General features: G+C 41.9%; 4 protein-coding genes, 2 long non-coding RNA genes and 1 pseudogene across 24 annotated transcripts; 3 read left to right on the top strand and 4 right to left on the bottom strand.

The window, feature by feature from the left end:
- Window positions 1-127,601: 127,601 nt before the first annotated feature.
- On the bottom strand, window positions 127,602-212,453 carry VIPR2 (vasoactive intestinal peptide receptor 2). Its single transcript, XM_048837639.2, has 13 exons — window positions 212,121-212,453; window positions 205,625-205,727; window positions 195,929-196,036; window positions 191,284-191,381; window positions 155,176-155,273; window positions 150,480-150,621; window positions 147,590-147,740; window positions 146,103-146,163; window positions 144,899-144,968; window positions 138,920-139,011; window positions 134,051-134,180; window positions 133,922-133,963; window positions 127,602-132,337 (listed from the first exon to the last, which is right to left on the bottom strand). The coding sequence occupies exons 1-13, from the start codon at window positions 212,169-212,171 to the stop codon at window positions 132,164-132,166; spliced, it is 1,320 nt and encodes a 439-aa protein (XP_048693596.1). The 5' UTR covers window positions 212,172-212,453; the 3' UTR covers window positions 127,602-132,163.
- A 220,328-nt stretch (window positions 212,454-432,781) lies between these two features.
- LOC125630929 (uncharacterized) lies at window positions 432,782-435,287 on the top strand. Its single transcript, XR_007354825.2, has 3 exons — window positions 432,782-433,002; window positions 433,160-433,206; window positions 435,004-435,287. It is a non-coding gene; the product is annotated as an uncharacterized LOC125630929 (long non-coding RNA).
- A 16,726-nt stretch (window positions 435,288-452,013) lies between these two features.
- On the top strand, window positions 452,014-596,929 carry ZMYND11 (zinc finger MYND-type containing 11). Of its 8 annotated transcripts, none has more exons than XM_048837640.2 (17): window positions 452,015-452,230; window positions 517,251-517,391; window positions 545,068-545,227; window positions 556,709-556,753; window positions 559,607-559,768; window positions 568,801-568,878; window positions 569,345-569,437; window positions 571,076-571,163; window positions 573,124-573,179; window positions 574,045-574,122; window positions 574,666-574,784; window positions 576,465-576,672; window positions 577,799-577,867; window positions 579,712-579,750; window positions 589,040-589,312; window positions 590,211-590,396; window positions 594,586-596,929. In XM_048837640.2, the coding sequence occupies exons 2-17, from the start codon at window positions 517,276-517,278 to the stop codon at window positions 594,706-594,708; spliced, it is 1,893 nt and encodes a 630-aa protein (XP_048693597.1). In that variant the 5' UTR covers window positions 452,015-452,230; window positions 517,251-517,275; the 3' UTR covers window positions 594,709-596,929. The 8 variants fall into 8 exon arrangements, with proteins under 8 accessions (XP_048693605.1, XP_048693597.1, XP_048693600.1 ...); XM_048837641.2 differs by lacking the exon at window positions 452,015-452,230 and adding an exon at window positions 452,931-453,085; XM_048837646.2 differs by lacking the exon at window positions 452,015-452,230 and adding an exon at window positions 530,070-530,146 and having other exon boundaries at window positions 517,322-517,391.
- Window positions 596,930-627,598: 30,669 nt separating this feature from the next.
- Window positions 627,599-1,111,011, bottom strand: DIP2C (disco interacting protein 2 homolog C). Of its 12 annotated transcripts, none has more exons than XM_075125976.1 (40): window positions 1,110,474-1,111,009; window positions 1,066,359-1,066,431; window positions 825,455-825,526; window positions 822,267-822,434; window positions 814,042-814,152; window positions 783,694-783,819; window positions 782,524-782,733; window positions 774,071-774,202; window positions 772,451-772,570; window positions 771,181-771,378; window positions 760,236-760,327; window positions 755,460-755,570; window positions 740,154-740,277; window positions 739,699-739,808; window positions 737,475-737,577; window positions 737,099-737,163; window positions 733,492-733,585; window positions 733,216-733,335; window positions 732,331-732,445; window positions 727,417-727,556; window positions 724,035-724,171; window positions 721,582-721,790; window positions 720,474-720,588; window positions 717,042-717,243; window positions 715,302-715,411; window positions 713,839-713,919; window positions 710,531-710,654; window positions 708,095-708,216; window positions 704,029-704,140; window positions 703,791-703,900; window positions 703,121-703,251; window positions 695,261-695,429; window positions 693,057-693,227; window positions 682,310-682,339; window positions 680,557-680,618; window positions 650,606-650,663; window positions 649,124-649,198; window positions 647,521-647,695; window positions 642,243-642,366; window positions 627,599-630,795 (listed from the first exon to the last, which is right to left on the bottom strand). In XM_075125976.1, exons 4-40 carry the CDS (start codon window positions 822,370-822,372, stop codon window positions 630,543-630,545), a joined length of 4,647 nt encoding a protein of 1,548 aa, XP_074982077.1. In that variant the 5' UTR covers window positions 822,373-822,434; window positions 825,455-825,526; window positions 1,066,359-1,066,431; window positions 1,110,474-1,111,009; the 3' UTR covers window positions 627,599-630,542. The 12 variants fall into 12 exon arrangements, with proteins under 12 accessions (XP_074982077.1, XP_048693611.1, XP_074982079.1 ...); XM_048837654.2 differs by lacking the exon at window positions 1,066,359-1,066,431 and adding an exon at window positions 935,718-935,963 and having other exon boundaries at window positions 1,110,474-1,110,563; XM_075125978.1 differs by having other exon boundaries at window positions 1,066,355-1,066,431; window positions 1,110,474-1,110,484.
- On the top strand, window positions 860,283-880,752 carry LOC142071224 (uncharacterized). The gene is made up of 3 exons (XR_012667289.1): window positions 860,283-860,461; window positions 865,895-866,026; window positions 880,668-880,752. It is a non-coding gene; the product is annotated as an uncharacterized LOC142071224 (long non-coding RNA).
- On the bottom strand, window positions 879,460-880,085 carry LOC125633049 (small ribosomal subunit protein uS8-like). The gene is made up of 2 exons (XM_075126157.1): window positions 880,052-880,085; window positions 879,460-879,898 (listed from the first exon to the last, which is right to left on the bottom strand). Exons 1-2 carry the CDS (start codon window positions 880,083-880,085, stop codon window positions 879,519-879,521), a joined length of 414 nt encoding a protein of 137 aa, XP_074982258.1. The 3' UTR covers window positions 879,460-879,518.
- Window positions 1,111,012-1,113,097: 2,086 nt separating the features above from the next.
- LOC125633159 (U2 spliceosomal RNA) lies at window positions 1,113,098-1,113,254 on the bottom strand (annotated as a pseudogene).
- Between the last annotated feature and the right edge of the window lie 25,908 nt (window positions 1,113,255-1,139,162).

Below are 1,139,162 nucleotides of genomic sequence, written 5' to 3'. Positions count from 1 at the left end.
AGAACTAATTCAGCCGCAGGTTGTATTAACTTGCCTATGGAATGTCTTCTGGGAGATATGGCCCTCCCCCAATCCGTCCCCTCTCATTCCCACCTCCTCCTTATTGGTGGATCCTTACGTCTGCATTGAGCCCTCCAAGAGATCCAGAATGGGGAGACTGCAACCATGGAGACATGGGGATTAAACGAGATGACCCTTGTGGTCCCTTCAAGTCCTTTCATTCTATGTCCATTTACACGAACTTAGAATCCTTTATACATCACTAAGTAGGTCTGAGGGAGTCAGAGAGTAAAATAATCTGATTTAAACTATCTCATCCATCTCTTCTGACTTTGACCCTAAGAATTTGCAAAAATAATTTGCTAGTCATTAAATAGGTCCCTTAGCTAAGAGCCTCACATGCATATGCTTAGGACGTGCTGACTTTATGTTTTCTGGTTTTTCCAAACTTTGCAAATAATCTGCTTATTCCATTTACAAAAAATCCAAATGTTCTTTGGACTAATGGAATATTCAAGGTTTTCCATCGTAAATTAAATGATATTTACCTGTTTATTACTGCATTTAAATAATTATAAAATAATTACCAAATTCTCTATGTAGAGAGGAGGATAGATTTGTCTTTAATAGCTGTTTTTATTGTCCTATTCTAATTTTGGGCTGGAGTTGCTGAACCTTTGGGGTGAGACTCGCTGTGGAAACCTTGAACGCAAAAGTAATATGTTTGGAAAAGTTATAAGCTACTGAAAAAATGAGGTTCGGATGGAAATTGTACCTCACTGTTGCTCAGAACTAATTGTCCCTGCTTTTAAAATAATAGTAACACCTAGTCCTTTTATAATGCTTTTCATCAGTAGATCTCAAAGCACTTAACAATATTTAATGTATTATCCTCATAACACCACTGTGAAGTAGGGAAGTGTTTTTATCTCCATTTTTACAGATGGAAAACTGAGGCACAAAGAGGCAAAGTGACTTGCCCAAGGTCATGCAGGATAGCTGTGGCAGAGCAGAGAATTGAACGCTGGTCTCTCAAGTCCTAGGCGAGTGCCCTAACCACTTATCTTATCTAATAGTAAGAATCCAGTACAGATTTTTAGTGTCTCCTTCTAACAGAGGCTGAAAAAGTTTTTAGATTCTAACTCATTTTTTATGGTCCGCAAGAGTGAAAAAAAAAAAGTGTTTACAATATCTTGTCACTTTAAATGAGTAACTCAGACTGGCCACGGGGTGGTGCCAAACCCTCATCAGTAAAAATGGGTATAAATGATACACAGTGGTATGAGAACAGATTTGTTTCTAGGCATCTAGATTTAATTAAATGTTTCACTTTCCTTGAAAATAGCAGCTGAAACCCAGAAAGACTGAAGAAATGCTGGAGTGCCATACTCATTAGAAAAATCATTGACACTTTGGTTCCCTGGTCAGTCACCTGTTCTCATCTGATCTCATTTCCCACAATGGGGAAATTGGAAACCACGAGGTTTTCTTCTCTCCTGATCCACCCCTGGATTTCTCTCTACCATTTGAAAACAAAAATTGCATTAACAATATACGTGTTTCTGAGAAAAATGACATTCCTGATACCTGTGAGTACAAACAGTGGTGAGGATCAAGAAATAGTTTATTTGCACTCTTGTTTGGATAGGGCCTTCTTGTAAACCTAACTGTCATGGTTGAAGCATGCAGCTCCACCTGTGGCACTTTGAAAGTTCTGACATTTTTGGAAGCCATCTTGAGAGTCTGAGAAATCCTGCAAAATCCCAAGTTTCGGCCAAAAATCTGATGTTGGACAGGTACGTCTGTCCTGCTAGATACAGTAGCTCTGAAGATCAGTGACTGAAATCTTTTAACATCACCTTTCTCTAGTTTCAGGAATCAGGACAAAGAACAAATGATAGATGCTCCTTGTCTTGAGGTAGGAAACCATGACTTTCGAGTTGCAAGGCAAAAGAAATCACCTAAAGCCAAATTTTTCTACTGTAGGTGCCTAAATTCATATTTAAGCGCCTAAATAGAAACACCCTGATTTTTAGAGGAGCTGAACACTTTAATCCCTCAGTAACTTCTCCTACACCTGAGATCCCCCCTGGCCACTGCAAAACTACCACGTTTAAGCTTACTTGTGAAAAAATTGCCGTGGCTCGACAGTATTGCGTGATTATTTTTCCCCCATGTATGAACAGAATAATACATGTTAGGAAAACTGGGTATTAAGGTGTGTAGATACCAACACTGCCAACCATTGTTGTTAACATCAAGCAAGAAGAAAAATGCATCACCACCATATTTCACAAATGTCCTTACTCTGTGGTGTTTAAAACTCATATTGCTCCTTATTTCTATTGTGGTAGTGCCCAACCACGACAGCAAGGGTCAGGGGCACAAAGTGCTGTACAAACGTGTTGCAGAACGTGATCCCTGCCACAAAGAGTTTACATTCTAAGGCCTTGATCCTGCACCAGTGCAATCACTGGAAGTTTGGCCATTGGCTTCACTGGCAGCAGGGGCAGCCCTTATTGTAAGATAATAAAAAGTGAATTTGGGAAGCTGAGGGTAATAGTGACAAAATCACGTTGTGATGTATGCCAGTTATGTCACAACTGGATTATTCTGAAAAATAAAACTATCACAATCTCCACTGGCCCTCTCCTTAGTCATTATCAGTTGATGACTCCCAGTAAACATAACAGTAGAACAAGGTCTTGAGAAGGGATATGAACAGAAGAGCATGAAGTATCTTAATGGTCTAATTCAGGGAGGGGTGTTCCATGCATAAGAACCTGCCATGCTATAGCAAACCAAAGGTCAATCTAATCCACCATCATGCTTCCAATGATTGTCAAAGGAGTTTTGTCGTGGGCATCAGTGGAGCCAGGAGCTCACCCAGGATGTTCTAGATGAAAGCAACAGTGCACCTGGCCATCTGTGAAATGCTGTATCTTGAGGGAAAGACTCCTTACCCCTTTCATTCTTTAATCAGATATTTCATGTCTCTTCTTATTTTTACTTGCTCCTTTAACAGATCTTGTGTACATATGGTCTTTACTCAAAAGCTAAAAATTGCTATTGTGCAACCTTTAAAACAGCCCAAGATGTATATTATTATATGTATGTTATTAATTTCACACTTGGGGAATTTTGTATCTTATTTTATATACGATTAATATCCTCTGTGATTAAAATAAATAAATTGCTTCATCTTTACTTAGTAGAAAACTATCATTTAAAAATGGTATCAAAGTCTGAACGCTATTCATCCATGTAAAACTTGCATAAAATGTTACATTCTACTTTCAAACCAGCAACTCCCAGCCAGCATATATGAAAATAAAAATATGCTAAATTGCTACAGATAGAGACAGAATTTACATTTTTGGACTGGGCCTCTGCTTTTATTTTTCTCGCTGAGAACACACTTAAAAGGCTCTCTATATAACATAAACATTGATATTATTTCCACTGTATTATCTCATCCTAGAGATGGGAAACTGAAAGGGAGTTTTCAGAAGCTGGGAAAATAAGCTGATAAGAGGAAGAATAACTCTAAAATCGTTCCAGATCTCTGGATGGTTCATGGCAGGTTTCTGAAAAATAGTTTGGAAACAGTTTTGTCAATTTATCATACTGTTTTTGGAGAAAGGATTGGGAGAACAAGAAAAGAATGGTACTCTCATTTTTATGTTGGAATAGAATACTGGGGTAAAGGTGACCCTCCTACCCTACTGTAAACTGCGTTTTCAGTGTAATTTATACATAGTTACTTCCAATATATATGTTTTAAATGGATTTTAAGTCTTTATGTAAAGTGCTAATTAGTAATGATAACTATCATAAAGATAAAACATGTTTAAAATTGTAGTGTTTTGTCTCTTCTGTAGCAATGAAGTAATTGTCTACTAATTAGCTAGTATCTGTTTATCAGAATAACTGTATTTAACATTTCTTTCTGAAGACTGACGATCTCTTTTTTGAGATGGGTCAAAAAGAAGAGTTTGTATCCAGGTTAGGTTTAGGGACTGGCTGAAATGTGGTCCTTTGACGTTGATTGAGGAAAAATTGTTCAAATCTGGAGCGGGACTAGGCTAGGGTTTATGTTAGAATATGGCCCTTAGTGATTATATTGCGTGCAATGGCATACTTTTTGGGGGAGATTATGAAAATACTGCAGTTGGGAGCAGTGGAGTAGCTTGTGTGCATACACATTTCTGATTGCTCGATCCACTCCTGGATTAGGCACATTGAAACATTATGCATAAACCAATTTGTTTTTTATTGGCCTTTGTGGGCATACCCAACTCAAGACATGGACCAGAACAACCCCATTTATAGCCCATTTTGAAAAAACAAGTATTTCCCCTTGTACCATTGATTTCTGAAGTGTGCAGAGATGACACAGACACAGCAATGAGCATTCTGTCCCCAACTTCCGAATGTAGGCATTTTAGTAGGCTCTTAATTTAGGATGCAGGTGCACAGGTGCTGATTTTATACATTAAGCGGTGGTTTAGGGGACCTCAGTGTAACATTTGTGTGCCCTGTTCAGGCACCTCTGTGTGAAAACTGAGCTGCATGTGAAGTTCAAATTGTTTCTTTCCCTTCATCGTGTTATGATGGGTGAAATAGCTCACGGGGGCCATTTAAATCTGGATACTTTTCCCATTTATGGTGGTTTATCAGTTCTTGGAGATCCCTGTGCCTCTCAACAGAGCGGCAGGTTTTTCTTTCTATCACTCATTCTCTTGTTGAATGTAATCCCAGAAGTTAGAGACGGAAGAGTGGAGGACTGCTCAAGGAAGGTAAGATGAATTTGCCCACCCTGTTCTGAGACAAGAAATATGAGCTCTACTTGTCACTGTAAATTGGCTCTGAGATCACCTTTACAATGTCACCAACCCCCTCTTGGGAAAGGAAAAAGAAAATGGTTATTAGGTAGTTTGTGTCTCTTAGTGCGGCATTGTTCCCTTTGCTACATTCTTCCATGTTTTGTATTATTTGGCATTCTTTACATAGTTACAACCAAAGTTGTGCTGTTCACACAGAATAATAATGATACTAATATCCCACAGGACGTTACTTATAGTAATGATAGTGACAATAAACACAATCAAGCAAAAACCCCAACTGTATAAATTATGGAAATTGTACTTCTGATTACCTTTTCAGAGAGCTGTGCCTGTGGGCAAGTGTCTACAAAAGCGCCGCAGTAATGAGAATAATCAAATAGTCCTTAAATAGATGCACAATATTAACTATTTGCTAAATAAATCAGGACAGAGTATTCATACACAAATACAGATGGGCTATGGCTGTGGGAGGGATGCTAGCTTGCCCAAGTTTTCCGTAAGCTTTCCCAGGCTGGGAATGGCAACCAATAGTGGGACACATACGATGCCTACCTTTTCTTCGTACTGCTAGCCTTCCTACCCACCCTGTAGTAGTAAGTAGGTGACATCTTTAGCTAATCAAATCACCTGGAATCTTGAACTATTTTAAGTGTTTTGATTGCTGGTACTGGAACGTGACGTTCTCTATTTATCTTCAGAACAGGTACTGCATGGGCAGGGGCAATGCAAGATGCCAAACACCATCTTACCCATATATGATTGTAAATATACAAAGACATCTCAGTCCACAATGAAAACATCAGTACCTATCTCAGGGCCTGATGCAAACCTCACTGAAGTCAATGGAAGATTTTTCCATTATCTTCCATAGACTTAGGCATAGAACACAAATAGAAAATCATCTCTGCCTCAGCCCTTTGTTCCGATTCCCGCACTGTCTCTCACTTCCATAAACTATATTGTTTTTTTCTGGGCTAGCCAAGATGCATGCCTGGCTGATGCCAGCAATTTTAACTCACGTGGGATATAAAAGCACTCATTCCATTTTCAATCATTTAAGGCATTTTTGAACAGGAAAAAATTCCCATATTCGTGCTGAAGCAAATAATTTATAACCTAGTGAAAATACTCTAGATTCATTGAATTATACAAAATGAAATGTTAATCAGAGCACTCTTTTACACTCTGTGTAAAAGCAACTTCTAGCTGATGACAACAATGAACATCTGCCTTTTTGGCTCAGTCATCCAGGGTTCTGTGTATGGGTCATTAACGGCCCTCATTCTGAGGCTGCAGGCAGCGGTGTTCTTTTCTGGAGCTAGGAATCCAGCACGTGCCCATGAAGAAAAGTTGGTCTTATGGTTAGGTTAAGGCACTGGACTGTGGCCCAGATGATCTAGATTAAATTTCCAGATCTACCACAGACTTCATGTGTGATCTTGGGCAAGTATTTCCTCTTAATGTCTCTGTACTTCAGTCCCCCATCTGTACATTGGGGATATTTCCTTTCACTCTTTTTGGCTGACTGATCTATTTAGATGGCAAACTCTTTGGACTAGGGGTCATCCTTTACTATGTCTTTGTAGAGTGCCTAGCCTAGATCAGCTCCAGGGTCAACATTATATTTATGAAAGATCAAAGGGCCATGATCAGTGCTTTGAGGTGGATTCTAAGCCTTGTTCCATTTCCTGTGCACTTCTCAGTGAGCACAAAGGGCATGAAAACCATCTGCAATTCCGCTGCTGAGGATTCTCCAGCAGACATGGCTGTGACATCACTGGCTCCTATACCTCCCTCCCTACAGCCCCTGGTACAAGAAGCATGTTGGCAGGTTATGGCAGGAGCAGATTGTGCTCTGGCTATCCCCAGCTGACATATGGCTTCCAGGGAATGGTTGCCAGATAGGACAGATTAGAGCAGGTCAGGGCAAACCTGGAGGAGAGAACTGTAACAGGTTATTGGTTTTTCCTTTTCACCTCTGCTGGGCTGCCCTTGGAGGCTGTATGAGGGATGGGAGCCATCCTTTGCTAGGAACTTCCCTTGGCTCAGGAGCCAGTCAAGCTCCTATCCTGCCCTCCCTGGGGTTTCCTTAGACCAGCAGGGAAACAGGGAACGGAGCAGCCAGAGATACTCTCTCCTGCTTTCCACACAATGTGGCTAAGCAGCTGTGGCAGGGAGGGGCAGGTGAAGAGGACTCCCAGGTCCCATCAGAGCTGCTTCAGGACTGCAGGGGAACTGTGGGACACAGTTGGGAAGGCATCTTCCTGCTCCTGCAGGGGACACATTTTCAATTCATAATGAGATACACATTTTCCTTTTAACACAAGGGCATTTTAGGGGTATCCGCAGGTTGGATACCAGTGAATCAGCACAATGGGGCCCAGATCTTGATTGGGGCCTTTAGATGTTAATACAATGCAAATAAATAACATTATATATCTGTTTGAGATTTTGGCTTCTCTAAGAGGGTGGGAAATTTTTTTAAGTGTGAGATAGAATTACCTGTCTCAGATCAAGCACATGTTTGTTTGATCTAGGGAAGGATTATGCAGAGGTAAAACGTACAATATATGACTTCTATAACACTGAGTGGCTTTTCTCTAGAGATGAAACCAGATATACACCTACATCTCCAATTTGACAGTGCATGCAGTGTCCATTAGAGAGTGTGAAAAAAGAGAAGCCTTATGGCATATGAGCCCCTGACACTTCAATACGTTTAAAGACATCTGTTATTTTTGCACAGATGTGATTTGGTCTTTGTCCTACTTTTTCTTAGGAATATATGTACTGCCTCTATTTGCAAGCTTTGTTTTCTGGCCATGCAGTGACAATTTCCTGTCCAAGGGAATCATTGCAAAAAAGTTACGCCTTTTTTGGAGGAGACACACATCAGGGCCCTAATTAAGCCCTAGGTGATTGCCACTTCCCACCACCCAACACAGATGTAATGAGGTTGAGTGGTGCCCGTACAAGAGAAATTAAAACGACTAATTATTCCTCAAAAAATGGTTTTTATTGATTTTTCAGCTATAAAGGCAACACAGACAAAATAAGAAAAGAAAGATTAAAGACCAGCACTGAATAAGGATTAATATAAATGGCAAATTATACTGAAGACAAGCACAAGTACATGTAAAGCTATCACACACCAGTCACTTACCACTGGTTCTACACTACGGTATCGATACAACTAAAATCAAATCAGCTCGAGCAACCAGACTTCTTTACTCCATAATCTTACCCTACATTTGCCTGAAAATACGTTACCCTTCAGTCGGTCGTTTTTCCACACTGGCCAGGTACATACAGTCGAGAAGTGCACATCCCTTTGGTTCAGGGGGTGTGGATCAGATATCTCTTATGACCAACAGCACACTCTGGTTCTGTGTCTTCATAATTTTTTTCTGGTCTGTCGGCCGTGTTTTAAAACAGACCAACCAGTCAGGGTGGACCACATTATTAATACGGTTAGTGTGGTCACCTTAATCATATAATTGATGCATACTTATCTCCTTGTAGCCAATTGTCAGTTAATCATATAATTTAGGCCTATTTATCTCCTGTAGCCAATTGGGTCTTAAATGTGGTTAATGCGGGTTTGATAAGTACATAGGAGTCAGCACAAAATGTTATCTGGTTGCAGCGCATCCTGACCACAAGTTTAAACTTAATTTTGTAAGGCTTGCTTTTTGAAGCATCCAGAAGTTTGAGGCCTAACATTGCTAATACCTTTGTTCATTGCAAGCTTGACATTACTTTAATCACATCCCCTCCGAGGCCTAAACTTCTGGCTTAGCAAAAACAACATTTATTTGTGTATATCCCATTATAACAGGGGGCAAATAGCGAATGCAGGCAAACATTAAGGCTCCAGCAATAACTATGGTAAAACAGATTAACAATCCCAGAAGAAAGTGTGGGCCTGGGAATGTTAGGTCCGGGACCTTGACTGAGGATAACAGCACTTTATATCCAAGCATAACCATTCTTTTCCAGTCTGTTGTTGTAGTTTGGCCCTTGTGGTACTGCAGATAGCAACCTACTTTTATTAGGGCAATTACAGTAACCATTTATATTATGATTAGTAACTGCTAGCTTCTCTGTTCCATGGATTGCATTGCCCTGAGATACACCAGTAGTTGACGTAGATCCAGTTGTTTTTATGGATGTTGTTTTTCAGAAAACCTACTGAATGGACAGTAACCAATTTCTCAAATATTGCTGTGTCAGGATTAGTATTGGTACCCAGACACTGAACAAAATTGATAGGGAAGACACTGAACATGTTGTTTTGAATAACATGTGCCTTAGTTAGGATGCAGTGTTAGTAACCCAAATTATGACTGGTCCTAACAGGGAATTTGTTTACCCAATTTGTAGTTGCTGTGTAACTTAACTTCTTTACTAATTTGTTTTTTCCCTGCCTTCATGTTGTTTGCTGCCATTCATTTGTTGTAAACAGTTTAGCAAGGTTATGCACATTGTAAATGTTGTACAGCAATGATACAGTTGTTTTTACAGAGTAACCAAGTTGCCTGGTTCAGCTAGTGGTTTTTAGCTGATTGTTATTTGACCAGTCTCTTATTTATAAAGCACTTCATTTTTCTTTTCTTGATGTTCGGGGTTTTTTTTCACTGTATACCGATATCATTTGGTATTTTTGTGGTGTGATATCTTTTGGTGTCTTTAGTCTGTGGGATGCAACTTAAACAGCTAGTTAGTTAACATAATAAAAGTGGGATTTTGTTTGTTGTTTTTTACATTTCTTTTGGTTTTAGTAACCCAAATTTAATACACAGATTGATTTAGTGTGTTTACAATGTAATAGGGAGCAAGTTTTTTATAACAGAAGCTATACTTTTTGCAATTGTTGTATAGGCATTCATTTTCATTTGAGATGCATACTAATATTTTATACTAAATGTAATGCTTAACAGCTAAAATAAATGCTCATAATCTTCCATGAGAAGGTGTATTGCTTTCCTTTGCTGAACACTTTGTTTCAGCAAAAGAGTTAGTAACATAATATTAACAAGCTTTTTAGAGTTAATTTGCTTGTGATACCAAATTCACTCTTGTTAACTGTTTCGAAGCACAAACTTTAACAACCATTGCTTCCCATTAACATAACATAACAAAAGAAAAGCGTATAAAATTAAACCAACTATAAATTAAACCAAAATAAATTTTAAAGACAGGTCCATGCAAATACTTTGAGGGTATTAAACTTTCATGATGCTTTGCTATGTTTGGGAGCCCAAGGTGGAAACCTGTTGAAAATGTGGAAACCTGTTGAAATTATTTGGTTAGCTTTATGCATAAATTGGTATTTTTAAACATTTTTGCTATCACATTCTTATAGCTATATTCAAAAGTGAAAATAAGTTTATAAAAAGCCCACACAATAAATTGACATTTTGTTAATACTATCTTTACCTTAATGTTGAGATTGCTTACATTTTTTCTTTGAATAACAAATAAAAAAAATTAAAAAAACAAAACAAAACTGTGATAGATAAAAGAGAATTCTTTTGTTTGCAGTTGCGTTATTTGTTGAGGCAGATATATATGTACATATATTTGTAACTGAAACCTTTTTGATCTTTGCACAAAAATTGGTGCTAATAATACTATGATTATACCCCAACCATGATCTTAAAATAGTGTGGTACCATATATACATATATTTTAAAAGGGTATAAAATTGACTTTTGTTGCAACAAAATAAAAATAATAAAAAATAGTCATGTGACACACACAATATACAACACACATGACGTACAGGACAACTTACAATTAAAAACAAATGGCACCAGAATTCTATTTATAACTATACAAAATAAGGCAAACAAAAATACAAAATAAACAAAAGGGTTAAACATTTAAATAAGCAAGTTATTACCTTGTTATTTAAAACTTTTAATAAAAATTGATAAAATTCATATAATTACTTGCAAAATTTGTTGTATTAATTTAGTAACTTAAGGCATTTTCCATTACTTCATATTTAACATTATTTTAAAACTTTGCTAAATGGAAATAAGAAAAGAGTGTGCATTTTTGCTGCTTGGCAAGCATATCTTTAAGTAAGTTATGAATAATTCCAGCTGTTGCATTCCTGAAGGGTTAAAATAATTAATTTATTGGATTTATGTAAAGTTTTTACCTTGTTTTCTCTTTGTTTGTTGTTTTGTTCTGTTTTCAATTGCTTTATCCTTTGGAGGTTTCTGTAAAAACTATAACTTTTCACTTTTAAAACAAAGAGAGAGAGCTAAAGTGAGGAGAGGCGGGGAAAATGTGGGGTGAAGAGCAACCTAGGAAGGTAGCGAGACCTGAGCCAAGAGAGATTAACTCTATCAAGGTGTATGAAAGTACAGGCAGCAGCAGCGAGTTTAGTAAACTGAGAAAGCATATAAAGGACAAAACTTAACCAGTATGTAAAAAGGTTATATTTTTAGATATGAGCACGGAGTGTGTTTCCATGGGTCAAAGCAGTTGGGAACTGCGCCCCCTGGTTTTTATCCTGTCTTTGAGAGGAAAGTGGGGGTAGTTACCTGCTCTTGTAAAACCTGAATTTGTTCCCCCAGTGTTTGTTGCTTTTGTGTGCATGCCAAATGGATGGCGAGAGTGCTCCTTTTTGCTGTAGTTAACTGTTTTTGGGCAACTCCATGTCTTAATGCATCAATTTTAGGTATTAACCTGCTTAATTTTGGTTTTTTACTTTGAAATTCTTTTTTATTCATTCCCCTGCGATCGAATCGCAGCTCCTGTATCCTAGTGTGCTCTGTGAACTATTCCATTTTTTCCTTCATTTGATTTACCAATTCAGGGAAAGTATTGTGTGCTACTTTTTTCATTTGTGCACTTACTTGTCCCGTTCTGACAGGCACCAGTCTAGGTCTCAGTTTAAGTTTAACCAGAACCTGGCTTTTATTATAAGGTGGTGATTGCAATGCAGTGGACCCAGTTTCATCTTTTAATTTTGTTAGGGCCACCTTTTTCCATTTCTGTCCCCATTCTTCAGGCACAGGGTAGCTACCTGAAGCCTGCTGTTCACCAAAAATATTTATAACAGGGGACAGCATATGTATTTTTTGTAGGTTCCTTGCAGCTGTTTCCAATGTTTTATTCTGTTCCTGTGCTGGCTGTCTTTGGGCTGCTTGCCACCCTGCAAGAGGGGTGGGAGCATTCCAGGGCTGTGTAGCTTCTTTTGATTTTTTTAACTCCTTCCTTGTTACTGTAACTCGTCCTACCAATTTTGTGGCATATTGTCTTAACCATTTAGCAGCTGTGGTTATAGTTTGCAATATTTTACATTTTAAGGCTACAGTCTCTGCCCCGCCTTACAAATTTCATTCCATGTCTCTTCCCCATTACATTTTTTTAAACTCTGTGGAGATTTGCAGGGAGGAGTTAAGGGGGTTCCCTAGCTCATGGTTTTCTGTCACGTTAGATCGCGATTCCTACAGTGGACAGCTTGCTTACTCAACCGATCAGCGGTCGGGGTGACCAGTGTTGTCAGATGCCACCGGTGTGGTGCTCTGCTCTATCCAATGTTGATAACAGTTGGCTGCGTGTAGGTGCTCCCTCTGTGTGCTTCCCCGGCTCTGCGCAGATAGCTGACACAGCAGACACTGAGAGAACCCCCAAAGACCACAGACTCTGATAAGGTATGAAGGCACCTGGCCAGGTTTATTGTCAAACGAAATACAGTCTCTAGCTCCCCAGATCAGAGGTCTACAGTTCTGCTATTACCTATGTGATTACACTGGCAGATGTAACCACGCGTCTGGAAACATTAACCGCAGAGTCTATGCGTGCCTTCAGTTTGCCATCTATTTTAGCTGTAGATATGCCTCTGTGTCTTGCACAGCTCTTTGGCTGTCAGGCTGAGTTTTAAGACTCAGACAGAGTCCCTGATCGAAACAGAAAAATTACGCCGGAGAGTCTTTTGGAACTAAGTTCCAAGGCTGATTTTTAAGAATCAGACTCCGTCCCTTAAACCACAAATATACCATGCCGCAGAGTCTTTAGAGGCTTATGGGTTTCAGGGCAGACAGCTTAAAGTGTCTGACTGCATCCCCTCATCCCAGTTTTTATCCGGAAACCCTGCCAACTACGCCATGCAGAGATGAAGGAAGAAGAAGACACACATCAGGGCCCTAATTAAGCCTTGGGTGATCACTACTTCCCACCACCCAACACAGATGTAATGAGGTTGAGTGGTGCCCGTACAAGAGAAATTAAAACTACTAATTATTCCACAAAAAAAGGTTTTTATTGATTTTCAGCTATAAAGGCAACACAGACAAAATAAGAAAAGAAAGATTAAAGACCAGCACTGAATAAGGATTAATATAAATGGCAAGTTATACTGAAGACAAGCACAAGTACATGTAAAACTATCACACACCAGTCACTTACCACTGGTTCTACACTACGGTATCGATACAACTAAAATCAAATCAGCTTGAGCAACCAGACTTCTTTACTCCATAATCTTACCCTACATTTGCCTGAAAATATGTTACCCTTCAGTCGGTCGTTTTTCCACACTGGCCAGGTACATACAGTCGAGAAGTGCACATCCCTTTGGTTCAGGGGGTGTGGATCAGATATCTCTTATGACCAACAGCACACTCTGGTTCTGTGTCTTCATAATTTTTTTCTGGTCTGTCGGCCGTGTTTTAAAACAGACCAACCAGTCAGGGTGGACCACGTTATTAATGCGGTTAGTGTGGTCACCTTAATCATATAATTGATGCATACTTATCTCCTTGTAGCCAATTGTCAGTTAATCGTATAATTTAGGCCTATTTATCTCCTGTAACCAATTGGGTCTTAAATGTGGTTAATGCGGGTTTGATAAGTACATAGGAGTCAGCACAAAATGTTATCTGGTTGCAGCGCATCCTGACCACAAGTTTAAACTTAATTTTGCAAGGCTTGCTTTTTGAAGCATCCAGAAATTTGAGGCCTAACGTTGGTAATACCTTTGTTCATTGCAGGCTTGACCTGACTTTAATCACACTATATTACTCCAGTTTTATGTTGCGTAACTGCATGGAAGTCAATGGATTTACACTGGTGTAAAACTGGAGTATCTTTGAGGTGAATCAGAACCATAGTGAGGAAATGCACAGAATTGTTCCTGCAGAGTCATAATGAGAACAAGTGTTGTAATACTAGCAAACTAAGAGTGCTGTACACTCTTTTTAGAAGACTGCACGCTTTATAGGTAGGTCAATCAATGCCATACTGCTCTTGCCCATATAAACTTTATTTCTCAAAGAATGGAATTATTTTTGGTCTTGTGAAACAGCTTAACTGCATTTCAGCTCTAAGTAAATCATTTCAGAGAGCTGATTCATGACTGAATTATTCCAATTTTACTCTGCTGTAACTCCACTGAAATCAGTGATGCGACACCAGTCTAAAACGGGAATAATGCAGTGCTGAATTTGGCCCAAGATGCCAAGTGGTCTTTGCTACCTTTCTGATTAATCAATTTTCACCTCTGGCTGAACTTCTGTTGGATTCACTAAATCTTTTAACAGATTTTGTGCATCTTTTCCCAACTGTCCTGAGATTGCTGTTTCCAGGAGTCTAACATACAATAGCTTCACTGGAACCTGAACCCACACTTGGATCTGACATCTGTGCCTTCTTTCCTCCAAAAGTATTCTACTACTGCTACAGGAATAAATCTAGTACTGTACATTATGTATCAGTAGAGTGTGTTCTTCATGGCAGGCATGGATATGGCCACAGAGGACTTTAAAGAGGTCTTTCCTCTTGGCCAGTAGTTTATGCTTCATTGGCTAACAACTGCACTGTTTTTTTTGTTTTGTTTTGTTGTATGTCATCTTCACTGTAGTTAGGCAAAATCATTCAACTCCATCTAAACCACATGTATTTCCATCATATATTTCATAATGTGCCTGCAACCTCAATTTGCTATGTTTTTCCTCTCAGCTATAGCAAAAACATCACAGCAATGCCACTTAGTTAGAAGCATATTTTAAAAACAGTGTGTGAACACTAGAAAATAAAAGCAATATATTTTATGACCCTCACAAAGGAATGTACACTTGTTAGAAAGGAGCCAGAGCATGGGTAGTTCGTAACCAGATGAATTTTCTCTGTGGTGTTTAAATAGGAGAGCCAAACAGTGAACATGTACTCTGAGTTATTTGAAGGTTTGGATTAGCTCTGATGGTTACTCCACAGAAGTTCAACTACCCGTATATTTAAATGGATTTAAAAATGGCTAAAAATGGCCCTTAAAAGGAAAGCTCGAGTGTACTATTATTGTTATTTTAAGTCAGTGGTGCAAGTAGGGCGGTATGCTGGACCAGTAAGATATTTATAGCTGGTATGGTGTACCAGAAAGACACAGGAGGAGCCTGCCCCAGCCCCGCCCCCAGCTCTTTCATGCCGCAGCTGTGTCTCCTGCATCCTCCTGCCTGGGATCTGTACAACAGCCCCACCAAAGGACAGGGCTGGGGGCAGTAAAGCTGCAAGAGCTCTCCCGGGAACTGCAGAGGTGAAAGGAGCAGAACGTGGGGCCGCCAGGCAGCCCCACACGCTGGCAGCTCCTCTGGTGGGGCTGCTATACAGACCCCAGCCCCAGCCCCTGTCCTCCGGCGGGGCTGCTGTACAGTCCCCAGCCCCTGTCCTCCGACGGGGCTGCTGTACAGACCCCAGGCAGAAGGACTCAGGAGACACAGCTGTGTGGAAGGGCTGGGGGTGGTAGAGCAGCCGCCCCGGAGGAGCTGCACATTCTGCTCCTTTCACTGGTGCAGTTCCTGGGATAGCCCTGTGGGTCAGGGCACTCCCAGGAACCACAGTGACGAAAGAAGCAGAACGTGGGGACACTGGGCAGCCCCATGCTAGCAGCTCCTCTGGCATGGCTTTACTGCCCCCAGCCCTTCCATGCAGCTGCATCTCCTGAGTCCTCCTGCCTGGGGTCTGTGCAGCGGGAGGAGGACGGAGCCCTCCCCCAGGTAATGCCAGATGGATGTGGATCATGGGGAGGGGACGGGGAGAGTGCGGGGGCCCTGGGCTGGGAATGGGGTGGGGAGGAGTCACGTGGGGAGGTCACATGCCGCCCCCCCCCTTTGTGCCTCTTCCATGAGTGCAGCCTACTGGCAAGAAATGATTTCTGCTTGCAACACTGTTTAAAGTATGATACCTCCCAGGAAGCCCAAGGATCAGGGTCCCATTGTTCTGGACAGACAAGTAACAGGATACAGTTATTGCCCTAGAGAGCTCACAGTCTAAGTGGAAGATATATTTCTCTAATCACTGCGTTTAATTACAAAGGCGAGTGTGGGAATTTTCATTAAATCCTGTAGGGCTGAGCCCAGTGTCACCAAAATGCAAACTGACTGACATCAGCAAAGTATACTGAAGTTAGAGATATAATGGAACTGAAATATTTGCAAAACGCATTTCTGATATTCACCCGCCTTTGAAATAAGAAGCTAATGATTAGTTAGGATACTCCAGATAACTAAGTAGATATTTATTATATTAGAAGGAAGTCAAGACTGGTTTCATAGCCAGGCTAAGTGGGCCAGAAGATGGTGTATGTTGCATTTAATGTAATGTGACATTCCTGCATGGGTTGTTGTTGGCGACTGAATCCAGAACCTAGCTACTTGAGGGTGACAAAGAGCCACCCTGTGAGTGTGGCTTACTTTAGGTTAACTTTGACTCACCTCCGAATTTGACCTGTTGTTTTCAGTATGCTTGGTAAATCTCTCTCTCTATAATCACACACACATTAGGCCAACATCAGCCATGGTACAATGCCATTGACTTCAGTAGATTTGTTAGCATCTACATCAGGATTGAATTTGGCCTACCTTGTATGTGGTAAACATACTGTGATGTAGATATTTTGTAAAGAGAATTAAGTATTGCTTTCCTGGTGTTACGGGGATTTAATTGAAAAACACCTTTTGTGTATTTTTTTTTTAATGAGCACCAAATGTTTAAATTGGGTTTAAGGTAAGGTCTGTCGCTGCTCCATATTAAAAAATAACAGAGCTTCCTTAAATGATGGTTATACTACTCCATGTTTAGACTCTTTACAACTTGAAAAATGTATGGACCAGTTTATGTAAATCAGCTTAGCTCTACTGAAGTCAATGGAGCTGAGGATTTGATCTTTCATATTTGGTCTCCATTTTGTAAGGTGATTTTCTACTCTATTTAGCCTTCTGTTTAGTGGCATTTACCTTAACCATTAATCAGTCGTGTGGAACTTTGTCAAACACTTTTTGAAAAAAAAAATCTAAGCAAAGTATATGACATCCACTGTATTTCACGTAGCTATTGCTCAGAAAAACTTCAAAAGACTCCAGCAAATCACTTAAGCATAGTCTCCACTGCCTGAATCCAGACTTGCTATCATTAATCAAACTTTGTTTTTCCTGGTCTTCTCCCACCTCACCCTCTGAGGCGGTTTCCAGGATTTTCCCTGTAATCCATATCCATATCCATATCTAAGGCTACAGTTTCTTGGTTTCTCCAGTTAAAGATGCCACTTTGCTATCCTCAGGAATCTCTTCTGAACCTAGCAAACTATTTTAAAAACTAATGTTCAAAAGTCATTTATTGGTTCAGATGAAGTGAGATGCTGGTGGATGGTAAAAGGGATGAAGCAGAGTAGAGGATGTGGTGGCTGAGGAGGATGCAGATGAAAGCGGGCACAGTTGGAAGCTACTCAGGATGAGTTGGAATCTGCAGTGAAAGCAGGGGTGAAAGTAACCTAAAGGACTTACCGGTACACCGGAGCCCTGAGCGGGGGTGTGGCCTCAACCAGAAGAGCGTGGCCTCAACCGGAAGGAGTGGACCTTTAAAGATTTAAAGGCCACAGGGCTCCCGACTGCGGCTGGGAGCCCCGGGGCCTTTAAATCACCCCTGGAGCTCCCAGCTGTGGAGGCAGCTAGGAGCCCCACGGCTCAGGGGTGATTTAAAGGGCTCGGGCTCCAGCCACCGCTACTGCAGCGGAGCTCCAGGCCCTTTAAATCTCTGCCAGAGCCTGGCTGCTAGAGCCCCGGGGTAGCAGCAGCAGGGAGGCATTTTAAAGGGCCCGGGGCTCCTGCCACTGAGGGGAGCCCTGGCCCTTTAAAACACTGTCTGAGCCCCGGGGTAGTGGCAGCAGGGCTCAGGTGGCGCTTTAAAGGGCCCGGGGCTCCTGCCGCTGCAGGGAGCCTGAGCCCTTTAAATCGCCAGCCTGGGGAAGCCGGTCCGGTCCAGTCCGGCATGGTGTGCCGGCTCTTGCCGGTATGCCATACCAGACCATACTGACTTACTTTCCCCTCTGAGTGGAAGATGTGCAAGCTTCACAGCTATGTGAAATGGGCAAGATTCATGTCTTGAATTTTTGTCCAACCCTGATTTTTTACTCTGACTCAATGCATATTTTGCCTGGGTAAGGAATGCAGGATTTGGTCATTGTGGGTATGCTACTTTTTCACATTGCTACAGTCTCATCCTCTCTGTTTCAAAATGTAGCTAATTGGTTGCATGCTGTTTCATGCAGTGCTTGACAGGTCCATGAACTTGCAAAGGTCTTGCATTAAAAATCTAGCCCTCAAGGTTTCTCCCTGCTATTCTTAGAAACATTAGTCCTGATCCTTCAGCTACTGATCGCTTGAGTGATCTCACTGATTCTAAAGACGGCACTAATGCGAATAACAGCTGCAGGAATGAGCCATGTGTTTTTTATTGGTAACACATCTTTGAGCATAGACAGTTCCCAACTATGTGTTTTCAATTAAAAACAAAGTTTAAAATGTTTCTAATGGCCTCAGAAATGCACTCCCTTTCAGAGGTGGAACCAAAGTGGTATCTCAAGATTTAGCTTGTTATAAGAGACGCAGTACAGCATTGCTGCTGAAATACTCTATGCAGTGCAGTGGAAACACTATAATTGTTTGGAAAGAAACAGATTATCTTTCTGTTTATATGAGTTGATAGTTCATGTTCTTTTAAACATACTGTAATAATGAATAACCTTTTATATATAAATGACATTTATTTTATCTGCAACATCAGCATTTTGAATCTTGCCAGGTGGAAATTAGATTCTCAGAGCGACTGAAAGTTTAATGCCTTCACATCTAACAGTTATTAGCTTCCACTGGGTTTTAACCTGAGAAAGCAACCATAGCAAAGTCGCACACAGAACAAATGTAATTTATTAAACAGCACTATAATATTTAAAGTTCAAGAACTACAGGTCAAAGAAAACAATGACACCATTCAACTCCTGAGAGAATATCAGAAATAAAACAAATGTATTGTATCTTAAAATCATACTTTCAAACATACTATTAAACAAAATTAAAAGTAAAAGAAAAGTGAGGATTTACAAGGTTCCCTGCACAGATTTATATACATACACTTACAGATTAAATACATACACACATCATGTATGTACAATGTGGTATATATATTTATCATCCACCTATAACTGTCTCACCTACTTTCTCTCCACTAGTCTATCTCCCTGTGACTTATTTTAACAGACGTACCCTCTAACCAACTTCAAATAGCTGCAATAATAATAAAAAAAAGAACTTGCCATAGAAATATTACAACTTTCTCCCCAAAATGTGAGATTTTCTTCCTAACTTATCCCTACCAAAGAAGAGTCAGGCCTGGACCAGTCACAGCTTTAGCACACATAAATATGTCATAAATGAACTTTTAGACGCTGCAGGTCAAGAAATAGGAGCTATATACCATGGGAATAGAAGCCAGTACTGGGATCCAGCACTCACTTCTAGCCCTAGAACGTCAGAGGAGAATGGACTTTAAAATGGCGATACATTTTTATGTAGAGAGAAATGCACTTTTATGGCATTTTTTTACAGATTTTTTTAATGGCTTTGCCTGAGCTCTGTACAGCTGGACTGATGGTAAATAAGGCATCCAGCTTCACAACTAATGTAATAAGAAAAATGCCAATAAAATTCTGTTAAAGTTTCTAAAACATTCCGAATATAATTTTCTGCAACATATTTGTTATATGGAGAATCCATGCTGGTATGGTGTGGATTTACCCTCATTTAGAAAGAGCTACATAACAATGTCATGGTTTTACCATTCAGTAATTCAACCAATCCCAAACTCAGGCTTTGATGCATATGTATTCTGTATGTGTGTGTGTATTGCTGTACAGTGTTCCATAGTTTTCAGAGTAGCAGCCGTGTTAGTCTGTATTCGCAAAAAGGAAAGGAGTACTTGTGGCACCTTAGAGACTAACCAATTTATTTGAGCATGAGCTTTCGTGAGCTACAGCTCACTTCATCGGATGCATAGCGTGGAAACTGCAGCAGACTTTATATACACATAGAGATCATAAAACAATACCTCCTCCCACCCCACTGTCCTGCTGGTAATAGCTTATCTAAAGTGATCATCAAGTTGGGCCATTTCCAGCACAAATCCAGGTTTTCTCACCCTCCACCCCCCCCCCACACAAACTCACTCTCCTGCTGGTAATAGCCCATCCAAAGTGACAACTCTCTTCACAATGTGTATGATAATCAAGGTGGGCCATTTCCTGCACAAATCCAGGTTCTCTCACCCCCCTCCAAAAACCACACACACAAACTCACTATCCTGTTGGTAATAGCTCATCCAAAGTGACCACTCTCCCTACAATGTGCATGATAATCAAGGTGGGCCATTTCCAGCACAAATCCAGGCTTTCTCACCCCCCAACCCCCATACATACACAAACTCACTCTCCTGCTGGTAATAGCTCATCCAAAGTGACCACTCTCCCTACAATGTGCATGGTAATCAAGGTGGGCCATGTCCAGCACAAATCCAGGCTTTCTCACCCCCCCCTCCTTTTTTCCTGGGGACACACACACACACACACAAACTCACTCTCCTGCTGGCAATAGCTCATCCAAACTGACCACTCTCCAAGTTTAAATCCAAGTTTAACCAGAACGTCTGGGGGGCGTGGGGTAGGAAAAAACAAGGGGAAATAGGCTACCTTGCATAATGACTTAGCCACTCCCAGTCTCTATTTAAGCCTAAATTAATAGTATCCAATTTGCAAATGAATTCCAATTCAGCAGTTTCTCGCTGGAGTCTGGATTTGAAGTTTTTTTGTTTTAAGATAGCGACCTTCATGTCTGTGATTGCGTGACCAGAGAGATTGAAGTGTTCTCCGACTGGTTTATGAATGTTATAATTCTTGACATCTGATTTGTGTCCATTTATTCTTTTGCGTAGAGACTGTCCAGTTTGACCAATGTACATGGCAGAGGGGCATTGCTGGCACATGATGGCATATATCACATTGGTGGATGTGCAGGTGAACGAGCCTCTGATAGTGTGGCTGATGTTATTAGGCCCTGTGATGGTGTCCCCTGAATAGATATGTGGGCACAGTTGGCAACGGGCTTTGTTGCAAGGATAGGTTCCTGGGTTAGTGGTTCTGTTGTGTGGTATGTGGTTGTTGGTGAGTATTTGCTTCAGGTTGAGGGGTTGTCTGTAGGCAAGGACTGGCCTGTCTCCCAAAATTTGTGAGAGTGTTGGGTCATCCTTTAGGATAGGTTGTAGATCCTTAATAATGCGTTGGAGGGGTTTTAGTTGGGGGCTGAAGGTGACGGCTAGTGGCGTTCTGTTATTTTCTTTGTTAGGCCTGTCCTGTAGTAGGTGACTTCTGGGAACTCTTCTGGCTCTATCAATCTGTTTCTTCACTTCAGCAGGTGGGTATTGTAGTTGTAAGAAAGCTTGACAGAGATCTTGTAGGTGTTTGTCTCTGTCTGAGGGGTTGGAGCAAATGCGGTTGTATCGCAGAGCTTGGCTGTAGATGATGGATTGTGTGGTGTGGTCAGGGTGAAAGCTGGAGGCATGTAGGTAGGAATAGCAGTCAGTAGGTTTCCGGTATAGGGTGGTGTTTATGTGACCATTGTTTATTAGCACTGTCGTGTCCAGGAAGTGGATCTCTTGTGTGGACTGGACCAGGCTGAGGTTGATGGTGGGATGGAAGTTGTTGAAATCATGGTGAAATTCCTCAAGGGCTTCTTTTCCATGGGTCCAGATGATGAAGATGTCATCAATATAGCGCAAGTAGAGTAGGAACTTTAGGGGACGAGAGCTGAGGAAGCGTTGTTCTAAATCAGCCATAAAAATGTTGGCATACTGTGGGGCCATGCGGGTACCCATAGCAGTGCCGCTGATCTGAAGGTATACATTGTCCCCAAATGTAAAATAGTTATGGGTAAGGACAAAGTCACAAAGTTCAGCCACCAGGTTAGCCGTGACATTATCGGGGATAGTGTTCTTGACGGCTTGTAGTCCATCTTTGTGTGGAATGTTGGTGTAGAGGGCTTCTACATCCATAGTGGCCAGGATGGTGTTATCAGGAAGATCACCGATGGATTGAAGTTTCCTCAGGAAGTCGGTGGTGTCTCGAAGGTAGCTGGGAGTGCTGGTAGCGTAGGGCCTAAGGAGGGGGTCTGAAAGATCATACGTAACATTAAAAAGTAAATCTGTAAGTAGCTGCAATGGTTCAGCAGAACAAAATAGAAATGCAGTCAGCAGGGGCTTTTCCTCAATGAATAATGTTGATATTATTGTTAAGCTTGCACTACTTTAAAATATCCCTGTAACTCATATCACACACAAACTGAATGTGACTTACTGTGCGTTCCCCTGGGAAGTAATTAATGTTTGATGGCTTCCTCTGTGCTAACATGGACCTGAAGTCTATTCTGCCCTATCCCATCATTAGCCTGACAGATTAAGGGCTAGATTGCAAAAATGCAATATTTTTACCTTGGATAAGGGGCAGGGTATAGCTGCCCAGACACAGATTAGTGATTTTAAGTCACACTTTTCTCCCTGGTTTCTCTTTCTTGTTCCAGGGGCAAGCACCTGTGCCAGCCATTTACCAGGTGCAGATTACTTTTCTCTCCAGGCTGACTTTCCCACGCTGGTTTCAGAATAGCAGCCATGTTAGTCTGTATCTGCCAAAAGAAAAGGAGTACTTGTGGCACCTTAAGAGACTAACAAATTTATTTGCGCATATGCTTTCATGAGCTACAGCTCACTTCATCGGATGCATTTTCCACTGAATGCATCCGATGAAGTGAGCTGTAGCTCATGAAAGCTTATGCTCAAATAAATTTGTTAGTCTCTAAGGTGCCAAAAGTACTCCTTCTCTTCTCCCAGGCAGGTGCATTGCACAGTGTAGGCAAGGCTTTGCCCACTCCCTGCCCTTCCTCCTTGCTCACCTTTGTGGGAGGAGGAGTGATCCCTTGGAGGCTGACCTCCCCCTATGCTGTGATTTGGATGCAGACAGCCTGCACTGTGGTGTAATGGGGTGCCTAACATTCCTGTATCCCACTGTTAGGAACAAGTGGCAACCTTACCCTGAGACACTAATCCTCTTAAATTTTCTTCGAGGAAGGGGCTCATCTGCATTCTTTGCAAACACCATGATTCACTCAATTTTCCACCTTCATTTTACACTCTCCCCTCTCACAGGTCCTGCATTGTGAAAGATACATAAATCTCCCCAAAACTTCAGCTTCATTCCTCAATAGGCGAATGTTCTCCAGCCCTTTCTGAGAAAGGAGAAATAAGGACACAAAGACAACATCAATCACACAGTTTAATGACTTGTTTTTTTACAACACCACTATGAGAGATGAAATAAAGAAAAGAATCATGTTAACTTGAAGTAAGGCCTCAGCATATTCTGACACAGGATCGCACCATCCTCCAGCAGTTGTATTTATTATAGTAGAGAAAAAAGTAAAACATAAAAGAAGATAGTAAATGTCTTTATTACATATCCTATGTGGGATGCTTTCTTGTATTAAGACACTAACATGGCTATTATTATAGGCAGTGCTGGTAACCAGGTATAATTAAGTATATTCTGTTATAATACCTTATATCCAGTTACTTATAACTTTGTAAAACTTAAACTGTTTGAGCTGAGTTTTTCCATGCTGTGTGTCTGCCTCATTCTGAATATAACAGGAAAATTAAAGCCAGAGCAGTTGATCTGTTTCTGAGAATGAAGCTAGGGAAAAATATATTATTTGTAAATGTTTTAGCTCTTTTACTTGAAATGGTCTAGTGCCTCTATGCTTTACAGGAGGGATTCAGAATTGGGAAGGGGTGGGCTAAAGTGGTCTGAGTGGCAGGGATATGCTTCTTGTCATATCTGTGAAAATCCACCCAAATTTGGTCAAATTATGAGCCCATGTAAAATCATAGTTTATACATGCTCAGTAGATGCGTGTTAGAGTTTAACTGTGAAGAGTCCACCTGCACTGAGTATGCTTGACCCTCACATAGTAACTAGTGCTGACCAGACTGTACATGTGCCATCCCCACAGAACAACGGAGTATGCTCCAGGCCAGGGTATAAGGCCTCAGAAATATTTCCCCTGTAATTTAGGGTTGTCAGGTATCCGGTTTTCGACCGGAACATCTGGTCAAAAAGGGACCCTGGTGGCTCCGGTCAGCACACTGGGCCATTTGAGAAATTATGTCAGACTTTTGCCAATGGCAAACAAACAAGATATTGTCCACAAAAAATATTTTTGGGCATGAAAGCAAATGGTGAGAAATACACTCGAGAATGGCTACTGTATTCACCATCAACAGGGTCTGTGTACTCTTCTGTTTGCAAACTTTTTGCATATAAACCTTCAACATCCCGGTTTGCTGCAGATGGATTTAGTGACTGGTGGAATACTGCTTTAATTGAAAACATGAAAATAGCACTACTCCCAGAGATCCAATGTTGACATATTTAAATCGAAGACAGGGCTTTGGATTGACACAAAATTGGAAGAACAAATTAAGGGGGAGCATGAATACTGGCAACATGTCTTGCAATGTGATATAGCTGTTATTCAAACATTAGCTGAATGTGGTCTGCCTTTCTGGGAATCAAATGACACATTTGGATCATTGCAGAATGGAAATTTCTTGGGATTGTTGGAGCTTGTGGCTCAGTTTGACCCATTTTTAGCAGGCCATATCTCAAAATATGGGTATGCTGGCAAAGATAACCCATCATACTTATCCAAGACGATATGCGATGAACTCATTGGTCTAATGAGTGACAAAGTTCGTTCAGCTATTGTGGATGAAGTAAGTACTGCTGGGTACTTCAGTTTATCTGTCGACTCTACACCTGATCTTTCAAATAGTGATCAATTGAGTATTGTACTAAGATACGTGTCTCCCACAGATGGAAAACCAGGTGAACTATTTATAACATTCCTCAATTTGAAAAGCCACACTGGTGAAGAAATGGCAAACCAAGTACTGCATTATCTGTGCCAAGTATGCAACATAGATTTCTCAAAGTGCAGAGGTCAATCTTATGACAACGCTGCCAGCATGTCAGGACATTATCAAGGAATGCAGAAGAAGCTTTTAGAACAGAACAAATATGCCATATTTATACCATATGCTGCACACTCTCTCAATTTTGTTGGCCGCGGTGCTGTTGATTGTTGTCCGGCGGCAGTACGTTTTTTCTCAACAGTTCAGTTACTTTATACATTTTTCTCTGCCTCAACACACCGATGGACAGTTCTTAAAACATATTTGGGCAATGATTGCATGTTGAAATCTCTTTCTAATACTCGCTGGGGGGGCACATGCAGTGGCAACAAGTGCAATTCTGGAGTCCTATTCAAAGATTATGGATGCATTAGAAAGTATAGCTGAAGACTAATCATAAAAGGGAGAAACTAAACAAGAGGCAGAAAACATTGCAAACAAGATGCAAGAACTAGAGTTTGTATTCATGTTGACCATGTGGAATGAAATTTTACAACACTTTTACCACACAAGTCAAGCTCTCCAAGAAAAAGAACTGGATTTGAAAACATGTGCAGACCTCTGTTAATCATTAGCAGACCACGTACACACTTTGAGGTGATTTGAAGACATATCAAAAGATATCTTGCCTGATACTAACTACAAAGAAGCTCAGTCCCGCAAGTGAATCAGGAAAAAACAAGCAAATGATAGCAGTGCAACAGAAACAGCATTGAATCCTAGAGACAAATTTCACGTATCTACTTACTACGCTATAATTGATACACTTGAAGCTCATATGAAGAGGATAGTGATGTGTACAAAGAAGTATCAAGAAGATTTTCTTTTCTAAATGATATGGACTTATCTGATGAACGATATTCACAAGGTTCCCAAAAGCTAGTTGACTCATACCCTGTTGACTTGAACATGAATCTCTGTGGAGAAGTACGGCAGTTCCACTGTTATATGTGCGCAAAGTTTAATGAAATTCAGTCACATTGATCTTCATGACACAATACTGAAAGACAGAATACAATGTGTATTTCCAAATGTAGAGATCGCACTACGTATTTTTTGAACATTGATGATTACTGATTGCTCTGCAGAATGCTCTTTTTCTCAGCTGAAAAGAATAAAAAACCCTCAGAGAACAACAACATGTCAGGACAGACTTGATTCACTTTCCCTGTTGTGTATGGAAGCGGACATGCTTTGCTGAGTCAGTTTTGATGAACTTATTCAGAATTCTGCAATCAGAAATCTAGAAAGAAGCTATTTTAATTTCAGCATACATGTAAGTTTTGTGTCATTTTGAAAAATAAAATTTTATTTTATGGTATAGTATTGTTTTTATTTTGAATTACATATGGGGGGGCACCATAATCTTTTCAGTGCTTAGAGCCTCTAAAGGTCTTAATCCAACCCTGGCAAGAACACAGCCTTGTTTGACTTCATTTGAAATGGGAAAGGAGTCAGTGAGATCTCCATTAAAAAGTACCTGACCTTGCATCCCCTCAGGAGATAAATGAATGATCTTTACCAGTTTTGGTGGGCAGCCAAGTTTGCTGAGGATCATCCATAATCCTCCTCTATTGACTGTATTAAATGCTTTTGTCAGATCGATGATAACACTGAATAGATTCATGTTTTGTTCGATACATTTTTCTTGTATTTGCCTGATACTGAAAATCATATCTATGGTGCTACAACCAGCTCTGAATCCACACTGAGTGTCAGGTAGATTGGCTTCTGAGACAGATGAAATCAGTCGATTCAGGAGGACACGAGCAAAGATTTTTCCAGCAACAGAGCAGAGAGATATCCCATGGTAGTTATCACAGACCATTTTGCTGCCTTTATTTTTAAATAACGGAAAAAATTGTGGCATCTTTGAAATCTTGTGGCATTTCTTCATTGTCCCAGATGTCAGTAAGGATCTTCCTGAGTGTTGTTACCACTTTTGGACCCGCAGATTTATATATTTCTGCCGGTATTCCATCTTTGCCCGAGGACTTTCCTGAGCTCATCAAACTGATTGCCTTTTCTATTTCTTCAAGTGAGGGTGGTGAGTCAAGCTGGTGCTGAATGGGCTTTTGAGGTATGAGATTAATAGGACTTTTTTCAATTGAGGACGGTCTGTTCAGTAGTTGGCTGAAATGTTCAACCCATCTCTGTTCCATGCCATGTTTGTCTTTGATGACTGTCCTGCCATCAGCCATCATGAATGAACCTGTGCCCACCTTTGAACGTCCATAGACTAGCTTCAAGGAATCAAAGAACTTCTTTGTTTCATTTGTTTCTGCATACATTTGAGTGTCTTCTGCTACCTTCTCTCACCGTTTATCTTGTATCATGCGTGGTTGTCTTTGTGCCTTGCTTTGCAGGTATTTAAATCTGTCTCTCTTTGAGAAGGACTGAATATAATTTTGCCGGATTTGAAAAGCCTCATTTTTTTCTTTCAAGAGTACTCTGATTTCCTCATCATTTTTATCAAATCAGTCACAGTGAGCCCTTTTCTTCCATCAGTTGCAGTTTTTTGTACTGTCTCTCTAAATTCCTCCCATGAGACAGGGTTATCACCAAGGTTGGTTTCTAGTCCACTTTGTAGCTTGTCTTGATAGGATGCATAAATTAGTTTAACAGTATCAGGGGACATCTTGATTGTTTGGGGGCGTTTCAGGCATGTGGGCACAGTGTGTAGATTCAGTATTGACCTAATCATTCTATGATCCATCCAACATTCTGCTCCATGCATGGCTCTGGTGATCCTAACATCCCTTATTTGTAATTGTCAGGTTATGTTCTGCACACTTGCTTAGGAGTAGGAGACCATTTTTGTTCATTTTGCCATTGCCATTTTTCCCAATTACACCTTGCCAGTTGTTGTTATCTTTACCTACTCTTGCATTAAAATCTCCTAGGATGATTGGTTTTCACTTTGTGGTGTTGACTTGATGAAAGAGTCGAGATCAGAGTAGAAACATTCCTTAGCATCGTCAGGGTTTGTTAAGGTGGACACATATGCATTAATGATGGTAGCAAATCGTGACTTATTTAGTGGTAACCGGAGTTTCATGAGTCTTTCGTTAATGCCTATTGGAAAGTCTTCAAGATATTGCAAGAGTTTGGTTTTAATGGCAATTCCCACTCCATGGATTCTATCTTTGTGTGGTTCTTTTCCCTTCCAAAAGATGCTTTGTAACCCCCGAGCTGGTTCTGTAATAATGCCCTGGTCTGCCAATCTAGTTTCACTGAGCACTGCAATATCAATGTCATACCAGGTAGCTCTTTTGAAAGGAGAGCTGCTGTTCTTTCAAATTGAGAGGTATTGTCTTTGTCTATCGTAGTCCTGATGTTCCAAGCAGCAATCTTTAATGCTGTTTTAGTTATCTTTGTTTTTCGACTGTGTTGAGGATAATCAACCAGCCACTGTAAACTGGCCGGATATAATTTGGGCAGGCAATGTTTGAGACACCTTTTCTCCTAGCCCCTTCCCTTACAGAGAGGGAGCAGTGCAATCCTAAAAAGGCCTGCTCTGTCACCTGAGTGTTGCCGAGCTTCCCCGCTGCCCTTGGGTCAGTGATGGGTGACCAATATCCCAGGCCGCCAGTGTGCAGGCTTGTGGCTATGACTACCAGGAATCATCTTCACCTCTCGCTTTGCCACTCCCCCATCACCACAGGACTTTTGAAGAGAGATGTTCATGGCTGATGTGGGCATGAAGTTTATTAAAATGGGAGAGTTGTTGCACGGGGACAATCCCATTCTCTCGGCTTCTGAAGCTTGGCCCAGTGGCAAAAAGGCTGTTACAATTGGTGGCTCTTTTAGCTGCAGTGGATAGCCAGGAGTTTTGTAGTACCTCATCATGCCTTTTGCCTTCCACAATGCATTGCTGCACTGCTTTTCAAGCCATTGGACCAAGATATGGTCTCTTTCGCCTTGGCTACCAGAACAGTTCTCATATGCTTGGGAGGGTAATCCCTAAATCACCATCAGTTTCCGCACTTCCGGTTACCCTCACCTGGTTTAGCCCACCTGCCGAGGCAGTTTACCGGGATGTGGCCACTGCTGCATACCTACAGATACTTGGACCCACAGGTGAGAGCTGGGTGTACAGTGAGGACCAGAGAGGAAAAGAACCACTCAAGGAGTGCGGCAGTTCGGATCACTCAAAGGTACTACCTCTCTCATACACCCCAGACACCCCTTTGTGTGAGTAGAAAGTTGGCAACCCGACTGTAATTGCTGCACCAGGTGGAACAGGCAGAAGGGCTGAGAACAGGGAGCCTGTCCCTGTGCTCTTGATTCTCTCCCTGCTGCCACCCAGGCAGAATGGAGGAGGAAGAGGTCTGATTTGAATGTAGAGGATACAAGAGCCAGTCCGGGGGGCGGGGGAGAGAAAGGAGTCTGGAGAGACTGGAATGGAGGGAGGTGGAGAGAAACTGTGAGAGAGACTTGGAGGCGGGGAGACTGGGCCTGAGAGCAGAGTGGGGACTGGGACTGGCTGGGCAAGAGACCTGGGTGCTGTGAGGGAGGGCAGGCTATGATTTTTTGGATACAAGGAGGCTGAGACTGGTTGGGCAAGGAGCCTGGGAGTGGGAGCCCTGGTGTGGGGAGTCTGGAACTAGGACTGGGAGCCAGTAAGGGCAACAGGGGGGCCTGAGAGCCAGTTAGCTGGGGAGAGGTTGGATATGAGTCTGGGTAGTGGTGGGAGGACTGGGACTAGCTGCACAAGGAGACTGAGATGAGGAACCAGTAGCGGGGAGGAGAGACACATTTGACAAGGAGTGGGACTGTGAGGGGAGAACTGGGACTGGCTGGGTAAAGAGCCCGTAACAAAGAACCATGGAGGGGTTTGGGAGAGAGTGAGATTGGATGAGTAGCCTGGGGAGGGAGTCTAGGACTGGGAGCCGGGGGTAGGGAGGAGACAGGTTGGAAAAGAAGCCAGGAGTGGGGAACTGGGAATGGCTGGGTAAAGGAACTGGGGACAGGGAGTTGGGGCAAGAAGGGAGGAACAGGGACTGGCTGTGCCAAGAGATTGGGACTGGTTGTGGGGAGGGGGAAAGACTTGGAATCAAAGGGGAAGATTTTGGCTTGTAAGGAAGCCTGGAGGGTGAGGCTAAGACTGGCTGGGCCAGGAGATTGGGACTGGGTAGGCAAGGAGAATGGAGCTGGGACAAGGAGCCAGGGGTAGGGAAGAGACAGGGCTAGAACAAGGACAGATTGGAGAGCAAGCAGCAGAATGGGTTGAGCTGGAGTGTAATGGGCAGGAGAGTCTGTGCCTACTAGAGCATGCTTGCCTCCAGGGCCTGGAATGGAACCCAAGATTCCTGAGTCTCACCATTCCTCTGCTATCAACAAATATCTGTGAAATCCACTGGCAAGGTGTGTGTCTGATCCCTCTCTAGTCTGGTCCGCATAGAAGCCAACAACTTACTATTGCTATTAGTCACTCTGTTAGCTCCTCTGCATGGTGGATCACAACATATATGGAGAAGGGGGCTACAGATAACCTTAATTCTGGCATGTCCTTACTTTTGAGTGCTTGCTTTGCAACCTTAATGTTGTTTTACAAAGTTTTCAGTGTAATTATTATTATCATTATTCCTATTATTGATAACTTGTCCTATGGTAGCACTTAGGAGCCCCAGTCATGGACAAAGACCCATTATGCTGTGTGCTGTTCAGATGCACACCTCTCCCCCCCACAAAAAAAAACAACTTCTTTGTTTTCCTTCCTGCTACTTCTGTCAAATTTTTGTAATGGCTTCACTTATATCTTTTATTTTTAAGCATTACTGCTAACAGAGCTCCAGGCTGCCACTAGTATATTAAGCTTGGTGTTTTTAAACCCTGCTCAGAACAGGAGTAAAGGACATGGTGGAAAGAACACCTGAACACGGTCTACACTATAGCTAGCACTTTCTCCGCTGAAATGTTGGTAACAACACTGAAACATTTTAGCAAAAGCTATCTCGTGTAGGTAACACCTAAGTATTATTATCGCCAATTGACAGATAGGAAAGAGAAAGAACAGTTAAGGGCATGATTCCAAAGTTAGCAAAGACAATGAGAGTCTTTTTATTAACTTCAGTGGGCTTTGAATCAGGTCCTAAGTGATTTTTCATGTAGTCACAGAACCGATTTCTGATGTATGATTACAATTTAGGCTTTTCTAGTGCCCAGCCCTGTGCCTGATCACACATCTCTTTTATGAGAGGCAGTGTGAGCTACAGAAGATCATTAATAGCTACTTAAAGAGTTAAATAGATTTATACCAATTATTTTTGCCCCGGGGAAAGGTATCTATTTAATAGTTTTAAATTACTTCCTTAGGTTTATTATTTTTAACTAACGTTTTGTCAGTCTGGCACATTAGCTGAGCACAGAACATGGCTCTGTGTTTGTATCACTAACCCTTAGAAGCTCGGTTTACGGGCCATCTCCACCAGAAACTTGAAGGCTCACATGGGAAAGCATTGTAGCCAGCAAAACTGCCCATACCCTTAAGGGACTGTTAATTGCAGTGTGCATTTTTACAGTAATTTTATTTTCTAATTTATATTGCATCTTTGCAGTTTAATTTTTCATTCCTAATTATTATTTATGTTTTATCATTCATATGTTATGAATGGCTTGCTGCTACCTACAGTATAACTCCAAGAAGTACATATCACATGCATAATTTAAATAATGCATTTTAAAAATCTGGAGCATGCACAGTGGCCTACTTACATTTTCTGTAGCTAGTTCACTTTATCATGAACTCAAAAACTGTTTGCTTACAGCATGTGCATGGATTTGCAATTGTAATAACAACAGATCAGTTTACATTTTTGGTTTGTTTTTTTATGTAGGGTAAAGCCCATAAGAGAGAGAGAAATCTTTTATGCAAAACACATCTAGGATAGCTGAGGGTATCTAAAATAAAAAACAGACACCTGAAGAGGGTTTTGTACTTGCAGGAAATACACCCTCCAGATATGCATATGCTAAATACTGCACTGGTGACTCATGCATGAAAACTAACGTGTCCATCTGCCTTGAAATGTTTGTATATAATCTGAATAAGAACCATTTTTTTCAAACTCCAGTTCCAGCTGGCTATGCAGCATTCTTAGACGGCACATATTGTGTGCATCTCTGCAAATCTTAATTACCGTGTTTTCTGCTTAGACACCATGGAGATAGATGCCCTACAAATACCATAGATAGAGAGAGACAGTCTGTTTCATAATTGCTCTCCAACAGCAAGCCTGTGAAAATAATTAACTGCAGGTGTCAAAGTAACATTGCAGGCCCCCTTCTCTGCTGCTTTGCATCCCATATAGTTATTACACCTGTGGAAAATGAGTGCAAAGTAAGCGTAAAATGCTGCCGATCTTTGCGTCCCCACTTTGCACAGGTGCCAAGGAGTGTACAGGCTGCAAGAGAGGGAGAAATCAGGCTCTGTGGTTCTGCTCTGACTCAAAAGCCTGATAATTCTGAGTTAGGGTAAGAAACCTGGGAGTGTGCTGGATTCAGTCTGAGAGGCAGCTAGGTAAGCAGAGCAACATGCATTCAGATATTTCAATGAACTCCCCTTGGCAGTGCTTGTGCCTCTTTTGTGTTCACTTTCTGGCAGCATTGGAGCCACTGAGTTTGACCTGAATGGTGGCAGAAAGGGACTTTTTCAAAGGCCAGTACATGTGAGATTGTTGCCCTCAGTTCATATGTGTTTGCACCAGCAGATAAAGAAGCTATATTTGTTGTGTAAATTATGTGTCTAATTCCAAACCACACTACTTCATGCTGGTACCTTGTCAAAATGCTGCACTTCAGCCAGGTGGTGAAGTTTTCCACATTCATCATCTGATCTACCTCACTATTCCTGACCTGTCTCCTTTCTGTCCAAATTAAAATCCCCTCAAACATCTTCTTGAGGATGTCTTGCCATCAACTCAAACCCAAAGGGGCTAAAACAGAGCTCTTAATCCTCCCCTCTTAAACTCTCCTCCTCACACCTCCTTTCACAGTCGTTCTGGGCAACACCATAATCCTGCTGGCCAGTCAATTTCATAACCTGAGTGTCATCTTCAACTTGGAACTCTCTCTAGGTCCTCACATCCAGTCTAGGTCTAAATCTTGTCAGTTCTCTCCGCATCATTTCTCTAAGATATGGCCTTCTCTAGCTAACCACAGAGCCAAAACTCTCATCATCTCATGTGTCGATGACTACAACAGCCTTCTCTCTGGCCCTGAGAAATGCAGTCTTCTCGTATATCCATTCAGAATGCTGCTGTAAAGATAAAAACAACAAAGTTTTTACGAAAGCTTATGCTCAAATAAATCTGTTAGTCTTTAAGGTGCCTTGCTGTTTTTATCTTTACAGACTAACATGGCTACCCCCGATAGCTGTAAAGATAATTTTTCCTAGCCCATCATATTAACCATGTTGCCCCTCTCTTTGGATCACTCTAGCGGCTCCCCCAGAAATATTGTAGCCAACATAAACTACTTGTCTTCACTTATAAGTCTCTTCGTGGCCTATCCCCACCCTGCCTATCATCTCTCATTTGCTGTTGCGATGTTGACTCCCACCTTTGATTGGTCCACGTTGTCAGCCTTCATTGACTACTTTTCACATTTTCAAACAAGCACCTTATGCTTTCTCCCATGCTGACCCTCACGCTTGAGACAAGCTCCCCATAACCATCTGCAAAGCTACCTCCTTACCCACCTTCAAATCCCTCCTCAAAACTCTCCTTTGCTGTGATTCCTACACAAAATTTGACTGTGGTTAGGCTGCTGGTGTGCAGAGCCCACGGCCTATTATGCCGGCCAATATTGTCATTGTTTCCTTGTCCTTGCCTGTCTGTGTCCATTAGTTGTCTCTTGTTTATACTTAAATGTAAGCTCTTTGGGACTGGGATAGTCTTTTTGTTTTGTGTTTGTACAGCCCCTAGCACACTGAGGTCCTCCTCCATGACCAGGGCTCTTAGGTGCTATGGTAATAATAAAATATTGCATTTGACTACATTTTCCTATACAGTATCTGATTCAGTCAGATGACTTTAGTCACCTCTGCACATTGTAAGGCCCTCTACCTGTCAACCTGCCAAGGCCCAAATATGGGATACAATGTGTGACAAAGGCCTAAAATGAGAGGGACACACGTTCATGCACCAAACTTTAGATACCATGGGATGCCTTCCTTTGGCATAAATAACTGTCTCTGCAGCCTCAGCTTCATGATTCTGCAAGTCTGAGATAAACTTTGACAATATAAGTAAGGGCCACACTGATTTTATGTAGAACAGAGGTGACTTTGGGACTAGCTTAAGTGATTTACCTCAAAATGGTGACACTTGAGAGGTCTGGTAGTCCCTTCAGCTCCTCAATGGCTAGCATTAAAAGGCACATATGGGCCACCATGTCAGTATGGTAACCTCCTCTTTAAATAGGATGCCAAGCTTTTTCAGAATGGCTGTGTCTGACTTGCAGCAACGCTGTGTCTGTTTATTAACACCAGTTCTGGCTCTGCTTTTCATGCCTTTCTGTGAACTGCTGTGTCCCATCTTTCATCCTCCATCACATAATCCTCCTCTAATCCTTTGGATCTGGAATGGGGCTTTCCATGTACATTTGTCATTCTAATTTGTCAGAGAAATGTGGAAAATATCCTTTCTCACTCAGATCAAAGTCTGTGGCTTGTGGCCCACTGCTGAGTTTCACAAGGAGAAAAGTTCAGGGGAATTTATTCTTTTCATTTATAAAATCAGTAAAATGGATCATCAAGAGTGTTGTGAGGGCAAGTTAATTAATATCTGTGAGGTGCTGACAATGGAGCTGGAGGTCACATAAATATCTAGACTCTTTGTGGATCTCCAGATTTCCTTTATTATAAATAACTATCATTACACTCACATTGTAGTAAAGTGGCCATGATCAGGTTAACTAGGTTACTCAGAGTATTATGGGATGGCACCATGCTCGCCTCCTTCCTATTTAATCAGCAGGAGTCCCCCCCATCGTCCCCCCACTCGCCCCATTGTGATGCAGTTAAATAAACAAGCAAGTTCCCAGCCTGCAGTCCTGTAAGCAGACTTATTTTTGTTGCACTGAGCTGTCCCTTTACAAAACATAGCATTTACCATTCAAGGGGCAGAAGAATGGATTTACAAACATTAATTAGCTCTCATAAGCTGTGAGGCAGGCAAGTGTTAATTTTATTACACTCATTTTAAAAATAGGTGAACTAAAGCACAGAGAGACTAAGACTAGATCTTTAATGGTATTTAGATTCTTAAAGATTAATCTAGGTGTAAATGGGACTTTCAGAAGCACCTTGGCTAGTCTAGCTTAGGTGAAGCATCCCCACTGCAAAGTACTACCCAAGCCAGACCCACATAACTGCTTCCACAACAGAGGCGTACTAGGTTGTGTGTTGGGAGGGATTTCTGGAGGGATATCCCATGGTTCTTAGCAGTGTATTAAACTGGGCTGCTCTGAATTTATTTGCAGGGTGCTCTCTCCCTTCCATAGGGTCGCTGCCTGTGGCAGTGGCAGGAGAACAATACTTTATATAAATAACTTCCAAGAGGAATGTCTCATTATTAATGCAGACAGTTCTGAAGGCAAAAGTAAACAGCATTTGGCAGCAAGGTCTTCCAGTGAGATTGTCATTTGCAGGCTGAATTCCTCAATGACAAAGTGATTCATAGCACGCCCAACTGAGTTCTCTGCCAGTCCGTTCTCTTCTGTAAATAGAAAAGTATTATTTTGGGTGCATTTTCCAAATTATGGGTCTTACTGCTATCACAGCACAGCTTCACCCAAAGACTGGTGTTTCTCAGGATTCTGGGCAAAGGTAGACAGGACTAGTGGCAGGAGCTTGGTAGGCAGGAACAACTGCCAGGATTTGGAGTCCATATCAGGACTAATAGTCGGGCCAAGGGTCAGGCTCAAGGGCAGAGCCAGAGACAGGTTGGGGCTCAGGCCAAGGGTCAATAGCGGTTATCAGGGTCCATGTGGGTATTCCAGGGCTTGAGTAGCAGTCAAGGTCTAAGTCAGAGCTGAGGTCAATACCAGGAGATCAGGAATAGAGAACGCAGGGTGGTCATGGCAGCTAGCTAATGACCCATATTATTGCCTGGACACTTCCTGGAATGCTCCTTGGGTTTATAAAGGACAGGGAGCCAATCAGGTGCTGTGAGGCTGCTGTCTGTTAAACTCCTTGAGGCGGGGCTTCCTGTGGTCTGTGCCCTCAGTGGGTTGTGAGTAGGGAAGCCCAATCTGGTTACAGCTGCTGCTGAGTGGCTGTGTGGAGACGTTCACTACCAACTCTGCAGGCCTGATTTCGAGACCTGATGAGCCTTACAGTGTCAGCTGCTGGCCAATTAGCAGCACAGAAGGAGGATTTCTTGCATGGCATCTCTGTCCAAATGCTCTGGAAGTCATCAGGCAAATGAGAGGTTAAAACACAGTGTGAAAGAAGAGAGTTAGACAGGAAAGTACAGCCCTTTTGGGATAGGAGTGGAGAACTAACAGCACCCATGCTTGATTACCCTATGGCCTCCCTGCAAAGTAAGTGGGTTGCCAACCTGGGATGAAGCAACACCTCAAGTCTATAACCTCAGCCATATCTGCTAACTGAGGCTTAAAGCACCCACAAGACCAGGTTAGAGGTTTTTCCACGTGAACAGACGGGGGGCTAGAGGCAATGCCTGGGCTAACTCCGCAGTGAAGACAAACCCTACGTGACTAGTTCAAGGTCACAAAGTGAGTGAGTGGCACAGACAGCATTGTTGGAGCCTTGATGCCCAATCACTTCCTCTAATCATTCTGATTCTCAGCTCTGGGCAGCATTCTCTTCCCCAAGCACATTGTCTTGCAATCTGTATAGTGCTGATCAAATGTACAGGCCCCTAACACGGAGCTAAGGAACAAATTCCATAGCCGTTTCCACCGCAGGGCCTGTGACACATAACTGAACACTCCTGATTCCGCCTAGCAGAGGACAGTGATACACAGACACAACCTTAAATTGGGAAATAAAATAAATGGGGGGGTATATTTTTTAAAAAATTGGTTACAAAATTAAATTTGTCTGAGACTTTTATGCACAGCCCTGAGCAATTAAAAAAGGAGGTTTTTTGGTTTTGTTTTATAGCTCTGTTAGAAAGCCCTGGATACAGATGTTTATATTGAGAGCACTGACAAAAGCTTAGCAGAAGAATAATAGTGTCATAAAAGGCGACACTATAATAGTCTGCTTGATACATTCAGTAGATATTTGGCAGTAGCTAGGAAAAGTAATGAAGATAAGGAAAAATGGTGTTAATCAGACTGACAATTGTTTATCCCAAACTAAGCAGTGATAATAAAAGAATCAGCACTTGGAGGCAATGCGTGTGTAATGGGCTGAATGAGAAAACAGACATGTTGGAGTGGAAATTGGGAGACCGTTTTTTTTCGTTTTTTTTACACTTCCAGGAAAACACACAGGATGTTCCAACGCTGGGGTTGCTCAACTAGGAACCTAATGTACAATTTGCAACTCACCTTTATGCCAACTTTTTCAATCTATTGTTTTCAGATGGAACCAATATATTGCTGAGCTTGTCTTATGTTTTGAAGCACGTTACCTCTATGAGCTTGAAATTAACCTTTCCAAGAAACCTCTATGCTGAATTATTGTTCCGGATCCCAAGAGGCAGACATGCTGCTTTTGGCATTCAGGAAGGGTTTAGTTAACAACACATTATGCTAGTCTTGGGGGAGTTTAAGAACCAACCTGAAACTTGAGCCAAACTGGAATGTTATTTTGTTTTGAGGTTCAAAATATGTTCAGCTAATTTTCTCTTAAATAATGTTTCACTTTTGCACACCTTTGCACCTTCTGGGTTTGGGTATGGACTAGGACTGGCTGCCTCTTTACCATAGGAAAGGCTGTTCTCACAGCATTTCTAGCCTGAATGAAACTAGGAAACAGCAGAGATTTAATGCAAAAGGCTCCTCTTGTTTGATCTCCCGCTCAGTTCTACTTACACACAGTCTGGATAAAATGTGACTAAGTATCAATTATTTGAGGGAGCATAACTGGACTAGATCTCAAACCTCAGGAGTGTCATAAATAAAGGGAAGGGTAACCACCTTTCTGTATACAGTGCTATAAAATCCCTCCTGGCCAGAGGCAACATCCTGTTACCCGTAAAGGGTTAAGAAGCTCAGCTAACCTGGCTGGCACCTTATCCAAAGGACCAATAAAGGAACAAGATACTTTCAAATCTTTGGGTGGGGGGAAGGCTTTTGTTTGTGCTCTTTGTTTACATGTTGTTCTCCCTTGGGACTGAGAGAGGCCAGACAGAAATCCATCTTCTCCAACCCATCCTAATCCAAGTCTCCAATATTGCAACTTGTATAGGTAAGCCAGGCAAGGCGGATTAGTTTATCTTTTGTTTTATGTGAATTTTCCCTGTGTTAAGAGGGAGGTTTATTCCTGTTTTCTGTAACTTTAAGGTTTTGCCCAGAGGGGGAATCCTCTGTGTTTTGAATCTGAATACCCTGTAAAGTATTTTCCATCCTGATTTTACAGAGGTGATTCTTTTACCTTTTCTTTAATTAAAATTCTTCTTTTAAGAACCTGATTGATTTGTCATTGTTCTTAAGATCCAAGGGTTTGGGTCTGTGTTCACCTGTACAAATTGGTGAGGATTATTACCAAGCCTTCTTCAGGAAAGGGAGTGTGTAGGGCTTGGGGGGATATTTTGGGGGAAGATGTCTCCAAGTGGTCTCTTTCCCTGTTCTTTGTTTAAAACGCTTGGTGGTGGCAGCATACTGTTCAAGGACAAGGCAAAGTTTGTACCTTGGGGAAGTTTTTAACCTAAGCTGGTAAGAATAAGCTTAGGGGGTCTTTCATGAGGGTCCCCACATCAGTACCCTAGAGTTCAGAGTGGGGAAGGAACCCTGACAGGAGAGTTTGGGGGTGTGTGACAGGTTTCAGTCAGTCCTCTGAGCCCCTAGGGGCGATGGAGAGCTATGGTCCCACTGGCAGGCCTCAGTCACACCTCTCAGGCGCTGAGGAATTAGCAGGGAAGGTGAGCCGGCCCGAGTCCACAGCACGCCCCTCTGGCAGGGGAGCGCCGGCACAGGTTTGTAGTGCACAGTTCTGCTACCCAAGGCAGGCTGGCCAGGGTAGGGGAACTCAGGCCCACCCAACTCCACTGCATTCCAGCCCAGGGCCCTGACAGTGGCGGGAGGTGAAGGTCCTGCCACTTGGTCAGCAGGGGGCCATCAGCGCCCGCTGACCAAACCCACCCCATGGTGCAGTTCTGCCCCTGGGCTACTTCCTACCCGGTCTCTCAAGGGGGTCTCTCCTGTCCCTCCAGCTCATCCGGGTATTCCACTGCTGGCAGCTCCAGCTCCCCCTCTGTGTCAGACTCACGCTGGCCTGGGCTACAGCCGGGCCCCTCCAGGTCCTCCGGGTACTCAGCGGCTGGCAGTCCTGGTCGCCACAGGCCTTCCTCCCAGTCAGGTTCCTCCTGGCCCTGGGCCTCCCCTGGGGCGGCAGCAGCAGGATAGCAAGGGAGTAGCCTGTGTCTGTCTCCCTCCTTGGTGCTCTCCTCACTGGGCAAAGGGCCCCGCCCTTTGTACTTCCTGTCCCACCCCTCCCCTTCCGGGGATTGGCGGAAGCTTGGTCTGGCCCTGCCTACTCAGGCTGAGAGGGTGGCTCTTTCCCTCTGGTTCAGAGGGGAGCCACCCTGGCTCCCTACAGGGTGGGTTGGGTTAATACATCATTCATCAAGTCCCTTGATATGGGGGCATCTATTGAAGTACTCTTTACTTACACTCCAATCCTGCGATTAGTAGCATAGTGTGGACAGCTGCATCCATGCAGAGACTGATTAAAGCCAATGGGGCTCCGTGTGGGTATAGCAGACCTCCCACACTGTCAGGATCAGGCTATTGTGATATTCAGGCAAAATCCCATTCATTTCAGTAGGAGTTTTACCTATCTAGCTCCAGTATATCTCTCTAGGCATTTGCAATGTACTGTGTACATCATGTTGGTATTTGAGAATATTTAGATAACAAGATTGAGAACTGACTAAGAACTTCAGGCTTTGATCTATGGATTTTAGCAATGCTCCACTGGGCAAAAAAATGATCATGATCTATAATTCACTTTATTTTAAAGAATTCTGGCATCTCTCCAATAATTTTACACAGACACAGTTCCAGATGCCAAAACTAGAAAGAGTAAAAAACAAAATGCTTATAACCTTCAAGTTATTTCACAATTAAATTGATGATGCAGTATATAATTACAGCTCCCATTTGCTTTCCATTAAATTGTTTGAGATTGCAATTCATCTTCAGAAATTATTAATCAGTTTAAATTTGCATGTGAATATGTCCAAACAAGTACCTAAACATTCAAAACATTAATATTTACTTCTAATTAAGAGTTGGGATGCAAGTTTAACTGTGTTTCAGTAATAAATACACAGTAGCTCCTGCAACATTTTGAGAACTGGACAGTACATTATACCTAATAAAGGTCACAGTCAGCAGTGAGTGACTTTTATTGTCTCCAGTAGTGTACTTCTGTGACTTCCCTGTATTATCACAGCCTCAGTAGCCTGATAAGCAGTCCATACTATGCTTATTAATGCATAGTCTACTAGGGGCTTATATAATAGATATGTTTATGAGACCGTTATGAATAACAGACAGAACCTGCTGCTTGCAAATGACCATTTGCCCAGCTGGCTGTACCTTTTCTGTTTGAAAGCTGAAGTCTGATGAGGTACTAAAGCTGATTCCAAGTCAGTACAGGATTTAAAGTTTCATTTATATATCTGTGGTAGCCACTGTGAAGAAAGATTGGGTCCCTCTCTTTTTGGAGAACAAAAGCCATCTCTCCTTATCAAAACAGGTTAAACAGAAAATATGCATCTTCATTTCTGTTGTTGTTTTTATTTGTCTCGCACGTAGAATCTCCAGCCAGCCCAAATTGCAGGAGGGGCTCTACAAACACACAAGGCTGGTTTGTGAATTCCTTACTCTCCTTGTTGAGCAGTTACTCAAGAAGTCCAACCGACTCCAGAGGGAGTACTCACGTGACTTCCCAAAGTATGTTAAGGAATCAGAGCACATGAAGGTGTTATCCATGAAGGGCCCTCAGCTCTGGAATTCACTGCCCCCAGTTTGTCCATCAGCATGTGAGTCCGTTGACCTACAGGCAGAGTGCTGGACTCATCCATTCTATTAAGGATTTGCCTGAGGGGGTGATTGGGGTGGAATTGCTAGGTCTTGGGAACTGACTTTTTTTTCTTTTCATTTCTTGGACAAGAGGCAAAACCTATGGTATTTCTTATACTAATTTCCTGCTGTGTAACCCACCCCATCCTTTATGTCAGCATTGAATTTGTCCCTCTATATACTGTTTCCATTTGTTAAAACACCACATAGAAAAATGACAAAAAAGTTCAGCTAACGGTTACTGAGTTCTGACAGGGGTAGAAAACAGCACCAAATAAGCAAAATTCCGCTGGTGAGTCTGATGTGGGATGACACATTACCCTTTGGGTTCCATGGCTAGAGGCCTGGCAAGAAGCTCAGCATGCATCCCTCCGCTCTGTGCACGCGTCTGGGATGCTCCTTGGACAGGAAGAAGGGATATCTTTTGTTCCAACCTTGGCTTGTAGTTATCTCATAATTTAGGAAGCTGCCCTGTCATCAGTTTCTCTCTTACCTCTCTACTCTCTCTTACTTTTACATGTCCCCTTTGCATTGCTGAAGGACATGGGGGAGAGGGAACCAATGGAACCTTGCGTTCCCCTCCATGTAGAGGAGGAGCTGGCTGGCATGGCATTTCCTATTGCACTGCATATACTCCCCACTCCAGTGCTCAGCTCTGACCTACACTAGAAAACTGGTGTGATCTATTTTCTAAAACCCTGAAGTTAAAATGATACTGGCCACACTTTCTCATTGTCTGCACTTGCAGCTAAACCACGCTCAGCACCCACTGTCAACAATGGGTCATTCTTCTAGTGGGGCCTAGATTGTAGAATGGAAACAGTATGCTGAGAAACAGTCCAGGGAAGTGCTCCTCTTCAGTTCAACCTCCTGGGAACAAGATCCCTAAACATCCACCAGGGTGGCAGGAGGCAGGAACCACGAGTGGACGTTTCATGCCCTGATATGATGGCATCTACATTTCAAATGTGTGGTTTGTTTGATTTGTACTAGTCTCAAACAGGTGGTCAGTCTTTGTACTTCATTTTTCATGATGGCAGCTGCTCTGTGATTGCACTTGCCTACCTAATAAGCTGTAATTGAAAACCTTTTAATTCACAAAATTATGTCACTGGCTTGACTAACTGGAATGATGGAGAGCAATTTACTGAGCTAAAACAGTCACATCTAAATGGCTGAGTTAATGGAACATGTATTTATGGTTAAATTATTTACTGTAATTGTTTCAATGTTATGCAAATTGATTTTGGGTTGCAGTTGAGGAGAAACTTTTTTGCCAGTACTTATAAAGTAATATTTATTAAGTCTTTTTCAAATGCTTGGGAACTGAGGCCTCTTAAAAAGTAATGTTCTGGATTTGGAAGGGCTGGGGACCATGACAGCTTTTAGCAGTACAGAACTATTACATCCTGCCTGAGGAATGAACATCTTACAGTGCCTTTTGTGATGGGATTGGCTGGCATCTACTTCCAACATGTTAGCAAGATCTGTAAGTGAAACCCTGGAGCAGCAGCTGCCAGCAGGGCTGAGAGAAGAAGAGGTTTACACTTCAGGGTTCAGTGCAACCAGTTTTCATTCAATGACCTTGGTCAATGAAAAGAGTAGGTCTTTACTGCATAAGAATAAATGGGAAGCAAGGTACAAAAGTCATTTCCTTGAACGAAGTGGCTAGTAGAGAGTTATTATGGATAAAATTTTCAAAAGCACCTAAATGATTTAGGAGCTTATGGCCCATTTTCAAAAGTGACTTAATAGAGCTAGATTTTCAATGGTATTTAGGCACCTAAAAAAGCAGATAGGTGCCTAGTGGGATTTTTCAGACATACCTATGTGCTAACTCCCATTGATTTTTGCTCCTGGCTCATTTAGGGTATGTCTACACTACGGAATAAGGTCGAATTTATAGAAGTCGGTTTTTTAGAAATCGGTTTTATATATTCGAGTGTGTGTGTCCCCACAGAAAATGCTCTAAGTGCATTAAGTGCATTAACTCGGCGGAGCGCTTCCACAGTACCGAGGCTAGAGTCGACTTCCGGAGCGTTGCACTGTGGGTAGCTATCCCACAGTTCCCGCAGTCTCCGCTGCCCATTGGAATTCTGGGTTGAGATCCCAATGCCTGATGGGGCTAAAACATTGTCGCGGGTGGTTCTGAGTACATATCATCAGGCCCCCGTTCCCTCCCTCCCTCCGTGAAAGCAAGGGCAGACAATCGTTTCGCGCCTTTTTTCTGTGCGGACGCCATACCAAGGCAAGCATGGAGGCCGCTCAGCTCACTTTGGCAATTAGGAGCACATTAAACATCACACGCATTATCCAGCAGTATATGCAGCACCGGAACCTGGCAAAGCGATACCGGGCGAGGAGGCGACGTCAGCGCGGTCACGTGAGTGATCAGGACATGGACACAGATTTCTCTGAAAGCATGGGCCCTGCCAATGCATGCATCATGGTGCTAATGGGGCAGGTTCATGCTGTGGAACGCCGATTCTGGGCTCGGGAAACAAGCACAGACTGGTGGGACCGCATAGTGTTGCAGGTCTGGGACGATTCCCAGTGGCTGCGAAACTTTCGCATGCGTAAGGGCACTTTCATGGAACTTTGTGACTTGCTTTCCCCTGCCCTGAGGCGCATGAATACCAAGATGAGAGCAGCCCTCACAGTTGAGAAGCGAGTGGCGATAGCCCTGTGGAAGCTTGCAACGCCAGACAGCTACCGGTCAGTTGGGAATCAATTTGGAGTGGGCAAATCTACTGTGGGGGCTGCTGTGATGCAAGTAGCCCACGCAATCAAAGATCTGCTGATATCAAGGGTAGTGACCCTGGGAAATGTGCAGGTCATAGTGGATGGCTTTGCTGCAATGGGATTCCCTAACTGTGGTGGGGCCATAGACTGAACCTATATCCCTATCTTGGCACCGGAGCACCAAGCTGGCGAGTACATAAACCGCAAGGGGTACTTTTCGATAGTGCTGCAAGCTCTGGTGGATAACAAGGGATGTTTCACCAACATCAACGTGGGATGGCCGGGAAAGGTGCATGATGCTCGCATCTTCAGGAACTCTGGTCTGTTTCAAAAGCTGCAGGAGGGGACTTTATTCCCAGACCAGAAAATAACTGTTGGGGATGTTGAAATGCCTATATGTATCCTTGGGGACCCAGCCTACCCCTTAATGCCATGGCTCATGAAGCCGTACACAGGCAGCCTGGACAGTAGTCAGGAGCTGTTCAACTACAGGCTGAGCAAGTGCAGAATAGTGGTAGAATGTGCATTTGGACGTTTAAAGGCGCGCTGGCGCAGTTTACTGACTCGCTTAGACCTCAGTGAAACCAATATTCCCACTGTTATTACTGCTTGCTGTGTGCTCCACAACATCTGTGAGAGTAAGGGGGAGACGTTTATGGCGGGGTGGGAGGTTGAGGCAAATCGCCTGGCTGCTGGTTACGCGCAGCCAGACACCAGGGCGGTTAGAAGAACACAGGAGGGCGCGGTACGCATCAGAGAAGCTTTGAAAACCAGTTTCCTGACTGGCCAGGCTACGGTGTGAAAGTTCTGTTTGTTTCTCCTTGATGAAACCCCCCACCCCTTGGTTCACTCTACTTCCCTGTAAGCTAACCACCCGCCCCTCCTCCCTTCAATCACCGCTTGCAGAGGCAATAAAGTCATTGTTGCTTCACATTCATGCATTCTTTATTCATTCATCACACAAATAGGGGGATGACTACCAAGGTAGCCCAGGAGGGGTGGTGGAGGAGGGAAGGAAAATGCCACACAGCACTTTAAGCACAGCACTTTAAAAGTTTACAACTTTAAAATTTATTGAATGACAGCCTTCTTTTTTGGGGGCAATCCTCTGTGGTGGAGTGGCTGGTTGGCCGGAGGCCCCTGCACCGCGTTCTTGGGCGTCTGGGTGTGGAGGCTATGGAACTTGGGGAGGAGGGCGGTTGGTTACAGAGGGGCTGCAGTGGCAGTCTGTGCTCCAGCTGCCTTTGCTGCAGCTGAACCATACACTGGAGCATACTGGTTTGGTCCTGCAGCAACCTCAGCATTGAATCCTGCCTCCTCTCATCACGCTACCGCCACATTTGAGCTTCAGCCCTGTCTTCAGCCCACCACTTACTCTCTTCAGCCTGCCACCTCTCCTCCCGGTCATTTTGTGCTTTCCTGCACTCTGACATTATTTGCCTCCACGCATTCATCTGTGCTCTGTCAGTGTGGGAGGACAGCATGAGCTCGGAGAACATTTCATCGCGAGTGCGTTTTTTTTTTCTTTCTAAGCTTCACTAGCCTCTGGGAAGGAGAAGATCCTGTGATCCTTGAAACACATGCAGCTGGTGGAGAAAAAAAAAGGGACAGCGGTATTTAAAAAGACACATTTTATAAAACAGTGGCTACGCTCTTTCAGGGTAAACCTTGCTGTTAACATTACATACATAGCATATGTGCTTTCGTTACAAGGTCGCATTTTGCCTCCCCCCACCGCGTGACTACCCCCTCAACCTTCCCCCCTCCCTGTGGCTAACAGCAGGGAACATATCTGTTTAGCCACAGGCAAACAGCCCAGCAGGAATGGGCTCCTCTGAGTGTCCCCTGAAGAAAAGCACTCTATTCCACCAGGTGACCATGAATTATATCTCACTCTCCTGAGGATAACACAGAGAGATAAAGAACGGATGTTGTTTGAATGCCAGCAAACATACACTGCAATGCTTTGTTCTACAATGATTCCCGAGTACGTGTTACTGGCCTGGAGTGGTAAAGTGTCCTACCATGAAGGACGCAATAAGGCTGCCCTCCCCAGAAACCTTTTGCAAAGGCTTTAGGACTACATCTAGGAGAACCGCGAATGCCAGGGCAAAGTAATCCTTTCACATGCTTGCTTTTAAACCATGTATAGTATTTTAAAAGGTACACTCACCAGAGGTCCCTTCTCCGCCTGCTGGGTCCAGGAGGCAGCCTTGGGTGGGTTCGGGGGGTACTGGCTCCAGGTCCAGGGTGAGAAACAGTTCCTGGCTGTCGGGAAAACCGGTTTCTCCACTTGCTTGCTGTGAGCTATCTACAACCTCATCATCATCATCATCATCTTCTTCTTCGTCCCCAAAACCTGCTTCCGTATTGCCTCCATCTCCATTGAAGGAGTCAAACAACACGGCTGGGGTAGTGGCGGCTGAACCCCCTAAAATGGCATGCAGCTCATCATAGAAGCGGCATGTTTGGGGCTCTGACCCGGAACGGCCGTTCGCCTCTCTGGTTTTCTGGTAGGCTTGCCTCAGCTCCTTCAGTTTCACGTGGCACTACTTCAGGTCCCTGTTATGGCCTCTGTCCTTCATGCCCTGGGAGATTTTGACAAAGGTTTTGGCATTTCGAAAACTGGAACGGAGTTCTGATAGCACGGATTCCTCTCCCCAAACAGCGATCAGATCCCATACCTCCCGTTCGGTCCATGCTGGAGCTCTTTTGCGATTCTGGGACTCCATCATGGTCACCTGTGCTGATGAGCTCTGCATGGTCACCTGCAGCTTGCCACGCTGGCCAAACAGGAAATGAGATTCAAAAGTTCGCGGTTCTTTTCCTGTCTACCTGGCCAGTGCATCTGAGTTGAGAGTGCTGTCCAGAGCGGTCACAATGGAGCACTCTGGGAAAGCTCCCGGAGGCCAATACCATCGAATTGTGTCCACAGTACCCCAAATTCGAGCCGGCAACGTCGATTTAAGCGCTAATCCACTTGTCAGGGGTGGAGTAAGGAAATCGATTTTAAGAGCCCTTTAAGTCGAAATAAAGGGCTTCATTGTGTGGACGGGTGCAGGTTTACATCGATTTAATGCTGCTAAATTCGACCTAAAGTCCTAGTGTAGACCAGGGCTTAGACACTTTCAAAACTTTAACCTACAAGCCTAATCAAGATGTAAATGTGAAAATGGAATGTTTATGACCCCTCTTCTCTGACAAGACTTGGACAACTTACATTTGTAACCCGTTTTCTGTCATGCTATACAGTGCTTGTGTGGGTTGAGACAGGTATCTAACAATATTTACCTACTTCACAGGGGTGTTGAACGGTAAACTTAGTTGGTATTTATAAGGCATTTTGATGATGTAAAGGGTTCTATCAGTTCTAGAATAAGAACTGCTAAAGTACAATATTCTAGTGTTTATTCATTGGTATCATTTCTGAGGGCTGAGCTGTGGCAATTCTCCCTTACCTACCATTTCTGCAGGCAACATGCTGCCCTTTTTTACTTTAGCAACAAAGATTGAGGTGCACAGGGAATCCTCTGGGGCTTGTTGATCAACTGAGAGGAACGGTGGCCTGAGATGTAGTCTGAGGATTGAAGACCGTGATTAATCCCCAGGTAGGGCCCTGTGCCAGTAATTATTATAAAATCCTAGAAAAAACAGATACATCATTTTTAACGAGTAATAGTGTTCTAAACTATAGATAATTGACCTGCACATGAGCCATTCATATCGGCAAAATCTCGCACCATACTGTTCCTTTTCTAACTCACAAGACACAGGCTTTTCTGGTACATGACCGAATAAGGGGAAATATGGCATCTTTCACCAGTAATCTAGGATAGTGGAAGTGGCTGGAGCCTAGCATTTGAGGTAAGTAAATTATAAAAGTTTTGAAAATGCACAGCAAGAATAATTGCACTTAACTATTTTAGTTTTGTTTTCTTAACAGTGAGGTGCATACACAATATGTACCTTTTATTATTCATTGCCCTTTCTAAAAATAATTGAGCTTTGGCAAGTGTAGCCAGGTGTAATTTGGAGGACTGCTGTGTTTTCAGTCCTTACGAGGTGAAATTCCCAGAAGAGATGGGTGGACTGTGGCCAGGCTACTGTATGTTGTAGGTGAATAATGATGACTCCCTGTTCAGCATTGGCTTTTTCCAGCAATATCCCTGCTGCAAAGGACATATTTACATCTGTGTAAAAGATGGGCCTGAAGAGTGCAAGGCAGTAGCTTGGGATGCCTGGATGTCTGCTTCGTGGTTATGTTTGCACCGTTTGGTTTGAAAGACTCCTTTCTTTTGACAAATGTTGCTTGCAATGAATCTGTTGTCTCTGCCAGAGCCTAGTTACAAGTTTTGTGGAACAATTAAGTAAACTCCCATCCATATTATAAATTTGCAGGCCTGGCTTTGTTTTATTAGTTCCACAAATATTCATCTTTTAAAAATACAGCTGTGAAGAACATACATTGACTTCTGGGTTCTAACTTCTTCCCTCAGTGAGTGTATTCATTTCTTACTAGCATTGTGTTGCACAACACAATCCTGCTCTCACTTTCTTTCAGGTGAATCCGTGCAATACATCAATGCAATAAAGTTTATTTACTGCAGACAAATCTTGGTCCCATTAATGTCAGTGTGGGTTATGCCATTGATGTCAAGGGGATCGTGATTTGACTCTTCAAAAAGAGCACAATAGTTCAGCTAACATGTATACCTGCCCTGATTTGTGCTCAGAACTCAAACCAAATCTTTGGCGGTTCAAGAACATTTGGTTAGCCATTTAAAAGTTAGTTTACATTTTATTCTCCTTTGCATGTCCTGGTTATGGCTGGGATTGGAAACAGAAATGCCAAAATAGCACAAGAGAGACAAGGTGGTTGAGGTAATGTCTTTTACTGGACCAACTTCTATTGGTGGAAGAGGCCAGACCTGAAGAAGAGCTCTGTGTAAGCTCAAAAGCTTGACTTTCTCACCACCAGCAGTTGGTCCAATAAAGATATTACCTCAGCCACCTTGTCTCTCTGATATCCTGGGCCCAAAATGGCTACAACAACACAGCAAACAAAAATAGCAACAAACAAGAAAGACTGAGGATCTGGCCTTATATGTGACATGCCTTTAATCCTGAAGAGTCTAGACTGCTTTCCAAATATATTAAACTGACCTATATCTGGGCATATTTTCGTTCACTTAAATGCAGCCATCTCTGAGGGAAATATGTCAATCATTTATCAGTGTTTAACAGCAATTCTGTGTAACAGTTTAGGACGGAGTGAAAAATGGATCTAATAAGTAGCTAATTAGAAGAGCAGGGAGATTTAGGCAGAAGGTCTGAGCTGGAGTTTGATTAGGACATGAGGATTAACACCTCTTCTGTTACACAAAGTGCCATGTGAGAAGACAGTTAATAAACCGTATAGACTATCCCCAAATTCAGAACACTGGCAGTCCATGAGGGATGGTCTATGATAGGTGGAGGACATTGTTTTTGCAGGAGAAGATGGCTGAGGAATAGAAAGGAAGCACGAGGAATGATTATAGGTAGCATAAGAAAATCGCTGCAAGTAAAGGGTGCTACACTGGTCCCATTAAAGTCTTTTTCAAAATTCCCATCAATGTCAATGGGTCCAGAATTTGGCCCTTCTGTCTTTGAACAATTTCTTCCCAGGAGCCAGGACAAGAAATTCCAGGTGATCTAGGAAACCACAGAAGATGTACTTCTGGGTCTTTTTTTAAATGATTCTTTTTCCTGCTTGACACTGGCAGATGTGCTGCTAGGCATGGTGATGATAGCCTTAAGGTATGTCTTTACTGCAGAGTTAACCTGGGCCCATATGTGGGCATTGCCCCCACCCCTCTCTTGTCCCACAAAAACCCTCTCATTTGAGTTTGGTACTGTTTTCAATCCTGGTTAACTGGTTCTCAGTCTGGTAACTCACCCAACCTTGCAGTGAAGATACAGGTTAAAATACTCAAGTGCTTGATTGTCCTCCAGTGCCTTCCCACAATTCCCTCCATGTGCCCAGAAGGGCAGGCAAGTTCTTCCACAATTCACTGGAAAAGAATTAGTAGCAGCTCAGGTTACAGCCCCATAAAGAATCATGGATACACCCCTAGACGTCCTAGCAACGCACATGGGTGAGAGCAGCACAAGTGAGGACACAGCAAGTTGTGGCTGGTCACTCTCAGACAAGGCCAGCCCAGGTGCTTAGTCCCGGATGCTGATCACTCAAGATAATGCTGCAGTGAAGATGAAGCCTCAAGGTCCCAGCTCCAGACACATGCTTTGAGCTTTCCTACATGCTGCTCTGAACATGTATCCAGTTGTGAGAGAGAGAGAGACCTTAATATTGATGCAAAAACTATAACCTAACTTTTAAAATTATTAGGTTGTTATAAACTTGTTTGTGTCTGTACTGAATATTAATATGGAGCTACAAGTGTGTTATAGTCAGGATTCTTGAAAAAATAACACACATGGTTATCTAGTTATATTACAAAATGTTTAAACAATTTTATTTCCTGTTGAATGCTAATAAAACTGAAAGAGTGACTCAGAAAATAGACTGAATAAAAAGAAAGAGTTAAAACTCTAACATGAGAAGTTCTGAGAATCTCTTGCCATAAAGACAAAGGAAATATAATTGTCAAGAAAGAATTACAACTCTCATACATACATGCATTAACAAACCATATTCACAAGATTAAGAGGCTCCTTAGGATAACCCACGAAAGTACTGAGCCAGTGAAAGGGTGTCAGAAACCAATTGTGAATCTAAACAAGCCTGGAAGAAGCGTATTTTCCTATAATCTCATGGAAATAGAAAAGTATCTAAACCCCCGCAACTCTGAAGTGAGTGCTCCTCTCTCTCTCTCTCTCTCTCACACACACACACACACACACACGCACCTGCTTGCTTAAATAGCTGCAAGCTGCAGTGGGGGAGGTTCAAGCTGCAGTGGGGGAGGTTTAGATTGGATATTAGGAAAAACTTTTTCACTAAGAGGGTGGTGAAACACTGGAACGTTACCTAGGGAGCTGGTAGAATCTCCTTCCTTAGAGGTTTTTAAGGTCAGGCTTGACAAAGCCCTGGCTGGGATGATTTAACTGGGAATTGGTCCTGCTTCGAGCAGGGGGTTGGACTAGATGACCTTCTGGGGTCCCTTCCAACCCTTATATTCTATGATTCTATGATTCTATGAATAGCAAAACACTCAAAAACTCATGCTGGCCATCTCTACAAGCAAGCTACACAGGCAACTAAGACTAGAAAAGACTCAAACAGAAACCAACCCAAAGAAAACTTCCCTGTAGAATAGTGTACTCACCTCCCACGGTGCCCCCTTGTATTAGAATTTGAGTCACAACGGGTCCTTGTCTCCAGAGCCTACTGCCGGCTAGCTGCCTCTCTCTGAGTCGTCTGTGGCTCAGCCCTCTGAACACATAAAGTTCAGGTCCCTTCTGGGGTAACAAGAAGGCCCATCTGAAAGTTTGCAAACATCCCAACACAAAGGAGTCTTCAGACCCCCTCTTGGGCTATTCCTCAGTTTATCCTTTGCGGTCTGTCTTCAGCCCCACCCTGAGGTTGATATTCTTTCCATTGGACTTGCATGTCCTTTCCTCAGGGGCTGGTAGGGAACCCAGGCCCCCCCCTCTACTCTGGGTTCCAGCATAGGACCCCTGTATTAAGCAACTAGGTCTGCTTCCTCAGACATGCTGCTCTTTCCCTGGGCTACCTCTTACTCTAATCCTGGCCCCTTGTGCTGTGTTCCCTCAGCTTGTATCCTTTTGTTCTCAAGCATCTGGCTTCTCTTTGCTGAACTGCTCTTCTGCCCCGCTTAGGCTCCACCGAAGTACTTTTAACTCAGGGCTTCCCTCACCCGACCTGCTCTCTGTGGGTTTCTCTAGACCAGAGAGTTCTTCTCCTCTGCAGTCTCCCTCCTCTTTCCCTCCCTTCTGCCATTTGCACCCTGCTGTTAGCTGCCTTAAACTCCTGGTGTTCCCGGGACTATACTGACAGAGAGCCGGAGATCCATGCTAACCTCGCCCTGACAAGTTAGCATGCTGAATTTAAAACAGGTTGCAATTTTGGTTGTGTGATTAATGCCATCTATCACATACTCTTTGTACATGGTAGGATGCAAGGTTGCTACCAGTGGGTAAGGCTTCTGTGCCAGATATGGACTGACTATAGAGCTTCCATCAATGGGGAGAGATACTAGAGATGTGTTCTCTTTAAGACATTTTACCAGCTAAAGTAAGGTATGCAATGTTGTAGCCCTGTCGGTCCCAGGATATTAGAGAGACAAGATGGAAGAAATTATAGCTTTTATTGATGAGGTGAGGTAAGGTAAATCACACCTGGCGCCACCTAGCAGCTGATTGTAATACAGTATTAACAGTTCGTTTCATCACCTCCTTTAAGTTCGACATTCCTACTATTTACAAAATTTACACTATCTTTAAAGTTCAATATGTATCAGTCTGTTAAGTGTCTCTGAATTGTACTGGTTTTCTAATTACACAGCTTGAACATGTAACAGCTTGGTTGTCTGGCTATCCATTAGTTGCAACAACTGTCTCTGGTTGGTTTAGAATCTTTGAATCTTTTTCTACAAATGCAGAACAAGAAGAGTTTATTGTTCATTCTGAGGAACAAACTGAAGGTGCCAATGGTTTCTGCTGAACTCTCCACTGTCTCTCTCGATAACTTATGATCTGGGCAATGAATTATTTTTCTTTATGACAGCTGAATTCTCCATCCAGTTTGACACATAAACAGTCACCAGGTTATAGACCTGGCAGTTCTCTGAGTTATAAAAGAGTTAAGCTATTTTTATCCAGTTTGGCTTCTCTCCACATGTCTGGCCACTTTGCAGATAGATTCTTTCCCAAAGTTGGAACAATAGTTCTGATTTGTCTTCCCATCAGGAGTTGTGCTGGACTATATCCAGAGCTGCTATTGGTGCTGATTTGTAGCTCAGAAGAGCAAGGACTGGATCTTCCTGATGAAGGATTTTCTTGGCTGTCCATATAATTCTCTCAGCCTCTCCCTTCGCTTGTGGGTAATACAGGCTGCTACTAATATAATCAAAATCATATTTCATTTGGAATTACTTAAATTCCACTGCAGTGAATTGTGGCCATTGTCTGTCACTAGTTGTTTCAGAATATCAAAATGAGCAAAAGTGCACTTCAGTTTTCAATAACACTGTGTCATATTATGTCTTTCAAGTAAATTATTTCTATACACTTGGAAAAATATTCCACTATGACCAGGTAATTATGTCTTCTGAATTCACAATAATCTGCAGCCAGTCTCTTCCAAGGTAGAAGTGTTGTTGTTATTAAATGTGTGGCTCCACTAATTAGGTGCCTCCTGGGCCCTGGAGAGGATGTGGAAGATGAGGTGGTGGGGGAAATATGGGGCAGGTCGGGGTGGGGCCTAAATTTGGGGCATCCCAGTCCCAGCTGGGCTGCATGTGACTGCCGGGGAGAGACGTGGCTCTCCCAGTCTCTGCAGCTATCTCTCCGCAGCCCCAGCTGCGCTGCGGTGGCTGGAAGAGATGAGAGTCTGACTCTCAGTCTCTCCTACCCCCAGCTGCGCTGCAGTGGCCTGGAGAGACTTCTGGCTGGAGAATGACTCCAGTAACTGTGTTTTTTTAAAAAATAATCCAAATAATTCATCTCTTCTTCTCCTCCACAAAACTGTCATTAAAAATCACATTTAATAACTATTTTTATATTCACAAAAGTGACAATGTATTATTTATGCCTAGCTTTTGCATTGGATGGCATGTCAGAATTACTTAACTGGTACATAGGTTAATTAATCTAGTTCCTAAAATGAATGCTACCTCCACCAACTGCTTAAATTATTTGGATTTAGCTTTGTCTGGGAACATGTATTATGGCTTTAAAGTTTGATTTGCAGTATCACTCTTTTCAGAGTAACAGCCGTGTTAGTCTGTATTTGCAAAAAGAAAAGGAGTACTTGTGGCACCTTAGAGACTAACCAATTTATTTGAGCATAAGCTTTCATGAGCTACAGCTCACTTGAAGTGAGCTGTAGCTCACGAAAGCTTATGCTCAAATAAATTGGTTAGTCTCTAAGGTGCCACAAGTACTCCAGTATCACTCTTGTATTTTCTAACCTGTCATGTCCCAGTTCTGGGGCTATGGTGGCCAGGAGAGATGCCTCTCCCCAGACACATTCTAAAACTTAATGGAAATCACTTAGAAATCTGGACAAGTGATTTCAATTAAGTTTTAGAAATGTGTTTGGGGAGAGGTATTGGAAACCATTAAGGCCAGATCTTTGCTATCTGGTACAGTTCTGGCTCTTCAGAGTACTTCCATCGACTTATAAGTAGCAAGTACTAGGTTTGGTGTTAGGTGCTTTGTAGGATGAAGACCTTATTTGCAAGCTCTTTGAAGCAGGGATCTGTCTGCAAACTCTGAAGCCATGTGTTAATGGGCTCCATTTACTTAAGGGGCTTGTAAAAATTTAATGAGCCTACTCTGAGTGTTTGAGTTGGTGACACACAGTGTGAAACCAGGAGAACTTTGCCTGTTTCTACAGGGCTCTCTTGCACTTGCACAGTGTGGGTCCTAAACACTCATTTAAAATACCCACAAACAACCTGTCAGGGTTTCCTCCTCACTTTGAACTCTGGGGTACAGTTGTGGGGACCCGCATGAAAGACCCCCTAAGCTTATTTCTACCAGCGTAGGTTAAGAACTTCCCAAGGCACAAATCCTTTCCTTGTCCCTGGATAGTATTGCTGCCACCACCAAGTGATTTAGACAAAAATTCAGGAAAAGAGTCACTTGGAGTCCCTATTCCCTCAAAATATTCCCCCAAACCCCTTCAAGCCCTTTGCTGGGGAGGCTTGAGAATAATATACTAACCAATTGGTTACAATATGAGCACTGACCAAACCCCTTGGTTTTTAGGACACTGAAAATCAATCAGGTTCTTAAAAGAAGAATTTTATTTATAAAAAATAGTAAGAGAATCACACCTGCAAAATCAGGATGGAAGGTAACTTTATAGGGTAAATAAAAAGATTTAAAACACAGAGGATTCCCCTCTGACTCTCCTTCACAGTTACAAAACAGGAATGAAATTATCTCTTAGCATAGGGAAAATTCACAAGCTAAAACAAAAGATAATCTAATGCATTTCCTTGCCCTTACTTACAGTTTTTGTAATCTTAGATGAATGATTTCAGGTATGTTTTCAGAAAATGTTTTACCTGCCTGGTCTCTCTCTCCATCCAGAGAGGGAACAAACAAAGAGAGCACAAACAAAACCTCCCCTCCTCCCCCCGATTTAAAAGTATCTTCTTTCCTTATTGGTCCTTTTGGTCAGGTGCCAACCAGGTTATTTGAGCTTCTTAACCCCTTACAGCTAAAGTGATTCAGTACATCTGGCCAGGAGGGATTTTATGTTACTGCATACATAAAGGTTGTTACCCTTCCCTTTATATTTATGACACCAACCAATTGATGTTTTACTTCCCTTTGTATTTTCAGTGTTGTCACTTGCTTGTTTGTGGTTTTGTTTGCTCTCTGTGTTGCTTTATTACTTATTTTTACTGTTCTCTGTGTGGGAAGTATTAAATTAAGAATTGACATCCCATAGAAATTGTATAAGCCTGAGTGAACGCCTTTTACTCTCCTTTCCAGTATCATAAATTATTGTATTAATATTTGTGATGAGCGCATAACTATTTCTAGTCGACTCATAGATTTGTTTAGCACCTCTGTATGCTAATATATAGTATCAGTCTAAACAGAAAGGCAATGCCAGGTATATAACATTTTAATCTGCCTTTTCAGGAACTGTGATAAGCGTGTCTCCACACAAATTCCACTGGGGTGAGGAAGAAAGCATGGATTTGTCTTCAGCTCTCTGACTAAGGTGACCATATTTTCCTATGCTGAATACAGGACACCTGGTAAAATTACTTGTATTCAAGCAAGTTCAATGGCAATCAATCAGAACTATGCAGTACAAACATTGACTGAGCCCCTGTTAAAAAGAAATACTGTGTACACCTCTCTCACATGGGGGGGTGACCAACCGATCTGACCTGACCCTCCCTGTCCAGTGCTCTCCACCCCCCATGCATGAATGGGCCCTGGGATGGACCAGGGCAATCATTAGGATTTATGGGGCCCTACGCGGTATTATTAAATTGGTGTCCCTATGCCTGATGGCAGCCCGGGTTCACAGCCCACGGGGGAGGGACGAGGCAGCAAAGGATACCGAGCCACCCCGCCCACCTCACGGTGGCGGAGAGTCACAATTCCCCACAGAGACCCCTGTACTCCTCTCCCTCACGCAGAGTGTGTGGCGCTGGTGCATTCGGCCCTGTGAATAGGGCCCCTGCCTAAGGACACTGCAGCGTGTGTTGGGTGTGCAGGAGCCAACCTGCTTTTACCTGCTGTCATGGGCGGTGGGTGAAGCTGCTGCCTGGGGAGGCTAGCTCCCCAGCCCACCTCTTCTGCCTGTGGCCCCTCCTGTACTCCACCCCTGCTCTGCCCCAAGCCCCGCCCCACCCTGTCCAGGCCCCACCCTCTCCCCACTGTCTTCCTCCTCTCTTCCCTCCACCTACCTGCTCACCCTCTTCCAGTCAAATCCCTGAACCCAAATAAAGCAAATGACATTAGAAAGAAATTGCCAAAGAGTGTTTTTTTTAAAAAGAAAATGGAGTATGTTTTCCACTGCATGCCAGATGGTGAAGAGTGGACATACACAAGGTACCTAATTAAAAGCACTAAACTTGAGAATAAAAATGTCAATCACAGGTATTTTGATATACCTTGAAGTTTGTCAGAGATTTATTTGCAAAAACTTTGCAGTAAAGGCAAGTCAGCTGTCCTGATGAATACAACATTAAATATTATGGAATACATGATGCAGCTCTTCTCTGTTTTACATTTTCTTAATCAGTATTTCTAAGATGGATTTTGTAGTTTAAATGTACTCTTAAGCCTTCATGAAGTAATTATTCCAGATTATTACATATTTAACTCACTGAAACAAAGACATTATTTTAAATTAATCAGTCACAGAGGTTTAGTGTGTTCATAACAATATTAATTGCTTTTAGAAAAAGGGAACACTAATTTACTTTGTGTGATCTCCATAACAATAGACATGTTTATGAAATTTCACCAACTTTTAAAAATATCAGGTTTCAGAGTAACAGCCGTGTTAGTCTGTATTCGCAAAAAGAAAAGGAGTACTTGTGGCACCTTAGAGACTAACCAATTTATTTGAGCATAAGCTTTCGTGATGAGCTACAGCTCACTTCATCGGATGCATACTGTGGAAAGTGTAGAAGATCTTTTATACACACAAAGCATGAAAAAATACCTCCCCCCCACCCCACTCTCCTGCTGGCAGTAGCTTATCTAAAGTGATCACTCTCCTTACAGTGTGTATGATAATCAAGTTGGGCCATTTCCAGCACAAATCCAGGTTTTCTCACCCCCCCCCAACACACACCCAAACCCACTCTCCTGCTGGTAATAGCTTATCTAAAGTGACCACTCTCCTTACAATGTGTATGATAATCAAGGTGGGCCATTTCCAGCACAAATCCAGGGTTTAACAAGAACTTCTGAGGGGGGCGCTAGGGAAAAACAAGGGGAAATAGGTTACCTTGCATAATGACTTAGCCACTCCCAGTCTCTATTCAAGCCAAAGTTAATTGTATCCAATTTGCAAATGAATTCCAATTCAACAGTTTCTCGGTGGAGTCAACCTATCCTGAAGGATGACCCAACGCTCTCACAAATCTTGGGAGACAGGCCAGTCCTTCCCTACAAGTCCCAGCCCCCCAACCTGAAGCAAATACTCACCAGCAACCACATACCACACAACAGAACCACTAACCCAGGAACCTATCCTTGCAACAAAGCCCATTGCCAACTGTGCCCACATATCTATTCAGGGGACACCATCACAGGGCCTAATAACATCAGCCACACTATCAGAGGCTCGTTCACCTGCACATCCACCAATGTGATATATGCCATCATGTGCCAGCAATGCCCCTCTGCCATGTACATTGGTCAAACTGGACAGTCTCTACGTAAAAGAATAAATGGACACAAATAAGATGTCAAGAATTATAACATTCATAAACCAGTCAGAGAACACTTCAATCTCTCTGGTCACGTGATTACAGACATGAAAGTTGCAATTCTTCAACAAAAAAACTTCAAATCCAGACTCCAGCGAGAGATTGTTGAATTGGTATTCATTTGCAAATTGGATACAATTAACTTAGGCTTGAATAGAGACTGGCAGTGGCTAAGTCATTATGCAAGGTAACCTATTTCCCCTTGTTTTTTCCTAACCCCCCCCCCCCCAGACGTTCTTGTGGATTTGTGCTGGAAATGGCCCACCTTGATTATCACACACATTGTAAGGAGAGTGATCACTTTAGATAAGCTATTGCCAGCAGGAGAGTGGGGTGGGGGAGAGGTATTTTTTCATGCTTTGTGTGTATAAAAGATCTTCTACACTTTCCACAGTATGCATCCAATGAAGTGAGCTGTAGCTCACGAAAGCTTATGCTCAAATAAATTGGTTAGTCTCTAAGGTGCCACAAGTACTCCTTTTCTTTTTTTAAAAAATATGTTTCCAAAGATTTTAGGTATAACAAAGGATTTTATATCTTACTAAAGTACTTATTTTGCTGGAGGGTTCTCTTAAAACTAGTTAATCAAATAGTCAGAAGTAAAGAAAGGGAACCTCGTTTGTCCAGCTATCTGGAAGGAAAGGGGTGTTGTCCCTTTAAGGGCTTTCCTCAATAGTGAGGTGAAGGGAGAAAAGGATGGACAGAAAGACAAGGAAGGCTTTCAAAGCAAGTTTTTTGTATGGTAGTAATTAAAATTAAAATGTGTATTTTAGATAAGGATGGTCTTTTGAAGGATTTATTTAAAAAACTATGTCTGAAGATCCAAGCATTTAGGGCTGAAGATGAATACTCAGTTTGTGCATCTAAAAATCTATGCAAGGATTTTTGAGACATGTGATTTTATAATCTTCAGCAACACACTAATGAAATATTTTTAAAAGCAAATTTTAAACTAAGGTTCTGTAGCCTAACATGTTCTGAGTAAATATTACAGTAATGCACAACTGTTTTTGTCAGTAAATTCAGAAACTGACAGTATACACCAGGAGGTTGGCAAATGCCTGTTAAATGGCTTCATTGCCACTTGAATGGCTCTTTAACAGTTTCAGTGTTGTGCTAATCTGGCAGGCTCAAAGGCTTTTTCACTTTTAAGTTACTAGATCCCCTCTGGAGGAAGACTCACCAGGCTGCAGCAGCCAGCTGTGGGAGCCTGCAGGAAGGGTCAAAACAGAGATAGGAAGAGGCAGAAGGGTGGACACTAAGACCCAGGGGTGCCCCAAATTTTCAGGTGCCTTATGCAGCCTCCTATGCTGTGTATGCCTAAGGACGGCCCTGGGAGGGACCCACCTCTCCTGGTACCTGGTGCTGTGTTTTCCCAAGGCAACACGGGAGCATGCAGGGTCACAGGCCCCCCCCTCCCCAGACTTCTGCTAGGATTCACACCAGAATGAGGCCAGCAGCAGCCTTTTGGCACTGTGCGGGAGGAAAGGGGTGGGAGCTGCTTCCAGCCGCTGGGGAGGGAGGTGGGGAATGGATGACCTGGCCTGAGTCTTTGCAGACTTCATCTCTTCCTCCCCAGTGGCTGGAAGCAGCTTGTCCCTTCCTGCCCGCACACTGTTGAAAGGCAGCTAACAGCTCCAGGCTGCTGCTTGCCACTGCCATAACCCAGCCACCTCCTGTGCCCTGGCTACCGTGCAGGCAGGAAGGGGTTAAGCCCTAAGGATGCATTGTGCACCAGTGCCCAGGGAACCTGGCCGTAGAAGTGGCTCAGTAGGGGAGGGTGCTTAGAGGACAGAACAGCCCTGCACTCCCTCGGGGCAGGATCTGGGGGCAGGGGGAGAAGAGGGTGCTAAGCCCCTGCCTGGAGGGGCTGCTGTGGAGCCTGCAGGGTCGGGGCTTGAACAGGTTGGAAATTGCTTCCCCCCCCACCACCACCACAACTCCAGAGCTTAGCTGAGGGGTGGAGAGGCTTCCCCGTGCTGGTGCTGTGTGGGGCTTTGGCACATGCAGGGCTTGGTTTCCCCTGGCCAGCACCCCAGGCCAGAGGGTTTTGAGCTTTCCTGGGGCCCCGGCCCAGCCAGAGGCAGTGGGGGAAGGAAGGAGCCTGCCAACCAGGCTCTTGGTGAGCTGAGCGCTCCGACCAGGGGCTGGTTCTCTGCACAGCGCTGGGAGCAGGCCGTGCCCTGCCAGGGGAGATATGGCGGAGCAGTGGGGCTGGGTGGGGGGTGAAGGGGAAAAGCAGGGAGATGACAGTGAGAGGAGGAGCACAGAAAGGGCTGTGGGTGGGCAGCAGAGGCGACATGTAACCAGCTGGAACCTGCCCACACTCACCAGCCACTGCAGCAAGCAGCCAGTGCTGGCCAGAAACGGGATGGGGGGCAGGGCCCTGCTGGCCGAGAGCTGGCACACACTGGGGACTGCACTAGTGGATCAGCAGGGGGAGTGGCTGGCCTTGCATGCTACAGCTTTGCCCCACCACCAGCCTTGCACACCCATCCCCATTGTCAGCCACTGGACCCCCGCACTCATCGCTGGTGGGTGGGCGGGCTGGCCAGCAACAGGACCCACCAGTACTGATGGGGGGAGACAGAAAATATGGGACAATTTGCCTGTTTTTAAGAAAAAGTTGGGACACTTGCAGGAGGGCTTAAATATGGGATGGTCCCTTTAAAAACGGGACATCTGGTCACCCTATCTCTGACCCTTCACAAGAAGACTTTCTTCTTAAGGCCCTGATTCAGCAAAGCACTTAAAAGGTGTTTAATTTAAGCACATGCTTAAGATCCATTGAAGTCCTAATGAAATCAAGCTTGATGAATAGGAATGGATTTAAGCACAAAGTCAAGCATGGGCTTAAGTGCTGTGCTGAATTAGAGCCTATCCTCCATTTTCTGTGACCACCTCCGCAAGATCTGTTACAAGTAGCATCCGTCTTTTCTCTTCTGCAGGCAGTTCCACCTTTGTCATTGACAGTATCCTCTAGTAATTGCGCAGACTTCTCTGCTCTAGTCTTTTTCAGACAATGTCCCATTGCTACATAAGAGCTGGATATTGTTATGATTACTACACTACTACTGGGAGTAGCAATGGTGGTGGCACTAGTGTAGATAGGGCTCAACCCTGTATCCAAAAGAAACAAAGCTCACACCATTCATAGCTGGACGGCAATAAGTATTCTGGTGACACAAACGTGGCAGTAATATTACAGGTCCCAGTGCAGCAAGGTACTTAAGCATAGGCCTTACTTTAAATATGTGAGAAGTCATACGGAACTAAATGGGACTATTCATATGGTTAAAGGTGGACACATGCTAAAGTGCCTTGCTGAAATGGGGCCTAACTGAGAAATTTCAAACTTGTGTATTTAAGTTTTGGACCAACAACTTTCTTTCCCAGATGTTTTTTCTTTTAAGTAAGTTGGAAAAGCTAACAGTGTTAACGTAAAGTTAACAAATCTTTTGGTTTGGGATATATATAGCTGACCTGGAACAGCCTGCATATTTTCTAGTCTTCTTAGTCTTTTGTTAAGGTCCAGATAACCTCATACTTCATATGCCTGCTCTTATGTATTACTCTAGGTTTTATTCCTTTTATAGTTCACACTGTGATACGTTTTAGATGAAAAATTCTGCTTGAGGCCATGGTGTCTCATATGGTGAAAGACGAGGTAGCCCTATTTTTAAAAATACTAGGGTTCTGATATTTATTATTGCTCATCAGAAGTAACAGCACAATCTTCCTATTGCTTTTCTGCATGGGAGGCTACAATTTATATACTTTCTGATTTGTGCTACTGCTACCCTGTGCACATCTATTATTGATTTATTTGTATCTGTCATGTTGCTGCTTCACGCCGTTCTTTTAAGTCACTTCTTTTGTCCTCAGTCAGTCCTGGATTGTTATTACAAGTTCCCATCACTTCAGATACTGTATTGTCAACCTGATCTTTGAAGAGTTGTTTATAAATTTAATTACAAAAGTAGAGCATTCCCCATTGCTAAGGAATTGTGGTGCCTCATATCATCAAAAACAAAACAATAATTTACAACGTATAAGGAGCCCAGTTGCCTAAGCGTTGTCAAATATTTTGTAGCATCACAACATCAAGGAGCGTTTAAGGAGAGATGTAAAGGTGGCTAACAGAGTGGGGTTTTGCAGATTTTTCCAGGGAGTTCTTCAAATGCATGAAGGGCATGAAGGTGTCTGTTGGAAAATTTGACTAATGGGCAGTTAAGGTTTGCATAGTTGATAGAGAGTAGGCAGAGGTCAAGAGCTCAATAGTATATAACTGATAAGAGACAAGGCAGGAATAGGCCATGAAGGGCCTTAGAAATGAAGACAAGAAGTAGCCAAAATGTGCTCAAGACTGCAGAAAATAAAATATGACAACAATCCATCTCCTGCAGATAGCCATAGGGGAGCCTAGAATAAGGAGTAACTTGTCAGATTTTATTTTCTTTCCCTCTTTTTTGGTGTGTTTGTGTGGGGTGTGGTTAGAGGTTCTGGAGGATAAGAAGAAACAGAGATGTGCTCTCATAAGGGTCAACCCTATACATGAAAACTTCAAGAGTGCCTGTTATTAGTATAAAGAAAAGGAGTACTTGTGGCACCTTAGAGACTAACCAATTTATTTGAGCATAAGCTTTCGTGAGCTACAGCTCACTTCATCGGATGCATAAAAGTGGAAAATGCAGTGAGTGAGCTGTAGCTCACGAAAGCTTATGCTCAAATAAATTGGTTAGTCTCTAAGGTGCCACAAGTACTCCTTTTCTTTTTGCGAATACAGACTAACACGGCTGCTACTCTGAAACCTGTTATTAGTATGAACATAACAGTGGGTTAATCCCAAAGCTCTTACTCAATTTTCACTCGCTCCTTACTTTGGCAACATATATACTGATGCCAATAGAAGTTTTGTCACAGGAAGGACTGAGTAAAAGCAAAGTAAAGACATCCTGAACTGGCCCAATACTAGTAACATAGAACTGCTAAATAGTATACTAATAAAAATGCATATTAATCTAATAATACTCATACTGCCAGTTTTTCTTCTGTCCTACTTTTCCTCCTGAGTGAAACAGCAAGAAACGTTTGTGGTGTGACTCAGGAGAAGTGCTGATACTCAAATCCTGCTGAAGAAAAAGAGCTAGATGCTTAATCATTTTGACTATAGATTAATCCTGATTTACTTCCTACCCTCAGTACTGAAGGCATCTTTGAAATTTTCTAGTCTTACATGACTGGACTTAAATATAACTGGAAAGTCCACATTTTATTCTATTCAATTCAGGTTCTTATACCAACCTCATCACCATAGTAGCTGAATGCCTTCTAATAGCGTATTACGTGATGTAACTAATGTCTGTGCATAGCTTCATTGGATCAGCCAGTGACAACAAAGAAGGGTTACAATCTATCATTTTCACAAAATGATTGATGGGAGGACTGCTCAAAGCCAAACTGCTGCCCATGATGGTATAGCAGGGTAAAGTACAATGTCGGTGCAAAGATGCAGCTGCTGCTGAAGATGATCGCTGATTTTCTCTTTGTTGGTAGGACAGGGATTTAGTTACCAATCTCACAATGTATTTTTGGGACAGTAGATATGTCTTTCCCTTTCGGCACCAATCATCATATTCTCAGTGGCTGACGAGTGGGACCAGGAGTAACATTCAGTTTGCTGACAGAAGTGGGGAATTTTTCTCTCTCCCTCTCAATATAGTATAGTGAACCTACAGTAGGACTGGTTTCAGAGGAACAGCCGTGTTAGTCTGTATTCGCAAAAAGAAAAGGAGTACTTGTGGCACCTTAGAGACTAACCAATTTATTTGAGCATGAGCTTTCGTGAGCTACAGCTCACTTCATCAGATGTATGAAGTGAGCTGTAGCTCACGAAAGCTCATGCTCAAATAAATTGGTTAGTCTCTAAGGTGCCACAAGTACTCCTTTTCTTTTTACAGTAGGACTGTGACTTTGAACCCTGAAGTGCACAGAGAAGGCTTATGTGCAAAGCCAGAGGGCTGCCATTTGTTTAGTGATGTGGAACTGGCTAAGGCAGCAATCATTTTAAAGTTTGTGAGACATTGTGTTGATTTGCACCATAAATTATGCACCTTACTCTGCCTGCGGGACTGCTATGCACATTTCCTGGCTGAACTCACAGTCCTTGGCCTCAGGGAAAACAGCCTTTCTGGATAGCAGAGGGAATGAAAAATTTGATGTCAGGCTGAACGCTTCTTGCTGAGTTGGTTGTTATTGTTAGGATATAGATATTCAGGCCTGTCTGTAAAGGCCTATACTTTAAGAATTTAGGTGTATTCTTATCACTTGGCTAGTTAGAGGTATAAAAGAAAGAATCAAAATCACTGTCTGCCAGTCTAAGGGCCTTCTCTTACTGTGACAGTCTGAGGCCCTGTTCTTAGGCTAAGGCCTTTGGCTAAGCAGCAGAGGCAGCCATAAGCTAGAAAGTGACCGGTCACATCCTCACATTCCAAACTAGTCACATTGAAAGAAGGTGCTATTGGGCTGTTAGGAATACAATCCTGTCCTGATAGTGCCTATCACCTCCAGAGAAAGGGAAGTGCCTTGAAGACGTAAAAGGAAATTGAGGTTGATAGTTTTCTGTCTGGTAAGAACTCACTTATCTATAGACACAGCTGGGAAACTCTTATGTCTTTATAGATGTAGTTGTGAAATCCTCACTTCTGTATTGTTTTGTCATTATAATTTCCACTTTACTATTGTTTATTGGCATGGTCTCTGTCTGGTTCTGTGATTGTTTCTGTCTGCTGTATGATTAATTTTGCTGGGTGTAAACTAATTCAGGTGGTGGGATATAATTGGTTAGCTAATCATGTTACAATATGTTAGGATTGGTTAGTTAAATTTCAATAGAATGATTGGTTAAGGTATAGCTAAGAATATTACTATATAAATTAGGGGCAAACAGGAAGTAAGTTGGGATTCGAAAATAAGGAAAAAGGAACTTGTATTTAAGCTTGCTGGAAGTTCACCCCAATAAACATCGAATTGTTTGCACCTTCGGACTTCGGGTATTGTTGCTCTCTGTTCATGCGAGAAGGACCAGGGAAGTGGGAGAGTGAAGGAATAAGCTCTCTAACAGTTATTAATGACACTGGAGCACAGGGCAGCTGGAACAATTTATATAGTGGGGGTGCTGAGAGCCATTGAACCAAACTGTAAACCCTGGATATGATGGAAACCACTTTAAGCCGGGGGTGCGGCAGCATCCCCAGTACCCCTTGTCCGAGCACTTATGGTGGAGCATGTTGTGAATGGAGTGGATGTGTCTAAGCTTGTGTTTTGAGATCATCTTCCTTCCACAAGAGAAGATCTACTTCTGATGGCTCATCTCAATTAATTACTTCCTCTAACTAGAGGAGCAGCCAAATTAAAACTAAATAGGTATAGAATAGCTATAGATAGAGTATCTAAAGAAGATTTCTGCAGTCCTGGCTCCTTCACTTCTGAATCATTCCTGGAGGCACTGAGTTGTCACTTACTGGAACTCCCTGTTCTGCACACCCCGGAGCCTCCCAATGAGCTCTCAGAGACGCTTAGTACTGTGCATGCAAACAGATAAATTCCACTTCGCTCCCTGGCCCTTTGAGTGAAGAATGTTACAACTTGTCATCAAAAGTTGGGAATTCTGTATTGTTTCTTTCCGTAAGTGAATAGCTGCAGGAGCAGAGGAAGGGAATGCACCTTCCTGCTGCAGAGAGTAATGCCAGGTTGCTTAATAAAATGAAATCCAGCCAGGCAACTCTTGACAAGATAGTATAATCTGTTAACTCAATAGAGAAATATAATTCAATACAAGGCATAAGGGCCAGAATCTGGCTAGCCCCTGTACAAGAGTGGGAGAATGCAGGGAGTGTCTTTCTTACTTGTGTCCTTGCACAGAGGCTAGCCAGAAGTTTGTGGGGGAAGTATAGTCACTGCAGCTGGCTAGTGCCCTCATAGACGTTGGCTACCCAGTGGGTGGCAGGGTGAAATGGATGGCAGGGCTGGCTCTAGGCACCAGCAAAACAAGCAGGTACTTGGGGTGGCACATTTCTAGGGGCGGCATTCCGGCGCCGGCCATGCTGCCCCTAGAAATGTGCCCCCGCCGCCCCAGCTCGCCTCCGCTCTGCCTCCGCCTGCTCCCCTGAATGCACCACTACCGCTTGGCTTCTCCCCACTAACTCCCAGGCTTGCCGCGCCTGAAACAGCTGTTTCGTGCTGCAAGCCTGAGAGGGAGGGAGGAGAAGCTGAGCAGCAGCGCGCTTTGGGGAGGTGGCGATGGTGGAGCGGAGGTGAGCTGGGGCAGGGAGCAGTTCCTCTACCTCCCCCATTACTTCCTGCGCTCTCCCCCGCTCACTCTGCTCCCCTGAACACGCTGCCTCTCCCTCGCCTGAGAGGGAGGGGGGAAAAGAGGAGTGGTGGCATGTTCAGGGGGGCAGGCGGAGCGGAGGTGAGCTAGGGCAGGGAGTTGCTGGGGGGGGGAGAGGGGAGAACCGCAGGAAGCGGGGGGGGGAATGCGGCACGCCCGGGGAGGAGGCAGGGCAGGGGATTTGGGGAAGGGGTTGGGAAGCAGTGAGGCGGGGCAAACATTTTTTTGCTTGGGGCGGCAAAAATCCTAGAGTCGGCCCTGATAGGAGGTGTGACCATGTTGCTCCTGACCCTACACACGCATCAGTCAGCAGAGCTAGCCAGGTGCAAGCAGAAAGCACGCTGTGGCAGAGCTACTATGCCAGTGCGTGCTCTCTGGAGGCCCCCAGAAGGAATTCTGGGTGACTAGATACAACTCAACTCCTCCGAGGCTTCCTAAGCTGCCTGCATTCCCCCGTCACCCCCAGTTTGAGCAAAAAATGTCAACCAGCTCTTCTCAGTGCTTTAACTTATAGTGAGCACATGTCATTGGGAAACCACAATCAGCGCTGAGCTGATGGCAAGTGGCCCTGCCAATTTTAACGCAGAAGGCAAATCCTGGGAAACCAAAACAGAACAGGATCTTGGAACAGGATTCTGTACTCTGTGCTCTGAAAGACTTATTCACAATGGAAAGTGAGATACTGTACTTCTTATAAAGAAGGCAAGAAAGTATGTCTGTGTGACAGGGACTGGGCTTGCTGGTGGTGCTTCTTAATGGGTAGGTCACTGGGTCCCAGCTCTCCCCTGTCCCCGGTTTCCCTTGCCAGCAATCACGCCAGTGTTGTGGCAGTCCAACTTTCGGCAGGTAGCAACTTGGTCCTCTGTCTGGATCACCAGCTGAGTTCACCCCCTTCCAGATATATACAGTTCAACATTCCCACAAGAGAAAGGGTCTTCAGCCCACCTCCAGGCCCCTGTGGGAGGTACGCCCATGACTCAGGGCTTACAATGTGTCTATCCTTTCCTTCTCTCCAAGGGAGAAAAAGGGGCTTATGCCCCTTCCATAAAAAGGGTGGTTGGTAGGGGAGCCCAGGCCCTCCCTCCCTACTGGGCCATATGAAAGGCAAAGATAGCAAAATGCCCAGGTGTGCTTCAAGGTTGTTTCCCTGGGCCACTTCCTAACATTTGCTTCCCCACAAGGCCTCAAAGTCTTTCACTGAAAGTCCAACAGAAAATAGCAAAAACAATTGAATTGTCAGCCCACCTGGGCTCAGCTGGTAACTTTTTTCTTTGCAGACTAGCTGCAGCTACCAACTGGCTCAAGTTCCTGGGTTTCACTCCCACCGCCTGAGGCTGTCAGTCCCACTCTCCCTCTATCCAGAGTTTCAGGCAGGTGGCAGTCTCTGATCAGCGCATCTCCAGTGAGGTTTCCAGATCAAGGCCAGGCTCCCAGGATTCTTTCAGCCCTGAGCTCAAGAGAGAAAGCTCCCAGCTACCTCTCACCTGGGTCTCTTCCCTGGCTCGTCCTCTAGGGCATGGGGTAGCTGCTGCTTGCAGGCCCCTCCCTTGCAGTAAAGACTTCTGCGGTGCCCATACTCAGGAGCTCTGAAGATAGGGCTCTTCTCCTCTACTGTCTCTCCCCTTCTTCTTCTTCTTCTTCAGTTTCGTGGTGTAGCAGACTCACTTCCTGAGTCTATGACTGCCATGCAATGTGTTTTGTATCTTTTTTATGATTTAGAGTCTTGCACTTTTCCTGGTATTCTTAAAGAATTGCAGAAGAGCTTTTTTATTGGGTTCCATTTTCCTTGTTTTCTTGATAGAGGTTGCAAGGAGAATGTTGTTACTTTAAGACCTCTGAGTTTTTTATATAAACATTTCCTTTCACAGGTACAGTTTTTACAGTCCCAAAGGATATGATCTATTGTTTCCTGGACCTTACATGTTATGAATAATCCATCCTTGTGCATGTTAATTAGAAATAGATTACTATTTAATCCACAATGCCCTGTTAGAATTCTAAATATAGCCACTTTGCTCTTCCCCTGAGGACCTCGTCAACTGTTGGGCATACTTCCTGAAATTTTTTTCCCTTTGTTTCATTTGCCCACAGTTCCTGCCATTCCTTCCTTAGCTTATTTTTGATTAGGTGTGTGATGCTGTATTGAATATGTGGAACCCTTTGTCATATTATTGATACCAATATAATAAAATTGCAAGGAATCTGACCAGATATGCCGTGTGAGGTATCTGGGAAAATGATATGATTTGCCAACTATGATAATCTTGTTTATTTGTTTGTATCACCTTTGTATCATGAGTTATAGAGATGTATGGTATATCTGGATTTCAAACTTGTGCTGTGCATCTAGGTGACACCCCCAGATAGACTGGCATTAGCACTGCCTAGTCTTTTGATGGCACATGAAGGGTCATCAACTGTACAGTGAATCCATTGAAAGAAACCAGGGAAAGAAACCTTATGAGTAGGGCCCTACCAATTTCACGGCCGTGAAAAACATGTCATGGACCATGAAATAAGCCCTTTTCTGTGAAATCTGATCTCCCTGAAATCAGCCGGGCTGGGGAGGGACAGAACTTGTCCTTCCGCTACATGGCTGTTATTGGAGGGAAATCAGACCCACCTCCACAGGCAGTGCAGAAGTGAGGGTGTACCCCCTGAGGCTCTTGCCAGGGCTTGGGGCGCCCAGGGTTGGGGCTACAGCCACCTTCAGGCTGCTGCTTCTCTTCCCGCCCACCCACAGTGGCTCCTGCTGGGGTTCAGGGTTCCTGCCCAGGCTCTGAGATCTGGGCTGGGTGCTGCCACCCACTGCAGCTCCAGCCCCCACAGCTCCTGCCTGATTCAGGGATGCCCACCCCCCGCACTCCTGCCAGGGCTCAGGGACCTGGGCTGAGGGCTGCCACTCCCTGCCGCTCCAGGCACCGTAGCTCCTGCCAGGCTCAGGGCTGCCCCCCATGCCATGGCTTTTGCCCGAGATCAGGGCTGCTGCCCCTCCCCTCCGCGGCTGCTGCCCGGGCTCAGGGATCTGGGCTGGGGGCTGCCACCCCCTGCAGCTCCAGCCGGGACTCGGCGTTTCGCTCCCCACAACCCCGCCTGAGCTGCAGGCTTCCGCCACCCCCACAGACAACACCGTCTGGCAGCTGGTGAAGAAGTTGATGTTTCTTCCCCAGAGGGCCAGCAATGAACTGATGTACATCTCGCACAGGTAGGGCAGTGTCAACATCCCTGGAATGGGTGATCTGTGCGATGTTGCCATGATCACTCACAATCTCCACCTTCTGACCTGCCTGGATGCCACGGTGAGGGATGCCACGGTGAGGGACATCACGCAGAGTGCTCTGCAGGATGCTGTCAAGAAGCGAATCGCTTCCCTCCAACCAAGATGTTGCCACCTACCTGAGTGGCTTGCTGGAAGGTGAATTTGCAAGAGACGGGGGAGACTTTTTGCTTCACTCTGGACTCATGCTCGCAATGCTACGCAACGGCTGGAGAAATGTATTGGCTGCTGCCGGACGTGGTGCGAGGAACGCCAGGGAGCTGGGAGTCCTGGTGCCACAGGTGAATAACACAGAGTGCACCGTTATCACTCCGAGAGCCAGAACCATGCTGGAGAGGACCCTGAAAGATGCCATCCGCTGCCAATAATGGAAAACCTGAAGCGGAAGCTGGACCAGGACAAGGCCTTCGAGGTGATGTGCAAGTGGGACGCCAGCAGCCACTTCCTCTCCAGGGGCAACTTCACCCAATTTGCCGACTGGAGGTTCATCTACTTGGCCCGGCTCAGCTGCGTCCCACTGAATGGAGCAGTCTGCCACTAGAATCAGGACAAGCAATGCAGGAAGTGCAGCTATGCCAACGAGACACTACCTCACATCCTGTGTAGCTGCAAGCCCCATTCCAGAGCCTGGCAGCTGCAATACAATGCCATCCAAGATTGCCTGGTCAGAGCCATCCGGCCACCTCTGGGGAAGGTAGCCATGAACTCCGCAATCCCTGGAACCAACAGCCAACTGTCATCACCAGTGAGGTCCGGAAAAAGAGCATCATGGTGGACGTCACAGTGCACTTCAAAAACAGGACCCCCGCTTTCCACGATGCCTGATTTCAAAAGCTGGAGAAATACACCCCTCTGGCCAACACCCTGAGAGGTAGGGGCTATGAAGTCCAAACTCATGCGCTGATCGTTGGAGCCCTGGGCACATGGGACCCCAGTAACGAGCGAGTGCTGAGAGAATGCAGAATCGGTCAACACTGCGCTCGGCTGATTCGGCAACTCATGGTGTCGGACGCCATCAGGTGATCGAGGGACATCTACATAGAACACATCACTGGACATCGACAATACCAGGAGGGATGAGCTGGAGTGCCGATGAGAAGTGCAGTTGGGAAAGCAACTCAAATGCTTTCCTGGTGGACTGTTTTTTTTTCTCTAAATGGACAACCTATTCTAAATTCTCAATTACTGAAGGCCAATCTTCACTCATTGATATATTTTGCTTTCCGCCACCAACTCTCTGTTTTGGTATCCTGCTGTTAATCAATTTATCTCGTTAGACTGACCTCACACTTGGTAAAGCATCTCACATCTTTTCATGTATTTATACCTGCTCCTGTATTTTCCACTCTATGCATCTGATGAAGTGGGTTTTAGCCCACGAAAGCTTATGCCCAAATAAATTTGTTAGTCTCTAAGGTGCCACAAGGACTCCTTGTTGTTTTAGCTTCAGTGTTACTCCCAAAACTGGTGGTTATCTGCTCTCCCTTTTGCAGCCTGCCCTGACCTTGACACTTTCAGTGAGCACTATCCCAGGCACCCTGTGCCACAAGGTGTTTAAATTCCAGTTTGCTTAAGGGGTTTCGTAGGTCAACTTGTTCATGATTCATAGCATGTTTGTTTGTTTGTCTGCGATTTCATTGCCTGCTATCCCGACATGCACCAGGATCCATGCTATTACTATGGTTATAGCCCTTTGCACCAGTTTGGTTGTTAGCAGTAATATTTTATTAAGAATATCATTCATGCTGTCAGACTTACCACTATAAATTGCCTGAGGCTCTGATAAGGAATCAGACAGGATGGTCATGGCAGGTGGCTGCACATCTAAAGCCCAATTTAGCATAATCCTTGTTAGTTCAGCTGTAAAGACGGATACAAAGTTAGTATGGCTTTCTTGAGTCCGAGTGAGGGCATGCAGAAAGTTGTTCCCACGTTTCCTGTTCCTTCCTCTTTTGAGCCAACTGTATAAATCTGGCCGTAGTGTCCCCACTTATCACAAATATATTGATTTGCTATATCTTGTATATTTATTGTTCCTCTTTTATTTATTTTATTATATAATTCCATGTCTCTCTCAGGGGAATGGTTTTCCAGTGTTGGTCATATAGATAAAACTTTACATCTTTTTGGATTTTCCTTGCTGTGAAGATAATTCCCTTAATTTTGTCTGTGGAGAATCTGAAGCCACCCCTCCACCCCCGTTTCCCCATTCTGCATTTTTCTTAAGTGCATCACTGGGTCTTTTGGAGTCACTTTCAAGGTTTTGCCTTTTGGTCCATATGGCACAGACATTAGCAAATAATGTGACCCCTATTCTTCTAATCATCTCTATAGGGAGATAATTTATCATGATGTTAATGAGCGTTGGGCTAATTACATTCCCTCGTGGAATTCCATTTGCAACTGAATATGCACTGGAAAAAGCTTTTCCCTATTTGGACGTGTAGAGTTCTTCTGCCTAAACATTCCCTTATCCAGCTGTACATTTTTCCTATAATGCCCATGGAGGCCACTTTATGAAGTAGTCCTTTTCTCCATAACACACTGCAGGCTTTTTCCATGTCCAGGAAGGTTACTATAATGAATTCTTTGGTTCTCATGCTTTTTTGTGCTCTTTTCCTTGGGCTGCAAGATAGGCTGGAGTCTGAGCTCTGGGACACTCCTGAGTGCAGAAGGCTACACAGCAATGAAACAGCCCCGCAGCCTGAGCCCTACAAGCCCAAGTCAGCTGGCACAGGCCAGCCGCAGGTGTCTGCTGTGCAGACATACCCAATGTTCATGGGCGGCATGTGAATCTCTGGCTCTGGGAGGCTAGCCCCCAGCCTCGCCCCTTCTTCCAGAGCCCTGCCCCCACCAGAGCTCAGACCCTCTTCACCGCGGCTGCCAGCCTATCTGCCCCAGCCCTGGGCCACCTGAGCGCCCCAGCTCCAGAGTGCCAGGTGCATGGCGCAGCCCCCAGTGTCTGGCAATGTGCCCCCAGCGCCCCTTGCTCTGGAGCGCTGGGCAGGAGGGCTGCCCGGCCCCCAGCCCCGGAGTGCCGGGTGGGCCCCCTTAGCTCCAGCCCCGCCATGGGGGAAAAGCACAGGAGGGAAGCAGGAGGGTCCCGGGGGCGGAGCTTGGGCGGGGCTTTATTTCCTCTGCTGACATTTCAGTGGGCAAACCATACACTACCCCTCTTGTTTCTGTGAGGAACTTGTGTAGCTGACAACTTATTTTTATTTTACCTACCACTTTTGTCTTAAGGAGCTTCCCTACTGGTTCTTTGTTTTTACATTCCTATAACAAGTCTCTGCCAGTCCTTAGCTCTTACTATATCTCCAGCTCTATTTTAACACACTCTTCAATCCTCAGGGAGTTGATATTTCCTATCTTTATGTCCTTGCCTTGGGATTTTACTAGTATGTAACTTTCCCCATTTCCCTTTCCTGCCTTCCTTTTCATTGGCTCTTCTTCTGGTTCCAGAGAATCTGCCCTTTTCTCTTTCCTTGTTTCCATCCAGTCTTCCTCAATGCTTTCCCTACTCTCATTGTCTAACCTGGCTTCTGTTTCATTTGTTATCTCTTCCATCTCATTCCGCCTAGCCTGTCAGCCAAGGCTTCACCCAACCACAGCTCCAGCCCAGCCCAGCCCAGCCTCCCCTCAGCAGCCCAGCCAGCCAGCCCATCTCCCCTTCCGAGCTGTCTGGCGCCTTTTGAAACTTCTCCTCCAGCTGGAGCTTGCTCTGCAGGTGTGGCAGGGTGGAGTCACCTGAGAACTGCTCCTTACCCCCTTCTGCCCCAGTGTGGGGTTTATACCATATCACAGTGGTTGCCGGATGGTACTATAGCAAAGATTCAGGATAAAGTCTCAATGATGGGTGTACATTTGGCCCTTTAAATGTAATAGTAAAAATGAGGATGGAAGAATGATCACTTCTGAACATAAAGTCTGGTCCTGTCTTTGGTTTGGTAGGCAATAATTTACCCTGGCGCTATTAGTGTGACAGTCTTTGTATAATACAGTATGACATTTATTGCTACTCTAAAATGCACCAAGAACTAGGACACATTAAGATGATATAAAAAGAAAGAAAAAGTAGCACTACAATCCTACAAAACCCATCCTCCTGTGGGTAGTCCTTCCTCATGCCTTTGGACCCTTTGAATTTGAAGAAGGCTTCTATGAGCATCACTAAAAACTACTCACCTGAATAAGAATCTGCAATTTTGGGCCCTGAGATAGTAAGGCAATGGGAACTGCTATCTGTGTGATGAAGCCTGGCTTTCCTTTTGCATTTCTATCCTCTTTTTCATGTAGTCATGCCCTGTTTCCAAGGAAGTGATAAACAGCTTCAGCTTTTATCTAGCACAAGAGCCTCAGATGAAAAGAAACAACATGCTTTCTTCACACACTTTCCACTCCCTAAAGACTAGGTAGGCCATTTCCTTAACACTTTTCAGTCTCTTCTACATTCTTTCAAGTTATTGTTTGTATAATTCTTTGAACACACGTGCTTAGTATTATTATTATTATTTATTATTATTGGACTGGGCAAATACAAAAATGACTAAAGAGTGTGTGAAATGTCTATAGTGATGGGGAAATGAAACTGGGTGGATAGCATCAGTATTAAAGACTCAGCCTTTTAAATTACAAGGGGCTACATCTGGCCTGCTTCCTCGCAAAGGTCCTCCTGTTGCATTCAGTTAGGATGATACACAGTCCCCAATTAGTTTGTAAAATAGGGGGTTCTACTGTTCAGATTTTATTGAAGAAAACAAATAATTCAGAAAATGTGTTACACGATGCATATTCACATTACATGATGGAAAATATCTATAAAACGTAAATTAAGGGCAACATTTTCAAAGGTTAAGTTAGGTACCTCTCTCTCCTGGGACTGCACTTAGAGATTAACTTTCACATTGATGAGATTTTGCTACCTTTATTTAAATGCACAAATAATTCAACAAACACAAACCTTATTAAGACGTCTAGTCATTATGAAGTAAATCCTGGGCCTTCCTCAATGGGTGCAGATGGCTCTGATGATGGAAATGGTGTGGTTCCATTTCACCTAGGGAGGGGGAGGGACTGGGGTTTGTGGTTCGTTCCCCAGCATATGCCCAATAAAATTCAGTGTAAGGCAATAATGACTGATACGTTGTTGGTCTAGTTTTCCTTCGGAGTTTTTAATCATTTTCTGTTATACTTCACTTAATTGTGATTGTGTTCTTATTGTGTAATTGTGTTCTTATTTGAAGGAATCTTATTGCATCAACATTATTTTTATAGATGGAAGTGTGATCTTCCCCCTGATTCTGCACTGGGATCTGGTAACTCAGATAGTCATTCCTATGCGGAGTCCCAGTGCTGGATGGCTTGATAAATGGCTTGATTTTCAGCAGTGCTGAGCACCCACAGCATCCAGTGGAAGAAGTAGGATTTGCCTCCTAATGACTAAAAGCTGTGATAATGTTGCATTCATCAGATTTCTCATATCACAAGGATGTGTGCCATTTAAGACAAAAGGTGTAAAAATATAGTAATTTGAAAAACGGATCTTCATCTAGGCAGCCCCAGCAAGCCTGAATTTGGATAATTATTGTTTAAAACGAGGACACTGACAAGTGGCTGGAAGGAAGGTATATCTGCATGCAGCGACTCCCGATGCCACACTATCCACTTATTTCAGTCCCATTCACTCATAATGGCTATTTACAGAGCTGCACTGTCACTCATCTGTACTACAAAGAAATATTTGCTTATTAAGCAGTGCTTCCTATTGATTACTCTCCCCGGCAGCCAATTATGCCTCCAACCTGAAATACTAAGCAGCGAGTAAGTATTCCTCCTGTAGATGGCTACTGAAGAGCGAGTGGGGGTGAAAGTTTGGTCAAAATCCCATTAAAGCAAAAGGGCTAGTTTGGAAGATCTAGGTGCACAGCAAGGAACAGGCACATAAAATATCACCTGCCATTCCCTGTTTACCTATTAAAAGTTTAGTGCAGAGCACTAATCTGATTTATTTCATACACAAAACAGTGAACAATTACAAATGTAAATCTTAGAAAGGAGACGGGGGGGATGGGACAATTCAGAGGGCTAGGTTGTGATCTGTCCCAGTGCAGGTGTGTGGAAGGACTGCATATTTGAAACATCTATTCAAAGTGGCCAAATGCGGCTGTCAAGCCAGTGTGAAACCACCAAAACTCTGCTGACATCAGTAGAGTTATTATCAGTATTATCAGTAGAGTTACCACTGTCATAATAATTCAGTTAACTCCTCTGGTGATTCTGTAGATTTTAGAGCACATTTTGACCTGTGAGCTTTAGCTTCTAAAACTGATCTGAAGTAGCAGCTCAGTACATGCTAGAGCTTCTTGGAAATTTTGCAGTGGACCATTTTTCCATTAGAAAGTACCAATTTTTCAAAAATGAAATGTTTCCTAGAAAAATGTCCATCTTGGACAAAACTTCGTTTGAAAAAAAAACGTATAGAGACCATTTTGATAAGGTCTGTTTAGACCTTCTTAGAACAGAACTTTCTGTATTGAAATGACTTTTCATTTCAGTTGTTTAATATTATACAATAAAATTAAAAAGTCAGAATCAGAACAGAATGTTTTGATTTTGCTGAAATGAAACAGTTTGATCAACCCAAAATGAAATTTTTCTGGAACAATCATTCCATTCTGGAATACAAAAAATTTTGAAATGAAAAATCTGGTTCCTGCACAGCTGTATTTCAGTCTCCTTAGCACTCTCAAGTGTAAAATCATTTCTGCAAAGATACAAAAGTGGGAGCACAGAGCTCAAGGGCTGCTTGAGGATAGCACAGGCAGAAGCCCCAGACGGGATGCAGAGGGGCAATGGTCTTCATTCACCTCTGTATGGGCCAGCTACGCACAGAGGGGAATGCATACTGCACTTTGTAGAACAGGAAATGTTCTTGTCCTTGCTCTACAAAAACTTCAGAAAAATTGTGCTTGAAAAGCTTCATGCTCAAGGGCTTTGGGAATGAGCACTGGGGACTTGTCCTTCTGAATCCTTCAGTTCTATGGGACGGTCCCTCGCCTTCCATTTTCATCTGGAGCTGTCAAACAAACTATAAAGCCAAGAACAAAAGGTCCCCTTATCCATTATGCTCTGAGTAAATATTATGTGCTAATCTTAAAACTTTACATGTCGGATAAACAATAGCCAGATTAATTGCCTGCAACTTCATGCTGTTCTTTTAGGAATGTAATACTTTGAAGTGTTTTCCCAGAGACAACTGCAAAAGACATGCATGATCCTTTGTAAACACTGATGCTGCTCCAACTTGTTGCACACTTGATAAAAGCCATTATCAGTCTTCTGTTCCCAGCTGCATTGTTTACACTAGCCTCTCAAACATTTGTAAATAGTTCTTTGCACATTGCTTGCATGCACTAGAGAGTAGGGACCAGCCATCCCTGAACCCTTCCTGCCTCAGGGAATCTCAAACCCAATGTCCTTTGGGAAAGGAAGAGAATGGCACTCATTTTGACCATTCTATCCAACTTCTTCTTTTTGCTGGGTTTCAGAAACTCATTGGCTTTCTGGTAGTTAACACAAAAACCCACACAATGAAACTGCAGAGGGGAAAATTAGCCCAAGATGTATTGACAAATGTCAAACTCCATTTGGGACCCATGGGGGTGAGATTAGTGCTTGAGAAATGATAATAGAAAAGGAATAGTACCATGGTAATCAGTACCAAAGAAACCCAAACGCCTCCTCATTCCCTTTCTATCGCTATCCAAGAAATGGCTCCTGAAGCATCAGGAAAGTGAATTATTTGGTGAGGAACAAAGGAACATTACACAGCAATTGCTTTATCGGATAAGACCAGTAATCCATCTAGTGCACTGGTTCTTAAGCTGGGGTGCACGCACCCCTTGGGGGTGCAAGATGCCCTTTCTGGGGGTGCGAGGCATGCCAGATTTTTTTAGAAGGTAAATCATTGAAAACACAAATTAAGCACAGGCACATAAGTACAACTACTTTGTTTCATCAAACCTATGTATTCATTAACATTATACATTTTTTAATGATTACTGTAATATAGAAACAAAAAATATATCTAGGTTTAAAGAACTGACCTACTTCCAATGATTTTTGATAAGGGGTGCAAGAACATATTTTGATTTTTGATAAGGGGTGCAAGAACATATTTTGAGAACCAAAGGGGTGGAGGTTGCAGTAAGGGTTAAGAACCATTGATCTAGTGCAAAAAGAAAAGGAGTACTAGTGGCACCTTAGAGACTAACCAATTTATTTGAGCATAAGCTTTCATGAGCTACAGCTCACTTCATCGGTGCAATAACCTGACACCAATAGAAACCAGTACCATGTGCTTCAGAGAATGGCACCAGGTAATGGTCCCCATAATGGAATAACCTGTTGTCACAGCTCTGATCAATGTGTAGACCTCATATCTGACACCCCTCATGGCAGTTGCCCCCGCCCCCCAGTTCAGCTGTCTTGGCTTGAAACCATTTCCCCAAAGTCTCCCAAACAGGTCTTGCATGTTCCCCAGAAGCCCACTGAAGGTGTGGTCTTCTGGTTTACAGTTTACTTCTTTAGGAGTATATGTCAGTGAAAGCCAGCACACACATAGAGACTTTGCACAGTATTCTAAAACACCATTACTGCTCACTTAGGTAGCACAAGAAATACACAGATCTATAAAAAGTAATAGACACACCTATACACATTTCCCTGACATAGGTTCCTCACCACCCTGGACAGTGTTTTGTGCACAGACCAGAGTCGTCAAAGAGTCCATGATCCTTCCTCTTCCCCTGCCCCCTTGAACATGGCTTCTTATCCAGAGTATGGAATCTCTAGTCTCTTCTCCCTTTCTCTCTCTTTTCCCATGACTGCGGAGAGGGCCTCTCCTTTATAATCTCCAGTCCCCTTTGTAAAATGACTCCCTGGTCAGTCTCAACAGGAGACAGACCCTTACCCAGTGACTTTGTTGTTAGGCAATCGCTCCCCTGACAAACCAGTTCTCCTGGGTAAGAACCAGCCTTTAGTCTGTAGTGCTTCTATATGAATAAAGTACCACGCAGATTTATTGACCCTCTATTATTAGCTCTGTACTACTACCCCTTGGAAATTCCAGCCCAATATGGAGTAAAAGTTCAACAGAAAAGGCAAATAAGCTGCACATTCACCACTGAGTTTGCAGCTTGATAAAGACACCTGCAGAGAGTTCATAATGCTAGCTAATCCTGCTGCTCAACTCCTGGACTCCATGATATCCTGTGGCAAATTCAATAGGCTAATTATGCCAACTTCCAAAGGAAGTGGAAGTACGAGAACACAGGAAAAAAGGCAAGAGTTAAAGAGCTACCTAAAAGTGAATCAAAGCATAGAATGACCAAGTTATTAATGGTTAAAAAAAACGAACAATAAAAGCAAAAGAGTTCAATATTTTTTAAATGGCTTGTGCTGCATTGATATTTGCTTCTTCCCCACCGCATTGTCATTCTTTAGATCACACCATCTTTCTACATTGTAAACTCTTGTCTAAACAGAGCAAACATGCTCTTGAGTATTCTACAATTAATCATAATTACGGCACCAAGGAGTTATTGGCCTATTTATTGAGTTAGATTCTCCACTATCAATACCTCCCCGATTTTGTGAAACCCTTTAGTCATGCTGGGAGTAGGCTGATCCTTCCAATGTGTGGCAGCTGTCATGATTCTTGTCACTAGCAAGAAGAAGTCCAGCATTATTTTATTATTAGCATTATTCTGATGGTGATGACATTTCAGTAGGGTTGTTTAGAACTTACTGTCTACTTCTGAGGGCCCCACTCAAAAATGTAGAGGAGATTAACTTATTCCTTTCTAGCCCTTTAATTATCCATCTTTGTGTGGGAGAAAAAGAAATCCCAAACAGTAGCAAGCACCGATACAGCCTGCGACTTTATTCATTTCATGCTAAAGCTTATGTTTCTTACAAAACTATAAACAAATCCCAGCACTTCTATACAAATCAGCTGGAGTGAAGAAAGTTATATTATGCCTCTTATGTCATAGAAAGAAGAATGGTATTGCCATAAGAAGGAAAAACAGCGGTCCACTTTACATGAGATATAAAAGCCTCTAGCCTGCTGCAGGACTCCAGCCCCACTACAGAGTTGTGTAATGCCCTGACCCTAGAGACTGAGGGCAGAGAGGAGCTGCTAGGACTGCCATCTGCAGTTTACCCAGAGGAGACTGAGAACTCACAGATGATGGAGACCTGCCAATAGACTGTGGTAGGAAGTAGCCCAGGGAAACCAGACATTAGCCTTATTGTCTATCACAACACGAGGCAGCATGTTGTGGTAGGATCCCCGCTGACCCAGTGGCTGGATTCCCTGCCACTATTAGAGCCTTGGACTGGGACCCAGTGGAGTCAGGTGGGCCCGTGTCCCTATACCACTGCTATCACCCCAATTCCTGGCGTGGTGGCCTACTCACCCTAGGCCTGAAAGCCTGTGTCTTCTGTGCTGTATGTCCGCCCTAGTCAGAATGCTGGTCTAAAGACTGCTCATTGCTCTGCCCTGCCCACACTGTGTTTGCTGTCTGCCCTAGGCAGAAGGCTGGGCTAAAGACTGTTCATTACTGTGCCATGCCCAGAGGGTCAGAAACCTGACTGTGTTTACTGTCTGTCATAGCCAGGAGGCTAGGCCAAAGACTGCTTGTTCCTGGCCCTGCACAGAGGTCCTGTGCACCAGGAACCTTGGGACCCCACTGATTCAATGGCCTTCGAGGGCAACCTCCTTGACACTGAGGATGAGCTGCATAAAGACTGCGACCCGGACGATCTGTCAGCCCTGGAGCTGGACCAGGACTTCCAGGATGGAGAGGTCCCAACCTCAGTGCCGACTGATGAGGGAGCCACCAGTGTAGGAGCTGACTTCAGTCAGGACCAGATGGAAGGCCCCTTGGTCAGCTGGGCATATGTGGAATTTGCCTGCGTCAACAGGAAAGTGACAGAGCCCCAGTGAGCAACCAAGTGGCCCTGTTTTAAACTGACCAATGACCGCCTCTATCACATAGACTGAGACCCCCAGACTCAAGAGCCCCGGACCCAGTTGGTTCTGCCCCGATGCCACCGAAGTGCCATCCTGAAGCTGGCCTGTGATGTCCCTGCAGCTGGACATCTTGGACATGAAAAGATCCTGGCTTGAGTCTTGGCCAGCTTTTTCTGGCTGGGGCTGCATCAGGATGTGAAAGACTATTGTAACTTGTGTCCCAAATGTTAGCTTGTGGCCCTATAAGGAATGCAGAAGGCTCCCTTTATCCCCTTGTCAGTAATTGGGATCCCCTTCAATAGGCTTGCTGTGGACCTGGTGGGGCTCCTTATGAAGAGCATTGCCGGATTCAAGTACATCCTGCTCATCTTGGATTATGCCATCTGGTTCCCACCCCTGTTGTTAACCATTCAGGAGGTAATACAGTCTACAACTAAATTTTCCCTCTTTCAGTTGCTCTGGGGTCACCAGCCCCAGGGACTACTAGACCTGATGTGAAAAACCTGGAAATATACACCATCACTGGCCCAGGGTCTCTTGCAATATGTTCTACAATTGCAGAGGTGCTTGACCAGTGCTGGGGACCTAGTGAAGGAGAACTTTCAGGCTACTTAGGGGCTCAAAAGTGGACCTATAACAAAGGAGCTCAGGCTTGAGCCTTTGAACCTGGCAATAGGGGGGTCCTCCTACTTTCCTCGGACAAGTCAAAGCTCTTGGCCTGTTTGCAAGGGCTGTATGAAGTGATCTGCCAAGTAGGCTCCGTTACTTATGAAATATGGCAACCAGACTGATGGAAGAAACAGTAGCTCTACCATGTCAACCTCCTGAAACTGTGGCAAGAGCGTGAGGGGCTGTTGATTGCCCCATATCTCCCTGAAACAGACCTGGGTCCCCAAGTGCCTGTGGCAACAGACCCTAAAGATCTGCAGACTTAGGATACCCACACAGAAACAGGCCCGGAGCCGAAGGCTTTCCCGAAGACCTTCACCACCCTGTCAGGTCAGACCACGCTCATCCACCACACCATTCTGACAAGCCTGGGGAAAGTTGTTTGAGAGAAGTAGCTCAGGGAAACTAGTATCAGAGGGGTAGCCATGTTAGTCTGTATCCATGAAAACAACAAGGAGTCTGGTGGCACCTTAAAGACTAACAGATTTATTTGGGCATAAGCTTTCGTGGGTAAAAAAACCCACTTCTTCAGATGCATGGAGTGAAAATTACAGATGCAGGCAGAAATATACTGGCACATGAAGAGAAGGGAGTTACCTTACAAGTGGAGAACCAATGTTGACAGGGCCAATTCAATCAGGGTGGATGTGGTCCACTCCCAATAATTGATGAGGAGGTGTCAATACCATTTGGTAATCACCATCCCCACCCCTGGGGCAGTGCCGACTCACTCTAGGCCTGAAGGCCTGTGTCTTGTGTCTGCCCAAGCCAGGAAGCTGGGCTAAAGACAGCTCATTGCTCAGAGGGTTAGAGCCCTGACTGTGTTTACTGCCTGCCACAGCTGGGAGGTGAGGCCAAAGATTGCTTGATTCCTGGCTTTGCCCAGAGAGCCAGGGCCTATAGACTACTAACTAATGGTGGTTTTGCTGCCTGATGCAGGAAGGAAGAGTGGCCTCCCTCCAAGTCTGACAGGGAGGGACTACTACTGACCGCTACACTAATGAATAGCTTTTCGAGTGTAACAAAAATGAATCTTATTAATCTTTTGTTCTGTGGCTTATTCTTTGACCAATGTTGCTGTGATGCTGCACTCCACAATGTTTTATGGAAATATCCTTATGAGTGTAAATATAATGTAACTGGAATATGTTTTATGCAAAATGTCTCTTGTAAGGTATCATTACAAAGCTTATAATCTACTGAGTGTGTTCTTCCTATTTGTATGTACGTATCATACTTGTATCTGAAGCTAGAAATATAAAGTATAACTCTGAGGTCCTATTGTAATTATGCAAGGTGTGGGCCATTGATGGTGGTTTATAATCTTGATGGCTCCCATTTACTAGGACAATTGGTTGTAAATGCTCTGTTTACTTGCAAACCTTCCTGGGTGAGTGCCAGCCAGCCCTGGAAGAATGAAGGCTGGGGTCTCACAGGACATGTGACCATGTCACCTGATACTGGAATCCATCTTAAACCTGGTGCTTTTCCATTTAAAAGGAGGGGTGGGAACCCAGAGAGACAAAAGATTCCTATCTTGTGCCAAAGCTATAAAAGGGGGTGTAAGAGAACAAAGGGGGCTGTGAATCATGAGAAAGCCCCTGCTTTTCACCTAAGATGCCTGCTGGAACTAACAAGAACAAGGACTGTACCAGGACTGTGCCAGGGGAAATGACTGGGCCAAGACTAGGAAGGAGTCTAGTCTGTGAAAGAAGTTTATTGGAACATCTCTGAGGGTGAGATTTACCTGTAAACAGTTTCTTAATGTATTAGGCTCAGATTTGCGTGTTCTGTTTTATTTTGCTTGGTAATGTACTTTGTTCTGTCTGTTATTACTTGAAACCACTTAAATCCTACTTTTTTCCTTAATAAAATCACTTTTGCTTATTGATTAACCCAGAGTAAGTGATTAATACCTGGGGGAGCAAACAGCTGTGCATATCTCTCTATCGGTGTTATAGAGGGTGGACAATTTATGAGTTTACCCTGTATAAGCTTTATACAGAGTAAAACGGATTTATTTGCAGTTTGGATCCCATTGGGAACTGGGTGTCTGAAGACAAGTTACCTGCTGAGTAGTTTTTGTTTAAAGTCTGCAGCTTTGGGGGCATGGACCTGATCTGGGTCTGTGTTGCAGCAGGCTAGCATGTCTGGCTCAACAAGGCAGGGTTCTGGAGTCGCAAGCTGGCAGGGAAAACGGGCTCAGAGGTAATTCCATCACGTCAGGTGACAGTCCCAAGGGAGTCTCTGTGACCGACCCTGTCACAGTCACTTCAACATTAGTGTTCCCAGCAGAGTTTATTGATCTAGAGGAACACCAGCAAAACCCATTCACTGCTGTTCCTCAACTATCTCAACCACCTGGATCTGTTTCCTATTTAAATCATTTGATGCTGGAAGAGGAAAGAGATATGACTTCCTTTATGCAAATTTGATGTACTGTGTCACTAATTTGTCATGTAATTTACAGCCAGGTACTGATCATTAGAAATGCATGTAACAAAAATAAATGTATAAGGTGAAATAAATGCTCCACACTTTAGTAATGAATACAATATAAATGCCTTCCTGGATTGATGGATAGTTTGATGTGCATTCTTTGGGGATGATGATATTCTAATCTGAGACTCTGGCATTAGTTTCTTTAAATAGTTTTTCTTCAGTTGTGTTGTCAATGTGTCTGCTTTCCTGGTCTGTTATGCATTTATTCTTCTTTGCAGCACTTGATGTACTCTCTTGTGCTGTTTTAATTCCTTTAATTTCCCTCCTCCCCCATTAGAAATATTTGATTCAGTGAAGTTTATGAAAAGAGAGAACATTCTCTCAATAAAAATGATAAACATTTGGGGTCAAGCCTACATTCTTTGCTCACACAGACATTTAATGGAAGTCCATCAGAGTTTTGGGTTGCAAGGAATGCAAGATAGAGCTTTTAATTAATATTGGAAAAATGAGGAAATTGAATAACTCAGGGGGCTGGTCATGGGTTACAGACAATCTGGGGACTGATTCTGATTTCACATCAATTTTACAATGCTGTAACTTCATAGGAGTTATGCCTGGCTTATATAGTATAAGCAAGATCTGAATCAGGCCTTAATATCTCAAAGATTATCATTTCAAAGAAGAAAATTCTACATGAACTGAAATCAAGGCTACAGGTCTGAAAAGCCCCAAACGTTGAATAGATTAAAATCCAGATTTAGGTGGGATCAAACTCTGGCCCGTATGTCTGAAATGGTCAAAACAAAACCATGGATCAAAACAACCCATAACTTTGGAAAAGTTTATGTTGTAGCTTGGTTCCATCTCTAAGGAAAAAGTATTTTACTTTGAAAAGCAGATTTTTTCAGAGCGACTATATTCCCTATCTACTCCTCTTAGCAGGGCAGAGTACAGGAAGTCTTGGATATGGTAGATGCTCCATCATTTAGGATTTATCTACCTGGGGACACCTAGGAAAATTAATTTGGATTAACTGAAGGTGTTAATTTGAAGTTGATTAGTTAAAACGCATTAAGCCCCTGTGTGAACACCTCTGTCATAAATATAAAGGGAAGGGTAAACCCCTTTGAAATCCCTCCTGGCCAGGGGAAAGCTCCTCTCACCTGTAAAGGGTTAAGAAGCTAAAGGTAACCTCGCTGGCACCTGACCAAAATGACCAATGAGGAGACAAGATACTTTCAAAAGCTGGGAGGAGAGAGAGAAACAAAGGGTCTGTGTGTCTGTCTATATTCTGTCTTTGCCGGATAGACCAGGAATGGAGTCTTAGAACTTTTAGTAAGTAATCTAGCTAGGTATGTGTTAGATTATGATTTCTTTAAATGGCTGAGAAAAGAACTGTGCTGAATAGAATAACTATTTCTGTCTGTGTATCTTTTTTGTAACTTAAGGTTTTGCCTAGAGGGGTTCTCTATGTTTTTGAATCTAATTACCCTGTAAGGTATCTACCATCCTGATTTTACAGGGGGGATTTCTTTATTTCTATTTACTTCTATTTTTATAAAAAGTCTTCTTGTAAGAAAACTGAATGCTTTTTCATTGTTCTCAGATCCAAGGGTTTCGGTCTGTGGTCACCTATGCAAATTGGTGAGGCTTTTTATCCAACATTTCCCAGGAAAGGGGGGGTGCAAGTGTTGGGAGGATTGTTCATTGTTCTTAAGATCCAAGGGTCTGGGTCTGTAGTCACCTAGGCAAATTGGTGAGGCTTTTTACCAAACCTTGTCCAGGAAGTGGGGTGCAGGTTTTGGGAAGTATTTTGGGTGGAAAGACGTGTCAAAACAGCTCTTCCCCAGTAACCAGTATTAGTTTGGTGGTGGTAGTGGCCAATCCAAGGACAAAGGGTGGAATATTTTGTACCTTGGGGAAGTTTTGACCTAATCTGGTAAAGATAAGCTTAGGAGGTTTTTCATGCGGGTCCCCACATCTGTACCCTAGAGTTCAGAGTGGGGGAGGAACCTTGACAACCTCATTCAGAATAGTAGTCTTAGTTAATTTTATGTTAGGGTATGTCTACACTATAAAATTAGGTCAAATTTATAGAAGTAGTTTTTTTAGAAATCGTTTTTATATAGTCGATTGTATGTGCCCCCACACAAAATGCTCTAAGTGCATTAAGTGCATTAACTCAGCAGAGTGCTTCCACAGTACCAAGGCTAGCATCGACTTCCGGAGTGTTGCACTGTGGGTAGCTATTCCACAGTTCCCGCAGTCTCCGCTGCCCATTGGAATTCTGGGTTGAGATCCCAATGCCTAATGGGGCAAAAACATTGTCGCGGGTGGTTCTGGGTACATGTTGTCAGGCCCTTCCTCCCTCCCTCCCTCCATGAAAGCAACGGCAGACAATTGTTTCGCGCCTTTATTCCTGAGTTACCTGTGCAGGCACCATACCACGGCAAACATGGAGCCCGCTCAGCTCACTATCACCGTATGTCTCCTGGGTCCTGGCAGACGTGGTACTGCATTGCTACACAGCAGCAGCTCATTGTCTTGTGTCAGCAGATGGTGCAATAGGCCTGATAACCATCGTCATCATGTCCAAGGTGCTCTTGGCCTCCTCAGTAACGTCGGTCAGGAGCGCCTGGGCAGACATGGCTGCAGGGACTAAAATAGGAGTGACTTGACCAGGTCATTCTCTTTAGTCCTGCCAGCAGTCATTGCACCATCTTCTGACGAGCAGCCAGGAGATGAGGATGGCTAGCAGTCCTACTGCACTGTCTGCTGCTAGCCAAAGATATAAAAGATAGATGGAGTGGATCAAAACAAGAAATAGACCAGATTTGTTTTGTATTCATTTGCTCCCCCTTCCATTCCTCTGTGAAATCAATGGCTGACAATTGTTTCGGTGAGGTCTGTCAGGGGCACCTTAAAAAGTTTAATGGGTTGAGCATTGGCCTGCTCAATTGGCCTCAATCCTCGAGGGGGCCATTCTGTGTGACAGTTGTTTTTTTTTCTCCTTGATGTAAAGCCACCCCCTTTGTTGATTTTAATTCCCTGTAAGCCAACCCTGTAAGTCATGTCGTCAGTCGCCCCTCCCTCTGTCAGAACAATGGCAGACAATCGTTCCGTGCCTTTTTTCCATTCAGATGCCATACCACGGCAAGCATGGAGCCCGCTCAGATCACTTTGGCAATTAGGAGCACATTAAACACCACGTGCATTATCCAGCAGTATATACAGCACCAGAACCTGCCAAAGCGAAACCGGGCGAGTAGGCGACCTCAGCGTGGTGACGAGAGCTATGAGAACATGGACACAGACTTCTCTCAAAGCACGGGTCCTGGCAATGTGGGCATCATGGTGTTAATGGAGCAGGTTCATGGCATGGAACACCAATTCTGGGACCAGGAAACAAGAACAGACTGGTGGGACCACATAGCATTGCAGGTCTGGGACGATTCCCAGTGGCTGCGAAACTTTCGCATGCGTAAGGGCATTTTCATGGAACTTTGTGACTTGCTTTCCCCTGCCCTGAAGTGCCAGAATACCAAGATGAGAGCAGCCCTCACAGTTGAGAAGCGAGTGGCAATAGCCCTGTGGAAGCTTGCAATGCCAGACAGCTACCGATCAGTCGGGAATCAATTTGGAGTGGGCAAATCTACTGTGGGGAAATCTACTGTGATGCAAGTAGCCAACGCAATCAAAGATCTGCTGATATCAAGGGTAGTGACCCTGAGAAATGTGCAGGTCATAGTGGATGGCTTTGCTGCAATGGGATTCGCTAACTGTAGTGGGGCCATAGACGGAACCCATATCCCTATCTTGGCACCGGAGCACCAAGCCGGCAAGTACATAAACCGCAAGGGGTCCTTTTCAGTAGTGCTGCAAGCACTGGTGGATCACCAGGGACCTTTCACCAACATCAGCATGGGATGGCCAGGAAAGGTACATGACACTTGCATCTTCAGGAAATCTGGTCTGTTTCAAAAGCTGCAGGAAGGGACTTTCTTCCCAGACCAGAAAATAACCATTGGGGATGTTGAAATGCCTATAGTTATCCTTGGGGCCCAGCCTACCCCTTAATGCCATGGCTCATGAAGCCATACACAGGCAGCCTGGACAGTAGTCAGGAGCTGTTCAACTATAGGCTGAGCACATGCAGAATGGTGATAGAATGTGCATTTGGACATTTAAAAGCGCGCTGGTGCAGTTTACTGACTCGCTTAGACCTCAGCAAAACCAATATTCCCATTGTTATTACTGCTTGCTGTGCACTCCACAATATCTCTGAGAATAAGGGGGAGATGTTTATGATGGGGTGGGAGGTTGAGGCAAATCGCCTGGCTGCTGGTTCGTGCAGCCAGACACTAGGGTGGTTAGAAGAGCACAGGAGGGCGCAGTGCGCATCAGAGAAGCTTTGAAAACCAGTTTCATGACTGGCCAGGCTACGGTGTGAAAGTTCTGTTTGTTTTTCCTTGATGAAACCCCACCCCCTTGGTTCACTCTACTTCCCTGTAAGCTAACCACCCTCTCCTCCTCCCTTCGATCACCACTTGCAGAGGCAATAAAGTCATTGTTGCTTTACTTTCATGCATTCTTTATTAATTCATCACACAAATAGGGGGATAACTGCCAAGGTAGGCCCAGAGGGGTGGTGGAGGACGGAAGCACTGGGTCGGGTGGTGGAGGAGGGAAGGATAAGGCCACACAGCACTTTAAAACTTATTGAATGTCAGCCTTCTGTTGCTTGGGCAATCCTCTGGGGTGGAGTGGCTGGGTGGCCGGAGGCCCCGCACCGCGTTCTTGGGCATCTGGGTGAGGAGGCTATGGAACTTGGGGAGGAGGGTGGTTGGTTACACAGGGACTGTAGCGGCGGTCTGTGCTCCTGCTGCCTTTCCTGCAGCTCAACCATACACTGGAGCATATTAGTTTGATCCTCCAGCAGCCTCAGCATTGAGTCCTGCCTCCTCTCATCATGCTGCCGCCACCTTTCAGCTTCAGCCCTCTCTTCAGCCCGCCACTTACTCTCTTCAGCCCGCCTCCTCTCCTCCCGGTCTTTTTGTGCTTTCCTGCACTCTGACATTGTCTGCCTCCATGCATTTGTCTGTGCTCTGTCAGTGTGGGAGGACAGCATGAGGTCAGAGAACATTTCATCGCAAGTGTGTTTTTTTCACCTTCTGATCTTCGCTAGTCTCTGGGAAGGAGAAGATCCTGTGATCCTTGAAACACATGCAGCTGGTGGAGGGAAAAAAAGGGACGGTGGTATTTAAAAAGACACATTTTATAGAACAATGGGTACACTCTTTCAGGGTAAACCTTGCTGTTAACATTACATACACAGCACATGTGTTTTTGTTCCAAGGTCGCATTTTGCCTCCCTCCACCACGTGGCTAGCCCCTCCCCACTCCCCGTGGCTAACAGTGGGGAACATTTCTGTTCAGCCACAGGCAAACAGCCCAGCAGGAACGGGCACCTCTGAATGTCCCCTTAAGAAAAGCACCCTATTTCAACCAGGTGACCATGAATGATATCACTCTCCTGAGGATAAAGAATGGATGTTGTTTGAACGCCAGCAAACATACGCTGCAATACTTTGTTCTGCAATGATTCCCGACTATGTGCTACTGGCCTGGCGTGGTAAAGTGTGGATGGAATAAGGCTGTCCTCCCCAGAAAACTTTGGCAAAGGCTTTAGGAATACATCCAGGAGACCTTTATGGAGATGTTCCTGGAGGATTTCTGCTCTATCCCCAGACATGTTAACAGACATTTCCAGTAGCTGTACTGGCAGCGAATGCCAGGGCAAATTAATTATTAAGCACACTTGCTTTTAAACCATGTATACTATTTAAAAAGGTACACTCACCAGACATCCCTTCTCCGCTTGGCGGGTCCGGGAGGCAGCCTTGGGTGGGTTCGGGAGGGTACTGGCTCTAGGTCCAGGGTGAGAAACAGTTCCTGGCTGTCGAAAAAACTGGTTTCTCTGCTTGCTTGCTGTGAGCTATCTACAACCTCATCATCATCATCTTCCTTGTCCCCAGAACCTGCTTCCGTGTTGCCTCCCTCTCCATTGATGGAGTCAAAGCACACGGTTGGGGTAGTGGTGGCTGAACCCCCTAAAATGGCATGCAGCTCATCATAGAAGTGGCATGTTTGGGAGTCTGACCCGGAGCGGCCGTTTGCCTCTCTGGTTTTCTGGTAGGCTTGCCTCAGCTCCTTAAGTTTCACGTGGCACTGCTTCGGGTCCCTGTTATGGCCTCTGTCCTTCGTGCCCTGGGAGATTTTGACGAATGTTTTGGCATTTCAAAAACTGGAATGGCGTTCTGATAGCACGGATTCCTCTCCCCTTACAGCAATCAGATCCCGTACCTCCCGTTCGGTCCATGCTGGAGCTCTTTTGTGATTCTGGGACTCCATTATGGTCACCTCTGTTGATGAGCTCTGCACTCACCTGCAGCTTGCCACGCTGGCCAAACAGGAAATGAGATTCAAAAGTTCGCGGGCCTTTTCCTGTCTACCTGGCCCGTGCATCTGAGTTGAGAGTGCTGTCCAGAGCGGTCACAATGGAGCACTCTGGGATATAGTTCCTGGAGGTCAATACCGTCGAATTGCATCCACACTACCCCAAATTCGACCCTGCAAGGCTGATTTCAGCGCTAATCCCCTTGTCGGGGGTGGAGTAAAGAAATCGATTTTAAGAGCCCTTTAAGTCAAAAAAAGGGGCATCGTTATGTGGACAGGTGCAGGGTTAGATCGATTTACCACTGCTAAATTCAACCTCAACTCCTAGTGTAGATCAGGGCTTACTTCACTTCCAAAGTGAATTAAACTAAACTGAATTAAGGCTACTTTAATTCTGAATAACCTGACTGGGATTTAATGTGGTTTAACTAATCCACCTCAGATTCAAAACTTTAGCTTATTTTAATTAGTTTTCCTGGAAGTGCCCACGTAGTGTGGCAAGGTACCTCTTTTGCCACGTCAGCCTCAGTGTTTGTCCCTCTGGCAGGGTGGTAGAGGGGATAGGACCTGGAGTAAATCAATCCTACTCTGGAGGTTTTTAATTTTTAACTTTGGTTTATTTGCAATATTTACAGGGTGAGCCTCAGAGTAGCCCAAGTTGTTCTTTTAAGACACCACACAAAAAATACATCTTGTCCCATTGGAGCATTGACTAATTATGCTGGCTTCTGGTTGCCAGCACTTCCCCAAACAGAAGAAAACTCAATGTTTCCCCTATAGGGAGGAGAACAGCCTACCACTTGGGAGAAGCCTTTTCTCTTTGTTGCCCTTAATCCCGATGCAGCTTGTTTCTTCTCCCTCCTCCCCCTCACTCATGGGAAGAAGGGTTTTTAAAAATCAAGACAGCCCTTAATTGGACTCTGGTGTCTCTAATTAACAGGTAACCTCTTTTCAGATCTGACTTTGTCACCATAGACAAACCTAAGTCTTTAATTCAAGATAGAATGTCTTTCCAAAAGTTCTGCTTTAGCTCAAACAGAAGATGCAGAATTATTCAGGAATTACTACGTCAAACTAGTTGATCATAATAGTCTCTTTTGGTCTTAAAATCTATGAAAAGTACAATGATAGTGGTTCAATCTGAACTCCTGATTGGCATGATTTGATGCAATTATTAGACCCAAAGTGCACACTGAGGTCTGCTTTCTCCCTTTGCAAACTATAGAAGTGTATAAATAAATAAAAAATGAACTTTAAAGCTGCAGACTTCACACTCCACTGGTGAAGAATATTCATCATGTGAATTTTAACTGAAAAGTTAAAATTGCAATGATTAAAATGTCAATTTGTGCATGTACAGGTAAAAAAATCACTTTAGCCTAGATTCTACTACCCATAGTCATGACACCTAGTATCTTACTCTGCTAATAGTCCTATTGATGGTGGTGGGAGTAAGAATCTTCCCAGTACGACTGTGTATAGCAGCATCTGGGCCTAAGTGTTAAGGCCTGTGGCGTTGTGGAGTTATAGTTCTCATTGCAATATTAACTCACTCACATTGCATGTATTTTTGATTAATAGGCTCTAAGATGCATATCTTTATACATGCAGCATGAGCAGTGTGACTGAGGCAAAGTTTCAATGAAAAGAGTACATTTAAAAACCCCCACTAATAGTAAAATATTAAAGAGCATCTGCAGACAGAGAAGCAGCCACTGTAGGTTGGAGAGGGTTGCCATCACAACCTATCATAGTCCTTATGTTGCTGCTTTCTGCAATAGCTGCAGCATACAAGCATTGCAAGAGTGCACATATCATATGGCACTGTTAAACTTAGTTGCCTGTTTACATCTAAAAATTCAGCCTCTAAACACATGCAATTTATAGTACACGTGTCTGACTCACAGAAACTTCTTGTTAATGGGAAATTTTTTTACAAATGTTCAGTTCTGACTGTATAGTTACTTTTTTGTACCCCAAATCTTCTTCTCAGTACTTTCGTTTCCTCTATCAGGACCAAATCCTGAAGTCCTTAATTAAACCTTCCCCAACTAAAATCAACAGGAGCTCTATCTGAGTGCACACTGAGGGACCCACCCCATAGTTTTCAGGTAGCATTTTAAATACCATCTTGGAGAGGAAGGAGATTTTAAGCTGTCATGGCCAACAGGTCATTTTCCTTGATGAACTCCTGAGCCCTTAGCATTTCTTTTGTTCCCAAGAGCTGCTCTTAGAAGGCATCTGTTTGCCTCTGTATCTGAGCCCCCTCATTCCAATTTTAGCAGCAGTCTGCTCTGACTGGCCAGGGATTTCCTTCAATGGCTCTTTTACAGTGGTGGGATTTTTGGGGAGCAGTGTCGCTGGAAAAGGCCTATTGCTGTCACCTACAGCTAGACCTTACAAGTGGGTTACTCTGACCACATGGCATCAGTACTCAGCTCACTGCATTGGCTTTCTATAGACTTCTAGTTCAGAGTGTTGGTGATTATTTTTAAAGCCCTGAATAGTCTGGAATCTGAGAGACATATTTATATTTACCCTATGAGGGCAAATGAGAAAGAAACCAACAAGCCCTTTCCTGAAAACTTATTTTCAACCCTTTGCAGAGGTCTGTCCAGAAGAACCAGCTCAATGTTTTATTGCTGCACCTTGAACTGTTTCTATTTCTCAGGAAAAGTCACTGTGGCCTAAATTAAGCACATGTTGTAAATTTTAGGCTTAAGCATGAAATATTGGTTTAATATCAACCTTTTCTTCCATTTGTTAAAGTTCATTTAGTTTTATTCTCCTCCTGACCCCCAATTCATTCTTCAATCCATTCTCCTTTCTGAGCTACAGAAGTTTCCCAGCACTTTTACTTTACAAACAATTCCTAATCTTAACAGACTCAAGTCATAACTCCTCTGAAAGCCCCCAAGGGTGGCTTTTTATAGTCTCTCCCTCATTTAGGACAGGTGTATGGAGATGCCCAGAAATGGAGCCAAGCCTCTAGCAAGGGAGTATCTGAAGGAAGGAATATTTCCAGCTTCCACGCTGGAATACAATAATAACCTTCCACTCCTTACTGCCTCTCCAGAACCAAACAACAACGAAAAGACCCACAACACTAGCTATCTGTCCCTGGATTGGCTTCTTCTTTAGCCTCATACCCATTAGTCCTTATTCCTTTGCAATACAATTATTAAAACAATTAGGGTTAATTGACAGCCCTTGGGGTATCATCTGCCAAAAGATTTGATTGCTTAATTAGTTGCCTCTTCACATTCTTCTTTCTACTAGAAAGAGCAACATACTATTCCAGTTTGGAATCAGTTGCAGTATGGAAGCAAGAAATTATTTGCTTTACACTTTCTTACACTGGGACCCTTGTGGCTGAGGTTATATACTGTACAATACCCTAGACACCACCAACAAAAGTCTAGAAATAAATACTGTAAATTGCAACACAAAATTATTTCCAAATATGTTTCAAGTTTTATTCATAAGGAGAAGTACTTCTTATTTTTGGAACTTTCAGATTGCTAGGGTGAGTAAAATGAGCAGAGTTTACATAGAATGGAATCATTCAGACACATAATGTACAGGTTAGCTCAGCCAAGCATATCTAAAAATGAAAAATATTCATTTGGTTTGGACATTATCAATGGTATGTTTTAGGAATGAGATGGCAGTAAAATAAATTGCATAACTGGAGGTAGTGTTGTCTAATGGTTAAATCCAGACTGTTGCGTACTCGTTCGATTTCTGAACATGGTGTACGCAATAACTAGTAAGCCCTCATGCATCAGCGCATGAACCAGCCACTATTTGTTTGGGGCAAGGAAAAAGCCTAGTGGCAGGTTATTCCATAATTGGGGTTTCTTATGGGGTTTCTTATACATTTCTCTGAAGCATTTGGTACCAGTGACTGTTTGAACGAGCACACTAGGTTAGTTGGATCATTGGTTTGATCAAATATAACAAGCCCTATGTTTTTTCAGGCATGAAAAAAAAAAGCTCATTTACTGAGGCAGATGAATATATAATACAAGTAACCTCTTGAAATCCTGCAGACAGGGTGAGAGTCACAACATTTATTTAGGTTTCAGAATTGCAGCCGTGTTAGTCTGTATCAGCAAAAAGAACGAGGAGTACTTGTGGCACCTTAGAGACTAACAAATTTATTTGAATAAGCTTTCGTGGGCTAAAACCCACTAAAACCCACATCGGATGCATGCAGTGGAAAATAGAGTAGGAAGATATATATACACACAGAGAACACGAAAAAATGGGTGTTGCCATACACACTATAACAAGAGTGATCAATTAAGGTGAGCTATTATTAGCTGGAGTAAAAAACCTTTTGTAATGATAATCAGGATGGCCCATTTCCAACAGTTGACAAGAAGGTGTGAGTAACAGTAGGGGGGAAAATAAGCATGGAAAAATAGTTTTACTTTGTGTAATGACCCATCCACTCCCAGTCTTTATTCAAGCCTAAATTAATGGTGTCCAGTTTGCAAATTAATTCATAGAATCATAGAATATCAGGGTTGGAATGGACCTCAGGAGGTCATCTAGTCCAACCCCCTGTTCAAAGCAGGACGAATCCCCAACTAAATCATCCCAGCCAGGGCTTTGTCAAGCCTGACCTTAAAAATATCTAAGGAAGGAGATTCCACCACCTCCCTAGGTAATGCATTCCAGTGTTTCACCACCCTCCTAGTGAAAAAGTTTTTCCTAATATCCAACCTAAACCTCCCCCACTGCAACTTGAGACCATTACTCCTTGTTCTGTCATCAGCTACCACTGAGAACAGTCTAGATCCATCCTCTTTGGAACCCCTTTCAGGTAGTTGAAAGCAGCTATCAAATCCCGCCTCATTCTTCTCTTCCGCAGATGAAACAATCCCAGTTCCCTCAGCCTCTCCTCATAAGTCATGTGTTCCAGTCCCCTAATCATTTTTGTTGCCCTCTGCTGGACGTTTTCCAATTTTTCCACATCCTTCTTGAAGTGTGGGGCCCAAAACTGGACACAGTACTCCAGATGAGGCCTCACCAGTGTCGAATAGAGGGGAACGATCACGTCCCTCGATCTGCTGGCAATGCCCCTACATATACGTCCCAAAATGCCATTGGCCTTCTTGGCAACAAGGGCATACTGTTGACTCATATCCAGCTTCTCGTCCACTGTCACCCCTAGGTCCTTTTCTGCCGAACTGCTGCCAAGCCATTCGGTCCCTAGTCTGTAGCGGTGCATGGGATTCTTCCGTCCTAAGTGCAGGACTCTGCACTTGTCCTTGTTGAACCTCATCAGATTTCTTTTGGCCCTCTAATTTGTCTAGGTCCCTCTGTATCCTATCCCTACCCTCCAGCATATCTACCTCTCCTCCCAGTTTAATGTCATCTGCAAACTTGCTGACGGTGCAGTCCACACCATCCTTCAGATCATTAATGAAGATATTGAATAAAACTGGCCCAAGGACCGACCCTTGGGGCACTCCACTTGATACCGGGTGCCAACTAGACATGGAGCCATTGATCACTACCCGTTGAGCCCGACAATCTAGCCAACTTTCTATCCACCTTATAGTCCATTCATCCAGCCCATACTTCCTTAACTTGCTGGCAAGAATACTGTGGGAGACCGTGTCTAAGCTTTGCTAAAGTCATGGAACAACATGTCCACTGCTTTCCCCTCATCCACAGAGCCAGTTATCTCATCATAGAAGGCAATTAGATTAGTCAGGCATGACTTGCCCTTGGTGAATCTATGCTGACTGTTCCTGATCACTTTCCTTTCCTCTAAGTACTTCAGAATTGATTCCTTGAGGACCTGCTCCCTGATTTTTCCAGGGACTGAGGTGAGGCTGACTGGCCTGTAGTTCCCAGGATCCCCCTTCTTCCCTTTTTTAAAGATGGGCACTACATTAGGCTTTTTCCAGTCGTCCGGGACTTCCCCCAATCGCCATGAGTTTTCAAAGATAATGGCCAATGGCTCTGCAATCACATCCGCCAACTTGTTTAGCCCTCTTGGATGCAGCGCATCCGGCCCCATGGACTTGTGCTTGTCCAGCTTTTCTAAATAGTCCCGAACCACTTCTTTCTCCACAGAGGGCTGGTCACCTCCTCCCCATGCTGTGCTGCCCAGTGTCTGGGAGCTGACCTTATTCGTGAAGTCAGAGGCAAAAAAAGCATTGAGTACATTAGCTTTTTCCACATCCTCTGTCAGTAGGTTGCCTCCCTCATTCAGTAAGGGGCCCACACTTTCGTTGACTTTCTTCTTGTTGCTAACATACCTGAAGAAACCCTTCTTGTTACTCTTAACATCTCTTGCTAGCTGCAATTCCAGGTGTGATTTGGCCTTCCTGATTTCGTTCCTGCATCCCCGAGCAATATTTTTATACTCTTCCCTCGTCATTTGTCCAATCTTCCACTTCTCATAAGCTTCTTTTTTGTGTTTAAGATCAGCAAGGATTTCACTGTTAAGCCAAGCTGGTCGCCTTACATATTTACTATTCTTTCAACACATCGGGATGGTTTGTCCCTTTAACCTCAATAAGGATTCTTTAAAATACAGCCAGCTCTCCTGGACTCCTTTCCCCTTCATGTTATTCTCCCAGGGGATCCTGCCCATCAGTTCCCTGAGGGAATCAAAGTCTGCTTTTCTGAAGTCCAGGGTCTGTATTCTGCTGCTCTCCTTTCTTCCCTGTGTCAGGATCCTGAACTCGACCGTCTCATGGTCACTGCCTCCCAGGTTCCCATCCACTTTAGCTTCCCCTACTAATTCTTCCCAGTTTGTGAGCAGCAGGTCAAGAAGAGCTCTGCCCCTAGTTGGTTCCTCCAGCACTTGCACCAGGAAATTGTCCCCTACACTTTCCAAAAACTTCCTGGATTGTCTGTGCACTACTGTATTGCTCTCCCAGCAGATATCAGGGTGAAGTCTTCCATGAGAACCAGGGCCTGCGATCTAGTAACTTCTGTGAGTTGCCAGAAGAAAGCCTCGTCCACCTCATCCCCCTGGTCCGGTGGTCTACAGCAGACTCCCACCACGACATCACCCTTGTTGCTCTCACTTCTAAACTTAATCCAGAGACATTCAGGTTTTTCTGCAGTTTCAATTCCAATGCAGCAGTCTCTTGTTGGAGTCTGTCTTTGAAGTTTTTTTGTTGTAATATTGTGACTTTTAGGTCTGTAATCGAGTGACCAGAGAGATTGAAGTGTTCTCCAACTGGTTTTTGAATGTTATAATTCTTGACGTATGATTTGTGTCCATTTATTCTTTTAAGTAGAGACTGTCCGGTTTGGCCAATGTACCTGGCAGAGGGGCATTGCTGGCACATGATGGCACATATCACATTGGTAGATGTGCAGGTAAATGAGCCTCTGATAGTGTGGCTGATGTGATTAGGCCCTATAATGGTGTCCCTTGAATAGATATGTGGACAGAGTTGGCAACGGGCTTTGTTGCAAGGATAGGTTCCTGGGTTAGTGTTTTCGCTGTGTGGTGTGTGGTTGCTGGTGAGTATTTGCTTCAGGTTGGGGGCTGTCTGTAAGCAAGGACTTGCCTGTCTCCCAAGATCTGTGAGAGTGATGGGTCATCCTCCAAGATAGGTTGTTATTTAGGCATCCAGCTTCCATTGATTTCACCTTTGTGACCCGCCCCCAGACTGTGAAGGATATGGGTCACAGCTAGTTGCAGATTCTGATACCCTTATTCATACTGATCACTTCACTCTGCAAGGAATCCCCTAGAAGTCAATGGGGTAATTCATGGAGTAAGGTGCTATTCAAAGGGAGTAAGGGTTTTAGAATTTGGCCCTGAGTAAGCAAATGGGAAAGTCACCTGTCATTTTTCAGTTCACAATATTGACTATTCCTGAACCAGCTCACACTAACTCCATCTTAACAGAGGACTCCCGCTTTCATTGATTTGGCCATTGACTTGGGCAGATTACAACTGATGCTGTTATGTGACATTGCAATAACAAGAGTTACCTCTTGCAAGCACTGTGAGGCTTCATGAACACTTTTAATCAGAGACTGTGAAAGCACTTTACAAGTACTAATAAATTTTAAAGTATAATTATTAATTGCACCAAAACCTCTTCATTAGTTCAGTGTCAAATGTCAGTGATTTACATCTTTTATTTTTTTCCCGTACGAAGCCTCCCTCTATTGGGTTCATTAATTTTGGTACTAAAAAGGAAGCATACAGTAAACTGCAAAAATATTACTGTGCACATGGGAAAAACAAAGTGCTGAAGGGAGCAGGAGTCACTCTAAATGTAATTTAGAGTTACAGAGGAATACAAATACTGGCATAGACTACAGAGGGGACACCACTCTTTTTATCAGGAATGATGCAACACCATTGTGAAACTAGGAGGAGATCTGAGAGTAGTAGTTCAAAACAATGGACCCCGTTCTCCTCTGCCTTGTACTTTATGTTATTAGACTACATCTCAGCTGACTGAGGCCCAGATTTATAAAGGTGTTTAGCTTCCCAACTCCTATCTAGCCTCCATTGATATCAATGCACTTTACATTCACATCTTTAGTTAATTTGGCCTCTCTCTCCTGAGCATCCCTGTATAGGAAAGCACTAAAAGTACTTAAAACAGGTAGAGTGCTTGCTAATGCAGAACACTACTGCTGTTGACAGAATCAGAAATACGTAGCTACAGGGAAATAAAAGTCTCTGATATTCCTCTCAATCTGAAGTACATACAGTATATGGCCTCTATTACCAGGGCTGTCCCTAGACAGTGTGATGCCCTCTGCAGCCCGCCCACACGGGGGACGGGCTGGCCCCAGGCCTCTGCTGGGGTGGAGGGCTGGCCCCAGGCCTCCACAGGGGGGCAGGAGCAGGCTTGGAGGGCAGGGTGGAAACCGCCCCCCAGCACGAGCCGGCGGTAGAGTGGGTTGGGGCCAGGTCGCTCCACTTCCTGCCGCCTGGTGATTGCAGGGTGGGCCCGACCCTGTACTCACGAGGCGGCGGGAAGTGGAGTGACCCAGCCGCAGCCTGCTCCACTCTGCTCCCCTGGCTCCCAGCCTCGGGTGGCAGGGGGGAACCGCCACCCAGCACTCACCAGTGGCGTGGAGTGGGCTGGGTCGCTCCACTTCCACCACCCGCTGAGTGCAGGGTGCGCCCGACTCCTGCTGCAGTCCCCCAGGACATTGCTCAGGGGAAGGTGTGGAGTGTGGGCAGGGCGGGGGCAGAACAGGGGTGGGGTCCATGGAGAAGAGGTGGAGCGGTGAAGGGCAGCTTTTCTGGGCGGCTCAGCTGGCCGGGAGATCGGGCTGGCCACTGGAGCAGCACACAGCTGCGTAGGGGACCAAGAAATTTGGGGCAATTTCGTGCCCCAAATTTCCTGGTGTCCTATGCAGCTGCATACTTTGCGTAGGGGTAAGGATGGCCTTGTCCATTACCATAGTATTTGAGTGCCTCACAATCTTTTTAATGTCTTTATCCTCACAACACCCTTGTGAGGTAGGTCAGTATTACCTCCATTATACAGATGGGGAACTGAGGCACGGGGTGTTTGGTCATTGATTTCACTGGGGCCAGGATTTTACCCTAGCTGACTTTGCCACAGACTTCCTGTATGGCCTTGGGAGAGTAGAAAATTGACCCTAGGTCTGCCAAATCAGCACCCCAGTCACTGAATTATCCTTTCTCTCTGAAAACAGCTTCCGCTAATTGTGGGCTAGAGTCAGTCACCCTCGCTCATGATGAATAATATCTAATTTCTAAACTAGTCCTATTTATTTCACTGGCCCTACTTGTGGGGTGAAGCCCAGACATGTTGGTATTTAAGCATAGAAGTCCTATTAATTCCAGGGGAAGTCAGGCACCTAAATGCTTTTGAGTGTAACTTTAGCGCCCTTCTGGCCAAGATGGAGTCCACTCTGCAGGCAGCACTGGCCAAGAGAAGGCGTGCACAGGAACACAGCAGGGAAAGTCACTTCCACCCCTGGGGTACCTGTTCCAAACCCCTGGGGTGAACACCCTGCCCCCAAGAGTACGGTGAATATAGGAAAGGGAAATATTTATTCACTGAGGGATGAATGGAGAAAAACAACATGGGGAAATATAGGGGGAGTGATAAAACAGGGTTACAATCAACACCAGGCCACACAGGCCCAGGGGTACCACTGTCTGAAAGGGCAGACACCGAGCAATGTGTCTACACTCAGAGTTCAGGAGTTCTGGGCAGAGTTCCAGTCTGGTGGTGAGTCTTGGGTGCTCTTGGTCATCTTTGGAGCCAGTAAACTTTCCCAAACACACCTCCCTGGTGCCCTCTTCTGCCGTTCTCTGCAAACCCCCACAGAGCGATAACTTCCCCACTTAATGACAGGTTTCAGAGTAGCAGCCGTGTTAGTCTGTATTTGCAAAAAGAAAAGGAGTACTTGTGGCACCTTAGAGACTAACCAATTTATTTGAGCATAAGCTTTCGTGAGTTACAGCTCACTTCATTGGATGCATTCAGTGGAAAATACAGTGGGGAGATTTATATACATAGAGAACATGAAACAATGGGTGTTACCCATACTGTAACCCCCCTTAACTAGCTACAGCCTCCCTCCTTATTCCCAATTCAGAGTCACAAGCCCCAGTACCCATGCAGCGCTGGGCAGCAGTGATACTGGGTCCAGCTCCGGTTTGTCCTTCTTGGGTGATTCCACCCTGGCACAGTGCTCCTCCTGGCTCCTGTCCTGGGGTGCCCCAGTCAGCTGCTCTGTCCCTCCCAGGCTTCGGGCAGGTTCTTGGCTGCTTCATTCTGGAAGGGCCTGAATCTGATTGCTGCAGCCTTTCTGTCTGGAGCTCCAGACACACATCCTGTCCCTCTCCCCTCTCTCCATGCCCTCTCCCCCCCACAAGCACTTCCTCTTCTGGAATAATCAGCACTTCCCTTCTCAGGACAAAGCTTTAAAGGGGCCATGTTCTCCAACCCCCAAAGGGGTTACAGAGGATCAGGGGCTAAAATACTACTCAGTGTGAGTAAGGGTAGCAGAATGGCTTGGATCCACAAAGGGACTTGAGTGTTGCCACACCTAACTGTTAGGTGACTAGAAAATCACTGGAACAACAGTGGGATCTACAAAGAGAAACTTCCTAAACTAGCTGAGATGATGCTGAGGAGAAGAGTGTGCTCACTTCATGGAGCTAGGTACCAAAGTGAGAGCTGCAGGGAGGCACCTCTCTCTGCTGGCAATCCACAGCCAGGAGTCCCTCTCCTGGGGTCAGGTGGCTTAGATGCCTAAACTGTTAGAAACATTAGAGGAGGATGTGGTGGCAGCTCCCTTATAGCTTTTAGTCCAGTGGTCAGAGCATTCAGCCAGGAGGTAGGATACCTGTGTTCAGTCTCCCCCCTCTGCCTGAGGGGGAATAAGGATTTGAACAGGGATTTCCCCGTTTCAAGGGAGGGTCCTAACCGCTGAGCTATGGAATAGTCTGGGGATGGCTGCCCTCAATATTTCCATTGGAAGCTATTCCACTTTGTACAAATAATTAAATTGTCACTGGAGGAGGGGGACTCGCTCCTGGGTGGGTTTCTCACCTTTCAGGTAGGTGCTCTAATCACCAGACTAAGGCCATTCTCACTTACTCGTTCTGGCCCACTGACTGTTCAAGTATTTACAGGGAGTTCCCCCCATTCAAATCCTTTCTCCCTATCAGGCAGCCTGGAGGAGGGGAGAGGAATTGAACCTGGGCCTTATACGTTCTAGATGAGTGCTCTCACCACTGCACTGAATGGTATAAGGGAGGCAGTACCACCACCTTCTTCTCCTGCTGGATTCTGACTGGGGCCTGCTCCAGCAGGTGTGCCCTGAGCATCCTGTATACTTTACCCAACATCTTTTAAAATCTGAACTTGTTCTTAATCCACCTAAGCCTGTTCTAGGGTTGCCAGGTGTCTGGTTTTCGACCGGAATACCAGGTCGAAAAAGTACCCTGGTGGCTTCGGTCAACACTGCTGACTGGGATGTTAAAAGCCCAGTCAGTGGTGCTGTGGGGCTAAGGCAGGCTAGTCCCTACCTGTCCTGGCACTGCACTGCACCCTGGAAGTGTCCAGCAAGTCTAGCTCCTAGGCAGGGGTGGGGAGGGGGCCCGGGGCTCCGCACGCTGCCCCCACCCTGAGCACCAGCTCCACATTCCCATTGGCCGAGAATGATGGTGTAATGAAGCAGCCTCTGGTGGGACACTACTGAAAGTATTAATTCAGGACAAATTGCTTAGAGCAGGGCAGTCACAGCCCAAGGCTTTACTACTAAGGCACACCAAACCAGCCAAACAGACAGGACTTCAGTTTTACCCCACTGCCTCACCAGAAGTCTTACAAGCAATTCCCTCAGACACTCCAGTTTCCCAGTATCACCACCAGCACCATTTCTTATGGGGATGGATGGTTATGAAAACCAATACCCCAGTAAAAGAAAGAAGGTTCTCCCAATCCCAAAAGACCAAGCCCCAGACCCAGGTTAATATGCAAGTCAGATCTTACCCACAAATCACATTGTTGCCAATCCTTTAGAATCTAAAATCTAAAGGTTTATTCATAAAAAGAAAGAAATATAGATGAGAGCTAAAATTGGTTAAATGGAATCAATTACATACAGTAATAGCAAAGTTCTTGGTTCAGGCTTGTAGCAGTGGTGGAATAAGCTGCAAGTTCAAATCAAGTCTCTGGAGTACATCCACAGCTTAGATGGGTCATTCAGTCCGTTGTTCAGAGCTTCAGTTTGTAGCAAAGTTCCTCCAGAGGTCAGAAGCAGGATTGAAGACAAAATGGAGGGGTTTCCAGGACCTTTTATATCCTCTGCCATGTGGAAGGACACCCCTTTCTTTTTACTGTGAAAAACCACAGCAGCAAGATGGAGTTTGGAGTCACATGGGCAAGTCACATGTCCATGCATGACTCAGTTCTTTACAGGTAGAGCAGCCATTGCTTACATGCTAGCTTGACATTCCCAGGAAGAATCCTCATATGTGGATTGGAGTCTCCCAAGGTCCATTGTCAGTTAAGTGTTTCTTGATTGGGCACTTAATTTGAAGGGTGCCTTCTCAGTAAGCTGGCCAAATGCTTCACTGGTGCTATTTAGAATCAAACACATTGAGATACAAGTACATAGCCAATATTTATAACTTCAAATACACAAATTATTCATGCATACAGATAGCATAATCATAACCAGCAAATCATAACCTTTTCATAGACACTTCACTCGACAACCTTGTACAATATTTGCTGCAAATATATAACAGTGGTTGCAACAATGATCTATACGGTTACAGTTCATGTCAGTAACATCTCAGATGGCCAATGGGATCTGGGGGGACAGTGCTTGCGGGCGAGAGTAGTGCGTGGAGCCTCCTGGCCCCCCTGCCTAGGAGCTGGACCTGCTGCTGGCTGCTTCTGGGGCACAGCGTGGAGCCAAGACAGGCAGGGAGCCTACCTTAGCCCTGCTGCACTGCTGACCAGGAGCTGCCCGAGGTAAGCCCGTGCCCCAACCCTGAGCCCCAAACCCCTCATCCCTGGCCCCACCCCAGAGCCTAGACCCCCAGCCGGAGCCTGCACCCCCCCTTCACCCTAACCCCTTGTCCCACCCTAGAGCCTGAACCCCTCTGCCCCACCCCTTAGCCTGGAGCCCCCTCCTGCACCCCAAACCCCTGGTCCCACTCCAGAGCCTGCACCCCCAGCCCAGAGTCCACACCCCCTCCCACACCCCAATCCCCTGTCTCAACCTGCAGCCCCCTGCCACATTCCAAATCCCTCGGCCCCACCCTCCACCCTGGAGCCCCCTCCAGAACCCCAAACTCCTCATCCCCACCCCAGAGCCCACATCCTCAGCTGGAGCTCTCACCCCCTCCCACACCCCAACTCCCTGCCCCAGCCCGGAGCCCCCCTCCAGCACCCTGAACCCCTCATTTCTGGCTCCATCCTAGAGCCTGCACCCCCAGTTAGAGCCCTCACCCCCTCCCGCACCCCAACTCCCTGTCCCAACCCAGTTAAAGTGAGTGAGGGTGGTGGAGAGCGAGCCACCGAGGGAGGAGGAATGTAGTGAGGGGTAGCTGGGCCTCGGGGAAGGGGTGTGGCGGGGCCTCAGAGAATGGGCAGGGCTAGGATATTTGGTTTTGTGCAATTATAAAGTTGGCAACCCTAGCCCATTCCCTATATAGTAACATACTTTCTGACCTAGTAAATTGGATTTCTTGTGCTACTATACCGAAGTATTTCTGTGAAATACCTAGTCATAAAATGACTGAAATCTGTGATGAATTGTGAAACATTTTGATAGAGCAGCTGCCTTCATATTTTCAGGCCATACAGCAGATCTGGAATTAGTAGTTACATCAGCGTTGAGAACAAGATGTCAGCAGTTGAACAAACATTTGCAAGAAGATCTCAAATAATAAACAGAAATCTTGAGAAATCTCAGCCAGAACCTTTGATGTTTGGAGTCAGTAATGGGATTAGCATTCACTCTTGGAGGTGATTCAAGAAGTTAAATGTCTGCAGTAAAACAGTCCCAGCTCACACTGCTGCTGTCCTATGACTTTCTCCTCTAAGGACCTAAGGCAGTGCCTACTAAAAATCTATTGAAAGGCTGCCTCTGACATAAATGATCATTAGATCAGGTCCTAGCTGAACAGTAAACTAATAAAACTGTCATAGTGGATGCTTTGGAACTTTGGGACTGTCCAGTGGCCAGCACTTTGTAATGAAGCTCAGAAGGGCAAATTTATTTCAGGTCAGTGGAGTTAAATTATGGAACCCATGCAATTACAATGGGGATGAACTTGTCCCCAAGCTTCCACAACTGGGACAGACAGGCTTAGGGGGAGTAGTTGTAGCCGTGTCCCCGGATATTAGAGAGACAAGGTGGCTGAGGTAATATTTTTTATTGGACCAACTTTTGCCTGGTGCAATAAAAGATATTACCTCACCCACCTGGTTTCTCGGGCTTAGGAGCAGGCATTTCCCGAGATTACAGCTGTCAAAAAGGAATTTACTTTATGACAGATAATTATGTGCCCTACAAGCATGTAGGGTAAAATTCACCCCTTATGCTTGTGCAGCGGACTAGTATAAGACCAACTAAAGCCACAAGGCTCTGCCCATGACATGGAGGCACCCCGTGCTAACGTCAGGGTCGAGGGAGTTCACGTCTGCCATTCAACCCTTGTGTGCATAGTAAATACTCACCCACTAAAGGGTCCACAACTGAGCCCTAGATGTACAAAAACACCTGACAGGAATTAGGGTGAGACAACTGAACTCTTTTCACACATGACCTAGGAGTTATGTGAATCTCTGTGTCCAGAGATGAAAGATTAGTACACTAACTTCATCAGTTGGTCTAGGCCTCAACCTACCATAAATAATTTGAAAAATTAAATCCAGAGAAAGAAGGGCTGTGGGAAACAGTGCTGGCCAACAACAAACAAATGACAAATGAATCCCTAGGTCAATTAAAGGAAAATATGCACATCAATTTGAAAGAGAATTCACAGCATTATAAAGGGAAAATGTAACAGATGAACAATAAAAGGGCAGACTATGAAACGTCTTAGTATTGGTAAAGGATTCTCAAGGTCACAGACAATTTATACAAATGCACTCATAAAAGAACTAACATGGGATGAACTGATGCTGTTGCGCTAGACTGTGTTTATACATACAAATTACAGCCCAAATTTAGCTAAACACTTAAACACGTCCTTAAAGATAAGCATCTTTAAGTCTATCCCTGTTCAACAAAGCATCTGAGCATGGGCTCAGGTCCTATTGATTTCAGTGGGGCTTAGTCATGTGCTTAAAACTAAGTATGTATTTAAGTGCTTTCCTGAGTTGTGATGGACTTAAGCTCATGCTCTGCAGAATTGAGGTCAAAGCACAGTTCTCTGGGAAAAGGAAGCAGCCCTGGAATAAGAGGATGGATTGGTAACTGATTAAAAGATAGGAAACAAAGGGTAGGAATAAATGGTCAGTTTTCAGAATGGAGCGAGGTAAATAGTGGTGTCCCCCCAAGGTCTGTACTGGGACCAGTCCTATTCAAAATATTCATAAATGATCCGGAAAAAAGGGTAAACAGTGAGGTGGCAAAATTGGCAGATGATACAAAACTACTCAAGATTGTTAAGTCCCAGGCAGACTATGAAGAGCTACAAAAAGATCTCTCAAAACTGGGTGACTGGGCAAGAAAATGGCAGGTGAAATTCAATGTTGATAAATGTAAAGTAATGCACATTGGAAAACATAATCCCAACTATACATATGAAATGATGGGGTCTAAATTAGCTGTTACCACTCAAGAAAGAGATCTTGGAGTCATTGTGGATAGTTCTCTGAAAACATCCACTCAATGTGCAGCGGCAGTCAAAAAAGCGAACAGAACTTTGGGAATCATTAAGAAAGGGATAGACAATAAGACAGAAAATATCATATTACCTCTATATAAATCCATGACATGCCCACATCCATGACATGCCCACATCTTGAATACTGCATGCAGATGTGGTTGCCCCATCTGAAAAAAGATATATTGTAATTGGAAAAGGTTCAGGAAAGGGCAACAAAAATGATTAGGGGTATGGAACGGCTTCTGTATGAGACTGGGACTTTTCAGCTTGGAAAAGAGACGACTAAAGGGGGATATGATAGAGGTGTATAAAATCATGACTGGTGTGGAGAAAGTAAATAAGGAAATGGCTGTATTTTAAAGAATCCTTATGGAAGTTACAGGAACAAACCATCCCGATGTGTAGAAAGAATAGTAAATATGGCTGGCAACCAGCTTGGCTTAACAGTGAAATCCTTGCTGATCTTAAACACAAAAAAGAAGCTTACAAAAAGTGGAAGATTGGACAAATGACCAGGGAGGAGTACAAAAATATTGCTCAGGCATGCAGGAGTGAAATCAGGAACAAAATGCAACTAGCAAGAGATGTTAAGAGTAACAAGAAGGGTTTCTTCAGGTATGTTAGCAACAAGAAGAAAGTCAAGGAAAGTGTGGGCCCCTTACTGAATGAGGGAGGCAACCTAGTGACAGAGGATGTGGAAAAAGCTAATGTACTCTATGCTTTTTTTGCCTCTGTCTTCACAAAGAAGGTCAGCTCCCAGACTACTGCACTGGGCAGCACAGCATGGGAAGGAGGTGACCAGCCCTCTGTGGAGAAAGAGGTGGTTCGGGACTATTTAGAAAAGCTGGACGAGCACAAGTCCATGGGGCCGGATGCACTGCATCTGAGGTGCTAAAGGAGTTGGCAGATGTGATTGCAGAGTCATTGGCCATTATCTCTGAAAACTCATGGTGATCGGGGGAGGTCCCAGATGACTGAAAAAAGGCTAATGTAGTGCCCATCTTTAAAAAAGGGAAGAAGGGGGATCCTGGGAACTACAGGCCAGTCATCCTCACCTCAGTCCCTGGAAAAATCATGGAGTAGGTCCTCAAGGAATCAATTCTGAAGTACTTAGAGGGGAGGAAAACGATCAGGAACAGTCAGCATGGAGTCACCAAGGGCAAGTCATGCCTGACTAATCTAATTGCCTTCTATGATGAGATAACTGGCTCTGTGGGTGAGGGGAAAACAGTGGACTTGTTATTCCTTGACTTTAGCAAAGCTTTTGACATGGTCTCCCACAGTATTCTTGCCAGCAAGTTAAGGAAGTATGGGCTGGATGAATGGACTATAAGATGGATAGAAAGCTGGCTAGATCGTCGGGCTCAACAGGTAGTGATCAATGGCTCCATGTCTAGTTGGCAGTTGGTATCAAGTGGAGTGCCCCAAGGGTCAGACGCTTTTGTTCAATATCTTCATTAATGATCTGGAGGATGGCATGGACTGCACCCTCAGCAAGTTTGCAGATGACACTAAACTGGGAGAAGTAGATACGCTGGAGGGTAGGGATAGGATACAGAGGGACCTAGACAAATTAGAGGGCCAAAAGAAATTGGGCCAAAAGAAATCTGATGAGGTTCAACAAGGACAAGTGCAGAGTCCTGCACTTAGGACGGAAGAATCCCATGCACTGCTACAGACTGGGGATCAAATGGCTAGACAGAAGTTCTGCAGAAAATGACCTAGGGGTTACAGTGGACGAGAAGCTGGATATGAGTCAACAGTATGCCCTTGTTGCCAAGAAGGCTAACGGCATTTTGGGCTGTATAAGTAGGGGCATTGCCAACAGATCAAGGGACGTGATCATTCCCCTCTATTTGACACTGGTGAGCTCATCTGGAGTACTGTGTCCAGTTTGGGGCCCCACACTACAAGAAGGGTGTGGAAAAATTGGAACGTCCAGCGGAGGGCAACAAAAATGGTTAGGGGACTGGAACACATGACTTATGAGGAGAGGCTGAGGGAACTGGATTATTTAGTCTGCAGAAGAGAAGAATGAGGGGGGATTTGAGAGCTGCTTTCAACTACCTGAAAGGGGGTTCCAAAGAGGATGGATCTAAACTGTTCTCAGTGGTAGCAGATGACAGAATGGTCTCAAGTTGCAGTGGGGGAGGTTTAGGTTGGATATTAGGAAAAACTTTTTCACTAGGAGGGTAGTGAAGCACAGGAATGCGTTACCTAGGGAGGTGGTGGAAACTCCTTCCTTTGAGGTTTTTAAGGTCAGGCTTGACAAATCCCTGACTGGGATGATTTAGTTGGGGATTGGTCCTGCTTTGAGCAGGGGGTTGGACTAGATGACCTCCTGAGGTCCCCACCAACCCTGATATTCTATGATATGTTATTTACTCCTTCTCATAACACAAGAACTAGGGGTCACCACATGAAATTAATAGGCAGCAGGTTTAAAACAAACAAAAGGAAGTATTTTTTCATACAACGCACAGTCAACCTGTGGAACTCTTTCCCAGCGGATGTTGTGAAGGACAAGACTATAACAGAGTTCACAAAAGAACTAGATAAGTTCATGGAGGATAGGTCCAACAATGGCTATTAGCCAGGATGGACAGGGATGGTGTCCCTAGCCTCTGTTTGCCAGAAGTTGGGAATGGGCGACAGGGGATGGATCACTTACCTGTTCTGTTCATTCCTTCTGAAACACCTGGAATTGGCCACTGTCGGAAGACAGGATACTGGGCTAGATGGACCTTTGGTCTGACCCAGTGTGGCCGTTCTTGTTTTCTTATATTCTTTTCCAGGGCCTAAGTATGTGTCCCCTTTTCCTAGTGAGTTTAGTAGTACTTAACTTGGCAGATCAAACTATAGGCAGGATTCATGATAAACACTGTGTTTAAATTTGGTAATGGGACCAGGTGTCATCGTTTGAAATTATAGGTGTTTCAAATAAATTGTCAGATTTGCGCATTGGTACTTTCTTGATCCTATAGCATGAGAGGTCTTTAGGTTTTTTTCTTGAGAAAGAAGTTTTTGTTTCTCAGACAGTTCATTATTCAGAAAAAAATGGGTTCAACCTTCTAGAGAACCAGCAAAGGCCTATGCATTTACTTAATTCATAGGTAATATTACCATTAATATTACCATCCTATTCAGAAATGTTATGGGTTACAGCATAACATCTGATACTGATATGTAGTCAGGATTCTGGCAAACATAAAATGTGAGCATTGTGAGCCCAATGCTATCTTTTTTGTGCACCTGGAATTCCCACCAAAGCCTCAATTCTATTCAACATGCCCCAGATTTTCAAAAGAGACTAATGGTTATGGGTACTCAACTTAAAGGGATGCCCTTCCTTTGAAAATTAGGCCCCTCTATGGTGTCTCAATTTGGGTATCCAAATATTGAGGCATCCAAAATCATGTCATTTAAACAAAATCTTAGCCTTTGCCTCTATAGATTATAAAGAGACATGAAAGCTGTTCCCAGCTCTCTCATTAACTCAGCAGAATCAATATGAAGGGTAGCTAATTTTGTTAACTGGCATCAATAATGTCTCACAGATACCCTGCTGTGTGCATGATCAGTTAATGATCAGATTACCTTCTGCTCTATTAAAATGAATCAGGTTCCTCCCCAGATTCAGAAGAATCCCTGGAGAGAGAATCAACATAGAACCCAAGATGCCTTGGAGAAGTCTTAGAGCTGGGTCTAGAACTATAGATCAAGTGATTTTATAATTCCCTGCCAGAAATTTACCCTCGGTAAAAATTGGACCTAGGGGAGGCTCCCAGTGCACATTAAATTCACCCCTATGTAGCGGGCCAGTACAAAAGCCAATGCACTACTGTAGTCCCCCCTAAACCCTCAAATTAGATGGTGCATAGGCCTCATGCTGGCCTTCTACAAAGGGGTGGATTTCAATGAATGAGTGAATAAGTAATTGAGATGTTATTTGAGAAAAGAAAAAACAATGATGTTTGTTTTGTTGTTTACATCTACCAAAAAGGGCAGATTAAAAAAGCCATGAAACCACTTGGTCCAGTCCTCCATTATTTAAAGTCAGTGGGAATTTTGGGTTGCCAAGGAACCCAGTGTCAAGCCATTAATCCTCAATTTGCAGGAACTATTCCTGATTTACAAATGGTACCCTCTGGTTTGCAATCCATATGCCTCATGCCACATGCCTCCGCTACATATGTTTCTGTTTCATTTAACCACAACCATCAAGGGAATGGCAGAATACTGAGGAGATGTTTATGTCTGACTGATGCCTAAACTATCTTTAGCCTCTCTAAGAAAGGTGAGATAATCTCCTTCCCCTATCTAAAATTGTGCCTCAAATAGGGACTACCTAAATTTACCCACTTATTATATATATCTGTCTCCCTGGAATTAATTTCCTTGTTTGCATTTTGTAAACATATTCTGGCATAACATGTCTAAGTTGAGATGTTACTATCTCAAAGAGAGGACAGACAATTGATATATCTGGCATTTTCTTCTTCTCTATCACTTTGAATGAATCTGGATCTTTTATAAAGCCAGGATGTCCAAACCATTCAACTGTAAATTAATCAGTGAGGCCAGAAGTTGCTTTCTACCCAGGAGCCAGCCAAATATTTCACAACTCACATAGTAAAAAAATAAAACAATTTTTCAAAACCTGATGACACATTGCATGCTGTGAGCTAAATGGTTCAAAATTTGTTGCCAAGGCCTGAGGTGGAATAGCCACAATTCATCCCAGACCCACTCTGAACATATTTACAAGAAAACACAATTGTGCTATTCATGGATCGGTTTTTGAATAGCTAATTGGAAGAGCTTTTCTCATCTCTCTGTTGACGAGGGACACATTGTACAGGCTTCAGAGTAGCAGCCGTGTTAGTCTGTATTCGCAAAAGAAAAGGAGTACTTGTGGCACCTTAGAGACTAACAAATTTATTTGAGCATAAGCTTTCGTGAGCTACAACTTACAGAAGAATTAGACTAACCACCTCGTTAGGCTAGGTTATATTTTCTCTTAAATTTCTTGTAGAGCAGCTAGGACCATAGCTGAATCTGATTATACCTGAAGATACACTGGAACCATGTAAAAGTGAGTCTACAATACACACAGGAGCATGCATGTAAAATAACTTAAGGCTGTAGCTGTGAGGGGAGGTTCAGGACCTGTTTTCCTGGCCTGCTCCCTATGCAAGTTCTTTTAGTTTGGGGCATGGCCCTGCTAGTCCAGTTGCCCAGCAGTTGGGGCTTCTCTGTAGGATCCCCTTGGCCAGGGAAGACTTACTTGCCTCCAGTGGCTGTACTGGTAGGCAGGTTGCTAGTCTGTGCCTTCAGGCAGGCATACAGAGAGCTCCTGCCTCTTTGCTAGTCAGCCCCTGACTGAGCCAGGCTCCCTTCTTTTCTCCCCGCTTCAGGCCTGGCATTGGCTGCAGGTATAACGGGGCCGGGTTAGCTGAACCCACAGGTGTTCTTTAACCCCTGCTGTGCCTGGCTGTAGTCTCTCTGCTCCTTCACACATTCCCACACCCCCCATGACCCCGTTTGGGGTCTGCCCCCCTCCAACTGCTTTCCTGTGAAAGGAAGTCTGTATTCAGATGGGCTCTCCCGGTCCGATGCTGGATGCGGAAGGAGAAGAGCTGGAGGGAAAGGTGCCATCTCATGATTCAGGGATTTGTGTCCTTCATGGTGTGGAGCCAGCAGAGGGGGGCGTGGTCGGTAACTAGGGTGAAGTGCGTGCCCAGAAGATAAAAACAGAATAAATCCATGGCCCATTTTACCGCCAGGGCTTCTTTCTCAATGACAGAATAGGTCTTCTCTCGAAGAAACAGCTTCCTGCTAATGTACAGGATGGGGTGTTCATCGCTCCCTATTACCTGCAATAGAACCGCTCCGAGGCCCGTGGCTGAGGCGTCTGTTTGTAACAAACTCTGTGGCGAAGTCAGGGCTGTACAAGGCGTTTGAAACACCTCCTGACAGGCTCTGGTCCACTGGATCCTTTTAGGACTCTGGTTCTTGAGGAGATTAGAAAGGGGGGGCCGCAATGGAGGGGAACCCTGGGATAAAGAAGTGGTAATATCTGGCTAGTCCTAGGAATCGGCATACCTGCTTCTTTGAGGACGGTGTGGGGCACAGCTGGAGAGTCTGGACTTGGATAATCAAGGGTCGGATTGTGCCCTTTCCCAATGTGTACCTGAGGTCCGTGGTCTCATTCTTCCCAAGGTGACTTTGGCTGGGTTCTCTGTCAGGCTGGCCTCCTTGAGGGACTGTAGGTCTGCAGTCACATGTTTCAAATGGTGTTGCCAGTCGGGACTATAAAGCCATCTAGGTACGCGGCTGCATATCTGCTATGGGGATGGAGAATTTGGTCCATCAGTTGCTGAAATGTGGTCAGGACCCCATGCAAACCAAAGGGCATGGTCTGGAACTGGAAAAGCTCGAAGGGGGTAGAGAAAGCATTTTTCCCCCTGGACTTGGGTGTGAAGGGGATCTGCCAATAGCCCTTTGTTAAGTCTAAAGTGGTGATGTATTTCACCTTTCCCAGCAGGACAAGCAGTTCATCCACCCATGGCATTGGGTAGGCATCGAACTTCGATACTGCACTGACCTTGTGGAAGTCAATGCAAAAGCGGGTGCTTCCATCAGGCTTAGGGACCAGTACCACGGAGCTTTTCCTGTCGCTAAATGACTCCTCAGGCCCATACACTTGCTCTCCTCTTTGATATCAGAGGTGTCCTGTTAGGCATAACTTCTTTCCCACCATAGGGTGGAACCCTAGCCGCACTGAAGTCAATGGCAAAGTGCTCATTGACTCCAGTCAGGCCAGAATGTCACTGTGTACAAACCCCACACACAGTTGTACACTCGGATGGGGTGTATAAACCCCACACTGGGCAACAAGGAGCTAAGGGATTATTTTGGGCTCAGCCAGCCCTGACAGCTGCAGCACCTGCAGCAAATGCACACATGCAGCAAACCTGCAGCAAACCCGCCACACCTGCAGCAAATGCACCATCTGCTAGAGAAATTAAAAGGCAGGGAATTAGCGCATTGGGGTTGCAGAGCTGGAGATGAGCACCCCCCGCAGCCTACAGGTCCAGCAGTGCAGCGGAGAGCTGAGCCTAAGGCTCTGACTCAGCTGCCCAAGGGGGTCTTCCCTGAGGAAAAGGAGGATCCACCCCGGAGACAACCAGAGAGGGAAGAATCCTGTGGACCTTGGACATTAGTAACCCCCTCTTACTTATTGTGATTTGGATTTCCACACCAGGGGAAAGCCTTGGACTAAGCTGACTTGGGGACTAGAGGAAGAGGCCTGGGGAGGACAGCCTTAAGCAGCCTTGGCTGCCAGATCACTGCTAGCCCAAAGGTCCCTGGGTCAAAGCCTGGTGGAGTGGGAGGGCCTGAGTTCCCCTCCCCACAACCTCCTTGGCAGTCAGGAGTTGTAGCCATGACCACGAGGCCATGCTTCTCAACCAGACCCCAAGTGAGGACAATTACAGTCGCCCATGGAATCTGATTGCTGTACATCACGCTGTAGTATGCAATGTTGATTTCCCTCTTCATCCTGAACACAGTTCTTGGTTCCCCTAATTGACAGTGTAGTTTCTCAATACAATCAGTCCTGACAGTGCAGGCAGTACATGGAACCAAACAAGATAGACACCAAACCACTCTGTGTTTTTAGACTGCATTCATTACTGCACTGGCTGAGGGCCTGAGAACTGCTCCAGTGTCTGGTCAGGTAAAAAGGGGCAAGAACATATGGGCTAGACTGTGATTTGAGCTACACAGCTGTGTAGGTGAAAATGAACCCCTTATGCCCCACTGCAGGCTCCCCTGCCCTTCATCTGTGCAGATGGAAGCAAGCAGGGTTACCTTCTGCTTGGACCCTCCCTGGAGCAGGTAGGTAGGGAATGCACAGACCCTTGCTTCACCTTGGAGACTAACCAATTTATTTGAGCATAAGCTTTCGTGAGCTACAGCTCACTTCATCCGAAAGCTTATGCTCAAATAAATTGATTAGTCTCTAAGGTGCCACAAGTACTCCTTTTCTTTTTGCAAATACAGACTAACACGGCTGCTACTCTGAAACCTTGCTTCACCTTCATTACTTACCAGCAAGAGTATCTGTGCCACTGTGGGAGAGGGAGCAAAGAGGAAGCCAGGGAGGAATTGTGACTCAGGGTTGTCTGCTGTCACCCTGCATTCTGGTCCTGAGGTGGTGCAGTTTACACATGCTCCTGTGTTCAGGGCTGTGCCTATAGGCAGAGGGCGAGATTTCAAAAATACCTAAGGGAGTTAGTTGTCCAGTTCACAGTGAAAGTCAGTAACTTAGGCTCTGATCCTCAAAGATATTTAGGCATTTAACTCCCATTGATTTCAATGGAAGTTAGGAGCCAAAATACCTTTAAGAATCTGGGCCTTAACCGTATAGGCACTTTGCAAATCTCACCCACTTGGCTGTAAATTAATACTTCTCCATCCATGTAAAATGGGAGAAGCCTCTTTGTTCCGATTGCTAGAAATGGCAATTCTGAGAGGAGACATGCTCGAGTTCCCTAACTTGGATCCTGCATGACAACAGATTTCTAAATCATTATGTGGCCTCCTCCCTTGGCTTCTTGTTCGATATGTTTGACTTTTATCTACTTTCACTCATTTTTTATACCTTATTTTTTCAGACTCTTATTATTTTGTTGCTAAAATTTCTTTCTTGATTTCCTGGCTGCTACTTGGGTAGGGTTACCATATTTGAACATTCAAAAAAGAGGACACTCCACGTTGGGGTGCTGTTGGCCGCGCCCACAGTCCACCCCCGCTCCTCCCACAGTCCGCCCCCACTCTGCCCCAGGTCCCGCTCCCTCCCCGCTTGGCCCAGCCACCGCACCCCTTCTCATCCCCTGGCCCGCCACTGGCTTGCTGCGTCCCTCCTCAGTCCCCCACCCACCACTTGCTTCCTCCCACCTGCCACTCACTTCCCTGCCAGAAACCCCCATGCCCGCCCCAAGAACCCCCGCCTGCCGCTGGCTCGCCACTTGCCTTCTCACCCCCACCCACCGCTGGATCCCTCGCCACTCACCTCTTAACCCCCCGCTGCCTGCCGCTGGTCTTCTCACCGCCCCTGCTGCCTGCCTCTGGCACGCCGCCTGCCTCCTTACGCTCCCGCCCACTGCTGGCTCCCTCGCTGCTCACCTCTTCACCCTCCCCGCCCTCCACTTGCCTCCTCACCCGCCTGCCAGCCACTGGCTTCCTCCCTGCTCGCCTCTTCACCACCACTCCCCGCTCGCCTACTCACCCCTCCTGCCGCAGGTCCCTCGGCTCCTAGGATCAGGGGCAGCTGAGGGGTCTCCATGTGCTGCGCCTGCCACAAGCGCAAGCTCTGTGGCTCCTATTGGCCGGGAAAGGTGCCAGTGGGAGCTGCCAGAGCTGCAGAGTGGGGCTTGCAGGTGCTGGCAGCACGCAGAGAGCCCTCCGCCACCCCCCCTCCGACCTGACCCTAAGAACAAGAGGGACCTGCCGGGGAATGAGGTGGGGAGTCCCAGCAGTGCTTACCTGGTGCGGCTCCTGGTCCAGCAGGTTACCTGGTGCGGCTTACCTGGTGCGGCAGGTCCCCCTGCCTCCTACGGTCAGGGTGGGAGGGCGGAGGGCTCTCTGCACGCTGCCGGTGCCTGCAAACCCCGCTCCATGGCTCCAGCAGCTCCCATCTAGGGTTACCAAACGTCCCTATTTCCGCGGACATTTTTAGATATTTAAAAATTCCTCCTGGACAGCGATATAACAACTAAAAAGCCGGACATGTCCGGGAAAATATGGACGTATGGTAACCCTAACTTGGGGATGGTGGAACTTGCTCAGCCTAACTTCAAACCTTCTTGAACAGGGTGGTTTCTAAAGTTCAACTTGAACAAAAACATCCAACGGGGAAAAAGCATAGTGAGAAATGGAGAAGATACTAAGCCAAGTGAAATACAGAAAGGCAGAGCAAAGGGGTCTTTTATAATAATAAGAAGTTGTATCTATGCACATACACAGACATCATGTATAGGACACCCACTTCTGGAAGTACAGTGTTAGTGGGCTTTTTTCTATTTCTATTCCGTACCATTCCTTATCTAGGCAAAGTTTAAAACCAACCAACAAACAACTGAATTACCCTTTAAAACAACAACATGGATTTAAATTACAGGGAAAAGAGTTTTTACTCCCCAACTAGTTTTGCAAACACAAAATTTACCAGAGTTTCCTACAACACTAGTTGCTTATTTTTCAGCACCTTTCCTTTTGCAGTGTAGTTTATTTCTTTGTCTCAGCTGTCCAGAATGGGAGGAGTTCCTTTCACCTGTCCAGTTACCTTTCATGAGAGGAGCAGAAGATAGCTGGTTCTTCTGACTGTCTCTCAGTTCCCACCTCCAGTCCCCTTCAACTTTACAAATTAACAGGCATCTGACAGCCCAACTGACAGCCCCTCAGAGATGATCTGATAAGTGGCAGCTTTCTTCACCATTCAAGATTGTGTCTGCTGTCCAACTGTTGGGCTTAAAGACACAAAACCGATATAAGTGTCTCTGGTTATTAGACACCATATAAGTGTCACTGGCTATTTTAAACCCTTGGAATTCATAATAAAATTCCATATTCCCCCAAACCACTTTTTGATTTCAAGGAAAAGGATGATGGCTCTGTTTTTATTTTAGTGATACTCATAGTTGCAGCTATACGAGTCCTTCAGCATTTTTAGTATTGTAACTACAGCTCGTTGGAAATGTTGTGATGGAACAAGTTTTCTGCTGGAAAATGCTGATTCAAGAAAATCAGCATATTCCACAGGAGTGTATTGATTCCATTGAAAATTTCCATGGAAACCTGCCTGGTTTTCTGCCAGCTCAACAATTTGCATCCCTGGCTCCTTCTAGACAACGCAGGTGATGGCTCCCTGGTGAGCCAGGCATCTATTCCCTAGCTGGTGGGCTCCCTATGCTGCCCACCTCATGGGCAGGTAGAGGGGCTGTCCAGCTCCCCAGATCAGAGTTCACACTAAAAATAGAAGAGTAGCTATGGCAGCACAAACAGCAGGAAGGACTTACTGCCCAAGTACTTTCCTAGGGTCTCAAAGAGGACCATACTGGGGTGAGGGGTTCTATCCCATCCTATTCCACCTCTCTTACCTCTGTGGCTACACTTTTAGTTTTAGCATGCTATCTCAATCAGTTAGCACAGGTATGTCTATTCCAGATGGGAATTACACCATCCAGCTCCAGTGTAGACATACCATCATGATCAGGCAAACACTGAAGTGTGCATTTTAAAATCAGTTAAGCACAGAGTACAACGGCGGACATCAAATTGTCAATATGCACCCACAGTTATCACTGAGTGGTGTTTGAGATTCTGCAGTATTTTTCCAGGCTTAAAATAGATGATAGCGTAGAACTGCACATCCTACCATGTGCTCACTGTGGAAAAATAAATTGAGGTTTCATAGACAGCCATCTTATTTACACACTAGCGCCATGATCCTGCAAACAGAAATACATGCACTTACCTTTATTCATGTGACAAGTATCAGGGGGTAGCCTGATGTTAGCGTGTTAGTCTGTATCCACAAAAACAACAAGGAGTCCGGTGGCACCTTAAAGACTAACAGATTTATTTGAGCATAAGCTTTCGTGGGTAAAAACCCCACTTCTTCAGATGCATGGAGTGGAAATTACAGATGCAAACATAAATATACTGACACATGAAGAGAAGGGAGGTATCAGTATATTTATGTCTGCATCTGAAGAAGTGGAGTTTTTACCCATGAAAGCTTATGCTCAAATAAATCTGTTAGTCTTTAAGGTGCCACTGGACACCTTGTTGTTTTTATTCATGTGAGAAATCCCAGTGATTTCAGTGGGTCTACCCATATGTCTGAAGTTAAGCATACATCTAACTGCAGGACTGGAGCCCCAGATGTAATAGCACAGTTCAGTGATTACAGGCATGCACTTGCAAGAGGCTTAAGCCCTTCTGAAAATCATTACTGTTTTTTCAGTAGCCTTCTAAAACTCTGCAGTAACAACATTGTTCACTGTAATGTGCTGGTGAGTCATTATTGAAGCACATTAAATTTTTCTTTTAAATAAACAATGCTACTAACAAATATAATCCCAGTGATTGCTCTTGCAACCTCCGATTGGGCCCAGTACTATTGGTCCTATATAGGCAAAGCTCCCACTGGGAGCTGGGGTGGGTCGGGGAGCTGCCAGTGGGTGCAGAGCACCCACCAATTTTTCCCCGTGGGTGCTCCCGTCCCGGAGCACCCACAGAGTCAGCGCCTATGAGCACCAGTCCTGCAGATCCGGGACACAGTGATGGCCTTCAACTGGCATGAATGTGAATGCCATGTTGCTCTTGGAGAAATGTTCTTTCAGGTGGCACTGAAAACAGTAGTAAAGCAAAGATGGCCATATTCCCTTCCAAATGGGTTTGCTTAATGTTATCAAACTCATTAAGTTTTTATAATAGGACACACAGTTTCTGGAGCAATTTTTTTTCTTTTATGAGTTCCCTTCTGCTTCTCTTTCCCTCAAAGTCTCCAGCATCTAACTGAGCATTAGTCTAGACTCAAAATTTACTCTGACAGATTTGATACAACCCAAATCTCCCAAGACTAAAAACGTTTTCAAATGTGATTGTTTTTCTGTGCTCACAAGTATTTTTGCTTCTCCTTTTTTCTCTCCCTAAATGACCTCTCTTTTCCTTCCCCATCAATGCCTACTCAGAGCATAGATTGCAATGCAGTGTCCCAATTTTGTTCAGCTGTGAGTTTTTTTTCGTCTCAGTAACTCCATTTGCTCCACCACTTAGCTCTTTTAAAATTTCCTGCTGATTTCATAGTATAAATTTTAAGTGTCCCTTTCATGCTTGCTCTTCATCAAGTACCTGACAAATGTATTCATGCCTGAAATTCCCATCCAAAAAATTTGAAGGTTGTAAATTTGGGTCAATCATTTAGAAACTGTGTTAGTTTAAAAAAAATAAATACCATGTGTTTCTGAAAACTAGGAAATTCAGAATTAAAAATAAACTTAATTTAAAAAATTCAATATGCACTGAAAAAGCACAGTTAACAATCTTAACTCTGCCCTCATTTCCCTCATCAACTCTCCATCCTAAAAACTCAAGAAAACAGTATGCCTGCACATCATACAGCTTTATCATTGACAATATGAGCCGTGTATACTTAGGTATTTAAATAAGTGTCAGGTGTGCTCTCTTTTTGTTTGGAGCTTCAGTGAGACAGACAAAATGTGAGACTGGCACCCAAAATGTTTTGCCATTCCTGTAATTACCATGAGTACGTCTATTATAGTGGAGCAGTAGCTCTGCTTTAGTTAAGGTTGAGAATTGCTTGCTGTTTAAAAGATAAGTTTTCTAAGTGCTCTGCATTCAAAATGTTGATTCAGATTGTGTTGAAATTGGCTGTGCCTCATAAAAGCATGGCGTAAGATTAGTGGTCTAAATGTAGTGTCATTTGAGCAAGAGGTTCTTGAGATACAGCCCATGCCCCCCCGTCAAATCCAGCAGTTTACAAAATCCTGTGGTTCTTCCAGTGTTTTTTTTCCACATACCTGTGTTCAAAATATGACTCTGATCCTCTCTAAACAGAGAGCAGCTGTTTGGGATTTACTTCAGCTAGTGCATGAGACACACTATCCCTTTGCAGGGGCGGGGGTTATATTGACAAAGTTATTAAGGGTAAAGAAAAGGAGGACTTGTGGCACCTTAGAGACTAACAAATTTATTTGAGCTGTAGCTCATGAAAGCTTATGCTCAAATAAATTTGTTAATCTCTAAAGTGCCACAAGTTCTCTTTTTCTTTTTGCGAATACAGACTAACACGGCTGCTACTCTGAAAAGGGTAAAGTTTGTAACTCCAGAGTGGGAGGTGCCAAAATGATGCACTCAAAAGCATGAAATGCGCATATGCAGCAAGCTCTGTTGAAGCAAGTTTTGCAGGCAGTCTATTGTCACAATAGAGAGTGGTTCAAAGTGACATGCTAAGGTCATTGAACTTAACCTACAGCGCTGCATTATAAGCTTGGGCCCTATCCTTGGTGGTTTTCAGAGATTGCTCCTTGCTCTCTGCCTGCATTCTGCAAGGGCTCCTTTTGGAAGTTTTGCCCTGAGACCAAAATTTCTGGTTGAAGAGCAATATTTTAAAGCATTCTAAAAATCCACATACAGACTCCAGTTTTACTTGAGAAGTATTGAAAAGGAAATTAGTACTGATTAAATAGAGGGAAGAGGAAAGTAAGCCATTAAGGTAATCATGGTTCTTGAACAATGGAATTGTGATAAAAGAAAAGCAAGTTGCTAGGTCACTGGTCATGTGGTTCCTGATACACAGCCTCCTTAATATGAGCCACTCACAACATTTTCAACTTCTTATAGCTTTTTTTGGTGCAGAGCTAGAGAATATGGAGGATTGGAGCAGTAAGAGGGGCAGTGTGTGTGTGTGTGTGTGTGAGGGGGTGTTGGAGCCATCCTGGCAGTGTGGGATTTGGAAGGAGAGGGTGCATGGGGGGGGGGGGCAAGGAGAGCATAGGAGGAGAGGGGTTTGGTGCTGTGGTGAGGGGGAATTAGGGAGAGTGGGATACATAGGAATGGGTAGTAGGCAAATGGATTAAGGGAAGGGGAGAAGGCTTGGTGGGGCTTGGGCCTGGGGAGGGGTGGGATTAGTGGGAGTGCTGGGGAGACATCAGGTGGATGGTAAGGGGCACAGGGTAGCTTAAAGGCATGGGGGCCTATTAGTCCTGCATTCTCCACCTAAAACAAAACCAGATTACTGTCATATAAAATTAAAAAGATTGTAGAGGATATTTTAAACTAAAGGCTGGGGGAAAGCAAACAGTTGCAGAGAAACACATGGTTGGACAGAGCCATCACTTAGGGGAGGATCTATTAATGAGGATACGCTATGGCCTAGTAAAAAGGAGAGGATAAAAGTTCATGAAATACAGGTGGGAGCTGAAGAGAAACAGTCAAATGAAAAAGAGTGCCATTCAATTACATCACAAGGGACAGACAATAAGCCAGTAAATGTCATAATGTGACAATATAAATGCATGGAATACTGTGTGTGCAGATCTGCTCACCACAGCTCAAAAAATATATGTATTAGAAATGGAAATGGTACAGAGAAGGGAAACAAAAATGATGAGGGATATGGAACAGCTTCCATCTGAGGAGAGATTGAGAAGACTGGGACTGTTCAGCTTGGAAAAGAGCTGACTAGGAATGGATACGACAGAGGTCTATAAAATCAGGGATGGTGTGGAGAAAGTGAACAGGGATATGTCATTTACCCCTTCACATATCACGAGAACCAGGGGACGCCCAATGAAATTAATAGGCAGAAAGTTTAAAACAAATAAAAGGAAGTACGTCTTTACACAATCAACCTGTGGAACTTGTTGCCCGGGGATGTTGTGAAATCTGAAACTATAACGGAGTTAAAAAAAAAATTAGATAAGTTCATGGAGGATCGGTCCATCAATGGCTATTAGCTAAGATGATCAGGGATGCAACCCCATACTCTGGATGTTCCTAAGCCTCTGACTGCCAGAATCTGGGACTGGATTAAAGAGTACAGATTACTTAGTGATTGCCCTATTCTGTTTATTTCCTCTGAAGCATCTGGCAGTGGTCACCGTTGGAAGACAATATATTGGACCCATTGGTCTGATCCAGTATGGACGTTCTTATGTTCTCACCTCCCATTTGAAGACCCCATGGCTTCCTGGTTTATACAGGGAATGGCAGCCACTTAGGGAATCATGGAGCAGTGTGTGTGTGTGTGTGTGTGGGGGGAATTACATGGTGGGGGGTTATGTTTGGGGGGGGTTGGAGGAGTGCAGGGAAGAGGAATGGAAAGGAGGCGGGTCTGAGCTGTGCAGTGGGAGATGTTAGGGAGGTTTCGTCTCTGTCCTCCCAAAAGCCCCACATCCATGCCCCACCATGTCAGTCCCTGCAGTAAAAACAGCCCCACAGACACCTGGGTAATCCAGGCACTGTTCCTGCTGCCTTGCTCCAGGTTCTCACCCTGCTGACACCTGCCTCTCTGTGTGCAGGAAGGAAACCAGGCTGTGCTGGCTGGGAAGAGAGATGGGAGACAAGGAGATGATGCAGGGGCGGCAAAGGGACTACCATGCAGCCAGTGCTTTCTATGTCCAGAGGAATCCTGGCCAAGGGTGCCAGCGGCCGTAGAGTGGGAGAGCTGTGCTGTACTATACAAGGATGCTGAGAAATTATTTTTTAAAATACACAAAGGAAATTAAATGCCCTCAGATGTTATGAACACAGAGTTAAGCGTGCCCAGTGGTGCCTCATGCTCTTCCAGAATGTGGAGAGTGGCTAAACGTAAACCTCTGAAAGCTAAGAAATAGGAAGTTCAGGTGTACATCATCCCTGTGATGGAACCTGAACGCTGCCCTGTTTGCCTCAATATGTCAACCACACATACCAGCACTGTAGACTCAGAGATGCTACAGGGAACCTTGGAAACAGAACACATGAGCACTGCAGGACAAAGTCTAACACTCTGCAAAGGGTTAGGTTGGATGTAGCAAACAGGAACCACCAATCCCTGGCCTACATGCAAACACTGTGCATGCCAACTCCACACAAACCAAAAGTGGCCCCATCTCGTCACATGTGCCCCGAGGAGTCCTTCTGAGATACTGCCTTACTTCTCACTAAGCCCCGGAGACTTATGCCATGTATGCCACCAGCCTGCAGACAATCCCCAGGACAAGAGGACACCCTTATGCACCTCTACTGGCAACCAACAAAATTCAGCACTGAAATGAGGCATATTTGATCATTCAAGATACACATGCACCTCTCTTCATATCACAGTTCACTCTCCACCATTCCAACGGATACTCCCACCATTCAGTACAGCTACCAAAATGAATGCAGCTGGAGTGCATGCAGATCCATGCTGGAATTCAACTCTGTGGAACACAATGCACACAATGGCACATTCTGAGTCCTTCCTCATAGCTATTTATTGCAGATTCATAGATTTTATGCCTCAAAGGGGCCATTAGATAATCTAATCTGACCTCCTGAATATCACAGCCCACAGAATTTCCTCCAGTTACTCCTGTATTGCGCCTAACAACTTGTGATTGACTAAAGCATTTTCCAGTAAGGCATCCGGTCTTGATTTGAAAACATCAAGAGATGGAGAATCCACCATCTCCCTTTGCACTGCACTTACTGAATCATTGCCAATGGTTACAGCCAGCTCCAAGGGGGCAGAGTTAAGGTTGCACTGTGGAGGGGCAGGAGGGGGGTGAAGTGTGCCATAACGTTGTGTTTCCTGGTTCTCAGAGGTTTAAGTGTAGCTGCTGTCCACATTCTGGAAGGGCATGAGATATCACTGGGCAAAACCTTTAACAAAGTTTGGGGGCAATTACTTTATTTTTGTCAGTATTCTGAAGCAGTGCAAGGCATTTCAGTGGAGACGGTGGCTAATGTAAAATATTGAAAATAAATACAATACACATCCTCATAAGGATTGTCATGAAAGACTTATTTAGTTATCTAGCTCATGTGACTGTGATCCCCCGCTTATGCCTCGTTACAGGTGTTGAACCCTAAACACCTGCCTCTTCATTCTTGATATTTACACCCTTTGAATATTTTCTCCCACTAAATCTACTTCTTTTAGTCTGGGGTGGGCAAACTTTTTGGTCTGAGGGCCACATCTGGGTATGGAAATTGTATGGTGGTCCATGAATGCTCACAAAATTGGGGGTTGGGGTCTGGGAGGGGGTGAGGGCTCCAGCTGGGGGTGCAGGCTCTGCGGTGGGGCCAGAAATAAGGAGTTCAGGGTGTGGGAGGGGCCTTTGGGCTGGGGCAGGGGGCTGGGGTGGGGGGAGTGAGGGCTCCGGGGTGGGGCTGGGGATGAGGAGTTGGGGGTGCAGGAGGGTGATTCAGGCTGGGATGGAGGGGTTTGGAAGGTGGGAGGGGGATCAGGGTTGGGGTGCAAGAAGGGGTAAGGGTGCAGGCTCCGGGCAGGCTCCAGCTGTACTCACATAGGCATATTGGACCAAATTCAGGAGGAAGATGTAGGCCACACACCACAAAGTGCATGTAAATCTAGTTAAATTTAAAAGAGACTATGGTGGTGTAACTCACATGCTAAATAGCCAGAGGAGGCGGGGGGGGGGGGGGAGTAGTAGAAATAGCAACTATCATAAGGGTATAAAAAGAGAGATACAGCTTACACTCTAAGGGGTCATATTATCATCATATAACATATCACTTTACACCTCACTTCTGAAATGGACCTAATACGATCGAATGTCATTACATGAGTAACGAGTCATGAATGGAGAAATAGACAAGGTGCAGGGAATGAAGAGACGAGTGGCTTCAGCAAGTGAAATGTTGAGAATCTGGAGTAGGGGACAAGCACCCAAGTGTTGCTGGGAGGTGAAATGGGAGCTGTATCCGTGACTGAAAGAAGAGAAGGGCCAAGAGTAATAAGTGCTGGGAGTGTGGCTCCCTCGCAGTGGGAGTGCCATAGGGAATGAAGCTTCATGGGACACAGGCACCTTAATGCTGGCCACAAAACTGGTCAGTCCCTGCCCCAAGATAATTCTTGTATGTCACCTAACAATGGGCAACATTGATTTAACTATAATTCAGCCCGGGGCCACACAAACCACAAAATGTAAGGCTAGACGGGTCCACCATCTAGTCTGACATCCTGGATATCACAGGCCACAAACACCTGCACCTTAAACCCAACCACCAAAATTAGACCACAGCCCACAGGAAATTAGACTAGAGCAGAGAAAAGGAAGGACTGAGGTGCACCAGTGCCTGAGGCTCCCGCAATTACAAGAAAATGATTACATGAAATATACCCAGATAATCCTGGCAAGTGACCACACCCACATGATGTAGGGGAAGGTGAAAAACTCCAAGGTCACTGCCAGTCTGAACTGGGGGAAAATTGCTTCCTGACTCCCACATATGGCGATTAGTTAGACCCTGAGCATGTGAGTAAGAACCACCAGCCAAGCACCTGAGAGAGAGAGAATGCTCGGTGCCACCTCAGAGTCCTGGCCCACGTCTCCAGCCATGGCATCCCTAATGCTTCAAAAGGAGAGAAAAAGACCTCTCAAACTCCAGAATATATTAGGGGTGGAGGGAATCTCTTTCTGCTCCCTGCAGGTGGCCAGCTGAAGCCCTGAAGCATGAGTTTTTAGGAACCAAAGCCATAAACCAGAAGTGAGCCCTAGGGCTGTTGAGCAATGCCCCCCTCACATCTCAAGCAACCTCATCATACCACATCAGAAATGTGTCCAATGTGGATGCATGGTGGGCCCTCTGTGGAAGATAGAGTGTGCAACAGAGGGGCCTGCCTCCCAGCTTCCACTGGACATCCACATATGGAAGGTCCTGTCTGTGAACAGATCTAGTGGGGATGATACAGGCCATTGACTTCCAAAGGAACAGTTGCAGAAGGTTAGGGCACCAGCTTAGGACTTGGGAAACCTGAGGTTCAATTTCACGTTCCCCCACAAACTTTCTGAGAGATGCTGGATGAGTCATTGTGTCTCCTGTGTCCCTCACATCCCACTTTGTAAAATGAGGATATTATTTCCATATCTTGCAGCGGTGCTCTACAGTCCAGACTGTGAGGTACACAGATTCTATGGTAATGGGGACCACAGAAATAAGAATGAATGAACGATAGCTAGTGCTCACAGTGAAATAACACGGGCAGAATCAGGCCCTGTATTAGCATATAAAAGCATTACATTATGAATGGAAAGAATGCCTGCAACTTAAACTCAAGGGTGGATGAAATTTAAAAAAAAGCTATGCTCCTTTGTTTTGGTAAACTGGCTCTTAGACACAAGGACCTTGTCAAGTTAGTCAAGACACAAGTAGAGCTATCTGGCTCTCTTATCCTCAGGAGATATGCAAAATCTTTGATTAGACTGTAGAGAGCCCACTCCTTTAAATTAGGTCATAGCTTTCATCTGTGGTAGCTCTGCTATATCACAGACACTGGGAATATCTGGACAAATGTATTAAGCAAGAGAGGCAAAGACTGAGAAACAGAGATCAAAATGCAAGCCCTGACATAGAGAAAATACTGAATCTTTTGGATCAATTGTGTATATATGTGTGCACGCATGTGTCTGCAGACAACCGAGAGAATATTTTTATACCAACACAAATTCACTAGAGTTGAATAAAGATTACCTACTTCTCAAAAGGAAAATCTCAGGTAGGTGAGTTACTTTTTTACATGCAAGGATTAAAGTTGTTTACTAAAAACCAGAGCATTAACTTCAGACACATCTCTTGGACTCTCTCTGGCCTGACATATCAATGAGAATATGGATCACGTCACCAGTTGGGAGGTTTAAGCAGTGCAGGTGTTGAACCAAACCATCCACAAATACTATTTTCTGACACTATTTTCAGTCTATTATGGCTAAAGTTTGCTACAGAACTGAGTAAACTGTTGTTAGAATAAAGCATGTGAATATCTGCTTTTTCACAGCCATTGCATGGAGCAAACCACAGAGAAATCTGTTAGCATTATGACATTATAAATCAGCAGGATAACAGAGACTACAGATGCTGTATTACAAGTATGAAAAGCAAATCTATTTACACACATTTATCTATACATCATCATAATCTGTACATTTTGTAAAAAATACCATTCATTTACATCAGGTTTAAAGTTTACTGTACTTGACACATAAAAACCACTACCAATACAGAGGACCAAAGAGAACGTGTTAAACAGTTTCTTATGCGAATGCACTAGGGAAAAGTTGCAGGATGTAAATAATCTTATTATAGTACATATGGAAATAAAGCAGTTTTATACATAGCAGCCTGGTATAAAGTAGTTTACAAAGTAGATGTACTTGGATTTTGTTTAATTACACTTTATTACAAGATGTATCAATGGCAAAATACATTTTTATACTGGATTATTAAAGCAGACTCTGGAATTCTCTGTGTTTAATGTTATGGTGATGTAGTCCTCATAACATACTTGTCAGAAAAAGTGTTTATCTTGATGTTTTATTTAAATCACAAAAATAGCACAGTGTACTAAATCATCCAGTTTGGTAATGGCAGTGCAGTATTCACTGCTCAGAGATTATCAAGGTGTATAGAGGCACAGTTGGTAATTTAAAAGTAGTCTTTTGTTGGTAAATGACACAGCTTGCTGTATCACTGCAGACACAGGGTTGTAGTCTAAGACTATGGAATGACAACCTATAAATACAGAGTAATTCTTTCTGCAGATTACTTGTCAGTTCTACCTGATGTTGCCAGAAGAGTTTAATGTTTGATTGTCATTAGGGATGTGTGAAAAATTTTGCACGTAAAGTGGAGAAGGAGAATTTTGGCTTTTGTCATTTACACATTGTCACTTTCCTTGGATGTAATTTGGATGAGGTGGGGAGATGAGCTTGGGAGATGGCAGTTTACATATCTCTTCCCTCTCTCGCCCCCAAAAGTTGTGAAGGGCCAGATTGTGGTACTCTCACATTGAGAAGAGCCTTTCTCTGGTCTGCTAAGGCCACTTTGTACCTCACGTTTGTGCCAAATGCCTTCCCATCTCCAGCGTCAGAGGAGGGAGAGGGCATGCCTGCAGTGCTCTGGGGTGGGGAGAAGGGGTGCAATAGAGTTGAGCAGGCATACTCCCTATCTGCTACTGGAGTAAGGTCTTTGTGGAGCCTTACAGCAGTGGCATACGTTCGAGCTGTTCCAGAGCAGCTCCAACTTGTGCTAACATAGGGTAGCTCCAGATCAGGGAGCCACAAACAGTTATCTGTGCCCCACTCCCCAATCTCCACTCTGTCCAGATGAAGACGACAATGCACTGATGTCAGAGGGGCTATTTGTGGTGCGCAGTGTAATTCAGAATGAGTAAGAGAAACACAATCTGGCCATCTCCCCATGCCTTAGACACAGGATCAGCCACAACCTGTCCCAGTGTACGAGATGTAATGAAACTGAAAACCATGCAAAATCATCAGGTTTCAGGTTCTGCTAATGACTCCAAGATCTCTTTCTTGAGTGGTAACAGCTAATTGAAACCCCATCATTTTATATGTATAGTTGGGATTATGTTTTCCAATATGCATTACCTTGAATTTATCAACATTGAATTTCATCTGCCATTTTGTTGCCCAGTCACCCAGTTTTGAGAGATCCTTTTGTAGCTCTTCGCAGTCTGCCTGGGACTTAACGATCTTGTGTAGTTTTGTATCATCAGCAAATTTTGCCACCTCACTGTTTACCCCTTTTTCCAGATCATTTATGAATATGTTGAATAGGACTGGTCCCACTACAGACCCTTGGGAGACACCACTATTTACCTCTCTCCATTCTGAAAACTGACCATTTGTTCCTACCCTTTGTTTCCTATCTTTTAACCAGTTACCAATCCATGAGAGGACCTTCCCTCTTATCCCATGACTGCTTACTTTGCTTAAGAGCCCCTGGTGAAGGACCTTGTCAAAGGCTTTCTGAAAATCTAAATACACTATATCCACTGGATCCCCCTTGCCCACATGCTTGTTGACGCCCTCAATGAATTCTAGTAGATTGGTGAGGCATGATTTCTCTTTACAAAAACCATGTTGACTATTCCCCAACAAATTATGTTCATCTATGTGTCTGAAAATTCTGTTCTTTATTATAGTTTCAACCACTTTGCTTGGTACTGAAGTCAGGCTTACCGGCCTGTAATTGCCAGGGTCACCTCTGGAGCTCTTTTTAAAAACTGGCATCACATTAGCTACCCTCCAGTCATTTGGTACAGAAGCTGATTTAAATGATAGGTTACAGACTACAGTTAGTAGTCCTACAATTTCACATTTGAGTTCCTTAAGAACTCTTGGCTGAATACCATCTGGTCCTCGTGACTTATTACTGTTTAGTTTATCAGTTTGTTCCAAATATCTGAATATTTTGACCAATGTTAACACACAAGTATCACTGAACAGTCAAATCTTTTTAACTTTTTAAGTTAACTTGAAAAGTGACTGTCTCTACAAAATATTCTGAGTGGCTTAAGGTATAAAAAGCTGGTATGAAAGTCCCTTGATTGTCAGATTATTTTTGTAGAACAGGAAAGGCCTCAGTTGTGCAACGGTGACCATTTACCTTTTGAACCAAGGCTATTGTTTGTGAATATGGCAATAAATAGATTGTTACACAAAACAATCTTATTTCTATCACTTATTGTTACTTAAAATGAACTACAATACAGGGTGTTTATTGGTAATACTAATTAGAAGATATGAATTAAGTGATTATTATTTAAATCATGGCAACTGTCATGTAATGTACAATTTGCTGTTTGAAATATTGTGGTAACACTTCAGTTTATGAGGCAAAAGTACTCATGCAAATGCACAGTATTCACACTTGTTATTTAGAGAGGACATGGTCAGTTGTGACATGAGAGGTAAACATAACAGTGCTTATGTCTTGTAAGACTCCAGTGTGTATTTATAAGCACTTGTCAGCGCTGTGTCTTTTATTTCACTGGGCTACATAAGGGGCTTGAGGTTACCAAAAAAATCCTTTCAATTTATGCCTTTTATGGTCATTTGAATGGGATTGTGTCTTTTTTTTTTCTGGCCTTGCTGGTCAGGATTGCATTTTCAATCACCTCACAGATATAAAACGGCATTTTGTTGAAAGTATTTACATAGTTCATTAAACTCCAGTAATATTTATAATTTGATATACTTAATTTTAGCTGCCAAAGGTGAAGTTCTAAAGATATATTTTAATAAAATCATTATGTATAAAAACATGTTTTCAGTGGGTGAGTGGGATGTCCATTCCTGTTTAGTTTTCACTAGGTTGTTCTATTAGGAAAATACCCCTTTAGAAAGTTAGATAGTAAGAGATTGAGGCGCCTAGTTTGTATTCTATGTATTCCTAACTCTTTTCTAACATCAGTGTGGGTTCCTTTCTGTCTGTTTATTTTATATGATGGATATCTATCATAAATGTAACCAAAATATTTTTTTCTTTTGAACCAAAGCAAAGAGGATACCATTTCTGAGAACTCATAGAACTTGATGGCTAGGGTATTAAGGTTCAGTCCCACCTTTCTGAAACACATACATGTACTGTCAGGTAGGTAGAAAAAAATCAGATGGAGGAGAAGTCATTAAAAACATTAACATTTGCCAAATGTTACCACAGAGTTACCACAGATATCTTTGATTTTTAGTATGGGGTAAAACTCTAGTAAACTCAGATACCACTATTGGCAAATGCTGACTGTTTAATGACCACTACTGTGCAATGGACTTTTCTGTAAGGACTGCAGGGCTAGCCTCACATTCTGCATTAAGATATGTAGAAATGGGCACTCGTGCAGGAAAGCAGGATCAAGCCCTTAGGATCAAATATTGCAGTGAGGTAGCTCTGAATTGAATTAGGATTTATGTAAGGAGCTAAGAAGGACTAACATTTTCTTCTGTGCAAAATACGGACTCATAATGCCCTTCATCTGTATGCTAAATTCCCACTGTCATCAACTGGATTTCCATATGGGGATCAGGAACATACATATGGCCCTAAATATCTCTATTTCAATTTTCTTTGCTATAGTAGGGTCTAGCATCTGTGTGAAAGAAACAGTCTATTAAATATAGATGGTATATATGATATTCTCTCTCACCTCCCACCCTACCCCCGTAAACATGGACCAAAGCAACATACACTGGGCGTGGTTCAGCATACATTACATATTAGAGAGAGAGATAAATAGAAATGGAGCATTACAATAAATTATATTTAGATAGTTACTGCTGGTACAAATGACAGGAGAACATCAGAATGTAATGTGAATACGACTAAATAAAAACACAAAGGCTCAGATCTCGAAAGGTATTTAAGCGCCTAACTCCTACTGCTTTCAGATCAATGGGGGTTAGGCAGCTAAATACCTTTGGGGATTTAGGCCAAAATGTCTGCAAAGCCGCCAGCCCATCTGTTACCTGATTTACTGCACCAGGCCATTCTCCAGACGTCAATATGTAGAAAAGCAAAGCATAAATGGTGCATTTTAGAAAATATTACATTGAGCTCCATACAGTGATATGTCCCATAATCTTTAGTTTGAGCTACATGGTTTATATCACTGTGGTCTCTGTCTGCATAGAAGACTGTGCCCCTGAATTCTGATGGAGCTGGGAGACACTTTCTGAGCCATTTCGAGAAATAGAACAGCTATTGGGTCTGTAGCCGCGGCCCACTGTCTGCCTCAAACACAAACTCCGCCATTTCCTTTTCAGCTCACCTTGTACCTATATTTAAAAAATGCATGTGAGTTAAAAACGCACTTTACATGGGAAACATTTGTGCTTTCATTAGTGTCACATGCAAACTACTAAAATAATCTCTATTTTACTTGAAAACAAAATTGAGTCAAAGAGTCCGAGAAGAGTTATTAATAATACTTTGAACTCATATAATGTCTTCCATCCAAAGACCTGAAAATGTGCCATAACGCTTTGGCCTCCTGAGAAGTAGGAAGAAAAATAAAAGTAAACACAACTCTTCTAAATTCAGATAGGCAGCACAATCCTGAGATAAAAGCACAGGCATGAGAACCTGGGCTCTAAGTTTAGCTTTGCTATGGACTTATTGTGCGATCCCAAGAAAGTCACATAACATCTCTTTACCTCCACAATTTTAACCACAACTACCTCCCTAGGATGTAAAGCTTAGCTCCAAAATCCTCAGGTTGCAGGGGCTAACTATGATTATTAATAACAACAACTCAGAACTCTATTATTACTGAGAGCAGTTGACTAATATGTTTCCTATGTCCAGAATTTAAAAGTGTATTGACTTGGCTGAAAAATGAAAAGAGAACAATCAAAAAGGGTTTGTAAAAATGGTGGGTATTTATTTATGATAAGTTTTTACCGATGAGTAAGCCGAGGCATAAATAATTCAGTGACTAGCCCAAGATAATGCAGCACATCAATGTCAGAGCCAGGAAAACTCAGGTGATCTGGCTCCTAATCCTTCACTCTAGCAAATGCACACACTCTTTCTGTGATATACTCTATATTATTTAAAGTGTGGTTCTACTCTGAAAAGTGACTGTGCAAAAATGGCATCTTCTTATTCAGGGGATATGTCCTCGAATCTATTGGTCATCATATGAAATCAGATGACAACACCATGAAGGAGGGTCTAGATGTGCCAAGTTTTACAGTAAAGACTAAATTGTAGTAAGCGCTTAGCATCCAGAAGCTCCCATTTAGGGACCTAAGCAAGTTCTCAGATTTTTGAAAGAGCTCAGGCTCCTATTTAGGCACCTGAATGAAGTGGTCAGATTTTCAGAAGCACTCTGCACCCCATAGCTCCCATTGAGAATAATGTAAATCATCACCATCACCGGTGCACTTCAAGAACAATGGGAGCTGTTGGGTGCTGAGGATTTTTGAAAACCTGGCTCCAATTGTGCAAGCAGAAGTGTGTCCCAGAGAATTTCCAAAATTAACCTTTGAAAGTTTTGGGATGAAACCCAAAAAAACCAACAACCTCCCATTGACTGCCCTAGGGCCAGGACTTCACCTTTGGGATTTTCTTAGATTAATAAACAGTAAGGATAGAATTTAATAACACCTCCTGGTTTTAGGGTGATAGAGGTCCCAGACAGAGTTTAACCTCTCTTCTCCCCACAATTACGCCTTCGTATGGCGTTTTTTATATCTAATATAATCCCCTCTCATATAGAAATCACCATATTCTGTACAATAATAACTCACTGATACGATTTATGATTTATATACTAGAATACTAAGGCTGCTATTACACTTATTGCTACTACATTGAAAACATTATTCAATATCACTGGGGAGAAAAGGGAAACTTACTTCACTGTTCAAAAAGCAGTACAGGACTGCAACAACCAGCCCCTGTAAACAGACAATGTGTATCAGTTAGTACACAGCTCTGAACTCAATCAGTAAAAGAATTAAAATTTGTAAAGGTTTAGAATTTACCTGAAAAGATCCCAAAGATAACTCAAAAATTATCTGATAGTGACTGGAAATGCGTATAGGAAATACAGCAAACACCATGTAGTGAACTCCAAATAACGGAATAAGCAGCAATGTTGATTTTGCAAGTCTCCTAAATAATCAGAGCAGAAGAATTGGAGCTTAATGGAGTATCCCAGTAAAGTCTTGTTTCAGTAACATACATATTTAGTGCACTTTTATTTTTTTAGATCAATCCTGTAAGCCCTCAGACAGTATGATCTGTAAATTAATATTCCTCATAAGGGCCATTCATACCTACTGAAAACTATATTTTCTCTTACATCTTTGCTATAGTAAGCCCACACTGGCCTTATAGTCACTGGGTGAGATTCTGTGTTATGGTTCAAAGAGCTATAGTGGCTTTAAGCTACCTTTGCACCCTCCTGATTTTGGGGCTGTTTCAGGGGCTAGAGAAGCCCCCGGCATAACTCAGACAGCCATTGGGGGGCTGTCTAAATTCAGGAGCCTCCTTGGGCTGTCCTGTAGACTGCACCAGGCTCCAGAATCTCCACAGCATGGTGTGCTGTAGCCCCATCCTTGACAAAGTCCTCTTGTCCACAGTGTGGCCCCTGTGTCCAGGTTTGTGAGGGGGTCCTTGGACAACAGCCTTATGGCTGCCTTCCACAATGCCTTCATCCAGGCAATCCTCCCCCAGCTGGACAAGAGGCTTATAGAGTGACTTACGCTGCCCTGGCCCTTTTTAGATTGTATGAAGTGTCAGAGCATAGTTGAAGATCTGACCCAAACAGTAGGGAATACTGGAGAGTTATCCAGACATCTCCATTTTCTTTAATTTGAATATTAAAATACATTTAAAATGTACAATGTGTAAACAGTGCCTGGAGAATGTGATCCCAGAGCAGTCCTTCAATCAAGGGATTTCTTGGGCAATTATATACTGATCCCAGAGTCCTAACACCTCATTTTATACTGATGGCATGAAGCATTTACCCTTCATTAATTAAAATTCCAACAGTTATGTAACAATAATTATTGAAGTACAAGAGAAAATTATATAAGTATCTGGAGATAGAACTTTAATTTGTTAAGCAGCATGATTTTGTCAAACTGACACTAAACCGTTGAAAAGGTGGGAAGCTAATTATCCTTTAGCTGTCATGCATTTTATTTTAATAACATAAACTTTACATGTTATATGGATTCAGTCAGGCATGCTTATGGATGCCTGATCTTAGATAAAATGCAAAAAGTTAACATGGAGAGTCCAGTGAGTCATCACTGTCTTGACCACAACTAGATTCAGCAATGAAACAGATAGGCTGCCTTGAGGCAACTATCTTAAACCCAAACTATCTATTTAAGAGACTAGGCATCTAAAGAACCTTCTATTTGAAAGTGTCTGTGCCAGTCCTCAAAGTCCTCCATGGATCATGCTCAAAATATTTCAGAGGTTGCCTCTATCTATGTGACAGTGACCTTCTGGACAGCAAAGTTCCTCAGGAATCACAATATGTCTGGACCTGAAGGTGAAACCAATGACCGTGAAAGACAGGGCTTCCTCAGCAAAATATCCTAACCTTTGAAATTCTCTACTGGAGGAGAGGAGAATGACCACAAATCTCACTGCTTCGAGAGCAAAGTGAAAAACTCATGTCTTCAGCATAGCTTTCTGACCACCAAAACCAAACCAGCAGGAAAGCAGATGAAAGAGAGAAGAGGGAAAGGCAGTAGGTGGGGAAGAGGAAAAACAGAGAAGAGGAGTGAAGTGGAAAGTGGGAAGGGTAAAAAATAAAGAATAATAAAACCAAAATAATTAATCAAAACAGAACAAATTAGTGAATCAACATCTGCCCCTATGTGGCTTGTGGGGGAGTTAGAAAAGAAATAAGAATCTCGACAAATGGATAGAAGTCAAATTTCATTTACATCCATATATATATAAAATGACGGCCTGGGTAAAACACGTCTAACCTGTTCTCTTGTATGACTTTTTAAATTTCATGTTTCCTTGTAGTCAATTAAGAATCAGTGGTCCCAATTTTTACAATTATATCTGAATTTAGATTAAAATTTCTAATAAATATTAGCAATATTTTTCATTATCTATGGCCATATAACTTATATTAACCCGTCTCCCGTAATCGTGACGACTTCCTTCCCTAAAATAATATGAGTGCTATGAAAATTTATCTTTGACTTCTATTTGTGGGTATCAAATTAACCTCAGGGCAGAAAGCATACACATGATCCTACACCCTACTTAAGACCTACATTAAGGGATTATGAGTAGCGTAGGACCTGGCAGGGCCTTCTACAGTGGGATGAATTTCATCCCATGGATGGAGGCATGCTACTGATGTTGCAGAGGAAGATTAACTTTTCCAAAAGTGCCTAAATGATGTAAAAGCTGAAGCCCCAATTTCAGTGGAAGTTAGAAGCCTGAATACCTTTGAGGATCTGGTCCTTAGGAGCCCAAGTCTCACTGACTTTCAGTGTCACTTAGGCACTTTTGAAAATGTAACACAATATCTACTTTTCCCGGCAGACCCTGGTGTGACTCTTTCCAGAACGCATAATGATATGCCATGCAACCACTTTATCTTGTCATATGTCTCCAGAACTAACGGCCCGACTGTGAAACACTCACTCATGTTGGTGAGCAGCCACACTGAAATCAGTGGCGCTAAGGATATTAGTAAGTGCTTACCAGTATGAAAGAGGGTTGCGCAATCAAGTCCTAATTTAACAAAGAAAACCTCCCCATATCCACACCAAAAATTTCAGTACATTTAAGGTCAAAGCCTCCATGATAATCCTGACTTTTGCAAACCACACAAGTTATCAAATTCCAGACCATTTACACAAACTTTGTACCTTGTGATCTCATGCTCCACTTTCATTGTTTCTCAACTTTCACATTAGCATTTTTGCTTTAATAATTTTCAACTGACTGTGGAGCTAACTCTATATGACACTGACATTTTAATGGAGGAAACAGCCATACAAAAATAGTCTCATGCCCCTCTGCATTTTAGAAATTGCATTTGCATGTACATAAATGAGGCTTCTGGACCTTTAAATTGCTCTGCATCTCAGTGAGCTTGATCTACCATTCTCATGGATGTCTACTGAACACCAAAACACCATCCAAACCAAAATTAAAAACCAGGCAATCAGACTCTCAAGAGTTGAGTTCACACTGATGAACAGTGAAAAACAGGTCTGCTGCTAGTAAGCAGCCTACACTGTAAGACACTAAGATGCCCTATGGAGGACGCTTGGAGAAAAACAGAACACACAGGACTGAACAGAAGTATAAAAATGAAGATGGGAGGAAAAAAAGAATAGCTCTTGCACAGATGTCCTGCCCATCGTCTGGTCAGTTTTCTGAATAATAAATAGGAGACCCCAAAATCTCAAGTAGTGTGGTCCATAGATTGAGCGGGCCATACAGCGTGGTCCACTGGTTGAGACAACAAACATGCCACCTTCACAGAGAGCTCAAGTATCCCAGCCCAACCTGCTGCAGTCTTTACTGGTGGGTTTCTTTGTCTTGAGACATCACAATCCCTAACCTCTCAATTACCAAAACAGGGAAGCAAGGTATCATCGCATATGTAGATCTATAAGTGAGCTGCTCCGAAGCCAGCTACATTAGGGGCTACAAGGGAGCAGGGAGGAAAAGCAGGTCACTTCAATGGAACACCTAGTGCAGATGTGGTAGCTTGTTTACACTGCTGTCCTGAAGATTTTAACCCACCTGGAAGCCCCTCCTCTGCCTTGTGCCCTGCTGAATAGTATGGCTGCCCTCTGGTTGGGGTGTAAAAATAAGCACTACACTTCAAGCCTAGTACCCCAGACAGAATACCTAGACATTACAACATCATATTCACTACATTGTTTTTTGTAGGACCTGTCAAATCCTATTGAAATCAGTACAGAGCAAGTAAAACCAAGTTTGAGGCTTAAATGGACAGGCTGGTATATAGTGCCCATAAACTAAAGCCAATTCAAACAACATCAGGTGAAAAGTCCACATCTGTCCCCTGATGTGACTTAAGGGATGATCCTAGGAAGTTTGTGGAAAGTTTTTGTAGACTATGGCTGGATTCTTAAGTGACTTGTAGAAACTACAGGAGAATTTCCATATTTTTAAAAGAATCGTGATGCAACAGTAAGGTGCCAAACATGTCACACTGGTTACAGAAAAAATACCCAGGGTTTTATTGGGTATTTTTCATTTTGGTATTGTCAAAAAGTTTCTATCGCTTTTTAAATATGTACGGCAACAGCTTGTTTTGGTGAAGTGAACAGGTAATTAACAAGGAACCCTATTAAAAGGCCTACTGTGTGTGACTAGATGGCTTGGGGTTTTCAGTGCTCAAATTAGACTTAGACATCAACATGCCATTTTTTGCTCTCAAGTGCCAATATTGCATCTACATTGGGATCTGGGCTTTTTTGGGCAGGGTCCGTCTTTTTATTATGTGTATAGAGCTTAGCACAATGAGGCCCTGATTCTGTACTGGGGCCTATAGTCACTAATAAATTATAATTAATAGTAGAAGTAACAATAATCAATACTAACCTTGTTAAAGACCTCTGTTCAGCAAAACACTTAAACACATGCTTAACTTTCAGCATATGCTTAAGTGTCATAACATTGTTGATTTCAATGTGTTTACAAGCTTTGCTGAATCAGGGTTCTAGCCCCAGCTATCCATCCATTTGAAAATGGGTACCACTGTATCAAATAGTTATCACAGCATCACAACACTGGATGGTTGCTGGCAGTCTGCTCCAGCAGAGGAAATCTTTAAATAGATTACTTTGATATACTCTATGAATTTTCTAGAACACATTACTCACTTGTATTGTGACTGATCATTGCCTCCGACATCTGGCGATCTTAACTTTTGCAGTAAAATTCTTATAATACTAATGAAAAGTATAAAATTCACCTGCAAAAGAAAATATATATTTATACATATATATATATATATTTAAGTGACTTCAAGCTCCTCACTTTAGTATGCAGTGTGCTGGTAAGAGGTAAACAAGCCAGATTAGTCAGTTCATTAGTGAGCCTGGAGTGCTTGCTGCCAGAACATGTTAAATTGCACTCCCTCAGATCTACTGCTGCTTCCCTGCCTCACTGACGGTTTGTCACATCCAACACACCTCTGCATGACTGTAAATGCCACTATGGAATCATCCTCTGAGATACTTAAAAGCTGACAAAATCCCTTTCCACCAGCAACCCCATTAAAGGGAATGTTCTCAAGCATGATGGGGCTTTGGTCAAGTCTCAGTACAGCCTAACGTTACCTTAAACCCTTTGGTGGATTTACCACTGGTGGCCAAGGGATAATGCACATCCTGTTTATAACTCTTCCCCACTCTTGGCCCTTAAATCCCTTGTCTGGAGTTGTGGATGGGAAGCTGTTGTAGAGGTGACATGTATTCATAAATCAACGATGAAAATGGCCTTCTTTGCATATCTATCTAAGGTATTGATATGGCCCCTCCATTTCCATAGTAAGTGTGCACCTCATAATCTTTAATGTATTTATCCTCACAACTCCCCTGTGACGTAGGGAAGTGCTATTGTCCATATTTTACAGATGGGGAACTGAAGTAACTGGATAAAAGGAAGTGTAATCTGACTCAGGGGTGGGATTGAACTCAGGACTGGAAATCAGAAATTGCTGCATCTGAATCCCATCTCCCATAATGTCTTCTTTGGTCTTTGGCAAGTCCCCAACCTTTCTGCCTCAGTTCCCAATCTATAGAACAGATGCCTTCGTGCCAGGCACGTAAGATGGTGCTGGATTGTGTAACATGGTCTATAAAATACTTTGAACATGAACAGTGATTTCTAAATGTTAGGTGTGGTATAACATCCTACATCCATATAACTTTCTTCATCGTGCGTAACAGCAGTAAAGTGAGCTAACTCAGATCAGGGATGCAGAAGCATCAAACACAAGAAAAAATGTTCTGGTATTGAGCCAGGGACCAATATCTTATTTTTTATATTTAAGAGATTATAATTCAAATGATCATTTAGGACAGTTGTTAAAGACCCCAATGTATCCAAGTTAATCTTAAAAATATATATTTAGTTTAAAGTCTCATATAATTTCAGTATGTTTAGATAACAAAATTAGAAGAAAATGACAGAGTACGTTCACACTTTAGGAGATTTTGTCTTCAGTATTGTAGATTTAGTTCTATAATATTCTTTGGGGTGGAATTTCTTTATACAGAAAGCAGATGATACACAATGTTGAACGAACTGCTAAGGACAGCAAATTAAGCCAATAATATAAATGCAGGAAAGTGTCGGGGATGGGGTACAGCAGTGAAGGTAAATGACAAAGTAGAAAGTTAGGAAGGTAGTGGAATGACATGAGACCAGTGATCTTATCATTTTGGCTGCCTTAAACTGACAGTAACTTTTGAACCGATTACACTGCGAGTACATGTATCACTTAAAATGTTCTTTTTATTACTTCCTTCTTGTTATTTAGTCCTTTACAGAAGTTTTAATGTCACAACAAGAGGGACACAACTCTCTTATGTTGATATGATACATGACTGCTTCTGGTTTCTGAAAGCCTATTAATTCAGATTTGTGTCCACCTGAAAAGACACACAAATGAGAGCAGTCTGTATGGGAGAGGGGAAGGAAGAGGATTGCCGTGGCGGCATTTGCCAAATTGAAAACATGGGTGGTACTCCAAATGAACTGTTTGGCATAATACATCTCCAATTAAAGAAATCAGAGAGGCTCTGAAATGTGCACAGCATGACGCATGGAAGGCTGCCAAGGAACATTTCTCAGGCCAAAAATGTTCAGAGGAAAGACCAGGGGAAGGCCTCTGACATGCTGAATTGACTGTGAGGACTGACCCTGAAGAACTCACTTTGAGAATGCTGTTTTAGAGCAATCAACAGCTGATTAAATGCAATCCCCTAAACCAGCTAAAATAATTGGAAGTAACATTGAAACTAATGCCAACAAGGGGAATACTGAGTGAAGGTTGGTTTGTTATACCTATTAGAGGTAAATCCTGCTCGAGTCCCTTCACTTGCTTTGCTTTTCCTTCCGAAATACATGTATACTCTCATCCTCATATTCAGAATGCCACACAACTCTCATTTTGTCTCTCTCTGCTCCCACTTCATCAAATACCCCTTCTTGCTCCATCTCTCACACTCCACTTTGGACCTACTTTCACGCTAGTCCATCTGGTGAGTACAGAACAGCCTCCCTTTTCAAATATTCCAGTTACCTTCCTTTTGCTTCATGAAAGCCTTCCTCAAAAACAACTTCTTTCACAGCTTTCCTACCTTAATCTCCTTACTGACAACTTGTCCATAATGTCTTGCTTCTAATGGTTGTCTCATGTATCCCATTTATTTGCGGCAGGCTGCACACTCTTTGGGGCAGCAGGACTTTGTTTTCTTATACAGTGTGTTTTGCAAAGCTCCATGAGCAGCTTGCTTTAAGGGCTGAGAACAACAAAACAGAGCCTAGTGCTTCTGCTACTTAACTTCTGGCAAACAAGTTTCAAACTTCAAACTTGTTTGCCAGAAGTTACATTTAGGCATCTAAAGAAAAGTGGCCTCACTTTAACACAGGCATCACCTTTAGATTTCAGTGGGAATTGTGGATACTCCGGCCAGTTCTTCTGGGTGCTTAATGTCAGGCACCTGGGTGTGAAAATTAGGGCATGTGTACACTTGTAGAGTTATCTAACTAATAATAAATGGCTAGATTTTAACCTACTCCTATATATCTGCACAGGGTGCATAAAATCACATAGCGCTTACCTGGATTAAGAATCCAGGCACAGGGATTAGAGAAGGCTGCATAAAGCTGCTATTCCCTTAATGACAGGTGGGTGCGGTGGAGAGTAGATGGAACCTTGATCTTCCCCCACAGAGCTGAACAAGTTGCATCATGCGTACAACAATTTACTTTCCCCTTTGAGAAGTGGGGGAAACATGACACGATTTGTAACTCTGACAGCTTTCCAGGGCTATTCCTGTGCTGGCACAGGTAGGCTCTGCCTCTTATCAAACATTAGGTGGAAAGACAATCTAGACCAAAGTAACTATTGCACCTTAACTCATCTGTTGCACTGGGGGATTGAATGTCCATTCCTACTTCTTTTGGCAGTGCAGTTCAGCTCTCTGCAAATGGCCCAAATCCACTGTGAACTGCTCTTTCACAAATTAACACCACAGATACAGAATTAACATCTGGAATTAACATCTGAATCCGACAGGAGTGTGATTTTATTTACACCTTAAGTAGCAGAAGCACAAGCCTCTGTTTTGTTGTTCTCACCCCTTAAAGCATGTTGCTCAGGAGAGAAAACCGATCTGGAAAAAGACAGCCAATCCCAAATGTGTACACAACCTGAGCCAACACAGTCCATGTACATGGACATTTCCATACTTTATTACTATATCAATTCAATTACCGATTTAAAAAACAGAGGGCTGGTTGTACCTCAGTGTAACTCTAGAATCAAATTAAGATTTGGTCAGTTTAAGACTCATAAGAGTTTCATTAAGCATCCTCTCCTCCACCAAACAGGCTTCCCAGCCTTTGCAGGAATCCTAGAGCACCAACAAGTCTGTCAATATGCACTGTCTAACATAACTGTCTAACTAGAGTTAGACAGCTCTAACTGCTGTCTTCAGATATTGCAAGTTCTAGGACTTTTCAAGGGTCAGCTTGAAGCGTTATTTTCTGGGACACCGAACCACAGAGGGAGGGGGGATGGAATGAGTGGGGGTGGGGCCTCGGAGAAGGGTCGGGGTGTTTGGTTTTGTGCGATTAGAAAGCTGGCAACCCTAGCTGCATACAGAGTAGTTGTTTAAATCAAAAGTGCTCAGTAGGAGCTTTAATTTTGCACTTTTGAAATATTTTGTATGATTTATTTTGTTTTTATCATTCAGCGTGATCTCCTTACTTCTCCAACTCCTTTTGGACTTTTGCTTCCCTTCATGCTGTACATCTGCTGAGTGTCCACCCATTATGTAGAAAAACATTCATGTTGGTGAATCTTCATTTCATGTAAATTCACCCAGGAACCACCTTTTGCCCTGTCTTGTTTAAACAATGCAGAACTCACTCTTATGAAGGAGGAATAAGGTCCTTTGGATTAACACATAGATCATTCAAAAAGAATGAGGAATACTTGTGGCACCTTAGAGACTAGTAAATTTATCTGGACATAAGCTTCGTGGGATAAAACCCACTTCATCAGATGCATGCAATGGAAAATACAGGAGGAAGATATATATATACAGAGACCATGAGAAAATGGGGGTTGCCATATCAACTCTAACAAGACTAATCAATTAAGGCGGGCTATTATCAGCAGAAGAAAAAAACCTTCTGTAGTGATAATCAGGATGGCCCATTTCAAACAGTTGACAAGAAGGTCTGAGTAACAGAAGGGAAAAAATTAGCATGGGGAAATAGCGTTTAGTTTGTGTAATGACCCATCCACTCCCAGTTTTTATTCAAGCCTAATTTAATGGTGTCCAGTTTGCAAATTAATTCCAGTTCTGCAGTTTCTAGTTGGAGTCTGTTTTTGAAGTTTTTTTGTTGAAGAATTGCCCCTTTTAGGTCTGTAATTGAGTGTCCAGGGAGGTTGAAGTGTTCTCTGACTGGTTTTTGAATGTTATAATTCTTGACGTCTGATTTGTGTCCATTTATTCTTTTGCACAGAGACTGTTCAGTTTGGCCAATGTACATGGCAGAGGGGCATTGCTGGCACATATCACATTGGTAGATGTGCAGGTGAACGAGCCCCTGATGGTGTGGCTGGTGTGATTAATAATAGCCCACCTTAATTGATTAGTCTTGTTAGAGTTGGTATGGCAACGCCCATTTTTTCATGTTCTCTGTATATATACATATATATCTCCTCCTACTGTATTTTCTACTCCATGCATCTGTTGAAGTTGGTTTTAGCCCACAAAAGCTTAAGCCCAAATAAATGTGTTAGTCTCTAAGGTGCCACAAGTACTCCTCGTTCTTTTTTCTGATACAGACTAAGAGGGCTACCACTCCGAAATAAATCATTCAGTGAGTAGACTGTCTATTTAGGCCCCGATTCAGCACCTCACTTAGGCATGCACTTTAAGTTAAGCTCATTCTTAAGTGCTTTGCTAAATTAGGCCCTTAATGAACACTGTAATTCAGAAGCCGCAAAATATTACCAAATGAGATGCTGAAGGCTACAGCTAATTTGTAAAAAATGCATGATTGCATTTGTGTTTGTATTTTGCACTGGAGGTAAAGCTATTGTTATGCACACTAATGAGTACATCTTCAGCACAATGAACAAGAATTTAACTGCACATGTTCAGTTAACATTAATGAACTCTATGCAGCACAATCCCTGTGCAGCATGCTAAAAATGTCCTTCTGTGTAAATGTCTAATGTATGTAATTCTAGGCTACTAGTTAAGAAAAGATATACACAGCTGTCAGTCTTTTCCACTGTAATAATATTTATAAACAAAAGTAAATCTATAATCCACATGAAAAGTTTAACTTGATGTTTTCTTCCCCCAAGGTTCTTGAACTCGCAAGAGTTTCAAACAAACAAACAAACAAACAAACAAACAAACAAACCCAACCAGTCATTTAATAGGAGGCAGCTGAATTTTAAAGGCAATGAGTTTAAATAACCTGGGCATGTGTTTAAAATCTCCCCTACAAAGTAATTTATTTCATTACAATGGAGTTTTTGCCTATTCACTGCACAAGGCTGCAAACTTATATATAATTCATATTGCAAAATGTAGTTTACTTACTATAATAGAAACTAAAATTGGTAATCGTATAACCCACCAAGGACCACTGTGTTCATTCGTATCCCAGCAACTATAAAAAGAGTAAAAGGGAAAATTATGTTAATACTAATTTTATTTGGCACGTGAGGTATGTGAAGACAAGTGTTTTGGATTTACAAGTCAAAACAAAAATAGTCTGCTCTTGTGAATTCTAAGCAACATAATTTGATATTCTCCTGCTTTTATTTTTATTTTCACTGGGTTTTAATGTGCACATTCAAATCAATTAAAACAGAGATGTAACAGAGCAGTGTTAGAAGAAACCCAGGCAAATACTGTGGGGGACTCTCAAGTTTAGTTTCACTCTTTATGTCATGACACTTTTCCAATAAGAGTTTAGTTTAGTATCTGGGGCAGCAGAATGATCTGACATAACTGACAGATACAATTAAAAGGATATAATTTACTGCTGGACTATTTGGGTTACAGATGAGTGGAACTGGTGTGGGAAATATTAAGAATAAGCCTTCATCTGAAAAACTGGACTCTCATTTTTCCCTTTAAATAATTTGTTCAGTTTTCCACCCCAAGCCATTTTACCCTTCAATGACCATCTAACTTTACAGTCAGTCATTCTCAGTGCGCACAGCCCCTGTTGACTTCAGTATGTACTGAGCACTTCTGAAGAAGCAGAGCTTAAAACTTCTGAGAGAATAGAAGCTACAAGTGATAAACCTTAAATAGCAGAAACATTTAATAGTTTGTAAGCTTCCAGCTGTGATGACCATAGCAAGGTACCAATTCAAGAACAGCATCATTTTGAGTTTATTTTTTTAGAGGTATTGCAAATAGGTTCCCTGAGAAATTAGGAATAATCCATCATCTGTACCAGCTATTGCAGATGCCACTTACAAGAGTTTCTAAGTCATCTAGAGCCTAATCCTGTGAGGTGCTCTGCACCCACAATTACCAGGGATGCTAGTCTAAATTCTGACTCCCTTACATAGAAACTTAGGGAGGCACACCATTATAAATGGAGATGCATATTAAAATCATGCCACAGTTTTATTCAGATATTACAGTTAGCAAAGTGGATGAGCTGATAGACCAGGGGTGGGCAAACTATGGCATGCGGGCCAGATCCGGCCCCTCAGGGCTTTGGATCCGGTCCATGGGATTGCCACCCCCGGGAAGCGGCCAGCACCAGGTCCTCCTAGCTACTTACCCTGTGTCCTCTAAAAAGATCCTTGTCACTGTCCACAAGATGATGAATACTGTAGGAATTCCTAAGAAATTATAGTTTGTTATAGTGAATGATTGTAAAAATCTATGAACAATCTATGGATTGTTACCCCTCTTGTAACAATCCACTACTAGAATACGCAAGCTCTGGCATGAAGCAAATGCAGCACATGGAATAATAAAGTGTAGCTGTAGCTGCAGGGTGGGGACCAGCGGCAGGTTGCAAACAATTTCTATCCATCTCCCAATGAAGACAAGCACAAGCAATTATTACAGGTGAGTGCATTTATTTCTTACAGAACATACAAAGGATGCACACCTTCAGGCTCCTGAGTGTGACCCTTAGGGATACAAATGCTATGCATCCCTGGACTAAATGAAGATGGATATTAGGAATGAAATGTAATGTGCAAATCATTTTACAAAAAAGCATTCACACAGACTGGTTCACTCCCATTTCCCAGTTACACCCAAGTATACTTTTATGATCAGTTTCTAAGGGCTTCACATCTATAAAACCTTCCTTTGGCTCTCGGGTATGAAAGGAATCAGTATGTAAAAATGAAACAAAAATATTTACAGTATGTTGGAAAGTATATTAAAGATGAAGAATAAGGGACTGGCTGGCACAAAGAGTTACTGGGTCCAACTTTCACTGTCGGAAGTTGAATTCAAATCCCATTTTACAATTGAAAATGAATTTAGTGGCCTGATCTTATATCGTACCCATGCCCATCACATCATCACAGTGTTTGGCATTCTTTGCAGTTCAAGAGATTCCCAGCAAAGACAGAGCCATTTCTCTGGCAAGCATCTAAGGTGAATTGGCAGCAATGTGAAGGATAGCTTCCATAGTGTTTTCCTGTACAATGGGGCATAAGCAAGTGCTTCTAACACCACATTTCACTGAAGGCATTAAAGTCACTCCTGACTTTTAAAGAATACAATGAACATGTGGGGCCTGATTCATCACTGAATCTGAGCTCCATTCAGACACAGGAACTGGACATGTGAGAGGGAAGGAGAATGGTGGCTTTGCACGTCCCTTATTCTGGGGTCAACCAGCCCGACACTGATTAGGATAACCTCAAGGCTGCCTTAGCTTGTGCCCAGCTGCTGATGGTTTCCAAGGGGCAGTCAGGTCTGTGGGAATACTTGAGAAAACAGAAATGTTCTGGACATATCCACTTTTTCCTGGCAATACCCTCTACATAGTCACTGTGCAGTGGCCTGTGAGGGAGTGGCATGGAGCCTTTGTGCCAGCTCTACATCCTTTTATGCCAGAACAATTTTTTGGTGGCTAGATTTGCATTGGTGGAACAGAATAAAGGGGCTGTCTTAGCCTGTGGAATCAGGCCCATGGACGGTATCTGTCTAATCGAAGATAATGTTATCTCAGTGGGAAACACTGAGCCTGACCAATCCATAGCTAAAAATAAGAATAAAATATGTATATATTTAAGTACTTACCCCAGCCAATCAGAAGATAGACTGTGAAATGTCTGTTAGGAGAGAATATTACCACAAGGAGGATGTGGAGGTAAAGTCCTTCAACTAAGAGCCAGTAAAAGTTTGCCATAACACAATATTGGAAAAATACCAAACTAGCCTTGCAGCCAACCTGAAGTGTTACAAACAAACAAGGATTAAACTTCTTGAAAAGAAAATGCAGTAATATTTTGTTACAAACATTTTTCTACAGACCCAAGCTCTCTCTATATTATGTTCTCTTATCTCTCCTGTATGTCAATGTACAATATATAGAAAAGTTATTTTTCAATGGCCCCTAGAAATAAGGAGATGCATTTAAAGTATAAAGAATGCTTATACAAAGGAATTTAGTTAGCCAAAACTTTATTTCTATGGCTTCCTTGCAGCCAATTTACTCAGAAACCTTGAAATCATCATGACATAAACATTAAAAAAGGAAGATACCAAAGACCATCAATTAAGATAATAAACACATATAACTTTATAGGTTTTCCTAAAAGTTTCCTAGAGGTTTTAATTTGTTAGAAAAATAACAAAAATTTGCCTTTGTGAATTTTCAAAGGTCAAAGTGAAAAATATAGAATTAGGTACCAAATGCAGTCCCACTGGTCAGGATGTAAGGATATCTAGAAAATAAAAATTTGACTGTACCATCAAAAATATTTTTCCCACACTGTGAAATTCTCTAGTGTTTCCCAATTTGTTAAAGACAACCAGAATGCATCACTCCATTATGACCTCTGCAATTTATAGTCTGTGTGATGTTTTTCAGAATGTACCGTTCTAAGATATCTGATGCTACAAGGAAATGTGCAGAGGGTTTCACACAGGGGAAAATGTAACTTTTTAAACTGTAAATTAAAATGTGGTTTGATGCTTAATTCTCTTTACAACCTGATTACGGCATGGCATTCAGGGTTAGAAGGCTTTATCTTGACTCAAAGTCATGATACACTTTGTGTCCATTTACTCCTCTTCGAAGTCTTTTGCCCTCCCTCTTGAAGTTAAGCCTGTAGCTGAGGCAGTTCCCAGCCAATGAATAGATGCCACCAGCCAGCCAAATTGTGTAAAAAAAGTTATTCCGTTTTAGAAACTGTTCGTTTTAAAAGAGCTGTGCCAAGAGCACAAATAGCTCTGTGGAATGCATAAACATGATGTGAGAGTCAAACTCTCCAAGCTGTTACATAACTAAACCAGGGTTCAAATAGTGTAAGAAGCAGTACCTATTCCAAGCAACATCAGATCATCTCAACAACAATGCAACAGAAATTAGAGAACAGCACATTGATCTAGACCAGTCCAACTGCAAGAATATCCAGCTGCAAACAAGAGTAATTGCAGGACAAAAACAGAAACGACTTGGGTGCAAATAGGCATGATCAGGGCCAAGAGCCTAATCCTGCAAGGCTTTGAGCATTCTTGACTCCCTGAGATGTCAATCCAAGTGACCTGTTTACAATGATTTTACAGTGCCAGTGTTAAGTATTTCTACAGTGAGAGTGTTTCAATTGACGGATTGTGTAAATATAGCTTAAGAGTCACTTGGAAAAGGTTTGCACAATGGAAGAATGTAGCTTTATCAATACAAAAATATTACACTGCATTTTTCTTCAGTTTTTTCTATACTCTAAATTTAGCCACAATGGGCAGGGGAAAAAACACTGTAAATTAAATTCTCTGAGGTCTTCAGCAGTGTCCGCAGATTTATTTTGCAGCAGTTCTGCTCCAAACCAAGGAGATGGGGATACTCTATGCCAGTGGTTTTCAAACTTTTTTTCTGGTGACCCAGTTGAAGAAAACTGGGGCCGGGGATGAGGGGGTTGGGGTGCAGGAAGGGGCCCCGGGTTTGGGGGGCTCAGGGCTGGTTGGGGCACGGGCTTACCTCCGGTGGCTCCTGGTCAGCGGTGCAGAGGTAGGCTTCCCGCCTGTCCTGGCATGGTGGACTGCACTGTGCCCCGGAAGAGGCCAGCAGCAGGTCTGGCTCCTTGGGTGAGGCGTGCAAGCGGCTCAGCGCAGCTCTTGCCTGCAGGCACCCCCCCCTCCAGCTCCCACTGGTTGTGCTCCGTGGCCCCCCTACATATGAGCTGGACGTGCTGCTGGCCACTTCCAGGACTGTGTCAGAATGGGTAAGGACTACTAGTTTTTACTGGCCAGCCACCAGGGTCCCTGGGTGCTGAGCAAGGCCATCCAGTGCCTTGGATTCCGCGACCCAATACTGGGTCGTAACCCGAACTTTGAAAACCACTGCTCTGTACAATGTGATATACCATTTAACTGTGCAACCTTCTCAACCTCTGAGATTTTGCAACCCTGCATACTATGTTAATGCCTTATCCCTACTGTGCCACATGGTTTGTCATGAATGCAGATGACAGCCCTCCATCACCTTCTGGGGGTGTGGCTTGGTTGCTAGAGCCCTCTTTCTCTCCTACAAATACCCACTCAGTCTCTTATTGCTCTCCCTCCCTTAATGCCCCTCCTCTGACTCCAGATACAGCTGCAAGAGCCTTCTCAGAACATCTAGCCTTTCCCATTTCCCGGCTGATTTATCTTCCACTTCTAACCTCTACCCTGACTTACCCCACCTCCTTGCTGTCATAGTTATCCTGGGCCATGGCTGATTCTGTTTTTTTGATAACTGAAATTCCTCTGCTACCTGCCTGAATATCCAAAGCTGCATTAGCTCACCTCCCAGCTCTTCTGCTCCCTTTCTTCTCCTGCAGTTGCATCTCAGTTCTACCTGACACTAGTTCTCTCACAGCTCCCTCCACTGACAACTTAGTGTTCCCAAAAATTCACCAGGGATGCAGAGGTGGAGAGGGTTAAAAGGCAAAAATATTACACAGTGTAGCCAAAAAAGCTTCATTACCCATGACGACTGATCCTCTGAACAGTGAGCTGTGTTGGAATTGGAATAAAGAATATCATCCTTGACTAAAACAGAGATTGCTCTTAGAATGAAAGAGAGGAACAAGTTCAGATGGATGTAGTTCCGCGTGCAGTGAAGTTTTCTACATTAAAGAAGAGATTTTTTTGAAAAAAGCATTTTAGTTTCCAGGACAGAAAGGCTATCGTACAGTCTTTTGATTAGTCTTAAACTGTTTCTTAGTGAAATGAACCTGTAGTGAGTACCTGCCCTTTCTCTGTGTGTGACCCTGAATAAGTCCCCTTTCAGGGTTTAAAAAAAAAATTCTGACCAGTGGATACAATTAAGGCATCTTTGACACCCTTTCAGTGTCACAGATTAAAAGGCCCTGCTGCCATTTTTTACCATGAAGAGTATATAATAAAGGTGATTTTTCATTTTCTATTTTTGGTGTGCTCTAGCCTTTGTCTTCTAGATTCCCAGTGAAAAGCCTAGCTCTTCTGGCTAAATTTCTGAAATACCCCTTCCTAATGTTTTCTTGTTGGAGTTTTCTGTCTTTAATTCCAGTATTTTGATTCATAAAGTATGGACATCCTGGGATGCAGGTGAATGTATAAACAATTCAGAAATATTGTACATACAAAAATACAAATTGGACTGCACTTACTTAAAACCTTTACTCTTTGAAAGCTTGGAAACAGATGAGGTTTTCAGTGTGCCAGGAAAATCAAAAAACTCTAGTGGGAAGTAGGTTCCAGAGGCAAGGACCTATCACCTGAAACACCCTTTCTCCAGCACCTTGTCTTTTAATGCAGCATTTATCCTAGCTGATCTCACTAAACAGCAGAGGAGAGAGGGAATCTATAAGGCAGACAGGAACCAAACCACTCAGGATTTTATCAGTAAAAAGCAACACCTTGAACTGCAGCTGAAAACTAGTACAGATTCGAGAATATTGTTGTTATTAAAGGAATGCAGACAGAATAGAATTTTATGGCAGATGACTGCATTCTGAAGCTTCTGAGTGGTCTTCCGGCATAGACTTATGCAAAGAACATTAAATAACCCATTCTGGAGGTGACAAAAGCGTGGTCAATTGTGGTCAGCTCTGCATCTGAGAGAAGAAGTCATAACCTTCTAGCGTGGCAGAGATGCAAAATGAATTTTTGGCCTATTCAGCAAAGGACATAATCCCATGATTTACTTTAAACACTTGCTCAGCTTCCATTGACTTCAATGGCTGTGCATATGCTTAAGAGCTTTGATGATGCAGGGCCTGAGACATCCAAAAGCAGCTGAGGGTCCATTGCTATTATAGTACATGGCTTAATACATCCCTATGAAAGCCAAGGTCACATTCCAGGCATCTAATTATTTTCCTTGGATAATTAATAGGAACAACATGTTTCTCTCTCATGCTGGATTTGAAAGAATAAAAGTCTAATCCTGCCAGGAGCTAGGTGCTCCTGAGAGATGCTGTACTCTTGCAGTTCAGTGAAAATGATAGGTGCTCAGGGCCCTTGCAGGTCAGGCCCTTACTGTAGTGATAGTTGCTAGATTTCTGTATGTGTAGAAATCTGCATATATGCAAACAGCAGCAAAGTCAGATATACAAAAAGTTTTATACAAAGCAGAAATAGCAAATTTTGATATTTTCCACAATATGAAATTTTAAACAACATTTTGTTTTGGGTCAATTGAAATGTTTCATTTTGATTTTGACTGAATAAAAATTGTATAAGGGGCAGTGTGGCACAATGGACAGAGCACTGGACTGGGAGATGTAGATTCTATTCCCACTTCTGACACTGCCCTGCTGGGTGACCTTGTGTCACTTCTCCTCCCTGTGCCTCAGTTATCCCTCTGTAAAATGGGGCAATGATATTAACCTCAATTGTAAAGTGCTTTGAGATCAACTGATGAAAAGCACTGCATCAGAATGAGGTATTATTATTATTATACAATATAAAAAATTCAAAATGAAAAGCAGTTTTGAAATGAAAAGTTGCAATGTTTTGTTCCAATAAGGTCATTTGATTTTTTTTCTCATCAAAATTTCATCAAAATTGCAACATTCCTGTGGAGCATGTTTATTTGGACAACTCAGCATTTTCTGATGAAAAACTGTCAGAAAATTTTCAACCAATTCTAATCATAATGTTCATACAAAGTGTCACCTGGGATGAAAAAGCCTTGACATTTGAAAAATTGGTACAATTTTGAATAGCAAGAGAGTTTAGGAGCTCAGTATCTCTGGCTGGCAATTTAGGATTAACAAATCTATCAAAGAGATGCTAGAGTCATAATTCCTTCCCCTTAAAATACTTCAGAATCTGCCCTTTGGTAGGAAAACTAGTCAGAATCCAGATTGGATTTCTGCAATGACTGAAAACCCAGGGTTGAATTTATCCCCAACTCTGCAAGTACATAAAGAATTTTCAATTTTAGGAAGAGTGTACAAGAGAACCTTGCAAATGTGTGAAACTTTCTGAAACAAAATTTCCTTTTCTCATCTAATTGCCCTAATTTTAGCATGACTAGCCATAAATAGTATCCTGTACATTAAATAAAGATCAGAAAGCATTGAAGTTGTGTCAGTTCTGCTATTCATAACTCCTTAATATGTGCTAGACTAGGAAGCAAACAGAGCCAGCTAAATGAGAGGTTTTATATATTTGTTATACGTACATACAGGCACCCACAGTTAAATTGAATTCCTTCCACCCCAGAACTTTGTTACAGAAAATAATGGTGCACGTGTTCAGGGATAAATGCTATAGATTTTGAGGAAAGCATGTCCAATTCCACCGATGTAGTTGTGTGCATCAATGCACAGTTTTAAAAATCCTATGTATTACTAACATCAAAAATTCAAACTTTAATCCTGTTGGATGAAGTTAGGATTTAGATTTTTTTTTTTTGTTGCTTTAGTAACTTTTAATTTTTAACCCACTAGTGTAATTGCCAGAAATTCCTCCCAGGAGTTTCATTTGAAGAAGTTATTCTTTACTTCTCTTAAATACTATTGTATAGGCCGGATGGCTCCATCCCAAAGATGGATGTATTTCAGTGGATCCTTATATACAATACATTGGTACTTTCTGTAAAGCACCTTGGGATCCTGTCAGACAATAACTGCCTCTTCAATATAAATATAAATAGCTAATAAAGGTGTTTTCAGCTACTCTGATCCTGGAGAATGGGAAATGGAGCCTTTCACTACCTATTATCCTTAGATCACCCCTTGCAAGATATTGGTTTTTAAAGGCATTTGCATCAGATTCTCAAGCCAATATTCCAAAGTGTGATTTATCACTGAGGATACATTAATTGGGTAGAAGGGAGGGGGACTGGAAATTCTAAAAATATCCCCACCTCCCAAAAAATGATCCCAATATATACAATACCCCATTTTGTCGATACTGTGTGAATGAAGTGTACCTACACATATTGGTTTGTGCTCATTTCCATTGCTAGTGACAGACATTATCTCCCAGGGGACTAGCTTTCCTAAAGTAAGCATTTCTTTGTTGCATGGGAAACAAATTGATTCTCTTTAACCTGCCTTTTTTGGGTGACGGTTTTGAGGAGTCTGTGATAAGGCGTACATTGATGTCCTGTGGATTCTTCTTACTTTCCCAACCCCTCTTCAGTCTTGCTTCAGGCACGAAGGTGGTTTTCAGTCTCACCAACTGACTACCTTCTAGCGATGGACATAAGTCAGGAGTCTATGCGCGAGTCCTTCAAATGCACTAATAGCCATTTACAGTGTTGAACACAAGGTGGTGTTGATTTGCTTGCAGACCTTAACTAGGATAGAGGAGATTACTCCTGAAATTGCTCTGTTCGTTCTTTGCAGAAAGACCACAAAAGATCTCGTCCTTGTGGTAGATTGTGGCAGGGCTGGGGCTCTGGCGCCACCATGCTGCAGATAACATGCAGCTCGACATCTTCTTTTTGCTGAAGCTGGACGATGCCTTTTCTCAGCTCTCAGTACCTGGTGGAGATTGCAGGCATGGATGAAAGAAAGTTGGCTGAAGCTTAGTTTGAAGAAGATAAAGGTGATGCTAGTAGGCAGGAGGAGGTGAAACTCATAAGCAGGCATCTGAAGGTATCTGTTCCCATAATATATTCCTGCCCTTCTTTATTCTGTGAACCAATCTGAATTGTGGGTTACTCCCAGAATCTCAAGTAGTGTCAATGGCCAGGAGAGCATTTGTCCATCTCCATTTAACAAAAGCACTGTGACTATGGTATTTCTCTTCACTATCTCACCACCTTTTTGACTTTCAGGAATCATTACTGAAGACACTCGAAATTAGAACACACTTGGAGACCACCGAGAAGCTTCACCAGAACATGGCTGCTCACTTGGTTAGTATTGACTGGCTTTCCATTTATTTTCAGGTACAATTCAAGGTGTTGATTTTGATCAATAAAGCATTAAATCGTTTAGATCTGGTCTAATCTTGTGCATGTAGGTTGTACTATGTATGAATTTCTAAAGTTCTCTGGAATCCTCTGATATGAGAGGTGCAAACATAAATTCAAGTTACGAATGCAACTATTATTTGTTATTAAATTCTTCGAAGTGTAAAAATCATCAATTTTCTAAACATCTGAATAATCATAAAACAAACAAGGATTTTAAAATATTTTCCTATTTTCTTGCTTATTTTTGTTCATGCGAGGTACTTACTTGAAAAGACAAAGAATTATACTTCCTGTCGTTAGAGCAATCAGAGATGCACTGTGTCCAAGGGTGTAGATTGCCTTCACTAGTATATAGAAATTAATCTATGAAGAAGAATATATATTCATAAACCATTAGTGATATGTGCAACCAAATGTGTAATAATGTGGCATTGCTTTAAATAGTTTTAAGAATAAAAACTGTATAATTTTGCTAACAATTTTTAGTCTGGCTACCAGCTACTGAATTCCTGTGCGAATGTTAAACATGCTGATTCCCTTACACTCATGTAATGCAACACCTCTAAAGAAGTCGTCTCTGATGAGGAAATCAAATGTGGGACTTCTTGATCTTCAAACATCCAACTACCTCAACCAAATAACCTTGCTCCATTAGTAGGCTCATAAGCCTCAATGTGGTTCAGTCACAAGAGAAAGAGAGAGTCACATTTTGTAAGCATGGGTTAGACTTGGAACAGTCTTCCACAACTTCTGCTCCAAAGCCCTGATTCAGTAGTCCAGCCTTGTTCAGCAACAGACATAAGAAAGCGCTTAAGTCCCATTGACTCCAAGTGAACATATGGAGTGCACATATTTGGTGAACTGGGGCCCAAACAACCCTTCCTCTCTCTATTCAAATTCCTCCTTAAAAGCCTAAAAGCCACTTCTTCTACAAAGCAAAAGCAGCACAAAGGGGATGCACCACTGAACAGCCATCACTGTCCCTTAATTTACCACCTAAATATTACTACATGCAATGCTATCAGAAATGAAAAATTCGTAAGAGTACTGCCAAAAAGTCAGAATTAATCTGCTACTTCTTTTGATGCCTACAATGAAATTTGATTTGTTTTACATTATTTTCCACTAAAGTACTATAAGGTATTAATACCATAGATGTGATTTATGAGAAACAAATTAATAAACCATTTCTTGTTATTTGATGGAATTAACTGGTAGTTTTTTAACATCAATGCAGCATGCTGTATCTTATGGAACCAATTTACAAAAGTAGGCGCATGCATTTATGTGCATACACATTCTGGTGCCTGTGTTACTAAGGGGCACAAATTCACAGTATTTTAAGAATATCATATTTAAGATAATAGGCTAGACTCTCTGCTACTGTAAATCAGCCTAGCACCATTTATTTCAATTGAGCTATGGCAGCTGAGATTCTGACATCATATTTCAAAAAGTAGAAGTATGCCTCTTACAACATTTTGTATGTGTCTAAATTTCGATTTGTACCAGATTCTTCATTTGGATTCAGCACTTGTTAAAAATTATACAATTTTAAACAGAAATATTGCTAAAACTCATCTGGTAGAAAAATATGTTGTTTTATACCCTTTTAAAATTGCTAGAAAGCAGTGATGAAAGAATAACATTAGGAAGCTGCAATTTTTCCAGAAGAATACCATTGAAAGGAGGTAATTTTAGTGATCCTGGTTTATGTCAAAATTAGCAGAACAACGTTTAAATCATTTAGCAATCACAGCATGCATTTGGGCAAATCTAAATTAAATGTTAATTGAAATGAAGTATCTTGTAAATGCGGTATAATAGATATACTTAAAGTTAAAAACTGAGGGAAACAAATTACCTACATTTAGCAAATAGATCTTAAGGACATTCAAGGCAAATGGCACCAGTCCCTGTTAGCAGCTGTGTGAGGGAACATTCGCTCGTTATCCAAAAAGCATGGTCCAATTCCAACAGGCTACTTCAATAACTAATCCAACATCACCATTCTCCTAATTCCCAAATGGTACAATAGATACTACAAGGGAAATAGATGCCTACTTTTATTTTTGTACTAGGCAGTGCATAGAAGTGGATTGTCTTGACATTTTTGTAGAACTCCTGACATTTTAGTATTGAATTAGTTTGCTTTTAAAGTAGCAGTAAAACACTGGAGAGTGTGAAGGGTACACTCTCACTTTGTGGGAGAGGAGACTAGCGAGTGTTTTGGGGCTTGTTCAGCGCTAGCTAACGAGGTATACCTGTTAGGGTTGTTCTGACTGGAAAGAAATGGGCGGGGGAAGGGGGGACGGGATTTCTTAAAGAGAGAAAACCCGCCAAGGGTGGGTTGGGTTATGGTGAACAAGAAGAAGACTGCTACACCTCAGAGAGTAATCTGCCAAGAAAGAAACACTCAGAGGCCTCACTGCCCTGAAACATCATGGACCAGCTGTAAAGAAGGGTGCCCCAAGAGAAGGGGCTGCAGGTAGACCCTAATTAAAGACAGTAGGCCAGCTGATAACCAAGTCCCAAAGAGCTGGTCCCAGAAAGCCTGCCTAAGAGACGGGCCACCTGAGTCATTCTCTTACTTTACTCTGATCATCCTCTCTCACAAAGTAGTTTTGCTTGTTTGTTTGGTGTAGAGAACCCCTCACATGTTACGAACACGGGAAGCACATTACAGAAAACTTGAATTGGGAACTGGTGGAGATGCAGAGGAGCCCCAGCCCCCCAACCCCCAGACGCACCAGAGAAAACATGACCATGGAAATTAGTAAAGGTCCCAATGGAAGAGGAATGATATTAGGAAGCTTCCCCACTTAAAGGATCAAGGACTGATGATAAACTTTCATTTTAAATTGAAATCCTGAGCTTTCAATGATATAAAATAGATTATTCCTTTCATTTTATTTCATAGGGTCCCAGTCCTACAAATACACACCCTTGTGCATAACACCCTTATACTTCTGTGGAGTCCCACTGAATTCAGTGGGACTCTGTGGGTACAAGAGCCCAGATCTTCAAAGGTATGTAGGTGTTGCTCCACTTAGCTTTGCAACACCTAACCCCTAGATGGCCAGTCACCTAGTGGAATCCCCAACCCCAAGCTAGGTTCCTAGGCTCCCTAAAAAATGTGCAGGGAGAGACACGTGCCTAAAAGAAGGGGATACCTAGAAGCCTGCAAGCTGAGCAGGGAGCTAACTAAACTAGCCAGGAATGAAATGCCAGCCTAAGAGAGCTGACCTAGTACACCTGGCTGACTGGGCAGAGATAGGCACCTCCCTCTACTCAGGATTCTGTGCTGCAAAACTCTTCCTCAAGTTAGGCCCCCCTAAGCCAGATCAGCTGCTCAGGTAGCCCATGCTGTAGGAGTTGAAACCATCATTGTTGCCCTATATTTCCCTGTGCCCCTGGCTGTCTTCAATGTGGATGTGGTGCTGCCCCCTATTGGCAGCCTGTATCCTGCCCTCCAGTGTGGGGTCTGACAGGTATCAGATCTTAGACATACTCAAAGCATCCCTACAGGATTGGGCCCAGTTGCCAAATAGGTGTTTCCCTCTCTAGTTTGAGAATCCTGCTTAGAAGCCTCTCCCCTCCTTTTTGAAATCCATTTCTTTCACAAACCCTCCCATGCTGACCTTATCACTAACGATGTTATCAGGCTTTGCAAGGAAAGTTTGTTGGGTATTTCCTGTTCCACTGAGTTCAACTGTAATCTGTTCGGGTCAAGAACCTTGTGTTCTACACTTCTTGAAAAACACCCCGTGCACAGATGGTGCTCTATCAGTAACAGCAAGCAGGAGGTTCTAGGACAACTTTCCTTACGATTCAGAGTACTGTGCAACCAGCACAATCAGTCCAAAGCCATAAGAATATTTAAATTCCTACAATAATATTTAGCCTGCACTAAAAACACTAGCAATTTTATTAAATGTATTCCTGTTGCTGTGGTGACTACTTAGCCCATATTTTAAAGAGCGATCCAGCAGTTTCAGCAAGGATTAGATCTTGAATTTGGACATTTTCTTTCAAACAAATGAAAAGTAGTTATTCTTAAAAGAAACATGTTTGTCATCTCTGAGAACTCATTACTCAAGTGGTTAGCTTTAAGATGAAACTGAACATAGCATTAATTTATCAGTGAGCAATCATAAAATCCCGTCTTTTTAATTCACCAAATTGGTTCCAGTATTTACTGCTGATGGATGAGTTTCAATTGTCGTAATAAGTTTATATTTTCTTAATGTTTTCAGTGACTAAGTTGGGTTTTATTACATGTACACCTAGAATTATTGTCATGTGCTATATTCTAGATAACACTCATTTAAGATATATTTAATACCATGCCTTTAAGAAATAGTGATTTAAATGAACTGTCAGTTGATTATGAACTTCCTATAGACCAGAAAACTATGCAGATTATCTCTGCCCTTTTAACAAAGCAGACCTATTACTCTGCTCTTACAGGAAATATCATGTTTCTCTGTTAAAAGGTAAGAAACTGTGAACTCTGTGGTGATATAATCATAACATGCTGTAGCACATCTTTATGCCTTGGTTTATTATGATCCTGGGATCTAAGGATTGCACTGTTCTGTAAATTATTTTATACAGAGGAGGTCACTGGCTCAAGCCAGAGTTATTAGTTTTTCTTGGAAATAAATTCACACAAATTAAAAAGGGACATAAAACTTAATATAAATTCAAAGCTATATCTTATATTGCATATATATTTTAAAATCCTTACCTCTGTTACTACCACCAATATAAATGGTTATTAAAATAGAAATAATATTAAGGGCTAAATGGTCCTGTCATGTGTATTGTGCAATTCAGAGAGGATGTGTGCTTGTTACGTTCTTGGCACAAGAAAATGAAAGGTCCAAGGTTGGGAATACCAGGGAAGTAAATTGCGTTATACTGAAAGTACAAGTGAGAATGGAAAAAGATGGTATCAGAAAGTAAAGAAAAGGAAACCAGGATGCTACAGTCATTATAGTGGTCCTTCACTGGCAAAAGTTTCTCTGTTACTAAAATATCTTCTCTTGTATGCTACAAATAATACAATTAATTAATTAATTAATTAATTAATTAATTAACATCCTCACTAACTGTTAAAGTAGTGATCCATATGCTTTCTTCAGTGAGCAGCTACACTCATTCTTATTGCCAGCACAAAAACCAAATAAACCACTGCACCTTTTAAACTCTGTATTTGGTAACTTTTTAAAGCTTTTCTGTTCAGTATATTGGGCTACTGAAAGTCTCTGAACAAGATCAAATAAGACTTTTGTACACCCAAAAGCCTTAGATCAGTAAAAACTACATTCACTAAACATGTTGTCTTGTGCTCATGTGACTGCATTATTGGCCATTTAGATATCAAACTAATGTTTAAGGTTCAGTTCCCCACTCTGTCACTGGCCTGATAAGTGACCTTGGGCATGTCACTTCACTTCTCTGTGCCTCACCTTCCTTACCTGTGAATCTGACCACTGCCCCTTTTGGTTGATGAAAGAGAATCAGGATCATGTGGTGCCCCTCATGACCACCACTTGAGTTATCATGAAATTCTTGTATTTCCGAAAATGTTAGTGACCCTTTGAGATGCGCCACCCAATCAAGAGAGATTATACATTCTTTTTAGTTTTGGTCTTGACGGGGAGGTATTTGTTTAGGAAAAATGTAAATGGTTGGTGCCAAGTATATCAAATTTATGTCATGTTTAGTCTGCATTGCTTACCCTAACTTTTTTTCCATGTTTGCATATTCTCATTTCAGAATAAATTGCACTGATTCTACATTCTTTGCCTCCCCCAATCAAACAGGCACAGCATCAGCTGTACTTTTATAAACTTAGAACTAAGTAGAAACTGATTTCTGAAATTCAGAGGCTCATCACCCATGATTAGTCAGAATATGTGCACTAGGGGCTTGTATGAGAGAGAATGGCTACAAGTCATCATAGGGAAATTCACTGTCAGACCAGTCTGGCCTTCCTATGAGAGAGCCTGGATATAGCAGACACCATCTGTATGACTTCATGTCAAGAACTGATGGGACTTAACATTTCTCATATTCTCCTTTTCCTCAGCACCCTGCAACACTACATTCCAATGAGTAACACTAAGAGATTTATGTGCATTACTCAATGCTATGGACTATTCTAAAACATGTGGGATTTTTTAACTTTTTATTTCCTAGAGAAGAATTTTTCGAAGTGCTATATAGATGTTATCTTCTGATAAGCACTTTCTTTCAGTCTTCCAAGGCCAAGACTCTGTAGGTTGAATTTCCTGTTTTGCCTACTCCTAGTAAATTAGAATAAAGTGCAGAGCAGTAAATAAGAGCCTGATCTAACAGCCATTGAAATAATTGGTTTCAGAGTAACAGCCGTGTTAGTCTGTATTTGCAAAAAGAAAAGGAGTACTTGTGGCACCTTAGAGACTAACCTATTTATTTGAGCATAAGCTTTCGTGAGCTACAGCTCACTTCATCGGATGAATACTGAAATCATTGGAGTCTTTCCATTGACTTCAGTGGGCTTTGGACCAGGCCTTGCATGCACTACATTACTTTATTTTTAATAATTTATCAAGATTTTTTTCCTCCCCAGTCATCTTCATTATTTAAAAGAAAAACACACTGGCATTTGTGCTTTTTGTTTTTAGCTTCTCCCGTGCCAGTGATGACGTTTGATGATTAAATATGCCTGCTTTCCTTCAAACTGCGGCAAAAGACATTTTGTATGGGACTTCCAAAGGAGCCTTAGAGAGTTGGGTGCCCAAATCTCACCATATTTCAGTTGCTAAAAGACAGTTGTCTTTGCAATGTTATTGTGGAAATAAAACATTCAAGATGAATATATTAAATTGTTTGAATGACAACTGCAGTTTCAACAATGTGAATAGGGCTCTGTTGTTTAACAAGTTAATGGGACTATAGGTTTTGTGTGCCAGCTTCATCCTTTCTGTTTAAAACAGACCCTACCATTTCCATTACAGCTTTAAGGATCTGGTCCATATACGAGGATTTCATTTCTTCTTTCCTAGCTCTTTCATTTTTGCTAGTTCTGTAATTTACATTTTTTCCCTCTAGTCCATGAATTTCAAAATCAGTGTAAGGTTAGGTTCTATGCCTACTGGAGTTGAAGTGGAATTAGAGCTGTGGAATTTCTCCCCTGTCCCTTTAACTATTTAAATGCTAAATAAACTGTGTTTCAAGATGTGTTGATAAATTGCAATGGCAGGGCCACATGCACTAATAAATATTACAAAATTTCCAAAGGTTTCTTAGACAAATTATTGTAACACATCCAGCTGATATAACTAGTGATTGTGTTATTAATTAGGTTATTAATTTCTAGTGACATAATTCTAAAATATTTCATACTTACTCATCTAAAAATAATCTCCGTTATGTAATTTCTCAGTGCAATAACATTCATCCTACTAATACTTAGGCTGCATAATGTACTAAAGACAACATGTAACTCCATATGCATATTGCTTAAAGTTAATAAGAACTGTTGGAAAGAAAACACTGTTTGATGTACAGGAATGCAAAGGGGCAGTGGCTTGGACTGCTATTTTAAAGCGAAAATTCACTAAAATGTCAGGCCTTACAATCTGTTGGTTTAGTTGTGCTACAGCTCAGTTGTGTTTGGGTTTGGGGTTTTTTTGCATGTAAATTGATAAAGCTTACACATCTGAATTTTTTGTTACCCTAAAGCTCCTTTGCACCATTGCGGCAGTATAAAGGGGCCTCACAGTGCATGTACATTTAAGTCAGTAAGGAACTGACTTACGTAAACCAAGTTTAAATCAAATAAAGAATTTTCAAAAAAGGTGTTTTTTGCCCCCACCCCCCAAACTATGCCCAGGTTAAAAAGTGGGGGCATGGCCCCCGTGGCCACACCAGTTCCAACATTGGATCAAGGGTATGGAATTGCTTCTATATGAGGACAGACTAAAAAGACTGGAATTGTTCAGCTTAGAAAAAAGAGACAATTAAGGTGGGATGTGATAGAGGTCTGTAAAATCATGAATGGTGTGGAAAAAGTGAATAGAGAAATGTTATTTAGCCTTTCCCACAATAGAAAAACTAGGGGTCACCTGATGAAATTAATAGGTAGCAGGTTTAATATAAACAAGAGGAAATATTTTTATACAGTGCACAATTAACCTGAGGAACTCATTGCCATGGGATGTTGTGATGGCCAAAAGTATAACTGGGTTTAAAAAAGAACTAGATAAGTTCATGGAGGATAGGTCTATCAATGGTGACCCTGAACCTCTGACTGCCAGAAGTCAGGAGCGGAATATGGGTGGATCTCTCCAAAATTACCCTGTGCTGTACACTCTTCCTCCCTACAGCTCTGGAACTAGTGGTGGTTGGATATAGGATAATGGGCTAGATGGAACATTGGTCTGATCCACTATGGCAGTTCTTATGTTCTCAACATAGTCACATACCAGTTTAAGTCAATTTAAATACACAACTTCCATTAAACTAGTGCAACTTTCTGTGTAGACTGAGCCTAAGAGCCTGATTCTCCTCTACCTTGCTTCTTTTGTTGCAATTTACATCTGTTCAAAGTGAATGTGTTTGCACAATGCCACAATTCTGAACTGATAAAATTTGCACCCACTTTTCACAGGAAGAACTGACTATATAGGTGCAAGACAATGAGAATCAGTCCTTAGACATTTATTGCTTCTTACCCTAATAAAGAAAGTAATTTATGTATTTTCCACCATGAGAGTCACAGAAGAAAGTGCTAAATCAAACAGGCAAGAACTACACCAGTCAGGTCTAGCTTGCTCACCAAATCTTAAGAGAACTAGAGAAAATATAAAACAACTTAACAGGAATCAATAACACACAATATGGCAAAAGGCAGTGTAAGAGTCCTTAGTTCCCTAAGAAACACTACATGGGAGTACTGTACCAGTGGTCCATTTTGTTCAGTGTCCTCTTTCCCAATGCCAGATGCTTCAGAGGAAAATGTAAACCACACCCATAATATATGTAATTACATAATATTATATGGTAGAACATGTTTTCCTAACTTGCCTGCAGCTGACCAGCCCTGAAATTGCAGGGTCCCAATTGTATTCTAGCCGCTGTAACTGCAATGTTATTTCTAATTTAAATAAATGTTGAATCCTTGTTTAAAATGTACTATGCTATTTTCTTCAATATAGCAAGTGCTGCAGGTTAATTCTATGTTACATTATAACTCATGCTCTCCATTTCAAATGTTTAACTTTTGAGTTCCCTCCTTTGTTTTTCCCCCATAGAAAAAGGTAGAATAAATATTGTAAGAACACTCAATCCTTCTCTAAACTATTCTTTATTTTATATTCAGTCCCATAAACCACATCTCCTCTTACTCATCTTCTTTACTTTTTTATGTTTTGCTCTTTGCCTTTTCTGAGATGCTGACCAAAACTGAATGCGGTAGAACAAGACAACTGAATTACATATTTTCTGTATTATTTCTGTCTCATTAATGCAGCCTAATATCTTAATTGCTGTATTGTACACTGCACACGGATCGGGAATCTTCAGTGAGCTGTCCAAGATTATGATCTGCCATTTGTGTTGCCCAATTATCTAGTTTCAGAGGCTGGCAGTTTGCAATGGTGTCAAATTAAAAGATGAAAGCAAAAAAGCACTCATGTTCCAAACCAAGAATAAAAGGAGTTAGACGTGCATTTAAAAAAAGAGTTCAGGATCATTCAAAGCGAAGTAAACAAGCTGAAATGGATTTACAGACTGACAGTGTCAGCAGAGCACACAATGAAACTAGTTAGCAACAGTTCAGAGTATGTTTTTTGAAGAGTTTAACTGCTAATGTTCCAGACTTGCAGTGCGGTATGAATATCTGCATATGAAAATGGTGGTTGGACCAGAACTCCCCTGAAGGATGCTCATGAGGCCTGCCAGGGACATCCTCTCCTCCAATCTGTCCTGGTCTGCCAGTTCCAAACATGCAGTCAAGAGGAACCCAATTCTTACAAAGCACCTGACAAACAGGTCCCATAGCATCAGTAGGAAAAGGGGAGCTTGCAATGAAATCAGCACTTCTACTCCCCTAAGGGCCACACCCAACAAGATACTGGGTATCGTCCGTCTGAGGAAGTTGAGGGGACTGTGAGCTGGATACTGTTTGAGCGCTCATTATCAATTTCTGAACAGATTATAGGGCCCAATTATCAAATAGCAATTCTAAAAAAAGTCATTCCTACAACTGGACGCTCAGGCTGGCACTTGAATATAAATGGCCATTTTATGGACTCAATTTAATTTAACTCCTACAGTACAGGATTTAACTGTCCTATTAAAGTGTTCACATTACAAACCTGCTACCACTCATGCAGTCTTTACAAATCATACCTCATGAAAACAACAGTTTTTGTAACTAAAATTTTGTTTTTCCAGAGACTAATCTTTTAAGGAAGGATTGAGTCATTTAAATATTAAACTGAAATGTTACCAACATTAGCATTAGAAAATGTTTACAAACAATTTGATACAAAAATAGCAGAAGTACAGGGGACAGGCTAAATTTCACCACACAATCATGTTTACGAACAATTTGATACAAAAATAGCAGAAGTACAGGACACAGGCTAAATTTCACCACACAATCATACTGCTTCTCTATCATGCCTTCTATCCTCTATTCTTTATCTGTATAGTGGGCCTAGAGTTTCTTTGGGAACACCATACAGTCGTTTGAGCAGAGCCACTGAAGACTCGTTCTCACTCAGGCATTGAAGACAATGGGCTTCTTATGGTACTATCCTTGATAATAAGCATTTGCACAATCCGGCCTTTAGGTCCGATCCTGTACACAGTTACACATGTGCTTAACTTTACCCATGTGAGTAGTCAGTGCAAAACATGTGAGTAGTCAACCCAATGACCAGATGAGACCAGTTAAGCATGTGCCTAAGGCCAGGCCTACACTAAAAAGTTAGGTCAACCCAGCTATGTGACTGAGGGGGCATGAAAAATCCAAACCCCAAGCAACTTAGTCAAGCCAACCTAACTCCTGGTGTAGACAGTGCTAGATTGATGGAAGAATTCTTCCATTGACCTATTTACTGCCTCTCAGTTTGGTGAATTAGCTATAGCAATGAGAGAACTCCTCCCATTGCTTCAGTGAGTATCTACATTGAGGTGCTGCAGCTGTAGAGGTTTAAGTGTAGACATAGCCTAAGTGTTTGCAGGGTCAGATCCTTAGACAGGAATTTGTCTCCTTGTTTGTTTGGAAAGCGCCTAGCATATTTTAGTTGCTATAATAATAAGTTATAGATTTGGGGGGTGTTTTCCACAGATTTTATGGGAAAAAAATATTTCACCAGTATGAAATCCAAGTAGTATGGCAGGTGTCAATGGAGAAGAAATGTTTTCTGTAAATATTACTTTAAATATTCGAAAACCCTTGAGGTGTAGGATAGCAGTTAAACAGAATTACGTACAAAATGCCATCAAGAAGGCAGCACTGGTCAAACCAATATCTGACTGAGTGAGCCAGACTCAACAAGGAAGGCAAGAAAAGAGGGAAAAAAAATCTCTCTCATTCTGCACCATCCTGAACCCGCCCCCCGCATATTTTATATATATAAATTATTTTATTTACATCCTCAAATCAAAAAGACAACCAGACCAAAATTAATCTTAGTTTGAATCCTTCCAAAACGTGCTTGCTCTGGGTTGTATACAACATATATGTTTTCAGAATGCAATGAAAATATTTCCATCTAGAAACTAACTAACTAAAACCCAGAAGTGAAATTTCTAACAAAGGATTAGTTGTCCAGTCATGTTGAAGCAGCCGTGACCCCAATTTAGCCTTTGGCTACATACTCTAAGTTTGACAGTGACTGGCAGGGAGCCTGGATATGAAACAATTCCTGTCACTTCTAGTCATTAGAAGGAATACAAGTTGGATGTCTTCCTCCAGCAAAACACATCACTTAATATCTCAGCACCACTGCAAACTTCCAGGGCCTCCACAGCAAAATGGTTTAAGTAAAGAGGTGCATGTGCAGGCTGAATGACACTGCTAGCTAGAAATCTCTCATCAAAGGCTTGAGAGGGTCATGCTCACCTGAAGTGGAGCACCCTTAGGGACATGACTTGAAGAAGAATGTTCATTCAAGGGCTACACGGAAGGGCAAATCAGACTCAAGCCATATTTCATTAGTCAGCCTACAGTACTCTAACGAAGTGTAACCTTAACATTGATCATGATCTCTTAGTTCAAACCAGGGACTTGAGTTTGTAAACAAACTAGCAATCATTACTCTTACTGGGATTAAATTAGTTTCTCTTACTACACACACACCACTGTATGCAAGTTTTTAAAATGAGTCTCTAGTCCATATTTAAAAATATAACCACCCTTTCTTTCCTCAGCCCTTGTATGATTTTATTTTATTTTCCCTCCATTATAACCAACACAGAGCATAGAGTCTAGCAGTTTTCCACTGAGAATCAACCATGCTTCTCAAAGGATAGCAAATACAATATATCAGATTGTCTTCAAAGGGAAAGAAAATCACTTTGAACTATACCTCCAATTGCATTTTCTGGCTTATAAATGCAGGTTATGACCTATTAAATTTAGGTGCCAACGTTTTCAATGTGACTAATGATTTTGGGGTAGTAATTTGCAACACTTTAAAAGGTCACATTTTCTTATGTGCACATACGTCTGCTAAGAGAAGATGAACCCACGATACTTGCTAAATTTTATGTGTGATCTTAACTCCCAGTAGCCCAAATTTAAAAAAAACAACACAACGAGGAACGGTCTTCTCTGAAGCTTTAAAACTACCTCCTTATAAAACATTCAAACAGAAAAGGTCAGGGCCCAAATTCTGCTCTACTGGTTTAAATGCCACTGAATGAAGCTGCTTCAGACTTATATCAAATAAGGGAAGAGTGGAGTTTGGCTCAAGGCCAGCACACCACAAAGAAGATAATATTTTACAATTAATCTTTATCATAGATAATACCATTCATTTAGCAGACTTTATACTGCATAAGGGTAAAACAAATACACATAAACAACAACAAACAGTGCTTCACAGCCAGCAAGAATGCAGGCAATTGTGAAAAGCAAAGTTAAAGAGGCAAGCTTTCATCAAGCCTTGAAAATGTTGGCACACTAATTTTAATGTGATTTGGAAGAGTTCCATATTGAGCCACGATTGCTGAAGTCCTTGTCCCTGTGAGTTTTTAGTTTCACCCTGATTTGTAATAAGTAGTTCATTGAATGGAAGCTGTTATGAGTAAACTGAGCACAGCAGACTAGAGTATATACTGCCCCAAACTAATTTTTAAAACAATGAAAACATTTTTAAAACAGATCTTAACACAGACATAGTGAAACTGAAGCTCTCCTAGATTTTCAAGTTTTATTCAAGACACAAACTGCTGCAATTCAGACATCTAAAGTTTTATGAACCTACTATTAACAAGTCATTATAGAACATTACAGTAGTTCATATTTGTGATAATAAAGGCATGAATAGAACACTTGGCCTCAAGAAAGTTCATATTGTCTAACATTACAGAAATATTGCTTCTGAGAGGTAAACTTTTAGACAAAGATTTTTTTCAAAGAGATGACAACGTTCTATTCATTACTGTATTTACTGAGGAAAATTTGCAATGCATAGCCACTAAATATAACCCAGCAGGTGGGTAGGGCACTGCAGGGTCAGCTGTTTTCAGTTTTCAGAGTAATTGTCATGGAAATGTTTATATTATGATGAATTTATACTAAAAGTTGCAGGACTTATCCTGTGACATTTTCTTTCTGTGTGGTTGCCTGATGTTAACAGGTTTTAAGAGGATAAAGGGTATAAAATAAACTGCGTGTAAAAATAAAATGTAATAGAATGTGGTTATGTAATTCGCATTTGCTAGACTACTAATCTATAAGGGCTCTTCATATGCAGAATTTTAATTTACTTTTTTTAAAAGGCACTATATTTTGGGCTAATATTTTAAGTGAATTTAGTGCTGTGTTAAAAAAATTCAGGAATCTGAAGTGTTCTGTATATCCATAGAATAGACATAGTACAGATAGCAGGAGTGCAAAACCTGGTTGTTCTTTCAACTTCAACCTTGGCTTGGAAGGACCTCTGGGGGAGAGGGTAGTTTGGTCCTTGGTTGTTCAGCTGACACTGACTGTAAGGATCCAAGTTTTGATAAAAGTTTAGGGGTTGATCCTGCTTCCATGGATATCCATGGGAATATTGCTATTAAGATGACATGGGCACTTTTTGTTTTTGTGGAATGTTGGTCCACCTGTTATGATGAGAGGAGACTGTAGAGTTTGGATGGCCTCCATCTCAGTAGAAGGGGAACCAACAGGCAGGCTGGGGTGTGTGTGTTAAACTAAAAACAAAGGGGAGGGTAAAAAGAGGAAGATATGAACACTCAGCACAAAATCGAGATGTTGAGAACAAAATTAATCATGGAATCAAAGGCCACAAAGAGAAGAAATTCTTTAATTGGCTCTACACCAGTGCTACTAGACTGGATAACAAACAGGACTTGGTTCATTTATTAACATAAATTCGATCGAGTTGGTATGACTGAAACCTAGTGGGATGATTAACAACATTGGAAAATAAAACTCAGTGGTTATAAAACTTACCGGTACTTATGAAATATCAAGTAGGCAAAAGGGGACATTATGTGTTTGAGTCACAGAGAACTTGGAAAACAGTGATCTTGCATGCTTATGGATCAATGTCCTAACAGACAAATCACAAGATGAGGTATTAGTTGGTGTCTGCTACAGACCACCAAAATCACACTAGGGAACAGGATGAGTGGCTCCTTAAGCATCTATCTATTTGTAGGGAAAAAAACAGTTACTAATCTTTTCTCACGGTTGTTCTTCGAGATATGTTGTGTCCATTCCATTGTAGGTGTTTGTGCTCGCCACATGCATCGGTGCCGGAAGTTTTTCCCTCAGTGGTATCCGTAGGGGACCGGCTCTGGCACCCTCTGGAGTGGCACGCGTAAGCTCTGGTATAAGGGGTGCCACTGGCTCCCTTTTCCCTCAGTTCCTTCTTGCCGGAACTCCGACAGAGGGGAAGGAGGGTGGGTCATGGAATGGTCATAAGCAACACATCTCGAAGAACAACAGTTATGAAAGATTAGTAACCATTTTTTCTTTTTTGAGTGCTTGCTCATGTTCATTCCATTGTTGGTGACTCCCAAGAAGTACCTCCAGAGGCAGGTAGGAGTTCATGGACATGTCGATTGCAACACAGCTCTGCCAAAGCATTGTGAACGTGTGTACCGAAGACCATGTTGTAGGCCTGCAGATGTCCTGGATAGGGACATGTGCCAGGAAGGCAGCCAAAGATGCCTGAGCCCTTGTTGAATGAGCCTTCGCTATTGGTAGAGCCACAGCCTGCGCTGACTCATAACAAGTACGGATGCAGGTGGTGATCTAAGACGAAATCCTCTGAGAAGACACAGGAAGGACTTTCATCCCGTCAGCTATCTCAATAAAGAGCTGAGTTGATCTGCGGAAGGGCTTGGTGTGCTCCAACTAGAAAGCCAGGGCATGCCCGACATCTAGAGTCTACAGATGCCTCTCCTCATTAGTGGAGTAATGCTTTGGACAGAACACCAGGAAAAAAATATCCTGATTGACATGGAAGTGCAACACAACCTTTGGCAGGAAAGCTGGATGGGGCCGCAGCTGAACCTTGTCCTTATAGAATACGTGTACGGGGCTCCAAAATAAGGGCTTTAATCTCGGAGACTTGCCTTGTGGAGGTAATAGGTACAAGGAATGCAACCTTCCATGACAGGTGGGAAAGGAAACAAGAAGCCATAGGCTCAACGGATGAGCTGTGAGCCTGGTGAGCACCACATTGAGGTCCTGTTTGGGGACCGGGTCCCAGACTGGCAGAAAGAATCTTTCAAGACCTTTTAGGAACCTGATCGTTATCTCAGAGAATACTGATCTACCCTGGACGCGAGGATGGAAGACCGATATGGCCACCAGGTGAACCTTGATTTAAGAGAACGTGAGGCCCTAGTGCTTTAAGTGAAGGAGGTAATCTAAAATGGCCTGCAGTGACAACTGGGTGGGGGAGATATTCTGTTCTGATGCCCAGCAGGAGAATTGCTTCCACTTTCCCAGTAAGTTGCTCTGGAGGCCTTTCTGCTCTCCAAGAGCACTTGCTGCACCTGATTATAGGTGACTCCCAAGCAATACTCCTCTGGATTCAGCCACACAGCATCCAATCTGTGAGGTGGAGAGGGGCAAGGCTCAGATGCAGCAACTGACTGTGATCCTGTGAGAGAAGGTCCGGGCGGCTGGGAAGTGCCCACGGGGCTGTTACGGTTAGGTCCATGAGCATGCCCAACCAATGTTGGTGAGGCCAAGCCGGGGCAATCATAATGACCTGTGCCTTTTCCTGCTTGATTTTCAATAGGACCTTGCTGATGAGCAGAATGGGCAGGAAGGCGTACATCAGGTCTCCTGACCAGGACAGGAGAAAGGCATTGGAAAGCGAGCCCCTGCCGAGACTTTGCAGAGAGCAGAACTGATGACATTTTCTGTTCTGTCTGGTGGCGAACAGGTCCACTCAGGGAGCTCCCCACTTTTGGAACAGCATCCTGATGACCTCCGAGTGAAGAGTCCACTCATAGTTAGAGAAGAAGGGCCTGCTGAGGTGATCCGCTAGCGTGTTCCGGACACCGGGGAGGTGCAAGGCTTCCAGGTGGATCACATGCTGAATGCAGAAGTCCCATAGACGAAGGGCTTCCTGGCACAGAGCCTACAAACAAGCTCTCCCTTGCCTGTTGACATAGAACATGGAGGCCGTGTTGTCAGTCAGCACCTGCATTACTCGACAGGATAGTTGGGAAAGGAACACTCTGCAAGCCAGATGGATGGCTCTGAGTTCCCTGACGTTTATATGGAATGCCAACTCCTCTCATGACAACAGTCTGTGAGTCCGCAGCATACCGAGATGTGCTCCCCAACTGAGGTTGGACGCATCCGATATCAGGGAAACCATGGGTCGTAGGCTCGCAAACGGCACACCTTCCAACACTAGCACCCGGTCAGACCACCACTACAGGGAGGTAAGTACTCACAGTGGGATCATGAGGAGCTTGTCCAGGTGATGCCTGGCCAGGGAGACTGACGCCAGCCACATCTGGAGAGGACGTAGTCTGAGCCTTGCGTGCTGAACAACATATGTGCATGGAGCCATGTGCCCCAATAGTCTGAGATAGACCCGGGCAGTGGTGAGCGGATGGGCAGTGACACTGATGATCAGATCAGATATTGCCCTGAATCTGGCCTCTGGCAGAAAGGCTTTGGCTCAGGTAGAGTAGATGACGTCTCCAATAAACTCTATCCTTTGAACTGGAACCAATGTTGATTTTTGTTCTTTTATCAACAGGCCCAGAGCTTGACAAGTGCATAAAAACATAAGAACGGCCATACTGGGTCAGACCAAAGGTCCATCCAGCCCAGTATCCTGTCTACCAACAGAGGCCAATGCCAGGTGCCCCAGAGAGAATGAACCTAACAGGTAATGATCAAGTGATCTCTCTCCTGCCATCCATCTCCACCCTCTGACAAACAGAGGCTAGGGACACCATTCCTTACCCATCCTGGCTAATAGCCATTAATGGCCTCCAGAATTTATCCAGTTCCAGCTACACCGGACATGGATTCTGAAGCGCCCCTTGATGAGCCAGTGGTTGAGGTACGGGTAGATTTTGATATCCCAATGTCTGAGGTAGACCGCCACTATTGACATGCATTTCATAGCACAATTGCTAGGACAAAAGGGAGCACTGCAAATTGGTAGTGGGCAGTCCTGACCACAAATCATAGGAACCTTCTGTATCTGTGAAATATCGATATGTGAAAGTAAGTATCTTTCAGATCGAGGGTGGCATACCAGTCTCCTGGATTCAGGGAAGGAATGATGGAGGCTAGGGAGACCATGCGGAACTTCAATTTCTTGAGATACCTGTTGAGGTTTCACAGGTCGAGAATGCAGTGTAGACCCCCCCCCCCTTGGCCTTTGGAAACAAAAATAGTGGGAGTAAAACCCTTTCCCCACAGATGAAAAGGAACTTCCTCCATGGCTCCCACCCACAAGAGGCCTTGTACCTCCTGAGTGACCAGATACATGTGAGAAGGGTCCCTGAAGAGGGAAGGTAGGGGGGAGAGATAGAAATAAACTGAGGGTATACCCCACTGCTACTGTGCTGAGGACCCACTGGTCTGATGTTAAGGGCCCAGGAAGGGTAGAAGGGGAACACGCGGTTGGAAAATAACGGGGTTCTGGATCCAGGACACAGGATGGAAGGTCGCCCTCAAGCGCACCTTCAAAATGCCTGCTTATTACCCAATTTGTTGTGGATAGAGCTTGAGTAAGCTGAGGAGGCCAGCTGTTGGCCTTGCAGGTGCTTGTAGCCCTTGCCCTTCTTGAGGAAGGGCTCCGATTGGGAATGGCCTCCAAACCTGTGGGACTGCTGTGGCTTGAACCGCTTTCTCGCAGGCGCCGGTGTGTAAAGGCCCAGAGAGCGCAAGGTAGCCCTAGAGTCGTTTAGGCCATGTAACTTGCTGTCTGTCTGTTCCAAAAACAGTGCCAGGCCATCGAATGGGAAGTCCTGGATGGACTGCTGAACCTCCACTGACAGGCCCGATAACTGTAGCCAGGATGCATGCCTCATGGAAATAGCCAAAGTCCATTTGCATCTGACTCCATTGCATCTGAGACCGCTTGGAGGGCTGCCCTGGCCATAGCCCTACCCTCGTGAAGGATAGCCAGGAACTTCTTCCTGGGCTCCTCCAGCAGCGAGTCCTCGAACTTGGCAATGGACTGCCAAATGTTAAAATCATAACAGCTGAGTAGGGCCTGATGGTTGGCCACTCTTAACTGGAGGCTGGCAGTAGAATAAATTTTTCTGTCAAAGAGATTGAGGCTCCTAGGGGTTGATCCCGGTTGGCCCTGTCTATCGTGCTCATTGGCTGCTGATACAACTAGGGAGTCAAAGGATTCTGCCAAATCCTTGGCCTCCAGCCCCAGGTTAGATGCCTTCTCTTTAGAAGCTCTTGGTGAGCCTTACATCATCCTGGGGAACTGTGTGGGAAGGTCCCGCTATCCTCATTGGGCGAAAAGGATGAGGAGGTGGGTATAGGCAGGTTGGCCAACTCTGTTCCCTCTGCCATGGGAGCTTCCACCGAGGTAGGCTCCGACTCTGCTTCTGAGTCAGGGGATGAGTGGGAGACTGTCATCGACTGTTTTCCAGATGCCCCTGAGGCTGCGATGATTGAGGAAACCCCCATGGGTTCCATAGCTGCCAAAGAGCCGGCCACTGGCCTTGGGGCATGTGCCTGCTGGTGGCACTGAGGGGAATGCCAATGCCCTCAGTGGTTGGCCTTATCCCATAGGCAGTTTTTCGATCTCTCTCTCAGAGCCTGAGGAGGGGGACACTTGTCTGGGAGACCAGAATGGTATTGCTGCCATCTGTCTACCCCTGTCCCATCAGCCCTCTCCCCAGGTCTCCAATGGGGACCTGTACCAGGATCACAGCTCTTGGTGCCGCATCTCTGGTGACGGCATTTGGAGGATCCGTGACAATAACCTATCGATCGACACCTCATGCTTTGAGAGCGGGTCGCTCTGTTGACCGGGAATGAGAGCAGGAGCAAGAGGATTGACATCTCAGCTCAGGAGACTATTGGCATGCCTCTGGAGACCCGTACCAGCAATCCAGAGACCAGTGATGACACTCCGGGGATCTGCGTCTTGACTCTGGAGTGGTGCCGCGAGATCAGAGAGCAACACCGACTGTCCGGGGACCAATGCCGGGACTCTGGGGACTGGCGATGTGCCTCCACGGGTCTGTGCTGGAGTGCTGGCAATTGGCAGCAGGATCCCAGGGAACTCTGTCTAGAGTCCGGGGAATAACCCTGGGAACTCTGACAGGTAAGCTGACCCGTATCTGGGGGCTGGCACTGCTTAGGTGAGCACTGGCAGGGCACCCTCTGTGGCAGGGAGTGGTGCTACACAGATGGGGACCACTGAAAATTTACCCCCCGAATGGAGCACTTCGCTGGCTGGCGTGGGCAGCATTGTAAGGGACAATATGTCCTTAGCGGCCTGAAAGGCCTCCTCGTGGATGGCACTGCCAGGTGCCAAGTGTCTCTGCCACTTACCGGGGTGGCGGGAGAGTCTCACAGAAGGCTCGACAGCTCAATGGGCTCTGGAGCCTGGCCACCGTCCTGAGGAGGAGGAGCTGCCCTGTGAGGGTCTTTGTTCTCCCCAGGCTCTCTCCTTCCCTTTATAGGATATAGGAGAATGTCAGTCGGAGGTCAGTGCCGGTGGCGACTCCGCACCGATGCTGCGGTGCTTGGAGTGGAGTCCGATCTAGCTTGCTCTGAGGCCGATGTGAGTGCCAACTCCATAAGGAGCTCTAAGTTGAATGTCGCGCTCCTTTTTGTTTCACGGCTTGAAGCTTTTACAAATGCGACACTTGTCGCTCACGTGGGTTTCCCCCAAGCACTTCAGACAGCATTGATGGGGATCACTGACTGGCATAGGTTTTTTACAGAGGTCACAAGGCTTTAAGCCTGGGGATCGGGGCATGCCCCGTCCCTAGGCTAAGTCCCGTACGGGACTAACAAACTATTTTTAATTTAGCACTAAGGGAACTAATAAAACTATACAAACTTTCTATAAACTATCTACAAGACATTCACAGCTAGGTATAGTTGAGAAAGGTAAGCTTGCCGAGGCAAGGAGACATTCCAGCACCATCACCAGTGGAAAGAAGGAACTGAGGGAATCCTGATCATTGGGGACTTCAATCTAAGTGAATGCTGGAAGTCTCATGCTGCCAGTACCAAAATACCCTTGGATTTTCTAAATATTGCAGATGAAAATTTCCTAACTCAAGAAGTCATCCAGCATGAGGGAATTCTATATGAGATGTTGTCTTGATAGATAAAGAACTACTGATCACAGAACTAAAAATTAGTAGTAGCTTTGGTACAACTGATCATGTCACAACTGTCACATTTATTATGTGCAAACAGAATAAAGGCCAGACCAAAAAGTGTATATATGCTACTTTGAAGAGACCAATTTCACTAAGCTGAAAACAATTATGAGACAAATCAGCTGGGATGAAGAATTCAATTACAAACATGTGAATGATAATGGGGAATTGTCCCCAAAGCTACAATTCCAGTCTAGGAAGAAGGTTGTACGGGTTAAAAAAAAAAAGACCTGGATTAGAGGGAAACTGAAGGCATCTATAAAAAAGTTAAAAAGGGGACAGTTGATAATCATGAATATAAATCAGATGCTAGGAATTGTATAAAATTCATAAGGAAAGCAAAGGAACATAAGGAGAAAACAATGATCAGCAGCATTATGTTTTTTAAGTATATTAAGACAAAAGAGAATCCTAACAATGGTATGTGTCCATTACTAGATGGAAATGGTAAAATTATCAATACAGAAAATGGAGAAGTGTTCAATAAATATTTCTGTTCTGTATTTGGGAAAAAAGCCAGATGATGTAGTCATATCGTCTGATGATGATGACGATACTGTTTCCATCCAACAGTAATTCATGAGGATGCTAAATAGCAGCTACTAATATTAGACATTTTAAAATCAGATAACTTGCATTCAAAAGTTTTAAAAGAGCTGGCTGAGGAGCTTAGTGGACCTTTAATGTTGATTTTCAATAAGTCTTGGAATATAAGGAAAGTTCTAGAAGACTGGTAGAAAGTTAATATCATGCCAATACTTCAAAAGGGTAAATAAGATGACCTGGGTAAATATAAACTATAAGTCTGACACAGATCCTGGGAAAAATATGGATAAAAATAATGATAAAATAAAGGCTGAGAGCTTCCTAACAAGGCTCTAGCCTCCCATCCTTTGATCCCAAATTCCTATAGGTTCCCTTGATAGGGAGAACAAGGCTTTAAAAAGCAAGATCCTAAGCGACCAGAGAAGCCAGCAAACAGGAGTAGCAAAAAGAGGATTTTTGTGAGGGAGTTTAGAGAATGTTTGTTAAGTGTACCTGGCTCTCACACGCCCTCTCTAAACTTAACCCACTTCAAGATGGAATGCAGAGATAAGATTTCTAGATAATGTAAATGGCTGCTTCTTGGAGCAGCTAGTCTTGCAACTCACAGGAGTAGAGGCAATTCATGCTTTAGTCCTAAGTGGAGCACAGGATCTGGTCCAAGAGGTAGATATAGCTGAACTGCTCAGTAATAGCAACCATAATGTAATTAAATTTAACTTCCTGGGAAACATTTGGATGAATGGGCTAGAAAACTGGCTAGATTTTTGGGCTCAATGGGTAGTGATCAATGGCTCGATGTCCAGTTGGCAGCCGGTATCAAGCGGAGTGCCCCAGGGATTGGTCCTAGGGCTGGTTTTGTTTAACATCTTCATTAATGATCTGGATGATTGGGATTGATTGCATCCTCAGCAAGTTCGCAGATGACACTAAGCTGGGGCGAGAGGTAGATATGCTAGAGGGTAGGGATAGGGTCCACAGGGACAAATTGGAGGATTGGGCCAAAAAATGTCTCATGAGATTCAACAAGGACAAATGCAGAGTCTTTCACTTAGGACAGAAGAATCCCATGCACTGCTACAGGCTGGGGACCAACTGGCTAAGCAGCAGTTCTGCAGAAAAGGACCTGGAGATTACAGTGGATGAGAAGCTGGATATGAGTCAACAGTGTTCCCTTATTGCCAAGAAAACTAATGGCATATTGGGCAGCATTAGTAGGAGCACTGCCAGCAGATCGAGGGAAGTGATTATTCCCTTCTATTTGGCACTGATGAGGCCACATCTGGAGTACTGCATCCAGTTTTGGACTCCCCACTACAGAAAGGATATGGACAAACTGGAGAAAGTCCAGTGGAGGGCAACAAAAATGATTAGGGGGCTGGGGCACATGGTTTATGAAGAGAGGCTGAGGGAACTGGGCTTATTTAGTCTGCAGAACAAAAGAGTGAGGGGGGGATTTGATAGCAGCCTTCAACTACCTGAAGCTGGTTTTCAAAGAGGATGGAGCTTGGCTGTTCTCAGTGGTGGCAGATGACAGAACAAGGAACAATGGTCTCAAGTTGCAGTGGGGGAGGTTTAGGTTGGATATTAGGAAAAACTATTTCACGAGGAGGGTGGTGAAACACTCAAATTGGTTACCTAGGGAGGAGAATCTTCATCCTTAGAGGTTTTTAAGGCCCAGCTTGACAAAGTCCTGGCTGGGATGATTTAGTTGGGGTTGGTCCTGCTTTAAGCAGAAGATTGGACTAAATGACCTCCTGAGGTCTCTTCCAACCCTAATATTCTATAATTTGAGAAAATACCAAAGAAACCCACCACAGTAGCATTTAACTTCAAAAGGGAAACTACGTAACACTGAGGAAGCTAGTTACATGGAAATCAAAAGGAACAGTTACAAAAATGAAATGCCTGAAAGCTGCATGGAAACTTAAGAAAACGTACACCATAACTGAGGCTTAAACTAAACCTATATCCCAAATAAATTAAACTGCAAAAGGACCAAAAATGTGGCACCATGGTTAAACAGAGTAAAAGAGGTGATGAGAAACAAAAAGGCATCCTTTAAAAATTTGAAATCAAATCCTTGTGAGGAAAACAAAAAGGAGCATAAACTCTGGTAAGTCAAGTGTAAAAGTATAATTAGACAGGCCAAAAAAGAATTTGAAGAAAAGCTAGCAAAAACCACAAAAGCTAACAGCAAAAACATTTAAGTACATCAAAAGCAGGAAGCTTTCCAAACAAAGTGGGGCACTGGACGATTCAGGTGTTAAAAGTGCACTTAAGGACGACAAGGCCATTTGCATCCATCTTCACTGATGAGGATGTGAGGTCCCGTGCTGCCCCCTGCCAGCAGCGGCGGTCCTGTGCCCCCTCCCCCCTCCAGCACCAGAGGGCACTCTGGAGCCCCCTCCCAGCACGAGCAGGCACCCCAAGGCCCCCTCCCCAGCACCAGCAGGTGCCCCAAAGCCCCTCTCCAGATCGGCAGCTGTGTCCCCGGAGTCCTCCAGAACACCAAAAAATTAGTCAGAGGTATAGAGTACAAGTCATGGACAGGTCACGGGGCCGTCAATTTTTGTCTATTGCCTGTGACTTGGCCATGACTTTTACTAAAAATGCCCATGACTAAATCTTAGCCTTAGTTATAAGTCTTTGAAAAACTGCAGTTTGCACATGTGCAGTACAGACTGGCTACAGTTTAACAGCTAAGCTATCTGAAGATTTCATCCTCCATGAGCATGCTCAAGCCTCTCAGAGCTTCTGGTGCTGACCAGACTGTGCATGCACTGTCCCCCAGAGTAATTGAGTAAGCTCACCCAAGCAGGGCTACACTAGCCAAGATGGACTTTCCCTGTACTAGTTGTTCCCACCTCCTTTTGACAAGGGCAGAGCTGGGCATTGGAGCTGAAAGCAAGGGGCCTTTATCTCCTGGGCTCTCAGTGACTCCCTTCTGGCTCTCAGGCAGTGTGGAGGAGGAGGATGTCGGATTCAAATGCATAGAGGACAAAAGCCAGACCAGGTGGAGAGGGAAGGAGTAGATTGGGGCAAGGAGTCTGGTGAGACTGGATGTGAAGAGGGAGAGAAACTGTGACCGGCTGAGTAAGGCGATTTGGACTGACAGGGCAAGGAGACTAGGACAGGGAGTGAGGGGAGTGGTGGCAAGTGCTGAAGCTGGGCCTGGGATCCCAGGGGCGGGAGAGATGCTGGAACTGGTTGGGCAAGCAGAATTGGACTGGAAGCTAGTGAGGGAAATGTGGGGGATGACTGGGAGCCAGTTCGTTGGTGAGACTGCGCAGATGATGACACGGGGGAGGGAGGGAGGGAGACTGGACAAGGAGATTGGGGACTAGGAACCAGTGTGGGTGAACAAGGATATGGGAGAGGATAGACACATCTGACAGGAGGCTGAAGTGTGGGAGGAGAACTGGGACTGTATATGTGTGTATTGTAAAATCATCTCTCTACATACAGTAATATACTGTATATGTGTATATTGTAAAATCAACTATTTTCTATGGTGTGTGCGAGAATTTGCAATTTGTAAGTTACATTTCCACTTTGCTTTGCAAGACAGAATAACAGTTTTTATTAAGGGTCCAGTGTGGCAGAGAGATGGGGACAAGGACCCACGGAGAGGGTGGTGAGGAAGACTGAATTTGGATGAGGAGCCCAGGGAGGGGGACTAGCTGGATGAGGAGCTGGGAATGGGGAACTGCGCCGGGCTATGAAGGAGGGTGGGACTGGAATGAGAAACCTGTGAGGAGACTGGGACTGGGCAGACAAAGAGGAAGTGACTGAAATCAGGAGCCAGGGTGGGAAAGAGACAGGACTGAGACAGGTTGAAGTGGACGGGGCAGAAGAGTTGAGCTTCGGAGCAAATGGACAGAGCATGGAATGGACCCCAAAGTTCCTGAGTTTCACCATTCACTCTGAGGCCAGCAAATGTGTGTGATATCCACGAGCAAACTGTGTTTTATCCCCCTCTCATACTTGTCGTCATAGAGGATGACAACTTACTATTGCTATTAGTTATTTTGTTAGCTCAAGAAGTCGATATGGTGAATTGAAAGTTTCCAACTCCACTGATGAACCATGTGGATGTCAATATGATGCCACACAGTGGGATTTTTGTTATTTTCAGTTTGCTTTCCTAAAAAGCTAGGAAATTACACAAAAAAAGTAAGTTAAACTAATATTACTAAGGTCACAAAGTTAAGCACTCAAAACTTAATTAATTCCATACAATGCATATTTTTAAATCAGAATTTCATGTAGTATTAGGTCAAATGCCTTGGAAATCCAAGTATACTATATCAACAGTTAACTTTATCAACAAGACTTGCAATCCTGTCAAAAAAAAAGACAACGGTATGATTGACAAGAGCTAACTTCCAGGAAACCAAGCTCACAGGCATGAATTATATTTTTAGTCTCCAACCTGCCACTGACAGTCCCAAGTTAACTGATCTATTATTTCCCGCAGGATTAACATGAAGCTAACCAGTCTATACATCCTTGGGTCATCCCTTTTAAAATATTGGAATTACACTGGCAGTCCTCCAGGTCTTGGAAATTTCCTGTTTTCCAAGATATATTAAAAATTAGCATTATTAGTCCAGCGATCTCTTTAGCTAGTTCCTTTAAGATGCTTGGGTGTAAGTTATCCAGGACTGTTGATTTGAAAATATTTAATTTTAGCAGATACTGCCTCCTTTGTTACAGATGGTAAATCCTCTGCTTCATTCCACATACAGAACAGAAATATCTATTGAACTTTTTGCCTTTTCTACATTACTATTTACAATTTACCATCCACATCTAGCAATGAACCTATTCCATCTGTAGGTATTTTTAAAATTCCTAATAGGTTTAAAAAATGTCTTCTTACTGTCTTTAATCCCATTGGCCATTGATTCCTTTGGCCTTAACAGTCACCTAATTTTTTAACCTGTGACTTCTATTCATTACCATTTACGTTCCCACTTTTCCATCCTTTATATATTGATTTTGTTGTGCTTTATCTCTACTCCTACTTCTTGGGTGTTCCTCATTTTCTGGGTTCCCAACTTGATTTACTAGGGCCTAGTTTGCTGAAGTGCAGAGCATTACAACTACAAATGAAGTCAAGGAGAGCTGTGCTTGAATATGTAAAAAATATATACAATGTTAAGTTCTCTGGAAAAAACAGGTTGTAGGCATCTCATATTGGCTCCCAAAATTAATGGATACTTTTGACCTTAATATATCTGTGCCTCAGCTCCCCATATTTAAAACTGGGATAATAATGCCCTCTCACTTCACAAGGGTGTTGGGAAGATAAATGAATTAATCCTTGTAAAGCATATGGATACTAGAGTGATGAGTGCAATAGGAAAGTCAAGAGGACATTAATAATTCTGTTTTCAAAGCAGGTCTGAACAGGTTGCAGTAAATAAGGTGTGGGCCACACATTGAACAACAAAGAGAAAACAAAATCTTCAATAGTGAGTCATTAACTGAGCTGGGTCCATCCTGTGCACTGAAAGAGGCAGCAGTCTTGTGGAAATAATATGTGAAAACATAATTAAAGACTGTATTATAATGCACATGCACAAGGGGGCTGAATTAAGGTTGCTTAGACAACCTTAATTCTGGCATTTCTTAACTTTGAGTGCTTGGCTTTGCAATGTAAGTAGTGTTCTTTTAATGTAGTTTTGTGTGTGTAATATACTGTATATGTGTGTATTGTAAAATCAACTATTTTCTATAGTGTGTGGGAGAATTTGCAATTTGTAAGTTACATTTCCACTTTGTTTTGCAAGACAGAATAACAGTTTTTATTAAGGGTCCAGTCCTGCTCCATTCCAAGTCAATAAGCGTTTTTATATTTACTTTAATGAGTACATGAGAAGGCCCTTAATCACTTCTCATGGAAAAAGTAATGAAAAAAAATGTAGAGTGTGGTGTAAATAAATACAGTATGACGCACAATGATTCAAATCATAAAGAGCATCGGTAGAAGTGAGTCCTGCATTATATTTTCTTGAGGAGGATGGGTCCAATTTAGACTCTTGAGACAAACAGTCCATTAGTCCACAGCAATGATACATTTCAGAGATAACAGTGCTGTACATGTGTTCTGAATGCACTTCGTGACATTAAGGAACTGTTTGAACAAGTCACGCTCAGCCGGATTTCCTTACTTTGATAGGATCTGTGGGTGCTCAGCCTCTCTGAAAATTCAGAATAGCTATGTCAGGTCTTTCTGCTGCTTATGTAACTCAGTCATAACCAAAGAGCATGGGAAATGGAAAAATACATTGTAAGTTACCGTGGTACCAAGCATTCACATTACTTCAAATGTGTGTTATGTCTTGCATTAATTTCCTAGCTATGTGTGGGTACCTGCTTATGGCCTACAAACACACATCAAACCCCGCTCCACATAATTCGTATGTACTGCTCTGTTTTATCTTAGGGTCAATCTACACTGCACACTCCCTTTACAGTAGTGTGTAGCGTACATACACAGCATGCCCCCCAGCAGCAGTATAAATAGCAGCATAGATGGCACTGCTCAGGCGAGAAGAGTAAAGACATGCTCAGGCGAGAAGAGTAAAGGGTATGTACCTGACACAGTTCTCTCCACACCCAAGCAGGGCCTCCCCCATCCACACTGCTATTTCTAGCAGTGCAGTGTCCCGCTGTCTCCCCACCGCTGGAGTTTTTTACTACCACAAGGAGCCCCGCCAGAGGCTTTCCCCGCTGTCGTGGAAGACTCTGGCAGTGGGGAAAGGCTCTGGCCATAGGAGGCAATAGGGAAAGGGTGCAGGGTAGCTCCCTGCTTCCGTAGCCTTTCTCCGCTGCCGCCCCCTGCCAGAGCCTTTTACTGCCATGTGTAGCGGCACACTGCAGTGTGGATGCAACCTGCTTTTCACTGCAGCATGTAGCTACACATAGCCTACACGCCACACATGGTTTGCAGTGCAGACATATCTTTAGGCACAGCAGACTTGCCCAGTCTAGAAAAATGGGTTGAGGTTCGCATATGGTCGCTAGCTGGCTTTTTCATTCATGCGGATGAATTTCAATGCCTTTTACCTTGCCTGACTAGCTTGTGCTGTGCCCTGTGCAGGGTCTTGGCACTACGAAAAACACCATAAGAGGGAGCCAAGGATACACCTCGACCTATTAAATCTAGATGAAAGATACTGAAATCCATCCACACGACAAAAAAGGTGGTGACAAGGTTCAGATTAGTTAACACATCCCAATCTATCCTTGACCCATTTTTTAAGTATAGACAAGCCCAATTATTCCTATTGCTGTTATACCTACTAAAAATCCAATACAAATATCCAAAGTAGAAAAAAAAAAGGAATGAAAACTTGGATGGCCGAGGTGGCATCTGGAATTGAATCTCTGAGACTCTTGAAGGCTGATAGCTCACATACTGTATGGAGATTAGAAACTAAATACTGTAATAAAGATTTAAATTAAGCTCTTGACTGTTAGCAACATACATGGCCTGATTCTCCTGTCTCATAGCTGCCAATCAAGAGTAACTCTCCTGAACTCGAGAGTTACAGCAGTGTAAACCCAATGCAAATGAGAGGAGAATCAAGTTGAGAGTATTTTCTTCAAAGCTACTATTGCAGGTAGGTTAGGAGAGAACTATACTTTAGCAAACATTCTCCACAAAGCTTCTATTTCACGACTATGTGCACTCAGTATATTGCGTAATGAACATTTTTTAGATGTGCCTAACTTGATGGCTATTGATTTACATATATTCTAAATAAGTGAGATAAACTGCAATTGTTAAATTTGTTTTTTAATATATTTTTTAAAAATGAACATTGAAACTTAAAATTGCATCTGTAGGGCCAAGTTCTGCCCTCAGATGCCAAAAACTTGCAACTGAAGTGAATGAAGTTGCTTTCATGCATCTGAGGGCCCTAAAGCATCAAGCTGTGCACACTGGCCAGCTATGTAACCAAGTGATCGTTACTCCAATCTCTTTACAGAAGAGAAAGTATCATTGTAGCAAATAACTCATATTACAGATATAATCAAATGTCTTTGTTTCTCCTGAGAGAAAACTAATCCGACTCCTTGTACCCTTTCTATGTACTTTCATATTTAATTATTTTCCATGCATTCCATTGGTCATTTTATTTGGGATGTATGTGATAGAATAAAAGGGACAATCAACTTGAAAAAGCATATTCCTGTATTCCTGGATCAAAGATTTCTGTAACTGAAAGAAGTCAGCAATAAAATGTTATGTGATGTCTGGTACTGTGTGAATTTAACAGCGCTTTGTGGGTAGAAAGTCTGTTGTTTCCTCCGTAAGGCCAAGTTAGGCCACCATGCTGCAATCAGATTCATGGTGGCAGACCCCTGGCTCCGTGTGGAGCCCAACTGAAGCCAATGGGCTTTCACCTGGGTGCAGGGGATGAGCCAGCAGATCTAATGGCAAGATCAGGGCTTAACTCAGTTTATCCCTCACTAAGACAACCTTTATATGTAAAGACAGGAGAGCAGAAGAATCCTTGTTGATGTATTTAAAAAAAATTAAGGCCATGCTATTTCAGGCATGCTGAATCAGAAAAGTTTATTTTAATTAGTTTAAAAAATTAAGTTGATAGTTTCCTGATTAAGTAAGATAACAATAAGATGATAATTAATTCAAATGATACAGATTAGGACCTAAACTAATTCCCACTAAAGTCAATGCAAAAACTCCCAACGACTTCAGTGGGAATTGGATCAAACCACTCACCATTTTAGCAAGCTAAGTGAATTTGTTCTTTTTGGGAAATTGGCAATGAAATATAATGGAAGCATTAGGTGATTTATTATTAAATGAACTCCTTCTATTCCAGATCATTAATAACCTGAACAGTTTGTCACCTTCTTATTAAATACCTATTCAGTATATCTTTACTAATCCCTTCTCTCTCATTTAAGTTTTTAAAACAAATTCATAACCCTTCAAAGCAAACGTGCCTTTCCCCTTCTGGAGCATAAAAATAAGTTCTCACCCTAATTGAGAGTAATTGCTAAAGAAACAGAAATAAACAATCATAGAAGTGTAGAACTGGAAGGGACCTCGAGAGGTCATCTAATCCAGTCCCCTACACTCAAGGCAAGACTATGTAATAACTAGTCCTGACAGGTGTTTGTCTAATCTGTTCTTACAAACCTCCAGTGATGGTAAATCCAAAACTTCCTTCGGCAATTTTTTCCAGTGCTTAACTACCCTAACAGTTAGGAAGTTTTTCCTAATGTCCAACCTAAACCTCCCTTGCTGCAATTTAAGCCCATTGCTTCTTGTCCTATCCTCAGAGGTTAAGAACAACAATTTTTTTACCCCCTCCTGGTAATAACCTTTTATGTACTTGAAAACTGTTATGTTCCCTCCTCAGTCTTCTCTTGTCCAGACTAAACAAACACAATTTTTCCAATCTTTCCTTAATAGGTCATGTTTTCTAGACCTTTAATCATTTTTTTCTTGTCCTCTGGACTTTCTCCAATTTGTTAACATCTTTCCTGAAATACGGTACCCCAGAACTGGACACAATACTACAGTCGAGTCCTTATTAACATGCAGTAGAGCAGGCGAATTACTTCTTGTGTCTTGCTTACAACATCCCAGAATGAAGTTTGCTTTTTTTTGCAACAGTGTTACACTGTTGACTCATATTTAGCTATAAACCCCAGATCCCTTTCCACAGTACTCCTTCCTAAGCAGTCATTTCCCTTTTGTATGTATGCAACTGATTGTTCCATCTTAAATAGAGTACTTTGCATTTGTCTTTATTGAATTTTATCATATTTACTTCATACCATTTCTACATTTGTTCAGATCATTTTGAATTTAATCCTATCCTCCAAAGCACTTGCAACCCCACCCAGCTTGGTATCATCCGCAAACCTTATAAGTGTACTCTCTATGCCATTATCTAAATCACTGATGAAAATATTGAACAGAACTAGACCCAGGACTGATCCCTGCGGAACCACACTCAATATGAACTGAATCTATGAGATAAACTCATTCAGCAGCAAAGATAAACTGCTATGTCTGTACGTAACAAATTAAGAACCAGATTTCACTAGCCTGGCATATACTGAACAACACTTTCTTCAAGGGGACTGACTGCAGAAGAAATGGCTATTCAACATGAATGAGGGTAACAGAATCTGGTCTAAAACATTAAACCTCCTGTTTCCATAATCCCAGTGGTAATACCTCACTACACCACCATGTATACCCTTAATAGACACCCAATGCAAACACAGTTCCTTTCTTTTTACACACTTCTGGTGTACAAAGAGAAAGAAATGTGAAGATTTCATCACTGAGCCCTGTGAAGGGGAACACTTTCTATCTGTGCTGCCTAGTGGTCAAGCTGCCTTCCCCCTGGGCATTCCCCTTTCTTCCCTACCGTTCTGCCCTGTAAAGGCGTGCCCTTTCAGTGACTCAGCCCTGAGCCAGGTCACGTTCTCAGGCTATATACAAAGAACCCAATAACAAGGAAGTCTCCAGGATTAAGCAAGGGATTCAGGGCTTCCCCCTTGTTTGGGGTCTCATGGTCCAGACTGTTGTGTCTTCCCCCAACTAGGGATTCCCCACCAATGGGTACAGTTCTCTAGCTGTCCCTCTTTAGGGACTGGTATGGGGGCCCAGGCCCGGACGCATCCTTTCCAGCAGGCTCCAGTCCAGGGCCCAATGGCAGGCAGCTAAGCCCTGCAGCCTATGATGCTATGCAGCTGCCTCCTTGGATCACTACCTATCAGTCCCCTCTCTCCCCACAAGATAAAGTACTAATGTACAATGATAAAGGCTCTAACCTTTAGAGAGTCACAGGTCCTTCTTTGTAGGCTTGGACATGTCGCTATAGTCAGGCCTCAAGCAGCAAGTGCTCCTTCCCAGGAGCTCAGAGGGCAGGTCAGCTTCTTCCCCCTGTCTGCCTAATACTGAGCTACTCTGCTCCTCTTTTTAAGCTCCTCCTCCAGCCAGTGCAGGCTTTGCAGGTAGAGTGGGGTGAGGTCGCCTGGGCCCCGAGTAGTTCTTTAACCCCTTCCTTTCCAGTGTGGGCTTTGTTACAACCCATCACAGGTCCTCTTTGGACTTTTTGCCGAAATTTGGGCCCAGATCCAGCTAAACTATGCTGACTTCCACCAGCTAAGGATGTGACCCTTTGATAGTACTGTAACTCTGTACTGAGGCCTCACTTCAAGGAAGCATCCTGATTCAGGAAAGCACTTCAAACACATAGCTAAGTCTCACTGACTTCAGTGACACTGAAGTACATATTTAAGTGCTTTCCTGAACAGAGATGGATTTAATCATGTGTTTTCCTGAAGTGGGCGCTAACATCGCAAAATTTCTAAGGAAAGCTTCAACAAAGAGACTTTCATATTTCTTCCTCTACTTTGAAACTATAAATAAAATAAAATGTTAAGAATTAAAAGAACTAACTATTCTTATTTGAATGTACTGTCTATTTGCAAAGGAAATAGCTACTTTCTACTGACCCAGAACTAGTGAATTTAACTTTATTTTTGATACTAGATAACACTGAACAGATTGTCCAATTTCTTGTCAGGAAGGAATTTTCTGTCGTGTCACATTAGTATGGTCAATTTATTTTCTGGCAATGAAGTGCCCAGAACTGAACTCAATATTGCAGGGTCAGCCATGCCAGCACTATGAGGAAAGAGGAATTGGTGCCTCCCTGCTCTATGATATTATGGCACCTCAGATGCAGCCCAAACTTGCATTATCTCAGTTTCCATGATACACTATCCACTCGAGCCAGTTAGAAAGGGGTAACACCACAAAACATCTTGTAGTAACAGTGGGCAGCTAAGTATCTCCCTTCTACTTCCATCTTCTGGATTTTACCCTAGATGCTTTATTGTTGTTTGCCTTATTCCAGGTTGATTCATATTTTGTTAATTCTGCCCACATTTCCAACCTCTCTAGTTTCTCCTGCACTATTATTTGCAAATTTAATTAACTTAAGTTTCACACTCTGCACTCCAGATCATTAGCAACAATGTTAAATAAGAACAGGTCTATTCAAATACTAATTCCTTCATCTGCCACCAGGACTGCTACAATGTATCCCTTTTTATTTATTGGCCTTTGGTTGGTTTTCAATCCAGGTGACAATGTTTGGGTACATGACAGTTTGGTGGTTGTAAAAATGGCTCTCTGAAACAGTAAAGCACTTTCAATTTTCCAAATATTCAGATGATTCCAATATCTCAGAATAACCATCTGCATACAAAATGGGAGAATAAAATGTTCCAGTCCATTTCTTTGTCAACTATTTTTTAGTTATTTATGTGTCTGGACTTTTTAATGCATTAATGAGCCACACTAATTCATGATATTTGCAAAACTCTTCATATACATAAACGAATAAAAAAAGTTCTTTAAAATGGAAAAAAACTTAGAGACTACAGATTGCAGTTATGTGCATATATGAGATATGGAACTGTTACGTACTCACTGGCTTTTGACAGTCTTAACTGAGAAAGAGCAGAAGTGAACTAATTATAGTTTTCCAAACACGTTGTATTTTCATGGAGCACAGTGATTACTGTTAACACACATACGTATACGGAGTGGTATTGTTTTCTTTCTTTTAGTGTCTAAAAAGAATCTGGAATCCCTATATTATTTTGAAGGAAACTCAAGTTTTTCATATTTACAATAACTTTGGTTCTCTGTCCAGCATGTACTTGTTACAACACACGAAATGAGACAGGAAAAAGATCAGGAGGGAGTTTCTGGCAACCATTCTACCCTTGTGTGTGTTTGTGCAAGCACACACACAGTGATGGGGAGGAGGGAATGGGGGTAGGCTGGGATAATACGCCTGCTGCTCTGGACAGGGTCCTGAAAGAGGTCAGCTGGAAATTTCATGCACTCCTTTGGGGATCAGGCTCTTCACTGACTCCTCCAACCTATTTCACCCTGAATAGGTCTACCACTTAGACACTGACTATGACTTCTTTAGCTTGGATTTCATCAGATCTGGCAGACAAGGCAATGAGTCATAACAGGCATATCAGACATGTCTACAGCTGACTGCATCTGTTGCTGGCAATCCTGGCAGGAAAGAGCAAACTGCTGGCAGTGACAGCTGAGTCAAGGTGGGTATCTATCTATCTGACAGATTTCTTTAGTGCCCACCACCGAAGTCATTAAGCACCTGGAAGAAGTAGGACATATTCCTTCTTGAAGAATAGGCATCAACTTTATCATTGCATGGGAGGTACATAGGAGGAGCCCATCTCTCCATGTGTGAATGGGAATTTGACTGATGGTGGAATCCTGCATTTGCAAGTGAAGTCTTGCTCTGGTGTGATACTACAGAACTACTAGAAAACCAGGAACATTTCTCACAAATAAACAAAGATTGTGAAAAACGTATGCCCTTTTCTTGTTGAAAAATTTCAATGTTAGCTAAGTGTTCTAATCTGCAGGTGATGCAGGAAGACCTGGTAGCTCTCCTCAAAAGACATATAAGGGCAAGAAATGGTAGAGGCAAACTGAGAGGATTACATTTTAACACTTGCTAGGATCATTTGTTCTATATCTGACAGCCTTTGGTCCACATTCTGATGTACCTTATAAACTGATGTAAAACCAGAGTAATTCCCATGAAGACAAAAGAGCTAAATGTTCATTCTACCTATTTACTGTATTTAAATGTACTGTACAGATCAAATGATATATACAATCATATTAAACTAAAGGAATATTAGTTTGTATTATAAATACACAAAATACTTAAAACATTAGTAGTATGCAACAGTAGCAGAAATTTTATAGTACAGTGACTGATAATGGCATCACAGTGCCTAGCACACTGGGTTCCTGATCCACTACTGGGGCTACTAGGCATTACAGTAATCCAAATAATAAATAATAATGATGATAATAAAAATAATCATTAGTTTTTTATCATTATAGTTTATGAACCCTACACCTCTGCTCTTAGGGTATGTCTACACTTCGAGCTGGAGATGTGATTCCCATCTCAAGGAGACATTCTTGCCCTAGCTTTCATCAAGCTAGCATGCTAAAAGTAGAGTGTAGTCACAGTGGCGGGATAGGCCCTGACTACACGCTTAGGGTCTCATACGGGTATGTACTCAGGTGGCTAGCCCCTTCCATGGCTTGTGCTGTCATGGATACATTCTATTTTTCATTGAACGAGCACAAGTATGTTTCCTCAACCTGAGAATCAGACCCCCAGCTCAAAGTGTAGACATACCTTCAGCTTAGATGAGAATTTCAACTCAAATAAAAGATTTTCTATACTCTCAAACATGCGTACACAATTCCTGTAGATTTCAGAGTAATATGCATGTATTTGGGAGCAGAATTTGGCCCTATAGTTTCAAGCAGAGAAAGGTATAACACAATCCAAAAGGCTGGAAGTTGAAGCTAGGCAATTTCAGTACATAAGATGTACATTTTTAATGGTGAATGTAATTAACCATTGGAACAGTTTACCAAGGGTTGTGCTGGCTTCTCCATCACTGACAATTTTAAAATCAAGATTGGGATTTTTTTTAAAAGATATGCTTGAGGTATTATTTTGGGGAAGCTCTATGGTATGTGTTATAACAGGAGGTCAGACTAGATGATCACAATGGTCCCTTCTGGCCTTGGAATCTATGAAACTCTTTTGAACATCTGCATCTGAATGAACAGAATAATTATTTTTCTTACCTTACTGTCATCATCACTGTCATAATAACCACAAGCGCTTATGTAATCTGGAAATATCTCTGACCATCCGTCACTTGTACAATTTTTGCTAATATTTCCTGTAAAACAAAAGTCACAAATTTTTCCACATAGATTTAAAAGCTTCCTAACCAACAGGCCTTAAAGCCAAGCTTCATAAAAACTGTGCCTTCTTGTGGAAACCACTCCATTAACATGCTTTATGCTCCAGCACTGTCATTAAGCAATCCCACATATTTCCATTCATGTGCACTTATTGTTTTAACATTTATTCTTGGCTCTGAGTCATACCAAATATCTTTGCTATGCTAAAGAAACATACATACAAAATTGTAATGCTATGCCTCCTACTTTCAATCATGGAGTGTTTGAACAGAAACAGCCTGAAAGATTTTGTAGTTTTGTTAAAATTACTCTGAAGGGAGTTTATTATCTTCCACTTTTAGAGAGAATTATTTGTAGTTAAAATAGTTTGCCGGACAAGTAATTTGAATGAAAATGGCTCTATACAAACCTTGATTACTCTAAACTATTATTTAAGATCTTCTGAGCAGGTGATATTAAGTGTTCTACTAAAAGAGTTATTGAAGTCCTTGGATACTACAGTGGTGAATTTCTACGCAGACAGATGAACATGCATCTGGTTTATAGCAAATTCTGATTTAGCACGTAATGCATTTTAAAGGCCCTCTCAAATTATGCGCACAGAGGCAGGGAGCAGGGAAAATATCACAATACAGGCAAACTTCAGGGACTTCCATCTATCCTCCACACCCATAATTCAATGGGGGGACCAAAGGGGAATCTTTTTGTTTTAACTATGAGTCAGCAGTGTGCCCTTGTTGCTAAGAAGGTATGAGTCAACAATGTGCCCTTCTTGCCAAGAAGGCTAACAGCATATTGGGCTGCATTAGTAGGAGCATTGCTAGCAGATCAAGGGAAGTGATTATTCCCTTCTATTCGGCACTGGTGAGGCCACATCTGGAGTATTGCATCCAGTTTTGGGCCCCCTTCTACAGAAAGGATGTAGACAAATTGAAGAGTCCAGCAGAAGGCAATGAAAATTATTAGGGGGCTGGGGCACATGACTTATGAGGATAGGCTTATTTAGTCTGGGCTTATTTAGTCTGCAGAAGAGAAGAGTGAGGTGGGATTTGATAGCAGCCTTCAACTACCTAAAGGGGGGTTCCAAAGAAGATGGAGCTAGGCTCTTCTCAGTGATGGCATATGACAGAATGAGGAGCAATGGTCTCAAGCTGCAGTGGGAAAGGTCTAAAACTATTTCACTAGGAGAGTGGTGAAGCACTCAAATGTGTTACTTAGGGAGGTGGTGGAATCTCCATCCTTAGAGGTTTTTAAGGCCTGGCTTGACAAAGCCCTGGCTGGGATGATTTAGTTGGGGTTGGTCCTGCTTTGAGCAGGGGGTTGGACTAGATGAACTTCTGAGGTCTCTTCCAACCCTAATCTTCTATGATTCTATGAACTCAAGCATGAAAGGTCATCTGGCCTCTGTCAACTATAAATTGGTCAAAGTGGCCCTCTTATCTGTGATAAACTAGGAGCCCACACTTTGAAGCAATATGGTCAATAGCACATGGGGGAGACTTACCAACTAAGAAGATAAAAGTTATTCCTATGAGGTGTATGCACATTATTCATGATGCAATACGTTACATAGGTTCAGACAGGAGAGGTGAGGTTCAATTCAGATAAGCATACAGGCTTTTGGAAGCTTATCTCAACTTCTGAGTCTGCAACATTGGGCAGGAATTTTGTGAGGACAGGCTTTCTTTTACAACTCCGATCAGTTTTAGGAGGCCCTGTGTCATGTGAAGTGCCATCTTTTGGGAAAAAATTCAAAATAGAGGTTCAGAGCAATTGTAGTGATTAAACATCTCATGGCACTTTTTGTAGAAGTAGAGGGGTTACAGTAACTTGTCCAAATTAATGTTTAGGAAATTACATTCTGACCCCTTAAATTCAGCCTCTAGTTTCAATTGTATACAGTATTATCTTTACTCAGTGTTGTTTTGTATAGTGTTGCTATGAGCTGTTGAGCAATAATCACTCAAAAAGAGGCTGCATTTCACGGATGGAGAAAAGAATTACTGTGTATATGCAAAAAGAAAAGGAGTACTTGTGGCACCTTAGAGACTAACCAATTAGTCTCTAAGGTGCCACAAGTACTCCTTTTCTTTTTGCGAATACAGACTAACACGGCTGTTACTCTGAAACCTGTGTATATGCAGTATACCTAATGATTTCCCATTTCCCGTCAACTGGATTTGTCTGAATGATAGATTTGAGCTAGAAGATCTTGATCACCTTTTACACATTCTAGAACTCTTTGTTTCCTTTTGTGAGTTTGGGTAAGGAACAATATTATAACTTTTGCTTATCACTATGAATGTAACTGTGCTAGGAGAAATTGCCTCCTTCTCAGAATTCTCAATTTATGCTTATTCTAATTTATACTTAATTTGTGCAACTGATGACCCATCTTTACTCCTCAATCCCATGAACAGGTGCCAGATAGATTAGGTTTTCCTACTACAAGTGTGTTTTTGGAAGAGCCACAACTGAAACCACTGAAAAGCTATTTTCAGAGTTGTGGAATTTTGGTACAATGGAAGTTCTTGGAAGTTCTTGATATCCAACAGAAAAGCTTAAAGTTACAGGGATATGCTGTATGAAAAGAATCTTTTCCACAGACCTATTTCCTTGCTGATTCTGCCATTCTCTAAAGCCTAATACTGGCTAATACGGTCCAATGACTAGAACACCAAATTAAGACACTAGGACCTGGGTTCGATTCCTGGTTCGGTGATTTACAATGTGAACCTGGGACAGTTATATAACTTCATGCCACAGCTTCCCTACCAGAAAAATGGGAAAATAATACTTACCCACCTTGAAAAACATTTTGAGATCTACATGTGACAATCTACTTGTAAGCATTATGTAATATTATAAATTGCACTGACCAGCTGTGCTGCAGAATTAAAGCACTCTGGATAGATGTGACACTGGATATTACCAGCTAAACTAGGCCCCCTAGCAACCTGGCTAAGAGATTAAGCTGGGTCTTTCAGGTTGTGGTAAAAAACAACATGAAGGTGATTATAATCCCATGTAATTCCCACCACTGTTAATTTATCTAAATTATGTAGTATTGTTGCATGCATTTTTAAGTGCCCATCACCAGAGGATAGGGGAGCTCTTCCCACAAACAAATGGGAAATGCCCATAGGCACAGAGACAGTGACTAGCTTCTAAAAGAGCTGCATCTGGGTGGCTGTCATAAATATAAAGGGAAGGGTAAACCCCTTTGAAATCCCTCCTGGCCAGGGGAAAGCTCCTCTCACCTGTAAAGGGTTAAGAAGCTAAAGGTAACCTCGCTGGCACCTGACCAAAATGACCAATGAGGAGACAAGATACTTTCAAAAGCTGGGAGGAGGGAGAGAAACAAAGGGTCTGTGTGTCTGTCTATATTCTGTCTTTGCCGGGGATAGACCAGGAATGGAGTCTTAGAACTTTTAGTAAGTAATCTAGCTAGGTATGTGTTAGATTATGATTTCTTTAAATGGCTGAGAAAAGAACTGTGCTGAATAGAATAACTATTTCTGTCTGTGTATCTTTTTTGTAACTTAAGGTTTTGCCTAGAGGGGTTCTCTATGTTTTGAATCTAATTACCCTGTAAGGTATCTACCATCCTGATTTTACAGGGGGGATTTCTTTATTTCTATTTACTTCTATTTTTATTAAAAGTCTTCTTGTAAGAAAACTGAATGCTTTTTCATTGTTCTCAGATCCAAGGGTTTGGGTCTGTGGTCACCTATGCAAATTGGTGAGGCTTTTTTATCCAACATTTCCCAGGAAAGGGGGGGTGCAAGTGTTGGGAGGATTGTTCATTGTTCTTAAGATCCAAGGGTCTGGGTCTGTAGTCACCTAGGCAAATTGGTGAGGCTTTTTACCAAACCTTGTCCAGGAAGTGGGGTGCAAGGTTTTGGGAAGTATTTTGGAGGAAAAGACGTGTCCAAACAGCTCTTCCCCAGTAACCAGTATTAGTTTGGTGGTGGTAGTGGCCAATCCAAGGACAAAGGGTGGAATATTTTGTACCTTGGGGAAGTTTTGACCTAATCTGGTAAAGATAAGCTTAGGAGGTTTTTCATGCAGGTCCCCACATCTGTACCCTAGAGTTCAGAGTGGGGGAGGAACCTTGACAGTGGCGATCATGACTGAGGTAGTCAAGTCAAACACAGCAGGGCCCTCAAGCTTGATCAGTGTCAATGTATGAGAACATCGACTGAAATCTGAAGTTCTGGAAACAATAAATGCCATTTGGGTAATCAGTACAATTTGTTTAGTACTGTTATGATGCCATCTCATACTTTCTTATTGGCGCCATTGAGAAGGCTCATTCTTCTCTCTCTAAAAATAAGACAATATCCTAAACTCCAAATACATGCTTTTACAATTTACTGTACATAAGCAAATTTGCAATAGACATAGAGTAAATTTCACCCAACTGAATGGTTTCAGGTGAACCTTGCAGTGCGTGAGGTTATTCTTTAAAAAAAAAATAAGGCCATAAAATAAATACATAAAATAACTTAAAACAAAATACCTGGTTTGCTGAAAAAGTGGCTAAATACTTTTGGACAAGGGACAGTGATAGTCTCTCCAATTTCAGCAGGGCGCCAGCAAGTAAGGTTATCCCAAACTCCAACACATCCTGTGAATGATAATGAAAGTTGCAGTCCTGAATCCATCAAACTGAAATGAACATCTGGAAATAAATCTTGGTCATCTTATTCCTACTTAAGCCAATGGGAGTTTTGAAGGAGTAATTAAAGAAGGATTTGACCCTTTAAGGAAAACTGCTAAGACAATATTTACTAGGAGAATGGTAAAAGGTTTTAAAATAAGAGCCCACTGATTAGCCAGTCACTTTGCAAATCAGTGCCCTTGTTCTGGAAATGCATTTGTTATGAAGTCTACCGCACAAATAATGTCATCTTGATGTGATCATCCTGAAGGAATCATCTGTAAGTAATGAAGATAACGAAGATTAATGAGTAATTTCTGGGGGTTCATATGCATTAGTAGCAACACTAAATTTTAGAATCCCATTAAAATGTGCTTAATTAAAGCTAAATAGGACAGGTGCTTCTATAGCAATACATACAACATCCAAAAAAGGAGTTCATTGCACTAAGCAATAGGATAATTAATTATTTGAGTCCATTCTGATTGATGTATTTTCAAAGCAGTGTTCAGGAGTTACAAAATCAACTTTCCTTACCGAAAAAAATTGGTTTTGGGCAAAGAACTCCTCCTCCCACAGATGCATTACCAGGGCATTTGATTCTAACTTTCAGAATGACAGATAAAGTACAAGGACCTGATCCTGCAAAGACATATGGGTGTGCTGAACTTTATGGAACCTGGGCACAATCCAATGCCTTGTCCTTCCAATGACCATATTGGGCACTGGATCAAGCCCTGTGAATATTCAGTGGAACTAATCATAGTGCATAGTGCTAAACATGCACATAATTTCTTGCGGGATCAGGGCCCAAGTAAGCAGCCAAAATAATTAAACATTATTTTTATCAGGATTTATAAAAACATCCATTGGTGTATGTGCAAGATTCTGGGCAGTTACATCAATAAAACATTTAAAAAAATGTATATTGTGTTGCCAACAACTGGCAGAAACAATAGACTACCTGCAAATTAAATGTACAGTAAATGTAATGGAGAGAGCATTCAACAATACCCTATCCTACTCAATACTTCTTACATCTTTTGGTAAAGGATGATGGAAAATGTGTTCCTTTCAGCAGAGAGCATAAAAGGTCAAGCTGATTCAGAAACTGCTCACATCTTAGGACTGCTCTGCTAAAATGTTGATGGTCTTAAATACACACTGTAGATTTAATGTGGGTCAGTGGTGTTACACTTTTTAAATTCTAGAAAAAATATCAAAAATAAAAATGGGATCAGTAGAAAATAATTATTTTATCCATTTCATTTCACCATGACACAGCAAAGGCTAAGCGCCATCTTTTGTTAAACATGTCAGCTGTGCTACCTGTCACTGGTTTTACTCATTTGGAGATAACACCATCAACACAAGGTAACATCAGTGTTCCAGCACTGGTTATTTTTTAATTAATGAAGAGATTATGAGCAGATCTGTGGTACAAAAGAATACATTTAGTAATTTTCTATTTGATAAATCTACAGTACAAAATGACACAATGTACATTCCAACAGGGGTGGAATAGTGGGGGTCCTGAGAACCACTGAACCAAACTGTAAACCCTGGATATGATAAAAACCACTTCAAGCCAGAGGGTGCAGCAGCATCCCCAGCACTCCTAGTTCCAGCACCTATGCATTCTAAAATCTTCTGCTATAACCAACCTACATTGCTTCACATTGTAAGGCCAAGCCAGCACCGGAATGGAAAAACTTTACAAAAAATGGAAGAGCTTCAAAGTGATGTCTTGGCATTTCTTTAAAGAAGTAAAAGGAGCAGGTTGGGGTGGTGGCTCCCTAAAGCGATCTGCTGTCTAGAAACCACTAGATGGCACTTAACAATTGGATTATAGCAGAGAGTGCCAATTCAAACAAAGTCTTAAAGAACTCTGGGAGGAGGGGTGTTTAATACTTTTAGTAAAGGACTTGTGTACAATAAACAAGATAAAATGAAAGACATCTGAAAATGAGCCAATAGGTTGTCAGCTAGGCCATGGTTTGTTTTTAAAGTTTGGGAAGCAGTCAGATTTTGTACTTGATTTCCACTCACATGGTAAGACCATACATTGAAGAGGCCTCAGTGCCTATGGGCAATGTTTTTCCAGTCCAAGGCTCTGAATGCAATACTATGCAGTATAGCGTTCATGGCAGTTTTCAAACATATGGACAGAAATTCTTTCTGCATCTTTTTATATGTAAATGAGAATGAGAGGAAAAGAAAGAAGGACAAAGAAATTACAGGCTTAGGAACAAAGCAAGTTTAGAGTAAGCTCACTTAATGCTAATGACAAGAAGGTGACCACAGCCATAATAGCCAAAAAATCAATATTGAAGAGCCCATTCAGCAACACTACAGTGCATACAGTTCATAAACTAGTGAACTCCCAAATCAGATGTGTGCATACCACCAGAATGCCCATCTCAGAAGTATAGACACAGTTCTGGCAGGCATTTTAATGCCAAGGTGAGTGAATCATGTAACAAGCTGTAACATTTCTTACCTCAGCATAGAGCACACTATTGGTGCATAACAAATAATAAGAATGAGAATTTACCTACAGCTGAGCAGTGCTCAAAAAGGTGCAAAGTTATTTCCAGCTTTCCTGAACCTTTTTAGTCTGATCCTTACAACCAAAAGCCTTAACAAAAGCGAAGGGACAAATATATAACCAAAAATAGGAAATGCTTTTTGAGAAAGTAAGATCTGACCCATGCATCTGAATGATCCCTAAATATACCTCTATGGTATGTGTGTTCTGAATTGACACCTCAAAGAGATTTTACATGTTGCTCAGTTAGAAGGATGATGCTAGATTCTATAAAGGAATCAGTTAGGAACAAGAGTCAAAACCCCTCCCTCCTTTTCCAGCATAATTTAAACATAACTAGTCATGCATTTCTATTGACCTGCTTTTCTTCATGGCTATAGGCTGACGTCACATCCTCTTTTTTTCTACTAAAACTGCTCACTTATTGTTGCTCTTTCTTAATTACCTTTATGATCTGAGGTTTAGAGCAAGGCTGATGATGAGATTTTCTTAATGTAGGAAGGCATTTCAGAGGACTTTTCATTTTCATTCCACCCTTCTTATATTACCACATTTACCTTAAATGCCGGTGAAAAAATGCCCCAGCAGTCTATTGTTTGAACTGTATATATGAAGTAAACTATTACAGAAGAAGAGGGCATAAAACAGGACTTTGGAAGTAGGAAAATCACAAGGAAGACAATGATAAAAATATAGCACAAGCCCCCTCCCAGATATAAAGGTGTCTGCACCCTTCAGCAGTCAAGGTCACAACTGATTAAGTCCTGGAAAATTCTAGCTCTGTTATAGAGGAGCACATTCTTAGAGCTCCCTTTGAAAGTACTGGGGCCATATTGTGCTATTTGGTGTTAAGTGGAAATGTGATCAGTGGAAAAACCTGCTTAAAAATGGATAATGCAAGAGGTTTCCAACTGCTAATTTTCCATCAGTCAGCTTTCAGTTTAAGACTAAATTTCCCAAGATGCCTTTCACTTAAGTCTCATTTCCCACCAAAATCAGATGCAAGCCTCTTGAAAGGGTCATATTTCGGATGTCCTATTCTGCCCTCAAACAACCATGCACAGCTCCCACAAAAGCTCTTACATATCGTGATGATGGGCAGAGCACGAGGAAGAAAACAGAATAAGACTAGCAGTGAATTAAGCCTCATAAAGAGACAAACTTTCTTGCCAGGTGCGTATACTCAGACCCACAATGATTAAATATTTAAAAAAAAATGTTTAAAAATATTTTAAAAACACCTACAAGGTTTAGTGTGTGGTTTCCACAGCTGGAGAAAATACAGTTTGAATTATGCTCAAGCATAACTGCTTGTACACCTTTGTACTTCCCAGCCATATTAGATCCATTGTCATAGGCTTGACCAATGCAGCCTTGACAATCTAACTTAAAAACTTTTAGAATTGCTAGTACTCAAGCAGCAATTTCTCTTCCAGTTTTTCTCATGAAATTATCAAACAAAATAAACCTTTCTTCAACTGAAAATTTTGAGCTGTCTACAATCTTAACATATTGAACAATCGTAGTCTGTTCCTTGTGAGGACAATCTGGTGTGGCATCAACAATGATTGAAAAATACTTGGCATTTCAAATTTCACCAAGAATTGTTGTTTGTACGAATGACACACATAGCTCAATAAACTTGTTTTGTATGCATGTGGAGAGATAATGGACTTGCATGTGCTTTTGACTCTCTTGTGATTCTCAAACACGTTTAACATGCTCTGATAAAAGTGGGTCATATTTGCTGAGGAGCTCAACTATGCCTAGGAAGTTTCCATTTGCACGATCACCAGTACATTGACTGGAACCAAAGAAAGCCAATCCCCACTCAGAAAGAAAAAGGATGACATTCAGGATGCGCTTAAGAAGTTTTTTCCAGTTATTAGCTTTTGTAGAGAGTTCAATCAAGAGTAAATTCTCAACTGAACTTTCAGCTGATGCTGCCCTACTGCCTGATTTCCATGAAACATAGTTTTCTTTGTGTGACGTAGAACTCTCATGTGATGGTATTCGGTCTTTCAACTTTCTCCAACCTCTGTTGATGCTCCATCCTGACTGATCAAAGAGAACTGATGCATTTACAGCACTTTTGTTCAAAATGTAGCAGAGTGCACAGTACAGAGATTGTTTTTCCGTACTCCAGCATAACCAGTCTTTTGTGTAGGTCTCACCATTTGGAAGAGTTTTTGTCAGCAGACGAGTAGGGAAAGCATGTATATCAGCATCTCATGGAATTTTACTTGGAATTTCAACACAACTAATTTGAAGAAAAGATTGCATTTAGGCAGCATTGCTCTTGCCACTAATTCCAATGTCAGTCACAGTCAAACCTGTAGTACTCATGACTTACTCTTGCTGTGTAAGATCTACATCTTCCTGTTGTTGCTGAGTTTTTTGTTCATACACAGGCTCTTCTGCTGCATCTGTTACTGTTGGCACATCTCCTTCTTGACTACTGTCCTCAAGTTCAAGTATTGGCACTGAAATATCACCTGTTGCAGTTGTGGAGTTTTCATTATCTGTAGCATCGTTTGCTGGGTAAGGTGTGTTTTCCAGTGGTTTGAGAAATGAAGTTATTGGCTTTGAGCTCTTAGCTGCTGTTATTCACAGTTGAAATATTCTGCTGTAAATAAGTAGCTTATCTACACTTGAAATTTTCTACTGTAAACATGTACACAAATGCTGAAAAGACTTAAAACGAAGGAATACTAATTAAGAACACAACATGAAACAGTCAGACAGGTTATTATCCTTATCACTGAATCAAAACTCAAGCATTCAAAGTATAATATAACAGGCTGAGCTGAAGACAAAGGGATGACATATATATATATATATATATAGTAAACACAGACACGGATACAGAGGGATAATGTTAAAAATTTAAAATGTGTGTCCTCACAAAACTCACTATACAAGATCATCCTCACAAATTTTCACCTTGAATCTGGGCCTATAGACTACAAAAGCCTATGATGATGGCCAAGCTACCAAGCTAGGGTTCAACCAACCAACCAGTCACCTCTTTTAGCTACCATATGAAGATAATAATGAGGAATTCTCATACATAAATAATTCTTTAGTCAACTAGACATAAAACTATAAAGACACTAAAATGTAAGACTTCTCTACCTTTCAACATGCACTTGATCCAGCACCAGCCACTAGTAGTGGTTTGTCACTTCCACCCTGGGCCCCAACCACCCTAAGGATGGCCCTGGCCCTGGGGCCTGGAATTTCAGGCCTGCACGGGATCCTTGTTATTTGCATAAACTGTGGATTTGTTCAAAGGTAGCATTTATAGAATTTATACAGTGTTCGACTAAGAGAGGGCATGGTCCACAATATTGATTTGTTGATCCATGAAGACCACAGGATCTTCCTGGACTCCACAACCAAAGATTATGGGTATAACGCAAAAATTACTGGCAGGTGCTTTGTATGGCCTGTGTTATGCAGGCGGTCAGACTAGACAATTGTAATGGTCCTTTCTGACCTACCAAAAACAAAATCATGACTCTATATTTCTTCTCCCTTTCACTGTTGATACACTTCCAGGCAAAAGGAGAGGCTGCCTCTCCCAGAGGGAATGAAGGCCTACCCTAAGCAATCTCATCACTTGTATGGCAATCAGATTGTGGAGAATTGTGCCCAGGGACTCGGGGATCAATCCTATGCCCATTCATGTCAGTGGAAAAATTCCCACTGACTTCAGTAGTGCAGGGCTCAGTGAGTTTTTATTCCCCAAGTGGGAGTGAGTTCTTCCATTGCTGACTAAATTTCAGTCAACGGGGATAGGCGGTGTTGTTGGAGCCATGTCAGTCCCAGGATATTAGAGACAAGGTGGGTGAAGTAATAACTTTTATTGGACCAGCTTGTCTCTCTCACCAACAGAAGTTGGTCCAATAAAAGATATTATCTCACCCACCATGCCAGTCAATGGGGAAGAATTTTAACATTATTATGACCTTGGTGTGACAGGTAGCAGATACCAAGGTCAGTCAGAAAGACGAAGCAAGGGCCATGTAGCCAGCCCTCCTGTTCAAAATAAGAAAAATATTTTTATTAATTTATTTTAATTAAATAAACTTTAGAAGTTTGATTCAAATTTAAGGCAAAGGCTTCAGGCAGTTCGTATTTTAACAAAGCCGACTAGCCCATCTCTAATTAAAACCATTTGAATACATTAAGTATTTACTGTTAAGTAAATTGCAATAATTGGTGTGTCTGTGTGTTGCCTTCCTGTTTATTGCTTCCTGTACCTGTTTGTTTCTCGGCTTCTGATTCCTGAACTTTGCATGCGTGCGTGCGCATAGCATTGGGGGTGTGAACTTACTCAGGGCCTGCTGCTATATGCCTGCCATTTGGACTGTTACGTTTTGTTCATACTATTGCTGACTTAACTTGTTCATGGTTATTACATGTTTTGATTAACAACCTGCATTGCTTCAATTTCCTGGTGTTTTGGGATTGCTGTTATGGAGTGCATCAGAGCGTAACACAAATGTAGTTCGTTAACAAATCAAGGATTTATTTCAGTGAGGGAGCATCATTGTGAAGGATATGTATGTCTGAGTATAGAAGATTCCTTAAACTAGGATATTTTGCTCATGAACAGAGATAGTTTATTGGTGCATCAAGGACACACATATAACAAATATTTCTAGATATGCAAGGGAGTATTATTAGCCTAGAGTGCCATTTGGCCAGTTTCTTGGTAGAAGTTATCTTTAATATCAGATGTAGACATAAATTATCCAAGGGTGTTAAGCATACACCCAGTAAATTGGTTTCGTTCCCCTGGATGTATTCTCCAGCTTAGCACTTAATTACATACGCAAGCCCTTCTTCTATCGCTGGGTCCCCTCTGCCCCGCTGCACTGAATCAGTACTGTCAGAAGTACTGCTTCCTTACAAGGCATGAGAAGAAGCATGCAGAGTCCTTTTGGGAAACCACCACTGTAAAATAGTAGGAGTATTGGAAGAACCTGTTGAAAGGAAACCCTGCAGAAAAGTCAAAGCATCACGTTAGCATTTCCTCTCCAAAAGCCAATGGCAGCTGAAATTCACAGCAGGGATCTCCTCCTTGGACCAGCCCAGCAACAATGAACAGCACAAGTGGACTTGGAAGTGAACTGAGCTGGGATTTTTAAATAGCTCATAGTGAATTTATTAATGTAAGATTAATTATTTAAGCAGGCCTAGTAATCATTTCACCATTTGGCTACGCACTAGTATTTTTCATGTAACAGGTTTCTTCCTTTAACACTTATTTCCATAAAACAATTTCACCATGAATACGGAATCTAGGAGTAGATGAATGGTTTCAGTGGGAATTTTCTTGGAACAGATATCCATGTCCATGAGAGTCACTGTTATTACAACTGCACTTCTTCTAATGCCTGAGCCAGATTAATCAAAAGGAGAAATGATAGAAAAATATATTGCTTTTGACTGTGTTACTGCAGGAAATGCATATTTGAATATGTACTCTAGGGGTCACACACTGAAATCTAAGAGACCTCCAGGGGATCATGAAATAGGAGTCACGGTAAAGGGATATTGCTGACACCTGGTAGCTTGGCAAGTTTTGTGGCATTGAATCCCAAAGGCATTACACAGGGCAGAAGAAACTCATTACACACCACATGGCTCAATCAGAGGGAAATCCCCATACCATTATGGGAGATGTAGTCCTCGAGGGAGCACAGTCCATAAGAGGGAATTAGGGCCTCAGCCACAATTCCACAAGGCCATGTGCTGATAGTGAAATGCAGTTTCATGTTTTGTTGAACTGATTCAAAATGAAATGCATTGTATCAGATAAAAAATGAAATATTTCAATTCAGAATATTTAATTTCAATTTTCTCAACTGAAAATAAAAAAAATTCCACATGAAAATTTTTGATTTTGTGGAAACTGCAAAATTCCTAGCCAGCTCTAGAAATTAACTTTTTGCCACAAAGTAATAGCTCTTTTCCCTCTCCGAGCCTCCCTGGAGCCCACTGTCTTCTAAACTCCTAAGTTCATCTCAAGCATCATGATCGGAATTGTGGATAGGCTGTCTGTTCAAAAAAGAGATTTTTATGGCAGCACGTTTCCCTTTTCATCAATAGAGGGAGTAGAGAGCTCTTTCCCTTCTGGAGCTTCTGGACATAGGCCATTATACAAATATAATATAACACTAATAATTTTAATGAAAATATAAATATAATAAACATATTCTTCCAGCTGAGGAACACCTTACCTAAAATGACAATAAATTTTTTTTTAAACAAAGTTCTTACTCAGGGCTTCCCTTCTAGGTCCATACTACAATCTGCTTTTCCTTTGCATCACTAGATTATTTATTGTTTTCACACTGAAAACACCAGGGTATATTTCTTACCTTCATACTGAAAAGTATGTTTGCTCTGTGAACTGGTGACCTTGTCAGAGGCCCCTACTTGCAAGGGAAATATCATACATTTTTATTTGTTTTCTGATTATCTTACCTTCCACTCACATTACAACTGCAGAGAAAATCCCTTAAAAGCTTAAAACAGAAGAAAAAAAATGGAACTGGTCTCCTCCTCACGAAATCTAATTATAGGTCACTTTCTTTCTCCTCTCTCCTCCACCTAGGTACAGTAAGCTGCATGTGTATATTTTAAACATTATTGTACCCAGAACATTGGGGTGGTGGTGTTTCTTTTAATAAAACTGCATGGTCCAAGTGCACCTGTGGCATAGCTCCATAGATTTCAACGGAGATACATCAAGGATGAATTCGATCCTGTATCTGAATTGCCTTGTGCATCAGAACATTAATTAGGTCTCTCATCCTTAGTTTTTACTTTCAATACGAAGTCAGCATGAATTATCCAATTCATAAAAAGTACAGTCACAGCACAAATAAATTCTGAAAATGTAATTTTAACTGTCAAAGAAGTTAATCAGTGCTGATGAATAAGGATTTTTTCTTTGCAAGCTGTCTGTGCATTGCAGCACATCTTTTTCTTACCTTTAAACGCCACTCTTTTGACACTCTTTAGAAGTTCCATACATCTTATTTCCTCCTTATGAATCTCCAGCTGAAATCTGCATTCTGGGTGGATGCCATTCACCTGTTTAAAATGAACAAACAGGCCTGGGTCTTAAAGTATTTTAATTAAAATATTCCATGATGGATGCAACTACCAATCAAAGAATCCACAATTTTTATTTGTTATTTTAAGCCCTTAAGAGTGTACTAGGTGCAGTCCTTTCTCAAAGTCTATGCATTTTGGCTTTTCAAAATGAAACATTAAAATAATGCTCTTCCATAAAAAGGAGCCCTCCTCAACTCCTTTCTGAAGCATTCCAAAACCAATAGTGTCATTTACAAAAAGAGTCCTTGACATCATAAATAGTGTATTTACCAACATTCTTCTGAGTAACTTCCCACCTCACCCCAATAAAAAGACAGTGTGTCAATCTGTACTCCAATATAACATCCTTAACTGGGAGACAAGTACATTTTTGATTTTTAAAAGAAAACTGCTTCATTTTTGAATTTGCTTTGGGTTTGGGTCACAATACTTCATTACAGATTCTTTGATTTAAGCAAGTAGTATGCAGTGGGAAACTCATTTTAAAACAGAGCTGCGTTGTTTTCATTATTTATCCTTTGCTTATAGTACTGCCCACAATATACCAGGCATTTTCAAGACAGTCAAGAAGGGAGGGTCCCTACCCATGAGCACAGACAGTTAGGTAGACTGAGGCTAGAGGAAGGGGAACAACAAATAGAGATTTTTTTTTTATTCAAGTCAACAAGATTCACGACACGCAGCACAGTAGCAGAACTGGAGGAATGAACTTTAGAAGCTCACACGATGCACAGGAGAGTCAGCATGGAACAGGTGACTGTGCAATAAATTAACAAGCAGGAGGGTAAGGGTGGAAATGTTGGCAGAGTTGAGGGCGTAGGGACAACAGAAAATATTTAGGAATAATAATACATTTTAGTCTTTAGGAATATAGCAGTGAGATTAAGCATATGAAACAAAATTATAAGGCAGTAAGACTTTGCTGAACTGTTCAATCAGCTGCACATTTTATAATTCACACACAAAGTGCTGGTCTCTCTCTCCCCTCGTCAGCAAAGATTTAATAATAGAGTCCTGTAATGAGGTCTAATTTACAAAACACCATTACTTTTACTATGAAGTATTATAAATAAGTGAGAGCCAGGATGGTCTTGGCTTTAAGGCAGTGGAGTAAGTCAGGAGATCTAGGTTCAAGTCCTTGTTGCGCTGCAGATTTCCTGTTTGACCTTGGGCAAGTCAATTAAAACCAGATTTTCAAGAGTCAGAGCATTGGATGTTCTATTCAATCTGGCCATACCATCACAGTGGAAGTTCATGAGTGTTAAGCACTTCTGAAAACTTGGCCCTTGTTCTTTGAGCACCTCATAGGCTTTGTCTACACAGCAATGTAAGCCTAGGGTTAGTGGGACTCGAGTCTGCTGACCCATGTCACGAAACCCTGGGCTTGAGCATCTACACTGCATTTTAACCCTAGGTTAAGGATTTTCTGACCCATACTGGAACCTAGAGCTCTGGCGTCCACACTGCAGTGCAAAGACCCAAGTCAAAGTAACCCTATCCCAGAGTGCCTTCCTCCCCCACAGTGTTGACACTCTAGCCCTATGAATATGTTGCACTGTGGGAAAACTCTCATGCCCATGTGCACCTGTTCTGAGGATAATTAGGACATCAGACTCTAGGGCTGTCAAACTATTAAAAGGAAACTGCGATTCTTAATTTTTTATATAATGGGATGTTCAGTGAAGGTGTTTTTGTTTGGTTGTTTTTTTATCTATTTATTTTTGTCTGTTTGTTTTGAAGTTTGACATAAAATGTAGGTTTCAGAGGAAAAACAGAGACACACCCCAGTCTGGCTGCTTCCGGCTGCAGAGCAATGAAGCGCATCCCCTGGGGTTGGGGTGCTCCAGCACGCTCAGAAATCTCTTATCCCTGCTCCTGCCGCACCCTGGGAGGCAGGGATAAGGGATCTCCAGGAGGCTGTGGGGAAGTTTTGGGGCCGGTTCCCACTCACCACCCTTTCAGTGCATTCTGCCAGGGCACCTCTGCACACACAGTCCCATGGTAGGTGGGGGAGAGGGACGGAGAGTGGAGTGGGGACCAAGTGGCTGCCCTGCATGGAGTGGGAGGAGCCAGCATCCTGGGGGTCTTTCTCCCCCAGCCATGCTGAGCCAGTAGCTCTGCCACTCCCCCTCACTGCAAGGCAGCTGCTTAGTTCCCGCTCCGCACTCTGGCCTTTGCTCCCAGGCCCGCCTTGCCCTCCCTGGGGCTGTGTGTGCAAGAATGCCTGGGTGGTATGTACCAAAATCTGGCTGTATTCTTGTGACCAGCTGTCTTTGCAAAAATCTTCTTCTGATCAGTCTTCTTTGAAAACCCTGCAGGCTCTCTGATAGTGTGCTTGCAGACCGGTGTTCAGCAGAAAATGGGTTAACACTGACCTGAGCGGCTGCCTTTGCGAACAGCTTTGGCTTCTGTTTGCAATAGCATGCAACAGACTGGACCACAGATTGTCCACTTAGGGAGGACTAAGGAAGTTCCCCCAAGGAACTTGGATACATCCGGAGGACTTCCAGGACCCAAATCAAGCCTGGGCTGTGTGCATACAGGAAAGCAATAGGGCTCGAACTCAAAGTCCCAGTTTAACATGGGCTCGGACCCTCAGCCCTGCAGGACCTTGGACCCTAGGTCTGAGTCCCAAGTTAACACCATTGGTATGCGGATACAAGGGTTAGACTTGAGCCCAGCCCGAGCCTGGGCTTACATTGCTGTGTAGACATACCCTTTAAGGCCAGAAGGGACCACCATGATCATTTAGTCTGATCTCCTGCACATTGCAGGCCACAGAACCTCGGCCACACAGTCCTGTAATAGACCCCCTAACCTCTGGCTGAGTTAGTGGAGTCCTCAAATCATGATTCAGAGACTCCAAGTTACAGAAAATCCACCATCTACACCTGTTTAAACCTCCAAGTCCCCGTGCTCTATGCTACAGAGGAAGGTGAAAAACCCCCAGTGTCTCTGCCAATTTGACCTGGTGGAAAATTCCTTCCCAACCCCAAATATGGTGATCAGTTAGACCCTGAGCATGTGGGCAAAACTCACCCACCAGGCATCTGGGAAAGAATTCTCTGCAGTAATTCAGAGCCCTCTCCATCTAGTGTCCTATCACCAGCCATTGGAGATATTTGCTGCTAGCAGTCGCAGATCGGCTACATGCCATGGTAGGCAGTTTCATCATACCATCCCCTCCATAAACATATCAAACTCAGTCTTGAAGCCCGTTAGGATTTTTGCCCCCACTACTCCCCTTGGAAGGCTGTTCTAGAACTTCACTCCTCTGATGGTTAGAAACCTTTGTCTAATTTCAAGATAAACTTATTGACAGTCAGTTTATAGCTATTTGTTCTTGTATCAACATTGGTGTTTAATTTAAATAACTCCTCCTGCTCCCTGGTATTTATCCCTCTGATGTATTTATAAAGAGAAATCATATCTCCCCTCAACTTCTTTTGGTTAGGCTAAACTAGCAAAGGTCTCTTTGCAGAAGGTAGGTTTTCCTGATCATCTTAGTAGCCCTTCCCTGCACCTGTTCTGGTTTGAATTCATCTGTCTTAAATATGGGAGATCAGAATTGCACACGGGATTCCAGATGAGCCCTCACCAGTGCCTTTATAATGGTACTAATACTTACCTGTCTCTACTGGAAATACCTCGCCTGATGCATCCTTGGACTGCATTAGCCTCAGTTTCCCATCTGTAAAATGGAAATATTACTTCCTTTCTCCCACCTTTCCTCTATATTTTCTATTAAAATCATAAGCTCTTCAGAGCAGGCACTGTCTCTTACTCTGTATTTGCACAGTGCCAAGCACCATGGAGCCCTGATATACGTTAGGGTTTCTAAGTGTAATAATAAATAAAATAATAATAATAATAATAAAAACCTGCAAGTATTATTATTTTATTATTACTAATTATCTGCATTTTAGTAGCACTCAGATGCCCAATCAGGATTGGGGCCCTAATGTGCTAGGTGATGTATAAACCACTAGGAAGATACAGTCCCTGCCCCAATAGCCAAGAAACTGTCAAAATAAATGAAGTGTATTTTGTGATGTGTTATCCTGTTTTATAATGTGTTGATTTTCCAATTTGAAAAAAATCAGTAATCTGCAATATGCTTCCTACTCCTTATTATTTATTATTAGTGCTAGTGTGAATTGCAAATAATTTACTGGAGAACCACTAATGCAGAGTGTAAATCATACTGTAAACATTTTGGCAAAGAAACTTATGAAAAAACAACTTCAATCACAGGATTGAAAGGATTCCACAAACTGAGATTTAATAGAGATGGTTACTCCTTTGAGAAAATACAATTATGTAGTACCTAAAGACTATAACTAATGCAATACTTTTTCAAATGTCCACTGCATGTCAGATATGTAATAACATCCATTTTCTAATACAGGAACCAGTTTAATTCAGATTTCAGAGTAACAGCCGTGTTAGTCTGTATTCGCAAAAAGAAAAGGAGTACTTGTGGCACCTTAGAGACTAACCAATTTATTTGAGCATAAGCTTTCGTGGACTAAAACCCACTTCATCGGATGCATGCAGTGGAAAATACAGTATAAATTTGTTAGTCTCTAAGGTGCCACAAGTACTCCTTGTTCTTTTTTTTTTTTTTTAATTCAGATCTACTTTATCAGAGTTAAAAAGTTTAGTGCCCAATCCTGTGCAGTACTGTTGCTTGGTTTTTTAGGCTCTCTTTCCCCCTGTTCTACCAAAGAATGGTTTACATAAGTAGTCAATATAGACCTGTGTTGTGATACACACCTAGCTGGACTGCTATAGTTTAGTGTCTGTCAGCATTCCCATTAATAAATCAATTTTTCAGGCACCTGAGATACAATAATTTTACCACAAAAATTTACTTCTAGCAGCCATTTTACATTTACCATCAGTATGACTTATCAAGTTTGGTGCACAATAGACTGTGTTTTTAAATTTACAATGCAGAGAAGGTAACTGTTCTCTGTTGTCAGATGCTTTTGTGTGTCTCCATTTAAGCCATGAAGTAGTTAATAAACAGTCAATAAACAACATAATTTTGATTCAATTAAAACTAGGAAGGTTTTACAGCAACTAATTTCATAAGGATTTTTAATGAAATTATTATTACATGCACAGTACAGAAGTTAGTTAAACATCATTTTTTCAGCTAGACCATAATAGATCAACACACTCCAGTGAGTAAAACTCTTTAGCCATAAATAATAACCACTTCCTAACTGTCCTCTGCGAATACTCTAAGAACGTCTCAAACCGCTGCTGGGACCATTTCCCGTTTTCATTTGAATCAAAAAAAGAAAATAAAAATACATACAAATAATATAAAGTGCCAAATTATGCTCCCATTATATTGGTGTAAATAAAGGATAACTCCGTTTAAATACATTACATTATTCTGGATTTACTTTGGTGCAAATGAGAGCAGACTTTGACTCTGGGGCTTATTGAAACCCACAAGGGGAAGAGTGTTCAGATTACCACTGGTTTTCACTACTCCACTGCGCTAGATATCGCAGCACATAAATCCCAAATGTCACTCACTGCCATCTCTCCCTTGATGTGCACAAACCGGCCCGCTGAAGATAAAAGGCTAGTGACCTTGACGAGTAAATACTCCAGCGGTGTAATTAATGCCGCATCAGCCCGATGATGGATCACTCTACATTTGGCCCCACGCCACATGTTCGCTAAGAGCTCGAGTCTCCTTCTCTGGAGTTAAGTGGGAGCAGGATCGGGACCCAGGTCTGTTTAATTTAACTACTGAGTGGGTTAAGTCATTTGCTTCTCAGTGAATAGCTTGGACGTTGTCAGGAGGCACCCAAGCAAAGGGCTGCTGTAGCGCCTGTCCCGGGGTGCACCTGGCTGGGATGGGCACAGCCCGCTCGATTATCACGGCGTTTACACTGGGCTCACACAGCCCGCTCCTGTAAAAGCGGGCGAGCCCCTTCACTGCCCGAACCAGCGATGCCACACGCCTGCTCCTTTCAAGCTGAACCCAGGCTCTTGTTCCCCGCAAGTCGGGGGGGGGGACGACAAGAGCCCCCCGCTCGCCCCCAGCAGCAGTTTGCCCGGCAGAGCCTGGGGTCCGCCCGCGCGGGTCACAGAGGACTCGCACCGCACCGCCTGGCGCGCGGGGAGCCCCCCGGGGACACGCGCGGCGCTGCGGGCTGACTCTCCGCACGGGGATTGCGGGGCGAGGTCTCACTCCTGCCCCGCCGCAGCAGCCCCCCGCCGGGGAGCCCGGCTGCAGCAGCCTCCCTTTGCCGCTGGCAGGGCAGAGCCGCGCTGTGCCCTGAACCGGGCTCCTCTGCCCGCAGCCAGGAGCCCCGGGCGCCCGGAGGCGAGCGGCGGACTTACCGGCCCCACGCTGCAGCAGGCGGCGAGGAGAAGGAGCAGCAGGTTCCTCATCCCGAGGGCGCCCCGCGAAGCAGCACAGCGCGAGAGCGCTCCCGAGCCAGACACATAGGGTCCGCGGGAGAGCCGCCCGCAGGCCCGGGACCGAGCCTCCCGCACACGTGGGCAGCCGGCACCTGCCCCGGCTGCTGCCCCTCAGCCAGTCACTCCCCAGGTCCCGTCCGCTTGCTCCTGCGCGGCCAACTTCCAGCCCAGACTGACACCACCTGCCTGCCCCGCTGCTGCTCCGGGCGGCTCCGCCTCTAGGCTCTGGCTGGCTTCCCGCCTTCCCTCTCCGCCTCTGCCCGCCGCTTCCTTCCCTAGGAGGAGCAAGGTACCTGCCTCTATGGGGGGCATGGGCAACTACCTCCCCCGACAGCTCTGGCCACCTATGGGGGAGCATGGGCAACCCTCCTGGCCCCAGAGAGCCCTGGGCTGCCTATGGGGGGCATGGGCAACACCCTTGCTTCCACAGAGCCCTGGGGGGGCACAGAACCATAGAAATGTAGGACTGGAAGGGACCTCAATAAGACATCTAGTGCAGTCCCCTGCTGTCAAGGCAGGACTAGGTAATTACTAGACCATTCCTGAAAGGTGTCTGTCAGCCTGTTCTTAAAAACCTTCACTGCTGGAGATTCCATAACATCTCTAGCTTAGGAAGTTTTTCCTAATGTCCAATCTAAACCTCCCTTGCTGCAATTTAAACCCTTTGCTTCTTGTCCTATCCTCAGAGGTTAAGAACAACAATTTTTTCACCCCTCCCCCCCGGTAAATAACCTTTTATGTACTTGAAAACTGTCAAGTCCACCCTCAATCTTCTCTTCTCCAGACTAAACAAACCCAATGTTTTCAATCTTTCCTCATAGGTCATGTTTTCTAGACCTTTAATTATTTTTGTTGCTTTTCTCTGGACTTTCTCCATTTGTCCACATCTTTATGAAATGTGGTGCCCAGAACTGGACACAATACTACAGCTGAGGCCTTACCAGGGTGAAAGAATTACTTCTCCTGTCTTGCTTACTACATTCCTGCTGATACATCCAGAATGATGTTTACTTTTTTTGCAACAGTGTTACACTGTTGACTCATATTTAGCTTGTGATCCACTATAACCTCCAGATCCCTTTCCACAGTACTCTTTCCTAGGCAGTCATTTCTCATTTTGTAGTGTGCAATTGATGGTTCCTTTAAGTGGAGTACTTTGCATCTGTCCTTATTGAATTTCAGCCCTTTACTTCTGAACACTTTTTCCAGATCATTTTGAATGTTAATCCTATCCTCCAACACTTGCAACTCCTCCCAGCTTTGCATCATCTGCAAACTTTATAAGTGTACTCTCTATGCCATTATCTAAATCATTGATGAAGATATTGAACAGAACTGGACTCTGGACTGATACCTGCAGGACCCCACTCAATATGGCCTTCCAGCTTGACTATGAACCACTGATAACAACTCTCTGTGAACATTTTTCCAGCCTGTTACGCACCCATCTTATATTAGCTCCATCTAGATTGTATTTCCCTAGTTTGTTTATGAGAAGGTCATGCAAGACAGTATCAAAACCCTTACTAAAGTCAAGATATACCACGTCTACCTTCCCCCCCCCCCCATTCAGAAGGTTTGTTATCCTCCGCGAGTCCTGCGCCACTGCTGGGATGCATGGGTGTGACATGATCCCTGGGGTACAACCTGGAAGGGTGGGACAGCTGTGTTCCCTGCGCTTTAGCCTGGGCTGTCGCTCAGAAAGCGATGCCAATGAGAAGCAGCAACCCCCCTCCAGGTGCTGTGATCACTCAGCCATCAGCATGTGCAGCCCCACACCCAGCTGCATTACATGTATGCTCGCTGAGCTACTCATGAATCATACACAGAGAGGCACCAGCCAATCACCCCAGAAATATAGCATCTTATACTGCTCAAGACTCCCTTGGGCAGTGCAAGCTCATTATTAGCTTGGCACTCCAATAAAAGGGTAGTGGACGTGCAACAGCTCTTGTTAACCTGAGCTGAGATTCCCCAACCACTTCAACCAAAACCCCAGTGTTTTAGGTAAAATATAAAACAGATTTATTGACTACAGAAAGATAAGATTTTAAGTGATTATAAGTAGCAGGCATAGAGATCTATATTGGTTACCCTAAGAAATAAAAACAGAAACACAATCTAAATTCTAACTTCAACAGACTAAGCAAGATTTGAATCAAGCAGTCTCTCACCCTAATAGACGTTACAGGCAGCTCACAGTTCCAGACTGTACCCTGGGGATCCCATCACAATGAGCAATCCCCTTTCTTTCCAGGGGTCTGTGCAGAGCCATCCCGAGCAATTCTGGGGCCCTAAGCAATGCCCCCATGGGGCAGATGTGTGTGGGGCCCCAGGCCTCTGCTGGGGGGAGCGGGTGGGCTGGCCCCAGGCCTCCGCGAGGGGGGGAGGGGTTGGCTTGGAGGGCAAGGAGGAACCACCCCCCAGCACTCACCGGCAGCACGGCTGAGGCCGGGTTGCTGCACTCCTGCTGCCAGTGAGTGCAGGCCCAGCCTGGCTGCAGAGCTCAGGGGAGTGGGGGCGGAGCAGCGGCAGGGCTGGGCCTGTACTCACCGGCAGCGGGAGTGCAGCAGCCGCCGGTGAGTGCTGGGGGGGGGGCTGGGGCAGGGACGGAGCGGGGTGGAGCAGGGGTGGAGGCCTGGGGAAGAGCCGGAGCAGGGGCTGAAGCAGAACGCAGCTGCACAGGGAACCAGGAAATTTGGGGCAATTTCCTGGTGCCCTATGCAGCTGCGTGCTTTGTGTATGGGTAAGGACGGTCCTGGGTCTGTGCTGCTACTGTGGTGAATGGGTTGCCTTCCCTCCCTCCATCGTAAGCAATCTAGGGAAACTCATAAAGCAAACTAGGGAAATGTGGTCTAGAGGAAATTACTATAAGGTGATTTCACATCTGGTTGAAAAGAGTAGTTACCAATGGTTCACTGTCTGACTGGAAGGATTTGTCAAGGAGGGTCTTGCAGGGGTTAGTCCTGGGTTCGGTACTAATCAATATTTTCATTAATAACTTGGATAATGGAGTTGTAGCCCAGTGGGCTAGCTTACCTGTATTATATTCATTGCTTTGTTATTTTGCTTTATTAGATTTAGTAGTAATGCAAGGAACCTACAGGCTTTTATCCTGTAAGATTTGGCTTTAGTAGATACTGTGAGGCTTGAGGCCTATAATCTTTGGTATGGATAAACTTAAGTAACTCGTAAGTTATAGGGAACTAAAAGGAGCATGCAAGGGGGAACTTTGTCCAGAATGCTGACATCAGCCACCCATAGAACGCAGCTGACACCAGCACAAAACATAACTGACACCAGCATCCGGAAAGTTCCGGACAGGACCTCCGACCGCAAAGCTGCCATGACAGCAAATTGACATATATGCTAATAGGGTAACATCATACATATACTAACCTATAGAAAATGGACCCCTTGAGGGGAGGAAATACAAATAAGGACCTCTATTGAATATGCATTGGTCATGGCAGCATCAGCGTAACCTACTATAAAAGTAACATCCCAGGGACAGCAGATAGGTTGGAGAAATTTAGCCTTGGGAGGGGCCAGAATGATGGCCACTGGGGAAGATGAGGACGATGATGGTGATGAGAAAGATAATGGTTAAGTATGAAAGATAAGGGTGTAAGTATGGATGTCCAAATGTAGTTTCTGTATTATCTCTATCTACTTTGTTAAGTTTAAGTGTGTGTTTTATCTTTGCTAAATTATTAATAAATCATATATTTATATATTGAGAGAGTTTCTATAGTGTGAGTGTTATACCTGTGCACATCGGGGATCCCAAATTATATGATAACTTTATAATAATCTTACTGGGCCTGATCTTGTGACAAGAACCTGTTAATCCTCAAGTTACAGTTTTATTTACCCAACTTTGGGTCAGGCTACAGAGTGGAGAGTATGCAGATGACACCAAGATGGGAGAATTTGCTAGCACTTTGGGGAAAGGAACTGGATAAATTGGAGAATCGATCTGAAATGAACAAAATGAAATTTGATAAAGACAACTGCAAAGTACTACAGTTAGAAAGGAAAAATCAAATGCACAAATACAAAATGGGGAATAACTGGCCCAGGCAGTAGTATTGCTGAAAGGAAGATGAGGGTTATAGTGGATCACAAATTGAATTTGAATCAACAATGTGATACAGTTGCAAAAAAGGCTAATACTATTCTGGGGTGTATTAACAGGAATGACATATGTAAGACACAGGGGGTACTAGTTCTGCTCTACTTGGCACTGATGTGGCTTCAATTGGAGTATTGTGTTCACTAAGGACAAACCTACACGACAAAATTAAGATTACGTCAATCAAAGTTATGTTGACGTTCAGCCACCACAGTAATTGAATCAGTTTTACATGTCTACACTTGTGTTGGGAGTGTGTTTCCTCACCAGGAGGCCTTGCACCGATTTAACTGCCAGTGTGGGGTATTGTGGGACAGTTTCTGAAAGGCAGCAACAGTCATTGTAAGCAACAGAGTGTCTACACTGACACCGTGTCAACCTAACTACATCGACTTATGTGCTCAACCAGGGCAAACCGCAAAGAATGGGGCAGACGATCTCCAAAACTGGGGGTTATTCTAATAATTGAAGTCACCAAGCCAGCAACTTACCGGTTATGCAGAAGCCAAAAACACAGCTCCCTTAAAGCAATCCAGCTCTGGGCTCCCACCCAGACAGCCAAGTCAAATATGGTGAGGATTACTTAAAATCTAGTTCACCATATATAAAATTCTACCAATCCTAAGGGATCGGACACACACTCACCAGGTGAATGAATATTTCAGATCTTAACGAAATACATGCTTACAACCAATTCTTATTAATTAAACTAAGATTTATTTAAAAAGAAAGAGAGTTACTGTGGTTAAAATATCATTATAAATGCAGATATGAATAAAGTTCTTGAGTCAGTTTCATAGTAGAGATGGTGAGCTGCTGATTTGTAGAAAGTTTTTCCAGAATCAGTTCCATAGATTATAATCCAATAGGCAGTCCATGTGCAGAGTCTTTTTAAATTCTTCTATGAGAAATAGCAGGGTAATCCAGACTGGAGCTGGAGACCTGTCTTGCGACTCAAGCTTCCCTTGACCAAGCTTAAGCAGATCTGAGATGTAAAAAGGATCAGGTCCCATGTTCTTTTATAGCTCTCTGGCAGGTTACAATAGCCTCTTGGGGCAGGTCACAGGAGGTATGCCTTGGACAAAGAACAGGTAATATACATTGTGGCAATACAAACTTGCATTTCAAACACTCTGGCCTATCTAACATGGCTTTGATAACTATCTACAAGAAACAGCCCTGTTTACCATTTCAATACTTCTCTAATATGTTCTTAAAGGTTGATCTGGGTCACGTTAGCCTGCTGGTTGCTTAACCCTTTCTGACTCAGTGTCACACCTCTATACCCCTATCCCATCACCACTGATGTCTGTCCTACATGAATTGGTGGTCTCAGTCCAGTTCCTAGTGCATAGGTGTCTATATTACAAAATCACTCGTCCCCCAAATTGCACCTTTGTTAGACGTATCATTAGAGAAGCAACGGACTGGGCCAGATTTGGGGCTGACAATTTGAGCCAGGCCTGAGGATCTTGACTTGCCTTGATCTACATATAAAACTTATTGAGCTGTCATGAGATGCCATTGATTCTGACCCAAAAAATCTAGAATACCTATTAGTAAAGAGAAGTGGATGTTGTACTTTGGCTTTTGGTTGCAAGTTGGAAAGTAGAATAAATCATAAACCTCTTTTTGCTATTACTGTGCTGTAATTATGTGTTATGAATTAGTAACTAACTCAGACACTTCTCCTTGCTAATCTGGAGAAGTGTCTGAGTTAGTTACACAAAACTATTTCTCAAACAGTGCTATAGATTTGGAGACAATCAACCATAGACAAGTGATGGGCTAAAAAGGACAGCCTCTCTCTTTTTTGGAGAATGGGGAGGGTTGCACGGGAAGATTTTCTTTGTATTCAACTTGCTCACAAAGTTGCACTAGACAGACACAGATGGCCCTGCAATGTAAATATTAAAAATAATTAATAATACAGCTGCTCAGATGTTGAGCAAATAAGAGAGAGGGGTGTGGTAAGAAAAGCAACTAACAGGAGGGTGTAAGAAGGAATAAATTAAGGTATCATAACCTTTGCTACAACCTGATCCAGTGCTCCTCTGAATAGACACCAGTCTATTATGAGTGGACCCACATGCTGGGTCCCATGTGCTTCTAAGCCAACTGGATCCAGATAGCATCTAATCACTGTTGCTAGCTCTGGGACTCTAGAGTGCACTCCCAGGCTCAAACCTCTTGTCTGAACCCTCGTGTCATTGAAGATTCTGCAGTCCAGCCTCTTTAGTCCTGGAAACCAGTGCCTCAGACCTCCTAGGCACCTAGTTGCTTACACATGCTCCCGCAGAGTTCCACCTGTAACAAGATCCAGAAACCCCAAGGGGAGAAAAGAAGAGTTAATGCACCCAAAATGTGCAGCTAAACAAACTGATTGCAAATTGTATTATTGTTCTATAGAAATATATTAAGTAAGATCATTTATGAAAGCTTGTAAAGTTCTGAACTTGATGGTCATTATGAGATATCTGTACAGACTGTGGTTATGAATCTATGTATTTGTACAAAACCAGCTTCAGGTAACAATGCATTGCCCTGCCCAGGAAGAGACAGTGCTGGACCATTAGAGTTAATGGAAAGACATTGAGACATTAAGTCAAAAGGAAATACCTCCAATTTGAATAAACATGAGTCACCATGGTCTGAGAGGAAATAAAAGGAAAAAGCCTTTTTAAAGGATGCTTGGAACTGAGGGGTTTTTATCCAGAATGGAGGGACAACCTTGAGGGGGGAGATTGCCAGGACTGGAGGAGATGTTCGTGTCACCCTAAAAGAAGTAACTAGGCTAGCTAATACTTGTAGGCATGCTACTGGTCTCAGGGAATTGAACCATAGCTGTGCAGCATTAAGGCACCTCAAGGTTAGAAAGCAGGCAGTGACAGAACCCCTTACTGCTCAGGGTAGACCCCAAAACAGCACAGTGGCATAATCGCTGCAAGAGTTTCCAATAACAGCAAACTGAGGTGCACACTCCAAATACTTGCTAAACCAACCCTAACAAATTCAAAAGGGAAGGAACAAAATGCAAGCTTACAGTTTGTTATTTTATTTGCTTCATCTCCTGAACCCAAAATAAACCAAAGAAACAGCAGAATGAATAAGAGTCATTAGACAAAATGAATAAAAAACAGCTTGGGATTTATGTTTGAAATACGATGTCCTATAAGGGGAAATCAAGGGAGGATCTGAAAACGTTGCTCATTCAATATTTTGAGAAGCAGAAGGAGACTGCAGTGGGAAAACTAGCCAGCCCTTAAACTGCTGCAGGTGGCGGTTGCTCAGGTAGAGCTGGCCAAATTGCAGCTTCTCAGGGAACAGGAGGAACACAAACACCATGACAGATGGCAGAGCTGAGAATCCAAGAGATGGTAGAAGAAACTGAATCACAAGAAAGAAAAGCAATAGTAGAAGCGGAAGCTCCCCTGTGGCTCATGGAGGCGATCCAGGCAGCCAAGGCCAAAGATGAGGCAGAGGAGCAAGCCCACCAATGATGGATTGAGGTGATTGAAGAAGAAGAGAGAGCACACGAGTGGCAAATGGATGCACAGGAAATGCAACTCTGAATACTGAAGCAACAAATAGGTATTCCCCACCCCAAGGGTAATTCCCTCCAGGACTCTACCAGCTGGGACAGACGGGGAAAACTTTCAAAGACTCAGACTCGATAGAAGAATATTTGCTTTTGAAAGAATATGCCAGGCCATTGGCATCTCAAAGGACAAACAAATGTCTGTACTGGTCCCCAGAATTTTCAAGTAATTTCCAGGTCTTTACTGGCATGGCCCTGAGGGAAGGTGGGAACTATGATAAATGTAAGGAAGCTATGTTGCTAGAATCATGCTGTTTTAAGTTCAGAAACCTAAAGAAGCATGACAATATTGGTTATGAAGAGTTTGTGCACAAAATGAATGATTATATGAGAAAACAGGTAAAAGGAAAAGGGGCAAGAGGAAAAGGGATTATAGGAAATTGTTTTTGTTTGTTCAAGAACACTTCTTTCATGCTTGCTCAGATGAAATCAGAGCAGCCATGTGGGAGAAGTCTCCAGAAACAGTACATGTGGCCAGGGCCAGATTAAGGTTATGAGGGGCCTAAGGCTAATGGGAGGGAAGGGCCTAAGTATGAATTACATATTGCAAAAACAATTGTGAAATAATCAAACATTTCTCTACATACATATTTACATATTATTTATTTATGTAAAATTAACAAGTTTATTCTACTCTCATGACACTCAATTCTTCAAACAGATACTTCTGAGTAAGAGGTAGCATGAGGGATGCTACACTGTCCTTCTCTTAGGCCTCCTTTCTCCGAGGTAGTGGAGTGTTCATCTGTATGAGGGTGATCACTGCAACATCCCCCATCCTCTTTCCACCTTATGCTTCTACCCTTAGCTCTCCACATAGCACAGGGCAAAGCCAAGCCCTGCAGGTGTTTCCCCCAAGCTATGGACTCTACACTACATACCCTATCTCACTCTGACTGTAGTCTGGGAGGCAGCCAGCTTTTATTATGTAAAAGAAAACCACTCAGGTGTAAAATCTACTGAAATAGAGGAAGTAGTAGTGGGAAAATTACATGGGGTGGCATTGTATTTTAGGCTGTCTTGCTTTGAAAGCTGCCTCCTAGTGTTGCATTGGCTGAGGACAATGAATTACTGTTTTCACATTGAACTCAAATATTATTTGTGGGATGATACCCAGTTTGTGTAGTTAATCTCCAGTGATTCACCACAACAGGCCATTCTGTCACCAAGCTCTTCCACAATTAGAATCATAGAATAGAATCATAAGACTGGAAAGGACCACAAGAGGTCATCTAGTGCGGTCCTTGTGTGATGGGTTTGGGCCCTTTGGGGTGTCACCTGATATGCTGGGGTGTCACTGAGTCAGCTTATTCTGCGAGCCTGGGTCCTCTTTACTTGGCCTTGCACACAAGCCTCTTCCAGTCAAGCACACAGACAGGGCCACACCCAGAGAGACAGAGAATTGCTCTGGAAAGATTCAGTCTTAGGGACTTGCCCCAACACCCTGGTTCCCACTCCCTTTCAGGGGTACAAACCCAAAGGTTTTATGAAATTCGCCCCCTCCCCCAATGTGGAGGGAGATATGCACAACTTCTCCCCTCCCGTTAGAAATTACATAAACTGGGTTATATTATAAACAAGAAATAAGTTTATTAACTACAAAAGGTGAATTTTAATTGAATATAAGAGATAACAAGACAGAACAAAGCAGATCACTGATCAGATAAAGCAAAATACACAAGCTAAGTTCAATATATTTAAGCAACTGGTTACAAAATGTAAATTCTCACCCAAAATGTTATTTTAGGCAGGTTGCAAAGTTTCTGTGGTTCAGAGTTCCAGTTATATTTCTTTTCAGACTGGACCCCTGTCATAAATATAAAGGGAAGGCTAACCACCTTTAAATCCCTTTTGGCCAGAGGAAAAACCCTTTCACCTGTAAAGGGTTAAGAAGCTAAAGATAACCTCGCTGGCACCTGACCAAAATGACCAATGAGGAGACAAGATACTTTCAAAGGTGGGGTGGGAGGAAACAAAGGGTCCTTTCTGTCTGTGTGTTGCTTTTGCCAGGACCAGAGCAGGAATGCAGGTCAGAACTCCTGTAAAGAGTTAATAAGCAATCTAGTTAGGTATGCGTTAGATTCTGTTTTGTTTAAATGGCTGATAAAATAAGTTGTGCTGAATGGAATGTATATTCCTGTTTTTGTGTCTTTTTGTAACTTAAGGTTTAGCCTAGAGGGATTCTCTATATTTTGAATCTGATTACCCTGTAAGGTATTTACCACCCTGATTTTACAGAGGTGATTCTTTTACTTTTTCTTTAATTAAAATTCTTCTTTTAAGAACCTGATTGCTTTTTCATTGTTCTTAAGATCCAAGGGTTTGGGTCTGTGTTAACCTATGCAAATTGGTGAGGATTTTTATCAAGCCTTCCCCAGGAAAGGGGGTGTAGGGCTTGGGGGGATTTTTTTTGGGGGGGAAGACGTTTCCAAGTAGGCTCTTTCCCGTTATATTTGTTAGACGCTTGGTGGTGACAGCAATAAAGTCCAGGGACAAAAGGTAAAATAGTTTGTACCTTGGGGAAGTTTTAACCTAAGCTGGTAAAAATAAGCTTAGGGGGGGTTCCATGCAGGTCCCCTCATCTGTACCCTACAGTTCAGAGTGGGGAAGGAACCTTGACACCCTGTCTCAGTCTGGACTCTCCACTGCCTTCCTTTCAGGTGGCTTTTGCAGTCTTTCCTTTTGGGCAGACCATGGAGAGGAGGAGTCCTGTTTGCCTTCCTGCCCACCCTTAAATAGGATTTACATAAGGCGGGAATCCTTTGTTTCCCCAACTAGACCCCCCCTCCCTTCCAGTGGAAAGTTACAAGAAGTCCCGACTCCCAAGTAATGTTTAGTATCAGGTGACAAGACCACCTGACTCTGTAGTATCACAGTGTCCATGAGTCATTGGCAGTATGAAGCATCCCCAAGAAGGCCAAGCCTTTTCACAGTCCATTGTCCTCGCTGATGGGTCATCAGCCCTGTCTGGCTTTTCCATTGTTGTACCTGAAGTGTTAGCAGTGGGCATCACCCAAAGTAGCATAGCTGAAACAGACACATAGTCAATATTCCTAACTTCAGATACAGAAATGATACAGGCATATAAATTGGATAATCACATTCAGTAAATTATAACCTTTCCAATGATATCATACAAGACTCATCTTGCATGAAGTACATCTCAATTATGTCATATTCATATCATAAGCATATTTTCTTAAAGAATATGGAGTGAAACGTCACATCCCGCACTCATGGCAGGACTAAGTATTATCTATTCTAGAATGTGTGATCAATAGCTCTGACATGAGGTTTTTTAAGCATGACTTTTGTGTGCGCCAGCCCCCATAGGTTTGCATTTGTTTGTTTTAAGCTTTCTGTAAGAAAAAGGTAACAGCTAGAAGGGACACAGATCTTTAGATGGTTGCCCAATCATAATATTAAGCACTTCTGTAATATGTTAGCTCTTCAGAATCACTGTACAAACATTAAACAAACTTAATCTAAAGCCTTTCAGCTTTTGAATGAGTAGGCTAATATAGTGCCCATCTTTTAAAAAAGGGAAGAAGGAGGATCCTGGGAACTGCAGGCCAGTCAGCCTCACCTCAGTCCCTGGAAAAATCAGGGAGCAGGTCCTCAAGGAATCAATTCTGAAGCACTTAGAGGAGAGGAAAGTGATCAGGAACTGTCAGCATGGATTCACCAAGGGCAAGTCATGCCTGACTAATCTAATGGCCATCTATGACGAGATAACTGGCTCTGTGGATGAAGGGAAAGCAGTGGACGTGTTATTCCTTGACTTTAGCAAAGCTTTTGACACGGTTTCCCACAGTATTCTTGCCAGCAAGTTAAAGAAGTATGGGCTGGATGAATGGACTATAAGGTGGATAGAAAGCTGGCTAGATTGTCGGGCTCAACGGGTAGTGATCAATGGCTCCATGTCTAGTTGGCAGCCGGTATCAAGTGGAGTGCCCCAAGGGTCAGTCCTGGGGCCGGTTTTGTTCAATATCTTCATAAATGATCTGGAGGATGGTGTGGATTGCACCCTCAGAAAGTTTGCAGATGACACTAAACTGGGAGGAGAGGTAGATACGCTGGAGGGTAGGGATAGGATACAGAGGGACCTAGACAAATTGGAGGATTGGCCAAAAGAAATCTGATGAGGTTCAACAAGGACAAGTGCAGAGTCCTGCACTTAGGACGGAAGAACCCCATTCACTGCTACAGACTAGGGACCGAATGGCTCGGCAGCAGTTCTGCAGAAAAGGACCTAGGGGTTACAGTGGATGAGAAGCTGGATATAAGTCAACAGTGTGCCCTTGTTGCCAAGAAGGCCAATGGCATTTTGGGATGCATAAGTAGGGGCATTGCCAGCAGATCAAGGGACGTGATCGTTCCCCTCTATTCGACACTGGTGAGGCCTCATCTGGAGTACTGTGTCCAGTTTTGGGCCCCACACTACAAGAAGGATGTGGAAAAATTGGAAAGAGTCCAGCGGAGGGCAACAAAAATGATTAGGGGACTGGAACACATGAGTTATGAGGAGAGGCTGAGGGAACTGGGGATGTTTAGTCTATGGAAGAGAAGAATGAGGGGGGATTTGATAGCTGCTTTCAACTACCTGAAAGGGGTTCCAAAGAGGATGGCTCTAGACTGTTCTCAGTGGGAGCAGATGACAGAACAAGGAGTAATGGTCTCAGTAAAGTTGCAGTGGGGGAGATTTAGGTTGGATATTAGGAAAAACTTTTTCACTAGGAGGGTGGTGAAACACTGGAATGCGTTACCTGGGGAGGTGGTAGAATCTCCTTCCTTAGAAGTTTTTAAGGTCTGTCTTGAGAAAGCCCTGGCTGGGATGATTTAATTGGGGATCAGTCCTGCTCTGAGCTGGGGGTTGGACTAGATGACCTCCTGAGGTCCCTTCCAACCCTGATATTCTATGATTCTATGAGTTGACAAAACAGAGCTATTCCCTGTTGTGTTCTCTGTCTGTGTCCTCCCCCGCCCCCAACAAAAAGACTTCACTGAAAATCAGCATCTTAAAAGACCATTAATGATCTTTCAAAAGAACAGTCCAACCAAGGCTGCTGTAGTGACACCCTTGTTACATCAGGTCTGGTGTTTGTTCAAGGCTGGTGTTCCTGTTTCACTTCCATGTGTAAATCAAGCAGACCTTGCTTATTTTTTCCCCCTCTAAGTGCTCATAGTTTAGGGGAGGAAAGTGAATGAGATTCTGGTTATATCAGGTGTGAAAAAGCAGAAGGGATCAAAACCTATTCTTGTGCAAAAATCTGTTCTCCCTGAAGTCAATAAGGCTACACAGGTGTAACTGTCAGCAGGAATTGGCCTGCGTTCTCATTCCCTTCTTGAATCACATCCCATGCTTACCCAACATTTTCCACTTGCAAAAGAAGTTACTTTGAGTTGGCGCAGAAAAATGAGGACTAACTTCAGGTTTATTTAGCTTTAAGTTTTTGGAATGAAACTCAAAAGAAATCAAATGTGAGGTACTTTTATGATGGATTGAACTGCTTGAGAACCAGCAAATGGACACAACCTGCCTTTAGTGCTGCTTTAGTGACTCCCTTGTTACATCACGTCTGGTGTTTTTTAAGGCTGGTGATGCTGTTTCATTGGCATGTGTAAATCAAGCAGACCTTGCTTATTTTTATTCAGCCAGTCTTTCTATCATAGCCTGCTAAGAAGTTGATTTAAAATCCTTGAGGGAGAGGGGAGGGAGAAACCTACAACATTGTGTGTTGAGCTTCCTCCAGTACTTTTGCGGTCCCTTAAAAGTACAAAGATGCATTGGCCTGTGGAACTAGGCTGAGCATAAGGAAAGAACTTGGTGGCCTGTGCATCGCAGTACAGAAAAATACATCCAAGAAAAAAAATTGGATTTCTTTGATTTTTAGTACAGTTTAATACAGTATTGAAAACAGTGCATCATAAATCTGAAGCTCCTCAATGGAAGGTATTGTAAAAGTTAAAGTACTGGTATCCAGAATGGGATGTTTTGCTTTGTTTTTCTTACAAATGTGTGGGAATTCATTCCTTATACATGCAGGGTGTGGGGGGGGATAGTTCTGGCTGGAGCTGGATAGAGTGTGTGGAGGTTCTGTGCAATCTTCCCACCCTACCTCTTCCTCCCAACACCCCGTTGCCCTGTCCCCCTCACCAGTTGTCCAGAAACGGGACCCAGCTCACATAGAAGATGATGGTGATGGGCACTAGGACCCGGGAGTCAGTGTCCTGGAGCTGCCTGCCAGCCTCAGTGGAGGAGAGGGTCAGAGAGAGCCTCTTCCCTCCCTGACAGCTAAGCAGAGCTCCGGAAAAATTGGGGGTGGGGAGGAACAGAAGGGGACAATACTTGCTCAAACTACACCCATGGCTGGCATGGGTTCCTGTGGTAACAGGATTTTTAGTGTCCGGTCACCAGTGATAACCAGATACCTGTCAGTGTGTTCCTGCAGCACGGGGAGACGCAGACGGGAGGGAGCTGAAGCAGCAGGCTGCTGGCTGAGCTCCTTCCAAGCCACAGGGGCTGCTTTGCCTTTCCTGCTGGCAAGAGCTACGGGAGCAAGCTTGCTCCCCATCCCTCACCCTGCCCTGGCCATACCCCCTGCCTGACCAGTAGGGCCTAAAAAATAGGAGGGCCTAAGGGCATGGCTACACTTGCAGATGTAGAGCGCTTTGAGTTAAACCAGCCTTCGGAGAGAGCAGTAGGGAAAAGCGCTGCAGTCTGTCCACACTGACAGCTTCAAGCGCACTGGCATGGCCACATTTGCGGTACTTGCAGCGGCATTGGGAGCAGTGCATTATGGGCAGCTATCCCAGCATGCAAGTGACTGCAACATGCTTTTCAAATGGGGGCGAGGGTGGAGTGTGACAGGGAGTGTGTTGTGAATATGTGGGGGGAGAGAGAGTGGGTTTGGGGGGGCTGAGAGCATGTCAGCATGCTGTCTTGTAAGTTCAGACAGCAACAGACCCCCGCCCCTGCCTCTCTCTCACACACACAGCATTCCACACTAATGGTTGCTTTGTCTCGGAGCAGATGTCAAAGTTTGACTCAGACTCACAATTTATCAGACCACTCTGTTTTATTAGCAAAGCTGCTCTGCTAATACATTTAGAAGTGAGCCCCCCCGAGTGGGGCTTGTGTCTTTTAATTTATACAGTTTTTTGGAAAACAAGTTACAGAGAAGTTACAGACAAAAGAAGAAAAAGATTTTAGTCACCACCCTTTGAGATCCCTGAGACCAGTCACGTATCTTCAATTACCTGCCACCCTTAACAATCTCCTTTAACAGCTTCCAGTTAACTTAACTAATTGCTCTTCACACCTTCCATTCTGATGCCTGCTTCTTAGACGTGCTGGCTCTATCTTAATTGCTTCTCCATTCAAAAGCTAACTGTCCCTACGTGTGCTCCCTCAGATACTTTGTAACATGTTTTGGCATGCCCTCTCATATACAATGTATCCAGCATGTCCCCTTATACAACGTTATACTTATACAATGTTATACTTCCACAATCCCCCCTTTTGGTCAAGGCTATGCCCATGACCAATGACTTACTGGATTCCATACATCAATCGTTCTTTTTCATTACTTTCACTGGTGACATTTAACAACATTAGATTAGCATGTCCCCTTATACAACGTTATACTTATACAATGTTATACTTCCACAATCCCCCCTTTTGGTCAAGGCTATGCCCATGACCAATGACTTACTGGATTCCATACATCAATCGTTCTTTTTCATTACTTTCACTGGTGACATTTAACAACATTAGATTAGCACTCTGGTTAGGGGTAACCTGATGGATGGTGTGTCTTGTGCAGTTTTGGATACAACAAGAAATCAATTGAAAACACCCAAAGATTATTAGAATTCCAAATAGGATAGTCAGGATTCCTTGAAACAACCAGTTTCCCAGACTAGAGAAATTGAATAAGTTACTTATCCATTTCCACAAGGAACTTGGTTCTTCATGGGGAAGGTATGCAATTTGCTCCAGATGGCTAGCACGATTTATTACCTCATTAGTATTATCAGGTATGTATACACAGCATTCTGTTCCAATTAGAGCACAGGTCCCTCCTTTGGCTGCCAGTATTATATCTAATGCCCGACGGTTTTGGAGGGCCACTTGTCGGACCGCTCCTGCTTCTTTGGCTAGAGCTTTTAAGCTCTCTCCTGTTTCATTGGCCATGATCTCAACCACCACTTGTAACCTTAAAAGCCTTTTTGCATGATGGATTACCCCCCCTACTGGGACTAAAGAAATGCCAACAGCTTCTTCCCAAATTAGGGGGCTTATGTTATCCACATACCATTTAGCATCTGGCAAGTCCCTCCTTTTTCGCCTGAAATTACGGAGGCGATTTCGTGGGAGGGATTGAAGCACCCGGAATTGTGGGAAAAGCTGAGCAGGATAACAGATACCTGACCAATTTGCTGGTAACACAGTGTAAGCATTTTCCCTACAAACCCAATGATGTCCCATTAAAGCTGGGAAGGGTTGACTGCAACCCTTTGACATGTAAGAATTTACGAAGGAGGAATAGTATCCCCCAAAGGGCACAGGATGATTTTCACTGGGAGAAGAGGTAGCATTCACATGACATTTGTAGATGGTGCTGTTTTTCTCAGGGAGGCTGTAGGGGGAGCAAGAGATTGAATCTTTGGTTTGATCCCAGGTTGAGAGGAAGTTTATCTTTCCATACCCGGTTCGCCATTCTCCAACCTTGTTTGAATAGTCCCATACACCATGGGACACGATGTATTGGAGACAGCTGCTCCTCCCTAGATTCAGCCCTGTCCCATTACACACCCAGCACCAGTGGCCCTTTCCTTTCACCACACTTATAAGTTTAGGAACATATGTTTTTCCCAGCCCCCAAGTGTCATTTTCCTTCCATGTCCTTTTAAGTGGATAGGGTTCTCCAGCAAGCTCTGAGGAATTCAAAGGGATTGCCATGGTGGGGATACTAGCTTGCAAGTGAGCTGGGATGTGGCTGCAGACCCAGCAATTAGCCCAGATCCTGAATATTTCCATTTGCACCTGTTGTTGGATGAAAGAATTGTCACTGTCACTCTGGATTCCCCAGGCCCTCAGGACACAGTAGCTGAGGATTAAGCTTCTCAAAGGACACATGTTGGAAGCAGGACCCTTTCTGGTTCCGACAACCCCTTTCGAGGGAACCGCAGTCACGGTTTTACGTTCACCAGGCAGCAGGCGCTAGGCTCACTACTGCTTCTTGTTTGTTGGGTCCTGCTGTCTGCTTACCCTCTGCTTCTGGCAACCCTTACGAGAGCGCAGATTGTAAGGTATTGCAGGCTGTTCCTCTTTGTCTTCTGGGGTTGAAGCTGGTTCTGCGTGGTCTTGCAGAGGTGCTTGGTCCCCTTGAGGTGGTGCTGGCTTACGCTGTGAGGCGTGGATCCATGCAGCGATGCCGGATAATTTCACTGCTGTCTGGGTGGTGAGCAGTACCTGGTGTGGACCCTTCCACCGGGGTTCCAAGGCGTGCTTCCGAAGGTGGTGCCGCAGGTAGACCCAATCACCAGGCTCAAGAGTGTGACAGGCAGCAGAGGTGGGTTCCGTCGGCCAAGCTGCTCGCACCTGCGAATGGAAGGAGCTCACAGCTTGCATTAACCCTTTGCAGTACTGGAGGAGCGTGCTGTGAGTTAGGTTTAGGTCTGGGGCTGGGGTAATAGTAGCCATTGTTCGCATAGGGCATCCCATGATGATTTCAAATGGACTCAATTTGTGTCTCTGAGTTGGGGATGACCGAATTTCCATAAGGGCCAGTGGTAAAGCAGCTGGCCAGTTTAACCCTGTGGAACTACAGATTTTTGCCAGCTTATTTTTAAGCACACCATTTCGCCTTTCAACTGCCCCTGCACTCTGTGGATGGTAAGGGCAGTTCAACAGGTGGGTGACATGTAATACCTGGTTTAGATGTTGAACAATTTTTCCAGTAAAATGTGTTCCCCGGTCACTAGACAAAGTGGCAGGAATTCCCTTGGTAGGGATAATGTGGTTTAACAGACATTTTGCAACAGACAATGAATCAGCTTTGCGACAGGGAGAGGCTTCAATCCAACCCAAAAACAGACATATTATAACTAAAATGAATTCATATTTCTGACACTTTGGCATTTGTACAAAATCAAGTTGCCAGTGTAGGAAAGGTGCTTGAGGCAAACCCCGGAACCCTTGTGTTCCTTTTACAGATTTGCCTACATTGTGGCTTTGACAAGTAGCACAAGCAGCACAGTGGCGGGTTGCAAAGGAGCTGAAATGGGAAGCCCACCACCCCGCCTTACTCATAGCAGAGACCATCCCCTCCTTGCTGACATGTGAAACACCATGTAGCAGGACGGCTAGAGACGGGTAGAGTGAGAGGGGGGCTACAAAAGTACCGGTGGGCGATCGCCAAAGGGAATCAAAATGCAAAGAGCAACTCAAAGCACTCCAGGAGTCTTTCTCTGTTTCTGGGGCAGAATCCTGGAGCTGAGTGAGATGAGACAGGGATGGTGGTGTTACAGAAACAGAGAGGGGACCAAGAAACGCTTCTGGTGAAGGTTTTATAGTGGCGGCATGTTTTGCAGCAGCATCAGCAAGTGCATTACCTTTTGCCACCTCGGTGTCTGCCGCTGAGTGGCCAGTACACTTAACAATTGCCAAGGCAAACGGTAGTAAAACTGCATACAGGAGGGTGGCAATGTAGGGGCCATTCTTGATAGGGGTACCAGTAGAGGTAAGAAAACCTCGAGCCTGCCAGAGGGTGCCAAAGTCATGCACAACCCCAAAGGCATACCGAGAATCAGTAAAAATAGTGGCAGAGAGCCCCTCGACTAGAAAGCAGGCACGGGTTAGAGCAATCAGTTCAGCCACCTGGGCAGAGGTCACAGAGGGTAAGGGCGCAGCTTCTATAGTCTCAGAGAGAGAGACCACAGCGTACCCTGCAAGAAGGTGGCCTTGGTCATTTCTATAACAGGACCCATCAGTGAATAATACCAGGTCAGAGTTAGGGAGAGGTACATATGAAAGGTCGGGGCACGGGACAGTGATAGCGGAGACAATTGCAAGGCAGTCATGGGGTTCACCATCACTAGGTAAAGGAAGGAGGGTAGCAGGGTTTAACCGGGAGCAGCGCTTAATAGTGATATGTGAGGCTGAAAGCAGCAAAAGTTCATACTAGTGAGGCGAGCAGAGGAGAGGTGAGCAGTGTTGCGTTGCAGAAGGAGAGTTTCCACAGAATGGGGAACCATGAGAGTGAGAGGAGAGCGGAGGACAAGGGACTCAGACATCTCGACCAGGCGCGCTACAGCGCGTAGGCAAGGGGGTAAACCCTGGGCTACAGGGTCCAAGGTTGCAGAAAAATAAGCCACCGGGCGATTTCTGTCACCATGCTCCTGAGTACGAACCCCAAGGGCACAAGCAGATTGTTCGTGACAGAAAAGGGTAATAGTTAGGTAACCCTAAGGCAGGGGCAGAGGCTAAATTCTGCTTAAGGGAGATGGAAGCAGCATTTGCTTCAAGTGGCCATGGCATGGGTTTAGGTACAGAGGATCGAGTGAGTTCTTGTAGTGGTTTAGCCAGAGAAGCATATTGGGGAATCCATTGCCTACAGAACCCTGTCATGCCTAAGAATTTTCTGACCTGGCGTGGAGAGCAAGGCTGGGGAAAGCTAAGGATGGCTTGTACCCGGGCTGGATAGAGTGTACGGGAGCCCTGGGAGAGAAGGAAGCCTAGGTATGTGACAGAGGTTTGGCAGAGCTGCAATTTTGTGCGAGAAGCCTTATGACCCTTGTTTGCTGAAGCTGTGAGAAGTGTTAGTGAATCAGTTTCTGAGGCAGACAGAGAGGGGGAGCACAGGAGTAAGTCATCCACATATTGGATCAGTGTGGATCCTGATGGGAAAACCAGATCAGCGAGATCCCTGGCTAGGGCTTGAGAAAAATAGGATGGACTCTCTGTATACCCCTGGGGAAGGGTAGTCCATGTATATTGCTGACCCTTGTAGGAGAAGGCAAAGAGATACTGGGATTCAGAGTGAACTGGGACGGAGAAGAAAGTGGAGCACAAATCTACAACAGTAAAGTGGATTGCATTTGGAGGAATAGACGCTAGTATTGTAGCAGGGTTAGGAACCACTGGAAAAGAAGGTATCACAATACGGTTAATAGCTCGAAGGTCTTGAACAAATCGCCACGATTTGCCATCAGCCTTTTGAACTGGGAGGATAGGGGTGTTACAGGGGCTGGAACAAGGGACAATAATTCCTTGTTCTTTTAATGCAGATATAACTGGAGCAATCCCAGCCTCTGCCTCAGGATTCAAAGGATACTGAGACAGGCGAGGCAGAGGTTTGGAATTGTCTACAGTAATCCAAACTGGGTCAGTATTTAATCGGCCCACTTCAGATGGGTGAGATGGCCATAGGGAGGAAGGAACCTGAGAGATTAGGTGCTCTAAGGACGGAGTTAAGGGACAGCAAGGGACCGGAGCGGAGAGGGAAGTTTCAGACAGCAGGGAGGCTACAGAATCACATAAGGAAGACTGAGGGATTTGCAGATAGACACCACCTGGGGAGCAATAAATAGAACAGCCAAGTTTGCATAGCAAGTCCCGTCCCAGAAGGTTTGCAGGGGTGGAATCAGAGAGGAGGAATGCATGCTCCTCAGAGAGGGGACCGACCTGAACAGACAAAGGTTTTGAGAGGGGAAAAGAGGTAGGGATCCCTGTAATGCCAACAGCAGACACAGATTTTCCAGATCGGGGAACCTCAGGCAAGTCAGTGGTGCGGATTGTAGAAAGAGAAGCTCCAGTATCAACAAGGAAAGGGAGAGAGAGATCATTTACAGTCAGGACACATTCTCCAGTAGGGGACAGAGGTAATAAGGGAGCTAAAACTTTGTGAGGTTCCCCAGCATCCCGTCATTGTTAGGGTGAAAAATAGGGTTGGGGATCAGCTGGAGAAACAAGCGGGGGGTTCGCTTGATCTCCCATACAATTATTAGGTCATCTTGGACACTCTTTTTTCCAGTGTCCAGGCTGTTTACAGTAGTTACAAACCCCAGTTAATTCAGCCCCCCGCCCCCTTCCGCAACCCCGTCCCTGTCCCCGGTGTGGTCTGCTTAGTCCTGAATAATGCTGTATCTGCAGAGCCATTAACTTTTGGGAGGACTGTTCCTCCTTTCCTTTTAAAGTGCGGTGGCAATGCTCTGCTACTGCCAGCAATTTGTCCATGGTTTCAGTCTCCCATCCCACACTTATTCATTTTAACATGCTGCCTGTGGCAGGGAGAAGACCATCAACAAATGCATGTGCCAAGGCCCCCTGCCCATTTACATCGGGCTCTTGTATTCCTGAATGTTGTAGGAAAATATCAGTTAGCCGGGACCTATAGTCGCCTGGGCTTTCTCCTTGCCTTTGCTTACAGCAACGTATTGCTGTCCAGTTTGTTTTAGGAGACCACACTTTGGGAATGGCTTGATGCAGGCGCTTCCAAAGAGCCATACACCGGTCTCTGTATGCCGAATCTGGGCCAGTACTTTTTATGGTTGAGTGGCGTGCCTCAGCTGGCCAGTCTGCTGCAGCCAACCATTTTTCATAATAACTGGCAGGAGATAACAATTTACACAGTTGGAGGAGATCTGTCTCAGAGGGTTCATAGGTTTCACAGATTAACAGAAACTCCTCAGCAAATTTGACAGAGTTTTCCTGTGGTTTGGGAAAACTTTTAACTATAGATAAAAGTTCCGTACGAGTCCAGGGTTTATAATCCCATATGGACTCACTTTCTCCCATCTTAAGGACTCTTGTAAGGGTGCCACAACAGTTTGATCAGAGTCTCTCATTAACCTCCCATCAGGTTCTCTTTTCCAAGAAGAGATGTCAAGAGAATCTTTGCAGTCTGCTTTGGATTTCTTCTTCCTAATATTTTGCAGAGCTGCGAGGCCAATGGGGGTATCTTCTTCACTTTCATTATCTGTAGTCACTGAAGATTTTTCCTTTTCTGATTTCTTATTTGTGCAGGAGTATGGTGGGTGTCGGGTTTGATCCGGATCATTGCACAGGACTGGGCAAAGGGGAGCGCTCGGACTAGTGGTGGGAGAGACTGCATCCAATTGAACTGTTAGTTTTTTGATAGAATTTTTAAGAGAGGTGAGTTTTGACTCAGTCCATCTACGATTTGCCTCTTCCCACCACTACATGAAGCAGTCTACTTCTCCTCTCTCCAATTTGGTTTTTGGGAGGACGAGTTTGCTTTTTAAAGCGTCCACTCGATCCTTGTCCCAAGAACCTAACAGTGGCCACTGTAATTTGGGGTTCTCTAGAGCTAATTTGGACCATTTTTCAAGAAACCTACAAGAGTCTGGACCCCTCCTAAAATACATAAAATAAGCTGGAGTTCCCTTAGGGAACTGTTCTACCTTAGACTTCTGATTACCCATCCAGGAGGACTTCACACAGCACTCACACAAGAAGGAAATTCGGGCTCAGCAGAGCGGTACCCGGTGCAACACACAAAAAGGAGCCCACAGGCTACTGCCTCAACTGCCCTTGCTTTCACACCAGGGATTATACCCAAGGCGTGGTGCGGCTGCAGCTGTGCAGATTCCACTTATTCAGACCGTGGGGACGGGGATCCCTTGGTCAGCCGTCTCCGGACAGAGATGGCTCCCAGATTCACACACACACCACGGGGAAGACGAATAGACACAAAGACAAGACAGTCCTCAAACCGGTAAAAGCACAAAAATAATAATTACCTGAGACGTCTGATTCCAGAAGCTGGATCCAAAGACCACTACCTGAACAGAGTGGGAACCAACAAGTTCAGTGGTGTAGACTGCGCTGCTGCTGTATACCTTTCTGTCTTGTGGAGGATCGCTTGGACTAAGCGTCCAGGCGCCGGCTGCCACGATCGTCCTGCAAGGCAGTCAGGGATCACACAGCCTCAGTGAAGCCGCTTGCCATCTCGGTGGAACCTCCAAATTGTCAAAGTTTGACTCAGACTCACAATTTATGAGACCACTCTGTTTTATTAGCAAAGCTGCTCTGCTAATACATTTAGAAGTGAGCCCCCTGAGTGGCGCTTGTGTCTTTTAATTTATACAGTTTTTTGGAGAACAAGTTACAGAGAAGTTACAGACAAAAGAAGAAAAAGATTTTAGTCACCACCCTTCGAGATCCCTGAGACCAGTCACGTATCTTCAATTACCTGCCACCCTTAACAATCTCCTTTAACAGCTTCCAGTTAACTTAACTAATTGCTCTTCACACCTTCCATTCTGATGCCTGCTTCTTAGACGTGCTGGCTCTATCTTAATTGCTTCTCCATTCAAAAGCTAACTGTCCCTACGTGTGCTCCCTCAGATACTTTGTAACATGTTTTGGCATGCCCTCTCATATACAATGTATCCAGCATGTCCCCTTATACAACGCTATACTTATACAATGTTATACTTCCACACAGATAAGCAACCGGTTGTCAGAAACGGAGCTTTCAAGGGGCATATCCGCATTCCTGCAGTGATTCAAAAACAATGACAAGAATGGCCACTTGACTTAAGGGGATAATGGGACGTTTCCAGATGCTAATCAGAGCACAGTAATGCAACACCTCGTTCACACTGGCGCCGCGACGCTCCAGCGGGGGCACAGCAAACGTTATTCCACTTGCCTAGGTGGAGACCAGCAGCGCAGTAGCCACAGAGTCAGAGCGCTCTACGTGCCTTGCCAGTGTGGACAGGTAGTGAGCTAGTGCGCCCGGGGCTCCTTTACTGCGCTGTAACTCGCAAGTGTAGCCCTAAGGCTATACCCTTATTAGCCTAATGGTTAATCCAGCCCTGCATGTGGCTGTTCAGGCTGCTGATTTGCATGTGCAGCAGACATGCCAAACCCACGAAAAATACCACAGAAATTGGGCTTGTTTTTGGCTTAATTGGCTTGTGAGTTGCTTGTTGGCTAGTTTTTGGCTTGTAGCTTGTTTGGCTTGTAGCTTGTTGCTTCTTCTTTTTTTTAAATCAGCTTCTGGCAAGCAGGGGCAAGGGGGGAGAGAGTCAGGGATGCACAGCGGGCCCACCACAGTCCCAGGCTGCACACCGGGGGGATCTAGTCACATAAAGTGTTGGGGAGGTCTTAGGGATTGGCTTGTTTTGAAATGGAATTAGCTTGATTTTTGGCTTATTGTGAAAGTTGGGGTGCTTATTTATTGTGTGAAAGTTGCCAACTGTGATGTTCAGGCCAGAATGGGTATTGAATAAAAGCCCCAAAGGGAAGGCCAGAGTCCTGGTGTAAAAGTGGGTCCTAGATTTGTTCATGGAAGGAAGGAGGGAGGAGGCGAGGCCAAATATACCCCTAACAGGTACCCTGCAAGTAACCCCAATTACAAACCTCCAGCCCAGGATGAGGGCCCACGAAAATGCTGTGTGTGTGATTCTACTGAACATATAAAGAGATATTGCCCCAAACTCAAGTCCTGTCTTGCCCAGGTTAACAGAGCTATTGTGAGCGCAGGACACACAAAGGTCCCTGTGAGGGTGTTAATAAACTTGTAAGGTCTGAACCCATGGAGACAGACAAGATGTTAATCAAAAATGCCAAGGTTAATGGCAGGGTATGCCAGGCATTGCAAGATACTGCCAAGCAGATTTCACTGGTTAAAAGGGAGATGGGCAGAGTCTGACATGCTCCTAGGGGAAAATGTAAAGCTTCTTGCTTTGGGAACTTTTGAAATCATAGCACCCTTATCCCACATATTATTGGAGTGCACGTGGGTGAACTGTGATCTGAAATTGGGAATATGAGACCATATTTTAGCAGACATTTTAGTTGGAAATGATATAATAACTGTGTATAAAGTTATTAATGTGGTAACCCGTGGGGAGAAAGTGTGAACCCCAAAAAAGCCTTTGTCTGGTCCAGGGGAGAAAGAGACAGAGGGAAGACTACTTTCCCTGCATCATAGGGTGGGGACACACAGTTCAGGGAGTAGGGAAGGGGGTTGGCGCCTCTCAATGAGGCAGCCCCCCAAGTCAGCCAAGGGCAAGCAGCCCTGGTTAAGATTAAGGATGTTTCCCTGGAGAGCATTAGGGCGCGGTCCATAGTAATGCCTCTGTAGAGGATTATAGGGGGAGATTTTTTATGGAAGAGGGCAGGATATACAGGGAAGCCCCAATGGGAAAGAGCAAGGGCTCTGGGGAACCCCTTAAATAGTTCCTAGTGCCCAAAAAGCACAGGGCAGAATTGTTATGTTTAGCCCATGACTGTCCATTCACTGGACAGATACGAGTAGAGAGGACATTTAAAAGGCTTCAGAAAAATTACCAACATAGAAGAAAAGGATTACCGTAAATCCTGTGACTTGTACCAAAAGTGGGAAAAGACTATAGGTCTCCACAAAGGCCCCTTGCAACCACTGACTGTAATTGGAGAAGTATTCCACTGAGTTCTCATGGACATTACTGGTCCATTCCATAAGCCATCCAAAAATGGTGAAAAATATATATTGGCGGTAACAGACTTCACCATCAGATACCCAGAGACAATGGCCCTAGTTAATATAGAAGCAGAAACAGTGGCAACTGCACTCCTCTTCATATTTACAAGGGTACGTTTTCCCAAATGAATCATGTCAGATTGTGGGTCAAATTTCATATCCCACATATTCTTTAAATTGTGGAAAAGGTGCAGGGTAAAACAATTAAAGTCTGCCCCATATTATCAAGAAATATATGGGCTCATTGAAAGATTTAGTGGACACATAAATCCATGCTAACAATGCATGTAGGTAGGAAGGGAAGGCACTGGGATATGCTACTGTCTTTCCTATTGTTTGTTTACAAAGAGTTATCCCAAGAATCAACAGGGTTTGCCCTGTTCGACCGCCTATCTGGAAGAAAGGCCAGATCCCCTTAGATCCAGTCAGACGTTTGTGGGAAGGTAACATTGACTCTGATGGGGAACTAGTGACTGAATGTGCATCTAAGTTCACAGGAAAGCTAAAATCCATTATAGAAATGGTACAGCATAATCTTAAGAAAAGGCAAGCTGTACAAAAAGCACGGTATGACAAAAAGTCATGTGAAAGAGCCTTTGATATAGGTGATTTTGTTATGTTATTAGCCCCCATAAAAAAACATAAAATGCAAAATTCATGGGAGGCTCCCTTTGAAGTGATAGAGACTAAATGTTATCAATTACAGAAACCTTATGGTCAGGGCTTACACCATATTAATAGATTGAAGGTTTACCATAACAAGGATGCTATAGTAAATATGATCTGCTACGCAAATGAGGACCTCAAAGTATCACCTCTCCTAGATTTGCTGTCTGAGAGTCAGGGAGAGGCCCCTTTAGAGAGCATTAATTTAAGTGAAGGGCTAACCCCATTATAAAAGAAAGAAATCATGATTGTGTTACTGTGACATTCTATACCTTGGGGGAGTGTACTGTAACCCCCATATTCCTCATTTTCATATAATCATGATCTTACATATAAAGCATGCCTTGACGGTCATTATAAGATATGCATTCAGACAGTGGTTATGTTTGTGTATACAGAAAATTATGCTCATAATCTATACTACAAGTTCAGCTATACCTCACAGCAGTGTGGCGAGCTAACTGTGAGAGGTACCTCCCAAGCTAGGTATTAGCAGCTTTAGGTAGCAATCCATTGTCCAGCCCAGTAAAAGACAATGATGGACTGTTAGAGTTAATGGAAAGACATTGAGGGCCAGTCTATACTACAAAATTAAGTTGACCTAAATTACATCACCATACAGCCATCCCAGTAATTGCATGTCCACACTATGCTCTTTGTGTCAGCAGTGCACATCTCACCAGAAGCGTTTGCACTAATTTAACTGTCAGTGTGAGATATTGTGGGATGGCTTCTGAAAGGCCATAACAGTCAATGTAATCAAGGCAGTGTCTACACTGACACTGCATCAACCTAACTACATCAACCTACGCACTACGCCTCTCATGGAGGTGGAGTTATTGTTGGTGTAGTGGGTGAGTTAGATCAGTGGGAGCTACATTTTAGTGTGGATGCTTACAGAATTAAGTTGAAAGAATGAGGCGTACTTGTGGCACCTTAGAGACTAACAAATGTATTTGAGCATAAGCTTTCATGGGCTAAAGCCCACTTCATCAGATGCATGCAGTGGAAAATACAGTAGGAAGATTATATATATATATACGCACACACACAGAACATAAAAAAATGGGGGTTGCCATACCAACCCTAACAAGACTAATCGATTAAAGTGGGCTATTATCAGCAGGAGAAAAAAACTTTTGTAGTGATAATCAGGATGGCCCATTTCAAACAGCTTACAAGAAGGTGTGAGTAACAGTAGGGGGGAAATTAGCATGGGGAAATAGTTTTTACTTTGTGTAATGACTCATCCACTCCCAGTCTTTATTCAAGCCTAATTTAATGGTGTTCAGTTTGCAAATTAATTCCAGTTCTGCAGTTTCTCGTTGGAGTCTGTTTTTGAAGTTTTTTTGTTGAAGAATTGAGACTTTTAGGTCTGTAATTGTGTGTCTGGAGGCATGTAGGTAAGTATAGTGGTCAGTAGGTTTCCGGCTATGGGTACCCACATGGCCCCACAGTATGCCAACATTTTTATGGCTGACTTAGAACAACACTTCCTCAGCTCTCATCCCCTAACGCCCCTACTCTACTTGTGCTACATTGATGACATCATCATCTGGACCCATGGAAAAGAAGCCCTTGAGGAATTCCACCATGATTTCAACAATTTCCATCCCACCATCAACCTCAGCCTGGACCAGTCCACACAAGAGATCCACTTCCTGGACCCAACAAAACAGCCTGGCTCCCGCCCCCTCTCCACCCTCCCTCACTTCCTGCCCCCTCACTGCCCCCCTCAGAACTGCTGACCCATCCAACCCTCCCTGCTCCCTGTCCCCTGACTGCCCTGATCCCTATTCACACCCTCGCCCCATGACAGGTCCCACAGGACTCCCACGCCAATCCAACCCCCCTGCTCCCTGTCCCCTGACTGCCCCCTGGGACCCTCTGCCCCTTATCCAACCCCCCCCCGCCCCGATCTCCACCCCCTTACCACGCCACTCAGAGCACGAGGACTGACAGCCATGCCACCTGGCCAGAGCCAGCCATGCCACCACGCAATCTAGAGCACTGAGGCAGGCCGGCGGCTCCCGCAGCCGCACTGCCCAGCAGGAGCTCATAGTCCTGCCGCCCAGAGCACTGGTGGCACGGTGAGCTGAGGCTGCAGGGGAGGGAGGACAGAAGGGGAGGGGCCGGGGACTAGCCTCCCCAGCTGGGAGTTCAAGGGCCGGCAGGACAGTCCCATGGACCAGATGTGGACCGCGGGCCATAGTTTGCCCAACTCTGCTCTAAGGAGATATTCTCAGTGAAAACTCTGGTCTTGATACAAAGCAGAGCTGTGGCCAAGTTGTGAAATTTGGATCCCTGTCTTCACATTCCTAACATCTGGGCATATTCACATCTGGAGTTTTGGTTTGGGTCCCATCTCAAAGAAAACAAACAAACATACACAAGTAATAACACTAAGCAGCAATATGAGAAAAGACAAAATGTCCTAATCCCAGCAGATGAGAAGGAGGGAGAAAGCGTCTTGGGATGTCATGATGTTAAGTACTAATATTTGCACAATTACGTACCTTTGAGTATATTAGCAGATACTATGTGTGAATATACAAAATGTATGTTTATCTACACCAGTGGTTTTCAACTGTTTTTAATTTGCGGACCCCTAAAAAATTTCATATGGGAGGTGCGGACCCCTTCAGAAATTCAACCGCCACCAGAGAAGTCTTAGAGTGAAAATTGACTGAACAGAATTCAACTATAAATATTACATGTGCTCGACCCATCATTTGATGCAGCGTGAGAAAGGGCACTAAACTGTGGTAGTTTAGTGTGTTCTATAGTAACACTTCCCGGTTTTGACCTGTAGGTGAGGGTATTCACATACTTTTGATTGATCAGAAAAACAGAATGCCTTTTCTGAGATCTGAAACTTTATTTTCATAGTCACCATTCATGGTCACCCTTAGACATAGTCTGTGGACCCCCAGGGGTCTGTGGACCATAGGTTGAAAACCACTGATCTACAGTATTTGCAATGTGATGCCATAATTTCTGAGGCTGTTATGTGCCAGCTATTTAACCATTAGGATGGATTATTTCTAGCACTGGCTTTTATTTCAGCCATGTCAGAAAAGAAAGATAAGAGTAAAGGACATTATGGAGGTTCAATACATCATTTTCTCCAAATGTTCCCTACTTCAGAGGGCCCCTGAGGCAAGTAGGCTGTGCGGAGGGCAAAGGACTTAGGGAGAAACCAGAGATATGAGATTTTACTGTAGCAGCCAAAATAAGTCTTGGTTTCTATTGTTTATCTCAAATCCACCTATGAGACTTCAAAGGATAATTTCACCCTCATTGTAATCAAAACTTTTAAACACCCTAATATTGCTGTCTCCTTTAAGAGAAAAATTCAACTGGCAAAAAAGTAGCAAATGGAGACTAAAGGTCTGTTTATACAGCATTTTGGAGCTCGTAGGAGTAAGCCTCCTAGCCTGGGTTGATGGACTTGGCCTGGAGCTAGTGCTCTAAAAACTAGCTGTGTAGACAGAGCTTTGAAGTTGTAGCTTGGGCTGGAGTCTGGGCTCTGAAGCCTAAGGAAGGGGATAGGTGTCAGAGCCCAAACTCCAACCTGAATACAACTTCTAAGTGCTGTCTACACAGCTATTTTTAAAGCACTAGTATGAGCCCTGCTAGCCGGAGTCTGTAGACCCAAGCTGGGAGGTTCACTTCTGCTTGCTCCAATATTCTGCATAGATCTACCCAAACAGTCCAGTGGAATAGGAACTGAAGGACACTGGAATCATGATATGGGCTCCATATTTGTAAGTTTGTATGAATAATTTTCTTAAGTAGTAAAAGGATAAAAAGAAGTACAGTTTGAAACAAACCAGCAGCAAAGTGGAATTTGTGAGAAAACTCTATGTTCCTTAGATTTTTACTTTATCCAGCATTGAGCAAGCCTTTTGTGCTAAGAACTTAACCTAGAAGTCTTTGGGTCTGATTCTACAAAGTACTTGGAATACTACAGTATTACTGACTTCAGTGGGCATTCAAGATGCTCAGCATCTAGAAAGATCAGACCCGAACTCAGGAATAACTAAATTCTTACTCAGGACTGCTGGATTTGGGGCCTGATACTATTCCATTGAACTCAATGGCAACATTCCCATTGGCTTCAATGGAAACAGGTTCAAGCACTTGGCTCTTAAACAAAATAAATATTGCTCAGACCTAAAATTTCATAAATCATGTTGCCCTTTTCAAGCTGAGCATGTAGCTGGCTGGATTTAATATTAGTCAAACAAATGGTGATGCAGTCACCTCCTAATTTAAATACCTTTTAGCAGCCACTAATATAATGCAGGGCACCTCATATATCAAGTAACGATGTGCACTAAATAAATATGCCAGCAATTAACTAACCAAATCTCCAGCACTTAAATGCCAATTCAGTTTTTCCCCTGACTTAATGCTATTTTGGGTTTGAAAGCTTAGAAAATTAATCTTAAGAGATGCTTTTCCCCTGGCTTTAATACACAGAGTTTTTAACTAAATCACATGACTGATGAGTGGGAGACAAGTGTCAGAACACCAGACAAACAGTGACTCATCAGCTTCAAGATTCAAAATGAAGACCAGGTTTATTTAAACATAAATGGTCCGGATTTTCCACTGCTTTGCCCCTAGGGTAGTATTTCCATCTGAGCAAACTGAGTGCAGCGTGGGTAAAATGCTCTACCTTTCTGCTTTGGTAGTGTTTTATACTTCTTTCACATAGGTGCAAATGACTGTACTACGTGCAACAGGGCCAGAGTATCCTAACAGGTGACTTTGGACAATAGATTCTTTAAGGTGGGATTGAAATGCTACAGCTCTGCCCAAGTAAAGGGCAGAACATAGCTATGCTAACTCAGGAGCAGGACAGGAACCAGTCTGTGATTTCCTTTCCCATTCATTCCCTGCCTTTCCCATTTTTATTAATTTATTTGCATGCCACATTTGCTAAAAATGCCTTAATTATTAACATTTTCTCATTTGAAAGAATCTTTGATTCAAAAAAACTTGGCTTGCCTATGCAGCTCCATAACAATGTGACTCAAACAATATTACATTTGAACACATTGCATCCAAAGAGTAAAAGGAAATCAGTGCAGACTAGTGCAGGCAGAGGAACATTCGGAGATTAAATGATAACAGTGGTACTGAGGCAATGCTAAGGTTACAGATTCTAAATGTGCAAAATCAAGTGCTCAAAAATTAGAAAATTCCAACAGCTAAATTTTTACCTGTACCGTTAACTTGCCCATCCTGGCCCATAATTCCTCTATGTTTATGTGGGCATATGTGCTAGGCCTAACTAAGCAAAATGTGAACAAAAAATTACAAATTTTAAAATTTAGTTGATGTTTCCCCCAATTTTTTCAGTAAAAATTCTAAATTTCAACAAGGAAATTTTCTAGTGCGCATGTTCAGTACTTTATTTAGAACAAAAATCTTGGGGTTTTTTATCCTAATCAAGCAAAGACTCTACTCCTCAACGAAGGCTACATCTAAACCATTTTTCAAACTTCAGCTGTCTTAAGCCTGGTTAAAATAAAGTGGTTATATTTTTTTAAGTGAGAATTCTTTTCTTTTTTTTTTACCTTCATCAGACTCAAAATGGCTGACAGGGATTTGCTCCCTCTTTTTAAATGGATTTCCTTTAACCTTTACCCAAATCTCCCCCCAATTTTTTTTTTAAACCACCTCTGGCTGAATTGAAGCTTGACAAATTTCAGCTCTAAAAGAAATGTTTGGAAGAGTCCAGAATGGCTGAAAAGAAGGATTCTTAGTGGAGAAAGGAGAATATATTTTGATAAAGTAAGGCCCAATCCTGGGAGATGCAGACTGCTTCCTGAAGAGTGCTGATGTACCTCATCTCCCAGTGCTGTGGCGACCCACAGCAGCTCTCAAGATTAGGTTCCTAAAACCCCCCTGGATACTGTTTTGTCATTTTAAGGTCTAATCCTGCAAGGTGTTGAGCACCTCTTTTGTGAAGCATTAAGCACCCTTAACAGGGGCTTAGGGGACTCCTCAGCATTTTGGAGGCAACACTCAGCGCCTTGCAGGATTGGGTCCCCAAAATGGAACGTTCAAGTGGTTTTGCTAACTCCAAATATTTATGCTTAGAAAATGTATTTCGGTAACAAGTTCTGTACCATTTTGTTATGTTTTCCCTAGAATGACTCAGAAACAGAAATATAAATTCATTTCCTGCAAGGTTTAGTGTTGCTAAATTAGATACATACCCTTGTTTATTATTTTTGCCCTAAACTGTTCCGGGGAGGGATAGCTCAGTGGTTTGAGCATTAGCCTACTAAACCCAGGGTTGTGAGCTCAATCGTTGAGAGAGCTATTTAGGGATCTGGGGGGGAAAAAATTGGGGATTGGTCCTGCTTTGAGCAGGGGGTTGGACTAGATGATCTCCTGAGGTCCCTTCCAACTCTGATATTCTATGATTCCCTCTATAACAACCTTTTCAGACAGATAAATCTAATTTCCAGGTACTTCCTATCAAACTGTAAACAACCATAAACTAATTCAACCAACAAACAGAAGATAAATCCTCTCTCTGCTAGATTTCAATATATATAAATGGACAGCTAGTCAAACAAAAAACAAATACATGCCCTGTCTTTCACCATAAGTCTTTATTTCCATTTCCCACTCTAGACCAAGGAAAATAACCGAGATGTCCTCCTCAAGTTTTTTGGACCTGCAAGTGACTACAGGCACAAATATGAAGGGTTGGATAACTGCCTCATTTGTGCCCATCTACTCACTTGCAACACAGACAGACCCCGGTCGTCGGTGGGCAGAATCGAACCCTGGGGCCTCTGGAGCTTAGTGAATGAGCCTCTACTGCATGAGCTAAAAGCTATATGCCTGTTAGCTAAGGCTGTAGAGCAGAGACTCATTAATCTCTCTTTCTAAGTGGTCTCGGTGCCACTAGATGGGACAGAACACCACACCCAGGAGATGTGTGGGTTACACACTCATTTGACTTCAGTGGGAGTTATGAAGAAAGTATTGTAACATTTACCTCTTAGTGGTTACTTTTGTGGTGCTGCAACAATCCAACTTATAAACAAGGACAGATCCACTGAAACATTTAGTTTACTGAATCACAAGCCTGACAAATAGATAGCACAGGTTAAAGGTTTGGTTTTGTGCTCCCATACCCAGAATTTTTTGTACCACTGCTTAAGGGCCCCTTGACTCCAAATGAGCACGTCACAGAAGGTTTTCAACTCTATAAAACCACAAATTCCCTGTGTCAGGGCACCTATTAGAGAAGAAGGCAGCAGCTGCTTTCATTGAAAAATAGCCATACCATTTATTTTTCATTTATACCTATAATTGACCACTTCAACAGCCCCCTTGCTAGCCTCCTTGACTCTCGGTCTGCTCTTGCCCCAGTCCATACAAAATGCCACCAAGAAAGTCACCCTTCTTGGCCATCACAGTATCAGTGGTTCACAGTCATGCTGTATGTAATGCGTGGGGCCCCTAAAGGATCAGTTCTGGGTCTGGTTCTGTTCAATATCTTCATCAATGATTTAGATAATGGCATAGATAATACACTTATAAGGTTTGTGAATGATACCAAGCTAGGAGGGGTTGCAAGTGCTTTGGAGGATAGGATTAAATTTCAAAACGATCTGGGCAAACTGGAGAAATGGGCTGAAGTAAACACGATGAAATTCAATAAGGACAAATGTAAAGTACTCCACTTAGGAAGGAACAATCAGTTGCACACATACAAAATGGGAAATGGTTGCCTAGGAAGGAGTACTGCAGAAAGGGATCTGAGGGTCACAGTGGACCACAAGCTAAATATGAATCAACAGTGTAACAGTATTGCAAAAAAAGTGAACATCATTCTGGGATGTATTAGCAGTAGTGTTGTAAGCAAGATACAAGAAGTAATTCTTCTGCTCTACTCCACACTAATTAGGCCTGAACTGGAGTATTGTGTCCAGTTTTGCATGCCACATTTCAGGAAAGATGTGGACAAACTGGAGAAAGTCCAGAGAAGAGCAACAAAAATTATTAAAGGTCTAGAAAACAAGACATATGAGGGAAGATTGAAAACATTGGGTTTGTTTAGTCTGGAAAAGAGAAGGGGACATGATAACAGTTTTCAAGTACATAAAAGGTTGCTACAAGGAGGAGGGAGATAATTTGTTCTTCTTAACCTCTGAGGATAAGACAAGAAGTAATGAGCTTAAATTGCAGCAAGGGAGGTTCCCTTCCTAATTGTCAGGGTGGTTAAGCACTGGAATAAATTGCCTAGGGAGGCTGTGGAATCTCTATCATTGGAGATTTTTAAGAGCAGGTTTAACAAACATCTGTCAGGGATGATCTAGGTAACACTTAGTCCTGCCATGAGTGGAAGGAACTGGACTAGATGACCTCTCAAGGTGCCTTCCAGTCCTGTGATTCCCTCTTTGAATCCTTCCACTAGCTCTTCTTCCCCTATCACACCAAATGCAAACTTGTAACCACTGTCAAAATTCAATAAAACTCTATCTTTTTCTTGTCTTGCATCCATCCCTGCCTCTTATACTGTGCCAAGATCCCCACCCACAATCACCCGTCTGTCAGCTTATCACATAAACACCTCTGTGCCTTCCTATGTGCTGACCCTAACTAACTAAGGTGCTTTTATGGCACCCATTACCATAGTAATGCCTCACTATATTTTATGTCCTCACACCACCTTGGTGAGATAGGGGAGTGCTGTCGTTCCATTTTACAGATGAGGGACAGAGAGACTAAGTCCCTTGCACAAGGTCACCCATAAAGTCTGTCTGAGCAGGAAACTGACCCTCATGTCACTTTGACAGGGCTAGCTGCACCTCTCTCCCTTTTCTGGTCTGAGTGAACTCTTCGAGTATTTGGCTATATACCTTTATCTATCCTGGGGTAAAGTTTTGCAATTCTCCCACTCAGGGTATGTCTATATTGCAATGAAACACCTGCAACTGGCCCGTGTCAGCTGACTCAGGCTCGTGGGGCTTAGGCTAAGGGGCTCTTTCACTGGGGTGTAGACATTCAGGATTAGTCTGCAGCCTGAGATCTGGGACACTCCGATGTGGCAGGGTACTAGAGCCCAAGCTCCAGCCTGAGCCAAGAAGTCTATACTGCAATTAAACAGCCCCACAGCCCAAGCCTCAGTTAGCTGGCATAGGCCAGCCCTGGGTATCTTAACTGTAGTGTAGACATAGGGCCCTGGGCTGCAGGACCTGATGTGTCAACCATTCTGACTCTGTAGGTCTGACAGTGTTCAGACACCTGTGGTTCTTCCTTTTGGAGGGTGTGACCAGTAGTCTACAGTGACCAACAGTCTTCTTAAAACCAAGCTATTGTTATTTAGCAGTAGGAACAAAGCATTAGAGGAAAAATAACATTAAAATAATCTACACACATGCCTACCTGAAGGTTTACCAGCTAATGATGGCAGCCTACGGAGGCCTAACTTCTTCAGACACCCAGCAGGTGCCTTTGTCTCAGCCCCCATCTATCTATGAAGAGAAGTGTTCCTTTTTAAACCTGCTACAGTTGTTTTGATATCTGGTTCCCAGGCCTTTTCCTGTTCTGGCACTGCCTCTTAATGCCTTGCTGAGACATGGCTTAGCTTGAGCCCTTCTTTTCCCCTTCCTGGTTGTTTTTCCTTACAATCTCCTGTTAGATGAAACCCAGATATTAATATAGAAAAAATCTCAATAACCAGGTGTAATAGTCCTCTGATTGGGGAGCGTGGCCTACAACCCCAACCCCTGACTGCCAAGGGACCCTTGACCCTCCCACTCCACTGGGCTCTGACCCAGGGCCCTTTGGGCTACCAGTGGTCTGGCAGCCAAGGCTGCTTAAAGTTGTCCTCCCTGGGCCACTTCCTTTCATCCTCCCCCTTGAGTCAGCTTAGTCCAAGGCTTTCCCGTGCTAGGAAAATCCAAACCAAATAAGTAAGAAGGGCTTATCAATGTCCAGGGTCCACAGGCAGGGGAGAGGGGGATACTTCCCCCTCTGAGTGCTTCTGGGGTGGGCCTCAGGGAGGCCCTGTAGGCAGCTGTGTCAGAGCCACGCTGCTCTGCTCGGCTCAGCTCTGCTCTGCCACCCAAATGAGCCCTTTCCCTCTCTTTTAATTCCTCCAGCAGATGGATCATTTGCTGTAGTTGTGGTGGGGCAGGGCTGGCTGAGCCCAAAATAATCCCTTAACCCCTTGTTGCCCAGGTCAAAACACAGTATAACTTATTGCAGAGCAGCTCCAATTCCATCACACCAAGGCCCCCCAGCTACCAGGCTAGAATCCTAGCCACTGGATCTAGCTCTCATATAGAACCTTTCATCTGTAGATCTCAAAGCACTTTACAAAGGTCAATATATCACCCGCATTTTACAAACAAGAAACTGAAGCACAGAGAGGTGAAGTGACTTGTCCAAGATTACACAGCAGGCCAGTTGCACAACTGGGACTAGAACCTAGGTCTCCTGAATGCTGCTAGGCTACAGACACAAGGGACTATCTGCTAGGCCAGGGGTGGGCAAACTATGGCCCGCAGGCCCCATCCAGCCTGCCAGCCATTTTGATTCAGCCCTCGAGTTCCCACTGGGGAGTGGGATCTGGGGCTTGCCCCGCTCCGGCACTCCAGCCAGGGAGCAGAGATGCAGGCTCTGGGCAGCATTTACCACAAATGGCTCCCGGAAGCAGCAATGTGTCCCCCCTCCAGCTCCTACGCATAGGGGCAGCCAGGGCACTCCGCACACTGCCCCTGCCCCAAGCACCACCCCTGCAGCTCTCATTGGCTGGGAACCATGGCCAATGAGAGCTGCAGGGGCGGCACCAGTGGACGGGGCAGTGCTCAGCAAAGCTGCCTGGCCGCACCTCCGCATAGAAGCCGGAGCGGGGATATGCTGCTGCTTCCAGGAACCGTTTGAGCCTGCACCCCTGAGCCACCCCCACACACCCCAACCCCCTTCTCCAGCCCTGATACCCATGAACCCCTCGGTCCCAGCCTGCAGCACCTTCCTGCACCCCAAACCTCTCATCCCCAGCCCCACCCCAGAGCCTGCACCTGCAGCCAGGGCCCTCACTCCCCACCACACCCCACACCCCCTGCCCAAACCTGGAGCCCCCTCCTGCACCCTAAACTCCTAATTTCTGGCAGGACTGGCTCTAGGCACCAGCAAAGCAAGCAGGTGCTTGGGGCGGCACATATGCAGGGGCGGTATTCAGGCCATTTTTTTGTTTGTTTGTTGTTTTGTTTGTTGGCCGGCCCTGCAGGCACTCACCCAGGTAGACACTGTCCCGGCCCCAAGCTGACGCCGAAGTCCAGGTGGAAGAGCCTCAGCAGGTGGCCAAAGCTGGCCCCGGGACTGCGGTCCAGCAGCAGCAGTGTGGGGGGCGCCCTGGGGCCGCTGTGGTTCGCACCGCGGGCTATGGCCAAGCCATCCGGCGGGCTCCGACACATGGAGCACGGGACACACAGGCTGGGGGCCGCCCCATGGGACGCACGGAGCCGCCTGCAAGTGCCACAGGGCGGCCGCCCCCCAGTGCCGCAGCCAGGGCTGGGTGAAGCAGCCTGAGCCGCCCAGGGGCTGCGGCAGGGCGGTCAGGAGCAGCAGCGGGTCCATAGAGGGGACCGGTGCCTGGGGCACTGCCATGCAGGGCCTGCATCCCGCTCTCCAGGGCTCCGCTCCCCACCGGCCGCTCCCTCTGGGACTGCCCTGCCCCGGCTCCTCAGCCCCCTGCCAGGGCGGTCCCCCCTGCTCTGGCCTCCCGATTCCCGGCCAGTCCTCAAGGCGGGAGCCCCGGCTGGAGGGACCCTGGGCTGAGGCGCACCCTGGGAGCCCCGCTGCTAACCCCAACCCTGCCAGCGCTGGACCGGCTGGAGGCGAGGGGGGAGACCCAGAGCTGGGGCGGCAGGGGGAGAGGGTGTGGGGGGGAGAGCCCAGGGCTGGAGCGGCAGAGGGGAGGGGGGAGCCCAGGGCTGGGGTGGGGGGCAGCCAATTGTTTTTTGCTTGGGGTGGCAAAAAACCTAGAGCTGGCCCTGATTTCTGGTCCCACCCTAGTGACCACATCCCCAGCCAGAGCCCTCATCCCCCACCCCCTGCACTCCAACCCCAATTTCGTGAGCATTCAAGGCCTGCCATACCATTTCCATAACCAGACGTGCCCCTCAGGCCAAAAAGTTTGTCCATCCTTGTACTAGGCTACAGAAAAAAAAAAAGAAATAATGATCTCCTGAAAATTCTCTCCAAGATTAAACAGAGACCCCTGTCCAACATGCCGAACAAAACCCTGCCAGAGATAATTATTATATTTCAACAACAAATCTGTAGTGCAGGAAATATAACATTCTTATCTGGTATGTATGTTTCACTTGCTAATTTAAACAAGAAGCAAATCCTTTTTTGGGGCTGTTTTAACAGGAAGCAAAACTGCAGTATCTCCAGCTCAGTGCCAGTTACTTCATTATGAAGGTACATAAGTACCAAATGGATGAACTGGTTTGGAAAATATACTCCACGCTCCATATCAAGTTATAAACCTGAGGTAAACTGAAAAGACTAGATTAAGCAGATGGCACAAGTCCATTAAAATATCATGTCAACCTGACCTTGTTTTAAGCGATTTCACTGTTTCACATGAACTTCTCTCCAAATAAAAAAAAGCATTAGTTTTCATGTTTCCATTTCCTTGGAGTTCCACTTATAAAATGTCATGTTTGATAGATATTTATATGAGCCACCTGAACTACAATGCCCATGAAACACTGAGGTGGGGCTTCCAAACTGAAGTATTTTGGTTTTAGGCTTTTTGGCAAAAAGTCCAATTTCCATGAGAAAGAAAAAAAAATTGATCAGCTCTCGTAATTAAACATTGGAACAACTTACTTAAGGATGTGGTGAATTCTCTATCACTTGAAGTTTTTAAAATCAACATTGGATGTCTTTCTAAAATAAGTACTCTAGCTAAACTGGAATTTATGGATTTGGTGTAGCAATCAGTTAGTGAAATTCTATGGCCTGTGTTATGCAGGAGATCAGATTAGATAATCATAATGGTCCAGTCTAACCTTAAAATCTATGATTTTGGCTAATTCCATTTTGCTGTCAGTAACTTGTCTACACTCCCCACCCCACCCCCTCCGAATTGTTTTACAAGTCTAAGACCTGAGGAGAAGGAAGGTCTTATATGTGGTTAAGGCACTGCACTGGGACTCAGAAAATCAGGGTTGAATTTCTGGCTTTGGCACAGACTTTCTGCATGCCCTGGGGTCAGCTAGGAGTTCAGCTCCCACTTAGGCACCTGGATAAAAGTAGCCACATTTTCAAAAGCGCTCAGCACCCAGCAGCTCCCACTGCATATGTGTACACTGCAATTAGACACCCGCAGCTGGCCCATGCCATCTGACTCAGGCTCGGGCTAAGGGACTGTTTAACTGCATCCGATGAAGTGAGCTGTAGCTCACGAAAGCTTATGCTCAAATAAATTGGTTAGTCTCTAAGGTGCCACAAGTACTCCTTTTCTTTAGGCTCCGGATGCAGCCTGAGCTCTGGGACCCTTCCATCTTGCAGGGTCCTAGAGCCCGGGCTCCAGCCCAAGCCTGAACATCTACATGCAATTAAACAGGCAATTAGCTTGAGCCCTAGTCAGCTGGCACGGGCCAGCCGTAGTGCCTAATTGCAGTGTAGACATACACACTGAGTGCAGTGTTTTACTCAAGGTGCCTTTAAATCACAAGGTAGCCTTAAATGTTTAGCAAGTATTACAGCTTATTTGTAAATGTTCCCAAATGTGTGTAGAAATTAGGGCTGTTGATTAAATTGCAGTTAACTCACGCGATTAACTCAAAAAAAATGAATCGCAATTCATTGCAGTTTTAGTCGCACTGTTAAACAATAGAAAATCAATTGAAATTTATTAAATATTTTGGATGTTTTTCTACATTTTCATATATATTGTATTTTGTGTTGTAATTGAAATCAAAGTGTGTATTATTTTTACTACAAATATTTGCACTGTAAAAATGATAAAAGAAATAGTATTTTTCAATTTGCCTCATACAAGGACTGTAGTGCAATCTCTGTCATGAAAGTGTAACTTACAAATGTAGATTTTTTTTGAAACACAACTGCACTCAAAAACAAACCAGTGTAAAACTTCAGAGCCTACAAGTCCATTCAGTCCTACTTCTTGTTCAGCCAATTGCTAAGACAAACAAGTTTGTTTACATTTACAGGAGATAATCCTGCCCTCTTCTTATTTACAATGTCACCAGAAAGTGAGAACAGGCATTTACATGGCACATTTATAGCCAGCATTGCAAGATATTTACGTGCCAGATATGCTAAACATTTGTATGCCCCTTCATGCTTCGGCCACCATTCCAGAGGACATGCTTCCATGCAGATGACGCTCATTAAAAAAATAATGTGTTAATTAAATTTGTGATTGAACTCCTTGGGGGAGAATTGTATGTCCCCTGCTCTGTTTTACCTGCATTCTGCCATATATTTCATGTTATAGCAGTCTCAGATAATGACCCAGCACATGTTGTTCATTTTAACAACACTTTCACTGAAGATTTCACAAAATGCAAAGAAGGTACCAATGTGAGCTTTCTAAAGATAGCTACAGCACTCGACCCAAGGTTTAAGAATCTGACGTGCCTTCCAAAATCTGAGAGGGATGAGGTGTGGAGCATGCTTTCAGAAGTCTTAAAAGAGCAACACTCCAATGTGGAAACTACAGAACACAAACCACCAAAAAAGAAAATCAACTGTCTGCTAGTGGCATCTGACTCAGATAATGAAAATGAACATGTGTCAGTCTGCACTGCTTTGGATTGGTATCAAGCAGAACCCATCATCAACATGGACGCATGTCCCCTGGAATGGTGGTTGAAGCATGAAGCGACATATGAATTTTTAGCGCATCTGGCACATTAATATCTTGTGATGCCGGCTACAACAGTGCCATGAGAATGCCTGTTCTCACTTTCAGGTGACATTGTAATTAAGAAGCGGGAGCATTATCTCCTGCAAATGTAAACAAACTTGTTTGTCTGAGCGATTGGCTGAACAAGAAGTAGGACTGAATGGACTTGCAGGCTCTAAAATTTTACATTGTTTTATTTTTCAATGCAGGGCTTTTTTGTGAATAATTCTACATTTGTAAGTTCAACTTTCATGATAAAGAGATTGCACTACAGTACTTGTATTACGTGAATTGAAAAATATTATTTATTTTGTTTTTTTACAGTGCAAATTCTTGTAATAAAAATAAATATAAAGTGAGTACTGTACACTTTGTATACTGTGTTGCAATTGAAATCAATATATTTGAAAATGTAGAAAACATCCAAAATATTTAAATGGTATTCTATTATTGTTTAACAGTGCGATTAATCGCGATTAATTTTTTTAATTGCTTGACAACCCTAGTAGAAGTCTTTCAGTGCTGTGATGCTAATGTGAAAGTTGTTGTTAATATTTATATTACGGTAGAACCTAGATTGGGGCTTCATTTTGCTAGGCATTGTGCAAACACAAACACCCCCTGCCCTGATGAGCTATGGATATAAAGCGGTATAGTGACATGGCCAAGGTTACACAGCAGATGAGTGACAGGGCCAGGAATAGAAAGCAGGTACCTTGACTCCCATGCCAGTGCCTCTGCCACTAGACCACTCTGCCTCTCACAGTAGTACTATTGGTGGACATTAGACGCCGTCTGGAGAACAGGCATGAACTCCTAGTCTCATTTTTCAAATCAGCCTGTTCATGCAGCTGACACATCAGTGCCTAGATAATTCAGCGATGGTCACTGTTTAATATGATGAAGCCATTTATTAAAATAGCTTTACTAAAAGTTTTCTAACACAGTAAACTTAGTAATGTAAATGGGGACCTCAAAGTATCAGCCACTTTCTTGTTCCTGTATGAAATTCACTGCTTTTTTAACAAACCAGCAAACTTTTACTATAATTTTGGTTTGTTTTTGTCAAAGTCCATACTGCAAATCCTGTGTTGTTGGCTCTAAGTACCATTATAAGGATAGAAGTCATCTGGTTAGCACATGTTAGAACAAAAATGTCTGCATGTTTTGATTTTAAAATTTCACATTTTTAATACTCTGTGAAGATCTGGGTGTTGTCAAACTTCTAAAATCTGGGAGAAATCCAGATTTTTCTGGAATGTATTTGCTTTCTCAAAAGCTGTTAGTTGTGTGAGCAAAAAAAAGCACTCATTGTGATCATGTAAAAAGTATTAGATAAAAACTATGTTAAAAGAACATTAAGGCTGCAAAGTGAAGCACTCAAAAGGTTAGGAAATGCCAGAATTAAAGCAGAGTGAGCAATTTTAGTTCAGCCTCCCTGTGCTTATGTATTATGATACAGTCTTTAATTATATGATCACATTTTTCTCCACAGTACTGTGATTGTTGGACCCCTTGGGATGCCACCTGCTGTGCTGACATACCACTGAGTCTACCTGTTCTGCCAGTATGGGCCCCCTGTAACCTGTCTTGCTGAGCCAGGATATTAAAGCCTCCTCTAGTACACAGACAGGCAGGGCCACACCCAGCTGCAGTTCAGCTCTGAGAAGACTCAGCTTAAGAGACTTGCCCAAGCACACAGATGTCCACCTCCCTTGGAGTGCAGACCCAAAGATATATTATGAAACTGCCTCCTACCTCAATCTGGAGGAAGGTATGCACAATTTCTTCCCCCCACCCCATTAGAAATTACAGAAACTGGGTTTAATAATAAACAAAACAAATTTTATTAACTACAAAAGGCAGATTTTAAGTGGTAAAATGGGTGGCACACAGAACAAGCAGATTACCTTAGTAAATAAACAAAAACCGCAGACGGAGCTTAACATACTAGATAGGTAGGATACAAATTAACAAATTCTCACCCTGTGATCTAAACAGGAAAAATCCCCTAGTTTGACAGTCTCTTATGTGATATCACTGATGGTAATAACTGTCCTTTTGTGGGGAAGAGAAGAAATTAGTTGAGAAAACTGGAGCTGTTGTTAAAGTCCAATCCCATTTCATCCCAGGTGGTGTTTAGGATTCAGCTGGAGCTGGTAGAGATGGCAATGTCATCTGAGTCCCTCTCTCTGCAACCTGGTTAGACATCTCTCAGGATTAGGATGACAAAGGCCCAAGGTCCCAGGAGATGATGGGGTTGAAAGCCATGATAGTGAAGCTTGCTTCAGTAGCCTCTGTCTGTTACTCCACTGTCTCTTCCCCACCCCCCAGTCTCTTTCCTTAAAGGACACAAAAAAGGAAGTGATGGGTGAAATAGACCATCCCTCATTATTTTGTCCTCCATTTAGGCCTAATGTCTAACACACCAATTTTGGCTCATTAATTTCCAGTTCCACATCTTCTGTTTTTACCAAGTATGATTTTTAATATAGTCCTTGAGTTATATCAGTAGCCTTTCTTTGTTTAGACTAATTCATTTTTTTCTGTCTTCCTTTCATACCTTTTCCCATTAACATTATTATAGGTTATTGTGACATTTTATGAACTTTTACATATACTTCCCAAAAGTCCAACTCCACCTTCATATAGTGGGATGGTAGAAATGGGGCAAAAGGGGATTGCCCAGTAGGGTGAAGTATGATCATAAAATCATAGACAATTAGGGTTGGAAGAGACCTCAGGAGGTCATCTTGTCCAACCCCCTGCTCAAAGCAGGACCAACTCCAACTAAATCATCCCAGCCAGGGCTTTCTCAAGCCAGGCTTTAAAAACCTCTAAGGATGGAGATTCCTCCACCTCCCTAGGTAACGCATTCCAGTGCTTCACCACCCTCCTAGTGAAATAGTTTTTCCTAATATCCAACCCAGACCTTCCACATTGTAACTTGAGACCATTGCTCCTTGTTCTGTCATATGCCACCACTGAGAACAGCTGAGCTCCATCCACTTTAGAACCCCCCCTTCAGATAGTTGAAGGTTGCTATCAAATCCCTCCTCACTCTTGTCTTCTGCGGACTAAATAAGCCCAGTTCCCTCAGCCTCTCCTCATAAGTGATATGCCCCAGCCCCCTAATCATTTTTGTTGCCCTCTGCTGGACTCTCTCCAATTTGTCCGTATCCTTTCTGTAGTGGGGGCCCCAAAACTGGATCCAATACTCCAGATGTAGCCTCACCCGTGCCGAATAGATGGGAATAATCACTTCCCTCAGTCTGCTGGCAATGCTCGTACCAATGCAGCCCAATATACCATTAGCCTTCTTGGCAACAAGAGCACACTGTTGACTCATATCCAGCAATTCTTGCCCACTGTAATCCCCAGGTCCTTTTCTGCTGAACTGCCGCTTAGCTAGTCGGTTCTCAGCCTGTAACAGTGCATGGGATTCTTCCGTTTTAAATGTAGGACTCTGCACTTGTCCTTGTTGAACCTCATCAGATTTCTTTTAGCCCAATCCTCCAATTTGTCTACGTCACTCTGGACCCTATCCCTACTCTCCAGTGTATCTACCTCTCCCCCCAGCTTAGTGTCATCTGCGAACTTGCTGAGGGTGCAATCCATCCCATCATCCAGATCATTAATGAAGATGTCGAACAAAATCAGCCCCAGACAGACCCCTGGGGATCTCTGCTTGATACCGGCTGCCAACTAGACATCAAGCCGTTGATCGCTAACTGTTGAGCCCGACGATGTAACCAGCTTTCTATCCACTTTATAGTCCATTCATCCAATCCATACTTTTTTAACTTGCTGGCAAAAATACTGTGGGAGACTGTATAAAAAGCTTTGGTTAAGTCAAGATATATCACATCCACCGCTTTCCCCATATCCACAGAGCCAGTTATCTCATCATAGAAGGCAATCAGGTTGGTCAGGCATGACTTGTCCTTGGTGAATCCATGGTGACTGTTCCTGATCACCTTCCTCTCCTCCAAGTGCTTCAAAATGGATTCCTTGAGGACCTGCTTCATGATTTTTCCAGGGACTGAGGTGTGGCTGACCGGTCTAGAATCTAGTTTCCCAGATCCTCCTTCTTCCCTTTTTTAAAGATGGGACCTATATTTGCCATTTTTCCAATCGCCCGGGACCTCCTCTGGTCGCCACAAGTTTTCAAAGATAATGGCCAATGGGTCTGCAATCACATCAGCCAACTCCCCCAGCACTCTCAGATGCATTAGATCTGGCCCCAAGAACTTGTGCATGTCCAGCTTTTCTAAATAGTCCTTAAACTGTTCTTTCACCATTGAAGGCTGCTTACCTCCTCCCCATAGTGTGCTGCCCAGTGCAGCAGCCTGGGAGCTGACCTTGTCTGTGAAGACCAAGGCAAAAAAAGCATTGAGTACTTCAGCTTTTTCCACATCATCTGTCACTAGGTTGCCTCCCTTATTCAGTAAGGGTCCCACACTTTCCCTGACCTTCTTATTGTTGCTAACATACCCATTGAAACCCTTGTTGTTACCCTTCACATACCTTGCTAGCTGCAAGTCCAATTATGCCTTGGCCTTCCTGATTACACCCCTGCATGCTCAAGCAGTGTTTTTATGCTCCTCCCTAGTTATCTGTCCAAAGTTTCTGCTTCTTGTAAGCTTCCATTTCTTAGCAAGTTTTGCTCTCTAGACTGCTATAGTAGCCATGAAAGTCTACAGAGATTCACTCCAAAACACCTGGCTAATAGGGCTCTGGCCCGGCGGAGCAGGCCAGGAAAATTTCAGTCCAAACCATTAAACTTTAGCAAAATTATAAGCAACTGTTAACAGGTTCTAAAATGGATAGCGTTAGTCATCCTTAACTATAGGCTACTCTAATAACTCTGCCTATAATGAGACTTGCTAAAACAGCTAGATAGATCAAAATCAATCAGCAGTGCAATTTTAGCCTTAGCATGATTACACTGATGAGGCTTTTAACAAGTAATCTGGTAATTTATAATTTACTAGCATTGCTTACTAAATAGTTAGTAATTGTAGAAGTATATCACATCAAAAGTGCAGAAATTACTTTTCTTGATTTTTACAAAACAGTACAGGGATAAAAGAAAAGGAGTACTTGTGGCACCTTAGAGACTAACCAATTTATTTGAGCATGAGCTTTCGTGAGCTACAGCTCACTTCATCGGATGCATACCGTGGAACTGCAGCAGACTTTATATACACACAGAGAATATGAAACAATACCTCCTCCCACCCCACTGTCCTGCTGGTAATAGCTTATCTAAAGTGAATAGTTCAAGGTACTTTTCACATACGTTAATGTTTCAGCTGAGGCTGATACGTTAGAAAGAACTGAAAGCAATGAGTGTCTTGATGAGGACGTGCAAAATGTGACAATATTAAATTAGGATGCTCATGGTGCAAGAATTTTTACAAACAGTAAGAACTGAATAGAGAAGACTAATTTTTTAAAGATATTTTTTAAACCGTTTTACAGAATTCTACAGTAGTGATAGAATTCTCTATTCAAACCTATAGGGTGGTTAAAAGTTCTATAGAAAAGTAGAGAGACAAAGTGGGCCAACTTCTGTTGGTGAGAGAGAGAAGCTTTCGAGTCACACAGAGCTCTTCTTCAGGTCTGGGACATGTACTCTGAGTGTCACAGCTTAGCATAAGTAGTTAACACATATTTCAAGGGACGAAGTGACCCATTAAAAAGCCTCTAGTCATCAGGGGGAAAGGAAGGAGGGAAGGCAACTGGGTCACAGTGTTTAGTGGGTTATAGATTGTTGTAATAAGCCACAAATCTAGTGTCTCTAACAGTCCGTGATTTTTAGTGTGTAGCGAAGTCATGAATTTAACTTCCCAGCCTCATCTTTTGAAAGTGTTGTGCAAGCTTCCTTTGAGGATGAGGACTGATAGGTCAGATATAGAGTGATCACTTTGTGAAAAGTGTTCACCCACAGGTGATAGGGTGTTTTTGTCATTTATAATTTTCCTACGTGAGTTCATTCGAGAGCATAGTGATTGTCTAGTTTCATCCACATAGTTGTTATTGGGGCATTTAGTGCACTGGATGAGGTACACCACCTGTTGTGATAGGCATGTGTAGGGCCCATGGATCTTGAAAGGTGTGTTGTGGGGGGTGTTGAACATGATAGCAGAGGAGATATGTCTGCAGATTTTGCATCTACAGGTTTTGTTCTGGCAAGGTCTGGTGCTGCTTTCAGTTGGTGCATCCTGGTCTGTGGGGTGCTTGCTTGTGACAATGAGCTTAGAGAGGTTGGGGGATTGTTTGAAGACCAGATGGGGGGGGGGGGTTCAGGAAAGATTTCTTTCAGGATGGGGTCCCCATCAAGTATAGGTTGTAGCTGTTTCATGAGATCCCTTATGGGTTCCAGTGTGAGGTGGTAAGTAACAACTAGGAGTGTGTGCTTGGAGGGGGTTTTATTTCTGTATTGAAGCAGGTTCTCTCGGGGTATTTGGGTGGCCCATTCCATGATGCGATCTACTTTTCTGGCGGAGTGTCCTTGTTTGGTGAAGGCAGTTTACAGTGTGTTAAGGTGTATATCTTGGATTTTTCCCTCAGAGCATATTCTGTGGTATCTGAGTGCTTGGCTGAAGATAACAGATTTCTTGGTGTGTTTGGGATGGTTACTGGATCTGTGAAGGTAGGTGCAGTGATCCATGGGTTTCTCGTATATAGTTGTCTGTAGGATTCCACTGTTGAAGCTGATCATGATGTTGAGGAAGCTGGTGCTAGCATGGGAGTGTTCCTGAGGGAGTTTAATGGGTGGGTGGTAGTTGTTGAAGTTGTGGTGGAAATCCACAAGGGAGCTTAAGTCATCTGTCCAGAGGGTGAAAATATCATCAATCATCAATGTAGCTCAGATATATCATTGGTTTTATGGTGCATTTGTCCATAAATTCTTCTTCAAGGTGACCCATGAAGAGTTTGGTATATTGGGGAGCCATCCTAGTACCCATGGCTGTTCCCATGGTTTGGACAAAGTGTGTGCTTTGAATGCAAAATTGTTATGAGTGAGGATAAAATGGATGAGTTTGGTGGTGTCTTTAAGGTGGATATCTAAGGGTTGTCCATTGTCTTATAATTATTTGAAGCAGGCAGCTATGGTGTCATTGTGAGGGATGTTGCTGTATACAGAAGTGACATCTATGGTGGCAAGGATAGTGTTCTGAGAAACGTTGTCAACTATCCAACACAACCTACTATAAAGAACTCAGAGAAGACCCCCCACACCACAATTTACCCAGGAATTTAAGGCTATCATCAAATTCTTCCCCAAACAGCAATTTCTCCCAAACAGCCAACGTCAACACAGAAATTGAATACAGCATCTGATGTGCCAGCACATCCTTTGGAAGACTACTCAAATGAGTCTTCAATGATAGGGATCTGCAAACAGGCACCAAGGTCTTGGTTTACAAGGCAGTTGTCATCCCCACCCTTCTCTATGGGTGTGAGACCTGGGTAACCTACAGACGACATCTTAAGCGGCTGGAGTGGTTCCAGCAGTGCTGCCCCAGGAGGATTCTCAGGATCAGCTGGGAAAACCGACGCACTAAGATCAGCGTTCTCTCTGCAGCCAGCATCAGCAGTATAGAAGCGCGGGTAATGAAATACCAACTCCGCTGGGCTGGCCACTGTGTACGTATGCCTGACACTCACCTCCCAAAGCAAGTACTCTTCTCTCAGTTAAGTCGGGGAAGAAGGGCTCGCGGAAGGCAGTGGAAATGTTTCAAAGACATACTGAAAGTACACCTTAAAAAGGGAGACATCAACCCAACAAACTGGGAGGACTCCGCGCGGAACAGAACACAGTGATGCCACACCATACACCAAGCCACAGCTCACTTTGAGGAGAACAGATGTGCTCATGAGACAGAGAAGCGACAAAGGAGGAAAGAAAGGGTACAACACTCCAGCCAACAACTATGTCTCCTCCACGATTACACTTGTCACTTCTGTGGGAAAATCTGCAGACATCATCCTTGTATTGAGGGATAGGAAAAGAAGAAGAAGGAGAAGATCTTGTGCAGAAATTTTCTTGTTACAAATTCTTGACTCTATGGGTAAGGCACTGGCTCCTGTTCAAACACTGTTCTGTAATGACTATGTGCTACTGTCACAGGGTACTCACTCACTGCAGGCAGTGCCTCCCCCCGGCTGCTCTGGGGAATTGCTCTCTTCCAGGTCCAATGCCTCCCCTTGAGGTCTCTCAACCCATTGTCCTCCCTCTCACTCTGTGGCCCCACTCTCATTCCAAGAGCTGCACCTTCCTAACTATGACTCGGCCCTCCGTCCAGGTCATTACATGGTTTCCCTTTCCAGGGTACAGAGTCTCAATGGACCTGCTGTCCAGGCATTGCCACTCCATCCATGGCTGACAGGGGAACCCAGGCCCACCCACTGCTCCAGGTTCCAGCCCAGGGACTCTATAACACCCAACCAAGGTCTGTTCAGTTCCCAACCTTGCTGCTCTCTCCCTGGGCTGCTTCCTACCCATCTCCCATAGAATTTCCCTCCACCCTTCTGGGTATGGCCTTCCCTCTGGGCCAGGCTCCTACTCTTTCCTTGGGTTCCCGCCTTTCTTCTCTAATGCACAAAGGGTGACTACAGACTTCCTCCAAGCCACCCATTTCTGTTGCCAGCTGCCTGGCTTTATACTAAAGCAGCCCACACCTGCTCAGCTGAGCTTCATCTTCTAGTCAGGGGTTGCTTCTCAGCCTAAACCCTTCATGTGTGGCCTAGCTCACTATTGCCCCTTGTCAGCTTCCTTAACCCTTTTGGGGCTGGTGTGGGGTGAACACCATATCACACCTATATACAGATGAACACTGTGGTCATTAACTGAGCAGCACATAGGTAACATCAGTGATACAATCTAGGATTGCTGGGTCCTAAAACACAGACCTGTCAACCACTGGAGCTAAATGAGAATCTTGTTCATCTAAATTTTGTATTAGGGTTCATATCATTTTTGTGTGGGCCAGCCACTAAAAGGAGACTTGATCACCAAACAACTTGAGCAGGCCCATCCAGGGAAAGGTAGTGACTGATGTACACACTAGTCAATATATTAATATCAATCATTTAAGCGTGTGGATGTTATTATTTGTATTACAGTAGCATTCAAAGGACCCAGTCAAAAAAAGAGCCCCTGGTCTTGTGTTCTGTACAAATACATCTTAAGAACCAGACTCTGGCCTGTAGAACAAAAGAGTATAACAAATAAATGAAGGGAATGGGGAAGGGCAGCGGAAGGAAACAGTGATCGCAACACATGGTTATGTAGACTGACTGCATACACAACTGCAGCTTTAGAATCTCTATTTCATAAGATATCATAAATAAGAGATCTTAATAATGTATAGCAATTAAAAGGGGAATGGAATTACCCTCTAAAGAGAATATTCCCACACCACGCTGAGCTGATCACCTGCTGAAGGTGGTTGGGAGTGAGTAGCTAAAAGAAATCTTCTGGGGCTTGCTCAGTAGCCTAATGAACTGCTAAGCAACCTGGCTGTGCTCTCGCTGGGTCAGCTGGTGCAAGGGCAGAGGAAGTATCTCCTATCACTCATGTATTCACCTTCAGCTACTTTAACACTGACAAGTTCTGAGGGAATTTTGTCCCATCCCACGCGCCAGAAGAAAGGTGACCTGGAGGTCAGAGAGTGCAACATGCTTCTGTGTCATTAACTGTTTACCCTCATAATACTTCTGGCAGATGGATATTATCTCTCTTTTAAAGATGAGGAAAGACAGGGCTTAAAGAATTTGTATTTTAATAATAAAAGGTTCTGTTTGTATCAGAATTAAATGCCTGCTTTTTTCACCCCCCCTGAAGCCTAATCATGATTCAAAAGCCTAAAGTTGTTCATCTCTGCTTGAGGATTTGTCAACACTTCGCTGCCTTACTTCCCAGCTGGACCAGGTGCCATAGCTCTTGTTTTGTAAGGTAGGTGGCTCACCATGATATGCTGATGTCATCAGGATGGCTGTTGTATGCACAGTATGTAGAGTAATGTCTGGATATGGAGGTGATCTGTGCTGACTGATTCTACTATGATAACCCTTAAAAGGAAATACAGGCAGTCCTGAAAATTGCGTCGTAAGTCTAAATGTTGTAACTCGGAACCGCACTACACTCCATTGTGGGACCGAGCGTCGTAAAGTCGAAACCAATTGTCGTAAGTCAAATCAGGGTGTCAATTCAGAAACGTCGTAAGAGCCGTTCGTCGTAAGTCGAACGTCATAAAGTCGAGGACTGCCTGTACATATGTGTAAAAAATTGTCCTTCTGTATATGGACAGTGAATGCCAATTCTGGACCATAATACCTGCCTTTTTCTGTGTTGATAAGTGGGACCGTTTCTAGGAGACTCAGTATGGGTAAAACCAATTCAGAGAAAATGAAGTGGCCCCATCTTCTGGCTTTGTCCCCCCCGCACCTCTCCCTCCAACTGAACACACATTTTTTGGCTAATTTTTAAAATATCTGCTTTTGCTTTCATTTGTGCTTCATGCAAGTCAGGCCCCATACACACTAGGAAATTACCTGTTGTTGACAATGGTTGTCAGTAATGGGTTCTCCCTACTCCCGTCAGTAAACTGGTGTTGAAAATGTTTTGTATGGCGGTGAAGAAGGGCCAAACTATTTTCAACACCCATTACTGATAGCATGCTGGAACCCTATTCTTCTCCTGTCACGTACAAGTAATTCCTACTGAAAGCAATGGGAGTGACTTATATCCTGTGAGGAGAGCAGAAAGCAAGTGTTTCACCCTGTGTCTAGCTCACTAGCTAATTTATTTTCCTGTTTTTTCAGGCAGAAAGGACGTGCAGCATCTCTTTGTCCTGCCTACCCAGTTGATAATCCATTGTTGTTATATCCATCACCCCAGTTTCCTGTACTCAGTATGGGTAAAACCAATTCAGAGAAAATAAAGTGGCCCCATCTCCTGGCTTCATCCCCTCCACACCTCTCCCTCCAACTGAACACACATTTTTTGGCTAATTTTTAAAAATGATTTTAATTTTTGTTTTTATGCTGCCTGGATCCTCTTGGGACCAGAATGGGAATACCCTAAATGCTGTGGGAAATGCTATTCTTTTGCTATTTACAACCTGTCCAGAAGCTGAAAGTACTGAAAATCTCACAACAAAGCCTGTTCTCACAAGACTGCCCAGCCCAATTTAGTGGGATAAATGTCCAGCCTTTTGGCTGCTTTTCTGTCCTGATCCTTTGACCCTTTTGTGGCTTACTTATCTTAGGTCTGTTCTGTCACTGCAAGGATGTCAGAATTCATTCCTTGCCCAGGCTCTCTCACAGGGTTAAATTTTACCCTCAGGGAGCATGCTGAGTTTTAGCCACTATAAATCAGGGGGAGTACCACTGAAAGTGGAAAGAGGCATATTAATGAAATATCCACCTCGTTTTGTGTTCCAGTGAAGAGGTGAAAATTACTTTCCTGGACACAACTGAGCTACACACCAGTAAAGTGACATAAGGCAAAAGTCTGTTGAGTGGCTTTCAGAAATACAGTAGAAAGGGCATGTTTGATGTGAACAGATTCTTAACTTTTATATATTGTTTGTATTATTCTGAAGACATTTGGTGGAGGGGAAGGGGAGCCAGGCAAGAATAGTTGCTTATTTTATCCTAATATCTTCTTGCATGGAAAAGTCCTATAGAATTTAATAAGGATGAAACCAGTAGGGTTCTACAGAAACCTAAAACTCCTGAAATACAAGCCCTGTTGAAGTCAAAGGCAAAACTCCTATTGACTTCAGTGGGGTCAGGATTTCATCCATTAAATTTCATAAATAATTAAATTCTTTCTTTCTTTCATTGTTAAAATATGTTATAGAATTCTATCACAGGGATACGAATCCTGATGAAATTATAGGGGTTGGTCCAAAACTACAGAAAAGTTAGCATTTGCTATTAAATTCTACAGGAGTTTTCCATATGGCTTTCTGACTCAGATACTTTGATACTTTGGCAACTTTCTAAATAATCTCATGCGTAAGTGCAATCTGGAAGAAGAAAAGCTGACATCCTGGAGTGACTAGCTTTTGGTTCAACTTTGGTACTCGATAGCAGTGGTTTTCAACCTGTGGTCCGCAGACCCCTGGATGTTCACAGACTATGTGTAAGGGGTCTGTGAATGGTGACTATGAAAATGAAGTTTCAGATATCAGAAAAGGCATCCCATTTTTCTAATTAATCAAAAGTATGTGAATATCCCCACCTACAGGTCAGACCCTGGAAGTGTTGTCGTTACCATAGAAGCCCACAGTTTAGTGCCCTCTCTCACACTGCATCAAATGCTCTGCCCAGCATGTGTAACATTTATAGTTGAATTCTGTTCAGTCAGTTTTCAGTCTAAGACATCTATGGTAAGGGTCCATGGACCAGAGGTTGAATTTCCAAAGGGGTCCGCACCTCCATTCAAAATTTTTTAAGGGTCCTCAAATGAAAAAAGAATTAAAACCACTCCTCTATAGGCATGCAGCTCTCTCTGCTGATGCACAGGGACAGCCTCTGTATAACCAGCATAACACAATGAAATGGACACTAAAATCAGTCCAAGCGAAAGGGCAAACCAAGGGTTCTGCATGAGTCAGCTTGCCTGTACATGCTGAGACTGTTCAGATTCAGGTCTCTAAGTAAACAAAGAAGTTACTCATTTGGCGTTGATCTTTGTTAAGAGTCCATCCATTACCAGAGTAGAAGAGGAGACTTTTAAAGTCCTAAAAGTTCGGGCGTTATGATGCTAAGCTATGTGCTTAATGTTAAACTGAGTTTTGACAGGTGTTAGCACATCAAGGACTAACTGGAGTACTATTATTATGGGAGCAGGAACAGGCTTTTAACCCCCGAAAGCCCCACCCGGGATTGGGTCCCATTGTGCTAGGTGTTAGACAAACACATGCTTAGAGACTGTCCATGCACTAAAGAGATTATTTAAATCAGAGATTCCCAGACTTCAGTGGTTCAGTAGCCAATCAGCATTACCCAAGAGAGCCACTGTACTGTGAATTCATTGTTTCATTTAGTATAGTACTATTCATATTTAAACAGTGTGATGGGAAATATATATATGTGTGTGTGTGTGTAATTATTCTCACAGCAAAGAAGTTAATAACTTAGTGTAAATTGATAACTTAATTGGTTAATAACATCGTAAAAGCATCCTGATTGGTTAATAACTTAGACTGGTTAATAATTAAATCACACGCTGTTCTAATATCATGTGCTACAAAGAGCTACTTGTGGCTTGCAAGCCGCAGTCTGACTATCACTGATCTAAACAGACAAGACAAAGGATGGGCTAGGAGACAAAGGTGAGATGACTTGCCCAGTGTCAAATAACAGCCCAGTGATAGAGCCAGGAATAGAATCCAGGTTTCCCTGATTCCCAGTTCAATGCCCTCACTACAGGACTACACTGCCTCTCAGGCCTGTGGCTTAATTATTCACAGTAGCAACTACAATTGTCAGGGAAGCTACAGTTAATGGTCTTCCAGGTGCAATTTGGGTTGCTGGGGAGAATATTTTATGTAGAGAGCACCGTGGGATTCCTTACCACCAAAAATCAGGATTAGCCAGAATCTTGCTACTTTTAAGATATGATGCAAGACCCATCTCACCACACAAGTTTTTTTACTAATAATGCAGCTTCAGAATGGCTCAGTAGCATTCCCCTGCCAGACAATCACCCAGGGCCAGCCTTTAGCCCTTGCAATGCCTTTAGCCTCAGACTTGTGTTATTTAGGGGAACTAGAATGTATAGGAAACATAGCTTTTATTTTCTTTAAAAGTAGTAGTAAATGTTTAGTCCTCTTCCTTGCTAGGATTGCTTTACTGTAAAGCTATGCAAACCCGTTACTGGGGCTGAAAGGAAGAAACAGCTGAGCACTGGTTCTTTAGCAGTAGATCTGGGACAGTAAAGGTTCCTCTACTCAACTTGCTTGTAAAATACATCCATTAAATGTAGAGTATATCCAGAGAGCTGTATTACTAACTCACCCAACACTCATTATCCTGACCTTTTACATATAGTATGAACATATTGGGCAGGAATTATCTATATCTGCACATGTAAAGGGAGACTGGTGGTGAAAAAAGAAACCATTTTGCAGGCCTGCTGAATAACATTAAGGCTGGTTCTGCAATGATCTTCCATGATCCCACTTAGGATATCAGCTAAAATGACTAAAGTTGAGTTAATCTTGATTTACAAGGATGTAAATGAGAGAAAATATGTCTGTCAAAGGATACCCATTTTAAACTTATATTTAAAAGGGATTTCTGTTTTTGAGACAGTAGGGCAGCCAGGGTAGAAATTACCTTGCATTAAATTACAGCTGCATTAAACACTGACACTGGGATTTTCAAATGAAGCCTAAGGGAGTTGGACGACCAACTTGCACTGAAATTCATTGAGATTTGGGCACCTAACTCCTTTAGCCTTTGAAAATCCCAATATGAGTTATTAAAGCCCCACCCTGAAGAGTAGGATCTAATGTAGTAAATGTATTATATTCATATCCTTAACACTCTTTTTATAGTAGTCTGTGTAATAGTGTAGTTGGGGGCATGGGGAGGTCACCTAAGGGGAGTAGTTTTACTACGAAAAGTGCCTTTTGCATGTTTTGTAATGTATATTTTCACAAACAGAGGAATTTTTACTGCAGTTTTAGTAGAACAAAAAATAGAAACATTTTATAGCACAGCTTTGTTTTTACTAATAAACCATTACATGAACACCCAGAACAAAGGGCCTAATCCAAAGTCCATTGAAGTCATTGGAAAGATACCCACTGGTCACGATCCGTTTATGAGTCTCTCTCTCTCTCTCTAACTAGGACAAGTTTGGAAAACAAGCTGTGATTTATCAGGGAGCACATGCTGATGAGCCAGCCAAATCTGGAACTTGGTGCACACTCCAGCACTACATTCCCAAGGTTCTTATTTACAAAAAGGAAGTCTGAATTTGGCCTAGAAGAATTAGATGAAATGTCAGCCGGTAGATAGATTAAACACTCTTCCAGACTTGATAGTCATTGAATGTTCTGTGCTCAGACTGTTCAGAAAGTTTCAAACAAAGATGTAACCTTTGTTAGAGTCATGCCAAGAGACATCAATCTGGTCTTTTGCAACAGCAAAAAGTTATATTCTTTCATGGAGGGAAAAGAGACACATATTACAATAAAATTTTCAAAGAATTCACCCAATTACAAAACAGAACCAACTGAGAAAAAAGGGCCAAGTTTTAGTCTTGGGACTAGCAGTTAATTTGCTCTGCTTCTTAATGCACATTTTACCAATGCAATGCAGCTAATGAATGGTATGATATGGGGAGGCAGAAGCCTCTGCCATAGTGAAGGCTAAGGGAGTCATTATAACGCTGATATTGATCCCTTTTTTGTAAATGGAAAAACTACCATCATGCTTTCAGTTTTTAGGGTTAAATCTCATTAACAACTACATTGTTTTTTTTAAAAGTTTTGAATAATTAAAGTAGTTAATTTTTCATATTAAAACTAAAAGGCTTTTAAATGGGTCCTTTCTACTTGATAAGAAAAATGAGGTAGAGTTTGTGTTGTACACTTGACCCCAAGCCCATTGAAGTCAATGTGCAGTCGAGAAGGGATGAGGAGGGAAAGAGGTGGCTTTTAAACTATCTTTGCTCCTCCTGGGTTCTGATCACTTCTGGGGCCAGCATAACCATTGGATAGCCAGCATAGCCCCTGAGCTATGTATACCAGCCCCACGCCACTTCGGTGCCAATGGAATTCATTTCAAGGCCATGGTGACTCCTTTACAGCTGCGCTACATTGCTGGAATGGTATAATTATCTGGGTGGTGTAACATTTATCTGTCCTTGCTATTCATTTCCTCAATGTTAAGTACTTGGGGTTTGTTACAGAGCTGATAGATATGTACACTGTCATTGAGCATACTTAATGGGTTTTTGAAACGAGGTTGTTTCACTTTTGGTATAAAATATTAATAATGTGGATAGTCTTCACTTTTGCATTCGTTTTTCTAGCATAACTTTCAGTTAGATAGCAATAAGAGGGTTTGTTTAATTTTCTTCTATCGTTATTACATTTGGATGCCAGCTTAATTATTTTAGCAACATTAATAATAGTCCCCCTTGGGGAATATAGTAACTGAACCATTTCTATGCTCCCTGTGTCTAAATGTCATGATGTGTAGTTAAGTTAATAGCATAATGCATTGTGTGTTGCATAAGCAATTAGGCTCTTTTCAGTGCCAGCACATCTCGTCCCTTACACATAATTAATATATGAAATGCATTGCGTTTTAGTTAGAAATCGGTCTTCAATTAAATTTCTGAACACTCCCAGAATCTGGGATGCTGGATTCATACCTGCAGTTGTGTCTTGGATCCAACTAGATCCAAAAACCCTGGAAGAGACTGATTTCTGCTTCATGGGCTTGGAAACCACCTCAGCCTCTTGTAGCTCCTCCCACATGGGGCCTCCTGTTTATTATTTCTGTTATCTGGAAGGGGGGCCCCACGGCCTTTCATCCCCATCCTGTTTTTAGCCCACTTCATCCTTATCACCTACTCCCCATATTGTGTGTGTGTGAATGCTCTTTTGTTGAGGTTCTGCAGGGATGAGGCATTGCCTTGCTTTGGGGTGGGCCTGGGGACAGGAAGTGGCAAAGACCAAACTGGCTGCATTGTACACCACCATTGCATGAGAGCTGGCTGGATTCGTCTGCAAAAATTGGGCTCCCACCAATTTTCCAAGGGGCTTCTCCAAACCAACTGCAACGGGAACCCAACCAGTGAGAGGTGGAACCAGAGAAGCAGTATGGAGACAGAAGCTGCCTGTGAGGATGGGAGGCACTGCTTACCACAAACTGTGATTTTAAAAAAAGGCTAACAGTATGTTAGAAAAAATTAGGAAAGGGATAGAAAATAAGTCAGAAAATATCATAATAGAACTATATAAATCCAAGATGCGCCCACACCTTGAATACTGTGCCCAGTTCTGGTTGACCTATCTCCAAAAGGATATTGTGGAACTGGAAAAGGTTTAAAGAAGGGCAACAAAGATGATCAGGGGTATGGTATGGCTTCCATGTGAGGAAAGATTAAAAAGATTAGGGCTGTTCAGCTTAGAAAAGAGACAACAAAGGGAGAACATGATAGAGGGCTATAAAATCATGAATATTATGAAAAAAGCAAACAGAGAAGTATTTTTTACCATTCACACAATACAAAAACCAGGGCTTACACCGTGAAATTAGGTGCAGGCAGCAGGTTTAATACAAACCAGAGAAAATACTTTTTCATACAACATACAACTAACCTGTGAAACTCATCGCCATGGGATCTTGTGATAGCCAAAAGTATAACTGGGTTTAAAAAAAAATAAAGTGGATAAGTTCATGGAGGTATGTGTATCAATGGCTACTAGACAGGATGGCCAGGGATGTAACCCCAGGCTCCCACTACCCTGAACTTCTTACTATCAGAAGCTGGGAGTGGAAAACAGAGGTGGGTTACTCCATAATTGCCCTGCCTTGCATACTTCCCCTGAAGCTCTAACCCAGGCCATTGTCAGAAACAGGATGCTGGGCAAGATGAACCATGATCTGACCCAGTATGGCAACTCTTAGGTTCTTAATCTCTACAGGGCCTCTTCTTCTGTGAGGATGCTTATGAAGAAATTCTGAGGCAGACTTGGGTGTGAAACTGCACCACTGAAGTTAACAGCATTTTTTACATTGATTTCAGGAGAAGCAGGATCAGACTTTGTGGCCCTGATCCTGTATTTAAAACCATGCAGCCAAATCACTGCACACAGACAGAGCCCTGCTGACCACATTAGCACTCCACATGGGCACAGGGGTACACTTGCACAGTTCTGAACACAAGATCGTGGCCTGTATGAAGAAACAAATCTGGCAATCACTAGTCTGTCTATCTTTTTATGTTAATCACATGGTAGGAGTAGCAATCTCAGCCCAGGCTATTAGTCCAGCAAGTCCAGTATCCTGTCATCAGTAGTGGCCAATGTATGAGAACATAAGAATGGCCATAGTGGATCATACCAATGGTCCATCTAGCCCAGTATTCTGTCTTCTGACAGTGGCCAGTGTCAGAGTCTTCAGAGGGAATGAACAGACAGGGCAGTTATCAAATGATCTATCCCCTGGGGTCCAGTCCCAGCTTTTGGCAGTCAGAGGCATAAGACACCCACAGCATGCATAGGTGTCAACTTCTGCTCCCACTGGTGGGTGCTTGACCCCCCCCCTTCCCCTGTCCCCACCCCGACTCCACCCCTCCACGGGGCTCCACCCCTGTCCCCCCACACCCTTGCCCCAAAGTCTCCGTCCCAACTCCGCCCCCTCCCTACCCTATTCTGACTCCTTCCCCAAATGCCCGCCCTAGCCCTGCCTCCTCCCCTGAGCACACCAGGTTCCTGCTCCTCCCTCTCCCTCCCGGAGTGGCCAAACAGCTGTTTGGCGGCAGCTAGGCAGGAAGCACTAGGAGGTCGGTAGAGGAGCGGGGATGCGGTGCGCTGGGAGGTAAGTGGAGGAGGTGAAGGAGGAGGTGGGGAAGAGGGGAGCTTGGCTGCCGGTGGGTGCCAGCCTCCCGGAGCACCCACAGAGTTGGTGCCTATGACAGCATGCGGTTGCATCCCTGACCATTTTGACTAATAGCCATTGATGAACCTATCCTCCATGTAATACTTCAGAGGACTGTCAAGAAACAAAACCAGACCCAAACCCATAATGCAGCTAATTATGCAATTCTATACATAGGAAAATTCCCCCTTTAACCTTGAAGATGATATATTTATACCCTGAGTATGCAAATATTCTCCAGCCCTCCTTAAAAATCCTGTTGTAATGTTTGACAAGTTTAATGTTTGACTGTGTTATTGAAGCTCTCTCCTCCACTTGCCTGAGCTTGCATTCTTGTCTTTAATTTTTGTATCTGTTGAACAGTTAGAGATAGATTCTATACATTCACTCATGCTACAGGTTACAACAACACCTCTCAGGGTTGTAGGTATATTTGATCCTGCCTTAGTGCAGTGGGCTGGACCAGATGACCTCTTGAAGTACCTTCCAGCCCTACATTTCTATGATGAATGACACCTTGCTCCACAAACGGTCTTGGTGAAAGCCATGAGACCACCTTATTGAAGATGAGCAAGAAAGGCTGAATCTAGCCTTCAGAAAACTAGCTCTCCAACCATATTTGCATATAGATATTCTACTTAAATAGCAGCAAGCATTAAATACCCAAACTCAAATGTAGCATTTAAACTGTGGCTTTCTTCAGAAACTGGTAAACAGAACTCATAACAGCCCCAAACTGTTATTTAAAATAAATTAGAATTACAGGTAACTTTTGCTCAAAATTTAAATGATATAAATATGCAGAAATCCATATTGTGCAACATACAATAAAGAAGCATTTATATTCATCAACACTCCGACATTTACTGATGATTTGATATGATATGTTAGTAAAAAGACAACCAAGACGCAAATAAGTAGATATCAGTTAATGAGAATCAGCTTCTCTTGGCTAGCTCATGAAAGTGGAGCATAACTGACCATTAAACTCAATTTTGCCATCTGTGCAAATCATTAGTGTGATTAACAAGATGCTATTAGAAGCTTATTATAGCAGGTGTCTATTAGCAGTCACTATAGTTTAGGTTACATTAAAGACCTCTGTTTTCACATGCTTCTAATTTTCAGAAAGTTTTCTTTTGGGGCTGAAATTTTCCATGTGTGTGTTGCAGGTTTGGGGAAGGCACAATGCTAACATCAGGTACCGTATTTCTTTCCCCTTCCTGTATCTCAGTTTACCTATCTGCTGTGGTACAGACCAGACAGAGTTTAGTCTTTTCAAGACATTATAAGATTACAAGTTCAAATGCAAAATTGCAAAATTATTATGTGAAAGCAAATACATGCACTCTGCTACGCTACAGCTCTTCTCTGGGAGGGTTTACTCTTCTCTGTTGCATGGGAAACAGTTGATAGTCCCACATTCTCCCTCAAATTCCCTTTGAGTCTCTGCAGCAGCCCACAATTTGTACAGTCGGTAGTAATTCTACTCGTCTTCTTCTCCAGTGGAGTGATGGTGCCTGCACACTAAATCCAACAAAATGGTAAAGTCCCAGGAACATTATCCTTATAGAAGACTCTGTTGGTTCTTGTTCTGCTACCCTGCTGAATTTTCCAGCCTGGGTCCCACTCCTTCTATTTATTAATTCCTCCTCCTTCCTTTGAGATCCCATTGGTTCCATTCTCAGAGAGTGCGTCTGGGACCATGTCCTGCCAGGCAGCTTGCCCACAATGGAAATCACCCAAGTAGCTTTAAACAGCCAGTGAGTATGCTTCATGCCTGCCACAATTTCTGGCTGATTCTAGCTCACTCAGCAGTCATCTCACCAGCTCCAGCAAGTTTGCAATCACAGAGTCCCCTAAAACAATAACTATGTATGTATCCACCAGTTACACCACTAAATGTAGGAATGCAAGCATGCGGGTTACACATGGTTTGTTCCTGAAGGAGATTTATTATTGGTGGAATGTGGAAAAGTTTAATGCTTACAGTCAACTGTGTGGTAGAGGGTAAAAACTTTTTCCTTATTGTAAGAAAATTTAAGATGCATGGCTCAAAAACAGAAGAAGTTTACATTTTATCGTTTCCAGCTCTCTAATTGTCACTGAGGACTACCCTCTTTCATTATTTTCAAAAAATAAAGGTAAACAAATAATGGATATACAAGTTTTTGAAAATTGGGTTGACACATTAGTGGTGTAGATATTAGTGGTGCTTCTTGGTTGCTTCTTGGTTGCATATATGCAAATTGACATTTGGAGGTTACTGAGGGATGCATCTGATTTTGATAGTACAATTGTGTAAGTTCATGAGACATTGTGGAAATAAACATTTTTCTGCCCCATTGAGCACACTGGCAGAGCCTGTCATAGGTGCTTAGAAGCCTAGCTTTGGCCTCGACCCCAGAAATCCTTGAGACCAAAAGTGTGAATAGAAATCTAAGGGTTTTTATAAAAGTAAATCTCTAGCCTCTTTGTAAAGATACCCTTGAAAAAGTAAACTGATGTTAACCCATGCAAACCACTTGTCAGTGTTTTTTCCTAAAATGCACAGGTTTTTCTTGTTTTCTCCCCGCATCCCCATCCAGTTGCCAGTGAAGAGCAATCTATTTTGTTTTCCTATGTAATCAAAAATTCTTTGGAGACAAGATCAGCCGGCAAAGAATCTTAGAAGTAATATTGCAAAAAGTGCATAGAACAGTGCCTTAGAAATATGCAAAGAGAATTCCTAAATTCCCTCTTCAATTTTCTCCAATACATATAACAAAATACACAGGGAGGGGCCAAAATTGAAACCAAATATCCTACTCCATTCTGACACAAGCTTTGCAAATGTGCCCTGGGTTTCAGAACTGTAACATAACCTGAGGGTGGAGGTATGTCAGTCCAAAAATTGTTAGCATGTGAGGCAGTAAATCCGCATGCAAGGCTCTTCAATCTTCTCTCATCCCACTAAATGTCAAGAGGCAAGTCCATCCCAAGAGATAGTAGTGAGAGCAGAGTGAGATTGGCTGGCGTCAGGGTGGGACTGCTTCATCATAAAGTATTACGTTTCTTTCAATTTTGGGATGGCGGTTTTTTGTTTGTAAAACAGTTTTCATTATGGAGCATTCAGGATTTTCCAGAGCATAATGGACATGCTCCATTTTTAATTTATTGCTGTAATCCACTCAGTGTGCTAAACATTTCACTTTAGTTCAATTTCTTTTTTCTTTGTTGTAACTTGTTTTCCCTCACCTCTGATTCACTTCTGAGTGAGTGGTAACTAACTAGTTTTCTTTAGCAGAGCAATGGTCATACTACTGTCTCTTGCCTGTCATGCAGTGAAGTGGAAATACATATTTTGTGTGTGGAAACGGACACAAAGAAGTACCATCTGCATTACAGAATCCCTTTCCTGTTAGCATTGCTTCGAACCTAGTTATTTATTACATGCTTACAGACTACTTCACTTAGTCCTTGAAATCTAGAGCATATTTTGAACAATATCAAAATCACATATAACCTACATTTACAAAGAGGACTCAGACAAAGTTACTGTTTCATAAAGAAGCTCTTACAATTGAGAAAGCACACTTGGATTTTCACAACAAAATACTTCTATTAAACATAGAAAGGACTTCAAACTGTGAAAGGGCTCAGCAGTTGTTGCAGCCATGTTGATATGAGAGAGACAAGGTAGGTGAGATAATATCTGTTGGTGGACGAAACATGTTTTTAAGCTTCAGAGAGCTCTTCTTCTGGTCTGGAAAAGGTAACCACAGCTAAATAAAATAGGTGGAACAGATTGTACCTCATCCAGTGCATCAAATGCCTCAATAATTATGTGGGTGAAACCAGACAATCACTATGCTCCCAAATGAACTCACATAGAAAAACGATAAAAGAAAAAAACACCCTATTACCAAAGGGCAAACAATTTTCACAAAGTGATCACTCCATTTCTGACCTACCAGTCCTCATCATCAAAGGAAACCTGCACAACACCTTCAAAAGACAAGCCTGGGAACTTAAATTCATAACTCAGCTAGACCGTAAAAATCTACTCAACAGACTCAACAGAGGACTCAACAGAAACACTGGTTTTATGGCTCATTGCAACAATTTGTAACCTACTAACCTTCCTTTGTCCTATGAATGCAGAGATGTTAATTGCCCACTTCATTTTAAATGATCTGCTGCAACATGTGTTAACCCCTTATGCTTAACAATCTGTCCCGTCTTGTATTTGACACTCTGGTTACCTTTTCCAGACCTGAAGAAGAGCTCTGTGAAGCTTGAAAGTATGTCTCTTCCATCAACAGAATTTGGTCCAGTATCTCACTCACCTTGTCTCTCTCAAAGAACTCAGTAGTAATTAAACCAGCATCTATAAATTCTCAAGCTGCTTCAAAATAAGTGAACAGACTGCAAGCACAAAACTAAATCTGAGTTCACCAGGTGCAAAATACTGATTGTAACAAAGTATCACTGTTAGACTGTTCCCAGGCTTTTTTAGCCAATAAGATCACACTATAACCTGATATTCTAATAAACCCATATGAACTAAATTCAGAGAATTAACCTTTAGTTGCTCTATTAAAAATGCCCTTAATGTAAAACAAGAATAATAACCATCTGTCTGCTAAAAGAAAAGGAGTACTTGTGGCACTTTAGAGACTAACAAATTTATTAGAGCATAAGCTTTCGTGAGTTACAGCTCACTTCATCGGATGCATTCAGTGGAAAATTCAGTATTTTCTACTGAATGCATCCGATGAAGTGAGCTGTAGCTCATGAAAGCTTATGCTCAAATAAATTTGTTAGTATTTTCCACTGAATGCATCCGATGAAGTAAGCTGTAGCTCACAAAAGCTTATGCTCAAATAAATTTGTTAGTCTCTAAGGTGCCACAAGCACTCCTTTTCTTTTTGCGAATACAGACTAACACGGTTGCTACTTTGAAACCTGTCATCTGTCTGCTGTATCTTGGATATTTTAAAGTGCCATCTCCCTGGTATAGGACTTAATTCTGTACCTGGCCCAAACATATGCAGGCAATGGAGTCAGTGAGAGCTGTGCATTAATATGGACAGAGATTTTTTTTCATTTATTTCAATTAAATGTAAAAAATGCCTATACAAAATTTATAGGTCTTCTGACAATAATTACATTCACACCTACATAGGGATATCTTCCCACTATGTTTAACACAACAACAAATAACATACCTGCTGATAAATGTAGCAGCAAAATGTACCTGGACTCCAATTCCCTTCCAATTCCACACCCTGAGCTCTCCCTTGAAGCCCTATAAAACAGATACCGTGTATCCTATATCTGAGTGCCAGAGCTGCTCAGAAAATTTCATAGACATATTTTCCAACTATACCCAGAAATTATTCCCATGAAAATTTTCTCAGAAAATTGACCCACTCTATTGAGGGCAGAACTGGGTCTCTAATATCTATTGAAAGAAAATTCCATTTTCAAGATGATGTGCAGCATCAGGCATTTTGTCCAGCGTTACCGCATGACTTGCCATCTAAACAGAGGGCACGTGTTAGATGGGGGGCGGGTGGTTTGATTGTTTTTTTCCTTTGTTGTTATAAAGAATGCTAATGAGTGGCATCTAAGAGGGGAAAAATCTCCCTTGCAATTGCAGAACAGTCATGGGATACACGTCTCACCCCACTGGCACAGGCTGATTACAAAATGCACTCCTACCCATGCACTAATGGGGGCAGGTGTCTGTGCCCTCAGGGAAGGAGCAGTTTTAATATGTCTTGGACTCAATAATACCACTGACTAGCAGAGGCTCTTGAGAGATTTACTGATTCAAGTAAATCCTCCTGGTGCCCTGGCCATGCCTTCTCCCTCGCCGCTACCATTCGCTTTGTGGGACATGTTGCCTGGCTGTGGGCTGTCTACTAAGCTGGGCGGTTGTGGGCACCTTGCGCCACCACAAATCTGTCTAGGTGCACTTTCTCACATTAGGAGCCCTTTGCCCTGGGTTACACAATAGCTCTCATCAGGCAAAAAATGACATAATTCAGAGATAAAACTAGCCCCATGGCCCTTGTAGGAAGCACTAATGAATTCCGTGGATTTTCATTTCCCTTCAAGAGGGTGTTTAAAAAACTGGTGGCATTCATTATTGAAGAGGTAGAGAAGAACCTTGCTGAGTCTCTCTTTGCAAATCCTCGTGTGTTCACACCCCATATTTAATAGCAGAGGGATGTGTTAGTTTACAGTACTATAAAGCAGCAAAAGTAATCAGAAGTAGGCTACACTGCTCAAAATAAGTGAAGAGACTACAGATTGAATTCTGCTCTGAATTACACAGGTGTAAGTAAAGAGCAACTCCTTTGACTCCATCTCTCGTTTACATGGGGGAAACTCAAAGTTTAATATATTGTGCTACATTTTGTGATGCAGAATGGGAATTTTGCCTGAGTAATTCTTATAAGAGGATGACATGATTAGGCTCAATAATAATTCAAATGGGGAAAGCCACATTGTTCTGGTCTGCATAGAAGACTGAAAAGAACCCACAAACCTCCAACCTTTTCCCAGATGTATATATTTCTTTCTCTTCCCATAACTCTCATTGGTATTGAAATAATCTCTCACAAAACACACATGAGACCAGGAATATAGTTTTGACTATCATCTGACATTCTTCAAGCAGTGCTTTAGGCAATGGTCAACCTCTAGTTGCCTGCGGCTAATTTTAGTTTGTTATAGCTGGTTTCTTTTGTTCACTTCACTAATTCATCATGGTGACTTCTCAGTGGTAGCTTTATAGCTGGCATCTCTGAAAGCTCCAGCTCTTCATTTCTTAGCTACCACTGTCACAGTTGCACTACACATGGGAGCTGTTCTGGTCTTCCCCTGTGAATTTTGAGATCAATATCAGAATTTTAAATGTACAATATCCATATTCATCCATTTTAAAAATCAGTGATTTGCTAGGCTTAATTTTGTTTTGCTATAAGTAATATATACTTAATTGCCCATGATGGCCACACTGGACCCATCACAGCCCATATGGGAAAATCCTTATTTAAACACAAGCAGATCCCTGCACCCACATGAAGCAAAATGACTTTAATAGGGTGCCAACTGCATGGTTCTCCTTGCTGATCAGGGCCTTACAAATCTTTTTAATAGGCAAATTTGGGGCTATTTTAGTGGATCCAAACTTCCCCTGGCTGCCCTGTATATGAACTAAAGTCTATACTCTAAAAATCCTTAAGAAAATATTTTAGTGCACATATGCAGGAAGCTGATTATTTTTTTTCTTTTGTTTTTAAGAAAAATACTATTCATTGTCAAAATATCCCAGAATATTAATTTTATATTATGAAATCTGTGTGCAAAGTTTTCACTTAAAAAAAAGAGGCCACATCTGATGTAGCTTATAGATGTGCTAAACCTGGGGTGATTTGGTTTCTGGTGTAAACCTAAAGCAGGACAGGCTCAAATCTGGTTCTTATCCTGTCTGAATTCCCAAAGTTTGAAGTCTAGTGCAGAAGATTTGGACAAATAGTTCCTGTATCAGTCAATCAGCCTTTTAAAAAAAATCCACTAATTTACAATTCAATCACAGTTGCACAAGCACCACACAATAGTGATTGCTCAACTCTGTGACTCAGCAAGGCCCACCAGGAAGACACACCTGGGCTAGTATTTTCAAGGCACATGGACTGAGGGTATAAAATAAGAGACAATGGCACCATGCAATTACGTTTCTCCTCCCCTTACTCAGACAGTAACAAGAACGCTGGGAAGACCCTGACTTGAACTGAGGAGACTGGTCCCAGGCTTAAAGGGAAAGCCTGTGTATTAAGGGTTGTAACTTACCTGCAACATCCAGTGGGGTGAGAAAAGCTGCTTGATTGAAATACTGCTTAGACTGATAAGGTTTAGGATCTAGACTGCGTGCTTACTTTTTATTTTCTTTGGTAACTTTCTCTGACCTTTTACACCAACCACTTATAATCACTTAAAATCTATCTTTCTCTAGTTAATAAACTTATTTTAATGTTTTATCTTAACCAGTGAGTTTGTCTGAAGTGCATGGAGAATCTGCTCAGGTTACAAAGGCTGGTGCATGTCCACTTTCCTTGGAAGAAGTGGTGAATTAGTTAATAAATTTGCCCTGCTCAAAAAAGGGGCTTAACCTGTGCAAGATGGTATATTCTTGGGGTGCAAGGCTGGGGGCTTGGAAGGTTTGCTGGTGTTTCCCTGTGTATAGTTCATGTACCTCTGCATGCTGGTGGCTGAGTGATAACAGTGCCTGGAGGGAATTGCTGCTTGTCATTGGCAAAGCATTGTGAGACACAGCCCAGGCTGGAGAGTTAAGGGATACAACGGTCCCACAGTTCCAGGTTGTATTCCGAGGGTCCTGCCACACATGATGTGAATCCAGAATAACTACTTTTAGAAGTCAGTACAGTCATTCCAGATTTACACTGCTTTGAGATCAAGATAGGCCTTAATACTGTGTATCTGAAACAACTAACTTACTGAATCTCCTTTTTTGTGCTATTCTAATTTAAAGCTACTAGAAATGTTTTCCCTTTAAATTTAAATGTGTTTAAAAAATTAAATAACAGATTTACTGTTATTGAATAATACTGACTGAGATTCAAAACCATTAAAATAAGGGTATGCCTGATAGAGCCTTGTTAGCCCCATGGTGTTACTATAATATTTTTGCTTGTTCACCCATGCATCATTTCATCTTCAACCATTTTTTTCCTTGTTAAAACAAGCTTATCATTAAAAAAAAATAGAAATAACAGAGTTCTCTCACTGAAACATAATACTTTAGAAGAGCTAACAACAGGATATCAAAAAGAAATATATGATGACCTCTGTTTTAAAATCAACATAATCACACCAAGGAACAGAAAGTGAATGATCACTTAAATGAAAAAAGGTTCCTTCCACATAAAGAAGGAAAGAATGAGACAAATAATCCCTTTCTATTTGAACCATATGGTATAAAGTGAATAAGAGTGTAGGAATAGGCATCCAGACAGATTTATGTTTTAAATACACAGGGAAGCTCAGTGTTTTTGAGTGCTAATCAAATTCAAAAGGGACTCAGTCTTGGAAAAAGGAATATATATCCATAGATATTCCATTTACCATTCCAGTACTAACTGAGACAAGGCCTGGATTAACCAGTCTGTACTCAGTGCTCTCGCACAGAGTCTCCATCTCAGTGGGGCCTCTGACCACAAGAAAAAAAACAAACCTGAGTGCCACTGCCACCACATGCACTAGGTCACAGCTTCACTCACTCAGATTTGGCCTGGCTCCCCTATGTTGTGGTGGAGAGATAGCTGGGCCAAACCAGAGCAGAACTGCGACCCTCGGTGCCAGGCCGCAACACCACTCTGGTAGTGGTGGGGCCCAATTTTCATGGTGCAAGGTTCCCCAAAATTCTTTAATCTGGCCATGAGTGAGACATATGTTCAAAGTTCATTCCTTATTAGACATGAAAGAACAGATTCACTTAATATTTGGTATCAATAACAGCAAGCTAGGAAGTCCCCCCCAAAGAAAGAAAACATGTTCACTAATGGTACTATTCACCTTATCTAAGTGATTCAAATCTATCTCTATGGACAAATGCTTTTCACAGCTACATAGGTAAAAATTCTGCATAACTCCTGTCTAGTCAATGGAGTTACCTGGGATTGATAACGGTGTAACTGAGAACAAATTTTGACTCTTCATATAATTTGTTTGGTCCCTTCCGGTCCTTTTCAGACACACTTAAGACAGATGGTTACTTGAGTTATTTTGTTTTGTGTACTTTCTTCCATTAGTAGGTTTTTTTGTTTTCTTTTTTCTTTTTGTGGGCGTACATTTCTAAAATGGGCTGGCTTTAACCTGGTTCTCCAAAGCCATAATTTAAAGGGACCATCTCACCCTTATAACTTCTAAAAATCAGCTCTATACACTTTCTACAGAAAAATTTGTCAGCCCCCCCATAGACTACAGAACTTCAAAGCCAACATCTTCAAGTCATCCAGCCACATATGGTTCTGCCTCACTTCTCAATATGCCAAGCCCCAAATGTGGGCTGCAATGTGTAACAAAGATCCAGTGTGACAGACACAAAATAATGGGAAAAAAATTAAAATGCTGTGGATTCATTCCTTCAGTGTTATTAACTTTTTCTATAAACTCAGTTTCATAATTACTTATATCTGGTGTAAATATTTCTCATAGATTCCAAGGCCAGAAGGGACCATTATGATCATCTAGTCTGACCTCCTGTATAACACAGACCAGAGAACTTCCCCAAAATAATTCCTAGAGCAGATCTTTCAGAAAAACATTAAGAACATCTGACCATAAGAGTGGTCATACTGGGTCAGACCAATGGTCCATATAGCTCAGCAGTTTTCAAATTGTGTGTCAGGACCCCAAAGTGGTCGCAACCCCATTTTAATGGGGCCACCAGGGCTGGCATTAGACTTGCCGGGGCCAAAGTCTAAGTCTGAACCCCACTGCCCAGGGTCCAAAACACAAGGGCTTCAACCCTGGGCAGGGGGCTCTGGTTACAGGTCCCCCCACTCGGGGCTGAAGCCCTTGGGCTTTGGCTTCCCCCCCACCTTCCAGGCAGCAGGGCTTGGGCTTTAGCTTTGCTCCCCCATCCCCACCCCTGGTGGCGGGGCTTTGGTAGGCTCAAGCTTTGGTCTCCCCTCCTGGGATCATATAGTGATTTTTGTTGTCAGTGGGGGTCATGGTGCAATGAAGTTTTAGAACCCCTGATCTAGCTCAGTATCCTGTCTTCCAATGGTGGACAGTTGCTTCAGAGAATGAACAGAACATGGCAATTATTGAGTGTTCCATCCCCATATAGTCCAGTCCCAGCTTCTGGCAGTCGGAGGTTTAGGAAACCCAGAGCATGGGGTTGCATCCCTGAGCATCTTGGCTAATAGCCATTGAGGGACCTATTCTCCATAAACATATTTAATTCTTTTTGGAATCCAGTTACAGTTTTGACTTTCACGACATTCCCTGGCAGTGAGTTCCACAGGTTGAGTGTGAATTGTTGGAAGTACTTCCTTTTGTTTTTTTAAACCTGCTGCCTATTAATTTTATTGGGTGAATCCTAGTTTTTGTGTTATACGAAGGGGTAAATAATACTTCCTCCATGCCATTCATAATTTAATTCTCAATCATAGAAGTGTAGGACTGGAAGGGAGCTCAATAGGTCATTTAGTCCAGTTCCCTGTACTCAATGCAGAATTTAGCAATAACTAGACCATTCCTGATAGGTGCTTGTCTAACCAATTCTTAAAATCCTCCAGTGATGGAGATTCCACAGCCTTCCCAGGCAATTTGTCTCAGTGTTTAAATATTCTGACAGGAAGTTTTTCCTAATGTCCAACGTTAACTGCCTTTACTGCAATTTAAGCCCATTGCTTCTTGTCCTATCGTCAGAGGATAAGGAGAACAATTTTTCACCCTGTTCCTTCTAACAACCTTTTATGTACTTGAAAACTGTTATCATGTTCCCCCTCAGTTTTCTCTTTTCCAGACTAAACAAACCCATTTTTTTCAATCTTTCCTCATAGGTCATGTTTTCTAGACCTTTAATCATTTTTGTTGCTCTCCTCTGGAATTTCTCCAATGTGTCCACATCTTTCCTGAAATGTGGCACCCAGAACTGGACACAATACTCCAGTTCAGACTTTACCAGGGTGGAATAGAGTGGAAGAATTACTTCTCATGTCTTGCTTACAACGCTAATACAACCCAGAATGATATTTGCTTTTTTTGCAACAATGTGACACTTTTGACTCATATTTAGTTTGTGATACCCTATGATCCCCAGATCCCTTTTCACAGTACTCCTTCCGAGACAGTCATTTCCCATTTTGTATGTGTGCAACTGGTTTTCTTCTTCCTAAATGGAATACTTTGGATTTGTCCTTATTGTATTTCATCCTATTTATTTCAGATCAAATTTCCAGTTTGTCAAGATGATTTCAAATTTTAATCTTATCCTCCAAAGCTCTTGCAACTCCTCCCCCCCACCAGCTTGATACCATCCACAAACTTTATAAGTGTACTCTCTATGACATTATCTAAATCATTTATGAAGATATTGAACAGAACTGGATCCAGGACCAATCCCTGTGGGACCTCACTTGATATGCCCTTCCAGCTTGACCGTGAACCAGTGACATCTTTGTTCTGGGAGCAGTTTTCCGACCAGTTATGGATCCACTTTATAGTAGCTCCATCTAGTCTATAGTTCCCTAGTTTGTTTATGAGAAGGTCATGCAAGACAGGATCAAAAGCCTTACTAAAGTCAAGAAATACCACATCTACCACTTCCTCCTATCCACAAGGCTTGTTTACCATGTCAAAGAGAAAACTATTAGGTTGGCTGGACATGATTTGTTCTTGACAAATCCATGCTGACAGTTACTTATCACCTTGTTACCTTCTAGGTGTTTGCAAATGGATTGCTTGATTATTTGCTCTATTATCTTTCTGGGTAATGAAGTTAAGGTGACTGGTCTGTAATTCCCTGGGTTGTTCTTATTCCCCTCTTTATAGATTGGCACTATATTTGCCAGTCATATCTCTCCTTAGTTGTATCTTTTCTAAGATGAACTATTTAATTTCTATTGAGTCTATTTAATTTCTTCTTGTATGGAAGTTATTCCATACTCCTAGTAATTTTTGTTGCCCTTCTCTGTAGCTTTTCCAATTCTAATATATCTTTTTTGAGATGATGTGACCAGAATTGGACTCAGTAGTCAAGGTTTGGCCATACCATGGGTTTATATTGCTCCATTATGATATTTTCTGTCTTATTATCTATCCCTTTCCTAATGGTTCCTAACATTCCATTTGCTTTTTTGACTGCCACTTCACATTGACCTGATGTTTTCAGAGAACTATCCACAAGGACTCCAAGATCTCTTTTTTGAGTAGTAACAGCTAATTTAGACCCCATCATTTTGTATGTATAGTTGGGATTATATTTTTGAATGTTCATTATTATGCACTTGTCAACACTGAATTTCATCCGCCATTTTGTTGCCTAGTCACCCAGTTTTGTGAGATCTCTTTATAATTCTTCACAATGAGCTTTGGACTTAACTATCTTGAGTAATATCGTATCATCTGCTAACTTTGTCACCTCACTGTTTATCCCCTTTTCCAGATCATTTATGAATATGTTGAACAGGCCAGGTCCCAGTACAGATCTTTGGGGGACCCCACTATTTACCTCTCTCCCCTGTGAAAACTGACCATTTATTCCTTTATGTCATATCTTTTAACCAGTTACTTATCCATGAGAGGACCTTCCCTCTTATCCTATGACTGCTTAGTTTGCATAAGAGCCTTCAGTGTGGGACCTTGCCAAAGGCTTTCTGAAAGTCTAAGTATGCTATATTCACTGAATCACCCTTGTCCACATGCTGTTGACACTCTAATATATTGGTGAGATGATTTTCCTTTACAAAAGTTATGTTGACTCTTCCCCATGTATCTGACAATTCTGTTCTTTACTATAGTTTCAACCAATTTGCCTTGTAATAAAGTTAAATTTACCAGCCTATAATTGCCAGGATTTCCACTAGATCATTTTAAAAACATTAGCTATCCTCCAGTCATTTGGTACAGAGGCTGATTTAAGCAATAGGTTACATTCAATCTTGATATTTAAATTGCTAGTGATGGAGAATCCACCACAACCCTCAGTAAATTATTCCAAAGGTAAAAAATTATGCCTTATTTCCAGTCTGAATTTGTCTGGTTTCAACTTCCAGCCATGGGAATGTGTTACTCTTTCTCTACTAGTTTGAAGAGCCCATTATCAAATATAAAAGGAGTACTTGTGGCACCTTAGAGACTAACCAATTTATTTGAGCATGAGCTTTCATGAGCTACAGCTCACTTTATCAGATGTATACATCTGATACATACATCTGATAAAGTGAGCTGTAGCTCACGAAAGCTCATGCTCAAATAAATTGGTTAGTCTCTAAGGTGCCACAAGTACTCCTTTTCTTTTTGCGAATACAGACTAACACGGCTGTTCCTCTGAAACCTGTCATTATCAAATATGTGTTCCCTGTGTAGGTACTTATAAACTGTAATCAAGTCACTCCTTAACCATCCCTTTCTTATGATAAATAGATTGAGCTCCTAGAGTCTATAACTATAAGGATTGTTTTCTAATCCTTTAATCATTCTCATAGCTCTTCTTTGAATCCTCTCTAATCTATTAACATCCTTCTTTAATTGTGGACACAAGAACTGGACACGGTACTCCAGCAGCAATCACACCAGTGCCAAATACAGAGGTAAAATAATCTCTCTACTCCTGCTCAAGATTCCTCTGTTTATGCATCCAAGGATCACATTACTCCTTTTGGCCACAGCATCATACTAGAAGTTCATGTTCATCTGATTATCCACCATGACCCCAAAATCTTTTTCAGAGTCACTGTTTCTCAGGATAGTTATGACCTACATTCTTTATTTCTAGATATATACATTTACATCTAGCTGTATTACATTGCATATTATTTGCTTGCACCCAGTTTACCAAGAAAATCAAGATTGCTCTAGATCAGTGACCCGTGCTCTTCATTATTTACCACCCACCGACTTTTGAGGCATCTGCAAACTTGTCAGTGTGGATTATATTTTTTTTCAAGTTCATTTATATATTTCCCTATCTGGCCATACTGTTTTGCCATTTCTTAACTTCTTGAGCTACTTTTTACCTCTCTGTCCTTTATTTTTTGCTGTTTCTTTTTCAGAAGGTGTTTCTGATGAACTGATGTTTGCTTTATCTTATTTTCTTTCACACAATACCACATATCCCCACTTTGGCAGATTTTAAGTTTGGTTTTCTAGAAACCAACTACAGTTAGTGTAAAAAGAAAAGGAGTACTTGTGGCACCTTAGAGACTAACCAATTTGAGCATAAGCTTTCGTGAGCTACAGCTCACTTCATCGGATGCATCCGATGAAGTGAGCTGTAGCTCACGAAAGCTTATACTCAAATAAATTGGTTAGTCTCTAAGGTGCCACAAGTACTCCTTTTCTTTTTGCAAATACAGACTAACATGGCTGTTACTCTGAAACCTACAGTTAGTGTGGCATTTATGGTATGGTCACACAGAAAGAATCAGGATTTGCCAAATGTTAACTACTTGTGACAGATTAAAGTTTTGTACCATGCAAGATCTGTTTTTCAATTCAATTTGAAAATACTTCTGGAACGTCTTTATCTTCATGCAGGTTAGGTTTGTGTTTTTGTTAAATTTAATCTTCAGTCTTGCCACACCTAAATTAAAGTCACTTCTAATGTATGCTCTGATGTCCTGAAGAGTTGAGCTAAATTTCCATCCAGTGCATAGATAGTCAGTCTGATTCCACCTGACTCCCTCTTGGGAATTCCAAGTTACTTTGTGCATAACTTTGTGTAGGAATAGTGTTCCTCCAATTATGATCCCTGATATAAAGGCACAATTCTACCATTCTTTCATTGCTCTGATTTTGGGAACCAAGGCCATTTTTGCCCACTGCTTTTTCCTGTATGTTGTTGTCATCCCAAACCTTGGCACTGAAGCCCTCCTTCCTGTTTTTTTGTTTGTTTGTTTGTAGTTCTAGCTAAATTAAGTGAGATTAAAAATTATTTTAAAAGGGGGGAGCATATTTTTTTTACCCTCACTGAACTCAAAAAACTCCCAACTTAGCTAGATTTAGCTACTCTTCCATAAGTGTGGGGGAACACAGCTGACCTACGAGAACTTAGCAGGCATTGCTTTTAATTAATTATTTCTTTGATCACACATACAGCCTTTAACAGCACATGCTCATTTATGCAAGACATTTTGGAGGATACATAGAACTTGGAAAAATGGAGCATTGTGTAAACTGGGTGGGAGGGTTCTTGATTTTTTATGCACTGATAAAGGGTGGTGTGATTGGTGCAGCATTTAACCAGAGTTTTCTTTTAATACATTTTCACTTTATCTAAAAAGTGTTTTCCTTCTACAACTTTAAAAACACTTGCAAGAGAAATTCTGTTTACCACCACCTTAAAGCTGGCAGTTAACATCTGTTTTCTTCAATGCATCTCATGTGAAACCATGAGGTGAAATTAATACACACAAAGAGAACTAGCCCAAGGCCTATACACCACACCACTTAAGTCCTATTTAAGCCCTCAGAATAAGAATGAATTTCACCCCTAGTTAGCAGGATTGTTCAACAGATGAAATGCAGCCTTCTGAGCTAAATTCAGAGGTAAATCTTATATCCCATTCCAGCTATCTTCCTCATGGGACCCTAAATATTTCCTTCTTTCAGAGGCACAAAATCACTTACCATTCCCATTCCACTGATCTCTAGTAAACAGCATATATGTAATTGACAACAGTACATATCAAGAATAACACCATTGTATTCAGGAGCATATTCAGTAGTATAACTGAAATTGGAGTGAAGTCTTATATACAGTGACGTTCACATACATTAGGGACTGTTACCATACAACTTACAAAGATAAAATATATTTTTAAGATACATTTTTTTTAGAAGTGCTAAATTACAGATCTAAATATTTTTAAACAGCCCATCCAGGTTCCTAATCCACAAAAGGCCTTTTGGGCTATTACAGAAGCCAACTTGGCTTTTCCCCTGCCACATTTTTCTTCACACTAATCCACAGTAACAGGCAAATAAATTATACATTAAAATTTATGAGTCAAGATTTTTCCTTCCTTTTAACTAATGTGTGTGATTTCCCCTGGAGAAATTCTCTTCTGCCTAAGACATTAAAGCTTTTAAGTAAAGAATAGTTCCACTGTCTGTAGGAAAAACAAATGCATTTCCAGGACGATATTTTCTAATATTCTTGCTTTAATATTATATTCAAATTAAAACTCTGCATTAATACAGCACATAACTATATTTAGATCTTGAACACTACGTCAAAATAATGTAATAGGAATAATAATACTTCATGAGTTTTTTTTTCTTGATCGCAACAGGACTTTGGCTGGTTTATTCTCTTGTTCAAGCTCAAAAGAAACCAAAGGGCATAAACCTATTAAAACAGCAAATCTTTGAGCCTTGGCAGAAAAAGCAAACTCCTAGAATCAGCAGCCATTCTGGTTTTGAGTCTAGACAGCTAAACTAGTTTTAGGAAACTGTTGGACTTGATCTCTGTGAGGAACGGATTGATGACCCAGATGTGTCATAGTCTTCTAGAAGCTGTCTCTGATTTTGATCAAAAGTTTGATGCATATAGGAAAAGTCACCAAACCTGGAAATTAGGTTGGATCACAAGACTATGGTTACCAGCTTAGCCAAGAAAAATGCATTGCTTCAAGGCCATAATAGACCTTCTTAAAAATAAATGGAGAATGAAAATGTTATAATTGTGAGATTGTACTTGCCTAATAAACTGCAAAGATAAGACAAGATAAGATATTGGAGGTTCCTGGAGCCTACTTGCTAACATTTTGTTTATAGTTTGGTGCCAGATAGTGTAGCTATGGTGAGAAGTATGGGGCACATAGGAACACTCTTTATAAATATGGTTTCCAAGAACACATGTTATATGGGATTAACCCTTCACCTCATTTTTAGCCAAGGAAAGTTTTAGAGCATAAGGATTTGGTATTGGTATTGTCTTCTTCTTCAGCTAAACAAGACTGTTAAGTACATCTCTCTGCAAAGACAACCAGGAGAAAAAAATCTATTCAGTTTTATTACTACAAATATATGAGTCTCATTTTTATTACTGCTCTTGCTTCTGTTTGATACTTTCCTATGGTAGCCATGTTGGGTTTTTTTTTTTTTGTTAAATGTTGGCTGAAGCTGTGTAAACTGCGGCCTAGGTAACCATTTGTGGTTCATTATAATAACCACACACATAGTGCAAACAAGTCGTGAGTATTTCAGTTCTGGCTTACGTATAGTAGAAGATAACTTGATGCTAATGTAACTTTCTAGTCATTGTATTACAGGGACAGGTCCAAACTCAAATTCAACCAAGGGTTTACACTAGCTTTTGCAAGCATAAACTGTGGTGAATGCGCCCAACAGTGGGAAGTCTGTCAGAAGTAGATTGTGATGGATTATTTTCTTCCTCTGTAATCAATGTGTTCTGTACATATATATATGTCTGTTGCTTTGACTGCTTTATTTTCCTGAACTGGCAGAAGTAGAGGGACCATATTTTAATTTGGAGTATCTGCAAAGCAATTTCACTGAGCTCAGTCTGGTATTATTCCTAACAGAGGAGAAACTGAGGGCAAAGGATTTTTTTTTCTTGTCACACAACAGATTTTGACTTGGATGTCCTGCTCTCCTTCTCCCACTGATAACAACAGAAGTTTGCAGATTCATAGGTTAGCAAGTTTCTGAGGTATTCACAGGGCACCAGTTACCAAACTATCTATAAGACACCCCCCTCCCCAGTCAACGGCAGGCAGATTCATTCTGTACAGAACAGGAACTGAAAATCTTAGATTCCTAAGAAAATAATTTTTTTCACTACTAAAATTCATCTCCTGTAGAAAAGGAAACTCCATAGTGTTTCACCGTTAGAAACAGAGCAAATTTGTGTATGGGGTGGGGAGTGTCTAGACAGTAAAATGTTACTCAGCTCTTCCAGTTTTGTAAACCAAGTGACAGTAAAATAAAGTGACTAGGGTGAAATTAGCAAGAAATTATTCAGTGTCTTTAAGAGCTATATTTGATGTCCTCATGCCAGCTCTAACCAGAGGACTTGCTCCTTCTGCACTGGAAAAGCCACCACAACATCTAGACTGAACAAGAGGGTATGGCAAAACAACAAACTGACAGAATGCACAAAGATCTGTATGTATCATCCATGTGTTATCAGCACACTTTCGTATGGGAGTGAGACATGGACCTTATACTCTCATCAGGAAAAGAGGCTCAACAGGATTTCATATGCGTTGCCTTCGTCGAATCTTTGCAGTCTCCTGGAGGGACAGAGTCACCAACAATGAGGTGCTCAAACAGGCCAGCATACCCAGTAGTATGTAAACACTACTCAAACAGAGACGACTCCTCTGGCTTGGCCATGTGTGCCGGATGAATGATGTGTGCATCCCAAAGGACATCCTCTATGGGGAATTGGCATCTGGAAAAAGACCCAAAGGATGCCCAAAATTGCATTTCAAGGATGTGTGCAAGTGAGACCTCAAAGAAATGGACATGGATGTGGACAAATGGGAAGATCACACTCAGGATCACAGCCTTTGGAAACAAGAGCTTAATAAAGGTCTCTGGAGTTACGAGAGGAAACAGTCCAGCTTAGCAGAGGAGAAAAGAGCTCACAGAAGGCAGAGCCCAAAGGGTAAAAACATCATCTTTAAATGTCACAAATGTGGCAGAGATTATCTCTCTCTAGGGGGTCTCTTCAGTTCGCGTCTGCCATAAAACCAATTGAGTAAATTCTTTACCTCTCAGGGGCGCATAGCCATGATCTCTTGAGACTGAAGGATGCCTACTAAAGTAAAGGGTGAAATTAGCAAGAAATTGTTCAGTCTCTTTAAGAGCTATATTTGCTGTCCTCAAACTAGCTGTAACCAGAGGACTGCTCCTTTCCAAACCAAGAGACAGTACCAGGAATTAGTTGGGTGATCGGTTTCAGTAACTCCAGATCAGAACAAAATTCTGATGTATGGAAAATAAAATCCAGTTATAGTGTGTTAAAATCTACAGTTAAAGTCCCAGAGTGCACATACTTCATGCAGACACTTTTGGTCCTGGCCACTCAGCTCAAAAATGTGTAATTCTCAAGATATATTTGATTTTCCTGTGTTCCACAATGGTCAAAACATGTAAAACTTCTGTTAATCAGAAACAGATATTATTGCTTCCATAGGTACAGTAAAAGCTGCACATAGGTTAGATGGATATGCTGGAAGAATGTAAAGGATGGGAAAGTGTGTGTCTTGGCTCAATTCCTGATTATTCTCCAAGGCAGAGATTTAATGGACCCAGATGCTGCTTCAAAGGTAGGAGGTTGACAAAGGGTAGACTTTTTATATCGGAAAAAGCCAACAGCCCAGCTGTGGATGCATCAATAGAGTGAGAGGAGGCTGACTGGAAAAAAGAAATCACCGCACATCTTGCTAGAAAAATTCCAAACTCCATTTTGGAGACTGAGGCCATTCAGAAAAGCCTCTGAGATTTTTGGATGCTTCATGTGAACTAAAATTAACCTTCAAAAGTTCCTGGGATCCTCTCATCACTAGTGTTGAAAACAAACGTTATCTCTGTCTTAAAGTGATACTAATATATCTCAGTTTAGAGGAAAATTAGAAGATTTTTTTTTTGTTTGCTTCTTTGGGAACTTGTATATGGGAATTATCGGTGAGTGTGGGACTAGTCATTCATAATAGTTTTTTGTGGCTTAATCAGGGTGTCTGATTATAACACTTCTCTTAGCACAATATGTATTGTCTCCATTTCGGCACAACGGGTGTAATTTCACTGATTCAGACTAAATAATCATCATGGTAATTTTCTTGTCAGTATTTGTCCCCAAAGTGGTATTTTTGTATGTGTTTTACAATACATGTCTCCAAGCCATGGTTTTAAACTACTAGTCTGAAAGAGGTACTCTCAAATATAAGGTAAAAAAGTCACCAAAAAAAGAGATTTAATAACAGCAATCACTGATTTAGTAGCTCCAAATTAGGAGATGTTACTCAAAAGCTGAGTTAGAGGATAATAATGAGACAGTCTTTGAATGGCATCTAATGCAGGCGATTCATATAAGCATATTATGCGTCTCAAATTCTCCTTAGGTTACTCAGCCCATCAAATACTTCATTTAGATATCGGACTATGGAACTTTTATGGTTGTTTCTGTGCCCTAGTGGAAGGTAGGAACTTTGATAGGATGCCTCTTTACCACAGTTGGGCAACTTCTGTACATTTTGGCACAGAGTAATGGGCTTCTCAGGCACACTGGTCCTTGGGGCAGCAGGTCATGCAAACAATTAAAGCTCATTAGAAACCAAAAGATTTACTGAAGGATTCTAATGGAATCTTCTGGAATAGATACCAAGGATGTAAAGTGTTGCTGTTTCATTGCTATCAAAACAAACATCCTTGCTGGAAAACATCATTGGTAAGAGCGCTAGCAGTTGCCCTGAGGAGGCTGCAGTCTTCCCAAGTATGAGAAGATGAAGTGGAACTGCAGAAATAAAAGGACATAAGAGTAAAATAATACAATAAGTCTTGGTGCATCCCTGTACCCATAGCTGCTGGGTGGCTCAGGCTGCGGGGCAGGGCTCAGCTCCCCCTCTCCCCAGATCTAAGCCACCCTGCTGCCTACATGCATACCCAGCCCGGCAGGCCAAGCTCTGCCTCTGGTGGCACCAGGGCCATCTTAGTGCTAAGCTGTCTAGCTGTCCAGTAGCAGAATAAGCAGGGAGAATCCCTGGAGCCCAGTGGCGGGTGGTGAGGTGAGTCCACAGGACTCCACATGGTGCTGCAGGCAGAGTCTGTCCAAGGTGCACCCAGCACACTAGCTCCATCCCTGGGGCTAGGGCTAGCGGGATAGAGGGGAGTAGGGGACTAAAAGGGGTGGTGGAAGAAGGCGCCAGGTACAGCCACAGCTGGCTGCTGCTAAGTAGCTCCCTAAGGCCCCTCCCACAGCCTCCCTAAACCCCACAATAGCCTTCACACCCACCCCTTTCCCAGCCCCCAGATAATTCCCCTTCCTCAACTTCCAACCTGCCCCACCCGCATCTCCCCCATAGACCCCCAAATAAGTCCCCTGTCCCTGCTTAAACCCATCCACCCCCTGCTGCCTCAGCCCCAAATAAACACCCCCCAGACTCCTCCTATCCCTTCAAAAAAACCTCAGCCCCTATCTCCCCAAATAAACCCAAACCACCACAAAATCTCCTCCTGCCACAGCCGTCCACCCCACCCAACTCCCCACTACACCAATCCCCCATCTTCCCAAAAATACCACCATAAAATATCACCCTGGTAAAATCCTACCCTAAATCCTTCCTCCACATCCCAAACCCTCCCTCACCACTGCTCACTATCCCCCCCAAGCCTCATTCCCTAATCAATTCACCCCTAAAACTCCCTATTCCCCCAATCTCAAACTATTTCCCTTCCCCCAACCTCCCTCTTCACTCCTGCCATCCCTCCCACAGTCTTTCTGCTGTCCCCAACACCCACGTCCATCTATCATATAGACCAGCCCAAATGCCCTCTGTTCCTGGCTGCACCAACCCCTCTCCCTTCAATTGCTCCAATCCGCTATGGCTCACCCAAGAATTCTCCACAGGGCCCCACATTCCTTTAGCCCCTGCATCAGCTTCCTATCTTTACTTTGGAGAGTTATGTGGAGCTGGTGATCTTTCCCCACCTCCTCTTCTCACCCTGTGTCTTTTTGGGGTGTACAGATGGCTAGCCTTCCCCTCATTTGGAGGAGCCCACCACAGCAAATCTATGAGGGGTGAGAGCCAACAGGCTGGGGTGGGGAGATGGGCCCATCTCCATGGCATAGGAGCTACTGCTGTGGTGTGAGTCAGTGGTGGGCTTGTTCTCCAACTCCCTTTCCTCCCAGGCCTATTTGGGCAACCCTGAGAGACTCATAGAAAACTAGCATAGTTAACATCCCTGCTATCATTTTGGACTGTACTCTGTACTTTATCTGCTTTAACCTTTTAGTAACTCATTTCCTTTTCTTAGTTAATAAATCTTTAGTTAGTTTACTAAAGGATTTACTACAGCATTGTCTTTGGTGTAACATCTTGAGCATCCATTGACCTAGGTAAGTGACTTGCCCTCTGTGTTTGGAAGAACCTAATGTATGGTGAATTTGGTTTTAAATAACCTTTCATCATAAGTCTAGTTTTTCTGGATGGTAAAGAGAAGGGGACGTCTGTGACTCCAGGGTAAAACTATTATAGTGGTCTAGGAGTACACTTTTGTTATTGGCTTGGTGAAATCTAAGGATAGAAGATACCACCAGTTTGGGGCATCTGCCGTATTTTCTGATAGTCTGTCCTGAGTTTGGCATTCTTAGCTGTGAGCCACTCCAGGCAGCATGACAATCGAATATGTTCATCTATGAAGGTTCAGATGAACTTCAGAGTAACTCCATGAAAAGACAGTATTTATAGCTGGTAAAGTAGCTTCTTTATTTGGGCTGGTCGAAAATTTTTTCACATAAGATTTTTGATAGATTAATTTTTTAAATTAAATGCAAATTTTCACTGAAATTATCTGGTTTCCATGAAAATTTTTTATTTTTCCTCGAAAAACTAAAAACTTTCTTCCAAAAAGGTAAAAAAATTTCCACTGAAAATGTCAATAAAAATGAACTCTCATAATTTTCTGTGGGGATATTGCCTCCCCCTTCCACCCCCCCCCCCACACACACACACTCCCATCAATACTATTCCTCATTAGTCTATTGTTAACTTCAGTTTCCCTACTGTCTTTGTATTTGGGCTATATTCAGCATGCCTTCCATGAGAGTTTTTAAAGAGTGCTGAACAGGGACCATAGATCTCCATTCTGTAGTCAATTCTGTTTAATATCAACATCTTTTGCTTTACACACTTTAGCCTGCAAGCAGTTCAGCACTTTGAATGCCCACTGAATTTAATAACAGTTGGGGCACTTAACCCTCAGTAGGATCCATTATCTAGAATGAAGTGAAGATTCCCCCCCTGGACTACACAATGAGTCTAATTTGGAAGATTATCACCAAGAGAGATTCTTCCCATTGCTCTCACCTTCCTCCATTTTTTAATTTTGGCTGCTGTTGCCTATCTGAGAAATAAAAACATCAGATATTGCTGAGGCGGTGCAGACAATATCAATGTGCCAGTCTTTGTTCCTGGGAAATGGCACACTCCAGTTACTTACCATTGATTTTTAACCTTCTAGTTTCTCTTGTTCTTGAGGACTACTTTCCTCCATTTTCTGGCTCTGTTGATGAGTATTAAAGAAACATTACATGGCCTGCCTTATAGCAGTATGTTTCTGGTATTTCGCAATAGTGAGAAGCAGATGAATATTTTCCCATAAACTGGCAGGTGTACACCACTTCCTTTACATTATTTTTGATAACAGATATTGGCACTGTAAAAATGATGAACAAAAGAAACAGTATTTTTCAATTCACCTCATACAAGTAACGTAGTGCACTCTCTTTATCGTGGAAGTGCAACTTACAAATGTAGATTTTTTTGTTATATAACTGCACTCAAAAATAAAAAAATACAAAACTTTAGAGCCTACAAGGCCTCTCAGTCCTACTTCTCATCCAACCAGTCGCTAAGACAAACAAGTTTGTTTACATTTACAGGAGATAATACTGACCACTTCTTATTTACAATGTTACCAGAACGTAAGAACAGGCATCTGCATGGGACTTTTGTAGCCGGCATTGCAAGGTATCTACATGCCAGATATGCTAAACATTCGTATGCTTCTATTACTGTTTAAAAGTGCGATTAATCAGGATTAATTTTTTAATCGCTTGATAGCCCTAGTTAATACGCAATGCTCTGTCATTCTGCCTCTGAAGGTTCAGTTTGTAGGACTACTTTCTATTGCATGTAGGCCACTGCGCCTTAGACTATGGGAGTAACATGATCTTTTTTCAATCCTTCAAGGTGGATTGCCAAAGCTAGTGTCAGAGTTTTGTGTGTGGAGTCCTTTGATTCCTGATTTAGACTTAGCCTTTTTTTTTGGCTTAGTTATGGATGACAGAAAAACACAGCCCAAATTGTGGGCATCAGTTTGCTGAAAGGAGCTCCTAATGATCCATTATATCTTGTATTTTAGTTGTTTGTGAGTATTACTTTTATATTAAGCCTGCTTTCAATTTGTGTGTTTGACACTTTCAGTTGTTGGGTTGGGTAAACGGATGATTGGATGAAGAGAGTAAGCAAACGTGGAGAATCAGTTACAGGCTGTAAAGGGGCTAGGCCAGGGCTCAACCCTCTCCGGGGCAACGGGGAGCCACACCGGCTCACTACACACAGTTGACTTTGGGGGAATTTGTCCAGCCACCGGAGTCTTCCTCAGTAGCCCTTGCAATAACTGGAACGAGCACCGTAGGCCCGGGCCCTGAGTCAGGGCGGAGCACCAAACAGTCAGTAGCTCAGGCCCTCAGGCAGGGGCTGAGCAAACAGCCCAGTGTTAGCGGGCCAGCCCCCGGGTCAGGGCGGGGCCCCAAATAGTCAGTAGCTCAGGCCGTTGGGCAGGGGCTGAGCAAATAGCCCAGTGTTAGCAGGCCAGGCCCCGGGTCAGGGCGGGGCAACAAATAGTCAATCGCTCAGGCAGGGGCTGAGCAACACAGCATGTGTGAATTAGCCCAGGCCTCCAAGGACCCAGAGGAGGGGGAGACTGCCACCCACAAGTTGTGTGGCGGGGGGACACAGGCCCACCTACTCCACTGTGTCCCAGCCTGGGGCCCTAGCAGCGGCAAGCGACTGCCCCCGGGCTGCTTCCTAACTCCCCTCCTTCGGGTACCTGGGTTCCTCGGGGCAGCAGACAAGCAGCCAGCCTGGTAACTCCCCCGGATAGCTGGCGTGGACCTGGGGCTGCAGGGTTTTCCCAGTCGTGGGCTAGGCTGGCTACATCTGGCCTCCCCAGCGGCTGGTCCTCTAGTGAGCTCTGAGGGCCCACCTTTATACTTCCGGGTCGCCACCTGTCCCTCTGAGGGGTGGGCTCAGAGCTTCCTGGCTCCGCCCACTCTGGTGTCTGGAGGGGCTTGACCCTCTCCGGGGTAGTAGGGAGCCACACCGCCTCACTACACAGGCATTTGCCATAAATTAAACAACCAGCACAGAAAGTAGTAACATTACCCCATACCCATATGATGCACTCTTTGCTGAATCTCACTCGTGCAGTCTGCTTCTTTGTTAGAAAGGCTGGGCAGAAAAACTGAGTAGCATTTGGAATCGGGAAAAGGTCTGAATAAATGTTTAAAGTTACCTTATTCTAAACTAATAGCCAAGTCCCTATTTATTCTGGCTTATTATTATCACCCCATAGTGCTCTTGGAAACAAATGTTTTATTTAATCTTACAACTCAACTTCCACTGAAGTCATGCACCCCATTTCTGCTCACAGATCGCTTTCTCACAGGAGTTCCCTTTTGAGATGTAACATTCTTTCCTTTGTCCCAAAGGAAACATGAATTTTTTGAAAGAGTGAGTTAAAGTCAGCCATTTTTTAGTTTTGAAAATGGAAAAAATATTTGCATTTGTGAGAGGTACAGATGTCAAATATGCCTTGACTCTATATTATTAATAACTAAAGCTCCTTTGAGCCCTTAAATCAGGAAGCTATCAGCCTGTTCCCCATCTCCATGACAACCAAGATCATAGCTAATCACTTATATCTTTACACGCCCCAATGTAGGAGACACCTTGTCCCAGGAGTCCCAGGTGACAGAGGTTGGAGACTGTCTCCAAGAATGAGAAATGGGATGCTTAGGGAAACTCTTCAATCTGTTACTGTTGCTCACTTACACCGGACCCTTTTGATTTGCTTGTGGCAAGAGCTTCCCATCTCAATGTCTGGCTACAGGGAACCCCAAGGATTGACAAAGAGTAACACCTTGCTTTCCTATCAATGGCATATTTTACTATGTGAGTGAATGCAGAGATTGTTTTGTTGTTGTTGTTTTGAGAGGGTGAGGTGAGAGGTGGGAAATGGGGACTGTAAATTGAATAAACTGTTTAGAAATACTGTGGTGGGCCCACTCACGTCTCATGAAGGCCCCTGCTGGCCTGGTGTTTGTCTGCCTCTGCACTCTCGCTTGCGATGACCGCTGCTGGCAGTTAACCTTCTCAGGCAGGGTTTTTTAGTGACTCAGCCTTCCCTCTGAGTCACACACAGTCTGTATGTGAAACAAACAGAAACCAGACCCGCTTCCTGGATAAACAGTCCAACAGGACTTATCATAGTGTAACACTGACAGACCCTGGTTGTCAGTGGGTGGGATTGAACCTGGGACCTCTAGAGCTAAATGCATGAGCCTCTGCTGCATGAGCTAAAAGCCACATGGCCCTTAGCTAAGACTGTATCAGACTCATTAATCTCTAAGTGGTCTCAGTCCCACTGAAGGGGACAGAGCACCACACCCAGGAGGTGTATGCATTACACCTGCAGCCCTCCCTGGGCTCAGTTCTAATCCAATAAGGCAGGGGTTCCCAAAGTATGGTACAGACATTTCTGGGGGGTACACAGGAGAAATTGTGTAATGGGGTATTTTACTTATTTATTTTATTTATTTCTGTATTCTTTGCATATTTTTCTTTTAATTTCATGCACACCGTCCTCGCCATCAGTCACAGTTTCCTTGCTGATCCTCTACTTTATTGCATGTTCATAATAGGCTACTCAGACTAAGCTTTAAAACTCTGTGGAAACTTGTTATATAAAATACAGTAATTAATTTACATCATGATGTACTAATGAGAACAGATTTACACAGAGATTCTGATGTACAGAACCCTCACCTCTAATCCCCGTACAACACGGGTTCAGTTGCCCAGCAATTATCCAGTTTAACTGAGCTCAGAACGTAGGAGGTTTTTTTTTTTCCGGTTGTATAGGTCACACTATAACTATATCAGCACGTTAGAGTGAAATATGGACAGATAGCTAAAGACAGGTAGCGTTAAGAAGAACACACTAAGTATCAGTAGTGAAAAGAGTAGGGGTGCACAGGCAGCTGATAGATCTGAAAGGAATATGCAATAAGAACAATTTGGGAACCTCAGCAATAGAGCCTATCACAGTATCCTCTTTTAATGTGTCTGCCTGCAGCCCTGTCCCTGGGCTTAATCCTCAATCAGTCCAGCAGGGCCTATCACAGTACCCTGGTTATTGCCTCTCCTGGGCTAGCTTTCAAAGTGTCCCTTAGCCCCTCCTGGGCTCACTCAAGTATTCTTCCCTGCTCTGATATGGAGCAGTGCCCCCATGGCTTCCTCCCTGGAGACTCTTCATCTGGTGCCCCAGCTCTCCAGCTGTGACACTGTTTATAGGTCTACCCCCTTCAGGGGAGGTAACAAAGTTCAACAATTACTGACCCTCTTCTGGGTTTTCAGCCCCCTCTCTGGGCTACTCCCTCTCTCAGGGTTTTAACTCCTCTGACTGTGGCTGTGGCAAGGGAGGGGGAACCCGGCCCACACACTACTCTGGGTCCCAACCCAGGGACTCTATAAGTATCAGCTGCCTGCTGCTTCCCTTTAACTATTTGCTACTTCATTTCCCAGAGCCACTTCCCTTCTTAGCCCCAGTACCTTCCTTGCAGCCTGGCTCCAGCCAGCACCGATCAGTCCAGTGCTGCAGCCAGCCAGGAACACTGTCCTTGATCCCCTGACTCCAGTCAGCAACTGCACAAGTCCATGGGGCCAGATCTAACTCATCTGAGGGTGCTGAGGGAGTTGGCTGATGTGATTGCAGACCCATTGGCCATTATCTTTGAAAACTCGTGCCGATCGAGGGAGGTCCTGGACGATTGGAAAAAGGTAAATATAGTGCCCATCTTTAAAAAAGGGAAGAAGGAGAATCCAGGGAACTACAGACCGGTCATCCTCGCCTCTGTCCCTGGAAAAATCATGGAGCGGATCCTCAAGGAATCCATTTTGCAGCACTTGGAGGAGAGGAAGGTGATCAGGAACAGTCAACACGGATTCACCAAGGGCAAGTTATGTCTGACCAACCTGATTGCCTTCTCTGATGAGATAACTGGCTCTGTGGATATGGGGAAAGTGGTGGACATGATATATCTTGACTTAAGCAAAGCTTTTGATATAGTCTCCCACAGTATTCTTGCCAGCAAGTTAAAAAAGTATGGATTGGATGAATGGACTGTAAGGTGAATAGAAAGCTGGCTAGATTGTCAAGCTCAAAAGGTAGTGATCAATGGCTCAATCTCTAGTTGGGTGCCAATATCAAGTGGAGAGCCCCCGGGGTCTGTTCTGGGGCTGGTTTTGTTCAACATCTTCATTAATGATCTGGATGGATTGCACCTCAGCAAGTTTGTGGATGACATTAAGCTGGGGGGAGAGATAGATACACTGGAGGGTAGTGATAGGGTCCAGAGTGACCTAGACAAATTGGAGGATTGGGATAAAAGAAATCTGATGAGATTCAACAAGGACAAGTGCAGAGTCCTGCACTTAGGATGGAAGAATCCTATGTACTTCTACAGGCTGGGGACCGACTGGCTAAGCAGCAGTTCTGCAGAAAAGGACCTGGGGATTACAGTGGATGAGAAGCTGGATATGAGTCAAGAGTGTGCCCTTGTTGACAAGAAGGCTAACAGCATATTGGGCTGCATTAGTAGGAGTATTACCAGCAGATCAAGGGAAGTGATTATTCCCCTCTATTGGGCACTGGTGAGGCCACATCTGGAGTATTGCATCCAGTTTTGGGCCCCCCACTACAGAAAGGATGTGGACAAATTGGAGAGAGTCTAGCAGAGAGCAACAAAAATGATTATGGGGCTGGGGCACATGACTTATGAGGAGAGGCTGAGGGAACTGGGTTTATTTAGTCTGCAGAAGACAAGAGTGAGGGGGGATTTGATAGCAACCTTCAACTATCTGAAAGGTGGTTGCAAAGAGGATGGAACAATGGTCTCAAGTTGCAGTGCGGGAGGTCTAGGTTGGATATTAGGAAACACTATTTCACTAGGAGGGTGGTGAAGCACTGGAATGGGTTATCAAGAGAAGTGGTGGAATCTCCATCCTTAGAGGTTTTTAAGGCTCAGCTTGACAAAGCTCTGGCTGGGATGATTTAGTTGGGGTTGGTCCTGCTCTGAGGAGGGGGTTGGACTAGATGACCTCCTGAGTTCTCTTCCAACCCTAATCTATGATTCTAACTGCTCTGTTCAGCAGCTCCTTTTTATGTGAGCCTGCTGGTCTCTGATTGGCTGCTTCCCTGCAACCTCTCTAGGCATCTTGGAGTATTCACCTCTACTGCCCTTTCCTGGGTGGAGTGTGGTAAGACTGCAAGGCCTTTAACCAGGCGTCTGGGCCTGGTACACCCCGTTACAATACCTTGTAGTGAGACACAGAACAATGAAGGTTCTAGATGTCAAACTTTCTGATACCACAAGAAATCCAGACCAAATAGCTTTTAGCCCAAATTAGAAGCTGTACGTTAGTGTGCCTCAACTTGTTGTTCAGAATAATGTCTCTTTTTCTGTTATAAACGCTGAAGGATGTGAAATGAAAGGCACAAGAAGGAAAAAGAATAGACAGATATAAGCATGTAACCAGTGTATAACTTTGAAATATTAAAAGAAATTGCCTAAAAAAGAAGAAGTTCTAATGGATAGTAGAGGTTAATAGAGAAATATAATGAATAAAATAAAGATCTGATAAGAAAAGAAATAGAAATTTGTTCTACACAGATGCTATTTGCTGGATATCAACAGAAGCAGCAGAGAAACTGAGAGCAGAAATCTGAGAGCCCATTTGGTAAGTGTCCAATAGAAAAAAGGGGGTTGCCCCCTCCAACAAACCCTGAAAACAAAGTGGAAAACTGAAGTCACCACATGTGACCAGTCAGAGTTGACAGAACCCACAAAAAAGAAGTTGTATAATCCAGAAGCAGAACAGGACACTTAGACCAGCATCATAGACAGCACTTGCCTCTCAGCCAGAGTTACCAGGATTAAGAAGTGGTGAGACTCCATTACAGAGACTCTTTGTGTTCCTTTCTTCTTTAATATGAGTAACTGAAAAGCTACCTTGTTGAGTCTATACTCTTTTCTGCTGGGACCTCAAAGAACCATATTTTGGAATTTTAACTAAGTAACACTGTCTGCATGTTTCTTCTTTGTAAGTTCAAGTAAATTGACCTAAGAAAGACAAATAGTAACTTTAAACAAAAAGAAAAGGAGTACTTGTGGCACCTTAGAGACTAACCAATTTATTTGAGCATGAGCTTTCGTGAGCTACAGCTCACGAAAGCTCATGCTCAAATAAATTGGTTAGTCTCTAAGGTGCCACAAGTACTCCTTTTCTTTTTGCGAATACAGACTAACACGGCTGTTCCTCTGAAACCTAACTTTAAACAGTTGCTTCTGATGTTTTAAAATAGGTCTTATCAAGCCAAACTCTAGAAATAGTGGAGATTACATTTATAAGTGCCTTCAGACAAAGTACATCAGCACTTGTTGGATGAATGCTTACAGGGTGATAAATGTATTAGAAATACTAAAGTATCAATAGCTGATTTTATAAGTAAATGGTAATAAGAAATCTTTGTGATTTGTATGGTTCTATGGTATAACTGCTTGACCTCAATGCTGTTTATGTCAACTGCTTGCAAGACAGTATGTTGTATTCAGTACCGTCCTAGAACCTCTGATATTGGAACTCAGTCAAGTTTTGATTATACATGGAAGTGGTTCTTGATAAAGTTATTGCTTGGTTAAGAATAACTAAGTGTCCTGATTTGAAAAGTACTGTCCAAGGTAAAAGTAGAACCGAGAAGAACCTAGTATTAAAATTAATGAGCTAATGCACCCTGGATTCAATGAAAAGGGGTTATCTTAATTAAATTCTATCAGTGTCTATACTTTGTGCCAAATCTAATTTGTTTGATTTCAGCTTTAAAATCTAACTGGCAGCTTGGCAAATTCATAAATTGCCCACCATACCTGCTTACAATTTTCTAAATGTATTTGCACTGATAAATCTCCATGTGACTACTCAGTGGTGCATAGTTACTCTAGGAGTATGAAAATAAAAATTAAAAAGTAAAGTTATAAATCAATTAAAAGTTTGTATAACATGTCATGTCTGCATGCAGAGACACTGTGAGGCGTAGAAGCGTAGAACCGAGAACCTTCAGCAGTAAAATGCACAAATGCCTACCTTCTTTTTCTAATTCCATGCAAAGCATAAGGCCTTCACCACTGCCTTTCATCTTTGCTTGTCTCTTGCTGCAGTCTTAACTTCATGCCATGTAATTCTGATAGCTTTCAATTCAGTTTCCATTGTACATTTCCATGCTATCTTTGGTCTAGCTTGTCGCCTCTTACCCTGGAGGTTCCAGTCCAATGCCCGTCTTGTTATGTTATTCAGGTCTTTCCTCCACATGTGTCCTAGCCATCTCCATTTTTGTTCCATGATTTCCTGTCCTATCTGTTTCTGTTTCATCCTTTTCCAGAGTTTTTTGTTTGTGATTTTTTTTGACCATCTGATATTGAGGATTTGTCTCAGTCGTCAGCTGCTAAGGCAGCTGTTTATGAAAAGCTGGAGATTAGATAGCAAAGTCTTAATAAGTCTCCATGTCTCAGTTTTCAGACTGACTTTACAATGGTGTTAAATATTCAAAGTTTAGTTTGGAGGAAAATATTTCTGTTTCTTCAGATCAGCTTTAGAGTTACAAAGGCATGTCTGGCTTTTACTATTCTGGTTTTAAAGTCTTCATTGGTTCCACCTGTTGTCTTTACAGTGCTGCCAAGATATGTGACATATCAGACCTCTTTCATGTCATTCCCAGAAAGTGTTATTGGTGTTTCCTGTTGTGTGTTTATTCTCATGGTTTTAGTTTTCTCGTTATTGATTTTCAACCCTACTAATTGTGCATAGGCCTGGAGATCATTTGTTTTGGCTTGTATGTCTCTATGGATATGGAAGAGCAAGTTGTTCTGTGGTCTCTCATTACCCAATCCACTACCAGTAAAAATATCATGAGTGACATAAGAATACTTTTTGATTGCCAACAAATCCCAACGGGGCCAAATTCTCTTCTTAGTTATATTAGTTCAACTGCACTGCAATCAGCACATTTTATAAACTTTTTCAAGCCTATAAAATAGCATAACCGGCTCTTAAAATCTCAGGCTACACAGCGTTTTGCCCATTCCTATCAAAGTTGCCATCTTTGATCTTTCAAAAGGCAATGGGAATGGGGTAACATAAGGGGATGAGGTTGAATAGTTGATTACTTTCTGAAATTACTTTCCAGCAACATTAACTATGGGCCAACTCCTGCTTCAACTGTTCAAGATTTTAAGGGATGCAATTAACTCCCTCTCACATATAAATCTGCTCTGCACCAGGCTAAATGAAAATAGACGAAGAGGCATGGAAGAGACTTTTTCAGTTGGCAGGAAGTTTCCCCTCACAAGCACCTAGCCCCAAACAGCCGCACTCCCACCCCCCGCCCCCACTCATCAGGATCTACTTCTGCTCTCCTTTCATAAAGTAGCCTAGCAGATCTTCCTGCCTCTTATGACAGGACTTAATTTTTCTGTATTTGCGGCTCTACTAAAAAGGAAAATTGATGTAAAGGGCACTGCACTTTGAGGCTTGAACCCTTTAAGGTTTTTCGCCTTTGTACATATACCGTATTTCAGACACACCATGTTTTTCAGGTAAACCTTATTTAAATTAATATGAGCAACTGATTTTACTCCTGCATGACATACATACGCATATGTAATTTATTATTCCAATGGTGATAAATAACATGAGCAGATCACTAATTTAGGGCCTATCCTGCAATACCTAATTCATATGAGCACTGTAGTCCTTGAGTTAGGACTAGTCCCATGGCTAAGGGCTTCCAGGATTAGGCCCTTAATTTTCTGATGGACAATCAAAGTTCCTTGTTATGACAGCCAATCATACATTCACTAGGTTTCCTTTTAACTGTAACCGGTGTTAATTAGCAGCATAGCAGGTGACCTCCTGCTGCAGTTCCACGTTCTGGCAGTCCAGCTATGCATGAGGAGCAGACAAGATGTTTCTGCAGTGAAAGGCAGCTCAGTTACAGCGGCAAGTCTGCTGCAGACCATGCAGCCATGTGACCAGGCTTGGTCAAATGATCCAACCAGAAACAGTAAGTGCAAAAGAGATTAACCATTTTCTTTTTACCTTTTCTTTGCAGTGAACATGCTCTGTTTCCACAGTCTCCCACTGCCAACAAATGGCATTGTCAATCAAGCTAAGCATTGTGTATCTTAAATGAGGAAAGAAAAATAATGTTTTGGGGATCATTGTAATTATCCAGTCTCTTATCATATTATCAGTTGTCTGAGCCATCCAACCCAAGCAAACAATAACATCTAATGAAGGCCATCTTTAAAATCAGCATTGGCATCCAAACTCAAAAATACTTGAAGCAATCAGGGCTTGTCTATTCTTGGAAATTTATCAAAATAGCTATGCCAAAAATATTTCACAATAAACCCCCATGTGGACACTCAGTCTGGAATGAGAGTGCCTTTTTCAGATTTATTTTAATCCACTTCCAAAATGTACAGGAATAAGCTATTACTTCCAGAATAATTATTCTGGGTTAGCTGTTTCAGTAAATATCCAAACATAGATGGAACTCTTGTGTATCTCCAGTGGACACATATATTTTACCAACCTGCAGCTGGAATCCTGTATCAAAACAGACATTTGTGACTAATCACAGGAGTAACTGAACCTGAATCCTCTGCTTTGTGACTAACCCTAATGTGTCTCTCTGGTACAGATAAACTATCAATCATGTTTATAAATCTTTGCTGTTTCCTGTGTCCTGCTAAAATTATTGTTCAGGATATTGCTGAAATGCACTAAATCCACACCTCTCCTGAGAAATAAAGCCACAGCACTTCTCATTAAAAGCAAAATTTTGATTTGTTATTTAAATACTGTCATCTTAATTAGAGTATCATTGGCATTATTATCCTGTTGCTCTATAATCTGTTCCCAGGAAATATTTTAAATGTAAACCAAGGCCTAATAATAAGAGTCCCCAGGGAACAACCAAATCAATGTAAGATGTAGGCATAATCCATCTATTTCTACAAATGTGAGTCTAGGTGTTGTTTATTAACTGCTTCCAGTTCTTTCTATGGTTAACTTTTTTCATATTTGAAAAATCAAATCATATCATCATCATCATTAAGTTAAAAGTGGAAGTATTGTACAACTAATGTGAGCAAAACCAGTTCAGAAAATTTCATCAAGAAATGTCTAACTGGCAATGTAATGTAACATGTGTCAGCAAGATCAGTCTAGGAAGCATTTGCAGTTCCATGCAAAAAGCTTGTTTAATTGAAAAGTACACTTAAACTCAGTTTTGTTTAAGACAGATATGGTTCTCATTTTAAAATGTGTAATGGATACTTGGGATTGGAGTTGTGTTAAATATTTTAACAAAGAATCTAGTCATTTTTGCTGCTCATGAAATATGCTTTTTATTAATTTGGTATTCAAAATTGCTCAGCCCTTTAAGCCAATACATTTCAGTCTATAATGGTTCATGTTATTTGCTTCCAATAGGTGTTTAGCTATTCACTATTCATATTGAAAGTTTGGGTAGAAATCACATGGTGCTATTTCTGCTCTTTCATTACATATAGAAAGGAAGAGGTATGTCAGAGAGATTTTAAGATGATGGGATGAACTCTTTTGGAATGAACCTAAAATACACATTCACACACCTGATTATCAACAAGGCTTTTGCTTTCTGTGAACATTCTTCCTGCTGTCAAAAAAATCACTTGTATGAATGTTCAAAGAAAACAAATGTCACAAAGTAAATTTGTGATTTCATTATTTTCTTTCAGAATGTGTTCAGCTATATTTTGGTTACCTAGCATGCTTGGGAACAGTGGATGGGACACAGCAAGGAGGAAAAAGAAATAAATGAAAGCTGCTTGACAAAGTAAGAAAAGCTGTGAGTGTCCAAGTTATAGGAAATTTGTGCTATGATTCTGTGTTCCAATAGGCAAAAAGTCAATATTTGGGTGTTAAGGCCAGGTATAACTTATTATTTACCGTATCATAATAATAGCATAACTACAGCCAAACCAAAAATCATTACTGCCTTAATCTTGTCTGTGCCTGGCCTTGTGATAAGATAATGGCCCTTATATCTATTAATATTCCACTGGAAGACTTTCCTCTGATCTTGCAATCAACCCTAGGTTAAAGATCACCCCCAAAATTAGTAAATTTATGCTGAAGTTTATGCCTGTAAGTTTACGTTGAAAAAGTCTTTCTGATAGAATTTACATTATGCTTCTCCCTTATTTTTGGTGCAAAGGGAAAATGAAAGGGACCAATGTTACACCCTTTCGGAATCCCTCTAGGTCCATCAAGTCAGAGTTATGTCTGCACTAAAACAACTTTGACCTACAGTACTCACCTTTTCCCACATGAACAATTTGGTGATCCATGTGCCTTTCATAAACATTCTCACTTGCCCCAGGAGCCCTTCCATGTGCATTGAAAGGATCAAGCAATGAGAACTTCATATTTGCATGACTACCTTAAAATAAGGATTATTTATCCAGATGGGAAACATCTAATGTGAAAACCTAAAAGTTCACCTGAGTTTTGATTAGAAAGGTCTTCTGTTACTCTCTGGGAAAATGTATATAGCATTAGCGCCCAACTGTGGAGAATGGACAGCCCTAAAGCAATTTAACATGCTGTGATGGTCTATACTAATATGTTCACCTCTTTTACAAGACTATGATAAATTTTGTAAAAAGTATACCTTGTGAGGTATCATTTGAAATGTCATAACATGCTGAACATTATTGTCGTGGTAAAATATGTGTATCGAGTTATAAGATTCTATTATGTATCATTGCTGTAACATGCTCCAAGTTTAAGAAAAGCAGACCCAAAGCAGTTTCTCAGGAACAGAGGACAGACCAACCCAAGCAGGTGTTAAAGAGCTATCACCTGCTTAAGCAACCATTCTCCACTGTGGGCAGAGTGTAAATAACAAATGTGCATTCCCTCACAGGGACAGTTCAAATCTTATGTCCACAACAGACTGCGTGCCACCATGATTCAGCAAGGATGTTTCTAGCACAAGAATTTGAATAATAAAGAGGGGAGGAAAACACTTGACTTCACTCCTCTTTCCATCTCTCTACTCATGACATCAAAGAATACCTGAAGAACACTGAATTAAGCTGGGGGGGTCCCAGGCTGAAAGGAGACCCAGCCTATGAAATTTACTGCAGTGTATGGTGAAGAAAACCTTCACTTTGAATTCTGTTAGTTTGTTAAGTTTGCCATTAGCTTGCATTTTATCTTTTATTTCTTTTGTAACCAATCCTGACTTTTATGCATAATTACTTATAATCACTTAAAATCTATTTTTCTGTAGTTAATAAAATTTAGGACTTATACGAGCACATACACAGCTCCTGTCACTTTTGCTCTGCTCCTTCAGTTGTTACTAGACACTGAAAGTAACTATCAGAACTCAAGAGCACTGATATGTCTACCACAACCAATCTGTATTGAACTATGAAGAAGAATAAAAGCACTGGTTGGGCAAGAAAGAGGAATCCCATTTATACCACAGCTCATGGTAAGAAGAGGGGTCCATGATCTGGTCTCAGTATGGAACATCTGGAAGCAAAAACATTTTGACTTCTCAAATCTAAGGGATAAATCCTTTAGCAAATCAGAAGGAGAAAAAATGATTCATTAAAATGGATGTCAAGAAGATAAGTATTCTGATTGCCTCCTAGCCAACTCTATTCTGGGTACTGTCTTCACCTGGAGCTTTTGCCACATGTCCAAGCTGCTTAGCCAAAGTTCCCAGAGTCACTTGAAAAGATTTCAAAGTACAGCACTTTCTAAGTAGCATTTATATGCATGGAATCAGCATCCAACCCTTGGACATTTCCTTTTCCTCAGGCTATGATAATAAATCTTTCAATGCATTTCAGGTTGCTATCCAGTATAGAGGAATGTTATGATTTTTTAAACATTCTGGAACTGGATAATTCTGGAACTGGATAATTGAGGTTGCATGCAGAACTTACATTTACTCTGCTTCCTTTGTTGTTGTTAAGGCAGGTGTAGGGGAAAATATGGGAGGGGATTGACAATGAGCACATAGGACAAAAATATATTCACTGAGTTAGGTATGAGAGTTGCTTGGACATACTGGCTAAATGCATCAGAGTTGCGGTGAATACTCAATACTAAAATAGAGCATGTAGGAGTTAGAACACCAGAAGAAAGACTAGTGGTCCATCTTCGCTGGTAACCTGTTTCTAAGGGATTCCTGGGGCTTAGTTTAGATCCAGTTCTGCTTTCTAAGATGATCTGATTAAAAACATATTGCCAATATAAGAAAGGGGGGGGGGGTTCTGCTGCAAAAAGCAGAATGATCTATAAAATCAGCCATGTTTCAAAAACAGCTAGCCACTTAAATGGCCATCTTAAACAGGACATGATGGGTCTCCCTCCACCCTGCAGTAACTGGGACAGATTGACCATCATGCTCTGGCTGTTTTGCACTGCTCCAGTTACAAGGCAGCCATAAACCTGGCTGAACTCACCAGTTAAGGTGGGATGCTTTGTGTCAACAGGCGCACACTCTGAATTTGGCCCATAAATTATATGATATAATCTGAAGTGCTGAAATCAAACATCTCAATTCCATGGTGCTTCTCTTCCTTCCTGGATCCCACACAAGTAGCCAGTTCACAGCAGACAGCTTAGTGCTACACTATCTGCTGTTTAATGATTCATATCTCAAGTAACCTGCATTAATTTCCCCATGTCTGCAAAAGGAAGGAAGGAAGGGGAGAAGGTTGGTCCCATGATTCTGAACCATGGTTGGTTTAGCTGCAGCCATGTACAAAGGGCCCATGAACACACATCCATCAAAATAACACAGTATCACTTATTCCAGGGATATGCTAAGGATTTAGTGTCTTTAGGAAGACAAAACCAACAATCTCTGATAAATGGGTCCCTCCCGTTTGGGAAGAAGCACAAAATCAGAACCAGTAAGAGACGCAGCCCATGCACATGACAAACTCAAAGAGAATGGATCCACTGGGCTGAAACCCTGCACACTGGGTCCAGTGGGCTGCAGTCCTTCCCACAGCCCAGAACAATGGCAATAGCTAAGCTATGCAACCACCTAGGATGGTTGGGGCTGACAATTCTGTTGCTCAGCCCCGTGACCTGCTTATGCAGAGCAAATCCCTTTTGTGTGCATGCCATCCCCATTGCTCAGGATTTGGCCCCTCGGAACAATAAGCTGTACTATCAAACTTACTCCAAAATAGTTCAAAGCTCAATATAGTTCTCATAACTAGGGATGGCAATATTTATTGCAACGGGACATGGTAGTCAGACAGTCATTAGTCATTTTTAATCAGAATGCTTTACATCAGGCACATCTGTTGTAATTCACCTGCTTCCGTCATAGTATCTAAAGTCCCCTGGTGAGACCTGAGCACTGAAGCTCCCACTGTTTTCCATGCCAGTCAACAGAAGATCTTGCTCTGAATCAATGGTAGCTATAAAGTGGATGAGATATGCAGGGGTGAAAGTAAGTTAGAGGACTTACCGGTACGCCGGAGTCCTGAGCAGGGGGCGTGGGCCTCAACCGGAAGAGGTGTGGCCTTAACCGGAAGAGGCAGGGCCTTAAATCCCCGCGCCCTTTAAATCTTGATTTAAAGGGCCAGGGCTCCAGCTGCAGTAGTGGCGGCTGGGAGACAGGGGCCCTTTAAATCACCCCCCGAGCTACCAGCTGCAGCTGCAGAGGTGCCTGGGAATCCCGGGGCTCGGGGGCAATTTAAAGGGCCCAGGGCTCCAGCTGCCGCTACCACAGCAGAGCCCTGGGCCCTTTAAATCACTGAGGAGCCCTGGGGACTCCCGGCTGCCACCGCTACCCCAGGGCTCTGGGCTCTGGCAGAGCTTTAAAGGGCCTGGGGCTCCGCTGTGGTAGCGGCTGCCGGAGCCCTGGGCCCTTTAAATTGCCCCCGAGCCCCGGGATTCCCAGGCACCTCTGCAGCTGCAGCTGGTAGCTCCGGAGCCCCCCTACCCCAGGGCTTGGGCAGCAGGGCTCTGGTGGGGATTTAAAGGCCTGGGTGGTAGCAGCGGCTGGAGCTCCGGGGCCCTTTAAATCCCCTCCGGAGCCCCACCGCCGCTACCCCAAGGCTCAGGCAGCAGGGCTCAGGTGGGGATTTAAAGGGATTGGGACTCCAGCAGCTGCTACCGCCCCGGCCCTTTAAATCCCCTCCGGAGCCCCACCGCCGCTACCCCAGGGCTTCGGCAGCAGGGCTCAGGCGGGATTTAAAGGGCCCCAGGGCAGTAGCAGCGGCTGGAGCTGTGGGGCCCTTTAAATCCCCGCCAGAGCCCCACTGCCGCTACCCCAGGGCTTGGGCAGCAGGGCCCAGGCCAGGATGTAAAGGGCTGGGGCGGGAGCGGGGGCTGGAGCTCTGGGGCCCTTTAAATCCCCGCCAGAGCCCCGCCGCTGCTACCCCAGGGCTTCGGCCAGGATTTAAAGGACCCTGGGGGAGGGGTAGCAGTGGCTGGAGTTCTGGGGCCCTTTAAATCCCCGCCGCAGCCCCGCCACCGCCACCCCAGGGCTTTAAATTGCCCTCTGGGAAAGCTGGTCCTGGTATGGCATACCGGCTCTTACCGGCACATCGTACCGGGGCATACCGGCTTACTTTAACCTCTGGAGATATGGTAACATTGGGTCTGATTCTCCTTGTGCTCACACCTGTTTTATGCCAGTGGAACGCCATTGCCTTCAGTGGAGTTACTCCTGAATTACACTGTTGTAAGTGAGCAAAGAAGCAAGGGTGTTAGTTTCATGAAATAAACAATATTTGGGCTCATATTCTGAAAAAGCATTTCTATGAACAAATGGGGAATAAAAATACATATAGCACATATTTTACCTTTTAACCAGATATTTTGTACTGTATGTAACTTCCTGAACAGAATGTGTTTGTGTAACTCTGAAGTTTGAACATGAGCCCATGATTATGACTTGCTGCCCAAAGGAGAAAACATGAAAATTCACTAAGGCCCAGTTCAGGGTGTTGTATTTCTCAAGACCCTTTTATTGCAGGATCTCCACCTGCATTTCAAGAGACTTTATGCAAATAGAAACCACAGGAGCCACACAGAATTAAAAACAAGAAATCCATCAGCCCCTATGTAGATGCATGATATATGCATAGGAGCCAGGATGCTGGAAAGCAACATACCGTATATTGCAACACCAAAATGCACTGCAGCAGGAAACTACATTACCTGGTCAGTAGTCCGCAAAACATTCTACAGCACAGCTGGTCAAACGAATCTTTTCCTGCTTAGACACTTAGGCCTGGTCTACACTACGAGTTTATGTCAGATTTAGCAGCATTACATCGAATTAACCCTGCACCTGTCCACACAACAAAGCCATTGTTTTCGACATAAAGGGCTCTTAAAACCTATTTCTGTACTCCTCCCCAACGAGGGGATTAGTGCTGAAATTGACATGACTGTTTCGAATTAGGGTTAGTGTGGAGGCAATTTGAAGGTATTGGCCTCCAGGAGCTATCCCACAGTGCACCATTGTGACCGCTCTGGACAGCACTCTGAACTCAAATGCACTGGCCAGGTGTACAGGAAAAGCCCCGGGAACTTTTGAATCTCATTTCCTGATTGGCCAGGCGAGCTCATCAGCAAAGGTGACAATGCAGAGCTCATCAGTACAGGTGATTTGCCCACTCCACAGGTGACCATGCAGTCCCAGAATTGAAAAAGAGCTCCAGCATGGACCAAACGGGAGGTACTGGATCTGATAGCTGTATGGGGAGAGGAATCCATGCTATCAGAACTATGTTCCAAAAGACGAAATGCCAAAACATTTCAAAAAATCTCCGAGGCCATGAGGGACAGAGGCTACAGCGGGGACGCAACACAGTGCTGTGTGAAACTTAAGGAGCTCAGACAAGCGTACCAGAAAACCAAAGATTCAAACGGACGCTCCAGGACAGAGCCCCAGACATGCCACTTCTACACTGAGCTGCATGCAATTCTAGAGGGCGTCGCCACTGCTACCCCACCCCTGTCCGTGGACTCCGATGATGGGGTACTCTCCGCCATGGCTGAGGATTTTGCAGATGGGGAAGATGATGAGGAGGAGGACGAGCTTGAGGAGAGCACACAGCACACCATTCTCCCCGACAGCCAGGATCTTTTTCTCACCCTAACTGAAATACCCTCCCAACCTAACCAAGCCAGAGAAGGGACTTCTGGTGAGTGTAACTTTTTAAATATAATACATGTTATAAAAGCAAGCATTTTTTAATTATTAAGTAGCCCTGAGGACTTGGGATGCATTTGTGGCCAGTACAGCTACTGGAAAAGTCTGTTAACGTATCTGGGGATGGAGCAGAAATCCTCCAGGGACATCTCCATGAATCTCTCCTGGATGTACTCCCAAAGCCTTTGTGTAACCCTTCTGCCAGGCCAAGTTGATAGCAGCAAGGGCCGGGTTCAGTACACAGGGGTTCCCTCTCATCAAAGCAAATGCAAAACTGGCTCGAGCCCCCACCCAGTGACCTGGGAAAATCTTACACACCCCCTGGGCGCCTCAAAGAGGCAATACTTCCCCTCTCGCAAGCACAGAGTCTCGGTGTAGCAGAGAATCTTTAATAACATGAGGTAAATGACATCAGCATTAAATTGGGGAAACACCACAACTAGTGTTCATTAACCAAACCATGAGCAAAGACCCACCCCAGAAAATTGGGCCACATCCTTTCCCTCGGGTTCTTGAGTCCCAGAACCCAAACGTCTCTTGAGTCCAGCAATCCACAAATCACCCAAAGTCCAAAAAGTCCAGCCCCAGAGTTCAAAAGTTCATCTGCAGTGTTACTCCCCAGTCTGGCTAAAATGTGCCTGTGTGTGGGGGAAAGAGGTAAGGGGCACCTTACGTGTCCTGAAGCTGACTGCCCCACAGGGCTCTGCTCTGCTACGCTGTCTCACGACCGGCTCTGCTCTGCACAGCTCGCCATCTCACGAACAGCTCTGCTCAGCTCGCCTCGCCGTCTCACGAACACACCGCTGTGTCACGAACGGCTCCGCTCTGCACAGCTCACCTCACCATCTCACGAACACTCCGCCAGCCTATCCACAAACAGCACCACTGCACTCTAGATCTTCCGGCTCCCCACTACTTGACACAGCTCTCAGTGATTCCAGGTCATAGTAGTGGGAGCCTTAGTGCTGGTGCACCATAAGGCCAAAGTGAATTCAGCACAGTACCTGTAGCAAGACTCTTAATAGACCCAAAATTAGCTCTGACATTCCACAGTGGAGAGAGACAGAGGTGCAATTGGTGCTTCAGGCCCTCACACCATCAGGTACTAAGGCCTGTCTCAAGCCTCTCTCAATTCACAGAGTTTTGGAACCCATGTCCCTTGCCCAGCGAGTGCTACTTAGTTGATGGTGAGTCCCTCCATCATAACAAAAGGCCAAGTACAGTTCCAAGTACAGTTCCCATAATCAGGGTAATAACAATTTATTCTTCCTGCCCCAATAACAGAGACACTGGGGATCCCACAACAGCCAAAGTGACCATTTGGGTAGTTATGGCCTCATTCTAGGCGGGGTGGGTGTGCCTATGCAAATGAGATGAGCCCCTGAAGTTCTTTTTCACAACTTGCCACACCTCACCACCAGATGTCAGGGTGGAGCTCATCCTGACTCTGCTTACATCTGCAAAAGGTTTCTGGGGAGGGCAGCCTTATTCCTTATAAAGTAGGACACTTTACCACAGCAGGCCAGCAGCATGTAGTCTGGAATCATTGCATAACAAAGCATAGCAGCGTATGGTCCCGGTGTTTGCTGGCATTCAAGCAATATCCATTCTTTATCTCTCTGTGTTATCCTCAGGAGTGACATGGGAGTGACTCAGCCAGGAGAGTGATATCGTTTATGGTAACCTGGTTGAAATAGGGGAATTTAATTAAGGGGACATTCAGAGGTGGCCGTTCCTACTTGGCTGTTTGCCTGTGCCTGAAAAGAAATCCTCCCTGCAGTTAGCCACGCGGTGGCAGGGGAAGGGAGGCATTGGAGGCATTGAGGCTGAGCTGGTCGCATTTGGCTAGCAGGAGCTTCCCTGATACCAGCCACGCGGTGGGGGGAGGGGTAAAGCAATCATCCCAGAGAATTGGATGGGGGGAGGGGAGTTAGTTTGGTTTCTGCTGCTGCACGTTAACAGGAAAACCACAGCACTAAATGGCCAACTCAGCGTGCTTAGCTTGGTATGGGAGAGGAGGGCGCTGCTGTTATGAAGGTTGCAGAAGCTGAAAGACTATGGCTTACCATGGCCGCCTACAAGCCGAATTCTGTTGCCCAGCACTCCGCAACCACTCCATCCCAGTGGACAGCCCAAGCAACACAAGACTGTCATTCAAGAAGTCTTAAAGTGGCCTTTTCCTTCCCTCCTACCCTCGTCCCACACCCCACCTGAGCTACGTTGTGAGTTATCTCCCTATTTTTATAATCAATTAATAAAGAATACATGTTTTTTAAATGATAGTGACTTTATTTCCTTTGCAAGCAAGCTGTGATTGAAGGGGGGTGGCTGGCTTACAGGGAATTTAGAGGCAACCAAGGGGGTGGGTTTTCATCAAGGAGAAACAAACAGAAGTGTCACACAGTACCCTGGCCAGTCATGAAACTGGTTTTCAAAGCTTCTCTAACGTGCAGCACTTCCTGCTGTGCTCTTCTAACCGCCCTGGTGTCTGGCTGTGCATATTCAGCGGCCAGGTGATTTGCATCAATCTCCCACCCCACCATAAATGTCTCCCACTTACTCTGACAGAGATTGTGGAGCACACAGCAAGCAGCAATAACAGTGAGAATACTGGTTTTGCTGAGGTCTGACCGAGTCAGTAAACTGCGCCAGCGACCCTTTAAACGTCCAAATGCACACTCTACCACCATTCTGCACTTGCTCAGCCTATAGTTGAACAGCTCCTTACTACTGTCCAGGGTGCCTGTGTACGGCTTCATGAGCCAGGGCATTAAGGGGTAGGGTAGGTCCCCAAGGATAACTATAGGCATTTTGACAGGTTTCAGAGTAGCAGCCATGTTAGTCTGTATCCACAAAAAGAAAAGGAGTACTTGTGGCACCTTAGAGACTAAATAAATTTGTTAGTCTCTAAGGTGCCACAAGTACGCCTTTTCTTTTTATAGGCATTTCAACATCCCCAACAGTTATTTTTTGGTCTGGGAAGTAAATCCCTTCCTGCAGCCATTTAAACAGACCAGAGTTCCTGAAGATGTGAGCGTCATGAACCTTTTCCAGCCATCCCACATTGATGTTGGTGAAATGACCCTTGTGATCCACCAGTTCTTGCAGCACCATTGAAAAGTACCCCTTGCAGTTTATGTATTGGCTGCCCTGGTGGTCCGGTCCCAAGATAGGGATATGCGTTCCATCTATAGCCCCACCACAGTTAGGGAATCCCATTGCAGCAAAGCCATCTAGCATGACCTGCACATTTCCCAGACTCACTACCTTTGATAGCAGCAGCTCAATGATTCTGTTGGCTACTTGCATCACAGCAACCCCCACAGTAGATTTGCCCACTCCAAATTGATTACCGACTGACTGGTAGCTGTCTGGCATTGCAATCTTCCACAGGGCTATTGCCACTTGCTTGTGAACTGTGAAGGCTGCTCTCATCTTGGTATTCTTGCACTTCAGGGCAGGGGAAAGCAAGTCACAAAGTTCCATAAAAGTTCCCTTACGCATGCGAAAGTTTCGGAGCCACTGGGAATCATCCCAAACCTGCAACACTATGTAGTCCCACCACTCTGTGCTTGTTTCCCGGGCCCGAAATCAGTGTTCCACGGTATGAGCCTGCCCCTGTAACACCATGATCTCCAAATTGCTGGGGACCATGGTTTTAGAGAATTCTGTGTTCATGTTCTCATCACCACACTGCTGTCGCCTCCTAGCCTAGTTTCTCAAGTGCTGGTTCTGCATAAACTGCCCAATAATGCATGAGGTGTTTACAATGGTCATAACTGCTGCAGTGAGCTGAATGGGCTCCATGCTTGCTGTGCTATGGCGTCTGCTCAGGCAATCCAGGGAAAAGGGTGCGAAACGATTGTCTGCCGTTGCTCTGACAGAGGGAGGGGAAACTGACAACATGGCTTACAGGGTTGGCTTACAGGGAATTAAAATGAACAAAGGGGTGGCTTTGCATCAAGGAGAAACAGAATGGCCCCCTCAAGGATAGAACTCAAAACCCTGGGTTTAGCAGGCCGTTGCTTTCACAGAGGGAGGGAGGAGAAAATGAATACAAAACAAATCTGGTCTATTTCTTGTTTTGATCCACTTCATCTATCTTTATACATCTTGCTGGAAGCAGACTGTGCAGTACAACTGTTGGACATCGTCATGTCCTGGGTGCTCAGCAGAAGACGGTGCAGTATGACTGCTGGCCATCATCATCTCCTGGCTGCTCATTAAAAGATGGTGCAGTAGGACTACCGGCAGGACTGAATCGCATTAAATGAAACTTAAAAGGGTAATGACCTGGCTGAGTCACTCCACTCCCATGTTTGCCCAGGTGCCCCTGACCTCATCGAGTTCAGTTAAAAGAGCACCCTGGAGTACATCAATGATGGCTACCAGTCATACTGCACTGTCTGCTGCCAAAAGGCAATGAGCGGCTGCTGTGTAGCAATGCAGTACCAGGTCTGCCAACACCCAGGAGACATATGGTGACGGTGATCTGAGTGGGCTCCATGCTTGCCGTGGTATGGCGTCTGCTCGGGTAACCCAGGAAAAAAGGCATGAAATGATTGTCTGCTGTTGCTTTCAAGGAGGGAGGGAGGGAAGGGGGGCCTGACGATATGTACCCAAAACCACCCGCGATAATGTTTTTGCCCTATCAAGCATTGGGATTTCTACCCAGAATTCAAATGGGCAGCGGAGACTGCAGGAACTGTGGGATAGCTACCCACAGTGCAACACTCCAGAAGTTGACAGTTGCCTTGGTACTGTGGACGCACTCCGCCGACTAAATGCACTTAGAGCATTTGTGTGGGGACACACACAATCGACTGTATAAAAATACTTTCTACAAAACCGAATTCTAGAAATTCGACCTAATTTCATAGTGTAGACATGACCTTAGAATGGCAGCTCTTGCTGTTTGAAGAGACAGGGATTTTGGAGACATAAATGACAAACATACAGCAGAATTCATTTTTTCACATAAAGATTACTAGATGTGAAGCAAACTCGCAGGGTGAAATATCAAAGCAGCTTAGAGCACCCTGCATTCCCAAATACAGAGCCCTGTCTTATTGTCCACTTTCATGAGCAAAAGGTGAAGAAGTTAGCAGGTTGCAGCCTCGGGGTATGGAAAGAGGGAGCACCACCTCTGTAGCATCATCCCTCCATTGGGGCTCCATGGAGCTTGGCATCCATACAAGGGGAAGGGCCAGGGGCAGAGCGGGCAGAGAAATGACTGCAGAGGCAGCATGTTTCCCTTACCAACCCTCTGGGACTTTCCTGAGTAATTTTATGCTCATTTAACATTGATACCTCCCGTTCCACTTCATTCCATTGCAATTTCATCCCAGGTGGGTGAGGCTTCTGGATTCTGTGAGCAGGAGGCCTAAGGAAGAGGCTGAGTGCAGTGTGGTGACACAGGACACTCCTGGAGATGACTTTGGCCTTCATGGTTCTTTGGAGTAGAGCTGGCTGGAAAATGGAAATCCCTTCCCGCAGAAAAGTTTGGTTTCCAAAAAGGGCATTTTTTGTCAGAAATTCATTCTGACCAAAATTTCCAACCAGCCCTGCTTCAGAGGACGGGGAGGCTAAAACATCCTTTTTCTTATAGAGGTTAATGTACAGGAGAAGGTATAGGAAACCTCATGGAATTTCCTCTCCCCTGTGCAGAAATAGCCTGCAGAGAGCAAGTACACTGTGCACAGCCCCCACTGAGTTTCTCTGTCACACTAACTAGCTACCTACTTCGTCATGTGCTAGCTCAGTAATCACAGGGATGTGAAACCACATGGAATATTTTTTTGGATGAATCCCATTAGTGTTGAAATTAGTTACCATTGGCAGAACTTTTCGCCGGGGAAGCCTGCATCAGCTTCTTAAACCCTCTCTTAAATCTGAGAAGTCAGTGTTATTCAGCTTCATGTGTTCATGGTAACCTGAAGAATGGTTAGGATAGCAATGGATTGTAAGCAATATAGAATGGGGATGCCAAGAAGGTTTATTTATGCATAAATTAGAGAAAAATTACTACAAGCATTTAAAAGATGGTTAGCTAATAAAAGGTTATTGTGTTAGAAATATTAGGTTTTTTTAAAAAACACTTACTAAATAGTTTTAAAGCACCAGATTTGTTTAGCCTGCGTGTAAGAGCTTAATAACAATTCTGTTAATCATCCAGAAATCAACTGCTTGGGACATTGATAAATAACAGGCAAACTATTCCGTCAATTCTTGGAAGCAGATCCCCTGCTTTAGAACAGTCTGAAACCACAAATACTCTCCATGTGCAAACAAATGTGACTTACAGTTTATCATTTATATTCTAGCTGCCCTGAAAATGTCTTTCCTCTTCCTGAATCATTAACTTGCCTGAAAAAAAAGATTCAGACATATATCAGAAGAGGTCAATAGTAAAAAAAGGAAAACTAAGCTATGTTATGTTTCCATAGAAAGGCTTTAAGAAGAAAAAAAAAGGCAGAAAAATAATAATGAAGGAATTAAACAGACCACAAACCAATATTTCAATAAATGTTGCTACGTTCCTTCTCCCTGTAGAAATGTCCCTGATTATGCCATTGGTTTGAATTCCCTCCATAACAAATATATTGCAGTCTAGAGGGTATTCCATGTATGAAATCAACCCCAATGTTTTTATTTAGGGCATTATTTTGAATCTGATTCTTTGTTTTTTGCGGACCCTCCCACAGTGTATTCTCAGGTATGTCAACAAGACAAGAGTCCAGGGACATAGCCCCAAGAAGCTGACAAACAATACAACAATTATTTAGAGGACCTGATCATGCAAGGCGCTGAGCACACTCCAGTCCTTTTGAAATCAATGGAGTTTGAGAGTGCTTAGAAACCCAGAGGAGGCTCTTAAGTTGCCATTACTTTAAAGATGGGGTTTAGTGAAGCACCCTCACTGTATGGCTGTGATTATCCGGAGGCTTTGATAAAACAACCATTTAGGACAATGAATGGAAGACAGCTTGTGTTTAAATATATTAGTTGAGAGCCTGCATCAGTGGCATATAGACAATAACTGTAACAATAACAGCAATGGACAGAATGTAGTATTCGAGCTAAGTATGAGGCTAAGGATTGCATTTGGTATATGCAAATTTCTTTTTGGAGTAAAGGTTCAAGGTTCAAAATACTCCTGCTGGTTTTGATTACACGTGGAACTCTTTTTTTCCAGTGTGCTGTTCTAACTTTGTATGTACCATTAACACAATCATCTGTAAACAGAGTACAGTTTGTATTTTTTCCACATGTATTCAGTTTGGGGGAATATTTTCACAAAGAATCATGATGTTATAAAATAAACAAAATTTTCAATATTTGTGAAAGATTTTTTCCCATGCTGCATATTATTTTTGCATGTATTTGATTTCAATTCTGCTTGTTCCCATTCAGCAAATGAGCTAAAAGGGGGTGAGAAAAAAGTAGAGAAGTTTCAGTGATGACAGTTTGTCTCATATTTTCTTTTCTTTTATTGACTGTGCAGAAGTCTCTCTGGAAATAAAGATCAATTCTTTCTTCAGAACTACAAGAAAAAGCTGGTGCAAGTTTGTACAGAGGTGATGATTTATTATCTTGGGTTGTTTTTAAATTAATAAAATGGGTATTGTTTATTGGGCTGTTCCTGTAACAGCCCAGATCTCAGCTCCCATTGCAAAGGGAAAATTAGACCCCTGTAAAGGAGATCAGGAAAGAAAACAATACTGGAAGAAATGTGTGTCATTGCCATTCTGTAATACCCATGATTGTGCCTCTGTCTCTCTTACACACATTGTACAATTGTTATATCTCCAGCATTTAGTCATTTTTGAGACTAAGGTCTAGATCCTCAGCTGCCTCTGATTTTGGTGGAGTTATGACAATTTACACCAACTGAGGATCTGGCCCTAGATATGCGAGGCCTTTCCACCACTCAGAGGTATAAGGCATTGAGTGGTGCATAGGCCTTGTATGAGCTCTCTGAATGGAGGTGAACTTCACCTACTGAGCCTTCAAATCTTTGGATGGTTTCCCATCGCTAATTCAAACAACTATTCCTCTTAAATATCCTGATGTGGACCAGTGTCCAATGGACATGATCATGTCCCCAAAAATAATAATATATGTTTATGTTTTCATCCACTGAGGATGCGATGTTTGAATTGATAATACATGCAACAAAAACACATACTTTACTTGACATAGTATCATGCTGTATCATCAATATATATGACAGGTTTCAGAGTAACAGCCGTGTTAGTCTGTATTCACAAAAAGAAAAGGAGTACTTGTGGCACCTTAGAGACTGACCAATTTATTTGAGCATAAGCTTTCGTGAGCTACAGCTCACTTCATCGGATGCATACTGTGGAAAGCACAGAAGATCTTTTTATACACACAAACCATGAAAAAATGGGTGTTTACCACTACAAAAGGATTTCTCTCCCCCCACCCCACTCTCCTGTTGGTAATAGCTTATCTAAAGTGATCACTCTCCTTACAATGTATATGATAATCAAGGTGGGCCATTTCTAGAATAAATGGACAGAAATCAGATGTCAAGAATTATAACATTCATAAACCAGTCGGAGAACACTTCAATCTCTCTGGTCACGCGATTACCCCCAGACATGAAAGTTGCGATATTACAACAGAAAAACTTCAAAACCAGACTCCACCGAGAGACTGTTGAATTGGAATTCATTTGCAAATTGGATACAATTAACTTAGGCTTGAATAGAGACTGGGAGTGGCTAAGTCATAATGCAAGGTAACCTATTTCCCCTTGTTTTTTCCTACCCTCCCTCCCCCCTTCCTCAGACGTTCTTGTTAAACCCTGGATTTGTGCTGGAAATGGCCCACCTTGATTATCATACATATTGTAAGGAGAGCGATCACTTTAGATAAGCTATTACCAACAGGAGAGTGGGTTTGTGGGGGGGGGGAGGGAGAAAACCTGGATTTGTGCTGGAAATGGCCCAACTTGATTATCATACACATTGTAAGGAGAGTGATCACTTTAGATAAGCTATTACCAACAGGAGAGTGGGGTGGGGGGAGAGAAAACCTTTTGTAGTGGTAAACACCCATTTTTTCATGGTTTGTGTGTATAAAAAGATCTTCTGTACTTTCCACAGTATGCATCCGATGAAGTGAGCTGTAGTCACGAAAGCTTATGCTCAAATAAATTGGTTAGTCTCTAAGGTGCCACAAGTACTCCTTTTCTTTTTATCAATATATAATTTCGTTATCCATCTTAGCTGAGCAGTCTCCCAGAGTTTCATGCCTTTGTACCAGTGACAAGTGAGAAAGCCTGTTCTAGTGAAGTACTGGAGGTAATTACTTTATAATATTGTGGAAATCCTCACTTTAAGTCAACAGATATGTATTGCCATTTTTTGTTACATTTGTGGACTGATATTTGCATGCCTGGTTTCTGTTAAATAAGTTATTTTGAACTGTCAACCCAACACAACCACATCCATTATTAAATCCATAATTTGCTGAGTTTTCTTGTTCCTGTATGGTCAGCTACTGTTTCAGATCTGTTAGAATGCTTCTCCTCCCATGCAATAGTGCACATCTCCTGCCAATATATGCAGTAGAGGATGAACTATTCTTTTGGGGCTGGCTCCAATGCCCATTGAAGCCAATTTTATTTATTTAGCGTGTGCATGGTCATCTAGCCAAGTGACGGCATCTTCAGTGGCATGATGCAGTTCTTCTAGGCCACCGCTGAACCTAGTCAGCAGGCATTCCTCAACAATGTGCGTCATCATCTGTGTTGCACCACAGCTACACAAAGGACTGTCACGAAGGCCCCAGCGATACTGGTTGGCTGCACAGAGACCTTGCCCAGTCCGGAACCTATTCAACAGGGACCACTGACAACGGGGCAAGTCAAAACCAGGTGGGCAGATTGTGGGGTCGGCGACAAGGGACTGGTTGGGGATTATAACTGATATCCATTCCTCTCGCCAGAGTGTTTCCACCATTAACATCCTGGCGTGGTGGATGAGAGCATAATGGCAAACGTGTGATCTGATGGCAAACGTGCAGCCGGTGGTTTAAAAAGGTCATTGTGCAGTGGCAGGCTTGGGTTGGTGGATACTTTCTCCAGTAACTTGCCACTGGTAACCTCCCATCTGATAGGAGGAGGAGCAATATTGCTCAGAACTAGAAGCCATGGGAGTGGAGTCAGACGCAGGGTCCCGGAGATGATGCGCATGGCAGCATGTAACTGCATATCCACCAGTTTGGTGTGTGACAATCGACTCCATACTGAAGCACAGGGGGAGGATGTTTATTAAAAAAATATGGAGTTAGCTACATCTATTAGATGGCACAGCCTGTGCAGTCCCCTTTTGCACCAGGGAGCTTGCCAAGGAAAAATACTTTCTTTAGTTATAGTCTGTTCTGTAGCTCCCCCTGCAGCTCCACAACATGTGCCAATGCAGGGCAGTGCCTAAAAGACACAAATGGGCCTTAGCTCTGCATCTGGTTCTTTTGGTACTCAGTCAGGAGCTACCATTACTTGCCAGGAAACACATGTGGCCATTGCTTCTCTGTATCACAAGTTGCAAAAACAGTAATAGAGATTTTCAAGACAGCTCTGCACCCACCAGCTTCCATTTAGGAAGCTGATTAAATGGCCAGATTTTCATTAGTGCTCAGTACTCCCTTGCTCTCAGTAGGTACCTGAATTGAAATGGAGCTGTTTAGAAAATCAGCCCCTAGCCCTTAATCCAGCTACTTAAAAAATGACTAAATTAGTCATTAGTGAGAAAAATACAAATAATCATAGTATCAGAGGTGGAAAAAATCAGTTAGGTTACCTCATACAGTCACATGCCACTGTAAAATTGATTCTACTGTACATTGGAGTATGTTACTTGGTTCACCTAGTTTTAAATAACTCAAGCAATGGAGGTTCTGTCACTACAGATGGAGGCTATGTCACATAGCTCTCACCATTAGAAACTTTTCCCTGATTTTCAGTCTAAGTGGAAATTATTGCTAAAGGATGACTGCTTTCCAAATTGGAATGACATTACTTTTTTAACAGATTAAATTTAATGCAAACCAGAGTAAAAAAGCTCCACAGAATAATTAAAAGCCCATGCCTTTGAACACAGCAACAAATATTTCAAATACTCTTGAAACATCAAACATTCAGGGAAGCCATTAAGCTCCAGCTATTTTCATTCTATGTTCTAAATAACAGGATTTCCTCCTCAATCTGAAGCATCCATACCATACAAGGCAATATTTTAGATCATGGCAGCAAATGCCCTGAAGCACCCACAAATATCTGTGACCTAATGATAGCCACAAGGGTTGCAGTAAGTTACAGAATGTCAGTAAGACCAAGTCACAGTACTAGTGATCACTCAGGGGTTAAGAAAGCTGACTCTATAGACATAAAAAGAAAAGGAGTACTTGTGGCACCTTAGAGACTAACAAATTTATTTGAGCAAAAGCTTTCGTGAGCTACAGCTCACGTCATCGGAAGACATACTTTTTCTAACTGAAATAAAAGAAAACTTTAATAATAAATATCTTTGCACACCTTACCCCCATCCTCTCAAGAGAAACAAACCTGAGATATGGTTTGATGACAAAGAGGCAAGGCCATTTCACTGAAATTATTTCAATTATTACAAAATTATTACAAAAATGTTGTAATTGCCACTTGTCAGTGAATTCATACCTGCTTCTTTTTATGACTCTCATAATTCTTTTTTCTTCGAGGATATGAACACAGAAATTGTCCATTAAATCCAGTATCCTGTCTCTGACAGTGACCAGTACCAAATGATACAGTGGAAGGTGCAAGAAACCCTGCAGGGGGCAGTTATGGAATAACCTGACCCCAAGGAAAGTTTTCTCCTAACCTCCAGTAATTCAAGGTTACCATAAGCCCCGCATTCCTCTTTTTTACCCCCCTTCCACCCTTTAAGGCCATCCCTTCAAGGCCATCACCATTCTGCCTGAGAGGAAAGCTGGGTGTTTTTCTTTCTAGAGACAGTCAAGGTAACTCTTGAAATGGCCAACAGGAATGCTATGGAGTGATCTTTTCCTCCCTGCCACATTCCAGAAGCTGAGTTAACTGCCCTCATAGTGATTCCCACCAGCCTTAACCAGGGAGTAAGGCATCTCATACCATTTTAAAGGTTTAGGTTTAAAGTTAACTTTAATTCACTTTAAATCTAACTGAACTAAAATACTTCAGAAATCTGGGATCTCAACAAAATAACTGATTACTTCCAACCCCCCCCAGCACAGCTGAATCTGCAGTTTCTGTGATTGGGTGCTTATGCTTTATGCATTGGAGCTTTGTGTCACTCAGTCCTCACATTAAGAGGTTTCTCTTTGGGAGCTTGATTTACTGCAAATTATGTCTGGGCTTTCACGGAAGGCTGTAAAAATATCTGTTTCTTGTGGCTCCTTACACAGGTGTCTACAGTCCTAAAAACATGCTCTTTTGTGGGGAGCAGAGTATTGATTCATGCCCATAAGCAGAAGCTTCTCACTATCCTAAACTTCTCAATGTGGATTCCCAAAGCAAATAATAACGACAAACAATCAATTATTCTTTCAGGAGTCCATTTATTTCCAGAATTCCTTTGCAGGAATTGAGGTATATTATTGATGCATATGTCTGCCTGTCTTGTTACTGTACCAGACTCTGAGAAAGTTAAAGGAATAGTGCTGTATTCTTATGTCTACAACACTGCAGGATTCATAAACAAATGAGATGGGTACCTTTTAAAACATGACTCCAGAGCTATGAAAATATTGTTGCAACAGCTTCCATATAAGCACCACAATTAAAAGCTGTACAAAAATTGTATAATTTGCAAGCTAGTAATTTAAAGTTGGGCTCTAAGCATTATGGATTTGTCCAAACATGGAAAGGCTGTCTAAAATTCCTTATTGCCTAGGCAGCCAACAGCTGTGCTAGTTGTCAATCTGCTTTTTGTGATATGGACAACAGTCCACCAAGAAGTGGACTGGGATCATAACTCAACTGACATGAGAACCAGAGGTCCAGGGCCCCCTGGGGGACCACAAGCAGGTTTCAGTAGGGGGCGCCAAGCAGAGCCAGCATTAGACTCCCTGGGGCCCAGGGCAGAAAGCCGAAGCCCCACCGCGTGGGGCTGAAGTCCGAGGCCCTGAGCTCCGCCACCTGCGGCTGAAGTTAAGCCTTGGAGTTTTTATAGCATGTTGCTGGGGCCTCAGAAAGACCACTGAACAGTTGTCAAAATTCAGAGGCAGGATCCTGAGAAAGTGAAAGCCTACATTGTCCCCTCATTCCCTGTCTAATTTTTCTTTCAGGGGGTTTCATGAACACTCCAGCAATGCTTTTAGATTGGGATTTTCAAAGGTGCCTAAGAGAGTTAGATGCCTGAATTATGGGCACTTAAGTTCATTGGCTGCCTTTGAAAATCCCAGTATTCATCTTTATGTCTAGGAGAGGAGTGTGTATGGAGAGTACATAAAGAACTAGATTGTGATCCCCTTACTCATGTTAAGTAGTTCACTAATCTCCGAGCAGTCCCACTGATTTCACTGTGGTTTCTTGTGGAGCAAGGTACTACCTAACATCAGTAAGTGTCACAGTCTGGGTCAAAGAAGAGACGCTCTTGCTTTATATCATCATCTTGAAATCAGATAGCTCTTTGGCTTTCACACTACATTATGAGCTGTCTTCTCAAGTCTGTCTGGTGACAGAGGACAGGCTGTGCTAGCCTAGTAAAATTCTTGCGAGGAGCAATAATTTATTTTTATGTCAATGGGCAATGCTGTATCTAAAAGAGAGTTAGGGGAAAAAAATTTGATCTTGGACATCTCAGATATGTTATGAACTATAGTAGGCAGTGTGTATGTGTATTACTGCCCTCTACTGACCTGCAGAAGGAGAAAGCCTATTAATTGCCAACAACTGAAGGACAACTGCCTTTAGCTTAGAGACTTGATCCAGCACTGCACAAGGGCAGAGTATTGTACAGTGTAAGATAAAAGGTAAGGAGTAAGAAGGAAGCACAGAGAACCCAATAAATCAATGAGAGCACTGCTGTGTGGCCCTCAGTTTGACCTGTCTAGCAATGGGGGTAAGGTCTAACATCATGGATTTGTCCAAACATCGAAAGGCTGTCTAAAATTCCTTATTGCCTAGGCAGCCAACAGGTGTGCAAGTTAGTTCTCTGTTTCATTTGCATGCTGGGTATTGCACTCTGGCTCAGGAAATGTGAGCTTTTTGTATCCCTTTTTTTGCCCCTCTGTCCCCCTTTTTAACTGTCTAATTGTGAAAGCAAGGGGTCAGACTTCTGCCCAGGGCTTTTGCTCGCACTTGAGCTGGAGAGAGACCAACTTGCTCTCCCTGCTTCTCAGCCCACAATAACTTGCAGTTCAGTGCCCACATAGAAGAGGCCTGTGTTTTTGTAGTGGTAACTGAAAGTCCTAGGTTTTATCCCTTCTGCCAGCTGAAGTGGGTTAGTGATGTATTGTTCATTTAGTCATGGATTTATTTCCCTATACACAGTCAGAGTAACTGTAGAATGTATTTACATTAGATTAACAACTCCAGTCTAAGTTGTACCTGTGACCATCATGAATGAAAAGTTTATGCTAACATATGATTCCCAAAGAATAAACGGGCAAGGGACTGCTCTTCCTGCTGATGAGTTCAGACTTTGCTATCAGATACATTTCATGTATGCACTTGTAACCATGAACTGGAGTTTGGCCTGTGTGAATGGCTCCTAATTACTGGCCCTGTCCACAGCATCCCAATTATGTGACTATTTTTAGTTGAGCTAATGAAAGATAATGGAATATGGGAAAATGAAGAATAGCCAAAAGAAGAAAGCACATCCACACAGCAGCTGAAAGCAAAACTGCATGGAAAATTTTAACCTACAGAATTGTTAAAGTTCTGTAAGGACAGAATAGAAAGCTTAAGGTATGAGCAAACACACTGAAGTCTTGTTGGTGAGTCTTTGGAGAAACAGTTAAAAGTTACTTGGGGAGATTGGAGTTATAATAAGAGATGAGCCTTAATGGGCTGTATGCTCTTAATTCCTTACTCTTACTACCACTTTCTCCAAAAACAAATCTATGGGTTTCTTTGTGATTATCAAATCAATGAAAAATGTACACATGTTAAGGTCAAACAAAGTCCCTTGTTAGTAGAACCTGTAATTTGACCACAAATGGTTTAGGCAATATGAATTTGACTTGTGCTTCTGATTTCCTGATGCAGACTGGTAAAGAGGCAGATTGTCAGCATAAAGCACTGCAGTCTTTTTGTCTACAGTTGTCAATTGTCAACAGCCTCTTGTAGTGTAAGAGCCCAGTGGAAAGAAAAGGTTTTAAACAACCATTTTGTTAACAGTCCTCTAGTGCTTTAGGATTTCATAATCAGACATCCATAGCCAGTGGTGCCTTTGTCCAGTGCTCTTTGAAACTGCATGTGAGTGATGTGAAATCTATATGTGGGTGACTATCCTACATGCCTTGCTGCTTTTGCCTGAAAAGAAACTTCTATGTAGCAGTTATTATGGGACTACAGCTTTAAAAGGCTTTTAAAAACAAGCATACTCTTAGCTAGTTTTTTCCTAATAAGCTTCATTTTTCTGAATGTGTGTACTGGTTTTAGAATAAAACTTAAAAATAAGCATATTCAAGCTTAACAAATATCTGCTGTCTTACAGGGACAAATACTCTGCTTCTGTTACATCCATATAACCCTACGCAAGTCAATGGAGTTATATGGGTGTAACTAAGGGAAGAATTGAGTCCACACTATTTTTTTCCAAGTGTCTTCATCAGGTTTCATTCACGCAGGAAAAAAATGGAACATGGGAATTGCCAGATCAGACTTGAGGTTCATCTAAGCCACTATCCTGTCTCCAGATGCTTCAGGAAGGTGCACAAAACCCCACAGTGGACAATTATGAAATAATCTGCGTGGTTTTTGTCTATGGGAAGCTTTTTCCTAATCTCATCAGTTAGTGGTTGGTTTATACCCTTCATTAGGAGAAGTTAGGAAAAAATTTTAAATGCACCTACATGATTCAGGAGACTAAGTTCCATGGACTGAGGACCCAGGGCCCAGTGACTAGCTCTGAAGAGTTTGCACCCTAACTTGAGACAAGATGCAACAAGTGGCCTATTCCAAAGCCCACTGAAGTCAATGGAAAGACTCCCATCTGGCCCAGTGAACATAACAAAGAAGGAGGGAAGAGTGGGAAGGGAACAACACTAAGATAACTGTACTAAGAACATAAGTTTACATAAACTTGTACATGTACAACTTGATGGTTTATAGTCATTCAGATGGTATGTTCGCTCTGGGTTTTATTAAACTACAAGTAAATATCCTAGCCTCTGCCCAGCTATTAAATGTTAATTAGAGATGGGCTCAACCTGAGGAGCCTGGATAGGAATCCAAACCTTGTCAAAGACTGCGGAATAGGGGCATATCTAATACTAATCAAAACTTACCTCAACAGTGTGGTGGGAGTTTGGGGAATTTGCCAGCTTATACAAAGTCTGAAGCATCTGTTGACCAAAGTCTCTGGGCATAGAGAATCACTGTGGAAAAATATAATCTGAAGTAAATCCTAGCCCTTTGAGAACAGTGTCCATCATTAAACACGGGCTACTGGCACCAATTAAAGTTACCTTTAAAAGACAGATCAGCTGGGCTGAAGTAAAACATTAGCAGGGAGCACTGCTAATGCCTGTCAGGGAGGAGGGTGAGCCACCTGTCAGCAATTAATCCTTTGTATGGAAAAATAACTCTGAAAGGCAATGACTGCACCTTGGTGTTTGCCACTTGGCTGATTTTCTACTAGGAGGGATGTTTATTTACATTTGAGTCTGGGTGCCAGTTCAACATCAAAAAACCTGTCCTATTAACTCCCTTTTCTGAAGGCCTATAATGGTCTTTTAATAAGGCTCTGGTGATTTGGCCTACCTATAGTGTCCCTAGCCTCTGCTAGAACTGCCATTGATTCATCTCGCTGTTTTCCCACTAAGATGAAGCAGTCCTTCTAGAACTGAGTGATGGGCCTCCTGCTTCCAGAGATTCTGGTTTTAGTGTAGTGGGGGAAGAACAGACTGACAGCAGCCAGCAGGGAGAGGAGGATAAACCAAGAAACTTCAACAACAAAAATACTGCAGGGAAAATGGAGGGAAGTCATGAAGATGGAAAAAGAACCAGGTACGAAAGAACTAGATTCAGTCCCTGGAAAACATTCCAATTATAGTCACAAATTAAAAGGTTTTCCTTGAATAATTTCAGGGAAGTCTATGGAAATTCACTTCAGAAAAGCCTTGGAAATAGCTTATTTGGCAGTACTCTGCCTGTGTCTACCTATGCTTAGAAATCTCTGAACTCTGCAACATACAGACCAGAGGCATTTCCCAGATCACCGTCCACTTGACACCATATATGTGAGTTTTCTTCATGTTGCCATTGGAATTTCTCTTTCGAAACCCCTTTTTGTAAGAAAAACCTAAGGAGCAAGCTGTCCTTATTGTCCTTAATCCAGGCTAATACTAGCCACTTTATACAGATAGGGAGCTGGATTATCGACTTCTCCCTTCCCAGTGTTCCTTGTAGATGTTTCCAACTCTCATGACCCATTGGCGCTTTTGATGGATTTTGCCACCTATATGTTGCAGATCACTGATTGCATGGCTGTCCAGAGTTCATACAGATTATTTCCACTTCAGCTCTGTACATATTTTTTTCTTCCTTCTTCATAGATCTTCATAGATTTTTTCTTGGCTTCTTCATAGATCATCTTGGGAACCTCGAATTTCCTTACACAATTTCCTATCAGTAGGCTCTGGTCTCTCATTGTAAATATCATTTGAGACAGAGGGGCTGTGAAACAATGTCAGCTTGCAGAGTCTCTGTGAGATGCATCTATTGTTCCCCTGCCTCTTCATCCTCATTTTCAGACAGACTTCTGCCTCTCCCTCTTATCTCAATTCTTTTATCTTTGAGTATCCACGATGGCCAGTCGCCTAAACCCTTCATTGCTCACCTCCTCTCTCTAACCGTATTTGACATTCCATTGTGAATGAGTTCCTCTTCACACTGCCTTGATCAGTCTTAAAATTTTCTATTGTTCCTCCCTCTGACAGTCTTTCCCACCTTTACTCCACATCTCTCTCTGTCTACTCCTAACCACTCTACCCATCCTCCTAACCTCATTCTCACTCACCTCCTGGCTTCTCTTGCTCTCTTTCTCATACTCTCCCTACCTCTGAATTCAACCTGGCTCCTTTTTTCAGCCTTAAACTTACTTTCCTGTCCCAATTTTGAACTAATTTTTTGAACCCATATGCTTATCCATCTCCCTCCAACCCTTTTCCTCTAGTTCCTCTAGTTCATAGAATATGCTGTTACATTTACTTCCTCTCTTTTTTATTTTCATTGCAACTTCTGCTGTCTTCTTTATATTGTCTCTAAAAGCCATCCTTTGCACCACATCCTGACTGATAAAACCTGCATCCACATCCTGCTCATCTCTTGTTTTTGCTTCTGCAGTTTGCTCTTCCATTGCTTCCCCACTACAAGTCAATGGAACTTAGGCTCTTAAGGGTCTCCGTCACGGAAACTGGACCCAAGTAATGCTGCTCAGCAATCTGAAACTTCACACAGTGAAAAGAAGCATGTCTTGTATACACTGGGAATTTCTTTGGAAAGGAAGTTTCTAATTACAGTTGGCATTCATGAGCCAAATATGGGTGACTTGCTGAGAAATGATATAATTGTTGTGACATTGAAAGCATGGGAATCCAGTGTCAGACATGCTAAATCAGTTGCTATCCTCTTTTATCACCAATTCATAATGAATCAAAAGAAGAGGAGAAAACTGATGTTTGATCTTTATATAATGTTTAAACTTTAGCATTTTTCTCCTCAGTGTTGAGTAAAGATAACTATTTAGAGAGTATATGTCTCTCTAAAGAGACAATGTCAGGGTCAAGCTACTGAAATCTTTCAAGGGATGTGCATATGTTACCATGCAATAGTAATAATAAAAAATCAAAAAGGGAGAGTATATGCCTCAAAGATTTTTATTTAAGGAATGCACAAATGTTATTTTAAAGTCTGACACTAGCTTCAAGACTGGAAATTGGGCACGGAGGATTTAAAAAGCAAACAAAAAATAAAATAAAACAAACACTAGGCTGAAAGGGACAACAAAATCTCAGAAAAATCCAGGAAGAATTTCAAACTTAAAATGAGATACATATTTTTAACTCAATATTCCCTTCAGTCCATAGAATGCTGCATCCTACATATCCATATGTTAAATTTGATCTTTGTGTTGTAAACTTTTTTATGCTGGGCATGAAATTGATTGTTTAAACCAAGTTTCAAGCTTCTATAGCAGGGGTGGGCAAACTTTTTGGCCTGAGGGCCACATCTGGGTATGGAAATTGTACGGTGGGCCATGAATGCCCGGTGGGGCAGGGGGAATGTATGGGGTGTAGCATAGGGGACTCTATAAGGGATGTTACCGATGTGGGGGGAGGGGTGGGCTTTACAGGGGCAGTACCGGGGACTCCTAGGGGCCCTGCTGGCAGTGACACCAAGGCAGCCATACCAGGCACCGCCATAGGCAGAGGAACCCTAGCTGAAACAGGTGTGGCCCCTGGACGGTTTGAGGCTCTCAAGGGTTGGGCGGTAGGAGACCAGGAGGGGATTGGGCGCGCTGCTGCATGGCGGGGGGGGCTGCTGCGTAGGGCTAGGGTTCCAATCCCAGAAACAGTGTGGTGAAGTCACGCCTGCGCAGTGTGGCTCTGCGCATGTCAGAAGATGGTGGAATTGTGAGTCGGGGGCCGGGGAGCGCCGGGTGGGCGGAGTGGGGCAAGCCCTCGACCCCACTCCCGGGAGGAGTTCAAGGGCCGGATAAGAACGTCTGATGGGCCGGAAGCGGCCTGGGGGCCATAGTTTGCCCACCCCTGTTCTATAGCAAAAGGATCTCAGAGGTAAACATATTTAAAACAAATCATATTTCTTTTCAATAAATATCATTCGCTCTGCTGACTGGAGAGAACCCTGCATTAATTTGTTAATATTAATTCTGCTAATATTCCAGGAATCATCTAAACTAGCGCTGACTATGTTACTAACATACACTGGTTGTGGAGAGCATGGGAGATACCTGTATTATTTTTTAAGAATATTATGTGTATCTCACTTTACTTGCTTAATATTCTTCTGTCTGACTGCATGGGGTTAAACAAGAAGAAACAATTATGCAGAGAAAGCAGGAAGCAAAATGATGGTCAGAGATAAGACATCTCTGGGCAAACAACTTAGGGGACTTAAGGGAACAATGGCCAGGCCATTAATTGGAAAAATGCTGTTTCCTGGCATCTGGCAAAGTTACACAACTGGCTTGCTTAGGCTGAGGGCCTAAAATCAAAAGGGCACAAAACATTTTAAAACTCAGGGTTTCCATAGTTAGAGGCTGTTCAGAGGGTGGTTGGATGAGACAGCAGCCATGCGAGATATCTCTGAAGCAGCCAGCCATGCTTAAGCTTTCAGAGAATTGATAAGCTTTAGATAAGACCCAGATAAGGAGTTCAGACCTTTTTGCGGTTTTAGCCCTTTTCTCCGCTTGCTATGTCGTTTTGGGTGAATAGACAATATATTTGTTTGGAAGGAGCTGTTCTGAGTCACTTTAATCAGCTGCTGGTCACGGGCTCCCAGAAGGAAGTTTCTTGCAGGTGCCAAATACAATTGGGTCTGTCATGCTAACACAATTTAAAATAGGGTGGGGGTCTGCCACCCGGGATCCAGTCTGAGAGTGATAAAACCATCAGGTTCCACGCAGAGAGAGGTGCAGGTACTGAAATCTCTCACCTAAGGTGTGCACTTGCAGCAGCTCCCACAGAAAGCAGCACAGAAAGTAGCTGTGTTAGTCTGTATCCACAAAAACAACGAGGAATCCGGTGGCACCTTAAAGACTAACACATTTATTTGGGCATAAGCTTTCGTGGGTAAAAAACTCACTTCTTCAGCTGCATCAACATCTAGAAAGGCAGTTGAGATGCAGACTAGAAAGGCAGTTGAGACTGCCTGCCTCAGCTGTGTTTGAGAGACATACACAGACTGGGGGCTGGACCAGAAGCCCAATGGATAAGCCTACACATGGCTGCCATGGACTCACTGTGGCTGAAAGGAAGAATGGTCAGATTCCCAGCAAGGGACACCAACCCTTCCCACCGAGCTCCAACTCTACCACCCAGATAAGGCCTGTGGGGAGCCTTGGGGGAGTGGGGGCTCCTCTCATTAGATTAATCTAGTTTATGGGGTTTTAGTGTGTGTTGCTGCTGGGTACATTAATTACTCATCTATTGGGTATCCTTGATTCCTTTGCTCGTTTTCTTCCTCTTCTTTTAATCTACCCCTATCCTTTCTGGGAATTGTTGTTTATCATTACGTAACCTAACCCGCAAGGGGATTACCTAGATTCTTGGGACTCGGGAGTGCTGGTAACTCAGGGAGAGGCACACTGTCCCTGGGGGAGGGGAAGCCAAGGCAGACTCAGAGTCTGCCCGGCAACCAATAGGGAGTGAGATGCTCTTCCCTAGGAGCTCAGGAGAGGAGAGGAGCTATTTTGGAGCCGTCTGGAGCCTGCCAGGGAAAAAGCAGGACTGGCTTTGTGGAAGGGGTTCCCCTGGAGGGGGGTTCCCCTGGAGACCTGGCCTCTGGAGACCTGAAAGCAAGACCCCTCAGCTTGGCCCTTTCCTACTCCAAAGTGACTCCCAGTTTGTAGAACTTTGTTGGGGAAACTTCCCCCAGCCAGGCCGAATTATCCCTCCAACTCTCTATCCGAGATCAGTCACCACATGTCCAGCTCAGCTCTGGCTACTAGTCCAGGGCTGCCACTTGCTGTGAGTGTGTCTCAGCACTGAAGTGGGAGACTAAAGTTTGGATTTCAGTATAGTTTTGTAATCTGCACCTTGAGCCCTGCACACCTTTGTAGTGAGGGGAAATCATGGCACCGGAAGCAGCCTGACTCCTGCATGAAGAGGACACCTGCCAGCAGTGGTTATCAGCCCTCTGCAGTGACTGAGGAGTCCAGAGCCACCTCTGAACCTGAGGATCATTCATGGAGTTTGTGAGTGCCTCATCTTTTAATTAGCTAGTCAGGGAAATTGTTTGGGGGACCCCTTACTCTCTGAACTGTGTCCTCGGCCCGGAGGTAAAGGTCTGGGGATTTTATTATCTGCTGCCTATTAAATCTGCAGAGGGACTTACCACCTTATCCCACTTGTGAGTCTCGTGAGCTGTACTGGACACAGTCAGCCACATTGCTAACTGCTGCACATAAGATATCGTGGTCACAGGTCATCAAGGGCCCCTTCAAAATACGCGTACCAACAGGACACTAGTTTGATGTTTGCTATATCTGATCACATGACTGAGGAAATTCATGGGTGTTATTAGCATGAGCACCGGTGACACTGAGAATAGTGTTTTACCCTATGTTATATTTATCTCCTGTTTAATATAATTACAGTGTTGAATATATTGCATGTGTATGTGTTATTTCTTGGAAGTCTCCAACTATCTGGCAAGTAAGTGGGGATTACCCTGTAATTAGAATTTTCCTCCCAAGCTGCCCTCGTGATCCTGCCAGGAAGAAGCAAGGGTGTGTGCGTGTGGAGGCACCGCCAAATAAATTCATATGAGAAGAAAAAGTTACACCCTGCTGAGTGGGTGGCAGGATCCAGAAGAACCCAGGCCTGGCCATCAAAACCCGTAAGGAGATTGGCACTAAAGGAGGTAACCAGGTGGATAAGGGGTGCTACAATTATTTTTTGGTCCTTGATTCCCTATTGTTATAAAAGGCAATATCCTAGAGGCCATAGGGGTTATTATTATGCACCTAATGACTGGCTGGAGGCACAATATACACAAAGAATCCAGGGTCTACTGGTCCTAATGTGGGTCACTGAGCCTCTTAGGAGGGAGGAATAAGGGGGTCTACCACCCTTGAGGAGCAGGTATGCCCTAGAAGGGGAGCTAAAGGTATTAAATCATATCCTCATGCTTGATGTATCCAGTTTCCATCTTACTGATCACAGAGATAACATGGACTTGTCTCTCTTTAAATCCTTATCAATTTTCCTTTGCCATGAAATATAAATTATTGACAGATTCCCCCCCCCCCCGGCCTTCTGTCAAAACTATACGTGTCCCTGTTAGCTAACTATTGTGTTTACCAGACTATAGACTGATCTAATAGCAGAGTCCCACTGTTAGGGGGCTTATTCCTTCACCCACTTACTTTCCTGGTCCTTCTCGCATGAACAGAGAGCAACAATACCCAAAGTCCAAAGGCTCAAACAATTTGATGTTTATTGGGGTGAACTTCCAGCAAGCATGATTCCAGTTTCCTTCCTTAGTGTCCCCCTTCCTAGCTCTGACATCACAGAGCCTTACACTTGTGTCCCTGTTCCCATTCCTGCTCTTAGCCAAACATGATTCCAATTTCCTTACCCCCATTCCCTGTTCCCATTTCCCCCTTTAGCAAAACATGATTCCAATTTCCTTACCCGCATTCCCTGTTCCCATTTACCCCTTTAGCAAAGCATGATTCCAATTTCCCCACCCCCATTCCCTGTTCCCATTTTCCCCACACACACCCACCCCCCCCACTTCCTGATTGACTGCAGACTATATAGTAAAACTTGAGTTCTGCTTAGCTATACCTTAACCAATCATTTTCCTGAAATTTAACTAACCAATCCTAACATATTGTAACATGATTATGTAACCAATTATATCCCACCACCTGAATTAGTTTACACCCAGCAAAATTAATTATACAGCAGACAGGAACAATCACAGAACCAGACAGAGATTATACAGACAAACAATAGCAAAGTGGGAACTATAATGACAAAACAATACAGAAGTGAGGATTTCACATCCCAGCTATTGATAAGTGAGTTCTTGCCAGACAGGATGCTATCAAACTAAGTTTCCTTTTACATTTTCTAGGCATTTCCCTTTCTCTGGAGGTGATAGGCACTATCAGGACAGGAGTGTATTCCTAACAGCCCAATAGCACCTTCTTTCAAAGTGACTAGTTTGGAATGTGAGGATGTGACCGGTCGCTTCCCAGCTTATGGCTGCCTCTACTGCTTAGCCAAAGGCCTTAGCCTAAGAACAGGGCCTCAGACTGTCACAGTATGAGAAGGCCCTTACACCGGCAGACAGTGATTTTGATTCTTTCTTTTATACCTCTATAACTAGCTAAGTGATAAGAATACACCTAAATTCTTCGAGTACAGGCCTTTACCGACAGGCCTGAATATCTATATTCTAACACCCACTAATAATGGCTAGACTCACTGGGACTGTGACACACAGCACCAACACAGTACTGCTAACCCCAGAGCATTCAAAACTCATCAGTCAGGATGCAAAAAATCATGAGACTTTTTTTAAAAGAAGAATTAAGTTTTGGTTCATTTTATTTGCCTTTTCGTTAGGGTGTACACATTTCAAGTTTTGCTCCATGATTACAGGGGATAGATAGTTGGTTTTTTTTAGTGAAAGCTGAGTCCAGCAGCTGAAAGGTTAAAAAAACAACCACTAAATATCACAAGAGTAGGTAACTCTGACACCACTAGAGCTGAGACTCAAAGCAGGAACCTTGTGCTTTGCAAGAAGCAGTTCTGTCAGTTTAGCAAACAGGATTCCATCCCTTGTCTGAGCTAGTTTGGACTTGTGTTATTATATTCTCAGCTGGATATTACTCATCTGTCACCGACCCAAACTGCAACAGTTCTTACCCAAGTATGAACAGCGCAATAAATTCAGTTGTGATCCAAATGGGTGAACCTCCACTGACTTAGCCAAATTTGTCAATATCACATTCATCCTCATGGCGGTTGCCTATGTGATTCCACCTCAGTACTTAATTTGTGCCAGGGATGAGCCCCAGCACCACAAGGCGTGGCAGTTCATAGCCCCGGCACCTCTGGGCTTGCTGCGTCCGTTATGAAAGTTAAAAAATTGCTTGCGCACCAGCACCTCTTTCATTACAAATTAAGCGCTGTTCTTCCTGGATAACTCTGAAGCTGTCTTTTCTTTAATCTTTCTAGGATTTGTTTACTTCAGCTTCCTTGTAGAGGATCTTAAGCTTCCTCACCATCTTGCCAAAGATTATTGCTCCTGGGTTTCAGTAGCAGCCTCATACCTGAAGTCTTCTTAATCCATCTTTAAGAATATGAGTGTATTTCCTCCTCCCTCCACTTTTCTTTTTTCCAACTTGGAAAAAGAGGGGGAAAGTGGAATTTTATCCACTATTTCAAAACACAACATTGTGAAAAGAATGATATTTTCCCCAAGTTTTTCATTTTGAAATTTTTTCAAAATAGAAAATGTTGTTGAAAATGGATTTTTAGATGAAAATTTGTATTTTTGTATTATTTTCATTTAAAAAGTTTGTTGAAAAAATTTCTGACCTCATCTAATTTTAACCCTTTTGGCCATCCCTAATTATTGGTCAGCAATTTTAAGGGGTATTCAAGGAGGAATATATCTCTGATCACAATTTGACGTTGGCCTGTCTTTGCTATCAAGGAAAACAAAAAAATTGGTCAGCTTCTTCTCAGATGACTGAAATACCGCCCAAAAAAGTTCAGGCTTAAATATATTTTTGGTCTTTTGTTGTCAGACCATGAAACAAACAGCTGCACAATATTACCACAAATGAATTACAAAAATTTCTTTTGTGTCAGATTGGTAATAACAAAAATCTCCTCTCCCTGCTCACCATGCTTATCAGAGTCAAGCAAGACAACCCACAAAAAATGAGACAGAGGAAACAGTTTTCTCTCCTCATTTACATCTGGGCCAGATTATCTCACTGCTGCACTCTTGCCTCTCTTGATGGCAGCTGAGAGAGGATCTTAGGGGAAGGAAAATTTCCCTTTCCTCATTTCAGAGAAGAAGTGCAACCATTTAACTGCCAAGCATTTAAGCACACAGGCAATGTCCAAGGCACTACACCAAGATACTCCAAATAAAACTATCCAAAAACACAATGCATTATACCCACTCCACTCTCTGCAAGCATGGTCCTGCTGGCAGCAGAACTGATGTGGCTCCACTGTGCAAGAGAGGCAGGTTTTGAGAGTACTGTGTTATGGAGTAGACAGAACAGTATACATGGAGGAGGGGAAGGTTGTTACAGCACCGCTACTCCCATCCTCCTCTTTGTCACACACCATACTCTCATGCTGCTCTTTGTCTTCATAGATGGGAGTATTAGAATGCAGGGTCCTCTGAAGCCTCACACTGAAGTAGGGATCATGAATGGTTTGGCAGCTGCTCTACAGACTGAGGATTCCTTCCCACAGGTCTCACGGAATGGAAATCTGGTGGGAACAGCTTTTCTCATCAAATGCAAAATTAGAGTATTCAGGCTGTGCACAGGATAGGAGAGTTTGAGCCATGCAGTGGAAATGCTAATGTTGGTCTGCTGGGTGTTTCATTGGCTTCAACTTCTAGCCAAATTATAAGATACAATGGCTGGAAGTTGAAGCTTGACAAATTCAGACTGGAAATAAAACACTCATTTTTGACACTGGAACACTTTACCAAAGCTCTTTGTGGATTCTCCACCACTGGCCATTTTTAAATCAAGAGCAAATATTTTTTAAAGATATGCACAATTTCCAAAAGAATTATTTTGCAGACATTCTATGGCCAGCGTTATACAAAAAGTTAGACTAGATGATCACAATGATCCCTTCTGGCCTTGGAATCTGTGATTTATCTTTGCGAAATTGATTAAACAAACCTACCTCCACAGGTAGGTGTATAAGATAACCTTTTTCATTCTTTATTAAGGGTGTCTGGGTAGTGTTTACTGAGAAGTATTTTAATTGTACTGACACTTGTGTTTCAGGTTCCAATACATGTAATTTTAAATGTAGAAACGTTTACAATTTCTGGAATATGCAGTGAATATGCATTTCAAAATGCCACAGTTAGAATGTGATCATTCTTAGGCTCAGTCAGGCTAAAGAATATAACAGCTGCTTGAAGACTGAAGAGTTGTTAAGAGTACATGGGTCTGTAATTACTTTTTATTTAATAAAATGGTCAGGATAGAGATGAACTTTCTTCTGCACAATACCTATTTTTATTTCAGTTAAAAGGAAAATGACAAGCTCTATGGTAAAGGAAATGAAAGGTTTCTAACAGCCCAATCCTGGAAATAATGCTTATTATTGTTTGCTGGACCAGGTCCTCATTTGTTAGTGCCACGGTATATCTTGCTGAAATGATCGTGCCATTTTCTTACAGTGATACTAAATTATAGCTATGAGGCTTCATCTCCCAGAGACTCAATTCTTTCACTTTCCATCTTTCTCCCCTGCCAGAACTATCCTGTCACAAGCACTTGGGCTATGCCAGCACTCCATCCCCAAGCCTGAAATATTTTCTAAAAAATCAGTGCCAGGCAGTAAAGGTGTTTGATTTGTATTCTGTAGCTCAGCTGAGTTTTGCTACTGTGATCTTAGAGGGAAAAACAAACAAAGGTTTTCCATTTAGACTCCACAGTTCATGTGGTTGTCATGTCTAGAGCTAGAAATATTAGGTTTAAAACAGTCTATAGTGACTAATTATGTATTAAAGAACTCTCATTTTTCGTGGTTCATAATAAACTCAGGTTCTAATTCTGATTCCACTGCTGTAAATCCATTGACTTTATCTGAAATAATCAGTTATTCCTGATTTACACTCATGTAAGATAAAAAGAAAATCAGCATTTTTACTATATAAAATGTTAGTTGAAAAAAGCATATTTTGCAGGAAAAATACTGACTTTAGCCAAGTATAATGTATGTGTATTACTCATTATCACATGATGAGCATAACTGTTTTCCTATGAGAACACATTCTAATTTATCATAAGAGTTGCAGATATGAACACTTTATTTCATTGCCAGTGTTTATTATACAATATGAAGAGAATCATCAGGCTGATACATGGCTCTGATTAATCTTCCTGTAGAGTAAAACATGCTCTAGCAGAAGGATGGAATGATGGATGCATCAACACAATATGCACAGTTGCTCATGTGACAATCCAGGGGAAGCCTTCCAGGACCAAAGATTCTCAGGAGTCAACATCTCTGGTATACCTTCAAATCAGCGGCACTGCTATGGGTACCCACATGGCCCTACAGTATGCCAACAATTTTATGGCTGACTTAGAACAACGCTTCCTCAGCTCTCGTCCCCTAATGCCCCTACTCTACTTACGCTACATTGATGACATCTTCACCATCTGGACCCATGGAAAAGAAGCCCTTGAGGAATTCCACCATGATTTTAACAATTTCCACCCCACCATCAACATCAGCCTGGACCAGTCCACACGAGATCCACTTCCTGGACACTACGGTGCTAATAAGTGATGGTCACATAAACACCACCCTATACCGGAAACCTATTGACCGCTATGCCTACCTACATGCCTCCAGCTTTCATCCAGATCACACCACACGATCCATTGTCTACAGCCAAGCTCTACATACAACCCGCATTTGCTCCAACCCCTCAGAGACAAACACCTACAAGATCTCTATCAAGCGTTCTTAAAACTAGAATACCCACCTCCTGAAGTAAAGAAACAGATTGAAAGAGCCAGAAGAGTACCCAGAAGTTATCTACTACAGGACAGGCCCAACAAAGAAAATAACAGAACGCCACTAGCTGTCACCTTCAGCCCCCAACTAAAACCTCTCCAACGCATCATCAAGGATCTATAACCTATCCTGAAGGATGACCCATTACTCTCATAGATCTTGGGAGACAGGCCAGTCCTTGCTTACAGACAGCCCCCCAACCTGAAGCAAATACTCACCAGCAACCACACATCACACAACAGAACCACTAACCCAGGAACCTATCCTTGCAACAAAGCCCGTTGCCAACTGTGCCCACATATCTATTCAGGGGACACAAATGTTATACCAATAAAATAAAAACCAGCAGGATCTTATTAAAGGGGCAAGGCAAAATGCCATATCTATTGTAAATATAATAATAAAAAGAAATATATATAAAACTCACACTGTTGTATTGTTACTTATTCCTTACTTAAGGAATATATATATATATATATATATATATATATATATATATATATATATATATATATATATATATATATATTCATTCATTCATACCAGTTCTGCATAGGGGTTATAGTTACCAGCCTAGAAGTTGCTCGTGACAGAGTACTGGCCAGGTAGCCTGTACATGAGAGTGGAGCCGAGTCCGTGTCAGATGTGCATCCGATGCTTCTGTAGTGGCTGAACTGGAGACTCAAAGTTCTCAGTCCTTAGTGTCCATTTTTATAGGAATTTTTTCCTGTGCCAGTCCGTGGAATTTGCTTTGTCATATTGTTAATCATGACGGCTCCAGGACGGCTCATCAGCTTTCTTCATCCTTTGAATTGGTCGGGTGGATCCCAGTTTGCCCTCCGGTGGGGTTCTCTGGTTGTCTCCACCTGGCGTCTTCTTCAGCCAATTGATATTAAATTCCTAGGCTGGCACTTCCCTGATTATTCAAAATCCACCATTCATTCACATACATTCTTTACTTTAATAAAAACACATTTCTTATTTCACCAAGTATTGTTATTTATTTGAGACTCCCTGTCTCTTAACATTCCTTCGGTACTGATTTTCTTTTAACATACAAAGGTGTTATTTATTTGAGACTCCCCGTTTTTTAACATTCCTGATCCAAACTATAGAGGGTGGGAGTCTCTATGTGACATTTCTATGAGCGCCGCTCCAATTCGCGGCTCTTCGCGGGCGTTACAAAAAAGCATGTCAATCTCCATCACAAAGTATCCGTTTGCAAAGTAGAGCCAATTGAACATAAAGTAAAGTTAGTTAAAAAGCATGTCAATCTCCATTACAACGTATCAGTTTACAGAGTAGAGTCAATTGAGCGTAACCATTTGAGAAAGTAACGTTAATTGAGTGGTTTACGTTTATAAGCGTCAATCTCAATTACAATCAAGGGAAAGCGTCAATACAGAGAAAGTAGAGTCAATTGAGCGGTTTAGCTTTACAAGCGTCAATCTTAATAACAAGTTGAGAAAAAGTATCAATTTAGAGAAAGCAGAGTCAATTAACGGCTTGCAAGGTACTTAGAGATAGTTGACGGTTTGCAAGCTTTAATACAGAATTGTAAATCAATATTGCAGACTTACAATTATGTCAAATAGAAGAATTATAAATGTTATAGGCAGAACATAGGAGAATTACAAATGTTATAAATGCAGATTTACAAATATTATAAATCAATATTGCAGATTTACAATTTATTATAAACAGAATCATAAATATTAAGAATATGCCTACACCATCATAGGGCCCAATCACATCAGCCACGCTATCAGGGGCTCGTTCACCTGCACATCTACCAATGTGATATATGCCATCATGTGCCAGCAATGCCCCTCTGCCATGTATTTTGGTCAAACTGGACAGTCTCTACGTAAAAGAATCAATGGACACAAATCAGACGTCAAGAATTATAACATTCGAAAACCAATCGGAGAACACTTCAGTCTCTTTGGTCACTCGATTACAGACCTAAAAGTTGCAATTCTTCAACAAAAAAAACTTCAAAACTCCAACGAGAGACTGCTGAATTGGAATTCATTTGCAAACTGGATACAATTAACTTAGGCTTGAATGAAGACTGGGAGTGGATGTATCATTACACAAAGTAAAACTATTTCGCTATGTTTATTCCTCCCCCCCCCCCCCCCCGCCCGTTCCTCACATGTTCTTGTTAACTTCTGGAAATGGCCCACCTTGATTATCACTACAAAAAGTCTCCCCCTCCCCCGCTCTCCTGCTGGTAATAGCTCACCTTACCTGATCACTCTTGTTACAGCGTGTATTGTAACCCATTGTTTCATGTTCTCTGTGTATATAAATCTCCCCACTGTATTTTCCACTGCATACGTCCGATGAAGTGAGCTGTAGCTCACAAAAGCTTATGCTCAAATAAATTTGTTAGTCTCTAAGGTGCCAAAAGTACTCCTTTTCTTTTTGCAGATACAGACTAACAAGGCTGCTACTCTGAAACATCTCTGGTGCAAATAAACAAAGAACAAAGAGTTATTTACAAAGGAATCCACAATCAAACAGGATGATGAGTGAAAAACCATCACACAAAAAAAGGATAACACAAGAAATATAAAGAAATGGTGAATAAGCCAAATAAACAGTCTTGAAACTAACAAAGACCAAAAAGAAAAGGAGTACTTGTGGCACCTTAGAGACTAACCAATTTATTTGAGCATAAGCTTTCGTGAGCTACAGCTCACTTCATCAGATGCATTCAGGGGAAACTGCAGAAGACATTATATACACAGAGACCATGAAACAATACCTCCTCCCACCCCACTCTCCTGCTGGTAATAGCCCATCCAAAGTGACCACTCTCTTTACAATGTGTATGATAATCAAGGTGGGCCATTTCCAGCACAAATCCAGGTTTTCGACCAATTTTTCCAGCAAGGAAACCATAAGAATACCTCTGGGTTTTTAGTGAAATTCAGCTGATTGCTTGCACCTATCTCCACCTGGAGTCTAACCAGTGACAGACCCTGAAGAAGGGGCAGTGTATTTAAACGGCCCTATCTTTTCCCCATATAAAGTTTCACTCCCTGCTGACAATATATGTCTACAATATATATAAAATACTAAATATACAGAAAGCATAACAACTGCAGTATATTACTTAAAAACTGTGTTAAAAGAATGTTAAGGTTCCAAAGTCAAGCAGTCAAAAATTAAGAAATGCCAGAATTAAGGTTACCTTTGCAACTTTAGTTTGTCCCCCCGTCCATATGCATTATGACAGTCTTTAATTATTTGATCACATACTTTTTTCCTCAAGACCCTGTAACATTCCTCTGGGAATGAATCCGGTCTTTTCTGAGAGCTGCATAGTTAAAAGCACAGATCAGTGTTTTGCTAGCGCTGCTTAAAACTGGTACCTCACTACTCTGTGCTGTATGCCTCTTTTCCAGCAGCCTCTACAATTCCAACTTAAATCTGAGGCTATCCTGGAATTCAAGGATCCCCCGGTGAATATCTAGTGTTTTCACTTGACCAAAAGGTGCCTTGCTGTCACACATCCAGTCCTAAGGTCCCAGATAAGAGTGGCTTGTTTATCAGATTACAATGCACAAGAGGATTTTGTGATAAAACCTGGGGAACCAGACTGTTGTGAGACTGTTTTTTCAGTTTCGCTTGTAATAAGTATAATCTATAGAGGACTATTGCTTCACTATATATCAAATGTAAGAGCAATCCCTCACTCTCTTTGGAAGGTGTCAAAATTAGTGGCAGATGAACATCAAAAGGTTTAAACATTTCAGTAAGAATCCTTAACGTTTGGATACTTATTCAAACATTATCTGAATGGAACTCTTGGGACTGCAGGAACATCAGGAACTCTTGGGACTGCAAAATCCAGTGGACTATTTAAAGATAACTTTTCACAAGTTTGAGCAGTTCCCAATTCCAATAGGGCCATAACCAGGAAGTACATTAGTGCCCACCACAATGAAAAGTATATGTTACAATATTTTTGTTTTTAATGTTTTTCCAAAACTAGAGCTTTAACTGACGTTTGTATCCAATTCTAGGTGACAGCTCATAAAATTTCTTATTTCACCTGGATGACACTCCTCAAATCTACCTTTGTATATTCATTACACTAGTAAGATTGCGTTAATGCAATCTATGCTCTTTATAAATTGATTAGACTATCCAAACTGCAGCTGCCAGATTGCTAACATGGATTCCATCCCAACAATAGATCACTCCAACCCTGTGTCGTACCATCCTGGCTGCTTAAAAAGTATTTTAAAAGATTGGATTACTTATATGCACAGATCTCCCTGTTCCTAGGCATTCTTCATCCTACAGGGTTTAGTTGAGGAAACAGAAATGGTCCAGAATAAGAATCCTAGACCTTGGTTCAAACCAAGTTCCCAGGTCAGGTGTCTATCTCCAAATGGAAACTCCAAATACAAACACTGCCAAGTTTGGGAAAGTTTGCACTGAGGTTTGAATTTCGACGCTCTGATCTCCCCCAACTCCACAAGCTCAGGAGTGTCCAGATCTGGGTTTTTGTTCAGGCCAATTCCTTCCTAACTTACTCTTTAGATGTTACATTTTTACTGTCTTTGTGATTTACAAACTTATGGTCCTTGCTATTTCACTTTCAACATAAGGATTTGCTTGTTCAATAAATGACCTCCCTTTTAAAATTGACATCTCTATTTGAAAAATCATATTCAAAGACCTCTTCTTAGATGGAGTTCCATAATTTTACATCTTGCTATATTGTCTTTCTGGAGTCTTTTTCAATTTTAGTCAATTCATTTTTAAAGGGTTTTTGTATAAACTGTAAACTAAGCCTAAAGTGAGGTAATTATTGCATAATATGTTTAATAACATTAATTAAAATTGTAAGCGTCTTATTGTTTAAAATACATATTATCTGGATTTCAACATGGTGAAACTAGTTGAACTAAAGCGTTGGTCTTATAGCCCATACCTAGGGCATCGGTTCCTTCAGTGAGGTGATTATATCCGAGTCTCAGCTTTCACTGTTAAAACAAATTAAGTTGCTAACTCTCAGTCATAACTGCAAAGCAAAGCCTGAAGAATGTAACTGATGATGATGTCTGCCTGAGTTTGCAGCCAGAGTGAAACAGTAGCTCTGAGAGGTGAGAACACTCCATTAACGTTTGTGAGGTGATTACAATTTTTTATTAAATTTAATATTTAAAATCAAATTTACACAAGTTAAGAGGGAGGGTACTGTACATCTGGGGTCGGGCTTGGGTTATGGGGGATTGCAAGTGTTGATTACAAGGTTCACGAGGTACATACATATCACATAACCAGCATAGATCCAGATTGGGGTGTGGGAGTTTTTAAAGCGTTGGTGGATAAATGGGCTCAGGTACGCCATCCATGGAATGTATTAAGAGTCCAAGTCAGTATTGTTGTAGAGAATAAGTACATGGGTAGAGTGCATCCCTTGGTTTGCCAGGGAAGGAAGTGCGTTATTTCCCTGGTCGGCGTTCTCGGTCACTTGACCTGATACTGGCGGTGTCCTATGATGTGTTCCGTGTAGATGTCTCTGGACCACCTGATGGTGTCGGACACCATGAGCTGTCTCATGAGACAGGCGTAGCGTCGACTGACTCCGTACGCTCTCAGTACCGGCTCATTTGTTGAGAGCCATATCAGCACCCAGACAGAGCTATAAAAGGGGGACAATAACATTTCTCTACCTCAAGATGAGAGTAAATTCTTTGTTTTTGAGGTACTCGGCACTACACTGATGGGGCCATATAAGCACAGGTATCATCTGTCCACGCTGTAATTGTAGAATCACAGAAATGTTGGGCTGGAAGTAAACCCAAAAGATCATTTTGTCCATCACCCGGTTCTGAGGCAGGATTAAGTATTCCTAGACCTATTATTATTTTAATTATGTTAAAATTTTGTACTTTTATGAATTCTGGGATACCACTCAATTGTAATTAACAAAATTTTTCTTCCACTTGAGTGTGTTCTAAGCAAAAATTGGTAATGGGCAAGAGAGGAGCATAATAGCAGAGCTGGAGGGCCTGATTCTGGCTTCACTCACACCAGTTTGACACTTGTATAACTTAACTGACTTCTAGCAATTAGTACCTATTTTATACTGGTACTTGCCTTTCTAATTTAGTTATCAAATAAACTCACTTTTAAGTTATTAGCATGGGAGAAAAGTGTGTCAGACAAGATCCAGTCCTAGTTCTTCAGTGGTCAGATGAATCAAGCAGCTGAACATTTGGGATGGAAACAAATCTATGTTCTAGAGTGGTCTGCCGTAAGGACTGCCTTTAATAAAGATTGCTATCCAGTTTACATAATAAATATAGTTCTTTAGAGATCTCTGCAATCAGTTGTTCCATTTGGGAATATCCAGCTAAACATAAACTGTTGTGATGAAAATTCTGTACTCCCTCACACTCTACGCAGTACAGGAACCCTGGACTACGTACTTCTGATTGCAAAAGAGTGTTAGCCAGGGGAGAATGCAGCCCTGTCTGTTGAGTTAGTTTGCAAAACAATCAATGTGTCTGTTAGAAGTTATGTACCCTGGATGTGTTGTACTGTGCGAGTGAAACAAATGTTGTTTATTCTAAGTTACTTTACTTCGTTCTGAGAACACAGTGGCCAAGTTAAGAGTTTTCAGGCATGTTCCACATACACCATAAATATTAGACTAAAAAAACCCAAACATTAAGAGGAATTTCTGACCTGCCAGTAACACTGTGAAGCACATAAGTGGTGAAATCATTGATTTATTTGTAGGAGGAAGCCAAAGAAATTTCCCTGCTCTAAAGTATCTGTCCTCTGGCTCTACTCATTCAGTCTCTTCCCAGCCAAGAGATCTGCTTTATCCTCTTCTCTATATAGTTTTCTAGGCTTTTTATTGCCATTTGTTTTGTGCCTCATATATTATAACACTGTTTAATGGCAATGATTTGACACTATTCTGGCACCTTTTATCCTAAAGGATCCTAAATCACTTTACAAACAGAAATGCAACTATAAATAGGAATTACTTCATTAATGACTCAAATGCAGCCTCCTCTGAGGCTATTCACTCTTCCGTACAAGAATATGGAAAGTAAGTTTTTATTTTGATCTTGCAAGTTTGTTTCCACCACAAAGCTTTTCAACCTCAACATTAAAGCTCTTTATACAAACAGAAAAGCATTTCAATCTATAAAAATGAAATTAATGTGTACAACAGCCACATCATATGTAGATGCACCCCTGATAGATGTTATGATGTTACCAGCATTTAACAACTTATTGGACATTCACAATGCTTTGCAATTTTCAGTCAGAATCAGTTCACACCTAAGTTCTCATTCCTAAGCAATGCAGAATTCCCAGATTTTTACCACATCAGTCATCCTATCAAACTAGTCATTTGTTCCAATGAGAAACTCTGTCATTTTTGTTGAGTAACCATTTCACTCGGACTTTTAACAAAATGAATAAAAACTTTCAGGCAGTTACACAAATGACTGAAAACTGCCACACATTGCACCTGGAAAAATATCTTTTAAAACAGAGAATCAGTCAGACGAGATGATAATGTACCTCATGTGGTGAAACTGAGTGGAGTGTTGCTATAAAAGAAGCCTACCTTTATCATGTCTTTGGTCTTCAGTTCTCCTCTGATGCCACCTTCTTTTCACACCATGGTCTCCTCTTGCATGACTGCAGGACAGCATGTGCAATGTCATGTTTCCCTGCCCTGACTGCAGGGGGGTTGGCAGCACAGCAGATGCCTTGCATTCTGGATACTAGCTATCGCCTGGCACCTTGGTATCAAAACACTGGACAATATTATGAAGAAACAAAACAGGTCAGAACCAAAGAGTTCTCTCCATTCTCCTGGGTAACAGGGTTTGTAAATGTTACAGCTAAACAGTTTTATAGTTATAAATGTATTTTTATGCACTGATCATAGAAAAAGGCTTTGCTAAAAAGGTATGTCTTAAACTTTGATCTGAAAACATTCGTTCTGATCTCCTCCAGCAGAGAGTACCATACTTGGAATCTCAGTACCTGTTAGCCTGACCATGAGTCTTTACAGCTGCCTTAATTCTAGGGAGTATAAGTTTGTAGGAGGGTGAAGTCTCTGTTGTAGCCAGGTACTGTTAAAATGTACCTCAAAGATTAAGAGCAGGACTTTGAGCTCTGTTTTGAAGTAAGTATCCAATGGAAGTTGCAGAGCTCAAGTGAGACTTGTTCTTTATTGCTTATGGGGCAGCTGCTTGTGTCTTCTTGTGGCAGCTGGGTTCAGTCCTAAGTAGCTGATTATATTGGCAAAAAGAAAAGGAGTACTAGTGACACCGTAGAGACTAACCAATTTATCTGAGCATAAGCTTTCATGAGCTACAGCTCACTTCGTCGGATGCAACGAAAGCTTATGCTCAAATAAATTGGTTAGTCTCTAAGGTGCCACTAGTACTCCTTTTCTTTTTGCAGATACAGACTAACACGGCTGCTACTCTGAAACCTGTAATTATATTGGCTACATTTTCTTTTTCTCCCCTACTACCTTAGTCACAGGGATCTCCAGTACTGATGCATTTGATCTCCTCAGGCATCAAGAGACCATCAGAAAGATATCTGTCCAGCACCTACAGCTCTGAAGCATCTGGGACTGAGCACTGTTGGAGGCAGAATAGTGGTTTAGATGAATCATTGGATTTTTCCAGTGTGACTAGGATAAAACTCAGTGTGAAAACTCAGTACTATAATTCCTTGCTGTTTGGATAGGTATACAGTGTTTGGTTTCCTTTTTCAAATATCAAGGCTTTCATACAGTTAAAGGTTAGTTTTCATAAAAGTAATAGCTGTGCTGGACACTCTCTGAAGAAGGAAGAAAAGGATATATTGAATATTTTTAGTGACTTTCAGAAAAAAAGCTGCTGGGACAAAAACTGGAATTAAAATGCTGAATGTATTAGTTCATCAGAAAAGATAAGCTTGAAACTCAGCTCTTTGAGCATATGACAGATGCACAGAAATAAAATAAAATCACTAACTGAGCATCTTAGGCAACACCATATGAATTCTCTCAGTCTCCCTAAACTGCTTCACTCCTGTAACAAAGTGGCAATGTCTTAGTTTAGTTGGCATCAACAAGCTATATAGACTGCTTTTCTCTTACGTCTGAAGTGCATTTACAAGCATCCTCGAAGGACAGATACAGTACAACTCTCTTGCTACATAGCTAAAAAGGTTATATCAAAATAAGGCCCAAAATCTCCTGACTGAATTCATCATGACTATTTCTTAGAAATTCAGCAGTACCATAGAATTTCTGATGTAACACTTGCAAGGATTCAGGGCTGTTGATTTAGGGCCTAGAAGTCCAAGTCAGTGTTGAGAGAAATTTCAATTTAGCTTCCAGGGTTATAGAATGTTGTAACTAAAGTTTGAATTCTGCCTAAGGAGCTCTGCAGCTGCAGCTGTCTACCTAGAAAGGGTGCATGACCTACAGAGGCTACACACCCTAGCATGCCAGGCTCGATCTTGATCCCTTGATTCTGGAATCCACTCGTGCAATGAAGGATGATTGCATCTTGGAGTCTTTTTTCAAAGTAGCAGCCGTATCTGCAAAAAGAAAAGGAGGACTTGTAGCACCTTCGAGACTAACAAATTTATTTGAGCATAAAAGGTGCCACAAGTACTCCTTTTCTTTATATTGGAGTCTGTAACTTCAAGGGGTTTATACCTCCATATTAAAAATGAGTGTTGCTGCAACTTGCTAAAGTTTACCCAATTCAGCGAAAGCTCACAGGCTACTGACAGATCGCCAGTGCAGCTGTCAGCTGGGTGGTTTGTATTTCCCCTGATATAGGATGTCAATAATCAACATTGGGTTCTACTTTACTGGGCAGATTTTCAAAAGCACAGAACATTTCCTATTGAAGTAAATTATTTAGCTGTCTAAAAACAGCACCTAAATCTCATTTTCAGAAGTGATTTAGGACTAGGTTCACTAAGAGGTCTTAGAAATTGCAACACTGTGTTTGTGATGCCTAACTGCTAGGTACCCTAGTGGAATTCAGAGCACTGAGTTAGATGCTCAGGCTCCCCATACAATGCATGGGGAGATTTAGGCACCTAAGGAAGGGACCCCCAGAGCCAGCAAGCTGAGCAGGGAGTGGACTAAGCTAGCCAGGAAAACAGGGAGGATTGATTTAAATCAAAGCAATTTAAATCACCAATTTTAATCATGATTTAAATCATCTGTTTTAATTGAGTTTTGCACCCATACATTTAGTTATTTTCCTCAATAAAGGTTGATTCTCCATGGTTGGTAACCATTAAAACATATTGATTTGCAACTACAAATAGACTTTGCACTAAATTTGGTGTTTCTTTTTGGTAACCAGGAGGCTACACTATGTCTGGACACATTTATTTAAGTAGTTATATAGGTTCCGTTACATTTATTCAGATTTTTTATTTTTACATTTGTATTATGTTAGAAAATGGTGAACAATGCATTTTTATTTATTAGATGATGATCCATTTTTTATTTGTGATTTGTGTCAAGCTGGATGGAAATTTAATTAAAAACAGTATTTAAATATTGTATTACATAAAACTACCTTAACTGTGCTGGCTACATATGAAAAAGAACTTATCAAAACATGTGTTACATTTAAAACTAACTGATTTATTAAACAAAGGAAGTATTATCTGAAGTTTGTGAATTGAACTGATTATTTCTGTTCATTATGTCCTTCACAATTTTAGAACTAGTGGATCACATCCTCTCACTTAGTTTTTATTCATAGTCTGGAAGAGGGAAATAAGCTTTCCTGCTTTTTCAACTCCCAATTGGTTTCTTAACTTTGAATGAACTAGTCATTGAACTGAACTAGTTGAGTAAACTGAAATGAAGAAGATATTCTCTCTGCACGTGCAGAAGAGGCAACTGCTGTCAAAAGCTGATTTAGCACTTCAGCTAATTCTGGTTCCAGATGCTTAGCCAGTGACTTCCACCAGTTCAGCGGTTTGACTTTCTTTTAAAAAGGGCAGCAAATATGTATTACTTAATATTATTTTTGTCTATAATTTAAATGATTTTACTAGATTACAAGAAGCTTAGGCCTTAACTTGTCATTTTCAAAATTAATTTTAGATACGTTTATTTTCTAAAGATAAACCTGTATTTTGTTTAAATAAAAAATACACTTTAAATTTTAAAACAATTTTTTACACCCTAAGTGAAAGGCAGAGAAAAGGGACAAGGTATAGGGCCCAGAACCTTAAAGGTATTTGGGCCCATAACTCCCACTGATCTGGGCCTTACGGGCCACCCTGCACTCAGGACTCTCAGCTGTGAACTTTCTCGTGGAGTTAGCTATCAAAAGTAAACTAGGGCAATGCGGTCAGGATTAAATTAATGTAAGGTGGGTGCAAAACTGGTTGAAAGACCGAACTCAAAGAGTAGTCATCAATGGCTTTCTGTCAGACTGGGAGGGCATATCTAATGGGGTCCCACAGGGTCTTTCCTGGGTCCAGTACAAGTCAATATTTTCATTAAGGATTTGGATAATGAAGTAGTATGCTTATAAAATGTGCTGGTGACACCAAGCTGGGAGGGGTTGCAAACACTTTGGAGGAGAGAATTAGAATCCAAAATAACCTTGACAAATCAGAGAATTGGTCTGAAATCAACAAGATGAAAGTTAGTAAAGACACAGTTAGGAAAAATCAAATGCACAAACACAAAATAGAGAATAACTGGCTAGGCAGTAGTACTGCTGAAAAAGATCTGGGGTTATAGTGGATCACAAATAGAATGAGAGCCAACAATGTGGTGTAGTTGTGAAAAAGGCTAATATCCTCCCTGGGTGTATTAACAGAAGTGTTGTTTGTAAGACACAGCAGGTAATTGTCCCACTCTACTGGGCACCGCTGAGACCTCAGCTGGAGAACTGTATCCAGTTCTATGCACCACACTTTAAGAAAGATGTGGACAAATTGGAGGGAATCTGGAGGATAGGAATAAAAATCATCAAAGCTTTAGAAGACTTGACGTATGAGGAAATATTTTTTTAATGGATATGTTTAGTCTTGAGAAAAGATGATTGAGTGGGGACCTTGTAACAATCTTCAAATATGTTAAGGTCTGCTATAAAGAGGACAGTGATCAATTGTTCTCCATGTCCACTGAAGGTAGGACAAGAAGTAATCATCTTAATCTGCAGCAAGGAGATTTAGGTTAGATATTAGGATACTTTCTAACTATAAGAATAGGTAAGCACTGGAATAAGCTTCCAAGAAAGGTTGTGGAATCCCCATCATTGGAGGTTTTTAAGAAGAGGTTAGATAACACCTGTGAGGGATGGTCTAGGTTTACTTGATCCTTCCTCAGTGCAGGGCTGGACTAGCTGACCTCTCAAAGTCCTTTCCAGCACTACATTTCTATGATTCTATGCCTAAACCATGTCCACTGCTTAAGTAGCCCGTGCCCTTTTTCATGGAAAAAAACGCTAGAGCAGGGAGAGACTCCCCATGCCATTATAGCCAATAGACCAGCAGTTAGGGCACTTATCTTGGATATGGAACAGTCAGGTTCATTGTCTGCTCCAGTGACTATTTAATTATTTATACAAAGTGGAACAAAGGAGATTAAGAGAAACCCACCCCAGAACACCCTGCTGGCCAGGGCACTCACCTTGGAAGTGGGAGACGAAGATAAAATCCCTGCACCAAATCAGGCATAGTAGGGATTCAAATCTGGGTATCCCACATCTCTACCTGTGGTGTGTTGAACACTATGAAGATTACAGCCTGTCACTATAAATCCTGGTCCTGCTTGTAGGATAGGAGGCTCTGTAGGGAAGTGAGGCATTTGGGCATAGCAAAGTCAGTTTGCAGACAGTCAGTTAGAGTAAGGTGGGGTGACTTGGTTGGCTCTGTGTTTTAGGAGAAGCCTGTTTTGTTTCTCTTTGGTTTTTGGGTTCATAACACTAACCACTGGCCTATGGGGCATATAGATGCCCTCTCACCCTTGGCTGCCTTTTGTGCAAGTTAGGCATGCACTAGGCACACCTACTGGATCAGACCCCAGAGGCAAGACAGGAAGGTGAACACCTAGTGTGAGAATCCTACCAGAGCTTACATGTAAGCTAGGGTCCCAAGCTGTTCCTTAGCTGTGAGGCAGCATCAGGACTAAGGTGGCTTTGCGCCCACCAGCAGAAATTTAGGCTCCTGCAGTTTAGGTGGCAGCTTAGCAGTGGTTTTAAGAATGTGGCACCTAAAAGTTGGACAGAGATGCCTTAAGAATCAGTTAGGTATCTAAATATACATTTGTGAATCCAGCCCTTAGACACATGGGACAGAGATTCAAAAGTATTTGAGCACCTAGTGGGATTTGCAAACCATCTAGATATCTAACTGCCATTGATTTCAGTGCTTTTGAAAATTCCACTAGGTACCTAAATACCATTAAAAATCTAGCCCTTAGGGGCCTAAGACCCATTGACTATCACTGAGACTTAAGGTAAGTTTTTCAAAAGTGCCTAAGTGATTTAGGGATTTAAATCCCATTTTCAAGAGTGGTTGAGGATCAGATCTTCAAAGGTATTTAGGCTCCTAATTCCCACTGAAATCTGGGCTTTGAGGATCTGGGCCTAGGTATCTCAGTATGTTTCAGGATCTGGGCCCTGGGAGCCTAAGTCCCATTGTAAATCAATGGGATTTAGGCTTTAAAGTACCTTAGTCCCTTTTGAAAAGAACACAGGCTCCAAAATCACATGTGCACGTCTGAAAATTTTGCCCCCGCTCTTTTAAGTATGCTGTACAGCAACCTACTCAAAAGATGATAGAGATATGTCATTTTATAGGGACAAGAGATCAGCCTATTTGACGGATGAGTGATCATCACACGTACTTATATATAGTGCCTTTCATCTAAAGATCTCAAAGCACTTAATCTGAGGATTGATTTACACCCATTGCTCTTCTTTTACGGACAATATAATCTTTTTCTCTCTCCTTCCCTCTGCCTATCTGTCTTCTACTGGGTCTGGAAGTGTAAGTGCCATAGTACCCAAAGAAATGTTGTTCTCATGGTATTTTCCTCATGGATGAGAATAGCATGTTCTGAAGTGTCCCTAGCCTCTGTTTGCCAGAAGCTGGGAATGGGCGACAGGGGATGGATCACTTGATGATTACCTGTTCTGTTCATTCCCTCTGGAGTACCTGGCATTGGCCACTGTCAGAAGACAGGATACTGGACTAGGTGGACCTTTGGTCTGACCCAGTATGGCCATTCTTATGTTCATGTATTGTAAACCTCCAAAGGACTTGATAATATGGGTATTGTTTTCAAAGGAACCTAAGGGAGTAAGGTGCTCAGCTCCCTTGAAATTCAGGTGTGTGTAAAATATGCATAGTCAAGAAGAGCATTTGAAGTCCTTTGGCAGCAATGAGAGGCTGTTTCTAGGCTTAAGCAAAAGGTAATTCAGATTTAATTATTACTTTTTATGAGAGGGAAATCAGTATGAGCAGCTGAGTGAACTGTCATTCACATCAGAGCAAAGGAGAGGTGGGAGTTTATCATTAGGGTGTTGCAGCTTCTTTGACTACCCTTGTCTAAATATAGTAGATTGGGCAGGATTGTACCTCTGTATGTGTGTGAGGGAAGGAGAAGGTGCAATTCTCCCACCTTTCCATCTCCCTCTTAGAGGGCAGATAAAACTGAAGACTTTGTGCTCCCGAGTGCCAAGGCTCCTCCCTCCTAATGCTCCCTAGGAGTCTAGTCACCCCAAATGAGGGAAACAGAGACAGAGAGGAGGTGGAACAGTAGCCCCTTGTCCCCTTTGAATAGGCTAGCTGAGGTTGGTCATAGCTTCTGCATTCCCTTAAGGGGTATGCCAGCAATTATGCAACCCTTGGGTGCCAGATAATGGCACTGTTTTGCACTCAGGACAGTGCCCCTCAGGCTGAAATGAGCCTGAAATGTTACTTCATGCACAGAAATTGGTCTTTGCTTGAATAGGATGGGTGGGATTCACAATCCCATGGCCAAAGCATCCTTGGGCAACTGAAGTCTCACACAGATGGTTCAGTTTTATCAGAAAACAATTCCCCCACTCTTTCTCTAATGACTTTCTTGTCTGACATGCCTGAATATTAGAACTTCTGTGGAATTTGGTAGCTCAAGTTGTACAATAAATCCACAGAGGGTTTCTCAACTTTGAGATCTTGTAGTGAGAGATTTTTATGCTGAACATTCTAGGATACTCAGCAGTACCCTGACAGAAGCTTGCAGAAAAACCTCAGAATGGTTTTAAATATTGTAAAATTACAAGTCTCTTAACTGGACATATAAAGTGTGGTGACAGTATCAGGACATCTTAGTTTGCAGAAAAAAATTAATTAGTTTGAAGGTTAAGGTTCTAATTAAGTAGAAATTAATGTTAGTTTAAATTTAGAAAATCCAACATGGCTGACCAAGATTGCGGATATAGGGAGGATGTAGAAATGGGAAATGACTCAGCAATGTCCTAGAAACCAAGATGGTGTCAGGGGAGGAGCATTTCTAGACTGACAGCATGCTAATTACAGGCAAGCACATGTGAGTACATGTGTCATGCTAATAAAAGGGGAGGATCTAGACAGGAAGAGGAAATATGCTAATATCTGGAAGCTGATTGGCTGAGCCAGGCTAATAAATTATGTAAATGAGATTACCTCAAGAGGGCAACCAGCAGAAAAGGCCAACGACCAGCAGGAGGAACTTGTAATGGATTTGGGATCTGGAGGACAGCAGAAGCTGCAAAACACTTGCAAAGAAGAAGCTACCTGAAAACTAGCCACCCAGAATAAGAAGCAAAAGAAGCAGCAGCAGCAAAAGAACCCTGGGGTTGCCTTGGCAATAGGTAACTACCCCAGCAATAGCAACTGCCACTGCCACCACCAGGGAGCAGCAGCACAGCTGAAGAAACTGCACTTCCTAAAGCTTTCAGACAGAGCCGAAGGACCTCTTGATGAATCGGAGGGAAATTCGAAGGAAGAGTGTAAGTCTGATCTCCTTTTTATCTATTATTTAAGAGTGTATGGGTCTTGCTTGTAAATAAAGCTGGATGCCTGCGTTTTGAATGGTATTCCCCCCCCCCATCCATCTTGTAACCGCCTGGCCAACACTTACAGGATGTTAAATGAAAAGGAGTACTTGTGGCACCTTAGAGACTAACCAATTTATTTGAGCATAAGCTTTCGTGAGCTACAGCTTCATCGGATGCATACTGTGGAAAGAACAGAAGATGTTTTTATACACACAAACCATGAAAAAATGGGTGTTATTGGTCAAACTGGACAGTCTCTACGTAAAAGAATAAATGGACACAAATCAGATGTCAAGAATTATAACATTCATAAACCAGTCGGAGAACACTTCAATCTCTCTGGTCACGCGATTACAGACATGAAAGTTGCGATATTACAACAGAAAAACTTCAAAACCAGAATCCAGCGAGAAACTGTTGAATTGGAATTCATTTGCAAATTGGATACTATTAACTTAGGCTTGAATAGAGACTGGGAGTGGCTAAGTCATTATGCAAGGTAACCTATTTCCCCTTGTTTTTTCTCCCCTCCCCCCCCCGACGTTCTTGTTAAACCCTGGATTTGTGCTGGAGATGGCCCACCTTGATTATCTTACACATTGTAAGGAGAGGGATCACTTTAGATAAGCTATTACCAGCAGGAGAGTGGGGTGGGGGAGAGAAAACCTTTTGTAGTGGTAAACACCCATTTTTTCATGGTTTGTGTGTATAAAAAGATCTTCTGTACTTTCCACAGTATGCATCCGATGAAGTGAGCTGTAGCTCACGAAAGCTTATGCTCAAATAAATTGGTTAGTCTCTAAGGTGCCACAAGTACTCCTTTTCTTTTTCCGAATACAGACTAACACGGCTGTTACTCTGAAACCTGTCAGGATGTTAAATGTTGATGTTAATGTTAAGCAAGTGTGTTAATCTGCGAATATAGTGATAGTTTGCTGGTATGTGTCTATAAGAGACTACATATATCACATTGTATTAAATGCTGGGTAAATTATAACATTAAGACTAAAAAGCCTCTGGGGTGTACCTGACCTCTATAGGCTTGTTACATTGACACCACTGTATTTCCTGCTTGTGTCAGATATCCTATGTAGTCTGTGTCTTTGATTTTGCTGCACCACTTTAGTTCTTTCCATACTAAATTCTATTCATTTGACTCTATTCTTTCCTGCTTTATTAAATAACATTGTAACCTGTAGCGGGGTGACCACTCGCTCGGGTCCAGAGTGGTATAAGACAGCCCTGAGAGAGGGCTGTTGCAGGAGAAAGGCAACAGGGCTGATTGGGGAAGCAGCCTCAGCTGGGGGCCATGCCCCAAGCCCAGCTGGCTCTATAAAGGCTGTGAGCCAGAAGCCCAGAGAGTCTCTCTCTGCCTTGAGAGAGAGAAGGGCCTGGCTGCAGGGGCTTAACGAAGTATCTGGAGGGGAGCAGGGCTGGGGATAGGCCAAGGGAGCCGGGGAGCTCTGGCCTAAGAAAGCCCCATGCTGTGGGCCTGGTAAGGCCTATTAGAGACTGGGGTTGCAGGGGGCAGCCATGGGTAGGCAGAGGCGGCAGGTCCAAACCCCCTCACCTGTGATAGTGGCTTATACTGCATTCTGCCCCAGGGAGTAGGGGCTAGTTGGTGACTGGCAGTAGCCTAGGACTGAGGCGAGGTGGGGATAGTGGGTGGGGGGGTTCCCCTGGGAGGGGGGGACCCAGTGCTGTGGGATACTGCCGGGGGCAGCACCCAGTTGAAGGGGCACCGGGGTCCTGGGAGGGACACGGGAGCCAGCAGCAAGGCGAAACAGCAGCTGACAGAGGGCGCTCTGGAAGCGGGAATGCTAATTCACTGAAATGACCAGCAGGAGGTGCCGCTGGTGAGTCTGCGCCTGGTTACATAACCCCTTATTTGTTTAAATAAATAATTCTTTTGCTTTCAAAGAATTACTGTCCATTCTTGAGCAGAAGGCTGTATCGGTGGCCTTTCAGAGGTTAGCAACACTATTTTGCTCTGGGGAGCCCTTTCTGGGTCAGAAACAAACCACCTGATAATACCCTGGCAATTCCTTTAGGGCAAACCACAACCTTGTTTACCCTTTTGTTAAATTAGACAGATTTGTAGGTAACCATCTCTTCCAGGCAGTTGAGATGGTATCTCACGTTTATGTCATCTCCTACACCGAAGCACAGAGGAGAATAAGGTAGCATGAATACCAGCCAAATAAGAAGTGTCCTTTTGGAAGACAGAAGGAGAACGGAAGTGGCACCATCTCCCATTTCCCTCCAAGCCAGTAGATACTGTACTATTTTACTGATGAGAAAACTGGTGTCAAGATACTTCACTTCTGCACATTGTTTATAATATAGAATTTAACACAACTTCCTGCTATTTTGTGTTGCTGCAGCCTGTTATTGCCCTGTCCTGGTCTTCTTTATTTTTGCTTCCCAGCAGGAAGTGTCACAGGAAACAAGGCTGCGTGAAGAATGTACAGGAAATGTGGCATCTCTACATTTTCTGGAGGACTTACTCTGTAACCGATTTTGCCATGCATGAACAAAGCCTGGTTTAGTGTAGTAAGCAGGCCAAGGGGAAGAGTGGGAAGCTAATACAGTCAAGATCCTCCTCTGGCAAGTCTATGGAATTTCCATTAGAAATTCCTACATGAGTTAACAACATCAACAGTGGCAAAGGGTACTCCAATGTAGCCTTTTTTCTGTTTGTTCCTTTATAAAAATACCCCTGAAACTTCCATCTTAGTATTCTTATATATATTTAATAGATCATTGGCATTTCCTGACATTTGAGTGCTCAACTGTATAAACAATGTGAGCTCTGTCTCCTTGTATGTATGAATTATGATAGTGAATCTGATTCTCCACTCCATGTCACAGTACTGATTATAGATAGAAAGTTATCTACGATAAGAAAAGTCTGTCTACATTAGGTCATTCTTAGGTGCTCTACTGTGGATTTCACGAGGCTTTGACTAGAATTTATAGGTAAGTTGAAAATCTTGCAGCGTTAAAAGAGTTTAGTTTGCTTGTGCAACTGCAGTCATTTTCTTATCCTGTTCCTCTAACACACTTCTTCTTGCCAGCTTTTGTGTTGTCATTTTGTTGTTGGCTCAGCAGAGGAAAATTCATTTAGAAACAAATAATAGAGTAAGCAGCTGTTTCTGCTGTCTGTTGCTATTAGTTCTAAATTGTCCCTGACACTTCCTCCAGGAGTTTCTCAAGAACATTTAAGTCAGGAAAGCAATTCAGAACCAAAGTAAAAGGACCAATAACTCAACTCTGCATCCAATGATAGCAATAACCAGAAACTGCCAAAAATAAAAGATACTTCAAAACCTATCTCAAAGGAGAGCCACGTACGAACACACAGATTACACTATGTAGGAAGAATTAGCAAATTAAATCTCAGGGTAGAGTAGTGTAACTACATTGCAATAGGCTTGTGTAGTACTTTTAGATCTCCCTGAACAGAGTTCAAATCCTCAAAATGAAGTTACAAGAGAATATGGGGGGGGTCTCTCTTTAGGACATTGATCTACACATGCAACATTTCCAATATGTCAGTGTTCAGAATGAGATGTATTCTCTGTTTATAAATGCTACAAGACTAGAAGAGATGTTGGAGGTCAGGTATGAGGTACACAGTGAACTCAATCAAAGATGGGGGGACGGGGAGAAGAATCCAAATTTGGCTTAGACTAGGGCTCAGGTGTATCAGATCTGGTTTGAGGTTGGATCTGAAGATGCTAAAATCTTATATCAAATGGGAAACAAAAGTAGGTCCTTTGTAAGATTGGATCTAAATCAAAACTAAAAGCATAAAGTGGAAGAAAGGAATTTTAATGCAAATTCTCCCCCACAGAAGTCAAGGGGTTCAAGGATCCAATTTTGGTTTGTCAAGAAACTGGCAAATGGAAAAAAAATAAAATAACCTGAAGAAACACTCCCACATTACAAAAAGATCAGAAAAAGATTTATCCAAATTTTGAAGGCAAAATAAAAGCCAAGTAAATGAAGAAATAATAGACCACCCAGGGAAACATAGTAAGGAAAGTTTATATTTTATAGAAAATTTGCTGCCAAAATATTATATAATCTGAAAGTAAGAAAACAAATAGATCTGAAATTCTTGTCAAATTATTTTGTAGCCCACTGACAGCCAGTTTGATGAAAAGTAACATTTCTCTTACTGTAACAGATAAGCATTGTTTGCTTTTTCTAGTAATTCAGCAGTACACACGCTCTGCTAACTTTTCAAACAAGATTATTTTTTGTGTCCAGCTTCTGTTTTCTCTTTAGATTCGAGACAAGTACTTTGAGGAAAATGGGACTTGAGAGCTTCTTACAGTGAGAATCCTAAAGCAATAAATAAGATTAGATTTATATTCATTCTGCTCATCAGACCTGAGCAGTAATTTTAGTCCCATTAACTCTTGACTTTTTCTGGAACTTCTTTCCTGCAAGCATGACTGGATTTTTTTTTTTATCCAGGTTACTACACATCACTCCTTTGGGGGCCTGATCCACAGCTTTCTGAAGTCAATTGTAGCCTTCCTAGTGATAAATGGGCTTTGAATGAAACACTTGCTGCTTAATGCCACAGTTTTTTCTACTACATCCAGAGAAAGGATTGATATTATAGACAATAGCAATATACCCAGAATATTCTTCTGGCATGTCATGGGAGTGGGCCAAATTCTGCTCTTGCTTAATGCAGGTGTTCATCTGTATCAGGGGACAGGAGTGCCAAGCCATAATAGTCCTGACGGAAGCACCCAGAGGCCTTCTGAATCATGGAGACACACAGGGAATGTACACCTACTTCTGCACCCTTTTTATGGTGTGCAGCATACTTATCCCATGGGTGCCAGACCCATTCTAGAAGCTAATACAGATGGAATGTGGTTCATAGCCCTGTGCTCCACTGTCCCCTTTTAGTGATGCGTTCCCCCAGCTCAAGGGTTCTTGCACTATCTGAGAGCAGAGATTGCAGTCAGCCACATAAGAACTAGGCATGAGTGAGGAATCCCCACTATGCATCTATGTGAGGTCCAGCCAGTATCTGAGTCAGATTTTTAGAGTAGTTATTATTTGTATTACCTCTGTAGGGTTCATATCTACTACTTCTATAAGACTTTTCCATAAGAGAAGCCATAACAGTGCTAATATTAGCAAAGTAAAAAATTAAAATTAATAAAGATCTTATAAAGATTAAAATTGAGGAGGTAGGTAAGAGCCTGTCCTACCCACATAAGCAACCTCTGTTGTCCTCCCGTGAAGTTTGCTAGTGTGCTGGATAATCATCTGCAGTGTTCAGGGCCCCACGATGTCATTTATCATAAAAGGTATGTGAATCCTTCACATTGATTCAACATTTCAAATTTTGTTCCAATCAAGGTCAGATTTTGCATCAAAACATGCACTATTTTAAAACTTCCACAAAACAACACTTTGATTTTTATGATTGAGGATTTCTGTCCAAAATAAAACAATATACTGTATTTTTTAATGAAAATAGACCAATTTTCAGTCAAAGTTCCCATTTTTAAACAAATTGAAATTTCACAGGACCTTGGCATGAAGAAACAGCATAGAAAACAAAGGAGAGGTTTTGGGATTAGTAGAAAACAGTAAATGGGGAACAGAGAAACAATTAGACTTCTACCTATTCATTTGCATTTTTTCCTTTCAGTTTATAAAATCTCCTTTCCTGGCCGTGCAGGTCTAGGCATTAGCAGTGCCACATCTCATGTACTTTACTACTTAAAGCTTAAAAAAAGCTCCATAAATTGGTTCTACTTAGTCTTAAAGTACTTTCTGTCTACAGACTATTCATGTGTCAGCAATTATGTTGCCAGCTTTTAGCTTTTGTATTTAGAAGAACATGACAGACAAGACATTAAACAGGCAAAGAGGAACTTTAATGTGCTATTTTAAAATTACAGAATGAACAGATCTCCAAAATTGTGTTTAAATTCACATCACATGTACTATAACGTTAGAACCCTTTTAAAATATTACTCATTCTTTGTCCTTCATAGTGGCTTTGTATTGTTTATGTGCTTTTTTTAGCTTGAAGTAATAGATTTATCATTACTCCCAACCAGCAAGTTGCCAAAAATTTACCATTAACATTCCTGTTGACTGAGTTAGAGCTGGCTTGCCCAAATGTCCCAATTGTTTATATATGGTGTTAATGTGTGGTATATTTAATTTATGCAAAACAAATGGCAGTGTGGTGTTGTACTGTCTAGCTATACAGAAAATGCAGATATTCAAGCTATGAATTAGTCTCTTTTCCTCCCTGAAAATGCTTGGTTACTGAATAAAAATGTTTTAAACTCAACAAAAGTACAGTGTGGACATTTTCAATAATGACATTCATGACCACCATAAATGATAAATCTTTCTTTTATTTTTATTGGGTAGTTCTGGGATCCTACAAAGAAGATAGATTCCTAACTGGTATAAATTTCACTTCAATGGAGTTACACCTGTTTCCACAAGCTGAGGATCTCACTCTTATACATGCAATGTTGGATCTATTACTTTGTTTCACAAATTAATTGTCTCTCTGCATTGTGAGATGAATGGAGGAAGTTCCAAAAAGTTTAAACAATAGAAGTGAGACCACAGAGAATGTCTTTTTTGACTGACTTTCCAAACACGTAAATTCATTAGTGAATTTTCTTTCTATATAATGAGGATACCAACTGTATCTGATACAGTTAGTATCTGAATACTGTGACTTCCCTAGCCAAACAATTAGACACCTCCAGGGTGTTCTTATCTATGGAGAGACTTTATGTACCATCTTATGGGCTATATAAAATGTGGACTAAGTTTAAAACTCTCTACTAATCTCCTTCATGATACAGGTTAAGTGTTTGTTCCTCTTTAAGGGCACCATAACCAATATCAGGATTGATGCCAGTGAAAGATAGAAGTGTCTAAAGTCCTGCTGAGCAGTGTGGGAAAATCCGATGAGGATGCTCAAACAAACCTGGGGTCTCCCATTAGTCTGCATACATATTTTGTAATAATAAAGGGACACACTTGTCAGAAAGAATAGCCCCTGATTTTTAAGACTCATATCAGAACAGAATGGAAGGCTGACAGGATGATCCAGTGGGACGGGGGGAGAAAAAAGCAATATGAGCAAGCAGCATGACAAATGTAAAGTGAAGCTATACAATGTGATGCCTATCTAACTCATTTATGTAAACAAAAAGCAGAATAATTCTTTGTCTTAAAAAAAAATACAACAAATTTCAATGTCACTGTTTCCCATCTGGTTTTCTATGCATAGCATGGAAAAGGTATCAAATAGGGATCAGAAACCTGTGGGTGTATTTTAAGAAGCAAGCCTGAGCTTCTGAGAAAATGCCCTCCTCAGACTAAAACAAAGCTGAAAGATCCTCTGGATTAAACACCAGAACAGAGCTCTGGCATCAAAAAATCTGATGCATGGGGGGAGCATAACCATCCCATGCTGCAGTTCTCCACTTTCTCTCACAGGAAAAATCTTTTACTACCAGGAATACACATCTCATCTTCATTTCCATGGTTCCTAGTTCCATAGTCTTAAAATGTAGCCACAAGTACTCCTTTTCTATTTTCCACAGGAGTTCTAGCCACCTGTTTTATCTCTAGCTACAAAACAGCCTAGAGTCAGAGGACACAGATTTTTTTCAGGCTACTTTCCCTGAATTCCAAGTCTTCATTGCTAACTGATGGTGGTTTATCAGGAAGATCACTGACTCTTGCATTTTCAGAAGGGCCACAATACATTCACTCTTTTCAAAGTCTTTCTTTATTTCTTCCTATCAACCCAGGACAAGGAGGTAACTGAAGGAAACAAGTGAGTGGAATGAGGAAGACAAGGGTGTAATAAGGTGTGACAGGAATATTGGAAGAAAATCTTTCAAAAGTGGCTATGACCTTATATCACATTCTTAAAAATGAGTTAGGTATTTAGGAGACTAAGTCTTTTTGAAGGACCTAGACTTTTAAATTACTCACTTTTGAAATTGGACTTAGGCTCCTAATTCACATGGGCAGTTTTGGAAAAATTTTTACCAAGACCAATATTTTCAAAAGTTACTAGTGATTGTGGGTACCCATACTTAAGACATTGTAGGTTACAAGTCTATGATGACTTCTTAAGGGTGTGTCTACACTGCAATCACAGGCGTGACTGCAGCTTGTATAGACGAACCCGTAGTGAGACACAGTAGCCTCCCTCTGAACTTTACAGGGAGTGACCACTACACCCCCTTGGTGGGTGGAGCCAAGCCAGCCTTGCCCCCCACATTGGACGCAGAGGGGCGGGACAGGAAGTATAAGAGGCAGACCCTTCAGCTCAGCTGGGAGGGAGCTGGCAAAGGAGGCAGATGTGTCTAGCCTGCTGCAGGACTCTAGCCCTGCTATTGAGCCATGTAGCACCTTGACCCCAAAGGAGACTGACTGGAGAGGAGCTGCTGGGACTGCTGGCTGCTGTTTACACAGAGGAGACTGGGGATACACAGGTGATGGAGCCCTGCAATGGACTGGTAGGAAGTAGCCCAGGAAACCAGACATTAGTCCAGTTGTGCTCTCAATATGAGTCAGCATATTGTGGTAGGATCTCCTCTGGCCCAGTGGCAGGATCACTGCCACTGTTAGGGCCTTGGGCTGGGACTTGGTGCAGTAGGGGGAGGCTCATGCCTCCTACCCCCTGCCACTGACCCCACTCTTGCGGTGGCAGCCTACTTGCCCTAGGTCTGAAGGCCTGTGCCTTGTGTGCTGGCTGTCTGCCCGCCCTAGCCAGAAGACTGAGCTAAAGACTGCTCATTGCTCTGCCTTGCCAGAGCCCTAGCCTAATAATTGACTATCTGCTGTGTGATGTAGTGAGGCAGAGTGGCCTTCCTCCAAGCTTGAGGGGGAGGGATGATCACAGGCCACTACAATACCCAAGATATCTTTGATCTAACTAGCTTGGGTAGCAATAGCAGTGAAGCTGTAGGCTGCACAACTCTGCCTAAGACCCTGGGTAGGTACTTGAGCATCTAGCCTTTGCAGCTGCTGTTTCAGTGCTATTTTGTTCAAGCTAGCTAGATCCAAGCTAGCTCAGGTATGTCTACATATAATGCAATCACACTTTTCATTGCAGTGTAGATATAACCTTAGAAAAGTCATCTTAAGACTTCAGAGTAACAGCCGTGTTAGTCTCTATTCGCAAAAAGAAAAGGAGTACTTGTGGCACCTTAGAGACTAACCAATTTATTTGAGCATAAGCTTTCGTGAAGTGAGCTGTAGCTCACGAAAGCTTATGCTCAAATAAATTGGTTAGTCTCTAAGGTGCCACAAGTACTCCTTTTCTTTTTATCTTAAGACTTGTAACTGAAACATAGTTGATAGGGGATCATTGAGAGCAGCAGTTCTCAAACTTTAGCAACCTGAGGACCCCCATTTTGATTTTAAAATTTTCAGGGACCCCCAGACCCGTGCCTCACCTCTTCTCATCCCCACTCCACCCTTGCCCCTCCTCTTTCCGCCCCCTCCCAGTGCCGCCTCCTGCCTCCCAGCGCCTCCTGAACAGCTGTTCCCTGGCATGCAGGAGGCACTGGGAGGGAGGAAGAGAAGTTAATCAGTGGGGCCTGCAGACCCCTTGGAGTACCCTTGTGGACCGCAGAGGTCTGCAGACCCCAGTTTGAGAAACGCTGATCTAGATAACTCCATTTTTGACCTTGACTGTGCTTTCTAAAACAGCCTTCTGACTTTGTACCTACCTATTGGCTAATATCCTCCTCTTCTCTGCACTTTTTCCCTCAAGAGCACCAGATTACTAACAAAGCTGTCGTCCACATTAGGCACTTACTGTCTGAGGGGATAGAATATGTAGCATCTTCTGAGGCCATGATCACTATTTCACCGTGAAACTGTTGGCCAGCGGGATGGCTACTGAGCAGCATTCTCCGCAGCCTCCTTCCCAGGGACCAACAAAGCAGGTCATTTAGCTTGCCTGACTTCCTCTGATCTGGAAGTTGAAGGCTCCAGGTTGCCTCAAGGATAATTTTGATATCTGAACACTGGTGACTTATATCATAACAAGTGCAACCAAAACTTCACCCCACCTTCTTTACAATCTTAAGATTGCAGCTTTATTGTCTTCAGATGTGACACTTTTGACACAGAACTGTCACAGCACTATTCTCCAGCCAACATAGCAGTGGCTCAGCAGAACAAGATGCCAGTTTCACTTCTGTAAAATGGCTTGCTATGATGGCCTGGATTTCCCCATAGGAAAAGCACTGCAAAGAACTCGCTGCCTGCAGGAGTCTGGCCTGAAAACACCCACATTGCTCTGTTTTGATTCAACTAAAACAGAAGCACCAGAGACATTCATAACCTTGGATTCAGCATACAGAGACAGACAATTAATCAGTCTGCTGTGAAATGTAAATAATTTTTGCCTTTTTAAATATTCTCCATGATTCTGTCAAAGCCCATCATGCACAACTGCTAATTCAAGCAAGAGCTAACACAAATAATGCTAAAAAAATTTCAAAGGACTTATAGCCTAACAGTGAACTTGTGTGTCAGTCAGCCATTCTTTTCATCACACTTAATCAGACAACCCTGTTACTCCCATTCAGATTTCCGGTACAGTACGATACTGCAGAAAAACCTGAGTGTCTCTGGATTAAGTTTAGAAGTGTGAGCAACAGGAGTGATGTAGTGGTGGGAGTCTGCTATAGACCACCGGACCAGGGGGATGAGGTGGATGAGGCTTTCTTCCAGCAGCTCGTGGAAGCTACTAGATCGCATGCCCTGGTTCTCATGGGTGACTTTAATTTTCCTGATATCTGCTGGGAGAGCAGTACAGCGGTGCATAGACAATCCAGGAAGTTTTTGGAAAGCGTAGGGGACAATTGCCTGGTGCAACTGCTAGAGGAGCCAACTAGGGGGGAGCTTTTCTTGACCTGCTGCTCACAAACTGGGAAGAATTAGTAGGGGAAGCAAAAGTGGATGGGAATCTGGGAGGCAGTGACCATGAGTTGGTTGAGTTCAGGATCCTGACACAGGGAAGAAAGGTAAGCAGCAGGATACGGACCCTGGACTTCAGGAAAGCAGACTTCGACTCCCTCAGGGAATGGATGGGTAGGATCCCCTGGGGGACGAACATGAAGGGGAAAGGAGTCCAGGAGAGCTGGCTGTATTTCAAGGAATCCCTGTTGAGGTTACAGGGACAAACCATCCCGATGTGTCGAAAGAATAGTAAGTATGGCAGGCGACCAGCTTGGCTTAACGGTGAAATCCTAGCAGATCTTAAGCATAAAAAAGAAGCTTAGAAGAAGTGGAAGGTTGGACATATGACCAGGGAAGAGTATAAAAATATTGCTCGGGCATGTAGGAATGAAATTAGGAGGGCCAAATCGCACCTGGAGCTGTAGCTAGTGAGAGATGTTAAGAGTAACAAGAAGGGTTTCTTCAGGTATGTTGGCAACAAGAAGAAAGCCAAGGAAAGTGTGGGCCCCTTAATGAATGAGGGAGGCAACCTAGTGACGGAGGATGTGGAAAAAGCTAATGTACTCAGTGCTTTTTTTGCCTCTGTCTTCACGAACAAGGTCAGCTCCCAGACTGCTGTGCTGGGCATCACAACGTGGGGAATAGATGGCCAGCCCTCTGTGGAGAAAGAGGTGGTTAGGGACTATTTAGAAAAACTGGACGTGCACAAGTCCATGGGGCCAGACGAGTTGCATCCGAGAGTGCTAAAGGAACTGGCGGCTGTGATTGCAGAGCCATTGGCCATTATCTTTGAAAACTCGTGGCGAACGGGGGAAGTCCCGAATGACTGGAAAAAGGCTAATGTAGTGCCAATCTTTAAAAAAGGGAAGAAGGAAGATCCTGGGAACTACAGGCCAGTAAGCCTCACTTCAGTCCCCGGAAAAATCATGGAGCAGGTCCTCAAAGAATCAATCCTGAAGCACTTACATGAGAGGAAAGTGATCAGGAACAGTCAGCATGGATTCACCAAGGGAAGGTCATGCCTGACTAATCTAATCGCCTTCTATGATGAGATTACTGGTTCTGTGGATGAAGGGAAAGCAGTGGATGTATTGTTTCTTGACTTTAGCAAAGCTTTTGACACGGTCTCCCACAGTATTCTTGTCAGCAAGTTAAGGAAGTATGGGCTGGATGAATGCACTATAAGGTGGGTAGAAAGTTGGCTAGATTGTCGGGCTCAACAGGTAGTGATCAATGGCTCCATGTCTAGTTGGCAGCCGGTGTCAAGTGGAGTGCCCCAGGGGTCGGTCCTGGGGCCGGTTTTGTTCAATATCTTCATAAATGATCTGGAGGATGGTGTGGATTGCACTCTCAGCATATTTGCGGATGATACTAAACTGGGAGGAGTGGTAGATATGCTGGAGGGCAGGGATAGGATTCAGAGGGACCTAGACAAATTGGAGGATTGGGCCAAAAGAAATCTGATGAGGTTCAATAAGGATAAGTGCAGGGTCCTGCACTTAGGACGGAAGAACCCAATGCACAGCTACAGACTAGGGACCGAATGGCTAGGCAGCAGTTCTACGGAAAAGGACCTAGGGGTGACAGTGGACGAGAAGCTGGATATGAGCCAGCAGTGTGCCCTTGTTGCCAAGAAGGCCAATGGCATTTTGGGATGTATAAGTAGGGGCATAGCGAGCAGATCGAGGGACGTGATCGTCCCCCTCTATTCGACATTGGTGAGGCCTCATCTGGAGTACTGTGTCCAGTTTTGGGCCCCACACTACAAGAAGGATGTGGATAAATTGGAGAGAGTCCAGCGAAGGGCAACAAAAATGATTAGGGGTCTGGAACACATGACTTATGAGGAGAGGCTGAGGGAACTGGGATTGTTTAGTCTGCAGAAGAGAAGAATGAAGGGGGATTTGATAGCTGCTTTCAACTACCTGAGAGGTGGTTCCAGAGAGGATGGTTCTAGACTATCCTCAGTGGTGGAAGAGGACAGGACAAGGAGTAATTGTCTCAAGTTGCAGTGGGGGAGGTTTAGGTTGGATATTAGGAAAAACTTTTTCACTAGGAGGGTGGTGAAACACTAGAATGCGTTGCCTAGGGAGGTGGTGGAATCTCCTTCCTTAGTTTTTAAGGTCAGGCTTGACAAAGCCCTGGCTGGGATGATTTAATTGGGTATGGGTCCTGCTTTTGAGCAGGGGGTTGGACTAGATGACCTCCTGAGGTCCCCTCCAATTTGTCTAGGTCCCTCTGTATCTTATCCCTGCCCTCCAGCGTATCTACCACTCCTCCCAGTTTAGTATCATCCGCAAATTTGCTGAGAGTGCAATCCACACCATCCTCCAGATCATTTATGAAGATATTGAACAAAACCGGCCCCAGGACCGACCCTTGGGGCACTCCACTTGACACCGGCTGCCAACTAGACATGGAGCCATTGATCACTACCCGTAATATCCCATCACAGGCCATTGGGCCTATTTACCATGAATATTTAATTACCAAAACCATGTTATCCCATCATACCATCTCCTTCATAAACTTATCGAGTTTAATCTTAAAGTCAGATAGATCTTTTGCCCCCACTGCTTCCCTTGGAAGGCTATTCCAAAACCTCACTCCTCTGATGGTTAGAAACCTTGGTCTAATTTCTAGTCTAAATTTCCTGGTGGCCAGTTTATATCCATTTGTTCTTGTGTCCACATTGGTACTGAGCTTAAATAATTCCTCTCCCTCTCCAGTATTTATCCCTCTGATATATTTATAGAGAGCAATCATATCTCCCCTCAACCTTCTTTTAGTTAGGCTAAACAAGCCAAGCTCCTTGAGTTTCCTTTCATAAGACAAGTTTTCCATTCCTCAGATCATCCTAGTAGCCCTTCTCTGTACCTGTTCCAGTTTGAATTCATCCTTCTGGAGACCAGAACTGCATACAGTATTCCAGGTGAGGTCTCACCAGTGCCTTGTATAATGGTACTAAAACCTCCTTATCCCTACTGGAAATACCTCTCCTGATGCATCCCAAGACCAGATTAGCTTTTTTCACGGCCATATTACATTGGCAGCTCATAGTCATCCTATGATCAACCAATACTCCAATGTCCTTTTCCTCCTCCATCACTTCTAATTGATGCATCCCTAGCTTATAATTAAAATTCTTGTTATTAATCCCTAAATGCATGACCTTACACTTCTCACTATTAAATTTCATCCTATTACTATTACTCCAGTTTACAAGGTCATCCAGATCCTCCTGTAGGATATCCCTGTCCTTCTCTAAATTGGCAATACCTCCCAGCTTTGTATCATCCGCAAACTTTATTAGTACACTCCCACTTTTTGTGCCAACGTCAGTAATAAAAAGATTAAATAAGATTGGTCCCAGAACTGATCCTTGAGGAACTCCACTGGTAACCTCCCTCCAGCCTGACAGTTCACCTTTCAGTAGGACTCGTTGTAGTCTCCCCTTTAACCAATTCCTTATCCACCTTTCAATTTTCCTATTGATCCCCAGCTTATCCAATTTAACTAATAATTCCCCATGTGGCACGGTATCAAACGCCTTACTAAAATCTAGGTAAATTAGATCCAATGTGTTTCCTTTGTCTAAAAAATTCTGTTACTTTCTCAAAGAAGGAGATCAGATTGGTTTGGCACGATCTACCTTTTGTAAAACCATGTTGTATTTTGTCCCATTTACCATTGACTTCAATGTCCTTAACTACCTTCTCCTTCAAAATTTTTTCCAAGACCTTCCATGCTACAGATGTCAAACTAACAGGCCTATAATTACCCGGATCACTTTTTTTCCCTTTCTTAAAAATAGGAACTATGTTAGCAATTGTCCAAAATTCTCCAACCCCTGAGTTTACAGATTCATTAAAAATTCTTGCTAATGGGCTTGCAATTTCATGTGCCAATTCCTTTAATATTCTTGGATGAAGATTATCTGGGCCCCCCAATTTAGTCCCATTAAGCTGTTTGAGTTTTGCTTCTACTTCAAATATGGTAATGTCTACCTCCATATCCTCATTCCCATTTGTCATGCTACCATTATCCCTAAGATCCTCTTTAGTCTTATTAAAGACTGAGGCAAAGTATTTGTTTAGATATTGGGCCATGCCTAGATTATCCTTGACCTCCACTCCATCCTCAGTGTTTAGCGGTCCCACTTCTTCTTTCTTTGTTTTCTTCTTATTTATATGACTATAGAATATTTTACTATTGGTTTTAATTCCCTTTGCAAGGTCCAACTCTACTTGACTTTTAGCCTGTCTCACTTTATCCCTACATGTTCTGACCTCAATAAGGTAGCTTTCCTTGCTGATCCCTCCCTTCTTCCACTCCCTGTATGCTTTCTGCTTTTTCTTAATCACATCTCTGAGATGCTTGCTCATCCAGCTTGGTCTACAACTCCTGCCTATGAATATTTTCCCCTTTCTTGGGATGCAGGCTTCCGATAGCTTCTGCAGCTTTGATTTAAAATAATCCCAGGCCTCCTCTACCTTTAGATCTATAAATTCTTCCAATCCACTTCCCTAACTAATTTCCTTAATTTTTGAAAGTCAGCCCTTTTGAAATCAAAAACCCTAGTTGCAGATTTATTTTTGTTAATCCTTCCATTCAGTTTGAACTGAATTAGTTCATGATCACTTGAGCCAAGACTATCCCCTACAACCATTTCTTCTATGAGGTCCTCACTACTCACCAAAACCAAATCTAAAATGGCATCCCCTCTAGTCAGTTCAGCAACTACTTGCTGAAGGAATCCATCAGCAATCACATCTAGGAAAATCTGAGCCTTATTATTATTTCTAGCATTCATGCTCCAGTCTATATCTGGGAAGTTAGTCTCCCATGATCACACAGTTTCCATTAGTATTTACTTTATAAAAAACATTAAAAAGGGCTCTATCCATATCCAAATTAGATCCCGGCGGTCTATAGCACACCCCAAGCACTATCCCAGGGGAGGCTCTAATAGTTTTCTTCCCCAATGTAATTTTTGCCCAGATGGACTCAGTCATATCCATTTCATTGCTTCTTATTTCTTTACATTCTACCTCATCATTGATATACAATGCTACTCCACCACCTTTATCTTTATTTCGGTCTTTCCTAAACAGCACATACCCCTCAATACCTGTGGTCCAGTCATGACTACTATTCCACCACGTTTTTGTTATCTCTATAATATCTGGTTTCACTTCCTGCACCAGTAGCTCTAGTTCCTCCATTTTGTTACCTAGGCTCCTCCCATTAGTGTACAAACATCTTAATTTTTGCTGTTTGGCCTCACTCACATTCTGTACCCTATTAGGCACGGTCATTCTACAGCCAGTATAACCTATTAGACTGGTATCTACACTTCCCTTCCTCCTACCCACGGCTATACCCTTTCTTACTTCGTTTTCTTTCCTCTCAATGCTAAAATCCGGCGTGGAGATTACCTGGACATCTCCCAACCATCTCCCCCAAATTCCTAGTTTAAAGCTCTCTTAATCAGTTGTGCCAGCCTCCATCCTAGAAGTCTATTTCCCTCCCTACTCAGGTGAAGTCCATCCCGAGAGAACAGTCCTCTGTCCATGAATGCCTCCCAGTGGCCATACATCCCAAAGCCCTCCTTATAGCACCACTGCCTAAGCCATCTGTTGATTGTCATAATCTTGTCACACCTTTGTTGCCCTTCTCTAGGAACAGGCAGAATCCCACTAAAGATCACCTGAGCCTCGATTTCCTTAAGCATCTTCCCCAGCCTAGCATAGTCTCCCTTAATACTTTCCAGCGAGAATCTAGCTGTATCATTTGTTACCAGATGAAGGATAATTAGGGGATTCTTTCCTGCTCCCTTTAGAATCCTTTTCAACCTTAGGTCTACCTCCCGTATCTTAGCACCTGGAAGACAGCACACCCTCCTATTCTCCGGATCAGCTCTGGTTACAGGCCTATCTATTCAATTCAGTCATATAATCATAGGACTGGAAGGGACCTTGAGAGATCATCTAGTCCAGTCCCCTGCCTTATGGCAGGACTAAGTATTATCTAGACCATCCCTAACAGGTGTTTGTCTAACCTGCTTTTAAAAATCTCCAATGATGGAGATTCCACAACCTCCCTAGGCAATTTATTCCAGTGCTTAACCACTCTGACAATTAAGAAGTTTTTCCTAATGTCCAACCTAAAACTCTCTTGCTGCAATTTAAGCCCATTGCTTCTTATCCTATCCTCAGAGGTTAAGAAGAACAATTCTCCTTCCCTCTCCTTGTAACAAACTTTTACGTACTTGAAAACTGTTATCATGTTCCCCCTCAGTCTTCTCTCTTCCAGACTAAACAAACCCAATTTTTTTTCAATCTTCCCTCATTGGTCATGTTTTCTAGACCTTTAATCATTTTTGTGCTCCTCTCTGGATTCTCTCCAATTTGTCCACATCTTTCTTGAAATGTGGTACCCAGAAATGGACACAATACTCCAGTTGAGGCCAAATCAGCATGGAGCAGAGTGGAAGAATTACCTCTCGTGTCTTGCTTACAACATTCCTGCTAATACATCCCAGAATGTTTGCTTTTTTTTGCAACAGCATTACACTGTTGACTCATTTTTAGCTTGTGGTCCACTGTGATCCCCAGATCCCTTTCTGCAGTACTCCTTCCTAGGCAGTCATTTCCCATTTTGTATGTGTGCAACTGATTGTTCCTTCCTAAATGGAGTACTTTGCATTTGTCCTTGTTGAATTTCATCCTATTTTCTTCAGACCATTTCTACAATTTGTCCAGATCATTTTTAATTTTAGTCCTGTCCTCCAAAGCACTTGTAACCGCTCCCAGCTTGGAATTGTCCTCAAACTTTATAAGTATACTCTCCATGCCATTATCTAAATAATTGATTAAGATATTGAACAGAACTGGACCCAGAACTGATCCCTGCAGGACCCCACTCATTATGCCCTTCCAGCATGACTGTGAACCACTGATAGCTACTCTCTGGGAATGGTTTCAGAGTGGTAACCGTGTTAGTCTGTATCAGCAAAAAGAACATGGAGTACTTGTGGCACCTTTAGAAACTAACAAATTTATTTGGGCATAAGCTTTCGTGGGCTAAAACCCACTTCATCGGATGCATGCAGTGGAGAATACGGTAGGAAGATAGATATAGATATACATAGAACATGAAAAAACGGGTGTTGCCATACCAACTCTAACAAGACTAATCAATTAAGGCGGGCTATTATCAGCAGGAGGGGGAAAAAAACTTTTGTAGCGATAATCGGGATGGCCCATTTCAAACAGTTGACAAGAAGTAACAGTAGGGGAAAAATTAGTATGGGGAAATAGTTTTTCGTTTGTGTAATGACTCATCCACTGGACACTCAATTACAGACCTAAAAGTTGCAATTCTTCAACAAAAAAACTTCAAAAACAGACTCCAATGAGAAAATGCTGAATTGGAATTAATTTGCAAACTGGACACCATTAAATTAGGCTTGAATAAAGACTGGGAGTGGATGAGTCATTACACAAACTAAACACTATTTCCCCATGTTAATTTTTCCCCTACTGTTACTCACACCTTCTTGTCAACTGTTTGAAATGGGTCATCCTGATTATCACTACAATTTTTTTTTCCTCCTGCTGATAATAGCCCACCTTAATTGATTAGTCTCGTTAGAGTTGGTATGGCAACACCCATTTGTGTGTGTGTATATATAATGTATATTCCTATTGTATGCATCCGATGAAGTGGGTTTTAGCCCAAATAAATTTGTTAGTCTCTAAGATGCCACAAGTACTCCTTGTTTTCTCTGGGAATGGTTTTCCAACCAGTTTTCCACCCATCTTATAGTAGCTACATCTAGATTGCATTTCCGTAGTTTGTTTATGAGAAGGTCATGCAAGACAGTATCAAAAACTTTTCTAAAGTCAAGATATACCATGTCTACCGCTTCCCTCTCCCCCTCCACAAGGCTGTTACCCCGTCATGTTACCCCGTCAAAGAAAGCTGATAGGTTGGTTTGACACGATTTGTTCTTGACAAAACCATGCTGTTACTTATCACCTTATTATCTAGGTGTTTGCAAATTGATTACTTAATTATTTGCTCCATTATCTTTCCAGGTACTTGAAGTTAAGCTGACTGGTCTGTAATTCCCTAGATTGTCCTTATTTCCCTTTTTATAGATGGGCACTCTGTTTGCCCTTTTCCAATCCTCTGGAATCTCTCCGGTCTTCCATGACTTTTCAAAGATAATAGCTAATGGCTCAGATATCTCCTCATTGATCTCCTTGAGTATTCTAGGACGTATTTCATCAGGCCTTGGTGACTTGAAGACATCTAACTTGTCTACGTAATTTTTAACTTGTTCTGATCCTGCCTTACTTTCACTGGCATTCACTATGTTAGACGTTCAATCGCTATGAATGTTTTTGGTAAAAACTGAAACAAAGTCATTTAGCACTTCTGCCATTTCCACGTTTTCCGTTATTGTTTCCCCTCTCTCCCTCCTCTCACTGAGTAAAGGGCCTACCCTGTGCTTGGTCCTTCTCTTGCTTCTAATGTATCTGCAGAACGTTTTCTATGTTTCTAGCTAATTTAATCTCATTTTGTGCCTTGGCCTTTCTAATTTTGTCCCTACATACTTGTGTTATTTGTTCATATTCATCCTTTGTAATTTGACCTAGTTTCCACTTTTGTAAGACTCTTTTTTTGAGTTTTAGATCATTGAGGATCTCCTGGTTAAGCTAGGGTGGTCTCTTGCAATACTTTCTATCTTTCCTACATGGTGGGATAGTTTGCTCTTATGCCCTTAATAATGTCTCTTTGAAAAACTGCCAACTGTCTTCAGTTGTTTTTCCCCTTAGACTTGCTTCCCATGGGACCTTACCTACCAATTCCCTGAGTTTGCTAAAGTCTGCCTTCTTGACATCCATTGTCTTTATTTTGCTGTTCTCCCTCCTACCATTCCTTAGAACTCTACCTTTTCATGATCACTTTCACCCAAGCTGCCTTCCACTTTCAGTCTCAACCAGTTCCTCCCTATTTGTCAAAATCAAATCTAGAACAGCTTCTCCCCTAGTAGCTTTCTCCACCTTCCGAAATAAAAAAAAATGTCTCCAATACGTTCCAAGAACTTATTGTATAATCTGTGCCTGGCTGTGTTATTTTCCCAACAGATGTATGAGTAATTGAAGTCCCCCATCACCTCCAAGTCCTGTGCTTTGGATGATTTTGTTAGTTGTTTAAAAAAAGCCTCATCCACCTCTTCTTCCTGGTTAGGTGGTCTGTAGTAGACCCGCCACCATGACATCAACCTTGTTTTTTCACCCCTCTTATCCTTCCCCAGAGACTTTCAACAAGTCTGTCTCCTATTTCTATCTCAACCTCAGTCCAAGTATATACATTATTAATATATAAGGCAACACGTCACCCTTTTATCCCTGCCTGTCCTTCCTGAGCAAGCTGTACCCTTCTATACCAATATTCCAGTCATGCGTTTTATCCCACCAGGTCTCTTTGATGTCAACTCAGTCATAAGTGTGTTTATTTACTAGCATTTCGAGTTCTTCTTGCTTATTCCACATACTTCTCGCATTAGTATACAGACATCTAAGATACTGATTTGATTTCCTTCCCGCCCCCGCCCCCAGGTTCTGTCTGGTCTCTCCTTTATCCCTGCTATAACAGCCCATGCTCCCTCCAAATTCCAAACCTTCTCCCAGGTCTCCATGTTCTTGACTTATCTGTGGGCCTTGGTCACCTGCCCCCTTCGAACCTAGTTTAAAGCCCTCTTCACTAGGTTAGCCAGTCTGTATCCAGATATGCTCTTCCCCTTCATAGATAGCTGGACCCCATCTCTGCTTGGCAGTCCTTCTTCCTGGAACAGCATCCCATGGTCAAATAAGCCAAAGCCCTCTTGGCAACACCATCTTCATAGCCAGGCATTCAACTCGAGGATGCATCTCTCTCTCTGCCTGGGCCCCTATCCTTGACCGGAAGGATCAAAGAGAACACCACCTACACTTCCAACTCCTTCACCCATACTCCCAGAGCCCTGTAATCACTTCTGACTTGCTGAGGATCATACCTTGCAGTATCATTAGTGCCCACATGGATGAGTAGCATGGGGTAGTAGGTTACGGAGGGACGGGTGAGGATCATCCAGCCCTCTGACTATTGGATACGGACCCCTGGTAGGCAGCATAACATGATGCCATGTTAGGGCAACAGATGGATGCCTCCATCCCCCTCAGAGTAGAATTTGGTCCATAGTCAATCAAAAAATTACTAAAGGCTGGACTGTGGCCCAGTCCATACACTCTCCTGTATGGTCTCACCACATCTCCCTTACAGGCCAGGAGTTGTCTGATATTTCCTTCCCCATAACTTTGCACTGGTGAGAAGGGAGTGGGTAGAGAGAATCAGTGACTAGACAGAGCTATGATTCCCCCTCCCAATGCACTATCCAGCACCTTTGAGCTGGCACTTCCTGGTCACCGCCAGTACAGATTATTACTGTTGAGAGTAAAAAGGCAGTTTCTATGTGGCTTCTGTTGCCAGACCTGAACAGAGAGTCTAAAAGTAATAAAGTCCATGCATCACTGAAGCCAAGGGTATTGCTCTGTGTGAAACTTGGCCATTTGTGCTTTGAGAATGTGCTGCTTTCAAACCCTCTGAAGTCTTTTCTCCTTATATTCCCAGGCTAGTTATCTGAGCTGCTGAATTTGATGCCATTGAAAGTACCATTTGTATTTGCAAGATGTACGGCAGTATGTTTCCAAATGGCCAGCCCAAAGAAGACAAGAAGACTGGAATCCTAGAAACATTTTAATTTCCAGAATTGACCACAAATCCAGAAGTTAGCACCTGAAGAAACTATTCTGCACCTTTTGTTCTCCTATCACAGCAAGGCACCACCTGTGAGTATAGCTGTAACTTGGGATGCCCAGCCTTTACTGACGGAAATTAGGTGGGTTTCATAGAATATTATTTTTGAAGTCATTAAAATTTTAGAAATAAAAATAGTTACATATGGGCCACATTTGGCTAGTATAAAATGGAGGGGAAAGAGAGGTAGTAGCAACTTACCAGAAAGGTATAAGGGCTACAAAACAAAATTAATATTTTGAAATCCTAGTATGTGTTTTAATCAAGGACAATAAATGCATTAAAAAGTTTGAAAGCCTGATAAATTTGGAAAAAATAAATGATGGGTAGGATTGACAAAAACACACAAGAATTAAGGTATAGCTACACTAGCAACTGTAGTCATGTTAGGGTGGCCATACGTCCTGTTTTGGCCAGGACAGTCCCCTTTGTAAGCTCTGTCCTGGATGTCACAACTCTTTTGGCAAAACTGGGCATGTTTGCTCTTGCCAGCTGATGACTTGTATGCTATTCAGAAAAGACTTTTTACATAGACTATTCTACTTGTAATAGGAGCACACACTCAGGACAGAAGCATTCCCCCAAACCCTCACAAATGTCATGTAGTTTGCAGTAGGTGATGATTATACAAACAGCAATTGCCACACTGGCACCCAGACAGGCAAATAGGCAGTGCCAATGGGCTTTCAGCCTGCCAAATGTTAGCACTACATGATGATTCTGCAGGTACATAGCTTGAATAAAGTCCCTTCTTCCCCGTCATGTGCAATCCTGATCTCCTCAGAACCCTGACATCATAAACATTTACCCTGTTTCTCATGTTTGTATTCAGGAATCTTCCTCTGTGGGCCACTAAGCCTTGCAGAACGATTGAATAGTAATATTTTTGGGTCACATACCCTGCCATGATAAGGGGCAACTAAATAAAATGGGATATGAGTGTCTTTGATGGCCCCTGCACAGTTTGGAAACCCCATCCTCTGAAATCCAGATATTATTTCTGAAATTTTGCTCATGGCAACCACCCATGAGTAAATCGGTGTTGCCTCACAAACCAGCACAACCCTGACCCTAACAGTGGATTTTCCAACACCAAAGGTTTACAATAGACCTATAGCTGTCTGGTGTAGCCAGCTTCCACAGGGCAATAGCAACCCATTTCTGAACCGGTATAGCTTCCCTGAATCAAGTGTTCTGATGCGAGCTCCTCACACAGCTTCATGAAGGTCTGTTTTCTCTTTCAGAAGTTCTGAAGCCACTGCCAGTCATTCCAGGTTTCCAAAATGATGTGATCCCACCACACCATGCTGGTTCTCCTGCACCAGAAGCCACAGTCAATCAGAGGGCATACCGTGACAATACCAGCATTCACCATATCTGTACAGTGTGAGCTGAATGAATTGTCATTGACCTCAAGGTCAGCCATCTTCAGTCTGTCCGAAAATGCTGCGCAAATTCCATCCAGCATCTCACCAAGCACCTACTGCACTGCATAACCATGTGTCCTGGCATAAGGAGTAGGAGCAGAACCAGATTTTCATCCAATTGCTCCACATCATTCATCCAGTTTTGAAAAGAACAAGTAAGGAGCAATGTGATCAGGAACTGCCATTGGCCAATGTGTGAAGGTGGGGAACCAAAAAGCCACAGCAAACTGGTTTCTAGAGTGTCTCCCTGAGATGCACAGAACCCTGGGATACTGCCCCTGAAATAGTAGCTCTAATGTCACATAGCAGCAGCAGCAGCGTTAACAAGGATATATACATGTACACAGCATTTTGCCAGTGTCCAGCACAGCATACATGGAATCTTGGGCATAAGTGTGGGAGCATTACACAATCCACAACTGAGCACTCTGGGATAGCTCCCGGAGGCCAAAGCCATCAAATTGCGTCCACAGTACCCCAAATTCGACCCAGCAAGGCCGATGTCAGTGCTAATCCCCTCGTTGGGGGTGGAGTAAAGAAATCGATTTTAAGAACCCTTTAAGTCGAAAAAAAGGGCTTCATTGTGTGGACAGGTGCAGGGTTAAGTCGAAATAACGCTGCTAAATTCGACCTAAACTCATAGTGTAGACCAGGCCTTAGTCTAACTTTTTACCATGGTGAGTGGTAAAACTGCCATTGATTTCAATAGGAGCAAAGTTGGGTCAGTGTTAAGTGCTTTGGGGAAGCCCATCTGTTTTACTGTTGAGAATAATGGAAAGGTTAGAAGGAGAAAAAGTCAACTGAATATCTCTTTACATATAAGAGTTCTGACAAAATAATCCCTGTCTGCCATGGTCAGAGAAATTTATATTCAGACACAATTTCTACAAGCATGATTCCAACTGTATTGTGGCCATACAGCTTTTTGGACTGAATGGCCAAATCTGTTTCTAACCTTGGGTTTTCTACTTTGTTGTCGGAGGTAGTTGTACAGCGACTTCCAGTTTGGTACACTTGCTTGTGCCTGAGTGTACCGTATAATATTTTTTGGAAGACTATTACAAACCATTTCACAAGTTCTGTTCAACTGAATGTATTGGTCGGTGATGGCAAACCTTTTTGATACCATATGTCATGAAATAGGAACCAGTAGAAATCACCATCAGATGGCATGCTGGAGGTGCAGAACATTCAGTAGGACTCCTGATGTTGAGTTTTTCAAAACTGCTTTTTCATTTCAGGATCATATTTTAGAGTTTTCCTCATCATGCACGGCACTCAGATCATTCCTCAGTGGCATCCTCATGGCAGATTTAATCAAGTTCCTTGTTGAATTTCTGGGTGGCAGTAAAGCTATAGCTATTTTTTTTCATAGAAACAAAAAAAATCACACAAAGTGTTCCAAGCTTGCAACATTTTTTCTCCCAGGAGTAAATTAGTTTCTTCAAACTAGCTATGATGAATATTCTTCAAGGAACTGAAGTTAGAATGGGTTTTCCTTAAATACCCGCTTGATTGCTCAACCATCTCAAGGTTATTGACATCTAGTCAGCTCACTATGATGTAGAGATCTTCATGATGAACTTTGTGTGACTGTCTGATGAATTATAACATTTCTAGTTGTCAGAAATTAAGAAAACATCCAGAAATGATTTCCAGTAACTTTCCAGTTGTATCTGGGTATGGTTGCACTTCCTCAAAAATGCCAGCATTGTCCATGAAAGTAGCTGAGTTTTTCAGAGGCTCCCTCATTGAATCAAAGTGTTGTAACTTTCCAGCATCCAAGTATTTTTTAAATATCTCTAGTGTCATTTCATAGCCTTAAAGTTGTCAAATGTGGTGCCTGCCATCACTTGTCAACCTTGAAATTTTACATCTATTCAGCTGAAATGTTCAGCAAAGTAAACAAAAAATGTTGTCATTCAAACCATTGTAAATTTGCTACCCATAGGTAATGTTGTTCCTTTTGAAATAAGAACAATGTCATTTCTTCCAAACAGTCTACAAAATGACCAACATCCTTTATTTAGCCATCCAACATTGTTGTTCATTAGCAATCCCAAGTTTTGGGACTCACCCTCCTTTAGAGGCAGTTTATACTCTAAGTTACTAAGATATCTTGTGATGATGAAATTAACCATTTTTGTCGCCATTCTCATTACATTCTCAAGCAATGCTGAAGTTGCTTTAGAACAGAACACTTCTTGATGCACATAGTAATGAAATTCAATCAATTGCAGACTGGCTTTCAGGCTAAGTGGGTCCATTTGTTAAAGGCACAATATATGCCAATGATTTATCATCATTTGCAAAGGTCGTTGGTTCTCACCAGTTGAAGCAGAAGATTCCAACCAACTGTCATGGATTTTTCTTGCACTAAACTCAAATAATCAGTTCTGTGGAAGGGAGAGTTTTGCCCAAAATGAATAATTTAAAAAAAATTAGGTTAATATTGTTTTTCAGTTCTGTTAGAATAAGAATGCTGCTTTACCTTGTTCCTAATACCAGTGAAGCAAACTCAGCTTAACCATGAAAAAAGGTTGATAAAGTGCATGAATTTGCAACCACAAAACTAAGCTTTAATGAAGCTAGGTTGTAGGTAATCAGTTCAGTCTCCTGAGGCAAATTAATGCTTATTATAGATTTATTAAAATGAGGGAAGAAAAAGTGTTTATATTGATATATATTCACTGGATACCTAACTACAGTAAAAGGTGTAGGTGTGTGAATGCAATTGGAAGTCAACCACAATGAAAACACCATTTTTACCTGGCCTTCTTTAGAAAAGCCATCTAATTTTGCTAAATGGGTTTCCATCACAGTTACTACATCCAGGTCACATCACTGAGTTTCAAAGTCAACATAATAATTCTTAGCCCTCAACTTTAGTTTCAAAGCACTGTGTAACTGCTCACAAATTAATCCTCACACAACTGAGAAATATTAAGATTTAGAGAAGGCTGCCCAATGAGTTAGTTGGCAGAAATGGGACTGCAACCCAATTTACACCAGCATAAGTGAGAGGAAAACCAGTCCTTTTTGACTCATTGCCTTTATCTCTGACTCTGAGCAGGCACAGCTGCCATAACACTAAGACTAAATTGTCTATTTCCCTTCCTCATAAGAAACAAGATATGTATTTTTAAAATAGATAAGTACATTAAATGCTTGACAAAAAATGCTGAAAGTTACCTTGTAGTTTCTATTAAATAGGACCCTTAGTTTGCTTCCCTGCTAATATTTGTTCTCTTCTGCCACCTTATGGCTATTAGTGAGACACAAGCACAGCAGCAGTAACAGCAGTGAATTCCTGATGCTCAAGACTATATGAAGCAAAATTGGGGTTCACATCAATTAGGGTCCAGTTTCTAAGTAGGAATACTTAATAGGCCGAAAGAAGTGTTCAGTGCAGAGCTTTGTGCATTCTGTAACATCTCTAGAGTGAGTGAGTTTGTGTGTGTGGTTTTTGGAAAAAGGGGGGGGTGAGAAAACCTGGATTTGTGCTGGAAATGGCCCACCTTGATTATCATACACATTGTAAAGAGAGTGGTCACTTTGGATGGGCTATTACCAGCAGGAGAGTGAGTTTGTGGGGGGGGGGAGGGTGAGAGAACCTGGATTTGTGCTGGAAATGGCCCAACTTGATTATCATACACATTGTAAGGAGAGTGATCACTTTAGATAAGCTATTACCAGCAGGAGAGTGGGGTGGGAGGAGGTATTGTTTCATGGTCTCTGTGTATATAATGTCTTCTGCAGTTTCCACAGTATGCATCCGATGAAGTGAGCTGTAGCTCACGAAAGCTCATGCTCAAATAAATTGGTTAGTCTCTAAGGTGCCACAAGTACTCCTTTTGTTTTGCTTCAGTAGAAAGTATTTATGTAGATATTTTCTTAGGAAAATGTCAATATTTCAAGACATGAAAACAAAAAAAACCCACCTTTCTGCTGACAAGTACTATCTGTAAACTATACAATGCTGTTATTTGGCCTAAAACCCAGTTGTCTGAGAGATCACCTCCCTTTGTTTCCCACCATGTTGGTAATGATATTCTATGTGTCTTTTGTTGACATGCCCTGGGGAGTTTAACTGCCGTGGACCAGTGGGTGGGCATTCCTAATGGAGGACCGAGGCCTCTCAAACCTGTTTCCTCTGGCTGTGCTCCGGATCATAAGTTTGGTGTTTTCATGGGCATGCTTTAAAACCCATTTTTGTAGTAAATGTCATCAAGTCTTTTTGTGTGACCATACTAAGAGCAGGCCATGGAGGTTCTTTATGGAGTTTTTATGTTAGAGTTAACTATAGTTTGTCAATTTAGTATTTATTTTAACTCATGTAGAGTTCTCAGGTAACAAGCAATGAATGCAATTGATAAATTCCTAAAACAGTCCTAAATCTTAATCTTTGAGGATTCTTTTCTAGTCTTAATGAAAGTTCATTATTACATGTGTTTTACAAGTGTACACTCAAAGTAAATGCCTCTTCTCAGCCCAGACTAGGAAAGGACACCTGAACTGGAAGGTGAAATCCATTAAAAAGACACAATTTTCCTACAATTCCCACATAGGGTATTCAAGATTCTGATGGAGTGTCCGCCCCACACAAGTCCTGAAGAGGTAAAATAGGCAAATTAACTTTATAGGCTGCACCTGGAAGAAGCCAGGGACTGATGAGGCCTAATGGTTAATGAAGTCCAGCTTGGGGAGGAGCTGGGATAAATATAAAGCGAGGAACTTGGTGGTAAAAGGGGGCTACAGAGAGGAATTCTGCAATCACTCCCTAGGGAGGAGGGAGTTGGCTAAGTAGAAGGAGAAGCTCTAGGGAGAGAGTCAGCCCTGTTATCCTGTCTTGGGCTATAGATTCTGGCAAAAACCTCAGAGGGAGTGAAGTAGCCACAAGGAGCGGAAGACAGGGTGAACCAGAAGATAGGGTGGGGAAAGTAGGAAAGAGCCCAGGGAAATAGCAACAAGGTCACACCTTGAGAAAACTCGGGTTGCTGGGCATAGGGCCCTAGGCTGAAACCTGGAGTAGTGGGTGGGCCCAGGATCCCCTGCTGGCCTCTAGGAAAGTGCCACAGACTAGGAGGTGGATTGGAAGACTGTCTGAGACTGCGGATGGATTGTTTGGCCAGTGGCCCTTTGCTACCATGGAAGGTAAGGGCTATACTGATCTGGCCAGAGAGCTGAGTCATGAAGAGGAAGTAATCTGAGTTAAGAAAGAGACCATGGGGCATCAGACCTGCCGAGAGCTAATCCCCATATGATCCATAAGGACACACCTCAGCAGCAAGTAGTATGCCCTGTGACAAAGATATTGCAGCTTTCCTTGTAATTAGAAAAGAAAACTGATGTGTCTCAGATACCACATAATGGGAACTGTTGGTATATGGTGACATTTTAATGATGAGCACTGTAAATTACTTTTAACCTTTTGTAAATGTGAACAATCCAGGACTGCACTGAGCATTGGTGTTTTCTTATTATCCTGTTTCTGCACACACTTTACTTACATGTTGGAAAGAGAAAAATAGGGAGAAAGTAAACTTTTCTCTCTCCATTCACCAAAATATAAAACAATGCCTCAGAAATAAGCACTGAAGCTTTTTCTGAACATAGCATATGTTTGCAAATAGTTAACATTACTGCAATACCGTTATGTTTAAGCTATAAATATATTTTTGAACTCTGGATAGAAGCAGTCTTAATACATCTGCATGTCAAACACTGCTAGTTTTACTTTGATTCACTCACTGTAAGATAACTCATAAAATGTGCCAGACAGCTGTTTTATCTCAGAACTTCCCATATAACTAAAACTTCTGCATTAAAAAATGGCATCAACATTACAGGCATATATATACACTGCCCAGGCCCAAACAGCTTCTGTTTACTTACTTCAGCCAAGTGTAAACTATGAGAGAATAAATTAAGTTCGCTTGTAAAAGCAACTGTCTTGCCATAGTTTCAGTTTGTTAGTGAACAACCTCCATCTTCACATCTTTTTTCACCCTCCCTCTGTGGAATCTCTGTGAAGTAAAGCTAAAGATTGTGCAACCCTTCCTCAGCATGAAAAGCACTTACTCACGTGCGTAGTCCTTTGGAATCCAATGAGACTGCTTGTATTTTTATAAGTGCTCTTCATCATCAGTAAGCATTGCACAATCTAGCCCTAAGGAGTCAACCTTCCTTTTCATGGTAAATAAACTGCTACAGCCCTGTCCCAATATAGTAATACATAGCACATGTATCTGTATCTGAAAGCACTTTACAAATATTAATACTCACAACCCCCCTTTTTACAGATAGAGATTAAGGGATTTGCCCAATGGCATTGGAAGAGTCAATGTTGGCATTGGCATTGAAGTTTTCTGAGTCTCAGTATCCTACTCTGTTTGTTTGACCAGGTTCCCTTCCTGGTTGTTAACATTTTTTTCTTGTTTTAATTTTTCTGGTTGAGTTTTCAATGACATTAATAGATTGCAGGAAAACTGCTCTGTTGAGCTCCTAATTCCAGGACCAGTTAAAGAAGTGAAACTTCCTAACATTGCACTGTTATTCTTCCTTCAGTCACCATAGCCATTTGTACTTAGTGACAGCTCATGCAGAGCACAGAGCTACAAACAGTCATCTTTCAGTACAATGAAACCATACACTAATGAGAGAATTTCTCAGGAGATCTGAACTTGTTCTTTATAATGTAATGTTGACATTCTTGCAGACTGCTGATCTGAGGTTTGGTTTCTCTTGAGTACATTACACTTGTACATTGTATTAATTAATTTAACTAGTGAATTTGAACAGACACTCACCTGCTGAGAGCTTGGTATTGTTGATTCCACAATTTCATTCATGTGTGCTTATATGTCTACAACCAGGACTGGCCTTAGACCAAATGGTACCCCAGGCGAGGAGTGTCTTCGGCGCCCTCCCCTCCCAGTTATTAAAATGTTTGAATATCTTATTTTTATTGCATTTGTAGCCCATTTCATTACTTTGATGAACAATTTGCATGTATAATTTATCCTTGTCATATAAGATGATAAATTTTCACACTAGAATCTATAAATCTATATTTATTCATGCCATATATAAGCACATTTTAAAAAATCGTTTCCGCTAAGCTTATAGAAATTTTTAATTTTAAGAATAAATGAAATGTATTAACATCAAGAAATTGAACTGTGCACCAACATTGGGTGGACCAGTACTAAATAGTGTTACACTAGGTGACAGCTTTAGAATGTTAACCCTAGTCCTTTGGTTCAAAAGGTTGCTTTTCTTGCCTTTGCCCTCACAAACTGAAGCATAGCATCAGAGAGATCCAAAGACTGGCCAATGGTATTTTCAAGCAATAAATAGCAAGCAATTTCAGTCTCTTTATGGCCATCATCAATCGAAGATAGTTTTAATGAGCTTGAGCTTCGAAAAGCTGCACTCACCACTCGCAACTGTGACCAGCAGCATGAGCAGAATCCTCAAATCTGTCTACACATTAGGAAAAGTGTCCATCAGCTCTGCATCATGAATGAACTGGAGAACTTAGAGTGGAGAGTTCTTCTTGTGTTGCAAAATGTGACAGATGTTGTCCAATTCAATAGAGGTCTTTATCATTGACGTCTGAACATCCCCCATGTGTCCGGTACAATAGCTCAAGAGAGTTTTCCTGTCCACCGACAGCTTACTAAGGTCATACAAAAAACCCCAGGTCTTTTTATGGTGCTTAATTTGTCCAAACCTTTCATCAATAGACACTCAACGAGTGAGCAAAAAAAGTCCCTCTTGAATTTTTCTTCCAAGCTTCCTATCACCTCATCTCTGCCCTCTTAACCCAACTGTCTCTTCTTCCTATAAATACAAGTTTCTTTGAAGGCAGGCTCAACTCCTAAGTTTTTCACTATTTCTTTGACAGAAGTGATGGCATCTTCAAATCAGTTGTCTCTGTAGGCCACAATGACATCAAAGCAGCTTCTCATCAAAATAGCAGTGGTCGCAATGTCCATCGACTGAGTTTGTAATACCTTGCTTATGCTTACTTGGAACAGGATATCATTCCAAACCACAACTGAACCAGAAATTTGAAATCAGTGATCTGGTTTGCCAGGCTTTACGCCTCGTGTCGGATTCCTCACTCAGCTTTACTTCACCGCACCAGTTCCATCAAGATATCGTAAACTTGTCACTTGGTACCTAACTGGCCTTACACTGTCAATACAGTTCTCCCAGCAAGTGTCACTTAGTGGCTTCACAGATTTGTGAAGGTCAGATTTGTAACATTGTCCATGAGGATCTTCCACCTAATAGTTGATACTGAAAACAGGATGTAGGTCCTTTGCAGTATTCCAAAGAGAGATACTGAATCTACAGAAGATGACACTGCATCTGACATAACCAGGTTGAGGGAATGGCAGTCACAAGGCATGAAGAAAGCTCTTTGATTCAGTGTAAGGATCCTTGCCTGGTTGCCAGTGTTTCTTCCCTTCATGTTCATGCCATTGTCATAGCCTTGGCCACGGAGGTCCTGAAGCTTTATTTTATTCTGATTCAAAACATTCATAAACAGTTCTGTTAGGCTTTTCCAGTAGAGTTATCCACAGACCGGAACAGATAAAGTATTCCTTTATCACTTGAATACAGCCATCCTCGTTATCAATAAATCTTACTGTAAATGACATCTTTTCACTGTGACTAATGTCGGGAGTGCAGTCCATTATTACAGTATACTAGTTCACTTTGCTGAGCTGCACCTTCCTTGCCATAAGGTCAATCAATTCATTTTGAATTGTTTTGCTGAAGTCATGGTCCATGTCTTCTTTACAAACTACTTGACGTAGGTGCTCATTCATGACATCGTCATATTTTCCAAGGAGCTCTACCAAACCAAGGAAATTACCATTATGTTCAGTGAACAACTTATCCAACAAGCCCCAGAGAGCCAAATTATTCTTTGAAGGAAAAGGATATTTGAGATCAGACACTCGAGCACATTCCTCCATTGCTGGGTTTCTACATTAATAATGCACTGGTTTTCTGCATCTGCGCATTTATTCAGCTTAAGCCTGGACTGAACTTCAGTCCATTTGGAGGGGGCCTTAAAATGGCCTGGTGACTTTTCATGTTGCTTCTCATCATCAGCTAAGTTATGCCAGTAATTGTACCCAGAAAGTGCAACGATTGTCATTTTGTAAAGGGAAATGATGCCTCACCAATCTACTAGAATTCTTTGAGGGGGTCAACAAGCGTGTGGACAAGGTGGATCCAGTGGATATAGTATACTTAAATTTTTAGAAAGCCTTTGACAAGGCTCCTCACCAAAGGCTTTTAAGCAAAGTAAACTCATGGGATAAGAGGGAAGGTCCTCTCATGGATTGGTAACTGGTTAAAAGATAGGAAACAAAGGGTAGGAATATTAAAATGGTCACTTTTCAAAATGGAGAGAGGTAAATAGTGGTGTCCCCTAGGGGTCTGTAGTGGGACCAGTCCTATTCAACATATTCATAAATGATCTGGAAAAAGGGTTAAATAGTGAGGTGACAAAATTTGCAGATAATGCAAAACTACTAAAGATAGTTACATCCCAAGCAGACTGCAAAGAGCTCCAAAAGGATCTCTCAAAATTGGGTGACTGGGCAACAAAATTGCAGATGAAATTCAATGGTGATAAATGCAAACAAATGCCCATTGGAAAACATAATCCCAACTATACACATAAAATGATGGAGTCTATATTAGCTGTTACCATTCAAGAAAGAGATCTTGGAGTCATTATGGATAGTTTTCTGAAAACATCCACTCAATGTGCAGCAGCAGTCAAAAAACCAAACAGAATGTTGGGAATCATTAAGAAAGGGATGGATAATAAGACAGAATATGTCATATTGCCTATATATAAAGCCATGGTACGCCCACATCTTGAATACTGCATGCAGATGTGGTCGCCCCATCTCAAAAAAGATATATTGGAACTGGAAAAGGTTCAGAATACGGCAATAAATATGTTTTGGGGTATGGAACGGCTTCCATATGAGGAGAGATTAATAAGGCTGGGATTTTTCATCTTGGAAAAGAGATGACTAAGGAGCGATATGATTGAGGTCTATACAATCATGACTGGTGTGGAGAAAGTAAATAAGGAAGTGTTATTTACTCCTTCTCATAACACAAGAACTAGGGGTCACCAAATGAAATTAATAGGCACCAAGGTTAAAACAAACAAAAAAGTGTTTTTTCACACAACACACAGTCAACCTGTGGAACTCTATGCCAGAGGATGTTGTGAAGGCCAAGACTATAACAAGGTTCAAAAAAGAACTAGATAAATTCATGGAGGATAGGTCCATCAATGGCTATTAGCCAGGATGGGCAGGGATGGTGTCCCTAGCCCCTGTTTGCCAAAAGCTGGGAATGGGTGACAGGGGTAGATCACTTGATGATTATCTGTTCTGTTCATTCCCTCTGGGGCACCTGGCATTGACTACTCTCGGAAGATGAGATACTGGGATAGATGGACCTTTGGTCTGATCCAGTATGGCCATTCTTATGTTCATTCTTGTCAAATATTTTGCAACAAAACAGACCACCTTCTCAGTTGATTTCAAGTAAACTAGCCAATGCCTATTCAGTTTCTCATCATTCTCGAGCATTCTTTCACAGTGTGACTTTAAGAAGTGTCACTTCTGCTTATTTACTGGAAATGTCATATCCTCAATTTTGCCCTGCCCATTCAAAATAATATGATCAATATTGGCAGAGTTGAGCATCACTGGCCATAAAGCAGGATCTGATGCCCTGATTTGTGATGTGCAGTTTTTCTCACTGCTGTTTCTGTCATCATGTGAGGCCGAGTCTTCTTTATTATTTCTCTCCTTTTCACGTAAACCAGATTTTATTTGTCATTACTCTCCTTTTGTGTGGGCCACATTCTTCTTTATCATAACTCTCCTTTACGCTGCCAGGAAAACTGGACAATTCTCCAGTTGCATCTGAAGAAGTGGGTTTTTTACCCACGAAAGCTTATGCCCAAATAAATCTATTAGCCTTTAAGGTGCCACCAGACTCCTTGTTGTTTTTGTGGACAATTCTCCATCACTTTTATCACATTTCCATTCCTTATCTTCAGGTAAATCTGCTAATTCTTTAGTAATAGGACTTCCATCATTTATGCTTAGCTCCTCAATTTCTTCTGCAATGGGACGATCACTACTGCCTACAGCCCAGTCTGTTGTTCTGTTTCAGGTATTTTCCTATCAAATTTCCCCCTGCTGCTAACTAGATTGCAATTGAGCTTTTCACTTCCTATACTGAGCTCCTGAAGGCTTCTTTGAGGGCATCTTTTATTATCTACTGGGGAAAACAGTATTAATGAGAGCAAAAGTCTATGTTCCACAGTCTTAGAAAGTCATCAAACATTACATGTTAAGCATGGCAAAAAAAGTAACAGTATTTCTTTTATACTGTTGCGTAGATAGGGGTTTGATAGATATCTCTGGTGTTTCATTAAATATGTCCTTTATTAGTCACTACTTACACTCTTCAAGTCTTAAAACACAAGTACACTTTCACAATTACACAATAAAACAAGGTTCACAATATCGCAGCTGGGATCTCACTTCATTTCACTTCGTTCTTCTATCTCACTGACTGACTGGCGATGCCCAGCCCCTTCTATACCCACGAGGGCATGACTGACAACATATTAAGAGGTTCAAGGAAAATGTGGTCCTCAGAAAGTTTGTAAGGTTCCACGAGATTCTACATAGGTCCAGAACATGCTAGGAGGTTAGTGAAAAATAAATCCACATACAGAATACCTGAAACATTTTACTTCAAGCGTTCTATTTTCCCTTTTGGCACTAACAACAAAAACAACACCGCAAGCTCAGCACCTCACCCAAGCCCGGCACCCCAGGCAGTCGCTTGGGTCACCTGCCCCTAAATCTGGCCCTGGACTGGCCAATGCTCCTGCAACCTTTCCAAATTTCATGAATGACGTATTTAGAGACTTACTGGACCAGTATGGAGTCATCTATCTTGATGACACACTTGTGTTTTTAGACAATCTTGAGCAGCATTGTTACCATGTTTGTTCCATCCTAGAAACATTACGAAAGCATGACCTGTCCGTGAAGTTGGAAAAATGCACCTTTTGACCAGTCCTTTACAGAATTCTTGGGTTACAGTCTCTCCCCAGAGCGATGGACCCCCAGAAGGATGGAAGCCATCTGTGGCTGGATTGTGCCCACATCCTTCCAGGAGTTACAGCACTTCCTGGGTTTTGCAAATTTTTACTGACGATTCATTCCAGGCTTCTCAGGGCAAACAGCCCCCAGGACCAATCTCCTCTGCAAGGCTGTCAAATTTCTTTGGACACCTGAAGCTAACCATACTTTCAAACAACTCTCCTTGATCTCCTGATTGCTGGTCTTCAACTCCAGCCTAACTCTGACCTTGATTTCTCTCTCTCAGTTCTAGCCTGGTACTGCCTCTGACGTCTGGTCTGTGACTCCAGCCTGACTCCAATCCTGACATTTGCCTATGGAACTTGGCTCTTGCAATTCCTCCAACTCCTGCTCGATGACTACCATCCCTGGTGGGCAGGCCTCAGCTCAGCTGTGACCGCTAGGCAAGATTGCTTGTGCCCCACTCCCTAAAACTCAGGTATTCTCATGGATACTTCGGAGAAACTGATCCAAAATTAGAGTCCATAATCTCCTCTACTGTTTGAATTTCCTGCTTTAACCAGTGGGTTGCTCGGTCTGTTAATTTTTGGGCAAACACCTGGGGCTGTATCCCTCCATCTAGTTGCCCAAAACTTCTGGTGATATTTTTCTGCGGATAGGCCTATTTGGCCTAATATGGCCACCTTAACAATATTGTAGTCCCGGGATATGTTCATTGCTCAGGGCCATACAGGCTGCTTGAGCTTCCTGACAAGTAGGGTGCTAACTGAAGGACTCACATTCCATTGTCCCAAGCGGCTTCCATAGGTACCCGTTCGAATGTTTCTAACAATACATCAGCGTCATCTGCAAGACCCATTTTACACTGGCCAGCCCCCTGGAGCTGATTACTGCTCCCCACAACTGAACTCACCAGACTTTGATATAACTGCTGCTGCACCTGCGCCTTTTACAGCTTTCTGCTGCTCCACCAACCACTGCGGCATCCCCTCCATTGCCTGGATTGCCAGATCTTCACTTGGCTTTTTCTGTCAGGTTCTCTATCACTACAAATGAGGGAAAGATCCCGCATAAGCTCCACATGTGATAGGTCAAGCTTATTAAAGCTTAAATGGTCAGAGTGCTGGATCAGTTGCTGTCACAGAGTGCCTAAAGTTGGTTCTTAAAACTATATTTAGGAACCCACACTTTGGCATTATTTTCAGAGGTGTTAAACACCCTCAGCTATGACTCACCCTCACTAATTTAGCTGTCTAGATGTGGATTTAGGAGCCTGACTTTAGGCAAACTCTGAAAACATTGGCCCTAAATCTTAATCTCTTTGTCTGTTTTTGTATCTGTAAAAATCCTTACAAGTTGTGACCTCACTGCATTGTTACAAAGACTATTTAATGTTTGTACAATTTTTTTGAAGAAGTAAAGTATGTTTCTTTTTGTCATTTAGAAACACATATGTGTAATATGTAATAAAATGTGGTGCAAGTTACAACGGGGGACTTCCTTTAATTGACAATAAAAATCTTTGTGAGGCAGTAGTTATTTTTGTCCCAAATCACAAACTGCCATGTCCCATTATCCAAAAGCTTTAAGATATGACACACTCAATTTCATCTAATGAAAACAATTTTTTAAAAAAGGCATGATGACACATGCAAACAGGATAGGCATAGGGGAAGTATTTCCCCATTTAGCAGATAAATAACTACCAGTGACGTTGTTTTCCATGGCTGTATTTATGTGAATTTTATTTCAGGAACTATTTAATTGAAAGAAGTGCAGCCGCCAGTCAGCACACAGACATCGTTCCACTTATTATTTGTACTTTATCCTATTCATTTCATGCACTTGCCATTCAGTAACATGTATCCCTTTTTAATTATCAGCAGAAAGGACTAATGCATTGTGATGGGTTGTGCCCCTTAGGAAGCCACCTGATGTGCTGACATACCACTGAGTCTACCTGTTCTGCTAGCCTGGGCCCCCTTTAACCTGTCTTTCTGAGGCAGGCTATTAAAGCCTCCTCTAACACACACACACAGGCAGGGCCACACCCAGCTTCAGATCAGCTCTGGGAAGACTAATCTTAAGGGACTTGCTTCAGCACTCAGATGCCCACTTCCCTTGGAGTGCAGATCCAAAGGTATATTATGAAATCTGCCTCCTCCCTCAATGTGGAGGAAGGTATGCACAACTTCTCATGCCCCCAGCCCCCGTTAGAAATTACACAAACTGTGTTATATTATAAACAAAACAAATTTTATTAACTACAAAGGCTGATTTTAAGTGGTAAAAGGGGTAACAAACAGAACAAAGCAGATTACTAAGCAAATGAAACCAAACACGCAAACTAAGCTAGTTTCACTAAAGAAATTGGTTACAAACAGTATTTTTCACCCTAGATATTGTTGCAGGCAGCTTGTAGAAAGTCTTGAAAGGCAGCTGCACTGGTCTCCAGCTTGAAACCTTAGTTATTATTACTCACAAGTTGGACGCCCTTCCACCGTGGGCTCAATCCTTCTCTCCCCAGTTCGGTTCTTGCTTCCAGGTTTTTTTTAGTGTCTCTTTTGGTGGGGAGGCAGAAGAGAACCCTGATGATGTCACTCCCCTGCCTTTGTCTTTGTCTTCAAGTGGAAAACCACTGGGATTCCAAAAGGGGAAGACGGGTATCCAGCACCAGATGACTCGGACCCATGTCTCTTCATGGCTGTGGCAGCCATTGCTCATAGGCTGTCTCCAACATCCACAGGAAGACTAAGCTCTTTCACTAAGTCCATTGTTTCTTCTAATGGCCCATTAGCCCTTTTCTGGCTTTTCCATTGTTGTACCTGAAGGGCTAGTTGGGAGTGACACTCAAAGTAACACATTTGAAATATAGATACATAGTTAATATTCCTAACTTCAGATACAGAAATGATACAGGCATGCAAATTGGATAAGCACATTCAGTAAATCATAACCTTTCCAATGATATCTTAGGTGAGCCATCTTGCATAAAGTACATCTCAGTTATGTCATATTCATATCATAAACATATTTTCATGAGGAATATGGAATGGAATGTCATATGCATACCTTTTCCAATGCTAAACAGACATCTTCATAGATTCCAAGTCCAGAAGGAACCATTGTGATCATCTAGTCTGATCTCCTGTATAGCGTAGGCCATGGAGCTTCCCCAAAATAATTCCTAGAGCATATTTTATTAGAAAAACATCCAGTCCTGATTCAAAAATTCTCAGTGATAGAGAAGCCACCATGATCCTTATAAGCTGTTCTAATGATTAACTACTTTCATTTAAAATGTACACCTTATTTCCAGTCTGCATTTGACTAGCTTCAAGTTTCAGCCATTGGCCTTTGTCAGCTAGATTGAAGGGCCCATAATCAACCTGTGTAGGTACAGACGGTGATCAACTCACCCCTTAACCTTCTCTTTGTTAGACTGATGGAGCTCCAGCTATTTATCTTATCAAAATAGGATATGATTTTTAATTCTTTAATCGTTCTCGTGGTTCTTCTCTGAACCCTCTCCAATTTATCAATATCCTTCTTGACTAGTGGACACCAGAACTAGACACAGTATTCCAGCATCAGTCACACTAGTGCCAAACACAGAGGTAAAATAACCTCACTACTCCAACTCAATATTCCCTGGTTTATGCATCCAAAGATTGCATTAACCCTTTGGGGCAGAAAGTTCACAGCACTTGAAACTCATGTTCAGCTGTTAATATACCATGACCCCCAAGCCTTTTTTAGAGTCACTATTTCCCCCCATCATGTAAATATGGTCTATATTTTTTTGTTCCTAGAGGCGTACATTTACATTTAGGTGTATTGAAACACATTCCAGATTGCTCTGTATCAGTGACTTGTCCTCTTCATTATTGGCCTCTCCCCAAATTTTTGTATCATTTGCAAACTTTATCAATTATTGGTTTTCTTCCAAGTAATAGATAAAAATATTAAATAAGGTAGGGCATGAATGGATTCCTGCAGGGGCCCACTAGAAACATCTATTTGATGATGATTCCCTGTTTACAATTACATTTTTAAACTTATTAATTAGCCAGATTTTAATCCATTTAATGTATGGCATGTTAAATTTGCATCATTCTAGTTTTTTTAATCAAAATGTTGTGCAGTACCTAGTCAAATGCTTTACAGAAGCCTGGTACATCAACAAAACTTGTCATCTCATCAAAAAAAAAATATCAGGATGACAGGATCTGTATTCCATAAATTAATGTTGATTGGTATTAATTATATTACCACCTTCTTATTCTTTATTAAATGAATCTCACATCAGCTTCTCCATTATCTTGCCTGGGGTTGATGTCAAACTGATTGGTATATGATGAACTGAGACCTCCTGTTTACCCTTTTTAAATATTGGCATAACATTAACTTTCTTCCAGTCTTCTTAAACTTCCACGCTGTTCCAAGACTTACTGAAAATCAACATTAATCGTCCAGTGAGCTCCTCAGCCAGCTTGTTTTTATCCAGACTTGCTGATTTTAAAAATGTCTGACTTTAATAGCTGCTGTTTTACATTCTCATGAGTTACTGTTGGAGGGGAAAGAGTGTCATCATATGATATGAGTACATCTGGGGTTTTTTTTCAAATGCAGAATAGAAATATTTATTGAACACTTCTGCCTCTTCTACATTATTAATAATTCTACCATTTCCATCTATCAATGAAACAATACTAGTGTTAGGATTCTTTTTGTTCTTAACAAATCATTGATAAATGCAAATGAACTTTTTTTAAATAAAAATGAAAAGTGGAAAATAATGCATTGTTTCCTTTTCCTACAGGAGGAAACGGTGTTTGTAGGGCAATTCAAGCTAATGGATGTCAGTGTAACTAAAGGCCTGATCTTATTGTCCTCCTGACTCACTGAAATTATCTTTTCTCAGCATATATCCATTTAATACCTAGTCCCTCTACTGCGCTTTTCATCAGTAGATCTCAAAATGCTTTACAAAGGCCATCAGTATCATTATCCCCATTTTACAGATAGGAAAATGAGAGACAGAGGTGAAGTGGGTTGCCCAAGATCACCCAGTAGGCTGTTAGCAAGGCAAGGACTAGAACCCAGGCCTCCTGTGTCTTAATCTAGCATGCTATCCATTAAGCCAACTTGCATAACAAGCTACGTGGAATGAATGTCAACATTCATAAACCTACTTCTTTCAGAGTGGTAGCCGTGTTAGTCTATATCAGCAAAAAAGACGAGGAGTACTTGTGGCACCTTAGAGACTAACAAATGTATTTGGGCATAAGCTTTTGTGGGCTAAAACCCACTTCATTGGATGCATGCAGTGGAATATACAGTAGGAAGATAGATATATATAGAGAACATGAAAAAATGGGTATTGCCATACCAACTGTAACAAGACCAATCAGTTAAGGTAGGCTATTATCAGCAGGGGGGAAACAGCCTTTTGTAGGGATAATCCGGATGGCCCATTTCAAACAGTTGACAAGAAGGTGTGAGTAACAGTAGCGGGAAAAAATTAGCATGGGGAAATAGTTTTTACTTTGTGTAATGACCCATCCACTGCCAGTCTTTATTCAAGCCTAATTTAATGGTGTCCAGTTTGCAAATTAATTCCAATTCTGCAGTTTCTCATTGAAGTCTGTTTTTGAAGTTTTTTTGTTGGAGAATTGCGACTTTTAGGTCTAAAATTGAGTGACCAGGGAGGTTGAAGTGCTCTCCGACTGGTTTTTGAATGTTATAATTCTTGACGTCTGATTTGTGTCCATTTATTCTTTTGCGTAGAGGCTGTCCGGTTTGGCCAATGTACATGGCAGAGGGGCACTGTTAGCACATGATGGCATATATCACATTGGTAGATGTGCAGCTGAATGAGCCTCTTATGGTGTGGCTGATGTGATTAGGTCCTATGATGGTGTCCTTGGAATAAATATGTGGACAGAGTTGGCAACGGGCTTTGTTGCAAGGATAGGTGCCTGGGTTACTGTTTTTGTTGTGTTGTTGCTGGTGAGTATTTGCTTCAGGTCGGGGGGCTGTCATAGAATCATAGAATATCAGGGTTGGAAGGGACTTCAGGAGGTCATCTAGTCCAACCCCCTGCTCAAAGCAGGACCAATCCCCGATTTTTGCCCAGATCCCCTAAATGGCCCCCTCAAGGATTGAACTTACGACCCTGGGTTTAGCAGGCCAATGTTCAAATCACTGAGCTATCCCTCCCCCCTTAAGCGAGGGCTGGCCTGTCTCCCAAGATCTATGAGAGTGAGGGATTGTCCTTCAGGATACTTGTAGATCCTTGATGATGCGCTGGAGAGGTTTTAGTTGGGGACTGAAGGTGACAGCTAGTGGCGTTCTTTTACTTTCTTTGTTGGGCCTGTTCTGTAATAGGTGACTTCTGGGTATTCATCTGGATCTGTCAATCTGTTTCTTCACTTCAGGAGGTGGGTATTCTAGTTTTAAGAACACTTGATAGAGATCTTGTAGGTGTTTGTCTCTGTCTGAGGGATTGGAGCAAATGTGGTTGTATTTTAGAACTTGGCTGTAGACAATGGATCATGTGATGTGGTCTGGATGAAAGCTGGAGGCATGTAGGTAAGTATAGTGGTCAATAGGTTTCTGGTATAAGGTGATGTTTAGGTGACCATCGCTTATTAGCACTGTAGTGTCCAGGAAGTGGAGAAAGTCCACTGACTGATCCAGGCTGAGGTTGATGGTGGGATGGAAATTGGTGAAATCATGGTGGAATTCCTCAAGGGCTTCTTTTCCATGGGTACAGATGATGAAGACGTCATCTATGTAGCGTAAGTAGAGTAGGGGCATTAGGGGACAAGAGCTAAGGAAGCATTGTTCTAAGTCAGCCATAAAAATGTTGGCATACTGTGGGGCCATGCGGGTACCCATAGCAGTGCCGCTGACTTGAAGGTATACTTCTGTATTGCATGCCTGCCACATAGACAGACCTAGATCAGTCAGTCTGTAGTAGTAATGTTCCAGTTACAATTGTAACCCTTCTGCATGTCAGAGTTGGCAGCAACAAGGGCTGGGCTCAGTATCTAGGGGTTCCATTCCAATAACAAAATGCAAAACCGGCTAGAGCCCCCACCCAGTGACCTGGGACAAATATATACCACCCCCACTGGGCGCCTCCAAGAGGCAATACTTCCCCTCTCGAAAGCACATAGTCTGAGTGTAACAAAAAGTCTTTTAATAACAGAGAGAAACAATGTGGCATTATGTTGGGAAAACACCAGGAACAGGATTCATAACACAACCCATGAGCAAAAAACCCACCCCAAGCAAATTGGGGCATGTCCTTTCCCTTTGGTTCTTGAGTCCAGCAACCCCAAATCACCCAAAGTCCCAAAAGTCCAATGACCCAAAAGTCTCTGTCCCTGGTCAGGGCAGCCCCAGAGTCCAAAAGTTTATCTGCAGAGTTTTACTCCCCAGTCTGGGTAAAAATGTGCCTGGGGGTGGGGGGGAAGAGGTAAGGGGCACCTTACGTGACCTGAAGCTGACTGCCCCACAGGGCTCCACTCCGCTTACCATCTCAAGAATGCCTCCGCTCTGCTGCCTCACGAACGGCTCCACTCACCGTCCCGCAAACTGCTCCACCATATATTTTCAGGCTCCCCCACTACTTAACACAACACTCAGTGATTTCAGCTCTTAGTAAGTTTAGCTCTTTTGTGATTTCAGCTTGTAGTAGGGGAGCCTCAGCGCTGGTGCACCATTAGCCCAAAGTGAATTCAGCTCAGCAGCCTGTAACTAGACTCCTAATGGAATCAAAATTAGCTCTGATATTCCATAATGGAGAGAGGAGGAAGTGCAATTAGCATGTAAGGCCCTCACCAGGGGGCCCATACCACCAAGTATTAATACTTATCCCCAGCCTCTCTCCATTCACAGAGTTTTGGAACCCATGTCCCTGGCCTAGCGAGTGCTACTTAGTTGATGGCGAGTCCCTCCATCATAACAAAAGCCCAAGTGCAGTTCCACTGTCCTTGATTCCCATAATCAGGGTAATAACAATTTATTCTTCCTGCCCCAATAACAGAGACACTGGGGATCTCACAGCAGCCAAAGTGACCATTTGGGCAGCTATGGCCTCATTCTAGGCAGGGTGGGTGTGCCTATGCAAATGAGATTGGCCGCTGAAGTTCTTTTCCACAACTTGCCACATCTTACCACCAGATGTCAGGGTGGAGCTCATCCTGACTCTGCTTACACAATAAAGACTATACACATATTTGTTTAGTAAAATAAATAAGGACTATGAACTCATTCCTTTCTTAAAGACTCACATCAATAGAATTTGACTTTCCAGTTGTATTGAAGCTCATTAAAATTTAAAAAATTGCCTTACACGAGTGATGTTTATCCCTCTTAGATTCCCTCAGACAGTTCAATACCTAATATAAAATATACATATTGTAATATCTATAATTTATCTACAAACAATGACATATGTTTGAAAGGGCTGGAAAATATGGGATGAATTCTTGAAAGGGAGTCAGGAACTCAGCACATTTAAAAACTTTCTGCACCTGATTATTAGCTACATTATGTTCCCTTTATCCCACTCTGGCAGTATAAAGAGGCTTTATAGCATGGGTAAATTACAGAATCAAGTCTGCTGTTGTTTTAATCTTTGATTTACTAATTGCTTTTTTTGAAATTTGATAAGCAGCACAAGCGTCAGAAAAAATTAATAATGAGCTCAGTTATATCAAAATGACCTAATTATCACATCTGCCAAAAATCATCAGTGATTAATTTTTTTCAGCAAGTATAAATCCCAACTTTGTGAAACAGATATCAAGGGACAAAATCGCCAGAATTCAAGGAGAGGTGACCAAAATTAGAGACATATAAATAAGTCACTGAGCCAAATTAACTGCAGGTGTGAGTGGGCACAGCTCTATTTAAGGACCACTTCATAAAGTATTTGAAAGTCTGATCACGAGCTCAACCAAAGGATTAAGTATCATTAGATGGTAAGATCTTTGGGGCAAATACTGTCTCTTATTATGCACCTAGCACAAAGGAGCTGCAATTTTATTATCTGCAGAAATAAGGAAGAAATCTCTCTTATACTATGGACCAGATTTTGACACCTTTATTCACATTGAACAACAGTTGCCTTACTTTATAAATAGTCCCATTCATTTTAGTGAAGCTCCTCAGTGTAAGGTACAACTCACCATGAGTTAGGAGACTAGAATCTGATCCTGTATGAGTTGGCCAACCAGATTGTAATATATTACTTTAAGCAAAAGAGGGTTTTTCTCCGTATCTATGGCTCTTTCTTTAGCTGCAATGGGAAAGTTATTAAAGAAGGACTGTCTGTATATTGAGAGCAAAATTTTCAGAAGCTTATATAGTCAAAATTGGCAGTTTAGGAGAATAAAACAGGAGTGAGGATTGGCTCCTCTGGCCTCAAAGCATTCTCCAACAGATCTGGTAGTCGGGCCCCACGAGTTCTGTGTATCCAGAAAGATGAGCCATCCAAAGGGACAATCCTAGGATGTGATTCAAGTATCAGGTCTTCTTCTTGGGGTACTGAAGCTCCCCTCCTTCCTCCACCCCCACATGTCTATTAACTTTGTTGGAAAGACAATGAGTCTGGGATTTGTAATTTTGAGGAATGGGTTGTTTTGTTTCTTAAGAATTTATTTGTGTTTCTTTGTCTTCATCTACATTCTCTGCTGTGGAGCAAATAGACATTATGGCTTAAATTAAATTTAGCAGAGATACTCTTGGAAGTGTAGAGGTACTTGTATCCACAAGAGTCATATTTATCTTTTCAGTATGTTATAGGGAATAGGGATTGACTTTGTGACACTGTATGTTTGGGTATATCTCCCAGGGCTGCGGTTGTACACATTTTACAGTAACAGATATAATATGGTAATTTTGAATTTGTAAATGGTTTAGCTGGATTTCTGTACAAATTTTAAATTTTAAATATTCTTGATAACATAACTCTTATTCATGTTTATCTGTGTTGAAAACTGTAATATTTGTGAACAAATCAATTATGCAATGTCTAATACAAATTCAATATGACCTATTTATCCAAAAAATGGGCCTAATTCCTAACATTTGTGTCCAGATCTGGACATCCCCAAATCTCAGGTGTGTTCAGATGCAGGGACTGGTTCTGACTTATGTCAAAGTCATGCTGCTTTTTTTATTATTATTATTTGCATTGTATGATTTGTTATGTTGGATTTTAAAGAAGATAAAGTAAGTGTTGGGATTTTGGCCATTCTCTCATTTAGATTAATTAAGGAAGAATAAAGCACTTATTTCAATCCAATTTAACTAAATTGAACTGGAGAGCAGTTGTTCAAATCTACACAGGGTGATTCACTCTAAATGTTAAAAATTTTTAAAGACTCTCTGTCCCTACCCTGGGGATGTTTGTACAACAGCTTGGCTATAAACTTGTGAACTCAGTTTACAGGTCTGCTGAGAAAACGAGATGTTTTGATTACAAATGTAGACTCTTCATCCCAAGAGGTCCCACTAGATCCCAGGGTCAGAGATAAATCCAGGCACCTTTTGCATGCACTGTGTGTTCCAGAACAACTATTCAAAACATATGTGCCTACCCACTGAAAGATCAAATACCCTTTAGTGCCATGATCTCAGGAACCAGCTGTTTGTATATTGTGGGACAATGAGCACTCTTTTCTGTTTTTACCACTGGAGCATCTGAGACACTGGCCCACTCTGAACACTGGGGGGAGGCGCGAATTAAAGAACAAAATGTTTTTATTTTTTATCCCAGGTGCAGCATCTTGCTCCAAAATTACCAATAGAATTTCTAATAGGGGACTCCAAAGCAACAGCAGCATTTCAGAGAGTTGTTCTCCTCTCATTTGAGCAGCCTGGCAGCTACCGGAGAGAACTGAGAGGCATTTTTCCAAGTACCATTATTAATGGATGTATGTGTCAAGAAATGGGTTCTGGAACCATACTAAAACTTTGCTTCTAGAACTATCACAGACTTTTTATAAACCCCTATTCAGAAAAGATAGGGGGGCTTAAAACTATAAATAAGTCACTGAGCCAAATTAACTGCAGGTGTGAGTGGGCACAGCTCTATTGAAAAAGGGTTGGACACACAGGAACACATCGAGGGGACTGAGGGTGGGATTCACAAGGGGATTTTATGCACTGCAACACTCAGCTTTGCAATGGCTAACTGAGGTGCCTGCCACCGTGTGGAATTCACAGGCCCAAATTAGGTGCTCAGGCTATCTATACAATGCATAAGAAAGAGATTCACAAAATCCAGCATGCTAAATGGGGAGCAGCGTAAAGTAGCCAATAGGAAATGCTGAGGAGAGGGATATGGCCAACCCCCACCCTTCAAAGGGAGTTAGGTGCCTACCTCCACTCAGTATTCAGAGCTTTGAACCCTCTCCTGGAGTTAGGCGCCTAAAGTATTGTCATGTGGTCACATTATTTATAAATTGTCCATCTCCATCCAGGAAGCAAGATTATTCCCTCCAGAATATAAAAGTTCCAGAAAAAGAATGTGTTTGAGATGTTTTAGCAGGACATTTATAAAAAGGATTACTGATGAAGTTGTTGTTGTTCATTTCTATGGCAAGGAGGTTTATAGGTAAAAACTTGTCTCATTTCTGTATACATAGTAAATAAGAGAGATTAGCTAAAATTCCCTTTTAAGAGTGGATTAAGTGAGCTTTTTTAGTATTCACTTAGAAAAAATGTTTGAGTGCCATAAATTTAGAATCCACCAAACTAGATATACATTACAAAGAAATGTACTATATAGCACACGTATCCAATGTAATAATACTTATCACTTTACATTTTCAAAGCCTAAAATACGTTCATTAACTCCGTTAATCCTCTATGAGACAGGTGTTTTTGTTGTCATTTCACAGACCAGATTCGTACTGGTGTAACTGAGAGCGGAACTTTTCTCAGAGAGACAAAGTGATTTGCCAAAGGCCACACAGTCAGTCGGAACAGAGCCAGGATTGTTGCTCAGGAGCTTCTGGCTTTTAGTCCCATGAGCTAACATGACTGTCAGTGGAAACCTTTAGCTCAACTGTTATATCCAGTTTTTGCCATCTTTTTCCCTCTAAGAATGTTTTAGTTACTTCCTTAAAATATAAAACACAAGAGCTTGTATACAGAGCCCCAATCTTTCACTGATATATAGCACCCACAGAGTTAGCGCCTATGGATTTATTCTACACATGGAGGGAGTCAAACATGTTGGAGCCATGTTAGTGGAAGATGGGCATACAGAGATTTTTAGAAATTTCCAGAAAACTCTGCTGAAGGTTTGTACAATTTGAATACAATCATGCAAGATAAATGAAACTCCCTATAAAGTCAGCTGGAAGTATGGGCTGGATGAATGCACTATAAGGTGGGTAGAAAGCTGGCTAGATTGTCGGGCTCAACGGGTAGCGATCAATGGCTCCATGTCTAGTTGGCAGCCGGTATCAAGTGGAGTGCCCCAAGGGTCGGTCCTGGGGCCGGTTTTGTTCAATATCTTCATAAATGATCTGGAGGATGGTGTGGATTGCACTCTCAGCAAATTTGCGGATGATACTAAACTGGGAGGAGTGGTAGATACGCTGGAGGGGAGGGATAGGATACAGAAGGACCTAGACAAATTGGAGGATTGGGCCAAAAGAAATCTGATGAGGTTCAATAAGGATAAGTGCAGGGTCCTGCACTTAGGACGGAAGAACCCAATGCACAGCTACAGACTGGGGACCGAATGGCTAGGCAGCAGTTCTGCAGAAAAGGACCTAGGGGTGACAGTGGACGAGAAGCTGGATATGAGTCAGCAGTGTGCCCTTGTTGCCAAGAAGGCCAATGGCATTTTGGGATGTATAAGTAGGGGCATAGCGAGCAGATCGAGGGACGCGATCGTTCCCCTCTATTCGACATTGGTGAGGCCTCATCTGGAGTACTGTGTCCAGTTTTGGGCCCCACACTACAAGAAGGATGCGGATAAATTGGAGAGAGTCCAGCGAAGGGCAACAAAAATGATTAGGGGTCTGGAACACATGACTTATGAGGAGAGGCTGAGGGAGCTGGGATTGTTTAGCCTGCAGAAGAGAAGAATGAGGGGGGATTTGATAGCTGCTTTCAACTACCTGAAAGGGGGTTCCAAAGAGGATGGCTCTAGACTGTTCTCAATGGTAGCAGATGACAGAATGAGGAGTAATGGTCTCAAGTTGCAGTGGGGGAGGTTTAGATTGGATATTAGGAAAAACTTTTTCACTAAGAGGGTGGTGAAACACTGGAATGCGTTACCTAGGGAGGTGGTAGAACCTCCTTCCTTAGAGGTTTTTAAGGTCAGGCTTGACAAAGCCCTGGCTGGGATGATTTAACTGGGAATTGGTCCTGCTTCAAGCAGGGGGTTGGACTAGATGACCTTCTGGGGTCCCTTCCAACCCTGATATTCTATGATTCTATGGTGTTTTACATGCATATCTGTGAGTCAAATTTTCCGTTTGTGACTAGAGCTCTTACTAATACACCACAAGAACATGACATCAAGAGCCTGTGGTCATTACAGATATAAATTCAATGGTCACAACCCTAGCGCTCCTGTTGTTTCAGCAAAGCATATCTTGCAATCATCTGTTTCTTTTATATCGTCCTTTGTCTGTCTATGAAAATATCTTATGTATTTGCCACATACTATGGTCACAATTCAAAAGAGTCTTCCGTTTTTAAAGATTCTACTAGTTTTAAAGAGATTTCTTGGGAGAAATTCTGGCCCCAATGAAGTCAATGGGAGTCTTGCCATAAGATTTTAAGAAGGCCATAATGTCACCTGTCAAGGTTCCTCCCCCATTCTGAACTCTAGGGTACAGATGTGGGGTCCTGCATGAAAAAACCTCCTAAGCTTATCTTTACCAGCTTATGTCAAAACTTCCCCAAGGTACAAAATATTCCCCCCGTTGTCCTTGGACTGGCCGCTACCACCACCAAACTAATACTGGTTACTGGGGAAGAGCTGTTTGGACGCGTCTTTCCCCCCAAAATACTTCCCAAAACCCTGCACCCCACTTCCTGGACAAGGTTTGGTAAAAAGCCTCACCAATTTGCATAGGTGACCACAGACCCAAACCCTTGGATCTGAGAACAATGAAAAAGCATTCAGTTTTTTACAAGAAGACTTTTAATAAAAAATAGAAGTAAATAGAAATAAAGAAATCCCCCCTGTAAAATCAGGATGGTAGATATCTTACAGGGTAATTAGATTCAAAAACATAGAGAACCCCTCTAGGCAAAACCTTAAGTTACAAAAAAGATACACAGACAGAAATAGTTATTCTATTCAGCACAATTCTTTTCTCAGCCATTTAAAGAAATCATAATCTAACACATACCTAGCTAGATTACTTACTAAAAGTTCTAAGACTCCATTCCTGGTCTATCCCCGGCCAAGACGACTACAGACAGACACAGACCCTTTGTTTCTCTCCCTCCTCCCAGCTTTTGAAAGTATCTTGTCTCCTCATTGGTCATTTTGGTCAGGTGCCAGCGAGGTTACCTTTAGCTTCTTAACCCTTTACAGGTGAGAGGAGCTTTCCCCTGGCCAGGAGGGATTTCAAAGGGGTTTACCCTTCCCTTTATATTTATGACACGCCCCCCAAATCTCAGCTAGGGTGAAACACTGGCTGGGATTTCTTCCTGGAGCTCTAGGAAAAACAGAGTTAATAAGACACATGCATCTCTAAATATACTACCAAGTACATAAAGACTAACAATATTTTCCACATCTCAAGGACGATTTTAACCAGTTGATTCTGGGAAACTTTCACGGGAGAGTGCATCAGCCACTTTGTTAGAAGCTCCTGAGATGTGTTGGATGTCGAAATCAAAATCTTGGAGAGCTAAACTCCACCGAAGAAGTTTTTTGTTAGTTTCCTTGTCGGTGTGAAGCCACTTCAGTGCAGCATGGTCGGTTTGCAGGTTGAAACGCCGTCCCCAAACATATGGGCGTAGCTTTTCCAGAGCATAGACAATGGCGTAACATTCTTTTTCAGTGACTGACCAGTTGCTTTCCCTCTCAGACAGTTTTTTGCTGAGAAACACTACAGGGTGGAATTCTTGATCAGGGCCTTTCTGCATTAAAACTGCTCCCACACCACGCTCGGACGCATCTGTGGTTACTAGGAACGGTTTGTCAAAGTCTGGGGCCCTTAGTACAGGGTCAGACATGAGTGTCGCTTTAAGCTTGTTAAAGGCCTTCTGACACTTTTCGGTCCACTGAACAGCATTTGGCTGTTTCTTTTTGGTTAGGTCTGTCAGTGGGGCAGCGATTTGGCTGTAGTGCGGTACAAATCGTCTGTAATAACCGGCCAAGCCTAAGAAGGATTGAACCTGTTTCTTTGACTTTGGGACAGGCCACTTTTGGATAGCATCCACTTTGGCCTGTAGGGGGCTGATAGTTCCTTGACCCACCTAGTGTCCAAGGTAAGTCACTCTGTTTAGGCCTATTTGACACTTCTTAGCCTTAACAGTTAGTCCTGCCTCCCTTATGCGCTCAAGGACTTTTTGTAGATGTTCCAGGTGGTCTGCCCAGGAATCCGAAAATATGGTCACGTCATCAAGGTAGGCGACTGCATATTCTCCTAATCCCGCTAGGAGACCATCTACAGGTCTTTGGAAAGTGGCGGGTGCATTTCGCAGCCCGAAAGGGAGTACATTAAATTCATACAGCCCGAGATGTGTGATGAAGGCTGACCTTTCCTTGGCAGATTCATCTAGCGGTACCTGCCAGTACCCCTTGGTTAAGTCCAAGGTAGAGATGAACTGGGCCCGTCCCAGTTTCTCTAATAGTTCATCTGTGCGTGGCATTGGATAGTTGTCTGGGCGAGTTACAGCATTTAGCTTACGGTAGTCCACGCAAAAACGTATTTCCCCATCTGATTTGGGAACTAGAACCACTGGAGATGCCCATGCACTTTCAGAGGGGCGGATTACACCCATCTGTAACATATCCTGGATCTCCCGTTCTATAGCAGTTTTAGCTTGAGGAGACACCCGGTAAGGTTGGACCCTAATTGGGTGAGCATTACCTGTGTCAATGGAGTGGTATGCCCGTTCAGTCAGTCCTGGGGTGGCTGAGAACGTTGGCGCGTAGCTAGTGCACAGCTCCTGGATCTGCTGTCGCTGCATACGCCCAAGGGTCATGGAGAGGTTCACCTCTTCCACACCACCAGCACTTTTCCCTTCGTAGTAGACACCTTCAGGCCACTCAGCGTCGTCTCCTCCCTGGGCTGTAAACTGACAAACCTTTAATTCTCTGGAATAAAAGGGCTTTAGAGAATTAATATGGTACACCTTAGGCTTCTGGTTGGAGGTGGGGAATGCTATGAGATAATTAACAGCTCCCAGGCGCTCCTGGACCATGAATGGCCCTTCCCACGATGCTTCCATTTTATGGGCCTGGAGCGCCCTTAAGACCATGACCTGGTCTCCTACTTTGAAGGAACGCTCTCTGGCATGTTTATCATACCAGGCTTTTTGCTCTTTTTGAGCATCCTGTAAGTTTTCTCTAGCAAGGGCTAAAGAGGTTTGGAGGGTGTTTTGTAGGTTGGTTACAAAGTCCAGAATGTTAGTTCCTGGAGACGGTGTAAATCCCTCCCATTGCTGCTTCACCAACTGCAATGGCCCCTTAACCTCACGGCCATATACAAGTTCAAATGGGGAAAACCCTAAACTGGGATGTGGTACAGCTCTGTAGGCAAAGAGCAACTGCTGCAACACTAGGTCCCAATCATTGGAGTGCTCATTTACAAATTTACGTATCATGGCCCCCAAAGTTCCATTAAACTTCTCCACCATGCCATTTGTTTGATGGTGGTAAGGAGTGGCAACCAAGTAATTTACCCCATGAGCTTCCCAAAGGTTTTTCATAGTTCCTGCCAGGAAATTAGTCCCTGCATCTGTGAGGATGTCGGAGGGCCAACCTACCCTGGCAAAAATGTCTGCTAGTGCCTGGCACACACTTTTAGCCCTGGTGTTGCTTAGAGCTACTGCTTCTGGCCATCGGGTGGCAAAATCCATGAAAGTCAGTATGTACTGCTTTCCTCTGGGTGTCTTTTTCGGAAAAGGACCCAGAATATCCACAGCTACTCGCTGAAATGGAACTTCAATGATGGGGAGTGGCTGGAGAGGGGCTTTGACCTGGTCTTGGGGTTTTCCCACTCTTTGGCACACCTCACAAGACTGGACATAGGTAGAAACATCCTTGCCCATTCCCTCCCAGTGGAATGATCCCCCCCAAACGGTCTTTGGTCCTGTTCACCCCAGCATGGCCACTAGGGTGATCATGGGCTAAGCTCAAGAGCTTGGCCCGGTATTTAGTTGGAACTACCAACTGTCTCTGAGGATGCCAGTCTTCCTGGTGTCCCCCAGAAAGAGTTTCCTTGTATAAAAGTCCTCTTTCTATAACAAACCTGGATCGATTAGAAGAGCTGAGAGGTCGTGGGTTGCTCCGTGCCGCCGTCCAAGCTCTCTGGAGGCTTTCATCTGCTTCCTGTTCGGTCTGGAACTGTTCCCGTGATGCTGGAGACATCAGTTCCTCATGGGATTGTGGACCTAGGCTTGGTCCCTCTGGAAGTGATATAGGGGATGGAGCTGTTTCTGTTGACTGTGAACCGCTCTCCGCTGGTGCACTATGTTGGGATTCAGGCTCCGGCTGAGCCTCTTGTGTAGGGTTATCGGCTGCTGCCAGTTCAGGTTCGGTGGGGCCCTCTGGTGTTGAGGTTGCAAGTACTGGATTCAGTGCTGACACGGGGTCTGGTGTTGGTTGTTCGGCTGGTTCCGGTTCTGGGACTGGTTCCGTCTGGGTCTCTGGGACTGGATCCACTACTGCTGTTGCAGACATTGGCCTGGGGTCCAGGTCCATCACCTCTGACCGGGTCCTGATAGAAGTTTCCGGAACAGAGCTAGGCCTCACGGCTTGTTTAGCCTGGCTGCGGGTGACCATTCCCACCCTCTTGGCCTGCTTCACATGTTTGGCCAAGTCTTCCCCCAACAGCATGGGGATGGGATAATCATCATAGACTGCAAAAGTCCACATTCCTGACCAGCCCTTGTACTGGACAGGCAACTTGGCTGTAGGCAAATTGAAAGAGTTGGACTTGAAGGGTTGAATCGTCACTTGGATCTCTGGGTTGATTAAATTGGGGTCCACTAAGGAAGCATGGATAGCTGACACTTGTGCTCCGGTGTCCCTCCACGCGGTGACCTTCTTCCCGCCCACACTCACAGTTTCCCTCCGCTCCAAGGGTATCTGGGAGGTATCTGGGCCTGTGGACCTCTGGTGTGATTCCGGTGCAATGAACTGTAATCTTTTGGGGTTCTTGGGGCAGTTGGCCTTTACATGCACCAGCTCGTTACACTTAAAACATCGTCCAGCTGACGGGTCACTGGGGCGAGGAGGGTTGCTGGAGAACGGTGTGGTGGGACGATAAGGGGTCTGGAGGGTTCTTTGGGAGGTAGGTGGGGCTTTGGGCGGCCCCCGGTAATAGGGTGTGGTCTGGGGTGGTCCCTTCTGGTCTCCGCTCCAACTGCGACCAGTTTTCTTCTTCTCTGCCACCTCCACCCATCTGGCTCCAATCTCTCCTGCCTCAATTACAGTTTTGGGTTTCCCATCTAGGATGTATCTTTCTATTTCCTCAGGAACACCCTCTAAGAATTGTTCCATTTGCATTAGGAAGGGCAAATTTACTGGAGATTCAACACTTGCTCCTGATATCCAGGCATCCCAATGTTTCACAATGTGGTAGGCATGTCGGGTAAATGACATGTCTGGTTTCCACCTTAGGGCTCTGAACCTCCGACGAGACTGCTCGGGTGTTATCCCCATTCTGACTCTCGCCTTGGATTTAAACAGTTCATACTTGTTCATGTGTTCTTTAGGCATTTCAGCTGCCACCTCAGCTCAGGGTCCACTAAGCTGCGGCCTCAGCTCTACCATGTATTGGTCAGTAGAGATGTTGTACCCAAGGCAGGCCCTTTCGAAGTTTTCTAGGAAGGCCTCAGTATCATCGCCTGCCTTGTAGGTGGGGAACTTTCTGGGATGGGAAGTGGTACTTGGAGAAGGATTACTAGGGTTTGTTGGGATATTCTGCTGAGCCTTTATCTTCTCCATCTCCTCCACATACTTCCTCTCTTTTTCCTTCTCCTCCAGTTCTTTGTCCCTCGCTTCCATAGCTCTCCTGTGAGCAGCCGCTTGGTGGTGTTCTGCTTCTCTCGCTGCCTCCCTTTCTTGTTCCTTCTTCAGCCGCATGAGTTCTATCTGTCTTTCATGTTCCCTTTGTCTTTCCTCAGCCTGAAATTTGGCTAATTCGAGCTGTAGTCGAGCCGCGGATTTTGCCATTCTAACCTCTCTGTTTTTAACTAACTTTACACCCGAGGTTTAGAAATAAACAAACAAAACTTGGCTGTAAAATTTTGCTGTGCTGGAATAGAATACCTATTCTCTGATAGTGATTGTCAGCCTACAGAAAAAGACAATTCCCTTGTCTCTGCTCTGGGCCCAAATTAAAGCAAAAAACCTCCAACTACTTGGAAACCTGCTTACCCAGCCCAAAGAAAAAAAAAATTCCTTTTCAAACCTGTGCTCCTTGTAAAACCAAAAAAATCAAAATCCTAAAAAAAAAAAAACCCTGCCACTTTTGTCTCCAGGCAAATGGGCAGAGCACACCCCCCCTATTTACTTTTAGGAAGAAAAGAAAAAAAAACCTCTGGGTTGGAAGACTGTGAATTTCCCTGCAGGAGTTAAGTACCCTGCCTCCAGGCAAAGAAAACCTGCAATTCACAAAGATAATCCCCTTTTGTCTCTGCTTGGCCACAAAGCAGAGAAAAACCAAGCTGCTTTCAGTTTCAAAGCTTTCTGGACTTCCTTTCCAAAGGAAAAAAAAATTTCCTTTTAAAAATCTGTATTTCTAGTTCAAAAAATCTCAACTGGATCTCAAAATGATTTCAGGTTAATCCCACCACTATGCCACCATGTCAAGGTTCCTCCCCCACTCTGAACTCTAGGGTACAGATGTGGGGACCTGCATGAAAAAACCTCCTAAGCTTATCTTTACCAGCTTAGGTCAAAACTTCCCCAAGGTACAAAATATTCCCCCCCGTTGTCCTTGGACTGGCCGCTACCACCACCAAACTAATACTGGTTACTGGGGAAGAGCTGTTTGGACGCGTCTTTCCCCCCAAAATACTTCCCAAAACCCTGCACCCCACTTCCTGGACAAGGTTTGGTAAAAAGCCTCACCAATTTGCCTCGGTGACTACAGACCCAGACCCTTGGATCTTAAGAACAATGAACAATCCTCCCAACACTTGCACCCCCCCTTTCCTGGGAAATGTTGGATAAAAAGCCTCACCAATTTGCATAGGTGACCACAGACCCAAACCCATGGATCTGAGAACAATGAAAAAAGCATTCAGTTTTTTACAAGAAGACTTTTAATAAAAAATAGAAGTAAATAGAAATAAAGAAATCCCCCCTGTAAAATCAGGATGGTAGATATCTTACAGGGTAATTAGATTCAAAAACATAGAGAACCCCTCTAGGCAAAACCTTAAGTTACAAAAAAGATACACAGACAGAAATAGTTATTCTATTCAGCACAATTCTTTTCTCAGCCATTTAAAGAAATCATAATCTAACACATACCTAGCTAGATTACTTACTAAAAGTTCTAAGACTCCATTCCTGGTCTATCCCCGGCCAAGACGACTACAGACAGACACAGACCCTTTGTTTCTCTCCCTCCTCCCAGCTTTTGAAAGTATCTTGTCTCCTCATTGGTCATTTTGGTCAGGTGCCAGCGAGGTTACCTTTAGCTTCTTAACCCTTTACAGGTGAGAGGAGCTTTCCCCTGGCCAGGAGGGATTTCAAAGGGGTTTACCCTTCCCTTTATATTTATGACACACCCGTTATGCTAAAATTGAGAATTCCTATAGAACTGGCAGAAGTTGTGCCAATCATTGAAATCCTTATTTAAGGAAAGCTACCCTTGGGCAAGTTAACACAGCTGAAAACTAATTCTGGAGTAACTCCATCAGTTTGAAACATTCCTTTGTAAGCATTTTGACTCCGATAGAGATACTTTCTATGGACAGCAGTGTAAATAATAGCAGAACCCATTGACTTCAGTGAGTTTTGTCGAAATAAGACAGGAGTAAAGAAAATGAGTAAGAACTTTAGATTTGGCCCACACCACTAAATTGTGTCTATTGATATTGTAATGGGTATTTTTTCCTACAGGACCACAGCACTTTTGCATCAGAGAAGAGACACAGTCCCCAACAAAATAAGTCTGCTCCCCCTCCCCCCGCCCATCACTGCATCTGAAAACTTTGGCACTGTGATTACAGTGAGTCATATTCCCCCCTTGTTAAATCTATGTCATCTCAATAGAGCCTGTCTGTGCACTAGAATGATTACAAGTGTATAAATGCAATCGTGTGGTATGCAAATATGAAAATAACAGCATACTGGTAGATAGTGATGAGAATGCTTCATCAGCTTTGTGTGTAAAATGGAGATGCAATATACATTACTGTAACTCAGGACAAAAGGTACTTTCTGCATGTTCTTGTGGTCATTCTGTGACTTTTATTAATAGTGTTCTGGAAAATCCAGGTCAGTATTGCGACGAAGGCAAAGGGAAGCATTGGAATAAATAACATTCCAAATCATTTTACTTTTCTGATCAAAAGGACACTGTTAGTAAACACACAAACGGATTAGGCCAGCATTCAAGGCAGCCCTAAGTGCACATTGGGGGTGGTGTGCATGCCACTGAACATCAAGACATTGTTAGGAAAGATTTCAGTTTCAAAGGTTGTTTATCATAAGAATTCTTTACTGACTAGTGTGAATATTTGTAAGGTTTAAATAGTATAGATGAACCACACATTTCGGATCCAGACTCACCCAATGTGTGGATTAGTTAGATATAAAGTTTTGGCTTAGGCCCATATCTAACAAGCAGAATACTCAACAAAAAACCCCAAAACGCAGCCACCACCCCAACAGAAATTACTGTATGTCATTTTCTAACAGTTTTTCTGAAACCAACACCCTACCACAACACGGTGTCTCCAAATGCTCTTGTGAGAAAATGTAGTGTCGGTTCAGTATCTGATACAATCTCCTAATAGGAAACCATACTCTGCTTCTTTCAGGGGAGCAGACTCAGTAGGACGATGCATCCTTTCTGTGGGCCTTTTATCCTATTTTCTCATTTTGGCTGGGAATTGTGGACTGAGTTTCAGTCTGCAGGGTGGGGAAGGAGTGAAATCTGTTGTTTTCTTTTTTCTCGGGGTGGGGGGGAACCGCCAATCATTCTCAGAGCCTTGATGTAACCTCAGTTTTCCCCTATTGCTTCCCCAATTCAAAACTCAACATTGTGACAAATGCCCAAAATGCAGCTCTCTCAAAAAACTGACATTGTCATAACTATTTTGGGTCAGGCACCAAACCAAAGAAATTGGGGGGAAAAGTCATTTTGGGCTGATCCCAAACAAAGAATTTTTGAATTTTTTTATTAAAGTTGGAAAACAAATAATTTCATTTAGATTTCAAGGGTTTTTTATATGATTTACATAGCTTTTACAATAAAATGAAGGGAAATTCTGAAATGAAATATCTGTCCCAAAACAAAGTTGAAACATTTTGATGAATGTTTTGACACTTCTGAATTTTATTTCCAACCAAAAAAATTCACCAAAACTGTCTGAAATTTGGAAATTATTTCAGTATATTTTGCGGGAAAAGATATTTGCACAAAAATTTCACCCAGCTCTAAGTATTTCTCCTGAGTCTGGAGAGCACTGAGAGATGATTATGTGTGCTGTTCCCTAAGTGCCCCACCTCCGTGCAGTTGAGAGGAATGAAGGAGATTATACCAGAAATGGCTATTCCCTGCTAATAGTTCCAGTTTTACCTGGAACTTCTACAACTGAGAAGTGTTACATTATTTAAGCGCCATAGATAGCTTTTTGCAGTGCTTCAGTATCTGCTGCAAAGGTTTATATGAAAAATTGAGCCAAACTATTAAAGGAAATGTATCCCCAAAGGCAGAATAAATTAGGCCTAAAATCCAGAAGTATTCCCAGAAGATAAAAAGAAGAGTATATAAAATAGGAATCCGTTATTTCAGCTATCAACCACACACATTTCCAAAACATATAAAAATGAATAGTTCTTTTCTTCCACGTACACATTTAGAGAAAGGGGAAACAAAAAATGTCACCTAAGTATGTTCTAGGCTTAGCATATGTTGCGTTTTCTACCCCTCACTTGCGAAATGTTTGTAGAAATTGGTCCAAACCACAACATTAGTATCAGCATTAAACAATCTGAAAGTTTGGAAGGTAAGGAAGAGTGGTTCAGATCTAAAGCTTTGGCTCAGATCATTAAAAGGGTGGGGGTTAAAGAAAAATTCAGACACAGATCCTGATTCAGATTGTAATCTCTCCAAAAGAGTAAGGAGGATGAGGACTGACATTTGACTGAGCCCGTTTCTAACTTGTTTGCATGCATTCAATTACAATAAAACCCCAGAGTTACTAGCAGCTCAGGAATGGAGATTGTTTGCAACTCTGAATAAAATATTATGGTTGTTCTTTTACAACTAAATATTGATGTAATAGAGCTTTGAAACTGTACTCTGCAGAAGAAAAATGCTGCTTTCCCTTTTTTTTAGTAGTTTATGTTTAACACAGTACTGGACTGTATTTGCTTTTTTTGGTTTTTTTGGTTTTGTTTTCGTTTTTTGTCTCTGCTGCTGCCTGATTGCATACTTCGGTTCCAAATGAGGCAAGTGATTGACTGGTCAGTTCGTAACTCTGGTGTTCGTAACTCTGAGGTTCTGCTGTAACACCATAGCATCTGAGCTCCTAACAAACATTAATTAAGCCTCACAATAGCCCTGGTTGGTAAGGAAGTAAGGAGTCCCCATTTGCACAGGCTATATGACTTACCCATAATCACACAGGAAGTCTTTGGTAGAACTGGGAATAGATCTCTAAATATCCACCTTGTAGTCCATCCTGCCTTTGTTCATGATTCCCTTTCACACTTTGCCATCACTTAATTTTTTTTAATCACTCTGATCGCTGACAGTAAGCTTAGTTATCTGAGGGGTGCTGGTGAAACTGCCTGTGTGATAAATCTGGAGATCACCAATCAGAGAATAGACCTGCTTTGGTCCAGTACTGCATGTAGGAGAGTTATGTTCTCTAAAATGGCTTCCGTTCCACTAAGAAATGTGCAGAAAGGGAGGGTGATCTTCTGATGTGTTTACTAAATAAAAACATATATCTGAGACCTCCTGAAAAGTAATTGCAGTTCCTAAAATCAGAGTAATCATACATTCTACATCTTACTCTGTTCCCCATTAGGGTTTTTAGATTAGCACACATGCCTACTTTCAAATGTTGAACACATAATGAAATCCAGGTGGGTGGAGGTTCAGCCTCCACATAGAAAACAATTAATAATTTATCTAACTGCCCTGTCCCACTCATAACTTGGCAAGTTGTACTTTGGCTCAGCTTCTGGGTTTGCAGGTTGTGTGGCCAGGTCAACAGTAGACATGGAGCAACATAAACAAGTGCGGGGGAATATGTAAGCAAGCAGGTAGATCATCCTCCATAGGTTCTTATCTACATAAGGCCCCTTAATACGTAGGGCTAGTCTTGGTAGAACATATACAAAAGAAAGAAAATAATTGCTACACATTCATAAAGAAAGTTGGGCTAAAACCCTAATGGGGAACAGAGTAAGATGTAGAATGTATGATTACTCTGATTTTAGGAACTGCAATTACTTTTCAGGAGGTCTCAGATATATGTTTTTATTTAGTAAACACATCAGAAGATCACCCTCCCTTTCTGCACATTTCTTAGTGGAAAGGAAGCCATTTTAGAGAACATAACTCTCCTACATGCAGTACTGGACCAAAGCAGGTCTATTCTCTGATTGGTGATCTCCAGATTTATCACACAGGCAGTTTCACCAGCACCCCTCAGATAACTAAGTTTACTGTAGATAATGTATCCAAGATAGAGAATTTCTAAATTGTAAGCTCTCTGGGACAGGGACCATCTTGTTGTTCTGTATTTGTACAATGCCTGGCACAATATTCTCTTGGTCCATGACTAGGCTCCCAGGCACTGTGGTAATAATAACATGTACAATTACTGAACTAAAATATCACAAACATACCAGTGCACTGCAGACAATGGACATAGTTTCTAGGTAAACAAATATGCACAGGGGGAGACGGGATTAGAACCTTCAAATCGGAAAGCATGAGTCTCTGACACTTGAGCCAAAGGTAACACCTGTCACGCTGTCTGGAGTGGCTCACGATCATGAGTGCCTGCCTCAGAGCAGACTGTTCAGAAAACAGGACAGATACCCCAAACTGGTTGGCATGTTCTATAATTAGATTTCACCAAGCCAGTGAAAAATGTGAACTCCTGAATCACTATAACAATCTTACCATGGAGTCACAGATAGTCCCCTTAGGCGCTCCAGTCTATCTTGCCAGCCAGGCGAACTGGACTTTGTAATAAAAGGTTACTTAAACCAAAAACCACACCACATCAGGTTGTTCCCAGGCCCAAGAGACAAGCCACTTACTCCAGACAAATTGGTATCCTCAACCTTACACCAAAGACAACGCTGGTAGCTGGTAATTCTATAGTAAACTAACTAAAGGTTTATTAGCTAAGAAAAGGAAGTGAGAGTTATTGAGAGGTTAAAGCAGGTAAACTATACGCACAGGTGTGTCACAGTTTGTAATTCCAAATGGTGGCAATGATGTAATAAACTGTCAGTTTCCCAAAAGTCTTTTCAGGATACCCAGATTGTCTCTGGGGACACAGGCACTGGCTTCCTCCGGGGCCTGGGGGTACTCAACCCCAACCCCGCCCCCACTCCACCAGAGAGGTGAGGTTCCAGAAGAGCCTCCCAATAGGAGTTGTGGGGAGCAAACAACTTAATTAGCTTCAAGAGAGCTGGAGAAATTTGAGAGAAATTGTATGCCACTGTTGTATGGGATTATGGGAGGTAGGACTTGGAAGCCTTGAGTCTTACTTCTGATTTATGTCTTATGTTCCTAAAAGCTGAATTTCAGGGTTTCAGCCAGACACCTGCAGGGGTCAGGAAGGTTTTTTTCCCCCAGTGTATTCTGGGTTTGTTTGTTTTTTTTAATCTCCTTCCTTTGAAGCATCAGGGATGACCATGGCTGGAAATGGGACATTTGATGGAGAGAGGCAGGGATCTGCTATGTCACTTATATTCTCTCTCTCAGGTGCTTGACTGGCTGGTTCTTGCTCACAGACCTAACTGCTCACCATAAGTGGGGTTGGGAAAATTTCTCCCAAGGTCAGACTGGCACTGACCTTGGAGATTTTTTGCTTTCCTTTGAAGTATGCTGGTGTGGATCACTTGCCAGGATTATCTGGGTATATCCCACTTCATCATTTCCCCACCATTGCAGGGCCCTTGGGCACTGGTGCACCTCAGTCCCTCCTATTCTCTACCTTGACACATAATAGTCTATTGTCCTGGGGGCAGAAATAGTTTGATCCAATTTCAGCTGTTGGGTTAGTGTGCAGGTGCTGGTTGGCGTTGGTAGCCTGTGAGGTCAAACTATATTATCTGGTGGTTGCTTTTGGCCTTAAACAATGTGACTCCAATCTGAAAAAAAAAAATTTTTTTTTCTTAATACTTGCAGGATACATGCGTCTGACAACATGTTGTGGTAAGGAGAACTCTGTGTGCTAGCACCATATCTGTGTGTACAGCGCCATCTTGAGATACAAGAAGGCAAAACAGGTACAACCTTCAAATTGTCTAATATAACAGCACAGTGTTAACGTTTAATAAAGAAGAGCTCTGCGTATGCTTGAAAGTTTGCCTCTTTCACCTACAGGAGCTGGTCCAAGAAAAGACACTACCTCACTACCTCCTCGTCTCTAATGCTTTTAAATAGTATCTTTGTGCAATTTCATATATAATGCTACTGAAACTAGAGCAAGAAGGCTAGTCAATTAAATATTTGCTAAATAACTGTACAACAGGCTTAGGGAAACCACTATGCTAATGTTCTGTATAATGTCTCTTTCCCTTTCCTGTACCTCAGCTTACCTCTCTACTGGAGCACAGATCAGAGTCTAGTTCAGGGGTAGTCAATAGGCTGGGGGCCAAATCTAGACTGCCAGACACTTTTGAACAGCTTGCAAAATCTTTTTATTTACCTGTCATCATCATCATCATCATTATTGTTGTTATTTTTGTATTCTTTTCTCTGGAGTCTGGACCCTGACCAAGAAATTTAGACCTTGACAAAAAATCATTGATTACCCAATGTCTAGTCTCTTTAGGACTTTGAGATAGAAAGAGAGTTAAATTTCTAATAGAAGGAGAGTGACACAAAATCTCCAAAGGAAAAAATTCACTAAATATATACCACCCCACACAATTTACTTATAATCTTTGAAACTGTGAATAGTGTCAATAAAAACTCTTGTTGACAGACAACACTTTAGTACTTGCTACTATTACAGGTTCAGTGATGATAATTATGCACACATACACACACATGTGCTCTCCTATTTCTCTTTTCTGGGAGGATTTGTACTCCTCAATCTCTGTGGAATGGTCCAAAACCTCTAATGGGCACACCAGCACCTTAAAAGTGGGAAACAAATGATAGTCCCCCAGTTTCTTTTAGATTCCCCTTGCATCTTCGCAATGGCAGCCTGCAATTTGCACTTCGTCTTCTCCAGTGGGGCGATAGAGCCTCCAGTTTGATCCAACTGGCAAAGTCCCTGGAACACAAGCCTCACAACAGAACCCTCTGGTCTTTGCACTGCTCCCAAACGGAGCCCTCTCTCCTGTTTGGCTTCTACTTCTCCTATTTGTAAACTCCTCCCCTTCCCTTTAAGTTAGTTCCATTCTCAGCGAGTGACTCTGTGTGTGTGTCTTGCCAGGGTCCTAGCCAACAGTGGAAGTCATCTGAGTAGCTTCAAACAGATAATAAGGCCTATTGCCTGCCACACCCAATTTCTGGATGATTCTATCTCATCTAGCAGAGTCATCCTGTTTGCTGGAGCAAGTCTACAGGCTCAGTTCCCCAAAACAAAAATATATATCCTCCTCACTTTCTTCCTTTATTTACACTCTTAAATGCTGCAATGCAAGCATATAGGTTGCAGAAGCATACTATTAATTATTTCTATTTATACTATCTGACTTACGGTTTTATACAGACACCCATCTCCATAGAATCTGAGCAATTTCAAAGTAAAATCAATAGCAATTACCAAGACCCTGTTGGACTTCCTGGAGTTTCTAGCACTTACCCAAAGGGTTTTAATCCCAAAAAGGGAATGAGGGTTGGGGGGGGGGTATTATTTTTTAGATTGTATTAATCTCTTCTTTTTGTTTGGTGGGGGTTGTCAGTTTTGTGAATATCCTTTTTATGCTTGGAAGGGCTATTTTGAAGAGGAAGATTTGGCAGTATTTGGTAAAGATGGTCATACTCTGGATTTGCCTGATCTCATGTGGAAGTTTGTTCCATAGTTGGATGCCCTTGAATGAAGATGCTTTATCCCCAGCTCTAACACATAGTCCTGGACTTTGCAATCATCATTGTTCTAGCAGAATGCAGCTATTGTAGTAGTTTGTCTATCAAAATTCTTTAACATAGCTGGAGCTTGATCCATTAATTGAATATTAGGACTAAAACCTTACACTGGCACCAGGAGCTTATTGGGAGCCTGTGGAGATACCTCAGCATGAGCCTGATGTGCTCACAGAAACGGCCAACAAAACAGAGATGTAATATGATCTAAAAGTTAAACCAAACCAGTGCCTGTTAGACCAACACATGGAGTGAATTCCAAAGTCCCGCATCCTTCCGAGAAGCCTTTCTGCCGCCAGTTGCCTCCCTTTTCAGCCCGGGGCTGTGAGCTTGAGCATTTCTGCTGATTTCTGTAACTGTGTCACCCAAAGAGAGAGGCTGTTTCTCAGAGAGCCAGTTTCCAAACTATTTAGGGCTTTATAGGTTAAAACTAACAATTTGGAATTTAACCAGAAATTTACCGTCACCCATACAGATTAGGGAGCTCCCCAGCTAATCTATCCTTTTATGTCCATTCTGTCATTAATTGTGCTATTAAAAGTATAAATAGCATAGCACAGAAATAATAGACCTGATTCTGATCTCACTTATGCCAATGTAAATCAGGAGTAACTCCACTGTGTGAAACTGGTATGAGTTCAGAATCAGACCTAATGGACCAAAAAAAAAAAAAAAGGACCCAACAGACATCAACAAAGGCATAATAAGATCTGATGGCTGGAAGTTGAAGTTCTGCAAAGACAATTTCCTAGCAGTTAGGGTAATTATCATCGCTTGGAGTTTTAAAAACAAGATAAAAGATCTTCTTAAAAGCTATGCTTTAATTCAGTTTCTGGGAGAAATTCTTTGAATCAACATGCTATAACACTTGCAGCTTTGTATGAAGACAGTGACTTTAATCAAATCTCATGCTTCAGGGCATCAGCTGGTTGCTTATAGGAGTCAGGAAGGAATTATTTTCCCCGGTGCTGAATTGACTAGATGTATTTTTGATTTTTTTTCACTTTCCTCTAAAGCATGAAAAATTAGCCAGAGCTGGGGACAAACACCAGAAGGGGTGGATCAGTGCTCTGAAATGGTACAGAGAAACTTTTTTCTAGATGCCTGGCTGGTCTGTCTTGTTCACATGCCCAAGGTCATGCTGATCAACAGATTTGGGCTCAGGAGGAATTTCCCCCCAACTTAGATTGGCTGGGACCATGGGTTTTTTCACCTTCCTCTGCAGAACTGGGCACAGTTCCTACTGGGATAATCTGAGCATAGCTCATCTAATCGATTCCCTGCAATTAGAGGGGCCTCGGACATTGGTGGGATCTTGTCATTCCTGATCTATTCCTGTGGCACACAGTTTAGTCTCCTAGATCCATAGATACTAAGGTCAGAAGGGACCATTATGATAATCTAATCCAACCTCCTGCACAACGCAGGCCACAGAATCTCACCCACCCACTCCTGCGAAAAACCTCTCACCTATGTCTGAGCTATTGAAGTCCTCAAATCGTGGTTTAAAGACTTCAAGGAGCAGAGAATCCTTCAGCAAGTGACCCGTGCCCCTTGCTACAGAGGAAGGCGAAAAACCTCCAGGGCCTCTTCCAATCTGCCCTGGAGGAAAATTCCCTCCCGACCCCAAATATGGTGATCAGCTAAACCCTGAGCATATGGACAAGATTCATCAGCCAGATACTACAGAATATATGGGTATCTGGGTGCCCTATAATATACTGGAGGTCAGACTAGATGGTCTAATGGTCCCTTCTGGACTTAAACTCTATGAAAGAAGTATCCATGAATTGTAGCAGTGATGTAACTATTTATTTAGATTACATGCAGGTAGTTACTGGGTCAGAAAACAGACAGAAGTAGTGAGGTAGTATAATATGCACCAGTTTGCATTTTTGGTCTTTTTGTAAGCAGTGTCAGGATGAGCTCCACCCTGACATCTGGTGGTGAGATATGGCAAGTTGTGGAAAAGAACTTCAGCGGCCAATCTCATTTGCATAGGCACACCCACCCTGCCTAGAATGAGGCCACAGCTGCCCAAATGGTCACTTTGGCTGCTGTGGGATCCCCAGTGTCTCTGTTATTGGGGCAGGAAGAATAAATTGTTATTACCCTGATTATGGGAACTGTGCTTGGAACTGTACTTGGCCTTTTGTTATGATGGAGGGACTCACCATCAACTAAGTAGCACTCGCTAGGCAAGAGTCATGGGTTCCAAAACTCTGTGAATGGAGAGAGGTTGGGGACAAGTATTAATACTTGGTGGCATGGGCCCCTTGGTGAGGGCCTTACATGCTAATTGCACTTCCTCCTCTCTCCACTGTGGAATATCAGAGCTAATTTTGATTTCATTAGGAGTCTAGTTACAGGCTGCTGAGCTGAATTCACCAAAGAGCTGAACTGACTAAGAGCTGAAATCACTGAGCGTTGTGTTAACTAGTCGGGGAGCCTGAAGATATATCGTGGAGAAGTTTGCGGGATGGCTGGAGTGCCTTGCGGACAGGCTGGTGGAGCAGTTCATAGGATGGCGGGAGCTGCTGGTGGGACACGGAGCAGTTCGTGGGACGGCGGGAGCTGCTTGCGGGCCGCAGAGCTGAGCGAAGCAGTTCGTGGGGCGGCTGGTGGAGTGGAGTGAAGCCTATGGAGCTGTGGGGCGGTCAGCTTCAGATCATGTGAAGTGCCTTTTACCCCCGCCCCCATCTCCGCCCAGGTTGGGAGGTAAAGCTCTGCAGATAAACTTTTGAACTCTGGGGCTGCCCTGACCAGGGACAGAGACTTTTGGGTCATTGGACTTTTGGGACTTTGGGTGATTTGGGGTTGCTGGACTCAAGAACCAAAGGGAAAGAGCATGCCCCAGTTTGCTTGGGGTGGGTTTTTTGCTCATGGGTTGTGCTATGAATCCCGTCGGTGGTGTTTCCCCAACATAATGCCACATTGTTTCTCTCTGTTATTAAAAGGCTTTTTGCTACATTCAGACTATGTGCTTGCGAGAGGGGAAGTATTGCCTTTTGGAGGCGCACAGCGGGGGTGGTATATATTTGTCCCAGGTCACTGGGTGGGGGCTCGAGCTGGTTTGCATTGTGTCATTGGAATGGATCCCCTAGATATTGAACCCGGCCCTTGTTGCTGCCAACCCCGACGGGCGGAAGGTTTACATTTTCACAACAAACATAATGTAAAGGAACCACAAGGGCAGTATACAGTTCAAATAACTGTGGTTCCTGAATACACACAACATGCAAGACCTGGCTACACATACGCACTGCTGCTCTGGTTGTGTTCTGGTGGCTTTATATAGAACACGGTGAGCACTGTTAGAGGGTTTACAAATTATTTAAAGGTGCAACAGGTACAATCATATTCAGGATACTATCATATTCCTATACACTACACCATTAATTCAAATGTGGGGTGTTCTAGAAATGCAGTTTATGGGAGGGGCGGGGTGCAATAGAAAAAAACTAACAAGAAGGTGCAAATCAAAATAGTGACTGTTACTTTATCTCAGGGCTTCTCTACATGGCCCAGCAAAGCTTGACAGAGGGGTGTGATTTGTAAAGAAAAGTCTCTAAGGTGCCACAAGTACTCCTTTTCTTTTTGCGAATACAGACTAACACGGCTGTTCCTCTGAAACCTGTAAAGAACACTGACATCCTAGGATCACATTTGCCTTTTTCCACATTTCCTCATTTGCCACATCACATTGGTGACTCATAGTCATCCTGTGTTTGACCAACAGACACAGGTGTCTCGCCTCTTCTGACACTTCCCAATGATGAGCTCACCGCTTGTAGCAGACATTCTGATTATTAAATCCTAAGTGCATGACTGACCTTGCACTTTGTACTATTAAATTTCATCTCATTTCTGTTATTCCAGTCTTCAAGGTCAACTAGATCCTCTTTTGTGTTGCTGATGCCTCCTTGCAGACTGGGACATGGGCGGGCATGCCTAGTGGTTAGAGCAGGCATTGGCCGCCAGGAATCAGAGCCAAGGGTTAGAACTAGAGTCAGAAGTCAGATGCCAGAGCCCGGAGTCAGAAGTCAGGAATAGGAGCGGAGGGTCAGAGCTGAGTTACCTGGGGTAGGGCAGGGCCAAGGGTCAAAGGGTGGAGGGTACTGAGAAAAAGCAGGTGCAGGAGCGATCACAGGGGTGAATGCTTTGAGCAGCTATGGAACTGCTACTGCTGCTGGGCTTAAGAGCTGGTCTGATGACTCCTCCTACCAATCAGGTGGTGTAGCCAACCAGGCAGCCTACTACAGGCCAGCTGCACTTGTTAAGTTGCCCTGAGACTGGCTCTGCTGCTGGCCCTGATTCATGACACCTTCTAACTTCGTACTATTAGCACATCCTATTTTTTGTGCCAATGCCATTAATAAAAGTATTGAATAAGATTGGTCCCAAGACCGATCTTGAGAATCTCCACTAGTAACTTCCCTCCAGTCAAGCAGCTCAACTTTCAGCACAATGTAAGAACATAAGAATGGCCATACTGAGTCTGACCAATGGTCGATCTAGCCCAATATCCTGTCTTCTGACAGCGGCCAATGCCAGATGCTTCAAAGGGAATGAACATTCATTCAAAGGGAATGAGGCAATCATCATCTGGCAGTCAGAGGCTCAGGACACCCAGAGCATGGGGTTGCATCCCTTGGCTAATAGCCATTGATGGACCTATCTGCCATGAATTTATCTAATTCTTTTTTTAACTCAGTTATAGTTGATCCATAACATCCATAACATCCATCCCCTGGCAATGAGTTCTACAGGTTGACTGTGCATTGTGTAAAGTACTTCCTTTTCTTTGTTTTAAACCTGCTGCCCATTAATTTTATTGGGTGACGCCTGGTTCTTGTGTTAGGTGAAGAGGTAAATAACACTGCCTTATTAATTTTCTCCACACCATCAATGATTTTAGAGACCCCTACCATATCCCCCCCTCCCCAGTCATCTCTTTTCCAAGCTGAACAGTCCCAGTCTTTTTAATCTGTCTCAGATGGAAGCTATTCCATACCCTTAATCATTTTTGTTGCTTTTCTCTATACCTTTTCCATTTCTAAAATATCTTTTTTCAGATGGGGCAACCAGAATTGCACTCAGTATTCAAGGTGTGGGCATACCATGGATTTATCAAATGGCATGATATTTACTGTGTTATTATCTATCCCTTTCTCAATGGCTCCTAACATTGTTAGCTTTTTTGACGGCCACTGCACCTTGTGCGGATATTTTCAGAGAACTATCCACAATGACTCCAAGATCTCTTTCTTGAGTGGTAACAGCTAATGTCGACCCCATCATTTTGTATGTGTAGTTGGGATTATGTTTTCCAATCTGCATTTTTGCATTTATCAATATTGAATTTCATTTTTGCCATTTTGTGTCCTGTCATCCAGATTTGTGAGATCCCTGTGTAATTTTTCGCAGTCAACATTGGCCTTAACTATCTTAAGTAATTTTTTATCATCTGCAAACTTTGCCACCTCACTGTTTACCCCTTTTTCCAGTTCATTTATGAATATGTTGAAAAGCACTGGTCCCTGTACAGTTTCCTGGGTGACACCGCTACTTACCTCTCTTGATTGTGAAAACTGACCATTTATTCTTACCCTTTGTTTCCTGTCTTTTAACCAGTTACTGATCCATAAGACGACCTTCCCTCTTATCCCATGACTGTTTACTGTGCTTAAGTGCCTTTGGTGAGGGACCTTGTCAAATGCCCAACTACACTGTATCCACTAGATCATCCTTGTCCACTTGTTGACCTCCTCAAAGAATTATAATAGATTGGTGAGACATGATTTCCCTTTACAAAAGCATTGTTGACTCTTCACCAACAAATCGTGTTCATCTATGTGTCTGATAATTATTCTTTACTGCAGTTTCAACCAATCTGCTTGGTACTGAAGTTAGATTTAACAGCCTATAATTGCCAGGATCATCTTTAGCATTGCCTTTTGCCCTTGAGCCTGTTCCACACACACCTTACAAGTCTTGTATTAATCCCCATCTTCCTTAATGTAACCAATAATTTCCTATGTGGCACTGTGTCAAATACTTTACTTAAGTCCAAGTATATTAAATCTACTGCATTTCCCTTAACTAATTTTTTAAGATATCTTCTCAAAGAAGGATACCAGCTTAGTCTGGCATGATCTACATTTAGTAAACCTATGTTGCATTACATCCCCTTTTCCATTTACTTCCATGAATGTTGTTGTTCTTCTCTTCAAAATCTGTTCTAAACCCTTACATACTACTGAGGTATGCAAGTCTTTAATTGCCTGGATCACCTTCTTCCCCTTTCTTAAATACAGGTACAACATTTAGCTGTTCTCCAGTCATATGATACCACATCTGAATATACAAATTTATTTAAAATTGTTGCTACTGGATTAGCAATCTCATGTGCAGGTTCTTTCAGTGTTCTGGGATGGAAATTATCCAGTTCCCCCAGTCTGAGTGCATTAACCTCTTCCAGTTTTTCTTCCACTTCAGATGTGGTAATTTCCATTTCTGTACACATCAGCAATCCTGTCTTTATGCCCATGTTTTATATTACTGTAAACCGAGGCAAAGTATTCATTTAGCTTTGGGGTCATACCTAGATTATCTTTAATCTCATCCCACCCACACTGCAAAGCATTCCAACCTCATCCTTCCTTATTCTTTTTATTTATATAACTAAAAATCCTCTTATTATTTTAATCTAACTTTATTCCTACATTTTCTGACCTCCAAGATGTAGTTTTCTTTGCCTATGAATCCCTTTTTTCATTCCCTATAGCTTCTTTGCTTACTCCTAACAACCTTTTTGAGGTGGTTATTCATTCAACTTGGTTTGGAGCCTTTCCCTATAAGTGTTTTTCCTCTTGCTTTGGTTGTAAATGGCAGATAGTTTTTGTACATTTGATTTAAAGACACTCCAAGCCTCCTCCACATTTAAATCTGAGTTCTTCAGTTCAGTTGACTCCTCTGACTAATTATCTTAATTTCTAACAGTCTGCCCTTTTGAAATAAAACAAAACATAACTGTAGACCTGGTTTTGATTGCGCTTCCATTTCATTTAAACTGGATTAATTTATGATCACTTGAATCAAGATTATTTTCTGTGATGTCCTCACTACTTACCAAAACCAAGTCCAAAATTGCAATGTCTCTTGTTGGTTCAGTGACTATTTACCCCCCTCTCTGCTCTTTTTTGCATAGCTGGTACTTCTTCATCGAGTGGTGTCCCTGTGGGTGCTTCACTTTAGGTGTTGACATGTCCTGGCACCACTGATGGGAGACTTTTGGTAGCAGTGCCTGGTCAGGAACGTGCATGCATCATAGGCGCCTTGTGTGCCATTAGTGCTTGCACGCCCCGCCCCGCCCCACCCCCACCCCAGTTCCTTCTCAACCGTCCTCACCTGCAGGCGGAGCTCCACAAGGGGTGTCTGAAATATTAATTTAGATAGTAAAGTTAGTTATTAGATAGATTTCAGTAGCACATAGAGTAGTATTAATCTTAAATTTAGTCTCAAATTTTAGTTTCAGACTACAAAAAAAACAAAACCAAAAAACCAAAGAGAGTTCATCTCCAAGTTGCTCTTTAGATTTAGTTAGATAAAAAAAAATTAATACATTGATGCCAGGCTCGCCTGGATTCAAAAGATGCACTTCTCAAAGAACCTCAGTTACTGCACAATGTGAGTAACCTTCTCTTCTTTGTGACACCTTCTGAACATATTCAGCTGAATGTTATTTTTGAAAACAAATCAAGAATTGAACCATTGACTATGAAAAATATATGGTAACCTATAATCTTGGGGCAGCCTATTTTCCTGCCTGCCCATGTGTTATTGTCCCCATAGTACTAATAAGATTTAAATCCATGCACAGAGAGAAGAATATACAGTAGAACCTCAGAGTTACGAACACCTAGAGAATGGAAGTTGTTCATAACTCTGAACAAAACATTGTGGTTGTTCTTTCAAAAGTTTACCACTGAACATTGACTTAATACAGCTTTGGAACTTTGCTATTCAGAGGAAGAATGCGGCTTTCCCTTTATTTTTTTTTTAGTAGTTTACATTTAACACAGTACTGTACTGTATTTTGTTGGGTTTTTTTGTTTGTTTGTTTTTGTTTTCTTGTCTCTGCTGCTGCCTGATTATGTACTTCCGGTTCCCAGTGAGTTGTGTGGTTCACTGGTCAGTTCGTAACTCTGGTGTTTGTATCTCTGAGGTTCTACTGGACCTTGTCATTGGCCTGATCCTATGAGGTATTTATTCAGCAGCAGCAGCTCTCACAGACTTCTGTAGGAGGTGGAGATAGTACCACTCAGTATCAGGCATTATGTTTGAAACACTTCTGAGTTCATTTATGATATTTTGCTGTTGTGATAGGGAATCTGGGCTGCTATGAGTAAAAATGCCAGAGAGAAGTGGTAAATCTTTTAAAGAGATCATAATGCTATTTTTGAGCCAGATCTTAACAAATCCATATGCACATAAATAGCCCGCATTCACAGAAGTAGTCTCAATGAAGTTGGGGGATAAGGGTTTGCAGGATCAGCCCATTGTTATACATAAGAGAGAGCAAAATAAATAACAATAAATGAAAACAGTTATAGTCCTTTGTAAAATCATTGGTATCACAAATATCTGCATAACATTGCGTCCCCTACTTCACAACCTTGTCTGACTCATGACAGCGATGGCTACAATACCCTCTTACAGTAAGGTTCTCTCCTATGCTTTCTTTCTGCCCTTCCAGGATGTGAATCTAGTCTTTTATGCACTTGATTTCAACTCTGTCCCCAAAGCTCCTGAACTTCCAGTAATTACTTGAACAAAATCTGGAATACTTCCAGGCCTACCTACTTCTGATTGGTTTGCATTCAGTTCCTCTGCTCTGGTCATTAGTACAGCACGACCCTGCAGGACTACTCAGCCATGAAGTAAGTTAATCAGTAAATGAATAGCGTTCTGAAATAGGGAAGTTTTGTCCTGCAATTGTGAAAGCAATGATGTGTTAGTTCTCTAGCAGGCATCAGGAAAGACAAATACTGAAAAATATAGCAAGTGTGATCTTCATAGCAGTATTTCATCAGCAAAAATCCTTGTGGGATAGGTAGGAAAGGTCAGATCCTATTTGAACTTTATTGTTAACCCTCATAGCCATATAGATTCAGTGCAGACTAAGCCTTTCTACAAGTTAGTAGTGGACTTCGTAAGAAACTATCGGCCCTACTATTGAACAGGCCATATAGCAGCTAAATTGCATAGAACCAGGAGGTGTGACTCCAGTTTCAGTATATATATAGGAGTGTCTCTCTCAGATTGCACTGTACATAAATGTCTGTTTGATTTTTTTATGTTAAGTTCTTTACTAATTTATTTTAAGTTACTGATTTAGAAAGAGATAGTATTATAATTCTCAGGAATATCAGAACTCAAAGGCAGAAAATGGCCTTTTTGATTTTATACTTTCTTATGTCAGAGTGATTTCAGAATCCTAAGATCTTGGTGCTATTGAACACAGTCAAGAGGGCTGCAAATGTAACAGCTTGGAAATCCCAAATCAAACATATATCCAGGGCTTCTTCATGTTCCCATTAAAGTCAATATGAGTTTTGTTATTTATTTAAATGGGAGCAGGATCAAGTTTCAAATGGAACTCCGTCTTCATTCTTATTTAGAATCTCTCTCTTTCTCTAACTGCTTTAAACAGCAATATTTCTAGAATTACTTTATATTATTTAGGGACCCAGTTTTTTTAAAAGGGCCTAGTGATTCTGGGTGTTCAATTTTCAGATGTCCAACTTGAGACACCTTAAAGGGGCCTGATATTCAGAGGTTTGGCAAGTTGGGCAAGTAAAAATTGAGGCACCCAAAATCTCCAGTCACTTCTGAAAACGTAGGCCATTAATCTTACATATATGACAATAAAAATTCAGTATTTTCTCCTGTGAATAATTAAGATTCTATAAAATTCATAGCAACTGAGATTTTTTAATGTTGTATTTTTTTCTTGGAATGAAAGGTATAAATATGCTGATCATACTCGGGGCACTACTCCCCATCTACTGTGCCATCCCAAGCCAGAAGTTGTCAAATGTCAGCGAGGAGCTGCATTTCTATCATAACTTTTACTGCTCTGTAAATGTACTGTCAGTTCTGCAAACATTTTGTTTTAATACTGAAAGAAGAATAAGATGTGAAAAGCATTATATGCTGAACTCAGTAGAGTTGCACAAAAGATCATCTGGGGTAAGCATAAGGGTTTATTGATTATACATATATAAGCGTCTCTAAACTATAATGCTGACATGTCAGCCACTAGATAACTGGTCATAATTCCTCTAAAGCAAAGAAAGGTGGCTACTATACTATTATTAATTATATTATCTTTCAATTTTATTTTCAGTCTGGATAGACTGATGGACAGTTGTCCACAGAGGGACAAAAGAGTAAGTAAGTAAAATCCAGTTATTCATGTCTGAATACTGGTGACATCAGTATTTTTGGAAACCTTTTTGATCCATTCCTAGCTTCAAGCTTTCAGCAGCAGACTTCCCAGCGATCTGCCACACACCATCTATTCACCTCCTTCCTGGTCTACTGTGATGAACCACCACCATGCCTGTCGATTTCTCATATCACAGTCTGCTTCTTTCCATAATATTTCTAACAAGCATTCGTCTTCTTTTCCATCCAGGAGATATGCAATATTCTTTGCCAGCACTACACCTCTGTTTTCTTCTTGTCAGCAGCATTCATTTCCCACAATTCACAACCCTAGATTGCAATAGAAAAAATTAAGCTTTTCACCAGCCCAACCTTCATACATTTTGAGATGCCATGCTTTTTTCCAGACTTTTGTAAGGGAGGCCTTGGCTCTGCCAGATATTCCTAGTCTTCTTCTGATTTCTTTGGAACAGCCTCTTTGGTTGGATATATATGATTCTAGATAATTGAATGTATCTACTGCCTGTACAGCTTGACCATTAATTGTGGTGTCTGCTTGTGTTCTGTTTTTGGTTAATCATGTCAACATTCAGTGAGGAATAGGCACATTCAGGGATAGTCCCTGTTCCTCACTAACTGTTTTTACAGACTCCAATATTCATTGCATTGCATTGGTGGTTATAGCAAAAAGCATCATGTCATCAACATCTCTGAGATCAGTTCAGAGGTGTCCACAAGTGGAAATCTCAGCTCCTTCCACTTTGTCAAAACCTTCCAGGGCTTAATGTCATAATTTTCTAATCATTATTATTGTGGGACAAAAGAGTCAGTATTATAAATAACAGAGTGCATCATTCTATTTGGAAGCTATTTTAACTTTCTAATTTTCTTGAAAATGCCTACAAAGATTATTTTCTAGGCTTACATACTGAAGAATCACTAGAGTTAGTATTGTGTGTGGACAATTTGAAAGATGACACAGGAATGAATAGATGGGTCAGCTTGTCCTCTCATTTATATATGTGCAATAACAGTTAAGTAATCATAATAAAGTCATGGAAATAAGCCCACTGAAATCAGTTGGATTGCTCAGATAAGGTTGAGAAGAAAATTTGGCTGCTCATCTAGGTAATATTCAGCAGGGAATATTTATTAACTAATATACTTGTGCATCCATTTGTGTTCTCTTCCTCCTTCCATGCCATAATAAGGAGTTATATTTGTTAAGTAAAATATGGCATATGTGTTATAGGCCATGTAGGGCTTGGTTTTTAAGAAGTACCCAATTGCCTTATCTATAGATAGATAGATAGATACCATGCTTCTTCATGCAAACTGGGAAATTGTATCTGTAGATAGCCAGTTTGATGTAAAAATGACCACTTATACACACAATTACAAAAAATACAAACAGAAATTTAGCACACAATGTGTCAAGGAAGCAAGTGAAAAACCTGTTGTACCAGGTATATATCAGTGGTGAATAAGTAATGGTTAGGAAATAGGTTCTGTAGAAATAAATAAGAATAAAATTGAAAAAAAATGCAAAGGGGAAATAAGGAAAGAGGCAAAGGCAATAAAAACAAATGCATTTAAAAATATTAATTCATAATTAAAATTAATGTGAACTTAACCTGCCAGGTTTCTCAGACCTCAAATTGTGAGTACAACCCCCATCTGCCAATATTTTCATGTAGCTTCTTGCTTATAATTTCTGTCACACCAAATTACTTCATTAAGATTCTTTTCGTGAAACTGCATAGCTGAAACTGTTCTGAAACTGCATATCTCTTACCTCCACAGACTATCTTTTACTATCTATGCTGTGTGAAGGGAAATGCTTCTGTAAACATGTGAAGTTTGGATCTGGAAGTCTTCCTTCTAAATCAATCTTGTGATACCTTTCTAAGGAAATCAAGTGTAAGGTTAATACAACTATTTTAACAAGTCCTCCATTTTTGCATCAGGATATTAAATCAAATATTTTAGCCACATGCCTGTAAAATGTACTTGAGAAGATGTTTTATTTTCCCTTTGCAAGCCTCTTGACCATGCCATGAGCAGTGTTTTGCTATGATTTTTCAAAATAAAAGAACCATGTTTTCACAAACTGTGTGAGTGTGAAATGTGTCCCGCTGCAGACAGTGGAAGTGGCTCTCTCCATACATCCTCCTCCTCTGGTTTTCTAAGGAATAATGCTAGACAAATGAAGAAGTATAAATAAAGATTCAGGTGTTTATGGAATAGCACCTAATTTAAATCTATCACATTTATAAATGTCTAGCTGACCTTAATATAAATTGCCAACACATTCCGCTTGGGCCTTAGCTTGTCATTTGATGTTCATCGCATGTTGGAAAGCAGTTTAAGTCATTTCTCCTTTAGCAGACATATTCTTTTACTATTCATTCCTCTTATTTTTTTGAAAATGACCCAGATCACTATGTAGTTTTTAAAACATTAGTTAGAAATGTATAAAGATGACCATTAGCTGTGGCACCTGGGCACTTTACATAACTAAAATATAGCCATGAACAAATTCATCAAAATATAAGACTTACTAACAGACTCCCCATTCACCTTCTTATTACAGTGATGTACTGCCAAGTGTTCATAAAAATAACTGCCCACAGATATTGTCCTTACATTGCAACCAGACACTTTCATTTACTTGTAACCAATTATCACTTTTACGCCTCATTACTTGTAATCACTTAAAATCTATATTTCCATAGTTAATAAACTTGTTTTATTGTTTTATCTAAATCAGTGTGTTTGGATTGAAGTGTTTGGGAAACTTCATTTGAGATAACAAGATTTGTATGTATCATTTTCTATTAATGAACGGATGGACTTTATGCAAGCTTGTATTGTCCAGGAGGGTGCTGGGCAGTAGAAGCCACACATTTCTGGGGGAAAGTCTGGCACTGGGAGTTTGCTGGTGTTACCCTGCAGTGTAATTCATGGCTGGCTGGCTATAGCACTCATACAGAATAGCTGGGAGTGATTTACATGCTGGAGGCGGTGTGTAGGCAGATATTGAAACCTTATACTTATCAGGAGTTAGACCTTTTGAAAGAGTTTAGTGTAGAAATAACAGTTCTAAACATTGAAAATCATGGACATTGCATGCAGAATATGTGTTTTTCCACTCCAGTCTTATACATGTGTTAAGATGAGTGCCAGATATTCAACATGTACCAAAGCATTCATTTAAATAGGAGCGTGCATGCCTGTGGGGGGGGGGGCGGGGGAGGGAGGTATCTAACCATGCAATCGGTACTGTTGGATTACCACACACTTAGGGCAAGTCTACACATAAAATGCTGCAGTGGTACAGCTGCACCATTGCAGCTGCACTGTTGTAGTGATTCAGTGAAGACGCTACTACGCCAGTGGGAGTGCTTCTCCCATTGGCGTAGTTAATCCACCTCCACGAGAGGCGGTAGCTATGTCGACACGGGGTTAGGTCTGTTTAACTGTGTTGCTCAGGGGTGCAGTTATACCGATGTTAGTTTATAGGGTAGATCTGGCCTCAGATATATTCACGTGCTTTTAACTGAAAGGCATATTTAATTCTAATAACAACAGGCTTTATTTATTTGACTGTATGATCAAGACAAAACTCTCTCTTTGCTTGTTGGTTTGGAAGTAGTCACTGCAAATTGTTTATTCAGTGTGATGTGCTCTGCTCTACTAATGGTTCAACTTAATTAATTTCTTGAACCAACTCCTTTAGGAGTAGAGCTGGGTAAGAAATGGTTTTCCAGTCCTGCAAATATTTTCAAGAGTTTGAAATTTTTCATGCAAGCAGAATCAGAGAGGACAGACTTCCCCAGTTCACCCTACAAAACCCTGTCCATGCCGGGTACTTCTAAACCAGTTTGAGATAAACTATATTTACATAACTGTGGTCAAATCTTAACCCTTAAAACAGTGCAGTTATTTAACAGAACCGTAATGAAATTTTACAAAATGATAGTGTGGGGTCAAATTGTAGCTACTTTTATATAATGTTGCTTAAACACAATTTTTTAAAAAGGACCAAATTCATCCCTCAACTATGCCAGCACAGCTTCCATTGGAAGTTACACTCATCTCTTGTAGTTATTTTCTGAACCATTTCCAATTTTTCTACATACTTTTTAATATGTGGACAACAAACTGGAGTATTCCAGTAATGGCCTCACTAATGCGATATATACATGGGTAATGCCACCTCCCTATTCCTACTTGATATTTCCCTGCTTATAGATCCATGAAATTGCATTAGTCCTCTTAACTATGGCATCGCACTGGGAGTTCATGTTCAGTTGGTTATCCACTGTAACGCTTAAGTCGTTTTCAGAGTCACTGCATTGATGCATTCCATGATACAGTTCCTCATTTTGTAAATGTCACTTGCATATTTTGTTCTTAGATATATGACCTTGCATTTGGCTGTATAAAAATTATCTTATTCAAATGGACCTAACCTACCTCCCATGGGAGAACTGAAGAGGACTGTGATTGATTTTATTTTCTTGGAGAAGGGTTCAGCTGTCAAAAATGTTGAAAATGCTTCTTTAGGATCTTTTTGACTAGCTTCCCAATTGTTTAAAAATCCCTCTTTCTAATGCATAGTTTCATACTAGGCCAGGTACTCCCCCTGAGGATGTTGAATTTAATTATAGTGCGGTCACTTTTACTAGTGGTTCAACTTAATTATTTCTTTAGCCAATTCCTTTAGGAGTAGAGCTGGGTGGGAAATGGTTTTCCAGTCTACAAATATTTTCAAGGGTTTAAAATTTTTTCCTGTCTTGGATAAAAAGCTGAAATCTCAAAAATACCTGTGAACTGAAAAACAGACTTGACATTTTTCTGAGCTGGTAGATTTGTCAAACCCAACACTGTTTCCGGAACAGTTTTGGGTGTGATGCACTGGCATTTTTCAACAAATAAATTATTAGTTGAAAAAATTCACAACCAGCTTTACTGGACTAGGTTGAGAATAGCTTCTCCTCTGATGTGCTCATGAACTAGCTGTTTCAAGAAGCAACCATTTAGGGTGTTGAGAAATTATTTCTCTAAACCTTATCCGATGATAACATTTGATTATCCTATATGAGGGTAGATGAAATCATTCTTCATTACTGTTATGTTAGATGGACAGATTTTTGAGATCACGTGCAGACCTCCTCCATACCTTGAAGTTTAGGCTTTAGGATTGTACTGGGGTCAGGACTGGTGGATACATGTAATAATAGATCCTCTTCCCTATTCAGGGTGAGTACAATCCCCCATCCAGCCTTGGAAACCCTAGCTGGTAAGCCTTCCTGGGGATTAAACAGCACATGCACTCCACTAGGGTACCTTCACTAAGCGTTTTTATTATTATTTCCTGCCCTGTGTTCCAGGAGCAACATAATGTAGCAGCAGATAGAAGAGGCCTCCTTCCTACTTCCTCGCTCAGCCTTTTATACTGCTTGTTTTCTTCTCCAAGCTATACAGTTAGTGAGCTAATTACCTCATCTGATTCCCTGTAGATGTAAGTGATCCCCACTAACCTTCCAAACACCCCCCATCCTACTGTAGCTACCCAGTGCCCTGCATTTTCTAAGCAACCAGGGTGGTGGCTTCCAAAAGGAGCTCTATTTATAGCTGCTAACAGCACCTATCACAGGAAAGAGGGGCAGGTCAGGGGGGATTCCATTCCCACTACCCTGCTTGAACATGCTCATCTCTAAGCACACTCATACAGATGCACGCACCAGCTACTTGAGCTTGGCACAGGAAGATGATTTGCCCTTAAGTTTTTTAAAAGCACTTTGAGATGTTTGGTTTGAATCTGCTCTCTGTCTGCAAAGTATTAATTTTGTCTTGGTTGTTAGTTACTTTTTAGCTCTCTTTTTCTTTCTGTGAGAAATTCTTGTGGTCATCTCACATCCCTTACTGTCAGTGAGTGGGATGCAGGTGGTTGGGCCTACTGGTTACAGCAGGTATCAGTAGCCCAGTTATCTGGAGCAAAGCAAGGCAGGAATAGGAACAAGCAGACAAAGAAGTTACTACCACCATAAACAAATGCTTTAAGCAGCTGCTGGTCTATTACTACTGCTAGGCTTAAGAGCATGTTTGTTGGTTCCTCCAGCCAATCAGACAGTCTGGCCAATCAGGTGATTCCACGGCAAGCCAGCAGTGATTCAGCTGGGAATCTTCTCTTGCTCACTATGGAAGTAGGTCTAATGGTCCCAGGCTCAGCTGCAAGCCCCAATTCCTGACATTTACCCTCACAAAGTATTACATTTTCTTTTCCTTTCTTCATATACTTGGAGTGGACCCCAAGTTTATGGGCTCACGGTTTTACAGCTATCCTAGTATTAAGAATAACAATCTTCTTTAGTGTATTCATTTGATTCCTTTCTCAGGAAACCCCCTTAATATGTTGTATGAGCAAAATCCTAAATAGATTTTTTTCCTATTGATTTAAGGAACAAAGCATAAATAAATCCAGCAAGAGAATTCAGTCTCAGTCTTTTTGGCAGATGGTGTTGCCCTGCTTTTATCATATCCAGCTGTGCAGAATTTAGTTCTAAAATGCACCATTTTAAAAAAATAAAAGGGTTCTGGGTAAACCTCCCCTACCATACTATCAACTTAAGAGTCTACTGGTCGATCAATTTCCTATGGAGAATGCAAATTTAATCATTTAAATGTTTCTCTGATGAAAATCTATTTCAATTTTACTTTCTTCTTCTCTTTTTTTAAACCTCCATCAGCTGAGATTTCATCATCAGTAAAATGCATAGTTCTATTTGGCTATTTTATTCCAGATCAGGTGTACTACTACTGTTTTCAAACGTTTCTGAACAATACTAGAAAAGTATCTCTTTATATTTACTGGAGGGTATGAAATAAGTGATCATATATCACAATTTCTGGGAATTCAGTTATCAAATATTCCTTCTATTTTTGGCATTCCTTCTATTTTTGTCCACCCCACTCTTGCCTTCCAGGGGCTAATGGAAAGCCCTAATTAGGGGAAGCTCACCTGTGTGGGAAAAGGCAGGGCTTCTATAAAGCCAGGGAACTGATAATCAGAAGGGGACTATAGGGAGATACCTCCCTTCTACCAGAAAGTTTTTAGAGACTATGTTCGGGGGCTATAGCAACAAATAATTCATGGTTGCTCCCTGGAAGGAGGAAGTAAAGAGGCTAGCAAGGCCCAGAGAGGGGGGAGTGCTGGGGTAGGAAGCAGCCTAAAGAGTTAGGTTGGGGACTGAACAGACCTTGGCTGTTGTAAAGTCCCTAAACTGCAACCTGGAGTAGAGGTACTAGGCTACCTACCATTGGCAAAGTGGTACTGGCAGGGCAGTGAACTGGAAGACTGCCTGGGTCACTGTGGGAGTGACTGAGACTTTGAAGGACTCTGCCCCAGAAGTGGGGAATGCTGAGTGACTTGGCCTTAGGGCCAAGTCATAGAGAGGCTGCAGCAGCTCCTGGAGCAAGAGAGGCTGCAGACAAAGAGAAGCAGAGGGATGGTGAGCAACAGCAGGAAAGGGTGTTGATCTGGTGAGCTGTTCTGCAGAGTGACCAGGAGGAGGTACCATCCTAGGAGTGCGTAGAGCACCCTGTGACAGTTAAACTTTTTTATTTTCCTCATTTTCCCAAAACCGATCAAAATAATGTATTAATTTGGAAACCTAAGATTTTTCTCTATTTTTTGTTTTAGAAGTCAAATTTAATTCACCTAGAGCCTAAGGTGGTTTAATACTTCTAGTTTATCTTCCTCTTTATATAAGAGAGACATACATATGTCTTGTCACCTGGAATACTGTCTTCCTATGATTGCTGTCTTATCTTTGTATGTTTGGTTGGGGGTACAAAATGTCCAGCATTCAAGTTCATTTAACCCCATCTTATGGAATGGAGGTAGGAGGACAAAATGTGCTTGGAGTTGCATGATGAACTGTAGCTTGTGCCATAGTAGGTCATCTAGGGCAGAGGTTCTCACAACAAATTTTTTGGTGGCCTCAGAATACGGCCATCCACTCTTGCTGCTGGCCACTCTGACCATTTTTCCTAAAATACTTAATTAACTTTAGGAAAAACAAATAAATATGCCCAAATCATTGTAATTTATTTATGTAGGGCTTTATTTTGCAAACTCAATAATAAAAATAATGTACAGTTGTCTCTGTTCTTTACTGGGCCTAAACAGAATAGAAACACAAATAAGGTGCCTTGACATAGTCTTGTCTTTTTTCTTATTTCTTTTGCTTTTTTGGTTGTTGGTTTTTTGTTTTGTTTTGTTTTTTATATAAAGACTTGCTAGCTACTAAGTCTACTGTGAAAAGTGATGTTAACAAACACACACACATATTATTTTTCACAGCAGACTTATTGAGCCCTGATGGGGAGGTGGGCACAGAACAGCGGGAGCCAGGGGCAATGGGGCACTAGGGAAGGCAGCCTGGGGGAGGGAGTGGGGAGCCTGCCACCCCAGGGCTCAAGCCCAACCCCACTGCCCATGGGAAGGTGGAAAACTCAGTGGCTGCCTGCTCCTCCAGCTTTTGTGTCTCCAGAGACGGGCCACTGCTTCCCCTCCGCCCACATAACCACCAGAAGGCCGTGGCAGCAAGAAAAGCCCCTGGTGGCTGCATGTGCCACGTCTGAGAAACGCTGAAAGGGCCTGATCCAAGGGTCATTAAAGCCAATGGGAATCTTTCCAGTGCTTGCAATGGACTTTAGAACACATCCAAATCTGATCTTTTATTTGTGGGTAACTTTACACACATGTTGAACTCAGATTTTAGAAAGATGAAACAAAGAATTTATTCCCCTGATGATTTAATGGGATTAATCATATGTATAACATCAGTCTTACACATGTCTATGCATGTGAGGAAAAGGCAATAGTTTGTGGAACTGTCCTGTAGATCTGCAGGAATACAAAAGGAAAACCCAATGGATTTTACTCATGGTGTCCCATTGCCCCTGTGGTGTCCTTGTCCTACATTCTACCTGCAGTAAAGGCAATATAATTCACAAAGGTGCATCCACTTTCTTTCTTGGAAATAGTGTTCTCATTAACAAATCAAGTATTGTCACTTACAGGTGAGCATTTAATTCAATAGATAAGCCTGTATTTTTCCTCTAAAATATATACATTCTATACTGAAATAAATGCACAAAAGTTGTACAGCATCAGTTTTATGCATAGGCCATAGAGACTTCTATACACTGACATCAAAATTTATTTTTTACATTTTAAGTTGCATTCACTTGTGTGTGCAATAATGTCAATAAATGCAGGGAAGAACTCAAAGCTTATACATTCAATGAGTTTATCTTGAGGGCCAGAAATGTACATTTTTAATCACAAATGTTTGTTTCAATGTGCAATAACTTGAGTATTTTTCACTTTTTTGTATTTTAAAATTAAAGAATTTCAGTGAAACTTTGTAAAATTCAATATTATGTTCAAGACTTAAACACAGAAAAATCAGGACAGCAAAGTTATTATTTCCATGGAAACTGGACCTTTCAATATTTGCTAACATCCCTTTTCAACAGTGTGCCTGGCTAATTTAGGAGCTTTCTCACAAAATGAGAAAAAGTGCATGTGCAACACACACACTGTTGCTATTAAGTTTAAAAGTTTAACAAATTCTCATTTTAATGAGAAACCTTTTAAAAGATTAAATTGCCATCTGCTGACTGCAATGCAATTATTAGCTAAAATTGCCAAATAAAGAATCTATCTACTCTTTATGACAGGTTTCAGAGGAACAGCCGTGTTAGTCTGTATTCGCAAAAAGAAAAGGAGTACTTGTGGCACCTTAGAGACTAACCAATTTATTTGAGCATGAGCTTTCGTGAGCTACAGCTCACTTCATCAGATGTTTACCGTGGAAACTGCAGCAGACTTTATATACACACAGAGAATATGAAACAATACCTCCTCCCACCCCACTGTCCTGCTGGTAATAGCTTATCTAAAGTGATCAGCAGGTGGGCCATTTCCAGCACAAATCCAGGTTTTCTCACCCTCCACCCCCCCACACAAATTCACTCTCCTGCTGGTGCTAGCCCATCCAAAGTGACAACTCTTTACATAGTCAAGTCGGGCTATTTCCTGCATAGATCCAGGTTTTCTCACATCCCCCCCACCCCCATACACACACAAACTCACTCTCCTGCTGGTAATAGCTCATCTAAACTGACCACTCTCCAAGTTTAAATCCAAGTTAAACCAGAACATCTGGGGGGGGGGGGGGGTAGGAAAAAACAAGAGGAAACAGGCTACCTTGCATAATGACTTAGCCACTCCCAGTCTCTATTTAAGCCTAAATTAATAGTATCCAATTTGCAAATGAATTCCAATTCAGCAGTTTCTCGCTGGAGTCTGGATTTGAAGTTTTTTTGTTTTAAGATAGCGACCTTCATGTCTGTGATTGCGTGACCAGAGAGCACAAACCCCACATGAGGTAGAAGACCTAACATTATAAATGCCTGACTGTCCTCCACTCTTCGAACAGTCTCCTGTCATAAAAAGTTCCTATTTGGATGTCATGTCCTTGTATAATCTTTAAATTCCATCAGTATTAGAGATGGTCATAGACAGGATAGTGAGATATGATCCTACAGTTGGCTCTGTGCAGGTGCTTCTCTGAGATCTTACAGAACCTCCCTGAACAACGCATTGCCATATGTGGTCAGACCTGAAGTCCATCTAGTCCAATATCCTGTCTCTGACAGTAGCCAGTAGCAAGTGCTTCAGAAGAAGGTATAACAACCCCACAGTGGCTGATGTGGGTTAATCTGTCACCCACATTAGGTTTCATCCTGATTTCTAATAGTTAGAAATTGGCACTGGGTTTAATATCCCTTCAAAAATGTTATGAATTATAACTAAGGCTATGTTTTAGTCATGGGTATTTTTAGTAAAAGTCATGGGCAGTAAACAAAAATTCACAGCCTGTGACCTGTCCATGACTTGTACTATACCCCTGACTAAATCTTGGGAGTGCTGTAGGTGCTTTGTGGGGGGTGGGAGCGTAGGTTCTGGGGGTGGAGTGGCCCGGGGGGCACTGTAGGTACTGGGGGGGTGTGGGTGCTGGAGGGCACTGGTGGGGGGGTGGAGTGCTACAGGTGCTGGGGGGTGGTCTGGGGGTCGCCATGGGTGCTTGGGTGCGAGCAGCCCAGGCCCCCTGCTGGTGCTGGGGGAGAGGGAGTTGGCGGGGCTGGCAGGTTCCCTGCCCGGCTTCTTGGAAGTGGCAACATGTCCCTCCCTAAGCTCCTAGCTTCACATGCTGCCAGCTCTGCAGCTCCCATTGGCTGAGAGGGAGGGACATGTTGCCGCTTCCAGAGAACCCCCCCTCAAGGTAAGCACCGTCCAGAGCCCTCACCCCACCCTGTACCCCAGCCCTGAGCCCCCTCCCACACCCAGTGGCCTGAGACTGCCCCAGCAGTGGCTGGTGTGACTGGCCCAGGGGCTGCTTGAGCTGTTCCAGGGTCACAGAAAGCCACAGAAGCTGTGACTTCTGTGACAAACTCACAGCCTTCATTATAATGCAGGCTATTCTTGGTTATGCATACAAATGTCCAATATTTTTGGCCTCAACAACTTCTTGGAACAATGAGTTTATCCCAGTGTACACACAATTTTTGTACTGGTATATCTATTCAGTTACCAAATAGTTATACCTGTTCCCACCAAGTACGGACATAGTTATAGTGGTATAAAGGTGCCTTATACTAGTATAGCTTCTTCCCCTTGCCATACAGGAATAGCTATGGCAGTCTAAAATGCACCATAACAGACAAAAATTTGGCCCAGTCTAGAGCACTTTTATAGTGGCATTAGAGGTCTGCTCGTGACTAATTTTTAGGCCCAGCCCACCCCAGATTCAAGCCCTAGAGGGTCAAGTCATTTTCTAACCCAACCCAACCCTAACCCTGCCCCTGCCCCTGAGCCAGTGCCACTGCTGCCTCCTGTCCATGGGGTTGGCATGGCAGTAGCTGTGTCCCTCACTCCTCTACTCCGCCAACCCCTGCTGTGGTTTGTGTATGCTGCAGAGTGAGAGGCGCAGCAACTCCTCAGTACGCACAGTGCAGCGAGATGGCAGCAGCTGGCTGGAGCAGGGCAGGGCACGCAGCCATGCCGACCCTGAGCGAATGCTGCTGAGCCTGAGAGGGTTGGGTTGTTTTCCCACCCAACCCAGACCCGACACTTTTAGTTGGGTCCTGCCAGATTCTGGTTGGGTTGCAGGGCTCTAAGTGGTATAACTACTTCCACACTAAGGGGGCTGTACTGCTTTTACTCTGCTGGTTTAGCTAAAGCAGGACAACCTCTGAATAGACAAGCCCAATACTGCCAACTCTGGTAAAATCTAATTATATTTATTGTTTTGCTTAAAGCCTTAGCTCCTGGAGTCAAGTGATTACATGAAAATCTTAGCTTTCAGTAAAAATGTATTATTTGTAGCCTGCATGTTTGTGGAGAAAAGCCTGAAAATGTGGTCTGAATGTACCCTAAAAGTTCAGAAACCAGAAGGCAATTAGATTTAATACAGAATTATTCATAGATTCATAGGTATTAAGGTCAGAAGGGACCATTATGATCATCTAGTCCGACCTCCTGCACAATGCAGGCCACAGAATCTCACCCACCCACTCCTGCGAAAAACCTCTCATCTATGTCTGAGCTATTGAAATCCTCAAATCATGGTTTAAAGAGTTCAAGGAGCAGAGAATCCTCCAGCAAGTGACCCGTGCCCCTTGTTACAGAGGAAGGCGAAAAACCTCCAGGGCCTCTTCCAATCTGCCCTGGAGGAAAATTCCTTCCCGACCCCAAATATGGCCATCAGCTAACCCTGAGCATATGGGCAAGATTCACCAGCCAGATACCCAGGAAAGAATTTTCTGTAGTAACTCAGATCCCACCCCATCTAACATCCCATCACAGGCCATTGGGCCTATTTACCATGAATGTTTAAAGATCAATTAATTGCCAAAGTTTCATGATTTTAGAGCCAATCTTATGACACTTTGGAGCCTGACTTGTGATTTGTGAATGCTTAGCACTGGCAATACTGCTCAGGGAAATGACTCAGGCTTCTGCCCAAGTGGAACCAGTTTCAGTATCAGGACCTTATTTTGTAAACATTTTAACAGTGGCAGAAGGTATCACTTATTTGCTGATGGTAGTGGCTGGTTTATGGAAAATTACATATGTCTTATCATTGGCTCCTGATAGGTTATCAACAGATCCTGTGCTTTAATTGTTTAGCCCAATATAGAATTCTGTTTTTCTGTTTGTTTTTATTTAAACCTTAAAGTGCAAATTACTTCATAAAAAGAGATTATCGTGAACCCCAGATTGGGCAAGCCTCTGAAACTTAAATTAAATGTACATGCATGCACGCTCTTTACTTCAAGAGTTGTGTGTGTATATATATCTAAAGAAAGAATTTAGCTTTAAAAAATAGTTCTGTCTCTTAAGGCAGGCTGATACTTGAAAGATTTTCCTGGTATAGCTAGACTGATATACAATACCAGCAAAACACACCACATATGGAAGCATCCTATATCAGCAAAGCTGCACTTATTTCAGTCCCCCCCTCATGAGCAAAATAAACTATGCTGGCAAAGTGCAGTTTTGCCGGTATAACTGTGTCTATCATAGGGGCTTTTGTTGGCACAGCTATATCAGTCACAAATCACACCTCCTCACCAATATAATTTATGCTGGCAAAAGTTTGTAGTTTAGACCTGGCCTTAACTATTTCTTCTACCTTGAATAGGTTTTATTTTCTGAAGGGAAATACTTTAGGAAGGGAAGTAAATGTTTCATATTTTCTTTGTATTGTTTAACTGTTACTATATTTTCTTTTCCCTGAACCAAGTAACAAACTGGCTCTTTTGAATATTTGCTTTTCCATTATAATGCAATCTCCTGATTATAGCTATTCAAACACTTGTGACTTTCTGAACTGAGTTACTTTAGTAGCAAAAGTTTGCTTTCTAGTTCAGAAAGTAAGCAACATTTGTCTTTTTAGTTTTGCCTTTATAGAGACTTTCCAATCCAAGAGGAGGAGAAAGGAAACACCCTGAATTTTATGCTGACACGCCATGTAACTCTAGCTGCCTATTACTCTCAGCAGCCAATCACACTACTTTGGGGGGAGGGTTAGGACACTCCTAATTGAGCAGTTGCCTTAACAAACAGTTGGCACGGCCTATGAGGGAACAAACTGCCCAGCACTCATGGAAAGTGGAATTTTCTTCCTGTTGTCTGCCTACCTAATCTCTGACTGCTTCTCACCGTGGAGCTTTAAAATTAGTTATTTTAGTGCTGTTTCCTAATTGAAACCTTACTGGCCAAAGGGGAAACCTTAAATATAGATTCAGAAATAAATGCAGATAAAAGACTGTAAGGGTGCCAAGGCTATAATAGGGCCAGCTAACCTGGCTTCAATCTTGCATCTTAATCAGTATTAAGAAGTCTTTTCAATCATGTTTAATGCTAACTCAAATGGGTCATCCAGGAAAATTAATCTGAATTAACTAAAGGTGTGAATTTGAAGTGGATTAGTGAAACCACATTAAATCCCTGTGTGTACACTATTGTTCAAAATTAAAGTGGCCCTGATTCCATGTAGCTTAAATAACTTTGGAAGGGAATTAAACTAAACAAAATTAAGGCTACTTTAATTCTGAATAGGGTCACATGGGTTTAATGAAGTTTAACTAATCCACTTCAAATTAATTGAGTTAATTTGGAATCATTTTCCTGGATGTTCCTCTGCAGAGAAGCCCTGAAAAACACACCCTTTTTGTGCATCAAGACCCTGCCTACGGACTACATTATGCAAATGTTTATCTGCTTGAAGCTGGATCCTACAAGGTGCTGATACTCATGCAAATGTGGGAGATCAGCATCTTGCAAGATTCGGCCCTAAGCATTCCTATTTCTCTGGGGAGGTCTACACTAGGGTTATTTACTTTGAGTTAACTGATTACCTGGTTTGAGTTAGTCAGCAAATGCTTACTCTGTTCTACTTTGTATTTAGCTGTGACACTCCAAGTATGTTTCCCATACCTAAAGAAGAGCTCTGTGTAAGTGTGTCTCTCTCACAAACAGAACTTGGTCCAATAAAAGATATTCCTTCACCACCTTGTCTCTCTAATATCCTCGGACCAACACGGCTACAACAACACTGCATAGAAGTTGGTGACACATTTTTAGGCTCAGTATGAACACTCCCTGAACATTTCTTCCAGAATACAAATGTTTGTCCTTTATTTAGACCCAAAATTTGTATCCTGGAACAAACCTTTAGAAAGTATCCAGCTTAGCCTTTACAAATATGTTAACTACCACAAATGATCTGGCAATCACAAACAACAAATAAAAACTTCTAATGCGGACAAACCTGAAAGCCCCAATCCTGCATGTGCATAAATGTTTGCAAGACTGCGGCCCAAACATTTATGTGATAACGATCACCATAGTTTCTGAGAACCCAAGGGACTAATCATGCTAGGGCTGAAGACAATTGCAGTTTTGCCCTAAGTCAATATGAATCTTTGTAAAACTAAGACCTACTCCTGGGAATAAGGGCTTGTTAGATCATGATGTATATTCTTTTTCCTCTTACTATTTATAGTGCTTAAAAATGATATGGGGTTGGGTTTTCAAAGGAACCTGAGGGAGTTAGGCATCCAAACCCCAATTAAATTGGGCATCTGTCAGAAAGTAGCTGGCCTTCTGGAGTTAGGGGCCCAGCCTACTTCTCACAGGCCCCATGAGGGGAAATGAGGCAGCTCAGGTACACTTGTAAGTAGTTAATTCACCCAGTAACTAGGAGGCAGTTAATTAGACCGTCTATACTGACAATTGAATGACAAAACTTTTGTCTTTCAGAAGTGTTTAAAAAGCAACAAACCCTGAAAACACAAAAGTTTTGCTGTGACAAGCACCGGTATGAACAACATGTTGTCAGCAGGAGCGCTCTCCTGCCAACAACGCAAATGCCGCTCGTTGGGGTGGAAGTTTTTTCTTGGCAGGAGTGCCGACAAACAGCGGCTACACCACACAACTTTTAGCGGGACTGCTGTAGCGACACAAGGCTGTGTAGTGTGAACATAGCCACAGGCAGGGAAGCACTGGGGCATGATAAAAGGCTAAGGGCCTCAATTAGAGGAGAAACCTCCTGAAGAAATAGGAAGTCCACAGAGAGGGATTGTAAAGTGAGGATTCTTCCAAGAGGCTGGTGAAAAAGCTGCTAGAGAACCCAACACTCCAAAGAGGGCAAATTAGGGCAAGAGGCATGAAAAGCCTGCAGAGGTGGAGAGGTAGCTCATCGAGCAACAAAGGATTGAGACGGATTGACGGTGGCTATTCTAAATATGTTCACTGAGTTGGAAACCAGTGGAGTGGGTGGGCCTGGGTTCCATAAGCACCAACTCCGTGGGTGCTCTGGTGCTCAAGCACCCACTGGAAAAAAAAATAGGGGTGCTCAGCACCCATGAGCCACAGTCATAGGCAGTGCATGATTCTTGAGTTTGGGGAGTGGGCGGGAGTGCTGGAAGCTCCCTAGAAGTGTGGGGAGGGGGGAGGGGGGGCACCAGTGACCAGACCATGGCCCTACCCCACATTCAGTCCCACGGCCCAGCCCTGCTTAGACTCCTCCCCCTGAGGCCCTGCCTGTGATTCACCTGGAGGCACTGCTTCCGCTCTGCCACTTCCCCGAAGGCCCTGCCCCCACTCCACCTCTTCTCACCCTCTCTCTACCTCTTCCTCTGAGGCCTCCTCCCCCAAGGTGCCCCACACCTGCTCAGATACCAATGACAGACACATATTCAGTAACTAGAATATGAAAGAAGTGAATAAATATGCTGAAAATAGCCTCTCCCCAAACACACACACCTCTTCAAAAGCACCCACCAGCAAAAACAAAATCAGCACCTGTGCTGGGTTCCCGTATCTACACCAGCCAAGGACTCCAAAGAGAAGGTGCTAAACCCAGGACACCTAAGGCTGTCTAGCCCCCATTAGAGTTATGGGACTTCTAACTCTCCATTATCTTAAAGGGGCTAGATACTACTAGAACCCAGCTATTGGGCTGGGTCATCACAAGGACTTGATATACACAGAATTGGTATAGTCTCTAAGGTGCCACAAGTACTCCTTTTCTTTTTGAGAATTGAGTCTGGTGCCATTAGGGGGATAGGGGTCAGGTTAGTATAGCTCCCCATCCTGCTACCAGAGGTGCTAACTGATAAAGGCCCCATATTACAATGTCTAATACACTAAAGAACTTTAACTATCTAAAATTCCTTTAAAAATCCTAGCCCTAGAACAGAAATTATACCCAATTATACCCACTGCCAATCATGCACTGCCAATTGTTCAATATAAGGTTGCAGCTGGTTTGTAACTTATTGACAGCAAAGCTCCAATGATGTATGCTTATCAAAATCCTGACTTTAAAATGAAACCCATATTTTTATGGTAATATACAGTCATGTAATGCAGTGTTGTTAATAAAAAGTAGTCTGCTATCAAGCAAACCCATCAAGAAAACTTAAGTAGATTATCTACTTACATTTTTTCTATTTATATCATTTATTTTAGATAGTCTAAAATTCTCTCTCACTGCTTAAAAAAATAGAACCAAAGCTGCTTTACTGATGCTTAACAAATTTTAAAAAAGGGCTTAAGGCCCTGATTCAGCAAAGACTTATGCAAATGCTTAACTTTAAGCACTATCAGTTAGTCCCATTAACTTCAATACAGTTGAATGATTGAGAGACTTCACAGCACATAAAATTAAGCATGTGTAAGTCTTTGTATCAGGCATTAAGTATGTGATTAACTTTATTCATTTGAGTAGTCTATTATATGAATGGAACTATTCACATGCGTAAAGTTATAAGAATAAATGTTTCATAAGAATAAATGTTTTCAGGATTGAGCGATAGTATGCTGTGTCAGAATATGATGTTGCACTGCAAAAAGAAATGCAATTACAAGGCTCCTTTCTTTCTTGTTATGTAATTTCTAATGTACATGAAAATTAGAATGTATTTGCCTACACAAGCATTAAATATTCATTTAATATTGTGACACCCCATAAGATGTACTATATTATATCTAAACAAACCACAAAATATTCCTAAATATTATAAATTACATACAAAATGCACCCAGCAATAATAATTTATTAAAAAGCCATTCTGTAATCACACCATAGCTAAGCGTATGCAGCCAAATTTTCAGGAGTAGCCATGGATTTTGCATGCTTCCGTTTTTGGGTGTCCAAAATCAGTGGTCCCTTCTAAAAATTTTGTCCAGAATTTCTAGATTGTATTGTTTCAGAGCAGCAGCCGTGTTAGTTTGTATTCGCAAAAAGAAAAGGAGTACTTGTGGCACCTTAGAGACTAACAAATTTATTTGAGCATAAGCTTTCGTGAGCTACAGCTCACTTCATCAGATCCGATGAAGCGAGCTGTAGCTCACGAAAGCCTATGCTCAGATAAATTTATTAGTCTTTAAGGTGCCACAAGTACTCCTTTTCTAGATTGTATTGTGATATTGTGCACGCTATCTTGCCTTGGTTCATGTACATTCCCTCTTAACTTCCTGATCCTGCAATAAGGGTCCTGGCCTGACATTATGATCTAAAAACTAATATATAATTAATAAACAGTTAAGAATGTGCTTTAAATTGATTATAATAAAAAAAAAAGGAAAAAGAAACAAACAGCAACTCCAGCAGACACCACTAGAGTTCTCCTTCTCCCAAATATCCCTCGCACCATCCTAAACCCTGTTTACCCCAGAAACCTTAACTGTGGACAGACAGAAGAGGAGAGGGAGAGAATATTCAGACACAATAAAACTCTGAGGGGGGAAAAATATGTGGAAGGAGGAGGCAGCAGCGGCCTGGGGAAGCGATTGAAAAGTTTCCCCTGGCTTAACTTCTCCCTCCCCCGTCCTCCCCCCCCCCCTTTCCAGCAGCAGAAGCAGCAGCAACAGCACAAGGTGAGAGAGACTTTCGAGTCTGGGGAGGAGGGGTTCGCGTGCGGAGGTGGGGGGGCTTGAATTTACAGCCCTGTGGATGATGTTTCTGTCTCTCTCCCCCTGGCTTTGGGGTGAGGAGACACCGTGTCTCGTGCTGGGTAGGTTTTTTTTTTTTTTTTTTTTTTAAATATGATGGAGGATTATAAACATGGCGCCTTAAAAAAAAAAAAAAACCTACAAAATCTATACAGTGATCCAAGGAGCTGGGAGCAGGGGAAGGGCTGCTCTATAGGAGAAGGGGATCCTGCCTGGGGGGTAGCAAAGGGGGAGGGGGCAATAATATTCATAATTAATAAAAGGTGGGGAGCTGCTGGGGGAGGGGTGCAAGGTAGGATTTTGTTTGTTGTTGGGGTGAGGGGAGGATAATCTCCTAGCCAGCTTGGAAATCGAGCAGGGAAACTGCGCGGGGGGGGGGATATTAACTATTATTTATTCTCGTTTACAAAAGCGCCCCTTGCCCATGGGCTCCAGCTGCAAAGGGCCGGGATTGCGCCCCCCCTCCACACTGAAGTTACAATAAATAACCTGGGGGAGAGGGGAAGGAAACGGGGGAGGGAGACACACGAGAAATCCTCTCCCGAATCTTCCACGAGGGCCTGGGGGGAAGCCGGGGCCTCGCGTGATAGGAGAGGCCGAGCGGGGTGTGGCGCAGGCCAGCCACAGCCCCTACCCCCCGCCCCGGCCTCACACGCAAGGCGCCTGGTTTGCCCCCGGCCCCGCCTGTGTCTGTCGCTGGGGTGGTGTCTGCGTAGAGACGGGGCTTGGGCCGGATAATGGCAGCTGCTCTGCGGGCTTGTCTCCGAAGGAGCGACACGGGTAGGGGGGGATAAGCCCCTGTAGGGGGCACGTGGCGGGGGGCAGACGGCTGTATCCCCACCTCCCCCCGGAGGGCCGACGCTGGGCGGAGGCAATACCCCCGCCCCCCAAGTTCACCCCGCAGGGCAGACGCGCGATGGGGGAGGGAAGTCGATATTCCCTCTAGCCCCCGCCCCCCCCCCGGTAGGGTAGACGCTGGGGGAGAGGTAGTACCCCCCCCCCCCGTAGGGCAGACCCTGAGGGAGGGGCGGCGATGCGTTAGCTTCCCCCCTTAAGGCAGACATAGTCAGGGAAGGTGCATGTTACACCCTCAAACTGTCTCCTAAAGGAGGGAATGGAGTAAGGGTGGGGATTATATCCCTAGCACCCCCTAACAGGAGGTGGGCCCCTGCTCCCCAAGCCCCCCCAGGGTGCTCATCAGATCCAGGCAGCCCCTCTTCACTTTCCTTCCCCACCTGCTGGGTGGGTTTCTTCCTCCCACATTGTCTGCTCTAGCTCCTCTGGGGCAGTAGGGCCTGGGCGGATTGGCTCTGGTTTCACATATGTGAGTGGAGAAGCTCACCCGGCCACCTGGAGGCTCGAATCTTTGTGAGGCTCCCTCCCTCCCTCTTCAGAAATGATTTACTCACTCTCCTCACCTGAGAAGTGTTGCAGGAAACTTGACAGCCCTGGTTCTAGGGAATTTGGAAATAATATTTTTAAAACTTCATTTCCAAATTATCTTAAGCCTCCCACAGCATTAACTTAAGTGCTGACTCTCCTTCTGTCTCAGAGATTTGCCAGAGGACTCTCCAGGTTTCCTTCCCTTTTTTGTTTTAAGTTTAAGAGGTGAAAGTGTGCAAGGAGAAGCAAATCTTTATGTAGAGTACAGAAAGCAGAAATGTAGTGGGGCATTGCATTACGTTTTCCTGGCTCTCTCTTAGTTTGAGAGACAAGTCAGTATGTCAAATAGTGACATTGGGGACTTGGGAAACTTGGTGTGACATTTCTGAGCTCACAGTTTTTGTCCCTGAAAATCACTCAGAATCTGTCATTAAGTGTGTTAGGTCTTGTTCAAATGCAAAGTAGTGAACAGCATTTAAAGGACACTAGTAAAGAACCAGGCTTGAGAAACCTAGAAACATATTGAAAAATCAAGTATTGAATACAGTGCTAAGTATTGTATAATTCAGTGATAGTTTGACATTTTAACATCTCAGAGTAGTCTCTTCCTCTCACACTTTACTGATTGTATTACTTGAAAAATATAATAAAATAGTTTTTTAAAATACCCTATTGGAGTGTAGAGGACAAGAGGAAGGTAGAAAATTTCTCCCACCTTTGTGAAGCCTGTTTTTATTGAACTTTATGGTGTTCCTTTGTAGGAAATTCCTTGAGGGGAATCTCTTGCACAAGGGGGGTGGGGGGGAGGCGCAGAAAAAGCAATTTGTGGTTCAGGTTGCAATCCCTTGAGTTTTTCTTGTCCCTCCTCATTCAGCACAAAGGACCAAGTCTCTCTTCACACATTTTAAAAACAATTTTATTATCAGCCATTCTGAGCATGTTACAGAAAGTCTTCAGGGAAGTAAAGCATTTGCTGACTGCTGTTTTACATAAGAAGTGAAAGTATACTCAAAATAATTCCTTGCATGGGTTCACGTTTAATCCCAAATTTTCTATAGCTAAATAAATTATTGTTGTTTTGACTGGATTTTTTGATGGAGGTCTCAGTAACTCACAGGTTTGTTAATGTTGTGAGAGCATTTAATTTTTTTGATCACAAATTTTAATCTATGTTCAGAGTGACTGAAAGAGTTGTCTGATGGCTGCTTTGTTGATTGTGGTATTTATTGGTGGTCAATCTGTTGACAAAATTCAACTGTCAAACATATGAACATCATTTGATATAACATTTTATGAAATTAAATTCATTGATTTTAATGAAGCTGTAACCATTGGCACTAGCAGTGAATTTTGCCCATGAAATTTCAGATTTGTCAAAAATTACTCCACAGATGTGTGTGTTGTTTTTAGAGTTTAAGTTCCTGAACCAGTCTAGATAGATGATTGTTCTTCAGCAAGGATTGTGTTTATATTCAAGTATATTGGGGTTAATTCCTTTCCCTCCATGTACTCAGTAAATGAACAGTAGTTTGTGTAGAGTTTCTGTCAGTAATTTCTCTTGGTTGTAATTTTTTTTCTTCTGGTATGTAATGTGAGATTTCTTTTAGTCATTCTCCTTGCACTGAAGGTTTAGGAGCTTTCCAGTACTAATTAACATTCTTTATTCCACAAGCTAACATTATAAGAATTTTGGTTTCTGTGTCCCCTTTTGTCTGGGTTCCTCTGTTGTAGTAAGCCAAGAGTGCAATCTGAAGTTATTTCTTTTACAAGCATTTGAAAAATCCACCTCTTTGGAGAGTCCCAGAAGGTAGTCAGAATTGAACACTCTATGATACTTGGAGCATGGTGCCCTTGGCACTTTGGCAACACTATGTGTCATCTTTTATATAGTCCATACATCTTAGTTTGTCAGGGCTGCTTGTGCTAACAATTGTGAACAAAGACGGTAATGGCAAGATTGTTTTTCTCAGGTTCTGGAATACTTTTGATAACTTGGATCTGCACTTGATTTCTAAATGAGTTATCAGAGTTGCAGCTGTGTTAGTCTGTATTTGCAAAAAGAAAAGGAGTACTTGTGGCAACTTAGAGACTAACAAATTTATTTGAGCATAAGCTTTCGTGAGCTACAGCTCACTTCATCGGATGCATTCAGTGGAAAATACAGTGGGGAGATTTATATACATAGAGAACATGAAACAATGGGTGTTACCATACACACTGTAAGGAGAGTGATCACTTAAAGTGAGCTATTACCCGCGGGGGGGGGGGGGGGGGACCTTTTGTAGGGATAATCAAGGTGGGCCATTTCCAGCAGTTGACAAGAACATCTGAGGAACAGTGGGAGGGGGGGTGGGAAATAAACAAGGGGAAATAGTTTTACTTTGTGTAATGACCCATCCACTCCCAGTCTCTATTCAAGCCTAAGTTAATTGTATCCAGTTTGCAAATTAATCCCAATTCAGCAGTCTCTTGTTGGAGTCTGTCTTTGAAGTTTTTTTTGAAGAATTGCAACTTTTAGGTCTGTAATTGAGTGACCAAAGCGATTGAAGTGTTCTCCGACTGGTTTTTGAATGTTATAATGCTTGATGTCTGATTTGTGTCCATTTATTCTTTTACGCAGAGACTGTCCAGTTTGACCAATGTATATGGCAGAGGGGCATTGCTGGCACATGATGGCATATATCACATTGGTAGATGTGCAGGTGAACGAGCCTCTGATAGTGTGGCTGATGTGATTAGGCCCTATGATGGTGTCCCCTGAATAGATACGTGGACACAGTTTTCAACGGGCTTTGTTGCAAGGATAGGTTCCTGGGTTAGTGGTTCTACTGTGTGGTGTGTGGTTGCTGGTGAGTATTTGCTTCAGGTTGGGGAGCTGTCTATAAGCAAGGACTGGCCTGTCTCCCAAGATTTGTGAGAGTGATGTGTTGTCCTTCAGGATAGGTTGTAGATCCTTGATGATGCATTGGAGAGGTTTTAGTTGGGTGCTGAAGGTGATGGCTGAATTGTAATTAATTTGCAAACTGGATACAATTAACTTAGGCTTGAATAGAGACTGGGAGTGGATGGGTCATTACACAAAGTAAAACTATTTCCCCTTGTTTATTCTCCCCCCCCCACCCCGTTCCTCAGATGTTCTTGTCAACTGCTGGAAATGGCCCACTGTGATTATCACTACAAAAGGTTCCCCCCGCCCCCACTCTCCTGCTGGTAATAGCTCACCTTAAGTGATCACTCTCCTTACAGTGTGTATGGTAACACCCATAGTTTCATGTTCTCTATGTCTATAAATCTCCCCACTGTATTTTCCACTGAATGCATCCGATGAAGTGAGCTGTAGCTCACGAAAGCTTATGCTCAAATAAATTGGTTAGTGTCTAAGGTGCCACAAGTACTCCTTTTCTTTTTGCTAAATGAGTTTCTTATTGTTCTGTAGTTAGATCTGTCAGTTTGTCTTTGCAGGCCGTATTTTCCAAAGTCATGAGTTTGTGAAGCAATATGCCATTTTGGAGGGAATATTCTAGTGAGCTAAGTCTTGGGGAAGTAAGTCTTTCTGCAAGAGGCTTGTAAATGAATGAAATTTATTTTTTAAAGCATTAAATATATCAATTTTTAAAAAGCTGGTGAAAATGCACTTTTGCAGTCTGTTGGTTGCAAAATGAGTGTAAATTATATTTTATTTTAAATCAAATATTAAATTCTTTTAAAATGTTACAAATTAAAAGGTCCAGTCCTGGAAACACTTACTACTGGTATAGTATATGTAACTGGGAGTAGTCTGATGTTAGTGAGATGTCTCACAGTATATAGTAAGCACTATGACCTCTACTCTTCATAGGTGGACCTTAAATCTATACTGAGTTCTATGGATTTCAGGGGTTTGCTAAGTACATCTCATGGCAGAATCGGGTTATATCTGCTGATGTTTGTGAGATTGGGCTTTAAACTAGGTATAAATCTGCTAAACGAGAATGGGTTTTTTCATACAGAGCTATGGACAAGTTATTTTTAAGATGAAGCCAAGCAAACTCTTGACTATATTACAGATTCTCCTAGTTATGAAAGAAGTGAATAAACTCCTGGTTATTTAATCTAGATGTTTAAATGGATATCATGTAGTTACTGTATTGGATTTTTTTTTTGTGTCATTGCAAGACTGCCTTCCCCCTTTACCCCCCATTAGTAAACACTTTCCTTAAATTGCAAACAGTTAGAGTTTGAACTAATTTAAAATAAAGTTGTGCAGTGCTGAAACTTGATTCAATTTTAGTAACATCTGATTTTTGTTTTTCTCCTTTGAGAGCAGTATTCTTTAGGCTGCTCACAAGACCACAGCAGGAATAGTGGAGAGATGCTGTGACACACCCATAAACCCAAATCAAAGGTCTAATTTTAGGCCTAGCAGCCTTGGTAACATCCCTGTAGAGTACAATCTTGCAGTTATTCTATGCAGGTAAATCCCAGTGGAAGTTGCTGAGAGTTTGTATACAGAATGATTGCAAGATCTAGCAAAGGAGACAAGTTAATTATTTTTTTTCAGTTTCTCCTTCCTTTACCATTTTTCAGAATTGCAGTTCTTGTATCTTTTTTGTAGATACCTATATCTTCATTTACAGTAGTATACTGGAATTTTAAAAGAAACCCAAACTCTTGAATGCAATTGCAGGAGAATAATACAAATGATTCCAAAATACAAAGAAGTAATTGTTTTATACAAGCAACAGAATATTTTAAAATTTTTATTTTGAATATACTCTGAACTTGTTGCACAGAAACAGATGAATAATTTAAAAAGACTTTCTGCATGTTCACAGAAAATAGGAGAGTTAGGTACAGGTGGGTGTAATAACATTGCTTTTCAATCAGTAGTAATGTGATGAAAATTTCTTACAATTTTGCTATAAAAATCTAAAGTGGTAAAATCCATTTCCTTGACATTTAGGCAAAAGCCAAGTATAGTACAAAATTAATATCATACATATCTAAAGGGGAACTTTTTCAGAGGCAGAGAACTGGAATCAGTCTTAAGTTGTTTTTTTTCCCTTAATGGGATATTGTCAACTTGAAATCTAGTCAGTTTCCAAAAAACAATTTTTTTTTAGATATTATATCTGCCTTTTAGCCCATCTGCCAATTTTATATAACATTTTCCTATTTTAATTTTTTTTCTCTTCCCTGTTGGTTTATGATTCCCTGTTTGTGTAGGTCTTTCATACTAAAGTATATAGTTTTTTTTACCTTAAAATTAGCTAATTTACCATAGTACATTTTTTGTTACAAATTCTAGAGTCTGCTGGTAGGTGTAGTATTCAAAAGTGGCATGCTGGAAATTAGATTTTGTACTTTGGTCTCCTGGACTTACAGTGTGACACCATTATCTCTTCTTTTTAAGAGAGGTTAATGGGAGCAAGGTGGAACAATTAATGGGAGGCTGTACTTTGTTCACAAATCTTAGCAAAATAACTCTTATCTTCCAGCAACGAGTTTTACTGGATCTTGTCGTTGGAGTAGCAATAAAGTGAAACAAAATTGAGTTGAGAGACTGACTAAAAGCTTAAAATTAACAAAGTAATATGCCATAATAGTAAGCTGAAAGAGAAGTAAATCAAATGAAAAAAATGAAAAATATATCTTTAACTCAGTTTTGAAGAAAGTTTTATTATTTCCTGGCTAGTTGTCTAATCCTTCTAATTTTCTGTCAACAATCCTCATGCTTATTTTGTAGCAGAATGTTTATTTTTGCACACATTTAAACATACATGTTATTACATTGTAGTTATCAGAAATCCAAGGAGTAGCCAAGTCTGCACAGAAGCTTAAGTTGAATTTTGTTATCTTATTGTTCCTTTCTTTGTTAATAAAGGAAAACCACAGGAAGAGGGTGAGTTTGACTCCACAATGTGAGAGAGATTTTAGGGAACAGCAGATGTTCACACTTATTAATACTACAGAAGAACGTTTTAACTCTAGTTAGTTTTTAAGTTCTGCTCTTAAGTGATATTTGTGATAACTGTAATTCTATGATTCACATTATGGGATCAATCCGGCAATATATTGAGGTACTCATCTCCAATAGTAGCTCAATACCTTTCAGAATTGAGCCCTCTTTCTTTTTTTACTGTGGACATTCTAGTTTTATTACAGTCAGTGCCAAAACTTCCTTTGACTTCAGTAGGGCCAGGATTTCATCTAATGTGTTTTTATTTAATGGTCTTTTCAGTAATCAATACAAAAGATTCATGTCCCAATAACTAACTGCAAATCACAGAGAGTTTGCATTCACAACAAAGAGGACATATTCACAACCAAAGGAACTGTGCACCATAAAATAGAATCACAGGGCACTGTATTATAATAGCTTTTATATCTGAAAACAACTAATGGATGGTATAAGTGTAATTACAGAGTCTCTGATGCTTCAGACACTTATACATGTAATCAGTGAGCCTAGTCACACTCAAAGTTAAACATGTATAAATGTTTGCAGGATTGGGGCCATACTCAATACAAAAATCTGTATTTTTATAACTAAAGTAATATTTTTAGCACTTTATATACAACTAAAGTACTATAAGAAAATGACTGTAGTTTGTCATTTTTTTCCGTGTATTTTTTTTTACTTTTATGAAGAATGACATTATCTTCATTTTTAACTATTTTCCAATAAAATGTATGTGTTTCCTTGAAGTCTGCCTTTAGTCGTACAAATTGTTGCCATGATCCTGAAACGACTTAAGAACATGCTTAGCTTTAAGCTTGTGAGAGTCCAATTGAATCCAAGGGAACTACTTACATAATTAAAGTGAATCATGTACATAAGTTTCTGCAGGGTCTGCCTAAATTTTTACATTTTCAATCAATTGTATGTTTTCTCTGGCTCCTTACTTTATATTTCTTTATTAGTATCTGTCTTTCTAAATGTTTTATAACCTGTACACATTAAACATACATAGTTACATTATTTGTAAATATAAAAAATTAGTAGAGAAAAACTTAATGGGTTAGGATGTTATTAGACCCTCTGATGGTGTCCCCTGAATAGATATGTGGGCACAGTCTCACAAATCTTGGGAGACAGGTCAGTCCTTGCCTACAGACAGCCCTGCAACCTGAAGCAAATACCAACAACCACATACCACACAACAGAACGACTAACCCAGGAACCTATCCTTGCAACAAAGCCCGTTGCCAACTGTGCCCACATATCTATTCAGGGGACACCATCAGAGGGTCTAATAACCATCAGCCACACTATCAGAGGCTCGTTCACCTGCACATCCACCAATGTGATATATGCCATCATGTGCCAGCAATGCCCCTCTGCCATTTACATTGGTCAAACTGGACAGTCTCTACGTAAAAGAATAAATGGACACAAATCAGATGTCAAGAATTATAACATTCATAAACCAGTCGGAGAACACTTCAATCTCTCTGGTCACGCAATCACAGACATGAAGGTCGCTATCTTACAACAAAAAAACTTCAAATCCAGGCTCCAGGGAGAAACTGCTGAATTGGAATTCATTTGCAAATTGGATACTATTCATTTAGGCTTAAATAGAGACTGGGAGTGGCTAAGTCATTATGCAAGGTAGCCTATTTCCCCTTGTTGTTTCCTACCCGCCCCCCAGACATTCTGGTTCAACTTGGATTTAAACTTGGAGAGTGGTCAGTTTGGATGAGCTGTTGCCAGCAGGAGAGTGAGTTTGTGTGTGTGTGTGTGTGTGTTTCGGGGGTGGGGGTGGGGGTGAGAAAGCCTGGTTTTGTGCTGGAAATGGCCCACCTTGTTTACCATGCACATTGTAGGGAGAGTGGTCACTTTGGATGAGCTATTACCAGCAGGTGAGTGAGTTTGTGTGTCTGTGGGGGTGGGGGGGGGGTGAGAGAACCTGGATTTGTGCAGGAAATGGCCCACCTTGATTATCATACACATTGTGAAGAGAGTGGTCACTTTGGATGGGCTATTACCAGCAGGAGAGTGAGTTTGTGGGGGGGAGGCGGAGGGTGAGAAAACCTGGATTTGTGCTGGAAATGGCCCAACTTGATGATCACTTTAGATAAGCTATTACCAGCAGGACAGTGGGGTGGGAGGAGGTATTGTTTCATGGTCTGTGTGTGTATATAATGTCTTCTGCAGTTTCCACGGTATGCATCCGATGAAGTGAGCTGTAGCTCACGAAAGCTCATGCTCAAATAAATTGGTTAGTCTCTAAGGTGCCACAAGTACTCCTTTTTGCGAATACAGACTAACACGGCTGTTACTCTGAAACCTGTCATTAATCAGTTGTGCCAGCCTGCATCCTAGAAGTCTATTTCCTTCCCTACTCAGATGAAGTCCATCCCGAGAGAACTGTCCTCTGTCCCTGAATGCCTCCCAGTGGCCATACATCCCAAAGCCCTCCTTATAGCACCACTGCCCAAGCCATCTGTTGATCGTCATAATCTTGTCACACCTTTGTTGCCCTTCTCTAGGAACAGGCAGAATCCCACTAAAGATCACCTGAGCCTTGATTTCCTTAAGTGTCTTCCCCAGCCTAGCATAGTCTCCCTTAATACTTTCCAGCGAGAATCTACCAGTATCATTTGTTCCCACATGAAGGGTAGTTAGGGGTTCTTTCCTGCTCCCTTTAGGATCCTTTTCCACCTCAGGTCTGCATCCCATATCTTAGCACCTGGAAGACAGCATATCCTTCTATTCTCTGGATCAGCTCTGGTTACAGGCCTGTCTATTCTTCTCAGTAAAGAGTCCCCGATCACATAGACCTGCCTTTTCCTGGTGACGGTGCTATTCTCCAGTCTATCCCCTGTTCCCTCTGGCTGCAAGTTCTTTCCATTCCTATTCTCCCTTGCTAATCCTCTTCAACCTATCCTGTATCCTCCTGGGGCTCATATTTGGTATAGTCTCCATTACTCTTCCCCTTTTCCTGTAGGGCTAGCAGCTCTTTTCTTCCTTGCCCTTCCACCTTCAGTGACTACCTGCTGAGCCCCTTCTTCATTTTCCAACTCTGCAAACCTGTTCTTGAGCTCTGTTTCTCCTTCACTAGCCCGTCTTTTCCTCTGCCTGGTTCTTTTAGTCACATGCTTCCACTGACCACTTTCCTCACCCAGTCTCCCCTCGGAAGTCCTCAGTCCTGCTTCTATCTGCAAGTCTGAACTTTTCCCTTCAGATACCTCATATCTTTGCTCCATAATCTGCTTGAACCCCTTTCTAAGCTCAACCAGACTTTCCACCTGCATCTCTAAACCTCAGATCTTTTCCTCCCATCAGCTCTATCAGATGACATTTTATGCAGACAAAACTCTTACCAGGTACCCCCTCCGGGATCATGTACATACCACAGCTTCCACATCCAATCATCTTCATTGTGTCTTCCACTACATGACAGGTTTCAGAGTAGCAGCCGTGTTAGTCTGTATTCGCACCAAAAAAAAAGAGTACTTATGGCACCTTAGAGACTAACCAATTTATTTGAGCATGAGCTTTCGTGAGCTACAGCTCACTTCATCGGAATCCGATGAAGTGAGCTGTAGCTCACGAAAGCTCATGCTCAAATAAATTGGTTAGTCTCTAAGGTGCCACAAGTACTCCTTTTCTTTCCACTACATGAGTCACTCCTACTGCTGCCTCTGTATCTGTCATAGCCTTCCCACCTAAATCCTGTTAATCTGGGAAACAAACCACACCAAAACACCACCACCCACAGCAAAAACAAACCCCAAACAAGCACCACAATACAAACTCCCCTATTTACAGCTCTGTTTGTTGGCTCCTGTGCTGCCACACCTGTCCATGCCACTGCCTGACTGGCTGGCTACCTTTGTAGGACCCCTAGTCAGAGAAGGCCCGCCCCCTTGTCAGCTCAGACTGAGCACTGAGTCTGAGGGGGTAGATAGAAAGATTAACCTAAATAATCTATACAGAAGCCCCTGGAACCCCATAAGACTGGGTCCCTAATCCATGAACTATTGGAACTCATTTAGAAAACTTTCTTAAACATTACATGAATATATTGTCTCATACAATAGAATTAGAATTTATAATCCCTTTCCCATGATGAGATATCTTTGAGTTATAAGGTATTTTAATTAAAACTATCTGTAGATAGGTTTTTTCCTCAAAAAGCATTTTATCAAAAATACTGATTTAAATTAAAAAAATCAAATTTTTTTGATTTTTTTTTTTTAAAAATCATTTATTTTTATCCACCCTGGCAGAAACAGAGGGGACACAGTAACATGGGTAGGGCTTTTCATTGTGGCTGTTCACAGCAGGACTAGGCTAATCCAGGTACCAACCACCTAGGTTGATTGCAGTGCAGACATACCTTTTACTAGAGATTTAATTTAAGATTTGGATCAGTTGTTCCCATTAATTTACACACACGCCCTATACACAAAACCTCTTCAGTATGTTGCTTGTGCCTGCAATCAGGGCAGCTATCTTATAGGGAGCTGGTCTTATATAAGGAGACTTTGAATTAGCTTGCTTCAAATAAGTTTGTCTCAATTGTTTCTATCTCCGTTATGGATGCAGTAACAACAACTGATGGCTGCTAGTCCTCCAGAGCCTTCCCATAATCCCCCAGAAAGCCCTACTGTGTGATCTATCTTGCCATCTACTTAGCAGGCTAGAAGTCATGATTGGGGTTACATTCCAGATTTTTTTTTCCCTTTTCAACCTGTCTCCTTAGAATTTACAGGCTTCTTTTCTCATTGGGGCAGACTGCATGAAATTACTGATACAACAGTAATTGTAACAAAAAAAAAAAAAAAGAGATTTACTACAAACAGAGAAAATGGAATCAAAACAAAAGAAACTGTTGGCTTAATATATCAGATTTACACTACTCACAAGCTAATCTAGATAAGTCATTTTCAATGTAGCTCGGAGGGGAAAAAGGAAAAGTGAATGTTTGCATCCCTTGAAAGCAATATCCTCCCTCTGTTCACTCAGATCTGCCTATCAGCATCACACAGGTTTCTAAAGAGATGTTTTCCCCTCTCTGTTATCAGCCTCCATCCTGATTAATCCTCTCCATCCTTTCCAAACTAGTTTTCTACAGTTACCTACACGGACAGTAGGTTTGGGGACTCTGCATTCTTTTAAGAAGACACACAGATCCTTTAATGATGATTAATAGCCAACTTGCAAAGGCCTAGCATTATTTCCTCTCTTGATTGCATAAAAACCTTTATAAAGAGGAGGTACAGTAAATCCTCACTTAAAGTTGTCCCGGTTAACGTTGTTTCGTTGTTATGTTGCTGATCAATTAGGGAACATGCTCATTTAAAGTTGCACAATGCTCCCTTACAATGTTGTTTGGCAGCCACCTGCTTTGTCCACTGCTTTCAGAAAGAGCAGCCCATTGCAGCTAGCTGGTGGGGGCTTGGAACCAGGGTGGACCAGCAGCCCCCCTATCAGCTCCCCGTTCCCCTAAGTTCCCTGTGTGGCAGTTGCCCAGCAGGCCACCAATTGCTGGCAGTTCAGCTGTCCCTCCCCCCACTTCCATGTGCTGCTCCTGCCCTCTGCCTTGGAGCAGCTCCCAGGAGCCTCCTGCTTGCCGTGCCGGGGAGGGGGGGAAGAGGGGAGCTAATGTCAGGATGTTCCCCTCCCCCCTACTCCTGCCTCCCGCTTACTCCTTCTCCATATAGAGCAGGGTTGGGACACAACAGGGCTCAGGACAGAGAGAGGTTGCTGGCCACAGCTGCTGTCTCAACTTTCTGATCTACTTAAAAAGGCAATGTATTTAGAGTGGTGTCAGTGTACTTAAAGGGGCATTGCGCATCTCTCCCTTTCTCCCACACACAGGGTGTGTGTCTCTGTCTGCCATGCTGTCTCCCCTCCCTCCATTCGTACTGCCTTGTAAAGTGTGAGGTTACATTAACAACAGTGCGTTAACCCTTGAGGGCTCAACCAAATGCTAGTTCTTCTTTTAACAGTAAGGCATTCCCTGGGAAATATCCCACCCTCTTCCACCCTCTAACTTCACCACCGCATCCAAGCTTCACAATCATCATTGCTGTGTACAGTATTAAATTGTTCGTTTAAAATTTATGCTGTGTGTATATACTCGTTCATAAGCCAAATATTTCTGGTAAAAAAGTGACGCATCAAAGAGTGGGGGTCGGCTTATAAATGGGTCTACACCAAAATTTGATGATTTTAAACTCTAAGAAATCACTGAATTGAATATCTAATACATTGTTGTTTTGCTTACCTGGAGCATCTCCAGGCATGGAGCCCCTCAGTTCTCTGTGGCCATGGTTCACCATTCCCAGCCAATGGCAGCTGCGGGAAGTAGCTTGCCACTTCCTGCAGCTCCCATTGGCTGGGAATGGCGAACTGCGGCCACTGGGAGTTGAGGGGCTCTGTGCCTGTGAACGCTCCAGGTAAACAAAACATCCCAACCCGCCAGCGGCTTACCCTGAGGGGCTGGGAGCCAAAGTTTGCCAACCCCTGAAATATGGGGTTGGCTTATGAAAGGGTCATACAGTTTTTACTATTTTTACCTATCCATCTTGGGGGTTGGCTTATAAACAGACAGGCTACTGAACTAGTATATATGGTATATAGAATATAGTTTTTTGTCTGGTGAAAAAAATTTCCCTGGAACGTAACCCCCCTATTTACATTAATTCTTATGGGGAAATTGGATTCGCTTAACGTCGCATTTTTCAGGAACATAACTACAACGTTAAGCGAGGAGTTACTGTGTGCCATTTTAGGTTATTGGGGTTTCACTTGTTTCAGTTACAGTGTGGAAGCACTTTAAAGAGAGCAGAAGGAGGGAATTCTTCATTTCCACGGAGGCATTATATTCTAGCTACCTATGTGGACCCCAGATTAAAAAAATTCCTAGGTTTTATCTGACTGGGGAAAAGAGATTTGATTTTTCAGTTGAACTATCTCTTTGCATGGCCTTATTTGGTTTTTATATTTTAAAAAGTGTGAAAATATTTTTTTTAATGAAAGATTTATTGGATATTTAGAACCAACTTTACATTCAGTGTTGTCTAGGTCACATTCACACACAATAGTTTTCTTATATATCTGTGGTCACATAGCCTTGTCAATCTCATTTGAAATATTTTGCTAAATTCATCATATTATTCAATGAGTATTATATCAACAGCTCTGTTGCCTCATTGTTTTAATCTACTGCAAATCCAGTATGTAGTTTTGTTTTGACTTTCATTTGTGATATGTGATATCAGGACGATCTGTCAGGATAGTTTTGCATGCTTCTACAAGAAAACAGGGACTTGAACTGGGGATTGCAGTTCCAGAAGATAAGGGATGAGGAAGAAAACCATTGCTAAACACAGAGGTTCATGCCTGCTAACTAGCAAGTGCATAGAGAAATGAAGAAATAGGTGGTAGTAAAAGTAAATTTTAGTATGACTGATATATTTGGACATTTTGCCTAGTGGGAAAAATCTTTCTTTAAATAGGCTTGGGAGATTTTAGTTATCGAGTGACATCAAGAGTGAGAGCTTATATGTATTTTCAGCTGAAAGTATGTTTTACTGATTGAGGCGTGGCTTGAACAATGGAGACTTTCAGATTTGGAAGAGTAACAAGTGTCAGTTGTCCAATGTGACACCCTTGTTGTTGTGATGCCCAGAATATTACCAAACAAATGCATTAAATTATGTACAAGATTACAAAGAATGCTAAATACATTCACATTTCTGTGGCTACACTTAGGAAACAAAAGTGCTCTTCACTGTTTGAAATTACAGCCTTGTCGTTTTGAGCATTTCTGCCAAATTCCACTGAGTTAATGAAATTATCTGGATGGCCAAACATCACTACAGATGCCTATTAGCTATTGTTAAAGGAACCCCCAATTTTTTGACAGAATGTCAAGCTTTACTATAGCGTTTTCACCTTCATTTAAATGCTGCCCTCACTTTTTGTGTTTCAGACTACAACATAAGTGTGAGGGGATATATCACTAAAATGGCAGCTGCTGCTGAGACCCTTCACAGTCATGTTAGATAGTGAAACAGTGATAGATATTTCTATACTCTGTATTATAGTACATATTTATTTAGTTATGTAAAGCATTTTGACAAATCACAGCTGTTTTAAAGATCCCCTGACACTTTCTGCAAGAATAGGGATGTTAGCCCTGGTGTCCTAGCCAAGTTCCAATTTGTATAATTACATTCTGCCTACCTAAGTTCTCCCTGCAATTTCAACTGGATATTATTACTGTTATTTATTTACACAGCAGTGTGTATGTACATGGCAGTTTATAAAATAATAGTGCATGCTAAACAAAATCGCAATCCCAAATAATTTACAGTCTATGTCTATGAATGGATTCAATAGAAAGAATGCAAAGTGGCACATATTTGAATAGGCTTCAGAACAGGTGGGTTTTCAGAGCTTTTGAAGTAAAAGAAGGAGGGCGCTTAACATTTATGGGGACCTTTTCGATGTGTAAAAGGAACAGGCATGAATGAAATAAGGCATAGAGGTGAAAGAGACAGAGGCAGCAGTCAGGAGAGAACCTGATACGGAGCTGGAGGAGCTGAAGGCAGAAATATAGGTATAAGTGCAGTGGTATAGTTACCGAGTACTTTGAAAATGTGTAGAAGAAGCTTCACAAAATTCTTCACTTATTGACCTCAATTGTTGTGTAGTGTGCACTGTAAAGCAGATGATATGTTGTATTGCAGATGGTGGCTGTATTTCATTGGTGGGTGAAATGATTCCTGTATTATATTTAAAACTATTTGATTCTTTTCCTTATAAATATTATTTCTTTGAAACTAAGATTTGGAAATGTGTATGCTGGCTTTTTGCACAGAGTGCACATAATTTAATGATAGTGGGTATCTTTATGCATGAGCTGGATATGGATTTTACACGTGCATCAACAAGAAAAAAAGTCAAATTATATGGGTGTTGTAGGCATGTGAATGGGATTTAGGCTATCTCAGATCTGCACATGGCAATCAGTTTCTGGCACAGAACGCCCCTCTTCTATATGCAAAGACTGACTGCATGGTCTGCTATTCAGTTTGTTTTATAGAGACTCTTGTTTAAATGGTTGCAGGAACAACTTGCTGTATGCATTCCTACAGCAACAACTGTGTGGGAAAAAAATCCTGACACATGCAGAGAGAAGGGAAGGGGGCTGAACTGAGGAAATTATGGTTATTTCTAACATCTGAACTAGAAAAACTGGGAGCAATTAAAGCTGTGAGTTAACTCTCACAACACTAATTAATACTAATAAATTATTTGTAAGTCTGTAAGAAGGTTGTGATTTTTTTGGTTCAAAAGTTGCTACCATAGTTTTGTTAAAGTTGTGGTTTTGGTGTGGTCAGTTCAACTACCATTAAAAAAAACAAACACACATACACACAAAATAGAAACAGGTTGCCAAATGTGAATAAGTGACATTGCAATCTGGCACACAAGGTTACAATGCCACTCAAATTTGCAGCAACTATAAAAAGTTGCAGTTGTTGTTTCCACAACAAAATTGCGGCCCACAACTTCTTACAGCCTTAATCATTTATAATGTGTGGAATTAATTTACAGAGGGATATAGGCTAATCCACCATTGGAAATACTGTACCACCTTCCTCTTTTATAAAGGTTTCTCCCCATAATCAGAATGACATTTGTGACAACTGTCCCTGTACCTTTCCAGAAAAACTTCACATACTCCTCCATGGATGTCAGACATACAGTTCACAGGCTGCACCAGGCCCATTTGATGTATTTATTAGAGTTGGTTGGAAATTGTTTGTTGAAACAAGAAAGAAAAGGAGTACTTGTGGCACCTTAGAGACTAACCAATTTATTTGACAGGTTTCAGAGGAACAGCCGTGTTAGTCTGTATTCGCAAAAAGAAAAGGAGTACTTGTGGCACCTTAGAGACTAACCAATTTATTTGAGCATGAGCTTTCGTGAGCTACAGCTCACTTCATCAGATGTATACCGTGGAAACTGCAGCAGACTTTATATACACACAGAGAATATGAAACAATACCTCCTCCCACCACACTGTCCTGCTGGTAATAGCTTATCTAAAGTGATCAACAGGTGGGCCATTTCCAGCACAAAACCTGGCTTTGTGCTGGAAATGGCCCACCTGTTGATCACTTTAGATAAGCTATTACCAGCAGGACAGTGGGGTGGGAGGAGGTATTGTTTCATATTCTCTGTGTGTATATAAAGTCTGCTGCAGTTTCCACGGTATACATCTGATGAAGTGAGCTGTAGCTCACGAAAGCTCATGCTCAAATAAATTGGTTAGTCTCTAAGGTGCCACAAGTACTCCTTTTCTTTTTGCAATTTATTTGAGCAAAAGCTTTCGTGAGCTACAGCTCACTTCATCGGATGCTGCATTGAGAATTGGAGGTTGGAATTGAGAGTTGCTTTAGGGAGGGAAATGCAAAGGGGAGACAGACTGGGAAGAGGGAAAGGAACTGAAAATGGGGGAAGGCACAGAAACAAAGGGCAGATGAAGTAGCCATAAAGGGGAGCCTGTTTTTTTTCTGAGTGATGCTGCATGCAACAGTAAGATGCTGAATTCACAAATTCCTAAGAATTTAGTTACAACATAAAAGTCCAGGTTTCCGTTGATCTCTCTGGGAATTTCCCAGTGACATCAGTGGGAGACTACTGTGCATTGAGAGAAGTCTACAGTCTTAACGTATAACCTGACCCATCGACCATAATTTAACGTGGAATTTGGTCCTTGGGACTGAATGAGTTTGATACCTCTGACCTACCCTAGGCAGAGCTTCCCAAAACCAGGAATGGCAGAAGAGCCAATGACTTCATGAAGTCCACTAAGGATGTTGTTGCACCAATGTATTAGCTGTAAATTTTCCAGCACTTGAAGGAGTGGATGTCTAGAACAAATATAGATTAGATGTCTAGAAGATATACTCTAGCTCAACCATAAATTATGGGGCTTACATAGTAGAGAATAATTCACTGCACTGCAGGAATTCTTGGGTGAAATTCTGTGGTATTATGCAGGAGGTCAGAGTAGATGATTGTTCCCCTTCAAATCCATGACTCTACAAACTGTCCAGATTCTGTGGTGATGGGTGTCAATGCAAACCCCAAAGATAAATTTAGGAAAAACACAAGTTTTGAAAGATGATGGTCTCCTTTTCATTGCTCATGATGTAGTCTGACATCCTTCTCCATAACACAGGCGATAGAATTTTACTCAGCTGTTCCTGAATCAAATCCATAAAACATATTCTATTATGTAAAACTGTAATAACCCCCACTTCATTCCACCCCTTTCCCCCCAAACACCTTCCATCATGCATCATTGGCAGGATTTTGGATCCTGAACTGTCAGCACTGCAAAACAAGAGTGCTGCCTCATTAGCTACAGGACTAATTACTAGATTCTGGATTTATCAATCTGAACTGCATGATCTCAGGAGACATTTGTATGTTTTACATTGAACTGTAAATTTGAATGGCTTGAATAGAAAACATGTTCAGAATAGTGACATGCTGATTAAGTAAAATGTTTTTAATAAAAAAAATTACCAGGAATGGATTTCATTAGAATTTGGAACAGACACTGTCAATTTAGAAATCACTTTTCTGTCTAAAAATACTTCACCTAATATGATTACAAGTAACCTAAGATTACTAAAACTAAAAGAGATTAGAGAACAAAGCTATTTGTCTGTTCAGTTTAACAGATTTTCAAAGGTATTTAAGCTCCTAAAGATGCAGAAATTACCTCAACAAGTTAGGTACCTAACTTCCATTTATGTCAATGAGAGTTAGGCACCTACATTGCTTAGGTCAGGGGTCTCCAAACTTTATGAGATGAGGGCCATATTAGATTTTTGAAGGGGCTTCACGGGCCGAAGCGACTGTGAAAGAAATTAAATATATGCAAAATTGTTAAAACAACAACACTACTCTACTCTGTCAGTGTTGCATTAAATTCTAAATCAGGTATAAAAGTTAATCAATGCAGGTACTGTAAGTTGGCTCCCCTTTTTTGGGTCTGCTCTGCCCTGTGCCTGCTCCCTTCTCCCTGTGCCTGCTATGCATGCCTGCTCTGCTGAAGAAAATGACAAAGGATTGAAAGTTTGGCTGTACTTTGGTAAGAGAAGCTCCAGGTTCCCATTGGTGATTGGGACTGTTTGGTTCTATTAGTGCTGTAGTTAAAATTTAACCATTATGAAATTGTTAATTTCCATCTTCTTTACTCCATTTATTGGAGAAGTAATTAAGCACCTGGCTTGTATTTTTACTCTAAGGCAGGGATCCGTGCCTGCTCGGCTGCAGCAGCAACTCTCCCCTAAGTTGGCTCCCCTTCTGGGGGGACGCTGGCTCCCGGGGGCATTCACCCCTCCACACAGCTCAGCTGAGCTACCTCCCTCCCTCTCCCACAGGAGTGCATAAAGTGAACCACAAAGTGATACTGACTAGTCAAGCTGGAAGGGCGTATCGAGTGTGGTCCCAGAAGGATCTGTCCTGGTCTGGTTCTAATCAATGGCACAGAGAGTTCGCTTATAAAGTTTGCAGATGATACCAAGCTGGGAGAAGGTACAAGCGCTTTGGAGGACAGGATTAGAATTCGAAATTATCTTGATAGACTGGAGAAATTATTTGAAATAAATAGGATGAAATGCAATAAGGACAAATGCAAAGTACTACACTTAGGAAGGAATAATCAATTGCATACATACAAAATGGGAAAGGACTGCCTACGAAGGAGTATGGCAGAAATGGATCTGGGGGTTATAGTGGATCACAAACGAAGTATGAGTCAACAGTGTAACACTGTTGCAAAAAAAGCAAACACCATTCTGGGCTGTATTAGCAGGAGTGTTGTAAGCAAGACATGAGAAGTAATTCTTCCACTCAGCACTGATAAAGCCTTAATGTGACATTACCCATGGTAAAATCTGGAATGATGGACAGCTGTATTCCTTCGATTCTTTAACTTGGGGTGCCTTTTACATTGCTTTGCTGTGAGAGCAACCACTTCTGCTCTGCTCACACACAGACTCCAGCATGTAAATCTCTCCCAGCTATACTGTATGAGTGCTATAGTGAGCCACTCATGAATTACATGCAGGGCAACACCAGCAAACTCCCAGTCCCAGACTTTTCCCCAGAAATGTGCGTCTTGTACTGCCCAGCACCCTCCTGGACAATACAAGCTTGTATAAAGTCTGTCATTTATTAATAGAAAGTGATAAGCACAAATCTTGTTATCCCACATGGAGTTTCCCAAACACTTCAATCCAAACAACAAAATACATGTATTAACTACAGAAAGATAGATTTTAAGTGACTACAAGTAATGAGGCATATAAGTCAGAATTGGTTACAAGAAAATAAAAGGTAAAATGCAACTAACACCTAACTTAAACGAAGTGTATACAAAGCAAAGATGTGTTTCACCACATATTCCAGCAGTCTTACTGGCTGAACCTCTTTCACTCAGGATCTCTCCCCCAGTCCAGTGCTGCTTCCTTTGTTCTTCAGGTGTTGATGATGTCATGGGTGGAGAGCAAGGGAGGGATGCTTTGGGGCATCTGTCATCTCCTCTTATAGCCCTTTCTCTTGCGCAAGAATCATCTCTGGCTGAATTCAGGAGACAGAAAGTCTGTGTGGCCAGGAACCTTAAGCTGCCTCTTTGTCCAAATGTAGACTTTTTTTGCCCACACTTTATGTCCTGCTGAAGGGTGGCCACTTAATTAGGCAATGGTCCATTTGAATTCATTGACACGTGGCTGAGGCGTTGGCTAACCTTTTGTCTTTGGGAAACTTGTTTGTGACTGCCCTACAGAACATGTTGAAACATGTCTTGGTAATATCATAAAGTGGAATGATCAACAAATCATGAGTTTTCAAACGATACCTTATATTGTTATTATGCTAGTACAAAATGTCATGTAGTCCTGTAAGATGGGGTACAGACTATCACACTCAGTTGGAGTATTGTGTCCAGTTCAGGACACCACATTTTAGAGAAAGTTCAGAGGAGAGCAACACTCATGACTTAGGAGGAAAGATGGAAAATTTTTTGTTTAGTCTGAAGAAGAGAAGACTGATGGGGGGGACATGATAATATTCTTCAAGTACTTAAAATGTTGTTATAAAGAGGAGGGTGATAAATTGTTCTCCTTAACCATCAAGGGCAGGACAAGAAGTAATTAGCTTAAATTGCAGAAAGGGAGATTTAGGTTAGACATTAGGAAAAACTTCCTAACTGTCAGGGTAGTTAAGCACTGGAATAAATTAGCTAGGGAGGTTGTGGAATTTCTGTCATTGGAGGTTTTTAAGAACAGGTTAGACAAAAACCTGACAGGGATGGTCTAGATAACACATAGCCATGCCTCAGTGCAGGAGACTGGACTAGATGACCTATTGAGATCCCTTCCAATCCTACATTTCTATTCTATTCTATTCTGTGACTGGAAGAAATCATTTGCACTGCAATGAACTGTGTAATAGAGAAGTGTTCCTATTCACTTTAAAATTAAATGGTTATGATTTAGGATTATCTATAGTAGTAGTTGTGGAAGTCATCAAACTGGTGGGATCTTCAGAGGGCAAGGATGATCCATGCATAGGATGCTACTCAGGAAACCCACATTCAATTTCCTGCTTTACCACAATGTTCCTGTGTGAGCTTGGTCAAGTTACTTAGTCTTCTGTGCCTCTGCTCTCCATCTGCAGAATGGGAATGATAGCACTTTCCTGCATCACAGTGGTGTTGACAGGATAAAGACATAACAACAGAATAAAACATTAAAGACTGAGTATCTTGGATACTATTTAATGGGGGCCATATACATACCTTAGATAAGGCAGATACTTCCATTTTACCAGTGATTAAGCGATCTAGTCTGTTCAGAACTGGCTGAAAATACATTGCTTAGGATCTGTGGACCTTCCTGCTAGAAGAAAGGAAATTTTGCATGTAGGAGTGATGTGTTTTGCGTGGGGGGTGTGTGAAATAGGGGAATAAAAGTATTTGATAAAAATAAGAATGTAGCTGTAAAGGCACAAAATATAAGGAGCGTGGACTCAGAGGCCAATGTACTACCCAAAGCTTACTGTTTTGTTGTTTTTTTAATGGCTAGACTTCAGGTAGTTGATGTGCTTTTAATAGTAGGGAGGATAAAAATGTGTTTGGACTATTGCAATGTCAAACAAGAGGCTCATTATTATTTTTGGGTACCTTTTTAAGAAGCCACAATATTGCAGATAGTAAAATTTGTTCATAGTAAACAGATGAAATGTTATTCCACAAAAGAAAAGCTGCCTAATAACTTGCAAGAGAGTGAGTCACAACAAACAGCATCATTAAAACTTTCCTCAAGAGAGAACAACTCTCAGCTGAAATTTACCATTATTTTAAAACTATTATTTCAGCCAGCCTGAACAGACTATTTCTCCTCTGGGAAACTTATTCATATTTTACTCTATATTTGTTTTTATTCCATGGTTTACCCTTTACCATAACTTAGATACGGTGCTGATATTAGCTATCTGTGGCCTCCATTGCAATGAGATTTGGAACTGCATTGACAGCTTCTTAGAATATTGATTATAAATGGCTCTATTGAAAGGTGCAAAGAGTTTCAGATCTCAGTAGAGGGCGGGTGCTGTAAGTGTAGACAAGTCCTTATACTTTGAAAATTACTGTCCTCCCGTATTATACTGTGTCTCTCTGTCACATGTAGCTACATAAAAGTATCCCCTTGAATTTTCACTTACTTGCAATAAATACCTGCCTTTCCGACAGGGCCTTACATATATGTAGCCCCTTCCATTCTAGAATATTGAAACATTTTACAGATGTTAATGAATATATCCCAGTGAGGTAGATAAGCACTATTCCTGTTTTACATATGTTAAGTGACTTGCTCAATATCACACAGATTGCCCAATATCACACAGAAAATATGTGGCAGAGCCAGGAATAGAATCTTTCTCTGTCCCTTGTATAAACCAAAGGACAATCTTTCCTAAACAGATTAATTTGTTACTTTATTGAAGCCTGTTGTCAGCTACCAACCATGCATTGTAATCTCTGGTAGCATGATGACCAGAGATCCCAGGAGAGCCAGCAAGCTACCTGGCATGAGGACAAACAGCAGCAGTAGTTCAGAGACAGAAGACCCTGGCTCGAGGAGAATGAACAGAGCTAGGAACACTCAGGATCTGAAGATAGGCCAGTCAGGTAGTAGCAGAAAAGTCAGTAGGATCCTGCGTGCTTCCCACCTCCTTCATTCCTGATTTCTCTGTTTCTGCAACTTACAGAAGGATCCCCCAGTTTGTTTTTCAGGTCAGGCATTCTTTTGTTTTCCTCCTCCACCTTTGTGTAACCCCGAAACCCATGCATACATTTTTCTCATACTCTTCTTCTTAAAAAATAAAAAAGAAAGAGAACATTTTGGTTGAGACAAAACATGACTCATTTCAACAGACCTAAAGATGTGTTTGAAAATGTATGAATGAATGAAAGCGAGGCATTATAGGGTAACTGAAACTACTTTGCATCCTCCCTGTTGTGATCACTACCAAATGATATCTAGAACAACACTTGTTTACATTGTAAACACAAATATTTCAGATGCCATATTACTTTTTACTATGTGTTGTGACATTCTCTCTTTGTTTTTCTGTTTGTATTTCTCAGTGTGGCCTGTTAAAATACACTAGTTTTATTTTAGTTTCTAGTCAGTATCACTTTGTGGTTCATTTTATGCACTAAGGTCATGCAGCAAGGTCTGGGTGACAAACAATTTTTTTAAAGAAAGTTTGATAGATTAAAAGTATCATCTAGTCTTACTTTTTTGTTAAAACTCTGGGCTCTTTTTCAATTATTGATCTAATGAAGAAAGGAATTCCCTTAGCACAGGCTAGTGCAGGGATCAGCAACCTTTCAGAAGTGGTGTGCCAGGGCTTCATTTATTCACTTTAAAGTTTCGCATGCCAGTAATACATTTTAATGTTTTTTAGAAGGTCTCTCTCTATAAGTCTATATATTATATAACTAAACTATTGTCGTATGTAAAGTAAACAAGGTTTTCAAAATGTTTAAGAAGCTTCATTTAAAATTAAATTAAAATGCTGATCTTACACTGCCGGCCCGCTTAGCCCGCTGCCAGCCTGGGGTTCCGTTCACCTAGGCCAGCAGCAGGCTGAGCAGGGGCCTGCGGCCAGGACCCCGGCTGGCAAGGGGCCGGCAACCAGAACTCCAGACCAGCAGCGGGCTGAGTGGGGCCGGCGGCTGGGACCCCAGACTGGCAGTGGGCTGAGCGGCTCAGCCCACTGCTGCTCAGCCCGCTGCTGGTCTGGGGTTCCGTCCACCGGCTCCTGCCAGCCAGGGTCCCAGCTGCTGGCCCCGCTCAGCCCGCTGCCGGTCTGGGATCCCAGCCTTGCCCACATAGAGTGGGTACCTACCTTCTCCCTGGTTCTAGCTCATTCTCTTCCTCTCTCTCTCCCTCTGCACTGAGCTGAGGGTGGGAGTGCACTGAGCACAGGGCTGGGGGTGAAGGAGCAGGCTGGGGGTTGGGGTGTGGGGTCTGACGAGGAGCTAGAATGAGGGAGGGGGCTCAGGGTTCGGGCAGGAGGTTTGGGTGTGGAGTGCTTACCTAGGCAGCTCCCATTTGGTGCAAGGGGTGCAGGTGAGAATGTGGGTGTGTGTGTGCAGGTGCTCCCGTTTGGTGCTCAGGGTGGGGGTGGGAATGTGGGGGATGCAAGAGTCAGGGCATGGGGTGTGCGGGGGCTGGGTATGTGTGGGGGCTGCAGGAGTCAGGGCAGAGGGCTGGGGGCATGTGAGGGGGTTGCAGAGTCGGCATGAGGTGTGGGGGTGTTGGAGTCAGGGCTGGGTTCGTGGGGGGTGCAGGGGCCAGGGCAGAGGACTAGGAGTGTGTGTGGAGGGGTGCAGGGGTCAGGGCAGAGGGCTGGGGGTGTGGGCTAGGGTCGTGGGGGTGCTGCCCAGAGTGGCTCACAGCAGGGGGCTGGAGGGGATATGCCCTGATTCCACCCCCCTTCCGCAAGGCCCTGTCCCCACCTCTTCTCCACCTCCTCCCTGGAGCCGCGAGCGCGCTGCAGCTCCACTTCTCCCACTCCCTCGCAAGGGCCATCAGCTGATAGGCGGCAGGAACCCAGCACGCTGGGGGAAGAGGTGGGGAAGGGGGGAGCTTGCCTGCCCTGCAGCAGCAGCTGGCAGGACCAAGCTTCTTCACCCTGCCCCAGCGTGGGGGGAGAAGAGCGGGCTTGGGTGGGCAGGATTTTTAATGGCATGCTGCTGCCTGTCGGGGTCCCGGCCACGGGCCCCACTCAGCCCGCTGCCGGCCTGGGTTTGGCAGCAGGCTGAGTGTGCCATAAAAAATCGGCTCGCGTGCCGTCTTGGGCACGCGTGCCATAGGTTGCCAACCCCTGGGCTAGTCCTCAGGTGAGGGCTCTGTCAGCTCTCACTGCCTCCATCTTCCATATGAGGAAAAAGCTGTAAATCATGGAAAGAAAGGGGAGTAAAAATACCAAACCAAAGGAGAGAAACAAGGAGGAGTCCCATGCTGGGGCCTCAGTTCCTTTTCCAGAATTGCAGGAACATGAAGATATGACCAGGGAACTTCATTCAGATGAGGACACAGTGAGCTGGAGGAGATCAGAGTAGATCAGCATAAATCTAACAGAGTTGATGGTGCTTAGCTTTGTTTGGTGGGAAAATGGATGAAATAACCAAACAGACTAACTAGAGAAGCATATCCATATGCTATCTACATACCATGGCAATGGGCTGCATAGAAAGGGTTATAAGGATGGTGGGATAAACAGTAAAAAAATCTGTACTGATGTGATGGATTATAAAAGGGAAATGAAGCAACCCTTGATGGTCTCTCTTTCTCTTTTAAGAACCAGAATCTGCTTAAAAAAACCCAAAACAGCTGGATAAATGGAACAGAAATAAAATTCCTTTTCTCTGTGTGTGATAGAATATGGTTCAAGGCTACTGCTCCTACATAGGACAAGATCTAGTAAAGGTAAAGCTGGATTTGATAGTAAAGATTAGGGCAGTCAAGAAATTAAAAATATTAATCGCGATTAGTCACACGATTAAAAAAATTAATCACGCTGTTGAACAATAATAGAATACCATTTATTTAAATATTTTTGGATGTTTTCTACATTTTCAAATATATTGATTTCAATTACAGCACAGAATACAAGGTGTACAGTGCTCACTTTATTTTTTATTACAAATATTTGCACTATAAAAAACAAAAGAAATAGTATTTTTCAATTCACCTAATACAAGTACTGTAGTGCAATCTCTTTATCATGAAAGTTGAACGTACAAATGTAGAATTATGTACAAAAATAACCTGCACTCAAAAATAAAACAATGTAAAACTTCAGACTCTACAAGTCCAATCAGTCCTACTTCTTGTTCAGCCAATCGCTCAGACAAACAAGTTTGTTTACATTTGCAGAAGATAGTGCTACCTGCTTCTTGTTTACAATGTCATCTGAAAGTGAGAACAGGCATTTGCATGGCAGTGTTGTAGCTGGTGTCACAAGATCTTTACATGCCAGATGCGCTCAAGATCCATATGTCCCTTGATGCGTTAACCACCATTCCAGAGGACATGCGTCCATGCTGATGACGGATTCTGCTCGATAACGATCCAAAGCAGTGCGGACCGATGCATGTTCATTTTCATCATCTGAGTCAGATGCTATCAGCAGAAGTTTGATTTTCTTTTTTGGTGGTTTGGGTTCTGTAGTTTCCGCATCAGTGTGTTGCTCTTTTAAGACTTCTGAAAGTATGCTCCACACCTCATTCCTCTCAGATATTGGAAGGCACTTCAGATTCTTAAATCTTGGGTTGAGTGCTGTAGCTATCATTAGAAATTTCACATTGGTACCTTCTTTGCATTTTGTCAGATTTGCAGTGAAAGCGTTATTAAAACAAACAACATGTGCTGAGTCATCATCCGAGACTGCTATAACGTGAAATATCTGGCAGAATGCAAGTAAAACAGAACAGTAGACATGCAATTCTCCCCCAAGGAGTTCAGTCACAAATTTAATTAACACATTTTTTTAACGAGTGTCATCAGCATGGAAGCATGTCCTCTGGAATGATGGCCAAAGCATGAAGAGACATAGGAATCTTTAGCACATCTGGCATGTAAATATCATCTGACGCCAGCTACAACAGTGCCATGTAAACGCCTGTTCTCACTTTCAGGTGACATTGTAATTAATCTCTTTGCGATTGTCTGAACAAGAAGTAAGACTGAGTGGACTTGTAGGCTCTAAAGGTTTACATTGTTTTGTTTTTGAGTGCAGTTATGTAACCAAAAAACTACATTTGAAGTTGTTTGTTCATGATCAAGTGATTGCACTACAGTACTTGTATGAGGTGAAATGAAAAATAGGAGTACTTGTGGCACCTTAGAGACTAACAAATTTATTTGAGCTTAAGTTTTCATCTCTAAGGTGCCACAAGTACTCCTTTTCTTTTTGCGAATACAGACTAACACGGCTGCTACTCTGAAACCTACTTTTGTTTATGACTTTTAAGTGCAAATATTTGTAAGCAAAAATAATATAAAGTGAGAACTGTGCACTTTGTATTCTGTGTTGTAATTGAAATATATATATTTGAAAATGTAGAAAAAAATCAAAAATATTTAATAAATTTCCGTTGGTATTCTATTATTTAACAGTGCGATTAATTGTGATTAATTTTTTTATTATTATTTTAATTAATAATTCTTAACAGGAAATTATTTTAGAAATTGTACTGGTTTGTTTGTTTGAGGCATTTTTTCATGTATGTGTTTTTTAATAATGTCTACAATCATAACTATGATATTGCTCTGATGCAAAAGTGTAGCCACCCTTTCTTTACAGTTCCGTGAAGGGAGAAAGAAGGCAATGTAGTCCAGCTATGGATAGAGCAGCAGACTCAGGTTCTGTACCTGGCTCTGCTGGTTACTTGCTGTGTGACCTTTTCCCTAATATAAAATGGGTATGATAATGCTTGTCCAACATCAAGTGCTTTGAGATCTAATCAAAAGCTCTAAGAAATTGATTATTTTTTATTAGAGTACAGAAATAGTGGTGGCTCCAGATCAGTTCCTAATTTGTTTGGTAATTAATTCTTACATGACATTTTTTTCTAGAAGCAATATCCAGGGACTTCTGAAATAAAATATTCTCCTGATTTCGAAATAATGCTCTCTAACTTTGATCCCAGCTCTACGTTACTCCTATTGAATGTATTCACTGAATGTATCCATGTATTAGGTGAATTGTGGCGCTTCACCATTGGCCTGAGTATGGGGTGCTGTGGAGGAGAACTGTGTGATGATGGATGGATGGCAATAATTACTCTGAGTGAGCTGGTACACTGGGATGGTGTTCAGACCTCACTATCCTTCAGGATATTTGAGCCTGCTCCTACCTGTCTGTCTATATCTGTGGTACTTAGTTATATGACCTCTGTTACTGTAGTTTCTGGGTGCCTCACAGTGTTTAATATATTTTTCCTCGTAACGCCCCTGTGCTCATCCTAGTGTAGTCACTCTGCTTGGGAGCACTCAGTGCCCGCAGGAACACATCACTGAAACACAGTGTCCTGGGCAAAGTGAGTGCCCTTGTGTGGGTTGGGCATGCAAACTTCTCTTTTCCCCTGAACACCTGAGTAAGGGCCATTTATAATCTGCCACATTTATTTTTGTGCTTTATCATGGTGTAGTATTTAAGTACCTCGCAAACATTATTGGGGTTCCATTTGTTCTGCTCTTATACTGGTTTCAGTTAGTTGCGTGCACGTAACTGAGGTCAGAATTCAGTCAAACTGTAACTTGAAAATTATAGAACGCCACTATTTCAGAACTCTTCTAATAGCCAACTAATCAGAAAAGGCTTTGGATCCCTTCACTCTTAAAATACCATTCATTTTCATGGTAGGGCAGTTATATATTGGGTAAAGAGCATTTACATTTCCTGTTTTAGACAACACATTTAAATAGTCCTCCCAGCATCAGTTGATAAGCTCTTTTAACTAATCCAAACAGCTTCGTGTAACTGATTAAAAAAGAGTGGCGCAAGTTTCCCCCACAGCTGAAGGTCATTGGAGGGATAATTAAGTTTTACTTTTTAAAAAGATTTAATGTCTAATTCCTTTCCTCCAAATTCTGTTATGAAAGTTGACTATAAAGGGGTCTATTTTAAAAAAAAAAAAATCTGGAAACTTTTTGCTGTCATAAAATTATTTGGTCATCGTTCAGTAAAACAAAAGGAGGACACTGCATTTTTAATTCTCTGTTGCCCTGATATAAGCAAAAATGACATGCTGGATTGTAAACACTAGACAGTATTCTGATGATGAGCTGTATTTCCAAGGACATTCCTATAAACATATTGTTAAAGTAGTTTTACTTCCTGCTGTGTTCTTGAACTCAATATTCAGAGGACAGAAGATCCTGCTGTTGTGTGCAGGGGATGGGAATGGAGTCCAAATGGGATATCTGTAGTTAAAAATTAAAACTAACTCCTGATATTTTATATAATAATTTCCTCCATCCTGCTCTTCCCCTTCCCTCCTTCCAAACAAGCTCTTGAGACATTACTGTAGTTAAAAATCTGCATTGGAATGACTTAAAACCCCGACATTATAGAAACTCAGCGTCAGACTTCCAGTATCTAGGCAGCTGAATAATATGGACTGTACTTGTTAATTATGAATTGCAATACCTTTATAGGGCCTGCTCTCTAAAGGGCAGCAACAGTCTCAACTCCCACTGAAGTTAGTAGCAGTGGGTGGCTCTCCACACCTTGCTTAAGGTGTTGGCACCTTGAAGGACAAACACTGTGTTACAGTCGTTCCATTCTTTATGTAAAAAAAACGAGGAGTACTTGTGGCACCTTAGAGACTAACCAATTTATTCGGATGTAAGCTTTCGTGGGCTAAAACCCACTTCATCAGATGCATGGAGTAGAAAATACAGTAGAAAGATATATATACATAGTACATGAAAAGATAGAAGTTGCCTTACCAATTCTAATGAGACAATTCAATTAAAGTGGGCTATTATCAACAGGAGGAAAAATCACTTTTGTAGTGGTAATCAGTGTGGCCCATTTCAAACAGTTGACAAGAAGGTGTGAGTAACAGTAGGGGGAAATTAACATGGGGAAATTAGTTTTTCGTTCTTGTAGTGCTCCATCCACTCCCAGTCTTTATTCAGGCCTAATTTGATGTGTCCAGTTTGCAAATTAATTCCAGTTCTCCAGTTTCTCGTTGGAGTCTGTTTTTGAAGTTTTTTTGTTGAAGAATTGCCACTTTTAGGTCTGTTATTGAGTGTCCAGAGAGGTTGAAAAAAGAAAAGGAGTACTTGTGGCACCTTAGAGACTAAGTGTTCTCCGACTGGTTTTTGAACGTTATAATTCTTGATGTCTGATTTTTGTCCATTTATTCTTTTGCGTAGAGACTGTCCATTTTGGCCAATGTACATGGCAGAGGGGCATTGCTGGCACATTATGGCATAAATCACATTGGTAGATGTGCACGTGAACAAGCCCCTGATGGTGTGGCTGTTGTGGTTAGGTCCTATGATGGTGTTCCTTGTATAGATATGTGGACAGAGTTGGCAACGGGGTTTGTTACAGGGATAGGTTCCTGGGTTAGTGTTTTTGTTGTGTGGTGTGTGGTTGTTGTGTGGTGAGTATTTGCTTCAGGTTGGGGGGCTGTCTGTAAGCAAGGACTGGCCTGTCTCTCAAGGTCTGTGAGAGTGCGGGATCGTCCTTCAGGATAGGTTGTAGATCCTTGATGATGCGCTGGAGAGATTTTAGTTGGGGGCTGAAGGTAACAGCTAGTGGTGTTCTGTTACTTTCTTTGTTGGGCCTGTCCTGTAGTAGGTGATTTCTGGGTACCCTTCTAGCTCTGTTAATCTGTTTCTTCACTTCAGCAGGTGGGTATTGTAAGAACGCTTGATAGAGATCCTGTAGGTGTTTGTCTCTGTCTGAGGGATTGGAGCAAATGCGGTTGTATCTTAGAGCTTGGCTGTAGACAATGGATTGTTTGATGTGGTCTGGATGAAATCTGGAGGCATGTAGGTAAGTATAGCAGTCAGTAGGTTTCCGGTATAGGGTGGTGTTTATGTGACCATCGCTTATTTCCTGTAGAGTCCAGGAAGTGAATCTCTTGTGTGGACTGGTCCAGGCTGAAGTTGATAGTGGGATGGAAATTGTTGAAATCCTGGTGGAATTCCTCAAGGGCCTCTACGTTCAATAGACATGTTTGTCACAATCTGAGACTTCATTCTCTTATACCTGCCACTGCACCTAGTCACCAGACTTTCACTAAGAGACAGATTTTTAAAGGTATTACACACCTAAAGATGCAGATAGATCTTTTGTGGGATTTTTAAAAACCTCTAGGGGCATTAGAAAATCTCATGAGGCACCTGTTTGCATCTTTAAAAATCTATCTGTAAACCCCTTACTGGCCACAGTGTAGAACCTAGATAGCATCTTTTGGAGGCAGTCAGTCTTCTGTTTCTCGTCAGAGGCCATATCAAAAAATATTATAAATAGGGCCCTACCAATTTCATGGCCGTGAAAAATGCATCACAGACTGTGAAATCTGTTCTCCCACATACAATCTGGCTATTGTAGGGGAGTCATGATATTGCCGCCCTTACTTCTGCGCTGCCTTCAGAGCTGGATGACCAGAGAGTGGCAGCTGCTGGCTGGGCACTCAGCTCTGAAGGTAGTGGCGTGGCCAGCTGCAGTGCAGAAGTGAGGGTGTCATGGTATGGGGGGGGTTATCACTTTGGGTGGGAGCAGGGCTGGATTTACGGGTGGGCGATGTGGATGAATGTCCAGGGTGGCATGGTCAGGAGGCACTGTGGTCACCCCCCTCAGACACACACAGACAGCCCAAGGCTCCTTTAGCCCCCAAGCACTGGACCTGAAGCCAGGGAGGGGCAGGGCTGGCCGAAGGCTCCTACCAGGCGCTGGGCTCCAGCTGCTAGTGCCAGCTGTGCTGGGGAGGGATGGGACTTTCTCTTCCCCTGCATGAGCCTCTCCTGGGGTCAGATCAGACCTATGTCTGCAGGAAGCTCTGCAGCTGCTGGCTGGTAGCCCAGCTCTGAAGGCAGCGCCACCGCCTGCAGCAGTGCAGAAATAAGGGTGGCCATACTGTGAGCCCCTCCCACAACCACATTTTGGGTCAGGACCCCCATGATTACAACACAGTGAAATTTCAAATTTAAATATCTGAAATCATGAAATTTAAGATTTTTAAAATCCTGTGACCGTGAAATGTACCAAAATGGACTGTGATTTCGGTAGGACCCCAAATAAAAGAGTGTTTGGTGTTCTTTTTAGAGAAGAGGGAATCAAATTAAAGCTACACCATATAAAATGTAGCTTGGTCTGCATCTGCAACTAGTCTTGCCTAGGTACACTAGTCCTGAATCTTGTGGTTACTTGTTTTTATGACATGCTTATTACACACTATTTATTATTAATTATTATTTATCATTACAGTATTTTTATTACATTATGAAAACGGCAACACTTTTCCAAGATCTCACTTTCATAGTCTGTATCACTTTGAATAAGCTTGTTATAAGACAAGGCTCCTATGTTTCATCAAGGAGTATCAGATGTGAAACAGCATGCAGGTATTTAAGAAGCCAACTCAAAGAGTTCCTCATACGCAAGTATTCAGGTCTTGAGCAGTCCAGGCAAACAACGCACGTTACAACAAAGCTTAAACTTGTTCTTCATAATAATTTTAAAAACAATACTAGCTGCCTATTTAATTTTAAAAACAGCAAAAACCTCCACCTTCCTTTCCATTTCTTATAAGGAGTCTTGAAGTTTAAATCTCCTGAGTGTGATAGATATGCTTGCTTTGATCTGCTTAGCTCTTGGAAGTCCAGGGGCTCTGGGACGCTGGCCCCATGCTACCTGGGGTCCCTAGGGACATCTCTGTCCGCCATTAGGGAATTTTTTCCCGAGAACACCCTGTAACATTTCGTGAACCCCAAGGGGTTCATGAACCCCAGTTTGGGAACCACTGCCCTAGGCTGAGCCACAAATGTTTATGAAGTGTGTAGACTAGCATTTAGTTAATTAATTAATTCAAGTTAATAACTGGTAATCAATTAGTTCAATCAGTTAGTTAAGTTACTTAAAATCAATGGCAGTTAGGTGCCTAGGCACTCTTGAAAATCACACTATGTGCCAACCTATATCTTTAGGCACTCAAAGTCACAGGCACATTTAAAAATCTGCCCTGAAATGGCTGCCCTCTAGGGCTTACCCTGGCCAACTGACACATGTTAAAACCTTAACAACACAAGGAGTTTAACATGTTATAAAAACCTTACTAGTGAACACACCTTTCTAGTGAACCAAAGGTCTTGGTTATGAAATACTAACTCATTGGCAGTCTATCATATATTAACATAGTGACAGTAGTGTTTATTCAAATCTACCATCTGGAAAGGAAATTTATCCCTGTATTCTTTCTAGCACAGTGCTCATTCTAGACAATATTTGTATACAAAGATACCTTTCTTTAGATAATCAATTATTTCTGACTACTTAAAAGGACCCCTTTGTATCATTTTTTTATTCAACTTAGAAAAAAAATCTATTTGAATATCTATAGTACTATCCCCCAGGTGGCTGTTAGTTGTCTTATCTAGTTTAGTGTATGAGAAGTGTAATACACTTATTGAAGCCCCAGATCAGAGTTTATTTCCTGTTGGTGATATGGAACCCAGTGTGCAACCCCACCCTGAATTCCTACATGCTGTTCTTTCCAGACATCCTGTTATCGTACAAAAAATTCCGTGGGGTCATTGCAGAATAAAGAACTGATCCTGTAAACTCTTAGGCCTGGCTAGAAAAGTGATACTGGTATATCTAGTCTGGTTGGAGATGTGATTTTTTAATTGATATAGTTATACCAGTATAACCCCTGATGTGAAGGCAGTTACACTATACTATAGTAAAGGTGCCTTTTGCTGTCTGAACCAGAATAAAGCTATACCGATACCAGCACTTTTATACTGGTATATCCAGGCATGGGGAGGTGGGATTGAACTGTACTGGTTTAGTTAAAGTAGCAAAACTTTATAGTGTAGACATGACTGTACTCACCTTAGTAGTCCTTGCTGATATAAGGTAAACCACAACCTGGAACAAAGTTTGGACAGTGTCCAGACTAGCCTTTGCAAAGTTGCTTACTACCTTGAGTTAATTGCTAATCAACTGGTAAAAACTTCTAAAGACAATCATCCTTCCAAGGGGTTATCTACGCAGAAAAGTTGTACTGGTTTATCTCTACTGGTATAGTTAAACCAGTGTTGCCAACTCTTGTGATTTTATTGTTAATTTCATGATATCTGGTATTTTTCTTAAAGCCTCCACTCCTGGAATCAAGAGATTGCATGAGAATCTCTGTTTTCATTTTTTTTAAAAGTAAGTTTCTAGCTCTCATGTTTGTGGAGAAGAGCTTGAAAATGCCAAGCAAATGTACCCAAATGGCTCAGAACCAGAAATCAAATAAAAAAATCCAAAAGTTATTTTAAAAAAATCTCATGATTATGGGTTGTTTGGCTTATGATTTTTGAACACTTGTGGTTGGCAAACTGTTAAAGCGACATAATCCTCCTAGAGGGGTTGCAGTTACATCAATGTAAATATGCTTATACGAAAATAGCTTATTCCCATACGGGAATGGGAATAAGCTACACTAGCATAACTACAGGTTTCAGAGTAGCAGCTGTGTTAGTCTGTATCCGCAAAAAGAAAAGGAGTACTTGTGGCACCTTAGTTTATTAGTTAGTCTCTAAGGTGCCACAAGTCCTCCTTTTCTTTTTACCAGCATAACTGTGTTCCCATTAGGGTTGTACTGGTATAACTATGTCAGTACAACATTGCCTCTGACCAACATAGTTATATCGGTAGAAACTGTGTGGACTAGACCTAAAATCACAAAAGGCAAAAAGAAAGACTGACCTGTCAATTTGAGGAAAATTTTTTAGCTGTTTTTCACTCATCATCATAAGAGATAGCTAATTATGACAGAGGGGCTATAACTCTTCGCTCATGACAAGAGGGGAAAAAATGCTTAAGAGGTTTATCAAGGGACCTGTCCAAAATTGGGTGTAGCCAGCCACGGTGGTCAAAGACAGGCAGTGGCTGAGCTAGTTCATTGAGCTCTAGAAGGGCAGCCATTAATCTTCATTAAGTGCTTTTTCTTCCTCAGAGGACCATCTCCTGAGAGGTGGAGACTGAAACTATCTACCAAACCTTACTCTGTCTTTAGAACAGTGTTTGGGAAAACTGGGCATGTAAGTAAGTGTGTCTGTGGGGAACAAAAGAGCAGTTATTGTCTCTGGGCAGCAAGCAATACTGACAGGCTGACCAGAATTGTCAGAGAAGATATTGGTTTTAAGGGATACAAGCTTATTTGCTTTCCTTTTTTATCAGTAGCTAAGCTGAAAATGTTTTAGAGAAGTGTAAATCTAGTATGTTAAGCAAAAGTTTTTTGTTTTGTTTTTCAATTTTCTCTGTTTTAATAAATCTTGTTTTTATTAAGATTACTGCTGTGTGGGTAACTTAGATGCCCAAAATTTTGTTGTCTCTGGCATTTGCAAAACCACCACTGATCTGCTGCCTATAGTCTTGAAGGTGTCTAAAATCCTTAATTTTCTATTGTTAAAGTCCCTGAGGCTCCTAAATTTTGGCTGGGCATGTACACAGCTGCCTAAGCCCTGACACTCTAAGTGCCTCATGCCTAAGTGCCAGTGGGACTCACAAACTAGGCCTTCCCGCACTTAGCTTGCCTTGAGGGCCCAATTTGGTAGGCACAACAGATGCCTAAACCCACACAAAAGATGCTGGTAGAGGATGTGGACTCCTTTTACCAATAATGCAGAGGTTAGAGCACTCTCTCAGGATGTGGGAGGCATGGGTTCAAATCCCTGATCCACAGCTAGCAGAACAGGAACTTGAATCCAGTTCTTCCACCTCCCAGTTGAGTGCCCTAACCACTGGGATATAAAATCATTCTCTCTCTCTCTCTCTGGCAGGTACTTAGGCACCTGACTCCCTTTGAGGGGTGGGGCTTAAGACACACCTCCCTCCTCAGCATTTCCTGAGGATAGTTTAGGTGGCGCCTGGCTCAGTATGCTGGTTTTTGTGAATCTCTTTTTTTAGTCTCCTAATTCTCCTTATGCATTGTATGGGGAGCCTGGTGCCTAATAAGAGGATGTGCAATTCTTCTGGGCCTAAAAGATAGGTGTTGCAATGTGTAGTCACCCCCTGTCCATAATTTCTAAAGAGAGGAGCTTGAAAGGTAAAGAGTTTCTGGACCTTACACCTTCCCATTCAATCTCAGTTGAAGGGCATGGACAAAGGTGTTGTCTCTCAGCAGCTCATATTACTTCAGTAGGAGAAAATGAAAAACCAAAGAAGAGATGAGACTCATCAGTGGTGTTGGCCACAAGGACTATGAAATGATGCACAGAAGGGAAACAAAGAGGATTAGAGATATGATCTGACTTATTTATGATATAACTGAAAAAATAGGATTATTCAGTCTGGAAAGGAAAAGGACAGGAGATGTCTGCACTGAGATATTCAAAAATACAGAGGATTGATAAAAATGATTGAGTCTCCCTCCACCCTCACCTCATTAAACCAGAACAAGGAGTCACTTGATAGAATGAATGCCCTGTAACTTTAGAACAGATACAAATATTTCTTCAACCAGCATGCACTCAGCCAGTGGAATTTACTGCTAGTGGAGGTCATGCAGTCAAATACGGTGGCTGCATATTTTTAAAGGGCTCAATAATTTAAATGACCTAGAATTCCACCTAGGCATGCTAAGAGAAGGGTAATCAAATCTCATTATTTAGAAAATAAGCTGGTTTATATCACCTGCAGACATCTGGAATGAATCCTGAGCACACTCACATCTTCTGCAAAGCTTTGTGCAATTAGTGAAGTTCATTATTGGGTAGGTGTTTGTGTGATGTCTTCTACTTCTGCAGCATCGGATACTAGCTATTGCCAGGGGTAGGGATGCTGGATTTTGTGTTCCATTATGTCAAATCTACTGCTTCTGCATTATGTTGACCTTCAGCTTTTCAAGTCTTTTGGTGGCGATACTGGCATTGTCCTGGAAGAAGAGAACTCATGGTTTCCCTTGTGTACATGAGTTCTAGATGGTGCCTTAGTTTAACTGGACTTGCCTTGATAGACAGTTTCTTCTGAAATATGTAAGGAAGTGTATTTTATTTCTATATCTTGAGCTGGCTTTAAAAGCTTTTTATTTCAGTTAGATCTTTAATTTCAGGTAATGATAGGTGAAATATTTACACAAACAATTGCATTACGCATAACTAAGGCTACAATTTGGTCATGGAGGTTGCGAAAGTCACGGAATCCGTGACTTCTGCAGACCTCTATGACTTCAGCCCGCTATGGCTGGGAGCTGCACAGTACCCCCACCTCCCATGGTGGCTGGGAGCTGCGGGGTACCCCTGTTGCCCAGAGTGGCATGGGTCCCATGCAGCTCCCCAGCTGCCATCGGTGGGAGGAATCCCCGGTAGCTCACCAGTCCCCACGGGAGTTGGGGATGCCCCGCAGTTCCCCAGCCACCACAGGCAGGGATCCGTCCCAGCCACAGCAGGGCAGAGTGCTCGATCCTCCTCCCTCCTCATTTTGTCATGGACATTTTTAGTAAAAGTCAGGGACAGGTCACAGCTTCCATGAATTTTTGTTAATTGTCTGTGACCTGTCCATGACTTTTACTAAAAATGTCCATGACAAAATTGTAGCCGTACACATAACCCCATCATATATAAGTAAGAAGAATTTAGATATTTTTAACTATAACTTTTTCTTCGTCGTCAAGTAGTGTCTCCATGGGTACTTCACTTCAGGTGCGTGTGCACCCCACGCGCCTTTCATCAGATATTTTTATGATCAGTGTCCCTTCGGCCCACGCATGCGCTGCTGATATCCTCGTGCCCCGCACCAAGGCTATATCAGGTTGTGTGTGTGAACCACCCTCAGTTCCTTCTCAGCCACCTTTGCCTGAGACAGAGCTTAGTGTGTCTGCATTGTACTAAAATAAACTAAGCCAGACTGCAGTCAGCCAGTAGCAGAAGTTCCTCAGCTCCAAGAGTGTTTTCAAACGTTCTATTGGTAGTGGCTGCCTACTTGCATTGTCAGGCGATCACGGTATTCCCGTACCTCGATGATGGGCTGTTCACGGATCAGTCATAGCAAGAGGTGTTGACTGCCACACAAATGGCACCTTCTCTGTTCTTGGACTTGGGTCTTGAGTTGAACATGGGAAAATCCGCACGGACTCCTGTACAGAACATACAACTTATTGGAGCATCCCTGGATTCCTTGGCATCCAGGGCCTTCCTTTCCATGGACAGGTTCATGACACTATCAAACCTTGTCAAAACTGTTCAAGGGCAGATGGACAGCCCAAAAAAACAACCTCCATGTCAACCTGTTGTAGCTCATAGCAGTCAGAAATGCTTGCCTTCATTTTCTGCCTTTCATGAGATTCAGGTCTGTCAAAGTCATAACAGACAATGGGTATGTCTACACTGCAGTTAAAAAACTGTGACTTGCCTGTACCAGCTGATGCAGGCTTGTGGGGTTCAGGTGAAGGGGCTGTTTAATTGTGGTGTAGATGTTCAGGCTGGAGCCTGGGCTCTAGGAGCCTGCGAGGTGGGAGGGTCCCAGAGCTCGAGCTGCAGCATGAGCCCAAACTTCTACATCACAATTAAATGTCCTCTTAGCCCAAGTGCCAGGAGCTTGAGTCAGCTGACACGGACCAGCTGCAGTTCTCTAAGTGCAGTGTAGACATACCCTATGTGGTCTGAATGTTTTATATAAATTGGCAAGGAGGAGTGAAATCCCCTTCCCTCCGTGCTGAAGCAATGTTCTGGAACTGGTGCATAAAAAATTACATAAGAATTTCAGCAGTGTTATCTCCCAGGCAGGCAAAATGTCACAGCTGATGCTCTCAGGAGATGTCTTCCCCTGGACTACTATTGGGATTTGGACTTCCAGATTCTTGTGGGCATATTTCAAACTAGGGGATTTCCATAAATGGTCTTCGCTGCCACAAATGAAAAATGCCATCTGTTCTATTCAAGGAGGGGTTTAGGTCATAATTCCTTGGGGGATGCCCTTCTCCCTTGGGCAAAGAAGCTGTTTACACATTTCCCCTGGTGCCTCTGATCCTCACAGTGGTGAACAAAATCAGACATGGTAAGGCCAGAGTTATCATAATAGCGCCATTGTGGTCAAAGCAGGCATGGTTTCCTTACTTGTTTCACTTCGCTCTTTGTCCAGCAATCAACTGCTGTATCCCAATCTGAAAATTCTCTGCCTCAAGGTGTGGCTCCTTCATGGTTCACGGGATTAGAGTCTGCTTGTTCTGCAGAGGCATACCAGATATTACTAAACAAAATTAGGCAAAAATTCTACCTCAAATGTGGAGAAGATTTAGTCACTGATGCAAACTCTAGAAAGTTGTTTCTGAATGTGCCTCACTTCAGCTTGTTCTGGATTACATGCTGCAACTAAAGAAAACAGGACTGTCAGTTAGTTCTTTTAAGGTGCATTTGGCTGCCTTCATAGCTTTCCATACTACAATTGAGGGATTCTTGAGGTTTGCTCTCGCTACAACTATAAATTGCGAGTGTTCTCATGAAAGTTCTGAGAAATCTTTTTGCACAGTTAAAGTCCCCACATTGGTTGGGGACCTTAATTTAGTTCTTAAAAGTCTCATGAAACCTCCTTTAGAACTGATGGTGACCTGCTCTTTACTGAATTTGGAAAACAGCATTCTTAGTGACTATTACATCATCCCACAGAGTCAAAGAAATTGGGGCCTTAGTTGCAGACCCTCCTTTCTACAAGGACAAGGTTTCCTTACAGCCAGACCCAAAGTTCCTTCCTAAACTCCCTTTTGAGTTTCATTTGACTCAGATATTTACCTATCATTTTTCTTTCCCAAACCACATAATTGTAGTCTGGCGACTGCTTTCCCTACTCTAGATATTAGAAGGGAGTTAGCCTTCTCCCTAGATAGGACTAATTTTGGAAATCTCCTAGACCAGTAGTTCTTAACCTTTTGGGGCTCAGGATCCATTTGTAAATGTTTATGGCCTGTTGCGACCCAGTAAATAGTCTGGGCGTGGAGGCCTGGGAGTGGTTTTGGCCAGGTCCTGCCCCCCAGAACTCACCCCACAGTAGCGGCTCCTGGAACTCCTGTGCTATGGGGTTGGCTGGGCTTGGCTTTCAGCGTTGCAACCTCCATGGTTACAGCACTGCTCAGGTTTGGCCTTGCCTCCCGACTGGACCAAATGTGTGTGAGTGAAGTTGTGACCTGGCTCATGGGGTTGCAGTGCCACTCACTCAGGTTTGGCCTACCTGGACTCCTGTCATCATGATGGCTGGGCCAAACCTGACGGCTTGGACCCCAGAGGTTATAGTGCCTGGAGCAGGGAGGCAAGCCCAGTCAGGCCTGTGGGACAGGAGCTACAGGAGCTGCTACTCAACCCTTTGAAACATTCTAGTGTGACCCAGTTTTGCGTCCTGACTGACAGGTTGAGAAACCCTGTCCTAGACTATTAATTTCGTTTGCAGACTGATCTAAAGGTTCTGCTATTTCTACCCAAAGATTATCAAAATGGATCCCTGGATGTGTTATTGCTTGACAGTGCTGCCCGCATTCCACCCACCTCATTCTGGAGGGTCAGCTCACTCTGCAAGGTCACAGTCTATATTTATAGCTCTAATTAAGAATGTCCCGTATCTGAAATTTACAGAGCTGCTACATGGTTCTTGGTACATACCTTCTCCAGACACTATGCGCTAGTCAATGCTTCTAGATCAGTGGTTCTCAAACTTTTGTACTGGTGACCCCTTTACATAGCAAGTCTCTGGTGTGACCCCCCCCCAATAAACTAAAAAAACTTTTTTATATATTTAACACTATTATAAATGCTGGAGGCAAAGCACGTGGAGGCTGACAGCTCATGACCCCCCATGTAATAACATCGTGACCCCCTGAGCGGGTCCCGACCCCAAATTTGAGAACCCCTGACAGCTCACGACCCCCCATGTAATAACATCGTGACCCCCTGAGCGGGTCCCGACCCCAAATTTGAGAACCCCTACGGGGATACTGCTTGGGAGTCACTTCAACTGGAGCACCCATAAGGACACTACTCGAAGAAGAAAGAGAGGTTACTCACCCTGTGCATTAACTGTAGTTCTTAGAGATGTGCTCCCTTCTGTTTTGGAGTTTCCTTCTGAGACTTGGTGGTGCAGAAGGAACTGAGGGCAGTTTGCCTGTGCAAAGTGATACAGCCTTGGTGCAGGGCACAGGCCGAATGAGCACTGCTAATGAAAATCTCTGATCGAAGGTGTGGGGGCACGCTCACACCTGAGGTGGAGCACCCATAGGGGGGCACATCTCAAAGAACTACAGTTACTGCACAAAGTGAAGTAATCTCTATTTGAGCCTAAAGATTAAAAAACTGTCTTGATTTATTAGGGAAGAGTAACAGGTTTTGGCAGGTAGAGTAACTTATTTTTGTTAAATAAATTACAGGACAGGACAAAGAAGGCTTCCAAGGCTGTGGGTTTGATTTATGATATCAGATTAATTCTAGAGGATTTAAACTACATTCCCCTCACCCTCTCCAGTGAGGAGTCCTTGACTGGGGTAGACTGGAGCATTGTATATAAACAGAACAGCTCCTTGTGGACTGCGCACTCAGTCATATAATATAGTTACAGATCTAGTTTCTTTTGGCAGGAAGGTTGTACAAGCTGTGATCTCTGCATTTTTTTCTTGTTTACTTTTCCTTCCATTTTCCACGGTTTGTATGTGTTCCATAAAATACAAGGCCAGATTGATGCAACTCTTATGAATAAAAGGGGATGTTACTTTTAAATTGTTAAATGTATGGCATCAGTTTTAAGGGTTTTCTTGTATTGCCATTCTTAAGCTGTCTTGGAGTTAGTCTCAGGGGGTGCTTTATATAAATCAGACTCAAGTTACCAAATAGATTTCATGAGCTGTCTCCATAGGAAGTTGAGAAGCTGAAATTACAGTTTCAGTAGTGATGCAAATAGCTAGTATGAAGCCTACAAAGTGCACAAATTAATGGGTAAAAGAATTATCCGTTAATTATAAACTTAGCCACTATTGGCCTCAGGTAGAATTTTCAGACGTGCCTTTTATAGGAGACTAAGTTTCATTGACTTTCAATGAGACCTAGGCTCCTAACTCAGTTAGGGAGCTTTGAAAATTTTACCCCTTACCTCTTGACCAAATAGAAGCTACCACCAATAAAGTACCAGTGAAAATGCTTCATAATTTAGATTTGTGCAGTTTCATTTTTGCTGTTGGCCAAGAAAGGGGATTGGTGTTGTTCCTTAGATTTAATTAAAATGAATTTCAGACACAATCAAGAAAATATAGTTTAAAAAATATGCAGCATTCAAAGTTGAGACCATTCACAGGTTATCCCTAATTCCGCCATTTTACATATACTTTGAATAGTTAGAGCTATTAGATATAGTCCTTTATACTGCAGAGTGAATTAACCTTGCTATGTGTAACCTAACTTGGAATTTTCTCACTTATGTGTGGGTAAATTCTTGACTGCAATTGTGCATTACAAGATTTTTGTGTTTAAATTTCCATGTATGCTTTTCTTTGAAAAATATACACTATATTGCTTCTGTATAAAAGGATGTTAAAATTATTTCAATATCATTCAGCAAATAGTGTGCCCCTGCATTTTCTTGACTTCCAACATTTTAAACAGGTTTTGGCTGAGAACAGGCATGAGAACTTCCAGCCCTAAAGTATTGAAGTATTTAGGGCTTTGGAAAGTTACAAGTCACTGAAACTAGGACTATGTGAGCCATAACTATGGCCCTGGTCCTGCACCACTGAAGTAAAATATAGTTCTGCTATTTATTTCAATGGCAGCAGAATGAGGGTCTATCTGAATATATAAGTTCTAATAAATTTAAATAAAAATTAGAAAATCTTGAATATATAAAATTGTTCAAGTGCACAAAGATAAAGAATGGGATTAACTTTGACCTTGATTTTGCAGTATGCATAGACTCTAGGTGCAGGGCTCCACCTGCAATGGAGTTTTTAATTCGTAAGAAATCCATTCTGACAGAAATTAAACCAGGTTTCTCTACATCAGACTGGCTATTTAGTGAGCTAAAAAGAAAAAAAACCATGCCCTTACAGTCAGTAGTGGTAGTGTATGTGTATATTTATATATACAATTATATGTAAACTTACATGGTGGTAAAGTCTGCATGGTTCCTGGCCCCCCTACTCATCCTTCTTTCTTTTTAGGTCCCCACAGCTCAGATTTCCCATGAAGCTCCTAGACTTTGGCTCTGGCTTCTTTTACAAAACTGTTGAGCTCCTAACCTCAATAGGGTTTCTGCTACAATGTCAGCCTTCAGATAGGGATTTCAAATGCAGTGTCCATTGCAGCCTCAAATACATCACTGCTACTGCTTGAGAACAAAATATAATATTAATTTTAGCAACATTGTACAGTTAGGAATAGGTATATTGAGTTTCTAGGGGATGATGTTTATAAAGCCCTCCACTGTCATGCTCTCAGGAAATAATATCAGCCTATCTCTGAGTGTTATTTCTTGTTCTTTAGTAACTTAGCATACCGTTTTTGTAACACATCACTTTAGAAGAAAATGGGCTTATTCCAGTAGTTACACCATTCCATTATTTAAAAACAAGCAATCGTGCCCCAATTAAAAAAAATCCAACAAACATGCACCTTGTGAGAGACACTAGTCAGAACATTTTAGAGGTAGACAGGAAGAGAAAGCAAAGCTGTCTTTTTAAAGGAAATTTGCATATTGCATAATTTCCTGTCTCTAGCTATACGGAAATGTTGCTACACAAACAATTAAATGTAAAGATTAGAAAATCACGCTTACACTGTGTGCCTCCTAATATGCTCTTGCCTTTGAAAACCAGATTTTCAGCCTTCCCCGCATCCTCTGGGGCAAATCACTGCTTCCTACTCTGAACTGGCTGGCTAACTTCTGTCAGCCACATTTTTTTCCTGGCATCTTTTAGTTTTAGGGCCTAATTCTGCCTTCTGTTATTATTACTATTTGATTATAGGTGGAGCTGGTAGCACCACTTATTATTAAAATTTTCTAATGTTTTCCATCATAAGACCCTCTTTTCAGTTGTGTAACTCCCCTCCACTCCCTTCCTCCTTGGTTTACTCAGGAGCAAGCAGCACTCACCAGTGTGCTTGAGCGCCTGATGTTGTTGACAGTAAAGGAGATCCTGAGTATGCCAGTGGTGATGTTGGATAGGTGCGAATCCTCTCTCCGCCTCTCTGCTGCAGTCCTTTTACTTGTACAGTAAAGGGATTAAAATTGGCAGTGCCTCCACCTGGCTGGGCCCTGTACACACTCACTGGCATGCCTTTGGGAGCCTCCAGGAATAAATCTGAGCTAATCTGTGCAATGGGTCTAACTCAGAAACACCAATTATAAACAATATACACTTAGATTAGAGTTAACACGCCTCTACTTAACAATTTAAGGAAACGTGGTATAACAGACTGAGATTGAATGTCACTACTAATTTAGATCAGCAAGGGGCAGTTCGATAAGTTATAGAACCATAGAACCGGAAGGGACCTCGACAGATCATCTAGTCCAGTCCCCTACACTTGTGGCAGGGCTAAGTATTATCTAGACCAGTACTTCTCAAGCTATCTGATGTGGGGGACCGGCAATTTTTTTTCCCAATGTGTGCGCAGACCGGCAGCCGATGGCTCGCGGACCGGTACCGGTCCACGGACCACCACTTTGAGTAGCGCTGATCTAGACCATCCCTGGCAGGTATTTATCTAAGCTGCTCTTAAAAATCTCCAATGATGGAGATTCCACAACCTCCCTAGGCAATTTATTCCAGTGCTTAACCACCCTGACAGTTAGTTAGGAAGTTTTTCCTAATGACCAACCAAAACTGCCCTTGCTACAATTTAAGCCCTTTGCTGCTTGTCCTCAGAGGTTAATGAGAACAATTTTTCTCCCTCCTCCTTGTAATTACCTTTTATGTACTTGAAAACTGTTATCATGCCCGCTTTCAGTCTTCTCTTCTTCAGACTAAATAAGCTTTTATTTTTTTCAATCTTCCCTCATAGGTCATGTTTTCTAGACCTTTTAATCATTTTTGTTGCTCTTCCCTGGACTTTCTCCAATTTGTCCACATCTTTCCTGAAATGTGGCACCCAGAACTGGACACAGTACTCCAGTTGAGGCCCAAATCAGTTAACAAATACAGTTTACAGTAGTAAATGAAATTTATATAACTTGCATTTACACTGTCACCCTTTATCCCTCTCCTGAGTGTGCACTCCTCTGGATTTCAGAGTTCTAAACATTTGCATGAGCATGCTTGAAGATCTTGAAGCTGGGGACAGCATTCCAGCCAATGTAACAAAGGGCAGAACATTTCTAATTTGGGATCATTCCAAGCTGCTCACCCGCTCTGAAGATTAGAGTTGTTTTAACCAGATGTCAGCAGTTCTGGATTCTGGTTAGATGACACGACTACTCCACCTCTTTGCAGACTTACAGCAACCCTTTGAAGTCTCTTTGCTGACTCCCTTCCTTTTGCAAGCACTTTCCCAAACAGCAAAGGCAGTGGTTACTCTCACTGCCTGCACTCAGTCAGTTCTGAGCAGACCAGCTGCCCTGACTCCAGTGTAGCCCGTCAACAGCCTCTGAGGCTCCCTGCTTAATCCAAGCCCCAGCAGGCTCTCAGTAGCAGCTTCTGGCTTCCTAGTAGCAGCTCTTGATATGGGCAGAGCGCCACAAAAACAGACTCAGCTCCTCTCCCTGAACTCTCCAGGAAAGGAAGTTTTTTTTCTGTTCCCCAAGGCATCATGGAAGTTGTAGTCTCAAAAGCTGGATTGGAGCACTCAGGATCTTCCCAATTGGAACACTCCCAATTAAGTTCAGAGGCCCCTCTAGTAAAGGGTGCCTACAGTTACTTATACTTTGCCAAATTTTAACCATTCAGGCTGAGGGGGCCGGGGCATGTGTGTGTGTGAGATTTGTTAATCAGGCTTTACTGTATTAAATATGCGAAAAGTACAAAGTTCAGAATGCAGTGATGTACAGGCCTCTATTAAATGTATAAGTGGAATACAAAACAGGAAGCACACAAAACTGAAAAAAATATCTAAGAGGAAAGAAAATGCATCTTTAACTGCCAAAGCATTTTTTGTCCTCTTGTGGCATTAGCTCTGTTCCTAGCTAGATGGTCCACTGGCTAAATGTAGATTCACTGGATGTTAGCTTTTCTGTTGCTTCCACATCTATTGCTGAACATGCATTTCGCAGCTGGGCTTGCAGCAGCAAATGAACAATTAGGTCTGTCTACTCTAGCCATTTGAATTTCCCATGAGAGCAGTTCCATTGGAGGTTGCAATGGTGGGAGCACTAAGTCAGAACTCTGACTGCTGTCATTGTTTTAACAACCATGCCATTTAAACTTGCTCTGAGTTAAAATGCCTGTGATTGGAAACCCTAGTGAAGTCGACAATAGCACCCGCTAGATAAGCTGCACCAGGGGAAGCAACAGTCTAGTGCAGATACATCCCTAGAAGCTTTGCCAAAAGGAGATTTCCTGCAGTTTAGTGAAGAATCAAGCCCACAGTAACTTTAAATAGGAAATCTCATCTTTTAAAGGAGAATGGCAGACTCTTTTAAACAAACAAACAAAAGACCATGTTGGATTATCTCCCAATCATTAACAGAATTCTGCATGTAAAAATTCAAAACATTACTTCAACCTTCCTTTCCTTTACTTTCCAAATCCTGAATTCTAAAGCATTTAGAGGAGAAGAAAGTGATCAGGAACAGTCAGCATGGATTCACCAAGGGCAAGTCATTCCTGACCAACCTGATTGCCTTCTATGACGAGATAACTGGCTGTGTGGATGATGGGAAAGCAGTGGACATGTTATTCCTTGACTTTTAGCAAAGATTTTGATATGGTCTCCCACAGTATTCTTGCCAGCAAGTTAAAGAAGTATGGGCTGGATGAATGGACTATAAGGTGAATAGAAAGCTGGCTAGATTGTCGGGCTCAACGGGTAGTGATCAATGGCTCCATGTCTAGTTGGCAGCCAGTATCAAGTGGAGTGCCCCGAGGGTCGGTCCTGCGGCTGGTTTTGTTCAATATCTTCATTAATGATCCAGAGGATGGTGTGGATTGTACCCTCAGCAAGTTTGCAGATGACACTAAACTGGGAGGAGCAGTAGATACGCTGGAGGGTAGGGATAAGATACAGATGGACCTAGACAAATTAGAGGATTGGAACAAAAGAAATCTGATGAGGTTCAACAGGGACAAGTACAGAGTCCCACTCTTAGGAAGGAAGAATCCCATGCACTGCTACAGACTGGGGACCAAGTGGCTAGGCAGCAGTTCTGCAGAAAAGGACCTAGGGGTTACAGTGGACGAGAAGCTGGATATAAGTCAACAGTGTGACCTTATTGCCAAGAAGGCTAATGGCATTTTGGGCTGTATAAGTAGGAGCATTGCCAGCAGATTGAGGGACGTGATCATTCCCTTCTATTTGACATTGGTGAGGCCTCATCTGGAGTACTGTGTCCAGTTTTGAGCCCCACACTACAAGAAGGATGTGGAAAAATTGGAAAGAGTCCAGCAGAAGGCAACAAAAATGATTAGGGGGCTGGATTTATGAGGAGAGGCTGAAGGAACTGGGATTATTTAGTCTGCAGAAGATAAGAATGAGGGGGGTTTGATAGGTGATTTCAACTACCTGAAAGGAGAGTTCCAAAGAAGATGGATCTAGACTGTTCTCAGTGGTAGCAGATGACAGAACAAGAAGTAATGGTCTCAAGTTGCAGGGGGGGGTTAGGTTGGATATCAGGAAAAACTTTTTCACTAGGAGGGTGGTGAAGCACTGGAATGGTTTACCTAGGGTGGTAGTGGAATCTCCTTCCTTAGAGGTTTTTAAGGTCAGGCTTGACAAAGCCCTGGCTGGGATGATTTAGTTGGGGATTGGTCCTGCTTTGAGCAGGGGGTTGGACTAGATGACCTCCTGAGGTCCCTTCCAACCCTGATATTCTATGATTTTATGAGTTCAGTACTTGTACTTTTTCCTGCAGCAGATGAGATCACTAAAACTTGAGGGCCCAATCCTACTTCCATGTAAGCAAAATTAGTGAAATTCCCAAATTTTCACACAGTCTCTTCAGATCCCCAATTTCAGAGCAAGATTGAGTCATATTATAGGGCATGGGGGTGTTGATGCAATGGGATGTTAGCATCAAATGCTGTAAGCTGTGAGACCCTTAATTATCATTGAAATTATTAAACTTTCTTTTTAAAGGGCAAGGAAACTTTTCCATTCACATTTTATCTGTTTCAGATCATGCTAAAGAAATCAGAAAAAAGAGTTAAGTCTTATATTAACTGAAGTACTGAAGTGACAACTATGGAAGCACAAATAGAAAACAAGTAAAAATGAAATATGAGTTGGGTATATTAAATCATTTTTAAATGAATCCCAATGTATAATAAATAAAAAGGGGACTTATACTTGGTAAAGAACACCAGAAAGTAGATATAATTAAATGTGAAATCTTCTTAAATTTATGCTTAATTTTGTTGAGTAATGGAATTGACTTAGCTATGTGGAAAAGTAAAAATAATGAGGTTAAAAGAGTGGTCAAATTAAAAAGCAAGTTGTAAGAGAGACTTGGAGAAATAAAGGCCAGCTTTCCAGAATCACAGTCTATTTCATCAGGTTATGGAGTAGCAAATCAGAACTACAAGTGAGATGGTAAAGTAAGAAGTTTTATACAGATCCAGGAATGAACATCTGTTGCCTGGCCACATGTTGAGGATGCACATTCAGCGAATAGCAAGTTAAACCCACTCCTCCCTTTCCCCACTTCTTCTGCTGACCATCCTATGAAAGTGCAGATGAACATGTAATGCTAGACTCCTGGACTGAAGTTTTTCAGATACAGTCTGAGTGAAGTAGACTAGTATCTTCACACTCAACATCATGCACTGCTACTAAATAGTTCAATGTAGGAGCTCCAGTGATGCAGGTTATTGCAGGCATCATCATCCTGAACCATAAGAAGAGAGTAGATGCAGAAAAGAAAGACACAGATTGGATAAGGGTGGAAAGACAACTTTAACTTTAACCCTAGCATTTTTTTCCCCAAAATAAGTTCCCTGACAAATATTATATGGATGATCAAAATTTAGCGTCAACCACTGAAGTAGTTACCAGCTTCTCTAAGAACACCCAGAAAGCTCCATAAAATGCCAGCTTTCAAACCAATGCATTGAGGGCACTGGGGTTTTTTCTCTCTAAACAGAAATGTGTCAGCCAACATGGCCTTGCATTCGGCAGAATCATGGCAATCTTTCTAGAAAATATCATAGAGGTTGGGCTACAAGCCTGACTTCTGCCGAGACTTTTGCTGCTCCAGAGAAGCCCAAATGAGAGTGCTGCAAGAGATCAAACTAAATTGGTTCCATCTGGGAGTTTTCAAGCCCACTGTACCTAGCAACAGATGGGCGAGTCTCTCTACCACTTCATTAATTATAGTCCAGCAATATGCTCTTGAAGTTGATTTTCCTTGGATTATGTCATGACGATTTCTGTGAAGTCCAAGCAGCATGCTGTGAGTTCCTTGTGAAGGACATTTTCAGAAGTTTGTATCAGGCTAACCTAATTAGTAGGTTTATCCAGGCTTTAAGTTCTGTGTGCAGAACAGGCACACTGTTCAGTCAGACCCCTTTGCTTTCTTAGAAGCCTGCAGTGTGGGAAATCAGATATGCAGGGTGAGACTAGTTGAGTCTCTGTGTCAGAGCTCTTCCCCTGTTCAGCCATGTACAGATCTGAGGGAGGAAGAAAAAAAAAAAGATACAGGCTGGCAGAGGAGAATTCTCAAATATCTGAAAATGGAATCCCATTGCTAAGGCAAAATTACCATGTATATCTTCCCTCTGGACCTGCAAGTGGATAAAGTCTGTGAGTCTAGGAGTGGAATGCAGTTTGCTGAATGGCCAGATAGACACCTTTAACACCTTGCAGCCCTGGGTAATGATATCAGGAAGTGTTCTTGGGTTTTGCAGGGAGTAAACTTCCTCCTTCCCTATAGTGCCTCTCTACACTGTTATCAGACATGTGACAGTAGTGCTAGAAGGAGCAACTCTGAGTAGCACCTGCCCATGGGAAGGCAGAGTGTGGTGTTGCAGGAGAGTGTAAGTGGCTTAACCTGCAGAGCCCTATGATTTCCCTTTGTGTCCCTCTTTCCCTCACATCTCTAGCACAGAGGGGAGATATGTATGAGATGAGAGCAGTGACCTGGATGGTGGAGGAGATGAGGATTGGTTGTGTAAGAAATGTGGAGAAGATGTGATAGGCTTGGGACAGAGGAAGTGAAATGGGTGGGTAATAACCAAAAAAAAAAATGTGGAATTCTGCCCTCCTGCCACCAAATCTGCAAGAGTTTTTGGAGAATTCCCCTGCATTTAAAAGCAAATAAATGCCATTGCTTAGCTGCAGCCAAGAGAAAGTTGAGAAACCTCACACAAAGCTGATGCAGTTTTTTCCTCTTCAACTCTTCAGTTTATGGTCATGTGTAAGGATACTGCATAGTCACGGAAGTTCACGAATTCCTTGATTTCTGCGGTCAGGGCTGTGGCCCCCCGCCCCCTCCTCACACACACCCATGGCTATGGCAGTGAAGCTCCAGCTGTCATTCCTCCCCCAACCCTGCTCCCAGTTATTTTTAGTAAAAGTCATGGGCTTCCGTGAATTTTTGTTTATTGCCCGCAACCTCTCTGTGACTTTTACTAAAAATAAACAAGACAAAATCTTAACGTTAGTCACATGTCTGCAAATTTCACCTCAGAGAAGCTGTGACGCAGCACCAGAGGACACTACCAAAACCAAACTCTGTGAAAGTGGCAACCACACAAATTGAACAGTACATTTACTGCACCAGGACAAAAATCCATGCCAGAAAAATAAACCCAGTCCTCAACCTCCCCCACAACATCCAGCTACTCCTAGAGTGTCTGGAAGGCAAATTAACACAATGCTTCCCAATTCATCTCAAATTGACACAATGCTTCCTGCCTGTTTTCTCTTGACAAGTTGTGGGGTGAGGAATTCCATGGCACAAGCAAGGACTGAGACAGAGTTTGCTGGAGGTAGACAAGAGGTTTGCTGGTTTGACAAGAGGTTGTTATCAGTAGAAGTGGTGGAGAGCTTAGTGTAACAATATGTGTGCATCATCTGAAAGCCATTTTCTTCTATGTTTATTTTTCCAAGTTACCATTTGCCTTTTGATACAGTTTCTCTTGATAAGTTTATCTTTCTGCTTTTTAAACTTTATTTTTTCACCTATCATTTACAAACTCTCACAATTAAGATGAAAAAAAGAGAAGATTCATAATGATATTCAGCTGTTACCTATCTTAATGATTTTCTTGGTAGTGAATGCTTTTAACATTGCAAATCAGTTTTCATCATAATTTCTTTTCTCACATGTTCATACCTTTCCTCTTTAGGCATGAAGCATTCTATGTTTGACCTCTGTTCAGATGTGAATTTTGGTGGGTAATGTTTGAGGAAAATCTTTTCAGATGATTTTGAATAGGGAAACATGAATAAAATAAGTTACCTATTTTTTATGGACAGGAGTCTGTCAAAATGGCTGAAATTTGAAACTTGGTCCTCATTCAGGAACAGTGCTAGGGTTTTTTTGTTTGTGGGGAGAGGTTTAGTTTAACAGCTATACTTGTTTTGAATATTGTATAATAAGCACTCTCTGCTCTGCCTATTGTTAACTTCAGAGCTATGCTTGTATGCACAACTTTGGAAAAGGCTTGCAGCTCTCCAGTTGTATCCTCTCTAGTGATCTCAGTGCTCTGGAGCAACTGCTTGGTGGAGATAGGAACTGGGGAAAAGCATCGTTTGAACCTAATCCGTTCCTTTTTTCCTTGGGCTTGGATCTCAGAAACAGCTTCAGCAGCGCAGTTTTTGCAGGTCTTTCTCTACCACCCCCCCCTCCACTCCACCCCCCCGCTTAAGGTTTCCTTTTACTGATCCTGTGAAAGCCCCTAAGCTTAGGCACTGCTTTATCTGAGGCTCATCTTATGTCTGACACAGATCAACATGACAAGCATTTTTGGCTGTCTAAGCTCTGAGCATATTTCTTAGGGTTTTCAGTCTTGGTCTGCCGTGACACCTTGGGCCTGGAAATAGCATCTATTCTGACTCCTCAGTTGGTAATGAAAAGCTGCTTGGCCTCTGTATTTGGTGTCTCCTTTCCCTGCAGTTATGTCCCTGGCATTTTGGAACTAAAGTCCGTACTGAACACTATCAGAGCTAAGTAATGTTGCTTGTCTGTCTTGAGACGGCTCTCAGCAGGTTTCAGAGGGGTAGCCGTGTTAGTCTGTATCAGCAAAAACAATGAAGAGTTCTAGTGGCACCTTAGAGACTAACAAATTTATTTAGGCATAAGCTTTCATGGGTTAAAACCCACTTCATCAGATGTATGGAGTGAAAAATACCGTAAGCAGTATATATATTACAACACATGAAAAGATGGGAGTTGCCTTACCAAGTGGGGGGTCAGTGCTAACGAGGCCAATTCAATCAAGGTGGAAGTGGCCCATTGGCCAAACTGGACAGTCTCTACGCAAAAGAATAAATGGACAGAAATCAGACATCAAGAATTGTAACATTCAAAAACCAGTAGGAGACACTTCAGGTTGAGGGGCTGTCTGTAAGCGAGGACTGGTCTGTCTCCCAATGTCTGTGAGAGTGAGGGATCGTCCTTCAGGATAGATTATAGATCCTTGATGATGCGCTGGAGAGGTTTTAGTTGGGGGTTGTCGGTGACGGCTAGTGGAGTTCTGTTACTTTCTTTGTTGGAGACCTGTTGAGAATAGGCCACTTCCACCTTGATTGAATTGGCCTCGTTAGCACTGACCCCCCACTTGGTAAGGCAACTCCCATCTTTTCTGTGCTGTAATATATATATTGCTTACTGTATTTTTCACTCCATGCATCTGATGAAGTGGGTTTTAGCCCACAAAAGCTTATGCCCAAATAAAATTGTTAGTCTCTAAGGTGCCACAAGGGCTCCTCTCTCTTTTTTTTTTTTTTTCTCTTTCAGGAGTAACACTCCATGTGCTTGGAAAAATAAAGGGTTAAATGCTGATAAAAGATAGCCCTCTCCCCATCCCGTCCCCAGCTCATGCCTCAAGGCATGACTTCTGGAGGAGGGTACCCTTTGTCTGCCTGACAGATACCTGACTTTCAAATGACTCGATATGTGAACAGTTTTTCCTTAAAAAAGTTCCATAGGTTCTGTTTGCATTAATAAATAGAGTGAAAAATCAAAAGAACATCTGTGCAAACACAAATACTAGAAAATGTTCAGGTAGTCTTTGGTTTTATAGAGAGGGCACAGAAACTGATTCAACTGCCTCTCCTCAGTAAAATACGAAGCCTGGTAGAGGAATAATAGTTCTAACAAATATCTGAGACATAAGTCCCATTGCTAGGAGCACAATTATAATTTACAGTTGAAAGGTACAGTCAATTATGTATATTCTAGAGAATGAGATGAAAAGAAAAAAAATAAACTGAAAGCTAAGTTCAATCTGCAAAATGTCATCAATTTCTGGTTCTCTCACACACCTTAAATCATCATGCCAAGTGACTTACCTTTATTATTATTGGAGAGTACCTCGTTTTTTTGCATACGTTCCTGAAACTTTGAATTAAAAATGCACATCGTTGTTTGTGTTGTGTAGCCCTGGCTTTTTGTGGAATGATGTGTCCACAGTTCTATCCGCATGAAGAGAGAGAAATTTATTTCACTTTTGTATATGTTAGCACATTATCTATTCGAGAAAAACCTTTTGTATCAATTATACTAACCAAAGAGTTAAGATTGTTCAAGTTCCCTCTGTAGCTTATTTGCCTGGTCTAGAAGCAAAGTTTATTTCATTGTGTGTTATTGAGGTAGCACGTAGGCACCCCAGTCATTGACCAGGACTCCATTGTGCCAGATGCTGTACAAACAGAATGAAAAGGAGGTCTCCTCCCCGAAGAGTTCACAGTATGTATGTTACAGAACAGACAGGCCACTTGTCTTCTGGGACAGAGAGGAAAATGATTATTAAGAAGGAAGAGAGTTTATTTAGCAACATTTTGGAGGAAAATCTAGTGTTCATATTTATATTTTCTTCCTTTTATTTTCCAGTGCCTCTGCACCAGCCAGTTGGGTTTTTTTTGGTTTGGTTTTGTTTTTAAGAGAAAATTGCAGAATCAGTAGGAATCATTTGCACTAACTACAGCCAAGAAGGTGAACGGGAAGTACCTATTTACCAAGGAGGCATCTTCCTTTTGTTGCCACTGTTAATATAAGTGTAGTGGTGCATAAGTGTCTTCTATATGTGGTAGGGAGCCTTCTATAAAATCTAAATAGCCCTGGAGTTAGTTCTGATGAGCTGTCTCTTGCTGAGGTTGTTTCTTTAATCAAGATGTGCAGACCCCGAGTTCTGTTGAACAACATAAAAACTATGTCAAAATAGTACAGTGCTACATCGTCTTTCTAGATATGGGTGATTTGTTGTTGTGGAGGCTAAAGCCCGTCTACATGAGAAAATTGCACTGGTTTATATTGATGTAAAATTACACCTTTTGTTAAACTAGTTAACTTTCTTCATGTATAGACAAGGCCTACATGATTTCTCCTCTCGATTTCCATATGTAACGTTGTTAAGGGTGATAGTAGACACGAGAGACTGTACTGTTCTGGATGTAGGTAATACCTTCTAAACTTCTAGACACTGTGGAATGTACATAGTTAATTGAATTTGTACAGGTGAAAAACAAACAAACCACATGGGAGCAATTATCAAAGAACAAATTCACATCTATCAGCTTAACTGCAGTAAAATGCATGAGACATTACATGGAGAGAAAGTTACTATGAGATCATGCAAATTGGCATAGCTCCTTTGCCATTTGAGGATTTGGCTACTTCTTTTCACCCATGCTGACCTACACTGCCTTCTGACTTGTAGTAGAGTTCTCTTATTCTCCAAACTTTTGTCACTCAATCACAATTTGTTCAGGGAATTCTACCAGTCAGGAACCAAGAATATTCCTTCCCATTTTCTATGGAGGAATGAAACTATTGCATACAGGCCCATGGATTTCTTAATTGATGTGAAATTCCAGATGCAGGGGCAAAATCCAGGATTAAATTCTAATCATATACATATTTATATTTGATTTAGTTACAAAATTTCACGCACACGAATCGATGTAACATTTAGACAAAAAACTCCTTTAGCAGCCTCTAACTGCAGTTATATTCCTATTATTTCAGCTTTCTTGGTATCTACTGTCAGTGCTGCATTTCAGCTTTCGTTACCTGTTTTCACTCACTTACCAGTTTCTCAAAAATTCTCCATTTGAGGTGAAGCCCGGTCTCAACAGTGTGAGCAAAATCTCTTCAGCCGGTGGAGTTAGGTAAACAGGAAAGAGTTCCAGGTTTGTTTTTAAAATAATCATGCAGCTTTTTGTGGCTTAATCATTCAAAATGTCCAAACTTGAGAACCTCACGCATCGTGTGCCTAAACCTCAGTGAAGGATAGTTGCATGTTAAGCTTGAAGTAAGTGAATTTGAAATGAACAACAATATAAGTGATTACTACACATGCATGAAAGTGATTTTTAAAAAAACAAACAAAAAACTAGAAAGTTCTTAGAGGTGTTTAGTAACATTATTGCTTTTGACAGTACGGGTTGTGCAGTGCCTCAGTGCCAAATTGTGACGTGCTATCAGTAGCTAGGTTTGTTCATGTATCTACAGAATTGTATACTGGAGTTGAAAAAAAATGGAATTACAGAAAAAAGACCTACAGAATTCCATAGTTCTGCGTAATGGTTTTTGTGTTTCTACCAGAGTACTGTATTTTATGGAATTGTGTAATACTTCATTCAGAAACTTCCATCTAAATTTAAGATGGCAAAACTAAAATAAAGAAAATTCCAGAAATACAAAAAGTATTCTTTTCATAGCAATATAAACTTGCTTACATTGTGCATATGTCGTATTTAGTATTATTAGGCTGACAAGTGTCCTTTCCAGGATACAGTGTACTATATGGATATTGGGAAGTAAAAGGTTTTCATTACATATTGCATGCATTGTGTACACATGTGACAGCCTAGGTATTATAGAGTTGCCAGGTGTCTGGTTTTCGACCGAAACAGCTGGTCGAAAAGGGACCCTGGCGACTCTGGTCAGCACTGCTGACTGGGCCTTTAAAAGCCTGGTCAGTGGCGCAGCCGGGCTGGTGGGCTACCTGCCAGGCTCCGTGTAGCTCCCAGGAAGCAGCCGACATATTCCTCCAGCTCGGGCAGCCATGGGGGCTCCGCGCACTTCCTCTGGTCCTGCCCTGAGCACCGACTCCGCAGCCCTCATTGGCCAGGAACTGCGGCCAATGGGAGCTGCGGGGGCGGTGCCTCTGGGGGGGGGCAGCATGCAGAGCCCCTGGGGTTGCCCCTCCCCCTAGGAGCTGGAGGGAAATGCAAGCCGCTTCCCGGGAGCCACATGAGGTAAGTGCTGCCTGGAGCCTGCACCCCGAACTCCCTCCCATGCCCCAACCCCCGTCCCAGCTTGGAACCTCCTCCCGCACCCAAACTCCCTCCCGGAGCCTGCAACCCCTCCTGCGCCCCAACCCCCTGCTCCAGCCTGGAGTCCCCTCCTGTACCCTGAACCTCTAATTTCTGGCTCCACCCCGGAGCCTGCACCCCCCAGCCCAGAGCCCGTAACCCCTCCTGCACTCCAACTCCCTGCCCCAGCCCTGAGCCCGTACCCCCTTGTGTGCCCCAACCCCCTGCCCCAGCCCTGAGCCCCCTCCCGTATTCTGAACCCCTTATTTCTGGCCCCACCCTGGACCCCGCAGTCCCAACCCAGAACCCCTACACCCTCCTGTAGCCCAACCCCCTGCCCCTGCCCTGAGCCCCCTCCCACACTCGGAACCCCTCATTTCTGGCCCCACCACAGAGCCCACACCCCCAGTACAGAGCCCTACCTCCTCCTGCACCCTAACCCCCAGCCCTGAGCCCCTTCCCGCACCCAAACTCCCTTTCAGAGCCCGCACCCCTGCCCCCCTGCCCCAGCCTGGTGAAAATGAGCGAATGAGCAAGCATGGGGGAAAGCAAGCAATGGGTGGGGAGGGGAGTGAAGTGAGTGGGGGCGGGGCCTCGAGGAAGGGACAGGGCAGTCTCTTGCCTATGAGAAGTGTAACTTTAGCATTTCCTGATTTTTTTTCTTTCATTTAAATTTGTGGCCTTCGTATAGTCTTTTTGATTTAATATATTTAAGACTTTCCACTTACAGTAGCTGCAGTCTGTGTTGTTGGACTGCTCTGTTGCAACATAGTTGTTACATAGCTCTGTTTTTCGGTGGGAGGATCTGGGATAGCCGTCAACGGATGTCAACTTAAGGGACAAAGGGCTTGCTACAAAGCCAGCGAAAGTCAATAGAAACACTTGTTGCGTTGACTTTAATGGACTCTGGATCAGTTCCAAAGTGAATATACAAAGGTAGAAAAATCTCAGCAAACAGGCTCCCTTGTTCTAAAAATTAAATAATCTGATTTTCATATAATAAAATAGGGGGAAAAGAACACAACAAGAAACTACTACTTTTTCTCCTTATTCTCTTAGAAAGGGAAGACTTGCCCTTCACTTTTAAGTATCTAAAGGATTTAACCATCCTCTGTAACTAGTGACAGAAGCTAAATTCTAGCAGCTGCTTCAGCTGTAAACTATAACTTGAAGAGCTTTAAAACTCTTTAAAGAGCTTTTTAAATATACTCCTGGAATAATCCTTCCAAATTACCTTCCAAACTTTGTAAATAGGGACTTTAATAGACAATTCCTTTTGAACAGGTCAAAATAGGATGTAAGAATAGATCCCTACAAATTTGGAAAGCTTTGCCCAGCTTTATGCATATTATTACAACATACTTTAAAAATTATTATACACAACTGTATTAAGTTGTTGACTTGCTGCTATAATTTACAAATCCAGTACTATTAACGCCAGCAAGCTTTGGAAACTGGAGCAGAGTTTGTTTAGACCAGGGCAACTATTGCCTGTACTTGCAACATTGATATGGGACACAAAATTAATCTATTGCCACCATGAAGAAGCAGAGAGCTACAAACTCTGCACTGTGATCTATTTAGCTTGATAACATTACCAAATTTCCATCTAAAGTATAGTCTAGATGGAAAACTTGGGTACATTCATTCACAAAGGGAAGAGTGAGTCTTTATATAAAAGTGAGTCTTTTTACTGTATATCCATAGAGTTCATAGTTAAGTAGTAAGGATAACACTTAACTCGTGTATCATTTTCAAAACACTGTACAAATGTTAGTTAGTTAATTCTCCTCACATACCTGCGAGGAAGGTAAATAAGTTTTATTGCATCCTATGTTATAGACAGAAAAAAAAGAGAGAAGCTGAATGATTTATCCAAGGCCCCATAGCGAGCCAGTATTGGAGTCAGGTGTTAGAGATCAGGAGTTCTTAGCCCCAGGCCAATCTGCCATGCTTTCTCTATAAAGGGAGAGTTTTCCAAGATTCTCCAGGGAATCTGCAGCACTCAGGGGGGTGTTTTTTCACACCTCTTAGCAAGAAAGTTGCAGCGTTGTAAAGTGCCAGTAGACAAGCCCATAGTGTTTCCTGCCCATGTTTTGCCAACCTTTATTCTTAGAAGCTACTTCACGTGTTAAGCTCACTAGCATGACACAGTAAAGATGGCGTGATGTTGAACCCATATTGCTAAACCCATATTGATAGAGTGTGATGGCTAAACATAGTGATGGAAAGCCATCAGTAATTTTTGCTAACTCTTTCTTCACACACCTCAGCCTTTTATTTTGTTCCCAGAATGTTGATATCAATGTAATTATCAAAGAGCTGAACTCGAAGCACCTTTTGGCACCTACATGAAAATGCACACAAGTATTGTGGCTGTAAAGGGTCTCTGGAGTTTTAACTTCTTAGTGTTCTTTAAAAATCCATCAGATATAAATTGGCCTCAGTAGTACTTAAATTATACCAATAGATATACTTACACACAAATCTGGAATGTTAAATGCATATTTGAACTTCTCACAAGCCTTTCTATAGACTCCTTATTTTTGAAAAATGCTAATTGCAGGAAGCCTTTATATAAGTCAGCACACTGGGGTGTAGATTTTTTCCCCATAAGCAACCAGAACCTTCAACTGAAAACGGGATTATGCAGTAGCATGCAGGGCTTTTTAGAATTTTGCAGTAATTTAGGGAGTGGACTCTTGTGGTTAGTTTTACATCAGCAGTTGAGGAAGAATGGCTGTTGCGATGTGTTACGTGGAGAAGTGCAGTAATCTTCGTTTCTGGAGTGCAAAAGGCGCTGTACTCCTCTCCTTTTAATAGGGCTAAAAGTTGAAAAATGTTGCTAAATTTACCTAACCGATTTTTTTAACAAGTTAGGAATTTATTCTGGCACTTTTAATAAGCCTTGCGGCCATGTACTCTCTGTACTTCAACCGAAAAATGTCATCCTTTTGGGTGGGAGTTGCGGCTGGAGAGACCAATATTGTCTCAAAAACAAGTCAAAACCACCAAATATGAAAACTAAACATCTCACTTGTTGCAAGGTGAAAAGTTTGGTACAAAAGCCAAAGCTATTAAATCTGTTTGGAACAGGAAATCCTTGTGAGTGTGTGATAGTTATTTGTAGTAAGTTACTACTTACTCTGTTTCTTATATCTATTGGCATGCCATTTCCTAGACAAATAAGGGACAACATCCCTTCCCTGTGCAATTTGCAATGTGAGGATCCACACAGGGAGACCTTTCAAGACACATCAAGGAAACTTGGGAACCAGGAGTAGAGACAAAGGGAGGGAGGCTGGGAAAAGGAGGAATCCTGGAATCTCCTATTTGCTACCTTTCTCTGGACAGCAATGCTGGAAATGGCCTGGGGAAAAAGAAGCACTGATGTGACTCTGCCCCTTCCACTGCTGTTGACGCCAGAAGGAGCCAGGAAAGAGGAACCTTCCTCCCAGCAAGTGGCAAGGATTCAGTTGGAGGGAGGAGGAAGCTTCTGAACCACACCAACACCATGGCTAGCAATGTGAGAAGTGGCAAGGGTACGGGGGAGCCTTGTACCCCATCCATCTGGTTGGCAGTACTGGTGGGCAGCACTTCAGAAACGGCAGGAGTCTTGCCATGCATGCTGCATGAGGTGCAGCTGCATGGCTCCGGGGAGTTTTTATTAAAGGTGCCATTTTCTCTCTCATGCACACACACACTTTTTTCTTCCTTACAAACATAAGAGGAAATCGATTTACACATGCAGGACCAAGAATTAGCTGTTCTTGACTCCCCTTTGTGCTGCTCCAGCTGTGCAAAGGGGAATTAAAGCTCAATGTTTAATGCAACAGCTGTGGATTCCCTTTGAGGTTGCTCTAACTTACACTAGGGCCAGTTTGGCATTCAGCAGTCCCCAGGATCAGAAGGACAGAAAGGTGTCACAAAAGCACCTAAGTGCCCCTCCTCAATTGTGCTGAGTGCTTCTCTGGCACATGTGAGCATGTAGCCCATAACATGTATGTGTTATATTTTTAGAATATTATAGAGCAGCTGAAGCATCATAGGTTTCAGAGTAGCAGCCGTGTTAGTAGTCTGTATCCGTAAAAAGAAAAGGAGTACTTGTAACACCTTAGAGACTAACAAATTTGTTCGTCTCTAACGTGCCACAAGTACTCCTTCTCTTTTTTTGAGGCATCACAGTAAACTTTAAAAATCATTCTACTCCTTTGAATTATTCTCTGGATCAGGAAGGAAGTGATTTTCTTCCCTAAATTTTACATAAAATTCCATAATGGACAGGCCACTTGCCCAGCCACTGAAATATTCTATCTCTGAGAGCATCTACAGTGGATGCTTTGGAGAGAAGTAAAAAATGTATAATAGTCTTGCCATTACTCAGTACCACACTAGGAAGGGAGTTTTTTTCCTGACCCCAGCTGGCAATCAGTTTATATGCTGAAGCAAAACAATTAATACTCCTTGTAATTCTCTTCATAGCTAGTATAACTGCAGATGTTACTATTTTCTCATGTGTCTGATCTGGTTTTGGATTTTACTCAGCTGTTTTTCAATAATTATTACCCCATGGCATTACATTCCAGAGGTTAATTTTATGTTTCTTTTATAACCTTATTGCTTTTTATTTCAAATGTCCTCTTCTTTTGTGAAACACATTAAATGCAAGCTCTTTGTTGACCTTTGTCAATCTTAGTTTACACCCCCTCTTTCATATGTCCTGCTCCTCTTCTGGATTCAGAATGAAATAAGTTCTGTTTTTTCTTCTAAGGAAGATGACCCCTCTATCCTCCAACCTTCTTCCCTCTAAATGTTCTAGGGCGAGACTGTCAATAGTACACCTGGGAATTGGTCTAACTGCACTTTGTAAATCTCCCCTTGTCTGCTTTTCTGTAAGCCTTTTGCATTTTGCCATGTCTTCTTTTAAATTAAAAAAGATCATAAACTGAAGACAGAATGAGAAATAATATGACTTAGCTTTATTTAGAAATATTAAATGCCCTGGCCACCTTCCAGCCGTTTTTAGATTCTAGTCAACTAAGCCCCTTCAGCAGTTCCACTTACATTTGATTCTATCCATTAATAATGCCCCCTACACAGCCTACAATGAGTTCACCCATTCCACTTCCTCTCTTGGCTCCTAGAGAGTTCTATAACATATTTCGTATTTCCTGATAAGTACAAGAAGCGTAATGTTCTCATCATCTAAGAATAGTTATAGTTTTCGTTCATATATTTTCAGTATCAAAGACTTTCAAATATATGTTATGATCATAAAAATATTTCAGAGCAAAACCGAAGCACAAGAAGTGAAAATCTTGAAAAAAGTCAATGGATTTTGTTTCTTTTTCTTCCCTGGGAAAAAACAAAATAATTTTTTTTTTCATAATCCTTGCATGTTAGGTAGCCAAAGTTATAGTATACTTTAATGATATGGCTGTGCAATTAGTTGCGTGTATATTGTCTTTACAGACACTTTTTAAAAATGGAGATACTAAGTATAACATTTCAAGATAAGGATGAGAAATCAGGAACACATTGTAATCTTAATATATATTTGCTATTACATGTACAGTGCAGGATATACAATGTGGCTGAGTTAACACTGGATTTGAAATCTGGACTGGCTGATTATCCTGTCAGATAAATGCATACAGGTCTCATTCACTTCAGTGGGAGTTATGTGCATGCCTGGTCAAAAAGGGACCCTGGCAACTCTGGTCAGCACTGCTGGCTGGGCTGTTAAAAGTCTGGTCAGCGGCGCAGCAGGGCTAAGGCAGGCTCCCTGCCTGCACTGGCTCCGTGCAGCTCCCGGAAGTGGCAACATGTCCCTGTGGCCCCTAGGCACAGGGAGGCTCTGCGCACTGGCTCTGCCCCAAGCGCCGGTTCCGCAGCGCCCATTGGCTGGGAACCGCGGTCAATGTGAGCTGCGGGGTCGGTGTCTGTGGGCGCGGGCAGCGTGCACTGTGCAGAGCTGCCTGGCTGCATCTTTGCCTAGGGGCTGGACATGCTGGACACTTCCGGGAACCTGCCTTAGCCCCGCTGTGCCACCAACCGGGAGTTGCTTGAGGTAAGCGCTGCCCAGCTGAAACCCACACACCCCAACCCCTCCTGCACCCCAACCCCCTGCCCCAGCACTGAGCTCCCTCCCACATCCAAACTACCTCCCAGACCTCACACCCTGAAACCTCTGCCCCGAAACCTGAGCCCCCTCCTGCACTCCAAACGCCTCAGCCCCAGCCCAGAGCCACCTCCTGCATCCCTCATCCCCAGACGCACCTCAGAGCTCACACCCCCAGCCGGAGCTCGCACCCCTACCAACACCACAACCCCCAGCCTGGAGCCCCCTCCCACATCCTGAACCCCTCATTTCTGGCCCCAACCTGTAGCCCACACTCCCAGCTGGAGCCCTCACCCTCTCCTGCATCCCAACCCCCTGCCCCAGCCCAGTGAAAGTAAGTGAGGGTGGGGGAGAGCGGGAGGGGGTCTGGAGTGAGTGGAGGCGGGGCCTCAGAGAAGGGGCAGGGCATGGGTGTTTGGTTTTGTGCAATTAGAAAATTGGCAACCCTATCACAAGTTACAGAATTATCAGGTCCCTTTAATTTTGGAATTTTGTGATTTTTATGCCTGAATACTCATCTTTAACATTGTACTGATATTATGGTAGTTTTTGCATTTTATATATTCTTTTAGACATGCTAAAGGTAATACTCGTCTCCCAGTTATAAGTATTCTAGTTATGTATCACTGAGTTCATTTTTAGGACACTGAGCTCAAAAATAAATTATGTATCTGTTCGTAGCAGCCATCAATCAGTTATTTCTCATTCAATAAGTGGTGGCACTGGAAGAAAGTTATTTAGTGGTCAATATGCATCATTAATCTTTTTGAGAAGGGGATTCTGTGCTGTAGGCGATTTTTAGATTATCTGTACCTCATTGCCTGCAGCTTTTGGAAAAATTGTAAACAAAGCCAGCTGCTTGTTATGTTACTGCTCATGGTTGGTTAGATGAGCAAATGGCATCGCAAGTGCTCTGTTTCTGTTGGTTTTAGTGTATAGTGGAAAATATCTTGTTCCAATTATTTTTTTAGGCTACTATCTTTCAAAATATGCTTTAGTTTCTAAACAGAGAGTTGGGATTTTAAAATCCATATTAGTGATGGAAATGTACAAGAAGGACAAGGAGAAACGGTGTTGTCATATTAACTTTGGATAAAACTCACCCTGCTGCTGAAGGCTTTCAGTAATGCTCTGTACTCCACTCAAGCACCATTTAAGCCCCTATGTTAAAGGCTTAAAATAATGCAAGGGGCCCATACAGACCCCTGGGCCAGAGTGAATTTTACCCTTTTCAGGTAGATAGGAGACCAGGGAAGTTGATTATGAGCGAATTGATTTTTCATGAGCAGTTTGAGACTGCTAATTCCATCTATTTCCTGTTGGTTTAGTCATTTCACTACTCAATTTCATGTTTCTTTGGAATCTTTAATGTAGAAGAACCTGCCAATGAAACTTGTATTAGACACACAGTTTATGGTCTATGGAGCTGTCTGAACACAAAACAAACTGCAATATACAAATTGGATTGCTATAGATTCATAACATTTCTCTGATAAAATTATTTTATGCAAGATAATCATGTAATCCATTTCATAATTCATGATAATTTTTTTCTTTTTTTATCAGCTGCAGCTAAACAAGCAAACAGGTCATGGCACGCTTAACGAAAAGACGACAGGCAGATACAAAAGCTATCCAGCATCTTTGGGCAGCTATTGAAATAATCCGGAACCAGAAGCAAATTGCTAATATTGACCGTATTACGAAGTAAGTTGCATTTTATAATGAAAGATGATAAGGGGCAAAGAGATAATGTTAGTTATGTAAGCCTTGAAAAAAACACAATAGTCAACCTTGTTAGAGCTTGTGAAATGATTACATTCAGTACTGTTTCATTAATTGTTAAATTAACAAAAAATGTTAAAAACTGAGTGTCTTTAAGTCCAATACTGAGGTATTAAATCTGACGAAGGGCCTATTCAATATTTGTTCACTTCATCATAAATCCATAGATAAAATAGAAGCAACATTGGTAGACTTCTGCTTATTCATTAGCCTGTGATCAGAGGGGAAATACTAGCTATAGAAAGTGAAGCAGAAAATGAGAATAAAAATATTTGTAAATAGTCTTATAAAAGCTGAATTATTTTGGAACTGAGAGGATAACCTTTTTATTTAAAAAAGCCCCTGACCTCACTGAGATTATATTACCATACAGGAACCAAATTATGTGGGCCACAGCCACACAATATGTATCTTGTTTGGCCTTGAGGAAGTCACATGGGCAGCAGCTGTGTGATTGGGCCGCAAGTGAGCCGCGGGTTGAGAACCACTGAACTAGAATGTTGTTTGCTGCTAATGTATTTTGTGGTAGCACCCAAAATGTATTAGATCTCTGCCCTGTAGAGCTTATAATTTGGGGGGTGGGAGGAAACAAACCCCCACAACATTAATATAGGTCTTTTGAATAAGATGGGCCAATCAGTGCAATCAAAGATTGGGGTTTTGTGTGCCCTGGTTTCGCTTTATTACCAGAATTTTTAGACCTACACATACACAGCATATACTGAAAAGATATCTATATGAATAACTTTTAAAAGGTGCATAACTACAGGTTGGTGATCTGTTTTATTGACATGGTTTGGAAGTTCTGTATTAGACGTTGGAAAGCATCTCTAGGGTTATAAAGCCAGAGAATGTAGTAAACAACAAATAAGATGAAAGCAAATAGATGAAATCCTGAGGGAGTGATAGTACTGTGCCTAGCTCCTATAAGTTTTAACAGAGAAATGCATCATTAAAATAAGAAGCATCTACTGGGACATGAAAATTCTACCAAAGGAGCCAGGTTAGCCTGATGGAGAAGACCATATACATGGGGAATTTGACTTTTCCAGCTCATTTCAATTGGAGAGTCTCAGGGTTTTACAAGCATTACTTAATCAAGCCTCAGAACATCTCTAATACACAAGTAGGTATCACTATACACATTTAGAGAGATGTCAAGTGACTTACACCAGGCCACATAGTAACTCAGTGACAAGGTTGGGAATATAACCAAATACAAACTTGGGGGGTGTGATTCTCACAAGTAGGATGTTAACACTGTTGACAACGTTAACTCTATGGGATTTGTTAGAGGGGTGACTTTGCACATTACAAATATTTACAAGACTAGACAATACAATAATTCTGAGAGTCACAGTGGTGTGAAATATACTTGGAAAAGGACACAGAAAATAAAGGATCGGTTTATGTGAATATCTGTTACTCTCAAAACAGTGTACTCAGTCATGCACTAGTTGAGAAATATGGACCATGAAAAAAATTCCTAAGTTAGAAAGAGGACATACTCATTGTAACAGGGGGGCACTCACTTCGATCTTTTCCCCACTCCTGGCCTCCTGTAGGTTGCCATCTTCGCTGGGCAGGTCTCCAGTGGCTCAAGGCACACAGTCAAAAATGGATCCCTTCCAGGGGACCAAATGTCCAACAGAACTATCTCCCATCTTAAGTAAGTGCAGCCACTCGAGGAGAGGAGAGGAGAGGAGAGGAGAGGAGAGGAGAGGAGAGGAGAGCTCCCCTCCCCTAGAACTGACCTTATTAGGCCCTGCAGCTCCTTTTATCTGAGCCTGCTGAACTCTGATTGGCTGCTTTCATGAGGCCCCATCTAGGCAAGCCTGGAGGACCCACCTCCACTGCTTCTTCCTGAAGCCAGGCATAGTAGGACTGTAGAGCCTTCAGCAAGAGGCCATGAGGAGCCAGGTACACCCCATTACACTCAGGATCTGGAATGTGGAGACACCATCCTGAATCTACTTTTTACCAACAGAAAGGAACTGATTGAGAATATGAAAAAGGGGGCTAAGTGTTAATGATAATGAGCTACACTAACTCAAAAGTGGATTCATGGAAAACAAAAATACAAATGGTACTGGATCTTAGAAAATACACCTTGGGGAATTAAGAAACCATCTCACATGGAAGTATGAAAATCCATGAATGTGGAAAAATCTGGCATACTAGCAGACATCATAATTAAGATGTAAGAGATTACAATTCCACTGAAATATAAAATATAGAAAGCAATAAAAAGTCAGTGTGGTTTTATAAGGAATTCTTCAAATATCTGAAGATGGAAGAATTGGAAGTTGGAACATGAGAGAACCAAAGTAGAATCTACAGAACTAGCCAAGACTTGCAAGGAAAATGTGGTGGGGGGAGGAGAGGGAAGGAAAGGACTTTTTAATATGTATTGGGAAGCTCTATAGAGAAAAGAGGCCCATTAATTAAAGGACTAAATCAAGTATGATTCTGTTGAACTGTTCTTTAAAATTGACGAGAAAAATAAAGAAAAAGAAAATGAACAATTAGAAAGTAATTGAAAACTGTCATTTATTGCTGTAAAATGGAGGGAAAGAATCACTTGGAAAATATGCGTACTCAAATCAGGGCCTTTAGGGAATTAGCTAATTAACTTACTGAACTTCTGGCAATTCTTTTTGAAAAGTCTTTGACAATTGGAGGAGGTATCAGGAAACAAAAACTTAAATTCAACTTCAAATGGGAGGAAAATTAAGGGATAAAATATGTTAGTAATTAGAGTGCAATATAAATACTTAAATAACAGAAAAGCAAAGTGTGAACAACATGCGTCTGCGAGGGACAATATCATAGAATCATAGAAGGTCAGGGTTGGAAGAGACCTCAGGAGGTCATCTAGTCCAATCCCCTGCTCAAAGCAGGACTAACACCAAATAAATCATGCCAGCCAAGGCTTTGTCAAGCCGGGTCTTAAAAACCTCTAAGGATGGTGATTCCACTACCTCCCAAGCTTGTCTATCATGATAGACAATCTTGATGGCTTTTTAAAAATATATAAATTTTAAAAAATCAGAAGATGAAGGGAATTCAATAGCTGTTCTGTCTACGTTTTAATAAAGCATAGTAGTGATTTAACAAGGCACTGTAGCTTATTTGGATATTTAATTCAAATTCATTGGATATAAGCACTGTACCCTGGATTGAAACTAGCTAAAAGTCTGTGAGCAAAGGGTAACAATAAATAGCATTGTACCAAGTTCTGGGGAATTAGTAATAAGGATTATACAGTAATCACCTTTTTAAAATAGTGTTAAAAAACATGATCGAATGGATGTCACATCTCATCTGTGTATACAGTTCAGTGCGTTGGGGTTTTGGTTAGACTGTTTTCCTTAAGGATAGTAAAACTTTTATTTAAATGTAAAATATAACAATTGGAGAAGATCCTCAGCTGGTTTAAATTGTCAGAGGCCCCTTGACTTCAGCTGAGCTACGACATCTTACACAAGTTGAGGATTTGGTGCTTTATATTTAGTAACTATGGGTTTGTCCCCATGGTGCTTTAGTCCATAACAGAGGGGGGTGTAAATTTTAGTCTGCAGTTCGTGTGTCACACGGTAGTTTGCCCATGTGGACCCTGCTGGCACGCATTAAAAGTTCCCTAGTGTGCATTAACGTAGTACTGTTTGAAATGGAACTACATAAATATGCACTTTTGGTGCATGCCAGCAGAGTTCTCATGGACCAGTTAGTGCACAACACTAGTGCTTAATAAAATTCACACCCCTCTGTTATGGACTAAATTATAACATAGACAAGTGCTAACTTGTGAAAATTATAAATGTTAATAGGAATGGTCTGGAAGTCCTACACTGACATATTATTTCATAAATATCACTTTGTTATCCAAAAATATGTCCTGTCTAGTCCTGACATTAGGATAGTTTGACCCTAATCTGTCAGTTATATAGATAAGTATCACTGGGATTGATGATGCTCTAAACAGTAGCTGAGAATGGCTTCTGTCATGATAGTAGAGCTTTGACTTATTGTCCACATATGTGTGTGCAGCAAGAATGATATTTATGCTTTTCCTTCCTCAGTTTTTTCTCACCCCTTTAGCTTCCATCAGTTTTGGAATTGGGGTAATCTGAAAAAAGGAATTACAGTAGGTTACAGTGCACTAGGCTTTCACCTCTGGAGATGGCAGTTCAGGCACTAACTAAAATCACAAGCGAAAATAAGTTTGGCCCCATCTTAGTCCCTAGATGCGTACATTTCAAAACCACCACATAATTTGGCAGCATTGGCACTGCTTACTGAAGAGAAATCTAGGCCTGGAACAGTAAACTGTTGCAGGTCAGGTTTGAGATTCATTGGCAAAGCAGTGGGGGTTGTTGCATAGGATCTGCTTGTATTATATTTGTCTCGAGCTAGTGCTTTTGTTACCTCATTGTCATTAGCCCTAAATTCACTCATACTTTAGGGAAAATATCAGCTCTCCTTGATAGAATTGGATGTTTGTGAATTTATACTTAGATTTAAATTTACATTAAATGATATAAATAATATTTGTACCTTTCGTAACTTTGAGGTTGGGGAATTATTGTTTCAGAAGTCTTACAAAATAATCCTGAGATGGTTTTAACACACAATGATGTATATGGGAATAGTTAGATGTCTACTTGAGAGAAAAGAAAAAAATCATGCATATTTAAATCACTAGAATAAAATATTGACTCTCATAGACACACAGCAGGTTGACAAGTACTTCTTTACAGATACATGTTCTCTCTAGATTTTCTAAGGTCTTTTGCAGCACCTTCTTTATATTTCCCTCACAACTAATTGGGCTCATAAGACTTAATCAAGTGTTTTTCTCTATTTCTCTCAAGCTATTAGGAATCCGCACTAGCAATTTATGGTTATTTACTAATCTCTTATGGTTCCTACATTTACAGAGTTCAGAGAGACAATTATGTATCCAGTTATTTTTAGTAAAATGTATGATATCACAAGAGGTAGTTCTAGTGTTTCTCTAAGATTTGATTTTGTAACCAATACTTGTTCTAGTTTCAAAATTAATATCGTCAAGATTTATGTGAAGAACTTCATTTCATATCAAATCTAAACAGAAAATATATCTTTTTCTCCCTTGCCTATAACTCTCTGTTTCTCTTTCCCTCTACTACTATTTATGATTTACCTTGGTAATTATGTTATCTCTCTCAGTAAAGTGTTGTGAGATGCAATTGGTAAGAAAGTTACTGTACAGAATAAAGTTGTATTACATTATATTAGATAATTCTCGTTATAAACAATGTTTTTCAAATAACCTGTGGTCTGAATTACTTTTCATATTCAGTAGCATTGGTGAGAAAGTACTTTGACAACATTCGGGATTTAGAAAAATACTTTATTTCTGTAAATAAGTATGAAGTCCTTTAAAAAATAGTTCTTTTGCACTATCATTTTCAAATTTAGGTGGCCTAAAGTTAGGTACCTAATTTCATATTCATATACTTAAATATAAATGAGTATCAGAAATGCTGTGCACCCACAGCTCCAGTTGGCTTCATTGACATTTGTGAGTGGTGAGCACATTTGAGATTTAGGCAACTTGTATTTATACAATTATTATAAAGTTCACTAAATGCATCTTGAGTAGTGAGGTGTGCTATGCAGTGTAAGGTTGGTTGAATCTGGCCTATTACAAATACTGATATTTCAAGAACACACACTTTAAAGCTTTACCCTAACAATTGATTTTATTTATGGTGACCTGCAAAACTAAATACAATTAAATCCTCAGTTTCATCAGTATTAAAGTATATACATTTCATAAATTGCATGCAGCATAGATACAAGCTCTGTAGACCTCTGCACTATTATTTGCCTGTTTGGACTATTAAACTAGCTCTAACTTTAGTGTTCTGGCTCCAAATGTTTTCACCAGAACAACTGATTGTGTTATAAAGCTATCTTGTTCATTACGCTGACCTCTAATAGGTGAACTGTAATAGGTTTAAGGTACACTGCTGTGTCACTTATAGTTCTGTAACTTAGTTACCAGTGGTGCAAACTGATGAGCAGTCACTCCTGCACTTATCAGTCAGATGTGTGAAAACTAGTGAGAGCACAGAACACTGGCACACTCCTGAGTCAGCTCCTTCCTGCCTTGTCTCTGCATAGATTCACTTTACTTCCTGCTTCTGAAGAATTAAGCCAGAACAAAGCAGACTGCTAGTTCTGCTGGCAGGATCACATGCTGCTTATTCTTTTTACCTGAACCCACTTTGAGGCTCTTCTTTTACTTGGGCTGTGTGTGCACTTGGGCCTATGTTTATTTATTTAATTTATTTTTTACAATACCTCAGTTTTTTAGTTTTTTTGTTTTTTTAAATTTCCCTTAGCTTGGAAAGCTAGCCATGGAGCCAGCAAAAAAAGGCCTGCACTCTTCACTGGCAGCAGCACCTTCAAGGTGTCTCTCAATGAGTCTTTCTTCCCAATCTGTATTTATTCTGAGACCCTCTACAGAGAGGCAGTCATTGCTCCTGTGCCTGCAGCTGAATCACCCGTAGACCTCTATGGTGTTTAACCACACCTCCTCGTGCACTCAGGGGAATATTCAGGGGAAGGAAACTGAGGGGCGTATGATATCTGAAGACTCTTAAGGGGATGCATAGGATGAAGCCCCTCACCGATGAAAATCATAGGGAAGCACAAGGAAGAAGACATGATAAGCGCAGCTCATGTGTGCCTACACTGGATTTCTGCAGAAGATAGACTAAGTAATACTCAGCCCCTCGCCTGACCTTCAAAAATAATAATAAAAAATCTGGGCATTTCTTTTCCTTGTCGACATGGGCCTGCATCCTGCAGCAGCTGCCAGTAGAACTTCCAGACTGTTGGTTGGAGCATCCCACACACTGTTCTCCTGGTTTTTATGGTCCACGTTTCAAAATACTAGGATATTCAAAAGCAGATATGACTTTAGTGCTTGAACCAGGACCTCAAGACTCCCCCCAGAGTGTCTCTCCAGAAGAACTACCTGATTAGGCAAGTCGTTGGCTTCCAAAATGTCATTCCTTCCTGAGAAAAGGTTCAGAGAGTCAGGACTTGTGCCAGTTCGTTTTCCCCCAGTTTGGAGGATTTTGAATCAGTGGAGTTATATTCCAGGGTTAACCAAAGACTATTTTTAACCAGACAAGGACTTAACATCATAGGGCTATAATGTTCAGATGGACTGACTCAGATGTCACACAAGCATAGGCACAACCAGTATCAGATACTAAGTCAAAGGCAGGACAGCGTACTTCATTGTGCAAGGAATAGCCAGTTCTAGGGCTTCTGTTTATATCTCAAGAAGTAGGAAGTCACGTCCTGGAGGAAGGTAACTGATCACTGAGTTTCTGAGCAGGAACACTGGACAACAAAACAGGTGAAATTGTCAAAGGCATCAGTGCCCTAGAGTTTCAAACGGTGAAAATGGCTCTGGTAATCTTATATCAGTTTTGTTTTCATTATCATATTTTCCTTTATATTGAAAACATAGCAGTAGTTGCCTAAGTCAACTGATTATAACGCTCAAAGAGTAAAATAGGTACAGGAGGCCCTACAACTGTTCTTTTCCCCTCAGCACCCCACAAATACTGAAATAGCTGAATCCAGCAGCCTATTGACTCAGACAAAATGCATCCCACCGAATGGATTCTAAGGGAAAAAGCTTGCCTCTTCCATCTCTGATCTAGAGATTTGGTCCTGGCAATCAGAGATGTATTTTGGTCAGGAAAACCCAGAAAACAACGAACTTACGTTGCGTAGTCCAAGACCCAAGGACAGTAGCACAGGGCAACATCTCCAGTTAATGGAGTTACATCCTAGTATGTGTGTTCCCCGACATCACCCCCTCTCTACCAATCTGAGGTTCCTTTACAAGACAAAGCACACCTGCTCAACTGGCCAAGAAGGGTGTAGTTTTGTGGAGTTGTAACTGGTGACTTGAGAATCATCAGTCCTTCTAACCTTTCTCTCCTGCCTTGTGTCACAAGAGACCTTCACCTCTCCCAGATCAACTCAGTCTATCGTGGCTCCTGACCAAGTGATGTTCTAGGAGCTTGGTCTTTTACACCAGGTTGTCTACATCTTGCTGTTGCCCAGAAGAAAAGAGGCTGTGGGCAGTCTTCTTTACATCAAGCTCAGATGCGGTGAGCAAGCTAAGAATGTTTCTTTCCCTTTATTCTGAGCTTTTTCAAGGGATGATGTGATACAGGCCTGGCCTGCCAGGGCGCTGGTACTGACATCATGTGCTCTGTGCTTCTCCCTTGGTGTCTTGGTTTTCTGAAGCTGCTGTCTGTTTTTCCCCCGGCCAGTTCTACTTTCCCACACTGGAGCCAAAATTAGTGTTGGGCTCACACAATTTACTTCCTTTGAGCTTTTCAACTCTGTCATCCTTCCCCTAACATCCTGGAAGGTGGTGGTCCTTTGGAAGGAATCTCCCGGCCTGTGAAATAGTGGAGCTGGCTGCTCTCTCACTGGTCTTTCCTTGTATTTCTCTAATAGAGTAGACTGATGTATTTTTAAGGCCATAACTGATCATCTAGTCTGGCCTCATGCATAAAATAGCCCATAGGACTGCCCTGCATTAATTCCTGCTTCAAACCCAATAGCTGTGGGCCTTACCCTAATCTCCGTCCCATAAGAACAGCCATAATGGTTCATCTAGTCCAGTATCCTGTCTTCCAACAGTGGCCAATGCCAGATGCTTCAGAGGGAATGAACAGAACAGGGAAATTACCAAGTGATCCATTCACTGTCATCGAGTCCTACCATCTGGCAGTCAGAGGCTTAGGGACATGCAGAGCATGGGGTTGCATCCCTGACCACTTTGGCTAATAGCTATTGATGGACTTATCCTCCATGAGCTTATTTAATTTTTTTAATCCAGTTGTAGTTTTTTGCCTTCAAAGCTTCCCCGCGTAATGAATTCCACAGGTTAACTGTGTGTTGCGTGAAGTACTTATGTACTTCCAGCTCAATGTGCAGTGGCAGTCAAAAAAGCTAACAGAATGTTGGGAATCATTAGGAAAGGGATAGATAATAAGACAGAAAATATCATATTGTGTCTATATAAATCCATAGTGTGCCCACATCTTGAATACTGCGTGCAGATATGTTCGCCCTATCTCAAAAAAAAAATATTGGAATTGGAAATGGTACAGAAAAGGGCAACGAAATGATTAGGGGTATGGAACAGCTTCCATATGAGGAAAGATTAATAAAAGTGGGACTTTTCAGCTTGGAAAAGAGATGCGTAAGGGGGGATATGATAGAGGTCTATAAAATCATGACTGGTGTGGAGAAAGTAAATAAGGAAGTGTTATTTACTCCTCATAACACATAATTATTAGGCAGCAGGTTTAAAACAAACAAAGGGAAGTACTTCTTCACACAATGCACAGTCAGCCTATGGAACTCTTTACCAGAGGATATTGTGAAGGCCAAGACTATAACAGGGTCCAAAAATAACAAAATAAGTTCATGGAGGATAGGTCCATCAATGGCTATTGTCCAGGATGGGCAGGAATGCAAAACCATGCTCTGAAGTGTCTCTAGCTTCTGTTTGCCAGAAGCTGAGAATGCGTGACGGGTGGATCACTTGATGATTAACTATTCTGTTCATTCCCTCTGAAGCATCTGGCATTGGCCACTGTTGGAAGACAGGATACTGGTCTAGATGGACCATTGGTCTGACCCAGTATGGCTGTTCTTATGTTTGTTTTAAAACTTCTGTCTATTAATTTCATTGGATGATCCCTGGTTCTTATGTTATGTGAAGGAGTAGGTAACAGTTCTCTGTTCACTTTCTCCACACCATTCATGATTTTATCATATCCCCCCTTAGTCATCTCTTTTCCAAGTTGAATAGTCCAGTCTTTTTAATCTTTCCTCATATGGAAGCTGTTCCGTACCGTTAATCATTTTTGTTGCCTTTCTCTGTACCCTTTCCTTTATCTGTGAAGCTGCGCCATTGCCCAGAGTGCTAGAGTGCAGATAGAGAAGCTATGCTTTTCTTTGATATGTAGAGGCTATTAATATTTACCTCCACCATTCCATTGAATATGGAAAATCGCAAAACTCCATCATCCTAGTTGAAGATCCTGAAAAGGCCCAATGTTTGCAGAGGACAACAAGGTAGGAGACCTCCCCTCACTTGGATATAAAGTTAATTTGGCTAGGGCTGTTGTGGACTGCCCCAGGCAGTGAGCGATGGAAGCCTGTGGTTTCAGTAAAGTTCCTTTCCAGTTCCACCAGTTTGTTAGTTGAATCTGTCTTTTTTTGTTGAATTTTTAATGACGGGAGGCAGAATTGGGTTCTCTTAATCCTACTACCCTGATGGCTCTGTATAGCACCTAGCATGTTGATTTCCCTCTCTGTGTTTCTCTGCCTTTTGGTTGGGGATATGTTGCTCAGATGATATCAGTCTGCATCTTGCAAAGAAATACAAATATCAGTCTGTATTTCTTGTGTGGTAACTCCTTTCTGACTGTTGACTGAAGGATGATATCAGTCTATACTGATCATAGAACCAAGTCATTGAAAGGAGAATTTCTTGTGTGGTAACGCTTTTCTGTGGTTCACTTCTACTGATGTAGATACCCACCTTGGCCTTGTCAGATCTGTTTTAGTTCTGTGGGGTTGTTTTTGTTAAGTTCTATTTTGATTTAAGTTACAGCTCAGTTGAATCTCTGAGGCTGTGTCTACACTACCACGGTAAGTCGACCTATGCTACGCAACTCCAGCTACATGAATAATGTAGTTGGAGTCAGTGTACCTTATTTCGTGTTACCGTGGGGTCTACACCTTGGGGGGGGGTCAATGGGAGAAACTCTCTTGTCGACTTACCTTACTCTTCTTGTTGGGGGTGGAGTACGGGGTCGACTGGAGAGCGATCTGATGTTAATTTGGCGGGTGTACACTAGACCGACTAAATCGACCGCCGGTCGATCAATCTCAGAGCGTCGATCCTGGCTGTAGTGTAGATGTAACCTGAGAAGAGGGGAGGCATTAATCCTATAGAGGGTGTCAAAACTCTGTCCTTCTAAGGGTACTATGTTTGTTAGGTACATGGCAGAGTGTACCTGATGGGATGATATCACAGAGAAGAATTACTAGATATGAAATTCTACTTTATTGACCTGAGATTTTCTGATTATCAAAATGAGGTTGAGTCAGCTGCAGTTTTAGATTGTGTGTGTGCCCCTCCCATTCCATAATTAGCTCTGAAAGCGGGGGTGTGTGTGTGTGTGTGTTCTTCTCTGAATATCATTCTGTGAAGTTTCTCCACACGCTAAGGGCAATTAACAGTGACAGATCTCCTTTTGTTGAGCTGTCCAGTTCCTGGGCTGAGTTTCCCCAGAAGGCACATTTCTAGGAGTGCTGATTAAGCAAGCTGAGGGACAAGCAGACTGAACTGGTAGGGAATGGCCTCAAAATGGGATGAGTGAGCATATATAATGGAATGACAAGATAGTGCTTCAAAACTTAAGATGATCTCACTTAAACCAGAACATCTGGTTTGCTTACTATGTGCTTGCTTCAGGATCAGAAACCATTTAGAAAATCTGACTGTCACTGCTGATGGCATCTCTGGCTTTGATGAAAATGTAAATCTCCCTAGCGTTCTTCATATCACAACTCATTACTTATACATAAACAATAGAAAGTAATAACAATGATTAAGAAAGCAGATTATCTTTGAATTTATGACCAGATAATCCTGTTACCTGTATCTGAAATTTTTTGACTGAAATTATCATTTTGTTGCTATTTCAATTTCTTTTCCTTTGTCAGATTGTTCTTCTCAAAATGTCTTTTGTCTTACTATTAGTTATGAGTAGGTTTATCTGAAAACTGCTGTTTGAGATAAGGTATCTTGCTATCCAGAGGAATATAGTACAATTATTGCATTAGTTTACTTCTGGCTGGTGTTATTAGATCATTTCTCATGTCTTTCTTTACTGTTCTTCTTGGTGTATTTTTAACCATAGCAGCAGAAAGGCATATATCAGTTGTTGAAAGGGAGCTCTTTCAAGATCTAGCATTTGATATCAAACCATGGTGAATTCCAACCTGACAGAATAGATAAGGTGATGAAGCAAGTTATGGAAACCTGAAATTTTGGCAGGTGAAAAGGGAAGGGGAAATAGTATCATGAAGTATTTTCCATAACACATAGTGTAAAAAGCACTTCTGTGTTCTGTACAGTTCAACAAAGGTGTGTGATGTGAGCATTACACAGAGAGAACCAGAACATTATTGCCCCAATCACAGAAACACATAATGAAGAGATGATACTAGTCGACACTTAACAGCACTGCAGCGCTTAGTGAAGATGCTACCTACGCCAACGGGAGAGATTCTTTTGTCGGTGTAGGTACTCCATCTCCCTGAGAGGCGGGAGTTATGTCGACGTGAGCACTTTTCCTGTTGACATAGCACTGTCTACGCTGGGGGTTAAGACGGTAGTTATACCAACGTAAGTTGGTAGTGTAGACCAAGCCTAAGGAAAACCCTGTGTTTGAATCTCTCTTTAACAGCCATGAACTCTTTCTGTTACAGAGACAAGAATAAGGTGCTGTTTTTCTCTGATCTTGTTAAATCAATCCCCTTTCCTACATTACTTTATTTTTCCTAAGGTAAGCTGCATGAAATTGATAATATTGTAGTTGGTGCCTTTGGCTCAGAAAATGTTTTTCCTGTTCTCCTAGCACTGTTTTTTATAGTAGACTAAACTTTGTACATACACTTCTTGAAACTAGAAGCCCTAAGTCTTGTAAATATTCAGTGTTAGACCACCCTAGGAAGAACAAAAATGTCCTTTATGCTTTTGTGAGCATTCAGTTAGTTAGTTTAAAGATCAGTATACTCATAAAGCAAAGAAATATATAAGAAAACTCTCTATATAAGAATATATAAATATATAAGAAACTGGTCATTTGTACAAAAATCTGATACGAAGGTAAAATTTCAAATTAGGAATTTATAATATTTCTTCATTTTATATGTAAACACATAGAAATGCATTGCAAATAAGTATATTTATAGGCACCAGAGTGTTAGTCTTTCTTGGACTGATTAATTGGTTTTTATGTTGATAGTTTTTATATTATTTGTGTATATGACTCACTCAGGTTGAAAATTTGAAAGGCTTTTGAAATGCAGAGCTATAAACCAGTGCAAATTAATAGAAGGAAAATTTAAAAACTAGCTGAAAAAAGTGATATTAAGTCTAATCAATTTTGCATTGTAACTTTGCACAAAATTATGGTGGTATATTAATGTCTGGATTAAAGAGTGAGGCAATATTCAACATAATAATGAAGATTCTTAACATCTGGGCTCACAGAGACACATAAGACTATGAGAGAAGGGAGTAATTAAGCTGAACTCTCACATCTTGCTGGACCTCTGAAGAACACTGACAGGCTGGCATCAGCTGGCCGGCACAAAGATCTTTCTATGATGGAAATGTTTCATCTTGTTTAATCAGTATTCCCCATAATTTGGTTTAGAGTCTAGACAGCTACACTTTTCATAATGCTTTAGTCTAGCTGGTTTATGTTCTGCTTAACATTAATTTTATTTGTGATTTCATCTTTATGTTCTACCCTAAGCAACATAAAATGTAAAATGCCTAGGTTTGGTTGTGTCAACAGTTCCTATTAACAGTCACTTTCAGACACCTCTGAGAAAAATAAATCTATCTTTGATCCTAAGGGAGATGGAAACAGGCATGGGAGAAATTTATTTGAGTTGCACTAGGAGGAGAGAGGTTGTGATCCCCTGCTGGAAGGTGATGTGAAGAAACTGGCTGCAGTTAATGTGGGTGCTAGAAGAGTTAAAAGTCTTAAATTGTTAATAGCCCTGGTTAAAATATCACCTTGGCATTTAACATCTATAGATTAAGATACTTTTCCTTCCATGTTGTCTTTATACAGTCCATATTTGCAGCCAAATGACATTGGACAGTGATCTTGTTGAATCACATTAACTTAGCCGCTTAATGAAAAACATCACAGGAAAACCTAGGTTCTGTATGCAGTGGTATTGGTGATTTACAAAGAAGAGTGCAACCCTGTTAAATCTGTATTGAAACCAATGCCCAGCCAGGTATTATGGGACATTAAATTGATGCAGATGACATGTGAGATCCTCAGTCTAGTTGAATTAAGATTGATGCAGGACCTAGGGTGGAGGGCCATTACAGAGGCAAGGATTGATGGAGCACAAGGGCACTCCAGCCATGCCCTCGCCAAGCCCCAAAATACACCCTGTCTGGGGCGGGAGGGGCGAGGGGGAGAATGGATGTTGTAACTTGCTGTGCTAGTGGGGGTTCCTCCATTCTGGAGGAATCCGCAATTACTTTGGTAGGGAAGTTGTCTAGTTCTTTTGCACCTAGGAAGCAGAGCAAAGGAGCTAGAGATGAAGAGCAATAATCTGGTGTGATTTTCTTTGGATTAGATATCAGTGGTAAACCACACAAAGATCTCACCATTCTTTTTGCAAGAATTAGTTCCATTTGATAGCTTCTTCCTATCTAGATTGCCCCTGCAGTTTCCATTGGATAATTCCTCTCCTAAGCACTCTGTTGTGCAGTACTGGTGTTGCAGAATGATTTCCACATTTCATCCCAGAGCTGGCTGCTTTTCGTTGGTATGGCATGTGAAGTAATCGCTGAGCATGAACTGAGCATGACTATGATTGGTGGATAAGATTATTATCACTAGCAGTACAAACAAACAGTTATTGAAAACAGCAGTGCTTCTCCCTGGTAGACACTTGCTAATGAATGCAAACTCATCTTAAATTCTTTCTACAGTACTTGTTACTATGCAAAGTATAATCCTCAATGTTTTTGTTCATTGCTTAAGACACTAAAAACAAATGACCAGGTCCTATTTAAATACTCTTAAGGGTAATGTTTGTAAATATTGTGTGGAGTTTGACAATCCTAGTTCCCATGATATTTTTCTAAGAAGGTAACCTGTAATGTCCATACTTGTGTTTGTTAAAGTATAAAAAGTTCATTTTTGCAAAAAGCAGTTAACAGTTTCTTCAATTTTAGACTTTAATTAATGAAAGCAAGACTGTCCAGTGTATTATACGGACTTGCTGAATTTAATCCAAACAGAATACAGAACAAACTGAAAGAAGTTTTTTCTGCCATCACACTCGTAGAACAGTATAAAGAATTCAGCTATCTGTACTTTTTTGTATGTGTGCAATGTCATCAAGTCTCAGTCTAGCATTCAGGTCCTGATAGATAAGGAAAAAAGGGATGATTTTCAAATATGTTGTTTTGGAAAGTATTTATTTGTAATGTCTAAGTCTATCCATATATTTTGTGAGAGTCAGATCCCTGATGTGGTACTGCTCTCTGAGGGAGTGGGATATATGGAGGGGATCTGCACAGGAAGTAGGTATCTCTTGAATGGGGTGCCTTGAAGCACAACTGCAAGCATCATGGAGGAGAGAGATTGTTCCTCTTCTGGTCTTCTGCAGAGATCACTAGGGAATAGCTTTGCTATCTGGCTTGTCCACTGATTCCCAAGTTTGGGCCTAAATGATTTAAGCTCTTAAATAGTGTTATCTAAACATATTTATTAAAAAAAGTCCATCTCTTACATTTTTACTTCCGTTAGGGCTGGGCAATATATTCTTAACAAAACTCCTGTAAGGTGGTGGATTTAAAGCAAACTACCTTTCCTCATCCCAATTCTAGGACCCCTGATATCATAGTGATGGGTATAATATAAGAATAAGAATATGAATAAGAAACTGAATAACAGTTGTATTATGCTATTCCTTTTAGTATGAAAATCATTTTTCCATGGATTTCTGGGAGAGGTTCCACTTTCCCTTTCACTTCCCATTGCTTTCATTTGAGATATAAATTAAGGTCTGTCCCTAGAATCTAAGACATTTTTAGGTACGTATCATTAGTATCTAGAGACTCAGTCCAACTCCCATTGAAGATAATGGCACTCTTTCAACTGACTTTAATAGGACCTGCCTTATTTTTTCAGGGCTCAATTGTGAGCCTAACGGCACGCTGAAGCAGAGAAATGTACGGAGCCCCCCTCCTCCCATGCTAACTGCATTGCCAGACCCTGAGTGGGTGGAGAACTATCACCAGAAGACTGTCACTTCCCTTCCTACACATGGGGATGCAGAGCAGGTGGAGCCTCAGCTTCCCTAAAGAACAAACTATGTTGTAAAGACAGACCAAAATGCAGTGTTCACCACCAAAAAGTCATCATTTACCACCAGTTGTCACACAATGGTATCTCAGTTATTTCCTGTCCTTACGTTTGTCTAGTTTTGGTCTTTCTGTTGCACCTCTTGCTAGAATATCTATAATATTGCACCTCTTGCTAGAATATAATGATCCACTCTCTGATTATTGAGATCACTCCAAAAACCTCATTTCTTACATGATGGCCAGAAAAAATGAGATTAACATTCATTTCAGTGTCCATGTTAACTTCCGCTTCTGAGTACTGCTGTACATCATGTCTTCTCTGTGTGTGTCTTGGAGGCCATGTTCCTCTGATTGCGGCCGCACAGGCAGATGCTGTGCCCACTGTCTTCAAGGGGGCTCCTCACAGAGACAAGAATCTGTCTACTTAGATCCAGTTGCGGCATTTTGGCCATGGATTGTAAGCTCTTTGGAGAAGGGCCTTTCTTCACTTTTGTATCTTGTACAGCACAGTGGAGTAAATAGTGTGTATTGTGACTGTTGGCCCTTTCTTCTTAGAATGCTGGTCCCTATGGTTATTCACTGTGGGTTGCATTTGCTTTGCATGCCTGCGTCTGAAAATTCTTCAGTAGCAGTGTCGGTTGGTCTGCACCTGTACCCCTTGCCTTGCTGTGCTGCAGACTGGGGGCATAAGGGACAGTATGAACTGTCTTTTTCTCCAGTTTCTTTTCTGCCACTTGCAGTCTAGGGTGGAACCCCCCTTTGTCCATGTCTTCTAGCTTCCTAGATCCATTGTTCCTGTAAAAACGTGTAGAGTTAATTAGTTTTAATTCTTTGTAGTTTTTATAATTAGTGTTAATAGTCATAGTTTAGTTAGCTGGCATTGGGTGTGGGGCCCCTCCAACGTTTGGGGCATTTATCCCCAAAGTTCCAGACTTCAAGCCTTGCCTCAGGTGCCTTCAGGTCTTCCTGGTAAGCAACCTGTGCATGAGCTGCCTTTACTTCCTGGGAGAGTCACACATCCCATCAACATGTGACTTCTGCTACTCCTTTCCCCCTGTACTAGGCAGACCCGGGAGTCCAGACTTTGCAAGCACCTAAAGAAGCTCTCCAGGAGGCCTTGGTTGGACCCAGTGCCTTTCTGCTCCCCACCATGTTGGCTGGATCCTCCGAGCAGTGCCCCTCAGGCACCGATGGAACGCTCCAGCAGGCTTAAGGCCTCATATAAAAAGAGGCACAATGAGGGTAAGGAGAAGCACCCTCACAGGAAGACAGACAAAATGTCCCATAAGTCTGCTAAAAAGAGGGCTGCTTCCTCCCTCCCCTCAGGGCTAAATGAGACTCCACTCCCCAGAATTGGCCCATCTGGAAATCTTGTGATCATTGGACAGCACCGGCGATAGTGGGAGTGTCTAGTGCTCTGAAACTGTCCTCAAAACCGGTTAAGGACAGTAAGGACTGATCCCCTTTTTCACCAACAGTTCCACACTGTGCCAAGGCAGCCATACCTGTGCCTGCACCAACGGATCCAGTACTAAAGAGTCTTGCCAGAGCTCGGTATGCCCTTCTCAAAGATATGGCAATTTACACAGATCTGGAGTCACCAATCCTGTCGGACTTGGTACTAGTGAGAGACATCACTGCACTGTTCACGTATCACTCACTGATCTCAAGCACTAGCAGACCTGTGGATGCCCTGACACTGTCAGGGATCTATTCACCTGGTTACCCTCTGGCCAAGTCATCAAAAGGTAGCCAGTACTGATGGCTTCACCCTTCGAGTTTAATGACTCTTATTCTGAAGAGGAGCAGGAGCCAGTACCTCTGGTTCCACCGATGGTTCATCCTTTGCATGTCAACCCAGATGCGGCCTCCAGAGCTATTTGGGGATTCCGAGATTCATGGGACTCTTGCGTAATGTCAAAGGATCAATGGTACCCACCATGGGATCTGCCCTTTATTACTGTGATCCCACCCACTGACCTTACTGAAGTGCATGGGACCCCTACTGTAGAGTCCTACACTTTGAACACCGGCGGTATTGCTCTTGTCAAAGAATACCAGAAGAACTGCCCCTGGAGCAGGGAGAGGAACAAGAGAAGTCAGAGCAACCAAAGCAGGTGGTACTGCCAGATCAGCTGAAGGCCTCTTCTTCTTCATAAGCAGTACTAAGAGCTGCCAAGGAGGATCGCAGACACCCTCCAGAACCTGCTGGAGGAGGTTCAGGATCCCACATACAAGCTCCTGGTCGTTCTCCAATCGACAGCTCCCTCCAAAGTGGCACTCACTATTAATAAGGCCATTTTGGTCAGCTTCTTGTGCATATGCATTTATTTGGTTTCTACTGGTTTCTTAATGTGAACAGATTTGTATTTTATGGAATTTCAAAGCTCAATTTTCTTGATACTGATAAACAAAGATGTGTCTGTAATTTATGTCTAAGGCAAAGGGTAAGATCATTGCAGTTATTGAAAACATTACCTGTTATAGAATCTTAAACGTTTATTGCAAATATTGTAATCCTGCTATATTCTCCTACACTAATCTCAGTGCGGTTTACAGATGGAGAAACACTGAGAAAGCTGAGCTATAAATACTGTACTATTGAGCAGCAGCCTAAGTAAGATTCCTCAGTTATTTTCTCTTTGTCCTGAAGGCAGCAACCCTATCTGGCTAAATTTGGAATTTAGCAGACAGGTTATCTGGATGAACCTCCTCTTTACATCAGACAGACACTCATTTTATCTAGTGAGGATTAGCACTAACTCCCCTTTGCACAGATAAATTATATTTCAAAAGGGTTGCTCGAACCTCCTAAATTATTAGGGCCGGTTTGGTGATTTAGGGGATTTTACTTTGTCTCCCTGCCGTATTCTCACCAATCTGAAAGCGTATTTGCTTTACTTCTCTGGGCTGACTACATAACAACTTTGGGGTGTGTATTATGCTTCCCAACCTGCTGATGAATGGAGAACTGGACAAGAACATAACTGACCGGTATATCTTCAACTCTCAAGGTAAGGCTAATCAGCTCTTTGTTGAAAGCAGCAATCAGGGATTGCTTCATCTCTCTTCTTAATCTCTTAACTTCTTGGTGCCAGCTGTTTCTGTGCATCCATTGCTAGCAGAAGAATCTGACTTCAAGGATTATTAATATCATTTGGGCATTAGGCATTTGAACAGTATTTTCTCCTTGCCTCAGTAATAGATTGGATGAAGTAGTTAGGACTCCCAACATCATGCTTGTGAAGGATAGTGTTTCACTTCTGCACATTTCTAGTGTTCTTCTCATCTTCTATCAGGCTGTCATGTTTGACTGTTCAAGAGCCATCATCTTTTCTGATTCAAATTCGACTCCTCATGGCTGCATATTTTAGTCCTAGCTGAAGAGGACCGGACTCCCTCCCAGAACTTGCAGAATTGCTTTATAATCTCTCTAAATTTGTGTTTATGTACATTTGTACATGCTTTGATATAAATAAGGATTTTTTTGTCCAGACTTTTCTACTAATATCCACATTTCTGAATAAAATATTTTCCATGGGCACATATGCTCTCATATGAATACTGAGAGTGCTCTCTTTAAAAATACAACAACAACAAAACTTGGAGGTTGCTAGTGCTTTAGATCTTCAAAGCACCATATGAATATTAGTTCATTAATCAAAAAACCTCTGCGAGGTAGGATTTCTTATTCCCCTTTTACAGCTGGAAAAAATGAGGGAGAAGTGGCTTGCCCATAGCCATGCAGGAAGTCCAAGGTAGAGCAGGGCTTGGTATTTAAGAATGTGTGATACCCAGTGCCTTGGGATGGCCTGAAGCCACACTGTGATTTGAGCAGGAGTTCCTCAGCAAGGGGGAGAAGGCAGTTTAATAAGATGCAGGCAAGGATCTTCCCTACACTGAAGAGGAGGGCAGTACTTCTAGTTCCCGCACAAAGATTTGTCCCGTTTCTTGAATATTGTAACAATGTTGGCGTGGAATTTCTTCGCAGGTCCAGATTTTGTCAAGGAGTTGGCAAAGTTTGCGCTGGAGCATTGTTCCACCAGTTTTAAAAACCACAGATGGGCTGCAATCTGGGCCCGTTGTTTTGTCATTTTTTTTGTCTGGATAATGGCACACTGGACTCCCTCAAAAGATGGAGGATCAGCAAGGTGTTCTATTGCTGACCATTGTGGAATAGACTCAGTGGTGTCTTCAGAGACCATGGATTCGCAGTGTAGTAGGCTCTCAAAGTGTTGCTTCCAGCATTGTTCAGTGACCGCATTGTCCTTGAAGAGGGTGGAGCCATCCTGGGAACGTAAGGGGATTGGGCCTTTGGAGATGGCCCATATATAGCTTTTGTTGCTTGAAAGAAGCTGATCATGTCATCTTGATCTACGAAACCCTGGACCTCAGAAGCCTTCTCTTGCTACCGCTTATTTTTGATGTCACATAGCCTCCTTTGGACTTCGGCTTTGAGCAGTGATAAGCCTCATGTTTTCGTTGGTTAGAGGACTCATTTTGCCAGTTACAGAATGCAATTCTTTTCTGTTGAATTAATGCTAGGATTTCCTTGTTTTTGTCAAACCAGTTCTGGTGCTGATGAATGGAATATCCTGTAGTTTCAGTACATTCATTTTTAAGATGATCCCAGTGCTCTTGAATGTCAGTGATGTTATCGGGCAAGTTAGAGAGTTTCTCAGACTGGTATTGCTGGAACGTCTTGCAGCTGACTTGATCTTGAAGTGCTTTGATGTTATACCACTTTTGCTTAGTTTTGGGGTGTTTGTGGTGTGGTGAAGCGAGCTGCAGGTACATGATTGATCTTACTCATGGATGGTGTGTCCAACAGTGATCTATACCTCTCATGGTTCATGTTATACGGACATTGGTGTAATCTCGGGCTCTGACTATAATATAGTCAAGGAGGTGCCAGTGTTTGAACCGAAGATGTTTCCAGGTGGTCTTAAATTTGTTACTCTGCCTAAAGATGGTATTTGTGTATTTTCAGGTCATGCTCCACACATTTGCTGAGGAGGAGAAGATCATTGGGTTTACATTTGCCACCCTTCTTTGCTGTTGTGCCACTCCAGAGTTGGGGGTCCCATCCGACTCTGGCATTGATCCTCTTCAGAGATTTCAGTTTGTCTGCCTTATATGTGGCTGTGAGCACTGCATCGAGAGCACGATAAAACTGCTCCTTGTTGTCTTCATCATCATCAAGTGTTGGGGCTTATGCACTGATGACTGTGGCATATTAGCTGTTGCTGAGCTTGAGCCGAAGAGTCATGAGATGCTCGTTGATCCCCATGGGAACCTCCAGAAGCCAACTGGCGATGTTATTTTTGATGGCAAAGCCAATCCCGTGAATGCGTCTCTCTTCAGGTGGCTTTCCTTTCCAAAAGAAGGTGTAGCCACCTCCATCCTCTTTTAATTGGCCCTCATCGCCCCAATTCGCTGCAATATCAATGTTGAGTCTTGCCAGTTCTCTGGCAGTTATGGCAGTTCTTCTTTCTGGGCATTCACTGTGCTGAGAGTCCATAAGGGTGTGGCCATTCCAGGTGGTGAAATTCATTGTCTTGTATCTCTTGTTTCAGCCATGAAGTTGCAGATTTGTGACTATTCCCAGAAATCTTCACCGCCACTCCTGTCTTCCCCAGTGCAGGGCTTTGTGCGGGTGTGAGCACTTTGGCAGAGGCCTGCGCATGAAATCTTTTAACGTGTGGAGACTGGTGCATGGGCGGTGACCACACGTGACTTGACAGGAGGAAAACCCTGACCTAGTGGCAAGGAGATCCAAGACAACCAGGGCACCTCCTTCCTGCTGCATCCCCCATCCGCGTTCACAGACGCAGAGTACTAAAAGGTCCTCTATATGCACCTGATCCACCGTTGGGATCTTGTGAAGTTTGGACCGCGGTTAGTCAGGAGCCTTGTCTCAGACCTGCTCACCAAGAGGGACCCTATCAGGAATATGAAAGCTCTGGACGATGTAGCTCCAAGGGTCTTTAGCCCATGCAAGCCTCTCCACCATGACAAGGTTGTGGTCCATCAGAGAGGACCGCAACTGACACGATCTTCATGGCATGACAGATTCAGAAGTGCAGAGAGCAACACCAGGAACTGTTCAATGCATTCATTGATCTAACCAAGGCCTTTGACTCTGTCAGTCGTGATGCTCTATGGAAGGTGCTGTGTAGGTTTGACTGTCCACAGAAATTCATTTCCATCATCAGACTACTCTGTGATGGGATGACTGCCACCATTCTGTGCAATGGCTCAGAAACCAAACCATTCATCATTCACACTGGTGTCAAGCAAGGCTGTGTCATTGCTCCAACACTCTTCTCCATTTACCTTGCCATGATCCTAATTCTCATCTGTGACCATCTTCCTGATGAAATCGGGATTTAGTATTGTATGGATGGTCAACTCCTCAATCTCTGATGTCTCCAAACAAAATCTAAGATCACAAGAATTGGCATCACTGACCTTCCGTATGCAGTAACTGTCATTCTTGCACGCGCAGAGCCTGCAAACTACCCTAAACCTTTTTGCAGGTGCCTATCACTGCTGGGAAAGCCAAGGTATTCTACCAGCCCTCATCTGCACAAACTACTCTTCATCCTCCACAAATGACCATCATCAGAGAACCCCTGGAAAACGTGGATCATTTTCTATACCTTGGCAGCTACCTCTCCCAAACAGCCAGCATTGACACAAAAATTGAATACAGGATTCGCTGTGTCAGCACATCCTTTGGAAGACTACTCAAATGAGTCTTCATTGATAGGGATCTGCAAACAGGCACCAATATCTTGGTTTACAAGGCAATTGTCATCCCCACCCTTCTCTATGGGTGTGGGTAACCTACAGACGACATCTCAAGCGGCTGGAGAGGTTCCAACAGCGCTGCCTCAGGAGGATTCTCAGGATCAGCTGGGAAAACCAACGCACTAACATCAGCGTTCTCTCTGCAGCCAGCATCAGCAGTATAGAAGTGCAGGTCATGAAACACCAACCCACTGGGCTGGCCACTGTGTACGTGACACTTGCCTGACACTTGCCTTCTGAAGCAAGTACTCCTTTCAGTTAAGTCAGGGAAGAAGGGCTCATGGAGGACAGCGGAAGCGCTTCAAAAGTACACCTTAAAAAGGAAGGTATCAACCCAACAAACTACAAGGGCTCAGCGCCGAACAGAACACAGTTGCGCCACACGATACACCAAGCCACAGCTCACTTTGAGGAGAACAGAGGTGCTCATGAGACAAAGACAAAGGAGGAAAGAAAGGGCACAACAGTCCAGCCAACAACTATGTCTCCTCCAAGATTACACCTGTCGCTTCTGTGAGAAAATCTGCAGGGCACAAATTGGGCTCCTCAGACACTTAAAAACCCACCAATGAACCACCGTGGCAGACATCATCCCCGCATCAAGGGATAGCCAAAGATACCCAGTCCTGTGCTTATTTCTCTACCGCACACATTGCCTCTTTTTGAAATACGTTGATTCAGCATCTTAACTGATTATAGCTGGTCTTAGGGATTTAACTTTGTCTCCATGCTATTTTCTCACCCATCCAAAATAAGGCTTGCTTTACGTTGGTGGCCAACCTAATTCAAACAGACATTACAAGGATTTCATTAGGTAATGTTCAGTGCTTTGATGTGTAGCAACAGATATAGATCTAAAAGGCAGCATTGCCTAATGGATAGCACACGGGATGGAGACTCAGGAGATTTGGGTTCTATTCCCAGCTCTGCTGTTGGCCTGCTGTGTGTGACCTTAGGAAAGTCACCGCCCTTCTTTAGGCCTCAGTTTCCCCATCTGTAAAATGAAGATAGTGATGAAAAGTGTTATATAAGAGCTAGATGACATTATTATTATTTTATTAAGAAGGCCAGAAGAGTCACAGACGTCAGAATTGAACATGCTGGGTGTCTGATAGGGGAGGTGAGAGTATCAGGTAAAAGTATAAATATGTGTCAACAAATTTCACAAATTAGAAATAACATTTTAAATAAGCTGTGTGCGTACTCACTCACATGCATGTGTGGACATGAGTATTTAAAGAATCACATTTATCCTTAACTCAGTTTTAAGGCATTTAGCTCTTTATACCTCTGTATAAAGTAATTCTGGGCTAGTGATAGTGTTCTGGAAACCTGGATCGCAGTATTTAACATTACTGTCCAGTGTCATCACAGACAGATCTTCAGCTGCTGAAAATTGACATATCTCCATTGGCTCAGTGGAGCTCCACTGATTTATAGTAGCTGAGGATCTTGTCCTCTGTGTTTAAGTGGTTATTGACTTTGGTGCAGAAACACAATACTACTCTTATTCTTGAGCTGTATACCTTAGTCTTGAAGAAGCAAAAGGGTGAGGGCTTGTCTATACTAACTGCCGGATCAGCGAGCAGCGATCGATCCAGCGGGGGTCGATTTATCGTGTCTAGTCCAATCTAGACGCAATAAATCAACCCCCAAGCGCTCTCCTGTCGACTCCGGTACTCTACCGGAGCGAGAGGCGCAGGCAGAGTCGACGGGGGAGCGTCAGCCATCGACTTACCGCAGTGAGGACAGCACGGTGAGTAGATCTAAATACGTTGACTTCAGCTACGTAATTCACGTAGCTGAAGTTGCGTAACTTAGATCGATTCTTCCCCCCCCCCCCCCGAGTGTAGACCAGGCCTAAGATGCACACAGCAAAGAACCAGAGTGAATTGCAAAGAAGAGAACAGAAGTAAAGAGAAAGATACACAGAAAGAAGAGACAGACTGAGAAGAGACTTTACTATACAGGAGGTCGGATAAGATGATCTGGTGATACCTTCTGGCCTTAAACTTTATGACCTTATGAGACTTGGAAAGATTAAAAATGGACACACAGAGAAAAAGGAAAAAGCACAGCAGTGGTCCAAATGCATTTGGTAACTTGGTCAGCCACCTGAGTTTTTGGATTATTCAGGCAGCTCTAATAACTCTTCCAGTTGTAGTCTTTTACCAAATAAAAAGAAAATTAAAACAGTATAAAGTGACAAAACAAGTTCCGAGGTCCTGTGGCTTAAGTTTGCAAAAGACTGGGTTTTGTTATTACAAATAAGATATTTGAACCAGATTCTCTTGTGGGTACCTGTTCCTGTGACAGTACAGAGGAACCAGAAAGCCATGCCCATTTGGCCATATGGGAATTCACCTAGCATATAGAAGATTCAGAGCTGTCATGACTGGCTCCTGCATCCCTTCCCTCTCCCCCTGCTCCATTCCCCCCCGAGCTTGGACATATGTTGTCAAGTAGTGTAGGGTAGAAGAGGCTGGGGTCATAAAGCCACACAGGATCTGGCCCTTTGACCATAAATTCAATATGGACCAAAACTTTATTATTCATTGATATTAATATAATAGTACCACCTAAAGGCCAATCAGGCTTGGACCCCTGTTGTGCTAGACCAACCGTTCTCAAACTGTGAGTCAGGACCCCAAAGTGGGTTATAACCCTGTTTTAATGGGGTCGCCAGGGCTGGTGTTAGACTTGTTGGGGTCTGGGCCCGAAGCCAAAGCCCAAGCCCCACTACCCAGGGTCGAAGCCCCCACCAGGGGTAGCAGGGGTCAGGCTTCGGCGTTGCCCCCACACAAAGCTCAGGCTTTGGTCCCCCCTCCTGGGGTTGTGTAGTAACTTTTGTTGTCAGAAGGGGGTTGCAATGCAATGAAGTTTGAGAACCCCTATGCTAGACACTGTACAAAGAATCTCTGCCTCAAGAGTTTTCAGCCTAACAAACAAGACATAACAGATGGATGAGAAGAACAAACAGCCTGGGGAAACAAAAATAATTGGATGTGCACAGTTCTTAGTCAGCTCAAATACTGTAGATTCTGTGACAGAATTGGAGCTGCTCTGTAATAATTTATGAATGCTGTATATTGACCTAGTTATTGGGATGGTCACTGTAAGAATATTAGAGACAAGGTAAGTGAAGTGATATCTTTTATTGGTCCAAGAGACTGAGACACGGGGACACTGGGGTATCTGAAGAAGTTAGGCCTGCCTAGATTACCATCAGGGATGGTAAGCCTTTAGGTAAGGCAGACATGCATGTCAACTATTTTAAAATTCTTTTTCTCTGGGTGCTTTGTTCCCACAGTTTAAAATAAACAATAATTTTGTGTTGAGGACTCTTTTGTCACTAATTCGCACTGGTTACACCTTGCTAAAGGGAGGAACTGCAGGTGCTAAAACTCACTCTGACCTGCTCGGTAAGCACAACTGACGTACTGGACACTGTAGCCCAGAGTTTGGTCTAAGAGTGGGAGAACTACGGAACTGCACCACAGGCTAGTTGAAGGCACCTTATGGGGTACACTCAGAGAGACCAGAAAGGGAACAGAAGTGTAGCTAACCTTGTAACTGTGACAGACACATAGCTAAAAAAATACAAACACAAAACAGATATTTGCCACTGATTACAGCTCAGACCCTGCACAATTCAGTCGTTCACTTGACTGCTGCTCACTTCTTCTTCTACACACAGACCAGAAACAGTAGTGGCTCATAAACATCATTTTGGACCTTTGTGGGTTTTTTTAATAAAACTAGTAATGTTCTTGCACTGCATTTGTTGTGAATGGAGAATCATTTACTTAATTTCACGTTAACATTGTTTTTGCTTGGGAATAACAAATTACACTTGGGCAAACATTTCATATACCAGACCAAATCTAACTAGTGTTTCTTTTGTCTGCAGATGACTTAATTGCCTAATAGCCTATTGCACATTCTTTGCTCTTGCCAGTGTAGTTGAGAGTGGCCATTCCAAGTTGGCAACCTCAAGCACAGGAAAGAGACAAGTTATTACCATAACTGGGGAAGCTCTTGGGGTTTCATGTTTGGTGCATGAATTTCATTGTTCATGATTGTCCTGTCTCCTTCAGATTAATTAATGCACTGTGTTATATTCCTAGCTGCACTCTATACTATGGTCTGTATGAGTAAAATTGTTGAAACTAGCAGTTTCAGAGTGTGTAAAGCACTATGCTCTCTTAGATTGGGACTGAAGGTAGAGAGTTCATCCTGTATCTAAAAGTACCAGTGGCAGGTTAGTGGTCAGCTTTGAGAATCTTTTTGGAAAATCCCTCTGCAATACCACTACACTCAGACTCCTCTAAGCACTTACACGGTGGAGAACCTACTAGGGAAACAACCTGAGTTTGGAAGGAGGTGTAACATTGCACAAGTTAAAAAAAACTTGGCAACTGCTATGATACTAAATCAGTTAATAAAATGTGTATTTTTTTACTCCCAACTGTAAAAAAGGGATTGGCAATATTTAGATTTAAAGACTATTACTTAAGGAGTTCTTTTGTGCTTTGTGTGCAGGTATATGTCTCGAGTCCATGGTATGCATCCAAAAGAGACCACACGTCAGTTGAGCTTAGCAGTGAAGGATGGTCTTATTGTTGAAACCCTGACTGTGGGATGTAAGGGATCAAAAGCTGGTATTGAACAAGAAGGATACTGGTTGCCAGGAGATGAGATTGTGAGTATAATATCTAGAAGAAATTAAATCATGTTTCCTGGTATGTTGACATGGAGCCTATTTGAATTTCCATTAACAGTTATTTATAGATGATCTATTGATGTTACTTGTGAACAATGAAATGATGTTTTATAAGCACAGTTTTATTATTTAAATCTTGCACTGAAAAGATTTTTTTTAAAAATCCTCCCTGTTCCATAGAAATCCTGCCTTGTAGGGCTCTAGATCCGCTGCCATGGAACACTGTCTGTGGCTTTACCCAGTTTTGCTCATTTACTCCTTTCTGTGACATAACTTCACCTCTCCTATGGTCATATGTGGAGATTCTCAACCCAAACCTTACTGGTGTCACTTTGACTCCTCTGACATCTTCAGATATCCAGAGTGATCCTTAAAGGAATATATCTTTTTAAAAAGATTATATTTTAAAAGGAGAGCATTGATTTGAGGGTGTTTTAATCTGAGGGGGAAAAATTAGCTCTTTTCAAGGAAAAATTGTATTTATATACCCCCAAGCCAACCCCAAAAATAATGCAACAATAACAAAACCTGTGTTATACCAGATGTCTGCAAACAGTCTGGAAATCTATTGTGGTACACTTTTTTAGTTATAAGCCTCCAAAAATTGGTTCAGAAAATATATACGGTGACTAAATCTAATTAATCAGGTTGAAAGACTAGCTTGGCTGTTCACAATATTTCTAATTTCCTGCCTAAAAAGTTGCTGTGTTTTTAAAGAGAAGATGGTAAATATGTAGGTGCAAAATATGAGAGACATGCTGCTAACAGTTATTCTGAATGCCTTTCTTTTTATTTCTTAGCAATGGAGTAACTTAAAAAAATTATCAAAAGTCTCACAATGGCCACTGTCTTCATAGGTCATTCAAACAATTCTGGTACTTCTGCTACTTCAGTAGCAACAATTAATTAACAAAAACTGGACCCAATCATGAAAGCCCCCTCATGCAAACTCATAACATTGGAATTAATAACTCAGGTCATTGGAGTTTCATACAGATGCGCTATCTTCACTGCAGAGTTAAGGCAAGTTATTTACACTTGAGTTAGTCAAATGAGAGTCGCCACACTGCAAAATAACACTGGAACTGCCCAGAGTGATTGGATTAGCAGCACAGAGTGTTTGTGTTAGCAGTTGATGGGTTGTGCTAACTCGAGCTGTAGTTTATATCTCCTGACAGGTCAGCCAACATGAGTTAAGGGTTTTGTGTGTGGATGGGACTTGAATTAAGGGCAACAATCAAGTTAACTCAGCAGTAAAGATAAGCCCTACAGAGGGCTCATAGAAGCCATGTTGGCAAGAAATGGAGCTATATATGTTGGAGGAATTATACACAAACAGAGCCATATTGATTTCTGTTCCATTCCAAATACAGGAAGTAAAATATGTCTTGGACAAACAGAAATGTCTTAGCAGAAGATCCTGTAAATGGCTTAACATGCTAAACTCCGCTGACCTCACTAGAAACTGAGGGCACTCAGGCCTTGTATTATCAGATTCTAAGAGTATGTCTGCACGGCGATAGAAGACTCACAGCACAGCCACAGTCAGTTGAGTCAGGTTCATGGGCCTTGGATTGTGGGGTGCTAAAATTGCACGGTAGACGTTAGGGCTTGGTCTGGACCTCGGGCTCTGAGACCCTTCCCCCTCGCGGAGTCTCAGAGCCCAGACTCCAGACAGAGCCCAAACATCTACACTGCAATTTTATCTGCACAGCCCAACCCCTGCAAGCGTAAGTCAGCTAACCCGGGCTCTGAGACTTGGTGTCACAGGCTTTTTTTTGCAGTGTGGACATATCCTTAGAAACTTACGGAAAACTTGTTGAAGTCAATGGAAAGACTTCCACTGACTATGCATCACACACACAGTCAGTAAAGAAAAATTGTTTCAAGGGGTTAACAAAGAAAACTCACTCCCAGATATAAAAAATTACTTTATATGTCATTTTAGCCATTCTGTTTTACAAACTTTAGGCCTGAATTTAGGCACCTAAATCTATATGAAAACACAAATAAATGGTCTGAGCTTCAGAGATGCTAAGCATCCACACCTCCCTCTTATATAGGTGCCTAACCATGGATAGATGTGCCTAACCTGAGACAACCAAGTTAGAGCATGTTAGCCTTAGTGCATAATGTGGACTGATCACTTTTTAAGTTATTAATAGTAGTAATAATAAGAAAGCAAATCATACAGATTACGTAACAGCTACCATGCATGGACAAAAGGTTTTGTTTGATAACCTGCAGTATTAGTTTGCTTATCTGTATCAATCTAATTGTTCTATCGAGTAGACTGACATAACAAACTCTGGTAAAGCTCTTCTTAATAATGTTATGTCAATGATTGGGTTATTCTGTGAAAGGATTAAATATTCTGTCATACAGTGCTTGACGGTTCTATCATAGATCAGTGGTTCACAGTTTTAAGGGTACTCTCTGAAGTTTTATGAAACTGTGTTAATATAACACTTTAAGGAAACTTCAGTGCATTTAGAAACACTGTGCAAAGACCTGAAATAGAGCTGCCAAGATGCATGGAGGGGTTGTGGTTATGGCGAGGCTCTTGCTTCAGAGGTGACCTTTTTGTGGTAATGTTTAAAAAAAGAAGTAAAAAGAACTTTTATTAAAATGACAATAGTGTTCTGAAAAACTGACAAGAACAAGGAAATTCAGATTTAAACATCAATGAAAAATGTTCTCTCTCACCTATATATACATTTATTTAAGATCTTAAATCAATAACAAAGCATGACTCAGTGGACAACATTTCTGAAAGTTGGTACTTACAACAAATTAGTTATGTGAAAGGGGTAATTGCACTTGTAATGCTTGGTATGTTACCCATTTTGCGTGTTTGCTGGGCATCGACACAAATGGTATGGATCTAACATAGCAGCTTTTTCAAAATGCATCCTCATATTACACATACATACAGTTGTAAACAAAATGGTTGATAATAATTTCCTCATTTACTTATTTGCCAGGATCTTAGTTCAGAATTCTGCATTTCCACTGCTACAGTTGATGGCACTAATGCGTAACTCAGTGTAGCACCTTGCCTTGTTTTGGGCACTATTGTTGTCATCACCTTTTGCAGAAGAAATGTGGAACTCTGAACTCAGGTAATAGTAGTTTACAGTTCACCACTAAAACATTATTTCTGTTCTTAACACAAGTGCCTGGTAAGTAATATTATGTGCTCTTCTTAGTCCTAGCCAAAACATGCAGTGTTAATAATAGTAGTAACACGTAATATACATATAATAATAATTTCCTACATCACAGTGGTGTTGAGGATTATTTAGTTAAAATGCTCTGAAGTCCCCAAATGAAAAGTGCTATATAAATGCAAAGTAAGCACATTATTTGTTATTAACAAGACTGAGTTTTCTTACTTTTGTTGATTTAGGAAACATTTTGACATCAGTCTAAATCCTTAATGATAGTAGTTCCAGTGATTTGGTTACTGTCAGTGGATAACACAACATGGAAACACAATTCTTGGCCAAAAAGAATTAACAATCAAATGTTAATTTAGTTAGGCAGTATATTTAGTTCATTTGTATCCTGAAAAAATAGTGATCTGGATCATCCCTGATGTATTACATTGAAGTCAGTGGAATTACACCAGAAATACATTTTGCTCGGTGATTCTAGATAAGGTTCTTAAAGATGATGTGCCATGCTTATTAAAAAGCCACACTCCTTTTACTGAAGATTTAAAGCAGTTCATAAACGCCATACACATTTTGTGAATTTTACAAATGGTTTTCCTAGAGGTTATTCTTAATGTTTTAAATGTAAACTCTTTTCTACAGGGTTAAAGAATTTTAAGACCAAATTGGCCCATAGAGAGGGATTCTCTATTAAAAAACAAATTTACATTTATTCATAAAGCCACACAGTACTATTCTTACTTTAAAATGGAGATGTGTTATTGGAGAAGGTCTGGTTTGTGCACTTGCCTAGCAACCGCAGCTCAGTTGACACCACTAGAGTGGTTTGAAGTTGTCGTGTAGTGGCCAGATTCTCCGGTGGTGTAAATAGGAGAGGCCCCACAACGGATTATAGTGCTTTGTGCCATTTCACTGCTGCACAGACAGTGGAGGCAGGAAGAAGGCAATGTTCTTGAAATGTCACTCTTTTTCATAAAGGGGACTGGCTGGCTGATTGTGCTCAATTAATTGCTGCCTCCAGCAGATGGAGACAGCTCTCTTGGCTGGCTAAACCGGTTTATTCTGGTCCCCTTTTCTCAGAAATTGAGACCTGCAAGAGTGACATGGGAAGAAATCATTTTGTCCTTTTCAGCCCTCCCTCCACAACTCCAGACCATTTACCCTCACACCTTTTCCTTCTTGTCAGTGTGTGTTAGTTTAGCGGAGAGTGCTTTTTGGGGAGAGGCAGCTCAGAAGCTGCAGTGTTTCAAGCATACAATAGGAAACTGAAAACCATGAGATTTTCCTCATGTACAAATGCATCTAGACTTGCTGACTCACTTCTGGGCTTTTCTGACATTTGAAATAATTATTGAAATCATATATTTGTGTCTGGAAAATAAAGTTACTTATTCAAAGTGACTTCAGATAACTTTCAGTCTCAAGTAAGCCAGGACAAAATCAATTTATGTAATCTCCTGCTGCTTTCTTTACCATCACTTTCACAGCTGCTATGACCAATTGCTGTAGCATTGTCAAAAGCCCTGAGATTTTCAAGGCAATTCTGAGAGTCTGAGGAAACCCCAAAAAGATTGATCATTAGGCCAAATGCATGAAATTAAGGTAGTATGATTTCTTGCCATGTCACGCTTGCAGGGATCAATTTCTGAGAAAAGAAGACTCTAGTTGTGACCTGTTTTAAATGGTCTTGGATGAAGCAGAGACCATCCTACTTGCCAAGCCTATAGGAAGTGCTTCAAGTTTTCACAGTGGGCCGGCACTGGCAGTTCAAGCCTTCCTGTTGGACTGGTTATAGAAGCTTGTACCTCCACTAATGTGCAAGTAATTCTGGTTACTGCTTTCTGCAGAAAGGGGCAGAATGGGATTGAGCCTGTTGTTCAGCAGGATGTAGTCTTCTTTAGACTCTCTTTCCTGATGCTAGATTGTAACTAGACCTCCCTCCACTCTTAGTTCTCAGCTAAGTACAATGTTCCTTTTGGAGCTTAAATAGAGAAAGTGAAAGCATAAGCCAACTCTTTGATCCAGGCAACCTTGGTTGCAGCGTGGGTGTGCTTTCAGTTGCATGTGCCTCGCTACCTCATTGACATGTCTAGAACTATTGCTGTAGTCATGTTCTTATTCTTTTTTTGGCTTCTTAGCATTGGTCTGACTGGATGGTGGCCACGCGGGATAGGATCTTTTCTGGGGATGGCGCTGTTAGGGTACAATGTGTCACATGGCTGCTATCTGGTAGGTTGAAAGGAATTTCCTGTTTCTCTAAGCCATCTCTGTTCTCTGGAATCTGAAGTCTTGGGTGGGACTGGCTGATCTGAAGCCAGATCTAGTCACAGAAATGGTATCTGCAGCAGTCAATTTGAGGTGGAATCTTTCCAGATGGCCTCCCAGTTAAATGGTAAAGTAGAGATGTTCTTCATATTTGGTGACTTGGTAACTTGAAGTGTGGATACTCTCACTCACTCTTGGAACCTCAACTTAGCACGTATCTTTCACCTCCTTCCCCTGATTGGCAAAGCCTTTCAAAAAACTATGAAGTTCAGGCCAAGAGTCAACCTAATAGCTCTGAAGTAGCCCAGAAGTCTGGGCTTCTGGAGCTGTTGAATCTCTCTCTAGATCACTCTCTGTCTTTCCATCATGTAAGACCTTGTGGCTCAATTTACTAGAGGGATCTCAGTCACATAAATCTAGTGTACCTGAAGAGAAAGAGATTTTCCAAGCAGGTGATTTCCATGCTGTTGCAAATGCTGAACCCGGAGCATTTTCATGGACTTGTGTCGGGACAGGAAGTTAAATCCTTTTAGATGTGACATTCCTGACTTACATGCCTTTGAGGATGGGCTGGTTAAAGGCTTGAACACCAGCTCCCAGAATATCCAAGTATCAGCTATTTTGGCCTTAAGAAGCACAGTAGAACTCTGTGAATTCCTACCTGATGGGTGAGATATTTTAGAATTGCTGATACACTAAAGCCAAGACCCATTCCCTTTTAGGCATGCAGGACCTTAGCATGGAGCTAACCACATACACAAGTGCTCCTTCTGAACCCATGAGAGAGTTCTCAAGGAAAGCCTTCAACATTAAAACTGCCTTTCCAGTGGCCATCCATTCTTCCAGTAAAGTGGGGGAACATTGAGCCCTCCTGTGCAGGGATCCCTACCTGGCATGTCATCATGATAAAGTACAGTAAAGAGAAAAGCTATTCTCCATTTCCTTTCCAGATTATTTCCCCTTTCCATTTGATTCAAGAGGGCTTCATTTCCTTATTGTGTCCATTGCCACAACATAGGAAAGAAAGTGCCTGCACACAGTCACAACAGTCTCTAAAGTTTCAGTGCCATGTTGGACTTGAGACTGTGTGAAGGAAGCACATACTGCTGGGAAGTTCTTTCTTCTACCATGAAGCTTCTAGAACATCCATCTCTACCCCTTCAGCTGAGAGAGGAGGTGTTTCCTCTGTAAAACTGTGTAAGACATCTCCCTGAGCATCTTTACTGCTTTTCTTAGCTTTGGAAACTCTGCTTTTAGTAGGTCAATCCTGCATGTTGTAATTTGTTAGTGTCTCATTTCTTCTTGAAAATTGGTACCCACTCTGTCTGTCCTGGAGCTGGAGGCTGCTGTTGGAGTTCTCATGTCCCATGGGCTGTCTGTGCTGGTTTGAGGGACTTTGGGAAATAATAGTTACTTGCTGATTTGAGAATAGATTTTTCAAACTGGTGCATAAGGGTCTAACCAGGTGACTTTGGTTGACATTAATGACTGTTACATGGCTCTGCCATTTATGTACTTGTTTTGAAAATGGGCATCTTGGTTTCTTCCTTTTCCTCTGTGCCAGTCCAGACACCTTACTCTGTTTTTACTATGTTTGTGGAGCTGTGACTCCATACTTTTCTGGGAGTGATGTATCTTAATATAGTATTACGCTAGAGGCTGGGTAAAACCTCACTGAAGCTGGTGGGTATAACGGCTACCCTTGATTCAGGATAAATATAAAAAGGAGGGCTGTCGATTATTTGCAATTAACTCAAGAAATTAATCGCAATTAATCACAGTTTTAATTGCACTGTTAAAAAAAAACAGGTTTCAGAGTAACAGCCGTGTTAGTCTGTATTCGCAAAAAGAAAAGGAGTACTTGTGGCACCTTAGAGACTAACCAGTTTATTTGAGCATAAGCTTTCGTGAGCTACAGTTCACTTCAGTGAGCTGTAGCTCACGAAAGCTTATGCTCAAATAAATTGGTTAGTCTATAAGGTGCCACAAGTACTCCTTTTCTTTTTGCTAAAAAATAGAGTACCAATTGAAATTTATTAAATATTTTGGATGTTTTTCTACATTTTCAAATATATCAATTTCAGTTACAACACAGAATACAAAGTGTACAGTGCTCAGTTTATATGATTTTTATTACAAATATTTGCACTGTAAAAATGATAAAAGAAATAGTATTTTTCAATTCACCTCATTCAAGCACTGTAGTACAATCTCTTTATCGTGAAAGTGTAACTTACACGTGTATATATTTTTTTGTTACATAACTGCACTCAAAAACAAAACAATGTAAAACATTAGAGCCTACAAGTCCACTCAGTCCTACTTCTTTTCAGCTAATCCGTAAAACAAACAAGTTTATTTACATTTATGGGAGATAATGCTGCCTGCTTCTTATTTACAATGTCACCTGAAAGTGAGAACAGGCGTTTGCATGGCAATTTTATAGCTGGCATTGCAAGGTATTTACATGCCAGATATGCTAAACATTTGTATGCCCCTTCATGCTTTGGCCACCATTCCGAAGGACATGCTCCCATGCTGATGACGCTTATAAAAAAAATAATGCGCTAATTAAATTTGTGACTGAACTCTTTGGGGGAGAATTGTATGTCTCCTGCTCTGTGTTTTACCCATATTCTGCAATATATTTGATGTTATAGCAGTCTTGGATGATAACCCAGCATGTTGTTCGTTTTAACAACACTTTCACTGCAGTTTTGACAAAATGCAAAGAAGGTACTAATGTGAAATTTCTAAAGATAGCTACAACACTCGACCGAATGTTTAAGAATCTGAAGTGCCTTCCAAAATTTGAGAGAGACGAGGTGTGGAGCATGCTTTCAGAAGTCTTAAAAGAGCAACACACTGATGCAGAAACTACAGAACCCAAACCACCAAAAAAGAAAATCAACCTTCTGCTGATGGCATCTGACTCAGATGATGAAAATGAACATGTGTTGGTCTGCACTGCTTTTGATCGTTATTGAGCAGAACCCATCACCAGCATGGATGCATGTCCCCTGGAATGGTGGTTGAAGCATGAAGGGACATATGAATCTTTAGCACCTCTGGAGTGTAAATATCTTGCAACGCTGGCTACAACAGTGCCATGCAAATGCCTGTTCTCACTTTCAGTGTAAAAAAGAAGCGGGCAGCATTGTTTCCTGCACATGTAAACAAACTTGTTTGTCTGAGCAATTGGCTGAACAAGAAGTAGGACTGAGTGGAATTTTAGGCTCTAAAGTTTGACATTGTTTTATTTTTGAATGCAGTTATTTTTTGTGCATAATTCTACATTTGTAAGTTCAACTTTAATGATAAAGAGATTGCACTACAGTACTTGCAGTAAGTGAATTGAAAAATACTATTTCTTTTGTTTTACAGTGCAAATATTTATAATAAAAAATAAATATAAAGTGAGCACTGTACACTTTGTATTCTGTGTTGAAATTGAAATCAATATATTTGAAAATGTAGAAAACATCCAAAAATATTTAAATAAATGGTATTCTATTATTGTTTAACAGCGCAATTCATCGCAATTATTTTTTTAATTGCTTGACAGCCCTAATAAAAAGCAATTAAACTTCTTTACGAAATAGATAGCTTAAACAATGGGAGCTACCATCCAAAACTCAGGCCACATGCAAGGCCAGTCAGGAATCTGAACTATGTGGAGTAGGGGCTGAATGGATGTTGTTTGAGGGAGCAGTGTGTATGAGGAAAGCAGCAGAAACATCATAGAAGCACACAAACAAGGCAGCAAGGAATCTCCAGAGACAGCTAGAGAAGCACTTATAGCATGACCTCGAGGAAAAGCCAAGTGAGGGAGCTTTTGGGTAGAGTGATGGCTGGAAACATGCTTGGAACTGCAAGCAAAGAAACTGTCTCCTGTTGTTTGATTCCTACCGTGTTTATGGAAACAGACCTTATGTGTGTTCTTTTTAAATAAACAGGATTGCATCAAAGAAATACCTGACTCCATCATCAATTTCTCTTCATAATGGAAACAGTCAGCAAGACCCCTCAGTTTTACCAAGTGCTTGGGTCAAAGGGGGTAGCAATAATGTGTATGGCTTGGGAAGTCTGTAACAGAGCAGGATCAACCAGCAGGGTCCTTTTCTAGGGAAGTTTCATCATTAGAGCTTCGCTTCCCCCCCCCCCTTTCCATTTGCTGATTGAGTCACTTGTACCCGCTGTCTGAGTTAACATTAAAGGATTTGGGGAAATCAAATTAACAGGTAAGAAATTACCAATGTTAATAAAATATACTGGTTGTGTGATGGAGAGGTGACCCCTTTCGACAAAAATCTCTACAGAATGGGATAACCACACATTTATTTTCTTGTTACAGTGTCATATAAAAGCTTAGCACCAGAGTGATTATGACTAAATACTAGTTCTGTGCCTTTTGTATTAATTCACTGTTTTGTTTTATACACTTTTTGCTGTAATTATAACTGCTGTTTCTCTTTGCTCACTAATATATGGAAGTGGTCTAATAGTTACAGTGGTGATGCCTGGTTACTGATAATTTTCCTGTCAATATATACTACACATCTCCTACTTAATGGTATGTTAATTATACTGCAGACTGACACATTATCCAAATTACAGATTACCTATTTTAGTTATAACTAAGTAAATCTCCTTTTGTAATGAACAGGCATTTCTCTCCCATGTACATTTGCCTTATAATGAACATTTCTTCATAGACTGAAAGTTATTCTCATCATGACAACAAATATATACTTTATTCAATAGAAAAGGCTAAGGCATGCTGACTCACTCTGTTCCGTTGAGTTCATCTACATTTAAAATGTCAGCTGTTCTGGATAGCCTATCATATTTTGTCCCATGTTATTTTTCTAGGGTTCAGGTGTCAATTTATATATTTGCATTAAAAAAGACACCAAAGCCTATGTAAGACAAAACACATGAAAGTGAATCCGGTTGGTTGTCCCTTGTGCCAAATTCTGCATGTTGCTGGAACTGCCTCCTTTCGAGGTGCTGAGCACACTGAGGTCCTGTTGACTTCAGTGCAAAGTCACCTTTATGATGTAGAATTCAGTTGGTTTTAATATAAAATATCAATGCAACAGAGTAACAGAACAGCACACCATCCAATTCTGCATATCATAATACAATCTTTGCCTGTTAAATACAGCCTGCAATATATACATTTGCTATCCTGCTAATGCATGCATCTACAAGTCAAGGAACAGCTGAATAAAATGAGCTTATGTTATGTTATATCTAAGCTATGTAACTTTACTGCCAAGTCAGCTCCCTCTTGGGGTCTGTGGCCAATCACTGGGTGCCAGTGAACTAGTGAACTTGAGCAGTGGGGCAGCTGCTGGATGGGGATTCCCTTTTTCTGTTAGTGCAATGACCCAGGAGGTTTCCCTTGCTACTCATAAGAAAAAAATAATATTGGCAAATTGTGTACTTGCAGCGGAGTCCTGGTTCATTCCAAATGGCCCCCATGAATTTGTATCACTTCGTATTTCATAAGCAGATCAAAAGGACTATGAAAGTTATTTGTAAAATGACAATACAACTGTTGATAATACACAGTAAATAAGGCATTTCCCTAATTTGCCAAAGAATTGACACCAGTACAGTAAATTATATGATGTGACAGTCATGTTTTTCCCCATGCCCATTTGGTATTCGTATCTGAGTGCGCATTTTAGTTCCTCTAACATTTTTGGAGATGTCAGAGGTTACATGCTGCTGGGTTTTAGGTTTTTATGTTTTGGGTTTTTTTCTGTTTTTTTTCCTAAAGTAGTGTAAGTGCATGGAACAGTTTTTGGTAGCACACTAAAATGTGATGAAAATGCTAGTAGATACGGTAGTATGCAAAATTTATAGGAGGAAATGTATGCAAACAGATGGTAGAAGTGGCTATATGATTTCCCCATCACCATGTTTGAATTACTTCTAGACTGTGTATATCCTGATAATAAGATGGATTACAGTATAGATACCAAGATGTTTTGTTTTTTTATTTTGAAAGGCCTACAGTATGCAGCCTTTCTCCCGGACAACAGCAAAAAACAAGGTGAACAACTTTTGCACTATGTGGTCTTAAATTCTGTTATATTTTCTGTTATTTTCTGCTACATTTCTCTTTCATTAGGATAGTTTAGATTACTGCATCTTATTTTTAGAGTTATTTTATTTATCACACCATCATCATCCTTATCAATTCCAGATCTGAATTTAGCCAACACTGTACTTAGAGTTTCATTTTGTTTTCTCTGTGGCAGCTGGAAGTGGTTACTCACGTGTTAAACTTCAAGATGTGTAGTTGCAATGGTGGCCCTTTAATCAGTCATTTTCGTAGTGGGTGGTGACACCTGGTGGTAAACTTTGTAAATGCAGAGTTAGCTATGTTTGTTCTTGGCTCTATTTTAAGAACTTGTACCTGTTGTGACAAGAACATTGGCCATCAGACTTTATTTAAATAGCTCTAGTTTCCTGCAAGGGAAATATGTTGGGGGCCAGAATCTGCTTCCATTCACTGCCATACAAAACAACTGAAGAAAATGAGGTTTCACTGCTGTTAGAGGAGAATTTATTTGTGTAACTTGACTGTTGAAGCCAATAGTGTATTTTTCACAAGGGACATTTTGCCTTTTATTTATTTGTTTTTAAAATAATGACTATTGTGCATAAAATGATTTTTATTTTATATATACATGCACCTTATGTACTTCAATTAACTGAAAATACCTTCTATGAAAAGGACAAAAAGTACAGAGAGATTTGTTTTTAAAACTCTATAGTGTGAATGCTATGGTCTGCCGCTGTTTTATTTAAGGTCATACATAATTTTTGGCTTGGCCATATCCTTTTTCTTCCCAGCAAGTGTATTTGACCATGGTCATAAAACCTTGCATTCAACTGGCAGTATATTTCCACATAAATGGCACATCTAGAATGTACTAAAATAGTTAGTTCTTTCAATAATCATTACAAAATTGTGAACTACCTAATCCTGTGGTAAAGTACCTTCCCATGAGTAGCCACAACAAATGGACTTGAGTCATCTTGATTTTTATTTAGGAAAATGTTTGATCAAAAGCTAATTCTCTCTCTTCTTTAGCTGGTCTTCTTGCTATGGATGAAGTTTTGCAAAGTTACATAAAGAGGAATAGTATTATAGGAAATGGAAAATGTACCCAAATTGATGTTTCATTTTGATAGTTCTTTGTTAGTGTAGCAGCAAATCAAATACTCTGAAGTGTATTGCTATTATACTTTGCTTGGAGGGGCTTGGTAAAGTGAGTGTACTGTATGTAGACATCATTGCAAAATCTAATTTATCAGAGCTGAGATCCACAAATTTTGAAAATTAGATCCAGTGAGTAAAAAAGACAAAACTCTTATTACATCCTGAGCTACAGGTATGGACAACATATTAATATTTTCATCCCCAAGGTTCTGAGTTCAAAGAGAATTTGATGAAGGTTAATAAAACTATTTTCCTGTTATTTTGGCATTAATACTATGTGTTCTCGGGTGTAGGAGACCTGGGTTTGGTTCCAAGGGTGTTTTCTATTCAGTTGGGTCATGGAGACAATACAGTTATTCTTCAGGGACAAGGAAATGATAACTGCCACTTGCTGTATAAACATCTCCTACTCAGCAACAGTGGAAAGGCTGTGTTGGAGGAGGTCACTCACAATCAAGGAATAAAGTGACAGTAGTTCCCAGGCATGGAGAAATGAAGTGAGGATTCTCAGGACTCTGGACCAGCCTTGGTCGGACTAGATGTGGTGAGAACATCTTTTCCAACAGTTTATGGACACTACTAGCACCACCTCCACAAGATGAGGGTAAAAATCATTTGGTCAGAATTAATCAGAGTAATTCTTTCAAAGAAATGAAAATCAATTGAAAAGTGCAGTGTTTGCTATTGAAAGGAATCAGAGTGATATCTGAGCTTTGGAAGTTATTTTCTGTTCTAAGTATAGGGAAACTGTGCATTTCAGATAACATTGGCAAATGTAATCATTTAATGGGGACCACTAGAAATTCTGTCTATATTTTAGTGTTGTAGACTCCTGGGGCTAAATTCTGGCTCCGGTCACATACATGCTCCTCTCATTGACGTCAGTGAGGATTACACACATGTATCAGAGGTCAGAATTTGGCAGTTGAGGCTACATTTTCAAGAAAAATGTATCAAAACAAATCTGTGTATCAGTAGAATCACATTTTTGTCTTCCAGGCAGTACTCCAGGAATAATCCTAGTAATGTCCAGCACTGCAGATAAAACTTTTTTCTTTCTGAATTGTATGGCGCGTCAGAAATTTTTGTTTAACTAATAGGTTCATCATTTTATTTATGCTTTGTAATTCACACTTTAGAACTGAAAACTTGTCATTTCTAATAGTGTAGAAGACTGTTAGGCACCACACTTTAGTAATTTATGTTAGAAAATACACCACATCTTTGGAAAGGGAAAAGAGAACACTGATCTGCAATTTGTTAAGGTCCAGTGCTAATCACAAATGTGTGTTTGGGTAGTCTAACAATTAAGTATCTGAAATAAAAGGTTAATAGGTTATATCATACAAGACTAGAATAAAAAAAATATTTTATTGTGGAGATTTTTAATGTATAGTTTGGGACATAGCTCATATTTGGGTTTGTGTTACTAACCAGACATTAAAAGAAATAAAGGCTAGTATTCATATTATGTTTAAGTTATAGTGTGTTACATTAATAAAGTTCTTTTAGTATATAGGTTTTTATTCTTGGCTTTTAAACACAAATGAGGTACAGTACACTTCTTTAAATGTTTATAATGTCTAACTGCTGCTGGACTTTAAGAAGTATCAATTTTGTTCTTAGTTGCTGCAGATAATGACAATATCATACCAAATTATTTTGTATTTTTTGTAGGACTGGGAAACAGAAAATCATGACTGGTATTGTTTTGAATGCCATTTGCCTGGAGAGGTGTTGATATGTGACCTGTGTTTTCGTGTGTATCATTCCAAGTGTTTGTCTGATGAGTTCAGGCTTAGAGACAGCAGTAGTCACTGGCAGTGCCCAGTTTGCAGGGTGAGTACCTATGAGCTTTAATGTGCTGCTTAGAGGGTTGATATTCATTAATAGTTTCATTAAGGTGGCACAGATGGTCTGGCCAGGTTAATGGATTAAGTATTGCCTATCGAAACAATGATACATACATAGCATACCTGTACAAAGATTCCAAAATACTGTGCATATAGATGACTACTTTTTTGAAGATCCTTTGAAGGAAGTTTATATAACACTTAGACAAATATAATGCTTCCTCACTATAAGCCTTTCTGGTATTTCTGAATGCTACTGTGGTTTTCAGCGCTAAGAAGTTAATTCATTCTGTGTAAGCATCTTGCTGTATTTAATCCATGCACATCTTGCTGAAGTATTTAATCCATGCACTTCCTACAAACTCCTTATAGGAAGATTTCACTGTATTTAGACAAAACTTCTATATCTTCCATACTACCCCTTTTGTGCCCATTAAATATTTTGAATTGCACCCTGTCCACTTTTATCAGATCCTGAGGTAGCTTCTGCTATTGTTGATAAATGATCTGTGGGAAGAGGGAATGGAAATGAAAACTATATCTTTTGGTAAAGACTAAATGGAATAGTCAGGTAGGTATTTAGGTAGCTTTCATAATTCTATATTTTCCCCATTAACTTTTATTTATTTATATGAATGCATAGAGTATACTGTGTTGGAGTGTATGTAGAAAAGTGTGTATGTATGAGTGTAATGTGAGATTGCAGTGTATTATGGAAATGAGCATATAAAATACTGTTCAAGATGCTATTTATTTTATTGATGGTCATTTTAATTTTAGTGTATTTTTCTAAACCATAATGTGAATGTTTGCAGTTTAGTAATCATGTTATTAAGGCTTTTACTCTATTGGAATAAAATTATACATTATAAAAATCAGAGACATACTAGGGCAGCTTTCAAAAATATGGGATGAAATCCTGGCCCTATTGAAGTCAGTGAGAGTGTTCCCATTGGCTTCAGTAGGGCCAGGATTTCACCCATAGCCTCTACATATTACTTTTCTTTTCAAGGTTTTGTCCTTTTGAGCATGGTGGGAGGAGAGTAGTTTTTATGTGCACTACAGGAATGGGCAGGGATGTTGTCTACATGCCATTAGGCAAAACTAAACAGCCAAATCATGCTATTGTTCATTGGCACCTGGCCTTTAATTAGCCAGCTGCATCCCCTTACCGTTAGTATTCCTGCATACGCTCAGGGAGTGGGGCATAGGGCACATTCTGAGCCTTAATTAAGTGGGGGGAAAACTACATCTGAATTCTTAAAAGAGGAACTACTGGTGCAGAAAGCATTCAACACTACTATTTGCTCTGTGGCATTGGGATTCTGAAAGCAAGATTAGATTCCCTAGATGTAGGTTTTGAACCAGATCTTGTACAGCGAGCCAACCCAGAGATGGTCTCTGCTGCCAGAGATGTGGGTGCCCACTCTCTTTATGCTGCAGAGAAGCTGTTGGAGGCCACATAGTTATTAGGGTTGCTTCTTTTAAAAGTCAAGCACATTTCTCTTACTTGTGACTTGACAGTCATCCAGATGCTAATTGTAAAAAGCAACACCTTCTGATTCATTGAGTCAGGGCAGACTGAAAGCTACAGGCTTCTGGAAGTGTAAGGTAACCAAGTCAGCACAAATAAGGGAGTGAAATGGAAAGAAAGAAAGCGGGAGGGAAAGATGAGTAAGAGTAATAAAAAATAAAAGCATGTTAATACTTTCCATATGAACATACAGAGTGTATCCCAAAAATGACACCTGTGTGGCATTTGCCTGTAGAGGACAATATATTCTGCTTTACTTAGCATTTAATTTCACCACTCAGGGGAATGCAACCTAGAGCAATCCTACAATCCTTGGAATTTTTAAATAGATCTTATAAATCACTGTTGATGCACATAACAAACACACACATAACTCACAGATGCAGTTAAAATTAGATATGCTGGACCAAATCCCAAACTCCGCTCCAGACTGAGGTTGTTTTAAGTTACAACTGGGGACTAGGAGAGTACAATGACTTAAAACCATTTTCTTCTCCCTCTCATCTGCTGTGATATGACCATAGTCGCATCAGAGGATCTTGTTCACTATCCAATGTATACAAATAGATGGAGCAGCTAGTTTTGAGGTAAATTTTACTTTCATCCTAGAATCTTGAATTCCATTAGTTTAAGCTGATGATTTTAAACAAACTTTTACCTTGAAGAAAATATTTTGAAACTCATCCTCTCTTCCATGAGTGATGTGCACTTGTGCGAACTGGTCCATTTTTTATTTCCTTGAGAACACATTTATTGGCCTTTGTGATTCATTCATTTTCTGACCCTAAAACCTTGCAGCTCACTCACAGGCCACAGGTGACTATCAGGCTCTTTCACAAAAGACTTCTATTTTGTAGTGTGAATACCACTTCCTCCCCTCAACAGCACTGCTTGCTGGCTTTCTGCTTAACCAGACTTGCTTCCCACCCATCTCAGTTCTGCAGCAGTGGACTAGTGGGTCCTCTGGAGGCAAGAGGGAGATTTGAATTGCTGTCCAGTCCCACACACCTGGCCACAGGTTTGGGAGCTGTTCTGTATTTTACGGCCATCTCCAGCAGGTGACTCTCTATTCTAATTTTATTTTAAAAGAGACAGAGAGAGAGCATCCTCAAAATCATAATAGTTTAGAGTGTCTTGGTTGATGTCCAAAGGACATAACAGAGCTTAACTCTCTTGTGAAAGGGCAGAGGAATTTACTTTGCATTGTCAGCAGTAAATGTGTACATTCAAGAAAAATATTAGCTGGGACAAAAAATATGCGTGTCTAATACTATTTCACTCTAATGCCAGTGCACAGAATCTTTCACATCCAAGGATCTCACAGCTCTTTAGAAAGGAGAAGGGAAAGTGTGTTTTGAAACAGAATATATTGGAGAAATAATCTAAGAACACTTCATTCTTATTAAAAGGTTTCCCATGTAATGCTGCCCAGGTCACCGAGTCTTTGGACTGTTCATCACATGGTTGCTGGGTGTGTTACTTCAGTCCCCTGATGCAGCTTTATTTTGCCCACCTGCTTGCTCCAGCAACATTTTACAAAGGACACTGTCAAGGATTGTTCATAATTTTAAAATATTTTTCCCTCCACAATGTTTATTACAGTTCTTTGGAAGCTTGGCTCTGAAATTTGTTTTCCTTCCATTGAGTGCTGAGCTTCTGGCTCTTCTGTTTTTAAAGGACCAGTGTGAATATTTGGGGTAATATTGCATAGCTTTCAGCACTGGTAAGAGGATACAGAGTCAGGCATAGGTTCAAATCCAATCCAGGTTGGTAGTGACTAGAAATTGTCACTGACCGCTGACGAATCATTGCTTTATGTTGGTGCTCTCAGCCCAGTGTCTGGTAGATAGGTAACAACAGAGAAACGCTATCAAATGGGTGTGAAGATCAGATAGTCTTTCACCTGTATCAAAATGGTCCCTCCAGGACATGATAAAGGCAGATTGGTGAGTCAGTGGGGGGGACATGGGAAGATTGCAGTAGTGTTGCTTCCTGTTGGGTGGATAAAAGAAAGAATTTCATTTTCCACTGCTGTTAATTTGGCACCTATTAGGGGAACTAAAAAAGAAAATAATACCAGAAAAAGTACTGAATCATTTGTTTTGGAAAAACTGATGCATGCAAAGATTTGCATGGACTTCATAAATAGAAATAAAAACAGGTCAACTTTTGAGTGTTACCAACTGTGATCATGTCCATTTAAGATTTTCTTAAGAAACGAAAAGAAGATGAACAGGAGTACTTGTGGCACCTTAGAGACTAACAAATTTATCAGAGCATGAGCTTTCGTGGGCTACAGCCCACTAAGGCAGGATGATTCAAGGCAGTAAGTAACATGTCCCATTTTCACACCCACACACCCACCCCGGGGCGAGATTTGGCTTCATCTAGATCCTAGTGCATTCTTGTTCAGCTCATCATTATAATTTGTATCTTTCATCCAAGGGCTTTCAAACAATTACGACTTGCAGCCACTCAATGAGGTAGGTAAGCATCTTTATACAGGGGTAATGAGCACAGAGAGGTTAAGATACTGAAAACTACCGTGATCTATATTCTGTATATTCTAGTGCTCAGTAGTGTGAAGCAGTTCATGGAATATATAGAAAGATTGTCCCCATTGTTAACAATCTACCCATAGACATAGTATGTTGAGTAGAGGAGCACACACAGTACAGAGGTTTAGAGGGACAGAAGGATGAGGGTTACAACAGTACAATGATTCAGTTGTTCAGGTTTGATTTGTGCAGATTATGGTGGTCACTCAAGATATTTTGTTTAATATAAAATAAGAGAGATGAAGAGCCAAAATGGAAAATATTATTGTTTCATTTATTGTGAGCATCATGGAAGAGAAGAGTTCTCATGAGTTTAAAAGGTAACTGCCTGGCTGACAGGATATGGAAGGCATTCTCTATGTAGGGGTTGGAATGATTGGACAAGTGGAGCATGAAGGCAACACAATTGGAGAGGACACTGGGTAAGTATAATTAAGGCTATGGTTTAGTCACAGGTATTTTTAGTAAAAGTCATGGACAGGTCACAGGCAGTAAACAAAAATTCACAGCCCATGACCTGTTCCTGACTCATACTATATACCCCTGACTAAATCTTGGGAGGGGGAGGGGGGCAGCCTGGGGGTGCCACGGATGCTGCTGGGGGGGGGACAGGTGGCAGCACGTGGCCTGAGATCCCCAGTGGGGGTGGGAGGGCTGGCAGGCTCCCTATCCGGCTCCTCACAGCTCCCTGGAAGCAGCGACATGTCCCTCCCTCAGCTCCTAGCTCCACGCACTGTCCCCGCCCCAAGCACCAGCTCCGCAGCTCTGATTGGCTGGGAACCGCGGCTAATGGGAGCTGTAGGGGCAGTGCCTGCGGGCGGAGACAGCATACAGAGTTAGGAGCTGAGAGGGAAGGACATGTCGCCGCTTCCGGGGAGCACCCCCCCAAGGTAAGCGCTGCCCAGAGCTCTTATCCCCTCCTGCGCCCCAGACCTGAGCCCCCTCCCACACGCACCCAAATTCCTACTGCTGTTGGGGGCAGGGAGGAGGGCGGTGTCCCGAAACTGCCCCAGCAGTGGCCAGCCACACCAGCTGCTACAGAAGTCACAGTGGTCCCAGAAAGTCACGGAATCCAGGACCTCCGTGACATACTCTCAGCCTTAAGTGTAATACAGAGTTCAGGGACTTGCCAAATCAGTGACAGAACTGGAAAGAGATCTCAGGAGCCCTGACTCCCTGCCCCCTGCCATGTGTGCCCTATTCACATCAGATCTTAAACTTCACTCCAAAGGGTCCCAAAGCATTTTACAAATATAAACTGATTTACAGATTAAAGAGCAGCATTTTCGAAACACTCAAGTCCCATGTTTAAAAGTGACTTATAACTCATGGACACACAAGCAAGGAGCCAGGCTAGAACCTTGGTCCTTTATCTCCCAAAGCACATGCATCTTCTGCATGAGACCTCCTGTACTACAGTCTTCCCACATACATATATATGCAGTATATACATACACACTAACAAAGCTAACTCTTTACAATCTGATGGGATCACAAGGCAAGGTGGCATGGCAGCAAAATAACTTCATAAATTGGCACGACGGAGGGCCTGATCCAACTCCAAATGAAGCCAGTGTAGGGATTCCCCCTGGACTTCAGGTGGGAGTTGGATCAGGCCATGATAAACTCCTCTTGAGAAGCTTGGTACTTAAACAGAAGGTCTGTTGCCAGGCAGGGAAGGTTCGCACTAGCGGAGGTGTGGGAAGGCTTATAGAGTGTACTTCCTCACTGCACTCTGCCTGGCTCTTCCAAATTCAAAAGTACACAAATTCATATTGTTTTCTCACCCCAAAAAATGAGAGATTAAAAGAGAGCTTGGTCTGATTCTCATTTACACTGAGACCCCTTTATACTGTGTTGTCTATGTGAAAGGGTCCTTAAAGTGGATGTGATTATAATTTACTCCTATTCCTTTGCGCTACCAAAGCAATGTAATTGAGTTTCAGTATGACTGAGAATCAGGCCCCAGATCTAACATTATCCATCCTCTTGCTTTAAGTAGCTTGAGTTGGACTACTCTAAAAATATTTTGAGTATTTAGAAGTACTAATTTTGCATGTTTGCATAAGAATATGTAATAGTTTTTTTAAATGATAGGAAGACTTTCAAAAAAAGAATAGGAGTACTCGTGGCACCTTAGAGACTAACAAGTTTATTTGAGCATAAGCATAAGCTTTCAGTGACACCTTTACCCAACATGGCTTCCAAACTGAGCATGAGCAACAAATATCTGATGAAGGGCAAATCTTTGTAGAAAAGTAAAAGAAAAGTCTTGATTAGAATTTAGTTTATTAAAGAGGTGATTGGAAGTTGTACAGCCAGAAGACTAAACCGACGGTAAAAAAGCCATTTTGCTGGTTCCTTGGCTTTCATTACTTAAAATCTCAAAAGTAATGAATTTTAGACATCAAAACTGCAAATAAGATTTTTCCTAAAATAAACCAGTGTAGGGAATTGGGGAGAAGTGGACAGATCCTGGCCAAATTGGCTAATTAATTATGGTACTGTAGTTTTCATCACCACTTGTGATTAACAGCAAAGCCAGATATCTGTCTTTTAATAAAGGCTTAGGTATCAGACTACAACCCATTTATCTTATATATTCTCTTTACAAATCTGTCCTGCAGACCAACGCATGAAAAAATATTCATATTAATTTGGGGATATTTTCTGCAGATGATGAAATCAAGACTATGTCAGGAAGGGAAATATAGAGAGAGACTGGGCTAGGCAAGTGAATTTTATTGTGTCCTAATGAGTTTCAGTCTATTCAAAGGCTGTGTCATTAGAAGCACACACATTGCACTCTATTGCTTATTTAAAACCTTAAAATGACATCAGCTAGTCCACAGTTATCTTTTAATGCTCATTTAGGTTTCCATGGAGTAGAACTGTTATGTTTTATGTAAGACAGCAATTGAGATGCATTTAAACAGATTGGGTAGTCTCATAGCAGGTAAAATTGAACATGGAGATATGTACGGTAATGCAAATTGACAAAATAAATGCAGTTGAGCTCTAAAGATGAAATTCACCTCCATACAGAGGCTAGAAAAAGGCCTATGCACCACTTAAGTCCTGAACATAGGGCTTAGGTATGACATGAGTGCTAGACTAGCCTTGGCCTGCCCTCTGCACAGTGGTGAATTTCATCCCATGTCTGCAGTCTTGTGTGAGGAAAAAGGCTTAAGTGTTGATATGGCTAGCACAATGAAGATGTATGTTTAGTATGTAGTAGCAATTAAAACTTTAGTATTTAGGCTGGTGAGATGTATTATAAAGATGTGAGCCCAATTCTCTAAGGATATCCATCTGGTTAAACAATGGTATGCATGCTTTCATCTGGAGTACTGTAGCCAACTTTGGTCCCTTCGCTTTAAGAAAGATATAGTGGACATTGTATAAGTCCTGAGAAGAGCAGGTTATGCACTTGCCATAATAGAAAAGCCTATAGTTGGCTGACAATACATTTCAGAAGGAGTAAAGGCAAAATGAGACTCAAATACTATCCATTTATTAACCTTAAAGTGCAAGGGTGTTGGCCTTAAAAAGTAAATATGTAAAAATGGTGCCGATCTGCTCCCTTGGTGTATTCAGAGTCATCCCTTAATACTCCAGTGAGAGAAATACGATTTTATAAATTTTTCCCGTTAGCTTTTGCAGAGCCAGCTTAGCTAAGAAGGTGTGAATTGGATTCTGTTCCTTTTTGTGCATCACAAAGAGTATTATTTGCTAAGGGCTTGTCTATACTGGCAGTTAACAGTGCTGCAACTTTCTTGCTCGGGGGTGTGAAAAAACACACCCGTGAGCACAGCAAGTTTCAGCGCTGTAAAGTGCCTGTCTAAACCGTGCCCCAGCTCTGGCGTTGGTAGCTATGCCCCTCATTGAGGTGGTTTTCTTAGAGCGCTGGGTTTTTTTAGTGCACCGCAACCACACAAGGCGCGTTAAAGTGCTGCCAGTGTAGACTAGCCCTAAGTTCCAATCAGTTGCACCTTTGCAAACCTTATTAAAGACCATGCTTTGCACAGGTGTCATAATTTGAAGACCTGGAGGTTACAGAGATGTAACTCTGAGCCTAATTTAGTCTTTAAAATCTTCATAGTGGTGACAATGAAATGCATGAGAAGGTAAGAACTCAACCTAACACTCAGTCACCAGACTGAGTATTCAAGGCTGGGAGGTAGGGAAAAACAAAATAAAAAAAATCCTTTTTGCTTGTGAAGTGATCATATGGAAATCACTGAGTGATAATAAACATGGAACCCCACATTGCTGCTTTTGCAGTCTCTTTTCAGCACAGAACTGCACTTTAAATGTGGAAGACCTACAGGAGGCCAGGAAAAGAGCAAAGAGGAGCTATCACTTTACTCATAGTTGTAGTGACAATACTATACTTTAATTCATGCTAAACAGCTTCTGCTTGCCTAGTAAGCATATCATTTGCAGCTGTTACGGGCTTCTTTTTTTTTCCTTTTTTTTTTTAAAGCTTTCTTCCTGTCTTTCGGTAGCTAGATAGTAATACCTTGCTGATAAGTTGACCATTAAATAATATGTTGTAATTTTATGCTGATCCTAGCCTTTCTTCATTACTTCATTTTATTAAGGCAAAGTAATTCTGTACTTTTTTGTGTGAGAGCATTTGAGGAGGCATTAAGAACACACTAAATGGAAATTAAGCACCTAGTTCTTCTGTAACTGAAGTCCTCAGCAAAATACATAATTCATGTATCACTATGATGCTTTGACTGTTACTCTTGTGCATTAGCAGTACCAATTTTGAAGAAGAGATTTTCCTTAACTAATCGTATGATTTAATCTGAGGCAAGTGTACCTTTTTAAAATCTTTGTACTGCAGAGGGTTGCTGGTGTGTTTTTTTTAAGTCAGATTTTTAAAAAATAGTTGACTGGGTTTTTTTTTTTAAACAGAGCATTAAGAAGAAAAACACAAGCAAGCAAGAGATGAGCACATACCTGCGATTCATTGTCTCTCGTATGAAGGAGCGGGTGAGTCTGAAAGAATGACACTTTTCCAAGGCAGTGGTTTGCATAGAGAGGGTAGTAGAGAGTCGGGAAATGTTTCTGATGTCCCCTTTTTAAATATGTTGTATTCAATTAGGGGCATATTATGGTCACCCCATGCATAAGTGTGCAAGAGAGCAGGGGACACAAAGAGCCATTCCTTCTTACACATCCTCTGTGGAATGGTTTCTGTTTCAACATGTACAGCCCATGGCCCAGTATACAGATTATTCATATTTCTGGCTGGAATAGCCTGTGCAAGGACCCCACACCTCCAGTGGAATGGACTCTCTTCAGATATTACAGAGACACAAAATCAAGGTGAAACACTTCTTTCCCTTTCTCCACCTCTGGCATGCGATTGTATGGCTCCCTGTTCCTTATATGAAGTACTTAAATTAATGTAAAGTGAAATAATTCTTTTTCACATACTGTCTCTTGGTCCTTTCAGGCTATCGATCTAAACAAGAAGGGGAAGGACAACAAGCACCCAATGTATAGGAGGCTGGTGCACTCAGCTGTTGATGTTCCTACTATACAAGAGGTACAGTCACATGCTTTCTGATTTCCTAAGCGAAATTTTGTTCTGTCTTTAAAAGTGAGGCCAGAACGTTATGAACCAAAGTACTAATCCTTGTTATTTAATTCTTTCCATGCTCATTTCTGCTATGGCTTCTGTCATAAGCATAATAGCCAAACATTTCAAACTTGGGTGACTAAAGCTAGGCACCCAAATCCTTTTAGCACCTAAAAATGTGCCTGATTTCCAGAGGCACAGAGCACCTTCAGTTCCAGCTGATTTTAAGGGGAGATATGGGTGTTCGGCACCTCTGAAAAATCAGGCTATTTATTTAGTTGCCTAAAGATGGATTTGGGTGCCTAAAGTTAGGCATCTAAGTTTGAAAATAGGGCTAATAAGTAAAATGGCAAATGAAACAAGTCATAAGAACATATTTGACCAAATAGTCCATTTTTTTTCTTGTCAAAGCAGTTACAGTCATCTGCTTTCCAAACATCATGATGATTCATAAAATGCCAAACATTTTGGTTGATCACAAAAAGCAGGAATGACTTGAACCACCTTTTATGTTAATTTCTTCTAAAATTAAAATACTGGTTAATATATAATCTTTTCTCTGTAAGGTGATTATGTTCATGACTTATTAAATCAAAGGAGTTGGGGGCTTCCCTTATAAGGATTAATATCTTACTGAATATTGCATCTAAAATTATATGATATGTTGTGCTACTTATTGATATTTTTATTTATTTTTTTAATTGTAGATTTGGGGGTTCTTGATTTTCAGTATTATAAAATAGAATTTAGTGTTGCTTGAAACATGAAATCACACATGCACTAACATTTTTTGGTGAAACTACCACCAGTTGCACTCCTCCAGAGGTGGAAGTTGCCAGAGTAGGCAGTTTGGGCATTTTAGCACCATGTGATCTAGATTTGCTCAGAGCAGGTTTGGTTGATGCTGGCAAAAATCCCAGAAATTGACAGAATTTTGTCTACGCTAGAATTCTCATAAGTGCTATCACCAGGGCAGTGCAACTGATAGTCGCACAGATAAGAATGTTTTACTAGTGTGGAGAAGGCCATAGCATGCTCAGCTTGGGCAGGACTAGAAAAATGCACAGTGTGACTCAGTGCAAACCTCTGTTATGGTTTAAAGTTATGGGCTTTGAAAGTTAATCCTTTGAGAAAACGGTGGCTGCAACATGAGGCCCTTAGAAAAGTATATGGGAGCTCAACACTGAATTGAAATGAAGATGAAATTCTGGATTGAAACTAAGATGCAAAGCACTGTCCCACAGGGAGCAAATCTTTGAGCAAATGCTATTGGCTAGAGTTTATTCTGTTACACACCATGGGAGTGAATGGGATTACTCCAGATTTACTTGTTATAACTGAGAAAAATTCCCCTCCTTTAATTAAGTTAATTTTAAAGCACCTCTTGGTACCTGAGAACTGGACAAGTACTGCACCTACTGAAATATGGACAGGTAGGATGCCACAGACTAATCCTGGAAGTGTTATAAGTACATTTGTGAGCCATAGCAATATCAATAACTCACCTTGTCTGCCTAATACATATTATTGTATGAGCTTGTGTGCATAATACGAACAAGTCACTCTGCCAGTAGTTTTCATAGTTCTATATTTTGCTTTGTGTAGAAAGTAAATGAAGGAAAATACAGGAGTTATGAGGAGTTCAAAGCAGATGCTCAGCTGCTTCTACACAACACAGTGATTTTCTATGGAGGTACAGTATTACATTTAATATTTTTCCCATTAATTTGATTCAGGAAATAGATCTCAGTGTCTTTACTCTTAGGAAACTGACCACTTTGGATGAGACTTGGGGACCAGCTAATTAAGAGAGGATGAGGCCACCTTGAGAGTCTGTGGCTACTAGAAGAGCGGGCTGTGTTAGTACTCATTTCTACAGTGGGACCCAGCCTCCCTCACTTCCCCTAAACCTGGTACTGCCTTCTCTGCAGCTGGCCTTCTCAATGGGAGCACCTCTACCCCCTTACCAATCTATTCCTGCTTCAGCCTAGGAAGCTGTAAGGGGAAAACAGTGAAGTCTGAGGAGTGGGATCCCAGAGCAGCTCCATGCTGAATAGCAGGCCAGTTGCTAAGAATATCGCCAGGGAGAGCAGTGCTGACTACCTGTTTAGTCTCTGGCTGTTTACAGAACGTATAGAGTCTTCAAATGGCCATAGCTATGGGCGAACTTCTTTTGAAGAAGTTAAGAAAGAATTGCTCCAGAACAAGTCACAAACCAGGTGCAGTGTCAGGGCAAGTATACTTTCCCTTGGTACAGTTTATTGAGGATATATTTGCTGATCCATAGGGTTCTAAGAGTTAAGTCCCAGGTTTGCAAAGGCACCTAACTCCCACTGATTTCAAAGGAAGTTAGGAGCCTAAATACCTTTGAGGATCTGGGCCTAAGAATTCTCAGGGAATTAAGTATTGTGTTTAATACAGGCATCTAGTTTGCAGTCATGGAAAAGTCAAAATGTGTTGAGAGAATATCTGATGCAGTGAGACAGTGTAATTGCCCTTATATACATCCATGGTACGCCCACATCTTGAGTACTGCATACGGATGTGGTCCCCTCATCTCAAAAAAGATATACTGGCATTAGAAAAGGTTTAGAAAAGGGCAACTAAAATGATTAGGGGTTTGGAACAGGTCCCATATGAGGAGAGATTAAAGAGGCTAGGACTTTTCAGCTTGGAAAAGAGGAGACTAAGGGCGGATATGATAGAGGTATATAAAATCATGAGTGGTGTGGAGAAAGTGAATAAGGAAAAGTTATTTATTTGTTCCCATAATATAAGAACTAGGGGCCACCAAATGAAATTAATGGGTAGCAGGTTTAAAACAAATAATAGGAAGTTCTTCTTCACTCAGCGCACAGTCAACCTGTGGAACTCCTTGCCTGAGGAAGTTGTGAAGGCTAGCACTATAACAGGGTTTAAAAGAGAACTGGATAAATTCATGGAGGTTAAGTCCATTAATGGCTATTAGCCAGGATGGGTAAGGAATGGTGTCCCTAGCCTCTGTTTGTCAGAGGGTGGAGATGGATGACAGGAGAGAGATCAATAGATCATTACCCATTAGGTTCACTCCCTCTGGGACACCTGGCATTGGCCACTGTCGGTAGACAGGATACTGGGCTGGATGGACCTTTGGTCTGACCCAGTATGACAATTCTTATGTTGTTATGTTATGTTAATTGGAAGTAAAAGCACCACAAGAGGTAGTTTCTAGTATTGACCCATCTCAACTGCATGCTGTAATCCTCTAAGTGACAGTTGTGTTTCTATAAGGATACTGTAGCAAAGAGTGGTGTTTTAGAACAACTGCAGCAGTTGGGCTAGGGCATTCATGTTTAAAAAAGAAAGTGAAACATCTAGATTGTTAATGGTGGCCCATCCCTCGGTCCACTTCTAAAGATGCTTACTTACCATGTTAGCTAGTTTAAAAGTCCCCAGTAATATTTATATATACAAATGGATATGATGGGGGTTGTGAGGCAGAGAAATAGAGTTGATGGTTGGAAATGTAATAGGAGAAATTTTAGCTAAGATACTGAATGAGTTTTTTTTAAAGCATATATTTATAGCATGAAAGGCATCGTGACAGCGATTGCAAGTCTTTGAGCAGTGTTCTTATATTGTGGTTATTGATGGTATTTATTTTTAATTTACAGCGGACAGTGAACAAGCTGATATAGCTAGGATGCTTTACAAAGACACATGCCATGAGGTAACTACTATCTACTAAATGAGATGAAAGAAATGATTTGGTACAGATGAAACCATTTGGTTTTAAAATAATGTACTATCGAGTTTCTAAAATGATGATTTCTTTCTTTGTCTAAGTTGCCCCTAAAAGCAAGGAAATAATGTGGAACATTTATTATTAACTTTCCCAAATTAAACTTTTTCACAGTGAATTCCTAATTCCTTTTCCTTTTGTTCTGCATAGCCAGGGTTTTATATCTCTCACACACACAGAACAGCTTTATTGCAATTTGTTATCATATTTCTTTGCTCGCTGAACTACAGTTCTTCATAATTGGGAGGACATGATTAGTCAATGGAAAGGAGAAATCAGGAGTAAAGTTTTAGTTTCCAAATAATATATAAACACATATTTAGACCAGAAATGGTCAGTCTTATCTGATTTCATTCAAACCCAAAGCCAAATTCTGAATGATTTCCAAGATGGACAATTGAAAAATTGAATGGGACAGGAAAGTTGTGTTCAGGACAGCTGACGGTTTGCTCAGCCTTCATAGTCAACTAATTTCAGTGCTTTCAGAGTGTGCTTTAAATATGCTAATGGTCCTTGTGCTGTGTATAATCTTTAAAAATAAATTAAAGTTCCATTAGCATTATTTTTGTAAAAAAGAAAAAATGTTTCTATGTTAAGGCCAAAATTTCTGCCACTCTCAACTTGCCTCTATCTTTATGAATATAACTAACTGATTGCACAAAATTGAACTGATTCCACAAAATTAGCAGGCAGGGTTGAACATTTGACCTTAAAAATCTTACTACTTAAGAGTTAATAGCACTGTCACAAAGAGAATGTCCCAGGGGCTGATTTACTTGTTTTTGTTTTTCAGCTGGATGAACTGCAGCTTTGCAAGAACTGTTTCTATTTGTCAAATGCACGTCCTGACAATTGGTTCTGCTACCCTTGTGTATGTTTCTGACACAGATTTTTATTTACTTGCTTTTTAAAAAATAAATGCTTTCAGTTCTGGTGTTATTCATTTCTTGACTATTCTGCTTCAAATAAGCAGAATAAGCTTTTTTCAAATGTACTGTTTAGTCTCTGCACCTCTGATATTTTACACAAGCAAAAACATTAACTGAAATCCAAAGCAATAACAATATGGGAAATAAACTTGGTTATCAGGCAGTTGCATTAGAAATAAGGAGTTTACAGGAATTAAAGCTCTGTTTCTGGATAAAGCTATGAAGACAAATTTAATTTTTGACGTGCTTAGGAATTCTGTGTACATTAGATAGACAAATTCTGAAAAGTGTGTAACTTTCTTAATGTCTTTGATCCAAGCAGTATAGCTAGCATAGGAAGATAAGAATGAAAAAGAGCACTAGACATAAAAAGCAACCGTGTTCTTAAGATACTAGCACAGTGTTACACTAAACTTAATATTTGTGGGATGACTGAATGTAATACTTCAACCCCAATAATAAAGAAAACACTTTTTTTTTTCCAGATACCTAATCATGAGTTGGTTTGGGCCAAAATGAAAGGTTTTGGGTTTTGGCCAGCCAAAGTCATGCAGAAAGAGGACAATCAGGTCGATGTTCGCTTTTTTGGGCATCACCACCAACGGTAATTTATTAACCCCGGGTGCTGCATGCATGTCTCACACAAGTTTACCCCATCCAATCATGTTGTAATATGTTGTAACATGCTGAACTAGTCACCAGCCTAACTTTGCCATAATTATTTCAGAAAGTTCAAAGTCAGGTGTAAGACATCAGAGGCTGATGAGTGATGCATAGAAGATTCCATTTTCAGAATTGCCATAGGGATGTTCTCTACTGTTTAAAGTAAAAAAGCAAATTAATTCCTGTGCACCTGACTCTTCACCGCCACAGCAGCCTGTAATAAAGACATTGCACACAAACTAGACACACATTAACTGAGATGTATTTTAGGTGCCTGAACTGCTAACTTTCCACATGTTGTTAGCCAACAAGATGCATCACAAGTTTACATTTTAGGGATGTAACACATTACAAAGTGTTTTGGTGTTATTGTTAGCATTGTGCCAACAGTCCCCAGGTGGAGCCCAATTTTCAGAAGTTTGTAATTTAAGTGAAATAATCCCTTTCACCTAGGGCTTCAGGGGGTTGGGTTGTTCATTTAGGTAACATTTGGCTATGGCTACTTTGTGAGATTATATAAGAAAAGAGAATAGTACAGCCCCCAATTTTGTCCAAGTGCTATTGACGTAGCTGGTGCTGCTCTACAGAATGGTCACATCAGTGCTGCTTTTACAGCATCAGTGTGTATATGATTGTAGAGGTGAAACAACATTTACATTTTGGCTCATTGTTTCTGAGAAAGTAGTGCATTTCAATGCATCATGAGGGAGGCTGGAGACTTTTATAGCTTTTTTTTTTCCTAGAAGTGTTTATTTAAGTTGTTTTTTAATTTAACAAGGACTATGTATATTTTCACTTGATTTATCTAGTAAATAATAGAATAGACTATGTCTTAAAACAACTGTCTCCAGCCTCTCCACAAGTGCTTATTATATTACTTCTTAACAAGGAGATTTTCTAGCAAAGATAAATGAATAAGATCTCTTACTTGCATTTAAATCATGGAATGACTTGTATTGAAATCATAAGTACCTTAGCAAAAGCTTCATACGTAAGTAGAGAATCATTTCATTTGTAGTTTTGGCACCAGGCTCACACAGCTTCACACAAGTGGTGTGTTCTCTTATTAAGTAGTTCGATGAAAAACACCTGAAACATAAGTATATACTGTAAAGTGGAAAATCTGAATAACTTTAGAGACTAAGGAACCTTTCAGATCTCTAAGTCACTGGCAGGAATCCAGTCCAGAACAGTAGGACAAAAGGTAATTACTGTCCGATGGCTGTTCAGTGATTTATACAAAAGGATCTGGTGTGCTTGATTCAGTTCCAGATAGATAGCTAGATAGATGTCCAAATCACAAAAACCATCCATACAAGAGGCATGAATTTGGCACTCATCTTGAGTTTCAACAAAGAGGCTAAGGACTGAATTTGAATAGAAAGTGCACATGTAGTCGTGGTCTCTCCATGTCCTAATGATGCCCAGCCCCTGTGAAAAACTGGCCACTTTGAGTTAGTTGCATAAATACAGATTTGAAACTTGGACTCTGTCTCCATGGCTGCCAGTTAGCCCAACACTAAATTCATCAAAATATCTCACCCTAAATCTTTTTTAAATGTATATTAACACACTCTTTCTCTTCAGCTTTCTGATTGTGTCTTTAAATGGTCTTTACAAGGGCCTGGATCCCTTCAGAAAACATTCAAGATATCACAGTTAATATCCATCGGTTGCATGTGAAGCGCAGCATGGGCTGGAAAAAAGCATGTGATGAACTGGAACTGCACCAGCGTTTCCTTCGTGATGGGAGATTCTGGAAGTCTAAGAATGAAGATAAAGGTGAGGAGGAGGCAGAATCCAGTATCTCTTCCACCAGCAATGAGCAGGTGAGTACTACTGCAATGGCAAGAACTACTATAATTTATTAAATGATGGAAAGGTGACCTGCAATGGAATTTTTAAAGTTAGTTTTAAGTTATGCCCTGTTTACTTCTTTATGATGAGACGAGAAGGCAGGTTACTTTTTTGATTTTAATACTTTAGAAATACCAGGAATATAAAGTTGTCATCTTCCCAGGTTTTGCTGGGTGACTTCTGGGAAGTCTCAGGAATGTTTATCGGGAACTCTAACACCTTGATTGAATGAGCAAAGGTCCTTAAAGTTAAATAAGTGTTAATGAAAACAAAGAGTTTAAATTGTCCTACTGAAAGTCTCTTCTCCCCACAACGGCTCAGCTTTCATTCTGTTGACTCTTGTGATGTCACCATTTCACTAGTTCTCCAGACATAGGAACATAGACATTGCCGTACTGGAGCAGACCCAAGGTCCATCTTGTCCAGTGTCCTGTTCTTGACATTGACAATATCAGATGCTCCAGAGGAACGTGATACTAAGAACTGCCTACATCCTGGCCTGTAATTATTAGAGATTAATTATAACTCTGTCTTGTTATAGATATAAATGTACAATTTCTGTTTGAATCTTGCTAAATTCTTGGCCTACATTCCAAAGTTTAATTACACAGTACAAAATCAGAACATTTTCCAGCCTAGAAAGGACCTGAATTTCTAATGTACAAAAACAAGCAGAAAAATGTTTTCCTAAAAACAAAAAAACAAAAATCTTTTCTATCACTTCAGTGAATCCTGATATAGGACTAGAGGTTTGTTCCAAAATGAAGAACCCGTTTGCCTGAGCATACCAATGACAAATTGCATAAATAGTGTAAATTAAATAAATAATTGTTATTTATTAGAGAATTAATAACACATACACACATGGATTCTACTCACTCCTCAGCTCATTAGTTATGAGGTCATTATCACTAATTCAGAAAATATATCTGAGTGTACATAGTCCTCATTTTGGAATTGTATTTGGCTTTGTATGTTGCCTTTCACACTCCAGGTATCTCATGCATTTTACAAAGAATGCTATTTATGTTGGCAGCTGAGAACTAGTGTTTCCCAGCATTTGGAATTATTCAACATTCTTTTTAATAATGTTGACAGCTGAAGGTTACTCAGGAACCCAGAGCAAAAAAAGGACGACGTAATCAAAGTGTGGAACCCAAAAAGGAAGTAAGTAGCCTCATGGGGTATGTCTGCCAGTTAAGCAAAACAATGAAAATAAAAACACTTTCAGAATTATGATAGACATCCCTTATTTTCTGTCACATTTTACTTGTTTTATGCTACTATCATTAAAAGTTTGAGTGTCAGCACGGCGACCTTCTCTGCTGAAGACTATAATGAGATCTGTTTATCTTAAGGTTTTGTATTGGCACTCACCACCTTGGTATCTGTGTAAGATCATCACAAGTTTAGCGACAAGTAATAGTCAGATGGTATCATTACAGTTAAAAATCTCCATCACTAGTAAATCAACGTCCCATTGACAATAGTTTCTTTAGGAGCGGCAAACTAGGTTTAATTTTAATAATATATTACATATTTAAAAAAACTGTTAGAAGACCATTATTTAGGTTGCCAAGTCAAGGACTCAAAAGTTAGGAAATGCCAGTTTTATGGTTGCCCACAGAACCTTAATTCTACCCACTTGTACATCCAAACCATGCACTGAAGGATTATCCTAATAGACATGCACAAGAAGGCAGTGGCACTGGCAGCCATAAATCTGGCATTTCCTAATTTGCATTCTTAATAATGTTCCTTTAATGTAGTTTTTATGTGACTTCATAGTTGTTTTGAAAAAAGGAAATAGATTTTAAAAAATCTGTTATGTTTGACTGTAAAAACACCCCCAACTTACCTCATGAGCTGGGTTCAAACCCTGACACTTAAGCACAGACTGCTACAAGTACTTGAGCAGCAGAACTAACTACATTAGTTGGCAGCAGCAGAAGTCTGTTGTCCCAGTATAGGGATGAGCTGCTGGGTTCAGAGGATGGTCCAGTGGAGCGTGGCCTGGCTATCTCTCCATCCTTGGGAGATGAAGAGGCTCCTGCCCCATGTGGTGCCTCCAGAGTGGGGGATGGATCACTGGGGCCATGTGCTAGGTATGTATGGGGAGGGGTCCTCTGTTTCTGCAGTTTCTCTACAGTTCCCAGGGGTTCCCAGGGCAGTGTATGCGTCTGTCGCTCCTGCTGCTAAGGCTTTGGCAGCAGGTTGGATCCAGCTCATTAGTATATTGGGGCATTCAATTATTTTGGCAGCCTGCCAAAATAATCCTGTGAAAATGCAAGTGGGAGAAAGAAAATGGTGATTTCTAACAGTCTACAATTCAGCTAAACTGAACAGAATTTCTTGGGACAAAGAAAAGACACTTCTCAAGCCTAGAGACTGTCTCCCAACCAAATTTGAAATGTCCATTGTAAACAATGAAGATGTTAGAGTTTCTCAAGGAAGGTTCCAATGATATTTTTATATTGAAAGGTGTTAAGCAACCTCAATATACAGGTCACTACCATCTCTCCCTATAATTGTGTGGGTCACCAAATTTTGTCCACTTGATAGAGGCCTGGAGGTTGAATCTAAAGGGCACAGTTGAACAGAGAGCAGCCCACCTTTGCTTTAATATGGGGAGAGGAATCACAGAAACTACAGGTTACAGCACACAATGCTTCATTGTGGTTTAGGTGACACCAGTTGGAACATTTTATTCTGGGACATGTAGTGTCAGTGGGCCTCAACTCCAAATGAAAAAGGAGGGCAGTCACAGGTTGTAGCTTAGGCATACTGATTTACTTCTTTCTTTGAATGTGCCCAGATCTTGTGCTTATGACATTTGAACTCATGGGCCTGGCTGTCCTTTCACTTATGCCAACCCTACGTGGATGTAATACCACAAACTTAATTAAACTACTCCTGATTTATGCCAGTATAAGTGAGAGGAGACCCAGGCCCAGCACATAGAAATGGAAAACTTGTTCTTGCTCATTTTTGTTCTGCTTTTTGTGTTGCAGAATTGTTTAAAAAAAAACCTGGTCATAACTGGCAGAAAGGTTAGATGTTCTTGTATGTGATTTATATAATATTTTAAACCTGTGTATAAATATATATTGATGCAATATTTAAAATGTATTGTTAGAATGAACAAGGCAGGATGTTACCATGACCACCTACATTTTAAAGAAATAATGTACAGTAACTCCTTGCTTAACATTGTAATTATGTTCCTGAAAAATGCTACTTTAAGAGCAACAATGTTAAGCGAATCCAATTTCCCCATAAGAATTAATGTAAATGGGGGGGTTAGGTTCCAGGAAAAAAATTTTCGCCCAACAAAAGACTATATATATGGGGGGGGTGCTATACACACACACACACAGAAAAAGTTTGATTGTGAAGCTTGGTTGAGGTGGTGAAGTTAGAGGGTGGAAGAGGGTGGGATATTTCCCAGGGAATGCCTTACTGCTAAATGATGAACTAGCATTCGGCTGAGCCCTCAAGGGTTAACACATTGTTGTTAATGTAGCCTCACACTCTACAAGGCAGCACGAATGGAGGGAGGAGAGACAGCATGGCAGAGAGAGACAGAGACACACACCGTGTGTGTATGTGTGTGAGAGAGACGCGCATTGCCCCTTTACGTACAGTGACCCCACTCTAAGTACATTGCCTTTTTAAGTAGATCAGCAAGTTGAGACAGCAGCTGCTGCTAGCAAGCTCCCTCCGTCCTGAGCCTTGTCATGTCCTGCACCTGCTCTGTGGAGCGGGGGCAGAGGGGGACACCCTGACATTAGCACCCCTCTTTCCCTTCCATCCCCCCCGACCCCCTCCCCCAGCTCTGCACAACAAGCAGGAGGCTCCTGGGAGCAGCTCCAAGGCAGAGGGCATGAGCAGCACATGGCAGTGGGGGGTGGTACAGCTGAACTGCCCGGCAATTGGTAGCCTGCTGGGCGGCTGCCGCACAGGAAACTTAGGGGAGCTGAGAGCTGATGGGGGGCTGCCAGTCCACCCTGGTTCCAAGCCCCCACCCGCTAGCTCAACAGGCTGTTCTTCCTGCAAGCAATGGACAAAGCCAGCAGCTACCAAACAACATTATGAGGGAGCATTGCGCAACATTAAACAAGCATATTCTCTAATTGATCAGCAACGAAACAATGTTAACCTGGATGACATTAAGTGAGGAGTTACTGTAGAACTATATGAAAAATACAGGGAAAAGTTTAGGTCAGTGCCCTCAAGTTTTATTCATAGTGCAAACTGATACAAAGTCCTAAAACATGCATTAGTATCACAGTGTATGATTCTTTGTATTGTTATTGCTTGAAATATGAGGCAAAGTATGTCCTATACTTGATGTGAGGACATTAGATGTCAAATAGACGAAACCTCCTTAAAAAGATCTCTCCTAGTAACTACAATAATACAATAAAAAGAACAGGAATACTTGTGGCACCTTAGAGACTAACAAATTTATTAGAGCATAAGCTTTCATAGGCTACAGCCCACTTCATCGGATGTATAGAATGGAACATATAGTAAGATATATATCTATACACATACAGATAAGTTGGAAGTTACCATACAAACTGTGAGAGGCTAATTAGTTAAGATGAGCTATTATCAGCAGGAGAAAAAAACTTTTATAGTGATAATCAAGATGGCCCATTTAGACAGTTGACAAGAAGGTGTGAGGATACTTAACTTAAGGAAATAGACTCAATATGTGTAATGACCCAGACACTCCCAGTCTCCATTCAAACCCAGGTTAATAGTACCTAGTTTGCATATTAATTCAAGCTCAGCAGTTGGTTGTTGGAGTCTGTTTTTGAAGCTTTTCTGTTGCAAAATTGCCACCCTTAAATCTTTCACAGAGTGGCCAGAGAGGTTGAAGTGCTCTCCTACCGGTTTTTGAATGTTATGATGTCTGATGTCAGATTTGTGTCCATTTATTCTTTTGCGTAGAGACTGTCCGGTTTGGCCAATGTACATGGCAGAGGGGCATTGCTGGCACATGATGGCATATATCACATTGGTAGATGTGCAGGTGAATGAGCCTCTGATGGCGTGGCTAATGTGATTAGGTCCTATGATGGTGTCACTTGAATAAATATGTGGACAGAGTTGGCATCAGGCTTTGTTGCAAGGATAGGTTCATGGGGTTAGTGTTTTTGTTGTGTGGTGTGTGGTTGCTGGTGAGTATTTGCTTCAGGTTGGGGGACTGTCTGTAAGCGAGGACTGGTCTGTCTCCCAAGATCTGTGAGAGTGAGGGATCATTTTTCAGGATAGGTTGTAAATCTTTGATGATGCGCTGGAGAGGTTTTAGTTGGGGGCTGAAGGTGACAGCTAGTGGTGTTCTGTTATTTTCTTTGTTAGGCCCGTTCTATAGTAGGTGACTTCTGGGTATTCTTCTGGCTCTGTCAATCTGTTTTTTCACTTCAGCAGGACGGTATTGTAGTTTTAAGAATGCTTGATAGAGATCTTGTAGGTGTTTGTCTCTGTCTGAGGGATTGGAGCAAATGCGGTTGTATCTTAGAGCTTGGCTTTACACAATGGATCGTGTGGTGTGTCCTGGATGGAAGCTGGAGGCATGTAGGTAAGTACAGCGGTCAGTAGGTTTCCGGTATAGGATGGTGTTTATGTGACCATCGCTTATTAGCACAGTAGTGTCCAGGAAATGGACCGCTTGTGTGGATTGGTCTAGGCTGAGGTTGATGGTGGGATGGAAATTGTTGAAATCATGGTGGAATTTCTCAAGGGCTTCTTTTCCATGGGTCCAGATGATGAAGATGTCATCAATGTAGCGCAAGCAGAGTAGGGGCATTAGGAGATGAGAGCTGAGGAAGTGTTGTTCTAAGTCAGCCATAAAAATGTTGGCATACTGTGGGGCCATACGGGTACCCATAGCAGTGCCACTGACTTGAAGGTATATATTGTCCACAAATGTGAAATACTTGTGGGTGAGGACAAAGTCACAAAGGTCAGCCACCAGATTTGCCATGACATTATCAGGGATACTGTACCTGATAGCGTGTAGTCCATCTTTGTGTGGAATGTTGGTGTAGAGGGCTTCTGCATCCATAGTGGACAGGAGGGTGTTTTCAGGAAGTTCACCGATGGATTGTAGTTTTCCTCAGGAAGTCAGTGGTGTCTCGAAGATAGCTGGGAGTGCTGGTAGCGTAGGGCCTGAGGAGAGAGTCCACACAGCCAGACAATCCTGCTGTCAGGGTGCCACTGCCTGAGATGATGGGGCATCCAGGATTCCCAGGTTTATGGATCTTGGGAAGCAGATAGAATACCCCTGTTCGGGGTTCTAGGCATGTGTCTGCACAGATCTGTTCCTGTGCTTTTTCAGGGAGTTTCTTGAGTAGATGGTGTAGTTTCTTTTGGTAATCCTCAATGGGATCAGAGGATAATGGCCTGTAGAATGTGGAGTTAGAGAGCTGCCTAGCAGCCTCTTGTTCATATTCCAACTTATTCTTGATGACGACAGCACCTCCTTTGTCAGCCTTTTTGATTATGATGTCAGAGTTGTTCCTGAGGCTGTGGATGGCATTGTGTTCAGCACGGCTGAGGTTATGGGGCAAGTGATGCTGCTTTTCCACAATTTCAGCCCGTGCACATCAACGGAAGCAATCTATGTAGAAGTCCATTCTGTTGTTTTGACCTTCAGGAGGAGTCCACGCAGAATCCTTCTTTTTGTAGTGTTGGTAGGAAGGATTCTGTAGGTTAGTATGTTGTTCAGAGGTGTGTTGGAAATATTCTTTGAGTCGGAGACGTCGAAAGAAGGATTCTAGGTCACCACAGAACTGTATCATGTTCGTGGGCCTGGAGGGACAAAAGGAGAGGCCTCGAGATAGGACAGACTCTTCTGCCGGGCTAAGAGTATAGCTGGAAAGATTAACAACATTGTTGGGTGGGTTAAGGGAACCGTATTTTTATGGCTGACTTAGAACAACACTTCCTTGGCTCTCGTCCCCTAACATCTTCAGCCCCCAACTAAAACCTCTCCAGCACGTCATCAAAGGCTTACAGCCTATCCTGAAAAATGATCCCTCATTCTCACAGATCTTGGGAGACAGATCAGTCCTCGCTTACAGACAGCCCCCCAACCTGAAGCAAATACTCACCAGCAACCACACACCAAAAACACTAACCCATGAACCTATCCTTGCAACAAAGCCCAATGCCAACTCTGTCCACATATTTATTTAAGTGACACCTTAAATAGGACCTAATCACATTAGCCACGCCATCAGAGGCTCATTCACCTGCACATCTACCAATGTGATATATGCCATCATGTGCCACCAATGCCCCTCTGCCATGTACGTTGGCCAAACCGGACAGTCTCTACGCAAAAGAATAAATGGACACAAATCTGACATCAGGAATCGTAACATTCAAAAACCGGTAGGAGAGCACTTCAACCTCTCTGGCCACTCTGTGAAAGATTTAAGGGTGGCAATTTTGCAACAGAAAAGCTTCAAAAACAGACTCCAACAACCAACTGCTGAGCTTGAATTGATATGCAAACTAGATACCATTAACTTGGGTTTGAATGGAGACTGGAAGTGGCGGGGTCATTACACATATTGAGTCTATTTCCTTAAGTATCCTCACACCTTCTTGTCAACTGTCTAAATGGGCCATCTTGATTATCACTACAAAAGTTTTTTTCTCCTGCTGATAATAGATCATCTTAACTAATTAGCCTCTCACAGTTCGTATGGTAACTTCCAACTTATCTGTATGTGTATATATATATATATCTTACTATATGTTCCATTCTATGCATCCGATGAAGTGGGCTGTAGCCTATGAAAGCTTATGCTCTAATAAATTTGTTAGTCTCTAAGGTGCCACAAGTACTTCTGTTCTTTTTGTGGATACAGACTAAGACGGCTGCTACCCTGAAACCAGTAATGCAATAATAATCAATAATAATATCCAAACCCAAAAGGGGGCCAGTGATCTACACAGGGATGGGTAATCTAAGAAGTATTATGGCTGCACTTGGAGAGGTTTTTAATGGCCTGGCATAGTTTACCTGAAACACCCCGCCCTATTAGCAGGTATTGATCCTACTGGTAAAGATTTAAGAAAGTTCAAATAACTTTTCTGAGACAGGTGGATTGTTACCCCACCCAGGTATGGGGAGGTGGAAATGGCTCTCTAAGAGAGAGGGGCCAGCATGGTAACTGAGTAATCCCCATTTAGGGACGCTAGAAGCAACCAAGTTTAGACTCATAGACTTTAAGACCAGAAGGGACCATCAGGATCATCAAGTCGACCTCCTGCACATTGCACATTGTGCACCCACCTACTCCTGTAATAGAACCATAACCTCTGGTTGAGTCTTACCCGCCAGACACCTAGGAAAGAATTCTCTGTAGTAACTCAGAGCCCTCCTCATCCAGTGTCCCATTACCGTCCGTTGGAGATGTTTAATATTAGAAGTCACAGATCAGCTACATGCCATTGTAGGCAGTTACATCCCCCACCCACTGTTCCCTTTGGAAGGCTGGTCCAGAACTTCACCCCCCTGATGGTTAGAAATCTTCATCTAATTTCAAGCCTAAACTTGGTGATGGCCAGTTTATATCCATTTGTTCTTGTGCTGACATTGGCACTTAAATAACTCCTCTCCCTCCCTGGTATTTATTCTTCTGATGTATTTATAGAGAGCAATCATAACTCCCCTCAGCCTTTGTTTGGTTAGGCTAAACAAGGCAAGCTCTTTGAGTCTCGTCTCATAAGGAAGGTTTTCCATTCCTCTGATCATCATTGTAGCTCTTCTTTGCACCTGTCCAGTTTGAATACACCTTTCTTATATATGGGAGACCAGAACTGTACACAATATTCAAGAGCAGGTCTCATCAGTGCCTTGTATAATGGTATTAATACTTCTCTATCTCTCCTGGAAATACCTCACCTGATGCATCCTAAGATTACATTAGCCTTTTTCATGGCCGGATCAGATTGGCAGCTCATAGTCATCCTGTGATCAACCAATACACCCAGATCTTTCTCCTCCTCTATTGCTTCCAACTGATAAGTCCAGCTTATATTTCCTGAGTGCACGACTTTGCAATTGGCACTATTAAATTTCATCCCATTTCTATTACTCCAGTTTTCACAGTCGTCCAAATCTTCTTATATGGTATTCCAGTCTTCCTGCGTATTGGCAATACACCCCAACGTTGTGTCATCCACAAATGTTATTAGCACACTCCCACTTTTTGTGCCAAAGTCATTAATAAAACTGTTAAATAAAATCAGTCCCAAGACCAATCCCCCAGGAGTTCTACTAGTAACCTCCCTCTAGCCTGACAGTTCACCTTTCAGTATGACCCATTGTAGACTCCCCTTTAGCCAGTTGCTTATCCACCTTTCAGTTCTCATATTAATCCCCATCTTCTCCAGTTTAACTAATAATTTCCCATGTGGAACTGTCTCAAATGCCTTATTGAAATTCAGATAGATTAGATCCACTGCATTTCCTTTGTCTAAAAAATCAGTTATCTTCTCAAAGAAAGAGATCAGGTTGGTCTGGCATGATCTACCTTTTGTAAAACCATGTTGTATTTTATCCAATTTTACCATTTACCTGCATGTCCTTAACTACTATTTTTTTTTCAAAATTTGTTCTAAGACCTTGCATACAATTGAGGTCAAACTAACAGGCCTGTAGTTTCCCGGATCACGTTTTTTCCTCCTTTCTTAAAAGTAGGTACGACAGTAAAATCTGTTTTATCCGGCACGTTGGAGGGATGGGGGGTGCTGGTAAGTGAAAAATGCCGGTTAACTCAGAGGGAGGGAGTTTGGGTGTGGGAGGGGGTGCAGAGTGCGGGCTCTAGGAGGGAATTTGGGTGTGGGAGGGGGTGTGGGGTGTGAGAGGGGGTGTAGGGTTCCGGATCCGGGGGCCGCTCATCTCAGGCGGCTCCCCACAAGTGGTGACCTGTCTCCGCTGGTCCTAGGCCGAGGCACGGCAGGCGGCTCTGTGCACTGCCCCTGCCCTGCCTCATGTGATGGCTCTGCAGCTCCAATTGGCTGGGAACCACAGCCAATGAGAGCTGTGGGGGCAGCGCCTACGGGCGGAGGCAGCGCACAGGGCCACCTGCTGCGTCTCCACCTAGGAGCAGCCGGGACAGGTCACCACTTGCAGGGAGCCGCCCGAGGTGAGCGGCCCCCGGATCCAGCACCCCACACTCCCTCCTATACCCCCTCCCACACCCAAACTCCCTGTCAGCCCCACCCAACTGGACTATAAACCAGAATTTCAATGAAGATCAGAAATGCTGGTTTATAGAGCTTTCTAGTTGGCAAAATGACGGATAAAACAACTTTTACTGTATAATAGCAGTGCTCCAGTCGTAGGGTGTAACCCTTGAGTCTACAGATTCATTCAAAATCCTTACTATTGGGCTTGCAATTTCATGTGCCAGTTCCTTTAATATTCTTGGATGGAGATTATCCAGGTCCTCCAGTTTAGTCCCATTAAGGTGTTTGACTTTGCCATCCACCTCTGATGTGGTAATTTCTACTTCCATATCTTCATTTCCAGTAGTACCCCTGCCCCGTCCCTAAACTCCTTATTAAAAACTGAGGCAAAGTATACATTTAGGTGTTGGGCCATGCCTAGATTACCTTTAATCTCCACCCATCCTCAGTGCTTAGCGGTCCCACTTCTCCTTTTCTTGTTTTCTTTTTATTTATATGGCTGTGGAAGCTTTTACTATTGGTATTAATTTCCTTTTCAAGGTCGAAGTCTGCTTGGCTTTTGGTAGTTCTTACTTCTCCCCTACACTTTCTGGCCTCCAAGAGGTAGCTCTCCTTGCTGATCTATCCCATCTTCCATTCCTTGTAGGCTTTCTGTTTCTCTTAATAACTTGTTTGAGATGCTTGCTCATCCATGTTGGTCTGCAACCCTTCTCTATGAATTGTTGCCCCTTGCTGAGATACAGGCTTCAGATAATTTCTGCAACTTTGGCTGAAAGTAATTCCAAGCCTCTTCCACATTTGAATCATTGAGTTCTTCAGTCCAGTCCACTTCCCTAACTAATTCCCTTAATCTTTTTAAGTTTGCCCTTTTGAAAACAAGAACCCTAGTTGCAGACCTATTTTTGTTTATCCTTCCCTTTAGTTTTGGGAGAAGACTTGAGCCGAACTTCATGTTGTATTAGTGTTCCTTTTGGGTCAATAAAGGCAGACCCAGAAAAGGGTTGAGTTAGGGCTCTAGAGCGTGTTTTGAGAGCGGGTTTGGAACAGCGCCTACTCAGTGAGGTTATAATATAGACTGTTTTGCAGTCTTTGGCCTAATGCAGGCCTCTGGATCGGCGACCAGATAAGGGCAGCTCTCAGAAATTAGTCAGGCTGACATGTTACATAGCACTTGGTAGCAAAAGGGGAATACACAATCTACCTTTTAATGGGTATAATTTCTGTACTCGTCATTTAGGCAACAACAAAGCATAGCCCAAGCAGTAGACGTGATAAATGATGGTTTGACATTGCAGAGAATTTGTTAATTATCCATTCTGCATTAAGTGGTTATCAAAATAAAAAATAATAATCTTTTCTTAGAGGAAACAAACAGGGTTTTTTTTGTGATTTTAAACACTTCAAGTTCCTGGTCTGGGGGATGGAGGTGAGGGGGTAATATTACTTATATCTTAAAGAGCATGGACCACTAGTATTATTCTGTTACGAACTGTGAGCTAAATTCAGTTCTACAGTAACTGTGATTTCTTCCCTGGATAATTATGTAACTGCACAATGCTTTCATGGTCATCTGTGTCTAGTTCTGTTATTATTAGTAACACTTGGCATCTGATTAGCCTTTCAGTTTCAAAGTGCTTTTGAAACAATTAGTTAATCCTCTCAGCAGCCGTGTGAGGTAAGCAAAATCTTATAAAATACCAAAGTAGCCTATTGGGCCCAATTTAGCCCAGCGTCCACTAGAATAAACTCAGGTTTAAGGGCCCACATCTAGGATCCCTCTGAGAGGGTGTTAGTGAAGAGAGGATGCAGCCACCCCTTCACTAAGGGGCTTGTGTGGATGCAGTGTAACCCCCAAATGGGCAGTGCTGGCTGAGAAAGGGGCATGGCAAGGATGACATACTGAGATTCGTCATGTCCTTTGGAGCCTTGGCCTCGGACTAACGCTGCCAGCACTCCATCACACTGAGCACCCTCCAGGAACAGGGTCTTGGCTAGTAAAGGGGGATGTTAACGTATGCCTAACTTTGCCAGCTTCAGTGTATTCGAATCCTTCCTTTTGGATGCTAAGAGTTATAGTCTGTCCTGGATATAAGTGTTAGAAATTTTGCTCTTTCTCTGTAGGAGCCAGAGCCTGAAACTGAAGCAGTAAGTTCAAGCCAGGAAATTCCCACAATGCCTCAGCCCATTGAAAAGGTTTCAGTCTCAACACAGACCAAGAAGTTAAGTGCCTCTTCTCCAAAAATGCTGCATCGGAGCACCCAGACCAATAATGATGGAGTGTGTCAGAACATGTGCCATGACAAATACACCAAAATCTTTAATGACTTCAAAGACAGGATGAAGGCTGATCACAAGAGAGAGACTGAGAGAGTTGTACGAGAAGCAGTGGAAAAGGTAGCCCTCACCGCAAGTAACCCAAACTGTACACATGTGGTTTGGGGTGGGAGGAGATTGTTGTCTTCTGTCATCTGTTCTTAAGAAAATAGGGAAAATCCTTTTTTAAAGTGCAACTTTCAAAAGAAACTGTGTAAAAACAGCATTGGTTATTGTATTTCAGAGAGTCCATATCAAATGTGCTTAGTTTATTCAGTATAGTTGTTTTTTTCTAGCTTCTATCCCTGCAGATGCAACCTGCTATCTGAAAATCAAGCTGTCTTCATTCATTCATTATAATTGACCCCAGTAACACTTTTCCAGCTCATTTGATTCTAAATTATGCCTTCAGTCTTCACCTGTGTGATGTCATGCGGTGAGATTATACAGATGTTTTTTATCGTCTCTTTAAGTGAAACTGAATAAATAATTTTCTTGTCAGTTATTTCATCTTGAGCATTAAACAGTTTGGGTCAGATTGAATCTTTAAATGTTACCCTTTGAACTCTTCCACCCATTGTGGTTTTTTCATACTTAGTGAAGTTTCTTTGCATGGGTTTTGTCCAATCTGCTCTTACTGTAAATTTGTACAAAAGAATTAAAAAAATCCCTTGTAAACTGAGCACATCTGATCTAGAGTCATTGACACAATACACGTGGAATCCTGTGATGCTGCTTTGACAGAGTTGCCTTGCAGTGTAGAACTACTGTAAAGTTTTGATTGTGATCTATGTATTGTATGCTAAATTGCTGGGATCAGTTTTTTATTTGTTTTTAAGCAGTAGAAGCTTCTACATTTTCCAAGAATGAAAATTCTACTTTGTTTGACCTCCATCTACTATGGTAATGGTATTTAGAGGTAGCCAAAGAATACAAATACGCATTGACTTTCTTTATTGACTTGCTTCCCTTATCCCAGCTGCGTACAGAGATGGAGGAGGACAAAAGGCAAGCTGTAAATAAAGCTGTAGCCAACATGCAAGGAGAGATGGACAGAAAGTGTAAGCAGGTAAAGGAGAAGTGCAAAGAAGAGTTTGTAGAAGAAATTAAGAAACTAGCAGGTCAGCACAAGCAACTGATTTCCCAAACCAAGAAGAAGCAGTGGGTAAGTGTCAGGATTTATTACCAGTGAATAACTGAAAATATTTTGTACAGGCGGCAGGAAGCATGGATGTGCTTTCACCATTACTGTTAACCACTCTGTTCTCCCTGAGCTATTAACCTTGGGGTCATCCTAGTCTCCCCTCCTCCCTCTGCTTTTCCTTGCCACCCTAATTGCCAAATCTCTACTCCATGCCTTGGTTATCTCTCACTTTGAGTTCTGCTGTCTCCTCATCTTAGGCCTATGTGAAACTAACCCCACCCTCTCCAGCCCATCAAAATGTTGCTTCCAAAATAATCCTTTTTTCCTATGGCTACAATCATGTCCCTTTGAACCACTTCACTGCCTCCCCGTTATGCTATGTATGCATTAAATTATGACTTTATTGTCTTGCTTTCCAAGCCCTGCGTGAAGCAGCCACTTGTATAGGATAGCTATAAGTATAAGTAAGTATAGCTAACTTGTCTCCATTTGTATTCATCTGCCAATGATGCCAACTTTTGTTTCCTTCTCTCACAAATGTCTCAACACCTCCTTCTATGGTACCCTGTATACATGGAATGACTACCCAAAATATATTTCTCAAGCTTTCACCCATCCCTCCTTCACTCCTAAAAACTTGAACCTCTAGCAGCATATACAAAAAGTGGATATAGTTACACTTGAATAAAACAACTGGAACTGGATACGTAGCTCACCCATGTATCCCATTTCCCCATGCTTTGTGTTTTGTCATTCTAGATTGTAAGCTTCTTGGGGCTGGAAGTATGTCTTCCTATATGTCAGTACAGCACCCAGCAAATTTTGGCTACTAATGCATTACAAATAATTATTAACATGTAATGCTGCAGATTTCTAATAGGATGTAGATGGAAAATTTGTTACTGTCATTAGGAGCAGAAGGTCTACTCTAACACATGGACTGTTTAGAGAGAGAGAGAGAGCATGCAACTAAACATCAGACAAAAGGTGGACTAGATGTAATGTTTAAAATGTGGCATTAGGATTTTGATAGCAATCTATAAAATAAAGGATGGTTGGCCTTAGATCTACTATACATCTCTCCTGCATAGATCTTGCCAGATATATAGGGCTGAGTCTTGTTTTAATGCCTCACCACAAGGTGGCACTCTCATCTTGGAGACATAATGGATGCCAGCACTCAGCTATCACTTTCTTCCTCCTCCTTCTCACAGTGACCAGCTCTGTGTCAAGCCAGTATCAATGATTTTTTTCTTTCCACTGACAATGGTTGTTCATATTCAAAATCACTGTCTAACAATGATTTTGTCTAACAAACTATTGTTTTTGTAGTTTGAGGATACTCTGTAAAAAGAAAACTATATCCCTTAGAAGAGAGAAGGAAAACGTCAAGTAGGGACAGTAGATCCCTTCCTAAGTATCAAAGATTGTTGGTGGTTTTAAAGAGGAATCGAATATGTCAAACAACACAGCTCCCATAGAATTATCTATCATTCTACCAGTATCTCACTTTTATCTCTTGATGGAGTGTGCTTTAGTCTCTAATAGTGACGTACCCTCAGTACTTACCTTGAGAGCCTAGATAACTATTTAGCTGTATAAGTGTCCCCCATAGGTAGAATTTATGACAGATGCACACTTGCACTCCTGCTGTCCCTGTTAGAACTTGGAATCATTCTAGTTTATTGTGATTTGTTTGTCATGTTTGATAACTTTATTCAAAAGAAAGTGCTAATTGATGCACTGGTACCCATTCCATTGCATCTCACGGACATGTGCAAACACCACCTCCAAGTGAGGCAGTTACATGTTATCCTTTCTGATGCCAGAGAGCACTCTTGACAGTCGCACACAAACCTAGGGACCCGGGAGTAGGTCCATCAAATGCTGCCTTTAGTGAATCATTCCATACAGGCAAGTCCTGTCTCACATTTTTAGAAAAAAACTTGTTCAGCCTCAAACTGTTGGAAATGGTCCAAATATTCAACCCCTCAAAATGATTTTTTCTCCAGCGGTAATAACGACAGACGCTTACGTGCAATACTACTGCTGCGTGCGGCTATTATAGTAATGATACCTTCTTACTGAAATCTCTTATAATCAGCATATACCAAATGAGTTGTAGTGGCTTTGCTTATTAATGGTTTTGTGATGGATAGCCCAAAGCCAGGGAAAGCTTTTATTATTAATTACACGTTTCTATTTCAGTTACGCATAGAGACCACAATTAAGATCAGGGCTCATTGTGCTAAGTGCTCTACAAACACACAGGGAGACATGGTCCCAGCCTCAAAGAGCTTACAGTCTTGTTACTGGGTTGAATTCTCTGGTGGTATAAATCAGCACAACTCATTGGACTTTCACGCATTTACGCTACTAGAGAATTTGGCTCTAATACAAGATGCAAAATATGGGTAACAATAGGAGACGAGGGGGTGGAGGACAAGGTTAACAGTCATAAGATTATGTAGTGTGATCATCTCGAAAAGTCAGATTCAGAGTTAAAGCTGGCAATTTGCTCCCTCTGTTATGGGTATCTGCACGTAGGATGATATAGGAGCTTTATGTCTGAGACTTATGGAAGACGTGTAAGAGGAGCAGCAGGCTCTCCATCTATGGATCTCCATCTATGGATCTACCCTCCTCCATTTTAGCTTTATTGAAGTCTCCTAGCAAGCAAATGTGAATCTGATCTTTGGCTGACTCCCGTGCTCTGTGTAATGTAGAGGCATGCATCTGTTCCATGTTCCTTTTCAGCTGATGTTCCTAATGGCCTAGACAGCCAGCTTTATGAAATCCAGGAATATGGATCTCTAGAGGATATTCATTTGAAATGCTACAGATAAACTGTCTATAGCTGAGTTATAAAAAGAAAAGGGAAGGGGTTCCAGTTGCAGCTTGGGCAGTCCCTTTATTGGTGATGGTTATTGGCTTTTGGCTTAGCCAATATAAATTTTTTTCTTCTGTCTGTTTTAGTAAGCTGTAGTTCTTCAGGACAATTAGGTTTGTTTCCTGAGTAATCCTTCATCTTATATTGTAACCACGTGGGACATAAAGGAAGATGGGAAGTTTCATGAAAAGTGAAATCCTGATTCTTTGACTCGGTGGCTGCATGTGGAGAGGATGCGCTGTATTCCTCCTCCCGTACCCTGTCATACAATAGACATCTCAGTCTAGATTTTCAAATGTCCCCTCGCATTTTGGGGGAGTGCCCAACCTGGGACTTCCAGGGCCTGATTTTCAAAGTTACTGAGCACCTAGTAATAGTGCTTCCCTATTGTACAGGGATACTTCGAGGTTAAAATGTAATGCTTTTGAAGTGCTCAGATACTATAATGATGGGGGTGATATAAAAATCTAGAGACTGTGACTTGTCAACAGATCCGGTCCCAGTCTCCTTGTCAGACAAGTTATTTTCCTGTTAGCTTGCACCTCTGTTGTACTACAATAAAATAGTATAAGCAGCACTGCCCTGACACTCAGGTAGAAAGAAATTAAAGGCAAAAGATTTTAAATATTCACCTTTCAGAACCAAATCCTTTGAATTCTGAAGGCCTGTTCATCCTTCTTGAAGGGCCCAGGCAGGAAAACTTGAGACTCTGGAAGTTATTGCTGTGTAAATCAAATTCATTATCACTGTGTTGAGTAGCAGAAATTCCCTTTTCATATAAAGAAAAGCCTTCACAGCCTAAGCAGAGCAGGGTAAAGAAGCCTCAGCTGAGTAACAGAGCAGCAGACCACTGGTGATCACGGCACTTCATTATGTAGTGAAGTGGCCAGATTTTCAGAGCTGCTCAGCACGCACTCACATTGTTCTTGAGAGGCGGATGTGATGGAGTCTCCATTGTTCTCAATAGGAGCTGCAGGGTGCTAAGCACCATTGAAAATGAGGCCACTTCATTTAGGTACCCCAGACTTTTGGGGAAAATTAAGCTCTGTGTATTCAGGCGATGAGGTGTGAGTATAGGCTAACTTTGCAACTATCGAAGTCTTCCTCAGGGGATCTGCTGAAAGAAAGAGCAGTCCTTACCTAGCAGGGGTGAAAAATCCCCCCTGCATTTGGCTACCACCTGCCTAACTAAAAGAGGAATACTCCACAGTCTCTACTGAGGCAAGCAAGTGACAGAAAACAAACGAGCAGATGAGAAACAATTTGCATTTGTCGGGGTTGCTCCTAGGAGTGATAGTAATCCATTTGTTCTCTCTGCAGTGCTACAACTGTGAAGAGGAGGCTATGTACCACTGCTGCTGGAATACTTCCTACTGTTCCATCAAGTGTCAGCAGGAACACTGGCATGCTGAACACAAACGTACCTGTCGCAGAAAAAGATGAAAGATTTAGTCCTCCCCTAGAAAACCACCCCGATGATTGCTATTCTCAGACACAGCGGTTTTTGTTTCCAAGAAGCCAAAATTGTTTAGAATTTGCTTCCCATTTTGCACCAGCCTTTAAACAATTTTCGTAAAGAAATTTTGCACAGTAGTTTCAACCTTCTGTTTAATGCTCCTCCGAAATTTTGTCAGTCTACTGAATTTAACATCAGTGGGAGCAGGTTACTTTAAATAATTTTAAATAGAGGATTTGTTGCATTTTAAAACATTTTTAGGTTTTACAGAGATTTTAATCTTTAAAAGCAACAGATTTAAAAAGAAAAACAACATGAGCTTAATGAAAGGAACACTTAAAAGTTAGATCTGAATGTAAGAACTATAGAACTGTTTCAGAAAAAAAGCATACTACCTTGATGTAACATTTATTTCCTAACCTTGGTGAGCTGGTTTTGTTCAGCTTAATTTTACTGTTTAAAGGCATTATCTATTGGTTATACCAGTGGGTACATGATTGAATTTAGGGAACAGGGTTGACACAGCAGGTGCTAGTCCTGCCTATTTTTTCTTAAACGTTTCCCTGTTGTGTTTTTTTCATTATTTCTTTTCAATATATAACTTTTATAACAAAATATTAGCTTTGATCTTGTAGTTTCAAATCACAGGGGACTGGGGTAATTTTTGCTGAGCTGGATCTTAGAGAAAAATGAATATTTAAATTTTAAAGTTTGCACATTTCATCCTTGTCCTAACATGAGTGCTTGTAACAAGAAAAAGAAAAGCCAAAAAAACTACCTTTATTCATACATTGAATTATAGACGAGGCATAAAAATATCTTTAATGCTTCCCCCCTCCCTCTAAGCCCCCAACCCAAGGTCATTTGACAGCCTATTATCCAGTGTCACCTATTCCATTGCAACTTAATAATAAAAGGAAAAATAGCACTTAAGTTTCACAGAAGCCGTTATGTTTGTAGTAATGGGTCATTGCCTATTAATGAGCTCCATCACTGTACTCAGAATGAAGAATAATGCATGTTAATTTTCTTGTACTAAAGATGCCGTGATTTGTAAAAAGTCTGTATTTTGCGGAATGTCTGGATTAAGAAGCATTACCAATAGGAATGGATCGATAGTTGAAAAATGATTTTTTTGTTTTGTTTTATATATAGTTATATGAATTGCATCCATATTCAGAGACAATTTTTTAAATAGGTGTAAAGCTTACTTAAACAGCTTTTCTTTTAAAGTGTCTCACCATTTTAGTTTCTTTTAAAGGTTGGTCTTAGACTGAGTCAAATGCCCATTAATCATCCTAGCTATTTTTTGAGAAGTTAGAGGAATAATTTGTAAATATTTATTTAGATCTTTGATATTTATTGAAAGCAATTACATGATGGAACGATGGAAGCGGAAGAATCAGGAGGAAAGCCTTTCAAAAAAGTTTTCTTTAGGATTTGTCAGGGTCAGTATAAAGATTAAAGTATAACTAAGTCTTCTGTGAACTGCCATTGAAATCCTGATCTTTTTTACTTACAGTGGTGATACAAGTTAATTGATTTGATACTGCCAATTAATGCCCAATATGTTGAAAAAAACTACATGGTAAGTTGATTGGAAACAATAGTAACTAGTTAGTAGCTTGAATTACCACAGACTGTTATTGCCTGATAACTGTGTAATTAACGTTGGTCGCCTCTGTGTTGTGACGGTAAAACACATCACAACTAAAAATAAATCTTGTTCGATTACTTTACGAGTTCCAAAACTTCGATCCACCCCTATGAAAGCAAGTTATTGTGGAAATATTTTCGGTGTAAAATCATTCCAGAATATGTAATATTTAACTGATAGCTGCATGAAAGTAAGATTCGTGTTACTTTGGCTTTTTTGTCTCTGTTGACACGGTTGCACATTTCCAAGTTACTACAGCGTGAAAACTGTGTGTTAAAAAAAAGTTTAAAAAATTGTGGCCTGGTTTTGTATAAGTTTTAGGTAAAATTACAATTGATTGTTTTAGGAATCATGATTTAAAAATTAATTTTTCTGCAAATCATAAAGCTATATTAAAGTGTTGAGCTTAGCCACTATGCACATTGTAATTATTCATTGTGGCTGTCCAGTTCTATGATGCATTCTGGCATTTTGTAAGCTGCTCTGACTAGCAATATATAGAGTCATTTAATGTGTTAACATTGGTTAATAAATGTATTTAAAAAAAAAAACCTCGCTGCTCTATGAAAGTGTCCATGTTAATTCTGGCCTCTTACAGAAAATATACACTTTTTGGTTTCAGGGGTCTGATTTATAATGATAGCGATTTTTCAGAAATGCTATTTCTGGATACTCTCTCCCTACATTAGCAAAGAAAATCCCTCCATTTGGATGAAAAAATTCTCTGCGATTCAATAGAAATACTGTCTGGTATCTGTAGCAGGCGTGACTGGAAAAATCACTGTTTAAGGTTGCAAGATAGGGTCTGCATCTGAATCAAAGTCATTTCTGTCATCAGTGTGTGTTTGTCTACCTGCCACCCTTTGTGTTATGTCAGAGTAACCAGACTGTCGAGGTCCAGGGGTCTATGACCTCATTGTTTGGTAGCTAAATGAATATCAGAAACCAGAATATACTGTTGAGAAACAACCTCTCACTTCTTTCCTGGGCCATTACTAGATATTATATACACGTCATGCTCATTTCAAAAGATTATCTCAGATACAGTTTTTCCCCAGGAAAGTATTGCTTTTTTACCCCTCAACAATCTCTCAGATATGTTAACCACTTTTTCTACTGTTCAGTCACAAACTTGAAACACATCTTAACATGCGACTTAGACAGCCGTGACAGGCAATGCCGGGAGATTACAGACTAATAGTAACAGCCATCTTGTAGATGAATACTGAGCAGGAATTATTTAGACAAGTGGTTTTCAACCTTTTTTCATTTGCAGACCCCTAAAAAAATGTGAGTGAAGGCGTGGGCCCCTTTGGAAATCTTAGATATAGTCTGTGCCTCCCCCCCCCCCCCCCCTCCAGGGGTCCACAGATCACAGGTTGAAAACCACTGATTTAGAGCAAAGATGTGGAGACAGAGGTGATTAGGGACTATTTAGAAAAGCTGGACGTGCACAAGTCCATGGGGCCGGACGATTTGCATCCGAGAGTGCTGAAGGAATTGGTGGCTGTGATTGCAGAGCCATTGGCCATTATCTTTGAAAACTCGTAGCGAACCAGGGAAGTCCCGGATGACTGGAAAAAGGCTAATGTAGTGCCAATCTTTAAAAAAGGGAAGAAGGAGGATCCTGGGAACTACAGGCCAGTCAGCCTCACCTCAGTCCCTGGAAAAATCATGGAGCAGGTCCTCAAAGAATCAATCCTGAAGCACTTGCATGAGAGGAAAGTGATCAGGAACAGTCAGCATGGATTCACCAAGGGAAGGTCATGCCTGACTAATCTAATAGCCTTTTATGATGAGATTACTGGTTCTGTGGATGAAGGGAAAGCAGTGGATGTATTGTTTCTTGACTTTAGCAAAGCTTTTGACACGGTCTCCCACAGTATTCTTGTCAGCAAGTTAAGGAAGTATGGGCTGGATGAATGCACTATAAGGTGGGTAGAAAGCTGGCTAGATTGTCGGGCTCAACGGGTAGTGATCAATGGCTCCATGTCTAGTTGGCAGCCGGTATCAAGTGGAGTGCCCCAAGGGTCGGTCCTGGGGCCGGTTTTGTTCAGTATCTTCATAAATGATCTGGAGGATGGTGTGGATTGCACTCTCAGCAAATTTGCGGATGATACTAAACTGGGAGGAGTGGTAGATACGCTGGAGGGGAGGGATAGGATACAGAAGGACCTAGACAAATTGGAGGATTGGGCCAAAAGAAATCTGATGAGGTTCAATAAGGATAAGTGCAGGGTCCTGCACTTAGGATGGAAGAATCCAATGCACCGCTACAGACTAGGGACCGAATGGCTAGGCAGCAGTTCTGCGGACAAGGACCTAGGGGTGACAGTGGACGAGAAGCTGGATATGAGTCAGCAGTGTGCCCTTGTTGCCAAGAAGGCCAATGGCATTTTGGGATGTATAAGTAGGGGCATAGCGAGCAGATCGAGGGACGTGATCGTTCCCCTCTATTCGACATTGGTGAGGCCTCATCTGGAGTACTGTGTCCAGTTTTGGGCCCCACACTTCAAGAAGTATGTGGATAAATTGGAGAGAGTCCAGCGAAGGGCAACAAAAATGATTAGGGGTCTAGAACACATGACTTATGAGGAGAGGCTGAGGGAGCTGGGATTGTTTAGCCTGCAGAAGAGAAGAATGAGGGGGGATTTGATAGCTGCTTTCAACTACCTGAAAGGGGGTTCCAAAGAGGATGGCTCTAGACTGTTCTCAATGGTAGCAGATGACAGAACGAGGAGTAATGGTCTCAAGTTGCAGTGGGGGAGGTTTAGATTGGATATTAGGAAAAACTTTTTCACTAAGAGGGTGGTGAAACACTGGAATGCATTACCAAGGGAGGTGGTAGAATCTCCTTCCTTAGAGGTTTTTAAAGTCAGGCTTGACAAAGCCCTGGCTGGGATGATTTAACTGGGAATTGGTCCTGCTTCGAGCAGGGGATTGGACTAGATGACCTTCAGGGGTCCCTTCCAACCCTGATATTCTATGATTCTATGTTACGAGTATAATTTAACACTGGACACACTGGTCATGGGTAGGCAGGAATCACAGGCTTATAAAAAGAAAAGGAGTACTTGTGGCACCTTAGAGACTAACAAATTTATTTGAGCATAAGCTTTCGTGAGCTACAGCTCACTTCATCGGATGCATTCAGTGGAAAATACAGTGGGGAGATTTTATAGACACAGAGAACATGAAACAATGGGTGTTACCATACACACTGAAACAAGAGTGATCAGGTAAGGTGAGCCATATTACCAGCAGGAGAGAAAAAAAACCTTTTGTAGTGATAATCAAGGTGGGCCATTTCCAGCAGTTGACAAGAACGTCTGAGGAACAGTGGGGGAGGGGGGAATAAACAAGGGGAAATAGTTTTACTTTGTGTAATGACCCATCCACTCCCAGTCTTTATTCAAGCCTAAGTTAATGGTATCCAGTTTGCTAATTAATTTCAATTCAGCAGTCTCTCGTTGGAGTCTGTTTTTGAAGGGTTTTTTTGAAGAATTGCCACTTTTAGGTCTGTAATCGAGTGACCAAAGAGATTGAAGTGCCTTTCGATTGGTTTTTGAATGTTATAATTCTTGACGTCTGATTTAAGTCCATTTATTCTTTTACATAGAGACTGTCAAGTTTGGCCAATGTACATGGCAGAGGGGCATTGGTAGCACATGATGGCATATATCACATTGGTAGGTGTGCAGGTGAACGAGCCTCTGATAGTGTGGCTGATGTGATTAGGCCCTATGATGGTGTCCCCTGAATAGATATGTGGATACAGTTGGCAACAGGCTTTGTTGCAAGGATAGGTTCCTGGGTTAGTGTTTTTGTTGTGTGGTGTGTGCTTGCTGGTGAGTATTTGCTTCAGGTTGGGGGGCTGTCTGTAAGCAACTTTCTCTTCAGTGTGTTTCATTGAGCCACATCTGCATATGTGCTCTCTCCTGCCATCTATTCATTTGTTCCTTAAAGTTGGTGTGCTGTGGTGTACTAGCCACTAAGACTAGCAGAAGTCTAGCAGCAAAGTGTTGAGCTAATGAACCTCCTGCGAGGGGCATCTGGGGCTTGTGAACATCTGCACGTTGGACAAGAGGTTTGGCAATTGAGCACACTACCGAGAAAAATCAGGGCATGCTAACCTCATGAGAGGAGTCAGGTGAGTGTTTTGTTCCTGCCAATGCCCACTACCAAAGCCCGACAAACAATGGGAAAATTGGTGGGATAATTTAAAATCAGTTCACCTTGGCTGTGTTCACATGTCTTGAATGGTCATTGCCATCGTCAGGTGGTCAAGTTTTACTTTCTGATGCAGATGGGAAATAAACACTAAGTTTGCATGCTCAAGTAGTCCCATTTCATATAAGCTGGGACACTACTTATTAACACAGTAGAGGTACATGGTTCACAAACTGTTTTGCAGAGCCATGGCTCATAGGCAACTAAATGAGCTAAAGATCTGACCGTATCCTTCTCTCTAAGAGCGAGTCACACACGTTTGTTTGAATGCAGTAAGACAAAATTTGCACCTACCCATATAACTTTTACTGCATCCAAGGCTATATCAAGGAATTACGACTTGGAACAGTCTAGCCCAGGAATAAAATGGTTTACACATTTCTAAAATTCCCATAATCCTTTATGGGATTAATCCTCAGTGGGGCTCAGTGCACAATAGCAATTGGGGACCCCCAACTTCCCTACCCCAAGAGAAGGGAGGCCCCAGGCAGGGAATGGGTCCTGCCCCAGGGGTGGGAGGCCATTAAGAGAAGGTGTTGGAGAGTGAGCTCAATCCACAACTGCTCCTGTCCTGGGGGGGGCTCCCCACTCTGGTTTGTTGGGTCTCACCCCAGCGTGCAGGTGGGTCCTTCCTAATGCAGTACAATGTTACACACTGTCTCTGGATTGTTTTGGTGTGTGTGTTTTTGGGATGGGATCATGAGCATCTTGGCTGACCTGCCACACATCATGGACCACAGAACTTCACCCACCCCTGCCTGAGGTAGGTCCAAAACTTCTGGCTGAGTTACTGAAGAAGTCCTCTAAGCTTGAGTTAAAGACTTCAAGTTACAGAGAATTCACCATTTACTTTATTCAAACTAGCAAATGCCCCATGGTCATGCTGCAGAGGAAAGTGAAAAAACCCCAAAGCTCTTCAAGCCTGAGATGGTGGAACATTCCATCCCAATCCCAAATATGACCATCAGTGAGACCCACCTGGGAACAAATTCGCTGTAATAATTCAGTGCCCTCTCCATCTGGTGTCCCATCTCCGGCTGTTGGAGATATTCGTTAATAGCAGTCACCAATGGGTCATATGCCGCCATAAGCAACCTCCTCCTACGATCCCCTCTATAAACTTCTCAAGCTCAGTCCTGAAACAAGGGGGTTTATTGCCTCTGCTACTCCCCTTGTTAGAGGTGGGAGGCCAAACTGCACAGGCTCATGGGGTGTGGGGAGAGCAACTGTCGCTTCCAGCAGCACTGGGGATTTTGCCACTGCCACAGCTCCTACTTGGGATGACAGGAGGGGAGGTTCCCAGCTGCTGTCCCTGCTGTTTGAGAGACTGAGGGAAGCTTGGGATGCTGCAGCTGCTTTTCTGACAGGCCAGGACTTCCTTTCTCCCTAGTCTGTTATTGGTGCTGTTAACACCCGGGAGCAGCCTGTCCCAGCAGATTGATATGGACTCTCCAATTTGGACCTGATCATGTTGTAAGGTGACATTCCCCCCCACCCACCCACCCCCCCATGCACCAGGAACACTGTGAGGGTCCCTGCTGGCATTCACACTTTCCATTTCTCCATTGAAGAGACAGGGCCCTGTCAGGAAAGTGAGGTTTGAGCCCCCACACCCAGCCCCTGCAGGCACCTTTGCATTCTCAGGGCTGCACTAGGGACACAAAATATCCACACTGAGACTTTGTGCCTCCTATGTCCTGTCTGGTGTCTCCTCATGGGAGCTGTGCTGTCAGGGATTCCCAAACCATTGCCCACCCCTGTGAGTACCCTTTTCCCCAGCATGGAAGGGCAGTAAGATCTAGGTGGTGTGTCCTATTCCCCCCCACCCCCGACATCCCAGCCATGTGGCCTTTGGCGGGGCCAACTGCAGAAGGGAGCCAGCCAAAGTCTAGCCCTTAAGAGCAGACGCAGCCACCCCAGGAACCCCTGGATGTTCCAGTGACAATAGTCCCTGCTGTTCTCTGCCCTGGGCTGATTGGCTGTTTGCTCTAAACTTCTCCTTCCCTCACAGTCCCATCACCTCTGCTTCACTCCGCACTTGTGCCTTCTCTGTGTCCTGTCCACCTCACCCACCCTTCTCTTTCCATTTAGCTGAGCCCCTCCAAAACCAGTCCACCCAACCCGCCGCCCGTCCTGCCCAAAAATTGTCATTTTGCCTCCTGCTTCCTTTAAGTGGAGTAAGAGGCACAGCTCTTGGCTTGTTTGCTTTTCCTAGATGACTGAGTATATGAAATATGAAAAGGAGGACTTGTGGCACCTTAGAGACTAACCAATTTATCTGAGCATAAGCTTTCGTGAGTTACAGCTCACTTCATCGGATGCATACTGTGGAAACTGCAGCAGACTTTATATACACACAGAGATCATGAAACAATACCTCCTCCCACCCCACTCTCCTGCTGGTAATAGCTTATCTAAAGTGATCACTCTCCTTACAATGTGTACGATAATCAAGTTGGGCCATTTCCAGCACAAATCCAGGTTTTCTCACGCACACACCCACACACAAACCAACTCTCCTGCTGGGTGAGAAAACCTGGATTTGTGCTGGACATGGCCCAACTTGATTATCATACACATTGTAAGGAGAGTGATCACTTTAGATAAGCTATTAGCAGCAGGAGAGTGGGGTGGGAGGAGGTATTTTTTCATGCTTTGTGTGTATATAAAAAGATCATCTTCACTTTCCACAGTATGCATCCGATGAAGTGAGCTGTAGCTCACGAAAGCTCATGCTCAAATAAATTGGTTAGTCTCTAAGGTGCCACTCCTTTCCTTTTTGCGAATACAGACTAACACGGCTGTTACTCTGAAACCTGTCTATATGAAATATGTTTGGGATTTGCTTCTGGTAGTTATGTGCTACTCGGACAATTTTAGCTACATTGAGTGAGTGCACATATGTGAGCTATACATATGCTTTCCAACTGCCTTAGTAAATCAAATTAAAGGGTGAGTATAAAACCCAGAAACACTCTTCCTGTATTGTTTTCCATTAAGGAAGTTAAGTGGAAAAGTTCTACCCGTGCTGTGACAAGTGTAATGTTTCCACTGTTTTTTCATGGAGGAAGTTTAAGGTTAAAGTGGCTGTTAAAAAACCCAACTACTTTGAACCACTAAAAGCTTGAAAAATACTTACATTTTAAACTAATCAAATCCATTTCTAGAAGACTATAGGCTCAAGACTAGTTTTAAGCTCTAACTCTCCATTAACAATCTTAGAATGTGAAGTGCTTGAAATTAGAGACAGAAACAGAACGAATAAGAAATTATCTTGGACTCTTCTACCATTGCTAGGTTTTGCATACCATCAGGACTACAGCAATCCCAAAGTTTCTTTAAGTTGTTGGCAAAATATGTGAAGAATGTTAAAGGAATTACAAACAAAAGTGAATTAAAAACAGGGTGTGCTTTGCTGAGACTTTTCTTATTAAAAAAAAAAAGTCAAATACTACAGAAGCAACTGAAAACATTTCCTACCCGTTACATCCAAGGACTTGATGAGACATCAGTCCCTTTTAAAAGGGCTAGACAGGTATATGTTTACTTACAAGAAATATGGGCCTGATTCTGCTTTCCAACTCATGCAAATCAGGAGTAACTCTGTTGAAGTCAATCAAATTAGTGTAAAGCTGCTGGGAGAACAGAATTGGCCTCACAGATGTTCCTAAAAATAAACTAGAATTCCATATACAGATGATACCATGTGAAACTGTTTCTATGAACTGCTTTATTGGTTCCTGGGGGAGGTCTGTTACAGCAGAATGCAATGTATATGTATATTAACAAAGCCAATGGCCCAGAGGCTCAGCTTTTTGACACACTTTTCTAATGTAGACAAGGCTTTAGGAGTAAACATTTACAAACAGCTGAGCATGTAAATTTCAGGTAGAAAGGTAAAGCTATTAATTAAGGGATATTAAAAGGCAATGCACCCTTTGTTGCAAACTGGGTTACTATACCATGTGTAGGTTTCAGAGTAACAGCTGTGTTAGTCTGTATTCGCAAAAAGAAAAGGAGTACTTGTGGCACCTTAGAGACTAACCAATTTATTTGAGCATAAGCGTTCGTGAGCTACAGCTCACTTCATCGGATGCATACCGTGGAAAATACAGAAGATGTTTTTATACACACAGACCATGAAAAAATGGGTGTTTATCACTACAAAAGGTTTTCTCTCCCCCCACCCCACTCTCCTGCTGGTAATGGCTTATCTAAAGTGATCACTGTCCTTACAATGTGTATGATAATCAAGGTGGGCCATTTCCAGCACAGATCCAGGTCTCCCCACCCCCACCTCCCAAAAACCACTCTCCTGTTGGTAATAGCTTATCTAAAGTGATAAGATAAGCTATTACCAACAGGAGAGTGGGGGGGTTTTTTTGGGGGGAAGGGGGGGAGAAAACCTGGATCTGTGCTGGAAATGGCCCACCTTCATTATCATACACATTGTAAGGAGAGTGATCACTTTAGATAAGCTATTACCAGCAGGAGAGTGGGGTGGGGGAGAGAAAACCTTTTGTAGTGATAAACGCCCATTTTTTCATGGTCTGTGTGTATAAAAACATCTTCTGTATTTTCCACAGTGTGCATCCGATGAAGTGAGCTGTAGCTCACGAAAGCTTATGCTCAAATAAATTGGTTAGTCTCTAAGGTGCCACAAGTACTCCTTTTCTTTTTGCATATACCATGTGTAGTATATCTGGGTTTGCAGTTCACCTGCTATATACAGTCTGAAAAATAATGCAGCTGAGAATTTTGGCTCCCTCTAGTAGTCATGTGACACTGCCTCCTCATTGTCACACTTGCTGTTGCCAAATGAGTCTCCACGTTGCTCAGAGATCAGTGTGGAAAGAGCACTGTCATCAGGTGAGGGGTGGGGCACACCCTGGGAAGTGACAGGAACTTGACCCACTCCTTCCACAATTCCCCAGGCCTCCTGGAGGTATCCCACAAGCCAGCATGATCATCATCCAGAATGCTGGGAGCAGTGCCAGAAACTCTGGGTTGCCTGCCCAATATGGCGATATGCCACAATTGATGTAGCCCAGCACAGTGTGGACTAAAGGCAAAAATATATGCTGCCTTACAGTAGTGCAGCTTCCACAGTGTGAGCACACACAAACAAAGGAAGGTCTGATGGGTTAGCAACCTTGGCACGCAGTACATTGCCAGCCTTCTGTAGGCAAGGCCTTAGGAGTAAAAAACATTTACCAACAGCTGAGCATAGCAATACCGTAACAAATCCACGCCCAGCTCAGGCTTAACAGCAGTCACGCTGATGCACATGACGGCCTCTCACGCTTATGTCTACACTGCAGCTCTCAGGTCAGGTAGACAGACTTGCACGAGGAGGGCTTCAGCTAGTGGGCTGAAACAATGTGGCCATTGTGGCTCGGCTGGAGCTCAGGCTCCCACCAGACCACCTGGGGTTGAGAGCTGGAGACACAATGTGCGCACAGCTATTTTTAAGCTGTAATCTACGCTGCACACCTGTCAGTGGCATGGAGGGTGGGTGTAGCTACATGTCACAGTGAAAATCAGGCTGTGTCCAGACTGCAGTGTGTAGCCACACATGTCAGCAATGGGCTCTGGCTGGGGAGGCACTGGGAAAAGGTGAGGGCAGCTCTAGCCTTTCTCTGTGGTCTGCCCCCTACCAGAGCCTTTCTCTGCTGCTGGGAGTCATCCCTTGCTGTAGAGAGAGACTCCAGCAGGGGAGAGTCGCTGCTTGGGCATGTAGAGACCCGTGTAGGGATCAAGCATGTCTGTATTCATTAAGCAGTGCCTCACAGATAGAGCCATTCTGATACCATCCAATAGAGGGCAGGAGTATGCATCTACAGTAACCAGATTATTATACACGCTCAAATAAGCGAAGTTCATCCTTGGCCATCTGGGTTCCCAAGAATTCACAGCTCACCTTAATACCAATATAACACATTTTTGGATGCCTAGGACTTCACAGCTGTTACTGTGCTGCACACTATAGTCACTGACTTCACAGCAGCTATGGGGATACAATCTTTTTTTGCTGTAAGCAGCAGCATGAGACATATAACACAACCAGACAGGCAGTTCCAAGTCTGTTCAGCAGCAATCAGTTGTTTGGACACGCACACAAAAAGAAAAGCTAGTTCATTACACCACCTTGTTAACAACAATTATGAAGAGGAACGAGTATCATTGTTATACCAATAAAATAAAAACCAGCAGGATCTTATTAAAGGGAAAAAGGCAAAATACCACATTTATTGTGAATACAGAAAGAATCATAGTAAGCAGTTAGTTATAGTTATAACATTCCATTCAATTTCATATTTATTCACACATTCATTCATACAAACATACACACACACACACACACACACAGGTTCTGCAAGGTTGTTATCATAGTTACCAGCCTTAGAGTTGCTCATGCCAAGCCACTGGCCAGGTGGCCTGGACATGAGGAGGGAGCAGGGCCTTGTCAGATGCTCGTCTGATGCTCCTGGAAGTTGGTTTGCAGAATCAGACCCCAAAGTTCTCACTTTTTAGAGTCTATTTTTATAGGAATTTCTTCCTATGCCAGTCTATGGGAATTGCTTCATCATGCTGTTGCTGAATCAATCAGCAGATAGCACATTCCTGACGGCTCCAAGATGTTATCTTGTTCTTTGGTTCTCCCATTCTTGAGGCTGTTGGGTGGATTCCAGTCTGCCCTCCGGGGGGGGGGGTCCTCTGGTTATTTCCACTTGACGCCTTCTTCAGCCAATGGACACTGGATTCTTAGGCTGGCACCTCCCTGATCATTCAGTTATTATCTACACCAAGCATCCATCCACGTACATCCTCTATCTCTATTTTAATCACAACTGTTAATACAACAAAAGGGCGGGGAGTCTCTGGGTGCTGTTTCTGTTGTTAGAGTATTGCTTTGAGTCTCTCTCTGTGTGAATTGCTTTGAGAATAGAAAAGGAGTACTTGTGGCACCTCTGTCTTAGAACGTACTAACACAATTAGCAGCTTGCAAGTTTCACACATAGAGGGAGAGAAACAGTACCAAAAACCAAGAGACCTCTTAATTAGTAATACCCTGGAATTTAAACTCTGGGGAATCAAACTCATTTGTGATTTTAATACAGAACTTCTTTAATATGATCCAACATAATCCCCCTTTTGACACTAAGATTTATAATCGTCAGTGTCACTTTCTATGTAGCCTATTCAAGAGAAAGTACTGTGAGGCAATTTGAGTTTGTGATTCCAATTCATGCCACATACATGATCCTAGTGATGTATCTTTACTACAAGGTTCTGGGGCAACAGGCAAGATGAGGCACACCCACTTTTGAGGAGTCCATTAGGTACAACCTCTAGTGTCCAATAGCTTCCCTCCCTCCCCAGCCCACTGGCTCAAGGTCCAGGGTAGCCAAAAGGATCCCATGTGTAATATGGGGAGTGGGTTAACCTTCAATACCTTTGCCTCCAGGGACTGTTGGTGTGCAATTTTGACAACAATTTCTCCCATTAACAAGTCTGGTTTACAATACTGGAAACATATTGCATCCATTCATATTGATAAGTGTCAAACAATGATCTCTTTCTTTTTTAACAAATGCATCAAACCCTTAATATTTCCCAATATGACCCAGAACATTTTGTGTTCCAAAGTAGCTAGTGCAAGTATCTGCATTTCAGTGCATCCCATAGCTATGGCTGTGTAGTTTCCTATTTCTAATATTTTTTTTTCTTATGGATAAGCCATGTGGTAGTATTAAGCCATTACTAAAGATTCCATCGGCCTTTTAGGTTACCCAGACCAATTTGGACCAAGTCTACATTGGCATGTACTTGTTTTTGTATCAGGCTGTCCGGTAGCTGGGACAGAAAGCTTAATTTATTTTTAAGTTCCTGCAGGTCTTCAGTATTTTTTTTTTAAACACACAACAGTGCTAGCAACAAGACAAAACACAAGACAAAACATAGAACACAGAACACAGAACACAATTTCTATTGTGACAGTAGATTCATGGTATTGGGTTGCTTTTCAGCTGGCATCAGCTTTTCCTGATTTTCTGAAAGACAAAAAGAACATGTTTCTACCCCTTTTGGGGTGGCAGATTATTGCTTAAAATATTTCTTTTACAAATACCCTTGCTGATTGCAGGCAAAACAGAGAAATTGCCCCCACTTTTTCCTGTTTTTGTTCTATAGGCAGACCAGGTTTCAATGGCTTTTATCTTTTAAGGGTTATGGGGAAATTATCCCACTGTTTAGTCATTAAATCCCTGAGTTTTCCTTCTTATACAACAGACCAAGTTTATAATGTTTTTCCTGCTGTGTTAAGCTTTAAGTTTTATTTACAGGTAATAACTGAGAAGCATCATTACCATACGACCTTAAAGGATTTTTCCAAAAATCATACACACTATACATTGTTACAGGGATACTTATTATCATTAAATTTATTAAAATTATCTTGTTATCCCATGCCTTTTATTTAGACAATTTGTTTGCTGACCAGGTATGTCCTTTATCTGCAGCTCCTTTGTGCTGCTAGTTCTTTCCTTCATCATTTAGGTAATTTGCATTTTCACAGAAACTTCCTGCTTTTGGATTTAAAGCCATCAGCAGCTCAGAGAGTCTATCTTAAAAGGGACACAATCAACTTTCACCAGAGTTTTGATTACTTTTAACTTCTGCTTCCAAAACACACAGCAATCTGAAAAAGAAAACCCAACCTATTGTGGCTCCCTTTGGAGCCCTAATAGCATTTTAATGAAGTAGAATGGTATGTTTGCATTTCTTTTGCCCCTTCTACAATATACCCTGCACATGTTCTGGGACAAATGCACATTCCTTCCATAGTTTAACTTCTATAACATTATCCAGATCCATTTTTACATAAGGTGTCACTATTTCTTTTTTTGCTTACAGAGTTTTCATGTACCTTTATCAAAGTGACAGTCTGATTACTCAGAGCCATTTTAAGACTCAGTGTTTCTAACATTGCTTCTTTTTGTTTTGTGCACCTCACCCCTGCTGTTGCTTCAGAGAGGCACTGTCTTTTTTTAATTTTTTTTTTTTACTACAACTCTCATCTGCTATTTTGTTACAAAAACAAACAAACAAAAAACAAACAAACAAAAAGAATCCAAAATTTTTTTTTTATATTCTCCTGATTTTGACTGCCCTGCTGCAGCCACAACTTAAAAACATTTTAAATTTTGTAAAGCATTGAGTTACCTTTTAAGGGTTAAATGCCAAATCCCAAAGCCAAACAACACTAATTACCTGTGTCTAGCAAAAAGGTCTGTCAGTTTTGCAACTTTGAATTAAAGAGTCAAATGGATTTTTAGTGGCATTATTTAAAACAAAAACAAAACTAACTGGTCCTTAGAACTTTACATATTTACACACACACAGACAGATACATACACGTTTTCTTTTCCTTAACATCCCTTCCACACTGCTCTGTTTTTTACATCTTACATTCCCTTTATACATTTGAGGCAGTTAAGTTCCAATAGAACCCTCTTATGTTCTTTTATCAAATTTGACTAAATTGTCCAGTCAAATGATTTTAATTAGATAGTTTATTTTTGCCTGGCTAATTTACAGACATTCCTTTGGAAAAGGGCCCATTTTTCTTTCAGAATGGCTGCAAAGAAACCAAGAATGCTCTTTCTCTAACACTTTTCCTTTTTAACATTTTCGGTTAAAAGTTGTTTGGGTGAAATACAAAGTTTAACTGCTTAATTCCCTCCAGCCTCTGCAGAGTTAACTTTTTTTTTTTTACTCTCTTTTCTCTTTGTAATTATGCCTGGGGGTGCCGTACATAGGACCTTCTCCCCCTTTACCTGCCTCCCTCCAGCCTCTGCAGAGTTAACTTTTTCACTCTTTTTGTATTTCTGGAGTGCCTCTTTCACTATTTTCAGCTGGTTTTGGGTATTTGTAGCCAGCACCTTCCAATTGTCTGCTCCCTTTTCCGTTTGTGCCTTTTCCTCTTTACATGAAGACAAGCGGAGGGAAGAATCCTTACATGCCTCCCACAACAACCAAATTGCTGCTGCATCTCTTTTGGCAGCACTAGAAGGTTTGTATATGAGGATATACTGAGCCAATCTATCCTCTAGGTCCGAAATAGTGCAGACATCAGCTAGGGCTTGTTTAGTCCAAAGACTGTGCCCAAATTTTTGAAGGATTTGTTTAAAAGGTGTAATTTCTTTAACAAAAGGTGAGGTTGGAGTTCCTTCTGACTCCATTCCTCCCTCTAGTACTGGCTTACCCTGTTTTCTTTTAAACATCTTAACATGGATATTTCAATCTCTTTGTCACTGCTGGTATTACTTAGCAAGTGACACAGCCTAGATTCTGAAATCATAGCTTAATCTATGCGTTTTTCCCCTGCTACCTTCCCGGAGGCCAGCAGGTCCCCTGCTACCTTCCCAGAGGCCAGCAGGTCCAGTTAACCTATTTCTCCCTGCTACCTTCTCGGAGGCCAGCAGGTCTGGTTAACCTATTTCTCCCTGCTACCTTCTCGGAGGCCAGCAGGTCCGGTTAACCTGTTCTTCCCTGCTACCTTCTCGGAGGCCAGCAGGTCCCCTGCTACCTTCCTGGAGGCCAGCAGGTCTAGTTTAATCTGTTTTCCCTGCTACCTTCTCGGAGGCCAGCAGGTCCCCTGCTACCTTCCCAGAGGCCAGCAGGTCTGGTTTAATCTGTTTTTCCTGCTACCTTCTTGGAGGCCAGCAGGTCCCCTGCTACCTTCCCTGCTGATTGATTCATCATTCCCCAGTGAACGCTCAAGTGAGAGGAGAATTGTAAGTTGGCCTCATAGCCAATCTGGAGACGACAATATGTACATAAGGGTTACATTTCCCGTGTTCTGTCCATTGCAAACCGTAGTCCGCTCAGCTGGGGCCTAAGAAGGTGCACCAGCTCCCACCCTTACAGAAATGGAAACAGGCTTCCTGAGTGTTGCAATTTGCTCTCAGTTGTATTAATTGCTCTGCTGATGGGGAGACAATTGATAGCGCTGCTTTCTATTTCTTCACAAGTCAGAAGAGAGGCATGCAGCTACCTACAGGTTAAACTACCACCATTTTATGGAGCAAGAAAAGCTACCAAAAAAAATATTTCTTGGTTATGCACTAGCTCCCAGCAACCTCTAATGCCACAAAAAGAAAAGGAGTACTTGTGGCACCTTAGAGACTAACCAATTTATTTGAGCATGAGCTTTCGTGAGCTACAGCTCACTTCATCAGATGTTTACCGTGGAAACTGCAGCAGACTTTATATACACACAGAAATCATGAAACAATACCTCCTCCCACCCCACTGTCCTGCTGGTAATAGCTTATCTAAAGTGATCAACAGGTGGGCCATTTCCAGCACAAATCCAGGTTTTCTCACCCTCCACCCCCTCACACAAATTCACTCTCCTGCTGGTGCTAGCCCATCCAAAGTGACAACTCTTTACATAATCAAGTCGGGCTATTTCCTGCATAGATCAAGGTTTTCTCACATCCCCCCCACCCCCATACACACACAAACTCACTCTCCTGCTGGTAATAGCTCATCTAAACTGACCATTCTCCAGGTTTAAATCCAAGTTAAACCAGAACATCTGGGGGGGGGGGGGGGGTAGGAAAAAACAAGAGGAAACAGGCTACCTTGCATAATGACTTAGCCACTCCCAGTCTCTATTTAAGCCTAAATTAATAGTATCCAATTTGCAAATGAATTCCAATTCAGCAGTTTCTCGCTGGAGTCTGGATTTGAAGTTTTTTTGTTTTAAGATAGCGACCTTCATGTCTGTGATTGCGTGACCAGAGAGATTGAAGTGTTCTCCGACTGGTTTATGAATGTTATAATTCTTGACATCTGATTTGTGTCCATTTATTCTTTTACGTAGAGACTGTCCAGTTTGACCAATGTACATGGCAGAGGGGCATTGCTGGCACATGATGGCATATATCACATTGGTGGATGTGCAGGTGAACGAGCCTCTGATAGTGTGGCTGATGTTATTAGGCCCTGTGATGGTGTCCCCTGAATAGATATGTGGGCACAATTGGCAACGGGCTTTGTTGCAAGGATAAGTTCCTGGGTTAGTGGTTCTGTTGTGTGGTATGTGGTTGTTGGTGAGTATTTGCTTCAGGTTGCGGGGCTGTCTGTAGGCAAGGACTGGCCTGTCTCCCAAGACTTGTGAGAGTGTTGGGTCATCCTTTAGGATAGGTTGTAGATCCTTAATAATGCGTTGGAGGGGTTTTAGTTGGGGACTGAAGGTGACGGCTAGTGGCGTTCTGTTATTTTCTTTGTTAGGCCTGTCCTGTAGTAGGTAACTTCTGGGAACTCTTCTGGCTCTATCAATCTGTTTCTTTACTTCTGCAGGTGGGTATTGTAGTTGTAAGAAAGCTTGACAGAGATCTTGTAGGTGTTTGTCTCTGTCTGAGGGGTTGGAGCAAATGCGGTTGTATCGCAGAGCTTGGCTGTAGACGATGGATCGTGTGGTGTGGTCAGGGTGAAAGCTGGAGGCATGCAGGTAGGAATAGCGGTCAGTAGTACTGCATAGTAGTACTGACCGCTATTCCTACCTGCATGCCTCCAGCTTTCACCCTGACCACACCACACGATCCATCGTCTACAGCCAAGCTCTGCGATACAACCGCATTTGCTCCAACCCCTCAGACAGAGACAAACACCTACAAGATCTCTGTCAAGCTTTCTTACAACTACAATACCCACCTGCAGAAGTAAAGAAACAGATTGATAGAGCCAGAAGAGTTCCCAGAAGTTACCTACTACAGGACAGGCCTAACAAAGAAAATAACAGAACGCCACTAGCCGTCACCTTCAGCCCCCAACTAAAACCCCTCCAACGCATTATTAAGGATCTACAACCTATCCTAAAGGATGACCCAACACTCTCACAAGTCTTGGGAGACAGGCCAGTCCTTGCCTACAGACAGCCCCGCAACCTGAAGCAAATACTCACCAACAACCACATACCACACAACAGAACCACTAACCCAGGAACTTATCCTTGCAACAAAGCCCGTTGCCAATTGTGCCCACATATCTATTCAGGGGACACCATCACAGGGCCTAATAACATCAGCCACACTATCAGAGGCTCGTTCACCTGCACATCCACCAATGTGATATATGCCATCATGTGCCAGCAATGCCCCTCTGCCATGTACATTGGTCAAACTGGACAGTCTCTACGTAAAAGAATAAATGGACACAAATCAGATGTCAAGAATTATAACATTCATAAACCAGTCGGAGAACACTTCAATCTCTCTGGTCACGCAATCACAGACATGAAGGTCGCTATCTTAAAACAAAAAAACTTCAAATCCAGACTCCAGCGAGAAACTGCTGAATTGGAATTCATTTGCAAATTGGATACTATTAATTTAGGCTTAAATAGAGACTGGGAGTGGCTAAGTCATTATGCAAGGTAGCCTGTTTCCTCTTGTTTTTTCCTACCCCCCCCCCCCCCCAGATGTTCTGGTTTAACTTGGATTTAAACCTGGAGAATGGTCAGTTTAGATGAGCTATTACCAGCAGGAGAGTGAGTTTGTGTGTGTATGGGGGTGGGGGGGATGTGAGAAAACCTTGATCTATGCAGGAAATAGCCCGACTTGATTATGTAAAGAGTTGTCACTTTGGATGGGCTAGCACCAGCAGGAGAGTGAATTTGTGTGGGGGGGTGGAGGGTGAGAAAACCTGGATTTGTGCTGGAAATGGCCCACCTGTTGATCACTTTAGATAAGCTATTACCAGCAGGACAGTGGGGTGGGAGGAGGTATTGTTTCATGATTTCTGTGTGTATATAAAGTCTGCTGCAGTTTCCACGGTAAACATCTGATGAAGTGAGCTGTAGCTCACGAAAGCTCATGCTCAAATAAATTGGTTAGTCTCTAAGGTGCCACAAGTACTCCTTTTCTTTTTGCGAATACAGACTAACACGGCTGTTCCTCTGAAACCTCTAATGCCACAATTAATCATCTAGGGAGCTAAATAGAAAAGCCTTCTATGCCAATACATAAGAAACAAGGGGGACATCTGACCTAAAGGCATGACAGTTTCACTCACCTTGTGACTTGGCAAAGAACTACCACAACATTTATATTTAAACCTCAGACTCGGTACAGCTCTGTTCTCACTAATGCCCACAGATCACTTTCAGAAAGGGTGTTAACCTTTTGCTCTAAACTCTTTTCACACAGCTAAACCGTGTTCTTAAGAGGGCAGCACACACAAGATTCAGTAATAGGAAATACCTTTGTCCACTCCCCAAGAAACATGCACATTCAAGGATTTACAGATGTTGCCCTACCCCAGATTATAACTGAGTAACACCTTTGGGTGAAGGGCCTTGACACTCATTGGGACACAACAAAATTGAATATATGCAGTTGCCTGACCAACCTGTATGGCAAACAATAGGAGCGCACCAGGTCTGACTGCATCATTTTGCTCTCGTCTTGAAAATTTGGGGGGATTTCCCCCCCACACACAAAGAATTTTACTTTGGGGTGGGGGATTTGTCACGAGGGAGGCTTGGCCTGTGTAGCTAGGAGGGACTATGTTGCTGGCTGTTTCCCACCTCACTTATGGAAGGCACCTGGCAGGTCATGGGAGGCTGCAAACAATACAAACATGTCATGGGAACATGAGCAGAGAAACTAATTGACAGTTGTGTACTGAGAGGACACTAGCATAGCAGGTAAATAGGGAACACCCTTAGCTAGACAGCAAGAGCTGTGCGGGACACTCAGGTACCTAGTCAGGCAAAGCTAGTAGGCATGCCTCTGTGGGGCAAGTTCTGCAGGAGGAGTGAGCTAACAGGGAAAGTTCTGCATGAGAAGAGAGCTATGAGGGGAGGCCAGACAGGGAAAAAGCAGTGCTGAGTAAGCTAAAAGCTGCGCATGGAGAGTGCACGGTCAGACGGTCTGAACTGGGATGCTATGGAGCGCTCAACAATGTACCAAGGTATTTTTTGTGACAACATATATGCACACATGAATTGTTATTTCCTTGTCTTTTTCTAGGCATCTTTTAAGTTTCGGCTTGTGTTTGTGTAAGAGCCTCCTTTTCCAAACCGTTGGGCTATTCAACATCTAGTTATGTTTAACACTCTGTGCTTTAAAGAGCTATTGGGGAACTCGGCCTTAAACGCTGTAACTCCCACCTCCACCTATGAACCCACCACACATGGTGTCCTACTGCTACAAAACCTGTAGTGCTCCTTGTCATAGAGTATACCTGCCAGCTGTGTCCTCCACATGGCCCTGACTGCCCAATGGAGAAGGGGGCACCTCTGCATATGATGGTGTCTTACTGACAAGCAATACTTACCCATATTGCGAAGACTGTCAACATTACCGTTCCCTATGACCCTCAACTCTACTCACTGCCCACGGCTGGCATCCGTTCCTTTGGTAAAAATTAAATGGAAATGGAAATACAGTCAGATTACATTCCTCTTCCCAAACACAGAATAATCTTGTAGTAGAAGGCTGGCTGCCCCTTCCAGTCAAGAATGGAACAAAGTCATATATACCTACACACACACACACATATATATATATATAAAATCATCAGTGGAAAAACTGTATTATATTGAAAAGGGTAAAGAGGCAGAGTTGGAATTTTACTCTAATTCATTTAGCGAGTGCAGAAGCTATAAAACAGGATCGTTCAAATGACTGTCATCACGACTGCCATTAGTGGTCAAACCCTATTTGTATTTTTCTCATTAAAATTAGCTAAGGTTGCATCTAATCCTTCTCTGAATATTTGCTGCTTTCTGAAGGGATGGACTGAACCCAACTGCGAAGTGAAATCACAAGTGCTCTTCTCATTTTTACAGACAGAAAAGTGACATCAATGATGCATCACCACAAAAAAACTAATTGCAAGAGAAATCTAATCAAATGCTTCTTCATTCCCTTTGTGCCCAGTCTCCTTTTAAAACACTGTCAAACCATAATTGCTCTGGAAGCAGTGGGTGCGTATATAGCAGCAGTTAGAGCATGAGAAGAGCTGTCATAACTTTTTCTGAGAGCTCCAGCCATATTTTTACAGCTTTCTTCGAGACACAGAACTGAAGGGGGAAGACGCTTTTGTTTTGGTTTTTTTAGCAGAAGGCTCCTGCGGGCTGAATTTTATGTACTGAGCCCAAGTTTAAGAAACCAGATTTAGAAAGACAATACATTTATTATGAGCCTCTTTGGCAGCAGCCTGTTCAAAGCCATGATTCCTCACCTGATTTAATTGTCTGGTGCCTGCTGTCATGAGCAGGACATGTATTTTCAGGCTTTTCACCCCTTGACAGAATCACTCAAAGCTGTGTCCACACTTTCACCCAACATTTGTCCTTTAAATAGTTGCCTTTTAAAAAGAAAGATATTGAGACCAATATTTGACACACTCAGATCCATGGTCTCACACAGAGACAAACTTGTTCTCCAGCTCAGTGAGTGATTGAAAAGCCAAACTGTGGAAGTCCTTGAATCGAACAGGAACCAGACAAACTAGCAGCAGGGAATGCTGACCTCAAGGAGCATGACCTTAGGAATGATTGTAGAGTGAGTGTGCCCTATCCCTGCAGAGCCACAAAGCCTTTATCAAAGCTATTTTAGACAAGGCCCCACCAGGTCAATATTGGCCTGAACTTCAAACAGCAAAAAAGAGCCGCCATGATAGTCTCTGCGCAGTCTGAGAATCTGTTTAGGGACAGTAATCATGAAAGACCTGGGTGGTTCTCATTAGTATTTGAACCCTGTTACTGGACCCAGTTCTGCAAACCTCACTCCATGTGAACAGTACCATTGACGTCAGTTGGGCTACTTGTCTACATAAGGACTATGCCTATGAGTAAGAGTTGCAGACTTGGACACAGGAACCATAACACACGTGTAGCTCTGACCTTACTTTATCTTTTTTGCTCTGAATTTAGCAAACCCCTAAGCCACAGCTCAGCTCATTTGATTTTCCAGAGGCACCATTGTTCAGCAACAGGAGCACTTATTTTCTGCAAGGTCATGAATGAGGGGCAGGTGAAGATTGTCTAAGGGCCTTTGTTTAAGAGACTTTTGTCCTGAAGTGATGTTTAAGCAGGGGCTTTATCCTCAGTATCCGAAGTTGATTTGCATTTCTCTCCAGCCTCCCCCCTGCCCTGTCTCCTGAAGAAAAAGACAAGGTTGTCTGAGACTAAGTCACTGTTTGAGTGCGTTTACTAAGTGAGCAGAGGAAGGCTGGTCCAGAGGTTAGGGCACTAGCCTAGAACGCAGATGTATTCAACTCAATTTCCTGCTCTGCCACAGACTTCCCATGTGACTTTGGGCAAATCCCTTAGGCTCAGATTCTAAGATGGGGTGGGCAAACTACGGCCCATGGGCTTTGGATCTGGCCTGTGGGATTGCCACCCCCAGGGCATCGCGGGACTCGCGATGCTCCCAGAAGCAGCCGTCACCAGTCCCTGCGGCCCCTGGGAGGAAGGGAGGCAGAGGGCTCCGTGCACTGCTCTCGGGAATGGGGAAGCCCGGCCAATGGGAGCTTCAGTGGAGGTACCCACAGGTGAGGGCAGTGCGCAGAACCCTCTGCTCGCCCTCCCCCAGGGGCCGTAAGAATGTGGTGCGAGCCACTTCCGGGAGCAGCGCGGGGCCAGGGCATGCAGGGAGCCCACCTTAGCCCTGCTGTACGCTGCTGCCACCCCAGAGCCGCTCCAGATAAGTGGCGCTGGGCTGGAGCCCGCACCCTGAACCCTTCCCGCACCCCAACTCCCTGCCCTGAGCCCCCTGCTGTACCCTGCCTGCACCTGTGCCCTGAGCCCCTTCCCGCACCCCAACCCTTGCCCTGAGCCCCCTCGTACACCCCGCACCTTCTCCCACACCCCGCACTCCCTCCCGCACCGCAACCCCCCTGCCCCAGCCCTACATTCATGGCCCCGCATGCAATTTCCCCACCCAGATGTGGCCCTCAGGCCAAAAAGTTTGCCCACCCCTGTTCTAAGAGGTATTTAGATACCTAGCTCCCATTGATTTTAAATGGTGTTGCAATAGGAGTCAGATGTCTAAATACCTTTGAGGCTGTGGGCCTCAGTTCCCTGTCTTTACAATGGGGACAATAGTACTGCCCTTCATCATGAGGGTGTTGTGAGGAGAACTACACTGAAGAGTGGAAGGCACTCAGAAGCTATGGTGATGAGCTACCTAAGTATTTACAACAGCTAGTAGCACACAGGTCTCCTTAAGGGCCCTGATCTCTGAGAAAATTGCTGTCCCTGAGGTTAAAGTGAATCCACATTCAGCACTAAAGCCAAATCTGGGGCTAGTTAATTTTTAGAGGAGGCTGACTTTCTGAGGTGCAGGTTTACCCGGAATGAGAACTTGAAAAGTGGCACAGTTGGATCCATGTTTATTTTGTCTGAAAGATTCTAGCTAAAGATCAATTCAGTTTTAGTAAGAAGATGTTGGCCAGCCTGGCAGACTCAGGCTAGAACCTGAATCTCAAGCTGCTCGCTCGCTGGCTCAGGAATCATCACTAACAAAGGTATTGCATTTGGAACAGTTGATTTAGCAACAACCTGGAACAGAGGCCAGCTCCTTCTCCCCTAGGTGTGTTACTTTGCTAGCACAGTAAAGCTAGATGCTGATTTGAGTGAGTAAAGTAAGCAGAAATGATACACAGAGAGAAAAAAACCTCTCGAGTAAGGCGGCACCCTTGCTATCTAGGCACTAAAGCTGGTTGAAGAAAATGTGGAAAATGTTCACCAACATTTTCATGAAAAATTTGTCCCTTGAATCAGTTCAAAATGCAAGAATTTTTGATCCGTTCTAAATAATCACTTTATTGCAGATTAGAACTGCAGTTTCAAGCCTACTCTGGTTCTGTCTCTCCATGCAGAAAAGAGACAGAATATAATTTTTCAGCATCCAAAGTAGAAAAATTATAGCAATGGATGACAATTTCTTCCTGTTTTCTCCCCCATCACCAACAATCGAACTGATTTGAAAAAAATTTCAATTTTCAACAAAAAAGAAAAAAAATCAAAACCATTGGTTTGTTTGTACCACCTCTACGGACAGATTTATGCTTTTCATTGAGTGGGTTGGTCTGATATGTTTGATGTAAAAGGCCCTGGGTACCATCTCCATTGATGATAAAGGTCCCCATATATATTTGGCCCTAGGTTTGTTATTGAAGTACATTCAGGTTGTGCGTCATACGTTGTTACACACAAAGTGGATGTACGTGGAGACATTGCACAGCTTGGTGTCTGAGCACACATGAGCTGGGCACAAATTGACAGACACACCCTGTCATGTGGCAGCAATGGCATTATAAACATCCCACTGCCTGTGTTTGGGAAAAGCCTAAAGGATCTTGAGCCAAACCTATGAAAAAAAATGCCAGGATGGCGGCAGCACCCAAGGTCTTGAATGAGCCTGGAACAGGCACTCATGGTGGTTATTATGGAAAGACTACGCTGGTCACCATAGGCTCTTTGAGATGTGTGCTTCCCATGTGCACTTCAGGTTGTAGATGCACCCAAGACTGGAGATTTTTCCCTATCAGTCTGTGTGGGCTTCACGTGAGCCCCAGCTCTCCTCATGCTCCACCCTGAGGGAATGAAAAGGGTCTGCCAGATTGCTTCTATCTGAGTGCCTTCTCCACCACTAGTGTCCCAGTATGGGAAGCCATGCAATGCGGAAGAAGGGTGGGCAGTGCACCACATCCAGGAACAGCACATCTTGAAGAATTCAAGTTATTGCAAGGCGACCAACCCCTCCTGCACATCAGGAAACTCACAAGTAGTGTTTCCATATGGACGTGGCTACCTGGAGTCCTATGGTACAACGCTCCTCCTTCCAGAGGCATCAGAAGCAGTTGCTTGCAGCTGTACATATTGTCTAGTGAAAGTGTGTACAGAACTCTAAGTTGCTGCTCTGCAGATGTCAGCTGCAGTTGAGTGAGTTCTTATAATGCCCTCAAGGGATCTATTGTTCAACTCATAGCAGAGTAGGATTCTTAGATTCTAAAGCCAGAAGGGACAATTGTGATCATCTAGTGAGACTCCCTGCCTAACACAGGCCACAGAACTTCCCCAAAAAATTCCTAGAGGGTATCTTTTAGAAAAACATCGATTCTTGTTGCACTCTGAGATTGATTTTCATAGCCTCAGGGCCTCTCCTTTTATATGTTCCACAAATTAGATAAAAAGTCTAGGGGACTTTTGAAATTATTTTGTTCTTTGAAAATAGAAGGAAAGTGCCCTACACAAGTTCAGTGAGTGCCACACCACCTCTTCCCTGCTCTAATGAGTTTTAGAGTAAAACACAAGTAGATGGATACACTGTTTGATGTGAAAGTCTGACACCACTTTAGGAGCGCGACTTAGGTTGCAGCCTCAGTGATACCTTGTCCTTACAGAAAACTGGATGGGGCAGGGGGGCAGTCGGCCATGAGCACCTCCAGCTCCCCAACTCTTCTGACTGACTTGATAACGATGAAAAAATGGTACCTTCATAGAAAGATGTAATAGAGAGCAGGAAGCCAGGGACTTGACCGGAGACTTACTAAGAGATTATTAAATAAGGTTCAAGTCCCAGGCTGGTACAGGTTTTGGCACTTGAGAGAAGGCTTAAATCATGTCCTTCACGGAGCAGGCTGTGACTGTGTGGGGGAAAAGCAGAGCAGGTATCTGGTAGAGGATAAATTGCACTCATGTACCCTGGGTTAGTAGCTGATGTGGCAGGACAAAGCAGAGAGGAGGCCGGGTGGATAGCTGCAGATGCACTGGGGATCAGCATTGTCAGGTGTTACCTGGTGCTAGAAGGATGATTTGTACCTTGTTCTGTCGGATTTTTTTTGCAATACTTGATTTAAAAAGGAAATTGGGGGAGGGAACATGTACTGCAAGGCTCCTGACCATTGTATGAAAAGCTCATCATGTACCCCCTGCTGAAGCAGAACTCCTTGTACTTGTTCACATTGGACATGAAGAGGTCTGTGGATGGGAAGCGCCGCACTCAAAATACTTCCTAGATTCTCAGGTCACATAGCTCACACTCATGTTCTGTGGAGAACTGTCTCCTTAGAGAATCTGCCAGGGTGTTGTGGATCCCTGGAAGGTGGATGGGTGGTTGTGGTTTAGGGTAATATGCACCAGTTCAAAATGGTGATGGCTTCTGTGAAGCGTGTGCTGGTCCTTACTGTCAATATAACAGCCTGCCATCAGTTGCCTGAAAACACCTGGATTGATTGGCCACAGGAGCAAAAAATAATTGTTTTCAGACTAATCAGATTGCCCTTAGCTCCAACACAATGTAAAGCAGAGACTCCGGGGATAGGGAGGGGGAGGACATTCCCTAGGGAACCTATTCTTCCTTGTGTGCTCCCCAACCTGGGGGGGACACATCTGTGTAACAAGTGGAGAGTTGAATTGTACTGCTCCACGCTCCTGCAGCCCCCATTGGTCATAGTTCCTGGCCAAGGGGAGCTGTGGAGTCAAGGGCAGTGCGTGGAGACCCCTTACCCTCCCAGGGGCCGCAGGGATGGGCCGGCCGCTTCTGGGAGCAGCGCGGGGCCAGGGCAGGCAGGGAGCCTGCGTTAGCCCCGCTGTGCCACCAGACTTTTAGTGGCCCAAATCTCCCAGTTTGGCTTTAGTAGCCTCCGGGAGATAGAGACCGATTCCGGGAGACTCCCGGCGAAACCGGGACGGTTGATAACCCTAGGGACAGAGAGAAGTGCAATGATATCAACTGAGGCCTACGGTCAAGGGGCGTAGAAACTCCAGTTCTGGGAGCAGCAGGAAAGCAAGCTGGAGTTGCTGTGAAAATCTCCACAGCTTCGGCCACTGAAGATGAGAGTACCAGATCTGGCAATATAAATGAGGGTTTTGGTGCCAAAGAAGCAGTCCCAGTACTGGAGGATGCTGCAGTTTTGCCCTTCAGAGAAATCCTGGTCTGGCTCTGCTCAGTACTGGCCAGGCCCACGGTGGAGCACAAAGCTCATGATAACTCAGAACGGGACAAGGACTTCTGCTTCTTTTGAGAGGCCTCAGACAGGGAACCTTCCCTCTTGTTCTTGCACAAGTGCTTATGGCTCTCTTCCCCATTTGTCCAGTCTGCTCACCAGAGTCTTTTTGGACTCAAGGGGAGAATTGAGGTTTTAGAGCTGCCTGGGACCAAAGACGAAGAGCCACCCCTACCTTCCCAGTGGGAGGTTCTACCTGCCCCAAGGATTTTACATAGCAGAAACTCCCTGTCCTGTTTCCTCCTATGTGGGCACAATCTGCAGATAATGCATCTGGAAGGGACATGAGCTTCCCACAGGCAGTGCAGATAGGTGCACACATGGATGTCCATAACTGGGAAAAGTGTGTGACTTTCGCAGTAATTTTTGAAGGTGGGCATCCTTGGCCTAAGCCTCCACAACCCTAGGAGTTGTGTGTGGGTGTGTGTATAGCAATGTTCACAGTGAGAAGCTGGAGGTCAGCAAAAATGCTATAGCTCCATCCTAGACTGTGTGAGGGGAGACAGAACTAAGATGGTGGGGCTGCCCGTCATTCCTTCAGTGCGGAGCACAAGGAGAGTGTGGGGGACATGTGCGGCCCATATGGACACAGGGAAAAATCTCTGGTCCTGGGAGCATGGAGCTCACGACACAAAGGGACAATCTCCTGAAGAAGTGTAATTTCTTATTTCCTCTCCCCTGACTCTTAGAGCCCCCGCAAGCTCATTTCTGTTCCCTTCATTCCACAGAGTCTTCTCCATGACCTCCTCCTGGCTGAGTCGAATAGAAACGTTATTCTTCTCCTTTTGCCTGCAGCTGCTGCTTTTTCTGTCAATTACCCCTTCTCCTTAGGCTCATGTAAGTGCTCTCTGACTTCTCCAATCACTCCCCATCACTACTCTATCTTTACATCTTCTTCCCCGACCCAAATCAGCTCTCTTCAGTCTCCTGTTCCTGACTACTCTTAGGTGTTAATAGAGTTGCCAGTTTTGGTTGGACGTATTCCTGGAGGTTTCATCACATGCCATTAGTTTAATTAAAGATTAATCTTTAATTCCTGGAGACTCCAGGAGAATTCTGGAGAGGTGGCAACCCAAGGTGTTTCCTAATAGTAATGGCTTCAGGTCCCCTTATTTTTTTTATGCAAAAGGTTGCCAAATGTCTCTTTCTCCAGCCTGGCCCTCCCCACCGCTATTATGCATTTCATCTTGCACAGGTCTAACATTACATCCAACTGCCAATTCCAATCTCCTGAAAAACAAACTCCCTTCTCTCCCTTCCAAACTCTCTCCAGGTGTGTCACATTCCATCAACCTTCCCTCTCATGCACTTTTGCAACCTCCAAGGTTTATTAGCCAGGCTGTTTCTAATCTCCCACTGCCCATCATTGCCTTTGTAAAACCTCTACATTATATCATTTCAGTTTTGTTTCAACCTCAAAACCGCTTGGCCAAACTCAATCTCAAGTAAGCACCCAAACCTATATTTGGGTGCCTAAATAATTGGCTTGCCTTTCTGAGCTAGTGAACACCCAAAATTCATTGGACGTGAAGGACACATTGTTTAGATGGCTAAATATAAATGTAGGTGCATAACTTAGGTGCATTGGTAATTTTGCCTTTTTCTACCACTTGATACTGGTTTCACCTTCACTGTTGCAATATCCTTGTCTTTGGCTTTGCCTCATTTTTCTCCACCTCATTCTATACACAGGCTTGGAAGGAGAAGATATTTTATCAGTATACGCCTGGGGGAATTCTGTGCCAAAAGATAAAAAATACCTCACATAATATTTTAAAATTCTGCAAAATTCTGCATATTTTATTTGTCAGAATAATGCCAATTTCAATTATCTTGGTAATTTATTTCAAAATACCTATCAACAAGTATGTCTGAACCTCCTGACACAAAAAAGATCCAGGAAATGTTTTTTTGTAAATAATAGGCATATTAATACAGAACTTTGAATAATAATTATTTCAACTACAGTACAGAAACATATTTCCTGCCCTCCTCAGAAGCAGTGTAAAGGCTTGGGGGAGTCAGGGGGAACTGAGGAAGAGGGAAGTAATTGCTGGGCAGAAGCCTGGAAGTGAACCTGGAGGGTTGTTAGATGTGGGTGGGAGAAGTATGGAATAGGTTTTTTTGGCGGGGGGGGAAGGGATTGTTAGGGAGTTGGGGAGCCTCCCCCATGCACATCCTGGCTGACCACTAGCCTCTCCGATTCAGTCAGGCATAGCTACCCCATCCCCATGTGTCCCTGCAACCACCTCCCCCCAAGTGTCCCTGAACCCCCTGTCCCCATGTGTCCCTGTGTCCCCATTCAGCCAGCTTTCCCCTCCTGCCCCCATGCCCGTGTACCCCCACACTGCCATTCAGCTCCTATCTCAATGCTGTCACCGCACTAGCTCCTGTCCCCCTCACTGTCCCCAGTCTGTCCCCTTCACTAGCCCTTCATGAACTCCAGTCTATGTGACTCGCCCCCCCACCCACAGCAGCCCAGTGTGCCATACTCTGTAGGTCCCTCCCATATTCCATGCCTCCTGACCTGGCCCTGTGGGCATGTTGCTGTGAGGAACACAGCCTCTGACCCCTCCCTCTGACCTCTCCGTGGCTGGCTGCTCCAGCCTATGAGCCAGCTGCCCTGTCTCCTGGTGTCACAGCAGCCTCAGGTGGGCAAAAGGTGTAACTGCAGCGCTGCTGTGCAAGAATCTATTTTCTGCGGAGGAAAAAAAACTGTGGGGGATATGAATTTTACACATGCACAGTGTTGTACAATTCCCCCAGGAGTATCAGTAAATGTCAATAAATGTTGATTTCATCATGCACAGAAACCTACCAAAAATTATTTCCATTAATAATAATCAACGTTTATAGCTAGGCAAAGTAAGAACAATGCTATGAGCAATGTTAGAGTTTAAGGCTATTTACTATGTATATTTTGCCACGGGATGTTGAAAATTTGTGTTTTAATAGTTACACAAAGCTTTAACTTTCGGAATATTAACATGTACTGTCAATAAATAATCGTGTGACCTCCCCCATAATTTCCCAAAACTGTGAGAATTTAAATAGATTAAAAATAGAAAAAATTAAAAATAAACACCATTATTTTCTGTCAAAGTTATAAAAATAATTGCATTCTGTCAAACCTAGCTATACAAAATACTACTGCTAAAACCATCCTCCTCTTGTCTCTCCAGCCTTGGCATTCCTTTCTTCAATCCCCTCTACTGGCTTCCTCTCAACTTCAGTGAGGTAGCAGTTTCTGACATCAAGTCTATACAGGAGCATTACTCTCTTTTGCCTTTACAACCATCCTCGCTTTTCTATCTCCCAGACATCTTTGAACCTTTCCCCATGCTGCCACTTACACTTGGAATTCCTTCCCTTTCCCTCCACCTACTGTTTCTTCCTTCAACTCCCTCCTCAGGACACTTCCTTCCACAACGCCTCTCCCTGCAAGTTCACCAAAGCATGACATTAAAGAAAGTAACTTCACCCTTTTGGATTTAGACTATTATGTGGTAAAGCGTATATTATGCTTCTTCACAACTGTTTTGCTTTTTTTGTATTTGTAGTGTCAGCTCTCTGGGGCAAGGACTTTGTGTTTCAGAGCGCATAAAACCCAGTACACAATAGAACCATATCTTTTAAGAAATCTTGCCACCCTAGAATGCAATGAAGATGTAGCCACTGTTTGTGACCTTTTTTAGCTAGCGCCATGCATTGTATTGCGCTACAGTGAAGTAGGGTTGATTTGTAATGAAACATTAGAATACGAGGGTGAGTGCCACAAAAAATGCATGTAAATGAATTGATAAGAGTATTCTGGGCAAGACTGGAGAGCTGCTGTCCACTGGATCCTGACATAAATAAGACTCAATTGCATGAGGCTGCCCTTCCGAGAAGTATCTTGAAACGGTGCTGATGTGCTAGTCCTGAGAATGTAGTGGCTGGACAAACCTTGGAAAATGAAGCACTTTATCTACACAATAGTTATAGTATGGCTGGTGACAGTGCAAATTTCTATACCACAACTTCCCATTCCAGTGCAAGTTCCCCAACTCTGCCTCAACCTTAAACTGGAGAAATTCACTCCTATGGATGGTCACGTCTGCCTTTTGAAACTACTTCCAGGGTTCCCATTCATAAACACTTATCCATTAAGAACTGGATTTAACCCACTCAACTTTTCACTTAGGCTCCTAAACAAAGCTGACTGGAATGCTTCATCCATCCAAAGTCAAATCTTGAAGACAGGGAGTAGGTGAGGGACTTAGGAGGTTCCTGTCTGAATACAGGAACTAGCAACTGATTTCCAAAAGCCAGAAACTATTGGGCATGAGTAGGGAAGCTTCCAAACCATTGAATTCTTTGAGAGGACCAACTGACATAATAGCGACATTGTTGTTCTCAATGCTACAGTGAGATAACCCAAAACATTTGTGAGCTATTTAAAGGTTCTGTCCTTAGATAGTTGATTTGTACCAGTTACCCATGTACTATATTTTCACACTGTTTCAGAGAGCTCAAGAAAAAATTTAAAACACCTAGAGGAATAACTTAGCAGTAACTTTTTTGAAATATGCTAGTAGCAATTTCTTGCAACAAAAGTGATGTGACAAATTTGAGGAGTTTTACAGTACTAATGCTTGTTATTGCTTCTCACAAAATGTTACCAAGCTTACAATAATCTTTACACTTTCAGCAAAAATGTGAACAGTATATTTAAATATTAAAAAGAATTAAAAAAAACATTTCACATAAAACATTTGTTGCCATATGAAAGTCCTTTAGCAATAAATGCTCACACCAGTATTTAAACATTGTTAAAAGTATAATGATCTTACTAATAAATTATGCAACAAGAGAGGTAAACAAAATAAAATTACAATATAGCTATCAGTATTCTTCCAAAGAACCCATGTGGATTAGGAAACCTCATTTTTAGATGACTAATTAAGAAACTGCTATTTTCAGAGCAACAAAAATAAAAGCTTTTATTTGTTCATTTGAATATAAAACAGGCGTTATCACAGATGTACAAAGCGTACTGGTGGTTTAACATACAAGAAGATTGCTGTCCTTTGCACATAAAAACTTTTGTTAAACTGTGATTGGCTGAGTTACATGAATTTCTCTAACCAGTCACCACACTCTATGAAATAACGCTGCTAACATTCAACTGATAAAAGGGACAGTCTTCCCTTGGGTAAAGTGTCAAGCAGGATTAAATATATATAATAAACAAGCACCATGAGGAATCTGCTCCTGTTTGATTAGTTTTGTGTTTAAATGTTCATTGTGTACCCTCTTTTTGTGCATGTGCATCAAATTGATTACATGGTTTTGTCTGACTTCAAAAGCACAAGGTCACAAGACAAACATTTTATACATTCTCATGAATGGTTTATCTACAGTACAATTTCTAATACAGAACGATCCTTCTTTATTGCTCAGTCTGATGGTACTTAGTGTTTCCTTCCTTTTGCTTGCATAACCAAACTAGAAATTCAGTTTATCATTTCTCTTAACTCAGAATTTAACAACCACGGATGACAGGGTGCAGAAGAGATCTGTTATTCACTGTGTTTCACAACTGCATTCACAGTTGTTTTTCCTATGAATGTGAAGTTGACTTGGTGAAGGTTAAAGTGATGTTGTAAATGACTGCTAAATTTGTTTTGCAGTACTGAGATCAGCAATAGCAGGACTTCACGAGTTAGTTCACATGCTGCAATTATGGTTGTCATCAATCAACATCTTTTCTGAAACCTTACAATAACTTGCCATTAAGAATGGATTTTATTCTTTCTGGGGAGCAGAAAAAGGAGTGAGAGAATATAAGAACTGGTCTTCAGAGCATGAGTAGAAATATTCACAGGACAGTGAAATCTGAGAGTGGTGTGAAATAAAACAAGTCTTACATAGTAAGATGCTCTGTACTGTACATGCAGACTAAAATGTCCCTATCTTTTAAAGAGATTTTAAACAACCAACACTGTGTCTTAGAAGCCAAACAAAACTATCATTAGCAGGGGTCCACTGCCATAGATATTTTCCAAAGGCAGACAAAATACGTCCCTTATGCGTGTTATAAAAATGATTACGTTTGCCCTGCAACAACCTTAGTCATGCATATCTGGTCATGAGAGTCAGCACATGAACATATTTTGGACATTAAGAAAAGCATTCTTGGACTGCTGCTGGTAAACCCCACTCTTGATCACACACAGGTCAACTCAGTTACAAGGGAATGAAGGGACTATGAAAGTTAAAGGAAATAAAGACACCGGAACGGGAAATTGAAGATCTAGTTTACCCAAAGGCAGTAAAATAAAGGCAGCTGTGATAAATGTTTTCCCACTGTTCCCTACTGATGGCCTCAGTTCTGAGACCTTGGGACTCAGTTCCTTAAAACAGGCATTTCAGTTCCTCCGTTAGTTCACTTGGTCTAGGGACTTGTTAGGAGATGCACAATTTGTGCTAAATCAATTGTAATGACTACATGTTATTCTCTGTTGAAGAATAAATTAAAGACCGTTAAAACAATAGTTTTCTATAAGTGTAAACTGGATGTATTAGCCACCAAGCTACGTGGACCAGCTGAGAGGCAAATTGATAACTCTATGCAAATAACCACCAAAACCTTTCCTTATCACAACAAAAACACCAACTGAAATGATGACAAAAATTGTGCAACAAAGTTATGCAGCTACAAACCAGTGCTATTCTTCAACCTGCCTTTTCTAAAGTCTAACAAGTGTATGCACATGCCAGCACAAATATTGATTGTTGACTCCATGGCAAAGAAAAAAAAAATCGTATAGTGCATCTTTAGTCTTAAATTCATTCACTGCCTTAAAGGCAGCAATAATTCCACTTGCTGGTATCTAGAGGGTTTTTTTTTTTTTTTTTAGACAGGGATACTTAGCAATCCAGGATTGCTTTTTCTCAAAAAAATTGTGAGCAACATTTGGTTATCTACAGTGGGAGACACCATGCAAGTGACAAGTACTGCATTTTAAACTTTAAAATCTTTTTTGTCATTAGTGAATTTATATTTCATATATATATATTTGATGTGATACTATCCACTCAAGATAATACAACACTTTGTTTTTATATTAGCAAACATTACAAGAGATTAATATTCTTGAATGTTTTTTTCTTTTATACTTCTAAAGAGATCAAAATAAATTAAACATTTTGTACATAATTACAGAAGAAGTAGTTAACTTATTTTATCTTTTTAGTTTAGTACAAAGATATTTGCAAGTTCATTGCCGAAATACACCTTATTTATAAATTTCTTCCACTCTAACACTAGTATCAAAGGCTCTTTGGCCTTTGTGCTTTTGACATCTCTGACAGAGAAAGCTGCTAGAACTCTAATTGGAAGGTGCTATTTTGGGCATTTTCCTCGTACCTCTACATAGTTTCCTAAAATGGTGGGATCTAAAATGGCTTAAATTAGTAATGGATCTGTATTTGTATGTTTTTTTATGACGCATCAAAAACAACTGAACATAATTCTTTGTCATCGTATATAAATTGTTAAAAAGAATCCACTTGGAGGGCAGAATAAAAAAATTAGCTACTTCAGCTTTACTCAACATAAAATACAAAGCCACGTTTACTCAGAAAGCAGTTTCATCCAATAAGTAAAAAAAACCTAAAATGGGCTTTTCCAACAAACTGAAGGGCAGTACTTCTTAGTCCTTCTGCGTTAAAATTTAGTGGTAAAAGAAAACACATTTCACATTTTATTTCCTGCAAACCATGACTGCTTTGAAAAGTCATAATAGATACAGTTCCATTCTGATGAGTATCACCCTCTTATCTGCACATTTTTAGTGGACACCAAAAAATTGTATACATCTATAGTAAAGTCCATGGAAGCCTTAAGATACAAGACTACATGTTGTAGGCCACATAGATGGGATCTAGCTGGTCTGCCAAAAATCCATCTCGTAGGTGCATACGTTGTTTCTCTCCACGGGAGTTGATAGGAATTACACCAATGTCCACCACCACCACCACCCCTACAATCAGATAGTGTTCCTCCAGGACCACATTGGTGACTAAAGGAACCAGGTCCAAGGCTTCTTGCTCTGATCCATCCAGCTCAACTACAACGACCAACAGATTTGTCCAGGTAAACACCGCACTAGAATACACAAAAAACATAATTATTAGAAGCTTTATGAGTTTTTCTCCCAGGCTGACACATCCATGTTTTATCCACAGTGGGTGTTTCAAATATACTGCACTTCCTGGCTGCTTTCCACAAGGGTATCACAGACTGCAGGAGAATTCATTCACAAGTAGAGACACAAACAGTCCTGTTAGCTGCTGTTTTAATACTATGTTTTGGGGTCTCTCCCCACCCCCACCTTTTCTTTGTTGCTGAGAAAAGCGAAGGGAGTGACAGCTTCACTTTTACATATAGCATATACACTGATACAAATAGTATGTATAACATGTAGTTATACATACTAACTAAATGCTACTGACGTCTCATTTATTTTCTAGCTAAGGATAACAGGTTTAAATGTCACGCTTTATTCCACACAAATAGAGCATAACAATTAAGGGCCCATTCTTTCCCTTCACATCTGGAGCACGGAAGGGGAGCGTTCCGGCACGTTGGCATGTTCTTCCCTCCAGTCCAGTCCCCTCATCCCATCCCAAACTCCTCCAGAGCCTCAGAACTCCCACTGGACTGCTGCAAGTTTGAGGCTCCAACATGATGCAGTCTCACATTTATTCACAGATTTTAAGGATCATGTAAGTGCTTGTCTCTTTGGAGAGTTGGTGCGCGGGAAGCTGGGGTGTAAGTTTACAGCACTCTAGTGTGCCATGCCACCCGGCTACTGTGCACGAAAAGTTCTGTAAAAGTTCAGATCAAAGAGCGCTAAGAAGCTTTTAGTGCACGGTGTCAGGGACCACACAGACGGTGCACGGCAGGCTACAGTACTGTAGCTTTACACCCCAGCTTGCTGCACACTGAGACTTACATCCACAAGTGGAGTTAGGGGTGTGATTCCCAGCTCACGTAGACATACTCATGCTAGCTCTCATTGAGCTACAGTGCTAAAAATAGTGGCCTAGGCAGCAGCGAGTGGTGGCCTAGGCTAGCTGCCCCGAGCATGTATCCACAGGATCCAGGCAGCTGTGGCAATCACATCACTAGCTCCAAGTGTAGACATAGCCTGACTCTGTATAGACATGCTCTTAGTCTGACCTGTTACAGAACCCAGGTTATAGAATTTCGACTGGGTAATTTGCACATCAAGCCCAGTAACTTGTGGCTGACCTACAGCATCTCTTATCTATGGCTGCAAATACACACACCTTCCACACCTAGACCCACACAAAGAGGGGTAGTGTGCAGGCACAGAGAGGGGTCAGCTTGTAGTGATCCAGAAGAGTGTCATCAGCTGGACCCTTTGACCTCAGCAGTGCTAGAATACCACCGTTACAGTGTCCATTAGCCAGGGAGAATATAGTACAGTAAGGTTAAGTACAAACCCCATAGCAGTCACTTATTCCATGTGCAGTACTGACCTTTTATTCCCTTACTGTAGTAGACTTGTGTACTATTTTCTTAAATTGCATTACCTACTGACAGCCATGTACAATCAGGTGAAGATTCTCTAGAACCTCACTGAGCCCCAGAAGTATGCAATTGTATTACATCCCGAGGTCAAAACTCCAATTCAGAGTGCCCTTGTCCCATCAAATTTTAAAACTCTGAAAATACAGGTATTTTGGAAACTGCAGAACACACACAATTATCCACCCATGCCCAGAATTTAGAACATGTGCTTTATCCTAAAGTTTATACGAGTATCTTTCAGGAGAGAGGTATTTAAAAATATTTGTTTTTAAACCCCACAAAGTTTTGTTGGATTAAATTCTTTTGTGCTCATTGGCTTGGAAAGTCAGTGGACAGAAGCAGACAGGCTGAGTGGCTGCCTTCTGCCTCCATTTTGCTAAAAAAAAAAACTACTTTGATTTATAATTATATTTTAGCAGAAGGTCTAATGAGTTCTGAATGATGTTGAATATTAACAAAGTACAGTGGTCAGTCTGAGAAGATGCCTCTTTCTCTCTCATAAGCCTCTGGAACATTGATGGATTGCTTTATATATATACCTTACTGTTCAGATGACCTGAATTAACATTTGCAACAAGAAATCCAAAAGAAAAGTTACTTTAAAATAATAATGACATCCTGGTTTTCACCTACCAGGATGGCCTTCCTGGGGAAGTAGCTAGATCTCACAGCTTTCCCCGCCCCCCCCCCCCCGCACTTTCTTTCCTACTCTTGAAACCAGCAAGGTTAATATTCCATCCTTGGCCACTTGCTACATCAAGATGGTGTGGCATTTCTAGGGCCATCTGTAGATTACAGTAGAACAGGCTAAGGCTAACCACAACTACAGTGTAAATTATTGACATTTTCAGTTGTAAGGGTCAAGTTCTAAATATTATTTTAATGCTTTAATTAGATCATGCTTTGATGTTCAGGAACAACCCAGCATTGAGAATGCAGTAGAAAAGGGTGGTTTGTTTTTATTTCTAGTTTCTGAAACAGAGGAAGACACAGAAGAAACCTTATTTCCCTAGACAGATCAGAAACACCAGCCCTTTTATAAGCAGGATTTTGTTTGGAAGCTATTTTAACTGAACTATTTAACAGAGGGAGTCTATCTAGCAACACTACATGTAAGCTTCATGAAAGTGCAATTTTGCTGGTACACAGTCCTGACTGATTCTAGGAAAGCATGAAAGGTCCTATTTCCATTTGATTTATTGGGGCTTTCTAAAAAAACTGAAACAAAACAAAAATTAACGGTTAAATCTAAACATTTGAAATAGTTCAGACCCTTTGGAATGTAATTTGAAAGTTTCTCTGGCATTGTTTTTCTAGACAATGAATTAAAACAGAATAGAGCTTGGGATGCTGGAACCTCATTTCAAATGCAACGGCTAGAACTTGCTGGTGACAGACACCTCTCTGTACAGTCAAGGATCATATTATATTTATGCACTCCACACAGAGACCCTTTAAAGTCACGTTGAAGTTGCAGACATGTATCAGTGTTTTGAATACGTATTTGCTTTCTAGAATTGTTGAGTTAAAAAAAAAATTAGGAACCCATGAAGGTTGCATTTCCACAACAAGGCCGAGTCATGCTCTGTAGACACAACAAAAGCCAATGAGTTGGAAACTGCTTCCCTCCTGCAAATCCAGCTATATTCCATTGCACTAACCTCATCAGGAAGTACAAGTAAGTGGCTGTAACGCTTCAGAAGGGATTGAGCTATAATAACATATTTCAAAATGCATCCAAAATGCTTCCTGTGGGTTTACACATTCTGTCATAGTGCACAGAGGGAATGCCACTTCCTTTCAAATGCAATGAAGACATATGCTCTGTTCCTCTTTCCAGGGTTAGAAGTTTAAATGAGGCAGCATTGTGTATTCTTAATTAAATTACAAGCACGTCCATAATTTCTTAAGGTTTCTTACATTATTTAAAATGTTTTCAAAATGCAAGTTTTGCCAACATTGATGCATAGCTAAGTCAGGCATCAGACAGAAATGGATTCTTTAACATCACATGGTAAATACAGGTGGCTACTGAACAGTGTCTTTAGTGGTTCCTCTCTAAGTGGGTGGGGGAACCTGAGCACTTAGCAAACTGGGCAGTCACAACACAGGCCCCACTTAACTAGGGGGGCTCTTCCCTTTGAGAGCCTCCTAAATTCTCTCTAGTTGGTGGGATAAAAATGAGTCATAAACCCTCACACACTCAGGGATACTCCCTCCTTGTAGTCTCAGCAAAGAGAGGGGTGAGGTGATGAGTCTACAGTGTTACCAATGATCCAGCCCTGACATAATGAGTTTGGGGAAATTGCTCTGGCTGGGTCTCTGAGGCAGGTTTAGTCTGTCTGTCTTACCCTGGGGGTTCACTGTACTCTGCCCAGGGTTGGGGTGAAGGTCTCCTGCTTAGGAGTTCCCTCTGCAGCTTCAGGAGTTGCTCCTGCAGTCTGCTGCGTAGGGCAATCCGGCTCCTTCCCTCCACTGACTGCACTTTCCTGCCTTTTTAAGGCTTCCTCATTCCTTAGCGTCTGAGGATAGGACAAGAAGCAATGGGCTTAAATTGCAGCAAGGGAGGTTTAGGTTGGACCTTAGGAAAAACTTCCTAACTGTTAGGGGGGTTAAGCACTGGAACAAATTGCCCAGGGAGGGTGTGGAATCTCCATCAACGGAGATTTTTAAGAGCAGGTTAGACAAACATCTGTCAGGGATGGTCTGGGCAATACTTAGTCCTGCCTTGAGTGCTGGGGACTGGACTAGATGACCTCTCAAGGTCCCTTCCAGTCCTATGATTCTATGCATTATTGACAGGGTGGGAGGGGTGGGCCTAGCCCTACCACCTTGGCCTCTCTGGCCCCTTCCTCAACTGTGTGAGGCCTTTACACTCCATCACAGTTACAGACTGTGGATTTTATACTACTGGAATTATCAGGAGAAAAGACATATCTAAAATAACTGTCCAGACCAGATACTCCTTGTCATAAATGTAAAGGGAAGGGTAAACTCCTTTAAAATCCCTCCTGGCCAGAGGAAAAATCCTCTCACATGTAAAGGGTTAAGAAGCTAAAGGTAACCTCACTGGCACCTGACCAAAATGACCAATGAGGAGACAAGATACTTTCAAAAGCTGGGAGGAGGGAGAGAAACAAAGGGTCTGTGTCTGTTGCTATGCTGCTTTTGCCGGGGATAGAACACGAATGGAGTCTTAGAACTTTTAGTAAGTAATCTAGCTAGGTATGCGTTAGATTATGATTTCTTTAAATGGCTGAGAAAAGAATTGTGCTGAATAGAATGACTATTTCTGTCTGTGTGTCTTTTTGTAACTTAAGGTTTTGCCTAGAGGAATTCTCTATGTTTTGAATCTAATTACCCTGTAAGGTATCTACCATCCTGATTTTACAGGGGTGATTCCTTTCCCTCTATTTACTTCTATTTCTATTAAAAGTCTTCTTGTAAGAAAACTGAATGCTTTTTCATTGTTCTCAGATCCAAGGGTTTGGGTCTGTGGTCACCTATGCAAATTGGTGAGGATTTTTACCAAACCTTTCCCAGGAAGTGGGGTGCAAGGGTTGGGAGGATTTTGGGGGGAAAGACATGTCCAAACTGTGTTTCCCAGGAAACCCAGTTAGAGTTTGGTGGTAGCAGTGGATATTTCAAGGACAAAGGATAAAATTAATTTGTACCTTGGGGAAGTTTTAACCTAAGCTGGTAAAAGTAAGCTTAGGAGGTTTTCATGCAGGTCCCCACATCTATACCCTAGAGTTCAGAGTGGAGGAGGAACCTTGACACTCCTCAATAAAGTTTGGACAGTTGGATCATAAATCAAATCAACAAGGTACCAACTTTCTTAACTGACTTAAAGGTGTCCCAGTGAGCACTGATTTCCTTAAGCAGAGTTGTAAAAATAGTATTTGAAATATTTTCTACAACAGAGTCTTATCACAACTCTACTGGGTAGTGGGTAGACGGTGGTGATTATTTGGGTTCACCTCTGCATCTTGCCATGAAAATGCAGCTTTAACTTGGAAATGCCTTTGTTTCTACTGTTTTGTTTATTGTGATGTGTTCTGGAAAGGTAATAAACACACACTCTTGTGTCCGTAGTCTTGAAGGTTTGTGTGTGGGAATTTCCTTGTCTAGAAATGGTCTGTCCGCTGGAAAGGAACTCTTTTCCCACAGATTCTGGGAGAGTCAAGGGGACAGAACAACCCCTTAGTCCACTGGCTGCAAAGACTCCTGCAAACCAGTCTCCACCTGCCATCCGGTGAGGCAAGTTCTGAGGTTACAAAGGTCTTAAAGGCCCTCACAAGGAAATTAAAATTCTTCACAGTTCCGGATGTCAGGAGCTCATGTTGCGCCCCTGCAGGTGTGTGTAGGAGTGGAGCTCCCATTCTGTCAACCTAATTATTACAGGACTGAGGCTCTCCATCATTACATTCATGGGGGCAGAGGGAGAGAAATGCAGGTGACAGGAGGCTTCGGGGGAAGGGGAGGGCAGTAGAGATATGAGGAATACTTTCCCCCTACTACACTGATGTGCATCCTGAGGCTTCCTGGCCCCAATGGCAGGGGAGCTGGGGATTGAAGAAATCCAATGCTGCTCCCTCTGGCTACCTCCTACTGTTTCCTGGGATCCAAGCAAAGGTTTCTGCAGCACCTCAGGAGATAAGGGATGAAGCATTCCCTGGGGCCTCTCCTTCTCTCATCCAATAAACCTTCAGATGCCCGAGTGAGACTACTATGGCTTCTCGGATGGCTTTCAGGGGACTGAAGAATCAACCGAGGCCTTGTCTACTCTTGAAAGGGTATGCTGGCATAGATATACCAGGAGAGCTGTCCTGGCACACTCTCCTCTCCCAGTGGATATCAGCTTATAACAGCAAGAGTTAAACTAGTGCCCTACTCTAGAGCTTTTGCTGTCATAGTCTTGCTCGCTTGGGTGGGAGCGGGGAAATCACATCCCTGACTGACCTAGCCATGCTAGCAAAACTTGTAAAGTGTAGACCAGGCCTAAGAGCTACAGTGATGGGAAAGGATTGATTACTCCACCAGCATCCCTTTATTGGGCTCAGGGAGCAGCTGGGGAGGGAATCTCTGTTCCCTGGAACCTCCTATGCAGGCATCAGGGAATAGGGAATAAAGTCTCCACCCCATCAGGTGGCTCTGGACAGCGAAAGGTGATTGCTAAGGATTATTGCTAATGTGCTGCTTCTCCCCACCCCCAGACCTGTTCCTGACGATGTTGCATATTGACCATCCTTACGAAGTGTGCAGGAGAGGGCTTCTCTTGTGCATCTCACAAGGCCTATACAGAGGCATGGCACCGGTTGAGGACCGGTGGCTGAAGGGAGCAGCATACGTAGAGGCCTCTCCCAGCCTGTTCACCCAGTTCCATGCAGCAAATTTGGGGAGTGAAGAATTCCTCTCCGCACCACCATCTGCTGCTCCCATCAGTCTGTAGCACTTGTGATTAATCAACAAAGAGCTTGTATCTGAGTTTGCAAAGTCACCTAAGGGATATGGATGGCCAGTTCCCAATACCTTCAATAAATGGACATCCATGTCCTGAGGTGGATCTAAAAGTCTCAGTTTACTATTTCAAGAATTGGCAACTCTTGAATGTTGACTTTACTGAACCACACTTTGGTGCAGAGTACTAGATCTGAGCTAGGGAAGAGGAGATTTTTAAGTTGTCTCTCTTCTGTTCCATTGCTCAAAAGTGGTAAAACCATATTAGAGGACTTCTTGAATTCCAGTGGACACCATTATTTTAAAGGTGTTCTAATTCACGAACGCTTTGTCCACATAAATTCAAATTTTGTATGTAAGTTCTACCTCAGCCTAAGTACTAACCTAACTGTTTTCACAGAATCATAGAATATCAGGGTTGGAAGGGACCTCAGGAGCTCATCTAATCCAACCCCCTGCTCAAAGCAGGACCGATCCCCAACTAAATCATCCCAGCCAGGGCTTTGTCAAGCCTGACCTTAAAAACCTCTAAGGAAGGAGATTCCACCACCTCCCTAAGTAACGCATTCCAGTGTTTCACCACCCTCCTAGTGAAAAAGTTTTTCCTAATATCCAACCTAAACCTCCCACACTGCAACTTGAGACCATTACTCCTTGTTCTGTCATCAGCTACCACTGAGAACAGTCTAGATCCATCCTCTTTGGAACCACCTTTCAGGTAGTTGAAAGCAGCTATCAAATCCCCCCTCATTCTTCTCTTCCGCAGACTAAACCATCCCAGTTTCCTCAGCCTCTCCTCATAAGTCATGTGTTCCAGTCCCCTAATCATTTTTGTTGCCCTCCTTGGACTCTTTCCAATTTTTCCACATCCTTCTTATAGTGTGGGGCCCAAAACTGGACACAGTATTCCAGATGAGGCCTCACCAATGTCGAACGGAGGGGAATGATCACGTCCCTCGATCAGCTGGCAGTGCCCCAGCTTATACATCCCAAAATACCATTGGCCTTCTTGGCAACAAGGGCACACTGTTGACTCATATCCAGCTTCTCGTCCACTGTAACCCCTAGGTCCTTTTCTGCAGAACTGCTGCCAAGCCATTCGGTCCCTAGTCTGTAGTGGTGCATGGGATTCTTCTGTCCTAAGTGCAGGACTCTGCACTTGTCCTTGTTGAACCTCATCAGATTTCTTTTGGCTCAATCCTCTAATTTGTCTAGGGCCCTCTGTATCCTATCCCTACCCTCCAGCATATCTACCTCTCCTCCCAGTTTATCCCAGTTTAGTGTCATCTGCAAACTTGTTGAGGGTGCAATCCACACCATCCTCCAGATCATTTATGAAGATATTGAACAAAACTGGCCCCAGAACCGACCCTTGGGGCACTCCACTTGATACCGGCTGCCAACTAGACACGGAGCCATTGATCACTACCCGTTGAGCCAGACAATCTAGCCAACTTTCTACCCACCTTATAGTCCATTCATCCAGCCCATACTTCTTTAACTTGCTGGCAAGAATACTGTGGAAGATCGTGTCAAAAGTTTTGCTAAAGTCAAGGAACAACACGTCCACTGCTTTCCCCTCATCCATAGAGCCAGTTATCTTGTCATAGAAGGCAATTAGATTAGACAGGCATGACTTGCCCTTGGTGTATCCATGCTGACTGTTCCTGATCACTTTCCTCTCGTCTAAGTGCTTCAGAATTGATTCCTTGAGGACCTGCTCCATGATTTTTCCAGGGACTGAGGTGAGGATGACTGGCCTGTAGTTCCCAGGATCCTCCTTCTTCTCTTTTTTAAAGATGTGCACTACATTAGCCTTTTTCCAGTCGTCCAGGACTTCCCCCGATCATCATGAGTTTTCAAAGATAATGGCCAATGGCTCTGCAATCACATCTGCCAACTCCTTTAGCACTCTTGGATGCAGCGCATCCGGCCCCATGGATTTGTGCTTGTCCAGCTTTTCTAAATAGTCCCGAACCACTTCTTTCTCCACAGAGGGCTGGTCACCTCCTCCCCATGCTGTGCTGCCCAGTGCAGCAGTCTGGGAGCTGACCTTGTTCGTGAAGACAGAGGCAAAAAAAGCATTGAGTACATTAGCTTTTTCCACATCCTCTGTCACTAGGTTGCCTCCCTCATTCAGTAAGGGGCCCACACTTTCCTTGACTTTCTTCTTGTTGCTAACATACCTGCAGAAACCCTTCTTGTTACTCTTAACATCTCTTGCTAGCTGCAACTCCAGGTGTGATTTGGCCTTCCTGATTTCACTCCTGCATGCCCGAGCAATATTTTTACACTCTTCCGTGGTCATTTGTCCAATCTTCCACTTCTTGTAAGCTTCTTTTTTTGTGTTTAAGATCAGCAAGGATTTCACTGTTAAGCCAAGCTGGTTGCCTGCCATATTTACTATTCTTTCAACACATCGGGATGGTTTGTCCCTGTAACCTCAATAAGGATTCTTTAAAATACAGCCAGCTCTCCTGGACTCCTTTCCCCCTCACGTTATTCTCCCAGGGGATCCTGCCCATCGGTTTCCTGAGGGAGTCAAAGTCTGCTTTTCTGAAGTCCAGGGTCCGTATTCTGCTGCTCTCCTTTCTTCCCTGTGTCAGGATCCTGAACTCGACCATCTCATGGTCATTGCCTCCCAGGTTCCCATCCACTTCTGCTTCCCCTACTAATTCTTCCCAGTTTGTGAGTAGCTGGTCAAGAAGAGCTCTGCTCCTAGTTGGTTCCTTCAGCACTTGCACCAGGAAATTGTCCCCTACACTTTCCAAAAACTTCCTGGATTGTCTGTGCACCATTCTGAGGCAGATATAATCTTTTTGTGGACTTTAAGAGATGTCGGGGCGGGGGGGGAGACACCTGACTTAAATTGCATACCTCAGATCTGTTACCTCATCTCTATAAGATTAAGCTCTACATAAACATGCTACATGTAGGCCATTTCATAGTGGTGCCTGCGCCATGGAGAAATAAGAAGTAAGGAGACGGCAACTATGAATTATTACCATAATTCCACTGAGGTGTTTTGATGAATGAAGCCTCAGTAAAACTAAAATCCTGCCTGCTACATTTTATGAAAAGTAAAATCCATCAATATTCCGTTTTAAATTAAACAATCACACAGTCCTTTTTCACATCTGTAATCCACGGTGTTCTACTGCTTTGTTGAGTTTTCCCCTCTCTCTGTTTGTTGTGGTTTGGTATTTTGACAGGAAGACATTTTTCTTACAAGGAGGAAACAGTTAAGAGGGTCACATAGATTGTGACTGATAATTAGAATAATGTTTAGTTCATTTGCATGCTGCAGTTCAATTAGCGAAAGTTGCATTTTATAGTAAGATACACATGTAATGATTTAATAAAATACCCTTATTAGCCAATAAAGCGCACTCTGTCATAACTATTAAATTATATTTGTATTATGGTACCACCCAATGAGGGTCAGGGTCCCATTGTGACAGGCCCCAGACAGACATATGAAAAATATGGTCCCAACTCTGAAAATCTTACATAATAAGGATGTGATCATCAACAGGATCCATGCAAGACTTTGCTTACATGGAGCTGATTACAGGACTGGGGCCTGAATTAAGATAAGGTGCAAGAAGTAGATAAAGGAGCAGGGGAGGGCAGACCACGGCTGCAGTGATAAGATGTGAATACTCATACCAGCAGCACAACTGGATTGCAATTTTGATTTTTTACAAGATATAAAATATACAAATAAATATCAGCTACCCACAGTAGCCATCTGCCTATCCACAGTCTACAGTCACCTGTATAAATTCCACTGCATAGGCATACTCGTTGCCATAATTATTGAAAATATCAAAAAATATAATGAGCAAGAGATCTGTTTTGACCAGTAGATGTAAAGTTAATGCCCTAAGTCTAGAAGAGGCTAGGCAGAAAGTGAAATATACACTGAAAATGGGTGAAGTTTTCAAAAAGCACCTAAATCTCACTGAAAGTCAATGGGACAAAGGCACTTTTGAAAATTTTACCGAATGCCTTTATACAATATTTTCTGCAAGTATAGTACTGGCCCCTTGCAAACAATTACTTATACAATATATAAATGCTACAAATTGTGTTGTAGAAACCCTCAGGAAAAGCAGATAATCACTAACTCAGCATCTTGATATTTAATCAATAATTGGTCTCAGCTCCATAATGAAACTAACTTGCTATGTTGCTTTCTAAAGGAATTCCAAAAAAGATTGAAGAAAGAAAACAAACAGCTAAGCTTCGAAACCCCACTGCTAAAAATAACTCAGAATAAAACCAAAACCCCACCAATTACCACCAAACAGTATGTTGCATGTTTTTAAAAAAAACCAAAAAGAGTAAAGAAAATTGTCTTTTCTGATAAAAACGGCTTATACCAAGTTTTAGCTTAGAGAGTGTATAATTTATGATCAAGTGATAAACTCCTGGAACACTGGTATATTTCCTAAATCAACTGCGCTATCCAAGCAAAAACACAGAAAACATCTTATAGGCTAGAGTTTGAGATAATGTTTCACAACACTCACCATTCTGTGATGCTCTTGTGTGCTCTAATTACTGATGTCTCAATATCAATTGGATGATATCTCATCCCTCGTAACTCCATGGCTTCATCTAGTGCACCCACAACATAAAGTGCATCATGTCGCTCTAGTTACAGAGAGGGAAAAGCAACGACTTAAATCTGTACTATATCAAATAAATTATACAAATATCCAGATTAGTAAAATAACAACATTCCATTTATAAAGTATCCTTGAATTTCAGAAGATCCAAAGCACATTACAAGTTATATACATTCACGATTACTGAAATACAATGTGGGATGGAGGGCAGCAGCTAATTAGGTTGCTGAGCACAACATAGGAGAAGAAGAAATTTTTAGCCAACACCGGATCAAATCTCTATTCTTATGTAGAGCAGACAGAGTGACTTGTATGGCGTTCTGTTTATCTGCCTCTGAAGGACAATGAATGAAACTGACCCTTCTGGGATTTGAATCTATCTTGCAGCTTTGAATATTAAACCACTATGGTGTCTGCCTATGATGCCGAAATAATATGCTATATTGCTGATATCAAATCACTGATTAAGACAAAACTATGACAATGTTGCAATTTGTTTGTATCATGAATTTTTATCAGTTAGAGACAAGACAAAAAAAACCAACCAGCCACCCCTAAGCTGAGATGAGAGTTCTTCTGGGATCTTAGACTTATCATAAACTAACATATGTCATCCATAAGAGAAAATATATTGGCTGTGGCAATGGCGTTTGAGTCTCAATGAAGACATCTCCCAGATGCTGTGTAGAAGAGGGACCTGTCCTTCTGAAGAGGGAGTTGAGAAAGGAAGGAGAGGGAAGTGTGCCACGACTACTTCATGGGAAGATTTATTCCACTGGAAACGAAAGACTAGAAAACACTCAGTTACTATTCTCTCAGAATAAGAATCCCTGCTGCTCCTTGGACCCCTTATAGCTTCAGAGCATTTTCCTGGATAAAATAATTAATAAAGCAAGAAAGTCCTACAAAATGATTTACAGTAACTCCTCACTTAACGTTGTAGTTATGTTCCTGAAAAATGCGACTTTAAGCGAAACCCATGTAAAGCGAATCTGATTTCCCCATAAGAATTAATGTAAATGGGGGGGGGGTTAGGAAATTTTTTTTTTGCCAGACAAAAGACTACACACACACACACACACACACACACAGTATAAGTTTTAAACAAACAATTTAATACTGTACACAGATATGATTGTGAAGCTTGGTTGAGGTGGTGGAGTCAGAGGGTGGGATATTTCCCAGGGAATGCCTTTCTGCTAAATGATGAACTAGCACTCGGCTGAGCCCTCAAGGGTTAACTCGTTGTTAATGTAGCCTCAGACTCTACAAGGCAGCAGGAATGGAGGGTGGGGAGGCAGCATGGCAGACAGAGACACGCACCCTGTGTGTGAGAGAGAGAGATGCGCATTGCCCCTTTAAATACGCTGACACCACTCTTAAGTTCACTACCTTGTTAAGTTCATCAGCAAGCTGGGATTGCAGCAGCTGCTGCCAGGAAGCTCCCTCTGTCCTCATGCCCCCCCCCCCCGGCTCTATGGAGATGGGGTAAGTGGGGTGCAGGAGCAGGGGGACACCCTGACATTAGCCCCCCTCAGCAAGCAGAAGGCTCTGGAGAGCAGCTCCAAGGCAGAGGGCAGGAGCAGCACATAGCAGTGCGGGGAGGACGAGAAGCTGGATATGAGTCAGCAGTGTGCCCTTGTTGCCAAGAAGGCCAATGGCATTTTGGGATGTATAAGTAGGGGCACAGCGAGCAGATCGAGGGACGTGATCGTTCCCCTCTATTCGACATTGGTGAGGCCTCATCTGGAGTACTGTGTCCAGTTTTGGGCCCCACACTTCAAGAAGGATGTGGATAAATTGGAGAGAGTCCAGCGAAGGGCAACAAAAATGATTAGGGGTCTGGAACATATGAGTTATGAGGAGAGGCTGAGGGAGCTGGGATTGTTTAGCCTGCAGAAGAGAAGAATGAGGGGGGATTTGATAGCTGCTTTCAACTACCTGAAAGGTGGATCCAAAGAGGATGGATCTAGACTATTCTCAGTGATTGCAGATGACAGGACAAGGAGTAATGGTCTCAAGTTGCAGTGGGGGAGGTTTAGGTTGGATATTAGGAAAAACTTTTTCACTAGGAGGGTGGTGAAATACTGGAATGCGTTACCTAGGGAGGTAGTGGAATCCCCTTCCTTAGAAGTTTTTAAGGTCAGGCTGGACAAAGCCCTGGCTGGGATGATTTAGTTGGGATTGATCCTGCTCTGGGCAGGGGGTGGGACTAGATGACCTCCAGAGGTCCCTTCCAACTCTGATATTCTATGATTCTCTGAGGGCCAGCTGAACTGCCGGCAATTGGTAGCCTCCTGGGCGGCTGCTGCACAGGGGACTTAGGGGAGCGGGGAGCTGTTGGGGGGCTGCTAGTCCACCCTGGTTCCAAGCCCCCAACAGCTAGCTGCAACGGGCTGCTCTTCCTGCAAGCAGTGGACAAAGCAGGCGGCTGCCAAACGACATTATAGGGGAGCATTGCACAACTTTAAATGAGCATGTTCTCTAATTGATCAGCAAAATAACAACGAAATGTTAACTGGGACGACTTTAAGTGAGGAGTTACTATATAAGATTAAATGCCTTTAGGAAGATCTAAATATGAGGAACTGGACAGTAATCTTAATACACAGCAATTATAAACAGGGCTTCAGACCTATCAAATTCATCTGATTAGGTTCTATTCAAATTAGGGCTGTCAATTAATCGCAGTTAACTCATGGGATTAACTCAAAAAATTAATTGTGATTAAAAATGTAATTGCGATTAATCACGCTGTTAAACATTAGAAGACCAACTGAAATTTATTACAGATTTTGGATATTTTTCTACATTTTCAAATATGTTGATTTCTATTACAACACAGAATACAAAGTGTACAGCGCTCACTTTATATTATTATTTTTTATTACAAATATTTGCACTGTAAAAATGATAACCAAAAGAAATACTAGTTTTCAATTCACCTCATACAAGTACTGTAGTGCGTATCTATAGTGAAAGTATAACTTACAAATGTATTTTTTTTATATATAACTGCATGAAGAAACGAAACAATGTAAAACTTTAGCCTACAAGTTCACTCAGTCCTACTTCTTGTCCAGCCAATTTCTAAGAGAAACAAGTTTGTTTACATTCACGGGAGATACTGCTGCCTGCTTCTTATTTACAATGTCACCTGAAGGTGAGAACAGACGTTCACATGGCATTTTTGTAGCTGGCATTGCAAGATATTTACGTGCCAGATATGCTAAACATCCATATGCCCCTTTATGCTTCGGCCACCATTCTAGATGACATGCTTCCACGCTGATAATGCTCGTTAAAAAATAATGCATTAATTAAATTTGTGACTGAACTCCTTGGAGGAGAATTGTATGTCTCCTGCTGTTTTACCTGCAATCTGCCATATATTTCATGCTATAGCAGTCTCGGATGATGAGCCAGCACATGTTGTTTGATTTACGAACACTGTCACTGCAGATTTGACAAAACGCAAAGGAAGTACCAATGCGAGATTTCTAAAAATAGCTACAGCACTCGACCCAAGGTTTAAGAATCTGAAGCGCCGTCCAAACTCTCAGAGGGACAAGGTGTGGATCATGCTTTCAGAAGTCTTAAAAGAGCAACACGCCGATGCGGAAACTACAGAACCCAAACTACCAAAAAAGAAAATCAACTTTCTTCTGGTGGCATCTGACTCAGATGATGACAATGAACATGCATCGGTCCGCATTGCTTTTGATCATTATTGAGCAGAACCTGTTATCATCATGGATGCATGTCCTCTGGAATGGTGGTTGAAGCTTGAAGGGACATATGAATCTTTAGCACATCTGCCACGTAAATATCTTGCGACGCCAGCTACAACAGTGCCATGTGAATGCCTGTTCTCCCTTTCAGGTGACATTATAAGCAAGAAGCGGTCAGCATTAGCTCCTGCAAATTGCAAGCAAACTTGTTTGTCTGAGTGAGTGGCTGAACAAGAAGTAGGACTGAGTAGACTTGTAGGCACTAAAGTTTTACATTGTTTTATTTTTGAATGCAGTTTTTTTTTGTATATAATTCTACATTTGTAAATTCAACTTTCATGACAAAGAGACTGCGCTACAGTACTTGTATTAGGTGAATTGAAAAATACTGTTTCTTTTGTTTTTTACAGTGCAAATATTTGTAATCAAAAATAAAAATAAAGTGAGCACTTGACACTTTGTATTCTGTGTTGTAATTGAAATCAATATATTTGAAAATGTATAAAACATCCACATTTTTTAAAATAAATAGTAGTCCATTATTGTTTAACAGTGGAATTAATCGCAATTAATGTTTTTAATCGCTTGACAGCCGTAATTCAAACAGATTCAGTTGGTTCTTAACAGTGGCACTGTGAATGCTATTGATACACTGGAAACTATACTGCGCTAGCAATTTCAGCTACCATCACAGCCAGTCTCTGTATTTTGCAAGTCATAATAATTTCCCAATCAGAGAATTTCAGCCACACTGACTGTCTTTTGCCTCACAGCATTTGTTTACTTACCCTATCTTTTGTCAATATACAGTATATGTCACTAGTGATTAATATGGCCCCTGTGCTTCCTTGATAGAAAACAAAATATTCCCTGTATCTTCATTTACAAGCTACAGCTTATAGTAAATGTTTATTACTTGCTCCTATAGTCTTAAAGACAGGGTGAGTTCAAAAATAGGAAAGCTTTTGTTAATAACTTCATAGAAACAGGATTAATAAATGAGGATGTCTTCACAAAAAGCCCAATCCCCAATCCTGCAGCAGTGTTCCATAAGCAAAGATCTGTCCATGCAGATCCAGTTGCAGCAGTGGTGCAAAACGTGTAAGAATATTCCATATTTTTTCCAGACGAAAAGTAAAGAGACATTTTGTATACAGAATCAGAAGGTCTCTTCCTCAGGGAGCTTACAGTGTGTATAGAAAACATACAAAAGCACACATCTAACAAAAGGAATATAATCAGGTAGTCATTTTTGGCAGGCATCTTGTTCCACTGTTTTATTTTCTTATTGACATCTATTTTGAAAATGCTTCTTTGGAGGGTTATAGAGCACTTAATGGTGAATGTTGATGCATACAACAGACCAGGCTACACGTGAGTGAACATCTTTATAGCACTTTCAAAGCTATGTATAAACACACATTTTTAAATGGAACTAGCGGTCTTACCTCCATTTGCATCTGTAAGTTCTGTTCTCCTCAAGAACCCCAAATAGCCAGTCCGAGCCCAAATAGTCTGTGTGTCTCCAAAGCTGAGTCTTGAATTAAAGTGATCTGATTGCAGAGATTCATCTCCATATATGGTAAAATATCCACTGGCATTATGAGCACTGTGAACCCATATCTAAGTTAAAAGCAATTACACTGGCATTAATTAAAGTATCTATCCAGAGTGAAGAATTCTTGAAAATTCTTGCGTCTATTTTTAATCATAACTAGATACTTCTATAGTACCTTTTAGCATGATGTTTTCTGATTCAACACTCACCTTATTTCTATACTTATTTGAGGGCCAAATCCTGCTTGCCTTACACATGAGTAGCTTTGCTGAAGTCAATGAGTGAGGTTCTGTGCCTCAGGGAAGTGGTGCCTAGCCTTTGCATTCTCCTGGTCTTGGGCTGCTCTGAGGGCTCAAGAGGCTCCTGGCATAACTTTGACAAGCCCCCAGAACTGCCTAATTTCTATCAGTCTCATAGGATTGTACTGTGGGCTGCAGTGCTACCCAGCATTTCCACAGTGCTGTGTTCTGTGATGCTGTCCTGACATGCCCCTTCCACTTATGCCCGCTACACTAAGACTTTGAGGGTGGTCCTTTGATGACAGCTTTATAGACAGGTCTTTCACAGTGTCTATGCTGGGGAAATTCTTCCCCAACTTGATCCAAGACTGTTTACACTGTCTTGGTCTTTTCATTTGGTATAACGCCAAGGGGCCAGAAACTCACCCAATAAGACTACTTTGGTGAGTGTCCCCCTTAGTTATTAAACAATAATAGCACTTAGTATTTACAAAGCACTTTTCATCTTCAAAATATTAAAGATAGCTTCATAACAACTCTTGAGAGACAGGCAAGTCAGTACTAAGCTATACTAATGACCTTTTCCGGAATAATGAAAAAGGCACTGACAGTATTTTTTAGCCAAAATATTGTACTCCAGCCTTAGCACAAAACATTGGGATTTCGGGAACTCATTTTTTCAGAAAGATTATATATTCTCAAAAGTTGTACTGTAATTTTAATCATGACCGTACAAATTATTTCATTTATTGAAATCTTTATTTGCTCATTGAAAATAAAATGTTAAGTTCAATTTTATTATTCTCTGAAACATGAAATAAGCAGGAAATGTGTACAGCTTTGCTAAACTACATTAAACAGAACATTTTAGGTTATAGTGATCAGAAAAAGAATAAAGGAACTCTGTGTAGTTGAAGTTAGACTAATCAAAGAAATAACCATTACTCCATTTCAGAAGTAATAAGACAAGTAGAAAATGTAGATGGAAAAAGCAGGTTATTTTAAAAAAGGGTCTCCGAGCTTTTCTTAAAGAGATACTCACAGTTTTGAAGTTCAACAAGAAAAAGGTTTTTAACAGCAACAGCAACTCTTTTACTGTTAATTTCACATGTTATAAAGCTGTATGGTCGACAGGTATTTATGAGCTTGGCATATCTTTATATTTATTTAAGGAAGCCACTAATACAGTGTAAAGTGGCTTTTGCTCCTGTAATTTCATTCATTACAGACCGAGGGGCAATTTTTGTGACTCACCTCACCAAGATGAGAATCCCCTAAGGGTCCCTTTGTTTCAGGATTAGCAATAATGATGCGAACTCCAGGGAGGATCTATTAAAAGACAAAGTGAGTCATATTCTGTAAGAAACCAGATGATGTACGTGTCTGTTTATGTAACTATATAAATGATACTTGTCCCCAGAAGCCCTTTACCTGACTCGTTAAAAAAATCTTTAAAAAATTTGACATATTACTTAAGGAATGGTATTAGCTAGTTGTGGTAGATATACCTAATTCTGTGCTGTTACAGATTGCTGCCAGTAAACTTTTTGATAAGAAAATCCCTCTCTTTCCTTTTTATCAGTCAAGGGATTCAGATGTGGAAGAAAACTGCATAAGAGAGTAAGCCAATCCAGACTGACTGTATTTAGGAAATGCTGCAAACCCTCCTCTTCGTAAAAGCTTTTCTGTCGTAAGAATGACACAACAGTGACACCCCCTTCCTACCAAAAATAAATAAATAATTTTTAAAATACTGAATAGGCTCTAAAATATTCAAAACCAAAAACTCTACCCCAAATAGAGTTTTTACTCAGAAATGGGTCAAGAACCAGTGACTGCAGGAAATCCACTAGGGACTTTGCTATGGCTTCCTATGGAAGGTGCCCATACACTATAAGAACAGATGGCAGGATAAAACCCTGATAGACAGATAGTGTTTTCTGCCAAAGATAACATTCACATGGGGAAAATAATGAATATATTATGGTGCCAAGAGCCTCCGTTTCAGTTCTTTAAGCTAGATTGTCTGGATGCTCAGGGCAGCAATAGATCCTTTCACACTTACAGAAACTGGTTCAAATTTAGCCCATCTTGGTAGCAATAAGTAAATACGTAGCTCTTATCTAGCGCTTTTCATCAGTAGATCTCAAAATGCTCTATACAGACAATCAGTATCATCCCCATTTTACAGAGGAGGAAACCGAGGCACGGGGAGGTAAAATGACTTGTCCATGATCACCAACTCAGCCAGTGACAGAGTCAGGTATAGAACCCAGGTTTCTTGAGTCCCTGTCCAGTGATCTAACCACCAGTCCACACTGTTTCCCATACATCCCAGAGATGTTTCCCCTGCCAGATGTCTGGTGGCCTATGAATAAGGTGGAAATGTCTTGGTGGTCTCAGTCCAATTTACAGGAGATATGTGTCATCATTAAAACCACCACTGCCAAGAAAGGTGCCAGTAGTTGTCTCTAAAGCAAGTCAGAGGACTGCATAGGCAGATAGTGAACTACCATCTCAGGAGTAGGAAGCAATTCCCTCAGAACAAAGGGAGATAAGTTGTTAGAGTAATGTTAAGAGCTCTGTCAATGCTACTGTGCTGTAACGTCTCTGTGGATAACGACAGGACTGCAGTCTGTACAAAGCTTTCCTCAGCACTAAATTCACCTTAGAAAAATTAACAATGTGGAAATTAAAGAAACGTTTAACAGTACAGAAGACATGTTCAGTACTTACTTTTCCTGATTCCATTAGGGGCAAGCTATGAGGTGATCCTCTCTCTACTAAACGAACTCTGTAAAATAAACGTAACAATAGCGTGCATCAGACCTGATTGCATGTATGGTTATTTTATTTCAATAGGGTATTTTTAAAAAAGATATCTAGGACAGCTTCATGGTTGCAATACTGAACATAAATTCAGAAAGTATGACATCTGTGCAATGGTAAATAATATCCAGAACAGGCAACCCTGTAGAACGTAACTGGGGGAATAATGAAAAAAGGCATTAATGAACATTTGTTCAAATATAGAACTCTGCAACGGTATTTGCAGCCTTTTAGTTATTTCCAGTAGACTTTTTGTTCAGAACATATTCAAAGGAAATGAAAAATCTGTTCACAATAAACAGAATCAACCTTCAGTTTCCTATAATCTATTTATAAATGTTTCAATCATCTAGTCAAGGCATAGCAACTTGTGGCTTAGGTGACCAATCATGCTCCAAGAACAGCCAGTAGTGAAAGACAGGGTCATAGCAAGTAGCTCACAACTAAACAACAGACTGATATAGGTCTGTATTTGCAACTTTTGTGTAATTATTTTTAGTGGAGTGTGTGTTTGGCAAACACTTCAAACAACCAATGAATTTGTGAAATGGAAAGTTTATTTGCTGTCTGGGACTGACCTCTTTCCTAGTTGAGACATTTGGGTTCCCACTCTCCTTGGAAATTCTACCTTCCTTGCCAAATGATTCACTTATACACTAGAGAAACTAGTATGGCACCCTGGAATTCTCCCTTTAGAGGAGTAGGGGAAAATTACTGGACTTGAATAGTTTGTTTTAAGGAGTACTAAGAAGCTTGACCTGCAATACACAACTTGCTGAAGGAGTCTTGGTGATGCATGTGCATTGCTGTGGTTAAGTGAAGGCTCTAAACAAACTATCCAAACTCTAAACTCCTACCCAGGGTACAGCAAGGTGCTATGGGCTACTCCCGTTTTGTGATTCATCACTTGGTCAACTTACAGGTGGAGTACCACTTACAATTCAGCTTGTTCCACTTAGCCTGCTCTGCCAGGATAGGAAGGAGGAACAATTACAGAGCTCAGTGAATGGTCCCATTTGGAGAACAGAGCCTTGGAAATTTCAGCCCCTACCGAAAGAGGCAAGTGTAGGAAGTGTATCTCTCTCACTGCTGACCCCAGAGCCAGCCCTAGCAGCTAGGACTGCAATGGACAGGCAGGAGTGCTGAACCACAGCTTTTGTTCATGGTACTGGGGGCAAAGGATCTGGTGTGAACGTGAAAGGGGCATGGCCAGACAGTGGAGCCTTGTAGACAATTCTGAATTGTTTTCTAGTAATTGCAGGAATTGAGGCACTGTGCAATTGCCTTGAACTGGGGAAGAGGATAAGGTTCAGAAATTCAAGTCTGCCTGTGGAAAATACGCAGCCAGAAAAGAGGCTTGCTACAAATAGCTTCCTCAGCTCTAACCAGGCAGAAAGTAAGTGAGACAGCTGTAGCTACAATAAAATTGTTCAGAACACTTGAGTTCCAGTCATTTGTTCTAAGTAGTGCCTAATCAAGTTGGTAACTAACGATGCACTCGAGTTTTCAATACTTTCATGTTTTAAATTTTCAAATAGACAAGTACACAATATTTAAGGAAATGCAGAAGACAAATTTGGACTGACACATACAGTAATTCCGAAATGATGTGTACTATAGCAGTGGTTCTCAACCAGGGGTCCAGAGCCCCCTGGGGAGCTGCAAACAGGTTTGAGGGGATCCCCCAAGCACGGCCAATGTTAGACTTGCTGGGGCCCAGGGCAGAAAGCCGAAACTGTACAGGACTGAAGCTCGGGGCCCTAAGCCCCGCCACCTCGGGCTGAAGCTGAAGCCTGAGCAACTTAGTTTTGTGGGGCCCACTGTGGTGCAGGGCCCTGTGCAACTGTCCTGCTTGCTACCTTCTAACGCTGTCCCTAGCTTTTATATGCAGAAAAATAGTTATGGCAATGGTGGGCTGGGGGAGTTTTTACAGTACGTTAGGGGGGACCTCAGAAAGAAAAAGATTGAGAACCCCGGTACTAAAGAACTGAGTCTATTCTATGAAAGTTGATGTTTATGAGACAAAGAAAGTGGGAGACATAAAAATGGTAAATTTCCAGACAGATCTTTTTGCTCAGTAGTAAGGATTAATATGACTGGTGATCTGAGTATTGTATAAGCAACAGCTTTTGGGTTTTTTTTGTTTTTTTTTTTTAAGTTCCAAGATGTTCCGGGTTAAAATAAATGCTTTATACAGGTGATCACACACTCTTTGAGAATTCACTAGAACACAGAATCTGTTTAAGGAACACTTTCAGGTCAATTAAAGTCCAATTAAAAAAACACTCCAGAAAACCTTAAAGATTTTACATACCTAAGTGCCAAGTACTACACTTAAGAAGCAAAAATCAAATGCCCAAAATACAAAATAGGGAATAACTGGCTAGGCAGCAGCACCACAGAAAAGGCTCTGGTGGTTATTTGGATCACAAATTGAATATAAGACAACAGTAATATGCAGTTATGACAAAGGCAAATGTCATTCTAGGATGTGTTAACAGGAGCGTGGACAAGGGGGATCCAGTGGATACAGTGTATTTAAATTTTCAGAAAGCCTTTGACAAAGTCCCTCACCAAAGGCTCTTAAGGAAAGTAAGCAGTCATGGGATAAGAGGGAAGGTTCTTTCATGGATTGGTAACTGGTTAAAAGATAAGGAGTACTTGTGGCACCTTAGAGACGAACAAATTTATTTGAGCATAAGCTTTCGTGAGCTACAGCTCACTTCATCGGATGCATGCAGTGGAAAACACAGTGGGGAGATTTAAAAGATAGGAAACAAAGGGTAAGAATAAATGGCCAGTTTTCAGAATCGAGAGTAGCGATGTCCCGCAGAGGTCTGTACTGGGACCGATCCCATTCAACATATTCATAAGTGATTTGGAAAAAGGGGTAAACAGTCAGGTGGCAAAATTTGCAGATGATACAAAACAGCTCAAGATAGTTAAGTCACAGGCAGACTGCGAAGAGTTACAAAAGGATCTCTCAAAACTAGTGACTGGGCAACAAAATGGCAGATGAAATTCACTGTTGATAAATGCAAAGTAATGCACATTGGACAACATAATCCCAACTATATGTATAAAATGATGGGGTCTAAACTAGCTGTTACCACTCAAGAAAGAGATCTTGGAGTCACTGTGGATAGTTCTGTGAAAACATCCACTCAATGTGCAGCAGCAGTCAAAAAAGCAAACAGAATGTTGGGAATCATTAAGAAAGGGATAGATAATAAGACAGAAAATATCATATGGCTTCTTTATAAATCCAGGCTATGCCCACATCTTGAATACTGCGTGAAGACGTGGTCGCCCCATCTCAAAAAAGATATACTGGATTTGGAAAAGGTTCAGAAAAGGGCAACAAAAATTATTAGGGGTATGATGAACGGCTTCCGTATGAAGAGAGATGAATAAGACTGGGACTTTTCATCTTGGAAAAAAGACGACTAAGGGGGGACATGAGAGAGGTCTACAAAATCATGACTGGTATGGAGAAAGTGAACAGGAAGTGTTATTTACTCCTTCTCATCACACAGGGGGAGAGATAGCTCAGTGGTTTGAGCATTGGCCTGCTAAACCCAGGGTTGTAAGTTCAACCCTTGAGGGGACCATTTAGGGATCTGGGGCAAAAATTCAGGATTGGTCCTGCTTCAAGCAGAGGGTTGGACTAGATGACCTCCTGAGGTCCCTTCCAACCCTAACCTTCTACGATTAAGAACTAGGGGCCACCAAATGAAATTAATATGCAGCAGGTTTCAAACAAACAAAAGGAAGTATTTTTTCACACAATGCCAGTCAACCTGTGGAACTCTTTGCCAGAGGATGTTATGAAGGCCAAGACTATAACAGGGTTCAAAAAGGAACTAGAAAAATTCATGGAGGATAGGTCCATCAATGACTATTAACCAGGATGGTCAGGGATAGTGTCCCTAGCCTCTGTTTGCCAGAAGCTGGGAATGGGGCACAGGGGATGGATCACTTGAGGATTACCTGTTCTGTTCATTCCCTCTGGGGAACCTGGCGTTGTCCACTGTTGGAAGACAGGATGCTGGGCTAGATGGACCTTTGGTCTGACCCAGTATGGCCATTCTTATGTAAGACCCAGGAGGCAACTGTTCTGCATATTCAGCACAGTTGAGGCATCACCTGGAGAACTGTGTCCAGTTTTGTGTTCCCCACTTTAAGAAAGAGGTGAAAAAATTGGAAAGAGTCCAGAGGAGAGTAACAAAACTGAAAAAAGGTTTAGAAAACATGACCTTTGAGGACAGATTGAATGAATTGGGCCTGTTTAGTCTAGAGAATGCTGAGGGGGGACCAGATGACAGTCTTCAAATATGTAAAAGGTTGTTATAAAGAAAAGACTGACTAACTGTTCTTCGTGTCCATCAATGGTAAAACAAGAAGTAATTGGCAGCAAGAGAGATTTAGGTTGGATATTAGGAAAAAAACTATTTAATTATAAGGATAATTAAACCCTGGAGCAGGCTATCTAGGAAGGTTGTAAAATCCCTGTCTTTGGAATTTTTAAAGAATAGGTTAGACAAACACCTGTCATGAATGGTCTATGTATATTTAATCCCACCTCTGCATGGGGTGGGGTGTATGGACTAGATGACCTCTTGAGGTCCCTTCCAGCCCTATATATCTACGATTACAAGTTAGAAAGACTTCTAAAATCTTAAATACAGAAAGTATTTTATGCCTGACCTAAAGACAAAATAGGTCTTTCACTGTGCCAAGGTGTTCACTGCTGTCATGGATCAGGCTGGAAAAAAATCTGTGCTAACACTGTTTTAAACTATGCCCCCACAATAAGCTCCACCCCCAAAGTACTGGTGTGCAGATATTCTAACTGTGATCACACATGCTCTTTGGGTTCTTCGGGCTTGAGCTCCTCCTCAGTGGGGTCTGAACACACCCATGGTCTCTGCTGGACTCTTTGTGATGGGCTTACCTCACTGCCCAGTGAGGCTTATATGCCCCACCAGGCTGTTAGAGCCTGACCCATTGTGGGGGCCTCACATGGCCAACTGGGCTCTGCTAGGCTCCTTAGGTTTGGCTTCTCGGTTGGGGTGGAGAAAGTAACAGTGCTCTCCAAACCTCATTCACTGGTAGTGCCAAAATGAGCTGTCACTCTCAATAGGTTGTGCAGATCATAACTATAGTCTCCCTTCTCCTTTTGAAGAGCCGTGATGTAGTTAATACTTTGTTATCATTGAGTACCTGAATTAGTCCCCTTGGAGATGAATGGCACAGTTCACACCTCTTAGAGCTATGGTTTCAGATTCTGCAACACAGCAGAAAGCATGGGTCTTGTTAGATCCTTGGCTGCTCCTGGATAGCAGCTGCGTAGATAGCAACTGTGACCAAGAGTGCTTTTCTAGGTGTACTTAATCCTGCCTCAATTTGGTGGTGGGGTGCATGGACTAGGGGTGACCTCTTGAGGCCCCTTCCAGCCCTATATTTCTATGATAAATTAGAAAGTCTTCCCCCTAAAGTACTCTACCTGGAAGGAAGAGTGAGGACTTTTTCCACTTATCCAAGCCGTTGTGACTTTCAGACTAAACTATTGTAGTGTTCCCTCTGTGGGGCTATACCTTGAGATCACGTGGAAGCTGAAGTTAGACAGCTGCATTCTGGCTGCATACTGAGTAGTGTGTTTAAGCAGGAAACACTTTCCATTGTTTGGCTGGCTGCCACAGAACTCCCAGGCAGAGTTTAAGGTGTTGGTTTTGACCTGTCATGCCCTACACGTTGTAAGACACTGTTAGCCAAGAAACACTCCCCCCATAACATTGCTGCAGTTGCAATCTTTGAAGCCACCTTCCTTCTTATCTCTGCATATTAGGAAAACACAGTGTAGTCTAGTGCATAGGGCATTGCTCTGATGTCAGACGACCTAGGTTCTTTTTCCAGCCCAGTCACTCATCTGCTGTGACCTGGGGGGCAAATTGCTCGATCTCTTTGTGTCTCTATTTCCCCTCACATTCCTTGCCTCATCTATTTAGACTGTAAATTCCTTGTGGGCCAGGAACTGTCTCTCACTATGCATTTGTAGGGTGTTTAACAGAATGGAGGCCCAATTTTAGTTGGGGCCTGCAATCACAACCGTAACACAAATAATAAAAACAGGAAAAGGGCCTGGTTCCTAACCCCCTGTACATTTAATATTTAACTTTTACACCCATTTTACAAAGTGCACCTAGAGGCAATCTCACCCACAACCAATACAGTTTATGAAGAACTCAGGAGGGTGTCCCACGGTGGTTTAGGTAGATCAGATTAAGCTGACGTATTTGGTGGGGGAGGGGGTCTATAAGAAACTATGAGAAGATAACATTCTTGCACTGAAACTAGGACTGCCATGTTCCCAATGCAAGTCATTGGGAAATGCTGATGAAACAATCACCACGGAGTGAAATGAAATGTGCCCCTTGATCTGTTACACTTATTAAAATATAGGTCAGAATTTTCAGGAGCATTTAAATCCCACTGGAAGACCATGGGACTTAGTAATGATGGGTAAAAATTTCAAAGTTGCTGAAGTGCCTTAGGCACCTAAGAATATACAGCAGCCATTCTTAAAAAAGACTCACTTGCATTGAATAGGGACCTTTTCACAATACCAGGAAGACAAGGGACATTTACCTGAGGCCACAATACGGGCTACATTTCTACCCCTTTTTATATTTTCTCTTCTATAAAAACCAAACTAGTGTTAGAAAACAACAAAGGGTTTAATGGTCTCTTTAAAACAAGACCCCACTCAAACTTTACAAAGCAATTTACTTGTAGAAAGGCAGAGAACTAAAAAGCTTCTGCTGAAAGAGAACAAATGGTAAGTCATAAACATATAACACTATATTTACACTTATAAAACAAATGAATATTTTAGATCAGGGTTCGGAAACTTTGTTGAGAGCCTTCCTATGTACAGGAAAAAAAAACCCAAAAAACTAAACGCAATTGCACTTCCCCATAGTTTACTACAACAACACAAAGAACTGAAAACCCTATACTTTCCAAGAATATGAGTAATAAAGTACAGCAGCTTAGATCAATATAATTATAATAAGAGTGGGTGTCAAAAGCACTAATGTTATTTCCCAAAGCACCTTTCATGTTATCTCACAGTTCTGTTCAAAAAGATTACACCTCACAGCCGCTAAAATGAAACTGCACCAACATTCTAGGACATCGTAACATTCATTGACTGTGTGATACCTCTCCTCACCCCCCTTCTCAAATTCCCAGGGGCCCAGGGATTAAGATAGCAAGGCTCACTCACATTGGGCTCACAGGCAGCGGGGCCCCCTTTAGTGCAGTCGGCTTGGTGCACAGGAGCTGCGGGCAGAGCATGGCATTCAGAGGTCTGCCAGCACCGTGAGCTCCAAGTAGGCAGGAAGTCAATGAGGATGCTGAGCTGGTAGCTGGGACTGACCATGGTTGTCCCAGTTCCCAGGGCAGGGAGAGTCAGACCCAAGGTAGGACCATCACTGTCTGGGACCAACAGGTTACTCTCCAGTACCATATGGGAGGCAGTGCATCACCCCAAGCAGGAACCACCAGGGTGTTGGCTTTCCCCGGGACCTGACCCAACCAGCCAGAGGGACTATGTGCCTGCAGTAGCTCCTCCCCCATGCGAGCCGTCGAGCTTTAGCACTGGGGAATGGGGAAGAAGATGGCACTAAGAGCCTCCACAGAACTAATGGCCCACTTCACACAAAAAGAAAAGGAGTACTTGTGGCACCTTAGAGACTAACCAATTTATTTGACCATAAGCTTTCGTGAGCTACAGCTCACTTCATCGGATGCATTCAGTGGAAAATACAGTGAGGAGATTTATATACACACAGAACATGAAAAAATGGGTGTTACCATACAGACTGTAAGGAGAGTGATCACTTGAGATGAGCTATTACCCGCAGGAGAGTGTGGGGGGGGAGGGGGGGAGGGAAAGAAAACCTTTTGTAGTGATAATCAAGGTGGGCCATTTCCAGCAGTTAACAAGAACATCTGAGGAACAGTGGGGGGACACACCCATTTTTTCATGTTCTGTGTGTATATAGATCTCCTCACTATATTTTCCCCTGAATGCATCCGATGAAGTGAGCTGTAGCTCACGAAAGTTTATGCTCACATAAATTGGTTAGTCTCTAAGGTGCCACAAGTACTCCTTTTCTTTTTGCGAATACAGACTAACACAGCTGCTACTCTGAAACCACTTCACACAGTGGCTGCTGCCATGATGGGGGCACCAAAGAGGAAATGAACAGCTGTGGCAGACTGGAAAGAGAACCCTTCTGGTAAACCCAGTTTGCCCCACCCCACTGCCCAGGGATGAGTGATGGCTCAGTGGCAAACGTAGGGGAGCCTCTGGGATACCGCAGTTCAGCGCCGAGGTAGGGCCAGGGGCCTTGGAAATGGAGGTGAGCCCCAATACCATTGCAGGGCAGGGTTGAGATGGGGAGACACATGGGGTGGAGGGGAGTCCCTAGAATACTGTAGATGGTGCTTCCGCCAAAGAGGAAAGCACAGGGGGAGATGGAGGAGCCCCAGCTGAGCTGGAGAACAGGGCATGGGAGAGGATGAGGGGAATGAGAGGTGCTGGGATGCTGAAGGGAGAAATATGGGGAAGCAGGAAAGCCGCTGAGCTGCTGTGGGCAGGGCTGAGCTGGGGAGCAGAGCACTGGATGGAAAAGAGAAGCCCCTGCAAGCTGCTTCCCCTGGTGCTCATGGCCCCCTGGGAAGAGCCCTGGCTCCTTCTGCCCTACCCCCAGGATGAGCACAGCTCTGAATCTGCTCCAACAGTACTACACTCCTAGTCGAAAGACAGGCAACTGGTGTCTTTCCTGGTGCACACCCATGTCTCCCCAGAGGCATGCCCCATAGTTCGGGAACATCTGCGCTATTTGCAATACTTACTGCACTGGAAATAATAACCTCCCCTATTTAAAATGTCTCAGTTGATAGATTAAAATCCTGGCATGGTTTTCTGAGGTTAACAAATCACAGCTAATCACGGACATTGTCCAAAATACTACTCCAGCAGCAGGAGGAGTGTCCCTAAAGTGGTGGTGAAAACGGCTTCAATTATAATTAAGGCTAAGATTATGTCACGGAGGTCACAGATTCCTCAACTTTCAGAGACCTCCATGACATTTCCCAGCCCCAGGGAGGCAGGCTGGTGCTGACACCCGGAGCTCCGAGCTGCTATACGCGGTGGGGAGACCTGCAGCTCCCAGCCACCGCGGGTGGCACGTGCTGGACCCCCCTTCTGCAGTGGGGCTCGGGCTGTCGTTCCCCCTCTTCCCACCCACCCCCGTCAGGCCCATTGTGTCATGGTTATTTTTAGTAAAAGTCAGAGGTCACAGGCTACTGTGAATTTTCGTTTATTGCCCGTGACCTGTCATTGACTTTTACTAAAAATAACCATGACAAAACCTTAACCTTAATTATAACCCAAACAGGATGCACCAGAGCAGTGGAGAAAGTGGCTCTGGTGGCACTTATTTAAGTGCTGAGAAAAGACAGCAATGAAAGGCATCATGCCACTTGGTGTGCTGGCTGGGTCTGGCAAGGGAAGTAAGATTAGAAGAAGAAAAAGTAAGCGTTAGTCTGAAAGGCTATGAACTTGGGATCATACATTCTATTAAAACAGTTTAAAAAGCCCCCTTTTAACCCTAAGCTACCATGGCATCTCAGGTTAAACAAACTAACCAGTCTAACTTTGCTCTGATGGCTTAGCACAACACAAGAAACCCGCAAAAGAACTACAGCTGAAATACAATTACTCTGGAATTTGCAGAGGGAACTCCAGTTCTCTAAACAGGCAGACCTTGGAATTTATAAAATGTAACCACTAGGGACAGTAAAAACCCTCCTCCTACAAACTGCTGGGATACATTTTTATTTGCAACATTTTCAGTTCTTTCATCCAAATTTCAGCTTCCCATCTCTGCACTATTCTAAATATCAAATATTGATCACTTACTTTCAGCCTATGGTAGAACAGTTCCTATACCTCAATACGAAGGCGCTGGTGGGAAACATTTCCTGATAGTGAATAGGAAGTGCAGTAATTCTTGAGATCTGCAATTTCTATTGTATTAGACCAAGTTATCTCATTAGACTATTAAATTTACAATGGTTATATTTAGTGTGACTGGATATTTTATCAATGATCCATCTACCCTGAGATTTGTGTAACACTTACACTGAACCTCCCTAAACTGCTGTTCAATATATCTCAATTATTAAATTTAGATCTTACTTTGCTTCTGCTCTCAAATTCTTTCATCTTCTGCCTGACAGTAGGGCAAGCATGAACTTAACACGATTTTTTTTAAATTGAAACTAAGTATTTTTCCTCATGCATATGTCATAAGGAAGTCTGGTATAGCCAGCATCTCTTCGTGCATACAAGTCTAAGCTGGAATTCTAGTTAGCCACGTTAGCCACAGGGAGAATGGCTTCATGCTATCTTATTGTTCACAAATAAGTATTTACCACACTGTGTTTGCCTAGAGAGGCAGTTTTTAAAACACAATCTATATTAGCAAGAGAATCTTGTGTAAAGTGGTCAGGAAGTACTATTTGAATTTATTTCAGAGTAACAGCCGTGTTAGTCTGTATTCGCAAAAAGAAAAGGAGTACTTGTGGCACCTTAGAGACTAACCAATTTATTTGAGCATGAGCTTTAATTTAAAATATGGTTTGAGGTGAATTACATTTCAATATTTGTTAATTATAGCAAAATATTTCTGAAGGCAGGAGGAGTACCTGTCAGGTTTGTCTAATCACTGAGAGATGCTACCAGCTTCTGCTTCCTCCCTGTTATCAGCACACCTTAATGAAGTTGAAACAGGGTATGTCTACACTGGCAAGTTTCTGCGCAACAAGTTATACCACTTTTATTAAAGCGCTGGAATTAAACCGCTGTTGCGTGTCCACACTGTGCTCCTTGTGACGGTAGAGCGTATCCACATTAGCAGCTCTTGCAACGGCAAAGAGAGCAGTGCATTGTGGTAGCTATCCCACTGTGCAACTGGCCACAGGGTGCTTTGGGAAGGGTTTGCAGTGCCTCTTACATGGAGCAGACACAGCATCACATGATGCAGGTTTCCCAGTCCCATTGTTCCATGGGCACCCTACTACATTGCCAGCTGCTTTTCAACTGAAGTGGGGAGGGAGGGGGGACAGAGTGTGTGACAGGGAGTGTGTATGTGTATGGAGGAGGGGGGGAGAGACAGTGTGTTTTGGGGGACAGAGAGTGTGTCAGCATGCTGTCTTGTAAGTTCAGACAGCGGCAGGAAGCAACCAGTCCTGAGGCAGGGGGAGAGGGAAACCCCGAAATCAGCCCCCCGCCTCCCTCCCCAGCTCTCTGCACAGCAATCTCTCTCTCTTACACACACACAACACACACCTGCCTCTGTGTTCAACACCATGAGCATTCCACATTAATGGTTTGCTCTGTGGCCAATGTGTGTACGAAAAGCACAAAATAACTTTGGTCATGTATTGGAAGTCTAAATTACTTTTCATTGTTAACACTGAAATAATTTTATTTTTAAGTGACAAAGATTTTATGTCACTAAGAGAATTTTTTTAAATCGAGGTACAGTTTTTACCCCGATGATGCAAACACTTAATGCACACATTTAATTTTAAGCATGAGTCATCCCATTGACTTCACTGGGTCTATTTCATTTTACTCAAGTAACTACCTGTGCTTAAGTGTTTGCAGCATCAGCGCCTTAATATTCAACATCTTTTAGCCTATAGCTAGAAAATGTTAGAGTCTTAGAGAATTCAAGTAAGAGACCAACTAGTAATGGCATTCAAAACCAAAACCAAAAAACTCAACATTTATAATTGAGTTCATTATACATTTTAGTATAAAGTTACAACACCACAATTTTTCAAATTAATTTTACAATGCTAAATCTGATTTAAATTAATGATTAAAAAAATAAATCATGTGATTTAAATTGCTCAACTCTGACACACACACAGAGCAGACATGTCTACAAAGTTGTTCTCTCTCCCTCTACTGCCAATTTCCAAAGCTATGGGTCAGGTCTCACAGATGCTAATTTAAAGCGGAGCAGACGCTAATTTGAAAGCGGTCAATTGCTGTCCATCTCAAGATACCTTTAAACTTTACAGTCTTTACATAAAACAAAACAGTCTTTCACTAGCCCACTCAAAAAGGAGCAGTCCGAGTCAGGCCCTGGCCAGGCCAGGCCCGGCCCAGCTGGAGGAGGAGATCCTATGCCCCCTGTCCCAGCTTCACCCAGAATTGCCCACTAGAGGAAACAGCCAGCCCTTTTTAAAAACCTTGTCCGCTGAGCCCTGATTGACTTCTGCCCACTCTCTAGCCACTGGAGGACTAATTCTCCTTGGTTCCACCAGCGACTGAACCATGGCGGTCTCGCTAGGCAGTTTTTGGGAGTCTAAACTCACTGCTCTTTCTCCCCCATCAAAAGGACACCTTCTTCAGGCTGGGTGCACACAGGCAGCAAGACCTCCAGCAGGGAGCATCAAATGCCTCGTACATACCATCACAGGTGACATGAACAGGCCTGGCAGGGCAGAGATTTCATCACCCCCCTGAAACTAATGCCTCTACAACAGCCAGTCAAAGCAAGAATCGGAGATACTGTAGTAGGTAAATGAACCCAGACTATCTCAGAGTATGTCTACACTGAAAAAACAACAAGAAAGGAACAAAGAAAGAATGAAAGAAACAAAAACCCCATCTATGACAGCGAGTTGCAGAGCCTGGGTCTACAGACTTGGGATAACACTTCAGCACTATAAATAACAGCGTAGATGTTCCTGCTTGGGCTTTGAAACCCAGCGAGGGGGATGGGTCTCAGAGCCTGACTGGGAATGTCTACACTGCTATTTGTAGTTCTGTAGCATGAGCCTGAGTCAGTCAAGCCAGGTTTGATACTCATTGAAGGGTGGTTTTATTTTATTGTAGTGCAGATGTACCCCCATGAGCCTAGTGAGAAGCAGAGTGGCCATTCTCCCAAGGATTTATAATCCCAAAAGATTTATGAATAGGTACTAGACAAAGTTAAGAACAAGCATGTGTCCTCAAAACCAAAAGCAGTAATGCTGCACAGGTACCCTCTCTGGGAACAGTGTAATGTTTTAAAATCTCGTTCTAGTGACAGGTATTCTCAAAGATACAGATTGCCTCTTTACAGGTAACTTGAACAAAAAATTCCAAACCTGATGATGTATTTACACTTCTAGTTCAACTTCAGAAAGCTGCCTGCATCTCAAGTCAGGTGAAAAAGACTCCGCAGAAAAGATGAGTGTAGTGTTGATACTTTGTAAAATTGTTTTCTTGTTCTGGTGATAGTTTGATACATTTGATAGATTTTGATCTTCTCTTTATAATTACACTTGTATCATGGGGGGAAAGGACTGAGATAAAGCAATCTGGATACATTAACTTTCAGGATTAAACCACCAAACACTGCGCTGTAGTCTTGCTTTACCAGGTAGTTACAATAATATAAATTTATTCCTGCCCATCCATCCCATCTGCAGCTGGATATTTTCTTCTAGGCTCCTCTTTCCCTTTAAGTCAGTCAGCAGTGAAGAATCACCCATGATGTATTTTGTAGTTTGCTAGTTTCCTCAACAATTTCAATCACAGAAGTAGAGTTTGTCAGAGGAGCTATTAAGTAAAGTGTTGTTCTGAGCTAGCCTCAAGGTCTGGAGTGTTGGGAGTGGTACTAATTATTGTTGCTATGCCAGCTCTGGGAAAAGCCTTAACACACTACTCTGTAGTTACACTAAGAAATACTTTCAATTCTGTGATTCTAATAGAGATGGAAAGAAGCTATCAGAGCATCTAAGTCCAACTTCCTGCCAAAGCATTGTTTGCTAAAGTAAATTGTCTAGTGCTATGTCCAGTCTTGTTTAAAATGTCTCAAGTGATGGGGCTTCTTCCACTTCCCTTCAGGATCTCTGTTAACTCCTAACAAAGCAAGATGCAGCCCAAAATACATTTATACAGTCTGAGGAACACCTGAGAAGGAAAGCAAAGGATACAAACAGTTTTGGAGATTTCCTAAAGCATTTTGTCCTCTGGAGGTAGAATACCAAGACTTGATGGACACGCAGAGAGTGGGGTTTTCGGTCCTTTTTGGTGGCATGCACCTTGGATAGAAGACAGGTAAGTGGATGACTTGGCTTAGATGAAATTCTGAGATTGCTTTTGGGATGAATTTGGGGTGTAATCTCAGAGAAACTACGTCTCTGTGGAAGACTGTGTAAAGCGGGTCAGCCATAAGGGCCCCCAGCTCACCTACTCTTCTCACTGAGGTGATTGCATCCAGAAGGGCCACCTTCATAGATAGATGAATGACGGAACATGAGACTAAGGGGTCAAACAAAGCCTTTGTTAATGCCAATAAGACTATGTTGAAGTTCCCAAACAGAGTAGGTTTCACTATCAGAGGAAAGGTTCTGATAACTCCCTTGGCGGAAAACGAACTGTAGTGGTATTGGTGAAGACCAAATAGTTATTCACTGGAGGGTGAAAGGTGCTAATAGCTGCCACAAGCAGCTGAGAGATAGACCAAGTTTTTAGAAAGAGGAGGTAATCCATCATAGTATAGGGCTTGGCACCCTCTGGGCGTAACTGACAATGCTGGCAACCAGGAGTAAAATCTTTTCAATTCTGCTGTATAGCATTTCCTCATTGGATCTTTCCTATTATTACTAAGGGATTACTAAATAGCACGATGTTAGAAGGAGGGATGTTGGGTTGGAGTGTTTCATTTTTCCATTGTCCTAAGTGAATAGGTCTGGGAAAAGCTGAATATGGAGGCATGGGCAAGAGGAGATCTGGAGAATATTCGGGAACCAGAATTTGTTGGGGCCACCATGGAGCAATCAGGATCAACAAAGCTCCATCTTGTTTGATTTTCCTCAGAATTTGAAGTAAAAGAAAGATGGGAGGAAATGTGTGGATCAGCTGTTCCCACCACTGAACTAGAAATGTCTCCTCGAGCTACATGGGGCAGTAAGTTGGGCATTTCTTTTCCTCTTGAGACACAAATATCTCAAGAGGGGGATCCCTCCTGCTGAAAGATGCTCCCTACCACCAAGTTGTGTAGTTCCCACTTGTGTCTGCAGAAGCATCTGCTGAGGCTGTCTGCCAACATGTTGTTTACCCCTGGATGGTGCAATATTGAGAGGGTAATCTAGTGGCAAATGTACCAGTTCTAGAGATTGACTGCTTCTGTGCAAAGAGGGTGGACCTTGCCTCCCTGTCTGTCCATATAGCGAACTGCTGTCATGTTGTCTTGAACATGACTTGAACGTACAAAGTCCGAGTGAACAGCAGGAATTATTTGCATGCTTTGAGTACTGCATGCAGCTCCAGAAGGTTTATGTTCAACTGGGATTCTTGATAAGTCCAGATACCTTGTGCTACATGTTCATCCAAATGGCTCCCCGCTCTCATATGGGGGTATCTGTAACCAATCTTTTTGTGGGTAGGGGAGGGATAAAGGGAACCCTCATATGCAGTGTCTCCCTGCTGTGCCATCAGGAGAGAGAAATCAGAATACTGTGGGAGAGCAAGATCGGTTTGTCCAGACTGTGCTCGCTTGGCACACACTGTTATCAAGCCTGTAGACAAAAGCAAAGTCTTGCAAAGGGTGTCACATAGGTATACGAGGCCATGTGACTTAGAAGAATGAGACAGGTTTGAACGGTCATCAGGGACCACAACTGAAGTGGAGTGATGAGATCGTTCATAGCTAGGAATCTGTCCTGAGGCAGGTGTGCTCTGGCCCCAGTTGAGGGTAAGTGTTGCCCCAATAAAATCTAGTCTGCATGGGAACTAAAATGGACTCTTCTATATTTACTTGGAGTTCTAAGGAGTGCAGGAGACCGAGTAGGGTCTGGGCTGTCTGTACTTCTTGATAGGACTTCACTGTGAGCAACCAGTCATTGAGGTAGATGCACTCTGATGACTGAAGTGGGCGGCCACTACTGATAACACCCCTGTGAATAGCCTCAGTGCCACTGAGAAGCTGAAGGGGAGCACTCTGTACTGTTAATGCTGTAGGCCCACAGTGAATGTCAGGAATCTCCTGTGTGCAAGGTGAATGTTTTATGGAAATAAGCCTCCTCTAAATCAAGAGTGGTGAACCAGTAGTGAAGGGACCATAGAAGCTGGATGATCATTCTGAACCCCCCGTGGAGGATGAGGACATTCAGCTGTCTGAGGTCTAGTATGGGCCTCCAGCCTCTTTTCTTCTTAGGGACGAGGAAATACCTTCAGTAAAAACCTTTTCCTTTGTGCTCAAGAGGTACCAGTTCCATGGCTCCCAGGAAGAATAGGTACTATGTTTCTTTTTGGGGTATCTTCTCATAAGAATGGTCCCTTAACAGAAACAGGGAAGGGGATCTTGGAGGGTGGGACAGAGAGGAACTGTATCATGTAACCATCTATCAGATGTTATGTGGTGCCAAGCCTGGGAAAAAATGAGCTAGTTGGCCATCAGATGGGATACAGGAGTTCTGAACATGCAAATGTTGTTGGGGGACTGATCTGCAGCTCTCAAAAGTCCTGCCAAAAGGATTTCTTGGTAAAAGGCAGGGGCTGGAAGGAGAATAAAGGGGGGACATTAGGCTTACTATGCTGGATTTCCTGATGCTTCCTTGGCAGCCCACAAGCCCTCTGATGATAGAATGGTTGAGAAGCTGGTTGTTGTCTGTAGGATCGAGTCTTGGGCAATTTCCTCCACAGTGCTGAGATACAGATACTCAGCAAGTGAAGGGTTGTTCTTGAATCTTTGAGGAATAAAATGACTCATCTCTCTTTTCGCTGAATCGGTTATTTCCCTCAAAGGGCAGACCCTCCACAGTAAATTTGACCTCTTTGGGAAAGCCAGTGGATTGGAGCTAAAAAGGCTTTCTCATGACTATGGAAGTTGCCTTTTGGTGGGAAGCTTTATCTGCTTCTTCGACTGACACCTTGAGTGCTAACCTAGCTAGCAATTTACCCTCATTGATAACGGTTTGGAACAGAAGTCTATTTTCTTGTGGGAGTGTGTTGGTGAATTCAACGCATTTATTGTAATTAATAAAATCATATTTAGACCTTAAAGTTTGGCAGTTCAGTATGTGAAACTGTAAGCTCACTGAAGTGAAGTTCTTTCCCCCCAAGAGGTATACACATTTGGCCTCCCTCTCAGAAGGTGTAGAGCTGGAGTGGTGTTACTTATTCCTTTTGGTGACACCTTGCAGCACTAGAGATCTGAGAATATGTATTCTCTAGACTCTTAGATGGCACAAACCATTTCTTCTCCATTCTCTTCAGCAAGTGGCTGGAGTACACCAGACTGTCTTGGCTGGTTCTTAGACGGTCTCATTAGTTAGCATTGCCACCTTACTGGGACCAGTGTCTGGAGGATGTCTAGTAGCTTATGAGGGGTGTCGTGCACCCAGGGACTTCAGGAAGGCCAGTGTGAGGGTCTGTAGGGCAAATGGGGCGGGCCCCAAGGAGGAGGGTACCATTGATTCTGAGGTGTGTAGTCTCTCCTCGAAGAGATAAAAGGAAATCTTGGAGTCTCTGCTGGGGATGAGCCCCTGTCTTGATGGGAGTGGTGAAGCTTTCCCACAGAAACTGGACGCTGAGGAGGAGGCAGATACAATGTTGATGGGTGGTGCTATTGGTACTGGAGGTCTGACCTGTCTGGTTGACGGTACTAGTAAGTGGCGAACTGATGGTGCAAGGACATGCTTGTTAGGACTGGGTCCAACAGTACTGGTGATTCGGGGGTCAGTGTAGATAGTAATGTCCTCCAGGGTAGTATATCTAGTCTCTGAGACTAATGAGCAGACTGGGCTTCTCTCCCTCGATATGTCAGCAGTACTGGCATACGGGTCATGGTCTTCACACAGACAGCTCCTTCTCACTCCACGTCTGTACCATTGGCATAGGAAGCATTTGCTGTCTTCTTTCCCTTGGCAGTATCGAGGAGTACCCGATCATTCGGCTAGGGCGATTTTCGAAGTATTCTTGCTTTTTGGTCCTTGGAAACCAGTCCTGTGCTCCTGGTGAGCTCCTAACACTCCCATACCTGGGCATGGAATCTCACCTGACAGAGGGTGTTGGAGAGGTGGTCCTCTTTTTTGGATGAGGATTTAGAGGGTTTTTTTCTCATGCTTCTTGTAAGAGTGTTTTCTCTTACCCTTCTTGTAACCTTTCCTGCTTCTGGACAAGGGGCACAACAGTTCTTCAGATACTTTCAAAGAGGTGCAAAAGAAACCAGGGGGCCAGAAGCTCAGCTTCAAAGAAGGGGCATCCAGAACTTCAAATATTAAAAAGGCATGAAATATTTTTACCCTAAAAGTCTATGAGTGTGTGGAATTCATGTTTTGTTGGCATTTTCTGATTTGTACTTAAACAACAATTATTTAATCGTTAGACTCCTGTGTGACCTCAGGCAAGTCACTTAATTTCTCTGCAGCTCAGGTCTCCTCTGCAAAATAGAGATAATACCCCCTACCTCCCTGTTTCTATCTTGTCTATTTTAAATTGTAGCCCAGTGTTTTCTAATTCTCTGCCTCCACAGGTCTGGCTCAGAAAAAAGGCTCAACATATAAGGACAACTTCAATAAAAATTAATATTGGCAAATATTGACATTTTGCTGTATTCTTCCATGCATTAGAGTATGCTTTATTTGCCTTTATTAAAACACTGAGATGCTTTTGAAAATACCTTCTCAACTTAACATTCATACACTCTTCTCTAACCTTTCCCAAGGTCAGATTTGTGAAGTTGTCACACTTTCACCATCACAATCCCTATCTTTCCTCATTTTTCAGAAAAGAAAAGTGTAAAAAAATTGCCATGAGACCAATTCAGTGGTCAGGTCACCCTCCACTCTAAGTTAAAGAGCAGAGGCATTTACGGCAGGTTAACAGTCACCAGGGCTTTTTGCAGAATTCAGCATGAGGAGATGTCATTGAAACCAAATTAAAAACATCAGATCATTGCTGCATTTTTCTTCAGAATGTTGCAGTGCTGCTCATATTCCACATACCTCAGAGAAGGCTATAAAGAGAACACTCTTCTGGTAAGAGACTTATAGTAAGAGAAGGGCTGAGTCCTAGAGGAAATCTCCACTACAATAAGCCATTTCTTGCAAGAACAGGACTAGCAGTTTTTACTTGAGTCTAGCACATATGACTACACTCTGTTTTTGACACTGAAAGAAAGATCTGAACAGTTGTTTAAAAGAACAGGAATGTCACTAGACTGGGTGGCAACATTCAATGCTCAGCGTTGCAAAGCCTAAGTATCTTTGTGGATCTGGCCCCTTGTCCTTTGATTCATCCACTTTCTTAGAGGTGCGCCTAAGATTTAATGCATTAGACTTACAGCTAATGTCAGAGAGATGTATAATAACATATACATGTTATTGTAATCTGGTTGTAATAACAGAGAAGTCACTCTCAGAAATGGCTGCCAACCTGCCTTATTACTTCCTAGACACTGTAAAAGGGGTAGGATTGAGACCAAAGGAGAAGGAAACAGAGATTGTTCAACAAACTCTAATATAAATTAATTACAAAAGGGGAGGTTAAAAAGAGGGAAGTTCTGAGGTCTCATTTAGCACAGGATCCAGATGTTCAGAACAAAATTAAACAAGGAACTAAAGGACATGAAAAAAAGAAATCCTTTAATTGCCTAACACTAATGCTAGGAGCCTGGGTAACAAACAATAGGAATTAGAACTGCTTATTTATGAACATGAATTTGATCTAGTTGGTATTAGTGAAACTCGATGGGATGATTCACGTGCTAAAATGTGAAAATCTATGGTTATAACCTATTTAGGAAGGATCGAGTGAGTAAAAAGGGAGGGGGACTAGCTCTCTGTGTCAAAAATGGCATTACCTGTTTCCAATCACTGATAACTTGGAAGAAAATGATCTTGAAAGCTTATGGATCAATGTCCTAACATATAAAGCACAAGATGGGGTGTTGTTAGGTTTACTATGGCCTACCAAATCACTCTAGATAACCAGCTCTATAAGTACCTTCCTACAATATGTGGTGGAATGACCAGCTCTGTAAGTACCTTCCTACAATATGGGGTGGAATAAAATTGTGAGATCATGGGGTATTTTAATTTGAGTGAGATATGCTGGAGATCTCATGCTGGAGATCTAACACTGCCAATACATTCTTGGAATTTGTAAATAATATAAATAAGAATTTCCTAATTCAAAAAGAGTTGCAACCAACACAGAGGCATTCTATATTAGACCTAGACTTGATAGATTAAGAACTGATTGCACAACTAAAAATTAATGATAGTTTAGGTACAAGTGATCATGACTTGATTATATTTGTTATGTGCAAACAGAATAAAGTCTAAATCAATAATATATATAGTTGGTGTTTTAAAAAGTCCAATTTCACAAAGCTGAAAACAACAAGACAAATCAGATGGGAGGAACAATTTAATCAGAAAAATGTGAATAATAATTGGGATTTGTTTAAGAACACTAATAGATGCCCCAAAAGCTACAAATCGAAAAGAAGGCCATACTGGTTAAAAGACCTACCTGGTTTAGAAGTGAAGTCAACCAAAAAAAAAAAAATGTAACAAGTGGAAGAAAGGGGAAGTTCATAGGAATTGTAGAAAATTGATAAGGAAAGGAAAAGGATACAAGGAGAAAGCTATGGTCAGCAAAGTTAAGGACCATAAATATATTAGGAACAAAAAGAATACTGACAATAGTATTGGGTCCATTACTCAATGGAAATGGTAAAAGTATCAATAACAATGCAGATAAGGCAGAAGTTTTTAATAAATATTTCTGTTCTGTATTTGGATAAAAACCGATGATGTAATCATCATATGATAATGATAACATTCCTTCCATTCCATAGTATCTCAGGAGGTTGTTAAAACAGCAGCTGCTAACATCAGACATTTTGAAATCAACAGATGCAGGTAACTTGCATTCAAGAGTTTTAAAAGAGCTGGTTGAGGTGCTCGATAAACAGTTAATGTTGATTTTCAGTAAAACTTGGAACACTGGGAAGTTCCAGAGGACTGGAAAAAAGCTAATGTTGTGACAATATTTAAAAAGAATAAACAGCATTATAAGGGTAATTATGGGCCTCTGAGTCTGCCAGCCATCATGGACAAGATAATTAACTAAGAATTCAAGGAGGGTAATATAATTAATGCCAATAAGCAAGGGTTTATGCAAACTAGATCCTATCAAACTAACTTGATATAGTCTTTTAATGAGATTACAAGTTTGGCTGATAAAGATAATAGTGTTGATGTAATAAACTTTGTCTTCAGTAAAGCGTTTGACTTGGTAACACACAGCATTTTGATTAAAAAACTAGAATGATATAAAATTAATATGAAAGAATCGGGGAGATAATATCTTTTACTGGACAAACTTTGATATTACCTTACGTCTCTCTCGTGTTCATTTTATATATATATATGTATGTGTGTGTGTGCGTGTAAAGATATATATCTCTTTACACACACACACACACACACACCCCACTGCAAACATAAAATAAGCATGGCACACATTAAATGGATTAAAACCTGGATAACTGATAGTTCTCAAATGTAAACGGGGAATCATCACTGCGTGGGTGTGTTTCTAGTGGGGTCTCACAGGGATTGGTTCGTGGTCCTACACTAGTTAACATTTATCAATTAGCTGGAAAAAACCAAAACCATCACTGATAAAGTTTGCAGATGAATCAGAAATCTGGGAAGCTGTAAATAAAGAGGACAGGTCACTAATACAGAGCAATCTGGATTGCTTGGTAAATTAGGCGCAAGCAAACCGTATGCATTTTAATATGGCTAAATGTCAATGTATATGTCTAGGAACAAAGAATGTAGGCTATTATTTACAGATTGGGGGACTCTATCCTGGGATAGGTTTCAGAGTAGCAGCCGTGTTAGTCTGTATTCGCTAAAAGAAAAGAAGTACTAGTGGCACCTTAGAGACTAACAAATTTATTTGAGCATAAGCTTTCGTGAGCTACAGCTCACTTCATCGGATGCATTTTCCACTGAATGCATGAGCTGTAGCTCATGAAAGCTTATGCTCAAATAAATTGGTGAGTCTCTAAGGTACCACAAATACTCCTTTTCTTTTTATCCTAGGATAGTGACTCTGAAAAAGCTTTTGGAGTCATGGTGGATAGTCAGCTGAACCTGAGCTGCCAGTGTAACGCTGTGGCCCAAAGGGCTAATGTGATGGCTAAACAAGGAGCAGAGAGGTTATTTTACCTGTGCATTTGGCACAGAGGTGGCTGCTGCTCGAATACTGTGTCCAATTCTGGGGCCCACAATTCAAGAAGGATGTTGATAAATTGGAGAGGTTTAGAAAAGAACCATGAGAATGATTAAAGGATTAGAAAACATGCTTTATAGTGATAGACACAAGGAGCTCAATTTGTTTAGCTTAACAAAGAGAAGGTTAAGCAGTGACTTGACTAGTCTGTAAGTACCTACATGGGGAAGAAATATTTAAAAATTGGCTCTTTAATCTAACAGAGAAAGGTATAACATGATCCAATGGCTGGAAGTTGAAGCTAGACAAATTCAGGCTGGAAATAAGGCATTTTTAAAAAACAGTGAGTGCGATTAATGATTGAAACAATTTACCAGTTGTGGTGGTGTAGATTCTCCACCATGGAATTTTTAAATCAAGATTGGATGTTTTTCTTTGCCTCCCATACAACAAAAAGAAACAAATTGGAGCTTTTAGAGGCAGCATGTATATGAGGCAGAAATGAAACAAGACAGCCAAAAAGGGGCCTCAGTCACATTCTACCCTGCTACTGCTGTCCTCAAACATACCTGAAGAACTAGGGAAGTTTTGCCAATTTCTTGCTAAAGAACTAAGACCCTGGAGTGAGATCCTGTAAGATAATGGACAAAATACCTAAAACCTACCTCTGTGTAAGGAATCCTCAAATGCAAACTACAAACCCTCTATCATAGGTTGGTATGGAGGGACTTATGGTCTTATTTTAGATACTTCAACCAATCTTACTATCAATTCAGAATCAAGTCTCCATTGACTTTACGATGGGCTTATGTGCAGCATGATGCCACAGTGTCCTTAGAGAGCAAGTTGTGATGCTATATAATGCCAGAATGTAAAAATAAGCTAAAGCATCTGACAATACCAAAAAATAAGGACGAGGTTTATTATAGCACATTATAGCTGTCCCATATCCACATCAAAGGATATTTTTAAAAGTCCCACTTTTATTAGTCTCAGTCAATTTATTTCAAGTATTTTTGTCTATCCTCCTATGTTTTACAGAAGGGTTAGTTCTATTGTTACCACTGTTATTTCCATATTTCTAATTTTATATACTCTCCCCCAGTCTGTTCTCTATGCTTTTCCTTTATGTAATGTGGCTATAGCAAATACAGTGCCTCTGCTACAGAGCATTGCCCTGGCTAAAGTTAACACAATAATTTTTTCTGATAACACTGTAATAAAAAAGACTATTTTCTAGGTAGATGGATTAGAGATGTCCTAGAAGTTAGCAAGTAAGCTTCTTTGGTTTTGCTGTTCAGCGTTACTGTGAACAATATACGTACAGGATGAAAATTTGAACAAAAACATGGGGAAGCAAGTTAAAGATTTGATAGTAATGACTGAAAGGTATTTTTGGCGGGGGGTGAAGGCTGAAGTGCTTGAATATTTTAACAAGAGTCCAAAGCTTGAGCTAATTGCGTTTGACAGACAGCTTGAATTGTAAGTATTGCAAACAGATACTATATGTAACAGATCTACAGAAATAAAATCTAACACTGCAACTCCCTACTTCTATTTCTTCTGATGTGAGAAGAATATGGCATTTAAAATCTGTATCCTCATAAATTGTCTATCAAGAAGATAATGCTCTCCAGTAGATCTGCTGAAAATTTAAAAATTATTTTAACACTGCAGACACATCCAAAAAACAAAAACAAGAAACTGAGTTTGGCTGACTAATCAAGAAGTCAAAATCTACTAGAGACACTGCTTTCTATGACAGAACAAGGAGCCATGGTCTCAAGTTGCAGTGGAGGAGGTCTAGGTTGGATATGAGGAAACACTATTTCACTAGGAGGGTGGTGAAGCACTGGAATGGGCTACCTAGGGAGGTGGTGAAATCTCCATCCTTAAAGGTTTTTAAGGCCCAGCTTGAAAAGCCCTGGCTGGGATGATTTAGTTGGGGATTGGTCCCCTTTGAGCAGGGGGTTGGACTAGAGGACCTCCTGAGGTCTCTTTCAACCCTAATATTCTATGATTCTATGAGGTTCCCTTATTTTTAATTTTAAAGAGACTCAATACTTTAGAATACTCCAAGAAGTTGTCAATGACAGGATAATTGGACAGGGGCACTGTTGCAACGTGGTCAGCCCCTTTAAAAGCCTGTGGAGCCAGGGACGAGCAAGACTGGACTTAAGGAGAAGCCCAGCAGGCAGCTGCTAGGCATCAGCAGATCCAGCTAAGCTGCAGCTAATGATAGGCTCTGATCCCCAGCTGGAAACTATATGAGAGGGAGGGCCAGGAGAGACAAATACTGCTGGGCTTCTCCTTAGGCCAGGGCTTGCTGCTCCCCGGCACCGCGGACCCTTAAAGGGGCAGACCTCCCTGCTACAGGCATTCTTCTTACAAAGCAACAGTCTGGTGCCTGAACAAGTGCAGTATGAAGCCAGAAGAACAGTAATTTGTTTCCAATCGAGGAATCTGAATATTTCAACGAGAGATCACGATAGTTGATCATCGTATAAGTGATGACCAGATATTTAAAGAATTCAATAAACTTAAACTCTCTCTCCCGTCTTTCATTGTATACAGCAATTCCCAAGCTTTGGATTCAGCTCCCTGCCCAGGGTTGATTGTCTCAAAGATTGCACAAGTGATGAGGAAGTGAGCTGAGCTGCTCAGCACGAGAACTAGCACACAGGACAACTTAACAAGAGAAGCGTGTATTTAATGTATTGCACTCCACATCTTTTTTTAATTTAGCCCCGAAATAGGGATTTAATATGGGACTGGGAGAAGGATAAGATTTATTAAATGGAATACTGGAATTCACAATTAGGATCAGTGAGAAGTGTGCATGCGTGTGCATGTAAGAAAACGGAAGTAAGGATGCCCACCTTTTATCCAGCAATCATTTTATCGAAGAAAAATATGAGAGCAGTTTTTATAGTTACATTGGTTGAAAGCTTCCATTCTTGTACATATTATGACATATTATATTATTACATACTTGTACGAGTATGTACAATTCAGTGATTTGTTTGGCCAAGTTCTAGGTACAATCCGAATAAATAAGAAATGGATGTGCCTAGCAGTTTATTACAAACTTATGTAAAATTATCAGTAGACCTAAAACTATTAGGACAGGCATTTTTATTTTTTTAATCCATGTGAATATAAAAAGACCTTTGTAAAAAAGTGAACTTAAATCTTCTGAATATGGGAGCGTCCACAGTTGGGGTCTAATCTTGCATTTCTTAAGCATCCAAAGATGACCACTGAAGTCAGCAACAAATCTATCTGGACAGTGAAAGTTTTGAAGGTTTTTTTACCTGTATGCTTTGGATACCAGGAATTGAATAAGGACTCCAGGTTTTCTCTTACATTTTCTGTCCTTTTCAGATAAGTGCTGAGATCAAGGTTGTGCTGGAGCTTTTCCATCTTGCACTTTGGCCAGGAAAAGGACTGTAACAAGTCCTTGTTATGTGTAGACAGAATTTAACTGCATGAGAAAATCCTGAGGTGCATGGAGAATTTTATTCTTCTAGAATATACAGGGAAGTTCATGTGTGCCAAAATTAATAGCTATTCCAAGTCTCCTCCAGACAGTTATGGCTGATTAGGAACTTTTCAACAAAACATTTTTTTTTATTTGTCAACACTGAAACTTCACAGGAAAGGGTTGGTTCTGATAAATTTCTGTATTCGGAAAAAATGAATTTTTTAAAACTTCCCTTTGACATTTTCAAGATGAAAAAAATCCATTAAAATGCTTTCTTGTTTAAAAATGTATGCTAAATATAGTAAAAAAAAAATTAAAATAAAAAGTCATAATGTCAATGTTTTGACTGGACCAAACTGAAATTTCTTTCAGATTGTTGGTTCACAAAAGTTTGAGATTGACTTTTTTGTCCAGATCGAGAACTGGAAATTTTTTTTAATATCACAAAATTTTCCCCAGGATGGGAAAACTCTTTGCTGCCCAGCTCCACTGCTAATGGGAAAATTTTTAAATGGGAAAGTATAGTGAATTGGCAGACAACTGATCACATGGTGGATGAATTAATGGTGGATGAATTAATGATTTTAACGCTCTATTGCTATCCTCATTTTGACACAATGCATCCAAAATGCTGGTTTTGACAATCTAATTGGTTTTCTATCTATGATTTGTCTGTTAGTGAAGATGAAGACAGCTGCATACATCACCCTGCAGATAACTGAGGTCTGCTTTACTAGCTAGACATTTTCAGCCCTTTATATGCATGTATAGCAGCGATTTCATTCCTTTAACCACCCTCTTCCTTGGACCATGGATGGGGAGCACCCCTGAGCCCCTCCCCCTTGCCTGAACCCTCTGCCCCAGCCCTGATCCCACTCCCACCCTCCGAACCCCTTTTTCCCAGCCCAGAGCACCCTCCCGCACCCTGAACTCCACATTTCTGGCCCCACTCCAGAGCCCGCACCCCCAGCCAGAGCCCTCACCCCAATCCCAATTTCGTGAGCATTCATATCCCCTATACAATTTCCATACCCAGACGTGGCCCTCGGGCCAAAACATTTTCCCACCCTTGTTCTAAATAGAGAAGTACAGTTGTAATCCAGCAGTACAGTCCGTTGGCAATGTTTACATCTAGTGTTTCAATTCTGGCCAGTAACTACCCAAATTGCACATAGCACAGGGATTTTGCTCTAAATTACTACTCAAAGGTGGTGTTTTCGTTAGTCATGCACTGTTATCCAAACATCATTACTGGCAGGGTTAGAAACAGGTATTGTTTTGTTCAAGGTTTTGTCAAATATTAATTTCTATTTAAGAATAACATGTATATGGTAGATGAAAACTGTTACTGCACAGATAAAACCATGTTTATCAGACTTGAAGATGACATATTTAGCTGTGTTTTAGGAATAATTAGAAAGCGTATTGCCAAATTAAAAACATATACAAATTTTTTTTTCCTTTTACACATTTTGGAAAACTTGACTTTCTCTCTGGTAAAAGGTAAGAGGTATACCCAGTTTACAGTATACTCTTGGACTATCTGAGCTAAGAACGTTTCAAAGGTGGCTTTGGACTGTCACTCTACACTCTCGCGGCTATGCACATCAGTCTTATTTTTAGGTACAGGTAAACAGCAGTGATATTCAGTTCCACTCAACTGGCTATAAAACAGTAAACATGAAGGGATTATGTCCTCCAATTTATAACCTGAATTTTAAATTCATTTGTCTAATACTTCTGATCTGCGGCTTTAATCCATCAAATTAAGAGTTATGTTAGCAAATCTAGGCCAACTCTAACAATTTCCCTTAGTGTTCTCTATAACCAGGACACCAAAAAGAAATTAATACACTGCAAACGCTGATCTTGGTAACAGCATCTATTTTTCCATGACAGGCTAAAGAAGGTGAAAGTATTTACTGTAGATACAGTGTGTAAATCAATTTTATGCAGCTTGTAAAAAGAGAATACATTTTCATACTAAGGACTACTTTACAGATTTCCTTCTTCCCCTAGTAGAAAAACTAATTCTTTCTCCCTGTGTTTACTTCTCTCTTTTCCCAATCAATGCTCCTCGCCATAGCCACAGTGTAGTGTAGGCTAAAATTATTTTCTCCCACACGAGTGACATTCTAAGTAGTGATGGAAGAGGTTAAGAAGTGAGGCAATGTCTTTGTTCCTAAGTACAGAACTGTACCACCTCCCATTGATTTAGATTAGGAAAAAGAAATTAGCTTCTCAGTAGGTCTACTTTCGTGCGTGTTATGCACATATTGCACAGAATTAATTGCTTCACAAAAAAATTGCAAGATTACAATTGCTGTATACTCTGTGGATGAATTCTGAATACTGTAGTTTCACTTGAATCTGATTAGGCATCAGTATTGTCATATGTAGTGCTGTGTCTCAGAAGAGCAGCATTGAATTAATAAGACTTGTTTGGGCAGAGAGGCAGCTGGGCACTGTTGCATACCCTGCACTGCCAAAGAACTATTTAATGTCTCGACAACCAGGCTACATGTGCTAATGCATAATCATTTTGTGATTCATTAGGTTACTGAGGACTGCAACCTCAGAGTATTCTCAGAGAGTATATGTGAAAGATGGATGGTGTTCTTACCCAGTCCTAGGGAGAGAGCTCTCTACTACCACAATGAAAGAAAAGACTAGCTGGGTTTGTTCCCAAATACACTTTTTTCCCAGAAGCAGAACTGGTGAATAAAGCTGGTCCAAAATTTTCTATTTCAACTTTTGATGGGAAATTAGATTTTCAACAAAAAGAAATAGTCACAAAAAGTATCTGCTTTCCTCCAAAAAAAAGTTGATTTCAAGTTGGAAAAGTGGGAAAAAAAAAAAGCTTCCACAATAAAAAGTCCTCCTGTTTTCCCCTTTGCCCCAACATAATATTTCAAATGAATTTCCAACCACCTCTGCGGGGAAAGCTTTTATGTTTCCTAGGGGTGAGTCTACAGCTGCTAAATCTCAACAGTAAGTGAAATTTTTTTGAAACAAAAGTAAAAAAATTGCTTAGCAGACACAGAGAAGACTTAGTTAAAAGTTACTGTAGAAGGAAGCCACTATAAATTGCCTAATCAGTAATTTAACCTGATTTGAAACTGCCAGTTGGAATTAATGTTTTGACTAATGTAATACAGTGAACAAGATAGGGAGACAGCACTCTTAGACCTCCTCCAGGAAAAAGATTTGTACCGGTGCAACTAGTGATTTATACATTCAAAGTGCTTTACAAACATTAACTATTTCTCAGAACACCCATGTGAAATAGCTAATTGTTATCTTCATTTTACAGCTAAATGGTTAAGTGACTTGTTTAAGGTTACATAGCAAGTCAGTGGCAGAGCTAAGCTACAGACTCCAGCACAGAGAGGTATACAACCAGATAGACTAGTAAGAGTTAGCCTGGTAAAAGGAGGGAACCTGCTAGCAGTCAAGAGAAACTGGACATTAGGGCAAAAGATTTAGGTCTGGTTTACATGCACTTTTTATCCTTTAACTGTATTGGTTTAGAAACAGATGTAATTAAAATGGGACAATCCTTCATACAGATGCAGTAATACTAGTATAAAGGTTCATCTCGTACCACTGAGCTGAGTAAAAGTATTAAAGTTCATACAATAAATTGTTATCCAACTAGCTAGCAAACCCTCAGCTCGGTTAAAATGGCCTGATGTAAAGTGAATCAAGCCCGATGGGAGTGAAACAAAAAAAAAGCAGCACCCCTGTTAGAAAGAGTTGGATTGCCAGTGTGACCTTGAACAAAACGAAAGAAGTAGAGAAGCATACAGCATTAAGTGTGTCAACATGCTGTCCACAGTATCTCGAACACCTGCGATTATACCAGCGTTTTGTTAATTCAGTCATTTCTATTTTAGGTGGCTGGTGGAAATCAGTAAGAATCTGAGGGTTACTACCACTTTCACAGCTTGACAACTGTATTGTAATACTGTTCCTGCTATGCACTTGCAAATCGGTCCAATCTGCATATTGTGAAACCAAGAAAGATGGGGTTCATACCTGTCATGTCTCAGTGCCCTCATATCAACATACACAGTGGTCGGATCTGGTCCGGATGTTCCCTGTAAAATGTAACATATTCTAGTTAGAATTTCATTTATATGAATTTATAATGATATGAAATGCAACATATTCTAACTGGAATAACTGTCAAAGTAACTTTATGGTTTAGGAATGGAAAAAATGGTCTTTTAGTTAGGCTAATCAAATAATATTTATTTAAGGTACAAATAAAACCAAACTAAAACTTGATTATAATATCTTATGTATTATATGATAATTATACTATTATAACAATCGCAATATAATAACCTCCAAATATACCTACCCTAGGATAACTGTTGCCTTGCGGCTTGTGAGAACTTCAAATGATTGTACTAATTAAATGTCAACATAAGCTTTTTTGCTTCCAAAAGGTTGACTATTCAGCACATTGATACATACAAAAATATATTAAATGTTTTTTCATATAAAGGAATGCTGAAATTGCTGTGGAGACACAGTTTAATGGTAAAAGCACGTGGTCAGGAATGTGAAACATGATTTGCAAAGAATCTTCCACACATGCAACAGAGCATATATTTAAAGCTAAAGATATTAAAAGGCAGAACACATGACATGAACTGATATGGATTGAAGATATATAAGCAATTATTCTGTTCCTTATCAGCTTTCCACTTTGTATTTTTACATTTGGTGTCATAATATTCAGTCACTCTGGTAACAGCAGACTGTTTTTACAGTGGTTTTGTACTCTGCAATGATTTTTCCCTTATCCAAGTGCTTAAACTCATCACCATGTATAATCTGAATTTCCTATATCAAGTGATCTTTTCTTTGCTACATACTCCACTCCACAGCCAGGTGGAAAGCTAGAACAATGGAATTTTGGAAATTCTGTTCTAAGCAGCTTAATGTTTTGAACACCAAATAATAGTTACAGGAACCCTTGTATCAGTTACTTAGGTTTTCAAGGAATATTACAGACCATCGAACCACAATGTCTTCTAGCCACTTTAAGATATATAACACAATATAATTCTTAGAAATGGACATATTTAGAGCTAAGAGAATTAAAACCAATTTGCTATTTTACATTTCTACTGAAATGCTTACTGGTAGTTCCACAATTTGTTCAGCACTGAAAAATGTGATGATGTTCTACAGGTAAACAATTTCCATACCGAAAAAGGGAAAAGACGTTACTAAGAATTAATCTTTACAATACAGACACTGATCAGTAACCCACCACCAAAAGAGTCAAAGAGAAACAGCACTGCACATGCACGTTAGCCTCTTTAGCTTGTAATGATACAAAATACAAGATACAACATCCTATCTAGCCATTAAAGATGTGATTTGCCGTCTACTAATAAACTCAGCAGTGTAACAGACTAGTGCTGAGTGGAGAGCTTAGTTCAAGTAAGGATGAATGTGGAAAAAAACCTAAAAAAACTGTTACATTCAATTTTTTTAAAAAATTAAGGGTAACCAATTTGTAAAATAATGGAAACAAGTTAGTTAGAAAATTAAAGACAACCATCATGGCAATAGTTATTTTCAGTGTGAATGAAATAATTACTATAGCCAGCTAACTTTTCATGAAGCCTGCATCCAGTCAGAACTGTACTGGACTTGTTCATAATCACACACAAAGAATCTGATAATCCTCAAATCTCCAGACTCAATTTCTAGTCTGTCCCACTGTTGGAAGCTGATAGGTGGGTATTTAGGGAACGTGAAAATCCCCTACCTGCTCGGCCAGCTTCCCCAGCCTGTGAGGCTATAGCAGCAGGAATAGCAGGGATGAAGGAGAGAAGGAAAGAAAGTAACACAAGACAAAAATAATAACGACATATGGGAATGAAGGGTGGGAGAGGAAAAAAAAAAAGAGAGGAAATGCAAAAAGCGGGGAGTAAAATAAAAAGAAAAACAATGTCAAATACAGGAATCTTACAAATTAACTATTTTACCATTAAAGGTTTAAAAAAAAGTAAAAAATGAGGTGTCGATATTTTAGTAGAGCAACAGAAGAGACAGCAACAGACTGTTAACCTTAGACAAACAGACTTAAGTGATTTTAGGACACTACAGACAATGTTAGTAGACAATTTATGTTAAGCACGCTATCTTTCATGTGAAAGTGTAAGTAAATATAATAGACTCGCTATTTTAAATGCACATAAATTGAAACAGGGGCTACAAGTTTGCCATTACTCTAACAAATAAAGGTTGTTAGTGATTACTTTCCCCCCCTAAAAGCAGTAAGTATCTGGGTTTTGGTTTTTTGGGGCAAAATTAGTTGGCAAAGGGGGAAAAAAGAATACTTACACATTTTTCACCCAGATTAACCTGCTCATAGGGTAGAATAAAATCAAGGCTTCTTGTATAGTCTGATTTCTATATGTTCAAAGCTAATTATGTAACTCGGTACTACAAAACTCCTTCATTCTTGGGCCACAAACCCTGGAATGCAGGGTGTTAAGCAGTAAAAGTCAATACTAATAAAAAGCAAATAGTTCAACATCAAGATTCAACAGTACAGTGAAGGAACAATAACAAATACAGCGACCATTGTCCCTCTGTTACTAAGCCTGCTGTTTCAGACACTCTGGTGATGTAGCAACCACTGACTGTGCTGGCACGTGGAAAACCTAAACTCCGAAGGGCCGCATGGGACTGGACCTATGCTCAATGAACTCAGACAGTTCCAGGAGCACTGGATTGTGGTGCACTGCTTTAATAACAATATTAGTGCCAATAGAACTAGGCTGTCAACTTCTTATCCTAGAGGAAATTGTCACGGCAACGGCTAAAAATTGGTATATTTTGAATGAAGGGGAAGAGGGAGCATTTTTAAATAGGACATGTTTGCATATTACACTGCTGCCTGAGAATAGCCATATAGATAATAATGTCTAGGTTTCACCGTATACTATAAAACTGCAACTCAGCATGAGACCAGCTTAAGAGCAGTAAGTCCATTACCAAACATATACACAAATGCAAAAATGTAACACTCCAATTCCAGAGTTGACTTTTAAAAATACCCTAAACTGCCCTCATAAGGTTTTTCAATACGAGCTCAATGCACAACATTTGGAATTTAATTTTCAACACTGTCCTCTAACTCTGTGGACGCATGTAAATCTGGTAGATGACTGTGCTACCTACCAACTGTGCCCAAAGAATTAGAGGCTGGGTTGAGATCTAGCTGAAACATTAACCACATGTATACAAATTCACTTAGTGTGAAACTTTAACTCTTGATTAGAAACAATGAGATATATTTTATAGATTCTTCTGTAATAGTGTTCATACAAAGCCAGCAAGCATATCCCTTCTTGTGTCTGATGTTTAGAAGGAGAAAAAAACCCCACATGTGTAGGGATAAATCTTTCCCTCTGAGACGCATGTGCCTAACTTCTATTGAGGTCATGGACAATTGTGTATGTACAATATTGCCAACCACAAGTGTTTAAAAGTCATGAATTGGGCAACAAAAAAATCATGAGATTTTCAAAAGATAAGTGTTGAGTTCTTTTAATTTGCCTTCTGGTGTGGGAGCCTTTAGGGTAACACATTTTCAGGATGCTCGGGAACCATGAGGCGTAAAAATTTACTTTTTCACGAATATCTGAGAATCTCAAGTAAGGCTTGGTCTATGTTGAAAAGTTATACCGCCAAAGCTATGTTGATTAGGGGTATGACAATACCACACGTCTGACCAACATAGCTATGACGACAAACCTTTCAGTGTAGATACAGCTATGTCAACAGAAGAGGGCTTCTGTTGACATAGCTAATGTCATTTGGGGAGGCTGTGTTTCTACGCTGACAGAACCTCCTATATTGACTTAGGCTATGTCTATATTAGTGAGCCTAGCATAATTCCAGCAGATGGAGATTTAAGGAAGTCACTGAATATCATGACTCACCAGAAAATCTTGAGAGTTGGCAAACTATCTGAAGGATTTGTACTACATATGCAAGTACAAAATCATACATGCCAAGAATTTACTACTACTTGAAGAAATATACATAAAAATTGAATAGTCCTCTATCAGAGCAGTTCTAGTTCTCTAAAAGCAACTCCACATTATTCCTGGTGTAGGAGATCCTCAAAAGTGTGATCTTTTATTAAGGAAAAAGACACAAATAAGCATTGCCTCCTAAAAAATTTTACTAATAGAATTCTCAGTCAAAGCAATTAATATTTTGGTGTTAACTGGAGTGAAGCATCAATACACAGTTTTCCTCAACTAAAAAAAGCTACATGAAGCATTGAGTAACTTTTCTAATTATAGTGCAACAAAAATGTACTTGACCATTTTCTTTCAAAGGAGCAAATGTGGCTGAAGATATTTTCTTCTCCAGTGGAGGTTAATAACAAAATGACTCTTTGGAAAAAGATTTTATCTCAAGGATAATTAAGCATGGGAGTTGTAATTTGAATGAATGTAATTTGAACTTCAATGCCTTTTTGTGCCACTCCTTCTCCCCGCACTAAAAACTTAATAAATTCCAAGTATTTAAATGAAAGCTAGCTTACAAAGCTAAAAATTCTGGAGGAGCACCTCTGCCTTGGTAATAGCTCATCCCTACTTTTCTAATTCTTTAGAGAATACTAAGGATATTATACATGAGAAGTAAAATATGCTATATACAATCTACTTATCTCAGAAATACCTTTGCCAAATACCTATATGACTTTTAGTCATAAGGTGCTGGATTTGTAAAGGCATTTAGGTGCCTATGATTTTCAAAAATACCTATCTGTATCTTTAGGTGCCTCAACACCTTTACAAATCTTGCCCTTAGTGACATATGGTAATTCTGTCTAAAATTAGCCAGAAGGAATAAATTCAGCGTCTGTGTATTAGTCTCATAGTATTCCATATGGTGCAATACTAAGATTACCATTAGTTTAGTAGTATAAAACAGTTTTGTATCAAAGGGATTATTAGGATGCCTGCCTTTTCCAAGTATATATTCATAAAATAAGATGGATAAACATGCTCCAAAATTCGTTTTTTCTTCTTTACATACCACCTCACTTTAAAGGAAAAAATAGAAGAAGCTTGTTCAAAAAATCAGAGCACTTTTTAGGTAAAATGCTTGTATCCTTCATTTGTCACTAGACTGAAAAGAGGAAAAATTAAAGAAACTAGCAATTCCAAGATAACTAGATGAACAACTTAGAACTATTTACAGAACAGAATTGCCCTGTTGCTGAAGACTGCTTCCAGAATACAGGTCAGTCAATGACCTCTAGCAAAAGCACACACACTGTGCATTATAAACATAGGATATGCTCAGCCCCTGAAGACCCTCTAATGAGACCCTTTGGAATAATCAATCTATAGGATCATCTGTTGATGGAATTAAAGTAAGAGAAGAATAAGAGATTGAATCCAAGTCAAATAAAAAGGTAACTCACTCTGAAGACAATCAGGATAGGCCTCTCTCTGGAGAAGGAGCAAATGGTGAGCACTAAGACCTCTTGATAAAGATAACATAGGTGCAAATTTTAGGAGGAACCTCAAATGGGCCTGACAACCAGCCTTATGGAAAGTAAGGTTTCAATGACTATATATTGATAGATGTCAATAATTCCTCCATCTTCTTTCATATAATGATTACAGGGTAGGAGGGAGGATTACACCAATTATAAGAATAAACACAAAGGAGATCCCACTGGCTCAGAAATGTACAAAAGTATTTTTTGAAGCACAGTATTAAGACCCCAGCAAACAAGGACCACTTCCTGAACATGCTGAAGAGATGCTAACTTAAAGAACATTGCTGAGAAATTGTTAAGACCCATTCTGCTCTTCAATCTGCCATCCAGGAAACAGAATGCTCTTCAGGTGAAGATACCTGTATACTACAAATCATAGGAACTGCTATACTGAATCAGAACAGTAGTCCATCTATCCCAGAATCCAGGCTTTGACAGTCAACAGTACCAGCTGCTTTAAAGGAAGCAACCCTGCTGTAGCCAAGCATTCCAGAGGATTTTGGCATCTTTACATTTTCTATTGAAAGGCCTATTTTGCAGTTACTTTTATAAATAATGGCTCCACTATTACTTCAAAACACACTTCACATCTTCCTTGCTTAAATGCTTTAAGAGCCATTCTGCCCATAAGAGTGATTTACAGGGCAATGTTACAGGCATTAGACTACTTCGAAACAGCGACTTAAGCAGTTTTCCACTCAAAGCTATTTAAAAAAAAAAATCACATACATACTTCTAATTCCTCCTATGGATTGAGGTGCCTGCTGTTAAGCTATTCAAGCACACCCAAAGATCTCTGCCAACCTGAGTAGCCACATCTGTTCTCTCCTGGATGTTAATGGGCTGGGCGTCCCTCTTATTTTGTGCTGAAGACAGATTAAATCTGCAGTCAAAATCGTTAACAAATATTCACTTGAGGGGTGATCCCGTCTCAAGAACTGCCTATAATTTTGTGCATTCACACAACTCCCGAGGGCTGAGTTTCAGTCAGAAAGCCAACATACATACATACTCAAGTAAAAAAAGTACCCCAAATAAAATTCAGTATTGATCAGGTTCTCAAGTGATGGGATATGCCTGCCATTTCTCTGGGTTAATCTGGGCTTCCATATACATTAGGTTCAACAATATTTTTGAGGTTGACTGAAGGTCTAAACTATAGAACTGGCCAGTGTTCTCCCAACTCATTTGCTGCTTTTAGTGCCAGTATGGTCTTACTGAAGTGCCTTGGTGTTGGTGAGGCAGCCACCAACAGCATGATGTCAAACTGCCTGGGGACTAGTGCAACTCTGAAAGGGAGATCTCCATTAGTGGCAAGTGAAGCCTCCCAGCTTACAAAGGGAAGCTTGTCCTTGTTATCTACAATGCCCTTCATGGCCTCTTCTCATATGCATCAGAGCACGGAGTGAATTCAAGCAAAGCTTTGAAAGACAGTCTCAGGGATGGAGCTTCAGGGATTGAAGGGCCACTAACCTCATGTACTTGAGAAGTTTTAGTGGACGCTTAGAGCAGTCTGTCATGACAGCAATGCCATAATTTCCCTAGCTATGTCTCCCTCCCCAACCTTCTCCCACACAAAAGGAAATCCTGCAGCCATTTCAAAGTCAAAAGCGATGCAGGAAGCATAACTAGCAGACTGTTGTTACTAAGTGGTTAATTCATCTGATTTTCCTTTGTTTTCTTGACCAGGGAATTCTTAGGAGAACGGTTACTTTTTATGGGAAACAAGTGTTCTGGATCTACCTGCACAGTAGGTATCTATAGTACCTGCATTTTCCCTGATATGCAGCTTTTAAAGTTTGGATGTATTCACGGTGAGAGGGTAAACTGAGACCTATTTGCTAAATGGAACTAACTATCAGCTCTCCAAAAGAAAGCGGGCAGAGGATCTCTTTGATGTGAGTTTCCAAGGATGAAGTTTGGGGGTTCTTTTTTAAATGAAAATTTTGATTACTTGTTTTATTAGGTTTCTCTATCTCCCTTACAGCTACAGGTACTCGAGAGAGAGCAAGAAACAGTTTCTCCACAAGGGTACAGAACTCGTTCAACAGGAGAAACTTAAGTCAATATTTATTAAGTGAAATAGGTCATGTAGATGTCTGAGTTCACAACATTAACACGAAATGAAAAGGAGTACTAGTGGCACCTTAGAGACTAACCAATTTATTTGAGCATAAGCTTTCGTGAGCTACAGCTCACTTCATCGGATGCATACTGTGGAAAATACAGAAGATGTTTTTATACACACAGACCATGAAAAAATGGGTGTTTATCACTACAAAAGGTTTTCTCTCCCCCCACCCCACTCTCCTGCTGGTAATAGCTTACCTAAAGTGACCACTCTCTTTACAATGTGTATGATAATCAAGGTGGGCCATTTCCAGCACAAATCCAGGTTTTCTCCCCCCCTTCCACCCCCAAACTCACTCTCCTGTTGGTAATAGCTTATCTAAAGTGATCACTCTCCTTACAATGTGTATGATAATCTAGGTGGGCCACTTCCAGCACAAATCCAGGGTTTAACAAGAACATCTGAGGAAGAGTAACATGATACAGTTCTGTGGTGACCTAGAATCCTATTTTTGACGTCTCTGACTCAAGGAATATTTCCAACACACCTCTGAACAACATACTAATCCACAGAGACCTCCCTACCAACACTACAAAAAGAAGGATTCTAGGTGGACTCCTCCTGAAGGTTGAGACAGCAGACTGGACTTCTACATAGAGTGCTTCCGCCGACATGCACGGGCTGAAATTGTGGAAAAGCAGCATCACTTGCCCCACAACCTCAGCTGTGCAGAATACAATGCCATCCACAGCCTCAGAAACAATTCTGACATCATAATCAAAAAGGCTGACAAAGGAGGTGCTGTTGTCATCATGAATAGGTCGGAATATGAACAAGAGGCTGCTTGGCAGCTCTCCAACACCACTTTCTACAAGCCATTACCCTCTGATCCCACTGAGAGTTACCAAAAGAAACTACAGCATTTGCTCAAGAAACTCCCTGAAAAAGCACAAGATCAAATCCGCACAGACACACCCCTGGAACCCCGACCTGGGGCATTCTATCTGCTACCCAAGATCCATAAACCTGGAAATCCTGGACGCCCCATCATCTCAGGCATTGGCACCCTGACAGCAGGATTGTCTGGCTATGTAGACTCCCTCCTCAGGCCCTACGCTACCAGCACTCCCAGCTACCTTCGAGACACCACTGACTTCCTGAGGAAACTACAATCCGTCGGTGATCTTCCTGATAACACCATCCTGGCCACTATGGATGTAGAAGCCCTGTACACCAACATTCCACACAAAGATGGACTACAAGCCGTCAAGAACACTATCCCCGATAATGTGACGGCTAACCTGGTGGCTGAACTTTGTGACTTTGTCCTTACCCATAACTATTTTACATTTGGCGACAATGTATACCTTCAAATCAGCAGCACTGCTATGGGTACCTGCATGGCCCCACAGTACGCCAACATTTTCATGGCTGACTTCGAACAACTCTTCCTCAGCTCTCGTCCCCTAATGCCCCCACTCTACTTGCGCTATATTGATGACATCGTCATCATCTGGACCCATAGAAAAGAAGCCCTTGAAGAATTCCACCATGATTTCAACAATTTCCATCCCACCATCAACCTCAGCCTGGTCCAGTCCACACAAGAGATCCACTTACTGGACACTACAGTGCTAATGTACGATGGTCACATAAACACCACCCTATACCGGAAACCTACTGACCGCTATTCCTACCTACATGCCTCCAGCTTTCACCCTGACCACACCACATGATCCATTGTCTACAGCCAAGCTCTGCGATACAACCACATTTGCTCCAACCCCTCAGACAGAGACAAACACCTACAAGATCTCTATCAAGCATTCTTACAACTACAATACCCACCTGCGGAAGTGAAGAAACAGATTGATGGAGCCAGAAGAGTTTCCAGAAGTCACCTACTACAGGAGAGGCCTAACAAAGAAAATAACAGAACGCCACTAGCCGTCACCTTCAGCCCCCAACTAAAACCCCTCCAACGCATTATCAAGGATCTACAACCTATTCTGAAGGATGACTCAACACTCTCACAAATCTTGGGAGATAGGCCAGCCCTTGCATACAGACAGCCCCTCAACCTGAAGTGAATACTCACCAGCAACCACATACCACACAACAGAACCACTAACCCAGGAACCTATCCTTGCAACAAAGCCCGTTGCCAACTGTGCCCACATATCTATTCAGGGGACACCATCACAGGGCCTAATAACATCAGCCATACTATCAGAGACTCGTTCACCTGCACATCTACCAATGTGATATACGACATCATGTGCCAGCAATGCCCCTCTGCCATGTACATTGGGCAAACTGGACAGTCTCTATGTAAAAGAATAAATGGACACAAATCAGATGTCAAGAATTATAACATTCATAAACCAGTCGGAGAACACTTCAATCTCTCTGGTCACTCGATTTCTGATCTCAAAGTGACTGTCCTTCAACAAAAAAACTTCGAAAACAGACTCCAGCGAGAGACTACTGAATTGGAATTAATTTGCAAATTGGATACAATTAATTTAGGCTTGAATAGAGACTGGGAATGGTTGATTCATTATAAAAAGTAACCTATTTCCCCTTGTTTATTCCTCCCCCCCCCCCCGTTCCTCAGACCTTCTTGTTAAATCCTGGATTTGTGCTGGAAATGGCCCACCTTGATTATCATACACATTGTAAGGAGAGTGATCACTTTAGATAAGCTATTACCAGCAGGAGAGTGGGGTGGGGGGAGAGAAAACCTTTTGTAGTGATAAACACCCATTTTTTCATGGTCTGTGTGTATAAAAACATCTTTTGTATTTTCCACAGTATGCATCCGATGAAGTGAGCTGTAGCTCACGAAAGCTTATGCTCAAATAAATTGGTTAGTCTCTAAGGTGCCACAAGTACTCCTTTTCTTTTTGCGAATACAGACTAACATGACTGTTACTCTGAAACCTAACATTAACACAAGCATTTCTAAACATGACTTCTGTCTGAGTCCAAGATCTTACATGTATTAAGCAGAAGGGACATTCATTCTAAAAGGATTCAGATATTGCTTTTAGGAGTGCAAGAGATTTGCTTGAACTTTTACATGCTGGGAGACTATTTATGACAGTAATTAGAGAATATTGAATTAGAAGAGGGCTATCTCCAGAACAAATAATGACTTTTTATCTTACTCAGTTGACTATAGTGATCATTAAAATCACCATCTAATTTAGCTCTGGGTTACATGAGAAGTAGAGAAGCGGCTCAACTCCTGTATTTGTTTTCTGTTGGCATGTTGCAGTAGTGAGGTCACTTTAGACCAAGGTTTGATGAAGGCCTTCATTATTCAGTTCCCTGCAACAGGCCAGGGGTGAAGCTGGGGATAAGACACAGAAGCAGTGGTCTGTGCTGGGCTGATCACCTGTACTTGTGAAGCGTTTTTGGATGGCCTTGCTTGTAAAACAAAGTGCTATAAAAATGATGAGTAGGAGAAGAGGGAGGCAAGTGCATTATTTGCAGTACTTCTGCTCAGATGTGGTTTTGGCTTCCATATTTGAGCAAGCCTTTTGCTACTATCCACGAAGAGATCCCCAACGTGGAACAGTTGGTAGGTACAAGAGCTAAAAAGGTACAATAGTCTTTGCTCGATGCATGTGGGTTATACTTACAGAATGGGGGACTCAAGGCTGCAAAAGACTTAACGGACATGGTCGATAGCCAACTCCCAATGCTGCTCTGAAAAGGCCTACTGTGATCCTTGAACTAGTGGAATAGGAGGTTATATTACCTATATATATGGCACTGGTGAGATGCTGCTCATGTCCAGTTCTGTTATCCAGACTTGGAAAGGATATTGAAAAATGGAAAGGATTCAGAGAAGAGCCATAAGAATGAGAGGTGGATTGGAAAATATGCCTTACAGCAGGAGACTTAAGGAGCGCCATCTATTTATCTCTTCATTCATCTATTTATATTTAAGTGGAGAAGATGTGATAGTAGAAGGCTCTTTAATCTAGCCTACAAAAGCATAACAAGATCCAATCGCTGAATTTGAAGCTAGACAAGTTCAAACTGGAAATAAAAAATAAAATAGAAAAATTGTGCCATAACACTAAGGATAATTAAATACTAGAACATTTTATTATGACATTCATATTATTTATGACACCGTCTTTCTAAAAAGATGTGGATGTACTAAAGCACAAGTTATTGGGCTGGATGCAGGAATCAACAGGTGAAGATCTAAGATCTGTGTTACAAAGGAAGTCAGACTAGATGATGACAGTGTTCCTTTCTGTCCTTTAAACCTATTAATCAACAAAGCTGAATGCCTGAAGCAGAGAATGCAAGATAAATCCCAGGTTCTCCCTGGAGACTCATCTGATGAATGGGTCAAATTGGAAATACACAGATGCCTCATATGGTGATAGCTGAGTCAGAAAGATTAGTTTTTCACTGTGTGACCTATATATTTCATGCAGAAATTATTTATCTGATTAAAGTAAATAACTATTCTACACAAAGCAGGAAGCTACTTTGTTTTAAAGTACATAAAGAAAGCACTTGGAAGCAGGGATATGCACTACATGAATAAATTCCAACTAGTTTTGTTTTAGAGTATTGAGAGTACAAGTTGTATCATTCTGATACACGTTACTGAATTACAGCACATCTGGGGCAGAATAAATGCTATGAATGTATTGTGAAGGATGAACAGGGTTCATTGACAAATGCAGAAGTGTATTACTTGCATACGAAAGGAGAACATTAAGTAACAGATGGATTTGCTCAATATGCTTAAAGAACAACTAAGCAATCGACCAACATGAAACATGATGAAACCTCCCATACTTGACAAGAAAATTGCTCATTGATAACCATTTTCTTAGTACTAGCAGTTGTACAAATTTAAGGCATGGAAAGTCTTACCTGCAAACATATAGCCAGGTTAACTCTACAGCCAAATGATGTGCTAACAGCCCGCGGATGGAGACCCAGGTCTTTAAATAATTTTGAAAATGACTGAGTGAGAGCTATTCGGGGCCGTTCTTCTGCCACGACGACACATGTCCGTACACGTGAGAGGTCCAGTCCCCTTCCCTAGGAAGAATTTATAATGTAGTGAAAGCTACAGTTAATCAATTTTGAAACTGTGCATCAAAACATGTGTTAAACACACTGTGAAACAAAACATGAACACAAGAATATAGGATTATAATACTCCGATTCTAGCCTTTCATGGAAGCTGGATGGCCAACTGACACATTTATGGCTGATGTAGAACAGACCTACTTGCCTGGAATTTCTTCCCTAGCATTTACGAGGAAATGGATCACAAAAAAGTTCTGGAGGGAAAATATGCTAGTAACGAGTAATAGCTCAGGACTCCAATGACCAGTGAACTGGAAGAGTTAACTGTCCTAGGAAAAAACTGACTGGAGAATTATTAAAGACACAAGGGCGTGGAGGCAGTGTACACACCCTGAGCTCTACCTAACAGGGTTTCAGCAGAATAATGGGAATTCTGAATTATGAAAGGAAGGTCTGGCATTTTACAGCTAGTTGCATGTGAGAGGCTATAAAAAACACTGACATCAGAAATTTACAAGTTTTACATATACAAATTTCTGCATTTGTTATAATTTATTGAAACTGGAAGAAATTTAAGAGCAATGGAAACAAATCAACCAAAATAAGTCTCTGTTGTAGTGGCTGGTGCTGGTTAGGCTTTACGTTAGTGCTGCATTTCCCAATCTAGGGTAGGGGCAACAGGTGCTACAATAGTTGGAGTGATGAAAATAGGACAGAAGAATGAATCAAGTGTTCCCTAGATACATGAAGACACAATCCAAACAAGTTACTGTGTCCGCCAATATCACACACAGCAGGTTGCTCCTTGAAAGCCACCCACCTTCTACCTCTCAGTTCCCATAGTGGCCTTAACATACAGGCACCAGGCCCACCCTCTGGAGCTTCTTTCTCTGCTCTCACGGCACTCAGCTTAGCCATGCGGTGGCAGCAATGGCAGCTCTCCCATCAGCATGAGAGTGAGATTTCAGCTTCCAGATGTTGGACAAAGGGAAACAGCAGGGAAGAAGAGTCCACAAAAAACATGTGAAAGAACAAACTTTTAAAAAATAATGTAAACAGAAACACGAAAAAACACAGAAAACAGACAAAAGGGGGGGGAAGGGAGAACGTGAACAGAAAGAAGGTGAGACAGCAGCCAGTGAGTCTGAACACATTTGGAGGATGACGTAGTAGGGGCATATATTTGCCAATCCATTTGGGCTTGGGATTCGACTAAAAGGTGGGAACTGTTCTACGCAAGCTGTAAGCCTGAATCACTATAAGATGCATCTATAGGTACAAAAGGATAAGGTCTAATGGCAAAGAAAAAAAAAATAGAGATGGAAGGAAGAAAATATTTAACCACAAAAACACGGTCTGGCTCCAAGCTCCTCTGCTTCACATTTACACCACAATACCTTCCTAAATTACTCTAATTCTGAAAAAGATATATAGCTCTCAGTAAATGAAGGCAGATACTGACATCTTATAAGTTAAACCCCTTTGTAACTGAAGAGAAAAAAAATAGATCTTTTAAAAGCAGTTACAGTTAGTTAGCAGAACTGGCAACAGAACACATAGCAAAAATTTATCAGGTTCATAACAAAAGCATGAGTATATCCCAGACCCCAAGCTGAAAAAGATTAGAGCATTTCTGAGTGCTCTAGCATGTCAAAACCAAACAAATATTTAACATATTTATTAGAGTAAGCTATACATACAATATGCAGTTGGCTAATACACACAGTTCTGACTTTTACAACCCTAGCAACCAGCTACAGCAATTTGGGCTGTACAATAAACACAAATCTTAAAGATTTGGAAAGCCTCAAGGAATAAATTTAACTAGGAACCTCATAATCTGGAAAAGGGCTAGGGAGCAGCAGGTGGCAAAAACTAATATACAGCCTTTGGCAAGGAATTATACTGGCTGTATTGAAGATTTCCCTTACTCTCTGATTATCTTCTCCTCAGTGAATGGATTTAACACACACTTATTGAGCAGAGAACATTCCTAAATGCTACAGAAATGTCACACTTGGAAGAAAAATGGAATTCCTCACCTTCAGTGATTCTGTTTGTGAACCGAGTCCCTTGGTACAAAGCTCCATGACTGAATAGGAACAAAAAGTGTCCCTCACTTTGTACTGACTCACAGCTAGAAGCCATAGAGCAGGATTGGTCTCCAATTCTGAGGGAGGAATCAGAATAGACTGGTGTCCTGAATAAACGCTGCAAAAATATAAGATTTGTTAATACAGGCTAGAATTCTGTAGATGAGATGATTGTAAACTAAAAAGGGTATTCTCACTTAAGTGTAAACTTTAACATCAGTATTAGGCACAATATGTTTATATCTCACTAACACTGCACAGTTGTCACAGCTTTATGTTAAGGGCTAAATTCTGCCCTTTGTTACACCCATATAATTCAAGTGAAATGAGTGGAAATGTAGGCAGAACCTAGTCCTAAATTACTAAAACCTACAAAATACAGGTGGTCCTTACTGCTAGAAACTCATGGAAGAGCACACAGATACCTGGGTTAGTAGCATGTAAAATACGCATCTGCTGATAAAAGATTATGGTTGGTTATTACTATTTAAACATTTCCTGGACAGAAAATACAATACCTTCTACTCACCAAAGAACTGACCCCACTCCCATGGAAATAAACAGGAGCTTTGCCATCATTTTCAAGGGGCCAGGATCAGACAGCAAATTAAAAGTAAATTATGCATTTTAAAATTCTCTCCACAAAATGTTATGAACTTTTAAAAATGAAATCCCAGAGCTCTATTGTACTGTATATACAATATTGTTTATTGGCTTCCCAGTGCACAGTAATACTGAGATGCAGGCACTTGGTAATGTCCCTGTGCCAAAGGTACAGCACTAATTGTTGCAGTATCATCACAGTCACTGACAAATTCTTCTCCAGAAGTGTTTCCCACATTGACAGTTCTCTCCTGTGTGCCCTGTGACTACCAGACGGGCAGATTTCCCCATCAGTTGTACAGTTTTTACTCACATCTTAATCTGTGATTTGTGCATCTTTCAGCTTTGACATGTCACAACAGAATACAATAAAAGATGAAAACCAGAAAGGTTCTCAAAAAGGGTAAGTTTAGAGGCAGTCAGCTCCAGGAGTCACTCAATGCTGTTGAGGGGAGAGCACTGGTGCTGGAAGGCATGTTTAGCCCTTTGGAGACCAGAGGAGGCTCTGGCTCTTCTGAAACTTGAAAATCCTTCAGTACCACAAACTTTCCCAGTACTTAGAAGGGGTTTGCCATAAATTCCGAATACGAACAGAGAGCATCAAGGTTGACGGTGCCAACATGTCCACTACTGACAAACTGTGCTGAAGTGAGAAACTTCAAGGAAACCAGTGCTAATGAGACTTGTAGCGTAAGAGCTGTTGCTGAAATAACTGCTGGTTGCTTTGCATCCCAGGATAGTACCAAAGCCTTGGTACTGTGCTCCCTCAGAGCTCCCAGGGTACCTGATTTGTGACATGGGGTCTTCCTAAAATGGTAGTGTTGAGGTGAGTTGGATCTCTTAGTGGAAATGCCCATCAGCGATCTGTCCCTGGCTTTCCCAGAGGAGTGTTGATCCTTTGTGGATTTAATTTTAGCAGTCCTACCAGAGTCTGAAACTGAAATGACCGTCAAAGATGGAACCCAGAAGTTAGTGGATCCAGAATTCACATAGATGCTTCTGGACTGCACTGGAACTTTTCCAGTGGGGTCTGCCCTTTCCAAATCAGAAGCTAGACACATAGAGCAATCAAACAATCTAATATGCCTTCCTTGCTTTTAAGGACTTACACACCAAACATTTCCTGAGTATATGAGCTTTCCCAAGAGAAAACAAAGCACTCGGTAGGTCCATCATTAATCAGAATTGCTGCCTTGCAGGAGGGACAGTCTTGAAGCTGGATGACTTGTGATGGGACACCACTAAGCTATGGTGCTGGGAAAAAGATCCAAGTGAGGAAAAAAGACATAATATGGAAGGTAAAAACTTCCCCAAACAATTAACAACTATCAAAAAAAATTCCAACAGGCAACCCTTTACTGTCTAACACTAATCCATACACAATTCACAACAACAGGTAAGAAAACAGAATATGCAAAGACATGAACATCAAAGAACTGCGAGTTGAGAAGGACTGGAGCGGTAGATGGGTCTGATCTGCCCCTTTTATCCTCAGTATGGGAGCACAAGGGCACATGCATGGCCCCAAAGAACACTGTTGGACAACAGACTCCAACCCCAAGAGCATGTGCACCAAGAGTGGAATATGTATGGACAAGCACTCAAAGAGTTGATGGTGTTCAGCACCATTGAAAATGGTGCCCCTCCTGTCCCCCACTTACTTTAGTGCCTGTTTTCAGGCACTCTAGTTTGAAAGTTTTGTCCAGTCTTTATCTTGTGACAGACAGAGAGGAGAGAGCTGCCCTGCACAAGGGAATTCTTCACTGGCCTTCTCTGAGCCCGTGGCTTTCTTCCTCAGTTATGCCAGGAGAATTCCCAGAATTCTCCTCCTCTCTTGATAGGGTGGCCAGGTGCCCAGTTTTCCACCAGAAAGTCTGGTTGAAAAGGAGATCTGACAGTGTCAGGTCAGATCTACTGACCAGACACGCAAAGACCTGTTATTGTGGGCAGGGGAGGCACCGGGTCATCACCTGCGCCAGCTACTACTCAGCCGGGGCCACCTCCTACCAGCATGAGGTGGCTGCAGCGCCCAGCAGTGGTTCTGCAGGCGAGTCCCTCCCGACCCGGGCAGGGGAGAGAGGGGAACAGCAGTGAGCAACCGGGGCAGAGGGGGAAGAGGAGTGACTGGGGGAAGGGTCCTGGGAGGAAGAGGCAGGGCAGGGACAGGGCCTCGGGGGGAAGAAGTGTTTTTTAAATATTACAAAGTTGGCAACCTTATCTCATGATCTGGAACTTTTACGGCCCCTTTATGATGCTGCAGCACTTTTATTCGCCATAAAGGGGCTTGGGGCTGGTGTAAGAATTTCACCCCAGGCTTATCTTCAACTTAGGTCACAAAATGTAGTAGATGAAAATGGTGCCTCTCCTGCTGCAGTTTCGAAAGTTGCAATTCCAAGAAACAATGGTTTCAAGGGGTGTTCACTTCCTCTACAGTTACATCCATTTGTTTAAGAGGAAACTTTGCAGGACCTCACTTTTGCTGTAGAAGTTACTTGATCAATGACTTCAATTGCCCATTCAGGGCTGATAGGAAGTGTGCAAGAAGAAAGCAGCTCTCATTGCACTTCCAAAACAAACATTCATATCACAACTCCACGGCACACACTGTATTCACTGAATATGGTCTTAGGGGACTGGAAAAATACAGCTCTTATGGTCTTAATTTGCAATTTAAATCCATTCCTGCACCAAAATGGCAATTAAGTGCATCTCTATCACTGTAGAACTTGACTAAAACATTGTTACTAACCTGCACTAGCAAAGTCTCAATTTTAGAAAATTAACTGTTATTTCATTTTGGTTTATCAACACACACACACACACACACACACACACACACACTTACTTCTGTATTTTGATAATTAAAGCAGAATTACTAGAGGGCTTAGCTCAGTTTGGCTAACAAACAATTCAGGAAAAATTTCATATCTGCTTTATCCTATGTTTCTGTTTTATAATTAAACCCCTCTTAACATGGAGTGTAATAGGCTCTATTCCAATAAATGGTGGTCTACACATTAGGACAGGGATATCTTAAGTTCAGAAAGTAGTTTAATTGGATTTAGTTTTGATTTTATATTTGGAGAAAAGTGTTTGCTCTTTTAAAAACTATTATAACTTAGAGATTTAAAAATGCAATGCAAAACAAAATAGTAGGGTCAGCTTCTCAGAATGGAAGGCAAAAGCTGCAAAGAAAAATATGAAAAATCAAATCAAATCACATCATGAATACCCCCATGAAAAAGCTAGCACAAACAGCTAAAAAGAAGAGCTTTTGGATTAGTGAACTCACATAGGCCTGATGACTCTGCTGCCATGCCTAGGATGCATCGTTCTGTGACAAAGATCCCAAGGAAACCCTGCTGGAGCATGCAGCCAGTTTGTAAATAAGTTGGTAAATCATGTATTGCTCTGCTTTGCAAGGTTTCTTTTTGGTATTTTTTTATACTCTTTAGGACATAAAATAAAACAAACTTTGCAAAACCATGCAATATACTCCAGACTTACCAATGGGCTGGCTCCATGCTCCAGTGGGCTTTCCTTAATAGCTCTGACGTCACAGAATATTGCATTCTGGGGCGTCACAGCGAAGCAGGGCAGCATAACTTCTAAGAACCTACGATGGGGAAAAGAGGTTAGTTTTTGGTCGTTTGCAGAATGAATACCTCCTTCGGCCTAGTTAATGGAGGAATTAAATATGCATAGCTGAAGTGAATGAATTCAAAGTTTTAACTTGTGTTTCTTATTTCAGAGACTGCATAAAGGAGCCCATTTTCTATGCCTGCTCTGTATCCAGTATGAATTGCTACCATTTGCAGCCCCTTAACCTTCAAAAATAAAGACAGTAGGAGCTGACCATGAATCTCTATGTTAGAATAGCAAATAGTAGCGTAGTTAATGGCAATGACAATAGACTTCACAATCTGTGTATTTAATTTTACATCCAGATATCCCCCAGAGGTAAAGCATGGCATGTTAAAAGTAACAATCACCTTTTGGCACGTAAGTTAGAAAGAGTAATCTGTATGCTTACTGCATGCTTAAGGCTCCAAACTGTATGCTTAAGGGGCTATGCAGTACTTCTACAGAACATCCTAAAAATAACTTTCACTCCTAACAAACTAGTGTGAGATGGAAGTCAAGTCTGTGCAGCAAAATGAACCACGCTGGGTTCTCATGTCAGCTTTCTACATATAACATAGAAATAATCTATTAGAGCTGATTATGAATTTTTGGATCAAAATGCTTGACAGAAAATTTGGTTTCCAAAAGAGAATTCAATGTTTTCTGCAGGAAAACATCAATTTTGCTGAAGCTGTTCGCTGGTCCATTAGGGAAACTGAAGCAAAGTCAGTATGGCCAATCCCAAAACTCAGACCCTGAAAATTATGAGGGTTTTTAAGAGTAGAGAGAGGTTATACTGCATTCATCTTTTTCATTTTTGAACTTCCCCTGCCCACTGTGTGCATAGCAAGTCCCAAATTTGTAGGGTAAGCTGATCTTGGCTCTCAGTGGAAGATCCAACTGAGATCAAATTAAAGAACTTTATATAAAATGCTGCCCTAATTATACAGAGCTTCCAGCTTCTCCCCAAACTAGACTCTAATAATTATTTCTGTGTTCTGTATTCAGCCCCAGATCCGCCTCTCCTCCAACCTTTCAGTTAATTAAGCAGCCCCTCCAGCCCACATCAACTGTGCACAGCCAGCCATACATAATTTCTGTCCCCACATCTGTCCCAGCTCTTCTGAGCACCTCTGCTCCTTCTGGAGCTGTAGGGAGTCTTCACCTCCCTTCCAGGTGTGGGGTGGCAGCTGAGGCAGGATCCTTTGCTCCTTCCCAAGCCTAGTGTTGCAGTGATGGAGAGAGGAACAGACTGACCCATTTTTCACAAGATGAAAGGGAAGGAGGAAGCACAGCTGCCCTGAGCTGCTAGGCTCTTTCCACTTTCTGTTCCTTCCCCCTTGTGAAAATGGTATTGGCTGCTCCTTTCCCCACAGTCCCTAATCCAAATTCTCTCAGGTCCAGAAGGGAAGGCAGGGTGGAGCATCTGATTGGTTGCTCTTCCCTAAAAGGCAGGCAAGTGGGGAAGGCAGCCAATTAGAGGGGGATTTCCTCTGGGCAAGTCTGAAACTTACATGAGGATTGGAGCTTCTCATTTATTGAAAGACTGGCTCCAACACAGGCCAGAAATCACAATACTTCTGAGAGCTAACAGCACTGGGAAATATTTCCTTTTTGGTCAGGTCAACGTTAATCTGCATTTGTTTGAGCTGACATGGTGTCTCATGGAAGTTGTAATTTGCGTGTGTCCCCCTTATCGTGGCCCCATGGTACAATTGTATCTCCCTATCTTGCACTGCAGTCTCCCCTCGGCCTGAGCCACTATGGTATATCCTGGGAGATGTACTTTGGCCAGGGAGAATAAGGGCACAAGGCACACATGACCTACAACTCCCATGAGGAATTGTGATGGTTCACATGAACACAGATTAATGTTGAGATGACTCAAAATTCAATGTTTTGATGTCAGAATGTCAAAATATTTAGTTTCAATAGAAAGTAGGCAAACAAAATGTTTCAACAATTCCAAGGCTACATTTTTTATGAACTTTTTGTTTTGTAAAAAAGTTCTAATAATTTGACGTTTTGTACCAATTGGGGATGAAAAGAAGATGTTGAAATATCAAAATTTCCTGCAAAATGATTTTTGTTCAGCTCTAGCCCCTTTGTAGACCTTGAAATAAGAGACCAGAGCAATTATCGTTTAAACCAACAAATACACTGGATCCCGTAAAAAAAAAAAGAAAAGAAAAACCACACACACACACACACACACACACACAAAGACTGTGCTAGGATAACATTTTAAGGTATGGACCTTACGAATGCAGTCACGGCAGCGCAAGCTGTGGGATGGTCTAGCTGCCTCCAGTATGTGCTAGGACTTGGACAGGTACGTGACTTGGGAGTGTAGCTTTTGCGGTTACACTCTTTTTTTGAATGCTAGCTTGATGACAGCAAGTGTGAGCGTCTCTCCTTGAGTTGGGTATCACACCCGCAGCTCCAAGCAAAGACGTGTTCTCTTTGGGAATCGCAGTGGCCTGAGCTAAAGGAACTGTGTCAGCTTACATTTAGCCCAAGAGTTACATTTTGTAAAAACAAGCTTTTTAAAAAGGCAAAGCCTAACAAAAATGGTTTCTACACTTTGTTATTAAACAAAGAAGGTTTGCTGAAACCAAAATGCTGCCACTCTAAAACCTGAAAGTGAAACTGACGCATTGATTTTTCATTGTTCAAGCTCAGATAAATGCCTTCTGTTGCTTTATACCAGAACAGTTAATGTTACTATAATGATTCTCGGTGTGTCAGTTCCAGATTATAATATAGTAATTGCAACAAGCTTAAATCAGAACAAATCATTTTTTTTATATTTTCCAATTGCCGTTTTTTCCCAAAAGGTTAATAAGAGAACAATCTCAGACTATAAGTGGATCTTATGCTAAAATAACGTGCTTGAAGTCTAACAAGCACATGGTTTATGCATCTCATAAATCATAATTATCTGGTGCAAGACAAGTCCCTGTACCATTAACTTTTATTTATTTTTTTTTAGTGCTCCAAGCATCTAAACAAAGTGTTGATTCCAATAGGATGTTCACTTTTAATTATAATTTAAATAAAAACATTTATGCAACACTGTATCATTTTAATGCCTTAAGTTACCTTAATTTCAGCATGGTTTTAAAACAGCAACAGTGCACTTTCAGTGAAATGTGTCAAAACATAATAATTCTAGGATCTAACATTTCTTAGTAAAGAATGATTCCAGCTACTTTTCCATAGACCTTCCCTGTACCATGTTTTCAATTTTCTTCTGTAAAGCACATCGTTTTTCATATACATCTACCTACATGTCTTAAAGTAAAGCTAAAAGTTACTGAGAATGCTTTTACTGCAACATTACACCATCCATAGGTACAGAAAACCACAAAACTGTTAACTAAGTTATAAACTCCCCACTAACTAGTGCTAATAAAATGTCAACATTTTTTGTGAAAATATTTTGCAGCTTTTCAGCCAGCTCTATTATTGCCAATCAAGAATCTCTCTATTATCAAATCTCTCTATTATCAAATGCAGTTTGTTCTTTTGTTTTATGGTACAATGGAAATGAGGTTTAAAAAGTCTAAAGAGAAATCCCACCTGCAGAGGCACCAGAGGACAAACCCAAGTCCACAGTAAGGGTCCAAACAGATAGCTACTTCTCTAGAGGGGTAAAGCTCACACTGCAGCTTAATAGAACGACAAAAGGCACTAGTGGCTGCATGAGACATCTGGAAGACAAGACAGTAATTAAAATGATAAACTATGCCATTCTGCAGGTTCATTCCCAAACTACTGCCATTCCTGAAATCGGTAACAGGATGAAGGAAACAAATTAATATTAAACTTTGTGCTCAGCATGAACACACACTGTAATTTATACCTAATGTGAGTTAATTTTCTTTTAAGAGGTCATCCAAATAACCATCCAAGGAAAAGGAAGATAGAGAATCATAAGTTGAATAGGTAGGACATGGTCATGAGTGGTTTCAGATGTGCTTGATGTGATATTGAAAGCTAAGGAGAATGAGCTAAACTTTTACAAGCACAAAAAATAAAGATGGTAGAATTTCTATATAACATCAGTATAAGCAAAATACAAGTATCAACTTGAATTTCTGTTGATCATCAATAACATACCCTATAATTCTTCAAAACCACAGAAAATTTTAGAATCTTCCAGACTACAATGAAATTTGATTGTATATATGCCCAAATTGTTTGGTTACATACATGACAAGAACATTTGTTTTTAGTGTGAAATTCCTACCTTTACCCCAGCTAGCATTCCAGTTGTGGACACACTAAAATCAAGATAAGCCAGTGTGTCAGGGTTAGAAGGTTTGTAGATTTGAGCAGGCCGCTTCTTTGGCAAGTCATCTAGAATAAATAAAAAATGAAAACGTGTGCGCCTTATTTTAATGACAGTTCACTGCATGAATCTCTGAACCACGACAAGTTCAACTGTAAAACAAGACAGGGCAGCTCTGGCTTTAATACTTACTTACCTGTATCTAGCACAGGAGGCCACGTTCTGACATCCACTGCTGCTGCTGCCTCTCGTGACCGTAACAATTTACATATTAATTGTGTAGTCATTAAACAGGCAGAGCGACTCACCTGGGAGTTTAACAAACAAAAGGAAAGAGAACACTAATTACTTCACATGTAAAACTGAGTAAGACCATGATTTATATTACAACAGGGTACATATCTAATTTTACCAGTCTTATTTCCCGTGATTAGGAGACAGGAACATATGTCAAAAAAGGCAGACCCTTGAAATTTCAGAGGGTATACAGGACTTTTACAAGACCAAGCAATAATTGCACTTTGCAGCAAATCTTTACATTGAAATTAATGGTGCATTAATAGGTAAAAATTGCACTTTTCCCTATTTAGCATCATCCTGGGAAACCTGTAGTGAAGGTTATGACAAGGATATTCCCTAAGTGAACGCAATACGTGTTTGTTTACACAAATATTTTAATAAAATGAAAACCCACCTTTACATTTGCAATGCTCCAGTGGTTTCACCTTATTAAATCAATAACTGTGTGCTAGCCACAGACCCATGATTTCTCCACTAAATCAAACAAACAGGATTCTCTGCAGGACCACTAACGACTTAACACGGGCTCCATTTCAGAGAGTTCTGGTGTTTCAAACTGTAGCTCTCGAGCAGTTATTTCTCAAGTGACACAGTCAGCTTACCATCTCCTCTTTGCCTACACTCAATTTTAGGCTCTAAAGGATTTTAGATTTACATATGTTGAGGGTTTCTCTGTCTTTGACAATGGGCAGTTATTTTACCAAATACATTACATACAGAAAATGTGATACTGTTTGAACAAGTATTTAATATAGGGTGTTTAAACAAAAGCCCAAATACATTACTGAACATTTTAAATCACAGCACAGAAACAATGTAAAACAAAGCACTTTTCCTTTCTTTCCCACTCTTTGAGGGTCTGTGAAGAGAAGTCAAGTAAGCGAAAGCGTTCCTAATGAATGTATTCTTTGTGGAATCTGAGCCATGTTCGGTTCCACTGAACCTGAAGCTGTTATCCCCAACACCTGTGCAAAGTAATAACCATTCTGTGCACTACTGTCAATACTGTCAATGTTAGCAGAATAGATATCCTTATTCAGGCCTCCAGCATGGAGAAAAAGGTGATTGGAAAATCCCAAACTGAGAATGACTCACTGTGAGTTACTCTAGCACTGAACTTAGTACAAATACTTTCCCATTTTGGTCCCAAAGAGACAGTCTGGATCTACATACTGGAACATTTAACTCCCACCTTTTGTCAACATGAGAAAATCAATCCTTGAACCCCACACTTTCAGCCTCATATGCAAAAAGCTCTACCTCGTGAGCTGAGAAAATTAGCAGCTATCAGCAGTAATCGTACTGATCACACCAGTGGCTTTCAACCTTTTCAGACTACTGTACCCCTTTCAGGAGTCTGATTGGTCTTCACTTCACTTAGAAACTACTTGCTTACAAAATCAGACATAAAAATACAAAAGTGTCACAGCACTCTACTACGGAAACATTTTGCTTCCTTTCTCATGTTTAACCATACAATTATAAAATAAATCAATTGAAATATAAACACTGTACTTACATTTCAGTGTATATTATATAGAGCAGTATAAACAAGTCATTGTCTGTACGAAATTTTAGTTTGTGTTGACTTCGCTAGTGCTTTTTATGTAGACTGTTGTGTAAAACTAGGCAAATATCTAGAAGAGTTGATTTTCCCCCGGAAGACCTTTGCTTACCCCCAGGGGTAGACGTACGAGTGGGTGAGAACCACTGGAGCACACCAGGTCCCTGGTCCAACAGCAGGTGCAGTGTGGGGAAGGGAGGAACAGAGACTCCACATTATAGACTCCTCCACCTCCTAAGATCTCATGAACTCTCTCTGTGGACACTTAGTGGAGAAGGGTGGTGGCAGGGCTCCTGACAGTAGCGCTCACTCACAACATATAACACAGTATCCCAAGCCAAGATAATGTTCACTCACTCAGTACTACCTTGCATAGGCTGGGTCAAAGTGTAAGCACTGAATGAGGGAAGACTGAAGGGCAGCTGGGTATTTCAGGTACCATATTATGTTAGCCAGGAGACTCAGGAAAGAGTGCAGAAGCTCTGACCCCTTCGGGTGTCCCAAGAGACATCACATTTGGGGAGCTGAACTTCTGGCTAGCTCCCTGATGGATGGGCAGCAAACACACCTCCATTTGGATGGAACAATATCCATTTCCTGTCACCCTGCTTGGGTTTCCCCTATCCAATTAGAGCACAGTCTGGTCCATAGTCTTTTAGACCTCTAGTAACAATATAGTTAGATCACAGTAATGTTTGATTACTTTGACTACTCCCTAGGCATCTGCAAAACACAGTTCTATGGGCCAAATTCCACTCTCAGAAGCAACTTCCATTGACTTCAAAAGGAGTTGAACTGATGGTACCGGGAGGGCAGAATTTTTCCCTAGGACAGCAGCAACTCAGCAATTATTCGCAACAGCCTCAATAGTTTAATCTCCACAAGGTCCCTCCACTTCAAAATGAGAGCGAATCCTTGGGTGAAACAGAGGTGGACAGGCCTCTAAGTCAAACTGTCTTTAGTAGGGCTGGCAATTTTCAATCTTTATTTAAAAAGTTAGCCTGTTGAAAAGAGCTAAATGATCCTGAGACAGCTTAGATCCACCTGAAGGTTTGCCAGACATGCCCTAGCAGCCCTCCTGGTCAATCTTGGCTATCAGAGATTCAGGGATCACTGAAGTGTTATTGCATATGCTCAGTTTTAAAACATCTCAAGAGAACACAAGACCATCACTACAATAAATAATAATGGTCCCATTAATCTGTTAATAGCAGGCCAGATTCTAACACCACATTCGTACTGAGTAGCATCTTACTTTGTAAGTGGTCCCATTAACTTCAAATGGGTCGAGATTTACAAATTTGCAGATATTCGCTTTATATCTGGGGACTACATTTGCGGATCATGGATCAGATATGGATACCAATTTTCTATCTGTGCAGGAGTCTACAAATGGGATTACTAGCCAGAGAGTTTTGGGGCAGGTCTACACTGGAAACGCTAAAGTGCTGCCACGGCAGCGCTTTATCATGGCTTGTGTGGTCGCGGCAGAGCACTGGGAGAGAGCTCTCCCAGGGCTCTAAACAAAACCACCTCCACGAGGGGAGTAGCTCCCAGTCTGTCTACACGGGCGCTTTACAGCGCTGAAACCTGCTGCGCTCAGGGGGGTGTTTTTTCACACCCTTGAGCGAGAAAGTTGCAGCGCTGTAAATTGCCAGTGTAGACAAGCCCTGAGAGAACTAGAGTGCCATTTAATAAAGTAGAAGACAACATCAGACATAAGAGGCCACCCCCACGCACCCTTCTTGCACCAATGTGGTCAATGCAGTATCAGTGCAGCAAAGAACAAAAATAGACCAAGTAAGACTAAAAGACAAACAAACAAACAAAATCCAGGTCATCTCTCTCTGGGTAAAAGCCTGGCCACAATGTAACTTCTAAACTGTTACTCCCCAGTCAGTTTAAGAGCTGCTCACTCAACTTGTAACCATAAATTTGTAAAAGGCTTTTACAAACATGTAAAAAGAACTACGTGGTGCGGGAGTTTCAGATACAGGTTGGCTGAAAACAGTTTACATTAAAGATGGTTAACCTGAAACAGCTGAGCTAGGTCAGTGTAAATAATAATATCAATAATCCTGAGATACCTGATTTAGAGTCATATACTGGAAAACACGTCTACATGGGTCTTTGAAAGAAGTGGATGTAAATGCGCTCTCATCTGATTGTGACAGTGTGGGTGCTGTATGCTTTGAAGCAGTGTTGAACATTCCCTGCTCCCCTTGACTTTGTGGTACTGTACAGGATCAGGTCCTGTGACATGAAATTTGAACCCACGTTATAAAACCTGTAGCCTTTTGCTAACTTGGATGGAAAAACTTCTAAAGAGCACTTTAATTTTCTATATTTAGTCCACTGCCTGTTTAGACTGCTTGCAGATTTCCAGATGTCTGCTCACCTCCACAATCATTTTCACTGTAGGTAATGTCGTTGCAATGTTCTGTGGATGTGGAGGTCGAACAGTTATTGGCACACAGCCTGCATACAGGCAACCATAAAACGCTGCAATCAGGTCTATTCCTGCATGAAGAACAAAACAAAAATCCTCACCTGAAAATCAAATAATTTAATCACAGACACCCATGTCAGCATAAATACTACTTTGAAGTCACCTAGAAGGTTAAATGAGCAACTAAGCTCTTTAACAGACTTCTCCTTCAGTCCCTTGTCAGTATTTGCTAAGCTTCGCTGATCACTGTCACTTCTGTTGTTCTTTTACGCATGAAATACCAAAGAAGGCCCAAAAGTTTAAACTACATGTCATCACTCAAATGAACTGCTCAGTTTTATTATCATCAATTTATCAGTGAAGAAGCTTAATTACTATTATAGGCTATTATACTATTATAGGCTATCCAATTTAAATTTACACACAAAACAGCATTTTAAAGGACAATTTCAACACAAAGAACAAAGAGGATTTGTGTTCTTCACTGCTCCTGTGTGCTTAAGGAGAGCCTCAAAATTTTGTTTTAAAATTACTTTCTGCTTCCTTCCCACCCTATTTTACCTTAGACACAGTGGTGCAAGTAGGGTGGTACAGTCTGGTACGCCATACCATTAAGATATTTATTCCCAGTAAACTGTACCGGAAAGACAGAGGAGCAGAACGTGGGGCTGCCAGATGGCCCCACGCCAGCAGCTCCTTTATTGTGGCTGGACCACCGCCAGCCCTTCCATGCAGCTGTGTCTCCTGTCTGGGGTCTGTACAGCCCCGCTGGAGGACAGGGCTGGGGCAGGGGCAGGGCTGGGGGCAGTAGCGATGCAGCCGCGCTGGAGGAGCTGCCAGTGTAGGGCTCTGGCTCGTGGGAGTGGCGGGCCCCACATTCTGCTCCTTTTGCCACTGTGGTTCCGGGGAGCCCTGCGGTTCAGAAGTCTGTATCTAGCGCAGTGGGAGGACAGAGCCCCATCCCCTTCCGCCTAGTAACGTGGGATGGGGAGGGGACAGAGAGAGTGTGGAGACCCACAGTATTCTTGTCAGCAAGTTAAGGAAGTATGGGCTGGATGAATGCACTATAAGGTGGGTAGAAAGCTGGCTAGATTGTCGGGCTCAACGGGTAGTGATCAATGGCTCCATGTCTAGTTGGCAGCCGGTATCAAGTGGAGTGCCCCAAGGGTCGGTCCTGGGGCCGGTTTTGTTCAATATCTTCATAAATGATCTGGAGGATGGTGTGGATTGCACTCTCAGCAAATTTGCGGATGATACTAAACTGGGAGGAGTGGTAGATACGCTGGAGGGGAGGGATAGGATACAGAAGGACCTAGACAAATTGGAGGATTGGGCCAAAAGAAATCTGATGAGGTTCAATAAGGATAAGTGCAGGGTCCTGCACTTAGGACGGAAGAACCCAATGCACAGCTACAGACTAGGGACCGAATGGCTAGGCAGCAGTTCTGCGGAAAAGGACCTGGGGTGACAGTGGACGAGAAGCTGGATATGAGTCAGCAGTGTGCCCTTGTTGCCAAGAAGGCCAATGGCATTTTGGGATGTATAAGTAGGGGCATAGCGAGCAGATCGAGGGACGTGATCGTCCCCCTCTATTCGACATTGGTGAGGCCTCATCTGGAGTACTGTGTCCAGTTTTGGGCCCCACACTTCAAGAAGGATGTGGATAAATTGGAGAGAGTCCAGCGAAGGGCAACAAAAATGATTAGGGGTCTGGAACACATGAGTTATGAGGAGAGGCTGAGGGAGCTGGGATTGTTTAGCCTGCAGAAGAGAAGAATGAGGGGGGATTTGATAGCTGCTTTCAACTACCTGAAAGGGGGTTCCAAAGAGGATGGCTCTAGACTGTTCTCAATGGTAGCAGATGAGAGAACGAGGAGTAATGGTCTCAAGTTGCAGTGGGGGAGGTTTAGATTGGATATTAGGAAAAACTTTTTCACTAAGAGGGTGGTGAAACACTGGAATGCGTTACCTAGGGAGGTGGTAGAATCTCCTTCCTTAGAGGTTTTTAAGGTCAGGCTTGACAAAGCCCTGGCTGGGATGATTTAACTGGGAATTGGTCCTGCTTCGAGCAGGGGGTTGGACTAGATGACCTTCTGGGGTCCCTTCCAACCCTGATATTCTATGATTCTATGACCCAGGGCTGGGGATGGGGAGGAGTGACATGGGGAGTCAAGTGTGGAGGTCACGTGCCCCCCTTTAGCTGGTGCCTCCCTTTTGTGTTCCTCCCATGAATCACCTATGCATAGCGTACCGGTAAGAAATAAATTCTACTTGCACCACTGCTTAGACATATGGCTGTGACTTATTTTTCCAAAGTCCTCCAACAAAAACAGTGAAGTCAGAACTTTTAGGGTCCCCACGGTACAATACATGCAAGTTCTTTACCTGGTGGGTAGACCAAAGCCACATGGTCTCCATCTTGTAAGTGTCCCCTTTCCATCAGCATGACCGCTATCTTCTCTGCTCGTTTATGTAGCTGGGCACAGGTTAGGGAGTTGGCTATTGTTCCCTGCGTATTGAAATAAGTTAGTGTCAGAAGAACAGGTTGTAGGCTGAGTTCTGGTATTCCTTCCCCAACTGATAAATTACCAATTGAAGGCTTTTCTTCAGGATGTTTAAAAAAAAAAAAAAGAGAGAGAGTGTCAATAGCCACATAGTTTAACTAGGAAAACCTTCCGTCTCATACCAAACTGCAACTGGAAAAAATTAAAGGAATTTTGTCAGGATGTGAATACGTCCCACCCCCAATCGCCATACGATCCACCCAAAGCAATGATTTAATCACTCACCTGAACGATATATCAGTTACCATGTAATATCATGACCATATAATCAGCACTACTTCCCTTTGTTATACCTGCTCTGTTCCCACATGCAGGGAGTAAAGCGCATTTTTACAAGAATTCTGCAGTAGTCTGATGAGAAAGGTTACGTCTACATTGGGAGAAAAAACATCCACAGCAGCAAGTCTCAGAGCCTGAGTCAACTGACTTAGGCCCACAGGGCTCACGCTACAGGGCTAAAAATAGTAGCTCAATCATTCTACTCGGGCTGGAGCCTGGGCTCTGAAACGTGGTGAAGGGAGAGGTGGGCTCAGAGACCTGGCTCGAGCCTGAGCAGGAATGTCTACTCTGCTATTTTTAGCCCTATACCACGATCCTGGGCTCTGAGAGGTGCTTTTTTTCCCATTTGTTTGGGGTTTTTTTTGCAGTGTACACATAACCAGAGTCTGAGAAGAGTATTCCTGTAAACTTAACTTCACTGTCTGCACACTGGAATGAAGCCAGATGGCACATCAGAAGGACTTATTAGAAGATGAGACACAAGCCAGAAGGGAAGAAAACACATGTGAGGGGGAAGAGATAAGTTAGGAACAACGATGCACATGCATATAAACCAAATAGGAAATAAAGTTATTTATTTGCACATGGTTGACCGACTAGGCATGTGGGATGGGAGGAAAGATAGCTCAGGAAGAGTTAATAGGCTATGCAGCCTCTCACCTGAACAACTGACCTATTCTTATAGAAGTTAACTTTGGGTCACTACTGACATGGGGCTATCAGACTGTAGTGGTCTACAATGGCTGAGTTTTCTGGTCTTGGCATAGCCCCAATAGGTCTATATCACAAAAATGACCACCACAATGCATACCCTTGCTGGCAGTCTCAGCAGAGAAGCCTAACAGTGAGCGAGAAAAGAGACTGAACTTCCCTAGAGGTGGTCTCTCTGGGCCTGGGCTGAGATAAACTGATGAGGCAGCATGGGGAAGGCCTGCATTGCTACTGTCCGTGCTGTGCCTGTTCTTTGGAGAAGGAGGATTTCAGTTTCCTGTCATATGTGGCCCCTTTCACAAGCACTAACTTCACTTAAAAACCAGAGAAGCTGAAGAAATTGAAAAGAAGAAGAAAAAAAAAGAGTGGTAAGGAAACATTTACATTTCAGGCTTCTCCTGGATTATAAGATAGACAATGAGTCAAAAAATGACCTGTAAAAATATCCTTCCAGGGTCCTTATTATGAAGGAAAGCAACAGGGGGCTCTATTTCAAGAAGAGTTAAGAGAATACATGCATTTTGCTTGATTGCTAAGAAATGAATTATTATTCACCATAACCATCTCGCATACAATCACAATATTTATTTACTTCCAGAAATTTAAAACAAATGTTACAGAGACAAGGTACTGTAAACTGAGCAGATTTAAAAATTTAACAGAGAAATCGAGGTTCACAATTCAATTGATTTCACATGGAAGGAATGATGAATTATTTTATCATCATCAAATTCATTTTCCTCACTGTATTTCCTACCGGCTAGTTGCTCTTCCTACTGTTTTCCCAAGACAGGCAGAGCGTGTTACTTAAGGTCTGACTTTAATAGTCTGATTTAGTCAGTGTGGGGGAATGTGGTCATCAGAACCAGTCTCTCTCAACCATGATGTACTTGTTTCTTAGGGCTGGTCTCTACTACAGGGAGATCAACACTGCTGCAATAGATGCAGCAGGGATCGATTAAGCGGGTCTGGTGAAGACCCACTAAATTGATGGCAGAGCGCTCTCCGGTCAACCCTGATACTCCAGCTCCCCGAGAAGAGAAAGGGAAGTCAACCGGAGAACATCTCCTGTTGACTCAGTGCAATGAAGACACCGGGCTAAGTCAAGTTAAGCTACGTCGACTCCAGCTACGTTATTCACGTAGCTGGAGTAGCGTAACTTAGACCAGCTTACCTCAGTAGTGAAGACAAGCCCTTACTCTCTGAAGATAAAACGGTAAACTCTCCCCAGGGTCAAATTCTGCCTGGAATGCACAGTGGTAGCTTGATCTCAGAAGCTTTCCATTTGCCATAAGTAACTAATTAAAGCTGCCTCACCATTTGCTGAAAAGTTGCAAATGGTGATGTAACACTAGCTAGTTATCTAAAGAAAAATAAGCAAGATTAAGGGTGACCACTCTAACCTTGAATGGCATTTTGATACCAATGTAATAGACAGGAGGGTACTTTGTAAACACGTAGGGCAGAGGTCTAGTATATATAGTAATCACGTAATCTTCTAATCCTAGAAAAACTCTAATTTTATGCTATGGATTAATATAGTTCTGTGGCACAGAAGCACAGAATCTGGTTTTGATGACTAATTAAATGTTTTAAAATTAAACCATACTTATCTCATAAGCATGCAGATTAATTTACTAGAGGTCCTGCACAGCCCTTGGAGTCCTGATCCATTTCCCTCTACATCTTCCCCTTCTCTATTTTCCCTGGAAGGCCTAATCTCATACCCAATATTCACTATTTCAGCTAAGGAAGAATTTATAGTCTCTTAGGACAGTCAGAACGATTCCTTTAACTGAACAGAAAGACTGTTGAGCAACATCAAGAACTATGCCTCCCTCTACTGGAATGTAAATAGTCTCACTCGTCAACACTCCTGGCAACTGTGAATTAATGGGGTAGGAATATACAAAGCTGGGTATGAAACAGAGCAGAGAGCACACATTTGATAACGACTTGAGATAATTCCCTGTTCCTCCCCAATAAGTGAGTAGTAAATACAGCAGCTAAACATTAATGCAAAAAGAAATATCCGAAGATTGAGCCACATACAGTCTTGGTGCAAGCTGATGCAGTGTGTCTCTCAGCATGCATTTCTCCTCAAGGTAACTTGTTAAAATAATCATCTGAATTTCTTACCCTACAGTTAAGTAGCGTGTAAAGCACATGGTCAGGAGTGGTTTGAGCTCTCCACTGTAAAACTTCTGAGAGGAATAGGAACTAAAACAAAACAGAGTGATAATCATGATACTTTATGGATTTTTTTTCTTAATTTTTTTAAAAATAGGAAGCAATTTCTTATTTCCACTTTATACACCCCATTCTTGCTTCTATTTTATATGTTTATACATCTACATCAGTAACCAGTAAATTGTTGAATGCTGTCAGCATCATTCATCATTAGGGCAACATGCTCCTGCTGAATTGTGCAAACCTGTTTAAAAGTCTAAGATTACTGTTTGAAGTGTAAAAGCAGCAGAGTCGTGTGGCACCTTATAGACTAACAGACGTATTGGAGCATATGCTTTTGTGGGTGAATACCCACTTGCATCCGATGAAGTGGGTATTCACCCATGAAAGCTTATGCTCCAATACGTCTGTTAGTCTATAAGGTGCCACAGGACTCTTTGCCGCTTTTACAGATCCAAAATAACACGGCTACCCCTCTGATGTTTGAAGTGTGACTTACTTGTACTTTCAAAGCAATAAGTTGGTTCTGAATAGTATCTCTGGATCTAAGCCTGGCTCTGGTTTCATAGTTACTTCTAATGCTCCTCCCTCCCTAACTTACTTTAAAAAACACTAATGTTTGTATGTTTGCCAGCTCACAATAATTACCTGTTTTGTCCTAAAACTGCAGAGGAGTTAACTGGCCACTTCATCTTGAATGGTCTCTTACAAAGAGGGTTCATTACATATGGTAAACAATCTGTTCCATCTTTTATTTAGCTATGACACTCTGAGTCCCTTTCCTAGTCCTAAAGAAGAGCTCTAAGCTACTCTCTCTTACCAACAGAAGTTGATCCAATAAAAGATATTACCTTATCCAACTTTAGGGTGACCAGATACCAAGTGTAAACAATTGGGACATGGTGGGGGAACGCAGGTGTAATAGGTGCCTATATAAGAAAAAGCCCCCAAAATCGGGACTGTCCCTATAAAATCAGGACATCTGGTCACCCTACCCAACTCGTCTCTCTAATAATTACTCTCTCCACTGAGAAGACTAGAGTGGAAATGCAATACATTTAACAGAACTTAAACAAAAAAACTCAAGATCAAGAGCATGTCTACCAAATAAACTTCCTAGACTTCACTTGAAATAATAAAAAACCAGTACAGGAGCACTTAGAAACACTAGAAAGTTAACACCTCACACAGTACATCGATCCAAGTTAAAATTCTAAACGAAGTTAGACACGTTAAAAAAAAATAATGTAGGGAATCCCTTCCTCATATCTATTCTAGAACTCAAATTTTGATTCCAACTAAGCCAACAAATATGGGATAACAATACAAAAAAGTTATGCTATTATATTTACAACAGTAGAGATAGTGAATTTAAGTCACATACAAGATGTATTTGGAAAGATGTAACTTACCTTTCTGGCCTGATCATTGTCTTCTATCTGTCCCAGATCTCTGCCACTAGCCTGAGCAATTCGTTTTCCAGAGACCAGGTTCCCCACCATCACAGAGGCAGGGCCAATTTCTAGAATGTATTAGAAACATGCTAAATACAATAAAAATATTAGGCTTATAGTTCAGAATTCTCATTACTCCTTCTCTTGCAGCAGGTGAAGTTTTTCCCATTACCAACTTTAGTGAACAACATTTTGAGAATATCCTAACGATTCAGTCCATGTTTAAGATACGTAAATTGTAAAAAGCAGAAAAGCAATGAAAACCATGACATTTTATGCATTTCTAAAGAGATCCATTGCTGAAGCAATAGATATACAGTTTTAAAATTATATATACACATTTTCAAACTATGGTCAATGGGCCAATTGTGGCCTGCAGAGATTTGGCCACTCCATATTTCTAGCTCCCCCTACCCCTTTATTTTCAGCTAGTAAGCTGCACAAGAACAAACGAAAATGCATTAATATTTTTCTACTATTTCTTTTCCACATAAGCAGTTGTTGTAGGTGTTTGTAAGTGATCAGGACTGGGAGGGTAGATGGTTCACACTCTGAAAGTATTTGAGAACCCTTGATTCAATACATTGAATAGACTGGAGAAAGTGAAGTCAAGTTTACAAGAAAGGAACATATCACCACTAACATTTCACATACAAGCTGGCCTTCACTGACGTTATGCCAACTCTTGCAAATTGGAGACTATATACTTCTAATAAATGTTGCCATTGCAGTTACCAACATAGTAGTATTTTCACTTTGTGCTTTTAGGTGTTTGCTGATTGCTGATGAAGCATCAGTGTCAAGCTTATACCAGGGCAAAGAAGCCCAAAACTTTGTCCAAAGAAGAGCCACAAAAACATATTGATGCCCATGTTGGAATATGCACTTTGGTTCTTAGTTATTCTGCATGAAAAACAAAAGCAAAATACCCCAGAGATCTCCTCTCTTCCTGGCCTCCCCTTTACCATCCACTGAGGCTGAACACATCACATCCGGATAAAACCCTCAGTTCAGGAACACACAGTATTTAACTTATCTGGGATGTGGCCTGCCAGATGGAATTTTACAGCTAGCTGGCATCTCCTATTACTATCATTACCTTGACAAGCCACTATCAGTCTCTAACATTTCATTTTTATAATACATTTCAAGGCTCGATTATTTTCTTTGTGTTCTCAAGCATTTGTCCAAGAGTGGTAAATTAGAGAAACAAGGGAACTGTTATTGTAAATATGCTCTGAGTTCTATAATGGACGACACCTAAGCTTCTGGCACTGAAGGAGAGAGCATTTCAGTTTCCATGGTATTTTGTTTGTGCAAAATCACTAGTGCTTAGTAACTAGTAGGTGGCCAAACCAGAGCCACAGATTCAGACACCCCTCCAACTATGTGAGTTCAAAAGCTGGATTCAGATTCAATGTGCAGTGAGGGCACATCCCTGCTAGTGAGGTGACTGGTTACTGGGCTTGAGTCAACAGACTGAGTATTTATTCAACCCAAAGTCTTTCTATATTTCTTATTGCAGTCTGTTATAGAGCCATGTTCAATCGAAGTATTTTTAGGAGGGTGAAGCTGTTCACAGTTCAAATTATGCAACTGAATCTATAAGGGGGTGAGCCCCCTTAGCTCCTATTGATATTACCGCATAGAACATCACAAACATAGACTATTAATAGCTTATGCCACTTGTCAGCTTACCTGGCTGTTTTTGTCGTGGTTTAGGCAGGTTTGTTACACAGGTGTGAGGGCACATCAATACGTTACAGGGATGCAATGAGCCTTCCAAAAACAGTTGTTTGGTTTCTGATAAGTGTATGCCACCTAAAGGGGTCTTAGGGAGCGTGTTTGCTGGTACCAGTGCTAAGCAGTAAACACCCACTTGATGGATACTGTCAATAGCCTAGAAAAATTCAAGAAGCTGAAATTAATGAAGAAAGGCTAATCACTGTACTTATTAGCACTACAGTATTCATTTGGATCTCTAAACTGGTGCAGAAGACAACCTAGCAATTACCTGCCACTGTAAACACACTCTTCAGCAATATCAGAGGAGGAGAGGTGCTCTTCACTGAGTGCATATGAAAGAAAATTTACTTCACCACTGTTTGTTATAACCATTTAAAAACATGGATCTCTAAAAAAAAACACAACCCCCAACATAAATAGATGAACATCAATTAAAGACCCTGGTAATTTCATATAGGTTTGGGCTGATGTGCCTGGCTCTCTCCATAACCATGTTCTAGCAGTAATTCACTGCAGGAGATCTACTAACTAAAGCACAGGCAGACACAGTTCACAGGCAAATCTGATTTTAATTTGTGTGTGCTTTTAATGCTATTGTTAAAAGGGACACTATCAACTTAAAATCTAATCAACTTCAGAAGGATTGAAAAGAAGTGTCAGGTGCCACTCCTGCCTCTGAACTTCCCTGTTAATTTGTGGAGTTTAAATCAAAAGGGAAAAAAAGATTGTTAAAGATTTTCTGTCTCCCTGATCACTACATGAAATGATCCTCAAACAAGAAGGGAAACTGACAGGGTATACTGGGGAAACTATGAGACTGGCTCTCTACAAAGTGCTGTCAAATGCACAAGGCAAAACTGAAAAACAGAAGTATTCTCTTCTGTAACCTTTTACTTACAGTAACTTTAGGGATTGCTTGAAAAAACAGTAAATACATATTTTTCAGAGAAAAGTGTGATTAAAGTTGACTGCATCCCTTTAAAATCAGTTAGGAAGTTTTGGCTCGTTGTGTTATCCATTTAGATATCTTCGGGGATGAGATGGCCTAGCCTTTGGAACCAGTGGCTACAGTCAGGAATAACTGAAAAGACACAGTCTGAATGGATTTATTTGGATGATGTAGTAAAGTACGGCTCTGGAAATATCTAGTGTATATGATGACGTCTTTCCCAACAAAGAGATGGATTTTAGGAAGGAGACAAGCAAACTGATCAGTTCAGATGAAACATGGCGATTACTCAACGCCACTTTATCCCTCTGAAACACTGTATATGGATGGTCGGCCATAAATGTTGGTAGCTCCCTTGCTCTCTTGGCTGACGAGATAGCAAGATAAAGAGAGAGGAGCCCTCTGTAAGGGGTTTGAAAAGTGTCCTCATGAGTCTTGAGAGAAGGGTGTTGCGGCCTCAGGTAGGAGCAGGTTCTATGACTGGTGGGTAAGCCCCTGTCCATGGTATTTAACTAGCCAATGTACAGGTCATCAGGTGCAGGGACTTCGGGTCTGGATGGAATATCTGGCAATAGTGCTGTGAGATCAGGTCTGGGCAGTCAGAGCTGGATTGATACCAGAATGAACATCTGCAGCAGGTCTGTCAGGCAAAGCTGCCAGGGCCACTACAGAACCATGAGAGAGATCTTTATTTTGGAAATCATCCTGGAGGATCTGTGGAAAGACAAGTTGGGCCTGGACTCCACTGCAGAAGGAAATGTACCCTGGCTCATGCCCGCTCTGGAACAGAAATTGACATCTGGCTTTGCTTTGGGTGGCAAACAGGTCTGTTATGGGAACCCTCTCCCTTCGCCAATGATGGAACATAAACTCTATGATGGATCTTTGCAGGGGCTACTTGTGATTGGTCATGGCTTGTCTGCTTAGGAAGTCCACCTGCTCATTGCTGACTCCCAGAAGACAAAGAACCACTGGGATTATCCTCTGTTGGTGGCACATGTCCAGAGCTTGACAGCTTCCTAAGAGATGGGAGGAGACAAGCGTGTGTCTCCTTGCTTGTTGGTGCAGTGCATTGGTGTAGCTGTTGTACGTAATGATCTGCACTGTGGAATTTTGAAGAACAGGTCAGAAGGCCATGCAGGGTAGATCAATACTGAATGCATACAGGAAAGCACAGGAGAGGGATCTCTACTCTAAGCTAGCAAGGAGGAGTAAACTAGTGATGGCAAGGAATAGATCTCTTTTTGAATGGTGGTAATTTTGGGGGATATGGTGCCGGGGACAGTTTCAGTGCCAGTTGTCTCTTCAGCATAGGAAGCATTACCGGAAGTGATCCAGATTCATCCAGGGGGTCTCTGGAGGACCTTGCTGGGCATACCAGTACTGAGATTGGTGCTGAGTCTCTCATTCCCTGTGCCGTTCCAGGTCTGATGCTCCATCCTTCAAGGAGTGATTCTGTGTTCTCCTTCTAGGGCTTCCCTTCACGTCTGGAGCTATATCTGGGTTCCACCCTGCTCTGAGTGAGCTTCACCTTTATGGACAGGCAGCAGTGCCGACTTTACTGCCTGAGATGGTGATGCTGCAAATGCTGGAGCAGTCGGAAACAAGGCTCTCGGTGCAGATGGTGTTACAGTTTCCAGTGCCAAGGATTTCACGGATGTGGAGGTGGCTGGTGTCAAAGTCAGGAGTGCTGGCTCTGCCAGTGCTCTCTTCACCTTTTTCCCAGTGCTTGATATCAGCGTATGATCTGTGCTTCAGGCAATACTAGCTGATGCCACCGTAGCTATCACCTCTGGTCTGAAGTGACCTGCGTGGACTGCTGTAGCAGATATAGTTTGAGCTGAGAGTCTGGATTTTTGGGTCCTGGATCCAGAGGATTTGCACACAGAGCACCTGTCCTGGCTCCCCACTAGGCAGAAATGAAATAAACTATGTCCATCCTTGAAAGGGATCAGTCTGGCACAGGATAGGCAGGATTTAAAGCCCTGAAGATTTGGAGTCCACCATGAGAGCTGGCATGAAGCACCTCGCCATTCTGTTCAGGGGTGTACAGGGGAGGTCTCAGTCTAGTCACAGAAGATGAAGATTTCTTCAAATTTTATGAAAAGAACAGTTTTTAAGCCTCCAAGGAGAGTAGTGGGTTGGATACTTGCTAGATTCCCACTTGCTACCACCAGTGATAAGAGAAACTAGATGGAGGGTTGTGGCTGCTCTGCCCTTCCTGCCCTCACAGGGGAACACGAGGAGGCACAGAGTACAGGAATGGCTCTGATGAATACTGGTATTCAAAAGATTTCTATCAGATGGGCCTACAGTGAAATCCACATACCCACTCAAAGAAGCATGTCCGATTACAATCTTCATTGTGTTGAAAGATCAATAAAGGGAATATAAAATGGAAGCAGCAAATTTCAGAATTACTATAGGAACATTACCTGGAGAACTCTGCTCATCCACTGAAAACTGTCTTCCTCTGTGGAATCCGGCCTTTGCTCAGCAACAATAACTATCCTCTCATCATGAAGGACACTCACTGAAAACACTGCTATTCTGCAGAACACAAAAAGAAAAGTGTATTGGGTAAGAATAGTGACTGCAGAAAAGGCAATTTCATTCCGGAAGAGAATGTTTTGTAACTTATTTGTTAATTATTTGTATTATTCAGAAGAACGCTGCTTCAGCTACCAAATTCTTCTAGTGAAAATTGTAACATGAAACCCTGATGTAATTGTTAAACTTCAGTAGCTTTGGAGGAAAGATATTACAAGAGCTGTAAAACCAATAGGTTTTTTTTTTTTAAAGGGGGGTTACAAGTAGCCCTTGTTTCAGTAGCCTTCATCTTTTCAAAACTAAAATTTGTAATTTCACACAAACAAGAAGCATGCAATTATTTAGGAACCTAGAAATGCAGCAATGTTTGAATGCACTGCAAGCTAATGCTTAAAAAACATTAGCTTAGATCACTGGGGATGATCCCAATAACCCCTTACGCACTTTAAAATTATCATAGAATCATAGAAGATTAGAGTTGGAAGAGACCTCAGGAGTTCATCTAGTCCTACCCCCTGCTCAAAGCAGGACCAACCCCAACTAAATCATCCCAGCCAGGGCTTTGTCAAGCCAGGCCTTAAAAACCTCTAAGGATGGAGATTCCACCACTTCCCTGGGTTACCCATTCCAGTGCTTCACCAGTCTCCTAGTGAAATAGTTTTTCCTTATATCCAACCTAGACCTCCCCGACTGCAAATTGAGACCATTGCTCCTTGTTCTCTCAGGATTATGACTATCCTTTTTAGAAGGTGACCTACAAAGGCTTGTATCTGGTGATCTTGGAGGACTCTACAGCCTTCTCTACACAATGAAATTCTGCACAAGTTTCCACTGTTGCCAACACTAGAGCAGCTCCACTGATGTAAGCAATATTCGGAAGTTTAGCATGGATGGGTCAGGGCTGCCACAGGCATCTTTAAATGCTGGACCAATTAGACCTGCTTTAAGCAAAACAAAGATCTCAATTTAGAAAGAAAAAAAGGTGAAGCAAACCTTCCCCTGTAGACAAACTTCATTGGTTCTACAGCCAGGGCTGTTGCTACAATGTCATCAGCATTATGTCTTCTTCCACTGACCACCATTAGACCGTCCATTTTGCCCACCACGAAGACAAGCCCTCCTGGTCCAATAAATCCTAGTAATCCTGTCCTTATAAAAGGGTATTCACTTATTGGAGCTCCTGAACTGGTCATAGGAAACACCTGTAAGACATACCAAAATACCGTTAGGAGAACCTAATCCCCAGTGCTACTAGCACCGTGGGCTTCCCTGGGAATGAGGAGTGCTCACTCCATTCTGGACCCGGACCTCTCCACCTGTTGTGATGAACACTTGTAACAAGTATATTTAGGATACACCCGTTCCATAGCTTCAGTTGCACAACTTGGATTCTATGTTGTAAATTATTTAACAGTAATGGATAAAATATATTTGAGTGGGAAGGAAATAAATGTAGGTCCTCTTCAGAAAAAAAACAAGTCATCAGAACAAGTCCAGCCATTTTAATATACTGTAGACACCTGCCAATTTTATGTAAGTTGAATAAATTATGTTCCCTTGGTATCTTCAGGAATGCCTTTATTTTCCTAAATGACTACAGCAAATGCCATAAAAATTGCAGGTAATGAGTATTTGTAAATGCAAGTTCTTAAATTATCTAAGGCAATCACAAGCTGAGGGCCACCATTGTGAGTCTTCAATAAAAGTCAAAATTTCTGTATTTTGTCCTTTGAGGCTCAGATAACAGAAAAAAAAAAAAAAAAAAAGGTCAAATTCTGCCCTCTGATGCACATGGATGACTTTCTGAAGAAAGAATAAATGCTCACTCAGAAATCATAGTTAGGCCTGAAAGCAGATAATTGACTCTTGACTTGCTCTCACATGAAAGGACATTCTTAAAAAAGAAAAGCATCTTAAGTGACTCAGCCAAGGTTCTTAAGCATGTGAGTAGCCCATTAAGTCAATGGGCTATTTATATGCTTAACTTTACACATATGCTTAATTAGGGCCTCAGTTACTACCAACTGGATATTACCAGTTATGACGGATTTTATGAATGCTATTAAATTCTAGCTCCAAAATTAGTCTAAGTACATTTCTGTCTTGGAAACCTGTCAAATATTGGATTACCAGTCACACTGGCTATCACTAATTGCTCTTTCAGCAAGGCAAAAAGTGATTCTAAAAATTCCAAACCAGTGCAGAATAGCAAGATTCCTGGCTTCCATGGATAGACTGAGAACTCCTCCAACCCTTAGCCCCTGTTATTTATTCAGGGTACAGTACTTGTGACACTCAGAACTGTGTACTGATGAGGAATGTTGAAACTGTCATTATGCAGGAAAAAAATTAACTCTGTTTAGACTTCACAAATGATAAGATTAGAAAAAGCATTTGGTTAAAGGAACAAATACATTTACACTAATTTCCTCTCCCTCCTCCACCCCACACACTGATTAAGGAAAGAAAGAAACAAAAATTTAAATAAGGAATATCTCCGTTCAGTTCTTCCTCTGCACTTCAGTGACTTGTTTAGCCTTTTCATATAACTTCAATTAAGGTTCAACAAGAACAGAACTAGACAGCTGCTACAAAGTTATCAAATTAGCAATCATTGAAATGCAAAGTTCAGAAAAACAGGCAGAATTAAGAAATTCAAAGAATTACACGTCAGTTGTTTTAAAAACAAAAGCCATATTCAATTCATTACGAAAAGGCAATCTTGTAAAATCATGTTTCTGGCTTTTTCAGATCTCTCCTCAAAAACCAAATTTCTGCTAGGATGCCTACAATAGATCAGTCATCTAATGTTGGCTAGATTGTGGGATTGGTGAAGACAGCTTTTAAAATCCAAATTCTTAGCAGTTTTAAAGTGTTTGGAACCATCAAGTTGGGCATATAGATACCCTAAACAACTGCATGTCCTCCTTCCCACTTTCCTGCTATAGTTTGTTACACACACTAGCACAGGGATTCTCAAACTGGGGGTCAGGACCCCTCCAGGGGTCGCAAGGTTATTACATGGGGGGTTGCGAGCTGTCAGCCTCCACCCCAAATCCCGTTTTGCCTCCAGCATTTATAATGGTGTTAAATATATTTAAAAGTGTTTTTAATTTGTAAGGGGCGGGTCCACACAGAGGCTTGCTATGTGAAAGGGGTCACCAGTACAAAAGTTTGAGAACCACTGTACTAGTACCTTGTTTCAAACAGAGAACAACCTCTCAGGGTGGGGCCCATGCCTTTCTAAAGGTTTCTAAAGGTTTGAACAGAACTTAATGAAATGGGGCCCCAAAGCAGATTTTATTGCTTGTGATTATTACCTAGTATTACAGATTGTATTGCTAGTAATTAGTAATAGCATTATTAGTATTACCACACCCTCCAAACAGTCTTCTCAACTTTGAAGAGTTAAGAGGATTTTGTTGTGCACCTTCATTCTGACTCACCTCGAAAGTGTTCTTGGTCATGCCTGAGAGTCCATAATATGATGTACCTGTTGCAATAGCACATACACAAAGTTCGCCTATTTCGTCTGTTCTACAGAGCTGAGGAATTCCATCTGGCCTCACTGCACACATTATAGCTAAAGAGAAAGCAGAAGACTTTCAAAAATATTATAGAAACAACAGAAGAAAGTCAGTGGTGGGGGAAGGCTGTGGGCTATAAACTTCAATGAATGAAGTATATGCAGACACTAATGCTAGACATACAAAACTGCTCATCCATTCAGACATTTTAACAACATTAAAGAGAATTTAATATTTAGACAAACAGTGGCAAGAACTTTATATAAAGACAGTCAGAAAAACAAAAACTTATTTTGGCCTGACTGACTCCTTGATTTTGCAACCAGGACAATATATTTACTGTGGTCAGTACAAAATACAATGTTTTGCTTTAGCTCCTGGATGATAATTATGCTATATCCAGTTGCCAGCAACAGACGTCAAGGTGACAACGCCAGCTCTCAGCAAGTAGCGAGTAACAGCCATGCAAGAGATCCAGTTATTTTGCCCATCAGACTAGCACAAGTAGTGTGTTGCTTTGTCAAGAATTACCAGAGTTTAGTCTCCCATCAATTTTGTATTGGAGTTTTGCAGGAGCTAAGAGGAGAGGACCAACAAGTGAAAAAAAACATTTACAGTGAGCAAAGGGAAGACGGGAAAGAGAGAAGAAGAGAGCGCACATTGCGGGAGAGAGGAGAAGGAAAAATTGCAACGGTGAGAAAGAGTGTGCTTGCTGGAAGACACTCCGGTGCATTCCATCACTGCACCAAAGGTACTGCTGGAGTTCTGCCACTTCCAGTCTTGGGCATAAAAGTAAGGACAGGTATGCCTCTTAGCAGCAATCTCTGTAGTAGGAGTCTGCCATAAGAATAAGCCTTTGCGACTGGAAAGGGGACAAGGTGACAGAGAGAAGGGAAACAGACCAGAATGCCTTTATAAGTGCAAATGTAAAGTCTTGGATGCTTCTCCACTCACAGTGAGGATAATAAGAGAATCTGTATTATACCTTGTTTTGAATTAGATCAGAGTATATAATCAGACATAAACCGATATATCTACAAAATATTGTTATACTATGGCTGTCAGAAAAAAACCTTAACTTGCTTCAATTTTAAGATGTCCAACTGAAACTGAAAATTCATTTGGTGTATAATGTATAAGAAGTAGGGCTGTTGATTAATTGCAGTTAACTCAAACAATTAACTTAAAAAAATTAACAGTGATTAAAAAAATTAATCCTGATTAATCGCACTGTTAAACAATAGAATACCAATTGAAATGTATTAAATATTTTTGGATTGTTTTAAAAACAAAACAATGTGAAACTTTTGAGCCCACAAGTCCACTCAGTCCTACTTCTTGTTCAGCCAATCGCTAAGACAAACAAGTTTGTTTACATTTACGGGTGATATTGCTGCCTGCTTCTTATTTACAATGTCACCTAAAAGTGAGAACAGGCATTTGCATCTCACTGTTGTAGTCAGCGTTGCGAAGTATTTACGTGCCAGATATGCTAAACATTCATATGCCCCTTCATGCTTCAGCCACCATTCTGGAGGACATGCTTCCATGCTGATGATATTCGTTAAAAAAATAATGCATTAATTAAATTTGTGACTGAACTCCTTGGGCGAGAACGGTATGTCTTCTGCTCTATTTTACCTGAATTTTGCTATATATTTCCTGTTATAGCAGTCTCGGAAGATGACTCAGCACGTTTGATTTATGAACACTGTCACTGCAGATCTGACAAAACGCAAAACCCAATGTGAGATTTCTAAAAATAGCTACAGCACTCGACCCAAGGTTTAAGAATCTGAAGTGCTTTCCAAAATCTGAGATGGACGAGGTGTGGAGCATGCTTTCAGAAGTCTTAAAAGAGCAACATTTTGATGCAGAAACTACAGAACCCAAACCACCAAAAAAGAAAATCAACCTTCTGCTGATGGCATCTGACTCAGACGATGAAAATGAACATGTGTCGGTCCACTCTGCTTTGGATCGTTATCAAGCAGAACCCGTCATCAGCATGGACGCACATCCTCTAGAATGGTAGTTGAAGCATGAAAAGACATATGAATCTTTAGTGCATCTGGCACGTAAATATCTTGTGACGCCAGTTACAACAGTGCCATGTGAATGCCTGTTCTCACTTTGAGGTGACGTTGTAAACAAGAGGCAGGCAGCATTATCTCCTGCAAATGTAACCAAACTTGTTTGTCTGAGTGATCGGCTGAACAAGAAGTAGAACTGAATGGACTTGTAGGCTCAAAAAAGTTTTACATTATTTGTTTTTGAGTGCAGTTATGTAACAAAAAAAAATCGTAATTTCAACTTTTATGATAAAGAAATTGCACTACAGTACTCGTATCAGGTGAATTGAAATATACGATTTGTTTTTTACAGTGCAAATATTTGTAATAAAAATAAATATAAAGTAAGCTCTGTACACTCTGTATTCTGTGCTGTAATTGAAATCAATATATTTGAAAATGTAGAAAACATCCAAAAATATTTTAAAAAATGGTACTGAATTATTGTTTAAAAGTGCGATTAATCACACGATTAATTTTTTAATCGCTTGACAGCCCCAGTTAGAAGTTCTGTTAAGAAACACAACAATATTGGTCTTTTCCAATCATTACACCAAATGCAAAATCAATTTAGATATAAAAAAGTGATGTCATGTTTAAAAACTCTGGCTTACTGCTTTAGTCTGAATTTTTTAACTACCATCTGCTTAGGATACATCCCCCTCTTTTTATAATATAATCGTGTCTGAATAAAGGGGCTTGCAGAAATATTCAGGAAGTCTGCAGGAAGCAGTTTAATTTATATTTACAACAGGTTAGGAAAATAACCTAAAATACCTTGGTCTGGTCTGGGTCACTCTTTTTTCTATGCATGGACTCGTGTTCATACTTGTGTTCTAGCCTCTGAATACAGGATTCCAAATTAATTTTGTTTGGGCATTTTAGGGGTAATGAATTAGTGGTGAGCATGCCTTCATGAGGACAATGGAGTAGAATCAGGTGTTGCCAGACCACTTGAAATGAAAGCAATCTGTGGCTAATAAGTGGAGGCTGAGCATGCGACCACAGTAAATACTGGGGAGAAAATGTATATTGGAAATCCTAAGAAAAAAAAGAGTTCTGTTTGATCATATTGTTAGATTGTATACTTTAAAGTATATACATCCTAATTTTCATTGTTTCTTTAATAGGAAAGTATTTCTATTTATAGCATTATATAGTATAATTAATGAAAAAGGCTCATGTTTGTATATATTACATATTTCAGAGAAAGCTGTGCCAATCCTTACCTCCTGGCATCACCAAGCCCACATCTTGCACAGTTAGGACAGAAAGCTTTTCTTCAGAATCCACTCTAATTACTCCGTAGGTGAGACCATGCATGGACAAAACTCCCCTGCCTGGAGGCTGATTGCTGTCATCTGTTGGCCTGCAACAAGAGTCAATAACTTGAATGGGCGGTGTGTTTTACCAGGCAAACCATTATGTTTTCCCCATTTGTAACAGACTATCATAAAAAATATTCCAGTATTTCTTAATTAGCATTTCTTAGATTTAATCTTGATTTATTCTGTACATTATCTTCATCTGCCCTACTACATCTGACATAATTCTTCTCCCAAGTCACTGATAATTAGAGATACCAGCTTTCACTGTCAGTGTCCACCCAGAAGTATGTTTCTATAGAGTGCTAAGAATAACTCTAATCTCACCTACAGTAACTTTTTTTTAGTCTTCAAAGAGCTTTACAAACATTAATTCACTCAGTTCCTAGTGAGAGGCATTAGCCCCATTTTACAAATAGGGAAATGGAGAAGTTAATGCCCAAATGTTCACAACTGACTAGTGATTTTGGGATGCCGAACTAGAGACAAATGCTTCTGGAAATCAGATCTCTAGTGATTTGGGGTGCCTCAATTCTTGGTAGCCCAAACCGAGACACCTTAGTTTATTTAGAATTTAGGTTTAAGTGACGTGACCAGGGTTATAGTGTGTTAGTGTCAGAAAGTCAGGATTAGAACTGAAGTATTCTTGAAGTATCCCAGTTCTGTACTTAGACCATGGATGTGACTTTTTTGCCATATGGTTAGGCATCAGCCTTCTGAACCGAAGATATTACATTTTTTTAATAAATTCAATGCCAAGTTTCAGTACACGCAGCAATAATTTTATCATCACAGTTTTAACATGCATAACTTGATTATTCTAATGCATTACTGTCTAGCTTATTACTCTTTAACTACCAGGTGTAGTCACTGTAATTTTCACCATTACATTACAAAAAGTTCAAGACATTGTGAATGGCAATTCCTTTGTGACGTCTAGGTTTGGTCAAATTCACTCTTAACATACTATATTATTCTACAACTCAGGCATAGCTGTCTTGTCAGTTCGTTTCAGTACAAATGTGCACATTGTATTAGTGAATACAATTATACATATATGGTATATAGCTTGAACAAACTAATGTTGACTTGTGTAAGTTATTGAGTTAAGTCAGAGTGAAACTGGAAAGAGACCCACCACTACATTGTACTTTAAAAATGTAAAATGGAGTCTAACAATGCTGATTTGGTTAGGGATATTGCTTGCATGTAATGCAAACAGACTAAACTATTTTCAAGATCAATGGAAGAGCCTATATGCATCTTGTTTTTTTGCAGTTGTGCTATGTAATCCAGCATAACAAATGCTTGTGTTATCAGATAATGTTCTTCTTCTATGTCATGTCTCCTCTGCTATGCTTGAAATACTTAGATAGGCCTTAGCTAATCATGTTCATATAAGATTCCTAGTGACTGATATAACAAATTTTAATTAATAGATATTATGAGACATTTCTGAAATGACAATGTCAGCAAAGAAGGCTATGGGCAGGCTCAAATATGCAGTAGAGCATAACAAATGGAGGCTAGTAAATAGGCAGCCATGATGAATAACATTTCCATCATTTAAAAGGAATTCTCAACCACATTACTGATCAACTTTGTCTCACTCCCAATCCCCAAGCGCACATTACGTTATTCGTACGATCTTAAACATGAAAATAAAATGCCTGTTTTCACTGATTTCCTTCTCCAATTCGCTCACACAGTTCCTCATACTGCTACTTGTAATAGAGTAGAAGCCAACATGAGACTTTTGGCATACATCTCCCTTGTTTTATTAAGCAAATCCAGGATCTGGTGGATCAAGAATGGGAGCAGATCCAAGACACACAGTCCCCTTCAGGAATACGTCTTGTCAGCCCTATGCAGTCCAAACCAGGGCATCTCTAACTGAGTATCTCTGCTAAGCAATTATGGGGGAAAAAATCACCCGAGGAGAAAAGGGGATTCAAGTAGCCTGTTTCCAAGACATTTAGAACTTTTTAGGTTAAAGCTAACAACATCTGCATACCGGCTATTTCTAAGAAAAAAACATGAAGATCTTCAAGGTTCATTACAGGAAGGATAAATTTTGAGATTAAGAAATAGAGGCAATGAGATAGGGGTTTTATTTCCATCAAGTTCCTAGATTAAGTGAATGTGCGTAAGTCACTTAACATATCTGTACCTCAGGTTCCCTGTGTATAAAAGGGGGACAGAACAAATCTACCTCAAGATGTAAATGAATGAAGCCTTAACATTCAGTATTTGTGAAGTATTTTGAGATTCTTGGATTTAAAAGATTGTGTGTGCAAAAGTACAGAGTTCCCTCCCTTTTAGAAACATGTACAATAGATCAGAACACGTGGCTTATGACCTGCATTTATTGACTTCAGTGGAAGTCTTTTTGTGGTTAAAGTTAAGCACTCAAGTGTCAGTAGTGTCAGGCCAGATGCAATCTGCTGCAGGCAGCTCATCAAGTGGCATTACAAAATCATCTTGACCACCGTTTTGCACATGAAATTATTTTTTTGCAGCCTTCAGCTATGATATTATGCCTTGAGTTTCTGGTTAAAGCAGCAATTAATCTAGTACTAATTGCCTTTTTCTAAATTATACAGGCATTTTACAAGAGGAATCGCTTTTTCTTATTCTTCTTGGAAGGAACATCTATAATTATCGATCACAGCTTAGAAAAGTATATTGAAGAAGTTGCAGTGTTAACAGGAAACCCTGTGTACAGCAAATCTGTAGTCAGTCATTTTAATTCATGCTTCAGATGCTAATCTGTGGAATTTGTGTGATAATGTCTTTACTGTAAAGAATGACTGTTTGAATAGAATGTGAAAGATACTAAAGTTTCAGAGTTCAGGAAGTATTACCTTGCTATTTACGGATTTTACACAAGCATTTATAAATTCAATAACATTCACTGTAACAAGATGATTGCTACATAATTGCAGAACAAGGTTCTAAAAATAAAAAATACTTTGCATTTATTATTTATTTTATTTGTTCATAAAATCTCTTCGGTAACCTATCCAAGGTACATAATATGAAAATGGACCCTTAACAGTTCAAAATGGATTTTAGCATAGAATTCTAAAGCTAGAAAGGACAGACCTCCTATTATGCATTAAGGTTCAAACATTTGATAGAATGCCTCCATTCAGCAGCATCAGATTTGAGGGAGGCACTGTCTGGGCCAGCAGGGAAAAGAAAACCCTTTAGCCTCCATAAGGTATGCCTTCCCTCTTTTTCCTCCCCTCCTTGTGGTTCCTCAGACCTCTTGGTTGAGGAGGAGAGATGTGGAGCTGCTTGTTTAACTGGATGGATAGAAGGGTGCAGCAGAAGCCCCACTGACTCCCATGTACCCAAGAGAAGGGTTTATAAATCCTTTCTGTTACCCATGGTGCCACGTCCTTGGGATTAGAGGAGGACCCTATTTCTGGACCCTTGCTGTGTGCCTTTTTGGTCTGTGAAAGAGTTTTTCCCTTATTGCTTGATTAGCCTGGATGGGGATTTTTGTCTTCTACACAGCCTAGGGACCTGGTGGGTAGGTTAAGTGATAATGTGTTCACATCTCAGTTTGGCAGTCTAGTGCAGGTACTTGTCAATAAGGGGTCTGGTTCCCTGAAAAATCAAAACTGGAATCAGGATTAGGGGAAGGTATTCACTGATGGCCAATAGGTTTCAGCAATGTCTGGTACAGAAAAGGGTCAGCCCCATGGTTCTAGACCTTTGCACAAGAAAAAGGTCCCAGCATCAATTCTAGGACCAGGTTAAAAGGGAAACAGTGCTGATGGTGGCCTTCCCCAAGGTGATATGGATTACAAAAGGAAGGTTGACCTGGACTGCATAAATTATTGCTGGATAATTCCCAGGCGTGTTAACAGAGTTGTGGCTTAGCTAAACACAATCCTAGTATCTTATCTTTCTTTCTGAAATAATCCACAAAACTGCACTTGAAAAATCAGGTTAAATTTTCCCTAACAGGCTTTATATTTTAAGCTTTGCAGAATATCTTTTACTTAACACAATTACAAAGTTTCACAATATTAAATCAGATGCCTTAACAAGGTTATACACTGAAAAACAGCTTTAGAAATCTGGATGTTAGAAGGGCATTTGAACTGACCATTTAGGGTGACACACCCACTCTCCAGAGTTCCCACTTTTGGACAAAGTCATGACACTGTGGCACATACATTGGAATGTGCTGCAATTATGTCTTTACCCATCATATCACAATGTGTCACAAACCTGGGATAGGTGGCCACTACCTACCCACAATTATGAGTAAATATAAAGGTCTGGCAGTTTTGTTGGAAATTATACACTCCATTTCCAGGCACAGGCACAACAGAGCGGGTAGCATATTTCCAGGGGATTACAGACCTTCTCTAATCATTAAGAAAAAAGCCATTCAGCCAAATACCACCAGAAGCCTGCTGTAATTCTCCAGAAAGACACTGGTTGTTGAGTTCTAAAGCATGATTTTCTCACTCTTACAATTCAATTAAAATTCCCTCTTTTTAATTCATTCACTGCTTTATTATGGGATTTTACAAGGGTTTCCACACAGATTTTGCATGTTAGCCTGCTTGATTTTAAACTAAAATTATATTATGAACTTGATCATATTGTTCTTTCCCTCCAAAACTAGTTAGGGTGCCACACATTCTGCATGTCCTATTTGGTACAAAGATGAATACAAAATGAATAATGTGAATGCTAACTATACAGACGTAATCTTTCTTGAATATAATTTTCATTTTTTTTAGTTTGAATGTGTTGTTCTATAGACTGTCTTTTTTAATTTGTGTAACACAATACCTTCGAATAGCCACAGTGAGAGCTTCTGGTGAACTGGCACAAGGACAAATGACCTCCTGTCTTAGGCCTTTACTTTGGAAGACATTGAGAAATGCATCACAGGAAGAAATAGACCCTGGAGTAAAAAATCAGAGAAGAAAAATAATCTGACTTCTGAGACAATGCCATTCACATACAAAACATTTTGATGCATGTACATAGGTTTTCAGGACAAAAGGATCTAGATGACATCTGGAAAACATCATATCTGGTAAAGCTCAACTATATATGGTATATTAAAGATTAGCTTTCAGGCATAAATAGTTTTATTGCTTGTGGGTAGAAGAGCCACTACAGATGGATCTAAGATGTGAAGTACACATACAATATGTTTAACAAAAGGCACATTAAGGAAAGATTTACTGAGGAACTCAAAGCAAGTTACAATAGATGAGCAGAAGATCTATATCACTGTATCTTAAAAATTACATGGAGAAAGTTCTGATTAATACTAAGTGATCCAGATGCAGTTGTCTAGAATAGCGCATATATCCCCCCCTCCCGCCAATTCTCTGTTACTCAGAAGCAAACCTTCTGCTTCTTTCTACTGCTTAAAGATAATTTATTACAGTCTTTATATATGGCTGTCATGTTAAACAAAACTGGATTTACTGCGACTTACGTTATGCGGAATATCAAGTTTGCTTCAGGATTAGCTAAGGAAAAATATATTTTAAAAAAATCCAAAATTAATTACTGTTTCCACAAATGTTGTGTAGTTTGCAGTAGATAAACCTTATACTTTTGTTAAACATGTTTTGCTAATGTGACTGAAGACTGAAACTTAAAACATAAGACAGGAAATAAGTATCATATTCTTTGTTTTATTATACAAGCATGACTTACAAGGATTTGCGCCATCGGCCACTATTAGCATACGCAATGAGGAAAGGTTGATATCTCTTTGATCTCGATGTGCCACTAATGCCCAGTGCATGTCCCTGGATTTTACACAAGCGACTTTTGCTAAAATGAAAATGAAAAATTACTAATGCGCTGAGTAGAAATTATTTTAAGATGTGGGAATGAGTAAATTTTACAGCTAAATAGCCTCAATAGCAACAACTTGCTTTTCTGAGTTTGACTTTTCAAAAAAAACCTTTATGCACTTCCGCTCCTTACCTTTGTACTGGCAGACTTTCTGTATCCATGATAGCGGATTCACTTTCATTAAGGAATACGGGATACTTATAACGTGCATCATGTTCATGACGCTCTGAAATCAAAATAAAGTAAACAAGGGATTTGTCCCCAAACAGCATAAAATTAGTAATGGAACAAGCTTATATCATGTCAGTTTGTGAATCAAGTTGATAAGTACATAATTAGGAATTCTGGTTTAAACCAATAACAGATGCTAAAAAAAAAATCAATAAAAAAATCAATGATGAAAATTGTAATGTTACTTTAAAAAAGGATGTTCGCTTGTTTCCACTCTCTTTCACTTCGTTTACACAACAGCAACATGGAAAGTGGCACAAGAGCATGCTTTAACTCCCAAAGGTTGAGTGACTCATGACTGCATCTTTGCTTTCAGAAATGAATTTAAGGCCCAATTCTGCTAACCCTTGTTTCACAGGAATGACCCTTACTCAAAGAGATATGCAACAATTTAAACACCTAGAAAAACCTGTCTGTACCTGGAGTGAAAAGCTACCATAGCAGCAAAAAAGTTCATTTAGTTGTGCATAAAAGTAGGAAGGGGAATCAATGATAATACATGAAATAAGCAAAATCATGCTTACTCTAAAACAAAATAAATTCAGGGCCTTTTGGCCCTCTTATGGCTAGACCAATACCAGAATACCCTTGGTGAGGTTCTAAAAAGTTGTAAAGTATATAAATAAGAAATTCAGTGAAGCCAATGGCAGCAAGTTGATCTCTGATGGTTTTAAATGTTTGTTTTCTTTAGTTATTTGGCACACAATATCGCTACATTAAAAGTAGGGGTTAAATATGGTACATATTTTGGGAAAACCAGGTCTAGGATCCCAAGATCTGAGCATATGTAAATCTCCCAATGGGATTACTCATGTAAGTGTTTGCATGACTGGATCCAAAGATGATATTTCCCCTTTCAGTCTTGTGCAACTGTTAACACAGGAAAAGCCTTCATAGATAAGTCAGGCAACAAGGTAAGGCCATATGAAGAGCAAAAAAAGGCTGTGAGAAAATTTTGGTGGGTGCTTACTTTCAGGCTGTGTAATAAAAAAGTTAACTATATTAGATTAACTACTTGTGGACATAAAACCTGGAATCCCATTCTGTCTCAAAAAGAAAAGGAGTACTTGTGGCACCTTAGAGACTAACCAATTTATTTGAGCATAAGCTTTCGTGAGCTACAGCTCACTTCATCGGACGCATCTCACTGTAGCTCACGAAAGCTCATGCTCAAATAAATTGGTTAGTCTCTAAGGTGCCACAAGTACTCCTTTTCTTTTTGCGAATACAGACTAACACGGCTGTTACTCTGAATTCTGTCTCAAAGCATAGCTATAATTGCCCTTTGACATTCATGGAAACAGAGCAACAGGTGGCAGGAAAGGTAAGCTGGGTTCCCCTGGAATCATAAAACATAAGTTCTTTCAGTTTGAAATGTTCAGATATGGTCTTTTCAAAGATAGCCACTCTCTCTGCTACGATCAGTTGAACAGGATTTCCCCAAGCTTCAGCTGCAACATCGTTTTCAAGTGACTGTTGGAGGCTGTCTTTAATAATTAAAAAAAAACGTTGGCCTCCACACCAGTGAACTTTCATGTTCTTGCTCTGAAAGATATTCAAGAGGCAAACAGAGAGCTTGTCCAACCTAGTGCAGCAGAATTGTCTCAGGATCAGTAATACAAGAACACAAGTTTGGCCACTCTGGATCAGACCAATGGTTCATCTAGCCCAGTATCCTGTCTTCCCACAGTAGCCAATGCCAGGTGCTTCAGAGGGAAAGAACAAAACAGGGCTATTATTGAGCAATCCATCCCTTGTCGTCCATTCCCAGCTTCTGGCAGTCAGAGGGCAACCCCATGCTCTGGGTGTCCTGACCAACTGTCTAATCGCACAAACCCAAACACCCTTGCCTCACTCCTTCCCCTGAGGCAACGCCCCTTCTCACTCCATCCCCCTCTCCCATCACTCGCTTTACCCTACCCTCACTCACTTTCCCCGGCAGGGGGTTGGGGTATGGGAGGGGGCTCTGGGCAGAGCCTGGGACAGAGGGTTGGGGTGTAGGAGGGGATGCGGGCTCTGGGAGGGAGTTTGGGTGTGGGAGGGGACTCAGGCCTGGGACAGGAGGTTAGGGTACGGGACAGGGGAGGGGCTGGGAGTTGTGGCGTTTGTGTGTGTGTGGGGGGGGCGTTGGGTGTTGGCTCCAGCCAAGTAGTGCTTACCTCAGGTGACTCCCAGAAGTGACAGGCATGTCCCTGCAGCTCCTAGGCTCAGGGCAGCCAGGCAGCTCTGCACACTGCCCCTGCCTGCCCACAGCTCCCATTGGCCACAGCTCCTGGCCAATGGGAGCTGAAGAGCTGGTGCTCACAGTGGGGGCAGCATGCGGAGCCTCCAATTGCCCCTGAGACTTCATAACATCCTGTGGCAACTGGTTCCACAGGTTGACTGTGCATTGTGTGAAGTAGTACATCTTTTTGTTTACTGTAAGCCTGCTGCCTATTAATTTCATTGTGTGACCCCTGGTTCTTGTGTTATGGGAAGGGGGTTAAAAAAAACTTCCTTATTCACTTTCTCCACACCAGTCATGATTTTATAGACCTCTATCATATCCTCCCATTCATTGTCTCTTTTCCAAGATGAACAGTCCTAGTCTTTTTAATCTGAGCTCACATGGAAGTTGTTCCATACCCCAGTCATTTTTGTTGCCCTTCTCCACACTTTTTCCAATTCTAATATATATTTTTGAAACGTGGGTGACCAGAATACATGCAGAATTCATGGTGTGGGTGTATCACAGATTTATATAGTGCCATCATGATATTTTCTGTCTTATTATCTCTCTCTTTCCTAATAGTTCCTAACATTATGAGTGGGTGTTTTCAGAGAACTAACCACAACTAACCACATGATCTCTTTCTTGAGTGGTAACAGCTAATTTAGACCCCATCATTTTGTATATGTACTTGGGATTTCCAGTGTGTTTTCCAATGTGCATTACTTTGCATTTATCAACAGTTAATTTCATCTACTTGTTGCACAGTTTTGTGAGATCCCTTCGTAACTCTTCTCAGTCTGCTTTGGCTTAACTATTTTAAGTAATTTTGTATCGTCTGCAAACTTTGCCACCTCACTGTTTACCCTTTTTCCAGATCATCTATGAATATGTTGAATAGTACTGGTCCCAGCACAGATCCCTGGGGGACACCGCAAGAGGAGGTAGTTTTGAATGATGAGGAACTTTGTCAGTGGTAATATAACAACTCCAGCTGATGAGGATCTTACTGAAGCAATAGAGGCCTGTTGTTCTTGATTCAATGCCTTCGAAGACTGAAGGCCTCAGAACCATACAGCAATGAATACAGCATCCCCTCCTGCACCCCAACCCTCTGTGCTTGCTAGATAAAGGTGTAGCTAACTAGCCAAGAATCATCAGCTCTAAATTGTAATTGTCTGGTTTTATGACAAACAAGATCGAGTTAGAAGAAATCTTATGACATCCCAACATCTGATGACAAAAGCTTATTAGACAAGCTCTTTTTCAAATATTCACATAAAGGAAAAAGTTACTTACTGTAAGAATCCCATGCCATAAGCCAACATCCTTCTTGAAATCTAGTACATTCACAATTGTTTCAGCTATCAAATAAAAACAAAATATGGCTTATTTTTCTGAGCACTGCATAAACCCAAAGCAAAACCTCTTACAGGAAGGAAATACAGTAAATTTTGGTATAACATGACTGATGACTTCAAGCATAACTTTCAGAGTAACTCTCCATAGTAGGATTAGTCTTGGCAAGGCATTTTCTCTTTGTTACATCTCAAAGACATGCAAAAATGCAATGAATCCATAATTTCTGTTTTTAATCTAGAAATATTGAATACAGCCCTATATAAAATAAGACCCCAGTCAGGCAGGGATGAAACAAGAGGAATGTGTTTAATACCTTCTGTATATCCACATGCTTGTGTAAGAGCTTGACAGTGGGTCAGCAGTGCAATTCTTGTCACCGTCACCCCAAGCACGCTTCCATCTTTACACGTCTTGTACTACAAAAGATTTGTTATTGAAGATTGAATATAGTGTATGCAACGGTAGCACTGCTCTTATTGTTTGGCAGTTAGAGTCAGAGCATTTAACATGGAGAAACAAAGGCCAGTTGATGAACTTCGTTACTATAGTTTAGCTTTCACAGGTAGGGAGAGCTCTAATGAAGGCGAAACAGTTTTTATAAAGCCCCATTTCTTTTCCTGGAGAAGGTGTCTGTTTAGGCAGAAACTTGTCATGTTTGGTATCAGGAACTCTTCAGCTGTTTGCATTCAGGGAGGGTGGGAGAATTACATTTGATATTAATTCTAAACTTGCTTTTGAGTCACACTAGCAACACCAGCAGCAGAAGTCTGAGTAACCTAAGTAAGACATCACTGAGTAATATGTTGGCTAGATTTAAAAATGTGAGAAGTTACTTCTCACTGGTTATCTGTTAAATTATTCAGGCAGCCCTCCCGAACAAGACCGGCAAAGGGGTGGCTGCTGCAACCATGTGTGTGAGGGTATTGATACTAACAGAAATACACGAACTGTATTAAATCTAAGAAGAAAAAATAATGAGAGAATCACGGTGCTGAGTTTGGAGCCCTCACAATTTTTGGTACTTTCTGCAGTAGGCTGCAAATTCTAAGTCATCATTTAAACAAAATCAGTATCTTCTTCCATGATGAAGATAGCCAGCAACATTCAATACATATGCATAGCTGCCATGTTCACCCACTCCTTTAGAAAACTAACGTTATCAAACAGCAGCATATAGATGGGAAATCCCAACCACTTTGAACTGAGGAGGGCATTAGCTTGACTTGTGATTATTTAAATGCTAACATTATTTAATTCATTTGCTCCTTTCAAAAGAGGAAAAAAGAAGGAGAAAAACCTACACCCAAAAAAGTTAAATGCAGCTAGCTATGCTAATTTTCCCTTCCTGAAGCGGACCTTTCTGGAGGGAATTTAACCACACACACTGACTGGCGAGAGGCAAGATTTTTAAGAAAGGATGATGAGCAAGCAGCTTCTCTTCCTTAGGCGGATAGTCAAGTCCACAAATACTAGGGAGAAAACTTTTTTCGGTGATGCTAGTTGGTGATCCCTCGTCTGAACAGATCAGTGAGAAGCCTGTATGGTGAGTAAGAGCTATGGCAAAACAGGAAAAGTTCTATAGAATATTGTGGCAGCAAGTTAAATTGAGTAGGAGGAGCCATGTGGGCAAAGAAAAAAAAAAGGGGGGGAGGTTGCCTGGTGATAGGAAAAGAACTTCAGATGACGCTAAGGGGGAAAAAGAAGATAACTGTTTCTAAGGCACTGAGGAGATGGTCCACCATACACTTTGCTAGTCATTTCCACATCTCAACAGATGCAGCTGGAGAAAGTCTGGACTTCTCTTCAGCACAGACAGAGCCTAGTTTTAAGGACAGGATAGGACAGAACTCCCTTGAATACATGGGCCTTGTGGGAGTCAATATACATAAGATCTCAGTGAGAGCAAGTTAACATGGTTTATGCCATTTAATAAGTTGTGGACTTCCAGCTCCCACCCCTTCGAAGTCTTTGGTGTCATCAGTTCATTGTGTGTTAGGAGAAGTGACATTAAGAATTATATTGCATTCCCTTATTTTTTATAGCTTTGTGACTTTCTTGATAAAAAAAACTGACTGTAAAAAAATAAACTTATCTTTAATCAAAGTTGTAAAAAAAGCAAACAAACAAAAAAATCAAAGTCTAGAAGTGCAAAAGTTTGGGTGTCCACACTGCTGCAGCTTACTTATTTGTGAAGCATCCAGCACTGTAATATCTGAAATCCCAATACAGCAAAGCAGTTAAGCACATGCATGCTCTAAGCTGACTACTTAGAGCACTGCTGAATCAGGGCCTCAAGTGCTGTAGAAACCTTTAAGTAAAAAAGACTCCAGAAATGCAAAGTTAACTGTGCAAATTTAACATTGCATTAACTTTCATATAATATTCAGTTCCTATTTATACTGAAATTACTTATCAGCCAGTAAACAGGAGGCTCACTGTTTATAGAAGCAGTGACAACATAGTTATGTTTATCTTAATGCTATTCAGAAGTGTCATATGCAATGGATCATAGGGAAAATTTATCTTTATAAACTCACCTCTATGTAAGCTGTGTCATTGTTTGCATCCTTGATATGTGGGAACCAGTCACGAGGAGGTTTAGAAAGATGTTTAGATTCTGTGACAAACCATAGCAGCTTTGGCCATCCTAAGAAACAGACAAAGAGCTTTTGCTGAGTTTCTGCTGGATAAATAGTACAAGAGAATGAAATGCTTCTGCACACAAGTTTATTTCAAATGTGTTCTATGCTTGTATGTTGTGGTTGGCTGAATATTGCTTATTCTACTCATGTGAGTATCCACACTGGAATAGACAAAGCAGGATTATTAATTATCATACTTTCTGTACATAGACATTAGGACATACTATGTTGAGGCTAGTTTCTAAACCTCAGAAGTACTAATGGTGTATATGTGACACGTTCGTAAGTGCTATTTAGTAACACATGTGGAATCTTTGTACAAGAAGTAGGTTTAATGAGGATGAGTTTACCTTTGAACTGTGGTATCTCCCCTGTAGGGCTTTTAGGCAGTCCTTTATGGCATGCATCACTAGTCAAGGCCACAGTAACACCACAGCTTCCAAGTAAGAAACCGATTTGTTGGCTTCCTGCATCCTAATTGATCACAAAAATAAGAAAAGCAACAAGTGAAATTTACTAGAATTGACTGCATGCAACATGCTTTTTTTGTAGTTTGTTTTACAAGGTACGCAATGTCTTAGGAAAAAAATAATTAATTAAGTTGGATAGAGGGAAGACTAACAAAATATAATTGCCTAACTTGTAAACTGAAAAAGGAGTTCTATAATTTGGATATATTCATCCTCACAACCATATATATCCATTCAAAGGACTAAAGCCATCATATGGCTTCGTCTTTTACATCTCTACACAAGATGCCTCGTCTATGAAATAAGAAATGGTTAACTTACTGTAAATGTGGCTCTTCGAAGAATGATGTAGATGTGTATTCCACTTAGGTGTGTGTGAACCCAGTGACTGGAGCCAAGATTTTGCTTAGCAGTACCCATAGAGGGGCAGAGCTTGCGCCTTGTGACTGTGGCCCCTGCCCTGGCTATATAAGGCAACACCGTCCTGACCCCCCTTGGTTCCTTGACACCGAAAGCCCATGAGAGGAGATTCTGATGCAGAGGGGACAGAGGGTGGATCATGGAATACACATCTGCATCACATCTCAAAGAACCATAGTTACAGTAAGTAACTGTTTGTCGTCTTTGAATAAATGCAGATGTGTATTCCACATAGGTGACTCACAAACAGTACCCCGTCTGGGAGGACTCAGAGTCTATAGAAATATAGATTGCTGAGCTGCCCTACTGAGGCCTGTGTTCGCTTTGGAAGATACGGTAATAGCAGAATGGTCCATAAGCGTATGGCTGACCTGTAAATGTCTAATATGGAAATGTCACTGAGTAACGCTATCAATGTCACTTGTGCTCTCAGCGAATGAGCTCATATCTGCTGAGGAGGTGTAGTCGAAGCGATTTCATATGCAGTCTTAAGACGGGATCTAGAGATAGTCTGTGCAGAGACCGCTTGTTCCTTCATGAAGTCTGCAGTATTACCTTGTCCTTGGAGAACTGTGTGTAGAGGAGGCCCTGCCATCTGTGCGTGCAGCTCACACACCCTCCTTGCAGAGGTAATGGCTAAAACTGCCAAAACTGTGTGTAGGTCCCACAAGGGGGCTGGTTCTTGGACCAGAGAATGTAAGCAGTGGAGTCCTTTCAGAAATCTTGCCACCATGGCATTGGAAAAAACTGATTTTACCTGACTAGGAGGATGGAATGCCAATATTGCTGCCAGATGTCTGAAGATGTAACAGGTACTCCAAGATGTCCTGGACAGAAGTCCATGTCATCTGGGTCATGTGGGACAAGGGCCACACTGAAAACCTCTTTCACTTCGGTAAGTAGGCTGGCCTAGTGGAGGACTTCCTACTGTTGAATAGGGCTTATTGGACAGCTGCTGAACGGTGCTCTTCCTCTTCATTCAGCCATGCAACAGCTATAAGGCTGTGCAAGGAGCTGAGCACAGGGTGAAGGGTTTGGCCATGGTTCTGAACGAGCAAGATGGGGTGGAGAGGAAGTGGTACGTGTAAACAGACAGTGCAAGAAGATCCGAGAACCAGCACAGTCTCAGCCACCCTGGAGCAACGAGGATGACCTTGGCCTGATCCACTTGAGTTTGAGGATGACCTGGGGAATGATCGTAACAGGAGGAAAGGCATACATAAGTGCTGACTGCCAGCTGCAGTGGAAAGCATCACAAGAGGGAGCCTGAGAGCAGTACAGGCGACACTTTCTGTTTTCTAGTGTGGCAAACAGGTCAATTGTGGGAAAGCCCAATGTTGCGAAGACGACCTGCAGGACACTCATCTTTAGAGATCACTCATAGCTAAGGGAGAAAATCCTACTGAGATAGTCTGTGAGACCATTCTGCACGCACAGCAAGTGGACTGCTGCCAGAGTGACATCCTCTTCGATACAGAATTGTCACAGGTTGATCGCCTCCAGGCAGAGTAACCTGGAGTATGCACGCCCTTGTTAGTTCACACAGTACATTGCGGTGGTATTATTGGTAAGTATGTGAACCACTGAAAGTCTGATATGGTCCCAGAAAGCTCGGCATGCATTGTGGATGGCTTGAAGTTCCAGCATGCTGATATGGAGAGAGGCTCTCTGTTCCGACCACACACCCTGCACCTTCAGCGGGTCCAGATGCACCCCCACCAACCCAGAAGGGAAGCATTGGTAACCATTGACTTGATTGGAGAGGGCTGAGTGAAAGGGAATCCCTGGCACACGTTGCATGGGGACTCTCACCAGAGCAAGGAGTCTAGGACTAGTGAAGGAAGGCAAACCAATCTGTCCAGAGAATGTAGGACAGGGCAGGGCAGGCCAGTGGACCATCCTGAGCCACATCTGGAGGGGGTAATGGCACAGTCTCACAAACTGAGCCACCTGCACACAAGCAGACCTGTCCCAATAGGCTCGGATGCACCCAGACTATCATGGAGGGCTGAGACTGCAGACTGAGGCAGAGCTGTTGAATTGCCTGGAAGCGATCAGTCATCAGGAATGCTCTCAACCCTGTGGAATCTAATAGGGCCCCAATGAACTTGATTTTTTGAGTGGAAGCCAAGATAGACTTTCCGGTGTTTTAAATGAGTCCTAGACGGTCAAGTAAATGCAGTGTGGTGTTGACATGTGCAAGAAACTCTCTGGAGCCTCCCTCAGCATCCAGTCATCGAGGTATGAGAAGACGTGGATTCCCTCCCTCCTGAGATATGCCATCAACATATCCATGCTTTTGGTGAAAACTTGAGAGGTGGAATGGGGCCAAATGGGCGAACCATGTACTGAAAATGGTATTCTCCCACAACAAAATGAAGAAACTTCATGTGGCTCAGTAGAATCACCACATGAAAATAGGTATCCAGAGCAGAAAACTAGTCATCCTGAGACAGGAGGGGAGGATAGCCCATAAAGTGACTATGCGGAACCTCGTGTATTTGATACATGTGTTGAGGCCATGAAGGTCAAATATGGGTCTCATCCCATCCTGGGGGTTTGGTACCAGGAAGTACTGGGAATAGAAATCGTGGCCCCCAGAGTCCCAGTGAGACTCCTTCTACTGTTCCCAACACCAGCAGAGAGCTGACCTGCTCGATGAGCTGTGTCTCATGAGAGGGGTCCCTGAAGAGGGATTGGGAGAGGGGATGGGGAGCGTGCATGGAAAGGAACTGGACTGCTTAGCCTGATTTGACAGTGTCTAGGACCCAGCTGTTGAAGATAATTGAGCCTCAAGCATTCTAAAAACAGGCCAGCCTGTCCCCAGAGGGATGGGAGAGGGAGAGGGAAGGGCAGAGCAACAACTGGAACAGTGCTCTGGACCAAGGAGTCAAAATGAGCACTTAGGAGGCACTCGGGGAGGATGCGCGGACTGGCTGAGCCCTGAGCCCAACGGCTTCCTATTGTGAGATCTATCCCTCTTTCTGGGGTAGTCATGCTGCTTTGGGGAGGTGGTGGGAGGGACAGAATTACACAAAAGAGTGCTGCGGGGAATACTGCTGCTGCTGAGCTCCATAGTGGCATCTCTGCATGGACAGCATGGACACTTCCAAGGACCTTAAGGTAATCCTGGAATCCTTAAAGGAGAGTGAAGTGTCAGTCTTCCAAGAACAAGGTCCAGCCATCAAAGGGAAAGTCCTCAATGGGTGGCTGGAAATCTGATGCAATCCTGCAGCTTTGTAGCCCTCTTCATAATAACTGCACAGGCCATTACCCTGGCTGAAGTGTCCATAGCATTGAGGATGGACCATAGGGCATTTTGGCCACTAAGCAGCCTTCTGCAACAAACACCCAAAACTCCTCATGCGAGGCCTCAGGAAACTAGTCCACAAACTTGGACATGGCTGATTAGTTGAGGAAATTATACTTGGACAGCAAAGCTTGTCGATTCAAGGTCCTCATCTGTAAAGATGATGAGGTATAGATCTGTCAGCCCAGAAGGTCCAACCACTGGGACTCTGTCTTTTGGGGTGGACTTGAATCTGTGCTGTTGGGCCCTTTTGCTCACCAATGAATTTGGTGCCGGATGGAAACAGAATCTCTCAAATCCTTTCATCAGAACAAAATAGCACTTCTTCGTTCATTTAGCCCAGGGGTCAGCAACCTTTGGCACGCGGCCCATCAGGGTAATCCGCTGGTGGGCCACGAGGCATTTTGTTTACATTGACCGTCCACAGGCACAGTCCCCAGCAGCTCCCTTTATTCACTAGTTGTGATCATTTTATTTATACTCATTTGACATAATAAAATTACATGAAAAATTAGAATTGGACCTAAGCTGCAAAATTCAGAACTGATCTTCTCTTCTGTCTAAACTTTTGCTTTGAATTCACTACTATATTAACAGCATCAGGTCTTTGTGTACTTTTTCCCCCTCCCCTCCCTCCCATATTAAGAATATCACTTAATTATAACTAGTGAATAAAGGGAAAAGCAAATAAAGAACAGATACAACCCACTATTTCATTTGTCTGCATTAGCTTGATTCTGTACCTCCAGAGAATGATCTTTTTATACAACATGATTATCTGAACTAGCATATGCTGACATTTGAGTAAATATTGTGGGACAATAAACTGATCCATAATAAACAGAATTACATAACTCATTCATTTCAGACATCCAGACGTTGTCACATTCATTTTTGTTCACTGCAGTTATCAGAAATTTAGTTTAAGCTTGACAAAATTAAAAACATTCTTTTGCAAGAAAATTCTTCAACATTGAGCTCTCTCATTTATTTCTGCTTCTATGAAAATCCAGACAAGGGAAGTGCCCCTTTTAAAAATACAGAGAGATGGCAATAAGAGAATCACGTAGTATCAATTTCTGGGAGAAGTGCTGCTCATTTCACACAGCTCTGTCAGTAACTGCAGCAGCAGAGCTGGTCAAATGGTAAATTTGCTTGGAAAAAGAAGAGAAAAGAAAAAACAAAGCACTTTTGAGGCAGCTGAAACTATTTGTGAACTTGGCCAAATTGAAAAAAAAGTGGGTGAGGGAGGGAAAAGTTAGTTTTGACATTTTCAAAACAAACCAGTTTGGCATTTTGTTTGTTGAAACAAATAGTTTCATTTCATGTCAAAATGACAGTCAAAATGTTTTGTTCGATGCAAATTAAATTTTTTTGATTTTTCATTTTGGTGAGAAATACTGAAAAAAATTCAGTTTCTGTTTGAAACATTGATTTTTGTTTGTTTGTTTGTTTAATAATTTGAGTCTTTGCTTTTGGTGACTGAACTGGAAAAAAAAAATCAACTATTCACTCAGTTCTACTCAGGAGGTGCCAAACAGAGTTTTGTAGAGCTGACAAATTAATTGCATGGATATCCTTGCTGAATCTTGTACAAACATCCCGGAGACCAGTCAGTCATTCTAAGACAGAGGTTACTGTCCTACTGAGCATAAAAGAGAGGCCACTAATTTCCTTCCTTCAGTATCTCCCAATGAATTTGAATGGTGGTCCACAGCTTCATAAAAAAACCCAGCACTAGCAGAGCACAAATCCTCCAATTCATCATAAAGATTGGTTACTGATTTACACAAGTTTATGGATTACAAATCATCGCTTTAGAGACATTCTTGCACTGAAATTTGAAAATCAAAACACTGAGATGAGTCAACATAATCTTATCCCTCATTCTATCTACTTGTCATAAAACCCCTTCCACTTATAGTGGTTTACAAGTAACCACTATAATTTTAGTTGAACTAGTGAATGGGGACAAAACCCAGGCAGACTGCTGGAAGGTATAGTATTTAATTTTGATTTTTTTTAAAGTGTGCCTATATTGCTCTAGGTGTATGAACCAGTTAAAAAAAAGAAAAGAAAAGCTACTGAACTGTGCCTCATTACGACTACCATTCAGAAATTAAACAGCAAGAACGTTCCTTTTGCTCACCTCTCCTCAAAAGCTTGAGCAAAGAGACAAGATTTGTTACATGCCCTGAGAGCCAGCAGAATGGCTTTGATGGGCTAGACAAAGGAATGGAGTGAGTGCCTGAGTAGGGGACCTTTCACTGAAGACACTATGCCAGCAACACCTCTCATTTAAGGCCTCAACTCCAAAAAACACATGCTTAACCAATTTGCTCAATAGGGGTTGTTTGGTAAATTGGGGCCTAAACACTAAGGCACTTCAAATGATCTCAACTACTATAGTACTGAACAAGGAAATTCTCAAGTAGCTAGGTCCCAAGCCTTTTAGGATTTTACAGACCAAAATTAAAACATTGAATTTCACCCAGAAACCAACTAGAACCCAGTACAGATCATAAAGTGCAGATCATATGGCACCACCATAAATGACCCTTGTGAACACACACTACAAGGAAGTAATCTGCCAAATTCTGCTCATAACAAATATAATGCACTGGAAAGCTACAGGAAGAGACTACATTTATTTTAATAGTATTGGGTTCTCTAGACAACATGAAAGGGTATTGAGAAGAGAAACCATGAAGATTTTCTGTCTGATGGTAACATCGAAATTCCTTAACAAATCAAATTGCTCTACTGCCCTGCAAAAGGGTTATGGAAACAAACACTACTTTTGCCAGATGTGACTTGAGTTTTCTCCAGCTATTTACTTAGTTTATGTTAACCTGCTTCATCGGCAGACCAGTGAGCACACACAGTATATTATGTTGAATCTGAGCGGCTGGAAGAAGCCTCAGGATTCCAATGGAGACCACGGATACAGAATGGATACAGTCTGGATTTCAGAGACAGGGAGGGCTTGCTAGCTAATAACACTAGTTTAAACAGAGAAACCTCCACCAGTAACAATTTAGAATGGCAGTAAATACGGGTGTGAGGTAAAGAGAATGGCTTAGGTATCCAAGTATCGGGTCTGAAGTGCTTTGGAGTCACTGCTTTCATTCTTTGAATACACAGTTCAGCCTTTTACCCTGTTGAGGTACATAAAATTAGGTTTTTGCAGATGAGTGTGTGACTGTACTTTTGTGGTCCTAGAGGATCAATCTTTTGGATGAAACAAACCATAAGCCCTGTCTCCTCCGGGAAACTATTAAAGATTCACTAAGGCCTTTCATAAGGAGGCTTTCACCAGCATCTGTAGATAAATGGTCCTCCTCTTGCTGCTTCACTATATTTATAAATTCACACACAGAGGAAGATTATAGATATATAAATAATGTAAAGTATAATTATATACTTGTATATACATATATATTTTATGCCTGCACTGTACATTTTGTATATTATTTGTATATATAATAGACACACATACAGTACATAAAGTACACAACTATATACTTTCATGTCAGTCCTCTGGATGAGAGATCCCACAGGTCCCGTTAGGTTCCGGGAAGTGGGTGGGAGCAAGCCCGCCCATGACTAAAAGCCCCTCCCCCCAGCCACTGAGCTAGGGACTCAAATAAATATGGGGGACAACAAAAGAAAAAAAAACAGGGACAGGTGTGCAGGTCAAAGGATAAAAATTGGGAACCTGAAGGGGACACCAAGCAGAGAATCCCAGACAGCGCCCACTGCTCCTCAAAGCTGTCAAGGGAGCCAACAGATGCGGGCCAGAGGAACTCTGCCCAGCGACATGAACAGAGAGAGTAAGGGAAATAGGCCCCACAGTCACAGAGCACCCCCTCGACCAACATCCTCTCCCTGGTGTTATAGTTGGGCACTTTGGCCATCACTAGGAGGAAACTGACAAGGAGGTCTCATGACTTCGTGGTGCCACGGATGTGGCTGCATCTTGGTACGGTAAATATGTAGTTTGTGAAGTGCCTTGGGATTAACATTTTTATATAAAAATAAACTTCACACTGCTTGTGAAAGCGTTTGTGTATTCATCCAACAAGGAAGGAAGGAAAAAGCAGTCTGCCCAAAATGAAGGGTTGGGCTTTCTGATATACGAGAAACCCATCAACCAGCAGAGGTAAGATTTATTTAAAATAAATCAATACTCTGGGGTGTTGTATTTAAGTAATAGTAACAGCATATAATTTCCAAACTAAACAGATTTTGGCTTCTAGTGCATTGCTTGCTCAAACCCTACATATACTTATCCCAATGAACAATGGCAGATACAGAACATCAGCCAGCGGGTACACTGAGAGTTCATTCTTTCTAGTTCTAACTAGTAGCAAAAGGGAATCAAAGAAAAATCATCAACTTTTGAGAACAATCTCAAAGATCTTAAGAACTAAAAAGGGAGCAGAAACTATTTCCCACACCAGTTTTGAAAGTAAGAAATAACCTGCCGCATTGGTAATGTGTCAGGAATCTACCTGTATTTGCAAACATGTCAAATTTGTAAATCCTGAACAGCTATAAAAGACTAACTGAAAATGGGACAACCATTATTTTTGGAAGTTTACTTTGCTATGGATCATGGGAAGAAACGTGAAATCTGAGCTGTAGGAGGGGAAATAGCATAGTCTGCCATTTCTTACATTTAAAAACCAAAAAAGCAAGACAAAGTCGGGGCATAAGGGACCTGGGCTCAGTGAAGAGCTGCAGAAGAGTGCTCTATATCAGATGCAGATGTGGGGCTTGGAGAGATGAAGGAAGCTGCAGAATTAGTTAGTGTTGGGCTGGGGACACAGAATTAATTAGCATTTATGTTTCTTTGCGAAGAAGCTGGAAGCTTCTGTGTCATCAGGCAACACAATACAAATGTATATATTTCTATGCAAATGTAAAGTCTACTGGGTTTTTGTCTCAAGATGTTGGCCGGTATGTAGATTGCCTACAGATGTTTTCTGCTACTTGACACATTTATCAATGTAACTGGTACTAACTGCAGGTGAGAGGAAACGTGACTCATTTCAGCCTGAAGACATTATTCAGACTTTTTCAGGAACTAGAAAACTGTAGGGGAGGGCTTACTTGTGAGGTTTATAAATCCACCTCCAGATTGAAGGGGTGGATTGAGACCATTTCACTGCCTCTAAAAGTACACCGCTTCTGTGATTACCCTTGATAGGCCAGTCTTCTCTGGAGCTCATAAAAAGTGCTCCTGAAGAACAGCTTTTGCTTCTGGAATGTGTGCTGTGTCACATATATTATTCCGGAAGAAAGTTCAGGCCTCTTCTGCAAGTTCATTTAGCATTAAACTTTCCCAAGTTATAATTATGGGAAAGTGTTATTAACTGAGAAAAAAACAAACAGATTCCCATATGCGTCAGCTATTCATGCAACTACGTGCACCTGGGTACATAAGGTTTATTGCCCAGGGTGAGAGGGTCATGGAAGCTTTATATAAGAGCTTTTTGTTCCTATATTCACAGCATGTCATCAAGGCTAGCCATGAATGTGTAGAGAGGGCAAATTTCACAGAATGAAATTAAAGCAGTTCTCTCACTCCCCGCTCTCTTTACATATGGGTATCAGAAAGTGGAGAGGACCAATTTTATGTCTTCCTTTAAAGGAAGACACGCCCCCACCCCAATCATGTTAATTGACAGATCAGAAAAAAAAAGTTGAAAATACAAAGATATTAAATTACATACACTGCTTTCAGGAGGTGAGGTGCAAGGCAACCAGTACTTTGAAAGTCAGAAATCCTTGATCAAGTAACAGTGCAGTTTTCTACTTCTTGTGAACAAAACCAACCAACCCCAGACAAGTTCAGCGATAGGAAATATTCTATCTACACATAACAAAGTGGTATATACCTATTTACCAATGCTTGAAAAATTACAAATAAGGGCATTTGGCAATAGAGACACTTTTCTGAAGAACAGAATGGATAACACATGAGTAAGGCTATGATTTAGTCACAAGTATTTTTAGTAAAAGTCACGGGCAATAATCAAAAAATCACGGCCAGTGACCTGACTGTGACTTTTACTAAAAATACCCCTAACTAAATCTTAGGTGCTGTGGGAGGATGGTGGGGGGATGGGAGTGCTCTGGTGGTCGCTGCTGCTCCTGGGGGTGAGGGCGGCCCAGGGCCCTGCTGCCACCGCTGCTCTGGGCAGGGGTGCCATAGCTGCTTCCAGACCGCTGCTCCGGGGCAGTGCCCGGGATCAGTTGCTTGGGGCTGCCAGAGCAGCAGCCAGTGTTGCTGACCCCAGGGCTGCCCCAACTGCTCGGGTGGCCTTTGGGTCAGCCGCACCAGCAGCTGCAGCTGCGGAAGTCCTGGAAAGTCACGGAATCCGTTACTTCCGTGACCTCCGTGAAAGACTCGCAGCTTTACATATGAGTAACTCATACAAAAATATACATGTATATTGGTGTTTGCCCTCTACATAGGGATAATTCTTGTCTATGGCACCTACAGACAGTTAGTGGAAGGAAAAATAAGATGAAAATCTTCTAACTAAAACTTGTCTGCTTAGTTCATTGTCATACTAAACTCACAACCCCAGACTATTGCTCCTGCAAGGAGTTTTTGTTGTTTTTTTTACTTCAAGGGATCCTGCATTTCCAGTTTCCTAATCATGGATTCTTCTACTCAAAAGTTTAAAAGGAATATTTTAAAAGAAAGTTTAAAAAAATACAGAATATGTCAGAGTATACTAAGGCTAAATGGCAAGCTAATGGCTGCACGGAATTTCAGTCCATTGCATCCTAGAGGATCATTTGATCGACAGCTGTCCCAAGACACTAAGCCACCTTACAAATGATTCTGGGTATCCTGGAAATACAAGGCAGGATAGAATAAGTGGGAGAGGAGTAGGAAGGGATGGGTATTTGCCTAACATTTATCCACAAAAGATTTCTAGCAAAATTTATTATACCACAATAATCATGCTGTGAAGAACGGAAAATTCTCAGCAAGAACAAATTTGTTGCCAGATAAAACCTAATACTATAAATACTAATTTAATACATACGTGCTGTATAGTATTGTGTGTAGATTAACACAGCTGCCAGACACATCCTACTCACCCATTGTTCACCTACAGTGTAGCTGCTGTTTTTAGTTGGGTCACATCTTCCTTTGAACATGTAGACTACAAAATGCACACTGCCAGTGTTAACTGAAGCACGCACAGAAGAGACCAAATAATGAGGAAGCATAAAAGAACAGCCTAGCCTATTGTATGATGACACATATATGACACATCCTTCAGCTGGTGCCAGAAGCAAAGCCGCTACTGTTTGACCAAGTAGAGGTTTTCCTTCTGGGACTGTTCACAAAGCGTGATTTTTATTTCATTGCTTCCACCCTAGTTCCTGTGCTATACAAACAAAGGTAGAAATATCTGCAGCCATACATGCTGTGAGAATGTGCAGTATCATTTATCAGGTACAGATCATTCAGTCTGATTTTTTAGAGTTATACCCCACCTTCTCAAATACTGTTGTAGTAATTCAATATTTCTGAAGAAACACACACACACACACACACACACACACACACACACACGAGGCTCAGCCAAATTAAAGTAAGGAATTATTTTGACATGGTGTATTTACTTGGACAAATAGATTTTACAGTCTATAGAGAAGAATGTGGCAGTAGACATCTTAAAATAAATCCAATTCAGTAGATTTATGTTTTATTAACACTTAACCATGACTCTTGGCAAGTAAAATACAGGGAGCAACAAAATAGGACTTTTTCCCCCCTGGAAGTTATGTTGATCAAATATGTTTCTTCCTCTACCATGAAAGTAAATTTTACTATGGGAATTTGCTGAAGGCTCTTACAATTTAAATAATCTAGCTGTCCTGTTTATTTTACCACACGTAAAATCTCAATTTCAGGGACCAAAAAGCCAAACAATGCACCAAGTTATACATTTTATGTCACACGACTTAATGTAATCCTAAAAGGTTCCTGTTTGGTATTAAACCAATGCAAATTCACAGATTGTGCTTCCACAGAAGCCATTATAAAAATATATTTTCAAAACTCATAGCCCTTATCCTTTCCTCTCAAGAACAGTTTTACAGATAAAGTGATCCACAAATTTGTTTGTGAAAATAAATAAGTCAGAATAAGGACCAAGTCATCTTTCCTTAAGTCCACTGTAAAAATGATGGAGCAGCCACAAACCTTCATCTTTTTCTACATAATAGTCACACACACACTTAAAAAAACAACAACATTTAGGTTGCAAAGTCAAGCACTCAGAAGTTAGGAAATGACAGAATTAAGGTTGCCTGTGAAATCTTAATTTGGCCCCCTTGTGAATATGCATTATGAGACAGCCTTTATTTACATGTTCACATACTCTTTTTCATAGGACCCTGCCTCATTCAGCGCACAGGATGGACTGTGCTCAGTTAGAGGTATTAATCCAATATTTTGTTTTATCCTCATTGCTCAATGTGTGGCCCTACTCCCAGTTTACTGCACATTATTCAAACCCTGCTCTGCAAACAAAATTATTAATTCCCTCATGGGCTTTTCTATAGCACAGAGCACCACAGCATCTGAGTGCTTCACAAAACCTCTGTGCCATGAGGGGATAGCACTACACCCATTTTACAGAACTTTGGGAATTGAGGCACAGAAAGATTAAAGTCAAAAGTACCTACTAATTTTGGGAGTCCAATATGGGAAGCCTAGGATCTGATTTTTCAGAGAACTTTAGCATTTTATATGTTGAAGATTCTGCTCCCATTGATTTCAGTGGCAACTGTGAGTAGTCACCTGTTCTGCAAATCAGGTCCCAAGGTATCAGGCTGCAATCTGGCATTTTCTGAGTCTTGAATGCTTGACTTTGCAACCGTAATAATGTTCTTTTAATATTGTGAGTTTTTTTAAAATAAGAAATTACACATAAAAAACAAACTGAAAAAAAAAAGAATTTCCATCATGTGCCACCATATTGACACCTACGTAGTTCATAAAGGAGTTGGAACCTTTAGAGACATCATGAAGACCTCTGCCAATTGGGCTAATGGAGTAACTGATAGCAATAGTAGGTTATTATCTTCTATGTGGACCACCATCAATGGGGGATGACAAGCTTTACCAGTGGGTTTCACAGATATTTTCTGATTGCAGAGGAATGGTGATTGACACTCAGGGATCTTGGGGTCCATTCCAGGCTCTGGAGGGAATATGCTCGAGTGGGCACAGACTCTTCTGTCCATTTTCCTGAAGTCTGACTCCTTTTGCCTCATCCTCTTACTTATCCTTTTCCCGACTTTTTCTTACCCCTGGCTCTTCATCCCAGTACCACTCTTGATTCCTTAGGCTTCTCATCCCAGTCTCCTTGCCAGCCAGTTGTACTCTCCTCCAGGCTTGCTGTCCTAGTCCCAAGCTCTCCCACTCCACACCAATGCCGGTTTCTCTCTGTCCTGCTCTCAGTCATAATTTCCCTCCCCACCTGCCAGTAACAATTTCATCAGACTCTTTGTCACAATATAGTCCTTTCCCTCCAGCTTTTCTCCCCTCTGCATTCGTATTAGATGGCTTCCTTCTCCACACTGCATGGGTTCCAGCTGTGAGGGGAAAGGTAATTGACAGCACAGGAGGTACTGGCTCCCTGCTGTCAGTTCCAAGGCCTGGTTCCATCCTGAGAAGTTAGGAACAGCCATTATGGGGCAAGTCCTGTTGGGACCCCCATAGCTCTGGGCTGGAGCATGTTCAGTTACTTTGTGGGGATGGTGCCTCTACAGTCCAGGCAGCATCAGGAGCTGTGAGAGGGTTGAACATGCTCAGCGCAGACAGAATCTTCAGAGATTTTAGCTGTTAATTTTAGCAAGTCTCTACTGAACGTGTGTGCACTGTGATTTTTTTTCAGGGAACATACAGAACTTGGCCGAATTTGGGCAGATTTTTACAGGGATAACTATCACAGACAAAGGCCACCTCCCACTACCCCCCTTCCAAATTTCATGTTTTTGCTCCAAAGCATTGAGGCACTGGAGCATTTCAAAGAAAAGTCTCAAAGATTTTTTTTACAAGTATTTTTCCCTAGCCTCATTCCTGGAAGTGGCTGAATAGTTCTGTTAATGAAGATTACATTCCCTCTTTTGAAAGATCTATTTAGCTTGGTCTGCTTTGTTGTTTCAAGGAACTGGTGAACCTTTCCATATGGACAGCCCTGATGACAGATGGTTTCAACAAAGATACAGCCTGAGCAGTCCTAGCATAAGCTTCCCTACACTACCCACCAATGGTGCCTTGAGTCCCTAGGATGCCGGCACCACCTCAAGCAGGTGAGTCTTTGTGTCCATTCTGTTCTACGCCTTTTTGCTAAGATTGTAATACCTGTGCACTAGGAACATGACAGCCAATTTAATGGAACCAACATCATATGATAAATTCTTAGTGTTAGCAACACTGAGAGTTGATCAAGAACGAATGCTCTAAGGCTTGATCTACACAAGTGAAACGTAGCACAATTGTTGAGATTGGTTCAATTCCAACAACATGAGACGCCCTAGCATGGATAAGACAATGGCTGACACCAACACTTTAAGTACTGTCTTGATTAGACCTGCTCTAAAACCTGGTTAGCTAACACAGTGCCTAAAGAAATCATGGCAGATATATTAGGGTTTCCAGGCTTGCTAACTTTGGTGGAACTAATTGTCACTGGGGGCTGCCACAACTCCCCAGCTCCAATCATTTGCTGCCACACCCAGTATCAGTCAATGAGGTTTATTTTTATAACAAAAATTAACAAACAAACAGAGCTTGGTCTTCAATACTTGGCTTCAGGGCCTATCCTCCCAGGGGTCTCTGGTGCTCTAGTTGCTTGGAACTTCCTCCCCTGTGCCAGGTCTCCTCCCCTCTTGGAGCTGCAGCTGCAGGGTTGCTTCCTGGAGCACTTGGCCCCTTTGCTCCAGGGACCCTCCACAGGAGTTAGCTCCACTCCAGCGTGGCTTTGCTCCCAGGGATCAGCCTGTCTCAGTCCTTCCTCTTCCCAGCTGTTTATTACCAGCCCTTTATAGGCCCAGGTGTAGCCCAACCCTCTTTAATTAGCTGGGTGAGGTTCACCTGCTCCAGTCTAGGGGAGCAGGGCTCAGACACTCATAGAAACCAGTTACCCTGTGACACTAACTTTGTGCAAATTTTTCCTAGTGTAGACAAGGCCCATATTTTTTGCAATTAGAAGTAACCAAAAATGATAGCTTGAGATACTACTTTACTAAAATGGAGAAGCCATACATAACCTATAGTACAGTATTATCCTTTCTGTCCTTAGACGCAGAACCACTCACCACAAAAAAAATTTACACAAAGCTGTGCTCAGTGGTGATTCATTCAGATATTAAACTTTCAAAATGCACTGTGGAGGAGAAATGTAGTTCCTTACCTTTCTGGTAAGTGGCACTTCAATAGGGACAGGGACAACTTCCGCCAGTAGGCAGCCATAAAATGCTACCATAAAAGCAGCAGGATCATTGTTAGGAAAAACGAGTGCTACCTGAAACAGAGAGAGACATGTTAAAATTTACATTGTCAAAAATCTGTTACAGTATACTGTACATTAAAAACAGCTTCCACATTCCCTTTGAAAAGCTATTAATATTTAAAAACAGCTCTGATATAATGAACTTTACAGTGTTCCACCTAAACTTTTCCCGACTTATATGTAGGTACAACTTTTGAACATTTAAGAGCTGAATGATGAGAGAGAAGGAGTTTGTTCTCTCTTATACACGTTCCTTTTTGTGAGCATCTCCACTTAGGAACTTGCACTTACTTACACGCTGCATTTTAAATTGCCAGCAAGTTTCATCTGAGCAATGACGTGATTGAGGTTCAACTTTGGAGCAAATACGATTAATGTAATTTTAAATAGAAAGTTTTACATCCTAAAAACATTAAATTAGGCTACTGAAAACAGAAATGGGTTTATGCCCATCCAGAGTAACCAAACATAGCGTACCATTGTGCCAACTATTCTCAGCCTTCTGTTTTGTCCGCCTGCAACAACTAAAGCCTCCTGCAACTTTGATGAAGAGGTTTCACCTATGCTCTATAAGGCCAATGCAGGAACAATAAATGCTACGATGAAGGTAGCAGCCTGAAATTCCTACCCTACTCAGGTTTCAGAGTTGCAGCCGTGTTAGTCGGTAACCACAAAAAGAACAGGAGTATTTGTGGCACCTTAGTCTCTACATTTGTTAGTCTCTAAGGTGCCACAAAGTACTCCTGTTCTTTCTACCCTCCTCAGATTCCTCAAACTAAGCAAGTTTAGGGCCAAGGCTTACTGGAACAAGAGAACTTCAAGGAAAGATCAGATGCCATATGGAATCACCCGAATGCTCTTTTGTTTTGAGGCTACTTTATACTGGAAGGGACAATTACTGTTATAATTTATGAAAAAAGTTTCATTAACCTAACATATTGCAAACATCACCTTTTCTTAGTTTATTTTGGACAGGAATTTTTTTCTATTAACTTACTTCATTATTTGTAGTCTTCCCCATGTTTTATTTTTCCCAACAACTAACAAACAGACTAGCCAATTTCATTTTGAAGTTCTTGTTCAGTGCAAGATGAACATTGCAGTAATAACTACAGGGGAATGTTAGGACGCCCTTAATCTTTGGGGAAAAAATTACTTGATGCATTCCCATTGCTCTTGTGTTTTGAAAAAACAGTTGGCATATAGCTTCCACTTTCTTCTTCTTCCTCCTTTATGCCACTTTTTTTGGTGAGGACCAGATCTCCTTTTCCTCCACAAGAGGTTCCAGCTTCTCCCTAGTGTTCCCAGGCCAGCCAGGAGATATAATCCCTTCAGCATGTCCTGGGTTTGCCTCGGGGCCTTCACCCAATGGTACGTGCCCGGTAGAGTTCCAACAGAAGCCTCCCAGAGGGCATCCTTATCAGGTGCCCAAACCACCTCAACTGGCTCCTCTTGATCCGGAGGAATAGCGGCTCTACTCTGAGGCCCTCCCAGCTCTTCACCTGTCTCGGAGAGTAAGCCCAGCCACTCTGCAAAGAAATCTCATTTGCTCCTCTTGTACCCACAATCTCATCCTTTCAGTCATTACCCAAAGTTCATGACAATAGGCGAGGATGGGGACGTATAGCGACCTATAAACCGAGAGTTTCGTCCGACAACTCAGCACTCGCTTCACCACCATGGATTGGTACAGTGCCTGAATCACTGCTGCCGCTGCCCCAATCCACCAGTAGATTTCCTGCTCCTGCTTCCCATCACTTGTGAACAAGACCCCTAGATACTTGAACTCTTTCACTAATGGCAACCTGCTACCCTCATCAGGAGAGAGAAGTCCACTTTCTTCCGGGAGAGGACCATGGCCTCTGATTTGGAGGCGCTGATTCTCATTCGAGCTGCTTCACACTCAGCAGTAAAACTTTCGAGTGCGCGTTGGAGAGCACAAAGCTTACATTTTGGACAAAGTATTTTTATAGGCTCCTTTACAACCTATAAAATAGCCCCTGTCCTCAAGAACTGACAGTCTAAAGAGACAGCCTTCTCATGAAGGAGTGGAAGACAGATGCAACTCCTTTTTGTTAAGTAGTTTAGATGTAGGGTTTTGTGTTGTTTTATTCCAGTAAAGTGGTGCCCAGTCCCTGGGAGTAGGTCAGCTGGGACAGTTAGCAAATATGTCAGAATAGATTCTGGCTAGTATTTTTAAAGGCACTTAAGGGAGTTAGGGGCGTATTGGGCACTTAAGTGACTTAGGTGCTTTTGAATATCTCAGACACTAATCACTAACAAACCTGTAAAAATTAAAAAGGAGGAAAACAAAACATATGGAAGTGTATCTAGCCAGAGGGAAATATGTAAAGACAGTAGATATTTCATAGAACCATGCTTCATTTTTGTTCAACACAGACACGGGGTATGAGTAGCATGAGATCAGACTTTAAGGAAAAGGCATTTTGGAGTATTCCATATCGTGTCCATAAGGAAACAGTTTCATTTTCATTTAGAAAAGATTGCCAGTGTCCACCTGTATTTAATTTAGTGCTATAAAGCACTCCTCTATTGCCACATGATGCGAACTCCTATTTTCAAAGAAGTTAAAAAAACTTTTATGGCACTGCAATGGGGAAAGTGAACAGAATATCTGCTCAGAACATGAGGAGTACAGGAGCAACTCATCTTCAATTTGAAATTACTTTAAATTACAAAAGATGTTGGGTAAGATATTATACAATGCAAAGTATATGCCTTCACCACTCAGCTATAAACATCTAGCTTCACTGTAATCTACAGGGAGTTATTTTAGAATAAGAACTTCAATTGATTTGAACAAAGGGAAGATTTTACTTGTCTTACTCTTGCTAGAGTTTCAGCTTTAGGTCTGAATCACCAACAAATCCTTTTTAGGGTTAGGAAATCTTAGGGATCACTGTGCAGTAATTTACTACAAGGAGACAGGCAGTAAATACAAGATATACGGATACGGTGTATCTGAACATTCCTCCTTTCAAAGGATTCTTTGTGCAAGTAAATTTAATGAGAATCAACAATTTGTTTGTCCTACTGTTGCTTAGACTCTGTTGTAAATCAAAGAGAAAGAAAAGATTCTGTTGATTAGTACTGGCTAACTGCCACTGTAGAAAGAGATTTTGTTTAAACATCAGTTTAAAAAGACTCTTTAGTTTGCTTCTTTATGTTTTATTTCTAAAAGAAATTTAGGAAATATTTCTGAAAATTCTTTTATTTGGAAAACATTAACTATGCTCATTTTACAGAGGTTAAACAGTCCCTGCCCTAAGGAACATACTGCATACAACTATACATTTATTGCATACAGTACAAGGGGGAAAAGGTGTGAATTTGAGGCTCCTGAGGGTATGTTTACACAGCCACTAGACACCCATGGCTGGCCTGTCCTATTTCATTGCTGGGTCCATCTTGCAGGGTCCCAGAGCACAGGCTCCAGCCCAAGCCCAGAAGTCTACACAGCAATGAAACAACCCCACAGCCCAAGCCCTGTGAGCCTGAGTCAGCTGGCACGGACCAGCTGTGGGTGTCTAGTTGCTGTGTAGACATACCCTGAGGTAATTATACAGAGGTAAGTTCTGGAAGGCTTTATGGATAACGGTTTTTTGAGGATAGACTTGAATGAGTGAAGTTACTTAGTACACCAGAAAGGAAAGGACTTCCAAACTTTACATCTTCATAGAAGAATTAGTCTTCAGAACTCTGTGAGGAAGTAGGGCTGATATTACTATCTTTCTTTTACAGAGGACAGAGACAGATGGGAACCACCATGTTTGACACTAAGTGTCAAAATACAGAAGCCCACTCTGCTCTCTTCCCAACCCCAAAGACAACACTGGAGGATCCTCTAAGTGACATGGACAGGTCAGCTTAGCTAATCATCCATTCTCTCAAGCATTGAGCATGCTCAGCTATAATGGGCATTCAGTTCAGTTTCTGTCCCAACCACTTGGACAACTTGACAATTGGGCAGAGGTTGGGGACAGGAATGTTTGCTTGGGGTTGTTTATGTTTCAGGAAGTCAATACATATAAGCCTTGGCAGCTTCTCAGTTGTACAGGGTCAGAAGAGATTAAATGACTTGTCCAAATCTATGCCAAATAAGGCAGTGGCAGCATTAGATCATGGAAGTACTTAATCCCAGTCCCACATTCAAAACTCTGATTCTTGCTCAGGAAGCAAGCTCACACTTATAATGGTCTAAGAATTATATGTGTGTCCAGTTCTGCCAAAGGATGCTCACATTTTCACCTCATCTTAAGCAATGCCTCTTTTGCATCCATCATCTCAGCAGCCACAAAGTCATTATATTAAATACGTTTTACCAACATGACAGCATGGTCTATTATCCTCCATGCTCTTTGTATGCAGAAATCTTTGCAAACAAGACCAGTTGTTCTTTCTTTCATCAAAAAAAAAATATATATTTTTTTTCATGGGAAAGCTTATTGCTGATTTTGCAACAAACTCAAGTTACTACTCAGTGAGTAGCAAAGCAGATATATAAACCACCACACAAACTGCCAGTCCCTCTATGGATAAAAAGCAACAGATTTTCTCCACATTTGATTTTATCACTTTCTATGTGCCCTCCAAATCCACATTCACATCTTCTCAGAGTGTATTTAATGTCTGTTAATAAACCATTGAGATACTTACCCTGTCTCCAGGTCGCACCATTGGTTCTTGTTTCGTGCCTAATTTATGCAGTATATTGTAAGCAACCTTCATACTTCTGGTCCAAAGTTTGCCTAGTAATAAATAATTTGTAAAATTAACTTTTAAATTAATCTTCAAAATTTACTTGTAAAATGATAAAGGAAAAATGCACCTCTAGACCAAAGGGACTAAATAGCAGGAACATTTAGGGTAGGACTTTGCTACTGGGTGTACACATGAGGCTCCACCTGAACCCAAAGGGAATATTGTGGATACATTTAAACACAGATGTTTATTTGAACATTTATCTATCATATGAAGCATTATAATAAAAAAGGAAAATCTCAAGCTCTCTTTATATTTTAAGTTAATTTTTCCTTTAGTTCCTTTTCCTCTACCTGCCAAGATCTGAACTCTGGGTTCTATTCTACTGCCTGCAGCACTCAACTGTTTCAAGTGGCTGGGATAACATTTAGCCCAGGCAGAGACAGACGGCCGAATCATCATTAATTGATGTAGAGCAGACACGGAAAGCTGAACTCCCACCTGGCAGAACTATGCAGGGGTGGTCCCCTCCACCTCCCTCCAAAGGCATAACTAGGAACCATGTGGCACATAGCCCAACCCCTAGCCACGTGGGCTGAGGATGCAAAAGAACAATTCCAGAAAAATGCCAATCCCTCCCCAGGACAAAGAAACTACCTGGAGGAGCTGGCACAGAAGCAGCAGGGACCCCTGGACACGGATGATGTATTAAGGTGCTTTCTACAATTTTTATTCTGTACAGTCTCTCCCCTCTGCTGACTAGCTGTTGCTCCAACGTTCTCCCACAGTGTCTTCACCTCAGCTTCAACTGCACTGCCATTTGTGCTCAGCCTCCTTCCCTCTCTCCTCCCCATTTCCCCCCCTCCCTTTGCCTTTCCATTAACTAAGCCCTCACAATCAAGACCCCACCCAAAGAATTGTTTAAAAACAAGTCATGGCCGTAACATGACATTTATAAACAAACATCGATGGTTTGCATATTGTATCCCTTTCCCCCACTCTTCGTCTGTCTTGTCTAGTTAGACTATGTATGCTCTTCAGAACAGGGACTTTATATTACTTATACAATAACTAGCATAATAGGGACTTGGTCCCAGTTGGCCTTTAGGCACCAACACAATAAAATTAATATTTAAAGAAGAGATTATCTTCAACATTTTAAAAATCCCAATTTCTGCTCCACTGGGAACTGAGCAGGTATATTTGGGCTTGTCTCATGTAGTTTACTAACAGGGTGTGATTTCTAAAGCGCACTAACATATTTCTCATTCACTGGTCCATGTAGACCCTGCTGGTACATACTAAAGGTTCTCTTGTGGTTTTTTACAGCATACCAGCAGGATCTACACAGACCAATTAATGCACAACATGTTAATGCACAAGAAATCCCACTGTATAGACAAGCTATTGTGTGCCTACAGGATTTTTCCTTAAATACTAGAAATTGTCACCACAACAATAGAACTAGTTTCCAGCTCACCACTTTTATTTTAAAGTGAACCTCTAACCTCAAGGTATTTCACTCAGAGCTATTTACAATGCTCAATAATTGTTTCAGAATTAAATTTGACAAGCAAGCATGATCAGACCTTAAAAGAAGTGAAGAGGAAAATAGGTAACCAACAGCTTTGATTTCTAAAAGGTTCCCTTATGGAACAAGTAGTGCAAATAGAGCGCGCTGGAGAAGGAAAAGGCAAACAGTTCAGAATTGCAAGAAAGAACCATCTTTACACAAAACACTTCCTAACTTGATATACACATAAAGACTGAATAAGTTTTATCCCTTGTTTGATGCCAATGAGAGTTAAGGGGACTCTGCACCTCACAGCGTCAGCCATTTATTCAGTCCATGAAGCATTAATTCCACCACGAGTCTTAAGTTTGTGTTTATACCCATCCAGATGCACTTTACTGTATGTATTTGACTCCTTTAACCAATTTTAACTTTCACCTTTTTCTTTCTTTCTTTTTACGAATAAACCTTTAGATTTTAAATACTAAAGGACTAGCATCGGCATGATTTTTGGGTAAGATCTAAGTTATATATTGACCTGGGTATGTGGCTGGTCCTTTGGGATCAGAAGAACCTATTATTTGAAGAGATTGGTTTTAAAGAACCACTCATCTCTAAGTCTAGTTTTTTCGGTGGTAATACAAGGACTGGGATGTCTAAGGAAACTGTTTTTATGACTTCTTGTTAGCCAGTGTGGTGAAACAGAAGTTTACTTTTGTTGCTGGTTTGGTATATCCTATGGGGGATTAGCCATCAATCTTGGGGTCTATCTGCCCTATTTCTCAGCAGTTTGTCCTGAATTTGGCATTCTCAGTTGTGGCCCAAGAAGGCATGGTTACACCCTAATAATTTCTGTTGCCCTTCTCTGAACCTTTTCCAATTCTAAATATATCATTTTTGAGATGGGGCAAATAGAACTGCACACAGTATTCAAGATGTGGGCATGTGGGATTTATATAGTGGCCTTATGATCTTTTCTGTCTTACTATCTATGCCTTTCCTAATGTTTCCTGACATTCTGTTAGCTTTTTTGACTGCTGCTGTACACTGAGCAGATGTTTTCAGAGAACTATCCACAATAACTCCAAGATCTCTTTCTTGAGTAGTAACAGCTAATTTAGAACCCATCATTTTGTATGTACACTTGGGATTATGTTTTCCAAGTTGCATTTGCCTTTATCAACTTTGAATTTCATCTGCCATTTTGTGGCGCAGTCACCCCATTTTGTGAGAGCCCTTTGTAGTTCTTTGCAGACTGCTTTGGACTTAACTACCTTGAGTAATTGTGTATTGTCTGCAAATTTTGCCATCTCACTATTTACCCCTTTTTCCAGATCATTTATGAATATGTTGAACAGCCTCTGGGGGACACGACTATTTACCTCTCTCCTTTCTGAAAACTGACCATTTATTCCTACCCTTTGTTTCTGGTCTTTTAACCAGTTGCTGATCAATGAGAGGACCTTACCTCTAATTCCATGACAGCTTACTTTGCTTAAGAGCCTTTGGTGAGGGACTTTGTGAAAGGCTTTCTGAAAGTCCAAGCACACTATAGCCACTGGATCACACTTGTCCACATGTTTGTTGGCCCTCCTCAAATAATTCTGATGTAAGTTATCATAGATCCACTGATCTCTTTGGAGCTATCATGATTTACACTACCTGAGTATCTACCCCCATTTGTCCTTGGCTATGCTTGTATCTAAACCTCAGGACTTGATTGGCTATATCCCCTGTCAGTAATTTTTAATAGATCTTCTTGTTTAGCTTTCTTAGAGAAGAGCGGCTAGTTGTAAGGGCTTCAAACAATAATTTCTTTAGTCCTATTACATGTTTTAGGGTGGGCGGTAGATTTCCCTTTTCAAAGGAGACGTTGACAATCTTTTATGGTCTCAGTGTTCTCTATTCTCAAAACCCAGAAAGGATGGGTTCAGTCACCGGTGATGTTCTCAACTGCCATTAATGTTTCTATGATTTCTCTTTCATGAATGTGCAGAATTCCTGGGAGGTGTTTCTGGGCTAACTCTCTGCTTATTGTTTCTGGCAACTCATGAAATCATCCCTGATGCAGTGTGTGAAATACAATCATTTTCTGCACTTTGGGAGATGCAGGACTTTTGTATTACTGTGGTAGTATCCTTCTGTTCCCCGCCAGCCAGAAGCCCTCACATTCTCTACTCATCCTCTCACTGACCTACTTTTATCCTTTATTTTTCAGTCACTGAAAGTAAACTCATTTAGTTCTCAAATCAATCCTACACCAGTCACCAACTGTTATCCCTATTAAGGAGTGCCTACTGTCTTCATTGTCCATGTTAGGGTTCTCTGCTTGCATTCACCCATTCAAGTGGCTAACCCCCCTAACATTGCTGCAAACAATTATCTTGTTTCCTCACCACAGAAATGGCAAGCTCTGTGTGGCTCAAAAGCTGTCTGTTTCACCAACAGATGCTGGTCCAACAAAAGATATTAAAACATCCACCTTGCCTCTCTAACATCTTGGGACCAGCATAGCTGCAACACTGCAAAATACTGTCTATAGTTTCCTAGACCTTCTTTAGCTCTCTTAAATCTATGGGTTGATGGGAAATTAGCTTTTCCGATCCGTCAGTGACTGACTTGTTTCCAACACATTTTTAAGCAACTACTAAAGAAGTTTTAGTCTTCTGAAGAATAGTCTTCTCTTTCGCCACTTTCTTCACGAGCTTGGAATCTGGGCCTGAGCACTTTTGCCAGACTTTCAAATTCTGAAACCAGGTCTCCCTGACGTGTTCTCCAAACATATGTGAACTACCAGATTGTTCCCCAGGCACACCAAGTATTTTCAAGCGTGTGGTATGATGGCCATGTCTCTGGAGTCAACTCATAATTTGCCTGCACGTACATGAACAACCTGGTTAAGAGAAAGAGAAACACGTCCTTTCGCTGTCTAGTGGCAGCGCAGAAAGGTGTGACAAAGCTTTATTTCAGTGTGAGGCTATTTACTAGCAGCAATTTTCCCAGTGGTGTTAGACTTTGGGTTGAGTAATGTACCAGCTGCCCTCGCGCCAGTGGCAACAGGACTTAGCTACACTTTTAATAGATCTTTTCTCATCTCAAAATACATTCATGCCAAATGCAGGGGGCCCTACTAACACCTCTCACACCACTGAAATGTAACAAGCCCCGAGTGAGTTGATACTCAGGCACATCTGATTGAGCAAAACATTCCTAGGGTAAAGGAAGTCACAAGGTCTTAAATATAATATAAAAGATGAGTTGACAAAATTACACACACACTTACTTGACGTGGTTCTGAGGTAAATACTTTGGGCTTTTCTCCCTCCCTTCCCAATTTCTAATGTAAATGTACATTTGTGTTGAATGTAAAGAAGGTTATAAAAGAAAAGCTTGCAGAGAGAAGTACTTTGAGCCAAAACAAACCACAATCAGTTTCCTTATTATGAACAGTATGCTGCTCATAACCACACAGCATCAACTCAGCATAAGCAAGCCAGTGGTTTCTTACCAATCTTCACGTACAGCAATTCTGAGACTGCCAAAGTTAACTGCAAATAATTTCGCCAGACATTCTTTCAGTACCACAATATGACACTTCTTGTAAGTTAACTAGAAATTAAATATTTGTTAAATCTGAGGTAGGTTCATGACTTGAGCAGCTAAATGGTAAGAGCAAACATTTTCCTAATTTGCCAAGGAATGGCTGTTGTTCTGTTATTTCTCCACCAACAGACCTATTTTATGTCCACCGTGTGCACTGAGCAAGTCAGGGGCTTGTGGAAAACACAGCATATGATCATGTAATTAAAGATTATATGATAGTGCAGGTGCACAAGAGGGCAGAATGAATGGTTGCAAGTGTTCCATCTGGCATTATTTTACCTTTGAGTGTTTGACTTTGCAACCTAAATCGTGTTCTTTCAAAGTTTTTTGTGCTTGTAATTTCCTAGGTTTTTTTATGGGAGAAAAAAGGTAAAACCAATATTTTGCTACATACAACTGTAACAATGCTCAAATCCATGCACCATAATGGTTTAAATACTGAAACTTAACCACCATAGCCCAGGCTTCTGCTGCTTGAGCAAGATACTTTAGCTGGCAGCAGGAGACGGTAGTTATCTCATTGAAGATGATGCACTGCTGGTACTACTTTTTGGGTCTGGGGAAGGAAGACTAACCCAGTTATCTCTCTCCTCCCTGGGAGTGGGGAGCTCCTGGCCATGACCCCTAGGAGAGAGGGCATGGGTTGCTGGGACCAGGTGCTGGTCCAGGATATTTGGGGCAGCTTGACCTGGCTCTTTCCCATCAGCTCCCCTGCTATTACTGTTCTGGCAGCTCCCAGGCATTTCCAGCACCGTGTGTGCTGTTTCTGCATTGGCAGCAGTATGGGCCCAGACTTAAAATGTTCACGTATTCAGTTATTTTGGCATGTTCCTATAATTTTCCTGAGCAATGCAAGTGACAAAAGGGAAAAGGCGATTTTCAAAAGTTTCTCAGAGCAAAACCTAAAAAGACAAAGAACAGCACTTTTCTAACCAGAAGGTTTTCTCTTCCCAGCTCCCAACAAATTTCAGAGGCCTACAGCAAACAAACAATGAAGTTAGAGCTTCTCAAAAACTGGGTTGCAAAAATCTTTTATAATGAAAGTATTAGGCAGCCTAAATATATGGTGCATTCAGCTCTACCCATAAATTATTTTGTACTGGTTTTGTTGTACTTACGATGTTTGGTTTTTTTTAAAGAAACAGACAAAACGCCTAGAACACTTGCTAATCCCAAACTTATTTTCAATGTTTTCATTTTTGCCTCTACCTATTCCAATAAATTATTCTTGGAATAATCCTTATACTGTAAAGAGAAATGACTACAGTATATGTATTCTATTGTTTTTATACCATGTTACCATTTTTCTTCTATTTTAGATGAAAGCACCAATATTAAGCACATTAATTCATTCCAACAACACCACACGTAAAATATGGGTTTTGACTGCTTGATCAAACCTTGCATGAGCAAGAAATTGTCTTTTGTCCCCAAAGCACATATTAAAATTTTCAAATCAAATCCCAAACTCCTCTAGAACCCTATAAATCTTATCATTCTCTTACATTCCAGGTATTTTCCATTTATACCAATTCTGTGGTTTTACTTATGCCTATATAGGGACTGTGTAGTAACAAGCCAACTAAGAGGTTCTTTTCATAACTAAGATCCCAACGGCATAAGGTACTTTTTAAGTAAAGAAATTCCATTTAATAAATAGGGACAAAGTCTTTAACAATATGGAAAAAAGGGCAAGCAGTACATTAAATATATACTGTTAAGTTGGGAGGTGTGAAGAACATTGAGAGCTGAGCAATGATGCAAATTACATGAGAAATAAGGTCCGGACACATGAGAATCAACCTGGAAAAAAAGAAGCTAGTATTATACAGTACATCTAGGGGGAAATAATGCTGCATGTTAAATGAAAGAGAGAAACTTGCAAGGTAATGGTGAGAGAAGATCTAAGAGATGTAGTGGATTGGATGAGAGCTTGCAGTGTAATAAATGGTGTGAGAGGAAAGGCAAAAGAAATTTCAGACTACATATGAAAGAAGCATCACTTCTTAGACTAAGGAAGTGATAGTTTTCTATATGGCATAGGTGAATTCTTATCTACGGAGGTCTTCACTTAAGCACTTTTTAATTGCACCATGATACAGTAGTTATCTTTGCCACTGTAACAGCAGTTTCCCCTCAAACTTATACTTCTGAGGAAATTCTGTGCCAAAAAAAATTTCTGCACACATTTTAAAATTTTGCAAAACTCTGCAAATTTTATTTGTCAATAAATAAATGTGGAGGCTCCAGCATAGTAGTGGGGAGCACTAGCTACCTGTTGCACAGAGGTGGGGGATCACCCTGCATTCTCTCCCCCACCCCGACCCCCGAGACACGGACTTGGCAGTGAGGCTACACCCAACCCTGACACAGCACAAGGACCAGCCCTGCCCCAGAAACCCGGGGAGTCCTGTCCCTCCATACCAGGCACATCAGGTGTGGGCAGGCAGACAGCCTCGCAGGATCCAAGTGTAGGGGGGCTTAATGTTGGGGGATCCAGGTGTGAATAAGATTCTGGGTGGAGCAATCTGGGTGTGTGCAGCTCAGTGGGGGATCAGGGTGCAGGGGGATCTGGATGCACAGGGGCTCGTTGGGGGGTTCTGGGTGTAGGGGCAATGAAATTCTCCAAGGGGGGGTGTCCAGGTGAAGGTGGTTGAGGTTCAGCTGTGGGGGAGCGGAGATCTTGGTGTGTGGAGCTCAGCAGGGGGGTCTGGGTGCTGGGAAAGTGGGGCTTGGTGAGGTGGGGGTCCAGGTGCGGGGTGTTCTCATTGGGACGGAGGTTTGAGTGTGGGGGGCTCAGTGGGGAATGGTCTGGATGCAGGGGTGGGGATCCGGGTGCAAGGGGGGGGTTCAGGTGCGAGAGGGGTGGGACTTGGCGAGGGGTCTGGGGGCAGAGGGCTGCAGATTCAGGGGATGAGACTCTTCTGCGGGCAAGGGATCTGGATGCACAGGGGTTGGGCATCCAGACCCCTTGGGGGAGCAGGAAGCTGAGGGGGAGGAGTGCGGAGATTCCTGCAACCAGGGGAGGTTTCTGGGAGTGGGTCTGACTCAGCCCTGGCCCCAGCTGCTCCTTGCAGGGGAAGAGAAAGTCCCATCTTTCTGCACCCCCAGCCCAGACAGGTAGGAGCTGCTGGCTGGAGCATCCCCAGACCCGCCTCTCCCCCCCTCCCCCGGTGATTTACCTCTCCACAGTCTGCTCTGGGTGCCTGAAACATTGCAAAGTGGCACAGAATTCCTCCAGGAGTAATATTTAGAATTGGAAATACTGTGGTGATGTTAAATACTGTGAATTTTTTTCAGGTGGTAGGCGATTACTGCCACTGAATAGGATGCTGGGACCTTCATTGCCAGAAAGGTGTTGACGATTAGGAGGAAACCACAAATCCTCCCTGCCCCCCACCCCAACATTTAAGGGGCTGAAAGGATTGATCCTTGAGGAAAGATTAAATTAGATGCATAGCTTGGCCTATTGACAACAAGACAAGGAGGGAGAAGTGTGGCAAGTTAAAGAACTAAAGCCCACCAGCATTTGAAGAGTGACTACCAACAAGTTAACTCACTTATTTAGGGTGTTCCAAAGGGGTATAACTGAATACTGGGAACAGCCAGGTGAAAATAAAATACAGACGGAATATCAGTTAAGAGTTAAGGAGATAATGAGATTGTGGAATAGCTTCCCAAGGGAAATAGTGGAAACTCCAGCTGCACAGGATCAGATGCTCAAGTGCACTCAGTGGGATTCACTCTACAGAGCAGATGAGGTTTTAAAGCTTTAGTACCGTACTGCTTCCCTACAGGGAGAAACAAGATGATACAATGAGGGTTTCTTTCTCTCTCTCTCTTCCCCCCCTCCCCCCACATTTTATGGGCTCAATCCTGACAAGAGATTAATGCAGTGTTTCACAAAAGTGGGAAGGCAAGGGCAGAGGATGCCAAAGCAGGAACATTTGGTCCTTTGGAGAACTTTCTACAGGTTTGAGTGATTGGCTGTTGGTCCTATGCCTCCCCTTTCCTTTCCCAATCAGTGTCTTTACCTCAGCATCACTCTACTTACCCCCTTCTCCACCTCCCTATCCCCTCACGTTCCTTCCCCCTCAATGACCCCTCTCCTTCCCCTTCAGCTTCTTCCCTCTTTAGAAAAGCCACTAACAAAGATAAATGTAAAGGAAACAGTGAAAATGATCTTCAAAAGCATTGCCAAATGCACAGACTGGAGGGGAAAATGTATTTACCTTCAGTCTTTCAGTTTCAGATATCTTAGGAGTTGAACAATACCAGGAGAAAAATTTTCTGGACTGATTTAAGTTTACCATTTCAAGCAAAGATAGCCACTACTCTTTCTGCTAAAAGGATGCCCCTTTTGAATATCTCAGACCCCATATTATTTGCATAGTTACAGACTGGTGCATACTCAACTCTAACTATGGTATATTTAGAAATCTGTGATTACTCCCTGGAAGTTAAAAGCGAAATAAGCGTAATAATTTTGTAGATGGAGTCACATATACTATTGAAGAGTGCAGGAAAGTAGAGCTTTGTAAGGGGTAAGTCAAGTCTCTTCCTAGAAATTCTCACAGTTCCCTTAAATATGTATCATGACAGAACCCCAGGATTAGGTGTTAAATAAGTTAAACTGCTTCCCTACCTATATAGCACACTACTGTACTATCAAATTCTCTCTTTAGTATTAGAAACATGCTTACTTCGCCCCTATGGATAGGCTCCCCAATACTGACTAATTCCTCTTCTTGCTCAGTTTATTTGGGGCATTCGGTACAAAATACCACTATTGCTATTTTGTTACCACATATTTTCAGATCTTTAAACTAATATTTTTTTTCTCATTAGCAAGCAAACCTCCTCAAAAAGATCAGGACCACTGATCAATGGTGAATCACAGGTTTGCTTCCTAAATTTAATTAATCTGGGGGAAAGGTTTGAGACATGGTAATCTGAACTTCAATTTTTAAAGTACTTTTGTTTTACCAGCCCTCCTCTCCACTCTTGCAAACGTAATGTTTTCAGTCTAGGAGCAGATTCGCTTTGCAGTAAGTCAAGGTTGTTTCTTAATCGGATGGAAGGATCAACGCTGAGCAACATGGCACTCTCCAAATACAATGTGTGAAAAGTATTGTCTCAATGGCATTCCAAGCCCCTGCTAGACTAAAGATCAGGAAAAGTAAACCCTGGTTTGCTCCAGGCAAATGAAGAATGCCAACGATCAACTTTGTTTTAGTAATGTTTGAAAAGCACTATCCCTTTGAGCACCCCATGAAAATCCCATATTTAGATGGGAGTCATTTAAAAGAGACACCCTTATGTGAATCTATCTTTTCTGGCACTTATCTGTTGCAACAGATAGGCATAATTAGCACAGTTCATAGTGCAGTAGATTCTGGGAATCTACTTCAAGCTACTTGGGTGAGTGTTTGATGTCAAAGCCAGTGCAACACCAGAGGACTATGGAATTACTCTGGATTTACACCTTGAACAAAGTCTGGCTTAATATGCATGACCATTTAAAAAATTATTTTATTTTCTAATACCAGACACATGGCTGGCATAAACTCTGTCTCCCTCCTTCCCCCTACTAGTATATTAGATTGTGTATTTTTGCAACAAATTCATACTCCCATTTCTTAACCAAGCAAAATTTATGAAATAAATATGAGAGCACTACCAGTAGAAATGTTTTGCTATAGTCAAATATGCAGCATAACTATTGTAAGAATCTTTTTTCTCTTAAAAATGTAGCATAAAGGCGCTTAAAAAAAGAGTGCTTACCATAAGTGAGAATGTACAGTGGTTTTCCATTAGTGTCCATAGTGGTTAGGCAAGGAGCTTTTGGCGAAATGGTCCCCCATCGCTGCAATGCTGCTTCCAGAGAAGGTGGCCAATTTGTAACCACACCCAATTGTTCTCCACGCATAGCCAACATCTGAGCTCCCTCTGGCTTTGGTTGGTTTGGATCTGGCTGTTGAACTTATTTGAAAACAACAAAACAAAAACAACAGTTACTATATAAATTCTATGCCTTGTTTATGCCCATGTAACCAAGAGAATAAGTTACCTTTGTAAAATAGCCTGAAAATAAAATGTTAGTACATGTGGAAACTACTGTGCCCAGTTTCATAAACCCCAAGTACTGTGCCTATATGAATAAGATGTGGAGAAGTTTAGTGAGTTAACTCTTAACTTTCCTACAATTGAGATGAAGCAATTAATAAATGGATCTATGGAAAGCATCATCCAAAATCCTTATGTAATTTCTTTTTCCGATATTTGTACTGTAAGCATAAGCAGCATGCATAAGTAAGTTTGTTCTTAAAGGAAAGACAAATTCTAGAGCTATTCAAAAGTCACATCAAGGTAACTTTTTCCTTTAAGAAGAGATGGAAAATTTTAATTTTTCCTTGATTAAAAAAATATAGTAGCAAGGTGGAACTATTGGTAAATTGGTAAATGGTACACTGATTTAAGTTATATTGTATTGTACTGCTTTGCTACATTCTTTTATTAAAATAATGTGACTTGCCACAGTATGGCAAGACATCATGGTCAGCAAGCTTGTTTTTTTTAAAAACAATCGCGTAGTTGTTATTTACTTTATTATTGTCTCTACTGCATTTCCAGCTATCATTTTTGATTATTTTGTTAACAGATATGTAACATGTGCATCTCCCTTCACTCCTCCTCCTCCATAGACTGGGTCTTTCCAACTGACCCAGATGCGTGAGAGGAAAAGACATAGCACACAGTAAATACTCTGAGAACAGAGTTTTTTCCTCCACTCTCTTTCATACACAAAGTGACCTCATTCTAAGCAGAGGTTCACTCTAATTAGTACTACAAGTTGGGCAAACAAGGTGGAACTTTGATTTTACTCAGTGCATCCAAGTTCACTATAAGCAGGTCCCACTGCATTACTGCTCTCTCAACGGTAGTCAACCAGCTAGGATGTGCCTACTAGAAAGCAGCAGTCCAAGACAAATAAGGAAACATTTTATCCAGTGTTAATTAGATTCCAAAACCTTTTGAAAAACAGTCATTTTACCTTCTAACAATTCCTCAAAGTCATCTACAAAGAACTCTCGTAATGGTGGTCGTTTGGGTCGTTTTAGGGTATTGACCAGCTGTTGAATCTTTGCTGACACTCTGCTGCTCACTGGTACTCCTGCAGAATAGGGATCAATGGAGATATCAGTAGACCGCTAAGCTGCACGCCACCAGATGTCAGGTGGGGGGGAGGGGAGAAAAAGGCTAGAACTGCAATGCCACCACAGCGACAGTTTCATGCCGTACTGTGACTCAGCAGAATGTATTCAACATTAAGACATTTAGATCATGGTTTCAAAATGAACAGTGAAGTCTGGTTTAAAAAACAAACACAGAAACCCAAAACAAACAACACAGCAGTTTCAGAAAGTGAGTTAGTTAGCGTTAGGGGGGAAATGGCACGCAGGCTTTGGGGGAGAGGAGCACAGTGAAGAAACAGTCCCTGGCAATAATCTTTTTCAAAAAGCTTAAAGCAGTCTTTGAGGTGACTTTGGTGATGGCTAGTGAGGAGATAGAAATCCAAGCACAGGCTTCTCTCTCAGCCACTAGGGTCACACCAAAGCTGCATGACTAGAGCGCTTTCATCACACTGCAACTGAGACTACAGATTCAGTCAGCAAGGGAAGCCGGTCACAGGTTTTTATCTTGTCATTCATTTTGGGCTGCCTCTCACACAGTAGCAGATTTCTGTCCTGGGCCCTATCCTTCCCCACCCTGTAGCTGTTCACATTGTCACGTTACTTCATTGTAATGGACACTGTCATCCTGGAATAACCCTATAGTGAATTCCATTGGCCAGTAGATAAGGATGTTTTAATAGCAATCTCCAGAAGTTACCACATGTGTTTATACAGCACCTAGCCAAACAGGATTCTGATTGGGGCCCTTGGGCACCTACTGTGTATTCCTATAAAGTACTTTCCTCCTTACTCATGCTTGATAGAGCACTTCACATGATATCTGCTCCCGAGTTCAAGCCTCTAACAGCATTGCAGAAATATCACCTTCCTGTCTTTTCTCCCAAGCTAGCAACATTTTTACCGCATTAGAGCAGTGGTTGTTTCTATAGTTGAAGACAAGTGTACATAAGATACTGTAGGTCTTAAAAGTCCCATCTTGGTTGCAATTTTATTTAATCTGTTTTAGAAAAGAGGAGCAATAAATATGGAAGGTTTTACAAATAACTGTTTTTCAAAAAAAAATATTCAGAAAACAAAAACTTTGCCCAAACGTCACCTTAAGATGTAGCCCTATTGATATACATCATATACTCTGTCATTTGAAAACAGAAGAGCTTCATACAATACCTAGTTTAGTTTTAGTTACACATCATTATTAAGTGAAATATAAAGAGATTGGCTGTTTTATTTGATTGAAATTTGGCAAATACCAGTTTTTTCTATAGGGAATCTGCTCCGCTAATTAAGAAACATTTATTCATGCTGAGTATTGGCTTCACATATGCCAGTTTATTTTAAGACTCAAAGATGCTGTAACTTTGCTTGTACGTGCTCTTCAGTGAAATGTGGCCAAAAGAAACAAAAAGCAGATGTGTACAGTAAATCACAAAAAAGGGGTAAGTTACAATGTTAAAGAAAACAATTGCTTTGTGACATACCATCACCAGTTTCCATAAGTTCAGCATTGCCATATTTTGGTGCCACCCTTGCTGTGGATCCTTGTGGTCTTTCTACTTGTATTGAGTGTTCTGAGGTGTAAGTAGTAACATCTGGAGGGGCAGAATGATTTTCTGTGAAAAATAAGTTAGAAGGTTTAACCAGGTTCCTCTAGATTTGAAATGAGGGAGAGAAGGGAGTGGGGGAGAAAAAGAGAGATTCCACTAAGGTTCTTCTTACATAAGACCTGAAAAGCTGTTAAAATTAATCTAGTCACAAGTTGTAAACACAGTTATATCCAACATGGTTTTAATATTTGAAATTTTCACGGACAAAAAAGGAGTTGTGTATTTAAAGGCATGAGAGCCACATAATACAGATCTTACTCATAAAGGTTTTTTTACTCCTCTCCTCTCCTTTCCCCTCCCCACCCCCACCTTTAATTTTATATTAGTTTAATTTCCTATGGCCAAATCTAGTTAGAAATCGACCCAGACACATACATTTCTGATAGATAAAGGTACCAAGATTTCAAAATAGAAAAAAGCTACAATATGTTAAGTTCTAGCACTTGCAATTGCCAATGCAAATCAACAATAAATGTACCGTTTAAAATTCAAGTTTTAGTTCAAGAGAACAATTTACTGTTATATCAAGATTTTTGAAGTCACGGTACTGTTGGAAATTGGATCTAGAGGAAGGAAATAAAATGTAATGTTCATGTTTTTTTACCATCTGCATGGACACTTTTCTTGCTTACTACTTGACTGTTTTTAAACAGAGCTATTTCAGTTCTCCACATAACACAGACTTGCCTTCCAAGAAGGCAAACATGATTTGGTGATCTGACTCATGATGTCACTAAACTATTCCATACCACTAATCTTTCTCTTTCTCAGCTCGGTACTCAGCATGTATCCACAGTTTAAAACATCTGAAAATAAAGTCTGACTCTGGATTACCTACAGATTTGCACCGTATTCACAGATTCTATATCATGAATTTTTCCAGGTTTTTAGCAGTGTTAAGCTTCCTGGAAACAAATACAATTAATGTTTAACAAGTTTTCTGTTTAATGACAATCACCCAGAACATTCCAGACAAATAAGTCAGGGCCTTATACTGTGTTCTGTGCCACTGAAGGCAAGAGGAATACATTCCATTCAGGGAGGATAGGATCAGGCCCATTAAAGAGACAAGCAAATCAGATAATCTCATCAGACTTCAGTATTATTGAAGATTTATGTTTATACTAAATTTGTCTCACACACTTACAGCTTGCTTATTATATTAAAATGATTTCCCTTTGGAGCTTTGTGCAATGGACAGATTTGCTTCTCCTCTATTTCTGCTATTTGGATCCTAAACACTATCAATAACTACCATTTTTGATAACCTATGCTAAAAGCATATCTGTTATTTGTGTACTACATTATGGTTTTCTTAACTATGAATTAGTATAAAACAGGATCCTTTAATTCAGTGGTGGGCAACCTGCGACCCGCACACGGTCCGTCAGGGTATTCCGCTGGTGGGCTGTGATACATTTTGTTTACGTTGTTTAAGTGGCACACCTCCTGGGATGCCAGGTCAGGTCTGCAGATTGGATGCCGCCACCCCTTTAGAAGGGAGTCACCAACCACCATCACCCTTCATTTTCTCTTGGGAGTGGTGGCTACAATCCTCCAAACCTTGGGGGGGTACATGGCTTTGGGGAGATTCCTCATCCCTTGTTGCCAGGGCAGCATACCAGTTTTTTTCTCTCTCTGGATGGTGGGTTGGGAGCAGGGGTGGAGCACTGCCTGCTGCCAGAGGTAACCAGCAACCAGGTTCCTCCCTGTGAAGGAGCAGTTCCCTCTTCCCAAAATGCAATGAAAGTATTCCTGTGTCCTGGAGCCTCAAAAGGTTCTGTACATTTTAATATTTGTGCATTTCAAAAAGTAGGAAGGCATGTGCTACCAATGCAAATAGCTAATCTCCGTTGTAAGAGATGTCTATTATGAATGCTTCTTATTTGAGCATAAGAGACCAAGATATCCTTAGATATTCTTAGATACTCTTAATGGTAGACATGACATAATTGCTATGAGCCATCATAAGGATGAGCTGAGTTTGTTTCAGGACAAGATGGGATGACTTGATAATCTAGCCCACCTCTGGGAGAATTGTCTTGCATCCTGAACGTGTCCAGTTAGTGATGTGATTCTGATTCAGTCCATCCCTATAACTTGATTGAAATAGGCAGCTGAATATGTTACGCATGTGACCACCTGAATGCATAACAGCTTGCACAGCACAATAGTGTTTACGCTACTGTCTCAGTATAACTTCATTTTAGTTATCTCATCCATTACTTATATTTTGATGCAATTTTTGGTCTTGCTTGTTAAATGTCAGCTTTTCATAGGCCTGGCTGATTTTTCTAACAACAAAACAAATAAAAAGAGTAGAAGTTTTATCCTTTGCTTTTTATTTATAAGGAAGAGCTGCTATATAAATGGGAAAGAATATTGTGATTAGGAAAATAATTATGTTTAGTTCAGCTGCTTCCACCATCTTTGTGGGCAGCCAATCATAGCACTTGAAAGTAATGATGGAACAAGCCATGGGCAACCTTATATCACATTTAATCACTTCTCTGCCATTGTAGGGGCCCTGAGATACATAACATGCAACTACAGTAGGCACACCTGAAGCTTAAGAAATCCAATCCCTTACATATGATAGACATGTACTTATTGAATAATAAAATGTTACGAGACTTCCTATTCTACCATTTACTGTATTGTTGCACACATTCCATTTACTACACTAACTGCTTTTTAAACCACAATTGTTTGTGGACAGACAGGGATGGAAAAACTTGTTTGGAAAGGAATTGAGAGAATCCAAGCACTATAGATAAACTGATAAGAGTAGAATCTGGAGCTGATTTGCTCCTTCATTTGCCACGCTTCAAACCAGCTACGTAATTGGGTTAATAAGATGCATTTAGTGGCTGACTTCAACTTGACCATCTAAGGGCATGCCTACATGGCATCTTACATTCACACCCTGGCTCACTGCACACTAAGTTGTAGTGTAGACAAGCACTTAGGTACGAAGCACAATTGCTCAGGTTACAAAGATGTGCCCCAGGCTATAAACTGGAAGAGCTGCTTGTTTTTTGCACATCTTAAATTTTCAGAGCAACATTTCCTTCACATGCTGTTTTGGATCTATAGAAGTTCAGCTGTGCTTCATAGGAATAAGAATGCTACAGAATTTGTTTTTAAAAATGCAAGTTTATGTGGGTAGATGTTTCCCTGGGACCTGTGGAGAGGTCATAAGGGACCTGTTGTTTGCAGATGATGCAACTCTTGTGGTTCACATGATGCCCTACAACATCTTATTACCAAGTTCTCTGATTCATGCAAAATCTTTGGGTGAACAATAAGCTTGAAAAATACTGTTATCATGCTCCAAGGCTCTTCAGAACCAGGTCCAGATATCACCTCAGATGGTATTCGTCTGGATGATGTTGACCAATTTTGCTACCTTGGCTTTACTGTTACCAGCAATGTAGATCTTGATGCTGAGCTCACTAGTAGACTCGGCAAAGCACCCAGGAACTTTGGTCTTTTGCAAGACTGAGCCTGGAACAATAACAAATTGTCAACTAAAATGAAAATCCATATTTATAAGACGTGTTTTATACACACTTCTATATGGCTCAAACACAGACAACTTATGTCAAACATACCAAAAGACTAAACAGCTTTCATATCAGATGCTTGCGTAAAATTCTTCGAATAAGATGGCAAGACAAGGTGACAAATGTGGAAGTGTTAAATCGTGCTGCTATGTCATTCATGGGAATGTTGATTCGTAAGAAAAGACTCAGATGGCCTGGACATGTCAAGTGAATGCCAGATTACAGGATCCTAAAGAGTGTGCTGAACTCTGAAGCTCGCGAAGGGTCTAGAAAAAGAGGCAGAGCACTGCACAGATTTTGGGATGCTTGCAAGAATGACTTCATATTCTTTGGAATCTCTGTGGATGACTGGGAAAGGAGGGCAGAATGCCACTCTGGTTGACGGAGTCAGCCTGTAGATGGAGCGAGACATTGCGCGGTGGACTGGATCAAGCTTTGAGGTGACTAGTGTCAGAGGAGGAAAGAATCTGCTGCTCGGATTCAGATATTGCTAGTGCATGGGTGTACCCTACCTGTGGGCTGGACTGTCACTTGTGCATCAGACTCAGCAGCCATCAAAGAACTCCTTGGTGCGTACACCCTGCTCTGAAAAGAGCTATGGTGCCATTCATTGATTGTTTCCCTACTCTACCCTCTAAAGCAGTCCATCCTAGAGTCTACTTTGGTTTTTCCAGTTCAGGTGTCATTATTTTTTAGAAGAATTAACAACTAATGCCAGGGTATTTTGTGCATTTTTGGTTCCTACTTGGCACAAAGAAGTTAATGTACAAGTGAGGAGGTATTACAGAGAAGCATTAACTTATTATCTTCCCATTCTTTATGAAGTGCCTAATATTGACCAAACAGTTTGTACCACCTTTCTAAGCTCCAAGAAGTATTTTTCCTACTCTGACCACAGATGAAAGGCTTGAAGACCAAGATATCAATTGAAATAAATGCAAGATTGATTTCAAAAGATTGTGTGTTAGAGAATTGGTGAATTCCACTAGCTTAACCTGTCCCTCTTTAAAATTCAAGTATCGGCCACTATAATCTTCATTCATGGTCTACGTTGAATTAAAAAACCTCTATGTAGTTTAAAGGAAAGGCCCAAGACTCTTAAAGGGAAATCTATCCTGCTCTAGATCTTATGCCACAAAGGAGCAGCAGCAGCCCCAATTAAATGAATAGTACAACATTAAAAGCATATAATAGCTTATGCAAATGATACACAGAGCTGAACTCTGAACTCTGATTATATTATAGCTAAATATTTTTTATCAAAGCCCCTCTTGAAACTGCATTACAACACTAACTCTAGAAAAATCTGATTCTGTGATGTATTCTGGAAGGAAAGTGTTTGTTGAGATCAGAATGGAGTTTTGTTTTGAGGTTTTTTTTGTACTTTTGTGCATTGGAGAGGTTTTAGTTGGGGGCTGAAGGTGATGGCTAGTGGCGTTCTTTTATTATCTTTGTTGGGCCTGTCCTGTAGTAGGTGACTTCTGGGTACTCTTCTGGCTCTGTCAATTTGTTTCTTCACTTCAGCAGGTGGGTATTGTAGTTGTAAGAATGCTTGATAGAGATCTTGTAGGTGTTTGTCTCTCTGTCTGAGGGGTTGGAGCAAATGCGGTTGTATTGTAGAGCTTGGCTGTAGACAATGGATCGTGTGGTATGGTCTGGGTGAAAGCTGGAGGCATGTAGGTAGGAATGGCGGTCAGGTTTCCGGTATAGGGTGGTGTTTATGTGACCATCATTTATTAGCACCGTAGTGTCCAGGAAGTGGATCTCTTGTGTGGACCGGTCCAGGCTGAGGTTGATGGCGGGGTGGAAATTGTTGAAATCATGGCGGAATTCCTCAAGGGCTTCTTTTCCATGGGTCCAGATGATGAAGATGTCATCAATGTAGCGTAAGTAGAGTAGGGGCATTAGGGGACGAGAGCTGAGGAAGCGTTGTTCTAAGTTAGCCATAAAAATGTTGGCATACTGTGGGGCCATGCGGGTATCCATAGCAGTGCCACTGATTTGAAGGTATACATTGTCCCCATATGTGAAATAGTTATGGGTAAGGACAAAGTCACAAAGTTCCACCACCAGGTTTGCCGTGACATTATCGGCGATAATGTTCCTAACGGCTTGTAGTCCATCTTTGTGTGGAATGTTGGTATAGAGGGCTTCTACATCCATAGTGGCCAGGATGGTGTTTTCAGGAAGATCACCGATGGATTGTAGTTTCCTCAGGAAGTCAGTGGCGTCTCGAAGATAGCTGGGAGTGCTGGTAGCGTAGGGCCTGAGGAGGGAGTCTACATAGCCAGACAATCCTGCTGTCAGGGTGCCAATGCCTGAGATGATGGGGCGTCCAGGATTTCCAGGTTTATGGATCTTGGGTAGCAGATAGAATGCCCCAGGTCGGGGTTCCAGGGGTGTGTCTGTGTGGATTTGTTCTTGTGCTTTTTCAGGGAGTTTCTTGAGCAAATGCTGTTGTTTCTTTAGGTAACCCTCAGTGGGATCAGAGGGTAATGGCTTGTAGAAAGTGGTGTCGGAGAGCTGCCTAGCAGCCTCTTGTTCATATTCCTACCTGTTCATGATGACAACAGCACCTCCCTTGTCAGCCTTTTTGATTATGATGTCAGAATTGTTTCTGAGGCTGTGGATGGCATTGTGTTCTGCACGGCTGAGGTTATGGGGCAAGTGATGCTGCTTTTCCACAATTTCAGCCCGTGCACGTTGGCGGAAGCACTCTATGTAGAAGTCCAGTCTGTTGTTTCGACCTTCAGGAGTCCACCTAGAATCCTTCTTTTTGTAGCGTTGGTAGGAAGGTCTCTGTGGATTAGTATGTTGTTCAGAGGTGTGTTGTAAATATTTCTTGAGTTGGAGACGTCGAAAATAGGATTCTAGGTCACCACAGAACTGTATCATGTTCGTGGGGGTGGCGGGGCAGAAGGAGAGGCCCCGAGATAGGACAGATTCTTCTGCTGGGCTAAGAGTATAATTGGATAGATTGACAATATTGCTGGGTGGGTTAAGGGAACCATTGCTGTGGCCTCTTGTGGCATGTAGTAGTTTAGATAGTTTAGTGTCCTTTTTCTTTTGTAGAGAAGCAAAGTGTGTGTTGTAAATGGCTTGTCTAGTTTTTGTAAAGTCCAGCCACGAGGAAGTTTGTGTGGAAGGTTGTTTTTTTATGAGAGTATCCAGTTTTGAGAGCTCATTCTTAATCTTTCCCCTGTTTGCTGCAGAGGATGTTGATCAGGTGCCTGATTTTCGGGGGGAGGGGAGGGAGAGAGAGCGAGAGGCAGAGGGAGAGAGCGAGAGGGAAAAAAAGCATTTTTCCCTCTCTCTCTAAATATTGCCTTCTTGATTTAGTTCTATCAATGTTGTACTGTTTACTGCAAACTCGGAGTAAAAAAAAAAAAGGGAGAAGACTTACTGTGCCAGTTTTTAAATTACTGAAATGTCACATTATTTTATAAAAAGCTATATTTAAGACACATTGAGACTTGGTATGTGTGAGTAATGCAACCTTTCGGAGTCTGGATAAATTTAATTCTCCATGCTATAATTTCCTCTAGCATTTCAAGATGAAGTCATAGAGGAGAACCAAACGCAGTGATTAATCTGTTCAGAAACGTATGCTTTTCTAAAACAAGATTCTGGGCTATTCATTAAGCACAAATTTAAGAATACAGTACAACTGCTTCTTCCAACTGCAATACTTTACTGCAAGAGCCTTGGGGAAAGGATTACTTAACCAATAATACAGGTGTTAGCTGAAGACATAGTGACAACAGGAGAAGGGAACATTTAAGATTCATTTACTACTTAAGCTAGGAAAGCCATTAACATACAATTCTTTCAGCTGAGGAGTAGATAGATATATCTTCACAGGAATCTGAATCACATGTAATATCATGACATTGTCACACTAAGGCTGCAATATTTATTCCAATATCTTCCAAACTGATTTAGGAATTGAAATTCCCACAAGCTATTCAGGATGAATATCAGCCATTCGAAAATGAGAGTGGGTAGCAACCCTAATTTTCCATGTGGCTATTTCATTTAGGCAAAGAGAAATGTCCGTGTCAAACATGCAGAAATAATTAATACCTATTACCTCAGCTCCTTAAAGGAAAGCAAGTCTTGAAATTCCCTTGGGAAAACATAGGAAGTAAACAATCAACTAACAATATAGATCATAACACTACCAACACCTTTCTCGTCAAGAATTTTCCCTTCACAAGGTATTTACCAGTCACACATCCCAGCCTAGGGATTCTAGAGCTACTTAGAGATAGAAAAATAAAAAGCAGTTAAAAAGGACCATGATCATAGTGTTAATGGAGAGTTACAGAAAACCATGCAAACTGACAGTAGAATTCAACTACTGAAGAAATATGGGAAGGCTGCATAAAAGCTGCAGTAGCTAGCTTCAGGGGTTCCCTAGAGGTACATTTTTAGTGCACAGTAAAGGGCTTCATTCGCATGACTCCTGTAACCATGCAGTGCTAGACCCCACGTGCTACCGTGGATATTTAACTGAGAAGTTATTGTGAAACTTGGATTGAGATTAAATAAATAAAAATGTCTCTCCCTAAACATATTGTATAAAGAGAGAGAGAGAGAGAGAGAGAGGAAAAAAAGAAGAAAAAGCACAGCTGTTGCTGTAAGGAAGTCGTCTCAACTTCACACCAGTAACATCATCTAAGTGTTATGAAATAGGCTGAAGTTAAAATGAAAAGACATACAGGGAAAATAGAAGATGTTAAAAAAAGATGATTTACTAACCTATATGTGTTTGAGCCATAACATCAGCTAGCCTGTGCGCAGCGCCACTGCCTCCACTTTGTGTCGAGGAGGAAGAAGTGGTAGATGTGGTAGAACCATGGATCGCTTGACTGATCCAGTGTTCCATGTTTATACTTCCCTGGCTTGAGGTGGGAGTTCCCTGGGAGTCGCCCTGTACAGAGCCTTCGTCTTCTGAACCAGAGGAGGTATCTAATAATTGAGAACAGGCTTCATTATTTGCGATGTAAGTGCATGACGGTTTTGCTTCTTTATGGAAATAAGGCACATAAATAAAAAAAGAGAACTGCAATTCAACACCCATTGGCAGCAGGTAGTTATAGTAAGGGGAGTTTTGTACAAATGTAAGTAATGGAACAGAACCAATTGTTACAGTACATTGACAGGGTTTTCCTGCAGCAAGGTTGCTGCTTCTGGTATTTCTCTACGGAACAAAACAAATAAATTTAGTTATATTGTGGTTCTCAGTCCAAAGATCTCAAAGCACTTAACAAGAGCAAATGGGAAAACTCAGAGACAGAATGCTTAAACGATGCTCCAAAGGTCACAACGCAAAGTCAGCGGCAAACCCCTACTTATGAGGTTTCACCTTGGAGGGTGGTCATACTCTAGGGAATGTTTTAGTCACTGCTGTCATGTCATTGATTCAGCAGGTGTCAGAACTGCATTTGCTTCCGATATTTTCCACCTGCCAGGGGTTGAAAGAACAGAAACAAGAAGGTAAATGGCTAGACAAACGTTAGAAAAGAAGAAATAAAGAGAACATTCCATAGAAGTGCAGAGGATTCAACCAGAGAACTGCAGGGCCAAGAGGTGGGGGAAGAGGTATGGGAGGAATCTTTAGCACTGCAAAGTGTTAAAAGAAGCACACAGTGCTAGCCACGAAGTTATTTCACTCATGAGAACACAAAGATATGTGCAAACCCAGCCACCACAAGGGGGCACCGTACATGTGGGTGATGGCTCCTTGTTGCCTCTTCAACTACCCAGTAAACCATCTTAGATTCCTCGGGCTTTAATGTTATAGTTACTTGACTTGTTGCATCTGTTAATTGGATATTTTATTTAGATGATTGATTTTATTTAGATTGATTTTGACAGCATATAGCATGTGTCTTTCATATCAATAAAATATACAGTGAAGTTGCTCACCTGGAGGCGTGTAGGCATCCATTGACGTTTGCACCACCAATGAACGTCGTTTTGATGGCATGGGGACTGCCATCTTCCTTTCTTTATGTTTAGCAAGAGCTGCCTGAACTGCTTCTGTATGGACATCTAGAACGAAAGAAAGAGATTCAGGTTAGCCTTCAAAATGAAAGGCATTGCATGCATACACAATGCATCTGCAACGGAGTTAAATTGTATTTCATTTAGGCTAACTGGTCGTGTTAAGTCAGGGGTCCCCAACACGGTGCCTGTGAGTGCTATGGCACCCGCCAGGGCATTTTTGTGCACCCGCAGGACACCCCGCCGCCAAAATGCCGCCAAGAAGTGTTGCTAAGTGTGTTAAGTGATTCATGCTCAGGAAGTAGGGGTTGCCACAGAAAGTGCAGAAAATATAGCAGTGGTGAAGAGCCACAATTACCTTTTGAGGGTTCTGGGTCCCTGACAGACCTTTATCAGAATTTGTTCTCAGCTCTTTCTACTTTTAGAGTGTGAGAATGGAATGGTCTTTCCTAAGCACACCCTTGTTAAGTATTGTTTTAAAGCAACAGCTATCTCAGCAAATATCTTTGCTTTTTAATCTGGTAGCGGGCCAAGGACTTGTAATGAAAGGATGCTCGTTTGTATTGATGAAGTGAACCAGGTTTCCTGTTCACATAAGAGTCATATCAGCTACGTACATAAGAGATATGCTTGAAACGTAACAGGGCTGTGAAAAATCGTGAAAGAGGCAGTGGCAGCAGGTGAGATCAGCTGGACTGAGGATATGAAAACAGTCCTCGTCCCACTTCTGCCATTGATTGGTCTTAAAACTTTGCATGTGTTTCGGAAGTGTAAAGTATTATTATGATCAGTTAGTGAAGGGGTGGGCAAGAAAAAACAACCGGCACTCAGACATTCTAGGTGCCAAAGCCTGTGCTCATTCTTTAGCTTATATGGCTTCTAGACTACTGCCAACAGCGTCCACATCATTCCTCCAGGATAAAGAGCATGTCTGAAATGCCCCGCCATTCAGAGTAAGGGAGTGTGAACAGCAGTGCTCACCAAAGGGCTGTGTTGTAATTCCCCTGTGTGGACGACATTACTGCCAATTCAGGACCTGTAAGTTTGCACCCATACATCCACACAGGGGAGTTAGAGCACAGCATTTTGGTGAGCTCTGCTATTTACACCCTCCCCCCCTTACAAACTGCAGGGCCGAATAGACATGCTCAAAGTTTCACAATAAGGAGCTTTTCTAGCATTCATGTGCTTCACTATGCAACTGTTTCTCCCCATATATAACAGCAGAAACACAGTGGTTATTTTATTTTATTTTAACATGCTATTCCCCTAATTTCTTAATTAGCACAGCAGCAACACCCTGGAGAGTGAGCTATTATTTTACTTTATTTCCTCAGCTGGCCTATCACTCTCTCTATTTGGGGAGGGGGGAAGAGGGGACAGACAAGGGGGGGGCAGAGGGAGAAGAGGTACAATAAACAAATACAATAAACAAAAAAAGGTTAGTTTTATCTTATACACATTCTCAGGGTGGGAAAGAATTTAAGAAGAGCTCCTATCCCCCACTTAAAAACAAACAAACCAAAAAGAGTATTTCAACTATGACTTGTGTTTGATTTGAACCTTATGTGGATTACATACATACAACAAGGAAAGAGGGGCAGGAAAAACAACAAGAGAAATAGGAAAGCGCATACATTACACATAAAGGGGTTGCAAGGCTGACAGGGCAAAACAGAGGAATTGGGAAAAAGATTATAATACTAATGTTATTAAAAGACCTAGATTTTCCTTTTTCAGCCAAGTTACCCAAACCCTTAGAAAAGAACTTAAGCCTTCCTCTTTAAACTACCTTACAACGAAAAGCTTGTTAAAAAGTTTAATACAAATAAAAATATAACAAGTTATTTCTTACTCATCTGTGTCTTAAGATACCTTTCCAATAACATCCTCCCTCTCATAACATTCAGATATGTAGGACTGGAATATACTCAGTAAAAGAGACCATTTGTGTTTAAATAAACTGGGGAAAATATAGGTTTTCACTTTAAGAGTGGGAATTATGGGTAAATTATGACAAGTTTATTAAAAAAAAAAAAAAGTCATCCTGCCACCTTTTCTTTAGTCTAGACTATTCCTTGAAGAAGTCACATCTTACTGATTACAATAGGAAGAGTTATTTGGAAATTATCAGGCTATATTGGTTTCTTTCAAACTACAGTTGTTGGGGTGGGATAAACTGTATCTACTAAATCTGAGGAGGAAAGGAGGACAGTTTACTGAAATATATTATTAAAATTATTAGCCTATTGTTTGGACTTTAAATTCTCAGTGTTTTGGTTTCTAAATCCTCAAAAGCTATAGCAAGCTTTTCAAATTCAGCTTCTTTTTCGTTTTAAAGGGGGCAGTACTTTCTTCCTAGTCCATAAATACTTTGGGAGTTTTAATTTAAGAAAATACTTTAGCCCATTGAGACTCAGCAATTGCAACATGTGTGTATAAGAAGTAAATGAGTCTAAAAAGAAAAGTTACATGAAATTACAATTAAACCATGTAATAGTTTCAAAGTTACTACAGATATTTGCTAGTTGTCTTCACATACTAGTAAATGCTTGTGTTTGTGTTTATGAAGGGGTACTTGTTATGGAGTTTTAACAACTCTTTTTGTTAAAAGAGGAACCAAGGAACCAAGTAGGAAAAATAAAACACTGACACCAACAAGCGTCCTTGAGGAAATGAAAGGGCAACTGTTTATTGAGGAATACTTCCCACCTGGCTCCACCCATTGCTATGAATGGCTTACTCTTCCCAATGATATAAAGGAGGCTACCAAGCTATTAGAAGACCCTGGATCCAGAAAAGGGTGGGGTTTGAGTGAGTTGTCAGAGGTTCCCCAGGGAACGTCATGCTAGCTAGTGGGGAGACAGAGAGAGGCAGCAATTGAAGTGGGGCAGGCTGCTTTTCATAATGCTCAGATGGAGGTAATTAGGCTAGATGAAACAGACCAAAGCAAGATTAAGGGTTAGGTAAAAGGAAAGGAACAGAAAACCGTGGCCAGTAGGAGCTGTGATCGGCCGAACCTGCAGATGCTGCAGATAAACAAACCGTCCCAGCCCGCCAGCGGATTTCCCTGATGGGCCGCATGACAAAGGTTACTGACTAAAGGGTTCCAAAGCATAGCTCCCCCTGCAACTGTGACAGCTTGTAGAGGGTTAAGCATTTGTTTCCTTCTGAATCCGCTGTAGGTACTGGCTTATAAATGTAAATGGCTATTCTACTCAGTGACCCTATAGCCACTTCCTACAAGCTTCAGAGTAGCAGCCGAGTTAGTCTATAATCGCAGAAAGAAAAGGAGTACTTTTCTTTTTCCTACAAGCTGCGCTCTTCGCTGTAGCTGTTGTTTCTTGGTCTTCTGATCCACAAGCTAATTAGAGCACAGTCACTGAAGGAAGCATACTAGTATATTTCCTTTTCACTGTAGCCAGATAGTATTTCAGATGGGCCTGGTTTTGTTAATCCATTCTGAGGGACTATCATACAAAATGCACCAATCTTAATAGCAATCTGATACTCTTGCCTTGGTGTAAAAACCTCGTAATTTTACCTGAGGGATGGAGAACAAAATTTAAGAAATTTAGATTTCTCTTCAAAAAGTCTCTGTTCCTGCCCTTGGGTCTGATTCGAGCCAGTCTGCAGTACTTTTCAAAGTTGTTATATTGGGATAGGGATGGCTAAGGCACCTCATAGGCTATATATGGCATCTTCTTCCTCCACTTGTCAACAATTTCTTTGTAACAGCTGCTGCAGGAGATGGGGCATTAGTAATGTACCCAGAACTGGTGTAGGTTTGTGAGGGGAATTTAGGGAATGGTGAATCGTGATTTCTTGTTCAACAGGACAAGAGAGAGAATTTGGTACTGCCTAGAAAGAATACAGGTGGGTGGGGTTATTCTAGCTCCCCAGAGAAAGGAAATTTTTAATCTCTCACAGTCCTGTCAATACAAAGCACCTTGTATTCCCTATCATGTGATGCTAGATCAGGGGTTCTCACAATAAATCTTTTGGTGGCCTCACAGTACGGCCACCAACTCTTGCTGGCTGCTCTGACAATTTTTCCTAAAATATTTAATTAGCTTTAGGAAAAACATATAAATATGCACATGTACACATCCAAATGACTGTAATTTACTCATGTTGGGTTTTTTGCAGACTGAATAATAAAAATAATGTTCGGTTTTCTCTATTCTTTACTGGACCTAGACAGAATCGAAACAAATAATGTGCTTTGCATGTTCTTCTCCTTTTGTTGTTTCTTTTGCTTTTTTGGTTGCTGTTTTTAAGACTTGTTAGCTAGTAAGTCTGTTTCTGTGAAAAGTGATATTTGTATGTTTGTTAATATCACTTTTCACAGCAGCAGACTTGCTAGCTAGCAGGGCGGCAGTGAAAAGTGATATTAACAAACATACAAATATCTTTTTTCACAGCAAACTTACTCAGCTGAGGGCCAGATCCTAAAGCCCAGCAGCTGGAGCCCGGGGCCCATCACTATGAGGCTGGGGCATGGACTGCATGAGAGAAACGCGAGGCCGAAGGACACAGTGGGGACCATGGGGGTGGGGGAGTGAGTCCAGGGACCAAAGCCCTGCAGCCACGTGGACAGGGTCTGGAGCCCGGGGACCAGGGTTGTAGGACACAGCAGGGGCCAGTGACAATGGAGGGGTGGGAGAGCCCGGGGCTAGCGGCGGGACCACTGCCACATGGCTGGAGCCTGCTGGCCACCACCCCATATCTGAAGTACTAACCCCACTGCCCCCGGGAAAGTGAGGAACTCACCAGCTACTGGCTTCTCTGGCATTTGTGGCTCCGGAGAGGGGCAGGGCCCAACCCCTACTGGTGACGCTGGGGGAGGGAACACTGCTTCCCTGCCCCCATCTCTGCCCAGGAGACTGTGGCTGCACAAAAAGCCCCTGGTGGTGACATGCAGCCATGTGAATAAAAAGTGGGCAGTATTATCTTCCATAAATGTCAACAAACTTGTTTGTCTGAGCAATTGGCTGAATAAGAAATAGGACTGAGAGGACTTGTAGGTTCTAAAGTTTTACATTGTTTTGTTTTTGAGTGCAGTTATGTTAAAAAAATTCTACATTTGTAAGTTATACTTTCACGATCAAGAGATTGCGCTACAGTACTTGTATGAGGTGAATTGAAAAATACTATTTCTTTTATCTTTTTACAGTGCAAATACTTGTAATCAAAAATAATAACAAAGTGAGCACTGCACACTTTGTATTGTGTTGTAATTGAAATCAATATATTTGAAAATGTACAAAACATCAAAAATATTTAAATAAATGGTATTCTGTTATTGTTTAATGGTGCAATTAAAACTGTGATTGATGGCGATTATTATTTTAATCTTGAGATTAATCATTTGACAGTCCTACAAGAAACATTTTCCCTTAACCCTATTTTTTATATTCTAGCACTCCATACAATATGCTCTCTCCTTAAATGTCTACCAGATTTTCCAATGCAGATATGGTGTGATGTAGTTCACTCAGGCCTACTGAAAAGGACTGGGTCTAGTGAAAAGAAAATGCTTTCAGAAGGAATGTTCTTTTATATAGAAGTCTGTGCTATCCAGACTACTCTGTTAAAGCTGATGAAACGATTCCAGGTCCTGACCCCTCAAAGCACTCATCTAGGTAACAAAATCTTCCCTCTTCCCACTTGGCTCTTTGCACAAGAAAAGCTCAATGTAAAATCTAAAGTACTGAATAAAATATCACCCCTCCTGTCTAGACTGGCAGGTGTTAATGTTCAGTTCCTTCTCTTCTATTCTACTGAACTGTTATAGGTTGGCTGACCCATATATTGGATTCAATTTGTGCTTTTATTCCTGGGGAATCAATAAATGGCACCGAACAAAGTGGCACAATTGGGACGGCTAATTGCTCAACTTATGCTCATGCAGCCTGTGCGGGATTCATTATTCAACCTGACAGGTAGTTTTCCTAAGCTGCCTGATAATATTTAGTAAAGTTTGGGTAAATCAACTCCTTTCTCAGCCTCTTTCCTTTGCTGCATTTGTTCATATTTTGTTCATTCTTTCTCCCTCCCATCCACCCTACTCCCTCTGTGAAAGACTAGGGAGGCAAAACATAATTTTAAAAGTAATATTAAGTCGTGAATCAAATAGGAACCACAGTAATGTTCATTTTCTGGTTCCTATTTCAACAATTATGGACAGGGATGGGATGATTATCTGTTCTGATAACATTTCTTCATATTATTATTGATATAATACAGTAACTGAAATCAGGGTTCCATTATGCTAGTACTGTACAAAAACCCAGTAAGAGAAAGTTCCTGTTCCAGAGAGCTTACAATCTAAATAGACAAGAGAGACAAAGGGTGTGCAGGAGAAACAAGAGCCCAGAAACTAAGTGGATTTACTCAAGGCCACATAGCAGGTCAGAGGCAGCACCAGAACTCAGGTTTCCTGAAGCTTAGCTCAGTCCAGATCCAATGGACCAGAATGCCCCACAGCAAGCAACTTCTCTTTCCTTCTGCATCCATTTTGTTTGTCTGCAGTGCATTACTCCTAGGTAGCAGATTCTTTATTCTGTTAGCACGGCTAATTTTCTAAACTTCCCCAGAAGGTGTCCTATTTAGCATGGCTTCTGTTTTTTATTTGGTTTATCTTGTAACCTGATATGATGCTGTATTCCAGATTTAATTGAAACGCCTTAGGAACAAAGACACTAGAGTATACTAATGTACAGCAATAGTCAGCTATGAACACCATCTTTCTCTCAGCCTTTCCTACATTTATTCCCCAGTCTGTTTTCATGGCTGTACGTTCTGCATGCCAAGGAGTTTGTCTGTCTGTGGAAAGGGAGGCAATCCCACTGTTACTTTTCCCAATTAATTCTATGGGACAAAGTTGTGTTATATTTGCACTGCTATGGTCCTGCGATATGACACCCCTTCCACAGCAAGCCAGCAGGAGAGTGGGTAGTCAGCATTTGGTATGTACTCCAGGGAAAGGCAGGTGAGATGGGAACCATGGGCTTCTGGCCAGCTCAGGGGATGCCCATCTTAAATGCTCATAGTTGTCAGAGGATGAGTGAGATCTCATTTTGAAGAGGAAGGAGATCTGGACCATAGAGGAAGAGGGGATTTGGATACTCAGGACAACTGTATTAGTCCTCTGTACTGTAGGATACTGAGGAGGGGGATACTTTCAAGGGTTAAGAAGTTCCTAAGGAGTCATGGCAACTTATAGGTCTCTAGAATTCTACATGCCCTTTTCCACAATATCCATTAGCTGCATGGCCCTCTTTAACTATTTACACTCCATATTTTTAATGATCTGATATTTCTGACAACAAGAAAGTCTGTATTTTTCTGTCCATCTTTGATGTAGTCAGAAATCAGGCCATCAGAAGGTTGTCAAATGGAAAGGAGGAGAAAGCGACCCTCAGATATTTATCTGCGTGCTCTGTGATAAGGAAAGTCTCTTCTGAACTATGTATTAAGGAAACATACTCTATAATCCTCGCACTGAAGCGCCTCCAAACATCTAATCTTTTCATTATAGAAAGTTTCCAGCTTCCTCCACTTCAAACTTGCCTTGTCCCATGAGATCCATTTCCCTTAGGGCACAGTACACAACTGAGAGCCTCCCAGACTCAGTTCAGTTTAGGGAAGTCCTGAAAGGAAATGAATTTTGCAGTTCCAAGCAATGGCTGTTTGATTGATAAGTTCCATCATTTCTTACTCTAGATATAAAGAAATATTGTGGTATCTTATAGCACTCTATAATTGTTAGCAAATCACTGGATTGAGGTGCTCCTACTTGCTTAACATTGTGCACAATCTTCACTCTCACGAGACCCCAGGTCTCATGTGCCTGGTCTTGAGGTCTTTTACAAAATAGTTCTCCTGCATATTTACCATATAGCCCCTCACAACCTTAAAAAAAAATCTCACAGCGTATTCATTTTATATTTCAGATAACAGTTGTGAGTTGCTAGGATCAAAAGGGTAAAATCGGTTTGCTCCTATATTTCAAACAAAATGTATTGTTTTTATTAACTCTAGGAATTTTTAACTTCCAAAAACCCTCTTCCCTAAAATTTTCAGTGCTATTTTGTTTATCCTTCTGACATGTACGAGATTGCCATAGCAGGTACCAAACCTTACCCTATCCTGAATCCAAGCAAACAGTTTGTAAGAATCATGGATAGAGATTGAGAAGACCAATTTTCATCCAGTTTGTCTCTTCCAATAGAGGATGATTTTCTAATACAGTTTCTTGTGCTTTGTGCATTCTACTTATAAATGTCTCAAGTAATGATATTTCTCTCTCATCCTCCAGGGAGTTTACACCACAGCATAATAGATGTCAAGAATCTTATTCTCATGCAGCCTACATTTTTCCATTCTTAATTTCGCCTACTTGTTCTTTGTGCCTCAAATAATTCTTCTCCCAAGAGCTATCTTTGCTTTTCTGTGGGTGGGCCCATAGGAAAAAAACCTCTCTTCCCCATCCTATGGAACCAATTCCTATTATTATAATCACACCACTGGGCACAGGACTGGCCTGAGGAATTGTGGGAAGGTTTAGGAAAATGGCTTTATAGGATACACCCCACATTTAACTGACTCATTTCACATGACAATACGTTCTGAGGGATCGTTAGGTCCAGAGCTCAGCCCTTGTTCTCCTGCTGAAGATGAAAAGGGGGTTCTGGATACTTGCTGTGACATTTTTGGGATCACCCAGACCCATGAGAGGTTCTGTCAGTGCCTGCTTTGTAACTCTGGGCACCTTAATGCTGTGCTGCTGTGGCTCGCAGCCCTCACGTCAATAGCCACAACACAAACATAGAAGTCTCACTCTGGCTTCCACTAGCCTAATTACTCCTTGCAGTGTGACCCCAATAACCTTTCTGGTCCCAAGTCTCCCCAAACCATCTACCCCACGATACTACCAGACACTTGATCTTTTCTCCTCTGGTTCGTCACCCCTGAAGTAGTGAAACCAGCCGTCAGTTATCAGTTCACTTTGGCACACACACTCCATACAGTTTGCACAACGGAGACCCCATCTGGGGTAAAAATAAATAAAAGCTTTATTTAATAGAAAAATCACACAAACAGAACTCACACATTCAAAGATGAATTGGTAAGGGAAAGCAAACACATACAAGTTACATAGAAAACAAACAAAGATGCAACTTCTAGCTTTGCACTTCTGCATCAGACAAAGTCCCTTTTTTAATACAAATTACCAATTGCCTTTGAACAGTTTCCCAGCATACATGGATGGCCTTCTGCCTTTGAGACTGTCCCTCGGGTTCTGGATGAAAACTTCAGTTTCAAGCATACTTTTAAAAAGCCCCCCGTAGCATAGGGACTCATGGTTTTTGAAGGTGGGGAAATCCTAGCTGGGATGTCTCATTGTTTTCCCATTAACCTTAATGGTCCATCATTTGAACCACCTGGGTTGTACAATGCTAGGTGCTTTGAATTAGTCTTGTCTGGTTGGGGAAGCAACCCCTGCCTGGCTGACCACTGCCCTGCTTGGTCATTACAAGCTTTCATAAAGACCTTGCTTGGTATGTTTTTATACACAGTAACATTGATTCAATTGCTTATTTGTCGGGGGTTCAGATCCAAGAGATAACTCTTCAGATAACCTAGGGGGAGCAGGAACCTGGATCTGGCCCCCAGCCACTGAATGGCAGTATGCACATTACTGTGCATTTTAGCACACACACAATGCTTTAGAAACTACCACCACCTACATCGCCAGAGGTTTGTGATGGTTAAGTATTATTCTCCTTGAACAGAAGGGGAAGCCATGGTAGAAAGGTTGTGAGTTGACCAGGACCAAAATCAGCTGTGTCAGAGCAGGGAGGGGACTAGAGGAGTCTCAGTCTCACACCTATGCACTAGACCTCGTTGGTCACACTGCCTGTTCAGTACAGCACCCAGTTCAGCTGCCAGCAGCCGCCAGGAAGGAATTTGTGGCAGACTTAGGTCCATCTACACTTGAAGCTGCAGGTATAATTTCCATCTGGAGGGACATATCCAGGTTAGCTCAAATAGGAGTGTAACCACAGTGGGAGGGGCTAGTTGCCCCAAGACCCCAGATGTGTACTAAGGAACCTAGCTACTGTGGCTTCACTTCAATTTTTAGCATGTTATCTTGATCAGAGCTAGTGTGGGTATTTCTCCTTAAACTGCAGATTACACCTTCCAGCTCCTGTGCAGGCATACCCTTAGTGACAGCACCAACACCCTAAACAGTGTTGCCCTAGCAAAGTTGCAAACTAATCCTTGGTCTTCCCAAAAGCTGAGGGACTTGTGACCCCAGAAAGCCAGCCCTGGGGGACTGGTGTCAAGAAGGAACCAAATGACTTGTGATCTTCAGGGAAAGAACAGTGAAAAAACCTGGGTCCCTAACAATCAGTTCACAGTTTCAAGGCTATCCTTGCAAGGAAGAGAGCTGGAAATTTAACTTTTATTAATGAAAACTGATGTTCTCTCACATTCTGAGTTCCCCCAAATCAAATAGGAGCCATAGACACAGGCTTCAGAAGGGCCAAATTGCAGCTCTGCCTCTGCCTTTCTCAAATAGCTTTCAGCCCTTTGGACACATGCAGAGTTGGCTCATTCTTGCTAAACAACCTGTGTGAAGGAAGGTCTTTTAGTCGTTCTTCATAGGTCACCCCTCTCAACACTGTCATTTTTGTTGCTGGTAAGGAGGTGACTAAAATGAAATGAAACACTCCAGCTGTGGGAGTACAAATACTGGATGTTATTTCTCTGCTCATGGCTGATTTGCTTTTCACTCTTCTTTAGCATTGCTCTTTATCGGGTTTCTCACCAAATGTATATATATTCGCATTTTTCCAAGCTGAATCTTACTTTTTCTGTTCATGTTTTTCACTTAATTTTTATGTCTCTGTTTTTGCTCATATTTTGCAAATGCCTCTAATTTAGTGTCAACTGCAAATTTTATTAACAATCCTTGTCCTCTCTTGTTCAAATCATTTTAAACGTTCTTACATCAGAACGGAACTAACACCGCCCACTAGGCCCCTTTCCCATTGCCAGAAGAGGCAGTGAAACCTTTCGCACAATCATAGTGTGTGTGGGGGGGTGTGGATTTAGACACATGAACACTTTATTGTAACTTTTCAGCATTCTATTTTCTATTTACAATTTTTAAACTGTAACTAATGTCTCATTTGAGCTTCCTCCTCTAATTTTTCTATTAATTCCAGTTTCTTTCCTTCTATTATGTCTTATTTCTTATTTTGAAAGGTTGTCTCTTTCACCAACAGAAGTTGGGTCTAATAAAAGATATTACCTCACGTTCTTCTTGCGTTAACTGCTTTTCTCTAACTCCTTTTCTCCTTCCTCTTTCTTTTTCTGGATTTTAACCCTACATTTTCAAAAGGTAACCAGTATTTCTGAGCGCCCCAATTTCAGACATCTTGAAAGGGTCTGGCTTTCAGAGGGCAGATGCTCAGTACTTTTTGCAAACCAAGCTGGTTGGGTACACCAAATCACTAGACACTGAAAATTTAGGCCTTATTGTTTACTTCCTTCCATCAACTTCCAGATTTTACCTTCATTTTCCCATTCTCATCTCTCAACCTCACTTCACATCAACCCACATCTCTGAGAGACATCTCTATACCCACTCAGGCCTTCCCAACCCCCCATTTTGCCTCATTTCAATCCCAAATTGTATTCACTTATTTTTTCCCCATTACCAGATTTGAAAAGACAAAACACAGTTTGAATTACAGTGATAATGTCAAATCCTTGAAGCTCTGCAGTAATGAGTTCAGAATGCTAGAGGATTCCTTATTAGAGGTCATTTATATATTATTTATATTGCCATGGCACCTGAAGGACCCATCACAGATCAGAGCCCGTGTGTGTAGGACACTTTGCAATGAGTAAAACAGTGACTGCCGCTTCCCCACAGATCTCACAGTCTAGGATTATGAACACGATGCACACAACAGTTGGATGAACAGACAAATAGAGGTGGTATGGGGAACAAGATAAAGAGAGTTATGTTTGCATAAGTAAGTTGTACATCTAGTGGAACCGTGTTCAGCTGTAGCTAAGAACAGTGATGCAGCTGATTCTAGCAGTGTATCACAAAGCAAATTGTAACTGTGTATCACAAAGCAACCTAGGTCCTAGAGGATAGTTGTGTAGCCCTGGCTTGACATGAGCAATCGAACATGGGTGAGGCCTCATTTCTTGGGAGACGGGATTAGGGAGGTAAATGTCAGCAGGACTAATTTTTGGCTAAAACATGAGAACTGTAGACAAGTCAGTCCTGAGAAAGGTAGTACTATGGGAGGTCATTATAAAGGGCAAACAATATGTTGGCAGTCACTGCTTTAAATTTGACTGGTAGCTGAAAGTCTCCTGTGACTTTAAAACTGGACCTTTGCCATAGTTTTCCAGTGAAACCAAGGATATGCTGAGTGGGAATTTCCAAAAGTGTTGCACATAAGTACTCTGAGTAGAGATAATATGGCACCAGTGTTTATTAGAAGCAGGATCAAGATGTGCTAATTGGCAGTGACGGGTGGTAAAGCAGATAATGTGGTCTGATCAGTCTCGGGCTGATAGCACCTCAAGGGTTGCTGTCAAGTAGCTAGGTGGCTAGTGATCTCAGACATTGCTATGCTCATCCCATACAGGGCACTCACTGGTAAGCAGAAAATGGCCTCAGCACCTGCATTTTTGATGAGGTGAAGCTAAGTGAATCTCTGTATTGGGGCTATGTTGTTGTGGGTGATGAGGCTGCCTGCTATGAGGCAGGCAGTGTCTGACTGTTTTGATAATTGCTCTCGAGATAAAAGTAGACAGAGTTGTGGCAGAAGCTGTTCTGAGTCCCATTGCTTCTCAGCTACACTAAGGGGTGCTAGTTATCCTGGAATGCGGATCTAACAGTAACACAATCAGCTCCCTCTCTAATGTAAGATCATCCAATTCTAATAAGCCATTCATTTAGCTAAGGGTCCTCGAAGCTACAAATGAAAGTCTTGAGATATTCCTTATTGCTCTAGGGTAAACTTTGCTAAAAATCAATTTAGGAGCCTCGTAAGCTCTGAAGGCACAAATTTCCAAGACATTTAAGAACCTAAGTCCTGTTGACTCACAATGAGACTTAGGCTCCTAAATCACTTTTGAAAAGAGGACTTCCATACTTTTGAAAATTTTATTGAATTTTATTTTATGGCTTGCCAAATAAGGACGGGTGGCTTCATGGGGATGGGCAAATAAATTTGACTAGGGCATGGACTTAATTATATGTGCTTTATGAAAGGTTGTAAGTTGTACTGTCACATAACAGCTGGTAGTTGAGTCCAGGGTGCATATTTGTCTGCATCCTTCTGTTCAAAAGGAGAAGCGCTGGGAGCCCCGTGTTTTTACATTCTCTGTAATCTGAATGGTAGAAGCATACAGTTATCGTGCCATGCTTTCCATGGCAGCGGTGGAACTCTTGTTAATACCTAGGATAGGAACCTGCAAGTGGAGCAAAGGTAAAAGCTGAAAAGGCAAATGGCAAAAGTGGGATTAGACTTTTTGGAGTAGTCCTTGTGACTGCAGCTGGAATGTCTTGAGGCCATTCCAGCTGCAACACAAAGAGGTAACGTGTCACTATGGGGTGCAACAATTGAATAGTGAACTCCAATACTGTCAGAGCTTTCTGAAATGCAAGGCTACTTTTGTGTTATATTGGAGTCTTTTAATCACTCAAACAGCTGCCAAAGCTTCTACCTCTTATCAAGAATCTCTGTATTGTGAGATTTGAAGCTACATTAACTCTACACTATAGTGAAATCAACAAAACATGCAAGACTCCTCTGTGTATTTAATCTTTTATTCGTAATGTAGAAGTCTGCTTCCTCCAGTGACTTGATCTCAGGGTCCATTACTCGGTGATCGTAACGAAACGAGCTTTTGTATTGGTTTCTAGCTGTAAAATGGAGATAGTTGCTTAACTTTTCTGATGGATTTTGGAAAGATTAATTATCCTTACTGAAGTTTGTACTGTACACAGGTACATGTATTCACTAGAAGGATATGGACAAATAAATTGTAGTGCAATTGACTTAAAGCGGCAGTGCAGAATCTAAATTTCATTTGAAAAAAAAAACTAGGACAAAATTTTTCAAACCTGAGTACCTAACGTTAGGCTCATAAATCTATACTTAAGCAACCACGTAGACAACGTTGGAGTGAACTCCTGGCCCTACTGAAGTCAATGGCAAATCTCCCATTGTATTAAACAGGCCCATGATACCCTGGATTTTCAGAGGTGCTGAGTAACCCTGGTTCCCACTGAAGTCAATGGGAGCTGTACATTTGAAAGCAAGGTAAGCGGAATGAGCACTAGTCCCTTTTTACATAAGTGCAGTCTGTCTACACAAGGGGTTTCCACAGGTGCTATGCTGGTTGGTGTAGGAGAGGCAGTGTGGCCTACTAGACGAAGCACTGGCCTGGAACCCAAGACACCCGGGGTCAGTTACCAGCTCAGCAACTGCTTTGCTCAGTGACCTTTGACAGGTCATTTTTCTCCATCTGCCTCAGTTTCCTTATCTGTTAAATGGGGACGATCTTACTGACCTCCTTTGTAAAGCACTTGAGAGCTATGGATGAAAAAGCACTCTAGAAAGCTAGGTATTACACTGTTTGAAAAGGCTCCAGTATGGGCAAATCTTCAGTCCTTTTCTATATGAGAAAGTCGTAACAGTTTAAATTACATTGGGCTTTAAACCAATTTAACTATCCACTGAAAACCTGTCTGTGGACAATCTTGTTTTGGTTTAAGATGGGCCTATTTTGGTTTAGTTTAAACAGATTCCTAATTGACTTAAGTTAAATCCAAATAAAGAGAACTGGTTGAAAATCTTTGTCAACTTCTTTCTGACAGAAAATTGGGTTTTGGATTTACAACAATTCACAAAAGTCTCTTTTTTCCTCAAAATTTTGATTTTTTTTTTCTAATTGGAAAACCAAAACCTGAAAATGGGGGGGTGGGGAGGGAAGGAAATCAGCTGAAAACTTGTTGGCTTCTGGCCAAAAGCAAATAAACAAAGTTGTGTTTGGTTTTCCAGTAGGGAAAAAAAGCCAGTTTTATTCTGAAAACTCTGACAGACCCAGAATTTGGTTTTTGGTAGTCAAAACTTTCTGCAGAAAATAAACCATTTTCTGACCAGCTATAGAAACAAGTCTGGTTTAAACTAAAATAAAAGCCTTTGCACCAGTTTAACTAAATAGGCAAAGAAATAACAGCTTTAGTAAAAGTCGTGCAGCTTTACAGTGTGCAGACAAGGCCTCAACTTCTAGCCTCCATTGCTCCCAGAATGTGAACCAAACTTAAAACATGCAGTCCCAACTGCTTGAAACACTAGCTCCAGAGCTGTGAATGACTCAAATCATCTCAGTGGCTGTAAGGTTCAGCTGCCAACATAAACTTTTTCATTTGCACTGTTGTTGTAGCCGTGTGTCCCAGGATATGAGAGAGACCAGGTGAGTGAGGTAATATCTTCTATTGGACTGAATTCCAATAACAAATATCTTGCCCACCTTGTCTAGCTTGTTTAGCAGAAGTGTTGAACTAATGTGCTTACCTGTTTTGGCTCCTCAAAGTCAGTGGATTTTCAAGCAGCTGGTTGCTATCAAGGACTCCTGAGGTGAGGGACAAGAAATTTAACCCCCCACGCCTCCTCCAAATTTAGAAACTTCTGCCTCTACCCAAAAGGAGGAAGAGAAGAAATTCACTCCCTTCCCAGTATCCAAAGTTTCAGCTGTGGTCCCTTCCAAAATCAAATTACTAACAACACCTTACATCCTAAGCCCATTGCTGGGGAGTGAGGTGAGATTAAATTTACAGATGTCCTGCAGGCAGACTCTTTCACAGAGGACACTGCAGACATGCAGAGAAAGGCTGATTCATACAAGGTGACCTCAATTGTTGCGATGGGACTGTCTCAGCCACATAGGTGTTTATATATTAATGTGAACATCTTGAGTTGCACTTAGTGACCAACAGGCAACTGTTGTTGCATGGTCTCTGCCAGCTGAGCAGACGACATAAGAGTGGCCATACTGGGTCAGGCAAAGGTCCATCTAGCCCACTTTCCTGTCTTCTGACAGTGCCCCATACCAAGTGCCCCAGAGGCAGACAGAACAGGTAATCATCAAGTGATCCATCCCCTGTCGCTCATTCCCAATGAAACCCACACACCTCCTGGGTGTGGTGTTCTGTCCCATCTAGTGGCACTGAGCCCACTTAGAGAGAGATTATGAGTCTGCTCTACAGCCTTAGCTAACAGGCAGTTGGCTTTTAGCTAATGCAGTAGAGGCTCATGCATTTAGCTCCAGACATCTCAGGTTCGATCCCGCCCGCCGACGACCGAGGTTTGTTGGTGTTACACCAGCTTCCGGCAAACAGAGGCTAGGGACACCATCTCTGCCCATCCTGGCTAATAACCATTGATAGACCTATCCTCCATGAACTTATCTACCACATTCTGCACCATATATGGAGTTCTCAGATACCTATAAGACTAGCCTCGCAGACTGTATTGCAATAATCTGAATGCATTTATTAAAGGGGTGGGTAATAATCAAGGTCTAGCTAGGAAAAAAAGTGATTGCAACTGCCTTTTCTGATGTGGACTGAAAAAAAGGGTGTCAGCTGGGATTCAAAGAGTTGTCCAGGGTTAGAAAGCAACCCAAAATTGAAAAGCTCTCAGACAAAGAATGGGCAAAGGCCCCTCATTAACTGAGGCAGTTATCATATTCCTCCACGTCTTTCCCCCCAACCTCTGTTTTGTCTAGATTGAAATACTTCCACTTTGCTCACATCCAAGTCACCATATCAGCCAGGTTCTGGTAAGTCTGATACTGTACCAGCTGGATCAAATGAAAGAATGAAGAGACGGTTGTCATCTACATAGTGATAACACTGCATCCCTTTCCTTACTATTTCCCGCAAGAGAGAGCACATTGAACAAGAGGTCTGGGAACATACCCCAAGAAGATCATCAAAGAAATGAGCAATCTCCCTCTTAACCACAAGTGGGTTAAAAAAATCTCACAGTAAATGGTATCAGAATGCTAGCAATTTAAAAAATCAGCATGGACACCTGACCCTTGTTTCCCAGTTCAGTGATGGCTCTGTGTTGATAATGAATTACCACTGACCTGAAGGGTTAGCAGATGAATTCTTTCATTATTTGTTCTACAGTGAACCATTTTAATAGACATTAAGACACTCTTGGGCCAGCTACACAGTAAGTCTATCATCTAACTTTATTTCCCTCATTCTCTGGGATAACACTTATTAAAGGTGCACCAGCGGAAACAGTTCTCGAAATCCATACATTCCAGTCAGGGTTCATATTCCTTGTTATGCAATGAACATATACTCTGGTCTTCCCATAGACTAACCCCTTTTTGTGTTTTAATTAATTAATTTCAAGCTCTATAAAAGTGCCAGACTGAATTTCCTTTATAAATAAGTAAATCTTCCAAAGGCTATCCAGCTCTGACATCTTCTCCAGTTGTGACGATCTCTTCAGAGGATGCATTTCAATGGTTGACCTTCTTTCAGATGCTTCATAACTCACATAGAGTTTATTTGTTTTCAGGCGGAATGTCCTAACACCTGACATGAAGAACAGTTCTGTCTTTTCCTTATTGAACACCGTTTAGAATAAGAAAGGTAGCTGATGAATCTGAGCTAGCCTAGACCTGTACTTAGGAGACTTTCATCTTGGCAATATCTCCAAAAATTACTCACTGAAAGTTTTCTTCTTTAAAAAGTGAAAGCAAACAAACAACACAGACAATCTTCCATTTTCTTCTTTAAGTTTTACTACTAATTCTGCTCAACTCCAAATCAATGAGCACTGTAAGTAAAAACAGATTCTGAAGCAAAAATGTCTCAGCTAGCCAGCCAACCCCTCTTTTAAATGTATTCCAGGTGTGGTACCTTCCTTATAAGAATGTGCAGGGAACTGGATTTGCTCAAATGACTGAGCATCTTGATATCCCCATTTCAAGAAGAGGGAAAAAAAAGTGAATTCCTGAAATGGACCAGCTAACAAACCATTGTATCATTTGCTTCAGTCATCACTTATTAAGGAGTTGTCCTACCTTTGCCAAATGAGTTGGTCTGTCCAGCTCCCAGTGGGCATGTGACAGTCATGAAAACCACCATGTCCACAGCGGTCACTAATTGAATTACTTCTTGAGTCTCAAAAAGAGGCTAGTTACTTAATGAGCCTGGAAACTGAACTGTTCTCTCAAGTAGTAGTATCTCTCGGTCATGGAAAGACAGCAGGGAGGCGCTTACACTGGTATTGTCCATGCTATTTCTGGACTGTGGAAAACACAGGGATTATCTTCACTTACCAGGGGATCGACACACAGTGATCAATCCACCGGGGGTTGATTTAGCGGGTCTAGTGAAGACCCACTAAATCAATCACCAATTGCTTTCTCGTCAACTCCGGTGCTTCATCAGAACAAGAAGCATACGGTAAGTCAACAGGAGAGTTTCTCCCGTCAATCCAGCATGGTGCAGACACCACAATAAGTCGACCTAAGGTACATCGACTCCAGCTACGTGGAGTAACTTAGGTTGACTTAGCCCTGTAGGGTAGACCTGCCCAAAGTCTTCAGGGCTAACAAGCCAGCATCTTGTGTGGGCAGTAAAATGCAGAATATTCATAATAAATGCTGAGCTTCAGTACCTCTTAAAGGTCCAATGGGGTACAAAGTGGTAATTAAGGATCCATGCAAGACCCCATGTTCCATTCATGGCAAGAACCACAGAATTATGCAGCAGTGCCCCACTCCTCCTCCTCTCTCCCACTCACTGCCCCCTGGCTCCACCGAATCAGCACAGTATTCTCAGTTGCGTTTACTTTATACTGTCCCCAAACCTTACATTTTGGTTGTGTTAAAGATTTTTGTACTGATATTGAGTAGCTGCATTGAGTAAATTAAAAGGGGAAAGCAGAAGTTTTATCAGCCAGGGAGAATGGCTTGCAGGAAGACATGAGCAGCAGTTCTGTTCTTTTGGATCCAAATTTTGGTACTGGAATAGCTGTCAAGGCCATATGCAGCCTCTCTCTGGGAAATGCAGAGATGTTAGGCACTTGACTCTCAATGCCTTAATTTCTACATTTGATTAATATAGATTAGTTCATTTACATAAATGACAACCCTTTTCCTCTCCCCAAAACAATTGCAGACAACTTCCTAGAACATCTTGATTTTGTAGATTTGGCTATTGTGAGTGGGGGAAACGTGTTATTTACTATCCTTCCTTAATCAGGACAAATATCAGTGGGTGATCACAGAAACAAACAAATGTTTGATAAATTATTTCACAAAAAGATCACTGCGCTGATAAGGTTTCCAGTCCAATAGCTTTGTGTTCTCTCTGCCATTAAGCAGGGCAATGACAGTAAATCTAATCTAAGTATTCTTCAGTGTGAACAACATTAGAATCTAACACACAAGGATTTCACTAGGATGGAGGCAAATCCAACCTGAGTTGTCTGGAGAAGCTACCTTGCAGTCTGCGCAAGCAGCTTGCATCTCCTTAGAGCATTGGGGGCAACCTGCGGCTCACTGCCTTAGAGTGCCTTTCTCATGGCGCAGATCCCACGAGAGCTGAGCACTCCTCCTGCAGTGGTGCAGGGGAGTTGCGCTCGAGACACATCTCTGTTTAAAAATAATTTAAAAAAAAATCAAGTCCAATTTAAAAAAAACTGTTTGATTTTTAAAACAATCATTATTTTTATTTATTTTGGTTCATAACCAGTCTGTGAGCTCCAGAGCTCTGGCTAAAGCAACCCTCTACAGTACCACCACTGTACACGTAGCTCTATGGCCCTGGGTAGAGGCTGGTCAAAAAACCTAAAACTTTCCTTGAAGATTTTCAGTTTAAATTTTTCAAGGAATGTTTTAGTTAAAAAAAAATTAAATTGAAAATCAAATATGCAGTGAAAATTCAGGAGGTTTCTACCCTCTAGCCATGGGTGGATTGTGGGACAACACTTTTAGTGGGACCTCTCTGATTAGAGTCCTAGAAGACCATAACCATACAGACCACACCTAGGACAAGCTCTAACTGAGCAAGGAGCCGTAGAACACCTTGGTTACTGTTGTTGATTGCCACAACAGCTTATGTTGTTATTCTCTGATATGTTATGGCAGTAGAACACAGGCCTTCCCTACACAAGAGACATGTACCTATGGACTTGGATGGGCATATACTTGAGGTGGCTAACCCCTCCTGCTGCATGTGCTGCCACACTACACTCTATTTTAGCACACTAGCTCCTAAAGATGGGAATCATACCCCTAGCTTGAAGTGTAGATGTACCCTTAAAAATGATGGGAAATCATTTGAAACACTGCTTCAACTTCAGTGTATATAGGTCAGAGTCTGCTGCCACCGTTTTAAGACTCATGACAATTAGACTTGCTCTAAGAAGTGTTAAATGTGTAGGTCCAATCAAAATGGTACTTTAAATGATGATGGTGACCTGCAACCCATTTACCATGGAGTTTGCAATGTTGTTAACACAGGTAAAACTCAACTAATGTTTCACTGCAGTGGGAAACTTAAAAAAAAACAAACCAAATTTTTCCCTAGTGCACACAGGGTCACAGAAGCATTCTTTGAAGAGCCAGCATCCCAATGTCAATCCCAGCCTTTTACTGGCTTAACACATTTGTTTCCAGCTCTCTGAGACTGCATGATCAGAAGAGAAAAATCATTCAGTTCTGATTACCTTCTTGCTTTTTACTACGGCTGTTGATTAATCGCAGTTAACTCACGTGATTAACTCAAAAAAATTAATCGTGATTTCAAGAATTAATCGCGATTCATCGCAGTTTTAATCGCACTGTTAAACAATAGAATACCAATTGAAAGTTATTAAATATTTTTGGATGTTTTTCTACATTTTCAAATATATTGATTTCAATTACAATACAGAATACAAAGTGTACACTGCTCACTTTACATTATTATTATTTATTACAAATATTTGCAATGAAAAATGATAAAAGAAATAGTATTTTTCAGTTCACCTCATACAAGTACAATCTCTGTGTGGTGAAAGTGAAACTTGCAAATGAAGATTTTTTTTTGTTACGTAACTTCACTAAAAACCAAAACAATGCAAAACTTTAGAGCCTACAATGCCACTCAGTCCTACTTCTTGTTCAACCAATTGCTAAGACAAACAAGTTTGTTTACATTTACGGGAGATACTGCTGCTTGCTTCTTATTTACAATGTCACCAGAAAGTGAGAACAGGCATTCACATGGGACTTTTGTAGCTGTCATTGCAAGGTATTTACGTGCCAGATACGCTAAACATTCATATGCCCCTTCATGCTTCGGCCACAATTCCAGAGGACATGCTTCCATGCTGATGACACTCAAAAAAATAATGCATTAATTAAATTTGTTACTGAACTCCTTGGGGGCAAATTGTATGTCTCCGGCTCTGTTTTACCCGCATTCTGCCAGATATGCCATGTTATAGCAGTCTCGGATGATGACTCAGCATGCTGTTCATTTTAAGAACACTTTCGCTGCAGATTTGACAAAAGGCAAAGAAGGTACTAATCTGAGATTTCTAAAGATAGCTCCAGCACTCGACCCAAGGTTTAAGAATCTGAAATGCCTTCCAAAATCTGAAAGGGATGAGGTGTGGAGAATGTTTTCCGAAGTCTTAAAAGAGCAACTCTCCAATGCAGAAAATACAAAACCCGAACCACCAAAAAAAAAAAAAAATCAACCATCTGCTGGTGACATCTGACTCAGGTGATGAAAATGAACATGTGTTGGTCAGCTCTGCTTTGGATTATTATTGAGCAGAATCTGTCTTCAGCATGGACCCATGTCCTCTGGAATGGTGGATGAAGCATGAAGGGACATGTGAATCTTTAGCACTTCTGGCATGTAAATAGCTTGCAATGCTGGCTGCAACAGTGCCATGCGAACTCCTGTTCTCACTTTCAGGTAACATTATGAACAAGAAGTAGGCAGCATTATCTCCTGAAAATGTAAACAAACTTGTTTGTCTGAGCGATTGGCTGAACAAGAAATAGGACTGAGTAGACTTGTAGGCTCTAAAGTTTTACATTGTTTTATTTTTGAATGCAGGTTTTTTTGTACATAATTCTACATTTGTAAGTTCAACTTTTATCATAAAGAGATTGCAATATAGTACTTGTATTAGGTGTGTCATAAATATAAAGGGAAAGGTAAACCCCTTTGAAATCCCTCCTGGCCAGGGGAAAGCTCCTCTCACCTGTAAAGGGTTAAGAAGCTAAAGGTAACCTCGCTGGCACCTGACCAAAATGACCAATGAGGAGACAAGATACTTTCAAAAGCTGGGAGGAGGGAGAGAAACAAAGGGTCTCTGTCTGTCTGTCTGTTTTTTCTGCCGGGGATAGACCAGGAATGGAGTCTTAGAACTTTTAGTAAGTAATCTAGCTAGGTACGTGTTAGATTATGATTTCTTTAAATGGCTGAGAAAAGAATTGTGCTGAATAGAATAACTATTTCTGTCTGTGTATCTTTTTTGTAACTTAAGTTTTTGCCTAGAGGGATTCTCTATGTTTTGAATCTAATTACCCTGTAAGGTATCTACCATCCTGATTTTACAGAGGTGATTTCTTTACTTCTATTTACTTCTATTTCTATTAAAAGTCTTCTTGTAAGAAAACTGAATGCTTTTTCATTGTTCTCAGATCCAAGGGTTTGGGTCTGTGGTCACCTATGCAAATTGGTGAGGCTTTTTATCCAACATTTCCCAGGAAAGGGGGGGTGCAAGTGTTGGGAGGATTGTTCATTGTTCTTAAGATCCAAGGGTCTGGGTCTGTAGTCACCTAGGCAAATTGGTGAGGCTTTTTACCAAACCTTGTCCAGGAAGTGGGGGCAAGGTTTTGGGAAGCATTTTGGGGGGAAAGACGTTTCCAAACAGCTCTTCCCCAGTAACCAGTATTTGTTTGGTGGTGGTAGTGGCCAATCCAAGGACAAAGGGTGGAATATTTTGTACCTTGGGGAAGTTTTGACCTAAGGTGGTAAAGATAAGCTTAGGAGGTTTTTCATGCAGGTCCCCACATCTGTACCCTAGCGTTCAGAGTGGGGAAGGAACCTTGACAAGGTGAATTGAAAAATACTATTATTTCTTTTGTTTTTTACAGTGCAAATATTTGTAATAAAAATAAATATAAAGTGAGCACTGCACACTTTGTATTCTGTGTTGTAATTGAAATAATTATATTTGAAAATGTAGAAAACATTCACAAATATTTAAATAGAAGGCATTCTATTATTGTTTAACAGTGCGATTAATTGCACGACTAATTAAGATAAATTTTTTTTATCGCTTGACAGCCCTACTTTTTACCCTTCCTGATTTCTAACTATTGTAGTGGATACTGTTTTGAAATGATACAGCAGTACCATGGATTGGTACCTTCTGAAATCAGTTTTGAAACCCAATTTTCAAATGGCATAAAGAAATAATCTATATCTCAGCTGACTGAAATAGCAGCTGCTAAAATTACGTGAGGGAAAACTGTTGCAAAGGTCCGTATTTGGCAGAACTTTCTGAACACTTTTTCTGGTTCAGTAAATAACAAGAGAATGTTTACTCTTGGGAGGAATAAATCAAAGTTTTCTATGAATTAATTATTGTCCATGAACATTAGCTACACTTCCTAAACGGCTACCTGGGGTAATTTGTATTTTAAAAATGGATAATGTAGCATGATACTGCATTAATTTAGTCACCTATTTAAATATTTCTTGAGACTTGTGAAGAATCTTAAGAACTATAAAATTGGAATGCTGAAGTTCCAGGGCTGTTCAGTTTAAGAGTTTCAGGATGGCCCACTGGAGGCAAACAGGCCAATGAGGAAATTTGAATCTGTGTTCAGATTCTGAAACTCCTTCAAGCCTAAAGGATGGGAGTGGACCTATCTCTACTTTGAAGAGTAGCCTGAAATGTGGCTAGTCTAACACCAAACCATCTTTGCAACCCAAAATTTACTGGCAATCTTTAGAAAAATGATAAGCAGCCATGAGCTTGCCCCTGTGTGCCAGTGAGGAACCAATTTTTATCCAGAACCTGAGAATCTTTCAAAAAGATTTTCACTATTATGGCAGTGCAAAAATTCTTTTATAAGAATTTATATGACATAAAAGCAATATGATTGAAGTGAGAAAATCAGCAGGGATATAAAATGTTAAGGTACAGTGTTTACTAAGGGAATAGAGCATAGTAAGGTTAGCAATAGAAGAGAGAGAGGATGTTGAGTCTGCAAAGAGCTAATTTAACAATATGGCCGACACTTAAATGTACATGGAAGGCAAAGACAAGGAAGGATGTTGGATGATTCTCAGGATGTTAGGCCTCCAATTTAAGGCAGAGCAGAACTTTGATCATAAGTTGGGGTAGAGAACTTGTATTCAGATGCTAATTGGAATAACTTGTGAAAAAACTGAGGAAGGGAAATGTTTTCCTGGAAGTGAATTACTTATTGGATAAAAGAAAAGGAGTACTTGTGGCACCTTAGAGACTAACCAATTTATTGTTATTGTTATTGGCTAGCACCAGCAGGAGAGTGAATTTGTGTGGGGGGGTGGAGGGTGAGAAAACCTGGATTTGTGCTGGAAATGGCCCACCTGATGATCACTTTAGATAAGCTATTACCAGCAGGACAGTGGGGTGGGAGGAGGTATTGTTTCATATTCTCTGTGTATATATAAAGTCTGCTGCAGTTTCCACGGTATGCATCTGATGAAGTGAGCTGTAGCTCATGAAAGCTCATGCTCAAATAAATTGGTTAGTCTCTAAGGTGCCACAAGTACTCCTTTTCTTTTTGCGAATACAGACTAACACGGCTGTTACTCTGAAACCTGTCATTATTGGATAAAGACTGCACTGTTATTTTGTTCAGGTCCTGGTCCAGGAAGATGTGCCAAATATGATAACCAGCAATGGAAGCTGGGTACCAACTAGATTTAATAATCACAATACCATCAGAGCTGAGATGCTGATGTATTAAGCATCTCAATAAATCAAACAAAAGCTTTTAACTTAAGAAAATCTGAAGTCAAGGAAATGTGAATCACACATGGGAGTTTTGCTTATAATTTTGTTATCTATAGTAAAAAAAAAAACTGATGAAAGGGGTACCATTATTTCTTAAACCATTTGAGACTGAAATGTGCTTTTAACCTAATCGATTCCAAACTGAAAGAAGAGCAATTGATTCTACGGTAAGAACATCAAATAGTACCAATGCAAAAGTCTTCAAAAATGCAAGAAGCCTGGGAAAAAAGCAGGGAGAACTGGAAGTCCTGGCACAGTCAAGGAATTATGATGTGGTTGGAACAACAGAGATTTGGTGGGATAACTCACAAGACTGGAGTACTGTCATGGATGGATATAAACTGTTCAGGAAGGACAGGCAGGGCAGAAAAGGTGGGGGAGTTGCATTGTATGTAAGAGAGCAGTATGACTCCTCAGTGCTCCGGTATGAAACCGCAGAAAAACCTGAGAGTCTCTGGATTAAGTTTAGAAGTATGAGCAACAAGAGTGATGTCGTGGTGGGAGTCTGCTATAGACCAGGGGGATGAGGTGGATGTGGCTTTCTTCCGGCAACTAACAGAAGTTACTAGATCACAGGCCCTGGTTCTCATGGGAGACTTCAATCACCCTGATTCTGCTGGGAGAGCAATACAGCGGTGCACAGACAATCCAGGAAGTTTTTGGAAAGTGTAGGGGACAATTTTCTGGTGCGATTGCTGGAGGAACCAACTAGGGGCAGAGCTCTTTTGGACCTGCTGCTCACAAACCGGGAAGAATTAGTAGGGAAAGCAAAAGTGGATGGGCACCTGGGAGGCAGTGACCATGAAATGGTCGAGTTCAGGATCCTGACACAAGGAAGAAAGGAGAGCAGCAGAATACGGACACTGGACTTCTGAAAAGCAGACTTTGACTCCCTCAGGGAACTGATGGGCAGGAGAATAACATGAGGGGGAAAAGAGTCCAGGAGACCTGGCTGTATTTTAAAGAATCCTTATTGAGGTGACAGGAACAAACCATCCCAATGTGTAGAAAGAATAGTAAATATGGCAGGTGACCAGCTTGGCTTAACAGTGAAATCCTTGCTGATCTTAAACACAAAAAAGAAGCTTATAAGAAGTGGAAGATTGGACAAATGACCAGGGAGGAGTTTAAAAATATTGCTCAGGCATGAAGGAGTGAAATCAGGAAGGCCAAATCACACCTGGAGTTGCAGCTAGCAAGAGATGTTAAGAGTAACAAGAAGGGTTTCTTCAGGTATGTTAGCAACAAGAAGAAGTCAAGAAAAGTGTGGGCCCCTTACTGAATGAGGGAGGCAACCTAGTGACAGAGATTGTGGAAGAATCTCATGTACTCAATGCTTTTTTTGCCTCTGTCTTCACAAACAAGGTCAGCTCCCAGACTGCTGCACTGGGCAGCACAGCATGGGGAGGAGGTGACCAGCCCTCTGTGGTTCGGGACTATTTAGAAAAGCTGGATGAGCACAAGTCCATGGGGCAGGATGCGCTGCATCCGAGAGTGCTAAAGGAGTTGGCGGATGTGATTGCAGAGCCATTGGCCATTATCTTGGAAAACACCATGGTGATCGGGGAAGGTCCCGGACAACTGAAAAAGGGCTAATGTAGTGCCCATCTTTAAAAAAAGAGAAGGAGGAGGATCCGGGGAAGTACAGGCCAGTCAGCCTCACCTTAGTCTCTAAACTGGGAGGATAGGTAGATACGCTGGAGGGTAGGGATAGGATACAGAGGGCCCTAGACAAATTAGAGGATTGGGCCAAAACACATCTGATGAGGTTTAACAAGGACAAGTGCAGAGTCCCGCACTTAGGACAGAAGAATCCCATGCACCGCTACAGACTAGGGACCGAATGGCTAGGCAGCAGTTCTGCAGAAAAGGACCTATGGGTTACAGTGGACGAGAAGTTGGATATGAGTTAACAGTGTGCCCTTGTTGCCAAGAAAGCTAATGGCATTTTGGACTGTATAAGTAGGGGCATTGCCAGCAGATTGAGGGATGCGATCGTTCCTCTCTATTCGACATTGGTGAGGCCTCATTTGGAGTGCTGTATCCAGTTTTGGCCCCACACTACAAGAAGAATGTGGAAAAATTGGAAAGCGTCCAGGAGAGGGCAACAAAAATGATTACGGGCCTGGAACCCATGACTTATGAGGAGAGGCTGAGGGAAATGGATTGTTTAGTCTGCGGAAGAGAAGAATGAGGGGGGATTTGATAGCTGCTTTCAACTATCTGAAAGGAGGTTCCAAAGAGGATAGATCTAGACTGTTCTCTGTGGTAGCAGATGACAGGACAAGGAGTAATGGCCTCAAGTTGCAGTGCGGGAGGTTTAGGTTGGATATTAGGAAAAACTTTTTCATGAGGAGAGTTGTGAAGCACTGGAATGCGTTACCTAGGGAGGTGGTAGAACCTCCTTCCTTAGAGGCTTTTAAGGTCAGGCTTGACAAAGCCCTGGCTGGGATGATTTAGTTGGGGATTGGTCCTGCTTTGAGCAGGGGGTTGGACTGGATGACCCCTCTGAGGTCCCTTCCATCCCTGATATTCTATGATCCTGACTTTCCTGAACCAGACTATTTCATTAATAGGGAGCAAAGTTTTAGGTGTGCAGTGCACATCCATTCCTCCAACCAATGCCAACATCACAATGCGGAAGCCTTATAATAGGGGAAATGATCAGAACTCACCTCCAGATAACAAGATGGGCCAAAATACAGAAAGAGAAAACAGGCCTCCTATAGAATGCATAGGAAAGTGAATAGCAAAAGTATTTGTATTATCTTTGCCCTTATGCAGGAGAGAACAGAGAACAATCAATGGCTGGGGTCGTATTTTTTTCTTCACAATTTTCTGTGAAGAGACTGGACACTGAACTGGACCAGTGCTTTTCAGTCTAAGGATCGAACATATTTCAAAAAGGTTAAGAGGTAACAGTCAATATTTTGGGGCAGATTTTCTCTCCTCATTTGCTCTTTTCACCTCACCGAGATGATGCACTGGAGCTGGAAAACACCTGCAAGACCCCTAGTGCTGGGGAATCCCCCAGTCGGGAGGGGGGGGGGTTGTTGGCTGGATCCTATATATCCTTCGCTACCACCCCTGGCCCCAGGGGATGACCTGAGGAGAAGTAAGGGAGGAGGCTGGAGTGCCCTGATTTCTGGCTGCCCCCAGCTGATTTATGATGCGTTAGGGGATGATAGCCAGCTGACACAAATTAAAACAGCTCCCAGTCTGCTCTAGCCTGGATTTGAGCTGGAGTAGAATATCAAAGAGTCATAGCTGGCTGTTGGTTCTCAGCTTCATCTCCTTTTCCCCTTTCCTGGGCTGCCCTCAGTAGTTGTGTGGGAAGAAGAGGGGAGCCATCCTTTGTAAGGTACTCCCTCAAGCTCAGGATAAGCCAGTTAAGCTCCTATCCTGTTCTTCCTGGGGCTCCCAGAGCCTCTCAGGGAACGAGAAGAGTACCCCGTTACTCTCTCATCCTTTCTTCTATCCCTGTGACAGAGCAGGCAGACCAGCTAAACAACTAAAGGGCCACCAGCTTCTCATAGCGCTCCTGGCTACCACCAGAGCTGATCCTGGTGCTGCAGGGAAGGCAGAAGGAGATTGTACCTCCCCATAGTAATGAGGCGGATTCAAACACTTCAGTTTACACATTGCCGGGGGCAGCTCAATGCATTGTCAAGAACAAATTTTCTTAACACAATTATTCTTGAGAGTCACAACGTATAACACTGAGTGCCACAAGGACCAATGCCAGGACACCCCTGATTTAACCATATTGTTATGAATTAAAAAACAATCTGCAGACAAATCAGCCAATTCTTAGCTGAATGTTGTAGAAAATTCTTGCAGGTCAAATGCCAAAGTAGCAGCATGTGGCAAACTTAACCATTATTTAAATGAAAGTTGGCAGAAACCACTGCATCTGACCTGAGGTTTATTTAACTTACATTTATCAGAATAGTTTGGATGCAAATTAACTCTCTTTGTGTAATATTTATTGTTTTGCTTTCCTTGAAATGGGACTGGCAGGCACTTCGCCTACTGCAACGAAATGGTGATATGCTGCAAACATTTTAACAAGGCGCTCCCTACAAGTTTCCAACTCAGTCAGCTGTATGGGCCTGACTGTTAAAATGCACCCCTCTCCTCAAACACTATCAAATAATTCCATACTCTGCTCTTCCCCACCCTCCAAATCTATTAAGTCCTGGCCGAGATCTATGACCTTACACAGAAGGACAGACTACATAATCACAGTGGGTCCTTCTGACGTTGGAACGTATGACCCACAATACTTCCTCAGAGCATCTCATGGAGGCTCTTCTGTCTGGCAGCAAGAGTGTCAGTGGCAGGCAGGCTGCCCTGTGGCCTCTGGCAGTCATCAGTGGTTTGGAGGTGTGGATTTCCCCATGTGGTGGTAGTGAAAAGGGGACAATTCTCCTTCCCACTCCCAGCTCTTCAAACTCCAGGCTGAGTAGGCTGGCACAAGTTGGGAGAAGTTGGCTGCAGAACTTCTTGGTGTTGCAACAAACTGGCCCTGATGTCTGGCTGCAACAGCCAGTGAGGGGAGGGATGGGCAGGAATACATGGTTAATCCCCAGGTTCTCCTTGTGGCACTGGTGGGAGAACCAGGGGGGGAATTTCATTTGCACTGCTGCAATAGTGACTGTAGCAAAGCTAATGCTTATCCAGTTGCTGTGTACTATACACAGTTTACATCTTTGAGGAGATACGGGACCTCATTCTCCTCTCACTTACAGACCAATAACTCCCTTGCCTGTGATTTATACCAATGTGAGTGAAGAGAATTGGCCCCCTAATTTAGCAACTAGAATGTAACTTTTTGGTAAGCTTCACAATTCATTTATCATGTTAGAACCTGTTCCTCGTCAATGTTTTCCAAGTAGGGTGCGTTAACATGCCCAGCTCCTTTATTTCTAATTAAGTGTACTCTTATGGTGTTTGCAAATCAGAATCAGTATGGTAGAATTTCCCTTCGTGCCCACGATGAATATTCCCAGTTGTGGCAGCTGGAAGAAGAGTTCAAGTAGAGTCCCACTGCAAACAATTGAACTGGAAGGATGCTCTCTCCACCTCTGTGTTCTTCATTTCTACTTACCTGACCTATAGCGCTCATCCCGTGACCCTGAGGACCTGCGACGGTGATATCGAGAGGAAGAGGAAGGGGTAACAGGAGTTCGACGTTCTTGTGGCAATGCCTGATCCACCCCTGCATTAATGAAAAACAAATAGTTCTGGTTGGATTACAGAAGATGGTTGCCAATGCAGATTTGAGCACACAAAAAGCAAACTGAATGTTCAGCTGTTAAATCATTTGATTTCTATTGGTAAAAAGACTACTAGTATTTGGTCAGCTTTTCTGGCGTAGTTATGTCAATGGTGCGGACCAAGGCAGTCAAAGGAGCATACATTCTACAAACACCTAACACCAAAGGGGGATGACTCCAAATTATGACTGATTATTTTACTTACAAGTGGCTCCTGTAGAAATAGTGTTCAACAGGCTGTGTGTGTATATGGGCAAGGGAATATGAATGAGTAGGAAGCCATGGGACTGAGTCTTGAAGCTGTCCTGGAACTGGTTAAAATAAATCCTAAGTAAAGTGAAACAGACTGTACTGTAGCTACTGAGGACCAGGAAATAAAAAATGACTGCACTGTACAGATCTGAATAAGTACGTCATTTTGCTGAAAACCTTTCTTTTGGAAACAATGGAAACAGATCACTCTCCTGACACAATGCTACCTGCAGTGTCTCAACATTTCTGGTCCATTTACCCTTTGTTTAGGCTTCAAACACCCATCCCTTTTTCCCAGAGCCATTTTCAAGAGAGAAAGTGTTTTCTTGAAGGCTGGCTCACATGCAACTGGTAGGACCACAGCAGCCTTCTACGTATGTTGTCCAAGAAACTAGAGTTTCTTTTCCACTTCCTTCCTGGAAAGTACAGAACTTCACAACACATCTACGCTGCTCTTTGATAATATAAGGTGCATATGAGGACCAATCTTCTTAGTGGTTGGTCTCCATGCAACAGCAGTACCTGTATTGTAAAGTTTTCCATCAGTGGACCTGCTCCCCAATATGCCCTAGCAGATTAGTGGGACTAGGGAAAGAAATAAATGGGGCCCATCTATAAAAATGTAAATGGGTGATTATAATGAAGAAAGGGATTGATTTAGTTAACAAGAAAAGAACGAGCAATGGGCTACAGACAGAGCAGGAAAAAATTAAATTCAATACTAGGAAACCTTCAACTATAAACAGGCACAGAATAGAACAAGCTGCTAGGGGAGGCGGTCAATCCTCTAAAGCAATATTTAAGACTAGACTATATATTCCATTATCATTAATTTCTTAGGAATAATGAAATCCTACCCTCACACAGGGGGCCTGGATTAGATGTTCCACTAGAGATTCTTTTGCATATAAATGATTCTATGAGCTTCATAGTTAAACTCTAAAATCTCCTAGGTGCACAGGAGTGTAATGGGATGTGCATCTATTTTTTTTAATTGACTAAACAAAGCACTTTTAAAATAATTTGTCTTGAATCTCATGGCATTTCAGAAATTTTGATCAGTTTTTCTGCTCCCCACTTGATTAAAGGATCTTTTCAGGAAGGAAAAGTACATAGACCCAAGAGCCACACCACCAATCATACTTAGGCCCACTCCTCCCCTTCTTCTCTGGGCACATGATGACTGCCTGCTGTCTCTGCGGTTTCAGCTTTCCTGCGGTATCGGTATCGGTGAGCAGGGCCCTGAGAGCACTCAGTGACTAATGTCACTATGGCAGTGCATGGCAGGAAGTGCAACTGACCATGCAAAAGTATTGTCCAAGTCACTTTGGGCTTGTCTACACAAACATTTAGTTCACAACCATATGGGGTGTGAATCTAACCTGCCCTAGCCTGCTGTGGACTAATTGAGCATCTGGACCCTGCTGACATGCAATAACAGGTCTGTTAAAATGCTTTGATCTAGTCCAGTTGCAAAGAGGACTAGATCAAAGTGAAAAGAACTGCAAAAGAGTTTATCCTCCACCAGTCCGTTACAATAATCTATAAGTCTGCTTGATTGAAGTCTCCCCATTTACCCCTAAACATTGTAACCAGAGGGCAAAATAATATCAAAACACTCAACAGGACATGTTAGGTACTATATAAAATAGCCTCACTCTATATAGTGTAACACAGAGTACAGGATAGAAAACATCTACACTGACAGGTTTCAGAGTAACACGAAAGCTCATGCTCAAATAAATTGGTTAGTCTCTAAGGTGCCACAAGTACTCCTTTTCTTTTTGCGAACATCTACACTGACACTTTTGTATGAGAAGCAGGAGAATATTACAGAATATTAAATATCATGCAATCCAGGCCTGTAGTAAACTATCTGTGATCTGTGACACGCTGTACTTGTCCTGTGACTGGAAAAGGGACTTTATTTTGACTAATTCTGTCTGGCAGATTTTTGTGCACATTTTAAAAAAGATGAATGAAATTAGCACCAGTGACTGACTTGCTTCCAAGTGACCGACTATTCTCTGCCCACTGAATGTTTTTTCAAGATATGCAAAAATGTACTTTGAACAGCATTATTTTAAATACAAAGATCAGAGATCAATGCCCTATAGGTACTAAGTTACATGTAAATTTTCTTCTGTGTATTAGTGAATGGCCATGCTTTTAATTCCAATGTCATCAGCTGTTAACTGCCTTTTCTAACGCATCTACTGACTTTAGCTTACAAAGCAATATTGAGGAATATAACCTTATATAAAAGCTATTTAAGAAATATATTGCAGGTTGTTAACATCATTATAAAATATATGTATGGAATGCATGTAGTCCCCCTGCCCTTTCCTTGTTCTCCTTCACCTCTTCTTTCCTCCTTTCCAGTCTTTATTGCTTCTTGGTTTTAGTTTAATTGTTGTGCTAAGTGCTGATAATGCATCCTGTGTGGTGGTAGCTACTTTGTCCTATCAGATAGAGGGCAATTGTTTCTTTAGCTATAGCTGACAAATATCTTTGACGTTTCTTTTATTACTTTGAGTTGACTCTCTCAAAATCTTTTATTTAAAAATATTTAGAAGCTTAAGCAACTAATTTAAGAAAGACAGAAGGCATTCTTAAGCAGAGGTTGATTTTATTCTTCTAAAACTAATATTATATATAAAACCCCGGGAGATACAGCTATAGACAAACCCAACAACTTCAGGGACTGGAGGGATGGGGGAGAAATAGCATGTGATATTTGGAACAGTTTAAAATATGATTTACTATTAGATCAATCTCTTTACAGAGCTTTTCTTCAGTGATTGTTGTTGTGTCATTAAATCAAAGCCGAGTGATGAATGCTCTTTATGATGTATATATGTGTTAAATGTCATGCCACCCACAATTATATTTGTTACATCACATATTGCTATCATACAAGTAAATAGTAACTTCCCTGGAAACTATGACAGCCCATGCTAAATATGATTTAAAAACTGGTTCCATTCATGTATATTCACCTACAAATGGTATGCAAGAGGTACTCTGGCCACTATACTCTTTGTAAGCATAGGGGTGCAGTACTCCTGATGAAACATCAACTGGACTAGGTTACCTTCCATATTTATTTCAGCTCACAGATATGATTGGAAATGGGATCTGAATTAACATGAAAAAGAGCAGTCATAAATTTGGTATAAATTGTAGAAATGGTGGCATGGCTGTGATTTTCTCATATGCCTTCATAAATCAAACCTGATTCAATAAACCATCAGGTTGATATAGGCCAACAATTAGGCTTTAGGAAATAAAGAACTACCAGCAAGTCACTTTGCCTTTCTGTGCCTTTGGCTATATCTAGACCAGGGGTCTGCAACCTTTCAGAACTTGTGTGCCGAGTCTTCATTTATTCACCTTAAGTTAAGGTTTCGCGTGCCAATAATACATTTTAACGTTTTTTAGAAGATCTCGCTCTGTAAGTCTATATATTGTATAACTAAACTATTGTCATATGTAAACAAGGTTTTCAAAATGTTTAAGAAGCTTCATTTAAAATTAAATTAAAATGCTGATCTTATGCCGCCGGCCCGCTCAGCCCGTTGCCGGCCTGGGGTTCCGTTCACCTAGGCTGGCAGCAGGCTGAGTGGGGCCTGCGGCAGGGACCCCGGCTGGCAAGGGGCCAGCAGCCAGAACCCCAGACCGGCAGTGGGCTGAGCGGGGCCGGCGGCTGGGACCCCAGACCAGCAGCGGGCTGAGCGGGGCCGGCAGCTGGGACCCCAGACCAGCAGTGGGCTGAGTGTCTCAGCCCGCTGCCTCTCAGTCCCCTGCCGGTCTAGGGTTCCGTCCGCCGGCTCCTGCCAGCCAGGGTCCCAGCTGCCAGCCCTGCTGAGCCTGCTGCCGGTCTAGGGTCCGGCCCTGTCCACATACAGTAGTTACCTACCTTCTCCCTGGTTCTACCTCATTCTCTTCCTCTCTCTGCACTGAGATGAGGGTGGGAGTGTGCTGAGACCAGGGCTGGGGGTGAAGGAGTAGGCTGGGGTGCAGGGTCTGGCCAGGAGCTAGAATGAGGGAGGGGGCTCAGGGTTGGGGCAGGAGGTTTGGGTGTGGAGCGCTTACCTGGGCAGCTCCCATTTGGTGTGAGGGGTGCAGGTGGGAATGTGGGGTGTGTGTGTGCAGGAGCTCCTGTTTGGTGCTCAGGGCAGGGGGCTGGGGGTGTGTATGGGGTGCCGGAGTCAGGGCTGGGGTTGTGGGGCGGGTGCAGGGGTCAGGGCACGGGGCTGGGGTGTATGGGGGGCGCGGGGGTGAGGGAAGAGGGCTGGGTGTGTGTGAGGAGGGTTCAGGGGTCAGGGCAGGGGTCTGGGGGGTGTGTGAGGGGATGCAGGAGTCAGGGCAGAGGACTGGGGTCGTGGGGGTGCTCCCAGCCCCGAGCTGCTCACAGCAGGGGGCTGGAGGGGATATGCCCTGATTCCACCCCCCTCACTAAGGTCCCCGGAGCAGAGTGTGTGCTGCGGTTCCGCTTTTCCCTTTCCCCCTCGGTAGCAAGGGCCGTCAGCTGATGGACTGCAGGGAGGGAAAGAAGGAGGGGCAGGAATCCAGCACGCTGGGGAAAGAGGCATGGGGAGGGTAGGGGGAGCTTGCCTGCCCTGCAAGGAGAGAGAGGTGGGTGGGCGGTGGAAAACAGCAGGCCGGGCCGGAATTTTAATGGCACGCTGCTGTCTGCCGGGGTCCAGCAGACAGCAGCGTGCCATTAAGAACTGGCACGCGTGCCATAGGTTGCCAACCCCTGATCTAGACTATGAGCTAGAGGTGTGATTCCCCTGCTCGTGTACACAATACCTGCTTTCTCTCTCATCAAGCTAGAGTGGCTTCAAACAGCAGTGTAGCCGCTGTGGTATGGGTAGTGGCACTGGAGGAATGGCTGACCTGTGCCAAGTATATATCCACTGGTTTGTACTCAGCATGGCTCGGCCATGCCTCTGGTGACGTTCTAGGTGCTACTGCAGTTACACTGCTATTTATGCTTGTGCTAGCTGGATGAGAGATAGCACAAGTATGTGTATGTGAGCAGGAGAATAACACGCCTAGCTTGTAGTGTAGACATAGCCTTAGTCATATTCCGAAAATGGGAACGATGACACTAAGGTGCTTTTGAAAGTCCTATCCTAAGTGAAAGTCACATGGGATTTGTGCTCCTAACACACTTAGGTGCTTTTGCAAATTCCACCCATACCCATCTTTGTAAAGGGCTTTGAGGTCAATCGACGAACGTTTCCCCATAAATGTTAAATAGTATTAATGCATGTACAAGTAGCTCTGATTTATTTTAATCCCAGAATCAAGCTTTATTTAAACATCTCGCAGGCTTTGCAACCAAACTGTATGCAGTGCTATCCTTGTGCATGACAAACCAAAAGTGAAATAGACTAGTTTACTTCCATTGTCCAAGATGAGTAACTTGCACAGGGTAAACCACATTAACAGTAAATGCAAATTTGATGTAAAAAAATTGAATTTAATAGCACAAGCAAGGAGAAACAGAAAACTACTTCCACATACAGAATTGGAGGAGCTCTTATATGCCAATTATTCTGAAACAACCTCTATAATGTAAGAAGAAATTATTCAGCTGTTCGTAGTGAGAACCGCTCTTTGAGTGGAAGGCATGGGAGGAAAGATCAAGGTCACCACCCCCATTTTACAATTCGGGGAGACTGAGGCTAAGAAATTAAGTGACTTGCATACGGTCATGGTCTAAATCAGCATGGCACAGAGGACTAGATGGCACTGGTCCCCTAGCTGCCAAGCTGATTCACAGTGTCTCTCCTGCAAGTTACTTCATTATGCCAAGGGTCAGTTGCTGAATCTGTAAAACAGGGAAACAGGCCTGATTTAATGCTTACACCCTTTATATTTCCAGATTTCAGCACTTGTAAATATCCTGCCCCCTACTTTACAACATACCAACTTGCCAGGCAGGGTGACCAAATATCCTGATTTTATAGGAACAGTCCCGATTTTTGGGTCTTTCTCTTATATAGGCTCCTATTATCCCCCCACCCCTTGTCCCAATTTTTCACATTGGCTGTCTGGTCACCCTATTGCCAAGTAACCTTTGGGAAGCCATTTAAGGCCTGAAACAGCAAAATGTATAACACCCTCAACTCCTATTGAAGTCAAGGGCTCCCAGGCTGATGTCTAATCCATTAGATCACATTACAACTCTTCCCCTCCTATTCCCACATCTGTACCAGGCAGAAAATGCCCCCAAAATGTTTTAGGGAAATTCACTGTGCTCCTTTCCTAATTTAACAGTACAAGAAGTGTGCTATGGTTTTAATTTGCTAGCCTCAGTTTATCAAATAAGGAAAGTAGCATAATATGAAGGTTCCAAAACCAGATATTCAACAGTTATAGAACAAATTTAAAATGAAAACAATCCTGTGAACAGAACATCTGCACCTCTGATAGATGTTCTGGCAAATACAGCTTGAGGAAACAAAAGTTACATGGTGTAATTGTTTTGTTTTCCCAAGAAAAAGTGACAGCAGCCTTCTGAGACCACGGAACACAACTGAAACACCCCCACTAATTTGTGAACGTGAAGAGGGGCATGGTTGGACAGCATCATTCTGCTTTCAATAGTATTATTAATAACATGTAGCACTTTTTATGGTACAAAATAATTAACTCTTTTAATCCCTGCAACACCCAGATAAGTATTATGGTGAAACTGAGGCAGAGAGAATTGCTCAAGGCCGCAGAGACAGAACTTGTCATCGCCTGGATTAGAACTTGTTCACAGACCAGTGCTCCGAATCAATGAGCAATGCTACTTCACATTAACAGGAAACTGATAATAAAGTGAAGGTCCACAGTTGATTAGCTTTAGGCCTTAATATGGATTCTTTCTGTAGTTTTATTGTATTAACAATCATTGATCTGATAATAATATGGGAGCATTCTGTGGGAGAGACCACCTCTGTCACAGTGTGCTTGTAGTCACAGCAAGTGCAGTTGGGGGAGCAGCAACTGCTCAGCTTCCACAACAGAATCCTGAGAGGACCTCAGGCAGGGCCTACTCCACTGAGTTTCTGGGAGTTTGGAACGCTCTCCTCATCTAGATATGTCTGTGGGGGGATTGGACAAGCTCCACGGTGCACCAGAGCATAAAGGAGTTAATGAATTATCCTAGAGACAAGAGCAGAAGCCAGCCCCATCCCACATCATCTTCAGCAATTTCACGCCTGGACAGAGGGCATAAAAAGGAAAGAAGGAAGCTTCAGAGCATGTCCTCCCTGGCCTCAGGGAAGGTAAGTGGTGAACTGACAAACCAAGAACTAGGAATCCTAGGCTTTTTGTTGACTTACTAATAATTTATAAGTGTCAAACAGCAGGAAAGGGATGAATTCTGACCCTACAGAGGGCATGTGCACTATGTTTTAGACTTCTACAGCACCATCCAGAGGGCTGGCACCTGGATTTGACTGAGTTATATACAGCAAGTCAGTGGCACAGCCAGAACTAGAAGTCTTGTCAGTCTCCTATGCTTTAACCACTTTATTGTACAAAACCTCCTCTGAAGCATGCCTCTGGGAGAGGTTAGAGACACACTTGGGTCTTTTCAGTTATTCATAAGAACGGTGATTTTTTACTTCGTTCTTATTTGGACATGGTTGATAACAGGTTTCCAAGTGTTGTCTCAGGCCATGTTGCTTTTCTATTAACTATGTTTGTCTACTTTATTGTAGTAGATGCCCAGAGGCCTTCAGGAGAGGGACGCTTATAAACAAATATTCACTTGAAAATATACATTTCTTGTGCTCACCAAAACGAAAGTAAAAGAGGGGACGGTTTCCTGCTGTGCTGGCCGCTCGCTCTCTAGCTGCTGCTTCCCGGATGTCACAGACCCCAAAGTTGGCAGTGCGGAGCATTCTTCTTGCGGCTCCTTCACTGTGTTGCAGTCTACACCGTACCGCGGCAGCTCCATTCGCTGCTGTAACAAGTTGAAAAAAACTAATTAATTCACGTTTAGTTTTTTTACATTTGTTACAGCAACGAATGGAGCGGCTGCCCCCATGCAGTACAGCACACACACATACACACAGACACTACGGTACACTCATGGAGCCACATGATCAGTGTTCCGCTCTGCCAACATTGGTGTTAGTAATGTTAGCAAAGCAGCAGCAGGAGGACTGGATGCTGGAACAGTGGGGAACTGCCTTTTGATTTACTTTCCGTTTGGTAGGCGCAGTTGCAAAAAATGCAGACCCCATCCCTTTCTCACACCCTGGCTCCCACCAAAAAAGTATTGTGAAATTCAATCCCCTTATTGTTAATATTTCTAAAACATCCTCCCCTTATAATAGAGAGTTCTAGTACCAAACCTTATAAATGTTTGCAGTTCCCCATGAAAACAGAGTACAATAAACAAATGAGTGACATATTGGATAATAGGACACCAATGTTCAAGAGGTCTTAACAAGCACCTACAGGAGGCAGCCCCAGTTACTTTGTTATCCTACTTCCATTTGGAGAAGATTCATCTCCCTGGGTAGGAAGCAGGGACCCTCAGCCATTCAGCTAAGTAAAGGTTGAGAGGAAAAATACCACAATACCTCTTTACCAATTTTGTTTTAAAAGTAACAAAGGGGGAAAAAACAAAACAAAACAAACAGAAAACTACAAACACAGCAAAGACCTAAGGCATAAATAATCTCAGTTTCAACAGGAATATATTGTAATTTTACAGCTGTAATGTCCTTTAGTGCAATAAAATCATTCATTTTAATGCTGAAACAATTTAGGGCCAAGTTTCCCTTTTGCAAGCAAAGGGGACTCAGCTCCACTGGATCTAGATGGAGGAATGCAAAAGGAAGCAATGCCATCTCTGCAGGATGGTTCTCTTCTTCCTCCAGTCACAGGAAGCCCCGCTGGGTCCACTGCAGGATTTGGAGGAGAGGGGGAGGAGAGCTCTCTCCCCTTCCCAAGGCAGAGGATATCCACTGAGATTTCTGTATCTGAATAAAGCAGCACAAGGCCACCTCCTTCACTGATGACAATTTTGTGTAGGCTAAACAACCTCTGCAGGAACCATACAGTTGGTGAGGGTACAAAGGCGCATTAGTGAGAGAATGACTCTCTCCAGGGGACCCTCTGCCTTCACCACAGATTGCCAAACCCTAGCTCCCCAAGGAGAGAGTTTGAAGGAAATTCTTGGCAGGTTCATCCCATAGGGTTCTCTGCCTCATCTCTTCCCCCATTACATGGGTGTCAGCTTTGGAGGATATAGTTTGCTCCTGAAATTGAAAGCTCTTTGGAGAACAAGCTGAGAGACAGCAGGACACAACTGACTGTGCTCAGTAAATACTACTAATAAAAATATGAATTATACCAGTTTGCAGAAGGTATGGGGCAGTAATGGGGGGAATGAGTAGAGGTGCACAGAGTATACAGGTTTCAGTGAAGCAGATTATGAAGAGTGTTGTATACACTTTGATAAATTAGTAAAAATGCTGAATGCACAGAAGTTTAGGAATCTTCTAGGATTATGGGGTGTTTTGTTTGATCTGTCTAGTTTTATAGCTGTTCCCAACAGCTAGCAAATGTCAAGAGCACCCCCCAAATCGTGCCGCACCTTTCTGGAGAGCTGAGATGGCAACAGCTCAGTCAGTAATGCCCAGCTTTTTTTTTTTTTTTTTTTAAGATCTCCTGAACTTTGGGGACAGAGCCAGTAAAGTCTAAGGACACAAAAACATCTTGCTGTAGCATGTACGTGTGAGCAGATTAAACAGTAAACCCTAAACTATACCTTATGGTAATTACCTGGAATTTTGTAAAGGAAGACCTGAACTATGGCCCACAAGATCAGTGGAAGTAGACACTGGTGCCTGAGTGGAGCCCCAGTGAAGACTGGGGCCTACGTTGATGCACACAAATTCATATTTGACTTCATGATTCAGTGGTCTCACATGAAAAAAAATAAATGCAGCATTGGAAATACAGATGGGCGGGAGGAGCAATAGCTCAGTGGTTTGAGCATTGGCCAAGGGTTGTGAGTTTAATCCTTGGAAGGGCCATTTACAGATCTGGGGCAAAAATTGGGGATTGGTCCTGCTTTGAGCAGGGGGTTGGACTAGATGACCTCCTGAGGTCCCTTCCAACCCTGATATTCTATGATTCCAAGATAGGCTGAGCAGATGTCCTGATATTTGGGGCTTTTTCTTATACAGGCTCCTATTACCCCCCGTCCCCCGTCCCAATTTTTCACACTTGCTATCTGGTCAGCCTAACTGGAGAAGATAATGTGAAATATTTCTTTTCTTATTTTATTTGCAATTTACATATGGAATACTTTAAATTAAGCATTAAACCAACTTGAACAAAATACAGTCGGGGTGTCTGTGTATGGCTGTGGGTGAGTCTAGTTTTGATATGTATTGCATCCCTAGGGAAGCAAGGAAAGGGTTAACCCAGGTCTCTAGAAAGGATAATAGGTGCTTGCCCTTATTGTGGGACGCTGGCCTGTGTTGAGCTGTGGGGGATGACTGTTTCACTTGTCTTCTTCAAAAGATACGCAGGCGTGACAGACTTAGGTTGGAAGTCCTGCAATGGAGCAAGCCCTAGTACTGACAGGCAGGCTGTTATAAACCTAACAGCTTTTCCCCACTGTTCGGAGACCTTTGTTTGGCTTAAGTGTTAGAGGGTTACGATAGTTCTGTAGGTTTTTTTTCATTCCCTGGAATAAATAATGGCTACCTGCAGAGCCATGGCTAGTTTTACTTCTTGGCCATGTAGGTTTGGGCATCCCACAGTAATATATGTATAAAATGTAAACACATCCAGGCAGACATATATATGTATACACAAAAGGATGATGGGAGCTCTGTATGTACAATGCATAACAAACAGGTTTGCTTCTGCCACAGATACTCTTTCCAATATACAGATTTTTATTCTGTAGCTATCTATGTATTTGACAACTTCATACAGTGCTGGAACAGCTATACATACCCGGAGGCTGTGGCAGGTATGCCCCAATTAATTTTGATCTCTTCTTTTCATATCCCTTCTGTGTGATGTCACCTGCCAAGGAAAGAAAAGGAAAATCAATAAGACTTGAATAAAGACACAGTCTAGCTGCTTAACGGAAGTACCATATGCTTCACCACCACTGCACTGTCTGTTTCTCTTGACAATTATAATGAACAAATGAAAACACAGTATGATCATTCTACCCAGAAAGAACTAATTTACACTAGAACCATTTCGGCAAGTAAACAGCTAGCCTTGATTTATTCAGCAGTGGAGTCCAGAAGCACAGTGTTTCAGTCTCATTTTGATATGCTGTCACACAAGGCTTTCAAAAACTACATAGGCCTTCATTAAGTTAATCAACAGTGGATTATATAGAATACTTAGGCCTGTAATGGCTAGCAAAACTCATTACAGATTAGAATTTTATGTCATTAATGAGATTTTTCTAATCGAGCATGTAGGCCACAAAAGATTTCAAAGTGCTGCTACACTGCTGCTATAATGTAAACATTTGGCTTAGCTCCTAAGCACCACTCTAAGAAAAACAATGCAGCAAACCCACCAAACATCCACTGTCAAACAGCATTACGTCTTACAGAGTCTCTGTCTAACACTGCATAAAAAGCATCTTGAAATTTCCAGACTCAATTGTCCAAGGGGTTGAATACCCCATAAGCCCACTTAATTGATATGTCTATTTACTGCATTGCATTTTCCACAGATGACAATTTTTTGAAGATAAGGATTTAAAAGCTTTTCCACAAAAGTGTTGCACAAAGAAATGGCAGATAAGGGGAGGCTGCAGGAGAGCACATGTTTTCTGTCTAGTTAAAAGCGGAGAGGGGTCTGAACACTGAAGTCTGAATACGATTCTAGACCCATCTCTATTTACTGTTCAAAATATATAAACATAATCAAAATATTGAATTAAGGATAATTAAAATCTGAGTTTTGTCTTTTTACAAAAATAGATTTATTTAAGAATTTCAGTGTGGCTAATCCTCCACGTGTTCAAAAATGAGATTGGCTTAAAAAAATCAAAAGATGTTAAGAATAATGAATTTGGCAGTGGGGGGCTCTGTTGCTTTCTATTTTATGAGCCTTTGGGGTACACTTGGGTTTGTTTTCAAACTTTGCTCTGTAACCATGAGGGCTAGAAACTTACTTTATAAATAAAAATAACAACCGTAAGATTCCCACATAATCACAGGATTCCAGGAGCTGAGGTTTAAATATAATACCACATATTGTGAGACACACGATAAAGCAGAGAGTTAGTAACTGTGACCCAAAAATCCTTTAATGCCGACTGGCAAGGAGATACAGAGTGGTTACAGGCCTCTTATGGGTCTGGTATGTATATTCCAGTTCACCAGAGTGACATATGAGGTCTTGACTAAAAGCTTGCATCACTTTAGCCATCAAAATAATTTTTTTTAAGTCTGTAGGTACTGATCATCAGCAAAGGTGAAAAATAGGTTTTCAGTTAGATGAGATATGTTTATTCATCTGTCTGTAAACAGAGAATTTTCTCATTCATAATGGTTTTCATATCATCAACCTGAACCAAATGCAGATGAAGGACTGTAAAAACTTCAGAGAGGAACTAAGAGAGAAACAGCAGGGAAGGAAGAACTTTATCTGGAGGGGCGCTTTAAAGGTTTGTTAGATAAGAATTGGAGGCGGGAGCAGAGAAGATGCGCAGGCAGCCTTCACTGATGAAGTAAAAAGACAGAAGTTTTGCTTCATGAAAAAGGGATCTCAGACAGCCCTGGTTGAAAATGTTAAAGAGAACTTTGGGTGAAATAAAACTTCTTCAGACAGGAGGTGAACCTGTTGGTTAAGTTTAGTCTGTAGAAAGCATGATATCGTTTTATATGTAACCATTTGTTTCCAATATTCTTGCTCACAATTACTAGAATCTTGAATCTTTGATAATAAACTTATACTTGTTTTCACTATAAACCTACCTATGAACTGTGTGTTAAGCAAAGTTCTGGACCCAAGTTAAGTTCCCTCTAAGCTGTGCAACCGGGGGAGAAGCGCCTCCCCTTGCCCCTCCCGCCCCAGCCCAGGTGCTGCCGCAGAAAGAGAGAGCTGGGGGAGTCCTCTCTCCTCACCGTAGCCCCGGGGAAGCCTGCACCCCCAGCTGGAGCCCTCACCCCCCCCAACCCAACCCTCTGCCCCAGCCCTGAGCCCCCTCCCACACTCCAAACCCCTCGGCCCCACCGACGCCACACGTTACCTCCATATTGGTGCACATAAAATTAATTTTCCCCACGCATGTGTGGAATTAGACGGAACACTGGGACTCACTCCTAAGCAGAATCTTACAAGCTGCTGTGTTCTGTTCCTTTAGGACAGCAGACCTGGTAATTCTGTGAGTGTTCACTGAATAAGGGGCTGGATGCTGTAGGGAACACTTTGAGGATATGGGGTTGGAGAATGCCTATTGCTACCTGTACAGAGAGAGGGAGGCCTGGAAGGTAGTGCTTGTGTTGCCAGAGGCTGGTGGATTTAGGGAGCTGATCCACTGCAGGCACAGGTAAGGCTGCCTCATATTAAGGGCCGGTGGTAGTGAGGTGCAACCTGGGATCCCTGGGAAGTGTCACGGTAACAGTAATACTGGAACTGAGAGTTTATCAGGTTGATAGCCCTGCAGAATGTAACCCGCAAACCAGGAGCAACAGCAAGTGTACATTTCTCCACAGTGCTCCCCTCATATGCTCAACCATGAGTTGGAGGAACCACAATAATTGCTTAAGATCATTTAAACTCTCGCCATTCTGCTATGACTGGGTGCTAACCAACACCAGCTGTATGGATAGACTTTTGGGGCTTGCTCGGAGACCACTAAACACATTTTGCACAGACCAAACAGCCATCAGATGGTAACGGTTATCATTAGATGAAAGGTACTTTCTTGGGAAGGGTTCCAACCCAGAGGCAAAAGGCTACATCTCCTATTACCAACACTCCAAGCCACCCTCTCTGCCTCAAAAAACAAAACAGGACAAAATAAAAACAAAACTTTTAAAAAAATCCCCATGAAGTTAATATTTCTGGCATACGTAAGACTAGTCAGAAATGTGCATTCTGCACAGTAATCATCAGCCTCTCACAGACTAGTCGAGGAAACCTGCTGTATATATTGCTGCATTAAAATGATTTGGCTATAACATTTAGATTGACAAAAGTATAGAATATGAACCAATTTTCCTTTTGAAATTGATGAAAACAGATTAGCATGTGTTTATCATATTTATCAATATTGAATCCTTAAGCTTTCCAGACACATCTCGCTCAATCTGAGTGCATATTTCTTTTCACTTTGTTTATTATTTTATTACTGCTTTTATGGTAGCACATACAGACCCCAATCAGAATCGGAGCTCCACTTTGCTAGGTGCAGTACAGTTAGTCTGTAATTTCATTTTAAAGAAGAAACTGCAGACAACAGGTTAGTTAAAATAGTGATTCATCTTCTACACATAGGGTACATATATATGCATATTGTTATTAAAGGCTTCACATGCTGGATATTGTTCTTGTAGTCTTTCCAACAGTACAGCTTTCTTATGCTACATACTGTACCTATACTGGCCCTTATCTCAGACAGGCTTTTTAAAAAATACTTATATAATTTCTATTGCCACAGAACAAAAGTCTGAAAACACTTGTATTTGTAAAATAAATTGGTAAAAGAAATAAAGACGACACGTAGTCTCTTTGATGCCAAAATCAGAAAGAAAAACATCAGCTGTTATCCACTGGCCATGACATGTTTTCTTTCACACTTTTTCTTGCACATCTCCCTTAGACTCACACTTCTGAAATACACTAAAGAGAAGAAAATATTTTGGGTTGAAGAAGACCAGTGAAAAAAACAAAACAAAATGATTTTTGGTGGGAATTAAATACAAAAGTCTTTGTCTCCCTGCAATTAATAGCAAGATTCTACTTTACACCCATCATTAATTTTTGATAATAATGAGCACACAGAAAATCATCATTGCCCTGGCAACCAAATCACAAAAATATGTGACAGCAAAAAATAAAATGATTAACTATTCATTGTAGATACCAGTATTACAGCTATGAAATGGATGGAAGTCAGATGTGCCATATGGTGTGGGGGTGTGGGCAGAAACAATTTATCAGGATTAAATTTTATATTGTTTAAGGTAGACAGACTTCAGAACATAAACACTAACTGACCAACCATTAATTTTACGAATGAAACTGGTCAAAAGCTAACTGAACTCTCACTGTGCTTTTATCACAACTCTTACTTTTTTTTTTCCAACTCAAAATTAATTACTGCATGTCATGTACATACTACCCCCTAGCTGGTAGTCGGGCTCACCTAGCCCATGATCTTTTCCCATAGTAAGGTAGAGAACTAAATCTCATCACCTGGAAAACATCAGCTGGACTATGTTTTCTTTCAAAAAAGAATAGGAGTACCATGTTGTCCTCCCTTTCATCTTAAAGAATCAGTGACATAAAGGGCAGTTCAGAACTTTGACCTACCAACTGTGCATATAGCATGCTCACACAAACCCAATTCCCAGTGGGACCTGGATTTCACGCACGATGTGTCTTTGCTCCTTTCAGTTAGCAGGCACTATAAGGAAATTACTTATTTGCTATGTGAGTGCTTCAGAAAGCAACATTCCTAAAGATTTCAACCTCCTGCCTATGTGCATGAATAAACCAAAGCAAGACAGTGAACAAAATCACACTGCAAACGGCCGAGAACCAGAGACTTGGATTTGTTTATGCAGCCTCACCCAAGAATAGAGCTGGTCAAAGGATTAGAAAAAAGTTTAGCGAAAATGTCATTGAAATACTCTTACACTTCTTTTTTGGTCAAAGTTTGAAATTGACAAAAACAAAAATGGAAGAAAAATTGCATTTGGAAAATGCCAACCAATTCTGCCCAGGAATAGCTCTGGTGTTAATATTCTGAAATGATCTATTGGGACCATTCCAGACTGAGTGGAAAAATTGCTGGTAGTGCGATCAAAGGGACAGTATGAATGAAATGTAATCACTGTTTCAAAGGAGAGTGTGTGATTCAATGGGATAGGTCACAAAATGGGGAATCTGGAGACCTGTGTTCTATTCACTATCTGGTCTTGGCCAATTTACTTAACTTCTCTGTGCTATATGTCTCCTCATCTTTCAAAATGGGGGGTGCTAATGCTCACCTACTTTGACATCTATGGATAAAATGTGCTCTCTGAGTGCTAAATATTATTACTACTATATTTATTATTATTATTATCCTATTAATATCTGGTGAGGTTTAAGTTTGGTGAAGTTTAAGTTATTTTTAAGTTCATTTGACAGTATCCTAAGTGATCTTTTATTTTTTCTTGTTTGAATTCCATTCTACATATTCTTCAGAGATTTACATTTATGTCTTCTCCTTCCTCCATCAATTTTGCTTTTCTGTCCCTTAACAATGATCACTGGGGGGGTCCAATTCAGAGATGGCATGTAAGTTAAATCAGTGGCTCTCAAAGCCGGTCCACCGCTTGTTCAGGGAAAGCCTCTGGCGTGCCGGACTGGTTTGTTTACCTGCCGCGTCCGCAGGTTTGGCCGATCGCAGCTGCCACTGGCCGCGGTTCGCCGCTCCAGGCCAATGGGGGCTGCGGGAAGCAGCGTGGGCCAACCTACTTGCTAGTCACCCTTCCCGCAGCCGCCATTGGCCTGGAGTGGCGAACCGCGGCCAGTGGGAGCCGCAATAGGCCGAACCTGTGGACGCGGCAGGTAAACAAACCAGTCCAGCGGGCCAGGGGCTTTTCCTGAACAAGTGGTGGACTGGCTTTGAGAACCACTGAGTTAAATGTCAGTAAGCAGGTGTCAGTAGGCATCAGGGAATTTTAAGGGTACCTAGGATAATCCATGAAGATTGATGTTGTAAATTATATGCTGAGGAGTTGGAAGAAAAGCATGTATAAGTTAAAGTAGCTCCCATCAACTCACTCCTTCTAGCCCCTTGGCAAGTAAGCTGTACCAGTTTACAGGTCACATCTGTGTTTGACCACAGAAGTGCATTTTCCACTTTCATTTTCACGCAAAGTATCTAAACAGCATCTCCCTCTGTCCCTTAATGCACTTAGAAGTGTAAATTTTAACCCAGCCAGTGAATCAGAAATTTTAGTGCCATGGAAGTATGGCTGCCAGCGCTTAACTCAAAGGAAGTGGAGCGTTTCAGGGTAAAGCAGATATCTCTGTATACAAAGTCTCGTTTCACACTGCAATATTAGTTGGCCAATCGTAACCACAAATATGCGGTGAATACAGATTTAGGGATTTTTACCATGATATGAGAGGCAAACCTATGTAGACAAAGGATAACAACATTATACAGAAAACAGGGCAAAGTTCACAAAGTCTCCCTTTCCCTATGTAAACAATAAAACCAAATCTTCTGTGTTCCCATACTATTCCTCATAGGCTCAATATGACAGAGGTAGAAATTTACAGATGAGATTATTACATAGAAACTACAATTTACATGACACTGGCAGTAGCTCATATTTTCACACTAAGGTAGACACTGTTGAGTTTTCTGACTCATACAGTAAAAAGAAGGGCCAAAATTAACATGGGTGCCTAAAGATAGACTCCTAAATCCACACTTAGGCACTTTAAACCAGTGGCTTGACTTTCAGAGGTGCTAAATAACCACAGATCCCATAGACTTCCATGAGGGCGTTGGGGAGCTGAGCACCTCTGATAATCAGCTTACATACCTGTCCAACCGCAGATTTCGGTAACTAAGGGCTCGTCTACACTGGCAGTTTACCGCACTGCAACTTTCTCACTCACGGGTGTGAAAAAAACACACCCCTGAGTGCAGCAAGTTTCAGCGCTGTAAAGTCCCAGTGTAGACAGTACACCAGCGCTGGGAGCTTGGCCCCTCATGGAGGTGGGGTTTAGCTCTTTAGTGTTGCCAGTGTAGACTAGCTCTAACTCTAAATATTCAAAGATTGAACATTTTGGCCTGACAGTCAAATCACACAGGCAATGAGGTCAACCGCAAAAGACTTCAATAGGAGCAAGATTGGGCCCATTGTGTCTGAGCCAGTCTTAATGTAACACACATATACTTGCCTATATTAAATTAATGCCGTCAATAAAGTAAGCCATCTTATGCACATTCTTGGTCTTTTAGCATTTGTTCTTTAGACTAACAGTTTTACTGTTGATCTCTCTTCATTCACAGTTGAAGTAACCAATCCTAAGAATATTAACCTACTTGTCACTAGCACTGATGTTTTAAAGAGGGTACATCAAGGGATACTTTATTTTTAAAACATCTGCTTCTCCTGGGCTTCAGAAAAATATTTGAATATTTCAGAAACAAAAAACCCATGTACACCAGTGCTAAATTCTGTCACCCATCTTAGCCTGCACCGCACCAGAGATGTAAACCAAAGTACTAAAAGTTAGGTACAAGTAACACCTTGCTTAGAACACTGAAAACAAAATGTAAAGTTCAGTGACCTCAAAACCAGACTGAAGTTGCTGTTTCCCACTGGACATGCATACTACAAACTGAAGTTTTGGAGACTGGCATTTCAGCTGAGTTTAAGGTACTTGTGAACAATCTCAGAGAAGGAAATAATGAAACCAATAGTTCCTCTCGAATCCAGGTACTAAGCAGCAGAGTCCATGCGTGAGTGTCTTAACTTTCTCCACATTTATTCTGTGCTCTAAAGAGTCAATTTTCAGTATGGCTTGTTTACTGCTGATGACTCAAGTTCAGTATCAGCATCTTGGCAAGAGGGATTTGAATGAAACAAAGCTCCTCAAAGTGAACTGTGACTCATTTACTTCTCCCACTCATGATGCAGACAGTCTCTCTGTCAGGTCTTCCAAAAATATGTGAAGAGACAAAGGATTTTGTTTTGGATGGAGAGAGTAAAAATGTACTCCCATAAATCAGATTTATTTAACAGCTTAATGTACATTAATGAACTAAAAATATATAACTGAGGAACAGATTTCTTTTCTTCTATTATCTATTTAACCTCATTTGTAGTTTAGAAAGCTAATCAAAAACATTATTGGAAGAAAACTGCTAAACTGAACTGTTCAGAAAACAACTGGATTTAAATACTATCATTACAAACAGTACTTTAAGTTACAATATTGCTCAAGGGCCTTCATGGAAAATAGATTATAGCTCAAAGGTTTCAGTGATAATTTTATCCACATTTTGCTGTCCTTTACACACACAGAGATACATTTTGTTCTTCTAAGTTACATTCAAAGCATAAAATGGCTGTATTTCAGTGATAGGTGGAGTGTTCCTTTAATATTTGTAGTTTGTAATATGTTTTAAGGTTTCCAAAAGGTGCTTCCTAAACCATCCAATAAAAAAAATCTTTGAACAGGTGACACTACTGATGGATTATATTGTCAAAAAGAACAGAAGTCCTTGTGGCACCTTAGAGACTAACACATGTATTAGAGCATAAGCTTTCGTGGGCTACAGCCCACTTCATCGGATGCATAGAATGGAACATATAGTAAGAAGACATATTTATATATATACACACATACAGAGAAGGTGGAAGTTGCCATACAAACTGTAAGAGGCTAATTAATTAAGAGGAGCTATTACAGTTTGTATGGCAGCTTCCACCTTCTCTGTATGTGTGTGTATATATATATATAAAGAACAGGAGGACTTATATATATCTTCTTACTATATGTTCCATTCTATGCATCCGATGAAGTGGGCTGCAGCCCACGAAAGCTTATGCTCTAATAAATGTGTTACTCTCTAAGGTGCCACAAGTCCTCCTGTTCTTTTTGCAGATACAGACTAACACGGCTGCTACTCTGAAACCTATATTATCAAACCTAACAATATTTTATCTAACATAAATAAAAGAAGTTGCTTGGGATTTTTAAATTATTTCTGCTCCTACATAATGAACTTCTTGTTACTCATTTAAAAATAACAATTTCATGTCTGTTTTATGTACAGTTTTATATATTTTAAAGCAGCTAAGTCAATCATTAATCTTTTTAGGCAGAAAAGAACTCCTGGTATATTCTTTCTCTCTCCATCCTGAACCGCAAAAGCCTTTATGATCAGTTTTCCTACTTACCTTCTGGACTCAAAGATTTCTGCACATTTTTTCAAAATCCAAAATACGCCTGGATCTCATAAAAAGTAGCCTAATTTAGGCCAGTGAAAACAAAAAACTCCATGGAATTCCGTAACCCTGACTCAAGGTTTCTCATATTCTGACAATCTTACTGGAAGGAGAAATTGCCATGCTCAGGGCTGGAAGCCAGCACCTATGGACGTTTTGCTGAAGATGTAAATGCTTTAAGGAAAGAGAACTGTGTGGTCTACAGGCTTTTCAGAGCTCCCAAAGAATGGAATATTTGTGAAGCACTGCTTTTATGGCCGGGATTATTGTAAAGTAAACAGAGACGAGTTTAATGGTGAAGGTTTCCATTCTCAGTGTGAACGTTTATTTCATTATTTAAAGCTTTAACGAACACTTTATGTAATGAAAGCAATCATTGCCATTTTTGGAATTTTATGGCCGTTAGGACCCTTCATAATGTTGTTTTCCTTCCTTTATAAGGCTTATGGGGCTCCCTTGAAGTCTATATCCACTCTGCGGCTGCTGGAAGCTCATCTTTCATCTCTCCACTGGTTTTTCTGTTGCCCAATGGGCATTTGTCAGTTCTAGTTATGCTCTCTCTGTCACTAGCATATACACAATGCAGCAGTCACATCCTGTTAAAGATAACAATAAAATGTAATTCTGAAAAATATGTATACAAAAAAGGTAAAAATAGTCTTTATAATGTTATCTAATAGATGTGCTTTAAATTTCAAATTAGAAAATTCTCCCTAAAGCAAGACATTATACCAATAATTCTACTTAGTATTATTTAATATTTATATTCTATGCTAGTCAGACATCCCAATTAGGATTAGGATAGCAACGTGCTAGGTGATCTGCTAAACAGGTTTGTGATTTTCCCCAACCCTCCAAAAACTTACTGAAAAAATATTGTGAGGAGTGGGGGAGGGGAAACTGCTGGTTTTCTGAAACAAAACAGAAACACATTTGACTCACTTTGTAAGCATATTTATACCTCAAACCAAAAAAAGTTTTCATCTTGCCCAAAGTGAAAAGCTTGCAATACTGTAAATAAAATCAAGATTGAAGTGGCCAGTTTACGATCCAGCTCGGCATACTGTGTCTACCCTTAAACACACTTTTAACTATTAGCTTTTTCGTATTTCACCTGTTACAAAGTTTGGACCAAATCAATCCAAAGATGGTAAAACCATGCTGGGCTGATGCTGAGATGACTGCAAGTCATTTGCAAATTGACAAACTTCTGAATTCAACTGCCCTGTCATCCCTGATTTTACTTCCACAATTTTCTACCCTTACGATGCAATACAACGTGATGCAGGCTCCTTCACAAACGGATTTGGGGTAGAAGTCTGGATCTACTATTTTTAAGCATGGGAAGAGAAGGAATAACCTCAAGAATATGTTCAATCAGCCATGCTTCAGATTTTCTTGTGCCGGGTTCATCATATGACTTTTATTTGAGATCAGTCATATTAGGAAAGTAAAGGAAAGATTTCACAGCTTCTCTGAATCATTTTGTTATTTTGTCTTCATGTGGTTTCAAGTCTTTGTTGATCTGATCAAGCCAAAATTTCAAAGACTGTAACAATAGTGTCATCAGCATGTCATGTCAAGTCCCCCCAAAACCTCCTTCAATTGCTTTAGTATATTTAGTGCCTCTCTGTAGGCTGCCTTGTGCATAAAAATGTGTCCTATGTTTTAATGATATGCTTCTTGTGCTCAGAGTAATCGCCATGCTTATGATGGTGCAATTGTAGAAATGAAGTATTCCAAAATTTCACTGGGAACCTGGAGCATCACTCCTCCTTTGTTAAGCAGCCAATTATAAGGCTGATAGTGGTTGTGGCAAAATGTAGAAGAGCTGTAGGACGTTCTGGAACAGGAACTTAAATTATCATTATGGCTATGTTTGAAGACAATGATTACATAAAGTTGTGTCACTTGGAGGATCATCAAACTCAATATCCTGCTTTTCCACTTTAGTAGACAGTTTAATTATGAGACATATTCCAGCTTGGAGAATTCAAAAGAAATGCATGAGCATGAGTCCCTCTCTCTACTTAACAACTCATGACAATATTTACAATTGTCTTTAGAAAATTTAGCTGTTTTCATAACTGAAGTCCATTCAGTTGCATGCTTTCTACCACATCCTTCAATTGTAGTCAATATGAGTCAGAAACTCCTATGTTGATTTTTGATAATCACTAAACAGCAATTACTTATTTGCCGTATTGATCAGCAGCTTTCACGTTTCCTACAGTTAGAATGAGAAACCACTATGTAGTAAATTCAACACTCTGAAGTCTGATGCCCTGTCAAGTCTCCATAAGTTTATGGATTCTAGTAAACAAGCCTCCTAATACTCATAACTCTACCCACTTCCCTTTCCAACATCTAATGACAATTGATTCTAATCCATGCCTCTCTGACCAATCAACATAGACGACACCCATTCCCCTTCAGGATTCTAGATAGTTATAGAACATTTTTATAATTTCTTAATAGGCCGAGTAAGCAAAGACAAAAACAAAAATATCTTCCCTTTTAGATTTATTTAAATTTTCATTCACAGGTTGTAAGTAAGTAGAGCCTAATTTTTTAGTTTAAAAAAACCTTTCTAATATAGTATATTCACAGAAGCATGTAATTCTTTGTTAAAAAATTAAACAGATGAAAGGAAAAAACTTTCTGGGCTGGAGGAGTTTTTTTCTGAAAAACTTTTGCTTTCACAAGACTCATACAAACATATAGAAAGAGCCAACCCCTGATCCAAAAAGCTTATGGTCCAAAAAAAGCTAAATATATATTATTGTGTTGTCCTTCTTCTACCTCTCAAATAATTGGAAAATAATTATAAAGTTCTATTAAATATCAAGATAATATATTTGGAGTAAAAGCTATAATGAATGTCTATATAAAGACATTTACAATACTCTTATTGAATTATATCAGGGGTTCTCAAACTGGGGGTCCGGACACCTCTGGGGGTCGTAAGGTTATTACATGGGGGGGTCGCGAGCTGTCATCCTCAACCCCAAACCCCGCTTTGCCTCCAGCATTTATAATGGTGTTAAATATATTTAAAAGTGTTTTTAATTTGTAAGGGGGGAAAGGAGGGTTGCACTCAAAGGCTTACTATGTGAAAGAGGTCACCAGTATAAAAGTTTGAGAAAAACTGCACTATGTGATAATAAAGTACCTCAGACACTTAATATATCCCAGAAATTTGAAATATTATGCTTAAAAACATTCACTATTGTCATTTCTGCAGTTGAGACTTCAGCGAATAGGAGTTCCACATCTATAGTAAAATATCCTAAAAACATATTCATGTTGTTTTACCATTTGTTCTGAAAAGACCTTAGACTTAGACCTTAGACGAATTAGACCTTAGATGAATTAAACACACATCATCTGGTTACTCAACTCCATTCCAAAAGTATTAGTAAAAGAATGGGAAGAGCAATAGGAGCTCACTGTTCTCCTGTGAAGTAAACTAACTGTTTATGAATTACTGAATAGCTACAGCTTTTGCTTTAAGATCTCCTAAAACCAAAAGGTGATCAGGTCCTAAACTCCCATAAGATCCACAAAACAGTAACTCCAAGAAAAAGCATTAGAGACCTTCAGTGATCTCAATACACGATGAATATGCCCGTCTTCTACAGCTTTCACAACATTTGACAAATCCACTCTCTTTTTGGTGCAGCACCTCCAGAGATTCATAAAAGGTCCATGACATTATTATAGACCCGATGTGACAGCTTATGCTGCAGTTACTGGACAGCAGCTGTTCTCATTTGCATTACCCTCTGGTGATTCTCAGATATGGAACTTGTGGGAGGCTAACTCTGTGCTCTGTTTGGGCACACAGTGCTGCAATAATTCTGAAAATGAACTATAAACTCTTATCTCTTCCATGTTTTGTGATTTATTATTTTTCCCAAATTCCAAATTACTGTACACGACAATATTATGGATCGTTGTTGTGGTAACTCAGATGCTTTACATATATTTCTCTTCCTTCTATTACTTGTGATTGATTGATTTATTTTGCAATTAGATTTTTTTTAATTCTGTATTGTTTTCTTATCTGTTTTTACTCAGATTTCAAAAATCAATACTAACATCACAGAAGAGGAAACAAACCCTGCTGCACTCTTTTCAAGATTTTTAACAAACACCATTCTTTTCCAAAACATCCCATGATTAAATTGTGACTGAACTTAACATTAAAGACGCAACACAACACCTGTACCTGAAAAGGTGAAAATCTTATAGCAAAATAAAAACAAAGGGTTTTTCTTTAGATTGCGTCTCTTCCACTTGTCAATAAATGAAAATCACATGGAAAAGAAAAGGAGGACTTGTGGCACCTTAAAGACTAACAAATTTATTTGAGCACAAGCTTTCGTGAGCTGTAGCTCACTTCATCAAATGCATTCGATGAAGTGAGCTGTAGCTCACGAAAGTTTATGCTCAAATAAATTTGTTAGTCTCTAAGGTGCCACAAGTACTCCTGTTCTTTTTGCAGATACAGACTAACACGGCTGCTACTCTGAAACCATGGAAAAGAAAGACAGTGCCAATGCACCAATGGTAATAAACTCTATACATATAGGCGTTTGTCCCGTAAATGGCAGATATTATCCCTCTCCATGATAAATCTGCTTTAGTCACAACAAGGGATGGCAGCTTTGACTAAGTAAAGGTTCTGAGAAATAGCCTATTTGCCTATAACAATGTCAGCCATTCTGAACACACACTTCTCTACTATGAACTTCAGTGCCACAAGCCAGCTAGCTAGTTAGTACAATGAAACGTTGCTAATTCATACTATTGGAGGGATACCCATTTTGAATTACTGCATTTTGTGAATCAGCAAGGAATGGAAAAAACAAGGTGGGCTGGAGCAGATGGGACTATCAGCAATGCTGCATTACAAATTAACTGTGTTCACTTATTTTTGACAACTGAAGTTTACTGTGCTAGTAAATTGCACAACATTATATTTTGTGAAGTAATGAGAGCTCTCTCTTCATCACTTTATTAAATCTTGGCTAAGAATTCACAACATATCCTAGTTTTCTGTAACTATATATGAAATACTGTGATTTTGGCATAATTTAAATGTCACACACACACCCCCACCCCCACAAAACAAAACAAAAATAAGTATTATATAGGGATCAGTTTTCAAACTTGGACACTGAAGCTAGGATGTCCAGTCCAGCATTTGTGTGTTCAAATAGTTGTTTGGTACCTATGAACTGATCTCAGTGCCCAAAGGCAGAGTTAGGCACTGTAATTTTGACAAGTTTTAATACAAAGTACCGTCTAAGGTCCTAATTCTGCAAGCTGATCTTGCAGGTCAGGTGCTTTTGCTCAAACAGAGCCCTTTCTAGGCACGTCACACTCCTATTTCCTTATTTCCACTCTTCTTCTGAACTTGTTTTTAAAATACCTTGATTTATTAATTCCTTTCTTTTTCAGAATCTTCCCTCCTTCTACATGGACTTTAGTTATCACTATGCCTTTTTAAAGTCTACTCAGATGGATTTCAGAGGCTATTTCCACTCTCCCTTGACTCTCCTCGGATAGTAATCTGCTAGAAAACATTGTTCTAACTCTAGTTTTGCTTCACTTTTGTGGCCATGGCATGTCTGATCACTGCGGGAGTGGGCTCAGAATTGAACGCTCTGCAGCAATAGCGCAGCATAAAGTCTTTAACTACTTGGTTATTTCACATTCATAAGGCCCATCATCTCTTTGAATTTACCTTGATTTACCAACTGCACGCTTCAATATCCCTCATCATAATGTTCTCATTGTTTTCTATGTCAGGTCTTGCCCTGCAGTCGCTTGCGTCAGACCTTTCCAACTACTTCTTTCACTGTAGGTAATTTGTAATAGTTAACTCCCCTGAGTCGACCGAGTCCCTTCAGGGTTCTGATCTGGTGTCACTGCTACTGTACTTTCTCTTTATTCACACTGTGGATAAAGGTATCATTTCTTATAATGACGAGGCATAAATGTCTGTTTCTGATTCCTACCCTCAATAGGTTTCACCTATGCTGCCTGTTATCATTTGCTTGTCTGACGACATGTCATGAATGAGTCTTCAATTTTGTGTGGTGAACATTGAAAAGATAACTACACCCTTTTTTTTTTTTTTTTTAAACAAAAGATGCCTCTATGTTTTCAGTGTTCAGCGGGTAACCATGGCGTGGAACCTCGAAGTCCTTTACAATCAAAGATCACAAGGTGCTGCTTTTGGCACAGCCAGTGGGACGACGCAGATGCTTAAAGTTCCCCATCTGTAAAATGCGGATAATGATGCTCACTACCTCTGCAAAGCTCTTTGAGATCTCCGGATAAAAAGCACTATGCAAGAGAGAGGTATTCGTTTTTACTGTTAAGTGTTTACAAGATTAGAGCCAATAGTTAGAAACATAGGAATTGTCATACTGGATTTAGTCCAGTATCCTGTCTCTGACATTGGCCAGCAGCAGACGCTTCAGAGGAAGGTGTAAAAATCCTGCAACAGGCAGATGTGGGATAATCTGCCCTCTCACCCTCTGCCCCTTGGTAGGTCTCATCCTGCTCTCTAATAGTTAGAGATTGGCTTAAACCCTGCAGCATGAAGTTTTATGCCCTTTCCAAAATTTTAGTTAGTATTAACAAAAATATCTTGAATTATAATAGTTATCCATATAAATGTGCTATCCCTTTTTGAATTTTGCTAAATTCTTGGCCTCAACAACCTCCTTTGACAAAGAGTCCATCATCTAATTAGGCATTGTGTGAAAAAGTATTTTCTTTTATCAGCTTTGAATTTGCCAACTGTTAATTTCATTGAATGTAACAGGGTATTAGACAACAATGTGGGTGAAGTAATATCTTTTATTGGCTCATGGGCTGGAGAGCCGGGGCCTAGACCAGCCCTGATTACATGATGAGCGACATCTGGATTGCATCAGGTAACCCCAGGGTAAAAGGCAGGAAGTTGCATCCAAAGGGGGAAGCTCTGCATGCTCCAGCTATGTCTGTAGACATTGCAAGAAGGCTTCTGCAGGGCCCTGAGTCAGCATGGGAAAAAACTGAAGATGCAAGAGAGAGTGGGAGAAAGCTCTCCAGGTAGGGCTACCCTGGAAAGATCCTATCCAAGCAGGGTACAGACTGTATAGTGCAGCAGGGATGAAAACTCTGAGTTTCTCTTTTTCGTTAATCAGCAGAAAGACACTGAACTGCTAGGGCATAGAGGACCAGTATGTATCGGAAGACTAAATAAATGGTACCTGTTGTGGGGACTGTTTGAGCCACCTTTGAACTGAGAATACTTAGAGGGCCCTGAAGATGGGGAAACAGAGGCAGGGTGCTGCAGAGTGTCCTCTGGCCATGAGAGGGTGCTTAGGAGGTGACTGGATGGTATTAAATTCCATTTGTTCTTGTGCTGTGAGACAAAGAGAACAGAAGTCTCTGATCTACTCTCTCTATACCATTCATTGTTTTACGTACTTTTATCATGTCACTTCTCATTAGTCTCCTAGGCAAACAATCCCAATCTTTTCAAACTTTCTTCATCTGAGAGTGTTCTCAAGCCAATGATCATTCTCATCACTCTTCTCTGAACCTCCTTCTGCAGTATCCTTTTTGAGTTGTGGCGGCTAGTCATACACACAACATTCCAAATGTGACTGCACCATTGATTTATATAAAAGTATTATATTTGCTTGTCTTAATCTCCATCCCATTCCTTATGCATCCTACAGGCTTGCTTGATTTTTTGACTATAGTTGCATATTGAGATGAGATTTTCACTAAACTATCTACAGTGACCCTCAGGTCTCTTTTCTGGGTTGACTGCCATTCAGTGTTTTTGGGAGCCATCTTTAGCCTAGAGTTTAACATCTGATTATAAACTCCAGGAAACAGGGATTAACAACATTTGCCTGACATAATCCAGCGTGCTGTATAATATAGTGTGTTCAGTGTTTGTCTGAATCTCAGTCTGGAGGCTGTTCTTGAGACAAAGTATTTTTATACACCCTGACTCATAAATTCTGTAATAGCTTACCTAAAAAATATAACCACGTTAGAACACTTCCTATGTACGTCACATACATCACAGCACATGCGTACCTGCCCTATGCAGATCTACAATATCTTCTGTAAACCAACTTTACAAAATACTTTTCCCACGGGGCTTATGTCAGCAGCACCTTTGTGTCATCATTACTTTTAAGTGGCTTAATTTATTTAATTTTTTTTAAACACTTGATGTTCTTACAGCATTCTCTGCTTTTCTATGCCTCCCAGACCTCTGATATTGAACAGCAATAATAAGGAAACCCTTTCTGTTTGAGATACAGGCATACTGCTAATTCTTTAGTACTTCAGAGTTAGAAGCCATGCAACTCCAAAACTTATCTTATTGAAGCAGGGTATTTTGACCACCTTTACAAACTTTGCTAAATAGACATGAGTGATGCTCAGACGAGCACATACAGTTTCAGGTTATGCACACATCCACTATTCAAATCCCAGAAAATGAAAATATAAATGAAAGAGACAGCTGCAAGTCCAAGATGGGAGAAATCACGTCTACTCTCTAATAGGCATCAATCGGCTTCGGATTTTTAGAAAAGCAAACTCAGGTTGAAAAGTTTTCTTTAAAACAAACTAGTAAATGTACCCAAACCTCTATCCAAAGACAAGGAAAAATATTTGTTAGTAGCTTTTTAGACATAGTTACTATCGTAAAACAATTTTAAGAAAATACAGCATTACTGTAATCCAACAATTAGACCAGACAGTACAAACAAGAAAATAAGTGGGGATAAATAATTGTAGTAGAAGTTCTGTTTGCACACAGTATCTATTAGAACTCTTTATTTGGCTTGGTCTTTACATTGTTATATCTTTCTTGAATATTTGTCCTATTCAAATACTCCTCAGACTCCTTTGCCAAAAAAGTGTTTCAACTATAAGAAATATTTTCTCTTTTATACTTGTAAAATGCTGACAAGGATGTGAACATGTAGCTCAGAGGATATTTAAGTTTCATATGGAAACTATTTTCCTTGCAATAATGGAGACAACTTCAGCTAGAGACTGACTGAATAAATGAAAAACTCTGGCAAATTCAAGTATACATATGTTACGGTGTGAGCGTGGGCATCTCAGAATCCAACAGTCCAACAATGCTTATAACACAACTTTTCACATTACCTCCATCCAAAATCACTGTTCTAATAGGACAGGGCAGTACTGAAAATGTCGCTTTGCTGATGTTATGACAATCCAGAGTTGACCACATCCCAGAGAAAGTACTTCCAAGAATAAGGTCCTGGTGTGGCAGTATGCCATACCTGTGGCTCTGTTAGGGCCCCTTGAAAATACTATCACATGGGAGTTAATAAGAGGAACAGCATGAACAAGGATGAAATAGAATGTAATTCTAAATTTTCAAAATACACTTACTACAATTTTTACATTTGAGTTGAGTCTCTCAAAAAAAAAAAATCTACAAACCCATCTACTCCATCAGCACATACACATATGCTGTTCTGTTTATATTGAACTAAATCATGATTTTAGACTATGAGTTCTTCACAGCAGGATTTAGTACCATAGAACTACAGAGCTCGTTGGGACCTCTAGAGGTCATATAGGCCAGCCCCTTTCACTGAGGGAGGAATAAGTATACCTAAACCATCCCTGAGACAGGTGTTTGTCTAATCCTGCAGGACCCCACTTGATATGTCCTCCCAGGATGATAGCAAACCATTGTTATCCGTGTGCTTGATTGTTTGAAAAGTGTGAATTGGGAGTGCTTTGTTCCAGGTGAGCCGTGAGTGGGCCTGACTGTTATAAAAAGCCAGTCAGCTGTGAACCAGCTGAGCCGCGAACAGCGGAGAGGCTAACAGAGAGAGTTTGCCTGGGGAGAGCCCCCTGAGGCTTTCATCTTGCAGGCTTCTCTTAGTAGTTACTACAACACCTGAGGAAGCTCTTAGAAGGAAGGTAATATGGATGGTGAACGTTCAGCTGTTACCTGCACAGGATGTGCCATGTTTGTCTTTCTTCCACAGGACCGAAGCAACTTTGTCTGTACAAAGTGCAAGCTGGTCTCCATATTGGAAGAGAAAGTTCAAGGTCTGAAGAAACAAGTATCAACCCTGCGTTGCATAAGAGAAACTGAAGATTTCCTGGACAGACGTCAGGGTATGCTTCTAGGGACACAACATTCTGAAGATTCAGAGCAGGCTGCGCAGCGGGGACAGAAAGACGGTGAAGAAATTTGGCAGCATGTGACCTCTAGAAGAAGAAAGGGGAGCGTCCATGTACCAGCAATGCAGATACAGGTAAGCAACTGTTTTCATGTTCTCTCCACAGGTACTAATGTGGAGAGTGGACTAGACGATACATCTGAGGGAAGGGAGCAGAAGGAGAGTCCGGCGATTGGAAGGCATGAGATGCACTGTCCTAGGGATGGGGGTTCCACAACCACCGCTCCCAAGAGAAGGAGGGGGGTGGTGGTGGTCGGGGAATCCCTCCTCAGGGGGACTGAGTCATCTACCTGCCGCCCCAAATGAGAAAACCGAGAAGTCTGCTGCTTGCCAGGAGCTAGGATTCACGATGTGACAGAGAGACTGCTGAGACTCATCAAGCCCTCAGACTGCTACCATTTCCTGCTTCCCCATGTGGGCACCAATGATACTGCCAAGAATGACCTTGAGCGGATCACTGCAGGCTACGTGGCTCTGGGAAGAGGGATAAAGGAGTTTGAGGCGCAAGTGGTGTTCTCGTCCATCGTCCCTGTGGAAGGAAAAGGCCCGGGTAGAGACCTTTGAATCGTGGAAGTCAACGAATGGCTACGCAGGTGGTGTCGGAGAGGAGGCTTTGGATTCTTTGACCATGGGATGGTGTTCTAAGAAGGAGGAGTGCTAGGCAGAGACGGGCTCCACCTAACGAAGAGGGGGAAGAGCATCTTCACAAGCAGGCTGGCTGGCTAACCTAGTGAGGAGGCCTTTAAACTAGGTTCACTGGGGGAAGGAGACCAAAGCCCTGAGGTAAGTGGGGAAGTGGCATACCGGGAGGAAGCACGAGCAGGAGAATGCAAGAGGGGAGGGCTCCTGCCTCATATTGAGAAAGTGGGACAATCAGCAAGTTATCTTAAGTGCCTATACACAAATGCAAGAAGCCTGGGAAACAAGCAGGGAGAACTGGAAGTCCTGCCACAGTCAAGGAATTATGATGTGATTGGACTAACAGAGACTTGGTGGGACAACTCACAAGACTGGAATACTGTCATGGATGGATATAAACTGTTCAGGAAGGACAGGCAGGGCAGAAAAGGTGGGGGAGTTGCATTGTATGTAAGAGAGCAGTATGACTCCTCAGTGCTCCGGTATGAAACCGCAGAAAAACCTGAGAGTCTCTGGATTAAGTTTAGAAGTGTGAGCAACAAGGGTGATGTCGTGGAGTGGAGTCTGCTATAAACCAGGGGAATGAGGTGGACGTGGCTTTCTTCCGGAAACTTACAGAAGTTACTAGATCGCAGGCCCTGGTTCTCATGGGAGACTTCAATCACCCTGATATCTGCTGGGAGAGCAATACAGCGGTGCACAGACAATCCAGGAAGTTTTTGGAAAATGTAGGGGACGATTTCCTGGTGCAAGTGCTGGAGGAACCAACTAGGGGCAGAGCTCTTCTGGACCTGCTGCTCACAAACTGAAGAATTAGTAGGGGAACAAAAGTGGATGGGCACCTGGGAGGCAGCAACCATGAAATGGTCGAGTTCAGGATCCTGACACAAGGAAGAAAGGAGAGCAGCAGAATACGGACCCTGGACTTCTGAAAAGCAGACTTTGACTCCCTCAGGGAACTGATGGGCAGGAGAATAACATGAGGGGGAAAGGAGTCCAGGAGACCTGGCTGTATTTTAAAGAATCCTTATTGAGGTGACAGGAACAAACCATCCCAATGTGTAGAAAGAATAGTAAATATGGCAGGTGACCAGCTTGGCTTAACAGTGAAATCCTTGCTGATCTTAAACACAAAAAAGAAGCTTATAAGAAGTGGAAGATTGGACAAATGACCAGGGAGGAGTATAAAAATATTGCTCAGGCATGCGGGAGTGAAATCAGGAAGGCCAAATCACACCTGGAGTTGCAGCTAGCAAGAGATGTTAAGAGTAACAAGAAGGGTTTCTTCAGGTATGTTAGCAACAAGAAGAAGTCAAGAAAAGTGTGGGCCCCTTACTGAATGAGGGAGGCAACCTAGTGACAGAGGATGTGGAAAAAACTGATGTACTCAATCTTTTTTTTGCCTCTGTCTTCACGAACAAGGTCAGCTCCCAGACTGCTGCACTGGGCAGCACAGCATGGGGAGGAGATGACCAGCCCTCTGTGGAGAAAAAAGTGGTTCGGGACTATTTAGAAAAGCTGGATGAGCACAAGTCCATGAGGCTGGATGCGCTGCATCCGAGAGTGCTAAAGGAGTTGGCAGATGTGATTGCAGAGCCATTGGCCATTATCCTGGAAAACTCCATGGCGATCGGGGGAGGTCCTGGACAACTGAATAAAGGCTAATGTAGTGCCCATCTTTAAAAAAAGAGAAGGAGGAGATCCGGGGAAGTACAGGCCAGTCAGCCTCACCTTAGTCCCTAAACTGGGAGGAGTGGTACATACGCTGGAGGGTAGGGATAGGATACAGAGGGACCTAGACAAATTAGAGGATTGGGCCAAAACAAATCTGATGAGGTTCAAAAAAGACAAGTGCAGAGTCCTGCACTTAGGACAGAAGAATCCCATGCACCGCTACAGACTAGGGACTGAATGGCTAGGCCGCAGTTCTGCAGAAAAGGACCTAGGGGTTACAGTGGATGAGAAGCTGAATGTGAGTTAACAGTGTGCCCTTGTTGCCAAGAAAGCTAATGGCATTTTGTACTGTATGAGGAGAGGCATTGCCAGCAGATTGAGGGACGCGATTGTTCCTCTCTATTCGACATTGGTGAGGCCTCATTTGGAGTACTGTGTCCAGTTTTGGCCCCACACTATAAGGAGGATGTGGAAAAATTGGAAAACGTCCAGCGGAGGGCAACAAAAATGATTACGGGACTGGAACATATGACTTATGAGGAGAGGCTGAGGGAATTGGGATTGTTTAGTCTGCAGAAGAGAAGAATGAGGGGGGATTTGATAGCTGCTTTCAACTACCTGAAAGGGGGTTCCAAAGAGGATGGATCTAGACTGTTCTCAGTGGTAGCAGATGACAGAACAACTCAAGTTGCAGTGGGGAAGGTTTAGTTTGGATACTAGGAAAAACTTTTTCATGAAGAGGGTGGTGAAGCACTGGAATGCGTTACTTAGGGAGGTGGTGGAATCTCCTTCCTTTGAGGTTTTTAAGGTCAGGCTTGACAAAGCCCTGGCTGGGATGATTTGGTTGGGGATTGGTCCTGCTTTGAGCCATGGGTTGGTCTAGATGACCTCCGGAGGTCCCTTCCAACCCTGATATTCTATGATTCTATTCTATGAGTATATGATAACTATTCTTTTAGTTTGGATTTTAAACCAGTTAACGTACCTCATAGTAGTTTCCTCTAGACCACATTTCCTCAGTTTGCTTATGCCAATGTCATATGGGACTGTGTCAAAAACTTTACTAAGACAAAAATATATCCCGTATATAGTGTTTCCCGATCCACTAGACCAGTAACCTCGTCACAGAAGGAAATTAGGTTGGTTTGGCATGATTTGTTCTTGATAAATCTATGGCAGCTATTACATATTGCAGCTATTACATTATTATCCCTTAAGTGCTTGCAATTGATTATTTAAAAATTTGTTCCAGTATCTTTCCACATCAAAGTTAGTCTGAACTGTATCTAATTCCCTGGGTCCTCTTTATTCCCCTTTTGAAAGATAGGTACTATGCTTGCCATTCTCTAGTTCTCTGAAATCTCACCTGTCCATGAGTTCTCAGAGCAAATCAATAATGGTTCCAAGATTGCTTCAGTATCCTAGGATTGTTTCATCAGGCCCACTGACTTGAATATCCTTTAACCTGTTCTTTCCCTATTCTGGCTTGTATTACCTCCCTCGGTTGTTAATATGAATTGGGTTAAGCAGCTGGTCATAATTAACTTTTCTAGAAAAGAGTGAAGCAAAATAGGCTTTAAACACCTCAGCCTTCTTGATGTCATTCATTATTAGATCTCCTTTCCTGCTGTATAGTGGGCCTACATTTTTCTTCATCTTTCACTCACTCCTAATGTATTTAAACCACTTCTTCTTGCCATTTATGGCACTTGCTAGATGTAATTCATTTTGTGCCTTAAACTTTCTGATTTTGTCTCTTCGTGCTTATGGTATTTTTTTGTTCTCATCATTAGCAACCTGTCCATGTTTTCACTTTTTGTTGGATTCCTTTTTGATTTTCAGGTCATTAAAGAGCTCCTGGTGGAGCCATATTCGCCTCTTACTTCCTATCCTTCCTTCGCATCAGGATAGTTTGCTATAGTACCATTAATATTGTCTTTTTCACAAACTGCTCACTCTCCTGAACTCTTTTGTCCCCTTAGATTTTCTTTTCCTGGGACCTTACCTACCAGTCTCTGACTTTTGTCTGCTTTTTTAAAGTCCATTGCCATTTGTTGTGGTACAGTCACCTCCTTTGCACCCCCTCGTGGCCTCAGCTCACACTACAGACAGCCTGCCTCAGTTTCCCCTCTTGGAGTGTTAAAATAAAACTTTGCCCAGGCTTCTTCTTGCTCAAAAATACTCCTCCTTGGGACTGGGTTTATTACTATAAAATAAACTGCAAATAAAACTGAAAATCCCAAACTAAGTCCATGCATATGTACACACAAGACTTCTCTTCCTCCTGCAAGGCCTTCCTGCCTGGGACCTTTGCAGTCCCTCCTCTGCTTGGTCAGGGTCTCTCCCAGGCCTCTGCCTGCCGCAAGTCCTCTGATCTCAGGGTTTTCCTTGCAGGAGGCTTTCCTCACACTCTGCCACACCTTCCCGAGTGCCCCCAACCCCTTTCACTTCAACTTTCTGCTCCTTTTATACTGGAATCACTTGATTCCCCTCAGGTGGAGCTCATCCTGTAATCAAGATTGGCTTAGTCCCAGACATGCCACCACATGGGAAAAATCACCCTTTTTAGTCTATAGACTGCTGCTGTCACTCCTTTCTTGCCTTAGAATCATGAAATTATCATTTCATGATCTTTCAGCCTTCACCCTAAAGATTCACAACCAAATTCTCCCTGTTAATCAGAATCACGAAAAAAATGGCTGCCGCCTGAATACGTCCTCCGCCTTCTGAACCAAGAAATTATTCCCACTACATCCTAAGAACTTATTGGACACTTTGTGTTTTTCTCTTTTACTTTTCCAACAGATGTCTGGGTAGGTAAAGTCTCCCATTACTACTGGGTGTTGTGTTTTGGATATGTCTCCTGCTTGTTCTAGAAATACCTCATCTACTTGCTCCTCCTGATGCCTTGTTCTACAGTAGACCCCAACAATGACATTGCCCATGTTTTTTATCTTATTGTATAGCTCCCAGAATACTTAGTGCTGGATAGGTCATACAGATCTTAGCATAATAGGGCCCTGATTCTAACTGGGAGCTACTCTAAGATTGGTACCACCTCTTTCAAAAAATGTTTGTGATTAGTTTGTAAGTCTAACGGCGTGTACATATTTATTTCTTAACCTCTCCATGCTCTATGTCAAACCGCTCTTTGAAAAGTCACAAGAGCTTGTGTAAATTAAGGCACTAATTAATAGCTTACTTCATAAGTCATGCAATAGATGTGTGCATGAAGAGATTACAGCTAAATTAGTCTCTTGAGCACCTATTAAAAAAGGGGGATTTTTTATGCCACGTACACAAAATTACTGCGAAGAAATCACATTGTGAGTGGTATAATATAATGTTTAAGAAAATGTAATACTATAAGGAGACATAGAGGGTTAGGTAAGTGAAAGGATGTGGGCCTTAATTAAGACACATGCAAAACAAACTGGTATCACCGACAGGTCTATAACTCACTGAGAGATTCTGATGCTTTCAAGGCTGTTGTTTTGATTCACCTTGTCCCCACCAACACCACCTTCTACTTTTCCTTTTTACAACTATTTATTCTCCAACGGACTCCACCGCTACAACCCTGCTGGCCTCTTCAGTTCCATGATGGACCGCACCTCCAGTTGTCCTTCCAAATGTATCTGAAATGTTTACCTTTACTGGAGAGCCAATGGGTTTGCTTTAATCTCAGAGTTCATCATGTCATCCTCATGAAGTACCCTTTCCCCATTATAATCTATGGGGGGGCTGTGTCAACCTTTCACCTAAAACTCTGAAACCAAGCGGAACTTTCATGGATAGGTGTTTAAACATGAACCTGAATCTTATGACCTGACACTGCCTAGGACTCCAACATACACATAAGCAACCTACAGTACCTCCCTCTAACTTCAACCTGTCTTCTTAGCCATATAGATAATAGAGGCCTAAAAATTCTCCCTCTGTACCCCACATCTTCAGGGCATGGGTGATCACTTGCTAGATTTTCAGGGGGTGACTGGCTAGGCCATTCCTCCCATCTGGAGTGTCTGTGTTGGCTCCCATTAGGCTTGCTGTCTCTGAAATCTTTTGGAAGTATGTACAGTACCTTGCCACCGCACCAACAGGTACTGAAAATGGTACTGTAGTAAAACTGCAGGCTCTCGTGAAGCTTTTGACCGCATTCTGGGACCTGATAATCCCCAGAGTGCACTCAGCTAATAGTGCACCATGACAGGTGACAGACATTGACCAAGGAAACAAGGGCAGCTGGCCATTCCAGAGGGTTGCTGATCCTCCTCCTCCATATAGCTTAAGATGGGAGTTGGGGGTTCTTGAGATCTTCTTGGAGGAGGATTGTGCAAGTTACAGGAGGGCATCCTGGGCCCTGTTGGGAAGAGGTAGTACATAGAGTGCAGAAAGTCATCACATTTAGAGTTTTCAGATTTGTAAACCCTGGCAAACCAAACAGGTTGGCTTTGATTCATGAAACCATGAAAACCCTGGGAGCTTGCAAAACCTTACTTACGAAAGTTCAATGTAATGCATTAAACACATGGTGCATGGGTTCAGATTTATATAAACCCAATGCACATGTTCAAGGGAAAAATGGAAGTTGAATACTGGCCTTTTATAGTTTTTACAAGCAACAATCCTGACCCTCTGCAACTAAAAAAAGGATTTGAAAGCAAAATCTCAGCCCAGTCTTAACTGGTCCTCCATTCTTCTGTGTGCAGTTTTGTTCCTGCAGTTATTTGCATCTACAATTTGCACCACTCAAAAGGGTTTCAATATGCCTGAAAATCTGGACATTAATCTCTTCACCAAAGTATTACATTTTGTGATTAGAATAAAAGTTTGTCTATATAAATCCCCCCAACACAATTTATATATACTGTATTTTAGGGCTGTCAATCAAACGCAGTTAACTCATGTGATTAACCCCCCCCAAATTAATCATGATTAAAAAAATTAATCGTGATTAATCGCAGTTTTAATCGCACTGTTAAACAATAGAATACCGATTGAAAATTTATTGAAATTTTGGATGTTTTGCTACATTTTGCTAAAATTTTGGATGTTTTGCTATATTGTAGTCTGTGTTGTAATAGAAATCAAAGTGTATATTATTTTTGTTACAAATATTTGCACTAAAAATGATAAACGAAAGAAATAGTATTTTTAAATTCACCTCATTCAAGTAGTGTAGTGCAATCTCTTTGTCGTGAAAGTGCAACTTACAAATGTAGATTTGTTTTTGTTACAAAACTGCACTCAAAAGCAAAACAATGTAAAACTTCAGAGCCTACAAATCCATTCAGTCCTACTTCTTGTTCAGCCAATCACTAAACACACTAGTGTGTTCACATTTACAAGAGATAATTCTGCCCTCTTCTTATTTATAATGTCACCAGAAAGTGAGAACAGGCATTTGCATGGCACTTTTATAGCTGGCATTGCTACAGGTATTTACGTGCCAGATATGCTAAACATTTGTATGCCCCTTCATGCTTCGGCCACTATTCCAGAAGAAAAGGAGTACTTGTGGCACCTTAGAGACTAACCAATTTATTTGAGCATGAGCTTTCGTGAGCTACAGAAGATGAAGTGAGCTATAGCTCACGAAAGCTCATGCTCAAATAAATTGGTTAGTCTCTAAGGTGCCACAAGTACTCCTTTTCTTTTTGCGAATACAGACTAACACGGCTGTTACTCTGAAACCTGTCATTATTCCAGAAGACATGCTTCAATGCTGATAACGCTTGTTAAAAAAATAATGTGTTAATTACATTTGTGACTGAACTCCTGGGGGGAGAACTGTACGTCTGCTGCTGTTTTACCTGCATTCTGCCATAAATTTCATGTTATAGCTGTCTCAGATGATGACCCAGCACAAGTTGTTCATTTTAAGAACACTTTCACTGCAGATTTCACATAACGCAAAGAAGGTACCTATGTGAGATTTCTAAAGGTAGCTACAGTGCTCGACCCAAGGTTTAAGAATCTAAAGTGCCTTCCAAAATCTCAGAGGGATGAGGAGTGGAGCATGCTTTCTGAAGTCTTAAAAGAGCAACACTCCAATGCGGAAAATACAAAACTCGAACCACGAAAAAAAAAATCAACCTTCTGCTGGTAGCATCTCACTCAGATAATTAAAATGAACATGCGTTGGTCCACACTGCTTTGGATTGTTATCGAGCAGAACCCATCATCAGCATGGACGCATGTCCCCTGGAAAGGTAGTTGAAGCATGAAGGGACATACGAATCTTTAGTGCATCTGGCACATAAATATCTTGCGACGCCGGCTACAACAGTGTCATGCAAATGCCTGTTCTCACTTTCAGATGACATTGTAAACAAAAAGCAGGCAGCATTGGCTCCTACAAATGTAAACAAACTTGTCTGTCTCAGCTATTGGCTGAAGAAGAAGTAGGACTGAATGGACTTGCAGGCTCTACAATTTTACATTGTTTTATTTTTGAATGCAGTTTTTTGTACATAATTCTACATTTGTAAGTTTAACTTTCATGATAAAGAGATTGCACTACAGTACTTGTATTAGGTGAATTGTAAAATACTATTTATTTTGTTTTTTGTGCAAATACTTGTAATAAAAATAAACAAAGTGAGCACTGTACACTTTGCATTCTGTGTTTTAATTGAAATCAATATATTTGAAAATGTAGAAAAGATCCTAAAATATTTAAATAAGTGTTTTTTATTCTTGTTTAACAGTGCGATTAATCGTGATTAATTTTTTTATTCACTTGACAGCCCTACTGTATTTCCTAACCAACTATAATCTATTATAGTATCTTCTTGCTCCAATTCCAAGACAAATGTTGAGATTCCTGTATTCAAAGTGTTATCAAGATATTGAACAGGGGAACTACTGTAATTACCCTCCTGGTTGGTTAACAAAAACAATCTTTCTCCAGCTTGCATTCACCACTTAAGACTCCATGTAAAATTTAAATTAATTTACTAAAGGAGGCTTAAGTTAATTGAAATACTAGATTATGAAATGACATTTCTGTACACTTCACAAACCCACATAAGTAATTAATGCTCACGAGTGCAGACTGCTTTGACATGTTATTCATTACAATTATATCACATAATAAGGAAAACAATGAGGAAGATTAACTCAAACTCCTAACACAATATCCAGATTGGTGGCAAATCACTCTTTATATAAATGTCCTTTCCAGTTCTCCAAAGAAATTGCAGTGTGTGATGCATGGTTAGAAAGGGTTAAACATTCTGCAAAATAAATATCCCACAGAAGACATGTGGGGAGATGTTTGTGGTTTTGCGTATTTACATATGTATGAATAGGGTCGACAATGTAATCAACAGTCCCTGTCTATGCTGTATTCCGATAATTCAGAGGTCAAAAGAAGATGCTAGCATTTAAATCAGGGGTGGCCAACCTATAACTCCGGAACCACATGCGGCTCTTCAGAAGTTAATATGTGGCTCCTTCTATAGGCACCGGCTCCGGTGCAGGAGCTACAGGCATCAACTTTCCAGTGTGCCGGGGGGTGCTCGCTGCTCAACCCCTGGCTCTGCCACAGGCCCTACCCACACTCCACCCCTTCCCACCCCCTCCCCTGAGCCTGCTGTGCCCTTGATCCTCCCCCCCAGAGCCTCCTGCAGCCACGAAACAGCTGATCGGGAGGTGTGGGGAGGAAGGGGGAGGCGCTGATCAGCCGGGCTGCCGGTGGGCGGGAGACGCTGGGAGCAGGGGTGGGGGAGCTGATGGGGCTGCTATGAATCTGCACCTCAGTGAATTGAACTCATGTCTGTATGTATATTGATCTTTTAACCATACCCTCTCTTTTTTGTTTTTTAATAAATTTTAGTTTAGTTAATAAGAATTGGCTGTAGGGGTATTTGGGTAAGATCTGGAATATTCAATAACCTGGGAGATAATTTTTTTTATGTTCTTTTATGTGATGAAATAAGAATTACAGAAATTCTCATATTTGATGTGGGTACCTGGATGGAGGCCTGAGGCTGGATCACTTTAAGGGAACTGTGTTGTTTGGACTTCTGAGTAACCAGTAAGGTAATAAAGAAGCTGTTTTATGCTGGCTTGGTGAATCTAAGTATTGGACTATCCACCAGCTTTTTGGCGTTTGGCGTTTGCAGTTCACCCTAATTGAGTGACCACAGCTGGCTCCCCACAAGGACCCTGGTCACAAAGAGCAACTATGAAAAACACACAAAGAACTGAATATTCTAAGGAGATGCTTAGTTATACCTGTATGGGAAATAAATAAAAACAAAAAATTAGAGGCAGTAATTTTAGTATAACCATTATACAATCATATAATTGTAGGACTGGAAGGGACCTCAAAAGGTCAACCAGTCCAGTCCCCTGCACTCATGGCAGGACTAAGTATCATCTAGATAGACTATCCCTGACAGGTATTTGTCTAATCTGCTCTTAAAAATCTCAAATGATGGAGATTCCACAACCTCCCTAGGCAATTGTATGGAAGAAAAAACCTCTGTTTGAACTACATTAAATCTCATATGGTCTTTCTAGTGGAACAAATACACAAACTATTTCAACCTTTAATATTTGAATGTATTTAATATACGTAAGTCCTCCATGTAAGCACAAGGGTGGGTTCATGGGGGACCAGCCCTTGTGTATAGATCACCCATGCACTGCACAAGCTCTGTCCAAGTTCTTCTCTAAGTGTTGCTGGTTTTGCCAGAGTTGATTGTACTTGGTGACCCCTAGTAAATCTTGCAGTTCAGCTTATGACTACCATAACAACAATGGGACCACACCATATGGTTCAACGCTCAACTCATCCATCTGGCTGCAGTCTGGTGTTAGGTCTCATACTGGTGCTTGGGGGTGGTTCCTACTACCTCCTTATATTTGAGGTCAGAATGCAGGACCTGTTTTACTATTCACTGTGAGAGGCAAATGAAACTAGCATGTTTCCAGATGTCTCTATCTATCTAAAGTACATAGAGGGCCCCACCACCATACTGTCTGAGCATTTCACAAACTTTAATGCATTTATCACAACACCCATGAGATAGGAAAGTACTGTCATCTTCATTTTTACAGATAGGGAACTCAGGCACAGAGAAGCTAAGTGACTTGCCTAAGTTCACACTGGAAGGCTGTAGCAGATCACGGAACTGAACCTGGGTCTTCCAAGTCCTGGCCTTGTGCCCTAACTATTGGACCATCTTTCCTCAGAAAGAGAATACTGTCCAGTCAACAAGTCACACTACTACGGGACCTTTAGAACATTTTGATTTTTTTATCCCCCTTCATTGACACTAATTTCCCTCTTCCCCAGTTCCATCTTCACAGGTCATTGTGCTATACAGAGAGCCTGCTCCACAGACAGGAAAAGGTGAGATATACTGAGCCTTGCTTGATTATGGTGATGAGTTTTTGAAGCTTCGTGCCATGGATGTGGATTATAGCTTGGATCCGCACTGAGCTTTCTGCATCAAGGAACAGATGCAGAGTTTTCTCTGCTTAGTATCTGACAAGTATTAATAAGAACATAAGAACAGTCATACTGGGTCAGATCAAATGTCCATTTAGCCTAGTATCCTGTCTCCCAGTAGCCAATGCCAGGCACTTCAGAGGGAAAGAACAGAATGGGTAATCATCAAGTGGCCCATTCCCAGCTTTTGGCAACAGAGGCTAGGGACACCATCCCTGCCCATCCTGGCTAATAGCCATTCATGGACCTATCCTCCATGAATTCATCTAGTTCTTTTTTGAACCCTGTTATAGTCTTGGCCTTCACAACATCCTCTGGCAAAGAGTTCCACAGGTTGACTGTGCGTTGTGTAAAAAAATACTTTTGTTTGTTTGATGGTGACCCCTAGTTCTTGTGTTATGAGAAAGAGTAAATAACACTTCCTAATTTACTTTCTCTACACCATTCATGATTTTATAGACCTCTATCATATCCCCCCTTAGTTGCCCATTTTCCAAGCTGAAAAATCCCAGTCTTATTAATCTCTCCTCCATATCCCTAATCATTTTTGTTGTCCTTTTCTGTACCTTTTCCAACTTGCAATATATCTTTTTTTGAGAAGGGGTAACCGCATCTGCATGAGGTACTCAAGATGTGGGTGTACCATAGATTTATACAGAGGCAATATGAAGATTTTCTGTCTTATCTATCCCTTTCTTAATGATTCCCAACATTCGGTTCACTTTTTTGACTGCTGCTGAACACCGAGTGGATGTTTTCAGAGATCTATCCACAATGCCTCCTAGATCTCTTTCTTGAGTGGTAACAGGTAATTTAGACCCCATCATTTTATATGTATAGTTGGGATTATGTTTTCCAACGTGCATTACTTTGCATTTATCAACATTGAATTTCATCTGCCATTTTGTTGCCCTGTCACCCAGTTTTGTGAAATCTCTTTGTAACTCTTCACAGGCTGCTTTGGACTTCACTATCTTAAGTAGTTTTGTATCATCTGCAAATTTTGCCACCTCACTGTTTACCCCTTTTTCCAGATCGCTTATGAATATCTTGAATAGCACTGGTCCCAGAACATACCCCTGGGGGACACCACTATTTACATCTCCCCATTCTGAAAACTGACAGTTTATTCCTACCCTTTGTTTCCTATCTTTTAACTAGTTAACAATCCATAAGAGGACCTTCCTTCTTATTCCATGACAGCTTACTTCGCTTAAGAGTCTTTGGTGAGGGACGTGGTCAAAGGTTTTCGGAAAAATCTAAGTACACTATATCCACTGGATCAGCCTTGTAAACATGCTTGTTGACCCCTTCAAAGAATTCTAGTAGGTTGCGGAGGCATGATTTCCCTTTACAAAAAATAAGTTTACTCTTCCCCAACAAACTGTGTTCATCTATATGTCTGATGATTCTGTTCTTGACTATAGTTTCAACCAGTATTGCTCACTTGGCTTTGGGGAAACTTTGGGCTGCAACCCATCAGCTTGATTCATGTGCTTCCTGGCTGGTGAAAGCTAGTGGTCAGAGACACTGGTCGCACCCTGGCAGAGATGCTTGCCTTTCGTCAGGAAAGCAGGGTACTAGCTGTTCTCAAGGGCACTGCTGAAGCCTCTCCGCAAGAAGCCATCTCCGATACAGGCAGTCTTGCCAAATAGTGACCTTGGACAAAACTCAGAATTTCAGGAGGAAAGGTTGTGCAGAAGCAGTTTTACTGGTATATGGTGTCTCAGCTTTCCTAACACTGCCCAAACACCTCCCATCCCCCCAAAACCCAGTAAATCCTGTTTCAGGCCTGGGCATGATATGGAAACTATTGGTTGCATTCCTTGCTTTTCTCCTGTCAATGGATGAAGATCTGGTGATTGTTTTTGTTCTGTCAACTGCTATCCACCAAGAAGACTAGTTAACACTTGTGCACACCCTGGCAGAGATAGACAGAGTGGCTCCTTTCCTCTGCGAGGGATCTTGGGGTAGTTTTGAGTACTTGCTTATCTGTTTGAAAGTTCTCCCATGTGGGTTCTCTCATTACCCTTTGTGTTCAATGGGCATGTGAGGTCAGGAGTGTCCTGAAATGAGCTACAAGGATACTCAGTACGGCATCTACCTCAAGCTATCAGTCCCCTGGTTTAAAAAGAAGGGGACTGGACAGCAAGACACTATCTGAGGGTTCTCTGCTTTGGAATTAATTCCTTCCCTCCCCTCTTATTCTGAAAATACCCAAACCTTCAGGGCATTATACAAGGCTCTTCTATTTTTCCAGGCTTCTGGGACATGGATAGTTTATGGGATAGAGGGTGTCAGAGGAGGATACTTATATACGTCTTTTGTGTCAGAATCGTTTCATTGATGAAGAATGCAAATCACTTGTATGGAGGGCGGTGGGGTTTCCTGCAGTGTTTGTATGTTTTAAAGACACTCTATATCCTCACTTAAATCCTTGGATGTTTCTTCAGCAAAGCTGGAGGAATAAAATAAATCAATCTAAATCTACATTAATCACTCCTACAGCAAATACATTGTGTTTGCTATTTAGACTAACAGATATGTTTATTTTATACAAGAACATAATCCTGATGCTACAGGATACTAACTTTAAAAGGCATAGGATTCAAAGCTTGCCTGGTTGACACTGCAAGGTAATGAGACTTTTTTCCTGACATCTTGTTTCATCTCACTATTCAAGTAAATAATTTAGTGTATATTTAAAAGAAAATATAAATGTTCCAAAATAGAAAGCTATAGATGACCTACTCATCCTGAGTTTCTAATTTAAAAATGGATATCAGTGAAACAATAATGTCCCACATGAAAGTCCTAACAAAATAAAGTTTGCAGACTCTGTAGAATAAATACTTATCATAGCAGGACATACTAATAATCAACAACAGTCTTTTCATATTTGGTATCTATTATGAAATGTGAAGATTGCACTAAAAACAAGTTCATTATATAACCCTCTGCCAAGGTGCTTACATCTGCTATAGTACAGTGAATAACAGCTTCAGCCAATTAAATTTCATGGCTATGGTAACTGACGAATGAAAGATTGTGGAATATGTACATGCATACTGAGATATACACATGCTATTTATATTTATATTGATAAGAGATACATAAATGAAGGAGTGATATGGCATACAGATTTTATCAGCATGAAATTGACATGGCTGCCTTGCTCATAAGTGAGGAAGACATGAGTGCATTTATGAAGGTCATTGAAACAAAAGTGTTATTAGGATTTTTAGAACTGTTGCTTAGTGAACATGCAGGCTGACCAGCCAATCACAGGGGCTTTATCATGTAAATATTTATAACAAAAAAATAAAAAGAACCCCCCAAAGGATTTTACACAACAGTAAAGGAAAGGCTCCACCATAAATCTATGGTGTCAATCAGAAAATGGTACATTTCAAAGCTTTTCTAAATTAAGCATTTAGAAAATAGTCTAAAGTCCCAAACTTTCAAGAGACCTCCAGCAGGTATGTTGGCTGAGGGTAATAATCCCAGGTTGACCTAACTCTGGAATCTAGGGAAGCAGGATTACTAGGAAATGCAGTTTTGTAGCAGGCAGGCTGTAGTCCTGGACACAAACAAGGCATCCTGGCAAATAAAAATCTGCCCTTTCCCTAGCAGAGCAGAAACCTGGAAAGAGGAAGGTTGTGCTGCTAGATCTCTCCTGAAATCTAAGGGCAAGTGACTCCATATTTGCTTGTTTTGTTTTTGGAATGCTGCTGGGGCAGGCACCACTGAGAGAGAGGTCTGAATCAATTTTTTTTTCATAAATGAAATGGGGCGGGGGATTAAGTTACACTGTCTGTACTGCTTTGAAACAAACCCCTGGCAACGGAAGGAGGTTCTTTTGTTGTGGTGTTATAAACTTCATTGACATGGATTTGTTTTGGTTTGATGGTCCACAGGCAACATTTGCATGTTAATAATGTACAATATGCATGTACAGTGAGTATGAGCTCAGGTAGCTGAGACCCTGGTTGTGTGTGTGAAAATGCCTGTATTAATATTATATGATCACTAGTAACTTCTAAAAGTTAAGGGAAAAACTGTTTAAAATAGAAAACTGTTTTAAGCCAAACCCATCGTATTATGTTAATAAAGCTTGTAGTGTGAATGTTTACAAAGGGTAGATACACTCAGTGCTATCTAGGGATGGATATATTGCTCTTATAGTATTTAAATGTCTTACATAATTTCCTGGATTTATCATAGACATCATTTAGGCTGGAAGCATTTAAAAAACACCGGGAAAAAAAGTAGAGGATCTGATAAACTTTGAGTACACAAATAATTTGGGTTCTTTGCCGAATACATAAAACACAGTTTGACTTGGTTTGCTGACCTCTTTTTCAATTGGAAAATATGAAATATAAGCCAAGGAAAAGCATGGGCAGCTAAAGTGTAATGAGAACTAAAATTTGTGCCAAGATATAAAGTCCAAGAGCCAGTAAGATCTAAACTAAAGGAAAAAATTATGTCCAACAGCAAAATGAAGGCCCAATCCAGGTCCCCATAAAGACAATGATAGAAGGCCACAGGCTTGGACAGAAGCAGGATTAGACCATGTACATTTAAAAATAAGGTACATTGCTTATTTGAATGGTTATTGTTTTATCACAGTTTAGTCCAGGAGTGCGTCAGAAACACTGTACACAGCAATAATTATTCTTCAGTCACTGATGTATTTCGGGATATTAATGTTATGGGCAGGCAAAAGAAAGCAATACACCATTACCAAAATATTTGTCCAGTGAGTTCAAAATGGAAAACCACATTTATCAGCCATGGAAGCATGAACTGTAATTTGCAATTCCAAAACAGAACTGTAAGCATTTATATAAATGTAATCCCATTGCACTCATTACAAAAACTTGCTGAGAAACACAAGACTGGTGCTGAGAAGGCTATACTGTTACTCAGCATCATTTGGGATCAGGCGATTGGGGATTTTTGATACTACAAAGATATTTTGATAAAGCAGCCACTAAAATAAAATTTTTTCATATAAATTGTCCAAAGCAGAGCGTTTCCGATACCTGAGGTTCATTTGTGATGGCACTTTGATAAGCTACACTCCCACCCCGTGCCCTCTTTCAATGTGAGGCGCCAGAAGGGGAAAAGATATTTTCAGGTGCTTTCTGCCAGTGACATTTTTGTTTTGCAGACATGTTTTTCACTTTATTATCACTCAATAAAAATAACCCTCATCAAAACAAAAGAGAATAATTAAACTATTTTTAAAAAGTATTTCAAAAAGAGCCTTTTAAAGTTGTCTTACATGCAGTCGGACATAATCAAGTATGAGAGCTTTTTCACTGTTTTAGATCGGACAGTTCTGTCTACCTCTCACTGATTCAGAACCTCTGCAGAGTAGGGGATAATTTCAGAACTAAAACAGAGGTCAGAAAATCCTGGCAAACAATTCCACAACTACTCACTCAAATTAAAAAGTTACTTTGCTTTGATGTGCATGAGCCCCTTTTTTGTTTGTGCAAAGCAAAAACATTTAAGCCATTGAGTTCTACTTACAGGAATGTTTGCAGAACAGGAATTTCAGTTTGCAGCCTCAAGTGTTCATTCCAGAAATGGCTGTATGTTTTATATAGGATTGGACACACTCTGACATGGTAGGGAAACAGAGTATGCAAAACCCTTGCTGGAGCCCTGGCGCGTAGGCAATGAAATGAGCCAGGCAAGGCTCTCAATGCACCCTTTGCTGGTCGGAGGGCATACATACACAACATTATTTTGTGAATGTAATACAATTAAATTAAAATGTACTGCACCCAGTCAGTAAACTTTGTAGCAGCCTACCTAGGGGTAGAAGAAATGGGTTTCAATTTTGCTGTGCTAAATAAAATATTTGAAAAATTCTCTGGAGCTTGAAGTGAGACGACCCCAACAGCAAAATTAGGGGAGGAAAAAGCTACCACTTCTGCAGAATTCAACCTGCATTTTAAAATAATGTAGCTTTTGTATGCTGAAATTGACTTTTCACATGTGAACTGATGTAGTTTGTTCTTTTGGAATCTGCTGAGAGACAGCTCCAATGCATCTGACCTTTACCAAGCAGCAAAGTCAAAAGGAAAATAGTCAGCACTGGGAGCTGTGACAATGACATGAGGTAACATTTTCAAGAGTGCATAAAATTCCATTTTTGAAAGTGCCATGGGCACTTAGGAACCTAAATCTCATTGACTCAGAATAAGACTTTGGCACCAAACTGCCTATGGCATTTTTGAAAATGGGACTTAAGGTGCTTTTGAAAATTTTTCTCATGTCACTTTCTCTTTCCTGCTCTTGGCAAAGTTATAGTATGAGCAGCAAAAGAAGACACAGCAGCTATTCACAGGGGCAGAAGACCTGGGAAGTCTGAAGCAGGCCTCTTATTGCTGCTAGAGGCCTGGGGAAGGGGAAGATTAGGAGAACCTCAAACAGAGGTGAAAGTAAGCCTGTTCGCCCCGGTACAGCGTACCGGTAAGAGCCGGTGCGCCGTCCCAGGACCGACTTTCCGAGAGGGCAATTTAAAGCCTTGGAGTAGCGGTGGCGGGGCTGCGGCGGGGATTTAAAGAGCCCTGGAGCTCCAGCCGCTGCTATGCCCCCCGGGTCCCTTTAAATCCCGGCCTGAGCCCTGCTGCCCGAGCCCTGGGGTAGCAGCAGCGGGGCTCTGGCGGGGATTTAAAGGGCCCCGGAGCTCCAGCCACCGCTACTGCCCTGGCGCCCTTTAAATCCCCGCCTGAGCCCTGCTGCCAAAGCCCTGGGGGAGCGGCGGTGGGGCTCTGGCAGGCATTTAAAGGGCCAGGGCGGTAGCGGTGGCTGGAGCCCCGGGGCCCTTTAAATCCCCGATGGAGCCCGGCCACCACTACCCCAGGGCTCGGGCAGCAGGGCTCCGGTGGGGATTTAAAGGGCTCGGGGCTCCGGCAGCCGCTACCACAGCGGAGCCCCAGGCCCTCTAAAGCTCTGCCAGAGCCCAGAGCCCCGGGGTAGCGGTGGCAGCCGGGAGCCCCCAGGGCTCCTCAGTGATTGAAGGGGCCCGGGGCTCCGCTGTGGTAGCGGCAGCTGGAGCCCTGGGCCCTTAAATCACCCCCGAGCCCCGGGGCTCCCAGCCGCCTCTGCAGCTGGTAGCTCAGGGGTGATGTAAAGGGCCCCGGGCTCCCAGCCGCCACTACTGCAGCTGGACCCTGGCCCTTTAAATCAAGATTTAAAGGGCCCCGGGATTTAAGGCCACGCCTCTTCTGGTTGAGGCCACGCCCCCTGCTCAGGACTCCAGCGTACCGGTAAGTCCTCTAACTTACTTTCACCCCGACCTCAAACCCTCCTTCAAAAACTCCTCAAACAAACTTAAAAGTCAAGGGGGTAGGAAGAGACACAGGCCTTTTCCTTCTCGCAGGCAGAGAGGCTCAGGGCGAAGCTTCAACTTTATCAGAGGCTAATATGAAACAAGCCCTCCACCAAGCTTCAACTTTATCAGAGGCTAATATGAAACAAGCCCTCCACTAGTGTCCAGTTCCTTGTTGGGAATCCCAGCCTCCTCCTGCTTCCCAGCAGCTGAGATGGGGTCTGGTCTCCCAGCAGCTGATATGGGGTCTGGTCTCCTGAACCAAGGCACTGACTCTGGAGTTCTCTAATACCTTCCTCCCCCTCTCCTCAATTTTCATTTCTTCTTGTTGGCTTGTAGGGGTACTCCTCTGTCTACTAAGTGTAACGGGGGAATAGTCCCGCTATTGTGGGAAACTTTCCTGGCTTCTGCACTACTCCGGTGAAGTGGGCTAGCGAAAGGATCTGAGTCCTCGCTCCCACTTCCTTTACACAGTGGCCTCCCAGCCCTTGAGGACTCTCCTGTCTGGCAGAGTCCTCGTAACCCCAACAAGGCTGGGCCCAGGATTCCTGGGGGGCTCGACCCCCAACCCTGCTGTGGTCACCTAGGACAGGGGCTAGGGTGTCCCCACTCCGGGGTACTCTCTCTGCACTGGGCACTTCTCTGACCCACTGACCATTACATACAAGTTAAAGCAAATGCAAGTTATTTAATCAACAATTAATTTTAAAAAGAATAAGAAAAAATGGGAAAGGTTAAAGGAAACACATCACCCCGCTCTGTGGCAGGGAACATCACAAACAGTGTCTCTGGAACGTCAGGGCAGTTCACAATCTGTTCCCTGTAAGTCCCAGGCCGCCTTCTCAGGCCCTGGCTGTGCTGCAGGGATGCTGTGCGTTGGACACTTGCTCTGCTGGTGGCCACACGCTCTCAGGCTCTAAGTGGTAGAACCCGTCTTCCCAGTGTCGCCCCCGCCCTGTCAGGGGTACGATCCAATCCTGGCCTGCAGAGCATCTTGGCTGAGGCGTCTCCCTGTGCTGGGCCCACTGCCCAGCGTCCCCCTCGCTCTCCCCAGCTGCTCACCGCACCCAGCTCCAGACTGCTCCAGCCCCAGCTCCACCACTCTGTCTCTGCACTGCTGCTGCTCTGCCTCCAGCTCCCTGGGCTGCTTCTTTGGCCCCTCTGCCTCTGGTTGCTGCAGCTCTGCTCCCAGGACAGGTCTGCTCTGCAGGCTGCTTCTGTGACTCTGCTCCCAGCACTGACCTGCTTCCTGGGCTGCTTTTCTGGCCCCTCTGGCTCTGGTTGCTGCAGCTCTGCTCCCAGGGCAAGTCTGCTCTCTCTGGGCTGTGCCTCTGGCTTTGGGGCTGCAGCTCTGCTCCCAGGACAGGGTCTGCTCTCTCTGGGCTGCTTTTCTGGTCCTTCTGGATCTGGCACAGCTCTGCTCCCCAGCTCAGCTTTGGCCCCTGCTTTCTCCTTAGCTCGGCCCCACTCTTACTGACCTAGGCAATTCCAGCTCACACCGAGGACGGGGCCTCCCTGGCCTCCTGACTCCCTGATTAACCTGCCCGCCCCGTCATTCAGGCTGACCTGGAGCATTGGCCTCTCCCCATTGTTCCTGGGACTATTAGTCTCAGGGTCCTGATTTCCCATAGACCCTTCCCCTTTTAGTACTGGGAGCTAGCCAACCAAAACACTCACACTGAATGTTAGTAAGGGGGCAAAAGTCCCCTTACATAAGGGTATGGTACTTTTTTCCAGCCTTGGCTAAATATTTAGGTACTAAATCAATTATTACATTTTGCAGCTTGACCTCAGAATACCTTGCCAAGAGGGATAATCATTATTTTCCCCATTTTGCAGGTAATGGAAGCACAGACAAGTGAGAGACAGCTCCAGTGCATCTGTGGCCGCTCTGACTTTTATCAAGCAGCAAAGTCAAAATGAAAAGACTCCGTCAGCATGGGCAGCTGTGAAAATGCCATGGGAAAATGGGTAACATTTTCAAAAGTGCCTAAAGCAAGCAAGTTAGTGAAAAAGTTAGCAATAAAAACTGTATTTCCTAACTCATAGCTCTGTGCAAATCCCCTAGATTACAGTTGCCCCTCTGTTTGAATTTTTATTCCACCTGGGCTATCTTATGATTTTGCACCAAAGCCACCTGAAAGCATGAGTCTGAATGAGTTTCCTTCACAATTCAGAGAGACACTGAAGAGATGTGAGTCCATGTAAACTGAGATTGAAGTACCTATTCCCACAAAGTATCCCCCGCCCCACCCCCCCACAGCATTTCATATTACTCTGATTAGAAGCCTGCATTAACAATACAACACAACAGTTTCCACAACAGCCATTCTCAGCTCACTGTTGGATGAGAAGTCTCTTCAGCACAGCTCTCATCCACAAAATACACCAACAAAAAGCAAATTAACTTACAGTATACTAACAAAGAGAATGGCTGCAAGGTCATTTGTCAATGTCATACCTCAATCCCAAGAACACCACATTCATTATAGTCTCTGCCGCTGGAATAGTGACTTTGACACCCTTTATGCATCCATGTCTGCAGTTTAGCATGCATGGCTACCTCTTGGGTCAGTTATTCAATGGTAGACTATGCAATGGCTGGGACTCTCTCAGTTATGGTTGTGCTGTATAATATAAATATACAAATGCTTATGTGTTATATTCACATGCTCTCATGAAATCAATTTCTATACAGTCTATTCTGTATTAATAAGGAAAAAAATAAAGAGCATCTCATAATTTAGTACTATATAGTTTCTAGTTTCTATAGTACTATAGAAATATAGTTTCTCTACTATAACATTGCCTGTCTTGTCTTTGGGATTTATATACCTAGTTTGTGTAAGCCTAATTATTTGAACTGTACATTGTTTTACAAGTCACAGAGGAAGACAGTCTTTCTGCATTGACTTTAAATTCCAAATCTTTGATTTCTTCATTTGGAAATTCCAATGAACTCTTGATAACAATGATTATTTTAGTGCATTGCTTATTTTTTTTGCATTGTACTTGAACTGTGTGACAGTATAATACACATTCACACGGCCGGCGATAAGTCAAGTGCCCAACACTGTATGTGCCAAACCCAGTAACATTTGGTCCTAGGCCATAAACATACTTGGCCTCCACAATTTTTGTCTCAAAGAATTACTGCAATGCTCATCTAAGCTCAGTATTCTTTCATCAACTTGTAACTGATTTTTTAAAATTCATTTCTTCAGCTGTCGAGTATGTTTAATCAAGTTCAACTGTGGCTGAACAGATGTGAAAGGAAATTCCCTTGAATTTACTGATGCCAAAAAGTGAAATGCCTTCTATAATTAATACCTTAATCATGCTGTGTACATCCCTTTGCTTTTCAAGGTTTGTGTTTCTGTACTTGTTCTGCCTCAAATCATTTTTAATCTATGATTCTGATCCTGCAAACATTTTGCACATGCTTGACTTGATGCACAAGTTACAGGTGTGTGTAATTGTTTGCAAGATCAGAGCATTCCTTAATCTTAACTGAGGTGACTCTTACATATTTTACCTGAAAATTAAAATCTGACTGTCTTTGTTAACATCTTTGTGACGAACTATCATAGGAGCCTTGCCTTATTTCTCATCCTCACCACACCGAAGGCAACCAAAAGCAGAAATTGGCACTTTAAGGTTAGATTTATAAAATTTACCTACAGCTTTCCCCATTGAAAATTAAGTCTCATCAAAATGGCCACTCAGCCTCCCTGTTCTCACTTCCCCCTACACTAACAGAAAGTTTGCCCTTAAACTAACAATCCAAAAGCAACAACAACAAAAATCTACATTTCATCATGCTGGCAGCTGCACATATCCCTTTAGACTGGTTGCAAAACTAACCTGTTGAAAAAGGACAGCAATGTAGTGGTTTCTTTATTGTAATATGACAATTCCTCATTGCAGTAGGAAAATACCACTGTATTTGAAAACATTATGTATGTACATTCCCCCTCAACTTTCTAACCTTTGTCCTATGCTACTCTTTTATTTTCATGAATATTATATTTAGATTTGATTTTTAGCATGTCACTTGTCAATCTGTATTTGCATAGTTTTGTATATGCAGCAGACATTTATTTTTAAATTATATTTACTGTAACTTGTGCATGCCAAATAGCCTCTTTTCATAAGAATGGCCATACTGGGTCAGACCAATGGTTCATCTAGCGCAGTATCCTATCGTCTGACAGTGGCCAATGCAACAACAAAAAACAGCAACAACAACAAAGGACAACAAACTATATTTGGGAGATTATTCAGGGTGGTAATTTAAACTATCAAATCAAGCTCTTTTTATTAGAACTATGCTCTACTTTTCTAGAAATATATGGTCTGTTTAGAAGTCTTCACTTTAATTGTAATTTTACTTGCACTGTAAACTATATTCGAAAATTCAAAACTATTGCAGAGCTTTTCCTCTTCATTCATCGTAACACTAATATAGCTCAGAGTACTGCAAACTTTTTCTTCCACCCTACATATTGTACACAGAGTGAAATTAAAACACTGATCACTCATGACTCATATAAAAAATTCACATTTAATAAAGGCCCCATTCAAGAATTCTTCCTAGCCTTACGACTCACATGCTACTGTGACTGGTGCATTAGAACTATGTAGATTAAATCAGATTAGATACTGATGTCACTTGCCCATGTGTAAAGCTTAGAGCTGGTCAGAAAATGTTCCCTCTCCCTCCACACACAGCCCACACTGTCAAACTGAAAATGGAAAATAGTCAACTAATATCCCCAAAACAAAAGTTTTTGTTTTGTCAAAAATGTGAACTTTCTGATTTTTTCCCGCAGCTAGCTCTAAGTAAATTGTAATTTACTAAGTAATTCCATTTACTTCAGTGGAGTTATAGTGAAATTAAACCCAGTGTGAGAAATTTGGATCCATAGTGTGTGACGTTGGTACACTACATAATCACAGCTGTAAAGTGCCTTAATTGACTACAGTGTCCAAGTACTAACATCTGTATTGAAGTCTTTAAAAAAACAAAAATAAAAGCCTTTAACTTTCACTGACAAATTGTCATAGGAATGGAAGCCTACTGTGACAAAGTTTCTCCTCTACCTTGGTGGGTCTTGCGCTTATTGGCAGATTTGCTCGCCTTGGAGCTTCATGGCAGCCCTCAGTTTGGCCGTTTTCATCAACCCACAATCCAGGTCAACTCCTCCTGTGTCTGACCAGCAGTTGGGAGGTTTGGGGGGAACTCGGGCCCGCCCTCTACTCTGGGTTCCGGCCCAGGGCCCTGTGGATTGCAGCTGTCTAGAGTGCCTCCTGGAACAGCTGTGCAACATCTACGACTCCCTGGGCTGCTTCCCCATGGTCTCCTCCCAACCTCTTCTTTATTCTCACCATAGGACCTTCCTCCTGGTGTCTGATAGTACTTGTACTTCTCAGTCCTCCAACTGTACGCGTTCTCACTCTCAGCTCCTAGTACCTCTTGCTCCCAGCTCCTCACGTGCGCACCACAAACTGAAGTGAGCTCCTTTTTAAACCCAGGTGCCCTGATTAGCCTGCCTTAATTGATTCTAGCAGCTTCTTGATTGGCTGCAGGTGTTCTAATCAGCCTGTCTGTCTTAATTGTCTCCAGAAGGTTCCTGATTGTTCTGGAACCTTCCCTGTTACCTTACCCAGGGAAAAGGGACCTACTTAACCTGGGGCTAATATATCTGCCTTCTATTACTCTCCTGTAGCCATCTGGCCCGACCCTGTCACACTACATGAAACGCTTTACTTGATTTTCCAGTTTTTTTCCTCACTCTTCTAATGGATGACTTAGAATATACAAGGGCTTAATACATGAATTAGTTGGCTTTAATTAAGTAATAAAATGGGGTGAATTTGCTTCTAATTACTTCATAAGAAGTTAGTAAAGTACTTTGTCTTATTGTAATATTTGCTTGTTACTGAATGCCCTGGCTTAGTAGCATAAAGTATATGATTGAGTAGTTGTAAGTATTAAAAAAAAAAGCTTTAAAAAATTAAATATTCACAGTCACACTTAAGCAAATATTTAAAAATACATAATTTTAAAACGTTATTAAATTGATCTGTAATTCTTTGTACTTTCCTTTTCCATTGCTGCTGATTAGCAAAGGTGTGTGTGTGTGTGTATAAGCTTTCTTCTTTCTAAACACACTTCAGTAACACAGCCAGAAATGTCAAACTCTCAACCATGCATATGTAATGTGATAGTTTTCTTTGAGTCATGCCCCCATCTGTATTCCACATGTGGGTGTGTATGTGCAGTGTCTCCCCTCATGCTTCCAACCGAGAGTATAAAGGGCAGTGAGGGTTGGCACCTCTCCAGTTCCTTCTTACTGACATATGGCCTGAGTCAGAACCCCTATTTCTCCTTCACTCTTATCTCAATAAGAGTTGTATACTTATATGCATAGTTCTTTCATAGTTTAAATAGCTCAGCTAAGATAGTTTAATATAGTGTAGTGTAGTTTAGTATAACTAGCATAGAACTTCCCCAGTCGGGGGAAACAACTCCTTGCTATCCGGGGACTATGTCCAGCATCTCAGGCTTCAAGAACTTTGTCTCCTGCCCTCATTCCTTTTTCCAGCAGTGAGGATCATCAACTGTGCCTCTACCATCTGTGTGAGGCACGCAGCATAGCCCTACTGGCCCCGGCAATTGTAGTTCACACACCTCCTGAAGCTTTCCACCCAATCACCATTCAGATTCTGGTTATTCCTGGATCTTTTCACACCTGACCAAGGCAGGATCAGGCATCCAAATCCAGACCTCCCTCACCTCACAGCCTGGCATTTGGATGGGTGTCTGACATAGAGATTGCATGTTCAGCGCCAGTCTAGCAGATCCTTAACCACAGCAGGAAACGGTCCACCTGAACATATTACCAGGCGAAGTAGCATTACTCCCTGGAGTGGGCCCACCACCATCACCATTCCCTTGGTACGGTGACCATCCAGTCACCCTAGACTTCCTCTTCATACAGAAAACATCAGACTTATCTCTCAGCTCTGTTCGTGTTCTGGTGGCACTTAGCACCTTCCTCCCCACCATGGATGGATACTATCTTTATGTACCCTGTGATGGTACGCTTCATGAAAGGCTTGGTCAAAACCTTCCCAACCATTGTCAAACCTACACTCCAGTTTGATCTTAACCTCATTCTCTTCGTTCTTACAGGACCACCCTTCAGACCTATGGCAAGTTGTACTATGACCCACCTTTCCATGAAAGTGGCATTCCTAGTTGCCATCACTTTGGCCAGACGGGTCAGTGACCTAGCAGCCATGAGGCAGACCCATCCTACATAGTCTTTCACAAGGACAAAGTTTCATTGAGGCTACACCCCAAAGTCCTCCCCAAGGTTGTGTCCAAATTCCATCTCAACCAATCAATCCACTTACCTGTATTCTGTCCAAAACCACATATCTGTCCTGCCGACAAGAAGCTACACTTCTCCTACATCAGCTGTGCCCTGGCATTCTACTTACAAAGAACTATGCCTTTTAGAAAGTCTCTGAGACTCTTTCCTGCCACAGCAGAGAGATGAAAAGGCCAAGCCATAGCCTCACAAAGGATCTCTAAGTGGGTCTCAGGCTGCACACTGGAATGCTGAAAGATATCAAACTTCCACCCTCCCAGGGGTGTTATAACTCACTCTACATGGGCATAGGACACTTCTTTGGCTTTAAGAAAAGGAGTACTTGTGGAACGTTAGAGACTAACCAATTTATTTGAGCATGAGCTTTCATGAGCTACAGCTTACTTCATCAGATGCATACCGTGGAAACTGCAGAAGACATTATATACACACAGAGACCATGAAACAATACCTCCTCCCACCCCACTGTCCTATCCCACCCCACTGTCCTGCTGGTAATAGCTTATCTAAAGTGATCATCAAGTTGGGCCATTTCCAGCACAAATCCAGGTTTTCTCACCCTCCGCCCCCCCCACACACAAACTCACTCTCCTGCTGGTAATAGCTTATCCAAAGTGACCACTCTCCCTACAATGTGCATGGTAATCAAGGTGGGCCATTTCCAGCACAAATCCAGGCTCTCTCACCCCCCTCCCCCCCGGAAACACACACACACACACTCACTCTCCTGTTGGCAATAGCTCATCCAAACTGACCACTATCCAAGGACAAAGTCACAAAGTTCAGCCATAACTATTTTACATTTGGGGACAATGTATACCTTCAGATCAGCGGCACTGCTATGGGTACCCGCATGGCCCCACAGTATGCCAACATTTTTATGGCTAACTTAGAACAACGCTTCCTCAGCTCTCGTCCCCTAAAGCCCCTACTCTGCTTGCGCTGTATTGATGACATCTTCATCATCTGGACCCATGGAAAAGAAGCCCTTGAGGAATTCCACCATGATTTCAACAATTTCCATCTCACCATCAACCTCAGCCTGGACCAGTCCACACAAGAGATACACTTCCTGGACACTACAGTGCTAATAAACAATGGTCACATAAACACCACCCTATACCGGAAACCTACTGACCGCTATTCCTACCTACATGCCTCCAGCTTTCACCCTGACCACACCACACGATCCATCGTCTACAGCCAAGCTCTGCGATACAACCGCATTTGCTCCAACCCCTCAGACAGAGACAAACACCTACAAGATCTCTATCAAGCATTCTTACAACTACAATACCCACCTGCGGAAGTGAAGAAACAGATTGATAGAGCCAGAAGAGTTCCCAGAAGTCACCTACTACAGGACAGGCCTAACAAAGAAAATAACAGAACGCCACTAGCGGTCACCTTCAGCCCCCAACTAAAACCCCTCCAACGCATTATTAAGGATCTACAACCTATCCTGAAGGATGACCCAACACTCTCACAAATCTTGGGAGACAGGCCAGTCCTTGCCTACAGACAGCCCCGCAACCTGAAGCAAATACTCACCAACAACCACATACCACACAACAGAACCACTAACCCAGGAACCTATCCTTGCAACAAAGCCCGTTGCCAACTGTGCCCACATATCTATTCAGGGGACACCATCAAAGGGCCTAATAACATCAACCACACTATCAGAGGCTCGTTCATCTGCACATCCACCAATGTGATATATGCCATCATGTGCCAGCAATGCCCCTCTGCCATTTACATTGGTCAAATTGGACAGTCTCTACGTAAAATAATAAATGGACACAAATCAGATGTCAAGAATTATAACATTCATAAACCAGTCGGAGAACACTTCAATCTCTCTGGTCACGCAATCACAGACATGAAGGTTGCTATCTTACAACAAAAAAACTTCAAATCCAGACTCCAGCGAGAAACTGCTGTATTGGAATTCATTTGCAAATTGGATACTATTAATTTAGGCTTAAATAGAGACTGGGAGTGGCTAAGTCATTATGCAAGGTAGCCTATTTCCCCTTGTTTTTTCCTACCCCCCCCCCCCCAGACGTTCTGGTTAAACTTGGATTTAAACTTGGATAGTGGTCAGTTTGGATGAGCTATTGCCAGCAGGAGAGTGATTTTGTGTGTGTGTGTGTGTTTCCGGGGGGGGGGGGGGTGAGAAAGCCTGGATTTGTGCTGGAAATGGCCCACCTTGATTACTATGCACATTGTAGGGAGAGTGGTCACTTTGGATGAGCTATTACCAGCATGAGAGTGAGTTTGTGTGTGTATGGGGGTGGGGGGGGGGGGGTGAGAAAACCTGGATTTGTGCTGGAAATGGCCCACCTTGATTATCATATACATTGTGAAGAGAGTGGTCACTTTGGATGGGCTATTACCAGCAGGAGAGTGAGCTTGTGTGTGTGTGGGGGGGGGGGGGGGCGGAGGGTGAGAAAACCTGGATCTGTGCTGGAAATGGCCCAACTTGATGATCACTTTAGATAAGCTATTACCAGCAGGACAGTGGGGTGGGAGGAGGTATTGTTTCATGGTCTCTGTGTGTATATAATGTCTTCTGCAGTTTCCATGGTATGCATCCGATGAAGTGAGCTGTAGCTCACGAAAGCTCATGCTCAAATTAATTGGTTAGTCTCTAAGGTGCCACAAGTACTCCTTTTCTTTTTGCGAATACAGACTAACACGGCTGTTACTCTGAAACCTTTCTTTGGCTTTGTTAGTGGATATTTTGTGGCAAAACATTTGCAAAGCCACAACATGGTGCTGTAAATGTGTGGATAGATCACACTATGCTCTGACCCTCGCGGCAGCCGCGGATGCAGTAGTAGAACGAGCTATCTTACGAATGGCTCTGCCATAAGCTTCCTTGCACCCACCTTCACACTGATCACTGCTCACAAGTCACCCACATGTGGAATACACATAGGGACCATCACTCAAAGAAAAAGAGCAGGTTACTTACTGTAACTGGAGGTTCTTTGAGATGTGTGGTCCCTATCTGTATTCTACTACCCGCCCTCTGCTTAGGACTTGGTTGCTTTGTGGTAAGAAGAGGAACTGGAATGGCATCAACCCACACTGCCACTTATACCCTCAGTCAGGAGCATTAGGGGAGATACTGCGCATGTGTGGGCCAATGGATACTGTTTGGAGAAAACTCAAGCTCATGGTGTGCATGCACACCATGTGTGGATACAGAAAGGGAACACTCATATCAAAGAACCTCCAATTACAGTAAGTAACCTCATTCATCTCTATGGGTCCAGTATTGCAAATTTAGTGAACTGTAATGCAAGCTGAAAGCAGTGGGACTTCTCTCTCTTTCTCTGGATCATGGTAAATGGAAGACATTATGTGGACTATGGCATCAGTGAGAAGAGGGCTGCTTTCTAAAAGAAGAAAGCTTGTATCCATACCTAAATGCTTTCAAATACATAGTTCCTAGTAATAAATACAGAAAAAGTTAATATTTTAGCAAAGTCCTTTTAAACTATTCCCAATTAAGAAGTATGCCTGAGTGTGTCTGCTCTTACAACACTGTGTTGATTTCCACAACTTCTCATTGCTGATTTATCAGATAAGCACGTACAAACCACAGAATATTATTTTAGTGGAATACATTCAAGGGTACACATGTATCAGACAGACCACTCTGCAGTGTAGCTTTTAGACTGTGGAATCTGAAATGCCAGCAGCCACTCTTATTTTTTTCCATTATTCTTTCCCACAGAGTAGCTTTATCTGCTAGAATAGCCCAATATTTTCCCCCAGGGTTAGTAATTTTATTTACATTTATTTTTATCTCCAACCTCCTGAAAGCACTTTTTTCCAATGTGCATTTTCTATTGACAGTATCATAGTTATTCCTGATTACAGCCATCATGTACTTAATAACCCTCTGCTTGTTGGCCTTTCTTGAAACCAAGCCATTTTTTTCCTTTAAAAATTGTGTGTTAAACTTTCTCCTTTTCCTCAATAAGTTCATGCAGCAGAATCTATGCACCCACCTGTAACACACCTTGGGTGATAGGAGTCAATTTCAACCTACCAGCAAAGCATACTTAAAAGCATTCTTTTAACCAAATACTACACACAGCACACAAAGTGATAAGTAATTCAAAGAAAAGATTTATCAGCTAACAACATCCCAAACAAATGAACTGGATCCCTCAGCCAGAAGGGGCCTGACTGAAATCCTGTTGAAGTCAATGGAAAAACTTTCACTGACTTCAATGAGATTTAGATCAGGGTCTATGGAGTTGTCATCACAAATGTTTGTGAATTTTTATGTTCCCACCTGCTGCTAAGAGATCATCTTACTCACTGTCCAGGCTGACCTCATCAGTTGCAACCATCTTTATTTACATCTCTAATGTCCCTGATGTCATTCCCATATTGATCTACTTTATTCTGCTCCAGTGGTTCTCAACCAGGGGTAGCAGAGGTCTTCCAGGGGGTACATCAACTCATCTAAATATTTGCCTAGTTTTACAACAGGCTACATAAAAAGCACTAGCGAAGTCAGTAAAAACTAAAATTTCATACAGACAATGACTTGTTTATACTGCTCTATATACTATACACTGAAACGTAAGTACAATATTTATCTTCCAATCAATTTATTTTATAATTACATGGTAACAATGAGAAAGTAAGCAATTTTTCAGTAATAGTGTGCTGTGACACTTTTGTATTTTTATGTCTGATTTTGTAAGCGAGTAGTTTTTAAGTGAGGTTAAACTTGGGGGTACGCAATACAAATCAGGCTCTTGAAAGGGGTACAGTAATCTGGAAAGGTTGAGAGACACTGTTCTACTCCATATTGTGTTTTCCACACTCAGTGCTAAAAGGGTTACATTGTCAATTCTCCCTTTTGTGGAATGTGCAATGTGCAATTCATTAAGCCCTCAGGCAAGTGAAAGATAAACATGACAAACATGGGAGTGAATAATAAAGGAGAATCAGAATATGAGTCACCCTGGTGCACAGTTTGAAAACTGCCACCAGACAACTGGCCTAACCTTATAACAGGGCTAGAGTGGCAGAACAGCAACAAGGGGAACATTAGCACCAATAGCAAGTCTGAAGTGATGGTGAACAAATATTAGATACCACGGGCTTCCAGCCATCCAAATTGGTGGTGGTGGCCATGTAACCAGCAATGATGGCCTTCCTATTGGCCAGTGAACTCCATGGCTTCCTATTTGGTGGTTGTGATTACCTTGATAAGTGGAATGCAAACCTTCCAATTCTCCACTGTATTGCCATGGTGATCATAGGAGAAGTCACAGGGCAGGGTCTCTGCTTCTTGTCCCTGATATCATTCCCATCCATCCCACACCTTCTAGGGTCCTTGGTTATGAGAAGGGGGGAGCAGCAGAGTCATAGCTATCATACACAAAGAGTATTTGGATTTTTTCCATACAGGTTACCTGTACAGAAGCCTTCTCCCCACAGGGAAGTTACACTTTCCTGTGAATAGGTGTGATGCATGGCCAGAAAGGGTTAAACATCCTGCATGATAAATTACTCAGATTCAACACTTAAAGACATATGGGGAGATAAAGTTTGTGTTTTTGTGTATTTACATACATATGGGTAGGGGTCAACAATGTAATCAACAGTTCCTATCTATACTGTATTCTGTTAATTCATAGATCAAAAGAACATCCACTGAATGCATCCAATGAAGTGAGCTGTAGCTCACAAAAGCTTAAGCTCAAATAAATGTGTCAGTCTCTAAGGTGCCACAAGTACCCCTTTTCTTTTTGCGAATACAGACTAACACGGCTGCTACTCTGAAACCTAGCACTTAAATGAATTGTAAACATGGGATATCGCTGTATTCATCTCTCTTTGAAGTGTATAGCAAATCACCTGTGAATGGTGGAAAAACAGGCAATTGCCTTATGTTAATCTGTGTGAATAATTAATGACGATGCTTAAGAAATGAGGGCCTATTGTTCCCTGAGGGACTCCAACCTGTCAAAGGAGGCTTGAAATTGTATAAAAGATGTTTGGGTCACAATCCTTTTTATCTCAGACCTGCTTAAGCTTCATCAGGGGAAGTTTGAGTCACCAGATTGAGATCCCAGTTATGCTGGTACACCCTTAACAGGATATTGGACATTGGACTATAACCTATGGGCTAAATTCGAAAAGAACTCTTTTAGAACTCTTTGCAACTACAAAGCTCACCATCTATGCTATGAAATCTGAACCTCAAGAACTGAACTCATGTCTGTATGTATATTGATCTTCATCAGTAATCTTCATCATTCTTGACATGGGTAACTAGGTGGAGGCCTGAGGGTAGGTTACTTTAAGGGAACTGTGTTGTTGGCTTCTGAGCAACCAGTGAGGTAAAAAAGAAGCTGTTTTGTGCTGGCTTGGTAAATCTAAGTATTGAAATATCCACCAGTTTTGGAGTTTGTCTGCCCCATTCTTTGCAGTTCACCCTAATTGAGTAACCTCAGCTGGCTCCCCCAAGGACCCCAGTCACAATAGGCATTAAGAGAAAGAAAGAAAGAAAGAAAGAAAGAAAGAAAGAAAGAAAGAAAGAAAGAAAGAAAGAAAGAAAGAAAGATGTGGTTTGCAGCCTTCAGTCCAGTCCTGAGATAGTAATGGAATTCATTTTTCCTCACTGATTTGAGGACAGCCAGTCATTAGGGCCGATGGAGGTTTTGTTGTGGGATATGGCCCATACTCTCAGTACAAGAGGTGGGTGGCTTACAAATTTCTGTGACTCCGTGATTGCCCATGTGGCTCTTAAGTGTCTCAGTTTCATTTGCTGAGATGGGAGGTCACATATATATATATATATATATAGGAGAGAGAAGTACTTGCAGGAATGTCCTAGGTGCTACCACCCAGACATTTGCTTTTAGATGTTGTTAGGCCAATCGCGCCATCTTCCTTTTTAATCAGTGCATGCCTGTTTTCCCTCTGCTGGCCTGGGGCAATAAGAGTTAATTATTTGTGAAGATGGAGACAAAACTGGCAAAAAAGCAAGCTGCTTCTATTTACACCAGAGTCCAGCAACAATAAGGAGAGCGTTCGAAAAATCTGGCAATAACAAAAAGGCCTGTATATCCTCAGGAAAAAAAAAAGAATGATCTGGTATAAAGCTCACCAAATGCGTAGAGCTGCAGGGTGAAAATATTCTCTAACGAAAGCAAAAGATAAACTTTTTAAATCCTGTGTTCGCACTGATAAAAGCCAGGTGCTGGTATAGTAAACATTATGACCCCTAGAAGTGGGAACAGAAATATTGTCAATTGAAATTATGATGTTTCATTAAACCATACAAGGTGTTTAATTTTCCACAACTACTGGATTTTGTTTTTTGCCATTTCACTTCGTCATCTGAAAGCCCTGTAGCCTTGAAAGAAGACATATAACAGTATAATAATGCCTTTAATACTTTATCATATTTCAAAAATAGATTAGAAAATGGCCCTAATACATGGAATTTCTTTAAAGAGCAGCTTCCTCCAATGTGATTGGCAAGTGGCATAGGGCAGCATTTAAAATCTCTCTCCAATTAATCACCTGATTAGATTATTTATAAGAGAAAGTAGCAATGTAATTCTATCTACCCTCTTTATTGAGTTAACACTCATTCAGGTAGATTGTGAGCACAGTAGCATCAGTGTACAATGAGAGAGCATCAGAAATCTCTTCACATACTCTGGTTATGTGTCAGTGTAACTGAAGTCCAAATATGGCATTCAGATCATCATTTTAAGAGAATCACGTTACTATCCCTTTCAGTCTGAGGTTGGAAACATGGATATTTTATCTAGGACAAAAGGAAAATCAGTAAGTGCTGAAGACTTCAGAGTCCACATCTCAGAGGGAATTTTATTTTTGTTTTGTAGCTTTTGCAAATAGTTCTGCTCTTCCAACTGTGCAATGCCTCCAAACACCATGCTGGGCTGTTGATGGATAGAAGGTACACTGGTACTTTTTCAAACACAGTTTTTACCTCTGACTGTCTAGTACATTTTTTTTTTCCATTTGAACAAGTTATTAGTATGCCTGTTTTACAAGTGTTGGAAAAAGAATCCCAGGATTTTGCCTCCTGTGTGTTTTTGCCTTGCTTCCTCATGGTCCATGATGCCAGCAGAAGGTGTCAGCACTATGTACCCAAACTGACATGAAGGCAAAAGGTTGCTCTGCCACTTTTCCAGGTCCTTCAACTGAACATCAAATCTGGGACTGATCACACCACACTTGTTCAGTCTGCCTGTGAGATTAACAATAATTTTCCCAGCTCTGTGATCGTCAATGATCTCAAATTCACCATTGTAACCATGCTTCACAGTTAAAAACCGGACAATTACTTTAGAGCATGGTCGAACGAGAACTTGACGTGTTCCATGTTTCTCTGCATTGTTGATGCTCTTAAGGGGATCGGCCAGAACTTAAAGTGACAATTTCAAGAGTTGCCTTTTCCTCTAGCTTCCATGGACAATACATCTTAATGTGCCAATTTGCTTCCCACAATTTGCCAATTTGACATTAATATTTACCTTCCAAATGAATCTATTATAGGAGAGACAGAAAATCAATCTACAATCAAATATCTGAATTTCTCCAGTGGAAGGCATATTCAGTCAGATCAATGATTTTGAGACAAACCTAGGCATCAGGATAAGCTAATTATTTAATCTGATTTAACAGTGAAGACATTCTGCTACTCTAGTTAAGATCATGGAAAACAAAGCAGTTAATTTGGCTTCGTGAAGCAGATTTGGAATTAACCTATTCTATGCAGTTTTTGTTTAGCAGTTTTTGAATATGTAACCCAAGGATAAAAAAGGGCATACTTTTGTTTTAGGGCCTCAAAGCAAAGAATACTTAATGTACGTCTGCACAGCAAAGTCATTCAAAAAGGATCACCCTCCTCTATAGCTGGGATGAAGGTGATAATTTAGGTGCTATTCTACTTGTTCAGAGTTTTGCCAATCCCAATATAAAGAATCAAAGTGGCAAACACTCCTGTTTTTGTTGCCTTCACATTTGAGCGCTACAGTTAATGGAATATGGAAACACTACAGAAGAGAAGGCGATTTCACACCAGTAGCAAATGGAAGAGTTTGAACTTTTAAGTTTGTAGTGTTAATCCCCTCTATGGGGTTTCTGACATCCTACAGGCAATCCACACTGTTTGTTTTTATGCCTCTTTGCAGAAATAGAAAATCATTAAATATGCCCAAGTGGGAAATGAACGGCAGTAAACAGGGAAGAAGAAGAAGAAGAAGAAGAAGAAAATTAAAAGCACTAAAATACTGATTAAACAGAAAAATGGAAATAAATCTATGTTCATTAATATTTATCTGTGGTAATTCATTTAAAGTGATTGTTTCTACAATGTACATTATCAAAAATTAGCTGAAATGGAACCACCCAAATTAAAACGTTCAATGAAGGGAAATACCTTAGAAAACAGTCAAAACAGAGACACCGATATATCAGCTACCAGTGAAGTGGACTTCTTCTTTCTCTAAAGTTTTATTCAGAAGACAAGCATTGCTTGTGAGTGATAGCACATTATCTTTTAAATTGGTTCATCAAACATACAACAGCCTTACTCTCTAGTGAAGATGATCCATAAAAACTCAAAGAACATCCATAAATGTTTAAAGTAATACGTGCATCAGGGATTAACAAGTATGAAATTAATAAACATTCTATACTGGAATAAAAGTGTGGCAGTGAACCAAATGTGAACTGTCAAATAAAAATATTATGAGTGAAATTCCGGCCCTATCTAAATCAACAGCAAAACTCTCAGTGACATAAAACATAAAAATGGCCATACTGGGTCAGACCAAAGGTCCAAAGGCCCAGTATCCTGTCTACCAACAGTGGCCAATGCCAGGTGCCCCAGAGGGAGTGAACCTAACAGTGATCTCTCTCCTGCCACCCATCTCCACCCTCTGACAGACAGAGGCTAGGGACACCATTCCTTACCCATGCTGGCTAATAGCCATTAATGGACTTAACCTCCATGAATTTATCCAGTTCTCTTTTAAACCCGGTTATAGTCCTAGCCTTCACAACCTCCTCAGGCAAGGAGTTCCACAGGTTGACTGTGTGCTGAGTGAAGAAGAACTTCCTTTTATTTGTTTTAAACCTGCTACCCATTAATTTCATTTGGTGGCCCCTAGTTCTTATATTATGGGAACAAGTAAATAACTTTTCCTTACTCACTTTCTTCACATCACTCATGATTTTATAGACCTCTATCATATCCCCCCTTAGTCTCCCTTTTTCCAAGCTGAAAAGTCCCAGCCTCTTTAATCTCTCCTCATATGGGATCCGTTCCAAACCCCTAATCATTTTAGTTGCCCTTTTCTGAACCCTTTCCAATGCTAGTATATCTTGACTTCACTACGGCCAAGATTTCTCCTTGTATCATTTGCAGTACTTTACCCTTTTATGGCCTGATTTTCAGTCAGATGGATCATTCTTCAATTCTGGTCCTGAACTATTGCGTAGTGTTAACCTCTGCTGTTAAACAGCACCTTTGTTACACTGTAAAGGTGGCCACAGCAATGCACTGGTAAATTTATAAAGCATTTTTTAATACAGTGTTTAGATGATATACATTGGAGCCAAACCCTGCAGCCCGTTTAAGTTTGCTTTGTACTGTTCTGGAAACACAAAGCAGATTTAAAGCCTGCAGTGACCAACTCAAGAGTCCTCTTGAGTGGAGGACTCCCCCAACGGCACAGAGCTCGAATAGCTGCTCTATCTCACCATTTGCAGACCACAGAGTCACAGGTGTGGCTGACAGAATGGGGGGTGTGGCCAAAATGTCCTCAGTCCCTGGCTGTTGCAAGAGTTCCTTGGGGGATGCTGCAGCCAGGTACAATACGGAGCAGCAGTGTGATTTTTCTATTTTGATAATTTGCCAATAAAATCCTTTTTTGTCTTCCTCAAAAGCCCACCCATCCCCATCCATGGTGACAGATTATGCAGTACATCTCGTTCCCAAATCCTGTTTGGGATGACTCATGTATTTTGTCCTCCCCAACTCTGCACAAATTGTTTTGGGAGCAGGCCATCTCCTCTTTAAGTAGACCCTTTGCAAAATCATGTGCATAACCATTATTGCTCCTTGCTTCCTCCTATTGTCTCCCAACCTGCAGGGTTGAGAATAAAATCTGGATATGTTAGCAAGGCAAACATAAGTCGTTTGCTGTACTCCAGCAATACAGTTTATTCCTACAAGAATTACCTGAAGGTTAAAAACTGTAATACCAAACTGCACATATACTCAGCTATAGCTACCCATCTCACTTACCAAATCAGTCTCTTAACTTCATGAATTAGACAAGAACATTTCATTAAATAGGTTTACTGGATGCAATTAGCAGTTTATCTCCTAGTGAGCAGCTAATTCTTAATCATGTAACTATGCAAAATGCCATAGAAAAGGTAAAAATTAAGCAATCCAATTAGTTTATAAAGCAGACCGTTTAGACTTAATGCAGGATCTTTTTTAATATTCACTTGTAGGGAATTAGAATTATAAACAAAGCCTATGAAAATTGGGAAAAAAGTGTAATGCGTGGCAATTTAACGACACATGAATGTGCAAAAGGATGTAATGGAGCTTATCACTTTAGGGGGTTTTGTTCCATTGTTGGTATGTGCACATAACTATCAATCAGACTTCAAAAACTATTTATCCCCACTCCACTACATATGTTCATTTATGTAACTTGAAGTCAGAGGGGGCTTTTGTTTGTTTTCATTTTATATTTTTCTTCTGAGAAAATGTATCACAAGTTACACTATGTATATTTTGTTTGTAAATACATCTTAAATATAGACAGGTCTGAGCATTAAATAGATTAACAGTATTAAAAGAAAGCTACAAGCAACATCTAAAGAGAGGTAGTGTTGAAGGAAATAGTCAACTGAAACATAATAAAGTCAGGCATTATTTCATCCTGCACAGACAACTGTAAACATCTACCATCAATAAAGAGAACTCCAGGGACCTACTAACATTGTACTGATGGAAAATTAATGGGCCATATATAGACCTCTCAACTGTAAAGGCTAAGACATCAATGCAAAATGTCTTCATTCTACAAACAAGACAGATCATGCAAACTCAATCATGTCGCAGTACAATCTTTGGCAGACAAGACCTTCGTGGGATTTTTTTTATATGCATGAAATGTTTTAACCAAGATGTTGCAGGTACTTTTCACTGAAATGCCATGAGACCAATTATTTGACAACATGCAGAAAATTATACTTTCCCAAAAAGAACATGAATGTAAACCATTGTGTATAAGGGAAGAGGAATAACCTCTGATCAGAGATTACACAAAACAAAAAAAACACACATAAAAATCAATCCCAGCCGTTTACAAACTTTTAAGTAAAACTTCCATTCTGTAGCATGGGATGGCCTCTTTCTCCTCAGCCTCTCAGGACATGCATGCAGAATCCAGGCAATATAGTGACCCAGCATCCCAGGAATAGTGGGCTGGGGGGTGAGTCAGTATATTGCCCGAGTGCTGGGCCTTGCTAAGCATGCCCAGCATCATTCCTTGAATGCAAGAGGGCGTGGCCAGATGTCTAAGGAATGTACAGCCCCCCCAACAATCCTACTGGAACCTGGGTACATACTGATCACTTCCAACCCTGATAGAAAAAGCACTGGGGCGGCAGGGGGGCAGGGAGGAACGGGAGAGTGGGAAGAGGAAACAGACATTTACCAATACATTTTCTATATTTACAAAATAACTATCTAGCCATAGGAAATATCAGCACATCTGTTGGTAAGGGTTAACTTTATAATGGTTACCACTGGAATATATTATGAAGCTAGTTTTTTTACATGGCTACCTGAAATGCCATTCATCATCTTCCATGTAATTAACAGTAAATTAATACCAGAAACTAATTTATCACTGGTAGAAAGATGTCCTTTTCTTTTGACTGATTGACATGCACTAACAAGTTAAATTATGTCAAATTATCTGAAGTCAGTGGCCATTTGCACTAGTCCTACAAAGGTCATGAAGTCAGAATCCATATCCATTCTCTACCAGGTAAAATCCAGTAATGACTAACAGAGTTAGACACAATTTAACTTTTGCTAAAAATATAAAGGGTATTCAGAAATTTAAAAAAAAACTTGCTTAAGTAGTACAGGGTTTTTAAAAATGCTTTCCATCTATAAAGTCTACAGGTCTGGTTTTAGTCTCACTTACACCAGTTGTACATTGGTGAAATTCCCTTTACCTCCAAGGGGTTACTTCTGATTTAGGCCTGTGTCTACACTAAAAAGTTAGGTCGACCCAGCTACATTACTCACAGGTGTGAAAAAGCCACACCCCTGAGAGACGTAGTGTAGTGAACCTAACTCCTGGTGTAGACCATGTTAGGTCGACAGAAGAATTCTACAAAAAGAAAAGGAGGACTTGTGGCACCTTAGAGACTAACAAATTTATTTGAGCATAAGCTTTCGTGAGCCACAGCTCACTTCTTCAGATGCATTCAGTGGAAGATACAGGGGGGAGATTTATATACACAGAGAACATGAAACAATGGGTGTTACCATACACACTGTAACGACAGTGATCAGGTAAGGTGAGCTATTACCAGCAGGAGAGCGGGGGAGGGGGAGAACCTTTTGTAGTGATAAGCAAGGTGGGCCATTTAGGGGAATTACCTACTCTGACAGGAGGCCCCCCCCCAACCGGTGGGTGTAGATAGTGTCTGCACAAAGCGCTACAGTGGCACAGCTGCAACACTACATCTATGCTATTGTAGCATTTCAAGTGTAGACAAGCCCTTCCTCTGGTGTAAATAAGAGGAGAATCAGACATAAGTTAGGACAAATTTGTTAAGCATTCAAAAGACCGGAAATGACAAAGCTAAATGTCCCAATTTTCTCTTCCTTTTGAACTGCTTCAGTTTAGTCATCCTTGGGTTGTGCCTCTTATGCCACCCTGTGCATTGGCATAAGGGGTAAGTGGTGTGACCTGAGCATCCCTATGCCCAGCAATCCCAGGCTGCCCTAGCACTCCCTGAGCCGGTCACTGCCAGCATAAAACAAAACTTCCTTTGGCCGCTCTTATCTGTGCAAGCCTGATGCTTAGCTGTCCCAGGTCTTTTGCAGCCCTCTTTGACTTATGCCAAGGGCTACTCAGCTAAAGTTAAAGAGCAGGGCTGAAGTTGTCAGTGTAACCTTAACTCTGCTCCTAAGTATGTTTCACAATATAGCCTTCAATTACATGATCTCATATTATTTCTCAAATAATACAACATACAGGTTTTTCCACCATTTTATATATTTGTATTTTAAAACAGAGGAGGTGATTTTTTGCTGGTGAGTATCCCACCTGGTACAGGCTGCTTTCACAGGAGGAGAACAAGAACCAAATATTCCAGCAATTATTCACACTCACAGCCTCTTGTTCTCACAGGAGAGTTTAGCCACTCATATCTGTTAGACTACACACATCACAGCCCAAATCACATCAAAGAGATTGCTATATTACATAGAAGACAGCTTTTTGATATAAGATGTGGAAATTCCAACAAGAGGATGGTCCAAACTTCTTAGCTATACCAACAGAAAGGAACTAACAGAGAATATCAGAACAGAAGGGAAACTTGGAGCAAGTGATCACAAAGAGTATATTTTCCTGGAAATCCTCAGTTCAAATGTAGTTTTTATATTTAATTAATTAATTAATTAAAAATACACATTCTATTACTCTTTTTTAAAAGCATAAGAACTTGAACTGAAGAATCTTGACATATTAAAACACATTAACACAGAAGTGTTGTAAATAAAACTGAAACACCTTATGTTATAGTTTCATTATCTAGAAGACTCTGCCTGCAAGGAAAAAAATCTATCACCTTGATTTTGCAAGTAATTGTGTCTGCTGTTCTGAGCTTACAGGAACAGCTAAGGAAAAATGATTTTGTGGTCAAAGTCTTGGTTACACCACCTCACAATTGTAGTTGTATATTTTGCATGAACAACAATACACTCAATAATGGAAGGAGATTTGTACAATTCCATATATTAATCACTTTCCTTGTCCAGTTCACTTCAATACATCGTACTGCAATACGTTTAATGTGCATTATCTTGCATTTGGACTCCGATCATGATGATCAGTTCACATCTTAGTTTGCCACTGTTTTTACAAATGTTAAGAGTTTTTCAGTTATCTACTTGGGCTGTGGGTTGCTTGCCATATTTTTTCTTTTTTTTCTTTTCTTTTTTGCAGTGTAGTTTCTTTTGATACTAAAAAATTGAGCCCAAGCTGTTTGTCAAAAAGAAAAGTGGAAAGTAAAAGGTTTCTTCTCTGCTTGGTGCACAGGGAGTTCCATATATAACTCAAGGGGTATTTCAGAGGCTAATCACAGGGGCCATGCCTGCAGGAAAATAGTCTGCACATAGATGGAGGATGCTAGGCCCCACACTCAAAAACACAAAATTTCTGCAGCTTAAAATGAACTTGTGGATATTCAGCTGGGAACAGCCAAAAGGATAAGAGGATGTCAGATGGAAAGAAAGAATAATGAAGAGATAGAAGAGAAGGCAGATGCCCAAGGGGAAAAAGGAAGTTACAGAACACAGAACCACAGAATTACACAAATGAAGTGGGAGTAGGTGGTTGACTCTGGGGAGGAGATACTGTAGAAGAGAAGGAAGCGAAAAGATCAGGTGAAAAAAATACAGTGGCTGGTAACTCTGATACAAAAAAAGCACTAGCTTTTTGGGTGGGAGGGGTTTAAAATCCAGCCGTTACACATAGTAACTGTATCAGCTGGTAGTTTTTCAGATCTTCCGTTTCCCTGGTTTTAGGATGGTGTGACCTTTGCCTGTTGCCATCCCTTTGATGTTTGGTCAGAGCATGCATGCTGGTAAAGAAGCACGTCAGCCAGTCATGGCCATGCTGACATAGGTTTTTCAGAAATTCTGGGAAGATGTGTCTGAGCCTGCAGCCTTCCAGGTTTGGTGAGTTTTATGGCCTTTTCCACTTCTTCTCTAGTGAATGGATTTGATAGATTTGATGTCTGAGCGATGTAAGTTACACCGACCTGAGCGGTGTGGACAAGCACAAGCCCTGACTTCTTCCTCCAACACAGAATTATAGGACTGGAAGGGACCTCAAGAGATCATCTAGTCAGTCCAGGGCCCTGCACTGATGGCAGGACTAATTATCTAGACCATCCCTGACAGGTGTTTGTCTAACCTGCTCTTTAAAATCCCCAATGATGGAGATTCCACAACCTTCTTAGGCTATTTATTCCAGTACTTAACCTCCCTGACGGTTAGCAAGTTTTTCCTAATGTCCAACCTAAACCTCCCTTGCTACAGTTTAAGCCCATTGCTTCTCATCCTATCCTCACAGGTTAAGAGGAACAATTTGTCTCCCTCCTCCTTGTAACAACCTTTTAGGTTCTTGAAAACTGTTATCATGTCCTCCCTCAGTCTTCCTTTTCCAAACCAAACAAAGTCAATTTTTTCAATCTTCCCTCATAGGTCATGTTTTCTAGATCTTTAATAATTTTTGTTGCTCTTCTCTGGATTTTCTCCAATTAGTCCACATCCTTCCTGAATATGGCATCCAGAACTGGACACAATACTCCAGTTGAGCCTAATCAGCGCAGAGTAGAGCGGAAGAATTACTTCTCGTGTTTTGCTTACAACACTCCTGCTAAGACATCCCAGAATGATGTTCACTTTTTTTGCAACAGCATTACACTGTTGACTCGTATTTAGCTTGTGGTCCACTATGACCCCCAGATCCCTTTCTGCAGTACTCCTTCCTGGGCAGCCATTTCCCGTTTTGTATGTGTGCAACTGATTGTGCCTTCCTAAATGGAGTATTTTGCATTTGTCCTTATTGACTTTCATCCTATTTACTTCAGACCATTTCTCCAAGTTTGTCCAGATCATTTTGAATTTTAATCCTATCCTCCAACACTTGCAACCCCTCCCAGCTTGGTATCATCCACAAACTTTATAAACGTATACTCTATAACATTATCTATATCAATATGAAGATATTGAACAGAACCGGACCCAGAACTGATCCTTGTGGTACCCCACTTGTTACGTCCTTCCAACATGACTCATAGCCAGGACTCATGTCTGTATCTGAATCATCAGTCAACAATTTGCAATTTAGTGAAACTTTACATAGTAACTCAGCTAAATACAGCATAAAATATTGGGAAGTATTTAATTCTATCTAGAGAATATGTTTTCAATTATACAGATGAATCCCTGGCCACACTGAAGTCAATGGCCAAACTCCCATTAACCTCAGCAGGAGCAGAATTTCATGCTATATTTTACCGGTACAGCCTACTACAATCAGTAATATCTGGATCATAAAAATTCACTAAACACACTGTTGACCACAACAATAGCAGATAGTCAAAATATTTTAAAGTATATTTCAATATATACTGAAAATGGATGAAGACTCATTGAAAAAAAGAATGAAAGAAGGTTTGTTCGCTTCTTAGGGATGTTGCGGGAGATACAGACAGACTTCCTAACCTAAAGCTTAAACAGAGGTTGCTTGTATATCCTCAAGACTGTTCACTAGATAAGTATAGACTCTGTGACACTTCACAGCCTTCCCTTAGTACTTTGGGGTTGGTCATCTCATTTCCCCAGTGCATTATCAATTATCTTTTTGGTTCTGATCACAGCCAGCCTAATTACCTTTAAAATGACTAATAATATGGTACAGGACGGAACTGCCTTGAAAAGACGTCAACATGTAGGTTGTGTCCAAAACACTTCATTTAAAAACATTGTTCCATGCATTTTAAATTAAACTGGATTTAATCAAAGTGCCATACAGCTATTCACCTCATGACTGATCAGAGTCATGTTCTTGGTCTTTATTCTTTCAAAGAAAAAAAGTAAACAATTTCTATCCATGAAAAAGGGATAGCATTCTGGGAAACTGAGGAAAAAGAGTACCCACAATGGCATAATGCACTTAAATTGTGGCGTTACAAAGGAACTTTTCGTGTCTTCATGCACGTGTGTCATACACACACATGCTACACAGACTTCAATAAACATATTTATAAAATTCAAATTTAAAAGTGATTCTCTGAAACAACTCCAAGTACACATATGTCTCTTTATGAACATAAGACATTAAGCAGTATTCCATGCTACATACTGAGTCCTGAAAGAACATAAAATCAGCCCAAGCCAAAGTAGTAACACGGTAATTAACATGGATTAAAATCTATCCAAAATGCTAATAAATTACAGCTTGTGGATTTCAAAAGTCATATCCTTATTTTCATGACTAAATTATAAAGTTGATTTAGGTTCTTTGTGAAAAAAGATTCTCAAGAAAAACTGGACATTTCTGATGCTGAATGCTAGCTTGCTTCTGCATAAAAAAACCCAAAACCCACTATAATCAGAGTCTGAGTTATTTTTAAGTTTTGCAAACATGATCTACAGTAACAGATGAACCATGACTTGAGTCCAAGGACTAAATGCTCAACTACAGCAAGCAGTCAATTTACTCAATTAAGAAATGCTCGAAATTATGTCAGTGGCAGCGATCCACTAAAAATCTTTCAGTTGGTCAATAACGGGGTGAGCACATATGCTCTGTACTTCAGGGGAATCCCTAGTTACCTCTTTAGAGCAGTTTTCCAATTCCAGGCTGGAAAAGAAGCAGAGAATATGGTCTCAAATGTAGAACATTATCTGAGGAAATTACTGTGAAAGTAAGTTTATTAGAAGAGGAACCGTGAGATGTGCATACAAAATGAGCTGCCATGAGCCCAGCTGAGAGTTCTGTGAGAGCATCCACATATTGTCTCCCCTAAAGATTCAGGAATACATTCGATCAGTGTTTCTTTTTGAAACCAGGGACCAGCTTGATGCCTTCCTAAACTGTGTCAGGGAGATCTCAGGGACCAATGCCAGTCCATGGACCGGTCATAGAGAAACACAGAGAAACATTAGCTAATGTTAAAAAAGCACTTTTTTTTTTTAATTTAAAAAGCTCAACAAAATATTTAAGTACCAAAAGCATCTCTCTAGCTCTTGTATTCTACAATTCTTATTTTTCCTATCTCCCCGCCACTTTAATTTGTCGTTCCTTGCTCTCTTTTGTGCAGTTTAGGAAATGATGATGCAAGGTGCTGAGTGCCCTTAACCCATTTAGATTATGTCTACACTTCACACTAAGCCCAGACTCTGACTCAGGTTTCAGCCCAAGCCACCTTTCTGTTCACATACAAATCAGTCTGTCTCAGGTCAGCAAGCACTCCGGTCTCAGATCATAGGACTCTGCTAGGGGGGTTGGTCAGAGCCCAAGTTCCATTATGATTTGGGTCCAAGCCCTGTCATTCTGCAGTGTGGATGCAGGTTAAACCACAGACCCGAGTCAGGAGGTCTGCATAGAACAATATGGATGCCTTAGCACAGTTGTGAGACCTGGGTCCAGCAATTGTTAACCCAAAGCATCCACAAGCCCAGGTTCCACAGACCCCAGGCTTAATGTCCAGTGTAGACTACCCTTACAGAACAGCTCTGGAAGTAATTTAACACCAACTACCCCCAGTAGAAGTATATGCAGAGAGACAGTACTCTCTATACAGCTTTCAGCTGAAGCAGCGGGAAATTTAATTTAGGAAATAAAAAGAGAAACAAACAGTTTAAATAGATGTTTGACAGCTGTACTCTAAAGCCAAGCCTACGAGGCTCACAAAACCACAGTCCATGCAGTTGTACTAAAATACCAAATCAGTTACAATCTTGGTCAACATGAGAGACAGAGAGGGGAGAAGATGTGTGGGAAGGCAAACGTTACTTTGGAGTGTTCTAAAAGTAACAGGCATGTACTTCAAGACAGTTATTCTGAGAAGAGGCAATATGCCCTACCCCAGCATGCTCTGGCCCCAATGCAGCAAGATACTTAAGGCCGTGCCTAACTTTAAGCACATAGTAGTTCCGTTAAATACAGTTTACCAGCTTGGCTGGCAGACATGTTCAATCTCTATTGATAACAATTAAGGACATATCTACACTACACTGTGTGAGGCTGACTTACAGCCACCACAGTAGCCACCACCTCTTTCTGTTGGTGGTGTGCATCCTCCCCACCAGCACTTCTGCCGACTGAAGGAAGGCCGTTAGGGGAGGAAGGTGCAGCTCCGCATGAGGAGTCCAGCTGCCCCCTGGACTTCTCGCCTCCCCATTCCCTTCCGGAAGTGGGGGCCAACTGCCCAAGCTTCTCACCTCCCTGCCAGGAGCAAGGCACAGCAGTCCAGGCTTCTCAGCTCCCTTAGCAGGGAACCAGGCAGGCACAGCCTAGCTGGGAGCGGGGAGCCAGGGGAATTCAGGGTCTAGCTACCCAGTTCTTGCCCAGCCATTTCAGGGCTCCAGACAATGTAAGTAACGCAGTGTCTAACAGAGACACTCTGTCGCCCTAACTGCACCGACATAAGCCCTACGCCTCCCGGGAAGATGGAGTCATTATGTCGGTGTTGTAGGGCACTGACATCGGCGGGACAAGGCTGTGGTGTGTACAGTGACATAATTAGGTTGGCGTAAGCTGCCTTACGCAGACCTAACTGTGTAATGTAGACCAGGCCTCAGTATAATAGGACTATTCACATGCTCAAAATGAGGAATTTGCATGAGTGCTTTGCTGAATGAGGGCCTATGTCCCTTCTCATCAAGTAATCAAACTACTGTACTCCTTTAACTCATAGGTGTTTTGCAGAATCAAACAAGGTCTTTGCTATTGACTATTATGACTCACTATTCTGTTACTAAAAATATCTCAACATACTTTCAAATGCCAAAAATTTATGAACAACTCAATGCATTTACCAGTTCTCACTGTTTCAGATAACTGCTGTCAACTGAGACTGAATATATCTGCCAGCCAAATTGATAGTACATTATCAACACACCACAGAAAATGTTCTTGCTTGTTGCTAGGGATGGTACTCTATTGTGCAGCATTACTTTGCCTCATATGATTAGATATGACATGTCAGAACATTTAAAGGTGTTAGAAACTAATATATTTCTCCCATCTCAAGTAGAAGTTTAGCAGGTTGGCTTATCTGCTGTAAAACTTAGTTACATATTCTTTTTTTTACACCTTGGCCCAATCTCTGCTCCTGTGTCTGATTATACCCATTTCTGCATGTTCAGGAGCACGTGCCTCTCTAAGACAGAGATAAATAGAGTCCAAATTAGATTTAGACTGACATGCTATGTGGCTACCTTGATATGGAATGTTAAATTCCAGGTCTAGTTATAAAAACTTCACATTCCTAGTTAACCTACTGCAGCATACAGCTTTTTTTTTTCCCCTCCCAGAAGAGCCAACAAACCAGAAGCTACATTTAAACAATTAATTTTTCTGTTAAAAATAAAACTCCTCAAAAGAAACTCTGATAATTAGATTTCTTGTTAAGATCCCATTATCAGCCTTTCACTGTTCCTGGGATGGGGGTGAAATATAAAATCAGAGCATACTAGTGTACTGACTATGTCAGCCCTACACAACTACTACACTGAAGACCGTTTGTGGACAGTTGCATATTTTATGCCAATTCAAATGTCTTCTATACTACGGACCTTTTTCTACCATTTTGAACTAATCTGCAATATGCTGACCAAAGTTTTTTTGAGGTGTTTGGGGGGATGAGAGGCTGAGTGCTAAAGGGCAGGAAAGTGGTCAAGTTAGGGTATCCTACTGACATCATTACTGAGAGCAAGTATTATATTTTTTTTAATGAGAAGTTGTTTGTATGATATTTATTTTTTGCAACTGCACATTTTAATTTCTGTAAAAACTGCCTGAGGGATAGGAGTTTTAAATTAAATTAATATCTATTTGATATATTGGGCTATTTATATACCAGGCTAATACTGCTGTTTGAGAATAAGTGCATGCCTTATTCAAGAAATGACTTGAATTAATTTACATTTTCTTCAGACTTCATTTTTAAGCATGTTTATTTGACAACTAGTGACAATTCTTCATGTGGCAAATTGTGGAAAGTTTTTAGAGTTCAGTTTTGCAAATACTCAGGCACTTCATTATGCCGCTTAGATGAAGAACATTACTCAAATGCAGAAGTGCTTGCAAGATTGGGCCCGTAAATGGTTTAGGATTTTTAATCAATAGAGCCATGAGAAACCAACCTCCACTTCTGATGGCAAGGGATGGCAGGCACAATGTTGAACTTCAGCAGTCTGACAATAGATGGAGTCATTCTTTTTTCCACTTCAGTGGATTAGTGCTCATGAGTGCTGAAATAATTAAAGCTCCATTACAGCATGTTCATTATAACCCCATTTCACAAGAAACTATAGAATTCTACTGAGAAAACTGGATCCGATCTGAAGCTTGTCATATTAAAATTCCACCTTGGGACATTATGTATTTTAATAATGTCCAACAAATACATAAATAATACTTACGCATTTCTACTTACACTAAAAATAGTCACAGCATCCTCACAAAAGTGCTACATATAGTTAAAATAAAAGCAAGCTCAACACATACTTACGTACATCTGTCTATAATATGGTTTGACTGCCTCACAATCTTTAAAGTGCTTATCCTCATAGCACCCCTGTGAGATAGTACTTCCCTATCAGCCCCATTTTACAGCTAGAGAACTGAGAGAGACCTAGAGTGGTTTTTATAAGGTATGTAGGTACCTAGTGGGATTATCCAAGGTGCCTAGGCATCTAACTCCCATTGATCACAGTGGGAAGTAGGTGTCCAGACGATTTTGTAAATCCCACTATAAATGACTTGTCCAAGGTCACAGAGGAATCAACATGCATCCTAAAACCACATAGATCAATCGTTCCACTTCTACTTATAAAAATATTCTTCTACTCCACATACATTTTGAGAAAATGTATAGAACTCTAACCCAATTTACTGTGCCCTACAATGATATTTCGTTAGAAACATTCAGTACACATCCAATTAACAATGCACGTGAGGTTCATTATAGAACAGCACAGCAGGGGCAGGTAGGTTCAAGGGGCGATGTAAATTGAGTGAGGTGATAGTTAAATTGGAACAAACCCCTAATATGGATGCCCTTGTATAGCTTTAAATGGACCAGATTCAAACCAATCAAGTTAAAGCAGTACAAAAACTGTGTCAGCAACCCCTAAAGGGATATATCCTCCTCTTCTTTGCCATGTAATCCATCACTAACTATTTCAGTAAAATATCACACCCTCCTAACTGAAATAACTGAAACAGTACACAACTGTGTGTAGGTCAGGCCTGTGTTCATTTCCATATTTTTTAGCCTGTGGGGTTTTTAAGTTGTGCATTTTTTGTAAAGAAAATGTTATTCTGAGAATTTGGGCAAGGGTGGAGGTAGCTGGAGTCCACTGAAAGCAGGAGTCCACTGTTAGCTCTTTTTAATTAAGTCTTTTGTCAGTGAATATGAGCCAACATTGTAAAACCTGGGTGGCCTGATTTTCTCAGGTGCTGAACATCTACTGATTTCAGTGGGACTTGCTCAACACATCTGAGAATCAGGCCATTTACTTTTGGTTAGATAAATATAGATTTAGGTGCCTAATCTTAGGCAGCGAGATTTTGAAATTTTGGCTATAAAATAATAATATATTTAAAGAAAAATGTGCTTTGTTCTTTTCAAAAACTATGGAAATGCACAAACGATCTCTAATAGGCTTAATTTTGGAAACTTTTATTTTGTTTTCCTGTAACTTATGAATGGCAAACTTTTCCTCTTCCTCTCCTTATCTTGTCAATATATAAATTATCCTAAACTAGTCAACTTCATGCAGCCTAAGATGATCTACTTAACAGATCAACTAATATAATGTTGGGTCCAAAAGGACTGTAAAAAGTCAGTCATTGCTAGTTATTGTTCTTTTTTGTTTTATAATAATTTTTAAGACTTAAGAAAGTGAATGGGATTTTTTTTGGCAGTATTCAAAAGTCAAAAACATATTAACATAGTTCCATATTATATATTCTAAGGTGCGACTTTTACCCCCCAAAATTGTACTGCTATAAAAGGAAATAAAATAAAAACACACATATATAATCTGAACATGCTCAATGAAAGTAAAAAGAATTGACCTTAAGTCCTCTCAGACTATCACAATTTGACAGTCATAGCAGGGGTCACTAAAATATTAATTTTCCTTAAATTTGAAAAAAAAGTTCAGATTTGATCTATGACCTTGATCTTATGATTTAGTAATAATTTTCATACAAATGAACATACAAGCAATCAAAAGCATTTTTTGTATAGATTTGTTAGAATTATATCAATCTACAATGATAAACTCAGTTATTATTAGTACTCCGTAATTTCTAAAATGTTACTGATTAAAATGGAATATATCAGTTCATCAGAAGTCCTCTCCACTAGAAGTTAAAGATCTTTGTTCAAATAACATTAAGAAATTTAATTTGAAAGCTGACGTCAGTTTAGGTTAGATCATATGCCTCTAAAGGGACACCATCAACTTAAAACGGGATCAGTTTTTTAACAATTTTCCAGCAGTTGTGTGAGTTAATACACACATCGCTGAGTTAACCTGAGTTTTACACACATAGCTGACTTAACCTGCCAATTTTTGTGGTTTTACAATCTCATTTTCCCATTTAAAAAAATATTTTTCCTCTCTCTTTTTGCTGGTCAAAAGACCCATCCCAAAATCAAAGGTAACTGATTTCAGGGGAAATGGCAAAACTGACTTACTTTACACAAAGGATAACATTTTCAAAAGTAACTAAGTGACTTAGAGGCCTATGTACCTTAGTTGCTTTTGAAAAAATTATCAAAATGCTGACAAATGTACAAAGCAAAAATAATAAATAGTAATAATAAAATAATAATAATAAAAAACAGAGGAGAAAAATTGACCTAAACTTTTTCAGTTATAGTAATCATAGGTTTTACTTGGATTAATAGTATGTAAAAAGATGTCAGACCAAATGTGATTTTTAAGTTGATACTGGTTCTTTCAATACCTACACACAAATGACGATTTTAATGATTCTCCAAAGTATGGAAGATATTTTACTGTGTGTATGTACTGCAACATCTAGGTACAATGAGGTCTATTGAGAACAGAATCTCTCTTTTAGCATTCTTTTTCCTAGCTTAATTCTAGCCTTAACATAATTTGTGGTATATTATATGGTACACATAAGCCCTCAATACTATCACAAAGAAAATTTATCAGCAGAAATTCCAGAGTGAGGTTCTCAAAATTAGAACCAGTGAATCAGAAATGGTACTAATTTACATTAAATAATAATGTCTAACAAAGCAAATTACCAGGAAAAAAACGAGTGCTCTCCTTACAACAAATTCAGTACAGTAGTAATAAGCATTCCTCACCATTCCTCAGGCAAGTCCTTAGAATCTTAGTATTAAAGGCATCTGCAACAATTAACGGAAAACTAAGTTCATACAGATCACATAACTGTCCCTTTGTAGGGCACATGATGCATATTCCAATGTTCTCAGATATTAAATAAGGGCTCTGGCTAGTGTATCTGATGTGACAGAGTGAAATGACGCATGAAGTATTCATCTGTTCAAGTTACAAGACTCTTTTTGAAAAAATAACCTTAAAATTAACTGAGAACTCATCATTTGAATGGAAAGCAAGTTGATGATCTTGGGGGGGAAATGAATGCACGTGGTTTCATACACTAAAATTTGCTCTATATTTGTTAAAAAATGTTGAACATACAGTAGACAAAATAAGCATACTGCTGCTGATGTAAGTTAGTTTTGACAAAGAATATTACGATAAGGCTTTTACAAATCAATAAAGAGGCAAGAGACAGTCATCTCTGACTCATTCATTTTGTAGCTGGTAATGAAAACACATCCGATTTTAATTAAAATAGTGACCTTCATCAAAGCTTGCTAACTCAGTTCTGAGTCTTCTCTTGCTCCAAACATTTCAAACCCACCTCCGAACAAGCTGCAGTCTGAGCATTCTCGGGGTAAGGAGAAAATTATTGATTTTAAACTCTGACAGACAACATACATAATAACGACAATGGACAGATGTCACCCATGCATGTTTGGTATAATCCAGAATTGCCTGGTAGCAAAACATTAAGGAAATAATTTTTCTAGAAATGCTCTAAATAGCTGCAAAATGATTTTTGTTTTAGAAAATATATCAAGTTAACTTTACAGTGCTATGATTTGCTAACGCTGACTGAAATATAACATACAAACGGAACTGGCAGAACGTGAGTTCACCACAGCCAGTGCCAAAGAGTTACTAAGGCATTTATCTACATAGCTCTAGTGAACAACAAATTGGTTTGGGCTTTCCTTCCACATGCCAAAATTATCTGAATCTAAATTTCACAAACTGCTGATTAGATCCAATGTATTTTGGGTGTGCTCTGCAAATGATTTAGAGTTCCTTAATAAACAAACTTATTTCATTGGGACCTCTTGCAAGTCACAGCACAAATCAGCCCATTATAGCTAACTAATTCATACAATACATCATATTCCACTAAAGCCAGCGGACAAATGTGTTTTCCTCTGCTGTTTGTTTGAGGTTATTTCCCTGCCAGCCTCTGTACATTTTCTTAGAAAATGAGAAATTAGAGCTGAAAAAGGCCTATTAGGTCAGCTAAGCCTATCCCTTTGCTGATACAGGACTGCTCCCTATGGTACATGTATTAGTTCATTACCCAGTTTGGTTTTAAATGTGCCAATCAATGGGCCTTCTGCCGTTGTGCTTCCATGTCAATACTCATTTAATAATAATAATAATACTAAAAAATGAAATGCCAAGTTGAAACACACTATTTGTGCATGTGCACTAGAGTTATAAAATGCAATTTATTTGTATGTCTGCTATTCTTTTCAGATACAAAAAGCATATTGACCTCTGATGAAATATGTTACTGAAAAAATCTTTTAAGTTTCAGGTTGATACAAACAAAATTCAATGAAAATATATGATTTATATTCCTCTTTGGAGTCATTGTTCTGGTCTAGCAAGTATGCCCGCCCACTGTCATCTCTTGCTTTGGGAAATTTGCCTTCCCTTGATTTGCACGCCCTTTCAAGTGAATGATTGCATAAATACTGATCTAAATTCCAATAAAAGCACATATATAAGGATTATACTGTTATGATCACTGCAGTGCAGATCTAAATAACTAAACTTGCCAAACTAGTGTTACTATGGAGACAAAACTAATGTACTGTGACCACATTTCTTTAGACCATCTGGATAAAACAAATATTTCCATTGCATAGTATTCATTCACATTTGTGTACTGGTCGTCACCTTTTTTTTTTTAAACGCATAATATATGGGGAAAAGATATTACACCCATTGAGATTATATTATCTTGTACATAGTTGTATTTCATGTGCCCATAAATAAACCAATACATCTATAGTTTACAAGTTGATCAAGATTCAATTATAAGAAGCTAAATGGTTTCAAGCCCAAAGTTATTTTCTAACATGTTTTAGACGAAATATCGTTTTATATGTCTGAGTCACAGTACCAGCCAAAAAGCACTTTACACCATTTGTACCCACTGGGAATTGTACCATCTTGAAAAGAAAAGCCCTGCAATGCACCACCCAGCTCTTATCCTCAAAGTTCTGTTTTCCTGATCGCACTGAATGTGAAAAGCACCTGTCAAGTAAATTGCCAGATCCTTCAGGAGGTACAGTCTCTATGAAAAGGAAGAGTGCTTTCAAATTGTTTGGGCATAAGCTTGCATGGGTAAAAAAACACTTCTCCAGATGCAAGATGCATCTTCAAGATGCATCTGAAGAAGTGGGTTTTTTACCCACGCTAGCTTATGCCCAAATAAATCTGTTAGTCTTTAAGGTGACACTGGACTCCTCGTTGTTTTTGTGGATACAGACTAACACGGCTACTCCTCTGATACTTCAAATTGTTTATCACTTTGAGGAATTTTTCAATCTAAAAATCTTCCAAACCTTTGTAGTGTCTGACTGACCATTAGAAATTTAACTTTGTTTCAAGATATGTCACGGAAATGTAACATCCTGATTGCAAATAAGAAGCATTTTCCACACCAATAGCAAATCTGATACTAAAGATGAATGGACATGCTGATCAGTAACCCCATTATGAAATGTAAGCAAGAGCAACCCTCTCACAGTTCATTCTAGAGAAGGCCGATTAAATTATATAATAAATTGAAACATTCTTCATCTAAACGATTTGAAAAAGCACTTAGCTTTTCATTGCCTATTTCATGTCATAATATGCCCACACCCACACACTACAGATTCAGATGCCTTCATTCAAAAGAAGGAATATGGTTTAGTTAAAAAGTCATTATCCTTGTCTACACAGGAAAAGTAGAATTTACACCTTACGGGTGAAATCCTGGTCTCAATAAGCCAATGGCAACACTCCCACTGATGTCCATGGGACAAGTATTTCTCCCTACATATTTACCCAACCATAGGTTGTGCCTATTCCCATGTGTAAGGCAACCATAATGCACTGAAGTTTTGGTACATAAGATTCTCTCCCTTTTCTGATCAAGTTTTCACGGCTGTCAAAGACAAAGTGGAGAAGTAAGCAGGAGAATTGCAACAATGACTTATTGAATAAATGTCAGAAAGAGTATCCTTGTGTTGATATAGAGTGGCTGCTACAACTACTAGGATCTTTGTAAATAGTGGGTGGATACAGGCTATTTAAGTGTCTGGGATTGAGGACAAACTTGAGATGCACAAACACACAGATACTTCAGCACCATGGGAATATGAAAATAGGTATCCTCTAAATGTACTCAAGCCATGAACCTGCCCTAGCTGATGGTTAGTAGAAGAATGCGGTGTAGGAAGTTAGTGTGTATTGACAGAAAGATGAAGCAGATAACACAACAGGTCATTTCCATCTTTAATTTTGATGGTTCTACCAGCGTAGCTCTCCAGGGTTCTAACTTGAACATTAGAGACTGCATATACCCTCTGGACTGCCTACAGGCATTGCCCCCGCAGTTCCTGACCAGTGGGAATTCTGGAGTCAGCGCTCAAGGTGGGGGCAGCACGCAGAAACCCCCTAGAACCACCACCCCCCATAGGCCACAGAGATGTGCTGGCTGCTTCTGGGAGCGGAGCGGAGCAGAGCTGCACTGCCAGACTTTTAGCAGCCTAAAATCTCCCGGTTTGGCTTCAGTAGCCTCCAGGAGATAGAGCCCAATTCCAGGACACTCCCGGCGAAACTGGGAGGGTTGGCAACCCTAAGCTTAGACCTTGCCCTGCACCCAGCCTTGCTCCAGCCTAGACCTTGCCCTGCTCCTGGCCTTGTTTCAGTCCTGTCCCAGCCTTGGAACCAGCCCTGCTCCTGCCTTCCTTGATCCCAGGTAATCTGGTTCTGACCCTCGGCTCTAGTTCCTGGCTCCAACTCTGTCTCAACCCTTGATGATGGCATTCGGACTCTGACTTCAGTTCTGATCTTCAGCTCCGATCCCCGGCTCTGACATTTGAATTCAGATCATTAGGCCTGACTTCTGCTGTGACCACTATACCTATGACCCAGTTGCCTAACAACAACCTAGAATGCAGTCCCATAAATTTTTGCAGGCTTTGCAAAGATTTTAAGAGCGGGAAGTGTTTAACTTTTGCAAAAGTTTACCCTTTCTGAGAGTTCTCCTTGAACTGATGACATTATTAGTTTGGGAGTCACAGTGGGAGAAACTGAATAAAGTTGGTCTTCTAATTAAAAAAAAAAATGTCCAAATGTCCTCTCCTATGGTGACCAAATGTGGAAGGTAAAATGTTTTCCTCTCTCCCACAGGAGATGGTACAGGAGGTCAGGGCATCACTAGAACATTAACCTTTTTCAGACTGGTTGGAAACGTGACCTAGGGAAGTAGACAGATGGTGGTATGAACTGTTTGTACTTTACAGAGATTTGTAGATAAAGAGAACTGGGCAGGATCAGTGCTCTGGGATATTTTTGCTGGCAGGCTGGACTGCAGCTTTATTTGCTGAGGAGTCTGACAGCTGCATCCAGAGATGCAAAAATACTGAAGCCTTGCAATGGGACTAGCCATGAGGTTCATTTTGTTAATGAGGTCACTGCTCCACAGCCAGATCTGGAAAACCCTCTGGCAAGAACCAAGGTAACCATGGTGCTGGTAGCCAACTTGATGGCATCCTGGGAAATACTACTAAGGAAACTCAGAGCACTCTGGCATTTACAGAAAAATCTATGTGGCTCCCTTTGGCAGCGAAGAAATTAACACCTTGTCTGCTAGAATTTCTGCATTCAAGTTCACATCTTGCACTGATCACTGTATTATCTGAGCACCTGGAGGTCCTCAAATGTATTGCAAATCAGCCTAAAATTTCTCCTTAAGGTTTCTACTGTTTTATGAGCAAGATCTTTTTCAGATAAAATATTCACATCCAGGGAATTACCTGATGCAGAATGCAAAGCTTTGAATCCTAAGTCTCTCCAGTTCTCGCTGTATATTCTATTAGTAACTATCATCAGAATAATTTTGCTACCATTTTTCCGTCACAGATGAGAGTAATGGAGACACCATTTCTTTTACAAATTCTCAAAAAACCAAGACTATGGATGCATAATCTTCCCAGTCCATCCTAGAATGGATTTCAGGGCACCAGCCACATGCTTAGTCAGGTAGTTCCCATCTTGAAGAAACCCCTAACGGAAGCAGGAGATTGCAACAAACCAGCCAGTGCCTCTGTTCTGCCTGCAAAACAATACATATCCCCAACCCCGGCCTCCACAGAGGTGTAGAAGAGCTTGGCTTGAATTATGACTAGAGACCTAAAGAAAAACATATTTACAGCAAGATGAGGTATAAATTAGGGATAGTTATGGAAGAGCTATGCCTTCTATCAAGCCATCAGACTGGATCTGAAGCACTGGATCTACCCCTTCCATGGATAGGCCGTCTTTCTGTCAGGGACACCTTACTTGCGTTGCTGGGAAAGTATCCAACAGCAGTCGCTTAGCCCAATGAGGGCTGTGAGTTTGCCCCTGAAGGAGAGTTCTACATCACCACCTAACTGCAGAAGTTGACTGTCTGCTCATATACTGAGTCTGCTCTGGAGACCTGTCCAGTAACACCACAGATGGGGTCTTTGTGGCTTTTCTCTTCCCCAATTCCACTTGGTAAACTTCAAAGAAAATATTAATATAAACTGCCTGCTCCATCCCTGCCAATTAACATGGTGCTGCTGCCATCTGACTGCTTAACACAGAGATAGGAGAGAGAAGCCATTCCTGCTGAGGGAGAGATAGTGTTAAAAGCTTGGTTCTGTGTAGCTGAGAACTGATGACAGAACAAAGAAAGCAAAACGTATTCTGTAAGGCAGATGAACTGAAAGTCGTCCCCACAGAGAAATTAAGAGTTTTATCATTCTTAACTTTTGTGATTTGAAGGGGAAAATCATCTTTACAATCTATTTTAAAGACCCACATATACACTCAGGAGACTTAGAAAAACAACAAATGTTACCTTACACTGCACCTTACTTACCAGAAACAGTGTTTCCAGAGGCGTCAGATGCAGTTCGTGCTGTGCCTTACAATTAAGATAATGCTCAAAGGTTCAAATCCAGGGACGCTGCACACAGACCACACTAGGTATCTCTGTAAGGAGGCTGGGAGAGAAAGAATCCTAATCCCAGGTCCTGACATAGCTGAGGAATCACTCCTCAGAGCTACTTGTTGAGGTAGCCGACTGCAGCTTTAACACCTCCTCAAAGAGAGGGAGGGGGGATAGAACGATAACAGCTGTGCAATAGCAGATCCTTGAACACTACCTGTACATTCTCCCAACCTGCTTCTACTATGGCCCCACCAGGCCATTGCACTGGGTCTTACAAGAATCCCAGTTAGGCTCCATGACATGCAGGAGGTGCATACCCCTAGTATGGACCACCCAAGGTCAGCTTTCTTCTGATTCAGAAAAATTGCAATGATTCGGATGCCAGGAGACTTCCACTGTCACAGAAGTGAGGGTGGATTTGCCCCAGAAGTAACTTTGTGGGATCAGATACCTCTCTTCCTCTTATAATAGCTACAGATGTCCCAAGTGCTTGGAAAAATACATCCTTCTCTAGGATTGCAGCGTATATGGGAACTGCAAACATTTTATAGTGTTTACTGTATATTTTGGCATACTTCCCAGATAAAGTATTGATTCTGCATTCTGACACTCTGCTTTGGTACAATATCTATATAAGAGGACACAATATTCCACCCTAGGGGACATTTTATGGAGTCCCCACACTGTAGAGGATGCTGAAAATAAGGTATATAACAGACAGGGAAAAAAGGAGTACTTGTGGCACCTTAGAGACTAACACATTTATTTGAGCATAAGCTACAGCTCAGTTGATCGGAAGCATTCAGTAGAAAATACAGTGAGGAGATTTATATACACAGAGAACATGAAACAATGGGTGTTACCATACACACTGTAACGAGAGGGATCAGGTAAGGTGAGCTATTACCAGCAGGAGAGCGGGGGGAAAGGGGGGGAAGAACCTTTTGTAGTGATGATCAAGGTGGGCCATTTCCAGCAGTTGACAAGAACGTCTGAGGAACAGGAAGGGGGAGGGGGGAAGAATAAACATGGGGAAATAGTTTTACTGTGTGTAACGACACATTCACTCCCAGTCTTTATTCAAGCCTAAGTTAATTTATCCAGTTTGCAAATGAATTCCAATACAGCAGTCTCTCGTTGGAGTCTGCTTTTGAAGTTTTTTTGTTCAAGAATTGCCACTTTTAGGTCTGTAATCGAGTGACCAAAGAGATTGAAGTGTTCTTTGACCGGTTTTTGAATATTATAATTATATTATAATTGATGTCTGATTTGTGTCCATTTATTCTTTTACGTAGAGACTGTCCAGTTTGGCCAATGTACATGGCAGAGGGGCACTGCTGGCACATGATGGCATATATCACATTGGTAGATGTGCAGGTGAACGAGCCTCTGATAGTGTGGCTGATGTGATTAGGCCCTATGATGGTGTCCCCTGAATAGATATGTGGACATAGTTGGCAACGCGCTTTGTTGCAAGGATAGGTTCCTGGGTTAGTGGTTCTGTTGTGTGGTATGTGGTTGCTGGTGAGTATTTGCTTCAGGTTGGGGGGCTGTCTGTAAGCAAGGACTGGCCTGACACCTCTGAACAACATACTAACCCACAGAGACCTTCCTACCAAGACTACAAAAAGAATGATTCTGGGTGGACTCCTCCTGAAGGTCGAAACAACAGACTGGACTTCTACATAGAGCGCTTCCGCTGACGTGCATGGGCTGAAATTGTGGAAAAGCAGCATCACTTGCCTCATAACTTCAGCAGTGCAGAACACAATGCCATCCACAGCCTCAGAAACAACTCTGACATCATAATCAAAAAGGCTGACAAAGGAGGTGCTGTCATCATCATGAATAGGTCGGACTATGAACAAGAGGCTGCTAGGCAGCTCTCCGACACCACTTTCTACAAGCTATTACCCTCTGATCCCACTGAGGGTTACCAAAAGAAACTACAACATTTGCTCAAGAAACTCCCTGAAAAAGCACAGGAACAAATCCGCACAGACACACCCCTGGAACACTGACCAGGGATATTCTATCTGCTACCCAAAATCCATAAACCTGGAAATCCTGGACGCCCCATCATCTCAGGCATTGGCACCCTGACAGCAGGATTGTCTGGCTATGTAGACTCTCTCCTCGGGCCCTATGCTACCAGCACTCCCAGCTATCTTCGAGACACCACTGACTTCCTGAGGAAACTACAATCCATCGGTGATCTTCCTGAAAACACCATCCTGGCCACTATGGATGTAGAAGCCCACTACACCAACATTCTCACACAAAGATGGACTACAAGCTGTCAGGAACAGTACCCCCAATAATGTCACGGCAAACCTGGTGGCTGAACTTTGTCCTCACCCATAACTATTTCACATTTGGGGACAATGTATACCTTCAAATCAGCGGCACTGCTATGGGTACCTGCATGGCCCCACAGTATGCCAACATTTTTAGGCCTGACTTAGAACAACGCTTCCTCAGCTCTCGTCCCCGAATGCCCCTACTCTACTTGCACTACATTGATGACATCTTCATCATCTGGACCCATGGAAAAGAAGCCCTTGAGGAATTCCACCATGATTTCAACAATTACCATCTCACCATCAACCTCAGCCTGGACCAGTCCACACAAGAGATCCACTTCCTGGACACTAGGGTGCTAATAAGCGATGGTCACATAAACACCACCCTGTACCGGAAACCTACTGACCGCTATGCCTACCTACATGCCTCTAGCTTTCATCAAGACCACACCACACAATCCATTGTCTACAGCCAAGCTCTACGATACAACCGCATTTGCTCCAACCCCTCAGACAGAGAGACAAACACCTACAAGATCTCTATCAAGCATTCTTACAACTACAATACCCACCTGCTGAAGTGAAGAAACAGATTGACAGAGCCAGAAGAGTACCCAGTAGTTACCTACTACAGAACAGGCCTGTCATAAATATAAAGGGAAGGGTAAACCGCTTTGAAATCCCTCCTGGCCAGGGGAAAGCTCCTCTCACCTGTAAAGGGTTAAGAAGCTAAAGGTAACCTCGCTGGCACCTGACCAAAATGACCAATGAGGAGACAAGATACTTTCAAAAGCTGGGAGGAGGGAGAGAAACAAAGGGTCTGTGTGTCTGTCTTTAGTCTGTCTTTGTCGGGGATAGACCAGGAATGGAGTCTTAGAACTTTTAGTAAGTAATCTAGCTAGGTATGTGTTAGATTATGATTTCTTTAAATGGCTGAGAAAAGAATTGTGCTGAATAGAATAACTATTTCTGTCTGTGTATCTTTTTTGTAACTTAAGGTTTTGCCTAGAGGGGTTCTCTATGTTTTTGAATCTAATTACCCTGTAAGATATCTACCATCCTGATTTTACAGGGGGGATTTCTTTACTTCTATTTACTTCTATTTTTATTAAAAGTCTTCTTGTAAGAAAACTAAATCCTTTTTCACTGTTCTCAGATCCAAGGGTTTGGGTCTGTGGTCACCTATGCAAATTGGTGAGGCTTTTTATCCAACATTTCCCAGGAAAGGGGGGGTGCAAGTGTTGGGAGGATTGTTCATTGTTCTTAAGATCCAAGGGTCTGGGTCTGTAGTCACCTAGGCCAATTGGTGAGGCTTTTTACCAAACCTTGTCCAGGAAGTGGGGTGCAAGGTTTTGGGAAGTATTTTGGGGGGAAAGACGCATCCAAACAGCTCTTCCCCAGTAACCAGTATTAGTTTGGTGGTGGTAGCGGCCAATCCAAGGACGACGGGTGGAATATTTTGTACCTTGGGGAAGTTTTGACCTAAGCTGGTAAAGATAAGCTTAGGAGGTTTTTCATGCAGGTCCCCACATCTGTACCCTAGAGTTCAGAGTGGGGGAGGAACCTTGACATGGCCCAACAAAGATAATAACAGAACGCCACTAGCCATCACCTTCAGCCCCCAACTAAAACCTCTCCAACGCATCATCAAGGATCTACAACCTATCCTGAAGGATGACCCATCACTCTCACAGATCTTGGGAGACAGGCCAGTCCTTGCTTACAGACAGCCCCCCAACCTGAAGCAAATACTCACCAGCAACCACACACCACACAACAGAACCACTAACCCAGGAACCTAGTCTTGCAACAAAGCCCGTTGCCAACTGTGCCTACATATCTATTCAGGGGACACCATCATAGGGCCTAATCACATCAGCCACACTATCAGAGGCTCGTTCACCTGCACATCTACCAATGTGATATATGCCATCATGTGCCAGCAATGCCCCTCTGCCATGTACATTGGCCAAACTGGACAGTCTCAACGTAAAAGAATGAATGAACACAAATCAGACGTCAAGAATTATAACATTCAAAAACCAGTCGGAGAACACTTCAATCTCTTTTGTCACTCGATTACAGACCTAAAAGTGGCAATTCTTCAACAAAAAAACTTCAAAAGCAGACTCCAACGAGAGACTGCTGTATTGGAATTCATTTGCAAACTGGATACAATTAACTTAGGCTTGAATAAAGACTGGGAGTGGATGTGTCATTACACAAAGTAAAACTACTTCCCCATGTTTATTCCCCCTTCCCCCCCACTTTTCCTTAGACGTTCTTGTCAACTGCTGGAAATGGCCCACCCTTGATTATCACTACAAAAGGATTTTTCCCCCCTACTCTCCTGCTGGTAATAGCTCACCTTACCTGATCCCTCTCGTTACAGTGTGTATGGTAATACCCATTGTTTCATGTTCTCTGTGTATATAAATCTTCCCACTGTATTTTCCACTGAATGCATCCGATGAAGTGAGCTGTAGCTCATGAAAGCTTATGCTCAAATAAATTTGTTAGTCTCTACAAGTACTCCTTTTCTTTTTGCGGATACAGAGTAACACGGCTGCTACTCTGAAACCAGACAGATAGGGGTGAGTGCAGGGCCTGCCTCACTTCTCTAGTGAACAGAAAGTTTAATCAGATCAAAGGGCAACCATATATGATGCCAGCTCCTAGGGGCAGTTCACGACTACACATCCCTCAAGCCACCTCTTCATCTGGCCTGCTAGAGGTAGATTTACATCCTCCTGTTTCCCTGGAGGCCAATCTTCACAGCCTTTCATACTCCAGGTCCCTCATCATTCCTCCAAATGACAACCCGTGACTCAAGCCACCACATGGCTTTGTTGGCATTTGCTTCAGGTGTCTATTTATTTTTTAATTTTTTTTTGCTCTTAATTGACGTGACTTGCTTTGACAAACCTCCTTTCCCCTCACTCTTCTCTGTTCCCATCCCAGCACTTCTTCCCTCTGTTCCTCCAACCTTCCTTGCTCCCACTCAGATCCATCTGCCTCCCACTATAGTCCCACTCTCATTCCACTAGCCCCAGAAAAATTCATTTATAAACAAAAAAATAAATGTTCCAAAAAACCTTCTCTGTTAGCACCACTAAGGTGTGTGCATATTCATAGGGAGACTAAAAGCATGATAAGCCAGGCTGTAAATCTACCGTGCACTGTGTTATGCACGAGCTGTGCACCTGGACCCTGATATCATGCGCTAGATGTTCCTTAGTGCACAGCGACCTGCACCAAAATGGAGACATGAAGTGAAGTCAATGGAGTTCCATAATAAGGGCCTAATTTAACCTTCTGTGAGATACAATGATATGGAATAACACAATGCCAAGTCAATTTTTAGGGTAGAACTGCATTACAATAATATAAGGGCTAAGTTTCAAAGTTAGACCAGCAATTTGTGCCTGCTGGGTGCACATTGGTATTTATTAGGCATGTGCAAATATCCACATGTTCCTAACTTTGAAAACCTGTCTCATCCTCATAAACCAATCTGAGGCCAAATTTACAGATTTAAAGTACCTAAGTACCCAAATTGGTATGCGGAAGTCTAAAAGAGGTATTTGAATGCTAAGTTGTTTGAGTACCCAAGTGTGGCACAGAATGCCCTAATTTAGAAGCCCACACGTGCAAATTGAGCTCCCATCATTGAATAGTGTCTTTGGCATGTACTGTCAATTCCTAGCAAGAATATTTTCTTGAGAATAGAAAAAAGGTTAACAAAAGGTTCCATCTCCAGTGTTCAGCACATCTGAACATCACCTAGGAAACTGCAATAATTGCATTCCAAGAGTACAGTATTAAGATTTTTTTTTTTTTTAAAACAACAACCTGGAATCCTAGGCAGCTTTGTCTGGTCTACATTAAAATTCAGCATGTTCAAACCAATCTCTCCACCCCCTGAATGTTTATTTATTGAAGCCTCATCCCAGAAATAGAAGACCAGTGCTCTCCCACATGCAAACCTAAGAAAATCACAGATGTGCACAAAACTAATGACAAGTAATTTATTACAACCCTTTACCGGATGCAGCTTCTTTCCCCCAGATGGTGTGTTGGGGGCACCCTCCACCCACTCACTCCTGTGGGAAGTAGCAGCCCCCAGACACTGCTATCTAAGCCTGGACACATGATTTGGGAAAGCCTTACTTGCTTGTGCAGTGGATGGCACAACTATTTAGAGCCAACACACAGTCTAGCCCTATACTTGTGGTCGAGTGGATGCAGATATGTAGTCCTTAAACATCCAGTTTTGTTCTGTACATTTTCCCCCTTCTTTGTATTTTTTAAAAAACTTTCAGTAAAATCTTTTAAGACTGAATTGTGGACTGTTTTTAAAATATGGCTGTGCTCATCTAACTTTTACTTTCCTGAAAACTGTAACCATTGAACTGATCTTCAAAATGTTTTTAAAGGAGTTGCCAATTCTTCAATATATTATACTCAAACATCACATGCTGCAGTTTCTACAAAATAAAATGATCAACTGTCTGTAATTAAAACCCTTAGTTAAATCTCAAAGTGACAAATCCAGGAAGGGACTTTCTTGATAGATGAAGCGTTGTTTAGGTAATTGCAGGCATCTCCAAATGTCTAAAAGATTCTGACTGTTAACATTCCAAACAGCTTTTGCTTTATTACGAAGTCGTGTTTTGCCACATAGTTCTTGATACAGCAATGTTAACTATTTGACATTATAAACAGCGACAGCACTTTCCTGTTGCTACAGCTGATTGTAATGACTCCTCTAAGGCTTGATTTACAGTCTGCTGAAATCAGTGGGAGTCTTGAATGGACTTTGGATAAGGCCACAAGAAAACAGTTTCTCCTTAAAAGATGTTAAAAGAAAAAACTCTGTATTTTAAAGGTGGGTAGAATAATGGACATGTCCATAAGAACATAAGCATGGCCATACTGGGTCAGACCAAAGGTCCATCCAGCCCAGTATCCTGTCTACCAACAGTGGCCAATGCCAGGTGCCCCAGAGGGAGTGAACCTAACAGGTAATGATCAAGTGATCTCTCTCCTGCCATCCATCTCCACCCTCTGACAAACAGAGGCTTACCCATCCTGGCTAATAGCCATTAATGGACTTAACTTTCATGAATTTAGCCAGTTCTCTTTTAAACCCTGTTATAGTGCTAGCCTTCACAACCTCCTGAGGCAAGGAGTTCCATAGGTTGACTGTGCGCTGAGTGAAGAAGAACTTTCTTTTATTTGTTTTAAATCTGCTTCCCATTAATTTCATTTCATGGCCCCTAGTTCTTATATTATGGGAACAAGTAAATAACTTTTCCTTATTCTCTTTCTCCACACCACTAAACAGTCAAGTATATGCATTTATTTACAGACAGGAAATAATTACATAAGCATAATGCAAGCAAACTATTGTCGATGGCCTATAGATTTTGGCAAACCAGACATTTAATTTCACCCCTTCTGTGGTACCAATGTCTACAGGCTTTACACTCAGGCCTATAAATACCCCTTCCTCTCTGATCAGGGCCATCCCACATTCCTTCTTCCCTTGATTCCAAAGGTCTTCTACAGCCCTCTCAAAGAATGAGCTCTTTGAAAAGTCCCCTTCATTCCCCTTTTGCTCCTGACAAACCCTAACTGGCTTCTGGCCCTAGGCTTCTCCCACAGGCCCTTCCCAAACAAGACAGCAGCCATACCTGTTTTCCCTTAAGTCTTCCAGTGGAGAGACTCCCTGCTCTCTCCTGGGACTCTTCTTCAGCCAGCCCTCTACAATGGGCTCCGGCCCTCTGGAAGGAATAGTCAATCCATACTCTCCCTCCCCACCCCCAGTCAGCCTCCTGCTGCCAGGCTTTAAAAACATCTTTAAAAACAATGGATATATGGACTGTAATGGACTAAAATATTTGTTTCTTTTTTTAGAAAGGAGGTTGTTTGCCCATAGGCTACAGCGAACAGCTGTTAGAGGAAGAGGGAGTGAGGTGGCAAGAGATTGGAAGAGGATCACTTTGCCTACAGAGGAAGAACGGACACAAAATTAAAGCAATCTTATCAATGGGAAATCTGATTTACTGTTTAATGACTGTGAAATATTCTTTTACTGTTTGTCAACTGTACAGAGTTTGTAAGGAATGCCATTGTTTGTTACTTTTTGTCTGGTTTTATTAGATCAGAGGAAGGATTTTCTGTGATTAGTACAAGAGCTGAACGCCTGGGATTTCACTCTTTTTTTAAAAATGTGAGTGTGATCACAGAATCATAGAAATGTAGGGTCAGAAGAGACCTCAAGAAGTCATCATGTCCAGCAGCCCTCTGCACTATGGCATGTGGAATTATAACATTGTATAAGTATAGCGTTGTATAAGGGGACATGCTGGATACATTGTATATGAGAGGGCATGCCAAAACATGTTACAAAGTATCTGAGGGAGCACACGTAGGGACAGTTAGCTTTTGAATGGAGAAGCAATTAAGATAGAGCCAGCACGTCTAAGAAGCAGGCATCAGAATGGAAGGTGTGAAGGGCAATTAGTTAAGTTAACTGGAAGCTGTTAAAGGAGATTGTTAAGGGTGGCAGGTAATTGAAGATACGTGACTGGTCTCAGGGATCTCGAAGGGTGGTGACTAAAATCTTTTTTCTTCTTTTGTCTGTAACTTCTCTGTAACTTGTTCTCCAAAACTGTATAAATTAAGAGACACAAGCCCCACTCGGGGGGGCTCACTTCTAAATGTATTAGCAGAGCAGCTTTGCTAATAAAACAGAGTGGTCTGATAAATTGTCAGTCTGAGTCAAACTTTGACAATTTGGAGGTTCCACCGAGATGGCAAGCGGCTTCACTGAGGCTGTGTGATCCCTGACTGCCTTGCAGGATGATCATGGCAGCCAGCGCCTGGACGCTTAGTCCAAGCGATCCTCCACAAGACAGAAAGGTACACAGCAGTAGCGCAGTTTAAGCCATTGAACTTGTTGGTTCCCACTCTGTTCAGGTAGGGGTCCTTGGATCTAGCTTCTGGAATCAGACGTCTCAAGTAATTATTATTTTTGTGCTTTAACCGGTTTGAGGACTGTCTTGTCTTTGTGTCTATCAGTCTTCCCCGTGGTGTGTGTGTGAATTTGGAAGCCATCTCTGTCCGGAGACTGGCTGACCAAGGGATCCCCGTCCCCACGGTCTGAATAAGTGGAATCTGCACAGCTGCAGCCACACCACGCCTTGGGTATAACCCCTGGTGTGAAAGCAAGGGCAGTTGAGGCAGTAGCCTGTGGGCTCCTTTCTGTGTGTTGCACCGGGTACCGCTCTGCTGAGCCCGAATTTCCTTCTTGTGTGAGTGCTGTGTGAAGTCCTCCTGGATGGGTAATCAGAAGTCTAAGGTAGAACAGTTCCCTAAGGGAACTCCATCTTATTTTATGTATTTAGGAGGGGTCCAGACTCTTGTAGGTTTCTTGAAAAATGGTCCAAATTAGCTCTAGAGAACCCCAAATTACAGTGGCCACTGTTAGGTTCTTGGGACAAGGATCGAGTGGACGCTTTAAAAAGCAAACTCGTCCTCCCAAAAACCAAATTGGAGAGAGGAGAAGTAGACTGCTTCATGCAGTGGTGGGAAGAGGCAAATCGTAGATGGACTGAGTCAAAACTCACCTCTCTTAAAAATTCTATCAAAAAACTAACTGTTCAATTGGATGCAGTCTCTCCCACCACTAGTCCGAGCACTCCCCTTTGCCCAGTCCTGTGCAATGATCCGGATCAAACCCAACACCCACCATACTCCTGCGCAAATAAGAAATCAGAAAAGGAAAAATCTTCAGTGACTACAGATAATGAAAGTGAAAAAGATACCCTCATTGGCCTCGCAGCTCTGCAAAATATTAGGAAGAAGAAATCCAAAGCAGACTGCAAAGATTCTCTTGACATCTCTTCTTGGAAAAGAGAACCTGATGGGAGGTTAATGAGAGACTCTGATCAAACTGTTGTGGCACCCTTACAAGAGTCCTTAAGATGGGAGAAAGTGAGTCCATATGGGATTATAAGCCCTGGACTCGTACGGAACTTTTATCTATAGTTAAAAGTTTTCCCAAACCACAGGAAAACTCTGTCAAATTTGCTGAGGAGTTTCTGTTAATCTGTGAAACCTATGAACTCTCTGAGACAGATCTCCTCCAACTGTGTAACTTGTTAGCTCCTGCCAGTTATTATGAAAAATGGTTGGCTGCCGCAGACTGGCCAGCTGAGGCACGCCACTCAACCATAAAAAGAACTGGCCCAGATTCGGCATACAGAGACCGGTGTATGGCTCTTTGGAAGTGCCTGCATCAAGCCATTCCCAAAGTGTGGTCTCCTAAAACAAACTGGACAGCAATACGTTGCTATAAGCAAGGGCAAGGAGAAAGCCCAGGCGACTATAGGTCCCGGCTAACTGATATTTTCCTACAACATTCAGGAATACAAGAGCCTGATGTAAATGGGCAGGGGGCCTTGGCACATGCATTTGTTGATGGTCTTCTCCCTGCCACAGGCAGCATGTTAAAACGAATAAGTGTGGGATGGGAGACTGAAACCATGGACAAATTGCTGGCAGTAGCAGAGCATTGCCACCGCACTTTAAAAGGAAAGGAGGAACAGTCCTCCCAAAAGTTAATGGCTCTGCAGATACAGCATTATTCAGGACTAAGCAGACCACACCGGGGACAGGGACGGGGTTGTGGAAGGGGGCGAGGGGGCTGAATTAACTGGGGTTTGTAACTACTGTAAACAGCCTGGACACTGGAAAAAAGAGTGTCCAAGATGACCTAATAATTGTATGGGAAATCAAGTGAACCCCCCACTGGTTCCTCCAGCTGATCCCCAACCCTATTTTTCACCCCAACAATGACGGGATGCTGGGGAACCTCACAAAGTTTTAGCTCCCGTATTACCTCTGTCCCCTACTGGAGAATGTGTCCTGACTGTAAATGATCTCTCTCTCCCTTTCCTTGTTGATACTGGAGCTTCTCTTTCTACAATCCGCACCACTGACTTGCCTGAGGTTCCCCGATCTGGAAAATCTGTGTTTGCTGTTGGCATTACAGGGATCCCTACCTCTTTTCCCCTCTCAAAACCTTTGTCTGTTCAGGTCGGTCCCCTCTCTGAGGAGCATGCATTCCTCCTCTCTGATTCCACCCCTGCAAACCTTCTGGGACGGGACTTGCTGATGCTGCTGCAAAACATGCCGCCACTATAAAACCGTCACCAGAAGCGTTTCTTGGTCCCCTCTCTGTCTCTGTAATGCCACCATCCCTGTCTCATCTCGCTCAGCTCCAGGATTCTGCCCCAGAAACAGAGAAAGGCTCCTGGAGTGCTTTGGGTTACTCTTTGCATTCTGATTCCCTTTGGCGATCGCCCACCAGTACCTTTGTAGCCCCCCCCCTCACTCTACCCATCTCTAGCCGCCCTGCTACATGGTGTTTCGCATGTCGGCAAGGAGGGGATGGTCTCTGCTATGAGTAAGGCGGGGTGGTGGGCTCCCCATTTCAGCTCCTTTGCAACCCGCCACTGTGCCGCTTGTGTTACTTGACAAAGCCACAATGTAGGCAAATCTGTAAAAGTAACACAAGGGTTCCGGGGTTTGCCTCAAGCACCTTTCCTACACTGGCAACTTGATTTTGTACAAATGCCAAAGTGTCAGAAATATGAATTCATTTTAGTTATAATATGTCTGTTTTCGGGTTGGATTGAAGCCTTTCCCTGTCGCAAAGCTGATTCATTGTCCGTTGCAAAATGTCTGTTAAACCACATTATCCCTACCAAGGGAATTCCTGCCACTTTGTCTAGTGACCGGGGAACACATTTTACTGGAAAAATTGTTCAACATCTAAACCAGGTATTACATGTCACCCACCTGTTGCACTGCCCTTACCATCCACAGAGTGCAGGGGCAGTTGAAAGGCGAAATGGTGTGCTTAAAAATAAACTGGCAAAAATCTGTAGTTCCACAGGGTTAAACTGGCCAGCTGCTTTACCACTGGCCCTTATGGAAATTCGGTCATCCCCATCCCAGAGACACAAATTGAGTCCATTTGAAATCATCATGGGATGCCCTATGCGAACAATGGCTACTATTACCCCAGCCCCAGACCTAAACCTAACTCACAGCACGTTCCTCCAGTACTGCAAAGGGTTAATGCAAGCTGTGAGCTCCTTCCATTCGCAGGTGCGAGCAGCTTGGCCGACGGAACCCACCTCTGCTGCCTGTCACACTCTTGAGCCTGGTGATTGGGTCTACCTGCGGCACCACCTTCGGAAGCACTCCTTGGAACCCCGGTGGAAGGGTCCACACCAGGTACTGCTCACCACCCAGACAGCAGTGAAATTATCCGGCATCGCTGCATGGATCCACGCCTCACAGTGTAAGCCAGCACCACCTCAAGGGGACCAAGCACCTCTGCAAGACCACGCAGAACCAGCTTCAACCCCAGAAGACAAAGAGGAACAGCCTGCAATACCTTACAATCTGCGCTCTCGTAAGGGTTGCCAGAAGCAGAGGGTAAGCAGACAGCAGGACCCAACAAACAAGAAGCAGTAGTGAGCCTAGCGCCTGCTGCCTGGTGAACGTAAAACCGTGACTGCGGTTCCCTCGAAAGGGGTTGTCGGAACCAGAAAGGGTCCTGCTTCCAACATGTGTCCTTTGAGAAGCTTAATCCTCAGCTACTGTGTCCTGAGGGCCTGTGGAATCCAGAGTGCAAATCTAATGTTGTTAAATGTCACCAGTGAAAGCAATGAAAAAGAACGATTGATGTATGGAATCCAGTAAGTCATTGGTCATGGGCGTAGCCTTGACCAAAAGGGGGGATTGTGGAAGTATAACATTGTATAAGTATAGCGTTGTATAAGGGGACATGCTGGATACATTGTATATGAGAGGGCATGCCAAAACATGTTACAAAGTATCTGAGGGAGCACACGTAGGGACAGTTAGCTTTTGAATGGAGAAGCAATTAAGATAGAGCCAGCACGTCTAAGAAGCAGGCATCAGAATGGAAGGTGTGAAGGGCAATTAGTTAAGTTAACTGGAAGCTGTTAAAGGAGATTGTTAAGGGTGGCAGGTAATTGAAGATACGTGACTGGTCTCAGGGATCTCGAAGGGTGGTGACTAAAATCTTTTTTCTTCTTTTGTCTGTAACTTCTCTGTAACTTGTTCTCCAAAACTGTATAAATTAAGAGACACAAGCCCCACTCGGGGGGGCTCACTTCTAAATGTATTAGCAGAGCAGCTTTGCTAATAAAACAGAGTGGTCTGATAAATTGTCAGTCTGAGTCAAACTTTGACAGGCAGGACCAAGTAAACCCACACTATTCCTCACAGGTGTTTGTCCAACCTGTTTTTAAAAAACTTCCAATGATGGGGATTCCACAACATTCGTTGGAAGCCTACTCCAGAGCTTAACTACCCTTATAGTTAGAAAGTTTTTCTTACTATCTAACCTTAATCTCCTTTGCTGCATCTTAAACCCATTATTTCTTGTCCTTTTTCAGTGGACAGGGTGAACAATTCATTACCCTCTTTATAACAGCCCTTAACATATTTGAACAATTACCGCCCTCTTTACAACAGCGCTTAACATATCTGAAAACTGTTATCACATCAGTCTCCATCCCATTCCGTATGCATCTTATACTCACGTTTGCTTTTTTGACTATGGTTGCACATATTGAGCTGAGGTCTTCACTGAACTGTCTAAAATGACACTCCGGTCTCTTTTCTGGGTTGATTGGCCCCAACAAAGGCACTGGATGCTAATCTTTAGCCTCAAGTCAGTTTTTACAACTGATTATAAACTCCAGGAAACAGACATTAATAACATTTGCCTGACACAACCTGATGTGTTGGATAGTAATAATGGGTTTGATGCTTGTGTGAATCCAAGTCTAGAGGCTCTCCTTGACAAAAAGTATTTATATTCACCCTGACTCATAAGTTCTATAATGGCTTCTCTGCAAAATATAACCACTTTACAACACTTCCCGTGTATGTCATATACATCACAGCAAGTGCGTAAGTGTCCTACATGGATCTGCAATATGTTCTGTATAACTAATTTTACAAAATGCTTTTCCCACAGGGCTTGTAATGTCAGCAACAGCTCCGCGTCATCTTTAAGTTTAAGTAGTTTAAATTAGTTATGCTTTAAACACTTGATGTTCTTACAACGTTGTCTGCTTTCCTGTGCCTCCCATACCTCTGATTTTGAACAGCAATAATATGGAAATTCCTTCTCATCAAGATTCTGGGATGCTGCTATCTCTTCAATGTTGCAGCGTTAGAAGCCATGCTACTTCAAAACACTTATCTTATTGAAGCAGGACACTTTGAACACCCTTCCATATATTTATATTGCCAGTTTTTAATACAGGGAATGTTTTCATAATTACTGAAAGAATTAACTTCTGACTGCTTTTTGTAATTATTTCTGTTCCAAAAACAACAAAAATAACAAGCATGCACACCGCTCTCATCAAACCTCCCTCTTCCTCAGGACATTTTTGTTCCTCTTCTCTGGACTTTCTCCAATTTCTCCACGTCTTTGCTGACATGTGGTGCCTAGAACTGGACACAATATTCTAGTTGAGGCCTAATCAGCGTGGCGTAGAGCAGCAGAATTATTTTTCCTGTCTTCCTTACAACAATCCTGCTAATACAGCCCTGAATGATGTTTGCTTTTTTTTTTTTTTTTTTGCAACACCATTACAATGTTCACTAATACTTAGCTTGTGATCCACTATGACCCTCAGATCCCTTTCTAGTACTCCTTCCTAGGCAGTCGTTTCCCATTTTGTATGTGTGCAACTGATGGTTCCTTCCAAAGTGGAGAACTTTGCATTTGTCCTTATTGAATTTCATCCTATTTACTTCAGACCATTTCTCCAGTTTGTCCAGATCATTCTGAATTTTAATCCTATCCTTCAAACCACTTGCAACCCCTCCCAGCTTGGTATTGTTCACAAACTTTATAAGTGTACTCTCTATGCCATTATCTAAATCCTTGATGAAGATATTGAACAGAACTGGACCCAGAACCGATCCCTGCAGGACCCCACTAAATATGCCTGTCCAGCTTGACTGTGAAGCACTGATGACTACTTTCTGGGAGCAGTTTTCCAAACAGTTATGCACCCACCTTAGAGTAGCTCCATCTAGCTCCTATACTGTACAGGCAGTCCTCAACTTTACGACATTCGAGTTATAGCGAACAGCACTTACAACATTTATAAATTGTCATTGTGTTTCAACTTTACGACGCTCCATCCGGCATTGTTTCTATGGGAAATTCGAGTTACGACATTTTCAACTTAAGACGCGATTTTCAGGAAGCAATTGTGTTGATGGTCCGAGGACTGCCTGTATTTCCCTAGTTTGTTTATGAAAAGGTCACTCGAGACAGTATCAAAAGCCTTACTAAAGTCAAGATATACACATCATCTGTTTCCTCCCACCCACAAGGCTCATAATCCTGTCAAAAAGAAAAGGAGTACTAATGGCACCTTAAAGACTAACCAATTTATAATAAAAAAAACCACTCCATATGGCTAAATGCAGTGCCTTGCATAATGACAGGTTTCAGAGGAGCAGCCGTGTTACTCTGTATTCGCAAATTGGTTAGTCTCTAAGGTGCCACTAGTACTCCTTTTCTTTTTGCGAATACAGACTAACACGGCTGCTACTCTGAAACCTATCCTGTCAAAGAAAGCTATTAGGTTAGTTTCACACAGTTTGTTTTTGACACATCCATGTTGACTGTTACTTATCACCTTATTATCTTTCAGATGTTTGCTAACCGATTGCTTAATTATTTGCTCCATTATCTTTCCGGGTACTGAAGTTAAGCTGACTGGTCTGTAATTCCCCGAGTTGTCCTTATTTCCCTTTTTATACATTGGCACTATATTTGAACTGGACTCTCTCACCCATTTTCCATGACTTTTCGAAGATAATCGCTAATGGCTCAGGTACCGCCTTAGTCCACTCCTTGAGTATCCTAGGGCAGGGGGTCTCAACCTTTTCCTTTCTGAGGCCCCCCCCCCAACATGCTATAAAAACTCCACGGCCCAACTGTGCCACCACAACTGTTTTCTGCATAGAAAATCCAGGGCTGGTGTAAGGGGGTATCAAGGAGGGCAACTGCCCAGGGCCCCACACCACAGGGGGTAACACAAAGCCAAGCTGCTCAGGCTTTGGCTTCAGCTGCAGGCGGCAGGGCTCGGGGCGCCAGACTACAATCCCGCATGACAAGACTCTGACTTTCTGCCATGGGCCCTAGCAAATCTAATGCCAGCCATGCCTGGCGGACCCCCTGAAACCTGCACACAGCCCCCCAGGGGGCCCCACACCCCTGGTTGAGAACCACCGAACACATCCTAGAACAACAGGACCTGGTGACTTGAAGACATCTAACTTGTCTAAGTCATTTTTAATTTGTTCTTTCCCTATTATAGCCTCTGATCCTACCTGCCTTCATGGGATCTGCAGAACAATTGATCGCAGTCCTCTTTATAACTGTCCTTAAGACTATCAGGTCCCGCCATCCCTCCTCCTCGCCCAGTCTTCTTTTCCCCAGACTAACCACGCACAGGTTCTTTAATCTTTCTTCATAGGGCAGGTTTTCTAAACCGTTTATCACTTTTGTTGCTCTCCTCTGGACTCTCTCCAATTTGTCCACATCTTTCCTGAAGTGTGGAGCCAAGAATTAGACACAGTATCCAGCTAAGGCCTCACGAGTGCCAGAGGTGACAGTTGCCTCCTGTGTCTTACATACAAACTCCCCTGTTAATACACCCAAGGACGATATTAGCCTGTTCGCTGCTGCATCACATTGTTGACACATACTCACTTTGTAATCCACTATAACTCCTAGATGCTTTTCAGCAGTACTACAACCCTAACCATTTATTCCACATTTTGTGGCTGTCCATTTGGTGTTTTCCTTCCTAAGTGAAGTACTTTGCACTTGTCTTTTATTGTCTTGTTGAATTCAGACCAATTCTCCAATTTGCCAAGGTGGTTTTGTATTCTAATCGTGTCCTCTAAAGTGCTTGCAACCCCTCCTGGCTTGGTGTTATCTACAAATTTTAAGCATACTCTCAATTTATTATCCAAGACATTAATGAAAATACTGAATAGCACCATATCCAAGACTGACCCCTGCAGGTCCCCAAGAGATACAGCCTTGAAGTTTGACAGTGAACCATTGATAACTACTTTTTGAGTACAGCCTTTCAACCAGTTGTGCACCCACCTTCTAGTAATTACATCTAGACCACCTTTCCCTAGATTGCTTATAAAATGTCAATTGGGACAGTGTTAAAAGCCTTTCTAAGATTGAGATATATCACAACTACTGCTTCTCCTCTATCCATTAGGCCAGTAACCCTTTTTTCCTCTTTCTTTTGATTTAATTGGTTTAATTGGTATTCACCCCAGGAAAAAGAGGCAAGCACCGCACCTTACTCAAGGCTAGAACAGTTCTGTTTTACCCATAATAATGATACATAGGGAAAAATATAATGCATGAGCAAAATATACTGGGTATTAATGGATACTTATTGTTTTGAGCCATCCATCATTTTAATGGGGATGAATAGTTGGGAAGCAAGAGGATTGCAACTACTATCTGCGGCCTCTGATTAATGCCCTCACCCTGCCCAGAAGTAGCTGTTCAGAACACTGTTCTGCACAAATGAAAACATGAAAGAACAGCTTGCTGGAAGTTGTAAAGACAGCACTGTAATATAAGAAGTAGCTAGTCACACGTCTGACTAGCTGTAAAAAGCAAAGGAGGGGTTTTACTGGTTGCAAGTTCATGAAGGGAGGTGAACCATATCATTCACAAACATATTCAATATACGAGGGCAGATTGTCACTGACCCCATTGTGGATGGCAAGAGTGAGAAAGGGCACATGAATCCTTTCTGCCTGTCTCACCAGGCACACTGCATGAGGGCTAGGGACAGTTACAGTCCCTGCACTTGATCAAATTGGAGAGAGTCCAGAGGAGAGCAACAAAAGTGATAAACGGTTTAGGGCTGGCTCCTTTTGCACAACTGAAGAGTGGGGAGGAGCCATGTACTGATGCAATCTATCCATATCATCCTACAGAGCCATCCCTGGGGACAATGAAATGTGTGCACTCCTCCTGGTTATTGGAGAGCTGGGGGAGTGATTTTTATTTAAAGCCTCTGAAAAGAGGCTGTAAAAATGACATCATGAAGTACTAGGCTCATGGTCTTCGATATGTTTAGTTTTCAGGTCAAAAATTGTTTTTCCTGACTTCCACACATGGGAACTCAACCGGAGATAAGGAAGTCAAGAGCTTTCGTGGTTTGAGCATGAGCATTGACACCTGTAGTAAAGGGTCCACATTCAGAACCGAGGTGTCGATTCAGCAAGGCACTTAATCATGTTTGTAAGTTTAAGTGCATGCTTAAGTCCATCCACATTCAGCAAAGCACTTAACCTGCCTTTAGCTGAACTTAACCACATGCTTAATTCGTCTGCAAAATTAGAAACTTTAATAAGTCTGCACTGGATTTTCAGTAAACCTGTACTGTACCCAATTTCCACAAGCCGAAATGTATGCTTGTTTTGAGCGCACATCACCACACTTCTGTTTTTACACCATTACTTACTTGACTATAACTATTCTTTTAAGATTTTAGTTTCCTAATTTTTTTCTTTATAATTTAATACAATTATTAGATTATGCACTTTTCCTTTAAGACATACAGTAGCACTGAAATAAATCCAGCTGATCCATGTCAGAACTCATATGAGACCATAATATACCCATACTTTATCTGGCATTTTAATCTGATCAGCTCCTTTGTATCACCACTGATAACCCAGTCGACAGAAAGGCACCAGGAAGGAAGGTTCCATGTGAATTTCAGAAAAAAAAACCTTGATTTTCCTTGTTATCCTATTGACTATTCAGGCCAGATGAGTATTGAAGAATAAAATTGTCTGCAAACATTTAGGAGTACTTCTAAACAGAATTTTGCTTTGAGTAAGTTCTACCCAGTTTGTATTCACTTTTTGTGAACACTCATGTAAGCAAAGTATTGTTCACTCCATGTTCATGTAAAGCAAAATTCGGGCTGATGGCTGACATTTGTTTAATCATGATGCAAAATACACTTCAGGCGGAACCAGCAGATCATCCTACCAGGGGACAGAAATAGCATGTGATTTAGGTGACCAAATATACTTACCTGAATATATGTGTTTTATTAAATTATGTTCATATGCCTGAGCCACACTGAAGAAGACATTGCCTACATCTAATTAGCAACAATGAACTAATGAGGACCCAATCCTCAGAGCACACAACACACCCATTGACTTCAGCAGGAGCAGGATTGAGCCCTACTGCTCACCTGTGTAATTCTTACATATGGTGAGGAGAAGTTCTTCTCATGGGTAATCCAGTGAACGTGGTCAAGTGGCTGGGGACCAAGCCTAGGACTTTGTATTCAAGTCCCTGCTCTGACACAGACTTCCTGTGTAAATTTAGGCAAATCACTTCTCATCTCTCTGCTTCAGTTCCCTACCTGTGAAACTGGAGTAACAGCAGTTTCCCCACCACACAGGGATGTTGTGAGGTGCTCAGCTACTACGATAAGGGGGCCACCTATGTGCCATTGATGGGTGAAGTGGTATGAAGTGTGAATAAGGGATACACAATTGGGCCCTAAGAAATAAAGCAGCAGCCACAGAGAAATTAAAGAACAGTGAATTAAACTTCTGCCAGTGAGTTAGATTTTAATACTACTGAAAAAATGTTTTGTGAGACAAATGAGTTTGATAATTATTTACTTGTATTTGGAAAGTTGTTAGTAGCTTTAGTAGCTACAAATTGTAGCTAGTTGTAGCAAATTTTGTTAGTAGCTACAAATTGGTAACTGAAGTCTGAAAAATTCACTGATATAATTTCCATCAGACATCAGAAAAATCTGCCCATCTGGCTCCTCTGATATTATGTTTGATGCTGCCAGGAATAAAAAATAGTAATTAAAGCTACCCAGTGCATGAAACACCCACACTCCCTTGACTTCTCATAACAGTGTCTATTTTTCATACTCACAAACCAAGACCTGGCCTGTAGCTGGCCTCTTCCTCCAGAGCCCCAACCACATGCTCTTTCAATGAAGGGGCATCTATAGCCTTAGGGGAAAGTGCAGAGATGCCACTTTGGCTTCCCTTCCCCATGTACCTGCACTGATGAGTATCTGCACTTCTTCTAACCATTCTGTGCTTACTGTAAAAGCAGTGAGGATGGTACAGAGCTAGTTATTGCTGAAGAGCAGTTTCCTAAAAATCAACACTTTATGAAAACACAGCTTATTATTTCAACTGACAGGACACACCAAGATTATAAATGACAAACTACTTGTTATAACTGCGAGGTAAAGTGCCAACATTACACTGTTTGCATAGTGATCTCATGGTGTCTATAATGAATACGGAGGATTAAAGTACCCTTTTGCTAGACATTTCAGATATAGCACTGATGGACTGCAGCTGTTCCCACTTATATTAACTGCCAGCAGCATTAATGAAATGTGAGCACCTAAGTTGTAGAACAAAACTCTAGGAACTATCTTGTACTGGTAAAGGATGTAGCAAATTGTGCAATCTTTTTATTCTGTGGCTGTACAGCACCTAGCATATGACTGGGGTTTCTTGGCATTGGCACATACAAATAATTAACAATAGATTGTTAGGTATTTAGTAGACAGACACCCAGGTACTTGCAAGGCCCCCAATCACTATGGTGTCTTAGAGGCTAATAGGTTTTCTCCTTCTCTAGTTTATGTGATTCAATGATTTTTCTCGTTTTCTCCACCTTTTCCCCCCAGATAAAGCTTCCAAGGCACTTGGGGCAGGGGAACCCTCACAAAAACAACAGCTTAGACCTTGTCTATATGGGGTATTTGTCCCGATTAAAGCCATCAGTGTAGCTGAACCAGTACCCTAATGGAGACAGGCAAAGTTGCTGTCTGGGATTACCAGTGAAAATAGCAGCTTTGCCAACCTAAATTAAGGGTTTGCACTGGAGCAGGTACACCAGTGGCTGTAATCAGGGAAAAGCCACAGTCTAGATAAGGCTTTACAAGTGTTTCTGGTACCCTCACTCCTAGCTCACCCCGAAGCGTGCAGATACATGGGATGTTGGAACCAGTACTGCCTCCATATGTAGTGTCCCATGGCATGACGAAAGACTTTGCTATCCACTCTGGGAGTGTGAGCTCCTTCCTCCCTGGTAGGGTCTGCATCATCAGTGACACAGTAAATGTAACTCCGTCTCAGAAGGTAATTGCCATCTGCCTGTTTGATGTTTGTAGAAAGGAGATGCCCTTTCCTGTAGAAAGATCTTTCGGGGAAGAGGACAATGTCCAGATTAGCAGACAGAGAAGCACATAAGAAGGTCAGCTTCCTATTCTGCTGTCACATGTCCTTTTAAGATTATGCCAGCTTCTTGTGACACAATGCCTTAACATTCTGTTATTATGCATTATAGTAGACCCCACACGCTCTAGACCCCACACGCTCCAATCATAGTTGGGGCCCCACTCTGCTGGACATTGCTCAAACAGACAGTAAAAGGCAGCCTCTGCCCTGTAGAGCTTGCAGTTAAGGTCCCGATCCTGCAATATGATGCACTAAATCAGACTCTACACTGTTGAGGAGCCCCACTGAAGTGAATACCAATATCATACTAAGACATGATGTAGATGGGTGTAACAAGCAAACAGAGGAGATGCACAAAGGAGGACATGGATAGCAGTGAAGAAAATATGGTTATACAGATTTGCTAAGAGCACGTTAGTTTGCCATTACCAAATTACATGAAAATACTACCACATTTCATCAGAAGATTAGTATTTTGTGACACATGGTGCAAAGTGGTATTTTGTGGACTTTTAAGGTAAGGGTTTGATCCATGAATACCTTGGAAGTAAATGCTTATCCAGTAAAACACAAGAACAATTCAGAAAATACTAGGATCGCTGGCAATATTGAAAGGAGCCCTGAGTGGAAATACAGCAAATAAAAAACCTGACATAGAATATCACTATTCCCAGGAAATGAAGCTCACTTCTAAAGCTAAAATGGCCAAAAACATTCATTTACCTTCCTCAAACCTTGATGAGTTGAAGCACATTTTGCTGCAATATTCTCACTCTGAGACAGAGAAAACAGAAGACAAGAATTTGCTACCAAATGTTTGGTGCTCAATCTTCACTGACACTACAGCCGGCTAATTTAAATATGAAGAGCTGAAGCCAAATAGTCTAGACTGGAGTATCTGAGGGGTCAGAATTTAGGTTAACAAATGCTGCATAATATTATCTGAACAATAAAGAGCAGTCTTACTACAAAGGATGGATCCCAAGTCTGCCCGTTAAACTGTAAAACAGGTGCAAAGAGAGTGTGTGGGAGAGGCGAATTTATCCCTCCCCTAAATGGCAGTATAAAATAAAATTAGGATGTAAGATTTGGGGGTGTCTCTCAGGGCAGTTTTTAATTACATGCTTAGCAGCATTTTTGCATATAATCATTACTTCAGCCTCTTCATTTGGCATCTACCTATTCTTTTGTACCACAATCAAAGAACAAAGGTCAAATCCTGTTGAAAGTTAATTCGGGCACTGGAATTGAAAATAGCTATTTTGGTGGAGGACTGGATTAGTTCCACACCACCACCCCCAGGTTTGAACTGTCTGCATAATCTGTTTGAAATTCTGGTTACTTATTAAATCAGATCTTTGTGGCGCAGCACGGAAGGCACTTGAAGAACACAGGTGAATCAGTATAAAGTTTGAGGGAAAATTCCAAGAATATAGGTCTCCTTTTGAATGGGTGGATTCCAAGAGGTAGGGTGAGATGGACAAGATTATCTCTCAAACTAAGTTGTTGATTGGCTCTAGCAGGCAAATAAAAAGAAAACTTTTATGATTGACACATCTGTAACCCTCCCAAACTTTGACCAGCTGATCTCCTCCTCTTGCTTTGCAGAGAATGATTTAGGACCACAACTAGGAGCCAGAGTACATACCCACTCCCTGTTCAGCACCTCAAACAACTTGTCCTGTCCTTTCTCTCTTGACAATGGGAGGTACGATCAGGAACTCAGGAAAGGACACCAGTCTTCTAGGAAAATGTTAACAGACACAGAAGTACAACTGTGCCAGGGATTTTGCAATTATTACTCACTAGTATGCTCAGGGGCACCTTCTAACACCTTACCTTTGGGATCTAGGAAGGAATTTCCCTCTGCATGTGATTAGTCCTATTTTGGAGAGCTTTTCTTCTTCCTCTGTTGCCTCCAGTTGGTGTTGAGTAGATATAGTATTGTGTCAAGGCATTTCTATATTTATGGCTAGGTCTACACGTGAATACATTGTTTTGTTGCATGTTTGGAGAAATTATTGGTTGATTTTAGAGCAATGTTGAGGTTGGCAGAAATCCACTAGAGTTTCTGATACCATGGTTGGCCTCATAATTGATACCTAACCCAAATACAGAATTGGGAATAAGTGAAACATGGGAGGCAGTGAATGTCATTTACACCATAACATGAGGATGCCTGTTACTATTTTACAGATTCTGGACATCCCTTCGTTAGGACCAGTTGTTTTTACTTTTATTTTTTAAATTTTCAATTAAGAAATCTCAGAGTGATTCATAGATTTTAACACCAGAAGGGACCATTCTGATTGTCTAGTCTGACCTGCTATAAAACACAGGCCACAGATTTCACCCAGTGATTCCTGCATCGAGTCCAACCTTGTGGTTGGACTAGAACACAACATTTATGGTAGGGACAAAGGGAACAGACAGTAACAGCTTCCAGCAGAACTTTCCCGATATTCCTCTGTTCCATCTAAACATGTACAAGCTATCATTATATTTTGTGGTCTCGACAATGGAACAGCATGCTGGCTGATGACAAAAGCAGATTCTGACTGGGCTAGGGCTTCCAAGCAGAAATAATTATTTTCTTGTTCTAGTTTAAATACATCGTTACCAGCAATACCTGTATGTTGATTTAACAAGCTGAATTCTTCAAAGGTTTTGGAATACGTTTGAAATTCATATCATTATCTCCTTACAAAACAAAGGTGAAGTCCCAGACGTTCTAGCTGAAGTCTGATCTGAAGTTCACTCAAGCCAACAGGTCCCTTTGCTCTTCAGAACTGAGACTGTCTCATACTCTGTGTTTGTATGGCATCTAGCGCAATGGGGCCCTATCTTGTCTGGGGCCTCCATACGTTGCCATATTGCTAATAATAAAGTAATAACTTACAATGGACTTTGGATCAGGACCCTAAGGCATAGAGAGTAGCTTTAGCATACTTTAAATATTTTAATCAGGCTGAAAGCAGTCGTGTGTCTCACATAAATTTAAAAATATTGCCAACATTTTCAAATGCCGGGTGCCTAATGTAAGGCACTTTAAGCCCTAAATAAAAATGGCCCATGGTGCTAAGGATACACAGCTCCCACTGACTTCAGTCCTATGAAAACTGGCTATTATTTTTAATGGCAGCTGTCTGGTTGAAGCTGGTTAGAATAAGACACGAGGAGATGGACTAGTGGGTAAATGAGGCAGTCAAAAGCACCTGATAAAGAAATGTATTACATGGCTCAGCAATTTTCATGCTAATGTAACCTGAACAAATGAGGCATTCACATTCAACAATGAGCTATCTTCAAGGTGACTCATCAGCAAGGAAAAAGGAAAACTTTTGTATATAAACAGTTTGCCCAATATATAAAGCACCACTTTGGGGCAGGTAGAGTCAGCAGGAGAAACTGCAGCATCATTTGAGAAATACAAAATCTATGTGATATCACGCATCTTTGACTGCTTCAGCTGACCTCTGCCCACTAAGCCAGCTTCCTATGACTTGGTCTCACGTTCCAACCACCTAAGCAGCTTCACACAACCACTGTTTTTTAAAAATGTGCCAGAGAAATGCTTCCTCTTTCTTCTCCCAAATGTGGAGCTTCCCAACAAAATGACACCTGCCCCAGGCTCAGGATGGGCAAGATCTAGCCCCTGTGCCAGTGACTGTTCCCAAATAAAAATATCAAACTCATTTAAGATGTATTATTTTGCAGCCCTGAAGTAGTTTTACAGCATTCGATAGATGAGACTCTCAGTACTTGCTTCTAGATCCGCAATGACCTGAAATATTGGACCCAAAATTAATTAATTAATTAATGATTGCACGTGCATGTGTGTATATAGACATATATACACAGAAAAGCTATTTCAGGTCATTTTTACAAGTTGTTGTAGCCCCTCTGCCTTTGGACTCATGGTAACTAAGGGACCTGGCTTTACAGGTAAATGGATAGGAATAGTAACCCCAACAATATGCTTACACAGTCTCTAAAGGATTCCTAAAATTATTTTTCTATATGTGGCACACGCAATATACTTGATGCAGTTCAGTGGTATAAAGGCTTTAATTGGTACTCATTTGAGATGACCTGAATAATGCACTTGTGGCTTCGCCATTTGTAATTAACGTGACCGTTCCAAGTTCATGCCAATGAAATCTTTCTACCACACAAGCATATATTTTATTATAGGTCTCACAGCCAGGGATGTTCTTAGATAAGGCAGCCTAACACTTTCCTTTATCAGACACTCTTCAGTTCCGTATCACTTTGCCAAACTTTAATCATTCAGAGTGAAATATTCCTTGTCCGGTGTCTGCCTCAACCTTAACTTTTGGGGAAAGTTTCAGCTAAAGTGGTTTGGCCATTTTCAAGAATGAGCTTAATAAAAAGCTTTGTTTTGCTCAACAAAAAAAAATTCTTACAACTGTTTTGTGGAGAAGCCCTAGCACTCCCTGCTTTGGAGCAGGGACTTACAATTTGGCAGAGGAGGGGGGCCTGCCCCAATATCATGGATGTGGATGTGCCTTTTGATGTCCCCATGAAAATGTCCCCAAATTCGGCCAAATTATGAGCCTCTAAAAAAAATAAATCCGAGTTTGCATATGCTCAAGCTAGATTTGTCAGAGCTTGGAAGCTAAGCTCTTTGGAAATTCTGTCTGTTCCATTTCCTTGTAGCTCCTACATGTCAACCGGCCTGCACATGGCTCCATCCCCACAGAGCATGTTCCAACCCTAGGCAGCAGTAAGTGAGCAGAACTTTCCTTGGAATTGCTCCTTCTAGCAGCCACAGACACTATGGCACCCAGCACTGGAACTGAGAGCAGGGAGACTGTCTCTCTTTATGCTCTCAATGCTTTCCTCCCACCCCATCCCAGCTGATGCCCAGGCAGAGTGGAGGACAAGGAGGAAACAGCCTGAATGAAATGCGGGGGCTGGCGGCGGGAGAGAAGAGGCATAGGATGGGGACAACACTAGGGTCAGGAGCCCGGGAGGGAGTAACAGTGGTAGGAGTAGAGGGGAAAGAAGTTGAAGAAGGGGGATAGTAATGTGAGTGGAAGAGGGAGATCAGATAGGAGCAGAAGGGTGAAAACGGGCAGAAGCACATGAAGGGTGCAGGTGCAGGGGAGAAGGCAGGAGAAAATAGTATGTGATCATATAATTAAAGACTGTATGATAATACATACACAGATAGGGGTTGAATTAAGGTTGCCGAGGCCAGCATAGGCACAGTGTCCACTCATCCACACTTAACATGATGACGAGGAGAAAGAAAGAAGCTGGGGGCGGAGGGGGAAGATAATTTATTTATGATTTATTCAGGGTGCAATAAAGTATTACAGCAGTATCCACAATCAGGTAGGCACGGTTCCCACAGGCAGTGAAGACAAAATCCTTTCCCTGAAGAATTAATAATCCAAGGAGAAAGAAAGAAATTCGCCCTCAGCAAGTGCAGAGCAGAATGTTTCAAGGCTTCTGTAGAGTAAGGAAATTATATCTTCTTGTCAACTCATGTCACGTGAAACAAGTAAAGATCACATAATAAAAGGGATGCAGTGACATTCTAACTTTAGAACCTAACATGTACTCTCTTTAAAACAAAGTAAATTTCACACAATATCCATTTCTTCTACAGTATTTTGTTTGGTTTCACAAAATAAACATGGACTGATTTTTCTTTTAAACCATTACTGTACATTTTATATGAAAAAGTCAGAAAATGTCTATTTCAAGTATGCCAGATGCAATTTACCTTATTTTCAGGAGAGTAGAAAGTATTTTGCGGATTAAACATATTAACAGACACATAACTAGATAGTGTCTATTTAACAAAACAATTATAGAACAGTTTGTAAACAGAAGTTTTTCTCAGTTAGATATATTGCAAGCTCCCTGAAAAGGCTGTAATCTGTATTTTGTTAAATGGCACTTCTGACCATTATTTAAATGGAAACGAAAATATACCTACCTGCTAGGTGTGCTTTCAAACCTTCATAGTTTCTTCAATTTGATATAAGTTATCTGCATTTCTTACAGCACCAAAGTTCAAAGTCACACCCACCACTGCTAGAGAAGTTGCAGCTCTAATAAAACTTCTCCCAACAAGGTGTGGTCAATAATTTAATTACATCCTTACTCTAAAATTTTAGGGGGAGTGGGACTCTCTTGTAATTTTTCCTGTCCCACTAACTACAAAATCAAGACATGCTGAGTTCCTGCAGATTCTCCAACTTTCCATTTACCAAGATTGGAATTTTCAAACAAGCTTTGCTGTGAAACAGTCCGCAATATCTCAATATGTAAATACTGTAACATGCCACGGCACTAGTAAAAATACATCTATTTGAATTATACTTGTAAAATTTGCTGAAATATAGACTTTTATTACATTAAATCAGCAGTTTTCAAACTGTGGGTCGGGACCCCAAAGTGTTTTAATGGGGTTGCCACTGCTGGTGTTAACTTGCAGGGGCTCTGGGCCAAAGCCCTGCGTGGCGGGGCTCAAGCTTTGGCTTCAGCAGAGCTCAGGCTTAGGCTTCCGCCCCCGCCAAGCAGGCTCAGGCTTCGTCCCTCCCACCCCCACCCTTTGGGGTCATGCAGTGATTTTGGTTGTCAGAAGGCAGTCACGGTGCAATGAAGTTTGAAAACCCCTGCATTAAATGATGTATATATTTTTCTTTCTATGGTACATTTGAAACAAAATAGAAGTTAATGAAAGAAACTTTATATAGAGTTTCTCAGCTTTTTTGAATTTTAATTGGTAGCTTTATACATATCATTTATTATATTTGTTGTTCTTGAATGTATGCTTGTGATAACCCCCTCATAATATTTCACATAAATATCATTCTATATAAATATTTAATTTAAATAGGACAGCTGGCTATACTTCTCTAAAATATGCCATGTTTTTATAGGAGCATTATTATCATGATTTTCAGGTCAAAGCAGATTGGGGTCAGCAACCTTCGGCACGCGGCCCATCAGGGTAATCCGCTGGCGAGCCTTGAGACATGTTGTTTACGTTGACCATCCACAGGCCCAGTCCCTAGTGACTGCGGTTTGCTGCTTCCCGCAGCTCCCATTGGCTGGGAACAGCGAATCGTGGCCACTGGGAGCTGTGGGGGGCCATGCCTACGGACAGTCAATGTATACAAAATGCCTCACGGTCCGCCAGTGGATTACCCTGACGGGCTGCGTGCCGAAGGCTGCCGACCCCTGAAGCAGATGTAAAACTCTTATCTATGTAGTAGCACCCCAGTTCTGTGAACACACATATGCTACTATAGGAAGACTCAAGCAAGCATGTGCACAAATGTTTGCAGCAGCTGGCCCTAAGGGTTAGATTCTGCCAGTGCTTACTACTAGCACAGTGCTTACGCCTTTGAGGTGCCCCACTGACGGCAGTAAGCACTACACCCAGTAGTAAGTATTTCCAGCATCAGGCATTTAGAATTTCTGCCAGCTTCTCTACTTGCTGTAGCGGCATTCTCTGCTGAGAGCTAATTGCCTCCCCGAAGGGATAGTGGTGAAATTACAGAGCTGGCACTGACCTTAAAAATCATCACAAAGATATAGCTAGATAGCAAAAATTGAACGAATTCTAAGGAAACTTTATAAACCAGTGAGGTCAAAAGAAGTTTAAAAAGGAAAGAAAACACATGACACTAGGTAGATGCAGACTGTAAGGGGAAGTTGACCTTCCAGTAAACCATTTCTATCTGTTTATATTTGTTAACCTACTGTTACTAACGGCACTATAAATACAGGCCAAGTACTGGCACCAGTATCCTCTCTAGAACTGAAAAGTTTCCCCAGCTGCAGCAGAACAGATTATGTATATTATAGCAGCTTTCAGCTAACTGTATTCCTCTACAGAATTGTGGTTTCAGTCATTATGGAGGCACATCTGATAACTGCATAGTTTTTTCAACAAAGGACAGCCAGCATAGCATCCATGCAGCTCTCAGGAATTCTACCAGGACCTAATTGTTTTATATTAGGCGCACACAGAAAGCCACACACTCGTTTGATGTGACCGGAAAATACCACATAAAACGAAAAAATATTTTTTGTTAATCTGATAATAGGCTCAATAGAGCTTCTCAATAAAAATATGTTTTTTATCTTTCCATGCTGGTGGTCCCCTGGATTGATTAATTCATTTCACGTTAATTTTACTTTAGATCTGCTGACAAAAAAAATGACAATGGATCCAGGAACTGAGCTGTGAGATACACTGTTCAGCTTCAGGCTGTTCCATGGGTTTCATTTAGAAGAGACTCCTCGAGAGAGAGGAGTAGGAGGGGGAAGCCCAGCAGGATGGAGAATACAAGGTAAGGCACTGCTGTGATTGTGAGTAACATTAACAGTCTCTTGGAAAGCCAAAGGAATCTGTACAACGTCCTACTTCTGTCATGCTCTGCCAAGACACTGCTCTGCATCTGAGAGTTGGAGCATTTCTTTTTACTCTACCAAGCCGGTCATTTTTTTATTTTTATTTTTTAAATGTTTCCACCATAAGGATGGTGGCTGTCATTTCTGAAAAAGTCATTGGCGGTCACAGTGAATTACTGCCTTCATAACCAATTGAACTTTCAGTCATTAGAACTGGCTTGAGGAAGACTCTAGGAAAAGTAATATTTTACCTGTTATGCCCAAGGATCTTTGGCTTTTCTCCATCTTCAGAAGAGTGCTTGAAAAACAAACTAGTTTAAAATGAGAGTGTAAATCTAGTGGAGACATGTTTTCTTTATGACCCATAAGTCTAAATCTTCAATGTATTCCAAACAATTGATTTTTTTAACTGAACTTGTTAGCTACAAGGATAAGCAATACCCAAACTCACGGTCTGTTCACCTCTTATTTATACACTACTGGCTTGATTTTCAGTGCACAACTCCAGCTGAAGTCATTGAGAGCTGCAAATGCTCAGCACCTATGAAAATTAGGCCCTATATCACTGATACGCGAGAACGCATAATAAGCTGAAGTTATAAAATACCCTGTCTGTGGTGATCTATACTATTATTCTACTGGCACACTGTCACTGCCATCTCTTTCTGCTAGTTGGGAAAATGGACAAGTGGTGCTAAATCTCTGCCCCTCCCTTTTTCCCCCTGAGAACTATCAATATGGTTCTTTGCTGTTGGCTGAAAAGGCATGCAGGAATATGGTTACTGATTTCTGAGACAACTCTGACGCTCAGCGGATTGCTAAGCTGTGTCTGTTCTAAATGTAATTTGTTGTTCAGACTTCCAGCAGAGACTGTGATACAGTTCACTGCCCCTATGTTCAAAAAGACTCGGCTACAGTGCAGGGAAATAAAACAATTGCCATGCCACAAGCACATTTATTTTACCTGCAATCATCATACCACTGAGGGGGTAAAAACAAGAAGTACATAAACTAACCTAACCTGAGCTCTAGATTCCCTAACGAGCCCAGCCTCTAGAAAGTTAAAAGTAAACAAAACTTACTCCTGTTTAAATACAATTACAGATCAGGGATTAAGAATTCCCACAAAAACAGCAACTCCTTGTGTTATGACTCTAATCTGAATAGTAGCTCACCACAATAATCTGAGCCTAATGCTGCGGACACTAAAAGATCAATGGCACAGCAGATGCCTTATGTGGATATGTTTCAATATCATGTACATAAAACATATCTTAGAAAAATATGTTCAAAATCAGCCCATGATATTTTCCCCTTCCAGCGTCTGACTACACAGCTAGGGCTAGAGCCTGTATCATTTGATAAAAAATAAACTCACTACAGGAAGCTGGCTAGATTTTGCACCTAAGCAGAAACAGAAATAGAATTCTTTAATTATTAAGGAGTATTTTTTTAAAAAGGTAGCTTTTCCTGTTGTTAATACCCAAAATCAGATTACAGTGCAGCTCAGATTAATATTTCAGCATCTGAGTGGAAACAAATGTCTATTAAACTGCAGGATGGCCTTTATAACGCTTTATAAATAACCATGTCACCTCTCTGCCAGGTGCAGTTGTGACGACTGATTCAGAATGCTAAGTTATTTAATCAAAGTCACGTGTTTACAAGAACATTGCAAAGTGAAGATCAAGGTTAAATAGTGATCACTAAATCCTAGGCAAATAGATGACCCTACAACCTTGCAGTTCTGACATGCTGTCACTGTAATATATAGTTAGGGCTTCTGATTCTCGGTTTTAACCAATAAACACAATAGTGGTTATCCAATAAACACGAGAAAAACACCAGAGATGCATCTTGTGTCTACTTGGAGCAGTAATGCAGACTATGGCAGTGTGATTTCTAAACTGCCCTAACACGTTGCACATGTAACTGGTCTGTGTAGATCCTGATGGTGCGCACTCAAGGTTCCGTAGTGCACTTTAACATAGCGCTGTTTGGGAACATTATAAAGAGATTACTCAACACAGTACATACTACTGCGATGAGCAATGTACATAATACATATGCATGTAATATACATATATGTTGTATAATATATATCTTGTATATTGTATTGTTATACATTACTTATTACAGTGTATACTAAAAGAAAGCTCAACCCCCCCCCTGATTTTGGGCATCTAAATAAAACTCAAAAATTGCTAAAAATAAATAGTGAAAAATGAAATTAATAAACCCTACAAAACAGAAGCTCCAGATATAGTAATCAAAGATTACGGGTGATTTCCCCAGGAGATTTTTTTTTTTAATGGATACGAAACTCTTCACATGTCAAAAAAATAGTCAAGTTAGAATAATCAAAAAGTTCAGTCATATCAAAAGAGATATTTATAAAAAGCATCCACATGAAATATCATAGGATATATAAAAAATGGTTACTAACCTTTCATAACTGTTGTTCTTTGAGATGTTAGTTCATGTCCATTCCATGCTAGGTGTGGGTGAGCCGCGTGTACTGTTGCCAGAGATTTTGCCCTTAGTGGTAAGGCCAACTCTAATGCCCTCTGGAGTCACATGCATATGCATATATATAAGGGGCACTGCCAGGCCTGCACCTTCTCAGATCCTTCTTGCTCATAACGCTGACAGAGGGGTAGGAGGGTGGGTCATGGAAACATGAGCAACGCATCTGAAAAAACAACAGTTACGAAAGGTTAGTAACTGTTTTTTCTTCTTCAAGTGCTTGCTCATGTCCATTCCATGCTAGGTGACTCAAAAGCTGTACCCCAGGAAGTGGGCTCAGAGTTCATGGACATGCTGACTGTAACACTGCTCTCCTAAAACTGGCATCACCTTGGGCCTGTTGGGTAATGGCTTAGTGGGACGCAAAGGTATGAACCAGGTTGCAGCTCTGCATATGTCCTGGATTGGTACCTGCGCGAGGAACACTGCTGACGAAATCTGGGACCTTGTGGAATAAGCAGTCATGATGGCTGGAGGCGGGACATTTGCCTGCTCGTAACAAGCCCGAATACAGGTGGTTATCCAGGACAAGATTCTTTGGGATGACACAGGTAGCCCTCTCGTCCTTTCCACTATTGCTACAAAGAGTTGTGTGGATTTGCGGAAGGGCTTAGTCCTTTCAGTATGAAAGGTGAGAGCCTGCCTAACATCCAGCTTATGAAGCCAATGTTCCTTGGTGAACTTATGAGGTTTTGGGAAGAAGACAGGTAGAAAAATGATCTGGTTGTTGTGGAATTGTCCCACCACCTTTGGTAGAAAGGTTGGATGGGGGCATAGTTGGACCTTGTCCTTAAAGTACACCATGTAAAGAGGTTCTGAGGTAAGGGTTTTGATCTCAGAGACCCTTCTGGCTGAGGTGATAACCACCAGACCTTCCATGAGAGAAGCAGTAGGGAGTACAATGCTAACAGCTTAAAGGGGGGCCCCCATGAGCCTCGACAGGGCCAGGTTTAAGTCCCATGGGGGGGCGGGTCTGCTCGCGAACCTGAGGATAGAGTATTTCCAGCCCCCTGAGAAACCGTAGGAGAACAACAATATGACGTTCACTGGAGTGCAGAAGGCTGAGATAGGTTCTAAATTAACCTTAATAGACAAAAGCACCAGACCTGGGTGCTTTAGGTGAAGCAAAGAAGCTCAGAATGGAGAGAGATTCCATTCAGAGGCCCAACAAGAGAAAGTTTCCACTTGGCCAAGTAGGTAGCCCTGGTGGAAAGCTTTCTATTACTTACTTACCTGTTGAACCTGGTCCAAGCAGGCTTGTTCCTCGGGGTTCAGCCACCCAGCATCCATGCAGTCAGGTGCAGGGAGGCAAGGTTCAGGTGAAGCAATCTGCCATGGTCTTGTGAGATCAAGTCCAGGAGAAGTGGGATTATGAGTGGTGCTACCACCAAGAGGTCCAGAAGCGTGCCAAACCACTGCTGATGTGGCCACACTGGTGCTATCAGGATAATCCTTGCCTTGTCCCATTTGATATTTAGGAGAACCTTGTGAATCAAGGGAATCGGAGGAAAGGTGTACAGTAGATGGTCTGCCCATGAGAGGAGGAAAGCATCAGAGAAGGAGCCTGTGCTGTGAACAGAACTAATGGCATTTCCTGTTCTGCCTGGTGGTGAATAGGTCCACCTGGAGAGGCCCCCATCTCTGGAAGATGACACTGATGATCTCTCGGTGAAGAGACCACTCATAGCGAGTGGAAAAAGCTCTGATGAAGTGATCCGCCAGTACGTTTCAGGGTCCTGGGAGATGTGTTGCCATGAGGTGAATGGCATGTTTCACACAGAAGTCCCACAGCCGGAGGGCCTCCTGGCACAAGGCCGAAGATCGAGCCCCTCCCTGCTTGTTGATGTAAAACATGGAAGTGGTGTTGTCTGTCAGGACCTGCAGTACTTTGCCTGAAATCTGGGGAAGAAATACTTGGCAAGCTAAGTGTACTTGTACTTCCCTGATGTTTATATGTAGCGAGTTGTTCTTCTTAGAACCAGAGGTCCTGGATCCTGAGGTTGCCATGGTGGGCTTCCCACCCTAGGTCTGACGCATCTGAGACTAAGGTTACTGACAGTCGAGGGGCAGAAAAGCATATCTGCTTCATTACCAATCCTGGGTCTTTCCACCTGGTCAGGGAAGCGAGGACTGGTTGTGAGTACTGAGTCTAAGTGGTGTCTGCTCAGGAAGTAGACTGACGCCAGCCACATCTGGAGGAGCCTGAGATGCAGCTCTGGGTACTGTACCATATAAGTAAATGCCACCATGGGTCACAATAGTGTGAGGCAGACTCAAGCAGTCATAATTGGGTGTACCATGACCTTGAATATCAGGTACAACATAATCCAGAATCGAGCCTCCAGCATGAAGTCTCTGGCTTGGGTCAAGTCAAGCACTGCTCCAATTAACTCTATTCTCTGAACCGGGACCAGAATTGACTTGTGCTCATTTATCAGTAAGCCCAGTGCCTGGAAAGCGGCCTGGACTGTATTGATGCTGTGCCGTACCTGAGCCTGGGACTAACTTTTGATCAGCCAGTCATCAAGGTATGGGTAGATTTGCACACCTTGGTGTCTGAGGAAGGCTGCTACTACTGTCAAACACTTCATGAAGACCTGTGAGGCTGCTGATAGGCCAAAGGGGACAGCTGTGATTGGTAGTGGCATTGACCCACTACAAACCTGAAAAATCTTCTGTGGCCATGAAAGATAGAGATGTCAAAGTAAGCGTTCTTTAAGTCGAGAGTGGCGTATCAGTCCCCTGCAACCAGGGAGGGAATGATGACGGGTAGGGAGACATGTGGAACCTCAGTTTCTTGAGATATCTGTTGAGGTGACACAGGTCCAAGAAGGTCTGTAGGCTCCCTCTGGCCTTCGGGATTAGGAAATATCGGGAGTAAAACCCCTTCCCTCTCAAGTCCCAGGGAACCTGCTCTACGATCCCCACACGTAGGAGGGATTGAACCTCCTGATCAAGAAGTTCCTTGTGATAAGGGTCCCTGAAGAGGGACAGCCTTGAGGGGTAGATACAAACTGAAGGGTATAACTGACTATTACTGTATGGAGGACCCAATGGTCCAAAGTTATATATTACCACGCTGGGCTGATGGACCACAGATTGTCCAAAAACAAAAGAGGGGCCGGATCCAGAGCTGAGACTGGTGCACCTTCAAAAGGCTTGCTTGGTCCTGCTGGGATATCTGATAGAGCCCGACTGGAAGGCTGAAGTGGACAGGAGGAGTTAGCGACACTTGTAATCTTTTCCCTTTCTTTTGTAAGGCTGCTGTCTGGGAAGAACTGTGAATCTGGAAGCCTGCTGGGGTCTAAAGTGCTTTCTCGATGCTGGAGGCCTATAAAGTCCTAAGGACCGCAGTGTGGCCCTTGTGTCTATGCAGTTTTGAGTCCTTCTGCTCTGAAAACAGGAAGGAGATCCTGGATGCACTGTTTAATTTTGTGAGGGAAGCCCAAGGACTGGAGCCATGAACACTGTCTCATGGCGACTGCTGATGCCATAGTCCTGGCAGCCAAGTCCACTGCATCCAGAGTCACTTGGAGAGAGGTCCTGGCCACACTCTTGCCCATCTCCAAAATGGCCATGAACTCTTTCCTTGGCTCATGCGTGAGGGTGTCCTTAAATTTGGACAATGAGTCCCACAGATTAAAATCGTACCTCTCCAGCAAAGCCTGCTGGTTGGAGATACGTAACTCAAGGCTGCCCACTGAATAAACTTTCTGCCCAAAAATGTCTAGTCTTTCAGACTCTTTATTCTTAGGGATAGTGCTCGACTGCCCCTGCCCATCGCACTCATTTGCTGCCGACATGACCGGGGCAAAAAGTCCCTCGATCACAGGGGACTATTCACACTACTCTATATACTAACTCTAACTAAGAACTATATACACTAACGACAATAACTACACTTTGAACAAATGGAGAAGAGTGCAAACCACTGGAACATAGCCCTTGCCACACCAAGAAGAATCATTCCAGCAACCGTCTTGGGCGGCGAGAAGGAACTGAGAGGGTGTGGCACTGGCTGCGCCCCTTACACTGGCACATATGCATGCAACTCCAGAGAGTGCTGGAGTCAGCCCTACAGATACCACCAAGAGAAAAATCTCCAGCCACAGAGCATGCTGCGCACACACGGTCTCATGTCTAGCATGGAATGGACGTGAGCAAGCACTCAGGAAGAATATTATCTCAGCCAGCTGCTCACTCTTTTCAGTTATGAAAAACTTCCCTGTGCTAAGACCCTGGTCAAGGCAACTTTAAAAAAAAAACCCTAAAAATTAGTGTTTTCCATTAGAAATTGTGCTGCTGCTTCAATGGATTCCCCTTACAAATTTGTATCTGTCTCCAGAATGCTTTTCTGGTATGTACATTCTAGCTTTACTATCCCTAACTTTGACTGACATTTCCTCCCTGTAACAACTGTACTTAGAATGCATCTCCAAGATGGGAGCATAAATGTGACCCCCTGCCCAAAGATCTTCCCTTTGCTGTGTAGGAGAAGGATCAGATGCCTCTGTACCACTATTCCATCCTCCTCTAACTCCCTATAGACATCACAAGGAGATAACTCCATGAGGCTGCCACCCATACAGGGGAGAAAGGATGAGGACTGGGCAGCCCTGCACTGGAAGGGGTCAGAGTCAAGGGGATGCACATTGTCTCCTATGGGTCTCTGAAGAGTTACCAGGGAGCGGTAATATAACTTTAAGCTCCTATTACATTTGCCAGAACACCCCTGTGTGATGGGACTCCACCGTTAAGAGGGAGACCCACAGTCAGCCATAGTGAAGATCCATGCTGCCAGGGGGGCTCCCAAGCCTGATGAAGTGAGCTGTAGCTCACGAAAGCTCATGCTCAAATAAATTGGTTAGTCTCTAAGGTGCCACAAGTACTCCTTTTCTTTTTGCGAATACAGACTAATACGGCTGTTCCTCTGAAACAAGCCCACAGAGAGACTCAGAACCTCCATGCAAACACCACCTGTGGCCTCCTGGGAATTCTGGTGGTTCCATAGGCTTTGGGGGCAGGTCCTGTAGCTCGTTGTACAGGGGAGAAAAGCCCTTCTCCCCACTGTTGGAAAAACAAGCAGGAATTTTCCATAACTCATGGAGATGCCCTCCCACCCCTGCTGCACACACCCACCAAAGATTTACACAGGAGGGTGCAATCCAGCCTTCTGTTCAGTGGGGTAACTCCACATTTATACTGGTGTAAATGAACAGAATATGGCTGTGTAGTTCCCATTTTGCTGCCTCTACCTTTTATCTCCTCCTTTAAGGCAGGAACTGGGGGTGTCCAAGACCAGTGATAAGCCCCTTCCCTCACGTTCATCCTCTACTTGGGCAAGGACTGCTTCCACAGGAAAGAACACTAGATCTCCATCAAAGGCAAACTCAACCCTTCACGTACACCAGTCAGGCGACAGCAACCATATTGCAGCAAAGAGCAGGGGAAAGGCATCCCACACAAATGCTCTTGGAAGAGCCATAGTGACAGTGGCACAAAGTTCACCAGTACTCACATGGTAGAGCGAAGAATGTTACTTATATACAAGATTATTATATTAAAATGGTATTTAGATGTCCTGTTTTTAATGTGGCAGTTCCTTTGTGTGCAAAAGTTCTACTAAAGCTGGTTGAAACTTCATGTATGCAAAGATGTCAGGATCAGGCCCTTAAGCGTACGCCTACTCTGAGAGGCTCGCAGTCTAGGTAGGACAGACTCATGCTAGGTAGGGGACTCATGCTAGACTCATGCTAGCTTGAGCTAGCATGCTAAAAATAGTCAGAGTGTAAAGGCAGAAGGGACCCCCCAGATCATCTAGTCTGACCTCCTGTATATCGCAGAACATCAACACTACCCAACACTCGCACAGTAAACCCAACCATAAAAATTAGACCAAAGTATCACAGAGTAGGAGACTAAACAATTATGTGCCACAGACAGAACAGAAGGAACCAAGGCCCACCAATGCCCCAGGTTCTGAAATGTCAGGGAATTGATATGCAGCAGATATGCAAGGTCAGATCTGGTGTACACTGTTGTAAACCTGCTGTGTCACTTTATCCCAGGAAAGATTTCATCTGAGGCAAACTAGTCCATGAGAAATATATAACAGATAATTCTAGCCAATATATTAGTTTAGGTTCAACAGTGCTTTCAACAACAGAGAAGGATTAGCAAGAAGGAGTTCAGCTGACAGCTAATAAGAGGATATTTAGTGATTAATAATGCATGAATACAACTCCACATTTGTTTATGAATGGTGATTTGTATGACCTTAAAATGCTGCTGATGCTTCTTGGGATTCTCCTAACCAATTTGCATCTGTCTCAGGAGTGCTTTCCTAATATAGAAATATAGTACACACAAAAAACTACATTAAAAGAAGGTTATTAAGGTTGCACAGTTGAACACCCAAAAGTTAGGAAATGTCAGAATTAAGGTTGCATATAATGTGGTATAATGATTGTATAATCATTTTCGGAAACTGCTGAACCATTTTGTCTGAAATATTTCAAAACAATTCAGCCTAAGGCAGAAACACAGCATTGAAAATTTAAGCCCAACCAGTTAAATTTTGGCACAGTTATAAGAAAGTGAAAACCAGGTGTTACAATGGGAAATATTGGACAACTTTTACAGTAGATGGTACCAGCCCTGCCTATAATTCCAATCAGCATTCCTGTTAGCTTTACTATCTCTAATTGTGAATGACACTTCCCCCCTATTAACCATATGCAAAATATTGTAAAGCCTCCAAATTTTCTCCAATGTCTATGGAGCTTATAAAAGTATGTATTTGTAATTTTTTTTTCTTTAATTGAAATGAAGCCTCGGGCATCTTATTACAATTTGACAACACACACCATTTAAAGATTTCAAGTCATTAGACTGAACAGTTGTTACAAATACATTTCTAAGCACTTATTTTATAACACAACACAGTTTGGGATGACCTATGCATACATTTCATAAACACAATTTAGTCTACTTAGTGAACTGCTGAGAGACTGAAAACAACTGTTTGTTTCTAAATGGTTATCACAGGAAGACAGGCGACAACTCACTCCAATTTTAACTATATATCTTACTATATGTGCCATCCTATGCATCCAATGAAGTGGGCTGAAGCCCAAGCAAGCTTATGCTCTAATAAATCTGTTTGTCTCTAAGGTGCCACAAGTACTCCTGTTCTTTTTACTGTCAGCAGTTTCCAGCCATTAGTAGCTGTCAATGAGGTTCTTGTACTTAGATGGCACCCTGACTTAGACTGCACTACAAAGAATCTCCTTCACCAAAATGGAGCTAGTCAACCTTCAAGTGAAGATAAATAATAATCTGGACACAAGTAAAGTGCTAAAATTGTTGTGAAACCCTAGAATATGAGTTTGGTCCCTGTACTACATTTTGATAAATAATGTTGTTTTGTCATGTCCTAGTATGAACATACTAAAGAATAATCCCATCTTTCTGCAGTAATGAACACAACCAACTTTTCCAATTGAAACGAATGATTAAATGCAAACGCTGGAACATAACTTGCCTGAACATTTTTTGTTGTTGTTTTCATCCTACAAAAGCATTGTTCAAAGTTTTTAATATTTGGCATGTAGAATTTAGAAAAATGGACTTGTATATTTATAATATGTGTGACAAGGTAATTCCTGTGCCATTCAGTTATTCTGTATACCACAGACCAGTATTTGAAACATTTTATTAATGACCGCAGCCATTGTAACATCCCCAAAATCACTATCACTTCAGCTAAAGGAATAACTGCTTAGCTGGCAACACCAATAGTGTCCCATCTTGTATGTGGACTGGTCACTAGAGAGGAACATGATACATTTATCCAGAATGCTACATCATTCTGCTCCCTAACCATAGGCACCGACTCCATGGGTGCTCAAGGGCTGGAGCACCCCTGGGGAAAAAATGGTGGGTGCTGAGCACCCACCTGCAGCCCCTCTATCAGCTCCCCCAGCATCTCCTGCCCACCAGCAGGCCCCATGGATCAACATCTCCCCCTCCCACAGCGCCTTCCGCCCGCTGCGATCAGCTGTTTTGCAGCATGCAGGCAGGAGGCTCTGCAGAAAGAGGGGAGGAGCGAGAATTCAGCGCGCTTAGGGGAGGGGGCAGAACTGGGCTGGAAGAGGCGGGGTGGGGATGGAGCAGTGGTGGGAAGAGGCAGGGTGGGGATGGAACTTGGGGAAAGGGGTGGAATGGGGGCAAGGCCTGGGGCACAGCTGGGTGTTGAGCACCCCCTGGCACTTTGGAAAGTCGGCACCTGTGTCCCTAACCCAGAGGTAAACAGTTATTTTTTGTCAAGGTCAACATTTCTTGGTCAAGGTATAGTCAAGGTCCAGACTCCAGAGAAAATAATTTTAAAAATAACAATAAAGTAAATAAAAAGATTTTTAGATCCATTCAAAACCATCTGGCAGTCCGGATTTGGTCTGCGGTCCACCTATTAACTACCTCTGCCCTAACCCTACCTACTGACCAATGAAAATGAACTTCATTGACCAGATTTTCAAAAGGCCTCAGCAATATTTGTCTTTGTGCTCCCCACATACATCTGTATCCATGGGCTGTCTCTTGTCTTCTGTTTAGATTGTAAGGTCCCTGTCCCAAAGACCATATTTTTGTTCTCTGTTTGTACAGCACCCAGCACTTGACCTGGGCTTTTAGGCACTACTGCCGTACTGTTAACGATAATGGTTTCAATGGTGGCTGCTAGGTGCTGAGCCATTTAGAAATCTGGCCACTGGCATCGGACCCCCAACCAATCTACTCATCCCAGAAAAGCAAACAAACCTTCAGCCCTTTCGAAAAACTCCAGTTTTTCATGATCATTGAACTTGGAATTATTGTTTGGATTTTTTTAACAGTACAATTTAGATGCTTATATTAAGCTAAGACACTTTCCATCAATAAACAACAACAATTATAGATCTGAAGAATAGAATAAAAACCTCAAGCTTGTTAACAAAACAAAACATTCTCTATTACTGAAGAGGTCAGTGAAACCTCTGATCAAACAATAAGGCCATTCAGTGTGTCTGAAGCTCACCAAATTTAGGCTTTGATGGAACACTGAAGGGAGCGGGTTTCAGAGGCATGGGTATTGCTGTGAGAATGCAGTGTGAAGAGCTAAAACTCAAGGTCTGTTTAGACCTGATGTAAAGAAATGCACAAAGGAAGCTGTTTGTAGAGCACCACAAGTTTGACCAGTCCTCCAAAACCCAGGAACTATGTTGAGTGCTATCTTCTTGGTGCTACCTGCTACTACCTTAACTATTAATTATTTACATATATACAGATATAGAACTCTCTCATAACAAGATCAACAGCAAAGTGACCCAACAGGCCTTAATTTGGGCAATGAGACACAGAGGGAGAGAAAGTTTTTCAAAAAACAGGGTTCTGGGCTATTTAGATCAGTGTTTGTCACCCTTTTTACGCTGGACTTAATTGTGGACACACACACCCCCCACTAGAAAAAATGGAGACTCTCCTACCTTAAGAACGCAGCTTACGGCTCCAACCCCATGGGTTGCAGATCTGAAGCCCCAAAGGGCATGGGGCTGAAACACAAATTAGTTTCGCTGGACCTCCTGTGGTGTGGGGCCCCAGGCAATTGCCCTACTTCCTATTCCCTAACGCCTGCTTGTGACCCCCCTAAGCATGTCCTATGACCCCCCATGTTGAAAACACTGATTTAGATCATAACAAACATCTTGAAGTGTACCCGAACATGGTTAGTTAACCACTGCACTGGATTAAGATGCTAATGGTGGTTTGCGCCATTTTTCCTGGTGTTCTCTTCAGGGAACAAATCGGTGACCCTTTCCAATTAATTCAGAGAGGGTAACAAGGAAAGGCCCAATCTGGAAGGGCAAAAAATGAAAAACTGAGACAGAGGCATTACCAAACCACCATATTACTTTAAACACAACAATTACATTTCCAGAGGCTCAATTTGATATTCACCAGGCAGGAACTTTGCTTGGAACTTCCACAGGTGTACAGCATACAGTGAAGCAGAGCTGGAAACTGAAGGTCTAATTAGATACCCAGAGGGAAGCCAGGAAACCCCATCGATGTTGCATGGCAGTCAGAGAGGAGATGGAGATCCCTGTGGAGGCAGAACTCCATATCCAGTTTTTATTGATCTGTGTTTGTAGCCAGAGCTGAGCAATTTCTATTACTGTTTAAAGAGAAACTTTTTATTTCTTTTGTTATCCGATGTTTTTCTGGGACCTCATGAATAAATGCTGAGGAGAAAAGCTTTTGGACGAACGATTTATTTATTTGGTTGGTTGCTGGACCAGCTGGTTTCTGCTGCCTGTTTATTCCAATTTTATTAAAGAAAGAGGGGCCACAAAGATGAGCTTGTAATATAATGGCTTATGCATATGTGTATCATTGCCCTCTGGCAGATGGAATGTTTGACCCGTTCTAATGTTTGCATCTGGATTCAAAAGCTTTAATAATGCTAACAGAGCTCTTCCTTGTGTTCAGGGCTGATGCTTTTGGGAAAAAAAACCCTGAGTTCTATTCCCATGCCTCATGTTTGTGCAGTTTAGCTGACCAAGTAGTGTCTGCAGTCAACTCGTAATGGCCTAAACCAGAGGTTCTCAATGGGGGTCTGTGAGCCTTTTCAGGGAGTCCACTGGCCCTACAGCTGAAGCCTGGAGCCCCAACATCCCCCTCCCGACAGCAGCCATGGGGCTGAAGCCCCGAGCCCCACTCCCGCAGTGGGGCAACAGCTGGGAGCTGCGGGGATGAAGCTCCAAGCCTGGGTGTTGCCGCTGGGTTGAAGCCGGGAGTTGCAGGCTGAAATCTCAGTGCTGCTGCAGGGCTGCATCCAGGAGGCCTAGACTAAAGCCCCAAGCTCCGGTGCAGCCCTGGGGCTGCGGGACTGATGCACCGAGCCCCGATGCCGCAGCGGGGCTGAAGCTATGAGGCTGAAACCCAAAGCCTGTGTGCCCCACAGGGCTAAAGCTGGGAGCCAGAGCTGAATCTGGGAGCCATGACACCCAGTGACACCATGGGGCTAAAGCAGGGAGCAGCAGTGCTGAAGCTAGTCATGGGCTGAAGCCCTGTGCCCCATGGGCAGAAGCTCAAGTCCTGGCTTCCTGCCCAGAAGGACAGACTTCCGAGTCAGCCCCGGGGGTCTGGGGTCACCTAGCCTGTATATCAGCCTCAATGCCTTTTGACCCAGCTCTGACTCTGTCCCCAGAGACTTTGCATGTCAGGGCTCACTCCTTGGTTTCTGCCAGTGAGTCTGACGCCAGCCTTGCAAGTTAGCTAGCTCCCTTTACTGGTTGTAAAGGAGCTATTTCAACCAGAGCAGGACAAGTTACACAGCACAGGGGAAATTTTTGTAAATGTAAACAACGAATATCAGATATGAATAAATTTTTAATTCAACCATCAGCTTCAAAACAATGAAGCCCACAGAGCAATGACACCGAACTTCCTTCAACAAGGTAAACAACCATAATGGCTGAAGAACACCAAGGAGGTGATGTGAGTAAGAAACAAAGCTGCTATTAACCTCGCAAAATTTAGGAAATACAAAGACACCTATTTGAATTTCAGTTTGATTTGTTCAAGAAGTAGAGAACTGCAGTATGTAATTTGCGCACAAATACTGTCCAATGAATGTTTGAAACCCTCCAGAGGCATTTAATTACAAGACATGACATCTATAAAGATTAGCACCATTCATTTTTTGAGCGAAAGGCCAAGGAACTGCTTGGTACTAAAGCAGTAATGAAATCCACAACTACTGCAGATAAAAAGTTTTTAAGGTCATCCTGCATAGTGGTGTAGAAAATTGATAAAACAAAAAAATCACATACGATTGCTGAGATTTTGATAAGGCCACGTGTTACTGAAATAACAAAGGCAGTGTTCGGAGAGAAGAGGGCCAAAGTACTGACAAAAATACCGACGTCAAATGACACTGTCAAACAACGGAACATTTCTATATCAAAAGTATCTCAGTGTATTGGTCAGTTGCATGACAATGATTTTGCTATACAACTAGATGAATCTACAGACATTTCAAAAATGTCCCATTTACTTGCCTATGTTCGGTATGTGTGGAATAAGGAAATAAAGGAAGACTTTTTGTTCTGCGAAGACCTCGAGATAACAACAACATCAGGCAACATTTTCAAACTGTTAGATGATTTTATGATTTCAGCAGAAAACACCTGGACTAATTGCACTGATGGAACCACAGCAATGACCAGAAAGCATTCGGACGTTGGGCAAAAAATAAAAGCTGTTGCACCTCGCGCTATTGGGACACGCTGCTTTTTACACTGAGAACCACTTGCTGCCGAAGATATTAAACCAGGTATTCACAGTGTTCTGAATACAGCGGTGACCCTTGTTCATTTTATTAAATCCAGAGCAACAAACTCCAGGTGTTTTGCTGCACTATGTGAGGAGGAGGGTACTGAGTACCATTCCTTGCTCATGCATACAGAAGTGAGATGGCTATCTCGAGGCAGAATGCTTGCCCGTATTTTAATCTCAAGGAAGCGTTATGTACTTTCTTACCTGATAAGAAAACTGAATTTGCTGAAGTGCTGAAAGATGACATGTGGCTGGCAAAACTGGATACCTCGCAGACATATTCAGTGAATGAACAACATGAATAAAACTATGCAAGGTGGGAACACTAATTTTATTGCCCAGCGTGAAAGAATTGAGGCATTCAAAAGAAAACTACAACTCTGGAAAGTTTGTATCTGCGGGGGCACTACTGATATGTTTGGGCTCTTACATTCTTTCATTCGGGAGCAAAACATTGACTTTGACGTAATTTAACCTCAGTTAGCAGCGCATCTGTCTGGTCTGCTTAACAAATTTAATGCTTATTTTCCCGAAGTCACAACAGAACAAGTTGTCTCACATATGTGAACTACAAACCCCTTTAGTGAGAACATTGAAGCTAAACTTCCATCCGATGTTCCATCAAAATTATTAGACGAGCTCATTGACATTTCACCAGACAGCTCCCTCAGAACCAGGTTCAAAGAAATGCCACTGGAGACATTTTGGTGTCAGGGTTCCAATGAATACATCACAGCTTCTCCTGCAGCGCTGAAAGTTTTGATCCCCTTTAGTGCCACCTACTTAGGCAAAGATGGAGTTTCAGCCATGACATCAATGAAAACAAAGTCCCGAACCAGGATGAACACTGACCATGCCATGCGCGTGTGCTTGTCAAAGATACCCCCATGCCTTGGCAGAATTGTTGATCAGCACCAACAAGTTTCACACTGAGTAAATGAAAAAATAATATTCAGTTTATTTTTGTGCCTATATTGTCCTGTTTTATACAATTTTCTGTGTGTGTGTGTGTGTGTGTGTATAAGAATCCATTTAATACAGCTTTTAAGCTCTTGGATGTGCAGAAAAAACATTGTTGTGGCACAGGTGGGCGTTGGAGGTTTTGTAGCATTTTTGGGGGGGCCTAGGAAAGAAAAGGGTTGAGAACCCTGGCCTAACCCTTAGGTTGCCATCATGGTGGATAATGACTAAAATCTCATACATCAGGGCCTCACCTGGTCACCTGCAAAGCTCAAGAAGGAATTTTTTCTCCAGATGCACAAATGACTAGATATATTATGGGTTTTTTTCTGCCTTCCTCTGATGAATCAGAGATTAGGCACTGGTGAAGATGGGACACCAGACTGGATTGACCAGTGCTCTGAGGTGATGCAGAAAATCCTCTTTCTAGATGTCTGGATGGTGTGTCTTGCTCACATACTCAAACTCATACTAATCACCAACTACAGATGGAGAAGAAGTATTCCCCCAGAATAAACTGGCAGAAATCTTTGGGGGACTGAAGGAGGTCACGTTTTTCTGAGGCATGAAGTGTGATTAGCCTGCTGGGATCATCGACACATATCTCACCTAACCCGTTCCTCGCCATTGCAGAGGCCTCGAGCATTGGTGGCACCTGGTCACTCCTGCTCTCTGCCTGTAGCACACCATTTAGTCTCCTGAGGATTGAAATGCTTCACTCTAGCCAGTCTTTGGGCTTAATATAGGGATATCAGGTGAAAATATAATGGCTTGTGATATACAGGAGGTCAGACTTAATGATCTAATAGTCTTCTCTGGCTTTGAACTCTATGAAACTACCAGCTTGACATGTCTGAGTCTCTGACTAGGGGTGGGGATGGTCTTGCTGAACTATCATGTCATTTTCTACTCTGGAAATGAAAAGACTGCAAGCCCGTTTACCAATGTACTTTAAAAATGGCTATTCAATCACAAAAAAGTCACTCTACTAATGAAGGCCACAATCCTGCTATTCACAATGCTCGACAGGACTCACTGCGTATCTGGAGCCCCACTCATTTTGACGAAGCTCAGTAGAGTCTGCACACTTGGCTCTACATTGCAAGATGAGGGTTTACATCAATTCCTAAAGTTGAAAAATATTAATTGAGATCTTTGGAGTACAATAACAATCTACAAAAACATTAGAGCAGATTGCTTGTTGATCTCTCATATTGCACAATCACTCTGCTAGCATCATACGTGACATTACTGCTTAGCTTCCACAACTTGGCTCCGAAATGCCAATTTTAATTAATTAGATTTTTCAGAACAAGGATTGTTTCTTACCCTGTGAATATTCATACTGATGGGCCGAGCAAAATGAGTGCAGTTGTCTGAAGGTACACGGGTTCTGTTTTCAGCTCTAATATGGCTCTTTAGTGCTTTTAAAAAACAGGATTAAAATTAATTTAGTTTAATTTTTGAATATTTTATTGAACAAACCATTACATAATTAAGGTTTCAGTATTTGGCATAACCAATATTTACTAGTAAAATAGCACTCTTAAAATTAAGGTTGTGACATGCCAATGTAAGCCAAAATGGTGGATGGAAAGAACCAGGCTTGGTGTTCGTATTTTTCACCTTTTAAGTTCCCATTTCCACTAGGTTACTAAACACTACTCCAGCTGCACTCTCAAACAGTCTCATAATCTGAAGCAAGGCACACTTTGCTGTCTGGAGCATATTGTGAAAAAATTACTGAAAAGGCACATAAAAATTGGTATTTACTGATGGAAGGGGAAAATCACCGAAAATATTCAGCAAATACAGTAAATGCCTCAAAACAGAAGGCCCTTTTATGATATCTGAAGTCAACTTATTAACTAAGAAGAGTGCTATCAATTCATGATTTTATCGCAACAAGACATCAAGCAAGACACCAAGCTCATGATATTGAGGCCTGACTCATGATATACTGAACATTTGGTGTTGGCAATACTGTAAGAATTGCATGTTGAACAAACGTGTTGTATTGCTAACCCCAAGCTTTCAGAAATCAGGATATTAGCTCCCTCCAAAATCATAAGTTTGGCTTAAAAACCATAAGGCTTTTTAAAAAACAACAAATTTGGGGTTGTTTTTATTTGTCCTCGGGTTGTTGAGTCTGTAGCATTCACATTTTCAAGATTTTTTTCTGCAACCATAAGGGCTAGAAACTTCTACTTCTCTTTCCCGCCCCCTGTCCCCCCCCCCACCCCACCTGAGATTCTCACATTATATCATGATGATTGCAGGAGTTGGTAACACTTTATTTCTTACGCTCTTTAATCTACAGCAACAAGAATGACAGCACAAAAATGGAGAAGTCGCTTAATTAGATTGCAGTATTTTTTCCAGTTTTCTTAGACACTTAGAGTACAGAAAGATACTCTTGCAGGATTTGAGATGAGCTTTTGAATGACATAAGATTTCCTAAATTCATCTGGCACTCTCTACCCTCAGTTCACACAGTGAGAGAGTGAACTGCAGTACCTTTCCTGAGCATATAATGCTCTCTCTACATTCAACAAGACCTTGGGGAGCCTTTTCCGCTAAATGAAGAGACAATGAGTCCACCCTTAAATTACTGATTTATAACCTTCAGCTTGACTGTGTTTCTGACTCCCCTTCCCAAAACTCCCACCTCCCCTCCTCACACAGGATGTTTTTATGGCAACCACAGCAAAAGCCTACTAAGTACTTTAGAGTGGGGAAAAGGAAACATCTAAAACAGGAAATTGAACAATTAGGCCTGGTCTGGATGTGTAGTTTGAATTCTCATAAGCTCTTAGCTCTGCAATACTTTCTGTCTTTCTATTGCCAACTGACTTAGCACAGGGAAACTGGTGCAGAAGGTATTATCCATTTGATGGAGATTTTATTCCAGACTTAAGCCAAACAGGGAAAAAAAAAAAGAAGAAAAAAAAAGTCTCATGAGGGTAGCCCCAGAAGGTACAATTTAGAAAAAAATCTGCCAACAAGGAGCAAAACCCATACTTTATTTCTATTGAAAGAACATTAAAATAAATAGCATCATTAACTGCATCTGCTAAGAAATTAACTAGCATCTGCAGAGAAGGAATGAATTTCTGTTAAGGAAGATCTTTTATTGCCAGCATCCTGTCCATCCAGCCATTGTAATAGAATCATACATCAATTCTGCTCTTTCATGTCAGACAACAAAAGGAAATAAAGGCTAAAAAGTGTACAAAAAATGGGAATCCATAAGAGAGGAAGTTAGGTACCATTTATGTGCACCATGAAGAGGGTTAGGAAAAGAAGAATGAAGGCATTCAATAAGTTACTTATGACAAAAGTTTCACCACTTCAAAAGCCAACAATAAACAATTTACTCCCATTATATTATAACTCTGGGACTGCAATTAAATCCAGAAATGTTAATTAAACTGGATAGTTGTTGAAACTGGAATGAAACACAGCAACTGCTGAAATTGTTAGTGTCAGTGTTGCCAACTCGTGATTTTGTCACGACTCTCATGATATTGCCATGAGTCTCGTGATAATTATTATTTTCCTTAAAGCCGCAGCTCATGGAGTCAAGTGGATACATGATGATTTCAGCCTTCATTCTTAAAGAAAAAGTAAGTTTCTAGCCCTTGTAGCTGTGGAGAAAGCTTCAAAATGGGACTCCAGTGATCCTAAAGGCTCAAAAAGCAGAAGGCAAATAAAAAGAACACCAAATCTATTATTTCTACATAATCTCATCATTTGAAAGCACATCTCATGATGTTTTGTGAGCTTGATTCATGATTTCTGAACTTTCAAGGGTGGCAATACTGTTGCGGTGAACATGCTATACTGCTAAAAACCAAATTGATCACATCTATAAGTTAGCAGATGGAGCATCTTCCCTTGTTCAGACTATTCTTTTATTGATATTATTTACATAAACACATATAGAACACAAAGGATAGATGTGACCAAATGTACCCCTGTATTCACACCCTAAACACTATTATAATAATCTTTGTACAAAATATGCTCTGTGAGGTATAATTTGAAAATTAATTCCTGGCTGGTCAATAATACCATGATGAAATGTGTGAAGCAACATTATATGTGAAGTCATGAATATAATGTAAAATTATGACTGAAATGTGCATTATCAAATAAGTCTAGTTTCAGAGTAACAGCCGTGTTAGTCTGTATTTGCAAAAAGAAAAGGAGTTCTTGTGGCACCTTAGAGACTAACAAATTTATTTGAGCATAAGCTTTCGTGAGCTACAGCTCACTTCATCGGTTGCTGTAGCTCACGAAAGCTTATGCTCAAATAAATTTGTTAGTCTCTAAGGTGCCACAAGTACTCCTTTTCTTTTTGTAGATAAGTCTAGGGAGTGGATAAACCTCTCTCTCAAAGACAAAAGGACCACCAGACGCCTCTAGCCAGTGTCATCAAAGTTGATGGGCAATCACCTGTCAAGTGGCCATTCTCTGGAAAATAAGGGGGGTAGTAACAGATCGATTTACATTTTACCAAACAGCATGGAACCTCTTTTGCCTTGAGACTCTGACTCCAACCTCTCAGCAGAAATGAACTTTATCTAGGGGTGACCCTCAGGAAAATAGAAAAGGAGTACTTGTGGCACCTTAGAGACTAACAAATTTATTTGAGCATAAGCTTTCGTGAGCTACAGCTCACTTCATCCGATGTAGCTCACGAAAGCTTATGCTCCAATAAATGTGTTAGTCTCTAAGGTGTCACAAGTACTCCTTTTCTTTTTGCGGATACAGATTAACATGGCTGCTACTCTGAAACCTCACGAAAATGCATTTGAAAGGGTGAATGGACTATAAAACACACCAAGATCTCTCTCCCTGTCAATCTCTCCATCTCTCTTTCACAGAAAACAAAAGAAACCAGCCATTTGGTCTTTGGGGCAGATCCTGACCTGAAATTTGGTCATCCCTGTTGCTGGGGGCACATGTTAAAAATTTCACCTTGAACCACGTCTAATTTGTTAGATTTTAGCTACTGGAAAGCATTTTATCTTTATTTTTCTTGTAACCATTTCTGAAGGCTAGTTTACACTACAAGCCCTACAACGGCACAGCTGGACTGCGTGTGGTGAAGATGCTCTATGTTGATGGGAGAGAGCTCTCCCGTCAGCATAATAAAACCACCTCAGTGAGAGGCAGTGGTTATGTCTTTGAGAAGTCATGGAAGATGGGAGAGATTCCAGAAGACCAGAAAAAGGCAAAGATAGTGCCCATCTATAAAAAGGGAAATAAGGACAACCCAGGGAATTACAGACGTACAACAGGGAATTACAACTTAACTTCCATACCCAGAAAGCTAATGGAGCCAATAATTAAGCAATCAGTTTGCAACCATCTAGAAGATAATAGGGTGATAAGTAACAGTCAGCACTGATTTGTCAAAAACAAATTGTGTCAAACCAACCTGATAGCTTTCTTTGACAGGGTAATAAGCCTTGTGGATTGGGGGGGGGGGGCAGTAGACTGGTATATCTTGATTTTAGTAAAGCTTTTGATACTTTCCTGCATGACCTTCTCATAAATAAAATAGGGAAATGCAACCTACATGGAGCTACTATAAGGTGGGTGCAAAACTGGTTGGAAAACCATTCCCAGAGAGTAGTTATTAATGGCTCACATTCATGCTGGAAGAGCATAATGAATGGGGTCCCGCAGGAATCAGTTCTGGGTCCAGTTCTGTTCAATATCTTCATCAATGATTTAGATAATGGCACAGAGAGTACCGATGAAGTGAGCTGTAGCTCATGAAAGCTTATGCTCAAATAAATGTGTTAGTCACTAAGGTGCCAAAAGTACTCCTTTTCTTTTTGTGGATACAGACTAACACGGCTGCTACTCTGAAACCTGTCATAAACCTTATAAAGTTTGCGGATGATACCAAGCTGGGAGGGGTTGCAAGTGCTTTGGAGGATAGGATTAAAATTCAAAATGATCTGGACAAACTGGAGAAATGGTCTGAAGTAAATAGGATGAAATTCAATAAAGAGAAATGCAAAGTACTCCACTCAGGAAGGAACAATCAGTTACACATACACAAAATGGAAAATGACTGCCTAGGAAGGAGTACTGCAGAAAGGGATCTGGGGTCAGAGTCAACCACAAGCTAACTATGAGTCAACAGTGTAACACTTTTGCAAAAAAAGCGAATATCATTCTGGGATGTATTAGCAGGAGTGTTGGAAGCAAGACACGAGAAGTAATTCTTCCACTCTACTCTGCGCTGATTAGGCTCAACTGGAGTATTGTGTCCAGTTCTGGGCACCACATTTCAGGAAGGATGTGGACAAATTGGAGAGAGTCCACAGAAGAGCAACAAAAATTATTAAAGATCTAGAAAACATGACCTATGAGGGAAGATGGAAAAATCTGGGTTTGTTTAGTCTGGAAAAGAAGACTGAGAGGGAACATGTTTTCAACAGTTTTTAAATATGTAAAAAGTTGTCACAAGGAGGAGGAGGAAGAAAAATTGTTTTTCTTAACCTCTGAGGATAGGACAAGAAGCAAGGGGCTTAAATTGCAGCAAGGGAGGTTCCTAACTTCCTGTCAGAGTGGTTAAGCACTGGAATAAATTGACTAGGGAGGCTGTGGAATCTCCATCATTGGAGATTTTTAAGAGCAGGTTAGACAAACACCTGTCAGGAATGGTCTAGATAATTAGTCCCGCCACGAGTGCAGGGGACTGGACTAGATGAACTCTCGAGGTCCCTTCCAGTCCTATGATTCTATGTCGGAGGGAGAAATGGGGCTTGTGCTTCTCCACACCAGCACGTAGGTCAGTGTAACTTGCATCACTCAGAGGGTGGCCTATTTACATCCCTGAGCGACATAAGTTATACTGACATAACCCTGTAGTGTAGACAAGCCCTGACTTCAATGCCTTATACTTATATGCACTTAAAATTTATCTCTTTGCAGTTAAACAAACTTGTTTTATTCTTTAATCAAAACTAATCCAGTGTTGCATACAAACTGAACTGTTTGGGTAAGTCCATCTAAAAGTAACAAAAAGTGTTGGATATTTTCGCTTACAGGTGCACCGGACCTAAAATATCTGAACTTTCCAGGAACGGGCAGGACAGTGTGGGGGAAATTTGGGACTGGGAGTCTGTTGGAATCACCCTGAATGTGGTAACCAAGACTGGTGGAAGCCAGAGTGTGATTGGAGTGTTGCTGGAGGCTGCAGCTGAACACAGACACTCAGAGTGTGACCTGGATGCTGTTTGGCTGTTTGTGAGGGGTCCTGGTTGGGAGCTACAGTAGCAAAATATTGTGAGGCACCCCAAGTTGCAGGGCAGGTGGTGACAATCCATCATGGGTCTGCATTGCACCCTGGAATGTCATTATAGAAATCCATTTTCTGCATTACACCTTCATAACCTGGTTTCTGGGAATTCTGTTTTTTTTACAAATACATCAAATGGTAACACGTGGAGCTCTACAGTACAGTATCAGTAAATATGAAACATTGCAAAAGTCTGAAGCAATGCAATTCTGAAATAATATTTGCATTGCTGACTATTAAAAAGGTTAGTAGCATGGTCCAGAGTAACCATGTAGCTCTGTACGCTGTAGCTCACTATACTTACAGCATTTTTCAGTCTCTTCTCCTTAACCTTTGATGACTGCAAATAGAGTCACAGTCTCTGAGTCTAATATATCCCACTTCAGCAGGCATTAGCCAGCAGCCTGGAAAATGACAATATTCTAAATAAATGTTTGAAAACAAAAATTAATAATAAATCAAGTATAAGCTGCTGTATACCATCGTAGTACTGCCAACATTCATGATTTTATGAGTCTCACAATATATGAAGTTTTTCTTATAATTTTCTGGCCAGTCTCCTGGTGTCATGTGATTATGAGAGAATCAAAGCTTTCATTTAAAGAAAAAAAAGGCAAAAAAGGAAGTTTATAGTGCTCATGGATGCAGAGAAAAGCTTGGAAATATGAACCCTAATTGGCCCAGACTCCAGAAAGCAAATACAAATAATCCAGATTTATTATTTTCAGATCTGCTGGGTTGTAAGCCAATGTCATGATCTTTGCAGGCCAGACTCACGATTTTTGAATGCCTGGGATTTGCAGTGTTGTTCATACCTAGTCAGTGCTCCACTGCTTTTAAGACACAGAGGCTCTTTTTTGTTAAAGTACCAATGTATGTCAGGAGTCCCTCGGACTGTTCCTAACCCACGGGGTTATCCAAGAGGAAATAATAATAATAATCAGAACCTGGTATGAAAATGTGGAAATCGTTAAACTAGCAATTGAATTTGCAGTAAAAAGAATATGGCTTAGACAAAGTATTTTTCTTCCAAGAAAAACAAACAAGGGTAAAGAAGTACCTCAGTTATAGATGTCTGATACATATATAGAAGAAAAATAACTATAGATGAATGCTCGAGCCAAACTTTCAACTAACATTAATTAGGATGCAATAAATTATGTAACCTATATTCTGAATAATCAAACCATGCCAGCAATCAAGGATTAACATCTATCCTTCTTCTCCCAACCTCCCATACACAAGGGTTAAAACTGATGATGTAAATAAAAGTTGTCTTTCTACAGCAGATTCATTTTTAATTAATTTACTCATCCAGTTTCCTAGTACACAAACAAATCACAAGTAGCCATCTATTCACTTTGTACTCCAAGTGCTTGATTCTAATTTCATTTACATTATTTCACACCGGTGTGACACAAATGACTTTTACAGAGTTTTGCCCGATTTCATAGAATCATAGAATATCAGGGTTGGAAGGGACCTCAGGAGGTCATCTAGTCCAATCCCCTGCTCAAAGCAGGACCAATCCCCAATTAAATCATCCCAGCCAGGGCTTTGTCAAGCCTGACCTTAAAAAATTCTAAGGAAGGAGATTCTACCACCTCCCTAGGTAACGCATTCCAGTGTTTCACCACCCTCCTAGTGAAAAAGTTTTTCCTAATATCCAACCTAAACCTCCCCCACTGCAACTTGAGACCATTACTCCTTGTCCTGTCCTCTTCTACCACTGAGAATAGTCTAGAACCATCCTCTCTGGAACCACCTCTCAGGTAGTTAAAAGCAGCTATCAAATCCCCCCTCATTCTTCTCTTCTGCAGACTAAACAATCCCAGTTCCCTCAGCCTCTCCTCATAAGTCATGTGTTCCAGACCCCTAATCATTTTTGTTGCCCTTCGCTGGACTCTCTCCAATTTATCCACATCCTTCTTGTAGTGTGGGGCCCAAAACTGGACACAGTACTCCAGATGAGGCCTCACCAATGTCAAATAGAGGGGGACAATCACGTCCCTTGATCTGGTCGCTATGCCCCTACTTATACATCCCAAAATGCCATTGGCCTTCTTGGCAACAAGGGCACACTGCTGACTCATATCCAGCTTCTCGTCCACTGTAGGTCCTTTTCCGCAGAACTGCTGACTAGCCATTTCGGTCCCTAGTCTGTAGCTGTGCATTGGGTTCTTCCGTCCTAAGTGCAGGACCCTGCACTTATCCTTATTGAACCTCATCAGATTTCTTTTGCCCCAATTCTCCAATTTGTCTAGGTCCCTCTGTATCCTATCCCCGCCCTCCAGCGTGTCTACCACTCCTCCCAGTTTAGTATCATCCGCAAATTTGCTGAGAGTGCAATCCACACCATCCTCCAGATCATTTATGAAGATATTGAACAAAACCGGCCCCAGGACCGACCCCTGGGGCACTCCACTTAACACCAGCTGCCAACTAGACATGGAGCCATTGATCACCACCCGTTGAGCCCAACAATCTAGCCAACTTTCTACCCACCTTATAGTGCATTCATCCAGCCCATACGTCTTTAACTTGCTGACAAGAATACTGTGGGAGACCGTGTCAAAAGCTTTGCTAAAGTCAAGAAACAATACATCCACTGCTTTCCCTTCATCCACAGAACCAGTAATCTCATCAGAGAAGGCGATTAGATTAGTCAGGCATGACCTTCCCTTGGTGAATCCATGCTGGCTGTTCCTGATCACTTTCCTCTCATGTAAGTGCTTCAGGATTGATTCTTTGAGGACCTGCTCCATAATTTTTCCGGGGACTGAGGTGAGGCTGACTGGCCTGTAGTTCCCAGGATCCTCCTTCTTCCCTTTTTTAAAGATTGGCACTACATTAGCCTTTTTCCAGTCATCCGGGACTTCCCCCGTTCGCCACGAGTTTTCAAAGATAATGGCCAATGGCTCTGCAATCACAGCCGCCAATTCCTTTAGCACTCTCGGATGCAACTCGTCCAGCCCCATGGACTTGTGCACGTCCAGCTTTTCTAAATAGTCCCTAACCACCTCTATCTCCACAGAGGGCTGGCCACCTACTCCCCATGCTGTGTTGCCCAGCGCAGCAGTCTGGGAGCTGACCTTGTTCGTGAAGACAGAGGCAAAAAAAGCATTGAGTACATTAGCTTTTTCCACATCCTCTGTCACTAGGTTGCCTCCCTCATTCAGTAAGGGGCCCATACTTTCCTTGGCTTTCTTCTTGTTGTCAACATACCTGAAGAAACCCTTCTTGTTACTCTGGACATCTCTCGCTTGCTGCAGCTCCAGGTGCGATTTGGCCCTCCTGATTTCATTCCTACATGCCCGAGCAATATTTTTATAAGAATATATTTTTATATATTCTTCCCTGGTCATATGTCCAACCTTCCACTTCTTGTAAGCTTCTTTTTTATGTTTAAGATCCGCTAGGATTTCACCGTTAAGCCCAGCTGGTTGCCTGCCATATTTACTATTCTTTCGACACATTGGGATGGTTTGTCCCTGTAACCTCAACAGGGATTCCTTAAAATACAGCCAGCTCTCCTGGACTCCTTTCCCCTTCATGTTAGTCCCCCAGGGGATCCTACCCATCCGTAGGATTTACACCTATTTGAGAGCTGAATCACTTCCAATGTTATTAAATTTTGTGTGGGTCCTGTAAGTTAGTAGTTCCTCTGATTGTGAATATTAATAGCTGGCAACACTTTCCATAAAGAGGATGTATAGTCACACTGACATACGATCTGCTGTACTTCATGAAAAAAATATTTATAACCAAGTTGGGTAGCATAAGAGGCTTTAGGACAGTAGAAGAACTACATCAGCACAGCTGTGCCACTGTAGCGCATCTGGTGAAGTCGCTCTATGCAAAAGGGAGAGCGCTCTCCCATCGGCATAATTACTTCATCTCCTCCAGAGGTGGAAGCTACGCCAGCAGGAGAGCTTAGGGCACTCTAACTTATGTCATTCATGGGTGTGAAAAATACATCCTTCTGAGGGACGCAAGTTAGATTGATGTAAGCGGTAGTGTAGACCTGCCCTTAGTAAGTTCATTTCTGAGAAATGTGGTTTGGGGTTTCTGTTGTTGCCCATTAGACCATAATGTAAACAGCAATAATAGTAAGGTACCCATTTATTTAAAAGGACACATGAGAACAGTTAGCCTTACAGATCAGTGATTTAGTAGTTAGCATGCAGTGCACAGAATCTGAGTGTGCTATCATGCTACAATTACATCCATGGGATAAATCCTGTGCTACAAGAGAAGAACTAGAACTCACAAGGTTCTTTGGAATCAGCTCATTAGAAGCAAGTTCTGTTTCCCCCAGAACACTTTGCCACACATGACAGAGCTTAGCCATTTCACTTAATTCACTACTAGAAGGTGCTCAGATATTACAGTGGTGAGGGCAGTATCAGAACCTGAACAGAAAAGAATGGAATTGGACGGAGTGGGTTACCCTCCTAACCTATGGAACTCTCAAGTTCTGCTATTCACAGAACAGTTCAATTACTATGTTTTTCATTGGTCCGAGGCATTCCTCTGGTCCCCATGATGGGGGCTGGCTGGGTGAACTTCCCCCAAAGGAGTTTGCATATGCAAAGTGCTAACTCTGACAGGGTCAACATTAATTGCTGCAGTTATTTTCCCACACATTTGGATTGGGGAGATGTTGTGGCAAACCGTCATTCCCTGTCTACACCACATCATCACTTCCACCAGAAGAGCAACAAACATGCTTCTAAAAGAAATGGGTGCATAATACCACCTGGGCCCAAACCCCTCTCCTTCCAACAGTGAAGTCAGCCTACAAGTTTTCCTCAGCTGCTTCAAATACAAAGTGATGTGATGACTGGGCTGAATGTTTGCCCCCTGCTTGTGTATTTCAGGGCCTTCCTCCTCATACAAATCCTGCCAGCTGAGGGTGAGAGACAGTGTGACCAACTTACTTCTCAACCCTGAGCTGGACCAATAAATCAAAAGAGAGCAATCATAATTACAAAGCTCAGCCCACAGAACCCTGAAATTCTCAGCATGCTCCCTTCTCAGTGTACAGGAAAGCACTACCACTGGGTGAGATGGCTACAATGACTAAGATACATCCTCCACAGACAATTAATTACCAGTTGCTTCCGTATCTTTCTTAATTATCTTACTAACGGTGTACAACATTCTCCATTTTATATTCTAAAAAGGAATGCTGTATTATTTCTTTACAGATAGGAACACTGAATATGTGTGACAGGCAAGAACATTTAGTGCAGACAAAGGTGACCTGGAAAATGTGAGCGAAAATTCAAACTCAGAGTGAAATGCAGTTTTCATCTTCCAGATAACCAGTGTACCACAAAGTGACTTAACTCATCTGACAAGATGGAATACAGCTGGCTTCTTATCTCGTCCTGCTTAGCAACATGAAAGGAAAAGAAAAACAATGCATTAATTGATACTGCAGAACATTTCTTTCCTAATGGTTTCCAGCCAGAATTTTTGAATTTCAGCCATTTCTGAAATAATGGCTAGCGTTTGTATATACATTACTTTTTTGTGTGTGACATGGAAATGTAATTTTTCTTTAAAAAACATACTGGTTAAGACAGAGCAGTAACTGAGCATTTTAGTGCCCTGAATGAGCATGCATATTTCTGCCCCATAGAGACAACACATGGGGGGCATGCAGGGGCTCGCCCTCCCGCCCGACTTCTGCCTTCCATTTAGAACAGCGGTTTTCAAACTGTGGGGCGCGTCCTCCTGGGGGACAGTTTGAAAACTGAGGCCTTCTACCAGGAACCAGCAGATCAGAAGCAGGTGGGAGTCACCCAGCCCGCTCAAGCCTCTGGCTCTCTTTGCTGTGGGACCCTTGGGCACTGGCTGGCTATCCAGCAGCCCTCCCTGTCCCCTCCCCAAGACAGGCCACCTCTGTATGGCCAGGCGCTCCTCAGGTAGGGTGAGTGGCACAGTTCCCACCTGTACCCCTGACACGCTCCTGCCTCAGCCCTGAAGGAGCCTGGAGCCGGCACCTACCTATGGAGCCTGGCTCCCTAAGGTGCTCCTTGGAGCACTCCTCCCTCTTGGGCACCTGCCGCTCAGCAGCCCGGTCACACTCAGCCTGGGGACCTGCCATTGCAGTCAGGTCACTTTCCTCTTGCTCCCTGCCTGCAGTGGAACTGCTCCTTCCTCCACTTGGCTGCCCTGCCCCATCCCCACCCTTGTGGATCCTGGACTTGCGGTTGCACAGCCCAATCTCTGAGCTCAGCCACACAAGCCTGGTGCCCAGACCAGATGCTGGTGGCATGCGGCTGCTGCTGGCAGGCCTGACTCGCTCCCACCAGCTCTGGAAACAAAGGGATACCATATTTCAAGTTCCCAAACAGAGGAGGGGGGGCACAGTTTGGCGACACTGGAGGGAGTACCTACTGCAGGGGTACCCACTGGAGATGGGGGGCAGTATCACTCCCTGTCACAGTGGCAGGCGCAGACCAAGGACACAGCATCAGCCATCAATCAGCACCTCCCTTTGGGCCTCTCTCCCTCCCCAGGGCTGGACAGGGGCACCATTTCAGATTTTGCGGGCGGGACTTTAACTGTGATTCCAGGGGCTTCTTAGGCACCTGAAAACTAATGTTTTGCAGATAACTTAGAAATTAGCTGACAGGAGCACTGTTATCTAACTCTTATATAAAGAAATATGTACGAACACCAATTGACGCCATATTTTAAGTTATGTAAGCTTAGCACAATCAGGAGATAATACAGCAAAATATTCCCAATCTCAAATCTTTTGGTGGAGTCAGAACTGTCTGGCAGTGTCCTGCCATTAAACCATTAAAACCATCTTTCAGCTCAGTTGGTGGTGGGAAGGAGCCTCTGATTTGGGAATGGGAGCAGTTCCACTTCAATCCCCATGGCCATGATAAAGTGCCATATTTATAAGGAGGGGGTGCCACCGTCACTGAAGGGCCTGCTGCTCTTGTGAGAGAATTCTGGATTTGGGAATGACAGGTCCCAAGATCCCATCTCAGGCAAGGCCGAGCACAAACTGCAGAAGTAATTGGTGCAGATATTTATTTCTGCTGTCAGAAGAAAGATCTGAACTGTTCTGATGGCAAGCTCTGTCTATCTAAGCAAGTGGGTAATGAACAGGCTGGTGTGTATGCGTACCATGCAGCTCCCATGGTTCCTCTGGCTGTCATGGGCCCTGCACTGCTCACAGATAGCAGAGATTCGCCTTTAGCTCAGGCATCAGGGCCCTGTGCTTTGGTGCAGGCAACAGGTGTTCTGCCACAACTGTGAAGCTCTCCAAGGCTATTGTGGGCAGCACAGCGGCACACGGTCCTTCCAACAGGCTGTTTAACTGTCACAACAGAGCAGTACTTCCCTGAGTTGTTACTCCTCCATCCCAGTGCTCAGTGAGCTGTTCAGTGCAGTGAAAAGGTTGTTACAGAATAGAACAGGGTCAAATAAAAGCTGGCCACTGTAACTGGAAATTATGTGCAAGTGACAACAGCCATCATTTCATCAGCAGTTGTGAAAGCTGTAGTCTCCAGACCCCTCAGCTGGAACTGCAGCCTTAGACTCCCCAGTTCCATGGAGCTGAGCGCACATGTGTGCCAGGGGGTACTCACTGCCATGTGGGGCCCTAGGATGCCTTTCCTCCTTGCCACTGCCATGCAGTTGTGTCAGGGTCAAAGGCTTGTCAACAGCCAGGGGGCACAGGCCATCCCTCTGTGCGGCAAAGGCCCCAAGATGGCACCAACCCTGTGAGTGCCCTGAGCAATTCCCTGTGGGTGTGTCAGAAACCTGGGCCAGGGATGAGTCTGTTTAAACTGCAAACACCCTTTAGTGTGTACAACCTGTGATGAGCAACTTTAATGAAAGCCTTAACTGCAGATGTCCTCTCTCCCCCAGCACTGGGAAGGGCCAGGCCCCAGGCTGTGACACTGCTCCGTCGGGGCTCAGCCCTGCACAGAGGTTAGGGAACAGGAGCAGAGCCAGTGGCAAATGGCCAGATAGCGGGTCTGGGGAAGGCAACCATTCCATCCTGAGCTAACCACCCACACAGTCCCTTCTGGCACAGATCCATACAGCACCTAGCACATTTCATGTACGCTCCATCACATGGCCCGACTTGTGCATACCTTATCCTCCTAGCGCCTACGCTGATGCTCTTTTATCTCCTTCTCCCCTAACCCTGCACTTCCCGCCTGAGTTCCCTGCCTTCCCAACCCTGCAAGCCCTCCTGGCCCTAGCCTCTACACTCCTGCCCCCACAGGTACTTGGTGCAGCCAGTCTCCTACCTACAGAGCTGCACATAGCTTGCCTGGAACCAGCCGTGCAGCCCACCCTCCTCCTGCCCTTCCCACCAGCTGGCACTCAAGAGCCCTGCCTGCCTGCCACTGCAGCCCTATTGCCGGGGGAAAGCCTGTTCCAGCTGGGGTCACTGGACCCATGATGATGCAGGATGGGGGTGGGCATTGAGCACCCTGGGCTCCAACTAATGCTGCTGGGCCCAATCCTGCAGGGGGAGGGTCTGATGCTGCTGGATCCAATCCCTCCCTGCCCCACTTTTGCATCCCCACTGGCTCTGCGCCCTGGGCAGCTACCCCTCTCTTCCTGCCCTAGTTATAGCCCTGTGTTAAGGGGGGAAATAAACCCTTCCCCATCTTCCAGAAACCCTCACCCTGCAGTTCTTCACCATTTGTATAAATCTAACATGGTTCAATGACTTTAAAAGATTGAAGAACCTGCAGGCCCTTTGATAATTCCCACTGGAGAAACACAAGCAACCTGGCACTCTCTCACGGTGAAACTCCTAACGCATAGAACAGAAGGTTGCAGTTGCTCCCAAAGGCCTTAATCAGGATCGGGACTTATTGTTGTGGCTATTGTAGAAAAACATCGGAAGACACAGCGCCATACTTCAAGATTTTACAATTTAATTTGAAACAAATAAGTGTAATCAACAATTGAAAGGAAGGTGCAGTGAAAATAAGATAATACTGATCAGATCACATGGTTGTACAGGTTAGCTGCATGCAAAACTTGATGGCTCATTTGAAAGTATTAATTTTCTATGCTAAAAGTTTTAAAACTTCACTTTTGTATCATCCAGCTTCTTTGGGTATGTCTACACTGCAGTTAAAAACCCACAGCTGGCCAGTGTCAGCTGACTTGGGTTCACAGGCTATTTAATTGCAGTGCAGATGTTCAGACTCAGAATGGAGCCTGGACTCTGGGACCCAGAGATGGGCCTAGAGCCTTAGCGTCTACACCGCAATTAAACAGCCCGTTAGCCTGAGCCCCATGACCCCAAGTCAGCTGACACAGGCCAGCTGTGAGTTTTTTAATTGCAGGTGTTTAATTGCAGTGTTGACACAGGGTTTGAGAACAGGAAATACAATCAGGCACAGCTTCCTTTGTGTTAGACACTTTACAAAGGCTTAAGTACATTGGGCTATTGAGCAGCAATCACGACGGCAGATAAAAGTTAATTTGAATATATGAACAGTAATGCACATTGGCCTAGACACCTAAAATTCTCTTGTGCCCTCTGAACTTGTGGGATCCTCAATGAAAATGGAGTAATTTATGGATAGCTCAATGAAGATATCTGCATAATGTGCTCTACCAGTTAAGAATAAAAAAGAAATGTTTGGGGAGTGTAAAAGGGGAACAGAAAATATAGAATGTTGTATAAGTTGGCACCACACAATGCATCATACAATATGCTGAACAATGACATGCATTCATTTGTCTCTCTTTTTGGTTGCCCTTGTTTAAGATATAGCTGACACCATAAAGGTCCACAGAAGGCAAAGAAGATGGCCAGAGGTATGGTGACACTTGGGCTTGATAACATGCTGCCAGAATAAAGCCTATTTAACATGGAACAGAAAATTAGAAAGAAGTTGGTTGAGGTAACTGAGATTATAGTGAAAATTGGTCAATCTTTCCTATTGGAACTGACTCCAAATAAAGTCTTGATTAAATTAATGGTGTGTTAGTTTAAAATCAGTTAAATAAAACACCGAATCATAGAAATGTAGGCTGGAAAGGACTTTGAGAGTCCAGCCCCCCGTGCTGTGGCAGAACCAAGCAAACCAAGACCATACCTATTGGGTGTTTGTCCAACCTGTTTTTAAACATATCCAATGATGGGGATTCCACAACCCCCCTTAGAAGCCTATTCCAGAGCTTAACTATCCTTAGAGTTAGAAAGTTTTCCCCCATATCTAACTGAAACCTTCCTTGCTGCAAACTAAGTCCATTACCTCTTATCCTACCTGCACAGGATATAGAGAACAATTGAATACAGTCCTCTTTCTAACAGGCCTTAACATATTTGAAGATTTATTAGGTCTTCCCTAATTCTTTTTTTCTCAAGACCAAACAAGCCCAATTTTTTCAACCTTTCCTCATAGGTCAGATTTTCTAAACCATGCATCATTTCTCTGGACTTTCTCCAATTTATCCACATCTTTCCTAAAATGTGGCACGCAGAATTGGACACAGTACTCCAGCTAATGTCTCACCAGCATTGAGTAGAGCGGGACAAATACCTCCAATCTCTTATATACAATACTCCTGTTAATACACCCCAGAATATTAGCCTTTTTCACAGCTGCATCCCGCTGTGGACTCTCATTCAATTTCTGATCCACTATAACTCCCAGATCCTTTTCAGCAGTATTACCGCATAACCAGTTATTCCCTATTTTGTAGCTGTGCATTTGAGGTTTTCTTCCTAACTGAAGTACTTTGCATTCGTCTTTATTGAAGTCCCTCTTGTTGAATTCAAACCAATTCTCCAATTTGTCTAGGTTGTTTTGAATTCTAATCCCCTCCTCCAAAATGTTTGCAACCCCTCCCAGTTTGGTGTCATCTGCAAATTCTATAAGCATACTCGGCACTCCATCATCCAAGTCAATAATGAAAATATTGAACAGTATCAGTACCCAAATTGGCTCTTGCAGGATCCCACTAGATACTCTCTCCCAGTTTTACAGTGAACATTGATCACTACTCTTTAAGTAGTCTTTCAACCAGTTGTGCACTCACCTGACAGTAATTTCATCTAGACCACATTTCCCTAGTTTTGTTTATTTGTTTCTTTCTGAAGCACTTAGAGGAGAAGAAAGTGATCAGGAACAGTCAGTACGGATTCACCAAGGGCAAGTCATGCCTGACTAACCAAATTGCCTTCTATAATGAGATAACTGGCTCTGTGGATGAGGGGAAAGCAGTGGATGTGTTATTCCTTGACTTTAGCAAAGTTTTTGATACGGTCTCCCACAGTATTCTTGCCAGCAAGTTAAAGAAGTATGGGCTGGATGAATGGACTATAAGGTGGATAGAAACCTGGCTAGATCATTGGGCTCAATGGGTAGTGATCAATGGCTCCATGTCTAATTGGCAGCCGGTATCAAGCGGAGTGCCCCAAGGATCAGTCTAGGGGCCAGTTTTGTTCAATATCTTCATTAATGATCTGGAGGATGGCGTGGACTGCACCCTCAGCAAGTTTGCAGATGACACTAAACTGGGAGGAGAGGTAGATATGCTGGAGGGTAGAGATAGGATACAGAGGGACCTAGACAAATTAGAGGATTGGGCCAAAAGAAATCTGATGAGGTTCAATAAGAACAAGTGCAGAGTCCTGCACTTAGGACAGAAGAATCCCATGCACTGCTTCAGACCAGGGACCAAGTGGCTAGGCAGCAGTTCTGCAGAAAAGGACCTAGGGGTTACAGTGGACGAGAAGCTGGATATGAGTCAACAGTGTGCCTTTGTTGCCAAGAAGGCCAATGGCATTATGGGCTGTATAGGTAGGGGCATTGCCAGCAGATCGAGGGATGTGATCGTTCCCCTCTATACAACATTGGTGAGGCCTCATCTGGAGTACTGTGTCCAGTTTTGGGCCCCACACTACAAGAAGGATGTGGAAAAATTGAAAAGCATCCAGCGGAGGGCAACAAAAATGATTAGGGGGCTAGAGCACATGACTTATGAGGAGAGGCTGAGGGGCCTGGGATCGTTTAGTTTGCAGAAGAGAAGAATGAGGGGGGATTTGATAGCTGCTTTCAACAACCTGAAAGGGGGTTCCAAAGAGGATGGATCTAGACTGTTCTCAGTGGTAGCAGATGACAGAATGATGAGTAATGATCTCAAGTTGCAGTGGGGGAGGTTTAGGTTGGATGTTAGGAAAAACTTTTTCACTAGGAGGGTGGTGAAACACTGGAAAGGGTTACCTAGGGAGGTGGTGGAATCTCCTTCCTTAGAGGTTTTTAAGGTCAAAGTCCTGGCTGGGATGATTTAGTTGGGTATTGGTCCTGCCTTGGAGCAGGGGGTTGGACTAGATGACCTCCTGAGGTCCCTTCCAACCCTGATATTCTGTGATTCTATGATAATGTTTTGTGGGACTGTGTCAAAAGCCTTACTAAAATCAAGATAGTTCATACCTACTCCACTTGGCAGTAACCCTGTCAAAGAAGGAAATTAGGTTGGTTTGGCATGATTTGTTCTCGACAAATCCATGCTGGCTATTCCTTATAACCTTATTGTCCTATAGGTGCTTATAAACAGATTTTTGAATAATTTGCTCCAGTATCTTTCCAGGTATTGAAGTTAGGCTATTTCCTCCACTTTCTGGGACAAAAAGTTGTCCCTGATACATTCCAAGAGCTTACTAGAAAATTTGTGTTTTACCGTATTACTTTTCCAACAGATGTCCGGGTAGTTAAAGTCCTCCATTACTACCAGGTCTTGTGTTTTGGATATTTCTATTATTTGTTCTACATATTTCTCATTCACCTCCTCTTCCAGATTTGATGGTCTACAGCAGACTTCTACCATGACATTACCCCATTTGTTACCGCTTTTATCTTTACCCAGAAAATCTCAACTGGTCTGCTTCCCACCTCCTTCTAGACCTCAGAACAAGCGTATATAGTCTCAATTTATAATGCAACCCCTCTTCCTTTTTTACCCTGCCTGTCCTTCCTGAACAAACTATACCCCTCTACACCAGTATTCCAGGCATGAGAATTATCCCACCAGTGTCTGTGACGCCAGAATACAGCACAATTGTGAAATGCATTACTCCAGGAGATCATAAGGACTAATGCTGGGGCACAGTTTTATCAAGGATGGAGAGTTTTATGACCACCAATAAATGTAATGTATATACAACACAGTTGATTCCATTAACCTCATGCTGAAAGTTATGAACTGAGGGATACAGGTATGTGGGAACATTCCCATCCAACACCCCAAAGTAAAACACTGCATAAATGAGGAGGAGGGAACAGTCTTACTGAACTATCAAATATTTGTCAGTGAAAAAAAAACATCAGGTTTAATGCTGTCTGGCAAATCCTCTTACTAAAAGAGGCAGAGTATTAGAGCACAAGGCTGGGACTCAGAAGATCTGAGTTCTGTTCCCATCACTATCAGTTCACATGTGTGAACATAAGGAAGTCACTTAATCCTTCTTTGCTCTAGAGTCCCATTTGGAAAATGGGAATAATAAAAGCTACCTTTGTACCGTAAGTATTGGAAAACTTTGGATGGGAAGCACAGTGTAAGCTATATACTATTACTGAACCAAAATTTAAGTTTAAACATGTTTATATCCCACTTTGGTGCAGCTGAACATACTAGATCCACAGAGCAAGATGCACTTCTGTTGCTGCTCCATGTAGCTGGTACATCAGCGGAAAGCTGGCACTTCAGAGAATGTTGTTGTAATCAACACACAAAGGTCATGCAGGAACAAACAATGGAGGGGGTTAAATGGTCACCAGGATTTCCACCATTACTAGAAGTAATCCAAGACTATGGCACGTGACACTGTAAATGTAGAAGGATTCTGAGAATCTGCCATGTGTTTCTATCTATGGCAGCATTTCTATCTAAGAAACACACACATCCCTGTCAGTAACTCTTTGAAATGTTTAAAGTTCTTTTCCAAGGGTAATAAATATCTTTCATAACTCTTTCCAAGGCTGCGTTTTTTTCTTAACTACAGCTATTGTACCTGGCAAGCATAGGTGCTGAAACTAAGGTGCTGGGGGTGCAGCAGCACCCCTTAGCTTGAAGTGGTTTCCACTGCATACAGGGTTTACAGTTTGGTTCAATGGCTCTCAGTAACCCCACTATGCAAATCGTTCCAGCATCGCTGCTGGCAAGGGAGTGGTGTGACATTTTTTTGCAAATGCTTTTGAGGTGAGAGAGAAATCGATAGCTAAGATACCTTTTTATTGGGCACACAACTACTGTGTGGCATGACTGACTACACAAGGTGCTATCCAAAAATGTAACTGAAATGTTCAGTGATTGGGGTGGAGCTGGGGATGATAGCATTATGAAAATTCCGCAAAAGATTAATTACTGCATTTCACAGACACATCCTTTTCTTTTAAAAAAAATAAAAGGAGTATCTTTTTGCGGACACAGACTAACACAGCTGCTACTCTGAAACCTAGCCTTTTCTTTATCCTTCATAGAGAAAACTTCCTTCTGCAGGTGCACAACACACAATAAGGAATGTATTGTCGGATATGCGTGCTTAGGCATGAGGCCCAAGGCCAGGGAACTTTCAGCCTATCCTAGAAGTGTGCATATTCTTGAATGACTTCACTGGAAGTATTATTGCGATGATCATAATAATAAAATAGAGGTAATACGGATAATAGAGTCCCATCCTTGTGGACATAAAGGCTATACTGCTAATCTCCAGTGTTCAGAAATTGTAAGTCAGGCCCCAAAAATCATGAGATATTTTAAAAAATAATAAATTTTATTCACATTTTGGTTTTGAGCCATTGGGTTAGGCTCAGGTTGCAGTCACACTTTTCTTCACAACCACAAGCTAAAAAAACTCATATTTTTATTTAAATGAAAGCTGAGATTCTCATGTAATCACAGGACTCAGGGAGCCAAAGCATTAACAAAATCACGAAATATTTTGAGACTTGGGATAAAAATCTCAAGACTTGGCACCACAGTATGGGCTATGTGTACAGTTTGGAAATTTCATTGACCAGTAATAGCCCTTTTTTTCCTAGAACTATTTATTCAGTCCAATTCTTGTGAAGGAATTTTGATACATATGTGGGCTGAATACAATTATCTTCACCTGAGTTTTAGCTTTGGCCACAGATTCTCACACTATCACAGAGCTAATTCCTGCTGCAGACTAAAAGCGACCATTCACTTATAACAGCACCAAAAAAATACGAGACCCGGGTGTTCCTTTCAAACTTGAACCTGAGGATCAAGACTGAGTGCTACGGAAATTATACTGTACTGTTTCATAGCAGCCCAGTTGCAGCCCTGATTCTTCTCATACCCTATTTATCTCTCTCTTTGTGTATTGTAGGACAGATGCACTACACCATAGTTTCTGAAGTTATTTGAATTTGCATTATACTGTTAATTACTGCATTAATACAATGTGAACTAATGATTTACCAGATATTTCTTAGATTTGCTACCTAATTTTTTCTTTAGTTTTCTGGCTGATGTTTACTCTTTCAATATATGTTACAGTCAATATACTGTACCTCCTTTTGACAATGGAAGTCTTGTCTAAGACATTTTTCTTTTATAAATAACATTACTGGTATAATTTTTATGGTATATACCATTGTACATGTAGTTATAGACACACACACACACACCATTAGTACTCAAACCAAGTGACTGAAAATATAATTTCTGTTTTTATTTTGTCTGACTTTGTCCTCTTTCTCCCTCAATCTATCCCTGTCCACCCAATAGCAGTATTACAGACTCGTTATTAGCTTCCTTGGGTATTTCGGCTGACGGAGTCTGCAGGACTCGATCCCAGGGTATACTTTAGATGAACATTTAGCCTGTTAGTGGGAGAGTACTCAGAAGATGAGTTTATTATTAAGTCATTTTTATGAGAACCTTTATTTTAAGGATATCGTGTGAGGCCACAGCATATTACTCTGATAGAAGGACACTGTCATTTATATGCAGTAGACTCTTTGCAACATAATGCAAAACATGATACGGAGGCAACCTGGAGCTATTGTCTGAATGTCACTTAAATTCAGCATCTTTCTGATCTGTGAAAAAGTGTGGCAAAAAAAACAAGTCAATATTCAGAGGCAGGAGCACAGACTGTGGCCTGTGCAAACACTTATACCCATGAGTAACTATGCAGCTGAGTAGTACAGATTGGATCTCATGTTTGTAAATTTGGTCTTTATTAAGTTTTTATTTTAATGTTACATTTATTTGAGAAATTGTATAGACAGTTGGTTCTATCTGGGAATACAGGCTCATTTCACATAACACTGAACAGCTGTCAGAAAGTAATACATTTTGGTTGCTACCAATTTGGGACTGGAGTTGAGCCAGTGCCCAAGAGGTGAAAATCTCCATATCCCATTACCTACTCCCTGGAGCCATCCAGTCACCCATGAAAGTATCCCTTTTAATGTAGCAGATGATTACAGGTATGAAATAGAAGAAATTAACTCAGTTATTTTTAACAGTTGCTATATTTTCTTGACATCTGTTTCATGAATTTTTCCAATGGGAATGGTCTCATGAATGCAGGCATTGGATTGTTTGTTCTAATCTCAATCAAGGGGACGCCATAAGAGGTTTTTTTAGCTTTTATCGCATCCATCTCCCAATGATATAATGTTCAGCTAATATGATAATACCTTCATTTCCCTTTTCCAGGTATGTAGTTCTCCCTTTACATCCCAGGCTTGAGAAATAGCTATCTTCTTCTGAAGCTGAAGTTATTACTGATTTGTAAATCCGCTATAAAGGGTTGGAATCTCTGTACACTAAACCAAATCGTGCCATCATTTTTTAAGCAGAACTGCCCACTGTGTTTGTTTGCCACTCCACCTTGGCTCAGGGCCTGAGCACCCTCTGTTTGCTTGCCACTTTGCCCTGGCTGAGGGCTTGAGCACTCAAGACTGTTGATTTGTTGTTCTACCCTGCCTGAGGGCCTGAGACCCTGGGTGGTGGCCTAATCTATCTTGACCACTAGGTCACACTGCCCTGGGAGCAAGGGTAGCTCGAAGGACTCTGACCACTAGGTCACACACTCCCATTTTGTGGGTTAGGCCATTGGAAAGATTCTAGCAGTTGGGGCATAAGCTCCCTGCTGACTGTACATGACTGGACACCCCTTGACAGGGTTTATCTACCCCACGATAGGGTGTTAGTTGAGATCCCGGTGATGACACTTTAAACCTCACCATTAAGTATTATAAGCTCAGGGAGCCAGCTGGCCATCTGAGTACCATCGACCAGAAGCTCAATTAATTAAATCCAGCAAAGCGTGCATATCACTTTTTAAATATATATACAATCTAGCATCTCAAGTGGGTGTTCATTTTGTGGGTGGGGCTTGAAAAAAATCCCACTGACTTCAACCACCACCATCCCTAATTTTAACCATAAAGGGAACCAACACAAAAACATAAAACCAAAATAATAATAGAAAAGACAAGGAGAGAGACACCCAATGAGAAAAAATAAGAAGTGACATAAAAGTGACAAAACAAAAATTAAACCAAAAGAAAACCTACTAAAAGAAGAAAAAAAGGAACATTAAGAAAGCAAGAAAGGGGAATGCAGGAACATTCTACTGAAACCTTCAGATCAAGACAGGAAGATAAGCTTTAATCAAACAAGTTATTGGAATCAATACAGGAATAACTGGATGAAATTCTATGACTCTGTTATACAGGAGGTCAGACTAGATGATTTAAGGGTCCCTTCTGGTCTTAAATGAATCTACAAACAGAAAAGGAAAACGGGTGAAGTGGAAGCCAGGGAGATTCAGTTATTCATAATTTACTATTTTAGACAGAGAATTTAATGCCAAAAATGTTACAACAGCCTATATTTCTTGTATATTGTTTGAACTGCACTTGACCACAAGATGGTTTCCCCAAATACTAAAGGAACAGATTAACGTTAACACCTTAGAACCATCTTTTTCATTTGACAATCTGTCACATGGTGGCTACGCAGTAACACTGACTTGATAATGTCATAAAATTTTGCACCACATAGCTGCAAAGTGGCCTGGGGAACCCACATCTTCATCTCTTCTAAGTGGGCATCTGCAACTCTTTCTTAAAAAAGGGAGAGCTCTAGCCTACTTTTACCACCTCCTAGTGATCCACTGATTTATTTAATATGGGGCAAATCCTAGCCCTGCTGATCTGCTCTGTATAGTGCTGATTGGAGTTCCATGGCCTAGCCTAACGAACAGACTTTAGATGCAACAGGATTCCTGAGGGAGGCTCTCTGCAATACAAATGAAAAACACACTTGAATCATGACTTCTTTCAGCCCCCCAAAAGCTAATTGGAGGGTGGTGGAAAGTCTCATAGGACACACATTACAAAAGCTGAGTTTTTAAGCTTCATTATAGAGTCCAGTTTAGAACTTCTGAGCATGCTCTTATCTATGGTTGCTAGGGCCATACCTTGACTTGCAAAGCAGGGTCATGGTTTAAAAATAAGAGTTGACCTTTAACATAGGGCAGAACCTAGGATTAACCATGACCAGCCAACACAGTTTTAAACACAACTGACCCTGTCTGTATTAGGTACAAAATCATCTCATTAGTTAAAATTGGCTAATAAACGCAATTTAAAACGCTGCACACTCTCCTAGTCTACACGGGAGCTGGAAGGGAATGTAAGATGTTCCTCCACCCCAGTTTCATGACCGGCTCGGATACTCACCTGTCCTTTCTTGCAGAAGGTGAGGGCCCAGGTCTTCCACTTTCAGATTTGCCCTTCCATCTGCCTTAGGTAAAGCAGTGTGCATAAAATGTCCTTTTTAAACAGTTTGAGAAACTGTGGGGTTACTAGCTTCCCAGCCTACGCCAGATGGACATGGACCTCAAGGGTCTATCCAGCAACTGCGGATATTGCACTCTCGTCACATCTCTATTTTTACATGCCCCTTATGCACTGGATCATTAATCCCTGGGTTCAGTGGATACTGACTCCTGACACATATCAGGGATTTTTTTAACCTTTTGTAGCTCTGATCACAGTCACATGACTGAGACCAGGCTATAAAGATCAGGCTCTTTACCAGAATTCCTGTATGTTTGACCTTTATTGGAATGCACATATTAGTAAAACAAGGCTCTAAGGGTCGTATTGATACATTTCTCTCAATGCCAGAAAAGTTACATCTATGATGCAGAAGTTGCTGCTTTTCTTTTGATTGTTTAGGAACTGATATGGAATGGTGATTGTTGGGGCTGTTGTGAGAAGGGAAGAGAAAGGAGGGTTGTAATCTTACAGATCGAAGTTTGAACTTTCTATATTAAGCCAATCTCTCAGGAGTTCTTCAACGTAATTCACAATATATATGAATTTTTTTTTAAAGTACCATAAAACCAGTAGCCATAGCTTTCATTACAAGTCAGACCACACACAAATCCATACAGAAGCCAGAACATAATTGGTAAATGCAGTCATGGGAAAACAAACAACAGCATTTGCATTTCAGTGCCTGCCTGGTCAATAATGCCTCAATTGTTTCCGTTCACAGAATTGTATATAGAGTCAATTAGCAATGAAATAAATGTTCTTTTAAAAGACTGGGGGAAAAAACCTGGTTCATTTCCTGACCTTTAGGACAAAGACTTGTATTTACAAATGGGGAGTCCGACTGAATGTCTTGCACCACAGCAGATTATAATCCTCCTTTTTCTTCCCTTCTCAGTGCACAGGAATTCTGGTAAGAGCCTGATCTTTATATCCTGGCCTCAGTCATGTGACTGTGATCAGAGCTATAAAAGGTTAAAAAATCCCTGATATATGTCAGGAGTCAGTATCCACTGAACCCAGGAATTAATGATCCAATGCATAAATCTTCTCATAGTTTAGCCCTTGTATCAATGGATTTAATCTATAGATAGGCCAAAGAGAAGGGGGGTGTGCATCCGAATTAGTGTTAGACTATAAAAGCAGTAACTTGTTTGAACCTAGGGTTCAGGTTTGCACCAAAGTCTAGCAAAGTGGCCCCTGCAATTTTAGCCCCAAACAGAGAACGCATAGGATGACCGGATTTGGCAATATCATTTTCTTCTCAGGATATTTCTAAATCTTGGACTGAAATCTTGAGACTTTGGATGCATCCACATCAGAAATTAGAAAATATAGGCCAGTTTATTTTGTTTCTGTATCTGGGACTAAAACTACCAGAGCCAGGCTTGGATCTGGGAAACTGACTCCTCACTTCACTATCCCAAAATTTAAATGGGTTCATATTCAAAGTTCCAGTTTTGGTCCATATTTAACTTCTACCACAGAAAACCAATAGAATAAATAGCAGCATCTCTGGCTGAGTAATAGGTAATTTTAAAAAATACTTCCAATCTTTGTTAAAAAAAGGAATAATATTGAAGACTATAGTAAACATTCCTCCCATGTTCTTAAGTGCCTCAGCTATGGCAGAGTACAACTGAATAATAATCGTAGAATTATTCATTTATTTATGATGAATAAAATATGATGGAGGGCTGTTCTCAAAGACAATGGGAACCTAATCTCTCAAGATACACACATACATTTCCCATTAATGTTAGTAGGCATTAAGGGACTGATCCAAAACCCATAGATGTCCTTGGAACAGGCCCTAAGTGCATGCATCAAGGGAGGAAAAATTAATTCTCTTTCAGTACACTAAGTGAATTCTACACCTAAAATCCATGGTTTTGCATATAAAGAAAAACAAATCACTGAATCAAGAAAGCAGAAAAGTTTAGTAAAATTCACAAAACTAAGAACAAATTTTGAATTACGGTCAAGTCTTTTTTGGTTACAGGTAAGTTAAAAAGAATAGATATTACTAAACCTAGGTAAGAACTTAGGTTTTGCAGGATCTGGCATTTCGACTGGCAAAAGCTGATTTAGAAGGAGAAATACATTAACATATCTTCACTGATCAAAAAGATAAGTGTACACGTGGGGTTGGTTGTTTCCTACGCTTTGCTGGAACTGGATCTATTCTTGGATTGACTCATTTTTTCTAAGTGGGTCCAACAATAAATTTAAAACTATGTTTTCTTTCTGCAATCATAAGTGAAAAGTTTTTGACCTATACATTGCTTGGAGTTTAAACTTGAGTTTTGACCTATACATTGCTTGAGTTGCCAACTCAGCAGTTACACATGAAAAGCAAATTCAATCACGATAATGGTGAATTCAGTGTTTGTTGTATTATATCTTCTAACTGATCTCAGTAGTAGAGCTGAATACAAAAGAGCTGCTAAAACCTTGACTGCTGACAGGAGAAATCAACATCTTACTTAAAAGAGAGAAAATTATAGAATTACAAAGCTGAATATTTATTACTTGTACGGAAATAAAATATTAGAAAAAGCAGTGAAGTCATCACGGACAGTTAACCACATTTTAAATTGTTGCCTGTTCTTTTCTCCTAGGAGGAATGGCCTTTCTATGACATGGTCGAGAGAAGAGCAACTTCTAAAACTGTATCTTATCGTTAGCAAAGTCTCATGTTTTGTTTGTGAAGTACCTGGGATTTCTTTGGTAAACAGCAAAACTTGAGTTACACAAGCCTTAAAGTACAGTTTGAGTCATAAAAATGACAATGCAAAAATTGCTCCTTAACAGATTTGCTTCCCGTGTGTATTCCTTATCAGGTCTAGTTTCTTTAGTGACAAAAGTATGTACATTCTATTTCTCTACTTTATGTCTTTTAGCAGTGCAAAACCCAACACAGCTATGAAAGAGTGAACTAGATTGTTTTCTAACTCTAAGTTCCAATTGCAATGGTGGTAACGTATGAGCCATGAAGTACACAGGATGTCATTCTGTTTTCAGGGTTGGCAGTTGGGGAAAAAATATTCATAAATGGAGCATGTTTGATCTGGAAGTCATTGAATGAACTCAAACATTGAACCCCACAATGTCATTATCACAGAACCACTTTTCAGATTATAACCACAATTTAAAAATAAATAAAGGGTTCTCTTAATTCACCGAGTTTCCCCCGGAAACATTTGTTTACAATGTTCTTATGCCTAGTGGTGTTTCTAGACAACTACCCAGAGGGCACACTAAATGCTATACAGCTTGTAATGTTTTTAAAGTAACATCTTAATTCTGTTAGGATAAGAAATTGAGAGCATAGCTATGCAGACAGTTCTAGATTTCTGTACTGTCTACTTACTTATTAATCTTACAAATTATCATAATATCCCTTCTTGAAATATGAAACTCTTTCCCCAACTGTTTTTGGTGTCCATAGAGCTATTTTCCCACTATTTTTGTAGTGCTGCAGCAGTGAAAATGGATGACGTTTACTTGCTTTTCTACACTAGTGGTTCACAACCAGGGGTATGCATACCCCTGTGGGTACGCAGAGGTCTTCCAAGGAGTACATCAACTCGTCTAGATATTTGCCTAGCTTTACAACAGGCTACATAAAAAGCACTAGTAAAGACAGTACAAATTAAAATTTCATACAGACAGTGACTTGTGTAGACTGCTTATAATCTATATACTGAAATGTAAGTACAATATTTATATTCAAATTGATTTATTTTAGAATTATATGGTAAAAATGAGAAAGGAAGTAATTTTTCAGTAACAGTGTGGCATGACACTTTTGTATTTTTATGTCTGATTTTGTAAGCAAGTAGTTTTTAAGTGAGGTGAAACTTGGGGGTACGCAAGACAAATCAGACTCCTGAAAGGGGTACAATAGTCTGGAAAGGTTGAGAGCTACTGTTTATACCATGGCTTTGTTAGGATTTTCAAAGTGAAAAATGGGACACTTATCCAGGAAGGATGGAGGCTGCAGGAGATGGGATTGGTTGGGTCCCTTTGATTCTGTGGATCTGAATGTATGAGAATACCTTTTTCAAAGAGCCATCATAGGGAGAAGGAATACTGGAAAGAGTGAAACAAAGGAAAAGTGTCAGTGTCTGACAGTGGTGGGTGAAGTCCTTCAGATGTACATGCACTGAGGCAGCCCGTCATCAATCTCACCAGCTAGTTCTTTCAGGTGGCCAGACTGCAGGTTTTACAAAAAAATCTGGAACAAATTTTTTGTAAAATCAAGAAAGATACTGATATTTGTAAAACCAAGAGATGCAGGGAAAGGCCCTGAAAACAGGAACAGTCCTAGTTGTCAGGGTTGCACAATCACCCCAGACAATGAAGACGTCAGCAGGAATGTGCAGTACACATTGGGTATCTAAATATACAATCCACTCACTGCTTCCCCTTTGTATAATTAAGGCACAAAGTGAGATCGGCAACTGTTGCTAAGCTATATGGTATGCTAAGGCATGGTGGCAATGGCAGCTCAGCCTGGCTTATTGCAGTTTATGACTGCAACAAAACAAAGATAATAAAATATTGTTATTGAGTATACAACATATTAAAGGTATAAATTTGTGTCTTATATAGCGTTGTAACTTTACTATGCATAGAATCCCTGAACAGCAACAACACACACTGAGAATTTACAAACATGTTCTTTTCTTAATCTGCTCCAAGTCTAGCAAATGTATGTCAATATGTTATAACCCATGTAAGAGTATGTCTAGCAATTTCTGTTATTTTCATTGTTCCTCACTGGAATGTCCATGTGGTATTTCGCTTTAGCAGGACCATCTTCACAGTGCGTGTATTCTTTTAGGAAGTTAATGAATGGATTCCAAACAGAAACCATGTCTGAAACTTGACCCCTAGATAAGTAAATCGCCTTTTCCATCAGAACAATAGCCTTCAGACTTTGGCTCAGATTCAGACCTAGGAGAGTTCAGATATCCAACAACATAACAATGCAAAGACTTGGCTGTTAAGAAAACCAGGTGAACACATTTTGTTTATATGTCTTCACAGTGACCCCATTAAATAAATATACAGAAGTCAAGAGCATGAATAGGATCAAAAGGCACAATTTTTGAAGTATCCCTATTAACTAGTTTCCTTCCATGATTAACTGAATACACACATGACAAAAACACATAAAACACCGTGTAAAGAGCTCTACTCATTAGACATTAGGAGAGAAGTCCTTCAGAAAAAAATGCAGAGCTATACAGAGGAGTTAAACAGATTCTGAACACTGAAATAACTTTAAATAGCATCTTGTATTTTCTGATATTCCCTGCTGTATATACCTCCTGCCATGACTTTTTATCTTTAATTTTTGGTAGCAGTAAGCAAATGCATTTTTAAAGAAAAATTTATATTGAAGTCTGAAGTATATATTCAAATGGACTATATCAACAATGTGGATAATACCAATTGTTGCACAGTGATCAATACCTTATAAATGTCTAGCTGGATTAATAATTAGGTCAGATCTTTAAGACAATGGAGTTGATGGTATTCTGTAAAATGGTGAAGTATCTTATGGATACCTTTACTGATAATTCAGAAAAACTGAAAAAATCAAGTTTCAGAGTAGCAACCGTGTTAGTCTGTATTTGCAAAAAGAAAAAGAGTACCTGTGGCACCTTAGAGACTAACAAATTTATTTGAGCATGAGCTTTCGTGAGCTACAGCTCACTTCATCGGTGCAACAAGTACTCCTTTTCTTTTTGAAAAAAATCAAGAAATCCTCCCTGGCAAAGCTATTTTTTCCATATCCAATCTAAGATGACAACTTACAACCAACAAAGATTAATAAATAGCTGGTGAGAGGGAAAAGAATATGTAACAAATGAAGGAAAGCCTACAGAAAATGCAGAAAGGGTCAGTCATAATTTTCAAGGCACTAAAACCTTGGATTTGATTTGTTTTACAATTTGCTATCCTATTCCCATCCATTGTCAGTAATTGTGATCTGAGACCATGTTTGGTAAGGAGCTCCATTTGCAATGTTCTCTCCCTGAAATTCTTCTCTTGTCCTCTTTCTTCCGTTGACGTGTTATACTTTCTTTGATATGCTGATTTACTAGTCTGATTGCTCTCCAATATTAAATCAGTACAGATAAAGTTTTCTGAATATGATTTGTACAGAAGTGCAAAATTTTTCTTTTCATTGAACAGTTTCTTTTAGCAAATATTCTGCTGTTGAAAAGGTGCATTTCTCTCCCTACCTAGATTTCATTTGAACAAGTACAGTGCTTCTTGATGCCCTTCAGTGCTAGCAGGTGATGAATGAACAGAGTATCATGTACTTCTACCTGAAAATATATCGGGCTGGCTACAAACAACAGTGAAATATACCTAACAGAATCACAGCAACTAAGAGCCTATCTAGCCAAGTTTTTATACCACTGTGGAATCAGCACACTTATGAGTGGGCTCAAAGATTGGTAAAGAGAATCTCACAACTAACTGAATACTGTCCTTTCTGCAAAGTTTCCCTATCTGATCCAGATCTAAGTAAGTTAAATTAGATGCAATTAGAAAGGATGCAATTAGTTCCCTCACTTCTGAGGAGACCTTTCAAAGGACTCTTCAAATAAGGATCAAAGGGAAAATTTCCAAAAGCACCTAGGTGGCTTAGTGTTTCTCAACGACCGGTCCATGGACCGGCACTGGTCCCCGAGATCTCCCTGACAGAGTTTAGAAAGGCAGCAAGCCGGTCCCTGGTATCAAAAAGGTTGAGAAACACTGGTTTAGGGTATGTCTATGTAGGGTACATCTACACGGCAATTAAAAACCTATGGCTGGCCCAGGCCAGCTGACTCGGGCTTGCGAGGCTCTGGCTAAGAGGCTGTTTAATTGCGGTGCAGATGTTAAGAATCAGGCTGCAGCCCGAGCTCTGGGACCCTCCAACTTTGCAGGGTCCCAGAGCCTGGGCTGTAGCCCAAGACTGAACATCTACACTGCAATTAAATAGCCCCTTAGCCTGATGCCTGTGAGCCTAAGTAAGCCAGCACAGGCCAGCCACAGGTATTTAATTGTAGTGCAGACATATCCTTATGAGCCTACGTTCCACTGAACGTAGGCTCCTAAGTGTCTTTGGAAAGTGAGACTTAGGCTTCACCCTGGACTCACCTGGAACTACTAGCTAGGAGAAAAATAAGACCCCACTCTTGCAAAGCACTAAAACAGTGGTGGGCAACCTGCGTGGCCCATCAGGGTAATCTGAGTGTGGGCCGCGATACATTTTGCAGACGTTGACCGTCTGCAGCCCCGCCCCCACAGTTCCCAGTGGCTGCGGGTCGCAGTTCCCGGCCAATGGGAGCTGCGGGAAGCAGCAGGCCACAGGGACTTGCAGCCTGCATGTTGCCCACCACTGCACTAAAGCATGTGCTGAACACTGAAGTCAATGAGGACTACGTATGTGCTTAAGCTCTTTGTAAAACTGCGGCCTAAGTGCAGCTGAACATATTTCAGCTCAACACCTTACAAACCCCTAAAGCGTTACTCTCTGAGAAGACAGGGGGTGCACAAACCAGAGACCTAGGGAGGGAGCTCTGGCAAAACAGTTGCTAACCTGTACGGCTTCTACTTGGGTTTTGTATTTGAAGGAATGCAGTTAGCAGCTTTTGCCAATTTGGTGTCAATCTGTATTAAAGCAGATCCCCTGCAGTAAAACCAGATCTAAAAAGGATAATTAATTTTGTAGTATTGAGCATCTGGTGAACTTTTCTCTCTCATTGTTCTACCCCTAGGCTGAGGTAAGGCTCCTAATATTAATGTTTACATTAATGTATTATATATGTAATAATAGCATGTTGCATTACCTGTGTTATAACTTGCAACATCTATTAGGAGATGTAAGAAACCAACAACATGAAATGTAAATCAGCTGATGTCACCACTTGGCAAGGACTACTTAGAAAGTGACAGTCACACCTCCAAGTAATATCCATACTCACAAACATTACAGTTCATTAACAATCCTGTGTTTCCTTCTTCATTAAGTAACTGATGCTTCCCACATTTGGAAAGTAATTGCTTCTTGCTCTCTTAGTTTTACAGTTTTAAAAAAAAAAAAAAGCTGGAGAAGAAAGCAAGCCTCAAAACTTGTTCCAAAGGAGATTCTGCAGCTGTTCCTGTCGTCATGCACTTCAGCAAATTATTTACAGCATTATTTCAGAGGACTCTTTACCAATAAAATATACACACTAGAATTACTATGGGGTAAAAAGCTGTGGGTTTTGTTAGCATTGCCATAGGAGAGACAAATATGATTTACACTTGCTACAAAATATAGACAGATACAGTTGACAAAGGTTATTATGATAAAATGCAATTTGTGCTTATACTAATCACCAGATGTATTAATTAATGAAAGACAAAGATTACAACAAATAATTTTTATACACTTTCCACACACTACAATTTATAGGGCTGTTTACAGTGTGGCTGTTAAGCAGAGTCCACATTTCATCCCAGAGGCAGTTGCATACATCCTACGCAATTCTCATCTGGTTTACACCTCAGACCGCATTTCTCATATCTCCCCGCAACTCTCTTCACTCCAAGGACACCAACCTCCCCATCTCTTGCTTTTCTTTTTCTCAATCTCCACTTCATAAGCCTTCTTCCATGCTGCCCACTATGCACAGAATAACTTTCGAATCCAGAGTGCGGAACCCCCCCAAGATCTTTCCATTCAAACTACTCCTAAAGACTTATTTCTTCAATGAAGCCCACAAACACTATCCTGGGTCAGACACGTGGTGTTGTCACCACAGTATTGTATATGGGGATAACAGAAGGAAAAAAGAAAATTTAAACTCTAAGTTAACACCTTCCTTTGGGGCCCCCAAGGGGTCATGTTTTTCTCTGTGTCTATTATATAGCTTATAAAGTTTGTGTCTTTAACAGGGCCAAGACAACTGTCCCCAAACAAAGAAGGAGAAAGAAGAAAAAAATAAAAGAAGTTCCCATTTGGGAGCCTTCTACATAAGAGACATTGTTCAAATGAACAGATTACTATTATTACAGTTAATGTAATTATTAACATACATATTACTACATTGTAAAAGATACACCTAAAAAATCAAATAAATAAAGGTATACATTTAAATCACATATCAAAAAAACTAATTCAGTGTAGTAACATGCCAGCTTGAGGCTCAATCCTGCAGTGTTTTCTTAGGCAAAAACCCAATGACTTTAGTTTAAACTATTTACTCTTTTTATAAGGAAGTATGTACTCTTCATACCTTGTACTTGGCACACTTCAGGTGTAAATTTTCAGAAGGGCTGCAGCACTGGGCCCTCAGTTTCCATTCTTTACCATTTACCATTAAATATACAATTAATAGAAAGAATTAGGGACTAGAGAACACAGAAAGATTAATAACCTTATTAAAGTCTTCACTCACAAAAAGTATAGTACAAAAACAACGAGGAGTCCAGTGGCACCTTCAAGACTAACAGATTTATTTGGGCACAAGCTTTCGTCGGTAAAAAACCCACTTCTTCAGATGCATGGAGTGAAAATTACAGATAGAGGCATAAATATATATTTACCTTGTTGCTTTTGTGGATATAGACTAACACAGCTACCCCTCTGATAAAAAATATAATCTGAACCTAATAATTACCCCGAATGCATAACATTTATTTTGTTTCCCCAAAATTGTTCCTCTTTCCCCCTTTTACACCAAAGCATCAGAAAGAAACAAGGAAGCACTAAACTTTACTTATACTCTATCATACTGTATACATCTAGCCAAAACCACAAAACAGGTGACATCAGTATCAAATTCTGTGAGCAAGCTCAAACATGTGCCTTTGTCATCTCTTTCTCAATTTGTAGTTACTAATGAGGAAGCAAGCAATTTATAAGGAGAAACTAAGTGGAAATCAGGGAATTAAAAAATATATTAAAAACAATTTAGTGGTTATGAAGATTTTATATTAACTCAGTAAGGCATTAAATAAGGAAAGTGAATGGCTTCACTATTTAATCAAGATTTCCTGATTAAGTTTAAAAAACTTATGCAAAAAAGCCTACTAAAAAACCAGGAAAAGGTTAAATTCTGCCCTTATTACACCCCAAAAAAATCTGCAGACTTCAATGGGCTTGCACAAAATGTAAACCGGGTCCAAATTTGGCCTAAATATGTTTAACAGAAAATACTGTATGACTTAATCAACAGCCCCATCCAGAATTTCACACAGATCTCATCTCTGCAACACTTACTCATCCAGGAAGTGTCATTAATTTCATCCGGATGGCTCACATGAGTCAATAGAACCCTATGCTTTCCTACGTAGCGCTGCAGTTAAATGGCCCCCAGGACCAGCTCTAGGCACCAGCAAAGCAAGCACGTGTGTGGGGCGGCACAATGCCAGGGGCAGCATTCCGGACACCCTTTCTTTCTCTTTTTCTTTTTTTTTGCGCTCTCGGCACTTGGGGTGGCAAATTTTTTGCTTGGGGCGGCCCTGATTGCCCCTAGTAGTCAGATTTAAGTGACAAATTCAGACCTGGTACGAGTGATATGTTACTCCTCCAAGTAAGTTTACACTAATAATGGAACAAAGATGATAACTAGAGAGAAAGCAACTACCCAAAAGAGTCTACAGAAAAGATCATTTTTCATTCCAAATTTTTTATTAAAAAATAACCCATAAGACCTTAAGACAAATGGTAACATCCAGAAAGTCCCATATTTAACAGGCTTTTTAAGTTTGCAACTTTACTCTATATTTGCATCTAACAAGGCCCCACATTTTGCCCACTTGACAGAATAATGTTTCCATTTTTTCCTAGTGAAGCCAAGTGATTAAAAAGTTAATTAACAGCAATCTATGACATTTGGGTTTTGTTCTTTACTCTCTCAAAATACTCTCTCAAAATACTTTTGCATTAGTTTTTAACTCAAAGATCCTGTGATAGACGCATTTCTTTAAAATAAAATATAAAAGTATTAAATAAGTACATGTAAGTTCTTGCTCTAGAACAATCCCTATTCAGCTACTATGCTACAATCCATTTAATTGTGCCTCGAATGTTAATTTACTCAACCACACTATAAAACAGCAAGGATAATATTTTACTGCCCTACATGGTTAGCTTTCAGACTTCACTTTACATTGCCCAGATCAAGGCTCGTCTGCCATCTCCCTTTATAGGGAACAGAGGGAATTGGGGTTGGGGGGCGGGGAAGAATCACTAAAATAAACAACAGCCATAAAAAAGCCACCTAATATTCTTGATACTAAAACTAAGATCTCTACTTTGAAGTGAGTATAGGTTAAGTTACAGGACCAGCCTTCATAATTAGACCCTTTTTTATGTCAAGTTTTCTGGTATATAATGATGTCTTTTTTTTTTTAATCAATGCTACACACTGACTCAAACATCTGACCTGAATGAGATAAAACCGAACCAGCTGTTTTCTCTGCTTTCATCTGCCCACATCTCAAAGAGGGCTTTGTGCACTGTCAGTTCACAGAGAAGAGCTGAAAAAAATCACGTCATGTCAGGGGCACAACATATGTGGGTCACCCAGCAACTCCCAATCCAGAATCTGAAGTCTCTCGCCAGGCTATCCACCCCCACTTAATCTTAGTATGCTAAACGGACATGAATGAAAACGGCAATTACTCGCTCTGCTTAATTTCTACAAAAAATTAGGGCAGCCAGCTTTTGTTCAGTGGTCGATGCTTTTCTAGATGTTCATATGAGCAGAGGACTTAAGGGGAAAAATACTTTTTCAATTTCATGAACTAAGATAATGACTGTTAATTTGGATCCATTACGTTATATAGATCTACACACACACACAGAAAGACTTACAATGACTTCTCCCAGTCCTTTGCATTACTTCACCTCACTTCCCACAACATCCCTAGTTAGCGGTAAAGTTCGCATGCTCTGGATTTCTAGCACCAGAATAGATGCTCATATGCCACCCATTAGTTCAAGATGCTGTGCACGCTTAAAAATAGATCATTTTAATTAAATCTTTTTTTTTAATTTCACTCAAAGACATAATCTGAGCGTAAAATGGCTATGTTACAGCCAAAAAACAAAACCATAGCCACCAAGCAGAATTCAGAGATTCAGGCACTATGTCAGTTTTAAGAATCACAAATGTAACATTTGAGGCGTCTGGAATGGGAACATTTTGGGATTAAGTAAAACAACATAAAAAGTACTACCCAGCATATAGATCTTTAGCACTTGTTAACGGTGACATTTTTGAATCTGTAATCTACCAGGATTAAAGTGTTGGGTTTTTTTACTGTTACTCAGCAGGGCTAGGACACGGCTGATTCCTTTCCGGCACACTAGCAAACATCACATTAACTCCAGCAGAAGATCTGTTTTTTGTAACCTGAGCAGCAGGACTATTCAAATAAATGCCCATTTCAGAACAGCAGTAGCCTTTCAAATGGCACACAAAGAAGAAACAGCAGCATTATTAAAATTGCTACAGCATTCTATATTTTTCAAGTCAAAGCTACAGTAATTACATTTTTAAGTTCTTTATTCATTTAAGAAATCAGATCAACATTGCAAACATTCAGAGATGTTACACGAATATATTTAAACATTATTAGCTGATGTAATAATTCTATGGCCCAATTCTGCTCCAAAATAATAAATAATAATAATAAAAACAAAACATTATTTCGGCCTTTAGAGACTCAGAATCTTTTCTATTCCTGCTTAAAATGACATTCCAATTAGATCCGATGACAATACTTTGCATTTCACATCAAATCTCCAAAACATGTTTAACCCTTTGATTAACTAAAAGATCATAAAAACATGAAATAGCGAGTCTTGGTTTTGCCAGAGAAACCAGAATACAGTATGACCTCCTGGATAATTCAGAGGAATGCTCCTAACTTCTGCACTACATTCTAAACACATGAAAATTCTGCACAAGTATTTCCACATTTGGCCACCAGGTAAATCCTAATGACTTCTGAAGTTCTTAAAAAAAAAAAAAAAAAAAAAACACACAACCTTTAAATCGTTATCAAACAAATATTTAAGAGCCAGGGTCCCCATATCTCTTCATTTGTTATTCAAGTTGACTTGAATGCCTGCAAACATTTTTAAATTTACATTTGAAACAAAGTAAAGCCTGTGCAAACCTTAAAACCCGATCCGGGAAACTGTTCCATGAGAGCAGATCCCTGCACCTACATGGGGCCCTGCTGATTTTAATGAGGATCTGTGCCGGTGCAGGGGGCTGCATGCATAGAGCTGCTTGAATAAACTGGGCTTTAGTTAGGTAGATATTTACAAATATTTGTGGATAACTGAAAACTTTTTGATGTTCACAGTGGGTCGACTTGTGTTTGGGGGGCAAGGAGAGATTTTGTCTCAAAGCCAAAGAATTCCTCCTAGAGCTCCCCAGCACACAGGGGAGCATGCCCACTGTTATGGTCCCGCTGAGGGTGCAGCCTCCTCTTCTTGAGGCAATTTCAAGATGACCATGTCCCTTTAAAAAACAATCCTCCGCGGCTAGCACCAGCAGGAGAGTGAATTTGTGTGGGGGGGTGGAGGGTGAGAAAACCTGGATTTGTGCTGGAAATGGCCCACCTGTTGATCACTTTAGATAAGCTATTACCAGCAGGACAGTGGGGTGGGAGGAGGTATTGTTTCATGATTTCTGTGTGTATATAAAGTCTGCTGCAGTTTCCACGGTAAACATCTGATGAAGTGAGCTGTAGCTCACGAAAGCTCATGCTCAAATAAATTGGTTAGTCTCTAAGGTGCCACAAGTACTCCTTTTCTTTTTGCGAATACAGACTAACACGGCTGTTCCTCTGAAACCTATGATTTACACAGTCACTTTCTTGAAAGAAATCACTTTGCTTAGGAGGCATTCTGACACCCAAATCCAACTGTGTGGAGGTTGAGAGGCTTGCCCTGGGGGTACCCGGGAGGAGACAACATGAGCATGCATCAACCTCGGCGTTTCTCCCTCTGGCAGTGGGGCCTGGAGTAAATCTCCAACAGTTTTTAATTCTTTGCTCTGTTTTTATTTATTTGCTTCCAATATTTACACGGTGACCTCAGCATAGGCCCAAGTACTTTTCTTATGCAAAAACACCAACACAAAAGAAATACATTTCCTTGACCTGTCCGCCAGACATTGACATATGCTGGCTTCTAGTTTCCAGCCTTTCCCCAAACAGAAGTAAATTTGATTGGTTCCCCTATAGGGAGGAGAACAGCCTTCCACCTGGGAGAAAACTTTTCTCCCTGCTGCCCCTAACTCTGCTTCCACTGATTTCTCACCCCTCCTGCCTTTTTCTCACCAAAAGAGGGGTTTTTTAAAGGTCACCCACAGCCCTTAATTGGGCTGAGGTGTCTCTAAATTCTGACAGTGATAGCACCATGGTGGAGAAACCAACTAGAAGAAAGAGCAAGGATAAGATTGCATCATACAGGAAAACTCCAAGAGTGGATATAAAAAAAAAGAAAAAAAAAAGCTCTCTTATAGCTGTCAGGTCTGACTTTATCACAGCACATATAAAGCCTGGTCACTTATAACCGGGCCAAGAATGAGCTCTGACGGTAACTCCAATGCCACCAAAAACCTTCTCCCTTATAGCCTACAATACTTTATAGCAGCGAATGATGCCAGTACTGCAGCACAGCATTTCCAACTGCAAGGAAAGCACCTATTAGAAGTATTCTTATAAAAGTTTTCGCAAAAAGAAAAGGAGGACTTGTGGCACCTTAGAGACTAACCAATTTATTTGAGCATGAGCTTTCGTGAGCTACAGCTCACATCTGATGAAGTGAGCTGTAGCTCACGAAAGCTCATGCTCAAATAAATTGGTTAGTCTCTAAGGTGCCACAAGTCCTCCTTTTCTTTTTGCGAATACAGACTAACACGGCTGTTCCTCTGAAACCTATAAAAGTTTTATTACTCCAACGAATATGTCACTTCAAGTCCCGAATGTCAGCACTGCTCTAAATTTCATTGGAATATTGAAAGCAGAATTTGTCAAAGCATCAAACAGGCAAAAGCTTCCCACAGAGTCACAACTCAAAGTGCTCACTGGTAAGTAAAGAAAACCATTCGCCACTATCACCCCAAAGAAGGAACAAAATGTGTCCTTGCTAATTACTGTTATTTACATAAAATATGATTTTTGTAACAACTCAGCTTACAGTTTAGCACAGTACAAAATCTCATCACTTCCGTGCTGAAGTAACAACCCAAGAGCCTGCTCTTCCTCCCAACCAAGAGTCCTTTGACCAATATGAACACATTCAGGCACGGTATTCAGAGTAATCAGCATTTTTATGTGCACTGCTTAATATACAATTTATTTCATTTTCCAGTTCCCATTTTGTTCAATGGAGAGTTTCTCTACAGTCTAGTTCTTAAGCACAAATTTAACAATCTTCTCTTTTTTTATATATAAGCATAAAAAAAACAACAACACGATAAGCATAAAAAATTTAAAATGCAGAAAAATATAATATGAGCATTGTGAATATATTCTTCAGGTTACTTGGTAAACAATGTAGAATAAGAAAAATAAATTAGCTAATGACATTTTAAAAAAACGTTTCAGAACTTCTGTTACAAGCATTTACAACGTTAGGCTCTAACCCCGCAAAGATTTACAGTCCCATGTGAAAGTCCCCCTGAAGCCATAAGTCTTTGCAAGATCAGGACTTTAGTTATACAACTTGAAAGTGTAGGAAAAAGCAGAGACTCTTCTAAATATCTATATTACTAAAAAGCATAAACCAAAAAAGTAGAGATGTGCCAAAGATGCAAAGATTTGATCTGAATTTAATCTGAACTTCTGAGATGTTTGCATCTGTCTGCGATAAAAAGTTCATTTGTTTGCATTGTGTAGACAGCTAAGGTACATGAAAAATGGCAAGTGTCTTAGAACACAGATTTGGAAGCAAACTATTCCAGAGTAATCATGATAGCTAAAACTCGGATGATGGATATAAAAATAAGACCAGGTAATTTCTCAGCTATGAAATAATCCTCAAAATCAACCAACCAGTTAACAAGTTTTAATGCATAAAGCACATTCACAAACCTCTATATTGACAAATGAAAGGCAAAAAAGCTAGGATAAAAATACAGTAAATACCTAGACATAAAAATTAAATGTTACATATTCCTATTAAATATTTATATTGCCATAATGCCCAGAGACCCAAGTAAGGATCAGGATCCCATTGTTGTTCAGCATCAAGCACACATACTAAAATATACAGTCCCTGTCTGGATTTTCACTAGCCCTAATATGCCCCCAAAGGGGAATAAGAACCTTCCAGTGTGCATGTATGCACCGCCCGCCCTCCGTAACTTCCCCACATCTGGACTCCAGGCATGGGGGAAGAGGTGGAGCAAGCTCAACACAACCACAACTCCCTGCTGCAAGCAAGTGGGAAGAGAAGGAATGGATACAGCCTTGACTCCATATGTGGGCCAGAAATATGCTATACCTGGTAAGGCATGGCTGTCATGTTTCATGCATCTCCATGTATGACATTTTATGCAATTTTTTTAATAAGACAATTGGCATGTTTGCAAATTACTACCCGTCCCCTATCAACCTCCCCCACTCTGTCCCATCTCTTTCCTCAGCCTGCCTTATTCTCTTCCCACTTCTCAGCCCCCCGACCTTTGATCTGCCAGCCTTGCCTTCCCTACCAGCTGTTGCCACCAATGTCTTCTCCTCTGCAGGAACTTCCCTCGTGGACCAATGCCAAAGGGGGGAGAAGAGAGAGCAGAGTCAGAAAGGCACCACTTGGCTACCTGACAGCATTCCCCCGTGGCCAGAGATTAACTGCTGCTGCTGCCCCTGGCCCAGATAGATACATGAGATTCCAGCTAGACTGTGGCAATATGAGACAGGATTGCCAGATGCCTGAGTGTTCCATGAGATGTGTGACACTTGGCAGACCTGGTGAGAGGCTATAACCAGTTGTTCGCTCCACCCTGGAAGCAAGGTGAAGGAGGAAATGTGACTGAGTAATAATTTCTCCCCAAAGCTCCTCCTGGTCCAACACAGCACACATCATCCATTATACAGGGCTATGCCTAAAGGCATATTATATCCCTCAGCTGGCTAAATAAATGAGGGTGCAAAATCAGAGGTCATTTTATTATAGGTAGTCCTTAGATCTTCCCCCAAAAAGCTATGCATGGAAAATTACTATAGTTCAGAGAGCTGTATGTTTCAATGGGAATTTTAACTTAAAAATACAAAAATCTTAAGACTGCAGTTTTCATCTGAAATGTACCAAAAAACAACATGTGGGGGTTCCATGTTTGTTCAGTCTCAATGACTCCAGACCAGATTTGTTAGGTTTACAAATAAGAACATAATTTATTTGTCTGACAGTCCTGAAACGTCAACCAGGGATCTGAAAGACAGCCTGTGATCGTCCTTGTTTACATATCATCATTAGCAATAAATATTCTGCAACTGGAAAAGCTAACAACTTTGTTGATGACAAGCCAGAATAGAATCCATCTTCCTCTCCAAGAGCGATGTTGGCTCTGCAATCTTAAGTGTTAAAATAGCAATAAAAACGTATTTAGTCACTTAACTAAGCAGATTATATTTAGAATGCGTAAGGGGGCAACTTTGTTGGAAAAGAAGTTACCAATTTAATGTACTCACTTTCCTTACTATAAACATACTTTAAAATATTCACTGTGAGCCAAATAATGCAGTCCTTACTCAAAATCCCTTATCTTTTAAAACTGGTATAGCTGCAAGGAAGAATTCTGCTCTCATAGTTATCCCAGTGTAAATCCACCATTGATTTCAGCAGTTACCCCAGATTTACACCAGTGTAACAGATTAGAATTTATCCTGTTTAGTTCAACTATTAGTCTGAATAACAGTTATTACACATGCACATTCATTCTCATACTTATTTATAGGACATTTCTACAGTGCACATTGCTATTTTACTAAGACTATCGTTTAAAATGGATCGAATTTAAAACCAGTATAAAAACCCCCTTCGATTTATTCCTATAAAGCACACTGCAAAACTCTATCGGTGACATTTACCCCTGAGCAGATGTTCCATACAAGGCCTATGCATCACATAAGGGTCTAAACAGGACAGAAATGGGATACAGTTTTTGTATATACCCTCTGCACAGGAGTAAATTTCACCCAATATGCATAAACATAGGGGCCATTTTGTTCCCCCCAGATCCATTTTACCCCTCCCATGGAAGGCAGTCAACTGCCTCTACAACACTAACCCCTACCTCCCACCAGGGCCACCCTTAGGATTTATGGGGCCCTACGCAGCATTATTAAATTGGTGCCCCTATGCTCCACTGAAGGTGGTCCCCAGGCAGCACCACTGACCCCGGTGTGTCGAAGGGGCACAGCCACCACTCCCACCCACGGACTCCCAGAACTCCTTCCCCCCCATTGCTGACACACACCAAGCTTCCTACGCAGCAGATGCTGCAGCAGTGGCTCAAGGCAGGCTTCACACTGTCACATGGGGGCTGCGTCTTGCCAGAGCTCATGGCCCTCCTGCAGCCCCTCGCCACTCCTGGCTCACCACAAGCACTTTGACAGGAAGTACCAAGCAGTAATAACAACAACAACAAGTGTGTGTGTGTCTGACTGTGTTGGAGGACTGTGTGACAGTGAGTGTTGGAGTGTGAGACTGTGTGTGCGTGACAATCTGTTGGGGCACTGTGACTTGTGAGAGGCAGAGTATATGTGGGTGTGAGAGCCAGTCTGCGTGTGCGCACGCACAACTGCTGCCGGAGTACTGTGTCCAGACCTGGTTCCACAGTTCCAGAAGGATATTGAAAACTTGGAAAGGGTTCAGAGAAGAGCCATAACAATGATTAAAGGATTAGAAAATCCTTATCGTGATAAACTGATGGAGCTCAATCTATGTAACTTAAAGAGAAGGTTATAGGGTGACCGGTCAAGTCTATAATTACCTACATGGGGAACAAATACTTAATAATAGTAATCTTGAATCAAGACTGGATGTATTTCTAAAGAAATGTTGAAGGAATTATTTCAGGGAAATTTTATGACTTTTTTTTGAGTACAGACATACCCTTAAACATTATTAAGTATAATGTAGTTTCATCACAATGGAAAATAACACAGAAGAGGTATCATGCTATGAAAATGATTCAAACTACTATCTTAAAACACTGTCAGAAAATCATATGGTAACAAAAATGAATGTCCATATCCCGCACCTCAGCCTCCACTTAAACAATGGTGAAATCAAGTGCAATAATGCTTCAAATTAAGTAACACTTGTACAGTGTATACACAAGTCTTAGCAACAATGGTGGTAGTAAAACTAGCTTTCTTAACTCCTGACAGCTTCTGGACATGTAACAAACCAGCACACATCTATAAGAGGTAAACATGTAAAGACGATAATGCTTCTCGTGCCAGATCAAACCTTTAGTTCATTAGCCCAATGTTGTGCCTTTACCAGTGTCTCACACATAAAACTTTAGAGACGGACACGACCCACTTCTCTGACTTAATTGCTCCTGGTCGTTTGTGCAGGTGATATGCTGAATAGTTAATGTTTTGAGGGGGTAGCAGTCAAAGCATACGTAAAAGGAAGAAGCTTGTAAAATTTCAGTAATTATTTAGAGGCTGTATTTTTGCTTTAAAACTAAGTTTGAAATCAAAGGAGTCAGTTTCTTGGAGGGTGGGGGGAGTGTTGTTATACATTAGCAGCCTACTGCAAATATTCTCATATTTATTAAAAGCACAGGTAAAGACTTGCTATGGAAAAATCTAGGTTATGCTTTTATCACAGCTGCATACTCCCCCATCCCCTGCCTACCTGCCACACTGATCAGTGACTCTCAAACATTTTGAAACTTCTAAAAACTACAGAATTTATCCTGGATGTTGACAGTTGTGAGATCTGTGATATTTAAGATCTAAACATCATGTTACAGAATTCTGATTCCTATGGTTCATAGATGGACCCCATGTTGCTGTGAGGGTTTTGTTTTGGGGGGGTGGGGGGGTTGTTTTTTTTGTTTTTTAATTGAACAGAGCTAAAGAGAGAGATCTTCACCTTTTCAGCCTTTATCAGCCAAATTGCAACTGGAGGGTTCCATGCTGCCTTCACCCTGGAGCTATGTGGTGAAGAAGTGGCAGAAAATCTCCAATGTAAAGAGAAAGGGGGGAAAGAATAGTAATTTCATGGTAGAACCTATTTCCCTGGGAGTCTGCAGAAGCTTCTCCATGTCCATTCTGCGTGTTCCATGGGTGCAGAAGGGGTGTGTAGTGGCATAAAGTGGCTGGAGAGCAGCCACTCGGCGCACTCTGCTCTTCTCATCAACTGCCAGATTGCCATGCAGAAATCCATGATAGTTGAAGCAGATGCATCGCCATTAACTCTCCCCTCTGCTCCTTCTATACCCATTGCAGATGGAAGTAGAGTGCAAGCAGCAGGAGGCAACGACAATATGGGTTATAAGCAGCTGAGGGGGGGAACAGCCCAATGAGTCACAGGATCCATGATGCAGGATTCAAATCTCCATGTGGACCCACCTGGTTTGCAGGCCACACATCCAGCATCCCCTATATGAGGCCATTAACTTCTCCTCGGATGGGCAACAAGAGGCTCTAATTCTCAGTTCTGGGGGTGGTGGTTAGTACTCCCCTGCACCTGAAGACATGGACAGGATTCACCCCTGAAAAGGAATATGTGGCCAAGGTTTCTACAAAGCTGATAGCACATCTCAGGTGCAGACTCCCAGACACCCCAAAACATAACTGATGCTTTAACAGGCTATCACCACACACATTTTTAGAGCAGATAAAAAGCACCAGACTTTTATCTATCTTTAATGCACTGATGCTGTCAGTGCCTCCTAAGAAAAACTGAGCACCCTTTGTTCCCATTTAAATCAATGGGAATTCTTTGCTCAGCACCTCACAGGATAGAGCCTGCATGGCTGAAGTGGAAATGCCCATTTCAAACCCTGAGCCAGTCCAAACTTTGTTTTTTAAAACAGATATGGAGCTGATGTTTTGTACAGTACATCATCTAGCTCTAGTAACGGGTGGGATGATACCAGGGGACGTAATAAAAACAAAAAGCAATTCTAAACCACCATTTCACATACCACTTTCAGTCAAAAAGGATATGAAGTTTGACTCAGTGTAATCTACATACATTTAATGGATTTTTCCACACTCTAGTTGGGCTCCATATCAACAGGAAGAAGGTTATTTTCTCACTAAAGATCATTAACAATTCATATGCTGCAGTTTCTACCATATGTGACTCATCAACTGACTGCCTTCGACCGAAGTTTTGGGGGGCTTTTTAGACGGGGGAGCACACTATAATTTATATGGTACTTTCACTCAAATTACAGGGAATGATACTAAATTACTAAAGTACTTTGCTGAGAAAGAAACTGATTTTGTTTAGAACCACAGTTGCTTAATAAGCTTGTGCCTTTTTTCTGTGTGTTGGAGCATGGGGAAGAGGTGGAGAGAGGGGGAGGAAAAGCACATTTGCAAAACATAAAATGTTTCAGAAGTTCCCAGTCCCCTACTTCTCCCTCCACGCACACCAAATTCTCTAACTAGGTTATCTTCAATTGCTCTTCCAGTCGCAAGGGCAACATGTTGTTTCAAATGAACACAACTTTGAATGAAGAGAAGGGGAAAAAATGAGAGGAATCCACCAGAGAGAGTAATTCTCTCACTCTCCTTCCCTCATTCCCCACATCATCAACAGCAGCAACAAATAGATATTTCCATGTATTTAGTTAAAGTTGAATTTTTAATAGCTATTTATTTAGGAGGTTTCAATAATTCTATAAGCAATAGAATTCTGGCTTTACTACATACGTCCCTGAAGCAAATCCACATTAGGGTCAATTTCCAACTTTTCCATTTGAAGGTAAGCACTGACATCAAAAAAAGAAAGAAATCCTGCAATACACAAGTCTTAGCAACAATGATGCTGCAAGAAATCCTGAGCCTGATTCTTCTCTCACACCAGTTTCATGCTACTGTAACTGTGTGAACCTCAGTGGAGTTACTGGTATAAGTTAGAGAAGAGTTGGCTCTGTTTTTTCCCCAAGTAATTAATATTCAGTATATACAATATAATCTCAATTAAATGTACCACTGTCACTGACCCAAAGAATCAGCACCCTTTTAGGGCCCCATTCCAGCAAAACTGTAATTCACTGAGACTACTCATACGCTTAAACATGTCCTCAAGTGCTCTGCTGGATTAGGCCTTTCTGCTGCTGTAACTTGACAATTTTTATGACAGTTTGTTTTTTTCTGTATAGATAAATGATAGCTATTTATTCAGTGAAACTATAGATTCCATTTATTTATATCTGTTCATCCCAAAGGATCCTAATTCTCTTTATGCAAGCAGGATTTATTTTACCAATGAAACACAGACACCTATGGGAAAGACAGCACACAGTGGTAAGGAATTTTGTCCAAGGACAGCTTTCTTTTTCAGTAATGTGTCATGGGATCTTTATCATCCAATTAGGCCAAACAGTACTTCATATGTTAAGGTCTTACCCAAAAAATCCCCAACAGAGTACTGTTTGGAACCTCTTTCTATTTTGGAAAGAAGGAGGATTGAGTCAGCACTACTGGGATTTGAACCTGTGGTTCCAGAACTCTAGGTATTTCAAATATGATGCTTTATTAAGCAGACTTCTGCACTTACAGCAAAACTAACATAGTACTTCTTAATCTGTATAAAGAGATTGCTAGAAAGTTTGTAGAAGGAATTTTGTCTTAGAGATTGGAGCAAATAAAAATACAAAGAAATGAATCTCTCTAGATCTGAGCATGCTTCTAAAAAACCCACAAAAACAAAGAATGGTATTCAGGATTCTAAACATGAGTACTTAATGGACCAAGAGAATTTGTTATGTTGCTTTTTTCCTTTGTCATGTAGTAGTAGCAATAATGTGGATAACTGATAGAGTATTAAATAAAAGCAAACATCTTCCTTTGTTTCATATAATGATTAAACAGCCAAAAAGACTAACCTTAGAACATAAAGTATTATACAGAACTTGTTTCTGAACACATCTTATCTTTATCTATATGTAGTATTTTGGTTTTGAAAAAAGTTTGTTTTATAACAATAGTTAACAGTACAGTCCCAAGTCAGTAAGAATTGAAAAAAAGCCTAGTGGTAAGTGCAGGTGACTCCTAGCTTCTATTCCTGGGTAGTCAGACTTGTTATGCAACTTTGTTAACCTTTAGAGCATGAGGCAAAACCTGCTATTTCTCCATTGCCCAAATGTATTAGGAAGATGGCAATGAGGCTGAGGAGTGATGGAAGGGGATTCTGATAGTGATTTTATTTAGATATTTGTTGCTCTGGAATAGTGTGATCTGGGGTTATGGGCTGGAATCTCTTTATTTTATTAAATATATTTTAACAGTTTGTCAAGTGTGCCCAGAGATTGGGATAGGCCCTCTTGTTTAAAAGAATATAAATTTCAGTAGCTACAGTCACTTAACTCTTCTGCCTTATTTTACCCATCTAAGATATGGGTATAATAATTACTTACAAACACTAGTGTTCTCATAATTAGTCAGAGCATACAGTTGCATCTTTCTGCTGTTGCATTTTGCAATGGAACCAACACAGAAAACCTGCCATCCCACAAAACATGCAGCAGTAAAACTTGTCTCAACTGGATAGTATTTTAGTAACTCTGAGCCTTCTGCCAAAAGTATTGATATTCTGGTCTGAAGGCTTAAATATTTAGGCCCAAATTTTTACAGGTATTTAAGCACCTAGCTCTCATTGAAATCAATGGAAGTTAGACACCTAAGCAGCTTTAAAAATCTGGTGCTTTTAGTGCTTTGTTACAATTATACTGTAATAACAAAGCCGACTGTTAGTATGATGGAAATCAGTTAAGTGGCTATGGGAAGAATGGGGGAGAAAGCTAGATTCATTGCCAGAACAGAAAAAAAGGAAGCATTACCAGGGCACCTAAGACCCCAGCCATGCACCAGGACCCTAGTGTGCTAGCTGCTGGACAAACAGAACAAAAAGATAGACCCTATTTCAAAGAATAATAGCAGGACTGTTATTTTCCGAATAAAGAAATGACATCGAACTTGATATCTGAACTCCTTACATTTATAAAATATATATATACACTGAATGAATTCAATTTGTTCTGATTTGTACTTTTTTTTTTGGCAACTGAAACTTCTACGAAAGTGTACTGTACATACATATGCCAATGACCTCTCACCACAGACAAACTCTCCTCCTACTGAGCCAGAGGGAGTTCTGATTAATTTCAATAGGAGCAGAATTGACCCTTGAAAGTTATACATTCCTACTTTTCCTTGGCATTCACTGAGATTTGTTTCCATTATCCCTACTATGACTGCAATGGTGACTGACTCAAAAAGCATTGTAGGAATTATTTCAATCAGACTGAAAGACAGTAATTAGCACAGAACTTCTGTAATAGTTTAATGTAGGCTGCAAATCTGCAATGCTTCCTTTCCAACCAGCTCATACAGTGGTAAAATTTTAACACATTTAATCATAATCAATCTGACTGTCCTTCAAGCCGTCAACACCTTTTCAGTTTCGATGGGAGGCAGGAGAAGGTAGACGATAGCTGCCACTGGTTAAGTAAAAAACATGCCGTAGTGGCATGTGATCAGCATTATATGGAAGGAAAAATATGGCCTTATTTAAGAGAGGGAACACACACAATGTTGTATTTACCGTATCTGATTTACTGGCTCCCCATTCACACTATGAATCAATGCTTGAACACTCTTCTGAAGTACAAAAGTGCAAACACATCTGAGTGTGTCATGCCTCCTTGTTTTGTGTGCATGCTCATGTGTCAGGCCAAATTACAAAATTAAAACTATGCCAACACTATTAACGCTCAGGTAACTTTAAAGTAAAATAGAGACAATACCAGGCCAATCTATAGTTCTGCCTGCATGTGTGTGTGTGAAAAAGGAAGATGAAAATGGGTTATTTAGCAGTCTAAATGTCTCTCTTTTCCTGGGACAGAATCAATGAGCAATGTGAACTTGCAGTGTTTCCTCACAGTATGCATGAATTATATCTTCAGCCATGGAATCAGTACTTTTTCCTCAAACAGCATACAGAAATGTCTGCTAATGGTATGCTTCAAGTTGAACAAAATGTCAGCCCTACAATGGTGTTTGTCAAGATCAACATTGTAGACAGAACTTATATTAATTTCATCACTAAAAGTAAACTAATTAGTTATATTTATCACAAATGACACCAAGCACTGTGTATCCCAGCAGCTATATTGCATTTTCCGTTATTCTGCTTTTCATTGTCTGTTGCATAAACTCCATTTTGCAGATCACAGTGATATGTGGAAAGCCCAAATTCATGCCTTCCAGTGCTGTTTTTTTTTTAAGCCAACATTATACTATGGAGACATACAGACATAATTCAACTATATGTCAGCAACAAAGGTCTCTGTCCATTCTATGCCAGAAACAAAGTTAGCTGATTTTTTTTTTACCTTTATTGCAGTACGCTTTCAATTAACTCATTTAATAAACACAGTTTGGTCGGCCATTATGGATGGCGTTTAAACTGGCTTAGAAATCACACCAAGTATGAGTGGCTAAATTCAGCCTAGGTGTAAATAAATATAATTCCAATTACTTTAACGGAATTAGAGTTTGTTTGTGCCATGGACTCATTTTGGCCCTAGCCAAACATGGTCTTTAAATCATGGGGAGAAATCCTGGCCAAAATGAAGCTAAACAACAAAACTCCCACTTCCTTTGGTGGGACCAGGATTTCACCTACAGTCTTTATGTATGGTCTTTAAATAATGCTTTCGACTCATCCATACAGTCTAGCCAAAACATATCTAAACAAGTAACTTTATTACACAATTGTAATACATGTGTATAACTTTACCCTGTTTTTCAGACTGTTTCTAGAAATCAACAGTGGAAAGCAACTAGACTAGCACAACGTTTAAGAGTTGGCAGGATCACAGTTTATCACTTTACATAGAGCATAATATTCCAGTCATGGAGGTTCAATTGGCACTGAGTGTTTACTATGCAGAAACAATGCTGCTCTTCAAGATGCTACATTGCTATGGCTGCTTCCGCTGTAATGTTTTAGGTGTTTGTAAGTAAAAAGTAAATTTCAGGTTAGAATTTGGTATTTAAAAAAAAACAAAAACCCGCAGTCCAGAGTATTTCCTCCTATTTTTAATGTGTCCCCACAGTTTTTGTTTATAAATAATAAATTCACAAACATTCATAAATTCACATTAGTTCTACAATGTAGCCAACAACTACGACAGCTATCACTGAAAAATGTCATTCTGCTCCTTCAGCAGCTACAGGTCCTTTCTGCATCCGCAAGATTCCATCTCAGCAGGCCAATGAACTTTAATAGAATTCCCTGTGGGCCAAAGTCACCTGCAGGAGTAGGTTCTACACTTTACAATGACAGCTACTGTAGGGCTGCGTGACATCACTGTAGATGTGCTAACCAGAATTTACAGGATGTACCAATCACACCTAGACATACAATAGTTGAAGTGCACCTGAAGGCACCTAATAGAACTAGACACATAGGAATAGAGTTTGCAAGGTGCCCTATCAAATCTTGTGAAGTGCTATAGCTGGCAAGTTATCTTCTTAATGCTGCACCAAGTGCAGTCTGGGATGAAAGTCTAATTTTTCAAGGCAGATTAGATATACAAGGGCTCACATTAATTACAGTAGTAGGCATTCTGGGCACCTATCCACAAACACAGGTGCAGAAAATATGAGTTTGCTGTTGGTTTAGGAGCTCTGTAATGGTTAGACAGCATCCGTTAAAGCTGCATTCATCTCAAGTGACATAAGGCCTTTTATTTCTGAACTATTCAAGTGCAGTAGCACCCACAAGCAACTGTGCAGGACCCATGGCTATTCAGATTTTATTATTAAGATCTACTGCTAGTTCCTTTATAACCCATTTTCAGGATTTCTTACTAGTCTGATTTAATTCATACTAAGATGAAATTTACCATAGAAATTATCAGTCTAGATACAAAGGCTTTTCTTTCAAAAAGAGAATAATAGAATCGTAGGGCTAGAAAGGACTGCAAGGGTCATCTAGTTTAACCTCCCTGTCAAGATGCAGGATTTGTTGTGTCTAAACCATCCAAGACAGATGGCTATCCAGTCTCCTTTTGAAAACCTCCAGTGAAGGAGATTCAACAATACCTGAGTTTTGCCTTTTTTTAGGCTACAACAAACATGTACAGATCACAAACGCTGACCTTCAGAAAGAGCAATTGCAAGATGTGAGACACCAGCACCAATTGGAAGGCTCCACAATATTTGGATACAGAGAAAACGGAATACCAAAAAATAATATTTGTACACCACCTTTCATCTTCAAAGCATTGTAAGAACATTAATTAAACCTCAAACACCATGGGGGACAAAGTAGGCAAGCAGTCAAGTTTTTGGGCTCATTACAGGAGTAACTGGCTACATTTCTATGCAGGTGAGACAAGACAATCTAATGGTCCCTTCCAACCATAAAGTCTATGAATTTATCTCACACTGAATGCATGGGGACACAGAAAAGCAGGTAAATGACTTCCGAGATAGTGTCAGAGCTGGTATTAAAACTCAGGAGTTCCTTGCTCCCATTCCTCTGTTCTCCACTACTATACACCTCCCCTTCAATGTAACCATTGAATTTACTGCCTCTTAGCACAATATTCGGCTAAACTCATGCATGGTAGGAAACACAAAGTATCAGTGGCTGCCAGCTTGGAAGAGCTATCAGACTTCTAGGTAGGATCAATGGGGCCAAGAGAATTTCTGCAGTCCACACCGGTAGGTTCAATCCTGAACTCTTAACTCAGACAAGCCCTACCATGAGTTTTCTGGTCCCAACAGACCTACTTTTTCCAACACTGTCCCTATCCGAAGACCAGGGCAGATCACATTATGACACACTTAATGGTGATTCTGTAATGTAAACAAATGTCAACTGAGAACAAATTAAAGATGTTTCCAGTACGCTTATCTTTATTAGTATTTACTGAGTGCTGACAGCGTGGTTGGGGCTATGCAAACATAACATGACAAAAAGTCCTTGCTTCAAGGAGTTTACAATCTCATTTAGGCACACACAATGCACTTCAGACACAAAAAATACAGCAGACGCCAACCCAACTCAAAAAGCAAGTCTCATCAGTGAAGAGCTCATCAGTCAAAGGCTCTGTTTTTCATCTCTTAAAAAACCTCTCTCAAAAATTTTAATTTGTTATAAAATGACTCCATTTGATGTAAGAAAAATGTACTTAAACTCTCAAAAGCTGATACTGTAAAGATGCATGATGCATTAAAATATACACGCATATTATTCAGTAAATGACAGTATCAGTGAAATTGACATATTACAGAGCTCAAAGGACCAATGTATCTAACAAGCATCCATGGGAGATTGGAGGACTGGTTTTTCTATTACAGTTACATCAATATGTAATAACAGCTCATTACAAGACAAACCCTGCTCGCCTTTCTCATACAATCAGTGCTGTTGAAGTCAATAGGGCTATGTGTATAAGAAAATAAATAGGATTTGGCTCTGTATTAAACAGATTATTTCTCCCTGGAGGGAGAGCAGTTAGCAGAGGGCAGGAATTTTTTTAAAGGAATAATTAAGACACACATTAATATTAAAGGCCTAGTTTAAATCAAGAAAAACAAGACAGACTGAGACTCAGCTGAAAGTCCAGAGCATCACACGGTATCTGATCATTTGCATGGACTGAATAGCTTTGAGGATTAGTAACACAATACTGAAAGAATGGTTATTTACCCTACAATAACTGTCATTCTTCACGATGTTATAGTCAGTGTGGATCCTACTGTCGGTGCGCATATGCCTCACAGGGATGAGATCGGAGTCTTTTGGATCACAATTCAAAATTCATGGTAACTGAGGACTCTGGAAAGCAGGGATGGAGGACAGGTTGTGGGATTCACACTTACTACAATATCTCGAAGCGCCACAATTCAGGTCGGGTAAGTAACCATTCTTCCTTCTTCAAGTATGTGCCAGAATGGACCCCACTGTAGGTGACTGGCAAGCTGTACCGCCCCAGCTGTGTCAGTCAAAAAGTGACTGTAGTACTGCTCTCTTAAACTCAGCACCTGACCAGCAGCTAAGTCCAAACAACAATGTTTGAGAAAGGTCAATGGGTCCACGTCACTGCATTATAAATTTCTGATGTTGGCATATTCCTGAACCGACCAGAGGATACTGTTTGCACTCTGGTGAAGTGAGCCTTGATATTCAGTGGGAGAGGTACACCAGCCAGTTAAACACATTAAGATACATTGTGTTATTCACTCAGATAATCTGGGTATCAAGATGGCTTGACCTACAGAATGTCTGGTGATGACTAGAAACCGAGAGACAGTCTGAATAGTTTAGCCCTGTCAGTATAATCACAGAAGATTCGGGTTGGAAAAGACCTCAGGAGGTCATCTAGTCCAACCTCCTGCTCAAAGCAAGACCAACCCCAACTAAATCATCCTAATAAAATAAATAAAATAAATAAATAAATAAATAAATAAATAATAAAGCAAAAGTCTACCTCTGGCACCTGTAACTTCTTTTCTCCTGGTACTGAGTGTAGCTTCAGAAAGACGACAGGCAGGTTAATTGGTTTAGATGACATTCTGAGACCACCTTAGCAATGAACTTCAGGTGAGGTCTCAGCACCACCTTGTCCCTATGGAATGTTGTACAGGGAGGTTTGGCCGTAAGTAAGGCTGCAAGTCTGTCACGGAGATCACAGATACTGTGACTTTCCGGGACCACCGGGACTTCTGCAACAGCAATGCAGCTGACCCCAGGTCTGCCCAAGAAGCTGGGGTAGCCCTGGGTCCAGCCACATCGGCCGCTGCTCGGGCAGCCCCATGCAGCTTGTCCTGGGGGACCCCAGAGCAGCAGCAGTCCAAGCTGCTGCCCAGAGCAATGATCCCAGAGCAGCCCCAGTGCCCTGGGTCACCCTCCCAGCACCCTGGGCCACACACCCCCACCCCCCGCAAAACAGACCTTAATCAAGCTGAATGTAAGGCCAGCCTGCTTTAAGGGCAATAAGTAATTCAGAATCTTTGGTACTGGGGCCTGGTTAGGCTCCAGACCATGATAGACAGCTCATATCCTCTTCCATGTTAAATAACGTGTTTCCCTGGTAGATGTTTTCCTCCTCTGTATCAGGATTTCCTGGAACATAGAGGAAGCAGTCCCTGTCCATGGTACTCACCACCCAACAGCTACACCTTTGTGCACAGTGACTTCTGGTCTGGATGGAGCATCTGGATGTGGTGCTGTGAGACCACCTCTGGGCGGTCTGGGAGCTGGATTGGAGGCTAAATGGTCCATCTGCGAGAGGTCTGTCAGCCAGAACTGCTTCAGCCAGTATAAAGCTACAGGAATAATTGTGGATCTCTCTTGTTTGATCTTGGGAACCAGGGGAACTGGAAAGGCACAGAGCCGAACTCTGTTCCATTGCAAGGGGAAGGTGTCTGGCAGCAATCTTGGACTCAGGCCTCTTCTGGGGCAACAGTTGTGACATTTGGTGTTGTCCCTGGTGGAACATAAGCCTATTATTGGGGATCCCCAATGATGTGATATCATTTTATGATGGAGCTGTGGAAGGACTATTTAAGATCAGAGAAGGATAACCTGCTCAGGAAGTCTGCTAGGCTATTGCTGATTCTTGGGTGATGAAGGGACAACAGGATTCCCCGAATTCAATGGCCCCCAGGAAGAGAGGAAAGGAGCAGGCAGGCCTCCCTTGTTTATGTCGTGCATGATTGTTGTATTGCCTGTATTGACTTGTATTATGAAGCTTTGAAGGAGAGACAGGAACACCACACAGGCCAGCCTGATGGCTCCGAGGTCCAGGACCTTTACATGTCCCATGTTGGCTGTGGACCAAATTCCTTGAATTTGTAGGCAGTGCACATGAATTCTGTGACCAGCTCTATCAGTGTCTTTGTTGGGAATGAGACTGAAAACAGTACCCCTTTCCATATGTTTCTGGGTTCCAGTCACCAAGCGAATTCTGCAATGTCACGATCTGGCACGAACACCTTCCCGTCCATCTGCTCTTGTCAGGGAATAGATTGACCTGAGCCAGAGTGGAGTGAAGAGAGATCGTGTGCATTCCAGGCTTACCACTGGGATCTGACTCTGATCAGCCAGTCAGTCAGGGCTAAATGCAAATATGTTGCCTTTTCAGGTGGGCTGCTACACCACTAGGTATTTGGTGAAGAGTAGAGTCCAAATGGTAGTACCATTGTACTGGTAATGTTGTGGTCCCCCAGTAAAGCTCAAGTACTTCCTGTGGGCCAGGTGGATGACTACATGGAAGTACGCATCCTACAAGTCAAGAGGCCTGCCTCAGGGTCACAGGGTTGCCTCAGGGTCAACCTCATTGTCACGTCAGAGACATCCATGGCTGCCTGTAGGACTATTCTGGCAACCAATTGGCTTTCTTTCATGATCTCTCTCAATTCCTCCCTAGCGTCCTGTGGTACTTTCAATAGGAAGGGAGTCATCCTTTCCCACGTCAGGAAGTTATAATTGGCAAACAATGCTTGGGGTATCTGCTGCAAGACACCTGAGATGATGGCCCTGAGTATGGCTCAGAGCAGCATGTTATATAGTCACTAGACTGGTTGCGGCTGGTCAGCCCAATTCTACTTGCATCCCCTTTGCAGCAGTGTCCTGTTACGGGGATCTCAGGTCCTGTCTCTATGATTGCTTGCAAGGTAGAGGAGAGGCTCTCCAACTCGATGCCAGGGGGAAAAAAAATCTGGTGGTGGTGAAGATGAGTAACATTTTTCAAATGACAGTGTCATGGGGTAATGCTGCAGACCTGGCTCCAGCATCAAGCATCCCCCAATATCAATTATATCCCTGGAGGAAATCATGACCATTCCATGAGAGCATGTCTCAGCCTGCAATCGGCTCAGTGCTCAGCACCTGGATTCTTCACTGGCACTGGTGTCAATGCATGTGTCATTCCTGCCTTAGTGCAAGACTTAGGCACACTGTCCTTGGAGAAGTGATGCTTCTCCTCCTAATGGGACAGTGTCTCTTGGTGCTTGGAGCGATGTTGGGGTTCCATTCAGCTCTGCCTTTTGGTCATGCACTTCTGTTGGGACTCTGGTGCTGCTCTGATCATAACATGCCAGAGGCATCAGTGCCAAGGCTAGTGCCAAGTCTGTCAGTGCCCGTGCCGATGCGGGGGTTGTCAGCACCAGGGTCAGTGTAGTGGTGACTGGTGCTGAAGACCCTGGTGTTGAGGTAGTCAATACTGAGATAACCAGCAACTCCTCTGGGTCTGAAGTGACATGCTTTGATTGCTCAACAAGACGCAACTTCAGCCGTGCAAGGAGAAAGGCATGCACACTGAACAATCATCTCTGGCTCTCCCCTAGACAGAATAAGCATTGACTATGCCCATTGACAAGGGGGATGAGTCAACTGCAGGCCAAGCATTGCTTAAAATCCTAAGGGTTTGGAGTCACCACAGGGGGTCAGCAAGACGCACCTTGCCCTTCTGTACAGGGTGGTGGTCACGGTTGTCGGTTTGTCTGGTGTCTTGTTGGGGGGGGTTTTTTGGAAGCTTCAAATTAAAGAAATTAGGGAATAAAAGGTGAAAATTTATTATTTTCTCAAACTAATCAAGAAAAGGACAAGTTTGAAGCTCAGCAGAAGTAGCAGTCAGACACTCTTGTTGCCAAAGACAGTAAGCGGGAACTGAGGAAGGATCATGGCTATGCTGCCCTTTATGCCCTTGCACAGGAGCATGAGGGGGAACAGGGTGCGTGTGCAGCCCCGATGGACACGGTTATTCAAAAAAAATCCAATCTCCTACACGAGGTGCATGAGGTGCATACTAGAAGAAGAACCTTTCTTCTCTAGGTTGCTGGTTCTAATCCAACCCAGAATGGTTGTGACCTGCAGCCATTATTATTATTCGTATTGCTGAAGTGACCATTGTCTCAATCAAGATCCAGGTCCCATCTTGATAAGCACAGTAAAAATATATTGAGACAAATGTGTTATAAGGCCTAATAGAATGAAAAGATTCCCACCAACTGCAATAGACTTTGGTTCAGGCCCTAGGTGTAGCCACTTAACTGAAAAAGGTTAGTGGTTTAAGTCCAATTCCCAGCAAATACTGTCAGAACTGATATTGACTGACACCTTTTCTGGCCATCCCAGAAGAGAGGCCAAGAATTAAATGGACACTTTCAACATTACTCCTAAGTCAGGACTGACGGGTATTGCTGGGACAGTTCAGGGAAGTCTCGCTGTTGTGCCCATCTTGTCCTTTTTCTCTTGCATATGGGAGGAGTCAAGTCGCCAGGGCTGTCAGTTCAGGACTTTCCTACTCACTACAAATTCATTACATATAAAAATTTAAAGAAAAATAAAGCAAAGACAGACCTTGGGCCCGTGATACAGGATGCTGAATACTCTGAGCTCCTATTGAAGTAAACGGAAGGCACTGGCATTCAGCAGCATCATGCAAGTTTAACCCTCTTACTGTGTGGCAGGATCCCAGCACACAAAAACCCATACTGTTGCACAAGCCTTCTTGCAGACAGTGCAGTGAATTAAGGACACAATGATGACCTTATATCTGAATCCCTTTCTTACATTTTGATTTAAGGGACCAGCCTAAGCCAACAGACGCTTACGTTAAGAGGTTTTATTTCCCCCTTCTTTTTTTTTGTATTGAATATATTATACCTATTTTGACACTCTTATCAGTTGTTTGTAAAATATTGCAGTGAGTTTCCATTAAATTCTAAACATAGACTGATAACATGATTGATGCAGCTTGCTTTCATGCTGATAATTCCTTATCAGAGTGCTAACTCTCCTTATCAGTCAGCTAGTGTTTCTGGCCATATCAGCAAGAAAAATAGCCACACATATTCCCCAAAGAAGTACAACAATTTAAAGTGTTAATGTCACAGTAGCTAGCATCTATCTACAGTCAAGCATTTAACATATCCTTTAAAGGACATATGCCTGGATGGAGAGCAATTAGATAAAACAAAACAAAAATTACAGAAAATATTTCTCTGAGTTATATTTACTGAGTTAGGTCTGAAAATTGCTGAGCCTCCCCTCTCTCACTGACAACAATGAAGGATGAGGGCTCTCATGAGACGCTTGTCATCTTGAGGAATCAGAACCGTTATCTTTACATGCAGATCTGGAGATTTAGGGTCAAGTCCTGCTTGATGCCATGTGCTTCCCATGGTTTGACAGCTACTGCATGTAACCAAGAGAGCTCTCAGCACTGCCATCCTCATCTTCCCCCCACTGTTCTCTCTTCTGTTTTGCTGCCCTCATTTGTTAGTATCTTGTCTTAAGTTATAATGTAAGCTCTTCAGAGCATGGGCTGTATCTTTCTCTGTGTCTAACACAGTGGGGTCCTGATGCCAACTGAGGTCGGAGGGCTACTGAACTACAAATAAATGTTAGCACTGTAGGTGTGCATGACTGCAGGAAAATCAAAACCACACTGGGCTAGATTCTCCACTGCTCTGCACCTTGTGTAGTCATTTATATTCTGATTTAGTCCCACTTAACACCCATTGTGCACACACAGAAACGACTGCGCAACTTGCAAGGTAGTGGGGATTCTGGCTCATAGTCTATACCTGAAGGCGCTTCTAATCCAAATATTTCAAGGAAACAAAAAACTAACTGGCTATGGTGGGAAGGTTCAGAAGCGTGACAATGGGAAGCAGGGCTTTGGAGCGGAGCCTGGAGCTGGAGCACAGAGCAGCTCCAGCGCAGTGGAGCTGCAGGTTTTTGCCTGGAGCTGGAGCGGAGCTGGAGCACAGCTCCAAAGCCCTGACGGGAAGGGAAGACTGCTCTTGGACATCTACATTATGAGCTAGGGGTGCAACTTCCAGCTTGCAAATGCATACGCTGGCTCGATGAGAGCGAGCAGGAGTATAAAGAGCAGGGTAGCTGCGGTAGCACGGACAGTAGCAGATCCATGTTGAGTGTAACCCCACCTGCGCCTTGTGGGTATGTAGCCATGCCGCTATTGCCACTGTCTGTACTACCAATACTACTGTTTATACCAGGGGTGGGCAAACTTTTTGGCCCGAGAGCCACATCTGGGTATGGAAATTGTATGGGGGACCATGAATGCTCATGAAACTGGGGGTTGGGGTGCGGGAAGGGGTGAGGGCTCCAGCTGGGGGTGTGGGCTCTGGGGTGGGGTCAGAAATGAAGCGCTCAGGGTGTGGGAAGGGGCTCCGGGCTGGGGCAGGTGGTTGGGATGCAAGGGTGTGGGGGCGGGAGTGTGTGCATTCTGGCTGGGGGTGCGAGCTCTGGGGTGGGGCTGGAGATGAGGGGGTTGGGGGTAGCAGGAGGGGGGTCCAGGCTGAGACCGAGAGGTTCGGAGGGCAGGAGGGGGATCAGGGCTGGGGGGCAGGAGGGGGTCAGGGCGCAGGCTCTGGGCGGCACTTACCTCAAGCAGCTTACAGAAGCAACGGCATGTCCCCCCCTCCATCTCCTACGTGGAGGTGCAGCCAGGCAGCTCTGCATGCTGCCCTGTCCGCAGGTGCCCCCCCAGCAGCTCCCATTGGCTGTGGTTCCTGGCCAATGGGAGCTGTGGGGGCAGCGCTTGGGGTGGGGGCAGCATGCAGAGCACCCTGGCTGCCCCTACGTGTAGGAGCCAGTGGGGGGACATTCCGCTGCTTCTAGGAGCCACACAGAGCAGGGCAAGTCCCCAACCCTGCTCCCTGGCTGGAGCACCAGAGCAGGGAAAGACCCGGACCCCACTCCCTGGGGGGAGCTCGAGAGCCAAATTAAAATGTCTGAAGGGCTGGATGCAGCCCCCAGGCCGTAGTTTGTCCACCCCTGGTTTATACTCTCTCTGGCTCTCATTGAGCATGTGTACACAAGCTGGGAATCAAACCCCACAGAGAGAAGAAGAATATATACTATGCATGTTTCACTTGTATCTCGTCAACTACAGTCAGGTGCGAGGGCGGCAGGGATTTGAGTTTTGTTATTGTTATTAATTTTTAAAACTACACAACTGATTTTTTCAGTTATTTTCAATTTGGGGATTAATTAAAAGAAAAGCATTAGGTGCCTTAATCTGGCAATATATCATATTAAGTAGAAACAAGAGCCCAATAATGCAAATCCAAGGCATAGTGCCTACTACCATGAGCAGCTCCTGCTCCAGAAAGTGAATCACAAATAATTTTCTTGTGCACTCAGTAGGTTAATTTAACTCAGTAATCCATCCTCCATTCACAGAAAGCAGACGGACAATCTGTTAATGCAAACTATTAAAACGGAACTTTAAAAAAGATCCACAACACTCAGCTCTACACTCGCTCCGCTCCGCCCCCTCCCGTCTCTAACTAACAGAGTCACCACAATGCAGGCTGTGCCATCAGTCCCCAGAATCTATATATATATATATGATGACACAGGCAGGGCACTTTTCATCACAAAGGATCCATAAATGTTTTGTGAAATGTATTTACAGCACTGCTGACATGCGGCAATCTCTGAAGTGGAGGGCAGCTGCCAACTGGTTTGCAGCATGCAGCACAATAGTGAGAGAGAACATCTTGAACAAGGACACCAGAACAAACTCTTACTCTTTTATAAAGTGCGGGATCTGAATACGCATACAGACCACACAGAACCTCAGCATTTACGTCTTGTGAAAAACACTCAGACATTGAAATCTAAGAGGAAGGATGGCTTTATGGTTAAGAAAAGTCATTGGACTGAGGCCCCCACATGATAAAGGTTCAATACCCAGATATTATACAAGTTTCCTATGGGATCTTATTCATAGATTTTTTTTTCAGCTAGAAGGGACAATCATGATCATCATATCTGACCTTCTGCATCACACAGGCCAAAGAACCTCACCGACTAATTCCTGTATCAAGCCCATAACTTCTGATTGTGTTGTCACATACATTTTAGGAAGATATCCAGTTTTCATTTAAAGACTTCAAGTGATGGAGACTCTACCTCTATTGTTCCAATGGTTAATTAGCCTCACTTAAAAATGTGCACCTTATTTCTAGCTTTAATTTCTAACTGATGGGCCTTGCTATGCCTTTTTCTCCTAGAAAGTATTTCATTTTCACTGCAGAATATGTATTGAATACTTCTGCTTTTTCTACATCATGATTGACAGTTTTACCATTCTTGTCTAGTATCTAACCCAGGGATGGGAAAACTTTTTGGCCCAAGGGCCACATCTGGCTATGGAAATTGTATGGCGGACCATGTATGCTCACAAAACTGGGATTCGGGTGTGGGAGGAGGGAGTGAGGGCTCTGTCTGGGGGTGCAGGCTCTGGGGTGGGGCCAGAAATTAGGAGTTCAGGGTGCGGAAGGGGGCTCTGGGCTCAGGCAGGAGGAGGGGTGAGGGCTCCAGCTGGGGGCGCAAGCTCTGGGGTGGGGCTGGGGATGAGAGGCTTGGGGTGCAGAAGGGTGGCCCAGGCTGGGACCGAGGGGTTGGGATGGCAGGAGGAGGATCAGGGCTGGGGCACAAGGGATGGCTCAGAGTTGCAGACTCCAGGCAGCATTTATCTCAAGCAGCTCCTGGAAGCAGCGGCATGTCCCCCCCTTCAGCTCCTACGTGGAGGCGTGGCCAGGCATCTCTGCTGCGCGCTGCCCCGTCTGCAGGTTCTCGGCCAATGGGAGCTGCGGGGGCGGTGCTTGAGGCAGGGGCAGCATGCGGAGCGGAACTCTCTGGCTGCCCCTATGCGAGGAAGCCAGAGGGGGGACATGCCGCTGCTTCCAAGAGCCGCACAGAGCAATCCCCAACCCTGTTCCCCAGCTGGAACACCGGAGCAGGGCAAGTCCCAGACCCCGCTCCCCAGAGGGAACTCGAGGGCCAGATTAAAACAGCTGGCATGCCAGATGCAGCCCCTGGGCCATAGCTTGCCCACCCCTGATCTAACCCATACCATTATTAGGATTTTACACATTCCAGATACAGTTGAAGAATTCCTTCTTACTGTCGTTAACCTTACTGGCCACATATTTTTCATAGATACTTTAAGCTTCCCTTATCAACTGTCTGCATTTCCTAACTGCTGGCTTGTTGTACTCATTGCTTTCAGATTCCCCATATTCCAATTTTTTCATATTTATTTTTGGTATTGCTGCCTTCACCTCCCATCTTATCCAGAGTAGTTAATCTCTGGCAAATCAACTTATCCATGCTTTATTTCCCCACCTGTAAAAAAAAAAAAAGGGGGGGGGAGGAATAATTAATGCTTCCTTTTCCCGTCTTTGTCTGTCTTGTCTTTGTCTTTGTCTGTCTTGTCTAATTAGATCACAAGCACTTCAGGGCAGGACTGTCTCCTATGATGGTTTTGAGCTACAAAGTTTGTATGTGGACCTGAATCCAGATAGCAGCAATGCTGCTATCTGGCATTTCTCATTTCTCCTCCAAACTAAAGTCCAGTTCAATTTAGGAATGCCTCCACAGTACTCTGCCTGGCAGTACAACTCTAGGAGTTATGATCTGGGACACTGAAAAGTCAGAGGCATGAGAAAATTGCAAAAATCTGTAATTTTGATAATGTTCTACAAATGTTGTTGATGTTTGCAGAAACTACGCTTCCTTTGTTAAAAGATATGGGTACTTGGCTTTTTTCATTATACAGGTAGCTTTAGCAGTATAAACCCAGAAAAGCACTGTGATCTAGACTGCCAGGAAACTGTCGCCATCTGAAGAGAGATGGCAAGTTTATGAGATGTACTACCCACGTCAACAAAGAAGTCAATTCAGAGGCTTCTTGGGACTGTTTAAATCTTTAAATATTATTAGCAAGCTAAGAAGCACACACAGCTGGAGTTGATCAAATGTTTATAAACAATGAACCAAATCATCATCTTCTGCAGAAAACCTTACAGCAGAAAAAAACGTAGTTATTAAACACCTTGAGATGTAGTGTGGCAATCTCCCTCGGTTACTCTTATCAACTGCCTGGATTCAGCAGCTTCACAGGGGATGTAAAGATTGGGGCTTGCCGGGTCAGTACAGGTCAGAGATTCAAAGGTAGTAATTCTAGCCTCACTCCTCTGGACACCTCGTTAACGCTATCCCATGAGAAGACAGGGCAGGTGACATGGCCTGAAATATGAGGTGTATTTCCTTAGGTGACTTACATAAGGTGTATTGTCATAGCTTGTATAGGTGCAAGTGTCCTTTCTGAGACCATAATTTAGTAATGTACTTAAGTATGTGCTTCAGTCCATCCCTCTTCAGCAGAAGCATTTAAGCACATGCTTAAAGTTAACACACTCTTAAAGTGTTTTTGGGACTCAAGGGGTGTTAAGCCTCATTATATAGAGGATGAAGCCTTTTTCCAAAACTGGAATTGAGAACTGTAAACTTAAGAACTGATCATCCCAAAGAGCAAAGGGAAAAGTGGCATTCAGCAAATAACTGAACTAAACTAGGTAAAACATTTGTTTCAGGAACCCTCCAGATTCTGCTGCAGACAACTCCTACATTTCTGATGGCCCAGAATGCATCAATCTGTAATGTCACATACACCAGTCTAGCTGCTGAACTGTAAAGTCTGCTATGCAAAGGTCTTGTCTTCACACCAGTCTTCAAACTGACTATCACACAGTTGGTACAGTAATACATTGCTAATCATCAATAGTGACAGTACTATCCACAACCGAGCTGCAGCAGTGGAAAGCAGCCCAGAAGCACTCTGTTAAGAGGTGTTTTTTAATCACTGTAAGCTAATTTTATACCCTATGCTGTTTGAGACATTAAACATATAACATCACAGTTTTTTTTAATTATTTATTTGTTTGTTTTTGCAGTAGGGGTTCTCTTTAAAAATACTAGGGACTTAATCTGCCATATGTCTTACAATAAAATGAAATTACCCAGACTCCTCAAACACAGTACTTGGCAAAAAGCTTTTAATAGGAAACACATAAAGAACATAAAGACATCTCTTGGGTATTTAAATAAAACAAAACTGCTAGTAATTTTATACTGGAGAGAGTAAAAGATTCTCTGGAGAGATTCTACCACCATTTATGGTTCTATTTGCCTCCTTATCCCGAAACAGTGTAACGCCCATGAGAAAAGAGAGAGAGATCTATCTGGATTCCACTGGCAAACCTTATCTAGCAGGAAAAAGTAACTCCTCTCCCAGTCACATATGTTTCAGTCGTCTTTTTAACTTCAGCACTCTCCAACTTGAATTTAGCTAAAATAAAGTCTTTCCCAAACTATGGAAATTAGAGATAAATTTGCATGTCTATTTTGGAACTGCACTGCCTCAACTATTTCCTTTACACATTAATCAGAATGGGGTATGATTCTACACAATATACTGCTCCACAGCAGTAAAAATCCCTTAGAAAAACAAAATCTGTGTCTTTTCTTTCCATGCTTTCAGGAACTCCCTCCAACCGGACATTTCTTAATCAGATTCTGTTTTCCAGGTCATCAATCAGATTTTTCAAAACTTTCAAATCCTCAGTATTCTTAGGAAAGCATCACACACATCTATCATTTTCCACATTTTCCATTTCTATTTCAGATGTAGTCCTTTTTTAATCAAAATTTCCAAGCTCTCTATTGAAACCACTTAAGCCTAAAATGGATCCAATCTTTTACTACTCTACCATAAATTCTTCTTAAAGTAAGACACAGTATGATAAATCCCTTCTGTATCTCTGGATGGTGTGAAACTCAAAGCAGACAAGCCTCCTTCCTGATTCATAGAGGCTTGGAAGTTACACACTCGTGTGCCCAGAATAAAGCGTAAGGAAAAAGAAAAGACATCAGAAACAAGTCAAGTCAACATTATATTTCAATAAATAGAAGCTTCTTCCAGAACATTTGCTATTGTTCAAAAGGATCTAAACAATTATCCAATGTCCAGCTGTAAAAATATAACATTTAAATCTAGTCTCTGCTAAATTACTTTACAAATTGTTGCAAATAACTTTGTCAAAATATAGCTTTATTCAACAGACAAGGTTTACACTTATTCTAAAACAAAATATACTGCAATCATTTTTGCCCTGGTTAATTTTTTATTTTTTTATTTATTCTTCCTGAGGGGCGGGAAGCAGGACACTAGCTGAGACACTACTTTTAGCAAAAAAACAACACCACAAACACTAGAAACCAGCACGGTATTTTTATTCCCCCAATCCTGCAAACACTTATACATGTGTTTAACTTTATCACGGGTCTAGTCCTATTAAAGTCAATGTGCTACTCATGTATGAAGTTAAGCAGCACTGAGGTCTAAATGTTCACATCCAATATTTAGAATACAAAACAGAGCACATTAAGAACTTCCTATTAAATGTTTGACCTCTCCCATAGTGGCATATTTGTTACAGATAACTGGCCGTTGGCCTGTAAATCTAATCAAGTCTGTACCAGATACAACTGCATTCAGGGTCAAATTCTGCCTTCAGATACACACGGAGCTCCTGTTGATTTCACATGTGAATTAAGGCAAAATTTGACCTTCAATATAGGAACTAAGTAATATAAATGATACACCAGAATATGGAAAATTGGAAAATAAGAGACAATGAATACTGTCTTCAGTGACTGACCACTCAAGAGATTTACAAAAAAGACTGTTTAACTGTGGTGTTTTAATAAAGATCAAGCAGAACTGGGTACACTTTGAGGTGCACTTTTAACACAGGAGTGCTAATATGTCTGCTCTCTAGGATGGGTTTTGCTGTATTTATTACAGAAAGATGGCGATTTGATACACATGCAATATACACAGGCAAAAACTAGCTAAGAGTGAGATCCTTTGAATGTGGAACAGGTGAAAAAGCTAAAATTTTCCGTCACTTCTGGACCATTGGAGAAAAAGTCTCCAAAAGTTCATCTCTGAGGTTTTCTGTCCTCAACAAACTCTCTTACATGAGCAAAGAACATTAGACACATTTACCCCAGAAACCAGTCTTTTCCTTTTTACCATAAACGGTTTTAAAACAAATACCTCTTTTCTTATTGCATGCTTAAACAGTAATACTTAATACCCAGACATGATTTTGAGTCAGAGTACATTATCTCCCAATAATCACCATGCTAATCTTTATTAAGACTGTATTTAAACAATTATTTTGGTATTAAAACCATTTTCCAAAGTCTTAGTTTCCATCTTCTAAATCCACTCTTAAGTTCTTATAAGAAAGGGAGAACAAAAGTTCTGTAAAGGAACATGTTAATCGCACAGTAAATATTTTAGTTCCAATGCTGACATTTAAATTCTTAACAAGACAATCCACTTCATTCACTTCGGATAATAATAAGATTTTTCACACTATTCCCTCTCTCACTGCACTAAATATTCTGCCATACAAAACACAGAGGGCCCAGTCCAACCCACAGACATGTGCAATCCCAACAAAGTTATTATATTGCACAGTAGTAAATGAAGACCGAATATAGGCCACAATCTTCCAGTTTCTATATGCTCAATTTTGGAAACAGGGCCAAAATCTGCACTGACATGGGGATTGGGCTGGATACAAATCACTGCAGAGTTTTTCCCTTAAATGTGACTCAAAACACTGTGGTTTACTACTTCCCTCATTCTAGTCTTCATCCTGCCCCTCGAACATATCTGTTTGCTCATGCAGCCCACAGCAAAGTAATATCCAGTACCTTTCCTTCCACCCTCAGAACGTTGTCTCACCTCACCCCCCTGTTCACAAAAACTCCTCTCTTTGCCCCCAAACTTAAGCAGGAGCAGATGCTACACTAAAGTTCTCTACTAATTCTTTCCTGGATCCTCTAACCTCAGCTTTCATACTCCAACACTAAAGTGGTCATTGACTTCTCTTCTGCATTCCCATCCTCCTTCACCATTCTGCTACCTTCTGTACAGTTGACCATCCAACTGTCTTTGAACTCTCCTTAGTTGATAGAGACCATATTCTTCTCTTCCTACCTCTCTCGCCACTCTTTCGTCAGTAATTCTTCTTCGTTCCTCCTCTTTGTATCCTTCAGGGCCCCATTCTTGATATTCTCCTTGTCTTCCTCTATATTCATTGCACTGATTGCCTTCCCCCTAAATCTCTCTTCTCTCCATCAATGTTGGCCTTTCCACCATCCTCCCTGCTATTCAATATGCAAAGTAATGCACACTGGAAAACATAATCCCAACTATACATACACAATTATGGGGTTCAAATTAGTGGTTACCACTCAACAAAGAGATCTTGGAGTAATTGTGGATAGTTCTCTGAAAACAACCACTCAATGTACAGTGGCAGCCAGAAAAGTTAACAGGATATTGGGAACCATTAGGAAAGGAACTGATTGGGGTTGGCAAACTATGGCTCCCGGAACCAGCGACATATCCCCCCTCTGGCTCCTACGTGTAGGGGAAGCCACGGCACTCCGCTCTGCACACTGCCCCCGCCCCAAGTGCCACCCCCGCAGCTCCCACTGGCTGGGAACTGTGGCCAATGGAAGCTGCAGGGGCAGTGCCTGCGGATGGGGAAGCATGCAGCAGAGCCACCTGGCCGCGTCTCCACGTAGGAGGGATATACCGCTGCTTCCAGGAGCTGCTTGAGGTAAGTACCTGCACCCCTGAGCCACCACCCCCCAACGCCCCAACCCCCTGCCCCAGCCCTGATCTCCCTCCCGGCCTCCGAACCCCTCAGTCCCAGCCCAGAGCCCTCCTGCAACCCAAACCCCTCATCCCCAGCCCCACCCCAGAGCCTACACCCACAGCCAGAGCCCTCACCGCCCCTGATCTGCACCCCCCTCTCACACCCTGAACTCCTCATTTCTGGCCCCACTCCAGAGCCTGCACCCCCAGCCAGAGACCATACCCCCTCCCATATCCCAACCCCAATTTTGTGAGCATTCATGGCCCGCCATAAAATTTCCATACCTAGATGTGGCCCTTGGGCCAAAAAGTTTGCCAACCCCTGCTGTAAAGGAAGGTATAAAGTAGTATCATAACCACCAAAAATATGATCCCCATGAGACTTGCATTCACAACTTGCACAATCTCATTACATACTCCCTGAAGCCCTTCTCTTCCTGTCTCCCTCCCACCCCAATGCATCCCCAGTGCTTGTCCACATATATAATGTTTTGTTTTTCAGTTTAGGATCAGGTTCTTCCCATCCCGTGTGGTTACAGAAAGGAAGAAGAGATTACAAGGGGCTTCTCCCTTATGACTGACCCAAGCAAAAGCGAATGGCAAGGGCTCCTCCAGGCTAATGCGACTAGCAGCATTAAGGTTAAGGCAGCATGAAGAAAAGCTGTGAACCCACCTCTCCATACCGGCCAGTTTCACGCAGAAGGGAGAGTAATGAAATAGTTGTGCTTTTTGGAAGCTCCAGGAGTCATTGCACCTTAAAGAAATTTGATGCTTCTTGGAGCATCAGCTGCACCTCTGCACTAACCACCAGGCAGGGCTGTGCCTTAACACTATGCTTCAGCCCTTGGACTGCAAGCTTCTCAGGGCAGGGACTTTGTCTTTTATTTGTCTGTGATGTGCCATGCCATGTATTATTTAATACAAATACAGTAATAGTAATATTTAGGTAACTAAACAGAAGAGTCCAATTCTGCTCTCTGTTACATCAACAGAAGTCTGGAATAACTGCCCTGAGTTCAGCGGAGTTATTCCAGACTTGCACTGGTGTAACGGAGAGCAGAATCTGGTGCATAAAGATCAAATTCAGTAAATCAACAAGTTGAATGCATTATGTCCTGATCAGCATTGTAAGTTTTATATTTATAAGCTGGTGCTACTGCACTATAAATCCTTCCTTGGCTTGCTGCCATCAGTCAGAGTGGCCACAATAAACAAAGAAACTAACTTTTAAAATGCAACTCATGAAAAGAAAGGGGAATCGGAGAGCATTTTCAATATGCAAGTTATTACCACTCCTTTTCATCTCTCCCCCTTTCCTCACATTTCCAAGAGGCTGTGCACAGTGGAAATACGTATTAACTGACTGAGTTTTTTTAATGGATTTAAGTATCCAACAGCTGTATTGCTTAAAAACTTACTTCAATAAGCTTTTCCATATTTAATATTGCCTTCGCTTTAAAAAATTAATAAGCCACGTCATATATTTTTTCAGAAAATTGGAAGTTAAAAAAATAAATTAAAAAACCCCTACTAGTTAAGTAGGAGTAGGTTACATGTAGTCCAAATCCTCCACCCTTTCCTGCATCTTATAGAACACCAGGTTCCAACCAATTCCTTTTAACTGTGTATTTAATTGCGTGTTCCACGCATTTTGGACATTTGTGCTAAGTTACGTACAGTGAATTTTTTCCATGTTCTGATGAACCCATGGTACATCAAATGTTAATGAAATTGAAAAAATTTATGCCTAGATAAATTAATACCTTTAAATAGAAAATATTCATGTACAATTGTCTTGGGTTTTAGCTTAATACAGAAAATTCTACTTTGTGTGTCAAAGTGTCTGTCTAATGTTCTATTACAAGATTCCTAAGTAAGAGGCCTACAACACTTGATTGATACAGAAAGATGTAACATCATCAGGGAACTGCCTTGAAAGATTTACTTCACGACTTATCTAAAAAAATCTTTATTGTGTTAAATACAAATTGCCTTTCATTAAACATCATTATATAATGTGTATGTTTGTTTAAAGCACCAGTTATAGAGAGTAGTGCTTGCATTTTTCCAAATAATTCATGTTTACACCCTGCAGAAAAGAAAAGTTTACTTCCAATGCAAGATTTTTAATCATGGGTACTGTACTCCATTGATCCATCTTCCATTGTTAAATATAGTGAACTACTTGCAAATATGTTTGTGTGTTTTGTTTTTTACTTTTTTATCTGAGCTATTTTCTGTGGCCTGGCAATGCTAGTACATACTGGGCATGTAGTGTTTGACCTGTCACACAGCCATGAGATAGTCTGGATGAGGAAATTTTGTACCAAGTCTTTTCCGCCTCTGCTCCTCCCACCAGCTGACTTCCAGCCGACCACTTTCCAAGCTGAAATTAAGGGCTAGCCTACAAATGACTTGCTGAAATGGTTACTTTGCCCAAGTGGACTCATTCACTGGAGTGCCAAGAGAGGGGTTTTTGCACAGTTGTTATATAAAATTGAGGGGCAGGAAATATCTGCTTTTTCATGGCATGGCCACAAAGCTGCTTTAAGAATAAAGCCTAGGGTGAAATCCTGGCCCCACTAAAGTCAAGCAGTTTTGATTCAGCTTCAATTCCACTTGCAAGATGTTAAACAGACAGGCCAGATCAATTATACTAATGAATACATCTGGGTTGTGGGTTTTCCCTTTGTTCTTGCAAGCCTGCCTGCTTGGAGATATATGTGTGTATATTAACTTGTGTCTTTGAGTTGTTGTTTCTCAGCTGAGGCAGTAACACCTGGGGCAAAAACCTGAGCAAATCTTCAGCAGGCCAGCAGGGCGAGCGGGCTGCAAGAAGAGAAAGAGAAATCAACAGGAAAATGATATGTTGCCTCCAAGTGGTGAAAGTTAGCAGAATGCCCAGGAGTTAAAAAAATGGCCAGAGCAGTATATTTCTACACTGGCTAAATGCAAGATATTTTCGAAGATGTAAGAAGGAACTGAGGAGAGCAAGGGGCAGTGTGTGGTGGGGCCACTTGGAGAGCTTCCTTAAGGATAGAGGGGAAAGGATTCTTTAGTGTGGACAGAATTGAAACTGGGTATGCCTTATTAAGCCAGTATTGTTGTAGCCATGTCGGTCCCAGGACATTAGAGAGACAAGGTGGGTGACACAATATCTTTTATTGGACCACCTTCTGCTGGTGAGAGACAAGTTTTTAAGCTACACAGAACTCTTCCTCTGGTCTGGGAAAGGTTCTAAGAATGTCACAGCTAAATACAAGATCAAACAGACAGTTTAGCATAAGTAGTTAGCATATATTCTAAGCGACCATTCAAGGTGAAGTGGCCCATTACCAAACCTGTAGTATATAGACCAAAAAGGGGAAAAGGGGGGGGCCAGTGGGTAACAGATTATTGTAATAAGCCATAAATCCAGTGTTTTTATTAAGACCATTTTTAAGTGTCTAGCAAAGCTATGGATTTAAGCTCCCAGGCTTGTCTTTTGAAAGCGCTATGCAGGTTTCCTTTGAGGATGAGGACTGATAGGTTAGATATAGAGTGATTTGCTTTCAAGATCTATGGGTCCTACACTTGCCTATCACAAGATGGGGTATACCTCATTCAGTGCACTAATGCCCCAATAGCAACTATGTGGGTGAAACCAGACAATCACTACACTGCCACACCAGAAAATGATAAAAAAAATAACCACTGTGACCTGTGAGTGAACCCTTAGTGAAAAGTGATCACTCTATAACTGACCTATCAGTCTTCATCCTCAAAAGAAACCTGCACAACACCTTCAAAAGATGAGCCCAGGAGCTTAAATCCATAGATTTGCTAGAAACAAAAACTCATGGTCTTAACAAAGACGCTGGATTTACGGCTTATTACAACAATCTGTAACCCACTAACTCCCTGTGACGGGGTGTACCAGGCCCTTTGAGGTCCCCTACTGGAGGCCTCCCAGTCTTATCACAACCTGCTCCATAAAAGGAGCAGTGAAGGTGGGTCCTCCAAGCCTGCCTAGAATGGCTGCTTCCCTGCAGCCTATCAGAGCACAGCGAGCTCAGCTAAAAGGAGTTGTAGGTGATGAGGTCAGCTCCTGGCTGGGACCAGAGCAGTAAGGAAGGGTGCTTCTTGCAGGTGCTCCAGGGAGAACCAGAAGATGGGCTCTGGTGGCACTGGTATTCGGTGAAGGAGAAGAGGAGTGGAGAACTTCAGCCCTGAGGTAAGGGTGAAGCGGAAGGGGCTACATGGGAAGGGGACCAGGGAATAGCAGCAGCAACTATTAAAAGGAAGCAGCATGTGGCTGCTATTTGTAGGGTTCCTGGATTAGGATCCAGAGTAGCTGGCAGGCCCAGGTCCCCACACCGGAAGAGGTCTGAAGAGAAGGAGTGGCCTGGCTGGACAACTGGGGCAAAAAAAGCTGGTAAGACAGAGTCTCCAGGGAGAAAGCCTTCTGGGCACTGCTCTATACCAGGACAGGCACAGACTTAAAGCTAGCCCAGAAGGGGTTGAGGACTGAGCGTAGAGTCAGGGCTAAAGACTTTAACAAGGGCACAGGGACAGAACCGGTTGAACCTTTTATCCTGGAAGGGGTGTGTTCGTGCATATTGACTGTGTCTGACCTGGCCAGAGGGCTGAGCCACTGAAGACCCACCTGATGATGTTAACAGCCAACAGGGGGCTGCAGACGCAGAGAAAGATGATGCAGGTTTGCACCCAACCAACAGGAGGCGTTCATGAGAGGTGTCTGTCCCTCGTCTCACTCCCCTTTTTGACTACAGGTGTGTTAACGGGCCTCTTCACCTTGAATGGTCCCTTAGAATATGTACTAAATTCTTACGACTATCCGTTCAATCCTGTATTTAGCTGTGACACTCTTAGTACCTTTCCCAGATCTGAAGAAGAGCTCTGTGTGGCTCAAAAGCTTGTCTCTCTCTCGGCCCTGGAGATTGGAGCAGGTGCGGCCCCGGCGCCCTTCCCCTCCACCTCACTGTGATGCAACATGCACTTCTGCTATCGTGTGCAGTTGATAGTGAGTCCCCGGGAGCAGCACAGAATACGATGCCCCTTCCCCCCAGCCCCTCCCTCTGTGCCACCCCTTCTTCTCAAGACCCCGCCCCTGCACTGCCCCTTACCCAGTCCCCACCCTCACACTGTCTCTTCCCTGCAAGACCCCATCCCCCCACTCGCTCCCTTTTCCACCCCCCGATCCCCATCGCTAGCCCTTGTGAGACGGCTTGCTGCTGCAGGTGCAGATGCGAATACAGGTAAAAGATGGCTAGCGGATCGTGGGTTGATCCTGGCAGATGTGGATCCACATTTTTGTATCCGGGCAGGGCTCTAGTTATTAGTCCAGAATGCAATTTTCCATCTTGATCTTTTCAGCCTCCAGAGACCCCAATCAGAAGAAGAGGGATAACTGCATGCTGGCATGCACTGTTTCTGCAAGATCTATGTGCTCGTTGAGGAATAAGGCCTGCTCCACACACAAAGTTGCCACAATTTAAGTAAAGGTGTAATTCTAAACTAATTTAATTCAACATGGCAACTTTGTGTGTGGATGCTGAAAATTATTTAAACTTGGTTTATAATCATATTTATTTAAATCCAATATAAATGTGTCCTTGCACTGGTTTAACTAATTTGGTTCATTTAAACTGGTGCATGTTTGTGTGTAATGAAGTCCTAAGATAGCTGCAGTTGGCTCCATTTATGTCAACATTGAGCAACTCGCAAGCTCCTGACAATCTCTCAATGAGTACTTAGTTATTAAAGTTCACACGTCTCAAGCTGAAGTGTTCAAAGAGAAACAGAAAACTTTGAGAAATCGGTAGTGTTATCTACACATTACTGTACTTATACAACAAATACCGGAGAATGGGCTAAGGGAAGAAGTTGTTTCTGATACCTTTTAATCCTACATTCAGATGCCGATAGCACTACCAAAACTAAAATCTGTAAATCTCACACTACATTTGAAAACCAGGACCACTAATGGATGGAATTTGTTAGCTCGACATAGTTTTGTTTTGCAAATCCAGTGAATTACATCACTTGTGACTCATAGTACAGAGCCTGAAGAGGTAGCAGAGTAGATGGAAGCAAGACAGAATAGATATTCCAATATCCCTCAAACCCCAATCATAAAAACATTTACATTTAATCACTGAGAATTCAGTTTTGGGATGGAGAAGACACATATGCATTTCTCTAAATTCTTAGAAAAGGTTTTTCATTCTTATTTGAGTTGGGGAGGAGGACATAATTAGAAGATATAACACAAATGTAAGAGAAGTGGACCATATATAAATTCAAAACGGTATGCCATGTTAAATTGATTGTTGTTAGCTAGAAGACCCTCCTGGTTCTTTCATGTTATACAGGGTCCAGTTCACAAGGTTAGAGACTATCTATTTAAATTAATCCCAGGCTTCAAACAGATGTCAAAAACAAAAAGTGCATTTTTGTAAACAAATGAACCAAATTCTCCACAACATATGTCCAAGCCGTAACCATTCATAGACGTTATCACATTTTTATTAGATATATTTGAACAAATGGGAAAGTATCACATTTCTACAATATTTTTTCCCTGAAGAAACACAAAATACTTTTATCTTCTATAGCCTACTTATGAAGTGCATTTTTCTTTTTAGCCTCTTGTGGTGCTGTGTAAACTCTCTGGAGTCAATCTGAAAAAAAAAATCTATAATGAATTATGCAGCGGCAAGTTATTAAATAAAACAGATTGTGCTTTACTAAAGCACAGAAGCACTCACATGCACGAAGTTTTACTAAAAATAGCTTAATAAACCCAAGTTACTGTAGAGATGGTGTTACTATTAACACACACGTTTTTTAATGATCTTTTGAAAACAACTGGGACATCATAACCTTTACACCAATGCAAAATCTTTAGACACAGCAGAATGCTATTATAAACATTCTTCTGCACCATAGCAATGCTGTATCAGAGCGGTAGGCTGGTTCACATATACTTTTCATAAAAAACACATGTATTTCTGACAATAGCAGAATTAAACTGCAAAGTATAATCATGTTTCCAAAAGGAACCGGCATATAGTTCAAACACAATGCACCACTTTTTTCTACCATCCTCATTCTTTTCTAGCAGAAGTTACATGGAAGCTATCTATAAAGCAAATAATCTGCTACTCCTGATTACATCACTGAAAATAAATCAGTACTATCCCAACTTTCATGAACTTTTTCATTCTACTGTAAAAAAAACACCACACTACTATAATTTGACCTGTTATATTCACTTACACTTAGATAACAAGAAACAGAACAGCCTTTTGGTATCCGAGATATTCCATCAAACATAATGCTTTTTATATTTTGTCAAGATCAAAAACAGTTTTCCAAACGTATGGGAGCATTCAAGCTTTTAGCATGAACGCAACGAGGAGTCTGGTGGCACCTTAAAGACTAACACATTTATTTGGGCATAAGCTTTCGAAGGTAAAAAACCCACTTCTTCAGATGCATGGATTGGAAGTCTCCATGCATCTGAAGAAGTGGGTTTTTTACCAATGAAAGCTTATGCCCAAATAAATCTGTTAGTCTTGAAGGTACCAGCGGACTCTTCGTTGTTTTTGTGGATACAGACCTAACATGGCTACCACTCTGATACTTAGCATGAAAGCATCATTTCTGAAATGAAATTGTGTAATTCTCATTGAGGAATAAAAGTCACCTGCCTGAAAACAACCAGCAACAGTATCTAAACAGAGCCAAATTCGGCTCTCCCATACACCTGATGGTCAATGGCTTCTAAAACACTTTTAAATTTGATACTTTCTTTGAAGAACTGATTGCTTTCCACCTGCCAAGGCTTTCATCAAATTTGTGTGACTTGCTACCAAATTGCTATCAAAGTTTAGTGATGACGGAATTGCCCTGACCTTTTTTAATTAATTTTTTTTTTAAATCACATACTCCACACTGTTACAATTCTTTCCCAAAACACAACATACTGTTGTAGAGGAAAAAAACAAAACTGGTATATAGGAGGGAGATTTTCAACTCCCATTCAATACTTACAATGACTCAACTCCCAAATCCCATTCACATTCAATGACCCGCTGTGCCTTTGAAAAATCTCTCTGTAAAATATAATGTGCTATATATGTATCATTCTCATCCTCTCTCTGTGCCCCAAGAATGGATACATGCTGGACTAACTTCCTGTTCTTATCTCAGTCAATCATTGTAGGATCAGCATTGTAGTGCTTTAAGTGATAGACAGAAATATATTGGCGTGAAGAACTCAAGAATCTGAATGTGGAGGAGGCTTCAAATTACTTTCAGTCAAAGTAGCAGAAGCTATCTGAAGCCTATATCCCAAGCAAGAGGAAAAATTTGTAGGCAAGGGTTCAATACCAAACTGGATGAGCAAGCCTCTCAAATAGGTTATTAAGAGAAAGCAGAAAGACTACAAGGATTGGAAGATGGGACAAATCTGCAAGGGAAAAAGACTTGTTGGAGGTCAAAAAGTGTAGAGAAAAAGTGAGAACTGACAAAAGCCAAGCAGAGTTGAACTTTGCAAAAGTAACAACAACCTTGAAATAGTCAACGGTTCTATAGCCATATAAATAAAAAAGAAAAGGAAAGAAGGGGGACCACTACACACTGAAGATGGGGTGGAGATTAAAAATAATCTAGGCAGTACCTAAATGAATACTTGTCTCAGTTTTTAATGAGGATTTTAGGGCCAGGGGCAGGGTGGCAAATGGAAACGAGGATATGAAATTAGAAATTACCACATCAGAGGTGGATGTCAACTCAAACAGCCTAATTGGATCAAATCAGGGAGCCTGGATAGTCTCCATCCAAGAATATTAAAGGAACTGGCACATGAAATTGCAAGCCCAATAGCAAGGATATTTAATGTATCTGTAAACTTCGGGTTCTACCCTACGGCTGGAGAATTGCTAATCGAATACCTATTTTTAAAAAAGGGGAAAAAAGTGATCCAGGAAATGACAGGCTCATTAGTTTGGGCTCAGTTGTATGCAAGGTCTTGGAACAATTTTTGAAAGAGAAAATAGTTAAGAACAAAGGAAAATGGTAATTGGGATAAAATGCAACATGGTTTTACAAAAGGTAGATCATGCAAGATCTCTTTCTTTAAGACGACAGCTGATTTTATAGCCAAAGGAAATGCAATGGATCTAATCTACCTGGATTGCAGTAAACCATTTGATACAGTTCCACATGGGATATTATTAAATTGGAGAAGATGGGGATTAATATGAGAATTGAAAGGTGGATAAGGAACTGGTTAAAAGGAAGACTACAATGGGTTATACTGAAAGGTGAACTGTCAGGCTGGAGGGAGGTTACTAGAGGAGTTCCTCAGGAATTGGCCTTGTGACCCATCTTATTTAACATTTTCATTAATGACCACAGCACAAAAAAGGGGGAGTGTGCTAATAAAATCTGTGGCGACACAAAATTGAGAGGTATTACCAATACGGTGGAGGACCGGAATATCATCAGAGAAGATCTGCACAACCTTGAAAACTGGAGTAATAGAAATGGTATGAAATTTAACAGTGAATAATGCAAGGTCATGCACTTAGGAACTAACAACAAGAAATTTTGCTATAAGCTGGGGACATATCAATTGAAAGCAACAGAGGAATGGAAAGATCTGGGTGTACTGGTTGATCACAGGATGATTATGAGACGCCATTGTGATGTGGCCGTGAAAAAAAGCTAATGTGATCCTAGGATCCATCAGGCGAGGTATTTCCAAAAGAGATGGGGAAGTACTATTACCATTACACAAGGCAGTGATGAAACCTCATGTAGAATACTCTGTGCAATTCTGGTCTCCCATGTGTAAGAAAGATGAATTCAAACTGGAACAGGTGCAAAGAAGGGTTATTAGGATGATCAGAGGAATGGAAAACCTACCTTACGAAAGGAGACTCAAGGAACTTGGCTTGTTTAGCCTAACCAAACGAAGACTGAGGGGAGATATGATTGCTTTCTATAAATACATCAAAAGGACAAATACCAGGGAGGGAGAGGAGTTATTTAAGTTAAGAGCCAATGTTGGCACAAGAACAAATGGATATAAACTGGCCATCAACAAGTTTAGGTTTGAAATTAGTCAAAGGTTTCTAACCATCAGAGGAGTTAAGTTCTGGACCAGCCTTCCAAGGGGAGGAAAAAAAACTAACTAGCTTCAAGACAGAGCTTGAAAAGTTTATGGAGGGGATGGTATGAAGAGAGATTGCCTATAATGGCATGCAGCCCATCTGCAGCTGCTAGTAGCAAATATCCATAATGGCTGGTGATGGGACACTAGATGGGAAGGGCTCTGAGTTATTATAGAAAATTCTCTCCCAGGTGTCTGGAGGATGGGTCTTGCCCTGCCCACATGCTCAGGGTCTAACCATATTTGGGGTTGGGAAGGAATTTTCCACGAGGTCAAATTGGCAGAGACCCTGAAGGTTTTTTTCACTCCCTCTGCAGCATGGGGCATTGGTCACTTGCAGGTTTAAACTAGTATAAATGGTGGATTCTCTGTAACTTGGAGCCTTTAAATCATGATTTGAGGACTTCAGTAACTCACCAGAGATTATGGTCTATTACAGGAGTGGGTGGGTTATGTGCAGGAGGTCAGACTAAATGATCATGATGGTCCCTTCTGGCCTTAAAGTCTGTGAGTCTATTCTTTTACTTTAATATTCTGCAATGTGATACACTGTCCACTCCACCCACCACCTTCCTGCATGTCAAAGCAATTGTAAAATATGAAAGAAGGGATAACAAGCATATAAAAAAATGAAAATGGATTCATTCACCATAATATTTCACAAAGTGTTAAAATGAAGCACAAGCTCATGGGGCAGTAGGAAGGACATGTTTGAAATGATAACTCTCGTTCATGTTAAAAAAATCTCAAATTATTTTTTCCATTTAGCTAGTTACTGTTCACTGCTTCTCAGTAGTCAACAATCTACCTCATTTGAGTGTTGAAGACTAGTAATAATGGAATACAGATGAATATGAATGCATTCTCAAGACAATAAGAAGTCAGCTCCATTAAAGTCATGCCTCCCTTAGTGCCTTTTTTTGGGAAGGAGAAGAAATGCTGGATTTTGGGGTTTCATAAGAGTTTCACTAAGCTTTTTTATAAGAATCACAGGAATGATCATATCAAATGAGACCACAGACCCTCCTAGTTAAGTATACTTTCTCTAACAACATCCCACACCAGAAGATTTAAAGGCAAGTGTAAAACGCTATGATGGTTAACTTATTCACTAATATGCATAAAGGGGAAGTTTCTTCCTAAAGTTAGGCAGCTAATGGCTGGTTTATATCCTGAAACAGAAGAACTGATTTCCCTTATATCAACTTAAGTTGTTAAGGAATTGATGTAAGCTAAAGTAAGAAATGGCAGTCAAACTGATTTACAAGTGCTCACACCAGGGGATTCCACTGATTTAACTACATCATTTTCTAAGTTGATTTAGTCAAAATTGGTGTAACTGTTGTGTAGACAAGGCCTAAGACAGGGTATCTGCAGGTATTAGTCATATAAATGTCTAATCCTTTTCTGAATCTGACTAAGCTCTTTGCCACAATAATAGAGTATTACATTTCACAGACTGCTATGTAAAACATTATTTGTTTTGACCAGATTTAAACATGTTGCCTTTTACTTTTTTGGTGTCGTCTTCTTCTTGTATTATAAGACAATACCGCTATCAATATATTGAATATTGACTCAGTAAAAGTATAATCTAAAAATATAATTCTTAAAATTACTTTTTAAATAAATAAAATTCTAGCAGCTGTACAAAAAAATCCAACACCATTTCATAGAATCATAGAATATCAGGATTGGAAGGGACCTCAGGAAGTCATCTAGTCCAATCCCCTGCTCAAAGCAGGACCAATCCCCAACTAAATCATCCCAGCCAGGGCTTTGTCAAGCCTGAACTTAAAAACTTCTAAGGAAGGAGATTCGACCACCTCCCTAGGTAACACATTCCAGTGTTTCACCACCCTCCTAGTGAAAAAGATTTTCCTAATATCCAACCTAAACTTCCCCCACTGCAACTTGAGACCATTACTCCTCGTTCTGTCATCTGCTACTACTGAGAACAGTCTAGATCCATCCTCTTTGGAACCCCCTTTCAGGTAGTTGAAAGCAGCTATCAAATTTTTTGCCTACGTATTACCTACATGCAGATCATTAGTACCACAACACCTCATGGTCAAATCAGAGATCTTAGGGAAATAAATATTGTGATATTAGCTCCTAGATTATTAAGAGTTAAAGATTATACTCCATATGTTACAGCAAAGGAAAAGTCCTACTGTTCATTGAGAGTGCACAAACCAGATAGGATACATATAAAACAAAACAGTGTTCACTTTGGTATAAAGACTTTAATTAAATCAAATAGAAAAGAATTTTATATAGATTTAATTGTATATAGGTAAAGAAAAAAAGGCAACATTTCTCAACAATGGCAACAAAAAGCATTCCTCAAAATATGTTTGCATATTGATTTTTTTCCCCCCTATAATGCAGAAAGGGAGGGTAATCTGATTAAAATATACTGGAGCGCATGTTTCTATGCTGAGGTGTTCAATATTGGTGGTATTTAGATTGTGCTGAGTATGTGTAAGAGTGACTAGCAGTTACCTCTAATAACCTTCAGATCAGTTGGATGTTTCTTTCCCCCTTCTCCCCTCCCCACCCCCTGCTTTCTATAAGCGGAATTTGGAGCGTAGGAGACAATAGAAGGTAAAACTATAGCTTACGCTCCATATCATAGTCCAAAGATTGTGATTTGTAGCATCTGCCTTACATGTCCTATCAATCCAGTTCCTATATGACCATTTCACTCACCATCAAGTGCTGTTGAAGCTGAACAGCTGCAAAGCAGTAAAACCACAAAAAGGAAAGGGGTAGTGGTATAACTCCCTTGCAGGCATCTTAAAATTAAAGCAGAATTTATATTGCAGGATCCCACAAGACATTTGAAACCTTAGGTGACCTGCTAAGGTAAAATACCAAACACCAATATCATTACCAACAGTATTTAATGTCCCCCAACAGCCAAACTATTCCGTTTAACACATTACAATTACTGGGAAATAGTGCTTTGCCTTTACAGTTACTTTATTATAACACACTCCTACAATACCATATGTAATGTGAAACACACTTGCTAGGTCACAAAAATCAAATGAATAAAAATGTGCAGGCATATGCACACACACTCATGCACAGGCTGCCCACCACTGCACTGAAGACATCACAGACCATCTGATTGATATACATCTTTAGAATCTCTGGAAGTGCTAGTTCAAAGAGCCATCTGTTTCCCACATTGCTACTTAACTGAACTAGTTTGGGTTCTGTCCCGTCCTCCCCCCACCCTTTACTTTCTAACACCAACACAAGTTAACTAGTAGTTAAATATCAATATTGACAAATGGAACTATGATTCTCCGTTCTCTTGAAGCTGTAATTGGAAAGAAGTTTCAGTGCATACAATTTTAAAGAACTATCTCTTCAAGAACAACCTCAGTAAAGACAGAGATTTTGAAACAAAAGTCAGTTTCAGATTTCAAAGCATGAAATTTAGCTAGAGGGGGGTCACAGTGGGCACTACAAACATTCCAAGGCATGGAATTGTATCCATCCAGACCTCCCCTAACCCAGCCTTAGCTGCATGCCATGTACTTCCAGCAGATGTGAGCAAGATCACTTGGAAACTCAGAAAGAAAAGGAGTACTTGTGGCACCTTCGAGACTAACAAATTTATTTGAGCATAAGCTTTCGTGAGCTACAGCTCACTTCATCGGATGCATACTGTGGAAAATACAGTGGGGAGATTTATATACATAGAGAACATGAAACAATGGGTGTTACCATACACACTGTAACGAGAGTGATCAGGTAAGGTGAGCTATTACCAGCAGGAGAGCGGGGGGACGGACGGACACCCCTTTTGTAGTGATAATACTATCATAGGGCCTAATCACATCAGCCCCACTATCAGAGGCTCGTTCACCTGCACATCCACCAATGTGATATATGTCATCATGTGCCAGCAATGCCCCTCTGCCATGTACATTGGCCAAACTGGACAGTCTCTATGTAAAAGAATAAATGGACACAAATCAGACATCAAGAATTATAACATTCAAAAACCAGTCGGAGAACACTTCAATCTCTTTGGTCACTCGATTACAGACCTAAAAGTGGCAATTCTTCAACAAAAAAACTTCAAAAACAGACTCCAACGAGAGACTGCTGAATTGGAATTAATTTGCAAACTGGATACAATTAACTTAGGCTTGAATAAAGACTGGGAGTGGATGTGCCATTACACAAAAGTAAAACTATTTCCCCACGTTTATTTCCCCCACTCCCCACCGTTCCTCAGACGTTCTTGTCAACTGCTGGAAATGGCCCACCTTGATTATCACTACAAAAGGTTCCCGCCCCCCACTCTCCTGCTGGTAATAGCTCACCTTACCTGATCACTCTCGTTACAGTGTGTATGGTAACACCCATTCTTTCATGTTCTCTGTGTATATAAATCTCCCCACTGTATTTTCCACTGAATGCATCTGATGAAGTGAGCTGTAGTTCACGAAAGCTTATGTTCAAGTATATTTGATAGTCTCTAAGGTGCCACAAGTACTCCTTTTCTTTTTGCAGATACAGACAAACACGGCTGCTACTCTGAAACTTGGAAACTCAGAAGTTTGATCTGTGTTTGACAAGGTGAACTCCTTCCTACCTTTAATCAATTGCGAGCAATTATCCAGCCATTTGTGATGAAAGGGGGAAAAAATGGTGGAGGGGGGTGAAAAAAGAAGAAAGAAAAGGATGGAAAACAAATGGTCATTGAGATACAAAAAGTCTCTCGACCCAAAAGAGATCACCACCAGAAACACACCAAATATAATTGCATAACTCTTTCTAAATATATTATCTACCATCAGAAAAACCATTCTCAATGTGAGACGGGTAATTACTCTCTTTAATTTTTAACACAGGGGAATAATAATATGGCCCAGACTAATACAGGGTAAAATACATCAAAGAATGGAGATGTACCCTTGGACTTAAATTTTGTATCATGCCAGAAGAAATACGTGCCATAAAAACATGAACGAGATTTAAAAAGAGGACTGTGAGATTCATGAGAATACACTATTCCATAAATTAGCATTCTCGAGAAGCTCATTTAGCCTATCTGCTGCAAGGTGACAATGGGAAGATTCTGGGTTTCTTCTTTGCAGAGAGTTAGATAACTTAGCAAACCTTCTGACTTTTTGCTATGGAAGATGTCAGACCTCTTGAACAGTGAGCTCTCAGCTAACGTAAGTATCTATTTCTGAACTACGAATCTTTCGCTCTGAAATACATAATGACATAATCCATGAGACTCTGCTTCCTTTACAAGCCAGTTGTGTGTGTCTATGATTACATTGCCCTATAATGGCTAATTCACCAAGAAGGTCGGGGACTGAAACCAGAAGAAAAAAAAAAGAGATCATCTTTACCTCATGGATTCTTATTTCTGGTGGTGATGGACCAGAGAGGTGAGGAGTTAGTTTATATAGTTATTGCTTCTGATGTTAGCAATCCATTGATTCATTACACCTCAAGCTCCCTCCCTTTACAAACAAGCTCAGAAAGGCATGTTTGGCCAAGATCAAACTTCTGCATTTCATTGACAAAGATCATTCTCAAAGCCTTTCCCATTGTCAAGTCTCTCTCTGCCATGCTCTCACTAAACATCATTGCCTGCTAAATAAAGCCCATCTGTAATGGAGGGAAGTCAGTGCTTGGCTATGCTGTTCCATTCCTATCAGAGTAGTGCCCACACTGTAAGTGCTGGTGGATCAGTAATCAGTTCTGGAGAGAAACGTTTTAAAGATGTCACGATCAGGCAAGAAACTGAAAATGACAAGCAGAGCCAAAACGAGATGTGAGCAAAGCTACTTGAGTTCTCAGCTGATAGGGACAGGGGAAAATAAGTGGAAATTCAAAAATGTTTACTTATTAACATCAGCAGAGTTTCAGCATGGTCTCAAAAATTAAAATTTACAGGTATGACTCTGTGGACAATATGTAGTGGAGGAAAGACAGAGAAACAGCTGGTTTATTCTTAAGAGAGCCTTAAATTAGTTCATCCTCTGCGTCAGAGAAAATGAGGATCCTATATCATACAGGCTAGGTTCAGGTGAGGCACAGTAGACAATGGCCACATTTCTGGCTTCCCCACTCCAATCATTTTACAAAAATATCATTTTTATTATTAATAATAGTGATAGGTCAACTTAAAAACTTAATGACTGCAGTGTGAATTGCAGGAGCAGAAGCGGCTGAGGAAATATGAGTTGTCTCGTAATCTAACTTGGAGAGAATTCAAGACACCTAAAATTGATATCACTGATTTTACATTCTTGGCAGGAAGAACATGAATAAGAAAACACTCTTTCGCTAGTTAATGCTTTTAATAAGTATCCTACTATTTGTAGCCCATAGGAATTGGTATAATGACTAACAGTGGGTAAGCAGAGCAAGTGCATGAATTGCTATTGAGTTATTCTTAGGCACTTGATGTCATAGCAATGATGGATACTTCTTTGGAAATGTTGCTTAGAAATGCTATCAGGTTGCTTCAGCATTTTTACCAAGCTACTAGAAATTAGGCCTCTTTCAGTACCAAGTACTCCGTCAGTCCCAGGGAGAGAAAAGCAGATGGAGACACCATTAGAAACCTTTCCATTGGAAGAGTATTAATCCTGATTCATACAACTCACTAAAACACACTTGGTGGTAAAACAGTATATGGCATCCCGCCCATCTTTTATATGAAAACAAAAACCTATGTCCACAGAATGATTCACTACCCCCAATGTGGTATTTCCATCGCACTATCAAGTAGGTAATCTAAAATGCCTCTCAGGAGGGCAGCCTTAGCAATGCTGCAAACATCCTCTTATTTGCAAGAAACCATTCATCTTTGACAACAGAGCTATATGCCTCTTCACACACTTGGCAACATCTGTTGACATTTACATGCTAAATGTAAATACCTGAATAACGAAGAAAAGGAAAACAGTTTCCGGTTGCTAAAAAATAAAAGAGAGAGAGAAGAGATTGCATTTCTGCAGGCACCTAGAAGCTGAATGACAAATACAAGAGTGGCAAACTATATAGTTTGTTAGGTAATTGTAAAGTTGGCAGAGACTCTGAAAGCAATGCCTAGGGTAGAAAATGTCAAGTAAGTTCTAAACACAGACTGGGTATTTGCCTTAAGAAGCAGGCAAATGTCTGGAGACAGACAACCCAGACATTAATATTGGACTTAATTTCAAATGGAACAAAAGATAAAATGAATCTTGGCAATTGCTGGGCCAGTGCTGAATCCTTCCATTGTTAATTTGGAAAGTTATTTAACAGTCAAAAAACTGAGGGGAATAGTACTGGCTTGAATCAGTCAGAGTCCAAACTTCCAAATGCCGCATTTGTCAATGCACCTCAACTGTCATTATGAGAAAGCCTGCAGTTCATGCTTCTCTTGCCGGGCAATCAGCTTCAGTGCTGCTGAAAGTCTATGAGAGCATACGATCCATTTTTCCATTACTTCTCTGATTTCTTTATCCTTCATCCTCCCCCAAATTATGAACATAATTGTTCTCTCAGCACAAGCTGAATTCAGTAGTCTTGTGTCTCATATTTCATACACAATCATGCATTTGTCTTCAGCTGGAGTCGGGGGGGGCGGAGGGGAGCCAAAGTCAGGAGACTGAACTCCACAGACAAGTAATAGACAGTTTTAGCTCATAAACCAATGCTCAGCTCCTTTCCAACAGAGCTGCAGAGACTGTTAAGCTTCTATAGTGAAGGCTGAAGAACTGGGAATTTCAGTGTCTACGTTTCCAGACACCACATATTCTACCCATTTTAACTAGCATAGCCACAGAAATGCAGACTATTATATGGAGTCCTGGTAACCCTAACTTAGCTAAGTCAGGCAGAATTTGACTAGTTGACTAAAACTCTATGCAGTGCTAAGTCTCTGGCTCACTATTATGAGTTACCCAGTACTTCAACAGCTTTAATTCTATTATTTGCCATGAGTCACTTTAGTTAACTATTCAGCAAGCAGCAGAAACAGTGAATCACCCTATATTTTCCCAGAGAAACTTCATAAATGAGACATTCCATCTCAGAAGAAGTTATTGAAATATTTTATTATGAAGCAAATTGTTTTGGTGCTGTAAATAAGTAACAATGATTCAGTTCACCAAACAAAGCCTTCACTTTTTCATGATGATCTGCACTTGTGAATGATAAAGATGGTACATTGCTGTGCTCATCTACATTTAATTTACTCTGCCTAAACTAGCTACCAAGACGGGAAAGGAAGCAAAATAAATCCTGCTCTTTAACAAGATTTTTACCCGAATTTACGCCTTTCCCTTTTTTATTTTAAGTGTTCCCCAAGGCGGAGGTGATTCAATAATTACCTCAGACTTCAACATGAAACTAGAGACTTTATGACAATTATGTCAATTAAATAAGCCAGCGTCTTCAGATATCTTGATTATAATGAGATGCTAAATTTCAAGCTAATTTAAACTACAATCAGTCTGTATTTACATCACAGATGAGTGCTAGATAGGAACTTCAATTAATTCGTGAATATTGTTTGAGAGACTAATTATGACTGTCAGGCACAGTGCTAGACAATAGCTAACAGTTGGTAAACAAACTGATTTTTAAAACAGTAATTTTTGTCAATAGTAATCTCATTCATGCAGTGTAAGGACTCCCCCCCTTCAATGAAACAAACAAAAAGAAAAAGAAAAAACTTGTCTTGGTTAAAAAAAATCCTAAACCTTGTTTTAGCTTCTTATATTTCTTGAAGATCTTCAGAACTAACCAACCTTGGGATGTGTCCGATTGTTGATTAAATTTGTATTTAATCCTTCAATCTTGACTGGCATAACAAGACATTAAACACTGAGTATCTCTCATGCAATAGCTCAATACATCATAGATAAAATCCCGACTCTATTAAATCAGTGGTAAAACTTCCATTCACTTCAATGGAGCCAGGATTTCACCCCAAGTGTTTGCCCAGGATATGGCTTCCCAGAAATGTTTTCTCCTCAGTGTTAACGGATTATTGCCCCTTTTCTGATTTGTTGGCAGGATGCTTCTAAGTAATTCAGTTCTGTTTTGGCGATTAGGCAATTTGGATTTTCAATAAATAAAAAGCCACCTGTAATTCTACTTTATTGACATATGACTTTCCTAAACACTCTGTGATGTTGCACTCCATATAATTTTATGAAAATATGCTAATGAGTGTGAATATAATGTAACTGGAATATGCTTCATGCAAAAGGTCTCTTGTAAGGTATCATTACAAAGCTTATAATCGACTGCATGTGGTCATCCTATTTATATAAATGTAGAAATATGAAATATAACTCTGCGGTCCTATTGTAATTATGCAAAGTGTGGGCCATTAATGGTGGTTTGGAATCTTGATGGCTCCCATCAGCTAGGACAATTGGTTGTAATTGGCTCTGTTTATTTGCAAGCCTTCCTGTGAGTCAGGCCAGGAAAAATGAAGGCTTGGGGTCTCACAGGACATGTGAATTAAGAACGACAAAAAGCACACTCCTGCATTAGGGAGGCAGAGTAGGGAATAACTGGAATGAAAAGGGAGTGCTTAAAAGTTCAGTTCTGCAGACTTTTCCATGATTCATTGACTTGAACAATGGTTTACCACTGTGAAATATGGCCACAGAAATGATTTTCTCTTATATATTGTTAAAGCAAGAAGTAAAATTTACTGACAAACACCCAAGAGCAAACCCTATGTTTCTCCATGGATATAAACTTCTTGGGGGGGAATCAAATTCAGTTTAAAATTCAAATTAAATGTAACAGAGTATACACAATTACGTAGGTTCAGTCAAGATGTGAGAGGCCCAGAATACTGAGCCCAGTACACATTGGGTATTTAAGCAGTGCTGAGCGACTACTCATTCTCTAGAGAGATGACCACTACATTCAGTTATGACCCTCACTTCTGAATCATATTGGCTTGATATAAAGGGCTCCATGATAGCCTCAAACATAACATCCACACCAGAGATGACACAATGTCTCTCATGGATGACTCTTCATTCTTCTTCCAGCTGCTGGTTAAACACCCGATCCAATGGCCATTCAAGTTAATGGGAGCCTTTGACTGGATGAGGGTCCACAAGCATTGAGAGTCATCTTCTCTTATAACTCTCAAGTATTCCCGTCTTCCCCTATTACCCACAAAGTATCCTGATCCTGTTCCTTGCAGCATGCAAAGACATCCTCAGAGCAGCAATTTTAAACAAACGAAACCTTAATTTTTTTTTAAAAACACAAAACACAATCCTCCCCCCCCCCCTCCCAATTTTTGGTTGGGATGTTCAGAAAAAAAATCTTGGAAACTAATTTTTCAAAATTTTCCGTGTAAAAATAACTGGCATTTTACACAAAAAGCGATACAAAGGAAGTAAGCATTTACCAGCTGGTAAAGCCAGTGACTGTGGTATATATTCATATATTTTTTGTGTATTTTATTACCTAAATATAATGGTGTGCCTAATGCTGCATGTGAACAGTGTTTTAGATACTGACAATATTATCATGCCCTATACAGATTTAGAAAGGAAAACAAAAAGCACATAAATTCTATTTTGACAAGAGGACTAGAGAGCAATATTTTTAGACTCATATGCACCATGACGTCTCAGCAACGAACAAGGGATGTTGCAAAATATTTGTGAGTTTAAACAGCAAAGTATTTGCACTCTAAATTCCTGACTCATTAAATTCTCAAATTGCTCAGCTTAATTCTTCCACACAGTTAACCATTTTTTTTTGCTTTACGCAGTTTACCTAGAATAAAAATGCCTCCTCTTTCTCTTGCTGTGTTTTTGTTGCATGAGTCCTACAAATATTTCCATAACAAAGTTTACTATCGCAGTTTACATTGCATCATTCATTATTTGCTTTCTGCTCAGCCTCTTTATTAGCACAGGATCTGTAATACCAGATCACACCGATGGGCCATTTAGATCCGTATCCTGTCTCTGACAGTGACCAATAACAAATATTCAGTGGGTAAATACAGAATAACCTGCTTATGTGGAATTTTCTTCCTAACACCTTCCACTACCAACTGCCCCAAGTTCTGGCTCTGTGTTTGTACAACAGTTAGCACAATATGGCTAGGGCTCCTCGCCGTTATGATGTGGGGGTGAGAGGAAAGAGAGAGAAGAATCAGAAGCTCAGACATTAGCATTTATACCCCTAATCTTATATTTTACCTACAGTAGTTTATGCACCTTTCTACTGACTTCACTGGGTTTTATTTCCATTTTCTGAAGAATACTTCCATTAGCCTCATGAATATTTAATATTGGTGGAATTTTTTTTTAGTTTGTTTAGGTATTTTTGTAATCTTACTTCCTTTTTCCATTTTAGGATATGCACACCTTCTGTGACTCCACAAGTGACTGTCCTCAGGAGTTAGATGCCCAAATTAATCTAAATGCAGCTTTGAATGGAGGCCTGATAGAATCAAAGGTTTTATGCAAGTAGATGGCACATTTGCCACTAGGCTTAGACAGACTGAACTGTATGATACTAACAAGGCCTTGTCACAGATCTGCTACGTAACTGCCCATCAGACTGTGGCTCGATTAGCTGGCGTGCCCACATTTCTTCGGCTTTCTCTATACTGGCAAGCGAATGACAAAACTTTTGTCGTTCAGATGTGTTAAAAAACCACCCTCTCCCCTCAAAAGACAAAAGTTTTGTCAAGGAAAAGCACCAGTGTGAACAGTGCTTTGTCGGTAAGAGCACTCTCCTGCCAACAAAACTACCACCTCTCATTTGGGGCGGGGGAGAGGGGGAGGGAATTTTTTGTTGGTGGAAGAGCTCGCCGACAAACAGCAGCTACATTGTAGCGGCACAGCCGTGTCGCTAAAAGCTGCATAGTGTAGACAAAGCCTCAATTTCATTGAGCACAACTGCTGTTCAAAACATTTCAAATACAACAGTGAGAAATTCAATGATTCCTAGCCCTTGGCCCTCCCCAAAATCGTTCTAAATGTTCAACTGTCCAACCATGTGTAACATGGCCTTGAGGCTGCAAAGCAATTGATGACATCTAAGTCATATGAATGAGCAATATTGAATGTAATGCTTTAATGGCTATTTTTTTTAACTCTTCCTCCAAGCAGACACAAAAGCCTAACTATCCAAACCTCCAAAATGTAATGCACATTTCATAACACGCTCCTGACATAAGCAGTGCACTGAACAAGATGTTTGCACACAAGCTTATGAGTGTAAGAACCAAACACAGGGAAGCTGCTCTGCATTATATAAAGGAGGTGTTACAGTAGCATCTACAATGTCTGACTGCACTCTGCTCTCATGGGGGCTCAGTCTCCAAAACTCAAGCAAGTTGAGGAAATACCACGAGCCAAAACAAGATTTAAACCTTAAAAACTTGTGAGCTAAGTTCTTGGCGGTGTTAAATAAATAAAATAATGGCAACATGAGTTGTGCATACACATCTGAGGGAAGAATTTGGTGCTAAAGCAGCTTTCAGATTCTCACATAATTGAAAATGTACCCTAATCGAATTAACCAGTTCTAGTCACAGTCATAAAAATGTGCTTTAATGTACAGGGTTTTGTTTTGCTTTATTTCTTTGGGTCCACAAAACACACAGGTAAGAAATCAATGAGAGTTCCACACATAAAAAAGATTCAGCAATGAAACAATAATGCCATATTCAATCACAGCTATCGTAGAGTCTAATCTTCAATGATTCAGCCTACTGCCATGTTCCATTCCTCCTCCCTTCTTCCTGTTTGGAAAACAGTGGAATCTCTATCAGCTGGTTATACACGATCAGCAAAAAAGCCTGGCAACTCCATAACTTAACTAAACTGATTTTATTTCTTTGAATTCTACTGTTGTTAACATGGGGCACGGTGAGGGGAGGGAGGAGGGATTTGTTCCTCCATTTATTACAAGAGTAAAGAAGATTCTCAGGCGGTTGGGGATTTGTGTGTTTGCTTGATTAGGTTTTAGAGGGAAAGGGCACTGAGTATATGGGGTGTAGAGTTACTAATCTATCTTAAACCGATATAAATCAGGTATAAACTGATTTTAAAAGTATTCACTCTAGGAGTTTGTACTAGTTTAATAAAAACAATCTGAAAATATGACTGTTAAATCACAGCTAAATTGTTATGTAAACAAGGCCCAAGATTGTAAGAACAAAACAAGATGCATTGTATAAAAAGTCAGAGGACATGAAATTAGTCACTGAAACATTAATGTTGATCATTCTTCAAGACAGCAACCCAAGGCAACACCTTTGTGATTTCTGTCCTGTTATGTGTCCTGCCTCATATTCTTACTGCTCCCCAGCTAATACGAAGTTTTTCAATTTTACATCTAATTTATTTTATTACTATTAGCAAAGTCTCTCTCTGACACCTGCTATGAAAGGCAAATGCAGCTGCTGCTTGTCAAAGCCTGTTCTGGACCCCAGAGTATACGCCTTGACCAAGCATGCATATTCTGGTATTCCTTCCACTCCTCGCTGCTTTTGCTCTACTGCTAAAAAAAAAAAAAAAAAAAAAGGGGGGGGGGGCAAAAACAAAACCACAACTTCTTTATCAGCTGGCTCAACAGAGGTTTGCAAGGATTTAAAAAATAAAAGCCCAATTAATTCATACAGCCATTACTGATCTGATTATCCCTCTTCAGTGTTACCATTGAAATATGGGAGGAAAAATCCACTTATTTTGATTGAAGTTTACAGAAGACTTGAAATGAGTCTACCCGGAAAAAAAAAAAAAAACACTCCCAAGCTTCGTCTTGGGACATATCCATTTGGAATAAATTTTGACAATGATATTTTTTGGATAACTTGTGCTTTTTGTAGTATTTGATATTATCCCATTACTTCCACAGTCTGTAAGACCAAAAAGTCATCAGATACACAGAAAGGCAGCAGCCTTTATTATCCAATGGTAATGTCACTCCTTGATCGTCCAACAGGGATCAACTCTGCACGCAGCAGCCCACTTTGCCAAGTTCAGACCTCCCAGTTCTTACACTGAATGATAGAGGACAAGTTTCCTTTAGCAATTATTTGCTCTATTAAAGCTGAATCCTGTAGCCCTTACTCATGTATTACACAGTCAGAATTCCCCTAAGTAAGGCAAGGAAGACTTACCCTTAAAGCACACTTTATAGACACCCATCATACATACCAAATACTATCTGTTAATTGTATTCTGTGATCCAGAAACAGAAGTTGTATTCTGTGATCCAGTCTGCTGGGCTTAAGTCCTATTCTTTCTGGCAGGGAATTGCTACTGTCAAATTTTTGTACCCTTTGACCTCTGCTGACAGCTGGCCTTCCTGTTGACCTCATTGAGCTGTTTTCCTACCGCTATCGGGTTCAGTCATGCCTCTGGAAACTCCTACACTCTACTTTCTAGAGCTGAGTTTAGTTTATATTTTTTCCTAAGGGTCATAGAAATCTAGTTTTCTTTTCCACAACTGGACCTTCTCATGTTTCCCTGATGTAACGTACTCTTCACTGCAACTTTCAGTATCCGTGCTAGCTTTACTTTTTCTTTCCTTCCCCTCCATCCCCCCCCTTTTCCTTCACAAACATCTGTTCTCAAAATTAAAGGTTAGAAGCCAAATGGGAGGTTGAGCGACCCTGGATTTACTCCAGAGACTGCAAATGAAACCATTATACAGCTATGTATGAAAATGAAGGGAAAAACCCCAAACCATTCCTTCACTTCCCTCTTGCACAGTGAATCCGTATTACAAGGCTTTGTTCTAAAGCTAACCCTGTTCGAATGGTAACACGCTTTGGCTCTGAACTCTGTTCAAGTCCACTAGACAGGCACACTTTAGAGACAGAACCGTTCCTAACACACACACAAGTTACAGAGAGGATGCATTGTATAAAACAAGGACACGTCTGCCATTTGACACATTTTGAAAACATGGCTTTGTCTTGGATAGCAAACCTAACAGACATCTTTTGTATTCAGGTACAGATTCAGAGATCTGAACAGAAAAGAAAGTACAGCTTTAAACTGCAGAGAATTTTGCAACCGATGACTGTTTGAACCCTAAGACTGGAAAATATCTCAAACTCAAGTCTGCTTTTTGAAAACAAATACTTCGTTATTCCTCTGCAAACTAACCTCGCCTAACTTTTTTGGCTAGCCCATTAACCAGCATACCCTACATCTGCCAGTTCCAGTCAAATTAACACAGAGCCTCATGACAGAGACAGAGATTAAACATGGAAACTGGCATGAACACAGAAATGATCGTGTTTTTTTTTAAAAAAGGACTGTGGGTAACTTATAGGAGTTAGTTGTCAAATTAGGCACCTTTCTTTCTTTTTCTTCACTGTTATGGTAGACTAAAGCCTGTAACTACACTTTGAAGAATGATTACAGTGGCTAATTTCAACACTTTTCATCTATGGGGCCGTGCTTCATCTGAACTTGGCCTGCGGTCTCAGCTGTCCCCCTGGGACATCATAAGATGAGTAGATATGATTCATCACCAATTTTTAGTGGGAAGGGTTTGCATGCTGGCAAAAAGAATAATTCTTTTTAAAAAGCCCAGACCCAAAACAGAGTAAACCATTTCTGACCCCAAATGGGCTTGCTATCCAGGCCACTGATGAAGGTCATTGATGAAGCAAAAGGTATAGACATATGCACTGCAGTTACAACCCTAATACTGCACATTTTTCCTGTAGATAATTAATTTAACTGCAGTCCCTTTAACTTTTCACACACAAAAAAAAGCGCTTCTGAAAACATAAAAGTCTATTAAATCTTTCTAGAAATCATTCCCATAACATTATGCAGTAGGCAAAGCTGTAAAGATTTACTACGGAAATTAATGTAGGGTAATGTGTTGACAATAAAATTCCTCTCTAAAATGGGGACTTGTCTGACTTCCGTGTAAAAAATAAATTAATGTTGAAGGGTGCAGTAGGAAGGAGGAGGCTTGGTCAAGTCACAAGGTTTAACACTATGTTTTTTTTTTTAAAAATGGACAAGGAGCTTTCATTTCTGCAAACCACTAATTCAAGATTTTCATAGCACTGACGCTGCAACATCTAACTATGTGCTGGAAAAGAAAAAAGTTCACTTTGGGATCTGATTTCACTTGGTGCAATCCTCTTGTCAGTTTAAGAGTGCTTTTTATCAATTTATCTTAATTTGGTAGGGAAACATCTTAAATTGCACTCTTAAATCAACAATGCATGGAGTTTGCACTAATTTAACATCTGTTCCTAAAGCAATTTAGTTAAAGTTGGTACAACTTGTACATAGACACAGCCTTAACTTTATTAAAGCCTAACATAGGGTGGGGTATCTTTTTGGGTCACGTGTCCATTACTTCAGATGCTTTGCTCATGCCTACCTCCCCTCCCCCCACCCGCTATTATGGATATTTGCATGGACAAAAGATGTTAATTCCCCTGCTTACCTCCTACCAGGAATCATGATCCTCAGTATGTCATAAAATTATTTGCAAAGCAATTAATTATGATATTATGAGAAGCTTCTTCAAAGGGTGTAATAAACTGGGGCAGATGAAATTTTTAAAATCTTGTATTCATGTAGGTGCCACTGGTAATAGCTAACTAGGTCAGAAAAATACAGAAATGCATGACAAGAGTTTTCTCCAAATGGAACTCTCTTTTTTTGGAGGCATCGGCAACTCTTCAGGCAAATGCCACCAATCAAGCTAATTTTCACTACTTCCCATACACTGAACACAATCATAATTGATACTCAGAAACCCGGTGCTCACTCTGAGGAATGAAGTGTGAACATTAGCTATGGCATATGAACAAATGTGCTCCTAGGCATTCATGAACTACACAGAGGAAGACACCAGCAAATACCCTCAGCCCCCAGCTTTACACCCCAGAAATGTGCCATCTTACACTGCTCAAGATCTTCTCTTGAACAATGCAAGCTCATTCATTAGTTCACCACTTCGTCAAAGGATAGTGGACATGCATCAGCCTTTGTAACCTGAGCAGATTCCCCAAGCACTTTAGAAAAACTGACTGGTTAAGATCAAACATTAAAATAAGTTTATTAAATACAGAAAGATAGATGTTAAGTGATTAAAAGTGGTAGGCATAAAGATCAGAGATAGTTACCTAAGAAAATAAAAAGTAAATATGCATTCTAATGGTAAATTTTCAGACTAAGCAAGATTTGAATTAAATGGCTTTTTTCACCCCATCTACCTGGATGTTGCAGGTAGTTTACAGTTCTTAATACACAGGCTGAATTTCCTTCTCAGCCTGGGACCAGTCTCCTCAGTTCAAAATCTTTGTCTTCCCAATGTTCTTGTTGCCTTCAGAGTAGGTGGGGGAGGAAAGAGGTGGCCTCATAATGCCACTGTCCCTTATTTTACACCAGGCGTGGGCAAACTACTGCCCAGAGGCCGCATACACCCTCCAGATGTTTTTAAATGGCCACTGAACTCCTGCCAAGGAGCGTGGCCTGGGGCTTGCCACACTCCGGCACTCCAGCCAGGGAGCGGGGTTGGGGGCTTGCCCCGCTCCGTGAGGCTTCTGGAAGCAGCGGCATGTCCCCTCTCTGGCTCCTACATGTAGGGGCTGCCGGGGGCGGAGGCAGCGTGCAGAGCCCCAAGCGCCGCCCCATTGGCTGGGAACCGCAGCCAAAGGGCGCTGCAGGGGCGACATCTGTGGACGGGGCAGTGTGCAGAGCTGCCTGGCAACACCTCCACATAGGAGCTGGAGGGGGGACATGCCGTTGCTTCCGGGAGCTGCTTGAGGTAAGCACTGCCCGGAGCTTGCACCCATGACCCCTTCCGTGCCCCAACTCCCTGCCCCAGCCCTGATCCCCCTCCCACCCGCTGAATCTCTTGGTCCCAGCCTGGAGCACTCTCCTGCATCCCCAGCCCCTCATCCCCAGCCCCACCCCAGAGCCTGCACCCCCAGCTGGAGCCTTTGCCCCCTCTTGCACCCCAACCCGCAGTTTCATGAGCATTCATGGCCCGCCATACAATTTTCATACCCAGATGTGGCTCTTTGGTCAAAAAGTTTGCCCTCCCCTGTTTTATACTCTCGTTCATATCCCAGGGATGATACAGGCCCAGACGTGTCCTGGTGGGCTTTGCTGAGCCACAGAGTTGAGCAATCCCCACTGTGTGGTGCATACGCAACTGGGTCATAAAGTTGAGCAAACCTCATGGTGGGGTGCCTGCACAACTGTCTCTTACAGAACTGTAAAACTCTTGTTTAAAAATTCCCCTGCTGGTCAGTGACGGTCACTTAACGCCCATCTGGGTATGGGACACCACCTTTGCCATCACTGAAGAGTGAGCAGTGGGCTTCTCCCAGACACATAACATATTTCAACAACCACCATATAGCAAAATCTCAAACACTAATGATAAACATGTTTTCACAGAACAATGAGTTTCAACAGAGCACGAACTTTCATATGGTATCTTACATGGCATGCTTTATACAAATGATGAATACGGGGGATACCGAGTGTTACTTTGAGGTCCAGTGCACCACAGGATGACATTACATTTCCCAGATTTTATGGAAGTGTACAGTTTAACCTTGTAGCTATTCTGCATGGCTCTGGAAGCAGGAACACCCATCTAGTACATTAGCACAATGGTACTGGAAACAAATAATAGTCAACACTTAGAGATTAACTTGGTATCTAGTACATTTAAAATAAAAAGTAGTTTCAGGAGTTACACCAGCTCCTGTCTCCACCTCAAAATTCTTAGGATTTTACAGCCACGTTTTCCTGGTTTTCAGTGAGGTTTTACTTCGTCCCCTACTGCTGTACAAAAGACCCACACAAACAGGAAACTCATTTGGGGCCACATCATGGCTGGTCCTTGCTCTGGTGTGAGCTAAGGGAGTAAGGAGCCTTCCCCTGCTTTACATGGCCTGTGTAAAGGGACCTTCTGCAATTACAGTCTGTTGCATTCAGGAAACCACAGGATATGCACAGCACCCCAAAATGGGAGGAGAGGGAAAGAGGGCAGGCAAGAACCCCATCCTTTTTACACTGACCCCTGAAGTAGCCTGGGTGCACGGAAGAAAAGTTGCAGAATCCTAAAGGGTGGTGCAGCCCACCATACCCCAAAGACAAAATCCTAATAGCCTTTAGGAGACCATAAGTCACACTAAGATACAATGGCCTTTAGCCTGCTCTAACTTGTCCAGAAGCTGGTTGGTCTTCACCCAGTCCCAGGACAGAATGAGGCAGAGGTGTTTTGCCACCAAGATGCACTCCAGTTATGCATCCAACTGCAGCAGCAAGTGCTGCTTCAGAGAAGTTTAGGAGTGAGCCCATGATACAGCACTGACCAACCGTACAGTGAAACTGACTGTACACAAAGGGTAGTTAGTATTCTCAAAAGAGTCTATGTAACATAGGAGCACACACAACAACACTGAAAGATAAGGGGGCTTGTACTCCACTATCACATAGCGCTTTTGAAAAATCTCACTCAAGATGGTGTCAAGTACTCGAAGTAAACAACGTGGGGGAAAGAGAATAAGTATTATTTTCTCAGATTTCCTGCAGTTATAATAATCTCTGCTACTTGTAACAGTTGTGCTGTAGGTAAAAACAATTCAAACTGGAGTGTGATGTTTCAGCTAACGCTGTTTCTTTAATAGACCTCCAAAAGGAATCATCTAACACATTCCTCAAGGAAATCTGCAGCTACTGCACTATCATTAACCAACCACTCCGTTCAGAAAACCCCAGTGAACATTTTAAATCCATCTTTCCGCTCTGAACTGACTTGAGAATGGTATTTTTGGAAGTATGGGTGAGAAAAGAGAGGGGCATAATTACTTTACTCATGGAGATGAGGCAGGATGAAACAAGGAATAAAGTGTAATGATTTAACTAAGGAGCACAAATAATGAGGTTCATAAAGGGAGACTAATGAAATACAATAAAAGGAATTTCCTAAAAAAATTGGGATGGGATTGTAAAGAACACTTACTGTACCCATTTATCTCCAGATCTGCTACAAGATATGACTCCTAACATTAATTAAATGAAGACAGGCCGCGATTTTGCCATCTAATCTTATGGAAAAAATGGTTAAGATTTTTTACTGCCTCTTACAGAATATTAGGCACTAAATTGTCCAAAAACTCTCTCTCCTCAAGAAACACAAAGATCTTCTATCGATCCAGTTTGAGTGTCTTAGATACCATGCAGAAGACTCGCTTTTATATGAGATCTTGGATATAGACTACTCTTCAAACTTCAAAGATTACTATAATCCAAAGACATCAATATGCCTTTTTCAAACATTTCAATGTTTGAAAAAGGCATAGCTTTTGAGGCTACGGAGTAGACAACAATTGTTATTAATAATATTATAATGTTCTTTTGGCCTGGTAAAGCCTGTTTTCTTTGGGGGGTTTAAGTATTTGTGAATTGTGTCAGTTAAAGACCACTGGAATCTATTTTAATTGGCCAAACCGGATAGTCTCTACGCAAAAGAATAAATGGACACAAATCAGACATCAAGAATTATAACGTTCAAAAACCAGTCGGAGAACACTTCCACGTCCCTGGACACTCAATTACAGACCTAAAAGTCGCAATTATTCAACAAAAAAAACTTCAGAAAAAGACTCCAACGAGAAACTGCAGAACTGGAATTCATTTGCAAACTGGACACCATTAAGTCAGCCTTGAATAAAGACTGGGAGTGGATGAGTCATTACACAAACTAAAAACTATTTCCCCATGCTAATTTTCCCCCTACTGACAGGTTTCAGAGTAGCAGCCGTGTTAGTCTGTATTCGCAAAAAGAAAAGGAGTACTTGTGGCACCTTAGAGACTAACAAATTTATTTGAGCATAAGCTTATGCTCAAATAAATTTGTTAGTCTCTAAGGTGCCACAAGTACTCCTTTTCTTTTTCCCCCTACTGTTACTCACACCTTCTTGTCAACTGTTTGAAATGGGCCATCCTGATTATCACTACAAAAGTTTTTTTTCTCCTGCTGATAATAGCCCACCTTAATCGACTAGTCTCGTATGGCAACCCTCATTTTTTTCATGTTCTCTGTATATACATCTATATTTCTATCTTCCTACTGTATTTTCCACTGAATGCATCTGATGAAGTGGGCTTTAGCCCATGAAAGCTTATGCTCAAATAAATTTGTTAGTCTCCAAGGTGCCACAAGTACTCCTTGTTCTTTTTAATGACTGAAATGCTCTTCTATCCCATCCAGTGTGTCTCAGTCATGATCTGGAAGGATCGCTTGATTAGGGAATTTACCTTTCATGCCCATTCAGTCCTTTGACTTTCTGTTGATAACATCAATAAGGGTGCCAATTACTCCAAGGGGATTCTATATATGGACACTAGGGACCACACTGAGAGCACCAACTCACTTCACATTGGCCCTACACACATCCAGTATAGTGATTTGCCACCACCTGGAAAGAGCATCTGCATACATCAACATACATGTATGTGTGGACAAGGATTTCTTCTGCACTGTGGCTAAAATTAAATTTAAATCCCCTTGAAAGTATCTAAGAGGAGACACAAGTTTCAGATTCCAAAGGGTACAAAGCACTGTGGGGTTGGATGAAAGAAAGATGCAAGACCAATCTCTCTCTCAGAGCCCTCTGCCAGCAAATCCACAAAGCATCATAAATAGCTTACTCTATCTACTTTTGTGCCCTCATTATCATAGTATCAGAGCAACTCACAGTCATCCATGGATTTTATCTGTGCAATGCCCCTGTGAGGGAGGGAAGCACAATCTCCATTTTACAGATGGGGAACTGAGATTAACTGGATAGATTAAACCCAACATAACATAAGAAGAAAGTGGCTGCGACATGAATTAAATCCAGGTTTAATAAGTCCTAGTCCAGTGCTCTATCCAATAGATCATCCTTCTTACTTGGTAGGTTACTGCTGTAAATGTCCTACACTCACTATGGAAATAATGGTGAAAAAGATGGAGACAAAACAGGATTAAAATGGTGGCTCCAGGAGGGCATAGTAAAGGAAACCCAAGACTTCATCCATATCAGCCCACATTGGGTACCTGAATATTCTAGACTGTAGGGTATTTTGTTACTCTGGAATTATTTTAAATAGAGGCATTCATTCCAAAAAAAGTACAAAAATAAAAAATCCATAAAGAATTCGATGATGTATTTTCTGTGCCTGTACATCCAACAGATTGATGGAATTTTTATACTCTATTGGGCCAATCAATGGTCCATGAACTAACAACTTCTGTAATCAGGCCTTAAAACAATAAGAGTTTCCTTTGGAGCCATTACATACTAATAACACCCATATTAAGTGGTCTATAATTGTAAATGTTGTAGTGTCATTTTATTTAAAATACACTTTTTACCAATTGTTAATTACTGATACTTTGTGTTTAATTTTATTTTGCATTTTTATATTTTTGGCAGGGACACAAAACCACAGATAGGCCCCCTCCTCCAACACCTGTATAAATCTAAACAATAAAAAAATTAGGTAAGTTGTGAGAGGGATGATATGAGGAAAGCAATGTTAAATGTCTGCATTTATTGACAATGGAGAACAAACCTCACTCATTTACATTTCCTAATTTCAAGAGAAGAAGTTAATGCCTGATTCTGGTAAACAATGTACTGTAGTGCAAAAGGTACATTGACAGGTACTGCTTGCCCTAAAAATGTTGAAAGAAATTAAGGCATGTAATAGTTCAACCAAGTTTACATTCAATGCCCTGTCCAGTACATTCACAGATTTTGTTTTGAGTTTTTCCATGTTCCTCTACTAACAGTCAGCCTGGCCAACACTGGGTGATATGGGACCAACATTATCACAAGTTTGAATTTATTAGTGTGGCTGGGTATAACAGAGAGCGTACCAGTTCCGGAAAGAATATTTTCCAGTGGACACTATTCCATTTCACATTTTTCTGTTTCAGGGGCTTTATTTTATTGACAGAAATATTCAGATTAGAGGAATATTTACCAGTAGGATGTCAGCAACATTACAGTACAATTGAGTTGCAGAAGGAAAAAATGATAAATACATCAGTGCACTATTATATTCTATTCATCATATAGACCTAGAAACAGACTGTGTTCTGTCAAACTTCTCTCTTCTCTTCCATAAAGAAATAAACCAGCCATAGAACTTCAAAACAATTTTTTAAAGTTAAAAATCATCTATCATGAAACAACTGAGTTCTAAGTCTAACCTTCTCAAGGTCAAGATAAAATATATTTATATAGAGAAAAGCACAAATAAAGTGACACAGCAAGATAATTCAATAACGTGTAACATGCAGAAAAAGAAAAAGGAAAATAATGCTATTCCAAATTAAATTCTCCCTTTCTCTTTGTTTTGGAATCCCTATTCATTCCCTATATCCCATCTCCATGCCATATCATGAGGTCTTACACCTGAGCTTACTATCTAAGTAAGTTTACACATCAGGGCCCAGACCTGGTCTTCCCATGTATCATTAAAACAGCACACACTTATGGTATGGTGTTTAGATAAACAGTGACAACAGTTGTCTCTATTTTGAATGGTCATTATTTTATGTGTATAAAGAAAAGGAAGAATAGCCCATGGGTTAGAGCACTAATCTAAGGTTCAAGAGAGCAGGGTTCAGTTCCTTCTCAACCCAGACTTCTTGTCTGACCTTGGGAAGTCATTTAGTCTTTCTGTGCCTCAGTTCCCCATCTGTGAAATGGGGATAACAGCACTTTATCTCACAGAGGTGTTGTGAGGATACATATATGAAGACTATAAAGCACTCAGGTGCTATGGAAATGCGTGCATATAAGTACCTAATACAGATTAAACAATACTGTGTTTTTAATTGAACACACCTTTCCCACTGCAAAGCATATTTGCTTTTTGGGTGGCTGGATTTTAGTTATTCAAACTGAAATAACTGTTGTATCACCAGTAAAAAGAATAACTCCACACACTAAGAAGTATGTTTGTCTAGTTACAACAATAGGAACTAGAAGTGTTTCATGTTGTTAAACTAAACTAAGAAGCTACAGAACAACTGACAACATAAGGGAGTAATGGTCCAATATTCAAACTGCAAAAAATCCAGGATGTAATTATTACAAACAAAGGTTCAGCTCAGCATGGAAACTAAGCACCTTACCTGAATAAATCACAGTTAACAAGCTGAATGTGCCTTTGCAGTCATCACCGAACTGGACTACAGTACAGTATGTCTGACACTAGTCTCTATAATTTCACCTCAACTACAGTTGAGTGTCTTGCTGAAATTAGGTTCATTAATAATCCACAATAAGACTATACACAATATACATTTTACTTGCTTACCCCAAAGCCACAAACATGAGGTGATAAAAAGTTGTGAAATACCCTCAATTCATAAGTAAGGCAGAGAATTTCTTTAGGCAAGTTTAAGATCAACTAAAAAGAATGGTGCTGGTTCCATTCATCTCCTAGGAACATAAACCATTTGATATACTCTACAGTAATAGGGGAATACTACTTACAAGTTTCCAGTGTAAGAACATGGAGCACAAATCAAAAGCAGGTTTTCCCCAGCGATAATACTTTCAAGTCTTTTCTGGTTGTGAAACATTTTTAAAATAATGCTCTCAGACCTCTCACTCATAGATAGTAAAAGAACAAAGAAACATTCGCCAACCACTACCACGGGAGCAGCTAGGGAGTAAACTGGAAGCCTAAATCTGGTTCAGTCCACAGATCAGGGAAGGGACGGCACAGAGAGTAATGATTTATATTATTACACCTACAGAATAAAGTGACAGTAAAGCCCTGGGTCTGCGAAATAGAACAGTGATTTCTTAAAAGATTTAAGGCCAGATCTCCAGGTGGTGTAAACTGGTGACGTATCCCGGACTTCAATAGAATTATATCAATTTACCCCATTACGGATATGGTCCCTAGGCTGAAAAATACAGTGCCATTTGAGAAATAAATATCAAGATTTAATCCATTTTTCTTACGAAGACCAAACTTGCAGTGTACACTGGATCTGACCAGGATGATGTTGAAAAGATTTAAACCATTTTGAACCTCTGTCACTGAAGACAGGAAATGGATTTCCGTTGAATCACTATGGCCGCAGCCTCTGTAAAGTGCTTTTGAGATGCCTGTACACCTAAATCATAACAAATATGAATCCTGATTAATTAGTATGAAAATTAGGTTGCAAACAAAAGTAATAAAGATGAGAATTCTCTGCTGACTCAGTAAGCAGACAATCAAGTTTCAACTACTTCGATTCTTCATTAAAGGGATCTGAATTACACTTGCACATATAAATGTCTTCTACTTTAAGATTCTCACTCCACATTAATATTACTTCAAGGACTGAGATCACAGTAATCTAGTTCACTTCAATTAGCATTTCATCCCCTCTGTCAAGAAAGATTTATTTCCATGCATACAGCAACTAAGCCAATTACATAGAATTAATCCAATTTTCCCAAAATATTTCTTCTTGGCTAAAATCTTGCAAGGCCAAAACCTAGGATACATCACAGCGTGACAGCTTCTTGGAAGGAAAGGAGCCAAAACATCAGGCAAGACATGAATGATTAAGATGGACAGATTACGACAATTACTTAAGCAAAGACCATTTTGACAGAGCACCCACTGAGATTAATGGAAAGTGATAAGATTTGACAACACCAATGCCACCTGTTGCCCAGAAATATATTTTTTAGGACAAGTGATCTGAAAATATAATGAGCAATTGAGAAAGAGGCCTCTGGAATCCCAAAGCAAGCAAAAACAAGATGTTCACAGAGAACAGATCTACTGTCTTTTATTATTTGGATTTGACGATATAAACTGATTTGCTGCAAGTTATTCATTACATTTCCCCAACAAAAGCTTTGTGTGTGGCTCTCGCATTATCTTCTCACTATTCAGAAGTTAGAATTCATAGTATTCTACTTCACTTTACCTTCATTTTCCACCCACTGACAAGAGGAATTTCACTAAGGTAATACTGACACCAGCCAAGCCATTAACAGTGGAATCAATTATTTCCACAACTGTTGCCTTTGGGTTAATACCTCCGAGACAGTGAACTACAGGGTCCAGCTTCTTTACCTGTAAGTCCTCCATTATACGAAGCACTACAGACACAGAGCACAAAAGACCACATGATAGGTAATTATAAATAGCCTTTTATCGCACGCATTTGAACTACAGTACACGTTCGCTATAATGCCCTTCACAATACTGTACTTTGGGCCATAGCAAACCCAGTCCCTTGATTCCACCTCAAGCCCCACCAATGCGGCAAGGGCAGAGAGCTCCTCTGGCCAGCTGTCAGCCTCCCGCTGCAGCCTCAGGGCCAGAGGAGTTTTCCCCAGACACTCCACTCCCCTCAAATAAATTGGTTAGTCTCTAAGGTGCCACAAGTACTCCTTTTCTTTTTGCGAATACAGACTAACACGGCTGTTCCTCTGAAACCCACCCCTCCAGTGGTTCTCTTTTGCTATAACGAACCCCTGGCTCTACTGAACAAATGGCTTTGATCCCCAGGGGTTCGTTATAGCGAGGGTGGACTGTACGTCAGCTTCAATTTTAGTCAATGCTATGAGCTCCAGATGTATAATAGGGCTCCTCTCTATGGATCCATCATGTTAGCAGACACTGACCAGGCTGGGAAATGTTAGGTGTGGCTAGTTAATTTCACCTTGCATGTAACGGAGGTGGAGGGAGCCATCCACGCAGAGAAATCTAGGATCTGTGCCTGAGCCCCACTGGTGGAGGAACCCTCAGAACACCCACTCCTGAGGAGAAGGCATGGACTGGAGCGTATGTTGCTTATTTTATGTTAAGAATAATCAGTTGCAGTTTACTCTGTTTCAAGGGAAATAATCAATTGCACTGATGTAACAGAGGGAACAATTTGACATGGTGATTTTAGAAAGTGTCTCTCCTCTTTGGGTCCAAGTGAAAATTCCAAGGGGTCAAACAAACAGTCTTCAGACTCTGTGTTTCATGATTTGAGCAAAAGATCAAATTTTCAAAACGTGGTCTCCTTTGGTCCAGGCACACCTTTGATTGTGCGACAGATTGTACATGTAATCATTTCACACTATCATTTGTGCATTCCAGTAACATCTCTTTTGTGCATGCAAATGAAACATGGGTTGATTATGCACACGCACACGATACCATTTGTGTGCACAAGTGATAGTGCGTGGAAACTGCACACGCACAAATGGAAGCCAATTTGATGTCCCTTTGAAAATGTCTCTTGAATTCAACAATATCTGCAATGCAATAAGAATGGGATGAATTTAGTGGTCTATGTACCTGGTTTGAAACATCTTAACTCCTTGCTATTACAATACTGAAAAGGAGTATTTGTGGCACCTTAGAGACTAACAAATTTATTTGAGCATAAGCTTTCGTGAGCTACAGCAGCTCACGAAAGCTTATGCTCAAATAAATTTGTTAGTCTCTAAGGTGCCACAAGTACTCCTTTTCTTTTTGCGAATACAGACTAACACGGCTGCTACTCTGAAACATATTACAATACTGTACATTGAGTACCATGCAGTTTACCTATGTGAACCTTTTGGAAGAGACCTTAAATATCCATGTTATGTATGCCCTGCTTGGACAATGAAGTTATCTTGAGACTTTTCCAAAGAACATATTCCTGCCCTATTTTCCTTGGCAGCCACACCCCTTCCCAGAGATAACTGCATTTCAGTGGAGGAGCATGTATATAGCTTGGAGTTGGAATAAAAACTGTTACACAAATGTACATTATTCTAAATATTACTGTAGTATTGGCTAGAGAGAAACATGGCGAACACCAGCACCTTGTTCAGTAACTAGCAACAGGGTCAGTACCTGGTCACCAGTCGTTTAAAATAAAACAAAGCTTTCCTGTGGTAGTTAATGCTGAGCTGCTCTTGTGGAAGAGTGAAGAACATGGAAGACACCGGGTGTAAAATCCTGGCCCATTGGCATTAATGGGAATTTTACCATTGACTTCAATGGAGCCAGGACCTTCCCCAGATTCAACAGGAGAGGAGGGAGAACTAGACTCTGATTGTGACAGTCTCTTGTGTGAGGCATGCAAGAGGAACTGTGTTTGCATCTCCTCCTTCACAACAGCAACAATCTGGCCCTAAGTCTAACTCTACTGCCACTGAAATCAGTGGGAAAAATCCAACTGATTCTAATGGGATCTGGCAGCCTCCAAAATAGTCCTTGGCATCTTCTAACTTCCCATACATTAAATGGTTCTCAAACTACTTCTTGCTTATAGAATACCAATTCTGAAGCATTGGGCTCAGCTATAACAGCTAGGAACATCACAGCCCTGTTTGTGAATGTTCTTCCTTAAGTATTTTATATTGGAGGCTAGACAGTTCTACTGTTTTTCATAGATTCCAAGGCCAAAGGGACCATTAGGATTACCTAGTCTGACCTCCTGTATAACAGGCCATAGAACTTCCCCAATATAACCCCCTTACATCCAAAGCACAGTGTGGAACTACACAGTTGATATAAAATCCTTTCATTTTAACTAATTCATTATAGCACATCAACATCAAAAATGAATTCTAATTGTCTATTTCTTCTGAAGTGGGTCTGAATACCCAGACTCATATTCCTCGAAACCAAGAAATGCGACCTTTTGCCAAACCACAATTTTGAGGATTGTGACAGATGCAAAGTAAGATCACTGCTTAAAAAAACAAAAAAACCCAACTCACTCCTAATTACACTCAGTCATTAGCTGCAGAAATAGATAGGTCTATATCAGAATTACAAGTACATACAAGTACACCAGACTGAAAATTTGTATGGCCGTGTAGCAGCTTTTATTGGAATCAGACTGGATTAGACTTCTGATGAATGGTAAAATATTTGCATTAGCATTGCCTCACTGAAAATTGTTTGAGGCAGAGAGAGGGGTTCAGTTAACCACCAAGACAGACAACAGCCTGAGAAAGCAAGCTGTGTGTAGGGACACAAATCTGGTTTATAGGGGAATATCCTTAGCTAGTGTAAATTGACATCCATGGGCCGATGACAATTTACACCCTCTGAGGATGTACTCCCTAAAAATCAAATCTTTTCCCCTTCCAGCTTAATGGAAACATACCCCAAATTCTGCACTTTTAATTGGGAAAATGATTTGGCTTTGGCTCTTAGGGCAGAATTTGGGGTATATTTCCCTTGAGTGGGTTAGTCACACATCAGAAAACAACATCCGTGAGGAAAAAAATAAGTAAAATAGATACAAATAATAATAAGCAAGAAAGCTTTTAAATACATCAGATGTGTTCCCAGTAATTTCTGGAATAGAAATGAAAACTTATGGGGAGGTGAGTGACTGCATAAAACTTAAACTTACAGATAGCATACCCAAAATATAGCATACGTTACAGATAGCATACGCAGTTATTTTTGCTGATTAAGACTTACACTAAACAGGAGTGGCCTCAGCAAAGCCAAAGGAATTTGCACAGCTAATTTAAGGCGAAGAGACAAATATAAAAACAGCAATCATCCCAGGTGGTTTATTCCTTGTCCAGTATGAATTCAATCCTTTGCTTCTCTCCCTCCTCTCATAGTGTTCCCATTCAGTGCCCCACAAACCACTGTAACAATACCCAGATCCACCCCCCAAAATAATCTTTAAAGCACTATTCTAAATTACATTGTTGTTTCTGGAATACTTACACATACTCAAGGTGTTTCTTTCAGCAAATCAGTGTTAGATAGAGGCCTGTTGCAATTATGGGAAAAATTTGCATTATCCAGGCAAAGCCTGACTAAATTAACTCTGAGTGGGTATCATATACTAGATAGGAGAGGAATTAACATAACCAGTCATGCATCAGCGGATGGAATTCCTACACAAAATAGGAGCCACAGGCTAAAGAACCCATCCCCACCCCCCAACCCCAACTGTAGTTTATTGCTAATGGAGGTATAGTTTATGGAGCTGCCGCTGCCACTCCCTTGTCTTGCCCACAAACAATCCCATGCTCTATGGAGACCCACCAGCAAGTGCACAGGAATTGTGAAACCCAAGCTGAATCTCTATACCCTATTCCCCACCACCAACCGCAAACAGTTGTTTCTACTGCAGTTTGGGCCTTCCATGTACTTGGGAGCAGGTGGGAAAGACAGGCTATAGACTCCATATCCATAATTTCCTATTTAAGGTTTAAAAGCTGGTTTATTCACAAGTGTACATTTGCAAATATATTAACCTGGTTTAACTTTGGTGTTCAGCACTTAAAACAAGATAAATCTCTTGTTTCTTTTAACTTGAAGAGGAATGTGAAGACAAAAACAGAGTTCAACCAGCATTAGCCATTGGTAGTAGGCAATTAGACCCATTATATAGTACAATCTACCAACAATTCATTTAATCCTATTCCACCCATTTTATGCGAAAGAACCCACCACAGTGAGGTATGCATAACTCTTTGCCGTTTCATGGAGCAAATACAGCAGACATGTTTTCTTCACATATCTGTAAATATTGGCAAGGCACATCTATTGGAACAAATGTCCAAATATTATACTTAACAGCTGCACTTTAATTATAAAATAAGTCTTTCTACTTCAGCTGAACATACTATTTAATTCAGTTGCATATTTCTATAATTCTCATGAACCTACTAACTGGCATACTGATCTCTACATTTTCATCTTATTTTTAGCATAATTTTGCTGAAATGGTAGCTTTAAGTTATCCAAAATCAAGGACATAAAATACTGTTAGAACTTTCAAAATAATATATCCCACAGTTTCAAGACAATAAGATATAAACATCTCTATTCTTGATTGTGACTTGCAGTTGTAGAACTGTAGGATACTTTCATAGCTACATTGCTAACCACCCCTCATTTAAAAAAAAAAAAAAGTAAGACTGCAGCTGGTCTCCAACAGCTTCTAATTTAAGAAAGGAATGCTATACAAAATGCATGTATAAGAAGCCAACTCTTCCCACTGATATGCATCTCTAGAGAAACAAGAGGAGAGGACGGGACAGAAGTGTATGGAGAAATCAACACTTACATTATGTGATACTAATTTTATAAGCCAACTGTTATATATGTTTCATGAGAGAACTAGCCTGCCCTCAGAGCCCTTACACATCTTTGATGGATAAGTAAACTGAAATATTAAGTAAATAGTATAGTCTCTAAAAGACATAGCACTCTTTTATGGGAGACCAATATTGTACTTAAAACGTTCAAAAAAGAAAAGGTTTAGCTGGAGATTGCATACAAGAGCGATATACAGCATCTAAACAATTAAACTTATTTTGCACTACTGTACTGAGACTTTTTCTGATAAAACAAAATATTTCCAGAAAGAAAATATTAAAAAACATTCCAAATGGATTTCATGTACTGTTTGATAACCTCAGCATATTAAATTATAAAATGACACTGTTGACCAACAACAAGGTTATCCTAGCCAGACAAGATGTAGTTTAGGAGGAGGTGTTCCCTTAAAGAGAAAAGGATAAGTGAAGCTACACATACTCTACTAAGAGAGTGTTCAAGTTATATTTGCCGTAGAAGATTCTTGCATGAGGGAACTTACAGACAAGACATACTAGAGAACAATGGATTTATACTATATTCAAACCAAATCTAATGTAGCCTGGCATTGTATTGAACAGAGTACTATTTGCAGGTGTACTCTTTAGACTTTTTAGTTCTCAATTGTGTGAATAAAAAAGTCCACCTTAAAGGTGAACTGAAAAGTTTTCACTCCTTTCCCTCCCCACCTCCATCCCTTTAACTTACTAGAGTTTTAGAAACCTTTAAAAGATCGTACATCAGTAACTGAATACACATTCAGAATAACATTGTCCCCAAAGCCTTATAAGGTATGTGGTAAATGTCTGTATATTCCCCCACAAACCTCCATTCCATCCAGAGTGCAACAGACCAGCTGCGAGAGTGCTTCTCAATGCTCGTAGACAGACACAGGATAGCTCTGCTCAAGTAAGTATGCTTAAAACAGCAGGGTAGCCGGGGGTAGTACGGGCGGAAGTTTGGGCCTGAGTACGGACGTGCTGGGTACAGATTCAGGCAGCTAGCCTCAGCCACCACCCATCTTCCCTTGGCTACATTGCTATATCTAGCACAGTAGCTCAAGCAAAGCTAGCATGTCTGTCTATCCGTGCTGGGAAGCATGCTCTCAGCTGCAATGTAGACATACTCAATATCCTAACGCATCTCTCCTCCCATCACACTTCCTGATCCATACCAGTATGTCAGCTGACCAGCTGTACCATTTCCCATCTTCATGGCTCTCCCAGATTCTGCTGTCCCTGAGGGATCAGGGCAGCTTCCATTTCATTTCCCTCTCCGTCCTATCCTCACTTGTACCTTTCCTATTCCATCAGTCTTCTGTTTTGTGGCTTTGTTAGTTTGCTTCTTCTATTCTACTCCTTTCTGTGTTTTTCCCTTTACCACCCATCTGCTACCAGCTTGACAAAGCCCTGGCTGGGATGATTTAGTTGGGATTGGTCCTGCTTTGAGCAGGAGGTTGGACTAGATGACTCCTGAGGTCTCTTCCAACCCTCATCTTCTATTATTCCATGATCAACACCACACCACTATGTTTATTTTTAGGTAAATAGATAAGAAATAAGCTTCCCAAATGAAATTACTGGAGGAATTTTAAATTAGGAAAATATTGTTCAAACATGCTCAAATTCGGATCAGGTCCTGGGGTTAAAACTCCAGCTCTTGCAAATAAGACTCACAGGTTCCTTAATGCGCACAAATGGCCCACACTTGAGTTTTAAATCTCATTAAAAATACCCAAATTTACCAGGGTGGCTGCCCAGATACTATAGACAGGTTTCAGAGGAACAGCCGTGTTAGTCTGTATTCGCAAAAAGAAAAGGAGTACTTGTGGCACCTTAGAGACTAACCAATTTATTTGAGCATGAGCTTTCGTGAGCTACAGCTCACTTGAAGTGAGCTGTAGCTCACGAAAGCTCATGCTCAAATAAATTGGTTAGTCTCTAAGGTGCCACAAGTACTCCTTTTCTTTTTGCAGATACTATAGAGTATCAAGTAGAATAAATGCCACTGTTGGACTAAACAATTACAAGAGTATGTTTCCCTGCTTAAAATTGTAAAAAGAGTTAAACTAAAGAACTGCTGGGAGTTGAAGACCAGCCACTTACAATCAGAATTTGTTCAAGGTATAAACCAGCAGCCTTTTCTGAAGGCGTAGCTATTCCCTTTAGTTGGATTAGTTCACTCAAATAGGAGAAACTGATTCAAACCAGAGAAAAGCTAGTCTTCCTGTTCTATGCAATGAACAGAAACCAAGTGCCAGATGAAGCAATCCTAATCTCAAAAACTTGACAGGCCCGAGTGGATTTCAAAAATTTGCAAGAGGATTAAACAGTTGTTACAGTTTAGCCCTTTTAATCAAACCATCAGTTTTAATTGAAACATGCTTTGATTCTGGCAAAGGTTTTGTAACAAAAGAGGACCTGAAAGCAATGAAATTTGGAGACGTTCTACCATCAATACTACAACTTTTCTGTATCTTCTCCAATTTTTGTTAGACTATTTCTGAAAAAAAATTGCAGTACTATGTACCATGAATCGTAATGTGGTGACAGTTTATCATCTATGAAATGTGAGACATGTTGACTCAACATGTGAACTCTGAGGATTCTTGTCCCACAAGGTATCTAAATAATTAGTTTAAATTCAGTTTGGCCCTCAAGACAGAGGCTTGTCTTCAAATTTAAGATATTATAGGCCCTGGTCTAAGCCAGGAAAGCCTTCCATTGGCTGTTAAAGTCTTCAGATCAAGCCCATGGAATTTACAATTTGACCATTTTAACGCAACCCACTGTACTTTAATAATTAGTAACTACAGGAGAAGAGAGAGAGAGCATGAGTCAAATAATGTAGCACTGAATTTAACTCCATCTGGCTATCAAAATTATTCCTGTGATAGCGCTCTGGAATACCATGTTGCAATATCAATTATTTAAATCATTTTTCTTTTTGTTTTGAAAGCATATTTATTTTAGGTATTCTCTAGATTTATACAAAAATAAAAAGGCATGTCCATCCAAAACCTCCGTAAAGTAAAAAAATCATATACCATTACACAGCCAGCAGAACACGAAACCCCCCCTTTCCTTCCAATAAATCTGATTCTCCTTGATAGCCCATCTTCACAGCACCATGTGAAAACAGATGCACCTCACAGCATGCCCTGAAAGCCAATGGTCCCAGGCTACAACGGACCAGGAGGAGACCTGTTCCAGATTTCCATCTACGGTACTGGAATGTAGTCTCCATTGGAATGTAGTCTGCTTTCTTTGGAATTTCAAGGGAGAAAGGGGAAACCAACCCCAAATGCCCTTGATACATGGGCGATTTTTTGGTAATATTAATATACACTGACATTTTACAAAACAAGTTTGAACTGAAAATGCCATTCAAAACTTCAATAGCACCCAGAGACCACAGCCAAAATGGGGAGTCCCTCCTCTCCACAACAAAAGATAAAGAGGGAAAGGAAAACAACAAAACAAACACACTTTTGCTGCATGGGACCAACCATAGCTCAGGCCAAATAGGGTCTATCCAATGGATCCAGACCTTTGTGTAGGTGGCCTTATAGCGTTACCGGTCTGCTTCTAATCTGAATTCCTTCCTTTCTGTGGAGTGGAGTGGAGTGCAACCCACAAAGTTGTTTTAAAATAGCTCATCTGGTTTAAATTTAAAAGTTTAGGCCAAATTCTGCCTTAGATTACAACCCAAATGAAGTAGATGGGGGTCTAATCAAGGCATAATTTGACTGGTAGGGTCTTGCAAAATCCAAATTTGTTTTCTAAATGACACATGGCTAATGGTCTTCTGCCAGGCTCGCCCATCATTCCTCATCCTGCATATTTCTGAGGGATCAAGGACATTCTGAAGGAGAATGATTTGAAATTAAAATAGGTCTGCTGTGCAGAGTCTCGGGGGGTCTTCCACTGATGGCTCTGGAATGTGGTGAGCTAATCTGGCATCCTAGATATTTAATTGACACCAAAAGTTCTCAGGAAATAATTCTTCAATAATGCATCTCAGACACAACTGACAGATTTTTCTTTGCAGTAATAAAAATCCATTTAGGATGGAGAAAACTTAGTCTTTCAGGGGCTAAATTCTCTTTGCAGAGTAGAAATCACCAATATTATATGTTTCTAACCGGTAAAATACTGTACACTAACTGCATCAGTATTATTCTGAGAAAAGGAGAAGACATATTGCCACTTTGGTAAGAGCATATCCCTTTTTTGAGTCAGATATCCATTATTCAGTATTTCCACAGCATGTCTGTCCAAGTTCAAAATAGTTCATGACCCACAAAGAAAGAATATATAATCCCAGCACACCTGGGCACAGGTTCCAAATGTCACAGTCTCCTTTCCCAGCTAGTGGACTATACTTATATATGATGCCACAACTAAAATAAACATACTTCTCCACTGACAACATGCAACAAAACAGATACTTCTTCTGCACTGCGTTTTCAAACAAACAATGTCATTACATTGAATATTAGGACTAGTCCAGTGTTCTCCCCATTACTTCAATAAAAAAAATATAATTTATGTGATGATGATCCATCTATCTGGGGGGGTTGAATGGCATATGAACATTTATAAAGTTGAAGGTCCCTGCTCCTTCACCTATCCTAATTTGGATGAGGCACAAAGACAAGGTGGGTGAGGTAATGTTTTTTATTGGACCAGCTTTTGCTGGTGAGAGAGAGAGAGACAAGCTTTCGAGCTACACAGAGCTCTTCTTCAGGTCTGGGAAAGGCATTCCTAGTGTCACAGCTAAATGCAAGGTGGAACAGATTGTTTAGCACAAGTAGTTAACACATATTGAAAGGGACCACTCAAGGTAGACAATCTGTTCCACCCGGCATTTTGCTGGGACTTCGAAGGAAGTTTTGCCATTGAGACAGAGAGGCCATAGCGACCTAACTTTTAAAACTACAAATTACTCAATCATAGGGTGACCATATGTCCTGTTTTGGCCAGGACAGTCCCTGGCTGTCCCGACTATTTTGGCAAAAGTGGGCGTTTGCCCATTTGCTCTTGCCGACTGATCAAGTTGGGGAGTGGAGGAACGTGCAGAAGAGCAAGTGGCAATGCTAGCCCACTCAGGGGGGTAGGCAGAGCTCCAGCGAGCGGCAACGCCAGCCCCAGCCTCGTGGGGCGGGGGAGGGGTGGCAGGGCAGACAGCCCATGGGGTGGGGGCATTTCAGGCAAGTGGCTCAGGCCAACCCCATGTAGGGAGGGGGGGCTCAGGCTAGCCCCATGTGGTGTCCCATTTTCCCTTTAGGAAACATGGTCGCCCTACTTGGTCATATTTCTTCTACTGCCTGCTGAGACTGTGATTTCTCTGAAACATCAGCAAGTTTCCCCAATATTTTAGTATGTGTTTAATCTGTTATTAAAAAGAAAAGCTAGACTCCAGCACTTTCATAACCCCTCCTAAATATTCCCACTTCTGGCCACCCTAGAAACTGTCAGAAAGTGATTAGGGTGAATAAACAAGAGTAAAAGTACATTTTGAAGGACAGTCACAAGAACCAGAACTGCTCTAAAACTAAATCAATATGTGAAAACAGCCTGAGAGATTTTTCTCAGGAATAATCTTCAGATAAAATCATAATCTGTTTAAATGGAAAGGTTACTGCTGTTTAGGTCATCTATCAACAGCACCAAGTGCTTCTGAGGCATATGTGAAGTCAAAAGGGCAATCTTTGAACTGTTTCATGAGCATAAAAGGGGGGGGGGGATATTTTCTTTTGAAGGTAATACCTGCATCCATAAAAACTATTTGAGAAAGAAACCAAGAATTAACTCAGCAAAATTGTATTCCAGTTCTTTAAACTGGGGGGGGGGGTGTGTGTGTGTGAAGAGAACACCTCTTTGTTTTTATTTCATCTAGGTTAGTAGATATCTCAATATCCTTCTTCTGAAAGTGAGATTACCTACAGTAATTTGTCCTTTCTTTGAATCTATTGTCCCTGTAGATAAGACCAGCAGCTCTCCAGGAGAAGGTCCAAGCCTAATGTCAAATAAAAGAAAAGAATCTTCTATGAAAATAAGTACAGGGATAGAGCTTCAATAGACAAGGGTCAGTGACAAACGGCGGCATAAAAGTAACCTTACTAAGCACTGTGGTGGGAAGGAGAATCCTACAGCATAAACCTTAACAGTGAACATGAAACAGAATTTGCCTCCTTATCCAATGAGATTTCCTAGCAGTTCTTTCATTCTTCACAACCGCATTCTGGAGCTAATGCTAATACAGGGGTGGGCAAACTTTTTGGCCCGAGGGCCACATCTGGGTGGGGGAATTGCATGCAGGGCCATGAATGTAGGGCTGGGGCAGGGGGTTGGGGTGTGGGAGGGACTGCGGGGTATGGGAGGGGGTGCAATGTGCAGGATGGGGCTCAGGAGGGGGAACCAGGGCAAGGGGTTGGGGTGTGGGGTGCAGGAGGGGTGCGGGCTCCGGCTGGTGCCACTCACCGGAAGCAGCTCCGGGGTGGCAGAGGTGCCGCACCACTAAGGCAGGCTCCCTGCCTGCCCTGGCCCCGCGCCGCTCCCAGAAGCGGCCAGCACCACGTCCCTGTGACCTCTGGGGGGCGGGGGGGCAGAGGGTTCCGCACGCTGCCCTCACCTGTGGGTTCCACACCCAAAGCTCCCATTGGCCAGGAAACCCGGCCAATGGGAGCTTTGGGTGTGGAACCCACAGGTGACGGCAGCGCGCGGAGCCCTCTGCCCCCCCGCTCCATCCCCCAGGTGCCGCGGTGCCGGCCGCTTCCAGGAGCAGCGTGGGGCCTGTGGCACCACAGGGGTGACAATCCCACAGGCCGGATCCAAAGCCCTGAGGGGCCGGATCCGGCCCGCAGTTTGCCCACCCCTGTGCTAATAGGAGCCTTCCTAACAACTAACCCATAGTGTCTCTGTGAAGATTTCCAGCTGAAAATAAGATGGGCGGGGCAGGGGGGGGGGAGAGGAAAGAATTGTTTGCTCAATCTCAGAGCCGAGTGGGTTATATTAAAAAAATTATTACAATGCAGTCAGGTTGGCCCTGTATTCTAAATGCCAGTGGCTATTGGAACAGGGTTGTTCTGGGCTGCTACGCTGTACAGCAGCTGGGAAACTCTGGCAGCAGCTATGGACTCCTGCTATAGCAGGGCTGAATAATAAAATCAATCTCTGTGCCTCTAATTCCCACTGCCCGCACCCATTGTCTATCTTGTCTATTTAGACTGTAAACTCTCTTCAAGGCAAGGACTACCACCATGCAATGGTTAGCACAACAAGGGCTGCAATAATAGTAAATCCAGTTTATAGTTTGCTCTGCCGGAGGGCCCTAATTAAACATTAAAAAAAAATTAAAATGTCATATGGGAAACGAGAGAACTGGTGAAGCAGCAACAGCAAGAGGCAAGTTGCTAGCAATAGGTAGCAATGATCTGGATGTCCAGAGCACACGGAGGGCTTCTTAAAGTGCTTTTCTTTTCTAAAATCATTGTTTCGTGGATGTGAGAAAACAGACAAACTAATAACTAAGGCTACGATTTAGTCACGGAGGTCGCGGAAGTCACGGAATCCGTAACTTCCAGAGACCTCTATGACTTCAGCCTACAGTGGTCGAGAGCTGCAGGGTCCCGCCGCTCGCAGAGGTAGGGGGCTGCGGGGTACCCCCTGCCGCTTCTGGCAGCACCTTGAGCTCTAAGCTGCTGCAGGTGGCAGGGTATCCTGCAGCTCCCAGCCACTGCGAGTGGTGGGGGAACCCCCAGAGCTCCTGGCCACTGCAGGCAGTGGGGGCCCTTGGAGCTGCCAGTGGCAGGGGAACCCGAGCTGCCAGCCACTGTGGGCGGTGGGCAACCTCACAGCTCTCGACTGCCGCAGGAACCCCTGAGCTCCAGCCCCCACGCGGTGGGCATCCAGCTACTGCGGCTGCGAGGGAACCACTGAGTTCCCGGCTCCTGTGGGCCCCCGGAGCTATGGGAGGTGGGGGCACCCCACAGCTCCCAGCCCCCACGGACAGCAGGGGGACCCCCAGAGCTGCAAGCGGCAGTGGTACCCTGCAGCGGCTCTTAGCCCCTGTGCAGCTGCCCCACTTCAGGCGGTGTGGGGACCTGCAGATCTCCATTTTGTCTGGGATATTTTTATTAAAAAAGTCACAGACAGGTCATGGCATCCGTGAATTTTTTGTCTTTTTGCCCATGACCTGTCCATGACTTTTACTAAAAATATCCGTGACAAAATCTTAGCCTTAATCATAATTAAGTGCGCAAGACGTTAACTCTTCTTTCCCCTGCCATTTTTAAAGGAGTACAAATTATACACTTCCCTATAGACAAATCTTTAGCTTCCTATTATAACTCCAGCAACAAATGAAGCGCTGCACAATAATGTACTATATTCCTTCCATTCCCCCTTTTTAAATACTTTGGCTATGGATAAAGGTTTAACGCCAAGTGCAGTATATTTTACGAGTTTTACACTTTACACATTAGGTCTCTGCTCCTATTAGCTGAACAAGAGGCATTTTATATTGTAAGTCCTGCACGTTATAGAAAATATTCCTCCATTTTCATGTGATTTAACAGGGGGCAAATAGGGTCATGGTAGCTAAACATGGAAAAATATTATCCAGCTCAACCTCCTATGATGGTAGAATGTATTGTCACCAATAAAGAATGTATGACAAATTAAATAGCTACAAACACTTTCATTGTTGTAATTTTACTTAGCACTTATCTCTTCTCGCTAAGCAGATTACAAAAGATTCTGGACTCATAATTAAGTGGCCATATGCATTTAGATAATGTATACAATAATATCAACACCTCTTCAAAGTGTTACTACTAAAGACACAAAGTCAGACAGAAAAGCCTAAACAAGCAACAAAATAACAAACCTTCATCTGACCAAAAAGCACATCACAACAAATACAACAGCATGCAGTTGTATTTTTTCTTATTTTTTCCATCTGTATATACATATCACACAGTACTTTTCAAACATCTCTGACAAGGACTTTGAATCTGAATAATCAATTCTTCTGCTAATGTACATTCTGCTTAATTACTTCCCTTGTATATTTCAACCATATTTTTACTCAGATTGCCTACAAAGTTTATCTGAGTTATCCAAAACAATTAATCTATTTATTAACAGAATTTATAGTTACAGAAAGAGGGCCAAATTATCTGCAGACATTATTCCCTAGCCCCTGCCTATCAAGGTCAGCCATACCAGCTGAATGTCACCAGCAACATTCTCCTTGAAAGTCACCTGGCTGACATTCCAGACAGTCTTCTGTAGATCTAGTAACTTTAGGTAAAGACAGACATAGATTTCCAACTCTTAGCTGTTCCGCCAGTTTTGGTTCAACAACAACAGATTTGGATTGAATCTCTCTTCCACTTTAACATACAGGAAGAAGTAAGTAATTCCTTACTGAACAGTACGTCTGATACTATTAACCGGGAAATACTTCTTTAAAGCAAGTTGCACTTATTTACATTGACACAAGATAGCAAAATCATAACTTTGAAAATATTCATAACCATGGTGCACCATGTCTCCTCTAAAGTCAGAGCACTGAAGTAGATGTACATAAACAGAAAGTGGACAAAGACATACCAGTGGTGTTAATATATTCATCTTTTAACAAAGATGAACGCATTATCATCGTACCAAGTTACAAACAAAAGGTCACAGATTATACTCCATTCAGCAATATTCTTAGATGGATTTGCTTTGGTGGTTTTAACTAGAAGTTTTGTTGATTTTTTAAAAAAATAAATACATAGGTTTTTGTGTTTATGTTTAATTTTCCTTTGAGAAGTCTAACAATCAGATTTTTCAAATTCCCACATTTCCCCACAGTGCATACAAAAAACTTAGTTACAAAAAATTATAGTATTAAAATCAACTACATTCAACTTTTCTAGCTTGTGAAACAAAAATCATTTGTGTTTCAATTTGAGTTATGCTTCAGCTTTGTACATCCCCATACATGTGTTGTATTATTTCCACACTGCTTTTGACAAGTTTGTGTGTAAGCAGCTGTGAAAGTCACCAGATTCACATCAGTTTCACTGAGTCCTTGCTCAGAAAAGTTCTGAGCAGCTGCAGCACAGGCTGGCACTGGTGGTAAAAATCTTGGCCCCACTGAAGTTCATGTAAATCTTACCATTGCCTGCATTAGGAGCAGGATTAGCTAGATTCCCACCATCTCACCCTTTTGAGTGAGTGAACCTTGGACTCCACACAACAACAATCAAGTTGTGAGGATCAGATAGGAACCAGGAAAGAAAAATAAATTCTCCTTTCCAACAGTTGTGATAGCTTCAAATTTACCTACCAGCCAAGGGAAGGTATAAAAAGAAGACACCCCCACAACCCCTGACAGAGTCCAGAGACAGCATTATAGCAGGAATCCCAGTGTCCCTCCTCCTCTCAGCAGCTGGGAATGGCCTCCTTTCAGATCGCTGCCCCTGGATATCACCGGTGAGTCATCCACCTTTATTTTCATATCAGCTTCCGGCTAGTAGGTATTCAACACATTTTCAAGCCATAAGTTAAGTGTGTTCTCTTTGTGCTCTCTCAGCGCAAGTGCTTTCCTGTACAACTAATGGTAAACATCTAATTTCAAATTCTCATGCTAAAACATTTATACATTCCCACCTGGATCATTTTCAAAAATGCAAGATGCTCTGTACTGGATCAATCTCCAATTAAAACATACATGTGAGGAAGAATCTCGGTCAAGAAAATTAAGTAATGGCTCATACCCTGAGAATGGTACAGTACTAACTTTTAATGCTGTATTGTGCATTAGATCAAAGGATAATTTTCACTTTCCTTCCTGCTATATAAGACCTATGTCCCAAGTTTGTATTTGCTACAAGCTACTTTCATTGTTGGACAAGATTATCGTAAGTCTTTTCTTACCTAAAGAGAAGAAAACAGCCAACAGTCTAGTTTGCAATGAACAGAAAAAATACTGGATTAACAATTCTCAACTACTTTGCCAAAAAAAAAAAAAAAAAAGTGTATTATCACTACAGCATATGTGAAAACATCAGTATTTTCTGTAATGTTAATGCTCCAAAAATATGTCTCAATGATCAAAAAGACGACCACCACCAGAGAATTAAAATATTTTTTTAAATCAAAGATTCCCTATATTTAACCCTTCCAGCATAATCTTACATATCAAAACTAGATAAAACAGCTGAAGCTCAACAAATAGATTTTTTGCAAAATGTTTTAAGTTAAACACATACAGAGTGAACAAAATCAATATGAGGCTGGCTGTAACCTAATAAAAAGCCTCAAATCATTTCTCTGGATGACAAAAGAGGCTGCACACAAATATAGCATTTCACACTGTAGGCAGTTTCCTTGCAATATAGGTCAGTTCCCTCTTGCACTATCACGGGACTCAGGCTTCTCAAGACAAGTTATCACAATGTTTATTTAGAATCATAGAATATCAGGGTTGGAAGGGACCTCAGGAGGTCATCTAGTCCAACCCCCTGCTCAGAAGCAAGACCAATCCCCAACTAAATCATCCCAGTCAGGGCTTTGTCAAGCCTGACCTTAAAAACTTCTAAGGAAGGAGATTCTACCACCTCCCTAGGTAACGCATTCCAGGGTTTCACCACCCTCCTAGTGAAAAAGTTTTTCCTAATATCCAACCTAAACCTCCCCCACTGCAACTTGAGACCATTACTCCTTGTTCTGTCATCTACTACCAATGAGAACAGTCTAGATCCATCCTCTTTGGAACCCCCTTTCAGGTAGTTGAAAGCAGCTATCAAATCCCCCCTCATTCTTCTCTTCCGCAGACTAAACAATCCCAGTTCCCTCAGCCTCTCCTCATAAGTCATGTGTTCCAGGCCCGTAATCATTTTTGTTGCCCTCCGCTGGACTCTTTCCAATTTTTCCACATCTTTCTTGTAGTGTGGGGCCCAAAACTGGACACAGTACTCCAGATGAGACCTCACCAATGTTGAATAGAGGGGAACGATCACGGCCCTCGATCTGCTGGCAATGCCCCTACATATATATCCCAAAATGCCATTGGCCTTCTTGGCAACAAGGGCACACTGTTGACTCATATCCAGCTTCTCGTCCACCTTAACCCCTAGGTCCTTTTCTGCAGAACTGCTGCCGAGCCATTTGGTCCCTAGTCTGTAGCAGTGCATAAGATTCTTCCATCCTAAGTGCAGGACTCTGCACTTGTCCTTGTTGAACCTCATCAGATTTCTTTTGGCCCAATCCTCCAATTTATCTAGGTCCCTCTGTATCCTATCCCTACCCTCCAGCGTATGTACCTCTCCTCCCAGTTTAGTGTCATCTGCAAACTTGCTGAGGGTGCAATCCACACCATCCTCCAGATCATTTATGAAGATATTGAACAAAACTGGCCCGAGGACCGACCCTTAGGGCACTCCGCTTGATACCGGCTGCCAACTAGACATGGAGCCATTGATCACTACCGGTTGAGCCTGACAATCTAGCCAACTTTCTATCCACCATATAGTCCATTCATCCAGCCCATACCATACAGAATGCACGTGACCCTCCAACTTCTACAGATCATGGTGCCAGACCAAGGAAAATGACTCATTGCTGCTAATAACTGTCAATAATGGGTCCACCGAACCTTGCGCATGGAGATGGGATGAAACCATTTGCAGCTCTGCAACAAAAAGAGTTCACGTGAGGCCTAGTGGAACCCAGGTTCACAGCACATGTGGTCAGTAATGGATCATACTGCTGGTGAAGATCGATGCCAGAAGTCAAGCTGAAAAAACCATTCTCTGCAAAACAGGACAACAGCGCACATTTCTGGTTCTTAACTTGACCTTTATATTTCCCTTGCATTCAGCTGTATGTTGAATAGCTTATCTGCAAATTGTATTCTGCATCTCAGAATCCATTAAAACAGAAGCAAAAGTGGTTCAATCCTTTCCAACCGAGGCCAACAGCATGGCAACTCGTAAGCATTCTCCGAACATTTTTGGCACAACCTGGCTGCAAAGTATTTGGTCTTAAATTCTTGCTCCCCAGTAAACAGCTTCTGAAGACCCTTTAACACTCCAGTCTAGATTAGCAGATACTGAGTGTGTCTGTTGCAGCTTCGCACTGGGATGCTTCAGGGCAATAGCTATAAGGTAGAGAGACAGGCAAGTCAAATGGAGTCCACGGAAGGTGGTCTGGAGTGAACTGTGATGTTTGAGACATCTCTAATCTTTGTGATTTCTCTTCATTTTCAGAGCTGTAGCCACACATACAGCATGCCCTTTTTCCTTGCCTCCTTCACTTTTTAAATAACATAATGTAAGGTGCCATGAGAGTACAAAGCAATTTACAAATATTAATTAACTTCAGAACATCCCTGGATGGCAGGTAAGTATTACCATCATCCCCATTTTACAGCTGGGAAAATTGAGGCGCAAGTGTCATACAAGTCAGTAGCAGAGCTGGAAGTAGCACCCAGGTCTCATGTCAAGTCCTGCACTTTAACGTTAAAATCATCCCTTTCTGCAAGCTTTCCCATTAGGTAACTGAAAGAGAAAACTTAAATGGAGCAACTCCACCACAAAGTAGAAAAGAGGCTTGGAAAGAAGGGGAGAGCGTCATACCCAGGGATTGGGCAGCCAGGCCTAGTGGTCAGAGCAATAGCAATCAGAGACGAGAAACTGTGAGAAGGTCAATGCCAAAAACCAGGAGTCAGAGCAGGGGCCAAGAGTGAGCAGAAGAGTAGGCCTGTCATGAGATCTGACAAAGGAGTCCATCTTGTTACATGGACACTTCCTGGAACTCCTCCTTGGCTTAAGAGGGCCTCTGGACCAATAAAAAGAGCCCACAAGAGAAGCTGTCAGTCTGGTCTTCAGAGGTGATACTTCCTGTTGTGTTTACCTCCACAGGGTCTTTGTGATAACGTATGCAGCCTTATCATAACTGCCAGATAGCAGCATGGATGCAACAGCCACCCCACTGACCCGGATTCTAGTCCTCACAGAACATCACAGAGAGTGGCACTGACTGGATTTCAGCCATATGATACCAAAACCTTGTGAAAGCTCTCACTGTTGATGGCCAACTGCCATACACGGCTGGAAAGAAAGCCCCCAGCAAGTATGGAACAGTATGAAGGAAAGAAAACTCAAAGCATTTCATTTTTTTTTTTTTAAAGAAATCACAAAGTTGCAAAGAAACCAAATAGCTCTCTAGTATAGTGTTTACTCATATATCATATTATGTTGTAATTTCATACTGTCTGAATACCATGAAATATAAAGACTTCACCAAAGGAATTCACTACTTAGATAACCCTAAGGACATATAGTAGAGGTTATTCCATACACTCACCAACTCCCTAAAATATATAATGTAATCAAAGTATATTATACATATATATAAATAATGTAATAAAAGTATATTATACATGATAATAAAATTATATTACAAATATCTGCTCTACTGTAAAAGCAAAAGCATTCTTATATATGTCACTGAGGCAAAGAATTTAGCAAGATTCAAAGAGACTGGACATTTAAAGAGATAGCAAGAATGTCTAAAGTTATAATAGTTAACTGGTAACGAAGTTAAAAAGGGAATATAAAATGTCATGATTCAGGGCTTAAACCAATCTTTAACTATTAGTGGAGACCTTCATGGTGGGCAGATTATCCCACATGTGCCCATGCAGGATTTCTTGCAACTTCCTCTAAGGCATCTGGTGCTGGCCACTGTTAGAGTCAGGATACTGAACTAGATAGACTCTGCGTCTGAATCAGCATATCTGCATGTGTTCAAGTCCTAGGCCACAATACCGTTTGCCTAACATTGTTAAAGAACCACTGTTGTGCCATACTAGCAATAAAACAACATGCTAGAACATGGACATCCATAACTGTGGCGGTCAATTCACACTAGTTCTCAGTTATACTTGTCATGTGGACATGCCCTAAGCAATAACTCATGTAGGAAAAGAATTAGCTTAAAAGTTACTGTAATACTGTAAGGCCTGCAAGAGTTAGACATGGGAAAGGAGGAAGGAAGGACGGACAGACTTTCTGAACATTGTAAGCTAAATCACAATACTATTAAAGAAAAAAAATGGTCTTACCCCAGATTTTTAGGCAGCTGGAAGGTAATGTTGCACTGAACAAATTTAGAAAACATGAATACAAATTGGAATTCACACATTTATTTGTCATTGTATGTTTCTGGCTCGACAGTGTGTACAGCTGGTTTCAGAAATACAATGTGCTACTTCATACGTAATATAAAAAGATTCATGTCCATTGCAAATTAACATGTAGAAGGAACATTCTTCTGCAAGACATAAATGATTTAACATTTGGAATTATATAATCTGACCATCTTGTTTCCATGCACTGATGAACGGGCTTTCATTTCCAGAGTCACAGCTGGGACTGGAAGTTTTGCTTGGGGTTGATTTGTATACTTTACTGAAGGACATTGCTAAGCATTAGTCATAACACAAAACAAAAAAATCAAAGTAAACACTGTTCTGAGAGGTGCCAAGGCCTTAAAAAACATGGCCTAGCTGCTTCTGCTGCTGTACACTGGGCATGGTTTCTGTGAATTTAGAATAAAAGCTATCCAGTTCCTGCATATATATGTGGCACAGTAATGTCCACGGATGTGGCATGTGATACACATGTCAGAGGCAAACAAAACCTTCAAGAGTTTGGACGCTTCAAAAGAAAAATTGAGATAAACTGATGTGCTGCTTAGTTTGTGACAAACAAATATAAAGTCACATGGATCTTTTGTACAATATACTTTAAAGAACATATTGGTTTATTTTTCAGTTTACTAATCAAACTATAACATCTCATAAAAATATTATTTGTATGAGATATTATGGTTCTTTGGTTTCAGGAATGCTAGAATGAAAACAAGAAAAGCAAATGTGTATAGACCACAGAATTAAGATGCACTCAATGCACTTTTGTAATAAGAGGAGTGCATTGAAAAGAAGAATATAGTCTGTCCTACAGAAGCTCAACATTAGCAAAATAGAGATAGAAAAATAAAGCAAACTGACAACTGACAAGTAACAAACCAGTTAATTTTTTCTGATTTACACTTTTTACCGATGAATCTAAACAAAAATATTTCTATGAGAAAACATGAATCTAAACAAAAATATTTCTATGAGAAAACAGAACAACTACTTATTATTAATCAAGCTCTCAAAAACGTGCAAGTCATCTCACAAAATAAAACATTGACATTGCCCTGAATAACTTACAAACTGTATTTGACATGGCTCAGTAATGCCCTGCTTCAAAAAGCATCACTATTCAGAACAACATAAGAACGGCCACACTGGGTCAGACTAATGGTCCATCTAGCCCAGTGTCCTGTCTTCTGGTTAGTCTCTAAGGTGCCACAAGTACTCCTTTTCTTTTTGCGAATACAGACTAACATGGCTGTTACTCTGAAACCGGTATTCTGACAGTGACCAATGCCTGATGCTTCACAGGGAATGAACAGAACGGGAAGTTACCGAGTGATCCATCCCCTGTTGTCCACTCCCAGCTTCTGGAAGTCAGAGACTAGGGACACCCAGAGCATGGGGTTGCATTTCTAACCATCTTAGCTAGTAGCCACAGATGGATCTATCTTTCCCAAACTTATCCAATTCTTTCTGAACCCTGTTATAGCTTTGGCCTTCACAGCATTCCTGGTAATGAGTTCCATAAGTGGACTGTGTGTTGTGTGAAGTAGTACTTCCTTTTTGTTTGTTTTAAAATTGCTGCTTATTAATTTCATTGAGTGACCCTGGTTCTTGTGTTATGGGAAGGAGTAAATAACACTTCCTTATTCAATTTCTCCACACCTCTATTATATCCCCCCCTTAGTCAACTATTTTCCCAGCTGAAAAGTCCCAGTCTTTAATCTCTCCTCATATGGAAGCTGTTCCATACCTCTAACCGTTTTTGTTGCCATTTTCTGACCCTGTTTCAATTCCAATACATCTTTTTTGAGATGAGGCGACTAAAACTGCATGGAGTATTCAAGATGTGGGCATACCATGGATTTATATAGTGCCATTATGATATTTTCTGTCTTACTATCTCTCTCTTTCCTAACGGTTTCTAACATTCTGTTAGCTTTTTTTACTGGCACGGTTGAGCTGATGTTTTCCAAGTACTATCCACAATGACTCCAAGATCTCCTCACTGAGTGTTAAGAGCTAATTGAGATCTATCGTTTTGTATGTATAGTTGGGATGATGTTTTCCAATGTGCATTCTTTGCATTTGTCAGCATTGAATTTCCTCTGCCATTCTGTTGCCCAGTCACACAGTTTTGTGAGATCCTTCTGCAACTCTTCACAATCTGCTTTGGACTTAACTATCTTGAATAATTTTGTATCATCTGAAAATTTTGCCACCTCACAGTTTATCCTTTTTTCAGATCATTTGTGAATATGTTGAACAGCACTGGTCCCAGTACAGTTCCCTGAGGGAAACTGCTATTTACCTCTCTCCATTCTGAAAAATTGACCATTTATTCCTTTCCTTTGAATCCTCTCTCTTAACCAGTTACTGATCAATAAGAGGACCTTCCCTCTTATCCCATGTGCTTAAGTGCTGTCATAAATAGGGATGGACTTAAACACACGCTTAAATCCTTTTCTGAATCAGGGCACAATGAAGGGAAGGAAAGAGAAAGTATGAGGTGACAAAATCATTTAGTAGAGCATGCACATATACTGATGGTTCCATTAAAAAGTTATTTATTTACCACCCCGCTCCTCCTCCTCACAGGCAATACAGCAGAATTAGGATAATCAGTAATGGAAACTCAGCGTTCCTCACACATGGAGCTCATTGCAGGATTGTCATCTGTATGAACCCAACCTCTAGTCCAAGTAGCTGAGATCTAATTGTTCTGAAGCAGGGGAGCCTAAAAAACACATCCTTTTAATTTAAAATGAGACAGTTAAGTTAAAAGAGGGGAATTCATCTTGCTCAAAAGTCCTAAGGCTGAACCAGAGTTATTGTGAGACAAGTAAAATATTTTAGATGCTCAGAAATCTTACATTGATGCCACATTTTCATTTTACATTATAGGAGACTGCTTCAATTTAAAAACACACAAAAAATCAGTTTGTTTGTCTAAATCTGTAGAATTACTATCCATTAGCGTAACTAAATAAGAAGCCGTTTCTGTTATTTATTAATAACTCTGGCTATGGTTACACCTCTTCATTTAATAAAATATATAAAAAACTAACTAACTAACAGATAACCTACATATCTCCCTGGGGGCACATCTACATTGACAGTCACATCTTCCGGCCACTCACCACCCGCAGGGTAGTGTAGTGTATCCTTCAATACCTGAAGCAGTGTCTCATCCAAGCACAACTGTAATGGAAGTGTCTGTAAAACCTTATTTTACAAGAGTGTTGTAAGGCTTCTTTAACTGTCTATAAAACAGTTGGATAGCCTCTGGTGAAAGCATTAGGTCTCAAATTCAAGAAAGGTCTCAGAGTAGCAGCCGTGTTAGTCTGTATCCGCAAAAAGAAAAGGAGTACTTGTGGTACTAGTCTCTAAGGTGCCACAAGTACTCCTTTTCTTTTTGCAAATTCAAGAAAGCATCCTATCTAGAATGGCACGTTAGCACATGATTAAAGTTAAGCACATGCTTAAGTTCTGTTTACCTCATATAGACATAAGCCAGTACTTAAAGTTAAGCATGTGTAAGAACTTTTCTGAACTGAGGCCTATCTATGTGAAAAGTATTATGCACCAAGACCATTTAAGCCTGGATCCACCCCACTGCCCACCTAAAGGGGTAAAATTAAAGTTCACAATTCTGCAAGGCACTGAAATAATGGGATTGGATCTTTGATTCCCACTATTTGAAACAAGCATGGCAATTTGATTAAAATGACTGTTAAAAGAGTAAGAAGAACAAGTGCAATAGAAAATGAAGACTAGGATCTTTCCTTCAGCTGGTTTGCTTTTACAAAAATAAAAATTAAAAAAAAATATGTTTTAAGCCTACAGGTTTGCAATTGCATTTGTTATTAATTTTTGAATTCCAAGCTTGTTTTATGTACTGTATCTATTCCTTACTTACAACTTATACCATAAAAAGAAAAGGAGTACTTGTGGCACCTTAGAGACTAACAAATTTATTTGAGCATAAGCTTTCGTGAGCTACAGCTCACTTCATCGGACGCATGTAGTCGAAAATACAGTTGCGAGATTTTATATACACAGAAAACATGAAACAATGGGTGTTACCATACAGACTGTAACAAGAGTGATCAGGTAAGGTGAGCTATTCCCAGCAGGAGAGTGGAGGAGGGGGAACCTTTTGTAGTGATAATCAAGGTAGACCATTTCCACATTTCCAGCAGTTGACAAGAACGTCTGGGGGGGGGGGGGGAAGGGGGAGAGGAGTATATAAACATAGGGAAATAGAAAAGGAGTACTTGTGGCACCTTAGAGACTAACCAATTTATTTGAGCATGAGCTTTCGTGAGCTACAGCTCACTTCATCGGATGCAAGAAACAGTTTTACTTTGTGTAATGACACATCCACTCCAAGTCTTTATTCAAGCTTAAGTTAATCGTATCCAGGTTTGTAAATGAATTCCAATTCAGTAGTCTCTCGTTGGAGTCTGTTTTTGAAGTTTTTTTGTTGAAGAATTGCCACTTTTAGGTCTGTAATCGAGTGACCAAAGAGATTGAAGTGTTCTCCGACTGGCTTTTGAATGTTATAATTCTTGACATCTGATTTGTGTCCATTTATTCTTTTATGTAGAGACTGTCCAGTTTGGCCAATGTACATGGCAGAGGGGCATTGCTGGCACATGATGGCATATATCACATTGGTAGATGTGCAGGTGAATGAGCCTCTGATAGTGTGGCTGATGTGATTAGGCCCTATGATGGTGTCCCCTGAATAGATATGTAGGCACAGTTGGCAACGGGCTTTGTTGCAAGAATAGGTTCCTGGGTTAGTGGTTTTGTTGTGTGGTTGCTGGTGAGTATTTGCTTCAGGTTGGGGGGGGGGGCTGTCTGTAAGCAAGGACTGGCCTGTCTCCCAAGATCTGTGAGAGTGATGGGTCGTCCTTCAGGATAGGTTGTAGATCCTTGATGATGCGTTGGAGAGGTTTTAGTTGGGGGCTGAAGGTGATGGCTAGTGGCATTCTGTTATTTTCTTTGTTGGGCTGTCCTGTAGTAGGTAACTTTTGGGTACTCTTCTGGCTCTGTCAATCTGTTTCTTCACTTCAGCAGGTGGGTACTGTAGTTGTAAGAACGCTTGATAGAGATCTTGTAGGTGTTTGTCTCTCTGTCTGAGGGGTTGGAGCAAATGCAGCTGTATCGTAGAACTTGGCTGTAGACAACGGATCATGTGGTGTGGTCTGGATGAAAGCTGGAGGCATGTAGGTAAGCAATGCCCCTCTGCCATGTACATTGGCCAAACTGAACAGTCTCTACGTAAAAGAATAAATGGACACAAATCTGATGTCACCTTACCTGATCACTCTCGTTACAGTGTGTATGGTAACACCCATTGTTTCATGTTCTCGGTGTATATAAAATCTCCCCACTGTATTTTCCACTACATGCATCCGATGAAATGAGCTGTAGCTCACGAAAGCTTATGCTCAAATAAATTTGTTGGTCTCTAAGGTGCCACAAGTACTCCTTTTCTTTTAACTTATACTATAATAACTTGCGTTTGTTTTGTATTCTACAAATAGCATCACAGTGATTTAACTGCCTTAGAAAATCTTCTGTAAAGAATTTTTTTTTTTTTTTCGTAAATCACCCTTCTCAACTATCCACAGGGAGCTGGCTGGCTGTTAATTTTTTACTATGTGCCATTGTGTGTTGATACAGGTTACAAATCTTAATGTGATAAAAATGCATTAGGAACATGTAAGAGAGTCTGAATATTTAAGTGATCCAACCTTTTTTCAGAAGCATGTCAGGTTCTATAAAAATGGGGCAAAAAAATCACAGCATTTTTTTATTCTACTCTTTTCTCCAACCCAACCTTCCCCTCCATATTCCCAACACTTTGGAAATGATCGTTTTTAAATACCAATGAGTAATTTTTTTTTAAACTGCAAAAACAGGTTGGATTGTGATGATTGAAGTTCACATGGTTTAAAATGAGCATGTTTTGACTGAATACTGACATTTATTCACTGTTCTAAGAAAGGCACTTTGGGTCAAAAAACAGAGGTTTTAAAGTAATGATGCAATCTAAAGCAATAGTTTTGAAACTGCTCTATGGGTCCAGTCATGACATCAGCTCATGGAAAAATCAGATTCAAACTAAGCTATAGTTTGGGCTTCAAGTGGCTAGACCTGATAAATCTGTCAGGAATGTGAAAGGCTGCATTATTGGAAGCTTTTGTTGAAAGAAAATTCTAAGCATGGAAACTCTATTTTTGTATTGCCTGTAGTTTCTTTTCTTGTCTCTACTGTACCTCCAAGGAAGAAGCCAAGTGAGGATATTTATGCCAAGCCACCATATATCCTTGTACATGAACTAACAAACACCACAAGGTACTGTTAGAAGACTGTAGATTTATACCCCTATTCTTCAAGACAAGAAGAAGTGCCACATCTGGATAACAATGTACAGCCCACAACCTGAAGTTCCAACTCCCCATATCAGTTCTGACTTCCTCCATGTCATTTTATTGTTCCATTAGACTTAAATACCCAGATTCTGGGAAATTTGGGAAGCCCAGTTACTTATCCATTGTGGAAGGAGGAGAGCAACAACAGCTGCCCTCTATGAATGACATGGGAAATTGTTTGGATTTGTTTTCATCATCAGTTTATTCATTTCTGGTTTGAGATGAAGGAAAGCTGCTGGATTGGGGAGTTTTTGTTACACAATTCCATTTTTAATTTGTGACAAAGGCAGCTGGAGCTTTTAAAAATGTATAATAAAATCAAATAGTCTGCTCAAGAAATGTATCATACTAATTGAATATTGTTACTAACTTCTTTACCTGTCCAAATCTAAATTATGGTCATGTAGATGATTCTAAATTTTAATTTATTCACATTTTTTATTTATTATACTCAACTTCACTAAAAATACTCACGAGTCCAACCCACATCAGGTCACATACAAATGCAAAATCTGACAGGAAACAAGTTCTGTTTTGGTAAATTGTTGCCCTATATTATTTCTGGAAGTTAACATTTCTTACATGATTGATTTGACATCCAAATAAAAAAAACACAGAATAGTCAACTATTTAAGAGTCTAGATAAGAGTGAAAGACACAGGCAACGTATTTTTCTAATATTATTGCCAGCAGGATCCCTGTAATCCTTTTTAAAATACTAGCTAGGCTTTAAATCCAGGAAAAATCAAATGAATACATATTTTGGTACCTACACTGGATGTCTTCAACTCTGTAACATCTCTACAAATAAGCAGTTGGTCTCAACAGCTGATTGCTTGTTTACTCAATAACTAGATGCAGTTGTTCCAACTTTAGAGTCTTCCTGTTGTCCAGTGGAGACCATAACTGTTTTTCTTTCCTAGTCTGTGCCAGATATCAGAGTACTGAAACAGGGACTAAGGAGAGCAAAATGTTTCCTAGATCATACTCCTACCTGGTAATTTAACTGTTATGCCTCCAGTGATTCAGAACACAAGAAGTCAGGCTTTAAAAGTAGGGACATTCAATCATTTCCACAATCCAAAACAAAAGAAAAAAAGGTTTAAAGTATCTCCAGTTTTCCTCAGAATATACCTTCTTTGATAGTAGATGATTTTACTGATTTGGTCTAATTTCAGAGTGGTATTTTATATCAAAAGTTTTTGGGATTTTTTCAGCAAACATTTTTTTAAATATACTGATCCTGTACTGTTCACTTCATTAACAAAAATGTCTGCCAAGTTTGAGAATTTACTATAGCACAGCTATGACATTACATTACATTTACTAATGGCTACAGATGCAGGTTTTGTGTCAACTTCATCATCATTGGACTTCTGAGGCATTTGATACAGTGAATCATGTATTTTTCCAGCATGCTGCCACAACTTAAGGTCCACTGATAAGCTATCTGATATAGCCTTGGCATGTTTCAAATTGTGCCTCTCATACCACATGAGGACAGTCTAACTGGGTCAGAATTTTTCAGTTCTCACTTCCCTTCTTATATTTTCAAACTATGCCTCTTGTTCTCCTCTTTTTGGCCCAGATTCAGCAGTCCATTCCTATTCAAAACACTTTAAAATGTACCTAAAATTAAGTACATACTTACATTCCAATTGACCTCAATGGGATTTAAGCGCATGCTTAAGTTGAGAACATGCTCAAAATGATTTGATGAACAGGGATTGATTTAAGAATGCACCTAAATGCCTTTATTAGCAAGTATAATCTATGCTTCCATAACTATGCAGACAACACAATACTCAGATATATTTTTCTCTTCATTCTGAATGTCACACTGCAATTTTCACTCTGACCAGTATTTTACAGGGCATTCAATAATAGATGTCTCACAATTTTATGAAGCTGAATCCAAAGAAAGACATAAGCACTGATTACTGGCTCTAAGCAGTTGTGGAGAAATGTTTCCGCCTTAGCAACTACATTCAATAAAGTACCACTAAGTCCATATTCAAGTACAAAAAGCCTGGGTGTGATGTTAATCTCAGCTTGTCCATCCCTAAAACTGATTTATTAAGCACCTATAATATTAGAGGGCTCTTACATTTAGAAAAGCAAGACATAAGACCCAATGGTTGGAAGTTGAAGCTAGGAAAAATTGAAACTGGATAAAGAACAAATTTTAGATTCTCCCTCACTTGAAGTCTCTAGGTTAAGACTGGATGTCTTTCTAAAAGATAGGTTTCAGAGTAGCAGCCATGTTAATCTGTATCCACAAAAAGAACAGGAGTACTTGTGGCACCTTAGAGACTAACAAATTTATTTGAGCATAAGCTTTCGTGAGCTACAGCAAATAAATTTGTTAGTCTCAAGGTGCTACAAGTACTCCTTTTTTCTAAAAGATGCGCTCTATTTCCTCCACAAGTTATTGCACTTGATGCAGGAATTATAAGAAGGAGTTCTATGGTCTGAGTTATCCAGGAGGTCAGAATAGAATAAATGATCATAACGATCCCCGCTGGCTTTAAAAAATCTATGAATTCCTGAAATATCATCAGGCTGAGACTGTTGTTAACCAGCACAAATCTGAAACGACTGATGAATATGTATGTTTTAGCAATTATTGCAATTCTTTATATCCAAGAGCTCCAGCTTAAATTATAGACAGGACACAGCTTTACAAGCACATGCCCACCCAAGCACATTACTCCTATTTTAAAGTCTTTACATTGGTTCCCTGTCAAATCATGCATTGACTTCAAAGCTACATCCCTGTCTGCCAAACTGATCTTCTCTCTCATTATGTTCCCAACCAATTACTGGGATCTGAACTTGCTCCAGTTTTTAAAATGGTTTAAGAGGAGCCAGAGCATTCTGTAACTATATGCCACTGCTCCTGCAACTGGAAAGGCCTGTTCTGTGTCACCACACAGAGCAAGACTAAAGATACATATTTTAACCTCAGACAAAGACTGCTCCGACACGCAGATCATTTTATCATGTTAATTGTACAGTGCTGCAAGACATTGCTGTAAAGAATGTCATAAAATATATGCTGCTGTTACCAAATTTAATTAAATTGTTATGACTTCACAAAAACACATACATCATAAGACTAAAAGGTATTTGTCAAAAAAACAAAAAAAAACAACCATTTTGTCGACAAAGGTACTGGTGAGTCATTACAACAAAGGGCGAGTCAGTAAGAGAGCTAGAATGCAACAAAGCAGAAATAAATAAAATTGGTTTCAATGATAGAGCCATATATTTCTGCTGAAGCAGAGGATGACGATCAAGAAATCTGATTACTGTGGTAGGCCTTTTAAACCAAAACAATGATAATGATCTGTCCCTTGTTCCACTTGACCTGAGCCGTTATTTTAGGAATGGGAAGCATGGTGGGGAGGGAAGGCATATATCTAATCCACAAAGCTCAGAAGGAATCTGTGAGTCACAGAATGTGGGGACACAGGGATGCCTATCTCTGAAAGAGCTGCTTCTTCAGATAACATTCCCATAAGTGGGAAGACTTGCTCATTCAAAGAGTTGAGGGAGGTGGGATTGGGTTTTGGGGGGAGAGGTTGGGAGGTATTCTGGATGCACAGCCCTTTTAATTCCCAAATACCCCCCTCTCCACCCTCCCCCCACACACACATATTCTGGGGGTTTGGGGCCACATGATTTAAAAATAAGAGTATTTCCTTTACGAGTAAGGAAAATAAATTGTTGTTTCAACAGAAGTTTGCACAAGTTAACTCAACTTCTCAAATGTGTCATGCTTAACTAAGCTATTAGTTTCTAGATGGCAGTGGCTCTCAACCTTCCCAGACTACTGTACCCCTTTCAGGAGTCGGATTTGTCTTGTGTACCCCCAAGTTTAACCTCACTTAAACTACTTGCTTACAAAATCAGACATAAAAATACAAAAAAGTGTCACAACACATTATTACTGAAAAATTGCTTACTTTCTCATCTTTACCATATAATTATAAAATAAATATATTTGAATTTAAATATAGTTCTTACATTTCAGTGTATAGTATATAGAGTAGGACTGTCAAGCGATTAAAAAAAATTAATCGTGATTAATCACGCTGTTAAACAATAGAATACCATTTATTTTACATATTTTTGGATGTTTATTACGTTTTCAAATATGTTAATTTCAATTACAATCCAGAATACAAAGTGTATAGTACTCACTTTATATTTTTTATTACAAATATTTGCACTGGAAAAAACAAAAAAAATATTTTTCAATTCACCTCATACAAGTACTGTAGTGCAATTTCTTTATCATGAAAGTTAAACTTACAAATGTAGAATTTTTCCAAAATAACTGCATTCAACATAAAACAATGTAAAACGTTAGAGCCTACAAGTCCACTCAGTCCTACTTCTTGGTCAGCCAATCGCTCAGACAAACAAGTTTGCTTACAATTTGCAGGAGATAATGCTGCCTGCTTCTTGTTTACAATGTCACCTGACAGTGAGAACAGGTGTTCGTATGGCACTGTTGTAGATCACATTGCAAGATATTTACATTCCAGATTCATATGTCCCTTCATGCTTCAACCACCATTCCAGAAGACATGCTTCCATGCTGATGACGGGTTCTGCTCGATTACAATCCAAAAAGGAGCGGAGCGATGCATATTCATTTTCATCATTTGAGTCAGATGCTACCAGAAGAAGGTTGATTTTCTTTTTTGGTGGTTTGAGTTCTGTAGCTTCTGCATCAGAATGTTGCTCTTTTAAGACTTCTAAAAACATGCTCCATACCTCGTCCCTCTCAGATTTTGGATGGCACTTCAGATTCTTAAACCTTGGGTCGAGTGCTGTAGCTATTTTTAGAAATCTGACACCGGTACCTTCTTTGTGTTTTGTCAAATCTGCTGTGAAAGTGTTCTTAAAACGAACATGTCCTGGGTCATCATAAGAGACTGCTATAACATAAAATATATGAAGAACGCAGGTAAAACAGAGTAGGAGACATACAATTCTCCCCCCAAGGAGTACAGTCACAATTTAATTAATGCGTTATTTTTTTTAAACAAGCATCATCAGCATGGAAGCATGTCTTCCGGAATGGTGGCCGACGCATGGAAGGGGCATAAGAATGTTTATCATATCTGGCATGTAAATACCTTGCAATGTCAGCTACAAAAGTGCCATGCAAACGCCGGTTCTGACTTTCAGGTGACATTGTACATAAGAAGCAGGCAGCAGTATCTCCCATCAGTGTAAACAAACTTGTTTGTCTTAGCAATTGGCATAATAAGAAGTAGGACTTAGTGGACTTGTAGGCTCTAAAGTTTTACATTGTTTTGTTTTTGAGTGCAGTTATGTAACCAAAAAAAAAAAATCTGCATTTGTAAGTTACACTTTCACGATAAAGAGATTGCACTTCAGTATTTGTATGAGGTGAATTGAAAAATACTATTTCTTTTGTTTATTTTACAGTGATATATTTGTAATAAAAAATAATATAAAGTGAGCATTGTGCACTTTGCATTCTGCATTGTAATTAAAATCAATATTGAAAATGTAGAAAAACATGCAAAAATATTTAATAAATTTCAATTGATATTCTATTGTTTTAAGTGTGATTAATCGCGATTAATTTTAAGTTAATCACGTGAGTTAACTGTGATTAATTGACAGCCCTAATATAGAGCAGTATAAACAAATCATTGTTTGTATAAAATTTTAGTTTGTACTGGCTTTGCTAGTGCAAAACTAGGCAAATATCTAGATGAGCTGATGTACTCCCTGGAAGACTTCTGTGAACCCCCAGGGGTATGTGTACCCCTAGTTGAGAACCACTGCTATAAGGAATGTGCACTTTGTTCAATTAATTTTTTTTATGGTTTTATGCCTCAAGTTTAATCAGTTCAATGAAGTGACACAAAACATATGGTATGTAAGCGAACTTTATACATTACTTTCACCAGCCCTGTGGATTCAAACACTAACGTTGTATTCATTTTTGCAGATCATTCCAATTATTGCACCACTAGTCCAAAGTTTGCATTTGTGAATTTCGGCTGCTCAGCTCTTATGGAACACAATAAACGAAGGGTAGCAGGACACCACAGAGCTATCAACTTCCTAGCCATCATTATGTTATCACAAAGACCACTCTGACAATGAAGCCAAAAGATCCAATAGACTCAACGGGAATAAAGAAAAGATGTCTCCAGATAAAATTAAAGTTCTGGGTAGAATATTAGTGGATTGAAGAGAGCAACGGCCCTTGTAGGTCAACGAGCTGGACAGCAAGAGGAAGGTACAAAAAATATGCAGAGCACACCACAATGATATGTAGGGCCCTACCAAATTCACAACCATGAAAAACATGTCATGGACCATGAAATCTGGTCTCCCCCTGTGAAATCTGGCCTTTTGTGTGCTTTTACCCTATGCTATACAATTTCATGGGGGAGACCAGCATTTCTCAAATTGGGGGTCCTGACCCAAAAGGGAGTTGCAGGGGGTCACAAGGTTATTTTAGGGGGTCGTGGTATTACCACCCTTACTTCTGTGCTGCCCTCAGAGCCGGGTGGCCAGAGAGCGGCGGCTGTTGGCCAGACGCCCAGCTCTGAAGGCAGCACCCCGCCAGCAGCAGGGCAGAAGTAAGGGCAGCAATACCGTACCATGCCGCCCTTACTACTGCGCTGCTGCCTCCGGAGCGGTGCTCCCAGCCAGCAGCTGCCGCTCTCCAGCTGCCCAGCTCTGAAGGCAGCGCCACCGCCAGCAACAGCGCAGAAGTAAGGGTAGCAGTACCGCAACCCCTCCCCCACAATAAACTTTCATCCCCCTCCCCCCACACACGTCCTTTTGGGGTCAGGACCTCTACAATTACAACACCATGAAATTTCAGATTTAAATAGATGAAATCACGAAATTTATGATTTTTAAAAATCCTAGGACTGTGAAATTGATCAGAATGGACCGTGAATTTGGTAGGGCCCGAATCATGTGGTAGGACTCTGCAGCTCATTCTAGCACCACTCCATAAATAATTAGAGCAGTACATGAACTCTTAAAAGGCGTCTTTGGCTATGTCTACGCTACCACTTATGTCAGTGTAAATTATGTCACTCAGGGGTGTGACTAAGCCACCCCCCTGAGCAACATAAATTACACCGTCCTAAGCGCCAGTGTGGACAGCGCTATGTCAGCGGGAGAGCTTCTCCCACCAACATAGTTACTGCCACTTATTGGGGATGGATTAATTAATTAAGAGCTCTCCCATCGGATTAGAACACCTACAGTAGAGATCTTACAGCGGCACAGCTGTAAGATCTCTTGTGTAGCCATCATCTTTGCCATACAGTTCCTGAGGGGATGAAGGAGATACTTCACCCTTAGCATCCACCGCCGTACGCTGACTTTCTTGAACTCTAGAAAATTCCCACCATCCACCTCCCTCTGCCTCTCCCTCCCTCACACAGAGTCCTTAAATTGAGTCTTAAGAATTATACCGATAGATCCAGAATTTCCAAATCTGGCCCACATACTTGGCCCTGGAGCTGAGGAGACAAATATTTTTGTCGGTGGGTTGAGGATTACCGCAGATCCAGGAATCAGGTTTGTTAAGGCCACATCAGAGATAAGAAATGCTCCAGTTTTAGTTCTCATTTCCCAATCTCCCTCATCCTCATTGCTCTCTTTGGTCTACCAATATTCCAACTGGAACTTTAATTTGGTCTTGGGCATCTTTTTCTTTATTCCCATTGGGTCCTGCTATATTTTAATATAGCAAAAGGGAAAAAGAAGTTAAATTATGTTCATAGACTAAAAAGGGCATCAACACAAGTGGTTACCAGGTCTTCGTAATAGTCAGTATCTTTTATTTTGATGCAGAGTGATTACTGGTCAACCCTGTTTCCTTATTAGCAGACCAAATGCATCTTGGTTTCATGAGCGCAACCTCTGTGGACTGATGTGCGTCTTAGGCCATCTTGTAACAAGGTGACTTTTCCTGCTACTGAAGACAGAATGTTCCTGAGGAGGAGATTTTTCTGTGACCAACAAAAACAAAGGTTTCAGAGTAACAGCCGTGTTAGTCTGTATTCGCAAAAAGAAAAGGAGTACTTGTGGCACCTTAGAGACTAACCAATTTATTTGAGCATAAGCTTTCATGAGCTACAGCTCACTTCATCGGATACAAAGTTGTATTCTCTCATATATAGATACAGATAGAGAGAGAGAGAGAGAGAGACAACATACAGACAACATCTCATATATTATAGTAAGGCCCTCAGTTGAGAGGACTTTTCAATCTCCATAGAACATACAGACAAATATATATTAGGAGACTAATTTGTTTCCACTATCTGTAATAATCAGACTTCATGTTAACTAGCGAAATCAGTGGGATTTAAGCACATGCTTAAATGCTTTGCTGAATCAGGGCCATAGTCTACATACCCTTCATTTGCTAAAGCTGTGCCCAGTTGCTCACTGTTTGAATAGTCAGGAGAGTATCTGGATATGGAAGCTCTGTGACCATACTGAAAGGCCTTAGCTGTACCCTAAAATACAATCCAGCTACTCTGGACTTCCCTCCTTATAGAAGCAATCCAAGGCCTGGAGAGCTGAGAAACAAGTAGCGGGAGCTAAACATTCAACAGAGGACCAAAGTGACATAACAGTTCTCAGGACAAGGGATCCTATTGTGGGTGGTTCAACTACACCAAAAGTGTTTGACGACTGCTTCCAGTTTATTCAGAATGATTCATTATTGCTTTAATTGCCCGAAACAGTGAAAAGATATGGGATACTGAAGTGCATGATTATAGGTGGGCACAAATCTCAAGATGGATTTGAACAAAAGTAACAGAAGATCTCATCAAAATACAAGACATTTGCATACCGGAATTAGCTTTTATGGCTAATCAATCAAATAAATTGATTTTAAACAACATTCAGTACTACTTATCCACTTGCTGCAGTTAGAATGGCTGGAAATATTCTTCCTAAAATATAAAGAGGCCCAATACTTCTCTGACACCAGTGTAATTCAAAAATAACTCATCTGAAGTCAATGAAGTTGAACTACTATAAGTGACAGGAGTATCAGGCCCATAGCATTCAAATCACCCACCACCTCAGTTCAAATTATTCATGCAAGAGGTAAAGTTGCAATAATTACCAAGTTTTGTATACAAAATCAATAGCTATTATTTTAACTAAAACAGTTTTAAAATTCCAACATCTGCTTGAATGCATATATTGTATGCATTTTATTCTATTTTAGATATAGAGAGAGCATGCGCGTGCTAGTTATTACTGTACATGGCATAATTTAAAGCCAAATTTTAAGTCCCAGTACTGCAAGAGATCTGAGATAGGGACCAAATGACTGCAGTGTGATATCTATGATAAGACACTAGACATGCCATAGAAGTGAATTTTTACCTGTCACTATTCCTTCTAAAGATCTGAAGTGATGCCTTGTTTTTAGTGCATCACCCCCACCAAGAATCCTCCGAGCTAAATTGTAGTTTGTCATTTAGGAAGGAAGGGAAATCTTAGGGAAACATGGCCAAGAATACCACTTTGAATGAAAAAGAATATAATCTTGTATTACACACATAGGACTCAATCCAAAAGTGATGTGTAAAGAGTTCAGGGTGCGAGTTACATGTCAGTAAGTGGGTATGAGTCTTACCCCCTTTCATAAATATAAAGGGAAGGGTAACCACCTTTCTGCATACAGTGCTATAAAATCCCTCCTGACCAGAGGCAAAACCCTTTCACCTGTAAAGGGTTAAGAAGCTAGGATAACCTCGCTGGCACCTGACCCAAAATGACCAACGAGGGGACAAAATACTTTCAAATTTGGGGGAGGGAACAAAGGGTTTGTTTGTCTGTGTGATGCTTTTGCCAGGAACAGATCAGGAATGCAGCCTTACAACTCCTGTTAAGTAAGTAAGTAATCTAGCTGGAAAATGTGTTAGATTTCCCGTTGTTCAATGGCTGGTAAAATAAGCTGTGCTGGATGGAATGTATATTCCTGTTTTTGTGTCCTTTTGTAACTTAAGGTTTTGCCTAGAGGGATTCTCTATGTTTTGAATCGGATTACCCGGTAAAGTATTTACCATCCTGATTTTACAGAGGTGATTCTTTTACCTTTTCTTTAATTAAAATTCTTCTTTTAAGAACCTGGTTGATTCGTCATTGTTCTTAAGATCCAAGGGTTTGGATCTGTGTCCACCTGTACCAATTGGTGAGGATTCTTATCAAGCCTTCCTCAAGAAAGGGAGTGTAGGGCTTGGGGGGATATTTTGGGGGAAGACTTCTCCAAGTGGTCTCTTTCCCTGTTCTTTGTTTAACATGCTTGGTGGTGGCAGCATATTGTTCAAGGACAAGGCGAAGTTTGTACCTTGGGGACGTTTTTAACCTAAGCTGGTAAGAATAAGCTTAGGGGGTCTTTCATGCAGGTCCCCACATCTGTACCCTAGAGTTCAGAGTGGGGAAGGAACCTTGACAGCCCCATACTGCAAACTGAAAGGCTAGTGCAGACCCCTGAACCTGCATGGAGTCCCACTGTGTATCTACTTTCAGGATCAGTAAGTCTAAGGTGACAATATATACACATACGGAAGAGGCAAACCATCAATTACACTTCATCTAGCCTCGCCTCTGAATCTGGATCCAAGTATCTAAGAGTATGTACACGAATAAGTAAAGAAGCTATAGTTAAGGCCAGTTCCTCAGCTGTCATTGATCCATTGAAGCCATTGGAACGATGATGTTTATGCCAGATGAATATCTGGTCCTTAGATTTTTTTACAAATATAAGAAACAACTCAATATTCTGGAGCTGGTTTATATTACTCCAATATTATGCAAAATGAGGGGGAAATCTTTACACAGAACTCAGTGCAGCAATTCAGCCACAGACAATCACATGAATATAGTCCTACTAAAAGCAAATGGTATCTTTCTCTAGCATTAGGTTATTAGGCAGATAAGGCACAGCTTTGGATTCAGAATACTTCAACTGACAAATGATCTAGTTTTTCTTCACTCTGATAACTGTGGCCTACAACAGGATGAATTTGAGCATTTTTCACTGCTTATATAACAGGTGCATTCATAAATATGCAAAGATGATCTGAAGATATGGTTTATAATCCGTGCTTTATGCTTGAACAATTCAAATAGCTTTCATCATGTAGAAAGCATTAACCGCTCTTTGCAAGATGTTCCTTTTTTTAATTATATGCTACAAATGACATTTTTGGGGTGGTCTTCAGATCAATAAAAAAAAATATGCTGGATGGAACCCTGATCCAAAAAGCTATATTTTTAAATAAAGTACATTAAGCTCTTTATTTTCCAAGGGCCAGATTCTGCATCCTGTACACATATTTGTCATAAATATAAAGGGAAGGGTAAACACCTTTAAAATCCCTCCTGGCCAGAGGAAAAACCCTTTCACCTGTAAAGGGTTAAGAAGCTACGATAACCTCACTGGCACCTGACCAAAATGATCAATGAGGAGACAAGATACTTTCAAAGCTGGGGGGGGGGGCGGGGTACTCCACAGTGCATTGACATCAAGTATAGGGGTAAGGTACTATTTAATATGAGTAAATATACCAGAATTTGGCCCTTAATATGCATGATACATCTTTAGCCTGAAGATAAGTGGCAAGAATAACAAAAGACAGGCAGCAAGTACGATTATCAGAACATCTGCACTTCAGCAGGTTTATATAATACTCCGATTTCATGTAGTTGGTTGCTCAGAAGCATGAGCTTTGAAAGCTTCAGCCTCCAAGGTATCAGTCTGGCACCTTTCCAAACACTCTGTGCATGAAAAAAGAAGATCACAATGACAGCTACAGTATGGCAAAAGGGAAATAAACCCGAATAATCTCCACCTTTGTCTTGCACCCCCGTTTGTTGATTAAGAGGACTGATGGGAAGGCAGACAACACAGGAATCCCCCAGTGTTTTACTACTACAACTCCCAGTGTTTGATGCCTCTCTTGCTCTAGGTACATATTATTACAAACAGTAATGATCTGTCATCCTATAATTAACCAGTAATCCTTTAGAATGGATCCCCACTGATCAGAGACCATACTGAAAACAACTAGGTGAAGCAATAAAAGCAAGAGAACCACTTGTTCATCTCTGCCTAGGTTTTCCACAGAGGCTACTTTCTCTTTGCCAAATGGCAGACCTCAAAGGCAGTCAGGCAAATCTCCGTCCATGTATTTCCTTTTAGAGAATGACAGGAGTGCCATAGGGCTTTTCTGAACTCTATTCATCTTGAAAAAAATAAAAGGAGTACTCCTTTTCTTTTTGCAGATACAGACTAACACGGCTGCTACTCTGAAACCTATTCATCTTGAGCAGACAGCTATCAAATTATTTTTATTAAGCATTCCCTATGAGTTTCCCTGTTACATTTAAGGTTCCAAAAGCAATTCCATTCCTACAAAACAGGATTTATTATTTGCATTGTGTTTGCACTTCGGAACCCCAGTCATGAGTCTGAACCCTATTGTGTTTTTTCTAATTATTTTCCCCACTCCAAGTAGATTTTAGCCCTTGTTCCACCTCAGCAGAGATTGGAAAAATGTAAGATGTTACATTAGCATCAAAAATTACTGACACACATTGGAAAAAGAGGAGACTAGTTCCTGTATTAATGTTTCTCGTCATACTTTGTCTTTGCTTTAAGAGGAAGTGCATCAAACAGTAGGATTAAAATCCTGGGCATTACTGAAGTCAATGGGAGTTTTGCCATTTATTTCTGTGCAACCAGAAACTCATCCTGGGAGCAGAGGAATAGCCAGGGGAAAGAACACCTCTTTGCAAAACACTAGTAAACCTCACCATTTTATGGCTTCCCTCCAGACATGTACTTAAGCCACTGAGAAGCTTCTTATTTCATCCTTTGTTTTCTAATCACTGGACTTCATGCTTCAAATTATTCCTTTGGGGGAGGGAAGCAGAGGGGAGGGCAGTACTGAAATTCTTGCCAAGGTGAACTAAGGGCTATGCAAGCGTTTGGAAACTTTTGCATTTGATTCCTATAGCTCTGCAGAACTCTGCAATAACGTATTGTGCTCCCAAGAAGAACTATAAGCATTTCTGGTGATGGAGTTTAAAAGCAGCTATTTATACAACACATATCAGCCAAGGATCCCAAACCAGTATTTCAAATATTAATGTTCACAGCTTCCCTGTGAGGTAGGTATCATTATACCCATTTGGGCAACTGAGACTTAAAGTCAAGGCTATTCAGTTACAGAGCTAGGAACAGAATTCATAAGTTCTGCTCCCCATACTCCTCCTCTAAAAAGCAGACCATACTGAATATTCCTTATCCTTTCCAGAAACTACATTCCATATCAGACATGAAGGGGACAGTATCTACCTTACAGTGAGGCAGATGATGAGACTGGCACTGGACAGAAAAAAGGCCACTTCTCTGCTAGCTTCTGTTATAAAAGGAGGAACAAACTGAGCACTGTGGGGTATACTTTCAGGAGAAAGCTGTTAGAGAGCAAGTTAGTGAACAGAGGATGTTTCTTTGCTCTACAATTTCCAGCTACCTCTTTAGGATCCGGCACCTCGAATCTGGGGAAGTTTTCCTTTGACAGTGTTCTGCTCTCTTTTTGGTTAAGAGATTTCTTTCTCCCTCCCCGCTCCCCGTCCCTTTTACTCACCAGAGTCCAACCAACTTGCTCAAGCTCACTTCATCCCCTGTGGACTGGAGCCCAGTACTACTGCATGTCTAACCAAAGTTGGAGGGGGTGTAGCAAACCCACCAAAGCATAACCATGGCCCTCCTAGTAGGCATGACTGACAAGCACTGCTAGCTAAAACTACAACGGGGTTGAGTAGAAAAGGGAGACTCCATATTAGGCAAGTTGACATTTCTTACGTCTCTGACTGTTAGTGAAAGATTGTGTTTTCTGTCTGTGTGTATGGACTTCTATGCTGCTTAGAAGGAATGGACTGTTCTGCACTTGTACTCTCTCCTCCCCAACTGGTTGTCTCAGGTCACCTGGGAGGCCCATGTGTGGGGTAGGCCCATGAGACAAGTTGTCTCTTACTCAAGGTCAGCAGCTGCATCAGAGCAAATACATAGCACTCACGGAACCCATGATGGCAGCTGAAGGGTTAGAAATATGCTACCAGTATCTTTCCTGCTCTTCACTCGTTGTCAGAAAGCAGAGGAACAAATAAGAGCTGTTGAGACTGTCTAGTGAGGCAAAAGGAAAAAGACATCAGAGCAAGGAAAAGCAGTTCTGAGCAGTGCCAAAAGTCTTTTGATGAGAACTGGTTATGCTGCTGCTTTCAGCATGAAGTAGGAAAGAGCTACTCACCACTTCCAAATTAGTATATTGAGAATGTAGAAACACAGGATGCATTGTAGCCACTTACGCTGACACAGTTAAAAACAAAACTCAAAACACCCAGGGGAAGGGAAAAAAGGCAAAATCAATACATATATTCAGTTAACCAGAAAAAACAAACATTGTGATTTAAATGGGACCAAAGCAAGCACACCAAAGTGTGTACTTGCCCTCTTGTGCCAAGATATTTCAGCACACTATAACACACACTCTGACCTTACCTCCCAGCTATATCAAGGCACAAATGGAGCACATGAAGGATAGATTTTCAATCTCAGAATTGAGTTCTTTCACCAGGTTATTTAAAAGAATAATTCCCCATTTAAAAAGTGGGTTATTGACCCACACATAGGGAGCTTTTAAAATCCATATTATTGACCTGATACTTAAAGGCTATATGGTAGTCATAAGAACACAAGAATGGTCATACTGGGTCAGACCAAAGGTCCATCTAGCCCAGTATCCTGTCTTCCAACACTGGCCAATGCCAGGTGCGCCAGAGGGAATGAACAGAACAGGTAATCAAGTGATCCATTCCTGGTCGCCCATTCCCAGCTTCTGGCAAACAGAGGCTAGGGACACCATCCCTGCCCATCCTGGCTAATAGCCATTGATGGACCTATCCTCCATGAACTTATCTAGTTCTTTTCTTTTTTTTTGAACTAGTCATTACAATCTATAGGGTAAGTACACTAAGGGTGTTTTTGAAATCCATATTATTGACCCAACTGAATTTAATATCCTGTCCACCTGTAGAGCAATTACAGATATTTATGGTGCGGATACAGATTTTTTTTAAAAAAAGTTATTGCATATAGACATTAACTGATCATTTGTACACTCTCAAGAACCAGTAAAACCTTAAGCACTCAGCTGTAATACCAGTTTTTAAAATTACCAAGAGGACATGAATATGAACTACACCACTCATAACACGATAAAAAAAATGTAAAGTCACCTAACTAACCCCAAACCTGCAAATTTGAGGGGCAGCAGGTTGCTTTTAAAAAGATACTTTGATAATTTAAAAAATGTATGAGGGTGTGTGTGTCTTTTCAAATTTTAATAAAAGACTCCACCACTGCACAAGATGGGAGGGGAAGGGAGACATCTCAAGTTACTTTTGTGCTGGGACTTTTATTCATATATTCATAGATTTTAAGGCCAGAAGAACCCATTATGACCATGTGATCTGACCTTCTGGATAAAACAGGCCATAGAATTTCACCAAGCGATTCCCACATCAAGCCCATTACTTCTGACAGTGTATCTTTTAGAAAAAGACATCCAGTCTCGATTTACAGATTTCAAGTGATGGAGAATCCATCACGTCCCAAGGTATGTTGCTTCAATGGTTAATTACGCTATTAAAAATGTCTGATTTATTTCTAATCTGCATCCGATGAAGTGAGCTGTAGCTCACGAAAGCTTATGCTCAAATAAATTGGTTAGTCTCTAAGGTGCCACAAGTCCTCCTTTTCTTTCTAATCTGAGTATGTCTAGCTTCAGCTTCCAGCTACTAGCTCTTGTTATGCCTTTGTCTACTAGATTAATGAGCCCTCTCTGATCAGAAATCTTTCCCCCATGTTGGTACTCTTAGTACATAAAGTCACCTCTTAACCTTTCCTTTGGTAAGCTAAATAGATTGAGCTTCTTTGGTTTCTCATTGTGGGTATGTCTATACAGCCATTAAACCCCCACAGCTGTCCCAGGTCAGCTGACTCGGGCTCCTGGGGCATAGGCTGTGGGGCTGTAAAACGGCTGTGGAGCAGTTTTGGAACTTTGGCACCTTCATCTTTTATTTCAGCATCGACATACCCTGCAAGGCAGGTTTTCCAGGCCTTTGTTTATTCTTGTAGCTCTTTTCTGAACCATTTTCAATTTGCCAAAATCCTTTTTAAAGTGTGGACATCAGAATCAGACACAGAACCAGTAACATTCTCACTAAGGTTGTATAAAGTGATCATAACACCTCCCTATTTCTTCTCAGTATTCCCTTGATTATACATCCAAAGATTGCATTTGATCTCTTGGGCACATAACACAGGTAGTCTGTGTTAAGCTAGTTATCCACTGTGACCCCAAATTTCTTTTCTTGATTATCATACACATTGTAAGGAGAGTGATCACTTTAGAGAAGCTATTACCAACAGGAGAGTGGGTTTGGTTGGGGGGGGGGGGAGAAAACCTGGATTTGTGCTGGAAATGGCCCACCTTGATTATCATATACATCGTAAGGAGAGTGATCACTTTACATAAGCTATTACCAGAAGGAGAGTGGGGTGGGGGGAGAGAAAACCTTTTGTAGTGATAAACACCCATTTTTTCATGATTTGTGTGTATAAAAACAAACATCTTCTGTATTTTCCACAGTATGCATCCGATGAAGGGAGCTGTAGCTCACGAAAGCTTATGCTCAAATAAATTGGTTAGTCTCTAAGGTGCCACAAGTACTCCTTTTCTTTTTGCGAATACAGACTAACACGGCTGTTACTCTGAAATCTTCCAAAATACAGTCCAGCATCCAATTAAAGCAGACATACAATATTTGAACCTAGGATTTCTGACAACCATAGTAAGGGTCTTACTCTCAAACTACTGCACCACTTTTATGCAAAACCAGAGAGAATTTCATGGTGCAGATATTAGATATTAGATAGATATTACACACACAGCCAACTTTTGAGGCTTGTAACTGACACACAGAGAGAACTTCATATGACTAGAGAGTGTCAAACATATCATCAGTAGAAACGTAAGTTCCAATACAATTTTATACCACAATAAAATTCCTGCTAACCACTTTTGTTGCTGCTCCTCACAACAAACCAACCTACTCTATTATAACACTGAGCCAATTAAAAATGTTGCCAATCTGTTATTTTATCACTTAGCACTAAGGTTCACTCCAACAGCCCAGCAATGTAATATATTTTTCTGCCTCCAAGGAAATAAAGCTAACCCCTAGATTTTTACACTCAAAAAAAGTTGTGTGCATTTTGCAATGGTTGGTTTACATCTTCAGTCTATTTAATCATGTTGTACAGAATAAGGAGCTACTCCTGCCCCTTAGAAGTCAATGGAAGTTTTGCCATTGATGTCAATGGTAGCAAGATAGATAGATAAGTCTCTGCATTTTGCCATTTCACTAGATAAGTGCTATTTGTTCATCCTCAGGCATCTGTTAAAAGACAGCTATAACAGCATTTGAATTGCAATTTTCATTTTAAGATTCTTTAGCAAAATGGAACTGCTTACATGTCACCACAGTGCAGCAGTCTGGTTTTATTTGTGCAGACTCTTCATCAAAATATTAGCTATTTATCTGAATCACATTCCACTCAGCAAGGGGAAAAGAGAGCGTATAAGATCCCAATTTTCCTCGGATTTGCTTGCAATGACGACAGTGCGGCAGTCTAGCTTGAAGACAGTAGTGGGAGAATGAAACATCAGCGTATCAAGAAAATAATGAGCAACAGCCATGAAAATTGTTGATCCATGCACAATATTTTTAAGTGAAATCTGAATTGTGAATCAATGTGTTTCACAAACTCATGGCTAGAAAAAGGGTGTTAAACTATTAATTATTTCCTGTAATTTCAAGGTCTAAAACTACAAACTGAAAAATTACTTATGTAAATGTAGTTAGAAAGTAGACCGAGTTATGAAAAAGCTGTGACGATTATATGATTTTTTAATCTTTCCAAAAACATTAAGTGAATTTGTGCTAACAGATTTATATTCCTCAAGACCAGTTTCCTCCATTTGGTCACTAAACAGGTACAAAATAGACAAGAGATGTGAAAACTTCCTCACATCATCCTGCCAATGTACTGCACCTTTAACCTAAAAGGGCCACTTCTGGCAATGAAAGGATAGTTCAGCTGCTATGTGCATTCAGTCTCGGGCTTTCTGCAAGGATTGCTAAATAAAAAGATCCTAGCAACAAAATTGTTTTCTGTGATGAGGACATCTGTGCACTAAGAACAAGACTGTCAATTTACTTCACACGGGTCATAAAGCCAACCAAAAACTTTCAACCTCTGCCAGTCTAGGCAGCCTTTGAGCCAGTGATCTAGAAGTAAAAACACAGTGTTCCATTACCAATACTTTGACATTTCCAGTGGAGCTGGCTGAAAACTTTCTGAATTCAAATTCTTTCAGCCAAAGAAAGGGGACACATTTTTAACAAAAAAATTTCCTTTTAATATAAGAAACTGGATGGAGCTGTTAATATTTTTAGTTTTGATTTACACACATAGTCAAAATATGTTTGAAAAAAAGGAATGTCTGATGTCATCATTAACTTAGATCAGGTATAATAGGTTGTCTGACTCCAGATAGCAAGTCACAAGATCTATATACTGCAACAGGACCTGACAGAGATCCTCATATTACAATTGTTTCAGAACAACCAATATTTTAATTTTTCCTTCTTTCCCTCCTTAGCTACTGCCCTACCTATTCAGTCATTCAAATATCTGCAAGCCCCAAGAGTAGACCATACTTGATACTGCTTTCTAGAAATGAAACCTCATGTAGTAAGTCTATCATCCCTGGGAATGCTTTCTGCACTTTTCAGCTCACCCATGATTATTAGCACTAGTAACATACAACTCTTCACAATGGCTTTCTTTTCATAGTAGAATCTCTCAGGTTGTCAGCTTTCTTGCTCGCTTTACTCAAACTACCCAAGGTATGATTTTATTTATTTTTTTTTTTAAAAAAGAGGTCCCTGGGAGCAGTTAACACATAGGGCCTAATTTTTAACTTTAACTGTAAATTTGGGTGCCCAGTTCCACACCTGGATGCTTTGTGCTGATCAGTGTATCCAGATTTGGACACCATGTATGAAAATTATGGTAACTATATTACTGTAGATACGTATATAAGTGATCTAAGTGTTGACCAAGTCAACTCAAGTATTGCTTCTCAGATGGCCTAGTTCTCCCACTGCCCTTGCAAAAGGGAGTGCAGGAGTGCCATCTCCATGGTACACTCCTCCCATCCCCCCTTGCATCCTGCAGAAGTTGCTCTGTTAGCACTCCACCAGGCTTAGGGGAAGAGAAAGAAGATTAGGAATCAGGAACTGGCCATGCTTCAGCACCATTCCCTGCAAACCTCCCCGCCTACAATTCCCCCATTTGTACTTAGAACTGCATTAACTCCTTCTGGGTCTCCTCCACAGCTGCTACTGAGAAGCCTCAGGAGACTCCAGTTCAAAAGCAACATAGATCCTCTTAATGTTGTGGCCTTCCAAGCACCTCCTGCCTCGGGGAACGATTTGCAGGGAATTCCTCAAGATGAGTTGCCCCTCTGTGCTTTATTGCAGCAGAGGATAATGTGCCCCCAATCTATTTCACAGTTTTTAAGGATGTACTTAGTAGTGGCACTGAAAACTTGATCAAGCAATTAGAAGCCCTAGTTAACATGACTGTAAAACTCATTTGACTGAGTTACACAACCCTAAAATGAGCAATTCTCTGATTTGCATCACTAAGTCAAGCGGCATTATGTGAAACCAAGACTTAGATTTTTAGCATATACTTACTGAATAACATAAGAAGGAGACGGAAATAAACACTGCACAGGACAGCAGGGGTCTGGAAATGCACCAATCTCAGCCTCATGAGTTGAGGAAAGAAAGGAAACGTTACAACAGTGACCTTTTTAGACAATGACAGAACACCGTTAATGAGCTCTGGACAGTGGGCCACATCCCATCCTCAGCTAGATGACTGGGGACAGCAAAACTGGTCCTTAGGAAGGGGGGCAGAGTGGGATCATCAGGACTTCAGCATAGACAAGAGCTCACCCACAGGGGAGGTGGGGAATATACATGCAAAATTTCACAAGGATTAAGGGTTTATGTCAAATCTGCTATGTACTGTGGTGCATTCTTATACAGCGGTGAGTCATCTTGTCTGACAGTTGTTGAAGAATTAATGCAGTTATTTAAAAAGTCCTGCTTGATGTTTTATATAAATATCCTCTTATAAAACTTAAAATTAAGTCAGTGAATTTTAAGTACAGAAGCGATACATTACATTTAGGATTTTCTGGCTATGTCTATACTACAAATGTGCCGCTGTAGTGCGGACACTTCCTACATCTACAGAAGGGCTTTTTCCATTGATGTAGATAATCCACTTCTCCCAGAGGTGATAGCCAGGTCAGCGGCAGAATTCTTCCATCAACCCAGCTGTGCTCTACATTGGGGTTCGGTCAACCTAACTACAGCGCTCAGGATGCGAAACTTCATAGCCCTGAGTAATGTAGCTAACAATCTAATTTGTATGCGTAGACCAGGCCTGCCTCCCTCCTCCCACACACTTTGAGCTATAAAAACCTAAAGGTACCTATTGATGTCCCGATCACTTTAGATAAGCTATTACCAGCAGGACAGTGGGGTGGGAGGGGGTATTGTTTCATGGTCTCTGTGTGTATATAATGTCTACTGCAGTTTCCACGGTATGCATCCGATGAAGTGAGCTGTAGCTCACGAAAGCTCATGCTCAAATAAATTGGTTAGTCTCTAAGGTGCCACAAGTACTCCTTTTCTTTTTGCAAAGACAGACTAACACGGCTGTTACTCTGAAATTTATCTTTCTGCTGCTCTCCAGTCTCATTATACCTGAGTTTTATATAGAATGAGATTTTTTTAATAATCATTTTTCCGAAGAAAATTAAAGGGAAGTTTTACTCTGGACCACAGATTAACGGAGTTACGAGGGTAAAGCCTGTTTGAATCTAAATGTGACAGCGTACTCCAAAATATGGAAGAATATTTTTAGATGTGGGCTAGGCTATCTAAAGGTATCATATTGAATAACAATATACATGAAGTGGTATAGTTTGGCAAGGGAAAGCAATGTTAGGCTTTTACCTGCTGGACCGTACAGTAGAACCAGAGATAGGCAACATGTAGTGTCAGAAAGGCCAGGCCCTCACTCCATTTATTCTTGTTATAAATAAACTGCTTGCTGGCTGCTTTACCAACAAAACTGATGCCCCTGAGGCAATTTTCACACATCCTTGAGAAGAGAAGCAATGGTGTCTCTGTTGTGTAACCCAGTACTGATAATCTGAATGATCTATCAAGTGTAACACTTCACCATAAACCATTGCTCAATAGCAGCCTCAAATAATGATATATTCACAGCATACTTTCAGGAGAGCTGCTTTGGGGAAATCCTCAGAATATGCATTGTATGTTTTACAAGACACTAAAATATGTTTCAAATGAATGAGTAGCCAAGGCACACCAGTGCCATTAGGGAAATCCTTGTGATGCATCAACATCCACTAAAGGTCTTGAGTTCAGATATCAGAGCGAAGCCAAATAACTACAAATGTAACAAATATTAAAGCTCTGATTCCCTTGCTTTAAATGAGAGCATTAACTCATGAGCGACTCTGGCTGCATTTATAAAACTATCAGCTCTCTTGCTCTCCTCTCAAACCAGTACACTGTCCAGCATAACTGATGACAAGAGCTTCACCTTAAAGTTTCTTTCGATCCCACTGGACAGGTTGGTTGTACCCATTTGCTAGAGTACCATCTGTTGAAGAATGAATTAAAGCAAAAGAATTACTGTGTCCCCAAATTCATACAGGTATGGTAGTTATTCAGGTTTCCACAGTCTTAACCTGCTATGCTGGTACAGAGTCAGCTGGCTAATATTCTTAAGTACTAACTATAGGAAAAAGAAAAGGAGTACTTGTGGCACCTTAGAGACTAACCAATTTATTTGAGCATAAGCTTTCGTGAGCTACAGCTCACTTCATCGGATGCATACCGTGGAAAATACAGAAGATGTTTTTATACACATGACCATGAAAAAATGGGTGTTTGTATTTTCCACGGTATGCATTCAATGAAGTGAGCTGTAGCTCACGAAAGCTTATGCTCAAACAAATTGGTTAGTCTCTAAGGTGCCGCAAGTACTCCTTTTCTTTTTGCGAATACAGACTAACACGGCTGTTACTCTGAAACCTAACTATAGGAACTAAGGTTCCCTGGCGCCAACCCAATGAGTATATCCAGACATACAGGTTTGCTGCTTTTAGTTTCCATGGTAGACCCTGCCAACTACATCTCCCTTCTGAAAGCACTTGTATTTTTGCTGACTGTATTAGTCTAGTAGTGTATGAGGCCCTTGCTTTCCTATCCTGAAGGAAACACTGCATAGTAACAGACACAAAAAGAGGAGATGGGTATGGGGAGCACATAGCCCTACAACCAACAAATTAATTTGCAACCTGGGCCAAACAACAACCCAATAAATCCAAACACTAATGCACATAATGGGGCCAATGGACATAACTAAAACTGAGGGCCACATTAATTAGCTGAACATGCATCCAGACCCTCTGCGAATCAATAAATATTCATAAAAAAGATCTGCTGACATTTTATGAAAAATATTCTTTTTGTAAAGGTTCATAAACAAAAAACTATGCCACATATTCATAAAATGGAGGAGGAAAGAAACTAACATATACAGCATATAGTGAGAATAATTTCTGAACAGGATGTTTTTCACATTTTCCATATGGCATCTGTGGTTCCTTACGTGTTTCTACAAGCTTATCTGACACTTGGATAAAATAATGGAAGAAATTTAAAGCATCTTTTCCCAATTAATTTAGGATCAGAAAGTAATTTAAAGGGCAATGTAATCTTGTATACCCTTAAATTAATCCAAAGAAAAAGAGAAGTATTTCTAGAGCAATTCTTTCTAATTGGTAGGCACTTTTAAGAAATGGATGGGTCTTTTAATTTTGATATTTTATAATGCACAGACATTTACAAAACACTTTTATTACTATTACATCAGATCTTCAGTTAGTAGAAAATAAGATGATTCATCTAATTCCATCCAGTAAAAAAATTATACAGGGTTAGAAAACTAAAGGCTCATAAAATTGCAAACAGCCTTAAAGAACTACACTATGAAGTGAGATGCTGATTGCATCAGCCCAGAAGAGCTACAGTTCATCAGCTATGCAAGCACCAGTACAGACAGTAGAAACTACTACCAAGCTTCAGAGCAAGCCCGTAATCTCCCAGTGTACATGCACACACACTCATACAAACATAGAATCATAGAATATCAGGGTTGGAAGGGACCCCAGAAGGTCATCTAGTCCAACCCCCTGCTCGAAGCAGGACCAAATCCCAGTTAAATCATCCCAGCCAGGGCTTTGTCAAGCCTGACCTTAAAAACCTCTAAGGAAGGAGATTCTACCACCTCCCTAGGCAACGCATTCCAGTGTTTCACCACCCTCCTAGTGAAAAAGTTTTTCCTAATATCCAATCTAAACCTCCCCCACTGCAACTTGAGACCATTACTCCTCGTTCTCTCATCTGCTACCATTGAGAACAGTCTAGAGCCATCCTCTTTGGAACCCCCTTTCAGGTAGTTGAAAGCAGCTATCAAATCCCCCCTCATTCTTCTCTTCTGCAGGCTAAACAATCCCAGCTCCCTCAGCCTCTCCTCATAAGTCATGTGTTCCAGACCCCTAATCATTTTTGTTGCCCTTCGCTGGACTCTCTCCAATTTATCCACATCCTTCTTGTAGTGTGGGGCCCAAAACTGGACACAGTACTCCAGATGAGGCCTCACCAATGTCGAATAGAGGGGAACGATCACGTCCCTCGATCTGCTCGCTATGCCCCTACTTATACATCCCAAAATGCCATTGGCCTTCTTGGCAACAAGGGCACACTGCTGACTCATATCCAGCTTCTCGTCCACTGTCACCCCTAGGTCCTTTTCCGCAGAACTGCTGCCTAGCCATCTTAAAGAATATTGAACTGGATGATAGAAGACCCACTACTTACCTAAAACACTTTCACAAACCATTGTTTTGCATTTCTATATTTTCAGAGACACATTGTAACATTTTTCCCTGCTCCAACATTAAGGGAAAACATCATGGTAAGGTATACACTAATGCCTTAAACTGAACATAAAATTACACCTCAACACTTAACATGAAAGTGGACTTAACTGCTGAGATGACGAATTTACAGTACACATATACATATTTCACCTTCTCACATGGATTTAGACTGCAGACATACACTACAAGGTTTTTGCGACTCTGGCCACACCAACTTTTAAATCATATTAAGAAAAGTAACATGATCTGAAAGTGGTTAACTGAATTTACATCCATACTACATTTTAAAACCCTTTAAAAACTTTGTTTTTTTTTAAATAATCATTTTCAGACTTCACCAGAGCTAAGCCTGTCACCAGTGGAAATGTAGGCAAGGATTGCTGCAGAAGTTTGGACAGCCTTCCCTAACCATCATAGCACAACCCCTACAAATTCAACACTTTCAGAAGGTACATCTCCTCCTTGCAGAGCAATGCAGGTCAGCTTCAAGATTTGGACAAAAATCATAGCACCCTCCCTTACCTTGTCCCATACACTTCGATTCATATCCAAACTGGTTATGGGGCAGGGCGTGTGGTTACCGGGCAGGGCGTGTGGTTACCTTGACCACTGAATTCAATGAGACTTTGCACGAAGTCAGGCACTACCCAGCTTGAGCAAGTAGATCAGAATCTATTTGTAAGTGAAAAAATACTGCTGCCCCACTCAAAAAAAAAAAAAAAAAAAAAAACCAAGCTGAAAGACACTGAGGTTGTAAGAGCCAAACAGTGTCTTGTGTGCTTGTGACACAGCACTGCTCTCCCAGTCCCAAAGAGACTACTAATACGTATGAAGTTCAGCACATTCATAAATACTTGCAAGATTGAGCCCATCATTTGTACAAGCTGGTTACAACACCTGAGAAGTATTGGCTCTAGAATAAGAAACCACAATCAATCAGTCACTCCTTGCCAAAATGCAGCAACTTTCATCTGGAAGTTGCCCAAAAGCCTCTGGTGCTCACAAGTGTGTTTTGCACTATGGGACAGGTGCACCAGGAGTCCTAGAATGTACTGGTACAACTTACAGTTATGAGACATAGCTCACGGATGTGTCAACACCGAGTTGCTGGATAGATACACTAAAACATACATAAGCATAAGCAATGCAATCAATCATTTCACACAGTCAACAAAGTGAGCTGTAGCTCACGAAAGCTTATGCTCAAATAAATTTGTTAGTCTCTAAGGTGCCACAAGTCCTCCTTTTCTCTCTACAACAGTTTTCTTCCATAAGCCCTCTTTCAGGAAAGCCCTTAAGCAAATGCTTTAAGTTAAGCTTACCTTTAAGTCCCATTAACTTTCATAGGACTTAAGAACATGCATAACTTTCTAAGTGCTGTCCTAAATCTGTTTGCTCTCCCGAGTTTCCTGAAACTGGGCCTTAATATACAGACACACTATCACAACATAAGTGCAACACACACTAAGACCCTGATCCTGCAAGCGAATGAATAATGTGCTTAACTTTACTATTGTGAGCAGTCCCATTGATTTCAATTGAACTGTTCAAAATAGCAAAGTTAAGTACACACAAATGTTTGTGGGATCAGGGCCTAGCAATGCAAAATTGCTCTGAAAACTATTTAAAGTACTGTGCTATCATGATAAGCATATTAATTACCTACAACTACACCTTCTAATAGTGATCATAGTGTATGTAGAGATATATCTACCTTGGGAAATTATGGGCATAGGCCAAAATTTCCAATGTGGGTGCTTAAAGTTAACAAATGAGTGGCATAATTTTCAGAGGTGCTGAGCACCTGCAATCACCATTAGATTCACTTCATTTAGACCACTCATTTAAGTGAAGTCACTTCAATGGTGCTTGGTCTCCCCTTCCCTCCTCCCTTCTACCCCTCTCCCATTAAACCATTCATGTATTTAGAGTTAAAAAATATGGGTGCCATGTTTTGAAGACATTGGCCATACTTGCCCACTAGGAGTTGGGTTCAGTGCCACAAAGAAAGAGATACTGTTCGTGGGCTAAGTTCAGTCCAGCTGGAACTCCAATGAAGTAAATAATTACACCAAGGATGAAGCTGGACTGTGTGTACAAATGTCTAATTGCTAAACATATCCTACTTCCTCAATATATTACTGGATTATGCTCAGCACACCAACACTCTGTGTTCTTAATCACAGAAATATATCATTCAGAGGGAAGCTATGTTCAGATTGATTACAGCATCCTGAAAATATAGTATATATTAAATTTGTTTTCATTACTATACTGTTGATATATAGATCATACTCTATATAAACTCAACATCTCTACATGCAGCCAGATTGCTGGGTATCCAGCATACTCTAGTATAAACAGTCAGCTTTTCCTGTCCCTATTAGCACAGATAAGGGCCAATCAATGCACTGTAGGCTACAATAAGGCAATCTCCCTTTTTAATCTCCTTTATTTCAAGATTTCAGGGTACTGAAAAAAGCTACAGGACTGAGAGCAATGCACAGAGCCACAAGCTCATTCTGCTCTTCACCCTGAAAGCGTTAAAAAGGAAAACACAATGTCAACATCAGCTCCTCCCTGCTGTGGAAATTGGCATGAGTACATTTTACTTCCTGGCAACAAGCCCTTCTAAAACCGTTACAAAAAAATGAAGTTCGATATGTTGAGCTATTCCAACGACTAATTTGGGACATGCTGGGTTATTTTTCCCCCTTCTGTTAAGCGTCATTCTAACAGCCTTTCCGAGGTGGATGAACGTTAATTGTCTTTGATAAGAGAGAGGGACCAACCAACCGTTAGCAGAATTTTACTCCTGGACACAGCAAACTCTAGCGTTACGATACAGAAATACTCTCACTCTCTTCCCCAGAGAGGAATATATTAGATACAAATTATAGATTTAGTGTGACATTTGAGCACATGAACTCGTTACTAGCCAACCAATAAATAATCCTCATACAAAATAATCATTTGGCACATCTCCTTACTTAACCCAATCTGACACACATCAAAATGTGAAGCGAGACACACGCTGGGTGGAGGGTTTAGTCTCTTCAGCTTATCCTCCAAATCAGAGGAACAATAATATGAGAATTACACTGACATCTTTTCCAACCAGGGAATCCGTGGAGCATCCAAACAGACCAAACCGGAGAATGATCCCAAGCTCGCAATTAAAAATGTTAAACGACTTTTCTATTTAATCTAAAATCCTTGTTTCTCCTACAGAAATAATTAACTGGCTTTTTTTTAAAATAAACCTTCCTAAATATTATTATTTTGTTGCAACTGATTTAAATGTGGACTCCACTGCATGGACTTCAACGCAAGTCCCTGGATATATTCAAATAGGTTTTGTTACAAAGTATATAGCAGGTTTCTGTAATACTGCATTTTCTTGGCAGGACAGGAATCCCTGCAAGCCCAGCCCTTAAGATTTTTCCATCTTCCGTAATAAAACATGCAACACTGGAGCAGCAAATCCTGCTGCCAAAGCCCCCTCTTCCATCTCCACCAGCACTGTGGCAGGAGAGGCAGCGAGAAAGAGGAGGAATTTACAGTCAGAAAAAAAATTACACAGCCTCAGAAAAAGGTAGTGGGGGGAAGGGGCAGAAAAAAGAGAGACAACAGGCGCCATCAGGAATTAGGGAGAAAACAAAAGCAACCACGGAAAAAAATATTCAATAAACCAGTTTCCAGAGAAACTGAAAATGCAGCGAATTCCTCATGGAGAATCACAAGGAGAAAGAGGGAAAAAAAATCAACCCCATGTTCTGTGGGATTCTCCCCCCCCCCCTCCCTTCCTTAGGCTGTGTAACATAGCAGGAGAAACTGACACTCACAGGAAACAATTGTACCATGCAAAATACACACAGGAGATGAGGACACAAAGCTGGGGACGAGAGGTTACACACTGCAGCAGAGACAATCAACCTTCCAGGGGAACCCCCCCCATCGAAGTGTCACTCCCCCTCGGCCCCCCGGTTCTCCTCCTAGCCACCACCACCCTGGAGCTGCAGACAGCCCCGGAGCGGGGTCCCCTCGGGTCTCCCGGCGGGCGAGGCTGGGGTGGAAATGAGAGGGACGATCACAAATCATTTACCTTCCGATAATTCCAGCTCCAGCTCAGCCAGCCTGGCTCTCACCTCCAGAGGCAGGGACATGCTCTCAAGGCTGCGGTCCGCCATACTCGAGCCAAGGAGATTTTCTCTCCCCTCCTCTCTCTCTCTCTTCTCTTTGTTTGCAACAGAAAAGGGGGGAACGTGGGGGGCTTGCGGTGGATGCCAGAGTCCTCGCGCGGTCTCAGCGGTGCATGCAGGAGGGAGGCGGACGAGGAGTCCGCGCGCAGGGATGGGGTGGAGGGAATGCAGAGATTTCTCCTCTCCTCCTCCTCCTCCTCCCTCGCCGCTTCCTTCAGGGGAGCCCCGCCATGGCCGCCGCCTGCCGCTTGCAGCTCCTCGGCACCGCGGCTCGGTCTAGCCCGGCCCCCGCCCGGTGCAACCCGCGGGGTGACTCCTGCACAGCGCGCCCGGGCTCCGCGCGATACGGCTCCGGCGAGCGCTCGAGACGGCTGCTGCGGGGGGAACTGCGGCGCGGCTGCCGCGGCCAGCGAGAGCGGCTGTCACACGCACGTGACCCGCCGGGTGCGGCGGCCCCCGCGCGCCCCTAGGGGGGGCGCTCGAGCCCACCCCCCATCTGCCCGGGCGGCCCGCGGCAGGGCGGAATGGAACGCTCCCGGGAGCTCCGCTGGCGCGCGCGGGCACCGGCGGCGAAGTTTGCGGCGAGCCAGGTGGCTGGGCTCTGCCCCGCCGCTGCGAGCCGGGCGACGCCGTGCGCTGGAGGGCGCCGCTCCGCCGCCTCGTCACTGCTCCCCGGGGCATTTCGGGGACCGTTCACGGGTGGCGGGTCGCCAGCAACGCTGTCTTGCCCCGCGTGCCCTTAGGTAACATGCCACGCTAGGCAGCCTTTGGGGGCTTGCTCTAAAAGTCCCGCCGGTTTGGGGTTCGGTTTTTGCGCAGCATTTTGTGCCATCGACATTTGTTGCTCCACGTTTGTCTGCGTGACAGTTATTTTCAGTGTATTGCATCTGATGGTGGTTTATGTGCTAACGGTGTGTGCTTGGCGCTGTACAAACACAGTGCCCTCGCCAGCCCGCTCTTCTGTCGAAATTTGCCGCTCAAGGTTAGGGTATCGGGTCACGTTCGTGTATGTCATTCACAACTCTCTCTCTGCTCTGAGGTTTTTACGTCTAAAAATGACTACAATATGAATTAAACAAGCAAAACAAATTATTTTACATCATTTCTGGAAGCGGAAGGCGGTATAATAAAGGCTTTTCTACATGGAGTTGTTCCAGAATAGCTATTCTGGAATATCCCTGAATAACTATTTTTGGACATTCTTATTCCAGAGTAAGAGTGGTGGTACCTTCATCCAAATTCATTTTCAAGTGTGGACAAGTCCTAATACTTACCTCTTTTATAATGCTCTTTAACTTCGAAGTGCTTTACAAAATAGTGAGTTAGTCTTCACACTGTGATCTAAGTATTGTCATCCCATTTTAAGGGAGTGAGGAATACTAAGTCCCATGTCCACAGAGGGAATCAATGTGTTGCAGTAAGATCTCTTTTCCATGTTCCCCATGTTACCTGTGAGAAGGTCATGTGCTTTAGAACCTGGGTAGCAGGGACAGAATGTTGAAGCCAGCGGGGCTCTTGGCTGCTTGGAATGACAGATGTGTAAGGACCTAGCAGGTGGCAACGCTGCACACAGGTGCCAAGCAATTTACCCAAATTCAACATCGGAGATAGAAATAATACTCAGATGTCCTGAATTCCATTTTTTTTCTCTAACAAACCAGGCAACTTTCAGCATATTCTGATATGTTCATTTTGAACTACATTCTGCACACCAAGAAACAAACAGCGAGTACACTTTAATGAAAGCATATGTGTGTGTATATTCCGTTGGTTGGGGAGGGACCTCACCACAATTCTGTTCGTTCTTGTTTCATTTAGATTATAGTGTGTCCATGCTTATGCCTCACAAATCATGACTTTCATTTAATGAGTCTCGGGAAGCTGAAAGGAGGGATACTATGTGTAGACACTGTTAAAAACGGTTAGGAAATCAGTTCTCTTATTATAAGGATGACAGTTAATGAAAAATATAAAGATATAATACAAGGCAGTGCCTTCCTTCATCACCCCATATTCATTAAACTGGGGGTTACAAAACTTTTTCCCCTGAGGTCCACCTATGCAGCTGCAATAGGCATCGCGGCCCACTATTAACACTTCTTGAGGAAAATTATTCATTTTAATGATTACATACATATAAACTATAACACTAAATAAACAATGTACATATTTCCTTTTCATTTTAATGTAAACAATTGTGATGATATAAATCACTAGCAATATGCACTCAAAGAAGTGCTTCAAGATCTCTTTGAAACCAGTTTTAGTAAAATTACACTTTAAAAAAATGTTGAGAGCAAACTGTTGTATTCAAATAGGGAAAACACGGTTTTGTATAACACTGAACAAGATTACAACACGAGTCACATGGAGTTAAAGATTTACTAAGAGCTTGACTGGAGAATGCAGTTGCATCTACCAACGGACTGCCCGGGACTGTAGTTTGGGAATCCCTGCATTAAACCAGTTGCTGTATTATAACAAGCATACTGAACATCCGCAGTTCTTTCTCTCTCCTTCTTCCTCCAAGGAGTTCCTGGAGACACTTTGTGGAAAAGAAGAAGCAAGCTGCTAGACCATCTTCTAGTTCCAAAAATCCATCTAATACATAATCCCCAGACAGAGATGCATAAAGATAATAATAGATGCTGCACTTGATCTTAATCAGAAGGCCAAGAAGTCATCATTCTCAGTTCAAAGCCTTGATTTACAAGAAGCACATTGGATCCAATCCTGCTCCCATTTAAGTCAGTAGCAGCAAAATAAAAGAATGTAGGAGCTCCTTTGAAAGAGCAGAGTAAGCTTTAGAATGTGTCTGTAGTAGGGAATTTTACAAAGATTCCCACCATATTACCACTAGTTCAGATGAACTGGCTTCTGGTGTCTTCCCACTGTCATGTTTAGTTGACATGGTGGTAAAAGCAATCCTGGGCTCTGGGAGCCTAGGCCTCCACTGGTGCTAGGGTTGCCAAGCCTCCAGGATTGGCCTGTAGTCTCCCAGAATCAGCATCGATCTCCCGGTGACTATTGAAAGCAATCCGGGAGATTTTAATAGGATATTTTCAGAAAATGACATTACGTCATGCTAGGGGGAAAAATTTCCTGGAATAACTTCAGTCAGAGTTGGCAGCCCCAACTGGTGCTAACACTAGTTCAGTTAAAGTAATAGTGGAACCAGGGGGAATATTTTTGTAAAATTCAGTAATGTTGACAAGGCTTTAGCTCAAATAAATTGGTTAGTCTCTAAGGTGCTACAAGTACTCCTTTTCTTTTTGCGAATACAGACTAACACAGCTGTTACTCTGAAATTTGTCAGCATAGGTACTTTAGCAGCATAACACTCCTATTTGCAGCTTATCTTATACAGGCAAAATGGAGCCAGCCTGAGCAAAGCAAGCTATACTGGCAAACGCATCGTTGTGCCAATATAACTATCTACACTAGAGGCTTTTGCTGACTCTGCTATGTCAATCAGGAATCACTCCTCTTCATAATACTGTCAGAGATAGCTATGCAAGTAGAAATATGTGCTGTAGACATGATCTTAGTAGATGAATCCCTTAATTTCATTTGCTTCTATTTGTTTAGTCATTATATACTCTAATTTCTATTAACCATTCCCATGCTGCTCCTTAGTGCAGTGCAAGACCAGAACCAATTATTCAGGTCCTTTTTACCAGGCCCATTACTTTTTACAGCATAACAACACACATGCCATTTAGGATGATACAAGAGCATACAAGGTATATAGGGTAATGTTTTTGTCTTCTGTGGAATGATTCCTGAGTGATACCAGCAGAGACACACAGCATCCTATCTCTGATCTTTCTTGTTTCAGTCAGGTTAGGATCTAGCCAATGAAAACCAGCTAAAACTATATGCTCTAGGGTTCCTATCTGAAAATCCACGTTCTGTTTATTTATTGTTTTGTGTGGGACACAGTATGCTGAAAGCATCAGAGCACTGCAGAAGCCGCTTTTTCATGTATTAATGAGGCAGCCAAAAAGGAGGAAATACAAAGCGTTGTAGTAATCCAGTTTCCCTTACTAAAGTGTATCTCGGAGTTGCACCTTTACTTCTTAAAGCTTTCAGCTGATAAATGGTGATTATTTTACTTGTTATCTGATTGTTGCAGAATATGTGTTAGTTGCGTTCTCCTGTTTTCCAAATTTTTGCCTTTTATGACATTGCACAAAGGGGCCTAATGGGAAACATTTGAACATTTGCAACATTTACAGCTAAAGTTCTCCTGGCATTTTCATTACAAATGCCATAAATCAGTCACTTTAAAAGGAAAAATAATCACTCTAAGATTAAATTTATCCTATTCAAATTGAAGGATCTGAATAACTCACCTGAATAATTCAATTTGTTTGAGTGGGACTGCTCGCAGGAGAAGAGACTACTTACATAAGTAAGGATTTTCAGGATCATGTCCTAGGCCCAGGGTACCAGATACCAAGGATATCAGTTTGGATGTTTTCAACGTATTTAAATTTAAAACAAGAAGAAAGAAATTCACAGGATTTGATCCATTGTGGTCTACTCAATTAATGCTTTAAGATTTTTAGATGAAAGGCACCACTCCTGATCTTTCACTGAAGTTAGAGGTAAAACTCCCATTGATTTCAGTGGGAAAAGAGGAAGGTACTAAATACAAAATATTAAGATTAATTAATACGGTCAGATTGGTATAACCCTTTTTGTCAAATACATGTGTCTTTAAAAGCTCTTTTGACAGGATTTGCATGCCATACAGTACCTTATCTGTTCAAGAGAAGAGATGAATTTGTCCTTTTCTCTCACTGACAAGGCTTTGATCCGGTATTTTTAGAGTTATCTAACCTGAATTAGCTATCCCAATGTAAAATCCTAGTGGAGAAAGGCATAGGTAGTTTTTAACCTCAGTGTAGGTAATTGAGGTATAACCCAGGTGGGGGTGCGGTAGGGTACAGTGATGACTTCAACTAGCCCCACTGAGTCTTGGGCCTGGTCTACAGTACAAAGTTAAGTCCATTTAAGCCTCCCTGGTGTCAACATAGTTGTGTGTGTCTACACTTAAATTTATCTCTGCTCCATGTAAGCTCTCCATTACACTGATATAATAACATCACCTCCCCAAGTGGCATTGAGCCATGGTCAATGTAGTGAGGTTGACACAGCATGAATGTAGACCCCACCAGTCCTCCAACAGTTGTACCACATTGCCCGACACTGACAATTGTGAACTCCACTGCCCAGAGGTCACAGAGACCAGAAGCCCCCTTGCCTTTTAAAACCCCATGAATTTTTGAAATGACTTTCCCTTATTGCCCAGCTTGACAAGCACCCTAGCAGCTCACCATTGTTGGGTGCAGCTGCCCAAACGATCATGCCGCCTACCATGGGCGGCGCGTGAACTGCTGGATGTGGAAGGCTAGCCCACAGCCCCGTCCCTTCCACCCGAGGCCCCGCCCCTTACACACACAACGGGAACCCAGAGCCCCCCACCATGGCCCCCTGCCCCCGCCCCAGGCTGGCGAATGCTCGCAGCCCCCCCCAGCCCCGGAGCACTGGGAGGGAGAGTGCACAGTACCACTGCAGCCTCCCCAACCCCGGAGTGCCGGGAGGGAGAGAGCGGATCGGGAGGGACTGGCACAGCTCCAGGAAGGCGGGCAGCGTGGCCCCGGCCCCTGGAGCCCAGCAGCACTGCCAAAGCAGGGCCCTGCAGACAGAGTGTAGGCAGGGACACCCCTGGCTGTTTGGGGAGGCCCAGCCTCCCTCGCCCACCACCTACACACTCCAGGTGCGCTCTGGCCTGGAGTAGACAGGAGATATTGGATCTTCTGGTCCTGGGATGAGAAGAGGCTGAGCAAGCACAGCTATGGACCAGCCGTAGAAATGTGGCCATCTCTGAGCAGCTTGCACAGGGGATGCAGGAGAAGGGGGTATGACAGGGATCAGCAGCAGTGCTGCGCGAAAGTGAAGGAACTGCGGGAGGCATCTCAGAAGGCCAGAGAGGCCAACAGTTGATCCAGTGCCAAGCCATAGACCTGTTGCTTTTACAAAGAGCTGCAGGCCATACTTGGGGGAGACCCCCAGCCCCGCACAACACCATAGTTATCCCCAAGGAACCCGAGTCACAGGCACCTGGTGTAATCAGTGAGGTGTAGGTGTAGGAACAAAAGAAGGAGGATGGGAGACATGTGACTGGGGGACGGGGGGGGGGGCATGAAAAACAGTTTGTTTATATACAGAGTGATGTCATTTGAATCCTGCTGAGAGATCTCAGGAAACTTCCATGGAGGTACATTGCAATCCTGTCCTGAAGGTTTCTAGGGATCCTTATTTCTTCCACAATGGTAGGACACTTTCCCACGCCAATCAGCAATAACTTCAGCAGGCACCATGCAGTAACCGGGTTAGCGGCATATAGGCCCAGGCAGCTTTGTGACACCAGCAGCAGCTGTGCTCTCAACCTTTGTTACTCTCAAGAGTGAGATATCAGATAAAATCACCAACGCCTGGGGAAAACAGTGCCAGTATCTAGTGCCATTGGTCTCCATCCACAGCTTCATGCAACCAAGCAATTCCCTCATCGTTTCCCTCAACTCTGGTGGGCCATACTTACCGTGGCTGGAGTGGCGCTGTGCAAAGCACTCTCAAGCAGAAATGTCAATAAGCATGTCTTGTTTGGTTTCAGAATAACAGCCGTGTTAGTCTGTATTCGCAAAAAGAAAAGGAGTACTTCTGGCACCTTAGAGACTAACCAATTTATTTGAGCATAAGCTTTCGTGAGCTACAGCTCACTTCATCGGATGCATCCGATGAAGTGAGCTGTAGCTCACGAAAGCTTATGCTCAAATAAATTGGTTAGTCTCTAAGGTGCCAGAAGTACTCCTTTTCTTTTCATGTCTTGTTTAAAATTTTAGAGGAGCAAGGAAAGGGAGTTCTGAATCTTAACTTTTGCTTTCACTTGTGACTATACTGACAATGGTACCTCTATGCATTTTATCTGTAGCTGGTGCCACTGCAGACCTGAAGTGTTCTCCCTCCACATCCATGGACACCTGACCATGATAAGGAGAAGGAAGCAAACAATATGGAAGGATATGTTTGGTGAGATCCTGCAAGTGCTACATTGGACCATGAGCAGAGAGTCTGGAGAATGAATATTTCAGGCTGTATGGAGAAGGAAAGAGCAGACAAGAGAAAGGCCCAGGAGTCAGAGAGGGGATTGCACCAGGACGTAATGGGGCTTTTCCGGCAGCAAACACATATGCTGCAGACTCTTGTGGATCTACAGATTCAACAATCCCAGGCTCACCTCCTTTTGCAGTCTGTAGAGAACTCCAGCATAGCACCCCCTCTTCACCCCTTCTCAACATTCCACGTGGCATTAGGGGCTGCATCCCCTACCCTACCACTCGACACTGGAGGACATTTAGGATAACCACAGCTTCACATACACTAATCTCTAAGAGCCACGGTTGATGTATGTGTAGCTTAAATGGACATGACTGTTCCTTTCCCTTCTTTAAGCTCTGTTCCATACATTTATTAAGGTTTTAATATATTTGCTTTTAACTTGCACAGAATTTTTTTTGTGTTTCTGTTACTCCATAAAAGAGTATTGTGTGGAAAATAATGAATCTTTATTAGTTCTCAACATATGCTGCAGAGTACCTGGTGGTAATGAAAGCACCCACTTAGGAGTTATTGTACACTGTGACAAAACTCATGGGACCAGTGACAAACACAATGTAATCATCATAAATGTACAGCAAGTACCACAAAACTAATAGGTGCATTGACAGTGTCATATTCATAGATGTGTACTAAGCACCACACAATTTGTAAGAGGCCCCCAAACAGCAGGGCCAGGTAGAGCACAGTACACCACAAGGTATTACTCTGTGCTCTTTCACAGCCTCGCTGAGTTGCAGGGCTCTGCACTGAACTCTTCTGATAGCCCTTGTGTCTGGCTGTTCAACCTCCATCCTGGCAGGAAATTTTCCCCCCTTTTTTTCACAAATATTATGCAGCCTGTGGCAGGCTGCTATAACCATTAGGATATTTTTCTCAATGAGATCCAAACTTGTAAGTAAACACGCCAGCGCCCTTTCAGCCTACCAAAAGCACATTCAACTGTCATTCTGCACCTGCTGAGCTAATCGTTGAATCTTTCCTTGGTGTTGGCAAGGTGGCCAGTGTACAGCTTCAGAGCCAGGGGAGTAAGGGATAGGGTGACTCTCCCAGCACCACTATTGGCATTTCAACATCGCCACTGGTATACCTCCAATTGGGAAAGAAAGTCCCGGCCTGTAGCTTTCTGAACAGTTCTGTGTTCTTAAAGATGTGAGCATCATGCACCTTCTGTGACCAGCCGACATTGAGGTCAGTGAAGCATCTCTGGTGATCTATCAGAGAAAAACAGCCCTTTCTGTTGATGTACTCTGTGCCAAGGTAGTCTGTTGCCAAAATAGAGAGATGCATGCCATCTGTAGCTCCACTGCAGTGCAGGGACCCCATAGCTGAAAAGCCATCCATTATGTCCTGCACATTGCTGAGAGTCACTGTCCTGAATAGCAAGAAGGGTCTAATGGACCTGCACACTTGTCTGACAATGGCTCCCTGAGTAGATTTTCCAACTCCAAAATGGTTTTCCACTGATAGCTCAGTGCAGCTCTCATTCTGGTGTCGCTGCACTGGAGGGCTGGGGAGAGCTCATCACACAGATCCACGAATGTGACCTGGCGTATCCAAAAATTATGCAGCCACTGCTCGTCATCCCAAGTCTGCATGATGAGGCTATCCGACCAGGCAATGCTCATTTCTTGGGCCCAGAAGTGGCATTCCACTGTTTGCAGCTGCTCCATGAACTCCACCAACAATCTTGAATTGGTTCTCACTATGTCCCACTGCCATCTGCCCTCCAGGAAATGGTCATGTTCCCTGTGGCTCTGCAAATACCAGAGGATTCTGATTCCTGTGCTCACAACATTCATGACAATAGTGCAGAGCTGGGCAGGCTCCGTGCTTCTGTTGGAAATGGCAGACAGCAACAAGTCCCACATGGGGTCATGGGATTTTTGAAATAGGTACAAAAATGATGGGATAGAGATGGCATTATGGGGTGGAGAAAGTTGCATGATGGAAACTTGACCGTGCAGTGCCAGTCACCCCAGCACAACTCATTTCTGCCCCACCATGCAGTGCCAAAACTTCCCAAAAAATAGTATGCTGGATGGTGGTGAGTTGCACACTGGGATACCTACTCATGGTGCACCACACTGTGCATCAAAACAAGAACTCCTGGTGAGTATACAGAGTGCTGACACAAGGAGGCAAGCATGCATGCACACAAGTGCTATCCTAACTGCGGCAGCTTTATGCCAGTGTAACTTGCATTGGCAAAAGTTTGCAGTGTAGACATACCTTTTTAGGGTAAACTAAGGGCATGTTGAGATAGCTATGTGGGTCAGGAGTGTGAAAAAAATCACCCCCGTGACCAACATAGTTATGCCAATCTAACCCTCAGTGTAAGCACAACTATGTCAGCTGAAGAATGCTTCCATTGACATAGCTAACTTCATTTGGGGGAGGTGGTGTTTCTACACTGGCGGAAAAATTCCTTCCATCGGTGTATGCTGTGTCTACCCTACAGAGTCATGCTGACATAGCTATGCCAATATAGTCTCTGTAGTGTAGATGTACACTGAGATAAAAACTACCTATGCCTTGTCTCTGCTACAATTTTATATCAAGATAGCTAAGTTGGGTTAGATATTTATGTGTAACTTGAGTTAGCTATCTTAGGCTTTGTCTACACTGCCAATTGAACGACTAAAGTTTTGTCATGCACAGGTGCTTAAAGAAGTTCCCACCCCTGAAAGACAAAAGTTTTGCCATGGCAAGTGGCAGTGTAAACGGCTTGTTGTCAGCAGGAGTGCTCTCCTGTTGACAACGCGAACCCCGCTCGTAGGGGGTGAAAGTATTTTGTCTGCAAAAGTGCTAACAAACAACATTTACACTGCCCGACTTTTAGTGACATGGCCATGTCGTGACAAATTGTGTAGTGTAGATAAAGTCTCAGTGTAAAAATCCATCTCTCTTCACAGTCAAGACATATTCTAAGGCCAGATTTACACTAAAAACTTTTGCAGATATAATGTCACTTAGGGTGTGATTTTAAATGATATTTCTATAAAAGAAAAAGCCCTAGCTGAGATGAAGTTATACTGGCAAAAAATTGCTTTTGTTGGTGGCTTATTTGTTCAGGGATCTGGTATAAACAATACTGGCAAAAGCACACTTTTGCCGGTAGAAGTTGTGTCTACACCAGAGGGAGTTGTCAGTATAGTTATAACAGCAAACCTATTCAAGTGTGTGAAGGATTGGCACCTAAAAGTTTTATCAGTGAGGGGAAGAAATTGGCTTAGAACTAGGAGACTGCAGGGAAAGAAAGAGGACTGTCTGGAGATAACTTTTGTAAAATGCATGCAATTCAATGGAAGCTTATATTTATCCCCGGGAGCCCTCACAATGCATATGAATAAAGTAGTAAGGGAGAGAAAATGAATTTAATATAATCTAGATCAGTGGTCTCCAACCTTTTTATGCCCAAGATCACTTTTTGAATTTAAGGGCAACCCAGAATCTACCCTGCCTCTTTCCTGAAGCCCCACTCACTCCATCCCCTCTCTCTCTTTCACTCATTCTCCCCCACCCTCACTCACTTTCACTGGGCTGGGGTCGGGGTTTGGGAGAGGGTGAAGATTCTGGGCTGGGGTCAAGGGGTTTGCAGTGTGTTCCCAGGCTCCAGGCTGAGCCTGGGGCAGGGGATTGGGGGTGCAGGAGGGGGTGAGGGCTGCAAGCTCTGGGAGGGAGTTTGGGTGCAGGAGGGGGCTCTGGGCTGGGGCAGAGTGTTGGGGTGCAGGAGGGGGTACAGGATGCTGGCTCTGGGGGGGGAGTCAGGGCTGGGACTTGGGGTGCAGGAGTAGGTTCAGGGTAAAGGAGGAGGTATGGGATGCTGGCTCTGGGAGGGGGCTCAGGGCTGGTTTGGGGTGTTGGTTCTGGGACGGGGCTCAGGACTGCGGGTGGAGGAGGAGGTTCAGGCTCCGGAAGGGGGCTCAGGGCTAGGGTGCAGCTTCCCGCCGGGCAGCACTTACCTCTGGCAGCTCCCGGTTGGTGGTGAAGTGTGGCTGCTGTTAAGGCAAGCTCCCTGCCTACCCCAGCCCCACACCGCTCCCGGAAGAGGCCAACACGCCCCTGTGGCCCCTGGTGGGGGCGCGGGTGGCACGTGGTTCCATGCGCTGCCCCTCTCTGCAAGCACTGCCCCTGCAGTTCCCATTGGCCACAGCTCCCCATTCCTGGCCAATGGGAGCTGCGGGGGCAGTGATTGCAGGCAGGCGCAGTGCACAGAGGGAGTCCCCTACCCTCCCACCCCCAGGGCCATACTGGCCGCTTCCGGGAGTGGAGTGGGTCTGGGGCAGGCAGGGAGACTGTCTTAGCGGCAGCCCCCCTGTGCCACCGGAGATCACGATTGATTGGGAGATCCTCTATGATTGACCAGTCGATCACGATTGGCTGGTTGGTGACCACTGATCTAGATATACCTTTGTACACCTATGGTACCTGAGTTCCTAAAACTATGCTTTTCTTCTAGGCACCTTAGCAATAGGAAGAGGGCCAAATTTACTAATGGATTGATCAATTTATAAAATGTCCAGTGAAGCAGATGGGAGATTTGTGTAAGGCAGGCAGGATTTGGCAATCCTGTCACAAATAGTGACAAATCAGAGATTGTTCGTAGAAAAGCACCAAAAATAATTAGAGGCCTGGAGGGACTGATTTATAAGGAAAGATTTAAAAAAGAGAAGTTTTTTAGCTTGCTAAGCAACAACTAAGGCTGGCCCAGATAACGATCCACAATTATTTAAAAGGTGTGTGCATTAAGGTAACAATAAATTAGATTGGTAGAAGGGTATATAACTAGGAATAAAGGGATAAAATTAAGAATGGGAGATTTTAAGATGAATATCAGAAAAAAGCTTACAAAGGAGACCACTATTAAACTGTAGAACAATCTCCTAAGGGAAGGGGTGGAGTCCCCCAAATTTGAAAAATTAAAACAAAGTACTCAAGAATATGTTGTAGGTTTAGGAAATAATCTTACACTGCTATTGGTTAAACACTCTTGTCTGGCACTTGTTACACAAGGGGTGAGTTGTGGTTTATTTTCTGCTAAACTGCTTTGTTTACCTCTGGTTACTGCTTGGTGTTCTCTCCATGGCTTGGAGCATCAGCTGTACCAAATAGGTTGCACCTCTCCAAACACAAAACCACTGGACAGCAACCCCATCTCACTGCTTCAGATTAATCTCTATTGGCAGAGCGAAGTGAGGTACTGCTCTCAGCTTGATGGTATTTCTCTGGTTGTGTATATGGATGTAATGCAATAACTTTTGAATACCACATCCAATCAATTCCAAAATGTGTTGTTACTTAGCAAGCTGTGAAAATGTTGCTCTTTTAATGTTCCTTTATAAATCAGTCCCTCCAGGTACATAATTATTTGTGTTGCTTTCCTTTGAATTCCTCTGATTTGTCACTACTTGATCCAAGGGAATGCTCTAGACATCAGTGGGAAGAACCCTATTTATTCTGGTGAAAATCAGAAACCTGGTGGGAGGAAATGGGAGACACACAGAGCCCCTGGCATTTGCTTAGCTGACCCAGGTCTGCAACTGTGTATAGACTAAGGCTATGTCTACACTACCACTTCTGTCAGCAAAAGTTAAGTCACTCAGGGGTGTTGATATTCCACTGCCCTGAGTGACATAAGTTACACTGGCATAAGTGGCAGCGTGCTCCCGCTGCTTGTTGGGGGTGGATTAATTATGTTGTGGGGAGAGCTCTTTCCCATCGGCATAGAGCGGTTACATGGGAGATCTTACAGTGGTGCATCAGTACAACTGTGCCACTGTACGCTCTGTAGTGTAGACATAGCCTAAGGACCTGGTGATTAATTATGGCAGTCATTAACACCTTCAAGCATAACAAGACCCCCCCATATCAGCCCTGCCCATCTTCCCAACAGAGCATAATATGTTGACACCCTGAATGATTTATTTCCCAGTCAGAAAGAAAAGAAATAAGAATGGTGGGGGAGAAGTGGGAAGAGGGGGCATAGGTAGAACGGAGGTAATGGGGGAACACAGAGCCCCTGGCATGGAGGACATGGGGGAATGGGAGTGTATAGAGAACTCCTAGTGTGTGTGGGATAGGATGAGGGAGCCTGGTATGGATGGAAGTGGGAATGGGGGACAGGCAGAGTTCCTGGCATGGGAGGAAGAATGGGGAACAATTGTATGGAGGGAGGAGGACATGGTGGACTCACAGCACCACTGGTGTGTGGAAGAGAGGGGAATGGGGGACGCACAGATCCCAAGTTGTGAGGGAAGGTGTTGGAGAGAGTGCCTGAATAGAGTGGGATAGGAGGGTGGGCACAGGGGGCTTATGGAGGGATTCAAGGAACCTCCAGGTGTGTAATGAGCTGAGACCGCAGAAGCTACAGACTGTGACCTTCTAGTTATGTTGTTTAATTTTCAGTGAATTGGCTTTTTTTTTTTTTTTTTTTTTTAAAGGAAGGTAGTATGGTCAAGTGGACTCGGGCAAGATTTATAGCTAGGAACCTCAGAGCTCTAAGCCCAGCTCTAGCCCTGTTTTGCTGTATACTGCGAAAGCATGGGCACTCATCCGGTTCCCATTCACTTCAGTGGATATTGGAGCTGGGTTCACAGTCACTTAAATTCTCTGTGTCACAATTCGCCATTTGTACAATGGGGATACCACCACTTAGGGCTTGCCTACGTGTGGGGTAATGCAAATGGCAAGAGTGTGACTTCTAAAGTGCACTAACATGTTGTGCATTAGCTGGTCCATGTGTAGACCCTGCTGCTGCGAACTAAAGCTCCCTAGTGTGCTTTAAAATAAGGTTGTTTGGAACAGTACTATGTTAAAACCCACTAGGGGACATTAGTGCACACCAGCAGGGGCTACATGTACCAATTAACACACAACATGTTAGGGGGCTTTAGAAATCCCATCAAGTGCATGACCTCACCGTGTAGACAAGCCCCTACTTACCCCACAGAAGTGTTCGCAAAAAGAAAAGGAGTACTTGTGGCACCTTAGAGACTAACAAAATCTATTAATAAATATTAACAAATTTTACTAATAAATTTGTTAGTCTCTAAGGTGCCACAGGTACTCCTTTTCTTTTTGCGAATACAGACTAACACGGCTGCTACTCTGAAACCTGTCACAGAAGTGTTGTGAGGATTAGTTGATAAGACATGTGTGTTTACTACAGGAGACACCTTGAATACTGCACAACGCTTTCAAAAGATGGCTTGGGAGCTTAAATTCATTACTCCGCTAGACACAAAAAATCATGGATTGAACAGAGACCCTAGCTTTATGCCTTGTTACAACAACCTGGCTGTAACCGAATAAGCCGCCTCTTTTTGTCTGATGACTGCAGAGGTGTTAATGGACCTCTCTGCCTTGAATGGTCCCTTACAATATGTGCTAACTACTTATGATAAAAAAATCTGTTCCACCTTGCATTTTGCTTGGAGTACCTTTCCCAGACCTGAAGAAGAGCCTTCTGTGGCTTGAAAGTTTGTCTCTCTCACCAACGGAAGTTGGTCCAATAAAAGATATTACCTCACCCATCGTGTCTCTCATGGTGGACCTTGACATTAAAAGCTCTTCAGTAATGTTTAGGGTTCTAATCTACTATACGTTTGTTGGCACAAGTCATGTGTTTTATAGGACTGAGCCATATTAGATGAAAATGTCATGTGAATGGCATGTAAACTGAATTCCACCCTTCCTTTTTATATACTGTATTAGGAGTCAACTCCTTTAATGTTTTCATTCATTTCAGATTTAAGTGACAGCAATAAAAACATGGCAGACATAAGTTCCATAAACATGTGACTAAGCCACAAATTCAGATTCAAAGAAATACATAATCCCAAATATAATTAACAGTAAGGCCTGATCTTCCCTCAGCAGGATACAATAATCTCCTATTGGTTTCAGTGGTGGTTGTATAATCTGTGGGAAGAACTAGGTGACCTGCAAAGCATTTTTTCAGTTGGGTTTTTTACTTCATCATAATGTTTAGGGTTTTCACAACACTTAAGTCGTCCCGTCCCGTCCCCCCCTCCCCAAATCTTGTGAGGTAATGCATCCGATGAAGTGAGCTGTAGCTTACGAAAGCTTATGCTCAAATAAATTTGTTAGTCTCTAAGGTGCCACAAGTACTCCTTTTCTTTTTGCAGATACAGACTAACACGACTGCTACGCTGAAACCTGTTTTAGGAATGTCACATTTGGTCTTCACTGGTTTTGCTAGAGGGCTTCTTGGTAGTATCAGAGATGTGTATGCTCTCCCATCTTAATTGAAGGGATGGAGGGGGGTTGAATCTTTATTAAAGATTTCATTTCTCTTAAGCATTTATCAGTTAATTGGGTGTTAGCAAAAACAAACGTTAGAAATGCTTTAAATAGGCTGACTCTCAGGGCTTGTCTACACTGGCACTTTACATTGCTGCAACTTTCTCCCTCAGGGGTGTGAAAAAACACCCCCCGAGTGCTGCAAGTCTCAGCGCTGTAGAATGCCAGTGTAGACAGTGCACCAGCGCTGGGAGCGACGCGCCCCCCCCCGTGGAGCTGGGGGGGTTTTAGCGCTGAGAGAGCTCGCTCCCAGCACAGGTGCCACAACTACAGCGCTTTAACGTTGCAAGTGAAGACCTGCCCTCAGACTATGTCTACGCTGGCAACTGAGCAACAAAAAGACAAAAGTTTTGCCGCGACAAGCACCACTGTGAACAGCGCTTTGTCAGCAGGAGCGCTCTCCTGCTGACAGGGCAAACGCTGTTAGTTGGGAGTGGAAGTTTTTTGTCAGCAGGAGGGCTGACAAAGAGCAGCTACGCTGCGTGACGTTTAAGGGCACAGCCGAAGAGACACAGCCATGTCGCTAAAAGCTGTGTAGCCTCAGGCTTTGTCTGCACTGGCACTTTGCTCCTTAAAACTTTTGTTGCTCAGGGGTGTGAAAACAACAAGCTGTCCACACGGGCGCTTCTGCTGGTATAACTCATGTCAGTCAGGGGTGTGTTTTGCCCTAGTATAGACATAGCCTGAGAAGCCTCTGCGATAGTGGATTCTTCTGGATGAACCATCAACACCTGTCTAGCCAGTGATGGCTGCTCCTTTGTTGCAACTGAAAGGCTAGCTGCGGGGTTTCCCAACCTCACAACGTATTTCAGTAACACAGATAGCAATACTTCGTAATTTCACATACAGTGACAGAACATACACTCCAACAGGATATTAATGTTCACCAAATCAAGACTTCTTAAATGATACCTCACAAGGCATACTCTGTACAAAACATACCATAATCACATAACAGTGGTGAATATGGGGTCCAGGGTGCTACTTTGATGTATAGAGTGTCACACTGTATATTATACTTTACACTTAATATTCAGATAATCTCTGCCACCCATGTGATTGCTGATGTTGATGTCATTTTGTGTGAATATATTGTTTTTGTGACTGTATTATGCATGTTGTTGGAGCTGATGTTCAAGAAGAATGATTATTATTTGATGATGTATGTAGCCAAATCATTCTGTGAAAGGCCATGGGCGGGGTTGTTTCCTGGGATAATACTTGGGGAAGTATTTTGCTCTTGTGTCAGATGTATATTTATGTTAATCAAGACTTGTTTAAATTGGCAGGTGCTCCTTCACTGTTTGTGCATGTGTATATAACAGAATAAGTCCTGATCACTAAGAAGTGCAAATGAAATCCCATCCAGTCCTCCTCTGGAGAGACAATGATTGAGCTGCAGGACCTTGAGAATGGAGACTGAGAGTTAAGAAATGGGAGCAAGGAGAAAGTGAAAACTTCAGATCTGCATAAAAGAAGCCAAAGAACTCTCCCATCCCAAAGGAAGAAGTTACCATAACATATAATTCCCGTTGATGTTGTCACACAGCCATGCTTCTTACATAGCGAAGAGGTAGAATACAATGAAAAGTATGATTTTTCCCCACACAAGGCATATATCACACAAAAATCAACATGCATAGTATCTGTAAAAAATGAGGAAATATTCTTTGGAAGTTGAGCACCCATCATAAATTGGAGTTGCCAGTAACGTCCCTGCAAGGCAATTCTAATTCTTCAGTTGCATTAAAGTAGTAGGTTTCAGAGTAGCAGCCGTGTTAGTCTGTATCCGCATCCGATGAAGTGAGCTGTAGCTCACAAAAACTTATGCTCAAATAAATTGGTTAGTCTCTAAGGTGCCACAAGTCCTCCTTTTATTAAAGTAGTAGTTTAATGATCTCTCTCTGGTAGATGAAAAACCATTATATTGTTCAGGGAAAGGTAAAGACAGCTTGAGGGATATCTGTTCCTGTACTGTATGTATGCATTAGCAACACTGATATCAGCATACACAGAATGCGATTATCCTTATAGATAGGGTTTATGAAGAATTAATCTAATTCTCAGCACAGCCATTTAAAGGTCATAATCATATCATGTAAAAATGTGACTTCTTCAGTGTAAACCGAAGTAGAGCTGTTGTGGAAAGATTCTCTGTTAGTGCCAATGCCATCTAATGTGATTAAATACACCTTCCCTCTTCCCCCCCCCCCCCCCAAAACAAACAAACAAATAAAATTAAGGTTGTGACAACAAACTGATAGAAGCCAGTAGACTCAAGTGGCCTGATTTCCAGTAGTGCTGAAAATTCACAAATCTCATAGGGAGATGAAGGTACCTTTGAAAATCAGGACAAAAATACACAGCCCCTGGAGGGTTCTCCCTTTCTGGAAAATATAATCTTTGTGAAAGCTGTATTATAGTTTGTGTTCTTCATATAGCAAAACTGTTTAAATGGACAAATACATTTTTATACTGGTCTAGTGACACTGAAGTGTGTTAGGTAGTGTATACTCAGTGCTTAATTTGCAATGAAAGAGGTGCCGGGGCTCAAGCAAATTTTTTACATTCACAACAGACGCAGCAAGCCCGGAGGTGCCGGGGCTATGAACTGCAAAGCCCAGAGGTTCCGGGGCTGTGTCCTGGCACAAAGTAAACACTGTGTATGCATCATTCCCTCCCATGGGTGGAAAGTGAGATCTGCTCAGGTGGGCTGCTCTTTAGTGGAGCAGGTTTACAGAGGCTACAAGTGCTGACACCTTACAGAGACTCTTCATTAGCCCCTGAAGCAGGGTCATAGGTTTTTAGAGCAGAAAGTCTTGAAGTGTTATCTCTACCAGTGACTCCAAAGTCTGCATGGTCACAGGGTGTTATATAGCTAACAATAGTGAGGTCCTGTACTGCCATGGAGTCATACGTTGAGCTTAAAGAAAAGGAGTACCTGTGGCACCTTAGAGACTAAAAAATTTATTTGACCATAAGCTTTCGTGAGCTACAGTTCACTTTATTGGATGCATTAGTGAGCTGTAGCTCACGAAAGCTTATGCTCAAATAAATTTGTTAGTCTCTAAGGTGCCACAAGTACTCCTTTTCTTTTTGCGAATACAGACTAACACGGCTGCTACTCTGATACGTTGAGCTTGATATAAACAATTTTGATATACTGATTTTTCCATAATACCACGTGACAGTTCTTTTGGTTCTTTTTTGTCATCTACTGTAACAGCCTCCCCAAAATGCACAATCCTCTTCCACTGCTAAAGCTCGTAGCAGTATGTGGACCAGTTACTAGAGGAAGATATGATCAAAATTTTTACCCAGTGAGTTATATTACCATTTCCTTTTATATTTTCTTTCCTCCTTCTCTCCTTTTGCTCTGCCTCTGTCCTCTAGCTTTATTCATCCATGGATGACCTTCCATAGCATTTCCCTCTCAGGTTCTATTGGTCTGCATTTCTCTTTCTTGCCTGCTCCACATCAGTTCTGTCCTCCAGAAGTCCACCCAACTTGCTAACTGTGGTGGGGCGATAGAAGGCACGCATATCCCAATTTTGGCCCCAGACCATCTTGCTACAGAGTACCTCAATATAAAGTGCTCAATAGAAAGGGCTACTTCTTTATGCTATTGCAGGCCCTTGTGGATCACCATGGCCGTTTCACTGACATCAACACAGTGTGGTCCGGGAAGGTGCATGATGCATACATCTTCAGGAACACTGGCCTGTACAGAAAGCTCCAAGCAGGGACTTTCTTTCCAGACCAGAAGATTTCAGTGGGGGATGCTGAAATGCCCATAGTGATCCTGGGAGACCTAGCCTACCCCTTGCTCCCACACCTCATGAAGTCTTACACAGGAAACCTGTACAGCAGCAAGGAGCGCTTCAACAATATGCTGAACAGATACACAATGATCATAGAATGTTCCTTTGGCAGATTAAAAGCATGCTGGCACTGCCTTTATGGCAGGTTAGACCTAAATGAAGAAAATATTCCCTCGGTAATACCAGCCTGCTGTGCACTCCATAATATTTGTGAGGCTAAGGGTAAAAAGTTTCTCCCAGGGTGGAGCATGGAGGTGGATTGCCTGACAGCTGATTTTGAGCAGCCGGATACCAAGGCTATTGGGGGAGGACACAACAAGGGGCTATTCAAACCAGGGAGACTTTGAGATGACACTTTGACAATAAGAAAAGGAGTACTTGTGGCACCTTAGAGACAAACCAATTTATTTGAGCATAAGCTTTCGTGAGCTACAGCTCACTTCATCGGATGCATAAATTGGTTCGTCTCTAAGGTGCCACAAGTACTCCTTTTCTTTTTGTGAATACAGACTAACACGGCTGTTACTCTGAAACCTGTCCTTCTGACAATGAGCTCCAGTAATGTGTCTTTCTGTACAGCACTCTGCTATGCGTTGTTAACTTGCCACTTTGCATGAATCATAGAAGATTAGGGTTGGAAGAGACCTCAGGAGGTCATCTAGTCCAACCCCCTCCTTAAAGCAGGACCAGCTCCAACTAAATCATCCCATCATTTGTCAAGTTGGGCCTTAAAAACCTCTAAGGATGGAGATTCCACCACCTCCCTAACAAACCCATTCCAGTGCTTCACCACCCTCCTAGTGAAATAGTGTTTCCAAATATCCAACCTAGACAGCCCCCACTGCAACTTGAGACCATTGCTCCTTGTTTTGTCATCTGCCACCACTTTGAACAGCCTAGCTCCATCCTCTTTGGAGCCCCCCTTCGGGTAGTTGAAGGCTGCTATCAAATCCCCCCTCATTCTTCTCTTCTGAAGACTAAAGAAGCCCAGTTCCCTCAGCCTCTCCTCATAAGTCATGTGCCCCAGCCCCCTAATCATTTTCACTGCCCTCCACTGGACTCTCTCCAATTTGTCCACATCCTTTCTGTAGTGGTGGGCCCAAAACTGAACACAATACTCCAGATGTGGCCTCACCAATGTCAAATAGAGGGGAATAATCACTTCCCCTGATCTGCTGGCAATGCTTCTACTGATGTAGCCCAATATGTCGTTAGCCTTCTTGGCAACAAGGGCACACTGTTGACTCATATCCAGCTTCTCATCCACTGTAATCCCCAGGTCCTTTTCTGCAGAACAGTCAGTCCCCAGCCTGTAGCAGTGCATGGAATTCTTCTATCCTAAGTGCAGGACTCTGCACTTGTCCTTGTTGAACCTCATCAGCTTTCTTTTCGCCCAATCCTCCAATTTTTCTAAGTCACTCTGGACCCTATCCCTACCCTCCAGTGTATCTACTTCTCCCCCCAGCTTAGTGTCATCCACGAATTTGCTGAGTTTAATCCATCCCATTATCCAGACCATTAATGAAGATGTTGAACAAAACTAGCCCCAGGACAGACCCCTGAGGAACTCTGCTTGATACTGGCTGCCAGCTAGACATCGAGCTATTGATCACTACCCATTGAGCCTGACCATCTAGCCAGCTTTCTATCCACCTTGTAGTCTATTCATCCAATCCACACTTTTTTAACTTGCTGGCAAGAATACTGTGTCAGACCATAACAAAAGCTTTGCTAAAGTCAAGATATATCCTGTCCACCACTTACCCCATATCTACAGAGCCAGTTATCTCATCACAGAAGGCAATCAGGTTGGTCAGGTATGACTTATCCTTGGTGAATCCATGCTGACTGTTCCTAATCACCTTCATCTTCTCCAAGTGCTTCAAAATGGATTCCTTGAGGACCTGCTCTATGATTTTTCCAGGGACTGAGGTGAGGCTGACCAGCTTGTAGTTCCCCGGATTCTCCTTCTTCCTTTTTCTAAAGATGGGCACTATATTTGCCTTTTTCCAGTCGTCCTGGACCTCCCCTGATCACCATGAGTTTTCAAAGATAATGGCCAATGGCTTTGCAATCACATCAGCACCCTCGGATGCATCAGATCCAGCCCAATGAAATTATGTATGTCCCGCTTTTCTAAATAGTCCTTAACCTGTTCTTTCATCACTGAGGGCTGCTCACCTCCCTCACCATACTGGGCTGGCCAGTGCAGCAGTCTGGGAGCTGACCTTGTGAAGACTGAGGCAAAAAAGCATTGAGGACTTCGGCTTTTTCCACATAATCTGTCACTAGATTGCCTCCCAATTTAGTAAGGGTCCCACACTTTCCCTGACCTTCTTCTTGTTGCTAATATACCTATAGAAACCCTTCTTGTTACCCTTCACATCCCTTGCTAGCTACAACTCCAATTGTGCTTTGGCCTTCCTGTTTACACCTCTGCATGCTCGAGCAATATTTTTATACTCCTCAGTCATCTGTCCAAGTTTCCACTTCTTGTAAGCTTTGTTTTTGTGTTTAAGCTCACAGAAGATTTCTCTGTTAAGCCAAGCTGGTTGCCTGCCATATTTGCTATTCTTTCTGAACATCGGGTAGTTTGTTCCTGCACCCTTGATAAGGCTTCTTTAAAATATAGCCAGCTCTCCTGGACTCCTTTCCCCTCATAGTAGCCTCCCAGAGGATCCTGCCCATCAGTTCCCTGAGGAAGTCGAAGTCTGCTTTTCTGAAGTACAGGGTCCGTATTCTGCTGCTTTCCTTTCTGTGATAATTCCTGACTGGGATACACAGCCAGCAAATGATCATACTGACACTATGTATTACTACCAACAGCAACCACCACGTGTAGGAGACATATAAAGATTGGTTTCAGATTAGCAGCCATGTTAGTCAGAATCCGCAAAAAGAAAAGGAGTACTTGTGGCACCTTAGAGACTAACAAATTTATTTGAGCATAAGGTTTCCTGAGCTACAGCTCACTTCATTGGATGCATGCAGTGGAAAATACAGTGGGGAGATTTATATACATAGAGAACATGAAACAATGGGTGTTACCATACACACTGTAACAAAAGGGATCAGGTAAGGTGAGCTATTACCAGCAGAAGAGTAGGGGGGAAAAAACCTTTTGTAGTGATAATCAAGGTGGGCCATTTCCAGCAGTTGACAAGAATGTCTGAGGAACAGTGGGGGGGGGGGGTAGGGGTAGGGGGCAATAAACATGGGGAAATAGTTTTACTTTGTGTAATGACACATCCACTCCCAATCTTTATTCAAGCCTAAGTTAATTGTATCCAGTTTGCAAATTAATTCCAATTCAGCAGTCTCTCGTTGGAGTCTGTTTTTGAAGTTTTTTTGTTGAAGAATTGCAACTTTTAGATCTGTAATCGAGTGACCAAAGAGATTGAAGTGTTCTCCGACTGGTTTTTGAATGTTACAATTCTTGACGTCTGATTTGTGTCCATTTATTCTTTTACATAGAGACTGTCCAGTTTGGCCAATGTACATGGCAGAGGGGCATTGCTGGCACATGATGGCATATATCACACTGGTAGATGTGCAGGTGAACTAGCCTCTGATAGTGTGGCTGATGTAATTATGATGGTGTCCCCTGAATAGATATGTGGACACAGTTGGCAACGGGCTTTGTTGCAAGGATAGGTTCCTGGGTTAGTGGTTCTGTTGTGTGGTTGCTGGTGAGTATTTGCTTCAGGTTGGAGGGCTGTCTGTAAGCAAGGACTGGCCTGTCTCCCAAGATTTGTGAGAGTGGTGGGTCGTCCTTCAGGATAGGTAGATCCTTGATGATGCGTTGGAGAGGTTTTAGTTGGGGGCTGAAGGTGATGGCTAGTAGCGTTCTGTTATTTTCTTTGTTGGGACTGTCCTGTAGTAGGTAACTTCTGGATACTCTTCTGGCTCTGTCAGTCTGTTTCTTCACCTCTGCAGGTGGGTACTGTAGTTGTAAGAATGCTTGATAGAGATCTTGTAAGTGTTTGTCTCTCTGAGGGGCTGGAGCAAATGCGGTTGTATCGTAGATCTTGGCTGTAGACAATGGATCGTGTGGTGTGATCTGGATGAAAGCTGGAGGCATGTAGGTAGGCATAGTGGTCAGTAGGTTTCCAGTATAGGGTGGTGTCCCACCGCTTTATGTTATTGCTGGGTGGGTTAAGGATTATAATATTCAAAAACCAGTCGGAGAACACTTCAATCTCTTTGGTCACTCGAAAGCTTATGCTCAAATAAATTTGTTAGTCTCTAAGGTGCCACAAGTACTCCTTTTCTCTTTATATAAAGAATGGTTATCTTTCAGAGTGTTTGTTTTTATTAAATACCAATTAACACCACACACACACACACAAAAGGCTTGGTGGGAAGGGAGATAAGAGTATGGGCAGTGTAGGTTCTCATAATTGTGTGTAAGTCCAGCTTCTTATTTAGGAAGCTGTCTGAAGAGGTGGTGGAATGAATGGGGTATTGAGACTTCCAGGAAGTTGCGAGGAGTTTGGGAAGGGCATGGAAAGCAGTTTTGTATTGGCTGTTGGGGAGCGGAAGGGGAGTTGTGTATGCATGTGTTCTGATTGGAGAATGATTGGGGACTTCAACATCTGTTTGCTCCTCCATCGCTTTTATCATCTGCTTCTGGCCTTTACAATGCACTCCTCACTCTCCTTTCTGTCCTGCCTTTCTATTTTAATTTTTTCCTTCAGAGTCTTTCCCCACTCCCTGCGTTCTCTTTTTTTGGCCTCTGAGGATTGGAGCACCTCTCAGAACATGTCCTTCTTGCTCCGCCTTGGTGACTTCTTTATCTGGCAGAAGCACTCTGTCGGTGTGTAGGGGCTTCCCTGGAAGGCTACATCTGCCGAAGCACAAGAAACAATACACAGAAGCATGATTGTGAGTTCACACAGAGCCTTGAATTATTATAGTAAAATATACATATTTTAACATACAAATCACTTTCTCTCTGTCCTTTGGCAAGGACCCATCTTGGCGAACACCCTAAACATGGTGAGTTCGGCCTGGGGAGGGAGGGGTTGGACGTTCAAGATGGGGCAAAGGGTCTAAATGTTTTTTTAAGGATAACACTGCAGACGACTAGGGACATATTGTAAATTCTGCCACAATTTTCTACTGGTGGGGGTCACTGAAGCTGGTCTCTCACTCCTGAGGGTAAACAAGGATGCATCTGCACGCATGGGGCTTCAGACCCAGTCCCTATGCTGCTTGCCTGTGTGCCACTTTGGTTCCTGTACAAGTGAGTGCCAATTGGGATGGGAAAGCTTCCTACAATGTGGGAAGGAACAAAGCAGGTCTGCCAAGCAACCTTCGGCAGAGGATTGGCAAGTACCTCCAGGAAGGTTTCCTAGAGAACTCTCTGAAGGATTCCCATGAAATCTCGGTGTGGATTAACACACCATTCCACCACATTGCTTAGCTGCACAGGGGAATGTGAAGCACAGGCAAACAGCTAATCTTGTGCATTTCTATCCCTTCAACCACTTCTAGAATATACCCAGCAAAAAGACAGCTCTACCTCATAAGCAAGCAGCATCAGCTCAAAAAGGCCACTTACCAGAGCTCTCCTCTCTTGCAGCATGCATGCCAGAGATGGGGTCCTGGGACTGGCTGGACCCCTCCGGAGTGGAAAAGAGTTCCTGACTTGCTGTGCCACTGAAAAACCCTGCTGTGTGCTCCACATTTTCCTTGAACTCAATCTCCTTGTGCACGACTTTGTCCTCAGGGTTGAGTCTGCTGCCTCCAGCCTTGCCAGAGTATCCACAGAGCTCTTGGTGGTGGAGGTGGATAGCGTCCAGCTCCTTACAGAAATGGCAAGTCTTCTGTGCCGTACCGGAGTGACAGTTTGTGTTCCTTGCCTTCTGGTACACCTTTATTTTATTTTCCTTTATTTCCGCCTGGCACTGATGAGTGTCCCATTCATAGCCCTCATCCAACAAGCCATGAGAAATCTGCCCATAGGTATCCAATTTCCTATGGCTGGAGTGGAGCTAGGACTGTACAGCCTCCTTTCTCCACAGTGCCAACAGCTCCAAAAACGTGCGCGTGCTCCAAGCGGGAGACTGTTTGCTGTGTGGAGCCACCATGGTCAGCTGTGGGACACCTCCAGAGGCCAATCACAGCGATAAAAGTAAGCAAGGCATTTACCCGGGCACTTTGGCGATAAAACCTTTGTGCGAAAAGCCTTATCACTATCGTCAAGATGGTTTTATTAAAGCTCTGCCACTGAGGAGCTTTGTTGCAAAAAGTGGCTTTGCAGTGTGTGAAAAAGCTTGGCAGGATAGACCAGCCCTAAGGCCAAGGGTAGATCCAACCAACTTTAATAGCTTCTCTACTCTCTTCCATGGGCTTCCTGTTCTTATGCCTTCTGGGATCTGAGATGAGAGGTTCATGTCCACTCCACCCCTGACTGAACCAAATTAATGGGTAACAACATTGGCATTCGGATAGCCCTTCGGAGTCCACAGCCTGTTGAGATGAAAGGTGGAAGATGTGGGGAATATGTGGTTCAGATTTCTCTTGCAGATATTGATCTGATATCTCTGTGTAGCAGAGCATAGCATCAGTTGGCATTCAGTTCACACTTGGTCAATTTTCTCTGCAAGTGTAAGTGCCAGAAACCATTTATTTTTTAAATCAAAACTTAGATTCTGCAGCTGCTAAAAAATCTTGGATGGGGGAGAGGAGAGGCCCCTGATCCACCACTGAATGAAATAAAACATTTGGATAGCAATCTTTCATTATTAAAGATAATAGAAGAAGCGGGAGCATTAGTAGTAGCTTTTTTCTTCATTTCACAGTGCTCAGAAAGCAATGATGTGTCCCATTGAGATCGAAGATTGTCAAATAGCAGTACCAATTTTGTGTAAAGACTAAAGTATCTGACCCACTTTGATGAGAATCAGATTCAAAATTTTACAGAGCCGGTCTCAGAGATTATTGTGTATCATGCTCCACAAATTCTAGTTAGGAAATTGAAAAGAATCGGTTTCTGGCAGCCAAATTTCTCCTCTTCCCCTCGCCCCCTTTCCCCAAAAGCGTTGCTTGTTTTAAGAATCAGTGTAGGAGAATAACGAGGAGTCCTTGTGGCACCTTAGAGACTAACAAATTTATTTGGGCATTTCATGTTATTTTAAGGCAGCATACTCATTGACCATTTAAAGAAAAATCTATGAGCAAGGCTCATGCTTGTGGTACCTCAGTAATGCTGATCATATTTGATGAAACTTTGCTACGGGAACCACCCTGACAAAATCATTGTTCAGAATTCCAGTAGCCCTGCCTTTACATAATCCCATCTGTCAGTAGGTGTAGATCATACACTGACTGTGGAATGTAATGAACACTTTCATTTAACATGAAGGTATTGCATCTCATGCATGCCAGTGTAGGAAACTATTGAACTGAAGTCAACCTTTGGATTGTTTCACCCAATGGAAATTATTTCTTCTTTCATCTGTAGTGAGAAATAATTTGTCATCTTTTCATATGAAAGCGGGTCAACAGTATATAAAGGATGGGTGAGTTCAACTAGCTTCAGTGTAGAACTCAGAGACAGGAACTTCTGGCTAACAATTTCCTTTATGTGCTTGAGGAAGCCATTTTGTGTTGTAACAAGTTAATTTGAGTTAACCGGTAATCAGTTAACTAACAACTATAGGTGATGGTCCAGGGCTAGGCAGAGCACAAACATTTGTTCCTGATTACAATTCAATCTGGCATCTAGAATACCATTTATAATGGTTGGCAATCAATAAACTTAAATTCCAATACAACCAAAAACTGTGGTCTAGACACATCCTTATTCTCCACTGCTTTGCATATTGTATAGTCATTTCCACCTGTGCAAAATGAGTATGCAATGCTTTGCACAGATGGAAATGACTACACAATGTGCAAAGTAGTGGCGATTCATGTCCTTAACGTCTATGCCTATGTATTCCCAGCAGCAGCTACAGCAGTACTAAGTTGGAATTATACTGTGCCCTCTACTGCAGTTACTCTGCATTTCTACTGGTGTAATAGATGAGAACCATTGAAAAGCACTCAGTGTAAAAAGTGCTACACATTATTGTTATAACAAATTTACCTTCTCTATGATTAGCTAATTTTAGCCAGTGAGCCTGGCTAAGTTTGTGCACCACTAACAAATCCCCTTAGATTAGACGAAGAGTACCCATTGTTTAACAGATGAAGAACCACTAAGTCATCTGATGACAACGCAGACAGCCACAAAAAATAGCATCCAGATGGTGTGTTAGGATATTTAAGTTGTGACATTGCCTCAATACAAAATGAAGCTGTGTGGTTTCAATGCACACTTTATCATCTTCAAGTCTTGCTTTCTTTTTCATGGCTGCTGAATGGAGCTTCACCCCTCCCAGCTTCTCTAATTCCATTCAGTGGAGGTTCTACTCTTACCTGCAAGGGGAAAAGAGCTTGGGAAACAGATTCCAGTGGTTCCCACAGTGCCCGGCCTCAGCATGCCCAGCACATACATACCAAGGAGTTGAAGGGCACACTTGTGCCTAAAATCCAAGTATAGCCTGTGCACACCAACCAGGTACATTGTCTTCATGAGAGCTACATGTATATTCACATAGAATTTCATATGGTGGAACAGCCAGATGTGGAAGATCACTGGTGTAAATATTCTTTTAACAAAACAAAAAAGCCCCACAGTCTATATAAATAATAGGTGAACAAATTATATGAGCTAGAGAAAGAATAATTGAATGAGGAAAAATGTGGATATATGTTTGGGTTTGAAGGCAGTGCCCAGGATCAGACCAATGTCAAAGACAGGGGTTATACTTTCAGAGATAGTAGCTATAATGGGAATATCATATGGGGAAGAGACCATAAATGTACTATGTCAAATCTTCAAGAAAAAAAAAAAGATGAAGTCAAGATCTGAAAGGAGCCAATAGAATGCCCTAGAAGGAAGGGAGTGAGGGGTGTATGTGTGTGTGTGTGTGTGTGTGTGTAAACACACAAACCCTATGTTAAAAACATGAAGGTTGCAAAGTCAACAAAAATTAGGAACGAAGATCGGAGCTGCCCCCAGTGCACTAGGAAACAATCTTTAATTACATGAGCACATCCTATTTATTCCTACAGGAGCCTCTGTCAGATAGAGCACAAAATAGAGGATGCTGGTTTTTTTCTTTATTGTTCAATGTGTGGCCTCACGCCTTATTTTCTGCACCCTATTCAAACTCTTGCTCGGAAGACAGAAATATTAATTTCCTTAGA

This window comes from Caretta caretta, chromosome 2, assembly GCF_965140235.1.
Source record: "Caretta caretta isolate rCarCar2 chromosome 2, rCarCar1.hap1, whole genome shotgun sequence".
Taxonomy (NCBI): Eukaryota; Metazoa; Chordata; order Testudines; family Cheloniidae; genus Caretta; species Caretta caretta.
This window is presented reverse-complemented; position numbering and strand designations above follow the sequence as displayed.

Coding starts and splice junctions, on each gene's coding strand:
- VIPR2 (XM_048837639.2), bottom strand. CDS start 212,171: ATGAGGAACCTGCTGCTCCTTCTCCTCGCCGCCTGCTGCAGCGTGGGG. Junction 191,382..195,928: donor CCACTTTTTCAGCAAACCAG/GTATTTTGTTTT, acceptor TTTGTTTTACAG/GAAATATTAGCAAAAATTGT. Junction 150,622..155,175: donor ATAATTCTTTGTCTTTTCAA/GTAAGTACCTCG, acceptor TCTTTAATGTAG/AAAACTTCACTGCACGCGGA.
- ZMYND11 (XM_048837640.2), top strand. CDS start 517,276: ATGGCACGCTTAACGAAAAGACGACAGGCAGATACAAAAGCTATCCAG. Junction 568,879..569,344: donor TCTCTCGTATGAAGGAGCGG/GTGAGTCTGAAA, acceptor TGGTCCTTTCAG/GCTATCGATCTAAACAAGAA. Junction 573,180..574,044: donor ACAAAGACACATGCCATGAG/GTAACTACTATC, acceptor TTTGTTTTTCAG/CTGGATGAACTGCAGCTTTG.
- LOC125633049 (XM_075126157.1), bottom strand. CDS start 880,085: ATGCCTTCCACTGGAGAAATTCAGATATTTGATT. Junction 879,899..880,051: donor AGAAATTCAGATATTTGATT/GTAGATTGATTT, acceptor TGTCACTTTAAG/TTCTGGCCGATCCCCTTAAG.
- DIP2C (XM_048837651.2), bottom strand. CDS start 1,110,558: ATGGCGGACCGCAGCCTTGAGAGCATGTCCCTGCCTCTGGAGGTGAGA. Junction 822,435..825,454: donor ATACCTGCCACAGCCTCCGG/GTATGTATAGCT, acceptor AACTTGTTACAG/CAGCGAATGGAGCTGCCGCG. Junction 703,252..703,790: donor GAATGCTAGCTGGGGTAAAG/GTAGGAATTTCA, acceptor CTTGTCTTCCAG/ATGTCTCATGCAGCCACTAG.